This window comes from Diceros bicornis, chromosome 7 (assembly GCF_020826845.1).
Source record: "Diceros bicornis minor isolate mBicDic1 chromosome 7, mDicBic1.mat.cur, whole genome shotgun sequence".
Lineage (NCBI taxonomy): Eukaryota > Metazoa > Chordata > Mammalia > Perissodactyla > Rhinocerotidae > Diceros > Diceros bicornis.
The window spans coordinates 8,589,409-9,742,841 of NC_080746.1; the positions used below are offsets into that span (position 1 = coordinate 8,589,409).

The following is a 1,153,433-nucleotide window of genomic DNA, read 5'->3' on the forward strand; positions in this document are numbered from 1 at the left end:
TATGATGATTTTTGCCTGCTTTGGTTTTTCCAAACTTTCAAAGATAACACTATTCAAAATTTCTATAACTTTTTATTAATTCATTTTGGGTTTGTTTCAGATTTTGCATTACTAAGGATAGTAGGTATTGGTCAAAGGGATGAAATGGCGACCAGGCAAAGATCCTGATGCCACCATCCAGGCTGGCAAGCTCTGCAGCTGCACGCATTTGAGAAAAGCTTCAGCTTGGGCATTGGTATTGGACTGTTGACACTAATTTGGAGAAGGTGGATGTGATCGTGACACAATTCTATTCCAGAGGGACCTGTTGATTTTATGATTGTGCTGAGTTGAAAATGTGAAACAGATTGGCTTTGCTGGCAAATTCATAGCACAGGTGTGTTTATTTCTTCATAAAACAATGGTACTCCTATACAAAGCCCCAGGACCCCAGATGGATCCCCTATTTCTCTCCACGTAGCCTCAGCAGCTGAGTTACAGAGGGAAACTACTTAATTCATTATGCCTTACTCCTCTCCTAGGCTCACTTCATTACCTGTAGTTATTGCTGAGTTATTTTTTGAAGACTTTTTTTTTTATCATATCTCCTAGTTTACCAGTGGGACATACAAGTTTGCTTTGTTTTGTTTTTATAACCTGATGCCTGATACGCATGAATAGCTCGCCCCCTTCGGTAGTGAAAGCGCCACCAGTTCCCTTGAGTTTCAGGTTAATGGAAGTACCATCTTTGGTTTGGCTGACCTTGTCCTGACAACCACATTATCCTTTTATAATACACATCCTCCTATATACCATCTCAGTCCCCACCAAAAGCATTCCACTTTCCCAAATTTTCTCATATTGAAGTCATCGTTTACAACTCAGAGCATTCAGAACCCAACCCCTGCTATCGACCTTAGGTCATAGTAAAGAATATGATAAGAGGTTCTTGTTTCAAAGAAAACACGATTAATAAAGGCAGATGTTTAAATAATTTTAATACATGGTTATGCATATAATAATATAAGTATGATAGCAAAGCTGGGATATAGACCTGAGGAAGGAGAACGACTCAGTTTAGAGTGCCAAGAAAGCTAGAGTTTGATAAGAGCTAATCATATACAAAAGCAAGAGGAGACTATCTGGGGAATAAAGGATATAAAATTGCATGTTCACAGCTCTAGGTAGGCATAGGAAACTAAATATTTATTGAGTATGTATTATGTGGTAGGCATTTACTGTGAGTTTGTATACATTGTCTTATTTATTACTACTGCAACCCAAGGGGAAAAGGTAATATTTTTCCGTTTTACAAGTGAGGGAACTGAAGCTTAGAGAGTATCAGTAAATGTCCCAAAACCACACAGTAAGAAGTAGGGTAAGAACTTGAAACCATGTCCAAAGTCTATCTAATCTTTCCACTATGTGTTGTAGGATTGTCTCAGCTGATCCTGCTTCCTGGGAAACTGTATTTTCTGAATTGGTACGCAAACATCATCCTTTGCTCTCTCCCCTGCCCGCCCACCCCCAACACTTCTATTCTTGTCATCAGATAATAAAACACCAAATACAATTTCTTTTAGGTAGGAATTACTTTTCAGATCTCCAAGATAAGCTCTGGGAGTGCAGGGTGCCTGGACTCCTTTCTGGTGGGATGTCATCTCCTACGGAGGTCTCCGTTTCCCTTGACCATTATTCCTAACTTTGAGAAAAACTGCTGGCAAAGATAGGCTAAAGATAAAGTTAAACTCTGCCTAAATTTCTTTAGGCTCTAGGCTCTGGAAGTCAGTCCAAAGTCAAGAAAGCCAACAGTGCTTTTCCTGGTCATTAGGTTTATCAATTCTCTGCATATGGTATACGCTCCATTAAAGGAGCTGTGTGATATCTACAAGAGAAACAAAACAACAGTCAGGATGACAGTAGCAGCAGCTTTGAAAATAATAGATCTACTTCCTTAGGGTGTAAAAAACCTTGAAAGTTAAGTCACTTTCTCAGTTATCTCTCCTCATTATTCACACCAAAGTACACTTAGCAAAGGAAACACAAGGCAGCTATTTACTGGAGTGAATGGGTTCTAACTTTACATAGAGTGCAAATTTTCCGATGTCTATGGAGTTGCTCTTGGAACTTGTTCTTCTTGGGAGTCCGACTGATGTCTCTTGGCCATGGCTGGTTAGCTCTGATGGTTAGGGAGGGCACTATGATAATAAGGCCAGCCTCATGGGTTTGATGCCAGTGACGTCCAGTCACCCATGCCTTGACCCTTTCCATTCATTCCACAGCCATTTATTGAATGTTTACCAGGTGCCAGATCATGCAAGGCAATAAACAAAATTAAAAAGGGCCTGTTCTTACTCTGAAGGAACTCACAGTTTAATGGAAAGACAACAATGACAGTAAAGTAACACAGACAGAATAAGTCATCAGTGGACAAATGATCAAAGTTCTCTGATGGCAGCATGGAGAAGCAATCACAGAGACTCTGTGGTTGTCGGGAAATGGCTGCATCCTTAGAGGATGAATTAACTGTACAGAGAAGAAACAATGGGCCTCACTAGCCTTCCAGGTCATGCACACACGTATAGAGATGTTTGTTGGTAAGTATGACACAGCCCACCTGTGAAAAATGTATGAACAACATCCTGGAAGAGCTGTGGCTCATTCCACAATCTTTTGTGATTAGAGCCATTCCAACTAAAATCTAACTGTGATTAGAGCCAGGAATTCCAACTAAAATTAGCACCAAGTGAGTACGTCTCAGCATCTGGAGTGAAAAGTCTCAAGGTAGACGTCAGCCTAGGCCAGCAGCTCCTCTTCCAAAGACCTATGAGGGTTCATGAGATTAGTGAGACCCAGTGCAGGTCCCAATCTAATCCCTGAAGCACCTTAGCCATAGAAAACTATGCCCTGCCACCCATAACCACAGAAGAAGACAGCCAGTATGTATCTGACCAACATCTATAAGGTGAGAAAGCGTGAATGGATCAATGCAAATCTACCACTCCTGACAAAAATAATCTCAAATTGTATATCATGCAAATGCAGTACACAGTACAATGCAGTAATATAGTATTAATCTTACTACAGTGATCTGGCCAAATTACTCTGTTGAATTTCTGATATTTGGAAGAAGGGTGCTTTTCACCTTTAACAAATAAGGGCACTCACTGAGTCATGAGGCACAGGAGTGACTTCCACAAGGCTCTGTCATAGTTCAGAAGTAAGGGCAGAAATATTGCCAGTGAATAGGGTGGCTCAAGAGTAAGGAAACAATAGCCTTGTCCTTGGCAGTTGGCTGATCTCTGTAGAATGGGAGGATGAGAGGATCCAGGGATCTGGATCCAGACAGTCTTTGGATGTAGTCCTAGCTCTGCCACTTATCAACTGTGTAACCTTGTGCAAGTTTTCTGAATGTCCCCCGCCTCAGTTCCTTATTTGTAAAATATAAATGATAATTCTACCACCTCAGGATGGTTCTGAGGTTTGAATAAGAGATTGGATGCAAAGCAGTTACTTTATTCTGATATTCAGAAGATCTCTTTAGAATAGCCCCAACAGGCGATTGGGATAGCATTAGGGATTTGCATTATTTTGCTCCTGCTAACCTCTGGTCTTCCAAAACATGCCACATTATATGTTACGGAAACAGGCAGCGCACATTCAGACTAAAGATTAATCTGAGCCTGCCTATAGCCAAAGCCTTGTTTACAGCCCCTGCATGTCAACTGTGGCCATTTCGCAAGCCTAGGTGCTGTAATTATTACCTGAAGCAAATAATATAGTCAGCACTTTATAAGAAATGCAAACCCCTCACCCTCCCTTTGGTTCTCAGAGCAATACCATTAATTATGATAAATTCTTCTGATATTTGTGTGACTGTGCTAGGTAATTTTTTAGGTATTCCTCCACAATTTTACATCAATCATTGTCCACTTAGCATAAATTAGGGCCAAGACTCCATGGCTGAATTTCACCACTTATTATGCTTCATACAGGGAAGCTAATTTCTTTCTTAAATTTGTGTAAAATTGTTTTTAAAATGTATTTTTTAGCAGTCGATGTTTTCAAGGCTTCAGGTCTGTTGTTCCTAATGCACAGAACTCCTGCAGGACTTTTTAGCAGCCATCCTGTCTGTTCACACCATGAGAAGGATAAATAACCTGGAAGAGCCTTGGAACTTCCGGATTTGGCATCTTTAAATTCTTTTATACAGTGCCCAATTAACATATCCCACCACTTTTACTAATTGTCTACTGCCCTCCTCCTATTCACAACTCACTTAATGAACCTGACAAGGTTGATTCTCATTAATTGAAAATCTGCAAAGGTACTGGAGTGTTGATTGCTTCTTTTCAGTAGACTTAAATTCTCAGAATAGATATGTCCCAGGAAGGAGGGTCGGAGCCATAGTATCTCCACACAGCAGTCATCTGACATAAGGGTGCCAGGAAAAACTTCCCGAGGAAATTTGTCTGATCCCTTCTTTTCTTCCTCTCCTCCCATAGACTGAAACATTTCAAGTTGTCCCTGGAAAAATGGCTGACAACTCTCGAGTGTAACATGGTCATGTAAAGGAACCTCCTTTCTTATTGAATCTGCACTTAAAGTTGGAGAAATCTATGGTTTCTATGATACAATAATTTATCAGTAAGTATCTATATAATGATGTTCCAGAACTAAATAAGGCACAGTTGACACTAAGCAAGTGTGGAGTACAGCCCACTGAGGAGCATGCAGACTGTTGAGCAATGAGACTTGTGCTCCTGGAATGCAATAAAAAAATGACAATCCCCACAGCTCAGTTGTCTGGGATTGAAAATAGATTCTCTACATGATCAAAGATAGAAGAAATCATGGTTCTGGAGAAATAAGTGAGGATTCATAAAGAAGGTGAAATGTGAGCTCCAGCCGGAAGAATCCTTGTTGGGGCAGGGCAGTTGGGTAGGGTGGATGTCATGGATAATCATACCAGCACGAAAATGCTAAGTAGGTGAGAAGAGAGGCTCATGAAATGCTTCATGAACCACTGAGAAGGCCGGCCAGCTCTGGGATAAATGTCTAACAGCAGAGTATAATTTTGGATGGGTTGCTGGAGTCAAACTTACAATGCTCATGCTCTTTCAAACCTAGGACCTTACCACGAGACAAATATTACCATTTGAAGGAGAAGTGGTAAGAACTTCCCATTATTAAATAAGGAAGATATTCTTTTTTTTTTTTTTAATTATTTTATTTTATTTTATTTGTGAGGAAGATCAGTCCTGAGCTAACATCTGCCAATCCTCCTCCTTTTTTTTTTTGCTGAGGAAGACTGGCCCTGGGCTAACATCCATGCCCATCTAAGGAAGATATTCTAATAACCACTGTAGGGTAATAGCTCACAACCAGCGAGCACAAAGAACACTGGCTATTTAACAAGAGAAAACAAAATGATCATTAGACATTTAAGGCTATGAAACACAAACTTTTCATCTTATAGGTAAGGCTGGGCCTTGTGCCCTTCAGTGACTTATTAAGGACACATAGTCTGCGAGTGGCTGAGAATTGTTTCTGAACTCTCAGTCCAGGACTCTTAATTTTTTCTCTTCTCATCCCCCTCAACTCACTCCACCTTGTTCTTCTCTCCCTTAAGAAGGAAAGCCTTTTTAGAGGTCATTTACCAAGGTGGTCCCTTCACCTAAAGTCCTCTTCCATCTCAGGTTAATATGTTACCATATTCTAAGGTCTAGCTCCAATGTCACCTCTGTAAAATAGCTTTGCTGATTCTGGGAACCAGTCACGATGTCTCCTCTCTGCTGAACTCACAGAGCCACCACCTGTAGCTCTGATGGCTCTGGCTCCAGTCAAGTCTTGTTCCTGGTCACTTGTATACTTGTCTCATCTTTGAGATCATATATCTCTCCAGGATGAGAACCTTGTGTTCATCCTGCTGTCTATTGTCAGCTTAGCACAGTGTCTTCACATAATACGCTCCCTAGATACTTAACGAATTTGTTGAACTATCGTACTAAATGCATTTACATCCACCAGTTGCTATTAAATACAAGGTGTCTGAGCCACAAGTAAAATGGTAAACTGTAAAATATAGCTAAGGATGATGCCTCTGGAATGCATTTCAGAGCATTTCCTAGGATAGGTGGCCCAAAATACAACAATAATAATTATTGTCATTGTTATTGCCTACAATGTGCTAGACACTCATTGTGACTTGGAACATGACAAATTTATGGGCATTCTGCCTATAAAGGAGTTACCAGTTGAGACAAGACATCCTCCCCACTAAACTCACTCTGTGAAGTGCTGGCAGGTCTGATGGATTTGCCAAGCTAAGCTGGCTTTGGTGGGAACTGAAACAATTTGTCAAATTCCAGGAGGTTGTGAACATGAACGTGTATGGGAGAGGAAGTTTAATGTTGCCTGGAATGTGAATCCAGAACTTTTAGCCAAGGCCAGACAAACCGGAAAGAAAATAGCCCAAGGACACTGAAGTGGGCAACACAAGTCCCTGTGCAATTGGCTTTGGTTAAAGGTTGACAGCAGGGAAGATTGACATCCTTGAATTATAGGCAGTGAGAGTGCCCGGTTCCCATAGAAGTGGGCCCCAGCCTCCAATTAAAGCAGCTATTTATAGGGATGAAAGGGGAATTGAACCCCCAACCCTCACTCTAGCCCTTGGTCTCTCTTCTGCAGCTTCAAGTGTTGGGGGGAAATGTATGCTGAGTCAACAAGTGCAGTGAACTGGAGAATTGCATGCAACAGCCAACTGAGGTACCTCCTGGTAGGCAGACACGGTCCCAGGGTCTTTATCTTCAAGGAGTCTGTCATCTGAAACAGGGGCTGAGATCATGGGTGGAAGAGTAAAATCTGAAAGAATGCAATAATGCACTGGGAGGAAAAGGAAATTGGAATTGGTCTATGTGATCTGGAGAAAGGTTTGAGGGTGGAGATGGGCTGAGTGGAATGGGAGGGATGTCGGAGTCTGGAACTGCCATAAGCCACTATCAGCCCACTGTGGGCCCCTAGCAAATGTGGTCTATTCCTAGACCAGCCTCTAACTCTGTGTTACCCACCATCGTGATGTTAATTCATCAAAATCTCTCCCTAGGTTATCAATCTCTTCAGGTTATTACTGTGGTTAGAAATGCCAGGATGGTTTATTAACATGTCAAACCCTGTCAGCAAAAGCAGCAATAGTAGATAATATTTATCAGCTATTTACTTTTTAATGAATGTTGTTCCAAACTTTTCACATATATTAATTTAATTCTCATGAAAAAGCCAAGAGGTAGGAAATATTATCCTCCTCCATTTTACTGATGAGAAAACTGAGACCCAGAGAGGTTAGCCAACCTGACTGAGGCCGCATGGTTGGTCCGTGGGGGAGCTGCTCCTAATCCAGGCAGTCTGCTCCAGAGCCGGTCCTCTTAAACTGTACGGCATACAGTTGCCAGAGCCAGGACTGCCAGGGGAATGCCATAGTCCCTGAGGAAGATGTGTTCACGGCAGGCTCTCCTGGATACCTACAGAAATGGGTCAGCTCATTCACAGAAGTCTAGTCCAACACGACAATCAACCCTTCCATCTTCACGCCAAGATCTCCTCTCAAGATTGTCTCTCCTGCCATTTGGGCAGGCAGGGTAGCCTACGGCTTCTGTCCTTTTGCTCCCTCTCCTATAACTCTGCAGGGTGCTGGGCAGGGGAGCAGGCAAAAGAGAGGAATTGTAAATTTGTAAGAATAAAAAGTTCTTATCTCACTAAACTTTCTCAAAGTGGCAGATGTTTAAGTTGATTCTACAGCCTGAGGGTGTTTGTCTGGGTTCTGAGAGCCTCGCCTGCTGGGCCCCTGCACTGCGATTCCCAGGATGTGGGCTGTGCATTCTACTCCCCCAGCTGCTGCTTCCGCCACAGCCCAGGTGCATTCGCTAGTCCACTCCACATAGACTTTTTCTTTTGGATCTAAACTCCTCAGGGGCCCCTAGAGAAGAGTTTTGAGCAACCTCAATCTGCGGGGCCTGCAGGCTGGTGCATGATCCCAGCACAGCAGCTGCCCCTCTCCTTTATCCAAAGCAGCTCACGAGCCCTCCTCTCTCGCTTCCTAGATTTTCCAATCGTTAATCAGATAATGGTCCCCACATCCTGCAACTGCCAGACATACGGGAGCCTTCTGAAGGAGGCCTCTGGATACGGGGGGCAGGAGGTTTCACCGCACCCCCATGGATCCCTCAGAGATTCTCACCAGAACCTCCCAAATATTTGACTCCTTTCAAATGTCTCTGTGGATGAGGGGAATTCAGGAGTCCCACCACTTTTTCAGAGAGATCCGACTCTGCACCTGCCCTGCAGTGCACTAGCATTTCTCTTTGAAATTTCTATTGTATCTTGGCGCTCCAGTCTAAAGTTCCAATTCAACAGCACTTATTAAGCACGTCTTATGTGCCACACTATTATAAGTATCCTAGATGTGTTATCTAAATTAAGCTTCAAAATAATTCTATGAAGTAATACAAGTAACCATATTTTAAAGATAAAGAGATTGAAACCTAGATTCCAAATGCAGTTCAGTACAAAGTATGAACCCTTAACCATTTCGAGCAAAGGCCCTGGACTTCTACGTAAGTTGCCTATATTTGTTATCTGCACCGTTTTACTCTGAAGCCCACTCCAATCTGCCTTTCCTTCCTCCCAGCCTCATTATAATGACTTTTTTGAAAGCCATCAAGCAATTCCTTGTTGCCAGATCTTAGCATCAGACATAGTTGAGCACTTCTCTCTTCTTGAAACACGTCCTTCTCTAGGATTCCTTGACCACACTGATCTGCTTCCCACCTCACTGGCTGCCTATTCTCAATTGCCCTTTGCTACTTCTGCAACTGGCTTCTACATGTTGAAATGACGTAGACCTCTGTCCTGGACCCCTTTCCCTTCCCTTCTCTATTTACATTCTTTCTCTAGGTGCTCAGTTTAAATACCATGTCTACGCTGATGATTCCCATATCTAAATCTCCACCCTGACTACTCTAAGTATTAGATTTGTACATTTTCACTTGGAGATCTGAATAGTTATATTAAACAGAATTTGTCCGATATGGAGCTTTTGATAACTTACTTCTATCCAAATATCTTTTCCCTGCCCCCCATTCAGTTTTTCTCATCAAAAAATGTAGCATCAGAATGCATCAACCCAAATACCACTGTTGGTGGTGGTGTGGAGTCGACACAACAAAAGCAACCCTGCGTACAGCAGAGTGGAACCCTGCCCGGTCTTTTTACACCATCCTTTCATCTTCCAGCACTTTATCAGACAATGCTCCATTGCTTTTCATAGGGTTTTTTTGGGCAATGGGTGGCCAGGTACTTCTTCCTCGTCTGTCAGGTCTGGAAGCTTCACTGAAACCTGTCTACCACGGGTAATTCTGCTGGTTTTTTGAAATTCCAGTGGCATAGGTTTCAGCATCACAGCAACAGGCAGCCGCCACAGTATGACAACCAACAGATGGGTGGTGTGATTCCCTGATTGGAAAGGAACCCCGGCCCACAGTGGTGAGAGTGCTGAATCTTGATCACTAGACCACCAGGGCTGGCTAAATACCACTGTTATATCATCCATAAGTACACTGTGCCCCCGTTCTCCACCTTTCCTCCGTCAAATTCCATTGGTTTTACTGCCAAAATATATCTCAATACTCTCCAACTTCATGCTCTTCACTCTAGTCCAAGCTACCATCTTCTTTTCTCCATGTTACTGTGATAGATTCTGAATAATTTCCCTAATCTGCCTTTGTGTAATTACATCTCTTCACATGGCAGCCAAGGTGATCACTTAGAAGTATAAATCAGATTGTATCACTCTGGGTTAAAACTTCTCAACACTGTTTCATTGCACTTAGAATAAAATCCAAACTTGATTCCATAGCCTATTTCTTTTTCTCATCTCAAATTTCTTCTCTTCACTAACTATGCTTCAAATCCACTGCCTACCCTTTATTTCTGAGCATGCCAAACCCTTTCCCACGTCTGGAAATTTACATTTGCTGCACATTGTCATTGAAACACTCTTCCTCCAGCTTTTTGCAGCACTGGTACCTTCTTCTTCAAAGATCAACTCAGATCACACCTTCTCAAAAAGGCCATTGCTGACCATTTTATTTGAAATGGCTGTCCCCAGTTGATTGAAATATAGCTTCTTCCACAGCTCAGTTGCCTGGGATTGAAAATAGCTTCTCTACATGATCAGACATAGAAGAAATCATAGTTCTGGAGAAATAAGTGAGGATTCATAAAGAAGGTGAAATGTCTCATCACTATCTTTATGGCCTTCAAAATATTACCACAATCTGTAAATAAACAAAGTATCATTTATGTATGTGTTTGTTTAATTGTTGGTTTCTTCATTCATAGGTAAGCTTCAGGGGAATACGGATCTTATTTATTCTTTTCATTGCTATATTCACATAACTTCTCATACAGTAAGTACTCAATAAATATTTTTGATTGATTGGATGAAGGAATGAATGAATGCACACACGAATGAAAGGATGAAGGTATGAATCATGATATGTTGACAGATTGAACACGCTATAAAGCAGGCAACATATCAAATCCCTGAATAAAATCTGACAAAAATGAATATCCTACAAAATATGAAATGGAAAAGTTGATCCTGTTTTCAAGTGACCCCCACTTTTTCTACAGACAGCTCAGCCCCCTTTGGCAGATGAAACTACAACACTCTCTTTCCAGCTAGGGTTCAGAGTGAAGGTACAGAGAGGGGTGCTCTGGATATCCTATGCAGCCTGAGGCAGCCCAGGAGAATGGCAGTAGAGGGAAATGACCTTTCCATCAGAACAAAAGTCTCCAGTAAACCTTCAGGATCCTGAATGATCGCAGTACCGAAGGCTCCACTTGGAAGATTTTAATCCGAGAAAAATGGTTTAACACATAACATCCTGTGAGGATATTTGTTTTGGAGCAGATTGAGCTTAAGTCAAATACTCTGCATTTACAAATCCAACTGATTAATAAACAGCTACAGAATTTTGCTCTTTGCAATACACTCAGGAAAATGGATGGATTTTACTATTCTACTTATTATTTTTTCTCAGCAAAAGTAAAAAAAAAAAACGTGATCTCTCCCATTCCTCCCAAGCTGTAAAATGAGAGGCAGTATGATTATATATTGCTGGAAAGAGATGCAACTGTAGAGAATTATAAATCATATTCTTTTGTTTGGTTGGCATATTTTGTTTATTTGTGTCTAATGCAAAGAGCAGGAGATTTACCATAATTTGCGTTCCATAACCTGCAGTACATGTGACAGAAGAAAAAAATCTATCAGCAAAAACACGTTTTGCTTTTCTGGGCCGAAAGCAAAATAGTGCCAGGTTGAAATATTCATCTATTTCTCCCGCCAGGGTTTGTTCCTTTCATGACAGTCCGCTACCCTTAAAAAACAAACAGACAAACAAAAAGTCTTAGGGATTTTCTCAAAAAGATATTGATCAAAATACAAAGCTTTGTCTTCTGGTCTGCTCTTTGCAGATCATTAATAACTGTAGTGTTGCACTTCTTTCTGAGGAGGAAAAACATTACTTCTTTTAGGTTTCGTTTGTAAAACAAAACATGAGTGACCATGTGTATTTTGCACAGATTTGAGAGGAGAGAAATATGATTGGATGCAGAAGGATACATCCGCAGCATTCTACGCACTCAAGGTAGGAACACTGTAAGGGAGAATTCTTCAAGTGGGTTTGCGTATGCTCCGCATTCTGAAACTGCATTTCATGGCCGTATTCAAGTCTGTAAAAGAATAATGCTTGAGTGTATGAGCAGGTTTTGTGATAATTTTCTCTGTATCATTTTCTTTGTATCCATTCAGTGCAAGTCAAGAGGATATATATTTAAATGCTAGTATAAAATCTTTAAGCTAGACAATTGGAAAGTCACTTAAACTCTGAGGGTAGTAAAATATGAGATTTTGTTCCTAAGGGACTTTTGATGTTATAATCCATTCCAAATAATGTTAGTTTTGTGTTATATATCCAATGACATACTCGAGCGAAGATATAAAACAAGTAAACCCCCAGGTCTCCTTGTGTGTGATCTATATATTTACTCACAAAGATGCACTGAGATATGTACACATACGAATGGTAAAGATACTTATAATAAATGGTCAAAATGGGATAGAGTTTTGATTTTTTATGACTTTATTTTTTTTAAGTAATTTTAGGTCCACAGAAAAATTAAGGGGAAAGTACAGAGATTTTCCATGTACCTCCTGCCCCTACAAAAGCACAGCCTCCCCTATTATCAACTTCCCCCAGCAGGGTGATGTATTTGTTACAATTGATGAACCTACATTGACACATCATAGTTACCCAACTTCATCGTTTACATTATGGCTCATTCTTTGTGTTGTACATTCTATGGGTTGGACAAATGTGTCCATTATTATCATATCATACAGAGTATTTTTACTGCCTAAATATCTTCTATGCTTCACTTATTCATCCCTCCCCCTTCCCTCCAACCCCTGGCAACCACTGATCTTTTTTACTGTCTCCATAGTTTTGCCTTTTCCAGAATGTCATATAGTTGGAATCATATAGTATGTAGCCTTTTCAGATTGATTTCTCTCACTTAGTAATATGCATTTAAGTTTCCTCCATGTCTTTTGAGCTTAGTAGCTCATTTCTTTTTAGTCCTGAATAATATTCCATTATCTGGAGATACCATAGTTTATTTATCCATTCACCTACTGAGGATATCTTGGTTGCTTTCAAGTTTGGACAATTATGAATAAAGCTGCTACAAACATCTATATGCAAGTTTTTGTGTGGGTAAATACCAAGGACCATGATAGCTGGATCATATGGTAAACTGTCAAACTGTCTTCCAAAGTGGCTATACCATTTGGCATTCCAACAAGCAATGAATGAGAATTCCTGTTGCTCCACATCTTCACCAGCATTTGGTGTGGTCAGTGTTCCAGGTTTTGGCCATTCTAATAGCTATGTGGTGGTATCGCAACGTTGTTTTAATTTTCATTTCCCTGATGACCTATGATGTGGTGCACCTTTTCATATGCCCATTTGCCATCTTTTTATCTTCTTTGGGGAGGTGTCTGTTAAGGTCTTTGGCCCATTTTTAAACTGAGTTGTTTTCCTTATTGTTAAGTTTTAAGACTTCTTTGTATATTTTGGATAACTTTATCAGATGTATCTTGTCAATATTTTCTTTCAGTCTGTGGGTTGGTTGTCTTTTCATTCCCTTGATGTTGTCTTTCATAGGGAAGATTTTAATTTTAATGAAGTCCAGATTATTATTTCTTTCATGGAACATTCCTTTGGTACTATATGTAAAAAGGCATCACCATACCCAAGGTCTTCTAGATTTTCTCCTGTTATCTTCTATGATTTTTATATTTTTGTGTTTTACATTTAGATCTATGATCCATTTTGAGTTAATTTTTGTGAATGGTAGAAGGTCTGTGATTAGAGTCATTTTTTTTTCATGTAGATGTCCAATTGTTTCCGCATCATTTGTTGAAGGGACTATCTTTGCTCCATTGTATTCCCTTCGGTCCTTTGTTAAAGTTCAGTTGATTATACTTATATGGGTTTATATTTATGTGGATTTATTTCTGGACTCTATTCTGCTTCATTGATCTATTTGTCTGTTCTTTCACCAATATCACACTGTCTTGATGTCTGTAGTTTTATAGGAAGTCTTGAAGTTGGATAGTGTCATTCCTCCACTTTTGTTCCTCTCCTTAAATACTATGTGGGCTATCCTGGGTCTTTTGCCTCTCCACATAAACTTTTAGAATCAATTTGTCAATATCCAAAAAATAACTTGCTGAGATTTTGAGTGGGATTGCATTGAATCTATATATCAATTTGGGAAGAACTGATATCTTGGCAATAGTGTCTACGTATCCATGGACATGGAATATCTCTCCATTTATTTAGTTCTTCTTTGATATTGTTCATCAGAGTTTTACAGTTTTCCTTATATAGATTTTGTACATATTTTGTTAGATGTACACCTAAGTATTTCATTTGGGGGGTACTAATGTAGATGGTATTCTTTTTTTAATTTCAAATTCGACTTGTCTGTTGTTGGTATATAGGAAAGCAATTGATTTATATTTATTAACCTTAAATACTGCAATCTTGCTATATTTGCCCACTAGTTCCAGTTTTTTGTCGATTCCTTTGGGTTTTCTACATAGACAATCATGTCATCTGTGAACAAAGACAGTGTTATGTCTTTCTTCCCAATCTGTATAGTTTTTATTTCTTTTTCTTGCCTTATTGCGTTAGCTAGAACTTCCAGCTCAGTTTTGGAAAAGAGTGGCAAAAGGGGATATCCTTACATTGTACTTGAACTTAGTGGGAAAGCTTCAAGTTTTTCACCATTAAGTATGATGTTAGCTATAGGTTCTTTTGTAGATATTCTTTATCAAGTTGAGGGAGTTCCTCTCTGTTCCTAGTTTACTGAGAGTTTTTGTCATGAACGTGTGTTGGGTTTTCTCAAATGCTTTTTCTACCTCTATTGATATGATCATGTGATTTTTCTTTTTTAGATTGATGAGGTGGATTACATTAATTGATTTTTAAATGCTGAACCAGCCTTGCATACCTGAATAAATCCCACTCCATTGTGATATATAATTTTTAATATATTTTTGGATTCAATTTGCTAATATTTCATTTGAGGATTTTTGAATCCTAAGTTCATGAGAGATATTGGTCTTTAGTTTTCTTTTCTTGTAATGCCTTTGTCTTTTTCTGGTTTTAGTAAAACCTCAGCTGGGACCTCAGGTGAACTGTCAGCCAGAACACCTACACATGGTCTCTCTGTATAGTCTCTCCATATGGGCTAGTATTAGGGTAATATTAGCCTTATAGAATGAGTTAGAAGTATTCTCTACAGTGCCTATCCTCTGTTACAGATTGTAGAAAATTGGTTTAATTTCTTCCTTAAATGTTTGATAGATCTCACCACTGAACCCATCGGGGTCTGGTGCAATACTTGAGATTTTTGTGGCAAAATTGTTTCAATCATATGTGATATGATACAGAAATTTGGCAGGATAAAAGCCCAGGAGAGTCAGGGATTGTTGGTTCTGAGGAAGCCAATGTTAAGCATGATGTCCAACCTGCGATCTAAAATCAGAAATATGCAGAGGTAGGAAGGGAGGTTGGCAGAGGAAGTCAAATGCTAGAAGTTCTCTAGGAACTGACATGAGTCAAGCAGAAGGTCTTTTGCTACAAAAAGAAGCTGAGGGTAAATAACTAAAGAAAGTGCAGAAGAATCTGAAGAGAAGTAGAAAAAATTATTTTGGTGCAATCCAGTCTAATCTTTCTGAATTTGATTCTCTGGCCTAGAACTGCACTCATGCTGGCTCTGGCTCCATGACATCCTAATGACACCACCTACACTCTGACAGTTTTGAGGGTTGACATACTAATTGCTAGGTTGGTATGAGCTTGGTTAAATCAGGAGGCTTACTTTTTAGTGAACACACACACACACACACACTGACTCTCAAGCACTTTAACTCTAATAATTTTTGTTAGTTCCCTGTTGTTCTGGTAACTATTGATATGTAATATATTAACTGAAAACTTTTTTTTGTTATACTCATGGAATTTATGGGTAAGGAATTTGGACAGGACATAGCAGAAGTGTTTTGTCCTAATGCATGATGTCATGGACCTCAATTGAAAATATTCAAAGACTTGAGGTGACTTGTTGGCAGGGGCTTGGCATAGTCTGGAGGTGCCTTCAATCATATGTCTGGAGTGGATACTGGCTACTTGCTGGGACCTCAGGTGAACTGTCAGCAAGAATACCTACACATGGTCTCTCTATATAGTCTCTCCATATGGGCTTGTGTAGGCTCCCTCACAGTCTGGATGCTGGCTTCCAACAGCAAGTGCTCCAAGAGGATGAGGTGGAAGTACATAGCATGCTTATAATGTAGCCTTAAAAATCACATAGTGTCACTTCTGAAGTATTCTATTGGTTGTGGCAGTCAAAAAGTTTAAAGGGAGGGACATAGACACTAACATTTGATAGGAGAAATGTCAAGGTCCTTTTGGAAGAAAAGCATGTGGGATACAAGATATTGTTATGACCAGCTACGAAAATCTAAGCTGCCACACCAGTAAATCAATATAAAGAATATCAACAATTTACTGAGAATAGAGTAGTATAAAAGAATGTTGACTTTTAAAAAATCATCAATATTGAGCTAATAATTGGACAGTTTTAAAAATCTCTCATCCAGCAGAATTTGAGGGAATAGTTCAGTAAATCAGAGTGACTGCCTATGGTTCCCTACTTTGGGAATCCCCATCTTACTACATTGTTGGGCTATTGTTAAGTACCATATTACCAAAAGACAGGAGTGGCTTTACAGCTTGTTGCTCAAAAAGGCTTAAGATTCATGTGTATACTGTTGAGATCATGAAAGCAAGAAGATGGAGTGAGAAGCCTTCAAAGGAGCCTGGAACAGTGATGCAAACTGGTAGAGAGTGTTTTAAATGGCTAGATCTCTTAAAAAGAGACTAGATCCATTGGTACAACATGCACTAACCTACTTGTCCCTCCTTGACAGACATTGAGGGATAAGGAATCCTCTTCGTATCCATCTCAGGCTGATGATCTTCATATCCACCTCAGGGAATACCAGTATCCTGGGGGACATGGATGTCCATCCAGACCACCTTTTCAACATCATGGCCTTTTAGTCCCTCTAACTCATCATCTCCAATGATGTTTTCCATTCTACTACACTACCCATTCCCATAGTTACATTCCAGACCTTGTCATCACTCATAATTACTCGATCTCAAAATCTTCCATCCTTCTCTTACTAGTCATATTCTTCAAACTAATTAAGAATTTCAGCCCATTAACCGTCTACTTTCACTGAATCTATCATCCCTCTCTTTTCTTCTCTTTTCTTTTTATCCATCTTAGATTACTACTTTAATCACCATCTCAGAATGCATGGTCCATCTTTTTAATACTATTCTTACCAACGTCCTTAAACTCTACTTTTCCCTTTTTTTAAACATTCATTTTCCTGACTAAACATAAGGGCTTAGTCTTTTGAAAACAGAAACCAGGAAGACTCTTTTATTCCCACTCTCTCCTAAGCCCTCTTGAGGCAATGCTTGAAGAGGAAAAGGAGAACTGCCTGGAAGGAAAAACAAAGTTGGCTAATATTTCAAAAAGAATATCTGGCCACATGAATATTTTAGAAGTTCATTCTGCTAATTACTGTGAAGGAGATGTTCAGTGCACTATCAGAGCACGTTATAGTGATCCTGACTCTTCTCTCATCAAGGGCCCAAGGAATAGGGTGAAGTTTTCTGATTAGAAATAATGCCTATCCCTCCTCTTGATCTTTACACTTCAAGTTGGCAAACCTGACTCCCCACCACCAAGGAAAGTGGATGACTTAGCTTTCACTCCCCCTATACAATCTTCTCAGCATTCTGCCACCTGTGATTTATTTCTGTTTTTAGGACAATTGTTTACTTTCCTTTACTTTTGTCTGTAAAAGAATGACAGGTGCATGTGTGGATGGGGTAATGTGAGAGAGGGAAGTGAAAACTTTCCCCAAACCCGGCCTCCCCTCAGGGTGAGCCCTGGCTCTGCATCTGCAGCCCAGCACCACCCAGCAGCTGCAGCCACGGAAATCACCACGTACGCAGGTGACGGTGTTGAACGAACCTGACATTTATCCTCTGTGGAACTTTGATAAAGAACATTAATTTCTAAGCATAAGTAGTCTTTCTCGGGAAGTTAACGAGAGATGATTATTGTCTTCAAAGATGGAAAAAGAGACAAGGTCAATATCCTAAGCTACCATTAAGAATCAACAGCAAATCCTGAGTCCTGACTTCAAATCCCTTTTCACTTTTCCACCAGATGATCTGATCCATCCATACTTACTGACCATCAGCTATAGATCATTGCTTTGTCCTGTAGCAAAGTCAGTACACACTAGAACCTTGTTCCCTCATCTGAGCAGCCGAGAGAAGTCTACAACCTCTCCCTTTCAATCCGCTCTCTGCCTCATTTATCTGCCTGCACCAAATCTGCCAGTCTCCAGGAGCTGGGAGGAGAAGCAAGACAACTACCAGGCCCCATCATTGTGTACGGTTTGCCAGTTGCCAACATGGGTTCATGGTGCTTGGCCCTTCTATCTGTATTAAAAATCATAGCAATTCATATAGGCGCCACTGTTCCTTCCAGGCGAATGTGCAATAACGCAGTTGGCCCATTAACACTGCAGCTGCATAGCAGATTAGTCACTTTATGCCTGCTTAAACCATCCACAGTCACTGCTGGAACTAGGACTGGCGCTGCGGCAGTGCACTGGTACACTGTTTACAATCATTTCCCAACACAGACAACACAATTTTGGTTTTGCCTGTGGGCTGAGTGGCTGAAAACTTCTCCCACCAAGTTGGTACTTGCTATACTATAGCTCGAGAATGGGAAAAAGAGCCTAGCTGATGCTCATTCTGCCCTCCATGGGGGCTCTCCATTGCATAAAAAAAATATGATGGCCTTCATTGACTCTCCCAAGCAAATAGACTGATAACTTCCTCAAATAAACTGTGGCTTCATAGATACAGGGCTTTTGATTGGTTATAATGGATCCTGAAATCTCTCCAGGACAAGAATTTGTGTGATTCTCCTTCTGCTGCATTTAGCATTATGACATATGCTATTAGGCTCTTTGATTGTAATTTATCCTCCTTTCGTACAAATATTTCATAGATGTCTCTGAATAAACATTTTAAAGATTTTAGGATAAATGGAATACAAATGTGCAGAATCTACTTTCATTTTTCTACACGTCTTAAATGTAGGGAAGAAATGCTCTTGGCACAAAGGCTGAGCAGATTTCCAAGCCTTCACCAGAGCCAGCTTCCTTGGCCCCCTCAGGGATGTGCAAGGCAGGGTGTGCAGCAGCTTCAAGTGCAAAAATAACTAATGGCAGCTGAAGGAGTTAGGACAGAGATGGCAGACACCTCGTCCCGGGGTTTAAACTGAAGGCTCATCACGCTTCTCACATTGCTAGTTTGGAAAGAATGAGATATAGCATATCTCATTAGTCAGAGAGATGGAGGAAAAAAATTAGCTTTCTTACTGGTAAAACATGTTTAAAAACTCTTCTTAAATGTGTCGCCTCAACTAGGTTTGCTAACACCTTCCCTAAAGTGACAGACTCACCCCTGTTGCCACAGACATCACAGAGAGCCCTTGAATTAGTTTGCTAGGGCCACCATAACAAAATATCACAGACTGAGTGGTTTAAACAACAGACATTTCTTTTCTCACAGTTCTAGAGCCTGGAAGTCCAGGATCAAGATGTCACAAGGTTTGATGTCTTCTGAGATCTCTCTCCTTGGCTTGCAGGTGGGCATCTTCTTGATGTGTCCTCACATGGTCTTTCCTGTGTGGGTTTGCATCATCATCTCCTCCTCTTATAAGGACACCAGTCAGATTGGATTAGGGCCCACCCTAAGGGCCTCATTTTAACTTAATCACCTCTTTAAAGGCCCTATCTCCAAATACAGTCACATTCTGAGGTACTGGGGGTTAGGTATATGTAAATTTTCTGGGGACAAAATTCAGCCTGTAACAGCCCTCCACAAGTACAGGCTTCTTACTACAAGGAAAAGCAGAGGAGGTCTTTTTCCTGGGGACAGCTTAGCTCCTTGTTTCTCAGAACTGGCTGTACAATAGAACCAGCTAGGGAAATTTGAAAGCTATCAATGACCAGAGTTCCACCCCAGATGAACTAAGCATAATCTCTGGGCGAGGCCTGGGCTTGAGCATTTTTTTGAAGCTCACTAGGCAATGTTGGTGTCCATTCAGCATTGAGATCCACTGGATTCACTCAAAAGAGGCAGAAAGGAAGGAGCTGAGGGGTTCATCCTCAGTTCTCTCTCCCAGTCTCACGAATCACAGGAGTTGCTCCTCTTCTCAGGAAGACGAGTGAGTAAGGAAAGAGACTGATGACCCCCTTAGTATTCCCCTGCAGATGTCAGGATACTTGGAGACCAGAAGGCTGGCTTGGCAGAAACACAGGGATCATGCGTGCTCAGGTGGAGGAGTGTCTCTCCGCTTCCACTCCTCCTGACATCTGCAAGGGAGGTGGGGGCTGGTTTCTAACAGTCAAGTCTTGTATTTCAGGGTATAGGCACAACCCTCCCAAACTCTCATTTCAGACCTTCTCACTGGGACAGCAAATTGTTGCACCCTGTCTTTGCACGAGACATTTATGGACCATGAAAAGCTGAGATTTAGTTCTCCATCCCCTGCACCCCTCTGGCTACTGGATCTCAATTCTGGGCAGCCAGTCAACACATCAGGAACCCACTAAAGCAAATCATTTTGCTTCTCCACAGCAGGCTGACTTGAGTAACCACCAAGAATTCATTACTGCTCTGGTTTGTTTACACTTGTTAGGAACAGTCAGTGTTGTGAATTATTTGGAGACATCCCTTTCCCTATAAATTACTTTCAATCTATGCTTCAAATAGATAGGCTGGCTTCAGGAGTTTCTTCTTTTTTTCCTCTCCTTCTTTAGGAAAATAAGTATACAGGCACCTCTCTTTATAGAGCATAGCCAGTCAGGGAAAAAATGGTAAATTAGTAATTAGATAAATACCGTAGACCTCAGCTATATGGACCCGGGGCTGCAGGACACCTGGGTTTTAGCCCCAGCACCACTATTAACCATTTATATGAAGTTTGGAAAAGTCACTTATCTCATCTCTAAAAGGATGAAAGTATTAGACTGGCCACGATTTACATGATGTGCAATCTCTATATCAATAATGACAAATGAAGACAGAAGAGAGATATCGGATATTTTTCACTTAACTAAAAAGTGTTAGTGATGGTTTGCTATGCATCAGGGATGGTGCTGGCATACAAAGATACAAAGATAGGTAGGCTGTGACTCTGCCATGAAGTTCACTCTTAAACACAGACCTTGGTTAGCATGGTAGAGAATGAGGAGACTTACAGGCGGTGGCAGTTATAAGGATGTCTTAATCAATTTCTTTAAACGAACAAAATATTAGGGTTCTGGCTGCATTCATATAAAGTTTTTTGGAAAAGGTTAAGGAGTACCCTTTCCCCAGACAACACAATTAGTAGCCAGGATAAAAAAGTAAAACAGAAGCCCAAACAGAAAGAACAGTATCAATATTGAGTCACAGCAGGCTGTGGGTTGTTAAAGCAGTGGGTATTAAATGTAATTGAAACAAAGTATCCTGATTCCCAATGTGGAGTGGGAGATGGAGAAGGGCCTATTCTCTGCATGTCTCTTTCCCACAGCCTGCTGGAATATTCCCAAGTGGATTGTGCTATTAGGAACACATCACATCAACATCCTAGGAAGGGTTAGTGTGTTCAGGGCAGAAGCATACCTTAGGTAATTTCACCTCATGTAACAAATCGGTCTGTTAGCCACCCAGTACAGAAGCATTTTCTTTCTACAAAATGGATAACACAAAAGAATACTCTAGCTAGCATACTAATAAAAGGGAGCAAAGATATCTGGGAAAACTCTGTGAAATCCTCAATGGCTAATTTGGGAATTCTAGACTTTGTGTGCTGGAGAGACACAGTAAAGATATTAAACAATTCAAATACATGAGACGTATTACGTCAGATGCACTCTTATTTTTGTAATTGCTGCTTATCCAGACCTTTTATTTATGATCTCAGACGACATTTTCAAAAGCTAATAGTATCACTACATCCTGATCAGGGTTATGTGAGGCTTTCCTTTTCTTACGGAAGGAGTACCTTCCTGGTCCCTTCTGCCAAACACACTGGTGTAATAACTGTGTCTTTTCTGGGCACTGTGATTAACCTGGGGTTCATGATCTCCTGTCTGGAACATCAGTTTAATAATATCGCCTATCATGAGCAAGGGCAATGGCATCTACATTCTTTATTATTTCCCTTTTTGGATGCCAACCTTGATTTCAGTCCTAACTATGGTTGTATGTGTGTGTGTATGTTAGATAGATGGATAAATAGATGATAGATAGACAGATAGATGATAGAGATATAATAAAGCATCAAATTTAGAACTACCAGTTTTCTATACTCTGTTTTTAAAGGGCAGTGACTGTGGCCACGTTCTTGGCTCATAATCAGAAGCTCACCTCTCCAGGTACAAACTGTTTATGCACCCGTAGGCCACCATCACACTCTTGGCAGAACCAGACACAGAACCAATACAGGGATACTTTGCAGGTAGAGGGAAGAGACACAGTGACCCTCAGCCTCATGGTAGATGGTCTCTTCATTAGACACAGATACTCTTAAACACAGTCAATGGCATTTGTGGGTGATCAGAAGCCCCCATGACACATTGCTCTTGGAACATGAAATGAATCAGGAGCAGAATTTTATTTCCCCACAACTTTTCCCTTTACCAGAATTGTGTTAATATGCAGCCAAAAACATGTTTTGCAATCTGCTGGACCAAAGTTATTTAAGGATTGTTTTTCCAGAGAAAGAGAAAAATTCTAAGGAAAAGATGCATACTGGTTAGCACAGTTCATTTCAATAAATTGAAATGTTCTCATCTCCATCATAACAAACATTGAGACATGAGGCAAGACACATAACTTTTTTGTGCCTTTGTTTCTCCATCTGCAAAATAAAGCAGAAATTACCACTTAAGGGAAAGACGATCTATGTATCATGCATATTCTAGTTAGTGTCAAACAATTTGAAAATTGAGTTGGGAATATATTTTGTGCTAACAAAAAAAATGAAGTATTTTCTAATTAAGAAAAATAACAATGAACATTTCAGTAATATGAATTTATAAATTTCCCTTCATCTATTAATTGTAGGAGGGAATCAAAATCTGCTGAGTCCCCAACGCATGGAAGTTTTCACATAGATCCTGTGGGGATCTAAGAATTATAAGATTCCTTTGGGGAAGAGAGAGAAAGAATTCAAGTGTTCATAATACTCAGAGTCATCCAGAGTGTTCTTGGTGACAGTGAGGTCTACAGACTTTTTGCCTACTCTTCCTGGGACCTGAGGTGGTTCAAGCCATCACAGGACAGGTCCCAGGTCTTCTCCACTAGCAAAGGGCCTACCTGGAATTCAGAGATGTGTGTAGCCTCTCACTCTGGTGGGATGGAGAGAAAAGTACACAAGAGTTGACAGATAAAATAGGAGCAATGCCTTTGTAGGGCAAGATTAGGCAGGAATCCACAATTTAGAGCTGAGTTCAAAGTGGAACTTTCTAGAAGACAATCAGAAATTTGCTTGACAAAAACTTCAATAATCTGATTTTATAGAGACTTTAGGGATGATGTGATCCAACCCCATACTGTTACAGATTAGGTAACAAGGGTCCAGGGAAGTTAATTTACTTGCCAAATCACATTGCTAATAAATGAAATAGGAGGACTTGATATCAGAACTTATGATTCAAAATCCAGTATCTTTCCTCACCATAATGTGCTGCCTGTGGGGGACTCTGAATTCTCTGCTTGGGTTTAGCTTCTTGAAGCTTTGTCCAGTCTGCTTGGTGTAGTTTGGTCAAGCATGATTGAACGGCCTCAACAGAGAGAGTTGCACATTGCTCTGCTAACCTATCCCCTGGGCTCACTATTTTTATGGCATCTTTACTCATATGCTGATTAACTCAACAAATATTTCTGGGGTATATGCTTTGTATCAGTTTGCGACATCTTCATTTATGGGAAATATATATTTGGTCATTAAGATGACCAAAGTACATTTTTCATATATATTTAGTTTTCATTCCTGGTTTCTGGCTCTCAGCTCCCAAACTCTTGGAATTTCCCAAGAGATAAGAGCTATAGGAGCATATTTTGTTATAATATTTGATCTCTTGTCCTCAGTTCCTGAAAAGCTTCAGAGCCATTAAGGTGAAATAGATGTCTTGTTATTCATAACAAGCCCCTTTCCATCACAATTGGGTTCATGTTAATGAGGTGACTTTTGGAAAGCACCTAAGGATGGGGGCTGGTTGCCAGGAGAACCAAGCACAAATAGAGGAGTGGAATTTTCGGTTTCACCCCCTGATTTCTGGGGAGAGGAGACAGGCTAGAGGTGGAATCAGTCACCAATAGCTAATGATTTAACCAATCATGCCTATGTAATGAGGCCTCCATAAAAATCCAAAAGGACGGCATTTAGAGAGCTTCCCAAGTGGGGAGCTAGATTGTTTCCATTTGCCACCCTACTGGGCCCCAATCTCCAGGAGGACAGAAGCTCCTTGTTCAGGACCTCACCCTATGTAGCTCTTCATTTGGCTGTTGATTCTTCATATCCTTTAATACCCTTTGTAATAAATGGATAACCTAGTGAGTAGATGGGTTTCCTGAGTTCTGTGAGGCACCCTAGCAAATTAATCAAACCCAAGGAGACGGTCGTGGGAACCTCTGATTTATAACCAGTCAGTCAGAACTACAGGTAACAATCTGGGCTTGCAACTGGGACTGAAGTGGGGTAGAGGGTGTAGTCTTGTAGGACTGAGCCGTCAATCTGTATTCTGATGTGATCTCTGGGTAAATGGTGTCAGAATTGAGTTGAATTGGAGGACACCCAGCTGGCATCCAGAGAATAGTTGGATGGGTGGGGGAAACCCCACACACACCCACATTGTAATTGGTGACCAGAACCTTTTACAGTTCCTACACTAGGCTTGAGAGTACAAGGTTGAAAAAGACTTAGCCCCTGGCCCTGAGGAGATTGCAGTGTAATGAAGCTGTAGAGGAGGAGGAACTATTCCTCTGCTCTCGAGGCTCTTCTGGCTGGTCTAAGTATTAAATTGACATGAGACAGACGAATAGGAGAAAAATCAAAGTTTAATAACATGTATATACGGAAGAGACCTAGGAAAACTAGGTGACTCACCAAAATGGTGGAAGACACAACCTCAAATACCCTCTTCCTCTAAAGACAAAAGAGGATGTTGGGGTTTGGGACTTCAAAGAGGAGGCAGGCAATTCACATGGAGATGGAAAAGCAAATGTTTGGTAAACAAATGTCAGCCATACTTTGCAAAAAATCAATGGGACACAGGCAGGACTTGGATTAGATGGGCCTTGTGAGGTTCCTCCCTGTCTACTACACCTAGTTTTATTATACTATAGTTATCTTATGGTGATGGCTCCTTCCTGGGACAGGCCTTCTATCTTAAATTCTTTTAGGATGTTAGGCGAAGGTCAAAGTTTCTTTCTGAGTCTCTTGATCTTAAAAATAATCACGCCAGAGAGACACATTTTGGGGCGGCAAATTCTGATCCCCCACAAAGGAATAAGACAAATAAGGGAAACAAACGACTGTGGTAGGTGCTATGAAAGAGGTAATCACAGAGGGCTGTAAGAGTACACAAGAGGAGCATTTGATCATATGAGGAAGTTAGGTAAGATTTACCAGGGAGATGATGCACAACCTGAATAAAGGAGGGGATGGGAGATACGCAAATGGAAAGAGGAGGATATCGTTAGCACCAGAGACAACAGAATGTTTAAATGCACAGGGATATGAAAAACAAAGCAATGTTCAGGGAAACAAGTATTTGCACAAAGCTGGAATATGCATGTGGTGAAAGCTGAAACTTAAGTCACAAAAGTGACAAAATATGGAGGAGATTTATAGCATATATATACTGTTAATAGGCTTCAACTGTAATTGTAAGGCAATGGGAAGCCTCTGAAATGATTAACAAAATATCGTTTTTTAAAAGTTCACTCTAATAGCTGTGTGAGAATGGACTGGGGGAGGACATTGGAAGCTTAAGGAGACAACTGAATATTTGAGTTGAACCCAGAAGAAAGATCTGAGGTATTTTACATATATATAATTTTAAAATATATATATTCCCTTTGGAGTCATCATTTCAGATTCTAGATGGGGTTAAAAGCTACTTACAGAGATGAAGTCACCAAGAAAGAGAAGAAAGTCTCAGAACTGAACACTGAGGAATTCCAACATTGACAGATCTGGTAGGGGCAAAATGACTGGCAGAAATGACTGAGAAGGAGCACCCAGAGAGATAGGAGGGCAAAAAGGACACTATGATGTCACAAGAGCTAAGAAAAAAGAGGAAGGCTATTGTTGATTAAGTTAAAGTCTATTGAGGAATCTAATGAGATGAAAGCTAAAAATTTCCATTGACTTTGTCAATATGGAGGATATTGGTAACCTTAGCAAGGGCAGTTTGGGTGGTATAATGAGATGGGGGACAAACTGAAGTGGGCAGAACAGTGAATGTGGAAGATATTTTTGAATAAAGATATTGGAATTGGTAAAAGATGCTGGTATGAGATAAGCTGCAGGCTACATTTTTACCACAAATCCATAGAAATTGCAGAAAAGATTTATTTAAAAACATTTATTTAAAAAGTCTCTAATAATAATGAAAAATGAGAAGCGGTGCCATCAATGGACCAGATATTATGAAGAATGTCTCAAATGGAATGCAGATGGGATTTGACTGAATGATGATATCAAGCCCAAAACTCATTAGAGGGAAGGGCTGACAGGCAGGTGGGAGTTGTTGGAGCTGTTGCACTAAGATGGTAAATATAGAAAGTAGAGAGGAGACCAGTGGGCGTTTGGTTGGAGAACAACAGAAAGAACAACCAAGTGGTTTGGCCTCTCCCTCCATCCTCTGCCGGTCCCCACACTCAGGTACCACTGAAAGCAGGGGCCAGAGACAAGGACCAGTACCCTGTGTCTAGTGACACAAAAGAGAAAAGAAGCATCATCTCATCACAAAGTAGCTACTAGAACATCTAAACAGTAACAGTACCTCTTCGCATCATCACAGAAGATCAACATTTTAAGACAGGCGAAAACAGAAATTCATGGTGAAACATCACCATCTGAGGAAGATCAATCAGAAAGAGGAATTTCCACAGAAATCAGTAGATGAAGCTATTTTCAATATATCATCATGATAAGACAGAATTCATGACATGAAGTATTAAGTACCAGTCAGGGTATCTAAGTGAAAAGGCAATGCTAACATGTGAAAGAAATGAATGGAGTGGACAGAGCTAGGGAGCCAACTAGTGAAGTGGAACATCCAGTCGAGGAATTACCCTCCAAATGCAGGAAAAGTTAGCAGACATAGGGGACAGATTCAGAAGTTTTAGCACACATTTAACAGCAAATTGAGAAGGAGAAAGTAGAGAAATTTCACAACACTGAAACCTAAGGAAAATCATAATACTTACAGAGACTTTGAGAAGATGACCTACAAACGAAAGAGAAGGAGATGGAAATGAGATTTATCACTGGCACCTCATGTTTCAAGAAGGCAGTGAAGACTACCTCTAGAGTAATGAGGAAAAATAATTTTTGAACAGAAACAAAAAAATGCTATTCTCAGACATGTTATCATTCAAGTATGAGACCTAAACAAAGGTCTTCAGAAATGAAGCATCTCAGACATGTTGCTGCTCTATGAACACGTACTACTAATTCAGGTGAACAAAAAATCAAACAGGATGGAGTGAGACGCAGATTGGCCACCTACAGCTACTTCTATTCCCCCCAAATCTTACTAAAGTAACTCCACGGGTATTTTAAGAGCAAAATCCTCCAAAGAGAGGGAAGACAGGAGAAGAAAAAACAATAACACAATTTTGAAAGGTGTAAATCAAATGGACAAGGAGTAAAATATCTTTGAGGCTTGAAAAAAGAGAACCTCAAACAAACGGGAGCGAAAGCCAAGAGCAAACTCTATTTAGACCAGAATCTCCAAAAGACTCAATAATCGGCGAAACCAGGCATGCTAGAAGCCAGTTTGAAAGGAAGGAGCTAAATTGGATGAAAACTGATTTAAGAAGCAGTCAGATCCTCTCATCAGCCCGGGTTAGCTTGTTGCCAGCCTTTCCCTCACGCTGGTACAAGACTGGAGATTTGTATTTTGAGAGAACACTGCAGAGCTCTCTGTACTGGTGGACACCACGCACAGTTAGGACAGGAGTCAGTATACTAAAAATAGGGGACTTAAGTGCATGTGTGCTTACTGGATACTGACAACCCTCTCCTATTTTTCTATTCAGTTCCAAGAATGCTGGCAATCAGCTCCTCATCCACTAAGCAAGAGATCAGTAAAGTCTTCTCTGGGGAATCTGACCAGGCCAAGACGAAAGACTTCAAGAAACTGACACGAGAGTCTTCCTCACTGACTGGCCCAGCCTGATCCCTCAACGTCTACGAGCCACTGCCAGGCAGGCAGAACTTCCAATGAGTTTTGTAAGGATGTCTCTGAAACAAGAGCTGGAAATCAAAGATTACCAAATATCTAAGGATAGGTTCTAATATGAAATTTAGAAACCAAAACAAATATAAATGAACAGTCCAGAAAAAACAGACTATGTAGGGAGAAAAAAATCTTCTCTCTTTGCTTTCAAATAAAAAATTGTAACCATGAAATAGGAACAGGATGCCAAGTAAAGAAACACTGAGGGCTCCAAAAGGAGGCCCCGGAAATGATAAAAATTAATATAGCAGAAAAGGAAAACTAAGAGAAGTTTAGAAGACAGCATTGAGGAACTCTTACAGAATATGTAGCAGAAAGATAAAAAGAGGTGAAAACAGGAAAACAAGGATGAGGAAATTAGAGGACCTGTCGAGGAAATGCAAATATAGATGAACACAGCCCAGGCACTGGATTGCAGGTCCTCATGAAATCAAAGGATTGTAACTGTGGGGGTATCTGAGCAAGAGAATTGTGAGGATAGAGTGTGAGAGGAACACTAGTAAAGAGCGGTGTCAGAAAAGAAAACCGGAGAGAGTTTCCCTTTAGTGGTCTCTAATGCTGTGGAGAGGGCTTATAAAAGAAAGATGGAAAAGCAATCACAAGATCTAGTAATTAACAGGCCATTGGTCATTAGGACCTTGGCAAGCCAAGTTCCCCAGCAGTTACAAGGGCAGAATCCAGATGGCACTGGACCGAGTAGTGGCTGATAGAGGAGAAAGCCAGAAAGTGACCGCTGGCTATTTTTTAAAATTTTACTTTTAAGGATGTAGGTGTGAACAGGAGTGTGCTGTGCAGACGGATCTGTGTGACTTCATGTCAGGCACGACACGGTCGGCTGGGAAGGTTCAGCCTAGAGGAAAGATTACAGCAACCTGCCTCCCACGCCTACAGTGTATGAAAGTTTTCTCAAAAACAGAACAAAACAAAAACACAGGGAAGAACAGTTATTTCCCACCAGGGGAGAGAGTCTGAGAGCTTGCCTTTGTCAGAAACACCTCAGAGCCTTCCTCCTCAAAGGCTCACCATAGAAATACAGTAAATACTCCTGTGCCCTGAATACAGTTCTCCTTTGGAATATTTCTAGAATCTTCCCCTAAATCCCCTTTGAGCTATCTTGACAACTGTAGACTTTTTAAACTCAGATCTGGATCTTCTTACCCTTCTACTTTGTCATTTCAAACCCACCCTTGCTTCCTGACTTACCTTCATTTATGACCTGGATACCAGCAGCCCTGTGTTGCATGCCCACACCTGCAGGAGCAGGAGCCTGCCCACCCCCTGAACCAACTCTTACAGCAAGCTCTAACTCTTGTGCTACCCAGAAAAAGAGGGAAGAGACAAGAATGAGAAGGAGCAAATGGTAGGAAGGGGGTGCTCAGGAAGAGGGGAACTACCACACTGTGTGTCTCAAAGGCTAAGAGGATAACGTGAGCTGATCCAGGTTTGGCACAGCGCCTGGCATATGGTCTGCACAAAAGTCATTAGGACCTTGGCAAGACAGAACAAGTAGCTCACCCGCCATCAGTAACAGCACAAAGGAAGCAGTCATGCAGAGGTGAAGGTGAGGGGTCTGAAGTCCAGTTGCGTGTCAGGCCACCTGCATGAGTGGATTATTCCCTCCAATCTTCGTAATAATGCTGGAAGGCACCAATTCACCCCAAATCTCACAGATGATGAAAACGAGGCTTAGAGAGGGAAGACACTCGCCCAGAGCTATTAAGTGGCTAAGCCAGGATTTGAACCCGTCTGTCTGCTTCTCCACCATGAGGGAAGCATTTTACAATCGATGGAGATGCGACTACAGCACCTCATTTTTAAAGCGTTTACTTTTCCCAATAAGGCAACCTTCCAGAACCAGATGCACCTTCCATAATCAGAATTGAAACAAGCTGACAGTCTTCAGGCGTTGAATGAGCAAAGGTATTCCAGGGGCGTTCTGTTCTCCAGTCTCCTCCTGCGAAGGGACTATCAGATTACAGAATTTGGCCGGGAGGCATTCGTTCCCCTCCCCTTTTCCATTTCTCCTTAAGTTAGTTTTCATTTCATAACAGTCATTAGTTGAGCTCTGGGAATGAAGTGTAAAATTTCCCCTCCCCTCGCAGCCCTAACTGGCAGCAGTTCCTTGCAACTCCCGCAATCAGAGCTCCATTTAAGCATCAAAACCTCATCAATTAGGCCTCAGTGTACAGGGATCACGTGGCGCGCCGGTCACGCTGAGACGGACGCGGAGGAGTACCAGAGGCCTCATTACCAGCCTTGAGCTTTTGTGAAATTCCTGAATAAGCAGCCCATGGAGTGTCTGCAGAAGGGCTGCATTTTTTTTTTCTGGCTTTAACAACCGCTTTTACGGACAATTGAACACTGTGGGTTGCCAGCTGTGTTAATGCCTGACCCCTTTCCCTCATGATGTCCGCCTTGTGAAATGGCCGTCAGCAGAGTCCACGCCCCCCTCTTCCCAAGAAAACCATGCCTTTCCTAAGGTCTGGGGCCCGGCTTCTCGCCAAGGACAAAGAGCGAGTCTCGGCCCAGTTGCTGCTTGGACAGACACTACTACCTGGGGCCCTTTCAGAAGAGAGAATTCTGGGGATGGAGCAACCAAGTGCATGAGGTCTGTGTTCCCATACACAGTTCATTGGTTACTGAGAAAAGGTTACAAATAGGGAGGTGGGGTGGGGGTGATGCCCAGAGTCTAGGCTGCCTCTTGGTGGTGGAGGCGGGAAGCAGATGAGGAGGGAGAATGTAGTTTTGGTCCATAACTGTCTGCAGCCTCTACCCCGATGGGGCTGTGTCAGCGTATATATCTCATTTGTTCTTGCCCGGCTAAGCAAAGTCCCTGTCTTGGGTATTGTCTGGCTACTCCGGCTGAGCCTCAAGCAACAGGGTCAACCCAGATCCAAAGCTTGCCTTTGCGCGGTAAAGATTCAGGAGCTGAGTTTTATCAGTTTGCTCAGTGCTGATTAGGTTCTAGGGGCATCTAACGGGCTGACCAAGTTCCTGTCAGACATGCAGAGCAGCCAGACTCTGACTATATGTTAATTTACTGTGAAAAATATTGAAATACTCATGTCCTATGGTCAGTCTTCTCTATTCTCTATCCTTAAGTAAAACAGCAAAAAAAAAAAGGCTTGAAATCTATTTCAAAGCTGTTAAAATGCTCAGAAAATTTGAATCTGCAATTCCACCTAAAGGAACTTGAACTAAGGAAATCTTTAGAATTATATACAAAGATTTAGTTCCAGGAAGTGTTGCTTATACAAATCCAATGTTTTGAAAAAACCCTAAATGTTCATAAATAGAGGATTGACCTTCAAAATTGATTTAACTATATTACACTTTAGATTACTATTCATGCTGTAGAAATATAGTATGACACTCTAAGTTAAATGGGGCAATAGACTTCATTTTCTGGCACTAAGTCAGACTAAATAACCTGAACAACCCAGCTGCAGAAAAAACAATTCTGGATAAAATATATATTAAATATCTTTTGAAGTTTTATTAAAAATGAACAACCAAATAAAAAACCTTTTATATTTGATCAGACTGTGGTTTAAAACTAGGATTCCCCGCTAAAAGAAAGCAGGACTTCTTGGAAAAATAGCTGAATCTAAGTCTGGGGCAGGAAATGTACAAGATGAGCCTAGAACATCTGGGGTCCTGATGAAAGGGCTTTGGAGGCAACCTGAAGAGGCTTTCAATGGCCAAAGATGTAGTGATTTTTTGCTTCATTAAAGATAATATTTTCAATGGGTTTAAATTTATCAAATACATTTAAATCTATGAGTTCCTAATTATATACACACTAACTACTCATATGTGTGTATTAAATATATATTAAATATAAATTTATATACTATATATTTACTAACTACATATTTTATAAATATATATGCACACATTAATTAGTCACTTTCAGGTGAAAAGGAAATCAATTCACTGCAATAAAAACTGGTATATAATGAAATCAAGCATTATTCTGCCTTTCCTATGTGAACTGTATCACTAGATAACCAGCTAATTGATGAGAAATCTCTCTTTATAAAAGGATTCCAATTAATAGATGCAAAAGAAGTGACAAAATATCACCATTGGCAATCTCCAATTAATGAATGGATCAATGCACTGAGCGTAATCAGATGCTAATATCATATAAAGAGAGACAACCAGATATTATGTGGCTCTTGATGAGAGTACACCCCACCACCTAAAGACCTGCCAAAAAGATGGAACCTAAACCTGATGCAGCCTCTGGATCCAGCTAACAACTTGCAGGAAATACAGAGAACAGAGGAACATGTTGAATGTCACCATGAATGTGTGATCAGCAAAATCCATTCTGTGGATTCAGTAGATTAATTGTAAGGAAAAGAAAGGGTTATAGAGGGGAATCCGTAAATTATAAAGGACTTAAACAAATCAAATAAAAAATGGACACCATTAAATTTTAATGTCTATGAATGCACTTTTGGGTGATTGAATTATATAGAAATGCAAGAAAGTGATTACTATAAAATCAGGCTAATGATTATTTTTGGAGGAGAAAGAAGGATTTGTGATTAATACAGAGCAGATGGAGATGGTGGTCCTATTTCTTGACCTGGGTGTTGGTATAAAGGTGTTTACTTTGTACATTATATATATTTTTGTGTGGTATCCTGTATCTGTTTTCAACTTTACAATAAAAGGTTCAAATACATTAAATGCACCATTGAGTTGGCAATAAAACAAAGAAAACCCTAAAAGTCCAAAACTACAGTAAAAAGGAGAATTCATAGAGGTCGGTGAGGACTAAAGCCAGCTTTCAACCTGAGGGCAAATACGGACTCTTGATGTCTTTGAGCCTCTCTGTTTTGAGGGCAATATGAGGCACTGGGTGGTGGTATCCCACAGTCCCTCTCAGAAGCAAATTAAATCTTCTCTGCAAGAGCACAGCTTCAAATCAGGCATCAAAAAATTCCCACAGATCAAGTTCCAAAGAGCATGAGCTCATAAAAATGGCAAAACTCAGAAGAAAGCAAGGAACCATGACTTGGAGACAGCAGAAACAACTGATAGCAGAATCAGGTCTGTAAAGAATTGAGAAAATGCAATTAAGAGAAAATAATAGGTAATAAGTATGCTCAGTATGTTTTAAGAAAACAAAAGTATTGAAAGTCTGACCAAGTAGATTTTTTAAAAACATGTAATATAATTCTAGAAATGAAAAATAAATAAAACCAAAATTTATAACACAGTAGAGCAACATGCAACTTCAAGTATGATGAACCAGCCTGTAGGAGAGCAGAGTTCTTCCCAACATTTAGAAAAGCAGAATAAAATACATATAAACACGTATTTGAGGAAATCTTAGAACTAGTAAGGTAATCAGATTTTGAGGGAAAAAAGTTTTAGAGAAAAAGAAATCTTGGGAAGAATTGAAGCAAGATTTCGCAGCAGATTTTTACCTCATTGTATTTGCTCATTTGTGGTACAGAACAACAGTCTGATGTGCCAAGCAAAGAGCTTAAGCACAGGGACACTACCAGTAGGTGAAGAAAACAGAGCAGCTTTTGACAGTCTAGTGGGCTACAGAAAGAAAAACTACAGACTTGAGGGGCCAGATGCTCAAGTGAGAAGGGAGTGGTGACGATCTGAACCTAACTCTACCATTTTTTCCTTCAAGACGTATAAGAAATTCTGAAGCTGCTTGGGGCAAGAGGATAAGAGGCCAAACAAAAGGCCACTGTGGAAGCAATGGTGGTCTCACATTACTGAAAAGAAGAAGATGAGATTTGGGGACCTGCCAGTAGGGAGAAGCCCTGGTGAACATCCCAGGCTGTCATTTGGGAAACCCAGAGAGGGGACAAACCAGAGGCAGATGAAAGCAGAGGATACAAAACAACAGCAATACAGTTTTTGAATGGCTTAAAAATATATACAGAATTAAAACACACAGTAATAATAATATAAAAGACAAGAGGGGTTTAATGGAGTAAAGCGTATGTGGTTTACGTTTTGTCAAATAATTTTCTAAAATTTCTACTAACCTGTAGGGAAGCATGTTGTAATCTCTACATTTACGACTGAAATAGTAGTAAAATATATACATAATAAAATGGAGGAAAACATAAAATAAATAAATATATCTGATTAATCCAAAGGCAGGCAAAAAAGAAGAAAAGTTAACATGGAAAAAAGATAAAAGAAATAAAAGAAATAACAAAATAGTGGATATACTTTAGCTAAGTTGGCAATTTCATTAAATGTAAATTAGACTAAATTCAATTAAAAGACTAAGATTGCCAGACTGGAGAAAGAGGTAAGGGAAATACAGGTCACTTATAAAAGATGTGACTTGAAGATACAGAAAGATTGAAAGTATAAGGATAAAAAAATGGGTTCCAAGAAAGCACTAACAGTCTCTCCCCTCAAACACCACCAGAAATGTGTGTAGTTTTAAAATATGTGACAACTTAGGCAGTAAGAAGCAGTACAAGAAATAAAGAGGGCATTTTGTAATAATAAGGCATACCTTGTTTTACTGCGCTTCACAGATATTGCGTTTTTTACAAGACCCTCCACCAGCAAAAAGATTATAACTCGCTGAAGTCTCAATGATGGTTAGCATTTTTTAGCAATAAAGTAATTTTTAATTAAGGTATGTACATTATTTTTTTAGACATAATGCCATTGCACACTTAAAAGACTACAGTATAGTGTAAACATAACTTTTATATGCACTGGGAAATAAAAAATTCATGTGACTCATTTTATAGCAATATTTGCTTTATTGCAGTGGTCTGGAACTGAACCCACAACATCTCTGAGGTATGCCTGTGATAGGGTCAATCCACTAGAAAGATATCACAATCCTGCATCTATATGCTCCCAATAACATAATTTCAAAATATATAAAAGCAATAATTAACAGAACTAAAAGAGAAATCGGCAAATCCACATTCATAGAGGGAGACTCAAACACAGCTCTCTCAGTAAAAGCTAAAATAAGGATAAAAAATCGTAAAAATATAGACTATCTGGACAATATAAATAATAAATGTGCTGTAATTGATATTTATAGAACGCTGATCCAGTAACCTAATACAGGGACTAGCAAACTTGTCATTAAAGGGCCAGATAGTAAATATCTTAGATTTGCAGGCCAAATAGCCTCTGTTGCAACCTCAGCTCTACCACTGTAGGTGAAAGCAGCCATAGACAGTATGTAAATGAGTGGACATGGCTGTGTTTCAATATAACTGTATTTACAAAACAGGTGGCTAATTGTCTTGTGAGTCATAGTTTGCCAACCCTTGACCTAGAATATACATTCTTACCAACTTCATGTGAAAAAATTTTCCCCAAACTAGCCAAATGCTGGGTGACAATACAACTCTCAACAAATTTGAAAAGATTGAGATCATTCAGAATACATTGCCTGACTCTAGTTAATTTAAGCTAGAAATAAATCAATAAAGATAGGTAGACAATTCTTATTATGATATTAAGCATACACTTTAAAATAAATTATAATTCAAAGAAAAATTACAAAGTAAATTAGAAATATTTTAAACTATTGAAAATAAAAATATCACATACCAAAATTTATGAGGTATCCTAAAGCTCTACTTAAAGGGATATTTCTAGCTAAAAAATCAATTATCTAAAAATCTATCTCAAAGAATTACAAAAAGAGCAGCATGACATCTAAAGCACAAGCAACAAAGTCAAAAATAAACAAGTGGGACGACATCAAACTAAAAAGTTCTGCACATCAAAAGAAATGATCTACAAAATAAAAGGACAGCCTACGGAATGGGAAAAAATATTTGCAAACCGAAAATCTGATAAGGGGTTAATATCCAAAATGTATAAAAGACTCGTATAACTCAATAGTAAAAAAACAAATAACCCAATTAAAAATAGGCAGAACTGAATAGACATTTTACCAAAGAAAATATACAAATGGCCAACAAGTACATGAAAAGGTGCTCAACCTCACTAATCATCAGTGAAACGCAAATCACAACCACAATGAGATGTCACCTCAGGCCTGTTAGAGTGGCTAGTCCTGAAAAAATAAGATAAATTCTGGTGAGGATGTGGAGAAAAGGGAACCCTTGTGCATTGTTGGTGGGATTGTAAATTGGTATAGCCACTATGGAAAACAGTATGAAGATCTCTCAAAAAATTAAAACTAGAACTACCATATGACCCAACAATTCCATTTGTGGGACTATATTCAAAGGAAAGGAAAACATTATATCAAAGAGATACCTGCACCCTCCATGTTCATAGCTGCATTATCTGCAATAGCCAAGACATTTAGATAACCTATGAGTCCCTCAGCAGGTGAATGGAATTGTGGTATATACACACACATACACACAGAAAGGAATATTATTCAGCAATAAGGAAGGAAATTCTGGCATTTGTAACAACATGGATGGACCTTGAAAGCATTATGCTAAGTGAAATAAGTCAGACAGAGAAAGACAAATACTGTCTGATCTCACTTATATGTGGAATCTAAAAAAAAAAAAAAAAAATCTATAGAAAAAGAGATCAGATTTGCAGTTACCAGAGGCAGGGGGTGGGGACCTGGGGAATTGGATGAAGGAGGTCAAAAGGTGCAAACTTTTAATTATAAGATAAATAAGTCCTGAGAATGTAATGTACAATATGGTGACTGTAGTTAGAGTAGATCCTGAGTTCTTGTCACAAGGAAAAAGACATGTTTTTCCTTTTCTTTTTAGTATTTATATGAGATGATGGGTGTTAACTAATCATTTCACAATGTATGTAAGTCAAATATTATGCTGTACACTTTAAATTTACACAATGCTGTATGTCAATTATATCTCAATAAAACTGGGAAAGAAAAAAGAAAAAGAGCAGCAAGTTAAACGCATGGAAAGTACAGGCAAGTATTAAGAACAAATGCGCAAATTAATGAAATATTTAAAAGGCATACAGGAGAGAAAATTAGCAAAACTAAATTTGGTATTTGAAAAGAATAATAAAATTCACAGAACTCCTACAAGGCTGAAAAAGTGAGAAAAGAACGAGAAGGGCACAAATTGACAAAATCAGAAATGCAAAGGGAGATATCACTAACAAACTTTAAGACAGCAGATACATAATAATATGATATGTTACATACTTTATGATAATAAATTAGAAAGTTTTGACGAAAAGAATAATTTCTTGGTGGTGACACCTCTTCTTTCCCTCCTGCTCTTGACATACTCTACCCCCTTGATGTACCCATCACACAAGTGGATTTTGGGCTTAGCCTTGTGCCTTAATTTGGCCAATGAAACTAGAGCTGATGATTAGTGAGCAGAGCTTTAAATGTGTTTCTATGGTTTGGTTTTGTCTCTCGTCTTTCCTTTTTCCATCCAGCAGAAGAACAGGCTCTGTGTAGACTCTGAATAAGGTTTATGGAACCAACCCGAACTTTACCTACAACCTGGAGTAAGCCCAGCTGAGTTCAGCAGAACCACATCTGACCTACAGATCTGTGAAAATCAACAACAACGAAACAAAAGCTTGTCGCAAGCCACGCAGTTATAGAGTTATTTAGCATTATTGCAGTCATTTTGGCTAATATACCCTGGAAAAAAATAAAAACAATTTACCAATATTGAAAAAAGAAGAAATAGAAAATCTAAATAATCTCTATCTACTAAAGAAGAATGTGATTTAAATACAAAATAATCATTTAAAAATAAACTTCCTCAGGTCTTGATAACTTTATCAGTAACTTATTCTAAATTATTTAAGGAAGAAGCATTATCAATAATGCAAAAATTCTTCCATAGAATAGAAAAACAGTGAACATTTCATAATTCATTTTAGAAAAGCCATCAGTACCTGGAATACACATCCTGACAAGGACATTACAAGGGAAATTAAGAGTAATCTCTCTTATGAACATGGATATAAAAAAAAATAATAAAATGTTAGAAAATAGAATCCAGTGATATATGAAAGGTATAAATATATCATGGACTAAATGGAGTTCATTTCAGGTATGTAAGGTTGGTTTAACTTCAAAAATCAATTATCATAATTCACCATAGGGAGAAAAAGAAAAGAAAATCATATAATTATTTTGATAGAGGCAGAAAAAGTACTTGACAAATTCAATCTCCGTTAAAAATAAAAAACACTTAGCAAATTAAGAATAGAAGGAAGCTTCCTTATTCTGGTAAATTATATATTGAAAAATAACTAAAAGCAAATATCATTTTATTTGCAAAATATCAAAATCTTCCCCCTTGAATTTGGGAGAAAAAAAAAAAGTGTGCATAGTACTGCCAGTTCTATTCAGCACTGAACTAGTGGGTCCTGCAAGTGCAATAAGAAAGGAAAAGAGGGGCCAGCCCAGTGGTGTAGTGATTAAGTTCATGTGCCCTGCTTCGGCAGCCCAGGGTTCGAAAGTTTGGATCCCGGGCGTGGACCTACTCACCGCTTATCAAGCTGTGCTGTGGCAGGTGTCCTACATATAAAGTAGAGGAAGATGGGCACGGATGTTAGCTCAGGGCCAATCTTCCTCAGCAAAAATAGGAGGATTGGCAACTATGTTAGCTCAGGGCTAATCTTCCTCACCAAAGAAAACAAAAAAACAGCAACAAAAAAAAGAAAGGAAAAGAAACAAAAAAGAGTGTAAAAATTAGAAAGAAGAAATAAAACTGTAACGATTCAGATATGGTATGATTGTGTACAAAGAAAACAATGATCTATAGATAAATTATTACAATGATTAGTGAATTTAGGAAGATACTTGGGTAAAATTAACCAAAAAATCTGTTTTTTGTACAAACAAATATAAATGAAAATTTAAAATAAACTACACCATTTATTATAGCATAAAAATTCAAACAAGTCTAATGGAAGATGTGCAAGATTCTACAATAAAAACTACAAAATACTACTGAGAGAAATTAAAGAAGACTTAAATAAATGAATAAATAAGCCATGTTAAAAAATTGAAAGACTCAAGATTATAAAGATATTAATTCACCTCAAACTGATCTGTAGAATTTTATAGGATTCCAATAAAAACTCCAGCAGAATATTTTTTGTGGAAATGGGCAAGTTGTCTTTAAAATTTACATGGACATGCAATAAAAATTTTCTATAAAAATATGTTAGGTCAATTTGATAGCCATATGAAAAAATTAATCTAACCCCTACCTCATATTATATGTAAAAGTTAATTTCAAGATGGATCATAGCTCTAAAGGTGAAAGGCAGAACAATAAAGCATTTAAGAAGAAAACATAAGAGAATATTTTCATGACAACATGGTAAGCAAAACTTTCTCTTAATGCACACAGTCACCAACCATAAAAACTATAATTGGTACATTATACTACATTAAAACTAAGAAATTTTATTCAACAAAACACACTGTTAAGAGTGTGCAAATGTATACCATAGAGTAGGAAAAGGTATGTGTATTATCCAGTAAAGGACTTGCATCTAAAATATTTAAAAGACTCCTATTTGTCGGTATTAAAATACAGACTACTTGAAAGAGAAAGGGGCCAAAGTCTTGAAAAGGCATTTTCCAAAAAGGGTATCCAAATGGCCAATGGAAATGTGAAAATAGACTTAACTTCTGTGATATTATGATTTATAATAGGAAATATATATTGATCTTTGTCCCTGTTTCTGGCAGTCCAAAGACCCTTGGAATTTCCTAGGTGAAGAGAGTGATACAGGTGTCTTTTGTTGTGTTAATGAGGTGACTTTTGGAAAACCCCTAGGTAACCAAAGGATGCGGGCTAGTTGCCAAGGGAACCAATCTTGATTAAAGGGTTGGAAATTTCAGTCCCACTCCCTGATTTCTCAGGAGGGGATTGGGGGCTGGAAGTTGAATCAATCACCAATGACCAATGATTTGATTAATAATACCTACTTAATGAAACCTCCATAAAAACCCAAAAAGAGGGGGTTCAGAGAGCTTTCAAGTTGATGAAAATACTCCCAGATGCTACCATGCCAGGCTCCTAACTCCATGGGGACAGAAGTTCATTTGTTCGGGACTTTGCCCTATGTAGCTTTCCATCTGGCTGTTAATTCACATCCTTTAAACTCTTTGTAATAAACCGATAATCTAGTGATTATCTAGTCAACAGGTTTCCTGAGTTTCATAAGCCACTCTAGAAAATTAATCCAACCCACAGAAGGGATCTTGGGAACCTCTGATTTATAGCCGGTTGGTCAGAAGCACAGGTGACAACCTGGGCTTGCAATTGGCATCGGAAGTGGAGGGCAGTGTTGTGGGACTGAGCCTTTAACCTGTGGAATCTGATGCTATCTCCTGGTAGACAGCGTCAGAATTGAGTTGAACTGTAGGACACCCAGCTGGTGTCAGAGAATTGCTTGGTGTGGGGCCCCCTCCCCATACACATTGGAATTGGTGGCTAAAATTGTACTTCAATTGCCAGAGAAATGCCAATTAAAACCACAATGTGGCTACACACTCTCCAGAATGGCTACAGTACAAAAGGTAAACAATTCCACATGCAGAGGTAGAGCAGCTGAAACTTTGGTACACTGCTCATGGAAGCATAAATTGCTACAAGAACTTTGCACAGGTGTTAGCAGCATCTATTAAAACTGAATACATGAATACCTATGAACAGAAATTCTATTTGATTACAAAGAAACACATGCATATATACACTAAAAGACATATACAAGAAAGCCCATAGCAAGATTCTTTGTGATAGACAAATACTGAAATTAACCCAAATGACTATTGATGGTTGAATGGACAAAACAGTGGAATATTCTACACCCATGAAAGTGAACTACATTTACATGCAAGGACATAATGCATCTCACAAACATATCTTTGAGCATAAGAAGTCAGATGTAAAAAATTATATACTGTATAGTTCTATCGTATAAAGTTCACAAAAGGCAAAGCTAATCTATGCTTTTAGGATGCAGGGTAGTTGTTAAGTTTAGGGGGTTAGTTTAGAGGAAAGGTCATGAGTGGAGCTTCTAGGGTGCTGAATGTTCTATTTCTTGCTTTAGGTGGTGGTTATATGGGTTTTGTCATGTCTTAAAATTTCTTCAAACTGGGCACTTCTGATTTCTGTACTTTTATGTGAGTATAGCATATTGCAATAAAAACTTTTTTGTGTGTGTGAGGAAGATCGGCCGTGAGCTAACATCTGTCAATCCTCCTCTTTTTTTGTTTTTGCTGAGGAAGACTGGCCCTGGACTAACATCCATGCCCATCTTCCTCCACTTTATATGGGATGCTGCCACAGCATGGCTTGACAAGCGGTGCTTGGGTGCACACCCAGGGTCCGAACATGCGAACCCCGGGCCTCTGCAGCGCAGTGCATGCACTTAACTGCTTGTGCCACTGGGCTGGCCCCAATAAAAAATTTTTTTAACGCAACTTTGGAATAAAAGTATTTTCAGATAAGCCAAACTGAAAGTATTATACCAACAGACCACATATAGAGGCATTTCTGCGGGCTTTGATATGGAAGAAGTAAATTGATTCCAGATAGAAGATCTGAAATGCAAGAAGTAGTGGTTAGCAAAGAAATTAGTAAGTCGGTGTTTAAGTCTAAATAGATATTGATTTAAAAATATAGTATTAAGAATTTTTAATTTGTTGGGTAACTAACTTTCAGTTATAAGAAGAATAAGGTCTGAGGATCTAATGTATAATATGGTAACTATAGCTGATAACACTGTATGTATAATTGAAATTTGCTAAGAGACTAGAACTTAAATGTTCTCACCAAAAAAAAAAAAGTAAATATTTAAGGTGATGGATGTGTTAATTAACTCGATAGGGAATCCTTTCACAGGTAAAATAAATTGAAAAGAAATATATCAATGAGAAAATAAATTTCTGGATAAAAATACAGGTTAAAAGGAGAGAGACCAAAAAGTGTTCAAAGTTCCTTTTATTGATCAGAAAGAGAGTTATACATTAAATTTAGTAATTTTAATTATTATGTGTGATATAATTTATTGGGTAATACTAAAAGAGTAGCAATAGTGTACATAATTTCCAAACTAGTAGATGGGGTCAAAAAAAATCTTAAAAGAAAAAAAATATATATTTATATTTATCCATATACACACACAATGTATTAGTTATCTATTATTGTATAACAACTTACTCCCAAAACCAAGCTTAAAAAAAATCACTTATTATCTTACAATTCGTATGAGTCAGGAATTCAAAAGTAGCTTACCTGGGTAGTTCTGGCTCTGCATCTTTTATGCGATTGCAGTCGAGATGTTTCTCAAAGTTATATTAATCTGAAGGCTTGATGGGGGCTGGGAGATCTGCTTCCAGCATCACTAATGTGGCTGTTGGCAGATAAACTCAGTTCCTTGCTGGCTGTTGGACAGGGGACTTAGTTCCTTGCCACATGGGCCTCTCCGTGGGGCTGCTCACTTCAGTGGTTGAGAGAAAACTTAAAAAAGATGGAGCTTGCAATGTCCTTATAACCAAATCTCAGAAGTGACATACCATCATGTCAGCCAATGTCAGCCATATTCTTCTGGTCACATAGACCAACACTGGTACAATGTGGGAGGGGATTACACAGCGGGGAGAATATCAGGAAGTGGGGACCATCTTCGAGGCTGGCTATCATAAACATTCAATTGAAAAAGAGACCAAAAAAAAAAAGAAAAGAATGTAAAAAATATAAGAAAAGGGAGACAATAAGAGAGAATAATATAATATTATGAAAATAAAACAGAAAATATCAGTAGTCACAGTAAATATAAATGTATTAATTTTCCCAGTTAAAAGTGGGGATTGTCAGGATGGACAAAAATGTGAAGTCTTTGTTCTTTATAAAAGATGCATTGAAAACATAAAGATACTGAAAGTTTAAAAATGAAAAAATTTACCAAAAAGACAGAAACAAACAAACAAATGAAAAAACAGGGATGGCTATGTTATTATCAGGAAAAAAATGGACTTTAATGCAAAATATTACTAGCTATAAATATAGTAGGTTCATAATGATCCATTTTTGAGTAAAATATAATTCAAAACTTCTGTGACACTAGTAGCTTTATATGAGGAAGTACAAGGCAAATATTAATGAAACTCCAGGGAAAAATTGATGTATCATCCATTGTTGTGAGAGATTTTAATACTCCTCCTAGTAATTGATAGATGAAAACTGGTAAGGATAAAGAATTCTGAGCAATAAAATTGTCAGTCTGCTCTAATGGGTATTTATAAAGTATCAGCCAATAATTGGAGAATATACTTTCTTTTTAAGCACACATGAGATATTTACAAATATTGACTGTATAGTGAGCAATAAACCAAACGTCAACAGGTGTCAAAAGATGAGTGATCTTATAAAACAATGAAAATAGAAGTTAGTAACAAAAAGATAATAGATAAAAATATTCATTTGGAAATTTAAAAACACATCTAAATAACCGATGCATCAATGATATTTAATGCTACGCAATCACCAAAATGACTGTAAATTAATACACTCAAAATATACAACCTTAAATTATTATATTAGAGAAGAGGAAATTATTTTTAAGATGAGTCAAATACCAAATTAAGAAATTAGAAAAAGAATAGCATAATGAAAGAAAAAAGAAAAGAAAGAATAAATATGAGAAGAAATTAATAAACTAGAGGAAAAAATATACAAAAGCTAAAAGTGAGTTCATTTAAAAGACAGAAAAAGAGATTAATCATGGCTAGATTGACCAAGAAAAAAAAGAGAGGGCAGAAATAAACAATATTAATTGAAAAAAAGACAATGTAATTTCAAATATAGTGGAAATTCAAAATATTTAAAAATATATCATCATCTTTATGTTGATAAATTTGAAAATTTAGATGAAAGAGGCAAATACCTAGAAAAAAAAAAACTACATAATTCACTCAATAAGAAAAAGACAACCTGAAATAATTTAAAAAATTGAATTAATAGTTCAGAATCCTCTCTCAAAGAAATACCAAGTTCAGATAGTTTTAAAAGTGGGTTCTATCAAAACATCGGAAAAAAATAATTCCAATTTTACTCAATTTCTATCAAAGAAAAGAAAAATAGACACCACCTCCAAATACTTTTATGTAAACATTTTTTTTTTTCTTTTTTAGTGTGCCAGTCTCATTTTACATTTTACATTTCCTGCTGCAGATCTGAAATCAGTCTTTTCTCCAAGGAATCTGGGATGGCTGCTGTGGGTGCCCTGCCTGGATCCCTTCCACCTCGCCAGTGTTCTCCCAGCTGCTGTAAGTGTTGACTGCTCATGGCTCACAGCTGTCCCTTCTTCAAAGAACTCCCCTGGGTTCCCTTGAGCTTTCTCCCACTCCCATGTCAGTAGCTCATGGTTAATGACTAACTGAGGTGGGGGACGAAAGGCTTGCTTTAAGTTGTGACTAACTCTGTAGTGTACTTCATGCACCAGAGCCCAGTGTAGGACCAAGCAGAAGTTAGTCTCCACCCAAGCATATGTCTCTGCTTATTAGATTTTTCCGCTACCCAATCCTGCTTCTCTCGCTCTCCTCCTGAGAGCTCTCCCTCAATAAATCTCTTTCAGAAGAATCACCCTCTCAGGCTCTACTTAAGGAACACAACCAAAGACACAGCCTCTGTTTGTTTTGGTAAGAAATGATATTAGGATACCATAATACCATAATATGGATTGGTCATTGTTTTTATGTCTTTTCAGTGGACAGAGCTAGAAAATGCTTTTTTTTAATGAAAAAAATCATTATGAGTTCAAACTCATATTTCCAATTCAATTTTAGGATTATAGGCGTTTACTTAAGTTTTCTGATTTTATACCTGCATGTCTTCTCTTTCCCACTGAAAATCCTGGCTCCTAACAATATAAACATATTTGTCTACTTGCTAAATAAAGTTTCTGAATTTTTTTTGACACAAGAATGCAAACTGATCATGAAATAATACAATCTTTTGAATTCATATTCAAGTTTACATTGTTTTAGATCAATATTGTTTATTCCATAGTATAGTGCTTTAACTCATTTACAAATCTATTATAGAATAGACCTCAAAACCTCAACTAAGAGTTTACATTCCAAATAGTTTCTCTTTTTTATGAATAATGATACCAACTGTCATTTCGTTCAAATGAAACAAGTCTTGCCATCTGATATTAAATCCACAGTCATGCCCACATTACATTTATAAGGACATGTCGTCCAATTAGTAATTTAGTCCTTTTCTTAGAGTTTTCAATTTGTAATTACCTTTGTTTACCTTGTGCCTCTAATACTTCATGACAGTTTATTTAATTATTTTATTGAGATATAATTGACATATAACATGGTATTGGTTTGAGGTGTACAACATAACATAATGATTTGATATATGTATATATTGTGAAATGAATATCACCACACATAGTTACAAACTTTTTTTGGCTTGTGATGAGAACATTTAAGATTTACTCTCTTAGCAATTTTCAAATACACAATACAGTGTTGTTAACTATAGTCACCATGCTGCACATTACATCCCCAGGACTTATTCATCTTATAACTGGAAATTTGTGCCTTTTGACCAGGTTCACCTATTTCTCCCACCCCTCTCATCTGGCAACCACCAATCTGTTCTCTGTGTCTCTAAGCTTCTGATTCCACATGTAAGTGAGATCATACGGTATTTGTGTTTCTCTGTCTGACCTATTGCAGTTAGCATAATGCCCTCAAGGTCCATCCGTGTTATCACAAGTGGCAAGATTTTCTTTTTTATGGAGGAATAATATTTAACTGATTAAATATATGCTACACTTTCTTTGTTCATTCATCCAGTGGTGGAGGCGCTGAGGTGGCTTCCATGTCTTGGCTAGTGTGAATAATGCTGCAATGAACATGGAGGAGCAGATATCTTTTCAAGACAGTGACTTTGTTTCTTTCAGATAAACACCCGGATTCAGATCAAAATCCCAATAGGGTTTTTTTTTTTTTTTCTTTTTAACAAATATTGCATCTAAATATTTTTGGTGGAGCAAAAGTCCAAGACTAGGCAGGAGACTTCTGAATTAATCAAATAATTTAGGAGGACTTCTCCCACCGGATATCAAGACTTATAAACTATGGTAAAACTATACAGTAATAGATCAATAGACAAATGGAACAGAATGAGAGTCCAGAAAGTGACCTGCACATAAATGGAAAATTGGCCTCTCATTTTGCTCTGTTTCAAAGCTGGCATTGCCAATTAATGAAGAAAGGATAGACTTTTAAATCAATGATTTTAGAGCAATTAGTTTTTCATTTGGAGGAAATAAAAATTGATTCCCATCAAGTCTTATCATATGCAAAATTTTACCATAGTTTGATTCAATAGCGAACAATTTTTAAAAGACAATATAATCTATAAAGAAAATGAATAGACAAGCCAGAAATAGCAAGCTGATACTTGCAGACATTTGCAATATTTGACGTAGAATTAGGATGAAGAATATGTAAAGAATGACTGTAAAAGATAACGAAATTAAAAATTGGGAAAGGGCTTGAATTAGCATTTTACAGAAGAGAAAAATGGCCACAAACATAAGAAAATAGGCTCAACATTATTAATAAGGAGATACATGCAAACTAAAACCACAATACAATGGCATTTTACATCCACCAAAAATTAGAAAGTCTGACAATTTTAAGTGCTGAAAAGAATAGAAAACAATAATAATAATAATACAATGCTGACAGGGTAATACTGATTGTTGATCATTTTGGAAAACAATTTAGCTTTGTCTAGGCTCCAGGAATTCCAATTCGAGGCATATGCTGGTACATGTGCACCATAAGAAGGATAGAAATTTTTAAGGAAATGTATAAAAACTTATAGTATTTTCATATAATGGACTACTATACGAGCAATAAATATGAATGAATTCCAATTATATGATGAATCTCAGGAACATAAAGCAACATTAAATGAAAAAAAAAAGCCAGGTACAGAAGAATACATTCAATGTAACTCCACTTATATAAAGTTCAGAAACATGTACATGTGGTTTAACGGCAAAGAAAATCAAAGAAAAGTAAAATAAATTCCAAGATTCTAATGTAATTATTTCAGAGTGGGGGTGGTAATGCAAACAGATCAGGAAGTGCTTTCAGGCCTTTGAAGTACTGTAATTTAATTTTATATGTGGGTAGTTGTTTTATTGGTTTTTAAGCTGGCATATTTATTAAAGCATTTTTGTATAAATTAAATATTTCAGAAAGCTATAAAAAGTACATCATGATTATAGAAAGATAGAAGGAAGGAAAACTATAGAGATTGTAAAATTTTTAAAAACAAAAAGTTGATCATTTTAAACAAATATTTATTGAGTAATTAATATGTGCCAGAACAAAACCAACTTGTGATTAGGTGATGAGTATGCCTGTAATATATTTAATAGATCCAGGGCTCAGAGAGGTGATTTTCCACAGGTTGACTAATTGCCAGGTAGTAAACCAATATTTTAGACCAGTTCTTTTCATTTCAGATTTTTTTTTTTTGATACTAGCCTGCTTTCTAGGAAAATGCGAGTCTAGAGTTTGGAAATTTTGAAAAGTCTGTAATATTAATCAATATCCTCCATTATGAGAGTCTCCTATCAAGAGGAGGCTTTAAAAAAAAATGGTTATTAGGTTACTTATGTGAATTATAAAATAATTTTTTACTTTGTAAACTAACATCCTATAACACTCTCGTGAAAAAAAAGATTATTTTCTAAGAATGATATAATATACAGAAACTTCTATTTACATGCTTGATTAATTAGACTACATCTGTTTTTTTAACTTCTATGTGAAAATAAATCACCATAAACAAATTTAAAAAGCAAGTGGAAATTTGGAAAACAAAACTTTATACCAGACAAAAATTTTATATTCCCAATATATAATGATATCTGAGGGAAAAAAACAACACAAGAAAATAAAGCTCCCTCTAGAAAAAAGGAGCAAAAGATACAAACAGGTAACATATCGAATAATAAATGCTAAATATCCAAAAATACTAATTAATCAAAGAAACACAGAGAAAGAGAAGCTTTTTTTATTATTATTTTTTAATCTATCAGTTTGTGAAAGATTTACAGAGTATATGTTGTTAGGATCTGGCCATATTTTTATTTCCATGATCAGTTGGTACTAAGGTAACTTGGTTTAGATTTCAAGAGTGCGTAAGGCAATATTTTTCAAAATACAAAATGTGCACATTCTTTGACTAAGCAATTATACTTCTAGAAATGTTTTCTAAGGAAAAAACCAACAGCTTTTCAAAAGCATATGTATTAAGTGGTTTATCACAGCATTATGTACAATAATTAAAATTTGAAAATAATATTCATCAATAAGAGGTTGGCTTAATAAATTATGGGATTATATAAATGGAATATTATGCAAACATTTAAATGATCATGTCAATCAATATTATTGACGCAGAAAATGTCTAATTGTTGACTGAAAATAGATAATAGAATTTATACTGGTTTCTCTGGATAACGGAATTTTATGGGATTTTCATTTTCTTCTTTACAAGTTTCTCTATTTTATTTAATGATGAGCAAGCATATCTACATATAAATAAGCAAAAAGACAAAACCCAATATTCAAAAAAACAAGAGAGACAATAACTCCTCTAACACACATGCATATTATTAGCAAATGGGTTTTCAGGAACATAACAGCTATCTCTTATTAGATATCTGTTTTATGTCCAACGTGGTTTTCCAAAAACTCTGAAAGGTATGGCTCAGAGAAGTTAAGTAACATGCTCAAGTGTAAATAGCAAAGGAGTGGTTTAGTTATTATTTTGAATTCAGGTACCTCTGGCTTTCACCAATCCATGCCATTGAATAATGCATGGGGCTCTTAACCTTGAATCAATGGACCAGTTCACCACGGACAGGTTTCAGAGGGTCTGTGAACCTGCTGAAATTGTAAGCAAAATTGCATTTGTATATGAATTTTTCTGGGGTGAGAGTCTACACCTTTTATCACAAAGTTCTTTTATATAGTCTCGAAAGATTAAGGACCCTGCCTTGAGGGAATACGGATTCACATAAGACTATTAACCCCTTTTATGATGCTAGTACTCCCCTACTGCAGGAGAAAATGTTTCCCCCACTTTCTGCCATCTTCGCTTGCCACCCCCAGCCTCTTGTCTCTATGAGCTTTGAAAGCTTTCTTTCTTTTTAAAATTGTATTTTTTAATTTAAAAATTGTACATGTTTAAGCTGTACAACATGATGATTTGATATACGTAGTGAGACTTTTCTTTGAGAATGAACAGGCAGCTGCTCCATGAATCTGCTTCCCCTGCCTGTGCTGGACAGCAACGTCATGTGTATAGAGCAGAGGTCCAGGCTTGGCTACCTCAGGACAACCTACCCCAGTCTAGTGTGTATCTGTACCACCAGGGCCTTGACCTTGGTGAAGGACACCAAATAGAGCCAACACCTCCTCACATTTACATTTTCACCTTTGTTCTGGCACCAACTGTCTAACCACCCACTGGAATACTATAGTTCAATCCTAGCACTAACCACCCCGAGTTAGTGCAGACCCCACAGGTTGAAGGTCACATTCCCAAGACTGTCCCCATTTCAGATGCCAGCCGCAGTTTGGAGGTCCCCAGGCCACCAGCACTTCTGAAGAACTGGTTACAATTTCAGAGGTTCCCATGACCCACTCAGGTTTGCTAATTTGCTAGAATGACTCAAAGAACTCAGGACAGTGTTACACTTGTGATTACATTTTGACTATAAAGGATGCAAATCAGGAACAGCCTAATGAAGAGACACATAGAGCAAGGCCTGGAATGGCCCAAATGCAAAGCTTCCATGCCCTCTTCTTGTGGAATCAAGGTGCATCACACTCCTTATCATATCAATGTGTTCACCAACTAGGAAGCTCCACTGAGCCAGTGTCAGAGTTCTTACTGGGGTTTCCTTCCATAGGCTTGATTGATTACATCATTGGCCGTGTGACTGAGCTCGATCTCCACCTCCTTCCCTCCCTGGAGGTTGAGCGGGCTCAAAGACCAACCCTCTAACTGCTTGGTTGGTCTTCCTGGCGACCAGCCTCCATTCGGTCTAGGGGCCCACAGTGAGTCACCTCAAGGACAAAAACTAGACAAATTCTGTATTATACAACAACCTTACTCTTTCCATATCTCTTTTCCACTTCCCATTTTACTCCCTTTCCTTAATTTGCTGGTTTTTCTTCCTTTAGTCCCCTTTTTAATTGTTCCTCTGACTTTCCCCTGTTACTTAAATTTTGAACAGAAAATGTCGCCTACTCTTTGTCTCGTGAAGGAGAAACATGTAAGAGGACCATACACATTTATAGGCAGCTATACAGAACAGCAACAATTGAGATTATCTGTAGGGGAAGGTGATATAAATGAACCCTCTGGTAAATAAAGGCAAGAGCAATGAAAGATGAAAGTCATACATGTGATGCCAGAGAAAAAACATGCTACTTATTAAAATTTTTCTTTATCATTGAAAATAACGTTTCTTAAATTTTAGGGCACATGCAGATCACCTGAGGATCTTGTTACTATGCAGATTCTTATTCAGTAGCTCCAAAGTGGGGCCCAAGGGTCTGCACAGGGCCACCTACATAATGTGTGGAATGCAGTGCAAAATGAAGATTCAGGGCCCTTTGTTGAAAAATTAAGAATTTCAAGTTGGCAACAACAGTGCATTAAACCAAGCACGGAACCCTTCTGAGCACAGGTCACATGTCGATGGTCCCTGGATGTGCATTTCTAACAAGCACCCAGGTGAGGCTTACGAGAATGACCCAGGCACCATGATTTGAGTAGTAACCCTCTAAATGTTCTAAATCGCTTCCCCTCCATTTTGGATTTATAGTTTTCTTTATTGACTTATTTTTCTTAAAATACTATTTGGGAAATTAACCAAGAAACGTGAATGCTAGAATTAGCTCAGAGACTGATATTTGTTTTAGTTTTTGCTGTTGGATATTCACTAAGATTTGTTAAATTAGTGATTAATCTGGTACATGGATATATAAGAGATTTGTTGTTATTTTCTCTCCTTCCCTCTGTCCATTCCTTCTTTCCTCCTTCCCATCACTTCCTTTCTATCTCAAGTTCTGGAATTTGAATTGCCTGCATGAGAATCACCTTCTTCCCCTACCTTCAGTTCTATTCACATTCATTTCTTCCGGGAAGTCCATGCTCCTATCAGATATTTTTGTCTCCATACTTGTGTGTAACTGTCTGGATCACTCAGCAGCTCCTCACTGGCTCCTCAGCAGGTCCACTCTGGCAACAGAAATATGTGAGCGATACATCTAATTTCTAGAGAGTAGAGGGTTTCACTTGTGAGTATCCGTAATTTTTTCAACCATTTTGTTACGGAAATATTTCTAAAATACATTACACATATACATTGCCTTTCAAACAGAAGACCAAGAACATAATCTAGATCCTGGGGCCAGCTACTATTTTATGGAGAGCTGTAACAGGGTAGAACCCTCAGACTTACTGTGATTGGTGAGGCTACTTGCTTCTACACAAAATGATCCAGGCAACTGAAACTTCTTGCTTTTATTTTTTTGTGTTTTTAAAAATTCTCCACAAATTGTCACCTGTAACTTCTTAGTGTTGTCAGTTTGTTTGGCTGAAATAGAGCTTCCACTGTCAAACTTTGCATTTTTTAATGTGATTTTGAAATATTACATAGCCAACCTTTTAAGATAGTTCTGTGGCAAATTAACAGTTGTTTATGTAGACTGACTGTAGATGTAAGGAATTCACTTATGCATAAAGAACTGAACTTAAGTTTTGGTACATCGGTTCAGTAACATTAATTTTGAATAGTCAGGGAACTGTTTTTTCTTTTGTATTGTTGATGAAACTATCAGTGATCCACATAGTTATAGTCTTTTCATGAGTTTGTCCGACAATAAAGTCCCCAATTTTAATTTACATTTAAGTTCCAACTGATGACTAGGATTATATGTATATTTTTGAGTGGCTTAGTCTCCAATTTCCAAGTTTTTTAGGTTTTTTAAAAATATGAAATAGCTTTATTCTCTGTCCTTAAATGTTTCTAAATTCATATGTAATAAATCACTGATACTCAGCTGTTCAGAGGTTGGTCATCCAGCATCTAGATAATTTGGTATCTTTTCATCTTCACTGTATCTCTCCTATATAACACACACACACACACACGCATAGAAATAGACACCGTATATAGGCACACACATATACCTATCACATGAAGGAGAAATTGGAAAAGAGAAATGAAAGAGGAATTCCTAAGGTGAGCAATTTGGGGAAGAGCGATGAGATGCCAACAGTGGTGAAATAAAAACCCAGCACACATTCCTGTTCCTTATGAGCTTATGTTTCCATCAGGACTACTGAAGCAGCTAGTGCTCCTTTTGGCATTTTCAACTAGAATACTAAAAATTTCAGAGAACGGAAAAACTCTCCATATTTATTTAGGCAAAACAAGCAAAACAACCTATGAAACAACAAAGCACCTTTTGGGGCTAAGGCAGGAGCAGGAGTTGAAAGAGGGGGTGGGGGGGAGGGGGCTTGGTGTGGAAGTCATTCTCTACCAATGACCCGAAAACACAGAACTATGGATGTAAAAAGACACCTTGGTCCAAATATGTTGTCTGTGCTAAGGAGACTAAAAACTCCTAAAATTACCCAAGCAGAGAAGGAAACTCGATAAAACTACACTCAGATCAGATGCATTTCAGCAGCACCATTTTCTCTATATAATTCTTAGAGTTTCTTATCAGCAACTCTTGCTAATCCCTCTGCTTCCTTTCTTCTTGACCTCACACACCTCTGAGTGTGTACATGCAGGAAGCGAGAAATGGCTTGAGCAAGGGCCTAAAATGGTGCACAATTCTGTCCTGAGTTCATGCTAAATCAACTGAGAGCAACAGCAGAAATGACTTGAAAAAACCTAAAAAGCAAATCTTTTTGTTTTCCTCATCCATGTAGCTTTGGAGCCACCAGATGGCGATGTTGCAGACCGTGGCTTAGAGCCTGCGGACGCAGTGGAAATGTGAGAAATGGGAGGAACCGCTAGTTAAAGTGAACCCAGGGGCGTGTTGGTGTTTGGGTCCCTCCCTGAAAAATCAAATGCAGCGCAGAGACAACAGCAGCTTAAAGCTGGGATAACTTTCCTTCCAAAGTGCATTGTCAATCAGCAAGAAGCTACAAAGCAGCTTCCATGGGGTTAGATCAGTTGCAACTCACCAGCGAGATCATCTGAGAAAGGACAGAAGGTTTCAGAGTCAAGGTTTACTTGATGACTCCAGAGCAAGAGACAAACCCTGTGAAACTAGTCAAAACCAGTTCCAAGATCTTCCATTGACTGGGCCCCCAGCCACCTGTCATTGCAACCCATCGCAGGCACTTGTAACACCTGCATACACTCACATTTTAGAATGCAAATGTTGCAGAATTACCAGTAACCACACTGGCCAGCCAAAGAAAGCTTCCATTGATTTCCTGTGTTGTAAATTGATCCAGATAATTTCTGTGGCTTAAAGGGTTCATTAACTCACTAATTTGAAATAATCTGAACAGAAACTGAATTAAAGTTTTCTCTTGCCCTGTGTCCAGATTCATTTAACTTAAATATCTTGGAGCATAGTGCTAAGGAGGCTTAATGTACAATACCCACTAGATTTTACTATGTTCCATTGACAGCTTCCTGCTCCCAATGCTGGCTGTCCATCTAGGATTAAGGTCAGAAGAGGAAGTAAAGGAGCAGGAACAGAAAAAAGAGTATGAATGAAGAAATACAAATATAATCTAATTACTGGAAGGAAAAAGACCCCAAATCTAATGTCTGGTTTTGGTTCAAGGTAAGACTGAGTAAGCACAACTACACGGTCTCTCCCATTGACTGCAGCTATGTAACCTGTACAGAATGCATGAGAAACTCTCTGAGGACTCTAAATAGTAAATAGTAGTGGAAGGGTTGAAGAACACGACTAAAATTCAAAGTGCCACTGAATTGGCTAGGATTTCACATTTTTCTTCCTCTCTTCTCTAATATGGACACATAGTAGCATAGAATCAGGATGTGGGCCCTGACCTGTGGACAGAGGGCACTTCAGGAGAAGCCTGGAAACGAAATTAAACTGTCCTTATTCACAGATGACGTGATTCGTATGTAGAAAACCTCAAGAAATCTACAAAAAAGCTCCTAGAAATAAGAAGTAAGTTTAGCAAAGTCACAGGATATGAGGCAACACACAAAAATCAATTGTATTTATATATAGTGGCAATGAACAGATGGGGACAGAAATTTTTAAAAAACACTGCTTACAGTAGCTTTAAAAAACACAAAATACTTAGATATAAATCTCACAAAAGCTGTACTGTATCTTTATGCTGAACACTGTAAAATGCTGTTGAAAGAAATCAAAGAGACCTAAGTAGACGGAGAGCCATACAGTGCTCATGCATTGGAAGACAACACGACAAAGATGTCAATTCTCAAACTGAGCTATAGGTAACACAATTCTAACAGTAAAAAACAAACAACCTAACTAAAAATGGGCAAAAATCTTTAACAGACACTTCGCCTGAGAGTATGTATGTATGGTAAAATACACACGCGAAAAGATAATCAACGTCACTAGCCATTGGGGAAATGCAAATTAAAACCACAAAAGATACTTCTGTACACCTACTAGAATGGCTAAAATAAAACATACTGATAATGCCAAGTGCTGATGAGGACACAGAGTAGCTGGGATGCTCATATATTGCTAGTGGAAATGCAAAATAGTATGGACACTCTGGAAAATAGTTTGGCAGTTTTTATAAAGTTAAACATATATTTACCACAGGACCCAGAAATCCTACTTCTGGGTATTTTACCTTAGAGATGTGAAAATTTGTATTCACAAAAAAAGCAAGTACATAAATGTTTATAGCAGATGTATTCATAATTGCCAAATCTGGAAACAATCCAAGTGTCTTTCAATGAGTGAATAGATAGACAAACTGTGATATATCCCTACAATGGAATATCACTCAGCAATGGAAGGAAACAGACTATTGATACACACCACAACTTGTATGACCTGACTCCAAAGGCATTATGTTGAGTGAAAGAAGCCAGTCTCAAAAGGTTACTTAGTGCATAATTCCATTTATAGGATAGTCTCAAAAAGGCAAATCTACAGTAATTGAGGATATATCAGCGTTTGCCAAGACTTAGGGGCATGGGAGCCTACAAAGAGGTTATACAAGAGAGTCTTTTGGGGGAGATGGAACTGTTCTGCATCCTGGGGTTATACTAACCTATAAATGTGGTAATATTCATAGAACCATAGAACCAAAACCATAGAACCAAAAGATCCAATTTTACTATATGTTAATTTAAAAAATAAAATTGACATCCACACAATGTGTCTGAAGGGAAGAACATTTTACTCTGTGGGGAAAAAGGCTGCAAAGAAAATGAATTGTTCACACTTTTATATGACAGACACTTTACATACATTATCTCATTTAATCCATACAATTCTCCAATTGGTTGGGTTTTATTATTCCCATGTTAAAGATGAGAAATGGAACCATTTGGAACCGTTAAGTAAAGTGTCCAAGATTAGATAGCTAGTAGATAGAGGGATAAAAATTTGAAGAGGCATTTGTCTGCTTTCAAAGACTCTTTGCCTACCTGCTGTGCTATAGCTTCCCCATCACTTAATTAAAGGAGATATGTTAATGCTACTTAAAATATAAACTTTCTAATCGCGCTTAAAACTATATTTACAACATACAACTTATCTATTTATTAAACTTGCCTGAATAGAACTTCTACTTGGAAATATCTTATTAGTTTTTGGTTAGCTTTTCTGTATAGTTCTAGAAAGGCCTTCCCAAATCCTATAATTCAGGCCTCTATTTAATTCTGATTCACCCTACCTTTGCTTATTACACATGGATAAGGCTTTTATTTTATGACACCTTTCACAGATGAAAGGGTCCATTTCTGAGGTTGTTCTATCTCAAAGCTGAAGTCTTGCTCATGCCCTAATTAAACATGGCATTGCTATTTAAACCCTCTGATTTAAGAACAAGGTGTAATAGTGGTTCAATCCTTTGAAGTAAAACACTGCTAGATATGCAATCAGTAGAGCGATAGTAATCCATGTCTGTGTGTGGAACAATTGAACCAGCCCAAAGAGAACTGTCCTAGTTCTCTCGTCCAAAAGGAAGAGTACATACCAAATTCCTACTGTCACCTTGTCATGCATCATTTATGCCCCCCTAAAAAAGTCTGACCCTAAAGCAAATGACTTTAACATTTTCTACAATACATAAGCATTATCATTTTTGCCACTCGACACACTCACCAGGCCCTGGATTCCGGCATCCCTTGCCTAGGTAGTGGAATTGTCTCAAGAGAGCGGTCCTAATCCACCTGTAAGGAAAAGGAAGCACAGCAAGGAGCTCTGATTTAGACATCTAAGTGAGGAGATTTGTAAAAAACATACCAATTGTTCCTGACTTACAATCCAATGAGTAAAAACTACTAGGGATGCGTGCAGATGAACTTCCAAATATGACTAAGTATATACTCAATTTCCTTCACTCCACAGCTTTTCTTGTATTTAAGTCTGGGCGAACAAAGGAAGCTCGTCACAGGTGACCCCTGTGAGCCTCATGCCTAGAACACAGGTCAGGCAGCTCCTTCTCTGCCCTTTTCAGGGAGACATAGGGCAGAGAAGAGAAGATATTTCTAACTAACTTACTTGGTCCTTCTGTACCTGCTCTGGCTCAAGGGCTTAACCACTCTTGCCTGAACTATTTTAATAGCATTGTAAACTAGCTCCAAGTTCTCCTCACAGCCAAAATATCACAGATATATTTCTAAACCTCAAATCAGTTTATGTCACTTCATTACTTAAAAGTTTTCAAGGGATAAGATAGAGGCCAGACTATTTAGCAGAACATTCAGGACTCTTCAAAATCAAAACTCAATCTACCTTTCCAATATCATCCCCTGCTCTTCTCCTCTGCATATCCCATGATTGAACAAACCTGTTTGTTATGCTCTGAACACACTCTGGTTTCATCCCCTGTCTTTGCTTATGCTATTCCATCTGCCAACGAGAACCTTCTCCTATTCTACTACCTAGTGAAACACTACTTGGTCTGTGAGACCTGGCTGCGATCTTACTTCCACAATGGAGACTTCCCCATCACCTACTGTTGCAAATAATTGAATAATACAGATTTGAATGTGCCCATCACAGTATGCAGCTATTATAGGTGCTCAATAAATACTAGTTACTCTTAATTAAACCTTCTCTTGATCTCTCACAGTATTTCTTCATACCTTCTCATGGCTGTTATCTCATAGTATTTTATTTTGATGTTTTCAGACTCAATTTCCAATGTGGGGGGGTTCTGGTCATCCCAACAAACAATTCTCAGACACCAGCAGGGTACCTGAGAATTCAACTCAATGAAACTAATTCTGACACTATCTACCGGGAGATAGCATCAGATTCCACAGGTTAAGGGCTCAGTCCTACATGACTGCCACCCCGCCACCGCTGCCCAACCACCACCACTTCAGATGGCAGCTGCAAACCTAGGCTGTCACACCTGTGCTTCTGACCAACTGGCTATAAATCAGAGGTTCCTACGACCTTCTCCTTCGATTCAATTAATGTGCTAGAGTGGCTCACAGAACTCAGTAAAAGATTTTACTTACTAGATCACTGGTTTATTATAAAAGGATGTAGCTCAGAACAGCCAGCTGGAAGAGACGCATAGGGCACGGCGCACGAGCAGGAACACAGCGCTTTCATGCCTTCTCCAGGAGCTCCATTCTCCCTGTATCTCCAGATGTTCACCAACCCAGAAGGTCTCTGAACCCCCTTCTTTGGATTTTTATGGAGGCTTCGTTACATAGGCATTATTGATTAAATCATTGCCCCCTCTCCCATCCTAGGGGGTCAGGGGTTGGGGCTGAAAGTTCCAACCCTTTAATCACATGGTTGGCTCCCCTAGCAACCAGCCCCTGTCCTCAAGTGCTTTCAAAAGTCACTTCATTAACATAACAAAAGACACTTTAATCAACTTTCGACACTTAGGAAATTCCAAGGATTTTGGGAGCTGTGAGCCAGAAACTTTGGAGGAAAACCAAATATATATGAGAAATATATCCTCGTTATCCGAATGACCAATATATATTTTTCTTGTATATCACAATATCCTAGTATTTAAGTAGTGATGTATATGTCTATTTCCCTTGCTACAATTAGATCTTTTTGAGGGAAGACATTAAGCACTATTTATTTTGCTAGTACTTATAATGGAGCCTAACATATAGTAGGTGCTCAACTAATGTCGAGGGAAGAAAAAGGAAGAGAAGGAATGAGAAGAGGAAGAAAAGAATTAAGAGAAGAGACATCGCTGGCCAGGAGGTGAGTTGTCTCCCAATTACGCAGAAAGATTGAGCTTACAATTAGCAGAAGAGATTCCCCCAGAAGACCCTGGTAGTGTCTTTAACGATTCCACATCACTTTACTTTACCAATGCCAGGGAAGCAGGTAAAGATAGTCCTTTTGTGGTGACAAGTAGCTGTGAGGCGCTGGTAAATGTTTCACGAGCTGTCTCCTAACCTCTGGCAGGAATTTAAGTGAAAATAAACCCATGTCCCACCATACTAGCCTGGATGGTTTCCTGATTTGGACTGCAAGCTAGTCGGGCGGATAAGGCAACCTCCAAGGAAAATTTTCACTATTTTCTGTTACTTTTACTGCACACAAAATTAATTAATGACAATAATAACTATTAGTAGTAATAATCATTAATGTAATTTCCGTGTCAATTGGGCACCCACCACATACATAGACACTGTGCTAGGTGTTTTCCAGGAGTTATATCAGAGATCATGGAAAGGCAGACACAGATTATGTTTGCGTGAACGAGGGGCCATTTCCTTTCTCACTAGTGAACACAAATACTGTACAGATAACTCTCCCTTCAAGGTCAAGAGAAGCAGTGTCCTGGAGGGAGAGCGGCACGCCTGGAGGAGGTAGAATGGTGGCTGACAACTCCCCAGGTCGGGGCCATAGCGTCCTGATCTGTAAAATGAGGGGCTTGATCCAGAGCAGTGCTTCTTGAACTTTAATGTGCGTATGAACCACTTGGAAATCTTGTTCAAGGCATGATCTGATGCAGTAGGTCTGGGTGGGAATTCTACATTTCTGACGAGCTTCCTGGTGACGGTGATGGGCAATGCTGCTGTTCCTGGGCTACATTTTCAGCAGCAAGGATCTAGATAATCTATAAAGTAACATTTAGCTGTCAAGTTCTAAACTAAGGAAGAGATTGTCTAGAGACCATCTGAAGGTCTCTAGATTACAGTTTCATAAATTCTACCCACAGTAAGAGCTAGGTAGAAGGGATGTCTCCTCAGGATCCCATAAGTCAGTGGTGGAAGCTGCAGAATTTGCTCCCATTCAAACTTCAAGAAGAAAAGCCATTGGAGAGAAGGTAGGAATGTGAGTGTCATAGAATCTGCACCAATTCCAGTGATTTCCAATGCCACATTCTCTGCCATGAAAATGCAACACACTTCAAAAGTCCTATTTAATTCAAAACTCCTCCTTTTCCTTCCTGCCTCCCGCCTACACCACCACACAACCCAGTTTTTTTTGAAACATCCCTGTGAGGCAAACCAGAGCTTAGAGCAGGGGTGGGAGTGGGGGACTGTCAAGATGTGAATAGCTCAAAATCGGGTTTTTTTCCCTTCAAATCTCAGCCTGTTCTAACAGTTTATAGACTATAGCTCATTAAGAAAGAAAGAAGAAATTCTGAGGACTGCTCTTCATTCCATTCCCCACACAGTGGCTTTCCAAGTTGCAGGATAACAACCATGTTACCAGGAGGGGGGCACATGAGTGAAAAACAACAGCAGCGAAAAAGCAAGCAAACCTGGGTTAAAGAATATTCCTGAACCACAAAACCAGTCATGCTAGCTTACTATACATCCTAGGAATTAATTAGAAACTGGTTAATCTCTAATCTAAGAAAATAATATTGCATCTCTTGCTTTAATATGTTTGAGCTTTGACTGACATTTCATTTGTTCAGAGGATTTTTTTTGCTCTTTCCTGTCAAGAGACGTTGGCAAAGCTGTGTGTAATCAACTTTTGCATTCCGCCTGGCAGGACTATTAGATGTGAAGACAGGAGATGTACAGCGCCTCTGTCATGGATTTGGAGACACAGCGTAGGGATATACAGCAGTAAAACAGGAAGTTTTTAATGAGACACCTCAGCCCCCAAATTCGACCTGTTTGAATACTATTCAGACTCTGTGTAACTCCTCCACTGCTCTCTGCTGGCATTTGCAAGGGGAAAGGAATTAAGCGACAGCAAATTGTCTTCCTGAGTCTGCAAATATCATCCCCATGTGAAGCACCTCCATTTCCCCCTCTGGAAAATGGTGATGGAAATGACCTACCTTATTTAATCAGTGTTTATAACACTGATTAGCCCCTCAGGCCACAGCAGCTAGGTTTCACTAAGAATGGCAAATCATCTCCATGGGGCTTTTACCTTCCCTGCTTCTGGGGGAGATTCAGCGTGCTCCAGTGCAGCTGACAATACAAAGTGACTTTCACCGCCATCCAGCCTGGGTGGATGGAAAATATGGAACTATGGGAGGAAGATAAAAATGAGCCACAGTTCAACTGGGCTCCCAGGGGAGCATAAGATGGAAAATGGGCCAAACAAAATAATGTATATTTAAGTCATAAATAGGCAAAATTATATCAGTCTTCATAAAGTGCTCTGGTACAAATCCAGCCACTAACATCCTCCTTCTCCTGGCTATCTCCACATTTCTTAATGCGTTTTCTTTTGCTACACGAAGAAAATAATAGGAGGCTTTGTTAGGCAATGACTCTACATTCAAAAGGAATTAAAGGCTGTAAGTAACTACTCTGATTGTTTAAATTATTATGGCTACTTAACTCTAATCACATGGGTATTTGAAAGGTTTTATGTACTACCTTGCCCCTGGCCCCAATTAAAATTATCTGGGTAAATATTGCTGTTCCCCTAAATACTTTGTTGTGTAGATAAACTAGGTCCTCAGCTTTCTCACTTGGAAATCAACTATTAAATCTTTCTAGCACCTAGATTCTATCATGTTAAGTTGTAATTCACTGCCCTGCCTTTAGAAATTTGCAAATCAAAAATTCATTCATTTACTCTATTTTTTTTCAAGAAATATTTATTGAGTATCAATTATTTGCCAGGCATTGTGCTATATATACAGCATACAAGGGCAACCACAACAAAACAGCTCCTCCATCATAGAGATTATAGTCTAGTGGGGAAGACAAAAAGTCAAATAATCAAACAAATAAATCCTAATTAGCAACTGTGCTAAGTATCAGTTTTATGAAAGCTTAAGAATGGGGGACTCTTTGAAAGTAACATTTGACCTGAGAACTGAAGGATAAGGAAGAGGCAACCAGGCTAAGGGTGTAGTGGAAGGACTGCAGTCAGACAGAACACTATGTACAAAGGCCCCGTGGTAGGAGAGAGAACAATGTATTAAAAGAAGTGAAAAAAAAACTAGAATCTAATTACATGTAACACTAACTGTATCAACAATGAGTCCTACAGAACATGAGAGGAGGGAGTGTCTCCATTCAGGAAAGGTAGTCAGGGAAAACTTCCTGGAGAAAATGGGACTTGGACCTAAACTTTAAAGAAAGTGAAGATTTTAGAGAGGAAAGTATTAAGTATTTCTGGCAGCAGGCACAGCAAAAACAAAGGCATGGAAGCATGAAAGCATAGAACATGCTATCTCCTTTTTACTGCCTTTCTTTTAATTTATGTATATGTGAACTTGTTTATTTGAAAATCAGATACACATTGCTGTATTTTAAAATTAAATTTACACAGAGAGGGGCCTAAAAGTGAAAAGAATCAGTCCTTTTCATACAAAACTTAACTCAAATTGGATTACAACTTAAATGTAAAAGGTAAAACTATAAAACTTTTAGGAAAAAACATGGGAGAAAATTTTCAGGATCTAGAGCTAGGCAAAGAGTTCTTAGACTTGACACCAAAGTACAATCTGTAAAAGGAAAATCTGATAAATTGAACCTCATCAAAATTAAAAGTTTGGTTCTGCAAAGGCCCATGCGAGGAGCATGAAAAGACAAGCTAGAGACTGGGAGAAAATATTTGCAAACCAAATATCTAACAAAAGACCTGATCTAGAACAGATAAAGGACTCTCAAAATTCAACAGTGGAAAAAAAAAAACCCAATTGGAAAATGAGCAAAAGACAGAAAGAGACATTTCCCTGAAGAGGACATACGTATAGCAAATAAGCACATGAAAAGATGCTGTACATATTAGCCATCAAGGAAATGCAAACTAAAACCATGATGAGACATCACTAAATATGTATCAGAATGGCTGAAACAAAAAAGCAACAACACCAGACGCTGACCAGGATGTGGAGAGAGGGGATTATTCATATACTGCTGGAGGGAATGTAAAATGGTTGGTGTAGCCACTCTAAAAAACAGTGTGGCAGTTTTTTATAAAATTAAACATTCAATTACTATATGACTCAGCAATTGCCTTCTGGAGCATTTATGCCAGAGAAATGAAAACATATTAACATATTCACACAAAAACCCATGCTGGCTGTTCATACCGGCTTTATTCATAATAGCCAAAACCCGGGAACAGCCTAGCTGTCCTTCAGCCAGTGAGTGGTTAAATTGTGATGCATACAATGATACAGTCCTACCATGGAATATTATTCAGAAGTGAAAAGTAGGGGCCAGTCTCATGGCCTAGTGGTTAAGTCTGGCATGCTATGCTTAGGCAGTCCGGGTTCGGTTCCCGGGCGTGGACCTACACCACTCACCGGCAGCCATGCGGTGGCGGTGACCCACATACAAAATAGAGGAAGATTGGCACAGATGTTATCTCAGGGCAAATCTTCCTCAGCAAAAAGTGAAAAAAAAAAAAAGGCTCACCTCTCTAGGCTTTCTTCTTAGGGAATTTTGGCTTCATACTTCTTGGTTGCCTTGTTAAGTCTCAGTGCTTCAAACAGATTCTTTCCTCCAGATTTTTCAGTTTTTCTCATTGGGAGGGTTGGGCTAAGCTATCTAGTCTGCCTTTCGTTGAAGAGGAAGCCTCACTTGCCTTTCTATGTTGAAATGTGCATAATTTCCCCCCTTATTCCTCGGGAGACTTTCTCCCAGAGCCATCAATCCTCCTGCTCCAATCTGAAATACTTACTCCCTAAACTTGCCCTTGTGAAAGATAAAAATTCTTCGTCCTCACATGTCTTGAAAATATTTGTCTCCCATTTGATTGGGACTTTTTCTGGCTGTGCTAGTTTAGTCTGGTCACCATTTTCACTTGGATTTTTGAAGTTGTTTGTCATATTATCTTCTAGCGCTCAAGTTGCTGATGAGAACAACTTCACTGGATCTGGGGAAATTTCTTCTCTTTCTTCTTCTTCTTCCTTTGCCTCTTCATACCCTTCTTCTCTGCCTTCTCCTTTCTCACATCCTGTACTCTTCCTCCTCCTTCTTTGTTGATAAGAACTTCCCCTCTGTTTCCCCATGCTGCATTTCCTATTGGTTGGATGTTTGATCTTCATTATCAATTATCTATATTCTTATTCTTTGCTTTCCAAACTTTTATCTTTATGGGTTTTCATAATAAATTCTGAGCAACAGTCTCAATTTTTGTTTTATCCCTTCTGTTATATTTGTGTGTACACATTTCAGCAATCATATTAGTGATTGTTTCCCTAAATTTTTAGGAGTTTCTTATTATCTGACTATCCCATTCTTATGGTATACTGTGCTCATTTTAGAAATGAATTTTCTTCTTTTGTCTAGGAATGTTGATTTTTGTATATATCTCTATGTTGTGGTTTTAACATGTGTACACACAATCTTTTCCAGTCCATCCCTCAAAAGATAGAGACTAATTCCCCTCTCCTTGAGTGTGGGCTGAACTTAACAACTCACTTCTAATGAATAGAATGTGGCAGGAGTTGTCATCAGCAAAATGGCAAATTAAACAATTCAAGATCTAGAAATACAAATGTGTATGTCCTCAAATCTCATTCATCTGCACTCCTAAATTGCAGAGTAACTTCTCTGTAACAATGCTTAAGAACATGTTCAATTTAAATACAAGTTAAAATATTTTAGAAAGGTAATATGACATTTAAAAGCACAGGAGCAAGTTACTTGAATAGTGAGTTTAAATTTCACAAACTACTAAAGGTAGGTGTTATGCAATCAGGCAAAGTAAATATTTCTTTTACAGCAAAGCAAGATTTTTCATAAAGGACAAGGCAGGAAATAGATAACATATTCAATTAGTAGAATATGTAATTCTATAGAGCAGACAGATAGATTGCTGGCTGAAATTAGAACAACCTGGAACTAATGGTGAAAACATGCCAGTGGAATTAAAAGGACTTGTTACCTAATCTATAGTGAGGTTTGATGCATAATGGGAATCCTTAAGGTAGTGGCAGAAATTACTGGTTCCCGATTGTATGGAGACTAATACACAATGTTTTTAGTGTATGTGTCAGGCACTGAGCTGGGTCTAGAGATTCAACAGTGAGCAAAAAATAGACATGAGGCCTGTTTCGAAACTCATTTTCCTGAGCGAGATAGAAACATTAATCACGTAGTCACAAATAATTATGTGACTAAGTCAGCATTTCCCAAACTTTGGAACACAGAATTTATTAAAAATGAAAATGTATTGATGCAACATCAATAAGAGATCATAAGATAGAATGTGCAAATGAATGAAAGTGGACAGCAAGAAGTGGTATCACTTAATTACTGTGAGGAGTGATAAAAATTTGATTCATGTGGGTTTTTTATTCTGTAATAGAAAAAATCCAAATTAGAGAGAGAAAATATTTCATTAAAAACAAGAATAAACAAGATAATAAAATATCACAATATATGTTAAAAAATGAGACAAAATATACAAGATAGACCAGCAAAGACAAAAGAGACCACATACATCAAAATGATAGTTAGTTTGTAAATGCTGCCTATGCATCAGTGCACAAACAGTGTCACTTACATGCGCATCAGGTGATCCATCATGCAATGTCTTGGCATTCTTCACGATTGCACCCCATTTCTTAAAAGGCAGGCTATAGCACAGTAAAACAAACAGGGATATAAATGTTCTTAATATTTTTTAAAAATATATATATTTTTTATATATTTAAAAAATATATATATTTTTTAAAAAATACTTTTTGTAAGAAAACCTATTTCATGCATCACTTTCTTTTTTCACAGGCACTCCCTCTCATCCAAGTATTTTTGGGACACTCTGTATAAGCACCAATGGGGAAATCTCTGTGGGAACATATTTTAACTCTTTATCAAATAACAAGATAATAGAAAGTTAAGAATAAAAATGGAATTTAGATATTATTTTAGTTAAAAGTCATAATATTACAAAAGAGGAAATTCAAATTTTTCAGAAATTTACAATATTTTAGAGATCAAAATTTCTTAAAGGATGTCTAACTAGACCTCCTATTGAAATTATGACATTGCACAAAATTCCTACCCAGCATTCATATAGTGTCTGCCTTGAAGTTTTCACTTGATCTATTCATTCCCGCATTTGTTTATTCAATAAATATTAATGGACTCCCCTTGTTTTGCTAGAGATAATTGTGGAACCTCAGGAAACATGGCCTTGTAAGTCCTCAAACAACTTTCGATTTAATAAGGGATCATAATAGCATTGAGGTCATACTTGACACGTGCTAGGATAGAGGAAAAAACAAAATATTATAGAATTTCAAATAAGTTAAAAATGAAAGACTATAATAATAGTATTCAATCTCAGCTTTGTAAAAATATGTTACTTTTTCATGTGTGATGATTGGGATACAGAGGGAAATTATTCTAAATAAAAGAACTAACATTCTTTAGGTAGGTAAACAACCACCAAGTATATTCAGAACTAAGTTGCTCAGTTTGGCTAGGGTTGATGTAATGTCTTCATTATTAAATTATATATTTTTCCTTTCAACCAAGATAATGAACATATCCATCAACCTCAAATGTTCTCTTGTGCTCCTTTGTAATTCTTCCTTCCCCTTCCATCCTTTCAGTAACCCTAGGCAACCAGTGATCTGCATTCAGTCACTATATATTTAAGTTTATGTTTTCTAAAATTTTACATATGTGGAATAATGTAGTGTGCACTCTCATTTTGCCTGGATTCTTTCACTCAGCCTAATTATTTTGAGATTTATTCATGTAGTTGCACGTATTGGTAGTTTATTTTTTTTTTTTTTTGCTGAATAGTATTCCATTATATGGATATACCACAATTTGTTTATCCCTTCACCTGTTGATGGACATTCGGGTTATTTCCAGTTTGGGGCAATTACAAATAAAGCTGCTATGGACATTTCTGTACCAGCCTTTATATAAATATATGTTTTTATTTTTGTTATATATATCCATAGGAGTAGAAAGACTGAGTTGAAAAGTAGATGCATGTTTACCTTCTTAAAAAAACTTCCAAGATCTTTTGCAAAGTATTTATAGAATTTTATATCCCTGCCAGCAATGGCTGAGTTTTCCACTTGTTTCACATCCTTGCCAATATTTGACACAGTCAGTCTTTAATTTTAGATATTCTACTAGATATGCAAGGATATCTCATGGTTTTAATTTGCATTTCCCTAATGACTAATGATGTTGGTCATGTTTTCATGTGCTTATTTGTCATTCATATATCTTTCACCCATTTTATTATTGGACTTTTACTGAGTTTTCTTATTATCAAGTTTGAGAGTCTTTTACATATTATGGATACAAGTCCTTTATCAGATATGTGGTTTGACAGGATTTTCTCCCCGTCTGTGACTCTTCTCATTCTCCTAACAGTATCATTTAAAGAGCATAAGTTCTTAATTTTGGTGAAGTCAAATTTGTCAATTTGTTCTTTTATGGATTGTGTTTTTGTGTTGAGATGTATTTTACAGTCTAAAGCACGGGTCAACAAACTTTTTCTATAAAAGTTCAAATAGTAAATAATTTATGCTTTGGGCCATATAGTCTCTGTCATAAATATACAGCCCTACTGTTGTAATACAAATTGGCATGACTGTGTTCTCATAAAATGTGATCAAATAGACAATGGGCCATATTAGGCCTGTGAGCCATAGTTTGCTGACTCCCAGCCGAGAGTATAGTCTATCTTTGGTAAATGTTCTGTGTAGAATTAAAAGAATGTGTATTCTATTGTAGGGAGAATTGTTCTACAAATGCAATTTGGTCAAGTTGGTTGATAGTGTTAAGTGTTCTATAGGCAGGCAGTCTTTCTTATTTGCTGTCTGCTTGTTGTATCAATTATTGAGAGAGGACTATTGAAATTTCCAACTGTAGTCATTGATTTGTCCATTTCTCTTATCAGTTTTGCTTCCTGTGTTTTATAACTGCTATTGGATGAAAAAAATGCTTAGGATTATGTTCTCTCTTGAATTGACCTCTTTATCATTATAAAATGACCCCCTTCATCCCTGGTAATAATCTCTGTTCTAAAATCTACTTTTCTGGATATTAATATAGCCACTCCAGCTTTCTTTTAATTTCTGTTAACATAATTCCCTTTTCCATACTTTTAACTTATTGTGTATTTATATTTAAAGTGGATTTCTTATTGGCACCATATAGTTAGGTGTTGCTTTTTTATCCAATATGACAGTCTTTACCTTTTAATTATTGTGTTTAGAACATTTACATTTATTGTGATATGGATGGTTGTGTTTAAATCTACCATCTTGCTATTTGTTTTCTATTTGTATAATCTGATCTGTTCTTTGTTCTTTTTTTTTTCTCTTTTCCAGCCTTGCTTTGTATTAATTAAATATCCTTCTATGATTCCATTTTTGATTGCTTATTAGCTACAACTCTTCATTGTATTATATTTAGGGTTCCTGATATACTCTTTAACTTATCAGAGTCTACCTTCAAATGATATTATACTTCTTCATGTCAGAAGCTTACAATGGTTTCCTTCTATTTCTACTCACCCTATCTTTATGCTATTGTTGTCAAATATTTTCCTTCTACATGTGCTATAAACCTCACAACACATTAAAATGTCCATACTACCCAAAGTAATCTGCAGATTCAATGCAAAGTTTTCTTTTTAATTTTTTTGTTTTGTTTTTAGTACTTTAAAGATGCCATTCCAGGGGCTCTCCCAGTGGCATAGCGGTTAAGTTTGTGTGCTCTGCTTCAGTGGCCCAGGGTTCTCAGTTTTGGATCCCGGGCACTGACCTACGCACTGCTTATCAAGCCATGCTGTGGCAGGAGTCCCATATAAAGTAGAGGAAGATGGGCACAGATGTTAGCTCAGGGCCAGTCTTCCTCAACAAAATAGGAGGATTGGCAACAGCTGTTAGCTCGGGGCTAATCTTCCTCACTAAAAAAAAAAAAAAGAAAGATGCCATTCCAGTGTCAATCTTGCATTGTTTCCCTTGAGAAATCTGCTCTCTTACTTTTTTTACTCTGTACATATGTCCTTTTTATTTATCTGACTACTTTTAAGATTTTCTATTTATCACTGATTTTAAGCAAAGTGATTCTTATATACCTTGCATGATTCTCTTCATGTTTCTTATGCTTGTGATTTATTGAGTTTCTTGAATCTGTGCATTTATAGTTCCATCAAATTTGGAAAACTTTTTTATCATTATTTTTCTAGCTTCCTTGGCCTCTCTGAACTCCCAGCTCGATCCCTTCAACTCAGGAAGACTCCTGGGCTTTTCCTGGGTTCCCTCTTTCTGTACCACATCCTGGAATCCTTTCCCAGGTAGTAAGCTGGAATAATCACAGCACTCATCCCCTTTGTTTTCCATCTCTATGGGATCATTGTCCTTTGTCTTCTGATAGCCAGTGTTTTGTGAACTATTTTATTTAATATTTTGTTCATTTCTTTAGTTATTTCAAGTGGGAGAGTAAATTCAGTCCCTGTTACTCCTTTTCACCCAGAAGCTCAAGTTCAAACTCAGGTTTTTAAAGCTCTTTCTTTTATTATGGTTTTTAATTGTATTGTGTTATGGTTGGATAAGATAGTCTGTATGTGCCAAACATTTGAAATTCCTAAGACTTCTTTTAAGGCCAAATACCTGTTCTATTTTTATAAATGTTACGTGTCTCCTTGGAAAAAAACGTATCTTTCTGTCTGTTGGGTATAGAATTCCATATATAGTTGCTTAAGCTTAATAAATTTCTTGTTTATGTGTTTAACATGTCTGCTTATATTTTGTCCTTTTGTTCTATCAGTTTCTGAAAGAGGTATGTCCAAATTCCATCTAAAATTTTTGTTTCATCTATTTCCCATTTCATTTCTGGTAAGTGTTATTTAATATATTTAGGGACTATATAGATAGGTCCATATGTGTTTATGATGAATATTCTTTACTTTTTATAATTAATTTTACCAGCATGTGATGTCATTCTTTGTTCTTTATGATATTATTGCCTTAAATTCTGATTTTCAAATATTAAGATTCATCTCACAGCCTTTTTTGGCTTATATTTTACTTACTGTTTCCTTCCTATCCATTTATTTTCAACATTTACTGGTCTATTTATTTTAAATGTAGCTCTTTTGTAGATCTTTTAAAAAATATTTACCATAGCACAGGAAAACATAGGAATACAGAGAACAAAATATATTCAATATCCTTTCACAGAAAAATTTAAAATATTATTGAGAGAAATTAAGGAATACCTAAATAAATACAGGTATATACTATGTTCAAGGTTTGACAGAGTCAATATTATAAAAATGTCAATTCTACCAAATTGATTGCACATTAAATACAATCCTAATAAAAATTCCCAGAGGTTATTTTGTAGAAATACATAAGCCGATTCTAAAATTAACTTGAAAATGCAAAGCAATAAGAAGAACTAATGTTACTGTCTTAGTCCGTTCAGATTGCCTTACAAAATGCCACAGACCTGGTGGCTTATAAACAACAGAAATTTAATATAGATAATAATATTGTACTATAATTATGTAATGTGATAAATTCTGCTACCTCTGTAATCATATTATAATATATAAATGTATCAAAGTAATGCACTGTATACTTTCATTTTACACAATGTTACATGTCAAATTTATTCAATTAAAAAAGGAAATCTTCCTATTTAGGAAAAAATAAATAAATAAATAAATAAACAACAGAAATTTATTTCTCACAGTTCTGGAGCCTGGGAAGTCCAAAATCAAGGTGCCAGCAAATCTGGAGTCTGGTGAGGGCCTGCTTCCTGGTTCATAGACAGCTGTTTTTCTGCTGTGTCCTCACATGGCAGAAGGGTAAAGTGGGATTCTTCAGAGTCTCTTTTCTAAGGGCAGGAATCCCATTCATGAGGACACCACCTTCATGACCTAATCACCTCCCAAAGGCCTCACTTCCTGATACCGTCACATTGGAGTTTAGGATTTAACATGCGAATTTTGAGGAGGTCACAAACATTCAGTTATAGCAGTAATATTGAGGAGAACAAAGTGGCAAGGCTTACTCTACCAGATGTCAAGACTGTAATAATTTTTAAAAAGAGTGATATTGGCACAAGTATAGACTAACTGATAAATCGAACAGAATAGTGTCTAACTTCAGACCCACGTCTGATTTATGGTAATGGTAGTACCACAGATCATTGGAAAAGAACTGATTAAGTAGGAAATGGTGCTATTTATTCAGATATCTATATGGAAAAATGAGAATTGACTCTAACCTCAGTTTATTTGCACAAATAAAGTGGATTGTAGATATATGCTTTCTGTAAATTAATATAGAACTTAGGATATAGAAAATTTTCTTAAGCAAAACACAAAAGCACTAGTCATAAATGGAAAGTTGGTAAATTATACTAATTAGAATAAAGAAATTCCGTTCTTCAGAAAACACCGTTAAATAAGTAAAAAGTCGTCATAAAGTAAAAGACAATATTCACAATGCTCATATTTTATAAATAAAAATTCATATATATCAATGAGAAAAAGAAAAGCATTCAATAGTAAACAGAGATAGACTTAAATAGCTACTTCACAGAATAGATTATTAAAATGGCCAATAAAAATATGTAAAGGTGTAAAACTTCATTAATAATTGGAGAAATATAAATTAAAATAACAATGAGTTATTACTAAAAGACCTCTCATAAAGACTAAAAATTTTTTAAAAGGAACATATTACCAGTATTTAGCATTGGCAAGAATATAGAACAACTGGAACCCTCATCTATCCCAGGTGGGAGTATAAATTGGCATGATTGTTTTCAACAACAATTTGGCATTATCTACTAAAGTCACATTCTATGACCTATCTGTACCAAGAATCATGTACAGGAATATCCATAGCAGTTTTATTTGTAATAGCCCCAATGGCCGCAACCCGAATGTCCATCAAGGGCAGAATGGATAAATTGTGCTGTGTTTATACAATGGAATGCTATATAGCAATGAAAATGACTCAACTACAGTTAATACAACACATATGAACTTCACAAAATATTTTTGAGAGGAGGCAGACATGAAAGGATATGTATATATACATAAATATATATACACTATGTGATTCTATTTATATAAATTTAAAAAATAGGCAGAACTAAAACATAGGGCTTAGGGGTGCATACTTGGTTGTAAATCTGTAAACAAAGTAAGGAAGTAATTATTAAAAATCAGGACAATGCTTTTCTTGGGAAGAGGGTGGAACCAATGATTGGAGGGGCATATGGGATTTTTCAGGTGCTAGCAGGTTTTATTTCTTGACCTGGGTGGTAATTACAAAGATGTTTTCTTTTTGATAAATTAGAAAGACTAAACCTTTGCCTTCTGTATTTTCTTTATGTTGTGTTTAACATTAAACATTTTTAAAAGCAAAAAATTTCTACATAATCAGCTAAAATGTAAATTCCTATAGTTCATTAATTTTGCTTCTGTCTTTTGGGCTGCATAAAATAAACTTTACCCTCAATTTATAGAATATCTCTTCAAGGATTTAAATATAGCAAAGCCATGTGGCCAAGGTTCCATAGCTATTTAAGTAATAGCAGTGTTGAACATGAGATTAAGGTTCATTGTGTTCAATTACTTATCCAGAAAGTAAATCCTTTTCACAATGTCTCGTCCACAGTGATCTAGCCAATACATAGATGCCTCAGAAAGTGAGGAGCTCATGAGCTTCCCAGATGACACCATGTGGCAGAGGCATAACTGGAGCCCTTTGTGATTTAGAAACACAGTGTTTCTAAATCACAGCTGCAGCTCCATAATTGATGACAGCCTTCACTGCTTCATAGATGCTAGTAGTTGTGACTAATTTCACTAACTTCTACCATTTTTCTTTGGAAAAAAAATATCTTATAAAGCTTGGTTTGAATTGATTAGGAAGAAGGTAGTAGAAATGACATATTTCATGGAGCATCTTCCTAATCACAGATTTCCAACCTGCCAATCTAGTTAAGTAGTTTTTGCCTTTCATAGGGACAGAAATATTTTTCTGATGACTTAAATACAAGAGAAGTATACTTGGACGTGAGTGTAGGGGTGTGTGTCTTCAAAGCATGAAGGAAGAGGGTGGAAAATTCCAGGACCTACCATTCTTTAATAAATAAGTAGGTATTATAATTAACCAATTGGGGTGCTCTGGTCCAACCTTTTGGTTTGCTTTTATGTTTTCTGCATAATACTGCAGAGAATAACTTAGGGGTCTTAGAAAAGTATGTATAACAGTTAGGTCATTCACCAATTTAAGAGCCTGAAAGCTTGGCCTGAAGCTCCAGTTAATTCCACTGAACAACTTCCGTGAGAAAAATTGCAGTTCCTCATACTCTTTGCAAGTTGATATTTTAATAGTTCATCACACACCACCTGTGTTGCAAGCAGCTAGAGTATTTCCAACTTAGAAGGCAATTAAACCTTTCCCAGAAATTTTTGGAGTGGCATGCTAAAAGGAAATGGTAGATTGAGTCTTGGAAAATCTACCAAATCATCTACCTATATAAACATTTGGTCTCTTTCAAGATGTCTCCAATAAAACTGCAGAAAATTTACTTCTTTCTATTTGTTTTCTATTTTTTTTTTACCAATCTGTTTACTAGTTTGTTTACAAACTGGCTTACCAGTTTTTATCACAAAATCTGGTTCTGAAAAATGTACAGAATCACCAGTAGTGGGTCCCTGCATGTTATGATTATCTCCAAAGCTACTTTATAGACAAGTTCCAGTTCCATTTAAGATAGAGAAAGCATACTCCATCCTATCTCTCTCATTAAATGCAATTAAAATTCTTAGGTAGAATGAATAAAACATCTATCTACAGACTATGAAAAGTGAGTAGTAGTACATGTGTTAGAGAAATAAACCAGAACTTAAAGTTCAATAGATTGGCAGTCAGTTTCCTGGTTTGTTTTTCCTCCCATATCTCCATCCTGGCTTCTAAGGCAGCATAAATCTTGGAGTTGTGTGTGGACAGAAAGAGCACCAAGAGATGACCTCTCATTCTGATTCCTGAAGTGGGAAGGAAGCCCCCTATGAGACAGAGAAAGTAGGATAAGCTCCTTGTTCTTTTCTTTCTTCCATCCTTGCACCCAGGCACCCCCACTCCCAAAGCTGCAACTATTCTACCGGAGTTGCTTCGGTGGACAAATATGCACCTAACACTCCAAGAGAGGGAAATCCTCTCTCTGACCAGAGGAACTATGGTCAAAGGGTGTGTTGGGAATCCATATGGCTCTTTTTCTCTCACTGTCCTCTGGCCACTTGGTCCTGGAGACTGACACAATTGTGGGAAGTGAGCAGAAAAGCGTAGAGAGACTAGAGTCACAGTTTTTTCTCCAGAGGACAAGAAAGGGGAACTAAAGACTATGAGTTAGACAGCAAAGAGGACAGAGCTTGAGAGAGAGAAACTTTTAGACTCACCCCAAGCTTCTCATGTGGGAATCAGTGCCTAAATGTGCCTGGTAGGCTCTTGAAAGCTTTGAGAACTGAACTTTGGGTTAGACTATTGCCAGCTTTCAAATTGCTCTTGGGAGCTCTGGACAGATGCAGACAGCATTAAAAAGGCTTTGAAAACAGAACTTACTTCAGAACCACAGCCCACAGAAGGTGAATCAGAATTGATGACCTGAACATAACCAAATTGATTGATGGCTAAAAAAACAAAAACAAAAACACAATCTCCATAAGATTTTTTAGAGAACAAGAATCTCATAACATCATTTTCTAAATGTCTAGGACCCAATCCAAAATTACACAACATACAAAAGAATAGGAAAATATGACAACTTCTCAAAGGAAAAGACAATAACAGAAACCAACCCAGAGATGATACAGAATTATCAGATAATTTGTCAGAATCATCTGACAAAGACTTAAAGCAACTGTTCTATGATGAAGTAAAGATGAACACTTTTGAAACAAATGAAAAGATAGTCTCAGCAGAGAAATAGAAGCTATAAAATGGAACTAAATGGGAATTATAGAGTTAAAAAAGACAATAATTGATATAAAATTCAATGGATAGGCTCAATAGCAGAATAGAATGACAGAGGAAAGAGTCAATGAACTTGACAATAGATGAATGGAAATTATTCAATCTGAACAAGAATTAGAAAATGGACTTTTTTCCAAAAAAAAAAAACAAGGCCTCAGGTACCATAGAACAATATTAAAAGGTCTAACACAAATGTTATCAGAGCCGCAGAAGAAGAGAAAGAATTTGGTGCAAAAAATATATTTAACAAAATAATTAATGAGAACTTCTCAAATTTGTAGAAAGATATAAACTGGTAGATAAAGAGGCTCAGCACACCTCAAACAGGATAAGCTCAGAGAAATCCACGCCCAGATGTATCACAAAGTGGTGGGAAAAAAGACAAAAAAAAAAATTAACGGAGAAAGCAACCAGAGAAAGACAGCACCTTATGTATAGGGGAACCCCACAGAGGAACCCTTTGAATTGATTGTGCTCAATTCAAATGACTGCAGATTTCTCACTAAAAATCATGGAGGCCAGAAAATAATGGAGCAACATTTTTAACGTGCTGAAAGCAGAGAACTGTCAATCCATGATTCTATATCCAGATATTCTATGTCCAATCTATATTCAGAAACTAAGGCAAACTAAAGAAATTCTAGTATGCAGGAAAACCAAGAGGATTTATTGCCAACTGACAAACTCTAAAACAAATGCTAATGAAAGTTCAAGAGGAAGAGATCTGTTACTGCAAGGAAACTTGGCATTTTAGGAATGAAGAAGAGCAATAGAAATCTAAATGTCTGAATATATAATAGACTAATTTTAGCCTCTCAAATTCTTTAAAATATATAGTATAGTTAAAAACAAAAATTATAACATTTTCTGAAGGGAGTTTCAATTTAAGTTGACAATCACAATACAAAAGGGAGAGGGTAAAAGGACCTATATCGTGGCAAGTTTTCTACATTCCATTTGAAGTGGTAAAATATTAATTCTAAGTAGGCTGTGAAAAGTTTAAATATGAATATTGTATCCCTTGAGCAACCACTGGGAAAACATATATAAAGAGGTAAAGTTAAAACCCAATAGATAGAAGACATAAACTAAAGATGAGCCATACCGTTTTCATGAATTAGAGACTCAATATAGTAAAGATGTACAGATGTTCTCAGACTTACGATGGTTTGGCTTACAATCTTCAACTTTACGATGGTGCGAAAGCAATACACATTCAGTAGAAACTGTACTTTGAATTTTGATCTTCTCCTGGGCTAGTCATGTGCAGTACAATACTCTCTCGTGATGCTGGGCAGTGGCAGTGAGGCACAGCTGTCAGTCAGTCCCACGATCAAGAGGGAAACAACCGATACACTTAACAACTATTCTGATTTTACTTTCAGTCCAATATTCATTAAATTATATGAGATATATTGGAAAATAGGCTTTGTGTTAGATTATTTTGCCCAATTGTAGGCTAACTGACTGTTCTGAGCACGTTGAAGTTAGACTAGGCTAAGCTGTGATGTTCAGTAGGTTAGGTGTATTAAATGCATCCTTGACTTAGAATATTTTCAACTTACTATGGTTTTGTCAAGATATAACCTCATCATAAGTTGAGGAAAATGTTTATTCTTCCTAAATTGATCTATCAATTCAATACAATTCCAATCAAAATGTCGGCGGGAATTTTTGTAGAGACAAGTATACTCTTAAGATTATATAGAAAGGCAAATAAATTAGAACAGCCAAAACTAATTTGGAAAAGAAGAACAAAGTTAGAGAACAAACACTACCCAATTTCAGGACTTACTATAACGCTATAGTAATCAAGACAATGTGGTATTAACAGACACAGACCAATTGAACAGATTGGAGAGTCCAGATATCTACTCACATAAACATGATAAATTAATTTTTGAGAAAGATACAAAAGCACTTCAGTAAGGGAAAGGATAGTCTTCTCAAGAAATGGTGTTCAAAGAAGTAGACATCCATGTGTTAAAAAAAAAAAGAACTTAAACCAATATCTTACGCCTCTTCCAAAAGTAACTTAAAATCGAGCAAGACCTAGTAGTCTACTTGTTAAGATTTGGTGCTCTCACCACAGCCTGGGTTCATTTCCCTGTCATGGAACCACACTACCTGTCTGTCAGTTGTCGTACGGTGGCAGTGGCTCACACAGAGAACTAAAACTAACAACTAGGATACACAACTATGCACTGAAGCTTTAAAAAGAAACATAATTTAAAATCGATCATAAGTTTATTTGTAAAATACTTTTAGAAGAAAATATAGGAGAGAATCTTTATGCTTTTTTGTTTTAGGCAAAGACGTCTAAAATATGATCCAAGGGTAAAATCCATAAATGAAAAAAAATGGATTAAATTTCAGCAAAACAAAAATTTTCTAGTTCTGCAAAAGACACTGTTAAGAAAATTAAAATACAGGAAATATTTGCAAATCACATATTTGACAAAGTATTTAAATCCAGAATATATAAAGAACTCTCAAGACTCAACAATAAGCAAACAAAACAACCTAGTTTTTAAACAATAGGGGAGCTGGCCCTGTGGCCTAGTGGTTAAGGTTCTGCACGCTCCACTTCAGCAGCCTAGGTTTGTGGGTTTGGATCCCGGGCATAGACCGACACCACTTGTCAAGCCTTGCTGTTGTGGTGACCCATATACAAAATAGAGGAAAACTGGCACAGATGTTAGCTCAGGGCTAATCTTCCTCAAGCAAAAAAAAAAGAGGAAGTTTGGCAATGGATGTTAGTTCAGGGCTTATCTTCCTCACCAAAAAAAAAAAGGGGGGGGCGGGGAATATTTGATGAGACATTTCACAATAGAGGATTTATGGATGGCTAATAAGCACATGAATAGGTCCTCAACATTGTTAGATATTAGGGAAATGCAAATCAAAACCATTCTGAAATAGTAATGCACACTTATTAGAATACATAAAATATATTTTAAAAATCTGGCAATACCAAGTACTGGTGAGGATGTAGAACAATTAGAACTCTCATACATTGCTGGTGGGTATGCAAAATGGTACCGTCGTTCTGGAAAAGAGTATGGCAGTTTCTTATAAAGTTAAATACACAATTACTATATGACCCAGAAATTACACTCCTGTGCTTTACTGTAGAAAAGTTAAAACTTATGTTCACACAAGAACCTGTACATGAATGTTTATAGCAGCTTATTCATAATTGCCAGAAACTTGATTCAACTCAAATGTCCTTCAATAGGTGAATAAACAAACTGAGGTGCATCCATATGATGGAATACTACTCAGAAATTAAAAGGAAGAGACTGTTGATACACACAGAACATGATGCATCTAAGTGACAAATCCAGTCTCAAAAGGTTGCATCATTCTATTTACATGACAATTTGGAAAATGCAAAACTAGAGGTAGTGAAAACAGATAAGAGGTTACTAGGACCTGGGGGTGGGAAAAGGATTTGACTACAAAAGGGCAGCACAAGGAATGTTTTTGATTGATAGACCTGTTTTGTATCCTGATTATAGTGATGGCTACACAAATTTATACATGTGTTGAAACTCATAGAGCTGTTCACAAAAAAAAGTTAATTTTACAGTATTTTTTTTTTTTAAAGCAACATTACTATCTCTTTAAAGACTACAACTCTTATTTATACCTCTGGTAAAACCAGCAATACTGAGGATTATGCTAAGCACAACTTCATTGATTTCTTTTTAAATTCTAAATAGACAGCCATGTGAACATTGAAATAATTTATGACAATTAAATACATATGAATACGTAATACATATGAATACTTAAATACATTTTAGCAGTATAATCAAGAAAATTATATAAAGTAAAATTTATAACAAAGTTAATTTAACATGTATTACTATTATGAATCATTATTATTGGGTTGCATAATACACAGTTTGTTTAAATGACCGTAATTAGTATTACTTTTATAGTCAACCCATTCAAAAAATTTCACCAGTATCTGCAACCATTGTCAACGTTTTTATCCCTGATTCTCATTATACACAAAACTCGTATACATATCTCATATTTTCAGCACGAGTAACAAGAGAAAGAATTGTTTGTAAGTGGCATAACTGAAGCACTGGGCTACTCAAGAGAAATGTTGGATTAGGTAGACAAAAGTGTTAAAACTTAAGACTTCTAACCCACAATGATTTATTTTGTATCTACTGCATACAATGCAGTGTGTTAGAAACTTGAGCAGATACAAATGCAAATAATCCAAGATCTCTGACCCTCAAAGAGATTCACAGAAGAGTGAGAAAGATAGAGTCCACGAAATGGCAGGTGGAAATTTGTAAACTCTGAAGTGTTATATGAAATACAAATAATTCAAGGCAGACTTTGGTACATATGATAACAGAAATAATAACAAAATTTTATAGGTTTTTATAGGAGGGAGAGATTATTTGTAACTAGAAAGATATGAGCCCTTGTTGGGAAGTAGTGATTGAGTTGAACAACAGTTAGAGACAAGGACATATAGACACTGAGCAATGGAGACTTGGGATGTCAATCATTGAGCTGGGTGACACTGGAACAGATGCTGAAAAAGATGAAAAACGTGGTTGGGACAGGTTGAGTTTGAGGCATGGGTGGATTAGATGGAAATGACAGTCAGAAGCTCAGGACATTGCCCTCCCTTGTATAGAGTCATTAAACTGATACCTGTAACTGTGTCTGGACAATAGCAGAGCCCAGGGAGACATTGGGAAAGGCATTATTTTTCTGTTGATTTGCAATCTTCTGGGGAAAAAGAATGAAAAGAGAAATGATAAGCAAGGCTTATCTCCAGCTGTGACCAATTTCCCCACACTGCATTAAGGCAATCAGCTTGGAAGCAGCAAACTCAGACGACTTGAGCTCCCAGTATATCTCGTTGCCCAGCCATGAGGGAATAAACAAGTAACACCTCTTTCTCAGGTCACGATTTTCCTTTCGTCTTTTAGGGCACATTGCTGTCTTATCCATAACCGATTCTTTGGAAAGTCTGTCAGGAAGGTTTTGTGGAGTATTCCCCAAGTTTAGGGTTCTGGACCTATCAGCACAAGGCATTTCTTATTTGCTATGACCTGCCCTCTAATCAATGGGGGTAGAAATACTGGCCATGTCTGGGGGAATTATGGGTGAGTGAGACAAACTGGAGAAATTGGAATAGGCATCTCTCTAGAGGCCCTTGTTCCATTTTTTTCAGTGGTCACACATGATAGTGGCCCCATGGGATGGAGTCTGACACTTCACATCCAAGAAAACAGATAACAAAAATAGCTTCCTTCTGTTGCTGCACCAGCCTCTTCCCCTAGGACGTGACCACTCCAAGACAATAAAATGCCCTCGTGGAAACAGGCGAAATGGGTTGTTCTGGTATGTTTTTGCTTCATTTTACTGAAGTTTTATTCTACTACTGTAGAGATCTGGCTTGAGGGTATTGGATAAATGCTAAATAATAATCAGGCTGAGAAAAAGAAATGGATTTCCCAGCATAGTGGTATAAAGAGAACAAGCTTAATTATTGATTCTCATTCCTGCCTTGTTCACACCTCGGCTCACATTCAAATAACTTGAGGGAGAAAATACTTCAGAATCTAGTAAAGCAGAAACTATTCTAAGGCTGTTAGGGTGTCAATTCCATCTTTCCTTTAATTTGGAAATGTATTTCTATGCCATTGTACTAGATCAATAAAGAAAATACAGGAAGAAAGGTTACTGACATGTAGTCTGCTGAAGTTGTGGCTTGCCAGATGGAAGGTTAAGCAAAGGAGGAATCAGAGGGCCTGGCCCATGGGAAGTTCTGAGAGAACTTTTTTATGGGGTTTTCAGTTTAGAAATGTATGCCGTTAACTACCAATTAGAAACCTCAAGGACATTTGTGGGGCAGTGGCAAGGTGTGGCTTTTGCTTTGGCATCTTGTAACAGTGAGTTTTTAATCACTATCTTTTTACTAAAGGTATCATATTAAAAATTAATGTCTTTCCAATTTATGAAACTAGTTCCAAACTATCTCATAGTGTATAAGGGCCAAATCCAATGAGTTAATTTGGATGGAAAAACATGTCTGTCCAATAGACATATTACCTTTTCTACTTTCAACATAAAATAATTTGGGCTTTTCAGTGAAAAGAAATGAAAATCCTGAGCCATATGAATAACAGGAACATGTTTGTAATTGTTTCACAAGCTTGACTTTCAAGATGTTTCTACAGAAGCACAGTGAAAAAGAGAATTGAAGCAATTATACATTCAATCTATGTGTCAGCTGAGGTCTTCCTGTCCTTTGAGACTTAGATAAAATTAACTTCAACCACTATTCTCATCTTTAATAAGAAGCTCAATATCCTCTCTAAGATTTTTGCACGCATCTTAAATGTACCTTCTCATAGTATCTGTATTTTTAATTAACTATTCTCATTGAACTTGCATCTCCCCTCCCATGACTGTTCTCTTCTGCTTGTCCAGTGCTAACTCATACACCAACACAGCCCCTTTATTCCCTAAAACTCTATTCTTAGATGTCATGTCTATGTAGCAAATGGCTATTACATTGCAGTAATATACAGAGATAATTTTAAAATTAATATTCCTAAAGTTCCTGCAGCCATCCCTACCATCAGGAAATTCTCATTGTTCAGCATTTCTTAATGGAATTCTTCCCGTAAACACCCAAACTTCTCCCACATTGCTTGGCCCTGTCTCCTCTTCTCAAAACTCTACCCCTCCCCTTGCTTTTTGCTCCTTCAAATAAGTGTTGACTTTCATGCAAAGCAATTTAACTGTCTCTGCATTTCATGGTCTTCTTCCAGAATTTCAAGTTCTTAGAGCTTCATCTTTCACATGTATAAGCAAGGTATTTTGCTAAACAGAGGGCCACCCTCTTAGGAAAGAATCATGCCACTCCCTTAGGAGGCAAAATGGCAGTTATCTATTGTGCTTTTTTAAATTGTTTTTTCTATGGTACATATAATTAAAGTAGGCCACAAGATCAAGAATACCTCAATGTCTAGATATTTTAAACCATAGATTAAAGTCATATCAGTTAACTAATGATGCACTCCTATTGCATATTTCACGCTTATGCCCAGCCTCAGATAACCAACTATGGTAACTTGACCCATGAAAATGATATTGAATTTGATGTGAGCTCTTACTAAACACAAATTACTAAGCATAAGATTCTTTCTGAAAAGATAAGCAGATAAAAATTTTATTTTTATGAAATATAATAATGAGCAGAGTTTTAATTTGCTAAAGAAAGAGAATATGTCTCACTCCACCTTGTGTTCTCTATAGTTATGGTCATACTGGGATAAGGAGATTTGAGAAATATTCCAGGCCCTGACCCAGCCTCATTCCCTCCAGAATGACTGCTAACTAACAAATCATAAACTCGGTATTTGAAGAGGGCTTAGAGAATATCAAACCTTATCTTCCATGGGATTCCTTATAAAATATTTTACGGACTTTTACTAGAACAATGACAATAGTGTATTGGAGAACATCAAGTATTAGAAGGTAAGGTATATATGAGTACAAGACAGTACAGTGTCCTCCACATCATATAAGCTCAACAAATGAGATGTTAATTCCTTCCCACCCTTCCCTTTAACTCTTACTAAGATGAATATTCCTCCTTTGAACTTCCATTCATTGAACATGGTTCTACCTCATACAGAGAAAGGAGAACATCTATTTCCTCTTCTACATGAGAACATTTCAGATACTTGAAGATAACTATGTTCCTTTCTCTTTTACAGCTCCTTCAACATTATTTTACAGCCTTCACTATTCTAATTCTCCAACTCGAATTGTGTTCCTTAGTTCCCAGGACACAGAGAAAAAAAGCTCCAGATTTTGTCCAATCGGCACACAGTACACTGAGGATAGACTCTACTTTGTGTTGACAATCAAACTATTAGCACAACCCAAATTTGCATTTGCCCGGAGTGAGGGAAAGCATTGGTGTGAGACTTTATTGTGCTTTTCATGAGAAGGAATGGGCAAGGCAGGGTAAGCAGGGTAGATAGGTTTAGGGTTGGCTAGTTTGAATAATTTCAGTGTGCTCTGGGATATGGGGGATGTGTCTCTAGTTGGCCAGTACCTGGCCCTGGGGTGAGTTAAGGCAGAGGATAGTGTACTACTGGACTGCAAGTGCCTGGTAAAAGAAGGCAGGTGGGGATATGGGCTCTTAATTGGTTGCTTTGCATTTAAAGTGTGCACTCTCGGGGCCGGCCTGGTGGCGTGGTGGTTAAGTGCACACTCTCCGCTGCGGCGGCCCGAGGGTTCGCAGGTTCGGATCCCTGGCGCGCACCAACGCACTGCTTGTCAAGCCATGGTGTGGCGGTGTCCCATATAAAGTAGAGGAAGATGGGCATGGATGTTAGCCCAAGGCCAATCTTCCTCTGCAAAAAAGAGGAGGATTGGCATTGGATGTTAGCTCAGGGCTGATCTTCCTCACAAGAAAAAAAAAGAGTGCACTCTCAGGAGAGTGTTTCCTATCTCTAGGAATTAGCTGACCCTGGGAGGGGTTGTCTCCTCCCAGTCAGTGAGGCCCCAGGTGCCAGAGAATCAAGAATACAGAAAATAAGAAAATACTGGGGGCCAGCCCAGTGGCATAGCAGTTAAGTTCTCGTGCTCCGCTTCAGCAGCCCAGGGTTCACAGGCTCGGATCCCGGGCACGGACCTACGCACTGCTTACCAAGCCATGCTGTAGCGGGGTCCCATATAAAGTAGAGGAAAATGGGCATGGGGCATGGATGTTAGCCCAGGGCTGATCTTCCTCAGGAAAAAGAGGAAGACTCCAACAGATGTTAGCTCAGGGCTAATCTTCCTCAAAAAGAAAGAAAGAAAGAGAGAGAGAGAGAGAGAAAGAGAGAGAGAAAGGAAGAGAGGAAGGAAGGAAGGAAGGAAGGAAGGAAAGAAGGAAGGAAGGAAGAAGAAAGAAAGAAAGAAAATACAGTTAATACACATGCCAGTAAGTCTTCTACTCAAGCCACCTAAACCAGCCACTAGGACATCAGAAGCTTCCCTTGCACTGTGCTCTACACCAGGCCCCATCTCAGGTGCTTTCTAGAAATTAACTGTCTTCATTATTTCCATGTAAGGTAACTATCTTCATTGAAAGATGGGCAAAATTAAGCAACTTATCCAAGGTTCACAAATGCAACAGTGGCACTGGCCTGGCAATTCAGGCCCATCTGGTTTCCAAACCTAGCCTTTCCTTTGCACCGCCTCAGCCATGCACTGCCTCGACATGCACAGCCTCAATGTGCACAGCCTGGTCTGGATGCAGTTGCTCAACCAACAAACCCGGTATATGATCCCTAGCCCGCACGCCATATAATCCAAAGGATAGCAAAATAAATTTTGCCAAAAACATGGTTGCAATTGAAAATGCACTCCACCTAAAGCATTACTTTATCAACTACACTTTAAATTCTTAATTTTTAAAAAAATAACCTAAAATTGGTATAACTAAATTTCTTAACAACCTAAAAATTCTTAGTAACCTTTTTAAACTAAAATTCAATTCAAATTTTAACTCAAATTGCCTTCTCTGTTAAGTATTTATATCATTAATATATATAATTTTAATTTTCTAGGGATAATTATCAATGGTCCTAGTCTATAGTTTGGAATCCACCTTTTTTTCCATATTTAAATGGTAAGACAAAGTTTTCTATCTCAAGCAGCCTCTGGCATGGCTCCATTCTTCAAAGGACATCACAATTGATTCCTGAATTGTTTCTACCATTTTTTCCACACCCTGTGATATAAATTGTTTATACCAAGTAACTTGAGTACAATCAATACAGTCGTTCTTTTACCAGCTCTATTGGTATTACTAAGTTTTCCTCTCCTTTTTCTGCCTCTGTTCCTCTTCTTTTTTAAATTTTATTTTCTGATAATAAAAGAATAGAGTTAAATAGTAAAGAACATAGTGGACATGAGTCATGTTCTTTTTTTCTTTTTTCTAATGGGATTGCCTCTAGCGTTTTGCCATCGAGTGTGGTGTTAGATGATTTCAGATACATACTCTTTTGAAACTGAGGGCTTAATCTTCTAAACTTAATGTCCTTAATGGGTTTGTGTTTTTCTAAAAAAAAAAAATTAAGAAGCATATTGGCTGTTATCAAACATTTTACAGCTTCTTTTGAGATTATTGTGGGTTTTTTTTTTCTGTATTGGATTTAGAGATATGGCATATTATAATTGTGTCACTCCTGATAATAACACTAGCCTTTCAATCTTAGGACAAATCCTACTTGGTCATGGTGGATAATTATTTGAAGATACTTTGCATTTGATTTGCTAATAGTTTAAGAGTTTTGCATCAATATTTCTCAGTGAATTCATTTATAGGTTTTTTGTGGGATGTTTGTTTTTCTCGTGGTGGGTGAGAGCTTTCTAGTACAGGTCTTTTTGTGGCATTCAAGCTTAAGAAAATGAAGTGGATAGCCCTCTGTCATTTTTAGTGCTTTAGAACAGTTCACGGAGCATAGGAATTATCTCCTCTTTGAAATTCTAACCGTAAAATTATTTGATCATGGATCTGTTACTGAAGACTTTTTGATAATTTATTTTATGTTATTGCTCAAATCAAATTTTCTGCTTTTCCTTAACTTAATTTTGACCACTGATATTTTTTACTGGGAAATCATCGATTTAATGTAGTTTTTAAGTTACTTAGCATGACTTGTGTGTAATATTTCCTTGAGTTAAAAAAAAAATCTCTTCTATTACGTCTCTATTTTAAAGAAAATATTTTTGCTTTCTCTGTTTTGTCTTGATGGAATTTGCTTTTTGCAATTTCCATTGGTATTGTGTGTTGTGTTTAAAGAAACAGCTCTTGGATTTACTGAGAAATTATATTCATTTGTTTCTGAATTCATTAAAAATCTCTCTATATACTTATTTCATGTTAGCTTCCATTTTCTTAGGTTTATTTTGTGTTTGCTTTTCTAACTTATTGAGTTGATTGCTACATTCTTTTATTTTATTATTTTAATAGTGAAAGCATTTAAGATTATCGCCTCTGAGAAAAACTTTGGCTGCATTGCATTACAATAATAAGCAATGTTTTTTTATTCCTATTATTTTCTAAATAGCCTATTATTGTAATTTTGATTTCTTTTTTGTCCTAATAGGTTTTTTAAAGAATGTTTTAAATTATCAAATTGCTGGGTTTTATATTTGTTTGTTTTTTAAATTTTGGTTATTAATTTACAGCTTACTATATTGTGACCAGATGACATTTTCCTGCTCAATTTCTGATTTGAGAATTTTATTTGTGACTTTGAATATAATCAATTTTTATAAATGTCCATTGAAATTTGAAAATAAGACATATGCTCTGGTTGTAGCACACAAAATTCAATATATCCATGAATTAAAATTTGTTATAATATCAAAATTGTCTGTGTCTTCAAGATATATTTTAATGTTTCCTATAAGAATTGTGTTTCAATCAATTTCTCAGTTATTCATTCAACAAGTGTTATTAAGCAGCTTCCTGTACCAGGCTCACTTCTAGGTACCCGTGACACACAGTGAAGATGATGTGGGAGGGCCTTCAGGAGCAGGAGCTGGACACCGAGGCATTGAGGAGCTAAAGTAATTTATCTAAGGTAGCACAGTAACAGATATGAGTTGGGTATATGCACATATATACATATATATGTCCCCTTTTTTAGCATAAATAGAAATGCTTCCATAAATACTTTCTTTACACATTGCTTTCTGTACACATTGCTTTATACTTTGCTTTTTAAGATTTTTCTTTTAATTTTAGTTTTAGTGCAACTTATTTTATTGTGTCTTCATGAATGTCACAGAGGAAGAAACTGAGACCACCAGCTAGACATTTTTAAACGGCTTTAGTTCTCCCTTAACTACGCTTGGCTTATCCTTCACAGTCTCACGACTTTTTTCCTTGGTGGAGAAGTTGTAGTTGAGCTGTTTTACTTTCCCTTTCTGCTCTCTGTATACTGTACACAATCTTCCTCAAGCAGGTTGCCTCGTCCTTCTTTATCAAACGCCTCTTAGACAAACTTCCAGTCCTCTGTGTTCCATCTCTTACTCCAGCTCTTCCTGCAGCAACCAGTTCCAAGAAGGCTTCCACCAACGCAAACCACCGCACCTCTGTGCAGTGGCCCCTCCCGTCCTGTCCAGGTCCTCTCTGACGGCCAGGGTAGCCAGCCTGGTCTTTATCCAGTCACAACCCAGAAGTGCGGGGGAACACCACCCAGGGCACCATCCTCAACCACTGCAAGACAGGAACTGATGGATAGTATGTCTAGTTTTCATTTCTAGGCCAGACAGACATGAGACCCATCCATGGGGTCTAGCACCAGCCTCTCTTAACAGTGACCAACTCTGCAATTCATCCTTGTATCTGCTTTTCTTCTCTCTTTCACTGGCTCTACCCTCAATCCTGCTCTTTAGAATCCCTTCTAAATATATTACTTGCACTCAAGCCTTTGTACTGGAATCTGCTTTCTGGGAAACCCGGGCTGGGACACCTTTCTTGCTCATCTTGCTCTGCACATAGCTTTTCAATCATTTTATGCTTTTTAAAGCATCTTTCTCAAATCTTTATCTTATTTTAACATTTAGACTACTTAACATTATTCCTACAGCCTGGCACTGCTCTTTTGTATTCTCTTGATGTTTATTCTCTTCTTTCAATATTTAATATATGTCCTTTTAAAATATGAACTCGACTTTTAGCTATATTAGTTCCTTTAGATTTATATCCTTTTCTTTATCATTAGAATAATTTCTGATTATATGTTTTTTTCCCCCAAGCGTTCTCACTATCCTGTCTCTCTTAAGCTATGTTATCTTTCAAGTCTCTTTCCTTGGGATTGCACACCCAGACACATGTTCTGATTATTTTTAACTGTGCTGTTCTGAGGTCAAGTCTGTCTTTCTAGACTTTTGTGAATATCCCAAGATTACTTTCTCCAACATCCTTGCCCCTCTCATGACAGCAACCAGATTTGCCTCAACAGTCAGAATTAAATCAGTGCAACCATTCCTCCTTGTGACTTTCTTTACCATTTAAAATACAAAACAAGAGCAAGTCATGTTATGACTTTAACAAGATGTTTCACTTTTAGAAGATTCAGATTCTCAAGTGCTGCCTGGATAGTCAAAATATGCCAGTAGGTATCTTTCCCCTGAGGAGTTTTGTACCATGTTTAATGTGCCTCTATATGATGGGTTTAGAAAAGCTGTAGCATTCCTCTGCCATTATAACAATTCTATTCATTTCTGCTTTTATTCCACATTGAAATATGTTGCATCATGCTCCAATCTTAGGTTGAAGATTTCTACTAAAATGCATATCTTAACATGGTGCTATTCTCCTACCATTGTATTGAAATATACAGCCATATTTTAACCCCACTAAATTTCAGTGATACTTTAATGAGATCAAATACGTGTGTGTGTGTGTATATATATATATAACTTTGTATGTATATTACTTTATTGGAATATACAGCCATATTTTATTTATTGACAATGTCCAGTGTCTGACGTAGACATCTGAGGCCCATTGATAATGTTCCTATTATCTTCATTATTTTCTCATACTTCCCCCCCACCCCCGAGGCATACTTTTTGCCAAAATTAATGGTATTAATTTTGCAGTTTAGTCTGGGCCTTCCTCTGCCTTTTTATAAAATGTTTATTTTTTAAAATCTTGATCACATTGTTGAGTGTGTTTCCACATTCTTCCAGGTGTTTGAGTGATGTCCTCCATCATTTCCTCAGAGAACATCATTCTGTTATAATGAGCCATGATACAGAAAACCAATTTTTTTTCTTATTGTTAGTGTAGTCAATAGACTATTTCTCATATTCTCCTCCTAGTAATAATAAAAATAACAACTACAGTTATAAGTAATTGAGTTTCTTTGATGCACCAGACTTAATGTTTTTTTATGTATGTTCTATCTAATGCTTATAATAATCATGATAGATGAGGACTCCTGGCCCCATTTCCCAGTTAAGAAGACTGCATTCTCGGAACTAGTAAGTGGTGGATCCACCATTCACCCTACATTTGTCTGGTTCCAAATCTTTTGCTCTTCTCGCTACTGCAACATATTTGTTGATTATGCTTCCAAAGTTGTTTTAATGTCCCTTGACCGCTGTTATCACAGGGAAGATAGGAAAGAAATATATATTTTTAAGCCTCGGTGTTTAGTGTATCGTAAAGTATTCAGATTCAAAAAAGACATTTTCTGTTTCTCTTTTAACTCTACTTGGCCCTTTGTGAAACAGATGAATAAGCAATGCTCTGAGTGTTTGGTGATACAAGTGCACAAGGAAGGCAGCACACTTTTTAATTCGCCGGGCCATGTGTATACCTCCTGTCCTCTTGAGCCCATAAAGGGATTCTCTACACCTACTCTGTTGCTCTGCGTAGCACAGGATACCGCTGCTTCTGCAAACATCCTGGCTTAGTCCTCCACTAGAAAATACCCCAATTCTCTGAGGTAGCTTTTTTCTAGTTTGTTATATTTAGTACCCAGTGGTGGAAATATAGACAGAAAGATGCACCACAAATGAGTTAATTGATAATGAAAATAGTTGAACACTGTAAAGTGATGTTCAAATAGAAGAACTTAGAGTTAGATTCCTTCTGCCTACTTGTGAGTACTTGAGAAGATGATGGAGAATTATATTCTTATCTAAATGAATGTCATTATTACTTAAAAATTCGTTTAGCTCATTCTTCTAGGAGTGCAAAGTCTGACAGGATGATGTCTACACTGTCAAACTGAGTCCCTCTTGAGTCAAGTCAACACAAAAAGTCAAGGAACTCTGATTCTTTTAGGGGAGCAGATTTTAAATCAAAGGGCTTTGTATGTGCTTCCAAATCCCACCACTTACTAGCTATGTACTCTTCAGCAAGTCACCTAGACTCTCTGGGCCTCAGCTTCATCTTCTACAGAGGCTTCTTTACTGTTTACAGCTGCCATCTAAGTCCACGGTCACTTTGGGATTGCAAATGTCAATGAACTGTGTTGTCTGCAAATTAGTGAGAATTCCTGTAAATGCTCTAAAAATCTCTGTAAATTTCATATCTCTTGCTGCATTGCTACCGTGTTGGTGAAATGGCTATTAGCTCACCAGTTTGCTGAACTCTGCAATTACTTTTTTTGGACAACTATCCATATGGCTCCAGACCTCAGTCTCTCTGTCTCTTAAATGGTTGCTTACTGTCTTTTGAAGGATCTGCCCTCCCTTTCTTGTGAGAACAAATTTTTGATAGCCAATAAACAAGTTATTTGTTTACTTTTCTTTCCAAAGAAAAGTGAAGTTACAATTTGTTTTCTAGGTGAAACTGGAAAATAACATCTAAAAGGGACTAAGAAACTTTTTCAAGGTCATGTGGTGACCCAGGTGAGAAAGCCAGAATTAAACCTGAGTCTTCTAGCCACTAAACCCTATGTTTTTAATCTCTACACTCTTATTCCTATGGGAAATATAGATTTTCAAATATATTTATTTAAAAAATGCAAATGCCATACCACTAAGCAGATAAAGTTTGAGAGAAAAGCAGAGGTTAGGAAAGTGATGAAATAAGGTGTGGAAAGTTCTATGTGAAATTCTACACAGATGAGCTGGAAGTAGAAAGTGGACAGTGGGAGCTCTGAGGAAGAAGATTCCAAGAGGAGAACAGCAGCACCAAAGAGGTGAAATCTTTCTGAGGACAAAATTAACCACTTTTACAAATTTGTCTTAGGGTGACGGTATATGCTGTTAAAGTTCTTCCTGGGTCAATACCCAAAACATCATCCAGGAAAGATTTCCCTCTGTTGCTTATATAATTAAGCTTCAATCTTATTTTGTAGGAAAAAAAAAATATGTGAAGTAGCCAGCAACCACAATTTTTAATAAATATTAATGGACGAGGATGGAACAGAGGAATAGAGGTAGCATGGTGTTTGGCCTTGGGACATTGTGCAGAACCCACCTCTTCAGTTTCGATATCCCCAGTGGACTAGATACTAGTTTTGCTGCATTGATTGCTGTTTCATAATATAAAATTTAATTATCTCTATTATTTTACAATAAGCTTTTCTGCCTCGGGGCCTCTGGCACAGGGTACAGTTAGTAACAAATCTAATAAATAAAGAAATAAAACACTTCATTTCCTTTTCAGAAGGAAGTTGTGTTTTGCTCTGTATGCTTTGAGCTTAGGGGAATTCACTTTAGCTTTCCCAAATACACTTGTTCTTTGGCTCAGATGAGGCAAAGGCGTCTTCCAGAAGTGTTTCAGAAAGGCTACCATCCTGGTGCTCGGGGACTTTAAGCCATGGGAACCATTGTGCTCCTTTCAGCAAGGACTGCAGTAAACAGGTTGCATCTCCACACATGCTCTGAAGGGTTGTTTCTTACTCTTCATGCTTTTATTATTGGATTCCCTCTCATTACATTTGTTTAGCCCAAGAAGCATAAAATTAAGAGCCCTGACTCTGATTAATCTTTTACCCACTTACATTTTGTTTACCCAATTGTTTTCTTTTGAGCAAAGATTCAATATTAGCCAGATGCAGGTTAGCAGATGCAAAACACAGCTTTTGAGAGGTGAAAAAAATGCTACTGAGAATGTAATTGAAGTTAAACACTAAGCAGATTGTGCACAATGGTTTGGTAAGATGAGGAATAGATGACATTACTAAGCTGTCCAGACTTTGGAGAATATGTAATAAAGGGTCGTCCATCCAAATATATACTGTAGGTCTCAACATCACACGTTTAATAAGCATTTTATAAGCATAAATTATGCATAATCACTACTTCTAGTGCTATTGAGGTTACAAAGAACTCGGAGACAAACACTCTGCCTTTAAAGACATAATAAACCAGGAGTAAATATAAGAGAGATGCAAAATTATATCACAAGGCAGAATATAGGAACTCCTGAAAAAGAAGGAAAAATTAAATGTTCTCTCAAAGAGCATATCTGATCCAGTAGAAGGATTGGAAAGACTTCATGGAGGAAATGGTACTTAAAGTTTCTAGAAGGCTTAGAAAAAATTAATGTCTACTATTACATGTATCAACAGGAATGAAGAGTAAACATAATATTGAACAAAGAAACAATTCCAAAGAGTATATTCAATATAGTCTCTATAAATTTCAAAATTTAAAATATTAAAAATATGTTGCTTAGAATAAGTACACAGATGGAACTAGAAAGAAAAGAGATGATTATCACAAAAATTAAGAAAAATTATTTTTACTCTGGGGAAAGGCAACAGAATATAATTTGGTTTGGGACCCACAGGCATGGCTTTCTATCATGAACCTCAAAATTCTTCTAGCCTCTACCCATCAACTAATTCCAAAACCAATTGGCAATAATTTATTCTTAACCAGGCTGGTGGTTAATGGGTTTTGCTTTATAAATTCTCCCTAAAATGTATATAACTGTATGTATGTCTTATGTAAACTCTTCTGTGTGTATCATGCACTTCAAAATAAAAAGGTTAAAATATACACTTATAATAGAATTTTTTAAATAATATGGTAAAAAGGAAAATGGTTTGCCATTGTAAAGATCAAGCTATTTGGGACAATGAGATTATATTATAACTCTATCAGGCCTTATATGATTAAAGTGAAACTGTATTAAAAATAATAAGGTAACCTATTTGTATTTCAGCATGGGGGCCAGGGACTGGAGCATTAACACTTAAACTAAGTTAACATCAAAAGAGATTTAAAAAATAAAACAGAAGGGTGATTTTGAGGCTTTGAGGATGGACAAAGTGTATTAATTAGAGTTTTTTTTAAGCCACACAACAAACACCAGGTATCATAATTCAAAAATAGATACAAGGCTCTAAGGGGATATCAGAGTCAAGGGGTCTAAATACAGCCAGGTCTTAAAAGATGACCTACACAATATTTTCTCCATATATCTTATCTTGGCTTTTCTCTGAGCATGTTTTTCTCTCTCCTCTCTTCTGCTAAATCTCTGAATCTACAGAGGGTGATACTGAACCTGTCTTGGTTTTAGCTCCAAATCTTTGGGGATAAGACTCTGATAAAATATATATGGTGTTCACTCCTGATCCTATCAACCATATCATAAATATATCTAAAAGGCATCTCCATTTTTAAAATGCATATTACCCATTTATCATGTACTCTAATCTCTCAACTACCATTTGTCATGTTCCCCTGAATGATTTTCACCTCCACTATGCTTCAGCCATGCACAGTATGATCACCCACTGGATGCCATTATCACTAAAAACTGTTGACTTTCAATATTTCAAATTTAATAAATCCTTTCTTTGAACCCAATCTCCTACGTTCCCCCCACAGCCTCTCTCCTAATTGATTTGTTCTCTGACTTCATTAAGAACGCCAGTCAATTGACCTCTCTCGTCCATTATATACTCGTGGAACTGTTTGCCTCCTCTCCTTGGCTGGACCCTTAGTAAGCTATTTTATTTGTAATTTCGTTAGTGGCCTAGTGTTCATGTTCTTGTAGTTCTGTTACACTTATTTTGCTATCTTTCAACCTTTGGTAAATGCTACTGTTTGTATAACAATTCCAATTTTTGTATTGTGTGTCAGTTTACTGTATGTAGAATTTTGGGAGTCCAACAACTTTCTTTCATATTATCCTGCCTCTGTCTCTCTTGGTCCAAGTAGGCAGTACTTCTATTGGTATAACATTTTCAAAAATCTTGTGGATTTTCCATGTATGCCATGGGGGTTCACATCATTAGACAAGTTTCCTTCACAGATCTTTCCTTTATAATTCCATCTCTATTCCTTGTTTCTGCTGAGATGGTTGAGTGGATTCATTCATGACACACCTAATTTCTTCAGCAAAAGATTGTCCAGACACAGACTTGTCCTTCTCTCCAGAGCATACTTTCCTAACAGTGAATCTCCTAATTTTAGCATCTTTTCCAATCTGGATAGGCTGAGAAATTTCCAAATCATAAAGTTCTGATTCCTTTTTGCTAACAGTTCTTTCTTCAATTTATCTCTTTCCTCTCACATTTTACTATAAGCAACAAAAAGAAACCAGGCAGCACTTTCAACATTTTGCTTGGAAATGTCCTAGGCTAAATAGCTAAGCTCCTCATTTACAAAGCCTGCTTTTCACACAGCTGCAGGATGTAATTCAGCCAAATTTTGTGCTCCTATAGAACAAGGATCACCTTTACTCCAGTTTCCAATAACATGTTTCTTATTTCTTTCTGATCCTTACAAGAATGCTTTTAATGTTCATATTTCAACCAACATTCTGTTCATGATGATATATATAATATACTCCCTAAGAGTATAGAAGCTTTCTCTACTGTGCTTCTGACTTCTTTCTGAGCTCTTACCAGAATCACCATATTTCTACAAACCATCTCTTCAAGGCAATCTAGGCTTTTTCTATCATGCACCTCAAAATTCTTCTAGCCTCTACCCATCAACTAATTCCAAAACTACCGTCACATTTTTAGGTATTTGTTAAGCAGCACCCCCTGTACTTTCCCAGTGCCAAAATCTGAATTGATTTCCTAGGGCTGCTATGACAAATTACCACAACTGGGTGGCTTAAAAAAACAGAAATGTATTATTTCACAGTTTAGGCCATAAATCTGAACTCAAGGTGTTGGCAGGGCCACACTCCCCACAGAGACTCTGCGGGAGAATCAGTTCCGTGCTCTTCTAGCTTCTGGTAGTTGCTGGCAATTCTTGACATTCCTTGGCTTGTGGCTACATCACTTCAATCTCTGCCTCTAACTTCACATTGCCTTCTCAATGTATGTTTTTTCCCTCTGTATGTCTGTCTCAAAACTCATTCTGTCTCTCTATATTATAAGGATACATGTGATTGAGTTTTGGGCACACCCAACAATCCACCATAGATTCCTCTTCTCAAGATTGACTTAATCACATCTTTTGCTATAAAAGGTAATATTCACTCTTTTGCCATATAACATAATATTCACCTATTCAAGGGATTAAGATGTGACCATAGCTTTTGGGAAGCCACCATTTAGCCCACAACAGACTGGATGGTAAGCATTTCTGAAGAGAGTAATATAATCATGCATATTGGCATCATAATACATTTGCATCTTTTAAAATCAAAGACTCTTACTGATAGTCGTATTTTTATTTCTATCTGGATGATTCTCTAACTCCTTTCCTCAGAGATAGTTCCAGAATCTTTTCAAATTTCAGTTCCTCAACCATCTACTGTACTTTTGGTAGATGACATTGCCTCATATTTTATCAGGAAAATTAAGTCTACCTAGTACAAGTCCCTTAGGATTCTATGTTATCCACTTATCCAATTTATTAAACAAAGTATGTAAAGTCTTCTAAGAGTTTGGGATATATCTATGAATTAAAACAAACAAACAAAAATGACAAAGTAGCATGAGGAGCTTTGCAACAGGAGGATAAAAACTGAACATAATAAATTACTAACATATATTATATGGTGACGAGTACTATGGTAAAGAATAAAGGCATTGGGAGTTCCTGGGGGCAGGAAAGACTAAGTTTAAAACGAGTTAGGTTAGGCCTCGTTGAGGAGGTGAAATATGAGTGAAGACTGGAAGGAGGTTATGGAATTAGTGAGGCAGATATGGGGCAGGAGCACTTGGATATAAGGAAAGGATAGAGCATAAGGGGTGTCGAGATGGCAGACCGTGCAGAGTCTCGTGACAATTTTAGGGACTTGGGTTTTCACTCTGGCAGAAATGGGAAGCCATTCCAGAGTTTTGAGCAGAGGAGAGATATGATCTGACATTGATTTTTAAGGGATAACTCTGACTTCTGAGTTAGAATAGACTTTAGGAGTCGGGGGAAGCAAGTATAGAGCAGGGAGACTGAGTAGGAGAGGAGCACAGTAAATTACTTGAGAGAGATGTTGGTGGTTCAGACCAGGGTGGTAGGTACAAACGTGGGAAGAAGTAGCTGGAATTTGGATGTATTTTGAAGGTAGAGACAACAGAAGTTGCTGTTAAGGTGTTAGAAAAAGAAGGGTTATGGATGGCTTGAGCAGCTGGAAAGATGGAGTTGTTCTCATCTGAGATGGGGAAGACCAAGGGTAGAGCAGATCTGGGGATGGATGGAGAAGATCAGTAGTTTAGTTCTGGACACAGTGAGTTTGAGTTGTCTATTTTACAATCAAGTGGATATGTTGAGGAGGCAGTTAGATATATGAATCTAGACATCTAAGTCCTGAATTTGGGAGAGAGTTCTGGACTGGAGATACAACCTCCATATTTCTCTAAATCTTCACCTATAGGTCCTTTTTCCTTTCTGGACCAGGGAAAGAAGTGGTACCTTGCCCAAATCTAACACCTCACCTATGCCCTCGATTCCATCCTTCACATCTCCACTCCAATCTGTTTCTTCAGCTCTTTTCTATTTTTCTTTTGAATCCCACGTCTCTGATTCTCCTTTGGCTTTTTTTCTGTGCCAGAAATTGACTAGAGCCATTTCAATCCAAAACCACACCCCTCTACCCATGTAATTCAATAGAAAGTTTTTAGACCTCTATTGTTCCTGCTTCACCGTCTTGCTTCAGTTCATCTCTCTCATCTTTTGAGGTTCAAAATCTTGAAAGAGTTGTCTATGTTTGGTGTCTCTAATTTCCATGATTGAATTATATAACATTGAAACCCTGAAGGCTTTCCTGTATTCTAAGATCCATTTCCTACCTTGATTTGTTTAACCACAACCAAAGTGGGAATATAATAGACAGCAGACAATCATCTCCTTTCTCCAATCTTCATACATTAGGATGAAGACATAGCTGCAGTCCAAAGCAGTAGCAAGGTTAAAAATTGGCCTTTGATGCTTTAGAATCAACTGGAAGAATTCTAATACCTCTCCTATTGGCTCACTGTGTTCCAGCCCCAGGAGCCTCCTTGCTAGTTCTCAAATACTCCAAGCTGCAGCCTCAGGGCCTTTGAACACGGTATCCGTCACTCCTCTTTCCCCACATATTCACATAGTTTGCTCCCTCACTTCACACAGGTCCTTGCTCAAATTGTCAACCACCTTATCTAAATTAGCACCTCTGTCATTTCCCATGACTTTACTTGCCTTTTTTTCCTCATTCACATTTTCACCACCTAGCATTTCATATATTTAGGTGTTTGTTTTGTTATCTGATTCCCCCCACTGGAATGTAAACTCTACGAGAGGAGGGGCATTTTCTCCTTTGCTGCTGTGTCCCTAGCATTTGAAACAAGCCTGGCATATAACAGGATCTAACAATTATTTGCTAAATGAACATGTTTGTGGTTGAGGGATCTTGATAGATTCAACAGCTCTTGTCCCCAAAGAGTTGGCAACAAACCTGGCAAACGAATACCATGAATATCCTCCTTCCTTGCTCTCCTTGGTGGCCATTAGGACACTACATTGGATGAGGACTGGAGTAAAAAATTAGAGAACAGCAGGGATAAAAAAGAATTTTCCCTTCCACTTTAAATGAATCTTATAAAGGATCCAGAGTACCTAGTTAATTGGAAAGCAGCACCTAAGGTGGGAGTTTCCATCACCCCTTGAAGGCTACCGCAAACAAACATGATTAATAAAAAGTGGGCTTGCAAAGCATATGTAGCATTAGGATAAGTTCCTTCTCAGGCACACTTCCTGCCCTGCCTCTCTTCCAATAAAATTATCCCTCCATTATAAAAATTCAGGAGCCACCACTATTGAAAAGATAAGTAAGAGGTATTTTGATTCAGTTGAGCATGAGGAAGCTGTTTCAAGATACAGATACAATAGAAAAGGCCGCTCAAGTGTACCAGTGGAAAAATTCTCCTGAATTTCTCTAGAAGAAAGAGAATTGTCAAGGGTGGAGTGGAGATGAGAAGAGACTAGGAAAGGGGAGGAGGAAAACTCAAAGGGTATCTAAGAACCAAGTTTATGAGAAGGTGAGTGAAGGAGTCTACTTATGGATGCTGTTTTCGACTTTCAGCTCTGCATACAATAAAGACTCTCAAGAGCCTCCCCTTTGTGCCCCCATGCCAATCTGCTCGTTCACTTCCTACTGCCATCACATATAAGCAACTGATGCATGTGGCTCATTTTCTTTGAGCTTTCATGAGGTTTTGCTTGGTGAGGCCATCCCACTGTGTTCATATTCTGTTTACCTACAGTACTAGTATATGATATTGAATTGAAGAGCATTTGAAAAGTGGGATGAAAGGAATTGAAAGCTCATCCTTACCTTGAATCACATATCAGGAGCTGAAATTAGATCCCACCTACTGGGAAGGGAGAGAGCCTGTGTCACCCAACAAAGCTCAGCCCCCTTGGCACATCCAAAGCCTCGTGTCCCTGCCCCCTGGCTTTGGCACCAGGGGTTCCACGGCTGTGCCCAGGATAAAAGCGCTATCCCCAGCTTGCTCTCAGGCAAAGACAGCCTGCTTTTAATTAGGAGCAGGAGCTGTTGTTCCATTTGTATTTTTCCTTCGTTTTTTTTCTTTTTTTTTTTGCCTGTGCTTGATGGCACAATGTGTGTTACATATTTAATTAAAGAGGATCTAATGAGTACTTCTAACAGCCCTGGGGTCAGAAGAGCCACTGCAGAGATTCATGCAAATGAGCCGGGCTTTACGGCTTCCCTAGTGAGCAGCAGTGATGTTGTCCAAAACGGCAGAGTCGGTGGGAGCCCAGCAGCTTTCCAGCTTCTACAGGAGAAACCCAAGGGAGGCAGGCAGCGAAGTGGGGAGGAGAATTCTCAGGCTTTGTGTGTGGGCCCAGAACAAAGTGTAAATATGTAATGGGGGTAAGTCTAAACTTAATGAAATAAAATGTACAAACAAGCCAGTTGGGTCAATGGCCTAAACCAGAGAGCAATCCAAGAGGAGCAAGTTCTTAGGAACACACTTTTGGACTTAGGGAGGTGAATCAGACAAGAGTGAAAGAAGGAGAGGTAAAGTAAAATGTGCTAAGGCATTTGGACTTTATTTTATGGGAAATGGGTCATTAGATGTTTTTATATGCACTTTCTTCACCATGTTCTGTTCTTATATCTGTCATAGCACTTGTCTTGTGATTTACCTGCAGACATATCTATCTCCCTATTAGACTCTGAACTGACTCCTTGAGATTGAGAACCTCCTCTCTCTGCTCCCATGGCTCCAACTAAACTTCCTCTGTCACACCGGGTATACCACTAGTTATAATTGCCTATTGAGTTTCTGTCTACCCTGCCTACTTGAGAGTTGATTGAATGAGGATTTGGGGTTTTTTTTCCATATTATTTTTGTCTTATTCATGTTTATATGCCTAGCATCTAGCACAGTGCCAGGATATAGTATGCCCTCAATAAGTTATAATTAAATGAATGAATGATTCAAATGTAATCAGTCTGATTTGAGGCCAATCTCAGCATACTTATCACACCCAAAACAAAGACAGACTGCAAATTTGCCCCTAAAAGCATTAAAGAATTGTATAGATTTTTACTGAAAGTCAGCTACTTGGGCAAAGGGAGAATGATGTTATATTGCGTATTATATCAGAGGACTTCTTTAAAATCCTCATTAAACTAAGATATAGAATAAGAAATTTAATGCATTGTCCTTGACTGGATGTGAGTTTTGAAAAAAAAAGTCAGCTTTAAAGACACTTTTGAGGTAATCGAGGGATAGTTGGTATTAGATGATATTCACAACTTTTTTTTTTTTTTTGATGAGGAAGATTGGCCCTAGCTAACATCCTTGCCAATCTTCCTCTTTTTGCTGAGGAAGACTGGCCCTGAGTTAACATCTGTGCTCATCTTCCTCTATTTTGTATGTAGGATGCCTCCACAGCATGGCTTGATGAGTGGTGCATAGGTCCATGCCTTTGAACCCTGGGCCACCAAGGCAGAGCACATGAACTTGACCACTACACCACATGGCCAGGCCCCTATTCAGAACTTATTTTTGTTGGTCTGATAACAGTGTTGTGTTATGTAGGAGATTGTCTTTGTGGTGGCTTTTAAAGTAGCTACAGTCTGACGCTCACCCCATGGAGAGGAGGGGTCTATGTCCCTTCCCTTGAATATGAGTGTGTTTATACCTGCTTGGCCAACAGGGTTCAGTGGACATGGTGCTGCAAGGCTTCCAAGGCTACATCAGGAAAGTCCATGCATGTTCCACCAGGTTCTCCTGGAATGGCCACTCCTTTCTTGACAAGCTCCCTGTCGAACCCAAATGCCATACTGTGAGATGCCCAAGCCACACAGAGGGGCCACGGATGAGTGCTCCAGTCCACAGGCTCAACTAAAACCAGACTTTGAGTCATTCCTGGGCTTGTCTGCAGAGGCTGCTAGATATTTCCCACCCCTAGCCATTTGAATGCTCCCAACTAAAATTCCAGATATTGTGGACCAGGGACAAGCCACCACTCTGTGCATTCCTGAGCACAGAATCCGTGAGTGTAATAAAATGGTTGCTATTCCATGCCACTAAGTTTGGAGTGGTTTGTTAAGCAGAAATAGTAACTGCAACTATCTTTGATGCTTTTTGGAGATGCATCCTAAGGAACTTAGGGATGAGTGCCATGATATCTCTAGCTTACTTTTATTTTTGTGTGTGAGGAAGATCAGCCCTGAGCTAACATCCGTGCCAATCCTCCTCTTTTTGCTGAGGAAAACTGGCCCTGGGCTAACATCCACACCCATCTTCCTTCACTTTATGTGGGACGCCGCCACAGCATGGCTTGATAAGTGGTGCATCGGTACGCGCCCAGGATCCGAACCGGCGAACCCCGGGCCGCTGCAGTGGAGCGCGCGCACTTAACCGCTTGCGCCACCTGGCCGGCCCCTCTAGCTTACTTTTAAATGGTTCCCCCCAAATGGGTGCAAAAGCAGCCAGGTAGCTAGGTGGAGCAAAGTCAGCAAAACATTGGCAACTGTCAAATATAGATGGTGAAATGCTGTTGTTAATTGAACTGTTTTTTCTACTTTTTAGTAATCTTTAAAATTTTTATAACAAAATTTTATTTAGAAACTGCTTCTAACCATTTTTCTTTCCCCAAAATTCTGTTCCCCGGGAAAACCTAAACTTATCACTCACATGTCTCTTCGATCTCTCACAAATCTCTTTGTACAACCCTCTCTTTAAATGGGCCCTGCTTCTTCCTCTTTCTTCCTTCAGAAGCCCTTTTTCCTGGTGGTGGTATATTTCCCAGTGAAGAGCAGGCAAAACTGGTGCCAGCAACACCACTTCTTTTTTTTTTTTGGTGAGGAAGATTGGCCCTGAGCTAGCATCTGTGCCAATCTTCCTCTATTTTGCATGTGGGATGCCACCACATCATGGCTTGATGAGTGGTGTGTAGGTCTGTGCCCAGGATCCGAATTCATGAACTGGGGACCGCTGAAGCAGTGAGCACGAACTTAACCACTATGCCACTGGGCCGGCCCCATCACTTCTCTTTTTTGAGATCTGTCATTTTACAAGGAAGAGGACGAGATTAGGATTGTAATAACTAATACTTGAAGGTACTTTCTTTCAAATTAATGACATAATTTTTAAAAAGACTTTTAGAAACTATAAGGTTAGTAAAAACGAACAGAAGACCTTCATTAAATTTAATATTTATTGGTAAAACAAGGGCAAAAGACTTTCTGCATTCAAAACTTAAAATGTTCAAAGCAATGCTATGGATTATTATTCTCATCAAAAGAAAGCAAAGCATTTTTCTAACTCATTTTATGGCAAATCAAGACAAAAAAAGGAACCAAAAAAAAAAAGGCTCTGATCAAAAGTGTTTTTTCTCTATCCTGACTCCCAATTCCCCAAGGCTCCCTTTACTGAACAATTCACTCTTGATGTTCCAGCGTGAACCCCTTCCTCCTTTCCCAGCCCTGGTCACTTCCCCAACGAGCTGTTCCCCTCTCCTCTTGAAGGCTGCTGTTCCCCTGAGGAGCAGAACCAGGGTGAACCTTGGAGCTACAATTTTATTGTAGACAAAATCCTTACGTCTTTGATATTTTCTTTAAATACTGCCCCCCACATGGCTACATAAACTAAAACCTGCTTTTCTCCCTGGTGATACCACTTGCTGTATACCCTTTCTAATTACAATAATAACAACGTAAAAGCTAATTTTATCGAGTGTTTACTACATAGTGGGTTTATGCTCCTCTCTTTTATTATTTCAATTAATCGTTACAGCAATCCCATGAGGTAGGTACCAGTATTATTGCCATTTTAGAGATGAGGAAACTGAGGGACAGGGTGGTTGAACAGCTTACCCATGACCACCTAGCTATGTAAAGAACAGAACTAGGATAGAAACCAGGTAGTCTGACCAAGAACCCCTGCTTGTAACCATCATGCATTATTGTCTCCCCTAGATGCCTTCCCAAATGCTCCATTTCTGCACTCCCCTACCCCTGACACCCAGACCAGAAGAAGGAGTCTGCCTATGCACACTGCAGCATCCCAGCCAGTGTTCCCTCACGATCCCCAGACATCTGCTCATCTTGGAAGCCCACACCATATTGTCCTCCTTATCCATATAGCTCCAGGGCACTCAGTTTCTGCCTTGACGTCTGCTATTGTTCCCTGATCCTATATGCCAACATTCATGCTGATGATCTGTGATTCTCGAGCATCTTCAGAGCCTAGCTGATCTTACCATCACAGCCACACATCACCATCACTTGGAACTAACTCTTCTAACTCGAGGGTCTTGAACTTGCAACAATTCCCTTCTGATTTCTCCCTCCTTATCCTCTATTTCCCTTTTGCCTTTGCTTTTACTCAAGTGGTTCTCTGTTTTAACGGTCAGTTCCAGTAAGCATGCTATTCCTGTTCCCCTGTAATTCATTATCTCCATTCTTAGCTGAGTCCTTTCCCTGCTCACCTTGATGCTACGTTGAGTCAGTTCACCAGCCCCTCAAACGCCTTGCTGTCTTTGCCATGTTTCTCCTTGACAGTTCTCAACTTTGGGAAATGACCCTTTGTTTTTTACATTCACCCTCCCAGGCTGTGAAATGCAACTGGAGAATTTTATGAAAACATGTTTAATCTTTGCTAACAAGTCGTTTTAATTCAACTCAGCTGGCCTTTTCATCTCATCTGAAATCTCATCACCTACTTATCTCACATCAACTCCACATTTCATTTCTCTGGGAAGAGCCTGAAATCTTTATTTCCTCACCCTTCCAATCCACCCATGCTCCAGCAGAAGACTCGCAGAATATTTATGTAATCTGCCAGGAGCCTACAGTGCTTTCTTTACTCACTCTCTCAAAGCTCTTACACCAGCAGCTGCCCCCTCCTTCTTCTTAAGACCAAGCACACTACTTAGCTTCTTTCCCCACCCCTTTCTTCTTTCTCAAAGATCTTGCTGTATCAAAATCTCCCCACCTTCTGTCTTATAGCTTCAACCATTCTCTGTTCTCTGGATATTTTTGCTCTATTTACAAACATGTTTCTCTCTAATTAATTATTATTATTATATCCTCACCCATAAAATAAAATGTCCTTCTGCTCTCCTGCCATCTATCTCTTACTACCTTTAAGGTGCTACCCCACCAGCCCAGCAGATTTGTGCCCCCCTACCCTCAGCAAAAAGAACTGCATTCATATCCCCCCAGCCACTCACTAATGAACTCTGCAAAATGTCTTCCCCTTACTCGTCTCTCAAAATGGTTCCCCTGAGGATGCCAGTGATCTCTGAATCGCTAAAGCCAACAGCTGTTTCTTCCTCACTCTCTGAGTTCTCTAAAGGCTCTGAAACCTTTGGTCATCCTCTATCTCATGAAATTGTGTGCCACGTGGATTTCCTGGTTCTCTTACTTTCTAATCTCTCTTTCCTATTCCTCTTTCTCAAAAAGAGACCTCTGAGGTCAGATCTTTTATCACTTGGTCCCATAAGGTCACTTCCTTTTTCTAAGTTCCTTCAAACTGTCACTTCTATGCAAATCAATATGTAAATGTATATTTTCAGCCCCTGCCTATTTTCTCCTGATCTCCATATTTCCAAGTGCTCCCAGATATCTCCATGAATGGCACAAACATATCAGTCCCAACATCTAAAACTAAACCCCCAAAGTGAGCCTCTTACCGTAACTAGCCTACTCCTGTTTGTGGCCAAGTCCACTAACTTTGCCTCAGCACTCCTTCTCCTACTGAATTAGGTCACTATTCCCACGACTGGACATCAGTTGTACGTACAGTGCAGGTCTCATCATAATGTGCCTCCACTCAAGAGCCTTCAAAAGCTCTCTGCTGCCACTGAATCAAATCCAACCTTTTAGAACTGGCAGTCAAGTTCTTCCATGCTGTCATCCACCCTAATTTTTCAGCATTATCTTTTCTTGTATCATGCATTTATTCATTTATCTGATAAGTCAATGTATGAAGAGTTAAAGTCCTTTTCAAAACAGTGTGTCATTAGTACATTTATAAAACAATGGTGCCCACCCTAACATGCTTCTAAATACTCTCCTGGAGAGTGTAGTGGTTAAGGCCTGGGCTATGTCGTCATATTAAAGCACCATAGAATCCTAGCTGTACTCACTTTGGAGCTGTACGCCCTGGACAAATTACGTAATTTCTCTAAGCTTCAATGTTCTCATTTATCAAATGGGTGTTTTAAGAATCAAGTGAGATAATACAAGCAAAGTGCTGCCCACAGTACCTGGCACATATGTACCATTTTAAATGCTTATTGTTATCTTGTCAAACTGTTTTATAATGATGGATCTTTGCTCCTTCAGTCTGGGCCCCACCCAAAGAATCTTTATTCCAAGCCCCCTTCATAAACAAGCAATGCATTTATGGAACAAAGAATTGGGATTGCATCTCATCAGGCAATGTTCTATTGTCCTTGGCCAGGAGAATCTGACCAAGTGATTTATGTAATCTCACTTTCCTGGAGGTCGTTTAATTTAGTAAAAAAACCTATCCAAACCAACTAAAACTAGAAAATGAGCACTTGGGTTTTCTGAGCAGCCAAATAGAAGCCCAAGACTTCTTGGACTAATTGGAAGTTCCCTTCTTTGTTTTCTCAGCTCTGACTCTCTGACCCACCCACCAGCTGACCAGGTTCTTTCTGAACTTGGAATGAGGTATCTGGGTTCGAGTTCTGAATCTACCAGGAGGCTTCTATGTGAGCAGAGTAAAGTACATACATTTTCTGGGCTTTAGTTTTCTCCACCTCAAAATAAAATAAGAATTCCCCTACTCTCACCTAATGCCCAGGGAATGGCACATATTAGGTGCTCAATAAATAATTTGTAAAATGAATAAGTGAATATGTGAATAAATAGCTGCTCTGAAGGTCAAATGAGTTATTAGGAGCAATCACACTTTGAAGAATTAAATAATAATTTAAATTTACATAAAAAGTTATAAAATACTAGATGAAGAGTACACCAACCACCTAGGTTCAAAGGCTTCAAGAGCTTCCCTATACTCCTCTTACTTCCCAAACCCCTCATCCTCTGCTAGAAGCCTTCCCTAAACACTTTACGACAGCTGTGTTCGTAAGGACGAGCACAGCAGCCATCCTACCGAGCAGTTCTCTGCGTATTGCCAGCACTCAGGGACCTAACTAAATATCAATAATTTCTCCAGGATGCCTGTTACCATTCCTTTTAACATCAGATGAGGCTAGAGAGCTTGGGAGGATTGTGGGTGCAGCACGAGCTCCTGGCTCCTGTCCTGGTCTGTCTGCTCTCATGTGACCCCGACCTGCAGGCAGCCCCCAGAGGTGCCTCCCTTGCACGCAAGCCCTAGCGCTTCCTTGGATTGGCTCAGGGGTCTCAACCCTCTCAGCTGGAAGCAGTGACTGAGGTAAACCTTGGCACTACAAACCCCACAGCTATAAATTTCACTTACATCTAGTAAAACACAGGCATCCAATTAGACCCATAATCCTATAAACTTGCCAGCAATCAAGCTCACAGTTAAAAATGAAGACGGACAGGTGCACTCAATCAATACCATTGAGGTTACAGCCTGCAGTTTGTAGGCTGTTCCTACATTGAATCTTTTGCTGTTCTTGCTGCTATTTGTTTTCTGCCTGGATAGAAATAACAAATGTTCTTGCTTACTCTTCTGTTTCATTGTCCTGTGCGCTGGAGCGTGGCTGAACCCTGAGGCCGACCCGATGTGGGACATGCAGGGGCAGACAGTCCCTTCATGAGTGCAGCCCGATCCTCCGCCCCACCCCACCCAATCCAGGTGGTCCTTTTCTGGCCAGACCACAGGTTTAGACTCTAGTGCCTGGAGGGTCCCAGGGACACACTGGTGATTTCCTCAGCCTGGGGTGGGGACCTCGGCCTCAAGGGCCTCTTCTGACCTTTACATTGACTTCCTTGGCCCTCTGGACACCACCACTGGTTGCTGCTCACCAGGAACAATTTACACTAGGTTGGGTTGCTATGGTTATCCAATTTACAGGGGATTTGGTTTAAAGACTAACACATTTGAAGAGTATGAAAAAAATAGTTAACATTTCAGCAGGCAACAACCTTCTGAAACTACAAGGGGGAGAGCTGTGTATAACAAACTTCCAGAGCTTTCCTCAAGATTCATCTAGTGTCTCATTGTGTGTCTTCTTTCTCCCTTTCCTTTATTGTGGTCATGACTTTCTCTCCTTGTTTCTCTTCTGCCTGTCATTCTCTTTCTTTTTTTCCCCGTCAGTCCTCTTTTTTTCCTCCCACCCTCTATCATTTGCCCAACACTTACTGTGTGCACGGCCCTGTGTGCACGCCCCCTTCCTTCCTTCAGCCCTGCACCATATAAACTAACCTACCTGATTGTTAAATGAAAGTGAAGAATAAAGAAGGTGTCTATATATGCCTCTCAATAGATTTCCTTGGTGATGAATTAATATCTCCTAAAGCTCTCCTGGTCTCTTTCACCAACTGAAATAAAGATTCATGATGGGAAATTTAAATGATCAGTAAGGAAAAAAAATCTAAGAAACACATGTAAGACCTGTCATTTGTTTGACTCAAAAGAGATTTTGGTGGCTAATGACTTTTTTTTTTTCCTGCAAATCCCTAATGGCGTTTCTAGTTGGGCCTTCTGATTATGAGCTTCTCTGATGTGAACGTCTCCTGTAGTCTCAGGTACCCAGCCTACCACTTGCCAAGTCTTGTTCATTATCCCGGGGGCGTGAGTCATTATAACATATAGAATAAATGTTTCTGGCAGCATGCGTGTCTGAGCCCTGCAAGTAACGACCTCAGGGAGATGGGAAGGCTTTGGAAGAAATTAAGGCCTATTTCTCATGTAAGTATCTACGTTTCTCTTGTCCAGGGATCATGCAACTCTTGAAGTGGGGGAAGGGGTGCATAGGTAACATAAAGAGGATTGCTAAGAAAATCCAACCACACAAAAATTTGTTAAAAATCATACAACTCGCATTCACACAATATATATATATACACATATATATACACATATATATATGTATATATATATATAGTCTCATACAGACATGGCACTGTGGAACAGTGGGATTAGCTCTATAAACCTCATCGGTCAGCTCTGAAGGCTAGAAGATAACACAAGAAGTCCTCTTTTACACTCTCTACCTCCCAGAAGGGCTGCATGTGGACCCAAAAATAAACCCCACCTGCTCCAAGTCAAGGCAGCTGATTTGGCAAGAAAACAGCTACAAAATGGGCTCTCAGACTTCGAGACATCCAGACTAATATAAATAACAACCAGAACTGGTGATGCGGGCTCTTGACCTGATGCTTCCACTTACATAGTCTTGTTTAATTTTCAAGACAGCCCCATGAGTTGAATATGGCTGTTTTTCCATTTGGCATGTGGGCAAAGAAGACATCATCGGGCAGATTCAGCCCCAGAAGAGTGGCTGAGCGGCTCTTTCCCTCTCCTGTCTCTCCAAACCTGGTGACAGGGATAAACCCCACAAAAAAAGGTGGGCTTCTGCAAGTGTGGATAATCTCCTTCAGACACTGGTGGATGGGAAATATATAGATATACATACTCTGTCATTAAAATAATCTCATTTTTCTCAGCTACTAATAGGATTATTCAAAATGTTTAAAGCAAAATCCCAAAGTTTTTTATTGGTTTGCCAAAGAAACTAAGTCATTTTTATTATTTTATTTGAATCTTGCTATGACTGTTGATTCTGAGTCAGGCAAACGAATGGACATAGTTTCTCAACTGGGCCACTCAGCGTGCACGGAGCTCCTAAGTTTCACCAGCACTGGGTCCGTGGGCATTGGTCCCTTCCTTTAGTCACCCTGTCTGCCTCCCACTGTCCCTCTCTGCACCACCACAAAAACACAGAATGCGTCCAAGTTAGCTCGGCAGGACTTCCTGAAGCAACGGTGCAGGTGCAGCCAGTCATTTTGTTCCTCTTCCACTTAGCGCCCAGGTACTCAGCGTGGGTAGGAAGAACTCATAGTTGTCTGCAGGTCATTTTGTAAGAGCTCTTAAGTCACTTCACGTCAGTATGTTTTCTCCTATCAATTAGACTTTATTGAATTAAGGACAAATGCAGATTTCTGTTACTTTATTCTGGGTCACTGCATCTCTGTCTCTATCCTCAATTCTCCATCACCACCACACTTCCTGAAAATCCCACGCATTGGCATATGCACAACACATAGTGTTGACTGATGAGGGGATGAGTACCGGGGTGAGAAGTCAGCCTTGGCAAAGGGAACGGCTTCTGTCTGAGGGAGTGATCATAGGTTCAATTAAACCATATGGAACATCTTTTTGAAAAAGAACATCCAAGCAGATAAAGATTGAAGAGCCAGATGCATAGAGATATAATATCCAGAGTGGTCAAATACTTGTAAACATAGCTTTAAAAGATGTTTATAGAAGTTGTTTATGAAATGCAAAGAAGAACACTTCTCCAGATAGATAAATAGCTCCTACATGCTTTTTCTGCCTCATGCCCTCTACTCACCTCTTCTTTCTTCCCATTCTCTACCCTCCTCCTCACCCATATACCCTATGCCATGGCCACTTAATATTACTGAGACTAGAAATAAATGTCGCAGCCTTTGTGAAAGCCTTCCCTGACCATCAACTGCACGGCCCACACCTCTACACCCCCTCAAAGCTGCACAGCTGTCCCTCCTAACTCAGAGTCCCCATGACGCTTTTAAGTTCAGCTCTCCTTGTTCCTCCCCTACTATAAATAGTTCTTATTCATTTTTCAAATTTCCAGTGCCAAGAACATAAGGTGAGGTCACTGAGCACATGCTCAATGAACATTTAACATATGAAAGAATTAACCAATGACTGAATGACTCAGATTAGTAAGTCCTCTTTCTCCTCAGCCAGGTTCTATCTCCACTTGTCATTCTTCAATATGTTTTTAACTTAAATACAAACTGCTGACACCAGAGTTCCGTCATCATTCTACCTGGTACATCCCAGGTTTTGCAAATAATGGTAACAAATTACAGTGCAATAATACAATACTTATTTTTAGAATATCATTTCCTCCTGTAACCTTATGTGATAGCAAATACATATACAAACACTAGCATGATATACACTGGTCCCCCTCTATTAGTGGGGGATCTGTTCCAAGATTCCCAGTGGATGCCTGAAACCATGGATAGTACCAAACCCTATATATACTGTTTTTTCCTATACACACATACCTATGACAAAGTTTAATTTATAAATTAGGCACAGTAAGAGAATATCAGAATTGCCAGCATGACTACTCATGCACTTTGGGGCCTTTATTAAGTAAAATAAGGGTTACTTGAACACAAGCACTGTGATACCGTGACAATTGATCTGGTAACTGAGACAGCTACTACGTGACTAATGGGCAGGTAGCCTAAACAGCTTTGGATCCACTGGATAAAGGGATGATTCACATCTTGAGCAGGACAGAGCAAGACAGCATGAGATTTCATCACGCTACTCAGAATGGTGTGCAATTTAAAAATTATGGGTTGTTTATTTCTGGAATCTTCTATTTAATATTTTCAGACTTCAGTTGGCCTCAGGTAACTGAAACTGTGGAAAGTGAAACTGGATAAAGAGGAAGTACTTTATTTATTCTACCTAGGTGGACGGTGAAGCCCTCCATGGATAGTGTTAGAAGAGTTAGGTCATTTGTCTGAGAGATATGGGAGGAAGAGTTGATATTATGGCAAAAGAAACAATTAGCATAGTAGGGTCATTAAATTAACAGTGGGAGAAAGCACTGCTCCACATTCCGCCAAAGCAATCAGGGTGTCCTAAAATGGGAGGCTGGCAATGAAAATAAAAGAAATTGAACATTGTCTACCTCACTTTGTGGTTCCCCTGGGTCCGGGTTTCGGGAGCATCTGCATCTGGGGAAGGCTCTGAGTCTGTCTGCTGCACTCAGAGGCCCGTGTCCTTGGAGCTAAGTGGCGCAGGAGCAGGAAGAGGTGGTGAAAGAGCTAAGAGGGGGAGGATGCAGTACAAATGCTAAGAGGAGGAAATGGGAAAACAGTCAATGAAAATTGTAAACCAAAATTATTTGGGGGCTTGAAGGGAAGAAGATAATGGGTTTTGAAAATTATTTTTTTTCTGCAGCAACAAAGTAATCAGGGATCTCACTTTCCATTGGGAAAATAGAAACCATCACGCTTAAAGTCTCTCATCCTCCAATCATCAAATCTTTTTTCCCTTCACTTTTCTTCTTCTGCCCTCCTGTTACAAATGGGCATTCCATTTACTCAAGTGAAAACAAAAATTACCCTTGATTCCCCTTGTTCTTCCATCCCTCTCAACTGATGGAGCAGCAAATTCACGTACCTCTTGAGACCCACATGCTCCATCTCCAGGGTCATAACCCTCATCAGGTCAGTACTTCTCTTTTACCTGGACTAATGCAATAGCTTCCCCACCAGTGTCTGGTTTCCACTCCAGGCCCTGCTAATCTATTCTCCACACAGAAGCCAGAGTGATCCTGTCAATCTCCAAGTTGTATAATGTCCCAGTTCTGCTTAAAACCCTCAGATTACTTTTTAATCTACTTAGAATGAAATCCAAACTTCTGACTATGGTCTTTTAAGTCCTGCAGGATCTGGCCCTTGCCCCTCTCTCCAACTTCTGGCCACACATTTCCTTGTTCAGTACCCAACAGGCACGTGGGGCTTCTTATGGCTCTTAGAAAACTCCATGTCCTTTCATTATTTTACTTACAGCTAAAATGCTCTCCCCTGCTATCCACTTTGCTAATCCTTATTCGTCCTAAAGCCTTCCCTGACCACTCTGCTCAAGTAGACCCCTTCCATAATTCTCTCCCGTATATTTTCTCCCTCTCTTTCATAATTCTGTCCCTCTCTCTTGCCTTATTGTTTTTCATAAACTTTCACAACTTGCAGTGGTTTAATTTATGTGTTTATTTACCTGTTCTTGGATTGCTCACTTTTAGAATGTAAGCTCTGTGAGGACAGGCACCGTCTGGGACAGTTTTGTTCACCGGGTTACCCCAGGGCCCACTATCATGCTTTGAACATAGTGGGCTTTTGGTTAGTTGGGTGAACTCCAGCAATTCAGATGAACTTAGAAATAAAATGAGAAAGTGGCATAATTATAAAAAAATGCACTTTTATGACTGTTGGGACATACAACGTATTCCTGATGAGGCCTAATTTATTGAAGGGCTAAGACTCATTTGTAGCTGGCAGCATCTATTTGTACCCATCTGCATCCCAATAATTAATGCCAAGTTCTTAGAAGCAGTCTGTTCTCTTAAGGAGGCAGAATCTGTTTGAGTTTGAGAGAAGTGGCCTGGGTAATAGGAGAACCTGCCTATTGTCTTGAATTCTTCTCCAGTTTTTTCACATGTGAGTCTTCTCAAACCAATTGTAAGGTGCTTACTAGGGAAGATTCTGCCCTATATTTTCTCTTTATATTAAAACTCTAAAAACTGCAAACTTTTCTTTCAGCTAATTCTAGACAAAGAATATATCCTTCATGCATGAGATAAGGTATGTGTGTGCGTGTGTGCTAGCCCACTGTCATTGTCCCTATCATGCAATGAATAATGTGTTAGAATCTCACTTTACCTTTTAATTCAGGTGAAGAATGTATTTCTGCTGTTCCTCTCTGTTATTTTTTGTTGCTATTCAAAATACAACTGAAAATAAAATGTGGTTTAATTTCACATAAGTAGCCCAAAATATGAATTCCATGAGGGCAGGAGACGAGGTCTGTTTGGTTCGTCATCGATTTACCAGTCAGCACAGAGTACTGTATCTGTTGCATTGTAGGTGCTCAGTAATGGCTGAATTGATATCAACGTTTCTGTAGGTTTGGATTATGTCCATAGGATATTTCTTCTGCATCTTCTTCCTGGTCTATTACTTCACGTGGCCCATGGCAAGTACCCGCAAAATAAACACCTGTTGATTTTCCTTGACAGCTTAGGTTGTCAATGCCTTCTTATGGCTCCAATTCCTCCAGCTAAGCTCTTTTGGGGAAATAATATCTTCCCAGCAGTTTCAGTGGTCACATAATTTATCTGTAGGCAGTTTTTCAAAACAGTAAAAACAAACAAGGGGCTCTGGGACCTAAGAGGATAGTTTAGTACTGCCCAGCTCATGGGGGGATCCTACAGGTCTGAGCCCTGCAGGGTCCTCAGGGAAGGAAACTTTCCCGTCTCAACTCCCTCTGGTGCCTCCAGAGTTAATGCTTTAAGCACTTATCCCTGTACCTTTGCTGTTCTCAGATAACTCAGAAATGGTTGGATTAAGAATGCCAAACTTGGCCTTTTAGGTAATCCTCAGTGCAGAAGGCAGCAGAGTTAAATTTGAAGGGAAAAATGGTTAAAAGATAAAGAAGTTCTAATGCAGGATGAGGAGCCGCACTCCTTATTTAGGGAACTTGGAGGCAGTTTCAAAACCCTTTTCGTCAATTAGGTGTCTCGGTATTTTCTGCATATTCCCATGGCCCATCTGGTGTGGGCGCAGGACCACAAATAGAGGGAAGCCTGGAAGGCCCTCCCACATTTGGAATCTTGCAGCTGGAGGAATCTCTCCGTGTTTTCTGCTCTGTGTCTTTGCTGAACAGTCTGGGCTCAGATCCTGTTCCTGCCACTTGTAAGCTATGAGAACTTAGACAAATTAACCTCTTGGAACCTGCTTCTCATCTGTCCAATGGAGGTGTTAATAGTGTCTGTCTTACAGGGCTGTTGTTATGAGTTTACCCACAACAGTACTTCCTACAGGGCATGGTACATAGTAACTGCTTACTAAACGTCATCCCTATCCTCAGCACCATCTTCATCACCATCCTTAACAGCACTCACCCCTTTTCCCCTCCTTCCCCCCACCCCACAGGACCCACAGCCCTACTCTTTCAACCATGTGAGGACTCAGTCCCATTGCTCTTCCCTCCCCACCCGGATTCAAGCTATTGCCAGCTATTGCCCAGATTAGGATACTAGCCCTGAGGCTGACCGCTTGGCCTCCAGAACCTCCCCACCCCGAATTCCTCCTGCTTACCACTTCCCTTTTCTCTTTGACTCTGGTTATTCTACTAAAAGAGTCCTTACTGCTGTGGCCACTGTGGATGTCTCACTGCCCCCACGTAGCTTACACCCATCACTGTGTCCTTGCTTAGCCCTTTCTCACTACCTAGGTTGTCCTCCCTCACATTTCTGCTTCATCTATATAAATTCACTTGAATGCCACCTCCATGAAGCTTTCCTTGACTAATAGCTCTGATATCAAACCCTGAATTTCTCAAACGCTTTATAGCCTATTGCTCTCTTTCAGGTTAATCAGACACCATCTTATTCATGATTAATGTAAAATGCTATATTGGAGAGCAAACAAATCTCCGTTCTGTGTGACTTTGGGGAAGTTATTTAAACTCTCTAGGACTCAATAGAACACATATAAAATGGAAGTAATTATATATACACCCTGACTGGTTATATAAATGAGCTAATCTAAGAGAAATCATGTAGCACAGGGCCAGGTTCGTTTTAGGCATTTAATAAACAACAGTTGCATTGTCCTGCATATGTGTATGTCTGAGACCCCTTCAAGGACAGGGCTTTATAATTCTTTGCATGCTCCCTGCTGCCTAGAAAAATGCCATACTTGCTATATACCCTTGTTTTGTGATGATTAATACCTATTTGTTAAATGAATGAATAAATGAATAAAATATATTTCTACCCACTAATCTTTTTCTGTCTCAATTAATGTATTTGCCACCTAGCTATTCTGGTGTATGTGTATGTATGTGTGTATGTGTATGTATGTGTGTGTGTGTGCCTGTATATGTTTTGCAATTCCTCTAATAGACCCATCCCCATATGTAAAATAATTAGAACTCTCTAGAGATCTTTAAATTGACTTTCAACACCAAGATGTTATAAAGAATGAAATTCCACCATTAGAGAGATTTTCACAGGGGTTAAGCATTGGGCTCACCCAGCAGTCATTTTTTTTAATGCAAAAACCCTTTATTTAAGTCTATATTCATCAGCTAGGGCTGCCATAACAAAATACCACAGACTGGGAGGCTGAAACAACAAAAATTTATTTTCTCACAGTTCTAGAGGAAGGCAAGTCCAAGATCAAGGTGCTAGCGGGGTCAGTGTCTGGTGAGAGTTCTTTCCTTGGGCTGCAGGTGGCCGCCTTCTCACCAAGTCCTTACTTGGCCCTTCCTCGGGGCACGCGTGCAGAGAGACTGAGCTCTCTCTCTCTCTTCCTCTCCTTATGAGGCCACCAGATTAGGACCCTACCCTTATGACCTCATTTAACATTAATTACCCACTTTGAGGGTTAGGGCTTCCACATAGGAATTCGGGGAGAGAGGAGACACAGTTCAGTCCACAGGAAGGTCATTCACATCTTAATGTAAACTCGTTTCAGGTACTTTTTGCTCCCTGACACAGACAGCAGGCTAGGTGGAGTAGGGTCCTATACGTGGGGCAATGACAAGCTGGGTCTTGCAGACAAACTTCATCTGGGGCCTCCTGAGCACAGATTCCTTGGTACAAATGTATTGTCCTTGTCCAAGTACATTGTGCTATCACTATAAACTTATCAAAGCAGCTCATACCTCCATCTCCGCACCTTCAGACGTGGGAGAGGAGGATGGTGCAGACCATTAAAATTCATTCTTACGACCCCAGCACTGCTGTTAAATCCTGGCCTTACAGCAGCTGCTGGAGACAGGTCACTTCTCTACAGCTAAGGGACAGTGTGATTAGTTTCAAGTAACTGTCCCTGTCCACAACGGGACATTGTGAAGATCAAAGCCATAAGGCCTAACCTCTGCTCGAAACACAGAGCAGAGATATCTGTATGAAAAGGACACTCAAATGGAAGGAAAACAGAAATCAAGTTTCCAAAACTCAGGGTGAATAAACTTTCATAAATCACTGCCAGCCCGGAGGGTTGTTGTTTTTCTTTGCTGTTACTTGTTTGCTTTCTAGTCGCTCTAACTAGAATCCTCCTCATACCTTCATGCCTGTTTTTTATGATAATAATTTTTTGAAGAGTACGAAGCAGGTGTCTTGTAAAATGTCCCTTGTATTAGTTTCCTGTTCCCATGAAACAAATTACTATAAATTCAGCAGCAAAATAACACACTTTTCCTACCTCCTGGTTTCCCTGGGTCAAGAGTCTAGGTCTGGGTTACATGATCTTCTGCTCAGAGTCCTTCCAGGCTGAAATCAAGGTGTTGGTGGCACTACAATCTCTGCTGAGGTTCAGGGTTCTCTTCCAAGCTCACTGGTTCTTAGAAGAGTTCGGGTCCTTGCAGTTGTAGGTCTGAGGCTCTCCGCTCTCTCCCCAGCACAGTAGTTTCCTTTTTCAAGGCTAAAAGGAGAATGTCTGCTGCCTCTCTCCCCAGGGAAAGGGCTAAGCCTTGATTTAAGGCCTCCCTACTGACTGAGTCAGGTCCACCCAGGATAGTCTCCTTCCAACTAATTATCTTAAAGTCAACTGATTAGGGACTTTAAGTACATTGGCAAAATGCTTTCCCCTTTGCTATATGTGTGACATAATCAAGAGAGTGTCTCCTTTCATCGGCAGGCCCTGCCCCTCCCAGGCAGGGGATTGTGCAGAGCCTGTACAACAGAGGACAAGAATCAGGGGTCCGTCTTAGGAATCACATTCTCCATTCTGGATTTTCCAGATTTGTCTGTTTCCTCATGATTACAATCAGGTTACAGATTTTTGGCAGAGACACTGATAAGGTGATTCAAACAGACCTTCTTGTCTCCAATATCTGTGGTTCTCTCCTGACCCCCTTCCCCCCCTACACACACTCTGCTTACCCTATCAGAGGCCCCCGGGGTCCCATCCCAATTCTTGTCCTAAAATATGGCAGGAGAGAAAGATTCTCATGTTTGTCTAATGGCTCTAATCCCATCAGGATATCGCCTGACTTGAATGGGCACCTCCCCAGGATGCCCCCATAAGAGGAAGTATCAAGTACTAGTTGAGAGTGTAGATCCTGCAATAAGATGGCCTAAATTCAAATTCTGACTTCAGCATTTGCTAGCAAGTGACTAAGCTTGCCATTTTTCCATATGTAAAACATAGATATTAATATCCCTACACTGAGCCCACCCTAACATTTTTAGGGTCCATAGCAAGAGTACAAATGGCAGCCTATATATTACATGTCAAAATATTCAAAAGTAAAGATTAAGCTAACAAATCACTAAACAAAACATGTTCTATCCTCCTACCTTGACAAATACGTGTTTATAATGACCTAGAAGCACAAGGTTTGAGTTTAGATTTCTTGGACTCCATGGGAGTTCCTTGCTGATATGTGATGGTGTAGGAAAGAACACGCCCCAGGCTTTTGTTCACGGCCCACTCTCCTTCTCTTCTTTTCCCACCCCTGGCTCCATTTCACATTGCAAGTCACAGGGAAGTAAGTTTTCTAATGGCCCAGTCCACACGAAATACTGTGTGTGTGTCCAAAAGCCGTGCAGAGGGCCAGCCCTTGACTCGGAGATCCAGGATCACATTATGGACACAGTCTGCCAGCAAGGACAGACCCAGATAAGAGGCCTGCTCAGAATCTCAGTCTGGCTCGGGGATGTCAGAGAAGAAAACTCCAGGGTGCCAGGTGCCTAATGAGTATGTCTTCTTGTCCCCATGGAGCAGCTACTTCCCATCTGTGGAGGGACACCTCTGGAGGAGAGCCAAAATAAGCCCACTAAAGCAGGGAGTCCAGATAGAGGCCTCTCTTGTTTGAGTCTAAGGGCAAAGGTGACCTTTCTCCTAGGGTCGGATAGGAAACAAATAAGAACATATGTGCTGAGTGCTTAGACCAGGGTCTGGAACAACCTAAATTTTTCATATAAATTAACTCATTATTTTCAGATCCCCTATGGATTGAGAGGTGGAGAAATAGCTGGGCATATGCCAAGTTTCACCAGCATCTGGCACTGAATCCCTCTCTTGCACGCCTGCATTTTCTAGCATCTTCTCAAACCTGAAGGCAAACAGAGAGGGAGAGCTGCAGACAAGTTGTATTCTCAAATCAATTTCTGCAGCCAGGGATGACGTAGTGTTCTAAGCCATGCGAGTTAAATTAAAATCCCTACATATTCCCCAACCTCAAATAGAGCCTGCCTGATCAAACCACTGATCACAGACAGGGGCAAAACACACATCTTGCCATGTTTGACAGCCTAGATTCCTTCTTTTTTGGCCCGCATTCATTCACTGTCTCTCTGAATCTCTCATTCTGTTTGTGAGTTATCGTTAATTACAGAATAAATCACGAATACATGCTAATCTGGAGGTTCTTGTCTTTGAAATGCTTCTTTCTGTCTTCCCAGTTTGTAGAGAGCTGTGTTGGGAAGGCAAATGCATCCCCGGCTGGCAGATTTTGTCTTCCTTAGAATTTAGGTGTGATCTATATTCAAATGACAGTTTAATGAGCCTTTTCCTATTTCCAGAAACCTTATCACATCATTAAAGTGTAGAAATGAATAATACATCTAGCAGTTGGATTAAGCTGAACTTGAGACCTGATGTATCTTCAAAGAAGAAAAAAAAAATGGAGCAGAGGCCAAATTGAGGGATGCTGAGCTGAAGAGAAGGGGTTAAATGAGGGGGTCAGGAGGGGCTATTTTTATTCTGATGTATCAACACAGGTAAATGTCACTAGCGTTTTTCAAAGTCTTAATGTAGCTCTCCTATTTCTCTGGGCGTGGACTAGAAGAGAATTTTGGAAAATGATCTGCTGCCGGTTATCATGGCTGAGGTTGGAGGGTTTACCTGTCATGACATCATTGTGAGTAAGTGCAAGCTGCCTGCATTAGTGTCCACACCATTTCCAACCTCTTTCTCAGGGGTAGAGGAGCTCACACGATTAGAGGCCTGAGCTCTAGAGTCAGCAGTCCTCCCCTATCTCCAGCCGTGTGTCCTTGGCTTGAGTAGCTTGACCTCTTTAAGCCTCAGTTTTTTTCATGCGCAAAATGAAAATAATAAGTACACCTGCTTTGATGAGTTCTAGAGAGGATCCAACGAATAAGCCCAGATCAATTCTAAGCACAGTGCTTGGTAAGCACATTAAGACTTTGAAAAAGCACATGGTAAGAGCACAATACCTTTCAGCTATATGTTTTAGTTCCTTTGCACATGCTATTTCCTCTGTTGGAAATGACCTTCTTCCTTCCTGCACTTCACCCAAGTCCACTCTCCAGCCTCAATTCCACAGCCCTTTCTCCTTCTGAGAACTCCTACTCATCTTTCAAAACCCAGTTGAAATATTCTCCACCGTTATCCTCCCTGACACCCCTAGTCAGATGAAGTGCTTCCCTCTCCAGTCTTCCCTAATCTCCTTGACACACTTTTGTCATCAAAATAACACTTCGCTGAGGTTTTGTGTTTTACAGTGGGTTCTTAAATGCTGATTGAATGAGTCTAGATTCACTTTTCTCTCCTTCCTGATGTTTAGAAATACAGAGGTGATGGCACATTTCCAGGTGGCCTCAGGGCGCTCTGTCCAATGCTAACAGATGCACATGTTGGTGATCAGAGCTCTTCATTGCCCTGGAGTGAAGTCCTTGGACAAATGTGGCCAAGACAACATACCTTCTAACCCAAACACGCCCCATCCACAGTGTTGGCATGAAAACGGCAAGTTAAGTTAAGGCATCACCGATTGCTCCCTTTCTCCTGCACACCACATTCTGGGAACTGCCAGGGTCTGTAGGCTCCACTCACAGTTCTCCCATCTACCCACTTTGCATGCCTCTTACCACATCCCTGGGGTCATATGCTCAGGATCTCCCTCAATATTTTCTGCTAACTGGCTGCCATCCATCTTCCTGAGGAATAAATTGAATAATGTCATTCTCTTACTTTAAAAAATGGCATTTTCCCCTAACAAAAGGAGCCCAAACTGCTAAGCTAAGAGTTAGAACCCTCCATACTCTGATCCCAGCTTTTAGATTTGCTTCCTTCTCCTTTCCTTTGTGAATGTTATCTTGAAGCTAAACCTCTGTGCCATTGTGTCCCTCTGGCCAGTGATCTTTTAAACGTGTAATCAGATCATGCTACTCCTCTGTTTAAACCAGTTTTTGTATAGCCACATTGGAAAACTGTCTGGAAGTTCCACAAAAGCTGATCATGTGTATACCCCATGACGTAGCAATTTCTCTCCTGGATATATACTCAACATAAATCTATGCAAAAGCCTAAAAAAATGTATAAAGATATTCAGAGCAGCATTATTTGTAATACCATCAAAGTGAAAATTACCTAAATGCCCATAATAGTATAATGGATAAATTATCTTATATTCACAAGAGGAAATAATACACATCAATGATAAGAAATTTTCTGAGCTATATACAATGATATGAATGAACCTCACAAATATAATTTGAGAAAAAGAAGCCAAACACAAATAGTACAAACTTTACAGTTGCTTTTAGGTGAAGTAGAAAAACAAACTGTTTAAAGCCAGGGCAGCACTGCTCTTGGGGAAGGTGGGACCAAGAGGGGGCTGTAGTGGGTTAAACTGTGCCTCCCAAAAAGATACGTCCAAGTCCTTCCCCCCGTACTTGTGAATGTGAGCTTATTTGGAAACAGGGTTTCTGGAGATATAATCTAGTTATGGATCTCAAAACGAGAGCATTCTGGATTAGGGTGGCCCTAAATCCAATGGCTGGTATCCTTTTAAGAGAAAGGAGAGGGAGATTTGAGACACACAGAGGGGCAGGCCATGTGAAGATGGACACAGCGGTTGGAGTATCACCTCTACACACCAAGCAATGCCGAGGATTGCTGACAGACGCCGGAAGCCAGGAGATAGGCATGGAAGGGATTCTCCCTCAGAGCCTCCAAATCTACCAACCATGCCAATGCCTTGATTTCAGACTTCTGGCCTCCAGAACTGTGAAGGAATAAATTTCTGTTGTGTTCAGCCGCTCAGGTTTTGGTAATTTGTTATAGCAGCCTTAAGAACCATACACTTTCCTATACGTGCAATTTTCAATATGTATATTATACTTCAAAAAAGTTAAAAGTATCTATAATTATTTTTTTTTAATAATTTTATTTATTTATTTTTCCCCCACAGCCCCAGTAGATAGTTGTATGTCATAGCTGCACATTCCTCCAGTTGCCGCATGTGGGACGCGGCCCCAGCATGGCCGGAGAAGCGGTGTGTCGGTGCGCGCCCGGGATCCGAACCCAGGCCACCAGCAGCGGAGCGCGCGCACTCAACCGCTAAGCCACGGGGCCGGCCCTATAATTACTTTTTATTGCACTTTGGAAGAAGCCTTATTATCACAGTGCATCAGTCAGAATAAGATAGGTTGTTGACTATTAACAAATAACCCCAATTGACCCATAACATCAAAGATCTACATCTCACCCACATGACACATCTTTTGGGGATCAGCTCTGGCTCTACTTCACATCTTCTTCATGAATCTGATCAAATTTTAACTCCTACAAGAAGCTTTTCTGGAATTCTCTAGGCAGACAAGTGATACAACAGAAGTGTCTCTCTCCAATTATATTACTTTCATTTTGGCTACTTGCTTGCACATTTATTTCTGGCACTAGGTGTGAACACCCAGATTGCAGGAATATCATCTTTATAGAGTATAGCTTCATGATTGGAAACACATTTTTTATATCAGATGATATATCTGATATTTTATATCTGACTTGATGTCAGACAGATTTGAGTTTTAATTCCATCTCTAGTGACCTCAGGCAATTTAATCAATCCCACTTAGCTTCGGTTTCCTCACCTGTAAAATAAGGGTAGTACTATTACCGACCTTATAATATTATTATGAAGATTAAAAACGACAACACACGTGAAGTTCTTAAAACAATCCAAGACATATATGAGCTGTTCAGTAAACATTACCTTTACAGTATATTCAGTACTACTGTATACCTACTGCAGGTCAATCTCTGATCTAGAGTTCTAGGATTAGTGGTGAACAAGACCAAGTCCTGGCTCTTAGTGGGCAAGGCTGCTATTGTTACTATTATCAGCTGTTCTGTGTACGCCCTGTAGCTAGCACAGTGCTTGACACATAGTGGGTCCATGATAAATATTGTTGAACAAATAGTACTCAGCCTCTGACTCCAAAATGCCCAGCTTACTCAAAATGCCCAGCTTACTCCTTACTTCTTGCCTTTATAATTTTTCCTTAATATTTTTTTCCCTTGATTCTCATTCTCATTTTTTCATGAGTCATTCCTTTAAAAAAATGAGCTTTTTGAATGAATGTTTGAGCCTAATCACGTTAGCATCACATACATAATAATCCATGTTAACAGATGCCCTATTTATGGGGAAATGTAAAGCCATGATGTGGGGAAATTATTCATCTCATGTTTTTGTTGAAGAAGCAAAACACAGTAAATTAAGTCTGGTCTTGAAATTTTGCATTTTAAAAAATTGTGATAAGAACTGGGGAGCACACTTTTACAATGTAGCATTAATTATTTAGTCATTCTGAATAGGTTTCAATTGCATTACAAAGAAAAATGTAAGAGCCCTCCAGTGGCCAAATAATCCCTCTCAAATCCCAAGGGTTATTGGCTGCGGACGGCATCTCCAACTGAATGAAATGCTTGCTTCATCTTCTGTAGGGAAAGAGAGAGGGCAAGACCTATTAAAGTCCCATTTTCTCATTTTAAAAAGGACTCTTGTCTGATTCCAAACACTCAGACAAGTTTGAAGCAAATTGTTTTATCTCTTAAAGCAGAGATAATACCTTCTTTCTGATAGCTAACCCCTGCAATCAAATAACAGTTTTTTATTGAGCATTTGCTGTAGGTCCGGCACTAGGCTGGACATTAAATAGCCTATGGATGGAGAGAGAAAGGTGAAGTGGAACACACAGCTCCCACCCTCAAGGGGCTTATGGTCTGTTGAGGAGACACAACTACCTTCTTTGGACAACAAAATGATCATTATAGTGCTAAACTTGATCTTGCTTGGCAGAAACCATGTTCAGCTCTCTCTTCAGGGTAGGGGAAAGAAAGTGCCTCATAAGAACAAATAAAAATTTATTTGCAATTTGCTGATGGTAAGCACATTGCTAGGTTTTGCAGGGGCCAGAATCAGTATAGACATGGTCCCTTGCTTTCTTGGCCCTTACCATCTGCTGGGGAAGAGTAACAATGAATAAGCAATTGTAAAGAAGTGTGACAAGTGCTGGGACAGGTCAAGTACAGGAGCTATGAGGGCACATGGAGGAAGCATCAAGCCAAAACTGAGGAGCGAATGGTGGTCAGCGAAAGCTTCCTAGAAGAAGTAACATTTGGGCCAGTGCTTGAAATGAAGAGACATTCATTAGCCAAGTAATGAGGTTGGGGTTAGAATGTTCTAGGAAGAGAGAACAGAGGATATGAAGAGCTGATGGTGGTGAGGGTGGGGGATGTTTGAGAGACTGAAAGACATTCCGTATAGCTGGAGTAGCGGGGAAGGGGCACCGAGAGAGAAGAGACAGGAGCCATGTCACATGAATGGCAGCTACGGCTAAATCATGCTGCCCATCAGATTCCCATCTAGGTTCCAAAAAAGCACATTCTTCCTTTGTCTCCTGCCCAATCACCACTCTGTCTAATCAGAACTTATATTTGGTTCCAATTCCCAAATGAATACACATTTTTATTCTTGACCCTGGCTTACCTTCCAAACCCACCCCATCCTTAAGTCAACTCCTTGGCACCAACCTGTTTCTGGTTCCTGGTCTTTACTTTCACATCCTGTCAATAAAATTCAATCCTTTCACGTGACCATCTTTCAATCGCTCTTTCCAATACTATTTGCTCCTGCCCCTCCCTTCTCGACTCTTAGTCGACACCCTGATTTAGGCCCTCTTCTGGGCACAGTTAATTTCCAGAAGGAGTCATCAGCCAGGCCTGGATCAGGCAGGAAGATGCTGAAACACCTAGTAAGCCATCAGTATTGCCACCTCAGGCTTTCAAGGCACACATGGCCGCTTTCACTCTCAGGTGTAGGAATCACCAAATCAAGAAGGTGGGAAAGACTGGTCCAGCATCAGAGGACATCAGGACCGGGAAACTCAGAGGTTGTTTGGATGTGTCATTTGTCAGTGAGATGAACAGCAAATCTGTCCTGAGCCTGGGACTTTGCTGTGAAAAGATGCTTCTAGCTAATGTCACTGTGCATAAGCCCCTCAAAATGAATTCATGCATAGGGGCAACAAGAGAGGGCAATACCCTCCTTTGGATCTGATCCAGTTGCACCTGAAACCTTTTCAAGTCCCTTGGCAGATCTCATCCCAGTGGCCATTAAACCTTCCCATGCTTCACTGCCATCCCCAAAAATGACCCCTGGCCTTCAATATGGGAAAAGAATGATTCTCAAAGGGAAGTAAACACACTTTGTTTTTTATCACAGAAAACACTTTGCAGGGGTGATAAGGAAGGTTAGAGCTTTGAGCTACGTTAGCTTCAAGGGTCAGAATGACAGGATCACTTGTTCATACTTGTGCAGAAAGCAATTTGGGCCCAGTAGCTTTTTGCTCAGTAGAGGGCAAACCCAGCAATTTCCATCAGCGAGGACTGCATGTTACTTGCCGTCAGATGACTTACGCTGGTTGTCACAGAGGTGGACTCCCAAGAGAAGATGCACGTGAATTTTGAAACTGAGGAGGATTTTTAAACCATAAACAACATCTCCAGAATTTGTGCATCCTCACACTGAGATGGCCTAGCGTTAAATGCAAATCCAGCCACTGTTTAACTTCCTGCACTTGCAACCCTGATTTCTTTCAGGACAGATTTTCAATGCTGGGGCTGGGTCAAACGTTGGTAACAAGACTGGGAAGGGTAAAGGGTGTATAGATTCCAATTCAAACAATTTTAGGTGTTTGCTTCCCTGTCTGCAGATCATGGAAAACAAATGCAGTGTTAATTCCGTCATCTTCCTACTGTGCCCATCTCCTTCCTCCTAAGTTTCTTCTTCTTCTGCTTTTTTTTTATTATAAGAACACTTAACTTGAGATCTCCCTCTTAACAAATTTTTAAGTGCACTATTCAGTATTGTTAACTATAGGCACAATGTTGTACAGCAGGTCTCTAGATCTTATTTATCTTACGTAACTGAACTTTATACCCAGTGAACACGGTCCTTCATTTCCCCCTCCCCAACTCCCCACAACCACCATTCTACTTTTCTTCCATCTAAAGGAATTCCTACAACTCAATAGCAAAAAATAACTAACCCAGTTTAAAAATGGGCAGAGGAATTAAATAGAGATTTCTCCAAAGATGACATACAGTTGGCCAACAGGTATACAAAAAGATGCACAACATCACCAATCATCAGGGAGATGCTAATCTTCCCCCTTTGTTTCTGAGTCGTCTTGAGGCCAAAGGAGGAGAAAGAGAAACACACTAAGGTATCTCCAGGTCCAACGATACCAAGGCTGCTGGTGTGTGTGTGTGTTTGTGTAGAAGAGGGTCAGGGGAGGGAGGGAGTGGGACGCTGGGGGGCAGTGGACAATGGATTCCCAGAGACCATGTTACGTGCGGGCTGAGAGAGTAAATGCCGTTCCATCTGCGGATCAGGAGCGCGAGGCCTGCCTCTGCTGTGTACTCGCCAAGAGACCTCAGCCAAATCAGTGTTCTCTCCTGGCCTCAGCTTCCTCACCTGTAAACGGGGATAATAACAGGGCCTTCCTGTACACTCGTCGTGGGAATCCACAAATGGAGTAAAAGAGTCAGGAAACTCAAACGGCAATAGGGCCCAGGCAACAATGTAGAAGTTAAAGTCAGCCAGGTGTAATATGATAGAGAAACCAGGAACTGGGGCAAACTGGAAAGTGCATGCCCCACATAAGGCAGTTTAAATTCAATATAAACAAGCTGATCAATGTGTATCTGGTGTCAAATATGGCCCATAACTCACCAATTTTTATTCCATAGGCAAATGCCTGGCCCTGAGACTGCGGCCATGGTTATTTTGTGATTGTTATTTCCAGACCCCTCCAAAGGTACCTGGACTGACCCAGAACCTGGTCCGGAACCTGACTGCTTTCTATTTCTAGTAGAGCTAGAGGCCTCCCTCACTGAGACCAAGCAAGTACTGCTGATTCACAGCTGGAAACAATCTCTCTTTCCAGATGCCTCCACAGCTTCCTCCTGCTGTGGTGCCCCTCTCCTTCCCTCCTCCCTCTTACTCCTGCTGCCGGCGCCAAGCCAGAGACTGCCAGGATGGCTGGCAAGGCTGCCTGGCCGAGGACGCACACCGCAGTAGCCCCTGAGCCAAGTGTCTGCTCGGTCCCCTTTGGTGTCCTCTCCCCTGCATTCCTGTGAGTCAGAGCCTAACCACATCGTATGATTAGGCTTTCAGGAGAGGAGCTTGCCCCATCCTAGTTATTCAGAAGCTGGACTGGAGTGTCATAACAGCAGACTGCTGACCTGTGGACCAAATCAGGAGCAAATTAGGTGAAATTTCCTCTTTCTCTGTGGGAAAGCCTTTTAACCCAGAGGTTAGAAACTGAAAATAGCCTTTGACTCATGCTGACCATCCCTGCAGGCCAAGGACTCCCTCCCAACTCAGATTTATCTTCCAATATTTACCTGGAGCAAAAAATAGAGAATAAAGCAAGATGCTTTAGGTTTTTCCTTTTGACATCAATCACAGCATCACACCTCAGGGTTTGGGAGAGCCCCAAGTATCTTGTGACTGGTCTTCACCTATTATTTCTCCTGGAAGCCCTGAGGGCCAAGAGATGGGACTGGCTGGAATGGATGATTTTTCATATGGACTTGGTCGTTCCACATCCCTACACACAGATGTCATCCAGGATATTTCCCAGGTTGGATTAGGAAAGAGAGTAGGACAGGTCCTTCTTCTCTCCTGGAGATTTCCTCCAGACTACCAACAGAAACTCACTCTATCCACCTCCCTCCCTCCAGCCAGAACCATTCCTTTCTATGACCATCCTCATAGATCATGAAGATGCTTTAGTGCTGTGATTCTTTTCTTTTCTTTCTTTCTTTTTTTTTTTTTTTTGCTGAGGAAGATTAGCCCTGAGCTAACATCTGTACCCATGTTCCACTATTTTGTATGTGGAATGCCACCACAGCATGACTTGGTGAGTGGTGCATAGGTCTGCACCCAGGATCCAAACCTGTGAACCCTGGGCCACCAAAGCAGAGTGCGCAAACTTAACCCCTACACCAGCAGGCTGGCCCGAGAGCTGTGATTCTCAACAATGGGCTTCTTCAAATGCCCTGTGGAGGTTGTGCAAAATGCACATGGCTCAGACTTCCCCACAGAAATTCTTATTCAGTATTTGGGGGTGCATTTTTAAAACGTGTCCTCTAGTGGCTAGAATTTGAGCTCCTGGCTAAGAATCACTGCTTTATTGTGCAGAGCAGAAGCAAGGGTGAGCCCCAGTGGCCTCTCACTTTCTGAGCTCCAGGAGACAGGGACCACATCTTTTTTTTTCTTTTTTTTTTTTGTGAGGACGATAAGCCCTGAGCTAACATCCATGCTAATCCTCCTCTTTTTGCTGAGGAAGACTGGCTCTGAGCTAACATCTATTGCCAATCCTCCTCCTTTTTTTTTTCCCCCAAAGCCCCAGTTGTATGCCATAGTTGCATATCCTTCTAGTTGCTGTATGTAGGACGCGGCCCCAGAATGGCTGGAGAAGCAGTGCGTCGGTGCGCGCCCAGGATCCAAACCCAGGCCACCAGTAGCGGAGTGCGCGCACTGAACTGCTAAGCCACGGGGCTGGCCCCCAACCACATCTTCTAAACATGCTATAGTCATTAGAACCTAGTGTAGCAGAATTCAAGAGACTGTTCTTTGCATAGCAATTGCCTAACAGATGTACAACCCAAACAACCAAATATGCCCATTGGATCCCTGTTTCCTGTGGAAATCACGAGTCCAGGGAGAGGCGAGGCAAGAGCACTAGACTGGGATGGATGAGTTCCAGGCTTGGTCTTGTCACCATCTACTCAGATGTCGTTGAGCTAGGCAGGTACTTGAACCCTTTTCTGATCTTTGTTTCTTCATCAGTAGTAAGATAGGGTTGGAATAAATAATCAATAAGTTCCTACCAACACCAAATTATGTGATTAAACAATCAGGTACATGTAATCATGTAATAATTAATGAACTGAATATTTTTTTCCTTTGGAGTATCAATCCTTGCTTTCATGGTCTAATAGTTAAACCCAAAGCAGTAAGAATCATAAGAATCAAATGAAGTGATAAGAATTTTAACTCTGTCATTGGATTCCTATATGACTTTGGCTAAGTCTCCTCTCTTCTAGGTGCTCGTGAGTCAAGAGGGGACATTAAGGGAGGAAATGGGTGCCAGCAGAGCACCCAAGTGCCCAGAATTAGGAAGGAGACTGGTGGCTGTGAGTTCACACCCTGACATTGACAAGGCCAAGGCGCAAACCTGGTGACTCCAGCTTGGGGACGGAGAAAAACTGCGACTGAAACTCCTGGGCAAGCACGGCTCTCTTCCTTTGCAAAGACTCTGAAGAAAAATAAGCGAGGAGGAGGAGGGGAGAAAATGGCTATATTTGAAGTAGAATCATGAATCTAAAGAGAATGTTTTCAAAGATTTCTATGATGCATCAGCAGCTCCTTAAAGTAATAGCAAACAGTTTAGATCCATTATTTAGTTTCCGTGGAAAATAAACAACAGGGTTGAGGAGAATAGTAATAGTGGATTTAGCTCTCGGTCCCCATTCATCTTCTGTGCCCATGCATTTTTAAGACAGAAAAGCATTTTCCCAATTATAGCTGGAACAGGAAGGAGAAGAGGGAAATGAGCTGGGGCCTGAGGTCAGAATGGACGTGCAATTGGTGGGACTGGAGCTGAGCGCTGTCTTTAGGGTCTAGGTAACACCCGGTCCACTCCGGGAAAGACCAGTCCCAGCCCAGGCAGGAGGCTCAAGAGGTTTGCAGGCCCACTCTGGCTGTGCGGCTGCAGCAGAGATGTTCAGAACCGGAGTGTCTCCACCCCAGGCTTGTGCCTCGTGCCCCCAGAGTGCCTTGCTGCTACCTGGGCAGGAGGCTTCAGGGGTCCAGATATGCCTTTTCAGAAACTCTGCTAAGTGGCCCCACAGCTCAGCATGAAGGCCTCACCCTGCTCTGTCATATTCTCCACAGGAAATCAGTTCAATTGCCTCCTGCAAAGCAGAGTGGGGAGATTGGACGTAGCTTTGCGGGTCTCATTCGCTAGGAGACGTTCCGGAGCTCCTGAATGTGGGCTCTCACTGTCTGACCACACTTCCTCACTTAAGAAAGATGACTTCATAAACCCAAAATAACAGTAGCCATGAAACAAAACACAGTGAGGTTCAGGCAATAAGAGCCAAATCAAGAAATGAAAACAAAAGTCAAAATGAAAATTACCTGTCGGGTATCCAAGGTGGGGTCAGCAGCTTCTCATGGGCCTGCAACAGTGTGAGTGGAAGCTCTGGGACGGGGGCCCTTGAAACGGCCCTGTGCTAACGAGGCAGCAGAGAAATTAGACTGAATTTTTCTAATATCTTCCTTTGGCCATTTTGTAAAAGCATTTTTGAATATGTCAGTTTTAGTACGGGATGGCGGTGTTTGAGATTTCTCTACAGTCAGGGGCACAGGGCACCTAGAATTCCAAAATGCATCCCATCCTCTAGGTCTAAAGCGATCCACCACCCTCTGTCCACGGATATCCAGCCTGGGAGAGGGAACCAAGCGTGTCAGCTCCAATCTCACCTTTCAGACTAAATTCTTGCCTGGTAATTACTGCCTGTGATTCTGATCGGTAATACATAGTTATCAGCAAGCACTCATCAGAGAGGTTAGCAGAGCAGGGCTTCCCCTCGTAGCCTCAGCAAAGAGGCTTCATTATATTTTTGCTGAGTTTCTTCGCCCTGTGGCTGTTTATAGAGTTATCTCCCCTCAGCAGGGCTGTTCTGCTAGTCCCGGTCCTGATTATGGACCATTTTCCCCTTCCCCCCTGGAAGCAGGGAAGAATTCACGAGACCAGACTCTCCCCTTGAAGAGGTAAGCCTGAGGCCTGTGGCACGTTTTGGGAGTAAGTCCTTCACTCTTTTTTTCGCCCCAGTTTTATTGAGATATAATTGACATACATCACTGTATAAGTTTAAGGTGTACAGCATAATGGTTTGACTCACATGTGTTGCGAAATGATTACCACAAAAAGTTTAGTCAGCAGCCATCATCTCACATAGAGACAAAAAAAAGGAAAAGCAAAAAGAAAAATATGTTTTTTCCTTGTGATTGGTCTCTTAGTATCTACTCTCTTCACAACTTGCCTGTATATCACACAACAGTGGTCGCTACAGTCATCGTGGTGTACATTACATCCTGAGGACTTATTTACCTGATCACTGGAAGTTTACACCTTTTGACCACGTTCCTCCAATCCCCCACCCCCCACCCTATGTTTTTCCCTCTTGGGTTTCTCCTCCCAGAGGCACAAGCCTGTGCAGCCTGAAGCCTTACTTGTTAACTTATGAGCTGAGCGACCCTAAGACATAGACAAATCACTTTGCAGCCCAATTTGCTCTTCTATAAAACGGGGGTCAATAATATCCACCTCATATGGCTTTTGTGAGGATTAAATAGGTCACAGGGTAAAATATAATTTAATACAGCATCTTGGGTCTTGTTGAAGCTCAGCAAATGGCAGAGGATAGTATTATTATCATTTTCTATGGTGGTTTTGTTAAGAGACTTGAAAGTAACAGATATAATGTCTGAAACAATACTCAACAAGTGCGTTAGCTGCCCTGCTCCCTTCCCTGGGCTGTTCTTCCCCTCACCGGCATCACAGCCACCTGGGGAGGGGGCGTCTGAACCTCAGAACCTCGCGTGTTACTCCAGTGCAGTCTTCTACAGTCTCTCTCATACTCTACCCACAGCAACATTATTTTACAGACACACGATTTTTGAGTATTAAGGAAAGAACACTCTTCTCTCTCCTCAGCCTCTGTCTCTGCTCAGCTCTCACCAAATGGGCCTCCAAGGAAAGGAGTTGGTTGGTCAGAACCCACACATTTACCAGGCCCTATTTCACCAGTCCACATCGACAGAAACAGAAGTCTCTCGTGTTTCTCTGTTTAACATTTTTACCAGCCCTTCGAGGAAGCCCCTTATACTATGATTTTTAAGAGCTTGGTCTGGTTCAGCAATTTGTCCTCAGGTGCCTGACTTGAATGGTGGGGAAGGATCTGAGCCCTGGGCTTCGCCTCACACAGTGCTGGCACATCCAATCTCTGTAACCCGATCCCTTCCCTTCCCATTATCACCGCAGAGTAAACCACTGTGGGGAGGTGGGGCTGCTGAAAATCTTAGCTGCCTCATCTCCCTCCTCGGCACCCCTCACGCCCCACGCTGCAGCCGCGAGGAGCTTCTCGCCTATACCTATGCTGTCCTTCACATCTGTGCGAGCTCTGTTGGGCAAGCTTCTCCTCCCTCCAGCAACCTTTGCCACTCGCCAGTTCTTAAAAATTCCTCTGATAAGAAACTTGCCTTCTTTCCCCAAGAACAGCTGGGCATCATCTTCCTTTCCTCCAACAGCCACGTGCTACTCCATATCTCTGATCACAAATTCTGTTTTTATTTGACTTGCTCTCTTACTCGATTCAGAATCTTGAGTGCCAGAGTCTATGGCTTATTCATTTTTGTATTCCTGGCATCTAGCAGAAGAGCTGGCACATAGTAGGCATTTAATAAATATTTGTTAAATAAATTGAGGCTATTGAATAAAGCTCCGGATTCCCATTATTTACTCATCCCCTGCTGAGTCCCTTCAACACAGATAATGAAGGCTGAACTGTTAGAGTGATAGCAATTGAGAATCTGGAAAGAAGCTTAGCGAGTTACCAATTCAGTGCATTGTCCCTTGTGAGCAGGAGAGATTTCAATTCTTTCCAGCTTCTTGAAAACTCCGGCCACCCACTTTGTAGCTAAAAAGAATGGAGTGCCACCTCGGCCGACAGCACACAGAGCAGAGCATGGCATCCCCATTGGCTGAGTCAGACTGAAGAGAGCAGGACACAGCCGGTGCATGGAAAGGTGAATTCCTCCAGGTCTGACACTGTGATCGTCTATCATTGTAGGCACTTCCAGGAGGCACTGTGGATGATAATCCTGGCCCAGTTCGTGTGCAGCTGCAGAGAGCTGTGTGAGCTCCATGAGGGTGCACTGGCATAAATGCACCAAATTTCCATTTTTCTTTTCCTTTTCTCTTATGTATTCCATGACAAGACTAGGCAATCACCTGACTAGATGCTTACAGCTGCCCAGCAGCATTGCCAAAGGTCAGACCAAGAAAAGGGGAATTCTTCAAAGGCTGGGAGAAAGAAGATAACAAAGACTTAGCTATAAGAACAACACAATGGGGATATATGGACATGACAAAACCGGGGCTGAGTCTACAGAGAAGAGAGTAGTCCAAACCGGTAGCCTGGGAGATCGTGCCCCTGTAGCAATGCCAGGGTGTGATTCTCCCTCTCTGGATGAACTTGGATTCAGTGGGTAGCCTCTTCTACAGTATTGGGAGAGTAGCATTTTACAGTCACAGTGTAAGAAGGAACTATAGAGATCTGTCAGTCCAAAATTCCTAATTTTAAAGATGAAGTGACAAAGGCTCAGAGAAGCCAAGCAATTTGCACAGGATCACACAGCCAGTTTGTAACAGAGATGGGACAAGAACCCAAATCTCCCTCTCCATCACTGTGTTTCTTCTGAACAGCACTTTAGATTCTTAGAAGACAACTCTTTGTGCCAAATGAACTTACAGTCTTGCTCTGTGTTGTGCCTGGTGACCGGAAGAAGTTAAGCACCTGCTCTAGCAACCCAGGGGCTGCTGAGATCATTTGTCTGAGGTTTGTGCCTATGAATTTGTGTTTGTGGCTCGGTGCTGCATTGAACATTAAAGTCAGGTAGTCTCAAGGAAGTGTAACAATCAGATATTTCTTCCCTTGTTCATGCTGTCTAACCCCAAACTTTTTGATGAGGTCCCTAGGGATTTTTTTCACTGTGCTTTCATTCCTGAAGCTTCCGCAATTTGACTTCCATCAGCTCCTGCCCCAAATGTCCTGGTTTCCCACACCCGCACGCCCACCCACACTTACTAAACAAAAATAATTTTATCAAGTGGCCGTGCTGCAGATTGCTTCTAAACAGCTGGGCTCAGGAAAAGCTCTGGGGATGAGTTGGGATCAGGAGTTATCTTCCCGGACACGCTGTTTCTGGATTTGCATACACGTGGGCTGGATGTTTTAATTAGTGCTGTCAGCTGGTCTGGTCACAACTCCCCACCAACTGCTTTGCTTTTTAGGTGAGTGGTCGAAGGCTATTATTCAGAGGTTGAGTGCTCTGATTTCCAGAAAAGGAAAACAACACCTGGGTGTCTGCATCTTATTTGTTCATTCATATTCAACAACTATTTATCGAGGGTCTATTAAGTGTCAGGCATTGAGCTAGAATGTGGGAATTCTAAGAGAAATAAGACATGGCTTCTGCTCATAAACAGAGCACAGATAATGGACATGAAATGAACATGTTGTAAACAGATAATGGATGGTAAACGTGGACGTATGGTGATACAGAGATGCACAGGGTGTTATGGAAGACCAGAGGAGGAGCAATTTACCTAGCCTTGGGCATGTGATGGAAGGGGCCTGGGGACTGAGAATCAGGGAAGGCTTCCTGGAGGAGGTGTTCAAAATGAGTCCCAAAGGATACAGAGAAGCTAATAAGGCACAAGATGGAGTTGGCAAGACTTTCTTGGCAGAGGGAACAGCATGATCAGAAAAATGAAGACAAGCAGAAGCATAGGAGAGGGGTAGATAAACAATACAGGTGGCTTCGTTTCTGAGAAGAGGTTGGCAGCTGAAAATAGTGTTTGGGAGTGTGTGATGGGTGGAGAAGAGGTGGCGAAGAGGAAGAAGAGATGCAACGTACATTTGACATTTGTCTAGCATTTCCCAATCTATTTCTTTTCCATCCATTGTCTCATCAGCCCCACACAGCAGCCTCATAAAGTTTATAGGGGAGATCCTAGTCCTTCCTGAGTCCACCAGTGGTCCCCTAATTGCCAACCTAATGATTCATTTTCCATCTTCACCCTACTCTGCAGCACAGGCTGCCTTGCCCTCCGCCCATCCTCTCGCAACCTCCAGCATCTTCCTCATTCCTGATCTTTCTCATAGCTCTCTGGTTTTCCTTCTCAATCTTGTCAACCACTAATCCACTTCAGTGTAATCCCCAAATGTTCCCTTCTCTGAGGATTTGTCCTTGGTCCTCCTTTTTCATCATTCCCATCACTAAAGTTGCACCCACATCTTTACGATCCAACCCTCCAGCTCCTACATTTCTCCTGAGGTCTGGTCGTGAAGCCCCACCTGACCAAGTGGACGCCTCCCCCTGAATGTGTCCAGACGTCTCACTGAATGTGTCCAGATGTGAATTTATGATCTTCCATTGGACCTTCTCTCCCAACTGCTGTGTTGATCTTCTTTGGACAACTCAGTCCCCTTTTTACTCTGCCCAGTCTTTCAAGATGGAAACCTCTAAGTTACTCTTGAGCCCTTCTTAGACTCCTAAAGCTCATCAATCCATACATCATCTCTTCTAATTCAGAGCCATTTCCTAAATCAGCTCTTCTCACTCTGCCAGCCCACCTGCTGCCCCCCTTGCAGGAGATTCCTGTATAAATGTCCAACTACCTGTACTCTCTCCCCTGGACGATCATTTCCAGTTTCAGAAGAAATCCCTCCTCCTCCCTTCAAAACAGTTCCCATTTGGTCCATTCCCCTGATTAAAGTTCTCCATTGCCTCAGGTTAAAATCCAAACTTTTAGTTAGGCATGAGTGGCCTTTTACCACCCCCCTCGCATTGTTCTCCAGCCTTACCGTCCACATTTTCACACACAGACACTACACTGGGGCATGTGGTGCCATCTCGTGATCTATCACTGGGACACAACCTGTTGTCTCCGCTTGAAATCGTTCCCGTGCCCCAGGCTGAGTTGGAGGCCCTCCTGTGTGCGCTCATTGCAGCTTTTAATGTTCTGTTGTTGTGGTGACTTCCCTCCCTAATCAGACTCAGCATCTTGAGGATAGGGTATTTGTCTTATTCATAGTTGTATACCCAAGCCTAGCACAGTAACTGGTACGTAACAGAAACACACACACCAGTTGAACTACGTTCTCTATCTGGTCAATTTGAATGTCTTCAAGATCTGATTCAAACATCACCTCTTCTGTGAAGCCTTCCTTGATACCACCAGGCACTTATAGAAGTTGCTTTAGGTCTCTCTTATTCTTGTTATACTGAATTATTATTACCTTTTTGTATTCATCTGCCATTGGATTGAGTTCCTAAAGGGTAGAGAACAACCACTCAACACTGGCTAGTTCAAGGTTGAGACTCAAAAAATTATCTGATGAATGAATGAATAATCAATTTACAGAAAGGAAAACCGAGGTTTGGAGAAGTTGAGCATCTTGTGAAAAGTCAAACACTGGTACATCTGGGACTGAAAACTCCTGGCTCCAGGTTCACAGATCTTTCCTTTAAAGCCAAAATTAGCATCTCTGATTCCACTACACAGCACCACCTCTGTGAAAACTCTCCACAAGGCTTCCTTACTTTTCTCGGATAGCAGAGCCTCCAGTGGATTCACACTCCACCACATACAGGGCAGCCAGCCGTCTACAGTGAGGGACACCAGGTACTGACAGCTCTCACAGTTGTGTGGCAAGTTGTACTTTCAAATTACTCTTAGGAACAAGTGAGCCTCCTAACAGACGCACCAAGTCCCAGCCTAAGCTTCTAATCTTGAGTTGAACCTGCATTTGACTCCAGCTCTGCCATTTATCAGTTTTGTGACCTTGCAAGTCGCACATCACACTGCACTTATGTTTTCTCAACAATGGGATTAAAGATAACTGCCCTTCACAATTGTTGTGCAGAACACAGATAACAACAATAGCAGTGATATATACATTTTTCATATACCTTGTTATTGAATCTCTGTGAATATATTGACATAGCAGGAGCCCAGTAAATGCTCACCGTGAGAGACATCAAGCTATGCTTGGTCTGTACAACAATCTGTTCTCTTTTCAATGATTTCTCTGAGCTCTGAATCCTCCTTAGCTCTCTTTGTTGGCCTCCTAGGCCTTGATTATGCACGGGAAAAATTCAAATTCAAATAAAGAAAATATTGACAGCCTCCTCTGATACACTGTAGATCCAGCATGGTCCTGTTTTGTATAGCTTTTAGAATCCTTATTCTGGTCACTTTTAGCAAAATACTTTGATACCCTCAGAAAAAAAGACATTGCAAGAGAAACCCAAGAGCACTAGGAGGTAAAAGACACCTGCAGAAGAGGCCTTCCCTGAGGGTTCAAGGCATTTCCCCAAATGGGCCTGTGTGGATTCCACAGGGTTTATACTTCTCTTAAAGAAACGACTGGTGTACTCCTGGTATTAGGTATTCAGCCAAATGATCCAAGCATCTGCGAATATATTAGGTCTATTTCTGGGAATTCTCACAGACTGAGTCACTCCAACTTTTATATATCTTATATTACAAACCAATGTTTCCAACCTACATGCCAAGTGTCCTTGAAGGATATGGAGTTATTGTAAGCGGTTTCAAATTCGAGTGTGCATCAAGTGTCATCTCTCACCTAAAAACATTAGTGCTTTGTAAATATACCCACACTTTATTTTTAAGTGTATTTTATATTGTTACAATTAAATTTATACCTATATAAGATCATTATTGAATTTATAATAGCTGCTTGTCATTATGCATTTTCCAACAAAATAATTATTAAAAGGATTAATAATAAAATTTTTTAGTGGCAGAATTGGCAAAGCGTGTTTGACATAAAATGTTTGCAAAACGTTTGACATAAAAAGCAATGCCAATACTAGAAAAGTTTAGGAGTCGTTTTTATAAATCAGAACCCAGGATCTGAGTGGACCTGGGAGGCAGCTTCCCAGAACAACTCGAAAACATACGCCATGTTGCGCAGTGACCTTGAGAAAGATCTTCCTGCTCCCAAAGATGAAGCCATTCGGGTCTCTCTGCCAACCTAATCCACCACACAGCCCTGGCACGAGATACAGGGAGAGCTAATCTTTCCTCGTTCCATCTGGGGGGCCCGGGAGGGAGAGCAGCAGCAGCTGCCAGCCAAGGGCCAACAGGAGGATGAGCAGGAAAGGGCAATGGCAGTGCCTCCCAGGCAGACGTGAGCACCTCTGCTCTGTTCCTCCCAGGTCCCTCTCTATCAACCCCCGTGACAAGGCACCAGCAGAAACTAAGGCTGGCGAACACGTGGCCAGGAGAACACAGCACTAAAGAGCAAGGTGACTAACCTCATCAAGCCGTCACAAATTAAATACTGTCTGTGCAGGAGAGCTCACCTCCCAGCTTGCTTTGGGAACAGGAAGCCGAGATTTTTTGTGCTCTGACCAGATAAGAGGCCGCAAGCCAGCTAGTCAGCCTAGGTGAGAATGAGATGCGTGAACCACACTTACAGCAGGTCTGTGTCTGATTGGCAACCAGTGGTACCCACTGGTCACCCAGGAAGGTCACTCCCCACTACTTCGGGTGACACAAGCCTAGACGCTGGTAACCTGACTGAAGTCTCCTTTCTCCCCCACTGAGCAGCAATTTCAGAGTAACAAGCCAGTGGATGAGCCGCTGAACTCCACCACGCCTTTGTTTCCGCGCTACAGAAAGGGTGTTATTAACACCCGCTTGCCTTCGACAGGGGGCCTCGAGCTTTAATTAAGTGTGGTTTGTAAAGTGCTCTGAGGTTGCCAGATGACAGCTGAGCTCTGAGTGCAAACTATTATTGTTAATTAATTATTGTCAGCGGAATTATTTACTCTGTGTTTTCAGGTCTAGGAGCCCCTGTTTACTGATAAAAGAGTGCTTTTGCTGTATATTTTCCATCCTCTTCTCCACCCACAGTGATGGCCTATGATCTCTCTGAGTCTTTCTCCTCCCCCGTCTTCCTCTTCACCTTTCTCACGTCCCTAACTGCAAAGCAAAGCATTTAGCCCCCTATTTGCACCCCAGACATAAACAGGCTTTCCTAAGGAGAGGAAGAAAAATCTTTACGAATGTAAATGTAAGCTAGAAAATAAGAAAGGGTCTGAGGCAAAATATCTGTCAAGTCAGCTAGGAAACACAGAGTCCCTTTGGGGAAAATACGCAATTAATCCTAGACAGAATACAGAGCTGAAATATGGAAGTCTTTCTGCTAAGATGGTTTCTGCCAGTGCACGATTGTGACCTCTGAGGGGCAATGATGCACATGATCAGAAGAAGGCATGGGAAATTCTCAAAGCAGTGAGCTTATCGACAGGACCAGGAGTCCTTCTTTCTACAACCCCCCCTCCCACACCCCTGTGAAAAACAAGGCTGAGGTTGGCTCAACTTTAATTTCTATCTTTAGTTAGTTAGAATAACAATCCTATAGAATTACTACAATAAAGTGCGCCTCTGAGATTAAAGAGAGGGATCCAGAGGCATTAGAGGAACAAAGCAGCCGGATGGAACAATGCCTGTCTTCCCGTCTTGGGTGCCACCTGGCGCTCACCACGCTGGCATCTGAATCAAGGGCATTGTGGATGCAAGACAAGAGAATCCCCAGTGAACTGTAGCTTTTATGAATAAATTGTACTTGCCAAAATTGGTTGGTTGTTTGTAGACATTGATTTATTTTCTCTGATTCTTTCTGATTGTTATATTTTGGGTGGTGCTTACTGATGTGAAAAAGCCATCTAGTATTGCTGATAAATCTAGAGATAAACGGCAGAGGTCAAAAAAGTGGAAAGGAAGGAAAGGAAGGTGTGCTTGTCAGACAACGGTAAAACTGTTTATGTAAAGAGCAATTTTCTATGCCTGTTTAAATGCCATTTCACCCTATTTCATAACTGTCCATTTAGGCAGGTCATTTGTTTTTTATTTTCCCTTCTGGAGTTAAGGATGGAATAGAGAGCATAGAAGGACATTGTTTTATCTGAGTGTTCAGACATTCCTGCTGGATTCTTTCTTACTACTTTTCCTTCTCCTTCCTTGACTCTGCATGTGTGTGTGTGCTTGCGTGTGTGTGTGTGTGTGTGTGTGTGTGATAGAGAGAGAGAGAGAGAGGTGGGGAAGGGCAGAGAAAGAAGGAGAGAGGGAGCTTTCAGCATAGGAATGGTTAACACCACTGGAGAACGGGATGCTTTTCTCCTACTGCTTCGAGTGTGCACGCCTAACATTTTCAAGGTCGGGCAGATGGGAGCATTTAGTGCCTTCAAGGTGAACCCAAACCTCTCTGATTCCCTGGGTCTCAGTGCTCTCTATACTAGAGTCCTAGTGCCAAGCTTGCATCTGGCGGGCTTTCTAAAAAAAGAGCATTGAACTCAGTTTAACTTCCAGGTGGGATAGTTAGGCATTAAAGGAGGAAATCTGGAGAGGAGCAAGGAATGGGAGGGTGGCAAGATGCTGCTGACTGACTCTGTTTCCACCTTTGGATCACAACTCTTGAAACATTACACCTAAAATAGGTCACCAGGGATTTGGGATAAAGTGGGATAAGCTTTGGTTAATTATCCCAATGTGCAGAATGCCTGCTTTTAAATCCTGAGTTGGATTTAATCACAGAAGCTGAGAAGATCTTCCAACATCCAAATCCTTTTGAAAATTGACTGGAGGGGCACTCTATCCAAAGAGATAGCTTATTCAGTAATAGGGTAACAAATGCAACAATTGCACGGAGATGGGAACTTACAATGGCTCATCTGTGTGCTGGCTCCTGGTGTCACTCTAGGGAGAAACACAGCAGGCAGAATTAAGGAGCAAGGGCTGCCTCTAATCATTTTTCCACATCCTCCCTGTTAGGCTGGATCTCCTCAGCAGAACAAACCAAATTCAATACAACAGAGACACAAGAAGAGACAAGAAACATCTACAATCAATTGATGGGGAGACATTAATAATAGAGATGCTGAAAATGGGGAAGAGAAGATATTTTAAACCTCACTTTTAGACACACTTTGTATTTAGAGTTATTACTACTTTTCAAGGGTATAGTGTAGGCCCATTTTAAAGAAGAAAATGAGCCCTCCTGAGGTATATTGCTGCTAAAAAGACTAACTTTTGCCATAGCTCTAACAGCAAGTTGACTTATTTCATCAAGTTGAAAGCCATCATAGAAAATGGTTTGGATTAACCTCTACTGACAGTTTTTTTAAAAAGCTTTCCATGACCTTAGAGAAGCAGAGAGATCCAGAGCAGACCTCCCCACAGATTCTCTCCCCAACGGCGATTCCATCCCACGCCCTCCCCTCACAAAGGCATTACCTACGACAGGTCTGACGCTGAAACTCTACCATCAGATTCCATTTGGTCTGCTGGTTTTATATTTTAAATATTTTTTCCATTTTTTCTGCCTCCTTGCTACACATCCCAAATCACATGTTTGCAGAGAGCAAGAAGTATATGCATTTAGGGTTTTTTTGGTCAAAATCTCAAAGAGTACCATCACTTTGAAGAGTGCTAGGCATGTGGCCGATGTTCAATAAGTGGTGATAATGACATGCATTGATCTGAAAAACGTTTATTGAGTACCCAATATGCGCAAGGTATTCCAATGTTTACAAAAGTTCGAGAGTCCTTACCCTCAGGAAGCTTACAAGCTAACAGAAGGGAGGGGCATAAGCAGAAGAAACATGCATAACTGTAATAGAGGTAGAATAAAGCAAATGCTACATTAATGCTACAAATAACATGCTGTGAGAAGGGATCTGACTGGGATTACGGGTGAGGGCTTCACAGAGAAAGTGGCATATGAGCTGGATTTCATAGAAAGATTAGGGCTATGGCAGAATGGGGCAGGAAGGGAATTCTAGGCTGGGAAGGCTGGATGAACAATAGCACGGAGAGGACAAAGTGATGGGGAGGCCAGACTACAGCCAGTAGACGACTGTCTGCTTTGACATAGGGTACACCTAGACGGATGTGGTGAGAATCAAGTCCAAGTTTTCTGTGCAGAATTACTTCACTTGCCTGCTTTTAGAATTAACAAACTCCCTCCAATACCCAGGAAGCAAATAAATAATTTCACTTGTAAAATCACCTCATCACTCCAGGGCAGAATCCACCAAGTGATCACAGGGTCCCGACTCTCAAATATCACACAGATGAGGACCCTGAATTTCCTAACTCTTACTCCTGTGAAGTATCCACCCTCCACACCCACTCCCACTGCATGGGTCATTTTAGAGGCCCCACACAGTCACAGATACGGAGCTTTATGCCAGACTTTAAAACAAGGATTTCACCCCAGAGGTGAGAACAGATATGAGAAATTTCAACCCAAAGAATGATTTTCCCCCAAGGCTGTCATGAGCTCCTGAAAACAGGGGTTTATAATGGAAGTGCCATCGCAACTGTAACTACGTTGCCACAGAAGTGTGACACCGTCCTCAAATACAAGCACTATAATAAGGAGAAGCATTTAAATGATGCTTGGAAGGACATCCGGGATATGGAGTCATCTTTTTCTAGATCATCACCTCTCTCTGTCTCTTCCATTTCCAGCTAAAAAGGCACACAAGTTTCATGGGGAAAAACTTAGTGCAAGAACTGGAAGTTCTGTAACTGTGAAAAATCAATTATGAAGGATGCTGGTCTCTGACTTGAGGCAATTGTCACAGGAGGCTATGATAACCTCAGGAGAGTTCACCAGGGTTCAACTCTCTCCTGGCCAGCCCCTGAGCCTCTCTGAGCAATCCCCAGTATCATCCCAGAGCCAATCATCTTAACATGCCACTCGAGGTTAGAGTCAAGGCGATGGGATTGGGCTCTCCTACTAGACAGCACAGCATAAAATGCAACTCTTTCCAGAGAAGCTATAGCCAATATTAACACAAAAGGAGTTTCTTTCTCCAACATTCATAAAAACTACCTCCTTGATCTGCTTCCATACACCATATACTGAGATCATATGGAGTTTCATTAAATTAGTAAAAATATCCCAAGTCGCAGAGGGAAAAATTGAAATTCACATGATCACGTGAGACATCAGGTAGACTAAAGGTAACAGAAAATAAAAGTCACCTCTTCGTCATCAGGAAACCACGTGTGTGCGCGTGTGTGTGTATATGTGTATGTGCGTGTGTATGAGCATGTGTGTGTGTACATACACACATAACACATATATTTGATTCAAAGCTATAAACAAGTTTCCACATTGCATGTGCCTATACAAATATTCTCTTGATCTAACAGAATACTACACCAAAAGCAATGGGTCTCAGTCTTTCCCTCATGCTAAATGGAGACAATTTAGCTAATTTTGCTTGACTTTTTTTTCCATTAGTAGAGTTCCAGTCCTCTTTGAATGGCTTGCTAGTTTAAAGAATAACAAAAACTCCTCCTCCACATTTAGTTTAAGACAGCATTTATCCAGATGTGTTTAATGTCCCAGGAGAACAGGCACATCAGTGTGAGGAAGGCTGTGTGGTGAACCAACCGCTTGAACACTTGCCGTGCGTATTTGTACACTAATCTTGCAAAAAGGAAACACAGGCTCTCCCAAACTTGTTTCACCACAGTATTTAGTATTCCCCACCCTGATTTTAATTATTTTCCTAACATGACAATTATTCATAGGAGCATATTTAGAAAATGCTGGCATAAAGGCAGTGTGCACACTACAGGGACTAGAACAGGGTTAGGGACCAAGGTCCCCAGGAAAGGCTGCAGTGTTGAGGGGGCAATATCTGCCTTCCTGGCTTGTGTTTCTGTGGGGCAGGTCTCACACTAAACAAATGCGTCTGTACTCCCTCTCTCCTCTCCCTGGATCTGCTCTCTTTCATGTCCCTATTGGGGCAGCTGGGACAGAGACTGGGGGTGAGGGACATTAAGTCTGTCTGGTTCTGGGGTGACATTTTAGCAAGTGTCCTTGGAAGTCAAGCTAAAGCTACAGTCTCCAAACTGTTTCCTCTCCAAACAGATGACGTTTTTGAACTTCATTCCTGACCTCTGTATCTATCCTTCAAATTGTCCCAAATTTGGGAGAATAGAAAGGTAGTCCATTGGCCCCCTAAATTTAGCTAGCAGCAAAAGTGCTTTATCCTCCTTAAAACCAATAACATTGACACTACAGTATCGAGCTCACTTCAGAGTTGCACCATTCAGCACGGGTTCTTTTCATAACCACAGAGTGCTCTCAGGGCCAACATGGTGAGTAGAGCACATGGAAAGATCTCCAAGGCAACTTTGCTAATTAAATACATGGCTCACTGGCCTATTAATGCTTAAAGTAAGTTCTTTGACCTAAAGTCCCTTAAAAATTTTCAAATACACCTGTGAAGAGTACATATTAAACTCTACAGCCATCCCTGCTCTGACATTAGTGAGCTGACCAGATCCTGTGCTAGAAGCAGGTCTGGAGGAGAAGAAATAACCAAGCCCTAGAAGGATACTGGGGAGATTGGAATAGATGATGCTACTCAGCAAAAGGAAGAGACAAGGAATGGGAGGCCAGAGTACTCAAAAAAAGGTAGCCTGACTCAGGCAAGCCACATGCCAATGCCCGTTCCTGATCCTGTGCGTGTGGGCGCTTTGGAGAAAATCTATCACTGTTTCTTAACTAGACGCTTGGGCCCATATTCTATGGATGGTGGCTGAGCAGGACTATCTTCATATTCAAAAGTAGCATCAAGCTGATGCTCTTCAAATAGAAAATATTTACTGATCTTGTACCTTGCACTCTGTTTACTGCTTTATGTACATTATCTTATGTAATCCTCACGGTGAGGATTAAATAATACCTATGAGGTAGGTGTGATTATTATTACCCCCAGTCCACAGATGAGGAGACCAAGGCTCAGGGAGTTTAAGTAACTTATCCAAAGTCACCTATAATTAGTGGAGGAGATTTTGCCCCCCAGGGAACATTTGGTGATGTCTGGAGACATTTTTGGTTGTCACGACTGGGTGGAGGAAGGTATTCAGGAGGAGGGTGCTACTGGTGTCTAGTCAGTTCAGGACAGGGATGCTGTTCAAAATCCTGTAATGCACAGGACAGCCCTCTTTCCCCAAACAGAATTATTTGGCCCAAAATGTCAACAGTGCTAAAATTGTGAAATTGTGTATTAATATAATACTCTAGAAACCACAGATATTTGTAAAGCACTTTAAAATTTACAAAAGGCTTTTGACCACGTTCTCTCATTTGATCTTACAACATTTATCTGAAGTAAGAAGAACAGATTTCACCACGTTCGTTTCATAAGGAACAAGGCTCAAGTGGTGGCACAGAAGCGAAGCCAACGCTGGAACCCATGGGATCCAGCATCCGGTCCACTGCCCCTAGTGTAGAGCCACGCTGTCATACGGCCACGCTGTCATACGGCCATGCTGTTACACGTGTTAGATGTGATATTGCTGCTTCTTTCCAGGAAAGTCTATGTAGTTACAAACCCTTCCAATAGCCTATGAAAATAACAGGGACCAAACGTTTATTTCCTTCACAATGGTATGATAGAGCCTAATAATTTGAAGTTTGTGAGGCACATCTTACATAAATAAAAGTTCTACAATTTGTGCTTTAGATCAATGAATACAACCTTAGCAGCCAGCACACACAATTGATTAGTGCCATTTCTTCTCTCAGTAGCACTAAGTACTGGCAGATGAGAAAAACAACATTCATCTATCTATCTGATTTTTTGAAATTCCCACCTGCAAAAGGGCCTTCAGTTTTAAAGAAAGCCCCACTATGTGGCCATTGTGGTTACAGCCCACTCCCCAAATTGTGCTTTCCTTTAACCAGCCTGCACACATCCTGCCTGATTAGTTGGGTGAGAACCTGGAGAGACTTGTGATGCTTTTTCATGTTCCCATGGTAGACCAGGATTTCTCTGCCAGTTTTCTCTAGTCCTCCCAGTCCACATCACGGCCAGTTAGAGGTAGCCAGAGGGAGAGAAGAGGTGTGGGGAAGAGCTAACATAAGCTCATCAAGAAGTGTAAGTACCACAGTATTTGTGATGTGATTTGAGGATTACATCTGGATAGTCTCCAACCAGCGATAACTCACATTCTTCAAAACTGAAGCTCCACCATTCAATAGTCACCTGTCTAATCTCAGATTTTCACTTCTTAGAGTCTCCTGAAAAGACCATTAATATTCTCAGAGAAGAGGATTACAAAGTTTAATCTTTAAGAAAACTTAACACTAGCAATAGACTATATTAGACAATTCATGGGCTTTGCAATCAAATGGACCTTAATTCAAATCTTGTGTCTCCCACTTAGAACGAGATTTAAAATGCATACAGTTACACATAATTTGAAACTTGTATGGATTTAAGTGGCATAACTCCTGTGGCAACAAGTGACACTCTACTCCATAATATTAGTGTGAACTAACGCATCAGATCACCGGTGTCAGGGCCCCACCCTCCCCCTAACCCTGGATATAAAAGAAAAGGCAGAACATTGTCACTGGCAGAAGAGATGAGTTCAGAGGAGCCGGGCCAAGCCCGCGGGGCCAGTTGGAGCGCCCCTATGTGGGGCAAAGAGGAGAGGGCCCTGGTAAGGGATCTCTGACACCAGACCCAGGCTCTGCCTGTCTCCTCCATGACTCTGCCTGAGCTAATTCTGACTAAATAAATCCCCAACTCCTACCTCTCTGGCCACTAGGGTATTTCTTAGGACACCAAGAAGGCTGTGATAAGTATAGGGACTAGCTTCAAATCCTGCTCCAAGATTCAGCTAAATATGGCCCTGTGCCCAGCAACCTCTTGCCCAGCCCCTGGGCAAGCCAGGCCAGACTCAGAGTCTCTCTGCAGAGCCCCCCGCCCCAGTGCCTCTGAGGGCAGCAGCAGACCTGTTACTGGCAAGCATTGCTTGCATTGTGTGTCATTTTAAGTCTGCACCATCTATTCTGGGCCCTCATTATGTATTCATAATGAACATATGTGACAATTACATCTGTAAAATGAAAAAAGAAGGATTTTTGTGGCTTAGGTTCAAGTAAACGCTCTTTGTGCAAGCAAGAATCTATTCGAGGGCTTTCTTCATTTTTGTTTTGTTTTCCTCCTAATACTTGAGAAACTATTTGCCACAGATAAGTTTTTAGTTCTAGGCTCAATCATTAAGCTTAGAGTGACCAAAAATAAGAGAGTACGGCTCCCTGCTGTAAGTATAAGAAATAAAATAATGTAAAAACTAGGTTTCTCCCAAGGAATTACAATCGAGTTCAAGATGCAGTCAACAACCATACTACAGAGCACAGGCCACGCTGTCTGATCTCTAGGGCTGATCCTTTGCCCAACCTCTTGCCAACTGCATGACCTCAGGCAGGTGGCTCTAAGCCTTATTGTTCCCTCTACAGAACAGAAATAATAACAGCAACTCTGTCACAGAGCCATAAGGAGTAGGGAGAGTAGGCATACAAAGCGATCAGCACAAGGCCTGGCACACAGGGAGGGCAGCTTTTATCATCGGTGCTCAGTCTTACCAACCTTGAAGTGGGAGGAGGACTGAGATTTTTATAGACAAATAGTTGGAAATAGATCTGGGCCTCACTTTCCAGAGGCCTAGAATCCTATATTGATAAACTAGAAGCTTTGAAACCTGGACAGCTGTTTTTAGCGTGCGCGTGTCTGTGTGTGTTTGTGTGTGTGTGTGTGTAGGTATGTAGAGATCAATGATAGATAGATAGGCAGACAGAGATGAGATGTGTTTTCACACAGAAAAAATTGGGGGACCATATTATCATTTTAATAATGATTATTTTTGATAGTGTGATTAGAGAGACAGGGGAGGGAGAACTTTTAGAAAAACAAACAAATAAATAACCTGAATAGGGGCTATATGAAGACTCTGGAGATTAGTGTTGTGAAGAGTAGGGGGTTCAACACATAGATGAATGTAACTAGTAGAATGTTTTGGATTTATTTGCATATATGTAAACCAGGTCAGTTTAAAAGGAACAGTTTTGAAATGTGGGAAACAGAATTCACCACCTGACTTGCTCTCCCCTCAGGAGAGTTTGATAGTTTGGAAAAGCATAAGTTAATCCCCTCCACTGGCAGGCGCAGGGCCCCATGAATGTGGCTGGGAGACTGACTGCATAGCCCACGTCAGCAACAGCAGTCAGGATGTACAAGAGTCCAGGAAAACACCTGTGTGCAGGGCCGTGGAGCTAGTTAATCTCATCCGAGAGTTACAGAGGGGGGAGATGTTTCTCTCCTGAAAGCAGGTAGAAAAAGACCCACGGCATGCCCATACCACATGGGGTAAATTTAATGAGCTTAATACTTCAGTCAGTTGCTTCTGCCCCTAAAAGCAAAGAAAAAGCTTAGGGCCACCTGGTGAATGGTAATTGCTAGCTCTCCATCCAGGAGCAGATCAGGCACAGCAATAATAGATTTCTTTTTTCCTAGAAGAGGTAGCAGTGGACAGCTAGCAATGCTCAGCCGATCCAAGCTCTGCCTACCAAGGTGCTCTGCGGCCCCCATTAGCACAGAGCAGCACCGATTGCCAAGGCACATGGGCTTAGACTATGCATGGAGAGTTTGGAGGGGTACTCAGTCCCGTATGTTGCAACAGCAACAGCACTTGACAGATGGGGAGTCAGGGTGGGGATTTATCCATGCAGAGGGGCAGTGAGGTGTTAGGGCTTTGAAGTCTCCTAATCTACCCTTCACCTTGTCCCCTCCAGAGACCCAGAGACACACACAGATCACCAGCAAACTGAGAGCTGAATAGCCCCCTTCTTAATCTGAGAAATTACCCTATAGCCACCACAACGCAGGGCTTTTGGTAAACTCCATTGTACAATAGAGCGTTTGCTTTTTTGTTGAGGTCAAAATGCAGCATCCTACTTCCCACCCTATATCTACACCTTGTCCAGGTGTGCCTACCTTGAAGAAATAGAAAATGAAAGAGCCCACTGCACACGGCCACAATCAGGAAAAAAGATGTTGCTGGACCAATCCCTACCTTCTAGGTATGTAACTCCACCTACTAGTAAATATGACCTGGTGGACCTCCAACACCGAACATTTGGCTTGAGTACTTCTCCTCCTGTGGGGAGGGAGGAAATGCACAGAGAGATTGGAAGAGATTTCTCCAACATTTTCCCGGTGTGGGGAGAGGCAGCAAATGTTCTCTCCTTTCTAGAAATGGAAAGCAGGAAAATGATCCTTTCCAACGTGATCACCCCAACTAAAGGACAATTCAGAAGATGGGGCTTCACCTAGAACTTCCTTTCCTCCTGGGCTGCCCCAGGAAGGGGATTCTGAGGAGGCTTTGCTGCTTTTGGAGCTATTTCAGGATGCAGAGCCTTCTGACCTCCTCTGCAGCTTGAACCCCTCACCTCTTTTTGAAGTGCTTTTGCTGTGTAGCCAAGAAAAGAGCGAGGGGAGAGGAGCACACACAGCCAGCGCTGATAAGACTCTGAAATTTCAAAGTGGCTCTGGTTTGTTTGGGAACCAATTCAAAGGTTAATTTAGGGAGAACCTCTTGATAGGCACACCTGCTCACACACAAAATCTGCATCATCTTTTATTTTTTTAAATGAAACTTGGATGATAATGCTATAGCTACATCTTAAAGATACTCTAGTTCAGTCCTTCTCCCCATTTTATAGATAAGAGAAATGAATGAATCCTCAAAGGTGCAGGCTTTCTAAGCCCTGTGGAGTGTTTTTCCTACTCCCTTGTTGACGAATCAACATCTCTCTCTCTTTCTTACTATCTCTCTCTCATTATTACCTTTTGTTCTATAATTTCACATTTTTGAGAGGTTGTCTTACTTATTCTGCAGTGTTGCCAAATCATCAGTCCTCAAGTTCCTGTTCCTCTGGAAGGAGATGAGGGGTGTGGCCTGATAAATTTGGGGTGGGGAGGTGGGGAGAGAAGATAAAATCTACTGTGTTCCCTCAGTCACATTTTAAAATTATAGCGAGAAGGAGCCTGGACTGGAGGCTTTCCCCCCCCGGTTCTCCTGCCTCTGCTTTCCTCTCCCTCCACGCCATATGCCAACCTGAGCCTGTCTGTTTCCGGTTTATTGATCTTCAGTGGCTCCCCATTTGAACCCAGGTACCTCACACCTGGGGTCTTCGGACACAATTCAGTAATATTACGGATATTTTTAAATGTATGTTTTTATTTCTGATAATATAAAAATTAACACATGCGTTTTCTGGGTCACCAGGACGCTGGCCTTATAACAGAATACCACCAGGCAATTAAAGCGCTTGTGTTTTTGTTTACAACAGTGATGGTGACAAGCTGTACTTCTTTAATACTGAAAACTAATGAGAAAAGAACAGAGGTCGACCAAATACATAAATTACGTTTTCTTTCAAAGTGAAGGTCAAATGACCTCAGTGTTCACTGTATGAATGAAGATTTCCCAGTAGCTTGAAGGGAGAGATATGGTGGAAGAATTGAGTCATCACACTGCCCACGGTAACTGAAGTATGACAAACCCAAAGGAGCCAGTGCTGTGGCGGCCGGTAACCCCCACATGACTGCAAGTTAGGCAAACCACCTAGGGCACCATGTTAAACTACGTTGTTAGCTTTCATTGTCTTGGCTTTTAGTTCCATGTACATTTAATTATACATTTCTTTTGATATTTTATCAGAGTTACAAGGACTGCATTCTTTAATATGTTTGTACATATAAAGCTACGATATCATAAAAATACTTGAGTCAACACTAAGGGTAATGGGTACATCAATCAGGGTCCCCCCAGGAAAGAGATGGCACTTGTAGAAGAGTTTGCCTGAAAAGAATTTAATGAAGGGGCTATTTAGAGAGGTGTGGGCAGGGTTAAGGGAACCATCCAAGGTTGGTGAGGAATCCAACAACTAGTGACAGTGGCCTGAAAAGGCAAAAGGAGTCTCCTGGAGAGCGGTGAGAGGCAGAGCAGCTGGAAGAAGGATGGCTTGACAGGAGATATAGCCTAGAGAAAGTGAACCATTTCCAGAACACAGCACTGCAGCAGGGAGGGAATAGGGAATAAATACCTGGTCTCTCTTTCCACCACCCTCTGCTCACGCCAGTGCTTCCCTTGTGGCCCAATCACCTAGAGGCCAGAGGGCAAGGGAACCTGGATGATGCAATTCATAGCAGACAGCCTTTTGGGCCACAGAGTAAGGCAAAGAAGAGTCGAGACTGGATGGAGGGGGTGGAGAGAATGAAGAATAACCAGAATGATGGGATTTTAATTTTTCCTTTTAAAAGTGGAACATACATTATTCAAGTCTGAGAAACACTGTCCTGAAAGCTAAAGTCCATAATGTAGTCTCCAAGACACTCCCTTGGTTGGGCTTTGCCAACCTCTCCATCCTAATCTCTAGCCATGTGAAATCACTAACAATTTACATAATAAACCTTGTTTTAAACCTCTGTCTTTTCTAACATTATATTTCCTGCCCAAAACATCCTTCTTATTCTCACCTTTTTGTTTACCATCAACTTGCAAATGGTAACTCATCTCATAAGATTCAAAACAAATGTACATCTTTCTATAAAATGCTTCCTGACTCCCCTTAGCACAGATGAAAACAATTAACTGCTCCGGACTCCTAGTGTAATATCTACACACTTCTATAATAGCACTTAAAATAGTACAGTAACGCTTCTCTTTAGCACTAGATTCTAAATTCCTAAAGAGCAATGTACATGTCTTAACTATCTTTTTATTCACATCAATTAAGAGAGTCTCTCATATAATAGAACTCAACAAGGACTGGAAGGAAGGAAGGAAGGAAGGAAGGAAGGAAGGAAGGAAGGAAGGAAGGAAGGAAGGAAGGAAAGAAGAAGAAAGGGAAGGAAGGAGGGGAAAATGAGACCATATGAGTATCTAAGTTTTGTCATTACATAATCTTGGGCAACTTACAGCTTCTCTGAGTCTCAACATCCTTATTAGTAAAATGAGGAGAATAACATTAAGGTTCTTATGGATCTTGAAACTACTAAATGAGGAAAGAAAAGTGCAGGCTCCTAGCACAGTAGCTGAGTTACTGAAGACAAATAAAAATCCTCATTATCTATTCACTCCTTGTCTCCACATAGCCACTGTCTTTCAGGAACTAAAAACATTTAAAACTCTAATCCAACCAGTTTTCTAGACCTACTCCTGAGTCTAATAAAACAATTATGTGGCCCCACGGATAGATCTGTCCATGGGAGCTTGTGTTTCCCTCTGGGAAGGAAAAATGCTGTTTTCTTCTTGGCTGAGCAGGAAGGCAGAAAGTAAGATGTTAAAGATATGTGGATGGAAACATATGTTCTTCCTGCTAAAGAACAAAAACCCAGCAGACTTTTTTCTTCAGATGACTGACTGAATGAAGGAATGGGTGGATGGATAGAAGAATGAATGATCTTCAGTAGATGAATATGCTACTTGCATGACTGACGACCCTGCTACTCAGCTAATTTTATCCAAGGAGGGAAATTTTAGACCAATACAGAACCAAAAGAAACCTCTGTCTGTACGAGAAGGAGCAGAAAGAAGTCAACACCTACTGCCTAGAATCAAGTTAAATCAATTCAACCATTAAGCTCTTATCTACAAGGTGGTTCACTGAGAGTGTCCCAACAACAACGGAGGACCGGACCAAAATAAATTGAAAACAAAAAGTACTATAAGAGTCTCTGAGGTCTTTCATGAGTTTTGGCTTTCTGTGTAAATTCCCAGTTACCAATGGACCTCCTTTCACTGATGCATTTCTGCCCAAAAGGCCTAAATGAATGTCAAGTGTCAGTCAGTCGGTAGAAAGGAATTTACTCCCAGGCTCGTTCTGTTGGAGACATTGGGCCAATTTTGTGAGTCTCTGTTGTAATGAGACAATTCTACAAATATCGATGTTCTTTTTTAGTAGACTCAACATACTACATCTCAAACTCTTTGCATTGTCAAAGTAGGAAACTTACTAGCTAACATAGCTTGAATCTCAGATTGTATAGTTTACAGGTGAGCCAAATTTAACAGTGGCTCCTGTTGGATAGGTGTTTTTCTGCAACTCCATTTTATGTAATGTAAATTCAAGAGGAGGGGAATAAACCATCTGAGCAAAGAGGGTAGAAATGAGGACTCTCCAGGGATGGAGGAAATTCCTCTGACCCAAAGATATGTGAGATTGCTACTTTTTAAATCTTCTCCAATTTTTCTGTCTTCTTTAAAATGCAATATGTAAAATCTAATAACATAGGGCAAGCTCTTGTGAAAAGATTACTTTAAACTTTTGCAATACCTTAGGACTTTTATTTCCATCCTATAGTATCTTATTGCTTATTCATCTGCAGCTTGTGATTCAGTGTGTCCTTTAGAGATTTCCTTTGATACTTGCAGTCTTACCACAGCTTATATTTATATTTGGGTTTTCTGGCCTTAAATGTACTACTTTGTACCTCTTTCTAGTTTTACTACAGCTGTAACTCATCAAGGTCACTTTGAATTTTCTATTTCTTTGCAACCAGGCGCATGGTAGGATTATTTTCACCTTTTTCACTCTGTACTTGGGACCTGCAATGCCCAGACTATCATCTAGGACCTCTCCGTGAAGTGCCACTTGAACGCACCTCTGGTCTGCTTACAAGTGGACATGAACTACCTTCTTCGAATTGTCTTGAAAAGAGTCATTCATCCAACTAACCATCAAGATCATAACTTTTAAGCTATAGCTGAAAATATCATTTCAACACAACAAAAAAAAAACAATTGAGATTAAGAAAGATTACTGTCTACTTCATCTAAGAGTAGTAACAGGAAACCATACTGGTCTAGAAGCCTCACTTGTCAAAGTGTGGTCCATGGACAAACAGCATCAGCATCATCTGGCAGCTTCTTAGAAATGCAGAATTGCAAGCACCACCTCAGACCTCCTGAATAAAAATCTGCATTTAACAAAATCTTGATGATCCGTATGCACACTCAAGTTTGAGAACCAGTGCTCTAGATGATTTATTTTTTGATAAAGTATCCTATGCTTTCCTAGATGATTGTAAATTGATAGGTTAATGATTTGCCTTATGATTGCCCAGATATTGATGGGGCTGCAATTTTCAGAGCAATCATTTCTCAAAGATGGCACCCATGTGCCCTCCAGCACTCTTCAAAGAATTTTCTACTCCTACATGATTTCTCTATAGAAATATTTAGAAATTGCATTATCACCTCAATATATTTCAAACTTTACACCTTCTCACTCCTCTCACACTCAAAGGAGCACTTTGAATAATTTAACAGGTTATATAAAGGAAAAATAGGATTATTGACTTTCTTAGCATGAGCACCAAGTACCAAATTCTTAACAGATTGAGAAGTGCAATGTTCAAGGAAAATATAAGCATAAACACATATTCACATTTACTTATATAGTAATTTGATTCAGAAGATGCTGTATCTTGTAATAAGCTTTTCTATGATTTCATGGGCAATCACTCCACTTCTCTGGACCATTAGACTTCCCTGTGTAATGTAGACAGTGTGGCTTTGGAGTTAGAGCTGGGTTGCAACGCTAACTCTATTACTAATTATGTGATCTTTGTCATGTTGCTTAATCTCCCTCAGTTTCATATTTACCACCTACAAAATAGAAACAAAAATAGTCCCTATCTCTATATACTTAGGAGAGTCAAATAAAATAATGCATGTAAAAGCACCCTTCTGGACCATATGGATTACTCAATAAATTGTTGTTGTTGTTGTTATAAGGATAATCAAATATTATCAAGGTTTCTGAGGACTGAGATCCCCCAACTCATTCAATATTTTATCTTCAGTGCCTGGCATATTAGGGGTTCATTAAGTATGGGTTGAATTAATGATTGAATAAATGGATGGATGGATGGATGGATGGATGGATGGATGGATGGATGGATGGTTCTGGGTTTCCTAATCTGTAAAATGAGAGAGTTGAACTAAATGATTACCTAGTTCTCTTTTAATTTTGAAATTTTGACCTATATTATTCCTGGGTTTGTATTGAGCACCAATTTCCAGCTATGTCCCAACGTTAAAAAAGTTACTAAGCATACTAGGGTAAGACAAGGGACACAAACATGATATCCCAGAGAACATGTTCAGCCAGTCTTTCTGCTTGTGAATGTCATCCATTGTTGCTTTCAGCAAACCATGGATCCAGAAAATAGGTAAGTGCTAATGACCCCAAGGAAAAAGCAGCCTATCTATTTTCATACGCACACCTAGAAGAAATTACACCTTCCTGACAACTTGATTTAGATGAAATGTCATGAGAAAAAGAATGTGCTCAATTTTTCAACAGGCAGAAAAAAAATCCAGTAGAGAACTCTGTCAGGTCTTGAGGGTGAGACTTTCTTGATATTTAGCTGATGATTCTCTGTGTATGTAATAGCCTTTTATTTGTATAAAAATAGTTTCTTCACAGGTTCAATCATTTGTAATCATTGTCCCTGCTTGGGACATGATCCTGTACAGAGCAAGAGCTTGGAAAATATTTCTTGAATGGAGTTACCTCATTTAGCCCTCATGACTACAATTCTGGGTGGTAGATACAACAGGTTTATGTATTTTTATTTTATGAAATGGAATATCAAGGCTCTGAGAGGTTAAATATTGCTCAAATGTGCTTGGAAAATAGTGGTAAAGGTAGGACTTGAACCCCTGACCACTGTCCCAAAGTCAACACACTTACCAGAATACCACACTGCCTTCTGAGGCTGCAGAAGCTGGATTGAGATCAGGGTTCATTCATTCAATTAATATTCACCAGGTACATGCTAGGTACTAAATTTATAATGATAAACAAATCAAACATAATTACTGCCCTAGGTAAAATTGTGAGAGAGCTATAGCTTGGAAAAGGACAAAGAAATATTGCTCACCTCCCACCAGGGCTATTCTTTGGTAGTTAGATAATCCATTTTAAATATTTTGAAAAAACCTATAAACCCTCGAAGGACTCAGTGATAGACTTTCAGATGGGAAGGGGTTGGGCTTCGTCATCAGGCAGATTTTCGTGAAAATCTGTTCCCTACTGCTGGTTGCCTAAAAGACCTTGGGAATGTCAGGAAGTTTACCCTGTCTGAGCATCAGTTTCATCATCTACAAAAATTGGGATATAATGTACATTTTGAGGAATCATGAGAATTAAGTGAACTTTAATACAAGAAAGCCTAAAGGTATGGCCTATCACATAACAGGAGCTCAGAAAACTACTTTCCTTCCATTTTTCGCTTCCCATCCTGAAAGTCAATGGCCAGCACCCTGATTTTCCCCACAGACATAAAGTTCTGTGAAAAGCAAACAAAGGAGGAATAAAAGAGAGAAGCAGGGTGATCAGATGCCTAATTGGAATGACTGCATCTCAGTCAAGGAGACTGGCTGATGTCTTCCTGTTGGTCTCTAAGACATCTGAACAGATGCCTCAGAGCCACGTGGCTTATCCTGCCTGCAGAGCTCTAGGAAGAGGACGGCCATGATCTCACATCTAAGGGCTTTAGGGAGGGGTCTCCCCAGAAACCAGACAGTGGAGTGGACAACCGCCAAGCGTCTCTGGTTCCAAGCATTCTGAGAGCCTATGTAAAATGCTGAGTGTCTTTGATGAAAATATGATTATTAAAAATTATTGTGGTGCTTCTATGATTTGTTCCCAATCTGCCTCTATTCTGTCCCACTATTCAATTTCTTCTTAAACATCCTATACTCAACCCAAACTGAATTATTTGATTTTCCTTCCATTTGTTCTGAGTTTCCATGGCTTAGATCATGCTGTTTTCTCCCTATGGGATGATTTTTTCCCTTTGCTACTTCAAATTCTATCTATCTAGCAAGGCACAGACCAAATACTCCTTTTCTATCAGACTTTCCCTGGAATACCCACCTCCTATCCTACTGCCAGCTGAAATGAAACTTTCCCTGCTCTGGTCTCTCGTTGCACTTCATATCTATTTCTTGCTGCACTCTCACTTTCTATCTTGTTATTAATGTTATTTCTGTATGTCTCTTCTCTTCCCTTTAGATCTAAACTTCCCTGATGGTGGGAATCACATTGGTATCCTGATGGAACATAGCCTGATGGGAGCAAACACAGTGACTAACATACAATGAAGGCTAAACAAATATTCATGAAATGAATGAAAATGATGACAGCAGTGATAATGATGATGATAATGAGCAACTAACATTAATTAAAGGTTACTGTGTGTCAAGCATTATTCCTGGGTTCTTTATATGGCTTATCTCATTGAATTCACACAGTCAACTTATGCAGTAGCTGCAATTATTCTCTTGACTTAATGGATTACAGAACTGAGGCTCAGAAATGTCGAGTTACTACCCAAAGTCACATAACTAGGAACAGCAAGAATAAGGATTTTAACCAAGTTATTTTTCTTCAGGGATAATATTGACTATAATAATTACCATAATAGGTAATTTTATGTGTCAACTTGAATGGGCCACAAGGTGTCCAGATTAAACATTATTTCTGGTTGTGTCTGTGAGGGGGTTTGTGGATGAGTTCACACTTGGTCTGTAGACTCAGGGAAGTAGGTTGCCCTCCCCAAGGTGGGTAGGCATCGTCCAAACCATTCAGGGCCTGGATACAACAAAAAGGTGAGGAAGAAGGAACTCACTCCTTTCTCCTCCTGCTTCACTGCTTGAGCTGAAACATCTCATTCATCTTCTCCTGCCCTTGGCCTGCGATTCACACTATCAGCTCCCCTGGTTCTTAGGCCTTCAGGCTTGAACAGGTATTAAAGTTTTCCTGGATCTCCAGTTTGCAAATGGCAGATTGTAGAACTTCTCAGCCTCCATAATTGCAGGAGCCAATTCCTCAGAATATATATATATACACACACATTCTGGTTCTGTTTCTCTGGAAAAGCCCGATTAATACAATTACCTAGCTTAGCTCCTCCCTCGTCCTTACATTCCCACAATTTTAGAAAAACACTCCTATAATTTTGGAATTATGTAGCCTCTGAAGAAAACTTTCAGAATCATTTCTTCTTTCTGTTCTTTTTTCTCCCTCTCTTTCAAAAACGAGGCTTTTAACAACCACTCAGTGAAAGGACATTTGTGGTTAATTCTGACCGGGCACCCCCCATGGAGCAGACACAAACCTTTGATGCATACTGAGTCCTGGCTGAGTCAAGCACTTTCAACTTCTCTTCAAAAGGAGTTATTCCCATAGGATTCTATTTAAAGCCCTGCAGATATTCACAACAGCAGACAGTATGGAGCAGCACTACATCTATTGAGGATGGCAGGAACAGAGGGGATCCCCAAGTTCCTCCCTCATCCCACAGGTCAAGTTAATGCAGTAAGTCTTCTTGCAGAGTGCAGATGCTCCAAAGAAGGGGGTCTCTCTTCACCAGTTAGTATTCTAATGAGGAGACACATGGTGACATATGACCGAGGGCTAAAATGGGTGGTTCCAGTAGCTTCAGGCAGAATAACTGGGGAAGAGGAGAGGAAGTATAAAAATAGCCTAGGATCTGGCACAAGTGAGCATTATGATGGTGAAAGAGCAGAGTGACTGGATTCTGAGCTCTCTGCAACTCAGCATCCCTACCTAGAATGGTCCTCAGGGGTTCAAAGGCAAGCAAAAGCAGTATAATTTGGAGGTTCATTCAAATGTTGTGGGCTTTAAGAAATTAAAGTTCTTAACACATGGATGAAAAGTAAGGATCTGGGTCGTTTCTTGACTTCCCCTGACCTTTCTGGCACTGTCATAACCCAGCATCTCACTCTGCATTGGGCTCACTTTCTAGTCCGGGGTACCATTTTCTCTGTATTTTGAATTTCCTCAGCCATTTCTCCTTACACTCTCCACACATGAACATAGTGCATGGCCTTCCACTTTGTGGGTGCTGAAGAAACATTTATGGGGGGTGATTTTGAAAGACATCTAGTCTCTGTGTCTTTGGCACATAGCACATAATCAATAAATGATGATTGGAATGGAATGAGGGGCATTTGGCCAAAGAAGGATCTTTTGAAGCTCAATGAGCTCAATTGCTTGATTTCAGATAGCTGTTGTGCCTTGGCAAGAATGTATCCATTTCCAAATTTGAAGCATAAATTCCATTTAATTAGTGACATGAACTAGATGGCCACAGCTGCTGTTTCTCACAGTGGCCAAGCGCCTGGGGGGAAATAGCAGCAATGAGCACAAAATGGATCAAAGGGGCAGCGAGCAAAGGGTATTGGGCACAGATGGGCTCTGCAGACCTCTCCCTACTCGACTGATTCTGACCCTATGGAAGTGACATCGGTGATGCAGAGACACATAGTCCCTGGCACACTGGCCGCTAGATTTTTTGCAGGAAGGTGTTGGGAGCCCAGGAAACTTTCTTCTTTTTTATTCTCAGACAAATATTCAAAGAGAAGCTATGAAGCAGCATAGTTTAGTGGACTAAACATAGAATTTGGAATCAAAAGACTGAGTTTAACCCTTGACTCCATCTGCAAACACTAGCCTCGGGCCCTTAAGTAACTCCCTTCATGGCTTAGAGCCTTAGTTTTCTAACCTGTTAAATGGGAATGACAATTCTGGTCCTACATACGTCAGTATATTGCAGCTATCAAGTGAGTTCATATGTAGATAAGTGTTTAGTGAGGAGTAAAATATCATATAGCCAGCCCTGGTGGTCAAGTGGTTAAGCCCTGGCGCTCTCACCATTGTGGCCTGGGATTGTTTCCTAGTCAGGGAACCATATTACCCATCTGTCGGTTGTCATACTGTGGCGGTTGCGTGTTGCTGAAAGCTATACCACCGGTATTTCAAATACCAGCAGGGTCACTCATGGTGGACAGATTTCAGCAGAGCTTCCAGACTAAGACAGACTAGTAAGAAGGACCTGGTTACCCGCTTCTGAAAAAATTGGCCATGAAAACCCTGTGAATAGCAGTGGAGCCTTGGCTGATACTGTGCCAGAAGGGAAGAGGATGGCACAAAGAGACCAGGCAGGGCTCTGCTGTGCTGGACACAGGGTCGTTAGCAGTAGAAATCAGTTCAAGGACATTAACAACAACAAAGTATCACATAAATGCAGAGGAATTAATAAATATTTACCATACAAGGACCATGGTCTACTACACTATTAAGGACTTCTTTTGCTCAATAATCTCATCCACTTTTCACAATACCTCTGTGCAGTTAGTATTATGCTCAATTTACATGGAAGGAAACTAAAGATAGTTTTTATATTTGCCAGAGGTCACACGTCTGGATTCACAATCCCTTTCTATCTTTTAACTCTTTTCATCTATTTTCTGTCCCTAATTTGGTGTAAATAGAGCCATTGGCCCTGACTCTAATTCTCCCTGTGGTTCATGTTGGGGCTTAAAGCTTTAACTGCAGTGTTATTGCTATCCTCTGAACTACCAGATTCAGGCATGAGTCACGTAGCCCTTCAATCCACATGCTCACACTATGTGTAAGGCATTATTTTAGGCTCTGTGAAATATTTTAAAATGTATTAGTGGCAGTGTCTTCCTTCATGGAGCTTGCATTCTAGAAAGAGAGACAAACTAGGAAAAAATATTTATAATATCATATATCACAGACATATGGCAACAACCTGTGGTATTGAACATTTACTATGTTTACTATACTCCAAACTCTCTTCTAAGCATTTTACAAACCCTAGTTGTGGAAATAAATGAAAACCACCAAATGAGAAAAAGCAATTTATCCAGAGCTTGCTGTGGCAAGAGAGTCAGTCCCCATCACTTGCATTTGGCAGAGACTCAAAGGCAGGTAGAGAGTGGGAAAGCTTTACAGAGGAAAATAGGGAAGGCTCCAGGTATGCTCTAATTGGAGGCTGTGGCATGGGCAAGCTGGAGGCAGTAACTAGAAGTGGGACACCCTACGGGACTGGTTATTGGTTAAGTCTGGATCATTTGGGGCTGATTGCCACAGAGGTTGTGGTTTGACTTCCTAGACTAGTCACTGAAGATTGTGGGTGTTCTCTTTTTATGTATGGCCTGGTCATTGTCCAGTTGTCTATTCAGGCTTTGATAATTCACTTACAACAATCATATGATGTAGACACTATGTTAGCTAGAGGAAACTGAGGCATAGAGAGATTAATTAACCTGCCCAGAATCACATAGCTAGAAGGAGTAGAACCATGATTCTAACCAGAATTTCCTCCAGAACCCATACCCTCACCCACTACATAAATACAGTTGAATAGGCAAAGATTAACAATACAGAGGGAAATGGACAAAGAACCTGAGCAGAGAGCTTACAAAACAAGAAATGCAATAACTCTTAATATAAAAAAGGATGCTCAGACTCAATAAAATTAAGGGAAATAGAAAATAAATTACAATCAGATAAACTTATTATTTACTTATCTGGTTGGCAAATATCAAAAAGTTTGATGATACATATTGTGGGTGAACTTGTAAACTGAAAAATATTCTGTAAAGGAGAATTTGATAATATCTATCAAAATTACAAAGATAATTCTCTTTGACCCAACAATTTTATTCCTACATATTTACTACACAGACATAAACTCATGAGTGAAAGGGAATATATACAAGGATATTCATTGTCACCGTTATGAGAGCAAACACTGAGAGCGACCTAAATGACCATCAACAGAGGACTGGTACATCCATAACCACAGGGGCACTTTTATACCATGTGTGTCACTTACCGTTCTAGCTGCTTTACATGTACTAACTCATTAAATCCTGGTAATATTCCTATGAGACGGGTGCTCTCGGCATATCAACGTACTAGGTAATGAGAGGTTAAGTTGCCCAAGGCCAGAGAGACAGGATTTCAATTCAGGCAGTCTGGCTCCAGAGTCTGTTCTTAACCATTATGCTACACTGATGACTATGCAGCTGTTAAAAGAATGACGTGGTTCTATATGTACCCGTATATAATAATCTCCAAGATATATTATAAAATGAGAAAAAAAACAGGGCAAGCTACGGAATGGTATGTGTGTGTGTTAATTTTATATATAATATATATAAATAAATGTTATATATATACTTCTTGGATATGTATAAAATATATTCAGAAGGATGTACAACCTGGTAGGGGAACTGACGGACAGGGATGAGGAGAAGATACTTTACCATAAAAAATTTTTTTGGAATTTTGGATCATAGACATATTTTTCTCTTAAAAACATAATTATAAACACTAAATCAGCTCATATCACTTTCCTGCTGGAAATCCTTTAATTGCTTCCTATTGAATTTAGACCAGCCAACTCCAGACTCCATAGCGCAGTCAACGAGGTCCCACCTGATCTGTGCCTTCTCCCTGTGCGGCATGCAACTCTCCCTCTGGTTCACTCTGCCCAGCTTCTTAGGTCTTCTTTCATAGCTGAAGGCATGACAAGCTCTTTCCCACCTCAGGCCCTTTGCACTTGCTATTCCTTCTGTCTAATATCTCTTTTCCCATGTACTGCAACTGCCTGGTTGCTTCTTATCCTACAGGCCTTGCCTTAGCTTCACAAGCATACAGTTTAAAAATGTTTTCCCCATTTCCATTATTTATCACAGTACTCTGTTTTATTTTTTTCAAGTAGCACTACCCATAGGCTGTAATTATTTGTTTTGATTCTACATTCTTGATGCCTTTTATTTTTAATTTGTTATTTCTTTTACCAAAATAGAACTTTGTCTTCTTTTACATGATAGTGCCAGCACATAGCACGGCCCTTGGCAAATAGTAGGAACTCAATAAACATTTGTTTAATTGTTTAATTAATTAACTAATTAACCCTGTCATTCATGTAGAAAGAACCCCAGCATGAAAAGGAATTTGAAGGACAATTTCCATTCCCAACCTACAGCACAAGTAGGAGACAGGAGGATTTCACAAGAAATCTTACATTCACTTATTGAAAGGGGCCCCAAAAATCTTGAATTGAAGTTGTTGTATGATCTGTGGGGAAAAGATAAATGCATGAGCTTTGAAGTTAGACATGCCAGGATTCAAATTTCCGTCTAGCTGCAAGTTCTGTGACTTTGGGTAGAAATTATTTAACACCTATGAACTTGAATTGTGTCATATGCAAAACTGGGATGGTGGAAATACTGTGAGGATCCAATAAAACAAAACATGTAAATCTTGGCCCATGGTTGTCCTCAATTACGGTAATTCTAAGGACCTCTTCCATTCCTTTCCTAAATGCACAAATGCCCTTGGAGGCCAGAGGCAGCAACTGCTGACAGCAGAGACCGCTCTAGGGCAGAGCGTCCCTCCAAGTCTGGAAGGAGGGTCCCTCCTCCAAGACCACGTTACTGCTCTTGATCTGTCCCTGATGATGATGATGGGACAAGAGCAAACCCGAAAGCACACTAATCTTTCACCACACCTAGACCCCATTGGATTCTCCTTGCAGCACGGAGCTGCATTTCCATAAACAGTGCATTATGTTCCCGCGGATCGCTATTTCATTAGTATGACCCAAGTTCTGTTGTAGTAATAAATTTGGAGCACAATGACTGCATGTCAGGTCCTTTCAAATGCTTTGATTAAGGAGGATTTGGATGTCATTCTTTTTCTTATTATTCCATTTCTCCTTGGGCTGTGGATCCAAAATTGGCTCGACTCTGTGAAGCAAACAGGTTATGGCTGACCTGCCTTTTCCCTAGTCCCAGAAGATCAGAGAACGTGAGTGCACGAAGGAACGGCAGACTCTGGGACTTCAGGCAGGCCTGGGCACCAGAGCGAGCTGTGCCTGAGCAGGGCTTGAGCCACTCGCACGCAAGTCACGCTTCCCTGACAGTCTGTCCGTCATGACTCACGGGATTTATCAGAACAAAGAGCTCTACGTGGCAGTGCCCTTGGAGATAGTGTCCTTCCAGCCCATCTGGAAGGGTGTAGTAAAGACTGAGAGGAGAAGAGGGAAGCTGAAATTTCCTGAATGGCTTCACCCAATGCCAGAGGAAGGATGTAGGCTCCTCGCAGGTTGTTTTCCTAAGTCAAACTTCCAGGCCCCTCAGACTTCTTCCCACCATTCCAGGAGGAAAAACTAAGTTAGACAGCTAGCCAAAGAAAGAAAGAACTCTGCTAGCCAAACTCATCAGTCTGTCTTCAGGCTCTGAGAGTGTGAAATGGAAATGGATGGTATCCAGTGAGCCTGCTCTGATTTTATTATTTCAAAATTCTCTGGACATAGATTAACTCTCTTTGCCTGATGTTCAGTTTTTTTTCTTCTCTTTCTTCTTCTAGGGCATGGGAACAAGATGCTCAGTGATAAATTCATTGCACAGCAGTATGTCTCCACCACAACTCCTCAACATGCCTCTCTCGTCCCTTCTGGACAGAGATGTTCCATCTCAGAGCCATGCCCCTCATTGAATCAACTCAGACACATTCCTTCAATGCTGCCCCAAACAGCCAAGCTGCACTCATCAGGGGGCAGAGAGGAGGCAGCAACAGACAGAAGGGTGGCTATTGCTCTTTGTGCAGGGGCGGACGGCACCTGTCAATCTCCCAGCCGTCTGTTTCCCATCCTCAAAGTGTTTCCATCCACTTTACAGCGATGCAGAAAGACTTTCTCTGGCAATGTTTAGCTGCTTTGCTTCCAGCACCTCTAGGAACCTTGGCAGGAGGTGGGCCACCTAGAATGAGTGATGACATTGGCCTCCTTCAAGCTGTAGCTGAGTGATGTCACACTAAATACTCCAGACACCATGTGTGCAGAACACAGATATCCAGAAAGCAGACAGCTCGTCCTGCAAGCAACCATAGTGATGCCAAGGGCTAATTTGAGTGAGGCAGTGCTGAGCATGAAAGCACTTGAGTTCTCCTCTTTCAACAACAAAGTCTCTTAAGTCACTGAGAACATTTGCCAGTCTTAGTTTCTCCACCTATTAAATGGGATGACTCCTAACTGAAAGAATAACGTTCATTGTTTTTTTTTCACATTCATCGTACACTGTTTTGAATCCTTTGGCTTCTTTTAGTATGTGCAATATCTCCTCGTCCAAGGCAGCACGTTGTAGTGAAAATAGACTAGAAGAGAATACCAGCTCAGCTCTTTGTTGTATGACCTTGGGCAAGTTACTGCTTCGTGCCTCAGTTTCCCCATTTGTAAAGTGAGGAATAGCACTATCTATCTTGGATGAAATAGATAATGATTTGAAATAGCTTAATGTATGTATTCCAAAAGTGGTAGTTACTTGCTAGCTTATTACTAACTACCACCAAGGAATGCATTTTATGTAAATGTCTATCCCCTTTTATGCTGAGCACAGTGTGGGCATATAGTAGGCACTCAGTAAATATTTGCTAATTGGTATACTTTCAAGCTTCAAGGCAGAACAGAACTGTATCCACTAATGGTGTCATTCTTACAGAATGATTTTATAACCCCATTAGTTTGAGAGAGCTAAATGGAGCTAAAAATGTTCATGTCAAGATTTGTAGTATCCAGGCCACTAAAACATTTGATTTTCTCCTTTTCTCCATCAAGTTCCAGCATGTGAGTGAATTTGTCTCTACTCTCCATTTTGATGTCTGTCTTGATGCGAAACCCATTCTGGGAACGAGCTGATGACACCCAAACCGCATCCTATTAACACATCTTCCTTTCAGAAGCTGCTGCTATTTTACAAAATGACTTTGCGTGCGTTGCAGAGAAAACGCCTGCGACAAAGGAATCCAGGCTTTGATCAGAATTGTTTTCCGTTGCACTCCTCTTAGGCACGGCAGGAAGTTTACTCTCACAACAGATTGACACAGTTATCAGTGATTCTCATAAAAATCATGTTGAAACATTCCTTCTGTTGTCCCTGCGTTTCTGGTCCAAAATAGTGTTCCCGAGGACAAGAAGCCACACGAACACTCGTGTCCTGGCCTGTGCACCGTCCAGCTCTGATCACCTTGCAGCTGAGGCTTTGACAGTTTCATAAGGATTGGTTTATCTCCCAGGCCCTAAATATCCCTGATCTGTGAATCTAGGGCCACTTTGCTATTATCTGCAGGTTCAGCCCTACCCCAGCCTCTGGGACTGATCCTGTCCCAAGGCAGGGGGAATACAAGTTCCCTAACTCACCATCAAGTCAACGTTTCTGCAATTCCCATCCTAACAACAGTTATTGATCTAGTCTGTAAACAAGTGGCCTTCATTATCTCATTTATTCTTCTCAACAACCCTGTAAGATCACACTACTACCCTGTAAGGTAGTAGTATGATTCCCATTTTACTTATGAAGAAACTGAAGCTCAGAGAGGTTAAATCTCTCGTGGAGGTCTCGTCGTCAGGAAGTATTGGAGCCAATGGGTCAGATATGGGAGCCTTTATTTTTAACCCCTTATACACCCATGTCTCCCAGCTCTGCTTCTGGTTGTCCTGCAGCCTGTTCCACCCAATACTGTAGTCTTATTCAGGACTGGACTTCCTGATCTTGAAATCTATACAGAGCTCCTCAAACTTGAACGTGCCTATGAATTACTTACGGGTGATTTGGGAAGAGAAGGGCTTCATAGAAAAGTGAGTGAGGGAGGAGTGAGAAGGGCATTCTAGGCAGAGAGAACAGCTGGAATAAAGAATTACAGAAAAGAAGAACACAACCATTGGGAGACCTTCAAGTAGCACAGCCTGTCTAGCATCTAGTCAGTCTTCCCACAGTTCCCATCCTAATAACATCCTAGATTGCCAGGACCAGACTATCCAGATGAGGGAAGAGATACAGACAGGGCCTGACCGCTAGGACAGCAGGTCACATAAAAAGAAGCCAGAGGTGGGTTACCTGAGAAAGGGTACACAGAGCCATACGGCAAAATGAAAAGGCCAGTCTGGAAGTGAAAAGAACTGTCTTAACATAAGATCTATTGTTCAAAGATTCAGAGTGAATCCAAGACACAGCATGTCTGTCCCAGCCAGGATCGGCTGAGCAAGTGCTAGGTAGCACAATGCTCCTGGCAGGGAGGCAATCCTCGGTAGAGATGCTGGTAGCAGTATCAGTGTCCCTGCATTCACTAGATTTTTGCTATTCAAAACCTGGTCTGGGACACAATATCACCTCTGTGGTATTCCTGCCAATAATACATAATCTGAATCTAATTATGAGGAAACATCAGACAATCTCAAATTCAGGTGCATTCTACAAAATTGTCAAGGTAAAGAAAGACAAAAATAGGGGGCCGGCCTGGTGGTGCAAGCAGTTAAGTCCGCACGCTCCGCTGCGGCGGCCTGGGGTTCGCCAGTTCAGACCCTGGGTGTGCACCGACGCACCGCTTGTCAAGCCATGCTGTGGCGGCGTCCCATATAAAGTGGAGGAAGATGGGCATGGATGTTAGCCCAAGGCCAGTCTTCCTCAGCAAAAAGAGAAGGATTGGCAGATGTTAGCTCAGGGCTGATCTTCCTCACACACACACACAAAAAAATAGCTGTACAATTGCTCCAGATTACAGGAGACTCAAGAGGCACAGCAACCAAATGCAATGCATGATTTTGTACCAAGGGGGAAAATTGCTGTAAAGGACATTATCGAAACAATTTAAAAATTTCAGATATGGCCTGTATTAGATAATAGTATTATGTCAATGTTAAATTTCTTGATTTTGATAAATGTAAGAGAATATCCTTTTTCTTAGGAAATTACACTGAAGAATTTAAGGGTAGAGGGGCACAATGTCATCAACTTACTTCCAATTAGTTTGGAAAAAACTATATATCATATCTAAATGTGTAGAGAAAGAATAATAAGCCAATAGGGCAAAATGTAAACAATTGTTGAATTTGAATTTGGATAAAATTATATAGTTTTTCTTGTACTAGTCTTGCAACTTTTCTGTAAGTTTTAAATTAATATCAAAAAAATATATAAGTTCCAAAAAAAAAAAGAACAGACAAGAGATATATAAGCAAAAAGAATGGGACCTTAACCAGCAATTTATTAGAATGACAGACTCTCAGGCCCCATACAGGACCCAGAATCAGAATCTACCTTTTAACAAGATCCTCATGTGACTTATATCCACGTACCAGTTTGGGAATCTCTACCCTATTACATCTGAGGCTGGGCACTTGGTCCTTGCTCTCAGACATCTCAATCACAAATCACCTCCAAGCTATGTACCAAACTCCTATTCATTCCCCAAAACCCAATTCAGAAATAATCTCCTCTATGAAAACGTTTCTTACTCCTGCCTACATCTTCCTTCCATAATGTTATGTTGTATTCAGTACTTTCCAAGGAAATTTTTTATTGTCTCCCCATTTTCACATTATTTTGGAATTCAGTTTCATTTTCCTATTAGACTAAGATGCTATTCTTTGTGTTTCCTCAGCACTGAGACAGGCAAATGCTAGTGCTAGAGAAACTTTTGAATGAATGAATGAATAAATATTTGAGTGAATAAATTCAGCTCTGTGTCATCAACCACCATGCTAGATTCATGGCTCTGGGAATACACTGCTGGAGTCTCAGAAGGGACAAGAGGTAATTTAGGGTTGAGTGCTGGGGCGTCTCAGCAGGATACAGAGGAGCTGGTAGGAAGAGGAGTCACAGCCCGTAGGCTCTCCAGCCTCTCACCCAATATTGCTCCAATGCACTACACAGATAACCAGTTTTAAGTCTCCTCACAATTCTTAGCAGTTGTACAGATTGCCACTGGCTTTATGACCCAGTAACGCATTGTTATGGTAACAATTCATTGGGAATGTCCACTTGCCACAAGACGTGTGTGTGTTACAAAAATACAATAAATAACAAAAGATAAGCTTAGCCAACACAATGGTTACTAGGGAAAAAGAAGAAAGGCCAAAGAGACAGATATTAGGACAGGCTTGTTTGAAAGCATGCGACATTGTTATCCTAATGGATGTGTGCCTTTAAGAGACAGCCCTTTCTCTGGGCTCTGGCAGGTGCAGGCGGAGATACAGGACAGAACATCAGAAAGCTCAAATGACTGAAAGGAAAGAAGAAGCTTTGGTTTGGGAGGCATGATCTTCCCCTCTTGCCTTCAAATGCGCAATAAGGAATGGATTTATAACGAGGTGCTTCTATCCAAGAAGTAAAGCAAATTTAAAAGAACCTACTAGTTATAATCCAGCCTCCCCAGTGTTTGCAGTGAAAGGATAATTTTGGATATCAAACCAAAGCATCCTGGGCTATACAAGGCTGTGTGGACTCCAGGTCTTTCAATACAGACAAGATTTGCTACCGTAGTACTTGCAGAAGAAATATTTTATTTTAACTCAACGTGGGACTTTTTAAGAATTCCTGCAGGAACAGAGTTTTGCCAAAAACTAGAGCTTAATTTAATGAGGTGAAAAGTTTAAGGAAGAAATATAAAAGGAAAGTCCTGAAAGGAGAGAGGAAACTTGGAGCAGGAACCTGTGCCCAACTAGCTGAAACATATCAGCGACGGCGGTGAGCAGATTCAGGCCGTTATGAGGTTCTGAGCCACTCTGGAGATTTCAGTGAGACTCTCATCGGCCTACTGCTTGTGAAGGAAGCCTCTCACATGTGCCAAGAAGAGCCATGTAGAATTGCTTGAGGGAGATTATTTTATTTATTTTAATACCTACTGTGTGCTAGATAACTTCATTTGAGTCTATGAGGTAGGCAGCATAGCCTTTGTTTTGCAGATACAAAGGCACAGAGACACCAGAGTGGCCGGCCAAGATCACAGTCTTCAGAAATCTCCCAACTTGAGTGAGGCCATAGCAGCCCTTTAAAAAGCTATTTCTTTGTTTATAGAGCGATCAAGTCACCTCTCCTGGTACCTCTTCCTGCTTATCCTCTGAGCCTCCTTGTCCTGCTGGCTTGCAGACGTCTGCTATGATCTCCACTGGGGACCCATTTGCATCTGCTGGCCTCCTAGAGATTTATCACTGCTTTGATTCAAAGCCCACCTTCACCCACGTGCCTTCAATCTCTTTTGGCTCCCTTTGTAGCAGCCAAGAGCCCGTGTGCCAGCTCCTTTGCCCAGCCCTGGATCCTAGAGTTCCAGCCGAGAGAGTATAGGTTCCTGGTCTATAGCAGAAGCAGGATTTGAATCCAGATGTCTAGCTTCAAAGCCCAGGCTCATTCTCCTGCACCATGATGCCTCTGCACAGGGGTACTTTGTTTCCAGACACAGAACAATGAGAGACTCCATAATGCTAAGTGAGTCTCAGAGGTACAGATTCTGTTGAAGTATTGAGACCTTAAATTTGGACTCCACTGGTTAAGAATGTGTGATTATTCCAAGGTCAGAAGGCCTGAAAATTACCTTGGTACCACCTATGAAGAAAAAAAGGTCTGTTAAGCAAATGAATACTATAAACAGAATCAAAGAGGAAGAGAGAAGAGGGCTTGGGGAGGACTCAGCCTATTTTACTGGGTGACGACACTCTGAAAGTGGCCAGAGTAGAACTGGATGAATAAAAGGGCCCACAATGGGCTCTGATAATATCATAGAAAGGACAATGAAAAAGAAGGAAATCAGGTGCAGCTTCATAACCTATTTCAGCGAGAAAACAGTTTTTAAATATTGTGCATTAGGTGTCATAATTATTCAAATATTTTTTTTTTAAAATTTAGTTCTAAGCAGGAAACTGATTTGCACAGTTATTCTCCTATTCTGAAATATGTGTGTGCCTCTTAGTGCCTACAGTGCCTACTGGACTGAGAGCTCTGATCTAGCGTGCTCACAACCTCACACTGGGCCTGGCACATGATAATCACCCAATAAATGTGTGGGTTGATGAATACAACATGATTTAAACTATACATTAGCTAATTAGGTTGTTTGTTTAATCACCTCTCTCTGTATATACCACCAGCCTATAAGCCTTATGAGGTGAGGGCCCATGTGCTGTTGTGTTTACCACCCCAGAGCCAGCCAGAGTTACTACATAAGATAAAAGCTATTTGTCTCTCATGATAAATGAGACTGAATCTGCATTCAAGATACTTAACAATATGACCCAATTCAGCCTCACTAACATAATTTCTCATTAACCTGTTACCCAAATACTGCACTTTGCTCCAGCCAAATTAGTCTTCTCATTAGTCCCCAAGTATACCATGGACAGCTCCATTCCATGCTTTCACATGCATTATGTCCAAGCTATGAGGCCATTTTCCTTGTATTTTGCTTAGCCAAACCCTGCTCTTCAAGTTTCACTTCCATTAGCTTCCCTGGACCACTCTTTTCAACACCTTTGCAGCTAAGATCTCTTTGCCGCTTAGTTCAACCTGCCTTGCAAATTCCTTTATCTTTTTTAGTGCATGGCTGGTCTTCTCAATGATATGGAAAGAAATATGGCAGCAAAAACCATGCCTTATATTTCTTTCTATATGACCATACTTGAAATTGAACTAAGCAAACAGTAAGAATTCAATAACTTTGTGGGGCTGGGGATGATAAAAATAAAACTACGCTTATGCGGCCAGCTTGGTGGCCTAGTGGTTAAGTTCGTGCGCTCCATTTCAGTGGCCTGGGGTTCGTAGGTTCGAATCCTGGGGCTGGACCTATACACTGCTCATCAAGCCATGCTATGGTGGCATCCCACATACAAAATGGAGGAAGATGGGCACAGATGTTAGCTCAGGGTTAATCTTCCTCAACAAAAAGAGGAAGATTGGCAAGAGATGTTAGCTCAGGGCAAATCTTCCTTAGCAAAAAAAACTACGCGTAGGCAATCGTAAATTCAGAATGTATTGCATCTAATGTTCAAATTAGGACATCTAAGTCACTGTAAATTACTCCACAGTACTGAAGAAGACATAGCAGTTAAACTAGAGAAATTTACTTGCAGTGTTGCTCATTGTTCAAATACACATTTTTGTTAGATTATTTTTTTAAATCACCATACTCCCTTTTTCTTTTTGTCCTCAATATCAACTGAGGATGTCCTGTGCTCTCTCTTCTCTGTGGCTGGGTAATCAAATATATTAATATGTCTTCCTCTTTGCTCTCAGGAATTTGTCTTCTAAGCTGAAAAGCCTAATTCTTTCGAAACCCACAAATCAAATCCAAGAATTCTCCTGCTCATATTTCACTGTTCCACAGTGAACAACTTAAGAGCCAAATAATGCTCTATCCTAGACCCTGTAATATACCATTTAATCTAAGCCCTGACACAATTAAAGTCTGCAAAAGAGAAGACATAAAATACTCATCCCTATCAAATATTCAATAACAAGAGTGCATGTCTTCTGACACTCAAGGTGTGAAGTGGGCTCTTGGAAAGTGAGGTATTGGCAGATTGGGAGGAAAACTAGTGGGTTGGACCTTGTGTGAGTCAAATTCTTTTGTTTTCCAAGGAACTTAATTTAAACAAGCTTAGGTAGAATGAGGAAGTCATTGGCCCATTAGAAGACCACAAATAGAGCATGTTTGGAGGCTGATCTAAGTCAACTCATCCAAAGATTGGATGCCAACTGGACTCCTGCTCTCATTATGTTTTTTTATGAATATCAATTTCAATATTTCATGCTAGGGTTCTCCATGAGGCTGGACCATAGCCACTGGCAGTTCTAGGGCTCGTGTCTTCTCATCTTTACTGCCAGGGTGCAAAATAGTCTCTTTCTTTGGATTCATTTCAAAAGAAGTTCCTAGAGAAAGATTCTAATTGGCCTGGCTTGGGTCATATGACCAGCCCTATGGCCAGTTTGACTCAATTGCATAGTTGCCCATAGATGGAATTTCAAATAAGTTTCCCAGGAGAAAAGAGGTGAACTGTCCAGAAAAGACAATTGACCTCTACTATATACTTGAGGAAGAAAAAAAATTTTTTAATTCGCAAGAGTTGTTGGTTAGGATGAAAGAAAAAGGAAAAAAAAAAAGCTTTACAATGGTGAATTATTTCCTTTCCTATAGTGAGCCCCAATACAGAGATGAAGTACTTTGCTATAATACGTGATAAAACTAAAATCAGTATCTACCACAGCCCTCATCACACTGCATTACAGTTGCCTATGTACAAGACTGTCTTCCCAATGACAATTGAGCTCCTGTAGTGCAAAGCCCTATTATTTCTTCACTCCTGAGGCCAAGCCCAGCACCAGCATATAGTAGAGGATTTTCTGCAAGTAGGGAAGGCATCATGCAAGCAACTACAACTCAAGACAGAATAATCAGTGCTAAGTAGACATAGAAGAGCATGCCTCAGTAATTCAGAAAAAGTGATTTATTGTGATGGGGAAAAATCAGACAAAACTTTGTAAGGAAGTTAACTTTTGAGCATTCCCTTAGAAACTCAATTCAGTAACCCAACAAGAGGAGACGTGTTGAGATCATAAACAACTGGTGGAAACACTGCCCCACAAGCTTGGATTGCTACGGGGCAGTTGTCCTTACTGACTTAAAAATAGAATAGGGTGATTTCAGGGGTCCAAGGAAGACAGTTTGCCCCTTATCTCCATAAAAAGATCTCCTTCACCTATTCATTTTGCCTGAGAATTATTTGTAAGGAATAAAGCTTTTCACTCCATACTTAGGAATAAGGTATAAAAAGCAAACATTCCTTGGAATAGAAACAGACAGTCTACAGAAAGGAGTAAATGATTGATAACTCAGTCTGTCTTAAAAACTAATTGTAATAGAAGGAAAAGGAAGGATAAAATGGAGCCATTAGGTTCTGCAGAGCAAAAAGACACTGCTGAGAGAAGGCAGTCATGCTCTCATGCTCAGAAAGGCAATGAAAGAGGAGAGAGGGCCAATCCTAGGCTGGCAGTTCCTGAATTGTGTACTGGGCTGGAAATGCACAGTGACATTCCTCCTGATGCCAGGCCCCTCTGCTAGAAAGTAGAACAAGCAACCAATAGTTCCCAACCTGACTCAGTTTTAGCAAGTCTGAGTTTTAGTAGATAAAACTTGGGTATAGGTTTGACTTGACACTGAACTCTGTGCCTGTAGGAATCAGCCTTTTAATGACAGTCAAATTAGATTATAAAAAGAGAGGAAGTGTTTTGGCTTAGTATCTCAGTTATTTTTTGTCACAATAATGCTATATAACAAATTCAGGAACTTAAAAATAAACTTTTATCATTGCTAACAGGTACATGGTATGATGGTTAATTTGTGGCAACTTGGCTGGGCTATGATGTCCAGTTGTTTAGTCAAACACCAGTCTAGGTGTTGCTGTGAAGTTATCTTGTAGATGTGATTAACATTTACAATCAGTAGGCTTTAAGTAAAGCAAATTACCCCTTATAATGTGGGTGAGCCTCACCAAGCCAGTTGAAGGCTTTAAGAGCAAATACTGAGGTTTCCTGAGGAAGAGGGAATTCTGCCCCAAGACTGCAACATAGGAACCCTGCCTGAGTTTCCCATCTACTGGCCCACCCTAGAAATTTTTGAACTCCAGACCAAAATGGCAACTCTTATCTGAATTTCCAGCCTGCAGTTCTGCCCTACAGATTTCAGAATTGCCAGCTGCCACAATCACATGAGCCAATTCTTAAAATCTCTCTCCCTCTCTCAACAGATAGACAGACAAACAGACAGATAGATACAGATAGAGACACATAGATGTTCTATTTCTTTATAGAACTCTGACTAATAACATGGTTAGATAGGTGGGCAATTGTTCAGGTCTTAGTTCCACTGGGCTCTCTCACATGTGTGAGTGTCGGATGCCTGCAGGCTGGTCTCACGCTCTAGCAGGCTAGCCCAGGCTTGTTCTCAGGGTAGTACCAGCATGTTCTAATAGTGAAGGTTAAGAAGCAAAAGAGAGAATGGAGGATCTCCTGAGGCCTAGACAAAGAACCAGCACAACATCACTTCCACCACATTCTGTTGGCCAAAATAAGTCACAAGGCCGGATTGGATTTAAGGGATGGGAAAATAGACTCCATTCCTTGATGGGAAGAGTGGCAAAGTCAATTGCAAAAGATGTGCATCCCGGGAGGGCATTAATTGGGACAATTAATGCAGTCTATCTAACGCTTTTACAAAACAGGCCTGTAAAGTCTTAATGATAATGCAGTTATAATCTGAACCTAATTTGATGACTACTAACCCGTCTACTTGAATGGGGGCATGTGCTGTCCTCTGAGCCTTTCTTGAGCAATATTTTCCCATGCAGCCGGCCTATTAAAAGGAGTAAGTGCTGTCAGATCAAAGTATCCTGAATATAATAATATATATAATCAATATAATGGCATATCAATGTTATAGTTCTATATATACAGCACTCAATATTTACAAAGTATTGTTACATTCATTATCAGTCTGATAAGATGAGGGAAATGCTAAGGGTATAAATGGAATTAAAGAAACAAATAAAAAAAAAGTGAGAGGAAGGAGTGAAGAAAGAAGGGAGTTGAGGCTTAAAGGCATTTCTGCCTAAAGACAAAAGCTAGGAGGAGCATTTCTGTGGAGAGCTCTGTGAACCTAGGGGAAGATTCTGAATTAGATTTGGAGATGGAGAGTGAGTAGATGAAGATGACAGATGATATTAGGAGGGATATATGGCACCCACTCCTGGAGCAAGAGAGCAAAACAATATCTTTGGAAGAGGAATTTGGGGAAGAAAGTCTTCCTAGGTGTAAGCAAAAGTATATTAAATGTGGGTATGTTTTCATTTGAAATACGTATCTTTCTACCTCTCCCCCTTTCTTAGAACAAGGGAGCAACGGGAAGGGAAGGAGAGAGGGCACAGTAGAGAGTACAGCGGAGGAAAGGAGAAGAGAAAGGCGGGCAGGCTCCTCTGCAAATTGTTCCAAAGTCACTCAGGAAGCCTGGAGGTGGGATGAGGGTTGTGACAGGATCCAAGAGGGTGGAGACCTACAACATCAGAGCTCCAGTGAACGTGTGAACTTGCTGTAGCATGACTAGGAAAACAAAAGCAGCCTCAAACATTCACAGCCAGGGTTCACTCTGAAACGACAAGAGATTTACGCAGATGAGCTAAAAGTTTGAACATCACTGCCCCTGTTGGCATGATGACAGAACTCCCCTCACAGCTGTCCCAGGAGTAAGGTCAAGTGTTACAAACACAGCCAGGACTGAAGGGTCTGATCACAGCACGTAGACCCTTTCAACTGCTCAGGGATATCAGGGCAGCAGTTTGATATTTATTAAACATCAGCGGGGTCTCTAGTAGAGTACCAATCCCTATGAAAGCTCAGGTTCCTGCTCTAAGATACTTTAAAGGTATAGAGCAAAAGGGAGACCGGGTCTGGGCAGCCACCATCCCCAGAAAGTCAGGCTGAACTTTTATAATCTGGTCACTGGGAGCCAGGAAGGAGGCTGCTTTTAGAATGCAATGTTTTATTTATTTTCTCTAGCTTGGAAACTTTTCTACAGTCAGGCATCAGAGAAAACCCTAGATGATCAGGAAAGGACAAAGTGTTTTCTAGAGTGGACAGTGTGAAAAGAGATTGGAAATAAATGATGATGGAAGGCAGGAACAGCCACCATCAACCATTGCAGCATCTTTGCCAGTCACGTCCAGTAGAGAAAGTTGCTAGGCTCAAGAGAGAGGGTCTGACTATGGGCAGATAGAAGGAAAAGGACGAGGCTAAGTGAAACCAGGCAAGGAAGTCCATAAAAGAAAGTCCAAAGAATGAAAAGTAATTTTAAAAATTATATCCAACACCACAGATCAAAATAAATTGAATACAACATGATTTTGGGAAAGATCACAGGACTGGAAATTAGAAGAAATTGGTTTAAATTCTAGCTCTGCCACTTACTAGCTGTTACTTGGTCTCCTTGAGTCTCAGTTTCCCCTAGAATGGAATAATAATCCTAACTCATGTGATTATTGTGAGCATCAAGGAGAGAAGGCCCAAGAATGTGCCTAGTAAGCTATAAATATAGCTATTCAAATGTTAATGTTGATAATTGGTATTATCATCATATTTGATAAAAAGGTGATTCTGGCACATAAATTTGCATATTCATTAAAAGCTATGAAAATGCTGATGTTATAACTGTAGTCACTGCTGAGGAACCCCGTAGCAGTCTAGATATGTCAAAAAGAAAATTATAGGAACATGACTGAAGTAGACCTGCCTTCCCCCTAATGCAGATAAGAGAAATGAAAAATGGACTATATCCTTAGCAGCAATGTCCCTTTTGCTGTCTTCAAACTAAATATTCATTCTTGCCAACTCTCAAAGTTATTCTGAGACAAAGCAGAGATCACGGTTTATCTCTTGGGCTTTTAATATCCCCCATTTGTATGGATTGAAAAATTGAGATGCACAGAAATATAAAGCAGCTTGTACCCAACCCGGTCTGCTGGGAACAGCCAGACCTCTCCTACCCAGCAGATCCCCCTGCAGAAAGCCCGAGCTTCAGGCTAGGAGCAAAACACAGAAAAGACGTAAAATATTAAACAAATAAAGACTAAGTAGGGAAAAGAAAAAGCTCATATTCTGAGACATATTTTCAAAATAAGAAAGATAAATTCTGAGAGTGAAACATGTTGGGAGAACAAGACAAATATTGAAACAAATTTGGGCCGTACAGAAAGTAAAACTCTAAAATGTTAGATGATGGTTGTAGAAAAGGTAAAACTGGGAGAGTAAGATAATCAAAGGGCAATAAATCATGGAAATCGCACTTCTGAGGATTGTGAATAAAACACATCCCCCAAAGTAAGTCTGAACGAGGAAGACAAATGCAATGTGACTAACAAGTACAAATATGGCGGCAAGGGTGGCAGGTTGGGAAGATAAATATCCAAAGTTACGCTGACGGCCCTGGCCTTCCACAGGGAATCCAATTGACTTGCATTTCCCTAAATTCTTCTCTTGGGTTGTTGGCCAATCTCTTCTATTCAGTACGTGAGTGGAGGTCACCTCTCCCTTCCCTGATAGTAGCTCTCATTTCCTCTGTGAGAGACGGACTTAGTCCCCTTAGGAGAGACACTGCTCTCCTTCTGTCACTGGTAACTGCTCCCTGGGAAAAAGCTAGAGCACTGCTTTTTTATTCCCAAATCCAGGCCTTGTCACATGGAGGTTAGTGACTTCAAATATGGCATTTGTCATCCTACAACTAGCCCTCCTTTCCCCAAAAGCTCTCTCACTGCCTTACCACAGGGTCCTCAGGGTCAAAGTTTGGAGTTAAGGCTCATCACCAGACTACTGTGAATATCCTTGGACGAGAGAGGGACAAGAGCTTGTCACGATGAAATTGAGGCAGGCTTTGAAGTCAGACATGCTAAGACTTGAAATTCTGAAGCAGTGTAGATCAGCTATAGTTAAAGTTTCTGAGGCCGCTGCTGCCTCATCTGGGAAACGGCAATAACACTTAATTTTCTAAGATAATTAGAGAAACGCATATGCTTTACATAAAATATCTAGTTGCTCTTAGGACTCAAAAATGGTAGCTTGTGGAATAATGATGATTCATCACAATCATAACCCTCATCGGAATGTGGGATCTGGGTCCTGATGGACTTGCCACCACAGGAAAGAGCAGAAACGACAAAAATGAAGATGGGGAGGATCAACACCTCATCTCTGAAAGCAGGAATGAGTCGAATTAAGGAAACATGCAGCATCAGAACACAGTGATAACCGTTACGTCTAACATCTGTATCACACGTTAAAACTGATCAAGTGCTTTCAGTCAGGCTTAGACTTTGGATACTGGGCATAAATGACAGGATGATAAGGCTACTTACTCTCTTTATAGAACACATTTTTACTTTGCGAGGTAGTTTCACATCCATTACCTAACATGATCACTTCCAGGCAGTAAAGTAAATGGAGCAGGGACTATTCATCTCATTCCCATACATGTGAATCCTGAGGCCCAGAGAGGTGTGACCCGCCCAAGGTCATGTAAGGTCATGCAACCAGTAGGTGGCAGCTAGTAAATGGCTCCAGATCCACAACAGAGGATGTGACGTGATTGCTCCCAGTCACTGCCATCCCTTTGGAAAAAGAAAATTTGCTACTTGCACTGTATCAAGAGGAACCTCTTGGCTAAAAATATCTCAAGTAAATGAATTCTCCTTGAGGAAGAGAATACACAACCAAACAATTAGTGGAGGAGTAACACAGTTAACATGAAAACGGAGACCAGAAAATTGCCTCTCCTTCCCCACTCACAGTGTGGTCCTCAAACCAGCAGCACCATGTCACCAGCATGCTTGTGAGAAGCGTGGAATCTTTGGGTCCACTCCAGACCCAGAATCGGAATCTGCATTTTAACAAGTTTCCCAGGTGATTCATATGCAGATTAATATTTGAGAAGCACTGGTCTAGAATAATTCAGACAGGAAATCGTTTTGCCTTTGATATAGTCCTGAATTCACCTTGTCAGAGGAGAGCTCTACTTTACACTGTTGGACCAAGATGACTTTTAGGATCTACCTACCTAAGTACCTACCCGCACCCCTTTGCTGAGCACATCCATCCAATTGCCTATATCAATTTGTCTACCTCAATCTCAGTTGGCTCTTGCCTTGACAGAACATATACAAAGAGACCATAGTTGGGGGAAATCTTTGCTTCAGAAACAGACTTCATAGAGCTGGAAAGGGAATGAACTAAACCTAACCTAGACCATCTGAAAGGTCTCTTGCATTCCTAAAATCCCATGGTCCTGTTTCTATATTGCATTCTGGGTTCAAGTTCCTCGTTCTGTGCAGCTTTCAGAACTTTTGCTTGTCTTAATCTCTCACATGTCCCTATTTGTCAGATATTTACCTGGGGATAAATTTACCTTTTAACCTATTTACCTGGGGATAAATTTATATGCATAGCTGATTGCTCTCCTGGCTACTTCTGTCCTTTATTACCTGGAGAGTCACCCAACACCAATTGTCTCTACATGGTCTTTCTTATTTAAACTACTTCTTCTGGAATCCAGAAGAACAGTTCTCTCAGAATATTCTTGGGAGAGGCAGGCTCAGTCTATGACCCAGTTTCATTTGTTTTGCAAAAATAAGGCAGTTATACCTGGCTCTTTCCCTTGGAGATATGAGGTCACATTACATCATGCATGGCGAGGTCTCCAAGGGTCCCACACAAAAGTGCACCATTATTGAACTGTATTATTATCCTATTGCCCCTCAGTTAAAATAAGTGACACTTTAAAATTCAGCAACAGCTGCTCCCAGCAGTGTCTCCTTGCAATGCATTTGTGTTCTCAGTGTTCACTTTTCCCTACAGCCTTTTACATCTTTGTTTAAGTTGTGCTTCACAGTTACCATTGTGAAAGCCACAGGAATGCCAAATATGAAATGCCCAATTAAATCCAAAACCAAAAAAGAGCTCAAGGCCTAAGGGAAAGCTACACAATTCTCATACCTGGACTGTGAAGGCCCTTTGCCATAAGAGCATCTTGCAGCAGTAGCTGTATGGGAGTCTTCCTCTGATGCAATCAAACCCACAGGCTCCACACTTGGGCCCTATAAGAAGCAGTGGCATGAGGTGAAAGGTAACACAATATGTCAACTACATATGCTTACCATTGGAAAAAAATCCAAATGCATCTGACTCAAAAGAAAAAGATCTTCATGCTTAATTTCCATGGTATATTTCATGCTATAAAATAGTGTCAAATATAGAAAATAAAAAATGATTAACAGACATAAGTTAACTCTTTATACCTTCTATTCTCTTCTCAAACTTTCAACAACTCCTTCCTGTTAGCTAACGAACTTCCTTCTATTTCTCTGAGAACTAGTGGAAAGACCTTTCATAAAGCTGTATCTACTCACATCTGAGCCCTTATTCTGCCCTCCCTTGTATTAATCATTGATGAACAGGGCTTACTACTAGCAAAAACCAGCCCCTAACCCTGGGCACCAGATCTCGTCACCTCTCCCTACTCAAGAATATTACTACACAAACTCTCTTCTCTCTCACACATCATTGCTTATTTCCTCCCTGCTACTGAACCGTCCCCATTAACCTCCAAGCATTCTGTAATTTTTCATTAGAAAATTTTCATTAAAAAAAGGGCTCTCTTTAAGTTACACCTACATCTCCTTCAACCTACTGACCCTTTTTTGTACACTCCTTTAAAATAAAACTCCCTAAAATTATTGTCGCTATTCACTCCAATTTCTTTTCTTCTATTCTTTCTTGGACATTTTCCAATCTGACTTTCACACCTTCTGCCCATCTCAAACAATACTGCTCTTGTCCAGGTCAACAATGATCAAGAAGTAGTGAAATCCAACTTCTGGTTTTCAGTCCTTCTTTCATTTGATCTATTAGCAGTACTCGAAAGGATTGATCACTTCTTCCTCCTTGATACACTCTCCTCATTTGGCTTCCAGGACTCAAAAGAATATATATGTATATATATATATATATATATATATATATATATATATATATATATATATATCTTTTTTCCTCACTGGTGGATCCTTCTTGGTGTCCTTTTTTCTGATCTTTAAACATTTATTGGCCCTGGGCTTGAGCCTTAGTCCTCTCACTCTCCATCTACGTTCATTCCCTTGGCGATGTCATCCAGCGTGGCAGCATTAAATGTCATGTTCATGGATGATTCCCAAATTTATATAGCCATCCTTGACACCTACCTTTTACTCCAAATCTTGGATATCTAATAGGCATCTCAAACTTAATATGTCCAAAACTGACATCTTTATCTTTCTCCTCGAAGCCACTCCTCCCATAACTGTTTCCATTTCAGTTTAAGGCAACTCATCCTTTATTTGCTCAGGCCAAAACCATATTTTCATTCTCAACTTCTTTCCTTCTCTCACACCCCACAGCCAGTTCATCAGAACTTTTGTTGTATTTACCATTAAACCATTGAGAATGTAATCACTTTTCATCAACTATAATGTTTGCGCCTTGGTCCAAGCCACCATCATTTCTCACCTCCTAAATGACCTCTGAGTTTCTGTCCCCATCCTCTACAGTGGACATAGCAGCCAAATTGATTCTTTTAAAATATACTAGGTCATGTGACTATTCTGTTCAAACCTTCTAATGGCTTCCAATCTTGCTTAGTAGCTGAGTCAAGTTACCATTTTCAGGACTCTGTTTACCCATTTATGAAATGATGATAACAATGGTACCTACCTCATAGGCTAATTATAAAAAGTAAATTCAATAATGTTTGTAGCTTACTTAGGAGAGTTCCCAGGATGTTCTGAAAACTCAGATATGTAAACTAGCATCATCATCATCATGCATACATTAATAATGTATTTAATCAATAGGATCAATAATATTGTATGTCTACAAATTATAATAACATCTAAAAGTAAAATAGGAATTCTGTTCTCTTCTCTGTCCATGTCTTTCTTTTTTTTTTTTTTCAAAGATTTATTTATTTATCTTCCCCCCAAAGCCCCAGTAGATAGTTGTCTGTCATAGCTGCACATTCTTCTAGTTGCTGTATGCGGGACGCGGCCTCAGCGTGGCCGGAGAAGTGGTGCGTCGGTGCACGCCCGGGATCCGAACCCGGACCGCCAGCAGCGGAGCGCAAGCACTTAACCGCCAAGCCATGGGGCCGGGCCTGTCCATTTATTTCTAAAGAGCCAGACTTTCATCAGGCATGTCACAGGCCCTCTTGGACACAGGGCATCTGGAGGGATAAAGAAGATTGCCCAGTTGGCAATGAAAGTCTCTAACAGTGGAGACTAAAAGGTGATGACAATGATAATAACAAAGTCAGTGAGGAAGGAGAAATCAGTGACAATCACCAAGAATTCAGACAGGAAATCCATCCTGGGCATGTCCACGGGCGTTCCTTCTCCCTGGCTCCTCTTCTGCCAGCTCTAGCTTACGGCAGCTCTGCCTCTTTTTTTTTTTTTGTGAGGAGGATCAGCCCTGAGCTAACATCCGTGCCAATCCTCCTCTTTTTGCTGAGGAAGACCGGCTCTGAGCTAACATCTATTGCCAATCCTCCTCCTTTTTTTTTTCCCCTGAAGCCCCAGTAAATAGTTGTATGTCATAGTTGCACATCCTTCTAGTTGCTGTATGTGGGATGCGGCCTCAGCATGGCCGGAGAAGCGGTGCATCAGTGCGCGCCCGATGCGAACCCGGGCAGCCAGTAGCGGAGCACGTGCACTTAACCGCTAAGCCACGGGCCGGCCCCAGCAGCTCTGCCTCTTGAGTCGAAGGCAGTCAGACATTCTCAACAGTCTGCAGTTGGACTCTTCCAGTCTCTCACGTGGTCTTACCCCTGCCTCCTCTGCCCTCTAATGCCCCCATTTCTGCCCCGGCCCCAGCAGCTCTGCCTCTTGAGTCGAAGGCAGTCAGACATTCTCAACAGTCTGCAGTTGGACTCTTCCAGTCTCTCACGTGGTCTTACCCCTGCCTCCTCTGCCCTCTAATGCCCCCATTTCTGCCCCTTTCCTCAGGCCTCTCATCCAGCCTGTGTCTTGCTATTCTGTTGTCTGCTTTTTGAAGAGAGCTGTGTCAGCTCTGTATTAGCTGGCAGACAGACCTGTATGAAAAAGTGAGTTCATCTTTGTGCTGCCGGCTGGTGATTTTTTCTCTGTGTGTGTGGTTTCTTTTTTCCCTCTAAATTGACTATTATCATTCTCCTATTTTTTTCTTTCCCATCTGAATGGTACCAATAATGCAGTGACAGAGAAAGAAAAAAAGAGCCAAAGCCTATTAAAATATAACAACAAAATAACCCAAGGTTCAGAATGCTGAGGTGGCTTAAAGAAGTCCTCCTTTCCTTTCTCATTCTCTCTCTTATTCAGCCACATCCCCCCCCAAATCAGTCTCCTCCCTCTCCCTCTTCCTCCATGTTTTTATTTTCCCCATCTGTCTGCGTAGGTGCCTATTCTCTTTTCTTTCTTCCATTGTCCCATCCTTCTTCTCTTCTTCCCTCCTTCCCCGAAAGATTTCCCTTCACAGTCTCGGCCTCTTTTCCCTTCAGCCATTTCATAAGCTATTGTTACAGAGTCCACGTGCTATTAATTCTCAGCAAGAGCAACATCCGGAGGACATGGTGAATACGGTGGTGAATGAAGACCAGAGGAATCAGGAGACTAGCTATTCCTCCTCACAGCAACCCATTAGCCAGAGGCAACAGATGATGAAAGATAAGTAAAAAGTAGGAACGGGGGACAGAGAATCCTGCTGGGAAAGAAAAGAGCACAGGACTGAGGCAACAAGGTGTATAAAAATATTTGGACTAGGTGAGAAGACAGGTTCTGCCATTAAGTTGCTTGGTGGCTATATACGGGTCATTAAACTCTGTGTGCCTCAATTGTAAAATGGGCATCATAAACCCTACCTACCTCATAGCCCTTGTGAAGATCAAATGAATGGTATGTGGGAGAAGTTAATATGACTACAAGATGCTATACAAAATAAGGTGGTTGTTATTACTACTTGTGGAATCTTTTTTGAGGACAAGGTGCGTGTTTACTCTTCCTTGTGGCCCCAGAATCAACAGGTGACCTTGCCATGGTAGGCAGTCAATGAATTGTTGCGGAATATAATTAAATTGAATTCCCATTCTTCTCACATACTCTCGAACTTCCCTAAATGTTTTGTTTCAACAATAGCTATTTCTTCTACCTCTCAAAATTACCAGGACTAAATAAAACATGTTATTGCCCTATATTGAAATACCTCCCGTGCAGCCCTTAAAAATTACCTGTTTAATGATTTTGAGTAGCCTGACAAAATGCTCTCCTTATGTTGTTAAGTTTTAAAAGCAAGATTCAAATCTGCCTGTGTAGTATGAGTTCAATTATTTGTGTTGTGTATGCATATACACAGTCATGGAGTCACTTAACAATGAAGATTCATTCTGAGAAATGTATGTTAGGCGATTTTATTGTTGGGCAAACATCATAGATGGTATAAACCTAGATGGTATGGCCCACTACACACCTAGGCTATATGGTACTAATCTTATGGGACCACCATCGTATATGTGGTCTGTTATTGACTGAAATGTCATTATGTCATGCATTATTATACTCCAAATATTAATATTAATGTCTAAAATATTAGTACTCCAAGCTATTAGTCCTCCAAAATATTGATAGCAGTTATTTCTGAATTGTGAGGTTATGGTTGATTTTGATAATTTTTTGCCTTTTAGGAGTTTTCAGTAATGATTGTCATATTTTCATAATTTAAAAAAGGCATAAAATGCTATTTTAAATAATATGCTATTTTAAATAATATGCTATTTTAAATAAAGATGGGCAAGAACAACTATATGTACCCTTCCTCACTCCCACCTTACCAATAGTATTAAGTTCTTCTAAGATGATGAGAGAATGTTGGGACAAAAAACCCGTAAGACACCAATAAGCATCTGAGTTACTTTATTTCCAGGATATCACATCTAAGATCCCAAGGCCTGCATTCTCTAAAATACCAAAACTTCGTCCCTCCATGTAGAAAATTTGGACCGGGGCTTCATGTTAGTGAGTCCAAAGATGGGTTACCATATGGAAGAAGGCAGAAGAAGAGGAAGTGTCCACAGTCGTAATTCACGTGAACTTCCTAACATCTTCTCAAAAGTCTATAGATTACTCATTTCTACTTCTTGAAGGAGATGTGCTCAATGATCACTGAGGGAGGTTTAACTAGTTGTTTTAACCAGTGTGGCATTGACCGAGCTAACATTTGAAGGCCTTCACAGAATTGTGCAAAAGGAGGATAATCTGGGTAGATTATGGCACCTGGTAATGGACAAAGAGGAGGTAAGGTTTATGAAAAACACATCCTTTCGGTGCTAAATCTGTATTTTGATATGCTCACTGTTCTTCTAAAAGATACAACTTCTCTCCAAACACTAACTCATTCAATACCAAGCTCCCAACCTTCCCAAAAATAATGGGGAAAGCTCTCTTACACTTGTTTTATCTTTTTATGTACTAAAGGCTTCAATCCACCCATCTTGGTCCCATTATTTGTGACTTCCATCTGCTTGTCTGGGACATTTCCTGTGTTAGGTGAGGTATACTGAAGGTTTCTGCTTCAAGAAAATTAAACAAAGGTATCCCCCTAAAGAGGAAGGTTAAGTATTTTAAACCTTCAAACATTGTGGGCTGAATCAGAAGGAACTGCAATGTGACATCACGGTCAGAAAGTAGGTCTCCGATGAAGCTATGACTTGAAACTTAATGCAACTACTTAATAGGAAGCTAGTGCTTGCCAAAGTTAAGCAAGGGCTCAGAAGATAAAGAGAAATTTCTTGTACTCCGGGACAGAACCTGCTCCCCAGAGCTAGCATCTGGGCAGAGAAAATTCTGTTCCTGGACCTGCTCTTTCTGGAACTCTAAAAAAATATCTTGCAGGGCAGGCCCCATGGCTTAGCAGTTAAGTGCACGCACTCCACTACTGGTGGCCTGGGTTCGGATCCCAGGCGTGCACTGATGCACCGCTTCTCCGGCCATGCTGAGGCCGCGTCCCACATACAGCAACCAGAAGGATGTGCAACTATAACATACAACTATCTACTGAGGCTTTGGGGGAAAAAAAGGAGGAGGATTGGCAATAGATGTTAGAGCAGAGCTGGTCTTCCTCAGCAAAAAGAGAAGGATTAGCACGGATGTTAGCTCAGGGCTGATCTTCCTCACAAAAAAAAAAAAATCTTCCAGATATTTTTTAAAGCATCTAAGCAAAAATGTTAGCTCCATACTCATGTCTTAAAGCCAGAAGAACACTTCCAAACAAGAGAATCTCAGATAACACTCTGGTATATGTGAGCATTTCACAAATTTTAATTTCCTGAAAGAATTTTGGAAAGGGAACATAGGTTTGTAATACGGACCTAGGATTTATCCTAGGTCTTCTCTACATTTGCAGGGCAGATTTTTGTCCGGTATGGCTGCAGGTTTGGTGCATTCCATTGGGCACCCCACCTCCCTTGATCCTTTTCTAACACTGAATTAGTGTTACGGGAAGTCAAATATCCTACGTCAGGATCCCAGCCCTGGTGATAATAAAAGGTATGGTACTCATTTTCCCTTAGGTTATCTAATACCTTAGATCTATGTCACTCCTGGTGTGTTATTTTTATTTCAAACTTTTACCTGGGTTCATTCAGCTCTCACTAATACGTGAGCCATTTTTCTTAGCTTGGCCTCCTCCAAAAAAACTTTTTAAGCTTATAAGCTTTCATATTTTGGTTGAATGTTGCTCCTTGGACACATATCTACTTTAAAAATAAATCTTTCTTTTTGATGTTGGGTCACGAGGTGCTTCATACCTTCCTACAATGCCATTTATCTTAACCAGTGCATTTTCTCATTGGCTATATAAATACATATATGTTTTCTTGTTTTAGTCACCTTGCAGTAGAGAGGAAAAAAATGAACTCTGACAATATAACTTGGTTATTCCTCTCCTGCCACAGTCACAGGGAGAAAAAGTAACACAGAGAATGTCAAAACCTGGAGAATGCCTGAAGTGCAAAGCTTTCTGTAACTAGATTTCACAACATAAACCACTTTGAGAAGCTTCCAGAATGGCAAGCAGGATAGTAAATCGACAGTGCCATCTGCCAAATGGCCTGGAGATGCAGCGAACCATTGGACTCATTAATTATTGATGACAATCAGAGTCAATTTGACTTCATTATGGGCCAAGAAGAGGAAATCATTGAGGAGCTTGCTCCTAATGGACCTTAGTGTAACGGGGGTGTTCCAGGGGTAGAAGAGTCCATCTCCCCACCTCCTCGCTTCCATCACAGCAGCACTGTAACCAGAACCAGACAAAGTGTCCAAATAACTTAGGCAAAAGTAAATTGGCGGGAGGCCTTGAATTTCCAAAACCTACTATCTATGTGTATGGCTCACAGGTCATCAGATAATTGTACTATCCTATCTTGCAGGGAGGGAGAATGTTTAACCAAAATTGGGCTTCTTCAAGAATTTTTACCTGTTTTTATTCCCTCTTTTCAGGGGATGACGCAAGCCACCTCCCTGAAGATAAGAACGAGGAAGTTAAGACACGCCACTCACGGTGGGGATGAGGGTAGTGCAGGGACACCTCGAGGCTCCCTGTCACCCTCACTCAGCTTCCTGAGCCTGCCCCGACTCCTTGCGTCCAGGCTCTATTTATCAGAGCACAGGTTTGAGAGAGAAATGAAGCCGAGTACCATATCTGATTGGAACTGCAGGGGGCTTTCAGTAGACAGGATGCAATTACTCCACTTGGATTGCAGCCAGAGCCAACACTCCTGTGACCACTCTGGTTCCTTTGTGTTTCTCTAGCACCTTCTCTAGCATTGCTCATTGCAGTTCTATTTGAGCTTAAGAAGAGCTTCTGTGCTTCTCCAGCAGCTTTTCTTTTACACAGTTCACTTCAACTGAACACTATAGAGCCTGTGATATTCCCAGTGTTGTGCAAGTCATTCTGGGAGGTATAAGCAAAGTATGAGGTATAATCTATGTAATCAAGAAATTTAGTCTATTTGGGGGAACAAAGTGTAGATCAAAGAAATAATCAGAGAGCAATAGAAAGCATAAGCGAGTACAAAAACAAGGGGCCACAATAACTAACTAATAACATTAGTTATTGTTATTCCTAGATAGGAAAGGGAAGCATACACTCTCTTCTTGGCAACAGGGATATAAAAACTGATGTTGAATCTGGTTAATTTGTTAATGATCATACCCACACACTGAGAAATTAATTGGGGTAGCAGAGGTGTGGTTTGATCATCTACACTATCTCAATCAATTTCTCAGTGTGTAGACCTAGTCTTTCTTTCCATTCTAAACCAGTTTTTTATTTTTTTAAATCATACTTCTCTAGAATCACTCTTTAGCACGTGGCTTGGTCACTGTGATACTCCATACAGCTCGTCTTCACGCAAAAATGGATGTGCTTTGAGCTTCTAAGCAATATGCATCCCCCTTGATCTTTAGCATGGTGACACTTCACTCTTATAGCCTGATACATATTCAAGTACTTTTCTCGTTAGAAACTATAAGCAATTAAATCATAAAAATCTCTTCTGCTCATTTTTGAAGTGTCCTGTACAATTCACTTATATTTATTCTGTCAAATTATTACTTCAGACTTTTAAATGGACATAGAGTTAATTGGACGTTATTGTTAAATCTAATAAGAGGCAAATCAAATGCAATATTGAGAAATGTCCATTCTTATTAGTGCTCCCTATGCAGCTAGTGTAGTACTTCCCAAAATCTATACTAGAAGAAGCACGTTCCGTTGAAGGGTATATTAGGAAAACTACTATTTTTTAATATAGTAAAGTACTTTCATTACCATTCAGAGTATTTGCATATTCATTATCCTATTTGATTTTCGCAGAGACACTCTGGGTAGATAAGGCATATTTTCTTATCCCCACACTCCTGCAAAGAAACTGAAGTTTAGTGCACATATGTGACTTGTCCAAGGTCACACTGCTGGGAAGTATCACAGCCAGCTATTCTGATTCTTGGTCCAGTACTCTCTCTGCTACAATCTCTTGTGACATTCCTAGATGCCAGGTGTCAAGAACTGAGAAGTTAAATGGGACAGATTTTACTCTATTTGCAAATTGACAAGTTAGATTGCCAGAGTCTCATGGATGTTGGCAGAAGACAAGAAACTCCTGGCTCAAAGACAAAGGACTATTACTCACAGCAATTGTCATAGCCAGAGTAACAGTATTGTAACCCCAGTTCCCATAGCCCAGTTCCCTCAGTGAACTGGGCCAGATGACTCCTGGACATGCAATAAGCTCCACTATAGGAGAGTAACCCTAACTATAGGGAGCCCAAGGCTTTTATAATGTGCATTAAGCATGCCTGCCCTTTGCTCTGGAAGGAGACATTATCTTTATTATACTGGACAGTAAAAATCCTCTTCTTCTTTCCAGATGGATGTTTGCTATACAAACATCCTTTAAAAAAGAGTCTAGAACAAAGGCAGTCAATACTTCTGTTTGCAAGATGTGCAGAAATCTAAGAGACTGATGGAGAATTGTCTCCTAATACTAAGTTGGGCAGGAATTATGGTTTGCTCAAGTTTAAGCAACCTATTTCATGTGACAAAAACCAGTAAGTGGTTGCATTAGTTTTTAAACCCATGTCTTTTCACTCTATATTCCATATTCTACTATTCTATGCTGCCTGTCCAAGATCAAGGCAATATTTAGGGACAATGAGTATCTCTACACCCATTAAATCATACTTTCTGGTCAACCACCTCTCCTTCAGTCCTAGTGTAGTGGAGATACCATATATCAACGTCCCATACATATATGCTACATCCTATATGTAGCAGGAAAATGTTTTATAATTCTAAAGAGAGTGAACATGGAAACTGATGGACTTTTGATCTGATGAGCTACTTGAAGGAATGTGAGTCCGGGATTTGGAGCCAGATAGAACTAGATTGCACTGAATAAAAGAGTAAGCAGACATTGAAGTGGGAGGAGGGCAACCTAGAAGGGAAGGCAAATGCCTGTGGAGCCTGGAGGCTGAATGGAGTAAAAGCAGATACTTAAGAAAACAGATTTGTCCAACAGTATGTTTATTCTTATGCTGCACCCTATTGCTTTTGTAGGAGTCGAGTCTTTGGGAAGGACTGGCAGAAGTGCTGAGTTTCGTTTCTGGGTCTGCATGGCTTAGAGACAGTAGCAAGGCAGGGGTTCTAAGAGGAAGGGAATCAAAAGTTCACATCTCTCCAGAAACTTGCTCAAGTCTTAGGAAGGCTTTGGATATTTCCAGAGATGCATTGTGCTACAAAAAGTTCACTTGTATGACCTGTATAAATTGACCCCCTTCCCTTCCAGCTTTTAGCTGGGTTCAGCCAATGGGAGGAATCGACAGAAGATCCAGAGGACAGGAGGAGACTGCAGCCAGAGTATTACTTTCCCCAGTTCCCTCTACTAGTGGACTATCTTCCTCTACCTAAGCTCACTGTTTTTCTCAGGCCGTCCTCTTCAGATACCTACTATCTCTAGCTTCATACCTTGATCTGAAGGAGGGCCCAGTTGCCGTCAGGTAGTGTAAAGTGCCATCTCTTGGGCTCTTAATTAGGTTTCACCACTTGCTAGCTGTGTGACCTTAGGTAACTAATTAACTTTGTGCCTCAACTCCTTTATGTGTAAAATCGGGCTAAAAATGGTACCTACATCAGAGACTTGTGTGAAGATTAAATAAGAAGGTCCTTAGTATAGTGCCTGGCATATAGTAAATAGTCAGTAAGGATTAATTAATTTTTATCATTTTATTATGGTGGTTATTGTTATTTTTCAAGATCAACAGTGTGGAAAAAAAGAAGGAAGTTTTGCTTTCAAAGGCTCATTAACTTTTAAAACTGAAAGACCTAGCTAGGGACCCAGTAAATGTCAGTGAACATATGGCCCTCCTAAACTAGGAAAATGTCTAGAACCTATCATGTTCATAGCATATTCAGAGCATAGGTTGCAAATATTTCAATTGGTATGTCAAATATTAACAGCCCATGTTTGAATATGTTCATTCAGTTCTGGAAAAGATGTCATCTTCATATCAAGGGATTAAAATCATTGCATGAATGTTTCCTCTAAGCTGAGATTTCTTCCACATTATAGGATTCTCTATTATTAATCATTTTCTTTAATATCTTAATAATGTGATAAGAAAATCAAATTAGGCTGGTAGAAATTTCTCATCAAACTGTATTAACTTTGTCTAGTCAAGACTTCAGTTTTCTTCCTAATGAGAATGCAAACACCCAGCTTAGTCTACACATTGCACGGATCAGACAAGCTCCGAAGTCTTCTTTTTTGGAGAATGTATCAGAGTCCTCTTGGACTCTTTTCCCCTTGTTGCCATTTACAAGCAATCAGTTACCAATGCTTGTCAATTCTGCCTTTATATCAACTTCCTATTCTCTGTCCTCTATACCACTCCATAGACTAACTCTCGTCTAGACGACTATCATAGACTCCAACAATGGCTCCTACCTCGTCTGTTAACACTTGAATTGATCCCCCACATTGTTGTCATATTAATCGATCAAAGACATATCTCTGACATGTCATTTCCCTGTTCAAAAGTCGAGCCAGCACTGATGGCCTACTGGTTAACGTTTGGTGCTCTCACAACTTCAGTGGCCCGGGTTCCCTTACTGGTCGTGGAACCACACCACCTGTCTGTCAGTTGCCATGCTGTGGCGGCAGCTCACACAGAAGAACTAGAAGGCTTACAACCAGGATATTCATGCGCTGGGGCTTTGGGGAGGAAGGACAAAGAGGAAGATTGGCAACAGATGTTAGGTTGGGGTGAATCTTTCCCTGCAAAAAAAAAAAAAAGGTCTTCTATGGTACCTCATTACCTACAGAAGGCAGGGGTGGGGGGACACGTTCCTAGCATTTAAAGCACTCTATATGCTGGTCCTAAATTACTTTTCCAAATTCATCTTCCACTGCTCTCTTCACTAACCTTCTCTGGTAGCCAAACCGGATTTTTAAGCTATGTTGAATATTTTCACTTTCTATATTTGTGCAATATTTCCAAATGCACTCTCTACCTTCTCCACCCTGCTCTGTGCACCAGGAAGCTGACCGATGGGGGATTTCTTGCTCTCTGGTTTCTAGCTGGGATTGGCCATTGGGAAACACAAAGGAGAGCTCAGAGAGCTGAATGAAGTTAGTGTGGGGTCCCTCCACTAAAGGCCACTGGCGCTGTCAGGACCCTTCTCCATACAGGTCTCTATTCACGTTCTACTAACTATTCCTCTCCTGGCTCTTCAGGCAAGACCCAGGACACTAGACTATCCCTTGTTGGTTTTCCTAAAGCCTGACCACACTTGTGTAGACAATTTCTTTATTAAACTCTCTTCAACCACACAGTTTGAGTAATTTGCATTCATCAGTCTCCTGCTGGGACCCTGGCTGATACAGTAACAGGTACCAGGAATGACTTCAAAAAAAACAGCCCCGAAGTCTGATTCAGGGGATGGATTTGAAGAAAACATAGATAACCTTGAAAGAGGGAAATGGGACACAGATTATCTAGCTTCCAAAGGCGTTACAATTACTCAACTTAATAACCTTGGTAACCTTCCTCAGCAAAAAGAGGAGCATTGGCATGGATGTTAGTTCAGGGCTGATCTTCCTCACAAAAAAAAAAATTAAAAAAAAATAATAATGATAAAAGTATAGTACAGCAAATACATAAACCAGTAACATAGTCATTTATTATCACTATCAAGTATTACATACTGTAGATAATTGTATGTGCTATGCTTTTATATGACCAACAGTGCAGTAGGTTTGTTTACACCAGCATTACCACAAACACATGAGTAATGTGTTGCACTATGACATTACAATAGCTACTACATCACAAGGCGATAGGAATTTTTCAGCTCCATTAAAATCTTATGGGACCACAGTCATATACGTGGTCCGTCATTGACCAAAACATAGTTATATGGTGCACAATATGGAGGTATTTTAATGTTATACACTTCCTTTTAGGTACTGCTTTAGAAAAAAATTCTAATATATTGTATTTTCATTATCATTTAGTTATATTTTCTAATGTTCTCTGTGATTTCTTCTTTGACCCATGGATCATTTAGAAATTAGTTGTTTGACAAATATTCAAGTTTTCTAGATATATTGTTATTGATTTATAATTTAATTCATTGTAGTCAGAGAACATGATCTGTATGATTTCAATCTTTTTAAATTATTGAAACTTGATCTACAACCCAATGCCTGATCTATCTTGGGGTACACGTCATCTGTGTTTGAAAAGAATATTACCTGCAGTTGTCAAGTACAGTAGTGTATGAATATTAATTAGATTAAGGTGGTTGTGCTGTTCATATATTCTATATCTTTAGTAATTTTTTTGGTCAAATTGTTCTATCAATAACCAAGAGAAGAATGTTAAAATCATCATCCAAATTTTCTATATCTCCTTTAAATTCTCTCAATATTGTATTCATACATTTTAAAGCTCTATTTTTAGTTGCATAACCCTTTATAATTGTTATATGTTGCAGTATGTATAAATTGATACTATTATTATTATGAAATGCATTGTTTTATCTCTAGTAATACTCTTGTTTTGAAATCTACTTTGTCGGATATTAATATCCCCACTCCAGCCTTCTTATGCCTACTCTTTGTATGTTATATCTTTATCCATACATTTTCTTTCAACCCATCTGTATCTTTACATTTAAAGTGCACCTCTGATAAACAGCCATAATTGTACTCTGCTTTTTTATCCATTCTGATAATCCCTGCCCTTTATTCAGACTGTTTATAGTCCATTTACATTTAATGTATATATTAGTAAGCTGGATTTATTCTGTCATATTATTATATTTCTTCCTGTTCATACCTCTGTTTCTTGTTTCTCACTTTCTCCTTTCCAGACTTTTTATAATATTTTTGTTTTAAATTCAATTTTAATTTGTCTACTAGTTCTTTAAGCTATATCTCTTTCATTTTTTTAGTAATTGCTAGGGGATTACAATATATATATAGTCATGCACCACATAATGACATTCAGTTAATGATGAACCACATATACAATTGTGGTATCATAAATTTAATACCATATGGTATTAAATAGGTGTGTAGTAGGCTATACCATCTAGGTTTGTGTGAGTACACTCTATGATGTTTGTACAATGACAAAATCACCTAATGACACATTTCTCAGAGTGTTTTCCTGTTGTTAAACAACATATGACTGTATCTTTAATTTTTCACTGTATACGTAGAGTTAATATTGGACCACATCATATAAAATGTAAGAATCTTGCAACTATATGGATGTATTTACAATTTGCTGGTCTTTTTTGCTTTGATTGTTGTATGTATTACATCTACATATGTCGTAAACCTCACAATATAATGTTATAAGTTTTGCTTACATAGTGATATGTATTTTTAAAATATAGATTAAAACTCAAAGTTTTATATTGACTCATGTATTTAGCATTTCCTGTGCCCTTCAGGTCTTCCTGAAATCCATGTTTCCATCTGGTATAATTTTATTTCAGCCTGAAGAACTTCACTTAGTATGTTTTGTATGCAGATCTACTGGTGATAAATTCTCTTAGTTTTTGTTTATCTGAAAATATTATTTCTTTCTAGTTTCATGTCATTGTGGTTGGAAAAGATACTTGGTATGATTTCAAACTTCTTAAATTTGCTTAGACATGTTTTGTATCCTATCTTATGATCTATCCTGCAGATAGATCCATGTGCACTTGAGAATAATGTGTATTCTACTGCTATTGGATGAAATGTTCTGTATATGATTGTTAGGTCCATTTGATCTGAAATATGGTTCAAGTCCAACATTTCCTTGTTAGTTTTCTGTCTGGCTGACCTAGCCATTGTTGAAAGTGGGGTATTGAAGTCCTCTACTATTATTGTATTGCTGTCTATTTCTTCCTTCAGATCTGTTAGTATTTACTTAATATATTTAGGCGCTCCAACATTGGGTGCATTTATATTTACAATTGTTATAACTTCTTGATGAATTGACCCTTTTATTATTATATAATGACCTTGTTTGTCTCTTGTTACCATTTTTGGCTTAAAGTCCATTTGTCTGATATAAGTATAGCTACTCCTGCTTTCTTTTGGTTTCCACTTGCATGGAATATTTTTTTCCATCCCTTCATTTTGAGCCCATGTGTGTCCTTAGAGTTGAAGTGAGTCTCCTGTAGGCAGCATTTAGTTGGGTCATGGGTTTTTTCTGTTTTGTTTTTTTATCAATCCAGCCACTCTAATATGTCTTTTGGTTGGTGAATTCAATCCATTTACATTTAGAGTAATTATTGATAGGTAAGAACTTACTAATACCATCTTACTGGTTTCTGGCTGTTTTGCAGTTTCCTTGTTCATTTCTTCCTCTCTTTCTGCCTTTCTTCGTGAACTGATTATTTTCTGTAGTGCTATGCTTTGATTTCCTTCTCTTTATCTTTTGTGTATCTACTGTAGGTTTTTGCTTCATGAGGTTTACATATAACATTTTATAGATATAACAGTTTATGTTACACTGATAACAACTTTAATTGCATACCAAAACTCTACTCTCTTATTGCCCTCCCTTTTATGTTGTTGATGTCACAATTTACATCTTTTTATATTGTGTATCCATTAACAAATTATTATAGCTATAGCTATTTTTAATGCTTTTGCCTTTTAACCTTTATACTAGAGTTAAGTGATTAACACACCACCATATTATAGTATTTGAGTATTCTGAATTTGACTATATGCTTACCTTTACCAGTGTTTGTATATTTTTACATGTTTTCATATTACTAATTAGGGTCCTTTCATTTCAGGTTGAAGAACTCTTTTCAGCATTTCTTTTAAGGCAGGTTTTAGTGGTCACTAACTCCCTCAGCTTTTGTTTGTTAGGGAAAATCTTCATCTCCTCTTCATTTCCGAAGGACAGCTTTGCTGGGTAAAGTATTATTGTTTGGCAGTTTCTTTCTTTCAGCACTTTGAATATATCATCCCTTTCTATCCTGGCTTGCAAGGTCTCTGCTGAGAAATCCTCTAAACTCCCTCTAAGGGAGTTCCCTTGTATGATATAATTATTTTTCTCTGGCTCCTTTAAAAATTCTCAGTTTGTCTTTGATTTTAGATGGTTTTGTTATAATGTCTTAGAGATTGTTTGGGATTGAAATTTTGGGTGACCTATTAACTTCATGAAATTGGATGCCAAAAATCTCTCCCCAGGTTTGGGAAGTTCTCAACCATTATTTCTTTTAATAAGCTTTCTACCCTTTTCTCCCTTTCTTCTCTTTCTGGGACTCTGATGATGTGACATTGTTTCTTTTAGTAATGTCCTCTAAGTCCTGTAGACTTTCTTCATTCCTTTTCATTCATTTTTCTTTTTGCTCCTTTAAATAATTTCAATTGATCTGTCTTCTAGCTCACCGATTCTTTCTTCTGCTTGGTCAAGTCGGAAGTTGAAGCTCTCCACTGAATTCTTCAGTGCAGTCATTGTATTCCTCAGCTCCAAAATTTCTGTTTGGTTCTTTTTTCTTTGTTGAACTTATCATTTTATTCTTGTATTGTTTTCCTGATATTGTTAAATTGGTTAACTGTGGTGTCTTGTAGTTCTCTGAGCATCTTCAAAACAATTATTTTGAATTCTTTGTCAAGCAATTCCTGGATCTCCATTTTTTTTTAGGCCAGTTACTTGATGTTACTGTATTCTTTTGATGGGATCATGTTTCCCTGATTCTTTGTCATCCCTATAGCCTTGGGTACATATATGCACATTTGAAGAAGCAATCACCTCTTCCAGACTTTATGAACTGACTTCAGTAAGGAAAGACTTTCACTTGTAGGCCACTGCATGCTAGAGCATGCTGTGATCCCAGATATAGTAGTATGTGGCACTAAGTGCTGGCATGTGTGGCATCACTGGATCCAGAGGGTGGGTGTGGTGGGTATGATGTCTCTTTGGCTCAAGACCACTGTGATCCACAACATCAACAACTGTGTGGTCCTTGGTAGGCACTGTGGGGGTCCACAGTGCCTGGAAGGGCTGTTGGGGTCCACAGTGGTAACTCCAGGTCCAGTGGTTAGGGACCAGGGAAGGTAGCCATGGTGGCTGGAGCTATTAATGTGCCCACAGCTACAGGGGCTAGCTGCAACTGGACAAAATCCAGTTGCAGACATACATGTAGTGGTGAGGGCCAGGATAGGCAGCAAGGGCTGGGGCCAACTACAGGCTCACCGGTAGCTGCAGGGGTCGTGGCTGTCAGTGTGCACTACCATGGCTGCTAGGTCTCACCATGGGTGCATGGCAGTGGAGGTCAGTGACAAGGGTTGAGCCAGGAGTTGCTGGTGCACAGCTCATGGAGTTAACTGCAGGTAAGCACAGTATTGCAGGGCAGTGAGAGAAGATAGAGCCTGATCTGAGCCCACAAGCATCTGTGGGGGCCCTGGCTGTTGGTGTACTCTCCCGTGGCTGAATAGTCTCCCCCATCCCCCTGTGTGTGCACTGTAGTGGAGGCCAGTGATAGGCATCAGGCTAGCAGTGTGCAAATGCACACTGGAGAGGCTAGCTCCAAGCACAGGCATGGCAATCTAAACTAGGCTTACATCTTACACTCTCACAGCTGCAGAGACCTGAGGTTGCCGCTAGCGCAGTTCCTTGGATGGGGGAGTGGGGAGCAGGGAGGGCCTCAGAGGGATGGTATAAGTAAATGCAAATATCTGTGGGGTAAAAACTGGTGAAATCTGCAAGAGTCCACGGTAGCTGTGTTGGCCACTGGCTGCTTTGGTGGTGAAATCTGCTGCAGAGTGTCTGCAGAGTAGCTCACTGTGAACTGCAATTGCTCCCACTGCATGGTTGCTACTGGTAGCCCATGCTTTTCTTCCTTGTTCCTAGCAGTCTCTATACATCTCAGCTTTGCCGGTCTAGGTTTGGTGAAACCAAAGCAGGACCTTCGTGCAGTGACCTGAAAGGCTGGAGAAGTTGGTTGCTCATCCTACTCTTCCTTTCCCGGCTAAGGGAACACTTTCTAGCTAGGAAGTTTCCTCTTGGCACTGAGTAACGCTGGCATGGAGAGTGAGATGATGCAGACAAAATGAAGCTGTCTTCCTTCTCTTCTTGTGCAGTTAGTCTCAGGTTCTTTGTTCTATAGTACTGCTGAAGTTTCTTAAGTGGACTCCAGAGTTCTCCACAGCTGGTTTTGTTCATGGATAACTCACTAATTGTTGATCTTTGTAGGGGGATGGAGGCTAGGGTCTCCAATGCTACAGTTTTTTTCTATGTCTAATAAATTTGAATTGTCTTCTAAACACTGTATGTGATATATTGTAGAAACTCTGGATTCAGTTATATCCATCCAGAGTATTAATTTTTTTGTTTTAGTAGCCAATTAACTTATCTAGGAACAGACTCAAAGTTCAATCTTGTTTTTGGTGGGAAGTGGCTGAAATCGCTGTCCGTTCATTATGACTCAGCTGGGATGCTTGGAGACTGCCCTGCACATGCATATTTCAGAGGTTAGTCACAGATTTGGGCAAAGTTGTTTATATACAGAATGTGGGACTCCCCATCTCTGGTGCTCTCCTTTCAAGGATTCCCATCCTTTTCACTTTCTAACTGCTGTGAATGCCCTAAAGTCTGCCCTCTGGTTCTTCAGGATCATATGATTATAGTCTTCTATCTAAGTTTTTCCCACTTTACCTAGTATGTACTGGGGTCTGTGCTCAGTAAAGACAAACAAACAAACATAAAACCAGTCATTTGAGAATGGATTGAATAACACTGCAGGAATTAAATTGACAAACCTATCAGCTAATAGCAATAAGGGAGTAAAGGAGCAATCAAAGATACACACACAGTGTTTCTCTTATCAGGAGTCTTCCTTTCCTCTGCACACATCAAAAGCCAATTCATCCTTCCAGGCACAGCTTAAGCTTCCTTACCCAGTGGACCATTTTTCATTTCCACAAAACATCAAGCAGGCACTACCTTGTGTTGTATGGGGTTTTGTGGAGTATACATCTTGCACTATCCAATTGATTTCAAGCTCTCTGAAATTAAAAGCATGCTTTATGCATCATTGTACAGTCATAGGGCCTATCACAGATTACCTTCTCCATAAATACTTTTTGATTAATAGATTCCCCCACTAATCTCACCTCACAGTGTCTCCGATAACAGAGAAATAGCTCCTAAGCATCTTTAATCCTCACCATGCATTCTTAACACTTACTGAACCTCCTCTCAGAAAGAACTGCTACTCTTGCTATCAAGTTTGCTGATCAGTTTATAATATCAGGTTTTGCCAAAGTTGCCCATTTTAAAGAGACAGAAGAAATACTGTACTGAGAAGAGAGAACTGTTCTTTTTGGGTAGCTAAAGACCTGAGGAAATATACTGGACTGGTAAATATGTCCCTATAGAATGGCTCTAGCAATGCTCTGCCTGTCTGACTTCGATTAGGAAGAAAGGGAACAAAAGAAACACACTGTAGCTTTAGGGCACTCCCTTTGGCCCTTACCTGTTGATACTGGTGCAAAGAAAATCCTGGGCAGGTCTTAAAAATGTTGATGCTCTAAATTGCAGGCATAACACATGTTAATATGCAGCTGCTCACACCCAAAGGCTTCTTAGTATAAATAACAAAATGCAAAATTGTAATAAATGAAGGTTCTATACTTGTGGAAATTTCCCAGAAGGCAGTAAATTGAAACAGCACAAAACCCCACAGCAATAGTAACAGACAGGAAAGCCGAGGTGCCTTGGGTCACAGAGCCCTGAAGAGCTCCCAGCAAGGCCAATGGAGAGAGCAGCTGGAATGCCCCATGAGAAGAGCCCATGACTAGCTGACAATTTGATGGAGCTTATTTTAAAGCTATACACACACACACACAACACTTCACCCCTCCTGCAATAAACGGAAAGAGGTCTCAAGACACAAAGAAGTCTCCAACCCTTATTCACTATCTCTTCATCATGCCAGGGTTGGCTTGATTGAAGGCAAATAATTTTTAAGAAACCTCTATAAATTAAGGATGGGATTTAGGGGCCAAAGCAGAGGCAAAGGTGGGACAAGCGCAAGAATAGAACAGGGGCAGGTTAATTCCTGGCCCCCCACCACCACGACTCTGCCCTACACACCTCTCCTGGATGTACAGGTGACAATGCAGCTGAGTGTTCCCGTCAGCCTCTCCTGGAGCTTGATCAGTGAGCCTTTACTTTATTAAATAGACCCAGCAGGGAGAACAGGTGCATTCTGAATCCCTTTTACTCTATCTTCCCTGAAGCCTCCACAGCCCTGGGGTGGGATCAGTTCAACACAGGGACATGATTTGTTTCCAGTCTCACTCCATTCCTGGATTATGAGCGCCATGAGGACAGAGATTCCACCTAACTCATCCTTGTATCCTTCGTGTCTAGCAATGCAGAGCTTGGCACTGAGTCAGCACAATACATGTCTCTTGTTAGCTTTGTGCCTTGGTTTCCCCATCTTTAAATAGGGATAATTAAAATAGTTAACTCACAGGATCTCATTGTTAAGATATATTAAATGAGTTTAAACATTTAAAGCATTAAATCAATGCTATGCCATTGTAAATGTCCAATAAGTACTATTCATTATTATACTAGTTGTTATTACTAATATTATTAAATTGGATCATCACAATTGATCTTTTATTAAAAAATGTGATTTTTAAGAACACCTGTAAAGATGCCCTGTTTTAACATATTTCCCTTGTTGAAATCAAAATTCCACATAAAGATTAAATATCTTTTGTAAAAAAATTTTTCCTTTACCTACTGATCTTTTCGAATATAAAACCTCTAGGTGAAGAAAGACCTTAAGCCTCTAAAACCTTGCTAAGTTTGAGTTCTTAACATGATTTTTCCCTAGGCAGAATGGAAGCACTGAGAATCTTAGTGAGGGGAGACAGCACAAAGATAGAGACTGTTAGAGAAAGGTGATGACAAGAGGGATAAAGACAAATTTATTGGGGTTCAGTTTTTTCATTTATAAAAGGAGTTGGCTGGCCTGCATGACTTCTAATGTGCTTTCATTTCTCATAAGCCATAAGCTCATTTAATAAGCTAACTTGTTTGAATTTAAAGTTTTATCTAAGTTCAGACTTGCCAGCTGTTAGGCCAAAATCCAGTCTCCTGGTTTTACTTTGGAAGCTAGCTTTCTGATTATCTGGGCTTCCATTTCCTTACCTGTCAAATGGGTTGAGCAGAAAGACTGAGAGCCTCTTGTACAGTTTGGCTCTCAATCTGTTCCCAGTTTCTCAGTGACAGCCCAAAGAGAGTCCTATGCCAGGAATTCAAGCCATAACTACTACTACTATAGTCAGCAGCTGTGTAGACTACCATCTTCTGCCCAAGTGTTCTTTCTTAGAGCCCTGTAACTTGGTATTATATGTAGGCAAGTTCTTTGATATAAAATGACTTTGTTCCTGCACTGGTTGTATATGTGTGTGTGTGTGTGTGTGTGTGTGTATTCACACACATGTGTGAACAAAGGCAGGCATGGCATATGCAGAACAATGCTACCCAAGAATACTCTTCCAACATCAGATTTATGAAGATATAATGTAGTATGTCCATTTTATAGGTAGAGAAAATTATCTACAGAGACCTACCCAAAGGTTTCCCCTCATGGGCCAATCCTGAAAACTCTGTCTCCTTGTTACACATCTGTGAATGGGTCCTTACACTCTTGTGAGTAGGCTTCCCACAAGAAGCACTGGGTAACATCCTGAGAACAAAGTAACACATTTTCAAGGAGCAGAGATTGCAGAACCAATGTAAAACTAACCAGGTCTTACAGTCCCATCAATTCCACCTCCAGAGAAAACCCATCCTGAACTATAAAATATTGCAATTCCCCAAAGAACAATTCAACAATAAAGGCCAGAAATCCTCCAAATAAGAAAGATTACCAAAAAAAGAAGAAAAAAATCCCTAGTGTTACATCTAAAGATGCAAATGAGACCTCATATATAACATCGTGCCTGGCTTCACTGATAGTACCCAGATTTCTGCTCCCCCCATTCCGGCCTGGTGAAGACCAACAGCACTGCTCTAGGCTGAGCCCTTCTTCTTTGTTCTAACTGCTGGGAAGATGAAGATGCCCAGTGGGTATTTTCAATCATTCAGCATCCTCACCTCCAAACTTAAGAAAAAGAAGTGGGGGTAGCGAGAAGGTTAAAGTGCCAACCTTTTCCTCCCATCTCTTTTAGCTTTTCAAATGGAAAGAAAGGGGAAAGGTGAGATGATTTGGCTGATATCCAAGCCAGGAAGAGAAAGATCTGAGGCCCTGCTAGGGAAAGTAAAGAAAAGGGTCTCATATCCAGAGGTAAATAATGAGGCATTTCTGCTTGCCAATAGAATCCAAGGAAAATATTTATTAACTGAGAAGCTGCCCAGGCCTCTGGGATTCATAGGTGGAAAAATCTAGCTCACAGACTTCCCATTGGCTGTTCTGGGAAATCTAGAGAATTCAAACACGGAAGTACAGCAAGTAGGAACCAACCCCTTCCTGCCCGTGCCTTCCAGTAAGAAATGGCAGTAAGAAAGCTGGCTCTTTAGTGCTGGGGCCATGGATCCCAGGGTCCCTGTGGTAGAGTATACGAGCAGCCCTACGGAGGAGAAAAGCCAGGGACATTTAGAGAGCTGCGAGTCTTGCTGCAGGCCTTAGATGAGTGACAGAACTGTGGCCATGAGAGCAAAGGTAAGTCCACACTGAAGGGGATTCCTTGTACCTAGACAGGGATGTACGGTGGGCTGTGTGGCTGCTCAGCCCCTGGAGAGATACACAGGGCTGAGCTAGAAAGAGCCCGTTAATCTGGAAGGCAGATGGCACGAGTAGTGGAAACTAAGCCCTTGCCACTGGAGATCAGGGAGGGAGCGGGGAAGGAGGGAAGACTCCATTCGTGAAGCAGCAGCTGGCAGTGGGGCTGTTGTGGTCAAAAGGGGAGTCACAGCTGAGGCTTCTGGGTGAGAACACAAACCAGGCTCTTGGATGATTTTTGGCATCCAAATGCCCACTTAGACTAAGTGTTCAGTGGCTGGCTCTCTACCTGTGTTACTGGCACATTGGGTTCTTGTTGTCCCCCAGGACGGAAATCAAGAGAGGCAACAAACGGCAGTAGAAAAGTATAAGTTTATTAGCTTATGTACAGGAGAGGCACAAGGGAGCCAGTGCGGAAAGGAAAGGGGCAGGTGACTGGCTCGTTAGGGAGTGGGATTGTGGAGGCTTTTATTAGGCAAAGGCTGGGGAGGAATGCCTTGTCATGGCATGTAGAAGCAGGGTTGTGCTTGCACCTGCGTTGTCGCGTAGCACGCTCCTACATGCGACACATATATCATTAACATGCTAGCTCTCCACCCCTGGGTGTGATTTTTACTCTGGTAATAGGGCTAGGGTCACCTTCAGTGGACTCCTGGGTGCTAGGGCGCGTGCGTAAGCCCACAAAAGTCCAGAAGCTGCGGAATGTGGATCTTGGTGGCCTCTATCTGATTCTCCTATCTTGCTGATTGGTTAGGGGCCTTATGTTGTTAGGCCAGGGGCCTTGCAGATGGCCCTGTCTCATTAGGCTGGTGCCTGTCTCACTTGGAATCTTCCTTTGGGTCTTTCGGCAAGGGAACGGAAAGTGTTGGGGTTGTAGAGTGACTTTCCAAGTGAAGGATACTGCAGGGAAGTTGTTTGAGGCCCATAAAATCTGACTCTGATCAGTAGATTATTTTCAGCAATGTGATGACAAACCCACCTTGTTAAATTTAGAGAAATTTGATAGATTTATAATGATGAAAAATTAGAGAAATAGGGAAACATAAATATTTGTTAAACAAATAAATTTAGTTCAACGGTTGTAAATTAATGGCCCAGGGTAAAGGTGAAACACTTCAGAAATCTATCTGCGTATGGCATGCATCTTCCCATCTTCCAATTCGGCAGAGTCCCCACCATTCCCTATTGTAATGTACGTTTTTCACCTCCTCAGCATTGTAGGTATGTGAGCCTGTTATCACTGAGATTTGACTCTAATTCCTTTTTCTTTAATTGATGAGGACATCAAGACCCAGAGAGTTAGAGGCAGAGATGCTTGTTCTTCAGGGTGCCTTTATCATGATGTGTTCCTTCCTCTGGTAAATAAATATCTGTATTATTTCTACTAGTCCTCCAAGGTTTTTAGTTCTGTTCTAAGAACTGAGTCATTTTCTGCCTAGAAATTCTGACAGCACCATTCTCTCCCTTGCATTGGCTTTGGAATGGCATTGTTCCTTTGTAGACTGAGCCCCTGGTAAATGTTCTGGACGCAAAAGAACTTTTCCATCTGGGTCCTTCTGACCTTTTCTGCATTTATCAAGTTCCACCAGGTTGTAAGAAAGGTAATAGTGCCTTTTCTCTCTTCTGCTCTCACAATTCACCACCTGATCCTCAATTCAAGTCTATTACCTTTGAAAGGATCACAAAGAATTGTTTTCCTTTTGTCAAATCTCAGTGGAAGCAAATAATCTTATTCAAGCTTTGGCCTGAGTCTTAACTGGCTTCATTTCTAGTATCACCTGTTAAATACCCATCTTGGCAACTAAGTGACTGGCAATTTGTCAAGAGTTCAGTTTTTTTGTTAATTAGACAGTCTTTACCTTAGTACTCTTCGCTACTTAAAATTGAAGAGTATCAATAGAGATGAGGCTTCCTTAAAGGCCTTAAGACATGTGTCCATCAAACCTAAGAGCTATACTCTTAAGGCAGCTTTACAGAGAAAGGCAGGAAATTTGAGTTTCTGATCTCACAACATCCCTTTTATGAGCGCCTCTATTATTTGATCAAAAAACAAATGATGTTGTTGCACAAATGAATGAATAATTGGGTGAGTGAATAAGCACATAAATGATGCATGAACGAATACACAAAACAGCAAACAAAGTAGAATAGACTATAATTAATCAGTTGAGCTGTTGAAAATATTAATTCTATACTTCTACTGTTCAGAGAAGAAAGGAACTAAGCATTGTTTAAGGTAGTCCAAGAGTTTTATTGCAGTAAGAAAACTCAGAATTCAATTCATTATCTTCCTTGTACCATGATGTCGCTTGTCATTTTCACAGGCTCTAAATTGAAGTCACCCAGGCAAGGGAAGAGACAAGGAAAGAACTCAGGTCTCTGACTCCCAGGCCAATGGGCCCTCCACCGCCCTCAGGCCTCTCCTCAGCTGGAAAGTTGTAAGGGAATTTTGGAATCTAGCAGTGCAGGTGTTCCATTAGTTCCCCTACAGCTCTGTTTTTGAGGTAGTTATTTCTACTTGTTTCCTAATGCAGATGCCAACGTATGAGTGATAATGCACCTTTTAAACAAAAATTTTGCATGACACTATACTCTCAAAGAACAGTCAATAAATATATACTTCTTGTGTGTGTGTGAGGAAGATAGGCCCTGAGCTAACATCCGATGCCAATCCTCTTCTTTTTGCTGAGGAAGATTGGCCCTGGGCTAACATCTGTGCCCGTCTTCCTCTACTTTATATGGGACGGTGCCACAGCATGGCTTGACAAGCAGTGCAGGGGTGCACGCCCGGGATCTGAACCGGTGAACCCCGGGCCGCCGCAGCAGAGCGCGTGCACTTAACTGCTTGCGCCACCAGGCCGGCCCCCAGTAAATATATATTTTTCTAAAGCACATATAAATGGGAGAAAAATGATTATCTATCAAGCCAGTTTGGCACCAAGAAGAAACGTTTGCATTATGCCTAATTGTCAATAGCCTGGAGTCATCCAAAAATCTGAAATCTTGACCTAAAAACTATGTGTTCTCCTTCAAGGAAAAAAGATTGTTGAAACCTAAGGACAGATGGCAATGAGCAAATAAAACTGATGTGACTTGGGCCGTGAGTGTTTCTGAGACTGAGGGATAGAGTTAAGCAGGGGAAAGTGATCGGCCATTTGACAGATCGGAAAGGAAATTTAAAATTATTGAGGTCATCTGGTTCACAGACTGCTGTGGGCAAATCCTCTCCGCCACCCAGCAACTCCACAAAGGCCCCTGTGCACTCAGAGGCCTTCGATCTGGCCTAGACGAACTCCCCGGTACCTTTATGAGGACTGACAGCTTGACAGACAGATGGCTCACGTATTGACAGCACAGACACCAAACCCTGCTGCCTCACTGGTCATCCGTCAGCACTTTTAGAAAGGATGCAGAATGTCTCTTACAGGAAACAAAGGAAAGAAAAGAGGGAGGAATACTTCTTCCTAAAAACACGGTCACAGAATTTGCTCTGGTTTGAGCCCTGCCCTTCCTTCCCTTTAATGCAAGTTGGATTTGGGCTCTCCTCCTAGGATGACCTTGACCTAGGGCTGTTTTACAGTCTGCAGACCAGTGTGGGCTTCTCATCATCCAACCAGTCATCCTGTGGGTGGCTCAGGCCTTGACCTCTTCCCACCTTCTCCTAGCTGACCCAGGCACGCCCCAGAAGCATGAGCTTCACCAAGAACTTATGGCCCACATTATTGAACTGTGTTCTTCCAGCCTGTGACTCCTAACTCACTTCCCTGAGCAAGGAACCCTCAAGATCCCAAGAAGCAGTCTGTATCTGACTTGTTTCATTATACCCAGGGGCTAGAAGACTGTAAACACAGACCAGGCACTCAAATATTTTTTGAATGAATGAATGAATTAAAATTCCTGCAACATTCAACTCTAAACCACTCTAGGAATCTTAAATTCACCATCTCAATCTACCCAGAGCTGGATGGAATATCATCCCTCTGAACTCTCACTTGGTCTATACTTTATATGGTAGTTGTCATTATCATTTATTACAGCTAATTATTTTTAACTTAGTAGTGAGCTCTTTAGAGCAGACTGTGCTTGTTTCATCTTTATATCACTCATTCCACACGTTGTTTGAATGCTAAATGTTCTAAGAGTTTGAGAATAAAGAGATAAATTAGGTTCATGCTGTTTTCTCCAGCAAGGATGTTGGTTGGAGGTGGTGGTGGGAGAGGATGTGCGCCTGAGTTGAAGGGTGAGGGGAGTGGGTAGAAGTGGATGAGAAGTAGATAATCATTATTATTATATTAATAATATTAATAATTATTAATATAATAAGAATATCATGTTTGAGTGCTTACTGTATTTAACAGATGCCTTACTAAATGCTTTACAAGGATTATCTCAAACCCCATGAAATAGGCATTATTATGCCCATTTTACAGATGAAGAAACCAACTCAGACTCAGAATAGTTACATTACCAGCAAAGCAAAAGAATCAGGAGGACCTTTCTGATTCTAGAACCATTTATTTCTCTCTCAGTCTCTCCTTCTCTCTCTCTCTCTCTCTCTCTGTCTCACACACATACATTTTTGGCTGAATTTATATAGTGACAATAACTTCTATATTACTTAAAAAACAGTCTCACATGTATAACTATTTTATTGAATGAACTGGACTTGATAAAGCACAACCAAAAGAGTAAATTTATTCTTTCTTCCATAGGCCCTACAGAATCACTCTGGATTAGTCTTCTCCATCCCTGGGATAAAATTTCAGGAAGCCTTAAAGCTGTCCATGTTCCTTTTAATCACAAAAGCAGTCTCAATTCAGTAATTGAGTCCAAATACATCCAGTATGCTGTAATCATCAAAATGCTAAACTTCATTCAACTTGTGGATTCTCCTGAAGCCGGAGTCTGAGCTCCTGTAGGCTTGCAGCCCAAAGTGCTGCAGCAGGTGTGCACGGCTTCTTCTCTATTCCCCACCCTGCTCTTCTCTTCCTGCCCAACGCCCTGCCCAGGATGAGAGGGAATGAGAAGGAAAAGACACCATTTTTCATAGGAGGTACAAATTCCATATGTGCAGCTGCTTACAGACCCTTAGAAACTTGATAGTTGTCCCTTCCATTGCTCAACCTGAGTCTCATAGGACAAAAAAGGAGAGCCACAGAACCCAAACTAACTTTTGCATTCAAAATCCATCAACATGGGCAGTGAACGGATATAGCAGCGGCAAGATGGCTTCCTCTAATTCTCTTTTTGAAGAGGAAGACCTGGGATTTGGGCTTGACAGCTTTCTTTGATCTCCTTTTTTTTTTTTTTTTTTCCTGTTTCAAGATATATTTTATCAACAGATAAGAACAGCAACGACAAGAAGATCAGATGTTTCATCTGCATATCTGAAACTATGTTCAACGTGATTTTATCTCTACCCTCCTCTCCCCAAAAACGAGCCTTAGCACTTTCTCTTTTCTTCAGAGGCAGTAACAAGCTTCAATGGGTTCCTGGTACTGGATTCAACTTCCGGTAAAGAATGTAAACCTTCCGCCAGTCTTCCGCCGAAGACTTTAATTCTCTCTTACTGCTTTAGATCAGCGCCTGTGTCAACCGGGTACTATTACGAGAGACGTTATTACATCTTATCCAACTGTTGGCAAGTTCTGAATCTTAAAGAGAGCTGTTTTGTAGTACAAAGATTAGAGTACTCCATAGAATACTAAAAAAGGAAAGAGAAAAAACCAAGTCATCAAGAAAAGTTTTTAAAAACCCTCTTTGCATGTGCTTATTTGAAGAGCTGGTATTATGCGCTTGGAATTTACTTTAATTATTAACATTGAAAGAAAACATTCCTTCTAAGCATAGAAACTTCAAAGAGTAAATAGTCATCAGGGTTCAGGTATCTTTTTCTTAAAGTGCTGTCATAAAAGCAGCTGCAGCAACGCAGCTATTTGGAGATCTGGTTACTGTTGTTGTTGTTTGTTTTGTTTTGTTTTTTTTACTCAGTGATGGCAAAGTGTTTTATAAGGGGGAAAAAAATCATTAAAGCTTCTACCCAGTTAGGGCAAACTGAGACACAAACTATAACTTGGCCCAAGAGCATTCTGCCAATCCTCAGAGAATGCCCTTCTCTCCACACGCATCAAGGATGGAGGAGCTGGCTTCCAAGGGGAGAGTGAAAGAAGGGATGTATATGTGGCAGCTTGCTAAATGATGAATATCTGAGACATGCCAAGGATACCAATGCCAGGAGGAGAGAGATTGATTAGAGAGACTGAAAGGGGAGAGGACGCAAAGAGCTGGTGGAAACTGCCCAGAATCTGGCTGGATGTATACATATGACCTTGGATGTCTTGTAAATGGCATGTGGTTCCCCAAAGCAGTCTCCACCACTGGTGTGATTTAAACCTAAGCTCAAGGACACACCAGCCCTCCTTCCCCAGAGACAAGAGAATAACCCGTTTGTTATTTGCTGTTTTCGCTTCTTCCTATCTGCAGTACTGGGCAGCTGAAGTTAGACTTTCTGGCATGAAACAATGGCTCCGAAGTCAGAGAAGAAGCAGTCTCAGATAACACTGACCTCTTGAAAAAAGGCATCATAATTCTTTAAGTTTTAAGGTCATTATTTTTCCATCTAGCTCATATTTGGCCAGGTTTCCTTAAACTCCTTAAACATCCATTTTCACCTAGACTGCCCTTCACCTTGTTACCCTTAGCTGAAAAGTTTCTTTTCAACTGTAGTCTCATAACCTCATCTCTGCCAATTAGATTCTATCTGTATCTCCAAGAGTAACCTGCATAGGAGAATATAACATTTATGCTCATATATCCCTGAGGTTGCCAAGAGACCTGTCGCTAGAAATCCTGGAAGTCACCTGTTTGTTTCAGTTGGGAGACAATACACACTCACATGCACACACATACACACGCACACACAGTACACATTCAACACTGGTGCTTTTCCATGATTGGATTATTGATGGCTTATTTTGAAAGTGGCAGAAGAATGGAGAAGAAACATGAGACATGGATAACACTGAACATTTGCTCACTAATTAACTTAACAAAAATTTATTGAGTTTCTAAACTCAAAATACTCACTTATACAGCCTTGTTCCTTAATGAACTTGATTTTACAGAGTTCAGTCTATCTAATAAAATCAAGCCTCATAGATTGATAATCTCAGCTAAGCAAACCCTGTACCCTCTCTTGATCATTTTGCCTTCATTTTTAAATAAATCCAGAATCCTAGGCTCAGCTCTCCTTCCACTATCACACACTCAGCTTAATTTCAGCGTTCTCATTCTTAATAAGTTCCATTTAATTGGTGTCATCATTGCTACTGTCATTGTCATCAATAAATATTTATGGAGCAACGACTGGGTATCTTGTATTAACCCAGAACTCTTAAAGAGTTTATAACCCAGAGGATTGCAGTCCCTGCTGTCTAGAAACTTAAAGAGATAGATGTTGAACAGATTAGCTAATTAATGGCAGAAAATTGTTAAGAAGCTATGGAGCTGACCAAACCCGAAAAAAACATTCTCACGTATAATCAGTTATTTTGGATTTATGGAAAATATACTCTTTTCCTCTTTAATAACAAGCAGGGAAATAGCTATTTTCTGTTTCGCCCACAGGGATCTCTGCATACAAATAATTCAAACAAAACTAAACTTTCAAACTTCATGCTTTCCCAAGGGAATCATCTTTTATTAGAAATAGTCACTTCAAAGGTTTGAATAAATGTGGGCTTTTTTTAAACACTAGAAGCAATTTACATTTTTGTGTGTACATTCACTAAATGATTCTGATCAGATCCAGAGAATTTATCCTGCCAGGAGTGCTATGCAAGTGTGAAACTTCATAGCACAGTGATATCAACCAATTAGTGATAGAAATTGGCTGGGTTTTCAAGCCCCCCAAATAAACTTAAACTTTGCATCAGATGAATTTCTGACCCAAACTCAAGAAATAATAGTAAGAGTTTGTGTTTATGTGAAACCTCTCCTCCAGCAATATCAAGGTCTTTTAAAGACATACTGGTCTCTGACAAATGTCATATACAGCAATAATAACTTGACATTTTCTTTAGCATCTTACCAAAGTTTATAAAATGCTTTCTCACCCAATATTTTACTTAGATCCTCTTTAATCAGTTCTATGAGTTTGATCTTGTTATTCTTCTCATTTTATGGTCAGAAAACTAAAGATCAATCTCAACAAGGGTTGCACAGCTAAAACATAGAAGACAAGATTTGGAAGCTAGATTTTATTTTAATATATTGGAGTCTATCCTAAGCTGTTTTGGCCTGAAATTTTCAGATGGTTTTATATCAAACAGTATGAAGAGAGTAATGGTGATGGTAAAAGGAACCTAAATTATCCAGAATGACAGTGTATGCATTGCAAATATTCTAGATTAATAGTGACCTTTTTACATCCCTTGATGCTAAGCTGAACTACATCAATAAAAGACTTAAATCAAATTGCTAACTAGTCCTGTCTTCCTAACCATTAAAACCATGCAACATTAAAAAACTAGCAAAGACCTGACACCTAAACAATATCCAGGGCTGATAATTGTGGGTATGTGTTGGTACAGCTAGGGTAATTGTTAATGGCTAGAATCCTTTCTGATTAACGAGCACCTGCAATCAGATATTAAATGCTTTCTATAAACCTGACTCTAACCTAGGCAGTTTCTGATACTGTAGCTCATGGAACCCTTACAGCACCACTCTACAATAAGCATCAGCCTAATTGTTTTCTTTTTTTTTTTTTGATACATCTTAAAGAAATTGCAAAAGTTGTGACAGTGATGTTTTGTAATTTACACAGGCTGTAGCTATAGGGACATACACTAGGAAAAGCAGAAGCCAGCTATATTTAGATGGAAGGGAGTGGTAGCAGGTATTGCATACTAGGGGCAATTATAATCTATTGTATAACGATTGTAAGAGAGATTTTTTTTAATCTGCTTATCTTCCATTTAGGCTTTATTTGCTTTTGACAAGACCTCTCTCTTAGCATAGTCTTGCCTAATAAACAGCAGAATGCCAATGAAGCACGGATAGCTCTCAGTCCCAGAAATCCTTAGGAAATCATCAATTCCCCCACAGGGACTGGAGTCATTGATTCCCTCCTGGGAACTGCCTTTAGAAAGAATGATCTCAGAGGAATTTAGAAGAAGCATTAGCTCTGTCAGTAAGCCCAGAGGGAAAAAGTAGAGACAAATTCTACTCTCAATTCAATTCAATTCAGCAAGTATTTATTGAGGCTGATACAGTCCTCCAGATATGAAAGTAGAAGAAGACAGTCTTTGTCCTCAAGGAGTTTGCCATCTTAGGGTGAGGGGAAGGGAAGCTGACACTCAACCTGGACAAGGTACTCAACCTCTTTGAGCCTGTTTCCTACAGGGTGGACCCACATTACACCCAAAACAAGCTTTCTGCTCCCACCTGGTCCACTGGACCTGTTCCTTACACTTACGCACTCGGTTCTTTGAGCCTTTGCCCATGTTGGCACATATCTGAGTGTTTGGGATATATCTCAACAGGGTCCACTGATGTTTTCCAGCTGTTCTCTGCTGACGTCTTTGCTCTACTCTGTTCGGAATAGTTTGTCATCTCCCCTTTGTTTGCTATGAACGCTTGCTTAGCATCACAAACACAGATAACCATAGCACGGTGGTTGCTGAACACCAGACTGATCTTCCTAATACCTCACTGCCTTCTTTCTCTCTCTTTTTTGTTTTTCTTGGAAAGGGCAGAGGATCTAGATTTGCTCTTTTCTTTGTAGTCATTTTAACTCTGGTTTGTATTGTGCCTACACATGAATCAAATTTCCTAATAAATAAAGCTAATAAAGAACAAGGTTCAAGATTAGTGGTTACCAGAGGAAAAGGGGGTTGGGGGGTGGGCAAAAGGGGTAAAGGGGCACATATATATGGTTACAGATAAAAATTGGACTATTGGTCGTGAGCAAGATGCAGTCTAATTTCAAAATGTTATAAACCATTATGACCTCAATAAAATAATAACAAAAAAAAAGAGTGAAGTTCAGTAGAACAAAGAGGGCCTGTCAGGCTGGACAGTGACTGGGAGAAAAGGCTTAGGACCAATTAAGAAGGTTGATTTTGAAGAGGGAAAAAATGACAGCTTACTTTCTACCCATGAGTGTGAGATATGTGTGCAGGTCAGAAAATACTCGTTGGATTTGTTTTATTTTTCTGAATTAGAAAATACCGGTTAGATATATGTCAACTTCACACACACACACACACCCACACACTCACATACACAAAATACAAATTACATCAGCCAGAAGTAGGCTTGCCTCCAAGTATTATGGGGCCCTATGCAAGAGGAGACCCACATACATGCCTAAATATTTAAAAGCTTTAAACCAAATAATAAACTATTAAGTAAAATCTGTTCTATTCTCCTACCTTAACAAATGTAATTGATAATGACCTAAAGATCAGATTCGAATTTAGAATTGTGGGACTCTTCTGAGTTCTATGATGCAAGCTGGCAGCAAAGAGAGAACCAGTGCTTGGCCTGGATCCCTTCTCTTCCCACCTCTGGCTCTGACCCACAACACAAAGATCATCATACATAAATCTGTTGGCCCCCAGTCCACACACCCAAGCATCATCCCTACTACTGCCAACAACCTCCGTTGGTCCCCCGCAGGCCTAGTAGTGTACACATCAGTGGCATAGTACATCCTCAGAAGGACAAACCAGGAAAGAGGCCCTTTCAGATGCAGTATGTGAGCTAAGAGCCATTTGGGTGGAGAATTCTGGGATCCTGGGTACCCAGAGAATGATCTAGAAGAGGGATGAAAGCTCCAAGTATACACAGTCCCTTGGCCCCACAGACTTCTTGCCCCACCGGGAGAGGTAGGACTCTCTACTTCCTCAAAAAGTGGTCCATGGATTAGCATCATCCACATCACCTGGGAAATTCAAGTTGCATTTTCATGAGATTCCCCAGATGATTTGAACGCACAGTGATAGAGTCCAAAAGAGGTCTATCTTGCCTGGGTCTAAGGTCAGTACTGGCCATAAGCAGCATGTATCCCTCTGTCCTTCTCCTACCACCCCAAAGATATACATGGAGTACAAAATCAATGACCCAGGATTCTTCCCTTGTTGCCTGGCCGCCCCCTGATACTGATTGATGGCTAATGATAAATCTGATTTCAGCTGTGAGTCATTCAGCCACAAATGAGGCTACTCAGTTATTTCAAGTCCATTTTCCTGGCCCTTGAATAGATGTGGGAGAGCCTCACAGATTATCACAGGAAAAGCAACTTCAATACCAAAGAATGTGCCTTCCTTTGTGACCCCAATGCAAAGCAGGTCAAGAAACTCAAAGGCAATCAGTGTTTTAAATTGGGAATCAGCTCCCAGATACCCCATAACGGTTTGCAAGTGCAGGCCTATCTCTTCCCTGGTTAATTCTTTTCAGTAGGTGCAGGTAGAGAGAGGCCTATTTTATTCCAAAATATCCTGGAGTCATAGCCCCTGGACTCCAGTTACCAAAAACATTACAACATTGATCAGGGCTATGATTCTGAGCTAAAGGGTGTCTATTATTGGAGGACCCTGCTGCTAGGCAACATTAAGAGTGCTACAGGGACTTTAGAAGGATATTAAGAGGCCCTAAGATATGAAATGGTTCCCCTGACTGTCATGACTTCAATACATAGATCCCTAAATGAGGAAAGGTAGAGAGAAGTACAAACACACTGTAAGAAAATGAAGACACTGACTTCAAAGATTTCATATTTGAGATAGGTTTCTTCCAACCTATTGAGTACTTGATGCTGAAGTTTTCAGAAGGATCAAAAAGAATTGACCTCAGGTCTTAGAAAATTATCTTCTTCTGCCACAGATACCTGTTCTGATCTAGGTAAGGCAGAAAGGCTATTTTTGACATTTCTGCATTTTTATCTTTTATAAGAACTTTATTTATGTATGTTCTCAAAAGTACAGGATTTGTCATCTGCATTTTCCAATTCATAACCAAATAGAGACATTTGGAAGATTGAGTTTTTGTTTTGATATTTAGAGTAGAAAGATATGTTCCAGAAAGCCCATTTTTAGGAAAATGACTCATTATTTGATTAGAGTCATTACTAATAGGACAAGTTGACATAACTCAAAGTGGACAGCAGGGAATTATCAAGATAATTTATAATTCAACCCAAATGTGCACCAGAATGCTTGCCTTGAAATCTCAATCCACTACATCAGTGGTTCTCAAAGTATAGACCCCAGACCAGCAGTAATGTCACTCAGAAACTTGTCAGAAATGCAAATTATCTGACCCCCCTTCACACAGGATCAAAATCTCCGGGGGCAGGGCCCCTCAGTCTATGTTTCAACAAGATGATTCTGATGCACAATAAATTTGAGAACCACTGCACTAGATCACTGGTTCTCAATCCTGGCTGCAAGACCCGCAGTAGACTAATTAAGACGCAATCCACTGGGGCAGAGCCCAGGCTTCTCAGTGGTTTTTCAGGCTCCGCAGGAGGTTCTAACGTGCAGCCAGGGGCTGAGAACCCCAACGCTGGATAGTCTTAGTTTTATAGATCTTGCTCTCGTGTACTTCTAAGCAAACTTTCATCCAAGAATCGGCAAGCCATTTACAAACAGGGGCATGTCGTCAAATACCTATGCCACCGAGGTATGGTCACAAAGTCAACGTGAGTTTTAGACATACCTAGCTCAATAACACCCATATTCCAAGCTACTGAGCATCATTTGCACAGCTATAATTATTTCAACCACAGTTAAAAATGAGAAGGGAATTAAATTAGCTTGCAATCTTTTTACGTGTTCCTAGAGAACATGTCACCTGTCACTCAGAATGAGATGTGCGTCTTCCTCTCTCAGGATGTGGTATAATGAGGTCTCTTTCTGAGCTCTGAATGCAGAAATGTATTTATGGCACAAAGGGAGATTTATGTATTTTCAAAAAATCCTGGCAGCCAATATTAGCCTTGACTGACTCTCTATGGCTCCAAATAAACTAGATTGTATTTGGATATAAATCTGGATGCATTGTAATCTTAGCCCTGTTTCCCTCCACCAAAGGCCAGATGGGGCAAAAGGAGTTTGAAAGGGAAAAGTAATAAAATTATTGATAAAATGCATAAAAAGAAAATACTACGCCAGAGAAGGCCATTTTGGTATAATCTGTGACAAAATTCTCAGAGATATCATGTATAAGTTCCATTTTGATGACTATGCTAATGGATTCTGGAATAACAAGAATTCTATACAATCACAGCTTGGTGGGTAACATTTTGTTTTCCTTAATGTCTTAGAAAGTTGTAAGGAAAATATATTCAGTAAAGGATTTGTCCCAGGGTTAGGAAGAGATTCCAAAACTGTTTTGCATCTGCCATCTGATATTTCCTCTCTCCTTGATCATTTCATCATTCAAGAAACTATTAATAAGAGAATGAAAAGTTGGGAAAGGATGGGGCTGGGCCCACGGCATAGCAATTAAGTGGCATGTGCTCCTCTGCTGGCGGCCCGGGTTTGCATCCCGGGCGCGCACCGAAGCACCGCTTGTTAGGCCATGCTGTGGTGGCATCCTATATAAAGTGGAGGAAGACTGGCACGGATGTTAGCCCAGGGCCAGTCTTCCTCAGCAAAAAGAGGAGGATCAGCATGGATGTTAGCTGAGGGCTGATCTTCCTCACAAAAAAAAAAAAAGTTGGGAAAGGAGCTAACATACTTCATGCCCCAGTCTGTAATAGGTAGGATGACCCTAGGTCTTAAGAAGGCTAGGAGTGAGGCAGGAGGTAAATAGTTTTAGAATCACTCTGGCTCTGAGGTGTGGCATGATTTCCAACAGTTACATATTATAAGAACTCAACAAGACCTTAAATAGAATTGACACAGGCAGTCTACGAAAATGCGCTCAGTAAGCGGCACAATCGCTTTAGGAACTCAAAGGTGGATGGCTTGAGCTGTTTCCTAAACGGTACCAGAAACTCCTGGTTCCATGAAGCCTAGTCCCTACTCCAGGCCCAAGCATCATTGGAAATAATCTGTTTTTAAAACTGAGTATCTTTCTGCACTGTTGAATCCTGAAAAGTTGTATTCATCACCCATCAGTTGGAACCAGCTATAGATGCATGACCACACACAGGAGGATACTAGCAGGGGCCCAAATCTGTAGAAGCTGGGTGACAGGCACCCAAAGGCCATTGTAAGTGCCCTGTAAGAGGGTGACAGGTCAGCACTGCCAAAAATTCCTGTCCTTCTGGATGGTGACCTACATTAGTTTTGGCTACTGCCATTTGGGGACTTGATAAAAAACAGTTTTTTTAAAAAGTATCTATTCTATAGAGCAGAACCAAGAGTAGCAGAAATGCCCTAAAGACATTTCTTCCAACTAAATTACATGCATTTATTTTTCACCATGGGGGTCAGAATTGAAAAGCTAACAGGATCCAGAGGGACAGTGCATGCTAATTCCACTCATGGTAAAGGTCCTTTAAAATGCCACTCATGCCTGAAGCACTGATGAGTTTGCAAGTTGCCAGTTTCGAGGTATGCTGTGCATGTTCCCATTGGAACCCATTAGATGGCCTATAGATAGATGGGCTCTGCACAACCACACATGCATACACGCCATTCAAAAGTTTAAAAAAATTACTAAGCAATTACACAGACTTTTCAGCTCTCACAACAAGGCTAATGGCAGCCCATTTGCAATACAGTACAGTAGATTAGTGTGGCACAAAGAGAGCTAAACTGTTTAGCACAGGGCTCAAAGCTCCTGTAGAAATTACACTCAATTGCAATTCCTAGAAATTGATTGGGAGGGGTTGTGTTTTGTGTCGCGCACACTGGGTACACACTCCCCCACGTGGATGCACCATACTCAACCAACCTGCATACACCTAAAACTACAGAGATGCTCTCCTAACCAGCTAAGGGAATATACAGACTCCTAAACACCATCTTCAGGTACTCATAAGGAAGCATAGACAGTTATGGCTGAAAGCATGCCATTTCCCACCTCTTATTTTACAGATAAGGAAACTAAGACTTCCGAATTTATACATGAATATATACACACACATGTATGTGCACATATGTAAAAATGTGCATGCACACACACACACGAGGGTGACCAACTGTCTCAGTTTGCCCAGGGCTATCTTGGTTTTAGCACTCAAAGTCTCATGTCCTGGGAAATTCTCAGACTTGGGCAAACCAGGACACTTGGTCACTCCAACACACAGACTCCCTGTAATAAAACCTATCTAATATAAAAAAGCTAAAAAAGCTGAGTACTGTTAGAACTTCTTCCAAGGAAGTGTCATACCAAAAAAATTCTCTTCATGGGAAAACTAGTCCAGTTACCCAGGTTAGATTCCTCTTGGAGCCAAAAGCAGAAAGTGTATACACTGTCTGGATTTCTACCTATTCTCACGTAAATCAGAGCATCATAGCACTTATCACAGTTGTAATTAATGATCTATTGCTTGTTTAATATCTGTCACTTGCTGCTGTAAGCTTCAGGAGGTCAAGGTGTGATCACGGGTTTGTTCACACCTTGCTTTCGTGCCCAATGCCTGGAACAGTGCCTGATCCATGATAGGCATTCTATAAATATTTGTTGAATTGAATGAACAAAATTAAGAAAAAAAAATCTATGGACGTCATGGCACGGTGCTGGGAGTGCTTAAACCGAGCTACTTTGGTAAAGCATTCCTTCTCTCCACAACTAGGAAACCCAGGGAACTTGTAGTTGCTCCTCCACAGGCAAAAACTACCCCCACCCCATCCTGCAACACCAACCTCCAATTTTTGATTACCATGAATAACACTATTACATCTAATAGTAATAATAATAGCTATCGTGAGAAAGTTGAATGCCTTCTACATGTCACTCAAGTATAAAGGAGAAGTTTCATCCTATCTCAGGGCAAAGTCACCATCATCATAGCACAGGATATTTGGGGAAGGCCTGTCACTCTCCACTGTGCCATCAGTCAAGGGAAGGACTGGCTGGACCCATTTCGAGGAGGTTAAGTCTATCACTACCCTGCTATAAAATGCATGGTGTGCAAGCCCAGGCCTGCGCCTGACTGGGGAGGCTGAGCTCTTCTCAGAGGAGGCATCTGCCATGACCAGCATCTCCAAAGCCTGTAGAGTGCTCAGCACTGGTAGGAGTTCAAGATATGTTTGTTAGTGGAGAGCGAGAGGGAATCAGAAAAGATAAGGATTGAAGGAAGAAAATAAATGAGTGATGACAGAGACAACATCTTCCTTACTTTGTCTCCAGTACTGTCACAGGAGGTAGAACATAGAAAATATGCATTGTTACAAAGGGAGAATATTGAAGGAGATTTCCATTCTAAACTCAACCACACCTTCCTGAAATCTGAAGGGAAGAACCCAAAATGATGAATGCTGTGTTTCTTCACATAAATGAAGGAAAATTACCTGGCCATCAGTTCAGCAAATCAACTGAAGTCTCCCAGTATGATACAAGTTCTACATTTGACTCAGCTTGTTCCCTCCATCCCTTCTACAAGAAAGCTTGGCATCCAGTGGCAGCCTGTCCACTCTGTTTCTCTCCTCATCTGTTTAATTTCCTCCTGCAAGACTAGCTGCAGCTCAATTGAGGACTACATAATTCAATAGATTCACAGATATGTCTTGAGTCAATTTTAATTCTACTTAAAGGACAGTCGATAGAGTCATCTCTGGGGCTTTCTGAGATGAATTTCATGTTCCATACACTGAACAAAGTGGAAGGGAAAAACATACTTCTCTTTAAAGATATAACGACTTAGGTTTCTATAGTGTTCAATGTCTCTCACACTTCTCCATTTCAGTGAGAATTGGGCTCAAGCTTGGAGAATATTTAGGAAATCTGAATGGCAAAGGAGGCATGCATGTATATATAGAAAGCTTTAGACTGACCATTGTCTTTTGCATTTGTCAGAATGGAACTGGTAGTCACAATCTTTCTCAAGGATTTCTCACCCTTATGTCTTTCCCTGAATTCGTGCTATTCCCTCTGCCCAGGATGCTGTTCTTTGCCTTTCCGTATGTTCTCATCCCTCCACACTTCATGATCCAGCTCAAATGCCATGCCACCATGAAGCTTTCTCTTATCCTCTTCCCTCCTCCTCATGCCCACACCCACCCACATTGGAAGAAATGTCCCACAAGCACTGCCACTCTTGGGCACTTATCATGTTTTATCTCATATTTTTGCTATTAAATGTACTTGTTTTATTTTCCCAGCTCATCTGCAAGCTCCTTGAGGGCAAGCTTTATATATCTGATTTATTTTGGTATCCTCCTGTATTAGTCAGGATTTTTTGCTATTAGTTTCCTGTTCTAATGATGTATAACAAATATGCCCAAAGTTTCACTGGCTTACAATAAACGTTGATTTTCCTCCCCTGTGAGTCTGACCGTCAGCTGGGGCAACTCTTCTGGGGGCTGAGTTCATGTCTGTTCCACAGGTCTCTCAATTTGGGGCCCAGGCTGAAGAAGCAGTAGCTACCTGGGGCAAGGTATTCCTTTGGTGAAGAGCAGGGGAGCAAGAGGTCAGACTAAGCCATGCAGGTGCATTTAAAGATTCTGCTCATGTCACATTCACTCCCAAGCCATTGGTCAAAGCATGTCACATGGCCAAACCCAAAGTCAGTAGAGAGGGGATGTATATTCTGCACTGAAAAGTGACATGGGTGCGTAATTCTATCCCATTTACCCCAGCCCCACAGCCTACCAGCTTCTCATGACTCTTGACTGAGTATCTAGGAAGTCCAGTGGATGGCACACCTATTCCCAGGAAGCTTAAGCATGCTGTCCACTGCCTGTGCTTGGCCCAGCACGATTCTGGAAGTTTGAGAGTTCAACACACAAGCAAGCGAGTAGGGTCAAGAAAGTGACTTTTTGTGTGAAATAGTCTAGCTCTTGGTGACCTCCTAGCCCAGTGTGTATACACAAACGAGTAAAAGAGGTGGGAGGAGAAAGCAGACAGCCATTACTGAATGACGGTTGAGAAGTTGGGGGGGAAAGTAATCCTTATCACGACACTGGTAATAGTGAGAGTGTTACCACTGGCCTTTATTACTGGAGTTCTGAAGATGAAAACAAGATCTTTGCTGCTTAAGATTTTCATCCTCTCCTGCTGCTTTCTCCCACCTGAAGAGCTAATCCTCTGCTGGCCGCGTCATAACCGCCTCTGTGGCAAGACTCACTGCAGTGTCCAAATACTCAATTGTGGCTTCAGGTGGTGGATGACCAGCAGGTGTGTCTGAAACAGACAAACAGCTCTAATCCTGATTTTTCTGGGACTATAAAAAATAAAAAGAGGGAAAGGAAAACAGATTCTCTCGGGAAGAGCCTCTTGCATATACTTGACTTAGCCAGGTTGTGTTCTCCCTACATTAATTCATGAATATCAGAGAATAAGTAGAATGGAAAGAAGGCTTTCACACACCTGCTTTTCCCCAAAGGATAAAAAAGAGGGGGCCAGAAGAGGCCATTTTTGGCAGGTCACAGGGATTCGGTGGTTAGGCAAGGTCTACCATGCCCAGATGCTGGCTCCCAAAGGCCCTGTGCTTGTCCCCAGACCTCACTCTGGAAAGTGCACTTATCCTGCTATTGGATTTCATTTCAATCAGTGTTCAAGTAGGTTTTTAATTGTACAATAAAGTCCATTTGTTTGATCCACGATCCTAGCTTTCTAAATTGTGTTTTCTCCCTTACACTCTAATCCACACTGCTCACTACTCAGTAATTAGTCAGGTCGATCCCAGCTCTTAGTGCAAATTAATGAGGTTCTACCAGAATGGGCTTCTGAGGTTTTGATGAGACATGAGAATGGTTCTCTCTCCCCTCCACCACTCTCATGATATGGGATCAATTTCTTTAACTCAAATTGCATTTTCAATAGCCCTCTCTTCCCAGAATCAGCATGTCTGCTGTAACTTATACTTGAGAAAGGGAGTCAGTGACGGGATGGTGTGGCTGGAGATGAGCCAGGAAGAAATAGAAGTGTTTCCTTGTAATGCTACCTTGGATAAGCACAGTGACATTTTGAGCAAAGACAACAAAGTCAGTGGTAGCCACAGTCCTCCTCAGCCAGGAACAATTATCCAGGGAGCGTGTTCCTCAGGCTTTCTGTAAGTTCTCCTGATGTGACGTTACTGGAATAATTTATATATATCAAAGTGGAGCCTAGCCCAAGTGGATATTTAAGCAGTATACCATGTTCCCTTGTCAGATGGTTTCTTTTTAACTGCATAGAAAGCCCAAGTGAACATTTACTTCCCTATTATGGATTAGAAATGAACTTAGACGGCACTAATAATAGCATCACTTTAAAACATAAAGTCGAGAGAGCATATTCTCCAGTGTCACCAGTATGGCATATTTGTCTTCTGCTTAATTTGCCCTCACTATGTATTATTAGGAGTTAACACTGTAGTTTTGTTTAATAACTGGCTTCACCACCCATGGCTGACTCCAAACTGATCACTCAGGCCTGCTGATGAAAGTCCTAATTCATCCTTGTTAGGGCAATTAGAGGGAAATTGGATAACCGTGCCACTTCTTGCAGAGGTCTACATGCAGCTATAGCCTATCCCTCAAGAGGTTAAACAAATGCTCACTTTGGCTGCAAGTGAAATATATACTTTCCTTGTAAGTAAGATAGAACCAAATTAATTTAGACTTCAAGAAGTTTTTAAGTGGGAGCTGGAGATTGGCTTCTATTCTCCTCCTTGCTCCGTTCCTCTCTCTGCACACGGCCAGGTTAAATGTTCTCTGCCATTAGAAATCAATTATGATTCTCTGCTATATTGCATATGCTGTTGTGGCATGAGCTACACCTCAGCATACTGACTTCAGTTGCCTTTTCTTCTTGCCCTTGACATTTGAGTAGTAATTTGAAGGTGGAAAACTTCTCAGAGCGTTATGACCGTCCTGTCTCAGACCGATTCCATTTGCCTGATGGGAATGGAGCCTTTCAAATCCCTAGGCCGACGTTTCTGCTAATTTTGCTGTGAGCCTTGGATATGTCATTTGACTTCCTAGGTCTCTTACCCGTTTTTTTATCTGTTAAATGAGGTCCTTATGATCTCAAAAGTTCCTGCTGACTCTGCAACAGTTAGGAATGCTTTTTGCTGCAAGTTACAGGACAAACAGATTTGTGTCACATCACAAGAAATCTAGAGATAAGTGGCTGTTGACATTGGTTCAGCAGTTCGTAGTTACCTAGATCAGCATCTCTGCAACTCTTTTGGGCTTTTTCTCATCTTGCCACCTGATGGTCACCCAGAGGGCTGCTGGCTTTCAGGTGTGACATCCACGTTCTGCACAAGAATGAAGGGATAAGCAAGGAACCTCCTCTTCCTGAGGCTTTGTCTTTTTTAGGAAAGAGATGCTCTCCCAGCAGAGTTCCCCCTACACCTGGTTTCCCCAGAATCTGCACTTGGCCACTCAGAGGTAGAAGAGAAGCTGGGAAGTCAAGTGTTCCATTTTCCAGGCTCTGTAGAAAAGGAGGCGAAGCAGAAGGCTGTTGAGGTGGGTGCTGAGTCAACCTGCAATATCTGCCACAGGCTGTGAAGGTTGAAGTGTGGCATCCCCACTCCCCCTTAGCTTGCCTATAGCTTTACCTGTCTCAGATGGGCAGAGTAAGGGAGTGGGTAGGCATTATTACTGTTCCTAAATATTCCCAGTTCTTCTCCCCTTCTGGCCACACTGAGGGACAGTACTTCTTCACCATGTGAAGACAGGTACAGCCAGGTAACTCGCTTTGGCCAATAACATGCGTGCAGAAGTGACACGCGTCCATTCCAGTTGAAAGCACTTATGAGCCAGTGTGTAACTCTCAGTATCTTCTCATCTCCCTACCCCTATATCTAGAGATGTTCCAGGTGGCAGAAGTACCACCAGCCCGGGGCCAGAGGTGAGGATGAAATGGAGCAGAGCCCCCTGATGGCACAGACGGGACACATAGCATGGGTGTGATTCAGGCAGATGCAAGTTATCATAGTATAACTTAGAGTGTCCAGACTGAAACAGATGGGCAGAGAGGATGCACTCATTGAAAACTCCACAACTATTGCTAAGCCCCAGTCTAGAGTCTAGCAGCTCCAGCTCTTCCTGAGTTTGGTCATTTCCTTTGCTCCTTCCTTCACTTCTGCCCTGTGGTATTAAGAGCTCCCCAAATGACCAAGTGCTCCACTGGCCATGCAGACGTGGTGACTGAACATCTGCTGAGATGAGTGCCTGTTAGAGCTCTGCAGCTCTGTGTTGTGATGGGGGACCACATGGAGGGTTCCTGTCAACATCTTTTTGTTAGGTTTCTCTCTGGCTCCTCAAAGTGGGGAGAGAATGGGGACCTGTCTAAGGCTGCAGCACTTGAAATCATTTTTGTGCTCCGGCATATGAGATAATAATGTTGATGGTTTTGTAACAAAGTTCTGTGGGACCCATTATCACCACCATCATTATCACCACCAACACCTTTGCCATCGTTATTATTGTTGTTGCTTGTAACAACATTTAACATTTAGGGAGAACTATTATTGGGCTGGGGACTGAAAGCATACAATCTCTTCCCACTGAAAACACATTTTTAAAAAGCCACCAGGATAAGCTAGTCATAGAAACCCTAGGAAAGATGGATAACCCTCACCTATAAATGCAGAGAGAGGTGGAATAGGGGGTGTGGAGGAGGAGTGGATTAGGCAGTCAGGAAATTTGTTCCTTACTCATTCTTGTACTTCCCTTTGACCTAAACAAGGCTCTTGTCTTTTTAGGGTCCTACTTTTTCCAATTTACTGTTAAATATAAAGAATACATGTACTCAAATCTTTTCAGTATTCTAATAAACACAGAGAGACAAACATTGATCTAAGAAAAATCTACATAACGGTCAACTTGTCAAAGCCAAGTCTGGGGGTGCAGTGAGTGACTTCACAGGCCCCAGTTTCCCTAGATCAGAGGGGGATCTGAGGCAGTGAGTATGCTTTTCCTGCCCTGTAGGAGCTATTTGCTTATTTGGAAGGAGAGAAATGGATAGACAAACAGGAAGGGCTAAATAACGTTAGGCTATTTATTTGCAAATATGAGCAGTCCTGTGGTGTCTGCATATGCAGGAAGATATTGGATAGGAGAGAAGCAGCAGGGCTGGCCATGGCAGTTTATCAGCCTGGAACTCCTCATTTCCGGCTATAAACTCTCACGTGCCACTCAGACACATTAACACTCACGTCCTTCCCTACATAGTCCCAGGGGACTTGTCTTACATCTGTGTGAGGCTGACTCAGAGGCCCTCTGAGTATTCCGAGGACCAGTGGAGCTCTTCCCCATCCTCTGTTCAGGGGCTGGCATATTCCATGGGTAAATAGAACATAAGTGTGGTTAAGTCCCCAGGGACTTGCAAATATCATTTGGAGGTCAGTTTCCCCTTGAAAGGAAGTTCGGGAATCAGAACTCCTTTCTGGGATGCTGTTCTTTTTTAATCTTTTTTTCCACCCGTTTTTCCATTCATATCCTTTTGCTGTTCAAAGTTACCACACTGCATTTAGTTGTCATGTCTCCTTAATCTCCTCCAATCTGTGACAATTTCTGTCTTTCCTCATTTATTATGACCTTGGCAGTTTTAGAGTACTAGTGAGGTATTTTATGGAATGTTCCTCAGTTTGGATTTATCTGATGTTTTCTCATGATTAGACTGAAGGTATGGGTTTTAAGAATGAATGTCACAAGAAGTGAAGCACCATCTCATCACGTATCAGGGGACACGTGGTATCAGCATGACCTGTCACTGGTGAAGTGGACTTTGGCCACGTGGTTTAGGTGGTGTCTTCGAGTTTCTTCACTGTCAAGTTTCAATCCTTCTGTTTCCATACTCTATTCTTTGGAGGTCCAGTCCACACTCAAGAAGAAGGGAATTAAGCTCCCCCTCCTAGAGAGGGTATTTACATTTATTATTCAGAACTCGTTTGAGTGGAAGATCTGTCCCTTCACCACCATTCATTGATTCATATTAGTATGGACTTATGTGTATTTGTTTTAGATTTTGGGTTATAATTCAACACCATGGTATTCATTTTCTTGCTCAAAGTGTTCCAGCTTTGGCCATTGGGAGCTCTTTCATGTTGATTCCTATGTTTTTTTTGATATGCCTTCATTTTTCTTCCTTCCTTTCAATCTCTCTCTCTCTCTTTAAAATTTTTAGCACTTCTTTGCTTTCTGCCACTACAATATGCTCCAAGCTGATCTTGCATTTTCCCTGCCCCAGCCCTATCAGTAGGCATTTCTCCAAGAAATCCTATTCCTTTTATTGGAGAATGGTATATAGAAACAAAATCTTGGTATTAAGTGTGCTCCTTGCCACTGGTATGTAACTGCTTCTAGGCCGTCTCAGTGAACTGAACTAGGAAATGTATGTACGTACACTAACCCATGTATGCACACATATCTGTATCTATCTGTATATATGTATGTGTGTACATGCACGTGTATGCATATAAATATGAGTTAATACTGATGTCTCTGGCATGAAACCAGGAGCACAGGGTTTATTCGAGCCTTCCTCTGCTCCTTACTTATTGGAAACATCTTTCTCTGACAGTTCTCTCCCATTATCTAAAATTCATTTACTTATTTGTTTAACTCTTAGCCTCATTTTAGTTCTCCCTAATCTTTCCATCTCCATTGGGTTCCTATGTATAATCTCTCAGCACACCACTCACATCGGATTCATAATATCTGGCACAGAGTGACTGACGTCTGCATCCTCTGCCACTTTGAGTCACTCCGATGGTAAGACCATGCTGACTTGCTCTCTGCTGTGCACTGTGCAAGGATTTACTGAATAAATGAAAGCAAGAAGTAAGAAGACTAGCTAAAGTGATAGCTGCTTTTACACAGGTCCTTCCAGCTAGTCCTCACTTGTATTATTGTCCCATTATGCAGATGGAAGTCTTCTCCAACTACTCTCCTGCACTGGATCCCATCAGCCTGTTTTATCACCTTTATAGCAACTACCTCGTCTGCCATTATCTTACTTGTTTGTTTTCTGTCTCCCCCACTAGACAGTGAGCTCCACATGGACAGAGACCTTGCCTGTCTTCTTTACTGCCTTAACCTAGAACAGGATATGAGCCAAAAAAGATACTTGATAAGGGCCAGCCTGGTAGTGGTTAAGTGAGCGCGGTCCGCTTCAGCCGCCTAGGGTTCACAGGCCCGGATCCCGGGTGTGCACCAACGTACCACTTGTCAAGCCTGCTCTGGCAGCGTCCCCTATATAGTAGAGGAAGATGGGCACGGATGTTAGCTCAGGGCTAATCTTCCTCACACACACAAAAAGATGATGTTTGATAAAAATTTACTGAGTAATGAAGAAACTGCTTTATTAGCAGTAAGTAGGAATGTTATTAAGATTATTGGTTTTCTTACATTATATCAATACAGACATTAACCAGATGTGTGATTAGTACTGTTATTTTTGAAATGTTTTGGTGTCCCTATCATACAGGTGGAAACAAACAAACAAAAAACCTACATAAAGAAAGATAAATGAAAGTGCTAAATAGCCAATATTAGGCTTCAATAAGAAAACAACTTTAATAGATGTAGGTTTTAGAGTTCAAAGTTTGAGTCATTTACAGCCTGGTTGGGATTTTCTGACATTTTTCTGTAATGTTCCTCATTTATTTGCATACCATTGTCTGTGCAAACTGCTGGTTTATGTTCTTCCCTATTTCCTCTCCATCATCCATCTTTCCCTCCCACAAAACTTATGAAAAAATATAAATCATCCCAAACACAAACTAACTGGAGATTTGTTGGCTGAAGTAAAACAGGAAAAGATTTAGCCAGGGTGGAGATTGTGGTCAGGTTTGCAGAATTCCCCTATTGATAACTGCAGTCCTTGGTCCTAGTCCTAAATCCTTCTTTCTCAGTTTCACTTCATTTATCTGTAAAGGGCCTCACTTTTAGAATTGAAACTTATTAATTTGGACATTCTTAAATCAACTTGAAGAAACTTTGGAAATGCACCAGAATAATGTTGACTTTACCACTATTTGAAGAAATTGTTTCCTGTGCTGGGGGATTACAACCCTGGCCATGCAGCAGAATCGCCTGAGATACTCTGTAAAATACAGGTTCCTGGAAACCGCCCAGACCTACTGAGTCCAGCTCTGTAGACGGTCAGCCTTAGAATACAGGGGCTAAACCCACCACACAGGCGACTCTTAGGCCAGCAGCCCGGCTTTGGGCTGGGCCACGTACATGTAATAATAGTGTGAATGAGCTTGTAATAGCACGGTTTAAACTAAACCACACAATCTGCTTTCAAAAATTGGAATTCTGTTTATTCAAACTTCTAATCAATTAATTTTTACATATTCTTATTAAATAAAGTCCAACTTGTTTTTTTACTATGACCCAACGGAAGAAATATATTTTACATTGCATTCCAGTATACGGATGCATACATACATGAGTTTGCATGTATGTGTATAAACCAATAGAAAATTCACAAAATAATATGACAAAGTAAAAATAAAATTAATATTAAATATGATGTTTATATGATCAAATTTTAAATGTAAAATATAGAAATAGTCCCAAATAAACAATATAAGCATATTCTAGTAAAAACCCATAAATATTGATTTTGTGACCCACTAATGAGACGCAGCCTGTGGTTTGAAAAACACTGAACTAGTCACTCCCCACAGCCCTGCTTGTTATTGCAGGGATTACAAGTCCTTGAAAAGAACAAAACCACATTTAAAAAAAAATTCAAAATTTAGAAAATGGGCTCAAATTATGAGGTGTTAGTGGATTTACGCAACTGCTTCAAGCACTTTGGATGAAAAGAAACATACTGGTTACAATGTTTGACTGTTCAGAGCACTGTTAAAGTAGTAACTTTAAAACTTACAGTTCTCCCATTTCCCACCATGGCCTCCTCCCTGCTACTTAGTACCTTTCCTCTCTCAGTCTGGACTCATGGTTTTCAGGTTTTATTTACTCTGTAAAGACCGGAGGGGAACTGACTGTGACCATAGGTCTTAGCAGTAAGCTATAATACACTGCTTGTGTTCTCTACTGAGGGTCACTGCACTGTCTTCCCTCATTCGTGAGTCATTTCCGTAAAATAGGCAGCGATACCCCTTTTGAAGTCACCTGTCTCCTCTAGAACTCTCCTTAATTCCTACCTATTCTGCAAAGCCTTAGCCAAACAAACTCCGTCCATACCAACTGCCACAAATCTTTTCTTTTCACTTCCCATACAAACACTCTCCTGTGTGCCTGCACGCTATTAGCTGTGCTCGTCTGCCTGCTCCCCTTTGGTTCTTCTATCTGCCCTTCATGCTGTAAAGCTGAGGGATTCAGGAACAACAACTTCACCTTGCTAAATAATAATATGAGAAATGCTGATGGAACTATAGAGGAGAAATCAAGATGGCGGCGTAGGCAGACTCCGAACTCACCCCCTCCCGCCGACACAGCCAATTTACAACTACTCGTGGAAGAATTACCCCTGAAAGAGAACTGAAAACTGGATAAGAGGAACTCCTGCAACAAATGACAATCCTAATTGAGGTGGAAGAGGCAGAAACTCCCTTCTGGAGAGAAAAAACGCCACCTGGGAGCAGCCCACAGGTCCGCAGCCCTCCCTGGAGGAGTGGGGCCCTGAGCCTGGAGCGCTCCCGCTGTGGGCATTTTGTGGACCCAGCACAATCGAGGCAAGTGGCATAATATCTGACTTTGCCTGCTACTAAAACATTGGGGAGTACCCCCAGAAAAGCTGGTTCACAAAGAAATTAAAACCGGCTCTTAAAGGGCCCACGCACGAACTCACCTGTTTCAGAAAGCAACCTAACATCACCGGAAAGAAAGGTGCACGGTGCTTTGGTGAAATGAGACTCACCTGATAGGCTCTGAGTGCATCTCAGTGAGAGGTGAGACCTCTCCAGGGACTGGGACATTGGCGGCGGCCATTGTTGTTGTCTGGTGCGGGCGTGCTGACACAGACGCTGGCTGACGCCATTGGAGTTCTCCCTGGGGCCTGCTAGCCCAGGGTCTACCCCATTCACTAAAGCACCGATTTAATTCAGCTCAGCCAGGGCGGGCAGCCCACCATAGGGACTGGCCCCACCCAACAACAAGCCCTCAGGCAACCTGCTAGCCTGCATAGATTGGTGACTATTTAATTCAGCTCAGCCAGGGCAGGCAGCCCACCATAGGGACTGGCCCCACCCAACAACAAGCCCTCAGGCAACCTGCGAGCCTGCATAGATTGGTGACCGGATTCTCTGCAGCCTGGAGACTGGGCCCACTTCAGTGGGGCAGAGTGGGCACAAGGAGTGGGTGGAGAGTGTGGGGCAGTGGTGGAGTGTGTGGGGCTCCTGCTGTGGAGAGACTGGGTCCACTTCCGGAGGTCGGGGTACGCGCACGGGGCAGGACTGTGTTGACTGTGTATGTGGACGTATAGGCGGTGGGGCTTGTCAGCTGCAGAAGACTTGTGCTTCTCAAAGACCCACATAGGGGATTTGCCCCACCTTCCAAAGCCTGAAACAATTGAGTTCTCCCATGCCTGAGGCCAGCCCCACCCAGCTGCAATCCTCAGAGAGCTGACAAGAGACCTAGAGGCTGGAGGCTGATAGCAATTGTAATCCCCTGAGCCTAACAACCTGCCACACTGGGGGCCTACTCACTTAAAAGAAATACTGCAACACAAATGTGCTATTAGAACTTGCAGCCAACTGTCCTGGGGCTCCCCACACCCGATAAAGAGACTGAAGGGCCCACAACAACTACAAGCAGCTGAGCATTACAACAGCTGGCCAGGAGCATAGCTCAGCCTCCCTGGGCACCTACAGGGAGAGCAAACACGCCACAACAGAAGGACACACGTGGCCCATATAGGGGTCACTCCTGGAACATTGAGAAGTGAGGGAAGCACACTGTGGACCTCCTAAAGCATCACTGACATAAAGTCACCTATCCAAGAGCAGGAGACATAGCTGACCTACCTAATACATAGACACAAGCACAGGGAAAGAGGCAAAATGAGGATGCAAAGGAATACATTCCAAGGGAACAGGATAAAAGCCCAGAAAAGGAACAAAGTGAAACAGAAATGAGCAACCTACCTGACAGTTCAAACAAAGAGGTTAAGGATGCTCACTGATCTTGGGAGAAGAATGGATGAACTCAGTGAGAATGTCAACAAAGAAATGGAAGATATAAAAAAGAACCAATCAGAAATGAAGAATACAACACTGGAAATGAAAAATTCACTAGAGGGACTCAAAAGCAGAGTAGAGGATACAGAAGAACAGATCTGTGAGCTGGATGAAAGACTAGAAGAAATCACCCAAGCTGAACAGGTAAAAGAAAAAACAATTAAAAAGAGTGAGGACAGTCTAAGGCACCTCTGGGACAACATCAAGTGCACTAACATCCATGTTATAGGTGTCCCACAAGGAGAAGAGCAAGACAAAGGGGCAGAGAATCTATTTGCAGAAATAACAGATGAAAACTTCCCTAACCTAAGGAGGGAAACAGACATCCAGGCACAGGAAGCACAGAGAGCACCAAACAAGATAAACCCAAAGAGGCCCACACCAAGACACATCATAATTAAAAAGTACAGAATTAAAAATAAAGAGAGAATCCTAAAAGCCGCAAGATAAAGACAAGTTACATACAAAGGAAACCCCATAAGTCTATCAGCTGACTTCTCAGCAGAAAGCTTACAGGCTAGAAGAGAGTGGCATGATATATTTAAAGTGCTAAAAGGAAAAAACTTACAGCCAAGAATACTCTACCAGCCAAGGTAATCATTCAAAATGGAAGGAGAGATAAAAAGTTCCCCAGACAAGCAAAAATTAAAGGAGTTTGTCACCAAGAAACCAGTACTACAAGAAATGCTAAAGGGACTTATTTAAGATGAAAAGAGAAGACCACAAATAGGAAAAATTATCTATTTCCATAAGAGGGTAATTGATACAAATGCACAAAAAAGAGGTTAGACATGATATCAAAAACATAAAATGTGGGAGAAGGAGAGTTAAAAAGTAGAGCTTTCAGACAGATATCAAACTAAAGAGACTATCAATTCTGTATATGGACCCCATGGTAATCACAAACCAGAAACCTATAATAAATACACAAAAAACTAAGAGAAAGGAACCCAAACATAATACTAAAGAAAGCCATCAAACCACAAGAGAAGAGAGCAAGAAAAGAAGAAAGGAACAGAGAAGGACTACTAAAACACTGAGGAAAAAAAGTTTAAAAATGGCAGTAAGTACATACTTATCAATAGCTACTTTAAATGTCAATGTACTAAATGCTACAATTAAAAGGCATAGGGTGGCTGAATGGATAAAAAAACAAGACCCATATATAGGCTGCATACAAGAGACACACTTCAGACCTAAAGACACTCACAAACTGAAAGTGAAGGGATGGAAAAAGATACTCCACGCAAATGGCAATGAAAAGAAAGCTGGGGTAGCAGTACTCATATCAGACAAAATAGACTTTAAAACAAAAACTGTAAAAAGAGACAAAGAAGGGCATTACATAATGATCAAGGGAACAATCCAACAAGAGGATATACCACTTGTAAATATCTATGCACCCAACGTAGAAGCACCTAAATATATAAATCAATTATTAACAGACATAAAAAGAGAAATAGACAGTAGCACAATAATAGTAGGGGACTTTAACACTTCACTTACACCATCAGATAGATCATCTAAACAGAAGATCAATAAGGAAATATTGTCCTTAAATGACACACTAGAACAGATGGACCTAGTAGATATATACAGAACATTCCATCCAAAAACCGAAGAATACACGTTCTTTTCAAATGCACATGGAACATTCTCCAGGATTGGTCACATATTAGGCCACAAAACAAGTCTACATAAATTTAAGAAGACTGAAATAATACCAAGCATCTTTTCTGACCACAACGGTACGAAACTAGAAATCAACTATAGGAAGAAATTCAGAAAAGCCACAAATACGTGGAGATTAAACAAAATGCTACTGAACAACGATTGAGTCAATGAAGAAATCAAAGGAGAAATCAAAAAATACCTGGAGACAAATGAAAATGAAAATATGACATGCCAGAATTTATGGGATACAGCAAAAGCGGTTCTAAGAAGGAAGTTTATAGCAATACAGGCCTATCTCAACAAACAAGAAAAATCTCAAATAAATAACCTAACAATGCACCTAAAGGAACTGGAAAAAGAAGAACAAACAAAGCCCAAAATCAGTAGAAGAAGGGAAATAATAAAAATCAGAGCAGAGATAAATGAAATAGAGACTAAAAAAAAAAAAAAAAATAGAAAAAATTGGGGCCGGCCCGGTGGCGCAAGTGGTTGGGTGCACGCGCTCCGCTGTGGCGGCCCGGGGTTCACTGGTTCGGATCCCGGGCACGCACCGACGCACTGCTTTGGCGAGCCATGCTGTGGCGGCGACCCATATAAAGTGGAGGAGGATGGGCACGGATGTTAGCCCAGGGCCGTCTTCCTTGGCCAAAAAAAGAGGAGGATTGGCAGATGTTAGCACAGGGCTGATCTCCTCACAAAAAAAAAAAAAAAAAAAAATAGAAAAAATTAATAAAACCAAGAGCTGGTTCTTTGAAAAGATAAACAAAATTGACAAACCTTTAGCTAGATTCACCAAGAAAAAAAGAGAGAAGGTTCAAATAAGTAAAATCAGAAATGAAAGAGGAGAAATTACAACGGACACCTCAGAAATACAAAAGATTATAAGAGAATACTATGAAAAGCTATATGCCAACAAATTCAACAATCTGGAAGAAATGGATAAATTCTTAGAATCATACAACCTTCCAAAACTGGATCAAGAAGAAATAGAGAATTTGAATAGACCAATCACCAGTAGGGAGAGCGAAAAAGTAATCAAATCCTCCCCCAAAATAAAAGTCCAGGACTAGACGGCTTCCCTGGTGAATTCTACCAAACATTCAAACAACAATTAATACCTATCCTTCTCAAACTCTTCCAAAAAATTGAGGAGGGAGGGAAGCTCCCTAACTCATTCTGTGAAGCCGACATTACCCTGATACCAAAACCAGACAAGGACAACACAAAAAAAGAAAATTACAGGCCAATATCACTGATGAACATTGATGCAAAACTCCTCAACAAAATATTAGCAAATCGCATACAACAATACATTAAAAAGATTATACACCATGATCAAGTGGGATTTATTCCAGGTATGCAGGGATGCTTCAACATTTACAAATCAATGTGATACACCACATTAATAAAATGAACAATAAAAATCACATGATCATTTCAATAGATGCAGAGAAAGCATTTGACAAGATACAGCATCCATTTATGATAAAAATCTGAATAAAATGGAAAATGAAGGAAAGTACCTCAACATAATAAAGCCCATATATGACAAACTCACAGCCAATATCATCCTCAATAGTGAAAAACTGAAAGCTATCCATCTAAAAACAGGAACCAGACAAGGATGCCCACTTACACCACTCCTATTTAACATAGTATTGGAAGTCCTAGCCAGAGCAATCAGGCAAGAAAAAGAAATAAAAGGGATCCAGATTGGAAAGCAAGAAGTGAAACTCTCACTATTTGCAGATGACATGATTTTATATATAGAAAACCCTAAAGAATCCACCAAAAAACTTTTAGAAGTAATAAACAAATACAGTAAAGTTGCAGGATACAAAATCAACATACAAAAATCAGTTGCATTTGTATACACTAACAACGAAGTAGCAGAAAGAGAAATTAAGAATACCATCCCATTTACAATTGCAACAAAAAGAATAAAATACCTAGGAATAAACTTAACCAAAGAGGTGAAAGATCTGTACACCAAAAACTATAAAACATTGCTGAAAGAAATTGAAGAAGACACAAAGAAATGGAAAGATATTCAGTGCTCTTTGATTGGAAGAATTAACATACTTAAGATGTCCATACTTCCTAAAACAATCTATAGATTCAATGCAATCCCTATCAAAGTTCCAACAACATTTTTCACAGAAATAGAACAGAGAATCCTAAAATTTATATGGAACAACAAAAGATCCCGAATAGCTAAAGGAATCCTGAGAAAAAAGAACAAAGCTGGAGGTATCACACACCCTGACTTCAAAATATACTACAAAGCTATAGTAACCAAAGCAGCATGGTACTGGCACAAAAATAGACACACAGATCAATGGAATAGAATCGAAAGCCCAGAAATAAACCCACACATCTATGGACAGCTAATCTTCGACAAAGGAACCAAGAACATACAATGGAGAAAAGAAAGTCTCTTCAACAAATGGTGCTAGGAAAACTGGACAACCACATGCAAAAAAATGAAAGTAGACCATTACCTTACACCATACACAAAAATTAACTCAAAATGGATTAAAGACTTGAATGTAAGACCTGAAACTATGAAACTTCTGGAAGAAAACATAGGCAGTATGCTCTTTGACATTGGTCTTAGCAACATATTTTCAAGCACCATGTCTGACCGGGCAAGAGAAACAATAGAAAAATAAACAAATGGGACTACATCAAACTAAAAACCTTCTGCATGGCAAAGGAAACCATCAACAAAACAAAAAGACAACCTAACAATTGGGAGAAGATATTTGCAAACCATACATGTGATAAAGAGTTAATCTCCAAAATATATAAAGAACCAGTGCATCTCAACAACAAAAAAACTAACAACCCGATTAAAAAATGGGCAAAAGACTTGAACAGACATTTCTCCAAAGAAGATTTATAGATGGCCAACAGGCACATGAAAAGATGTTCAACATCATTAACTATCAGGGAAATGCAAATCAAAACTACAATGGGATATCACCTCACGCCCCGTCAGAATGGCTATAATTAACAAGATAGGAAACAACAAGTGTTGGAGAGGATGTGGAGAGAAGGGAACTCTCACACACTGCTGGTGGGAGTGCAAACTGGTGCAGCCACTATGGAAAACAGTATGGAGATTCCTCAAAAAATTAAGGATAGAACTACCATACGATCCAGCTATTCCACTGCTGGTTATTTATCCAAAGAACTTGAAAACACCAATGCGTAAAGATACATGCACCCCTGTGTTCATTGCAGTGTTATTCACAATAGCCAAGACTTGGAATCAACCTAAGTGCCCATCAAGGGACGAATAGATAAAGAAGATGTGGTATATATACACAATGGAATACTACTCAGCCATAAGAAAGGATGAAATCCAGCCATTTGTGACAACATGGATGGACATTGAGGGTATTATGCAAAGTGAAATAAGTCAGAGGGAGAAGGTCAAATGTAGTAGATAATAACAACAACAAACAAACACGTAGAGACAGAGATTGGATTGGTGGTTACCAGAGGGGAAGGGGGAGGAGGAGGGCGAAAGGGGTGATTAGGCACATGTGTGGTGATGGATTGTAATTAGTATCTGTGTGGGGAACATGAGAACATGATGTAATCCATGCAGAAATAGAAGTATAGTGATGTACACCTGAAATTTATACAATGTTATAAACCAATGTTACTGCAATAAACAAAAAATTTAAAAAAAAAAGAAATGCTGATAATGAGGATGATAATTCAATTTATTTCAATCCCTCCTCCAGCACCTGGGGATGCCCCAAGCTTACAAAAATACTCTATACAGAAAACGCTCATTATTTTAGACTACAGGAATTGGAAAAAGAATAATATATGCTTTAAAAGCTGAATTGGACCTGTTTTAACATAAATAAATGCTATATACCTGGCATTTCACATTTGACCCTAAAGCAATTTTAAATGCCAGTTTTCATAAGCAATTACAGAAGTAGCTAACTTTTATCAGATGTTTATATGGATTGCCGCATTTGAGCCTAACAACAATACATTCTAATTATGCCTATTTGTGGAGGAGACGACTGAGATGTGGAGAAGTAACCCACCCAGAGGTGCACAGCTAATAAATACTGGGACACAAACTCTAATTTCAGAGCTCCTGCCCTTAACCTCACTTCCTAAAACTTTACTTATTTTATTAACTTGCTTTGAAAGTTCTGTAAAAATAAACTTCAATCCAAACCCTTATCCAAATCATTAAGAATTTGGAAGGTGAGTGGTCAGAGTTGGTGAAATGTTACCATAACTGCCTTGGGATATTGGAAATAAAGGAATGAATTGCTGGAAATGGCTCCATCATTTTAGGCTTTGAAAACAATTCCCCTGTGAACTTTCACTTTCAACTTTCATAAATATTACCAGATCAATTCTGTGGGGATGCAGCTTGCTCCCACCTCACCAGCTCAGAGGAGGGTCATTTTGGAAAGCCGGAGCGGAGGTGCCCTTTGTGAGTTACAGGCCTGAGAAAAATTAACGTGTTTTGGTTTGCTTGTTTTGTTTTGTTTTTAAAAAGTCAAGACCTTTTTTCCCTAGCTCCACATACGTCACAAATAGCTTTTCTTTCAAAGTTCAGCCTTGTCAGGCCGTTAATCCTCCACAAGGAAAAGTGCATGTGATAGGTTTAGAAAGGTTTAGCTTTCAAATAAGGAAGTTATTAACTCTTATATTCCTGTTTGGTGCCTTCTCAGTGGTTCTGGAAGCCTCTTGGGGATTAAACATCTGAGGAGCTCCCGTATTGAGGCAGCTAGGCAAACCTTTTCCTCTGTGACCATTTGCTCTGAGCCCTCCACTTTCTCCATTAGGAGACAAGGTGCCCTGGTCTGAGAAGTCACCACAGAGTGTAGAGCAGGGCTGGACAAGGGCAGACTTCAGAAAGGACACTGGAGCTACCCAGCCTCTGGGAATGAGCAGCCTAGATAGGGCGGGGGGAGGAGGGGCTCAGGATCTGTGCACCGGATTCACAGGGGAATGTGGTTCCCGTGGGCTGAAGAACTCAATTTAGGCCTCGAATATCTTTGGGCATATTACCCTTCAGATTCATTATCCAGCAGTTAGAAGGATACTGCTAAACTAGGTCTTCCAAGGCAGCTTTGGAAAGAGTATGGAAAAAGAGTGAGGATTTTAAGTCAGAAAATCTGGTTTTGAATCCCAGCTCCGGTTTAGACAAGCCAACATTCTTGAGCTGGTGTTTCCTCACCTATAAAATGGGGATATTAATCTCCACTTCTTCAGGTTTTTATGCAAATAATAATAGGTGGCATTTATTAAGTACTTATGATGTGCCAAGCACTGGGCTTTAAGTGAGTCTCTTATTTAATCCTCCCAGCCATCCTCGGAGGCACACACGGGTATTGTCCTCATTTTCCAGGTGAGGAAGCTGAGGTTTACAGAGATTAGGTAACTGTTTGCCCAAAAGAACAGAGTCTATTTCCCAACTTGTACAGCTCAGAGCCCATTCACTCAGCCATGGAATACACTGCCTCCTGAAGTAATGGGTGTGAGAACATTTTGTGAGTTCTGAAGGGCTGCACAGAAGTGGTTATTTGTATCGTCTTTATCAGCATGTGGCATCCTGAGTATAGTGCCAGGCTCCTGAAGTGACCTCAGAGTGAACCCAGCAGACGAGGAGGAACCACGAGGCCCTGGCCCGTGGTGATGTGCAATGCAGGGGTACCCAGACTTCAGCACACTTCAGAACCACCTGCAGGGATTCCTGAAACACAGAGAACTGGGCCCCAAGCCAAAGTTTGTGCTTCAGTAGGTCTGTGGTGGGGCCTGAGAATTTGCATTTCTCTCAAGTTCCCAGATGAAGCTGATGGCCTAGTGGTTAAAAACACAGTCTTGGAATCAGAAGTCACTTTCCCCCCTGCTGAGTTAACAAGTTTGTTGTGTCTCAATCTTTTCATCTACAAAATAATACTAATACCTCCCTTGTAGACTCGCTGTCAAGGTGAAAACAGTGTAATACACGTAAAGCCTTAGACTCAGCCCCGGAATCTAGGAAGTGCTGCAATGGCTGTTGTGTGTGTGGACATCCTGTTCCCTGCAGACCCAGCTATGTGTCCTTTAAGGAGCTTTACCGCCAAATCCTGTAAGAGTTAAATAGATCATCATAATTTTATGTCTTTTAAAGTCTGTAGTTTCCTTTTTCATTGAAAAGGGGATGAAGTAATCCTAACATGTTGTATCAGCCAGGGTCCCAACGGGAAACAGATGGTGCACTCGAAATAGGCAAGTTCCAGGAGTGTTTATTTACAAAGGGACTGTTCATAATATGTGGGTGTTGGGGAACCACTAGGGTTAGTACAGTAACCTGGGGCTTAATAGCAGTTAAGCTGATATCACCCCCAGCCCAGGAGGAATGAGGAGAGAAGTAGTAGTTATTGGAGCCTGGTGAGAAAGCATTCTTTACAGTCAGCTGCCTTGAAAGCAGTAATCTTTGATCAAGGAACACAACCAGCCATAGGCTACCTGGCAGGAAGAGAGCCTGGGGAATTACTACACACTCTCATCCTTGTCTCCATCACTGCCAGAGCTCTCAACGAAGTGCAAAGTCAGACTCTGCTCAGTCCAGCAGAGACCGAACCCAACTGCAAGCCAGAAAGCATGAGAATGGAGAGGAATCCAGAAGAAGTGTGTTGACAGGTATTACATCATTTAATCCTTATAACAGCCCTATACGATCCCCATTTTACAGATGAGAAAACAGATTCAAACTAGCATAAGTGACTTGCCCAATGCCACACTGTGTTCAAGCCCGATAAGTCTCCTTCCAGAGGCTGTCCACTCAACACCTACAGTAGAGGAAGGCTCAGGAGAGAAATAAAAGAAATTGAGATGTGTATTCTTGGTTACCATAAAAATAAGTACTGTAAATGGTGGATATTACATAGTTGTGGGATCCAGAGCCGCATGTGACCTCATCTGTCTAGTTAAGTTTAAAAATAAAAATAAAAGGAATCCACCTTATCCATACACTACGATTACAAGTTGGTAAAATATGTGTATGGTAATTGACAACGTTGCCTATAATAGGACATTAGGATGAGGAATGATTTTCTTTTTATTTTCTCCATTTTTTGAAGTTCTGTAATATGGCCAGATTGAACTTACATCTTTTTAGCATAAAAGCAATCAAATAAAATTTTTAAAAATAAAGTAAAATGAGAGGTTCCCTTGAATGTTTTATGAGCCTACAATCTTGCTGTCAATCTCTCTCTCTCTCCTCTTTTTTTTTTTTTTTTTTTTTTTGTGAGGAAGATCAACCCTGAGCTAACATCCATGCTAATCCTCCTCTTTTTGCTGAGGAAGACCGGCTCTGAGCTAACATCTATTGCCAATCTTCCTCCTTTTTTTTTCCCCAAAGCCCCAGTAGATAGTTTTATGTCATAGTTACACATCCTTCTAGTTGCTGTATGTGGGAGGAGGCCTCAGCATGGCCGGAGAAGCGGTGCATCTGTGCGCGCCCGGGATCCCAACCCCGGGCCGCCAGTAGCGGAGCGCGCACACTTAACCGCTAAGCCTCGGGGCCGGCCTCTCTCTCCTCTTTTAATACTAAAGTGATCCTACAAATATGAATAAAGGTCCATACGATCCATGTCAAGCCTGTAGGACTCAAGCTTTAAGAAAACTGGAGTGGGGCCGGCCCCGTGGCTTAGCGGTTAAATGCCCGTGCTCCGCTACTGGCGGCCCGGGGTTCAAATCCCGGGCGCGCACCAACGCACCGCTTGTCCGGCCATGCTGAGGCTGCGTCCCACATACAGCAACTAAAAGGATGTGCAGCTATGACATACAACTATCTGCTGGGGCTTTGGGGGAAAAATAAATAAATAAATAAATAAATAAAATTTAAAAAAAAAAGAAAACTGGAGTGGTGGGAGTAAAATGAGGGAAGTATAGCAAAGTTGCAATGAACTCTCCGTAGTAGGAACAGTCGTTTTTACCCTCCGGCTGCACCTGATCCATTTTCTGTAACATTTCCATGACTTTCAGAAAGGTCCTGGATATTTAGGATAGGGTTGGGCAAAACTATTTGTTTTTAAGGCATCCCTGGTAGAATTTGCCACTGGATCCTTAGTTCTTGAAATGAGTGTTGGAGTATCCCTTGATGGGCCTCTTTCTCAGTATGTGGGCATTGATGGAAATGGCTTAGAGGGAAAACCTTGAGAAGTCAGAGCATGATATCTCAGAGATGCCTCCAAATAAGCCACAGAGCTCCTACAGGCTTAGATTATCTTCCACAGTCATGGAAAGCCAACCCCAGTGCCTCTCCCCTGTAACAGCAAATTGCTCTGTAAAGACTATACATAAGGTCAAGTTTCTGCCCTTCTGATTGTGATACCAAGTTTCATAATCACAAATATGGTAGACTAATACAAGACTATCAGTTCTTAATAGAATTATGACATTTTTTCTTATGTTCTCATTTGTCCACCACCCATGTCTAAAATGGTTTAGCTCTATTCTTAGCAGAGAGATTATCTAATCTGACATATTATCCAACTTTTACTTAGCATCTCTTCAAGGGCACTAAGTCTATGATCACTCATTGACCTTGTGCTTTGTAGCTCTTCCCAAACCATGTTTACATAAGAACAGTAAACTCATTTTCAACAGGCAAAGGAAGTGCCTTCCACTTTTTAAAACCTCCCAGCATTCCCAATGTAGAACTCTGTATTTGGGGCAGATAGAGGTGAATAGAACAAGAAGCTAATAAATCTTAAATTTCAGTGCCTCTCACTTGCAGGAACACAATTCCAGGCCCTGCAACTGATTTTCTGTTTGTAATTTTGCCTTCTTTTTTAAAGAGAATCCTCCAAATTATGTACATTTCAGACATCACAAAAACTAGAACCACATTGTGTTTGACTATAAGGATTTTAGACTATTCTGGGGTCTATAATTCAGTTATCTTTAAATAAGGAAAGCCCAGGATATGTTTCCTCCACTCCTCCCACCACCTCACAACTTGTCGATAACTAGAATGAGAAGAGGATCTTGGTGCCTGGACAGTTTAGAACTGAGCAGTGCCCACACTGGCGGACTGGCCTTCAGTAATCAGGTGGGAAACGGGTTCTGGATGAGCGAGAGTGACAGGAAAGGATGGGGACAAAGCACAGATGTCCACCAGGACCCAGCTCAGCACAGGGACTGAGTCCAGCCTGGCGGTTAAGAAAGTGGGCTTTGGGCATCAAAAGGCTTTACTTCTTACTAAGCCCATGACTCTGAGAGTTGTTACTCAAAGACTGCGAGCCTCAGTTTCCTCATTTATAGAATAAGAATGGTAATGCCTATCTCTTGGGGCTTTTATGAAGACAAAATAGGATAATGCCCGCATAATGTGTGGTATTGGGCACATCATAACTGCTCTGTGAACCATAGCTCCTGCTCTTACCATTAAACCAGAAAACATAATAATAATAATCAGATTATCTGAGTGAAATGTGATGTACGATGTGATGCTTTACTCAGCATCTCATTACTCCTTTGCCCCAACACCTCTCATGTCTTTTATCAGCACATCGTATAACTATTACAATTTCATAACTATCTTATCCATTAATGGGAAAATATGCCATAGAATTAAGAACAGAAATGAAAAATGACGTGCCCAAGTTGACACAGCAAATGAATTACAAAACCAGAACTGTTAATTACATTCCCAGGGAGCCCAAATAGTTCATGGTGTCAATAAAATTTATTTCAACTCTTATTGAGCACCTACTACATATAGGCACTTTTCTGGATACTATGGAGGAGTCAAAGATAACAGAGATTCTCTACTTTCAAAAAGCTTGTTATGAACCAGAACAGATTCCCCAAAATGAATTCTTTCCAGGGAATATGAGTTAGTAGGTGTTTCAAGAACAAGGTGTTCTATGGACAAATAAATTTCAGAAGCTTCAGGTTAAAAAAAAGTAAGCAGGTTTCTTGACTATACAACTTCTCAGAACCTTTATAATGCTGATTTGCTTTACAAAGCTCTAAGAGAAAAAAAAATAGTTTGCAGCACTTCCCTAACTTATTTAACCATAGAACTCTTTACTAGTGTAGAATCTCACAGGTCTAATGTTCCAGGAAGACACTTTGGGAGATACTAGACTAGAAAATTAAAACAAATACACAAATGCCTCTAAGATAGATTGAATAAAATTCAACATGTTATAAAAGTTGGATAGAGAGAGCAAATGTTCCAGTTAGGGAGATTCTGGAAAGGCTTCCAGGGGAAACATGGTTTCAGATGAGCCTTAAGGCATGGATGAAATGTTGTACAATTGATACGCAAGAGAATTCCAGGTGGCAAGACTAGCACACATCAGGAAAGGAATGAGGTCAAAAGTGTGGAACAATGAATTGGCTCCATTGAATTAGCTAACAAAATGTTTGTAGACAATACAAGGGAAACAAAATCAGAGAGACTGGTGGAGCCATGCTATGGAGCAGCACGAAAACCACAGCGAAGAGTCATTAGAGATGATTAAGCAGGGACTGATATGCCCTGAAGAAGAAAGTTCTGACAAAATGTGAAGACTAGATTGGAGTAGGGAAGGTTAGGTGGTGGGGAGACCAGGCAAAGCTTATCTTATTAATGTCAGCAAGAAGTAATATGTCCTGAACTAAGACAGCAACAACTAAAAAGTTGGCACTCAAACATTTTGGAGATAAAATCTAGGTGATTTGACAGCTTCTGTATGTTTCATCACATTGAGTGACATCTTTTTATAGTCATAAGTGGTCAGGTTGTATATACTGATTTTACGAGATTGACCCAGCCTATGTTATTCTCAGCATGATGTGAACTGAGAGAACATGATCAAGTTGCTAATAGATAGATATGTAAATTCTCACAACAGAAGATTTCTGTTGTGACCAGATAATGACAGATTCTTCTGATCCCCCAAAAGGTGATTACTGGGTGAAATTGACCAGGAGGTAGAGCTGAAATCTGATGTCCATTTCTCTTCCTTGACACTTACGGCTGCCAGTATCTGTGAGGGTCCTCAAAACACCACTCACTTAGAATTCAAGGTTCTGCAAACCAGAAACCATATTTAGAACGAGTCCTCACAGTACACCAACAGGCCCTTAGAGCAATTAAAGTCCTGGGCCTCTGCTCTCCTGCACACTAATTGGCTAATGTCCAGCTTGTGGTGTGGTAAGTGTAATTGCTCAGGGGCAGTAGGCTCTCCAGGCCTCCTGATCTGGATTCTTGGCACAGAGATTGCCCACCCACTGGCGTCTCTGGTAAGCACTCATGCACAGAGAGGCCCTGGGCTTTGTTCGTTAGGTGGAGACCTCGCGGCCCCATACTGTGGGAAGCAGATGTTCTCCTCCTTAATTATTGAAGATTAAGATTTGCAAACCAAAAAATAAAAACACTTCCCCCAGGCAATTATGGCCAATCAAATCACAGGCTTTGGGGAGAAAGACGATGACTACATCCTCCCCTCTCCATGTGAGTGAATCGCCCTCGCCTGAGTTCATTTGGCCACAAGTGGATTTGCGCTTCCTTCAGCCCCCATGTTGTCTGTCTCCAGTTATCTCTTCCAGGGTAGCCAGAGCAGGGAGACTAGATACTGCTGTCCTCAGGGAACTTGTGTTTTTCACTCATTTAGTCAAAAAATCTATCGTTTCAATGTCCCTGTGCAAAGCACCGTGCTAGACACAATGAGAGATAAAAGCAGAGATCCAAGTGTTAGAGAGAGGACATCTAAATGAGAGAAATCAGGGAAGTGATCTTTGAGCTGTGCTTGAAGACAAGGAAGGATTTTAATAGACAAAGATGAAAAAGAGGATATTCCTTGGGAGAGAAATAGTATAAGAAAGAAAATATTAGGCGAATAATTAAAAGTCATGTTTGGAGTCCAGTATAGTAAGCCAGACCAAGGGTGTCATGTGAGCAATTATATGAGGTTTATGCCTGAATTATGTGAATAAATGAGTAGATGGATGTTGCATTATTTGCATGACTGATATAACAGCAATGACTCTTTTTATATTTTATGGAAAATGTGCACCATCTAAATGGGCTTCGAAGAATTAACTTGGTTGCAGAACAATGTGCAAAATCAAATTAGAATTTAAAACACACACATACAAATTCTAATTGTCCTATAAAAGGAAAGAATTGATTTATCAGCAATTGTTCCTAATTAGACAAGTCCACTGCACTGTCTGTCCCCAGCTGGCAGACGCAATAATCTTTACACATCTACACTTGGCAAAAATGAACTACAGTTCACTTTAAATTTCCAGGTTTGTTTTGGAAGTATATACACCCCTTTGGATATAATGTGATACAATCTGAATGATAAATATCAGTTGATTAATGTATACAGGGCTTCAGTTTAATAGCTGTTTAAAGAAAAATTATTTGGCTATTGTTAAATCTTAATAAATGTTTTAAATAATAAATTGGCCTGTATTAATGGCTGGCTATTAGCTCTCATGCTTGTTATTATCTACTAACATAGTGTTTTAGATTTAATATGGTATTTATCATTGTTTATTTTCACAGTTATTACTTAGACCTAATCCTGCATTTTTATTCCTCCAGATTCTCAGAGCTCTTTTCTAATATTAACGACGACTTCTCTCTTTTAGAATTCTAAACCTCTGATGACCTCCACCCAAACACAGCTGCATCATTGGGCTTGTTCAAGTCCCTACCTACTCAAATGAAGACTCTGCTTCCAGAATTCTGCCAGACTCTTGTCTTTCTAGGTCATGGCTCTGACTTGGTTTCCATTTCAATGACGCTTCAGAACTTACTGCAGCCATGACTCCTTGGGGTGATGAGCGTCTGTTGAAGGGACTTCTTGCATGAGCGTCACCATAAATGTGAATTCCTCTTCTGTCCTCTTATCATAATGAGGGGACTGAAGAGTACCTTTAATGAGAAAGAACCTGAGGCATCACAGGGGAGGAAGGGGTCCGTAGTGCACATCATGCTAGCTCCAATGATGCTAGATCCTAGCACCTTGTTGGAGCATCTTTTCCACTTGAACCCTTGGAACAGGTCTCAGCTCCTTTAAGAGCCTACAGTGAGAATTCAATAATTGTCTCTGTGGAAAGTATGATTTCCCCCTAGTGCAGCGTGATAAATCACAGATAATAATAGCTCTTTCCAAAATAATCTTTAGGCAGAAGCAAAATCCAACTGAGAAAGTTGTTCAGAGTCAAAACGTGGGACCTGGATCTGTCTTTTATTTAGCTCTGTAAATACACACACTGAGTGTTTCTTTTGTCACTACTGTTGACATAATGTATCATTATTACTATTCAGCTATTATTCCCTTAATGCCTATATTTTTGTCTCTTTCTTTCCTGCTGGGGCTTTCATTCAATGGGCCAACTGTCCACTTTTAACCCTTGGTCTTCCGCTGACCAGGTTGCAGTTCTAAGCCTCTCCACTTTTACTACCAAAAGTTAGTCCCATAGTTTAGGGAGATTTCTAGAAACAATATCTTAATGTGAATGGAGCAGATCTAGCTTTCTAAATTGCCCTGATTTTCACTGCATGGTGGTGGGAATTATTAGGGCTGAAATTTTTTTCAGGAATAATCCCCATAATATTTTTTCTGTCATTTTCACAGTATAAGAACAAATTGTCCATACACAGGGACCCTCAGAATGGCTTCCAGCACTGTTCTGACTGTAACTCACTGTGATGGTTCATTTTATGTTTCAACCTGACTGGGCTAAGGGATGCCCAGATTGCTGGTGAAAATTACTTCTGGGTCTATCTATGAAGGTAGTTCCAGAAGAGATTAGCATTTTAATCAGTAAACTGAGTAAAGAAGATCTGCCCTCATCAGTGCAAGTGGGCATCGTCCAATCCACAGAGGGCCCAAACAAAACAAAAAGGCAGAGGAAAGGTGGATTTGCTCTTTCTCCTGTTGGGCTGGAACGACCGTCTGCTCCTTCCTGTCCTCAGACACCAGAGCTCCTGGTTCTCAGGCCTTTGGACTTCAGGACATGACACCAGTGGCCTCTCAGTTTTCAGGACTTCAGCCACAGACTGAATCACACGACCAGCTTTCCTGGTTCTCCAGCGTGCAGAGGGCAGACTGTGGGACTTCTTGGCCTCCATAACCACATAAGCCAAGTCCTATAATAAATCTCCTCATATATATCTATATATACCCTGTTGGTCTGTTTCTCCGAAGAATCCTGACTAATACATTCATCATCTTGGATTGGCTAGGGCCAGTTATAGTGCAGTTTAATTGGCAGAGACATGGACGTTTTACCAGAAGAGTGTGCAAACAGAGAGTGATTCATCTTGCAGTTCACGTTTATGATTCTTAATGGATCCCACAGCACTCCCCCAGAAGATCGGGTCCCCATCCTGAAGACTCCACGTCCTCTACATTTCTGCACACCAAGTTCTCCCTATTCTCCGCGGTGGCATAGCTACCCATCACTCAGTAAGTCAAGTCCCTCAGCTGGAACTTTAAGCACTAAACCTAAGTTCCTAAGACCTCAGGTTATTACCTCACCCACAAGTTCATGCTTTGCTTCTTTTTGATTTATGGGACAAACCAGAATCATCATTCTATTTTAAAATATCATAAGGGAGATTGTTTCATTTTCTTCTATAGAGTGTAATTATTCCTAATTCCACAATAACTTTGCAAAGTGACAGTGTAGTGATTAAGAACGCTTGCTTTTAGCAAATTTTTCTTATCACCAAACTCTATAAAAATTTAACTTCCTCCAAAAATTATGACGTTGTTGGGTAGTCTTTATTAGACAATTTTGGGACTTGAAAATTCTTTGTGACTCGTTCTCTCATACTTCAGCACATATATAATTATAATTAATTGCTTCTCTGCACATTTCCTTTTTCTCTGGAAGGAAAGAAATAGTTTGGGCAAAAATAAGAACCATAGGAAAAGCAGGGAGGGGCTCTTTTCTTTGTTAATTGTATGGAATTGACTGCCTGTCTAGTGTACAGTCAGCATTTCAATCAGCCCATCTTTTCAAGTCATGGCTCTGAACAGCTGGAATGTGCTATGAGACATAGGCCAGGATAAAAGGCCATGGCATCGTATGGCTTGAAAACCAGCAATCTCTCTCTCTCTCTCTCTGTGTCTCACTCTCTCTCTCTCACACACACACACACACACACAGAGAGACTAGGAGTTGAACTATTCCAGAGTCATTCGTTACGCTGGATGATATGTGCTTTATAAGCATGTGAGTTGGCAAACCTATGCTGTTGACCTTCTCTGAATCCCAAGTCAGGTCTGAACCCTAAGTCAGGAAAAACCTAGGAAAACAAGTACCCTGATCACTCAAGTACATGTCTCCCAGTGGCCCCATCCTTGGTCTTGCACACTCATGGTTTGGAAAATCAAGCTGCAAGGATCTGGAGCTTCACCCCAATGTGAGCCTGTGAATGAGGATGAGGGATGAGTTTCAGATACCCAAAGAGCTCATGGTCATCAGAGGAACAGACTTGCCTGGTCATTAGCTTTCTTCCATTACCACAACTGAATCAGCCTCTATTTTTGGACAGTTGATGCGGGTTAAGAAGAGAACAATACTCCTTGCTTATCCAATTACAGTGGAAGGCTTATAGAAAAAATACATAGCCTTAAGTTTGATGGAGACCAGAGAGATGAATAATTCCTCATGTGTGGGTCCCTTAATTATCTGAGGTTCAGTGAAGTCTGGTTAACCTTCCCTTCATTATTTCTGACCCCTGGTGTCTGACTTTGGACAATGAAATATGAAGCTGAAAGCTGGAGGAAGGGCAGGGAGCAAATCCTCAGACTATTTCCAGGAGGAAGTGCCAGAGAGAGCTTGTGCAACTTCCGTTTTAGCAAGCCCAAGAGGTGGGGATAATAATAGCTCACTGCTGCCTGTGTGTGTGCCGTGCGCGCTCTTAAATGTGCTAAGTGCTTCTTAGACATGAGCTCATGCAGCCTTGTGAGGCAGGTGAAAAGCTCTGATGCCTGTTTCACATGCACTGAACGTCAACAACAGAGGTGGACTTGTGCAAAACCTCAGAGAAAGTAGCCAGGGCTGATTGTTTCCCGTGATCCACCAGATCTGACTGACAAATATGGATTAATCCCTCCTGTGTGTCTCCAATTGTTCTGAGCGAAATAGACATACGGGGAAAATAGGAGAGACAGCCTTTCTTCCGGAGTATCTAACACTTTTCAGTCAAGGAACAAAGCAATACATGTATGTAAAGCAGTTAGAGAAGGAAAGAGGGCCACCTGTCCCCTGGGTATGGACTGTAATTGCTGCTGAAATCCTCATGTTTCGGGCCTCTAGGCCAGGCGGTGGTAGGAGACTGTTGTGGTCCTCTTTTTAATGCCACAAATAAACCATCTGGGATGTGTGGACTCCTGTATAGGACTGCTGTCACAACTTTAACCAGAGTAAGACTTCAGTGGTTTGTTTTTGAAACTCTGGAACTGCTCTCAAGACTTGATCTCCCATAGAGTCCTCCAGCCCAAACACCACAAGGACAAACACATGTCCTGGAAACTGCGGATGACCCCTCAGAGACGCTCTTGGAGCCCCTAGATGTTCTGGGTGGGCAGCTGAGGGCCTCCGGGTGCGAGGGCGCACTTCTTCCCGTGCACTTGCGCGCCGCGGTTCTTCCATTAACGAGCCCGCGGGTCGAGCCGAGAGGCAAAGGTGGAGCACGACTCTGCACCGCCCTGGCCTCCCGCCTTAGGGTTGCAGAGGGGTGCCCGGAGGGCCCAGCTGGGCGGGGAGAGGCGTTTCCCCCTGTCTCTCTGTCAAAAAATAAAATAATAATAATAATAATAATGTTGATGATGAAAAGCCCATTATGGTGTGAGGGCGAAAATAACATTTTCATTCCAAAGTCTATATGAGGCATCGAGACGTCTTCCCATAGAAAATGATGAACTTGCACATCAGGAAGTGCAGACTATTTAATCAAAGCCTTTAAGAAGATCAAACCTAATCATGAGATGTTAAAAAAAATATACAAAAGCAGATAAGAAGAGGTTTTAGCTGCATGACCAGAATCTGAAAATCAGAAAAGAGCCTTTTAGGTTCTTCTATGAAAAGGGAAATGTCATTTTTTTCTCCCTCAGCAATCCAATTTACTTACTACAGTGGATAGGAGACAGGACTTAAATAGCATGGCCAATCAGACAGCCAGGAGAACTGGAATGCTGGCACCAGGCTCTGTTCTCCACAGGGTTTGTTATCAACTGTCACCATTTTCTTATTTCCAGTCATTTTATATATGATTTTTAAAAGAGAGAGAGAGACAATAGAGACAATCCACAAGACAAGAATGAGTAGTTGCATGGAAAGAAAAAAAAGGGCTGAGAAGGATGTGGGGGCCCCTCTTGCTGGCCCCTAGGGTTCCTTCTTAAGACCAGACCAGGATCAGCCTCACAGAGGGCCCCATGTGGACAGCTGAATGCTGGAGAACAAAGAAAGCCTGTGAGAAAATAGGTGTGGAAACACCATGAGAACAAGATCAAGGACTTAGGGTAGGCCAAGATTTTAATGCAGTGATATGTGCACTTTTTACCATTATTAATATGTCTGCATGATGGAAGGCCATCAGTACAAATTGAAGTGTACTGGGGACTGTGTGCAATGGGAAAAGAGTGATACCACAGCTACCACTGAGCATTTACTCTGTGCCAGCATGGGCAAGACCCGGAATCCACCCCAGACCTGAATAATTACAAAGGCTTTCCTCTTTTCCTTACTGAATAATTCCCGACTTTTTTCAAACATGAAGACTTCTTTCTATATCCCCCACAAAAAGAATTCTAGAAACTTTATAGGAAAGTATTTGCGCTTTCATGGGTGCAGTCTGCAGGCGATACTTGGTATGCACTTACCTTCATAGGCCCTTAGCAATCTCTCTACAGCCCCAGAGGCTGCCATCCCGCATCACAAAAAACTCACTATCAAAACTATTCCAGAGGGCCAGCCTGGTGGCACAGCAGTAAGTTCACGCGCTCCACTTCAGCAGACAGGGCTTTGCAGGTTTGGATCCTTGGCGTGGACCTATGCATCACTTATCAAGCCATGCTGTGGTGGCGTCCCACATATAAAGTAGAGGAAGATGGGCACGGATGTTACGTCAGGGCCAATCTTCCTCAGCAAAAAGAGGATTGGCAACAGATGTTAGCTCAGGGCTAATCTTCCTAAACAACAAGAACAAAAAACTACTCCAGAAAAGCAAATGTGAGTGATGGGCAAGGCCTTACACATTCTCGCTCCCACATACTCCCCCATAGAAAAGTGGGGGAGGTCAACTAGCCTGTAGGCTACAAGATGGAGCAGCAACCTCCATTCCTCCTGGTAACCCCTCAGGTTTCTCACTCTTTTGTAATATCTTCTTCCTGCAACACATTTGCCAGATGACTGCTTTCCTGCCGTCTACTCTCCAGGCTCCCTTGATTAAGACAGCCGCTGTTGTTTAACCAGATTTCACCTCTAAGAAAATCATGGGGTAATTTCCCAGGCCCCTCACAATCTGCTAGGAATGGTTCTGTGTATAGTTTGGTGGACAGGGCAGATGCATAAAACACACACACATAAAATACAATGAGATGTCAGTGCATAGAAGGAATATATATATATACACATATATATGATATTTATTAATAGTATTAATTATTATAGCATAAAAATGTGCAGATGTACTAAGAGGATGGGACAAATTAGAGAAGTGGTAGCTACGTGAAGTTATTTAAAAAAGATTTTACTTATGAAAGGAAATGAGTTATAAGCAGATTTTGAGTGGAGAGAAGATAAAATGAACACTCCCACAGGGGCCAGCCGGGTGGCGCAAGCGGTTAAGTGTGCATGCTCCGCTGTGGCGGTCCGGGGTTCTCTGGTTCTGATCCCCGGCGTGCACCAACGCACGGCTTGTCAGGCCATGCTGTGGCAGCGTCCCGTATAAAGTAGAGGAAGATGGGCACGGATGTTAGCTCAGGACCAGTCTTCCTCAGCAAAAAAGAGGAGGATTGGCGTTGGATGTTAGCTCAGGGCTGGTCCTCCTCACAAAAAAAAAAAGAAAAAAAGAACCCTCCCACAATGAGAAGTAACCATCAAGTAGTAATGAATCAGGCAGAACAGAGAACATGAGTTTAAATACGTTCACAATTTAGCTGAGGAGAAATTAATACAGTAGTCCCTCCTTATCCATGGGGGATAGGTCCCAAGACCCCCAGAGGGTGCCTGAGACCCAGAATTGATCCAAACGCTCTAGATACGACTTTCTCCTCAACATACATGTTTGAGGTGTGAATGAATTTCTCCTTCCTTTTTCACGATTTCACAGATAGAAGATTCAGTCTTACTGTAGATCTTAGCAACCATACTATTTTTTTCTTTCCTTATTAAGTCGAGAATCTTCACTTAAAGGAAGCAATTTATGGCTACTCTTTGGCATTTCTGAATTGCCAGCATCACTACTCTTGTGCTTTAGGGCCATTATTAAGTAAAATAAAGGTTATTTGAGCACAAACACTGAGATACTGTGATAGTCCATCTGACAACCGAGACGTCATAGCATATAAAGTGTGGGTCCACTGTACGAAGGGATGATTTATGTCCTGGGCAGGACGGAGTGGGACAGCACAAGATTTCATCACCCTACTCAGAACAGCGGGCAATTTACAACTTACGAATTGCTCATTTCTGGAACTTTCCATTTAATATTTTTGGACTGCACTTGGCTGCGTGTAACTAAAACCACAGAAAGCAAAACCGCGGACAATGGGGGACTACTGTAATCCACATTAATAAAAGAAAAACTAAACCAAACAATATGAGGTATCCTATAAAATGTCCTTCTAAGTTTTGTTCTCTCCCTGACCTTTCTCTTCCCAACCACCTCCCAAGGGAAGGACTACTCTGAGAAGGAAGGAAAAAGCCCTTGACAAAGGCTGGGCTTCTGCCCTTCCTTGGTTTCCTGCCCTGGCAGGAACCACACACGGGGCACATATTTCTAACCCAACATTGCTTTGAAACGTTACATATGCTGACTCCTATCCCGAAAAGGATAAAAGCCGAACATAAGAGATGGCATCATGTCTACATGTGTTTCTGTCTCTTGCTCAAACCTATCACCTCTGAAGAAGGGAGTGAAAACATGTAGCAAGGAGCCTTTCAAAGGGGAGGAGGGATGCTGGTTTGGCTCTGCATTCTGTGAGCAGCAGGGTGTGTCCCTGACACCTGGGCTTCCGGGAGAACAGGGACCTCGGCAACTTTGGGATGGCTAGTCTCAGCCCCCTGAGAACAACTTGACTTTGTGATCAGGAAATACACCCGAGAGCTCACAGGCTTTAAAACTTTCGCCAGGAAGCCTCCCTCTGCCTTGGCGAAGTTGCCTTTAATCTTCTCATATCACATATACTTAATCAGAGGCACTTAGAGATTATGGATCCAGATCCTACGGAAGGCAGTGGGACACTGATGACCAGAATGGGAGGTTCTGGATTCCAGTATATTTAGACAGTTATCTTCACAGGATTTCTTGCTATATTCTCATCTCAGTAGCTACATTTGACTTGGGGAGAGAAGACTACGCAGGTTTAGTGAATACCTCTCTGCGTTAAACCCTTCCACATTCATGTTCTCACATAATCCTCACAACACGCCTTCAGGGTAGACAGTATTATTATTATCATTACTTTATCAAGGAGGAAACGACCTTGCCCAAAATCAAACAGCAAATAGGGGTTTGCTTCAAGGGCAGATCAGTCTGATCCACAGCCCAGACTTTCCAGCACAGCATGCTGCAGAGACAAGGACACTGATCCGGGGACACAGATAGCATAAAGAGAGTCATGCTCTTTAGAAAGCAGTTGAGAAAGGAGGTGTCTAGAAAGTGCGGGTTTGATGAGTCAAGCACTCAGCATAGGCTGATTCATGTCGTAGAAGCAGAACTGGCTCCTGAGCTGAATGTGTGGGGCAGAGCAGCGAGGCTGGCTCCGGCAGGGTCCTGGGAACACTGCAACGCCCTGTGGGGTCACACTGATGCCCATCTGGTCAAAGACCCAGTTCATTTGGCCTTCAGCAAAATAGTGATGAAGGAAAGTTTGGCCTTGCTGTGCCCTTCCACCCACCACACTATCTTCTCTTTCCCTACAATCCTCCCTCCCCACCATTGTTTTATAGATACATTCTCAGGAAAATGTCTTTCTATGTTCTTTTCATCAACACTGTATTGTGTCAGGGGTACATGGCTTTGTTTGTCCTCTTTCTCTAACCGTGGATCTTTTTTCATCCTTCTCACTATTACCCCTTTTCTTTCCTATAATATTGTCTTACTTCTTGCTCTAATTTCCCATCTATTTTTCTCTCCTGAGATAGCAAAGAGAACAAAAGAATGAGAATGGGAGAGATCCTTTGCATCTCCCTGAATGATTCATTATTTAATTTTTTTTCATTACATTCTTTGAATGAGCTTCATAAGATCTATGGTAACTAGATACCCCATTTGTGTCAAATGCTCTTTTGATATGTTGGCACTGTCTAAATAAGCATTTCAGAGCATCTGCATTCCCCTTTCTCTATTTCACAAGTCTGATGGTTGGGTTTCCAGCTAAAGAGAGAAGAAGAAAGAATAGGGAGAAAAGATTTGCAGAGAGCCCAGACTCTCAGAGAGCAAGTCCTTGACAATTCTCGGGGCTATTCAGTATTCAGTCCTTTGTATTCCTTTAGGAGAGAAGGAGGTGGGCCAGGAAGAAGTTCAGAACACGCCACCCCAAAATATGCAACTCTGGCATATTGATTATTTTGAGTTTAAGGCACTTGAGAAATAGCAGATGCAGAAAGGCCTCTCTGCCCTTCCCCTGTCAATCTAAAAGCAGGTTGTAACATTTCCCCTAAGAAAGGTGCCCTCGCTGTGCCAGGAAGGGAAGAACATTCATCACCAGAGACTGGAAGCCCCACCGAGATGGATCTGTACAAACAGACCTACTAAAGTAACCCTGGTCTTCCACTAGTTTCCCCACATATTTCCTACAATTTGCCACCCCTAGGAGCTAAAATCCCCTCTTCCTTCATCTCACTACTCCACAAATTTATCTTTCCTTGTTAAAAAGGTATATGAACCCTGAGTCCTAACTGCTCTTTCTGGTCTTCATCTTTCCTATGAAGGCTCCCATATGCATGTAAAAATATTAAATACAATGTGCATGCTTTTCTTTTATTAATCTGTCTTTTGTTAGTTCAATCCAAAGGTCCCAGCCACAGAACTATGTGGGTAGGGGAAAATTCTTTTTCCTCCCCTACAGCAGCAATGCAGCAATGTTTTGTACCCACACATTTCACAGACTCTGGGAATGTCAGATTGGAAATGTACAAAATCATGTAGACTGGCCCATTCATTTGGAGATGCAGAAACTAAGACCCAGAGAAGCAAAGTGACTTGATTAAGATCATAAAAGCAGCTCATGCTTGAACCAGGACTAGACTCTCAGCATCCTGACTCCCATTTCTCAGTGTTCTTTCCACCGACCCATCTAAAGGTGAAGCTCTAAATCTGACTTCCCCTTTAGTAATCTTTTTTGGCTCTATTATCCGTGAACGTGTCTGAAGTCTTCTTGAAGCTATTTCTGTTTTCAGTGTTATGTTCCCAAGCAAGAGCCTGAAGCCACGGGGACAGAGAACGATGGAATATGAAGAGTTTTATTTTTGTAATCTCTCAGATTCATGACCTCTTTCTTTCTGAGAGTCAGAGGCCTTGCAATTTAGGAGAGAGATCTGGAGGTGAAGGACTTTGTTTTGGGAGAGGCCTCATAGCAAGCTGTTAGAATTTCCTAGGAAATGAGTTACCTACCGTTCCTCCCACAGACAGAGGTTGGCAACAGAGAAGTAAAGGGTAATGGGGTCTGATTCTGCTCTGGGACACCTGTCCACTTCTTACATGATAACTATCAGTGAGGTTAGAGTTAGTTAGCTAGTCAGTGGATGTCTCAGCCATGGGCCTGACTTGCATCAAAATCTTCATTAGCCCCTGCAGACAGACAAAGGGCCAAACTACCCAACCTGCCCATAAATATTGTGAAAATAGCCAGTGGAAACCAGCTGGGTCCTTCTCTGGGAGAGTGAGGAATAGAACCCACGGGTCCAGACTCCCAGGCAACCGGAGCACTTCCTGCTGTGTTCTGGGAGAGGTTTCCTTTGCCTTGGTCAGCTGTTCAGAACAGAGAGGTTTTTCAAATGTCTCTTGAAAATCAAAAGTTGGGAAAGGTCTTCTTTTTAATGATCTCGGCCCCCTCTGGTTAATTTCCCAGCAATGTGGCCTTTCATCTTACCCCGGGTTCAATATAAAAGAGCTTGGATAGGGCGGAGAAAGAGATAGGAGGAAGGAGATAACTGCAGGACTTCGGGCTGGATGCTTTCCATTTAAACTACGAAGACACTAGCTGCTTGGGGGATTTGCATAATTAAAGGAGCCTATTGATACGAGAAAAAAAACCTGGGTGACTGGGAAAGAGAAAGGCTACCTAAGAGGTAGGGGGAACAGTAGGGGTGGGGAGTGTCACAGTAAAGAGAAATGGCAGCCAGTGCCATGGGGAAAAGTACCAAACTGTTCCCTTTCTTCTTAAGGAAATTATCATTTCAACTTTGCTCTGTCTTCTCTGTGACCACTTAGAGGAAGGAAGGCTCCTAATCTACATTTAAATGGAATGGTTTCAGGAAGCAAAGAATAGAGTGCAGGCTTTTTGCCCCTCCCTCCAGGAGAAGGCCTTAGATGCATTAAAATTGACAGCTGCTCTTTGCAGATGCAGAGGGCAACACTCATCCATTTCCAGTGGCCCTGACAGAGCACAGGCTTCTGTGATTTGGTTTCAGGGATGGAGAAGGTCCTTTGCTCAAAGAAAAGGATCTAGGCCTGTCTGGAATTCTTCCATTCAATTGAATTGAACTTATTCCCATGTTGCCTTGATCTGTTTTTAAACTACAGATGTCCCAGAAGAGGTAAAGCTCTAACTCTTGTCAGTCGGTTACATCTAGGTATGATTGGGGCTTTCAGAAGAGGTTTTCATTCCTTTCACAAATATGTGAAAAGCAGCTGTGGCCGGCAAGGCGCTGTATGGCTTCCAGGAAGAGCACGGTGAAGAAGGCCGGCCCGGCCTGGAGAAACCTGCAATCTGTCGGTGGGATTTGCCGCTTAGGGTATGAGGGCTCAAAGTGGAGAAAGAGAATTTGCACTCTGTGAAAGGGTGGGAGGAGCAAAAGCAAGAACACACACTGAAGACACAGGTTTACGGCATTTTTATGATTTTCTGTCTTTGTCATGGGCTGAGCCCTGATAAATGGCTCCCCGCTTGACTTCTGGGGATAAAGGGCACCTGTCCTTCTCCCACTATCACTGAAATGAGAGCAGCAGGGAGGGAAAGGGACTGTTCTCTACACCAGGATTTTATTTTCTATGTCTCCTCCACCCCCACCCCCAGGGCTACTTGGCTGCTAAACGAGAGTCCCATCCTCTTATCAAAATGTCCCCTCTAATTTGCTTGGTCAGCACGTGAAGGACCCAGGAATGTGCCTTTTCATTAACATTATTTCTATTTCTGACAGGCCCCCGGGTGGGTCACAGGGCGGACGCCTCGGTCTGGTGCTGACTGATGTCCTCCTGCCACCATCCGTCCTGGTAATTACTTTTGGAGCTGGCACTTCTCACACCTGCATTGCCTGGGGGCCCAGGAGGTCCCTTAAACCCTTCGTAGCGACTGCTGGAGGCAGTGAGGGAGTGAAGGGAGGGGCAGGTGGGTGAGTGGGCTGTGGGAGGGGCCCCTCTGTGAGGAGCAGGGTGAGGACAGTTCCTGTGAAAGAACCCTGGTAAGCATCCCACCCTTGGCTTTCTGAAGAGATGAATCACAACTCACAGAGGGGTGGTGTGAGGTGGAGGGGAGATGGTGGGACATGTTTATCAGCCTGGAAAATTCACCACCAAAATAGTACCTTCTCAACAGGACAGGCTTCTCATATCACGCATTTGCCCCATAGAAAGCTCTTCATTCCATTTTTTTCTTCTGAGAAATGAATTCTGAGTCCTGGCTTTGCTGCAGAGGACTTTGAAACTTTTAGATGTGTTGCAGAGTAGTACCCGGGGAAAGGCGCATTGTCAGAGGATGGTGGAGTGTTGACAACGAGAGTCCATTTGGAATGCCCCAGGAACATTGCCATCCCTGCCCCTCACCATCTGGTGGGCCATTGCAAGAATTTAGGATTTGCCAGATGGATTAGGAGAATTTCCAGGGTGGGGGTTGACGGTCACATGGATCAACAGCCAGGCTAAAGCCCTTTTCACGGCCAGGTGACATTGATTGGACCTGCATTCAGGCAAGAAAGATCCTTATCGTGATTATTTTTATTTTACAGTTGAGGTAAGTAAGATCTCAAGCAGCTACAGGATTTTCCCAAGGCCCCTCAAGGACAGAAGAGAGTGCTAGAACCCTGGTATTCCCCTCCCTAAGGCAGGGATTCTTCAAAGCCCTGTCCTCTCTGTTTAGGGCTTAGATAACTCAGAGGGTACAGGAGAGTCCACTCCTGCTGAGAAGCCATGCTCAGTTTCTGGGGAGGAGGCCGACTGAGGATCCCGCTCTCCCTCCTCAGGCTGTGGCTGGTCAGGGCTCTGCAGGGGGCAGAGTACTGGGAAGAGGGGAGAGAGTGAGCCTCATGGAAGAGACATGACGGAGCTTCTACAGCAACTTTTCTTGGGGACCAAAAAACACATTTTTCATGGTTGCTTCTCCTCCTACAAGTGATCTCTACCTTGAGACAGGTGACAACTCACGGCACCAAGCCAACCGTGTTTATCCATCTACACAATCATCTGTCTGTTGGTGTTGAGCACAGCTGGGCCGACCATGCAGGCCAAGTGGGGGGCACAGAGATGACCCGGACCAGACCCTGCCCAGTAGAAGCTTGCCGCTCAACAGAGGCGACAGCATCATGTTCTTTCCTGGAGCTCACCTTTATGAAGCCGCTCCAGTCAGTGTCCTTTGTGCTTCACAGATGTCATGTCCTAACTCAGAGCCTGTGAGGCGGGTGTTAAGTGGCTCAAGGTCACACGGTTTGCGGAGCTGTGATTTGAAGCTGGTTCTCTGCCAGCAGAGCTGTTGCTCTCAGCCACGCACTGAACATGGATAACCAGACCCTGAGGCGGACGGTGGGCTCGAGGTGCCGAGAGTGCTGAGGCAGTTCAGAGAAAGGAGCCATCTCTTTCATTGCCACAGTCTCTGCCAGGTGGCTTCTGAGAGCTGCTTCATGATGCTCCACCAAAAAACCTGGCAGCTCTCCTAGGCCAGCTTACAGACAGGGACAAAAAGACCTTCTGGTTGGATTGGCCTCTGTGTCCAAGAATAGGAGCTATGTCTCACTCCCTGGCTTCCCAGATACCCCAGGCTCTGCGTCTCTTAGAGGCAAGATAAACGTTTAACCTGGGAGAGGCCTTAGAGATAATCTAGCCAACTAGCCCACCTCCAGCCCCCAGTTTACAGGAAAGGAAACTGAGGCTGAGGTCAGCTTATCATGGGTCATAGTCAGAGGCAAAGCAAGAGCCCCAGTCCTGGTCCCCTGTGTTCCAACTCTCTGCTATTTCCCCCTCTGGAGCTTCCCAGAGAAATACAAAGTCAGACTTCTCAAGGCGAGTGACTGGCTTTAGCATGTACTATCTGTTAGGTCAAACGGGAGATAAATAGAGAAGCACCGATTTGGGGGTCTTAGCTTCTGTCAATCTCACCTCTTTCCCAAGCCTGACATTTGCTGAACACCCGATTCTGAAAACTCCCATTTAAAGGAAATCTCTCTTGGCTGATTAGCTTTGTGCTTTATCCTAACCAACAGCCTTTATTGAGCACACCCTACTAAGCTAAAGGTCTCCGGGGAATTGATTGTACACTCCTTGATCTCCTCTTCAAGGGCCTGAGTCTTTGGGAACACCTGGCCTGGAATTTCTCTAGATGGTCTGCTTTCTACGTTTTCTCTTCTCAACCCCATCAGCGAATGTGCAGCAATAGGTGACTTGCGGATATTTTGAGCCTGACAAAATCTGGCGGCTGCGGGGGGGGGACAATGCCGGGGGTGGCGGGGAGGTGTAGAATGAACTCCCTGCTGCTGCAGGTTTCATGAAGGAGGACCCAGGATTGTGCTGGATTTTGAGGGTGAAGAGGCTGCATTACCTGCGGTCGTCTCCTTGGTAGGAGAGGTTGTAGAAATATAGGGGATATGAAGGGATGGCTGTGGTGGAGATAACATCTCCAACCTGAAGAGCAAGGGCATGATTTACAGGCCTGGGAGTCTAGGGCCTGATTCAGCAGAAGCCCTTTGTTTTATTGCACCCGGTGAAATTCGATCATTCCCAGGGAGGGCCTTTGCCCAGGAAGGGGGAGATTCAGGCTCTTGTTCAGTTGAGATTAAATTGCTGATTTCAGCAAATGAAAACTAATGACCAGCGCTGGTCTCCCATTTGCAGGGGGTGCCTGCGAGGTAATTCAGCCTCCCCAGTGAGGGGGCTTGAATGAGATGAGGGTTTAGATGAGCCTCTGGGGGCAGTGATGCTTTAGGGCAGCTCAGCCTCACCTCTTAGACTCTGACATTTCAAAGGACAAGCTTCTTGCTGGGGCTGGTTTTCTTCCTGCGTGGGCACAGAGGAGAGACAAAGGGTGAAGAGGCGAGCCCAGGTTTCTCAGGAACTGTTACGCTAGGGGTGTCTTGCAGGCTTTTGCACAAGTGGCAGATCAGTTAACCTTGGCCTTGTGCAATGTCACCTTTCTGAGATTTCTATTTGGAAAGCTTAGAAACATCTCTACCCTCATTCCTGACCCCACTGCAAGAGTGTATCCGTCTTTGTGTCTCCCTCTTAGGGATGGGTGGAAGATGGGTGCCCTCACTTAGGGCAGTATACATTTTTGTCTCAAGTGTCTCCGTCTCAAATACAAATGCAACTCAGGCCAATGCCTCATCAGGCAACACATTAGCTTGGCTTAATAACAATCAACTGAGACTAAAAACGAGGCTTGGCATCCACAATAGTGATATTATCTATCATCCATTGAATAATTACTATGTACCAGGCGCTATGCTAGGCTCTCTACAAACAATATCTTTCTTCCTTCCTTTTTTTTTTTCTTTTAATCCTCACCACAGCTCAGAGGCAGGTATTACATTTTACACTCAGAAAGGATCAGCAATGTATCCAGGGTTACACACCAAGTAAGTTGGAGTCAAGAGCCAAACACAGGTAGTCTGACCGTCTTGCCCTTTGCTACACGTGCTTAGGGTGGCAGCAAAAGTTGGGGGAAGGCGGACACAAGAAGTGGGGAAATTTTGCTTCCAGGAGAGCTGGAGAGGAACAAAAAAGAGCATGATGTGATTGAACAATTAAAGCCCTCAGAGTGACACAGACCCCCATTCGAATCACAATTCTAACATCATCTCCCTGTTTTGTGTGATCTTAGGCAACTCACTTGTCTGTGATTTCCTTATCTGGGATATAGGGAGAATGAAACCCCTATTCACCCATCTATTTTCAGGTCTTTGCTTAGGGATTTCTTCTTCTTGGGAGCCTCCCTGACCTTTCACCTCATGCCTATTTTACCCTCTTTTGAATATATGACATATGCAGTGTACACATCACACTGTATTTTAGCACCCACTCAAGCATATTTTTTAAAGGCAGGGAATGTGTCCTGTCCACTCTTATATCTTCAGTACCTCATAAACATGAATGAATGAATGAATGAATGAACAAATGAACTAACAATGAGAAGTAAAATAACCTGGAACACAGAAGAGATTCACTTCAAGAGATTAGCTCCGTTTTGCCCCATTGGCAATTTTGCCTGGGGTCGGCTTCCTTGTTAAGGCTGGAATCACTGTTATGTGCTTCCGTAAGGTAAGCTAACAGACATCCAGGAATAATTATTATTCATATTTCCCAGTGTTGGTCACTCTGGCTTTTGGTCTAGGGCAGAAGTGCCTTGTGCAGTCGCAAAGTGGTGCTCAAAGAGTTGAGCTTCTTGAAGGCAACCACTGTCTTCTTCAGCCTTGCATTTATCAGTCATTCAGTGAATGTTGAATTGACTTGAGGAGGTGGCATTCCTCCCTTGATGCATGTGTCCATCAGGACACTAACCTCATTCTGAGCCAAAACGCAGGTGATAGCAGCAGAGCTGAGAGACCATAGCTCTTCTGTGAAGGAATAACCACAGCCCTGCCAGGGAGCCAAGTGCAGTCTCTGTGAGAGAGGATTCAGGTGAGTTTGTGGGAAGGATCTGATGCACAAAGCCATTTAGCTAAGGCCCTGACACTTTCTGAAAGGTAAGAGCCTACAAATAGCACCCCAGGAAGGTGTAGGGGAGGTGGGTGGGGATGGAGGGTCCGGGCTCAGTTACCACTGCCCATCCTGCAAAAGCCCACATTGCCTCCATGTAGGCAGAATAGCCATATCAGGACCGATCCTCTCCACCTTCCTTTCCCTCCCAAATTGCTCCCCTAACCCCCCAACTAGTTCACCTCCACATTGCATGCTTCCCATCGGGCTCTTTGCTCCGCAAAGCAGTATGTGGCAGCAATAATAATAAAAGCTAATATAAAGAGAGATCACTATGTGTTAGGCCCTGATCTGAGCCCCCACAATAACCCTCTGAGGTAGATACTATTTTTTTTTTTTTGTGAGGAAGATCAGCCCTGAGCTAACATCCATGCTAATCCTCCTCTTTTTGCTGAGGAAGACCCGCTCTGAGCTAACATCTATTGCCAATCCTCCTCCTTTTTTTCTCCCCAAAGCCCCAGTAGATAGTTGTATGTCATAGTTGCACATCCTTCTAGTTGCTGTATGTGGGACGCGGCCTCAGCATGGCCAGAGAAGCGGTGCATCGGTGCGCGCCCGGGATCCGAACATGGGCCGCCAGCAGCGGAGCACGCACACTTAACTGCTAAGCCACTGGGCCGGCCCCGAGGTAGATACTATTATTATCCCCCTTTTACAGATGAGGAAACTGAGGCACAGAGAGATTGTAGCTCACTCAAGGTCACACAGGTGGAGAAGCCTGAAATCAAACCCAAGCAGTCTGGCTTTAGAGTCGGTGCTCCCAGGAGACAGAGGAGGAGAGGACAGGGAAGGGGAGAGGAGATGATGTGTAAGCAGGAAAACGAGCATGTCCATGAGTGGGTGGCATGGGCCCCTTGAAAGGTACTTTCTTTATCCTCAACCTTTCATTTACCTGTATCTGTTTCTCCCACTCACTGCCTAGCGTTATGCTTGTTAGGGAGCATGACATCAGAGATGTGCTCTCCACCTATAAGGCAGCTGATGGTGTACTCCATCCTTCAGGTAAATGTCCAACTTATTCCCTCACCTGGCGAGCCCAGTGTGCAGAGACACCCCTCTGCCAGTCAGCCCATGGGTTCTTCAAATCATGATGGAAGTGAGTGCAGACATTGAGCCCCCAACACCCACCTTTCTCCCCTCTACATGCCCCCTCCACACACACACGTGCACGCATGCACCCTCACTTTGGGCCCTTGCCTAGACATCAGATATCAGCAGCTCACTATCCCAGGGAACAGCACGGTGGCCCCACCTTCCTCACCCACGTTGGTTTTTGACAACCAGGCAGATATTTTTCAAACCAGTTTTGTTTTTTACTGAACAAAGAAAAAAAAATGTTCCTGTCATTGTTCACTGTGCTGTTCCTTCCTCCTATTAGCTCTGCTAAGATGCACCCAAAGAAAAGAAAATACAATTGCATACAATTAGCAATGGAAATTATTAATAGGAGCAAGAGATTCAATCCATTCCACAAGTAATTCTGTAGTGATTTTAGTAATTGATAGTAATTAAACACTAATTAATTCATTTCCTAACTAATGTATTTACTTTATTTATGGGTATTCACTTTAATTACACTTGTTTGCATTCCTTGGGTTAAAGTAATACAAATTTGATCTCTTTTCTGAAAATATTTATTTGGGCTTCTTTAAGTCATTCTTTGCGAACATGTGGGAACAAAGACTAATCGCTTTGAACTGCAGCTAAGCACATTGATTTCTCACTCTGGAGTGTGGAGCTAATGGAAGGTGAGGCTTTGCTGTCCATGGGATTAGGCCTTACCTCTGCTCACCTAATTTTTGGTCCAGCTATCTGGCACACAATTTCTGTGAGTTCTTCTTAGAAAAGATCAAACCCTTGGCTATGGGAATAACTTCTTAGAAAAGAACAAACCCTTGGCTATGGCCCTGAATGTCAGGGAATGAAAATCCCATCTTTGGGCCTCGTTTTGGAATGAGTATGATGGCCCTAGAAAGACGTGGCCGGCATGTGTCTATTCTTTGGTGTGAGTGGTTGTTAGCAAGTGGATTTTAGTTAGACTCCCAGGACTGGAAGTACAGCCATTCAGCTGATGCTCACATGTCTCTATTAACTGGCCTTGCAGCCCGTGTTCAGACACTCCCTCTGAAGGGGCACTCTCACCAATATTCCATCTCTGGGCACCTCCAGCTACTAGAAATTCTCTCTCACACTGAGCCTAAGTCTGTTACTTTGAAAATATCTTCCTCCCTGACCACCTCCCAACCCCCAGCTACTCTACCTATAGGGCCATAGAGAGTAAGTCCAATCTCTTCCACAGGTCAGCCCATCTGATGCTTAGCAATTAACATGGTGACACCAGACACTCCAATTCATTCAACCACTCTCATGTAGAATGCATTTGTATCCCTTCAGCATCCTGTTGGCTGAAAGGAATCTAGCCTCTTTCCATCTCCCCTAAAATATGTGAATGGCTATGGTCTAACTATCACAATGAAAAATGGAAATGACCTCTCTCAGTCAAGATTCTGTACTTCTATAAATGAGTGCTTTAGCTTGGGTTGGCCACATAACAATAATGACTCATTTGAGTTGTTGGCCCTGCTAGAGCAACAGGTAGTGTGCTGAGCGTTTCTGAGGACTGTTATGAATAACGAACAAGTAGGTCAAAAGTATGAAAGAGACTCTTGGTCACAGAAAAGGTTTGGAAATCCCAGCCCTGGCATCAGCTATATAGAAGTTTGCTCATTGTGCCTTTCTTTTATACACACCATGTTTTACCTCAAACAGGCCAGGAGCAAAATTGGTGAGGGGTCAACAACGTGGACAAAATACGTAGGATGAAGAAGGCAACCAGGCCTACACTCATGAATGATTTTGGCAGCAAAGTTGCCCTTTAAGTCCCCATTTTTCTGGACCCCAAACCTCCCCTCCATCCTGGAAGGGAAGAAGGACAAGGTAGAGGAGCCGTGGTTGAAGTAGAAAGGGACAGCCCTGAGCTGAATGTCTGTGAGAAGTACATGACCCTCGTGGAAGGCAGAATCCCAAATATACTTAATTCCTACATTCAGGGATCTCCCCATAAGACCGTGATTGGATGTGTCATTTTTTTCACTAGTTGGTCTGGACAAAGACAGAATGAGAAGCTGAGGCTGCACTGTGAGCTCATTGCTTATTCACTGGCGCATGGAGGCACTGGGGCCCCTGCACCTCAGGAGGACCCTGACCAGAGAAATAGAGCTGAAGCCCAGGGAAGGTGTGGGTCAGAGGCTCCAGCCTGGAGCTGTCCAGCAGGGAAAGTGCTGAGTCAGCTTTCCTCTCTGAGCATGGAGGGGCTGTGGAAGCTGCCACCAGGGCCTAGCTTCTGGTTAGTCACCTTTCCAAGGGGGGCAGGAGGCGATGGAAATAGTCACACAACCAAATTATTACAGAATCACAACTGGAGTTTGAATTGATAAAAGAATGATGTTGGAGAAGGGGTTGGGGATAATCCTGGAACAAAGCCCCATTCCTGGCCCAGAGAAACATGTACACATGCATTTGAGATAGATGGATGCACAAAGGAGGCTGGCAGGAATGAGCATCATTCTCTCCCATGGTTGATGGAGCCTCTTCTCCTTTGGGAAGAGAACACTAGACTTCTAATTCCCCCTTTTATTGTTTGGTCTCTTAGAAACTCCTTTCATCCTATTAAATAACTCCTGTCTAACTATTTTTTGAAACTGCAAAGGGAAGGATTTCCAATGATATAGAAGTGGATATATCAATAATATGACTGTATGTGCATTTTAATGAAAATAGTGTTTGTGTGTGTGTGTATGTGTGTGTGTGCATGCCATCTGGAGATACACAGACGTGTGTGGTTTAGTTTCATCAGCATGCAGTGTAGGATTTGCATGTGCTAATCGGTTCAGGATCCAGAAAAGTAGCTTCTGATAGAAGAATTTCATTACTAGTCAGCCGGCTGTGAAATACTGTACCTGTTCCATACCTTATAAAAAAAAAAAGGCCTGTTTTCATCTCCTACACAACGCACACACATGCACACACACATACCATGTGACCCTAGCATGCCACAAGGGAAATCAGCTAAGAATTCATGAAAAAATTCCCTGAAAGAAGAAAAAAAATCACAGTTCTTTGAATTAAGTTTTCTATAAACTAGAATGAGATTTCAGGACCAGAATATTTAACATGCTGTATTATAATAAAGGAAGAAAGCAAGGAAGGAAGGGAGGGAGGGAACTCTTGCAGACTCAGAGGAATGTGAGTCAATAAAATGCTATTAATGAAACATAATAATTATGGGATAAAGATCATATGACCAATATGTAGGCCAAATCACCTCACCCTCTTTCCTTCTCTCTCTCATCATCTTTGGAGTAGTGGCATTTAAGCATTGACTGGAGTTACATCCTTTGAGCCATTGCTCACGGGGACTTGGCTCTGAGTGTGTGATGTTAACCAAACTTTAAGAAAATGAGAGTATGAAAGAGAAAAGATATCAGACAGAATATAATGGAAGAAAACTGGTGAGACATTATTGAGAATTAAGTCCATTATCCTATTTGTTGCTCATAATGATTCTTTGCAGGGGTTTCTCGTCCCCCAAATAGATCCTCTGCACATTCAATATGAGTTGTGTATTTGACTAAATTTAGGTAAGGAGATTCCTAACCCAGAAAAATAAGTGGAACACAGCTGCCCCCCTTTAAAGAAAGTAATTCAAATTGGCAATAGAGTACCATTCCCACCATTCAGTAGATAGGCTGGAACAAGCTAAATATTCTGACCAGTATTCTATTCAAAGTGAATTTCATAATCAAGAGCCTAATTACTGAAAAGCTCTCATTGACATGAGATGAGATCTAGGGCAAAGCAAGTGACCTGACAATTCCGTACCTAGTAAAAGACAAGGAGCCTAAAATGAAGCAAAGTTAGCGGAGCACACCAGACAGAATCTAATCAAAATTCAGAACCAAGTTAAGGGTTTGAGGAATCAACATAACCATTAAGAAAATATTCAGTTAAATATACATCTATTTTGATACACGATGATTCCACTTACTGCTGTCTCCCCGTTAACAATTTTACCCTATTTCTTTCCTATTCTCTGCTTATATAATTTTCTCCTCCAAACACTCAGATGTACATCCACATGCGTGCATGTGAATGTGCCCCTGTGAGCATACCACCTTCACCTCAAAACCAGCTGTTTGCCCATCTTCCCACTTTGCTCTTCTCCTTGTATCCGACATTATTGAGCCTCCCTCTGCCCTTGGTTGCTGAGACACTACCTCTCCTGTTTTCTTCCAACCATGTGGAATATGTACTACTATCTGGGTGTTACTGCATTTTAACCTAAACTGTGTGTGTGTGTTCATGCTAGTCAAGGATACACAGATGCAGTTCCGTCTCCTTGTTCTCCTTTTCCTCTCCCCTCTTCCTAAATATAGAAATTTGCCTCCATCAGCCATTTAATCCTTTCTCTGTATGCTCTCTCATGACAACTGCATTCATTTATAAGGCTTCGACCATCACCTCTCTAAATCTGATTATCCAATTAACTTCAGTCCTGAAATCAGTCCCAAGAATCACTTCCAAATGTCCAATGGCTTGCTGAACTTCTCCATCTAGATGTTCCCACTGTACTTTAAACTCAAAACATCCAAACCAAACTCACCATCCTCCTACATCCTATCAAAAAAGCAACGAGCTTCTCAGCTTAATGCCTGTGTCTGTTATGACACTTCCATCATTTCAGGCCCCAAACCCTCATCACTGTCCTTCCTCTTCCACTGTGCAGCTGATTCATTTTTGAGCTTTGTCGGTGTTGGCTCCATGACACTTCCTGTATCTGCCTCTGCCCCCACCTCTTCAGACACTCATCACCTGCCTTCGGGGTTACTGTCACAGCCTCTTTACTGGTTTGGGCGCCTCTAGTCTTCCACATCTCTAATTCCTCCTACAAATCCCTGGCAGAGTGACTTCCTAAAGCACTTATCTGATCCTCTTACTTACCTGCCTAAATAACCTCCATGTCTCCTGATTCGCTTAGTCCAAAAATAAACTCCTTAATCTGTATCCACAGCCTCCCACAATCTAACATAAACTGACCACATCTCCCACTGATCCCTTCACCCACCCTGGACGTTTCAGCCAGACTGAACCACTTGCTGTTGACTGCAAACTCCTATCTCTGTGACAACATTCATGGGGCTCCCTCAGCCTGAAATGCAGTGCTCATCTCCACAGATGCAAATCTCTTACTCAAACGCCACCCCCTCCTAGAAGTCAACCCTGGTCTTCAGCTGAAAACAATGTCATATTCTCCTGATCTCATTTATCTTTCTCATGACCCTTATCACTTTCAACTTTGTATTAAAGTTGCACGATAGCATCTCATCTCTTTTAGAAAACTGAAAGTCCTTGAAAGCAAAGCCAATATCTTTACACACATAACAGTTGTTTATCACACAACACTTAGCCTAGTGTCTTCAACACAGTAAATGCTTAACATGCACTGAATTAATGAATACATATATGAATAAATACAGGCGTATGGATCCTCATACCTGCTCACTAAACATGCAGCCAGTCATGGCAATGAAAATATGAATCAATCACTATACAAATCAATCACTTAACCACAAATTTACAATGTTCCCACAGTGAGAGCTGTGTATATATAATTGCATGCCCACGTGCACTTATACTTAAAAAGACAGAAAAACTAACTCTTTGAACAAATGGGCAATGACTCTTTCTCCGAGTACCTACAAGTCATCCTAGTATGGGCACCTGTATGAAAGAAAATAAAAACACTTATGTTGCTCTGAAAATGCCAGACGAGAGAGCTGCTGGGACTGGAAGAAATCCAGTTGCATTGGACAGATATGAGAGCAAGGACTAGGGCCAACCCAAGGTGCCGCTGACAGGGTAAAGAATGTGCTAGCCTAAGAATGTGCTTAGAGGGAGAAAACTCAACTGCAGACAATCCCAAAATGGCTCTATATGAAAAACAGCTTCCCAAATATACAGCAAACAACACTGACACGGCTGCCATGTAGCTATGTATGGGGGGGGGGCGGGGGGGGACGAATATGAGAATGAATGAATGAATGAATTCAAGGCACCCTGATAAATTCCCCCTGGGATAAAATCCAAACATCTGCTTCTGAGAGATAAACAGAAAGCTCTGCTCCTCAGAGGCATGGCCAGTGGCTGAACATCACACTAATCTACTCTGCACCGGGTCCCAGGCACCACGGCAAATGTGTGTCAGAAAAAAAAAAAAATGGAGGCAAAGAAGGGAATCTCACTAAAGGCAATAATGTGAATTCAAATACTCTTTGCAGTTTGAAAGAAAGTAACCAAAATTGATGTTGTTTCAAAGAGGGTATAGGAGCAAGAGCAGAGAAATAGATTAATTTGGCTGCGTAGATGAAGAGGACGCCCTGGCTAAAGGGGTGGGGACAGGCCAGCTGCCAATGGGCATAAAATGCCACACATTTCCCAAGCACTTTGTACTGTTCAGAGCACCTTCCCATTTATTGTGTCATTTGATCTTCCAAGCACCACAGTGAAAAGCAGCACAGGTGCCATTATTCCCCCTCCATTGAAGAAGTTAACTGAGGCCCAAGAGATCCTCTGACCGGCATCCGCCTCCTTTACGCCTAATCCAGGGCTTTAGGCTGGTACTTCTAAGCCTTTAATGTAAACATCACCTGGAGAACATAGTGAAATTCAGATCCTAACTCTGCAAGTCTGGGGTGGGGCCTGATATTCTGCATTTTAACATGCTCCCAGGTGGAGCCAACGCCCTCCAGTTGGGGCTCACACTTTGAGTAGCATGGCTTTAGATACCATATCCACGGGTGCTGGGTTTGAAAGACTTGTCTCAGTACAAGTCAGACTATTGGCTTTTCATTTGACACGATATTATTTAATTTATACTACTAAAATTCTAGAACAGATGTCACAAATAGCTCCTAGTGAGGACTGAGCGATCTTTAGCTCTGACACATAGCAGCTGGAGGCGATGCCTTTCCACGCCTGACTGGGTGACCCTGCAAAGGTCACAGGCCCTCGCTAGAGCGCTGTTTCTCCAGGTGAGCAAGATCAAAGCGCATCATCTCCCGCACCTCAGCATTGCCCAGCTGAAAGGGGCCCACAGAGAATCCTTGTTTAGATTGATTTGGCTCTTAAAAATCCCCCAAAAAGTCGTGGAACACTGAGACTCCAGGAAGCTCGTTTGCACTATGACACAAGGAAAACTTGACTCCTTGTTTTCCTTCAAGAATCTCAACACACTTCGTCAGAATCTTCATGCCCCTCCTAGGGTAAGAGCAGGCAGGTACCACTACTCGTCTTTCCTGAGGAAGAAGGAGGGCACAAGGATGGAGAGCATCTCACTCTAGCTTGGAGTGAGCTCAGGACGAGACCTCAGTGACCCAACTTCTCACCCCAACTTCAGTTCAGGGTATAGAGAAAAGGCCAGTTCCCTTGCCCATTCTCACTGACCACACACAATGCCTGCATTCCATCATTTAAAACATATTCCTTTGGGATCGTAAGTCCTCTGTAGCTTCAAACAGTGATATAGACATGCAATGTAATATTATTCAGACTTAAAACGGAAGGAAATTCTGACACACGCTACAATATGGATGAACCTGGAGGACATTGTGCTAAGTGAAATAAGCCAGACGCAAAAAGACACATACTGTGTGATTCCACTTACATAAGGCACCTAGAGTTGTGAAATTCATAGAGACAGAAAGTGGAATGGTGGTTGCCAGGGGCTGGGGGGAAGGAGGAAGGGGGAGTTAGTATTTTATGGGAACTGAGTTTCAGTTTTGCAAGATGAAAAGAGTTCTGTGGATGGATGGGGTGGTGATTGCACAGCAATATGAATATGCTAAATGCCACTGAATTGTACACTTCAAAATGGTTAAGATAGTCAACTTTATGTTATACGTATTTTATTACAATAAAAATTAGGGAAAAAATGTTTCTCTAAAACTATAGACATCCCTGGGAGGACTGTTTAACACCTTTAAACTCTAGCCATTTAACAACATTGAGGGAATCTATATGTTGATTTCTTGTGACAACCAGCTGATACAAAGGCACTACTAGAATGAGGTGAGGCGGGGTCAGGAGGGGTAGGAGAGGACCCCTAAAGGCAGTGTGGTGAGAAGCCAGCAGAGACCACCAAGCCTGTTTTCCAGCTTTGCCGAAAGCCAGGCCTGGCTCAGTATTTCCACCTGTACCATGCGGGGCCTGCTCTGTGTGCCTGGACTGACCTCAAAACTCACGTGGCCTCCAAAGGCTCCCTGGCCAGACTCAGTTCTTCTTTCCCTCACCCCACCCATGCTCAGGCTGAGCTATCAACGGTTCAGGCTGGGAGGCCTTTGAGCCTCCATGCTTTCCCGACAACATGGCTTACGGCCAGGGAGACTCAGTCCTCTGATTTTGCAGCAGCTCAGAGCTGAGCAGGCTCTCCTCCTGCAGCCTATTCTCAGTGGGCTCACTGAGAAGATGACAAAGAAGGAGAACAATATCTTGATTCTCCACTCCAGGGCCTGCTGCCTTGGCCTCCCCGCCAGCCCCAAACACCCTTCAGAGACAGCAAACCTCCAGGAAAAATGAAATCTTCACCAAACACCCTTTAATTTTATCCACTTGGCTTAATGAAGGTTCCGGTATTAATGACCTCAGAGGCTTTTTGTCTGACAGTTCTGCTGGTAACTAAACCCTGTGCTATTTTCCCCCCCGCAGCCTGAAATCTCAAGCATCGCCTCTAATCTTATTTTCTATTTCTGGGCTATATTGCATTAGCACCTTTTTATTTCTCCTGGCATGTTTGACAGTGAGTTCAGGCTAGTGAGAATCATCTCTTTGTGCTGGCAAATGGGGATTGCATGGGTTGTTTTAGAATAATGACTTATAGTTAAAATTACCCCCAGGATGTCATAATTACATGGCTGCAGCTTCTTTGACAAGGTGGAGAGGAGGAGCTCAGTGGCCTATGGGAAGCTGCTTGGGGTAGAGGAGAGAGGGAGATAAACAGGTGTGTACCCAGAGCCCCCAGGAAGCACAAAGCCAGAGAGCAGAGGCCTAAGCTCATGCTATGATGTGATCAGGGAGAAAGCTGCTCACCTCCATCCCCCCACCTCCATGTGCCTTCTGCCCACCCAGGATGGAAGTGGGAAAGCCAGAGCACCAGCCTCATCTTGGGGGGGGCACAATTTGCAGGATCTCCCAAATGCCCCATAACCATGAAGATCACACTCTATGGGATTTACCACAGTATCTGAAATTCACAGATGAAACTTCTGTATGGCCTACCTCATTAAACTAAAGGTCTCTACTAAAAGGGAGACGTTATTTGGGAAGGGCCTCCTTATTAACGTTAATGATACAGGCTAGGTTAATTCGTGGGTACTCTATTGCAAATTTTTTTACATTTGCTTTTAGTAGTGGATATACATTCTCTTACATGAACTGCTGCATTGTAGAAAGCAGTGGGTATATGGTGCTATGGGTAGAATTCTTCCCCCTCAGCCCTCCACCCCTACCCTAACCCCAGGAGCTTCCAGTGAAGAAGACGGATGGGGACTCTGACTTGACAGGCACCGCTCTGTCTACACTTCTAGCAGGGGTCTGGGGATGGGTGGGGGGTGGGTGGGGGCGGTGATATCCAGAGACAAGGAAGGGGAAATGTTTAAAATGCTGATTCCTGCCAAGGTAGGAGGTCAAAGGGGAAGGCCTGGGCACATGCCAGGATGATGAGGGTACTGGACTCGGGGAAATGGAGAAGGCCGGAAAAGCAGCAGCAATGGGACAAGGGAGAAGACAAGCACGTGGTAGGAAGGGACCAATGCAGCTGAGTGGATGTGAACCTGGATCCAATACCAGCACCAACATGATGACCTGTGTGTCTTTGGGCATCTTACTTCTCTGTGACTCACTATCCTCATTTCTAAAATGGGAACAATAGCAGAACCTAACTTAGAGCGAGAACTGAATCTGTGAGTTCAGGCAAAGTGCTTAGAACAGTGTGGCAATGGCTTACCCTTAATGAGCAAACGCCATTAATATTACTATTTTCATGTAGCTATTGCTGTTAGAACCGCTCCCTTCAGCCCCCAAATTGCTGTTATCTGGCTCTTCTCACTTGGAAGTCCCCAAAATGCTGCATTTAGCCCCTGAGGAAGGGGGTCAGGAAAACAGCCCAGAGGAGGTACGGGAGCTGAATTGGCTGAGTCCCGAGGAGACGCCATAGTGAGGCGTGAACGGGATGAGCCAGGGCGGGGCCCCCGGCCTGTACTTATTTGTCAGGAGGGTGAACGGGAGCCCAGCGGGGTACAAGGAAGGGAGCCTGTGAGAAAGCCGATGTTTTAACCACGACTTCTCATCTGTGTAATTACTACCGCTGGCCAAAGCACAAGGGAGGGGCAAACTTGTAGACCTTCTTCTCTTTGTTTTCGTCTCCATCAGAGAGACCTTGAGACCTCCCCAAGGTTTTGAAACAAAATTACATTTTTTCCTGCAGCTGAGTGGACTCAGCCTGCAGGAATGAGGCTGCATCACAGCCTCCCCGTTGCCAATTGGGGCTCCAGCAGAAGCAAGTGTGCAGCAGGCCATCCTTCAAACGCCACTAATTAATATGGGGATTATTGGAAGCAAATCTACTTCAGCTCCTTGAGTAGAACCCTCTGTGCTCCCCAGCAACCCCCAAGTGTCCAACGGGCTTTTGGCAGGCACTTGTGCTGGGGCAGCTGTCTGACGAGAGAGGCAGAAAGAGGCACACTGTATGATCCTGGTCTCCATCCCAGGTCTGTCACTTGGGCTACTCTGTCACCTGAGAGCCTGACTCAGGTTTCACCTGGTCTCATAACACGGAGGGTGGGATCTGCACGGAGCTCAGGGGCAAAGAGGCCATGTGATCTCACGCAGCGGCCTAGAAGACTCGAGTTTAAGGCGAGCTTTGTCTTTTATTGGTCAGGCTGTCTAAACTTCATGTCCTCTACTGTTATAATAATACTGATACTGCCCAACCCATCTCACAAGCTTGTGCTGGGGAAGAACTATAGTAATGGCAACTAAAGAGCCTTCTAAACCCCAAAGACTTGCACAATGTGATTATCAGGAAGGTTCTAAGAGACACAGGAGAAGTGGAAAATCGATCTAGCAACACCACCGCATGCAGTGCAAGTCTTGGTACAGTAGGGAGGGGAGAGTCCCTGTCTAAAGTGGGGGTCAGGTTCACAGTGAATTTCTCTAGTGACAGCTGTGGAAGTGTGTGATTAGACAGAACGCCAGACCAGGCCCACTTAGCCCTTCTTTCTGACCGTGAGGATGCTGTCCCCATGGAGATCTTTAAGCCCTGTCCCTCTGTGATGCTGCCCTGAGGACCCCAGCCACAAGGAGCTCCCTCTCCTTCCTCCCAGTGGTCATGGAACTCACTCTCCATGCCACGCACTCTCCACCAATGTCCTGTCGGTTTTCTTTCTTATGTGTAGCTGTCTTGCCTCCTCACAGGCACAGTGAGATCTCAGAGACTCTCTCCAAAGTACACTTCTTTGTGTCTGAGTGCCCTCGTGGCAGAGGGCCCGCGGCCTGGTGCATATAGAGGGCTCGAAAGCAAATATTGACCGATTGAGCTGTGTTCTCCTCAGGTCTCTCAATGCCTGGCTCTGTGAGGAGGCCCTGACTTCTGCATTTCCTAAGCCCCACTCCTCCATGGCTCTCCCTGCCTGCAGGAACCTTGCTGAGGCCCTGACCCCTTCCCCGACCAGGATGCCTGTGCTCCGTGGCTACCAGGGCTAGGCTGGGAGGCCCAAGAGCCCCACACAGGTTGTCTTCTCTTAAAGAAAAGTGACACCTTTCCCCAACCATCCCCACACACCAGAGAAAGACCCAGAACAAAACTTTGCAGTGTAGACATGTGAGGAAGCTGTCATACAAAGATGCATCCTCAAGTCAGCAGAGTCAGGTTATCATTCTCTTCATCTCCCTGGGCCTTGAATTCCACATCTGTAAGATAAAGGGCCTGGACCAGGGTACCTCAGAAGTCCCTCTCACTTCTAAAACTCTACTGTCCGGGGCCGTCCGGATGGTGTAGTGGTTAAGTTCGTGCATTCTGCTTCGGCGGCCTGGGGTTCCCTGGGTCGGATCCTGGGCACGGACTTACTGCTCATCAAGCCAGGCTGAGGTGGTGTCCCACATAGAAGAGCAACAACTCTACAACTATGATAGACAACTATGTACTAGGGCTTTGGAGAGACAAAAGAAAAAGAAGATTGGCAAAAGATGTTAGCACAGGGCCAATCTTCCTCAGGAAAAAAAAAAAAAAAACCTCTACAGTCCACCAAGGAAGACTGGAGAGCAGTCAGGAATTATGTGAAGAGGGGTAAGCTCTGAGTCTGTCCCCACACAGCGAGCTTCAGTTCTGCAGATGTCTCCATCCCAGTCTCTTTCCTAACCATGAGCAAGAACAGCCTGGGAGCAGAGAAGGTGTGACAGTAGCTGAGCAATTGGATCTGAACCCACAGGGTGAGGGTGCTCTTATTGTAGAATAGCCGTACTAGCTCACGTTTTACACGTTGGTTTACACGCACGTCCTTTGTTCATCAGTTATAGCTCAATAAAGCTGCTAAAATTTGAAAAAATATGGTTTATATAAGAAAACATCTACTTTTCTCTCACCATTTTTGCAACATCATCTTGCTGTTCTTCTACAGAAAAGAAAAAGTGAGGGGTTATGCAAGAGGCTTTGTCTATGCCCTGTTCTCTTGCTTTGTTGTGGCTCTGAAATAAATTACACATTATTCTGAAAAAAAAAAAAAAAACCAGAAAGAGGGCTACGCCCTTTGATTTTAGAGTTGTCAGCTTGGGTTCAAATCCTGACTTGCCCTCTCACAAGCTGTATGATTTGAGCCAGGTGATAATCGTCCTGATCCTCAGTTTACTCATTGTACGACAGACGACGTACACCTGTCAGATGTGATGTGCAAGGATTATGCCCTCGACGCCAGGCACACTGTAGCTGCTCAGTAAGTGGTAGTTCAGGGATTAAAGTAGAGTCTGAGTCACATGTAGAAGTCACACTCAGGACCACCTTAAGTTTTACCCTGATTCTGAGTTCCAGTCTGTTTCTGTGAAATTTTTTAGGTCATTTTGTTTTAAATGGAAGAAATCTTCAAAATTACTCTTCAGGATCCCACTTAATGAGGGGAGACATATTGGATCCTATGTTGGCTAGGCTGGCTCCGAATCTGATGTCCCAGGACACTTTGTGCTCTTCCCACCACCCCCACCCCCCGCCCGGTACAAGTTCTCACCCCATTTTTCCTAAAGCAGGACCTTACGCCCTGCCTCTCCCTGGCCTTCTGAGCCAAGCTGCCTCCGAGGCACCAGCTCCAGGCTGCGACCCCCAATTGCAGGAGAACAGGAACAGTCTGATTTCTTGGCATCTTAAAGCCGTGTCATGCCACTCTCCTGAGATGCCAATTTCTTTTCTGTTGTTCTGTTGAATACATTTTTAAAGAAGATTCCCTTGGCCACCACTGCCTAGCTCTTCTTTGTGGTTAGATGCAATAACTACAATCTTGCACGTACTTACAAGTCAATTTTCCCTTAATGATGATTTTACCTGTTCTGAAGCTTATCAGAGAGAGGGTTCAGGCACTGGGGTCTCGGCTCGAAGCATTCAGTGGGCCTCGGCGGCTGTTCTATAGGCAGCTGCACCTGTTTTGAATGTCATCAATGTAATGCTAATATGCAAAGCGATTTGTGATGCAGGAAAGCAGAACCAACAGTGAAAGAAACTATTTGGGGCTATAAATCATTTCCCCATCAGCCACTCAGCTTTCTTTGGGATTCAGCGGTGGAGGTTCTGCAGGCAGTGGGACCCTGCACCATCCCCTGGACTGACTTCTGTTCTCTGAGAGAAGGATCTAGAGGGACATCGTTAAATCTGGCAAGAAGGAATCAGAGGGGGTTAAAGTGGACTAGAGGCCTGAGGCAGAAGGAGGGAGTGGGGTGGGGGGAGGGCATTTACCAGGCAAAAGACACCAAAGAAACATGCTTAGATCTGCTTCTATAGCTATGGCTGGCAGCTTTTGCAGAGGTTTGAATGGAGAGTTCTGGAAGGGCCGTTCTATACCTTACCAAGAAGAAGGGCTCCATTAGCATTCATGAGAAACTAAAGTCTATAAACCCCACCTCAGGTAACCCTCCAATTCAAAGAGTTGCTCTTGTGAGCTTGACTTACCCTACTTCCAAAGGCATAACAGGAGGCATGAAAGCTCGGGGTCTGGTAAGTAGTGGTGGTGGCCTGGCTACCTCTGAAGTTGAGTTCCTTGACTTCTGTAGTCCCAAGGATGTCCCCTGAAATGCAGTCAGGGCTTGGTGCCTCAGTTGGCAGATCTGTGAAATGGATCCAAACCATCTCCTGAGGTGCCAGACCTGGAGGGTTTCTCTCTAATGAGAGCTATGCTGTTTATTATTGTTTTATTCTCAGAAAGAATGTGGATGAGCACAGCATCAAACACTACATGACCCTGGGACATTGCCCTAAAGACAATATCACCACCGTTTCATCATTACTTAAGCTGCATGCTTCTCACAACTGAAAACAGGTAGGGCACGAGGCTGGCATTCTTTAGGCCAAGCCATAGAGTTCACACTGGTTTGACATGCTGGTAACTCAGAATTTTCTGGAAAGTTGTAGAGAGAATTTAGGACAACAAGCGGGGGCTGGGGTGGTGCTATGGGTGAGAGAGGTGAGCATCTTTATATCTAAGATGGTCCTATCACAAGGGTTTAACTGGAGGTTGCTGAGGGATGTCAGCTCTGTGGAATAAACAAGCCCGGGGCATCTGCTACATGCAAGATGCCAGTCAACATCCCTTCCTAGAAGTTTCCATGGCCATGAAAAGCTAAAAAAGCACAAGGTGGCATATCCCAAGTGTAAGATGTCAGTGCCTTAAATGCCACAGGATTTCCAGGGAAGGAGAATTTATCATAGCGTGGGGCAGGAGGAGGCAAAAGTCGACCAGGAATGGGAGGAAGTGGGTGGAAGGAGCGGAGGGCAGTCCAGGCAGAAAGAACCGCATGAACAAAGGTGTGTTGTAAGAATGGGCATAATAGGACAGGGCAACGGGACAGCAGTACAGCCTGAGGACATGGCACATGCAGAGCTGCACAGCATGGGGAGAGGTGGAGGCCCTGGGTACAGGGAAGCAATCGGGGCAGGCTAGCAAAAGTACAATGAAGTCAGCACAGAACACAAAATTAAAATATCCTAAACTGTGGGTCTTATCTGTGCGCCTGAGTTGCCGGGAGTGGAGTGTGGGGGTGGGGAGCCCGCTGAAAGTCGACCACCCAGGCGTGCAGATTCTGTTCTCACAGCTGCAAATAATCTATTTTCATCAACACTAGAGGGGGTTAGCTGCCAGCGTGTGAACCCACAGCTGTCTGGGAAAGGGCATCCGCGCGGCACAGCTCACTCCCGGCTAACACGTGCGTGTGTTTAAGGACAACTGAGTCTCATCCCATCTGAGAACAACAATGGGAATCACCCAGCGTGTGAATGTCTCCCAGTCCCATTCCTGGTATCATTGTTTTCAAGCTGCAATAGAACGCAAGTCCCTCTGGATTTCCTAGGGAGAAAATACAATTATTTACTTATTGGGTTTATTAAAAATGCACCCATTACCTGAACGCCTCTAGGCAACAGTACAAAAATATATTTTTAAAAGGATGAGAATCTAATTAAACAGATGCAGATGCACCTCCAGCAAGTAGGCCAGTGGGGCTGTCTCCTGTAGGATGGATGAGGGCCCGGACTCGAGGTGTCCTCACCTGCGAGTCGGTACATTCAGGCGCCCCTGCGCCAGGAGGCGGAAGGGCAGTGGAGATGCGAAGGTCCACCGGTGTGGTTTCCTACCTTCCTGCTCTTTCCTACTCCAACCTGGGTGTCTACAGTGCTCTCGGACTGGGCTGTGACGAGGCCGGGAAGGGACGGAACATCTCAGGTTGCTAAGGTGGGAAAATCTAGGGAGGGGATTTGGAAAACACTGTGAATTAGCTGCCTGAATTTTATCTTGGCTTTGTGCTCAGCCATAATATGAAACAGGTTTGTGATTAAGCTGAGACTATTGCTGCAGAAATCTTATAGGTATGCAGTGATCTTTCTAAAACTCAAATCTGATGATGTCCCCACTAAGAGTCTCCATAGGTCCCCAGTGCTTTAGGACCCAGCTCCCTCTTGAACATAGTGTATGTGGCACTTGATGATCAGACTGCTGTCTAACTCCCCTCCCACCCCACCCCCACTCCAGTCACTCACAGCTATTTGTAGGTTCTCAAACTATGCTCAGCTAGTCTGCACCTCCAGGTCTTTGAAATTATTTCTTCTCTCTGGAATATCAATATCAATAGCATACCTCTGCAGCCAGAAAATTTCTCTTTGTTTTTCAAGTCAGTAGAGACATCACCTACTCCTGGAAGCCTTCCCTGATCTTCCATTCTGGGATAAGTGCTCCTTCCCAAATCCTGAAGACTATATTATAATCCTTATCACAGTGTATTATAACCCTTTGCTTACTTGTCTGTCTCTCTGGCCGAGTGTGAGTTACTCAAACAGCAGGCCTTGTCACTCATCTCAGGATTCCCAGTGCCTAGAACATCCAAGTTAAAATAAAAGCCTGCCTCTAAGACCTGGCTCTGAGCCTTGAGTTCTCTAAACCTCAGGCTCTCCTCTTCTGTGAAATGGAGATTATAATAATACCTATCTCACTAAAAAAAAATTGTGAGGATGAAGTAAGACACTGTGTAGAAATGACCCAGCTCTGTCTTTTGCTGTACAAGACCAGCGCTGACAGACAAAGGGAATAGGGCCGTGGCATATGTTGTTGACTGTTTCAAAAGAAGAGCTTGAGGCTCAGAAGAGGGAATTCACTTCTCCAGAGTCACAAGGGTGGTGAGGAAGCAGCAGAAGTAGAATACAAACCTGGGCTGAGCTAACTCCAAAGGCCCAGCCCAAACCTCTGTGCCACCCAGGGCTCTGCAGACCAGGGGCACCACTCTCTGCCCAGAGGGCAAACCGGTTTCCACTACAAGGGAAATGCAGACTTCTGGGTTCCTCCGGCTGAAGAATCCAGGGAACCTTCCTCACCCTAATCATCTAGGGCCGTAATTCCAAATAAACTTGCTGTAGACACATTTGTTTATATCTGGGAAACATGACAGTTTAATAGAATGAGCAATGGACTGGGAGTCAGCTTCTACTCAGTGAAGCAATGTTCTCATATCTGTTTCTATCTAACCCTTCTTTCCTCCACTGTAAAATAAAGATTTTGGAATAAATTATCTCTGTGGTCCCATCCGTCTCTAAATTTCTGTGCTATATATGTGAAATAAAACAGCTAATGCACCCCAAAGTTAAAATTGGCCTTGGGTTGCCCCCTCTTGGATAACACACACCTCTGCTTCCCTCCTTGGGTTTGGGTAATCAAAAGCTGGCAGCACATTTCTGCTGTCCACCAAGGTGAGGTCATGGCAGTAAGGTCAGCTGCAGGGAGAAAACATTTATGCCAAACAAAGATGCGTCAAGCCTCTCTGAGCTCCACTAGTCTCCTGGGGAGAGGAAAGCAGGTGCAAGACCCAGAGCCTGCATTTTCTCCCAGAGCCCAGCTCAGAGGCCAGTCCATCTCTGCCCCTCAGGTCCAGGAAGGGGCTTATCCTGGAGGAGCAGACACTTAAGAGAACTGACACTCTCCCATCAGCTCTCCGGAAAGAGATCCATCGGCTGCTGGCCCAGCAATTGCTACGAAGAGACCATTCTCCGCTGGGGATCGCAGCTGTGTTTGCATTAACTGCCTAGGGTGACCTGCCTTCCCCAGAGGCTCCCGCACACACGCAGCCCCATAGCTCAGCTCAGAGGAGGCTTCGCTTTCAAGGAAAGGAGGTTGTTTACCATCGATGTGATCATGCAACAGGGAGCCTGAGACTTGCCTGGCTTTTGTGGCAGTTGTGTAAATGGCTGGTATAAAATTTCCTCTGTCTGGCCCAGATCACCTATAGCCATTAGATAACCTTCCCTACATAACATATGGTTAGAGTCCAGGAGAACCATGAGGATGTCATCTCCACCATAGGCTGCCTTATATTTACCCCAAGAGAAAGCACCAGGTTGCAGGCACTGTCACTGTAGCTGCACTCAGACAATGCTCAGCTTGCTTCATCTACCACCATCTCATTGGCATTTATGCACAATAGTACCTACCTCACAGGTTTGTTGTGAAGATAAAACTAATTAATACATTGAAAGTCCTTAAAACAGTGTCTGGCACAGAGTAAGCTCTATACACGTATTAATTGTTATTTTTACTCATTCAATCCAACGCATACTTAGGGAGAACCTACTATGTGCCAGATACCAAGCCAGGCACTGGAGATGTAGCAGAGGGTAATGAAGACCTTCTTCCTTCCTGCCCTTGAGATGCTTAGACTCTAGGGGCAGAATCCACTGGCATTGTTGGGGACCCTCTCCAGAGCACAGAAACCCTCCCAATGAGATGGAAAGTGTAGTCACTCAAACTCCCACTTTCCAAGGTGAAATGTGAGAAAGGTCCCTCAAACCCACCATTTGAGCCTCCCCTTGGGCTCTCCAAGGCACAGTTGTCAAACCTGGTCCCTTAAGACTAAAAGCCTACCCTACTTGGTTTCAACTTCTTATTTACCTGCTGAAAAATTACCTTTCATCAAGGCCTCTAGAGTCCGTTTCCTAGCAGAGCCATTCCAGTTAGAATTGATCCCCAACCCAACACTTTCAGTAAAATTGTTCCTTGTCTGTAACAAGCAAAAAAAAAAAAAAACACTGAGAAAATTATCTGATGGCCACCCCCAATCACCTTATTTTTAGTACCCCATAAAACCTTATTGCTAGGTGATGATCTGATGTTCAAAGGCCAATGTCCCTGCTACAGTTAAAGCATCTCAGGCTGATCTTCTCTTCAGACGTGGAGAATAGCCACTCAACACCCTCAGCTGACAATCCTGGGAGGGGTGCCCAACTCGCTAAAATGCCATACAGATATAGAGGAAAGTCGGGAATTCCTCTTAGGAATTAATTTTAATTGATTCATCATTCAACAAATATTGAGTAAGTAGTATATGCTGGGCACTAGAAGTAAAAAGAATAATAAGAAACATCCCTTCATTCAAAGAGCTCACAATCCTGTAGGGGAGACAAATGTGGAAAGCGTATAATACAGACGGATGAATTTGATAATAGGAATATGCATTCAGTGGCTCCTTACTCATTAATTTGTTAAAAATGTTATTCCATTGCTGACAGGCTTTCTATCCTCAACAACTATTCTCATTCATTCTCTGCAAATGCCTTAGATATACCATGTTGATCAATTCCTTTCTGCCATGCCCTTCCCTCTACCTCCTTATCCATATTGCAAACTCCTATTCATCTTTCAAAACCCTTTTCAGACTACTCCAATCATTTTAAGCATTCCTTTCCATACTACTTCTCTACCTTTTTCATATTTCTCTTTTTGCACATATTATTCTATACTCTGATGAATTATTTGCATATCCAGATTCTTTACTAGATCATATTTTCTTTAGGGCTTAATACAGTGCCTAGCCCATACTAGATATTCTTAAATTGTTCATTGAACTGAACTGTGTATAGGATATAATGATATTACTACTACAACCACCATCATAATTTTTTTGAGTAATTTTATGAACTAAGCATTATGATAACTACTTCACATACCTTTCCTCAATTTTTCCTCAAAAAACTTCAAAAGCAGGAAGTATCACAGATGGCTTCTCCAGTAAGTGATAGCTTACACAAAGACTGTATTGTATGAATTATTACTTTTCCTCCATTCTCTATCTCCCTTTCCTTCTGTCTCTTTCACACACACACACACACACACACACGCACACACACACACACACGCAGAATCCTATAAGCTGTCTTTGAACCTCTTTTACTATTTTGGAGTTGATAATCTGACTTAGGAATCTCATGTCTGTATTCCCATAGTACCCTGCATACGTCCATATGAACACATATCATTGATTTAGTTGTTTGCTCTCTTCGTTAGACTGTAAATTCCTTGAAGTCAGGCATGCCTCATTCACTTTTTAGCCCAAATAAGCATCATGATGCCTAGAATACAGTAAGTGTTCAATGAATATTTATGGTAAAAGGAAGGAAGGAACGAAGGAAAGAAGGAAGGGCAATATCTGCCTCAGACCAGGTATTATCTAGATAGAAAATATTATTCCTCATAAAACCCAAATACTCTTCTGCCAAGCAAAGGAAAAACAAGATCAGTGAGCATACTGGAATCTGGAATTACTGAGTTAACCAATCACTTGATATAGAACCCCTGTTTTACAAAGAGAATACCAAAGAATCTTGGTGAAATAAATGGCCTTCAAATTCTCAGTTGACTTTAGGCAAAGAGATCTTTTACTTCTAGACCATTGCTTTAATAACGGACCCAGGGCTTCTCAAGCACATTCCCATTGGCTCCTTGTATGCTCCATTTCCTCCAGCAAGAGTGGGTGGGACCAATGGAAATGGTGTGTCCGTTTATTTAATAACATTTTTTACTACCCATTCTGTGCCAGGTTCTCTACTAAGCACTGGGGACACAGAGCTCTGTCCTCTGAGACCTCCTATTTTAGAACAGTCGACCACACCACCATCTTCATGCATCCTACTACTTAAACCATCCAAGGTTAGCGCACCAATGGTGGTGACATCTGTGTATTCAACTAGCCAATAAAGCTTTTAAGCCTTATTAGGAGCAAGGAGAGAGAAATAATAAATGCCTGAAGTTGAATAGGTCTCTGACTTTAGCCTAAGATCTGGAGTGACTTTGGGAAAATAGTTACGCATAGAAAATGTATCTAAAATGTGTCCACTTCATTTTTTTCCTGCATCATATTTAACAATTATTCAAAAGGTAAAAAAAATAAAAACAAATAAACAATATCTTATCTGTGATAAATGCCTTTCCAGAGAAAAATCTCAATTTATTAGAAGCCATCTATAGACTAAAGATAAGCAACCTGCAGTCCCTCCCTCCCACATTCTGTTATCTGACTTGCAGCCAACCTCCTGCAGATCCCATGGCCACATGACAAAACTCGTCCTTCTCCTAAGACACCAAAGGAGGGTTGTTTGTGCTCGGAACGCTCCACAGATGAGATGAGGTTGTTCAGAGTGGGTCCCCCGTCCTCCTGGATCTCCTTCCCCATCTTCTCCACTAAGGCACATTGCTCTCCCCCAACTTCCCAACTTCCATGTGAGACAATTGCTCAAGGTTGGTCTAGTCTGTTACCCATTGACTGTCAGCTGGTAATAGTTTTACAGGATGAGCCAGATTCCTGCTTAAGCTGAGGAGAAGGAAATCCAGCTCCTTTTGAGGTGGAAGCAAACTCTTTCCTCCACGCAGAGACTGCTGCTTCCCTTATCCTTCACCCTGCGATTTCGCAGACACCTGTGGCTACAAAGCCCCAGGCAAGTGTTAGGTTGTCACACCAGACTTTGATGCCCAAAGCGCTCCCCACCCACCAGGGCTGCTCAGGCAGCGGGAAGGCGATTATAACCTATAATTTCTCATCTCGGTTAGCAGGTGACAGGCTCCCATAACATGGCTTCCATATGGTGTCACCCCTTCTGTTGAGCACAATTTTAGGGCAAGATTCATACCGCTTCTCTCTGTGCTCAAAATAGATGCCCAAAATTGGGATAGAATTTACATAAGTTGGCTGAAGAGACTGTGTTCAATTAAAAAGCTTTTGTTGCCAAGGAATTTTTTTAGTTGATACATATGCTCCTTTATTGCAGTCCTATGGGGGGAAAGATTTTGGTTCTCCCTCTCTCTCTCTCATTCTCTGTCTCCCTCTCCCTCCTCTTCCTTCCTACCTCTCTCCTTCCACCCCTTAATAAATAAGGAGGGTGATGGGTATCTGCCCCAAAGGCTCAGTGAGCAGCAAATAAAGAAGCAACTCATATGGGAATAACAGGGAACCTGGCCCATGAGAAATGGAAGCAAGTGGTGCCCCCTGCCTAGCCTGAGGCAGGGCGAGCTGCAAAGCCCTTCTCTGTGTGTATTCTGGGCTCTGTCCCAGAGAGAACGGGTTGTCCCACTTTGCAGTCACCATAAATTCAATGGGATGTGTTTTCAACTGCACTGACACTGAGGCACGAATTTAGGAATATAAAACATGTTCTTTTTCAATCGCGAAATTATTCTGTTCTTGGGCAAAAACTGGGAAACAGAAAAGCATAGAGGGGAAAATTCATCAGTCATTTTGCCATTCAAAGATAAACTCTGTTAACATCTTGGTGAATTTCCTTTCGGCCTTTACTGCAACTGGGGACAGTCACACAGATTTGGGATCGTAACCTATAATATTTTTATATCTTGGCATTTTTGGTTAACATTCTACCCTAATTTCCTGGGCATTTTTGTATATCAAGTACATTTCAGGAACATCACCTTTAATGGATGTACTATAATGTATTTAACTATTTCTCTATTTTGGATATTTATGTTATTTCCAATTTTGTTGCTATCCATATATAAATATTGCTGCAATTAACAGCCTTGTGTGCTTCTCTGATTACTTCCTTAGGATAAGTTTGCACGGGTTGTGATTTGAGGTGCATGTTCAATAGTGAAGACAAGTTGCACTGAGCTTTCCATGTGCTTCGGGACTTGTTCATCTTATGATTAATGCGCGCATTTTTTACAATACCTGTTGAGTAGCAGAAATGAAATCAGTGTTTAAGAAAGTAATTTGTTTGTTGAGTATTTTCCTATGGAAAGCTAAATAACCCGGATTGGACATCTGTTCTTTTTGCCTGCTCAGCATCCATCCCCCTTTCTTCTCTATAAGAAATGTGCATTTATCCCCACTGGCCATTCTTGTGGCTCCAGTGAAGCTAATGATGAATCACCTTTGGATTCAGGAGTGGCCAATCATATTCCCAATGAGGGGCAGGGCTTGGACCTTCACTAGGACTCGCTCTTTCTCTGAGATTGTTGAGTGGGTGGAACATAAGCCCAGAGATGCTAGGACTCATCCTTGCCCCCACATGGGAAGAGTCCACCCAAGTATCAAGTTGACATAGAAAAAAGCAGAGCTAAGAGATAGAGATGGATAGACTCCTGACAACATTTATAAACTCTGATCTACCTGTGCCTGAAGCTAACAAAACTACCCCCAAAGATGTCTCAGTTATGTGAGTCACAAAATTCCTTTATTACTTAAAATGATTTTAATTAGGTTTCCATCAGGTACAGCCTAAAATGTCCAGCTCACAGGCCACCTTCAGGAATCAAGCTGAGAGCCTTGGGCTCATCATACCTATGTCATCTTCAAATAAGCAAATTGATAAACTATATGATTATTTAACACCTGCTGTGAGTGGGGTTGTGTGCTAATATCTGCTAGCGCAACTCCCATATGACCAGCTCCAGGCTTCTAGCAGCTTAGATCACAGAAAACCAACTGTAGGGCAGGACACAGGAGGGAGAAACCACTGCATGTTTCACAGGGTGGGCAGGTCATGCCTTACTACAAGGAATAGAAATAATTTCATTTTGGTGGGATTTAACTTGAGCCTTAAAACATCGGTAGAATTTTCATGAGTGGAGCTTCAGCATGAGGGACTAGATGCCACATAAAAAGAACACGAGCAAAAGGGCAGAAGTGGGAAAGCACTAGTGTCAGAGTACTGGTGAGTGGGGAAACTCATTCATGCTTCCCGAAGTGTCAATACACCATCGACTGAAGAGGGAGCTAACCATTGCCTGCAGTGCTGGAGTTATGATTGTCCTGAATTATATCTTGCAACAACATATTCCAATTGTTTTCTCACCTCCTGAACTGAAGGCTCCTTGAGGCTGGGCACAGCCTTAACTCCGTACACCAAGCTCTTGGCAAAGCGTCCTGTAGTCTATGCATATTCCCAAAGGCCTCATTGGCCAAAAAATAGCTTAAAGCTAATTGCAATGTTTGATTGAACATAATCTAACAGACATTGAGAGAGAACGCCTTCACCTGGTGTCAGTAACCTTCCTTGGGAGTAGGTCAGGCAAGTGAGGACATTCGTGTTTTAAACCACTAACTGCTCCGCAGCCCTGATAACTGAGCTCTTTGTTTCCCATGATGACATTCCTGACCCAACATGTAGGTCCTGACAAGGTGCCTTGCTCATAAATAAGAACTCAATACCTATTTGGTGAATCAAATTAATAAGCCGTGGCCTTTGCTTTGTTTGCTCTTCTGGTCCCTCAAGCTAGCCACACTCTTCTGTCTACCCCCTCTCATGACCCTGTCACATATTCCCAAGACAGCTATTCCATCTGACCAGGTGCAAAGCTGACTGATGGGATTTCTAGGTGGTATTCTCGGATCCGTGGTTTGTCTCCCTAACTATCCTGATCGTGAGCATCACCAGAGTTGCTTGCTAAGTACGCAGATTACTGGGTGCCTCCTCTGGGAATGCTGACTTGTAGGCTTGGATGGGAGTCTAGAAATCAGGGTTACAAACAAGCACCTGAAATCTTGCTTTGGGCAGGTTTGAGAATCACTGTAAATCAACACAGGTCTCCTGGCTATAACCTGATAATTAACCATAATCTCAAGCAACTAGTTAGCATATAGAAAAGCAGTCCTGCAGAGAGACAGCTATCATGGGAATTCAATATCTTGGACTAGACCCTGACTCTAACACTTGCTAGCTGGGTGGCTTTGAACAAATTATGTACCCTCTTGGAGCGTGTGCTTCTGCCTTTGTAAAATAAGGAAGGCACCACTTGCCTCTTTCCCCTCAAGGAATCTAATTAGATGACGCACGTAAAAGTATATCATATATGGGAGGAATTTTCAGTTTGATGTCTTGACTGGAAGCAAAAGCCATAAGATGATCTATTTGATGGAGGAGATACGCCTTGCCACAGTCACCAGTTATTTGTAAATATTAGCTCACAAAACCACTTATTGCATGCTTGTCCTATTTTGTGCCAACACACCAAAGCTAGAAGGTCATCTCGATAAATAACAATTAGCATTTATTGAGCACTTACTCTAATCAGGCGTAATTCTAGATGAATTATTCAGACTGATCAATTTAATCCTCACAACAGCTCCATGAAATAGATACGGCTTTTATTGCCATTTTTCAGTTGGGAAAACCGGGGTATAACAGAGGTATATTTAAATAACCTCCCCAAGGTATAATGATGTCTATTTAAATAACCTGTGAGAGGTCACACAGCTGCCAAAGAGCAGAGGTAGATTTTGAACCCAGTCTGACCCCGTCGTCCCTATTTCTGACTCACCGAACCATATGATTTCTCAAGGTGATGGATGGTCGTCATGACGATGGGCAGAACAGCCAGGCTTTCCAGTTGTTTACTCTGTTACTCCTCTTAAAAAATGCAAAATGGATGAAGAGAAGGGATGAATAGGCAGAGCACAGAGGAGTTTTAGGACACTGACACTGTTCTGTGTAATACTCTATCGGTGGATCCCTGTTGTTATACAGTCGTCCCAACCCATAGAATGACAACACCGAGAGGGAGAGGGAACGCTGATGTGAACTATGGACTGCAGGTGATGAGGATGTGTCAGTGCAGGTTCACAGATGGTAACAAATGTCCCACTCTAGGGGGGATGTTGATAGTGGGGGTGGCTGTGCCTGTGTAGGGGCAGGGGGTATATGGCAACTCCCTGTACCATCCTCTCAATTTTTCTGGGAACCTAAAACTGCTCTAAAAAAATAAAGCCTATTAAAATAAAAATGTAAAAGATAGTGGTTTTCCTATAGACTACCCTACTGATGACCGTTTGTCCTCTATGGAGTTCAGCCTTACCATAAATAGTTATTTTTGTAAGTTATTGCAGACTATTAGCGCTTGATAGCACGTTGACAAACACTGAGTCTAGGGGGTCTCAAACAAAAGGCCCGTGTACCAACCGTGCCCCACAACACTGAGGTGCTCTCCTGTTTAGGAATGTCTTTCAGAAAAGCACCCGCTATGCACTTGGGCACTGACTACTCCCGGCCATTTCGCACCTATATGACCGGCCCAGCCCCTAAAGGTGCTTGAGTTTGCTCCTTTAATGCAATCCCACCCTTCTAAGAAGAAACGAAGAGCCCAAACGAAATGGATTGGCCAAGTTCAAAGCAATTTAATGGCAGAGCCTGGAGCGGATCCCAGCTCCGCCAGCTCCCAGACCAGTGCACTTCCAAACCACAACGAAGGGAGAACCGCAGCAGCAGCCGGGCCGTGACGGGAAAAAACAAAACCCAGGAAGCACAGGGGGAGAGAGAGGGTGAGGACGGCTGCGTCAGGGAACAGGGAACTTCACGGTTCCCAGCGCGCTGGCTCCCTCCGCGTGGACTTTTGCCCTGCCCGGCAGAGGCCAGGACAGGCGTCCGGCGCGGCCACACGGCCCCCAGCACACGGTAGCTGCGTGGCCGCCGGGCCCCGTTGTTTATCCCGGTGCCCGGAAAGCCGGACGCTTCGGAAGCGCCCCCACCCGCCGGGGAGCGGGCGAGGCGATTGCGGCGCTTTCATTGAAGCCGGCGGAGAAGAATGCAGGAGCCCGGCCGCTGTCCCTCCGGCCCGCGAGGAGGGACGGGGCAGGAGGGCGGCACAAAGCCCGCGCCCTGGGCGCCTTCAGATTGCCGCCGCGCAGCGGCTTGTAGCTCTGGAGAACTTTTAATAGAAATCTGCGGAATGAAATGGGCTACAGCTGTTTGCCTTGATAAATATATTTTATGCTACATGCCTCAGCCGCCATCTGTTTGCTGATATGAGCACTTCTTCCTGGCAGCTAAGGAGAAGTCATCAAAAGGAATAGCAGGAGATGGGTTTCCGAGCAGGTAGAGAGGGAGAGGGGGACAGGGCAGGGGAACTGTGTTCAGGCTGAAGGGGCTGGCCTGGGGATAAAGGAGATGGAGGGCAGGCAACGGAGCAAGTCAGATAAGCCACCCACCCATGGGCTCTTCAACGACTTTGCAGCATGCCCTCACTGCCCTCCCAGAGTCCTCAGTGTCTCCTCCCTCCACCTCCTGCCTTTGGCCCCTAAAACTGAAACCAAGATGATGACAGGAATTACAACGGTGCCCACTTCTGAGCCAACGCTGGCCTGCTGTGAGCATGCCCAGTGGCCCCTGGCATGAGCAGCTGCTCTCCTGTCAGTCCCCCGGGGAGATCCTGGGTTCCTTGCACCTGATTCCACTGTCTCCTGAGCCCCCCTCCCAACCCCTCTGATCTGGGCCGAGTGCAGAACAGACATGGAGAGGGGCAGAGGCTAGGACCCTGCAAATAATGCAAACTATTCTGGGACCAGACCAAATCAGGAGTAGTTTGGGGCACCTCTGCAGAACCTGGTGGCCACACAGCTACCCAGCCCTGTAATGATTCAGGAAATGGGCCATATATGCTAAGAATGGATATGAGGGAGGTGAGATTTACTTGTTCTGGAGTTCTAAAATATGTTCCTGAAAGGCAACAGAATTGCTCACTGTTGAACCATCAAAGCAAGAGAACACAGGAGTTACCTTAAGAGAAATCAGCCTCCACGGGGACAGGCTAAAATCCTAGGAGGTTTCTGATTTCTGACTGTAGAACCTATGTGAATGTGTCTTTCCTCCTCCTCTCCTTCCTCAGGGAAAAATGTGAGAGGCCGGTATGACTCACCACTGTCCTGAGTGGCACCTATTTCTGGCATCACCTACCCCTCTGTCTCCCACCCACCAGCTCTCCCGCCTCCACTGATGAAATGCAGCCTGGCTGGGAAATGGAGTAAGCATGTGTGCATCCATAAAGCACCACGTAGGAGCAAACTGGCCCCCAGGGCATCTCCCCACCTCTTCGCTTTCCTCCACTCCCACCTGAGTCGTGTTGGGCAGGATACCACTCTGAGCCCTCCTGCCAGCAGTACAAAGACCAAAGCGTCCGGGCCGGCTGCACCCAGTTCCTCATCCTATTGTGAACCCCTAGAACGGCTGTGGGGGGCAGGTTTTGATGTTGGGGGGCAGAACAAAGAGACAGCCCAGAGATAGGCTGAAGTAAAAGGAAAACAAGATCTGTGATCCGGAAAAGGGGGCACAAGCTTCCAACACACATATTAGTCAAAAACAAACTGGACTGCGCACCTGCTGCTCAGCGCCGCCTCCTCACAAGGACGTGGGCAGGGGACTGGTGGTGACATGCTTTGAGACGCTGACAGAAGGCACTAAATCACTGTGTACTGAGGGTTGTGGTTTTTGGTCCAAGAAACCAAGTGCTTTGGACGCGCTTCAGAACTGCTGGCTGTTAGTCTGAGCCAGAGCAAGCCTCCGGCTCCATCGGAGCGCCAGCCCCCAGTATTAATAAGTGTTTCCATGGCACTTGATATTTTGCAATTATCTTTTCTAACACGTCTGCCTCAGCAGAAGTAGCAGGCTAAATGTAAATCCTTCTGCCCTCGCTGATGCCTGCCAGCCTCTGAGGAAGAGGTCCTGCCTCCCTCAGACACCCCAAGAGGAGAGAATAGGGGCGCTTGCCGAGTCCCTCAGTTTGCAGCCTGTGGCATCCACACCAACTTGCTGGCACCACACTCACTTCTTCTCCCGCTCCTCTGCCCACATTTCAAAGCCAGCTCAAGACAGTCTCCATTCATTCATTCATCCTCTTATTCATTCCACAAATATTTCTTGAGCACATACCGTGTGCCAGGCACTGTTTTAGGCACTGAAGATACAGCAGTGAGTGAAACAGAAAAAAAAACTCCTGTCCTCACGTAACTTACATTCAATGAGGAGATAGATAAACTAAGCAGATAAATATGTACTACTATGAATAAAAATAATGCTGGGTAAGGGATAGAGAGTACTTAGGAAGGATATTATTACAGATGTAGTGATCCAATGGCCTGATATCTGACCAGAAATCTGAACAAATGAGGGAGTAAGTTAGGCAGCCAGGGAAAAACATCACAGGCAGAGGGACCAGCCAGTGCAAAGGCTCTGAGGTGAGAACACACTAAGTGTTGAGAAACAGCAAGAAGGCCAATGTGGTTGGACTGGAGCCAGCACACTGCATGTGTTGTCATGGTAATATACAGGGTCAAAGAGGTCACCTTGCCTCTGATTAGAAGCCCTTTCTTCCCCAGCCGGTCCAGCCCCACTGGACCACCCTTTTTTGAACTCCTGTATCAACCTTGTCTGGAGTGGTTCTTTTGGATCTCCTTGACACCTCTTTTGTAGCTTCACCATTTGATGCACTTGTGTTTTCTTTACCCAAAGCAGATGAAGGTTCCCCAGATTTCCTTCCAGATCTCTGTGTCCTTCCTGAGGCCCATGGTCATCCCATCCATCCCTCCGTTCTAACATCCTGGGCATCTTTCCATTGCCCCCTTGGAACCCCCTTGTGAAAGAACGGCACCTCGTCAGTTACATGTGCCCGTGAACCCACCCAGTACCCAGAAGCTCGTGCATTTTTAGTTTAACTTCAATTAGACAATGGTTTACTGTTCAAATTAATCTTAAGCACTATTCCTTCTTTTGAGAGAGCATTTATTCACTCGGCCTTCTTTGATTTCTTCATTAACTTCATGTTTAATCTACTAAGTGTTAGACACTATGTTAGATGCTGGGGATAAAAAGATGAGCAAGACAGTTTACCTCAGTGAGCAGCAGGTCTAGTGGACAGAGAAGTAATGATAAAAGAAGTAAACGCTAATACAAAAATACAAATCAAGGGCCATGAGAGCACAGAGGAAAAAGCCATCAATTGTTAATGCTTCCTGGAGAACACAGGGAGGCTTTGCAGTGGGGAGTGACGTTACAGTTAGTCATTGAAGGATGAGTAGGAGTTTACCAGAGAGAGAAGGGAATGAAAGACATTAGAACAGGGGTTCTCAATGGGGGGGATCTGATCTCCACGGGGCATTTGGTGAAGTCTGGAGACCTTTTTGGCTGCTGTGGCTGGGGGTGGGGGTTTGTTACTGGCCTCTACTGGTAGAGGTCGGGGATGTTGCTAAACATCCTACAATGTCCAGGAGAGTCCCGCAGCAAACAGCTGCCCGGCCCTGGATGTCAGCAGAGCTGAGGTGGAGGGACCCCACTTAGAAATAAACGGAACACATGTTAAAAGGCATCAAGTTGTGGAAGTTCAAGTGTGAAGCAGAAACATAGAGTAAATGAAGGTAATGGCAGGAGATGATGCTGGAAATGTAGATTTGAGCTAGAGAGATAAAGGTCTCGTACACCAAAGTGTGAAGTTTTACTCCATAGGTAACAAGGAGCTAAAAAGAAGACTAAAGTAGATGAAAATAACAGCTTACCAGTTACTGAGCCTCTACTCTGGGCTGGGTGCCTCGTGTTTCCTCTCATTCTCAAAATAAGCAGAGACAGAGACAGAAACCCAGAGGGCAGCCATTATTATTTTTGCTTTACAGATGAGAAAACCAGGAAACCAAAGCTCAGAAAAGGGGAGCTGCTTGCCCAAGGTCAGCCAGAGGCACAGTTACAACGAAGGAGCCAGACTCAGATGCAGATCTACCCAACACCTGAGCCAGCAACTGTATTGGGCGAGACAGCATCTTCCAGTGTGACCTTCTGCGGGGCTGAGGATGGACGCCAGCTTCCTCAGAGAGCCAGTCCTACCCGTGCACGTCAACCACAGTGCTCTGAACAGGGCAGGGACTGGATAAAACCCTGCTGGAGGAAGAGGGGACTGGGTAACACATAAATCCATTTGAGACTCCAGTGGCATGTTTCCATTCTTTCTACTCATTGACATATTTTGTGTCCCAGGAAACATGCTTTAATTAACTCTAGAGAACAATTGAGCATTTGCTGATTTTTTTCCTTTTGTTTTTCTTTCTCTTTCCTCTCTTTCTTTTTCTTTTCTTCCTTCCTTCCTTCCTTGCTTGCTTGCTTTCCTTCCTTCCTCTCTCCCTCCCTCTCACCTTTCTTTCTTTCTCATGAAAGGGTGTGTTTGGCAAATTATGAGTATTCGTTGAAACTCATTTCCTTCTCCTCCTGTGCACATGACTCCATTTGTGGCTGGGCCCTGAACCCTCGCCAGTGAGGTCTATGTGAGAGTGGACTGTTCCCCATCTAGCCCATAAAAACTAGCGGCTGCTATTCTTGCTCACTGTCTCCACCTGCTGCCTGCATGAAGAGGATGTGGAGGGTATACAGGTCAGTGGAGACACAGATGGAAGGAGCACAGGCCCTTGGGATCCAGGAAGCCTGCCTGCCGACACATTATTTCTGCACTGGGCTTGATGTGAAAGGCAAACTTTTATTGGGTGAAGCTACTGAGATTTGGAAGTTTGTTTGCTATAGTAGCTAGATTTACTTGCCCTACCTGATATAGGGAGCATGGAGGAGAGGTAAATAACCTAGAATTGAGTTTCCACACACACAGAAAATTCAAACAAGTGGCTTCTTAGGCAGAAGTCCAGAAATATGCAGGTATGGCAGTCATCCGGGAATCAGTGTCCTCCTAAACGTCTGTTTCACTATCTCTAGTATGTGATTCTGTCATCAGATTTGCCTCCAGATCCAAGCCGACATCCACATCTCGGGCAGAAAGGAGGAGGAGGAGCACAAGAGGAGTGCCCCCTAGCTGAGTCAGCCCCACTGCAGGCTTTGCCTGAAAGCCCCGCCTAATGACCTCTGTTCACATGAGGGGCCACGCCTCCTTGCGAGGGAGGCTGGAAAACATCGTCCTTTTACTTGGTATCTTACTACCCAGGATAAAATCAGCATTCTGTTAGTAAGGAAGGAAGGGAGAATGGATATTGGTGGGAAACTAGGAGTCTTCGTTAAAAGAAGGGAGGGGATAGTGGTTCTGAATCAGAAGAGACTGCCTGGACTGGTGATGTGATTGCTGGCTCCTCATTTATGCCCTGGGCTGTTTCTGGCTTTAGTGGCCTGTGGGGTGAAGGCCTGGGTGTCTAAAATGGCTCTGCCCTAGCAGGAACCCACCCCTACCTCCTTTCTTGATTACCTGTGAGACACAACGCATTCCCACCTGTCCCTTGCACTCAGCCCAAACCCCCCACACACTCACTCGCATCTCGTTTCCCAGAAGCCCATTCTATTAAAGCAAAGGATCTCAACTTTCCCCCTTAGCACTCCTTTCAGCAGAATCTGCCACAGTGAGGAGGCAGCCAGGAGCCCCCGTGGCAGCCTCAGTGTGCCAGGGCTCCCAGGAAGGAGCCACGTCGGTGCTCCTGAGCACGGGCTGCTTTTCGCCCCTTCACAGTTAACACCATGAAAACACACATTCTCCTGCCACCAGACTAAGCCAGCTTCCAAGTCGTGTGTGTAGTGAATGCTGCTCTCTCTGCCTCTCCTGCCTGGTGTTGCTAAATGCTGTTCCTTGTGGGACTCGGCACAGGCCTGCAGGGAGAAAATAACACAGAATTAACTTCGAACATAGGTGTGGGGGTGAAAAAACAGCTTTACCAAAATGAGAATAATAAAGGGCCAGTAATCACCTCCTTAATGTTAGCACTTTGGGGTGCCACATGGAAAAGAAATGTGCTAGATTTCCCAATTTTATAATAGGACTTACTGCAGCTGATTGGTGCCTCTTCTTCCCACCTGCATGCCCAGGCAGCAAGAGCAATGAGACAAGCTGAAGAAATGGAAATCAGCCTGCCCTGGTGTCCGTCCCCCGGGAGCCAGGCGTAGGACAGGGACTGTCTAACTCCACAGTGCAGTGGGTCGTGAACCAAGGCTGGCTTCTCTAGCCCATGCACTGAGCACCAGTGTGCTGGGATTTTAGGACTAGACTTGACACAGTTTGGTATAATTCAGTGATTTCCCGGCAGGTCAGACTGCCTCTTTTTGTTTTCCCCTGTTTCTATTTCATCGAGTCTGATTCCCTCCTCTTGCTCTTACACGAGAAATATCTTGTTTACCCATCAAGGGGACTTTGGTAATCTAGGGCAGTGCTTCCCAAATGGTAATGTACATACACATCGCTCGGGGATCTTGTTAAAATGTAGATCTTGATTCAGTAGGTCTGGGGTAGGTCTGAGGTTCTGAATTCTGATGAGCTTTCAGGTAACGTCAATGCTGCTGGTCCATGGACCATACCTTTGCCTTGATATCATTGGCAAATAAACTTGGATTGAATTAAGCAACTGAGATTTGAAGGTATGTTTGTTAGAGCACGATCTAACGTGCAATTAGGACCTTGGATGGAAGATCCTGTGGCTTTTACAGTTGCTGCTCCCTGCACCTCAAGAGGTCATGAGTCTAAGACGTAGAGGCATATTTGAAGTCAGAGCACTGTGACAAATGAACCACCCACGCCATATCAAGTTGTAAATGAGGATGGATTTGTTGTTTCCAGGAGGCACTGTTGACTTTACATAGGCTATGAACAGGTGACTCTTTGTTGTGTGATAGACCTGTGGAGAGTTCTGCTTGCAAGTGGCCTCCCAAGCGAAGCGGGCCAAAGAACTTTATGCTTTCTTCCCCCTTTGATATCAACAAATGACTATGTCAACAGCATCCCAAAGACTGAGGATCCTGGGGAAACTAAGATCATCAGGGCACAAGGTGTTCACCAGAGCACAAATCTGATGGCCCTTTTGTTTTAAACTAGCCTCATAATGATCACCTGACAATGTTAGGAGTAATAGTGCCCAGCCCAGCACTACTTTTCAAAGTGCCCTTGACCACCTTCCAAGCATATACCAGGCCTCTCAAGTCTAGAGGATCCTCGAGAACAATAGACAGAACCACTTGATCAGCCCCGTTCTTCTCCCCTCACTAATCTTCTCTCTTCTCCTAGACACGTAACTACCTTTTTCTCTCCTAGATTTTTCCAGTTGTTCTTTATTTTGTCCTTGTTTCACCCTTCGTATATGACACATTCTTTTGCCTTCCCAATTACAACTGTGTAACTTGAGTTTCTCTTGTCTCCATTTCTGACTTTGGGATGAGAAATACGTCCTTCGGCCACCTCAGGTAAGACTCTCCCACTCTAGACTCTTTCCCAAGTGATCTCATCACCCTGTGGTTTCAATTACCATCTGTATGCTGAGGTATTCCAAATCTATATCTTCAGACCAAAGCTGTCTTCAGTGTTCCAGACTCAAATATCCATGGGAACATCAAATTCAAGGTGTTCTGAACTGCACTGATCATCAGGTCTGAAAGAATAAAGGGAAGAAATAAAGAAAGAACTTGCTTTTTAATCCCCTATCTCATGCAATGGCACAGTCACCCACCCAGCTGCTCCAGCCGGACACTTGTGAAGCATCCCTCACTTGTCCCTCCCACAGCTCAACCAATTCTTAACTGTAACCAATCCTGTGACTTTCCCTCCAAACTGTTGTAGAACCTGCCATGTTTCTATATCTGTGTCTTCACAGAACCTTTTCCCTCTGCTTGAATACATTTCCTCCTCTTCTTAAATGACTTAACGTTTAATAACCATGAGGACTATGTCCCAACCTTCTTTTACTCTCTGACTATGTATTACTATCTGTTGCTGTATGAGTGGCATGAGAAAGTGATAAATGAGTGATTGAGTTAGGAAAGGCTCTTGGTAAGTCGGGAGTTTTACCTGGAGATATATTGTCCTTGGCGTTCATGTCATTTAGGCAACACTGTTGGGGACACTGATATTTTCCCCGGGAGAATGATTCCCAATTATTTCAAGAAGAGAAAACTACCCCCATGACTCAGCATAGAGCAGCAAACTCTGTCCACTCATGATGTTTTTTCTCTCCAGAGATCATGTCCCTGCAGGTGAAAGTTTACGACACAAATTCCCCTCTGACTTATTTCTGGTCAACAGGGAGGCAGGAGAGATTAGTGAGTGTTTGGGAGAGGTTAATGAGCTCGTGTGCTGGCTGTTCCAACAGCATCGTTTCTCTCCCTTTCTTTTTGCCTCCCCTCCTCCTGCCTAGAAACACTTCTCACGAAAGAGTCCTTCTAGTCTGTGACACGCAACTCAGTTCTCTATAGCACCTCTTTGTAGTACATATCCCCAAATGCTTTAAAGGAGCTGATAAACAATGCGGACAGATTGCATAATTCTGTGTGAACTAGAACATCAAGACTTGATTTCCAGCGCTGGGTCTGTCACTTGCCTGTGACATGAAGGTGGGCAAGTTACTTAATGTAACTCCAATCCTCAGTGTCTTCATTTGTAAAACAGATCCCTGCCCACCTCAGTTCTTATGCTAATTATTGGAAATAATGTCAGCATTTTATAAACTCTAAATCATGCTACAAAAAAAGGTTACTACTACTGATAATACTAATGTTGTATTGTTGATAATACTAATGTTGTAAACAAGTTTTTTCTTTTTTTCCAGAGCTGGTGACAAACTACTCTGAAATATAAAACATTATAAAGAAAAGAAGGTGAAGTAGAGGGAAAATGACAATGAGTCATAAAAAGAAGATGACAAAGGCCCCAAGACAAGAGAGTTGGTGATGGAAAGGGGCTGGCACGCAGATTCTGGGGGTGGGGGTGACAGGAGGTGGGTGTGGAGATGTAAGCACATCAGTTCATGCAGACTGTTGGAGGCCACGTTAGGGAGTTTGGAGGTTTTCCTGAAGCCCATGGAAGCAATAAAAGTGTTTTAAGCAGAGGAGCACCGGGACCAGCCCCGTGGCATAGCGGTTAAGTGCGCGCACTCCGCTGCTGGCGGCTGGGGTTAGGATCCCGGGCTCGCACTGACGCACCGTTTGTCAGGCCATGCTGTGGCAGTGTCCCACATAAAGTGGAGGAAGATAGGCACAGATGTTAGCCCAGGGCCAGTCTTCCTCAGCAAAAAGAGGAGGATTGGCATGGACGTTAGCTCTAGGGCTGATCTTCCTAACAAAAAATAAATAAAAATAAATAAATTAATTAAAAACACTCATGTATAAAAAAAAAAAGCAGAGGAGCATCATGATCAAGTTTTCATTTAAGAAAGTCTTTTATGCTGCAGTGTGGATTTTGGCCCCGAGTAGGTCAAGACTGGAGGTTAAGCCAACTTAGGACTCTGGCAGTGACCCAAGTGAGAAATGGCAGTGGCTGGGGCTTGGAGAGTGAGGATGGAGAGTGGTGGATGGACTCAAGAACTAAATGGTCAGTAGAGTGCATAGGTCACAATCTCATCTCTGAAACCTCAGCTCAGTGACTACGAAGGAGAGCCTTTTAGGAGGCCGACTGGATTAGCAGGAAGAAGCTGGACATTGAATCAAAAGATCTGTATTTGATGCCCAGCCTTTCAATTAATTAATTAATTAATAATAAAAATTAGCCTCATGGATTTGGGCAAGTCACTTAACCTCTCCACCCTCAGTTTCCTCATCTATGAAGTAGGGACAATAGTACTTGCCCTGCCTCACTTACTGGGTAGTTGTGAAGCTAAAATGAAAAATGATACATGAGATGCACTTTGTAAATTGTCAAGCACTGAGTAATTGTAAAACAGCTCTGGAGTTCTCCAGAGACCCAGTCAACCACACACGAAAGGAATAGACAGAAGAGGAAAAGAACATTTAGCCCCTCTTCTGGACCTCCTACCTGATGTTTCCTTGGCCTACCTTGACTTCTATTAGGCCAGGGCTTATTTCCATGGTTCCTTAAATTTTATAAAACCCTCTGTGGTGAGAAAACTTTGGAAGAATCTTATTAGACACAGCAAAGACCAAAATCAGCACAAAGCTCACATATAAAAGCTTTAGGAAAAAATAAGGATTTCTCTAGAGGCTGTATATGTGCTTAAATGGTGCAGAGAGCTGAATTGTGAAATTACAAATGAGATGTGGAATGGCATATTTGATTATACAGACTCATCTGCAATGCCTCATAACATGTAAGAAATTTGAGAGACTGTTTATCTGGCACTGAGCTCCAGGAGAAATCTGCAGAAGAACTGAATGAGCTCTAGTCGGGCATTCAGAAGACAGAGGTGTGATTCTGGGGGCACTACATGGGCTCATCTTCATGCTGGGGCCCCAGTCCCACTTTCTCCATCAAATTCCTAAGGCTTGCATGGACTTTATTTGAATCAACTCATTTAAGAAGAAATGGAAAGATTATCCGTCTCTCACAGGTAATGAGACTGTCCTACAACAATTAGAAGGCATAGTCTCTACTCTCAACCAGTTGACAATCTAATAGGGTCCATAAGAGAGCTATGTGATACAAGTGACTACCGTACCTGGCCCCATGCTAACGCAGTGCTCTCCGTGCGGTGGAAGACAGGAGAGCAGAGGCTTTGGAGCAGGCAAATCTGCAATTAAATCCTGACTCCGCTGCTTACTGGCCTTGAGGCACTGGATAAGGTACATTTACATCCCTGAGCCCTGACTTCCTCCACTGTGAAGCAGGGATAACAATGCCTGTCCAGCAGTGTCAGTGCAATTAAATGAAATGGTCATGTAAGGTACATAGCCAGTGCCCCTCAAACTGGAAATGCTCAATAGCTATTAATAGTCTGTGTGTGTATTGGATGGTGCTTATGACCAAGGGTGTAGTGGGAAGTCATCTAGCGAGCCAGGGAGTGCCCAGAAGGGAGGATTGGCCTCCTCTGATTCTAGATTAGCGCAATGCTCTTCACCAAAGTCCCAAATATCATTTAGGTGTGGCTGAGTCCTAGCCACAGTACCCCAAGACGCAGATGCTACAGTAACAACCTAAGATTTCTGTGTTGCTCAAAATAGAAGGCAAGAGGATCAGACAGAAGCAGTTGCCCTCCCCTACGCCAAATGCTGCTGGAGCACCCAGAGCCAGTCTTCTGTCCCCACCCCAGCCAGGCCTGGGAGGGGCCTGAAGCTACTTTGCCAGGGCATCTCCAGAAGACTCACCTCCGGGGTTGCTGATGTTGCAGCAGCGCCCAGCAGGCAGGTGTGCGGGCGGGAGGCGCTCACAGGAGAGAACAGATTGAGAAGGGCTTTGGGAAGTCTCTGGCACAGATGCCAAGGCAGAAGGGAAACTCTTTCCTGTGTTCCATCTTCCCATCCCTCCCAGCAATTCAAGGAGAGGAACAAGGAATTGGAGACTAGAGCTGTTCATGTGAATCCAGCAATGTCTAGTGCTCCTCTTCAAATCCAGGCAATTGAGGCAGTGACCCTGGAGGTCGACATCAAGGCATATTTATTAAAGCCCGTGTATGGAGGTCCACACCACCCCTGACTATAGGAATTTATAATCTGACTATAGCAAGCACAGATGAGTTTTACACAGATGACAAAACAAACACATACTAAATCTGTGTTTGTGTGTGTCTGTGCGTGTGTGTGTTCGTGCATGTGTGTGAGTGTGAGCTTGTGTTGGGATAGAAGGGATGAGAAGATAGGACACTTACACATTTTAATTTGATTTTACCTCTTAATCGTTATTAAAAGAATGAGGATGGAACTTGGAGAGAATAAAGAAATAGGGCATAAAGGAATAGATTTTTCCTATTGGACCCTCCTACTTTCCTTCATGCCACAGATAGCTCCCAAGAAGAATCTACAACAGCATTTCCTAAAATTTTTCCATTGTATAGTGCTTACACACACACACACACAATTCCTAAAATTTTTCCATTTTATAGTGCTTACACACACACACACACAAGATTTAAGTCATATTCCTCAGTTTGAGGACACATTGTTTGTCTAACCTTTTATCTTAGGGCTTGTCATAGAACTATACTTCAGGAAACCCTGGTTACACGATCCCCCTGGATAATCAAGTCAGACATCTTTCTAGATTCTGCCTCGTGTCTCGCCTAAATCCATCAACAGGTATATGTTAAATGCCCACTATGTGCATTGTCCTGTAAGAGACTTTCCAGAAGATACAAGAAGGTCTGAGATTATTTTCTCTACAACTACAATCAGTCACAAAGCTCTACTGATTTGCTCTGTTAATTTATCTCTGATCTGCCAATCCCTTCCTGTCACCCTCACCCTTATCATCTTTTTCCCAGCCCTCCAACTGGTCAGCTCAGATGCCAGGTCCTCCAAGAAACCTGCCCTGACCCAACCCCCAGCTTTGCTCAATGTTTCTCATCTGTGTCCTCAGAGACCCTGGGTTTACATTTTGGTAGCACTTACCATACGGTATTAAAATAATGTGCTTTTGGATCTGCCTCTGACACTAAACTGATTGTAACCTCTTAAAGGGCTTTGCAACACTTTAGCATATAAGACAGGGTCTGCTGCTCAGTAGACGCTCCAATGACACCTGCTTACCAGTGCTTAGCCTCCATCACAGCACATTTTACCTGTGTTATAATTTCTTATGTATCTGGCCATCTCGCCTAGCCAACTGTGGGCTCCTCAAGGACAGAACCTGATTCATCTTGGAATCCCCAGTGCCTAGCACAGTGCTTGGCACCTAGTTATCAACAAATGAAAGAATGAGTGAATTACGCATGAATGACCGTATCTCTGAATTTTCAATGATCTCTCTGAGACTCTCTCTAATTCTGAAGTAAGAGTCGATGTGTACCACATGAGCGCACAGACAATAAGCGCCGTTACATTTCTCAGGAGAGGAAGATCACTTTCAGCTAAAACAATTGGGAAAGGTTTTAAAGAGAAAATGTGATGTCCGTTGGGACTGCAGAATGGGCAGGATTCAATTATGTTGATGGAGAAAGGGGACTTTCCAGGAGGAAAGCAGAGCAGGAGAAAGGGTACAGAGTTGGGAAAGAGCAATCCCTCTGGCCACAAGGTTTGTTTTCTGTGTCTGATCTGCATGGAAAATGGAAAAATGGGCTTTTTTTGTTTGCCTTCTTCCTCTGCATCCACTTCAGAATTCTCAGAGCTAGCATGTTATCTGATTTGCTCTTCACACATGATCCTTCATAATAAAGGTGCTGGGGTGGGAGTGGGAGGGTCATAGGGTGACCAACTGTCCCAGTTTCCCTGGGAGTGATGGTTTCTTAGGACTTGGGACTTCCAGTACTAAAACTGGGAAAGTCCCAGGCAAATAGGGGTGAGGTGGTCGCCCTAGCCACCTAGTGAAGAGATGGAGAAAACTGAAGGCAGCCAAAAGAAGCTTCTAGAACCACTCCCCACCACTCCTCAACTGCGGACCCTAGTTCCTGATTTATTTTCTCCTTTGAGGACAAAAGGAAATGGTTTTACAACCAAAGGAAAGTGTTTCACCCTCTCCAAGAAGCTTTCTCTCACGCTTTCCCCTCCTAATAAAGGCACACCACCTCGTGCTGTGATATGAAAATTGCTATCATGCATTTACCAATTATCGTGTGGCGGTGATCTGAAGTCTGCATTCCCCCAACACACAATAAACTCTTCACTGGCATGGACTGTGCCTTATGTATCCTTGCAGCCTCAATACAGAGCACAATGCAAACATCCCAGTTCATATTTGCTGAGTGAACAGGTGCATTTATTGGTTGATTTATTGGCTGGTTAGATGATTGTGACTCATTATTTGAACATTCCACAGTAATCCATGGATCCATCCAAAGGTAACTAGTGTAGATACTCCTCCTGAAGACAATCAATTCCATTTCCAGTCTCCCATTTTAAAAGGAAGACTGAAGCAGCTTTTGCTGTTCAGCAGAAATCCATCATGTTACACCAGTTACAGTCTCAGGAATTAGCTCTCTAAGGCTGAAGGGCTCAGCAAGCCTTAGGCCACCGAGGCCCCGTAACTCCCCAAATACTCTCTTGGTTTCAGTGATGAGCCAAACAGCTTTCACTAACAGTGCCTGCTGGGGTGGCAGCAGAGCCCAGAGGTCGTAGCGGATGGCGAGCCCTCTTTGCAGATTTGTTCAAAGCCTTGGCCCTCATGGGCCATTAGGACCCAAGCGACTCTTACTACATCATGCTGAGATCTGGGTTGGGATGAGCTGAAAGGGAAGGAACTTCAATTCAGGTATAGGATAAGAGAATTTATGGATGAATCCATGTCAGATAACTGTATTTTTCCCAAGTTTTTATTTTTAAAATTTTTAAACCTACAGAAGGTTGAAAGTATAATACTAATGAAAACGCATATACTCTTCTTTCCGCTTGGTTCATCAACTGCTAACATTTTGCTCTATTTGCTTGAGATCTCTCTCTCAATTATTTTGCTAAACTATTTGAAAATTAATTATAAATATCTTGAAATTTGACCCCTGAATGTATCTCCTAAAACCTAGGCATTATCTTACATAAGCACAATGTTTTTTTTCACTCCCAAGACATTTACCTCCCAAGACATTGATACAGTAATATTGTCTAATATATTGCCCATATAAAAGTTTTCCCAATTGTCTTACTAATGTTCTTTGTAACATTTTTTCTGATCCAGGATTCAACCAAGAATAATCTATTTCATGTAATTGTCATTCTCTTTAGTCTGGTTAGTCTCTTTAATCTAGGACAGTCTCCTACTTTTTTTTTTTTTCTTTTTTTGGTCCTTTATGACTGATAGCTTTGGAGTCAGGCTAGTGTCTCATAGAATATGCTATGGTTTAAATTTGGGTGTTTGTTTCTTCATTATCGAATTCAGATTACACATTTTTGGTATAAGTATTGTATAGGTGATGTATCCTTCTCATCCCAGCATATCAGGAAACCCCTAATGTCATTTTGTTTCAATACTGATCATGTTCTCACATGGCACTGAAGGCTCAGGAGCAAGAATGAAGGAGGCAGTCAGCCAAGACTTTTCTTTCTGTCACTTGGCTAAGGTGACGTCTGTCAGATTTCTCCACCATAGAAGCTCCTGTACACTTTGTAGATAATAAATAAGCTATGGAGTGAGACTATGTGAATATCCCATTCTCTAAGGGCATCATCCAATGGTTTGACCATCCTTTGATGATCTTTGAAAGAATTATTGCATTGGTGATTGCAAGTGGTGATTTTCTAATTCTATCATTTCTTCTACGTATATAGACTAGCATTCTTCTGTAATGAACACCACCCCACCACCCACCACATACATGCTTATTTGTTAACTTTTTATCTTAAAATAATTATGGAACCACAAAAATTTACAAAAATATTACAGAGAGGCTCAGTGTACCCAAAACCTAGCTTCCCCCAATGATAACATCCTACATAGTACATTATGAAAACCATGAAATTGACATTGGCACATTATGATTAACTAGGCTACAGACTTTACATGGATTTCACTACTTTTTTAGGGGTTTTTTAATTTATTTTAATTTTTTAGCATCACTTTGGACTCATTGTTTTTCATTGTGTTATAATCTATTACCATCATTATTCTTTTTGGTGCTGAAATTATCTCAAGTTTGGCTGGTGAGAACCCCCTCAAGCCAGCTCATGCATCTTGTAGATAACCCACCAGCAGTCTTTGAGCTCTTCTTTGGTTTCTGGTACAACACGACCTCTCAGGCTCCAGACCTGTAATTAGCCATTTCTCCAAGGAGCCCTGGTTTCTTCTTTTTTTTTTTTCCCTCAGAACCTTGATCCTGATTCCAAGCCCTGGTTTCTTCTAGTGGAGAATGGTATTTAGGTATAAGATCTGGGTGCTAGGTGAGCTCATTGCTGCTGGAGTTTATTGCTTCAAGGCCCTTTCAGTAAACAAAACTGAATTCAGACTGATTCCTATAATTCAAGTCCAACATCACAGGCTTCTTCCTCATCTTTTCCTCTCCTATATTTCTATACTCCTTCTCCCTGCTTCCTATCACCATCAATATATCTAACTCATTTGCTCAGTCCTACAGTAGATTCAAAATTATTAGAATTACTGTACCAATACTACTACCAACAACAAACCTACTAAGTTCAAGGTGTTTTTACAGTCTTTTCTTTTACAACCCACTCAGCATATATGGTTGGAACACTGTGCTCAAGAGTTTCTGAATTAATTATTTATTTTTGGTATGGTTATTTTGTCAATTTGATGTGTGGTTGGCTTCCTTTGCTTCATTTTGTATTCATTTCTAAGATTTTCTTTGTATTCATCCTTCCTGATTTGATTTAATTTTAAAATATATGAAACATTTATTTGATTTATAAGTCAAAACTGTATGAACAGGTATATTCAGAGAAGTCTCACTGTCATTCCTAATAATCCCTGCTCACCTATTCCCTCATAGCCCCTAATAGGCAACCATTTTCATTAGTTTCTGGCTCAGGCTTCCTGCACATCTTTTTGCAAAAACAAGGAAATAAGTACCTGTTTTCTTGTTTCTTTCTTAGATAAAAGGTGTGTACTCTTTCACACCTTACTTTTTGCTCCTTACAATCTCTCCTGGAAATCATTCCATATCAGTTCATAGCGAGCTTCTGCATTCTTTTACGCTGTGTGTACTCTCTTCTGTGGATGTACCATAGATTCTGCTGTAGAAGGGCATTTAAGTTGATTCCAATGTTTTCTTACAATAAATAACATCTCAATAACTAAACTTATCACAAGTAGTTTATATTTGTGGAAACGTATCTCAGGTAAATCCCAACAAGAATAATTGGTAACTCTAAAGGTAAATGCATAGTTTTGTTCAATCTGCCAGATTCTCCTCCATGGAGACTGATCATGTTGCTCTCTCATTAGCAATTTATGAGTACCTGTTTCCCCCAAGCCTGGTTAAAAGTGTGTGTTCTCAACATTTTGAATTCTGCCAATGTGATAGGTGAAAAATAGTATCTAAGTGTAGTTTTATTTTGCATGTCTCCTCTTAAGAGTAAGTTTGAGCAGGTTGTTATATGTTTAATGACCATTTGTATATTTTCCTCTGAAGTGTCTGTTTCTTCTGCTTACTTTTCTTTCAGGTTTTTGGACTTGCATCTCTGATTTTCAAATTTTTTTATGCATTAGGGAGATAGCCCTTTATCTATGATGTAATTGCACATACTTTCTCAAAGTTCGTTGCTTGTCTTTTGACTTTGTAATTTTTTTGCCATGCAAAGTTTTGGTTTTTTAAAATATGATCAAATTTATCAATTGTTTTATTATCGAACCTGGATTTTTGAATCATGATTAGAAAAGCTTTTTCCATACTGAATTATAAAGAAATTCACCCATGTTTCTTCTAGTATTTGTACTTTTTCTTTCTTTTTTTTTTTTTTACATTTAAATCTCTCATTCATTTGGAGTGTATTTTGGGAGATGGTGGGAGATATAGATCCATTTTTATCTTTTCCCAAATGGCTATCCAATTGTCCAACCCTTTATCAAAAAGTCCATCATTTCCCAGAGCTTCTTTAATTTGGAAGCCTTCTACACTAAACACATCTCACAGTCAATATTAGGCATGTCAAAGCAGAAACAGCACATATAGAATTTTCTTTCTGTTCCTATTCAGTGTGATACTGCCAACCCCTGAAATGAAGGGAAGACACTGACAAAAAGGACCAAGAGTTAGGAACCCAGAGTTTCTAAATATACATATGTTGCTTAATAGTTTTAAAAAATACATGCTAATGACAAAAATTTCAAATAGTACAAAGAGTTGCACAGTGAAAAGTAAAATCATCCTCCTATATCAGATTACTGCCCCTCTAGAAGCCACCACTGCTGTCAGTTTCTTATAAATCCATCTGCATAATATATACCTGTGCAGACAGAGAAGAAATGAGAGAGTTGCTTTACATGAAAGAGGAGGGAGCTGAACTCATACCTATTGACCCTTAAGTGTCAAGAATGCACAAGTTAGTGCTCTTTATCTGCCAACGATCCATACCTTCCAACGGTTCTATATCTTCATTCCATTTTACAGTTGGGAAATTGAGGTTCAGATGGATAAAGAGACTTTTCCAAAGATCTCAGCTGGCAAGGGGAGGGTCTGGATTTGAGTCTACACTGTTCTCTCTGGACCAGGATGTGCACAAGCAGGAGTGGGTGGTCACCACATATATATAAATGGCTGTTTGGAACTCTTGGAGGCACACTAAGCAGTGTTGATAGTTCCCAAAAATGTCTTGGCAGTAGGAGCAAAGTGATATCCAAGTCGTGCCAAGAAATAAACATGTCATATCAGATTCATGTGCTACTCGACAGGGAGCTCCCCATGATGGTAAGGGTGGTTCATGCACCAAGGCAAAATCTCCCATCTCTAAACACTTGGAAATTTTTCTGTAAGCTCTGCTACCAGGAGAGGAAAAAAAAAATCAAAAGAAAAACTGGATTGTGTCAAGAAACATTAGCAGCTATGACTCAAAGATACATGGGGGCAGATCTGTTGACTCAGAAGAGTCCGTTTCTTAGTCACTTAGCAGCTTTTACCACACTTTAATCTTTTAGAGAAAGAAAGTGATTTCCAAAGTGGGGGGAAGGTAAAAATAAAGGATTGTAACAGAAGGATTTGCTTCACAACAGCAGTTTGTGGCAGCATGCAAAGAAAATATAGAGGAGAAAACATTGTTATTCTATTCTGGAGAGAGGGTTTTTGAATACCAAAGCAGACAGGTGTCAATTTCTGTATATTAAAACATTCAAAACACAACTCTGTTCTCACAGAAGTTCCCTCTATTGTAGTGGAAGTGTATTTTTCTTCATCTTTAGGAATTAGAATTCTGTAGACGTACACATGCTAAAGGGGATGGGGGAGTGGGGTGCAGCCCCCCTGGGAAGTTCACAGGCTGTTTTTGTTTCCCTGGGGATTTTACTGCTTCTGGATTAAGGTCCTTGAACTGCTCCATTCCTTGAGATGCTGAAATGTTTGATTGGGATGGGATTCTCCAATAGGCACTTCATCAGTATATGGCAGAGTTCTAGTTCATGATCAATCCTACCTATTCCCACCCTATCCTCTCTCCACTACCCCCAATTGTCACTATCACAAAAGATTGTGGAGGCACTAGAATTCTGGATTCTGTACCTAAACTAGACATGTGTACATTGTATCTACTTTTTGATCACCAACTGAAAACTTGCACTTCTTTTGCAAGGCTGCTGTAGGCTTTGCATGAATGCCCATCTTTGCATGGATGCCCATCGTTGCATGGATGCCCATCGTTGCATGGATGCCCATCTGTGGATAGATGCTCATGCAATCAGCTGTTTGCTCAAGGACAAGATCCACCCCAGCACCTAACCTCTGTCTTCCATTAATTCTCCTCCTTTTCTCTGTCCTTTACCTAATTCCCTTCAACTTCTACTCTACTCAGATTCTAGCCAAGGAAATATGCTGTTCCCACTCAGATTGTCTCATCTCTACAGTCAGGAATATTCCTCTGCTCTCTTAGCGAGTCTCTACACCCCTTCCCATTTAAAAAATCTATTAAAAATCCATGATTTATAGCAAACCTCCCTTGAGTTTTTCACGTTTCAAATAACTCCATTCTCACCCTTAAGCATATGTCTACCCATCCATCAACTAGCATATTTATTAGACATTTGCTATATGCTAGACACTGTGCTAATATGAGGAAAAAAAGACACTTGTATAATGCTTTACAGTTTGCAAGGCATTTTCACATCTGTTTTCTTATATGGTCTCCACAGTAACCCCTAAAGTAAGAAGGGCAGAAATAATTACTAATCCCATATTGCAGATTAGAAAACTAAGGCCCAGAGAGGCCAGGTTGCTGCTACAAAGTGACAAACCCAAAAATTCAAACAGAAATCTTCTTTGAAAGCTAAGGCACTTTGTATTAACTGTAAAGCTTTATGAATGTGCACATGCATGTGCCCCTCCCCCACCCCCCCGACACACATAGAGTCTATCTTTGTAGTTGTCGTGTTGAAAGAGTCTTTTTCTCTGTTTTTCTAATGTGTTTGTTCTGTGTTCCCTTTCATCCATAAGGTCCCCATAGACTGGAGCCCAAGTGGCTCTCTGAGCTTGGTGCTGAAAGGGGTAAGGAAAGTCAAGTAAATCCACAAGTCTCCAGAGCAAAGCTGGACAGAGGTTTCCACTTGCACAGATGCTGTCCCATCTGAAACTGCGAGAGAGGTACTGAAAGCCCACATGGGTGGGCTCCCAGAGCTTTACCCGTTTAACAAATATTGGTGTTTTTTGGAGCAATTTCCATTCCATCAACACAACATTGAATGATCAGCTCTGCAGTCCCCATCCCAGTCACACTCCTCCCTTCAACACAAAAGCCAGTGCACAGGAAAGGCCCCCATAGTGGGTGTATAATTATGATCAAACCGCAAACACATTTCTCAAGCATCCTTCCCCATGGCTAGAGAACTGGATTAATCAGCATGGCTCGCAGTGGTTTTTGTGTCTCTTAATTTACTACCAAACACTCCTTCTCTCCTGAGAGGAGATGTTTTGTTACGTGTAATTAGACTATGTACGCAATCCTATACGGGACTTGTTATTTTTGCACAGGAGGATTACGGAGCTGTCTCCAGGCGGGGAACGGCGACATGCTATAGGAACAAAGGTATGCTGCACGTTCATTTACAAACCTCCACTGGCGTGGCACGGGCCCGGTTGGGGAGATGTTAGGGCTGAAGGCACACATGGGCTCAGCTCCTCCGACTAATTGTCTGGGGCTGGGAGGTTCAGAAGATAATGGCTGAAGCATATGGTCTCTACTGCTTCTAAGATTTTCTGCCTCCTGAGAGCAAGGCTGGCAGCAGCCACCTCAGGGCTGTAGGGCCTGGCCGTGACTTTAGAGCCCCTTTCCTAGGACACACGCAGGGGACTCAAAAATCTCTATGTAGAGCCCATCTGATTTTAGGGAACCAAGAGGTGGCTGGGCTTTGGAGAATGAGTGTCCCTCGGGACTTTGAGCTCCAATTTTGGGGCTTTTCCTTGTGAAAGCCTGATCCCCCATAATGCTCAGCATCCCTTAAAATGAAACTCTGGAAGCTCTCTATTACATCAGAAGCAAAATGAGAAAAGAGCACTGAAGCATCATCTAGCCTGTTTCAAAGACTCTCCACTAACTGGCTTGGAACCTCCACTCATGACTCAAATTGCACTAGAAAAAGCTTTTTAGAATTTGAGTGAGTCAGTGAAAAACATACTACATTTGCATTTGTCCTCAGCTGTCTTTATTTTCCTGTTGGTGATGGAGAAGCAGGGCCTGTCTGGATTCCTTGGGGTCAAGTACTTCACAGAGCCGGAAGCGTGCTGGGCAGACAGGAGGAGGGAGGTATTTGACACCAAGCACTAGACCATGGTTACAAGGCCCTAGAGTGTGGACGTGCTTTGGATCAGAGGTTCCTGGTTCCTGCTTCATCATTTACTAGCTGTGTGACCTTGGGCAAGTCATTAGCTCTCTGAGCCTCTAGCTCTTCAGACATCTGAGGATGATAACACCAATAATGTCTGCCCTACCTCCCAGGGTCTTGGCGAGGCTCAAATGAGATAATGGACGTGAAAGAGCTTTGTAAACCATATTCCGCTACACAAAGCAAAGTATTTGTTATTAATATCATGACTCCCTGCTGGTAAGAGCCCTAATCTGGGAGCTGGGGGCTGCTCTTCCAGCACTGCTTGGCTCTGTTAGGCCTTTTGTGGAGGAACAGCACTGAGGAGCCACCAGCCTGTGCCCTGTCACTCACCGGGAGACGTCTCAGGGCACCGCTGTCAGAAGGTGCCGGAGGAGAGGCACGGGGCATCATGTCCCTCGGGTTTGACACAGCATAACTGTTTTGACATATGATGGAATTTGTCCTCACATGGGTCAGAAAAAAAGCCCAATACTGATGCTTTTCATCTAATTTCAATTACAGTCATTAAAATCCTTACTCCTGAGTCAAGCCTTTCCAAAAAGCCATCGACGACAGCCCATTACAGATGAGTTATTTATAGCGGCGCATGTTAATTTTACAGTACCACAGACCAGTGATTCATGGCTTGGCATTAGTGAGAGACATCATTCACTGGTTTGAGTGATCCCTGACATAACAAGCACTGCTCTGTATCTCTGTGGGGGCAATTCAAGGCCTCAGACTCAGAGGCCAGACCCTGTACAGAGCAGAATAACCAGAGCATCATGGCCTTGGCTCATTCCATCCAAGGAGAACTGCTGCCCTAAGTGGGGAAGAATGTTGCAATCTGCTTTGGGATTAGAGTATGACATCTGTAGAAATGCTAACTGAGATGATATTTGGCCTGGGTTAGAGTTTCAGCTTTTCCTTCTTATATTTACAGCTATTAGTATGGGCATTCAGTAGACCTCATATTATTTGCTGCTATTCAGTAACTCTAAGGGGATATCTGACACTCACCTGGACTTGATTGAAAAAGAGGGCTTAGGGGCCATCGAAAGCCCAGCATCCTTTTATCCGAAGTACTTCAACCTCAGGTTCATAAGTGCCACTTTGACCGATCAATATTGGGCCTCTTGATTCTTGGTCTATTTGTAGCTGAAATTCTCCCCCTTGATTAAAAATTCACTAAGAGGCAGCCTGATGTGACATTTATGAGTTCCTGGAAGTCCATAAATGTTGAATGTTAGAAATTAGCCCAAGTTGTTTAGATGATAAAAAGCAATGAGCAAGCAAGAGGGCTAATATTCAACTCTCCTATATTTTTATTGTCTCTGTGGAACCTCATGGCGAAGTGGAACTAAAACTTCATACAAAGCACCTCCGTGTTTGACATAACCTTTGTACCAATCCCGACCTCTCAATTAAACTCCCTTCCGAATGAAGCTGAGTTGGGCTCGATGAAACTATCTGACTACCCTATTTCCTTCCAACATTGTAGCACTTGACAATGAGTAGCTTGCCTGCGTTCCCTGCTCTATTTTAATACAGGCCATGATAACAATATTGAAATTGATTACTTTTGCTCTTTCTTCATATAATAGTAGCTCTGCAATCCTTGGAAGGATAGGTTGGTAAAAATAAATTTGTGACCTCATTATTTTAGAGTTTTCATCTACAGAACAGTTTCACATTCTCCCGATGATTATTTACTTCAAATTATTTCCTACCCACATCTCAGCACTTTTCTGAGCCTCTATTCCCTTCTTTTAAGCAACTTCTTCAGATATTTCTATAATGTTCTCTCTGCAGACCATTCTGGGCCATTGATCGCGGTTCTCAAAGCTTTGCACACTTCTTGGGAGGCTGAAGTCAATGAAGAGACAGAAGGTTAAATGACTCAAGCTCTAATCAACTACATCAGTGCCATTCTACTTCCTTTACTGCACAGCCATCCAGAGAGATGTTTGTCTATGGAATTTCAATTCCATCAGGTGGCTGGTACATTTTACAAAACACAAAGAGACACTCTTCTTGACTCTCAAATGCGGAAACCTAGACGTGTGCCACAGTATGCATGGATGAAGGCGAGTGCAGTGGTAAGGGGACAGAATCTAGAGCCAAGTTGTTTGAGTTGACTCCAATCTCTACTGTCCATTAGGTCTGTGACCTTCTTCTTTAACCTCTCTATGCATCCACTTTGTCTTCTGTAAAATGGGTGTGATGATCATATTTGTCTCAGAGGGTTGTTATGAAATAGTAAATGAGCTAATATTTGAGGGCATTACCTAGCACATAGTAAATGTCGTGTGTTTGTTTAAAAAAAGACCCTAACTTAAGAAATGTTTATGGAATACCCACTGCCCACTGTAAGACAGAGTGTTGAGCAATGTGGGAATGTAGAAAATTAACAAAATATGTCAGCCTTTAAGGACAGTTTCTGGAGGGGCACAGAAGTACAATTAAATAACCAAGAGGGTAGGGCTGGTACGTGCTACATACAGGTCTGCTCACACAAACGCCGTGGATGTACAGAGGAGGGAGGAACCACTGTAGCTGGGAGGGGACCGAGAAGGTTACACAGAGGAGGTGACATTTGAATTGTACCTCAAAGGATGAGTAGTATTTCCAAGGCCAGATAATGTGGGGTGGTTGGCAGAAGGCTATCCCACGTGCGTCTAGCACAAGCACAAGGCCATACTGCCCTCCACGTTCCCCAAGCCCATATTTGTCTCCTCTGTTGCCTCATTTCCCAGGTCTACCTGTCATTCTTCTTCTTTTTCCGTCCCTCCCTCCACTTGCAAATTTCTACCAATGACCTCCCTTTTCCTCCAATTACTTCCTTCTTATTTTATCACTCTTTTAATCTCTAAAGTAATGCAAACGATTTTTATTTTTTATTTTATTTTATTTTATTTCATTTTATTTTATTTTATTTTATTTTTTTGCTAGGAAAGATTCGCCCTAAGCTAACATCTGTTGCCAATCTTTCTCTTTCTTTTTTCCTCCCCAAAGCCCCAGTATGTAGTTGTATATTCTAGTTGTAAGTCCTTCTAGTTCTTCTATGTGAGTCGCCACCACAGCATGGCTACTGACAGATGGGTGGTGTGGTTCCATGCCCAGGAACTGAACCTGGGCCACCAAAGCGAGTGCACTGAACTTTAACCACTAGGCCATCAGGGCTGGCTCCAAACATTTTTAAATCAATAAAATAGTATAGAAGAGCATAAAATGAAAAGCAAGATCTTCTCCCTCCACCCCTACTCCCTAGAGGTAACAACGGTGTGGTGGTTATGAAACATGGTCACAAATTCTCGACACTTCTCCCTCTGAAAGGGGGAGTTTATATCCCTCCCCTTGAATCTGAATAGGCATATAACTACTTCCACCTAGGGAGAAGTACAGAAGAGACAATGAATGTCTTCCAAGACTAAGGCATGAAAGGCCATATGGCATCTGCCTTGCTCATCCAACACTCTCTGGGGGCCCTGAGCTGCCGTATAAGAGACTCAGCTTCCCTGAGATACCTTGCTGGAGAGGCTACGTCTGGCATTGGGCCGGTCTTTCAGCTTTCTCCAGTACTTACATCACTACCTCTCTTAGTCAACGTCTGCCACTGCGCAAATAACCACTCTGCTAATAATAACTATTGCAGTAGCCTTCCGTTTTCTGTCATTACAAAAAATCCATCAATGAACATTCGTTCCTGTACAGCTTTTGTATGGGCATTTCTGCAGGAAAAAATCCTAAAAATAACATTGCTGACCCAAAGAATAAGTGGTTTTTAAATAAATTTTTTTTGAGAAATATTACCAAATTGCCCTCCAAATAGGCTATGCCAGTTTAGACTTTTCCTGATGGTACACAAGAGTGCCTGTTTCCCTGTAACCTCACCAACACTGAGTGTTATCATACTTTTCATCATTACCATTCTGATATCGTCTCTGACTTCGTTATGATGTGCCCAGCTGTATGCAGTGTAAGAGAGCTATCCCAAGTGTGGCTTGTCCCAGCCGGCAAACCCATGGGGCTGCGGGGCATGTGGAAGGCAGAAGGGGGCACTCAGGATGGTAAAGGACAAAGATAATGCAAAAGGACAAGCTATTCATAACTCAGGTGGATGAGAACTAATTTAACATAAAGGTGAGCCACAGAACATCACAGACTTGCAGAACAAATGTGTCAGAACATAATGAAATTCAGCTCAATGACCTTCTGCTAATGGCAGGTGTTAACTGAAGTCCAGAATGACCCAGTTGGAAGAAGAAGGTTGGGGGTTTATGGAATGGAGAGGAAGGAAAAAGGAATTTCTCTCAGTTAATCAAAGTGCTCACTGGACAGCTGGCTATAAACAGAACATTTTATAATGATTGATTCCAACCTGGATGATTCTAGGGTACAGTAAAGAATAGTGGTCCCCAAACCTAGCTACTTAATCATATTACCTGGAGTGTTTTTTAGAAATATATAGATATTTCCTCTTCCTCACTAGCACCCCTCAAAACATACACAGTCACCACGGATTCTGATTTAGTTGGTCCGCCTTTTTAACCAATCCATCAGGTAATTCTGAGACAGAGCAAGATTAAGAAAAATTTTTCTAGAGCAGAGGTTCTCAAACTTCAACATGTACCAGAATCGCCAGCGGGACTTATTAAAACACAGATTGCTAGGCCCCACCACAATAGCTTCTGATTTGGTAAATCTAGGGTAGGCCTGAGACTTTGCATTTCTAACAAGCTCCCAGGTGATGCTGGTCCAGAGCCACAGCGTGAGGACCATTGCCCCCGCAGCAGCACCAGCACCATCAACATCTGGGAGCTTGCTGGAAATGCAGAGTCATAAGTCCCACCTCAGACCTAATGGATCAGAATCTGCATTTGACAAGATCCCCCAGTGATCTGTGTGCTCATTAGTTTGGAGAGTGCTGCCCTATAAGTCTTACCTCTGTTGCCTTGCATACTATTCCCGGGGCAGGAGACCTGAGGGAGTGGAAGGCTACAGAGAAGACCTGGGTTCTAATCACAGTACTACTACTGATAACCTTTTGTGAGAAAATAAATCACTTTGTCTCCAATGGTTTCTAATTCCTTATAAGTAAAATGGAGGTACTGGGCTAAGTAATCTTTTAGATTCCTTTCCTTCTTTCCTGTGATTCTAATTTGGTAATTTACACATTGTTATGAGTTGAATTGTGTCCCCCTCAAAATATATATGTTGAAGTCCTAACCCCCAGTAACTCAGAATGTGACTATATTTGGAGATACGATCTTTAAAGAGGTAATTAATGTTAAATGGGATCATTAGGGGGCCCTAATCCAATATGACTGGTGTGCTTACAAGAAGGGGAGATTAGGACACAGACACACACAGAGAGAAGACCATGAGAGGACAATGTGAGAAGATGGCCATCTACAAGGCAAGGAGAGAGGCCTCAGAAGAAACCAACCCTGCTGACACCTTGACCCTTGACTTCTAGCCTCCACAACCATGAGAAAGTAAATATCTGTTGTTTAAGCCACCCAGTCTGTGGTACTTTGTTATGCCAGCTCTAGTAGACTGATACACACTTATTGAGCTTTGTGACAAAATCCAGATTAAATTCTAAACACAGAAATCTAACTTCTTATACAACTCATTTCATTATCAAACCAATTAGCTCCTGAAGGCCGGTTCCCCAAGAATGGCAGGGCTTTCCACGTGCAATCCCTCAGGTTTTCTAGGCAGTACCAACACTGATGGAAATACATTTCCCTGGATTCCATATCTAAGAACCATGGAACCCTTGTTTACCACTGAATACTCATCCCACTTTCCTCAATCTAATTATCACTACCACACCCCCACTCCCACCAACCCCTCCCACCCCATCTGGATTTAGCTTTAAATTTTCATCTCTGACTTCTGATCTCCTTAACTCCCTTTTTTCACAAATCAAGAAAATTATACTTCTACACTCTGGTCCTAGTTGTTTCATAATCCCTTTGCCAAAGAATAGATTTGCATTTATTGCATTTATTCAGATCATTTTTTTTCTTGGCTAAACCAAGTTACCATTATAGTGCAAATATAAAGGAGACAGATGAGGAGGAAATGAACCCTCCAGTGTAGGTGCATTCAATTATTTCCCTCACTTCACTGCAGTTTCCAGTGTAATACAGCTAGAAATAAGGATTCTAGAATTCCTCTAGTCAAATGCAAAGACTCAGGCATCAAAACATGAACACAAGAATTGCCACTGTTTTGAGAGCCCTAAAGGTAAGCCTATTTTTCACAAGCAAAGGATGTAGGTACCTTGGGCGTTTTTCAGTAGAGACACAATGTAGTCAAAGTCCCACAAAAGCAAAAGATTTTTAGACTTTTTCTGAGCAATAGAGAAAATGTCAAAACATTTTTTCTTTTTTCCCATCAAGGTAGTCTACAGCTGTGTTTCTTAAATGTAAATGTGCATACATGTCACCTGAGGGTCTTGTTAAAGTGTTGATTCTGATTCAGTAGGACTAGGGTGGGGCCTGAGAGTCTACATTTCCTAAAAGCTCCTAGTGGAAGCCCACACTGCTAGTCCATTGGCTATGCTTCAAATAGCAAGGATCTAATGGCAATGAGATTGGATCTGTGGTTTCTGCAGGTTCATTGACAGCTGAAGTTCAAATTCTGAGACTTATGGATGGGTGTAGGTCACCTCACCTTGGCAGTGGGGTGGTGTTTGAGAGATGTAAAACCCTGACTCCATTCATGTGGCCTCTTAACATCATCCGAGCTTTGAAGAGGCCAATGAGATCAAGACAAGGCATCCAATTTGCTGGCTATTATAATAAGCGGTCTGTCCCAGCTCACTCTTCTGCACTGATGTAAATAAAGGGAAGCAGATGATTAAGGCAACAAGTTTAAATTTTAAAACCTAATAAACATCCCTTCTCTACCTTTCCATGTCCATGGAGATATACGCTAGTCCTGGTTGTAAAAGCTTAAGGGATTTCTCACCTGGTCCCAGAGGGTACAGGGACTTCTCTACTATAACCTGTGGTACCCACCGGAAAAGATGATCATAGATATCCTTTATAGTTCACCGAGTTTCTGAGTACACCTATAAACAGTGTTGTCCAAATTTGTCTGTTCGTTGGGGTCACCTGGGGAGCTTCAAAAATTGCTAATGCCTGGTGTAACCTCAAAATATTGCGATTTAATTTGGGGTATGTCCTGGGGTTTAGAATTTTTTTAAAAACCCTAACCCTCACTCCAAGGTCATTCTAATATGCAAACAAGTTTGGGAATCACTGCTATACGGTATATTGAGTCCAGGGATTGAGTTGCAAGAGAAACTGTAGTCTTCCGAAGGACTGAAGAACTGCTTCTCAATTGATCGTTAATTCATTCATTCATTCATTCATTCATGTATATAAGCAACAAATAATTACTGAGTGTAGACTTTGTGCCAGTGCTATGCTGTGTCCTTATGATTCAAAGAGGAAAGACATAGCTCCTGCCTTCATAGGGTTTATAGTCTAGGGGAGGAGTTGTGGATGAATAAACAGACAACTAAAATACAGTGTGATAGGTCTACAGCAGTGCTGTTTAATATAGGAGGGATGACACGACACAGAGCAGTAAGTCTCGTGTGCAATTACCTCTCTCAGACTCAGGAAAGCAGGTAGCAGTTTTGACAGGAAGAGCACACTGTATTCGCTCATTCATTCATTCACTCATTCAACAAATATTTAGTGAGCACATATCATGCGCCTATCCAGTGAGTTGCTGAGTAGATTGCAAATGAAACAGTAGACATAATAAACTCAAAATCTTTCACTCCTTTCATAATTTTTGGATTTCCTAGTAGAGGAGATATTTCATGTCTTTATCTGCTTTCATCCATTCTCCCTTCTGATACCAGTACTCAGAACTTCTTTTGAGAAGCAACTTCTCTACCACTTTCAGTCCATGTTGTCTGGGAGAAATCTTCTACTTTCCCTGGAGCACCAAATCTACCTGGCTCCAATTTTACCCTTGGACTTAAACCAGGTGTGTGTGTAGACATGGAGCTGTTGGCTGACATCTTGTGACCGATGGATGGAGGCTAAGGATAAAGCCAATGTGGAGAAGAGAGCCAGGAAGTAGAGACTGCGTCCATTGACGTGGTTTGCCTAGATGAAGCCATGCCTTTATCCCCGCTATGTACACTAATAAACTCCCTTTGGGGCCTAAGCCACTTTGAGTTAGCTTTTCTGTTATTTGCAACCCAAAGTGTCCTAACTGCTACACTAAAATGGATTTTTTCAGGAGTATTTCCTCTTGTGATTAAAAAATAAACAATCCCATTAGTATCTGTTCATGAATTGCTCAGTTTCCTGTTTTATGAAAATGTGTCTCTTAGAGATTTTATTCTAATATATCTTTAGGTGTATAAATAGAATTCTGTAAAGTAAGTCAGATCACAAGCCCAAGGTGTTCCTCAGTAAGTATTTAAATGATGCTACACCTAGTCAGCAGCTGCCAGCTAAAGGCTCAAAGAGCAGATAGAGAGAAATAGTCCAGGTTGTTCTACCTGTCTTCTAACAAGTGCCTGAGAAATCTTCTAGGTTTGAAGAGACCAGGTTGGGGGTTTTCACTTTCTGGATAGTACTTACTGCTGTGTGATTGGGAATCACAGATGAAGACGAACCAACGAAGTCTTGCAAAGGTTGTGAGGTGAGCTGGAGGCTAGATTGTTAAACTAAAGCTCTCTCTCACCAAGTACTATTGGTCCCTCTTCTAAATATCTCTCAAATTGTCCTCTCGTTTCCAAACATTCTAACATTTTTGTCCAAATTCTTATTACCAATAGCCTAAACTAATGCAACAACCTCCTAATTGTTCTTCATGTCTTGAACAAATAGCATTTCCACCTCCAGGCTTACCCTCAGTCCGTCTACACCAGAGTGATCCAATTGTACGACCTACTTAGAAACTTTCACACTTGTCCCATCAAAATAAGGTCCCAGATTTCTGCCAAGGTACAGTTTGCCTCTACCTACCTATCAAGCCTCTACATCTAGTTCCCAGCATATGCTAGGCTGTTTCAAGTATTTGTGCCTTTACTCATTACATTCTTTCTGTCTTGAAGACTAATGGGAAAACTCTTCTTCAGCCTTTGAAACCAAATTCAGATATTTCCTTCTTCTGGGAGACTTTCCTAGAATCCTCCCACCTTTAAAGCAAATTCCTCCCTCCTCTGTGCTATATTTATAATTTCCACTTACTTTTATCCCCTAATATTCTGTTATACGTTTGCCCTTCTGTCTAAATTTGAACTGCTTTGAGATGGGCCGGTTTCTTATTCATTCTCCATCTCTAATACCAAGCATACCTGACATATAGTAAGCACTCATAAGTGTTCAGTGAATTGAACTGGTTGCTTCTATTTCCAAGTCAGTGGATAATCAGGGATAAGATCAGAATTAGGTTAAGGTGTGATAGAAAATAGCTAAGAATTAGTGATAAAAGTTTACCAACATGTTGAGATCTTCTCCTAAAGATTACTTAATTTCACATGTAAGGCTTACCATGCTTAGTTTTTGCATTAGAATATATTGTGACTAATATCTGAAAAACATATATTTATAAAGTGTGTAGGACTAAGTTGAAATCTCCATAGAAATCTCAAACACAAACACATACTCATACACCTTCTGGTTCCCTTTGGGAGGAAATGGGATTCTAATTACCTGCCCTAACTTAAGTAAAACTATCTTAAGAGAAAAAGAAATTCTTGTTTTAAAAAAATAAAAAGACATTCCCTAATTCCTAATTATGCAATACTAAAATTGACTAGTTGAGACAATGTAGGCTGAATCCCAAAGGGTCAGAGACGGCAAAGAGAACAAACCAGCCTGCCTTCCCAACTCAGGTGAGCGGGTTCCTGAGCAATGATGTCCCAACAAGCTGGCCCTGAGCCAAGGGCGTGAACCAGATGGCCCCTCAATTTTTTTTTCTGAGCCTACATTCCCCCTCTTGGATAAGCCCTGCTGGCTCCGGGTTGTGTTTATTCCTAGTAACCATTAGAGTTACAGCATCACTTTAAACTAGCCGCAGTAAAAGAAGAAAAAAACAAACGAAGAGGGAGCGGAGATTGCCTTGTCAAATTGGCAAGGACTTTCACTTGCTTTTTGCTGGGGCTCTTAAAATCAAGGCTGGTTTTCATGTTCCAGGAGCCCTGTTTTGTTGCTGACTGACGTTCAGCAGAAAAGGTACGGGGTTAGGGGGCGATTATCCACCATTCTACCTCTTTGTTTAGCATCACAATTTCCTCGTTGACATAACAAGATTAGCCTCTCACTGCAGTGAGTATGGCTTCCTCCATGCCAAGACCACCATCATGTTCGTAAGCACAATAAATCCTTTATAAAAAATCCAGCAATCAAGAGACAAATGCAAGAACCTGGAATTTCTGGATTCTCCACCAATCTAATTACAATGCAAAGAAAAGACATGTGCCTAATTAAACTGCCAGTCAAGCCGAAATGATACACCACCTGTTTACACAAATGTTTACTGCTGTAGCTGCAACCAGCCCTTTCGGCAGAGGAGGCAGCAACAGGTGATTAAAACACAAGTGAGATCAGGTGTCTCCACCAACTAAGTAAAGTAACTTAGCTTTACTTGGCGGCTACAATACACCTGATTCTTTTATTTTTCCTCTAAAAAAATCTTATATTTTTAATGAAAATGCACTTATCATAAATGTGTGGCTTGATCAGTTTTCCCGTACTGAATACATACATTTACTAGCACCAATAACAGAACATGTCCGACACCCCTGAAGTCTACCACTTACCCCTTCCAGTAATTCATCGTTCTCCTCCCAAGAGTAACCACTGTCCTAACTTCTATCCGCAGAACTCAGTTTTACCTGTTTTGTCCATTATGTAAATGGAATCATAGGGAATGCACTCTTTGTCAGTCTTCTTTACTCAACGCGGTATGAGATTCCCCCACAGTGCTGTGTTACTTTGTTCTTTCTTATTGCTGGGTACTATGATTGTGTGACTCTACCCCAACTTGTGGATCCATTCTACTGTGGGTATTTGAGTTGCTTCCTGTTTGGGGCTATTATAAGTGGTGCTGCCATTAACATTCTAGTACATGACTTTTGGTGAAACATGTTCACAGGCCTACTGGGTGTGCACGTAGGGTTGTCACTCCTGGGTCACAGGTTATGGGTATGTTCAGCTCTCTTAGATGCTGTCACACAGTTTTCCAAAATGGCTGTAGCAATTTGCCTTCCCACCAGCATGGCGACGCTACTTACCACATGAATGCTCCCCACGTGGTCTGGACTAGGCAGTCTGTTACTACATCTTCACAGCAGGCCCATTTTCAGATGAGGAAAGTGAGGTTAAGAGACTTTCCAAGACAATACAAAGTACCAGCTGGGGCTCCAGTCCAGGTCCTTGTCACCTGGAAGCTGGAGCTCTTATTCTCTGTGCTCACGGCCTCCCAGGTGTTCTGATGTGGTGTAAAGTACCAAATATACCTTATTCTTAATGCAACTCCCAGGCTCCTTTCTTCTGTGTCTCGTGTTGTGGGCCTTGTCAGCTTGACTCACGCCTAACAATCATTTTCATTCTCTGAAGCTTCTAAATCCAAGTGACCAAAGCTTCACTTGACTTCCAGGGAACTACATTCTGCTCATTTTCCTCCTCAGGCTCTTTGCTGGTTCTTCTCACCCCCTCAAACTCTGAATGTGAAGTGCCCAAGGCTCATCCCTACCCACCTTTCCTTCTCCCTCAGTGATTGTGGAGACCACGACTGCCTGTTACTCCAGAAGTTTCCGCCTCTCTGGTTTCTAGGCACATGGACTGTGCTTGCTGTACTTCCTGACACTTCTTATACTTTAGTGAGGCTGTGTGCCTTGCTCTGGCCAGTGACTGAGAGCAGAAGTGACATGTGTCTCCTCTGAGCCAGAACATTCTATAGCCAATGCAAGCCTCTCCAGAGCTCTCTTTTCTCTCTGCTTGCTTTGTCAGCCTGAGTCCTGGAGTGACAAAAAGTGGAGCAAAGCTCACAGTCAACCCACAATGGACATATAGCATAAACAAGAAAGAAAATGTTGAAGTTACAAACCACTGAGATTTGGGAGGATAGGGAGTAGTACCCTCATATACCGCATAACGACGTTTGGGTAACGATGGATCACGTATACAATGCTGGTCCCGTAAGATTAGTGTCATAGCCTAGGTGTGAGGCAGGCTATACCATCTGGTTTGTGTAGGTACACTCTATGATGTTTGCACAACTATGAAATCGCCTAACAATACACGTCTCAGAACGTATCCCTGTCGTTAAGCAATGCATGACTGTATTTGTTACTAGCACAGCCAAGCCCACTCTGATACAATGAAAACACTTAGTTTTGTGAATTTAGTTATAACCTATATTTTGACAGTTTCCAAATTTTATATCTTGGCTGATCCTGAGCCCTGAAATTCCATTTATCCTGCTATCTCTAAATCCTCTCTCAGAAAACAAATATACATTTCAAACTAGCCGTGTCCAAAATGGAATTCCTGATCTCCCTACTCCCAAACTTGGGCCACCCACAATATTCCATATCTCAATTAATAACAGCTACAATATTCCCACAACTTAGGCCAAAAACCTTGGGAGTATTCTTGTCTTTTCTGTTTCTCTTATACTCCACATTGACTCCATCAGCAAATCATGCATGCTGACTTGACTTTCAAAATATATCCAAAATCTGACCCTCGCTTGGTTATCTGATTCTAGAAAGCATGACTTTTTCAAAAATCCATTCTTCTAGATAGCATTTTTACTGCTCTTTCTTTGAAGTTTTCTCACAACACTCCCTCTCATTCTGTCCCCCGTATTTGCCATGACATTACACTGCTCTGATTCTCTTGTACTTCCTTCTTTCTTTGTAGTTTGCTGGCCACTTTCTCTCCCTCCCTTTAGCTTCCTGATCTTCTTTCTATCTCCATAAGAAAATCACTGATTCTTATGGCTTTAGTTTTCATTTTTATCCACATTTCACAAAATGTATGTGTAACGATGGTACTGGGAATTATTTTAGAAGGTATATGGATGAATATTTCCATTTTAACAGTTGTGATTTTATTTTAATGTGTATTATACAAAATATAACTAGCATATAAAGCCTGAGATTTCACAGATATTATTACTTAGATGAAGCCAAATAAATAAGTTTAAGTCAAATTAAAGTAAAATATTAAATATACAACACTACAGGAAGTGTGAAATAGGGAAAAAATGTAAGTAGTACACAAATCAAGTTTAGGGAATAGGCATGGATCCTCAAATAATAAATCCAGTCAGTTCTCTTCAGTGGATGAATACTCCTGATGGCCTCCTGGAGAGTTCCATTTGGATAGTGCACCCTACCCTCAAAATTAATGAATAAATCTCAAACGAATTTTTGCCCTAAAACCAGCCCCTTCATTTAACCAATGATGCCACTATTCTAGTAGGCCAAGTCCAAAACCTGGAAATCATCTTTTATTCATCTCTCTCTTTTGTCCCCTTTATTCACCAAATTTTTAAATCCTGAAATGATTGTCACACTTACCCTTTCCCTTTTAGTCTCATTAACATCATTCCAAGCCATGACCCAATTACCTCATATCCAGATCACTGTAATGACCTCCAAACTATTCTTCTGTCTCTGTCTAAATTCAATTGCATTGTGCCATCACTTTGAAATCATCATTCCCATGTTCAAAACCTTCAGTAGCTTCCCCTAAAGGCCATGTCCAAGATTCCTAACCCCATCCTAATAATGACTAACATTTAGCGAGGTTTCTGTGCTAAAAGCCGTACAGGAATTTTCTTATTTAATCCTCATGACAACCCCATGCGGTAGACGCTATAGACAAGGAAACTAAAGTGTAAAGGTTAAATGACTTGCCAAGAGTTAGTAAGTGGCAGAGCCAGAATTCCATCCCAAGTAGCCTAATGCCAGTGTCTTTACTCTAAACTGCCTTCTGACAAATTTAACATTATCATTATTTCTAAATACATATCATCGCTGCGTCCTCTGTTCGGTTTCCTTTTTCTTCCTCATTTAGGTGAGTCTCATTCTTGCATATATTGGGCCTTTATCAAGATCTACCCGGACCTTGATATTCTACCCCTCCCACACACATGCACACCACCTTCTGAAACAATATCCAAATTGTACCTCTCCTTTAGGATCCAGGTCAAGTTCAACCCCTGATAGTGTTACTAAAGCCAGAATTACCACTGGAGTAAATAGATGGCTGTCACTCCACACCTAAAACTTATTTTCTGGAGCCCTGAATTGTCCATCTCCAGTTCTGATGTTAACCTGGCACTGTGGGCAAATGATTAGAAGGAAAAAAGCCAACACCTCCACCTTATGAACAGGAGTTCCCTTCATCTCTGAATTAAGAACATTTCAAAGTAACGCAAGTAGATGCAGTTCAAGGCATTGCTTTCCAACTCTGTCTGTCCATGGGGTCTTTTTCAGCTCCCCATTCTTTGTGTTCAATAGACACTCAGTAGTTATAATAACACAGGTTGATTTCCAAATGTGCCAGTGTTTCAGAGAACAGAGAGTCAGATAGGAGTCCTGCCCAGAGAAATCATGGCATCATTCAGCATTTGGTCAACCAGAATATTTTTTGGTCACTGATCTTTTTTCAATTAGTCAACTCATTCTTTGAGTTGTAGTCCACAGAGAAGCAGGAAAAGAAATAGAGATGGTAAAGATAAGTTGTCTCTTCTGGTCTTTTTGTGTCACAAAAGGTCACAGAGAAAGACCTTAGCATTAGAAGGAAACTTAGACATCATCTAGTCCCACCCCTTCATTTCATATATGACAAAGCTAAGGCTCTGATAGGTAAAGTGACCCACATAGTGACCCACATATCTGTCACATAATTAGTGTCAGATTTGGAATTGGAACCAACACTTTGAATCACAGTGCAGCTTTTAAATCCTGGCTCTATTTAATAGGGTTGTAGCCTTGTAAACATGGACAAGTCATTTACTCTTTCTGGGATTCAGTTTTCTGAATTCTGCAATGAGAGTAATATTAATGATTATACCTATTTTGAAGGATTGTTGTAAAAATCAAATAAAGTCAAATGAAATAAGTAGTGAGCAAGGATCTAACACATAATAGTTGCTCAATAGATGTTCAGTTATTCACTATAACGGGTAAGTCAGCTGACATCCAGGAATAATCTAGAAAAGACATATTTTAGGAAGATGACTAAAACGTTGAACATCTAATCACATGAATTTTCCAAAAATTTGAGAAACCTTGAAATCAGAGTGCTGAGAGGGAGGCAGCAGTGAAGGGGGAGATGTTTAATGACAAAGGTGTCTCAGTGGTTTGTTTTTTAAAGGAAAAGGTGTGTGTCAGCTGGGTGACTCGTGAAACACTAATTAAATTTTTTTTATTATCCCTGTAAAACAAACATACCACTTTTAGCATTGCTGAGCTTTCTGGAAACCCCAGAAAATAATTGCCTGAGTCTAACATTAATTGCTTTCAAAATTAGTTTGAAGTTTTGGTTTTGGCTTTATTTTTCAAGATGTTAAGTTTAGTGTTAGAGCCAAGTCGTATGTAAGTCAGGTGGCAAGTTCTAACCCAGAAGGGAGAGAGGCAGAGCCCAGGGGAGTTTCTCCTGACCCTTGCACATGGTGGGAGTTTAAGATCTCAGTCTCCTGACGGGGTCCCTGTTTAGCATGTGGTGAACGCTATGCCTGTCCCGAGGCTATGATGTCACCCCCACACCTGTGCTGGAGGCCCTTGGAAGGCAGGTCTCTGGGTACCTCTTTCCGCCTGACCATAAGGCTTAGACAGGGGCTGATACTAAATGATCAGGATAATTCTGATCTTGCAAAATGTTTTGAGTTTTTGAATTATGATAAATTTATATATACATGTAGTACAGAGAATCATTTAACAGACACCCATGTGCCACCTAGATTTGACACATGTTAAGTGTTTTCTTTTTCTTATCTGCTTTAGAAAAAAATGATTAAAGCAAAAATTTAGATATAATTGAAACTCCTCATACCATTTCCCTCCCTCCTCAAAGATAATCATCACCTTAAAGTTGGATTTTATATTGTTTATATTTTTACTATTTATGTATCATAAACAATATATAATATTAATTTGTTCTTAAATTTTATATAAATGGTATCATCAGCACATATATTTTCATAACATGCCCTTTCACTTAACATCATGTTTTTGAGATTTATATATGTTGATACATTTAAATCCAGTTCATTTTGTTTTAACTACTAGAAAATATTTCTTTGTATGAATGGACTATACTTTAGCCACTACATTATTGATAGACATTTAGCTTGTTTCTCCAATTACAAGTTAAGACTGCAATGAATATCCTTGATCATATCTGCACGTACATGTGCAAGATTTTCTCTAGGATATATGTCTATAAGTCAATTCCTGGATCACAGGGCATGTATATCTTCAATTTTACTAGATATTGATAAATTGTTCTCCAAAGAGGCTGCAGTAATTTACTCTCCGATGTCCAATTTATGACAATTCCTGTTTCCCCTCCAGTGCTTGATATTATAAGACTTCTAATTTTTTTCCTAACTGGATAGGCATAAAATTGACCTTTCTTTGTTTTAACATGTATTTTCTTTTTCACTGACAAGTTGGCATATTTAAAAATGTTTATTGGTTCTTTAAATTTCCTCTCTGTATATTTCTTGTTCACGTCCTTTGCTAGTTTTTCTCTTGCTTCTTTTTTAAACATATTTGTAGAAAATATTCTTAATATTCTGGAAACTAACCCCTTGTTGACTATGCAATATTGATTCCCACGTTCCATGAACTCTTAGTTATTTCCATTGGGCAGACGCTAATGTGAGAGTGGCCATGGATAACCCCTCGTGTTCAGAGTTGCCTAGGCACAGTGTGTGTTGGGCAATCACAACAGATCTCTAAAGCAATATGGTGGAGAGGCTGGGGCACTGGGCTAGAATTCAGAAGCCCTGGTTTCTGGACTCACTTTCACCCTTGGTTATCTGAGAATTCTCAGACCTCTTTTTCTCCTTGAAATCACAATATTAATACCTCCAGAGCTTTTGTGAAAAGCAAATAAGATACACAAAATCACCTTTGAAAATGCTATACAAATGCTAGCCTTTATAGTAGCAGTAACTGAAATACAAGGTCGTGTATTAATCTGCTTGGGCTGCCATAACAGAATACCATAGACTGGGTGGCTTAAACAATAGAAATTTATTTTCCCACAGTTCTGGAGCCTAGAAGTTCAAGATCAGAGTGTCAGCATGGTCTATTTCTGGTGCGAGCTCTCCTCCTGGCTTGTAGACAGTCACCTACTTGATGTGTCCTCACATGGTGGAGAGAACGGGTGCTGGTGTCTCATCCTCTTCTCATAAGGGGCCCAGCCCTATCAGATTAGGGCCCCACTCTTCTGACCTCATTTAATCTTTGTCACCTCCTAAAGGCCCTGTCTCCAAATACAGTCACATTGTGGGTTAGGGCATCAACGTAAGAAATTTGGGGAGACACAATTCAGACCATAGCAGTCATGGTACATTGGTGTCCCCTCATTTATTTCAAAAGGGATCTAAGTTTCTTAATCTTTCATCATATTTTGGAGACCTAGATGGGAACACTATTAATTTTGTGACGTTATCTCTGGCTTCCTCTATTCAAAAGTAATTTTGTTCTCAAACAAAAGTTTGACCATTTCTGTGACTACCATTCCTAAGGGACAAACCCTGATTGTTAGTCTTTTTCCCTACAGTTCCAGCTTAAAACTTGACTGGATAAAGACACTAGACTAGTACTGTCCAATAGAACTTTCTGTGATGTTCGAAATAAAATCTACACTGTCCACATATGGCTACAGTGCACTTGATATGTGGCCAGCGTGACTGAAGAAGTGTATTTTTCATTTTATTTAATTTTAATTGAAATTTAGAGTCAGGTGTGGGTAGTGGCGACCGCGTTAGGCAGTGCAGGTCCAGCCCGCCTGTGCTCTCCAGTCACGACGTGACCACTCCAGCTGCTGCTTTCTCCTCTTTCACTGTGTGGTCTCAGATCCCAGACTCTGGGCAGGACGGTACCTAGTGCCTCCTTTTTATCTAACAGGAATATATGATGACAAAAAAGAAAAAGAATGCAAGTTTGGAGCTCACATCAGAATTCCAGACTAGGGTAGGGAGGTGGACAGGCTAAGGCTTAGGAAGTCAGAGAAGGGCATCAATCAGGAGTAAGGAAGGAACACATTCTGAGGAAAACGCTCCCACAGAAAGTGCAGCACTGGCACATGCTTCAAAGATCAAGCATTTGGAAACCATCAAATTTTTACCTTTCCCATTTTTCTCTCACTTTTAGGAAATCTGTGAAATAATTCTTCATGATCGAGGGTTTCCAGATTTATGATAGAGAGGTCCCTTTGCAACCAATCTGGACTAAAACTCAGCATGCCTGAAATGAGAAGAGAAAAAAGCAGACACTTGTTACTTCAAAAGGTTTCAGCTTTTAAAATGATTTTCCCTGGGTCCAAATAGGAGCAGTTCACACACCGGGATCACGGAGCATAGACAATTCAGTCACCAGCCAGACTGCCAGACCTGCCATCGCTGGTCCCGTCCACCTCAGGCTCCGTGTCCTGCCCCCAGCTCCTGTGAGGTTACCCCATGGAAGGGTAACAACACAAGTTCCCAGAGTGTCTGTAACAAGAACAATTAGTTGAAATGAGCACTGTCCCCTAGGCTCGTCGATGAGACAGCACAGTATCAAAGATAATTATTGGAAATCATGATTCTGAATGATTAATCAAAGCAGAAGATAGAATGGTCCAAATCTGTTCTGGAAAAGCAGGCTTGAAAATACCAACTTTTTGATATGGTGTTTAGAATCTTGAAAGCTACTTCTCCAAACTCTGAAACTGAACTCTCCCCCACTGTCTCTTCTCCTTGGCTCACCCCTGCCACTCATGCGCTCCCAAGTTGTATTTACTGTGTATGCGACTTGGCAAATGCCTTTGTGGGTCTCACAACACAGGAGTTCAAATTATGAGAACTATTGGTCATGCTCAGATCAATAGGCCAAACCCACACTTACTTTTTAGCTCAGAAAAAGCTTTCCATTTTGCCCCCTAATGGCCTTTAACATCGGTGCCAATATCCATCAAGCCAGGACTAAATGTCCCAGAGCTTGAGCGAGGAGGTGGCACAGGAACCACGGGAATGGGTACACCTTCACATAAGTCACCAGAATCGTGAAGGTTCAGAGGTCCCAGAAGAAACCCCAGCTTTAGTGAAGTCACTCATCCACGCCCTCCTTCCTTCTGCAGACACTTCTGAGGGCTGCCTTGTGCCCTTGCCCCATGCCTCACATGTCAGTGTGGCTCTCTGGGGCGATGTCAGGATCCAGATTACCACAGTGACACAATCTGGGCTCACATCAGAGAAGAACAAAGCCCAGAGGAATTCCAATGACTTTTCAAAAGTCTTGTTCTTGTCCTATTATTCACTCAGTGGGCCCAATTGCTATCGTTATTCCTCACAGTGCCTCCCAGTCTCCTGTCTAAGAAGCAGAATAACAAGCAAAGTTTGTAGAGTGATCTACAACTAACAACACACTTTGCTGAGAGTGAGTTCTAGCGGCCACTCCATCAGGTCCCAACTTGGCCTTGGGAACATTGCTTAAACCTCTCTCAGCCTCTATTTCTCATCTGTGCCACAGGGATCGTGATAGTAACAGACCTCGTATGGTTACTGGGATATTTGAAAGAGAATTCTCCTTAAAGTGACGGCCACAGGCATGAGGGTCTACTGAATTTGATTCCCTGTCTATATTAAAACTCACAGCAAGGAGTGAGGTAGCTTTGTTTTCTCACCACCTCATCTCTCACCTCGTCTCTACAACAACAAATCATAATAGGCTTAACACTATCCGTGGTGACATCTGGGCATGTCTTGCACCTATAAATTTGAAAAAAGAAAAGAAGTCTCACTTGGGCTGTAACACGGAGTGGGCAGAGAAGAGTCAGGGTGTGCAGGCTCTCCATCGAGCCCAGTCTGGGCGTCTCCGCGTCTCTCCCTTCTCTGATCCGTTACTAACTTGCTCTTCAAACTCACCTGCACGGCAGTGTGGGCCCTCAGCCTGGGAGGACCCACAGCCTCTTCCATGGTTCACGGTGATTCCTTAGCTTTTCCCTAAAATTTAGGTGTCCTCGTCTTACCCACAAATTTGCACACCCAAGAGCACCTCCAGGTTTTGTCCTCTCACCCTTGCTGATGTTATAGCAACAAGCGAAGACAGCGGGGAAGATGGGAGGACTGGGCCTCATATCCTAGCGGAGGGGAGCAGCGGAACTGTTCTTCCTTCGAAAGACTTTGCTCTTGTCCTGCCACTTCCTATCACAGGCGTTCGGGGTAACCGCCTGATGGTCCCCATAGTCATTCTTCCTGGAGATTCCTAAGCCTGTGCGGGGCCTACTAGTGAACATGCTAGAAATCTTGTCTGTGCTGAGCAGGACTGTGTCCACCTATTGGTGAGAAACAGGAAGAGACCCTCTGATGGAGCCCAGCAAGGCAAGGCTAACACTGCCCTGCAGGGAACAGTCAAGAAAACCCGCACTCTGATCATCAGGAGAAACAGAAACCAGATGAGGGAAGGGGCTTTTCAGAGGAGAAATGGCATGTTTGGGGGTAGAGCTTGCTTCAAAATGTCATTGCACGTGGGAGATTTTGAAGGAATTTCTTTCCAGAAAGGCCTGAATTTAAAACATCAGATTCAAATGTGAAACAAAAAACGATAAAATAAAAGTGGGGAAATCAAGGAACACAAAATAATCATAGATTTTAGGAAACTGATTTTATTGTCTCCTTAAATGTTTTTTTCATTGGATGAAAATTGGATGTAACTTTGTTTTTATGGGAAAGTCTGGGCACCAGCAACGATTTACAGCCCAGTGCAAAGGATCCGGTGCACAGCCTTCTGTGTCTGCTTCTCCAATCACTGCACACCCACAGCGTGTAGACGAGGCCCGTTCCCAGTCACAGAGCTACAAGCGCAGGAGAGCTATTTTTCCCCACATGTGTTGATATGCAGAAGGGAGGACAGAGCTACTCAGTGCAAGCTGTCCTATTGAAGCCTCGTTCCCTGTCAATCTTCCTTTTTTTTCCATGAAGCTTTAATTCTTTGCCACAGCACTTTCCACATTTTAGTTTCCTGCAAACCTCAGGAAATAGACTGAAATTAATATCGTCAGATGCTGCTAAAAGTGCTGGCTTGGCGGCACTGCAGAACGCTTTTGGATGCCATTTTGAGATTAAAATATACCAGTTATGCCCCCATTGTTTGTAAGAGAGATCTACCAAAGAAATTGTTTCTGAGATTGGACCGAGTTGAAATATAAGGTTAAAAAAAAAGAAGAATGGAAGCCGAATTTTCAGAATAGGCAAAGCCAATAGTTAAGCAAACAGAAGAGGAAGCTGAGAAGAAACCCACCTGCAGGGATCATACCCAACAGGGGGAAACTGAGGCCAAGACACCTCCCTCTTGTTTTCCATGTAGAACTTTCAAGCTTTGGGTAAGATATCAGTGCTCTAGTGCCTGCAGATCTGACTCCAGAGAGAAACCCAATGTGTCATGAGAAATAAGCGGTAGAGAGATCATTTATGAAGTGTGCATTCTGGAACTAGTAATGTGGTGGGGAGGGAGCACCTGCATCCTGGGTTTTCTCACATCTCTCAGGCCCTGAGGAGCCCAGGCCCGGGGTGAGGCTGACTTAATTTCCACTGCCAGCTCTGCCCGTGACTTGCCGTGGCGTCTTAAGCAGATCCCTACTCCTACAGATTGCAGTTTCTCTGTCAGTCTAATGGGGAGAGATGACATCACTGTGCAAGGGCATCGCAATGATAAACTGGTAACAACTATACAAACATGCTTTGGGTTCTTGAGGGGGAGAGTGTGACATGAATTGGAGTTATTTTTATTATCGTTGGCTTCTGCATCTATGCTTTCCTAAGAGTGTTAGATGAGGCCATGCTATTTCAGCATCTCCGAAAATCTCTTTGAAATCTTTGTAATATTGAAGGATACTCAATCTTTTCACATTCTTTGTGTTTTATGCACCTTTTGGATCTGTCAGCTACAACCTCTCCCTCTACACCACACAGCCTCCATCCAAGCAATCCGGGAGACCTATTGACTGCACTGCCAATTCCTTATGCTGTATCTCTATGCCCCTGGTTAGAGTCCTCGCTACCTTCTTTCTCTCCGAGTGTAACAACCACATAACTGGATCTCCTCCTCTGGGTTCTCACTTCTGCAGCCAGCCTCCACATTACCTCCTGCTGCCTTCCTGATATGTTGCTCCACTCAGGAAACCATGGAGCTCAATGGTCTTCAGAGATCTTCTAAGAAAACCTATATTTTATAAATGAGGACACCATTCCCGGAAAAGCTAAGTGACCCTCTGAGTCACCTTGCTACCCTGGGGTAGAACTGGATCAGAAGCTGGACAAGGTCACGGAATACCAGGTCTATGCTATTACTTGTCCTGTCCAGAGATACAGCTGAACTGAAGCAAAGTCCCCTGATACCAGGTCTACACTATTACTTATCAGCCTTCAGTGGTTCCACATATCCTATAGCATAAACTTAACACTGGACTAGTATACGCAGCTTCATATTACAAAAATATGACTATAGAGGCTTAAAAAATTGGGGTTCACTTTTCTCACGTAACAAGAAGTCAGGAGGTATGCCTTTCAGGACTGATTCTGCTGTTCCAGGAAGTCTTCATGGACTCAGGTTCTTTCTCATGCCTTTCTGCGCTCCCAAGCATGGGCCTTAGCTTCTTGGTCACAAGATGTCTGCTCTACCTCTGGGCCTCAAGTTCACATTTTAAACAGGAAGAAGGAGAGAGGAGCAAAGGCAAAAGGCCTGGGCCATGAGTCCCTTCCATCAGTCACACAGTAGCTTTCCCAGACTTCTATTTACATGTTGTAGGTGAGAGTTAGGTCGCACGATGCCCCTCTAGCTGCAAGGGAGCTGAGGAAGTTCATGGTTTCAAATGGACATCATGCCACTGAGAAAATTTGAGGTTCTGTCAGTAAGAATAAAGAGGAGATTGAATATTGAACAGGGCACTGGCAGTCTCAGCCTTAAACACCTTAGAGTTGACGTTCAGACATTCTCCAGTTCCACCCCAGCTGACTTTTCCAGTCCTGCTGCTGACTGCCCCAGACACTCACTCCATATTCTGGCCATCCCACAGCTCTCCGGGCCCTCCCATGCAGGCGTGGTGCTTTTCCACATTTCTGCTTCTACGCGCCTCCTTGCCCACCACTTCTTATGCTCACCTCTTCTTTAAAACCCAGCTGAAACACCACTCTGCTTTTCCTAATGCTCACAGTCAAAATTAACCTCCAACTTTTCTATTCTCCCGTAACATATTGTATTTATCTCTATTAAAGCACTAATCACACCCCACTTTGAATTATAATTTGCTGTGCACATATCTGGCTCATTCAGCAGAATGTAAACTTCAGAAGAACAAGGACCATATCTTATTTATCTCCATATCCAGTACAAAGTTTAAAATGCTGTATGTCCCATAGTAAATGTCTAAGTGTTTATAATTGAAATTATATTTTTCATTTTGCTTGCATGGCTAATGATGGATGAAAATGAACATCTCATAAAACCACGTAAGTAAAAAGGTTGCGACCTCCCATCTCCCTGGAATAGTCTAGTACTACCCTCCTTGGAGGCAGAAGGATGAATTCCAGAATTCTCTTCCAGCCTGTGGAGTCTATGATGGTGTTAACATCCAGAGGATCAGGATTCTGCAGATTCAGTGACTGGTGGTTTGCTCTGCACCCTTCAAGCTCTGAGCACACTAGGGTGACATGGAGGACAGTTTCTTTGCCCTTTTGATGTGATCCTCAGCCTCATGAAACTCTGCCAAGTTCTTCTGCCCTGAGCTGCTTTAATTTCCAGTCCAAATCTCCATTAGGCTAAAGGGATGGCTATTTTCTGAATCCTCTCACCACCACCACCACCACCACCAGGATTCATTCTCTGACCTTCTCCACTTTGCTCTGTGCCCTGAGGTGCTGACTCTGTGGAATTCATCTCCAGATACCTTTTCCTTCTGATTTTCAGCTGGGTTCAGCCATCAAGAGTCGCCAAAAAGAGATGGGAGTGCAGGAGAAGTGAGAAGTGGGAGTATTTCTTCCCCATCTCCCTTTCTGCCTCGGTGCTGGGTTCTGTCCCTCGAGGATTACAGCTCCTGCCAGGTGGGCCCTCCCCCATGGCTTCAGTTCTCAAAAGCTCCACTTATACTGGTCCCTCCCCTCGCTACTTCTGGGCTAGGAGTGGTAAGGCTTAACCACTGTTCCTCCTCTGTGGGTGCCTCAATATCACCTCTTATTGGCTCCCTTAACCCTGCCTGTACCTCTATACATAGTCTATGCAATTTCCTCCAGATTCCCCTCTGAGTGCGCCTTATTTTATGCCAGGATACAGACTGGCTTGGTTGCAAAGGCCCTTCCTCCATGACCTGCATTAAACTTCTTCAACATGATATGGACTATTCAGAGTTTTGAAGTGGCTCCACAAACATTCTCTCTGTGACAGTCTCCAGAGAAGCCCCGAGTAGTGTTTTCCTTGCATTCTCTGAGGACTGAGTGAATCTTCCCCAAAGACTCAGATGTTCTGTCTGTTTGTACAACTGCACTACAACTTGCACATTCCAACGTGAATCTCCTTGTGTAATACAAAAACAACGCTTTTCCTGTCTGATCTGGTTGCTTATGTCTGGGGAGATGGGGAGGGGGGTAAGGGATAAGGACCCAAAAGACATGAAAGTCTCTGGTTAATTGGGTCTAAAACCCAATAAATTAAAGAGTGCTTCCCCAAAGACTTCATCCCTCTCCAGAGTGGAACAGTTTGAATGTGGAGAGCTGATCTAATAAACATCAGATGGTCACGCTGTGAACTCAGAATAAACCCTTTTCTACTTTGTGTGTGTGCTCCTGGATGGGCGGAGAGAATGGAAGCCTCCAAACTCTCCCCAGGAGGGGCACCAGAGAAACTGGTCTTCAAGCCTCTAGAGGGCAGAGACATCTGACTTTTGCCTTTTTCGCTCTCTCTTCCTTCCCTCCCTCTCTCCCTCCCCCCCTCCTGCCCTCCCTCCCTTCTTTCCTTCTTTCCTTCCTTCCTTTCTGCAGAAAAGGGGCAGGGGTGAAAAGAATACCACTAAAGCACTTGTACGTTTTTGCACACAGAAAATGATGAACAAACGTGGGCTTGATGGTGATCACTTTGAGGTCAGGGCTGTCTCGCTCCCTGAGGCCAGCTGATCACTGTTTGCCTAAAAGTTTCAAGAGTTAATTTTTCGTCCTGTTTCCATTCCCTGTATTTGGGCCAGATTTGAAAACCTGGAGACTCAGTGTGGCCGTGTTTTCTCCTGTGCCCTCACCTTTTCCCTCCCGCCACTTTCCCTGACTAGGACAGCAATTTCTGCTTCACGAGGAGCCTGGATCAGATATGGATGAGAGAAGCAAGTCTCCCCTTTAAAAGCAGAAGACGAAAGGAAATGAATGTTTCAATTTCTGTTTCCTTCAGGCATATTAAAATAGACTATCATTGGAAAGATCTACGAGCTGTATTGTTAAATTCAAAGAAGATATAATTGCAGAATAACACATATGTGTGATTTCATTCATGCACATATAGAGAGAGGGCTTGTTCTTATATGTGTATATAAACACATAACAAAAGACTAGAAGAGTCCGCACAAAACTGCCAATTGTGGTTACCTCTGGGAGTAGATTTTGGGCGAGGGTGGTGAAAAAGGTGTTCACATTTTACTCTATACGCTTCTGTAGTATTTAATGTTTTTAATGAGATTTTTTTTTTTAGTTTTTGCTTACATAATTAATATATGGATTCAATCACCAGTAGTGAATTCTTTAACAGTTTGTTTAGGTTTTTTTCTTTCACTTATGTTCTACAAGGAAGAACCAAAACAATTTTTTAAAGTTTAAAAAAATTGTGATTTCTTCACTTGAAATACATTCTCTGTCATTTTGGGGTGTCATTGTGCTTCCTGATTATGATTTAAAATAGATAGTAATGAATCATCTTCCTCAGCAAGTTGGACTCAGTCAAGTAAAAATGGTTCAAAGGAAATCAAAATTAGGAATTAATCTCCTCCTCTATTACCACAATTATGCTTCTCCTATTGAGTTTTATTGCTTGTGTTCTGGGAGGTGGAACATGAAGTGGAGAATAAGGGGAGACTGGGTATCAGGGTCTCTAACTTTACTGGGATTCATGTCAGATTTGAGCCCTGTCCCTTCCTGCTCCATCTGAGGCCCTTTATGAAACTTCCGTGTCCACCCAGCCCATAACAAATGCTCCCTTCTCAGAGCATGTGTCACTCAATCAATTTCAGCTTATCTCAGAAACTTACACTATTTTCTTTATGTCTCACTGAACCGTAACAGGCTCCTTGAGGACAGAATGTAACCCGTTTTCATTTCTGTGTCGCCAGTGCCTGCATCTGGTACCTGATACAAAGTAGGTGCTCAATAAATACGAGTCGCATGAACATTGAATGAATGAATGAGTGGTCGGCTGAATCAAACAGTGTGTCTATTTTGTATCTTCAGCTGCATTGGAAGGTACTTGAGGACAGGGGTCTATGTCTTAAACCTGCATTCCCTATGGTGCCCTAAGAAAAGTAAGCATTCAACAAATATTTGTTGACTGATTTCTCCTATTTTAAAGAATGATAAAAAATATTCACAGGGATTTGTATCTTGATTTTTTTTCCAGCCTATTTGACAAGAAAGAGGAGGAGAGATGTATTCTTTCCCTCATTTTGTAGATAATTCAAATAAGGCACAGAAAGGTGAGGAGGTCTGACAAATGAGGATAATGGAAATTCACCTCCTGACCTCTTCAGGCTACTGTCTCCAGACGTTTCTGGCCACCTCAAGAGCGCAGTGTTTTCTTACCGTATACTTTCCCTCCCCTTCAGGGAGCACGCCAAAGCTCGGTAGAGAGCCTGCTGCTGAGCAATCTCTGAATTTGAGGTAGTTAAAGTAGAAAGTGGCACTTCATAATTAGACAGTAGTAGCCTAATTATTTGAAGGTGCCTTATAATTACATCCCTCCTCCCCAAGCTCCTTTAGCTGCTTCAACTGGGATCTCTGGCTCCTGTCCCCTTCCTGTCCTGTGTCAACACAATGCCACTGGGCCAATATTGAGCATTAACCAGGGATGGTTGTATCTTAATAAGGGAGGAACGCTCCAATGGATTCTCTCAAAAATTCAGAATTCATGGGCCGTCACTGTTACTACATGGAAAACGACTTCAAATCATTTTGCACGTGGTGCCAGATAAATGAGATGAGAGGTTGAGAGATCATTGTGAAGCCATTAAATCTAGATGCTTCTTCAATATTTCTATCAAACGGATGCTGTGACCTCAGTACACCATGCTGAGGATCCGTTCTCACTGCCATATGCAATTCTTTATTTGTAACTTCTAGTCCCATGACAAACAGATTTCCTATTGGTTTAGCCTTGAAAGCAAAGAAAAATCACCACCATCACCCTCCACCAAAGAAAAATATCTCCACTTTTTCTTCCTCTTGAGGTGGAATACGGCTCCAGACTGACAGCCTCTGAGAAGCAACACACCCAAATACAAGGGCAGAGAGTGAGACAATCAGCTGGGTGGGAATGACAAGGGACCAGTCAATAGCATACATCACCCACTTTGAAAAATGGCTGGCAGAATGATCATCCAGTCTCAAGAGAGGAAGGGCCAAGGGAGTCATTAATGAAAGCAAGAAACTCAGTTTTACATCGTATTCAAAAGATGGATTCACTGTGCTCCTCTCGATCCAGGTGGATGAGTTAGTTTAGTGTGGAATTTGTCTGCCCTTGCTGAAAACGCCAGTTAGGCAATGAATTATTCCAAGTAAATTAAGTGTATCGATCCCCTCCCCTTTCTGACACTTTGCAGATATTGCTATCAAATCATGCTCCATGCAAGTGTCAGTTTTTGCCACAGATGTCTTAAGAGGGGAGCAAATATTCTGTTGAGTTTCTCAGAGTCTAATAAGTACTTACGGGGTATAATAGGACTTGAGGGGACCAGACAATGACATACCCCTATGATGAGATTGGCTGGTTGACTTGGAAGGTTAGCACACTCAGCTGGTAAGAACAAGGTTGTGGGTGTACTCCCTGTCCTCTTCAGGTAAGAGCAGGTCCTGATCACAAGTTGCATCTTAACTCTGGCCAATTTTCATACAAATGCAAGCGGACCATAAGAAAGATCAGGCAAAAGAGTATGGATAAAAATTGTGAATCTATCATATTTCTGGGAAAACAATCAGACCACATTCCCTGCGAATAGGATGGAGCATGTAAGGAGTCAGCCTCTTTCAAGACGAAGGCGGGCATCATTTCATTAGGGTCCTCAACTGGGCCTTACTTCTTTCATGTTAATTCTTCTTTCCCATCATAATGACCAGACTCATCCCTTTCTGAATAACAAAATCTTAATCTGAAAAAGAAAAAGGATCTTTCTCTGTCTTATCTAGTTGAGTTGTCTTTTTTGGCCAAAAACTACCATACAAAGGCTGTTGAGTATTTTAAGGATGAATTGTCTAAAGACGAATGGTCTGGCTCAGATATCTAACAAATGTATACTATAAAGTATTATTTTTATCCACGTTAAAGGCTTTTATCGCATACTGAAATACTTATGGATGAAAAGATCTAATGTCTGAATTTGCTTCAAAATAACCCAGTGAGATGGGAGGAAGCAAAGAAGATAGATGAAACAGAATTGGCCATGGCTTGATCACTGTTGAGGCTGAGCGATGGGATGTAAGAGTTCTAATAACAGTGGTTCTCAAACATTAGCATGCATCAGAATTATCTGGAAATCTTGTTAAAACATAGGTAGGTGGACCCCACCCTAAAGATTCTGACTCAGGAGGTCTGGGTGGAGCCTGAGGATTTGTGTTTCTAACATGTTCTGAGGGGATAATGATGCTGCTGGCCCAAGAACCCCACATCAAGAGCCACTGTGTTATACTATACTGTCTGTTTTTACACGATTAAAAAGAAAAAAATCAGTGGATATGAACTGGGCTGGCACAACAAGGCGAGGTGGAGGAGAAGGAGTTTCTACCTCTGCCTGCTCACAATCTCAGAGACACAACAGCAAAAAAAGACAGAAAAGAAACACAGATAACAGAAAAAGCACTGAACCATCAACTCAATTCAAACTGGACTGAGTTTGGGAAAAATCAATGTTGGTTTTCCTCACTTACTTTGAACCTATGTCCATATAATTGTTATGTGCTAGCTTCTCAACTGGTCTGGGGCTGTGCTGTTAGCAATATGAAGCACCAAGATTTCAAACTGTTCTTTTAATACAAGAGATAGAGTTAGGTGGTGATTTATTCAGATTGATATAGAGTCAGAAATTTTTTCCTCCAGTCCTTCAGATAAGTCTAGTTCCAGAAGATAAATATGGAATTTCCTGGATCTAGTTGAGTCTAAAGGCATCAGATGACAAAGAAAGAAAATCTCAAGCTTAAGATTGGATGGTCACAGGAGGGACACCAGGACTTTTGGTCTAATTTTATTTCATTTAGATACTGTTTAGCAAACAATTACTATATGCCAGGAATTGAGAATATACTCTGGGATGTGCAAAAATAAATTCCAAAAAATGGTCTTTGACCTTGAAGATCTCACATGTAGTTTGGAAGATATACATATAAATAAATAATTATAATATTAATAGTTATGTAATAAAAGATCATTAGCATGCTGCAGAAACTCAGATGAATAAGCTGTTCATTTTGACTGAGAGGAGGAAGAAATGAAGCAAACTTCTCACGGGATGACAGTCCAACTGACTCTTGAGCAATGAGCACCTGTTTATCAGGCAAAGCAGTGAGCAAGGGGAGAGAGGCACGCCAGGAGAGGAAACAGGATGAGAAAGTCTGGAAAAGTAAAAGTGGCTGCTGTCTCTAATGAACAAAGAGTAATTTGGCAGGACTGAGGTGTGGGCTGTGAGGGAAGATGAGACAGAAATGTATGTTTGTCTGACACACCCTATATGTCAGGACAGAAAGTTTATACTCTGTCTTGGGGATCATCCACATTTTTAAGCATGGGGAAGATACTACAGAACTGAATTTCAAACAGGCAAAGTAGTAGAGCAGCAGGTTAGACAGGGGAGAGGGGTTTTGTTAGTCTGTAGACTAGGCAATGAGTTGAGGAGGCTATGAGTTCAGGTAGAGACTATGAAAACCTGGTCTAGGGCTCAGTAGTTTAGAATATTTGGGTAGGAAGCCCATTGCTAGCATGTTGATAGAAAAGTTGTGTGTGTGTGTGTAAAGTTTTGTGTATTCATAAAGTTAAATAACTTTATAAAGATAGATAAACATAAAAGTTATACTTATAGACATGTAAGTTTATTACATGGAAAGAAGGATGGAAGGAAGAAAGGAAGGAAGAGAAGGACACAGGGAGGGAAGAAGGAAGGAAAAATACTGTATGCAACAAACAGAAGAAGAAAGTACAGTCTGTCACCTAGGAAGAAATCTTAAAGGGACTTCGAGTGAGACGCAGCTGCTCCCTTGACTGCTATAAAGGTTTACTAATTTAAGACATAGGCCTAGGTCGTGTGTGTATGTTTGTGTGCAGAGGGGGTTATGAAACAGAATAAGGGAGAAAAAGAAAAATGAGGTGTAATTTCTAAGACTTTGAACACCACAAATGAGTCATAAACTGGAAATTCACTTTGTCTTCCAATATTTTCCCCATAATTAGTCTATTCATATACACAAAAAGAGCACATGGCATATTCCAAAATGATACAGACTTGTTCCAAGCACTGCAGAAGGATGCTGAGGCTTGCCTTTGGTGCCATCCCTGGAGCATGGACGAAGGTGTTGGCCTGTGCACTCAGCCTGCGACGAGACAAGGCATGGGGGCACTGCCACCTTTTTTCATAACGTTTTTCATATCTTTTCTTCCCTGTAAATTATACACTCTTCAGGCCTTCGCTGAGAGAGATAATGCCGCTCCCATGTGAATTGAATACCCAGTGCCCTGCACGCATGAGTGTGTCAAGGCTAAACAGGTCTATTGTTCTTAAACAGTGCTGCCAGAGAATTGTCTCCTTGTGCAGAATGATGCTGAAGAGATAAAAATATCTTTCATTTCTATAGTGCTATGCATCTTAAAGTGTGTTCCACATTTTGCAAACTATATATAGGCGCAATTCATTACCCATCCCCATAAAATACAGCCAGAGCAGTGGCAGGCACATGCCAGATGTTTGACAATGGTTTAATAACAGAGGGAAGAATAAGTTAAATTGGATTCAGAAAACAGGAAATGGGATGTGGGGCACTAGGTAAAACATTACCATTCATTCGACAATATGCATTGAGAGCCTACTGCCTACGAGGGTAAGAGATGGGGGCACAGTTGTGAGCTGGATAGGCGCTGCTCTGACCCTCTTGGAGCTGCCAGGATATCGAGGAAGATGTACAGTCAGACAAAGTTTAGAGTCAGGCACGATTCGTGATGAGATTGAGTTAAAATGCAAGGCACCACAGTCCTTATTGCCTTTGGGAGTCTTTACAGTTAGCCCCCCTGCCATCAGCATCCCCTTACTTTGATAATAGATTAGCATCCAATCCAATTATAAAACTTACATTGAAGACAATCTCTTCTGGAACCCAGAATCCAGGCTGAATGTGGGGCACGGTTCTGGGGAAAGTAAAGAGAGGAGGGAAATCGCAAGCTGAGCAAACTGAGGATAGACTGAGGGCACTCAAAATAGGATGAACAAGGGGCTGGCCCAGTGGCGTAGCTGTTAATTTCGTGCGTTCTGCTTCCGTGGCCCAGGGTTTGCTTGTTTGGATCCTGGGCGCAGGCCTACTCACCGCTCATCAAGCCATGCTGAGGTGGTGTCCCACATAGAAGAACTAGAAGGATGTACAACTATGATACACAACTATGTACTGGGGCTTTGGGGAGAAAAAGAGGAAAACTGGCAACAGATGTTAGCTCAGGGCCAATCTTCCTCAAAAAAAAAAAACTAGGATGAACATGAAACAGTTCAGGGAAAAGTTGTCTCCGTTGAGAGGAGAGGGGTCCACGCAGATTCGAGGGCCATCGCTAGTTATCTTGGGGGTAGAGATCAGTATCTGGCAATAATCTGCCTAACACTCAGGGTGCTGGGGAAGTACTTTCAAATCTCTCCAGGCTGAGAGGTATGGTCTCTGGAAAACAGACGCTTGGAGTTTCGGATTGGGGGGGATCCCAGAGAGCCATTGTCTCAAACCAGTCATTTTATAGACGAGGAAAGATATGCCCAGATTCATTAAGTGGCTACAAAAGTTAGCAGTGTCCAGGCCAGAGCTCAGGTCAAAAGGCTCCCCACGACCCCCTCGCTCAGGCCCTGCCTCGGGTGAATCAGTGGGGCGGACTTGCCCTGCCTTTTGGGGCTGCTTGTGAAAGATGAATACTCTGTTCTTTGGGCCCTTCTGTGCTGCTATGGAGAGACTGACCACAGTGAACAGGGGTTAAGGTCTTATAATCCACCTACACCAAACAAGACATTTGGTTCAGATAAATGAAAAAGAAATAGGCTAGAAGATTGTGAATGCCCAAGTTAGACAGGCTGCTACCCCGGAGGACCTCTGATGACCATTTGGTCTCTGGAAGTATGTGTAGCCTGGAGAGAGAGTCAGGCTGCCCTGAGCTCCCAGGAGGGGCCTGTTCAAAATGTATTTAAGTCCCTGGACAAGGAGGTTGTAACCAGCACTGGCAGGATCTATGAAAAACTAAAGGAAATGTGGTTTATAATGTATCTGTGCAACAAATATTTTGAGAAGGCATTAAACAGGAAATTCTCAACTCATGATGACTACCCATCTCATAAAACAGCCTCTCTCTCTCCTTCCTCATGGTGACGGTACCTCGTGAACACAGGAAGACAGTGAGAGGGCGCCTGGCCATCATGAGTGGTGCGAGACAGCGAGGAGGGCAGGAGAGCAGAAACGCTGGACTGAAGGTTGGGCCCTGTTCTGCCTCTCAGCCCTTAGCCTCCTGTAGGGCCTCAGGCAAGCGGGCCTAGAAGGACCCATCTTGGAAGGATTTGCTCTGACAGGTGACCTCCAGGGCAATTTCTGTGTTATTAAAAAGCCAATGAGATGTTTCACCAATTTTTTTTCCATGTATACACCTGTGCATACTTCTCCCCAACTAGAGGACAAACTTTCCAAGAACAGGAATTGTATTCATTCCACACATCTTTATTAAGTAACCAAAACAGGCCTTTGCACAAATCGAAGACATAATAAATGTTACAGATATTGGACTAGCAGTCAAGAGGAAGGTCACTGGAAAGTAGTGATAAGCGGGGTCTGCTCAAGGCACTGAACAGCGGTACCCCCACACTCCCGCATCTGGACCCAGAACCTCCCGCCTCACTTTCTTTGCCCCCGACCTCAGAAAACTCCGGGGGCATGCTTGCTGCCCCGAGAACAGGGCGTGGAAACTGTTCCGCGGGGACCTGCCCTTCTGAAACTTTTTGGCCAGCAAGCAACAGAACCTGGAGCCAGCCCTCACTCTCTATGGGCTCCAGCCTCCACAAAGCTCTTGGCGATCCCTCTCCTGCCCGCCTGAGTGGGGTGGGGTGGTTGAAAGGACACAGCACTTGGCACTGAAGGCCTAGAGAGGGGGGCTGGGCACTGATGAACTCGGCCTCAGGGCTACAAGCCAGGAGAAGAAACGCTAGAGACGATGCCACCTGCTGGTGAAGGACTCCGTCGTGCATGGTGGGCGCAACAGACCTGGAGCCTGGATGTTCAGGGAACCAGAATTTGGGCAGTTTTCCACGTGGTGGTTTTCTGCTGTCTCTTTAGGGCTGCCGCCTCCACGGGCCGTGCCCAGAGACCCGGCGCCCCGCGCGCCGCGCTCCGGACGCGGAGGTTCCCACTAGGGGCGGCGGTCTTCCTTTCCCCCTCCTCTCCCCTCGCCGCGCTCCAAGGTCTAAGACTCTCCACTCTTCTCCATCAGGTGGAGCCGTCCTCTCCTCGCCGTCTCCTTCCTCCCTCCTCGCCAGCGAACTGCGCGCAGGCACCTTGCAGCGCCAGGAGGTTAACCGAGCCCCCGGAGGAGGTGAGGCCAAGGACCAGCCCGGGCGGAGATGGCGAGGCCGCCGTCGGGGCTGGCGCCAGAGCGCGGCTGGCTGTGGGTCCTGCAGGTACCGCTGTCGTTCTCGCTGCCCCACGTGGTGGCTGCCGAAGATTGCCGTGGTTTTTCCGGCACTCAAGATTGAAACGTCTCCCGGTCCTTTTAGAGGCAGGCAGCTCATCACTTAATCCAAGCTTTTTTCCTTTCTGCCGGAGACCGGAGGCTGCGGGGAGGGGTCGGGGGTGGGAGGAGAGAAGGGAACAGGCCCAGCTGGCTGGGGGGGGATCGGAGCCAGTTTGGGGGTCATGAAGCCAGTCTCAGGGACCAGTGGGAGAGCGAAGCAAGGTCCTTCCAACCTCAGACTCCCACCAGCCCTCTTCTGTCCAAGACTCAGTGTGTGTGTGGTGCCCACACGCCTGTACGTGGGCCTGATTTTCGTGTATAGCACAGTTCACTAGCCTCATGACCCAGGTTTTGTAATATTTCCCTCAGGGGCTGAATTAAGCAAATCTGGGCCCCAGGCCACTCAGGAATTAACAATCAGAATTAACAGCTTAAAGGATAAATGTTTCGTTAAATCATCAAATGTCTCTTTGTATGAAACATTCTATATTCTAATATTATTAGTCTTATTCACTGCAAGGTTGGCCTGAGGAGTGGTACTCAGGCCTTAAATTTCTCCCTGCTGCATGGATTTAAAGGAAAGCTACTAGTAAAGTTACAGCACTATACCTGCCATATTTTCACTCCTAATATGGTATTGGGCATATGTTGTTTATGTTATTATTCATCTTTTACATGTGTTCTGATTTGCCCCTTTTGTGTCGTTGCATTGTCTGTCACAGCACGTCACTGGACTAAGGCTGTGCTCACACTTGGCTTCCTTACCTTGTTTGCTAATTTAGCTGATGTGCGCCTCTTTTGGGTCCTCTTAGTCTCTGTCGTTCAGCGTTTCTTTTTTCCCCCAAAGCTTGCTTACAAATTTCCCTTTGATATGTTTAACAGCCTCTAAGGGATGCAGTTAAATAAACTATTAAGTCAAGAATAGAAAAGTCAACAAAGCAGACACCTACTAATTTGTAGATCTTGTCAGCTACCAGCTGTCAGCTCCTACCAGCACACACTTTCCATGTGCCTCTACTTCTCTCTTCCTTGCTCATGAATACCAAGAGAGACGTCTTTAAAGTTACCATCCGCATGGAAACTTGGAGCTGGAAGGTGCCTTGCAGTCAGCAGTCTCAAAATATGTAATACTGATGGAAGAAAGCCTAAGAGTTTCCCGAAAGACCTCCCCAAGGTCCGGTGACTGAAGAAAGTAATGACTGATTTTATAATTGAATGGCACAAGTGGAGAGAGTATCTTTCATTTTCCTCTCTTTGCTCTTTACCTCCTTCTTCTGTGTATAATGCTGCATATCTTATACATTGCTTTGTGACTATCCTTATAGTTTGTATCCTATGCGTATACTCTGCCTCCACACTAAAGTATGAGCTCCCGGAGGCATGGTATGTGCCTATGATTTCATTTCCCCCATTGCCCTGCTTATATCAGGCATAGCTCAGTGTCTATCAAGTATATAAACCTAGCTAAATTCACGTTGATATCCTGGAGGAAATAGAGTTTGATGTGAGTGTGGGTTTCACGGCAGGTAAAAGACCTGAAGGTTCTTGGGAAGCAGTTGCCTATGACCTTGGCCTCTCCTTCACAATAGGATTCACAGCACCTCTTGGAGAAAAGACACGCTCCGAGTGATGGAGCGCTCATTAGAGGAGAGGCTCCAAATGCAAAGACAGGCTACTCCCCTGTCCTCGTTAGGAAATGCCCAAACCAGGATAACAATAATAAATGGGCATGTGTCACAGATCTACTCGGTTTCCCTCTAGTTCCTTCATTTTGTTTTCTTGGGGTAATACAAAGCAAACTAAGGTCTAAACACTCAGGTTTGGTTACCTACCTACCTCTCCTAGGAAAGTCTCAAAAATGCAGAGCGTGCTTATCTCTTTCCCAACTCGGAGACTCCAGCTGCACACATCCTTCCTGGGGAAAGATGCAACCCCCTCACCTCTTCCTTTTTCCCTTTTCAGCCCGGTTTCCAGTCCCTTGTGCAAAGGCGAGGCATGCATATTTTAATACGTGCACAGGCGTATAGTCGTCCTTAACTTCACTCCTGTTAAACAACATTATGTCGTGTGCACAACAAGTCACAGCTCCGCTCCCTGTTCAAGATGCCTTTTGGTCAATTATGGTGACAACAGCTGAATTTTCCCCTATTTAGGGGGACAAAAAGAAGGAAAGGAAGAACAGAGCCTTTCCCCCCACCTTCCGTTTTGCATAGATCGCCTTTTTCCAAGTGTTTCCTCTTTAATTATGACCTGTTCCCCCTCCTTCTCCCCCCGCCGCAGCTTCAGTGAAAGGAGCCCTTCTGTCACTCGTCACTCGCCCGCTCGCTTTCTGTGGGAGGAGCCCGCCGGAGGGAGCTGTGTGCCTGGGCTGCCGACAGCCAGAGAATGGATCTGCTCCGAGAGGGGACGCTGCTGACGATCCCGGCTTCCCGAGGCGGCTAGAAGCAGGCAACTTGCCTCGGCTGGCCGCTGGTACCCGGAGGCACGGAGAGCCCGAGGCCGCCCGGAGGGACCGACGGACAGGCAGATGGTCGGCGCGAGCCGGAGAGGACCGCGGTGGAGGCTGAGCACCGCGAGCCGCCGAGGAAGAGAAACTAACTGCCAACCCAAGTTGCCCGGCCGGCTCTCCCTCGCGGCGCTGAGGAATGAGACCTTTCCAGCTCGATCTGCTCTTCGTCTGCTTCTTCCTTTTCAGTCAAGGTAGGGTCTGCGCGGCTGGAGTTGCGAAGAAAGTCGGCTGGGTTGTCAGGGCGCGGGAGGCTGAGGGCAGGAATGTGGGCAGGCTTCGGAAACTCGTCTGATTGATGCTTCTCTCGTTGCCCGGCCGAGATGCACTGGCATTGCTTCTTTGCCTTTGAAAATGCAACAAAATGGTACTGTTTATGCTCTTTGGAAGGAAGGGGTGTGGGGGGGGGGATGACTTTCTCCTCTCACTTGTCAGCATCCAGCTCAAACTGTCCAATGCAAATGAGTTCTTTATGCTCCCGGTGTATTAATTAGGCAGTATCTATGTGGATATGCCGCTCTGAACTTCTGGGCACCTCCTCTCCGTCAGACCCGGTTGGAGGAGGAAAGGATGGGGAAGGAGAGCTGTGTTTAGGTGGATCTTTCAGCTCGAATAAGGGCTGACTTGCCTGAGCGTGTTGAAAGTGAATGTGTGCCTTCACACAGTTCAGGAGGGGCTGCAATGACCGAATGTACCGTGGGGGTAATTTGCAGGGGCTGGGAAAAGCTTGCAAAGAGTTTCATTGAATTTAATCGAGTTCTCTGAATAAGACTGAATTCTGAGTCCTACACAGCACTAGATTCAGGGTATAAAATGAAATTTCGCCCCTGGTGTTGTTTCCTTTCGGCAACCTAGCAGGGGCAGAGAGGCTGGTGGACTTTCCAGAAAGAACTTTGCCACCTTTGGGCTCCCTGCCACTGGTGGGGCTGGTCGTGGTGGAGGGAGAGGAGGGGAAATTCGGGAGAGGGATTGTCAATGCCTACTTAGCCAAGGTATCAAGAGTCACCTGTGGAAGTGAGTCCGAAGGGGAGAAGTAATCGGTTCCTTCTCACTCTTTTGGAACGCCAGTGCTGCCTCTGCCAACTGAGGCTGCGTTTGTGCCAGCCAGCACAGCTCTGGGAGGGACGGGGCTCTCTCAGAAAAATCCACAACAGAGCACGTCCATCTGTTGATTAAATGAAGGGTAAAAGTTTTCGAGAAAGCCGAGCACCGCCATGGGTGGCTGGCTTTGCAAGCAAACAGCATGTCTGCCTTTCTTTCCCTGTCGGGGAGAAGCCAAATGTAAGCAAAACCCCACGCCTCCTTCCTCAGCATTTCCACTGGTGCTTGTGGTCGCTGCCGATTTTTCCCCTTATCAAACTTTGCTTATGATCATCCTGATTAAACTCGGGGTGCCCTTCCTCCATACGACTGTGTATCTCCCTATGCCTGTATATAATTATAATGTGTACACACACACCCCACCAGGTATTCATGTGGTTGTATGCGTCTCACTGGGGCTCCCTACAGCAGCAGGAAGATAAATTGCCTTCCCCAGAGTTTTCAGGCTGAATGAATAAGAACTCTCTCAGAACACTGGTATAGAAACAGTTTGGGTGCTATTACTATTTTTGTGAGATTACCCTCTTTCTTGGATCTGTTTATGCTTGCTTATGGGCATACACATACACACACACACTCGCTCCCATTCTCCTTTGCCTCTTACCAATTCACTCAAGAAGTTGCATGTAGAATCCCTGAAAGGAGGATCCAACCATCCCCCCATACACGTATTCATGGGACCAGTGCACGTTTTAATCCATCTTTTGTGTTCTTAGAAGCTTGAGCCGCGACTCTTCTCTGGATTGGCATAAGAAGCCTATAGGGGTCTAAGTGCCTCTCTGGCTGTCTAAATCATCACAGTGTGCATATTCCACTTTGCTTATTCCTGTTTCAGTACGGAGCTATTTCTTGACTGCCTCATATGAATCTTTAAATATTTACCTATGGAGGCTAAATGCTCTGTTTCATCTACCCTTAGCCCTGAGGGCACTAAGAGGAAACCATAGCATCATGCAATTCATAGTTCCTCGCCATTCCTGAGTGTTCTGAGCTTGGTCACCACTGCCCACCCTACCAAATGGAGATGCATAGTCCACGGGACTCCAAAACAGGTCTAAAGAAAGTGAGACCAAAGTGGACACCAGTTAGAATACCCTACATCTCTGGACACTGAAGCTCCCTTGAATAGACAGTATCTGACTATAGGAATTAAGGGTCAAGTGGGATGATGTTTTATCAACTTCATTGTGATAGAATATCTTTTAACTTGATCTGTGGACATTTATTTTAATGTGGATGTTGTTTTGAGTGTTGGGAATTCCCCAGAGGATTCTATTTGACCCTCTACACATGTATGCTTAGTTCGTATATTGTGTCCAGCCCCTACCTGGTGCCATATAGTTATCAAGTTATTGGATAGAGCATTCCACTTCCAACAGATCATGAGAGGACTTGCCCACAGGCTCTAGATGGTGCCTGCTGTCACCCCCGCCTGAGGTTGCACCCCACCTGACCTCCCCGCCTCCCACATGCTCTTCCTTCTGGGATGCTCTCCAAGGAAATGTGCAGAGACTCGGGGATGGCCCTCCACTCAGAGAAAGCAAATGTCCAGGGTTCTTTTTAGGGCCTTATCTGGCACTCTGGTGACACATCCATCTGCTGCCACAACCTCTCACAGTGGGGACCTGCATGTCATTTTGGAGTTTCTGGAAACCCAATTCTCATGCTTCCTGCTCCTGATTGTGTTACTTCCAATACAGAGGGAGCGCTCCAACAGTGCTCTGAAGACTTCAAAAGTAAAACATTTAGATAAACTCTTAAAGTCCATTTCAATCATCCTTTCTCTCCTAATTTGTCAAATATTTATTCACCTTTACTTTTTTTCATAACCCTTTAGAGAGTGAAATTAGGTATAATTAATGTCCATGTATGCTATACCCCTATTCTTTTAAAGTTTGGGCTTTTCCTGTAGATTGAGATTAAATATTTATTTATCTTTCTTAAGGTGGCAGTAGAAAGGCCAAAATGACAGTCCTCTGTGTCCGCCCCTGCCAACGTCCCTGGGCCTGGCTCCCCACAAGGAAATGGAGAGCTGCCAGTGTGTACCGCTTATGGGTTTCTCTCTTGCTGGGGATGCCTCTTCCTTCAGCTGTCAGGACCGTGTGCTTTGTATAGAGAGGGATAATGTCACAGCACAATTTGCCTCCTGCAGAGAAGAGGCATGTTCTGCCCCTGGGTGAAAAGGAATTGATTCTCTTATCATCCGTAAACTTAGAACTTGCTGTATTTTTTCCCTTTATCATTTCAGTTTGCCCACAACTATTTCCTTCTGTGCCCTCCTTCATCTTCAACACCCATCCCATCCAAGCCTGCAGATCCACATCTTAAGTAGCTTTGGAGGAAAGATGTTCTAGCAAGACAAGTTCTGAGACAGTTTGGGGAGTGTGTAGTGGGACAAACTCGGTGTCTTCCACTTCAGACACTCTGAGGAAGATGTTCTCTTCCTCACTTTCTGATGTTTTGTGTTCCCAGAGTGTCCTGTTCTGTCTAGTAACTTTGTGGGTCTGAAAGTTCTAATTCTGGTGAACTCATATCTCTTGTTAGGTTTACATGTGTGCCATGCTGCTCTGCATATGTTGGAGTGAAAGTAAAAACTTGCATCTACCTGTCAATGACACCCCTGAGGTGAGGATTGATCTAGGGTCTCGTCTCCTATAGGAAAGAAACTAAGCAACTTGCTCTCCTGACTGGCTGGCAGGAATCACCAAAAGGGGCTGTCGGATGGCCATCAGAGGGGCAGAGGTTCATGGTGACATGAATCTCCAAGGGAATAGAAGGGCATCAAGCAGACAGAAGGATAAAATAGAGTGTGAGTAGAGAGAGTGGACCAGGGCGAAGAGAGCCGTGGGGTTGACGGGAAGCATGGAAAGGGAGGAGCAAGTGCAAGAGGTTTTCACTGTCAAGAAGCTCCCTTGGGAGGGGGGAAAGGGGCAGCAGAAGATAGCATGAGCCCGTCAGAGGCCGCCAAAGAATGGAGGGGATTGTAGAGGGTACAGGCTGAGAAGACATTCGAAAAGGAAATTGGGAGTGAACAACAACTTTGGAAACATTTATCCTTACCCAGAAATGTCATATAACAGAAGACGAGGCAAGTAATAAGTGTGATGCTCCCCCCACCAGCACCCCAAGTGGTGTGACGTCTTGTCTAGAGGAGGAAGAATCGCTTCTTTTGTCCTGGAAGGTCAATGCATCACTGCCAAGGGTGTGGGACGACTTCTTTCACAAATCTTCTGGGTGAGGGCAACTGGGACATGGCTGTTGGGCCTGGGAGTGGTCACTGTATCTGCTGCCCAGCAGGGAGTTCTCAGTTGCCAGGCAGACCTATTGAGGAGGGAAGAGAAACTCTCCACAGGGAGAGGGGTGTGGGGTGGGGTCAATGCCTTCACACTGTATTTAGAGGATACCACAGGGCCTCCCTCTTGGCTTACAAAGGAGGATCTTGCTTGGAACGTGGCAGCAGTGAGCTAGGCATGGTACCAAGGAGCAGCTCCGCCTGGTGTGCCTATGTTGGTAGGAGCCAGGGCCAGCAGGAGACCGGGTGGAGCAGGGGATTAGGCCTGAAGATGCAATTTTTCTTTTTTGTTCAGCCCAGTGGGGGTGACTTAGGCAGTATTATATTGCAGACCCAAAAAAGCACATGAATAATCCAGAGTGAATTCAAGAGATTTCAATAGCAAAATAATAACAATACTAATGATACCTTTGATTTGCAGAGTACTTTTCTTCCAAGGAGATAAAAAGATAAACTGTTTTGGAAACATGAACACAGAAAAGAAAATTGCCTTTGATGGAGGAGTGGGGAGGAGGGCCAAGAGCGTTCATTTTAGGGTCTTGATGTAAATCGGGGGTGGGGAGGGAGTTCCATGGGCATAGGCATCATTTCTCAGCTACAGTCCCTATTCTTCTAAAATGTTGAAATGACTTTTAGGTGAAAAATTAGTGCAGGCATTTTTAATAGAGGTCAACCTAGGAACAGTGAGGCACTGCATTCCTCCTGTGCCTGGTAACAGGGAATTTGAATTCAGCAGTGGAGAGGGTCAGTAAGATGGTGAACAGGCTGGAGTCCACGCCTGGACTCTCACCACCACAGCGATGCTGACTTGAACAGTGGTTCTTGGAGCAGAGGGATTGCGACCCCAGTTTTCTCCCAGGCCAGTGGACACCCCAGCATTCACGGAGCAGGGGTTGGCTGGAGCTGCTGCCCTAGGGCGTGTCTGCTCCCTCGGGTTTCATATCACATCCCTGCTATCCACAGGGAGTGAGGAGCAAAGCCAGCACAGGATACCCTGTGCCCAGGTTGTGATAGCTTCACCGTGAATTCCAAACAGAGTGGGATTTTATTTCCGGTTAGGGGAATGATGCAGAGTCTACTGCACTGAGACACAGTACTGTTCCATATGTCATCGTGTGCCATCTTCTTTTCCCCAGGGGAAAACCAGAATCTACCCAGTTAGTTGTGCACGTCAAGTAAGAACATAGATACCTTACAGATCACTGGAATACTTCTCTCACATAACGCAAAGAAAGCTACGTCCTGCTTTCTGGCAAACTTGAGGATTAAGCGTAGAGGGGCTTCAGCATGCCATGCTATCTCAGAACCCACACTGTTGTCACAAGAATGAGGATATCCACCACCACATTTAACACTCACTTTCATTAACTTTCTGCTTCTGACCCACTGAAGGAGTTAGGGATCAAACGTTATGCTTTTTTTCTTTTCCTCCTCTCCCAATGGTAAAAATGGGTATTCTGGCTGTATACTTCTAGAAGTCAGTAAATGTCAATACTGGATAACTGTTTCCTTTATATCACTGCAATTTAGTATAAGCTGCTTGGAAACATGTCTTCCATAAGCACACAATGTTTTTGTTGAGTACACAGTCAAGACCACTATGAAGATTAAATAAATGTCAGCTTTCCCTGGGTACATTGGTGACAAGTTAAAGCCATGGAAATAGTGGCCAGCTTGGTGAATCCTGCTCCTTGCAGAGTCATTCTGGTGCAGCCCTGGCCAAGACATGGAAAGTGGGAGGTAGACACCATCCATCTCATTTCTGGAAATGAAGGCAAAGAAGTGGCCAGTGTCGGCCTCTCCCCACATGTCCTGGGGCGGTTTTTCCTGGCAGTCTAGAAGCCTTACCATGCCCTCTCCATGCCTCCTCCCATCCGCCACCCCACTCTGCACACACTCACCACTTATTGCTAAAGTGTAGTGATGTCCAGAACTTAGAACAAATCAGCCGTTTTCCTCCAATGGGAGGGGAGCTCTCGCTCTGATCTTCCATCTGGTGCTGGTGTCATCACAGGCAAGTGAAGTAGATTACCTGAGGCCGTTTTTTGTCTTTTTATAATTGAAACTAAAGCTGCAGTGGCATACTTTGTCAGTATTGAAAGGATGTGTGTGTATCAGGCCGAATTATCTAGATGGCTTGCTTACCTGGCCTGTGTTCACTGGACAGTTGTGGCAAATTCACGTTCTTTCTGACTTATGCCTGGAAGACAACATTTGAAACCTGACGCTGCGAGTTGCAGCAATGACAACCAAACATCACTTTCTCCATCCCACACTTTTTGCCCAGGGGCTCCATATAGTCTGGTGTCTCAGAGGGCCATGTTTATTACTCTTTCCTTTGTAATCAAATAGCATTTATGACACTAAAGCTGAGCCCTTGGCCGCTCATGGGGGGCCTACTATGTGGTAGGCACTGTGCCAGGGGCTTTTGATGCAAAGATGACTAAGACTATATTTCTGCCCCAGGGGAGCTCTCAGTCCAGTCGGGGAGCAGACACTTTGACTCAAGGCTACAATATGACAAGCTCAGAGCTGTCAGAGAGTTTTGAGAGCAGCAGCAATGACTGAGGGCATCAGAAAAGGCTGCGCAGAGGAGGTGACTTGATTTTAAAGGCTGTCTAGGAGTTCTCCAGATGAAGGGTGGAAAGAGTGTTCCAGGTTGTGCCTTAGAGTGTGTGCAAAGGCAGGAAGGTAGGACAGAATGAGGTATGTTCAGAAGCAACCCGAGTGTGGGTGGCTGGAATATCAGTGTGTTGAGGAGAGTGGGAGAGGAAGCTGGGGACGGGAAGGGGCAGCTTGTGAAGGGTCGTGCATACCATGCTAAATGTTTTGAGAATGGATTATCAAAATTAGGTCTATTCTTTAGAAACACTGTTAGTAGCTTATGGGTCTGTAGTCTTCTCTATACCATGGGTTCCATGGACTGAAAAAAAAAGAAGGATCAAGATGTTATTGGGCCAGCCCCGTGGCTTAGCGGTTAAGTGCGCGCGCTCCGCTGCTGGCGGCCGGGGTTCGGATCCCGGGTGCGCACCGAGGCACTGCTTCTCCCGCCATGCTGAGGCCGCGTCCCACATACAGCAACTAGAAGGATGTGCAGCTATGACATACAACTATCTACTGGGGCTTTGGGGGAAAAATAAATAAATAAAATTAAAAAATTAAAAAATATTTAAAAAAAAAAGACGTTATTCATTCTTCTTGGCATTCCCTGTGTTTCACATGGGGCTTAAAAAAGTACAGAATTGAATGGAAATATACTTGCTCTTTCCAGCTCATCTTCCTTCATAGCTAGTGTGTAAAGCAATGGAAAAGTGAGCCAGAGAGTAAGTATGGAGGAACTGACGCTAACTGTTGGTCTATGTTCCAGAGGGAGGGCAGAGAAGGATAACAGGTAGACGTAAGAGTGATGTGTTAGATAGAGAATGTGGCAGGGAACACGGAGATGCAGAAGGAGGGATGGCTGAGTGCACACTGGATGGTTAGTCGGATGGAGGGCACTGAGGAATGGGATTTGCCAGTTTCTAGGGCTTCTGGAAGGTTAGTCAGAGAGGGAGGCAGCTTAACATTGAGGATGAATGGTAACCCAGAAAGAGAGAGAAGAGCAAGGATGAGACATGCAAGAGATGCCAAGGGACATTTTGCTGATGATTTCTTTGCTGTTCTCAAGAGGAAGCTAAGCTACACTAGCTTTGGGGAAAACAAGGTTACAAGCTAAGTGATTCTACTCAGAAGATGTTAGACATGTTTACAAGTCTCCAGCACCAGGTAACCTTTCATTCAAAAGTAAAGAACGACATCGAATCCACCCATGCATCCCACACTTTGGCCTACTTAGGAATTGGTGGGGGCTGGCGGGACGAGCTCAGTAGTGAAGCGAAAACCTCAGTTGTTCTGCAAGAAATAGGCAGTGACATTTCCAAGACTGTCCTTCTCTAACTCTAGTGTCTACAGCTGGCCCATTGAACAGTCTCCTATCACTGAAAGTGTTCTGACTAGGAGTGGAATTCGGGCCATCAAGAATGGAAGAGTCAATTCGTCAGAAATGGATTGAAGAGTAGACTAGATGACTTCCAAATCCTCTCCAATTCTAAGATTCCCTGAATATTATCTATTAGCAACAATCTACTTATTCTGGATAATAAATTCCCAGAAGGTCAATGATGTATTAGAGATCTCTTTGTCCAGCACATTTTCTTGTAGGTGCCAGGCAGATTCTTTTGGTTGTCGGTGGTGGTAGTGGTGGCAGTAATAATGTTCTTCTCTTGATGATTATGTTGATAATTAGCATTTGTATAAAGCTTCACGTGTTGCAGAGTGAACAAGTAGTACTTCATTTCATCACGGTGGTAGCACTGAGAGGCTGCCATCCTCACTGTCGTACTCTCAGAAAGCTTGTGGTGCCTGACCAAAGTCAATCCCAATCAGGTTCACTTTTCCATGCGCCTTGATGCTTCTCAAGATGCCAGCAGATCCAGCTGCTCCAAATCCTCAAACTGAAAAACGCGTGAGAAGATCTTAAGCTGTGGCATAAACGAGTCATGGTCTTATAATCTGTGGGAATCTCAGTGTCTAGGCATAGAAGAGGGCTTTAGGGGTTCCCCATGAAAATTGGGGAGCTGACCTTTGAGCAGTGACCCCGCATTGTAGCTCTGTCTCTTTCTGATCCAAACTCTTCCTGAGTTGGTTCCTTCACTTCTCTGGCATTCAGCTTTACCTTGAGGGCACATGGTCCAGGGGAAATCACAGGCCAGCCTTTTGGACTAAAGAGCAATCAGGAGATGTTGCTTGGGTAGCTCCTTTGGTGGCCCTTCTGACAAAAAAGAAAAAGAAAGAGAGAAAGAAAGAAAAGAAAAGAAAGCAAGAGCAGGGACTTTTCTTCTCTTAATTGGTCCATTAAAATATCCATTTCTTTTATCCCCCTGGTGCCTAGCACGCTATTCGGGACGTAGATGTCTATGAATAAATGTTGAAATAGTGAATAAACTGTGAGGAACAATGAAAGGAGGAGAAAGCTGTGCTCTGACGTCACCACGTACAGATGCTGAGAGGGCTCCCCAGGAGGCAGAGGAAAGAACTTGACGATTCAAAGTGTGGTCTTGCCCTGTAGGAAGTTGTTCCTCTCCGAGGAAGGCCCTGAATGACCACTGGGTCACCAGGAACACTGCCAAGAGAAACATCCTCTGGCAAGCCACCCACTCTTCAGTTTCAGCAAGAAACAATCACGTCCTTCTGTTCTTCAATGCATGTCAGTTCCCGTTTCTGTCAATCACCTGCAAATGTCACAGGTGAATCAGCTCTGGTGCAGTGTGACAGTCCACCTGTCACCCCTGGCGATGCTGGGAGCTGTGACAGCTTGAGACTGACACTGGGACCTTGTTGGCTCATCATGCAGGCATTCAGAGGACAGAAACTTAGAGGTCTCTCTTGGAGACCCATCCCGGGTGACACACAAGAAGTGACTGCCACCCTTCCCTGCCTCACTGCCCTCATGACAAAGAAATTATTAATTAATCTCTCAGTGGCTTTGTTCTCCATATCCTAAGACCTGCGCTCTTCCCCACCTCGCTTAAGGGCGCTGGGGTCTGCCCCACGTCCACAGGGAGTCCCCTTTCATCAGGGAGCTGGACTCTGAAGCCTTTTTCTTACATAGGATGCTGCACCTGTGTGAGGGCGACTGCGGAGTGAGGGCCTGCTCTCTCCCTGGGACCACATCAGCCAGGAGCTGGCCGTTCTGTGTGGGATATAAAACCAGGGGAGCCCTGCAGTTCCTATGTCCGCCTGATGGTGGCAGCAGCAGCACTTGCAAAGCCCAGGAGTGAGCCGAGAGCCAGAGGCCCAGGGAGGCCCCTGAGTGGTGGAAGAGAGCTGGGCTCTGGTCAGGGTGCCTGGGTCCTTCTCTGCCCGACAGCAGGCCTGGGGCAGCCGAGCGTGAGGCAGGGGGCACATGAGGGAGAAGCAGGCCTTCTGGGTGGCGTCACCTCCTGCGGGGGCTCAGTTCCTTCCTCCTCCTTCTGATGATGTGAGGGCAGAGTGTGAAGGGGACTGCCTGTGAAGAGTGGCAAGAGGTAGGTGGGTACAATCAAAAAGGCGCAAGGGGCTTGAAGAGCTACAGCGAGAGGGAGCCAGAGAAACTTCAGCTAGCGTGTGGGTTTTCCTGGGGCGATGTCCCCCTGGGGGTGATAAATGTGGCAGTTCTCCCCAGGAGGGTGGCTGGCAGCCAGGAGTCCCCTTTCTCCCCGCGAGCCCACTCCCAAGCCTGGGCCCACTGCCCCTCTCCCAGATATTTGCCCCTTTAATGATCCAGGACCCAAAATTTCTGCGGCTGCTCCCCTCTCATGCTGAAAAAGCAAAACAAACAGATGCTAAAATTAGTCCTCATTATTCCTGATCTCACGGGCAGGCTGAAGAGGTGCTCCTCTGTTTTCACCTGTGGACAGAAACAGGCACCATTAAAACAAATCACCATGAGCCTTGGCTGTTTGTTTGCAAGTGCATCTTTCCAGGCAAGGTGACCAGTTCCTAAGGCAGGCGCTAGGTGCTGATGCCTGCCCTGTGCTGTGTAGGAGGCAAGGTGGAGGGGCCCTCTTGGCCCCAAGAACGCCTCACATCTTCCTTTGTCTCCTAGGGGGTGGCAGCTCGCCTTTTTCATCTTTTGAGAATTACCAGTGAGATGTTGCTAAGACCCTGGGGTCAATCTCTGTGCAGCATAGACTAAGATAGTAGGACATAGGATGAAGGAAGGGGGAGGCCATGATTGGAGCAGTCCGCTCCTTGTCTGCTCTGTGTGGCCTGAGTGGCTGGTAGAACTGGCCGTTTCTGTTGCTGGAACCCATCAGACATTATTGGATCATTCTTTAGGTTTTGGTTGCCTGTAGGATTTTAGATGGGTTTTGCTTAAACCCAAGCAGCTTCCCACACCTGACTCACCATCAGAATGCTTTCTCAGGAGCAAGGTGAGCTGCAGCCTGCCCAATCCGTCCGTCTGTCCTCACACTGTCTGTCTTTCTGGGGGTGGGGGTGGGGTGCAGTGGAGTTGAAGAGAAGGTAGGATTGCTCTGTCCATTTTACTAATAGTTCCATTTGCAAATGGCAAGTGACTTCTTGAGCATCTCATGTCAGAGATGAAAACTTTTTTGCACGAGGCTTGCCAAACCTTATTTCAAACTGTGGATTCGATGCTACACAGGTCAGAGGGGGAAAATAGAACAGGATAATTTGAGAATTTGCTAAAAATAATCGAGACTGAGCTGCTCCACCTATAAAAAGCTGTTACACCAACGTGGTGTGTGCTGTGGGTCCTTCCTGGCCCCTTGACTTAGCCGCCTGCTACCCTTTCTCCTTTCACAAACACAACCTTCATTAGTGCTTTGGGATTCCTTGATAGAAAGCTGAACCGGGGAGACGGGAAATGGTGAGAATAGAAAAGAATCAAGCCCGTAACATCTCCATTTGCTGGCCTCATCGTGTTTCTCTCCAGTACGGACGCCTTGTGGTTGCTGGATTGGAGGCAGCCACGGGGAGGTGTTATTGAGACTATGGCCAGGCCCTCTGCAGAGCTTCGCATGCGTTCCCCTGTTTAATCCTCACAGCAACCTGATGGAGCAGGGATTGTCATCCCCATTTGCCGATGAAAACCACTGTGACTCAGACAGACCCCGTAACCTGCCCAGTGGTCTCACAACTGGCACGTGATGGAACCGCCATTCAAACACCCATGTGCAGAGCCCCGCTCCCTGCTGCCTGTCCCTGCAGGAGGAATTCCCGCCACACCGGTGCTCGACAGCTGTGTGGCTGTCAGTAAGTCACAGAAGCCCCTGGCCTGGCCTATGTTCCTCCTCCTCCTTAACTTGTAGGGCTTGGGAAGAAGAGCTGATAAAAATGGAAGAAAACATCTCCTGGAATACAAAAGCGAGTAAGAATTCGCGAAGCTTTGCTACATGGCTGGCAGCGGCTCTTTACCTCCTCAACCTAGCTCCGGTTTAGCTTAACATTTGCAAAGTCAAATACTGATTTCTTAGCGAGAATCCATCACCACCTAACTTTCCTTCCGCAGGTTAAAAAAAAAACTAAAACCTCATTCTGCTTAGGGAGAGGTTGGCCTGGTGTTAGCTGTAAGAACAGGGCTACTCTGCTTAAAAAGGCGTTCCAGGACATCAAAACCCTCCTTTTTGTCAAGTCTAGAATAGTAAAAATGTCAAGAGACCATATGGTTCTGAAGTGATTAATAGTGATCGTTAGGGAGAAATAGAAAGGCCTCTTGAAATGTAGGAAAGGCCGAGGCCGCTCAGCCTTCGCTTCCCCTCACTTTGGCTGCAGCAGGTGCATCTTACCTCATGTCAGAAATCATTTCTGAAGATGGCACGTAGTTACCGAGGCCAGGCTTGAAATCGTAATATTGCTTTAAGATAGTCACTTATGATAAACTAGCAAAACATAAAAGTTCTTTGAAGTTTTCAAAGCTCCTTTAGATCGAATCAGAGGAACACAGGAAAAATGCAGGGCAGATAGATCTCCACACGGAAGACATGCAATTCTTTCTCTTTATTCCAAAGTCTGAGCCCCTCATGGAACACACGGATCATATCGGTAGGGCGTTGTCAGCTGTTGCCAGGGCTCCAGGTCCACGTGGAGGCCCCTTTCTCTGGGCATGAGCTCTGCTTTGGGCTTCCTCTTCATCAGGCTAGAGCAGAAGTGTTCAAAGATAGAAATCCATACTTAATAGGTGAAAACACCTGAATGTTGAGCTGATCAGAATCAAGAAATACCATCCAGAAAAACATATTAGTTTCCTCCCATTTTTCTGCTAATAATAATAATACATCTGCATTTCCCTCTCATCATCAACAGACGTTTATTTTCTAAGATCTGTACCAAGGAAAATAAAAAATATATATACTGCTGTATTTTTTAAGTTCAATTCTCTTAGTCTTCTGACATTGTTGAAGTCAGTCGCAGTCTTCCTATGTTATGTTATGTCATCTACCTTCAGCGTTTACACAGTCAGGGCAGGGATGTTTCTTAAGGGCCATATGAACTGAAAATAGTATTTTCTAATCCAGATATGAATCTCCTTGACACCAGGCCCTTTTGCTCTCTTTATTGACTAGTGTTCAGAGCATTTGCGTGTCCACCAGGCACCAGCACGTGGGGCATGGAGGCCACAGCTTCCCTCTCAGTAAATATTGCGATGCCTTAAAACAACCGCTTAGGAGAGACTTGTCCAGAGAAAGAAAACAAGTTCCTGGTGGGTGCATCTGCTGGCATGGGAACGCCTGCCTCTGCTCTGCCTCCTTCCTCTGCCCCCAGTTTGTAGGATTGTGACAATGTTCCTTTTCTTGGTTAATTTCTGAGCAGATGATGGGGCTGTGGGAACAGCACGCAGTGAGGGTGCCTAGCACAGTGACTGGAACAAAGTGGGTGCTTAATAAATATTTCTTCAACTAAAAAATTATATATCAGATGCAATTCCGTATTAGACGTAATTCCATATTAGGCGCGATATAAACTCTACCAGATTTGCTCATTCACGATGACGGCGGGAAAGGCATCTTAGCAGGTCAGTATGTACCCCTACCTCTGAGCATGGACTTCATCTATGTGTACCTGACAGGTAACTGTTTCCTGTATCAAAGGAGGATTAGGGCCTTAAGGTGGTGCCCAGGTTATTTGAACTCATGGAGTCTTTATCACAGTGCTTCTCAGAGTGTGGTGGTCAGATCAGCAGTATCAGCAGCATTAGGAATCACCTGAGAAATTGTTAGAAATGCAGAGTCTACGGCCCCTTTCTAGGCCTCCTGAATCAGGTACTCCGGGGCTTGTCCCAGCAGCCTGTGTTTTAACAAGTCTTCCAGCTGATTCTGAGGTACACTTAATGCTGAGAACACTGTTCTATCCCCAGCTCCTCTTTGCCACACCTTGCTCCCCCGACGTGAATCCCCCTCATATTAACGTGGGCTGTACGAGGAGTCTGAGAGCAGTTTTAACCAGAGGAGTTGAGGTGACTCGTGGGACCTCTAAGAGTTTTCACGTCACGTTGTCTTAGGATGCCTTGCGCGGTGAGGATGGACTTGGGAATGACTGAGAGGGTCTTGGACACAGGAAACCAGACATGGGAGGAGGCCAGGAACATACAGTTTGGAACGTGGCGGCACCGCCGTCTGTCACTGACATCACCGCCTTCCTCGCAACTGAGGAGAGCTGAGAGTCCCTCCTTTCTGTGTGACTGTCACCCTGTCCCACCTCGGGAGAGCCTAGGAAAGCCATGTGATCGCCTGTGCCGACAGGGGAGAATGCCCCTAAGAACGGCCACAGGTTTTCTTCCACCTGCACTGTAGAAGGTTTATTTAAAAGTCAGTGCTGTCCACCAGAGATGCCCATGTCCGTAACGGGTGGATTTTCTGCTTTGTACAGTGAAGAGATTCAGAATGTATATAATAATGCACCCCGAGAATTCTTGTTCTTTTTTAAAAAAAATCTTCAAGGTCAATACAACCACAGACGTTGGTATTCACTTCATTGTGAACTGGGACCTGCTAGCTGCTTACTGTCATTTTATTTTTCACTTCATAAAAAAAGATGTTCTCATCGCTAGGCCTCTGGGTCTCTTTATTCAACCCAAATCGCCAATGGGAAACCAAATGCAGGAGCGGATGAATGCAGCGATGGAGAGCAGAGAGAGGCGGAGCCAGTGCGAGATTTAAAGGTTCCCTCAGACCTCCCCACCACCCACCCACGGCTGCTGTGTACGCGTTGTGAGCATTCCCAGATGTCTGTATAACGTAGTGTTAGAAGAGAGGAGGCAGGAGAGGCACAGGTGTGTGTGGCTGTCAGGCTAGCAAGGAGAAACAGATGGACAGACAGAAAGATTGAGCAAGCTGAGATATGTGTGGGAGACAGACATTGTAGTCTCCTGGAGATCTTGAGACTATAGGGTTCAAACCAACAGCTTTAACTCTCCCGGATCCAGATGGGGACCATGAGGGCACGCTCCTTATACACAAGTTTCCATTCATCAGTGAAATACTTCAATAGCTTAGCCATGAAGATAGCCAAATGTGCCAGACTCGGGGGCACAGAGGTCTCTGTCTTTGGGCCATTGTCTGTTCCTTTGACGGTGTCCCAACACCTTTAGGATAAAAATCTTCAGGCCAGAGGTCTGGCCTCTCTCTTCTCCCCGACACTCGCACACACACCCTTCACTCCAGCCAAACCGAGCTGCTGATGTCTCTGAGTGTTCTCTGCTCCCTCACGCCTCCTGGCTTTCTCACCTATCTTTCTTCCCCTCTGGAAGGACCTCCCCTCTCTGCCGTGCTGGTCGGCGAACTTCTACCCTAAGGACCTGCTCCCTTTGTCTCCAAGGGGAAGTTTCCTTGACCTCCCTCCTCACAAGCCAATTTAAGTGCCCTTCCTCCCTCCTTCCACCCCTTGGAGTGCAATATGTTGGAGCGGCTTTTTCCTTTCTTCCTTCCTTTCTAGCCTATGAGCTTCTGGAAGGCAAGGTCTGGGTCCTGTTGGTCTCAGTTTGTGCAGAGCCTCTTTTTGACTTGGGTACATAGTCTGCACCCGACCAGTGTTTCTTATGCAGGGAGGAACGTGACGTGTCAGCGATTCTGGATAGCCTCCACCTTCTGTGCCCAGCGTTTCCCTTGCCGACCCGTGAAAGTGCTTCATCAAAGAAGGTGCTCTACTTATCATTATTATTGCCTTCTGCAGCTAGAGCACCTGTGAGCACCAAGTATTCCTTGGGGAAAAGGTAGTAATAATTTAATCCCTCCTTACATTTATATAATATTTTATGGTTTCCAGAGTCCTTTCATGTTTATTATGGTCAACTCATCCTTACTTTAAAAAATAAGGAAAATGAGACCAAGTTATGTGAAGTGGCCTCTCCAAGGTCACACCAGTAGTAAGGGTGAAGGTAAGATGAAAACCAAGGAGCTCCAAATCCAGGCCCAGTGGTTCCTCCACTCCCCCTCCTCCGTGTCTCCCCACTGGGTTCCTGCCCCCAAGGAGTGTATACTTAGAGGGTGCTTGGCAGAGTGGGCGCCTGGGGCCATTTCTCGCGTCTTCACGTGGAGCATGATGGAGTGAGGACCTCCACTGAGAAGCAGGATGGCAACTTGTGAGGGGAGCGTGGGCAGGGATCCTGATCAAGTACTGAGGGCTGGGTCCAACTGAGGCACCAGGGTCTCTGCACAGAGGCTGGTGAAAAAACTGCTCTGGACTGAGGCTGTCTCTTGTAAACGAGGCATAATCAAGAGAACAAGTAGCTTCATTACGTAAGGACTTAGCAGTGCCTGGCAGTGGCCTGGAAGCTCCTCCCAGGGCGGCCTTTCATTGCACACCATGGCCGTGCCCTGCCCCCCCACCGTACGTGGAGTATGAAGCCTCAGTGTGTCAGCCTGTCAGTCGAGGAAGAACTTGTTGAGTGTCTATAGAGCACCCGCCACAAATCCTCACCCTCAAGCGTGTGAGAACCCTGGCCTAGAGGCCAGGAGGCCATTGCTCTGTCTGTGCCTGTGGCGTGGCTCTGAGCGTGGCTCTCATAGGCAGAAGGAATCAGGCTCTCTCTCTACCTGCCTCACAAAGCTGTCACTTACTAAGGAGCGCTTTGAAACAGTATGAAGGGCGCTATGCAGAGGTGAGGTATTTGCCATCCTCTGGTTCGATGTTTCCAGATGTGTTGGGCTAGTGCTCAAGGTCAGACTAGATCTGCTCAGCATCCTCAGTCTCTTTTCAAGGCAAGATACTTTACTGCTTTCTGGGTGATCCAGGTAACCTTTCTCAGCAGGGTTCATCAGGAGAGTTACACCCTAATGCCCTCAACGCATCCACTGTATTAGTGAATTACATTATTTCCTATGCATCTAAAATGGTGCTAGTTGTATGCTATCCTTGGAAAAAGGGAAAAAATAGTTATTTGTATTATTTTCCGGGTTCTTTGGCTCAGAAGAGAAACCTCAGGTGAGAAAGGCTGTCTGGGGACTATATTAGTTTCCTATGGCTGCTGTACAAATTGCCACAGACTTTAGTAGCTTAAAACAACACAAATGTATGACAGTTCTCAGTGTCAGAAGTCTGAAATGGGTCTCACTGGGCTGAAGCCTAAATTGGTTCTTTCTGAAAGTTCTAGGAAAAATCCGTTTCTTTGCCTTTTCTGGCTCCCAGAGGCAGGCCACCCGCCTCCCTTGGTTTGTGGTTCCTTCCTTGCATCACTCCGACCTCCTGCTTCTGTCATCACATCTACTACAACTGAATCTGATCCTCCTGCCCCTCTCTTGTAAGGATCAGGCCCACCCAGACAACCTAGGATTGTCTCCCCATCTCAGGATCGTTTAACTTAATCACCTCTGCAAAGTCCTCTTTGCCTTGTAAGGTAATATATTCACAGATTAGGACATAGAGATCTTTGGGGGCTCAGTGTTCTGCCTACCACAGGGACCAAAGACAGAAGGGAGTTGGGCACCCCTCCCTTTCAAGAAAACGTAGGCATTCCTGTCCTACCTCTCAGCGAGAGGAATCTGTGCCTCAGTCTCCCTGTGTTTAAATTAGAGAGAATGATCTTCCTCCCCGTTTATATTTATGAAGTACTTGGGATTATCATGTAAAAGGTACTTAGTATGAAATGCTTATTATAATGTTGTACTCTGACTTGATATAAATTACGCTTCCATTAATCAATGGAGCTGCTACTAGATGCAACAGTCACTGGGTCCCGTGGGGAGAGATTAGGGGGAGCATGTCTTAGATTCTGTAGTTAAGCCTCACTAAATAATTCTTAATAGTGATCCACTTTGGCTTCATTAGCATGGAGTAAAGGAACTCTCCTTTAAAATACCATAGAGCTCTGCCTCCTCCTGTCTTTGGAGTAACTGAAATGAAACAGAGATAAACCACAACAACAATAGTGTAAAACAAAGGAGACATGGGCATTGTGTTGTCCTACGTGTGGTTTGCTGTAGGGTAGGAGGGTTAGTGCCCGCACTTGGATGTTTCTCTCTTTGCCTCCTGCCTGCTTGAATTTATGGCTTTTGACGGAGGATCTGGCTAGGAAGGAGGCACAGGGGAGTGGGTGCAAACAGTGCGTGGAGGTGAATGTGGAGTTGCAGGCTCAAGGGTAAGTTTGTGTGTCCTACCACGTGCAAAGCAAAGGAGAGTGTATATTGTGATAGTGTTAGACGCCACAGTATTGGATCATCTAGGTCTTGAGATTCCATTAATGTACTTTAAAGGCTTTATGAGGTCTCCCTCAGGTTTGAGATTTAAGGAATTTGGAAGCTTAGCCCCTCCCCACCCACCCACCACCAGATGCCTCAAGACTCCGTGGAAGACTTGGCTCTGTTAGGCCCCTTGGCTGGTGCACGGCGAGGGCCGGAGTGACTGACCCAGCTCCCAGGCCTCCAGGAGTGGCAAAATGTGAGGCCCCAGATGGCCTCTGAGTCTGCCCCCAACCCACGCTCACCCTGCAAATGCCCCGCACCTCTAGCTTGGAAGCCCAGGGAGAGAGGCAATCAGTGGACAATGACAGCATCTGTAAACAGGTTTATAAAAGGTTCCACCCTCAAAGAGCCTATGTCCAGGGAACATTATGTTGCTGCCAAACAGTCCCTGGGTGAGCACCACAACCAGCTCTGGGCCTCGGGGCTCTGAGGAATTAAAGGAGAGAGACAAGCCCTGGGAATGATTATAATGCCATTATGCAGAGTTCCCCCTATTTATTTCTTCATATGGATAAATTTGTATATATTTGCATTTTGTTCTATCTGATAATATGCATAGAATTCAAATTGAAATGACTTGAATAGATTTGAATATTAATAAGGTTTTAAAGGCTGCCATCCCTGGTAGAGTCTCCTGGAAAGGGAGTGTGTGGTGCAGAAGCTCAGAAATCTCCCCAGCCACCAGCCCCACCAAGCACCACCACCAGAAGCTGGATAGGGCCCAGGGCCAGGGCAGGGATGCCCTGTGGGGTGGAGACAGAGGCCTCCCCACCACTCCCCAGGCACCGAGCTCAGAGCCTACTCCACTGAGGGGGTGCTTTGGAAACAGCCCCCCTAGCGTGGATGGCTTGAGGTCTCCTCAGACACCCAGACACATGGTTTTAACAATGCCGAAAAGGGCAAGATGTTTTCCCCCATTAAGAAAAGTCTAATTGCCTTTCCTTCATAGACTTGGGTAGTAAGGGGCAGAGTCACATTTCATCCAGAGGAGTACAGGTTTGTGTAGCTCTTCCTAGAAGGTGCTGGCCTATTTTCTGCCTGAAGTCCTATAGCTGTAGCACATATCACACCTCCTGGTTATTTTCCTAAAGGATAATGGCAATTAGTTAACTTGCTCTCAGTAGGCCTGAAGGCCATCAGTCCTTCTCCAGGCTCTGGTAGGAAATCACTTGATACTGGCCACCGTAGAACATCAGCATTAACATCTGTAGCCTGGGGAGACCCTGGGCTAACTTTAGGAATATATAAGATAGAATGGCTTGTAAACATAAGAGCGCCCCCACTGGGTTCAACTGGCCATTTTTCTTCTCTTTGTCTGGCCTAGATACCTAGGTAACAGAGGTGGAACTGTGCTACAAGTCTTCAAATGTTTAAAACTCAGCATCAAAATTTGTAAGCTCATCACGTAAGAATAGCACTTTGTAGCAATATAAATGGTTAACAGTAGTCCATTGTATAGAGCTCTAAATATACCATCATTCACTGCTTAAGTACTGGGGGTCAACATTTCTGAGTGATCCCAAAATTATTTTATTTTATCCTACCTGAATCTTGGTGAGTTCCAAGTTTATACTCCTAGCACCCATTCTAATGGCTAATTATGAGAGCAAGTAACAATGAAAATATACTTGTGGGTCATTTAGTTTCCTACTCCATGAGGCTCTCATGTATATCCCATTGTCATTTCCAATTCAACAATCTTAAAACTGAACTCATCATTTTATCCCCCGTTGTAGTCCTAATCTCAGTAAAGGATACCCCATATTGCCAATACCTAGTTCTGACACCTGAGTCATCACTAGCCTCTTTCTCATCTCCTATATCCAATCAGGTGTCTTGTCATGACTTATCTTCATCATTTTCTCCCCAATTATTATAGCATCCTATCAAGTTCCTCACTTTTTTCTAACGTCATCCTTCACCACCATCATTCTTCACTGCTTGTATCTTCCCAGGATACAAGTCGGATTTACTCTTCCCCACCTCAGAAAAGTCCACTGGCTACCCTGTGCCTATAAAACAGAGCCCAGCACCTCCACCTCGTATCTGAGGTCTACACCATCAGCTCACATTTAGAGTACTCCACCATCTGCACCAATTATCTTTTCAGGGTCATCTTCCCTGTATTTCTCCTTGCTCTCCAAGCTTTAGCCAAAAAAAAAAAAAAAAAGAAAATGATTTTCCCTGGATATACCATGCCTTCATGTCTTTGCTTATGCTTTTCCCTGAGCCTATTGAAATATTCTTTTCTCATCATTTATTGAAATACTCGTCTTCACATTTCAAGGCTTGGCTCCAACATCACCATTGCCATGAAGTTATTTCCTGTTTCCCGCTCAGAGTCGCTCCTTTCTTTGTCCTCCCTTGCCATGATGTACATATTCTGTTGTATCATGTGTTCCATCTGGTCCAGCTTCTTGTTTACTTGATATCTTACCACCTCAATTGTGAGTCCCAAAAGGAGAGAAACTCTAATCTTTTAACATTTTTATATCATCTGATCATCTATGACAGTGCTCAACAAATGTTTAATGAGTGAGTAAATGAGATGAATGAGCAGAAAAGATACCATGTTGTTTAGAGCTTGTCCAGTTCTCTGCAGCCTCCCTTTCAGCCCTTGCCGCCTCTAGCACCTAGCTGTCTTCAAAAGACACTAACATTTAAGCTCAGAGCCGGTCTTCCTTGGCAAAAAGAGGAGGATTAGCATGGATGTTAGCTCAGGGCTGATTTCCTCACAAAAAAAAAAAAAAAAAAAAGAAAAAAAGACACTAACATTTATTAAGTACCTGCTCCCTATGCCAGGTGTTTTCTCATGATCTCATTTAATTCTCCACAGAAAGCACTATGATGAAAAGATCCGTATTTCCATTTTGTGGGTGAGGAAACTGAGTCTCAGTGAGGTTGAGAAATTTGACCCCACTCATATCTCCAGTGGATAATAGAGCCAAAAGGAAAGCTCCTGCCTCTGACTGCTGTCTGGTGTTCTTCCCGCCACCCCAGAGCTGCCTCCTGAGTCAGCCAAATGCAGCCCGACTCGCAGCTTCCCCAGACTCTGTGTCAGGCTTCAGTGCTCGGGGAGAATGAGCTTCCCTCAAATCAATCCTGGATGCAGTTATTATTTTATAGGGATGTTGTAAGTTGATAAGGTAGCTGTTATATGTTAATAGCTATTGTAATGTTGTTCTTAAGGCCTATTACTTGTGCTAGTTTGTATTTTAATGTGTGCAAAGGTGATTACAACTTTAATATGAATGTTAAACAGATTAGCTGATTTATATGTAAAATAAATAAATAAATGAAACTCATACTCTCATTTCTATTCATTTCTCTCTCTCTCTCTCTCCCTCCTCTGTCCAAAAGCAGATGTGGTCTGTGGAGCATTGACAATGGAACAAAAAGAATGTTTTCTGGGTGATAAATAGTAGTTATAGACGGGTCTTTTGTTCCGGGGGAATTTGGACTCTATGTCCTTAATAGCTACTTGTCTGAGAGTTTGTGCTTTTGACTGTGTTTGGGGAGTTCAGTTTTGTTTGAGAGTTGTGCATTCGCCATTCTCTCCCTTGAAATTGTGTTTCCCACCCCTGGTAAGCTCCTGTTGTTTTCTCAGTACCCTCTGGAAAGTGTGCCCATGTTCAGAAAGGCAAGTAAACCCCTACGTATCCCAATGTATCAAGGAGTGCAGGGCATAAAGGAAGACGGATGAGAAAACAAACTCAGAGTGCAGAAAGAGGGGTCCAGGGGGAGGTCTGCACAGAGTTATTTTTGCAAGAGCAGTCGGGAGGGATGCTAACCCCCCTTGTGGGAAGAGCTCTCAGAGAAAAATTCCTCCATGAAGCAAAGCTCCAAGGATGAGTTGAAGTTAGCTAAGAAGATGAGCAGGGGTGGGATGGGGGGACAGGAGAGGGAGCCTTGGGGAAGGAAAGGGCTTCTGGGCGGAGGGAATGACATGTGCTAAAGCCTGGAAGGATGAGAGAATGCAGCCCAGTTGGGGAGCTGCAAGGAGCTTGGTGTGGCCAGAACTTAGGGACATTGAGGCCATTGTAGCACCGGTTGTATAATGCACTGTGCACAGAACCAGAGGTCAGGGAGCTTCCCAGCCAGGGGAGAAGGAGATTATTATTATGGTGGCTAGGAGAAGCAGTAAGCGATGCAAGGTTGCCAGGGTGCTTTCCTTGAGGATGTAAAGGATGTAAACCAATGCATGTTGGTTACAGAGAACCCACACATAGGGGTGGAAGAAACCTAATTAGCAGTCATTTAAACTGAAGTTTGAAGGGGAGGATGAAGATCATCACCACCTGAGAGGACAACAGGTGTGGCCCAGAAAGACTGTTAGTGGAGCAAGAAGTAGACAGTAACCCTTCAAAGGAAATATTGGAGAGGAACAGAAGCAACACTGAAAGAACCGCAGGATTTATTATCTATACACAGTGCCTAATAATAAACTTAGCATTAAATCCAGCACCCCAAAGTGTTGACAACTATCCCCTGGGCTTGATGTCGCAGGCTTGGTAGGATGCACTTTTGAGTGGGCCGCAGTGAGGGGGAAGATGGCTGTCAATAGACTGGGCATCCAGGAAGCGTGGCCGTAGCACAGAAATCCATGTTCCAGGAGGTGGGATGCGTGGTGGGCGGAGTCTGAGTGAGGATACAAAGAAAAGAGAAACTGAGGTAATTACTCTGACTATGTAGTATACAGGATATGGATTCTCCATTGTATGTATAATACAAAGTATAAATCATTACAGAAGTAAGTTACAGCCATGGTGGAAATTTCAACTCTCTGGACATTGGCTACTCCTGCGAAAAGCAGAGTTCTTGACACATCTTTAATTGCCTTATAAGCAGCTTGATTGCACAAGTGGTTGGGGAAAAACAATCAACGAAGGACTCTGCCACTCTGGGCTCAGGTCTAACTAATTTTCACTTTTTCGACAAATATTTATCAAGCACCCAACATGTGCCAGGCATTGTGCCAACAAAGCATAAACCTCTTGGTGATGTCGACAGGCGCATAATAGGCATTCAATAAATGTTCGTTAGAAGAATGCAGGAACAAATGAACTAATATAATGGGAACCTTGAAGGAAAATGAATACTAATCTTAGGAATTATAATAAAAACAGGACACTGGGCATGGTCAGACACCTATCCTGGGCTTTAGGACTATCACTGAAATCCATAGAGAAAAAGATACAAAAAGGTAGGCAATCAAAAGGAAAGGTGGCTCGAGAAAGATGAGAGCTTCAAAAAGCAAAACTTACTCTGACAGTACAAATGCATTACCCTGATGAAGAAGGAAAGGGGCAGCATCCAAAGGAGCCAACGCGGCCACACAGCTGTCCAAGGAGCTCAGGCTGTAAAAAGATACATACAAAGGATGGAAGGCACAGAGTGAGGGCAAGAGAGGAGAAGGGGCCTATAATGAAGGTGCCAGGTGACATAAGACCCAGAATGAGCTAAGCTTGCAGAAAAAGAGAAGAAAAAAGAGAACCACAAGAAATGACAAAATGGAGATTTTTAGGCACCAAGAAAGAGGAAGAATAAAAAGGACGGTACTCCTGGAGAAATGAGCATGATAGTAACCAGTTACAGAGAACTTCTCCTCAACTTCTCTTTTGGTGCTGTCTTTTCTATAATGCTTTTCCTACTTGAGGGAGAATAAAGTCGGTTAAGAAAGAATTGAAACCTGAGATAGGTGGTGTGGTGGTAAAAGACTATGTCAGATAGTGGTTTAGAGTCACCCAGATCAAGGATTAAGTGCCAGCTCCGCCATTTAATAAACTTGTGCCAGTAGTGACCTCTCCTGGCTCAGTTTACTCTTCTGTAAAATACAGATAACGAGAGTACGTATGTCATAGATCCGTTCTATAGATTAAAAGATATGATGCAAGTAAAACACTCAATGTCTGACAGATAAAAAATTTCAATAAATGTTAGCTCTGATGATGGTGATGATGATGATCAGATGTTTGAAACAAATCTGATTACTAGGCCCAACAAAATTAACCTCAGGATATTGAAACGCTTTGAAGATATGATCCTGGAACCATTCTGGGTGAACAATAGTCAAGAAATATTGGAAAATTGGAGAGTCTGGAAAAAAACATGATTTTTTTAAAGTGGAGGGGTATATGGCAGTAGATTCTGGGAACAGTGGCCAGGTAGACTTCATACAGACCCCAGAAAAAAAAATCTGCCAGAGATTAATTTGATGGTCATGAACACCCAGGAAGTCATCCGTGGTCACTAGAAACTACCTTGGGCTTGCTAAGAGCAAAGTTGTGCTAACATCTCATTTAAGAAAAAAAATTGGCATTATAATTTCATAATCTGTCTCTCCTTTGTGATGTATTATTCACAAATTTGATAAACAAATCTTCCTCCGTCAGGCATATTCTCAGAGTCTTAATTGAAGGAGTTTTATTTATTGAAATCTCAGTGTGAGCTAACGGTGTGACATGGTTACAAATAATGGACTCTCTGGCTTCCTAGTAGAAAGCGCTGTGTTCATATTGGGGACACTAGCAGCCCCATGGTACTCTCTGCTGATGTGACCACATCTAGGATGGCAATGCTCACCCTCAGAACCAGATCTTACAGAGCCCACTAACAAACAAGGCCATATGCAGAAGGCTTGGAGAGCCAGGATGGTGAAAAGCCTGGAAATTACGTACTATGAGGAAAGGTGAAGGAACTTGGCATTATTTAGGCAGGAAAGGCAAGACTTAGGGGTTCTGCAGCTTTATTGTGCGTGAGAATCACCTGGGGTGCTTGTTTAAATTGCAGATTCCAGTGACTGCAATCCCTAGATGTGTAGAGATTCCAATTCATTAATCCTAGGAGGAGTCCAGGAAATTATAATTGAACAAACATTCCAGGTGATTCTCATTCCAGTGGTCCCAGGACCATATTTTAAGAAACATGACTTAGAAGGAACAAAATAACTGTCCTCAGGTATAAACGTTAGAGTCTCCCATGTGGTTTAGAGGACAGAACCCTAATCAACAAGTCCTCAACTCTACTGTCAGCCCTTGGAGGGTGGGAACCCCGGCATGCTCATTTCTGTATCTCTAGTTCCGAATATGGTGTCTGGCACACAGTAGGCGATCAGCAAATACTTGTTTAACGAAATTACAAGAAAGTAGAGGAAACAACCTTGTAAGAGTGAAAGCTTCTTGGTGCTGGCCCAGTGGCGCAGCAGTTAAGTTCGCATGCTCCGCTTTGACAGCCCAGGGTTCGTGGGTTTGAATCCCAGGCACGAACCAACATACCACTTGTCAAGCCATGCTATGGGGGCATCCCATATAAAGTAAAGGAAGATGGGCATGGATGTTAGCGCAGGGCCAATCTTCCTCAGCAAAAAGAGGAGGATTGGCATCGGATGTTAGCTCAGGGCTAATCTTCCTCACACACACACACAAAAAAGAGAGACAGCTTCTTGAAAATGAAGCTGGGGGCCTTCAACAACCATCCTTATGGGGAGACTGGATAATAATACGTAAGAGATGGCATAAAGGAGATTGCTATATTGGAAAAGAGGTTCAATTTAGGTGACCTCTGGCACTTTCCACATTCTTAAAACTCAGTTGAAGAAATATAATATATTTAAAAAATTATTTGACTGTAGTACAGAGATAATGGAGTCAGAAAGGTACTGATAGGAGAGGAAAGATGGTGACGAGCACTAGAGAAAAGAGTAAGAAGCACACATTTGAAATACGAAGAGATCATCAAGTCTGAAGAAGCACTTAACATGAAGCACTGAATGTTTTAGTTGTGGATATGGCACCTGCAATATTTTACATTGGATGTAACTTAATTCAACCCCAAACATTCATTGAGCACCTACTATGCATGGATGGCAGAGTTAGAGTTGGCCTCTGCCCTCAAGGAACTCACAGGATAACTGAAGAGATCCTGAGCCCTAGTTCTGCCCCCAGAATCATAGAAAGTGAATCTAACTCTTCTAGCAGGGAAAGAAAATGTGAGTACCACAAGAAAAGGACATTTTCTGTCACATAAATTGCCATATCCCCAGCATTTAGAACATACCCGGCACGTTGGGAGCATCAATAAATATTTGTTGAGTGAATCAATGAATGAATGAAACTAGCCTTTATTGAATCCCTCCTTGCCAGACAGTATATTGCATACTTTGAATATGTCGTTACTCTTAATTCTTCCAAACCCTGTAAAAAGTATTATTATCCTTGTTTTACAGACGTCAAAATGGAAGCACTGTTGAGGTACTTGCCCAAGGTCATAAAGCTCGTAAATGATAGAGCCGGAGTGCCTGAACTTGGGTTATCTAGCCTCTAAACTCCTGCCATTTCTACTACACCATACTAGTCTAGATAGCTGTTTTCAGACAAGTGAATTAAGATTCAGAGAAGGGAAACGACTTGCTTGGGGTCACCCTGACAGTTTGTAACAGAACTGGGTCTGGGCCTAAGCTCTGCACAGTGACTTCAGCGGCAGCCAGAGCTGTCCATCACATCCAGCAGCTGACCCTGCTCTGCCCGCTGTCGTGTTCCCGCTGACCCTCACAGGCCCTCTGCCTTCATGTAGAGGAGTGTGTGCCTTAGCCAGCTCTCGCTCTGCAACCGAGTGGGGCCCCCGAGGCCACCTCACATTGGTTGGATCAGTTTGAACTTGGTGATGCGGAGTTGGGAATTGTGGTGATAGAGAATTCCTAAGAAGACTCCCCCACCATAAAAATGAGCAGATTTTTATGCCAGGGGACATTCGGCCTGTTATGGAGAAGCCCGTGACTAACATGCTCATGCAGATTGGCCTTAGGACTCAATTTCTGCCTCTTTTTTTCAAAACTTAGAGTTGGCAGTGGAATAAGTTATATGCTAAATTGTTCTCCAGCCTCTATGGGTTCAGCTCTGCCCTTAGTTATACAAATATAATTCCCATTGACTTTGGCCAGCGTCCTGCTTGAGTGAAAGAGAGGGTAGATTTAAGGCTATCAGCTCAATCCAAGCAGCATGTTGTTCCTTCTTCTCTGTCACTTTTTATGTGGATGATGGGGGGAAATGAATAAAGGACTTTTTTCCCACTCCTCTGCAGTTGTTTTCAGCTAGCTGTATTCTAACATTTTTCAGGGCAAGTAAAGAAGAACATGCAGGGAAGGAAGAGAAAGTGGATGTGGTGTGGTGTGTACATGCATGTGGCACACATGCACACATGTGTGGGCACTGTATCAGTCAGGCGCCTTAGAGGCAAGCAACAGGAGCCATCCAGCTGATATTCACAGAAAAGAATATTGGAGAGGTCACAGAATTACCAGAAGGGCTGATGAACAAGGTTATGAGTGGTTTAAATAATACCCCAAACCATTTTCAGAACTGCTCCTGCCAGTAAACACGGCTGATCTCTGTATCGATCTTGCCACAGCTGCCAGCCCTCCTGGAAGGGACGCTCTGCTTAACCTCCTCTCAGCATCACTGACTCGCGAGGCTGAGTCTGGGAAGTGGGTCACATTAGCAGTGACTAGGCCCTGGGCCTGTACTCTAGCTGCAAGGGAGGCTGGGAAGACCCGGATCACGAATCTTACAGCTTCCACCTGGAGCTGGAAGGAGCCTTTGTTTCCCACCAAGATTCATAGAGTGATGAATTTCCCCCCAATACAGGAAGGATTATTACCACTGGGCAGCCAAAAAGAATAATAAATATCCACCATGGGCACATCTGCTGGGGCTTTCACTCTGACTCTTGGGAGAAACGCAGCATGTGAAGGAACGTGCATGCACAATCCTCTCTCTGCCAGGCCTTTTCTGCACAATCGCCAGGTCTAGGAAATGTGTACAAATTGATTACACCCAGTGATATTTTTCAGGCTCAGTGAAAAAGACTCTGAGGTGTCATACCATCTAACTCATCTGGAGTTCTCAACTTTCCAAACAAAAGGAACCAGACGAGCATCTGTGTTACGTCCGCAGCAGTGGGAATATAATTGTAAATTGGAGAAGGGGCCGTGTAAATTCTCTACCCTGTGTCTGTCCTGGACTGATTGAATTTTCAGACATTGCTCTTACCTCGTTGGGTTCAGTTGCTGGTCATCCTGTCTGTACAATGTAGTGACCCCAAGTCACATAGAACAGGCATATTTGGAAAATCACTGCAAGTGAATCATTAGAGTCTTAAAATAAATAACAGGATTTCTCTGCCTCTTACCTGTAAGACTTACAGGACTCTAATTTGGGTTAGAGATGTGGATTTATGATGAGTGCCTTTCTTTATAACACCTGAGGTTGAGCTCAAAGCAGAGAATCTGACTGATTTTTTTCCACTTCCTTGGTTCCTCTCAGAGCTTTTACTACAGTAACTCCCCCTCCTAGGATTGCTGAGTTAAGGTAACGGGATCCTATTTTTACGGGTGCAAAAAAGAATCTCAATGGTATGCCAAAGGTCAGATGACAGAATGGGAAGACAGCACCCAGAACAGACCATAAAAAGCCTATCCAGCTCTTAGTGGCTTCTAACCTTCATTTCCACATCTAGCTGTTATCTCTTGAGAATTTCCAAGCAATTTGTAATGATGATAATCTTTTAGATAGAGATCATTATTCTCAAGTTAGGCTGGGAAAATGGGTGCAGAATGGGTTGCCTCTGCCACCCCTATTCATTCAAGAATCAGCAACATACCATGATGATTTTTCACTAATGGTTTAACCTCCAAAACATTGCACTTTTCATGATGTTTACTCAGTTTTGTTTCTGGAATTTATGTCACTGGAAATGTAGATAGTACATTCTACTCATAAATAGTCAAAAGCCACCTAAATAAGAATCTGCTTCTTAGCGGGAGATGAAATAAAGAGATACGAAGGAAGGCAAAAGCTGTTATGTTGGGGGGATAAACAATAAATTAAAGGAAAATCGAAAAGCCATATTTGTTTAGTATTTGAAATCCTAAAACTACCTGAGCCCTTTGCAGCAGCTGTAAGTGAGGGAGGTAAGGGAGACTGGAATCCGAGGTAGAGGCCACAGCACCACCTCGGTGCCCATCTGTCCCTCCTGCTGTGTAGATGCCTACTAGATATTCATCAGATACTAACTCCCAAGTGTTTCTACAGCTCCTTAGATGTCATGTATTTGGAACTCAGCAAACATCATTTTCATGGAAGCAGTGTTCTAAATTAAAGTGGATTTCTTAGCCAATCCACAAAATTTTACTTAACTAGGAATGTAGTTGAAATGTTATAAGTTTATAATTTTACGTATAATAGAAAACACTCCATCACAATATCAGTAAACCCATTAGCAATTCAATAATTGAATAAACAAAGGTAAAATCAAAACTATTCTGTAATTTGGTACTTAATAAAAATCAGATTTCTTTAGATGGCAGTATATTGATGCAATACTTGACTTTTTTGGACCCTCTGAGAGGTTGACAGGACACTTTTAAGGGTTTTAAAGGTTGATGGTTCTAGTTTCCTTATGTATAATTTTGCTCCAAACTTATGGTTGTCTATTTAATTGATACAGCTGTATCAGTTAGCTTTATACTTATCTATCAGTAATATTTAGAATGCTGTTTAACAAAGAGAATATGAGAGAATACAAGAAAGAGAAGAAATGAAGAAAAAGGAGAGAACTTGCTAGAAAACTCAATTAAATTAGAAAAAATTAAAAGGGAGCCAAACAGAAATGTGTTAAATATGGAACACAGCATGCCTGAAGTAGAATTAGCTGAGCTGTGAATGGTGAAAAACAGGAAGAAGAGAGAATTTTTCAAACACGTAGTATCCTGAGGGGAGAGGGTGATGGCGGGGAAGCGCAGTGCCCTATTCCACCTCTAGGTGGCAGCGTCAAGCTAGGGCAGCTTGGCTGCTCTGTGACTTGAGTGAAAGAAGGCTCATTTCAGCCTGGTTTTCTTTTGTACTGTGTTGTCTTAACTCAGGCAGAGTCTTACATTAATCACATTAACACAAAACTTCCTTTGTTTCCCCTCATTGGTCTCACTGGAACTTAACACCAACCCTTCACAACCATTTTGTTCATGTGCTTGGACCCCAGTGTTCTGCGGTCCTCAGGCAGTTGTTAGAAGGGGAGGGGAAAACATGGAGAGGCTCTCCTGCTGCCTCTTTCCTCACCCAACAAGGGCATCCTGGAAAGAGCCCCTCTCCAGCTTTGAAGAGACCCACAGAAGGGAGCCGTATTCAGGGATGAGACGTCCCTGACTAAATTACTCACATCAGCCTTGTGCCAGCAGTGGCGTGAAGGAGCCTCAGGTCCGCCGTCACAGTCCGCTCTCTCACGACTTAAAGATCTTCCTTCTCTTTAGTTACTTGGGTAGCATTTGCCTACGTGGACATTTCTTACTCGCACGTGGGGCTGCTGCACTGCCCTGAACACACGGTGCTGCGTCACCCCCGAGCCCAGCCCCATGACCCTGACGAGATGTTCTTACTCCCTCTGCTTGGGGTCACCTCTCGGTGGCTTTCTTCCACTCTGTTCCCATAGCACTCCATGCTTCCCTCCATCTTAGTACTTGCCACGCGATACTGAATTGACAATACACCTTCCCCGGTAGACAACCCCCTTTCCCTGGGAGACTGGAGTTCCTAAAAATAGAAAATCGGTCTTATCTCTCCATTCCCTGTGCCCACGGGAGGCACTCAGTGAGTGTTTATTGAATAAGGGAATGAAACGAATCTCCGTGACCAGACTGTCTACTGACCCTTTTGCCCCCAACTTGTTTTTCAGTTTAGAAGCGGCTTAATTGGCACTTGACCGCCCTCTCCTGTCCGAGCACAAGTTTGCTGTGCTGTGAGCCCGGTTCTCTGATGCGTAGATGGCAGAGCATCCTTTCTCAGACACTTCAGCCTGAAGTTACCGCCTCCCTTCAGAGACTTATTCAAGGATGAGGCAGAGTTTTTCCGTGTCTGATAAGATTGTCAAAAACACATCTACTTGTAACTTGTTAGAGCTGAAGGGACCTTAGAGATCGTCCAGTCACACCCTTTCTTTTAACAGATGAGGGGACTGAGTCCCAGAGAGGTGCAGCCCCCCTCCTAAAGTCACAGAGCAAGCTTGCTGGTAGGCCTGCTGCTGGAACTTCTACCCCCTGCCCCTTTTCTGTTCCAAAGTCCCCTTGTGTACTATTCCTGATTCGCCGGCTCCTGAGAGCCTGCGTCTGGGATAAAGTGAGCAAAAGGGGTGCAGTCCTATAAATGGGCTAAATAAATAAATATGATAGCTTCCCCATCTTAGCACAGCTTTCTTCAGGAGGAGCTTAGCACATTTAATAGGGTGCTTGTAAACAGGAGCAACTTGAATAGTTTCTCCGGCGTGCTGTTAACATTTATATGTGCCCCGTTTTATCTGTAATCTGCTTTTACAAGGCGCTGGTGAGCCTTTGATGGCACCAGTGAATGACCCAGACGGCTTCATCCCAAATGTTCCAACTGAGCTGAAAATTTGGGAGAATCTAAGGTATTCATCTGCGTAAAATATCCAAACACATTGACTAAAATTGCTCTTCTCCATCCAGATACATTAACTTTTTCTTCTTTTTCCCTTTCTTTCTTTTGCATTCTGCCATTACCATGTTCTGGTTATTGCCCACATCTGGAGCATGGCAGCTGTCCTGTAATGTGCAAGCTGCGGTATGTAATTTGGAGAACTTGAATACAAATATCTGTTAATTAAAAAAAAATACAGAAGCATGTTTGTCAGCTTGTAATTATGTAAAGAAGAACACCAACTCCCAAACTAATTTAAAAAGCAAAATGAAAATAACTTTCCTAGCAGCTTTACAAAATCCAACAGCTCTACACTTAGCTATTAACTTTCTTCTGAGTATCCCAAAGTCCTTTGCAAACGTCCTTGAAGTTTCTTTGGGGAAAGCAGGTGGGCCCACTAGAGTGGTCAGGAGGGCAGGACTGGGATGACGGGTCACTGGGTTCTGTTAATTGCCCTTATGATAAGGCTAGGGCAGTGTTTCTCAACCTCGGCAAGGTTGATATTTGGGGCTGGATAATTCTTTGTGGTGATGTGTCCTGTGCATTGTAGGATGTTTAGCAGCATCTTTGGCCTCTACTCACTAGATGCCAGTAGCAACCATCCCCTCTCCCATTGTGACAAACAAAATGTCTCTAGACATTGCCAAATGTCCCTGGGCAAGGAGTGGGGAAAAATCGCCTCCAGTTGAGAACCACTGTCATTTTCATTTGTTGTGTAATCTGAAGAAAAGAGCAGAGGGCTTGGCCTCAGAAGACGTGGGTTTAAGTGGCCCTTTCCTCTTTCTAATTATATGACATTGGCCACAGCACCTGGCTTTCTCTACCCCTCCTTCCTCATCTCTGAGATGGGTTGCTGTGACGTTCAAATGAGATGTAGAAGACTTTCAAATATAGAAAAGGGCGTTATGAAGGTGAATTTTATCATTGTTGTGATTATTATGAGATGGCTCCTGCAGTGAAGGCTGCAGTCTGGAGGCCGTGGCAGGAAGCCACTCCCTGTTGGGACTTCGACCTCATTAGCACAGAGCTGTCCCACACTCCCGAGGCCTGTGGGGCAGGTGGAAGTTGCAGTGTTCCTTGGAGACATATGTGGGCGTGGTGAAAGAGCACTGAGGAAAATCCAGTCGCTGAGGGAGGCTGATGGAGATGGAAGAATTCTCCATACACAAGCAGGAGGGCTGTACAGTGGCTCAGTGTCCTCTCCATACCCTCTGCTCCCCATAACAGGTGGAAAGGTGTGGGAGCTCCTCAAGCTGCTGTGGGAGTGTGTAAACACTCCAGGTCAGAAAATGTTCCAGAATCTTTTCTAGTGGTCTTTTAAAAGTAAAGAGATTGTCAGCTGTCTGGGCTGATGGGAAGGCAGGTGGATGGATGAGATAACCTCTCGAGGGCCCTGTTAGCTCAAGAATTCTAGGATTCTGGGTTTAGGGCTAGATATTCTGGAATCCAGACACTCCCTTATTTAATCCACAGATTTCTGTGAAGAATGTTGATAGCAGCAGCTGCCACTCACTGAGGACGGCTCTGTGCCAGAAAGTGTGCTGAGCATTTTAGGTTTATTGTCTCATTTAGTCTTCCAGATGGTTCCGTATTCCCATTTTACAAATGAGAAAGCTGAGGTGTTTACAGGTGACGTAACTTGCCACAGAGCAAGTCAGTGCTGTTTGTCAGAGCAAGTTTGTGACCATCTCATGTAAGCTGGTTAAGAGAAAGCTCTGTGGCACTCCTCGGGGCTCCAAGCACTCAGGCACCTGGGGAAGGAGCCCAGTGCTGTACCGAGAGCGGGCCACCGAGCTGCCGCTCACAGACAGGACTAGCATGTCCAGGCACACCCCCATCTCCTCTGCTGAGCACTCCACAGCCCTGCAGCCTAAAGTTTGAAGGCCAAGCGGTATGTGAGGGTTTAGGAGGATGCCATGATGTAAAAAATAAAAGATAAAGACAGGAGGGAGAAGCTGACAGTTTGACTGGAGCACACACAATCAATACACCCAAGATAACAATTTCTACAGAACAGCTCCTTGCTTATCCAGACCCTTAGGAGACGCATGCTGCGCTGACAGTCAGCAGAAATTCTGACTCGCTACAGATCTTTTCATCTCCTGCCTGCTCTTGTCGACTTTTTCATTTTACATTATTAAATACTAAATCCTGTAAACACTTTCATTTGTCTGCACCATATTGTCAGTCAAATTACCCTTTTGTAACAGTATCAAATTGTATTGGTATCACTTACTTCCCTGGGCAATTCCAAAATCCTGTTGCAGGATAAAACAATGATGTACCCAGATTGCTGGAGGTCAGGACTCCTAAATTCTTTTTTCAGACCCTGGCATCAGCTAACCATTTATATCTATTTAAGTCAAATTGTTTTCTTTCCAAGTGAATGGAATGCACATGCTATTAAGACCCCACTCCTTTCTTCCAACAGATTTAAAGTCAATTCAAATAACTTTGAAAAGTCGAAATTCTAAAAGTTGAGCCCCATCAACTCAAGTGCCTCTCTGTGGATTACACAGAGCGCATCATCAAGGCTACTGTCTTGATACCGGAACATGTCACTTTCTGTCTCTTCTCTGGCTCTCATTGGCTGGTGCTTTGGAATGGCTCATTATTTCCCAATGGTAAATATCCAAAGAAAAATATAATGAGGACAACATGATACATGAGAAATAATGTATTCCAAAGTCAGAAGGAAATAGGATTGTTGGGTTGGCTGATGTTTTGGAATTGTCCATGTCTCTGTCCTCTCCATTAGCAAAGATAATCAAAACTTTATAATATTTAAAATTCACTTTTGAGACAATACAAAAAAAGATAATTGGATCAATGCATTCAAATGCCAATAAGTTACTTGTATGTTAGTATTTTATGATGTTTCTCAGTACCAGCATCCCAGGACCCCACCATGAAAGCCAAGGAATTCTTGCAAACTGGAATCTGATGATAACTATTGTGCAAAAAGAAGAAGAGACCATGACTCTCTTCCCTCCAGTGACCACCAGTGTACACTTCACTTCTTAAGAGTTGAATGCCAATGTTCAAAAGATAGAGCTTATGATGTATAAACACCCCAAATCATCCCTATAAGTGAGCAATTCAATTGATCAGCCCAAGTAGATTTGTCAACAGTGGGAAATAAATTAACTAAATTAAAATAATTAAGTGGACCTATGATTTTACCAGGAACTTTAATTAAGGCACTGACCTGTAGATCTTGGTTAGTCCCCCCAGAACTCCCAATGCACCTTTATTCCCAAACCATCTTTCCATTCTTCTGCTGCTTTTTCTGTAGCCTAGGTAAAATTATTTAACATTTTCTTGGCTCTAATGACCCATCTGTTGAGTTGGGAGAGCAACACTCACAAGCTTCTGGCTTAGGATGGTACACTTTAATGAATGTTTGGAAAGTACTTGGAACATGAAGAGCTTGATATTAATATGGCTTTCCAATGCCCTAGATGTCTAATGAAATGGTGTCTTAATCTATGTCACCGCTAATTCATTTTGGAACTGAGACTACTGAATACAGATTTCAGTTTGGGGTCACTGGGAAGATTTATTTTTCCTTGGGGCAAATATTGACCTCCTGAGCCTCCATCAATATTTACCTCTTAGATCAATAAATCTCGGTATTGACCTTGATAAAAGTCAACATCTCCACCGAACCTCAGGATCTGCTTCATCTGTGCTGCCTTAGTTCCAAGTCTGTCACTTGATTCTGGTCTAATAAATCCTTATTTGAAGGAGCTTATAGCTGTTGGCATGCCCTCGGGGGTGAAGTGGCTGGGTGTATCCCTTGGCACTTTGCAGAAATGCTGAAGTGAAACTATCAGAATGTTTCTAAGAGAATTCCTGATTTCATGTTCATACTTCTCTTCTTGCAAAGAGGGGCTTTTTAGAAGGGCTTACCCAACATGGAATAAAGTGCCGACTAGGCAAACTCCTAATGGAGTCTATCAAACTGGACAATTGCATTCACTGAATATTTGAAGACTAGCTATCTATTTGGGAGAAGGGGGCACTGTGTGCATGCAGCCCGGCCTTGTGTAGTCATTGGGCATTGGACATTAATCTGAAGTGCTTACTGTTATCAATAATGCTCTTCATCACCAAAAAGATCATGTAACTTTCACTCCAAACCATGAACATGCCTGGAATAGTCTATCAACTGGGCTGGAGCTATTGTTTTACATGTGCAGATTTCGTCATTCAATAGTCGTGTTTGCTGAATATCTTTTAAGAAACTACTGTGCAAGCCCTTTGCACAGATGAAGTTCTTGCTCTCTCTCAGGCCCCACAGTTGCCCACCACCTGATAGGGGCTGAGAATAGAAAAATGTGTGAGACACGGTGCTCGCACTGAGGAAACTCTCACTGTAGTATGGAGACAGTTGAACAGCTTCCTCAATTTTCCCATGTCTCACCTCACTCAATACTCACACCACGCCTCTCCCACTGTGAACAAGTCTGGACTGGGACATGGTGCTGGTGTGAATCTTTAGCATTGGAGTCACATGCTGACAGGACTGCGGAAGGTCATTCACTCCAGGGCCACCGCTTCTAACCACCTCCAGACACTTTGCCAGCATCGCATCCTCTGCAGTCTTCAGGGAATGGCCGGGGGATTTGCGTTGGGTGAAGACATGAGAAACACGGTTCTTAAGAGTGGGAGGCGTCTGCCTTTTAGGGCCTATGGAGAAGATGATATACAAGAGGGAGAAGGGCAGTGGTGAGATGCCGAATCAATAGCGAGGCTGTTGCGTTCATCACGTCTTGTCTTTGAGGTTTGAATTTAATTGCTTTCCATATAGATTCAAGTAGAAAGAACGGTTCATCACGAAGTATTTTGCTCAGAAATGTTGCACAAATAAACAGATTTCTAGGATAAATGTATGTAGAACTCAAAACACTATCCAACACATCTTATGATAAATGAGACTTTTTATGCATTTTCCATTGATTTATCTGCTTTTAATGGGCCCATTTGCAAGCAGCAGTGCTTCTAAACTTTCAGGGATGTTTGTGTGTGTGTGTCTGTGCTGAAGAAGGATAAGGGAGAAGGCTAGCAGCCATTCATTTCAGAAAACTAAGTGTTGGATGGCAAGATCTCTCCTACAGCTGTTCCTCTCTTCTCCATTATTTTGTCAGTCCTATCAGTAATTCAGGCTAGAAAAGCCTCTTTTTTTTTTGGCCTATATTTTTCCAAATAGTTGAGGAGAATACCTTGATGAAATGGTAAAAGGGAAGGGAGTCTTAGAGTTATTCACAAGTAGGGTCTATGTTATCTGAATTTTTAGCTTCATTGTCATCTTTCCATCCCACATTTTTCTGGGTATCCTGGACTGAGTTGTTTCCATCCAGGAGCCAACTCAGCAGTCTGGTCTCTGGACTGTTAGCAGCTGCCTGGAACCACAATTCAAATCAAATCCATCTTAATGAGTTTGATTAATCGAGCTTCAGGAGTCTTGCTCTGTGCTGGTCCTTTGAATCGAAGCCTTAAGATCCCAGGCGGTGTGTGTTGGGAGAATTTAAATATACCCAAGGGCCTCTTTAGAAAGGTTGGGCTTGTCTCCGTGTCCTAGGCTCCATTTCCGAAAATGGCAAACAAAAAGAAAAACAAACAAACAAACAGAACCTTTTATAGCAGAGTTTGTCCTGTCCCACAGGGGGTAGTTAGGGTATTAGCTGCTCTGCTCTTAAAACAACTGTTTGTTGCTGTTTGCCTCCTTTTAAATTTATTCAAGGAGAATTTGCCTTTTATTTATTTATGGCAAATAAATTAATTTCTTTGTCTGTTTCTTTCTCTAGAGTCATGCCAAGGTATCATCAGATGCTCTGCCTTCTTCCCTGCTCCCCATGGACTTCCAGGGGAAGTCGTTCATTCATTCATTCAATCGTTCATTTAGATAACAACCATTTATTAAGTGTCTTATATTTGCCAAGTACTTTGCTGGGAACTGAGGGATTAAAAAAAAAGAAAGGTCAATCAGGATTCCTGCCCAGAAGGAGGACAGAATCTAGCATAGAAAGGCAGGCCTGTACAAACATGTGCAATAATCACTTAGCAGAGATGATGAAGAACCTAAAGCAGCGCTAATGGGCTTAGAGGGGAAGGTTTAGGTGTGACAGGAGTCGTGAGGTCAAGGCTGCTGTCCTTGAGCACTAGTTGGGTTTAGGGAGCGTCAGCTGGATGGCCCCAAGTGTGGGTAACAGAGCGGGAGGTCGAGCGTTCTCTGAACTAGGGACCAATAGAGGGGAGGTAGGTTTGTGTAGAAAGTGCTGCCATCTCCTTTGCACAGGCTGAATGTGGGGGACTTTGGAGGTGTCCAGGAAGGGATGTCAGATTGACAATTGCATGTATGATATTGGAGCGTGGAGCTCGGGAGAGATCTGGACTAAAGACAGGGTTTGGATTTTTCAACAGAAGGGTGGTGGTTGGAGCCATGGGAGTAGATGAGATTACCTAAGGACAGCATGTGGAGTGAGGAGAAAAAATGCTGAGACAACCCCCAAATCCACATTTAGGGGTGTATGAGTCAGGATTGTCCAGAAAAACAGAACCAGTAGGATATAAACACAGAGGAAGAGATTTATTATAAGGAATTGGCTTATGTGGTCATGGAGCCTGAGAAGTTCTACAATCTGCCATCTGTAAGCTAGAGAACAAGGAGAGCCAGTGGTGTAAGTTCCAGTCCAAAAGCCAGGAAGATGAGACCCAGGAAGAGCCAATGCTTCAGTTTGAGCCTAAAGGCAGGAAAAAATTGATGTTCTGTTCAAGCAGTCAGATAGGAGGATCTCCTTCTTACTCGTGGGGAAGGACCAAGCTTTTTGTTCTATTCAGGCCTTCAGCTGATTGGATGAGGCCCACCCACGTTAGTAAAGCAATCTGTTTTACTCAGTCTGCTGATTTAAATATTATTCTCAACCAGCAACACCCTCACAGACATACCCAGACTACTATTTAACCAAATATCTGGGCACCCTGTGGACCAGTGAAATTGAAGCATAAAATTAACCATCACAAGGTACATGCAGAGGAAGGAAGAAGCACAGAAGACAGAGAAGGTAAAAGAGATAGGAGAAATTCTCTCATTTGTATGACTAATCCCCAAAACCACCTTAACCACCTTTTGCTAGGGAGGTGTTGCATGAGTGTTTGCATCTGTGTGCACTCATTGACATGACTGATCAAAAAGCTCCGTGTGAAAGGTACTGTGCTAGGTGTTGTGGGAGAATTCACAGATGAAGATGATTCCACACCGTCAAATTTAGTGAAAGAGGGAGGCATATCCGTGGATAAAATGGAAGAGTGAATGAACGTGCCCATGGGGTAGGGACGGGGCTGAAGAAAGTGCTGGGCGGTCTCAGCGTCCTGAATGTGGGTGCCTGTTATGCATCATCGCTTAATTTGGCAAGTGGAGGAGAGGTCCCCCAAGCCAGAGGATGGGAAGTGGGCTCAAATGGAGGACCTTCTTACAGACATTTGCCCAATGTCAGAAGGAGGGTATTTCCACAGAGCACCAGCCCTGTAACTTCATTTAGGATCCGGGCTCCTCTGGGGCCATCTCCACGTTTCCAACATTCTGTCTTTGTGCTTCATGAATGGTCATGATCACACAGTTGTTCTTTTGTATCCACACTCCTGGATGTCTTTTTATTTTATTTGTTAAAATTCCAAACTGCAACTAGAAGCAGGTGAGTTAACATTTGCTAAGTGCCAGGTGCTGCGCTCTACACACATCATCTCCTTTAACTCTTCCAGCCATCCTTTGAGACCATCCAATGAGCCTAAAACTTCTACCTGCTGGAGATCATAAGAAGCTGCAAGGCTTTAGAGACAACAGAGGACTCCTGTTCTTCACTGTACTTTGTAAACTGCAAGGTAGCAGTTTACAGTTGAACAATGTTATTAGTGAGGGACACAGTGGCCCTGGAGATAGATGGCACCCTGCCCATTTTACAGAGGAGGAAACAAACGTTCCTTGACACTGATTTGCTAGTGAGTGGGAAAGCTGGCAGCAAACCCAGGTCTGTTGATGCCAACCTGGCCCTCCAGGTGATGCCTAACTGCCTGTGGAGGAAGAGGTCAAGGCCGAGCCTCATATCTCTCTCCTGTCCAGGCAGAAGTCAGCACTGACTCAGCAGCAACCTGCCACCTGTAACAGTGCCAAGCTGTCTCATTTCTTAGAAACTTTTCCCATCCAAGAACTCACTAGACTGCCATGGTCCAACCTTTCTTTGCATCCCATGCTCTTTCTTGGACTCAGAAATTGCGGAGTGGGCAGAGCTTGAAACTCTTTTTTCGGGTATGCTGAGCATCAGGTAAGATGGGTCTGAGCTCTCACCTTCCCTGGCAACCTTTGACAAGCTTTTGTAATAAAAATAATTAAATATTAATACTTGACAATTAATCTCTGACTTGAAAGAGCCATATATACCATATATGTAACCCCTGGACATTTCAATTTTCAATCTGTGCAAGTAAGATAACATCCTGAAAATGAAATGTAATCATCAATTAGCCGTGTTCCTTAGGACAGACTGATCTGCAGTAGTGAGTAATTTTCACCGTCTGAGCAATGGCTGATTATAAGCAAGAAGCAGGAAAGTCGGAGGAGGAAGAGAGATAAGTCACAGAGGCTGGCAGGTGGAAGGCCAGCTTGCACGAACCCCTGGCCAGCTCTGTCCTCAGGGGGCTTAGCTCTGTGAATTCATCAGTCGACAGTAGCCATTGGCTCGGCTGCGTGGGGTTAACTGAGGCACAGCAGGGAGATACCAAAGAAGTGGAAAAGGTGGCCCCTGCTACGAAGACTCTGAATTTATGTTGCAGAATCAGATCATACACACATGAAGTAGAGCTAACTCTACTTACACCACGCAAGAGGCACCCACATGAGTACAAATTAACACAGGGCCTGCTGGTCATGGGCCCGTTTTCCTGCCTCTATGTCACCAAGGATGAAAACTAGAATTGCCTGGTAGCAATTGTAAAAAGTGCTTGTAGATCCTTGGTGAGGAGTCATCAGGCCAGAACAGTGCATTGTGATTTCTTATTATATTTAATGGAAAATTGAAGCACTCGGATATTTCCAAAGTATAATTTGTTCTGATGGGTAGGCCGACAGTGAATTGGGCTGCTTCACTAGGGAGGAGGCAAAAAATAAATTAGACAAATTAATGGCTGTGACGCATTCCAGAGGAAATAAAATACAGTTGATAATCCACCCCCACCACCACCCCTAACAAAAATCATCATTTTTATTGCAGTCGCATCTCCTTGGGCTGCTGCTTCTTGTGGGTATTTTTAAAGAAAACTTCCCCTCCAGTCGTTTTCTTTAGCCCAATAAGCACAGTTGCTAATTTTCTCTCATTTGGAGATTCCCCCCTGGAACCATATGCCATTAAAATGCTTAGACATGTGGAAATGGACTGATGAAGATATGAGGAGACAGGGAGTTTCAGACGAGGAGAGACTTTGTCAGATGGAATGACTCTGACATCAGATTTTGTAACCAAAAAAGAAAGATCCTGCCACGGGAGGGTGAAGAAGAGAGCTGTGCCCAGTCTCTGAAGGCGTCCAGGAGGCATTGTGTTCCCAGTGCACAACTCAATACCCGGCTTCTAGCCAGTGCTCATTGGCTGAGTGAGTGAATGAGGGAATGAGAGAATGAATGAATGAACAAATGACAGGTGAGTGACTGAAGCAGAGAGGCAGGCTGGAGTTTGGGAAGCTGGTGGCAGTGGGATGCAGGACTTGCAAGCAGGTGAGTGTCCATGGGACTCAACACTGAGCACAGCCTGGAGGCTTCAGCATGTGTCCCCGGTGGCAACATGGGTCCATAGTTCCATGTCCCCTTCTTCATAGAACTTTGTACATTTTGTATTTATTTGTGTAATTATTCAATTCATGATTCCAGGGTAATATTCAAACTATTTAATAGCTGACATATTAATGGCACCAACCAATCAGAACAGATACTATCAGAATGGACACCGGCTAAGAACCCAGTACAGCCATCCAGGATATAAGCCCTGCATGCATCTCTTTCACTAGAGCTAAGCTTTCCAAGGACAAGGATCATGTTTGTTTTTATATCTCATTAAAGCCTCAGCACCTGGCTCAAACCTTTGATATAAACGTCGTTCCTCAGTTTAGACACTGTGTCTGCTCAGTGTGTAGGAGCTACTCAAGAAATACTTGTGGAATGAGGGAATGCATTATGTAAGGAAGGAGTGGATTGGGACAGGGTGGAATGAAATGTCGCCAGGGAAATTTCCTCGGCCTACTCAAAGTGCAGGACAAGCTGCCTTCCCCCTGGGGTCCACGAAGGACCACCCCGGGGCCTTGACATGCAGGGAAGGGAGGGCACAGGCAGATCCAGGCCTACAGGCAGCCAGCACCTTTCCTCCAAAGCGCTTTCCTCGGCTTGGGTAAGTAAATCTGTTAATGCTCTCCAACCTCCTCCCCCTTGTTAGGGAGCCTAGTGTATTAATTAAAAACTGCGGGCAGCTGTAAGGATCTCCAGAGCAAAGATTAAGCCAGCTTTCTGTCAATTGCCTTCAAAGCAATTGCTATTTGCTAGAAAAATTCTTTCTTTAGGGGTTAAAGCAACTTGCTTTTCACTTTTCCGTCTCCTCCATTACCTCATTACCCACCTGGCCCCTTCCCCTAATTCATGCTTCAAACCGACGGCAACAGGAAGACTACAGTGAAATGCCCCGTGCCCACAGCAGTACCCCCAGACAGACATGGCTCTCTGGGTGCTAATGTAATCAGAGCAAGGCCAGTGTAGTGAGCGGGTGAATTCCCCTGATCCTACTGACCTCTCATCTTTGGCTGAGTTGAGGCACATATAGCATATTTAAATCAACCATGTTTAGGTGTGCCGACGGGGGGGTGGGAAGCAAGACAGGGCTATTTCCTACATAATGTGTTGCAGTTAACTCTTCTTTTTTGCATCCATTGTGTAAGAGTTGCTCACTCCATGACAGTGAGCACACCAGGAGAGACATTTCTGCCTCCTATGAGAAAGAATTTTCTGATAGAGCTGTTCAAGGGTGAGCCAGGCCATCTACAGAGATGAAGCCTACTGTGTAGGCACTCAATATATGACTATTAAAATGAACTGCCCACGATGTTCACCTAGATGACCTTTAAGGGCCTTTCTAGATTGAAATACAATGTTGCAAATTAAGCTGTCTTTTGAGGTTTGAGCTGAGTTGATAAGACTGTCTCCCTTCCTCCATGGACAGGCAAGGTTGTGCACTTTCTGAGCCATCTGCTGTGCCTGGCCTGTAGAAACGGCTGGATGGGGACATGGGCTTGGGGAAGGGAGACAGACAGGAGAGCGGAAGAGAGGCAGGGCAGAAGTAAGCAGTCCTGAGCCCCCAGACAATTTGTAATTTGCAGATCTTTGTGTTATCAGCAATGAATATTAAGGAAATCAATAAATTCTCCATTAAAGTGGTAAATAATCAATCAGCTATAATAGCACAAACTATGTCTGAATTCAACTCTAATGTGACTCTAACATAAAATGTCAAGTCTGAGGCAGACTCTTTTTTTTGAGAGACCTGATAGGAACTTCTCGAATTCCTATCTAATAATCTTCACTTGGGTGCAGGCGATTGTCAATCTACACCCTCTGGTACCTGTAAGGACGACTTCCATACCTTGGTCCCTCTCGTTTGGAAACCTCAAGGAATTAATTACATAAGATTCAGGAGATGTTCACAGCCCAGGTGAGAATTTAGATTCTGCACGCGCGCGCGCGCACACACACACACACACACACACACACACGTCTGGCAGACCTGCATCTTGTCTGTATGCCACTCAGTAGGTTGTGCTGTGAAACCAGCCTCAGGAAAGACAGAAAGGGGAAAAGAAAAGATCTAAATCAGGATAACATAAATAAGCCTGTGGCAGGCAGAGAAAAACCCAAACAACTAATATCACCAGGGAAAAGTCACTGCAGAATTTATATAAAAACAGTATATCAGAAAAGCTGTTTGAGAAACCTCTGAGAGGCAGAAATCATGAAAACTCTTTCTTGCTAGCCTGTGGTTTAAATGTGTAAGAATTACTCTTTTGTGAAAAATCGGTGACCAATTTGATTATTTTTTGTTAGCAATCAGCCTTTTTGTCTTGTCGTTGTACTTAGTGGACCGATGGATCTCTCTCTCTCAAATGTGTGTGTGTATTTATCTCCCGTTTGCCTCTTTGATCTTTCCTACGGGCTCTGCTCTTTGGACAACCAACATGCTTAAGTCGTAAACGAATAAACAAAACTCTGTTGTTCTAATTGTTTCTGTGGCTCCTGTTTTCAGCCTTGTCCTGTGGGGCAAATATGTAGGGAACGCGCACATGCCTGTCCTCGCTAATTTTGAGCCTCTGGCTCATGACTGTTTTTTTTTAAAGCGTAGTTTCGGTTCTTCTTTCCTTTTCCCTGTAGTCAATTGCTTCTTTCCTCGAGACGGCTTCATTTCTGCAGACTTCAGAAGAGCAGAAAGGATGTCCAGGGAGCGTTTGGCCAATTCCTCTGCCTCTCACAGGACTCACTGGATACCAGTCTATCTGTGGCTCTGGCCTTTCCTTCCATAACTCAGAGGCTTGATTTCCCTTCTGGTTGCTTTGTCTGCAGTGTCTCATACGCCAACACAATGGTTGGCACAGCTGTCTGAGACAGGAAGCGCAATTAGTCCTTCCATGATGATGAGGAGGTAGGCATGTGTTCCTCATTGGGACCTTGGCCTCCAATCATAGTCCCCTGACACAACAAAATCTTTTTATTCAGGACTGTCTACCACTCTCTGAGTCATTCCTGAGTAGAATACACCCGTCTACCAGTAGCAGACACCCGCATAACTTCCTCCTTATGCCCAACACTCACATTGGTCAGTAAGGCACTGCTGAGCATCGCTGTGTGTTCTGCAGTGAGCCCGATGCTGTGGGCAATCAACTGGAAAATGTAAAACGTGGTTCCTGCCCCTCTGAAGCTGATGTTCTAATTCGAGAAAATCCAAAAATATGAGAGTCCGTTATCAAATGCCCAAAGCGTTTCCACTGATACCCTTGTCTCTTTTTTTTAACCTCAGGTCTCCAGATTGTCAGGCCCTTTCTGTTTCTTTTATTTTATCTTAAAGCCAAAGGTACATGTGGTCGCTCTCTTCCAAGGCTATCCTCATACCTTCCAAGGCTTTACCTCCTGTAGTGGACAGATGATGGCCCCCAAAGATGTCCACATCATAATCCCCAGAGCCTGTGAATATGTTACCTGACATGTCAAAAGTGATGCAGATGAGATTTGGTTAAGGATCTTAAAATGGGGAGATTATCCTGGATTATGTGAGTGGGCCCAATGTAATTACAGGAGTCATTGTATGAGAGAGGCAAGAAGGATGGAGTCAGAGAAGAGGATGTGACAACAGAAGCAGAGGTTGAAGTGATGTGGGGCCATGAGCCAAAGAATGCAGGCAGCCTCTAGAAGTTGGAAAAATCAAGGAAATAGATTCTTCCTAGAACTTCCAGAAGGAACACAGCCCTGCCAATCCATTTTCTATTTCTGACCTCCAGAACTGTAAGATAATAAATTGCTATTGTTTTCAGCTACTGAATTTGTTGTCATTTGTTACAGCAGCAATAGGAAACTAATACGCCAGTCATGCCATCCCTGGTCACCTGACCCACATTCTCGTCTTTGATCTCTGATCTTCTTGTCTATAGGCTATAGGCTGTCAACATGTTTAGGTCATAAACAAACAAAACTCCATTTCTTTTAAATCCTGATTGCTTCTCTATCTTCTATCTTTTTTCAACCTTTTATAGCCAAATTACTTTAAAAATAGTCTGTGGCAGTGATTCTCAAATCTGTCTACCACCAAAATCACCCAAGGAGTTTTTAAATCAAATGCCTCCCCAGCTCCTGCACGGACCTGCTGAACTGGAGCCCTCCTCCACACACTGACCTTTGGCATCTACCACACTAGTGAAACAATTCTCAAGGAAGTTAGTGATGTTGCCTCTCCTCCCCCATCTTTGTAGTCACTAAATCCATTGGCTTTCTTCGGTCTGCATGCTCTGAAATTCTGCTGCATTTAATCGTGCTGATCAACTTCTTTCTGGGGATTCTTTCTTGGCTTCTAGGTCCCTTCACTGGTCCAGCTCTCCTAATTTCTCCCTAATTGCTCATTTATTTTCCTTCCTAACCTTAAAGATGAGTCATCAAATCTGTCTATCTATCTAACTACCTGTCTATTTATCTATCTTTGGTAGTTTCATTATTAATCTCCTCTCTCTCTTCCATGGAACTCAGCTATTCTCACGGCACCACAGTGTCACTCCTTCCCCTGTGTAGACAACTTCTAAACTTGTACCTTCTGCTCTGACCTCTGCAGCATCACTTTCCCAACTGGATACTAGACTCTTCTATATAATAACTACCACTTGTTAGATGTTTTTTGTCTTCACAACAACCTCACAAGATCTTAGCCCTGTTTTCACAAATGGGGAAACTTAGGCTCACAGAGGTTATGCAACCAGCCAGAAGTCATAGCTCCCTGTGAACTAGATTTAAAATGTGCCCTCAATGTTCTGTTAGTCACCAGAATTCTCAATTCTTCTTTTGACAAGTTTTCAGAATCTATATAGGAGCCAACTTCCTTCTTTTGGGGGTTCTGAGAATCCGAGTCCATTATCATGCCTATGTTTCTTATTAAAGCAAAGAGTGAATATACTTAAGTGTGTGCCTCTCAAAGATGAGCTGTCCAAGAGAAGATACTGGCTTTTGTCAAAGTGAGGCACTCTCTATTTTTTCATTTGTTTAAAACTTACCCTCCCTTCAGTGTTCAACCGAAATGCCTCTATGCACATGAGGTCTTCCAGACCAAGCTCACGCAGAAGAAAGTGCCCCTTTTCTGAACTAGGGGTTTCAGGGACTATGTAGTAAACATTTTTGTCCACATCTGTCTCAAACCCAGGTATCTGGGAACAGGATTCTAGGGCTTTGCCAAAGATGCTTTGAATGATGACTGTATTGAACTTGGGAACACTTTTCTCTGCCATCCAGAAACTTTTTTTTTCTGAACAATACACATATCTTTGAACTTTCTCCTACCTCTGAGTAACTTCTCCACTCTCATGGGGCAGGAAACCCCTTAAACTGGGCTGGTCTTGGAAACTCCCCATCATTTGGGAGGGTCGATCTTTGTTCTCCAAGAGGCCTTGAGCCCAGGTCTACTTCATCACTTCAGGTGATGAGGTTTAGGTGCTCTGTGAAAATGGTACTCCTGGTAACCATTCCAAGTTTTCCAGAATTCCTAAGATAAGTATGCAGATGCATGGTTCCCCACCCTGATCCTCATCTGTGTAATGTGAGGTGGGAAAAGAGAGAGATCAGCCCAGATCAGCACCAGCTGGCAAAGGCATCACCAGTGGGATTTTGGAGAAGGATATATCTTCCTACATGCAGGAGGAAAGTGTGAGCTTCTTTTCTAATGTAGCAAGCATGAGTAGAGACCTGAAGGTAGAAATAAGAATGAATGATGGGAGAAAGGTGACCATAGTAAGGAGACCAGCCTGGTTGAGCTGGAGCATTTATGAGACGTGAAATTAATTAAGTAAAGGGGGTCAGATTCCAAACGATCTTAACCACCAGCCAATAGAGATTAGCTTTGGTGTTAGGAACATTGGGTATCCTTGTATATTTTAAAGCTGGAAGGTGATCTAATGCTTAGATTTCCATAAATAACAACCAAAAGGAAGAAGAAAAGAGTGGCCAAATGTCTTAAATTCCTCTTGAGCCTATTGCCTGATTTATCTTGGGCCCCAAACACACAGACGTGTGCAGATTTTCTTGGATTATTTATTTTGGTTTAATGTACACAGTGGAGAACTCGATGTGAGCTTGGCTGGATGCTTCAAAGAAAAGGGCTGTGTTGTATATGCATCTGTTGGTGCAACTGGTACCCAGACCATCTGTGGGTGGTTCCTGCCATTCTTAGCAGCCCTTCTCCTCTCTTGGAGAAAGAAGGCTCCTACACTGAGTCATTTGGTGGACACTGAATTTTATTTTAGGAATGTGTCCTAAATACTGCGGACTTCCCACTCACTATGCAGAAGAGAATGCCCTTTGAGAAGAGGATTCCTATTTGTCTAACAACAGCATGCTGCTCAGGCAATCTCTCTGTCTTGTCACAGGCTGAATGGGGACATGCTCAGCCTTTGATCTCCAAGGGTGAGAGCATTCAGGGAAGAAGCTAAGCAGCCTGTTATGGTTTGAGTCTGAAATACACCTGTATGTCACTCCACATGGAGATGCATGTGGATCACCATTTCAGCATTCCAGAAGAATCACGTTACCGCACAAAGGGCACAATCTGCTCTCCGCGAGACAAAAGCCAATCGTCAAGAGGCAAGATGGTGGAAAAGAAAGGGCAGTTTATTACAGCTTGCTAGCAAGGGGGAAGATGGCCCACTAATGTCTCAAAGAACCATCTTACAGAACAAAGACTACAGGCCAGTTATATAGAGGGCTGGTCTCCAAAGTTGGGGAGGCATCTGGTCCCAGGGTGGGGGCATCCCTCTGATTACTGGGTGGAGGCATCTGGTCTCAGGGTGCGGGCATCCATCTGGTCTTAGTTCCTGGCAGTCTTTTGTTTTACTGGATATGCATCAGAGACTGGAGCAACGCCCTATACCCTGATCTTTCAGTTGTCATTGATGATGGCTATCAGCATAGACTATCTCCCCGGGGTTCATCACATTCCTAAAGAACTCAAAAGAACAAAGTCATCAACTTATAGCAGCTGAGAGAGGCTATGAAATCCAGAGTTAGTCAGAGGTCATTCTAAGTTACAATATGGTTTCTTTTCTACAATATGGCTTCCCTTATGTCAACCTTGTATTGAGCCAGTATCAATCAGAATCATAAAATTTAAGAACTGGAAGGGACCAGGGAGTCCAACTGCCTACAAATCACTAAACTCCCTTTACAGCAGTTCCAATTAGGAGTCATTCTGCTTCTTCTTGCTAGCTGCTTCTTCTGACACAAGACTCACCACCTTACAAAGATTCATAATCTATGGTACCCAGTAAGCTCATACACCACTTATGTATAATACTTATAAACAGATTGAGTTATATGTCTTAAAACTCAACAAAAATCACACCTGCAGACCCAGCAAATTCATACCTAGGAATTTATCCAAGTGTCGATGCAAAATAACCGATAACCATTCTATAGATAAGAGAAATAAGGTGAGTTTACTTGAGCCAGAGTGAGGATTATAACCCCGGAATTCCTTAGGAAGCATTCCGGAGAAGCATGGTTTTCAGTACAGTCTTATACCTTTTTAGAACAAAGAACATACATTAAACACACCCAGGATACATTTTCATCAAAATTTCAAAGAGGTATCCAGTGGCAAATTAGTAGGTCAACGTGACTGTGATGTCAGGAGAGGGACTAATCTGGGTGTTACCAATAGGGTGTTACCAATAGGGTGTAGGAGGGGAAGTGTGCATTCTTATCTTAAGAGAGTGTATTCTTTACTTTAATGGTTAAGCAGTTGTACAGTGTATGTTTGATAGGCCATAAATCATGCTTTTTAGTTCAAGCCGAATTAGTTTTGAACCCGAATAGTTAGTTACCCCATATACCTCAATATGTGAAAATCTCATCACAAAGAAATAAATGAATGAATCAATGCATAAATGTATAACATTTTTCTCAATGTGCAGTAGTAAGGAGATTAAGTAAATTAAAAACCATGTAGAATAATAAATATTAATATAGAAAACCAGTAATAGCTAACATTTTAAGCACTTGCTCTGTGCCTTTTCTGAGAGCTTTACATGTATTATTTCATTTATTATTTACTCAGCCCTGCGTGTTTTGTAGTATGTGTGTGTATGTGAGTGTGTTTTGGAAGCTGAGAGGGTTGGGTATTCTGTGAACACTTTACAGTTTTTGAGGACCAGCTAGAGGTATCTCCTCCTTCATATGCCCTACGTTGGCTTCTAAATTGCTGTCCCCATCCCCAGCCATCTGCCTCCCTGCAGTTGGACCAAACATTTCCCCACTTTGCTTATCCTATGGATGGGACCAGTCACCGTTCACTCTCACTCCATCAAAGATCCCTGAGGAGGTGGGATTTTTAGGAGGGCTTTGAAGAAGGGGGGAAATATCATTGGGCAAAGCCCTGAAGAAGGAAAACTGAACCCCATGGGTTTTTTAAATGCATATTAATGCTTAATTGTTTTTAATGTTCTTTGGGAATGCTGAAACTCTCCTACTTTTCTTGATCTCTCAGCCCTGGAGAGGAGCTGCACTACGGGTCAGGATAAGGGACTGTGAACCAGGCTTTCAGCCCAGTAGTTCTAGTCCTACTCCACTGTCTTTCTAGCTATGAACATAGCATCTGACTGTCCTGGACCTTAGCTAACATTACAATGTTTGGAACAGGATCTAGGTCCCCCCGAGCTCTCCACTACACTGGGACCCTTCTATGAAGAGGGGACAGATTCATGCCAGAGAGATTTTCTTATGCTGTTCTTGAAACTTGATCGGTTTTCTTATGATCAAGTACAATTTCAATAATATAGATTTGGTTGCTTATTAAATCAAAGGAGAAAGATATCAAGCGTGGTAGGTGTTGTACTTTAAGTCGATTACAAAAAGCATTTATTGAGGGTTAACCACTAGGCAATGGATAGAAAATCAATTACACGGTAGTTAAACATCCAATAATAAGTGTTTTAATGAACAATTCATATTTAACACCTCTTATGAAATAATGAGCTGTGTTAGAGTTTTGGGATAGCCAAGCAGCAGTTGGGATATCTGACTTAACTCTTGAGGAGCCTGATGCCATGTTTTATCAAATAGCATCTCGCAGCTTCATGGTATGTGAGGGCTGCTTCACTTCCCACTCTAGCATCATGCCTCCTAACAGCTTAAACGACCACACAGCTTCTGAAAGTCACCCATCTAGACAGGGATCAAAGGCTGCAGTGATGTCATATTCGTCTGGAAAAGCAAGTCATTATTTTGAAAAACTCACTAAAATGATGCTGTACATTATGAAATTAACATTTCCAGATTTCTTTAAGTAATGTGATGAGCCATGGGATCCTTTTTTGCTCTCATTCCAGTCTATAGAGACCCATCCCTCCATTGTCTGCCATATCATCTCCCACATGTTATGTGGACCTGTCTCAGAGCTCTCTATCTTTAAAAAGTATTGGTATGTACTGTGCACATGTATAACTCATCTCAGTTGCTATTCGTGCTTTTCCTTTTCACTACACTGTCCAGTCAAATGTGGTTTCAAGATAGGAAGGGACCATCCAGTTTTAAAATCTGCCAAGACACCTACACGTCTGGCTTCATTGAAAGGTTTTCTGGAATTCCCTGTCTCTGCTTCTGCTCTGGGCTCTATAACATGTTTTCAAAGGAGTTCACAGTTTGCACCTCCAGAATCAGACGAAGTTAGAGGCCTTCAGTTTAGCCAATTCACAGATATTTTACGGAGTTATAGGAGAGGTGAAGGAGAGAGCAAAGAGTGGAAGACAAGAAGAAAATAGCAGTGTTCAGGTGGCAATTGAAAATGAGAGCCAGTGAAGCAGGGAGAATACAAAGTGGCTATTTCATAGGTAGAGGACTGCTGTGGGGAAGGTTAGCTCATGAGTGGGAGAAGCTAGTGGGGAAAGGACGGTGGGAGTGAGTAAGCTATTGACTCAGAAACACTGGCTTTGGCCAACATTATGGAGATCATCAAACCAAGCTGAGGTGAGGAGGATAGTTAGCAGCAAGGAGCTTGGGCTCTGGGGCCTGGCAGACCAGATTTATGGTCCATTCTGCCACTTGTTAGCTATGTGGCTGGGAAGTTATTTAATCCATCCCTCTACGCCTGGAGATGCCATATCTGTGTGGTTATAACAAGTCCCTGGTACAAGACTTGTCACATGCTAGTGTAGGGCAAGAGGGAGAATGCCCCTCTGCCCTTTCCCTTAAGGTTCTTCTGGCTGGCCAAATAACTAAAAAGACAGGTTAGCAGGAAAAAATAATACCAAGTTTAATAACATGTATACATGGGAGAAACCAGGGAAAATGAGTTTCTCAACACAATAGCAGAGATTCTCGTCTTTTAAATACCATCTTCAGCCAAAGACAAAGGAGGATGTTTTGGGTGGGGGGAGTCAGTTGTGGGAGATTACCAGAAAAGCACAGTAAACAAGAGTAAGGTTATTATGCAGATTTAAGGCCTCACCTTCCACGTTGATAAGTCTCTAGAAATGAGGCCATCCCCCCTCTTCCCAAAACAGAGAGGGAGATACCTTTACAAATGGAGATTTCCCTTATAAATGTAAATGTTTGTCTGGCAACTCCCAGCAGGGCCACCTGGAGAATGTGGCCGGAAAGAGAACTGATAAGAGGGGCTTGGTGCCTTTCCTATTGTAACATCTGTTTTACATTATATTACAGCCATCATGATAGTAACTTCTTCTTGAAACAGATCTTTTATGTTAGTTCTTTAGGCAATTTGGGAGGGGAAACTCAAATGTTCTTCCTGAGTTTTCTGAGTCTTTACTGTCTTCAGCTCAAAATAATCCACATACCAGAGTGGTGCACCTTGGGGCGGCCTGCCCTGAGCACCATCACTAGTCACACAATACATGTTGGTTGAACAATGTGTGTACAATGGCATCTAACTTATATGGTTGTTTTGTGCAGATAAATTGCAAAAGCCCATGTAGAACATTTAATGTATTGCCTGGTACATAATAACTATAACATTAATAATAGCAATAATTATTATTATACCTATTATTAGGATAGCCAAGCATTTGATTTTCTGTAGTCATTTAATCTTATTACTCAAGTGATGTCCTTCCTTTTATGGATATTGGATCGTATTCTGTGAGCTCTTATCATAGTGACTAACATAAACCATGTTCTCAAGATCTGTTAAATAAATCAATCAATTAATTTGTAAAATTTTAGAGTGGAAAGTCACCTAACTGAACTAGTCTAGCCTGTAGATTTCATAGGCATAGCCTATGTTGGGGAAGAGGGAGAATCCACCCCTCTTCTGCCCTTTCCCTTAAGGCTCTTATGGCTGGCCAAATAATTAAGACAGGTTAGCAGGAGAAAATAATACCAAGTTTAATAACATGTATACATGGGAGAAACTCAGAGAGCTGAGCAACTCGTCATTCTGATTAACCTGCTCCCTTAAGTATTTTCAGCTAAAGGTGAGGAGGGTGTTGGGGGGTGGGGTAGTGCTTTGAGACTTCAAACAGGAAGAAGACAATTCACATGGAGAGGGAAATGTAAATGTTTGTCAGATAGTTATTTACAGGGCCACCTATAGAGAATGTGCCCAGAGAGACAGAATTTTGAAAAGATGAGCTTGTTGGTGCCTTTCTTATCACCTCCTTCCTTTTATGTTAAATTTTTTAAACAGTTTGGGAAGGGAAGCTCAAATGTTCTTCCTGAGTCTTCTGAGCCTGTATTTCTTCAGCTTGAAATGATCTGCATACCAGAGTGGTGCATCTTGGGGTGGCCTACCCTGAACACCATCACCTATAAATCCTTTTCTGACCAAGGATGCATAAATAAAGCAGAATAGCATTTTATTAAGGAGGAAGCTAGGGCCCAGAGAAATTAGGTGGTTTGGGCTAGGGGACCCAGTGCATTGAGGACCAGACCAGAATTTTAGCCCAGGTCTTGTAATTCCCAGTATAGTAGCGTGTCATATCAACCAAACCTTCCCTTCCAGGGGACAAGGGTGGCTGGCCAGTTGCAGAGCCTGGAGGCCACTGTCTGAGGTGTGACTTATTTTGCAGTTTTAGGGCTTTATCATCATTTCCAGGGAAGAACAGGAACTTGAGTTTTTTGCTGGCTCTAACTTCAGGGTTCTTGTGCTCACAGGGGCTTGAGCCCCAGTTCTAGGATTCTGGGTTTCAGTTCAGAATTCTTGGAAGTTCTGGTTAGGATGCCTGACTCTATCTGAATTTCTAAAACACCAGCTCAGGATTTGAGATTTGGAGTGGTCCCAATCTAGCAGCAGTTACCCTGTCTTGTGGGAACGGCACATGAGGAGTGCCAGGAACAGGATGAAAGGGGTCAGGGCCATTTGGGGAGGGAAGTGGTAGTTCTCCTTGAACAGCACATCCTTGGTTTTTGTGGTTGGTATGCTGGGTTGATCAAAGGGAATTTGCATAGAAATAGGGACCAGGGGAGAGAAGATATGGTGACTATGGGGACACCAAAGCAAGAACTGAGAAGGGTGTGTGAGGAACTGCCTCCAAGAAGCATTTGGTCTCACTTCCCCTTCTACCCTGGTTTACTGCAGCCCCATCCCCTCAGGACTTCAGTACAGGGAACTCTTAGCAAAAGGCCTGATGCATGACAAGTACTCAATATGTGTTTGATGAATGAATGAATGAACCCATGAATGAATAGAGTTTTAGAGCTAAGAGGGACCTTAATGGACCTCAAGTGGTGAATATAACCAATATCATTGCAATTGTTAATTCCAATAAAGCAACTCTCAAAGCACTAGCAGAAGCTTGAAAATGCAGAATTTGTAATCATCAACATGCTCATTGCTGTCACCATCATGGTGATGATGTGCCCCAGGGTTTTCCCCCCTCTTTTTCAGCTGTCCTGAGGACATGGGAAGGCTTAAGTGTAGGAGACCCTGTGGAGGAGGGGGACATCTGTTGTGAGTCTAATGAGGCTATCAGAGTGGAGGTAGGTTAGCACCTTCCCCTGAAGGCACCAGGGGAAACCTGAGACCGTTTCCCCACAGGCTGGGGGAACATATCTAAAGATTTGCTAAATTGCAAGTACAGATTAAAGTGATACTCAATGGCCACAGGCCACATTCTTCTATGGACCCTGCAGAGACTCAGAGGGAGAACGACTTCCTTCAAAAAGTCCTGGCTGGAAGAACAAAGAAAGAAGGTGCAGAAATCATCCTGCGGTCCCTCCAGGAGTAAGTGGAGCTATTCCCCCGCCTCCCACCCCACCGTCAGATCCGCACTCGTGGCTGAGTGTTGCTGATATGTAACTGAAGAGCTATAGACGCTGGGCTGCCTGAGAAGGATCGCGATGGTTTTGCCATTACAAAAATTACGCCAGACAGCAGCGAGGTGGGGGTGGGGGCAGCAGAGAACATGGCCCTGAGAATCTGCGAACATGTCAAAGCAGTTTTGTCATTGCAAAAGCAAACCAAAAGCGAAGCATAATGGAGAACTCGAGGCAGATAGAGTCTGTCAGTGAGATTTAATTTGTTTCAGAACTGAGAGAGTTGCAAGGGCCCCCGCTCTTGATTGGAGTGGACAGCAGAGAGGTGGAAGCGCGGAGGGCTGGAGCTATTCATTCCGGGTAGGACTCTGGTAAACCAATCAGATAAATCTCTTCCTTAGGGTCTTGAATAAAAGACAAGTGGAGGGAGGGCAGAGCACAGCCTGTAGATTAAATTTGGTCAGAGCCAATATCTGACAATCCCCCATGCTGTTATCCAAATGAAAGCTAATGCAACTATGAATTAGCAGCCCCAGGAGCAATGGAGTAGAGAATTCAATTCTTTCCGACTGGGCTCCAGCCTAGACTGAGAGGGGAGCCACGGGAGGCTGGTGTCACTCTCTCCAGGCATTCAGGTGTTGGGAGGGGGTGGTGGGGTGCAGGGCACCCCCCTTGGGCTTCCCCACTCAAGTCTCAGAGTGTGGGCCTCAGTCGTGCCTTGTCTTGGCTCAGCCAGCACCAAGGAGGCCACGGTGAGCTCTTCTGGAAGGTGTCAGCGGCAAAGGAGCCCCATCGCCTCTGAGAGAATTTGGTTTCATTCTCTTGTTACTGAACCAGGTTCGTTTTGCCTGCCGTCCAGAAAGCCAATCACCGAGACCACGAGATTGCAGCAGAGAGAGGGTTTAATCACAAGGCAGCCACGTGAGGAAACGGGAGAATGAGTCTCAAATCCGCCTCCCCGCAAACAGAGACACAGGGATATTTATCTGGAAGGGGGCAAGGTGGTCTGAAATGTGGAGATAGATGATTGGAGGTGAGGCGAGGTGAGGTAATTGATGATCTGCACAAGTGTATTCAGACTTCATGCCTCTTCATGGGAGGCATGTTCACAAAATGGAGGCATTGGCATGAACCGAGAGTGGAGTTTTTTAGCCTCTTGACGTCAAAAGGTCGCTTATCAGACATCTGCGTGGGCCCAGTTGATGAGTGGGTGGTCTCAACCAGCCTGAAGTGGACAAGGGGTTCTAATTCCTGCAAAACAGCTCAAACATCCATTACCATGGTGACCCAGGCTTCAAGGAGATGTTATCTGTAGGAATCTAGTAGGAGTCAGATAGCATATTGCCTAAGCAGCACAGTTAACAATGGGCGGGTAAACAGCTAAAAGCTATAGCCAGTAATTGCAAAAAGGTTAAGAAAAAATAAACCAAAAATACCACTTTAGTTCCTAGCTACTTAATCATCAATGGCTAACTGTTTGCTGATTTCACTCTCACCTTCCTCCTGCCAACGTTGAGCATGACTCTTTCTTCACAGTGAGCCCTAGACAAAGTTCCCTGGCCTGGCACTTGATATCTAAGTGAAGAAGTCCCCACCCAGCCTGAATTCAATGATAATGCATCCCCCCCAAACCTTCCGACTGGCCATTTCCCCACTTTATTTTCACTCATTCGAACAGGATGTTAATGACACTAAGAGGACAGAGGGAACCATGGACGGCCTTCCTTTCACTTATGGAGATTGCTCTTTGATGCTTCCCTTAGAGGAAATGCCTGCCCTTGACCCCCACATCAGTCATTCTGGTCCCACTGACCCTGCAATCATGCCCTTTTCCCTGCCTTCCACCCCACATGACACTTACGCTCAGAGATGTATTCGATATTAATGCGTTGCTGTTCATTTATCTTTTGTTCTGCTGATTTAATCTTGTCCTGGGCTTGTCCTTCACCCGTGCTCCATGGCACTGTGTAAATATGCTTGTACGTTCCTAATAGGCAAAGTCGGCCATATCTAGGCAATTCCATTTGTACAATACAATCTATAAAGGGGCTTTCTTTTGATGCTGTTGGTGATAATGATATCAGATCGTACCGAGAAGGGCAGAGAAAAGCTGTGATCAGTTCCGGGAGTGAGGCATTCAGTGGCAGAGATAGAATCTCCCTCCTTCCCTCCCTGGGACAGGGCTTTCACTGTAAGTGAGCGGGTGAGAGGAGAGAAAGGATGAAGATGAATGTTTTACCATGGGGGCTGCTCAAGGCCCAGAGCCATCTCAAAAGCCAATCCCAGAGACCCCCACGGGAAAGGCCCAGTGGAGCAGCACCAGGGCCGATGGCACTGATGGGAACATTTATCAGAAATCTGTGCCAGTGAGAGTTCTGGAGCAGAGGCTTATCCCAAGAGACTTTGTCTGCAGTGGATGGGGGTTGCAGGGAATATCTTAGAATAAAATCTTTCTATGTTCTTCTCCACAGCAATATAGCCTCCTTAATATGACAAACCAGAGCTCCTGTCGCACTTTACTGCCTGCACATTAGTGAGCCGAGCCCATGTAGGGGCCATTTGTGGGGGGAATTTATAAGCAGCTTGGCTTTGAGATACTCAGAGAGAAGGAAGATGAGGTTATATCAAGTGCAGCAACCCTGGAGGAGGAGGCTGTCTCCCTGCGAGCCCCGGGACTAAAAGAGGGCCTCCCGGGAGAGTCTCTGCTCTTGGAGTGGCCACATAAAGAGAGCCAGGGGAGATCTCTGAGATCTCCTTCCACTGAAGGACTCCATTCATTAAAATAATATACAAAACACCCTCCAGCACACGCCACACGACTCTCAGGATGAATGCAGGTCACTATCCCCATCTGGCTGCCACTCTATGGTGCTTGAGCAACCGTCTCCAGCTGGGAGAGCAGGGGAGGGCATGGGACCTGGGCTTTCACAGAGTGAGTCAGCCCCTGTTTTCTGAATCCAGGGTTAGGGTTATGCCCTGATCCTTTGTTACCAGATTCTTGAGGTCACTTTGTTACCTTGACAAGGTGATACAGTGGTCAGTGTGAATTGGGCCCTTTGGAACACTGAAGGTCATGTTATGATGATGATAATGACGACAACGATAATAATGATGATGATGATGATGGTGATGGTGATACCATCATGGAACACGTAATATGTGCATACCTCATGCCAGCATGGCACCAGAGGTTTTAGATGCCTGTATCATTTAATCCTTACTCAACTATGTGCTTGATAACACTATTATTCCATTTTTATTAACTAGTAAACTAAGGCTCAAAAAGATTAATCACTTGGGCACAGTTATAAAGCCCCTTAGTGATATAGAGTACAAAAGTATTAATCATGGGAAGAACATGTGCAGAACTCCCTTGGAGTATGTCATATTACAGAATACTTGAACCAGAAGGGAATTTACATATCATCTGGCCCAACCTTTCTTATTACTCGGGGGGATAGCTGAAGCCTGGGAAACTGAAGTGACTTCTGCAAGGCTAACCCACTGGAAAATGGCACAGCTGATATTAAAGTCTAGTTCCTCTGAATCCTGGTCCTTTGTTCTTTTCACTTTGGCACATTCATTGTCTCAGTGTCTTTCAGTTTGGAGTGTTGCAGGATTTTAATTTTTAAGTAACTTGATGGCTTGTAGTGAATTAAGTGCACAATGGAACTAGAACATCTAAAAATTGGAAAATAACCAAGGGGGAAAGCTTGTGTCCACTAAGCAGGTATAGTTTCGTGGAGATAGACACCAGGGGAGCCTGCCACCTTCCCCAGGTGCACCACCCGACAAGGGGGCAGCCACCTCCTCCCAGCCCACTAGGGGACGACTGTGAGAGTTGGAGGTGTCTGGTCTGGCCCTGGGATCCTTGTGCATCCAGGCTAGTATCTGAAGACTAGAAAGGATGAAGAGGACAGGGTGGGAAAATGACTGCCCTCGGGGCCTTCTCTCGTATCCACCTGTGCATGCCCGGCCCCTGCTGGGGCAGGAGCGAGGAAAATGCCCGTTTATGCACCATGCTGGGCTGGCTGCCTACGAATCACCTGGAGAACAATTTAAAGGCAGAGTCCCAAGCCCTACTCCCGGAACTTCTGACTCAGTAAGTCTAGGTTACAATTCATCTATATTTTTAAAAATTGCTTCCCAGGTGGTTCTGATTATTGGTCAGACTTGGAGCCACTACTGAGGGCTCTAATGTCATCAGGCAAACACAGTGGAGACTGGAGAGATCAAGTGACAATGATGACCAATTAAATGAAAGAAGCTGGTATAGGGTTTTTTGGGGATTTTTTGGTTTTCTTTTTGTACTATAATTCCTGGGCTATTGCCGAGAATGACACTGAGGGTGATTCCAACGTTGAGGAACAAGAGAAAATGGACTTATGGGTATGATCCGTTATTTTAATGCAGATAAAGTTTTTAATAATTACAACTTATTGTCAAACACGAAGGCTCAATTGAGATAAAATCATGAATGGTGTCTGAATTATCCAGATCAATTCTCCTATATGCATTATCCCTGGTAGTCAACAGATAAAGCTTCCATCACACTAGGTAATTATCTAGATAAGTGAGGCAACTAATAATAACAGAAACCAATCCCACAGCAACCCAGCCATAAGTACATTCGCTGGAACAACTCAGGCTGATGTAGCTGGAGGAGAGGAGGGAACTACAGCACAGAAAAAATAACTTCATGACAATCATGGCCTCATCTGGTGCTGCTGGCACTAAAGGACTAAATTACTGCCTATAGGAAGAAAGAGGTAGGGTCAAGGGTAAGTTAGAAGAATTCTGAGGTCATCTCTCAGTTTTCCAGCTGGCAGGCTCCGAAGTGAAGTATTATGAGCCACGTGACTGGAAGAACATGGCAACTTCAATACTAAGAACATGGCTTTAGCACGTAAAATGAATGTCTGGCCACTTTGGTATAGCAGAGGAAGGTAAACACACACATGCACGCACACACACATGCACACACACCCCCCCCCCCATGGAAATGGGGAAAAGTTACTTCTCTCTGTTGTAAATTTAAATGAAGTCCAGAGTAGTGAAGGCCATTTGTAAGGTCTGCTGAGCTAATGGATTCATAATGACTTTTAAAGCTTCACTAGGGTAAGAAATACTGTTCATTTTTTAATTGCATATAATTATACTTTTTCATAATCTAGGGCGGCGTAGCAAAAGTAAATCTACTGGCTTAATTATAAATCTTTTTATTATCTGGAACCCTGCTGAAATAAAAGGAAAAAGAAACAACTATTGTTTTTCTAGTCTAAGAAAAAGGATTGAAAAAAATACCCTCAATGTTAAATGAGTTAAGATGCTTTTGGTGAGAGAACGCTGGTCTGTTTCGCATTTGATACTCCTTTGAGGGAAGGCTGTTTGCAGAAGTGCTGGGACATTCTGACCTGCTTGTGGTCCAAACTGCTTCTTTCCTGGGGGAGTGGGCATTTGATGGTCTGTTCAATAAGTTCAAAGAGCCCCTTTTTATCCCTAGAGGTGGACTCTGGGAAAAGCTTCCAGCTTGAAGGGGCAGGAGATTGGGGGAGGGTTGCAGGGAAATGGGTGGTGAGAAGTCAGAGGAGGTGAAGCCCTCAGGAGCATAATCAAGTTTTTGTTTTTACTGAGTTTCTCCTAATGATTTTCCCAAGGCCCTCCTCTGACCCTGTGGCTCACTCGCAGTGACCCTGGGGAAGAAGATGCGCCTCTGAAGGACCCAGGAAGATAACTCGATCAGGAAGATTCATTGCTTTCATGGAGATAAGATTTGCTGTCCTCTCAGTCTCTTGTAAAGTAGAAATGCAGAATCAATCACGTAGAGGGAAACAGCTCCATCTGGGAGGAGTGAGGACAAGTTTGGCTGCACAACTGTGATGAGGGAGGGAGAGACACTGCTCACAAAGGTGCAGCATGGTTCTCCAAGTCCAGCTCTCCGTTGTGTCTCATCTCACAAATCGGAGAGGTGCTCACAGCCTGTCAGAGGGCCCCTCTCTAGGAGGCAGCACTCGGGTGGTCAGTAGAGGCCCCGTGAGTGTTGGAACCTGGGGAAGCAAGGTTCCTCTTGGTGGCACCACCTGAGCCCTTGCTGAGCTGCTCCGTGGGTCTGTCTTCTCCCAAGCCCAGGATTCCATGATCCCTTGAAAAGGCATCAATTCTAGATGCCCCTTGTTTAAGTGATTCAATTATTCAGTCTTTGTTGGGGAGGCAGGGAACCCAGAAAGCAAAGCTAATTAAGTTGTGAAAGGTTGAGCAGCCCATTTGGGCCTGGTGGAGATGAATGATGTTGCAGCCCATCTCAGAAGGGGGGATTACTTCTTGTGAAGAGACGGCACTCACCAATTAGCATCTCTAAATCTCTCTGAACTACTTTCTACCACCCTCCCCCAATTCCAACCCAAGGTGCACAGACCCCCATGACAGCTCAAGTATGCTACAAAATACTCATATTACACCTAGAATAGCAATAATGACCACTGCCAGTGGTGCACGCAGGGTGTGCCTGGTGCTGGCTAAGAGCTTCTTCTCTCACTGAAGCCTTTGCCCAGGCAGGCATCTGGGCTGGTCTTTACCCTCGACATGGAGACTCTTGTCTTTTGCTTATTCTGGGCCCCAGACTGCTGTCCTTATGTCTAGTGCTGCCAAAAAGTAGTGTTTTAATTTTACCTACCTCTCTAGAAAGAAGTAGAATCTCACAACTCCCATAGAGAGCTCCCTTAATGCCCTCTACATACTGTAATCAGTGTGGGTTTCCTGGAAGAGGTGGACTTTGATGTACAAAAGTGGTTGTAAACAGTGAAAAGACAATTGTGTCCAGAAAGTTTCTTTATGTTACAGTTTGAAGTATGAACATTGCAACACACACATAAGCATTATGAGTTTTGCTAGCTAACCTGAATCCCATGAGGGAGCATCCAGACCCATTTCCTAGTCTATAATGTTTTTAACCAGTGGAGATTTTATTTCTTTAAACTTCCCTCATAGCAGACAAGATACATGCCAGTTTAGATTCCTGGCCCCACCACTTACTAGCTATGTGAGCTTGAGCAATTTACTTGACCTTTCTTAACCTCAATGTGCTCATCCATAAAGTGGGTATAATAATACCTAGCTTGCAGAGTTGTAAGAATTAGAGAAAATATAAAAGTCAAGTGCCTAGTGGAGTCAGATGCCTGGTACCTACTCTGTGCTCAACAGGTAGTTTTTGTTGTTGTCATTCTTATTACTGTTCTATTACTAGATTCAGAAAGCTGAGTACAAGTCCCTGCTCTTCTACTTGATGGCAGTTTGATCTTGGATGAGTTGATTAGTTTTTCAAAGCCTTAGTTCAGAAGGATGGAGATCAGACTTCTGCAACTGCTTCCTGCTGAGTGTGGGTGTTGTTTTGGAGGCACGGTAGAGGAGCAGTATTCCTTGGTTCCCAGAACCTTTTCCTAGTAGTCTCAAGTATGTCTGATTGTCACGTGGCTTTAGTCTCATTTGTTCATACCCCTGTGACATGACCACTGTAGTTTCGTAGACTGTAGCAATTTGCTTATGAAAGAGGTTATCAGATTGAGGATGCAGGGACCAAAAGCAGGAGGAGGAAAAGAGCCACAAGTTGCCAAGCAGTGGGAAATAGCAAGTCACCCCAGGGAGGACTTTCTGAATTCCCTCCGAGGTCTGTTGTGTCCATTTTAACAGTTTTGGCATCTGAGAAGTGCGAGTAATTTCTACCTTATCAGATAGCGTTAGGCTTGGGAACAATGGACAGAAAACCCAACTATGGTGGTTTAAATAAGTGGGGTTTCGTTCGTCTCACTTAACAAGACTTCCAGGGAGACGCTGCTAGAGTTGGTTCCACAGCTTAACCATGTCAGGACCGGCGTCTCCGTGACTCGGGGTGCCCTTGGCCTTTCCTACCTGCTCCTTCCTTCACGGTCCCAATATGACTGCTGTCCCTCCAGGGCTTCATCCTTGTTCTAGGCAGAGAGAAGCGGGGAGAGGAAGGGACAGAAGATCTGCTTCTTTGTGTTAGAAAAGCAAAAGCTTTCCCCAAGGCCCATGTGGCAAATTTGTGCTCACATCTCATTGACCACAAGTGGGATGAGGGTCGGGCCAGTTAGCTAACAGTGTTGGCCACATCTGCTAATAAGGTGGCAGTGAGAATAGCTGGTGTATATTAAAGTGTTTTGTAAGTGTTTTACAAAAGTAAGTTGTTATCCTTACCCTAGCCTTGTACAAAGGAGAGGCCAGTCAACTGGTAAGTGACAACTATATTGTTCAAGCCTGTTAACCCACCCTGAGAGAAATGGAAGGCATCTGGAAGGCTATGGTTGTTTTAGTTCTAGCCTACAGGTCACATCCTCTTTCTGACCAAGCTGGAGGTTATCCTATTTCATTCCGCCTGTGAGATGATGTTTGAATTGGGCTTGGTGTCTTCAATTGTCTCTGCTTGATATAAGTGTGAGGCTACATCCCAGATAAATACAGGAAATTTCTAGTACCAGCAGGAGGTACCCCTGAAAGACTCATTCACCAGTAATGGGTTGATGTTAAATTAATCATAGGTAGTCCTCTTAAGGTGTGCCCTCCCATTTATGTACCCTGATGACACCCTTAATAAACATTTGCTATATTTTAACAGCTTTATTGAGGTACAATTTGTATATTGTAAAATTCAGTGGGTGTACAATTGCATGATTTTTAGTAAATTGACACGTTTGTGCAACCATAACTACATTACTACAATCTAGTTTTGGAATAATTCCATCTCCCCAAAAAGATCCCTCATGCCCATTTGCAGGCAGTCCCCACAACCACCCACCCTGCCCTGCTCCAGGCAATTACTAAGCTATTTTCTATCTCTAGACTTGTCTTTTCCAGACATTTCATGTCAATGGAATTGTACAATATGTGGTCTTTTGCATCTGCCTTCTTTCACTCAGCATGTTATTGAAGTTCATCCATGTTGCAGCACGAATCAGTAGTTAGTTTTTATTGCTGAATAGTGTTTTATTGTGTGGATGTACCGTTGAGAATGAACATTTAAATTCCTTCCACTTTTTGCTTATTGTGAATAACATTGCTATGAACATTCATGCACATGTCTTTTTGTAGACTTCTGTCTTCATTTCTCTTAGGTAGATATCTAGGAGTGGAACTGCTGGATCATGTGATAAATTTATGTTTAACATTTTAAGAAACTGCCGAACTATTTTCCACATTTTCCTAGGGTGGTACATTTGTTACAATCAATGACTCTACATTGACACATCACAATCACCCAAAGTCCATGGTTTACATTAAGGTTCACTCTCAGTGTTGTACATTCTATGGGTTTTGGCAAATGTTTAGTGACATGTATTCACCATTACAGTATCACACAAAATAGCTTCACTGCCCTAAAAATCATCTGCGCTCCACCTATTCATCCCGCACCCCCCCAACCCCTGATCTTTTTACTGTCTACATAATTTTGCCTTTTCTAGAATATCATATAGTTAATCATAAAGTATGTAGCCTTTTCAGATTGGCTTCTTTCACTTAGTAATATGCATTTAAGTTTCTTCCATAACTTTTCATGGCTTGATAGTGCCTTTCTTTTTAGCACTGAATAATATTCCATTGTCTGAATGTACTACAGTTTATTTATTTACTCATCTACTGAAGGAATTACTGGTTGCTTCCAAGTTTTGGCAATTATGAGTAAAGTTGCTGCTATAAACATCCATATGCAGGTTTTTGTGTCAACATAAGTTTTCAGCTCATTTGGGTAAATACTGAGGAGTGTGATTGCTGGATCATATCAAGAGAAAGAGTATGTTTAGTTTTCTAAGAAACTGCCACACTATCTTCTAAAGTTGTTGTACTATTTTTCATTCCCACCAGCAATGAATGCGAGTTCCTGTTGCTTCACATCCTCGCCAGCATTTGGTGTTGTTAGTATTTTGGATTTTGGCCATTCTAATAGATGTGTAGTGGTATTCATTGTTGTTTTAATTTGAAATTCCTTAATGACATATGATGTTGAGCATCTCTTCATATCCTCATTTGCTGTTATTATATCTTCTCAGGTGAGGTTTCAGGTCTTTTGCCCATTTTTTAATCAGATTTTTCATAGTCTTATTGTTGAGTTTTAAGAGTTCTTTGTATATTTTGGATAACAGTCCTTTATCAAATATGTATTTTGCAAATATTTTCTCCCAGCCTGTAACTTGTCTTCTCATTCTCTTAACTTTTGCCCATTTTTTAATTAGGTTGTTTGCTCTCTTATTATTGAGTTTTTTAAAGAGTTCTCTTTATATGTTCTGGATACAAATTATTTATCGAGTATATCATTTGGAAAATTTTCTCCCAGTGTGTGGCTTATCTTTTCACTTCCTTAATGGTGTCTTTTGAAGTGCAGAAGTTTTTAATTTTGATGAAATCCAAATTCTTAATGTGTTCCTTTGTGGATCATGTTTTTGGTGTGTATCGAAAACTCTTTGCCTAACTCAAGGTCACAATGGTTTTCTACTATGTTTTCTTCTAATAGTTTTAGCTCTTTCATTTCTTTCATTTAGGTCTATATCAATTTTGGATTAATTTTTGTGTGTGGTGTGAGGCAAGGATCTAAATTAACATTTTTGCATGTGACTATCCAATTGTTCCAGCACTAGTTGTTGAAAGATTATTCTTCTCCCATTGAATTGTCTTGGCACCTTTTTAAAAAAATCAATTGACCATAAATGTTTAGTTCTGGACTCTCAATTCTGTTCCATTGATCTATTTGTCTATCCTTGTGCCAATACCACACTGGGTTATTATAGCTTTATAGCATGTTTTAAAATCAGGATATGTAAATTGTTTTAGTTATTCTGGATTCCTTGCCTTTCTATAAAGATCTTGGGATTAGATTGTCAATTTCTGAAAGAAAAAAAAACCTGCTGAGATTTTGATAGGAATTGTGTTGAATCTAAAGATAATTTGGGAAGAATTGCCATTTAACATTTTTGAGTCTTCCTATTCATGAGCATGGAATGTCTCTCCATTTGTTTAGAACTTCTTTAATTACTTTCAACAATGTTTTTTAGTTGGCAGTGTATGAATTTTTCACTTCTATTGTTAAATTTATTCCAAAGTGTTTTATTATTTTTGATGCAATGGAAAACAATGGAATTGTTTTCTTGGTTTCATATTTGGATTATTGCCAGTATAGAGAAACAATATTAATTTTTGTATATTAATCTTGTATCATCTGACCTTGCTGAATTCACTTGTTAGTTCTAGTAATTTTTTTTGTAGATTTCTTCAGATTTTTTTTACATATAGGATCACCTACAAATAAAAAGTTTTCCTTCCATCTTCCTTCCAGTCTGGTTGCCAAGTATCTGTTATTGAATTTGAAATTTTATAAAACACTCAAAAATAGTATAGAGGAAGTCACCAGGGAAGATAATGTGATGACTTGGAGGAGGCAGGGCTTCTAATTTGGGGCTGGGGTGGCAGAAGGGACCAGGGGGTCCCTCATTAGGCTGCAATGAGTTTAGGCTCAAGGGGCTAGGATGAAGGAACTGCCCTGAGAAAGGCATGCCCGGGTCTGATGGCAGGGACTCTGATGGTGAGACGGAAGATGTATTATTGTTGAGCCCCTTTTAGAGAAATGACCTACTCCAATATTTTTACTTTGTCCCATGAAGATGTGCTTTGTTCCCTTCCCATTAATTTGGATGTCCGTTTCTGCTAAGCAGGAACAGGCTGGTACCCCACCCCCAAATGAAGACGTGGAAATAGTGATGCAAAGGTAGCCAGTTGAACAGTGAAGAAGGCCTTGTGTGCCTGAGCTTATCTGCAACCACAGCAGTAGCTCCCAACTTTAACAACCATGCCTCCTCCTCTTCAGCAAAGTGCCTTTTAAATAATCCCTCATTATTTAACATGCAATAGCTGTTATGGCTATGTGAGCTGTTATCTATTTATGTTGACTATTAATAAATTATTAGACCATATTGTGTGGGTTTTAATAACTCCATAGGAAGAGAAGTGTGGCCAGGAGGTGAAATCTCAAGCAATTACAAATTCGTAGGTTGAGTTAATTTTTTCCTAACACACAGAAGCTGTTCGCTTACAAGTAAATTGAATACATAGGCTGTTGCCCTTACTTAGAATTCTGGCCATGCAAAGAGGAGGAACTCACAGCAGATGCACAGTTCCTGGTGGGAAGAACCTGCAGGGAGCAGGCCTTCGCAGGGACTGCCCAAGGCAAGAGGCTGATGCTTGTTAGGTTGAATGCATTAAGCCTTGCCCTTCCGTATGGGCTGAAAACCTCCGTCAGGACAGGAATGTTGACGGTCATGGTAGTATCTGTGTGAGGCTAAGCAGGGCTTTTAAAATGTATTATTCAAATCAGTCTTGAGATCGAGCCCCCCACACTGGTCTGCTTGACTGCTTCCCAGATGAGACTCAGCAAGCGGCACTGCACCCTCACCCACATGTCCTTGCTTATTCTAGACAAACAGGCGAGAGGCTATTTGCAAAACAGGATTAGAGTGTCAGCCAGGGAGATTCTTGATGAACTCTGCTCTGGGAGGTCACACAGAGGCAGAGAAAGCACCAGGCTTCAGCCGCAAAGTGGAAATGGACTCAAATCATTTTCTTGTCAGCCAGGATTTTAAAATCAATACCAAGCCTCCTTGATACATTCTTATTCTTTTTCTTTTTTCCTTGCTGTCTGCTGAGGGTGATGATGAATTTCCTTCTCCAGGTAGCTGTGGAAATGAAATCCTTACACTCTCCTTGGTACAAGTGTGCCCTGTCCACACCCAGCCAGGTGAGTGTCAGCGTGCCTCAGTTCTTTGCATCATTTGTCACCATCTTTTCTCTTTGCTGTAAGGAGACTGAATCCACCTTTCCTGCCTCATTGCTACCACCTGGAAACTGGTGACAATCATTCCTAGGATGCTGTAAGGAAGAATGAATACAGGTATATGACTGTTTCCCTTCTGCATTTGAATTGTTTAGACAACTAGGACTGCTCAGGACCCTCACTCTTACACTTGCTGCTAGAAAGTACATTTGGACATAAAACAAGTTCATTCTCTAGGATGGCCATCCTAGAGGATTTACTTAGAGAAGCGTCCAAAAGAAACATATCGTAAGATTGCCCCGAGCCTGGATCCCACAACACCATGGGCTCCTAGAGGATAGGGAGGTGCTTCTTTGCATCCTCCTTCTCTTTTACATAACTACCAATGAACACTTGTGCAGTGATTGACAGACAAGGAGGGAAAAAGGTGGAGGGGGGGAGGTGGGAAGGAAGGAGGGAGAGAGGGAAGAAGGGAGGAAGGAAAGATGGGTAACAAATTCCAGTCTGTCCATTCATCATTCGATCTTGATTTCAGCACATACCATGTGCCAGGCACTGCGATAGGTGCTGGAGATAGAGCAGTGCCCAAGAAACAGGCCCTTCCCTCAAGGAGCTTATTGACGAGCTGGGGAGGCAGGCAATGGTTGTGAGCAGACAAACAGAGATGGTGTACACAAGGGCTATGCTGGGATGAGCACAGAGGGCTGTGGGAGCTCAGGTAGGGTGTTCAACTCCCCAAAGGTGTCTGAGAGAAGATGACATCCACACTCGCCATGTGTGACAGTGCAAGATGCGGGGGGGAAGCTGGGCAGAGGGAACAAAATGTACAAAGCCCAGAGAAGAGGGACTGGCATGGTCTGGCAATTCCATGTCGTTCAGGGTAGCTGGGAAAGAATGTATGTAGAAGAGGGCGGTGGGCCTGAGGCTAGCGTGATACCCAATCCGTAGAGCATGAGGAGCCTGGTAAGAGGCTGTGTGACAGATTTGGGACACTCTCCTGAGAGCAAGGAGGGCCATGGAGGTTTTTAAGCAGGGGAGCGACATGGCCAGATAGGCAGTTCAGTAAGACCGCTGTGAGTGCACTGGGTGTGGAATGGGTTCCGGGGAGCAGAGCTGAATGCAGGGAGATGCTGAGGAGGCTGTTGTGAAGAAAGATAACGGCCTGGACCGAGTGGTGGCCTGGAGATGAGGAGAATCCAGGAACCCACCCCTTGGCCTCAGAGGGCTTCCTTAGCATGGAGTCCGGACAGTTATGGCAGGGAAGGACAGAAGATTTAACCCAAGAAAGTGGACGTATAATAGAGAAACCTTTCAAGTTTGGAGAAACATCGAGGAAGGAAGGGAAAACTCCCGCCATGGAGCTCTGGAGAGCTTAGGGAAGTAAGAGGAGGCCTGCACCCAACTCTAGAGTAGGGCGGTGAGGCGATGGGCGTCAAGCATGGATGTGGAGACCGCTGGGAGCAGCCCAACTCCAACGCACTGAACACAGGGCTCCCCAGGCCCTGGGAGATCCATCATTGCAGAGAGTGGGGAAGAGAAGGCTCTGGAGAGCACAATGGGGTTCATTCATGAACTTACCAAGTTGCTCCTGTTACCACAGTAACATGTCAAGGGTTTTGCAGATCTGGGAGAAAAAAAAAAACCCTGAGTTACAGTACTCAAAGCAAATTAGGTCACTGTTACGAGTTATTAATTTTAATGCATTAAGAAAATGTGCAGGGGGGAGTGAAGGTTTTTTTTTTAACACAGTAAATGGGAAACAGCAAAAAGTACAACAGTAATTATGCTGAAAGCAAAGTGAAGTGTTCCATAAAATGTAAGAAATGAACAAATGACACACCCCTTCTCCCTCCTCCCTCCTCCCTCAAATGGAGTTAGGAGCTGGGAGTGGGGGGCTCTCCCACAGCCCTCTGATGCTGTTAAGAGCTCTCATTTCCCTTCTTTGTGTATGTTGTCTGGTGTTACTTAAGCCAAGCTGAAACTCAGTGCTGAAAAGAAAGCACAGAGGGGCATTTTTCTGGGCTGAGTTATGTTTAGTGTGGAATTGCTCTTGGGCAAATGTGCAGTCTGATGGGGGGAAATCGGAAGCCATGAATAGATTCTCTAGGAACTTTCATACCCGAGGGGACTCTGGGCAGGCTGGGTTTTTTGGTTTCTGGGCCTGGTTGACTCACTCAGCAGCCGACTTCCCTGCTGGAGCTCTGGGTCTCCCGGCTGCAAAACTGGGTCATGTGCTGCTCCAGCTTGAAGAGACCTTGTGTGGTTTTATTCTGTCTTATTTAACTTCCCTTTGTTGTTGTTGTTTTGCTTTGCATCTTTTGGGGCAAGTCAGAAAATTCTGCATTCCAGATGGTGTCACTGTTGGAATTGACCTCCTTGATTCTGTACACAAGAGGTCTCCCTCTCACTGTGACCCTCCGTCCCTCCTCCCGAAACACCTTCATCACCCGCATGCCCACACCTTCCCCCCTGCACTGCCTGCTGGGGTGGCATGCAGGTCATTAGCGGCATTTCAGACTTTGGAGGAGAAGCCAGGACTCAACTCCACACTGTGACCGCCTCATCTCACCTGACTTCCTGGGGCCTGACCACGCTTCCTCCTTGAGACTCTCTTCTCCTTTGCTTGTAGGATAATTTCCTCTCGTGGGCCTTTACTCCTCTCTCCGACCACACTGAGTCACAGTTGGCTGTGCATCCTCCCCACTCTCTGAACCCTGCTCCTTGCCCACGTTCTTACAAGCTCCTAAGAGATCTGCACTTCTGCACTTGACCTCTCTCCCATTCTCTCTCATGCTCTCTCTCCCCATATTTTTTCCGGGTGACTTCATTCATTCTTTCTCACAGTTTTACCAATCAGGGATTTGCTCATGACTCCCAAGCCCGTAGTTTGGCCTTAATCTTTTACTTGAGCTCAGAGGAACCAACTAGATATCACCACTCACAGAGCTTGTAAGCACCACAGAACCATTTGTTTTAAAACCAAACTCAATTTCTCCCTCTCCTGAATGGCCCCTTTTCCCACTTTTACCTTCCCCAAGCAAACAAATGAAATAAAACAAAGCAATATATATTAATAAACAAAACAACTCTACTTCTCCTTTATTTCTTAGTGCCATTAAAACATAGCATCTGGGGCCGGCCTGGTGGTGCAAGCAGTTAAGTGCGCGCACTCCGCTGCGGCAGCCTGAGGTTCGCAGGTTTGGATCCCGGGTGCTCACCAACGCACCGCTTGTCAAGCCATGCTGTGGCAGCATCCCATATAAAGTAGAGGAAGATGGGCACAGATGTTAGCCCAGGGCCAGTCTTCCTCAGCAAAAAGAGGAGGATTGGCATCGGATGTTAGCTCAGGGCTGGTCTTCCTCACAAAAAAAAAAAAAAATTAGCATCTTCCAGCTGGTCGTGCAGGGGGCCCTTGAGTTTGCCGGGACCTTGCCCTCCTCTTCCCGCACATGGATAATACATCTGAAGTAGCTCACAATCCTCCCTGTCCTCATGCTGCCACTGTCACTGCTGTGGCTCCAGCTTCCATCCTCTCCAGCTCCTTTACAGCCCTCTCAGAAACAGTGTCAGTTTACAGGGTCTCCCTTCCCTAATCCATTCTCTACCCTGATTTCAGAGTGGTCTCTCCAGAACCCAGACCTGATTAGGGCATTCCCTACCTATGGACCTGGAGTAGCTTCCCATTGCCTAAGGGATGAAGTAGGAAGCATTTCAAGGCCCAGTGAAATCTGGCCTCAGTCAACTTTCCCTCCCTCATTTCTGGCCACTCCCCCATGATCTAGCTGCATGTCTGCTGTTCCCTATATGCCCTGTGCACTTCCATCTGTCTGAGCCTTTGCTCCTGATCTTCCCTCTGATGGAATCTATCTTATCCTTCTCTACCTGGCAAACTGCTACTCATCCTCAAGCCCTGAAGGAGCAGACTCCTACTCATACACTGAAACCCCCTGAAGAGTGACTCTCCCTTCTTTGGACTCTATTGAAAAATACCTTTACTGTAGCACTTACCACAGCCTTGTGTTTAATTCTGCACAGTCTGGCTCCTCCATTAGATTCTGAACTCCTTGAGAGGCACCACCTTTGAAGCCTCATCCAACATGGGGAAGCTTTATTCTTTTTTTAATTCTTTATTCATGTTTTAGTCTTTTCCTCAACTAAATTCTCCATTTATAAATGGAAAACTTCTGAGGTTTCATCAGAACCTATTAAAGACCAAGATCCCAAAGGTAGCAAAGCCTACGTGAATTGAGAGGTAGAAGTACTAGAAATATTGCTCAGACATCTCCTCGGGATGAGAGTCTCTTTCCAAGGTGACACATTCTAGAGTGGAGACTCTGATATTCTGAGAACATGTGAGCTCTCAGGTGGATGGCTGAGTGAGCTCCTGGGCCGGGCTCTGGTGCGAATGTTGCTGGAGGTTCAGGGGTTAGAGGGCAGGGGGAGCGTGGGAAAAACACTTGAAATTCTGGTTTCTTTTCTACTCTATTGTTAGGTGGCTGTAGTGAAAGTCATGTCCACATTTTCCTGTAAAAGTAGGGAAAGGGAGAGTGGTAAAGGAGAACTTTTATTTTTCATTTATTAAAATAAAGTAATATTTTTATGATAAAGAGAGGAAAAAAAACTACAAGCCTTGTAGAATCTCATAGAACTCTGACAGATCTCATGCCTAGTATTGGAATAAGCATGGAACGGTGTAGATAATTGGATAGTACATGTAAATATGTAAGTGTGTACACACACAATCATAAATTCAACCAGTATTTATTGAGTAACCACTGTGTACCAAGTGTGCAGTGTGTGTGTGTGTGTGTGTGTGCACGCATGCACACACACGTGCCGTGTGCTGCAATGGGGAGCTTTTCCTTTCAGTAATTTGTATGGCCCCATCTCATCTGTCTTTAGTACATTCTGGACACCGAGGGGGTAAGCCAATATTTTTCCAGAAGCTGATTTACCTGGTGAGTGGAAGGCCCCATTTTAATTGATTCTATCTTTCAAGATCCAAGTCCCCTGTAATCTCAGCTCAGCAGTCAATACACTGCCCGCCTCGTCCCTCAGCCTTTACCATGCAGATAGGGCAGCCGAAAGCTGCTGTCACGGCTCAGGATGAAAAGCAAGAGCAGCTCAGGGTAATAATCTGCTTTTGATTTTTTCCCTTCCTTTTCCTACACCCTCTCTCGAATCCACTAAAACAGGGGAAAATCCATAGTGATTAGAAAGCCTTCTGACCGAGACATCTTTCTCCTTTTTCTTTCAGTTTTTCCCATCCTCTTTAGTATTCAGAAGCCACCCAAACATCAGAGGTTTCCCTGATGCTCAGCTGTGCACAGCATCCCAACCACAGAGGGGGGAAAGAAATGCTCACTGAAGACTTTGCAGTTCCTTCAGGCCCATGACAGGTGGCTTCCGTCACCCTCCCAGGCATGATTCTCGCAGCAAGTCACTGGGGCAGTGATGGTGGCAGTCAAGAGCCTTCTGTGGAGGCAAAGACAGCATGCAGAGAGATGAGTGAAGTGGGGAGCAGCCCCTGGCTGAGGAGGCTACTCAGGGGAGTCCTTCCACAGTCCCTCAGAGCCGTGGATCTACGTCTGCAGAATGCGGGGAGGTAGGCGCCCAGGACATTAGGGTGGCTTTGCAGAGAGCCTCACGGATCACCATGTGACAAGAAAATACTCACATGAACGCAACTAGATTCGATGACGATATTGGGTACTGTGTTAGGAACGCTTAATGTTAACTCCATTCTCACAGCCCGCCGACTCGATCTGCTTCTCCCCATCTTACAGAAGAGGAAATGGGATTGCTTAGCTGAGGTGCACACTAGCAGGTGGTCGATCCAGATTTCAAACCCAGGTGTGCCAGGCTCTTGCCCTTCATCACTGATGGGCAGTGTAGACCCCCAATGTTCTATTTACCAATATCTCCTCTGCTCCTGGAGAGTGGGCTGGGGCCTGATGTGATGTGTGAACAAGGAGTCTGAGGCATGGGGACATGAGGTGGGCAGGGGGCAAGGTTGGGGTCATATAAAGGACACTAGAGCAAGAGAGCCAGGGCATCTCAGCCCTCTGACTGCCGTGCATAGGACAGGTTACCCTTCCGGACATGGGGGTCCCAGATCCAAGTGCGTCTGTCTTCTGTTCAGCCTCACTCTGACAGAGAGCCTTGTTCTCTGACCGCTGCAGATACAGTGAGGGGGAGTGAGTGTCTGGAAACACACAATAGCAGAAGGGGAGAGGAGAGGACAGTGCCTGAACTCGTGGGGAATTCTCTGGGTCACCACCACTGCCCAGCCCGACCAGCGAGCAGTGGAGGAGATGGGCGGGTGCAAGGGGCAGCTGTGTGATTTCACTGCTCTTACCTCAGCTGAGTCCCTGGTGTTGCCTCCAGGATGTTGGCCGTCATGGGCCCTGTGGAGAATGAGGCTGAGGGACTGGCGGTCATTGACAGCAGGAAGACATAATGCCAAGGAGGAGAGGGCAGGCTGGGCGAGCTCCCAGTCACTGACATCTGCTCTCCAGCTCAGCCCTCATGCTGAGCTCAGCTCGGACCTGACAGCCTCTTCCACTTCATCTGTAAACCCCACTGCGTGCCTCAGGCGGCCTCTATGAGTCCACGTCTGTGTCATGGGGCAGCGACTACATTTTTCTGCTCTCCACTCCATCCATTCTTCATTCCCAGGCTGCCATCTCTGACTTGTCTGCTGGAGAAAAGTGGAGGCCTGCTGCTGCCTGGCAGCCTCATCACACCTGTGGGGCCCCGCTCACCTGTCAGGACACACGCACATGCGCAGTAGATCCCAGCAGCATTGACATCCTGGGGCCAGGGCAGGAGAGCCTTCTATCACCAATGGATTGAGATGGTGTGTGGCAGGTGGAGGGGTGGCAGAGGTGCACTGGCCAAATCTTTGCAGGGGCTTGCCTGATCCTGTAGACCCTCACCCCTTTTCTTTCTTGTGGGAGGAGGGAACTGTGAAAAAGGGCACATCTCTCCCTAGGACAGTCCTTTCCAGAATGTGTATACTCTTTTCCCTTTTCCTAAGAGCACAGCTCCTAAGGATATTTTTTTTATTCCTTCCCTGTCTTCTCTACCACACTATACACACACACACAGAGCCACGGTCACACAGAATATCCATGCTGTTAGGAGTGAATCATGCTAATAACAACTTTCATTCTCAACATGGAGAGAAGCTAACCAGCAAGGATGGGGAAATGATGTGAGGGTGTCAATGGGACAGGGATGAGCACATAGCTGGTATCCAGTTAGTCACTTTAGCCGAGCAATAGGAGGAGTGAGGGTGAACGTAGGAGCAACCACTTCTGCTTGGAGAGACAGGGATTTCAATGGAGTAAGCTTCTCTTTTTCTTTAAGTCTTCTTCCAAGTCCCCAGATGGCCTTGACTTTAAATGAATGCTGTTCTGCGGCCAGTTTCTAGGAGGGAATGAACAGAAGCTGAAGAGCAGTTTGTGGGTCTGGTGTGGGAAACCTTATTGCAAATCGGCAAGTACAATCATGACGTAAATTAATGGACATTAGACTTCCTGCATGCCTGGAAATCCTCTGTATTTTACATCCCAATCATTTTTTCCATTGGACAAATATTTTTGGAGCACTCAGTAAGTGCCTGGTACTGTGTTAGGTGCTGGGAAAGAGCTCTCTGAAGGGCATGGGCAGGAGAGTTAGAAGACCTAACTTGTGTTTTGAAAGATCACTCTCTCTGCAGAGAGGAGAATGGAGGAGCTACAAGAGGAAACTAGGGGCCAGAAAACCAATTGCGTGGATTCATCCAGTGAGAGATGATGGTGGCATGAACCAGGAAAGTGGGGAAGGAGCAGAGAGGATAGAGTCTAGAGATGTCTAATCCACCAGCCATAAAGCCACTCTTTATTGAATATCCTCTACCTACAAGGCACTATGACAAATGCTGGGGATAGAGTGATGAACAATACATAGGAGTAAGATAAAAAGAATTTAGTGAGTGATTGGTCATAGGGGCTGAGGGAAAGGCAGAAGCCATGGATGACTGGTGCTTGAGTTTGTGGTTTGAACAAGTGAGTAGACACAAGAGCCACTCATGGTGATTGGGATCATGTGAGGAGGAGAAGGTTTGAGGGCAAAGCCCCTGAATTCCATCTTGGACATGCTAAGCTAGAATTGCTTAGGGGGCCCCTAAGTAGAGATTCCCAGTAAATATTTGGCTATATGGGGCTGGAGCTGAGGAGAGAAACCTGCTCTCAGATTATGGAAAGAATCTGGGGAGAGATCTTGAGGAATACCAACATTTAAGAAAGGGGCATAAAAAGAGGGATCTACAAGGCAAACTGGGAAGAAACATCCAGAAAAGCAGGAAGAAAACCGGGAGAGCGTGCTCTCATGGAAGCTAAGGCAAGAATGTTTCAATGAGAGAGAACTGAGTCTAGTGACATAACGGCTGACCAGTGGCCATTGGAATTCAGAGCAACAAGGTCATTAGACCTCAGAGAAGGACATTTACAAGGAAGGGTAGACATGGATGCCAGAACACTGTGGGTTGAGGAAGAAATGGATACAGTAAATGTTTGCAACTCTTTCAAGAAGTTTGGTAGTAAATAGAGAGAAGATGGAGAAGTAGCTGCAGAAAAATATAAGATGAAGGGGGAGTTGTTGCTGCTAATTTTTGTTTGTTTTTAAAATAGGAGAGACTTGCACATATTTTAATCCTATTAGGAAGAAGGAGAGAGGGTAAAATTGTGTTTTTTAGGGACAAGGTCCCTAGAAGTGGGAGGGAAGAGGATCCACAGCATAGACGGAAGGATTAGCCTTATATGGGTGATGGTACACTTTTCTCGTGTAACAGGAGGGAAGGGGGAAAGGATGAGTACAGAGAAAGTCAAGATGATAGGTTTGGAGACAGGGCATTGAGAAAATACTTATCTGTTGACTTTTATTTTCTCTGAGAAGTAGAGAGAGATCATCTGCTGAGGGTGGGAGCCAGGGAAGGCAGCAGTGAAGTTGAGGAAGAGTGGAGAAGGTTTGATTTAGCCTTTGGAGAATGGCAGGCAGATCTGACCTCAGAAGCACAGAGGCACTGGAGACTGTGTAGGGGGGCCAGTTGAGGCTGGAGATCATACATACAAATGGGGCCAATCTGAGTGTTGGGATAATTTTGTCCAGCAACTCTCAGCATCCCAGAATTGGACACAGAGAAGGCAACCCATGAAGTGATCTGGGGTCGGGGTTTTCTGGGAAGGTAAGATGTTAGGACAAGTGGGTGAGTGCAGTGAGTGAAGTGTGGGCCATGGGGTCTCAGCTGGAGAGGGAAGAAAGTCAGTGTGCAGGGATCTGTAGGGTAGCGAGGAAGTAAAGGGGCCAAAGAGGGGAGGTTTCAATGATATCCAAGAACATGTCTGTCTTAAAACATATTCTGAGAAATAGCCAAGTAAGATCAGGAAAATTAGGAAGCTATGGGGCAGGAAATAAAGTGTCTAAATTTATCCATTCAGAAAAAAGGGCCGTGGCACTGCCCCATAAGAAAATAATGAACGCCACTAGTGTCTCTTCCCATGAAGACTTCTTTAACAGGAATCCCAAATCCAGATCAAATGGATTACAGTCCACAGTGAAGTGAGGATCTTTGCATCTAGAGAGGTTTAAGTCTACCTTTTGTTCATCAGCATGGTGATTTGATCGCGTTGTTATGGTGCTGTACGTTTGTTTTTGTCTAATCAATAGGTCTCTTGGGATCTACAGATGCATCTTATCATGATAAAAAAAGACATTTTCAGGTAAAGTTAGCAGTTGGAGAGCATGTCAGACTGTGTAAAGGCAATAAAGCATGGTAGTTAGGAGCATGAATTTGGGGGTCAAACTCCTAAACTAGCCATTTATTGTCTGTTGGACTTTAGGAAAGTTTTTTAATCTTTCAGAGCTTTCCTCTATACAGCAGGGAGAAGGATAAGTACCTCAGGGGATTGATATGAAGAATAAATGCTATAATTAAATGATGACATTAAATGATATAATTATAAACACATTTAGCGTTGTGTCAGGCATGTAGTAACTGTTCAATAAAAGGCAATTAGTGATAGTGGCAGTATTGTTACTGCTTAAGGCAGAAGGACAAGTTAGACTCTAGGGTACATCTCTAGGTATCAGCATCTTCGGCCTGCATGTGCCCTTGCCAAATAAGCCAGTTGCCAATTTACCCCAGCCTGCTCTAGCAGCTCCTGCCTGTCCTCTTTGGAACCCTTAAACTCTAAATCTTCTCAGCGTCTAATCTGAAAGTCAGGTACTCCTACTTCGCCCCTATCAGGGGAAGTGTTTCGCTTCCAGGCCACAACAGACTGTGTGTGTTCAAAAACCTTCTGCACGACTGGCCTCACTAAACTGAAGCACGTCCTCAACCACTGCCGCTTGAGCAGCCAGAACAACATGATCTCAGCTCTTATCTACCCCAGCCAGAGAATCAGGCTTGCCGCTGATGTGTGGAGGCCTTGGGTGGTGGTTCAACATCAAGGACCTGGTTATCAATTACTCTAATTGTTATTCCTCACCATGGCCAGAACTGCCAAGGTTTAAAGCAGTTTCCATTCTCCACCTCCATAAACTTGCCCTTGGCTTATTGAGCCAACCACACTAGTTTAACAGAAGTGATTTTAATTACTCAACTAGAACTTCAGAAAGGTGGAAGTGAGAAGAGTATGTGGCTATGATCAGTGTTTAACCAGAAGGTTCAGAATTCTCCTATCTTAGGGGCAAAGACATTAATGATGGCTACACCCACCGCAGTGCTCTTTCCCACCCACAACACGTGAGCATCCACCCTGAGGGATCAGACATATTGAAACCCACAGAGTCCTATGCTTCAATTCTCCAAGTTACACGTTCATTTACTACTTGGAAGGTGTGAAAACCTAAGTTGATGCTATAAAATTTTATGTCCTTTGATCTGTAATCGTACACCCCTTCCCCCCATCTAGTGTCCTAGGGATGTGTTGCAGGTCTGATGTTTCTCCACTCTCTCTAATGTACGTAGACCGGGAAGGCCTGGTACACACTTACTGCAATCAATTGGTAGTGGCTGCCTGGCATTCAGTGTAGTACGAAATGTTGAAAAAGAACATTACACTTGATTAGTAATGTCTGCCATGGGCACAGGAATGAAGAATGGAAGTATTTTTCAATGTATTTGCAGTTCCTATCTTAAGATTATAAACTTCTAGGAGGCAGGCAGTGTATCATTTTAGTACTCTGTGTAAATGTACTTAACATATGTCATGAGTTATTGATGATGGTGAAGAATATTTTTGCAGAAATACGGTAATTTAACCGGTTAGCTAAAATCTGATGATTGCCTTCTACTCCATAAGCTTGCTCATCACTTTATCTGAGAATAAGCAACTCAGTTTACAAAACTTCACTCCTCACACTAAAACTACTTGGATAGTCTAAAGCACTGTCATAAATATTAGACACCAAATTGTCAAAATAAATGAAGGAGGAAGTTTTGTAGTGTGGCAAATTCTTCTCTTCTACTCTTAAATCATGTTTATTTGCTTACTTGCAATTCACTGGATGTCCCCAGCATCCAGTGATGTTTCTGAGCCTCAGCTGGACACATGCAGGGGAGAGGGAACAGCATTATGAACAAATGAATGACAAACATTTCTTTTGCCTCAGCCACATCCATCTCACACAAGCCGTGTGTCCTTCAACTACTATACTATGGATCTCTGTCTTCCCTCTGAGAGGAATGTATATCATGATATGCCAACCTCGTATTTCTGAGAATGCACAATAAACATGCCAGTGATCTGTGGAGTGTTATGGAAGCCCAGCTTGGGGAGATGAGTCACAGAATCTAAATTCTGCCCCATCCCCATAAGCTATGTAATCACACTCTGAGTGAAATAGGGAGTTTAGCAATTACCAGAGGCACAGCCGGGAACACATGCCTGGGTTCCTGGGTTGGAAGGAGGAATAGACACCCCACTGCTTCTATCATCCCATTCTCCAGAAACTTCACCCCAACTCTGAAGTCCATCCCTAAGCTTAGGAAATTAGTAGAAGGCACCAGAAATCGTGGCAACCACCAAAAATCTCATACCGGGCACTACGTTGCTCCAGTTCATCATTAACCATTACCCACAAAACTTACATCTGTTGGTGACCAACTGTCCCTGCAGGAACAGCTGCAAGAGCAGCATGCAGGGGAAGCGCTGCCTCCCTTTGGTTATGGCCTGCAGGGGAAACATTAGGCGTAAGGAGAACCTGGGACGCTGGGCCAGGCATAGACACCTGTCTAAACCTTCATTTTCTTTTCACAGGTGTAAAAATGAGAAGGTTGGACCACGTAATTGCTAATGTCCTTTCCAGCTCCAAAATTTCTATTTAAGACCTAAATTTATATTCAGAAAAATTCCAGCTAACATTCATTCTAAGTTGGAATATCCCTAAGTTGGAATCTCCCATTCCATGATCCATAGTAGTAAGTTTGTTGGTTTGTTTTAGTTTTCAATGAAGAAGACAAAAGACTTCTGCAATTAAAACACACAGTCTGGCTTTCTACACTGATCAGTTGAGTTTGATAATCCCTTCATAGTCTCGGAGAATGGTCAGAAGTGTCTATCCCTCTCATGTGCCTTTGTTTTGCTCTTGATAAGACCACATCTTAATGAGTGTTTCTTAAAGTGTGGTCCCAGAACAAGCAGTATCAACATCACCTGGGAACTTATTTGAAATGCAGATTATGGTGGCCCCCAGACCTACTGAATTGACACTCTGGGGGTGGAATCCCAATTTGTGTTGTAATAAATCTTCCAGGTGATTCTGAGGCATGCTGAACCTTCAGAAACACTGATCTACATGAAAAGTAGCACATGCTGAGAATCAGGTGACTTGAAATCTACCCCAGTTTCCCCATTGGCCAGCCATAAGATCTTAAGTCACTCAATATCTGGGCCTCGATTGCTTTATAAATAAACTAAAATCGACTTTACCTTTGTTATCCATTCAGAGTATCAACAAAATACAATTCATCAATAGGTATGGAAGTGCTGTGAAGAGGTTGAGTGTATCTTACATATGATTAGCCTTTTATTCATTCCTTAATCTAACAAATATTGTTCATCGTCTCTATGTGCCAGACACTGTTCTGCATCTGGAGGATGTGACATGGAGAAGACAGACAAGGTCCTTGCTGCCATGGAGCCTACATTCTAGACAGGATTCATCAGGAAATGTTTGGATATTTGCAAAGTTATACAATCCATTTCAAGATTACGTTCAGATCTCTCAACGGAATGAGAAAATGTGAGATGGTTTTACCTGAGAGTAAGATCAGGTTATCTCAGGCATAACAAAGAAGGAGTGGACCACAATGTGACCAAAGCAGTATCAGCTCTCAGGACGGAACCTAGGAAGAGATTTCAAACTTGTCGAGCTGGGCCTTGCCTTGACGAGGCAGGAGACTTGGATGGATGGTGCTCGGTCTCATCCAGCTAATGATACTACAGCGCTACCCTCTTCATGCCAGTCAACTATTCTAGCTTGTCTTGCGTAAAACTCTATACTATAAAGAGTAAAGCAAAGCATGTAATTCCTGAGTTCTTTTCCGGAATCGTAATTGGCCAAATTTCTACCATCTGAGATATGGGCCCAATGAAAATAGACAAATGTTCATCAGATGGATGGACCCCAGGACAAATTTTTAGAATTGGGGTTTTAATCCTTGGCCACTATCATTGACAAGTAGCTGCTTTTTTTTTTTAATCCAGAGCTAAAATTCAATTTCCTAAATTTTACGAAAAGAAATAAAAAATATGCTGGGGGGAAAAGAGTGGCTCAGGAGAGTTTTTGGACTTCAGAAACCCTCAAAAATCTTTTAATGATTTAAGTGTAAAGGAATCAGAAAGATACTGGGATGAAATTCCCCTTGATATCCACATGGTGCTTACAGATTCTGGAGGGAAGATGCCAGCAGTGAAATCTGCTGTTTTTTATCAAACTCAATCCATTTGAGATGCCTGGTGAACGCCAATGTGGTGTAATTGTATCTTTTTCATAACAATCCCTTGTCCCCAAAGGCAGAAGGGGAAGGAAAGGCCTAATTAAGGCGCGTTGGTTTTTAAGGCCAGAGTCTTTGGGGGGTGTCAAGTTATATGCTGAGTTGTTGGTGATGTTTACACTGACCCACAGATGTGCCGTGAATATACAAAATTAAAATGTTAATTGTCTAATCCTGTGCTACTTTTCAACGTACATTTGGCAAGACTTGTTGCATGTTAAGTTCGAAAACAGTAAATTTCCAAGCTGTCATAATATTGAAGTCTCATGTGTATTGCTTGCTCTGCATAATTAATTGTAAAGTGATAATTTGTACACTAAGATATTTTCATTCAAACATGAAAGTGAAAGTCTCAGCATCTTTGCCTCTGGCAGGCAAAAGAAAAAGTGAAGCGGTGTGTGCTCCCCAGGTATTTGCAATGCCCCTCCTTTCACTGAGGCCAGTTGACAAGGTGAGTGGAGAATCTAGCTGTTTAGACCTTGGCACCTCTCTGTTGTTAACCCTATCCACTACTTTGCAAGTCTTATCCATTCTTGAAGTTTGTCCCAGCTAGTGCACTCACCTCTGGTTTCCTTCCCTCTGAATTCTGGTGGCCCCTACAGTCTGTGTACTCCACTATCCCTGAATTCCATACTCTCTATAATTCTTTCTGGTGCTTACTGTGTTTGTAAGCTCTCTGAGAACAGAAACCATGCCTCATAATTCTTTGTCTTCCAAATCACTCTGCAGAGTCCTAAGAATATAGTCATGCTTGATATATACTTGTATTAGCTTGGCTGCCATAACAAACAACTCCAGAATCTCAGTGGCCTACAGCAAGAAATATTTACTTCTCATTCATGTCACCAGCAGGCTGTGGCTCTACTCCACATGACTTTTCACTTTAGTTGAAGGCATAGCACCTATTTGAGACCTTCCTTTCTCATGACAGAGGGCAGAAATTGACGAAGCCAAAGCAGACACTTACATTCAAAGCATCCTCTCACATGTGGCATACATCACATTCACTCATATTCCATTGGCCAAAGCAAGTCATAAAGCAAAGGCCAGTGCAAGCCTGACCAAAGGCTGAGGAGGAAACTCTCCCTAGAAGGAACACCATAAGTCACATGGCAATGGGGGAGTGGGGAGTTGAATAGTTGGGAACAAAATGTAGTCTACCCTAGTACTGCTGATTCGTTGTACTCGGGGTGGAGAGGGATATATAGATATCATAGATATAGATATAGGTATGGATCATAGAGACCTCTCCTTTGCTTTGTGACCCTCGCAATACACTTGCACTCTACTCCACCAGGCCACTTCTAGTGGTCTTTGGTCAGCTCTTAGGTGATGTTCTCTTCCCAAGCAGACTTGAGAGGAGGTACTTTTTCCTACAGAAAGCATTCTTTGGGCTTCAGATAATAGAAACTCTAATTGGCTGAAGCCATAAAAAATGTTGTTGGCTAACATAACCAGAAATCCAGAGTTAGGCACTATCGAATGAAGGTACTAGGTCTATTTTTCTATCTTTGTCTTAGTCCCTTCTTTTTTCATGGATTGCCTTTTCCCCCCAAGCTAACCTCCTTTTTGGCCGTAAGATAGCTGCCAACAGCAACCTGGTCAATATGCTTCTAGGTTCACATCCAGTGGCAGAGAAGTGTGTAGCTTTTTCCATCAATCTCTTGAGAATGAGATGAGTTCCCAAACACCCTTCAGAAATCCTCTCTTGCGTCTCATTGGTGTAAATAGGGTCACTAGCCCAATTCGGAAGTGATTACTGACAAAGGGGATTGGATAGCCCTTAGACCAATCAGGCTCATCCAGTGAGCTGGCAATTTCCCTAAATAGTATTTCTGCTATTCAATGGAGGAGAAATAGAGTGGATTTTGGGGAGTGAATACATTCTACAAACACATTTGGAGAATCTAGTCACACTTGCAGTCACCACTGATCCCAGATAGCTCATGGAGAAAGGACGTTGGAAGATGGGAGAGATGAGCCCAGCCCTCCTGGCCGCTGTTCCAGGTGTTGGAAAACAGCAGCATTCTAATCTCATTTAGTGGTGAAGGTCTGAGGCACATTCTAAATTTCACCTGCCTACCAGCCACGTCTGCTAACTGCATTTGCTTGGCTGAGAGCCTTTTCGTGGGAGCTGGTGATTCCCTAAGGCATCATCTCTCTTGTCTGCTTTGACTGATTGGCGCACCCCAGATGTCACGACTCAGCACCCCCTCATGTGTCATCACAATAAAATGGTATTGGTAATTATGATAATGAATGAAGTTCATCACTAGGTTCCATTATCACATCAAGTCCCTCTTGGCTACGCTTCACCTGCCGCACCAGTGGGAAAGGAGAGAGAGGCTGGTAATTAGGTTGATACAGCAGGATGCTTTGTGTTGCCTCAGATTCAAAACAAAGACCCTGGAAACAATATGAATGGCAGGGGCAGGAGCCCCGTAGCTACACAGCATGGCCTCGTGGAGGAAGGCAAAGCTCTGCTCCCTTCCTCTGTTCATCAGGATCTTATTCCAAACTAATAGACAAGATGAGTTATTTCTATCTCACGGTTCATGGTGGGTCACTTGTTTTGTATGTCTTGTGATGTCTTCTTGGTTGATGCCTGGTGTGAGAGGTGCTCAGGGCTGGGGCCATTGAAAATGCTGAAATCTTTAAACAGACTCTCTGGAGGAATGTGAGACGGAAAGGGGTGATTAGCGTGGAGAGAAGTGAGAAATACTCAGAGGTGACAGATGTGGTCCAGAGAGGGGAAGAGACAGAAAGAGTGGGGAGGGAAGACTAGTTTGAGGCACGTGCGGGCAGTACCTTTAGGTCCTCAGAGCCACTCGGGGCCAGGCTAGCTTGCTTGGAGGTGCAGATTTGAGCACATCTCCGGGGAAAGTGGCCATACTACTGACTATCTGTGCTTTCATCCTACCTTATCTTTCTGAAAGGAGGGTTGGTCCCTAGACTGACCTTCTGGAGGCTTGATGCACTTCATCTGGGCCTCCAGACTTAGCCTCGCTCTTGCTAGGGGTCTGAATAATGATTTGGGCATCTCCATAGGTACCTGGGCTGGAAGCAGCTCTGCAGGGCTTCTTTCCCAGTCTCTACTGAGTCATTCCACATACTGTTTTTATTAAAACACCCACCATCCGCTGGGGTCCAGAAAAGAAAATTCTTTCATAATAGTCCCTCTACCCACCCACCCCCCTCCACCTCACACCCCTACCACTCCTGGGGGCTTGTCCACATGTCAAATCATTCCTCTTGTGGGGGGAGGCGAGGGGCGAACAGAAATCTGGGCCAAGCCTTCCCTTCTCTGGCTGCCAGTGGCCAGCAAGGCTGTGGAGGTAATGTAATGGCTGGGCAGCTATAATACTAGAGTGCCCTGCTCTGTCTCTGCAACAGAATACACATTGGATTGGGCCATATGGAGACTTTACCAGCAGATACACTGGCTGCTTCCCTCTGTCTGCAAAATCTCCATTAGGTTTTTTAATTAGACAAATGTCAGTGTTTTATTCAGGGTGAGAAACTGTTTTCTGAATTTGACAGCAATGCGATTTTCAAAGAAAAATTTCAGCATGGTGACTGCCTTTTCTGTGGTTGCCTCCTTCCCGTTTTGTGGCTCCTACTTAGAGAGGAAGGGTAGATCTAGAAATATGTGATCATCTTTGTCATCACCAGCACCACCCTCTCTCTTTGTCATCCCTTGGAGCTTCATGCTTCTTGTTTCTTTCCTTGCCTCCCATCCCCTTCGGCCCCACTTCCTTCTGATCCCAGTGACTTTCTCCCCTGCAGAGGATAAAATACAGGAAGAATCGCTGTGGCCCAGGGCAGAGGGGTATTATAAAGCCCACCCTTCCTTCCTCCTGGCCAGTGGAACATACATCATTCTATTTTGCTCACTGCTAAGCCCAAGGATCCAGTCCAGCATCATTGCTGGGCTGCTTTTCTACTGACATCATCTGATAGCAAGGATACTCCATCAGAGGTGTTGCCTCTACCGGCTGAATGGGGCCTGAAAAGTTGAGAACTTACTGCATTCCATCAGTGAAAATATACTGTTTCCTGGGAAGAGGTCATGTTCTGGCTAATGCATTAACGTAGATTGGTTCGTTGGGGTTTGGCCCCCAGCCCAGTTACCCTGTTAACTCTGTGATTTTGAGTCTTGGAGAGGCTAAGAAACTCGCCGCATTTCTTCATACATAAAATGGGATACTATTATTTACCTTGTGGGATTGTTACAAGAATTGAATGGGTTAGTTTATGAAAAATCCCTCAAGGTGGGGTCTGGGCCCTAGTAAGCTCTTAGTAAATAGCAGCAAGATTTGTCATTAAAACTACCCCTTGACTCATGAGTCTGACCATAGTCCTTCTCAAATCCATGTCATACCCATTATCCTCATATAGAGGACTATGAAGTCCCAGTTAAGGATTTAAAGACTTTTTCTACTTGCTAGTCACCAACTTAAGATTCCTTAAAGGCCTTAAGTTTCCTCAGATGATCCCTTCTCTAGAGCCAGACAAAGTACTCCTTGGTTGACCCCTTCTTCTTCTTTTAAATGAGGGCTTTTATCCTAAGGGCTGTGTATCCATCAAATAGCTGCCTCCTTTCCCTTCTAGAGCATGCAAAGTCCCCCTCCTCCAGGAAGGTCTGAGATTAGTCTTTTCAAAGCCCGGGTGCTCCTGGGGGTAGAAGATTGAACCGTGTGCCACGTCCAGGGGAGTCAAAACACTGTAAAGAGAAAGATATCTGGTGATAGACTCAGGACTGAGTTAGGTTTGTTGCTTTGAGTTCAGATAGACAATTTAGGGTGATTTTAATGACTCTGAAATGTTTTATCTTTTACAACCTTGGAACTGCTGCTCTGCAACCTTAACAAATTGCTGGCTTTCCATTCCTCGCTCCCTGTCATCTTCAGTTAATACAGGGTCCATTAGGAGTTGAGAAACTTATTATTGCAATAAAAAAATATATCCTATCCATATCACAGACCATATATCTGAATCTTGCATTACACTCTCCCAGGGATTAATCCATATTTTAACCAAGTGTTTTATAATGGCGGTGCTTGAGCCCCATGCACAACTATTTCCATGAATGCTGAGACAATAATATCAAAAGGTCATCTCTGAGGTCATGATACTGCCTCTTCTGGGTTTATGGAGAACAAACAGCATGTCCCCCTCCTCTGGCAGGCCTCCCAGGAGACTGCTGGCCTATTGAAAGGATGGAAGTCACCACAGAGATGGTGCCGTCGTGACCCCAGGCAGCTGAGCCCATTCTCAGTTGTAAATCAGCCAGGAGGTGTATGTGGAGGAGGGTGCACATCTGAACTTAGAACACCATCTCATTATCAGAGCCACACCTGTGAGCTGGTGGGTAGCAAGTGCTGAGGGAACGGGTACTGCCTTCACTCTGGGCACCTGGGTGCACTGTGCCCTATGCGAGGCATTTTCTACAGCTACAAAGAGTCTTTCTTGACTACACGGTGTACTTGCCTTCTTGCCTTGAGGAAATATCAGGCTGGTGAAGAAGTCCACACTCAATCTCATGGCCATGTACCTATGATGTAGAGCCCTAGGCTGGGACCAAGATTTTAGTTCGACAATTCCCCTTAACTCCTTCCTCTACAGTCCCACCCCTTCACAGCCATGGCTGATTTCTGCTCAGCCTTCAGGTCTCACCATGCATGTCATTTCCCTAAGGATGCCATCCCACTTCCCCTCAGCCCCTTGATAACACAGACTAGTTCTCTCATCCTTCTGGGTCACGGTGCCCTATGTCTTCACAGCGTTCATCGAGATTGTAATTCTATACCTACTTGACTCTTTGTTCAACGTTCATCCCTGCGCTTAGATTACAGGTTCCATAAAAGCAGGAACTACTCTATTTAATCTGTTGCAGAACCCCCAGTTTCTAGTGTATAAGTATATAAGGAGGCACTTAAATGTTTGTTGAATGAATGAACGAATGAGTGATTTTGAGCAAATTACTGTCTTGTGACCTTCTGTTTTCTTAATAATGGTAATAATAACCAATGCTTCTATAATGCTTATCTCATGCCATGTCTGTTCTAAGTATTTTATATAATAATTATAATTAATCTTCATAACAACCCCATAAGAAGGTCACTATTATTTTCTCCATATTACATATGAAAAAACTGAGGCACAGAGAGGTTAAGTGATTTGCCCAAGGTCACACAGCTAGTAAGTAATGGAGCCTAGGTTTGAACCCAGGCAGTCTGGCTCCAGAGCCCCTGCTTTGGTTGGACAAAATGGTCACAAAGATCTTTTTAGCTCTTGGTGTCTATGAATGTAGAAGTTACCAACTGGAATGTCCACCTAGATTCATTTATTTAATAAATATTTATCAAGTGTCTATTATGTGTCTGGGAGCCGGAGACAGCACAGTAAACAAGACAAAGATGTCTGCCTTCATGGAACTTACATTCTGATGGGGGCAGTCAGATAACAAAATAAATAACAGCTTTGGTAGGTTAGATAACGATAAGTGCTCTGGAGAGAGAGAAAGCAGGGAAGAGGTTTAGGGGGTCTTGTGGGTGGTGGTGGAATTGCATGTAAGGCGGTCAAGGAAGGCTCCATCGAAAGGTGACACGTGAGCAAAGACCTGAAGACAGTGAGGGAGCAAGCCACGCGGATACCTGCAAGAGGAGCACGCCAGGTGGAGGAGCGGGCAAGTGCAGAGGGAAGGGTTGCACATGATGGAGAAACTGCTGAAGCAAAATGGGCCGGGGGAGAGTGGGGAGAGATGAGGGTGAAGGGTAGCAGAAACCAGATCCTGCAGCTTTGGTTCATCTCTGCCACTCTATTCTAATTTTCTGTTTACAAATCCAGCTCGGCTTTCCTTTAGACTGAGAGAAAGAGATGTTCATCTCTGTGGCTCCAGAATTCAACTCTGAGCCTTGCCATAGCTGGTGCCCAGATGCTTTTTGAGCAAATGCTAGAAGTGCTAGAAGAGCTTCAATCCTATGCTTTTTTTGCCACAGGTCTCTTATGCTTTTCAACCTGTCCTTCCAGAGAAAGATTCCTTGCCTGGCCTGGCATCTGCAAGACATCTTTCTCTTATATTTCACTGTGTTATGTGCTATTGGGAATGGCCTTCCATTTCAATTTCCTCTCTATTGCAGCCATCACCAAGTGTTGGGGAAACTCTGATATTCTTTGGGGAAATAATCATAACTACATTTGACACAGATAATGATATGACACCGTGCAGAACCCTCCCTCTCAGGAGGTAGCACAGTGTTCAGAGGGAATTCACTGCAGGCATGGGAGGCCCATGGAGCTCAGTCACCATATTCCATCAATGGGGCATCTGGAGAAAGAGTTTAAGGGACATTTCCAACGGGGAGAGAGGTAGCTTTACGTCTTGACCAAGTTCAATTTGAAATCCAAGTGCTCCAATAACAACCATAATAGTGACACCATTTACTGATTGATTCATTGATTGTGGGTCAGGCCCCACGTGGAGTAATTTGGGATATATCAATCAGAGAGGTGCCCTCGTTTGCAAAAACAAGGCAACAGAGGATTCCTTCATAGGTTTGCCTCCTTCTTTTCTTTGGATGTCCAAACGATGAACCTTTCTTCATTGTTTTCCTCTGTCAATTAGAATAACTCAGAAGCAGAAAACTGGAGTTCAGCCAAACCACTCTGACTCCCCTCCATGGACCTCAGAAAGGCAGAACAATCCAGGACGAGGCAGACATCCCAGAGGGAAGCCAAATGCAGTCTCACCCTTAGGGCTACACGGGACAGCTTTCAGGTCTGAAGGGATTATAAACTTTCAGATCTCATTTGTTTTATAATGTGTGCAGTTCACATCTTCTGTTTTTAGTCCTATTCCTGATTATTAGCAAATATAATGTTCCCATACATGCTAAAAACAGGGAAAGAAAATGAGATCTGAAGTGAAAACATTGTTTCCTGTGGCAGGAGGATCCCCATCCACTTATCTGCTGGAAGGAGATTCAAGTTATTGGGCAGGGGCAGCGAGATCATTTTTAAGGTCTTTGCCATCGAGTCGGGTCCGGAACTTGTCTCTCCGAGAGTAATCTTGCTGTTAATACCTCCCTTTTTTGAGCCTCAGTTTCCCTCTATTGATTAAAGACTAAGGATCGCAGTTCTTTCCCCAGCTCCACCCTACCTTTAATGTTTCTCTTTAACAAAATCAACACCAACAAAAAGTGCCTCTGCAGCCACGCGAGGCAGGACGACTTTGATTTCAGGGACTGGGAGCCATGTCTTTGAACCTCTTGCCTCTTGAATGGTCAGCGGGCAGAAAGAGGGCCCATCAAAAAGTCCTCAAAGGAAAAGGAGAGCATGGGGAGAAAGAGAGCCTGGCGTCTGCAGTGCGAGAATTGAGAGAGGAGCAGGACCGGCTGGAGCCTGCTGCAGTGCGATCAGAGCTTGGGGCTCTGCACACCTCCCAGCCTTGAAGTCGGCCTGGCATTTTGTTCTACAAAGCATCTGGTTTAGCAGATAAAATGATTTTTGACCTGGAGACCTGAACTGACAACTCTGTGCACAAACCCCAAACAGAATCCCTCTGCCCGTCAACCGGTTTCGTCTCCACCGTGCTCCCCCACTGTGCTCTGCTGCACCAGGAACTCTACACTGCTGGGTGTGGACAAGGGAACCCCTGGAGCACCTTGGGGAGTCACATTCCGGTCGCAGCGGCTCCCCAGTGCGCTCCTTAGCCATCCAGCACGGATTGATGGCCGGCAGATAGGGCTCTGTGTTTTCAGGCTGTGGAAGCGGCGATAACTCCATTTCACGTGCGTCTCTGATGCTTTGTTAGGGGTTCACAGGCAGACAGGTTGGACAATGGTCAGACCCCAGTCAGCACACCAAATCACACACCCATCCAGCGCGTGGGATGTGCTTGGAGGTCACAGGTGGGACAGGTCCGATAAGGCCTAAAAAGAAAGACCCTCTCTCCCCACCCTCTGAACCCTGAGTGATGCACAGTAAATGCCACACATTGTCTCCTAGGCTTAGAATCCCAAGGAGAAAGGGCACTGTGGAAGCGCCTACCTGACGTGTGCACCTCCACCAAGTTGATGAATTGCCGTTATTTCGGGCTGTTTACTCCACGATACGATTTTGCAAATGAAAAAACAATGCAGTTGAAGGTTAGAGATGTTCCGTTAATCTCACAAGAAGCCTGTATACCTGGTTCAGACCCTCAGCTAGCAGCCCCTCACATGAGCATTTCCTTCACCGGAGACAGTAACCATCCTTTCTACGACCCCGCCTGTGCATGGCAGTTTACTGAAGTCAGCCAAGCCTGCCTTCAAGGGGAGAACTCTCTGAATCAAGCCTAGTCCCCCTCTACAAATGGAGCCGTGTGGCATCACAGCCTTCCATTGATGATACAAAGTTATCTTCACAACACTTCAGAGACACCAAGCATAATACTGCCCTTTTTTGCCAAGCTAGGGAATGACCCCAACTCCTCCCTGTTGCTCTCCCTTCTGAAGCATTGCTAGAAATACCCATCTGAAGGTGGGTTTTTTTTTTTTACCTCCTATTTCTGCGTCATCATCATCACTATCATCATCATCCATAGTCAATTATTTATTATATACTTAACTATTCTTGGAGCTGTCCTAGGTACCTTCAAAGAACATGTCCACGGTTTCTATTCTCTGGGGTCTTCATGTCTCAAGCGGATAGCATCAGTGCTTGCAGACGCAAAGAGAATGTTACAAATATTGAGTAAAATGGAATAAAAATAGACAAGGCAAGATTAAATATGTACATTAAATATGTCCTCCTTTGACCCCCTTTCCTCCAACCTATAGATGTGCTAAGCAGTAGCAGGAGACAGATTTTCTTGGTCGAAGTAAGAACAGTCTTACAAGACAGATTATTTCTTTCCCTGCTGTCAAAAACATATATTTAACATCGTCAGTAGAAAGCCATCAGCAGCTGAGCTAAGTGTAACTAAGAAGTTTTAAGGAAATGTTGTTAGGAATCACCTCGTATTCATAAAAGATTTTGTGACCAAAAGTTGGCTATGTTGCTGTTGCTTCACACCAAGTCTCTTTTATCAGCTGTAATATCCCTACAAGTAATCAGTCTGATTGGAGTTGGAGATGCAGTAAATATCAAGGCACAATTTAACCAGCAACAACAAAATAGCAAATAATCACAAATATGGGGGCCTTTGGCCATAAAAATGCAGACATTTACCTTGAGTGTTGATTTAAACCACCTAGATTTTGTGCCAAATGAAGCTTGAAATGTATCATCTGAAGTACAGTGTCTAACTGATAAAAATAGTCCTAAAAGCTTTGCCTTTGTATTAAAAGAAGTTGCAGAGAGGATGGTCCTCTTAGAGCCCGGCAATTTGCCCTATGCCATCTTCATAAAATCGCAGCATTTTCAAGTTGTAAAGGACCTTCAGGGTCTTATAATCTAGTCTCCTCTCTTCCCAATGCAGAAATCCCTGCTCAAGAATTACCTCCAGGCTGGGTTTGAAATGGGCTATCTACCCAGGGCAGGTCTGTTATAGAGTCACCTTGGGGAAGGTTGGTTCTGTTCTAGGGTGAACCAAGGGACTACGTTCATTGTGGGGCACCTGAAGTTAACGTGAGCCTGCCAACCTAGGTGCCCAAATAACCCAGGCTCCCTAGGGGGGTGGCAGTGGGACCTGTGATATAGTGAATTTTTTTTGATTTAGGACCATATTATTTTTCCAGCCAGCAACATCCATTGTTATGTTGACCTATTAAGGTGATTACAGAAAGTGTTGGTGGCCCAACATATTTCATTTTCACCACTACCAGCGTCCTGCAATTGCAACCTTCTGAACATGTCATCAATCCAATAGACTGAATGGCTCCAGGAGCTTAGCAGAGAGGCTCAGCTGTTTTGTTTTGACTTAGGCCAGGGTTATGAGTAGTAATAAACTCAGCAGTCAAGGCCAGAAATGTGATAATAGGGGGAAATGAGGAAAGTGACAGAGAAAAAAAACAAGGCCAGAAAAATCCTCAGCTCTCCTTGCTTTGCTAAGTTTTCAAATTCATTAGCAACCTCAATTATTCAATTCCTCAATCTTAATCTCTAATTAAACACTGCCACAGACACTGTATCTGCAGAGGGTGGAATTTAAGTGGCTTCTTCTTAATAATTGCACAACTACGATCCCTGCATTGTTAACCCAGAAAAAAAGAGAAAAAAAGTTTATTGAAAAAAAAAAGAAAAGAGAAATGCGAATGCCTAAACTTCACACCAAATGGTAATTGCAGAGGAATGTTATTTTACATCTAAATATAGCAAAGATGACTACAAGGCTTCCAGCATTTTTCTATAATAATTTCTTAAATCAAAAGCATATTTGCCGATATGCGAGAGCTTTACCATAGCTATTCTTTTTGGAATGATTAGACAAGCACGGAAACAACAAGCAGAGGTACAATATGTTGCTGAGTGAATGATGATACTATTTTTTGCTTATTTCACAAGGTCTGAGAATCCTGGGCTTCCTTTTTAAAAAATTATTATTCAGATGAAGTAATGAAATAAGTATAGGCAAAGACATTGAGTGGTAGCACTTTGGTAACCAGATTTCTGTTTATTTAAAGAAAAGCTTCCATGAGAGAAGGAAGGCACATCCACGTATCCTGAGAAGGAACGTGATTAAAAGACAGGGAGGAGGAAAATAGAATACAAAATTTCATCTCTTCCATGATGACGGCCATGTAAGAGCTAGGTTTTTCCACACAGAACACTGGAAGGGAGCCGTGTCCTCATGCTTGCCCAGCATTCTGTCCACTTCCTAACACACTCCGTTGTAGTTGTGGGTTTGCTCGTTCACGTGCCCCAATAGATTGTGGTCTCGTGAGGAAGAGGAGCGGGCCCTTCACTTCTGTATCTGCAGGAATTAGCAGCAAGTCCTAAACAAATGTTTGTTAAATTTGCAGCATTAGGGTGATATAGTTATGGGTACATTCTTTTCAATTCTCATTTATAAAGCCTTAAACTAATTTCATAAGAAATAAACACTTTAAAGTCACAAGCAAATATATATTATGTAAATACGTGTATATGTGTGTGCATACAAGTATTTCAAATAGTCAGATTAATTCAATACAAAGAATCAAACTAAGAGTAAGCCAGAAATTTTAAACTATGGGAAGGAATCTCTTCCTCTGTAGTAAAGACACAAAAGTATGTTCCATCTGGCCAGGAACTGGGTCTCTTTTGTCAATTATCTAGACCCTTCCACACAGTGGTGTTTCCTTGCTAGCGTCAACCACAGCACCTTTAGGTGGGCCAGTTGGTTGGCCAAGTGTCCCCAAAGCCCTGTGCATGCTCCATGATGGTTACAACGCCACCAAAACAAGGGTCTGTGGCTATTTCTGACAGAAGGGTGACACTCACGAGCCAGGATATGCTTTGCAGAGCCCAGAGCACTGGGCACTGGGGGTGTTATTCATTGTCCTGTGGAAGAGAAGAATGGAGCTGCAGAGGCTCTGCTCCACCGTTCTTGAGACATTTCACACTGCAGTGGGGGTGTCCCGGAAGCCACCTGGCAACAAGCTGGGGTCCCCTTAGCTGTGAACTCTAGGATGGCATCATTGCCAGGCAAACTCATTGGTTGTCTTTTTGTTTTAAGGACAACCAGTTATTGAAGGCGTTTGTACTGGGCACCCCCCAGATGCATGTGTTTTATTGAGACTGTCAAGTGAGAAAAGGACTTTCTCAATCTCCACCCTCAAGAAGACTACAGTCATGTAGGGAAGATGAATTAGCAATACAAATCCATGTTTGGGGCTAGTCATCAATTTGTCAGCATCATATATGATGGCTTTAGACACTCAAATTGTGACTTAAATAGGGCCATGATTCAAATGATTGGGTTGGGTATCAAGGGCTTTTAGCCCCTTAAGAGGTTCCCTGCAGGGCCATGATTGTCCCAAGCCATCACCCATTCTTTCTCCAGTCAATATCCTATTTCACTGCTAATTGAGTTGTCCCTGGGCTCCCTCTGACTCTTCACATTGCCTTCCTGAGAGAGTGGGGCTGGACTTGCTGAGACTGCTCAGACTAGTAACTAGCTGTCTCCTCTTCAAGGAGCCCCCGGCTCTCCAAGGGAAAGGACACAACTTCTTGCCACAAGGATGAAGATGACTCCTTTGTCAGCTCTTCCCACAAAAAAGAAAAAGGATGAGAACTGAACACTAAAATGAATCTGTAACTTGAAGCAGGTACCGTGTGCTGGTTTGAGCCAATATCCCAGAGGCTGGCTGTTGGTTCCATATTGTGGTCTTTGCCATTGATTTCTACCTTGAGTTTCCTCCAGGTTCCTTTCTTTTCTCTCCTCCCCTCCTAACTTGCCCTCTTTTCCTATAGCTTCCAAGAAAAAGCAGTTGTTTGACTTAACTTGCAACTGCTCTGAAAGTGTCTTTAAATAAGTGCAATGCATTCCGTCCAACAGAATACTCTGAAAGAGCTCTACAGCCTGAAGATATACAATCAATACTTTGCCTGAACCATTGATACCCTTGCCTATCACTTAAATATCATTACAGGAAAGATTTCAACAAGATCACGGCACATTATACTTTAAAGTTTGACTTTAAAGGATGCCTGGGCTTTGCTGAAAGGCATTGGTAATGGAATTCTTTATCTCTGAGCTTAATTTATTCTGAGGAGAATAGGGCCATTATCTTAAATCTATTTTTTTTTCCAACAGAGAAAACAGGCCTCAGAAGTCCAGCACTTATAAAGAAATCATTGTTTAATTACTTTTTTGTTTAACCCTTTGCAGAAGGAAAGACAGTGGGAAGGCATTATTGGAAAATGAATATGCATTCCTATCAGGTTGCTATCAGTAGACTTGTGGTGTTTCTTTTTTTGTCATTTCTATTTCTATGCTTCTCTGTATTTCTCACATGCAAGAACCCTGCAGTCAAGGAAATCTTTGAGTAGATCTGAACCCCAACTGAATCCACTTTCCCCTTGATCACTGGTGATGGAGGAGTCTTTGGTTTGAAGAAATGCAGGCCACCGGTAACTGAGGGAGGAATGTTCTGGTATTAGGCTACTTGCTATAAATTAGGCCCACGAGAGCTGTGTGTTTACACCCATGGGAACAGACACACTCACATTTATGTCCTTGACTCAGGCAGTGTGTCTCCACTGTGCAAAACAAGTGGTTTGAAGAGTAAAAGAAAATGATCTATCAACTGCCTATCCCTTTTACAAAACACCAACCACCCAGCAATTAATGTGAATATTTGTTGCTTCCCCCCACCAGCAAATTTGCATCACTGAAGAGTGGTTTGGACATTGTAGAAGGAGATTTGAGCCCTTCTTGAGAAGAGAGTCACTAAGAAGATGCCATATGTCTAGGTCCTCTTCCAGGGCTTCTACTTGCTTTTTTTTTCTGTTCTAATATGTAAAGTCCAACCACTAGGCCTCCATGACACATTGTGGGCCAGGTTTAGGGATCACTTTTGAACTAAATGATGTATCTAAATGTTACAGAACTTCGGAAACAGCTGCTTTGCCAGCCTGAGACTTAATCAACCTCCCGACTCAGTCCTTTTGCTTGATAGCACCTTTCACTACAGCTGCTTCCAGAACCTCAGCCCTAGGAGTCGTCTGGTCAGACATGCCAGTTGATGAGAATGGCATGGCTTTCCAAAGGTTGAGGGGTGATCCAGCTTTGAGGAAGTTTTGTCTTCCACTATATTCTTGCAAATTGGTTAGATGGAGGGAGAAAAGTAGGCACCATTATAATTCCAGGAACACGAAGCTTATCAGCATTCCACATCTGACTTTCAGCTCTCTCTGTTCCTTTGTCAGTTAGGATAAGTGACATTTTTTTTTTTTTTACTGCTATCATCAGAGATTTTGTGTTTAATGGTTACTGGGTCACATTTTACAAGTGCAAACGACTTTGATGACCTCCATCCACTTCTTCTTAGCTATCTTCGTGTCTACAAGGAGTAAAAGGCCAAAAAGAATTCAGACAGGCTCTAGTTTTGATCAGCATCTCCAGATGATCATTATACCCAAGTCAAAAAGTCAATGCACTTCCCAAATTAGAGTCATACATTTGGAAATCTCCATTTTGCAAGATTGTAGTGCAGCTCTTGGGTATTTTTCCATCTTGGTGGGTCAATTCGTTTGTAATTGACTCTAATTGACCTTCCACTTTCTGTCCTTCCACTTTCTGTTAGCCTTTGTTACCTACAGACACAGGGAGCTCAGGAATGGGAGAGATTTTCCACCTGCTTCTGAATCCCCTCATCTTACAGCATCCCTACTGATTGTACAAGATGAACAGGTTCAGTGGACAGTTGGAAAAGGGAGCCTGGATTTTAACCATCAGAATCACCATTAATGTTGTATTTGCTCTGTGTTCTAAGTTGTGTCCAATTCTTTAAATTGAATGTAAGCTGCAAAGACTTGGGTTAATCATATTTCTCAGCTTATGACACATTATAAGCCATCTAAGAAGAATTCCCTTTTCTATATTTTTCTACCTTTATCCCTGGACCTCACTCCTATTTCCCTTCCTCTACCCCTAGGTAACTATTCTGTGTTTGATATATGTCTTCGAACATATATGTAAAATATGTAGCATTTCTATGTGAATGATTTTAATTTACCTAAATGACTTTGTGCTACATATATAATTCTGTTTATTCTTCTACCTAACTTTGCTTTTAAGAATTGTTCATATTGAAGTTATTGTTTCTAATTGATGCATTTACAGAGTTTTATTTATCCAGTGCCTTTGGTGGATCTCTAGGTTGCTTCTAATTCCATTTCCCACTCCTATGACCTGTTTGAGAATTCTGGCATTCCTACCACCAGACAAGATTTCTGGGTCTTAGGATTCATAGTTTCCTTAAGTACTGCAGGGTATATTCTAAAATAATTGACCAGTTTACATTCTTGCCACTAGTTCATGGGGGTTCCAGTTTTCCCATGTGTTCATGAATCCTTGGTATTCTCCACTTCTCTAAGTCTTGCTAACATAATTGGTACAAAGTAGTGTTTCATTATTATTTTAATTTTCCTCATTACTAATAACTTTGATGCTAAATCTTTACTCTCAACTGTCTACACTCTACTCTCAACTTCCACAGAGAGCAGAACCAGGGCAAATACAACCTGGGAATGCCTGAAATAAAATGCTTGGCTCTATAAGGCTACTGTTCAAACTTTCCAAACTATGTGAGCTACAGGCCTCGTAGTGACTGCTCAGACTCTGTAGGAATTCAGTGACTCGATAGTGTTTGTCCGGCTTGGAAAACCCCAGCATCTACTCACCCTTCCCAAGCAGAGGCAAAGTGACATGTCCTCCCCAGGCCCAGCTGCGGCTCTAGGTGTCATACATCAGTGGGTACGTGCAGACTCATTTAGTTTAACGTTTCTGTCAAAGTAGCCCACAAGTGCCATTTTATCAGAGGATCAATTCTATATCAGAGGGTCATTAAGTTCTTTTTCATGAGAATAAAATGGGCTTTGCTGCTGCATGTTGTACTGCCGCTCATCTGAAACTGGAGATGAAATCAAAGTGGAAGAAATTTAACCAAATTATCCATCTTCAGAAAATAAGCTCCACTGCAAATGTATTTTTGATGTGGTATTGTGCAACACAGAGAGAGGAGAAATAAAAATACCCTAATGGTCCTGTTATACACAAACAGGAGGAGGCTATGAATTTAACCCTCCATGGAAGCGAGGGTTCACTGTCCTTCCCACTGGCAGTGAGGGAGAGAGTGGGGTTGGTTAGGAGTTTGAGAGATGAATTGCACATTCGTTTGTTATTTTTTCCCAAAATAAGAGAATGCTTGGAGAAGGATTTTAATTTTCTGTGAAGGTTTGAGCACCTTAAAAGGAAGTCTTCCTAAACTGTGTAATCCAAGACCGTCTTCCTTCTCAGACTGACCTGCTCATCATAGGATTTCCATGGGCCTGGGAAGGACACTCAGCAGACGCCACCCCCGACCTGGTGGGTCTCAGGCCAAATTGCTGCTCTTCCTAGTGGGACCACATGTGCTCATCTGATCCAGTGTGTCCAGGGGGGTTGTTTCAGTTGTGGAGTTGTTTGCAGTCCATATTTGCGAGATGTTTTTCTGATGTTGATAACTTGGACAGTGGCAAGGCAGCATGCAGGGGGAGTCCAGCATGAGAAAGATGCTTGGGGCTATTACCCACTCCTGTTACTTCCCTGACCTCTTCCTAGTGTCCTGTGACTGCAAAGTCTTGAAGGAACCAATGAAAGGAGCCCAAATATCAAACAAAATCCATGGCAATTCTTATTAAAGTATCCACTGTGTGGAGTACATGATTATACGTGATCAGGGGTAAGGGTGTAAACAATAAAAAAGAGAGAGAAAATGTGCTTGGATAAGACCTAAGTAGGCAAATAATTGTAGAGATGAAACATACAGTGAGAGCAAATACCCAAGTGTCAGAGATGCCTGAGGGAACGCCACGATCACGACACTGCTCATCCAGAGGTCTGCGCAGAGTCGGGGCTCTTGGCGGCATTAAAGTCCTGGCCAGTTCACTCCATCCCCCATATCCTTAATGGCGGGCATTGAAGCCCATGGACCACCACATTGTCCACACAGTTTTCCAGGGCACCTGTGCCATCGTTCCATCCACTGGGAACACCCACAGCTCTGCCTGCTTCTCAGATTTTGATGTTTTCTCCATTCCAAATAAAGAGCAGGAGAAGTCTTTAAAAAGCATGCCTGTTGGTGGTTCTGTGAGGGATGAGGGTGCCTGGAGAGGATGTAGAGGAGAGCCATGAAGCATGCCTCAGAGCGCAAAGACTAATATTGGGAGGACTCAGAGAAGCCTCCTGACCAGCTCAGATTTGGTCTGAGATGCTGCTATTTCTCGGGGGTTATTTTCCTCCTTGCAGACTGGCATTGGATGGAATGGGGTTAGTTTCTTAGCTCTCCAGCCGCCAAGAAGTGGATTAGAGGACTCACGGTGTCCTGGAGAATGACTTCTCTGTGATTAACAGAGGCCTTTCTTCAAAGGGCCCAGCTACATTTTATATTTGCCATAAGCCGTGCATGTGCTCTTCAGAGACAACAAGAATAAAAAAACTATTTGTAAGATAAGTAAAGAGAAATATAATCCCTGAGTGGAATGAAGGGTGCTTTGAAATGAATGGGGGATAATCCTTTTGTTGTCTATTACAAATGCACTTTATTTCTGCATTATCTGGCTATGAGAATGTGCCATTCGCTCTAGTGACAAAGCCACTGCAGTTTCTTCTCTTTATGTCATATTAAGTGTGTGCTGCAAGTAGTGTTTATTGCCTGGGCGGGCAGCTGGGTCGTGTGGCCACTGTGGCTCCTGACAGAATGGGTTCTGTATCATGCTCAGGACGGCAGTAAAAGGGAGGCTTAGGGAAGTGACAGAATGAATGTCCAACCCCTACCTGCTCCAGAGGCTGAAGAACCCAACGCTCTAGTCACACAGGTTTCCAATAACCAGAAGGGCCATAACTCAGTTGCTTGCTCTGTCAGACCTGGGGCTAATCCCTCTCTTTCACGGTCTGACATTCAGTTCCCTTAAAGGGATAGCAGGACAATTCCGAGGGTTCATCAGAGAGCATTGCTTTGGAAGTTCCTTTCTTCCTCCCACGAATCCCCTCAAGCTCCCTCTGCTTTCCTTCCTCCCTTTTCTTCCTGTGTCCACAAGAAGGAAGGTCCTTGTTGGGAGGCAGATATCATGGAAGCACCAGGAATGGTCACAAGCTGCCACATCTGAGAATCTCTGCTCCTGGGAGTTACTTTCCTTGAAGCTCGATTTCTCCTGTGCTGACCTGTTGATTCTTACGGGGTGCTTTGAAGTCCTACACCCTGCAGCTTCCCAGAGAAGATGGACAGCATTGTGAATGATCTTTAGATCCCCAACTCTTGGTGGTTAAAATGACTCCCACATTAGCCCCTAGAAAGCTCAAGAGCTCTTCTCTGATCACTGGTCAAGAAAATATTGGGAGGGGGCACATAAATTATCATGTCACTGTCCTGCTCTCATGCTCCAGTGGCTTCCCATGGCCCAGATAAAAAAGGAGCTCTGTGACATGGCCGCAGAGCCCTCCATGCTCCAACCCAGACTGACTGGATACCCTGCTCTTGTTCTTTTAGCTCTTTGATGCTTTCTGCCCTGGGACCCTCACACATGCTACCCTCTCTGCCAAGACTGCCCTTCACTCCCGGGTTTGTCTAATAATTCCTGCTTATCCCTCAGAGCTCAGCTGAAGTATCACCTCCTCTAGGAATCCCTGGACCCCACTGAGTAGATCGGGACGACTATTCTTTCAGAGCACTCCACACCTCTTTATTTTACTTTACATGATTGAAAGTAAAGAATCAGTGAGGGAATTTGCTGCATGCTCTCATTCCCCACACTATTCCAGTAAGCTCGAGAGGCTGGGCTCATACTTGGTCACCACTATATCCCTACACCAGGATAAATAATTACCAAGTGAATAAATAAATTAAGACAACCTAGCTTTCTCTAGTTTACATATATATATCCCACAATTCTTCACCTTCCTTCACTCCCTTAGAAGAAAGGCAGAAAGCCTGATTCCCAGCAGTGTCTCTCAAAACCACAGCATCCTATGAGGTCGCCTCAGACGTGATGATTTAGACATGTCAACCATGGAAATATATTTTGTCATGTCTTCCAGCTGCACCAGGGGGGAATTCTGCTTAGGCTCCTTGAATCTCATCATTGTCATTCCCACCATCTCATTATCTACAGCAGCATCCAAAAGCCCACATAAAGCACGGAGTCACATGCGGCTCTGGATAGACATTTACAGAAATGATCCATAGATTTGTGTTCTGCCTCCTAAGAGCTTACAAGTCTAAGAAACAGTAACTGATTCCAGTAAGTATATTCAGAATATGCTGGCAGTATGATTGAAACATGAATCCATGAATGTTAAGATAGTTAGAACATATGTAGTTTAGTAACATAATATTTTTCTTAGTGGAAAGGAGCAAGTTTAAGTGCATTTGGAGGTAGGAGACAATTGGACGAAGACGATGTGAAGCTTCTAAGTCCAGAGAAGAACCAATGATTATCTCACAATAACCCAGATAGCCCGGCCTTAGAGAGGGTCGATGCCACTAGGCATCACTAGACCCCACTAGGGTCTAAAACTTCTAGCCTTTCAGGTGGCTGGTTCACTGGTTCTGTTTAGGGCCTGAGCTCAGCAACAAATTAAGTGAAGTGTCCCCAGTAAATGCTAATAAACCCCAAGAGGAAACAGGGGCATCCCCATGCATACCAAATACACTCATTAGCATCCCTGCTATTATGAAGAATAGCAAAATGACCTTGCAGTCATTAGAAGCTTAAAATGCTATGACTTAAGTTTAGAGGGACACATATTACATTGTAAAACCTAATTAGTGTTACCTTTGCTAATTGTTGCCTAGCACTGAGCTGGATAAAATAAATGCATGATGGACGCTCCGGGGCATCAGCTCTAACCCCATCACCATTTTTAAAGGAAGTGAAATTATAGGAGAAGAGCCATTTGAAAAGGTGTTAATCTGAATTGTTGTGAGTAGTTTGAGGAAAGTGGGGGAAGCATGGGAAGTCGGTGTATTTATTTTATGAATCCTAAATGTTGAAATTTTCTCCCGAGAACACTGTTCTCTTACCCGTCTGTAATGTGAATGCAGGGATGCCGAACAATAGGGGAAAATTACTCGAGCACCAAAATCCATCCCCAGCATGAAAACAGCTGTGCAGGGAGACAGTGAAATTTATCCTACAGGCAATTTAGAATATTTAGACTATCCTGACTCAGACCTGCAGCTGGGATGTCAGGCAGTGCCCTGTGCTGGGGAGTAGATTCGTCCACTACATGAGCTCTATCTGAGTCTCTCTCGTCCCCTCTCGAGGAGGCCCAGGGTGCTACACACTCTCACATGGGAATATCAGGAAACGCATAACCCTTTACTGTCTGGGGGCTGTCGTGGCCATCGTGCCAGGAACACAAAACTCAGGTCAAGTCTCAGTCCCTCTTCACACGCTACTGCAAATGAGATCAAAAATAGCAAAGAGGATTGAACCTCCAACCACACCCACCCACTAGATACACACACAGGCACACACCTTGCTTCCAGCTGTGCTCAGCATTCGTAAGAAGGTTGTTGTGAAAGGGAAATCATCTTCTCAGGGTTGTCATTTATTTTCCTCCTTAAGGATAAATGATAGCTGATTTTTCGAGAAAAATATCTGTCACTTGTGCCTCTCTCCGAGCCCCTCCTGAGTATATCCTAAATGGTACAGATTAAAATCAAGTCATAACGTTTTACAGCCAGAATCAGGTGTAAAGATAGTTTAGAGCTTTGCTTTCATGTTGGGTTCTGAGGAGGGCGAGGGGTCCTCGAAGGTCCCTCAGTCTCTGCTGGGGTGGCAGGGGAGGAGGGTGACAAAGAAAAACAGAGCAGGCAGGGACCTCCTTCCATCAGGGCAGCCCCACTTAACTATTTTAAATATGGAGTTTGCATGAAAAATTTCACTTGGAAAAGACAAAGCTTCCACTGCTAAACATCACTGGAAAATCACCAAGAGGCCATTGAGGACCGGGGAGGCTATGTGACTGTCCCAAGGCTGCATCCAGAAACTGGTAGGGCCAGGACCAGAACTCAGGCCTCCTGAGTTCAGTGATCTGTCTCCAGGTTGGCGGTGGAAGGAAAGGGAGGAGGGCCAACTGCTCCTGAAGTTGATGATGGCTTACCATCCATGACAGGTGTGTTCCTGGAGGACGTCCAACTCCAACTTTACTTTTCAGGTATTCTTAGACAAGATTCCTTCCCTGGGCTAGATTTCCCAAGGACCGCACTCCTTTGTACCCTTCAAGGGGAACAGGGACCTCCCTGGGAGGGTTTAGACTTTGCCTGCTGCTGCTGCCCCAACATCACCTCCACCACTGCCACCACTCTCAAGATGGCAGATCCTGGAAGCCATTCTTCTTTGACTCAGCTGGTCAGCTGGTCAGTTGCCTCGGTGTGATTTCTGGAGTCTGTCCATTTGCCTTGATTGTTAGGCCACGTGGCTTCTCCGGGATAGGCTCCTGCCACTTGCTGCCTGACAGTGTTAGTGCCAGCAAGTCAGACGAACACCTGGAACAGCCCGGAGTCCCTCCACACAGGTACGGCGGGACCCTGTCACAGGACCCACTGCATAGGACTTCAGTAGCACTGCTCCTCGCCTCCCTCCTCCTCCTCTTCTGTCCTTCCTCCCAGCTCCTCTGCCCTTTACAATAGCTGGAGATTAAAAAAAAATGGAGCTGCTGATAATTAAAATCAAATCTTTGTTCCACCAGTCTCTGAAATTCTGGGAAGTCATTACCAGAGTCAGACAGAGATATTTTGATATCCCAGAATCTTTTTGATATGAGGAATCAAGTTCTAAGGCAGGAGAAGATAGAGTGCCATGCTATTTCCTAATCACTCTTTATAATTTGCAGTATCTTGGAACGTTTCTCAGATGTTTCCACTGTGGCTTATGTACACTTCAAACCCAGGTGCCGTTAAATGCAGAAGCTAGGTTCTGAATTAATGAAGGCAGCTTCAAAAGCCCACCTCTTTGGCAGGCTGAAGATCTGAGGATGAACTCAAAGAGGGTGATGGTCCTTTGAAAGTTACTAAGCACAAACAATAAACCTCATTAAATAAAGTCAGCAGAGTGGGCTCCGAAATGTAATAAGGCAAGTGAGGGACAGAAGGGGCAAGAATCAGCCTGAGAATTGACTCTATCAGGGAGCTGGGGTTGGGGTTGAAAGGATTGTGTTTTGGAAATCATGTGACCCAAACAGAAGCAGTGCTAAGGAAAGTTGGTGGCAGGATGCTGGGAGAATACAGGGCACGGGCGAGCTACCTTGGTGACGGGGCTGGCCTCATGGTAGGAGAGGGAGCTGCGGGCTGAGAGGTGCTCTAAGTGTAACAGCCGGGATCACTGGCTCCTGTGTTACTTACTCCAGCAGCTTCAGTCACGTCTAAGAAAGGCCGAGTTTTTGAGTAGGGCCTGTAAAGCAAGAGAGAAGCTGATAGAAACGGCTTGGCCATCAGAATGAACTTCCTGAAGCCCTTTGCAAGTATGCGCAGTCACTCTGTCAGACAGAAGCTGAGCAGGGACTTCTGCAATCCTCAAGGTACCTCTGTGCACAGCCAGATAGTAGGAAACTTGGGGAGTCAATCACTATTAAAGGGGAAAGTTCTTCATGAGATTCAGTTGAAAGCTGACCAGCACGTTGGACAATCAATTGCCAGACCAGTGCATGGAGTTTTCAGAAGCAGATTGGGGCCACTGGGTAATCTATGGAGAGATTACATTAGGACACAGCAGGAGCATGAAGGAAGACTGCTCAGCGATTGGGCCCCATGCTTTTCTCTGTAGACTCCTCCCGCAGAAGAGCCGAGGGCACTGGGCAAGTGAGGGCTTGCCCTCCAGGGTGGCCAGTGCAGAGCCCTTCTTGGCCATCGTTGCTGGTCAAGGCTGTCCATCCTAGGTACAGGCACTCTCCGAAGGCTTCTCGGTGGGGAGGCCAGTTCTCTGTTGTCAGCCTGCCGAGCAGCCCAGATCGTCTGCTCCCACTTCCACTGCTCAGTTTTCTCTTCCACCCCTCCCCCCTCTGATAATTATGTCTTCATTTTAATTCAAGAACTTAACTACAGAGATTACACTGACCCTTTCCCCTAGAATGAAACGATGTGGGATCCTCCACTAGATAGTTATTTGTGCTTGTGGCCGGGGGTTTATTTAAACTAATTTTATTATTCATGATACTCACAATTTATGCAGTGAATGCAATTATAGGCTATGATTGGCTGCCACAGCTAAGGGCTAAAAGTGCCACTTTCTTGGATATACAAGAAAGAAAGGCAAGGAATCTTAGGAAAACAATCAGTTGCAGTGATATTTGTTATGAAGTGATCCCCCAAAACTTCATTTAAAAAAAAAGCTGATTTAATTTCCCAAACACCCTGCAAAAGATATCTAATTATCCACTCCTACATTGCTCTCATAATTTTTCCGGAATTCTCTATTGTTTATGCCTTTGTGAGTTCTCCTTGTTTACAAGCAAAGGAGCTGTCATCTCAATGTGCAGGTCCCAGGAAAACCTACTCGAGATGATTCCTCCTGATTCTGTGCTCAGAAGTCCTGTGCAGCCTCAAATACTTTTGTCCATTTAATCAGGAAATATTTAAGAAACAAGATTTGAATTGTTATCATCTACAGTTGTAGGAAGTGTAGAGGGAATTGACCTTTTTTTTTAAATTTTCCTTTCTCTTTTTTCTAAGAGGAACAGTTAAAAAAAATCATTGGACATCAAATCAGAACAAGTTGTGGTGCACCCACACAATGGACGACCCTCAGCAGTGAAAGGAATGAACAACTGATATACACACAACACAGAGGAATCTCAAAATAGTTACGCTAAGTGAAAGAAGCCAGCCAAAAAGGAGTTCATACTACGTGATTCCATTTATATAAAGTACTAGAAAAAGCAAATTCATTTTTAGAAACAGAAAGCAGATCACGCAGTCACTTGTGTGGACGAGAGCAAAAGGAAGGGATTAGACAGGGGCGTGAGAAAACTGAGGGGTGACGGAAATGTTTAGCATCTTGATGGTGATCTGGCTTCATGGGTGACTGCACGTCAAAACTTAGCAAATCATACACTTTAAATATGCGCAGTTTATTGTATGTCAGTTACCTCAACAAACGTGTTAAAGCAGACACACATTCGTTGGTTAAGTCTTGGCTTCACCATTTACTAGGTATATGACCTTAACCTCTCTAAACGGTAGTTTACTCATCTGTAAAATGGGAATGATAAGGCCTTCTCTGCCTACCCCATAGGGGTGTTATGAACGTCAACATGAGAAAACAACAATCCAAGTATATACATACTAACAAATTCACAAATGGGCTTCGTCAACTTTAATCACTGTGGAAGTAAAAGGGGTCAATCTGTTGTTCCAGAGCCCCGCCTGTTACCTTTTGCAGAGCCAGTACTCAATCTTGGCTTAACTGAACTGAAGGGGGACATCTGGTGTTTAACGTTTAGTAAACCTTGATTGGCACCACCGAGTCTAATTATTATCCACTCGAACTTCTGGGAGTGTCACATCTTTGTGTCAATGTCATGATCTGGGAATCATAGAATCCTGAACTGGTACATCTTAGAATGGGAGGACATCAAGAGAGCCTTGGCAGCACGTCCTAGCCTCAGACAGGCGAGACACGATGATGTCTAATACCTGATTTGGAGCCTCCAGCCCCACTTTTAGAAAGGATGCTTAATGAAGGAGAGAACAGTGAGGGGGGTGATCAAGACGAAAGTTCTAGTATTTTTGTGTGCTCTTCTACTCTTCCCCGTGTAGGAATTGATCTGTAGAGATCCTGGTAAGAACCTGGTAAGAGTTCTTTAAATTCACAGCACAGCAAAGTGGAATTGAGGTGGGGGAGCTGAACTGAGCTCCCTCACTTCACAGACTCTTCCAGACTCCAGAGAGCTCTAAATTGTAAATTGTCTGATGCTGGCCTTTGCGGCTGCTGTGTAGATTACTGCCCCGAACTCGCAGAATTTTCTCCCTAGCTTCCTGGCAATCAATTCGGCCCACTTGATCACACACCTGCCCCACTCCAGCCCGTACTGTATGTTTATATCACCCTCTGTAGATTCCAAAGTCCTTTCCCACAGTCATCACATTTAGTCCGCACCTTGGTTCTGTGGGGTGTGTAGGAGAGTTCCTAATAGGATTCTTATTTATGGTTAAAGGAATTGATGCCCATGTCAATACAAGATTTGCCCAAGATCCCTCACTGAACATAGTGGAGAGACGAATCAAGCCTCTACCTTCTCACGTCTGTTCCCATCCTCTTTCTCCTCATGCCATCCCCAGGAAGATGGATGACCTCACTCTGGTTACCTGATTTTGAAGGCAACACTATGCCTATTCCCACTTTTCAGATGTGACCAAAAGAAGTAGCGTGACTTACATAAGGTCCCACAATGGCTGAGTAGAGATTAGATCCTGCCAAATGCAGCCTTCTTTCCACTGTACCAATTTCATCCCCAATATCTGGTTCATTTCAAACATTATTCCAGCTACGTGTCATTATGTTGCCTTTACATTCCTGGCAAGGGTTGGGGAACGTGGGGGTGATGGTGGGGAAGAGGGGCTGGGAAATGAAAACCTGCTTAGTGGACCACCCAGATCGCTGCCTCTCCCATTCTCTCCCTGTGGTGATGGATGGGTTGCAGAATAAACATGACTCACAGCTTGCTGAGAAAAGAGCAGTGACCCTTTTGACTTCATGAATTTGGGAAAAGAATAGCACGGAGGCTAAATTTGCGCAGATAGGAGAATCCTCCTTGGAAAGCACAGTGACTGTGACCATAATCAGTAATGCTCCTTCCTCCTTAGCGTCCAATCCCCAGAGCGTCTCCCTGCCATTCCACTGACAAGAATGCTTGTCTTTTAGTCTTAGAGTGATGAATGCGTGCTTGCTCTAATATTCATGGCTACATTCAAAGCTGAACCTGGGCAATTACCAGGAGTTTTGTAACTCTGATGTTACAGATGACGTGATACCTCAATTATTCAGAAGCAACTGCTCCCCAATTGCCTTCTACAATTTTCTGCTCAGTTGTGTGTGTGCATGGATCCCGACATGCTCCCTTCCACCATCACCCTCTGCCTTTCCCAAATTCTCCTGGGAGGGTAGTCAATGAGAAGTAATGTGGGACAGGGAGAATGATCTCTAATTCATGTGTTAACCTTAGATTTTGACTTTCCTAACCTACTCGGAACCATTATCCTCTTTTCTGAATGTTGAAGGTTTCTTTTTTCCCTGAGGAGACATTTATGAAACTGATCACCATTGGAATGTGAATTTTCCTGTCAAGGGTGGGACAGAATAAAGAATGTGACCATTATTCTCTGCTCATAAAAGAGGCCTCCCCCCAGCTGTTATTCAGAAGACAATCTAAGCCCTCCTGGTACTGGGTCACCCTGCAGAATGGCATTCCCTGGTCAAGGACCAGCCCAAGGCTTAGTGCATAGGACCAAGCTGTCCACGGACTGCAGAGCTTGCCTTTCCAGCCCAACTGTTCAATAATGCTCTAATTAACTACTGCAAACTTCAGAGGACCCAGCTAACTATAATTGAGAGATCAACAGAGGCTGCATGGAGTTAGATGTGCATACTAATTACTGAATTATCCAACACCTGTTTTGGAATGTAGTGCTGAAACATGACTGTGCTTTCAGGCAGAAGACCTTCAGTTTAAGAAAAAAGTTTGTAGTGAGAAAAGTGAAGCCCACTTCTTGTCTGATGAACCGTACCTTTTTATTGGCACTAGTAGGAGATAAAGTGAGGGCTGAGGCAATACAAATGAAGCCAGTAAATGAAATATCCATGCACTTAGACCTCAAGGGAGATTTTGAAGGGGACAAAAAGGGCTGCTTGAAATGGATATTAATAAGTACCCGATATCATGGAGGGGCAATGCCAGGATTTGTGTATTTCGGGGCTGTACCCAAACATTGCCAGATTTCTGCATCCTGTGCATCTGGCTCGCTCCCTCAGACTGGGCTTGCACCACCATGTAAATGCTATTAATGGGCCAGAACCACTTAGTATCTTCATTAAGTCTAGGGGGAGCAAGAGGGCAGCAACAAGTGTCGAAGGACAGTGAGGAGGAGAGGCTGTGAAAGGGTCAGGGTCTCTCGAGCTGGAGAAGAGTGGAAGAGGGAAGGCTGAGAGAGAGGAGAAAAGATAGAATTAAGAGGAGAAGCAGATTGAACATGAGAAGAAAAGAAACTCTTCTTTAGTCCCATTCCTCACTTTTACTGATTAGCTTCAATAACCCATAATCAGTGAATTCAGACAGTGGTGAAATGCTGCTTACCCTGTGAGCCTCACAATTTTTAGATGCAACATTTGTTGCCAAGTAGAACAATGAGACCTCTTTTCAAAGCCCCACATACCCTGGAATTAGACAGCACAATGGGCATGCCCGAGGCGTACAACCTGAGGTAGCTTGGGAGCCAACTGGCTGCCCTCTGCTCTGTGCTCTAGCTAACTGAAATTTTCTTATTCAGAAAAGAAGGAACTCCCAGTTACCATGAAAGAATTACTTGCAAGAAAATAACACGGCAGATTCAGTATTGCTGGCTTTTTCTCAGTTGGGAGTAGAATGTTTGATGAAGGTAACGATGATGATGTCGGCAATGAGGGTGATAATGATTAATATGATCATCGGCATTCACAAACAATGCAAACAAAACTTAAATATATCTAAGGGATGCTGGGATTCTAGGACGATCTGTACTTAATCTGTCTTTCATAAGAAATTCAATATATTTGATAAAAATATGCCTGAAAATTTCTCAGAATATCCATTTTGGGAACACACCCTACATTTTCATGTCGCTGTCCTTTCTCTGAGAAGGTTGTGCTGATAATGAAGCCAACATGGACATTACAGAAGATGTCACCATACTGAGATTCCTTACGTTTCCCACCATACTCCTACTTTGGGATCCAGGTACACTTGAAAGTGAATCTTTTCAGACTTGTCACATCTCTGCATTGGGGTACTTGCTCACTGCTGAAATGTAAAAATGAAGTGATTGTTGTCCAAGACTGAAGAATATAGTACCCATTTCATCTATTGGCATGAGATTTCTCTCTCATATTCAAGGCCTTAGCAGACTTTGAAATGACCCTATTTCCTACCACTGCCCAATCTGAATGTGGAGCTTCTGTATTAACATTGAATCCATGGAAGCGTTTTTATATTTAAAAACAGTATATTAGCCTCTTAACCTGTTACCCCTTCACCCCACATTTATTCAGAAAGGGTTGGGTTAAATTATCAACTTCAGACGATGTGATTGCAAACACTGTCATGTGGTGATTGTCTAATTTGAATATATCCCATTGCCAAACAACCACTGGTTGTATTTCTCAGATATTTACAGACCACTCCACCTCTGTGCTAAAATATGGTTGTTGTGCTTTTCTAGATGACCTTTTCCACTTCATTAGCCTCTACTGAGAGGTGACATCACTGCTTTTCAGCTGTCTCACAACCTTGGCAAATCTCCTTGTCTCATTTCTCTAGGAATATGCCTCAAAATCTGTCATGTAGTTGATCAATTAATTGGTTTCCTGGGTTGCTATCCTTGCTTGTCTGCCCATTTGTTATTTTACCCCATAGAGCGCTATGTTGTCTTTGACTTGAGAGTCATGAGGCCTGTATCGCGTTTGTGCGTGTCTGTTACCAGCCTGCCCAGGCTGCCTCAGAACTCTCCCAGTACATTTTTCCCTGGGAAAGCCCTTCGTCCTGACAATCTGGCTTTGTAGACTTACACTTCTCTCTGCGCTTGGACTTTGAGCCCAAATCACAAACTTTTCCACACACATGTATTGGGAGATACCTGAAGGTTGGGTTGACTCTGTGTCAACATAAAAAAAGATTTGTTGAATAGCAGGGTTCGGGGGCCATTGATTGGCGCCCTCTAGAACAGTGTTTCTCTAATGATGTCCTGGAGCTACTTCCAACAAAATCATCTGCAGTGATTGTTTAAAATGCAGATTTCCTGTGAGCACCTCCACATTACTGGACAGAATTTCTGGGAGTAGAGCCCAGGATTTTTAACAAGCTTTACAAGTGAATCTTATACACCCTGAGAACCACGGTACTAGAGAACTTTTTTCTAACTAGTAGACCCAAACAATTGTTTATTCATCTATAAAAGCCTAATGCTTCATAGACTCTTGAAGTTGAAAAAGCTCATGAGGATCATTGAGGTCATTTGTCAATCTCCCAAGGAGGTCAGACATCCCCCACTTTATGTGCGGAGATGGGAGCTCATGTCTTCAAGAGACTTCCATTGTTGAGCTGCTCTAATGATCAGAAGATTCTTTGTATTGATTCAAAACCTACATCTTCATCTCTCAGTTCCAGTTTTGACTCTGAATAAATATATAAGAGCCCTTTTTTTTACACAACATGCTTTCTAATATTGGATCATAAATTCAAATCAGCAAGCATTTTTGAGCACCCTTTATGAATCCATAAGCCAACCTGTATTAGGCCCTGGAATTCCAAACCTAAGTTTTGGGCCTAATGCTTGTCCATGAGAGTTTCATAGTGTGGTGTGGGGAAGAGAAAACTATATGTGAAGGGAAATAAATGCTAAAATAGAGGTGTTATGGGAGTGCTGAGGTGAGAGCAATGAATTCTTCACCACAGAAGAAATACTCTTTGTGAAACTTGAAGAGAGTGTTGGAGTTTTTCCAGGTGAAGAAAGTGAGTAAAGGACGTTCCAAGCAGAGGCGCCAGCATGCGTGGGGCCATGGAAATTGTGAAAGTGACCATGCACTTAGGGACATGTGTGTAGAAAACAGGTAGACAGGGATACCAGAGAGGGAGGTGACAGGAAGTGAGAAGAAAAGCATTTGTTGGGAACAGGTTGTAAAGGGCTTTAAACACTTCACTGTTTGAAGATGTTCTCTCCTACCACCTCTGGTGACCTGCTCTGCCTTTCCGAGTCGCCTCGCTTTCCTCTTAACCGTTGCTGGCTTCTCAAGGACTCTCTACAGCATGTGATGATTCTCCTCTCTCTTGCTCAACTGCTGAGGAGTTAGGCCCCAGATTCAGTATGTGACTCAATCTCTTTTTGGAAGAGAAGAGCAGAGTAAATTAAAGTAACAAACCCTATGCACTTTCACTTAAACAAGAGGAGATTTATCACTTTTAACTAAAATGATATTTGCTCTAAGAGGAGAGGCATGTGTATCCATTGCAGTTAGGGTATTAGCAGATGGGCTCGGCAGGCAGAGCTCCAGGGTCTATCTAAACTTTCACCTTTTGTCTCTACTCATTGAGCGTCCAGCAGATCATATCCAGGGAGCTGAGGGTCTCTGAATTCATAGTCCCTGAACCTAGAAACTCCAAAAGTTTCTTTGTTAGGGTGACTTTTAGAGTTTCTGCAGAATTGGAAAGCTGCCACTGAAAATGCATCCATCAGTCAGTCCAAGCATGGGATAGAAAATTTTCTACCAGTCAGTGTAGTCACAAAAGTTGGGTAAAATCAGCTCTTTGCTGCCTTTCAGGCAGTCAAGAACATCAAAGATTAGCTGTCGCCACTGCAGCATTTGTTGACATCACCGGAAAGCATGAAAAATAATGGAAATAAGACTGCTGAAGAGCAGAGGGTTTAGAGACAGTTTCTCCCTGCATTGTGCTTTCTGCTGGGATGCCTACCTAGTTCTTCTTTGTACTGAGAACCAGAGCATTTCCCCTGGTTACAGTCGCACACTTGCACAAAGGGCAGCGTGGACAAGCCATCCCAGCATTTTATAAGAGCAAAATGCCACTGCATGGGTATGATTTGCGGTGTGAGTTCAGTTAACCAGGGAAGTGAATATTGTACCTATAGGGTTAGATTTATTACCACCAGATGCCCTACTGTGCATAAGCAAGATGAAATTCTAAAATGTGCCCCCTACCAAAAAGAAGGTTTGGAATTACTAATCTGAATGAGAAGATGATGTGTGCACCTGCTCATACTTTAACAAGTGGCTGGCAATTTTTAGATACATTTGAAGGGATCCTTCAGTGAAAAGTGTTCTCAGAGAATGTCAAGAGGGCGTGAGTCAGGGTGAACACAAAGTTTCCAAAACTAAAGTGCTCATTTCCCAGATGTTCCAGAGTACAAGGAAATAATATGGAAAATGACCTTATCAGGGGCCTATTGAGGAGCTGACCCCACCCTCTCAGCCCAGGAACTCTCCTGAGGGGGTCTTCTGTTTGCCAAGACTGCTTAGCTCATCCTGATTTTAGTTAATGGTAATAAAAAGATTTTCCCTGGCAGTTTTGGCACTTGTTTTTCCAATCTAGGCACTTTTTTTTTTTTAGTTGCATTAAGAGCTTTAAGCAAAACCAGCTCAGCCAATTGCTGAGACAGATCCTAGCCTAGGACTTCTGTCTCGGTGACCATGACCAAGGAAAGTACAGCAGGGCTTGTTCTTAACTGACCGAACCAGACCCCTTGGCTGGAAAGCCTGGTCTGAATCGAGTTTTCATCATGCCAGCTCGTTTTTGGGCTCTGCAGCCTCTCACAAGGGCACTGCTCCAAGGAGCCTGGAGAAAGGAAATGGGATCAGCTGGCACCTGAGAGAGGCCCCATTAGCAGGACGTGGGGAGGGGAGAGGAGGAGCCTCACACAAGTTCAGCCCATTTGTGCCACTTGGCTCCACTCTGGCTAATAAAAGGTGTACCCCTCCTATTAGGCACATTACGCTGAAGCTGTGATTGGGGGAGGGGCAAAGTGCTTGTCAGCTGGCTGAGTATTGGCTGTCACTCCTGTTATCAAGCTGCCTGCTTATTTGCGATTTTATTTTCAGATGTGATTGACAGCTGGATGGCTCTGACATTCTCGGCGCAAACATACAGCCTGTTATTACGCTTGCATTAACATTTTGATAAACACACGGTGCAGCATTGGAAAAGTAATTACATGTCATCACTTCAGTGCTTCATCAAAGAAAAGTTTACTGTGTAATTGCTCTGTGATTTACCTAGGTAGAATGTGTTACATTCCACAAAGGCTCTCTCTATTTAATAGTTTACATTTACTCTTTAAAATACACAATATCCCTTCCCAGGGGCTTCCTTGGTCTAAAATAAACTTGGCAATATAATTTAGCTTTCCATAAATATACTTAGATATTACTGTGGAGTACTTTTGCATAATAGTTATTTAATGCTAAGTGTAAATATGCAGTGCATTATATTGGCTGAGCTATCACAAAAAAAAAGGAACTTTTTGACGACAAGGAAAAATAGGATATTGTTACCTTGGTTTCCACATTAAGAAAAGGGCCTTTTGCTCTTATATTTATATCCATGCTTTTCACAATGACATCTAATTTTACAATAAAGTGACTTGAGCTGAAGCGCCTAGCAGTAGAATCTAAAATATTGGTTCTTGTTAGCGTTTAAAGAGCTCTTCTGATGTGGCACTGAAAGAGGTGTTCTGAAGGAAAGCACGAATGATTGCAGGGTGCTTGAGAGCCAGAGACGAAGGGACGGTTTGACTGATGTTTGTGCAGTGGGATCTGTCTGAACAGTTAGATATCTAGGGAGCAAAATATGGGGGTGGATGGGCTGAAGCCAACAGCTGTTGAAAGCCCCCAACAGAATCTCAAAATACAGAACGCTTTTATGGCTGATATTGGTAGGGCACTTTGCGTTGTCACATGCATTGTAATTATTGATGAGCATATCCTTACAGCTGCAGCCAAGGTCAAATAAGCAAAGCCTTTCTAGGAGGCTTCATGATCATCTGCACATCTGGATTAGCCTCCATCCAAGAAAGACCAGGCACGGAGAAGTGATGGAGAGGGGTAGGGTGGGCCAGATTACTTTCACGATAGCTCATACCTTTAGCTTGTCTACCTCAAGGGGTACCCTTAGGCACAACACTTCCCAATAAATACCATGGTTTCCTTCTTGAATAACTGAGATGGAGAGTGGGGGCAATGGTTTATTCTGAGATGGAAGCACGAAAGTGGACCAGCCACTCAGTAAGGGCATGGTATTGTAGATCTCTGGAGATAGAAGCCTCTGGGTCATAAATCAGTTGAGTCCTTGAGATGGTCTTTACCATTAATCTAAGTGGTCTCTTGCCAAAGGATTATTCACTCAGACAATTCACTCGGCACTGTGTCAAGTTAAATGACTGAACCCCAGAAATCTAGGCAAAATCCAAAGGCTTTTGATTCTCGAGCTATTTCTCCATTCTTTTGGGAGAACTCCTGGCTGCATGGAAGGTGGTTTGGCAGTGAGAGAATTGGGAGAAATGGAAGAAATTGCAGCTTGATCTTAAAAAATGAAGGTGGGAACTAGACAAAGATAAAAGAGGAGTGAAAGGATCAGAAGAGAGTGAAGGCCATGGTCTTGATCAGAAGGGCCTATAGTTATCCCACCAGCATGACATCCATTCAGCTGGGCCTCAAGAGCAATGGCAACTTTATCAGCTGCTTCTCCAGTGCAGCTGGCAGCCACCAAAAAGAAACAGTTAAAACACGCATTTCCAGATGTGTGTAACAGTTCAATAATTCCACGTTAGTGTATATTAATCTTCTCTGGAAATTGGCATTAACTCGGCTTTAGCAGTAGTCTAAATAAACACGTCAGCTCTTTGAGCAGGAGCTTCTTTGCATAACAGCTGCATATAGCATCTGCATCCTGGTTGTAGGTTCCCTCTATGTTACCTCTGAAATGAGCTCCACTTTCCCACTTGACGTTTAGCTGGACTCAGAATATTTCCTCCTTTTGCTGTCAGTGATGAGAAGAATGATGCCATTGTAATTGCCAGTTGGCCTGCAGAGTAATGCCCTGTAATTGACAAAGATTGCTTAGCTGCAAGGAAGAAAGATACACTGATTAGGAGAGATGGTCTTTAATGTTGCATTTAACCTGGACTCTTTTTTCCCCTTTCCTTTCACCTGAGCCCTGTAAGGGATGTCTCAAATTCTTTCCCGTGCCATTTCTCCTTGAGGGAGAAAAAAGGAGTGCAATGAGGTCCACAAGGGGACACTTGGTTCCTTGGGAGTAATTTCAGAGTTGGGAGGCTTAAAGCCTTAACATGGATATATGCTGAACTATCCAAAAACAGAATTTGTTCCCCATCACATTTAATGTACCCTTTGACCTGCCAATCCCAGAGGTGGCCAAGGCTTACACCATTTTTCATCTGTGCCTCAAATTACTAGGTCAGATCTTTAGATCTTCATTATTCTTAGGTTTTTTTTTTTTTTTTTTTTTTTTTTTGCCTTTGCTCCTGAATTCAGGGTTGTGCTGCGTTTTTTTTTCCTTGAGAATCACATTGACTTTTTTTTCAGAGAGCTTTAAAAAATTGCAGTTAGAAAAAAAAATATGGGTTAAAATGCATTTTTCATGTCCTTTCATGCTCTATTGATTTTTTTCTCTCATTTTTCTTACAAAAGAAAGTTTTAATGCAGTTTTGGGGGAAAAAAAAAAGTGGTCAGCAGTTGCTCCCTCCCCCAGGAGTAAAACTATTGGACACCTTGCTTGGAAATGCAACAGTATATATCTATATCTATATCAATGTCTATATATAATGGGGGTAGGAGGCAGTGAAACCCCATTAGTCACCAGTAATACAACTCTTCTCACTACGCACTATTTTAATAGATACAGGGGACTTTTAACTTCCCACAGTTTTTAACTCTGCAGTAAACTTTAAATGTCCTACAGGGAGTTTTCGATGTACCTATGGGATGTTCAATCTGAAGACAGAATAATTGTGTCTAAAAGCTAGAGAGCATATATTTATCCATCTATCTCTCATCACCTACCTTTCTATCTATCTCTCTATGAATGAAAGGTCATATATGGAGTAGAAAAGCCCTGAGTTAGGAGTCAAGGGTATCCGGATTTTAATCCCATCTCTAAGACCTTGAGCAAGTCGTCTCCACCTCTTTGAGCCATCTGTGAAATGAGAAGCTGGACTCGATCTCTAAGGAGAATAGAGATCGAGTCCAGCCTTGACACTGCAACTGCTTTGACACTGCAACTATTTTGCACCTACTATATTAATATTCTGCTTTCTCATGCATAAAGAAATGTGAATGGTGAATTCAGGAACTCTCTGTTATTGTATACTGCTGTATGTCATTTCCTCTGAAACATTGTTTCTGTCACCCTATGTTTTTTGCATAGCATCCTGTGCCAGAGATATTTTAGTGACAATTCAACCAAGCTCTCTTCCTGTTCAAAATTACACTTGCATATACACGAGTTATGCTAGCCAAATAAAGTTGATAAATAGAGAGAATTTTCCAAATAACCCAAGTCAAAAATGCTTTCATCTAAATCAATTGATGCTGAAATTATTTTAGCTCTCAATGTAATTTCCTTCATTTTTCTGGGATAGACCTGTGTGCATGTAGGTGTGTATGGGAGGCTGAGGAGGGAGGTGAGTAAAGGAGAGAAAGACTTTTCATTGCAGGATTGCAGAACTTAACCTTAGAATGCTTGGGTTTTGTAGATCAGATGATCTACTTCCTCTGCCCCTTTACTGACCAAACCCTCTCCGTTCAGACTTACATTCGATTTGAACCTACAGACGCTACAGGAAGATTAGGAAAATATGTGTATATATGAAATCCAATTTTCGTATCTGAGCCCAGTTCCAGGTGTAATTCAGCTCTTGGCTGGCTGTCCCAGGAAAAGAACCCTTCCCTCCAGTGGATCCTTGCTGCTTGCTATCAGCTAAGAAGCATGTCAGTGCTCCTTCTCAATCCATGGTCTCTTAACAGAGCTGGACATCTGCTTGGCTTCCCCCTTCCCATTCAGAACATCTGCCAAGCCTCCTATCTGCCCAGCATGCGGTCCCTAGCCCTGCCTTGGCCAAGCACCACAACCAGCTTTTATGTTTTTGCAAACTCAAGCAGCCTCCCGCCCCTTCCTTATCTGTGGTTCCTTTTCCTTGGTCCTCATTAATACAACCATTTTTCATCATTTCAGTGTGAGTCTGTCTTAAAGGTTTCTGTAATCTACTACAGGGTTGATCAATTATGAAATATTTTGGCTTAATGACAAAGTCATTCTATTCTTTTTTTTAATTCATTAGAAACTATTTCCTGAGTCTACCTTGTGAGCCAAGCACTATGAGGGATGCCGTAGGTGCGTAATGAACAGCACGACATAGTCTGTGCAAACTGACCAGCCATGTGCTTATTTTCCCTGTGTGATACGAGATTCAACTACCCAGATGGTAGCCAAACTTCTTTTTACCACATTGATGCCCCTTCTCTACATTTTTCTTTCCTCTGGTCAATGCCTTTAGCCTGGGAAACTGATCCTAGTGATCCTGCATGCAGCAGATGCCTTTCTTCCTGGACGCTGCCTCTGCTGGCCAGCTGTAGCAAATCTCGGTCAATGGAGAGAACTTGCCAATCTTATTCTTGCGAGAAAAGATCCAAGCCTTATCTCAGTTGTCTATTGAGCCAGTAGTATTTAGGCCAGACCACTCTGAAGGATAGATAGAACAAACATACTTTGAAGTGACTATTTCCAACCTGAGGTCACCTAGCACACCCCTCTGTGCCCCTCCCATCACCAAAGTCAAGCGGTGCCGTGCTGGGCTCTCTGCCTCTAGGGAAGCAGAGATTTAATTTCAGTTTCACCTCCAAGCCTTTGCCTGTTTCTAACATCTTATGATATAGGGACAAGTTCTCCCATGAGAAGCCATGTTTTCTCTCAAAGTATTCATTTCATTAATGATCACACTGTGTTATTATGTTTTTCCTGTAGTAGTCTGTAGATCATTTTTATTATGTAGATACAAACTCTTTGATATTGTAATTGTGAAGTACATATTATGAAGACAAATGCATTGGGCATAATGAGAATAGATTGTCAATAAAAGTTGAAAAACAATGAACCATTTTTAAAAGCTAACCCTCATCCAGAGCACTGTCACTTTGAAAGCTCTGTAGAAGGCCCTCAGATGGAAGTAGCTTATTTTTAGTCTAATGTTGATAAAGGTTTGACTTTGGAAGCATCTTAATTATCTGATAAAAGCCAGAACCCTCTGCCTTGCTCACCTCTAATGTCTAATGCCTTCTACTGGCATTAAAATTATTGCTGTGACTCCGGAGAAAGAAACGAGAGATAGCAGCATTGGATTTCCAAGATGCGAATTAGAGTTTAAAGAGTCACTTGGTTTTGTTTAAACAAATTACAAAAATAATGGGTTGCCCTTAAAAGGTCTGTTTCATATATTGTTATCCTTCACTTGTGACACCCCTGACAGTGCCATTCTCAGTACCATGTCTCCCATTAGTCGCTAGAGGAGAACAGTGGTTTCTGGGGCTCTCATCTGTGCTTTTCCACTGTGCCTCTGATTCTAAAGAACAGAGAGAGGATGAGGGAGAAGTGAGCCAATGCTCCCCTGAACATAGGGGCACACATGGAGGTGCTGAAGAATATATTGGTTGATTGGCTGATGGATCAATCGATTGATATAAATTGATATAAATTCACAACCTCTGAATTCACACGGGTTGGGAGAATATCACAAGGGGCCAGCAATTGAGATGGGGTCCCCTAGAGGACAGTGGGTGTTCCTAGACATGGGGAAGAAAGAGAAGGAGCAGATACGGACCTCTGCCAGTTTAGGGGCAGTAAGGTAACAGGACAGCATGATGGAGATGGATGGTTAGCTGTGTGACCTTGCTCAGGTCGCTTCACCTCTCTGAACCTCTGTGTCTCAGCTACAAAATGAGGAGGCTGGGCTGGGAGTTCTCTGAGGTGGCTTCGCCTTTCACATTTCATGAGCCTCTGGGGGCTGGAACTATGCAGCTAGGACTCCAACCACAGCCAACCGGGAGCCTTAATTCTGAAAACCTCCCCTCTCAAAGAGAAAATGTGCCAGTTTAAGTATTTGTGGAAACGTTTTGTAGGGTTGACCCAATTCCTACATTAAGAAAATAATGCCCAAGCCCATATGGCTAATTCCTTCCCAAACTGTTTGTTTGCCATCACACAGACCTACCCTGAAAATAAAGCGTCTAGTCGATTTTCAGAATCCAAATGGAGCAGAATGCAAATGAGCAAGATAATGGTGAAAAGTACATTTACTCTGAAAATTCTTTCGGGTGCAGTCATCAGCGGCAGAGGCACCGGGAGTGTTGATTTTTAAATCACGCAGCTTCGTGATCCGAGCGTGTAATTTTTACCTTGGAGGAGAGATGCCTTGTGTTGAACGCCTTCCCTCACTCCATTTTTTAACTTTTTTTTGCTTTGGCAAGCACCCAGCCTTGCTCATGAGCAGTCAGAGATCTGAAATACAGGATTTCCTATTGTGTCTCAAAAGAAAGGACCTCTGACCCCACTGTAAGCCATGACTGAGGCCCGGGAGGGTCAGGGAAGCCCCTGATGGCCATATTGCTACTTCATCTCAGAGTCCTGTCTCTCTGATGCCGGTTGGGACTAAGAAAATGAGAATGAAACTAAGGTTCGGCGCATGCTATCAGGCCAGAGGGTTTCATTTAAGTAATGGCCGGGGGCGGGTCCCCTTGTATCTCCTCGGTACATCAGATTTACGTGGCACAGAGAGACGCGAAGCTGTGGACATTATTGGGTTAGTCTTGATTGTACAAACCACCAGGCTGGAGAGATGGGATTTCTTAGGGGTACTTTTTTGCAGGGCAGAGGGTGAAAGGTGGTCTGTGTCCCCCCATCTGTGGGCCTGCTGATTGGATTAACCTTCTAATTTCATATTTGGCATCCTTTTATACTAGGTGAACAGTTACTGCTTCTCTGCTTGACACAGCACTTCCATCCAAGCACAGGTCGCTGCAGTAGGCAGGACAGGTGCTTGGATCCCTCCTCTCCGGAAGGCAGCTGGTCCTTCAGGACACATAAGTGTCCCGAAGGCCTTTGTTTTGGGTGTGAACACTCCTCTCCTTAGCTTTTAGTACATTGAAAAATAATTTTCCGTGGGCTGGTAATTATATAAAAATTGCTTTTGCTTTAAACAAGAATTATGCTTGAACCTTTTGAGCAAGAAGAAAAATGTGCAGAGGGAATCATTAATTTTGAATAAAAATACTTATTTTCCCATAGCCAGCCAGGGAGGGAAATGTGAAATTGGTGTTTTCTACAAACAGCCCAACGCTGCTCCCCAGTCTGTTTGCTTGATCTATTATCCAGTCACCTGCAAAGTTGAATATCTTGTTTGGCCTGAGTCTGACTTTTATTCTTTTTCCTCTACTTATTTTTTAAGGATTGTGTTATATGCATACCCCAGCCTTCATTTGCATCACATTAAAGTAAAACATTTTAAATTTCTTCACAGCAGAAGTAAATCTGACAGACTTTATGAAGCTATTATACCTGCAGGTATTTTATACTTTTAAAATACATTCTTGTCAAGCTATCTTAATTATATTATTATATGTACTTTTGAACTTGTATCCGCTATTCCATGATATATTACACTTTTGACAGAGCCGTCCTAAAAAGCTACAATTTATATCAAAGTTCTTTGGCTGAGCAAAGATGTATCTGTTATGGAGTCTGGAGGAATTTGTTAATTTACAAGCTGGAGTGTGTAACCATTGATGGAGCAGGCTGCTTTAATTTTCCATCCAGGTGATTACAGGAGGAGGCACATGGCCAGTGGCCTTCAGGAGTGGTGGCCGGAGGATTAGCTGATCTCCCGCTTCTTAATAATTCAGCTCCAGCAGATGAGCACTGGCCATCGCCTAGATGCCCGCAAGGCCTGCTCATGGAGTTGGGCTGCCTTTCAAACGACCACTGTTGTGGTTGGGGTATTATGCTGCACACCAAGAAAATGGAGGGCTGATCAGTATCTAATTTGCTTTCTCATTCCTATTCAGCACTATTCCAGCATCTCTGAGTAGGAAAGTGCCCACACTCATAGAGAAGATGCGAACACGGCTGGGCTGGGGTGGGATAGAGACAGAGAAAGAAAAGCTGGATGCTCTATAAAACTTTTTCAGAGATGACGAGGCCTGAGGTCCTAGAGGGGCTGCTGTGGTCTTGGATGTAGCTGCTCTCTGCATCTCAGTGCAAAGTGGGGCCACTGTGGCCTGTCCAGGCAGCCTGATCAGATTGGAGGTATCCGGAATTACTTAGACCATGCCTCCTCTTCCACTCCCTGCTGGCAGGGTGTCCCGGGGTGCAAGCTCCGTGAAGGCAGGCACGGGGGATGTTCTGTTCACCTGTGTCTTCAGCGTCCTGCACGGGCCCTGGTGCATGGCGGGCTCTTGATGACACGTGTTGAATGAAGGCAGAGCTGGTCTCTGTTGGAGACACACAGGGCTCTCTGTCTCTGCTGAGCTCAGATCTCCCCTCCTTTCTTCAACGACCTGCTTTCCCTCTTCTTACTGAGGACAGCGCTCTCTTCTGATAGCTCCCCACACACTCTTGATCTGAGAGAGGCAGCTCGTTATCATGGAGGTGCTCGGGCAGCTGCTGCAGAGGGGATTTCTTTTTCCAGACAGAGGCTGGTGTAAATGACCAAAAAGGCCCTTTTCCCCTCTTATAACCTAGATTCTCTCCTAGCAGGTCTATACAGTGACTCAGCTCTCTTGATGAGAGGCCAGGAGAATGACTATTTTAAGCTTTATTCAGGAGACTCATACCTTCCCTTAGGTAAAAGATTTTATTCCCTTCTTTCTCATGTCTCCCAAACCCTCTGAGATGTATCTGTATCTGGGACAGTGGAAGGTTCAGAGCAGATAGGTGACTTACCCAAAGTCACACAGCATAATGTAGCATGAAACGTAAACAACCCAGCTTGCCTACCATTCGTGCCATGGGCCACCCCCTTGATTTCCTTTGGGGTCAAAGGTGGCTCCGCATGTTCCCCTCCCACTCAGACTTAGAGATCCTTTATCCATGGTGGGGAGAGTCACAGTTTTTTTTCTTTCTTCCCAAAAACACACAACTCAAATCCAGGCATCAGAGCAGATGGTGGTGTGCTCAGCAGACCTGGCCGGCAGAGCACAGCTGCGTGAGGGATAGAGACTGCTTCTGAAGAGTCTATTTGGACCACTTTAAACATCATTTGCTCCCTTTACCAAAGAAGGCTCTACAGGTGCTCTTGATGTCTGCCCCTGGCTCCTGACCCCACGCCAGGCTGGCTTCCAGGTCATAGGCGGACCTGATTGCCTGGAGAAATGTGCTCCATGCCTCTTGAGGCCAAGTAGAATAGTTTGAGTCCAATCTCTGTCTGAGGCAGGAAAAATGTCCTGTTGCCCCGTGCAGAAAACACCCGTCCCAGTTGTCACCTCATGCCTCCCGTTGTCCGCGCAGTGCTGTGCTTCTAGGCCCTCCTCTGTCCTCTGCACAGGGTTTCGTGTTTGGTGGGCAGAGCTCCAAGGCCTCCACTGAGCATCGACTGGAGAGTGAGCACCGACTGGCGGTGCTGTCCGCAGCGTTCCTCCTCCGTGACAGCAGGAGATGGGCACACCCCAGGCCTCCTGGTGTTCATGCCCACATGATTGCCACTGCCTTCGTGATGAGTGGAATTGGAAGGGAGGTTGTGAGAGCATCTGTCTGTCCAATTTGGGGCCTGCCAAGCCTGGCACAATGAGGGCGCAGTGGAGCCAGGAGGGCCCACCGTGGGGGTGGTGACACGGGCTGGGCCAGGAGGCAGCATTCTAGTGAGTTGTTTGCCTCTGACAAGGTGGTATCTGATTTTTCACAAAAAACCCACCTTTGGGAGACTTGCATCTCTAGGGAGCAGGGAGGATGCCTCAGGGAGAGTCCTCCAGTTCTGGTTCCACTCTTTGGCTCTCACCCAGAGGTGGCAAGCCATCTCTGAGTGGCAATCCGCTTGACTGGAAGGGGCCTCCAGCTGGCCTGGGCACCGGAAGCCAGCCTGGCTCAGTTGCCACCTTTGATAATTGTATTCTCGGCAATAGCCAGACGTCTACTGGGTCACGTGTCAAGCGTACAGCACAGGCAGCCCTGGCATCTCAAGGAGTGTGTGCAGGTGGGCCATGCTGCTGGGGAAAGGAGGAAGACGCACTCTGCTGCCCTTGGCAGAGTAGGAGGCTGGGGCAGAGAGGACACGGCCTTGGCCTTGGACTGTGGACAGGAGCCCTGCCCCAGAACAGTGACCGCCTCGGCTACACACTCACCAACACTCACTCCTGCTCATTAATCGTGGTGCTCTCAGGCCTCAGTTTCAAAGGAGGTGCCCATCTGCACCTGGACCAGATGAGCTTTACCCAAGATGAGAGGACCGTTCAGGGGCATTTGAAACTGATTGAGGAAAGGGCACTGGTGAGACCATTTGAAAGGCCCCTTGGGGTTGGTACAGGATAAATAAAATAATGACCCATTACAAGGCACTTATGAACCACTGTGGTTTTGGCAACTAAACTTTTATCACTTTGGTAGCCAGAGAAAGGCATAAGGATTAGCTTGCTTTTGGACAGAGGGGTATTTTTTTCTGTTTAACATGATCCAGTTTAAGGACTATTCATTGAGCACCCGTTCTGTGAGAGGGACTTACAGTAAAAACTCAATGTGACACAGCCCCTGCTTTCAAATACTTTATAATCCTAGTTGGGAAGGGGATGAGGTAGGGGGCTGATAAGTCAAACACCCAGATGAGTATACCACGAGAGGGATGCCATCAGCCTGCTATGAACATGTAAGACACTCAAAGGTAAGAGTCTAGACGTTATGAACGGGTCGATCTGGTTTACTGTACTTGAGCAGATCTCTTTTGGACAATTGGGGGAATTTATCTATTAGCAAATATGCATATCTCTACAATTAATAAAGACTACCATGCCTTACTTTGTGTTCTCCCAGAAATAGACCCTGTGATTCGAGTGCAAGTAGTTCATCTGGGAGGTGATCCCTAGAAACACTGTAGGAAGAGTGGGAAGGAAGCTGGAGAAGGGAAGGCAGCCAATAAAGAGTCCATCATCTAGCAAGCCACCACTGCCGCAGCCAGAGCTCAAGTCTGCACAGAACAGACCTCACAATCATCCCAGCCAAGGAGCAAGAAAGTGGGGTAGTTATCTCCCTGCCCCATCTGTCATTGGTTGAAGACTGCTTCTGCCCTGTCCTGCTAGGAAAAAATCCCTCAGGCTGAGGGTCCCACCACAAGCAGCCTTCTGCATGTAGAACTGAGTGCAGCTAAGAGGATAGAGCAGGACACTAACAATATCAAAGACAATAAACTACGATCAGACCCTACATGTATATAGGACCTCCACTTATACTCTATACTCCTGTACTTTGCCATACTTTACCCTCGTGACCAACCTGTAAGAAAGACTGAGCAAGCACTGTAGCTTAGTAGCCATCATGAATAGTGGCAAAGTCTAAACAAATCCCAACCCCACTATCACACGATCACTAAAGAGTGAAGGCGATGAATCAGGGCCAATCTCTTTCTCATGACCGTGCCCTCCTCTCTCTCCACCTAAGGAATGTTGCCCATCCTCAAAGCTCCACTGGCCCCACCTCCTCCTGAAGCTCTCTCCAGCCACGCTGAGGACCCATACTGATCTGCAGGGTCCTTTAATTCCCCTTTCCCACGCTCTGAACCACACAACCAAGCCCTAACTGAAGGCTGTGTTGCTTTGCTCTCTGGTTGCGTCTTCCTCCAGTATGAGCTTTGCCTCCTTTATAACAGGAAGATTTTTAATTCTCTCCTGTCCTCCACATGTCTGGCATGTCATTGTATGTGCTGAATAGACATCTGATTGATTTATTTGCAGTAGTCCAATATTAGACTTCCTAAAGAGAAACTGGTTATGCTCTCGCAGCCTCACCCCACCAGTCTTCCTTGAGTGCTGTATTACTTAGGCTTTTCCATAACGAGAAGAGAGAGAAGTGCCCAAGTCTGGAAGCTGTCTGGCCAATCAATGGATGATCAAGTTTATATTGAGTGCCTGTAGCATGTCCAGCCCTGAGGTTAGATGCTGGAGGGGATACAGACATACAAGGCATGTGTGTCCTCCTTAGGGAGTCCACAGTTTTATTACGGAACTAAACTAAAACCTAAAAATCAATTACCTCGGTACTAATACTGGACTGAGAGGCAGTAAGGTAGTGGTTAAAGGCTCATAAAAAAGGGAGGTCTGGGTTCAGATTCTGACCAACTTACCTCCCAGGTGAAAGTAGCTTTAAATAATTACCTAACGGAGGCTAAGCCTCCATTTCCATCACCTGGAAATACTAACAGCGCATCCTGATGGGGTTGTTGTAAGGGTGGAAAGAGGTATTGCATGGAAACCACGTGGCGCCCAATAATCACTCAATGAAATTTATTAGTATTATTTATTAGCATTATCTATTATCAAATTAGAGTCACTGCCAACTCAAAGTGCTCTGGAAGTTTAGGGAGGTGAATAGCAGAAAGTGCTGGCTTAGTCCTGGACAGAGTAGTGGATGAAGTGGGTGTTAGGTTTGTCCTTGAAAGAGTTTTAGGAATGAGAGAGAGGAGAAAGAGCCTTCCAGGCAGGAAGAACACTTGGATGGGAAGCTCGATGGCTAAGACACGCAGTGTGCAGGCATCTCGAGGCACGTAGACCTGCAGGAGTGAGGGTAAGTGGGAAGAGAGTCAGGAGGGCAGGTCCTGGAGGCCTGGCACACCCAGGAAGGAGTGATTCCATTTGCCTTGAGAAATGGTTTTAAGTGCTGAAGCAGGGGAACAGCATGATAACGTCACGCTTCCAAGAAGGTAATTTTTCTAGCTAAAGTGGTGTAGGATGAGTCTGAGAGCGAGAACCTGGGAACCAGGAGAACACACAGGCACGGGCTGTGGGGAGGGCGCTCCGCCCTGCCTGGCCAGGTCAGGGGGAAGGGAAGCAGAATCTCCCTGCAAGACACAAACCACTTTCCTCTCCTTCTCTTTCTTCCTAATTGCTGGTCAGTCTTGGCTTCTCCATAGTGTTTAGACAAGGGAGGAACGCCAATCCACCACCCTCCCTCAATCGCTCTCCTAGGACCCCAGTTCAGATACACATGGAAGCATACATATTTCTCTTCTCTTTTTCTGCACCAGAGATGGCCTGACATTGGTAAATTACTGCAGCAGGCTTTAAATGATGTACGAAATGAAAAATCCCTTCCCTGTGTTTTGGGAACCCCTGCCTCACAATGGGTTGTCTCTGCTAGGCTGGCTACTGTATTAGTCACCTCGGAGGCAGCCAGAAACTCAGTGGAGGTGAGAAGCTTGGGACCACAAAGAAAAACAAAGTTAAAATTAACAAAAGGAAAGAAAAATATCTACTGAAATATGTACAAGTCTTTCTCTCTGGCTCTCACCTTCTTTATTTTTAGTTTCGGCTAAAGTTTTGTAGAAAGGAAAAGTTTTTCTCTACTTCCTTGTGCGTTTTTGTCCCACCCAATTCTCTGCTCTCATTCCTTAACTTCCCCAAAAGACACAGAGACTTTGTCAACTGCTTCCGAGTTCTGTACAATTGATAGTATTTCTGTTTGTTTCTCAACAACAATTTTTGGTTTGACCTCCTCGTGTGAGCAGTGCAGGATGGTCCAGGTGGGAGGGACGTCCACAATGGACTTGCCCAGACTGGCTCCCCACTCCATGGAATCCTGTGGTGTGGCCCCGAGGGTGAGCAGGATGGTTGCTGCTGCGGCAACCTGCGTCCGCTTTAAGAAGCCGGGAGGGAATTGTCCACCTGACCTATGCTCCAGGATCTGCTGATGCCAAGCTAAACGCATCCGTGACCCACTCTGTGCACTCCATGAGTACAGAGAGCAACAGGCAGCCTCAACTCAGAGCGGCCGCCTCTGGGCTCTCAGACTGAGCTACAAATAGACTGAGAGCCTCCTTAGTCTGCAGGGAGGGCAGCTTGATCAATGTGCTTTTAGCCGATGAAATAATCATTGACATTTAGACGGACTTCTAATCTTGGCTCAGAACAGTCAGGAGGCATTTTAGCTATCGATGGTAAATGGGTTCATCCTGGGATATATTTAGCAACGAGGCCTAGGGGCAGAAGAGAAAGAGGCCTTGGGATCCAGGAAACTTGTGGGAGCTAGACCCGCTCCGCGCCTGGAGGCAAGTCGTGATTCTCCCTCTCCCTCCGCCGTCTCCGATCGGCCCCTTGGTGTGTGCCGGGGCCTCACGCACGCGCACACGCTCACGCAGAGAGGGAAGAGGAGCTCCGTGGTAGCGCTGGGCGTGGAATCGGGAATACGACGTGCACTCTGTCCGTGCCTGCAGGCTGGTAGGAAGACAGGCAGGGGAGGAGAAAGTCGTGGGTGAGCAGCGAATGGTGTGTGTGCAGTGACGGGGGAAGGGTCTAGAGCCTCCCCCCCCCCCCCAGCAGGCGCTCTGTGGCCTCGCTGCCCGGTTTGAGTCCTGGCTCCGCCAGCTTTAGGGGCAGGCACTGGGCGATGTATTTCTCCTCTGTCCCTCGGTTTCCTCGTCCGTAAAATGGGGATAATTCTATTCCAAACACACAGGATTACTGTGAAGGACAAATACTTGTAAAGCGGGTAGTTCAGTTAAGCTAGGTCACTATGTCTTACGGGGAGAAGAGTGAGCCGGAGGACACCTGATCTGGAGTGGAAATGGCGTCTACCCAAGACCAGTTCCCACATAGTCAAGTCTCCTATCTGCTTCTAAAAGGACAGGGGCCATGTGCTTTCCCAAGTAGTAAGAGTTGTAGAACCCTGCCACTGCTCTCACCTCCACCGTATGGCTGTCACATGTCACCGTGACAAGGCAGATGTCATACAAGGCACATGGACCTCCTGGCTTCACACCCGCCTTTCTCCAAATTTCACAGGGTGAGGGGAGGGGTGATGCTCCATTATCAGCATTCTTAGGGTCGTTCTGAAGGCCACTGTCCCCCCATGCGGCACCAGAGATCCTGGGATAGAGTAGGAGACTGGGTTTGAACTTAGGTGCTACTAGTTCCTCACTGGGCCTCAGTTCCCTCAACCCTAAGATGGGAATGATAACCCCATCTTCTCAACTTCACAAAAGAAATAGATAAGGAAAAGGCTTTTATAAACTGCAGTGTGCACTACCCTTTGTAATGTGTTGTCTGGTTAGACCTTCTCTTCAGCCAAGTGTTCAGCTTCAGGCAGCAAGCACAGGGAGGACAGAGGGAGAAGAAAGTCAACGCCCGCTTCACCGCCTAGATCATCAGAGCCCACCAGGCCATCAGTGGGTTACCAGGGGCCAGGAACAGTAACCTCACAGAACTTGCTCTCGGCCCCCTGGCTGTAGGAGAGCTTTGCCACCGGTGGGGATCTGCAGCCCCCCTTTGCTGGGTGAGCTTCGGCATAGGAGGGGTGCCGCGTGGAGGAATACCAGCTACTTGGGGTATCTGAAAGGCCAGCAAAATCTCCCCTAAAAATCCAATTTTGAGTGACTGCAAGGATCTGAGCTTCATTCCATTCCTCTTCCTCTCTCCTCTACTATGAGCACGAGCGCGCATGCACACACACACACACACACACACACACACACACACACTCTCTCCCCCCCATCCACATTTCTGGAACCCTAACTTAGGCTAAGTGTCTTTTCTCGGGCAGCTGGGAAGAGAAGACTGGACCCAAGTGCAGAACAGCAGCTGAGCAGTCCTCTGGTCTTTTCCCCCAGGTTGCACGTTCCAAACCGGCAGCCCAGGTGCTGCAGAAACACCTCCGTGCTTTCTTCCATACCTCCCTGTAAGTAAGAAGGCAGCAAAGCCACGGCAGCCAGGCATCAGCAGGAGTTGCTGACAGCCTTTCAGCCGGAAGGGAGCAAACAGGAAAGGGCAAGTCCGGTCCCTAACCATCACACTTCCTGCACCTTGAATTAACACCTTGTCACTCACAGCTCCGGTCTCCCAGTGCTGGCTGTCGTGGCCACGTAGCAGGTGTGATGCCAGGCTCTCTGTGGTCAGAAAGCCACAGCGAGCAACTGCTAGCAAAGCTCCCACTCTGTCTATTTCTTGAATGCCTGGCAGTGTAGGCTCAGCCTCAAGGGTCTACACTGTCAGATGCATCACTCTGGCAGGTTGATTTCTCTGTGCCTTCTCTCTCTCTCAGAATCACAGAATGAGGAGCTAGAAGGGACCTTCAGTGTTATTGATGAAATAATGAGGTCCAGTGGGGTTACAGTAGATGGTAGGAGTAGTTGATAGTAGCCAGGGACCAGAAGTCAGGCGACTGTGTCCTGGTGCACGGCTCTTTCTGTTGGCTCAGCATGGAGAGCAGTGAACCTCTTAATTCATCAGGGCTGCTCACCACCAGCAAGGGACAGGGGCTAGAGTCCCCTTCCCAAGCTTGCTGCCCATGTGCCCATGTCCATTAAACAAGCACACCTGGTGTCTGCTCAGATGGGTTCAGATTTACCCAGTGGAAGAAAAGCAGCTCCCTGAGGGAATGGAGTTTTTGTCGATACCCACAGCGGAGGGCTGGCCTGGCTTCCAGTAAGAGTCAGTGCAGCTGGGAAGATTACTCATTATAATTTTATTGATATTCACTTCACTCTGCAAATGACGTGGGATGGTTCTGACAGGATGTCTTAATGGGACTGGCTGAGAATCCATTTGGGTGGATGTGGGTTAATGGAGCTAAAGAGACTAAAGGGTTCAACTGCGTCAGCCCTGCTACCCAGGCATCTCCTCTGTTACCAGGAGCAAAACGGCATCGTTAGAGCCAAGCATGATGCTCGGGGTAGAACTGCTGCCCAGGGAATTCTCACGAGTTTTCCCCTCTCCCTCCTTCCATCACCTGGATAGCCTCTCTTCGCTGGGCTTTGCTCATCAGGGCTGCCCACTGCCAAGAAGGGCAGGGGCTAAGGAGACCCCACTCCAAGCCTGATGCCCATCTGCCCATGTGTGTTAAACTAGTTCTGATACTAACGGTTTAGACACACGGGACTAGAGTCTCATCTTCTGCAGAAAAATTTCTTATCACTGGTACAATCCAAGTGCTCCCAGACACTGGTGACAGCCTGTTGGATGGACGCATCCCATGGGTGTCCCGTGGATTGACCAGCCCCGGGGAAACACCATCAATCCATCCACACTGCAGATCCAGGAGGGGAGAGAATTAATGACTAAACAGTTAAATGTGGACTTTTTTTTGACTGCCAGACAAGACTCCAATATATAAGCATGAATAAGTTCAGAGCTACATTTGGATAGCTTTCTGTAATTTGCAAAGGGCTTTTACATATATCATTCCATCTGATTCTCACTAAATCCTGTGAGGTAAGTAGGGCTAGAGGTGTTTTATGAATTTCTTATATTGGTCATTTGCCTGTTTATACTTTCAGATCCATTCCCCAGCCTTCCCCTGCAAATTACACCTCCCAAATTTCCTTCCACTGGCTTCTGTGTAGATTCAGCCAGTGGAGCCTCTGTAAGGGGTTGGAGGGTAGAGGAGAGAACCGAGGGTATTTTTCCCTTCCATCTCAGTTTTTGGTGGCCTCTGAGATGGTAGTTGTGTCTTCTTGGTGGTCCCAGTTCCCCCTGGGTGGCCCTGACTCTTGACTTTAAAGAATACTTCCCTTGTGCCTCCAGCCTGGCCCAGCTGCACTCTGCTGCTAGCCTTGGGGCCCCCTCAGTCTCTCCTGTCAGACTACCTGGCATGGGCTCTGTTTACCTGGCTGCAGCCTGCCTGACACATTCCCAGAAACGATGAAACCAAGGCCAGGGCAACACAGCTACCGAGTGCCGGTCCTTAGTGCAAAACAAGTCCTCACACTTCTGGAACCCTGCCCTTTCCCAACCCATGTGAGGGCAAAGAAAACGAGAACTGAGATTGACATGAATCTGGGGAGCCCCAAAGGAAAAGCACAGACACAGAGCCGGGAGTGTGGGGAGGGAGAATTTGCAGCTGGGAGCGTCATTGTGGGAGAGGCGGCATTTGAGCTGGGTAGGACATGAATATGCCGAAATTGGTGTGAAGGAGGGACTATTTCCCAAACCTCAGAGAAGGATCAAGTGCAGGGTCACTCCACTTTCAAAGTGTCCACAGGGCTGTCCTGCATTTGTACCTGTGCCTCCTGCCTCACGACTTCCGGGATCCCCATCCTTTCTCACTGGGACCACCGCAGTACCTCCTCACTGGCCGGCCTGCCCACTCTCCACCTGCTGTTAGGAGGTGTCTCTTAAAGCACACATCCCCCCACCCCAGTCACCTTTGACAACTCCCTGTTGCTTATAGGCTTGGCCCCAACTCCCAAGCCCTGGATCCAAGGCCCTTCAGTCTGGCTCTTCTGCCTCTATACAGCCTGCTGTCCGGCCACATGGGGAATAGTCACTGAGTCTTGCGTAGGTCATGAGCTTCTCTTCCTTTGCTTAAACTCTTCCCTCTGCCTGGGATGCTCTTCCTCCCCTTTTCTTCCAGCAAATTCCTTCCCATCATTCAATGCTCTTAAATGGTATCACTTCTGTGACACTCTCTGCCACTTCTGCCTGAAACACAAACAATGGCGCCCTTCTCTGTGCTCCTAGAACCTGTTGCCCACACTTCTATTAAATTTTATCCAGTTGTCATATCATTATACATTTACGTGTCAGTTCCTACACTGGAGGAGCTCACAGCCTCGTGTGCAAGAGCTTGTCTTCCTCATTCCCCACACCAAGCACCGAGCACCTGGCACATAGTGAATGCTTGTTAAATGTTTGTTGCGCTGAAATTAATCCCAATGCCATCCCTGCTCCTCCTTATCTCCGTGCTCCTTTCCTGCATTCCTCCTACTTAAACCACAGGTCAGAAGTTATACGACTGTGGTATTGGACTGTGCTGGGCTTCTCAGAAGTGTCCGTGGGGCTGGGAGATGATAATGCTGAGCAACCCATGACACAAACACAACTTTATTTTGGGTTGTGCTTTTCACACAACGGGACGTTGTCAGAGTTAAGCATAGCTATCAAGTTAAATAATATCAGGGAAGAAGGGAATTGAGAAAATTCCGAAAAGAAAAAGATTTGTTTTCAGTTGAGATGCATAGAGATAAAAAGGAGTAAGACAGGTAGGCTGGGAAGAGGTGATAGGTTGTGGGAGACAGAAATCACAGGACTCGGGTTGAGGTCGGTGCTGTAACAATCTCCACCACCCTTGACCTCCTGGTTCTACCTCCTTCCTCTCCTCACCCTGGTTCATCTGGAAGTCACTTCCTCTTCCCAGGAGCTAGACTGTGCCTTAGGAAGAAACTTCTTTCCACAATTACATTCCTTCTCAGGGTTGGGTAGTAATTTTATCTCTAATGGCAATTAGTTTTATGTATGTTTTGGTCAAAGTTTTAAGTCTTTTCCACATGTATTTATGCATGTGTGGCTTCTCCCATTAGATTATTAATGAACTCCTCAAGCCGAGAGGCCGTTTGGGGACAGTCCCTTCCTTCCCACTCTGGGCATGGCTCCCTCCCTATCCTGGGAGACTGCTCTCTATTGTCCAGTTCAATTCTCTCTTTGTTGACAGAGAGGTTATATGGCACCATGGTTAGAAGTGGAGACTCTGAAACCGGATGGCCCGGGTCCCAATCCCAGCTCTGCTAAATGGAGCTGTGTGGCCTTGAGTGAATTTCCATGTCTCAGTTCCTTCATGAGTAAAAGTGGGGATAGTGATGGGAGCTCCCTCGTGGGCCTGTTGTGGGGATTAAATGAGATAGTATACATTAAGTGCTGAGAACAGTACCTAACACAGAATAGCAGTGTGTAAATGTTGGCTATTATTATGATGACTATTTTTCACCTGCACACAGTGTGTGCTCCTCTCTTCCCATCTGAGGGCCACGGACAAGGGCTCCTTTTTCTTTGATGTTTTATAAAATCTCCTTACAAGGCTCTGCCTACAAGAGTAGCTCAGCAAAAATCAGCTATTGTCCTTGTATAACTTCTTTAAAAGGGGGTTCGTGCCCCAGCAGCTCGTCAAGTACATTTGAGGGAAACCAAGATCCCTGTCTGTAGCTCAAGTCCCCAGATGCTGAGACCTCTGTGCTAAGAGATTGTGGCCCTCCAGCCAACTCCAGGAGCCCTAGCCAGGAGCAGTGTGGCAGCCTTGTTTAAACAAGGCTTGCTTCCCTCCCAAATTCATTTCCCCGGCAAAAACCACAGTCCCTTTGAGCAGCCTGACGTCTAGCCGAAGAATATCCCGCCTCTCCAGCCGTAAACAGAACTGTCACTGATGTGGTTTTGAAAACAGTCTTTCCCTCAGCATCACTTTGCAGAAGACTCTGCATATCAGCTGTCTCTGCACAGGCCTGTTTGCATGTCCTCCAACACAAGCAGTCCTGCCCCTCTTCCTTCTCAGGGCCAGAACAGAAAACCACACAAACACACACACACACACTGCTACTGACCTCACCTCCTAGGAGATCAAAGCCAAAATATGAGTCAGCCCTGTGGATGACAGATGAAGATTCACACTGACTCTGCGTGTGTGTGTGTGTGTGTGTGTGTGTGTGTGAGAGAGAGAGAGAGAGAGAATGAATGTGTTAACCTATTAAAAAGCCAGAACTGAGAGATTAATCTCTTTTGCTGATGACAAACTGCACCCAGTGGCAAGCATATATGCACCTTGCCACATCATCCCAGCCTTTCTCCCCCTTCCACACACGCCCTTCTCAGCATTTATGATGGATCTCTAGTGTATTAAGAGGGAAAATGCATTTGGCAGTGCTAATGTCTGCTGTTTAAGTCCTGTTGCTTCATCGAGTCTGGCCCAGCAGCCTCTCGTAATGACCGACTCTAGAGCAGCCTTCGACGGGATGTGTGTCGTGCTTCAAGGTTAATGAGAGAAAAGCTCCTTTGGACGAGTCTGGTCTATATTTGTGTATTTCGCTGCCATGACATGATAGCTGAAATGGACCAAATTGCTTCCCAGCGTGAGCCCACAGTAATATTTCTTGGGCTTTCTCACGTGAGCCTCCTGGCCTGTTTGGCTGGGGTGGTTTGTGTGGTAAGTGGGGCCCTGGCTGGGCGCCAGCGTGTTCAAGCTGCATGTCTCTTGCTTCTTTCATCTTCAACACAAGCTCTGCCCTTTGACTGTCTGAAGCAGGGCTGGGGCACCCAGTTGGGTTAATTCCCTCGAGGTGAGGAGGGAAGGCAGGAGGGGAGGGTTTCTCTGCCTCCCTCCCAGAGCCTTCCCCTGCCTGTGGGTGGCCTTCCATTCACATCCCAGGCCAAGCTAGAGAGCCCCGGCTCATCCCTGCAGCCAGGATGACCAGGGCTGCCCAGAGACTCTCCTCCCACACGCGTCTGCTGCCTCCTTGGGAATCAGGCAAGAGATTGGGATCGAAAATGTGTCCACTCTGGGGTCTGGAAGACCTGCATGCAGGTCCTAGATCTGCTGCTTACCAGAGGTGTAACCATGGAGGAAGTGCCTGTCTCAGGTCAGAGTCCCGGATGAAGGCCCCAAGCAAGGATTCCTGAGCAAGTGCTCCCAGGAAAAACAGGAAGGAGAAAGGGCAGCAGAGTAGAGATGGGAAGAAGCCAAGAAAGAATGGATTTTAGGCAGAGCCCCCGTCTCGGCTGACCTGCAGAGGGAGAAGCTCTGGAATGTAAGTTCACCTTCAAGTGTATCTGACTCTAAGCAAATACTCACCTCCCACACTAGACATTGACCTGTGGCCCCAGGGGACATAAATACACTCAAGCATTTCCCACTCTCTTCGTTGGGGCAAACAGCTGGGCAAAGTGCCTCCACTGGCCGAGGGGCACAAACACACACACACTCCGTAGTGCACGGAGAGTCGCAGGTGTGGGCCAATGGAAGCGAGGCACACAGGTGGGGAGGGATGAGCATGAGGGAGTAGGATGCAGGGGGTCTGGGTGGAGCACTGATTGTGTAGCCTCCACCCCCAAACCCTCTGAGCTCCGTGGCCCTCGGTGTACATGGAAGATACCGATAGGCGTAGTGTAAAGATGTGAGAATAAAAGGCGGTCACGAGTGCAAATGATCCCCCACCTGTAGGTGCCCACAAATGTGAGCGCCCTTCTTTTCCACACACCTCTCAGGTCTCCCGCCTCTCGTCGACAGTTCCACTCAGTTAAGAAGCTGAATGCTCATGATATCATGTGAAGTGGAAAAATTGCAGGGTATAAAACTGTATCCCTGACATGCTCACCATTTTATAAAAATATAAAAAACATTTATATACTTAGAAAATATTATTAGAAAATACTCAACATGCCAATAGTGATTATCTCCGGGTATTGGAATTATGAGTTATTATTTTATCTTTATACTTTCCTGATTTTTCTATCATAAGCAAGTGGTATTTTTATTTTAAAAAGATACTTTTAAACACCAAGGCTTAGAAAGATCAAGTGGTTTAATTAAATACTGTGCGAAAAAACTTAAAAGCATCTTGTCTTCATTTGTTCCCGACTCCCACATTTAGATGCAGAGACAGAGCTGTGAGGTTGATAGATTTTATCTCTGGTTCTTAATTCCTATCCTAGTTATGTATTTGCATTTTAACAGAGATCTTGGTGGATACTATGGCTCAAGTAAAGTTAGACAGGTTTCTTTACTGTGGAATTTCCCAGGGCCTTCACTGTGTTAGAGTGCACCATGACTCTCCTGGCGATAGATAGCCTATGAAGTGTTCCCCAAACTTACTTAGCACTGGAACCCATTTTTCAAGGAGCATTTGGGGAACTTTTATCCTAAGGACCAACTTTGGGAAATACTAGCCTTAAGGCAAAGGGAAGGTGCCCTTTGCCCAGATACCCTTTCAGGAAATGTTTTGGGGCAGGGACATCTTTTGGTGCCTCCAAATCTCCCCATATTGGCATCTGCTGGGTCCACAGGCCCTGCCTCTGCCCACAGCCAAGACCAGGTCCAGGAGAGCCCAGGCCCTGAGAAGCTCTGAGAAGAGAACCATGAGCACATAGAGAGGGTGTGCCAACAAAGGTGGTTGAAGGGAAGAAAAAATGGGCCATTCACCCCAAGAAAAAGTGAGGCTGACAGTACCATGTCTGGATGCTGGACCTCACCCAAAGGTGGCCAGAGAAACTGTGGAGGACGAGCCTGCAGGACTGGAGAGGCTGATGACAGGACCAAGGGGAGAGCTTGACCTACTTGGAGGGCAGAGCCTCAGCTCTCACTGAGGTCGACCACAAACTCTGAACATAAGGCTGCCTTTACGAAGCAGTTCTGGGGGTAAAATAGTTAATTTGTAAAATTAGGTTGCAAGACAGGCTGCCCCAAGACCATTTTCTCTGAGAGCCAATATACACGATGACGATGTGCCCAAGCTCCTGACCAGACTGCCCTGGGCTGAGTCCTGCCTCCACTGTGCTCCAGGCCCTCCTGCAGGGCCAGACTTCTCTGCATCGGGCTCTGTAACATGGGCATCCTTAAAGACAAGGATGAGTCTGCATCTGTGGAGGATTATTTTAATGAGAGCTGTGGCTCATTATTCCATGTGGAAAGAAAGAGAAATTGGAATGATTGCAGGGAAAAAATTGGAACCCTTGTGCATTGCTGTTGGGAATGTAAAGTAGTGTAGCCACTGTGGAAAACAGTATGGAAGTTCCTCAGAAAATTAAGCATAGAATAAACATATGACCCAGCAAGTCCACTTATGGGTACACACCCAAAAGAACTGAAAGCAGGGACTCGAACAGATGTTTGCACGCCCAAGTTTGTAGCAGCATTATTCACAACAGCCAAAAGTAGAAGCAACCAAAGTATCCATTGGTGGATGAATTGGTAAACAAAATGTGCTATATCCATACAGTGGAATATTGTTCAGCCTTAAAAAGAAGGAAATTCTGACACGTGCTACAACATGGATGAACCTTGAAGACATTATGCTAAGTGAAATAAGCCAGATGCAAAAGGACAAATATTGTATGATTCCACTTATATGAGGTACCCAGAATAGGCAAATTCATAGAGACAGAAAGTAGAATAATGGGTGCCGGGTGCTGAGGGTGGGGGAAGTGGATAATGGGGAGTTACTGTCTAATGGGTATAGAGTTTCAGTTTGGGAGAATGAAAAAGTTCTGGATATGGATGGTGATGTTTGCACAACAATTTGAATGTACTTAATGCCGCTGAATTGTACACTTAAAAATGGTTAAAATGGTAAATGTTATGTATATTTACCACAATAGAAAAAAAAGTATCAACGTTAAAGAGAAAAATAGAATCTAAAAAAAAAGCCCAACTGCGTGAGTTGAGGCCACCTGTGGGAAGGAGTTTTCCTGGGAGAAAAGCTCCGCGCTGAGACTGGAGGCCCCTGTCGCGGTGCTCTCAGAGCAGACTTGTGTGAGATGATTCCTGTGCGTTGTTTAGAGGGTTGAACTGGTTGACCTTGGAGATCAATTGCCATGTATTTATTTTTTGCCCCACTGTGAATATAATTAAGACTGAGAAATATATTGTTCATCTCTGACATGTAAAGTCCCTGTCGTATATCTAGAATCAAGTTTTCTGCAAAATTGGTCCAGAGGTCTTGAAAGGAGGTCAAGAAAGGTTTTTTGTGTGTTTGTGTAACATTATTTTGAAAATTATTTTTACAATATTGTTACAATTCCATAAAAGCACGTGCGTGGTGACAACAACTTGGGGGGAGCATTGGGTAAATGTGAAGAGCTGTCTTTGGCTGGTGGAACTGTGGGTGGATGTTTTTTATGTTTTAATTTCTTTGGTGGTATCAAATATTGTTTTAATAACAAATAAATTGACAAAATGATAAAAATAACATTTGAGAAACTAAACACATGAAAAGCATATTGAGACGGACATCACTTCTTTCACCCATTTAAAAACCCAGAAATGGGAGTGGAATGAGATAAAAACAGAATGTACTGCTTATTATAAATGAAAACAGTATCCTCATATTAGCCATTCAAATGACGGCCACAGGATAACTCCATGAGATGGCAGTTCACAGAAATCAATAAAACTCCAGTTTGTTTAGAAAGCCAAGTTGCCTATATGCCAAAATACATAGTTTGCAAATTACTTAATTTACATTTGAAAGGACCAAACCTTAATTCTTCAAGAAGCTGAGTGGAAGGATTGAGAGAAAGCGAAGGAAAAAACCTACAACACAGCAATTTAAGCATCCTTTTTTGGTTCTGCAATATACATAATTTGATTGAAATTGATAGCATTTGGAAAAAGGAAATATTTTTTCCATTAAAAGAAAAAAAACAGCAACAACGCAAAAAACTTGCCAGAGTTACATGAAGTTTTTATTGTCAGGGAGCTTTTACTGAGTCTAGAAGGGAGACGACACTTTCTCCGGGAGGAGTAACACCCCGGTTGGAAGTTACCTCCTCTGTCCACAGGTACACTTGGCAAAGGATGTAGAAAGAGCTTCTGCCCCCTGGACATTCTCTGAGGGAGCCTTTGTTCCCATCCAGCCTGAAGACTTGCTGCTTCTGCTCAGGGAGTCATCTGCCTCCCAGAACCAGACAAGGAGCAACGGGCACAGAGACGAGCGTGCCATTGCTTTGCTGTGGGACATTTAGCGCAGTGTCTTGACCCTCATCCTTCAGTTTCTTCTTTGAAAATTAATGTAATAAAAGCACAACAGATATTTTGAGTTCAGATATAATATCTTAAGTTTGCTTAGGGATTTAGAATTCGTAAGGTGCTTTCTCTGCTGTCGTCATCTCATTGCATCATCGATGCTCCCAATTCATCATATTAAAGTAGAGAGAGCTCAGGCTTTGCAGTCACAAAGGTGGGTGACCTTACAAAAATGACTTATTGTCCCAAGAACGAGTCTCCTGGTTGTGGTGAGAAGTGAGAAAATATATATATATATATAATGTAGAGGAAATATTTCTCTATATGTATTTTCTCACTGTCTCAATGACAGGGATACGTTCTGAGAAATGCATCATTAGGCAATTTCGTCGTTGTGCGAACATCGTAGAGTGTACTTACACGCACCTAGATGGTACAGCCTACTACACACCTAGGCTATATGGTACTAATCTTATGGGACCACCATCGTATATGCGGTCCATTGTTGACCAAAACGTCATTAGGTGGCACATGACTGTACATGGTATCTGGCACATAGTAGCTGCTCGGGAATAGTCAGTTTGCCCCCTTCCTACTGTGCAAATTGAATATCATTTTATCTTATACATGGGTTTAAGGGAGATTGGATGATTGTTCTGAGGCTAGAGAGCTAATAAATAGCAGAGCTGAGACTAGAACCACAATCTGCTGAATCCACCCAAGCTCAGTGGTTGTTCCACTCACTTTATCCCCTCCCTTTTCTCTAGAATACCTGAAAAGTTGTGCTTCATGGAAGAATGGCAAATGAAAAGCCAGTCGGGTCAGGCGAGGAGGTGACGGTGCCAAGGCCTTCACCAAACCCCACTCCCCGTGGCAGAGAGGTCATGGCCTGCTTTATGGCTGCTGGGGAGTCTCCCGGCCAGTTTATTGGAGCTACCTGCCCACGTAGACTTTGATGGCCCTGAGGGACCTCAAAGGAGCAATCCAGCTTTATGCCCTTCCATCAAATAGGAGCAAATAAAGAGCTTGCCTTCCTGCCAGGATGTCTTAACCGCTCTCCCTGGGGGCCTGAGTCCACAATTCGCATCCTGCCGGCCAGAAAAGAGAGAGACCCACACCAAGGAGACAGGGTGGGTGACTCGACTAAATGCTCCTTGGGCTTGGCAGGGCTGAGGATGTGGTTCCTAGGCCCCGGGGGAGGAGGACGCTGAATATGTTCTCTCTGGCTGAAACAAACTGTGTGGCTTGGGGACTGGGGAAGGTGCTACATATACCCAGGGTGACTCCCATAGAGTCCCCCTGAGTAGTTCCAACAATTAATCACTTCCTCTAGTTTAACCATAAATATGTGTTTGTGTAGCAAAGTGATATTGTTGACAAAGCTTTCATGCATCCACCTAGAGAGGTGCCTCCCCCACATGGACTCAGTGCATATGCACCCACGGGCCTTGAACAGCATTTTTAGGTCCAGTAGTTTATAAGCCATGTCCTAACCCCTGGACCAGGACTTTTTCCAGTGTGCCACCAGCATGTCATCTAGGGCACTGCAGCTCAATGACCCACACACTCAGATATCCAAAATATAGCCTGTTCATTCAATAAGTCACCATAAAACACAACACCCACACACACTGGCAGTCTGGTCCTATGTGTAACGGACATGTGCAAAATGATTTGAGATCAAAGTCTTCTCTGTGCAGAATCCTTCTCCTTCTCAACCCTGAGGACTCATACTAGAGATAGTCCAGGGCCCCGTCACCTTCAGAGATGGGCCCCCAGGGACCCCATGGGGGCTGGCCATGTTAGTTATCTGAACTTCCCACAGCTGGTGCTGCTCTGCAGTTGGGGTCAAGGGTTTCCTCTGCAGTGTTTATGTGGCTCAGGGCCTGTTTTATCCCCTTATCTTCTGGTCTGACTGCCTCTGTGGCCTGGCTTTGGAAGTGGGGTCTCATAGAACCAGATGGAGGTTTCTCCTGGTCAGAATCCTATCTATTAGCCTCAGCTCCCTGCACAGCTGGGGCCTCCCACAGGCTAGAATCCCAGGTCTGACATTTCAACCTGTTGAGTCCTTCCATTGAGTTTTTTTCTTACACGTTCATTTTATTTTTTCCCCCAGTTTTATTGAGATATAATTAACATACGGCACTATATAAGTTTCAGGTGTACAGTATAATGGTTTGACTTACATATATTGTGAAATGATTACCACAAAAAGTTTACTTAATATCCATCATCTCATATAGATAAAAAAAAAAGAAAACGAGGGAAAAAATGTTTTCTCCTTGTGATGAGAACTCTTAGTATCTACTCTCTTAACAACTTTTCTGTATATCATACAGCGGTGGTAACCATAGTCCTCATATTGTACATTACATCCCTGTTATTTATCTTATAACTGGAAGTTTGTACCTTTTGACCACCTTCCTCCTTTGATTTTGGTAATAAACATTGGCTGAAACACTGTCCTCTGAAGTTCCTGGTGAAAGTGTTTCTCTGTTGGCAGCGGAGATGGTAACCAGGGCAGTCCATTCACTCTCACCCTCTGACTCTTATTAGTTGTATGGTTAGGTCATGGTCGGTTGGTGCAGGCAACCTGACCCAAAGCAATGAGATACAAGAGGGACAGCAGCCTGGGCAGAGGAGGCTTGGAAGCACCATGGAGACAGGCCTGGTTACCTTTGCCTCCACCTCCCACCCGAAGGAGCCTCCCACTTGTGGTTCATTCCCACCAGGAGGACAGGCTACAGAAGGCCAGGTGCTCCTGCTGCATAGCGCCACCCCAGGCCACGGCTACACCAGTGCAGAACCCCAGCCGCCTCCTCTCTCCAACTCCACTTCCTTCTCTGAAAAGTGGAAATAATAAAATCCACCTGGCAGGACGGTTGTGCAGCTCAAATGAGATAAGGCGGTGAAATCTCTTCGGAAATGCCAACATGCCCTGCAGATGGTGGCTGTCGTACCTGTGTCGTTAGCTGTTTAACTCCGACTCCCACAGCCCAGGCCCAGGCCAGGCCAGAGTGCAGGGCTTCACCTCTTCCTGGGGGTGAAGGAAAGGTGTGCTGTTGTTACCTGACAAAAACGGATCGTTCGTGATTACTATTCACCTCTTACTGTAGAAAGTGGGATGAATAAATTGTGTGCAGGTCAGGGACACTAAAGAGCCCTTCATATCAACTGGGGAGGAGTTGTCAGCTCTGATTTATTAAGTAAAGTTCTGAGACAGGCTGCCGGTGTGCTGTCAGTCTCCTGATAACGGATGGGCCTCACAGCCTACTGCACTGTGACGACTGTGCATCCCGGCCCGTGGTCTGCGAGAGAGCCAGCCACAGAGGAAGCCGCACAACGTTAAGAGCCTTGCTGGCTGTCTCTGCGGGTGCTGCCCACTCCCATCCCGCCTCCGCCTTCGGTCTCTTCTCTTCTCTGCAGTGCGCCCCACCACACAGCAGTTCTTCTCCCTCAGAGACCCTCATTTAATCAAGTGTTTGTGACTGGAATACATCTCTGGGGTATCCAAGCCTGTCTCCTCCCACACCTGCTCCAGGTGTCCCACCTGCCAGGAGGGACAGGGTAAGTAGGAAGACCTCCGAGCAGGCTACCCCTGCGACACCCTTTCTTTGCCAGGCTTCGTGGTCTCGCTCATGGTGGTCAGCACTCCGGTTATCGGCTTGGCTTACTTCAGGTTCATAGGACAACTGATTGGTTGTGAAAAGTCCCTGTGGGATGAGATGGAGCAGAGCCAAATTGAATGCAGAAATTGGGGGCGGGAATCTCTCCCTATTGTAATAAATGGTGGAGTGAATGAGCTTACCCCCTCCAAGGCCCGCCATGAAATCTCCCTCACTGTAAGCATTTCATCAGCACCCTTACACTTGGAGATCTTCCAAATTCTTTTTGATTTCTGGGCAAGATCAAACCCTATCTCTAGGCCTGCTCACTGCCTTTCCTATGGTGGGGACATGGTTTAAGCTGCACCAGTGGGTTTTCCATTAGTGTTTTTTCTTGTTTTTGTCTTGCTCAGAGACTGTATCTTCCTCCCAGAGAGCTGTTCCATGTCACCTCTTGCTGTTCAAATCGTGCAGGATATTGTCCTAAAGGGCAGGAGGGAACGGGGATGCTGCTGTACAGAAACGCGAGCCAGCCCCTCGCTTTGGCTTTGGATTGTGTGCAGTTAGGCAGGGAGTCCGTGGATCAGATGAACTCAGAACTCTCCAGTTCTTCATAGCACCAAGTAAAGGCCTTGCTTTTGCAAAAAAGAAAAAAATCTGTGATGCTTGGTCCTTCTGAACTTGACCCATATTCTCTCCTGATTGAGAGGCCAGCTCTCAATCTGACTGAGAGGACACCATACTGAGTGAAACTCATGGTCAGCCCTGTGTCTGTCTATGACAGGAGCCAAAAGGACACTAGCCCTTTGGCGGATGGTAGGCACTTTCTGAGAATAAATATGTGTCCTGACCACCGATAACTTGCCCTTCACAGCCCCTTAATTGTGGCTCCATCATTTCTGTGCCACCTCTTGTGGAATAAGTTATTTAGCCTCATGTGTAACCATCACACGTGGGCCAGAGCCAGGTCAGACTGTGAAGCTCTGCAGACTCTTCCGTCTGAGGAGGAGGGACCACCAGTCCCACACTAGCACTGTGTTCCCAGGATTAGTTACTAAGGGAAGGTGACCATGGAGGATATTAGTGGACTTAGTCTGAAAAAGAAGAGAATGAGCCCTAATATAATCATGATCTTCCAGTGGATAAGCGCCTATTACAAGAAGGAAGGGGCCTAGATGTTGGCCCTCTCCCCTGGGAACAGAGTAGATAGAAGAGAATTTGCATCACAGAATCCTGAGAGATTTAGACTTGATACAAGGGGCAGTTTTCTCATGACTAAGAGAGTTAGGTCCTAAAATAAGTTCATAGAAGTTCTTTAGAAGTTCATACATAGACAATGGAGCAGAAGGGTCCATGCGGCAAGGGGCAGACTGGCCTCAACGTCATGGGTTAGATGTACTGTCTCAGCCCATTGTCCTGGACGCAGAGCCTGGATATAGTTTCTGACATAGCTGAGCCTCCATCACACAGCAGCCTCATCAAGGCAGGCTCAGCGATTCCACCCCCAGCCCCCCCCCAGAGTGCTCTCTTGTCTCCTCTGTCCTCTCTCGTCACTGCTGCCAAGCTCAGTGGAGCCTGGACATGCCCAACCACTCCTCACCTGCCCCATCCTTCCCTGGCCCAGAGCCTGCCCAGGGAGTTACAGAGATGGGGGAGCAAAGAGGGAGGGAGGGTTACTCCCCAGGACTGCTGCTTATTCCTCCTTGTTTCAACCCAAAGCCAGGCATTGACCATGTATGTAGCCTTTGTCTTTTTCTGCAGGACCTAAGTAGAAAAAAGACAGTTTGGGTAGGTGCACATACGAGTAAGAGCTTTTTGGCCAATTGAGAGAGACTCGGAAGACCACTGTCAACAATAGTGAAAAAAGGGCACCTAAACCCTGAGCATGGCTCTGGGGGACAAAGATGACATTGTAGGGGACACAGGAGCAAATAAGTTCTGTTTATTGCTGTAATTAATTGACATGTAATGGATACAACTTTCTTTCAACAAACAAACATTTATCAAGGACTTATGGTGCTTGATCCTGGAAATACAGATCTATAAGATAGGACTTCTGCCTTTGAAGGTCCAGCCATCTAGTGAGCCAGACTAACATGTAAGCAAACAGCAAAGTATAGTAGTCTTATAAGTGCTATAAAGAGATCCACTTAATAAGGTGTGGACACCAGAGGCGGGGTTTGTTTTTGAATGCCTTCTACGTGCCTGGCACTGTGCCGGATGCTACGGACACATGGTGAAGAAGCAGATGTAGGTCTCGCCCTCATGGGGCTTACACTCAAGTAGACACACGCACCTCGCTCTGCCTGGGGAGCTGAGACAAGGCTCCAGGAGAGAGAGGAGCCGATTCTTGAAGAAAAGAGCTTTAGTTGTTCCACAGACAGAGGAGGAGGATGAGGGCTCTCTAGGCAGAAGGGATAGAAAGTGCGAGAGTATAGAGGTGCAAACTCATGGCCTGTGTGGGGAAGTTTGAGAACCTTCTCTGTTTGTTATTTTCTAACCACAGCCCTGTCTGCCCTTTCATCTCAGACGCTTGGATTCTGTGAGTTATGGAAACTATGACTGTGTTGCCGAGACGCAGCCTGAAATCATTAACTGAGATCCTTACGCTTGACCCTCGGCGCTGGAATATTTTTGAAAATTTTGATTAGGATGAGCCAGTCCTCGTGTCTATGAGATTCCTACAGAAATCATATATAAACTGAGGAGAAACTAGTCTGGATTTCAGTAAGTTCTAGAGTTGTGATTTGCATAAGTTGCCTCTTTCTGCTAATAGAAAAGATAAAAATACTAAGTCTGTCCTCAAACTGTCTCCAAAATGACATGAAAAGGCAGCGATGGCCAGTGTCAGTAGACACCCATATAATTCAATCCCGATAGTGGATCTTCTTTGGTAACATCTCACCCTTCCAGGCCAGATTCCTCAACGATCACGTCCCCAGTGAGAAGTCGATTTTGTTGCTCTAGCTGCGTGCACTTTCTTCCTGAAATGAAGACTAGGGAAAGCATTCTGTAAGACACACAGCAGGAAAAGGATTCATCCTTGTCCACTTAAATATTCATGACAGCTTACATTTTGGTTCAAAAAGACACTTGTTTATTTAGATAAGATTTAATTTATTCATAATTTACCTAAATTTGCAGAAGCGTGCATGTACATTTTAGTGTATAAGTAGCATAATACATAAAACATTACTGAAGCATGCAAACTGTACAGTGACAGCAGTGGAACTGCCTGGATGTTTTAGGGAGATAACACATTTCCACCAGAGCAAAGACCTTAGTACAATGGCCTGGGATTGTTTGCCTGTAAGACGCTGACTCATCAGTATCTTTTTACCCAAGGCAAACTTCTCATTAAAAACTAAAATGTCTATAATATAAAGTGATGTTGAAGAACAGCTTTCTGGAACCAATGTTGTGCTTTCTCCTCTTCTCCCTGGTCAGGAGTCACTTCCTTCATTGTTATACAACCAACCCCTTCTCCTCCTCCAGCCCCCAAACAAAATAAAACAACACGTTTCAATGCCCTCTACGTTTCTAGTTAATTAATGACAACCTTATACTCACACTCATTTAGTCATTCATTCAACTAATATCTGTTGTCCGCTTGTTGCGTATAAAAACTATTTTAGACTGTTTCAGCAGCCTTGTAGATTTCCTTGTCTGTCTCCACAAGAAAGTGATCTCTCTGAAGCCAGGAGCTTCAGAGGGGACTGGGGTGTCCCAGTCACCCCGATATGACAGCACCCAACCCTGACCCTGGCATATTGTAGGTGATGGATAAATACTGTTAATGATCTTCATCATTGTTTTCAGCAGCATTTGAAATTCTGAGACGTAGAGATAAGAATTAACTTTCCATGAAAGTTTTTTCCTTGAAAACTTTCTCATGGCTTATCACCAGCTGTGAGCCTGGCGTGTTCTTCAAGCTGACCCTGGCGTGTTCTTCAAGCTGACCCTGGCGTGTTCTTCGAGCTGACCCTAACAAAAGGGGAAAAGCCCAGTCTCACACAGCTGCCAGGGGTGCGCCTGTTCCTTTGTGGTCTACAGAGTCTCCCCAGCCAGAGCACAGTTTCTAGGCTCTGGGCGAGGGACGCAATCTGAAGAGAGCGTAAGAAGATTTAAAGGAAAGGAATTTGCTTGGAGTCTTTGCTTCCTAAAGGCATTAAAACTTTATAATGCCAAACAAGTCCCGTTTTTCTTTATTTATGGATCATATATTTCCCCCCTTTATTACTGCCATACATTTTTCCAGCCTGACAGCTGATAACACCAAAAATTCACTGCTAGCAAAAAGTTCCATTTACCACTCTCTCCAAGATAGTACTTTTAGAATTAAAGGGAAAAAAAAAAAATACGTATACATCTATATGCAAAAATATCCATATTTATTTTTAACCTCGAACTCATACTCCACACTGAATATGGATTTGGGAATCACATTTTGATCAGAGTTCAGGGGGATTCTTTTAAAAACACAACCCTCAAACATCCTCTTGTACCTGTGAACTATTAACTTGGGGAAGAAATATCAGAACAGGTCATCTTGGCTTTCCCAGAGTTGGTGCAATTTAATTTCAATTTTTCAAGCATGGCACTATGGCAGAGATTTATTTTTCCCCTTGATTTATTAGAAATGTTCTAAAAGGGGCAGTCTGTCACTCAGGTTATTTCAGCCAGTCCTCTTGTTGAAGTTTCTTTTCCTTTGGCTTGCTATCCAAATCCAACAGGAAGGGGAAAAACAGCCTAAGAGATAAACCACAAGGGGAAAAAGAGAGAAATCAATGTGTTTTAAACATGAGGACAGGATGAGTTGTTTAAAATGCTTCTGCACATTGATTTAAAGCATGCCCGGTACAAACCTCGATTGTATTAACAATCTTTCCCTTCATTTCAATCATTGTAGTGGCTGTATCTTATTACCTTTCAGAAAGATGATGTCCAAATGTAATGTTGAATATGTTTTTATTATTATTATTATTTGTTAGAGGAATGATAGGCAGTGACTTAGAGGTCTGAGGACAGGATTAGAAACATAAATAATGTGAATTCCAAATAACCTAAGATAAAGATAAATCAAGTGCACATTTAACTATAGATTTTGTTCTATAGATGTGTTTCTATAAGTGGCAGTTCTTTCGGGCTTCAGGAGTGTAGAGATAGGATGTAATCCGGGCCAGAGACTGCAAGTTGTTGGAAATGAATAGCAAGTTGCTGTACCATGAGAAATAAACAAAGCTTCCGGTGTGAGAGGTTGTGTTGTGTTTTGACCAAAATCACCTTTCATCTCAGTACTTTGTCACTGAGATACGATTGCCCAACTGCTGACATCTTTTGTAAAATTACTTTTGGTTAGCCCACTTGTACTTCTGTTCAGAGGAAATGGAGCCATAATTCCCCGTGTTGCTTTGATATTTTCACACCAGACTGATTCCTTGATGATTGTTAGGATTGGAAAGGGTGGGAAGGGGAGTTCTTTAATCTGGATCCATGTCCTAGATAAGATCTGGTTCTCTTGTAATATTATGGAAGGAACACAATGATAGAGAATCCAACCCACCAATTCACTAGGTTTCTGTTCCTCCTCTGAATCTAGGAGCATCCTTATCTATGAGGATCATAGTTTGTCATTCAGAGTTTTGAAAAGTTGTCTGAGCTATATTTGGAAGTTTTCTTTCTTGCACACTGAGCAAGCATTTTCACATATGTTGTCTCTGTCAGTCTCACGAGGCTGGTTAGATTAAATGCACTTCATAGGTTAAAGAAACTGGGTTTTAGACAAAGTTGTCATTCACCCAAGGTCACACACTTGTTAAAGACTGAGATTAGATTTGAACCCAAGTGGTTTTTTACTCCAAAGCTTCTATTCTTTACTCTATACCTCAGTATTCTGAAGGTGTTGTTTTGTTCATTCATTCATTTAACCAAAAAATGCTTACTGAATACCTTCCATATGTCAGGCCATCAATGTCCAAGGTGCTGAGCATACCAAAGCAAGGATCCACTGACTATTAGGGATCTCAGGTTTTGTCAGGAGGCAGCACACAGATAAGTTTGCTGTGCTGTTAGAGGAGCTACAGGTGAGGCATGCGCAGGGTATCATGAGAGCGTATCTGAGGTCTCTGTGGCCGCTAGGCTCAGGGATAGCTTCCTGGAGGAGGTGGCCATACATCAAATCTTGTCATGAAACACTTGCATGCTTCCTCCTCCTGGGCAATGTCCATCTTGTCCACTAGGAAGTCATAACTCACAACTAGGAGGTCTGTTGACCCATTCTGCAGTGAGGAGGTCAAGAAAAAGATCTCTGAATGTTTTCTCCTCCCTACGCAGTCATATACACAAGGAGAAAGCTGGTCTTCTTACTCCCATGTTCTTCATGAGGGTAAAAAAAAAAAAAGAAGAAAAAGAAAAATAACTCCATCCTCCAGGAATCCCAGACAGGCACCTTTAACCAGATTGTCAATACGGTAAAGACTTTTTGAACTGTTTGGTTTAACTTAAGTTTAGGCAGTCTGTTCATCTTCCTTATATCTGCTTGGCTCAGATCCTTCTCACACACCTTAGAATCCTGGTAGGGAGAAAAAAGGCTATTTATCAAGGCTTGGTTGGAGTCAGGATTTATACCAGGAAAGAACCTTAATGATATCAGATTTAATAGTTATTCTTTGACACCTTTATTCTCTGCCTGCCAAACTCCCCTTCATCCTTGTGTGAGTTAGACCAACTGTACAGTTAGTGGGAACAGACCCTACAAGAGACCTCCTCACTTCTGACATTAATTGCAGTTCAGGAGGGTTCCCAAAACTACCCACAGGTTTCATCATTTTCTAGAAGCACTAACAGAACTCACTGAATGCTATTATACCCATGATTAATGTTTATTACAGGGAAAGGATTAAAATCACCCAAGGAAAGAAGAGCACAGGGCAAAATCTGAGGAAGGACCCAATGCGGAGCTTGGCTTGTCCTCGTCCCACAGAGTCAGGATGTGTTACTTTCCCAATATCAGTGTGTAACAATACACATGGAGTATTGCCAATCAGAGAGCTCACCTGAGCCTCAGTGTTCAGAGTTTTTATTGGGGCTCCATTACATAGGCGTGACTGATTGATTGATTGATTGCTTACATAGTTGATCTCAGTCTCCAGGTCCACTGATGCCATGCAACCCAAAGCCCCCACCTTAAATCACGTGGTTAGACTATCTGGTGTGAACCAAAGCCCCCAGGCAAATGAAGACTCTAGAGACACTAGCAAAGACTGACAAAGGTCAGACCCTTTTCGGGCAAGGTTGAATTCTTTAGTAGTCAGCTCATAGGTACACTCCTCCATGCAGAGTCTGCTTTCCCTGCTGGGCCCCCACAGCGCCTTGTCCAAACCTCTGTTTGCACTGATTATATTGTAAACTCCTTGGAGCTGGGGACTATATCTAAATACTCATTCTGCATCCAACACTTAGTACCTATAGGGTCAAGCACATGGGTGTTTAACACCCTTTAGTTGGGTTGAATTTTTCTATTTGATGGGGAAATCCATCTTTGTTTGGATTTGTAAGGAGTGTAGATCTTACTGGCTACTTTTCTTTTGCTTTCCGGCTGGCATTTACTTTTTTAAAATGTAATTCTTCCCTTACATCCAAGTGCAGAACGTCACACAGTTTTGAAGTTTCTACCAGCCTATAAAATCCTTGGCTGCGGGCCGGCCCTGTGGCTTAGCAGTTAAGTGCACGCGCTCCGCTGCTGGCGGCCCGGGTTTGGATCCCGGGCGCGCACGTAGGCACTGCTTCTCCGGCCACGCTGAGGCCGCGTCCCACACACAGCAACTAGAAGGATGTGCAGCTATGACATACAACTATCTCCTGGGGCTTTGGGGGAAAAAAAGGAGGAGGATTGGCAACAGATGTTAGCTCAGAGCCGGTCTTCCTCAGCAAAAAGAGGAGGATTAGCATGGATGTTAGCTCAGGGCTGATCTTCCTCACACACACACAAAAAATCCTTGGCTGCATCTTGGCTTCCATTAATGGTCAGAGAACCTTCTTAAGTCTTGGCAAGTACCATATACCTTCCTAGGCATGTCAATGATGTTTATAGGAGAAAATTGTTTCCAAATCCTGGGAGGTACAGAGTCAAAAGCAGCTATTCCTAGTTTGTGTTATTTCTCCATGTGGTGCCATTATTAAAGACAAGTCTGCAGGAGAATTCAGCCCACTGGGAATCAACCACAGGACTTTGGTTCCACTATGGCAGAAACAGACAATTTCAAACAAAATATAAAAGTGGAGAAGAAGCAGGGAAGCCACTGAGAAATGCACAACTGGATGCACCTGTTTTTTTTCCCCTGATATCTGTTTGTTGTCATATGTCTGTTATGTGGGTGGAGCTGCTATGCTCTGAGTGTGATCAATAGGAGGAACTCTCGCAAAAACAGCAATGATTTGCTTGCACTGAGCTTCTAATTATGTGCCAGCTGTGGAGTGTTCCTAATGTGTCGGGAACGGTGGCACAGACTAGGGGCCACTCTGCCAGCTGTGCACATGAAAGTGCTATTGGCAGTGCCACACGGTGCAGCCTGCCATGGGATGCGTTAGTGAGAAGGGCTGCAAGGCAGTGGTCGCTGAGACCCCTGTCAGGAGGATTCTTTTCTTTACAAATTGCACTAGAGCAAGACTCTTTGATGGCAGAATTTCAAACCAACAGCATCTCAAAATAATATTCAGTAATGGCATTCAGAGTGCCCCTGAGTGATCTAATTTCTAATTTTTCCTCAATAGTGAGCTGCTGAAATGATCTACAATGTCATCGGTTTGTTCCCTCTCCTGCCAAACGCCAGAGTCTGATAGAAGAGATTCTTGGGGCTTCTGAAAGGAAAGTAACTTCCAACATTGTGTCTATGACTCAGGCTTTTCTCTTAGCCCCAGACTGGATAAGGTGTTAGCTGTTATACCAAGGAATAGTTTCACCCTAACTTTGAGCTGCTCTGGTGGCTACGGTCATCTGGAAGGTAAACTCTTGAAAGAAATCTGTCCCCACCCAAATTCAAGGTCACCTGAGCTTTGGCAGCCTTAGCAACCAGCCAGCAATAGGCGGTCACATGATGGGATCATAAGGCCCTACAGGGCGGCTCTAGGGATCACAGGTGATAAATTCTAAATATATTGCCATAGATTTAATGGTTGCGTTTTGGCTATCCTTGGTACAAAATTACAGTGTAGAAAAAAATCTTAAATAGACAGAAAACAAACTTTCTCCCAAACGCTTGTACATTTGGGTGGATGCATTTGGGGGAGCAGATGCTGAGGGCAATAGAAGTTGAGAGAAAAAATGTAGTGGACCCTGAAGGCTGAAACAAAATATAGACTTGCAAGGGAATAAAACTGCGGGAAGCAGCAGGGTGTCAATTCTTCTTCAGAAGTCTGGAGTCAGATGTAGGCTGAACATCATTTTCAAGAGTATAAAACCTAATCAGACCTGTAAAAACAAGGAGCAAAGAGAAATGTAGAACTCAGGAAGATGAGGCAATCTGTGTAGGATTTCGTACCAGGGTTTGTTGAACATGGCAGAGAGGTCCATGTGTCAACAGCCCGTTTGTCTATCTGGAGACACTCAGTGCTCAGGGAGCCAGAGGGGTGAGGGCCTACATTCTTCATACACAGTAGCCTGTCACCAACTGTCTTCACAAAGGAATTCCAATTTGCATGTTTCAGTGGAAGGAAACACTTTTGTGACTCATTCCATGGCTTTCCAAACGGAATGCTGCTGATATTCAGAAGAGTGCTTATCAAGTGGGAGCCACAGATGAGTACATAACCAGACAAAATTTAGCTAATACCAAATGCTGTGCAGATAGACATAATCAAATGCATTTCTCTGTCAATAGGGAAGTGGCCATGCAGACCTGCAGTGGGCAAACTGGTTTGGGACTACCAGTGAAGCCCATTTGCCATAAATGATTTTAGCTTGCACTTGTGTGTGCCTTTTTGTAATATGTGGGCATAGCTATTTTGTGCTTTTAAGGCTTCATTACCTCTGTAAGTAAAATACTTAACTGAGAAAAGGGAAGATTGGGCCCCACATTAAAACAAGCTTGCATCATCCTTGTGCTGTTTGCAGGAGGAAGGGTGGTCCTGTATGACAAATCACTTCTGTTTGAAATAGTTGGAGCCAAGTGTCTAGGAGACTAGATAAGAGAACTTGAATGATCCTATTATGAGGATAACAGCAGTGGAAAGAGTCTATGGACAGCCGTACATGGGCACATTCAGTTGATTTAAAGATGGTGTGGCAGCCTGAAACTCGGGATTCTCTGCTTTGGATTCTTCAATGCAGACCTTTAACATTATTTTAACATAGCTTGATCTGTGCAACGCAGTGAAGTCTACTTGAACAAATCCATGTTAAAAGGAATGTGCCGTCTCTGCACCAAACAGAAACACAAAAACAAGCACTGTTAGGTCCTTGAAGAGGAAGAGTGCAGGGAAAGGGTCCAGACTGAAAAGGAAGAGGTTTTCTATTTCCTGGTGGCTGCAGCCTGGGCCACACTGACCCTTTCAGAATACACATCTGCCTGTTAAGACGTCCCCATCATGTAAGCCCAGTGCCCGCTCTGAGAGCAGGGCTGTTCAAAATGAAGATCCTTTAGGAGCATACATTTGAAAGAGTAGTATTATGGCACCATGAGTTTATCTCTCCATCTGGGTCCACCCTAATGAGATACACAGCTCTAGCTCTGAGTAGTTTTGGATGTGCAGGGAATCTGCTGTCTTGAAATAGACTCCTGCCTCAAGATTTCCTTTGGATAATTTCAGCTACTGGGAGAGAAAGGAGGGTTGCCTTTATGTACGTGCTCTTCCAGGGATCTCCTTATAGGAACAGGTTTATTTTAAAGCAAATTATAATTTTCACATGTTCATTTATTTTTCTCCATCACATTTATCTCCCAAGTGTATAATCATTGGGTGAGCTTCACTTTCAAAACAAATATACATTGACCCCTTGGCCTTACATTAGTAGTGCTGTTTATTCTCATTTAATGCAGCACTGAGCCAAGGGAGACACATCCATTCACACAGTGTACATACCTGTGATGATTCTGAACATACCATCGAGCATGAGAATAGCTTGGTCCCTGTTGTTCCATTCAGACTCCCTCTTGCTCTGGAACCTGGGACATTTTCATTATTTTATTATTTTTTTTGAGGAAGATTGGCCCTGAGCTAACATCTGTTGCCAATCTTCCTCCTTTTCTTTTTTTTCTCCCCAAAGCCCCAATACATAGTTGTATATCCTGGTTGTGGATCCTTCTAGTTCTTCTATGTGAGATGCTGCCTCAGCATTGCTTGATGATGAGCAGTGAGTGTGTCCACGCCCAAGATCTGAACTGGGGAACACTGGGCCGCCAAAGCAGAACACACGAACTTAACTGCTACAACACCAGGCCAGCCCTCTCGTTTTCCTCATTTTAAAAGAAAATGCAGAAATATTTGATGGGGAAATAACATTTAATTTTTCAGAGTTTCCAAGGTGTAAATGGTATAAAACCAATTAAATATAAAGATTTAAAGAGTAAATTATTTGTACAATTTATATAGTTAGATTGATAATGATAGATAGATGATAGATAGATAGATAGATAGATAGATAGATAGATAAAGATAGATAGATAATAGATAGATGCATTAATATCTGCATGTCAATCAGTTATATGCCATGGAGGCAATTTCTAAAGGTTTTACAAATAATAAGACATTTCAAATGCTCAGACAATAATATGAACTTGTCATTAGTCCTTTGACCACCTCCTGCATCTAACAATCACCTCGAATTATTTCTCTAAACATAAAACTTGATGTTGCTGCTTTAATAGAAAGGTATTAGGATCCCTTCAGGAAATATTCCAGGCCCTGTACACTTCAAAAACAAAAACCAAACATAAAATACGTATTCTCTGTTATGTGTAACCCAAACTTATAAGTTTGGGGTTAAAATTACTCAGAGATGCATCCAACAATTGCTGAGCCAATTAAAGAGGGTTGCATTTGTTGCTTCCAAGGTGCCTTGAGACTCTCAAAATTATATGTACCTATTTGTTTGAAAAAATGGCTCAAGAGAGTGTTTTCAGACTGTGTAGAAGTCACCTGATGGCCTAAATGGCTATTCAGAATAGAAGAAAATGGATGGATGGATAGATGGATGGATGGACGGACAGACGGATGGATAGATTGATGGATGGATGGATTGGAGGAGAGAGAGAGAGATTTAACAAATAATGAGCATACCCTCCAAGGAAGCTGTGCTCTGACTTAATTTATTGAGCCGGACATTTCTCTAGCCGTCATTCTCCTCCTAGAACATTATCTTGGTGAAAGTGATCTTGCACCAGTGAATAGGTGAGATAATGGTGACCTCAAAATTGAGCTTAAGCCAAGAGCTATCAGTAAGCATCATGCCAGGCATTTGAGACCTACCTAACAACCCTAAAGTAAATATCAACTGTCCCTGTTGTACAGATGCAGAGAGTGATACACATACAGAGTTAACAATTTGCTTAAGACTGAAGAACTAGTAAGTGGCAGTATCAGGATTCAATTCCCATTTTGTGTGATCCACAATCTATGTTCTTAACCACTATGCTGGGGTTTAGCATCTATAAAGTCTGGGTGATAATAATACCCAGGTAGTATTATTCACATATGTGAATACGTATGTGGATATACTCTTTGGCCACAAAGCAACAGTCCAGTAATTAGGATGTCATCTTTCTTCTGATGCTCTAATGAAAGACCAGGTGACAAGATACATGGAGGCCCCAGGAGCCAGTCCTCAGTGATGTAAACAATAATGCCACTCCTTGGCACAGGGAGGTACACTGTTTGGGAAGAAATCATTTCAAGAGCTCTCACACTTCAGCTGCTATGCTAAGTTAGTTTTGCATCCAGGCAGTTAGACAATGAATGCATCTGGCACCAACACCTTCCTAAGTGCCTTCCTGTCCAATCCCTGCTTAGCTGGCTCTTAACAGCCGCACTAAAATCGAAACACTAAGAGATGACTGTCACCAAGCCACCTGTAGAATCCAGAGAAGCAAAAGGATAAGTCCCTCATTTAATTGTTAATGTGAACTCCTTGCAGTCCAATTCGGAGGGCCGTCACTTAGAAATGTTAATACTATTTATTGTAGCATGCATGGGATAACGGCATTTCTCAACATCTGTTTTCATTTAAAATTTCCAAGTCGCCTTTGTGTTCCATTCTGTGGGCGCCACTTGGTAATGATGCTGTTCATACTTATGAAGCAGAAGGAGGGAAAGTGGCAAGTGGGAACCCAAACAAAATATTATTAATAAATATTTGCAGCTGCTGGTGGGACTTAGTGAGTAGCTGCCCGCATCGGTGACAGAATTCATCTTGTAAAATGTACCTATGATAAATATCAACTAGGAGTGATTAGCAAAGGTTGTTAATTCATGAATGACTTGCAAGCAAACCAGCAATTTGATTTCCACCAGTAATAGTATGTATTTTTTTTCTTTTGCAAGGCCATCAAGGGCTTAAGATCATAACATGGACATCATTGCCACACCCTTGGCTTTCTTTTTGTACCTTGAGAGGTTTAGTCTGGAAGAAAAAAATAAAAGAAGCAGAAATGACTGCGTGTTTAGGGAAATGAACTGTGGAATGTGGAAATGAATGTGGAAAGACTATGCACATCTTTCAAGGCTCAGGTCAAAACTCACTTCTTCCCAACAGCCTTTCTTGACAACTGCAGCCTTCTGGAACCCCCCCTCCAAGTTCCCACTGCACTCATCTGACTCTGTTCCACCCCTTTAGCATTTAATCATATTTTGGCTTTTTATGGTAAAGTCTTTCACTTCTGCATTTCTTATCTTCTTATGTATATTGCAAGTGCTTAAAGTGTATCCATTTTTACCTCTTTTCTTCCCATCTTGACCCCACCATAGCCCCCATCCTTGGTCCCTGGCACCTAGTATCTCTCATTAACTATTTCTTAAATGAATATGTGAATGTACACATGAACAAGCAGCCTTCCCAATGCCAGGCGTTACCTACAAGCCAAGAATTTTAAGTAACTGCAGGACAGGTAAGAAAGTAATTTGAACCTTGAGGTCCTTGAAGTCATATCTTCAAGGCAAATAGCTTATGCTGCCTCTGAACCTGGATTCTTAATGCCTGTGGAATCTAGTGGATGACTCTTTATCAAAAAGATTTAACAAGATCTTTTCAGTTACCTAGAAGTGATTAGCAAAGGCTGTTAATTCGTAAACGACTTACACACAAGTTTATTTCTTTTTGCATCTGTTTCCTTGTCTTGTGACTTTCACTCTTTGCCTTTTCTGGAGTGGAAGAAAATTAGCTTCCCGTTAGTGCCCTGTGACACATCCCATCAGTCCATCTCTGACTTGAGCCCAAACTGGGCTGGACTGTCCCAGGATCGCTCAGATTCTCCTGCTTCCATCATAGAAGGTGGCTATTCAGTGTAGAAGAGGCCTCAGAGCCTTTGCCAATGGGAGTCTTCTCAGCCTGCATACAGGTGTGCCAGGAAGTGTCGGGAAGTTACGACTCCTGGGGGTACCCTCAACCTTGAGGGACAGGAGCAAGTGGATAAACTCTCCAGCCTCCTTTCCTTTGGGGACAAATCTGGGAGGATTCTGTCCACCTCCTAGGAGATCCCAGAGCAGTCATAGCCACGGCCTCAGTAACACTCTCTCATACGAGCTTTTCCTCTTGCTCCATCTCCCTTTCTGCCCTCCTTCATACCTGCTCCCTGGAAATACCTCCTAGTAAACTCCCTGCACTCAAGTCCTGGTCCCAGACACAACTTTCAGGGGAACCAAACTAGTCAGTCTGGCTCAGCTCTGATCTGAAAAAAAAAAAAAAACATAAATAAATTAATTAAAAGTCTCAGAACTCAGATGTCCAAATGAGGATGCGTTTCAAGGTCACCCCCTTTAAAGGCTGTACCCTCATTTCACAAGTGGCCATTGGCCCAGGCATTCCTGAGAGTGCCTGCAGAGCATCTTTACCGGGCTGGGCGAGGGTGCAGCAGGGAGGCGCCCAGGATGCCCAAGGTAAGTGCACCTCGGCCTTGAGGGGGAATCTCCTTAGGTGCCTCGTGTGCCTTCCCTCATCCTGGCCTTGCTGTTTACAAAGCACGTTAGACAGCCACTCCTATTTTTTAGAATCTCATTTTAAACTGTCACATTCTAAGAAATCCAGACCCCTTATGCAGTGACTTCCAAGATGCCTTCGTAGGGAAGGCACCCCAGATAAGCAGGAGAGCTGCCTTCTAGGACTGCCCTCCCGGCCACTAACTATGCAACCTCCAGCAAGTCATGTCCCCTCGCTATTCTCAACTCCAGATGGGAAAATCGTGTCCACTCTGCAGGGTGGATGTGGGGATTAACTGGGGTCCTGTGCAGCAGAGCCCTCAGTTCACTCTAAGTAGTGACCAGGGGCCGTGCTGAGGCTCTGGATGAATTACTCCTTTGAAAAACTGCTACCTTTTAATGAATGCCACGTGTTGTGCACTATACTAACTGCTTTGCACACTTTTATTTCATCTAATGGCAGAGTAATCCTTTGAGATTGGACAGATGAGAAACTGTGTTGGAGAAGATGAGTAACACCACCTCCAAGGTCACAAGTCAGCTAAGATTGAACCCAAGTCAGTCTAAATCCAAAACCCAGTGCTCTTAACATTGTGTAATTCGTTGGAATTTTATCCAGTGGAGACCACATGACAAGGTGGTGCCAGCTCTTTTAGAGCAGTTTAGGTAGAGATAGGAGGAAAATTGCTCCACTCTCCTGCCCGTGACTTGAGGGTCTCCTTCCCACATTTGGCACCCCTTTAACTTACTCAGGCACAAGTCAAAGAAAATGATACATATTGAGGTATATACATCCACTCTAAAGCAGTCACTTTGGGATATGCCCTCTTGTTTATTGGTGCCACCATACCCTTACACAGTTTAGAAATCCTTTAGTATGATTTTCCAAACTAGGTCAAATGAATGTCCTCTAAAGTACCTTACTATTTACCTCACCTCCCGAAGAGGCAATTCTATTACCCTTTTAGATAATCCAGATTGTCCAAAGCAAGGAATTTAATGAAGCATCTCAATCTGGAAAGATCTTCAACTGATGGTTTCCTCAAATCAGTTCTTACTATTTGGGGGCACAGAAGGGTGGATGACATTTGGTTCTTCTCTATTATTTCTCTAAATGCCGCACAGTAAAAAGGGAAAATACAGACTAAATTAAAGGTAGTTTGGGTGGGGAGCACCCCAAAAACAGACAAAGGAAAGCCTATATCCCCACCATATTCTAACAGACTGGGAAAGGGGGTGATCCCTGCTTCAATGGCTTCATTTTCAACACAGCAACAAGAAGCTGTGGCAGAAAGTCTCTCCTGGGTCAGAAATTAAATGTCCCCATGAAAGCATTTTGTTTCAGGGGAAGCACTTTGGGCACCATGATAGACACCTGTTTGGTCCCTTCCTATCTTACAGCTACCTTCCTCAGGTAGCCTTACAGCTAGAGGTGGGTAAGAGGGGTGGCAGCAGGGAGAAGCGTCCCAGGCCCCCCTTTCGGCGGACCGGCACACACCCCTCCAGGAGACAGCCAGCATCTGTGCTGAGTGACGTCCCCCAACATCTCAAACAGATATTTCCCAGAACATCTGATCCTGGAAGTTTAAAGCAGAAGTAACATTAGAAAAAATTGGAGGAGATTCAGAGGAGAGAAAGAATGATGATCCAAAGGCCAGGGAGACAAAGCAACCCATTTAATAAATAGCCACAAAAGAATCTATCTAATGAGTGATTACGTGGTAACGTAGGGGGAGGGCTCAAGTAAGTCAGTAATCTTAGTGAGGAAATAGGAGCTATCTCTAGGACTAGTGATTCATTCATTCTCCATTCATTCATTCTTCAGTTACTGAGCGCCTACACTGTGCCAGGCACACAGGTTAGTGGTTGGGGATATAAAGGCCATCAAAACCAGGCAGAGTCCCCACTCATGGCTCTCACTCTCTAGCAAGAGAAACAGATGTTCACTTAATGATCACACAAATAGACGTCCCCTTCCGTGATAGTGAGGCCTGGGAGGAAGAGGGATTCAGAGCTATGGACGAATGTAAAGGGTGGGTGTCTGTTCAGGGAAGACTGCTCTGGAGAAGGGAAACCTGAAGGATGACTAGGAGTTAACCAGGCCTAGGAGAGGGAACAGCACTCAAAAAATCTGCAGGAGAGGGAGTGACTAGTAAAGATGAAGAATAGAAAAGACCTCAGGTGGGGACAGAGCAGGAGGCAGCTCCACCCCAGAATGGAGAGGGGCCCTCAGAGTCCATCCCCCACTTCTCATCGTGGGTCCCTGTCCTGGTGAACTGGGCAGAGGACGACTGGGGGCTCAGACCCTGAAATGCACCTGTCAGGCTGAACCCAACCGGGGAAAATTCGAAAGGAAGATTTTCCCTCAAACGGCATTTCCCAAGAGGGTGGCAGAGTCCCCAATTGCAGAGAGAAGGAGAAACTGATGACCCATATCAGCTCAATGACCTTGTGTGACCTTGGGCAAGTTACTTAATCTCTCTCTGGCCCAGTTTTTCCATCTGTAAAATGAGGATAGGAAGAATAAGAGTACCCAGCTTGCTGAGTTGCTGTGGGGATTATCTGTGGAAATATAGATAGTGTGCTTAGGCTGGGGCAATTCAAGGGGCCAATGAACTGGGATGAGGGAAAAATCACATTTTATTTTCACTAACTTCTAACAGGAATTTAATATTCCCTTTAAGTATAAATATAGACAACAATCGCAGTGGTAACAGAAGTTACCTGTGACTTTGTCACCAATTAAAATCTCAGATATTTTCATATCATATTACTGATCTCAAAATATTGTTTCTGCTCATCACGACTTGAAATTACAGTAGTTATTAGACCTTTGCGAGATCTCGTTATTCATCGTGTTGACAATGAAGCACATACTTTACTATATCACAAATTTGTTTTTTAGTATTTTTATAATTGTGTTTTAATGTAACTGCTTTCTTTGTAATCCCATATATTTTGTTTTATATTTAAAAACATTATTCTGAGAAGGGGTCCATAGTGTCACCAGACTGAAAGTTTACAAGTGTTCAGCCTCTAAGCCTAATTTTGAAGGGATGTCATACCCAATAGCCCCGTTTTTATTGGTCTACCTGGAGCCACAGTATCTGTAGCTCCTGGACAGTGGGAAGCATACTAGACTAAGAGTCGAAAGGCCCATATTTATACCTGGAAACTGCACGTGGCTAGATGTGTGACTTTGGACAAGTTATTCACCCTCTCTGAGCGTAAGTGTCCTCATAATAAATCTTAGGTCATATGATGCGTGCCTCACAGGGTTGTCATGAGTACGAAATGAGACCATTTATGTGAAAGCACCTGGCACAAGTAGGCCCTCCATAAACGTTTTGAATCTGATTCAAGGCTTTGGGCTCTTTGGTCCCTTTGCACATGCAGACATCAGCTTGTAGGGTGGGAATGCTTGTTTGTCTCCCTCCTGCTGGGACTTGGGGGCCGCTGGGACGCCTGGGGATGGCTCTGACAGCTGGGTGCCAAGAGGAACCCTGTGCTTCCGTGTCTAGCCCTGTGCCCATGGGCGAGCCATGCCGAGCTGAAGAGTTCACAAAGATCAGCATGAAAAGGGAAAACAATTTGTTCAGGGGCACTAGAGTCAGACACTCAGCATGCTGGGCTTGTGGGGTTTCAGCTTTAATCAGCATCAAGTTCATCTTATTTTGAGAGATGCTAACGAATCCAGAGTGTCTACAGGTAGCTCCAGCCAGATCCCCCCAGCTCTCCACCTGGTCCCTGCCCATCCCTCCCTGCCCTCCTGAAGGCCGCTTAGCACCGGGGTGCCTGGACTGCTGTTCTAGACCCAGTTGTCAGCGTTCGCCTGCATGCTTCAGCTGGGGGCAGTGTGGCAGCAGAAATTTTGTTCTCGCTTTCAGGCCTGGCAGGTTGGTTGTTTTTTTTCCTCCTCTCTCTTCTTTTGTTGAGTTCCATTTTTCTGAAAATTAATTTATTGTGGCTGAAAAGACGGCAGACAGAGAACCTTGGAGACTGATTTCCCCCTATTTATCCACGGCACCAGCCTGGCGCTAGCAGTGTCAGAGCATGTTCCCCATTGCAGGGACGCACCAGTGAGACCAGCCAGGCTCTGGAGTTGAATAGCTTCTGTTCTCTGAGGAGCTCAAAGCACTTTAGAAACATGAGCTCATTTGGGGTCCCTTCTGACCTGGATTCAAAGTGCCCCAGGATCCTCCCAGGACACGGATTCTAAGACAGCCTGCATTCCTGCTGAGGCCATTCTGTCTGCCTAGAGTCAGAAAAATGGAGGCACAAAGCCCAAGTTAGATGAGCCTGTAATGAAAAGCAAATGCCCTGGAGGTTAGACGAGTGGTTTTCAATTGGCCCCCCATGTCCTCCAGGCTTTGGATTGTACCTTAGCTGAAGCATAATGTTTTCTTTTCAAAGGATCAAAAGGAATTGTGAATATGAAAGCACCAAGCACAATGTGTTGCAAATAGTAGATACTCAATAAATGTTAGTTGCATCCAGAATGTTTAGAGTGATGCGGGCCCATGGGTTCGGTGCTTGTTGTATTGCCTAGGATGGACAGTTCGGTCCCTTACGTCCAACCTCCATTTCTCTTTCCCTGGGTTATCTCTAGTGAATGTAGAGATGTATGGTGGATTAAGAGGGCCACAAAGTCCTTGACATTCTTCCCATTGAGAGGTGGGATCGTTGCATCCCATTGAATCTGGGCAGGACCTCTGACTGCTTTGACCCGTAGGAAATGGTGGATGTAATGCTGTGTATTTCCTGGTCCAGCTCTTAAGAGACTGTTTCTGTAAACACTTTCTCTGAAAGCACTGTTCTGGAGAAGTTTAAGCTAGCCATCTGGAGAGGTCATAGAGAAAGAGGGACGCTGGCCAGCCTCCAGCTCTCCCCACCAGCCCAGCACAGGCACCAGGCAAGCACATGAGGGAAGCTGACGTGGGCCCTCCACCGTAGGCCCGCTAACTCCGAGTAGCCTGAGTTGATACCATGTGGGCAGAAGAACCACTCAACCAAGCCCTGTCTGAATTCCTGACCCAGGAATTATGAGCTACAGTAAAGTGATGGGATTGGTGGTTTAGTGGTTAAGATTCAGTGCTCTCACCTCTGAGGTGTGGGTCCATTTCCCAGTCAGGGAACCACACCACCCATCTGTTGGTTGTCATACTGTGGCGGCTGCATGTTGCTGTGATGCCACCAGTATTTCAAATACGAGCAGGGTCACCCATGGTCAACAGGTTTCAGTGGAGCTTCCAGACTAAGACAGACTACGAAGAAGGACCTGGCCACCGACTTCTGAAAAAATTGGCCATGAATACCCCGTCAATAGCAGTGGAGCATTGTCTGATATAGCACGGAAGCTGAGAGGATGGTGCAAAAATACTGGGAGGGTCCCCCTCTGCTGCACACGGGGTCACTAGGAGTCCGAATCAGGTTGACGGCACTAACAACAAAGGGATGCAACAATGAAAACCTCAATACTATATGAGTCACAAAACGTACCCAGGGCAAGACCACCTTCCTTAAGACATATATGTTAAAATTAAATTAAAACAAGAACTGGACAAAGTGTGTAGGTACAGGAGCTCTTGAAATTTGTGACGTGTGCCTGGATTGTAACTGGAGCTACTGCAATTAGGGGAAGGGAAGTCCTAGAGCAGTAGCCACAGTCCCTTCTCCCTTCTCCTTCCCATAAACAAAAATAATCATTGTTGTTATGTCTGAGAACGTACTCCTTGGCCAGACTGTGTGCTTTATATACTAGTAAAACCATTAGCCAACACTTATGCAGCCCTTACCATGTGTCAGGCAGCATTCTAATACTTCTAAATCTAATACACACATGTATTAGCCATTTATTCCTGACAGCAATCCCACAAGGTAACTATTATCATCCCCATTTTACACTTGAGAAAACTGAGAAACAGAGAGTTGTAACCTCTGAGTTACGACTCAGAGTCTTGTCCAAGGTTACAAATCTAGAGGTACATAATGTTTAATTCCCTCATTAACTCTATGTATTAGTTTCCTATTTCTGTAACAAATTACCAGAGAATTAGTGGCTTAAAAGAACATAAATTTATTATCTTATAGTTCTGGAGGTCTGAAGTCCAAAATGGGTCTCACTGGACTAAATCCAAGATGTCAGTGTGGCTGCGTTCCTTCTGGAGGCTCTAGGGGAGAATTGGTTTTCCTTACCTTTTCTAGCTTTTAGGGGCTGCCCACACTCCTTGGCTCCTGGCCCCCTAACTTCATCTTCAAAGCCAGCAATGATCAGTCAAGTCTTCCTCACACTTCATCCTTCTCACATGAGCTCTCCTGCCTCCCTCCTTCACTTGTAAGTACTTTTGTGGTTACATTAGGCCATGTGCATAACACAGCATCATCTTCCCATCTCAAGGCCAGCTGATTGGAAACCTTAATTCCATCTGCAACCTTAATTCCCCCTTGCCATGTAACATAACACATTCACATGTTCTAGGAATTAAGACATGGACATCTTTTTTGGGGGGCGGGCATTATTCTCCCTACCACATCTTATATGATGGAAATGACTTATCTCCCCTTTTATAAATGAGGGAGCTGAGGATCAGGGTAGTTAAAAAATTTTTCCAAGGTCACACACACACTGGATGCCACTTCACCTGAAAACTGTAAGGCCTCAGGCTAAAAGGAAGGAGTATTCTGGAAAATGGCCAGATAAGCCCTTCCCAAAGGCAGGGATGTTGTTTGGAAGTGAACTAAAAAAATTACTATGCCTTTTCATTACCCCATGGAAATATGATTTTCTATCAGCTTTGTAGTGGTGAGAAGCATTATTGAAGGTTTTCCCCCTGCCAGCTTCTCCAGTGCTAACAAAAGAGAGAGAAACCTTGTCTAGGAAAACTCCTCTGAGACTGCTCACTATCTGTCCCTGAGAATTGAAGAAACAACATTTCTCATATCCAGTAAAGCCTTCTGATAATGAACTCTGCGATAAGGGGACTCCATTCATAGTGAAACCACAAATCGCTCAGTGCATCAACTCTTTCAATCTCAAGAAAGATAAAGAGAGAATGTTTTGGAGCCCTTCAAAACATTTGTGTACCCGTAGTATCTCAGACCTAGAAAGCTCAAAACATGTCCCCCATGGCACTTGGCTGGCTCTGCCCAGAGTGCGGGACCTCACTCCAGCCACGCTGCTCGGCTGAGCTCCTGCACACGCCATGAAATGGCAGCCTTTCCTTGAGCACTGGCGGAAAGCCAGGCACTTAAGATATATGACCTTTAATCCTCACAAAACACCCCTGAAGTAGGTGTCAACCTCTCTCACCCTTAGTTTTCATGTCTGAAATATGGGGATAAGTAAGCTGTCAACAACCAATAAATGACAAAAGTAGGATTGGAACCTAGGTCTGTTTGGCCCCAACTCCGCCCTGGCCCCTTAGCATTCTGCCTTGAACCTGCTTGCTCTGCCTGCTGAGCCTCTGCTCATTATTGGTCCTCCCAGAGGGCTCTCTCCACATCTCCCATCTATCAGAACCTCCGGCACTTCCACGCCCACCCAGCGCGCCATGAAGCCTGACCCTGCTGCTCCAACTTTGTCTGCTCCCTCCTTTGACAGAAATCCTATTCCTCTTACAGTGCGCTAGCCTGTAACTGTGTCTTTAGTCCTCTCTCCCTGGGTTTTATTCATTTTCCTGGGATAGACTGTGGACGTATCTGGGACAGAATTCATACCTCACACAATCTTTCCCTTGAGATCATCATGAAACTCACCAAAGGATTAGCTGTACAGGTGTTTGATAAGTATATCCTGATCTGCAGATTGACTTACATTATCTTCAGAACATCTTGGTTGTTATTTCAAAGAGGCTTACTATAAAATTTCATTCAAAAAATTAAGGAATGCAGCTAGCATCCATGGCCAGTTCATTGCTGGGTTAAACCTGAAACTCAGGTGTCCTGATTCCCACTGTAGCGTCCTCTCTGCCCCAAGGGCGAACAATAACCTTTTTCTTAAAGAAAATTACCACATGAATAAAACGGGGCAGGGATTTTTATGTTTTGTTCATTGGTGTACCCCCAGCACCTAGAATGGTACCTGGCACGTGGTAGGCTCTCTAAAAATATTGCGTGAATGAATGAAAGAATGAATGAAAATATTTTGAATACAAATTTCAGATGAGTACCTTAATTAGCTATTAATTAGACAAATACTTAAGCCTGATCAAACAGAATCCAGCTGTTCTAGACCCCAATCAAGTGCAGAGTCCAACTTTGCACGTTTGGAGTGGGGTCTAGATAATAATATTCTTAACACCCTTCCTGGATAATTCTGATACACTCCAAAGTTTAAGAACCACTGCTTTGTAGGAGAATTGTTAGTTGTTGGTTCTGAATCTGGCAAAAGGCTCTAAGTTACATTGACAGATTGTAGGTAAAATCTGCAGGTAAAATCCTTTTGACAGGCTGAGGGGTTCACCAAACTGAGCCCTCCACCTTTATGCTCAGAGAGGCATCTGGAGGCCCGCATCCTCCAGTCAGTCTCCAGAAGTCTGACCTGAGCCCCGCCCCCAGACCCCCGTGCCATTGTAACCGCAGGAGGAGGTCCGCTGAAGCTCTTAATTGGGGCGGCTGCACATGTCTAATTGGGAAGCTGCCTGGAAGAACCATCTATCAATCCTGCCAGTGACAAATGGCAGGAAGGAGCAGCCTCCCACACAATGGGTCTGCCCACTCCTACTCGCCCACACCTCATTTTGCCTGAGAAATTAATATTCGTGTTGTTTTGTCTTGACAGGCTAGGTAGAGTGATGTCAGATAGTTGCTTCATGTTTCTCTGTCCTCGTTCTGCATGTTGCCCTGTGTGGTAAGTGGGGCATGGCCTTACTCAGAATGCTTTAATGGCCCTCAGCTTAGGAGAGAACGTTGCACACTGAGAGAGGGGGGCAGGCTGAGCCTGGCTGGCTGCCCCATCACCCCATGCTACCCAGCATGCCAGAGACCCCAGAGTTCCTTGCCACCCTTCTGTTGATGTCATCTTCTTGGGGCCCTGCCTCTCTCTCCCTCCTTCCCCTCCTTTGACCGGGCTGGTGGGGATCTGGACAACCAAAACTGCTCACATTTCCTCCCCAGGTTCTCTGCCATCTTCCTTCTCCATCTCCCTGGCCTGCCACATAGTTTCAGTTCAGTCCAACAAAGTAAACTGACTGCTCACCACGGACCAGGCCCTGGGCCAGCACAGGGATGTAGGGACGCATTCCCTGCCATTGGGTGGCTCACCATCTAATAAATGTCTCATCGCTAAGGAAATTGAATGGCTGTGAAATTCCCTGCGAATTCGGGAACCAGACACCAAGTGATAGACTCCAGGTTGAGGCAGACCTGGAATCAACAAGTAAACTAACTTTGTAGAGTCCATACAATGGGGGAAATCCTGTCAATCAACAAGAATTTGTTTCCCAGTAGTATTTCCTAAGCCTCCAGATAAGTCGAAAGGACCTAACACACACACACACACACACACACACACACACACACACACACTCTTCAAACCAATTTCTACTTTAAACAACACTTAGTAAAGTGGAGTGGTTAACATTTTATTGAAACTCTACAGCATTTTAGATGCTTTGTACACATGCTTTTATTTAATAAATGCAACTTTTATTTGAGAGAGAGGTCATCATGATAAGGTGAGAAGGCTGAGGCTCAGAGAGGTTAGGGACCTTGCCCAAAGCCATACAGCTAGTAAATGGCAGAGGCAGGATTCAAGTGTCTTCTGCCTTACTCCAAAGCCAGTTGAGTTTCTCATACTTTGCCATACTCCCTAAAAACACTTGCTTTCTTCACTGTTCACCTTTCCTATGTCATTATTTGCCTTTTTGATGAACCAGAAGCAATTGCAAAGAGCTGGCCTATAATCTATGCCTCTACTTCCTACTGGAGCCCCCCTCCCACACCCCTACCATGAAAACACCTCACCTGGCGCATGGCCGACTGCTCCCTGGCCATGCGGTGTTGCTGGCCCTGGACACAGACTTGCCTCACAAGCTGCTCATTGCCAGATGCTCTGGCCCACCTGAGAAAGCATCTGCCAGTTGTCTGCGGAGTCTCGGCGTCCTCGGAAGTTTCCTGCTACTCTCGTCAAGATTGATCCCCACTTCCGCAGAGCAGTGACCATCCTTAATCAGCTTGGGTTTTTCGAGGCTCTCCTCCTGCTAAGACCACTGATTAGAGAGTTGACTGGCTCACCAGAGGCATCTGTGTAGAGAACCACTCCAGAGCCAGGCGGAAGAGGCACGAGATCTGGAGTCAGCACCCTTGGACTGTTATGGGTAAGCAAGCCAAAGCTTCTCCCTGTGGGTTACCAGTGGGTCAACATAATGACCCCCTCAACCCTCAGATCAGAGTAGGGCTGGGCCAGCTAGAGCCTCAGAGAGTCAAATCCAGAAAGGAGCCCATCACCTGTTTGCTCCATGCACCATAAAAATATTATCATTTTCTATGTGTGTCAGGACACGAACAAGTTTGGGGAGCTCTCAACATGGAGCTCAGTGGAGATTCCTGATCCCTTTGAGACCTGACATTGGGTCTGATTGCTCTTCTGCATGTCATTCCATGAGTGTCATTTTGCTGTCCCTCAGTCTAGAAGGAGGAGAAAGTGAGGCGTCTTCTCCTATTTTGGGATGGGGTGGGGTGGTAACTGATGCAAGGGTTCCAACAATAGGACATCAGAGGCTTGGTGATGTGGATGCCTGATTAGTCAGAGGAGTGGGCAGAACTGGCTCATCCCTCCCTCTGGCCCTTCCATTGAGCGGACCAGAGAGCAGCATTGTTACCCCATCCTCTTCTGCCTCTGGAGACCAGGAGATGGTAACCCTTGGTCACCTGCAACCCTTAGCCAGCAATGTCATCTAAGTCACCATCAGCTTTTGCTAACTGGTTCTGCCATTGCTACTGCTCTCAGCATGCTGCTTCCTCCCTCCTTGGAAACCCATTCCAACGAAGGCAAATCCTCATTTCCTTCCCTTTCAGTTGACAGATGCAAAAGTAAACATCTTCAACACAGTGTGAGCTGTTCATCCCCTCTGTCTCCTCTGTTCTTAGACGGGCTGTTTTATATACTTGGCCTTTTTGCTATGTATCGATGGTCCAGCCATTTAATTGTTTTTTCTCTTTCCTATTAATTTCAGTAGAGTTCTCTTTTCCCTGTTTGGTCCCTTCTCCCTGCACTCCTACAATTACATGCTCTTTACCTTACATGCCCTATTTTTAATGCAGCAGGTTCTCCCTTTCATCACGTAACATGTTCCCTGTAACTGCTTTTGATTGGGCCCCCTAGATCCACATTTGTGTAACAAGGCTCTGCTCAGCTGCTCCTCTTAAGTGCCGAGCCTATGATTAGAAGGAATGCCACACTTGTGCCATTTCCGGGTGCCTTTTCAATAAATCACTCATTTCTCTTCTCTGAGTTTGTTTCCTGGACAATTATTGATTGTGATGAGCCTCCCACAGCTCCTGGAGTGGCTTCAGTCTGTAACAACATGGAGAGCAGACTTTGGGGCAAAGAAGGGCCTTAGATTTTGCTTTCCTGTGGCCACTCACCTCCCCGCTGGGGTGGAGGAGGGGTGCGTGAAAAGGAGAAGATTGACGAGCATCCCTGAAACTTTGTCCGGCACTGGGAGATCCTTGGCTTGGGTCTGACCTTAAAATTCAGTGTTAGGGATTATAAATGAAAACACAGCCAGAACTTTCTTTTTCCACTGTGGGTCTCTAACTTGACAATTCTAAGCAATTCCAAGACACTTAATTCAGAAGTAAGGCAATGAATTCAGAGCACGGAGACATGAAAGCTGCCGTCAGCCCACTCCTCAATCCAGTGGCCATTATAATACAGTTGGCTTTTCAAACAATGGACTCATCACTGAACCTCAGGAAACGTAAACTCAAAAAGAAGTCTTCCCCTCAAAAGGAGAGAAACAATTTGCCTGTTGTCTGTGCAATTTTAGGATAATTGGGCTGACATACATTTGAATGATAATGAATAATACAGTTCTTATTTGTTATTTACCTACTTTCTAATTTTAACACATAGCACTAGTGATAATTACCAAATTCTATATATACAGAAAACTGACCCTTTCTTAAGAATCCAATGGAGCAATTATCTCCATACTCTATGTGCTGTTTTTCTATAAATGCTGAAAATTCAATAATTATCTCTAGAAGAGCTGTGGCATTTTGAATACAGATACATAGTAAGGAAGAAGGTCACTTATTCATTAATATTCAAAGTACACACTAATTCCTCCTCTTCTATGGTGGGTGAGTTCAGCTTTGGGTTTTGTTAAGAACTTTACATAAGCCTGTTAAAGACTGTTATGGTGTGGCCTTTATTGAGAGCTGATAAGAGTTGTATCAAAGGAAAATAGAACAAGAAGTATACTTTATAATAAAAATAATAGCTCACATTTATTGAATATTTATTATGTATTGGGTAGTATGTGGTTTAAAAATTGATCTCTTCATTCCCTCAATACTTTTACAAAATAGGCACTGTCCTTCCCCTGTGTTACAGAGAAGTAAATCAAGGGTTCAGAGAAGTTAGTAATGTGCCTGGGGTCACACAGTGAGAGGAGGGAGATCCAAGAACAGACACAGGGTCTGTCTGGTTCCAGAGCCTTGTCCCTTCTACCTGGAATGGAAAGTAGACCCAAGGCATCTCAGTGGCCGAGCTGGACTCTTGATGCCCCCAGACTTTTCAGTTGGGAAATTTAGTGCTAAGGGTTGTTATGGAAATGAACTTATAAGCGCTACTGGCTCCTTATGGTTCTAGGGAAGAGTGTTGAAAGTATAAACCAGAGACTTTCTTTATCTGTTTCAAGTAAGCCAACACCGTATGAGTAGACTTCCATTTTCATAAGGCTTTAGAGCCAAAAGAATAGGTCAATGGGTTAGGTACTTCCATGTCAGTGATTAATCCTGTACATTTAGGGTACAATTGCAGAAGGTTACCTAAAAGAACCCACAATTTTTGTTTTGTTTTGTTTGGCTTTGTTTTATTACTTATAGATTCTGAATAGGAAGCTTTGAGTTAAAGACTTTATTCACTTACTCATAATTGAGACCTCTTTGCTGGAAATTCATCATATATGTAAACCTCAATACCAATTATCTATTCTCATGGGTCCTAATGGCAAAAGGGTTAATGTTAGTCAAGATCCTTGTGCAAATATTAAGCTCTAAATGAGCAAGGGAGTTCATTCTTCAGTCATTCTTTGGGAAGAATTCCCACTCACTGCAGTGGAAGTCAGGTGGGCAAAATCTCAAGGTAATATTATGGTCCAGAATATTTATAATTTTTTAACCAAAAAATATAATCTTGGCAGTGTGAATGTGTGATCAGGAGATAAATGAGGGACTACCTAAGGAGCAGCAAGCAACAGGGATCAGAGGTTCTACCAATTTATTTGCTTCATACACAGGTGGTGAGAGGTGCTTGGGACTAACAAACATGTTTTTAATGATTCTGAAATGAATCCCAAAGCCTTGCTAATGCTTCATCACAAAGGGAAACAAGGCTGCAAAGGCCTTCATCTCTGTGGGTCCTGAGTATCTGAAGGCACAGTCCTTGAGCCAAGTTATTTTCAGCTCAAACCCGTTACTGAATTATTTCACTAAATTTCTACCACCTCCCTAAAGTCTTGCCATTATTATAAAGAGAGGCAAGTTCTATTTCAATGATGGAAGTCAGTTTATGAGTCTGAACTGGGGAGAACAGGACCTGACACATAGTGAGCTATGGCTAATGAAATGGAGAAACAGGCATTATTGCCTTGATTTGCTCATTATGTTCTGCAGTGCGGTCCCACCTGGCTGTGAGCGCCAATGAGAGCCCTAGATTCCTGCCAGAGTTGAGGTGAGCAGGCTCGCATGTTCCTCTTCCTTCAAGATAGAACCATGTTCTCTGGCAAGTGAATGGAGATTGTTCACTGTTCAATGGGATCAGAGACAGCGCCCAGCCCAGAACCTGGATTAGAGTAGAGATTGCTTGAAACACATTGGCTGATTGCTTAAGCCTAGGTCTCAGTGAAACAGTGACATGCACCTCATCCCAAACAAAAGAACCTGAATTTCCACAACAAATGCTCAAAGTCAGAGCAAACTAAGAAAGCCTGATTACTAACTATTACCTTTCATCTGAAATCTCACAGGTTGGAATCTAGTCGTCAAACCATTGCTAACATTTGTGAAATGTCTACTATGTGCCAGACACTGTGCTGAGGACCAGAGACGCAGAAGTGACTTACGTGCACATGTTGCTTTATCTTTCTAGTGGGAAGGACACTTGGAGTGCATCCTTCTGTTCACTGGAAAGTGTTCACTGTGGAGTGCTGTCAGAGTTCATCATGAAGGGCTGTCATAAAGTGTGAATAAATTCTCAAAGGAGCCCTGCTGCCTAAACCAGAAATGGTTAGCCAGGGAGCTGCCTCATCCCCCCACTCCTTGCCACTGTCAACATCAGCTACACCTTCAGAACAATAGTAATGAGAGCCTACTCTCTACTCTATCATAAATGCTGTCAAGGTCTGAAGTAGGGAGAGTAAAGGTCTTTGGCTTTCTATTTCCTATGATCACAATAGAAAAGAATAGGTTAAATGGTAGAAAATGGCAAATTGTTTGCTCAATAGGTAGAATCTGTTGTTTCTGGTCATCAAGAGAAATGGTTCTTATGTAAATCAAGTTTGAAAATTCTCCAATCCTGAAAGTGCCTTAACCTTCTCATATTTACCAGTGATAATAGAAAGTCTGTGATGTGTCAATATCAATGCTGGAGTGGTGGGAGGGCTGGATTCAGAAATAGTCTCTTGACTGTAAAGTAATGTTTTGAGCTTGGTCTGATTCTTTCAGGCTGAAAGAAGTTCATTGCTAATGTTGAGTGCTATCAAAGAAGCTTAGCTGTAGCTGGCACTGTTCCTGCCCAGTGCACACTGGTTCCTATTCATTTACTCATTCATTTACCCATCCATCCAGCCAGTCAGTCAACAACTATTTATTGAGAATTCTTTATGTGTCAGGCACTTGGAAACTTTCTAAGGGACACAGCAATAAACAACCCAGACACAGTTCCCCTACCCCTTTTGGAGCTTTCAAGACAGCAACCACATGGAAAATTCAGACCAGGACCACGTGGCTCAGAAACAAAGTCTTCTGGTTTCTGGGTTGAAGTTCTCCCTGGAGAAAGAGATTGATGGAAGGGAGGGGAGGAGAGTACGAAGGAACACCTCCTTAGTGGGAGGGAAAAGAGGGAATTGTGAACCCCCAGGTGCTGAATGGGCCCTGGTGGTGCACCAGGCATGGAGCTGCTTCCTGGCTTCTCGGAGCTTGGCCACACCAGGATCTTAGAATTGGGGATTTGAACACTCCTGTTCGGCCCTCAGCAGGAACCAGCACGTGCCCAGGAGTGCAGCCTGAGCAGGCAGAGACCCTGGGTAGCCAATAGAATGGAGCAGATGGGCTTTGTCAAGCGGGCTGCATGGTTCATTAGTGAGCTCCCTTCTTCCCTCACACTCTCCCATGTGCACGCAAACACCCACAGCTATCAGGGAGAGAGCGTGGGGCTTGGGGGGTTAAGACAACCTCTGGAAAAGCCATCACTCTCTCGGGGCTGCAGCCAGGACCACAACAAAAGGTGGAAACTGCTCTCTCTTGCTCAGCATCCCTGATTAATTTGGTGTTGCAGGCTCAGTAGCCCATGAGGTCTTCATCTCTTTCAGTTACTCCTCTAAACAGATGTCCATTTTATGACCCATTGCTGCGCCTTTCCTTGGGAGCCAGTTTCCCCTCCTCCACATTCATGCCTCTGGCTTCAGCCAGCCTCCAAAATGCTAGTGATGCCCAGGTGTAGGGCTGAGCACAAAGATCTCGGGGCTTATCATTTTCCTCATGGTTCCATACTCCCGTTTATGGGATGTTTGCAAGCTCCTTAACCTAACGAGAGGAAACGTGTTACAGCTTGGAAACATGGAAACCAGACATTCTGGAAGGCCCCTGCTGGACTTGGGTGTTTACACAAAGTGTTTTTAAAGTGCTGTCCAGAAAGAAGACCTCCAGAAAGTCCTTGTATGTCTGCAGAAAGCTAATATATGGAAATCAGGGCAGTGTGGAGCGGCTGTAAGTTTCGACAACATAACAAGGAACTTATCGCTGTTTTCCGCTGTTGCTGCATATTCCTGGAATCCTTGCTTGCTGGAGAGGCGTGAATAGAAGATTTATTTTGTATTGTTAGATTGTCAAGGCACTCTAGAGCAACAACTTTCAAATGATAACTTCCCAGGTTTACAGAAGTTGTGAATTACATGCTTTTAGTCCAGTGTGAGCGAGGGGCTGACAGCTCTCTCCCTCCCCATCATCCTTCACTTTGCCACTCGGTGCACTATAGACCAGTGACTCAACACGCTGCTCTTCCCAAACCCAGTGGGGCCATCATTAGGAATGACAGAAGTCTATTTCTAGGCAAGAAGCAAGCTGAGGCGACCGACACGTCATCACAGAAAGAGGACTTTTCCACACCTACGCCCCCAGAGCCCCAGGAGAAGCTTCTTTGCCAAAATTGAGACCATCTCAAGTTAACTGGATGTGAGAAAGTATTCCAAGATTATGGGGGAAGGGAGGGGGAGATATGCAATAAGATGGGAGGCGGTGTCAGGGATGTTTTGTCTCTCTGGCCATTTAAGTCTTGGGGACAGCACAGCTATTCCCGAGAAGCAGGCACGATGGCACAGCTTTTACAGGGCGGGACCCCGTGCACTTTGTCCTTGACCTCTAAACAGCTGGTGACTTCTGTGATCCGCTAACCTCTCCAGTTAGCATAGAGGGATTGAGTTAATTAAGTAATTAGTTAACTAACAAATCTCTCAAATGGGGTTACTAATAGATGCTCAGTCTACAGACAGGGATGGAGCAATTTAATTTTTCCCTCCTGCCTCTCCCTCCTTTGCATCGGCATAGCACTTAGAACCCTTATTATTCCACCCAGCACTGCAGTGACTTAAGTGGCTGTCTCTCCTATCTGCCTCTGGATTATAAAATCCTTTGAGGGCATGATCAGTGCCTTATTTGTTGTCTTCTGTGTCACCCAATGTACACTGCACTTAGTATGCACTTAAATAAATGGTTACTGGATTGAATTAGGGTCCCACCTGAGAATAAGGCCCACGGCTTTATAGTGCCTCTTCTTGAGTGCCAAGTATATTGCTTTTTCCCGTCAGCCTCCTGCTTAATTTCATTTGCTCCTAGGGCATGTGAGTCAGGGCTTGTTTTCAAGACTGGGTGAACCTCTTCTCCTCCACTACCCCTTAATGAAGGTTCGGCTGAAGCCAAGGGCTCTGTGTTGTGAAACTGTTATTGTGGTGTTGCTCACGACTGCTGAGCAGCCAGCCATGCATTCGGGTTTATTATTAGAGGCCTGTACACAAGGGCTGGCTCCTTGCCTGTTTCTTTCCTAAGGCAGCTGAAAACAGAATAGCTGCATTTGTTTCGAGGGGGAAAAAAGAACAAGAGATTTTGCAAACAGTTATGAAAAAAGCCGAGTTGGTCCATTTTGGAAGCTCCCAACCTTGACAGTGTCCCTCTAATGCTATATAAACATTTGTTTGGGATATTTAATAAGCTGCCAGCTGACAAATTGCGGAACTTTTTGCAAGAGCCCCTTATCTTTTCTAGAACCACTGAGATGGCAAAATATATTCTCTGTCTCAACAATTCACTCTATATTTGCATGTGGAAATTGGAAAGCAAGTTGTTTTTCTTGGTTTGCATGACAAAACTCAGACCCCAAAATACAATTCAGCATTTAATTTGAGCTCGTTAGAGAGTGCTGAAAGGGCCTCAGCCCATTTGGCTCTGTTTTGCTGCTGATGTTTCTGTTGTTACAATTACAATTGATTTATAAGGCTAAGGCCACTAAATACCTCCTTGGATATTACTGCAATGAACCTGGGGTCTTGCTGCTTCAGGAGGTCACTAGGACAACAAACCCCAGGAGCAACTGCCTTGACTGTAAGGCCTTAGTGACTCTGTGCAACTTGGCAGAGCCCTACCTGCAACTTCTTACCTCCCACACACACACAGCATGAGAGGGTGGCCAGTCAGCCATGCGACAAGGAGGAAGTGGCGAGAGTGACCCCTGGGAAGCTGCCTCTGATCACAGCTTGCCAAAAGCAGATCATGAAAAAGAACTTAGGACATTTAATTCTTAAATCAATATTCTCCCTGCCAATGACTCCCTGGCAGGTGGTCTTTCTGTTACCGCCCAGTGTGGGGCCTTCTGCTGGCCGCAAGACATGCCAATAGTCAAGAGGCAAGGTGGTGGGAGAAAAAGGACTTGTTTATTACAGCTTGCTAGCAAGAGGGAAGATGGCCGACTCATGTCCAAAAGACCCATCTTAAGGGGGCATGGAATCTTACAGTAGTTATATAAGCCATTGTGTTATTGGGGAGGGGGTTAGGAATGTTGACCTTCTGGTGTTACAGACTGGGAGTGCCACACCAGATCTTTCAGTTTTCACTGATGATGGCTATCAGCATAGATTCTCTGTTCGGGGGTCATCACATTCCTAAGGAACTCAAAAAAACGAAGTTATCGGGACCAGCCCCGTGGCTTAGCGGTTAAGTGCGTGCGCTCCGCTACTGGCGGCCCAGGTTTGGATCCCAGGTGCGCACCGACGCACCTCTTCTCCGGCCATGCTGAGGCCGCGTCTCACATACAGCAACTAGAAGGATGTGCGACTATGACATGCAACTATCTACTGGGGCTTTGGGGAAAAAAAAAGGAGGATTGGCAATAGATGTTAGCTCAGAGCCGGTCTTCCTCAGCAAAAAGAGGGGGATTAGCATGGATGTTAGCTCAGGGCTGATCTTCCTCATAAAAAACAAAAAAAAGAAGTTATCATCTTATCACAACTGAGAGATACGTGCACAAGCAGGAGTCGTAAAATCTACAGAGCAGTTAGATCTCCTGGAGGGTGCATATCCAGCTGTGTTAGTTTGTCATAGGTCATTCAAAGTTACAAAAGAGTTTTTCTCTTCTACAATATGGCTTCCCTTACATCCACTTTGTCTTGAGCTGGTATCATTACTACACTGATACGCTGTTCCCTTACCCGCCAGCCTCAGGAGGATGCTCCATTCTCCAAACTGCAGGCAGTAGTTGCTGGCCCCGGGGCAGTGCGTCCCTGCTGCCTGCATGGAGTGAAGGGTGCGGACAATTTGCAGCAAATCTCCTTTGCTCGCCTTCCTCCTGATCCATGCCAGTTCAACCTTCGTTTGTTCCACATGTATCCAGTGCTGGCTGTGAGCAGCATCATGCCAGCCACTGAGGGACACAGATACAGTGGATACACTCCACGCCCTCAAGGGCCAATGAGGGAGACAGGCAAGGGAACAGGCACTAGAGCACCAAGCTCGAGTCTGTGACGTGAAACTTTGGAATCAGAAATCAGTTCGAATTCTGACCCTGACATATAGAGGTTCTGTGTCCTTGGGCAAATTGAGTTTCCTTCATCATCTTCCTCAGAGAGAGCTGTGATGAACATTATTTGAGACAGTGTGTGCGAACCATCTAATAGAATGCCTGTTACTTAGTAAGCACTAAATAAATGGTAGCCATATCTGTACCAAATAAGAACTCTGGGACCTCATAAAAGGGGTCCTGACCCATATCACAGAGTAGATATGTGAAATAATCTCAAAACTTTCTAGAAATGGCTTAAAAGACCATTTTGCAAAATCCAGGTGATGGATGGGGGGAAAAGACATTCCAGGCAGAAGACGTGACAAGGTCATGGACGTGCAGATGGGAAAGAGGACAGTGTCATTGGGAGCCTGCAAGTGGTTTCATGTGACTATGAATGGGGCACACCTTCTGTTCCCTGTTGTGCTGTGTATATGTCAGAGGGGGACTCGAGGTGGCTGTTTAAATTTTTTAATTGAAACACATTTAAAATTTTTAATAGTTCTGTATGTATTTGAGTGGTTAAACATATAGCTACCGAGGTCTCAAATACTGGAGGCTGCAGGTAGGTCTGAGAGCTGACTGCCAGTTAAAACATCTGTACACTGCAGAGAGGGGAAGGCAGGGCTGGGAAGTCTCCTACCGGGACTATCCTTTCTCGTAACATTTTTCTCACTGCGTGGAAATGCAACCGTAATTCACCTTAGCAATCTGATGGTTTCCTGTACTGCGTTCTAAAATGTCAGTGTGAACAGTTCCTTCATTAGATGGAAAGTGCAGGGTTTTATCAGTGGGGGTCAGTGTAGTCAGAAGAACTAAAACTTTGGCAGGGAGTGGGGTCTGGGCAGTCAGTCCTTCTGGCCTCCCATACTACATCCCACTCACAAACCTGTGTACTGGAAAAGGTCATTACTCTCTCAGGGTCTCAGTGCCAACCCCTCTCTAGAAAACAACATGGTTACTATCTGACCCTTATCTAATAATGCTATGATTATCCCTAACATATAGGTAAGGAGTCTGAGGTATAGGAGAGGCCATATAACTTGCCTGAAGCTATACACAGCAAGTACACCACAGAACTAGGAGTTCAACTCCGCGAGCAGCGCTCGAAAGCCCACGAGAAGTGACTGGTGCCTGGAGCTCCATCTCTGGCTGAATAAAAGACTTCTCTAATTACTAAGACTATTGGAGCTCCTGTCATGGAATTATACAATCTTAGGACTGGAAAGAGCTTATTCTCCTACCAACCCCCCTACTTTACAGATGGAAATCTGCAGGAATAAGGGACTGCTAGCCTGGGTCCCCAAGGCTATTTGAGGGTGACGCTAGGCACAGGGTTGTATTTGAAGGCAATGTATTGTTTTTTATTACCATCACTATTAGTACTCATATTGTTGTTGTGAGTACACGAGGGAGAATATTACTCATGTTTTTATTATCTCCATGAGGTTCATCAAGGCTGAAGAATCAAGACAACAGCTTTCCCTGAAGATCGTAGCTTGGTTTTCATCTTATTCACTCTCCAGCCTCTCTTTTTGTCTTTTTGCAGTTTGAACTCAAACTGGGATTCAAGTCCCGGATGTTTGTACAACTGCTGGGCTGGTGACTGTTCAGACATTTAATTGGGAACGTGACAGGTTCAGTGTGGATTTTTTAAATCTGCTGAAATAGTTGAAGGGAGGAGTTTGGGCACAGGCACGTCAAGAGGACAGCTAAGGAACAGGTGGCATTAGGACACCCAGGAGCCTCTGTCTTGAGGGGGTGGGGTGGGGGCTGGGATGGAGAAGCTGAGCTGAAAAACTGTGAATGGTCCAGGATACCAATAACTCCTCCCTTCCCTCTTTCCCCCCTCCCTTCCTTCCCCCCTTGCCTCCTTCCTCCCTCCCTTCCTTCCCCCCTTCCCTCCTTCCTCCCTCCCTTCCCTCCTCCATTCACTCCTTCCTCCCTTCCCTCCTTCCTACCTCCCTTCCTTCCTCCCTTCCCTCCTTCCTCCCTCCCTTCCTTCCTCCCTTTCCTCCTTCCTCTTTCCCTTCCTCCCTCCCTTCCCTCCTTCCTCCCTGCCTTCCTTCCTCCATTCACTCCTTCCTCCCTTCCCTCCTTCCTCTTTCCCTTCCTTCCTCCCTTCCCTCCTTCCTGCCTCCCTTCCTTCCTCCATTCCCTCCTTCCTCTTTCCCTTCCTTCCTCCCTTCCGTCCTTCTTTCCTCCCTTCCCTCCTTCTTTCCCCCCTTCCCTCCTTCCTCTCTTCCCTCCTTCCTCCCTCCCTTCCTTCCTCACTCCCTTCCTCCCTTCCCTCCTTCCTCCCTCCCTTCCTTCTTCCCTCCCTTCCTTCCTCCCTCCCTTCCTTCCTCCTTTCCCTCCTTCCTCCCTCCCTTCTTCCCTCCCTTCCCTCCTTCCTCCCTTTCTTCCTCCCTCCCTTCCCTCCTTCCTCCCTCCCTTCCTTCCTCCTTTCCCTCCTTCCTCCCTTCCTTCTTTCCTCCCTTGCTTCTTTGGTTTTTCTTCCTTGCTTCTCCCCATCCATCTCTCTCCCTTCCTTCTCTCTCTTTCTTTCACTTACATAGTAAATAAATATTTAATGTCTATTACATACTTTGTACCGTGGAGATTGGCAATCACCCTGAAAATAAATGTTCTTCAGATGACAAGATGACAGGATGGGGGAGTATTGTTTAATTTATTCATTAATTAATGAATGGCAACTTAGAGACGAAGGTCTGCAATCAGATCTTTCTTTTGGTGGGACGCCACACTACACCACACCAAACATTGGAGTTCAGAGCAAAACCAGATGAGGTGGGGTGAGGCTGGTGGGGATCCTGTCCAAATACTGCCCTGGGGCCTTTGAGGAAGATGAGCAGAACATGTGGGTAATGAAAGCCCCTCCATCCAGTATGGCTTCTAATAGGTTAATCTCCTTTCCCCTCCAGGTCTGTTTATTAATGAGAGGTAGCCCTTCTCCCAACCTTCAGTACGAAACTTTAATTTATAAATAAGTCTTTTGTGGTTTTTACAACCCTTGTCATCGCTGCATTGTTTTATGTATTCATTTATGAAGGAATTAATTTGAATACAAAGATGCTGCTTTAGTACATTAATATAAACACACACACACACACACACACACACACACATTTAACTCTTTCATTACAGGTTAAGAGTCATCTACTAAAACTCCTCAGAGCTTATGAACTATGCTCCTTAAATGATAAGCCAGCCTGTTTTAAGCTCAATCCCTTTGTAACCCCTCCCACAACCAAACAGCCGTCAACTTCACCTACCCTCCCATCTCAACCCCTAGCCAAGAAATGTCCAACCAGTCATAGAATGTGATCCCTGACCTCTTTCATATCAGTGATCCCTTTGAAAACCTAATTAAATCCTGGAACCCACTCCCTAGAAAAATGCACCCCACATTTGCAGATGGTTTCAGGTAGATCATCCACTCTTAGGGATCTGAGTATTCCCAATGTAGGGCTGGGTACCCCTACATCGAGGAGAGGTTGTTATATACCAATGACTTTCCAATTTCTGTTGGTAGTTATTGTAAATCTAGTCTGTCTATGACTTTTAGTTTTGTTCAGTCTACAAATGCCCGTATATTTTTTAAACAAAAAGAGGTGGTGAATTAAAGCAGGGAGATATATTTCATAGTTTCCTTTTCCTTCACTAAAATGCTTTTGTCAAATATATTTACTCATGTATTACCTCCTCCTCCTCCCCAACCAAAAAACAGTATCAGTCCAATTTCTCAAGGTGAAGTTTACCAGAGGACTCAGATTCGCTTCCTCTGACATCTTCCTATAAGCCTCTAAATGGATTGCTCTCCTTTGCTTTCCACAAACAAGAGGAGATTTGCCATAGAAGAGCATCTTTCAGTTTATAGACATTTCCCGTCCACGCTTATGTATTTAAGGAAGAAAATTGCCACTTATTTGTACAAAGTAAATTGGCTTATGCTCCGTAATAGGCTTCTCCACTCTCCTCTGCCAGGAAAAGGTCATCTTCAGACTTTTGCACTCCACGGAACTCAGAGATTCTTGACAGCAAGTAGAGAAATCACACGCTCCTAAACTGTAATTTCCTTCGTGGATTAAGACCTCAGTGGTCACAGGTTTTGGTTTCAGTAGGTTTATTTCCTAGTGTATTTCTGCCTATTGACTGGGATGTAAGTTGTAACTCATGTGCCCTCATCAAAATACAGCCAGAGTGTCTGAAACACAAACACACACACATGCACACACATTACATGCATACTCCCAGCAAACACATACAGACGTACTTACAAACACAGACACACACATACATGCTTCACACAAAATAGACACACACACACACAAGCACACACGCCACTTGTCTTCATTCTTTTCAGTTTGGATAACTCTTCAGTGTACCACCCAGCTATGTCCTACCACAAAGGGCTCTATTCCAATTTGATGTTATTAGCCATTGCCTTGGCAACAGATACAGATGTTGTATGTGTGGCAGTGTGATCCCAGGTCCCTATGGAGCTCTTACCCTTGAGCGTGTCTAGTTGATAGATGAGACAAAGTGAACAAGCAGGTTAGAAAAGAGGTAAGAGCCTCATACTGTCCAGGGATAGCACAGCTGACAGCCAGTGATTGCCCAAGGAGTGCATGTGTGGAAAGTCAGCTCTGATCATTCAGGGATGAAAGGCCTCCTTTGATTAGGAGGTCATCTGCTCCAGCTTGTCTTAACCTGGGGACCTAGTAATTTACAGGAGAATTTCGTAGTAGCCAAATACTATAATTTTTATATAGTGTAACTTTCACTGTTAGTGGAATTTTTATGAGTTATATTCTTCCAATCCTTTGGGAGAAGGTAAGAGTTTCCTAACCTCAATCTTCAGTTGACATTCACGGGACTAGGCACCTTTCCTAGAGAGAATCAGGAGCTTTCATACCTCTGTGCTTTTGCATAAGCTATTGTCTCTATTAATAATGCTGTTCCTTCAAGATTTTCAATAAAAATTGAAACTTAAAAGGGGTGGAGTTTCTAGTTAGTCCTCAATTATGCAGAATAAACTTAGTTAACCATAAATCCATATCTTTTTCAAGCACTCGTTAATCCAAGTTTTACTAAAAATCAGAAAGTCCAATGAGATTGAAGTTTTGCAAATGCCAGGTCTGTGGGCATGCATGCACCAGAGATATTAGGTGCTAAAGCAGTGTGCCCAATGTCCTCACTCCTAACCATCCCTGTCCCTCACCAACCCCCGGCAGCCAGCAGACATCCTATTAACTGGAGCTTCCTAAAGCCGTGGCTTAGAACCCAGCCACTCGGCTGTGCCGTCCCATTATCCCCTATCACAGCCGCATCCGCCCTACAATGATACCTGGCTTCCCGTTTGCTCCCTCATTGTCCGGGGGTTGAATAGTTCTGTTCAGGCAGAAAGCCTGGAGTCCTCGCCTGGCCTCAGAGGTGGCCCGTTTGTATGCTAGGGACAGAGCGTTGCATCCCAGTCACTAATGGAGCTGAAAATGTGCCTGGGGCTCATTATTCTTGAGGTAATCCTGAAGGTCACAGTCTCACAAATGCTGTTTGCAGGCAGAAGAGGCAGGAGAGACACATATTTGAGAATCCTAGCACTTTTTTTTTTTTGGCACATACAAGAGGTATAAAGTTGTTGATATTCCACTGCAGTTGAATGTTAATCAAGGGAGAAATCCCTCCCTGGAGACTGCCATCCCTGCCATTTACACCAACACCCTGGTGAGATTTTACTTGTCTCGGCCCCCTCGCTCCTCTCGCCAGGTTGTCATACTGCAGGCCCCTGCTTTACTGTGAAAGCCTGTCTTTCCAGAGACTAGATGGTGGAGCAGGAGCTCAGGCGAGCGCTGAGAGCTCAGATGAGGGCCCAGGGATGGCCAAGGTTCTGGTGGACAGAGATGGAGGCTCTCAGCCCTGCTTGGGTCAGATTCTAAATGGCCCAACTAAATTAGTTTCCTGTTGGCCTAGGCCACTTTCCAGATCTCCCAGGAAATTCTTAATGATGCTAAACCCAGTGGACATAATGGATATGCCCTGGATGTGGCGGGGCCCCAACCCCTTGAGATCTGGTTACGGGTGACCTGGGGCAGAGTGGAAAATGGTCCTCAACCCTGGCTCAGTCAGATCACCGGAGAGTTTCCAAATCGCTCCAGGGCATGGAGCTCCACCCACGGAGATGCTGGTTAATTGGTCTGGAGTGGGGCCTGGGGATTGCTGTTTGTTTTAACTCCTCATGATATTCTAAAGAACAGCAGAGTGGAGCCCGCTCATCCCAAGCCTTCCCCAAGAGCCAGCAGCTCCCTTTCTCATGCTCGGCTGCTGCGTTCCTAGGCGCCGTTTACCCCACAACCCCCTGGAAGGCAGGCTCGGCTCCTTTGGGTGTCCCCATGAGAAATCACTCACAGCAAGCCTCCCATCATTCGACTGAAAGTTTATCAAAAGTGGAGGCAGAGGGGTTTCCAGGGACGAGGAAGAGGTCCTGCCATCTCGCTGGCTCTCTCCCCTCATCCTACCCAACTCCTCTCCTTCCTCATGGCCCCTCTCTCTCCAGAACAATACCAGATTTCCCCCAGTGTTCTGCTAACAGTTAGTTCCACCTCGCCTAGACTTCCTGGGAGCCTCATCTTTCCCCAAGCCCTTATCATCTTGTTGAGAAGTCCTGGGGGCAGCTGTTAATATGCTGATGTTTCTTCCTCTTCATCACACACACACATACACACACGTGCACACAGGCGCACACACACACACCACTGTGCAGTTCACAGAGCACTTTCATGTAAGTCCTCACAGGCGCCCCTCTGTGGTGGGCCCTATTGTAATCTTCATCCTACAGATGGAGAAACTGAGGCACGGCATGATTAAAATCACAGAGCCACTGAGGATTTGAACCCAGCTTTAGACTCCAAACCCATGCTCTTTCTCTTATAGCATTTTGCCTCCTCAGTCAAAAGTGTTTCTTAGCATAAGGCCACTCCACACCTTCTCTCTAAAGAGATCCCGCATGCTAACCTGAAGAAGATGTGTCCATCCACCCAGTTAGAACCACAGAAACCAAAAGGAGCTATGAGAACCTGGAAGGGCAGGAGCAGAGTGAGATATTTAGAGGCTCTATGTGTTAAAAAGATTATGTGAGGCCCCCATGAACCACCCGCTTTGAGCCCCAGGCCAATATGGGCTTATAAATAGTACTAATCCATAAAGATGGTAAAGGAAAACTTGCAATGCTCTGCTTTTCCTAATGATGATTTCTTCAATTCTTTTAATGAAATATCAAATGGCAAATTCTTTCCAAAAAGAAAAAACAGTTTTTCTAATTCTTTAGTTACCTCTGCTTTTCTGAAAGCCAGAGCATCAGTTTCTGCTGCCCACTAGACTCGGAGCCCTGGGCAGGCCTCGTGGGAGATACCCTGGACATCAGTCAGTAGGTTAGGAGTCCCAGCAAGTGACAAGCTGAGGTTCAGGCAAAGGAGAAGGCTGGGACAGAAAAGGAAGAATCGGCTTGTTTTAAGAGAGAAAGGAGCTGTGTGCCTGGGATCTCAGAGTGGGGCCACTCTGGGTCTCTCCGGGCCACCTTGGGGGCTCATGAATTAGGGAAGCAGAAGGAAGCTGCACAGATTCCTGCCCAGGGCCCCCAAGCACAGGGAAATCTTTCCTTTCCACCTGGCTGTGGTGGGTGCAATGAGCCATCACTTCCACAGTCATCAGATTTGCACAGTGGGGAGTAGAAATCTACCTGGCTCCAAGATACTTGCCTTCCTCCTCCTTTCCAGGCACACACAGGAGCTGGAAAACCCAAGACAAGCCCGTGGGTTACTTTGCAGTGTCCACAGCCCTCAGGATTTGCATGTACATGCAGATGAATTGTTTCAAGTGAGTCAGAATGCAATTATTTCATTTTCCTTCCCATTCCGTATTGTTGATGTTTAGAAATAAATTGCTCCCGGTGCTTCTGATTTACAAGGACAAAATGTGAATGCAGAAAACAGGTTCAGTGGAGTGATTTGAATTTCCATTACAATTACAATTCTTTTCAACCATATGATTCTGTGCTTTTCTCATCTCCATCAGCCCAGTGCTGACTGTGCTTGGAGGCCGCGACTCACGCTGCCTGGGCCCCATCAGCAGCCCCATCACAGCATCCCAGCTGCCGCAGGCCACGGGGTGGATTAGGACTAAGCTCCACAGTAAGCCCCTAATAAAACTGGAGTGGCCTGCAGGGCTTGCTTCTGGAGATGAGCAGGGAGGAGAGTGTGGCTGAACTTCCCAGGTGGCAGATGCAGAAGGCGTCTGCACGCAGAAGTTGGAGGGCACCAGACACTGACCAGCAGACTCGTCCCATCAATGACAGCCGCGCCGTCAGAACTTCAGGATCGAGTACTTCTCTGCGCCAGACGTTGCGCTAAGAACTTGACATGTTTCATACTCACAACAGCTCTCTGAAATAAGATTATTATTAGTCTATTTTATGGATGAGAAACTGCATCTCAGAGAGGTTAAATAAGTGGCAGAGGCAGGGGTTAAATTTGAATAAGTTAGACGTTCAGAGCCCAGGCCCGTGTTCCCTGCACAACGTCACATTCCCTAGATTGGGTGACACGGGGTTCAGAAGCTGAGATAACACCCCCAGAGTCCTGGTTTGCTAATTCCAAGTGGTCCTGAATGTGGGCTTCAGGGAATCTGAGTGAGGCTTGCCCCTTCCCTTCCCCTGCAGACACCATCCCCCACCCCTGACAGCATGCAGAATGTCTGCCCCGAATCAGCCTTTCTGGCCCCAGCCTTGATATCACCCCCCACCCCAGGAACCTTGTCTTTGGTCTCTTTCCCACTCCCCACTCTGGGCTGGTTCACCCCCACTGTCAGGCAGGCCCTGTTCTGCTTCCCAGAGCTCCGTCAGACACTCTTCCCCTCTAAGCTGCAGCCCTGTGTGGGAGCATCGGCACTTAAAAAGAGCAGGGGAGAAGACAATAGTTGACACAAGAAGGAACCCGTGCCAACATCTAGTGCCCTATTACCCAGTGGTGCCTGCCCAGTGCTTCACACAAGAAGGAGAAGAATTTCAGTTTCAGCAGCAGAGACGTTGGGGCTTTTCACATCACACTGCACAGGCAGCCTGCTCTGTTCAGGGTGAGGGCCAGCTCTGCCATGTGGCAGTGAAATCCCCTCCTTCCGAACTGGCTCTCCATGTGCACACCTCCTTCCCTCTACTTTCAGTAATGCCCACGCCCAGTGCACCAGGACAGGTCTGGCAGAATGAAATCCCTCCAACTCAGAGAATCTTCAACCCCGTGCCCTAGGCCAGCCCAGGTGGGACCAGGAAGCCGGGGAACTAACACAGATGGAGCCCCTCCCTTTTTATCCCATCAGTCAAGTCTTTGGGTTTTTGCTCACCATTTTAATATATAATCAGTCAGTTCTTATTTTGTGTCTCACCTTTTTTCCCTCCCCTGCCACTCCCCAGTCACCTCTAGAGACTCAAGTGTATGTTCAGGATTCCAACTTTATTGCATTAGCAAAAATAAAATAAAACTTGTGTCCCTCCATGGATACAAAAGTGTCCCAGTGAAAGGTTAGTTCAGATAACAAATTAAATGAAGACATGATAGCGGAGTGGCTTATTATTGACTGTATGAATAGCAAAATAACCAGACGCGGTAATAGTTCAGCGTGAAAAATGTGCTGTCATTTTTGATTCGTGCTTTCCCCAGTGCCCGTGCGAGCCTTTACCCAGGGTGGGAATGAGCCAGGTATTACCGAGGCTGGGCTGGCGTGGGAGAGCGGACATGCTCCCTCCTAAGAGTTGGTTCTCTTGGGGTGCAGGTGGGGGAGGAAGAGTCAGTGGTTCAAGCAGTTCTGTAATTAATTTTTTTAATTAATAGACTTTATTTCTTAGAGCAGTTTTAGGTTTACAGGAAAATTGCAGATATTCCCATGTACTCTCCACCACGCTGTTCCCCCCATTATTAACTTCTTGCATTAGTGTGGTATATTTGTCACCATGGGTAATCCAATATTGATACATTATTATTAATTAAAGTCTCTAGTTGACATGAGGGTTCACTCTCTGTGTCATATGTCCTATGGGTTTTGCCAATGCATAATGTCATGTATCCACCATTGCTGTATATACAGAGTAGTTCCACTGCCCTAAAAATCCCCTGTGCTCTACCTGTTCATCTCTCCCTCCAAACCCCAACCCCTGGCAACCACTGATCTTCATACTGTCTCCATATAGTTTTGCCTTTTCCAGAATGTCAATAGTTGTATCATATAATATGTAACCTTTTCAGATTGGCTTCTTTCCCTTAGTAATATGCATTTAAGTTTCCTCCACGTCTTTTCATGATGATAGCTTGTTTCTTTTCATTGGTGAATAATATTCCTTTATCTGGATGTACCACAGTTTATCCATTCACCTACTGAAGGGCATCTTAGTTGATTCCAACGTTTGGCAATTATGAAAAAAGCTGCTATAAACATTAATGTGCAAGTTTTTGTGTGGACGTAATTTTTCAGCTCATTTCAGTAAACATCTAGGAGAATAATTGCTGGATCATGTGGTAAGAGTATGTTTAGCTTTGTAAGAAACTGCCAAACTGTCTTCCAAAGCAGCTGAACCATTTTGCATTCCCACCAGTGGTGAATTAGAGTTCCTATTGCTCCACATCCTCACTAGCATTTGGTTGTAATTTACTTTTAGAAAACACCCAGGTTAGAATATTTTTGTAATCATACAAACCAACATTTTGCGACATTGTCACGTGTATTCTCTCATTCGATCTTTGTTACCACCCTGTGAGGAAGCTCTTGTTATCCCCATTTTATAGATGAGGAAGCTGAGACTCAGAAAGATTATACAAAAAGCCCAAGTTCACACACTAAGTGACAAGAGCAGGGACTGGAATCCAGTCTTCTGAGCACAAAGTCCATGTTCTTTTGCTTCTTTTGCCATTGAACCAGCTGAGGAGGTGGTACCCAGGAGGGAACTGTGGACCCAGGCCGGCAGGTTCTACCAGGCTCTACCAGGGCTAAATTACCCAGGAGATGGACTAAACATATCTTAGGGGCACCTAAAACATCTTTTGGATGAAATCTGATATTTGATATTTAAAAAAATTAACTCTAGCTTTCATGAGAAACATCAGAACTTTGTTGGACTTCCTTACCATTATTTTATGTCTTAGAATTGTTTTTATTTTTAAATAAGACAAGAAGGCACACTATAATATTTTCAGTGCTTAGCACTCTTTCAATGTTTCAGTCCAGCCCTGGTCTCTCCCTATTCAAGATCTCTCAGCCTGTCACCAGCATTGGAATCTCAACTATTAGAAACACATTCATTTAGGTCTTTATATAACTCTCCAGAGTTTCAGTAGCCACCTATCAAAATCCAGGTATTGGTTGAGAGTGAAGAGAAGCAACATGTGTATTTGGATGGCAAATTTATTCACAGTAAAACTCAGATATGCAGAGGAACTGGAGTTACTCGTATCTGCCTATTCCTTATCTGAACTTCTCACAAGCAGGGCGTTTGGTCCACTCCAGTAGCCTCAGTAAAAGGTAATAATGTCCACATTTCCCTTAGTTAATTCTCTGTCTCTTTGGGTGAAATTGTTTAGTCTCTCAAATTGGGTGCTCTTCCTGCACTCCTCCCTATCACATCCTCCTAGGGAGGACTCACGCTGGCCTTGCACTGACTCTTCTGTGAGGGTCCTGTCATTGAGCAATGGTGTCCACCTGGTGCCACCATAAGCCTTCTGCTGAGCACCCTGGTGACATCTGGGGCTGGTCTACCTCGCTGTCATCTGTTTCTCCTTCTCTCTTTCTCCCTTACCTTCTGGCTAACTCATCAGACCCTTGACTCCGCGTTCCTGTCCAGGGGAAACGGCAAAGTCAGCCCTCCCTCAGCCTGACCTGGGGCCTGGGAGCGGACCGAGGCGGGATGAGCAGGCTGGGCCGGGACCACAGCCTTATCCACCCAGCTCAGAAACTGCTCTCACATCCCTTCGCCTACAAAGGCTTGGCTCCAGCCTCCTCTCCTCCATCACTCATTTTCATAAGAATTCATTTCTTTTGAAACAAGGGCAAGAAAAGGAAATGGACCTGCATGATATGTACAATTTTCTGCAAATCCTATAAATGTCAGGAGTGCCGGCCTTTCGTTTCCCATAAGCTAAGGCCCAGATGAAACCCCTGTGAGCAGAAGCCTGGTGAGTTGGTAGCTGGCCCCCTTTGGCCGGGCCGGGGATGATGAATTGGGTTTTCTGATTATAACCCTCTCTGCCCTCCTTTTAGGATTTAATACCTCAACTATTTCCCATCTCATCAAGTCAACAAGTAACAACCAAATTGTTAGTACAGGCCCCCAAAAAGTGTACTATTTCCTCAATAAGAGGTTTTCTAAACACAGACCTTTCTTCTGAAGCAGACAGACAGCGCTCAGGAGACAATTTCTGATCTTTTGTTCACAAAGATGGTTTTCCTCTTACCAGCCTAGCAGGAGAAAAAGGCCATTCCAGGGACCACTCTTTTTCCTTCCAAACCTAACAAGTGACCTCATTTTTATTTTCATTCTCATTTGCAAATCCTCCACACCGCCCAATTTAGTCAGTACATTATTTTATTCATAATTTTCAAAAGAACATAGGCCATTTCTAAGCAGAGCACAATAGGCATTGTTCCTGTTTATGATGTTTCCATCCATCATTTGCCTTCTTGGGAGCAGGATCAGGGACAAGAGATAGAGGCAAAGCCTGGGCTGGTGTGGAGATAGGAGGCGGGGGATGACAGAAGAACACCACCGAGCAACCTGAGCTAGCAAGGTTCTCACCACGTCTGGGATCAGGGCTGAAATCACTCTTTTCTCTGACTCATTAGTGATAATGTGTACTCATTATTTATTCATTTGTTCATATGCTGTTTAAGTTTACCTCAGGCTGGGTGTAACACATGCCGAAACAATAGGAAAAAATAATTGATCAAATGGTTGAGTTGTTTGTATTACAGATTTTTTTTTAATTAAGCATGAATTGAGCACTAACCATATGCTAGGTGTTATGCTATTGAATCCTTACAATAATCCTATGATTTAGGTGTTACTAGTCTCATTTTATAGATCAAGAAACTGAGTCTTAGCAAAATTGAGTTCTATGACCAATGTCACTAAATCAATCATAGCTGAGCCTCTTTCCATGAAGACTGTGAGGTTACAACTTTGACTGGGAATCTAAGACTCTGGGCTTTTCCTTTTATTATCCACTCATTCTTTTATCCATTAAGCATCCAACATATGTTTACTGAGCATGTGAACCAAATCTGTTTAATTAACCACCAGCTGCCTAGGACCCAATGCAATGCCTGGCAATTTCAGATTTGGGGAAGAGAGACAAGTGGACAAGAAACAAGCGAACAAATCCATGGGGCTGGTGAGAGGATCACTCAAACAGAGTGAGTGAGAGGAATTAGAGATGACGCTCAGGTTTCTGGCTTGAGCAACTAGGTGGACAGAGATTTTAATTACTAAGATAGAGAAGACGAGAAAAGGATGTGGTCTGGGGGGAGCAATAGGAATAAAGAGCTTGGTTTGGAATGGATTCAGTTTGAGGTCCATGTGAGACATTCAAGGGAGGATGTGTAAGTAGGCAGTGGGATATAATGGAAAGGTTTGGGCTGGAGATATAAATTTGAGAACTATCAACCATATATGATGGAATTGATGAGATCATTAAAGAGAGTGAAGCATAGAAAAAGAAGGTCAAGGTTAAGGTCCTATATTTAGGGAGTTGGAACCTTCCAGGGAGACTGAGAAGAAGCTGAAAGAGAAGTGTGAGTGGAAAACAGCAGAGTACACTGTCACTAAAGCCAACAAGAAATGTATCTGGAGAAGCTGGGAGTAAGCTCCAGGAATGTTTCGTGGAGCTCAAGGAAGATGGAAACAGAAAGCAGATGGATCCCAAGATTTAGCACCTTAAAAGTTGACAGCAGTCTTGACAAGAACAAGTTTTTGTAACCATAGGGTAAAAACCAAAAAAGGTAGGCTCAAGAGTGAATGGAAGGAGGTGAAGTGAAGCTAATGTGTGTAGACAACTTTTTCCAGAGGCTTGCCTGAGAAGGACGCAGAGAAATCAGACGATGACCAGAATACAGTGTGGGGTCTGGGGGAGATTTCAAACATGGGAGATAACTGAATATGGGTTTGCTTGCTCTTTGCCTAATGGGAATGATCCAGAGAAGAGAGACACTAAATATAAGAGGATAGAAGAAGGAAAAGATGCATGCAGATATGGTTGGGCTGTAGATTTGGTGGTGGAAATACCTAGTTTCTCCATAAAGTGCAAGAGTCATCAACATTTAACAAACCTATATTAAGTCCCTGCTGTGTACTGGGGAGACAAAGGGGAGAAAGAGTAGTTTTTGCCTTTAAAGAGCTCATGGTCACATGGAGGAGACCGACACCTGTATTACAACCTCATTGCATGATAGAGTTACTCACAGAACATGGGGTGCAGAGGAGGGGCACAACCCAGCCGACCATTGGGTCAAAGAAAGCTGCTTGGTTGCTTGACAGGGTGGCCAGCCTCACACACTAATAGGTGCTTAATAGATGTCACTCATTGATGATGATGATTATTTAGAATTCTGATTTTCTACAAACAGAGGTCATGATTTAGGAACTGAGATCTACAAAACAGCCCGTTATTTCCCCCTCCTTTTCCTATGATGCTGATAATATAATGTGCAATTGTCTGGATGACTCCAGAAGAACTTTGACTGTCTCCAGATCAAAACAATCAGTTTCTTTGATAGTGATTATAAGTCCTTTGTGGTCAATAATGTGGAGAACTGGTGATGATGGTTCTGGGGAGGCTATAGCTGGCTTTTAACCCAAGGATCATAGAAACTACAGCATGGTCTGGCAGAACATAGGTCCTTCGTACATCTTAAAGCAGGACCCTCCAAGGTGAGCTTAACACTGCAGGTTTCCCCCAGCCCAACACCCCAAGAAGTGGCTGTACTGTCCCTTGGACCTCTTTGACAGGAGTGTTTGTACCCCGCAGAGCTCCTGTTAGGAAACAGACAGGGAGGCAAGAAAAGGAGCCCATCCTTATCTCAGTATCAAGGCCAAGGGCTGAAGATCCTGCAGAAATGCAGAACGCAATTTGAATAATCCTCTCTGAGTCAGCACGGTGAGAAGAACCGTATCTCAGTCAGTGAAAGTGGAAGCCCAACGAGACCAAGAACTGGGACTTGGAGAGCAGCCCTGGGAGGCAGTGTCCATAGGAATGGAAAAGAAGCGATTTCTTCCAGACTGTAAGGGCAGCAACTGTGCATTTCTTCTCCTCGTCCCAACCCCAACTCCATTCCCTACTCCCCCACACCCACAATGCCTAGCAGATGTTAGGTGCTAGCTGAGGCAGAATATTGTCATGGCTAAGAGTGTGGGCTCTGGGGCCAGACTGCCAAGTCTGTCGTGTATCAGCTACAGCAAGTATTGACCTCTCAGTGCTTCAATTTCCCCATCTGTAAAATGGGTATGACGATAATACTAGCAGCTATATCATAGGGTGGTTATGAGGATGAAATAGAATGGTGCCTGGCCCATAGTAGATATTTAATACATAAAAATTGGATGCATGCCGAAAGGAAGCAGAGTGAAGAGCAGATGTGTCAAAGCAGACCCGCTTCCATTGTTAGAAGACAATCCAGTGAGGCCAATTCATCAGGAGTGTTCCCTTCTAAGGCGAGCTGTCTCTGCTGGCTGAGGGCATGGCAGGCTCAGAAACAAAGGCCCAGGCCGAGAGCGTTTGTGCTTCACTGGACGGTGAAAGGGAAAAGAAATAACAAGCAGCAAGTCAATTGTATTCCTGAGACCGGCTGTCCAAGCTGTACCATCCCTTCCGCCAAACTAAGGAGCTTGAAAGAACATTTACATTCATTAAAAATTTATCTTTCCAGGAAAAAAGGACCAGTCTTCTTTTCCTCTAGTGAAAAGCATGAAAAGAAGGTGCCAACAGATGGGATGAAAACTTGATTCTCTCTTCTTTAGCTTTGGGAAGAAAAATAGTGCGGGGATTCTGCACTAAATAGTGTTTGGGATGTGTTTATGTTGGTTTGGGTGGAGCTGGTTTGAGTTTATTGTTCTTAGCTTTCGGCAAGGATTTAAATTACGTGAGGCCACTAAATTAATTTAAATTGTGTGTGGCCACCAGGCCACTAGCCCTTGTGATATTATTAATTGTGCAAACTCCCCACACGTAAAGCAGACTGTTTCCTTGCGGTCCACACATTGTGAATCGAATCGAAGAGAGTTCTGAGAACATGCACAACAGGGGATGACAAACCCATCCAACTGGAGGTTGATTGGCTCCATCATTTCATCATTCTGTCATTCATTCCGTCAGCTCCTCTCTCCTGTGAGTGGCCCCCTGGCTCAGCTAAAATCGCATCCAGCCCATCCTCCTACTGAGAACGGGCCCCCTGTGCTGGCTCTTTCCTTGCTATTAATGCAGGCAAAAGCCCAAAACCGACCATACTCCATCAGCCAAGATTTCCTCTAACTACAGATAAGAGGATGCAGAGAGAGCCACTGCCTTTCCCTTCAGAACCTCACTCACAGGAAGAGCAGATAATGATTGCTCATTAGGAAAGACCAGCTCTGTTCCCTGTCCTCCTTTCCTACTGGCCTTCCTTCACAACTGGCCGCCTGTCCAAGAGCCCTGGCCCAATTAGGAAATCAAGCAAGAGCTTCATCCAAGGTGCCCTGCAAGCTGGACCGGCCCAACTAGTGCTCCATGGCTTCAGCCGAGGAGCCCTGGGGCGGGAGCGTTGGCACAGGGTTAGGCAGGGCCTTCGCTCCTTGGCTGCCCAGCTGGGAGCAGCATGCAAGCCTGCAGTTGGCCAGCTCCCCTCAACCAGCCAAGGTGGACAAAACTCCAATCTCTTCAATTAAAAAAAGGCCCCAAAACTGATCCTGGAGGAAGTCAGTATTTCCGTGTTAGGAAATCATGACGCCATTCTTCCCCGGGCTGTGTTTCTTTTTATGTTATTAATTTTTATTAAGGTTATTTTATTATTAAAGATCATTATTATTATGTTTTTATTAACATACAATGGAACCCTTTTCTACTATTCATATGCATTGGGGGATAGTACTTGACATAGTTTTTAAATAATTTCTTCCATTACAGTGTAATATTACCACATCATAGAATATTTGGAAACTAGAGAAAAGAAAAAGAATCACCTTAAATCCCACCAGTCTAATACAAACATTGTTAGCATTTTGGTGAATTTCCTTTGAGTCTTTTTCTTATGTATATTTTAACATAGTAGTAATTATCTTTACTTATGTTTTTTATCTTCCCTTTTTTTCACTTAGCATAGTTATCTTTTGCAATTTCCACATTATATAATTCTCATAAATGATCATTTTAAGGATTTCGTAATATTCCATCAAGCCTGAATCATAATCTACTTAATCATTTCTCAACTGTTGAATATTTAGGCTGTTTTTGCTATTACACTTATAGATATTTTGGTGTTTAGAATTATTTTCTTAGGGGCCGGCCCCATGGCTTGGTGGTTAGGTGCGCGCGCTCCAATGCTGGTGGCCCGGGTTCGGATCCCGGGCGCGCACCGAGGCACCACTTCTCCGTCCATCCTGAGGCCGAGTCCCACATACAGCAACTAGAAGGATGTGCAGCTATGACATACGGCTATCTACTGGGGCTTTGGGGGGAAAAAATAAATAAATAAAATCTTAAAAAAAAAAAAGAATTATTTTCTTAGAACAGATTCACAAAAGTGGGATTACCAAGTCAAAAGGTAAAAACAGTTTTTTGACTGCTGATGCACACTGCAGAATTGCTTTCTAATCCATGTTTTAGTCTAACCATATTCTGTAGGCTTCTTAATCAACAGTGTTGTTTTTATGTTTTGGGGGAATATATGACCCTGGCATTGCATTGATATGGTGACAATCTTAGAAAGAAGGCCCCTCGAGAAGGCCCTCCGCACTCCCCTGGAGCACTTCACACCACAGGGCACTTGATGGACAAGGAAGGAACACAGGAGGCCTCTGACCCATGCTGGAGGCAGAGGCAGCCTTGGAAGAAAAATACCAGTGCATTTCTTTGTTAGAGTGAAAAGCAGAAAATTAATGTCAGATTTGTCATGCATAACTCAAAATGCTTGTTCCTGCTGTATGAAGAGATTTCTTTACAGAGAGACACCTGGCTACCTGTCACCAGGCCACATGTAAATAATGAAAAACAACTCCCTGAGGGCAAAGCTCTGGACGGATTCCCCTACTTTCCACCACTCCTGCCCCCCTCCCCAACGCCTTCCACACATTTTTGCCCCCATGGGGGCTCAGTAGAGTTTGGTATAAGATTCTCCCCCTACTTCATCTTTGTGGGCAAAATGTAGTTTGAGAATGTCTTCTCCATCAGAACATCATCTTCCTTGATGATGGCTTGGCTTTTCTACCTCCAAACAGGTAGAAAACAAGAGCTGCAATTGTCCAGGCTTGGAAGGAGTGCTTCTTGAAGGTGAATCCATTGACCACTGGTGGTTCATGAGGTTTCTCCTGGAAGCTCATAGGTGATCCTCTGTAGTATACCCATTTATGATGCAACTGACTATTCTTTCATTTCTAGCACAAATTAGTACTATGTTCAGATGCGGCATAAGTTCTAAGTAAAATGGTCATAGATGGTAATTCTGCCTGTACGACTACCACACGGGGCTGTGCAGGTTGTTCACTGCACAAGGGCACCTGGCTCGGGATGGGGGGGGGGTGGTTAAGTTGAGACTGATACCCAGCCTACTAGCCACTATCCAAGTCATGTTCCCTGGCATGAGGCTATGTCCGCTTATTACTATTATTCTAGGAGAACCTTTTTTTAAAAATGAACTTTTTATTTGAGAACAGTTTTAAATTTACAGAAAAGTTGCAAAATACTACATAGAGTTCCCATATATCCCTTATCCAGTTTCCTCTATTGTTAACATCTTACGTTAATATGATACATTTGCTACAATTAATGAATCAACATTGATGTGTTATTATTAACTTAAATCCATACCTCATTTAGATTTCCTTCGTTTTTACTAGATGTCCTTTTTCTGTGCAAGGATCCTATCCAGGATACCACATTACATTTAGTAGTTTTGTCTCCTTGGGATCTTCTTGACTATGACAGTTTCTGAGATTTTGTTTGTTTTTGATGACCTTGACAGTTTGGAGGAGTACTGGCCAGGTATCTTGTAGAATGTTCCGCAGTTGGAATTTGTCTGATGTTTTCTCAATTAGATCAGAGTTATAAGTTTTGGGGGAAGACTACAAAGAGCCATTTTCACCACATGGTATCAGGGTACATTCTATCACCATGACTGCTCACTGCTGAGGTTGACCTTGATCCCCTGGCTGAGATCATGTTTGTCAGGTTTCTCCACTGTAAAGTTACTCTTTTTTTCCCACTTTTCTTACTGCATTTTTCAAGGACTGTGTCACTATGTGCAGCCCACACTTAAAGGTGGGGAGTTATGCTCCACCTCCTTGAGAGCAGAGTATCCACACAAATGATTTGGAATTCTTCTGCGCTGGGGATTTGTCTGTCCTCCTCTATTTAATTATACTTATTTATTTATTTATTCAATCATTTATTTACAGTCTGAGTCCATAGTGTATCCACGTATCAGTATAGACTCATGGATATTTATTTTATACTTTGGCTTATAATCCAACACTATTTTATTTATTTTGTTGCTTAAATTGTTCCATCTTTGTACAATAGGAGCTCTTTCAATTGGCTCTGTCCCTTTGGTATATCCTCATCATTGTGGATTTTTGTTCGGACTATGTTGAATTGTGTCCCCCAAACAAAATATGTTGTAGTCCTAACCCCTAATATGTCAGAATATGACCTCAGTTTGAAATACAGTTGTTGCAGATGTAACTAGTTAAAATGAAGTCATACTGCAGTAGGGTAGCCAATTAATCCAACATAACTGGTATACTTATAAAAAGAAAAGAGAAACACACAAGGAGAAGATGGCCATGTGATGATGGAGGCAGAGATTGGAGTGACGTATCTACAAACCAAGGAATGCCAAGGACTGCCGATAAACACCAGAAATTAGAATGAGGCCGGGAAGGGTTCTCCCTTGTTTCAGAGGAAGCTAACCTTGGTTTTAGATTTCTGGCCTCCACAACTGTGAGAGAATAGATTCCTGTTGTTTCAAGCCACCCAGTGTGTAGCAGTTTCTTATGGCAGCCCTAGCTAGCTAACACAGAACACTTCTTTATTTTCTGGCGCTACAAGATGCTCTAGGCTCATCTTGTATATGACCTGTCCCGGTCATAGAATAAGCCATTTCTTCAAAGAGCCCTGCTTCATTTTGTTAGGGAATGGTAATAAAAACCAAAATCTGGATTCTAGATGTGCTTATTGCTACTGGAGTGTTGTTGCTTCTAGGCCCTCTCAGAAGACAGAGAAGGAACTGTATATGTGTATACTAACCCTCACATGTATACATATCTATAAATATTTCCATCTATTTCTATATGAAGCTAGACATGAGTTCATACTGATGTGTCTAATCCATTACCACATGGATGCATTACCACATTCTAGCTGCCTCCTTTTGCTTACCTGTAAACTCCCACTCCAACAGTGAGAAACCTGGCTCCTGCCATCCGCCATCCATTTACTTAATCGTTCAACTCCAGTGTACATGTGTAGCATATCAGCATTATTCACCTGAAGATTCCTTTTTTAATTCACACAAAGGTGCTATGTGGGCTGGTAGCATCCCTGCATCCCCTGCAAACTGAGTTTCCTGCCAGCCAAGTTTAAGAGCCTGCAGCCTCTGTACTTCTGTCCTCATCTTCTCTAACACCAAACCAAGTCTCTCAAAAGGACCTCTTATCAGTTATTCATATCTTTAGTCAGATTAAGCTAGGCTAAGCTGCAGGAACAAATGAACGTCAAAATCTCAGCTCCACTTAGCACAACAAAGCCATATTTCCCATTCTGTGTCATTAAAAAATTATTTGGACCTCATTTTAAGGTTCCTTCTGACATTCAAATTCTATGAAGAATGGGGCTCATCTTTCCTATTAAAAACATTTGTTCTCCCACAGCAACAGAAATCATACGGAGGAAGGTGCCCTTCTGATGCAGCTTGAGCAGGCCTCCTTTGAACTGGTGGCCTCCAAAGTAGGGACAGGAGTGGAAGAGAGGGCTGAAAGGTCACGCAGAATTTTTTAAAGACCCAGGTCTGGAAGTCCCTTACATTCCTTCTACCCACATGCCAATGGCCAGAACTGTCTCATGGCCTGAAGCTACTTTCCAGGAAGGCTGGGCAGTGGTGGTCTCCTCCCTCTCCTCCACGAAGAGGAGACTACACGCTCAGCACAGAGCATTGTCTCTGTCTTAATCTTTGTGTGAATTTTGGTCAGTGTGTTAGCCTTCCCCAAATCAGTTTTATTTTAAATCTGAACTTTGTAACAAAGGTCTTATTTTATGGTAAAGGAATTTTGAAAATATGTAACCGAGGAGAAAGGAAAGGGCAGTTTAGGAAATTTTTTTAGCCCCTCCCCTGAAAAGGGATCTTATAGGTAGCCCCTTTTTCTACCAATGCATAAGGTCAAACTTCTTGATATTTAATTTTTTTAAAGCGTCATCACTGTTGGTGACTCATCAAAAGCAGCTCTACAATCCCCTTTTATTCTCCAGAGCTGAGGTGGCAAATGACGGTCCACCAGGTGGTCCATGGAGCCCTTTGGTGTCCTTGCATGATGCATGGGCCAAAGGGAATTGAGAGGCACCACTCAAGGGCACCTTCCTCTATATGATTTCTGCTGCTGTGGGAGAACAAATGTTTTTAATAGGAAAGATGAGCCCCATTCTTCATAGAATTTGAATGTCAGAAGGAACCTTAAAATGAGGTCCAAATAATTTTTTAATGACACAAAGAGAATGCTTATGATAACTTAACATTAACAGGGAGAAAAAGTATAATACAAAATTGTATACACAGTATGATTTCACTCTGCAATACGCTATGAACAAAGAAAGCAGAATACACCGAGATATTAACAATGGTTTTCTCCGAATGGTGGAATAATGGGTGTTTTTAATTATCTGGTTTATACTTTTATGTATTTTCCAAGCTTTCTATAATAAGTACACATTACTTTTATAACCTGAAAGGGAATGTTAAGAAAAAACTAAAAAGGCATCTAATCCAACTCACCTCCCCATTGTAGAGATGAGGAAACCAATGTCCTGAGAGATTAAGTGATTTGTCCAACTGCACCAGATGTTAAATTGAAAGATCAGTAGCCGAAGTGCTAGCACAGAGCTTATTCTTCTCCACAGCTCGGGTTAGAGAGCAGAGCAGATGTAGTCTAAGCCCTGGGGAAACATCGCCCTGCTCACACCCACACCACACACACATCCACACCTGCCCTCTTCACCCTGATCCGAAATAGCCAGAGTTAAAAACGGTTCCCAGCCCCTCCCTCTGTTTCAGCCTGGAGGCCCGGGAGCTCTTGCAATCTCTAGGGAGGGGAAAGGGACTTGTATTTAGCATCTGAGACAGGCAGGCATTGTGCTGAAACTTCATAACTCACTGAGACCCAGCGGTAAGGATGGGAAAGGGAGGGCAGGGAGAGGATGACTAACATTTGAACTCATAAACTAAGCCACAAGGCTGCTTCATCCCCATTTTATAGATGAAGAGACTGAGGCACACTCATGGCCACCAGTGGCCATGCTAAGATGCAGACTTACCCCAGGCTGTCTGGCTCAAGGCCCTCACGTGAACACCATTACCGCTAAGCCCACTTCCTGTACTGTGTTTCAGGTGCATGTTAAAAGCTCCACATACATGTTAAATTCACATAAAGACCACAATTGTATCCTGTTCCTGAGATTTCAACAGGTTCTCAAACTTCACCCTGAAACACCTGCCAGCCTAGCACAGGTACCCTGGCCTGCGTCCTGAGGTGATGGCTACGTTGCCAGATGTGGGCATCTGGGCACTTCTGGGTACTCGCTTACTTTGCACAGGACATCCCCCAAGCTTGATGCCCTGTCAGGAGGCTGCTCAGGGAAGATATATACTGATGAGAAATCTCAGCCCCCAAATTCATTTTTCAAAGAAGCCAAGCAAATCTGGTGATTTATTCTCTGTCATTCTGATCCCAGCATATGTTCCACATCAGGTAAGTGAGATAGAAGGGATGGTTCAGCAAACATTAAGTTAAAAGAAACCCTGTCAGGCTTCCCCACGAATAGCTGGTTTTTATTTAAAGCTGCAAAGTAATTAATTACATTAAGTAAAAAGCTAAGGCTCTCTCCTGCACAACGCTTCTCAAGTGTTTTCAGCAGAAGATGCTGTTCTTACACCATTGCAGTACACACGCCCACACTAGCTTGGGTTCGTGTTGCTTCCTCATTTTCTTCCTTCTTGTCTGCAGCCTCTCCCTGTTTTCCTTTGGATCTGAATCCCTCCCTACCTATCTACCTCTGGGCTTCCTGCCCATCTTCTCTCTCCTCATCCTTTTCTCTCTCTTCCCTTCATTATGACTTTTGTTTCTGGTCTCTGAAGCACAGTCCTCCCTTCCACACACCACAGGGGGCTTCCTGTGGGTGCTGTGAAGCCAGACTCAGCTGGGCCTCCCCCTCCACTCGGCCTCTGGTGACTGACCTAGAGCTTGTTCTCTCCATCCCTGCCAGCAATGTGTGTCCTCCTAAAGGGACAGATGGTGGCAGAGCACTTGGTTCAGTCGATTCTGCTTGATCCTAAGAAGGGAGTAGTGTGGCATGTCATTAGTTCATGCAACTTGGGACACCACCTGAATAAGAGAAGACATTATGATGACTCTAGCTGCTACCATAGTGACTGTTGTGGATGGAGCCCTGTAGATGGACAGACGGAAGGAAGGAAAGAAGAAAGGAAGGAAGGACATTATTATTTTATTCATATATTCATTCAGGAAGCATTTATTAAGCACCAATTGTATGCTAAGCTTAGTGCCAGGTGTTGAGAACATGGACATAAAGTAAAACAAGGTTCTGATTCTAAACAGTCTAGTTGGGGAGATACACATGGAAACAATAATTACAATACAATGTGAGACTTGTTATACGTAGTAATTGGGCAAGATTTTCTGGGACTGTCGAAGGAGAAGATATTATGCCTTGGGTGGCGCAGGTAGAAAAGGGTTAAAATAAGTTTCCCAGGAGACAGTTCTGTAGACAAACAAGGGAGGAAAGGAAAGAAATGTGTTTCAGAGAGAACAGCCCTCTTCCAAGTCACAGAGAAATAAAGGGTGGAGTCCTGTGAAGAGACCCGCTGGTAGAGCACAGCTGAGACATGGGTGAGTGTGGCGGATGGTGCGTTCGTTGGTCCATACCCAGGATTTGAACCTGCGAACCCCGGGCCGCCAAAGCAGAGCACTTGAGCTTAACCACTATGCCACCGGGCCAGCCCCCCATTTGCATTTTTGACAAATCACTCTGGCAGGTGTGTAGATTGGCTTATAGGTTTCCAAGACAGGAGGCTGGAGACAACCAACCAGATAAGGAATGCTAAAGGCTATAACCATAGCAGCAGTGATGGGCATAGACTGCAGGGGCGTTTGTTGAGTTTCTGCTGTACTAGGCACTGGGCTAGGTGCTTTTATATATATCACCTCATGCGTGTTCAGAAGCACATACATAACTGCATAGCTCATCATACCAAAACTGAGCACACACATCTGGTAGACTATAAAATAGTAAGCATGACCACTCTTCTACACTGAAATGATGTAGATGGGTCCTTGAATAGAACTGAAATAGCTTGTCTTGGTGTTTACGTGGACCACATGATAGCTTTTGTTCAAAAAGAGCTAACATGGCACTCTCCGTACACTGGGGATATATGTTGTACAACCTTTCTGGAGAGCAGCACGGTCATACTTTTCAAAAGCTGTAAAATATGCAATTTTTGTTCCAGCAATTTCTATTCTAGAAATTCAAACTAAGGAAAAATTAGGAATGTGTGCAAAGATTTAGCTAAAAAGATCTTTATCACAGCATTGTTGTCATAGTAAAAATATAAAAGTAATACAAATTACAACAATTAAGGACTGGTTTAACACATGACAGCACAATGGAACAGGTGCATAGTTTTCAACCATTAAATGGCATGGTGTGGAAGTATATTCACAGACATGGGAAGATGTTCACACTGATTTAGTCCTCTTCAAAATACAGTCTAAATAAAAATGGGTGATTGCTGTGCAAACACAACTTCAAGACAAATCCCTTGGCCTCTCCTTGCACTAGTTTCCAATATATTTGTACGTGAAGAAGCAAGATACAGAACAACAAATATAGTATGATCCCATTTTAATTAAAAAGAAAAATATGCACGTGTGACTCTCATGAATATACAGCCCTAGAAAGGGTGGCAGAAGATCCACTGAAATGTTAAATGTGTGTATCACTGGCTGGGGAATTGTGGGAGTTGCATTATTTTTATTTTATTCTTTTGGATTGTCTATATTTTTTTTCCTTTTTTGTACAATGAGAATGTATTTCATATATTTGAATAAAAGGAGAGCAGGGGGAAGGAAGCCCATCACAGTCCTTACAATTGTGCTTGAGGGTGTCGGTCTCCCTCTCCTATTGCTCTGTTTATTCAACCATCATGCTTGATGCACCTGTTATTTCTAGGCATCGTGAAAGGTACCAGGGAGACAAGAATCATTAAGCGTGGTTCGTGTCCTCAAGGAGCTCACAATCTAACAGGAAAATTGATTGATAGATAAATAGTTATAACATGGTGTGGTAGGTAAAGCAGTGATAGAAATATTTACACGGTTTATGGGCTCACAGTTGAGTCTTATTTTATCCCGTAGGTGATAAAAAGGGACTTGCATTGGGTTGCTCTATCTGTTTTTTATGCATCTATTACTGTCTGACAAAGTGGCTGGGAAACAGGCAGCATGGTAGGGTAGAACGAGCACTGTGGTGGGAGTCGGCTCTAGTCTGGCCCTTGAGCTAACCCAGGAAGCCTTTGTTGTCTATGGAGCAAAACTGTCATTTGGTGACAAGACCTTCCCCTGACTCCACACTACATTCCAGCCTTACCTCCTGCCGTTGCCTCCATTAGCTGCACACCTCAGCTATCACTGTCCTCCAGACCTGCCCGACCCTTGAACAACTCGATGGCTTTGAACATATTGTTCTCTTTACTGCTAACCCAGGGTTTCTCCACCTCAGCACTATTGACATTTTGGGCCAGATAGTTCTTGGTTGTGGGGGGCTGTGCTGTGCCTGTGCAGTGGAGGATGTTTGCAGCATCCCTGGCCTCCACTCCTGAGAGGCATAGCATCCCTCTAGTCATGATCGTCAAAAATGTCTCTAGACATTGTCAAATGTCCCCTGGAGGCAAAGTCATCCCAACTTGAGAACCACTGCAGACACCAACCATGTAACCTCAGAAAGGTCACTCAGCATCTCTGGACCTGAACCCTCATCCGGAAAGTTGGGACATGGAAATAGATGTAAGCTAATGTCCCTGTGGCTGTGACGGTCCACGGTTCAGCCAGTGTTTACTGGGCTCCTCCTATGTGCTCAGGACGTGCTATGGTGAAGGGGGCACCGGAAGAGATCCTGCTCCTGCTCTCAAGTTACTGAAGAGACAAAAGCTGTACATATCAAACAATTACCAGTCAACAGACTGCAGCCTCGGAGTGGAGCGCAGTTGTGAGGCACTGAGTGTCCTACACAGCAGTCCAGCTCGTTATGCTGGTCCAGGGCCCTGTGGAAAGGAGACTGTTTCTCTCTGGATGTTTAAGGTTTGGTACCGCTCACAGATGGCAGTGTTGACATCTCTCAAGAAGCCATAGGGGGCATCTATCTTTGCAAATCCAAATTTCCAAGACCTCACAAAGGTCTCACGGGGCATTGCTCTCCTGGGCATCAGCTGGACTGCTCCCGGTGGTGTCAGGAAAGCTGGGGCCCTACTGGCTGAGTGTGAGCCCCATCACCCAGGGCTCGTCTGAAATGCTTCTGTGGGGAAGGACAGCAGGGAGAGGACTTGGTGAAAGGAAAAGGATATTCCGCTAAATCCCTCTGTGCTCTTTGGGTTCCCACAAAGTTTTAACAATCGACTTCTGTGACCCCAAAATCCTCGGTGTATCCCGGAGACTTGTTCACTAAAGCGTTGTCCCCCACGCTTTGGAGAGACATCCTGCATTGGGGCATATTGTTAGAGAAGGACTCAGTCTCTCTTGAGGGACCTGAATTAATCGCAGTGTTTGCTCACCTCGTATTGAAACCCGAGGTGGACCGGGTCTGCAGCCAGTGCCCTGCAGCACCATGTCTCTGCTAAGATATATATTTTACAGCACTTGTACACCATCTCATTTGATTCTCACAGCCACCCTGAGCAGTAGGTGTCAGTGTCTTTAGACCACCAACTGGAAACTGTGGTTCTGCAAGGTTTCCTCACAGAGCCAGGACTGGAAACCCAGGTCTCCTGACTCTCTCCATGCCCGCTGCATGACGCCTCAGGAAACTCCGCTGAACCATGCATTCCGTTCCCAGGGCTCTCCCTGCTCCCTGCACAGAGTGTGACCAGAGCCTCAGAGAGACCAGAGCTGCCCCCATAGTAGGCATGGGAGGGAAAGCCCCTATAGACAAGACTGGACCAGCTGTAGAGGCCAGGGCCCCAGCAGAGCTGGTAGAGACTCAGGGAGCCCTTGAAGTGAAGGGAGCCCAACAGCCCCGAGCCAGGCCTGGCTGCCCTCTGGGGGAGCTGCCCCAGGCTCCCACCATGCTGCTTAAGACCTGGGCCCTGACCCATAGGAAGGACCATTGTTCATCAGCCTCAGCCACCCACCTCCCCTCCCCCAAGCCACAGGAGTCAGAAGTCTGGAGGCAGCCTCTTCCTCCAAGTTCCTCAGGTAAAAAGAGCAGGGGCATTGCTGTCATATGTGAGAGAGCCCCAAACGTGACTTGAGAAGAAGTGAATTCAAACCCCGGCTCAGTTCCCTCATCTATAAAATGTAAATAATAGCATTTCCCCCTTCAAGATCTACGTTAGGCTTAAAAATAAAAATTTAAAAATCACATACATGAGATATTTTCCAGTACCTGGTACACGAAAGGCAATGTTTTAGGAAATATTTCTTGAGCACTCTCTGTACACCAGGAATGAGAGTAGGCCCTGAGGACCCAGGGTGAAGATGACAAGCTCGGTGCTGCCTCAGTGGTCTGGAAAGCCAGGCAGGGCCTGACTGGGCTGCTCAGACTCCTTAAAGGAATGAGTTGGGGATGCCTAGAAGAAGGGACACAGCTGTCGCAGGAGGAAAAGGGAAATGGCACAGTCCCAGGACTCACATTTATCACCTGGAGAGTCAAGATGTGCACCTTGGTCAAGGAGTTACCACCGCCTGTATCCCCTATGCAAAGTTTACTTTATTGGAAGTGTCCATGCTGGTGGGAAAGATATGTAACTTGGTGCTTAACTCAGTGGGACTGGGGAGAATTCCATTTTGCTCTTGGGAACCGACTTCCAACGCATCCATCTGAATTTTTAAATCGATCGACTCCTTAAGTGCATGCATCTGGCAAACAGCTTCTTTTGCTTGCTCCCCATGGCTTGTGTATTCTTTTGCAGAACAAGTGGGAAGTGTATGCAGTGATTTCTAAGAATGAGGAGCTGTTCTGGGACCTGGGGAGTTGTGACACCAAAATCTGTGAACAACTGGTTATCAAGCCTAGTGGGAATCTCGGTTATTATTTTATTAACACAAACCATATTTAGGAGTTCTGGGCCCAGCAGGGGGTCCGTCCTGGGGTGCCATGGGGTGGAGCAGCTTATAGATGGTGTCCTAGACTTGTTAAGGAGCAGCCAGGAGCAGGAGCAGAAAATTTAAAAATAGAAGCTTGGGAGAGTGTAAAGCTGTGCTGCAGTAGAAACAGGACTATCAGCTTGGTTTCCATTGAGGATTCAGACCCAATTGGCTCAGAAGAGGGGTCAGTGTCTCTGAGAGAGCCCTGCCCTGGAGAAACCAACCCAGCCCAAGGGCTCAGCTGTCCAAAGGCGAGTTTTTCCAACTGGGGCTGAAAGAACTTGCCGGGAGCCCCCTTCCGCCTCTGCCCTGGGGGAAACACAGGTTATGCAAGTGCAGCGTTGGGCTTCAGGAGCATGCAGCCCAAATCCACTCTCGGTCCCTCCGTTTGCACACTGTGCACACACACGGCACTAGGCTTGAGTGACAGCATGCGTGGTGTCCTGGATACGGGTAGCCCAGAGCTCTGACAACCAAAGCAAAATTCCATCATTGGAGTCAAACTAGATCACTTCCAAGGCCTGCTCTTCCTGTGTATCTGAGGGCATAGCCCATCCCAGGGGCCACTGAGGCTCCACTCTGCTGCCCAGGGGAACCAATGCACAGGCTCTGGGCACCAGCTAGAGGTGACTGAGGTGGCCACTAGCATGGACTCCAAGTTCTTTCTCCCTCCTCCTGCACGCAAAGTATTCCTTCCTAGGGCCTATTTTCCTGCTGGGTTAGGGTTAGGTTTTAGGGCCCTCATCCCTCACCCCCATCTGTACTTCCTACCCTTTCTTTGTTTATTAAAAAAAAAAACTTTACTCTCTACTTCTTCATGTTGACATGAAGATTCTATGCAAAAGCCTGTGCACGAGTACCCAGCAGAGTGCCAGCCATGGAGAAGGTGTGTGGTACAAGGGGCTTCCCCCTCCTCTTTCCCTCCACGCTCTGGTGTTCACTCTGTCACCCTCGGGACACCCATCACTTCTACCCCCAGTCAGAGGCTCTGCAACCCTCTCCCCGGACCTCGTTCCTATCTGTCAAGATATTTGGGGGAAGGGGGGACAGGAGTAGTAGAGAGTAGACTAGAAAATGTCCTGCTGCTTGGAGCTTTGGAAATTCTCCAGAAGTATCCAAATAATTTAGAGTCACAAAAGTTTTCTCTTTTCATCAATCACTCACTAAATACGTACTATCTGCCAGGTTCGGTGTTAGGGACTGGGACAATAAAGATAAATAGACATGTGGGCCTCAGGCTCCAAGGAGCTCGCAGGAAATCACATGCATGTGTGCACACACACTCATGCTCACATACAGCTTGACACCCTTCCTACAGCAGAAGCTAGTGCTCTCCCTGTAAGAACTGTGAATTTTGGCCATTACTTCCCCATCTCTGCCGTGACCTAGGTTCTAGACTCAGCTTTAGTTCTGATACCTCGTTGGGCCTTGAGTTAGTCAGGGTTCTCAGAGAAATGGAACCAACAGGATGTATGTATAGAATGAGGGAGATTTATTTTAAGGAATTGGCTCATATGATTGTGGAGCCTGGCAAGTTCAAAATCTGCAGGGTGGGCTGGTAGGCAGGAGACCCAGGGAAGAGTTGCAGTTTGAGTCCAAAGGCTGTCTGCAGGCAGAAATCCCTCTTGCTCGGGGGAGGTCAGTCTTTGTTCTATTTAACTGTTTATTCAACTATCAGGCCTTCAACTGATTGAATGAGGCCCATCCACAAGTAGAGCTGATTGGAGGACAATCTGCTTTACTCTAAATCCACCAACTTAAATGCTAATCTCATCCAAAAACACCTTCACATAAACATCTAGCATATGTTTGACCAAATATCTGGCCACTGTGGCCCAGCCAAGTTGACACATGAAATTAACCATCATAGTCCTATAAAATCAAGAGATTGAACTGCAGTGATTTTGAAGATTCCTTCATTTCCAGTATTTTAGGAGTCTAACAGCTCTGGTAAATGAGACACGGTCCTTTCCTTGTTGGAACTTTTTAGAGAACCAAGATATCCTTAGCGGTGTGCCCAAGATCAATGGTGCCACCAAATGATTCCACAGCATGCTCTTCCCCCTATCCAGCTTATTCCAGAGGACAAAACCTCAGGATGTAACTTAGCTCAGTGGCCCAGTTCTCACGTTCGTAAGAATCACCTGGGGAGCTTTCAACCAAGCAGATTCCCAACCCATCTGTGAAGATCCTGATTCATTAGAGGTGGCATGGGCGTTGGGGACCTGGGCCCTGAAACCTCACCAGCAAGGAAGTAGCTACTTGGGACCTGGGAAGAAACACCCCCAGGGGAGCAAGAGGCCAAAAGCACCATGACTGCACCCCAGGAAGCTGCTTGATTAAGGAACCCCCAGGTGACTTCATCGAGAGTGGTCTGTGGGCACACTTTGAGAAATGCTGGCCTGGCCTCTCCAAAGCTTCCCAGGTGAAACAGTAAAGGGTTGGGGGTGAGTGCCAAGGAAATAGATGCCTTTGGAAAAACATCCATTAGCAACTACCAGTCCCCTTTGCTCTCTCCTACCCACCTGACTGCCCCTCCCACCCTGCAGCTGAAGCATCCTCCTCCCAAACCTCTTCCTCAAATGATGAGCCACCCCTGCATGGGGAGGTGCTGCGAACCCTGGCGTCTCACTGCACACATGCTGTTCTCTACCCCAGAAACAGTCTCAGCAGCCTCAGTGTGAGGGTCTGCTCTTGCAAAAAATGAATCCTGAACCCTCCTACCCAGAATCTTACCATCGTTTTTTATTTTAATTTGTAGTGCATCTTTCCTCCCAACTAACACTTGGAGATTTCATCAAACCTGCTCCAGCAGGTTGAGGAGTCTGGAATAGATAAGAGCTAAGCCATAAGTGAGAGCCTGCCTGGATCTGTCTGCACAGGGAATCACCGGAGCCTCCCAGCTCTCCAGGCAGGGGGAGAGATGGTGGTTCCCGAGAGTGCCCCCTCCCCGCCACCTTAGACAGCAAGCAGGCAGAGAGGAGGGGGCTAGGGAGGCGGGACTGTACCTGAGGATATTAGGATACAGCTAAGGCAAGAGGATGCTGTTTTCCATTGATGCACGCTCAGTCTGTCAACAAAGGAAATGCAGAGATGGGCCTCAGATCTCTGTTTCAGGGTGGATCCCTGCAGGACAAAAGACTTGTCGAGCCGGATTAGCCAGTGCCAAATCTATTCCTCCATGTGAAAATGTTGTTTAATAAAGATGTTAATTGACCACCAGATGATCTTACATGGGTCATTTCTAATGACTCATCGCTGCAGAGAAAGTCAGTCATTCATTCAGCAGATATTGATTAACTGCCCACAGGCAACAGGATAGGACTGGCAATACAGCACTGGAGAGGAAAGACTGTGTCTCCTGCCCTGGCAAAGCCCACAACAGAGCCAAGGCAAGAGGCAAACAAATAATTAGACAAATGGATACTGAATAACAGTTTTAAATAATATGAGGGAGAAGTGCAGGGAGTACTGTGTAGTGAAGAAGAGTGTGGGCTCCCTCATCAGGCCCTTCAGGGCTCAAACCCCACTTCAGCTCGATGGCCTCAAGCAAGTCATTTCACCTCTCCAAACCTCAGTTTCCTCATCCGTTAAAAAAATGAAGAGTAACGTGAGGGGATGAAACTCCTCTGCTCACCCCGTGGGTTAAGGACGACTGAGATGACGAGTAAAAGCAGCTCGCAGAGATGTGGTGTGTAACTTTGTAGTCAACACTAGCTCCTCGCTCTGCCCCTTGCACCTTCAGATGGTGCTGGTTGTCGCTTCCCTTTCTTGCTGGGGTGAAATGAGGAGCCGAGGCAGGGGCTTCAGGGAGCAGCAAACGGAGTCTCCCTCAAATGTCATCCGTGAGGAGGAGGTCCGAGGGTGGCAGTTGACAGTTGAGGGGAACTCTCGTTGGGCACGCCTAGGTGGAAATATCAGGTCATTCAGAACCTATGCATAAGAGGCCGCCTCTGTAATTACTTGCAACAGGAGGCATGATGTGCTTCGCCTTCCGTTTTATAACCATCAAGGCACTTCTTAAAAGATTCTGTGAATTGCCATTTGCAGACGATTATTATCTATTCAGAATCCCTGGGCGCAAATGAATCACAGTACGTCGTGCCTGAGCTCCCTCAACCCACTCACGACCCCAAATACTGCTGCAGTTGTAGGGACAGGAAGAGAAGTGACTGGCAGGGAAGGGGCAGAAGTCTTGGGAGCCAACCAGAGGACCCTCCTGTGTGTCTGCATGTCAGGAAAAGTCAATTCATGATCTCTCTGGGCATATTTAAGGCAAGAGAAGAGAAAGGAAGTAAGCGGGTGGGCTCTGCTCTCGACTAGAGAAGCAAGAGGAGCTGGGCCCTGATGAGCACGCAGCGGGGAGGCTCAGGCTGCCTCACACAACTCAGGCCTCCTAGTGCTACTCAAGCACTGTGCCGCCTTGAGCTGCAATTATTCAGACTCTGGAAGCTTGGAATTTGGGAAGGAAGGAAGCTGGGCACACCTACACAGAGTCTCACTGAGAGTTTTAATGGAATCTGCAAATCCTCCCATAGAGGGAGCTGGGAAAACAATGATAATCAACAGTTCACGTTCACAGAGCTCTGGCTGACTCTCCCGAGTCAACCTACTGGGCATGTGTTATTATCCTCATTTTATAAATGAGGAAGCAAGGCTCAGGGAGGTGATGTCAGTTGCCCAAGATCCTACAACTTGTCAGAGTCAGTGACACCCATGTGTTCTGATTCCAGAACCCAGCTGGAAACCATTGTATCCTTCCACCTCTCCCCTGGGGGTGGTAGCGTATGAGCTCACCAAGGACAAATTTCTACTTCCTTATCCTTCATGGGGCCTAGCATTGTGCAGATATTCAGAAGACATTTAATTAAAAGTTGCTAAATGAAGGAAGGAAGGAACTAGGGGATTGAGAAGTCTGTCCGTGCATTTCAGTGTTAAATGGAAATATGCAAAATGCATGAACGTCATATGCGAATCAACATCAATCATTCCCATTAACTGCCTGTGCTGGCCTGGCCACATACTGGAGAGAGGAAAGGGTCGCATGGCTTTCACTGGGGGGGGCGGGGGCCTCCCCTTTTTGATGACAATATCTTTCCAATCATGTCTCATGTTGAGTTGACCAGATGTTGCAGGATTTGTGTGACTCTGGCCTCTCTTTATCATCTATCAAAATTCTATCCACCCTTCAAGATTTGCTTCCGTGGGGTCGACCCTGACTACTGGCCCTTATCAAATCTATTAAGCCCCTACCGTGTTCCCGGCTCTTCGCTAGGGGAGACACATGTAAGCAGGTGATGACAATGTATTAGACTTCGTGCAACATTAGAAGTGTGTATGAAGCACAGGAGCTAGAAAAAGGAGTGATTGGCAGGAGACGGGGCCTGTGGAGAGGTGGGGGAAGGCTTCACAGAGGAAGATATACCTGAGTTAGATCTCAGAGTCTGCGCAGGAGACTGACAGGTAAACAAGATACAGAAAGGAGATCCCAGGGGACAGCCTATGCAGAGGCAGGGAAATGTGCCACCGAAATGTGTATTTTGGAAACTACAAGTAATGATCGTTTTAAAAGATTTTGAAACACAAAGCAGATCACATTACTTCTCTACTTAAACACTTCAATGGCTTTCACACATGAAGAAAGCAATCTTGACGCCTTCTGCTCAGACATCCTGCCGCGCCACCTTTCCCCCAGGCCCTTCAAGCTCCAGCCACAATAAACTTCCTTTATTCATGAAGGACACCAGCTCATTCCCACCTCAGGACCTCTGCACTTGCTGTTTCATCTACCTGGAACTCTCTTTTCTCAGCTCCACACTCTTCCCCCTCCTCCATTTTGGAGCAAGGACTCTCATATTCACGTCTCAGCTTCAATGTCACATCTCCCAAGAGGTCTACTCTGACCACCCTATTCAAAGTAGTCTTCCAACCTACCTCCAGTCACTCATTACTGTGTTTAACTTTCTTCTTTTTACTTTTCACTGTTTGGATCTATCTTATTTGTTTCTTTATATTGTCTGTCTCTTCTATACACACTAAACCATAAGTTCATAAGATCCTCTGCCTGCCTGACTGATTCACATGCATTCCCAGAGACCTGGGACACACAGTGCCTGCACATAACAGGCATCAGTATTTGGAGTATAAGTGGGTGGGTGGGTGGATGGATGGATGGATGGATGGGTGGAAGGAAGGAAGGAAGGATGAGTGGATGGATGGATGGAAGAATGGATGGATGAAATAAATGAATGAATGATAGTTCCCAGACAAGGCTGATATGAGGAACCATAAAGTTTTAAGAATGGAAAGATGTTCAGGGAGCCTGGGATGTCATAGAGATTATTTGGACTTCATCCTTTAGCTGATGGGGACACTAGGAAATTATCATTCTCACCAGACGATTTAGCATTTGATTATCTCTTGCCTTGCATTGGCTTCTGAGAGTTTCTTATGCCTGAACCTGATCTCACCAATCAACCTGCAGCCACATAGCAGCAGCCAATGTTTGCAAAGAATTCTACATAGTCTTTCAACATCCATTATTTTACTGGGTTCTTATGGGCAACTTTCCTCACTTAAACCTCTCTAGCACTGGGTCAAACATATAGTAGGTTCTCAACAAATATCTGGTGACTGATTGAATTTCTGAGGTGATCCTTGAAAAGAAGGAAACCAAAACTAAATAACAAGTGCTGGTGAGCATGTGGAGAAAAGGGAACTCTTGTTCACTGTTGGTGGTAATGTAAATCAGTGCAGCTGCTATGGAAAACAGTATGGAGGTTCCTCAAAAAATTAAAATAGAGCTACCACAGGATCTAGCAATCACATTTCTTAGTGTTTATATGAAGGAAATGAAAACACTAGCTCAAAAAAATATATGCACTCCCATGTTCGTTGCAGCATTATTGACAATAGCCAAGATGTGGAAACAACCTAGATGTCCATAGATGGATGAATAAAGAAGATGTGATATGTATATACAATGGAATATTATTTAGCTGTAAAAAGGTCTGGTCATTTGCAACAACATGGATGGAACTTGAGGGCATTATGCTGAGTGAAATAAGCCAGATAGAGAAAGACAGTGCTATATGATTTCACTTATATGTGGAAGATAAAAAACAAAATACCAAAACATTTTTTTTAAAAAACTGAACTCAGAGATACAAAGAACAGATTGGTGGTTGCCAGAGGTGGCATGGGGATGGGTGAAGGGGGTCAAAAGGTACAAATTTCCACTTATAAAATAAATGTCATGCGGATGTAATGTACAGCATAGTGACTATAGATAATAATATTGTATTGTATATTTAAAAGTTGCTAATGGAATAGATCTTAAAAGTTCTCATCCCAAGAAAAAAAATTTGTAGCTATGTGTGGTGATGGATGATAACTAGACTTACTGTGATGATTATTTTGCAATATATACAAATATCTAATCATTAAGTTATATACCTGAAACTAATATAATGTTATATGTCAATTATACCACAATAAAAATATATATGTTAAAAAAATAGGTTTATTAGTTAAAAACAAAAAAAGAACGAAACTAACATGTATCCAGCACTTGGGCTCGGTGCTTCAGTCCCATAGCTGCCCTCTGCGGGGTGTGTTATTACCCCATTCATGGGTGAACTCAGGCTTAGAGAGGATTAGCAGCCTGCCCGAGGTCTCACAGCTGACAAGTGCGGGGACAGGATTCAAACCTAAGGCTCAGGACTCCTTCCGTTGTTCCATACTGCCCTGCAATCAGTTGTCCGTCCACATTCCTGGTCGTCCACATTCCTGGCTGTCCCTGGGTGTGTCTGTCTCAGAAGCAGACTCAGTGGCCACAACTGAATCAAGAGCTCGGCAGGGCTCCCTCAGGTCTCTGGAGCCTGATCACTAGTGACGAGAGCTCTGCCTCTTACTCCAAGGATGCCACCGGCCCCCTCCAGTCAGATTTGGTAGAAGATGCCTTCAGCCTTTCCAAGAGGTCCTTTGACTCTTGGGCTGGGTGCCTGGTAGAAAAAGCGTAGAGAGAGTTGATTTCCTAGACTTGTCTTGTTGTCTCTTCCTAGACAGCAAAGTCTTGCTATCTCTTCCTGTGTCCTAGTGTGCACCACTGGTCCCCCTGTCTCCCGATTTGAACTGACACTCCCAGAAAGCCCAGCACTTCCACCAGTATGCTTCCAGCCTTGTTCCTAAACATCCACACTCCACAGGAGCTCAGGGGCTCAGGCCAGGCACATCCCTTTGTTGCATTAAACCAGCCCTGTGTGTCTCATACTGAATATTCCCCTTACCCATAAAGCAGCCACCCCTGCACCCCTCCTCTAGGCAAAGCCCTCAATCTGTGTGCCCGAAGCAGTCTCTTGTGGCCAAACGGGACTATTGCTTTGTCCTTGACCCCAGCTCTCTGTGCCTCAGTTTGCCCGTATGACAGATGGAGCAATCTCTTTCTCTTACCTCCACGAGGGAGTCTTTGGGACTAATTACTGTAAGCAAATCACTTTAATTATCACAATTATCAGCAGCGCTTTATGATCCCCAGTCAGAAAGATGATCATTAAATTCTGAAACCCACCCCCCTGCCCAAGGCAGAAAGTTAATTCTGTGAGTGCCTGTTGAGATCATGAAAACCCCAGCAAAGAACGTCTGTGAACATGCCCCATTTGAGGAGATGATAATGGAATGACATGGCTAGCTCTGCCATGAGCCCCAACAATCTCTTTTGGGTGGTTCCCCAAGACCCAACTGATGCCATCCTCGTCCCTGAAAACTTGTTTGCTGGGTTATGGATATTTGGTTGTGTGCTTGCTTGTCTTTTTAATGGAATAAAAGAAAATGAAAGAGGAATAATGCCACATTTTCAGAGGAGAAAAGAGAAAGAAAGCAAAATAACGCGAGATTCCAACCCTGCCCCCTCTCTCCCCAACTTTTTTCTTCTTTTTCTTCTTTATGTAGGAGTGAGTGTTCTAATTCCGCAATGCTGTCATTACTGTAATGGGTTTGGCAGGCCCATATTATAGCACCGAGGCTGTCAGGAACTGATGACATGCTGTCTGTTATGGGCTCCTACTGTTCTCAGCCAACCGAGGGCCCAGAAGACAGGGGAGGAGGAGAGGGGAGGAAGTAGGGGGAGACAGACTCCAGTTAATTTAGGCATCCTAAAAGATGATCGTTTTAACCCACTCACAACATTAGAGATAAAATGATACTAAATGCCACCCCTGGAGGGCTGGCGAGTGCAATGGGTTATGGGAATTGGAAGTAAACAGCAAAGCAAGAAGGTGAATTTACTCCACTGCGAGCATCCTTCCAGTGTGGCCAAGTTTGGATTGCTGGTGATGGATTCTGTACCAAAAAGTTAAAATGGAAATTATAGAGCACTGGATTATGAGGTTTGGCAGGGGGGATGCTTCTTTATCCAGGTAGCAAATTAAAAAAAAAAGATTTGACTGGGAAAAGAAATGGTGAACTCGAACCTAGTTGCAGTCCCTGGCTATAATCATGTCCTCACCCTTCAGCCAGGCTGCAGGAGCCAGGAACAATTACCTGCCCTGAGGAGTGAGTTATGTATAACTCTGCTGGCTGAGGTCAACTTTGTTGCTGTGTCGCTCCTTCTAAAACTGCCTGACTCCTTTTGTCTGACCTGTGATCTCATTGAAGGGAGACAGTGAAGAACATTATAGTAGTGCCCAGGAAGGAAAAAGGCTTTCTTAAATAAAAATAACTGTAGAAGTAAATAATGGAGACCTGGGAATTATCAGAACATTGTTTATTCCCCGGCTACATGCTGGAGCCACAAGCCCATTGAGATACAGTATTACGAACACCTGTGATAAAAAGGTCACAAGCCACGTGCTCTGTGAGGGTTGAGCAGCGTGGCGACGGCCTTGCTGGTTTTATGATGCCCCTCCCGGTCACCTGGCAGTGTTGATGCAGTGGCACAGGTCTTTGCTCTGCTCTGCACTGTCTGTAGTTGGGACCTGCCCTAAAAAGGAGAAATACTGGGAAGAGAGTGGGAAAGGACACAGGGGCTTAGCTCTGTGGGATTTTGGCAAGTAGATGAATCTTTAATAAATAAAACTTGAAAACAACTGTGTCAAGATTCTCCTTATTTCAGCCCTAGAAGGTTGTCCATCATCAGGGTCTCCATTTTACAGATGGGGAAACAGATACCTAGTCAGTTTGCAGAACCATGGTTGGGCCAGGGGTAGTTGGTGACCATCAGGGGCTTCTCAGTTTCCAATCTGTGGCCACAGAAGGCTTGAAGATTCTAGACGCTTTTTATTGTCCTCTGATCTTTAATGAATGGTTTCATTCTTCCATCTCTAGGAATGCCATGATTGTTCCCCTGGTGAGGTCTCTAAGCTGATACTTTTTACTTTATCACCTGTATTCTATTTGATTGCACCACAGAATTCTTCCAACTATATCAAGGAACTCTTGCACTCGACAAAAAGAGCTGAGAATGATGGGAATGACACTTAGATGGTTCATTGAAGAGGATCCAGGCCTGGAGTGTGGGGCTTTTGGCCTAAGGCCCAGTCTAAAGGAGAGCACCCCCTTTGAGTCCTGATGTAGGACCATGGATATAGCCATGTTTATGGGGCCCCAAGGCTGACAGCACAAGCCCTAAGCAGCTGAGTGAAATAACTTATAAAACCAGCATTCAGGGCCTGCATTTCCAGAGAGAGAAAGAGTACTAATGAAAGATCACATGAACTGAGAGACAGAATGAATGGGAATGGTTTTAGGATGGAGATCCAGTTGTCACTGGCTCCCAGAGGGCTGACAGGAGCCTCATGAGTCAGTTGGGGGGCAAAGGGGTGGTTGAGCAGCAGAGATGGCTATGAAAGAAGGATGTCCTCAACCCCTCTGTGAAGGTGTCCCTGCAGAGAGCAAATCGGAGCAACGCAACTCCGAATCCACCCTGCCACCTATTTGCAGGACAGACATTTGTAGCCTCCACTTAAGGCAGAGCACAGCACAGTGCAGTCATCTTCTCTTATCTATATCTAGCTAGGGAGGAGGTGGGCAGAGGCGGGACGCATGACAGAGCTGAGATTTGCCAAGACTGTCGGCGCTGCTGCTGTCGGTCCGTTGACCAGAATGACCCACTGTCTGATGCCTTTCATGGAGAAACTGAGTTATGTTTCATTTTGCCCCAGGGTATGTGGGTGAGTGAGTTAGACAGGGGGAAAGTGAGCATTTTATTCATTCTGATCTGAATCCCTTTTAAAACTCAAATGGCATGCATAATCTTCCCCTTAATTAGAGCTTCTGAAATACCACTGGGCATCTGTATAACCCCACCCTCCTTGCCCTCTACAAAGAAGGATGACTGGAGAACTTTGCTGGGGAAGGGGGGTGTGCAGAGTTGTAGGAAAAAAAGATACAGGAAAAGAGAGAGAAGATTCAGGGGGCAGAAAGCTGGAATGTCAGCCGGAAACTAAGCGGGATAGTTCAAGTCTGCTGTAGAAACAAGTGAGAGGGAGAGTGCTTTAGGAACATTCCCCCGACATTTGCACATGTGAAGGGGTGTTTCTACCATCTCAATTTTACAAGTGAGGAAACTGAGGCTTAGAGCTCAGCAACTCATTCGAGGTCACACTGCAAGAATGGGGGAGAGCAGGCGTCACACCTGTGCTGATGGCCCCACCACTCACCTCCCGCCGAACCCACCTGTGCTTTGGCCCCTCAGCGGGAGCACATTTCTTGAGTAACTTACTAGGCTGTTCTCACATATTCCATGTGTGTGTCGTGTGGCTCCAAGAGACTAAACCCCTCAAGAGAAGGACCCCTGTCATCTGTCACCTCTGTAATCCCTCTCGTCCCCTCCACCGTGTGCTCTCTGCCCTCTCTCCTACACCAGACACTGTTCAGTGCTGAGCAGATGATAAGTGTGTGGAGCTGTTTTGCCGAGCCCTTAGCACAGACGTGCACCCTCCTGAGGTCACCTGTTTCATGGATTGGAGATGACCGTGCAGCTACAAGGCTGGTCATGGAATTGAAACATTACAGAATGCCAAAGTTGGAAGGAATTCTAGAAATCATCTAGCCTAACTCCTCCACTTGGCTCTGGGAGGAGGAGAGTTGTTCAAGACCACAGAGCTGGTTAATGACAGAGCCGGATCAGCTCTTGAACCCAGCCCCGCCCTCTTTCCTGGCTGCCAGACCAGGAGAGGAACGTGTCTGGAAGTTGGGACAATACTCCTGGGCTCTGCCCCTCTCCTCCTGCCTTGTCATGCTTTCTAACTTGAATCCCAAGAACCCTGAGTATGAGTGGCCTCTGAGAGTCTATCTCCAGAGCTGTCAGCCACAACCAAAGGGAAACAAAGAAACAAAGGAGAAAGTTGGGGCCAAGCATGGGTTGGAAGGGATTATTGCAAAAGATGGCCCCAAATTCAATGGGGTTTTGCCCTAGCTCCTGCTCAGCTTTTAGCCACAGAGAGCCTGCTTAGCAGGTTGATGAAAGAGAACATGACAGGAGCCTCCACTCTCCATCCTCCACTGAAGATCTCCATGGCAAAGGTGTCCATCTAGGGTCATGTGACAGAGGCCTAACTTAACAATGTTATAAACCAAAAAAGAGTTCATTTCCCTGTCACCCACAGTCAGGATATGGGCAGTAGAGCATGACTCCCATCTCTGGTCCACAGTGGTTGCTCCAGATCCCACTGTTGAGCCCAGATTCTGGTCAATGGGAAGCGGAGAAACAGAAGGGAAGTACTTGTCATTTTGTTTTAAGGGCATAGTCCAGAGGTTGTGCACATCCCCTCTGCTCGCATCCTGCTGGCCAGGACCTAATCACATAGCTGCAAGGGAGGCTGGGGAATGTGGAGCTTATTCTGGGCAGCCATATTTTCTACTAATATTTAGGGTGTCCTTTAGTAGTGGCTAGAGAAGAGTAGAAGAATGGACATGAAAGGACAAGTGGTAATTTTTGTGTCAGTGGACACTATTTATAATGATCGTTGCCCATCTGCTTTGGCAACCTAGCTCCCCAGCCGAGGGGTCCTGCTGCAGAACGCAGCACTCACCAGGGCACTACAAAAGGAAAGGCAAGTGAGCCAAGATGAACAACCAGGAGACCCAGACTGAATTCAATTACGGGAAATTCAGAAATAGATATCAGAAAATGAGATTGAAAGCAGGGAGCAAGCTCCTGGGGAGGATCCCCAAGAGATCTTCTAGGAAAAAAGATAAAACCAGGAAGAAATAGAGCAGATCATAACTCTGCTCTAGCCCCCAGGGGCTGAGTGGGGTGCCCACTGGTCTGCCTCATAAGATCTGGTGATATACAGAAACTACATGGTAATTACATTTCTATAAGATTAGTTAGTATTAGGAGTAACTATGTCCCAAAGTAATAACAGTATAACCATGTAATCTGCTCTGTGAGTTAAGCTTGCATTTACTTTCTAAATCCTCTCCCCATTTACTAATCTTGACACCTCAGAGCATTTACATTGAACTGTCAACTGCTAACATCCCACTGAAGGAGAAAGGAACAGCCAGTGGGGGGTGGGGGTGGGGAAGACTGGGGTTGTCTTGCTCCACAGGAGGCAGGAGGAATGGACTGCTGGTGACCAGCAGGGAAATCACCATACACTGCAAGCCTCAGTGGGCAGAGACTCTCCCGAGAGGCCAGTCCACCACAGTCCCCTCCAGTGAGCCTCTGGGGAGGTCTGCCAATATAGCCTTTGCCTAGGCAGAGTGCAGGGGCCTGACAAGCTGATTACCATCCCTCTTCCTTTAGGCCTTGCATGGCCCTGAGCCCCTGTCAATCCCATTTCTGTCTAGAGTTTCAATTCTTCTCAGATTGGTCAAGACAGGGATTGTAAGCCCTAGCAGATTCTTCAGAAGAAGGCATGGATTGGAGGAAGTAGACCACCTCCATGCCCATCCCATGCATCCCCCAAGGTCCAGCACCAGGAATGTGTAGAGAAACTGACCTTCAGCTACTCCCTTCCATTCATATTTCACAGTGTTTGTCCTAGAGGGTGTAAATGGACAACAGAATAAAGCCTTCCCTAACTACCCCAAACCAGAGTGATCACCCTCCATCCATACTAATTCCTAAAATGTGAATAACACTTTCCAGTTTATAAGGCATTTCCACACCCATTGCTTCATTTAATCCTCAAGACAATCCTATCAATAGGTATTATGGTTCCTATTCTATTGATAAGGAAACTAAGAATCAGAAGTAGTTTGCCCAAGGCCACATAGCCAATAAGTGATGGAGCTAAGACTGGAATCATGACCATCTGACTTCAAGTCCTAGATTTTTTCTAACATATCCCAACTGCCTCCCAATTCCTAGCAGACCCTGAATAGAGCACTGGCACATACCTGTGTCCTGCTCGGTGACAGTGCTCCTGTGTAGTCTTGGGTTTATATAGTTCCTCCCACTATGGTACAAGCTCAGTGAGAACAGGCACTGATTCTGAGGTGCTTCTTTGGATCCCTCAGCTTCAAGCTCAGGATTGAACGTGAAGGAGTTTCTCAAAAATGAATGGAAGAGTTGTTGATGGTCCATAGAATTGCAGACTGTAAGAGCCCACTAGAAACCCTCTGAAGGAGCCAGCTACCAGGAAGAAGTGAGGACAATGCAGGTAGGCTGGGTGTGGAGGGCTCCCACTCTCTCTGAGAGCTCTCTCCTCTTCTCCCACTGTTAGAGCTCTGTTTGAAACAAATTTGGTGATCTGGAGTTCTCGATAGGGGAGCAATGAACTATACCTAGGAGCCATGAGTTGGCAACCTCTCAGAATTCCAGCAGGGAGACCTATGGATGATCCCCAGACAGAGGAGGGAGAAATAGAAAATCTGAGAATTGTCAGAACCACGTCTGGCACATCTTAAACACCCAGTAAATATTTGTGGGTGACCAGAGCAGTAGACTAAAGAGGATAAGGAGAACTGTACTAGATAACGACCAGGTGCGTGGAAACCTCAGAGGTCTTTCTGTCTGTGCAGGGAGTCCTGGGGTTGGGTGGGGTTGATGCAGGTGCCCGTGGACTCTAACCCAGTGCTTAGGCTTGCTTAGCTGGTATTATTTTCTGCTGCTTTTCCATCTTTGTCATTCTTCTCTGAAGACACCTCACCCTACCTTATTCTAAATACCCCAAAGAGGACTGAATCTATCATTCTTCACTTTGAGAGACTAGATTGATAACTGCAGTTTTCCAGAAAAGTGTATTTCTTTATTGTCTGAATAGAAAGGTGTATAAAATTTTAGGTATATTTATGTCCAATGCTTATAGTCAGGCTTCTTTATGTCGTAGAAGTACCTTCTCTAACCGTATGTTTGTTGATACAGCTAATGAGCTGTTCCTTCTAGAAAATTCTCTATAAAAGCAGGCCATCTTCCCGGCCGGCACCACAATATATGTTGTCTACTAATGATTGCCAAATATTTTTCTTTTATCACTAACCTCCATCAGTAAAAGAATTTAGCACACATGCAGAATATATGCATTTCTACATAAATTATATACATATACTTCAGTCCTAATGTATTATATGCATTTAAAACCATATCTTCAAAATAGACAATATAGAATTAAGAGATAAAATACTTTCTTCCTGCACCCCAAGGGTCAAATGACTTCCTGAGGTGCCCACAACCCACTTTGGAGGCCACTGGTTTACACAAGATGGTACCCAATGCACCCAAAGTAAATATAATCAAATAAGCATTTTAAATTGTTTTCTCAGGTTACTCCTGTTTTCCAAATCAGCGCTCAAACAGCTCATTCTGAAAGGTCCCATTTCATCTTGTAAGGGTTAAAAAAATAATGACATGCCACACTTCATATTGGTCAAGGTTTTTCTGCCACAGAAGCAGTTTTGAGGAAGAAATTGTCATCTAGCCCCACAGTTATGCAAATGTGATAGTTATTTTTGACACTGGTAAATAATAGTTCTGTATGCACAGACACTATTTTCTTACCTTATCATGCAAGTTCTCAAGTCATAATTTAGATGTTGGTAGGTGATTAGCATTTTGGGGCTATGGCAAGCAATTTGTGCAGTTTTTCCCACCTATCGTCTACCTTGAAAAGGTGATTAGCACTTTGGTGGTAGGGGAGGGAATGTCTAACAAATTGCTTCTCTGATCAAGGCAAATCAAGCTGTTTGACGGGATGATTGGCTGACGTCTGTAAACAAGCCATACCCTGGGTCGTCCCGTGTTCACATTAGAATTAACGAAAGCTGCCTTTACCAGAAATTCATCTGACTTCTCTTCAGTGGTATGAAGATAACTACCCCTCAAAATAGTACTACAAATTATTTGATGCAGAACAAAAATAGAATGAAAATATACGTGTGACACTGGTGATACAACAAGCATAGTACTATTACAAAAATCTTTAAAAGACTGCAAGACAGCATTTGCAGCCTACTCTAAAAATAGCTAATTGAGAAAGATTCCTTTATGCTAATGCTTTTAATTGCCTGGGCAGCTTTATGGAAAAGTCAGTTAGTTACTGGCTAGTACTTCGAGAGTCTTAATAGCCAAAGCCAGGAGCCTGGTTAAATAATGTCACAGTGGGAACGCTGGTGCTTTCCTGCATGACTGTACTGGAAGTCTTTCTGGCTAATTAGTGAATCACAGCCATTATGCAGATGAGCCCCTCCTGATTGGCAACAGCTTATAGCTTTCTCCACCACCCATGCAAATGGTGGTTTGTAGTCCAATGCAGAATAAAAGAATGATAAAATTTTAGAGCCAGTCTCCTTTAGAGATCCCATGGTCAGACATCTCAATTTATAGATGAGGAAACTGAGTCTTCAGAGATCAGGATCCTTGCCTACGGTTCCTTAGTTAGCTAGTGGTAAAGCCAAGCTTAATTCCAGGCTTTTTAACTTCTAATAGACTCTTTTTTTCCTGTCCTTAATTTTTATTTCATCTTGTAAACTTTGGGATTCTGCACACAGAAACTCATGAGACCCTATTATAACAACAGGGAAACTAAGGTTGATGTAAGGAAGTATCACCAGATCAAGGATTCAAGAAATCTGTACTTTGAGGTGACCCTCAAACCACTGGACTCATTGCGCATCATGTGGGTCATGAGCCTTTTCCCATGGGAAAATTCCTCTATCTTCTAACACCATCAGGAAACGACATCGACATGACTTTCATGAGTCCTTGAAACACCTTCCCCACGTTACCTAGGAAATACCCATGGTTTTTCTTTCTTCCCCAAGAGGTCTGAGCTGAGGCCAGTGGTTTCAGTCATAGCAAATTTGTGTTATGAAACCTCTGCACTTCTGAATTGTTGGGGCTGGCTATTTCTTTTCTTTCCTTTTTTTTTTTTTTTCATTTTGTTCTTTTTCCAATTCCTTTGTAATCATCTCAAAACCAAGTGCTCATTTCCACCAGAACTTTAAACATTGTGCCTTTATGTAGCACAGCTTTTAATTTTCCTCTCTAACAGAAGTGATTGTTTATGTTGTAAATGCCACATTAGTCTCCATGAAATGGAGATGGAATTGATTTTCATTTCAGAGATTTCACAGCTTGCCCCAGAACTTTATGCTTGATTGCCAATGCTCAGAAATGCATGGGCTTCCGAGAGGTTCAGAAATGATGTGTGTAACATGGCATATAAAAATGTGAGAATTGGAGCTGCATTTGTTGGGAGACAGACCCTGTGTCTCAGTAGCTGTGTCTGGCCAGGCACTCAAAGAAGCCAATATCTTGAGTATGGGTGACACCTTCAAGAAACAGACTTCAGTCCCGAGTCAGCTCACCCGCAGTACCACCAACTTTCCCTTCCAAAAAGCTCTGGAAGATTTATTCATTGATCCCTTCTTTCAGCAAGCCTTTGCTGAGCACCTGCCCAGAACTGCCTAGGCATTATAGGAGTGCAAGGGGGAATAGCACGCACCTTGAGAAACTTCTAATCTAGCTGGGGAAAGAAAACACAGGATGCCACCAGTGACTTTGGCAGGGACATGTGGATGTACTCCGCAGGCAAGTTACACGGCACGTTGGGAGTGGAGATGGAATGGAGGGCAGATGTCAGGTTGACCCAAAGGAAAGGCTTTATTTTTGCCTTGTCTGCTCTGCTGCCTACAGAGCTGCAGCCCCTCCTTCTTGGGGTGCCTGTTGAATTTAACTGCTGAAGCCAAGATGACAGGTGGCTCCACTCTCTTCCAGGGATGTGAGAAAATGCCACTGGCATTCCATGGGCTTGGACCAATACTACATCTGTCCTGGTCTTGGTCAGCTGTTGGCCTGATCATCTAGAGGGCATCTCTTCCAAGGGACTTGCCGTTCTTTCCTGGAAGCCTCTTCTTCTTCAAGATCTCCAAAACTGGAGTTTCTAGAACACAGTTGACACTCATTAGAATGCAACTAAGACATTCCACCATTTTAAAGGGTTTACATTTAAATATGGAGTGGGCAGAACAACATCTCTGCAGCCCACAATTTACAAGGCGTCGTTGTGGGGTAGAGTGATCTGCTGGAGGACATCAGGGGAATCTTATTTTGAATGATTATCATCATTGTTATTATGAACATTTCTGCTTAATTATGTCTAGTTCTATCAAGTTATAAATATATATATATTAATGTTAAAAATATAAGCTTTATTGGCCAAAGACATAATTGGCGATTAAAACAGAAATCTCCCAATATGTCTACAACTGCCACCATAAATTAATGGTAGAGTATAAAAGAGCCCAATTCCATTGCTAGTCAATTAACAAAACTTTTCCTTATATCAAGATAATCACTGGATGTGATTTAATATTCCTGAGTGAGGCTCCAAAATTGGGTGCTGGGTCATCTAGGCTGGTGCTGGGTTTTCTCTCCCTGTCTGTCTGTCTCTCTTGCTCTCTCTCTCCCCTTGAATGGCAGATGGCGAGCACACGTGTGGGGTAGGGATAAGGGGGTGGAAAAAAGTGCAAATAAGTGGCCTGGCGAAGAGCTGTGAGGGAGACGTGTTTTGACAGGGGGAGCAGGAGTTCACTGGCTGCCAGGCAGAAGCTCTGGGGCAACAGGAATGGGGTGGGGGTGGGGGAGCATGGACACTGGGAAGATTCTGTCAGGATGCAGACATCTTCCTATGGCAAGCCTTTTTCTTCTTCTCTGTTTTTGTTTTTTCTTTCTCTTTTTTTAACTTTCTGCTGTGTTTCTCTTTTAAAAAGGAGAGCGGGGGAGGAGGTGGCTTTGTCAAGTCCAGTTCTCATTTTGCATCAGAGAGTAGTATTGATTTTCCACCCATGACTGCTGAAAATTAGAATTTCTTCATGAAGCAGGGTTCTTTTCTTGTTGTGTTCCTTGTCTTTTTAAATATGATTACCTGCACTTCAGGGCTTCATGGCTAAAATCATAATGAACTTGCCCACCCACCACAGTGTGTGGGATCAAGAGGGAACTGCCTGCGGGCCGTGTTTGTGGCTCTGCGAGGGCAGGCGAGGGCCGTGGGCTAGAATACACTTCTTTCCTTCTGGTTACTTAATGCCCTGTCTTTGGGCCACAGGCTTATTGACCTACTACTAATTTTCTTGTCAGGGTAATTCTTCCAGTCAAGATTTAAAACAAACTAAGAGGTTACTAAAGTGCTGGAGATTAAAGCCTAATGCTTTTCTTTATTTGATTAAGGTACTCTTATCTGGGTTGTTTGGGCCCAATATAAACTTGGCACACACCTTCCTTAAAGGGCCAGGCTTGTTTGTTTCAAGCAAACAGTTTCCTTCACGTTGGCCTCGGCTGCTGTGTATTTGCTCACCAGGAAGAAGAAATAGATTATTCCCACTGCATCAACTTTCAGGCAGCTGCTCGGTGCGATTTTCTTCAATGTCTTGCCATGGAAAAAGAGACCAGTCATTTCCTAAGTGGTGATTTGGGGTGACCTATATTTTAGGAAACTGTTGGATTCACCGTCAGCTCCTCTCCTTCCAACCTGTAGACCCAAAACCTTAATAGAGAACTGCACTTAGAGGAGATTATTGAGAAAGGAGGCAATCCAGGAAGCACACAGCACAGTCACCTTATACCGCTAAATGTGCAGACTTACCATGACTTTCAAGGTGACCTTTTTAATTGATGTCTTGTCCTCATTCTTTGCTTCTCAGATGAAGTGGATCCCCTTTACCAGTATCTTGTGAAGACATTATCCAGTTTGTAGCCCTTAAACCAAAGGAGACTTTGCCCATCCCCTTCTGATATTTTCTGCACATGTTAACTAGCATTATCAAAAGAAAGCTCTCCAACCAACATCCAGCCTAGCTACGCGGTCTGAGTTGAAGACCAGAGACAGACGTAGAGAAAGCATGAAGTTAGAGAGGTAGGTTCTGGGGATGCTGTTTTCAGCACTGAACATCTTTATTTTCCATCAAGTTTTCTTTTAATCTCGCTTTCTATTAAAAGTCTTCTCAAAGCTAATGCAATAAATTTAGATCTGTAGCCAGATGCAAAGCAAAACTTTTGGCAGGGAATACTCTATCAAAAGATATTGCAAATGAAATATGCTCTCCCTTGGGGATTATTCTACAGTTTAATTTAATTTGATATTTCAAATTAAATTAATTCAAATGGTTATGCAGTTTCCAGGGAAAACAGACTTCATTTATGATGTTCTGCCACCAAATTGTTTAGCAGCCATCATATATCTTACATTGTTAACTAAGAAAGATAAATTGTGACAAAATAGGCTATTCCCCTCATTTCCCAGTCCTGGCCTTAAATAGAACACAAGCAAATCCTTCCAACGCCATACACTTCCTTATCGGGCAGCATAAATATTTATTAAGACCATTATCGTTAAGACTAATACTATCTGTGGACCCTTCTATCTAATCATTTCCAAGCACGTAATGAAGATGCATGGAGCCTCATGAGAGGAACAGATGTGATGATTCCCATCTTGTAGACCAGGAGACAGGTGGTGATGGGATTTAGCCAGCCTCATACGGGGAACTGGGATGAGAGGCAGGAGCTCAGATCAAGTACCCAGCTTCTCTACCCTCTGCTTTATCAGGTTATGCTGCCAGTTTGTAGCCCTCACTAGGTCTTAATATAATCTGAACTAGCTCTACATTGTCCAAGAAATGAGAAAATTGAGTCATTATTGAGTGAGTGAATCAATATAGACATTCCATCTGGAAAGTTGGGGAGAAGACTCATGTCCCACAGTTGTCTTTTATTTAATTTTATTTTTTAAATTAACATGCAGTAAAATTGCCTCTTTTCTTCCATTATCTTTTTTGTTTGTTGTTTTTCCTAAATAATCTAGGTTGCCAACTTTCTTTTTCAAGAGTGGACAGGCGGGAAGGGGGCCCTACATCCCTGCGGTGCAGGACAGAGGTTGCTCCTCGGGGTAACCACAAGCCCCTGCTGTCTGGCTCTGGAAAGCCTGGCCGGCTGTGAGTTGGAGAGGAAGACAAAAGCCCCTCCGAGGCAGCGAGGGATGGTTTGGTGCTCTGATGCTGGGTCACTTGGGTTTGAGAGCCTCCTCTGGTGTGGAGCGTGGACAAGCAAACATTTACCGACATGTTGTCTCTTGGGGAGCTTTTTGCCTGTTTTTCTTTGTTCTCTTATAGTGCAGGTTTAGTGAATGTATGCTGTTCCTCGTGTCTATTAATCTCATGTCCCTAACTGTTGGCTGGAGGGAGGTAGAACCATGTGTGGAGGGCTTGCATCTCTGCTGTCACCTTTGCACCCACTGGCCACAGGAAAAGTCCAAGGCTTTTCTGCTAAAATAGAATTTAATATTATCACAAGAGACTCTGGAATAGCACAGAAAGCTAGATTTACTGCAATTCATTGCTACTTCCTTCAACAAAGGGCACAGATTTTAGAGAAAGAAGAGAGTTTATCTATATCAACATCTCACCACCTCCAACATAGCCCAGCCCAGCCCCATTTCCTCCTAACACCCATAAGAAAACATGCAGAACCAATTATTCTTTTTCATACTCTCCACTTTGGGAGATTTCTCCTTCAGGGGTACAGCTAGAAGAATCCATGGATTTAGATTTCTTTGTCAGGAGAAATCAAATTTGGATTCCTTTGACATATCAACATTTCAGGGGAAAAAAATGGTAATCACTAGAACAACAATGATACTTTATACAATGGATGCTTGAAAATTATGCCCAAACTTGAAAGGGTTCAGTGTTCTGTAGTTCTGTGTCTGTTTTCAGGTACAACACCCAGTGGGCTTATTCTGCTGTCAGGATAATGCTATTAGGCAATCATTATTATTAGCACAGTAATGATAATGTTAATTCTACAGCTACATAATTAACTCACTAGCCGGTCAGCACCTAGGATCTCTTGAACTCATAAATGCCTAACTTCTCCTGACATTTTTTTAAAGCCTTCTTTTCAAGTCTTAGGAAACAAATCTACAAAATCCAAAAGTGAGGCGGCTCCTAAAGATAGTTTGAGAAGCCAAGACCCATAGGCAACTACTTGGTTTAAGAGGATAAGAAGAGCTACAACGTTTTGCACACCTACTGTGAGGCTGGGAAATGTTTAAATCCAGTATCTTATTTCATCTTCACAACTCAGTGGTAGATGTCCCTGTGTCTCTTTTGTAGAAGAAGAAATTGAGCCACAAGGAGATGAAGTGACTTGATCAAGGTCACACACCTAGGCACAGTTGGGATTTGAAACCAGTTCTTTCTTGCTCTTAAGTCCCCATCTGCATGACTGTAATACTCTGCCTCCCCCAGCTCACAAATAAACACAGATCGAGGAGCATGGACTTTTGCTGTCTTTTTCCATTCATCTTCTTTCACTTTGCCCTTTCATTTTTTTTCCTCTCTGACTTTCTTCTCCTTATATTCAGATAGACACTGGGATTTAGCATGAGTTCTCACTCTTTCTTTTCTCTTTCATGCTCATCAAAAATATTTAGTAAGAATCTGCTGGCAGTAGGTATTATAATAATTACTTTGCACAGCTTTTTAACCAATGGTCATTCTTGCCCCCCTAAGATCTCACTTTCTGAAATTATTGTAACTCTCTTATCAAAGGGCTAGATGTGTAGAAAATGATCTCTCTCTGTGACAAATCCTAAACGAATCAAGTTTATTTAGCCAGCGGAAGAGAAACCTGAACAGTGTTTTTAAAACAGCTTTCAAGTTCATAACAGAGATATTGAAACCTCCCCAGCTGTTCCCCATTGCCAGCAAGAATGCAACAGAAGGAAAAGTGGTTTGCTCAAAGCAATAGACATTCTGATTATGTATAAGAACTTTCTGGCTGTGAAGAATTGTTAGACGAGGAGATGGTTTACTGAGGCAGGGTGCCCTTGAAGACCTTTCCGAATAAGACAGTCTGCTTCCTGGGGCATTTGAGACTTAGGGGGAGTGGACTGAATGAGCTGAGTAGAAGGGTCATCCAGTCTGAGTTCCCTCATTCTACAGAATGCATTCAGACAGTTTGTCTACACTGTCAACACGAAGTGGAAGTTTCATTAATTTTCTGGTAAATTCTACAGCACAGACATAAAAGAAAATATATTTGGTCTAAATGATCCAAATTAATTTTCCTGTCTAAATCACATGTGTACACATCCATATGGAGAAACTAGACAAGATCATATTAACATAGCACACTTAATTGGATTTACAAAAATCTGTAAATGTTTTTAGCTCCTTAGAGATAGGTACCATGTAAAGGATGCCATCTCGAGTGTGATAGCCACTGTGTATTTTATTAGCACACTCCTGAAAATGTGTGAGCATCAGTCACTAAGGACCCAGGTTCAAATGCCTGCACTGCCGTTTGCTTGCTTGTACAATTCATGTGACATATCTGAGCCTCTGCTTCCTTATCGGTAAAATGAAAAACATTACTCCCACTTCCTGGTGTGGGCAGAGGGAGGTTAAATTAGATGGTGTTTATAATCACCCAGCAGAGTGCCTGGCAACACAGGTTGGTTCTTTCCCAGTAAAATGTTCCAAAACAGCTCTTCCATTTCGGCTTGGGCTGGTGACCCTGGTCCAGCCCAGTAGCCCACTAAAAGGCCTAGTGGCTACATTCACTGGCAAGTTCCTATCACTTTCTAAGTCTCTCTCAGCCCAACCCTCTGGTCTGGGGTCTCGTTTCCAAAGAGGACAGGAGTGCTCCCCTCTGGCTAACCTCACTTGAAGCTTCATTGTCGGTTTTGAGTGCCTATATATTTGAGCATGGAGCATTTTTACAGCCAATGTGTCATAACTGAGAATATTTTCATGGAACCTTCAAGGGATAGAAGTGTGTTCATTGGAGTAGATATTGAGGTGGTAGCACCATTGTACAAGCACTGAACTGGGAAATAAAGGACCCAAGTTCTGGCTCCAGGGTTGCCAAGGTGACTGCACGGGTCACTTCACTGCCCTGTGCCTCAGTAGCAATTATCGTTTATTCTGTGCCTACTATGTGCCAGGGACCTATTTATTACATTAATTATTTTCAATATCCACAGTCAGCCCAAAGGTAGATAGTACAACCTTCATTTTACAGATGAGGAAACTGAGGTTCAGTAAAGTTGGGAAACTTAATTGAGGACCCCTGAGAGCTAGTAAACAGAGGAACAGACATCAGAACCCAAGATGCATGACATCAGAACATGCACTTATTTGACTGCACAGCCCTGACTCGGTTTCCTCATGTAAAAAATCTCTACGAAGAGAGATGGAGATCTCTAGGGTCTTCTGTGGCCCAGATACTTAATGAATATGATTCTGGACTTCTTCCCAGCCTCAGCAGTCAGCCTGAACACATTAAGGGTGGACTTATGGAAATGGTCACAACAGTCAATTTCCATCTCCCTCACTCCCTCCCCTTAATTTTTCTCTGTTCCCCTGTAAAGACTATGTGGGAGTTCTCTTTTGTTTCCTTCTTGGGGAAATAATTGTTGACTTGTTTTTAGAAGGACTTTTTGGTAGAGAGGGGAGAATTGAAACAGAGTATTTTGGTAAAGAAGTCACTGGACAAATGATCCTATTGCCTTTGGAGACGCTCTTGTAATATAATCATGAGCCATCCGTTAACCTCCTCTCCCCTTGCATGATCTTTCTGGGTCTCAGCCACTGGTGTCCCCAAGAGAAAGCCGTCAAGAACAGGGGGATGAGCCTTTTTCATTGAACATCGAGGAATGGGGCAACTTGAGCAACACTAGTCAGTGCAGTTTAGCAAAGGTGTAGAAAATCAAGCTAGACATAAATCCCAACAAATGTTCTAGGGATTAGCAGATAATTCGTATCAGGAGAGAGCGAGAGAACCAAATTGATATAGTTGAGAAAGGATCTGACTCCAAGGGAACGCAATCATGATCTATAAATACCTCCACAAAAACAGTATAAATGAAGTAAGGGAATTAATCACTGTCTCCAAAGCCAGGAGGACAAGGTGGAATAGCCCTCAGCTTGGAGAGGGAGATGGAAAGCGCAGTATCAAAAAGTTCAGAGCTGCGAGAAACAATTGAGCGAAGGAGCGGGCTCACCAGGGGAAGTGGCCCTGCTCCAAGGCTGCCTGAAAACTGGAGGTGGGAGGAGATTAAATGCTGGAACCAGAGTCCAAGGAGGCCCAGGAAGGCTAGATGGAGGTCAAATAAGATGACCTAAGTGTTTCTCCCACCTATGATTCAATGAACTGAGGAGTAATTACTTGCTCTTGTAAATTGCTTGGTAAATATGCCGAGTAAATCAAAGAAGCCATTTCAACACCACAGTAGCTGGGGATGGAGCAGACTGGAGGCTGCAGATTCCAAGGAGATCCCATGCAGAGCTGGGTTTGTCAGTGAGACTTTTTATCATAAGGTTGGATGCTTGCCCCGGTTTAATCCACATTTATTAACATGAAAAGTAGCTTCCCGTGTCAGACAGCAGGAGCCCAACCATGGGCCAAACCGCCTTAGCCTCCCTGCCCCTGCCCCCTTCTGGAAGAATCCTCTCCTCCCCTCCCCACAAGACACACTTCTCACTTTCCTGCCCCGCCTCCTGCTTCCACAATGTTAATGGCTCCTGCCTAAGTACTTGAGCAAGCCAGGCCTCTCCTCCGCAGAGCCTGCTTAGAGATGGCCTGAAATGCCTGCTGGGAATGATTCTAGCCGTAGGCAAGCTCAAGAATTATTGATGAAATAACCTTTTGGGGCCTGAGTCTGGGGTTTTGCAGATACAATGGCAAGATTATTGTTTAAGTGGGGACTTGAACAGGCGGTGACCTAGAAAACATTTAGTTCTTTTATTGCTTTCACAGCTTCCTGGGGCAAACATGGTCTTCTTCCACAGCAGCCTGGGCAGCTGATTGGGAAAGGGAGTCAGAGGAAGTGGACAGGGAGACAGTGAGATTGTCTGCACCCCCAGAAGGCCAAAAAGTACCAAGGCAGCATGTTGGCCCAGGATGAGAGGGCCCTGGGCCTCCCTTGAGTCACCAGAACCAGCATGGCGTAAAACAAGTCAGCTTTGCAGTGACTTGCTGTTTTTGTCTTAAAAGCTTAACCTCGCCAGATTCAAGGAGCAGATAAATCAATCGCAAGGGAGGTGATTATTAATTGGAGCATCTTTTACAAGGGCCACAGTGCTGGGCCTGGTTCAGATGGAGAATGAGAAATGGTAGAGCAGAAAGTCATCTGGGAAGTTCACATCCAGGGCTGGAGGGACAGGAAAAGAGGGAGCGCCCCTCTGTAGTGGGGGCTTCAGGCTGACCATGGGTCTCTAAGAGGCAAGGGCCACTGAGAGAACCTTCCGCAAAGGACAGCTCTGTGACACATGGAGAGAGGCAAAGGAGTCCTTTCTCCACTCTCTGCACATAGCCGTTCCCTCTCCCCATTCATTCATTCACTGAGTTTTTACTGAGTGCCTACCCTGTGCTGGGCACTTTGCTAGGTTTGGAGATTCCAAAATAAATAAGACAGTCTCTAGTCTCAACATGCTCAAGGGAGATGCACTCCCAATCATATCAATCCTTAATACCACAGTAGAGGGATATACAAAGCCTTCTCTGTGAGCACAGTGGCAACAGCAGAGAGCACTGCTTTGCAGAGAGGCGACATGTGAACAGGCCTTTAAAGGATGAATAGGAGTTTTCCAGTTTGAGAAAGAAAATCCAGATAGTTGCAATGGGATTGCAACTTAATCAGGGAACAATAAATGGCCCAGGATCGCTGGGGTGTAGAGTGCCTAATGGCGAAGGGTGTGAGACAATAATACCTTCCAGGATTGAGGTCTTACTACCTGCTGGATGCTGGGCCAAGAGCTCTGCTTCCATCGATTTATTTAATCCTCACAAGAACCCTTTGAAGTGTAGAATCATCGTGGAACTTGCCAAGGGTCATGCTTGTCAGGACAGAGTAGGGATGTGAGGTCAGCTTCCCTGGGATGAAGCCACACACCAAGCTCTATGCTATAAGTCGAATTTACTGAAGGACGCACTAGGAGATTTGGAATTTTAGAATCCAGTGCACCAGAGCTATAAAGTACCTTAGAGGTCACTAAGGCCAACCTGCTCATTTATAGAGAAGGAAAATAAGTTAGTTACACAGCTAAAGGGATTCTAATCATTTTATGAAAAGCCTTCAATGCCACATGAAGAAGCTTAAAACCACTGGAGGTTTTTAAGCCAAAGTGGGACATAAACACGTATTCTGGAGGCAGTGAGGGCTAATTAGAGCAGGGCAGAGACCGAAGGCAGAGAGACACCACTTATACACCACGTGGTCCACAAACTACTGGCCTTGGCGCCACCTGACCTACTGAACCAGACTTTCTAGGCAAGGGGCTAGAGAAGGTATGCTTGTAATAAGCTCCCCAGGTGATTCATAAGCACACTGGCGTTTGAGACCAATGAGTTAGAGAGTGATTGCAATACTTGGAATACTCCAGGTTAGAGATAACAAGGGTCTGAACTTGGCAATGATCATGGTAATGTACAAGGAGGCAGGTCAGAACTTTTGTCGCGATATAGTCATCAGGATGTGGTTGGGTGAGGGAGAGAGACGTCCAAGATCGCTCTGAGGTTTCTCGCTTGGGTGACTGAGTGGCTGATAATGGCGGTGCACGGAGGTTGGAGTTTAGTTCTGAAAATCTTGAGTTTGATGTATCTGCAGGATACGCCAGTAGACATGTCTGTCAAGTCACCTGAAACTCAAGTGTGGAGCTCAGAAGACAGGAGGCAGGTCACGGCTCGAGATATGAATTTGGGAGTCTTGATTTATTGCCCCTCCTGCATAAAGTTGATCCTGATGCACCAGTTAGTCGCCATCTCCTCCACACTTCCCTAACACCTTGTACAGCACGTATCACACTATGTTGTACCTATTTGTTTTATGTACCTGCTCCTCTACTCAACCACAGGCTGATTAAGGGCAAGGACCCATCATTCATGTTCATTCCCTCAAATGCCGAGCACAGTGGCTGGCACATATGAGGTTCTTTAAAATATCGCTGAATAAGTGCAAGAGAATAAAGAACGTAGACAAAATTGAGAAAAGTTCTGAGGACCTAATCTCAGGAACCATCAGCATTTACAGGGTGGGTAGAAGAAGACAAGACTGCAAAGAAACCTAATGAAGAGTGGTTAGAGTGCGAGGAGGAAAAGCAAAAGAAAATAATGACAAGGAGGAAGAGAGAGGAAGAACCTTCAGGAGCAGCAGGGTGGCTGGCAGCATGAGTCACTACAAACAGGCCAAGCAGAGCACTGGCTGGCCGCAGTGGCCATTAGTGTTGTCCCTTTCAGAGGTAAGGCTGGGGCTGCTACAAAGATAAGTGCCCAGCATCAGGCCTGGCCTCTGGAACTTGCAAATGATGCTTTGCTTGCAAGTCTAAGCAGCCCTTGCATCGTGAGGGTGAGTTGTGAAGCCATGAACACCCAGATTGTGGCGAGCAATGAGGTGGCCAGAAGAATCCAGAGGGCCACTGCAGACTAAGCTCTCACTTTAGCCTTCCACAGGAGTGAAGTTCAGTGGTTAGACCACCTGAGGCTGCCTGGATACGTTTTTCCCTATCTCTTTGATCTCTGGTTTGGGCCTTGTAAGCTTTTTCTCATGCAGGTATTTGGGGATTTGGTGGGATAAACAAAGAGCCACTGGAAAGGGCCATACCAAGTGCACCGAGCATTGGCCACAAGGCAACCAGTTATCTGGGCTGTTTGGTTTGGTTTTCTTTATTTTTCTTTTCTTTCCTTTTTTCCTATCTTGCTCTTTTTTCGCTGTCTCGGCGCACTTAACCACATTGTAAAATTCCATTTTGTCTTTTCTTCAGATGTTGAAATATGAACTAAATGCTGTTTTTAATGAGCTGGGAAATTGTTCAGGTTCCTCTCTCTTTTTTTTTTTTTCTTTTCTTTTGAATTGCTATAGGGTGTACCTCAAAGCTTCAGTTGGAAGCCTGCAATTTCAGAGTTGTTTTTTTTTTTAGGCAAAAGAGGCTATCCTGTACCACAGATATATCACTGCAGCTCAAATTCAAAGAGTCTCAGGGGGAGGAACCAGGATCTGGGGCTTGGAAAGTGGGAAGGTGATGTTGGGGGAATCCATGAGATTGTCCCAAGGGATGGCCAGAGGCAGGGTGAATGCCTGGGATGGCAGGGGGTGCCCACTGGTGACCAGGGGTTTCCCTCTGTAAACTGGATCTCCAGCCCAGAATATTGAACTACCCAGTGGACGTTTCCACCAGGACAGATCTCACCATCTCAAACCTAATATGTCTTGAACAGAGTCAGTTGCTTTCCTCCATAAACTAGTCCTCAGTTATTTTTTTCGACCTTTATTTTGTGTTTACTATGTGGCAGACACAATTTTAGATGTTGGGGTCACAGTGGGCAACAAGACAGACACAGTACCTGCCTAGTAAGGCCTACATTCTAGCAGGGAAAGCAGATTTAAAATGTTGTCGACATTGTCGTGAGTGTCATAAATAATAGCAATAAGAGTAACGTTCATTGAATCCATACTGTCTACTAGACGCTATTGCCAGCACTGTGGGACGTAGGACAGGGGGCCCTGACTTCATCTGGAGGGTCTGGCAAGGCCCTGCCTGAGTCCTTATCCTCAGCCCCACGAAGTGGCCCCATTGGCCCAATATTCTTCCAGATACACACTGTGGAAACTGAGGTCCCTCCTCTTCTTTCCACACCCTCCCCTCTAATGAGTCATCAAGTCTTGGTGCTGCTTCCATCACCTGCCCCTCCTCTCTGCTCCTCCTGGCCCCTCTCTAGTCTGGCAGCCTGTCACCCACACCTGGAATATTACAACAGCTCTGGCCTCCCTGCCTCCGGCCTCGCTCCCTTCCCTCCTCTCTGATCTGCACATCTCCTCCAGGTGAACTCTCCAGAAAGGCTGCTCCCTGCTCAACATTTTAGTAACTTATTCAACAAATAATTATCAAAAGGCTTGCCTCACCTAAAAAATTAGGTTGTATATTCCAAAAGAAAAACTGATGCCAATTGTGTCCCTGGACTAAAGATAGTCCAACCTTCTTAGCCTGGCACTCAAGCCCCGCCTCCCCACAGGCCAGCTTTCTAAGTTCATCTCCACAAACAGTCTGCTCACCGTTTCCCCAAGCATGACTGCTGCCTTCTTGGGCCCTCTGCCCCTCTTCATTTCTACTTATTAAAATTCCACCCATCGTTAAGGCCCAAATTGAATGTCACCTCTCCCATGAGGCCTTCCCTGATGAAGCCAAGCACACATGCAGAAGTAGTCTCTCCCATCACTGAATTTCTTCTGAGGTACATACACACCGTACATGCGCGCCTGCATGTGTCTCACACACTCATATACATGCCACACACCCTCCTGAGAACCCCTAGGAATCTGTGTGTGTACCTGCCATGGTGAGCCTTGGCTCAGCTCCAGGAACGGTGCTAAACAACTCTGCCAGATCGTCTCTTGTAATCTTCACTATCCTCTTATAAAGTAGGCACCATAATTACATCCCCATATTACAGATGAGATCAAAGAGGTTAGGCGAATTGCATAAATAAGATTACGTAGCTAATAAAGGGCAAAGCAAAGGTTCAAACCCAATTTTGATCAAATCTCACGTATGTAATACTACACTGCCATTCATCAAGTGAGATTCTTCTTTAAACAATTATGTACCCCAACTGCCTTGGCTAGTGCTTTGCATGCAGTATGCATTCAGTCGTATTCCCAATACTGAGCACAGAGTCCAGAACATCTGCATGTGCAGTAAACATCTGTGAGTGAATGAATGGAGTTGTTGCTGGGCACAGCAAACCTTCTGAATCAGAATAGCTGAAATCAGGGCCCGAGAGTCTCTGTTAACAGTCCAGGTGATTCTTATGCAGCCAGCCAGCATCTGTGCACAGACTGACATGAAACTAGCCCAGCCCCCCCATTTTATGAAAAGGGAGACTGAGGCTCACAGTGGTTAACTGACTTGCCCAAGGCTAGTAGCCCACCTCCCACCCACAAGTTGCCTCTTCTGGCTGGGGCTTTTCTAGCCAGCTCCTCTTATTGTCAGCCTAGCTGTAAGATCAGATACCAACTTTGGGCAGAAAAAAGCCTATATCTCCATCTGTCCTGTCTAAGAGAATCTTAAATTGGGTTTCCTGACTTTTCCCTCAGAAGACGTTCTTACTGAAGACCTCGCCTCCGATAAGCTGACCAGGGAACAGCCTCTGAGCAGCTGACCTAGAAACTCCAAACCTGAGCAAACCAAGTCTCTGACCTGAACGTGCCTCGTTATTGGGTTTTGCTTAATGCAGATCCATCATCTTCGGAATCTCCTTCTTGCCTCTTCAGAGAGGAGCCACGTTACCTAGCAACCAGTGTGTCAGTGACGTGGCAAAGCTGTTGATCAATAAAGTTCTGGCTGCCTGACCTCTCCCTGAAGCTGTGTGCTGTTTGTCCTATCTGGTTCTAAAAGCCACTGTCTGCTGATTTCTTAGCAGCTGAGTGATGTATTCAAAAGAAAATAAGATTTAGAGTTAGACATCCCTGGGTTGATATCCCAATTCAACCGCATACTGGCTGTGTGATCTTGACAAGTCACTTGCCCTCTCTGATCTTCCTCATCCCTATTGTGAGGGGAGTCTAAAGGAAAATCTCTGGTTCCTTCCAGTTCTGACATCTATGTTCTGTGTTCCATGACCCGGGGTGTGAGCTGCTCCTACAATCCAAGTTCAGCCTGATGAAGAGATTCAGTTCTGTTTCATGTTGGCCGTTCCATGTTATCAGTCCAGCCCACTGAGGCATGAAAATAAATCAGAACCACTGAGAGCTTAGAATATGTTATCCTTCCATGAACACCACCCTCTCCCAACCCCCAGTTTTGCCTCGATAATAAAACTCCCTTGCATACAGACAGACAGCACAACTCTGGGAAATCCTCAAGAACAGTCATCCATATGGTTTTGAGTCATTTACACTGAACCCATCATAATATTGTTCTTTGAAGATCCATTTACATTTGTTCTAAAGGCTTATTTTAAAGCTTATGCAAATGAACTAGATTAAGGTTGCATTCTGGAAGCTGAAGCTGGAAAATGGAAAGTTCGTTTTAAAGCTTGGTGTAAATAGAGTTTCACATGTGTTCTAAATAGTTCTCCTTCTTAGCCCAAGTGTCCTCCATTCAACCTCCTGCCATCCTCAGACCCGCAGAGGCTCTCCACGAGTGAGCTGCTAATTGATAGCAGTTAGGAGTAATGAAGGAGCGAGGAATGGTAGTCTAATTCTCCCCTCTTACCAGCCTTATGGCACTGGATGAATCACTCAATTTCCTAGGTTTCCATTCCTTCACCTGGGACCCACACAAGACCTCCATGGTTCCTAGGGTCAGCGGCATTCGAGTTGCCTGAGGAGCAAATTCTGGACTTCTCACCCTGACCTACTGAATCTCCAAGACTGAAGCTCCAGAATCTGAATTTTCACACGCTCCCCAAGTAATTCTGATGTGTGTCCAGGTATGAGAACCGCTAGACTAGACGATCTGTCAGGGTCTCTCCTCTCCACCTACAAGATTCTACAATGGTTGCTGGGTATCCCTTTTCAACTCATATTTCCCTACCTGCCTCCAAAACTCTTGCATGTGCTAGAAGTTCCCATTCATCAGACAGCCCCTGTTGTGGACTCTTGTGTGTTTTCTTTGAAGAAATCTTGATGCACTTGTTGAACTCTGGTTAGATGTAAGAAACCATCACTTGTCACCCTCAACATACTCTGATGGGGAGCCTGAAGTTTAGAGCTCAGTATCTGGCTGCATTACAGAGCCCCTAGAAGAGTCATTGTGCTTGCAGACTAACTGCTGAACAAACACAACTGCATCAGTGAAATTACATACATATTAATATCCATATGCATATGTAGATGGTGGGTGAGCAGCATTATGGGGATCTGGATTAGAACTTAGACCTGTGCTCCAAAGGCCTGGTGAGAGTGGACATGGGGAGGAGAAGGTACACCTCAAGCAAAGAAACTAGGGAAGAGAGAAGAGGCCTGTGCGTGGGAAAGGACACCTTGTCCTTGACCTGGATTGCCTCTCTACTGTTGAGAAGAGCGAGTTGGCCTGTGTTACATAATGCTTGGGATGGTTTTGCATTCAGTGCTACAGAAATGAGCTCCTTGTGGTGAAACCTCCTCCCTGGTCTGCCACTTTCTCCATGCTCACACAGCCCCAAAGTCAACACTGTCTGATGATACATCCAAGAGCCTTGTCACTTGTTATACCATGAGGGACTCTCATGGAACCATGTATGTCTTCTGCTCTATGACTCTGGCTTTTTCCAAGTAGCATGACCTTATTTTAATGTGAATCTAGCAAGGGTTACCTTCTCTGCTCCCAACAAGAAGAGGATATAGCTGAGCCTGGCCAGGCAGAATTAAGAATTTGTCTAAATACGTCTTTCAGTCCATTTTTGTCCCCCTCGCCCCGGCCCCTTTCCTTGCCTCCCTCCTCCATCAGAGCACCAAGTGCCCCCTCTACCGGCCCCTCCATCTTGGAGTCTCAGTCGAGCTATGAGAGTATCATCTTACTAATCTTCTCTCCCAAAATAAAAGAAGATGCTGGAAGAGAGCACTGCTTTACCCATGGGAATAAATCGCAAATGTAAGCAACGTGCTTCCCGGGTACAAGAGAGATCTATGAGTGGGGGGCTTTTATGTCACCCCCAAGTCAGAGCACATTGTGACCGCTGAAGGCTGGTCTGGAGGATCCAGACAGGCTTTTCTCCAGACAACTTCCAGACGACTGCAGCAAAAAAAGTAGAACGAATACCGTCTCTATTGAATTTAGCTCTAGCGCACTTTAGTTTCTTTCAATCCTATTTATAAAACCATATTTTACACCGCTGCTTCCATTCAGCCCCGTCTGCATTTTCTTCCATTAATCACAGTAGAACTCCCCACTGTAGCTTTCATTACCTGCTCCAAATGAATGTGGAGAGAAAACATAATTAGATGCCACTTTTTAAAAATAATATCTTGAAAATAGAGCAATGACTTAAATAAAAAAGGGGGGGAACACAGTTTGAACTAATGGGCCAAATTACCTCAGGTTAAGCTGGATTTTAGATCGGTTTTTTCTTTCTCTCTCTTTTCTTTCTCTGCCCCCCACCCCGCCCGGCCCCGCCCCCGCCTCCCCAGTGAATTATGACAAATCTAGAGTTCAGCTGGATGGATGATTAGATTTCCTCGTCTCTTGCTGAAACAATGAAATATTTCTATAATATTAAACCCGTCAAACCGATCAAAGTGTGGTGTCAAAATTCTAAGTGCTCCTTCCTGCCCAATCCCCTCAGCTCCCACAAAAGGGAGCACATTTCATTTGCTGGCCCTGAACTCCCTGAGGTTTTTAAGATCTGATACATGCTGCCTGATTTGCAGGTTTCCTACTCTGCTGTAGGGGTTCATCTCCATCCACACAGGTGGCAGGAGCGTTGGTTGTGGGCTGCTCCACCCACCGGGCACCCCACACACCTATGACCAGTGTTTGCTCCTCCTCACCCCAGCCTGCAGTACAGACGGTACTGGCGTGTCATCATCCGAAGCAGCTGTGGCGGGTGCTGGGGAACAATGCAGGCATCAGCTGGCTTCAGACCCAGGCAGGGCTTCCGGTGCTGCCTGACACCGGTGCCCTGACCGGCGCACCAAGTGCTACTCAAGAGCTGCTCGACCACATCCAAGTCCCTCGGTGTCTCTGAACCTCAGTTTCTACGTCTGTAAGATGACAGTAATTCAGGAACCCTACTCAGCCTATCACACAAGGCTGTTGTGCAGATGAACATAAGTAATTTATGGAGAAGCCCATAATCATGCCAATATAAAGGCAAATTAATATCATTAGACTATCAGCTAATGCCCTGCGGGCGAGGCACATGCAGAAGTCCGGCAGCGCACATGGTGGAATCCACATCTTAGGTGGTACATGGAGCGATGGGAAGAGTTCAGCTTTGGAGCCAGACCCGTCTAGATCTGGGCTTCCATTCTGCCACTTTCGAGCTGTGTGGCCTTGAGCAGGTTACTTGGTCTTTCTGAAACACGGTTCCTTCATTTGTACAAGGGACAACATTCCTGCCTTTCAAGATTGCTGCAGTGTTACGGGAATTAAATAAAACATATATTTAAGCACCTGGAAGGCAGTAGGTGCTCTATCAATGATGTCTTTATCACTCAGGGTGCTCTGTTTCCTACACGTGTCTGGAAGAGTAAGGAAACAAGACCCTGCTCTGCCTTTTTTGTTGTTGTTGAGGTCAAATGGGGTTTATGCATTACATAAATTTCAAGTGCACATAATGATCTTTCAACTTCTGTATACTTTTAAGGATTTCTCATCTGATGCCAGACCAGGCCTGGGGGCAGAGGCAGGAGGAGTCCATTTCTTCTCTTTTTTCATAAACTCTTTGTTCGGGTAACCACCTCACTTAGGCAGCAGAGAACCTCTTTCTGGGTTTTTTCTATGTGTTTTTTTCTTTCATTTTGTTTTGTTTTGGCCTTCTGTTCCTGAGACCTGCAGGGCTGAAATAGGACAGGACATTTCTGGGAAGGGAAAAGGAGAGAAGGAGCCAAAAATGGAAGGGCTGTGGTGACTTCATTTCTTAACAAATGAGAAACAGGCTCAAGATCTACAGATTAAGTGCTGTTAATTACCACCCAGCAAATACTGAGCCACAGTGTTGCACTCCTAGAAAAGACAGAAACTCAGCCTGAATACCAAAGGGCTCCACTAGCGCTCCATGTCAACCCTGCGCCTCATTCACGCGGTGCTGAGGACACCAGCACGCCGGGCGGGTCTGGCCCAGCCCCTGCGGGAAGCCCAATTCCACCTGTGGCCCGTGCCTGGGCCTCTGGGGGTGAGGAGGGCAAGAGTGAGCTCCCCGCCTGTGGCAAAGGCAGAGGATCAGATAAGACAGGGAGGGTGGGGCGGGCTAATGGGCGCTGTTGGAGGCTTCCAGCCTCAGAATGAAAGATATGCCAGGTTTTGTTCCTGGGCTTAGCTGTTGGCTTTGCACACTTTGTAACTAGAACACAGGAAGCCTTAGGTATACTAGAGTGTTTAGAATTTCCTGCCCTGACCAACATTTTGCATGCAGAAACCTCCGCTCGCTCACCATGTCACTAAACACCCTCATAGGCTGGAGGATTCTGAGATGGGGAGAAGCTAACATACATTGATGTGTCCTATGTGTCGTCACTGTGCTAAGTGTTCACGAAGTGATCTCAGTCCATCCACCACTGGCATGATTGCCATCATTATACCAGTGGGGAAACTGAGACTTCGAGAGCAGAGAACTTGCCCAAGGCCTTCACCAGGATCCATATGTGACCCAGAAGCCCCTATTCCCTCCCCTCCACATGCTGCTCCTCCGCTAGACCCCAATGACCATGGGGGTCACTGGGCAGTAATGCATGGTGACAGCGTCATGAGGGAGCTAAGGGCCAGTCCACACCCAACTCTGCCTTCACCCTGCCCACCGTGGCCAGTGCCCTCAGTGCTCTGGAGCTGAAAGCAGCCAGCACACACTCTGCCCAAAGGAGTCCCACTTCCCTTCTGCGTTGCTGGGCCCCAGCCCAGTGTGCTGACAGCTACCACTGTCTCCAAGCCGGCCCCTATCAGGAGGACACACTCATTCTCCCCTTGGCAAGCACATCCCCACTCAGCAAACTCTCACCCACATTTCACCGAATCTGCCTTAGAAAACTGCCAAACGAAGCATAGTGGGAAACTTACTACTTGAGAAAACTTTAGCCTTTTTTTTCCTGAAATCTAAATAAGGGCACTGCTCCTGAGGATAATGTTTTCTGATGTGACAAATTGCTGGCTCCCTGGATAACTCAGTAGTGCCTTTCCACACCACTCTCTGACAGCCAGAGTCGGGGCTCCCTTTGAGTTCTTTCTCCTGGGCAGCACAGGGCGCTGGAAGGACTGTGGGAGGAGTATGGGGATCCCCATGGGCCTCTGTCCCAGAAAGATATGCATGACTTACCCCCACCCCCACCTCAATTGTCTCATCTGTAAAATCAGGAGATGGGTCTAGACCAGGGTTTCTCAACCTCAGCACTATTGACATTTCAGGTAGGATAAGCCATTGTTGTGGGGGCTGTCCTGTGCATTGTAGCATGTTTAGCAGCATCCCTGGCCTCTACCCACTAGATGCCAATAGCACGTGCCCCCATCCCTCCACCTACTTGTGACAACCAAAAATATCTTCAAACATTGTCAAATGTCCTCTGGGGAGCAAAATTTCCCCTGGTTGAGAACCTCTGGCCTGGATGATCTCTGAGGGTCCTTCCAGCTCTCAGGTTCTCTGTTTAGAAGGTGATATGAATACTAAAAAGAGCTTAGATTGGGTTCGTTGACTAAAGGTAGACCTCCAGTCAAATCCCAGCTTTTTACAACTGGTCAAATTACTTCACTTCTCTGAGCCTCAGTTTGCTTATCTGCAAAATGGAGATGATAGTACCTATTTCATAGGTCTGATTGCAGGATTAAATGAGAAAATACATATAAAACTCTGGCACATAATATATATTCCAATAAATGGTGCTATTATTGCTATGATTATGATTGAAAGTAAACCAGACCATCTGCTTTCTCTAAACGGTTCCTCTTGTGACCAAATTGACACAAAGGGAGCCAGCCAGCTGCAATAGTTATGCAAAGAAAGAAACTAATACATGTATTAAACATCTACTATGTGTAAGCACTATGGTAGACAGTTTCAAAAAATTCTCAGGCTAAATGAGGAATTTAAGCAGCACTAAGAACTAAGAAATGTAGAGATAACTAATGGACATATCCAGACCCCTGTTGGATTGCTGATGCCTAGAAGCTCAGGATCTGGAAATACTAGGGTACTTATTTTGTACCTTCAGTATCAGGAGTAATTCCCCTTACTTTTGCCATTAAATTAAGAGTATCCATTTATCTGTTACCCATGATAAATGCCATATATGAGAAGGGAAGAAATGGAAAAGTCATTTTTAGCTGGATTCTTTGGCTCACAATAAGTTCACATGTTCTCTTGGTTTGGTTGTGCCCAAAGGGCAGTTTGCTTCAGTTCATACGGAAAGAGACAAGGAAATGATATCTGTCCTTAAATCTGGGTTACAGGTTTCAATTTCCTCTTCTCTCGTTTCCCGTTTTCCGAGGCCAACAGCTGTCTGTTCCCTCCACAGCTACCTTCTCCAGGAAGCCCGGTTCCCCGATGCCCACGGCTGAGATCACTTCCCTGGTGCCTGCCCCACAAGAGGCTTTGTTTTTCAGTGGAAGTAGCGATCTGTCGCCGGGTTACAGGCCTGGTTTCTATATTACGTGCCAACAGAGAGTACTGGAAGTGGGGCCAGTGGACACTTTCCCTCCTTTCTTGCTGGCTGGTCATCCCTCAGGTCGCCGTTGCTCTAGGGGCCCAGCGATGTTTGTTCTCTTCCTCATCTTTGCTATTATTCACCTCCCTGCTCTACTTCAGCCTCGGATTCAAGCTCAGATCCAGTGATGTCTTGGCACACCTACTAAGTGCTAGTTTCTTTCACATATTCTGTCTCACGTTGCCTTCACAGGAACCCATTTTACAGATTTTACGGAGATAAAGGGTACCATCAAAGGCCACCACTAGTAGCTGGTAGAAATGAGTTGGCATGTCTCTCCCAATCCCGAGTCCCATGCTTGTTCCTCTGTCCAGCAGCAGCCAGCCACAGTCCCAACAGGAAAATCCTTGCTTCTGAGCATGGGAAAACCTCCTCTGATGAGCCTTTGCGCTCCCAGCCTGTGATTGCTGCAGGCACTGAATGTCATCCCCACCCTTGACCAGAGCCAGAAACAGGGCTGGACCAGAGGACAGTGCCATTCCAGCCAGAAACCCCACCGGAACCTTTACACATCCATGTGTTTTAGTCATGGCTCCCTTGGCCTCGGTTAACATTGTCTTGCCCAGTCTCCCCTTCTCTTCCACCTGGTGAACGCCTATTCATCTTTTAAGAATCAGTTCAAAAACCACCTCTTCAATGGAAACTTCCCCGACCTCTCCATGAGTCTCCACTCTTGTGTGTCGCTTACCCTTTGCACACATCTCTGTTACAGCAGGTGTCGCTCCGTGTCTTATTGATCACTTTCCATAATCCCTAGCACATAGCAGTCCTAAATGAAGATTTCTTAAATGAATGAAAGAATGAACGGGAAATATTGGGGCAAATAGCGAACACAGTATTTGAAGTAGTACTTATTTAGAAATGGCCCCGAGAGTCTGCCATCAATCCTGAAAGTGGAGCTTTTTTTTTCCCATGAAAGCCTGGGAATTTTGAGAGAGAGGCAGAGAAAAGCCTATTTTCTTCCCACCCACTGATTCTTTCCCTTTAGAGCCATGCTTCTCAAAGTTTGATGTGCACATAGATCACCTGGGCATCTTTTTAAAGTGCAGATTCTGATTCAGTGGTTCTGGGGCGGGGCTCCCGGGTGATCCTGAGCTGCTGGACCATGCTTTGAGAAGCAGACTCTGATTTTTTCTGGGCTGCATCCTACCTCGTCTAAAGTTGCTGTCTTGTCACTCAGAGCCCCCAGCAGGGCTCTCGCGCCCTGACATCCACGTGCCAGCTTGGTAAAGCAGCGGTCTGCTGCTTTATTTATTCCTCCCATTATCACCAGGGGACAAGACTCTGTAGACATGCCACATCTTGTTTACAGCGAGCCTCAGAAAAGTTAAAAGTGCAAGTTTTAAACAAAAATTGCATCAGCAACCCCTTAGAATCACACTTATCAGGGAAAAAGTGGGCTAAAGGAAATTCATAAATATTAAATGACACTGTGTCAAGACACAGATAGGGGCAGAACAGTAATTAAAGTAAACAGCACATCAAAACCCTGGCTAAAACCATTATTTAAATTGAAAGTAAATGTAGGAACTGATCATGTAGCCTTGTATAAATGTGTTTCCAAAAGCCTTTTAAGAATATTAATGATTATGGAAGTATAATGGCTGAATATCAATGATCATTTTTACAGCAAGTGACAGCTCAGAGGGAGAAGAAAAGAATCCAGATCCTTCCAAAGATGCAAACTGGTTTGATCTTCCCAGCACACTGTGTCTCTCTAGGGAATGGAGTGAGGGCTGGGGATGATGAGCCAGGTGTTCTGAGCTTAAGATGCTGCTTTCCTGCGGGTCTGAGGGGTGGAAGGCCATGGGACAGGGCGCCTTGGCAGTGACTGTGGTCCTCCTCCTTCTCGTCCAGGACACCTGCTGAGCTCCTACTGTGTGCATGGCCCCAGGAGTCATCACCATCTCTAAAAATACTTTCCCACCTTGCTTTAAGGTTTCTGAAAAGTTTCGCAGCCCAAAGCTAAAAGTGAGACTGTGAAGTGCCATAACTGACATTTCAACAGAGGTGCTGGAACTGGAAAGTTGTACTCTGACTTCAGAGATGAAATCCTCCACGGATCTCTGGAACCCAGGGCGTATTTCTTCACTATTCACAATGGGGGCCAATTTGACACTGGATTCCACCAAAAGTATCTGTGAATACAATGGGTAGGCAAGCTGTTTGGGGTCCAAAATGAAACACTTTCACACTTTCTTTTACCTTAGGGTCCAGCCTTTTGCTAACTTCTGGTTTTCTGGTGAGATAAGGGGCTCCCACTGCTGCCTTTTCTGCCCTACAGCTCTCTGGGGTCAGATCCCAAGACTCTCCTTGGGATTCTCCTTAGGCAAAATCTCCAGGTGGGCAGCATCCCAGCATTGAAAGGTCCCCTTCCTAAAGTGTCCCCTCTCTTCTCTCCTGTGTTCTCCCAGATGGTAGCCAAACCAGAGGTGGAATCCTGGTTCTGGCCAGGCTTCCCAGGCCACCTCCAGACCAGGAGATAGAGGGAAATGCTCACTCTTCATTGTCTCTCCACCTCTGGCTTCAGCCTCCCTGAGCTGGTGGTGTATTGGATTGGCCATTGTCATGAAGCTGCCCAGGCCTGACTTGCTTAGTAGAAAAAATAGTCTCATCCAGCTGACTAGAGAGCTCCAGAGTCTTGAGCCCAAGCCCAGCTAACCACAGAGCATGGCTTTGCTTCTCTTTGTGTGCTGACATTTTCTCTAAGTGACCTCATGGGGAGGGGTAGCTGCTTCAAGGACAGGATTTGGGCATTCCTGCATCCCTGGGCTCAATATAATAACTTATTAAATTATTGCATTATCATAAACTATGAAATCACTTTATTGTTAATAATAGTTCCATATTAATTACTATATTAGCCTAGCCATTGCTTATAATCCTCCTTCCCAAATCTCTGGCTCCCACTGCCATTCCTGTAGGAATCCTCAGTCTCCCGATGGAGCAGATTGTTAAGGCCCCGAGGCGGGGCGGGAAGGAGGTGAGATTAATGAGATCCCCCCATTCCTGGGGGTCCCTGAAAACCAGCCGAGCAGCCAGGGAGGCCCCTCCCTTCGTGACTCTATTCACCCTCTGGCAGCCACTTCTCCTTCTCTCCCTGCTAAGGGCTCAGTCCCCAATTGCTTTCTCAAAGAGTTGCCTGCATCAAAGTAGCTCCTGTTTCCAGCATCTTTCTCTCACAGGCATTTTTGTTCTTTGCTTTTGATCCGGCATATGCTGGGGGGGCCAGGCTTTTGTCTTTCAGCTTGTGAATAAATGGACATGCTTAGCAAGGCAGCCACAGCCAGGCCCGATTAGTTTCTCATTCTTCTCTAACTGGCAGCTGGAGCGGTCAAGTCGCTCAGGTCCTACAGGTGGCCTACTTAGAGCCATCAGGTCTCGTGAGCAAAGCAGAGCGTGGACATGAGAAGACCTGAGTGCCAGTCCTGGTCCTTTCAGCAACAGGGCGTGTGAAGTGTGGCCAAGCCTGCCTCCTTCACCCATTCATTCACCAGGCATGGTGCAGGGCACCGGGTCTGCAATGATAAAGAAAATCATGTCTGTGACCTCAGAAGACTGCAGAAATGTGAGAGGTAGACATGAGAATACATACAAGTTGTGGTGGGGGTGACATTCGGATGAGTCTCGAAGGATTAAGTAAGCGCTGACCAGATGCCTACAGTGGACACGGTGGGGTGGGCCTTGGGACAGGGTCATTTGAGGCATGGGCAAAGCCCTCGAGGCATGAAAGAGTATGATTTACTCAGAGAGCTGCAAACTGTCTGGTATTGCTAGAGCAGGGCATTAGGAGAGCAGTGGAAGGTGGGGCTGGAGAGGAGGTGGGCAGCGGCCAGATCATGGAAAGCTTGCAAACTGTACTAAGAAGTTGGGAAATGGAGAAATGCGGACAGATTTGTTGGTCAGTTAAGAATTCTCTCAGGAGGCGATGAAGAGAGTGGCTTGAAGGGGGACCCTGATGACAGAGGGACCAGTGGGGAAAATACAGCGCCGTCTCAGCCAGAGTCCCTTTAGCTCTGTGCCGTCGACATTGTGGACTGTTAACTCTTGGTTGCAGGGGGCTGTCCTGTGCATCGTAAGATGTTCAGCAGCATCCCTGGCCTCCACCCACTAGATGCCATCAAAAATGTCTCCAGACATCGCCAAATATCCCTCGGGGGGCAAAGTCACCCCTGGGTATGAACCACTCATCTCATCAAAAGATGGTGAGATTCTGAACTATAGTGTGAGCAGAGACATGTGAGGATGGGGACAGATTGAAGACACATTTAGGAGTCAAGCTGAGAAGGACTCATGACTGATTAGATGTGTGGGGAGGTGGAAAGGGCTGAGGCCAGGATGACTTCAGATGTTGTGTGGACAACTAGGGGATGTTGAAGGTGCACTGAGATGGTGGGAGAGGGGGAAGGCTAGACTTGGTGGAGAAAGTGATTAAGTAGTTTAGACACATCACACTTGAGGGCCTATTGGTCCCCCGATGGAGGGTCCAGTAGGCAGTTGGCCCCACGAGGCTGAGGGTCTGAGCCAAAGTGTGAGTGGGAGACCCACATCTGAAAGTCTCTAGGATTGACTAGACTATCCTCAGGAGGGGCATTCCCAGTGAGAAGAGGGCCAAGGACCAAACCTAGGGACATCAATATTAAGTGGCTGGAGAAGGGAAGGAAAGTCATGACACGTCACTGAGAAGTCATAGTCAGAGAGGTCGATGGAACATCAGGAGGAGGATGTCCCAGAAAGAAGACAACGAAGGAATATTTTCAGAGGAGAGCCATCACAGAGCCAAATGTCATAGAAATGTCAGGGAAGGGAAGGGCAGAAAAGTGTCCATCGGATACCTCAAAGGCTTGTTTCTGGAGCAGATGAGCTTGCGAATGTGAAAGATGTGGAAAAGGTTGAAAGTGCTGCACAAACATGACAAACGTGACGTGCTGTTAGTGATCACGAAGTTTTCCTCCCTGATCTGGAGCTCGCTGTGCTTCTGGCCACAGTGAGCCCCCAGCTCCTGAAACAGCAGGTGTGTGCCCTCGGGCCTGCATCGCTGGCTTTTCCCCTGCCCCAGGGGGTGCCCTGGGCCCACAGTATCCACAGCAGGACGAAGCCCCGCCCACTGTGAGCTCCCTGCGAGCCCCTCTCCCGTGCTCCCCTCTCTCCAGCAGCACAGTGCAGGGAGCTGGCTCCTGTCCCCCGTCAGTCCCTGGCATGTGAAGGGGAGTCACGGCCCGCTGCGGCGAGCAGAAGCACCCAATGACCCGCTGATTCTCGTCTGTGGCTCTGTGAGAGCTCTGGCTGCAGCCTTCTAGCAGAACTACCCAAGCTTCGACTTTCTGTCTCTCCTGCAATATGTCCCTAAAATGTCGCTCACCAGCCTCCACTTCCTCCTTTCTTCTCTCTTTCCATACTTTATCCATGCACCACCTCTCTTCCCTAAAAGAGTTAGATGTTTTTGTTCAACGGAAACTCTTGTGTTTCTGTTTCTCCTACTCTATTGGGCCGTTTCTTTCTCAGCACCACTTTGACCCGCCTACAATTCAGGGAGGGCTAGGGTGAGAAGAGAAGGGGGACAGCCGGCGTTTCCCGGCCTCGGATGTGCAGCCATTGCCTTGGCCCAATTCCAGCCTGTAAGCACGCACAGCTGCACACAAGGCCACCTCCCTCAGTGTCTCCTCAGCAACCGGACAGCCCGCTGCCCAGCCCATTCCACCTGTCCTCTCACCCCTCAAGCCGTGAGCCTGGGCTCTGCTCCCCAAATGCAGACAGCATCCTGGAAAAGGCTCTGCTCCCCGAATGCAGACAGCACCCTGGGAATGGGGACAGCATCCGTGAGATGCCTGGAGCTCAGGGCAGCAGCCTCAGCCCTGTCCTGTTTGAATCACTGCAGGAGAAAAGGGGGCCATGCAATCAGCACAGGGGGCTGGGGGGAGGGGGTCTGGGAGTGCAGAATCTTTTGTTCCAGAGGACCAAGTTACTTACTGGACAGATCTGCCCCCTAAATCCTCAACAGCCCTCACTCCACTGATAAGTACTCAGGGCTTCCTCTGCCTCTCTTCCCCGCCCTATATAAAGTCGAGGTTGTCCATGGTTGTCCAGGGTCCTACGTCAGTATCACACGGCCTGGAAACTAATAACTGTGTGCAGCAGGCGGCAGGCAATCAAACAGATGTGATTTCAGCTCAGATGAGCAAACTCCACCGAGCTCCATATGGGCCAGGCAGGATGCTTAGCACTGGGAATAGAGCAGTAAGTTAGACACAGTGGGCCCTTCTAGGGGCCTACATTCTAGATGGAAGAACACATCCACAGACCCCTCCCTTTAGTGTGGTGGGTAAGGGTGACATGCACAGTGGAGGGTGCGCAGGGCGCTACAGGAGAACGTCCATCCATATGACATCCACATACCCATTCTGCAGAGGGGACATTGAGGCTCGGGGGCCTCAGGTGACTTGCCCAAGGTCACATAGCTATTCAGAGGTCCTCTGACCGTGCACCTATGTCATCATACTTATTTCACTGGGACTGGCTTCCCTGCCATGACGACCACACCCTGTCCACTTGTGGCACTGCCCTGCAGCATCGTTACCCCGTCATGCCAGCCCCTCTGATTCTGCCCGCCTCTGGGGCTCCAGTATGCCTCGTGGTGGACTGCCTTTGTCCTACTGTCATGGGGATGTGCTGGGAGGCCCCCAGCAGCGTGGTCCTGGTCCTTTCAGAGCTGCTGAGTGAGGGTCTGCAGGAGAGATGCTCAGCCCTGGAGTGGCCCCACTCCAAGCTGATCTCTTCCCTTTGGGTCTCCTCGTCACTGCATTTTGGGGACCCAGGGCTTCACACCAGCATCCTGCTGCCTGCAGATGTGTCCACCAAGTTTGTCCCAGATCAGTCATTCAGACACAGTCGTACTCGACGCCCCACTCCCCACTGCTGCAAGTCACTAGTTTGGTCCTTTGTCCTCACAGAGATGGTTAGTGTTTCAGTAGCAATTGTGGAAATGGATCGAGCTGAGTCAAATCTGATTTCCTTTGGGAAGAAAATCAAATTCTCCACTTTGTGAGGCAGACAGAGAGATTAGAAGGAGGAGGACCAGAAAAGCACAACTCACCCAGGGTGGGGTGGCCAGACAGTCTGAGGGGCAGAGGGAGGGGCAGTGCAGAGGGGAAATGCCAGCCAGCAGGCCGGGCCCTTGCAGAGAGCTGAGCAGTTCTCAGCCACTGGGCCTCCTACCTTATCATGGAAGCCAAGTCCTCCAAATTTAAACTCAGCACTAAGCCGGGAACTACTGTCCACGTACTTACTCGTTTTAATTGTAAGATGTGTCAACTCGGAGGCCTTTCTTCTCAGGCCAAGGCCACCAAAGAGGTGAAAGCCCATGTTTCTGGTGCAGAACACTTTCCAAGAGGGACAGGCGGTTAGGAAGAAGAGGTGACCTGAGCTTCTGTGAATCGGCCTCGTGGTGACATGGGAGAGCCAGCCTGCTGTGCGCAGGGAATGTCCAGCCTGGCCTCCCACGGGAGCTGCCCCAGCAGCCGCCTCTTCTGGGGAAACACCCAAATGCACATGCCCCTTTGCTGTTTGTCTCAGCCATTTCACACGCATGTATTGAGTAGCTTCTCCCCATTGAGCTCTGTGCTGGACACTGGGAATTCAGACCGAAGGCCCAGTCCTCAAGGAGCTCTCAATCTGGTGAGGAAGATGGGCTTGTCTAAATTAGCCATGATAGACTATGCTGAGATCTCTGAGAGAAGTGTGTTCCAGAGGATAGGACATCACAGAGAAAGAAGCAGCTGACAGCCTTGTATGGATGAGTGAGATAGACATAAAACCTTTCAAGAGAGGGGGCATCTGAGCCAGGCCTTGAAGGATGAGTAGGAATTTTTCTGTAAGAAGGTGGAAAGGGGGTGTTCCTAGCACAGGGAATAGCATAAGCAAAGGCCTGGAGGCACAGAACACATGGCATGTTCAGAAATGGCGTGTGGTCCAATACGTAGTTTCATTAGGAGAAGGGAAATGATAGGGGTGGGGAGAATAGGCTGGAAATGTGGGCTAGAGCCACACATTTGGACACATTTGAGAAGTTTGGACTCTTCCACAAAGCCAAAAGTTTATCCCCAGAGAAGTTCCAAAAGAAACACAGGGAAATTTCTGAAAGAAAATTCTAGAAAACATGTCAGATATCTTTCATAGACTTGTGAGGGATTTTAGGCTTAACGGTCCCCCTAGAATCACTGAATGTCAGAGCTTTAAGAAACTTAAGAGCATCTGTATCTGTGGTTGTCAAACTGGGTTCAATGGAGCCCCAGGGTTCCACAGAAGGGCCTTGGAGACCCACCCCAGGGAGTGGGGTTTAGAATGGGAGGCAGGGCGCTCAATGGGGTGGTCTGCAGGGACCCCCAGAGACCCTGAACATCCACTCCTGGGGTCCTCCAGCAAGGGCAAGGCAGGTGCAGTCAGCCCTGATGTCGTATGCCATGACAGTCTATCCCACTGCATCCTCCAACAAGGCTGGCTTCGAAGGAAGACAGAAGAGCTATTGAGAATGCACATCCATGCTCCAAAGAAAATGGGAGGGCCAGCTTGTGGGTGAGCGGGGGCAAAATGATAGGCAGGATAATGTTTTTGTTTATGAGGGGGCAGCAATGAGATATAAGGAGACGTCAAAAAAAAAAGAGAAAGAAAGAAAATCCAGGCAGATGTTAGCACAGTTTCCAAATCATGATGGTTGCTTTGTGCCCAGAGTCAGTGAATCAGGCCACTAATGCAGAGGGGCCCTACATGAACCCTTTTGTTGTGCTCCGATCACTCTTGATAGCACACTCTGCTCGGCACTCATGTTAAGTTTCTGGAGCTCAATAGCATTTCCTTGAGATTAATTCTTCATGGCATGCCCGGCACCACGCTGTCCTCTCCCATACATCACACCCAGCCATGTGTCCCTCTGGCCTACTGCCTCAGTGGTTACCCACAGGCTTAGGAAATAACCCCCATGTCCTCCCCTTCTCTGGCCTCCCCTCACCTAAAACCCACATTGGTTAAAACCTTGGTAAAGTGCAAAGCCCATTAGATAGACACCAGAAGACAGGCCTTTGATTCCTGAATCAGCCACTGTCCAGGTAAGTGACCTTACCCTCAAATCCCTCACCTCTCTGAACCTCAGTCTCTTCATCTGTAAAACAGGAATGGAAATACCTACTTCTACACCTAGCACACTGCCTGACACAAAGTAAAGGCACTGTAAATATTTATCAAATGAATGATTAATTGATTGGTTGATCTATGATAAAGAGGAATGCAGGACAGTTGTTAATATTGTAGTCCAAGTCTGTTAAGAGCTCAGCACGTAAGCAGGTCTTGGACTTGCTTTTCAAGCTCAGCATTCAAAAAACATCTTATTGGAATTCCAAGGGGAAAGAGAGGCCTCAAGAAGGAAGGCAGCTAAAACATACACCTGGATTCAATCTTGACCCGACAGATCTACTGAGCAACTGAAGAGACTTCTCCACCCCTCAGGGAGAGAAAGGTCTCGCTCCAGCTGGAGATTCATAGAGCCCACCCAGCTCATCGGCAGCCCCTCCCAGATCCTGTCTGGATCTTTGGAGAGAGTTGATAGAGAGTGACATGGCTCAGAACCTCCAGGGTGTCCATCTGCTAGCTCATTCACTCCGCATCTTGTCCATAAGAGGAATGAGCTATGACAGTAAGTCTGCTTGCGCGTGTGTGTGTATGGACAGGACCAAGGGCCTGTCTTGTGATGATTTTAGTGTACTACGGCACAGGTGTTTGAGGTATAGAGAAAATGAGCCAATCTCAAGGAGAATGAAACAAGAAATCTTACATGGGAACCAATCTTCCCCTCGCCATGGCAGAAGAAACCTATCTCTGGAGGGTGAGGTGGGGGATGACATTCTTCCCCTCACTTCTCTCTTAGGTCATTCAGGAGGCCAGTCAGTAGGGTGTGGTCTCCATCTCTATCCTCAGCAGGACGCTTGGTTCTGACAAAGATCCAGGCAAGACACAAAGGCAGAGAAGAGATAGCCTCAGCATTTCCCTTTCCATCACTCGTGGCCGTGGATCTGCCTGCACCTCCTTTAATCATCACGGAGCTTCGTGAAAGCAATCAGATCAGCAGTCTAATTTTCTGAAACTGTGTTCTTGAATAGAAGAAAATTCCCAGGAACCCTAAATGGGGAGACAGCAATGATGGTTTTTACCCTCTTAAAATATCTTGAGTATTTTGTTGGTTGTTGGGCTTCTTTCCCAAGTTCCAAGTCACAGCAAGCATTTGTGCTGGTTCCTTTCTCCCTTCTTTCCCTCCTCCCCTCCTTTTTCATGTCATATCATGTCATTTATGTAATTCAACAAAAATTAATTGATCATTACTACATAATCAGGAACTGGTCTAGGTACTAAGAATATAAACATGTAAGACATAGTCACTACTCTCAAAACACCGTATAGAGGAGTAGAAAATATTATTTTTGCTTTGGTTGCTCTACTAGGGCCTTTATTTTAAAAGTATGGAGGAGAAGTGTCCAGGAAATGCTTTCTTGCCCATTCAGGTGAGGTGCAAGGTAAATGTCGACCCCAACTACTTAATGATCCCGCAGAGCATGGGAGTCAGGAGGCCAAGAAGAATTGGGTTTAAAAAGTTATTACCCGGGCCGGCCCTGTGGCTTAGCGGTTAAGTGCGCGCGCTCCGCTGCTGGCGGCCTGGGTTTGGATCCCGGGCACACACCCACGCACCGCTTCTCCGGCCACGCTGAGGCCGCGTCCCACATACAGCAACTAGAAGGATGTGCAGCTATGACATACAACTATCTACTAGGGCTTTGGGGGAAAAAATAAATAAAATTATAAAAAATAAATAAATAAATAAAAATAAAAAGTTGTTACCTCTTCATATCAGAGTGGGACGAAAACCAGAGCATGTCCCCTCCCTTCTCTGCGTAACCATTTCTGGCTCGCTCTCCACAGCCCCACCAATGCAGCATTCTCTGGTTCATCCCTGTTCCCTTTGCCTTCCATTCTCTTCCAGAGAGGGCTACCGAGGTTTCAGTGGGGAAGTCCAGCTGTGTTCACTGGGTACCTACCATGTGCCAGGGCACAGGCTCTGAGCTAGATGCCTGGGACAGAGATGACTAAACCACAGTCCCTGCCCCCGAGGATTGAAGTCAAGTGGAGAAGCCCTGCATGTGCCCAATCCTGCAATGCCGTATGCGATGGGCAGCCACAAAAGACCAGAGGAAAAGAGAGGCAAAGGGTTGATTCTGTCTTCAGAGACAAAGGACAGTCTCCTGATAGAGATGGCACCTGGAGCTTACCATCTAGTGGGAGAAATAAGATTTTGTGCAGAAATCACTATGCACAAAAGTTGTTTTTGTGATAACTAAGCAAGAATAAAACACTATGGGAGCAAACAGGAAGGAGAACATATCTGGCTGGAAGATCGAGGAGTGTTTCATGAAGAAGTGATATTTGAGCTGGACTTTTCCAGTGGGAAGAGTTTTTAACATTCACCCACTCAGCCGATATTTACTGAGTAGTTATGTTATTCTAGGTAGGGAGGAAGGCAATAATTTAGAAGACAGACACAAATTCTTGCCCTTACAGAGCTTACATTCTGGTAGAGGAGACAGAAAATGAATTAATATATATAAGCTAGAGCAGGGGTCAGCAAACTTTTTCTGGAAAGGGCTAGTTAGTAACTATTTTAGTTTTTAGGGCTGTATGGTCTGTCACAACTACTCACTCTGCAGTTTAGCACAAAGGCATCCTAGACAATACATAATGAATAGGCATGACCGTGTTCCAATGAAACTTTATTTACAGACAGAGTGGGTAGCATTTGGCTCATGGGCCATAATTTGCCAACCCCTGATATATTACGTTAGCTATTCAGAAGTGCTAAAGAGAAAACATAAGTCAGAAAAGTAAAAGTAACACAAGAAATGTTAGAGGAAGGAGTTGAGATTTCAGTAGAGTGGCCAAAGAAAACATCCCCAAGAAAGTGAATGAGACTTTCCGTAGGAAGTAAGGGAGCAAGCCGTGCAGGTGACCAGGAGAAGAGCCTTCCCGACAGAGGGGACAGCAAGCCCAGAGCCCTGGAGGCCGAAATAAGTCAGCCAGGTTCAAGTGTCAGCGAGGAGGTAATGACTGAGAAGAGGATATTTTCAGGCAGACAGATTTATAGAGAGCCTTGGACGCCATACTAAGGAGACCTAACTTTATTCATAGGGAAGGAGTTTTCTGAAAAGTCCTCTCTTCTGCCCAGAGCACACACAAATGGTTCAACAAGACAAACAAGCTTCTCGACTGTGAGGCACCGTTCTGGTGTCAGCCATAGGTGGCTGTCCTAGGTCCAGGACAGTGCTGGTGCCCAGATGGCTCTGCACAGGCATGAAGCTTCCGCCATTCCTCAGAGCACCCCTCTCACCACGCCTCCTTCAGTGCAGAGGCCTCCCCGCCGGACCCTTCAGGCCCATCCACTGTCTTCTCTGCAAGCCCAGCGTGAAACCTGTCTTCAGTCCTCTCTTCGTCTTCTGGAGGAGCTGGCTCTGTCTCTGGCGCCGAAGCAGCGCCTGTTGTGTGCCATGCATGCACCGTGCTGGGTGCCTTGCATGACTTGTCTTCTTTGCATGTCAGAATTCTTTAAGGAAGACGCTAGCATCCTCACTTTACAGATGAGGAAACTGAGGCAGAGCAGTCAGTGACACCCGCACAGTCCAGGTTCATGAGAGCCAGGACGTGAAACTAAGTCAATCTAGACTGGATGTTCTTTCCACATCGCCATGGTTCCCCTCATACAGTCGGCCCCAGAAAGCACTTTGGCTCCCAGCCGAAATTGTTCTCATTTCATGGCCCCCTCCCTTACCAGCTCAGCTGGTACCCAATTAGCTTCTTCCTTAGGATCCCAGTTTCTCTCTTCTCTCTCAGGCACGTGAAATAAACCCTTCTCCCAGACTGTTTCCAGGCCCTGCCCTTTTAATGTGCCATACCAGATCGCCCAGCACTTCTCTGCCCTTGCCTGCCTGCTCCTCCTCTCCTGGCCCCTCTCTGTTTCATCCCATGTCTCCCAGGTACCTTCTTCAGCCCCATCCCTCTGCATCAGCCCCAGCCCTACCAGGCCCAGCCGCAAGCAGCCCCTTCCTCTCCAATTAAGGTGGTCACACTGGTTTGCCCTGGATGGTCCTGGCTTGTGCCTACTGTCCTGGCATATTTATTAATAACTCCCCATTTACTCCCAGAAGTGTCTGTCTGGATGACGAATGTCTTCACCTAGACTGGGCATGAGAGTGAACACTAATTTAAACCCCTCGATTCTAAATTGAAAATAATTTCCAGTTTGTCACAACTTTCTACCCATCTAATGTTTTTATTTCCTTATATACATCCTGCAATCTAGCATGTTTGGGGGGGCGGGTCTGATTTTTAACTATGATGGCAACACCTTCTTGGTGTTACCACGAAGGTAACACCTTGGAGGAATTTAGGGCCTCGTTGGCATTTAGAACTTAGTGTCACCAGGGAGCCAGGTAGATACAGCCTTTAAGCGAAGCCCCACCGTGCCGGCATGCCCCCATCTGCACGCAAACACCACTGTGCCGGCGGTGGGAAAGGCAAAGACTAGAGCCACACTGGGTTCAAGTTCACCCCTCAGCAAGTATTTGTTGGGAACCTACATGTGCCTGGTGTCAGGTGTCTCCTACTCTGAGCTCTGGGGACACAGGAGTGGACAAAACAGATGGAGTTCCCACCCTCACATTCGAGTGGGAGCAGACAGGCAACCCACAAATAAATATATGCTGTCAAGTGATGATAAGTTCAATGAAGAAAAATAAGACAAAGTAAAAGAGATAGCAGCAGGCGGGGAAAAGAATAGTAAGGACCAAGCTCCTGAGGAGGAAGCCTGCGTGGCATATTTGAGAAATGGCAAGGAGGCTGAGTCAGTAAAGGGGAGACGAGTAGGAGCTGAGATCAGAGGGGTAAAGTGGCCAAATCCCAACCCTAAGCAGCAGAAGGGTTTGAACAGAGGAGCGACAGCATCCCGTTCACACCGAATACGGATCACTCAGGCCACCGGGTGGAGGAGAAGCTGCAGGGGCCAAGAAAAGAAGGCGGGGCGCCTCTTAGGAGCTAACGCTCTCATCCAGGGAAGGACGAGGCTGTCTGGGCCCAGGGTAGCGGCGGCAGAGGTGGTGAGAAACGGTTGTTTTCTGGATAAAAGATCGATTGTGAAGTCTTAGAGAAAGAGAGGTGTCAAGGATGACTTCCAAGGTTGTAGCCTGAGCAAGAGGAAGAACGAAGTTGCCGTTTACTGAGATGGGGATGATTTTAAGAGGCTCAGGTTAGGGGCAGTGGGCGGGGTGTGCAGAGGGCAGGCTGGGGACCAGGAGTTTGGGATTGGGGATTTGGTTTTGGATGGGTCACACTTTAGATGCCCATGAGACATCCACACGGAGATGTCAAGCAAGAGGATAGTCTTCAGCAAGTGGATGGTATTGGAAGCCATGGAACTAAACGGGATAACCTAGGAGTGAATGTAGACAGCTCAGAGAAGCGCCGAGGGCCTCCAACATTGGGAATAATAGGGACGGGGAAGAACCAACACAGGGGTTGGAGAAGGAGCAGCCTTGAAGTAAGAGTGGACCCAAAAGAGACTGTCCTCCCAGAGAAGAAATTGTCCTAAGAGAAGAACAGGAGGAGCTGATCAACCTTGTCAACTAAGAGTTGACCATGGGATTTGGCAGCAACCTTGAAAAGAGCTCTCAGTGGAGTGCTGGGAGCAAAATCTGAGTGAGTGTGTTCAAGAGAGAATGGATGGGGGCCGGCCCCTTGGCGTAGCGGTTAAGTGTGCGTGCTCCACTGCTGGCGACCCAGGTTCGCATCCCAGGCTCACACCGACGCACCGCTTGTCAGGCCATGCTGTGGCGGCATCCCATATCAAGTGGAGGAGGATGGTGCCGATGTTAGCCCTGGGGTCAGTCTTCCTCAGCAAAAAGAGGAAGATTGGCATGGATGTTAGCTCATGGCTGATCCTCCTCACAAAAAAAAAAAAAGAGAGAGAGAGAATAGATGAAGGGGAACTAGAGACAGTGAGAGGCAGCTCGTTTGAGTTATATAAAAGAACACAGAAAAGGAGCTGTAGCAGGAGGGAAACGGGTTTCAACTTTTTAAAAAAAAATTTAGAGATAGTACAGCATATTTGCAAGAAGATGATAAATAGAGAAGGGATTGTGATGACGCTGGAGGGAAGGGGACAAATATTTGGATCAATGTCCTTGGATGGAGCTGGGATTCAGCACCAAAGAGGAAGGTTTGGCCTCAGGGGCAGAAGGCTCACTGAAGGCGCTCTGGGATCATACCAATGGGAATGGCCGGCCAGGGTGGTGTTACCAGGGCCCAGGAGGCTCTGTGAGAGCCTCTGTGAACTTGGCAAATCATATATTGTCTAATTCTCAGCTTCTTTGTCTTAAATGTTAGCTTACCATGCCCACCTCAAATGATCATTGTGAAGAGTAAATAAACTAATATGTGCAGAGCATGTTGCTCATCCCATTGCAGTGGTTCAGGGAAGACTAGGTTCCTTCTACCCTCCCTGCCCTCATTTGCCCTCCAGAGTTTCTCTGGGGACCTCTGACTCCTCTGGAGAAACCTGGATGGCCCTCCTGCTTCCCACGCTGCTTAGAGGCCAGCAGGGCTGAAAGCAGGAGCTTTCCCCCAAACACCTCTTCCCTACATTTGTCTCAGTAGATTTTTGCCTGAGAGTTTGATGAGTCATTTTTCTATGGTGATTTTTCATTTCTGTGCAGCCTCTTGGAGCTTGGCTCTGTAACCCACACTTGCTTGCTGCCAGGATCTTCAAAGAGCTGCTTCCCACCGAGAGGAGCCCAGCCAGGAGCCCCTGCCCTCCCCCAGAGCCACAGTCAGGAGAGGTGGATGTCTGGCTACAGGTCCAGGCTGGCCCAGCCTGCCTATGCCTGAGACAGAGGGCAGAAATACGGCTGCAGGAGATAGAAGTCTCCCTCCTGACACAGCCTCGGGCAGCCAGGGTGGGAGAGAAGCCCAGACCCAGGATGCAAGCCTCCCTCAGCCAAAGCGCTGTGATGCTCCCACGCCCAGGTAAAAGATCAGTGAACCCCTGACCCAGAAAGACTGGGCCCTTGTCATGAGGAAAGGGGTGTTTTAACTTCCATCCACGAACCTCCCGGGGAAAAAATTTATAGTTCTGTCAAAACAGGTTAGCATATTAGCAATCACGGCTCACTACCATCTGTATTTGTTCCATTTGTGGCGTTTATGATGGTTATCCACATTAATTATTTCGCTGCTAAAGTCCCTTCTAATTTTTGAACACTGTTATTTCTACGAAAGATGGATGTTAAATATGCCACACATCAGCACAGGGTGGCATTACAGCATGCTATTAAGTTCAGATGCTGAGGATCGGTGGAAAATAACTTTGCTATTTGTAATCGCAATAAAGTGTTTTATATTGTGGCTCAAAATGAAGAATAACATTGATGGAAACTGATTTCTTAATTTGGCAATGACCCTGAAGTTACCAAGAAAGACGGGGGCCACTAGGCTGGGGCAGTTGGGCAACCTGAGGACAGAGATGAGTGGCGATTGAGGAGAAGGTATGTGGCAACTTCCATTCCCAAGCATGACCGCACCCAAGACCTGCCTGAGGGAGGTTTTATTTTATTTTTTTTTTTCCCCTAAAGCCCCAGGCGATAGTTGTATGTCATAGTTGCACATTCTTCTAGTTGCTGCTGTATGTGGGATGCGGCCTCAGCATGGCCGGAGAAGCAGTGCGTCTGTGCACGCCCGGGATCCAAACCTGGGCCGCCTGCATCGGAGCGCACGCACTTAACCGCTAAGCCACGGGGCCGGCCCCTGAGGGAGGTTTTAAAAGGACCAGTTTCCAGAGAGAACTCCCAGAGATTCTGAGTCAACAGGTCTAGCGTGAGGCATAGCCAACTGCTAGAACATTCTATCATGGCTGGTTCACACAGCCACTTGAGCACATAAAGAGAATTTACAGAAGGATGAAGAACAGTGGTACCCGGAGGACAGTGGCCACTTTCAAAGTGCTTTAGCCCACAAACTGTGCTCACAGGTCCACTCTTTCACTGGACATCCTGAAGGCCTTGGAAGGGAGCCTTTATTATTATCATTACCAGGACAAAACAAGTTGTGTAACTCTCCTCCTAACTCCCAACCCCACTCCACAAAAAGACAGCAGTAGGTGAAATGGCTAAACACCAAAAGGCAGTCTTGACGGTGGCGTTCAACGTGAAGGTCTATGGAAAGCAAAGAAAGCTCCCTTTGTGGAGTTCTTTGTTTAAAAGCGACATTTGAGATTCCTATCTGAACGGGGTTTGGTAGGATTAAAGGCTTCTTCCAGATCCCTCCTGCTCAAGATGCTATCATCCTTTCATTTGTTCATTCATTTATCAAAACTGTACGGCACAGCTACGATGATGTGGCTAGCCTGGCTACACAGACCAGGCTCTGTGCCCAGCCCCAGACCAACAGGGTGACTGAAACAGACCCAGCCTTGCCTTCCAAGGGCGGCAGACAGCCAACCAGAGCAAACAAACGAGTCCACGGTCACAAGTCAAGAAAAGGAAGCGAAACAGATACTGATTGAGGGTAACGGATAGATCCCATTTAGATGGGGTCCAGGATAAAGTGAAAATCAGCTGATATAAATCGACTTTCTCAGCTGTTGCCCTCCTTGATGACCAACTAATCCCCCAGGAACACAAACTAGCAAACAACTTCTTTGCCTGAGGTGGCTGGTTCTTAGCTCTAGCTGGTTCTTGTTTCCGCTGTGGAGATAGCTCCCCCTGGTGGTTGGAGGCCTAGGTCTTTACATACTATGGTTACAGCATAGGACTCCTGTGCTGAATTGGTATCACTTTAGATTGGAGCCCAGAGATCCGTAAAAGCAGGTGCTTGCCTGTTCTTCTGGGATGGGACTGATCTTGAATCATCTTAAACTTCCTTTATTCCTGAGTTTGAATCCTGACTTCCCTACTTCCTCAATGTTGTGATTTGGGCAAAGTTATTTAAATTCTCCAAGCCTGCGTTTCCCCACATATAAAAATGAGGATGACAGCACCAACGGTGTGGGTGGAAGGATGAAATAAGATAATGAAATGACACCTCGCTCAGTGTGTGGCACCTAGCAGGCCCTCCGTAAATGTTAGCTGCTTTGCTCTTCTTAAGATTTTCAAAATCTTTCTTCCCAGCTCCCTCCCTTCCCCTCTTCTCTTCTCCCTGCCTCTTCTTCCCAATTTCTCCCCCATCCTCTCTCTTCTCTCTTAGCACCCGCCTAGCTGTTCCTTCGTCTGTCCTTCCTGTCTTCCTCCCTCTCCATCTCATTTCTTCTTTCCCTTTCCTTCTCGTCACCTCCCACATTCTCCCCCCATCCTCCTCTTTTTTCTGCACCTCATCCTCCACCCTTCTCATGCCCAACCTCTTGCCAAGACGTCTAAGAACTAACATTGGCCGTATGGAGGGTCCTCTCCAAAGATAAATTGCATCCTGTGCTAAGTCAGAGAGGAGCCATTTTTCTGTTACTCAATAACACTGCAGACTGCTCTCGTGTTCCTCAGAGGGGCACCAAGAGCTTTTCTGCTCACTTCACACTGGAACACCAGTCCTCTGCCACCGTCTTCCTCTTCAATGATGTTTGAACATGCTCTGTCTTCCCTCCCCCTCTGCTGAATGCTCCCGAATGTTTGTGGGCTCTGGCTTCCTCCTTCTCTCCTCCCTTTGCCTGCCTGCCTCTCCCTCTTTCTCATCGTGTCTTGCTTCTCTCTTTTGCATCATTTCATGTGCTCTCTGTCCCTTTCCTCTTGTTTTTGATTTGCAGAATGGCCCATGTTCTCCAATATTCCCAAACTGCGTTTTCTCAAGCAGCCTGTGATATCTCTTCCCTGTCACTGTAAAAGCTTTTTCATCTCCATTTGGAGCCATTTGCCCCAATCATTTCTCTCTTGAAGATCACGCTGATGAGCCCACGTGGTCTTTATCTGTCAACAATCCGCAGGAAAGGAGAGCACTTACTGTAACTTGCATTTTAATTTGGGGACCCCTCAGAGGCTGGCCGGTGCAGGGTGGAAGCCCATCAACTGGCCCAAACTGGCCGACTGTGCACTGAGATTTTTGGGAAGGAAACTGGAAAGCAGAGAATAGTTGTGTTTCCTTCCTCCGCAAGACAGATGGATGGGGTAAGGAGGCCAGGATTGCTTTTCTCAAGTGATTCTTCCTCTGCACAGGTTTCTTTAGAGGGAAGGAAACAGAATTATCAGATGACAAAACAGAAACTGCAGCAGTTGTTTGGGCACTGTTGCTGGGGTGGAAGGGCAGTGGGCTTGCACAAGAACCCGACTGGAGGAGTGTAGAGCCCCCTGCAGTGCAGCCGCACAGAAAGGGGATGTGTGAGTTTAGAATCAAAAGAAATTAATCCCAGTTCTTCATCTTGTGGCTTGAGGCCTAGAGGGAAAGAAAAATAAATCATACAAATGCAACTCTGCTACTTATCCAGAAGGCCTCCTTTCTCTACAGTGGGACTGCTACATGTGCCCTCCACTTGGGGTAGCTTGGGCACATCCCACAGTCTTGTTTTGGTTCCTCTCAAAGCAGATTCTGAGACAAGGATTCAAATGCATGTAGTTTGTTGGGGGGGGTGATCCTTGGAAACACCGGTGGCCAGTTGGGGGCAGTGAGCATGAAGGGAAGGAAGGGAGCCCACGAGGGTTCATTGTCAAGTCAGACACTACTGCATGCAACTGTGCTCAGCCCCACTGGGCAGCTCTGGGGCATGGCCTTCTCCCACTGAGAAGCGGGGAAATTGGGATATCTATCCCCACAAACCCCCATCCATCATTTGTTGAGGGCTGTTTCCAGGGCAATAACTCCCCAACACTTTCCACCTGCCCTGTGCAAGGACTGAGCCTGTTCCCACAGCTAGAAAAGATGCCCCCCCTCTGCCAGCCCCCTGCAGAGAGTCACAGGTGTTCGCACAAGTGCCTCTGCATGTAGAGTTGAGTGTTGGGGGATGGGCAGCGCTCCAGAGCATCAGTGCTTGACCTGTACCACGTGCCCCTCATTCTTACTGCTCTAGCCCAAGGGGCAGAAAACTTTTCCTATAAAGGGCCAGAGAGCAAATATTTTAGGCTTTGCAACCAGGTGGTCTTTGTCACCACTACTCAATTCTGCCACTGTAGTGCAGCGGGGCCAGGAATAGCGTAGAGAAAGTAAGGTGCCAGAGTGCAAGATTGGCTGCCAGGGCTGGGGCTGTGCCCCACCCCACGAGTGAGGGCCTCCTTAAATGTTGCACCCTGGGCAACTCACTTCCCTGACACTAGTCCAGGCCAGATAAAGTGCACAAGTGGACACACCTAATATGTACATGAACGAGTGTGGCTGTGATCCAATGAAACTTCACTGACAAAACAGGCAGACAGCTGTATTCGGCCCACAGACCAGAGTTGGCCCACCCCTGCTCTAGTCAGACTGGTTAGGTCCTCAAAGCACCATGCTCCCTCCTGCCCCAACTTTGCATATGCTGTTTCCTGCCCCCACCCATCACCTCACCTGGATATTCCCACTCAGCCTTCAGGTCAACATCACTTCCTCCAGGAAGCCTTGCCCACACCCCTGGCCAGAGCAGATCCTCCACTAGTAGGCCCTCACACCCTGCCCTCTCCCTCAGAACACTTATCACAGTGGTAATTACATAATTAATTGTGTAATTAGTTGTTTAATGTCTGTATCCCTCCCCAGAATGTAAGCTCCCATGAGTTACCAAGGCCTGTTAAGTCTCCTTCCTAATATGTCTGGAGCCTTTCTCGTCCTCATCGCCTCCGCCAGCACAGCCCGGGCCAGGCCTTCGTCAGTTCTCACCTGGGCCCCTGCAGCAGCCTCCTGACGGATCCTCCTGCATGAGTCACTCCTCTGCTTAAAAGCATCCAGTGCCTCCCACTGGCTTTCATGAGAACACCCCAGCTTCTAAGAACCCATCCAGCCCTCATTCCTCCTTCAGCCTCAGCCAATTCCCTTTGCTTCATTCATGCTGATCTACCAGTTGTCTCTGCCCTCCTAAATCAGAAGACCTCCCTGTCTGCATTTCCCAGCATTAGTCCAGGCTCTTGGCTTCCCTGAAAGTCCTTCCCAGACCATTTGTCCTCACACCCACAACACTGCCAGTCTGGGTTCGCTATTGGCACCATGGGCCTCCACAGCCCCCTGTGCTTACCCAATTTCACATTTCTTACACTGTGTTACAACTGACTGTTTACCTGACTGTCTCTCTTATCAGACTAGGAGCTCCCTAAGACCAGGAGCCAAGCACCTAGCATCCAGCACTGAGAACTCAGCACCTAGCACCCAGCATCTAGCACCTAGTACCATGCCAGAGCTTAGGAGACACTCCGTAAGTGTCTGGTGAATGACCAAAAACCCTTGGAACATGTAAACTGTGGCTTCTCTCCAGATGACTGGCAGGGGAACTTGCGTGGCTTCTGGACCATCTGTTACTTTGTGGGAGGAGCAAGGACAGAAAAGAGGTCTCGGCCAAAAGTAGCACTATCTCCACCTGCTTCTCTTCCCTACTGGCAGCTTTTTGGTTGTCACCAACCTCAGAAAGCCACAGTCCCAAACTCGCAGACCCCTTCCCTCTTCCCTCTCCTTCCCACAAGCTCTACATGATAACTAGACAGAAGCCATGGCTCCTGACCTCAGGGGTACAGAGTATCGTGCCCAAGCCCTCACCTGCATCCCAGCTTCTGAGGCAAAGGTACCAGCACCAGGAGAATAAGGGTAGCAACCATTTGTCTTCTCCTCCCACATCTCTGGGAAACAGAGGGTACCAGCTGAGATTGGACTGAAATCCAAAGGCTGGAGAGGTGGGGCAGGCGGCAGGAGAGTCTCCCTGGCTTTAAGAAGTCCTGGCCTTTTGCTGTCATAGCATCATCCAGACAGAGGGGCCTCTGAGGGGCTCATCCCTCCCAGCTCTGGTCTCACTCAGAAAGGCCCCCTTAGGAATTGCTTTAACAACTGAGGACAGCCCCAGCCCTCCAGTGTGCACACACATGCATGCATACACACACATGCACACGCACACACACGTGCACCCACACACATGCATTCCCCCTAATCTGCAACACACATTTCCTCCTCCAGGATCCCGGCAGCCAGCTGTACTGTCACTTTTATGATTGCAGATAATTCACATTCAAACAAACTCTGACTCACCAGAGACACAGAAAGAAAATGCCACTGGAGTGGGAACAGCGCAGCTTGCTGTTTTGCTTTTCCCTTTTCTGGCATCTTTCATGTCCAAAGAGGACCGTTGGTATGGAGATTCCTCAAAGAATTAAAAATAGAGATGCCCTATGATCCAGCCTTCCCACTACTGGGAATCTATCCAACACACCTGAAATCAACAATCCAAAGAGGCTTATGCACCCCTATGTTCATTGCAGCATTATTCACCATAGCCAAGAAGTGGAAGCAACCTAAGTGTCCCTCGACTGACGATTGGATTAAGAAAATGTGGTATATATATACAATGGAATACTACTCAGCCTTAAAAAAAGACAAAATCGTCCCATTTGCAACAACATGGATGGGCCTGGAGCGTATTAGGTTAAGTGAAATAAGCCAGAAAGAGAAAGACAAACACTGTATGATCTCACTCATATGTGGAATATAAACCAACACATGGACAGAGAAAACTGGACTGTGGTTACCCGGGCAGTGGGGGTGGGGGGTGGGCACAAGGGGTGAAGGGAGTCATATATGTGGTGATGGACAAACAAAAATGTACAACCCAAAATTTCACAATGTTAGAAACCATTAAAACATCAATAAAAAAAAAAAAAAGTTTGTGAAAATAAAAAAAAAAAAAAAAAAAGAGGACCGTTGGGAGAGGGGCTTGGCCAGCAATGGTGGAATCCTGGGTCCCAGTGCACTAAGGGACGGTAGGTCGGTGCCACTGGAAAGTGGCCTTCCTGGGCCCCAGAGGAGGCAATTCCAGTGGAGGGTTAGCTCTTTTGTGTCCCTGGAAAATCGTGTTCTTAGGGATGTTACTGCTTTCTGTAATGAAATGTTCCTTAGTTGGCTGTGCGTCAGACTCCCCTGGAGAGGTGACGCAGGTGGGAGGGTGGCTCTGTGGCTTGAAGAAGTCCTGGCCTTTGCCAGCAAAGCATCACCAGGCGATAGAGACTGTATCAGAAATTCCCACCTTACTAATGAGACCTCTCAGCCCATCCCCACTAAATCCGAATTTCTATGGGACCAGGGACAGGACCAAAGTCTTCCATTTTTTTTCTTACAGCTAACATAATACTAGTTCTGCTAACAATGTGGGAATCATTGATTTAAGAAATTATATCAAGAATTCTCCTTAAACTCAGGTGATCACTTGCTCACACATCAGGCAGGATGGAAATCATCACTTTGTAGTAACTCCACCCCTCGGGCACCCACTCGGTCCATGAAAGGATGGAGCAGAGGCTTTTCTCTAAGGATCCAAAAGCACTTTACAGTCTCTTGGGGTTAGTGTTTGAAACCTGAATGCTCAGTGTTTGACAATTAAGTGGTTAATTTGATTAGTGTAGACCACAGATTTTCCTGGGGGGGAGTGGGGACCTGGCACTGCGGGCACCCCTTGCCCATCCTCCAATGTGAACCTTCCCCACTGCCTCCTTCCCCATCGCACCGTGCTCATTGTGAAGAGATACATCAGGTTGAGACTGTTGCCATGCATTAATTACAGTTTCATTAATTATTAAAATGGTGTTTATTGAGTTTTAGCAGCTCTGAAATAAGATTTCGTGTTTGTGGCAGTTGTCAGACTTCAGTAATTCTGTTCTTAGTCATCGATTGTGATCTGTTTGACTTGGAATCACTTTTCTTATTAAACGTAAACCAAACCTTTATTTGAGGCACTTAATTATAAGTGAGCTAATCTGCTTCCGCTCGGGGCACCAGGGACTCTAAGTCCACAGTGGGATGAAGGAATCCCACGTCGGAGGGCATATCCCTGGTGGATATGAAGGGTGATGGTTATTCATGTAGAGCATCATTTAGGGAAATTTTCCCCCAAGCTCCCACCTGCACACACATTACCTACCCACCTCATCTCATTAGGAATGTCAGCATGCCATGGAGGTTGAATGATAGTGAACTGTCTCAGGAAGCTAAAGCTGGCTCCCATTCAAGTACTTCCGGGACCATGCTGAATATAAACAGGAAGGGGAGATGGTTTAGCCGTTGAGTGGAAAGAACACTAAGCTATTCCTCCTTTCCTTGGCTACATGGAGTCCTGTGTTTCTGCCCCATGAGCTTGATGAGCATGTCCTTCTAGACAACGCACTGCTCCTGAAGCCCACCTGGCGGTCAGGGCCCTGTGGACAGGTCTGGGGTCAACTTGTGCCATCCCACCTGCTCATTGGCACAGCGTTACCAGTAGAATGAGCACAGGTTTTGCGGGGAGGACGTTGGGGTTCAAATCCCAGAGCTGATGTTCATTATCTCTGTCTTCTAGGGACATTTACTATCAGTCTGATCTTTGGATCCCATATCCCTAAAATGGCTGTGCCAATAACTAACTTGCAGAGTATTTGTGATGATTAGAGACAATGAATGTGAAATGCTCACATAGCAGTGTGGTGCTTGACATATAGAAGATGCTTGATAAAAGTAGCTCTTCCTGTCATTACCATCCTCAAGTGCTGTTACATTCCTCCCACTTCTTCAGACAATACCTGCTTGGGCTCCTGTATTGGTTGCTAAGGCTTTCATAACGAATTGCAACAGACTGAGGTGGCTTAAATTACAGAAATTTATTTTCTCACAGTCCTGGAGGCTGAAATCCAAGATCAAGGCAGGGTTGGTTTCTTCCGAGGCCTCTCTCCTTGGTTTGAAGATGGCCGCCTTCTCCCTGTGTCCTCACAGTCTTTCCTCTGTGTGTGTCTGTGTCCTCTTCTTATAAGGACACCGGTCATATTGGATTAGAACTCACTCTCATGACCTTATTTGAACTTAATTATATCTTTAAAGACCTTATCTCCAAGTACAGTCACATTCTGAGGTACTAGGGGTTAGGACTTCAACATATGAATTTGGGGGGACACAATTAAGTCATAACAGCTCCCTTCCACCAGCACAACCACTCATTAGCAGCTACTTGTTTGGACTTTAGCCACTGAGGTGTGAACTCTTTCTTTCTTATTTGACTGCACTTTCTGCCATCAGGCCTGCCCCTCCACTGCCACCCGTCCCCCTAGAGAAGAGAAGGGCCTGACTGGAACCAAGTTCAACTTGGAATAGAGTATGTGATAAGGCCAAATAGTCAAATCAGAGCCATATTATGGGGAGAGTTTTGGATGCCAGGAAAAGGACTTGGAATTGCTCTAATAATTTCTTAATCCTTTTGCTTAGGGATAATAAAGCACACTTCATAAGGTTTTTGACAATAGTAAATGAAATAAACACAGAGCGTAACACAGTAGGCATTCAAATATTGCTGTTCTCTCCTGATCAGGAGGGACACACTGAACACAGTGTTATGGAAAGATCCATCTGGCCCTGATGACACGGGTTGGACCAGGGTAGGGGCAGAAACTGTTGGGTTAATATGGATCTAGGCAATAACAGTGGGATAGAGAAGAACAAATGTTCAAGGGACACCTGAAGAAAGAAACACTGAATTTAGGGACATTTTGGATGTGAGGAGGAGAGAATGAGAAAGAAAGAGATCATAGTTGATCCCATGGCCCTAGACCTGGCTTAGTGGAGAGTGATGCATTTGAAAGAAGGGGGAAGCTGGAGAGTGGAGGGAGGGGGGTTGGTGAACCCAGCAGAGGTCTTGCTGAATGTGAGGGGAGGGCCCTGGAGGCCCTGGAGAAATAGGAGAAGAGCTCTGGATCCATCAACCAGGGAGTGACCACTGAGATTGCGGCTTCTGGCTCCTCAGGTCCCTGGTGCCTTTCCTGGACATTGAACTGCATGCGTTCCGCACCATAGGAAGCCCTACTGGGAACTGCAACTCGTTAATTAAGCAGTTGTTACTGATGGTGATGACTCCCGGTCTTGTGTGCCCTGGGCAGAATTTGAGACCTGAGATAAAGGACTCTATTTCCAGTCCTCCCCTCCAGCCGTTCCCTTTAGAAAGAAAATAGGGTATTCACAGCTGAATTACAGATCCACTTTCCCATTTTCCAAGAGGAAAACAAATAGAATTCCCAAGCAGGAGTGCTTTTCTGGCTAAATGCCCTTGGTGAGTAGGACATTGTTATTCCAGTATTGTTTATTTCAGACTTTCAGGACCTTCTCAGATGCTTGACTTCACAGACTCACTTTTCCTACTTTGATAGCAATATAACATTGCAAACTGCCAGGGAGAAAAGGCAAGAAGCACAGGCAGATGAGTTTTCAGGCAGCATGAATATTTCCTGACTTCCTGACCAGGGATTTTGTTCACATCTGAAAAAGAGGAGGAAGAGGGAGACGGTTTATTTCTCGATCATCAAACGGTACACGACTTCTCCAGAACCTGTGGGAATCTTCACCTCATCGTGGACACCGACAAGAGGTGCATCAACCTCCTGGTTTACTCTCCGTTTACTTGACCACGCTCCTCCATGTAATATCATGGGTGAGTGAACAGGCAAGAGATTGAAGGGGTGTGGCTGGCCCACAAAAAAGAACTATTTTCCCAGAGGAGACAAGAAGAAGGAGGTTTTGGCCCTGCGTGGAAGGGTTCCCAGGAAAGCAGGAATAGCTAACGGTGGTCACCAAGAGGAAGAGCTTAAGAGCCATTATTGAGAGGAATTTTTCTACTCAGGAAGAAATTATCTGGAGCAGGGAGACTTTCTAAACAAGTGGGGCAAGGAGTCTATGGAAGACAAGAATGGGTTAGATTAGAATGAAATGGAGGTGTGACACGGGGCTAGCATCAAAGGTGACCACCCTAGATCTGGGCTCCGAGAGCAAACTGCAGTCCCGGAAGACGTGCAGGCGGGAGCAGCTGAGAAGCAGTCTTTAGGTACTGGCTGCAAACAGAGAGATCAAGGGAACAAAACAGAGAGTGCAGACATAGACCCAAATGTATATATACATGGGGAGATGGTATGGGATAAAGCGGTGTCTCAAAGCAGTGGAGGAAAGGTCAATTATTCAATAAATGCTTTTGGGCAACTGACTAGACATGTGGGAAGACAAAAATTAAACAGGATCCCTTCCTCATTCCTTATACCAAAACAAGTTCCACTTGGATGAAAGATATACAAAACCATAAAACAAGAGAAAAAGAAAATTATCACACAAATACGTGTGTGTGTGTGTCTGTGTATACACAAAGTCAGAGACTAAAAAATAATCTGTGAAAAAATATTTGTAACACAAATGACAAAGGGCTAATTTCTTTCGTTTGTCATCTGAGAGTTCTCACTATTCAATAAGGAAAAAGAGTTCTTAAAATTCAATAAAGGAAAAAGCTCTTATGAGCCAGTAGAAAAATGGGTAAAGGACATTCACAGAAAAAGAAAAAATAGCTAATAAACATATCAAAAGACGAACCACTTCAGTCATCATTGAAGAAAAGCAAACTAAAATATGGTTGATTTTTTTTTTTAATCTATCAGACAAGTAAAGATTAAAAGTTTGATTATATCCCTATGCCCTTGTGGGCAAGGGTATAGGGACTCAGGCACCTTCATACACTTTTGGTGAGAGTGCAAAATGTGATAGGACACCTTTGGAGGATAATTTGGCAATATCCATCAAAATTTTAAATTCACATGTCACTCAATTTTATTTCTAGAAATTTCAGCTAGAGATATGTATTTATACATGTGCACAAATATATATGTACAAGGATATCCTTTGCTGTGTCCCTGCAAGGAACTAGATATAACATAAATCCCCTTTAATATGACATTAGTTTTTAAAAAATCATAGTACAACCAGGGGCCAGCCCATTTACGTAGTGGTTAAGTTCATGCACTCCGCTTTGGTGGCCCAAAGTTCACGGGTTCAGATCCCAGGCATGTACCTACACACCGTTCATCAAGCCATGCTATGGCGGCGTCCCACGTACAAAATAGATGAAGATTGGCACAGATGTTAGTGCAGTGACAATCTTCCTCAAGGAAAAAGAGGAAGATTGGCAACAGATGTTAACTCAGGGCCAATCTTCCTCACGAGAAAAAAAAAAATCTTAGTACAACCAATCAATGAATTACTAGATAGTTATTAAAATGAACAAAATCAATGTACATGTTTCAGTTCTCTCTTTCAATGTAACAAGCCACCCCAAAATGTAGTAGCTTAAAACAAAAGCCACCATTTCCTGTCTTTCATGGTTCTGTGGCTTGGCTGGGTTCAGTGCAGTGGTTCATTTGCTCTGTCTGGTATCCCCTGGGCTGCTGCAGTCATCTGAAGGCATGGCATGACTGGCAATTGGTGCTGGCTGTTGCCTAGGCAATCAGCTTGTGCTGTTGGCCAAGTGCCTCGCTTCTCCTCCGTGGGTCTCTGAGTGTGATGTAGGCTTCTCACAGCATGGCTGCTGGGTTCCAAGAGGAAGCGTTCCAAGCATCTAAGAGAAAAAGCAGCATCTCTCTTAAGGTTTTGTCTCAGAAGTTACACAGCATCACTTCCTCCATGTTCTACGGCAGAAGTGGCAAAGTCTTTGTGGCCATCTATAATCTTCCATGGTGTGTTTTCCATTTATACACACACACATACATCTACATATACGTATACATACATATATATATGCCTGCAGATACATAGATGCACCTAAAGTTTCTAGAATGAGGCACAAGAAACTGTTTATAATTTTGTCATCAGTGGAAAAGGTCTGACCACTTTGTACTGTTTGTATTCTTATTATAAACATGTACCTCGTTTGGATGTGAAAAAAGCTTTTTTAAGAAAACCAAGGGCCGGCCCAGTGGTGTAGCAGTTAAGTGCGCATGCTCTGCTTCGGCAGCCCAGGGTCCATGAGTTCAGATCCCAGGCGCGCACTGACACACCACTTGTCAAGCCATGCTGTGGCGGCATCCCATATAAAATAGAGAAAGATGGGCACGGATGTCAGCCCAGGGCTAATCTTCCTCACACACACACACAAAAAAAAGACAACCAAACCTATTTATTGAGCCAAAGCAGTGGATATTCAGTGGATAGGCTATCAATTTACTACCAGCATGTAAAGTTTTGCCCCAAGATTCCTCCCACTCGAATCATGTGGCTCTACCCCCCAAGGAGTTGAGTGATCGTTTATAGAGGCAGAAAACTGGCCAGACATAAAGGGTGGAGGCTTTCGTCCCAATAGCATGGTTTAAGGAGGAGAATATTGCTTCCCTGTGGGTGATGGCCTATTGTGAACCCCAGGCACCCTCTTTTTGAGGACCCCTAATTGTTTTGTCACCAGTTCTAATGTGGTCTCTGTGGTGAGCCTTGGGATGGGCGTAGGCGATGGTGACAAAAAATGTCTTGCTAATGCTCACACCCAGAATTCACGGAAGCCAGGTGTCAGGAGGGACTCAGACTTCCCACTTAGTCCCACTGTGAAAACAAGGACATACAGTGCCCTCTGTATGGAGAGTAAGTGTGAGCCAGACACACACGTGCGTGAGCACACGCACAGGGAGGGGATGGCCTCCCAGAGGAAGACTGCAGAGCTGTGGCCCCAAAGCTGAAGTTGCACTCTGCCAAGATCCCTTGGGCAAACCGTCTAAATGAGAAGACTGTGAGCCCCTAGTCACCTGGAGCTGGTGCCTGCAGTCCTTTCCAAGCCTCTGGCCTGACAGTGCTCACTTCTTCCTGCCCCCACCTCCTGCCCGACCTCTTCCTCCCCCTCACACCTCTTCCAGGCTGTTGTTCTGTGCTGCTGGGCTCATTTGGTTCTGCAGTTAAGTGGGACAGTTGTACACATGCATACACATGAACAGATACATGCACAGATGTGTGTGTGCTGTGTGAATACATGTCGCTTGGCTGTATGAGTGTGTGCAACGTGTGGGTGTGTGCAGGACTGTGTGACAGCTTTCTGGACCTACATATCAAGGAGCAGATGCTAAGTACATGTGTGTAAAGGGTGTAAATGTGTGAATATAGCATCATATCTAAGTGCGTGTGTATGTAAGAGAGAGGAATGACTCTGGTGGCAATAGCTCTGGAAAAATGGGCATGGCGATTCTGGAGAGTTGGTCCAAACAATCTGACAGACAGCTCCATTTCTTTTTCCTTTTTGAGAAAAGGGAATGAAGTAAAGAACATAAGTGCCCCCAGCACAACCTCTGCTGACCCATAGTCCCTGAGTGAGATTCACAATCCATGTTATGGGAGGAATCCCAAGACAAGGATGGCAGGGCCAAGGGAGAAAGATTCTGCCATATCCGGCAAGGACGCCCCATCCTCTTTCCTTCCCTTGGAGAGACAGGGCTCTAGCAGAGCAGTACTGGCCCAGGCACTTGAAGGGCCCAGACTGGAGTCCTGCCTGCCCTGCTGCCCAGCAGTCTTTTTGCATAGTGGATGAAGATGAAGAGCGTGGACTCGGGGATCAGCCAGCCCTGCATTCAGATTACAGCTCCATCACTCATATCTGACTGGCCTTGGCCAGGTTGCTTAACCTCTCTGGCCTCCGTTTTCTCATGTGTGATATGGGGGTAAGATAATAACAGTACCCACCTGTAGGGTGTTGGGGAGGGTAAAATGCTAAGCGCTTGGCACAGAGCCTGATGCCAAACGGGTGATCGATAATTGGTAAAGATGATGGCGATGATTTCGTTTGCTCCTCACAAGAGCCCCACATGCAGAGCCACTGCATAGTATAGCTCTGCATGGTATAAGTCTACGGGGCACCATTCATCCATAGTCTGTGCAACTGGCGATGCTTGGCCTTGTGCAGTACACACCCTGCACAGCCACCCGTGGTGGCCCAGCCTGTGAGGTAGGCCAGACAAAAGTAAAATAGAAGGGAAGTGGCACAGCTGGAATGAAGCCAGGTCTCCCGGCTCCTCCCGCCCCAGCCCGGCTGCCACTGGCCTGACTAGTATTCACAGCTCAGAGAGTGTTCCATCCAACCGTCCACACTCACCATAACCACCTTCCTGCCACCCTGAAAATGAAAAGGCTCCTCAAGAGGAAAAGCACCAATTGTCCTTCAGGGGCTCCCGACGTTGTAAAAGACGGCAGCTGGCACGACCCTTCAATGAGCAAGGCATAACTGGGCCTTGTTCTCTCCTGCAGGCTTTCCCCTCTTGGAGACAAATTAGGCACAGGTGGCACCCAGTCCCGTCAGTCCTCTTCAGGGGATGACGTGCTCCCTGTGAGATGGCACACACACTGCCAAGTGCCCGCCTCCTGGGGCAAGTGTTTACAGTATGTACAGGGACACCCAAAGTGGGCCTGGACAGGGAGGGCCGGGTCGGTGCCGGGCGAGACCAGGCAAGGAATCGGCCAGCCTTCCAGAGCACAGGTGTCTTCCATCTGGCAGCCACGGTGTGTGTTGCTCTGTTTGGCTTTGTTCTGAAAAGGTCTGTCTGCTGAGGCCTTAAGGCTGCTGAGAGAGAGCTGCTCAAAGCCAGGTCTGGGTCCTTCCTTCTCCAGGCTCCCTGACATCAGCTTATCACAAGAGGCTCCTGTCGGTGCCACATCCAGGCATGAATAATGTGGTGACGCCCACTGGACTAGGACTTTACACAAGGTGTGACGTGTGCAGCAGTGATAATAGTAATCATAATGTCATATGCTGGTGAATTCCTGTGCACTTTTCAAGGAGATTTTGCTTTCTTTAACTTGCTTTTCAGCACAAGCGTGTGTAAATACCTGTAGCTACCATCAGTAGGTGCATTTTGTATGACAGGCCCCACGCAAAGCATTTTACAGGTATTATCATTTAATTCTCACAACAAATCTATGAGGCAGGTATTGTTCTTCCCCATTTCACAGATGAGGATTGGGATGGGAAACAGAAACCTCAGGAGGCTTTCCCAAGATCACGTAGCTGGTGAATGGCAGAGCCCAGATGCACTCAGGGATCTTTGACTGTAAGCCCACGTTCACAGCCATTATGCTGTATTTATAAGTTAAATAGGGAGGTATGTTATGACCCTGTTATAAAGAAGGAATTAAGGCCTAAACAATGTGAAAGAGCTTGCCCAAGGCCACACAGGAAGTTGATGACAGATCTAGAACCCAGGACCTGACCAGCACTGACTAGCCTGAGGGTCTTAACAAAACAAATTTTAAAAAACCCTAAGAATCTTGTTTGGCACCTTCATGGGATATTTGCCTTCCCTCTTTATAGATGGAAAACCTGAAGTCCAGGCCAGAAAAGGATTTGTCCAAACTGTCCCAGTAGCGATGGGGGTATCACTGCCCACCAGACTGGGAGCAGGCTCCAAGATCTCTCCCCGGAGCTGCCGCTGGGGCCCCAGCCCTTCCCCTCCACCTTCTGCCCTTCCGTCTCCCTGCTCTAGCAAAGGGCGTTCTGTGGCCCTCTGCTCCCCTTTTCTCTTTAACATGCTGTAAGACTTCCTAAGTACAACAGCAGAGAAGCTACTTTTAAACCTAATGACTTTCCAAGGGGTCTTCCATTTCAAGATGACGGGACACGGGATGACAGGTTGCAAGCTCGAAGCCACCAAGGAGAAAGAGCCATTGATTCAGAGCGTTTATGCCCAGCTGCCTCCCTGCTGCTTCTCTCGGATGTCCTTTTGTAGCAGCAGGAACACAATCCCCACTGCCTCTCCCACCGTGACAGAGTCCAGGGGCTCAGTGTTTCTCAACAGGTTGTGTTGATGTTTGGGATTTGTATTGAGAGATGGGTACATAGACCAATCACTTGTGATGTTGGCTCATCTAGGAATTCATCATGAATGGGGGGTCCCCTCACACATGCAAACACATCTATACGCTGATTGTGCAATTCATTTATTGTCAAAGGGACTGCGCTACTGAGGAACAAACATTGGTGTTGGAAAGTGATTGAAATGCATTGAGATAATTGTTCTGTAGCTACCTTTTTCAAATGGCCCTTCATGACAATGCAGTGTGGTTTCTGCAAAGAGACACTGACATATGCCCAGGCTTTCAAAGGCTATTTTGGGATGAATGGGTTGCTGGGCTGGCTTTTGTGGGTTTTCGTTAAATGAAATGAATCTGGAGGCCTTAATTCTGGGCTTTGTCTACGTGGCTGGACACAAAGCAAGGAGTTGCTGGGAAGGGCTGAGACAGGAGCTAGGTTTAAAGGGACTGAACTTGTTAGCCCAACACTGCCGAGGAAGGCGTGGGATGAAAGCTATGCCTGTGAAGAAGATCTCGGGGAGATCTTAGCCACCACAGATTTAGGCATGTTGGACATTGTGGGGCAGGGAAGGGGTTGCAGGGAAGAGATTTAATGTGCTGAATGGTGGGATGAACCTCACAGAGAGACAATGTCTGGCCCCCCAGGGCTCCCAGCTACATCTTGAGACCAACTCCCAGCCTTCTGAGAATGGGGCCCACCAGGCACACTTGGGGGCAGAGTCCAGCCAGGGGAGGGAGTTGTCCTCACAAGAGGGCCAACACTCCCCAGCTTGGTCCAGGGGCAGAGGCAGAAGTTAGTAAAGAGAGAGATCATGGTATGTGTAGTACAATGTAGTAACCTCAAGTCGTTTTCCAGCCCTCCTGCTCAGAGGACCTGTGCTGGGTTCTTAAGAAGAAAGGGACTATAAGGAAGGGGGCGACAAGCCAAATGTTAGAGTTTAAGGAGCTAAGGACAAGGCCACTCTGGTAGGTGACCTCATAACAGCTCAACACAAGTGGTAGGAGGACGTTTCCCTCTAAGCAACTCTCCCTTCTCTGGAGTGTAAATGTTATCAAGCTCATGTGAGATACTCTGCTGAGCCCTGGAGCTGGCAGAGGAGGATTTGAAGGGATCGTGACATGACCCATATTCCTTAATTAAAGGATGGGTTTGAGACCTTGGATGGATAAATGGTAGGACCTTAGATTCAAGATGTCAACTTTGAGCTCAGTCCTCCAGGAGCAATGCCTTTGTCATATGGCTCTTTACACTACTCTTTCATTTATTCTGCAAACATTTCCTGAGTAGCTAGTATGTGCCAGGCACTGTGTCACAGCCAGGATGGTGCAATGATAAACAATAATAAACAGATAAGACATTTTTCCTGCCCTTGAGGAATTCACAGTCTAGGGACAGATATGGAAACATCAGTCATTTCAATACTGTAGCTTACTATAATAAATTATAATAAAATAAAGAATAAGATGCTGTGACAGAAATCGACTGTTGGATGAGGGAGGGTCTAGGAAGTATTAACAGAAGGGATTTTGAGCTGGTTTTTGAGAATACATAGGAGCTAGTAAGGAAAAAAAGGGGAAAGGAAGATATTCCTGACAAAAGGGACAGAATGGACAAAATCTTGGAGGCAAGAAAGAGCAAGGCCCTAGCAAGAAGTCAGAGGTGCACAGTAGTGGTGGCACTCTTCCCTGGCACTGTTCAACCTCCAAGAAGGAAAGGCAGCAGCCAACAAGCAGCCTTTCAATAATGCTCCCGAGTCCGCAAAGCCTTTCTCATACAGGGTTTCATTTGATTTTCAAAACAGCCCTGTGGATATTAGCCCCATCTACAGATGAGTAATGAGCTTGGGGTTATACACAACTCATTAGCTGCAGTGCTAATGAGAAGGGTGGAGGGGAGGGAGCTGTAAGAATCTATAGTTTTCTCCCACCAGAGTTGGTAGGGATGTGATGGCAAGGGGAAGGAGGGAGGATGAGGGGCTTAGCCAAGGTATTCTTTTCATTGATCCTAAAAGGAAATGAACTCCACCTCATTCCAGATAAATGGCTCCAAATTATCGTCAAGTAAAATTTACAAACTATTTCTCTTAGACCCTGGAAAGTGTAAGGCAGAAAGGGCGTATTAGGATGTCACTGCACCCATCCTCCTGCCTCTAACCATCCTGGAGAGGCCTGAGAGCCAGTAATCATCCCTGTTAGGGTCACCCTGCTTCTGTTCACGGTAGCACTGTTCTTCCTGTCATCCAAGCTCGGACCACTCCATTCTTCCTGCACCCTCTAGGTCACAACAATGAATTTTTAATATCACTTACATCCATCCATTCCTTTCCATTTCCACCACAACTGCACTGCTTTAGACCTATAACTCACCAACAGGCTTCTCTGCTTCCCCTTCTGTCCCTTTTCTCCCATTGCAGTCTACCCCATGTGACCCCAGGAGATCACACGATCCAAGGCATTCACTCTCCCATTCAAATCATCATAGCACACCATAAGTGCTCAATAAATGTTTGGTGAATGAAATAGCCTTCAATGAGTTTACACTGCCTACTCAGTGAAGTGCAAATCCCTCCATCTCTATTCAGAGTCTTCTACATCCAGGTCCCAAGTTACCTTTTCAACCTTATCTTCAACCACTCGCTCACGCTTGGCCTGCTCTACAGAGAATTGGGCCACTGCTCTTCTCCATATGGAGTTTGAACTTTCCTACTCTGCTTTGATCATGGCAGTTCCTCAAATGAGAAGTCTCCTCCCCACTCCCCTCATCCATCTCTGTTGCAGAGTGCCTCCCATCTGTCAAGACCCTGGTAGAATGCCATCTCCTCCAACGAGCCATGTCAGGTCGCTCCTAAAAGGTGGTGTGTCTCTGTGCGGGTTTAAGAAAGAAGGAGACAAGGGGGGGCTGGCCTGGTGGCACAAGCAGTTAAGTGCGCCTGTTCTGCTTCAGCAGCCCGGGGACCCCGGGAGCACACCAACACACTGCTTGTCAAGCCATGCTGTGGCGGCATCCCATACAAAGTAGAGGACGATGGGCACGGATGTTAGCCCAGGGCCAATCTTCCTCAGCAAAAAAGAGGAGGATTGGCAACGGATGTTAGCTCAGGGCTGATCTTCCTCACAAAAAAAAAAAGAAAGAAAGAAAGAAGGAGACAAGGATGTTAACTTACTTCTCTGAGGTCACAAGTCACTTCAGTTCTCTGAATCTCATTTATATTCATCCGTTAAAAAGTAGTAATATTGGGGCCACCCGGTGGCGTAGCGGTAAGGATCCATTTATTGAAAGGGAAGGGGAGGTGAATTAGGGTGTGATTTTTCACATGGAAGCAAAACTTACGGATGAATAACCTGCAGGCACCTCCCAGCGCAGCATCCTTAGGTCGCAGTCCCCACGCATCCCCTTCTGTGCAGTAAAGGGATGGCAAGCACTATGCCTCCTGCATGCGAAGGGGCAGTGACTTGGGCGGGAAACTTGGAGCCCTTCCTACTGGGCTACATGCACGAGGCCACCTGTCTTCTCTGGGACTCACTGCCAAAACAAGGAGAGAAGCCAAAGGCGGTTGGAGTCACTCAGAGCACTGGACGGGGACACTGGGCAGTGCTCCCCAGGCTGGCAGAACTGAGCTAACACCACGGACCACCAACACTCCCAACCCTCCCCACTCAGCTTCTCCCTCTCTGGTTGGATTCCTCTTCCTCCTCACACAGCAGAACCCTAGCTTTGACACCAGAGACACACTAAAGGAATAGCCCTGAACAGATGCTCTCACGGCCTGACACCTTCAGGACACATGGGCCAGTGTCTCCACGAGGGGTTGTCACCACTGGCCCTTCGTAGACACAGCCAGTGCCTATCCAGAGCTGACCATCCAGACAAGCTGGCCGAAGAGAACACCCAAAGTGGGGAGACTGTCTGACCCTGCCTCCTGTGACTCCATAATAGCGTTTGAAGAGATTATATGACTTGTAAAATAGAGTCTTAGCAGGCCTAGGAGAGGGATTTGTCTCTCCTGAGTGTCTTTTCTTCAGGATATGTGTCAGATTCTTAAATCTTCAAAAAAACCCCTCATCTCTCCGTGAGCATGGGAACGTGGCAGCAGTGAGGCACAGTGAAAAACCTGCTGATAGACAGATGGAATGGTGTAATTACACGCGGGGGGGAGAGAGAGAGCGTTTGCTGAAATTATTAGTGTGGGCAGACAATTAGAGGCTTTTCCAGAAGATTACACTTTTCCCTCCCATCTGCGCTCCATTTAGGAGTTTTTACATTCACAATGCTATTTCCTCCTCAGCTGTGCCATTTGCCATTTTGCCCAAATTATTATTGTGCTTGACTTTGCGTTTGTTCAGACTTCACCAGCATTCCCATCCTCTCTTCTTGGCGCTTGCTTCTCTGAGCCGGCTCGCGCACTGTCCATTCTCATCGCTTTCAATCTCTTCCGCCTTCACTCGCCCTTCCTCCTACTTCCCTCATCCCCCAACGGAGATCCAAAAATGTCTCTCAAGGGTAAGGCTGCTTTTTGAGAGCTGGGTGGGTTGTGATCTAATATGAGATAATAGGATAGTGATCACAGCCGTGTACAGCCCTGCTTTCTGCCTCTGGGACCTGCCCTGAAGCCACAGAAGAGGCTGAGCCCCCAGGGAAGCAATGCAGGATGAACATTTAGAATCCGTGGTTTGGAGTGGGAGGAAAAACTAGTGTTCTCTATCCGTCTAATTTTACCTGAGTTTCAGCTCTGTGGGCTCTACAGCCTCCTTCACGACTACTCTTCTCTGCCTTTGCAGCACGAAAGCTGCCACAGACAGAACACAAACAAATGAGCATGGCTGTGCTCCGGTCCAGCTTTATTTAAAAAACTGATGGGGCAGGTTTAAAAAACCCGTGGCATAGTGGTTAAGTTCTACGCGCTCCGCTTCGGATGCCTGGGTTTGCGGGTTCGGATGCCAGGTGTGCACCTACACCACTTGTCAGCCATGATGTGGTGGCAACCCACATTCAAAATAGGGGAAGATTGGCACAGATGTTAGCTCAGGGCGAATCTTCCTCAAGCAAAAAAAAAAAAAAAAAAACTGACGGTGGCCTGATTTGGCCATTGTTTGCTGACCCCTGATACAGAGCATTCAGGGCACAGTGAAACTTGCATCTGATCTTCCAATCAAAGTGAGGGAGTGAGGGAGCCTTTATCCTCTTGAGAATCCATGGGCATGCCGTCCTGGTCCAGAATATGAAGACACTAACCTCTCTCTTCAGCTGTCCATAGAAGGGCATTTTACATTTGGTGAGGACTCACCTGTACTGGGTGAGCACTTGCACACATGCTTAAATCTCCATCATTATTATTACTAACAACAGCCCTGTATTGATAACCCTTCTACAGATTTTTTTAAAAATGTGGCTCATAGAAGTTAGGCAACTCTCCTAAGGTCACATTGCTCAGAGCAGAGCCACAATAAAACTTCTAAGACTTCAGATGGCACACTGCCATTCATTAATCCCAAGAAGCACATTCTTCTTCCTTCGAAGGCCTGGTCAACGCCCCCAAACCTGCCCTCAGAGCAGCCTTCCCTGCCCCCACTCAGGGCTGACAGAGGCCTGAGCAATCATTCTTCACACTTTCCTTGCTTTCTCTGCATTATTTTCCTTCCCCACTTTTAAATGTCATGGAGTGTGATGCTGACACAATCAGACAGAATCCCTGGTCCAGACAGCCCTACAGCCAGGGGAGACACAACCCCAGCACACGCTCGCTGGGATACAGTGGAAAAGTGCAATTCACTTTAAATAGATTCTCATAAATAAGCAATAAAACAGGAACAGCCATTTGCAGTGAGCATTTCCAAAGTTTGATGAGCTAGGATTTCGGACTGGGGGAAAAACAAAGAGCCTTTTTCATTATTTCTCCATCCCTGCAATTTTCTTTTACTGCCTGACAACTTTGAAAGGGAAAAAAGGAAGGAGGCTCCCTTAGGGATGGAGTCTGTGCTCCCATCCCCTGCTGCAGCCTGCCAACGTCAACTTCCCAATTGTGCAAGTGTCACTCTGTGAGCTGGGCCTCTACTCTTCTGCCTCTGACCCTAGCTGCCTCCCTTGTCTCCTCCCTTCCTCGACCTGCCCTAGGCTTCTGTCATCTAGTGTCCAGGGAGGTGGGGTGGGCAGGCAGGGGCAGGATCCAGGGAAGGGGCAAGGACTAGGAGATTGAGGCCAGAGAATCTGAGCTTTATAAAGGAGTATCTAGGTGGTAAGCAGAGGGCGTGCAGGGCATGGTCCCACCTGGCTCCATTTCCTCTCTCTTTCTCTCCACTGTCAGAAGTGTCTTCATCACTAGGAGGTAACCCTGTCTCAGGTTACGCTAACACAGAAAGCTACAGAGGCTGTCCCTGGTGGACAAATGAGATTTCCCCTTTGTAAACTCACCTGATGTGACATGCTGCCAATCTGGCTACAAGTGCGTGTATGTGTGTGTGTGTGTGTGTGTGTGTGTGTGGGCGCGCATATGCACCTGAGTGTGTGTACATGTGTGTGCACCTATGCGTCAGGTAACATGCACTTACACGTTCAGTCTGTTTGCAACCATGCCCCATGCCACGAGTTACACACTTCTATGGCATCCCAGCATAGTCTGTCTGTCTGTCTTTGTTGACTTTGAAGGTGTTCTTAAACCTCGCAATGGGAAGTTTTCCGTGTTATGACTTCCCACAGTCCACCTGGTCTTTTTGATCACAGCCTGCTGACAGCCTCCTCTGCCTTTGCTCCCCACCATGAGTCCCAGCCATGCTTAAAACCAAAGAATCAGCTGTAATCACGATCTGATTTTTCTACTAATCTCAAGCCTTTCTTTCCATTTCCCAAATCTCACTGCTCTTCTTAGTACTATTTAGTGAGTGCAGAATCCCAGCAGAGTGGACGCTCAGCAAAGCTCTCTTCCCCAGCCGGGTTGCAGGCCCATGTTATAGATGGGTCACACAGATTAACATTTGATTTTATATTATCATGTATTGTTTTCAAGTTGTTTCATGTGTGTGTGTCTGTTAAACTCTCTGAAGATAAAAAAACTACACACATGCACATAGACATTTCTCAATCATCCTCAGAGTACCAGTTAGTCATTGCTGTGTAAGAAATAATGCCAAACTCAATGGCTGAAAAACAATAAAGATTTCTTATTGTTCATCTAGCTACGTGTCAGCTGGGCAATTTTGCTAGTCTGGGTCAGGCTCAGCTGAACTTAGCTGGACTCAATCAACTGTCTATAGTCACCTGGAGGGTCATCTAGGGAATGGCTGCTCTTGGATGACCTCACTCACGTGTCTGCTGGTTGTCTGGCTGTTGGCAGTGTGACAGAGGTAACTGGGCCATATGTCTGCCATCATCCAGTATGTTATCACAGGCCTGTTCACACAGTGGCATCAGGGCTCCAAGGGAGCAAGTGGAAGCATGCAAAGCCTATTGAGGCCTCAGTTCAGAACTAGCACACCCACTTCCACCACATTCTATTGGCCAAAGCAAGTCACAAGGCCAGCTTAGATCCAAGGGATAAGAAAATGGACTCCACCCCTTGATGGGAAGAACTACAAAGTCACATTGCCAAGGGTGTGGATCCAGGGAGATCCAGGTGGAGAACTGGGGACATCTTTGCAGTCAGTCTGCCATACCCACTAATGGATGGATATATTACATAAACTAGCACAAAATCCAAAAATCAGTTCTGTTGTAACTATACCCATTTATACATTCTCATCCTTTTTCGTACCTGGCTCTGATCTCTTCCAAGTTTGCCCATGGTGTGGTCATCCGAGGACCCAGCTGCAGGTCAGAGGGAGAAGGTCTTTGTTATTGCCAAATAGATCATCCGATTGAATAGGATCAAGGGACGAATTTCTTCTATTGTTAGATGAGCCAACCTTTGAATTCATAGGACGGTAGTAAATCAAATATAAATCCAGTAAGTTTCATTACCTCCTTTAATGCGCAACCAACAGGCGTTCAAATCTTCTTCATTCAAAAATGCTGGCCTAATCATTGCCCAGAGAACACCCCAAGGATCAAAGAGAAGGGGCTTAGAGCGGACTGTAGCTTCCATCCTCTGACCAGTCTCCCTCCTCCATGTTAAGACTCAGTAATCATGTGACTCCAAGGTTTTCTTCAAATCAGGGCCATCTGAGAGGCCTCTATTTGTGGCCTTACTCCATTTCATAAGTACCCAAGTGACCCAAGGTGAGACACCATTGGACTAAATATAACCACTAATCACGCACTCTCGTCTTTAGTCCCTGAGTGGCTCCTTTCATTTATGTCTTAATTTGTGTGCTTGTTCGCTTATGTATTTCCTTTTCTAGGTGGGGATAGGGGTGGGAGCAAGGTTGTTATGTTAGAGTTTTGGGATCTGAGTGTGATTTTTTTTTTTTAAATGTTAAATTGAACCTGAGATTCTTCTCTTGAACATTTGGCAGTAATTTACTGAGTACTTACAGTGTATCTACTTTTTTTAATGTTTTTTTATTGTAGTAAAAAAAAAAACCATAAAATTTCTCATCTTGACCATTTTTAAGTGCACAGTTCAGTAGTGTTAAGTATGTTCACATTGTTGTGAAATAGATCTCTGGAATTTTTCATCTTGCAAATCTGAAATTCTTTACTCATTAAACAACAACTCCCCCTTTCCCCTACCCTCCAGCCCCTGGTAATCACCATTCTACTCTCTGTTTCTGTGAATTTGACTACTTTAGAGACCTCATATAAGTGGAATCATGCAGTATTTGTCTTTTTGTGACTGGCTTATTTCACTTAGCATAACATCCTTCAGGTTTATCCATGTTATAGCATATGTCAGAATTTCCTTCCTTTTTAAGGCTAAATACCGCATTTTGTGTATTCTTTCATCTGTAGATGGACATCTGAGGTGCTTCTACCTCTCGGCTATTGTGAATAATGCTGCAATGAACACGGGTGTGTAAACATCTCTTCAAGCCCCTGCTTTCACATCTTTTGGATATATACAGGAGAATGGATTTTTCAATCATATGTTAGTTCTATTTTTTAATTTTTTGAGGATCCTCCATACTGTTTTCCATAGGAGTTGCACCATTTTACGTTCCCAATAACAGTGCAAAAAAGTTCCAGTTTCTCCACATCCTTGTCAAGACTGAATTTTCTGGTTTTTGAAAGTAGCCATCCTACTGGGTGTGAGGTGATATCTCATTGTGGTTTTGATTTGCATTCCTCTGATGATTAGTGATGTTGAACATCTCTTCATGTGCTTATTGACCATTTGTATATCTTCTTTGGAGAAATATTCAAGTTCCTTTCCTCATTTTTTAATTGAGATTTTTTGTTTTAATTGAGTTATTTGATATTTTTTGTTGTTGTTGCATTTATGTATTTCTTTTTAATACTATAATAAATGTCCATTAAATCACCAACAAACAAGAACACAAGAGAGTTGATGTCAATCTGCGTTATATCCTTTTGCTTTCTCTGCCCAAAGTAAATAAGCCCTATCTTGAATCTTATGTTTGTCATGGCCTTGCTTTCCTTTTTTTTTTCAAATAAAGTTTTATTACAGCTACATATTTTCTTTAAAAAAATAATATTTTTGATTTGGATTGATTTTAACTTTATACAAAAGGTATCATGCAATATTTATTATTTGGGGGCTTGCTTTTTTACTCCAATTCTATTACTAAGACTAATCCATATTGTTGCATATAGCTATTGTTCACTCATTTTGACTGAGGCTTATTATTCCATTATATACCCACACCACAATATATGAATCCATTCTCCTGTCAGAGCACATTTGCGTGGTTTCCAGGTTTTTAATATTTATGAATAGTGCTGGCATGAGCATTCTCGTACATATCTAGTGGTGTACATGTGCATGAGTTGCGCTTGCATATATTTCTAGGAGTGGAATTGCGTGGTTACAAGGTATTTGACTGTTCAACTTCACAAGATGAAGCCAAACTGTTTCCAAAGTGGCTGTACAATTTCACACTCCTACCAGCAATGTCCGAAAGGTTCCATGGATCCATGTCCTCTCCAACACTTGATGTCGTTGAACTTCTTAATTTTTATCAGTCACATGGAACGATAGTATCTCACTTGCCCTTGATATGTGTTTCCCTGATCATTAATGAGATTGAACATCCCTTCATGTGTTTACTGGCCATATGTGTTTCTTTAATCAAACTAAGAACTTCTGTTCATCAAGACACTGCAACGAAAGTGAAAAACAAGTTATAAACCAAGACAAGTTATTTGCCTCACAAATAGCTGACAAAGATTTAGTGTGAAGAATATATACAAGAAGAGGAAAACTCACTTAACAGAAAATGGGCAAAAGAAATAGCAGGCATTTCACAGAAAATCCTCCTAGTTGTTACTGTTAGCCATAAAGATGTGTTTGTATTCATAACACCAGCTGGTCATAGAGTGGGATTTTTCTTAACATCAAATGGAAACTTCTTTTAGTGTAGACTCAGCTTTCTCAGGCCTTGTCCTTAGCTAGTTCAGGGATTACTCAGAAAAGGCTGCTACCTCCTTCCTTACCAACTGGAGAATTCATCCCCAAGTCCAGAAAAGCGTCCACAGGGACAAAAACTTGAAGCCAAGATACTCTCACAGATGGTTGCCTAGGGACACTCTGGCGTGAAATAACCATCCTTCCCAAAGAGAACTAGGTACCATTTTCCTAATCAGGGCCCTTCCAGAGTATTCCCAGGGAAGGTAGGGACTCTTTCCATCACTATCCATGCTCTGAGGAAAGGGGGACCATTTCTCTTGCCCTAAAACTGCTCAGACTAATGACAAAAAAAGTCTACGTAGAAGTAATTTCTCTCAACCATTCCCTGGAGCCAAAGAAATAGTTAAGTATTTAGACTTTGAAGGACTTCCCTGCTGGGGTGTGGGTTTCTGGTGAAGAGTAACGAGAAGGAGTGTGAGATGTCAGCACATAAATGAATTAAGAAGGATGGACGCCAACTGTCAATAATCTTAAACCTAGTCTACACTGCTGATATAGCCAAAATAGGTCCATTCTGGAGTGTAGCTGAGGCTCCCTTCTCGAGCTTCCTCTAGTGGCTTAGGAGAGACTTTGAGAGGGAAGGTCCAAGCTAGAGAAAAGAGGTGAGGCAGAGAAATAAATAGGGACGAAAACAACAGTTGGCTCTCACACTCCTGTCCCTGGTTCACTAACTAGCTTTCTAAGGTGTTGCTTGCCATTTGCAGTTAATAGCAAATGTCTTCCCGTATTTATTCACTTACCTGTAAAAGGTACCTATCCCCTGTGCAGCAGTGTGAAATCTGACTAGCAGATTATGCCTTTGGTGCTAACCTGTCAGTCCTAGGATATCCTCTGCTGAGACCCAGGCAGCCACAGAAAAGTGACAAGCAGACAGGTAGCTAGTTGCACTGACTTGAAGCCAAACTAACTAAAAGCTGGACTCTTGCAATGGAAGCTACCAGAAGAACTGGCTAACAAGACATCTTTTCCAATCCCCAAGCTGGGTTTGGATGGAATAATTAGACATGTCTACACTGGGTAGTGTCAAGGTAAGACAGAGCTAGGCGACAAGATGAGCAGCTGGAAAGTCCGAGGCTTCTCCTCCTTCAGAACATGGGAAGCATCCTCTTTGGAGCTTGAAGGAGCTGGAGTGGCCTAGCCTGTGATCTCCCACACCCACATCAGAGGAAGGTGTTACATGATAGGTCAGAAGACCAGGATCCCTGAATTCCCGGGTGGAATCTGTGACTCTGTGGCCTAATTAGCTTCTTCCTCCAGGTGACTCATTCTCCTCCAAGTCTAAATGGAGCAAATTCCTCTACTACATATTAATCTCAGAGGCCACTGGCAGAACATACTGGCTCATTTGAAAATCATCTTTCTTTTTTTTTAAAGATTTATTTATTTATTTTCCCCCCAAAGCCCCAGTAGATAGTTGTATGTCATAGCTGCACATCCTTCTAGTTGCTGTATGTGGGACGCGGCCTCAGCATGGCCGGAGAAGCGGCACTTGGGTGCACGCCCGGGATCCGAACCCGGGCCGCCAGCATCGGAGAGCGCGCACTTAACCGCTAAGCCATGGGGCCGGCCCTGAAAATCATCTTTCTTAACTATTTCCAGGATTCTTTCCAGTCACTAAAACAGCAAATCATAGATTGACATTTCCAGCAGGATTACAGAGGGTCAGTTTATCACCTGGTGAATATGGGGCAGCTCACACCCAATACATGATTACCTCTCTTTTGTCTCTCTGTCTCTGTGTCTCTCTCTCTCTCTCTCTCTCTCTCTCTCTCTCTCTCTCACACACACACACACACACACACACACACACACACACACACTCCTACGTAGCTTCTTTACAACCAGCCAAACAAAAACAATATTAGCAGCAGATAAAAATCCTGCTGTCCAACCATTTTCCTGCTTGTGTCTCCTCCTTCCTCATCATCTTCCGCTCATCTTTGGAGCCCAGAGAGCTCTGGGTAGTTAGTGTTCCATGTTATTAAGCAAAAATTTCTTGTGACAGCTACCACGTCATCTCTGAGTCTTTCAGCATTGACAGAGACAAGAACAGAGCTTATAAAATACACACATTTCCTTCCTTACAGGAACCTGGGACAGCAACCGAGCTTATAAAATCCACACTGTCCTCGTACAGAAAACTGACACTATATATTCAAAGCAAGCGACGACAATTCCTTCCTCTCTTGTTTAATTATGAGCTGACGCAGCCAAGATAAAGGCCCAACCAATCCAGGGCTCGGAAATGCCAATCATTCTCTGAAGAAAGCTGAGGCTTACTCTCTCCTTTTGTTATATTTGTTATGATTTTAGTTTGTTCAGTGGTAAATGCAATATTGACATTTAGAACCCCTAGAAAATAGGAAAGAAAGAAAGAAAGACAAAGGCAACGAAAACATCATTAGCTCCAAATATTTGAGCAGTGTCCAACTGGAGACCATGGGTGTTTTCTCACTCTCTTTTTAATTTTATTTCCCCTCTCCCCCTCCTAACATTTCCACAGAGGCATGTCTTCCAGTCAACAACGTGTCCACAATCAATATCTCTTATGTACAGCACGCATGCAATCATGTTCTAAACAGAAAAGGAAGGTTATTGAATGCACTCGTTGACATAATCTGACTGTGGCCAGAGCTGGGTGAGGAGGTAGCCAGACAGCGGAAAAGGGACAGGTGGGAGAAGAATGCTCCCTGCGTTACTAATTTACAGCATTGGCGGTAATGCTGAGCTCTCCAGCCACATCCATCTTAAAGCCCAAATTATTTTAGGCTTCTCGGTATTGACATACTAGCAGAGGCAGGAGTTATTCTTAAAGATGTTATGCATCTCCTTCCCCTTGATATTTTCATAAATAAAATTATTTCTCTCTCAAATTTAACTAGTGCCCTGGATAACTTTTATAGGCATTAAACTCTTTATTTTATTTTTCTAGATGCTTTTTTTTTTCTCTTGTTTGGTGGGTGGGAGGGGCTTCTCCCCTGCCAGCAGTGGAGCCTGTGCCCCAGGCCAGCTCTTCTCTAAGGCTGTGATGACTCTGTCATTACACTATGTCTCTCTTTGCTGCCATTATCCGTGGACTCTTCTAGCTCTCTCACTAGACTGTGAGCACTCTGGGAGTAGAGGCGTCATAGCATTCATCTGTGCTCCAAAGCAATGCCTGTCATGTAGGATCAGTGTAAGTTGGTTGAATTAAGAAATGAAAAAAATGCATTAATGAATGAATCAATTGATCACTCAATGGACTGAGCAAGTAAAAGATGGTAGCAGGAGAATGTCCCAGGAAATTGTAAAACCTGCTTGAAGCTAATAGAAAACTCTATAATTCCCCTCCCCACCTCCCCAATATTGTTTCCAGAACTGGCAGCTCCAAAGGGCTGGGGGAATTCCTAGAAGCTTTGGTCTGTATTCTTGTGGTTTCCCCACAAGTGAGCCTCCAACTGGGTGAGATTGCCTTGTTTCCAAGGTTTAATCGTTAAAAATAAAAATATTTTTTAAATAACTTTGGTTTAGGTAAATTCAGGGCTCTTATGTTAGGGATATGTGTGTGAAAAAGAATTCTTCCCTCTCTGTGCCAATCTGAAAGAGATTTTTTGATGCAAATGGCCCCTGAGTCAGGGCAACTCAGTGAATTAGCTTTGGCAAGAAAGCCAGGAGAGAAAATAACCACCAGCTCCCTGCATGGCCCGAAGCAGGGTTCCTCATGCATCTGAGATAACATTGTGTAAATTAATGAGCTCTTTTCCATGGCATGGCTCTCTCACACACCCATTCATAAACTTGAGCCCTCTTAGGCGTGTCCTGAAGGTGATTCATAATCTTGGCCCTAACCACATCTGCATCCTTGTCTCTTGCTTCCCATCCCCTTGAGTCCCACCTCCAGCCACACCCATTACTTGTGATTCCAGGAGTGCTGTGCCCTGTTGGGCCTTCACACTTTTCAGTGTGACACTTTCTCTTCTCGGGGTGACCTTCCTCCTGTTGTCATCTGGATAACTCCTACTTATCTTTCAAAATTTATCTTAGGGTCACAGACCCAGGAAACTATCCCTACCTGCCCTCACCCAGGTCAGTGCCCCACCCTCCCCCACCGCCGTGTTGGCCAGCACTGTCTCTTGCAAACACTCAGCACGCAGGATTCCCTTTGTCTGTGTACCTTCCTTTCTGCTGGTTGATAAAGTCCATGAGAATAAGATGATGTCTTTGTCTCTGTAGCCCAGCACAAGCACAATGCCTAGAATGGCCCATAAATGTTTACTAGTGAGGGAATGCATGGATGAATTAACGAAAGAATGCTAAACACTTGTAAAGAGTCTGGAGATGGCCTTGGAGAAGCTACAATACATGGAAATCGGCCTCTAGACGTGAGCCATGAGTCAGAGAGCATCAGCAGATAGATGGGCTGTGGAGGAGAATCTCAAAATGAGAAAGCAGAGACCTCTGCCAACAAGCAGGAGCAGGGGAAAGAGGAGAAGCTTATGGAGTCGGGGGCTGCCTGAGGCAGGCTTTGCTCAATCCCCGGGTTAGCACCCGTGAAGCCAGAGCAGAGAACCCTTCCTCAGGTCCAGAAGGCATGAGAACTAGCTGTTGCAAGGAGTGGAGGGAGAGGTAGGGTGGGAGTGAGGCTTTCACATGGGCACTAGATTCAGCATTGATCAGGCACAGATGCTGTGTGACGAGGCTAGCATGAAGGAAAAGGCGTGAGTGGTCCCTGACCTCAGTGAGTTTGCCATCTGATCCCAAGTGGTGTGAAGTGGCTCTGGAAGCTACCGCTAAAAGATGTGTGGGCGACTGCTCTGAACAGCCAAGATGCTGCCAACAGTGGGGAAACATTCACCGTCGTAAGCAAGAGATCAAAATGAGATAGAAACGACATGTCACAGCATTTTAATTCAGCCATTGTATTTTTGGAATGTTTTAATTAAGGTTTATCTGTTACCATTATGACTGTAATCCTGAGAAGCGCCAAGCTTGCCCTGGCAGGAGGAAGAGAGGAGGAAAATACCTCATAATTAAAATAATTATTAACTTAATCTCATTAAGTATAGATTATTAATTATCCTTGCTATTATTATGCACTGGGGGCAGACCCCTTTCCTGAAGCAGTCTCATCAGCTTGTGTGGAGGTGGAAAGTGCAGCAGCGCCTGGGAAATCCTTCTCCCTTCCATAAGGCAGCTACCCCGTGTCCTTCCCATAGAATTTCTACTCCCAGCTCTCCTTCCAGAAATTCTCCTCCACAAAATCTGCTTAGCGCTGGGTTTGAGAGAGCGGTTCTGTGTTTGGTCGTGTGCCCACTGCCCTGCCCTTCACTCCCCTGTGCGGAGTTGGAAGCGTCTTCCTCTGCTCTCAGGGCCCCCTAGGGACACTTCCCCTTATTGCGCTGGGCGGGTTTGCAGGTCCCCCACTTGGCCATGAGCTCCTTGAAGAGATTTACCATGTCCTTCATCTTTGTCTTTCCTCCAACACCTCTTTCCATCCCAATATCTACAGGGCTGTTTGTCTAATATTGCTTCACTGTTGGAGGAGGAAGGGAGGAAGGAGGCAGAGAGGGAAGAGGGGAAGGAGAGAGAGAGGCAAGGAAAAGAGAAGGAGGGGAAGTGAGACAAAGGCAAAGAACGCTGTCCTGCTGAGGATCATCAGTGACCTGGGCCAGCAGCTTCTCCATCTTCCCACATGCCCACACATGCAACAACCTGCTATCTCTTTCCGTTCTTTATGGCTGTAAATGACTAATGAGTAACAAAGCAAAGTGATTAGGTGGCCTTTACAAGCTTCAGTACCCACCAGGATAACTATAAGTCACTCTGACATCATAAATGCCTTCTTGGAAAATGTAAACAGAAGAGGAGACCTCCCCAAACAAAGAAATGAATTGAATTCTAAAGTGTTTTCTCTTCTTTGATCGTCGTGAGTATAGTGAGAATTGCCTGGTGAGAGAAATTCGTCAGAATAACGAGAGGACGCAGTTGGTCAGAGGAAGTCATAGAGGCGTGGACACAGTGTGCGCTGATGGTTTCCCTAGTGTTCCTCAGAGCCCTGAGGCTTTATGGAGGTGCCTTAGGCTCATTCGGGGGTGAGGGGGAGCTGGTTTAGCCAGTAAGTTTTGCTTCCCTGTGTTTTTATGTAACAGTTCTTTGTTTAGATCTGATTTGTTGAAAGGATTCTTCTGTTGAAAATAACAGCAACTTTGAAACCCCTGACCTTGTCCAACTCCCTCTTTTAGAGGAGAGGAAATAGGTCTCCAAGATTGGGGGGCTTTCCCAGAGTCCCACAGCTGGCAGGCGGCAGAGCTGGACATAGACACCTGCCGTATCTGCTGATGCGGGCCCTGGCTCTTTCCACCGCATCACACGCACCCCCTTCCCTCAGCCCTGCACAGTGAGTGTCCCATGCCAGGGCTCTGAGCAGCCCTGCCTGGGGTGCTCTCCTGAGACAGCGTCCCACTGACCAGGCGTCAGGCTCAGCTCGGCCTATGGTTGTCAGCAGGCAAGGCCACGCCACGCTGAGCTGCCTTCAGAACCAAGGCAGAGAGGCCCAAAGGCCCAGAGCCCAACCCTGGGCTCTGGCTCCCACTACCTGTGAAGGACCTCTGAGGCCACAGCCCTCCACAGTCCCTGAAAGGGGCCAGCAGGAGTCACCTTGTGACCCCAATAGACCAATAACAGTCATACCCATGCTTGACTGGGCCCTGGCCAGTGTTTAAAGAATGTCTTGTTTCTACTCAATAAGTAAGTTTACCTCCTGAGAGAGGGGAGGCTGACAGTCCTGCTGAATGGATCCTAATTGGAGACTTTCACTGCTCATAGACAAAATGGAAAAGGGGCTGATATCAGCACACTTATTTTCAGCTCCTGTGCTTTAGATCCACATTCCTGAAGTCCCCGTGGTCCCTGTGTCCTGCAGCTAATGCTCATCATTAACGTTGCTTGAACGCTTTCTGTGTCAGGCAATGTGCTAAGAGCATCACCTTCAGAATCTCCTGTTGTCCTCCAGCACCTCTCCAAGAGAGGTACCATTGTGCTTCCCATTCTACAGAGAAGAAACAGAGGCTTCCAGAGGTCTGGTGACCTGCCCCAAGACACACAGAGACCCTGTATGTAAAAAGCACTGAATGCCCTAGACCCACGGCTCCGAGTGGGATCCAGAAGGGTTTCTCATTGTGAACCACAACTATTTGGGGGAACTCTCCTGATGTCACAGAGTCTGTCCTTCTTACTCACAAACCACCAAATGATTCCAATACCTCAGAATCCCATTTCTGTCTCCCAGATTCAGCTCATGCCCTTGGAAGTAGTTCCAAGAACTCTTGTCACACCATCCGTCTTGTTTTGGGGTTGCAAAATTTGGGTCACGGTACCCATATGATATAGATCAAAGGGCTTGACATTGATTCTCATTTCTAAAAATATCTCATGGAAAGATATCTGAAATTCTATCATGAGTTCTATTCTTTTTTTTTTTTTTTATCTTAAACGTTAACCCCTCCTGCTGTATTTTCTTAAAATACCAATACCCCTAAAGGGTAATGTAGGAATTCATAACATCTTAGAGTGAATCCATTTACCAGATCTCCTAGGCTCTCTGAGAAGACTGATGAAGGAACTTGTCACTCAGAGATGATTGCTCATTTGTGGAAAAAGGACGTGAAAGAGGAGTGGGAGGAAAAAGCAACATTGGTCGAACATCTGCTCCGTCTCCCCAGGCGCTGGGCCAGCTGCTTTATGCCGTGTCATTTAATCCTCACAGCACCTTGGGAGGGGAATGTTATTATCCCCATTTTACAGGTGAGGACAGTGTGATTCAGAGAGGACACATTACCTGCCCAATGTCACCCATTCCAACCTACAAAGAAGAGAAACTGACTGCGGGGCTGGACAGGAGGGAGCCATTCAAGAGATGTTTCAGAATTAGAAGCATGTGATTCTGAGTCCTGCAGAACCCACGGGCCTAGTGCACAGAATTTGGGCACAGAATCCACTCTAGTTTTGTGACACCCACTCTTCCTTCACCCAGGTCCTACAGATGACCTTCTCAGTGGTTAGGGGAAGGAGGAATATTTTATTGCTTTGCATCAAATAATAGATAACAGAACTTTAAGTCTGGAAATCACTGTAAAGAGTTAGTCCAATCTTGACATCTGGTCTCCTGATTCCCAAGCTAATATTTTCTTTCTTCCTACTAGATTGTGTGACTTTTGAAATCTAATGCATATGAAAACATTCTGAAAAATCTCTCCATAGCATGATTTCATTTTTTTAAAGGTACCTTTGATTTGCTTACAATGTATTTCTTGTCTCTCAGGACCTGGGATTCTGACAGGCAGATTCCTCAGGAATACTGATCCAATATTATTAGCCTCGTAGTGCCCTGAAACAGACTAGAACGAGAGTGGGGTTAGCACTAAAAGACATTCAATTAAACAAAGGTTGATTGAGCACCTACTCCCTGTAAGGCAAGGTGCTAACTCTGGTGAATTTGCAAAGCTCAAGCATCAACCTCCAGGCTCTATCACCGATCTGGTGTGTGTGGGTGTCTGTGTATAAGTTCCCATGGGGACACACATGGGCAAGTTATTGCCCCCTCGGTTCTCCACTTTTCCCGCGGTGAACTGAAATGAATAAATCCCCATAAACTGCCTCCCTCATGAGCAACCGTGGAAGTAAATCCTGTTTACAAATATTTCATCAGCCCACCTACCTCAAGCCGGATGTTCCCCTGATGACTGTAGGCAATAACATGAATAAAACTTAGACTGATTTTCTTCTACTGGGCATCAATCATCACTTTCCTGGGTAGATAGGTAAGTGATTCAGGGCAAGGCTACTCTGGAGGTGTTAGGGAATGTCTGCAAATTCTGGATACAAAACTCTACGACTTTGGGGCTCGGGCTATCTAGGGAAAGAGTAAGCTGTATCCAGGTGGGGGACAGGGGTACCTTTGTAAGCTCCTGATATTATTTCTCACATTTTACCACCCGGGAGGATCTACAAGTCCCCTTAGTCATTGCTGCAGGAAAACGTTTTGACATGAACTCTCATACATCATGGCGGAGATTAGTTACCAAAATGCACACATTTGCCTTAGCCAGTTTCATTTACTACTCTTTAAATTATTTCTCAGCCTTGCAAATCTTGCTGTGACAGACAGAGCAGGGGGGGAGGGACCACTAAGTGTTCATTTTTCATATAATATATTCCAATCCTGTTAGGTCGTGCTGCTGAAGGTAATATTTCTGGCATTCATTTAATGAAATTGACATTGATGAATGGTTAATTATACAAATTACATTCTTATTAAATCCCCTAGAATCAGTGCCTTAAAATTTCCTAGCTATGGGCTTCTTATGGTTGATACATTTTTTTTTTGCTCTGAGTCTCTCCTCTGTTGGCTGCTGTAAGACTCACTCTGCATATTTTTCCTCCTGTAAGAAACTTTGAAAAGCATTAAAAATCCCCTAGTTAAGGCAATTACTGCAGATAAGTTAATCTTCATGGGATGTTTAAACCACAGTTCTTGCATATGTTTATTCTGATTTTTTTCCTCTCTCTAGACAGTTTCTGCCCTGGAGATGGTAAGAGGGAGGGGAAAACTCTGCCTCCTGCTGAATAATGGTCAGATGGCCTGGGACAGGAGAGAATTAGCTGTGTGGCCAACTCCCTCCATTGGCTGCTGGCTGTATACACAGATCTAATAGAGGAGTTGGTGCGCGTTGGGCTAATGGGAAAGGATCAGTGAGTGGTCCCTCGCATGCTAAGTATCATTGGCTGACACATGTTACCAAGAGAGCAGCCTGTTTTTTGCCTTTTCTTGGGGGAATAGAGGATGAATCATGTTCATTAAGAGAAGATTTCTCTTTATTACCCTGACTGGTCACAAAGGCAACAGACATGTACTGAGCATCTGCTGTGCAGCCGGCACTGAGTAGGCACCTCAGGGAATTGGGAACAGTCTCAAGCAGTTCACATGTTTTGGGGAAATTCTTGTCAAAGAACAATTGCAAACTTGGATTGTTTCCTCCAACTAAGAGAGGCAGCAGAAGTGTTGCCAGGAGAAGCAGACTCGGTTTGCAAAGCCATCTTAATCTTTGCAGTGGAAGAAGCTGCTTCCTGCTCTGTGCTCACAAGCTCTGAGGTGGGCTCCACAGGCTCAGCTGGGGGGCTTCTAACTTGAGGGCTCACTCTGGGCACTTTTCTCCTAGCATCCATTTGACCATTCACGTGGCTGGGGCAGGTTAGGTTAGTGTGACTGATTTCAGCCTGTAAAGATATGTGGCTTGTTTGGACTATTAGGGGTAGGTTGTGGTGGGGCGGGGGTAGTATGCCATGTCAAATCACCAGTTAGACTGAGTTCACCTTATTTCAATGGGTCTTGTGGACAAACCTCTTGATTTACCTGAGTACTATGAAGTCAGCCAGCCTCTAAGCAACACACATTCCCATGCATCAGTGCTCAAGTGAACCATCTACGAAGTCACAGAGTTTAGCGGTTAGTGGTATTAACTCTCTAGAGTCAGAAAGACTTGGGTTCAAATCCAGGTTCTGCTATTTCCTAGCTATGTGACCTTAATATACTTAAACCCAAGCGTCCTCATTTATAAAATGGAGATAATAATAGCACCTGCTTCAAAGGGATGTTGTGAAGCTTCAAAATGAACATAAAGCACTTACCAAAGGCATGCGCACGGGGCTCAATGAGTGGGAGTCGTCTGTGTTATTTAGGAATGTTTTTCAGCTACAAGTAACACAATGCCTTTCTGACCATGGCTTAGTCCATAAGGACATGTATTGTTTGCTTAACAAAAAGTCCGGGGTAGATGGCCTCAGAGTTGGTCTGCCAGCTGAGTAGTGTAATCAGGAACCCAGGCTCCCTCTGTTTTACTATTCTACCACCCATAGCATGTTACCTCTTCTTTTTTCGGGGAGGGGAAGACATTATATTTTTTAATAGACTTTATTGTTTAGAACGGTTTTAGGCTCACAGAAAAATTGAGTGGAAGATACAGAGATTTCCCATATACCCCCTACTCCTACCCATGCACTGCCTCTCCCCTTATCAACATCCACATGTTACCTTTTCATCCTCATACCCACAAGATGGCTGCCAAAGTTTTAAGCATCACGTCTACATTCTTTTCAGGAAGAAGGAGGAAGGGGCAGCATCAGCAAATCCCCATAGCATGGCTTTCCATTTTTTCAGAAAGCAAAATATCTTTCCTAGAACTTGATCATTGGTCATTGGTCAGAACTTGACTGTCTGCCCAGCTCTTTACTATGTAGGTGGGCAAAGGAGCAGGAAGGTGGGAGTGGATTTTGAGTAGTGATATCATTATTATCATCTAATTCACCCTCACACTTTCTTGTCTTAGTAAGTGAGGCTAGACCCAGCCATCCTTCTTTCTACTGATTGAAGGGTATGTGGCCACCGCCATTGATGTCCTCTGTCAGTGCAGGCTTTTCCACTCTCTTGCCTGCAGTCATGGGAATGAGTAAGACCACGTGAAGGACAGCAGAAGAGTACTTTTCTCCTCGAGTCCATTTACTTCTGAAAGGTCACTCTCTTAGACACAATTCTCATTTAAGCTGCTGGAGATCTGACTCTACCCCCCTACCCAGGACGAAAAGTCCTCTCCACTTCTCCTGTCGGCCTCGGAATCCAGACCCATCTGTGCTGGAGCTGGCTTGTGCAATCACATATTACTAGTTTTAATTGTATAGCAAGGGGGAAGATGGGAGATATTAATCAGGTGCTGTAAGCTCAGAGAGTGAAGGTAATAAATAGACTATTAAGTTAACCAAGTTTTTGGCTTCACTAGTGAAAGCTGCCATCTATCTTATGTGGTTTTCTGCATGCTTCATTACCACATATAACCATACTGAAAAAATGTGCCTTATCCTTCGTAATGAGATGATAAGTTCCCTGTGGTGGATGTAGCAGAGCCCTGATTCTAAAGCTCCACGAAGCTGGAGCATGGGGATGAGGCGTCTGTCTGTGTCCCAGGGCCTGACACTGAGGCCGATGACAGGGCAGGGCTTGGTGGGGACAACAGCCTGAATCATCTGGTCCAGAACATTCCCAGGTGCCCAGGTGCCTGGGAGCCCAGACCCCTGCCACTCCCTCCCCCTCATAGAGAAGCAGTAACAGAAGGAAGTTCACCACAACTCCTGGGCAGACATCGAGTTGTCCCTGGAAGCTGCTTCCTCCTGCTCTGGTCCAGCAGGTTCCGCAGGACTCACTCTGGGAGAGCCCACTCAGGCCAGCTGCTGGTGGGGTGATTGTCTTCCTTCACACACCCCATCCATCCTGCAGCTCTGAGCAACTCAGTTTGTGTTTGCAACCAGACAGAGCTGGATGTCGATCCAGCTCTACTGCTCACTGTCTCGGGGGCCTCTGGCAAGTCAACTGATCTCTCCAACCTCTGCTCTGTCCTCCATAAAATGGGGTTAATAAGGCTCCCTTTCTGGAGAGGTGGAGAGAATTAGATGAGAGGATAGAAAAGAAGCTGGCACTGTGCTTAATGCCAGTATCCTTCCTCCAGAGTGAAGATGAAGTTATCAGATGGGATAATGCAATCTTTAAAAATTACAGTAAATCACATATTATATGGTTCTGTTCATATGAAATGTCCAGAACAGGGAAATCTGTAGAGAGAAAATAGGTTAGTGGTTGCCTAGGGCTGGGGAGGCAGGTGGAGGCTAAGTCTAAGGGGACAGGAGGGTGACAGCTACAGGGTGTAGGGCTTCTTTTAAGGGTGATGAAAATGTTCTACAATTGACTGTGGTAGTAGTCATGCCTATCCGTGAACATACTAAAAACCACTGAATTGTACGCTTGAAATGGGTGAATTATATGGTATGAGAACTATATCTCAATGCAGCTATTAAAAAAACAAAACCATCAGCTCTAATAAAAATAAAATGTTACAGTAGCAAAAATGGTACCTCACAGTGGCGTGGGCAGCCCTGGGTTGCATATGAGCCCAAGACATGGCTCTGGTCAAGGCAGCCAAGGCAGGAACCTCAAGTCAAGGTGCACGGAGTCCAGGGCCGCATCAGAGTCTCTTGAACTTGAGAACTCGAGCGACCCTCAGAATATGTATGCCCAGGCTATCGAGGGCAGTTCTCTAGAGAACTCTCAGCACCTCCCCCACTCCCCCAAAACAAACAAACAACAACACAAAAATACATCTACAGTTGCTGATTTGAGAAAAGCTGGTCCAAAAGCAGCATGAGTGGGGTCATTCTCCAGAGCCAGCCCTGCAGCCTGGAGGGCATGAGGGATGGGAAGGAACTCTTCCCGTGACAGACACAAGGATGGATGTGACAGAATTAGCTCTAAGATATTAATATCATTTTCTCAGTCTCCTCCCTTCCAGAGTGTCTCTACTTCTGCCTGCCCCTTAGATGTGCTCCCCGTGGTTTTATCTTCCTTCCTTAGGTGATGTCAACTTTGCCCACGATATGCACTATCACCCTGATGCTGATGACACCCCCTGTTTGTATCTCCAGTCAAGTATCTCTCCAGAGCCCTAGAGCTATATGGCCAAATAGCCTACACAATTCTACCTGGATGTCCCCAAACCATCTCAAATCCAGACTGTCACAAACCGAACCTGTCATCCTCTTCCTTTCTCAAGCTTCTTTCTCCTTCTGGATTTCTCCTTCTGGGTGTTTAACATCATTATCCATTCAATTTCTCAAACCAAAAGCATGGAGTCATCGTCAACGCCACCCTCTCGCTCTCAGTCAAAAAATTCGCTCCATTCTGCCTAGAAAATAGCTTCCTCTTCTTTGCTTGGGTTACTGCTGTGGTCTCCTAAGTGGTCTCCAAGCTTCCAGTCTCTCCTCATTAGCCCATTACCCATACAGCTGCTGAAGTGATCATTTTCCTGCTGCAAATGGCTTCCTATTGCCTACAGAATAAAGTTCAAACCCCTATGCATGGCTTACAAATCTTTCATGAAGTGACCCTGTGAGTTCATCTCTTTTTACTCCCTAGCTCCACCGCGACCAGCTCCCAGTCAGCCTAGAAGCAGGCTCTTTGTTCTTGGGAATGACAAAGTCAGACAGCAGGCATTGGGATGCCCCTACATTACATGCTGGTGATTGACCCCTTTGTCCCCACAACCCCCAGGCCCCCAACTAGAGAAAAATTGTCTAACACTGCTGTCTGCAGGCTTCAATCCTATGATATCAAACTTCTTTCCCCACTCTCCTCCTCCATCCCTAACCCTCACGTGAAAGCAGATGTAAGCCATTGCTAAATGTTTTTAGTTGTAGCCTCAGTCCAAAATTTTGGGCTTTTAAAATATAGAATTAAGCTATAATTAATAATATGCTCAGCGTATAATCACAGAGCAAAACAAGGAAGGCCCAGCCCATTAGGTCAAATATGCTGAGTGCTGTGGAATAGCAGAAATTCGTTTCAAAAGATGTGAGCGCTAGCTAGAAACATAAAAGGTCAGATCGTTTGCTGAGTTGGACTTGATTATATGAGGCTAGTGTGGATAAAGACAAAGGCCCCAAGGCTGAGATGGAGTGTTTAAGAGAGAAATGAAACCAGCGGGAGGGGGTGGTGCCGATGTCATTCCCTCAGAGGGTCTAAGAGGCCAGCTGGAGTGGGCAGACAGCAAGCCCGGAGGTGAGGGCCTTCCACAAACACTGAACCTGGAAGTGACCCCGCAGAGCCAGGTGCACCTTCCTCCTCTTGACCCGGGGTAGACCCCTTCATGTGTTTGCTGGTTAACATAATCTGCACCACTGGGCCCCTACTTTTTTTCAGGTAGAAATAGAATTCACTATACCATCTCCTCAAGCCACCCAGTTCTACAGACAAGAGTAATAGGTTTTCATTGCTGCCCAGGCTAGAAGACTAGAGGGAGTGTTCAGGCTAGAAGACTAGAGGGAGTGTTCAGAGAAGGCAGATCAGCTTCTTAGACTTCATTGACTATGACCATCTCTTAAGTAGAAGTTAAAATTCTTAGCCCCCAAGCAAAGCCCCTGCCATCCTTCCCCATTGACCCTTTCAAATGCCCTTGCCATAAAATTTGGAAGAGAAATGAAAACAATATTATCCTTTTGTGGATCCCCAAGCAGTACAAGGGCTTGGGTGAACATCAGTCTTTGGGGATGATTTCTTGCGTGGGATTAGGAAAGAGGATAGGTGCTGGGCCACAGTGTCTGGATTCTGAGAGTAACTGGGAAGGCCATTGGAAGCTCTGTCTCACTAAGTAGACTGAGCAACAGCCCTCCTGATACTGCTGACTACCTGAGCCTGCGCAAGCCCTTCCTTGGTGCCACTGCTTTGTCCCAACGTCTCAGTATGGAATCAGGACCTACAAGCATAAGGTCTGGCACATAGTAGTGCTCAGTAAATACCTGTAAAGGCCATGAAAACCTGGACAGAGATTACCTCGTATGCTTGTGAAATCCCATCCCCCTGAGATGTAAATTGGAGATAAATCTCACATAGAGGTAGAAGACATAGTCTGAATCCTTTCCAAGCTACAGAATTCCCAAAACATTGCTCAATAAAGAATTGCCCTTCCCTTCTTTCTATAACATTCTAGCAAAGCCAGACTATTTCCAGTGCAGACCCTGCAAGAATTGAAGACTAGAGCTGGAAAGGGTCCTCGCAGTCCTCTCGGGTGAGCCTCCTCATTAATGGACGAGGATGTGGTGGCCCAGAAAGAGTTAAGGGGTTCACCTAAGATCACGCAGTTAGTTAGTGGCAGAGCCACGCCCAGAAGCATCTTCATTCTCAGAGAAGCCTTCAAATAGATGAGCCCTACTGGTATATACTAAGCTGTTATTTCTCAACCCTTCTGGTAGTTAACTTACGGAAAATCCTAAATGTGGAGGGAGGAAAATCTGTCCTTGTGTTTAGACCTTCTTTAAATGCTTCTATGAGCAGAGCAAGGCTTAATAACTTTTCCAGGGGAGGAAGATCTCACAGACCCCCACCCAGAATTGTCCTTGGATTGGGAGAATGTTCCACAAGCTCCTCCCCGTTCTGCTCCAGGAATTTCACATAAGGCACATGTGTGACGAGTGAGGCCCTGGGCTCCCGTTTGTTTTCCCTTCCCCAGTCCCTGTGCCAGGCCCAACTGTGGCAATGAGTGAAAACACAGATGAATTTTGGAAACATATTAAGAAGCAATTATGGATTCCTTGCCTTTTGATGCTTCCTCCTTCCCCTTGGGTCCCGAGAATTAACATAAATTTCTTGGTCAGCAGAAGCTATCAAAATACTATCCATCTGGATCTAATTTCCAGAGCTGCTGGGCTACAAAGTGACCAGAGTTAAAGGTCTGTTCATAAATTTTCCTCTCAGTGCTGCCTGCCTGAGCCCAAACTCTGCCTGCAATCTGCCTGTCCTGACCAGATAACAGATGGGACTGGCTCCAATTCTGCACACGCAGCACGGCTCTCTCGCTGACCAACTTCTCTCTCTGCCCTTCCTAGCCAAATGTGGCCTTGTTTCCTTGAACTCCATTTGTCTGAGTCATCGGCTTTCCTGCACGTCTTTGCAGGTGTGGCTGTCTGGGTTAACTGAATACAACCAAGTGCCCGTTGTCCGGATCGCTTCTCCTTTGGCTATTCAAGGCCTCGACTGCATTCCTCCTTCCTGACTCCCGCTGCACACCTGGGGACCGTTTCTGTCTTGAACACTTTCCCTGGAGAGTGAGGAGGCCAAGGAGAGGAGGGAACTCAAGCATGTTTATTATACTACTTTCTATAATTTGATGAAGGGCAGATTACTAAAAATTGGCTAAAAAAAAATGAGACTTGAAAATGCTTAATACAAAGCAATTAGGACACAAGAAAAGTGATTCAAATAGGAGTGAGTTAGCTGCTTAGCTAGTTAGTCAGCCAGTTTGTTGGTTTAGTTAGGTCACAAGTAAGGGAGGAGCTCATTACTATAGATACAAGAAAAGAAATGCTCTATCCGATACCTAGCTAGATAGCAAATTCCCTAAGTACTTTTGGGCTTTTTTTATTATCTTTATGTCCTCCTAGCTAGGTCCTGTGCCAGGAACTGAGGACAAAGGTCAAATATATATATTTTGATTATACCACGCCACCATTACAGTATCATACAGAATCATTTCACCGCCTTAACACAATTCCCCGTGCCTCATCTCTTCAACCCTCTCCCCTACCCAAGCCCTGGTAACCACTTCTCTGTTTACCAACTCTATAGTTTTGCCTTTTCCAGGGTCACATAAATGAAATCATACTGTGTGTAGTTTTCAGACTGGCTTCTTTCACGTAGCAATATGTGTCTAAGATTCATCCATGTTGTAGCCTGATAGCTAATTTCTTTTTATTGCAAATAGTATTCCATTATACGGATTTACCCAAGTTTGTTAATCTGTTCATCTATTGGAGGACATCATAGTTGCTCTCAGTTTCTGATGGTTATGAATAAAGCTGCTATCAGCATTCACACGTTTTTATGTGCACCAACTTTTCAAACCAGTTGGGTAAATACCTAGGGGTGCAATTTCTAGTTCATGTGGTAAGAACATTTTTAGCTTTGTAAGAAACTCCCAAACCGTGTTCCCAAGTGGCTGTAACATTTTGCGTGCCCACCCTCAATGAATGAGAGTTCCTGTTGCTCCACATCTTTGCACTGTCTTGTCAGTTTTTGTCAATTTTAGCCATTCTAATAGGTGTCTTGAAGTATCTTATTGTATTTTTAATTTGCATTTACCCAATGACAGATGATATTGAGTATCTTTTCATATGGTTACTTGCCATCTGTATATATTCTTTGGTGAAGTGTCTGTTCAGAACTTTTGCCCATTTTTAATTGGGCTGTTTCTTTTCTTACTGTTGAGTTTTAAGAGTTCTCTGTGTATTGTGGATACAAGTTCTTGAGCTGATACGTGATTTGCAAATATTTTCTCCCACTCAGTGAATTGTCTTTTCAATCTCTTAGGAGTGTCTTTAGCAGAGCAAAAGTTTTCAATTTTAGTGAAGTCTAAATTATCATTTTTTAATTTTCATAGATCCTGTTTTTGGTGTTGTATCTAAAAACTCATCACCAAACCCAAGGCCAAATAGATTTTCTCCTATGTTTTCTTCCAGAAGTTTCATAATTTTCTACTTTACATTTAGGTCTATGATCCATTTTAAGCTAATTTTTATGTAGAGTGTGAGATGTGTCTAGGTTCTTTTTTCATAAAGATGGCCAATTGTGCCAGGACCATCTGCTGAAAAGACTGTCCTTTTGCCATTGAATTGCCTTTGTGCCTTTGTGAAATAATCAGTTGAATATATTTGTGTGGGTCTATTTCCGGGCTCTCTATTCTGTTCCATTGATCTATTTGTCTATTCTTTCAGCAATCCTATGCTGTCTTGATTACTGTAGCTTTATAGTAAGTCTTGAAATTGGGTAGTGTGAGTCTTCCAACTTTGTTCTTCCTTTTTAGTATTGTAGTATCTATTCTAGGTCCTTTGTCTTTCCGTATAAATTTTAGACTCAGTTTCCCTCTATCTACAAAATAGCTTGTTGGGATTTTTATTGGGATTGTGTTGAATCTATAGATTGAGTTGTCAAGAATTGAAATCTTAGCAATATTGAATCTTCCAATCCATGAGCACGGAATCTCCATTTATTTAGATCTTCTTCAATTTCTTTCATCAGAGTTTTGTAGTTTTCCACAGATACTGTGCCAGTTTTGTTACTTTTATACCTAAGTACTTTTTTTTTTTGGTGCAATTGTAAATGGCATTTTTTTTTTTTAATTTCAAATTCTATTTGTTTGTTGCTGGTATACAGGAAGGCAGTTAATTCTTTTTTTTTTTTTTTCACTAAAGATATAAATTTTTATTTCCTTTCATTAAATTGTTGATTACATTCCATAAAAGCTAAAATGTAGTCTTCAAGGATGGGACAACGTAGGCAGCTTGCTATGATTCTGACTTCCTATTGAAAGCAATTAACTTCTGTATATTCACCTCGTATTCTGCAACCTTGCTAGACTCGCTTATTAGTTCCAGGAGTTTTTTTTGTAGATTCTTTGGGGTTTTATACATAGGCAATCATGTCATCTGTAAATAAAGAGAATTTTATTTCTTCCTTCCCAAGCTGTATACTTTTTTCTTTTCCTTGTCCTATTGCACTGGCTAGGACTTCCAGTGCAGTGTTGACCAGGAGTGGTGAGAGGGCAAATGCATCAGTCTCTCACTATCGAGTGTAATGTTAGCTCTGGGTTTTTCTTATACTCCTTTTATTAAAGCTATGCAGTTCTCTTCTAGTCCTAGTTTATTGATAGCTTTTATGATGAACAGATGTTGAATTTTGTCAAGTGCTGATTTGTTTTAAAAAGATCACTGTACCTGCTGTGTGGAGCGGGTTTTTAGGGGTCAAGAAAAGAAGCAGAGAGACCAGTTGGGAAGACTAATACAAGGGCCCACACAAGAGTTGATGGTGGCTTAGACTGGAATGGTGGTCATGGAGATAAGCGAGCAGATTCTGGATGTATTCTGGATCAAAAGCCAATAGGACTTGCTGGCATGGTGCACGTGGTAGGAGAAGGAAAGGGAGGAATCAAGAGAGGCTTTTAGATATGAGGCTTGAGCAGCTGGGTGAATGGTATTGCAATGACCGATGTGCCAAAAACTGAGACAGAGACAGACTGCAGGCGTAGTCTGCGTACAAGTCTGTTTTGGACATGTTACAGTTTTCAACAACGATTAAACCTCCAAAAAAAGATTCACAAAGGCAATTGAATATGCAAATCTGGAGCTCAGAGGATAGGTCAGGGCTGGATTTATAAGTTTAAAAATCATTTGTCTATCAATGGGACTTAAAGCCTTGGAATTTCATGCAATTACCTTGGGAGAAAAAATTTAAGTAGAGAAGAGGGGAAAGCCCACAACAGAGCTGTGGAGTCCTCCAACATTTGCTGGCTGGCTGGGTAATCTGACTCATGGGACGGCTTGAATGAGTCAACCACAGAGTTAGCAAGTATTCAGCGTGTGCCACTGAGACCTGTAGCCGTGTGCTTAAAGACGGATTAATTCCAAACCAGGACTTAAAAATCTAACCAGCCATAATTAACAAAGAAGCCCTTAAATACACATAGCTATTAGAAGAATTAACTAAAGATATGGAAACATTGGGGAATATGCTAGCGGGTTAAAAATAGATGGGATTCAAGAGGGGAAAGTTTCCTGAAGGAGGTGGTCCAAGATCTGAAAGCTAAAGGAGAGACAAGTGCCCTGAGAAGGAGAAAGACCTTGTGAGCACTTGAGATCACCTGGGGAAAGCTTGCCTCAGGGCCAGGACTCTAGACCTACGGGCCCCCTTTACTTTCATCTCTACAATGGGTCTATTGACTTCCCAGAGTAGTTGAAAAAGAGAAATCCTGCCAAAACAAACAAGAGAAAAGTGGATATGCCTGTGCAGGAGAAACAAAAGAAAAAGAATAGATGAGTTGGGCGACAGAAATGTCTTTAGTTAGCTCCATATTGCAAACTTTTTTGCTGGGAGTATGGATGGAAAATCCTAACAGGTGAATAAAACCTCAGGACATCACTGGAAACACCCTCCTTCATCTGAGACATCCTCTTCTTTTTGCTGAGGAAGATTGGCCCTGGGCTAACATCCGTGCCCATCTTCCTCTACTTTATATGTGGGATGCCTGCCACATCGTGGCTTGATAAACGGTGCTTAGGTCTGCTCCGGGGATCTGAACCCGTGAACCCTGGGCCGCCGGAGCGGAGTGTGTGAACTTCACCACTATGCCACCAGGCCAGCCCCATCCGGGACACTCTTACTCTTCGTGCACACAACCTCAGCCATGGGCAAGAAGGGAAAGGTTGGAATTTTTGTTAACTCTATAATAACCAAATGCCCACAGGAATAGATTCTTAGCTGCACACTCAGGGCTAGAGGTTTAAAATGGAGCTGAAAGTTATTAAAAGCCCAGGTGAGCCACCTGGGGAATTAAATTTAAAAAAACGAATGGCCTGCCAACAGCTCTTTATAGATTTCAGATGGCAAATGGCACATTATCGGCTGACTCTCAGCCACAATGAAAACTGAGAAGGGGCCCTTCTGTCATCCTGGGGAGTTGGGAAGAAACCGATGATGAGGAGCAGGAGGAAAGGCCACCACACAACCTGGGGTGCAGATGACAGGGCTCCTCTTCCCCGGGGAAGCTCCCCAAGCTTGGATGGCTGGTCAGACTGTGGAGAAAGGGAAGCCGTCTGGGGAGAAGAAAGTTCAGCCTCTTTCTGTAGCCAGAGGTTTTGCTGTCAAACCCCTCATGAGGTGCTGAAGTTGTTCAAAGACAAGATTCCTGATATTCGTGATCACCAAAGAGCGTGACCAAACAGTCCTGCCTCACATCCTGGAAAAAAGTGGCGATAGGTTTTCTCTCCAGGATGCAGGGGTTCTAGGATGTCAACTGCTTTGTCCCCAGATCAGGAAACACCAACCTCCCCAGACCAGCCAGACACAGGACCTTAGGCCTTCTGTGCAGCAGGCACTCCTACCCCAAATGAGGAGGGCTCTCTAAATATCATTGGCCTTGTTTGTTCTCTAAAATGGTGCCCCCTCACATGCACACTCACACACTTCTCAGAAATGCTGGTTGTGAATATCTCAAATGAGGCCCCCGGAGGTGTCTCAGAATCCACATAGGATGACCATTCAGCTGGGCCAGCTTGAGTTGAGATTCTGTCTGGGAGCAGAAGCATGGACTAAATTGTTTGTTGAGTCCATCACAGCAAAGTAGAAGTCATTAGAGCCAGGGCCCTCCAGGGAAAACAGGCTCTGAAGAGGCTGCACTTCTCTCTCTCTTCTGCCCAGTCTTCCCTCTACTCGTCTACTCGCGTCGGGAGTTGAAAATTCATCCTTAAAAACCCGCCGCTTTCTAGGCAATTCCCTTCTGCAAAACTCCATTAAACACATAAGCTACACCTATGTGCAAACAGCCCAGCTCGCTCTAAAGCCACATTATTGTTGTTCCAGCAGCCACTTCTAGGCAGGCAGTTTTGATTCGAAATGTTTGTCAAGCAACTTAATATCCAGTCTTGTGCATACAGTACTTCTGAAAGATATTTGCAACTGGAAATTGTTTGTCTAGAATTCAAGGGAATGGAAATGGACTTTTGCTGTGATTGAATTCATTAGAGGCACATTCTCTGACTGCTTTTTTTATTTCCCATAACTCTCAACTTTCAAAGTTATTTCCTTGAGATGCTTTGTCCTACATCATGGAGTCATCTGGAGCTTTTTTTCCTTTGTTTTTTTCACCCAAAGTGATATCTTTCCCTGAAATAAATTGGACAAAAAGATGCAGAGCTATTGACAAATGGAAGTGCCTTGTTGAACCAGTGTCCTACTCCCTCCAGCATTTCCTGGGATCCACAGTGGAGCTCTGAATCTTGTAGGACTGGGGGGACCAGGACCCTGACCCTGAGGCTGTCGGTCAGGATCTCTCCCTCCTCAGGAATCTTTCAACAGACATTTTCCCATTCCAGACCCAAAATGCACATACCCGCCAGCATTGATTGTCGATCAACACATAAGCTCAGTGACCAGTCCTCGAGAACATGGTCTTTTCTTTATTCTTCTGATGAAAGACCTCACGGTCAATACAAATAAAAATGAGAAAAGCAAAAACCTTGCCAGAGAGAAAAAGAGAGCCGTGTTCAGCCCTAAGTGTTAATATTGTGCAGCAAGAATATAAGCCGAGTTAGTAAAGAGACTGGATAACCAGGCAGCACAAATCACCAATATTGTTTTCCTCATGCCAAGGAAGTGAGAAAAATGTTTCTTCATTGTTTTTAAGTGAAGGAAATAGGTTATTGTTCAATAAGCTTTGCTGTAACTTTCTCCTCGTTAGATTTGTCCCATCTTAGTAAACTCTTGCCGGGCTCAGCAGCCCCTGAAGAGCTCTAAGAACAGTGAGCCCGCGATTCCTCAGGAGCTGGTTATCCAGTTGGCGGATTGCGCACACTCCTTCCTACTTCCCTTCCCCTGCCTGTCAAGCACCTCCTTGCTCACTCTCTTCCCTGTGGAAGAGGAGCTGGTGCCCAGACAGGAGGTGAAACCCAAGGCTGTCCATTATAGAGACAGGGAGAAGGAGGATGGCAAGATACTTCGAAATAATTTGCCAGTGAGAATTGGACTCCAGGAATCCACGCTCTTGCTGGTTAACCAAGATCCTACTGTGCTTATTTATTGTTGATTAATATTTCCTCAAATTTTACAAAATAGAAGATAGGTGGTTCTGAACCAAAGGTGCAAATCAGAATCTCCTGAGCAATTCTTTCAAAATAGAAATGCCCAGGTCATCCCAATCCAGAGACCGATTCAGAAATAACAACGATAACACAGCAGGAGTTTATACTGACGTAGCATAAGTATAAACTATCCTAAACACTTTCTATAAGTCACCTCATGTAATCCTCATAACAGCCCTGGGTATTAGGTTCTGTTATGACCCCCATTTTCCAAATGAAGAAATGAAGTTTAAGAAACCTTCCAGGGTCACACAGCTGACCAGTGGTAGAGGTGGGCCTCAAACCCATGTAGTATGTTTCCAGCTCCATGCTCTTTACCACTAGGGCTTGCTCATGTTTCTACTAAAATATCTCCTAAAACGCATACCTGGCTAAGAGCCACTGTGCTAAAACTTATTTCAAATATTCTCGTGATAGAATTTTTCCCTCAGAGCTGGCAGCCTCAGGTAGTAAGACACATGTGTGGCACAAATAGAAAGCATCACCTGTGTCATCCCACAAACACCATTTGCAGACTGTGTCATCTGTGTTTGGATTTTCTTGTTACTGCACGTCGATTGGTTTGTCAGTAACAGCGGTGGGGCTCACCTCAGATGGGTGGATGCAAGTTCACAGCAATTCAACAGAATTTTACAGGGAACTACTATGTGACTTGTCCTGCACTTACCAGAAGATACAAGCTGAATAAAATGTGGTCTGTGCTCATAGTGTGAAGGGGAACAGAGACACCACACACACACACACAAATAACTATACTATTATAAATAATATGTTGAAGGCTGTGGAAGCCTGGAGTAAGATCACAGTTCATTCTGCCTGGAGGCAGCAGGGCGGCAGCCTTCAGGCTGGATACTGAGGGGTGAGCTCCAGCCCCGGGCATGAAGCAGGAAGGGCATTCTTGCCCAAGAGCACAAAGTGTTCGTGGAGTGGGAAGAAGTTTCATGTGGCTGCAGCTAAGGATGGAAAGGGATGCAGTTCAGCAAAGTGTATTGAAGCAGCCTTTGAGGGACCTGAAACCAGTTTCCAAGATGTCCCAGAACCCAGGGAGCAACAGTGAGCATCTCCAGGAGATCCATGGCCTTGGGGGTGTAGAAAAGGCACAGCAGAGCTAGTAGGGATGGAGACCCTCTGGGTAGCTCTGATATGGAAATGACCCCAAGAGGCTGAGACCTGAACTCCTCCGTCCCTTTCAGCGTCCCCAGCCGCAACAGAAGACCTGCTGCCTTCCCTCCCTCTGAGATTGCTCCAGGCCAGTCTCATTTAGAGCAGGCAGTGGGAGGAGGGAGAAGCTTTTCTCAATGCGGAAAAGTGAAGTCCACTCCGTGAGATCTCACTGTACTTCCCTCTCCACCTCTGTGTGCCTCCTTTTTTATTTATTTCCTGTATGTCACATCGGACATGTCACGCATCAGGGTAGGTTCTGTGTGATCCTCTTTGTACATTGCCCACTATGTATAATAGGTGCTAGGGATAATGATAATAATGGTGGTGAAAATACAAATGACCCTAGCAAAAGTACACCACCTCCTTCTGATCCTCAGATTGGTAATAGAGGATGTAAGGTGCGTTACGGATATTCCCACTCAACTCACTCTAAACAGCTCCAGTATTAATAGAAATTTTAATGAAAAACTAAGCCTTGATTAGGTTGCCATGCAGAATTCCCACACTAGCAGAGTCTAGTTAATTTCCCTTGTGCCAGGGGCTCAAACACACATACAGGCACTCTCTCACCAAATTCCCTCCAGTCTCCAGGCCAGTGACCCTCATGCTTTCTTCTGCTAGCCTAACCCTGGAGTTTTGTACAGGCCTGCGGTGGCTCTCCCATGCTTATAATTGGAGCAGGCTCAAAGATGAGGAATTGCCAGGCAGCTCCAAAGGGAGCATCCGATTTCTCTCACCCTCCCTTAGCTGCTCAGATGGAACTGGCTACAGGGAGCAATATGTTCAGAGGTAGAAATCCAAGGAGCTATGTGCTGCGCCCCTCCCTTGCTGGGCAGCCCTAGCATGTCACTCTTCCCTTCACTGGGAACCAGCTATTTGCAGAGCTTCCCAAGAAACACAGAAGCGTACACTCCAAATGAGGTGCTTTAATTATGACAAGCAGCTCCATCTATCCCTTTGTAGTAGAAACCGGCACCTCCCTCAGGAGAACCAGGAGTTGCAGGAAAGAAGCAGTCAATGGCTTCATCTTGTTAAAGCCAGATGTGATATGGAAATTTCCTCCACCACCTCTGTTCACACCCCACACTCCCAATCCTCATTCATCCCTTGGGGACCCATTGGCACTCTTCCCGCTGGTTCTTCCTGGGCCAACCCTGAGCAGTGCCCTGACGCCTGCTCTCACAGCATCTCTGCCAAGGAGAGGTCAATGGATCCCTGGATCCTATTCTGGGTAGAAATAAATGAGAAAGAAGAAAAGAGATGGAACAAAGAAAGAAGAGAGAAATGACTTAGGAAAAAGTAAAATGCTACACTCCAGACAGCTGAAGACCCTACTGTTGAGAATCCATTTGGAGCAGAGGTGATGCAAGGGGTCTCTCCTTATTTCCCTGCCCACATATCCCTTCCTAGTCATGTCACACGCCCTGCTTTTCCATGTCTAACATTGCCATGTTCTCCAAGGGACCTGCCCCTTTTTCTGGTCTCTTGGATGCTCAATGGGCAGATTCCCAAAGTCACTTACAGCTGTTGTGGTGCTTGGCTCCTGGTCACAGCATGCATTTTTCCTGTTATTAGTCCCTAATGCCACTGTTTACCTGTTGCCTGACTCCTCTGGGATCATGGAGAGAAACACAAAGTTTTCCCAGGTGATAACATTTTCTAGGGGTAAGAATGAGCAGAACTTTCACCTTTCAGACCCTGGTTGCAAAAAAAACTATTCAGGGAAAATCAATCTTATTCCTCTCCTCTCAGTAGCCTTGGGCTGTCTCTTTGTTTCTCTCTTTCCCTCTTTCCTTCCCATCAGCACCTCCTTCCCCCAGGGCCATTTATTTGCTGGCATCCTGTAAAGATGAGGACTGCTGTTTCAAAGACTGAGTTTGGTCCTCAGCTTTGTGAAGGGAAGCAGGGCCTCCTGTTTCACTCATTTCACGGTAGAGCCATTTGCTCAAGCGTGCTCAACCCTGGTTGCAAAAAAAATCTCCTAGGTGCTTTTTAAAATTACCCACATTGGGGGCCCACCTCAAACCAATTAAATCAGAAACTTTGGAGTTGGAGCCTGGGTACCCATATTTTTTATGTTACCCCAGGGGATCCTAACGTGCAGTCAGCAGCAAAAACCACTGTCTAGCCCCAAAGCTATAGACAGCAGCCCTCAGAGCCGTGAACCCTGTATGTGTAACCTTCACAGTTCACATCCTCTTGTTCTGATAGGGGGTGGGGCCGGGGGGTGCTGGCAGAAATAGAGTCAGCAGACCCTCTGGCTGGTAGGGGACCCGTGGAAAAGACCCTGTGGGTACAGATTAACCCTGGGCATAGGCTTTCTGACCCTCTTGAATAATGTACCACCTCCTTCAATTACCTTTCAGCCCAGATGATTCATTTCTCATTATTATTTGGGACAGAACACAGAATTGTAAAAGTTGTAGGGAACTTTTCTTATTCTTCTTGCAAAAGGCAGCTCGTGAGCCTGTCTGACAATAGTATCTGTTCTCTCTGTGATAAACAGCATACAACCAAACAATACTTATCAGAAACCCACATGAGGCACGACCCACTGCTAGTTGCTATTTGTTCTAAGAGACAGCGTCTGTGCCATTTGGGAGCTTATGTCATAAGAAAAATGACACCATCCAGACACAGTTATCCAGAAGGCAATTACAACTTTGTGCTGTCTTTTTTCTTTTTTTTCTTAGTGTGTTTTGGTTTTGAGATCTATTCGGGGTACTTCGCCAAGATGTTAAATGACAGAAGAGTGTGGCTATGACACATAAACATCGGTGGTTTCTTTAGTCTAGGTTTCTACAGAGGCTTATTCCTTCCAAGCCTTTCATCTGGTCTCAGATCATCTCCCCACTGGCCTCTATCTCATCCTCGTTTTGCAAAAGTCAAAGCAAAAGCAGTTGTTTGCCAAGCCTCCATCCCCTGTAGCTTCCTGGATGGTGTTATATACAGTCCAGGGAAAACCATATTGCATCTTTTATTGGTTCTTGGAATGGCTTCATCCTTTACTAACCAAGCCTCATCTTTCTCAGAATCAGTGCATGTTCTAGCTGTAGGACAGTTTTATGGCTTACTACCTTGGCAATCAATGTGATATGCCAAACAAGATTGCCTTTTCTGGCCTGGAAATGGTCAGGTCATCCTTAAAAGTTTGCTCCTCCACCAATGGGCATCAATCTGATGTTTCTAGACATTTACTTGGCTCTCTCAGGGAGCTCTTATCATCCAGGCAATGGGTTGCCTTCTTGGAAATGGTCCAAGACACACAGTCAGTTCTCAATTAACCATGCTAATAGAGGCGAGCAGTGGTGCAGATAATCCAAAATAGCAGATTATCTGAAAATCACTTTTATTGGCTTTGGAACAAATGCAATGATGCAGTGCATGTAAGTGTGTATGCATGAGTGTGTCCCCCAGCGGTGTCACATTTTCCGTGGATTTTCTGTGTGTTATGTGTATCAGAGTTTGCATTCTCTGAGGTAAAATCATTTGAAAGTGGGAGTAGGCAACCCAACTGCCTCATGAGTAACTGAGGGAAGCCAGTGTGGAGTTACACATGCTCCCTAGGGTATTTCTAGAGGCGATGAAGAGGGCCATGGACCTCTTTTTCCGTAGTTTTGTGGGCACTGCTGGGCTTGTCCCTTCCCATCAGGGGCCCCGCTTTGCCCTGCATGCTCTCTGTGGGGTGGCTGGCGCCCAGTGTCTGCCCCAGATCCTGTCAGGGCTGTGGGGAGGTACTTCAAGCCCCTCTCTCCACAAGCTGCGCAGTTGCCACTGCGTAGTGACCACCCTAAATGTTTACCGCCCCCTTCAACACCAGAACGCCACCTGGGAGGTGGGGTTTGTCAGATGATCCTGCAGGGTAAGCCCCTCACAACCTCCAGCCTTTCTCAGAAGTTTATTGAACGTTCTTGAGGGTCGCTTTGAAAGGAACCGCTTGGTGGGAAGTGGTTCTCAAACTTGATTGAACGTAAGAATCACCCCGGGAGCCTGTTTTAATTGCAAATGCCTGGGGCCTACTCAGAAATTCCAGTTCAGATATCTGGGGTAGGTGCTTTAATTTGGACTCTTGTCAAGCACACCACACTGTGGGAGACACCCTTTGAGAATCTCTGTTTAGAGAAGCCTTCTCCCTCGGCTTCTCATCTGATTTTGGGCAGTAGCTTGAGTGAAGATGAACAGTGGCCTTTGCAAGGTCTTTTCCTCCACGAACCACTGTTTTTGGTTCAAGTCTGACTTGTGATGGGCCAGCAGGGACCAGAGATGCAGAGTGGGACAACCTTCACCAGGTGGGCTGGGGAAAGTGTCCAGACACTTAAGCCAGTGTGCCTTCTTCCCAGCCTGACCACATCCAGAAATACACGGCCAACCTACAAGTCACAGAGCCTTCTTAGATAATACAATAATAATAGCTGGTGTTGAGCACATACTAGGTGACCAGCATTATTGTAAGTGTTCCACGTGAATTTTCTCATTGAATTCTCTTAATCCTGTGAGGTGTTACTCTCATTTTGGGAGGACCCGTGGAGAAGCTATCTCGGCCTTTGTAGAGCCAATTTTAAAATAAGAGAAAAAAATAAACAAACCCAGCATGTTTGAGATTCTTGAAGGAAAGACAGCATGTAAATCAACTAATTATTATTAACAATCATGATTATATCCTTGCAGGCAAGAGGGAAAAAGTATGATTTTTTGTAGTTTTCTAAGAAGTAGTTTAGATGAGAGCAATTAGCTAACTAATTGACCAGTCGAAATGGTTTTCTGTGATCCTCTTGATGGGTGCCCACTGGCCTGTTCTCCTTGTGAGATTTAAGGGTTAGGTCAATCCAGCAGCTGTGACCAACTGCCTAAAATGGGGTTGTCACTCTGGACAATTTCTCACGCACCAAAGATCAGGGTGGACAAAGTAACGAGGCCAGTTGTTTATGTGATGGTTGACTTTCTACAATAAGCAGTAGGATTCATGGTCACGTACAGGCCCCTACTCCCGCTAGATTAACAAAATGTTGTCAGTCTTGAGGCAGAATCAAGCCAGATCTGGTGGAGGACCAGGAAGCGCAATAAGGCACAGAGGCAACAAGAAGAGAAAGCTGTTAACGCAGAGCCCTAAAGACAAAGAAAAGGTCTTAAAGAGATGCAAATCCCATTCAGGAAAGCTCTCCAAGTCAGTAATTAAAGTATATCCAGGAATGTGGAGCCGATGAGGTACAAAAGATCAATAGGTTAAATACTTTATGTTGTTTAATCAGATACTTAGCACAAATCAAATATTACCTTATTGAGGTTATTAGGCTAAGTGAGGGCACTGTGGTGGTGAACATTCATTACTGAAATGCCAGTGGATCGTGAAAATAGCAAGGTACCTCCCTGAGTGACTTCCAGCCCTAAGATGGGGAATAGGAGGCTGGGAAGCCTACACAGGACTAAAGAGGCATCTGTGCTTTTTCTTTAGGAGTAGCTTAGAAGTTTGGGTTATGAGTTTCCCCAGAGAATTAAAGGTACCAAGTCCTGAAATGTTTAAAAATAATGATCTCCTTGAAGCTGGGTATACTAACTGATGTGCAAAGGTGAGGTAGGTATCCACATTATTCAGGACCACCGAAAATTCCCTCATTCTTATAAGACAGTGCCTTATTTTGTGCATTACTATAACAGACATGGCAGTGTTAGGGTATTAAAGCTGAGGGTCTTAAAAATGCTTCCCTGAGAAGGGATCCCCTGGGGGAGAAGGGGCCTGCTAGACTCTTCCAGAAATGAGAGAGCTGTGACTGAGCCACAAAGGACCCAGTGATCCTTGCACTTCGGCAATGCCAATCTTCTCCGTTAAACTCATGAGCATCCAGGCGGGGAGCTTTGTAGATTGATCATTAATTGTCTTCTGCCAGCTTTGCTGGCCTTGATCTGGTCAAATTATTTCCTTGTCTTTTCCAGTAAGTAGAAGCAAAGCCAGATTGGAATTTTGCTGAAAACTAAGAGGAAGCAAAGGGAAAGAAGCAGTAGAATGTGGAAAGCATGTCCATGACGAAACACATCACAGGTTTCTCATCGACACAATCAGAGTTGCACAGCTCCACCCAACCCCATCTGCAGACACCCCACCTGCTTCTCATTCCTTCCGAGAGCCCACTCAGAGTCCTCTGAGGTGGGGACAGACTGTCTCTATTATCATCTCCATCCCCTTCTCCACCTCATCCCCAACCCATCTGCAGGCCCTGGGTTCCCACAATTCCTGGCCCTGCTCTGGGTGAGAAAAGAAAAAAGACTCTGCCCTTCTCTTCCAAAGAGCACATCCCTGGGCATCGGCTCCACCAGCTCTCACCTGGCAAACCTGTGCCCGCCCCACCGGGAGGCTTCTCCTGATCCATCTCTCTCTGGGTTGGTTTGCTTGGTTCTCTAAAACATGCTAACTAGCTAGATGTTAGGCTAGGCTCTAGTTCTTTGGAAACAATCCACTGTTTCTCTAATATTCTAAGCCAGCAGTTTTCTAACTGGTCCCCTCAGAGCCTGGGGGTTCCAAGAAGGTCCGAACTGCCTCTACAGACAACCAGTCGGGAGGCTGAGCAGGCAGGGCCCAGGATCCAACCACCGCCTGCCGCCCACAGCCTTCTACCTCACTGATGCCGATTTTATAGGTTGAGATTCCATGTAAAATCTCATCTGCAAAAAAAATTACTACTTGAGATAAAAACTTTGGAAGCCATTATTCAAGGTTTTCTAGAGATTCCAGTAATAGCACCTTCTATTCTATTTCCTTCCCAAAACATAACAAAACAATCATAATAATAACTAACAACTGTTGAAGGCTTATTGTGAGCCAAGGGATTTCGGTACACTGTCTGATTTAAACCTTTTTGCAAATGAAAGAGTTCATTTTGCAAACGAAGAAGCATAGAAACTATGGTAAGAAACTCGCCTCACAGGTATGAATGGCAGAAGCAACAGGCATCTTTCTGACTTCAGAGTCCAAACCTTGGAGTCCTCCTGACAAACCTCGGAGTCCTCCTGACCTCACTCCCCTTCAAACTTTGCTCCGTGAGCACCTGCTGTGCTTCTGGCTCCAGAGACATCGCCAGTGTTTTACGTCTTGGCAAAGCATAGCTCAGGTTCTCATTTCCACCCACTTCTGGAAGAGTCTAGTTAGCTTCCAACACCTCCTCTCATCCCTTCCCGGCCCCGCCCACCTTTCAAAGTCACAGTGTTTTATTATGAAGAAACCTTAGTTGGTAACAAGCAGTGTCAGGAACAAAAAGAATGAAAGAAAGTTAATTTTCTCCTTAAAATCCAAACACGACTAATGTTTGTAGTTGTTGCTGCTATTGTTTCCCCCCATTTTAGTAGAGTGGGCAGAATCTCTGTCATGTTATTGCCGCCCAGAGACCTGAGCCCAGACAAATCTAAGGAGACCGGGCAACCAGGACTTTCCCCTAATTCTGCAGCCTGCTGAAACGTTTGGGACACAGCCTTTATGCAACTCTCCAGGGCAGACTGGCGGCCCTGCTCCAGAGATGACAACTGTGTTGTGAAAAGTGAGGTCCACTGTCTTCTCAAAGTAGCTTCCGGTACCCAGAGAGGGCGCGGTAGCTTCCTTCTCTGGATAGGAGGTGAAGCAACTTGAGAGTGGGAGTTGACAAATGTAAGTGATTTCTAACCTTCCAAATTCAGTGGCTTGTTGGGGGAGTGGAAGGTGGAGGAGAGGAGAGCCAGTCATGAATGCTTCCGCAAGTCACACTTTTCAGGGAAACAAAGAAGGCATTTGTCAGAGCAGAGAGCTGTGTAAACCTGCCGGGAATTCAGGCAGTTAGCACCTTGGCAAGCCCCTGCCTTTGCAAGCCGTGACCTAATTTTGAGAGATACTGCTCATATTGTTTCCAGATAAAAGCAAGCAACAGCAGAGCTCTCCTGGATGAGGCTCTGACATCAGGAAAAATTATCCTGACTCAAGCAGCTAAGCCCCTTTCTTACCCCTTTCCCCCCACGCCAACCCTGCGCCCTTCCCTCTCCCTCTCCCTTTCACAGATCTTTGGCAGAGCTGCCAGATCTCGAGCTGCTAGCACAGAGACAGACAGAGGCGCTCCACCACCACCCGTCCATGTGGGGAGGCCCCGTGTTTAGAGCAGTCTTGGCAGTGGGCGAGCTAGGAACGTCTCTCAGTGACTGCTTCCATCCTAATTAAAAGCTGGCTGTTTCAGCTGCCTTTTCAAGGCCAGGAAAGAGCAAGGAGTTACCTCTGGGGTGAATGACTGGCCCTCTGCAGACCCCTGGCCTATTACCTAATAGGTTACTAATAATATTTAGGGAGAAGAGGCAAAAGCTTTAAAGAAGCGAATCTTTAAAACACTCAGGGTTTAAAATAAAATCGAAACGCACTGAAGCAGTGTGGATGGGAAAAGAAGTAGAGATTCCATTGAAGTTCACGAGTCCGTGATTCTAAGGGGCTCAGACCTCCCACCATGTCAGGCTGTGTGGCCGCCCAGTTGGAGAGGTCTGGAGGGATGTGGTCCAAGCTAAACGCCCCCTCCAGACAGATGTGGAAGGGGTTTTAGGGCCATCATGTTCTTAGGTGGGATGAGGGGAGGGCATTTCTCCGAAGCAAAGGAGCTTCCTAGATTACACAAGCTCCTCTTCATCTTTAAAAGTTACCGTGGTTTGTCTCTTCTCAGTGGAAACTCCTTTCCTGGAGGTCTTCCCAGAAAGGCCAATCCTATCTCCATCTTCAATATTTTAGAAGCAGATGCGTGGAGGTAGAAAAAAAGGGCAAGTTATTCACTTAAAATTCCATTCAGTTTAGATAATCTGGATCCATCATCTTGAGGTCGATTCTTGATCCTGTCTCTGAAGTGGTAAATGTCCTGGATGCTAAGGAGAAAACTCATCCTTCAGCAGATTTTAGCAATAAAATCAGTGTCCCCAGTAGAGATGGTGACCCACCCAGGTGTCCTAACCCCGAGCCCTCACTCATCAGCCTAACGAAACTGAATGCAGAGATCCAAAGTCAGAGATTTTCAAAGTAGAATTAAGGTGTCCGGGCTCCCCTGGGACCCAGAGGCCCAAGGTAGGAAGATTCAAGGACAATAAACTCTAGAATTGAGGGCTGTGGCCTCGCCGTGATGGAGGGTGAGATATGTGCCAGGCATTGGGCCTGGTGTGAGTGGAGGAGAACAAAGACATAGAAGATTTGGCCCTTACCCGCAGGGCGGATCCCCTCTGGGTCGAAGTTGTGGGCTCTCCCCCTAGATCCTCACATAGGCATTTATAAGGTATTTTTTCATCTACCCTTTTTAGTACGACTGAATACGGCTACAGTAGAATAAAGATACTATTTTCCATTTGACAGCGAAGAGACAAGAGAAACTTCTAGAGCTTCCCTGCCCCTTCCTACTTCTGATCCCGGGTCTCACCCCACACCCCCAGTGAACCTTCACGATTTGGCCTTAGCCTTACCACATCTCACCCAGCTTCTCCCACTAGTCAGACAGGCTCTGCTTGTTGCCCTAGTCAGCAACACGTTACCCTGAATGCTGCCAGGACAGAGCTGGGCCTACCTGTCCAGGTGATCTTGAAAAGAACCCCAAATGTAGCACTTGGAGATTCGTGTTTTGAAATGGCTGCCACTGGGATTGCTTCTTCTCATGTGGTATCTAGCATTCGTACTGCACCTTACATCTTTCAGAGCAGTTTCACATCCATCGACTTATTTGAGTTTCATGACAACCCTGTGAGGTATCATTATCTCCATCTTACTTGGAGAAAGTGAGGCACTGGGGAGTGACACCCCCCCCCAAGGTCAAACTGGGCAGACTGGGGCCAGGAGCTCGGCTTCCTGACTGGGGCCAGCTGGTGCCCCTCCTGCCGTCCTGCCCCTGCCCACCCTCCAGTGAGCACTTCCCATCCCACTTCCTCTAAGAAGCCTTCCCGGACCACGCCAGGCCCCAGGGCTGTCTCCTCATTGACTGTCGGAAGCTCACTGTCTGCCTCTCTCAGTTGCCTGGTTATTCAATCACTCTCTTATTTACCTAACTTTTCAGGTGTGTGTGTACATATATTCTTCCCAGAAAATTATAAACAAGGTGTCTGGCATAAGCTTTATTATACCTGCTCCCTTCCCCCCTCCCCCCCAATAAAACCCAATTAAGAGCGTAGGAGACATTTAACAAATACCGGCTGCTGAATGCATGAATGAATGACTTTTTAAATCAAATATAAATTAAACGGGTGTCTCATCCACAGCAGAACTTCTTTTTGCATTAACCCCTGTGGAGCTTTTTCTAATGGCGGTAGGAGACCGGTGCGGTAGCTGGTCCCTTTGTTGCTGTTCCATGGGGGAGGACCTCAGGAAGGAAAATCTAAAGGCCTCTGCCCTGGCAGATTGCCTGTGGAGTGAAAATGTGAGATTAAGATTTCAGGAAAGAGTAACTCTTCAAAGTTCCCCATTTGGGGTGGTAATAAAAGGAGTAGAAATGATGGAGTTCTGACAGCATTGATGTTTGGGAGACAGCGGGGAATACAGGTTGCGTATTGCATAGGGATTAAGTACAGGGCTTCAGAATCAGACATCCCCAGAGGCCCAGCCCTGCTCCTTGCTGACTGAATGGATGGCTTTGGGCAAGTGACGTGACCTCTTGTCCACAGTCCCCTGACCTGTGAAGTGGGGCTGTTAGGAGATAAAATGTGTGTAAAGTGTCTAGCACTGTGCCTGATATTTAGAATGTGCCCAAGGTATGGTAGCGATTGTTACTACTGCCACACACTCCCTGGCAAGCTTGACCCATGCTCCCTCTCCTGCCTTGGTTCCGCCTCACGCCCTAAGGAAATAAGACAGTCCACCAACCCACAGACTGTCCACCAACCCACAGAGACTCCAGCCCAGGCTCATTGACCAGAGGGTGTCAATTCCACATAAAGAACAAAAAGGGGCCAAAGACAGTGGGGCCCCAATCCAAAGAGGCCTATCCTTCCATTCTGAGGGGCTGAAATCCCAGCTTGCCAGTGACCTCCAGAAGCTTGGGTTCTTCTTAAAGGAATTCTCCCGACAGATCAGAGACTTCCATGCCCATCTTTTTCCTGGCCCAGGCATGACAAGCCCTCGCCAACTCATCTCTTATCCTTTGGTTAGAACAAGCTCGAACTCCCGTTTCTGCCTCATTCTTCACTTGGCACAATGACTTCCTCCATCTTCTTTTAAATATCTGAATTCAGAAACGTTAATTAGGGACTTCCTGCGACTTTATGGAGGTGTCATGATTAGACCTATTATTACCACCCCAAATGGGAAAATTGAACATCTACTGCTTTATGAACCCTTTATCACAATTAATGCTGTCTCCAAAGCTTCCCATTTATTCGGTTCTCTGGTATAATCATTCCTTATATGTGTTTCAAGACCTTGTACAAGTACAAATAATTTAAACTAATTAGCTTATTATAAAAAAGGAATGAAAACAAATGGCACATGAATGAATTGTGAGGTTTCATATGGAATTAATATCTCCCTAATACCCACAAATTTGGTAAATTCATTATGCATCTATAATCAAACCTGATGAATCCCCTAGATAATTCAGAAGTAATTATGCATGAACTGCTGCCACTTATTTTCAAGTGCTACCAAAATAAGAGATTTATCCCCAAGATCCAGTTAGGCTCCAGGATAACTAGCCCTAACCTGACATGTCCTGTCAAAATCAGCCATTAGGAATTATACTGACTTCACATCCCCCCGATGGCTCCACTGACATCTATAAAAAGCAGCCACGAGCCTCAGGTATAGTCCCTGCTCGAGACACAGAGCTGAGTATTCGCTTGGTCTTGTTTGTGAGATCTGGGGGATAGAGAGGGATCCCCTGTTGGAATAGCCACCAAAGCCCAATGAAACACTGCACGTTGTACATGGTTACCAGTTCCTAAGAGCCGTTCTTGGTCTGGTTGAGGGATCCTGTAGCAAGGAACCACTCTGAACAGCATGTTCTGCAGTTCTTTCCCAATACTACATACCTGTTTTAAAATCAATGCTGGGCTGTTAGCAGACTGATTCAACCAGGCAAAATGGAATTTTCTACCCTGTGAACTACCATAGCCCTTTATTTCTAGCTTTCTTAAAACATAGCTCATTATCTATTTTAGACGCAGCTCCTATCCGGTTGTATGTTTCTTAAAGACTAGGACAGTGCTGTTTATTATATACATATACAAACATATCTAAAACAAATATTTATTAAATATCTATGAGCTAGGCACTGACAGCATCAGTAAATAAAACAGACAAATATTTAAGTCTTCATGGAGTTGACATTCTAGTGGGGAGACATAAAATAAACAAATAGGTAAGATAAATAATATGTCAGATAGGGATAAACACTCTAGAGAAAAACAGAGCAGGGAAAGGAGATGGAAAAAGGGATACAGTACAGGAGGGGGGTGAAAATTTTAAATAAGGTAGTCAGTCCCTGAGAAGCTGACCACTGAGCAATGCCCTGAAGGAAGTGAGGGATTGAACCATGTGGATAACTAAGGGCAGAACATCTCAGGCAGAGGGAACAGCAAGTGCAAAGGCCCTGAGGCAGGAGCATGCCTGATGTGTTCGGGGAACAGCAAAGAGGCTGGAGTGACTGGAACAGACTCAGCAAAAGGAACAAAGTAGGGGATGAAGTTACAGAGGGAACAAGGAGGCAAGACCATGTAGGGTTCTGTAAATCCTGAAAAGGGGTTTGACTTTTACTCTGAGGTGGTTTTGGAAGGAGAAATGATACCATCTGACTCCAGTTTTAAAAAGCATCACTCAGACTGCTCTGTTGAGAAGATAGTGGGGGAGGCAAGGGCAGAAGCAGGGAGAAGGGTTAGGAGGCTCTGGCAATAGTCTAGGGTCGGCGTCACTTGGCCCAGGGTGCAGCAGTGCAGGGAGGAGAAACAATCAGATGCTGCGTTTACTTTAAAAGAAGAGCCAATGGGATTTGCTGGCAGATTAGATCTTCTCTGTAAACCTCTCGGCTCCCGGAAGAGCACCTTATACGTAGAAGGTGCCTGATCAATGTTTGCTGAATGGATGGAGTAAACACCTGCATAAATGAAGTATTCCAATATTGCGGACCTAGATTAGGGGGGTGGGGTTGAATTTGATTAGAGGAAAAAGAGCACACCTCATACAACTCAGTCTCTCTCCTGGAGCTGAGCTTCCTTACCTGTAGAAACTCATTAAATATTTGTTGAATAAGTGAATAAATGTGTTAATTAAAATAGGTGTACAAGACCTGGGACCTTGTTCTGACTTCCTCCTGAAACCCCAGCAGACAGGCCCTGGGTCTGGGGGTTTTCTTTCTGTAGCCTCTGGCAGAATAGCAGGAATAAGTCTGGGCCTCGTAAATATTGTGAAATGGTGTTGAGGCTGAGGTCCCCATGGGACCTGCCCAGAAAAATGCCTAAAATAATCATCCGGCCTCCTGTTTGTCAGCGATGGGAAGACAAGAAATACTCTCTAAGTGCTTAAATGTCATCATCATTACTAAATTGCTGTAGGAATAAAAATTCAGTTTATACTATTGAGGATCATTAAACTCTCTTCTGAATCTGATGCCAAAATTGAAATAATTGGCTTGTCGATGGTACAACGTGGAATATAACTACATCGGCTTGTGGGGAAAAGTGTTGTCTCAACATGAAGAATGGAACAGGAATTGGGTAGGTAGATTGGTTTTGTTGGCAGAGTGTTGCTGTGTTGCAATTACAATTGACAGCACAGATCATGATTAAAAATACTTGGAGCACAAATTTAGTTACAGGAAAATAAATGGAGTTTGCAATTAAACAAGAGTTTTAAATCCATTGGCTTTTCCAAGGCATAGCTATATTCTGTTTCAGGAGGTCAACTGCAGATCAGACATCCTGATACTCAGTGCAGAGGAGGTACTAAACAAGAACAAAATAAATAACGATAATAATAGATTGAGCTACAGTCTGAGAGCAAAGATGTGTTTTAAATGAAAATCATTACTCACAGATGCCAGAGCACAACCCCAGACCCATTCAGTGCTGACTCAAAGGTACAAGAGAGACCCACTGGGTGATCACATCATCATATCGCTAACCTGCAGATGCTAATGCTGACCTGTGGGGGGTGGGGCGGGTTAATTAGCTGCCGGTTGTAAAGCATTATTGCTTTGCTGAGTATTATTATTTTAATAAAAGAGGCTCATGAAAACGTCTCTGGTGGTAACTCACGAAGAATCATTTTGAGGACAAGAGTACTCATTCATCATTCTGAGTGCCGCCTATGTATTTGAGTATCAACAAAAAATTTACTGTTTAAACATAAATCTCTGGAAGAAGTTGAAGTTAATTAAAAAGGTTTAACAGCATATGCATTAGTATTAGCCCTGGCCCTCTTTAGCATGGAAGGAAGGAAAGGAAATAAAACAAGGTATGTGAAGAAGCAGTCAATGTAGGCATTTAATTAAATGTTGTCCAAAGCATAGGCAAAGATACCACCTTATCTGCCATTCAGTGCAAGGAGAGAGAATGGGAGGCAGGGAATGTTCCCTGAAGAACTATTCATGTTTTTAATTAACAAAGGCTATGAAAGTCCTTCCTACACGTTTTTCTTTAGAAACCTAGAATTTTACCTTGTGCCATGATGCTCTCTGTTCGGATGTGGGAGACCCCTGGCCAAACTCTGCAGCCCAGTTTAAGTGCATGTCCTCTGATTTATGCCCAACTATTACTCATTGATTGGTTCGTTCACACCACAAATATTTGTAGAGCTCTCACTCTGCACAACACATGGAGCCCTGTAGACTGAGTGGGCTGCCAAGAAGGGCTGGTCTCTGCCCTCCAGTGGCTCAGTAAAAAAAACTGGCATACCAGCCAACAGTGCTACATGGTAAATGCTGTGAGAGAGATACGTCTTCAGTGTTTGGAGATCACAGATGAGGATGTTTGGGGTCCTTGTAAAAACCAAATGCTTCAATTGGCCCAAACCTATGACCATAGAAATATCAAGTTGCGGATATTTGCTTGCTTTTGAATTCTCATGACATCAGTCTGCATGCCTCCATTTTCTGGCCCCACTCTATCATTCCCAGCTTTGTCCTTCATAACTCCCAGACAGCACCCCTCCTACACTAGCCTCAGAATACGCCGTGTTCATTCTACTTCTGCTCATTGTTTCTCTCTCCCATTGGCTGGCATTCTCCTTTCAGTTCCTACCCCTCCCTCAAGGTTCACCCCAAGTGCACCTCTGGGCTGGTGTATCTTGACTATTCTGGGCTGCAATGGTGCCTCATAGGACTTGGAATGTTTGCCATTTGTCAAGAGGGCTGGTCCAAGGCACCAGTCTCAAGCTATGTGAAGCCAGTACTACACATTTTAGCACTTAAAATATTTGCTAGCTTTATAACCTATTATTACTTATTTCATAGGTATCCTTTGACCCTCCAACTTGAGACTTTAACTCTTTGAGACATTTAGTAGGAAATCAATAAATTTGATCCCGTGTATTGTTTTCCCCAGACCCACTTCAATTTAAGCTCTTTGCCCCAATAATTCCATTCATTGTACCCTCTCTCTATCTTCACCTCATCTACAAATTTTCTGGATATGACCCCACATTCCTCTAGGATTTTAGCACCAGGCTCTCAGCCTTCCCTTCTCTTTCTCATCACCTGCTTCATCCTTAGTGACTTCTGATCCTCCTAAGTTCTTGACCTCTTCATTTGTGAGCCTTCTTTACTCCAGTGACTTGCATCTCTACCTCTTCTGCATCTTGAAACTCATGACTCAGAACTACTAAACATTTAGATTTTCAATTGTCTCTATCAATTTAGATAGAGTATTCTAGAATTTTCAATTCTCTATCCTCACCCATTTTCTCAGTCCCTCTTGACTACTCTTGTTTCCCCTTGGCTTTCAGTCTTTTCATCCTTTCCTATTTTCCCACTTCTCTCCCTGGCTTCACTCAGTCTGAACCCAAGGACCACACATTTTACCTCTGCTATTGCTAGCACTCTAGGATTCCTCAGCTTTTTGTCCTTCTACCTACTTGACTTTCCAGTCCCCTGTTCTCAGGACCCACTATTCACTAGACCCACCTCAATTCTAGCATGCTAGTGCCGTAAACTAAGAGTTATTTTAGCCCCTTCTCAGTCATGCCCTTCTCCCACTTCCAGTCATCACCCCTAAGAAGATGACTCCACATCCTTATCTCCAGCTCTTGACTGCGGCCTGGCCTTCAGGCACATAGCTCCAACTATATATTGAACATCTGTACATGGTTTCCTGCAAGATTCGTAACTCACCATCTAGAGCACAGCTTATCTTCCTCCAAAAACTCTCGCCTTTTTCTGTGTCCCATGAACATTGGTTGACATCATAGTCTTCTCGTTTATCTCTCCCTAAATGCTCCAGGTCAGCTTTGATCATCCCTCTGCCTTACTCTCTACATCCCATTGGTCACCAGCTCCTATTGTCTCTGTTTCTCTTTCCTTCATTTCTACTATCTCTAACTTTGTTAAGATTCGCATTTAATCTCACTGATATTATCATTGCCTCCAAACTCGTCTTCCTGTCTCCAATTAATCTCCAGTACAATCCTACTCATTTGATTGCCACATTGATTTCCCTAAAACATGGTCATTCCTTTCTCTAAAATCTGTAAGGATTCACTTTTGCCTAAGGATCAAGTCCACACCCCTTAGCATAACAACCAAGGTTTGACACAATAGCCTCAACCTACATCTTGAGTCTTATTTTCCACTACTTGCCTCTTCTGGAAGTGTGACCTATTCTTTTTCACCTCAATGCTCATGCTGTTCCCACTGTCTGAAATACCTTTCATCTGCACTTGTCAAAATCCTCTTAACGCTTCAAGACCATCCCAAATACTGTCCCTCCCATAAATTTTAACCCAATCTCTCCAACTATTGATGAGCTCTCCTTTGTGTTTCACTAAAATTTTCTTTATTTATAATTCATTCATTCAACTAATATTTATTAAGCATCTACTATGTGAAAAAGACTCTAATATACATTATCTTATTTAATCCTCACACTAACCTTATGAAATAGGTATCATTAATATTCTTGTTATATAAATAAGGAAACTGAAGCTAAGTGAGTTTAAATTTCCTGCTAAATACCAGAGTTAGTAAGTGGTAGAGCCACTTTTCAAACCTAATTCCAATGCTCTTCACATCAGCCCAGAGTTACCTCTCCGTTAGTACAATCTGCCTTGCATTAGATGGAAAGAAAGAAAAAAAGAGAGAGAGAGGAAAGAAAAGTGGAAGGAAGGAAGCAAGGAAGCAAGGAAAGGAGGAAGGAAGGAAGAGCAGAGAGGGAGGGAGGGAGGGAGGAAAGGATGCTCAAATGCCTTTTTTTACCCTACTAAATTATAGGATCCTTGAACTCAGGAACTATACTTCGTTTACCTTTGAATTCTTCACTTAGAGCCTGACACGGGAGATGCTTGATAAATGTTTACTTTGTTGAACTGGATGTACAGCATAGAATTTTTTACATACAAAATCATAAACCTGGAAGGGACATAAAGACATGATTTCATCCACCCTCTGTTCCTATGCTACTTTCTGGTTCCAGCCTAGCCCCTTTTGTGTCTTTACTCCCTAAAACTCCATGTCCATAACTACTTTCCTTTCCTGTGGCTTGTTGTTTGTTCATGGCCTATTCCCAGATATTAGCTTGGAGATGGTGATCACCCAAGGAAATCAGACCTGTTCTTCTCAGACTGAGAGTTTGCTTGGAAAAGGCAGAGGAGAAGGAGGGAATGGAAAGAGCGGGGCAGAGTTAACATTTCTGTGAGTCTAGCTTGGGCTAGGCCACGTGGTAATACGCTCTCACAGAGAGGCAATTTCATTTCCCTCCTGTTCCCTGTAGGAGTCCTAAAGCAAACTCAGTGTTATCTCCCAGGAGTGCTTGCCTAGTGTGGCTATAGCCACGGTATTTACAGGGAGACTTGGCACAAACAGAGCCTCTTGCTGGTCTCAGAAGAGGGAACAGTGAGAACTAATCACGAACCCCAGTGAGACCGATACAGGGAGGATTCTGAAGTTGGAACTAGAAGGCAGGGCAGCATCTGTCAAAATCTGCTACTTGACGTGCTAACAAGATTGTTGGTGCTCTCTCTCCTCCCACGGGTTGTGGAGATCTACCCTGTCCAGAGGGACCTTTGGCTCTCCATGAATAGCCCAGCAGCTGCCCACTGGGACCTGGGCTTCATCAGAAGCACCCAGGGACACCTGCACATTTCACAGGAAAGCTCCCCTCCGCTGCACACCTGCCCTTGTGATGGACAGAGGGCCCTTTCATAACTGCTACTTGGAGCCACAGAATTGACATTCTTGCCTTAAGAAAGAGTAGGAATCAGGGATATGCTCATCCAAGCAAGGGGACTTGTGATGAGGAGTCCAGTGAGCACCACATGGTTCTATGTAGAATTGGACTTACTCTGAGTTCTCAAATATCCTGTAAATTAATATTTAAATGGCTTCCACCATTTAAATATGGTGGGGACTCTGGAAGGAGGGAGAAAGAGAGAGACTTTTGTTATGTAATAGGGAAATGGAGCTAGCTGCAAGGGTGAGGTGGAACATCACGCAGTCCCAATTTCCCCGTAAGAAGCCAAGAGGCCCATGTTGAATATAGTCTATAATGTCTTGGTGAGATATATCCTGCTGGCTGGAACTTTCTTTGCTTGCAGTCTAGGTGAGAATAGCAATTTCCTACTTTCCTATTGTTACCAATATCAAAGGTATCCCTTTACCTCAGATCTTTGTGGCCAAAACTTGTAAAACTCCCACAAGACTCTGAACCCTGATCTAATGAGAGTGACAGAGAATAGCTTTGCGACCACTAAGAGGTTCCTCTGAGACAAGGCCTGAAGCAGAGGCCCTGCTACACCCAGAACTATGAGGAGGCCACAGGAATCGTCTGGGCAAGAGTGATGGTGTCTTGGGCCACGTGGTGGTGGAGGAAGTGTGAAAGGTGGTTCGTCTATGGATATAGTTTGAGACAACAGGCCATTCTGACACACTGGATGTGGGCATGAAAGAAAGAGAAGAGTCTAAGATCACTCCAAGGTTTCTGGCCTGAGTAACTGAAAGCATAAAACTTCCACTACAGAGACGAGAAAGACTGTGAGGGGCAGATCTGTGGGATAAGATGAGGAGTTCTCTTTAGGACATGTTACATTTGAGATGCCCACTAGACATCCAGGTGGAGGTGAGGAGTAGGCAGTTGGATATAGGAGTCTGGAGTTAAGGGGAGTGGTCCAGGCTGTGCATATAAATTTGAGAGACGTCAGAGTAGAGTTGATGTTTAAGCCGTAAGATTTAGTACAGGCCAAGAGAAGAGATCCAAGGCTGAGCCAGGGGACTCTGAAGTAAAGGTCAAGGAGAGGAGGAGAAGCCAGCAAAGAAGAGAGGTCTGTGACCTCGGGGGAAACGACCAGAAGGGGGAACCCAGGAACATTCTTTCACACATGCCTCTCTCATAGGCTATTCCTCGCACAGAGTTGGGCATAGTCCTAAATACAAAGGTCCGTATGGTTCACTCTGAGACTCAGAAGGAACCTATGTAAAATAGTACCAAGTAATATGAGAGCGTGTATCTTTAAGACCAAGTGGTGTGGTTCAGACTAAGTGCTTTGGGGTGATTTATCTGACTGCTGGACCCTCTTAGCCATACTTTTCAGATACAGGCAGCCCAGAAGGAAAAGCTGACTTAATTCAGAGGCCAAATTCTTCCCTCAGATCTGTGCATGTAATGTATGCAGGGAGCAGATTAGAATGCTTTTGATGTTGCTAATCTGAACTGGCAGTCTGTTTGCTAGTTCCAGATGAGGATGCCTTTCAATTCTGTGTGTGTGCGCACACGTGTGTGTGCGTGTGTGGTGTGTTCAGTCAATCTTAACAGCCTCCTCTCCCAAACCAAAGTGGGACCCCAGGATCCCAGCTCTGCACTGTCCATAGCTATTCCTCAGGGTGGCCCAGGCCAATCTCCACTCTGCAAATTACAGGAGACATCAGGGACCATTCAGCAGCTGAAGGGAAGTGATGGTCGCAGAAAATCACAGGGCTTCTATGCTCTTCTTTTTTTAGTACAGTGCAGGGGAAAATAAAATAGTAATGGCTGGGGAAGGTGGGAGACTAATTGTCTTCTCTGGATGTGTTCATTTCATATTCATTGTCACAGTACTGATCGTAATGAAGTTATTTAGTATTCATGCAGATGTCACATCAAGTTCCTCCATAGATGTTTTACTGTAATTTAGCATAAGTTAATGGATATCTATATTAAAGTGTTCCCAATTAAGCAAGTGGCCTTTCTATTCTACAAGCCAGATTGGATTGGATAGCCATGAAGTGTAAGCAAACTAAGCCTTCTCAGATCCCAGCCTCAGAGGTCAAACCTGAAATGAGTTTAGCTCCTTCTTGTGTCTATTTCACAAGAATCCTAGTGGCTCAAAAATAACTTTGTAATTGACTGATCCAGACAGATGAGTTGGAAAGTGGGTGATTGATGGGCCCAATATATTTGAACAAAATCAACACTGGGGAGAATACTAATTGCACCAGTCAGGCCAGCCAGCAGAGCGGACGCGAGAACAGAGTCTGGATTAGCTGATCACATCTCCAGCCTGCAGAACTCTGAGACTTGCCGGCAACTGTCCTGGGATGCAATTGGTGGTTGTTTAGCATCTGCCTTCTGAACTCTCCTGGATTAGAAGCTGCCACGTTGGAAATGGTTTATGGAGCTCGGCAGAGGTTACTTTTCAAGGCTTAAAGGATTGGGTTCCATTAAAAAAATACAAACAACATTTAAATGAGGTTTGGTCAGGCAAATGGAATTTTTTTGCCTTTATGCTTACCCAGAAGTAGAAAAAGAAAAGGACCGAAAAATTCAAACGGAAGTACAAATAGCTGCCTAGACCTTCACTGGAGATAGGACTGATTCAGTCAGTCAATACATAAGGTTTTTTTTTTTTAAATGTTATCAAATGTCAGAGCCAGTGGCCTTTGAAGGCAAATCTCATCTGACAGAGGTGGCCCTCCAGAGCTTAAGTCTCCAGATCCATTAGCACTGAAGTGTTTCTTTTAACTGGGCTTCGGGATGACTGTGGGCTGGCCAAGTCATGAAGAAACTGCAAACTTTGGCAACACAGCCCAGGACCAAGAGACACCAGCAAACCACATGGAGATTCCTCTTGTGTTACTTGAGAATCTTAATTCATCCAACAAAAAATTATTAGACTGCACTGTCCCAGGCCCTGGGGATATAGTGGTGAGCAAAACAGAGCTGAAATATTCTAGAGAAGGAGATGGGTAATAAATGAATATCCAAATACTGCGCCTTCTGTTGCTGGGGCTGTGGGAGACTGGGTGATGCTTCAATCACCACCTGGCTTTTCAAGATGGATGTCCTTTTGCACAGCGGTCCCCCGCACAGCAGCAGCCTTCTCACCAACGTTCCTACACTAAATGAATTTCAAGCCCTCAGCACGGGCTTCCACTCACCAAAGCTGATCCATGACCACGACCGGCCACCAGATAACTACAGTGATGAGAAAGTATAGGGTAGGTGAGGGAAAGATAAAGAAGAGGGAATTATCCATGGACTATGGGGCTATCTTCCCTATCTATCTAAGGCAAAATGGCTGGCCCTCATCTGAGTGCTTCTGCTTTTGCTAATGTTGCTCCACATCCGTATAAGGATCATTTCTACACCCTGTATAGACTGTGAGCCCAGGCCACACCCGGTATCGAATATAGAACAACTCTCGTGGTCTCCGGCTTAGTTGAAAAGGAGGTCAGTGAAACATGGAGAGTTGCTGGTTCTTCTGAGGAGAAGATTGGCTTTTGTTGCAGCCAGAGGACAGACAAGTAAGTTTTTCCAACAGCAGGAGGTGATGGAGTGAAAGGGGAACGTTGTGGAGCTTTGGATTCTTTAAGAACATGTGAGGTGTTTCTACTCCAATCTTTCTGGCATGTTTTAGGAAAATCCTGTCAACAGGAAGTGATATCACCTAAATGTTCTGAGTTCTCTGATTCTGAGAAGTCAGTGCTAAACTCCAAAGCAAAGTCAGTTATTGTTCCTGTTCTGAACTCCCATTCCCAGGACATTACAAGTCTCCCCACACACTGGAGGAGGTATAGATGTGATAAAGATTCCTGAGTTTACTGATCTTTGGTAGCACACGTGCCAGTGAAAGCAAACTCTGCAAAGCTAAGTTCTCTTCATTCCTCAATCTTTAATTCAAGGGTTCCTTCCTCAGAGAAGACGTCCATTTCTGCCCACTGACTCAGATGTCTCTCCCTATACTCCCACTGCACTCTTAGCATGTATCACACTGTACAGTGATCATTGGTTTACATGCCGCTCTTCTCAGCTATTGTCTGAGTGTCCCCAAAGCCCAGTGCTAGGCTTGGCACATTGTAGACACTCTGAAAGTATTTGCTGAATGAACGAACAGATGGATGGATAGATGGATGGATGGATGTTAGAGACACTGATTATTAATTGTTACTAAGGAAAATTCTCCTCCACATTTTTATCCTTTTTTAAATGACCAGCCTACAGGGGTAGCCAACCTTAGAGAGAAAAATAGGTCACCCATTCTCCACGTAGGATTTTATCAGCCCAGACAGCACTAAGCCATGTTTTTGTCAGGATTTAGACATGATTTATTTTTCTTTTCTTCCAGGACTAGGACTTGAAATAAACCTACAGGTGGAATTTGCAAGAGCACAAGCTAGCTGAGGGTGCCTGCCAGGTTCTGGGCAAACAAGTAGGCAGAGGCTTGGGTGGGAGGCTGGAGAAGAGAAGAGAGGAGGCTGCCAGAGACTGACCCATAGTGCTAAGCAGGGAACGTGACTTCTGCAGTGGCAACATGAGACCAAGGGCCAGGGGAGGCTAAGACAGTGTTAGCAAAGCCATTTGGAGCATGCAAAAGAGAGAAGTGAGAAGAGGGTGGTTACAACATGGTTCACTAATGCTGCTACTGCTAATTATTGAAAATTCCCACTTACTCTGAAATCATTCCATAGGCAAATCAAAACTCAGCGCACCTGTGAGGAAGTTCTGTTCTCCACCCCTGAAAATAGGTGCAGTTAAAAATCCTACTTTGGGCTGGATCTAGGTTTTCCAGAGTATAATGAAGAGAATAGAGTGATATAGTGAGGGATGAAGAGTAGGGACTGTCATCTGGGAGGGGAGGCAATCACATCACCCTGCCCTCTACCCCTCCCCTAAGCAGGCTTCGAGACAGGAAGAATGAGAAGAGGAGGAAAGGAGGTAACCTAGTATTTGCTAAGTGCCTACCTTCCTAGGTGTTTTTACTTGTCATCTCTTTTTATCCCTCAGTAATGCCATGAAATGGGTGTCACTTTCATTATGCTGATGAGGACACAGATTCGATGATATCAAGCATCTTGTCTAAGGTCACCCAGTAAGGGTTAAACCAGGATTCAAATTCAAGCCCAAATCATCTGGACTCCCAGTGTGGTACTACCCCTATATCCCCCATTCTGAAGATGCACAAAGAGCTCAGCCCATCAGGCCAGGAAACAGCAGCAAAACAAGGGCCCCAGGCAAATACTAAGACCACGAAAGCACTGGTAGGGGTGCAGAGGCAGAGCAGGCAGTAGTGCTAGGTCTACAAGGGCAACACAGGAGACAAGAAGCCAATATAAGAACCGGAGGACAGCGAGATCTGGGAGGCAGGACGAGGTACAGACACTCAGTGTTCTATAACGTAAGTCCAGTATTGAAGCAGAGCTTCCACATATCCCATGGCTTCATATGGTTTTCCTATCAGGGTCAATTCCAGGTATGGGCATTGCTGAGACCATGAGAAAACAAGTGTAGTAAGGACAAAGGAGGAAGACAACTCCTTCATAGGGCATCTGTTATACATGAGGTGTTGCTTACATGCCTCCTCATTTTATCCTCCCAGCTCTTTCAAATGGGTATTTTCTCCATATTAAGCAAAGACCACAGCTCAAGAATAAAAATAAGGATAGTGGTCCATATTCATTTAGTACTTAGTACATGCCACACCTTGTGTATACCTGTATATCCATTATCTCATAATTCTATGGATATCTAAGGATGGTGCTTACCATTACCCATTTTACAAGTGAGAAAATTGAAATTCAAAGTTTTATGTGATTTTCCTGAGGTCATAATAATAAGTGGCAGACCTGAGGTATTCCCATGTCTGTCATGGGGGCTGGTTTTTGAGAGCAGACTTTGACTCAGGGAAAATCAAGTCTTCCAGGAGACATATCACTTTCTTTGCTGATCCCTTCTACCAACTGTAGCCTGCTGGCCCTTCCTGTAACTTAAAAATAGCCAGTTATTCCCCAGAATTCTTTATTGTTTTCACATTGGGAATGAGAAACAAAGGAGGATGTCTCGGAGGAGAAGGGCAAGGCCCCTCCTTTACCCCTCAAGAGCTGGGCCACAGTCTGCTCCTTGTAAGCTATTTTCATACCCATTAGCTCTTCAAACTCTCACAACAACCTCCTGAGGTAGGTAAAGCAGGTATTTCTATCCCCACTTTACAGATGAGAAAGCTGAGGCCCCACGAGTTTTGGCAACTTGACCATGTCTTAGACCTAGGTCTGTCTGACTCCCAACCCAAGACTGCTGCTCACTGTGATCTGGCAGGGGTGCTCATCTCAGCCTCCAGCCTTCTCCACCCTGCCAATCTCTTCTCCTCCAGCCATCTCCTGCACCAGGCCCTTGGCCACTATTCACCCTCCCAGCCCCACTCTCCTATGGCCCAGGAGTCAGAGGTGCTGAGGGCCTTGGAGCCACTCAACCACTCAGCCTTTCTGGTGAGGAGGCTTCTCTGCTCCTCCTAGGCCTAATGTAACCCTCAAGTCCAACCTCCGTGGGACAAGGGAGGAAAAAATTGGAAATGGTGATTTGCTCTGGACCAGGAGGGGATAAATTTAGAACTTCTTTTAAGGTCAATCTTTAGAACAAAAAGTCTTCTTTGTGCTCATTCTCAAACCTAGCATTACTCTTTATCTAGGAGAAGTTTAGGGGCAAGAAAGGCCCAGAAGCTAGAGCTGTCCCCACTTCCTAACCAAGTGCAGCAGCTGTAACTCTGGGCTGTATGAGGGGCTGGGCTGGCTTTCTTCCCTGGGTGCATAGACCCTGTCCCCTCTGTTCCCCATAGAGCAATGAGCCCTTCTTGGAGACCAGAGAGGCAAGAGGCATAATGGAAAGGACACCAGCAAGGGCCAAATAGCCAAGAGGGGCCAGACCTGAGCCCAGGGCTGAGGGTGGCTTTTCTTTGAAATCTTATTCTTTACTGAACAGGGAACAAGTGGTCCCAGCTGGGTGGAAATAGAGTGTGAGGAGGGTGAATGACGAAAGATTATGATCCCCCAACACACTTCCTGCCAGGTGTACCCAGAACAAGGCTAACCAAGGACACCTGGTTCCCTTTAGTACTTTTTTGAGAAGGCAAACCTTAAACCCCCAGAACCCAACGGTCAAGCATCAATTCCTACACAAAGCCCCTCAGCCTCTCCAGGCCAAGTGGTCCTCCCCCGCCACCTCACAGAGAGTTGTTCTGCCCCCACCCGTTTTGCCCACCCTCTGAGCCCATCACCTGCTTCACCTTGATTAAGCCCAGGGGTGGCCCAGGCACCAGGAGTGAGGGCAGACATTCACCCAAGGAGGCCAGCAGCTATGATGTTGTGATGAGCACAGGCTTGGAGTGGAGACTCCTGGCTCTGCCCCTGGTCAGCTGTAAGTGGGGAGGGAAAAAGGCATCTTCCTCATTCAATTATTGTGAGGATTAAATGGAATAATTCATGTCAAGTGCTTATCACAGAGTCTGATGCAAAGTACATGCTCAACAGGTAGCTCTCTCCACTCAGTCAGGGAACGTAAAGTTGGGTGCAATTCCACTCTACCTGTGGAGAGAGCAATATAGACAACACACACAGTCTGCATGCAAATTGGCCTTCTACACTGGATCACAGCACGAAAAGAGACTCTGTTCCCTTAGAATGGGAACTTTGGAGGAAACTAAGCCAGATCACCAAACCAGCCCTCCAGAACAAGACGGAAGTGCTCACTGGTGCTCAGGTCTGATTCCTGTGGAGTAGACTGTACTTCCTGAAGAGGTGGAAGAAGGCTAGAAATGGTATCTGAACAGGGACATTGTGGCAGGAACATGACTGAACCTGTAAAACAAAGTCTCTATTGGATACATCCTTCCTGTCCTTTCCATGTCTATGCTTTATAGAAGCTGTCAGCACCCAGGTTCTGCCTAAATAAATATATTTGCTGGTACAAAAATATGCACTAATGGATGGTGAAAAAGAATGACAAGATAGTGTTTAAACTGGATTTTAACAGCTAAAGAGTGATTTTTTTTAAACGTTTAGACTCCAAGTGGCATAGGGAAAGAAGCGCTGATGAGGAGTCAAAAGTACATTCCTCACACTGATAGCACTGATAGCCAATATGCAGCTGAGGAGGCTGGTAGAAAAACTTACAGAGAGCAGCCCTTAGTGGGCCGGGAGCTGTCCAAAGTGCTGACAACAGCCCTCTATAGCCTGAGTGCCCAGAGTACCTGGGGGCAGAAATGAAGGGCTCAGATGAGTAACATGTTTCCCCAGAACTAACCAGCTAGGGACAGAGGCTAGATTCAGAAGGATTGAAAAGGGATACAAAATAAGGAAATACAGAGACTCCTACCTTCAGCAGGATGTATCAACCCTGCCACAACTATGCAACAGCAATTGCCTCCCCGCATAGAGTCAGCTGGCACCTCTTGCGAAGTAGACAGCTGAGCTAAAGTGCACTGCCCCTGAGTGGACATACAAGGGATTAGGAAGAAATGGAAGATGAGAGAGAAGTACATGGAACAACATGAGCAAGAGTTCAAGCAACTCTTACAAGTGTTTCCACCAGGTTGGCCGAGGGTCCTGGAAATGCTGCTCACCCACAGTCCCTCACCACATTGCTCCCTCCCCAGGCCTGCTTTGCAGGCAGAACAGAAAAGAAGCTGCACAGAGAGAGGGGGCTGGTAGCAGGGAGGAGGATGAGCAAAAAAGGAGCAGATACAAGAAAGTAAAAACTCAGTGCTGAGAGTAGGGAGAGGGGAGGGGAAGAAGGTAATCTGTGTTATTGCCAATGTGTCAATCACAATTACTCACTAGCGAGAAAAGTAATAAAGTTACATTATTCACACATTACGTGGAACAAGCTATTCAATGCTGCCTTCCTCCGAGCCAAATATTGTGATAATTTTAGAGATCATAACTTAATTGAACAATGAATTAATAATCTCGTGTGTGGACATTTTCCTTTTGTGTGTGTGAACCAAAAAGCCTGAGATTTTCTTCCCATTCTCTGCGCCACACAGCAGTCAGTCAGTGAAGCAAGACAAACACAAATTTCTCACCTCAGAGACCCACAAGGGCAATTCTTTATCTGGGGTTTCTTCAGCCCAGAATCCAAGCCCAAGTGAGAGAAATTCAGCTAAATATCCAAAAGACAACGCTTAATATCAGTGGTTCTCAGTGTGTGGTCCCCAGACCAGCAGCATCCACATCACCTGGGAACTTGTTAGAAATGCAGATTCTTGGGCCTCCCACACCTCCTGAATCAGTAACTCTGGGGTGGGGCCCAGAAATCTGTGTGAGAGCCTTCTAGGTGATTCAGATGCCCAGTAACATTTGAGAACCACTGCTTTATATAGTCTAGGTAGCCTGGAACCCAGGAGTGAGAGGTTTCTGGGCATCTAGGAAGCCAACCCTTCCCCCAAATGGCTCAAAATCAGAAAGCGATGAAGAAGAAAGTGAGACATCCTACACAGACCGTAAGATCAGGAGTCAGGCATCCAGGTTTTCATCCAGGCTCCCCCACCTGGGACAAATTACATAACCTCACTGAGCCTGCTCATCTGAAAAATAAGGATAACAATTCCTGCCTCTTAGCAAGATTGTTGTGGGGATAAAATGAGCTAATGGATTTGAAAGTGCTTTGAAAACTACAAAGTGCTACACAAAAGTAAGAGATTGTTATTATGTCAATACAGGAAAGGCTGTGACAGCGTGACATGTACCCCCTTCTGCTACAGATGCAAATCATCTCAGGGTGAATTGGCTCCACCAGCAGCCGCCCCACACCTCTTCCTCGGGATTTTCTCTCTATCTCTCTGTTTGCATACAGTTATACCTGCTCTGGGCAGAGTCAGTGGAAGTGTGGCTTGGGGAAGAGAGGAGGAATCTGCTCAGGACCTTCTACTTCTACATGTGAACAATTTCAGATTGTGAATAGAAACATTGTGCTGAGGTTTGAGAGTTCAAGTTCTAGTGTCATACTACCTGCTTCAAACCCTAGCTCTGACATTTACTTGCCTTGTGGTTCTTAGCAAGCCACTTAGTCACTCTGACTCGGTTTCCTCCTGTGCAAAATGGCAATAATAATAGAACATACCTGATAGAGATAGTGAAGGTTCCATGAGATAATGTCTGCAAATTCAGGCACCCAGAGGTTGCTCAATAAATAGCAGAAAGAATGAATGAATGAATATTGACTGGATGCACAGACAACTGAATAAGGAATGAAAATAAAATGGCCACTGTGTCACTGTGTACAAGAAGGAAGGTTCATTCCATATTTTGATGTGGGGAATACTGGACAGGATGGAAGTGGACATTTCAGGCAGGACACGTCAAGGAGAAAGTGCTTCTCTCTCCTAGTCAGGGGCCCCCTTGGCTGGAGTGGGATGGAAAGGAAGGTGTGTTGAGGGACGATCCGACCAACAGTACAGCTGGTCACAGCATCAGGTCGGGGGCAGGCTCACCTTGTTGGGCCACTGTGGGTGGTAGTGCTAACTGGAGTCCAGGGCCTGTGGGGCGAGAACACCAACCCAAGCTATTGGGCAAAAGGCCAATCAGGAGTCAAAGACGAGCTCTGTGGCAGGGGAAGGGCATGCTTCTAAAAGTTCAGAGCCCGGGAATGAGGCACCTGTAGGAGGCAGTCAGTCAGCTAAGCCCAGGTCAGAAACCCTACTCAGGGGCCAGCTCCGGGGAGAGGCAGGGAGGTGAATCATTGGATAAGAAGGACTCTGGGAGCCTGACTACAAGGCTGTATCTCAGTGGAGTCTTTCCCAGCCCGAGGTCAATGCCCCACTCACTTCCCCAGAAAATCCTTGAAATCAGTCTTCATAGCCAACAGGGAGCAAACAAAAGAGGGAAAGAATGAAACAGGAGAGATTCCCATCAATTGCTAGAATACCTGCTTTAATTCTTTGCTAAATATGAAAGAGAGCATGCCTCTTAAATTCTTGTCAAGTCACTCAACTGCAGTGGCCTTATCCATAAATAAGAATCGACCATAGCCTGCATAAAACATTTTGGGGAAGAATCAACCCAACTCCCACCTCATCCCATACACACACACAGAGGGCTCCATTCCACTCTACACAGACCTTTGGATAAGTTTGAGGACTCTCATTGGGTCCTGGGAAGCAAACTCACACTTTTCCAACTCATCTACCTGGAACTGGGGCCTTTATCACTCACAAGACTTTGCATTCTGTTCCACATCAAAGCTGGCATCCCAGGAATAACTGGAAACCCACAGGATCCCTCTGACCATGTGTCTGGTGAGAAGGAGTGACCTGGAATAGGTGACTCTATCAGGATCCTGGCAGAAAAAAGATGACACACTTGAACAGGGTAATCTGGGGCGAGTTAATAAAGGGACTGTTTGCAAGGTTGTGCTCAGGGAGTAACACAAGGAATAATCCAGTACACTGGGCTAGAAAGAGAGGCAGCCCTTACCACCCCTCGCCTATAGGGGCAAGAAGAGGGAGCAGTTAGAAATAGGGGTGAGTGGAGGGAGTGATTAGAGGCTCTGGAAGAACCAGGAAGGAAAGCATCTCATAGAGTAGCCACCTTAACAAGGAACTGTGAACTCCCGTCAAGAGACAGACCAGCCCCTGATGATCTCACAAAGGAAAGGCCAGGGGAATCAATAGTCCACCCTCATTTTTCTACTTCCCCCCCGGAATGTCCTGCTAAGACCTCCTCATTGGCCAGATGCAATCCAGAGCCTGTGGCAAGGAAGTCTACTGATGAAGTCACGTGCGTCAGATTCACAGGGCACAGGGCAGGGTACGGATGGATCTGGAGAAACAAACAAAAGGTTATTTTCTAGCACAACAGTCGCTCTACCCCCAGAGAAAGCAATGCAAAGCCCTTTTCTCACAGCTGCTTTCACTCCCCACTCCATTTAGCCATTTGAAAAGTATCATGAGAGGCCCAAGAAACACCCCCTTGGCCCAGAAGTCCCTCAGCTGGTCCCCCAGCCCTCGTCCCAGAGCTTCACCCCAGGAAGCTCATGAGGCTGGCAGCTGCCACTCATTCATGAGCCCACTTGGATCCCTGCTGTGCTTCCTGGGGTATGGACATCTGCTTGGCTCCAGGCAGCATACTCCTGGTCTGCCTCCACCTACATGGGCACATCCTCTGTCAAACCAAGCCCAAGTGGTGGGCCCATGCTAAAGAAGAGCTCTAAAACCCCCAGAGAGCAGCTTAATCAAAGGAAAAATGAGACACACATCTTTTGCACAGGCCTAGTCCAGAAGCAAGAAATATGCGTTATGGGCTGGGGTGGAGAGGGGCTGTTGAGGACGGGCAAAAGAAAGGAAAGGAGAAAACTAAAAAGACAGAAGCATTTTAATTAAAATCTTCAGCCTGCATTCTATGGCCAGTTATTCCTTGCTCCCTTTATTAGGATGTGCCCTTTAAATGCTCATTATCAAAGATTTACAAATTGTGTGGGTTTGATGCCTCTGCTGGGTTGGGAAAGTCTGCCCCCCTGCTACAATCAGACACTTTCACAGCATCCTCAGTTGCTCAGACTACCCAGGACAGACCCTGTACAGGAGCTGGGAGCCCAGAGAGGGCAATGGGGATGAGGCACTGGCTCCAGGCAGCAGGCTGGACTTGGGGAACCTGAAGCCTAGAGGAAGATGCGGGTGCTCAGTCTTACCTTTCCAGTGCTGGCAGAGAGAGGGCAATCAAGTTTCTGTTTTCTGCTGGGGACAGAAAAGAGGAAACTAATATGCCCCAAGGGAGAATGGGTTAGACCTCAGAGGGAGGTCTATAGAAAGGTTGACAATAGAAGGCGTTGTTGAAAGAAATTGTGAGATCACACACCACTGTTGTGAGAGCTATGAGAATGAGACCTACTCCTTTTCAGGCTCAACCGGTATTTAGCAGCCACCTACCATGTGCTCTCAAGGATACAGCATTTAAAACTGAACTCAAAATCCAGGGTTTAGAGGAGAAGGGTGAGGTGGGCTAAGGTATATCTACACAGTCACTGGGAGGTGGGCTGTTTGCCCCGAGAGCTCTGGGCAATGCTCCAGCAGCTGGAGAACACAGAGCATTTCCTTCTGGGACCTTCTCAGGAAGAAGGTGAGGCTGGGCTAGGCCTCCACGGAGGGAGAGAGTGTGGGCAGGATTAGACAGTGGAGAGCAAGGAGCTTGATAAAACGAGTGATCAGATGATGCAGGCAGGAAGCCCTGGAAAGACAGACAAGGTGTGTTCAAAGAAACACCACAGGACTAATCTTGCCAGAGCAAAGAATGCTTTCTCATATCGCCAAATTAGAACCATGCTTTGGCTTTGTTATTTCATAGTATTTATGGTTCTTATCCCTCAGATTTTCTATTTTCTCATTAGACCCACTTAACAAGCCTGCGAGGCAGGTTGGTCTGGGATGATCCAATTTTTCAAAGGAGGAGACTGAGCCTTTCTCTTAGCCCATTCGGGCCGCTGTAATAACTTACCATAGATAACATCCTTCAAGCAACAGACATGGTTCTGGAGCTGGGAGTCTAAGGTTAAGGTCCCAGTGTGGTTGGAGTCTCAGTAAGGGCCCTCTTCCTGGTTATGTCCTCACATGGCATTTCCTTGGTGTGTGCACACAGAGAGAGATCTTGTCTCATCCTCTTTTTGTTAGGGCATTATTCCCAACACGCGGGCTCACCACTCATGAACTCATCTAAACCTAATTACCTCCTAAAGTTCCACCTCTTAATACCATCACATTGAGGATTGGGGCTTCAACATATGAATCTGGGGGCAACACCTAGCCTTGCTAGATGGTGGGAGAGAGAGTGTGAGGATCCAGACTTCCCAATTCCTACCCAACATTCTGACCACACTGCCACCCACCCTGTCTTGTCACCACACCGAAGACAAGAGAAGCCCACAGCGCTCTGAGCTGGGACCTCTGCCGTGCCCCACAACTTCTCTCTGAGCATCTGACATCTCTTTAATTCTGCCAACACCTCTCACAAAGAACATTCCTCTCCATCCACCCTACCACCAATGCCATCTCCTTTTTCTGGAGCTAATGAGGCAGCAGGCCCCACACGGGGTCCCAGTGACAGCTGCTAGGAGCATGTTTACTGAAGCCAACCGCTGGACCTGACAAGACGTGTTAATTAGCATATGATGTACCGTGGTAGGACACATGGGCCACGTGGCAGCTGGACGGGCAGCATCAGTCACCATGGAGCCAAGGAGGCTGCCATGACATTCCTAATTAGGAGAAGCTTGTGCCCCTCACCAAGTGACAGGCCCAGACTTGGTGAAGACAGCACCACTTGTTGTCCCAGCAAGGGCCACGCTGAAGCCTGCCCGAGCAATAAGGCTTTGCTAGAGGGCTGCCTGTGGGAACACAGGCAAGATAACAATGCTTCTACTCTATTTTCAAGGCCCTTCACAATCTGGCTTCGACCTACTTCTCCCTCCTCATGCCCCCAGCAATTCCAAGCAGCATGCAATCACCTTTCCCAAACAGGCGCATGCATGCTTCTGTGAACTCATTCAGTTCCCCTATCTCCACTTCCTTCTCCTTATGTTGAAATACAACTAAAAGTTAAAGGTTCAGCTCAAATGCTGCCTTCTTATAAAAGCTTTGCCTCATTCCTTTACACACACGTACACACACACACACACACACACACACACCTTCCTTTGAGAGTGGGTTCAAAATTTTTGTTTTTCTTTAATGGGACTTATCAATAGGCCAGTATGCAGGGCCAGTTGTTAAAATACTGAAATATTTTCATACTGACTGGTAAGGAGCCACTGTCCCAAGCCCACTCAACCAACATGCTTCTATTCCCAAACCCTCCTCTAAGATACCCCCTACTGTCCAGCACCTAAATAAAGTGTTAGTGCCTGGCACAAAGGACCCTGCTTTAGTCCTATGGCCTGTGTCCATTCTGATTGGTCAATGCACACGCCGTGCCAGTTATTGAATATTTGAGTGTCAACCCTGCTCATCAGTCTGGTGTCTATCAATGTCAGGTGTGCTATTTCCCCATTAGAATGTCAGATCTGTTCCCCAAGGGGTCCACATTCACATATATGCTCAGAACTAGTGTTTTCAAAGAACTTGGTGATACAAGGGCACCCCCTCCAAGATCCCCAACATGCTGCTGAGCCGAGCACTGCTGCTCTGCCTCTAGGTCTCAGTCCCATGAGGTCCATTCTGGACCCAGAATTGCAGAATTGTGTGTCTCACAGGGTCAATGTATGTGCCTGAAATCCTACTGATAGCTCCTACCGCAACAGCGTTCTATTCCAGAACACGTTCCCTCATTCATCAAAGAAGCACAGAGTACACCTACTGTGTGCCAGGAAGTGGGACACAAAAATGAAAAAGGCACACCCCTTCACCACAGAAGTTCAAACTGCAGTGGAAGTAGACGAGAAAACAAATAAATACAGCACAACAGAAAGGCTGTTATAATAAGGATATGATAAAGGATGAGCAGTGTTCTATGGGACCTCGGAGGAGGAACTGCTCCTAACTCTACCCTAGAGAGGCGGAGATTGTTCTCAGGGGCGGCAGAGAAGAAGTGGCTCTCTTCAAGGATGGATAGGACTTTCCTGGGCAGCAGACAGGGGAAAGATGTTGAAGACGCAGGGAATTTCACGTATAAAATATACAGAGAAGGAAGGGCACGTCCGGAGTGGCTGGGAGCAGGAGGAGCAGGACATCGAACTGAAGACTGGGGGGTGAGTCTGTGAGGATCATGCCAAGGAGTTTATCCTCCCAGCAGAGGGGCTGAGGGAGGCTCCATGCCAGGAAGTGACAAGACCAGATTCGTCCTGTAGCAAGATAATGTGGGTGGCAGTATGGAGACTGAATTGGAATACAGGAAAGATTGGGCAGCCTGCAGAATTTGACTGAAACGGGATTTGTTTGTGAGTAATTGATTTCTTACAATTACTAACCCTGAGGTTTCACAGAGCGTTTTTGGAAGGCAATATCACTTGTTTCAGGTCATGTATTCAGATAGTTTCCAGAGATCCTACCTAAAGGTGACTGGGAATAGACCTGGGTAAGAAATTCTGAGATCTGGATTCCAGCCCAATCCATGACTACCTCGCTGTGTGACCTTGAGCAAGAAACTTACCCTCTCTGAAAGCAGTCGCCAGAATCATGCACTAAAGTAGTCACATGCTCAGCTCAAGCAGGCCACAGGGTGGGAGCTGTTGTCCAGGGCCTACTGCAGGATTGGAGGAGATCTGCTTGGTTATTATCAGGTATATCTAGTGCTTCTGGTTAAAGAGTGGGGGAAACCTCCCTATTCTCTGCAACAGGGTAAGGTCTGACTCTCCAGGGCCTGGCAAGCTTTCATGACAAGAGTGTAGGATGCCCGTGCTTTCTAATCATCAGTGACATTCGTGATGAGTCACTAGGAAATGCTGTCAACAGTCGCCTCTGCTTTCACATCCACCACCCTGCCCACCCCAATTCCACCATCCTTACCTTGGTAGGTCTTGAAAAAGTACAAGCTACCTCCCCAAGCCCTGGGGCAGTATCCAAGGGCCCCTTCCAGCAGCCCCACCCTCATGGTTGGCCTCAAGTCAAGCGTCTTGAGGTCGCCCTGCATTACATCATGACAGATGTTATTGATGCTTGGGAATTACTCAGCCCTTTGAAAAATCACAGCCACAATATTTGTCTCCATTAACATCCATGGCACCACTTCAGTGAATCAATAGGATACTTAATGCTGAATTACATGACATACCCAGGCAGCCTGCCTCTGAAGAGCCTAATCTGTCAGGTGAAGAACACAGGAGAGTGTTCCAAGCCTACTATGAAGGCACTGGGACTGGGAAGGGGAGACCCGGGTTTTTATTCTGATTTAAATATGCATTTGTTTACCTGCTAGAAATGAACCACAAATTCTTGGTCTTTCCAATTATAATTGCTTTTTAAGCACCGGATGGATGGTGCCTTCCTGGTCTTTCTGGTGTAAATGATTCATGCTTCATGGTCTAAGAAAGACCTGGGGTTTTGTTTTTTTCCTAGAGGAAATCAGAGGAGAAGAAAAGAATAATCTGCTTAGTGAGAATAACAGATGATCCAAGCTGCACAAACTTCTCACCACCCTCTGACCCTCCCATCTTTCATGCCAGCATTCACCCTCGAGGTGTGTTTGTCCTTCATTCCTATTGATTTGACCCAAAATGCCATTTTCCTTGTTAGTAGCCTGACCTGTCCTCCAGGGATCTCCAAGCACTAAATCAGTGTCCATCAGCTGCAAGGAGGGCCCCTCCCAGGCCACAGGTGGAGAAGCAGGCATTGCAGATGAAGGAGAGACTAGCTCTTCTGCTGTCCTTCTCTGAGCTTCTGCCTCTCTGAGTCTGACCATTCAAGCATTATTTACTGAATTCAGACAACTGCTCACTATTGCTTTCTCAATGGGCTCAAATATCTACTTGTCAGCCCCTCCTGAACTGTGGGGGGAAGGCGTAACTTTTATTGCTGGGTTCAATGCAGGTCACACTACATGGAAGAGGACTTTTCCGGTTGGTTTGTTCATTTTCTTGAGGACCTAGAATTTCACCATATGTCTTTGTCTTCTAGCTTAATGTTTAGTCAGTGACTTTCTCCTCACCTCCTTTGGCTGGTCTGTTCTTTTATTTTAAGAAAGCAAGAGGGAATGCTTGGCTCAGCCCAGCCCTGACCACGGGGCTCTCCTTCGTTACTAACTTATCAACTGATGCCCCTTTTACTTTCCTTCTCACTCTTATCTGGTTTCTCCTCCTTCTTCACCATTCAAGATTCACACAGATGCTTTTCTGGTCATTCCAGTAGCTACAAAATCTCATCAGCACATCAAGCAGTCAACATCATAAAATACCAACATAGTCCCCTCCTTCACAGACCTCGGAATTATAGTGAAGGAGCAACAAATGGAGAAGAACACATTGGAGGGGATGCTCATGGAGATGTGGGAGAAGTAAGAGACTGCTCACCCATTTACACATAATCCAGACTGAGACCATTTGCTGCTCTGACGCTGCTCCCCAGGGGGCTTGTCTCATACACAGCAAGGAGGGGACGTGTCTTCTGGTGAGGCAGCCATGTGCAGAGACCCTTGGCTTTCCTTCCACGTGACACGTTGGTATATCTTCCACCCGTGTAGGTGTGTTTAAGAGAGGGCGAGAGGAAGAAAGCTGTCCTGCTAGCAGGTTTTGGCTGTGTCATCATAAACACATGACTCCTATTTCTGTTTTCTTATCTCTAAAATGGAACCAAAGGTTGTTGGGAATCAAATGAGATAATTAGTGGGTAATACTTTGTAAATTATAAGTGTGATATAAATATAATTCATTAAGAGCCTGGACTCTGGGAGTCGAATGACCTGGGCCTGAATTCTAGATCCACCACTCCCTAGTTGTGTGACCTTGTGTAAAATACTTAACTTCTGAGTGCCTCAGTTTCCTCACTGTAAAATGGGGCCCAGATAGTATCTACCTTATGAGATCTATTGTAAGGATTAAAAGAATTACCATAGATAAAGCACTTAGAACAGTGCCTGGCATGTAGTTAGCACTATAAAAAGTGTGGCTGATGTGACTATATTCCCCCTTTAGAATTTGAGCTCCTGGGAATAAAGAATCTAGCTTCCCCTAAAGTGTAATGAAGGCGCCAAGTTAATTGCATTGGGACCTGATAAGATCGTGTGTGCGATCTTGCTGTGGTCACAGGGGCCACTGATTGCTGCCCTGCGGAGGGGTTATCAGTAACTGCTCTTCCTCCAGAGGGACCAGTAGCATCATCACTCACAAAACAGAACCGGCTACTCTCCTCCTCCCTTCACCCTGCACTCCAGACCCCAAGACCTTTGTTCAGAGAATGGAGACTCAAGACTCACCATGAGATAAAATGTGTCACCATTTTTAACAAAATTTAGAAGGTGCTTTTAAGAAGAAGAGTAATTAAAACAGCACCCAAAGCTTCAATAACTTTCTTTAAGAACATCACATTCTCCACTGGCTAGTTTAGCACGTGAACAATTACTGTATGCCAAATACCTTGAAGAGGTAGTATGAGCCACAAATCTCAAGAGAGTTTAGCAACTCTAGCAAAATAGTGACACAAATGCCATCCCAGGTACCTCCTCTAATCTGCGCCAAGGCCCCCATTCCCACACCCACTAGTGCCCAGCCAGCACACGGACAGTACCTCAGAGCTGTCCACCCCAGAAATAACATGCCCTGTCCCAGGGGCTGCAATGTATGTACCTCACCCCCAGGTCCCCAGCTCTGTCAGCAGCCAGACATGAGCATTTTTTACCCATGTTGGACAAGATAGTTATCTTCGTGAAGTTTGAGTAACATGATGATATATCTCATTTTATATAGCACATTAAGGTTAGAATTCAGTGCAAGGCAGTAAAACAAATCTAAAAATATAAGGTAATATAGTAAAATCAATAGGGATTATTAGGAGCAAAGTGTTCTATCGGAGGCGATAAAGCCTTGAAAATCCAAGAAAACCATGTTCTAGTAAAACTACAATAAATGACTATGACTTAATCACTTGGTAAATAACTTGGTGTTTTGATGGATTTTATAGTTTCATGGCATAAAAAAATGCACATTAGGGATTCATCCAAGATGGTTCTTACAAAGAGTGTATCCAAGAGTAGTATCATTTTGGCAATTTATGCTTTTAAATATTAGTATATATTTTCTACATGCATCTACTTTTTAAGCCTCTCACATGCTTTTAAGATTTCACTTGCCATTAGGCCATCACTCTGCAGATTCTCAAGTCTTTGAGCACACAAAATTATATTATCCACTACCCTCTCCCACTTCAGAGAACAGGCCGATTTGGGAATTCCTAGAGGAACCTGATTTTCCTAACTATTTTTCCTTTAGCTGGGTACTAATTCCTAATGTTGCTTTAGAAAAGAGGAAGCCATTTTACTTGAAGTTCTCATCACCTATTTAAATAACCCAAATCAAAAGGGGCTTTTCCCATCCCCCACTCAGAGCTGTTCTGAATAGTCAAATGAAGATTAAACTCTTGATTTAAGTAGCTACATCTTAGCAGTAATTAACATGTACATCAAATACTTTTTTCCTTTGATATGATATGGTACTAGAATTTAAACCCTGATGAAGGTGCCAAAATTAACTGCAATGGGAAATGAATAATAATTCTTTTAAGATGACTTTGCCCTTTGCATTAGCTTACATTCAAGCCCTTTACCAGACTCTGTGCTCTGCTCTTAAGAAATCTGCAAGTCAGGCACACAGGTCAGTTCCAAAGATCTATGAGTCCAGGAAAAAAAAAACCCTCAATCCTATGGCCATTTCTCTATCTTTCTCATTCCTGCTAGTTGGACTCAGCCTTCCTCACTAGTCTCATCACAAAGCAGAAAGCAGAGGTTGTCTTCTCTGAGTTTGGATGATTTGTAAAAAGCTAGAGAAGGAATTTAAAGTAGGATATGAGGCAGGAAGAAGAGATCAAGAGACATGTAAACGCATTTGAAGTAGGCGAGAAGAGGATGAATGTGGGACCACAGAAGGGACTAATTGTAGCTTCTTAGCGTAGAAATCTTTTGATTTAACTTCCTAGGTCAGTGGATCTCTATTTTCGAGAGGTGATGAATATATGAGACTTGAAAGCTATTGACTCTCTTCCCAGAAGTGCATACACGACATACATGTGCACACGTACATAACCATTGCATACGGGGTGTGTGGACCCATCCATGGACCCACGAGCCCCACATTAAGAACTCCTGACCCATAAAGACTTAGTCTAATACTTGTCACTAATCAATGTTTGTGGAATTAACAGTCCCTCTGAATCTTGTGCCGCTCAAGAGTGTGTTTGATCCTGGGTACCACATTTTAATAAGGATGTGGACAAACAAGAGATCTCCAGTGAAGAATGACCAAGGTGGTGAGGAGTCGAGAATCCAAGGACCAACTGAAATAACAGAGGAAGTTTAGAAAGAACTAAAGGGAAATATGATAGCTGATAAAAATTTGAAGAGGGAAGTAACCTTGATTTTGGTTTGATTTTCGTTTTTGGTGCAGGAGTCATTACCAGAAAAACCAAATGTGATCAGTAGGAGAGGTAATAATCTTTCCAGCAATTAGAATTGCCTTCTTGCAATCCAGTCTCCACATAGCATCTTTTTAAAATATGAATCAGATTATATCACTGTCCCATTCAAACCCATTCAATGGCTTCCCACCACATGTAGGATAAAATCCAAAGTCCTCACTATGGCGGGTGGCCCTACACCGTCTGGCTTCTGCCTTCCTCTCTGAGCTCACCTCCTCCCATCCTTCTCCTACTTGATTGTTCTCCAGGCCACTGGCCTTCTTTACTGTGACAAACTCAGTCTCGCCTCAAAGACTTGCCATCTCCTGTTTCCTCGGCTTCAAATGCTCTTCCCTAGATTTTTGGAAGATGCATCCGTCATGTCATTTAGTTCTCAGCTCAGTTGTTACCTCTTTAGCGAGGTCTTCGCTAACTGTTCAATCTAAAGTGGTCCCCACGCCCAGGCAATCTCGACCACTGTGTTTCATTATCTCCAGTGCATTTATTACCACCTGAAACTATTGTTTCTTTATTTTTTTATTTTCTCTTACTTGCTCCCTTCACTAGAAATCAAGATCCTTGAGAGTTGGGCTCTTGTCTGGCTTGTCAGCTTCTAGAATAGTGCCTGACACATAGTAGGCATATATTAAATATTTCTTGGGTGAACAAATAAAGGATCAAACAGTGGAACTTCTGGCTCATGAAATGTTTAATGAGTCTTCCATCAGTAGAGGTGGGTGAATCAAGTCACAGCCCTTATCAGCTATGCTCTGGGAAGGCTCCTTGCACTGGACAGGTAAGTTGAGCTGAATGCTGGTTGTCAGTTCTGAGACTTGCATATTTAGCCTCATTGTAGCCTCATGTCACAGAGTGGAAAAAGTCAGACAGGCCTAGGCCTAAATCTTAGTTTTGCTACTTATGAACGGGGCCTCTGGGAAACCCAGTTAACCTCCCTGGACCTCATGTGAAAAATGGGAATAAGAATACCTTTCTTGCTGGGTTGTGGGCATATTTAAGAAGATAACATGTGATGTACGTAACACAGTATCACACATCTAGTGGGGACTCCACACACGGCAGCTCTAGTACGCGTCATGATTTGCTCTACAATCCATCAACATTTGATAAGAAGGCTCATTTGTCGGCAGTATTCAAGCTAGAAGACCATTTAGAGGGCGAATTAGTTTCCTGAGAAAAAAATAATATGCCTCTTTTTGAAAAAAATTCTCTTTGAAAGTAGATAAGTGTAAATCTTGAAAAACAGAGTGAATGTCCAGCTTTGCACGTCTTCCAAACACCAGCGTACCCATGCCCTAGATATGGCTCTGAACCTTCCTGCAGTGAACTGGGGCTCCCCTCCTCCCTCATCCCTCCCCTCAGAGTGAAATGAGAGAAGGCTGTGTGTCTTCATGACCCGCCATCTAATTTCGTGGCAGGCCCACCGACCAAATCCATGTCTGTTGAATGAGGAGAGCCCCTTTCCAACCTGTGAGTGACTCAACAACTTCCGTCCTGTGGGCTGAGACTGCAGCTCCAGCCCGGTCAAGCCCGGAGGACCTCCCTCAGAGTCACTTAGTGAATCAACAGGGCTAGGTGCCTGAAAGCTGCCTCCTAGACCCCCACCTGCGGTCCAGACCACCCTAACACATCTCATCTGGAAGTGGCCTGGTAAAGTAAAAGGAACACAAGGGTCTGAGTCAGGTGTAGATCAGACTCCCTCACTCTAGCTTCTAATTTAACCTTCAAAACCCCTGGGAGCCTCAGTTTCCTCATCTGTAAAAATGGAAATCCTATCACCTGCTCCATATGTTTGTCAGCCACAAATGGGATCATGTATTTTAAGCACCCAGCTCCCAAATGTTTGCTCCCATCTTTGTCCTTACCATCTTATCACTACCACCCACCAGCCCCTCCAGAGGAAGAGTTTTCTGGGACGCCTGTGTCCTCAGCCTAAACGATCTAACAGGAGGGTCATCACTGCATCTAACTGAACTCCCCCTTTCTATTTGAAGCTTGATTTTGGCCGTGTTTAAGAAGAATGCCACAGCCTTTAGAGCCGAGCACAGCGTGTTAAAGGAATCACCAGTCCCACCGACTTTTCCTCCCTCTCTTTCCTCTTCCTGTCGCTCCGCACCCCGTGCTTGCCCCCTGCCCCATCCATTTTCCCAGGCCTCCATTTCACGGTTCTCCTTGTAGCCTTCCGCTAATTGGCAACGCCAATAGTGGAATATTATTTCTGTGCCTTTAGCTATGCCATCACTTTGATGAAAGACTTCCTTGGAGCACTCCCTCCCTCATCAGCCGCTTCCACCCCTCTGCCTTGTACCCTGAGCCACGCAGTAATGCAATCACCGTGTCTGTGTGAAATGAACAGAGAAACTAACACAACGTTTCATGGCCAAAGCAGTCATGCATCTCCCCCCAACACCCAGGACTCTTCTCTCCTTTCTGTCCTGTTGCCAGGGGCACACGAAGGAGTCTGGTCCCCAGACATGTGACCATAGGGTTTAATGAGAAATCCAGGCAGGTGGCAGAGGAGGCCACGATATCCATTACCTGGAGATGACCACAGCTGCCGAGAGAGCGGTTCCATCATGGAGTCTGTGTGGTCCAAGGTAGTGAGGTTCTGCCTTTGGACCAGGCCAGCACCTTGCTGGTGGGGCCCGGGGTAGGAGGCTGATGGGAGCAGTAACCAGGTGACCCAGGACTTTAAAAATCTGCCCAGCCTCTGGCTCCATCATCTTCTGGGACCATCCTAACTCAATTCATACTCACTGCCATGGCATAACCAGGTCACCCAAAGAGTTTTCTCCCTTTCCCTTGAATACCTCTGGCGTGGGGGACGGGCATCAGCAGGCCGGGTAACACAACAGTTAGGAGCACAGGCTTGAGTTCACAGCCAGCCTCTGCTACATACTGGCTGTGACTGTGCACATTACTTGACCTCCCTACGCTCCAGTTTCCTTAACTGTGGAGTGGGGTAACAAATACACCTACATCATAAAGCTTCAGCAGGGTTAAAGGAAATAAAGCACGAAAAGCACTTTGCATAGCAGGCATTAATGACAACAATTAATAATCACAGAAATGATAATAAACATTTGTTGCAGACTATGTCAGGAACTGGGTTAGGCACTAGGAATACAGAGATGAAAAAGATATAGTCTCAAGGTAGAGAAGATGGTCATAAAAGCGGATACTAAGACAGAGGTTTGCACAGGGAATAGGGGAGCACAGCACTGCATTACAACAATTCCTCCTTATAAAGCAAAAAAATCAGTTTCCCTGACTCTCTACTCGCTGGCCCAAGTTCAGCCCCCTGGAGCATCTGAAATCACTCCAATCCCTCTTCCGCAGGACAGCCTTTCAGCCTCCAGAAGACTGCAAATCATGTCCCCCTAAGTCCCCTCTCTTCTAGGCTAAACAGTCCTGGTTCCACTCTAAAAATAATAAGCCTGCCTTATCTCTCTACATGCCTTTCTCCAAGGAACAAAAGCTATTTTACCAGCCCCAGCTCATCCATCTTCTCAGCACCATGGGGCCACAAAGAAGGGAAGATTTACCTGACACAACCCAGGCCTGACACCAGGAAATTCAATTGCATTTGGAATCCCCCCAGAATCCCCTGCTGAGACACCTCAAACCCCAGCTCAGAATCCCCATCCAGTGGTTGTGGCCACTTGACTGAGAACACATCTCACCAACTTTGCCTGGTGAGACATCACCACCCAGCTCATAGCATTGGGCAACCAGGAATCCAGAGGAACCTTTGAGATCATCTGGACCAGGGGTTCTCAGCCCTGGCTTCATGACAGAATCACCCGAGGAGTGTTTAATAACATCCAGGCCCATTCACCTACTCACAAGAAATTCTGATTTAATTGATCTAAGGGCCTGGCATCGATGTAGTTTTCAAAGCTCCCCGGGACATTCTAGCACACAGCCAGGATTAAACCATCCACCCAGCTCACCATTTCCTTTTGCACTTGAGAAAACCGTCCAAAGAGTAGAAATGATCTGTCCAAGGTCACAAAGCTAGTTAGAGAAGAAAGCAGGATTAGAAGTCTCAGCTCCTGACTTCCAGTCTAGTATCTTTTTCACTAGGCTGCCTGGAGGTTAACATTCTGACTTCAAACTAGAATCCAAGGTGTGTGCCATTAGATGCTACAGAGAAATAGATAATGGATCTAACTTTTCCGACCCCTAAAACCCACCATGTTAATCCCTCGCCTCTTTTCTAAGTCTTCTCTACTCCTGCCTCATCTCTGTACCCCAGTCTCAAAATGTGGTGTCAAAATGCCATCCACAAAGGGAGAGCTCTATTCAGTTTTCAGCCAAAAGAATTACACAGGAAAGAACCTCATCATAAATCAAGAGCCAAAAGCAATTCTTAAAACCAAATTAAGGTCCTGAGCGTTCAGCAATGCCTCTTTAGAAACCATCCCTTCAGGTTCATTCCCCTGCTACATAAAGGCTATGGGGGGAGGGTGGGGTGGGGCGGAGAAATGCAGGGAGAAACAGTATTAAAATTCCAGAAATGTAATCTGAAATAAGTAATATTTTCTGGCCAAGGTAATGCAAAGGTTTTAGTTCTCAATATGATGGAGCTACTTTACATTTTAATAAATGCACATTGAGAAAATAATATTATTGCTCTGATATTGGGAGATTATTTGTGAACATAAAATATTAGAACTTGTCAGGAAGGCATTTATTTTCTTTTTCCTTCTTTCTCCACTGCAATATTCTTTCACCTAATAGAAGATGATTGCAAAAATAATTATATCAAACAGTGGCCAACACAAAATAAATGGGAAAAAATGAAGGTTATCTGGCTTTAGATTGTAAACATGAGAAGGGGAAAGCGTGTGTTGAAGCAGGGGGGATAATTGCACATCAATCAGATGATTACAAAGTGGGAGGAAAAAATTAAGGCCCCTGATTGGCTGCTGAATGTTCTGATCCCAGGGGGAAATCAGAACATGGATGGGAACTCATCAGTCAAATTATCCACTTCCTATATCCATGTGGAAAAGCCAAAAATGTAGATGGAGTTCTGCGTTTGAGAAAACAATCTAACCTTAAAATGCTGCCGTGTGTGAGCCTGTAATCACGGAACATTGGGATCCATAGCCAGTTTCTGATAGTTCTTGAACTCCTGAAATTATGTGCATTCACACACATACGTTTATCTGGAAAGAGATCCCATGGTTTTTAATATATTTTGAAAGGAGCTCTTTGTCAAAAATGAATAAAAATAAAAAATTAAGAGCCACTAAACTGGTCTATCCCCTTCATTTAAAAAATAAAATAAATAAAAATAAAACTGTCCCCAGAAAACAGTTTAGCAGTTCTGCAAAAGGTTAAACATAGAATTACCATATGATCCAGCAATTCCACTCCTAAGTATATACCCAAGAGAACTGAAAATATATGTTCACACAAAAACTTTACACAAATGTTCATAGCAGCTTTATTCATAATGGCCAAAAAGTAGAAACCCAAATGTCCATCTAATGATGAATAAACAAAACGTGGTATATCCATACGATGGAATATTATTCAGCCATAAAAAGGGATGAAGTACTGATGCATACTACAGTATGGATGAATCTTAAAACCATTACGCTAAGTGACAGAATGCAGTCACAAAAGGCCACATATTGTATGATTCCATTTACATGAAATGTCCAGAATAAGCAAATCCATAGAGACAGAAAGTGGATTAGTGGTTGCCAGCAGCGGGAGAGGACTGGGGAGTGACTGCTAATGGGTACAGCATTTATTTTTAGGGTGACGAAAATGTTCCAGAATTAGCTAACGGCAATGTTTGCAAATATACTTAAAAACCACTGAACCATACATTTTAAAAGGGAAAATTTTATGTTATGTGCACTACTCATTTTTTAAATGAGTGTACTTATAAAAAAGACTATCCCCAATAACTTACTCACAAGTTTACCAGACAGTAGCAGAGCCAGATAATAAGAGAGCATAGTGAGCACAAGTATAAGATAGAGGAAATTCATCCAAATTAATGTCACATGTATTTATTCCTTCAAATGTTGATGGAGTACTTATTCTATGCCAGGCATGCCTGGGCCCTGCCAGCACCATAGAGATCAAATAGACACATTTGTACTCTCTTAGACTGTGTTCTACTGGGAGGGAGACAGTTCACCAAATGCACACAAATTGTGTAATTACAATAGTGACGAGCATGGTGAAGGAGAAGCACAGGTGAAATCAGAGTGTGTAATGGGCTGCACAGGGCCTGGGTCAGGGGAGGCTCCCTAAGGAGGTGGGTCTGAGGAGGAATGAGCACAGCACGTCTAAGGAACTGAAGATCCATGTGGCCAGAGGCACCAGAGAAGGACAAAGGGTGCGGTGGGTTCTAGAGAGACAGCAGTGGCCTGTAGACCAGGTTGAGGATTTAGGTCTTTAGTCTAAGCTGATGAGTCAAGTGAGAAGTGATCTGTTTCTAAAGCATCAGACTGGCTGGTGTGTGGCGAACGATTGGAGAGGCAGGACTGAAGTGCAGAGAGCAGTTGGGAAGCTACTGTGGTCTTGTCAGCCAGAAAAAGGCTCTGGGGACCAGTGTCCCCAACAGGCAGACGGCCCGAAGAGCAGCCAATTGTGGGATACTTATGGGAAGACAGGAAAGCAAACTCGTGCAAATTATATTCCAACATCTGGACTCCGGCATGTCATTCTGCCTGCCACACCTTCAAGAAAGATGTGAGAGCTAGAAAATAGTAAAGCGAAAAATGAAGACAATGAGGTGGGAAACATGAAGAAAGTCTGTTATCCTCAAAGTCCAGTTTGAAGAAGCATAGGCTGAAGGGGAATATAGCTTCAATGTATGGACTTGCCAAGGATATGAACGAAGTGAACATAGACTGTGGAATAAATTGATGAGAGAACCACCACTGAAATTCGGAAGAAGCCTAACTCTACAAGAGACATTGTCCCTCCAAGGTGTTAGAAGCTGCAAATGTAAGTCGGGTATAGAAGGCAAGTCCCAGGGAGGTGTCGATGGTGGTAGTAGCTAAGAGTAATGACTGCTGGGATTCGCTGAGCATTGGGAGCCAAGAACTGGGCTAGGTATGTTACATGCATTACCTCATTTAATTTTCCCCATGGCCCTTTAAGGGAGGTCCTGTTACTGTCCCCACCTCTCAGACGAGGCCACTGCAACTTTGGTTAAGGAGCTTTCCTGAGGTCACACGGCTGGGAGAAGTGGAGCCAGACCTTCCATGTGGGCAGTCTGCACCTGCCCCTGTGCTCTCAGCCCCTCGGGCGGACGGCCTCTTCCTCCCAGGATCTCCATCCCAGGTTGTCCGAGGCTGTCAGACGTGTCTGGATTCCTCCTGAATCTTGGAGATCTAAGGCCCGAAGTCCCGGTCTTCAAACCCCTGCCCGAGTCAGACAGCGAAGGCCCAGAGCATCCTGGCTCTGCGCGGAACTGATATTCCTGGGGAGGCCGCCGAGGCGGCTTCAGACAGCCAAGAAGGAAACTGCTCCGAGCGAGATGAAGCCCTCCACGCGGCCCGGGGAAGGCTGATTTCTCCAGCAGGTCCCTCTTCCCCTTTGCCCCGTCTCTAGTCCAGGCCCCTGCAGACTCTCCCTGGCTCCTTCATCCCCATTTGATTACAGCAGAGAGCCCGACACGTGTAGAGCACTTTACAGCCCCCAGGCCTCTTTCTCTGAGTAGGTGGCGGTCAGTATCTTACACCACCAGGATCGCAGGCCAGGTCGTCCTGTTATCCAAGGCGTGTCCCTTTTGTCCTTGAACCCACAGTATGGATTTCTTAATATGAAGCATTGCTTGGGAAACTGTTTAAATCCTCTAACAGACGGGACATCAAAATGCCCCTCACCCACTTGTCACCATCCCAGTGTTCCTCTGAAATGGGATACAGGGTTGTACAAATGTTTAAGAGCACAGATTTTGGAGTCAGGCCTAGCTTTGCCACTGAATAAATGGGTGACCTTGGGCCAGTTTACTCAATCTCCCTGAGCCACGGTTTCTTCACCTGTAAAATAAAATAATAGCATCTTCCAACAACATTGCGTTGTTCTGAGGATTCGCTGAAACTACCTACATAAAATTTTTATCTCCCTGCCTGTCACATAGTAAGTATTCAATTAATGTTAGCTGCTATTATTGGTAAAGTTAACAGAAAAAACAGTCACAATAGGAATGAGATGGAGCAGTGGTCCTCAGCCTTCACTGCGTATCAGAATCACCTGGGGTACTTCTAACTCTCTCAGTGTGAGGTCGCGCTCCATGCCAATTAAATCTGAATCTGGTGAGGGGACCAAAGTTCTCTCAGATGATTCCGATATGCAGCCAAAGTTAAGAACCACTAGAACAGGATGAGCCAAGATCCAGTGCCTTCCCAGCTCCACCCCGCTGAATTTAATACAAGTTCATGGAGGAGCATGCATCAGAGGCTCCCGGAAAGGAGCTGAGCCAAACGCGAAGCTGTCCTCTTACTCTAGCTTCCGACATGTTCACCACCCCTCTCTCCGGGCACGTGCCCCAGCATCTGCCTTTCAGGAAGCCACCCTTAGCCTCAAAGTCCCTCCAGGTAGGTTGAAAAGGAGACCTTCTTCACTTATCTCCCAAGGTAGGATAACTCTGGTCAGCTAGCCGAGTTGTCACACTGGCATATAGAAAAGGAAATCAGAAGTAATAGATGCTATGTAAACAATGTGCGATTAACCTAGCCACCAGCCCCGGGGATGACACACACTAGCCTTCTCGGTAAGAAGCTAAACTGAGACATTAAGGAAGCTGCCTAGGGCTGCAGAGGTGTGGCTGCTAAGCCTCAGTCCTTCAGAAGCTGTCCCCTCCCTCCCAGCCCCCTTCCTGTGGTCCCGGCCTCAGCAAGAGTGACACACACCCGAGGTGGATGGGTGTTGTCAGCTGAGCAGAATTAACTGTGGAGTTAGAGCTGGCAGGAACTTTAGCCCTGTCTCTGTGGAAGATTTTTCCAGTTCTCCTATAATAATTGCATTTCTCTTCCATAACTGACCCCCTGGCCTGAGTGTTCCTGCTACCTACCCCGACAGTTACTCTTTGTTTATCAGGGGCTCAGAGTGAAGGGCCTGCTGCAGAGCATCCTCAGCCTGGCTCCGGAGCTGCTCTGCCGGCTCCCCCTCCGCTGCCCCAGGCCTTGGTCTCCTCCCTGTGCATGCCCATTGCCCATCCCGCACCAGGAGCCCACTCCATGCACCACTGCAGGTAGGCCCCAGGAAACCGCAGATCACGTGCTAGTTACCAGCCTAAGAGTGTGCCCAGGACACGGCCTCTGGACCAGCCTCCCCACTGCTGGTTGAGTTCCCTGGACCCCCCGGGACCACCATCCCTTAGGCAAGGGGGGTGAGTAGGGGCAGCTCCTGCTGCAGCCATGGGGCTTTGTGGCTGGACCAGTTTAGGGCGATTGCTGGCTCAGAAGAAAGGAGCTTTGTGACGAAGGAAGCCATTCTGGGGAGAGGAGAAGAGGTGCGTTCCTAAAACACCTGCCTGGGAACGCACTCCAGAAAGGCCAGACATGCTCCTCCCGCAGAGGAAGGGCACCAGGGGCTAAATGCAGTCGGAAAGCAAGGTTAGTGAATTTAATGAGGTGATCTTAGGCAGCTTAAAATTCGGCTCGAGAGCCTGGGGCTAGAGGAGGAGCCTCATGCAGAAAGTCAGAAGTTAAGGCCGTACTAATTGGATTTCACAAATGCCTTTGTTATTCAGCCTGCCAGGTGGATGGGAGGCTCCCCGCGGGGCTTCTGAGACCTCCCCATTCAGCTGCCTCCGCCTTCTCTCCCACCTGTCCCAGCCCAGCACCCCCAGGCCCCTCCCTGCCGCAGTGTTCCTGGAACCGATGACCCACTCAGACTCCACCTGCCCCACCCCACCCCATGGGGTGGTCTAAAGTGTGTGGTTGGGGCAGCGGCAACCCTCCTCCCTCTTGGCTGCTAAGAGACTGGCGTGGCGAGAAAGGCTCAGGAGAGAGCTGAGTGACTCGTCAGCGCCCTGGGTGCTGTGACGGGGCTGGGTCCCTTGTCCCCAGCCTTGCAGCTGCAGGGGTCACCCAGCAGTGGCTTTTGTCCTGACGATCCTGTCTCTGGGGCCTTACTGGTTGCAAGCTGTGGATGACAGCACCCCTCTCTGTTCGGCTGTGCACCCCTGCAGGGCCAGGACTCAAAGCTGAAGAGGCCCTGAAGGGAGGGGAGGGATGGCCCATCTTGGGCAGAGTCTGCCCTTAAGCAAGTGATGGAGGACTCAGTTTTTCCGTCTGCAGAATGGCTAGTTGCAGAGGGCCTCCCGGGAGAGACGGAGGTCAAACTCTTGCAGTAGTGGAGGCTTGTTTTGCCCTTGCTGACTGAGGGTTATACTCTAAGGACAGAGGAAGCCACTCAATGTCGATATGGTAGCAACAAGCAGTTAATTATGGCAATAATAGTTCTTTGAGCACCAAGGGCTGCATATCTCCGCGCCTGCGGGAGCCGAGTTCCTGCTCCGGAGGGAGGGCCCCACCTGTGGAGAGGCTGCTCCCTCCAGTGGAAGGCGATGGTTATGGTCAGCGAGCTCCCGCCACCTCGCCCCTCCTTCCCATCCGGCCTTTAGCCCCTCCTCCACCAGCCAAGCGTGTTTGCACTCGCATCAGACAACAGCCCGGCCATCACACACTCCCTCGGTCTGACACCAAGATGTGATAAAGCGAGCTGATCCCTTGCCGCTCCAGCCTGTGTTTCCTTTCCTGTGAGAGGAGGAGATGGCCCATCTCAGCTCTGCTGCTGCGTGGTTCTCAGCTGCTCCCATGGCCTCCCGGGAGGGCTGGCTACTCCAAGCCCCGTGACAAGCGGTGCGGCTGGTGCCTGGCTGCCCAGGAGAGCCCCTTGGAAGCAAGAACTGCTTAATGAGGTAAACATGCAGCATGCAAACGACGAAGCCCTGGAATCCAGGCAGCCCGGCGGGCAGATTCTCCAGCTGCTTGCTTCAGCTAGAAATTGCCTGCTGCCTGTGTGGTCTGCGCTTCCTCCTCCCCACATCCAGGGCCTCGCTTACCCCCAAGTCCCTCCTTTCTTTGGTAGTCTAAGCTTTTAAAGAAAAAAAAACAGTGCAGAGGAAAGCAAGCCTGCTGATGCATGGCTGTTCAGGGAAGTTTCAAGGCCTCTGCAGAGTTTGAGGAGAATGTCCCAGAACGTGAAATGTGCCCCCTGGGTTCCCTCCCCATTGCCAACCTTGCATGGAGTCACTGGGCTTGGGAGCTGGGACTGGAGTTCTCTGCGCCCCATTATGCAGCAGCCCCACCATGCCCCCGACACTGGAATGTCCAGGTCCTGGCCTGGCATCAGCCCTGGGACATAGAGGGCCACCTGGGATGTGGCCGGGTGACCAACCAAAGGTGGTGAAATGTGGAAGGTGGTTCCCAGGGAGCCTGGACTCTCCTTCCCCGTGGCCCTGTGAGATCAGTGACGATGATGATAATTGCCGTTCCATTCCTATGTCCCAGGCCCTGTTCTAAAGGGTTTACACGTCTTCACTTGTTCAGTCCCCACCACAGTCCCATGAGATAGGTCTTATTATTTCCCCGTGTTGTACAGATTAGGAGACGGACACAGAAAGGTGAAGTAACCTGTCCAGCATCACACAGCTGGTCAGTGGCAGAGCTGAAACCCGAGCCCAGGCAGTCTGACTCCCACGCTCACAAATACTATGCTCAGCTGTTTCTTCATGAAAGTAATATTTTAAAGTTAATATTGCGGGCTCTGATTTGAGTGCTTTGTCTGCTAGGCACTGTGCTAAGCTTTGCATGGAATACTCACAACAGCCCTCTGGGGCAGATGCTGTTATTATCTCCATTTTACAGATGAGGCAGCGGAGGCCCAGACAGATTAAATAAGTAGCCCAAAGTCACAGAGATGGTGAGCAGCTGGCTGGGGTGCCTTCCCAAGTCTGCCTGAGTGCCGTGCCTGAGCCCACTTAGTGACATCACCTCTCAGTGCTCCCTTCCAATGGGGACAGTCTGAGCCTCGTTTCCCTGAGCCAAAAAATGGTTTCTAGATGCTCCCTTCTGCTGTTGTGCCTCTGATTTGACCCTGGAGAAAAGGTACAATGAAGGAAGCTCTCTGCTTACCTCCCAAGAGGGACCGTGTCCTCCTGCCTGCCCTCCCAGACCTCGGGTCTCCACTGATGTGCCCCATGCTTGCCCCCATCCCTTTCCCCAGCTCCCAGCGTCCCTGTTCAACCAGGGCAGGGATGCACAGCTCCAGGCCCAGCATGACGGGTACGTATGGCCAAGAATGGTGATGTATTTGTTAAGTGAAACTGACAACTTTCATTAACCCAAGTAGACATGATCAAAATGTGCCGGTTGTCTCTGGAAATGAAGCACCCAGTACAGGCTGTGAGCAGAGCCCGTACCTGCATGCTCCAAGCTGCTGAGTGTGGGCTGGGCCTCCCTCCTGGCATCCTGCAGCTCATCCATTATTTCCCACGAAGTGGGCCCCATCGGAGCCCCCACATTACTCCCCTTACAGCAGTCACCACAGCACTCCTCCCTCTGGCCTCCCTCTGAGACAGAAATCCCAGAGCCAGGGAGCCTGAGGCCTGGAGATCAGGGACACTGCATTACTCCCGCTGCCTGCACCTGAAAATGGAGCTGCCCGCTGGGCCCCCGAGTGACTCCATTAAATACAGTATGGTAAACCTGACCAGAACCCTGGCTGTGGCTGAGGAGGCGTCATGGGAGATGTGGCTTGGTGGGGTCCCAGCTCTCGGGCCGCTGGGGTGGGTTACTAGATAGAGTTGTCCACAGGGCCCCAGTCAGGTGGGAGAGCAGAGATGCAGGAGAAGAAGCAAGAGGATGGGGGAACCCAGTAGAGAGGGCAGGACCAAGAAAGGCAGAAGACAGGGCTAATAGGGGGCCCACCCTGCACTCCGCACTGTCTGAGATCATGGGTCTTTGCTGAGGTGCAGGAAGCAAGCAGTAGTAATAATCGCATCTGCCGCTTTGCAGTTTACAACGCCCTTTTACACAGACCGTCTCATTTGCTCTTCCTACGTCCTGCTGTGAGGGAGATAGCATTGGCCTGGTTTCCCTTTTGTATCGATAATGAGAGGAAGCTCAGAGAGGTTAAGTAACGCGGGCGAAGTTGCGAAGTTGGTAAGTGGCAGCTCCGGGTTGAGTGTCCGGGCCTCCGACCCTGCGTCTAGCCTTGTTTCGCTGCTTCACTTCATCTCACAGACCTCTTCTTTTATTAAGTTCTGAACGCTGATGCCTGTGACGTCGAGATGCTCTTGTTTGGAGTGAGACATTCTGTGCAACCTCAGACCCACCCCCAGGGTGCACCACAGGTTCAGGCAGTGTGCTGCACACACCTGAGCACCTGCCCCTTGTGGTGACGGGTTGGAAGCCTCCGGCCGCAGAAGTGGCACAGAGGCGTGCAGGCATCAGAGCTGACCAGCGAGGACGGTGCTACCACTGACCAACCCTCCCGACGCGCCATCGCCTTATCTGTACAGTGAACTCTCTACAGGTCTGTGGAGGAGACCGAAGGAGATGCTGTGCACACATTGTCTAGTGCAGGCCTGGCACAGAGTAGGCGTTCAACAAACGATGGCTCTTAGTGTTCTTCTTAAAGTTTAGGGCAAAACTATAGAGAAGAGTGCAGTGCGGCCAGTATTTATGGAATACTCTGGTTTCATTCTGGTTTAAGAATAGTACGTCTCAGACTTTCAGGGATGGTCTCCATGCCTGGTCCCCTATGTACACTCACCTTTGTCACCTCTGTGTTCTCATCTTTGGTTCAGAAATACAGTCGTAAAAATACTGGACACCCTGAGCAGACAGCATGAGGACGGGGGCTGTAGCTTATTTATCCTTCTATTTCCACTGCCTAGCATCTTGCCTGATGTGACAGATTATCAGCAAATGTTAATAGACGGATAGGAGGGAGGGAGGGAAGAAAAATGCCAAATAAACAACAAGTGGATGGCTGGTAAGAATCGTGATGTTCTCTGGCCAATTGGCTACCTCAACAAACAGATTCAGGTTCCTTCTCAAGACAGGCCTGTACAGTTGATCCCCAGTCTCAGGGCCGTGGGAAGAGAGGGTATCTGATGTGGGGCAAGTGTGAGTCCCATCCCTGCTCCCTGGCCTGTTCCACTTTTCTCTTCCCGTCAGCAGGCCTGGCCAATTCAGAGCTGCCAGCCCTCCGGGGCCAGGAAAGGTGACAACCCCAGCTCACCTGCCAGGGCCGTGGCTGCCGGGCATCAGGCAGAGTCCAGAGAGCGGTGCAGCCATGCTGCCAGCGCAGATGCCGCCGCATTAGTGCTCTGCTGCATGGCTCCAGCACAGCTGCTCCGACAGCCGAGACCCGCCCCTGGGCCTTCCCTTTCCGCATGTCTACAGAGAGAGGGTAACAGTGGCGGGGCTCGGATGGGGGCCATCGCTGAGATGTCTGTGCTCTCCCACTCTGTGCCATGTCCCTTTCCGCTTTGTCAAGACCCCTGTCCTTGGTGCACTTGACCCCAGCCCTACCCCTTCCCGTGACCTCTCCTGCCCTAGGCTCCAGGGCGGCTTCTGCTCCCTTATTCTTCAGGACCTGGGGCTCTCACCTCAGAGGAGGGAGATAGTTCTCTCCAAACCAGCTGCTATGAGATGATGCCAGAAGGGAGCCAGAGCTGGCCTGAGCCCCACTTGCCTGCCCACTGGTATGTGATATGAATTTATTGTTTTAATTAAATCACTACACTAAACAGGGAGCCCAGGGATCCTCACCCTGGCGTGGGGCTCAGCAGCGCTGGAGATCTGTAGGGGATTCTCAAAATTACAGTCCATCCAATGCAAAATGGATTCCTGTTCTCAGAGTGCAGCCAGACGCCACCCCTGCTGGGCAGCCAGGAGTGGGGCAGGGGAAGTGTGTTTTAGGCTCCTTGGAGTCTAGGCTAGTGGAGAAAGTAGCTCGTGCTGGTCTCTATGCCTCAACTGGTCAGACCCCCACTAATTATTGATTGAGGACCCTGCAGATGCGGCTGAGTGAGAGAGGCCTGCCCCTCGCTTGGCCGTGCTTCCTTGGGCTGGCCCTCACCATGGCCTTCCCAGAGCAGTTCCTGAAGAGCTCACCCCCTCTTACCTGTCCTTCCAGCCCCTGCAAACTTCCCCAGACAGAACAGCAAGCTCAGGGCAAATGGGTTTATCAAGGCCGAGGTTCCAAGGTCCAAGCGAAGGCCACAAAGCAGGACCCCTGCCACGGGATTCAGGTCTAAAGATAGGGCGAAGCTCCCACACTGCACGTGCAGCCACACCCTCCTTCCCGTGACGGAGCTGTGAAGTCAAAAGGCCTGGATGTAGGTCCTAACTCTGTCACTTACCAGCTGTATGACCTTGAGCAAAGTGCCTGACCTCTCTGAGCCCGTCCCCCATCTGTCAGAAGAGGATGGTTTCACAGGATGAGTGTGAAGATCAAATGAGATAATGCATGTAGACGTGCTGTGTAATCCATGAGGCGCTTGACAAAGGCGAGCTGCTATTATCACGGCATCTCTGGCCCAGGCCGAAAGAGCAGAGGGCCAAGGGCCAGGCCTCGGGGAGAGGAGTTGGAAGGCGTGCTTCCACCTGAGTAACCCCACATGCCACAGGCTTCGTAACCCCCAGACCTGAAAATGGCCAAGGGCTCAGGTATCCCTGCTGGAGCCGCCTCTGACGGTGCACAATGCGCTCCCTTCTCCAAGCAGCAGAGTCAGCCAGCATCAAAAGGCAGAAATGCTGCGGGGCGACCTCTGCCCCGCTCCTGGGGAAAGCCTTTGTTTCGTGAGGAGGGAGGGGAGCCCTTCCTCACATTGGTAAACAAACTCGGCCATTCCATTAGCTCCTGCGTGCGTGGTGCTGATCATGCAACGGGAAAGGCTACCGCCCCGTTGCCGCGAGGCTTGGATTCCCTGGCTTTGCCAGGAGAATCAGAGAGGCTGCCTCGGGTGACCTCATTTCATCCCAGACGCTCACAGAGTCCCTTGTCCCCTAAAACTCAAGCTGCCCCCTGTGCACAGCTCTCAGGCTGAGATGTCCGTTTTTAAGACAAAGTCCTTAAGGAGGGGCCAGATGCCAGGGAAGGAAGGACGGAGCTGGGAGGGAAGGATCTGGCCTTTAAGAACAGACAGGGGATACAGACCAGGGGGAGGAGAGGGAGAATGGACAGGGGGCACAGACCGAGTGGAGAAGGCAGGAAATGTCGGGCCCACTTTGCCAGATTCTCTTCGGTGCCTCAGGGAGAGGGCTGGCTGAGTGGTGAGTCAAGGCTTCTGTTTACAGCCATCTATCTCCCATAATTAGCCATTTAGGAAGAAAATAGCCTTCAAATTCAAAGGTAAATTGACTTACATTGGGATAATAATGTTTGATTGAGCACGGGAAGTTCATCTTTAGAGTATGAGAGCAAACAAATTGCTTTTCTTCTCTGAGCCTGGGAAGACACAAGATGAGATTGCAGGTGCTCCGGAGCTGTGTGCCCATCACCCTAGGACATTAGCAGGCCCAGGGGCTCGGCCAGCAAACAGAAGGTGCCCATAGCTCAGCCTCTGCCCGTTGTTTTCTGATCCTCGTTTTGGAGGGTTTTTAAATTATATTGCATCACATTGAGGCAGCAATCAGTTATTATTGTCAACAAGAGCATGAAGACACATAAATTCCCTCCCTTAGATAGTGGTTGGTTCATAAATGCATTTCTTTATTGCTTCCTAGATTGGAGAAATTGCTCTGTGCTTTGGCTTCCTGGAACATGGTGGGGGGTGGATGCAAAGGTTTTTAAATTTTGCTTCTGACTAAGGTTGTGAAATCCTGCATGATTTCCTGTAGACGTCACTGCATCCCGAGCTTCCTGGGACAGAGGATAGGTGGAGAGATGAGAGAGTGGAGAGTGGACATCTAAATAATTAAACGTGATGTGTGCCCTGATATAGATACAAGCTGAGGTAGGACTCAGAGAGGGAACAGCATCTCTCACTGGACAAGTCAGGCAATTTTTTTTGCAGGAAGAAGGTTTGAGTCAGACTTTGAGAGGTGGCCATGGAAGTGAGTTATCAGAAGGGCACAGAGTCCCCCAGGGCCTCTTGGGTCAAGCCCCTTTGGCAGTTGGGGTTCTGGCAGAAATTCCGATTTTACTTAGGTTACTACCAGAAACCAGGAATCCCCGCAATAGAGCTTTCTCTCAGCTGTGTCTTTCTTCCACTTGTTCTGATCATGTATTTTCCAAATAGGGGTGAGGGGACTTGGGCAGCCCTAGATTGTGTGTGTATATGTGTATGTTCCCACATGCTCAAATGCACCACCAAAGTGGCTCACGGACATGAAAGGTTTACGTTCTTGAGTCTCAATACAGAAGAGCAAAACAAAGAAACATTTTTTTAGGCTAATAAGCACCTGTATTAGTTATCTCCTGCTGTGTGACAAACTACCCCAAAATTAGCAGCTTAAGACAATACACATTATCTCAGAATCTCCGTGGGCCAGGAAGCCAGGCATGACGCACCTGGGTCCTTGGCTTCAAGGTCACTCCCAAGGCTGCCGTCGTCTCAAGGCTCACCTGGGGAAGGATGGTTGTCGGTCGGATTCAGTTCTTTGCAGGCTGTGGGACTGAGGGCTCGGTTGCTCCCTGGATGGTGGGCAAGGGACACCCTCAGTTCCTGCCACATGGAACTCTACAGCATCACGGCTTCCTCTTCAAAGCAAGCAGCCCAGACGACAAGAGAAAGAGTATGTGTGCCAACAAGACAGAACACAGAGATCACAGCCTTGTATAACTGAATTACAGAGGTGACATCTCATCCCTCTGGCCATACTCTGTTCTCTAGAGACAAGTCAGTAGGTCCAGCACACACTCGAGCGATGGGGAGGTCACACGGGTTTGAAAACCAGGAAACAAGGATCATTGGGAAGCTGCCTACCACAGGGCCTTGGCTATCAAGTTAAATCCCCTCAGTGTAGACTAAGAAATGGAAGCCCAGCTGGGGTTGAAGCCAGGAGCAGAGCCCTGGTCTTCTGGCACTCTCCCCAGGACCCCTCCACCACAGAGAAGGTGACACATCCGAAGGATGGTCAGTGGTTGGACTGGGGCAGGGGAGTGCCCTGGAGAAGCCGACCCAGGGCTTATCTACTCCCAGCTGGCAGCAGGTCCCCGCAGAGGCTTGTGGTGAGCCCAGGAATCTTTCCCCAGGCACGACGGGCCCCTAGAGGTTTCCATTTGAAAAGCCATGTGGCCCCTGTCTCTATGCGGGCCCCTGTGTGCCTGACCCAGATGCAGCCGAATGCCAGGAGAGAAAGGGGTGCAGCAGAGAGCCACTTGGGGGTTAGAGGAATAAACAGCCCGAGAACAGAGTCACCTTTTCACTTGAAGAGTTAAAGGCAACAGAGAAGAAGAAAAGAGTCAGGAAATTAAATAGCAGGCGCAGCCGAAAGAGCTCCTTCCTCAGAGAGAGTCCATTAGGGGCCAAGACACCGAGCAGGAGCAATGCGGCTGAGACAATGGAAGCCGCTGCAAAGCCTGGGAAGTAGGGTGCACAGAATCCTGCTTCTGGGACGTCTTCACAGATTAATAACCCTTTTGAGGATTTCCAGAAACGTTTCTGTGAGTCAGAGCCTAAGAGAGGCCAACGTGGGGCTCTTTGAAGCTCTTTTTCAGCAGCTTAAAACAGCAGACATCTCTGCACCCAGCCAGGAGGGGCGAGGCCTGGGCAAGCCAGAACAGCTATTGTCTCTCTAGAAAATGGGAGCCCACAAGGGGACTTGATAACAGCCCCGAGCAAGCCATTGAAGTCGGAAGGCAGGCACATGCCTTAGTCCAGGAACAATTATCCAGCCCAACAATGGGAGAGAAGCAACCACCGCTCAGATACAAAAGCCACGTGATCTCCAGACTGAGGTACAGAACATTCTCGGAAGCCTATGAGTAGACCCTAGAAGTCAGAGATAAAGCAAAACAAGAATTATTATTCCCATTGTAGAGTTAAGGAAACTGAAGCTGAAAGACATTTAATGACTTACTCAAAGTCCCTCAGGGATAAATGACAGAGATGGCAATCAATATACATCAGTTTGGCATTCAACAGTAAATAACAAAGATCCAAAGTACCAGTGGCATAAACAAGCTCGGGGTTAACTTTTCTCTCATGTAATATAAAGTCTAAAGGTAGGTAGGCAGTCCATTCTTAGCACTGGCTTCCAGGCTCGGGGTCATACCTCATGGTCATAAAATGGCTGCCAAAGCTCCAGCCATCAGCTCCACATTTCAGGCAGGAAGAAGAAAGATGAGGAAAGAACAAAAGAGGGGCCCCTCCCAGGTAAATCAGCCATCTTTAAAGAAGCCCATCCAAGGGTTCCTGATTATATCTCATTAACCATCTCTAGCTTTTCAAAGGAGGCTAGGAAATTCATATTTTGTTAGGTTAGTTACATGACCATCTCAACAGTATAAGGATTCTGATGGTGAATAAATGGGAGAATGTATATTAGGTAGGCAACGATGCTTTTTGCCACAAGACCCAAATTTCCTGAATCTAAATCCAAAGTTTTTCTCACTACTCATACTACCTGTGGGGACCATGGACAGAATAGCCCAGACTGCTGACCACTACCATGTTCCCTGATCCTAGCACAAAATCACTGGCTATGCTGAGCCATCCAGCATCCAGAGTGGCCTGTGGCCCAGGCATTGCTGCTGAGCCAAGGGCCCCAGGAAAACATTAGGGTGCCTGCTAAATCTTGAGCCTGTGAGCTATTGGCAGTCTAACTCTCCTCTCCAGGACATGCTGTGTGCTCTGCTCGAATGATCTCGAGTCTCTGCTTCTCTGAGGGCCAGGTAGCACCAGGCACAGGTCTTTGCTTTCCTTGTAGGATCATTATGGGACGTTGTAGGGGAATTAAATGGCTGTTGTGCTCCACTCTAGACAGAACTGTATTTGCAGATGATACAGTACTGGTCAAGTTACACAGAAAAGTTGTGCAGGAATTGGAGCAGGAGAATGGCGGTCAGTTGCATATATTTTTATTAATTCCCCAGGGATCCGGCAAGTTGCCACTTTCTGTCCCATGGACACCAACTTTTCTTCCGTGTGAGGGAACACAGGGTCCCGTTTTTCACTGGTCCCATACCAGTCATCAGGGAAGGTACTTGAGCGAGGTGGGTGGGGCCACTTGCCTTTTTAGACCAAAATAGTTTGGAGCGCCACGTGGCAACTGTGAAGCTGACGGCAGAACCGTGTGACAGGGTCGTCCTTCCCACCAGCTTCCTCTTCCCCCGTTTCCAGATTTCCTCCTGTGACATTTCAAGTTACAAGGCTCCCATCCCAGAACTTTGACTTTGAATGTCTTTTCATATTGGCCTTAAAGAAGATGGTGTCATCAGTGACCTTTTTAAAAGACCACAGGGGCTTAATTAAAAACTAAACTTGGCCACTTCATTCAGACGCTCCTGTCGACTCCTCGGCACTGAAGTGCACGCGGCCCTGTCAGCTTGCAGCCGCTGCTAGCCCTGCCCTTTGGTGTCCCGACACCGCAGAGCTGCGCGGCAACAGGCGGGCTCGGCCCCGGCCCCAGGACCTCTGATCCCGCTCTCGGCGAGAGATGGGCCCGGCCACTGAGAACCATGGGGCTCTGTGGGGAGGGAAGGAGCACATCGGGGAGACTGAGGCACCCGTGCAGGGAAGGGCCCTCAAAGGCAGAAGATAGGGGCCACACGGGTTTCTGGTGATGGCGAGTCTAGAGCAAGGGAATTTCTCAGAGGCCAGTCTAGCTGCCACACGCCTAAATTCTCCTAAGTCCTGGCTCTCCTCTGAGTGACTCAGCGGAGGGACTAGAACCCATCTGATGACCCCATCCTGCTCCCTCCTCCTGCTTTAAAGATTCTAGGACTTGGCAGATGGATGTGCCACCACACATCCCCTGGGCCCTGCAGCCCGGGCTCTGTCTCTCTCCCAGAACTCATCAGCAGGGGCCATCAAACTCATCTGGAAGACCAGATCAGAGCGTTGTCTCTGCTCCTTTTACTTCCTTCGTAGTGGCTTTTATTCCCCTTCCCAAGAGAGGAGAGCAGGGCTCCAGGTGTGTAGGGGAGCTGTGAGGAGTTGCGTGCTCCTCGGAGAGCCTGTGGGGCATGGGATGGAGGCGTCTTTCCCCACTGCCAGTGTGTCTGCCAGGAGACGGGAGGGGGCTCTTTCCCAGATGAAAATCAGCCCTTCTTTACCCAACCATATCCCGTATCTGTAGACTAAGTGCAGCTAAGAAACATGGAAAGAACTTCTTAGAGGTCAACTCAGCTGCTTGCCCCTGGGGCCAAGGTCACCACATTTCCACCTTTGCCCTTTCAGAAGGGAGAGCATATGCATAGTGAAAAGAGCCCTCAATTCTGGTGCTTCTCCTACTACTAACTGGCTGTGCAACCTGGGACATGTTACTTAATTCTCTGGGCCTCAGGCGCCACCTTTGTAAAATAGGGTGAATAATATTCCACAGGTGATGATCTTCTGGGTTTCCTTGCACTTAATTCATTCGTTTGAGAATTTGCTGAGCATCTACCATATGCCAGGCACTGCATTCGATCTCAGCATAGGGCAGTGAACAGAGCATTCTTGCTACACTGCATCATGGGCATGAATGCTGGACTTCAGGGTTTCTGGCCGGTGATCCTTGAAATTGGCAAACAACCTCTGGAGAAGACAGCTCAGCCACAAGGCAGGATCCACAAGCTCAGCTTGTATGCCTTTCCATGCGGCTCATCCTGGGAGTTTCTCCTGCCTTCCTAGGGGCCAAGGGTCCCCCTTGGAGACCTCAGCCACTTCCCTTACTCCTAAAGGAAGAAAGCCAGCCTATGCCTCTGGCTCTTAACTCATAGTTTATTACAGTTATGTAGACCACATGCACACCATAGACAGCCTTTGAAAAGCAGACGATGCCTGTGCCTGCAGAGCTGGAGAAGGTTCTAGCAAGGAGGCCCTGGCCGACTTCTGTCACGGCTGGTCACCTAAGGCTCTAAGTGCCATCAGGGCTTGTCATTTCTTGCCATGCCCCTGTCCCTCTCAAGAGGGCAGTGTGGCCTGGCTGAAGGGACTGGAGGGTTGCTGGTCAACTGGGTCTTCCTTGGAAAAGGAAACTTCATTCTGGTCCTGTCGTCACCGCTTACTGGCTGTGTGACCTTGGACAAAGCACTTAATCTCTCTGAGTCACAGAGGCATCATCTGTAGGGTGGTGCTCACAATATATACCTGACAGGTTGTTGGGAAAAAGAAATGAGACAACTTATGGAAACACTTGGTAAACTAAAAAGGCTCAAATCAAAGCCAAGTGTCATGATTAGGAAGACCCTGACGGGGGAGAAATAGGCCAAGACTCAGTCACGGGCTATCGGGCCTCCCCTCCTGGCTCCTGTGTATTCCCACCCCCATCTCCCCCCACCAGGCGTGGCTGGACTGAGCTCTGCCCAAGGGGTTCTGCCAGCTCCCTCCCACCCTGCCCCCACCTCTGGGCAGCCTGGAAACAGGCTGAAGAGGAAACTGACTCCGGCTCCTCTGTCTGCCCAAGTGGGTGTCCACACCCTCGGGCCCCTCCTCCCTGCTCAAGTGGGTTAAGAGCCTTGGAAGGAGAAGGGGAGGCCGATGCAGTGGGTCTCGAGTGCTCTCCAGCCAGGCTGACGCTCAAAGACCTCATGGCCATCCCCCAGCTGCAGGGAGACAACGCCGCGGGTAGACGAGGGGCCTCTGCATCCACATTCAGCGCCTGCTTGGGAAGGAGGGCCACACGCGCCACAACCAGGAGGGCCTCGCTACAACCAGGGCAGCTGCAGAGTGGCTTTCGCCAGGAAACGCCACCGCCCCCCCGATGGCCAGGCCCCACTGGCACCGAGGGCTGGGAAATGCATGGCAGAAGGCCCGGAGAAAACACCACGCAACTGCTAAACACAAGTTCCTTCTCTGCGGTTCAAAATGTTTTATGATCTTTAGGACAGTGGCTTTTTCTGTGTTCTCTTCAGGGTCTCTGTCTTTCTATGAGGACCCGTGGCTGCACAGAGAAGGGGAATTGGCCAGGGGTATGTGTAAGAAATCAGAGAAATTTAGAGCTGGGGGCTGAGAGGGTTTCTGCTGCTACTGCTGCTTTGTACTCCCTTCAAAGTCCCACTCGTGAGGCCTCTGAGGCCCAGAAAGGTGAACTGCTTGGCCCAGACCCTCCAGCAGTGGACCACCATGCTGCCCGGGAAGGAAGGACTCGCTTCCCTCCCCAGAACCAAGCCTGGGCTGCACCTCCCTCCTTAGTTTTTACCAACCCCCGCATCCATCCTGCCCAGCCCTTCTGCCTTCCTCCTCCTCCGGGTAAATGAGTCCCCTGTCCTACTGTAGATCCTGCCCTGCACAGGACCTGTGACCAGTGTGGGGGACCGGGTCTTGGGAATGGAAGGGAGGTACACTGTGCCAACACATGGCAGTCTCCTCCATCTCTCCTTGTGATTTGTCAGTCAGTCAGCAAACATCCATCCCTCCCCAGGGGCACAGCTGAGCAAAGCTCGGACCTGTCCTTGCCCTCCTGGAGGAGGACAGTCAGATGGCTTCTCCTGACGCCCTGAGTACGCCTGCAGTGACAACAATTCACTGGGTTAGCCTGCGCAGCTTCCTGGAGAGGCGATCTGAGAATGATGACTTCTCAGCTTTTGGGGGTCAGAGAGCCTCTGAGAATCTGCTAAAAGCTATGAACACCCTCCCTCGCTAATGCTTATGTGCACGTTCACTCAAAATTAAGGAATTGCACAAGTCCTGCAAGTCACTCATGCTGTGCGTGCCCAGACCCCAGTAGAGGACAATGTTCTAGACTGTCTCATGCATATAGGGCAATGTGGCCATGGGGAGACGACCAGCAGGCAAGCAGGTCGGGCTGCCCAGACAACAGGGAGCTGGGCCAGGTGGGTGTTCCACTGGCCACTCTGGACCCAGAGGGGATGCGGCCGGCTGGCAGTGCTGGCCTGCCTGCTGCGCCCACTTAGCACCCTGCCCTGGTGCCCACAGGGAGCCGGGAGGGGCTGCCGCTGGGGGCTGTGTGACAAGCCTGCTTGCTGCCGCCAGCCAGAGAGAGCTAGTGGAGCGGAAAGGCCGTGCCCTGCAGCCTCTCGATAACGGTGCTAAATAAAGGTAATTTTCAAGTCACCAGCTAACAATGGCTGAGCGCATGAGCAGTGACCGAAGAGTCAGTCAATTACTGGGCAAGTTGTCGGGGAACTGCTCTAAGAGCCACCTGGCCTATGGGCCTCGTCCACACCAGGATGGCCTGCAGGGAACAGTGTCCTGGCTCCATGGGAAGCCAAGCCCACAACATTAGCTTCTCCAAAGGCCTGGCGAAACAGCAAGTCTGGGAGGAGTGGGCTCCACGGGCTTCTGGCCCAGAAGCCCTTTGTGCAAGCCTCCTAACGTGACTGGACCACGTGCTTCCTCCCCTGCAGCCCCTCCCAGCCCCTCACATGAAAGGCCTGCCAGGCCCTCTGCTCTGGGCAGCAGCCCACTCCTCTGAAACAGCCCCTCCCAGCTGAGCTGAGACTGTCTTGCTCCGGGCCCCTCCCCCTCTGGCCACACCCAGCTGAGCACAGCGGCTTTCACTTCCCAGAGCACACGCAGCCTAACCTGAGACTGCTTCCAAACTCACTTCATCCCCAAGGCCCCCCAGATGGACCTGCTGGGCCCACGCCCCTGGCTTCTTGGCTCTGACACGAAGGAAGAGTTACTTCCAGCCCCGGGCACACTGTTCACCACGCAGTAGGCTCACTGAGGAGCCGTATCTTCTTCGCGGTGGTCCTGTCATCCTGACGTGTTCTTTCTTCCCCACTGAACCAGACTCCTCAAGGAAACTGCCTCCTCGAGACTGCAGTCTTCCTGGAGAGGCTCCATGGTGTAGGGAAGAGAGCATGAGCTTCGGAATCAGATGAAACTGTCAAACGTGCCCACCCCACCCCTGCCCCCACCTCTTACCTGTGTGACTTTACACTTTGCTCGGCCGCGGTTTTCTCATCCATATGAAGAGAATGAGGATTAAAGCAATAACTAGAAAATACCTAGAATAGGGCTCGAGACATCATAGGCCCCCAATACACTTAAGTCTCCATCCAAAGGGCCCAACAGAAGGTTCTGGAATTTTATTTCATAGCCCAGCTAGGGCTGTGAACAAGCCCTTAGCTTTCTCAGGGACTCATCCCTGGAGAGTCCAATGGCAAGAAGCCCCAGCCCCAGCACTGCAGGCTCCCAGAGTCTGTCAGTGCCCAGAGGGGTGATGGGCATGGGGGCTGCTTGGGCTCCAGGAATGGTGAGCTCTGTGACCCTGAGCAAGACACAGAAACTCTCCGAGCTTCCTTTTCCTCCTCATAAGGAAAATCTCCACCCTGGCAACCTCAAGTGTTATCATGAGGAGCAATGACCGTGCCCTGAACACTGTAAAGGGCTGGTTACAGGAGGAGAAGTGCCCAACAGCATAGCCAGTTAGGGCTCACCCTGTCTAGACTGCCTCCCCAGCAGAACACGTGGAAGTTCCCCCTCAGGTTTATGCCTTTAGGTTAAGGAGTTCGCTTGTTAAAGTATTTATACCCTGGGGTCACGGCTGGTTATGAACATCCGGCCAATTGGTAGACTTGAACACCTTAATACCATATTAGTGCGTGAGATCACTTTCTAATAAGGCAAGTCCTCAAGGGAATGGGATGAAATGACACACAGGACTATAAATTGTGGTGAGAAGGAGTGGAGAGAATAGGGAAGGAAGACCTGGTAGGATGCTCAGCAAGGGAAGGGGCCTGAGATGCCTGGGCTCCCAGATACCGAGGTGGGGCGAGGGGACCAGGAGGAGACAAATGCTGGAAAGATGAGAGGGCTACAGAGATGGTTCTACTCCCTTCCAACTTCTTCTAGGGGTATTTCCTCCCTCGCTGCATCCCCGTTCTCACTGCCCATCCCCCACTCCCACCCACACACTCCCAGGAATGATCAGGGATTTGCAGTCACCGGGTCAAAAAGCCTCCTGTGCTGCCCCTCCTCACCCTGGACAAGCAGGCACTCTACTCCCCACCCCCCAGGAGGACAGACACCACTGCCTGTGTCCCCAGCCTCCTTGAGCAGGGGACAGCACCCCCCACAGGCACAGCTCAGGCCCTAATTACACCCTCCATCACTTTCCCACTGAGGCTGAAATGGGAACAGATCACTCACCAAGCAGCACAGTGACCTTCACAGGCCATTTCACCTCCATCCAGCCCCCTACTTGCCTGAGACCACGTTCTCTTTCATCTGGAGCGTTCACAGAGCGCCACAGCAGAGCCGAGTGCTGCCATCAGAGACACAGCCTGCAAGTGGGGAGGAGAGTGGGGCTTCAGCCCTTGGCTGCACAAGACGGCAACACAAAGAGGTTTTCCCACAGTGGCTCATTTCCAGAAAACCTGGGGACTTAAGACTGGCTGAAAAGCCTAATAGTTGCCAACCCTGGGAATTGAGGGCCAAAAAGAGTGAGCGCAATCTTAGAGTGCATTAATTGCTAAATGATGTTCAAAACATAGGGAGGTAACGTCTCCTGCCTCTGCTTGGTCAGGCCACATCTGGAATTTTGCATTCAGTTCTAGAAATCGGTTTGAAAACGGATATTAACAAAACAGAGAAGACCAGGGTGGTTTAAGTCAAAGGACCATGTCATTTGAGGAAGAGGCAGGACCTATAATGTTTAAGACACAGATCTCAAGAGTCAGCTTCCTGAGTTCACATTTGAGACTCAATAAATGCTCAGCGAAGATGAGCCCATATTAGTCTTCGTATTCATATTAGTGTTAATATGGAACCCGAAGGGTACGCTGTGCTGCTGTTGGGGCCTGGATGGCATTGGGGGAAGCTCACTCCTCAGGATGAGGCACCACAGAAAGAGGGGTTCTCAGGTGGTACCCGAAACCAGACCTCAGCCAGCAACAGGGGCCCCAGACGGGACCAGCCCACATGTGGGGAAAGTGGGGTGAGGACACTGGCAGGTTAGGGAGGGGGCAGGACGCAGTGGGCTGAGGTGCTGGGCACTTCCGAGTGTCAGTGACCAGTGCACTAGTCAGGAACCTGAGGCTGAGAGGAAAGGGCACCTCACAGCCCACAGGGAGTGTCCGCCCACACGCGGTGCCCAAGAGGACAAACGTGCCCTGAGTTCAGAAACACGGGAGTCTTACCCCAGCCCTGCCACTGAAGGAGGGGTGCTGTGACCAAGCGCGCATGACTCAACCTCCCTGAGTCTCCATTTGCTCCTTTGAGAAGGGGAGTAGCTGCTTCACGGGGCTAGTACGAGGGGACAGCATTTAGCAAGGCACCTGACACTGGACCCTGACAGAAGGCTGGCTCCCTCTCCATGGTGCTTGTCACTTTCCCAAGCACACAGGACCCTGAGCCGTCAGCCACACAGCTGATGCAGCCCCTGCCTGCGGTCGGGGGGGTGGGGGTGGGGGGGGTGTTCCACAGCCCCGCCTCCCTGGCCTGGACAAGCAGCCACCGTCCTGGAGGAGTCAGAGTGCGGCTGCATGCCCCACGCATGCTGTGGCTTTTGTTCCCCTCCACGCAGACACAGCCGACAGCCCAGACTCCTTCAGCTCTGGAGGGCTTGGAGAGCCCTTCATCTGCGTCGTGTTATTTGTTGTCCCTGTCGTCATGAGGAACAGAAGAGAAATATTGTCTCCAGCCGGAGCCGCAGGAGGCAGACACCTCGAGAGGGCGGCTCAGGGCGGCAGTAATTGCTCTGCTTGGAAGGCGCTGCAGCAGGTTGCCGGGAGGGATGGGAAATGCAGGTGCCCCGGGGATTCTGGGAGAATTCTGGGGGCTTGTGGCTCCCTTGAAGAATGAGTGCTGGGCGCCACACACCAAATTGCTGTTATTTCTTTCTCCCTGCAGCAAGCTCCCTGCTGGAGTGACTGATGCCCTCGGTTCCCCCGTTCCCCCTACCACCGTCTCCTCAGCCTCACCTCACTCAGTTATTCTCAGGAGATGGGACTGTAGCCTCCCTCGTGAATCCATTCACTGGACATATATTTTCTGAGCACCTACTAATCGCCAAGCTGTGTCCTAGGTGCTTGGGATATACCAGGGAACAAAACAGATCCCTGAACTAGGGGGACAGACTCTAAACAAAAACATAATAAATAAGTAAATCATATAGAATGCTACCGTGTGTTGAGTGCTGGGGAGGGGGTGGCGGACAGAGCAAAGTAAGGAGGGGCAGGGGTCCCTGGATAGGGACGGGCTGGGGACTCCGAATGAGACTCTCCCCGGGGCTCCTCTCCTTCCCCTGCCCACCCAGGGAACCCCAGCAAGGCTCCACCACACCACCCCAGGGTGCTGATTCAGGGAAGGAGAGCCCCCGCCTCCTGCAGACTCCTGTTCCCACCCCTACCAGCCAGGGCAGCCCTCTCAAGTGGTCTACATTTTGCAAAGCACTTTTAACATGGAAAATCCTATTTAATCCTCTCCCCAAGGATCCCCAAGGCCAAGTGCACTTACTCCCATTTTGTGGATTAGGAAACTGGGGCTCCCCCTTCCCTCGAAGTCCTCTAAAGACAGACCCTAGCCCCTCTCTGCACCCAGGCCCTGGCTTTCCTTGAAGTCATTCATTCCTTGCATTCAATCAACCCCATGAACACTAAAAAGAAGAGAAAAGATAGATGGCAATAAGAATTGTGTTCAACTATTTTACTTAAGTCATAATCATTTCTAATCTAAATTTGCAGGAATGTATTACACAGTCTAATCATTCACATATATTGTACCGCAGTTTCAATTTAGTGAAAAGTGAAAGCCGTTCAGAAGGCAGAAATATGTTAAATGAACATCTCTCAGATTACAGTCCTTCAGTTAGATAAAGCACAGCGGGTTTTTCTGATTCAGGGGTTAGGGCTATCTCCTCTGGTTCGCGTGCATTTCTGGCTCCTCCTTCATGCACAGTTACAGGCTGAGGGAGTCCAGAGGACGACGAAGACTCTCTAGGCTACGAGGTCAGAGTGAGGGAAGGGCGGGGGGTGGGGAGACATGGTGGCTCCATGGACTCACTGTTGCTAGTGGAAAATTTACTCACCTGGGCTCTGCTAACTGCTCCTGGCTTACCTCCCGGCCTCCCGCCCACCCACTCTCCCTCCAACTCTGCTCCAGTCCAGACCAAACATACCACCACCTGAGCATAACATGCTCTTTCTGACCGCCTGGCCTTTGCACGGGCTGTCTCCTCAGCCTGGAACACTCTGCAGCCCCATCTTCATCTGCCCATCTCCAATCTGTCCCTCAGCTTTCAGCTTAGGTATCATGTCCCCTATGAACGTTCTTCAAGAACTGCCACGTCTGGTTAGCAGCTCTCCCTGCACATCCTTCAGGTGGCTGGACTCCAACATTAGCATGTTCGTCACGCTGTGTTATAGTCGTCTATCGCCTTGTCTCTCCCACTAGACTCCCAGCTCCTGGAGGGCAGGGCCTCCATCTTCTTTACGGTGTTTCCTGAGGCCCAGCCATGGGAAGTGCTCTGTGAGTGTGTTAGATGAATCAACAATCCTGAGCATTTGTACACAGATTTGCCCTCCTCTCAACACTTTCAGAGCCCTTGCCACAACCCTGCCTCAAGACCTCTCTGTGAGCGCTGACCTGGGGACTGCAGTGAGTCCCCGCAGCTCGGTGGCCGAGTGATGTGAAACCAGAGCCCGGCCGCCGGCCCAGTGCCTCCCCTACACCGCCTCGTAATAGCTACTTCAGTATGGGATGAGGCAGCGCCAGGGTCCTCATGGCCCAGAAAAGGTGCTGAGGCTTGATGTGGCATCATCAAAACTGGATTTGAAGCCAAAAGACCTGATTCAATCCCACATCTGCTACATATATTGTGTGACCCTGGATGAGTTATCTAGTTAATCTCTGAGCCTCAGTTTTCAGGTTTATAAAATGGAGGGTAACGATACCTGCTCCGTGTCTCAGAGTGTTGTTAGAAAGAACGAGTGACAAGCGAAGCGTGAGGGGGTAATATACTTCCAGGTCCCGTGCCCGTGTGAGCAGAGAAGCCACAAGGCACCCCCCCAACTCATGTACAACACGGGGGCTCACCAAGACACCTTTGTACTTGATCATGAATACCTAGTTCCAGTTGCGTTACCTAGTTACCTAGTTACTCCATAATGATTTAGACCAGGGAAATGGCAGCGCTAGGCAATGTGATCCTTATCGATTTGGGCCCTGTGTTCCTCGTGAGCAAGGACACGTGAAAAGTGGCCTCTCTGACTCAAGACCCCCAGCTGCCTTTTCCGGGCCAAGCGTCTTGCTGTGTTTTCCCAAACGTGCCCTGTAATCTGAGCTCATCCCTCACCTCCCACCATGGGACCCGCAGCCATGTCGGGAGGGATCCTCCGGCTGAGTAATGCTCTCCAGTGGAGAGTTTGTTTCTAAAGAGAGGAAGTCAAGAATAATGCTCCTGTTCCAAGCTGCCGAGGGAATGAGGACGGCAGACGGCCATTACTCAGGTTGGAGTCCTGCCAGGCCTCATGATATTATACTTATTCGCCAAGAAAAACACCTCCCTGGTCTCTCTCAGGCAGGGAAGGGGAGCCGAAGCCCAACTCCAGTCACGTGTATGCTTTAAGGTTTAAGGTTTAAGACACACAGACGGAGCTGAACAGCAGCGGCGGCCGTTTACATTTGCAGGGTACCTTTTAGCTAGATAGACCCCCGGAGTTTGACGAGCTTTACGGACAGATGAACAGACAGGCATAAAGTGCAAGGCGCAGATCCCTTCCTTCCCGCATTTCTCACAGACAGCCTCTGTCAAGCCCTCTTTGCCATTTGGCATGAAGGGGGGATATCAAGCCATTTCCTCCCCAGTCCTCTGCTCCCAAACACTGTTACAAAACAAGGGATGAAAGTGCATCCTGTTGATAGAATTCCACAAACCGTCTTGCTCAAGGGTGTTTCCTTTACGATGCGCTTCAGAGAGCTGCACAAATGAACCCAGAGCTGTCTGATAGCTGACGTTGTTAAGTGGCCGTTACTGGGGTTCTGGCCCCCGGGTTGTGAGACGTGTGGTAGTGGCATCTGACCTGCAACTTGAATGTGCCTTGCTGAGGAGGCACTTCCAAAAGTGTAACGAAACCCCTCCTGCTTCAGCGTCGGTCCAGTGCACGGAAGGAGAGGAGCTGGTAGGGTGACATCCGTTATTCTGAGCGCCCTTGTACTAGAGGAGGAGAGTTGAGCCCACATGGAAAATCTGGAAGAGCCACCTTTGCTTTACTCTGCCTGCCTGGACAGCAAGGCTGGGCCAAGCCCACAGGACCGGGCCTGAGCCAGAGTGTGCAAAATGGATTTTCAGACCACTGGGGGCCACATAAAGGGAAGGAAGGGGAGCATCTGAGAATCCAGGAGCACGAGGAGCAGCTGTCACAGAGGGTGAGCTTTGACAAGTGCCAGGGACGGCAGGAAAGGAGTACATGCACGGAGCGGGTCAGACCATGGAGAGGTGTTGTACAGGCTCTAGATCTGGGTGGCAAAGAGATGGGAACCCAACACCAGACCTCTGGCCCAGCAGCCGTGAACGCCCTCTGGTGTGGCTGGACCGTGCTCCCAGGGCCCATGCAAATAATTTCTCGTCCTCACTTGAGCACGCAGCCCACGCCTGCAAGCATGGGCCAGGGGCCCTGATCACACCAAGTTGTAGCTCTCAAATTTCATTCATGAGGACGGCTTTGTGGCAGATACATCATCTCATTTTCCTGGAGGTCCTGAGGGGCAGCCACCAGATTGCGCACACTGAATGTCAGCTACATTAAACTAACACATTTACATCATTGAGAAACATAATAAACATGGAGATAGATGCGTGGAGGAAATAACATAGTATTGATTAAAACGATGGCCTGTAATGCCTTCTGAAAGGCTACTGTCACCAGCAGCTTCCTCAGCGGCCACTCACAGGCAGCTGCCCATCCTGGCAGCCTCGGGCTGTCACTCTCCAAACTGAGAAGACGGGCGTTCCGGGAGCCACCAGCAGGATCCCTTTAAGGAGCCCTCCCTGCGTGCCCGGCACTGTGCTAAGTGCTCAATCCCACCTTATTCCCATAGCAGCTCCAAGGTGGGTGGTATTATTGTTTCTGTTTTATAAAGAAGGAAGCAGGCACAGAGAAGAGTTAAATGTCTTGCCTGGGGTTGTACAATTAATAAGGGGTAGAGCTGGGATTTGAAGCTAGGTCTGTCTGACTCCATAACACATACTACACTCATTATGCTAGACTCCTTTGTGTATTCATCTTATATCTACGTACGTAAGTATATAGATGAAGTGTGAGAGAGAAGCTCCTATGTGTTAAGCCGTGCACTGGGCACTGGACAGGATTGTATCCCTGATTGGTGGGTTGGGGGGTCAGTGAGCTACTCAGCCTTGGCCGTGATCCCAGCTCTCCTGTCCTGGGAAGAAGGCCTGCAGTTTAGCACACCTGGAGGCTTCAGAGGCTCAGAAAGGGAAACCTCACTTTAGAAGATAACTTACTGTCCTAGAGCTCCTGGCAAGCCTAGAGCAGGAGCCTATTTTCCCCAGTAACCACACAGCCCCCTCGGCTCTGACGGAGTCCACAGCCAGCTGAGGACAGCAGGAGGGTCTGTGACCACAAACCACTGGGTCAGATGGTGGAGGCTCTGCGAGCACACAGGAGGGGTAGGGCCAGGAGAGCAGGCTAAGCATGTCGGGGGACTTTTCCACAATGACAAGTAGCTGGGAGAGATGGGGGGGTCTGACTGCCGAGAACAGATAGCAGTGTCCCCTCAGTCATGAGCAGCTCTTCTCTGCTCGATCACTTACTGATTGTGTGACTTTGGGCAAGTCACTTAAGCTGTCTGAGCCTCATAACAAAAACAAGGATAATCCTACTGCTGTGTCAATGTTGTGACAATTTAATAGGAAAATGCATGTGACTGCAGGCAGCGCTGCCTGTTGTGGGGTCAGCACTTGATAGGATCTTGATCTGAGCGCAGAAGAGGGTACTTGGTGCCCGCCCCTTCCGTCCTCATGGACTGTGGCCTGCAGAGATCTCAGAGACCTCCGCATTCAGCTCTCACCCCTTCCCCCGCGACCTGGAGCTCAGAGTGTCTGCCTGCACCTCAGCCAGCCCTGCCCAGCCCAGATTTGGAAGGTAAATGGGCAGACTTTGCATCTGCCGATATCCCTGCTTTGTGGGGCTTCGCTTTCTTCGGCTGCAGCGGAGGATTTCCGCTAAACCCTCAAACCGTGTCTGGATTATTGCTTCTGGCAGCATCAGGGGAGTGCGTTCTGATAGCAACTCACGCAAGCAAAACACCAAAGGCAGAAACACAAGCTAGGGCTTAGCGAGGCTGTTAGAGGCGGCCACAGGGGCTGCTGGCAAAACGCAGGTGGCCTAGCAAACAGCCCATCCTGGGAGCAGGCGGTCATGGATAGGGCCCCTGATCTGACCTGAGCCGGGAGCTCAATTGAGAGTTCACCTCCTCGCTGGACAGAAGAGAAACTTGAAGCCCAGAGCGGTTCAGTGATTTGGTCACGATCACCCAGTAAGGCCCGACGTACCACGCAGGCAGACCAGGGCCAAATAAAGGGAAGGAGCCTGGCCTTGGAATCAGACAGACTCGGGTTCCGACCCCCTGCCACTTAGCTATGTGACCGTGGGCAGGTTGCTTAACTCCCAAGAGTCTCTGTTTCCCCATCTGTGAAATGGGACCATGAATACCTACCTCATATGGCCAGGGAGCCATGAGGCCAGGTCTGGTGTGTTGTAGGTTCACAGTAAGTGACAGTCCCCTTTCCAGCACCCTCTGCCCCTCCCTCTGGGTGTTCCTTTCCCTGCCTCCTCAGGATACCAGAGGCTCTCCACATGAGGTGCTGAGTGACTTACTCTAGTTCTGAGACCAAATCCTGGGTCAAGAGCAGACTCCTGACCAGGTAGGGGATGGAAGTTCCCTCAGACCAGAAGAGTCCAGGGCTGGTTCTTCCTTGCTGGACTCAGAGGGGAAGACAGGGCAGGGCAATCCCAGCCACACATGGCTCTGCTTCTCCAGGGTGCACAGAAACCATGCCAGCCCCCTTCCCTGCAGGAGACTCACCCAGACGGCAGGGCATGAATGCCAGAAACCACATGGGGCTTGGCCAGGGCAAGTTGGATAACCTCCATCACAGGAGGAGAAGGAACTCCAGGCCCCAGCCCTCCACAGTGTGCCTCAGCGTACCCTTCTACATTTCCCTGCATAGATCCTGCCTTCCTGCTACACTCAGCACCTCCCCTTGCCCATTCCCACCTGAACCTTCACCCAAGCCGTCCCTCCTGCCTCGAATGTTCTCCCCTCTACTGACCAGTCCCCAGCATCCTATGTGGCGCAGCTCTAGGCCCACTTCCTCCATGAAGACCTCCCTGGCCAGATCAGCCGTGGTGGCTGTTGGTTGCCCTTTGTGTGTACATCCTGTGAGCCCAACTATGGGGGCCTCTGGAGGGCTGAAGTGAGCCCGGTGCATTTTTATTGTTTTATCTTTCATGCAATGTCTGGCCCATTCCGCAAGTATGTCTTAAATGATTACTATGGACCAGTCATGGTGACAAGTACCAGGTAGAAAAAGATGACATGGCCCCTGTTTTTAAAGACCTTACTATCCAAGGAGACAGGCAGACCCATGAGCAGATGACCGTAACACAGTGGTGGAGAGAGGCGCAGACTGTGGGAGCAGAGAGGGTATTTGAGGACAAAGGTTACCAGCCATGGTCACCTGCAAGAATTGTCCAGATCCAGGTACAAATCCAGATGTGGAGAAAGATGCAAATCCTATCCTGCTTAGGGAACTTCCCTCCCCAGGGCCAGCGTTGCATGGGCCTACTGTCAACGGCATGCTGTTTACTCTGTCCCTTGTCCCTCACACTGTCTCTCCAGTTCTCCTCTCCTGCTGGCTTCCCACTTGTTCCCGTGCCTCGTCTTGTTCATGAGAAAAGTTATTGGTGAAATGAGAGCATGGGTCCTGGGGACAGAGTGCTCTGCTGAGGAAAGGCCCAGTAGAAATCTAACAAGTAAATCAAAAGGATAAAAGCTCAGACAACAGGCAGGAGGATTTAGGGAAATTAGGAGCTGAGGTCCTGACTACCTGAGGAAGTCGTAATTGATGGAGCGCCTGAACTCCCCTGGCCCCAGACGGAATTGAAAAATTGGATTTAATACTCACCTGTGTTTTGGAACTAACTACCCTCCCAAGTGATAAATTCCAATTGGTAGAAATTGCTGGAGGCCACAGTACCATCATGTTTTAGTCTCTACCTGTTCATCCTCCAGGACCATTGATGGCTGGGGAGGAGGAGACCTCTCAGAGACACTGGTGAGCTCTGGTACCAAGACCTTCCCTGGCTGTGGCTTCACGGAGGTGGCGGGTGTTGGGGGACAGGGCACGGGCTTTGGGCTTGATCCAAATCCAGTTCTACTGCTCTCCAGCTGTGTGGCCTCAGACAATTATGCCGCTTCGCTGATCCTTGCTTCCTTCCAGGTTAAATGGAGATAAATTGCAAGAAAAGCATCTCACAGGGTAGAAATTGCTCATGGACATGGGTGTCCCTTTCCTTCTCAGAGTCAGTAGGCAGATCTGTCGTGATAGGAGAGGCTGGAACTTTTACAATTCCAAGAATGGGTGCTGGTCTTAGAGACAGAAGAAGCAGTACTCGGGCTGAGTAGAGGTGCAGAAGCCTATTGGGCAGGAGCAGTTTGTCAGCACATCCAGAACTCTCCCCTGGGAGAGGCAGATTCTGAGCCACAGGAGCATCATCACAGCCCCTCCCCCAGAGCCCGTGCAAGCAGCATGCACACATGCACACACGCTCACACATGCAAGACACTGCTCATCACATATCCACCCCACAGGGACACGCAGTCTCTCACCCCGTCCTCACAGATGTGCACAGACACACTCCCACTCGTATTAGACACACCCATGTGGAAGTCCACACCAGGATCCAGATCGCCATCCTTCCTTTTCTGGATACGTGAGGCGAAGATCTCCTCCAGTGAATGCCCATTTCACCCTCCTCCTCCTTCTTGAGATGCTGAGGAAGGACCAGTGAATGAAGACAGGGCCTTAAATGTGTGGAGAAGCTGGGGGGCATTTCCTGGGCTGCAAGCATCCCAGGCCCCTAACTCCCAAGGGATGTTTCTCTTGGAGAAGAGAAGACTGTCTGCTAAACTTTTGGGTAGTTAGGTGGAAGTGCGATTGATCTCGTTCTGTGTGGCCCCATGGGGCAGATTTGGGATTAATGAGTCAAAGTTGCAAGACAGTAGAGAATATTTAAGCTCAATATAAAAGAACTTTAAGATTATTTTAACTCTCCAAAAATGAAAAGCACAGCCTTGCAAAGCAATGAGCTCTCCATCATTAGGAGGATCGAAATGGGAAGCACATGACTACTTCTCAGAGATGCTGTAAGGGATCCTGCACTGGGTGTGAGGGTGGGACTGAGTGACCTCGAAGTCCCTGTCTATGTGAAAAGTCTAGAATGAGGGAGTCATCACTTCAGCTTCTCACTCAGCTGCTCTCCCTGAAGGCAAAGATGAAGTCTAGAACAGAGCAAGGATGGCCAGTTTCTAGGATGCTGGTCTCCAGGTAGGACCCCCCGCAACCCTGGTCCAACAGGTGCCCCAGACCTTTTTCCCAGAGACCTGGCATTCTCTGGATTCTGCCCCCTGCCATCGACCTGTAAACTGAGTGCAGAAATCCAGAGACTGAATTTGTTTCAGGTGACATTTTGATGAATTTAGACCCAAACTCACTCGGCTTATTGATCTTAGAGAAAATGTTCATCCTTTAAAGACCACCCAACTGCATACGTAATCCATGTGCCATGTACCGGGTCGATATGAAACGCTGCCAAGACAAACATGTTGTGAGCCCTTTATTGAAAGAGGACTTTGTGATATTCTAGTTCCCTCTTCCTTCCACGCCATCAGAGCCTCCGCAACCTGTGGGAAGTGCCCCCCAGAGGTGGAGTGGCCATCAGCAGGGAAGTCACAGGTTCTCAGCGCACCCCACTGCTGACCAACTGTGGGACGTGAGCCAGCCCTTCAGCTGCTCTGAGCCTCAGTTTCCTCCTCTGAGAAACAGGAGGCTGACAGCTCCCTCACCGGTTATATGTGGAGTAAATGACATATCCGTGTATAATGGTACCCAGCATGTGGCAGCTACTCAGTTAATGCTAGTCCCTTGTCCTTCATCTTGCCTTCTAGCAAGAACTTAATCTGTGGCTCAGAAGTCTCTTGCTCCTCAGCTGATTATAAAGGACCCTCTTGATGTGCCTCTAGAAACAAAGCACTAGGGAAGAGAGGAAGCAAATTAACAAGCTCCCACACCCATGTGCATCCACACTCAGACCAGCGGCAGTGCCAGCCCCAGCCACACCCAGGGCCACGGCGTGGCACTGACACACACTGCCAGCTTGAGGTAAGCTCTACTGACAGCATTATGCAATGGAGATGCTGAGGCCCAGGACTTGTCCAAGTCCTGAGGCCCATCACTTGTCTATCGCTAAGTGATGTGTAAGGGAAAGGAACTAAATAGATGCTGTCTAAAATGGAAGCTCAGGAAAGCAAAACCTGTCTGTCTTGTTCACCACAACATCCATAGCAACCAGAACCAGCTCATAGTGAGCTCTCAGCAAATATGGAATAAATGAATGGGTGAGTGAATGATGAATAGGAAAAAAACATCAAAAATGAAAACCTGAATGACTTGAAACTTAACCACGTAAGGCTGAGCCACATCTGAAGCTGACTTAAGACACATTTCTCAAAAAGGAAGGGCAAATGAAGGTAGAAGATACACGTTACCATGCAAAATTGGGGTTCTCTTGCCTGATGCACATTAAAAAACCAATTACTATAACATCAGCTTTTGGGAAAAGAGAAAAGCTCTATTGCTAGATCTATCTGCAAGGAGACAGGGGCATATGCTCTCAGCTCTGTCTCCCCGATCCAGAGCTTGGGGCACAATTTATGAGGTGAAGGGTAGGGCAGTCTGAAGTGTAGAGATAGATGACTGGAGGTAAGGAGAAGTGAGGTAATTGATGATCTGTGCAAGTGTAGTCAAGCTTCATGGCCCTCCATAGGATGCATGTTCACAAAACGGTGGTGTTAGCGTGATATGAGGGTGGAGTTTTTAGCTCCTTGACGCAAAAAAGGTCACTTATCGAGCATTTGCACAGGCCCAGTTGATGGGTTGGTGGTCTCAACTGGCCCGAACTGGACAAGGGGTCTCAGTTCCTGAAAAACCACTCTTAATTACTCTGTTGGTAAGATGGGGTCAGTTGAACGGGTCCTGGAGGGCCTGCAGTTACATGCAGAGTCCTGCTCTCAAACCATCAGATAAACTCACAGACCTGGGCTCTCCCGTAGCCTACAAGATTTGGAAGGGAACTAAGGGGCCAAGTCAATTGGTGATCTATCAGATAAGGGTAGATTGTCCCAGTCTGTTAAGTCACTCATCACATGTAAGTATATTGAGTGCCTACTATGTGCCAGGCTCTGTGCTAGGTAGTAGAGATGCAACAATCAATGGAGATGGGCCCCACCTCACATTCAACAAGGGTGGAGCAAAAGATCATAAACTATTATCACATCCATAGGAAGTCCCATATCAAAGATATGTGCGAGGCATAGGGGTATCCAGAGGAGTGGGGAGCCAACTGTGTGGATGGGTGAGAGAAGGCCATTGAGAGGGGTTTCCTGAGGGGCGTCTTGAACTATGAGTGGGATGAGATGTTTGAGGGGAGTGCAAGAATACCTGGCAGAAGGAACAGCGAGGTCTGAGGCACAGAACTGGAATCAGCAGGGCCCAGGAGGCCATCACCATGACTAGCCCTGTGGTGGGGCAGAGGGCAGGTCAGGAAACAGGACTGGGGGGGGAGGGGGTGATCATCCCCACCAGGCAGGGCAATCACGGGATGAAGACACAGCTCTGCCTCTGGCAGCTCTGGGCAGACCACTTCCCTCCTCCGAGCCTTAGTCTCCTCCTCTGTACAAGATTGAATGGGGTGATTTCCAAGTTCCTTTCGAGTTCTAACATTCTATGACATTTTTGACTAATGCACAAGATCAAATATGTACACAAGACCAGAGGTGTAGGAAAATACACAAAGAAACATGGGTTAATCTAGTGCAAACAGTGTAAGAACAGACTAGCATAGCTACGCTGGCAACTCCTGAAATACCTGTGGAGTTGTCCCAAGGCGGTACTGCCAGGCTTCCAGAACCCCGTGGTTCCTCTGCAGCCCTCAAGGAGGAGGGAAGCTCCCCGCTGTCCCCTCGGGAGGTCTCCCTGGTGAGCTAAGTGTCCCCCCTGGCATTACAGAAAGAAGCAGACGGTGGGGCTGCCCTGCCCTGGTGTGGTGCCAGGGGCTGCAGCTGAAATTGGACCTCGCCCGACAGAGCTCCCAACCCTCAGAAAACTGCTTTGCTGAAAATTAATAGGAATCCTTCTACTGCCCTCAGTCCCCTACAGTCGGCTTCATTTCTAAGCTACAGTCATCGAGGAAGGGAGGTCTTCAGACAGGACAAATCCTAACGCTAGAGGCCTCTCAGTGACCCTCCTGGTGAGAGAGTCTTAGGTGGGGGTGTGGAAAGCTCCAGCCCCTTTGAGAATACAATGACAACCCCAGTTCTCCCCCTAGAAAAATGCATACTCACTCAGTTTTGTATGCATGTAAGAACCCCTGATTGAGGTCCCCTAGAGGTCCTCAGATACTTGACCTTAGAGGTCGAGTCCTCTGACCTAGTTCAGACTCTCTAGTTTGCAAATGAGAAAATTGAGGGTCAGAAAGAGTAGATGACTCATCCAAGGTCACCCAGCTAATTATAGCAGAGCCAGGTCCCAGGAAAATCAGGCCAGCATCTGCCTCAAGCAGGGAGGCACCCAGCAGGGCACAGGATCACTGGTGTCTGACCCAGAGCTCAGCCCTACAGATGCCGTGGCTCAGCTGTGTCAGGGACTACAGAGAGGAGAGGGGGCTACCAGGTTCTGGCGGCCAGGGGCTCTGCCTCTGGGAATTGGCCCATCCTAGAGCTTTCGGCTTCTGCTGCCTCTCTGTCCACGGCAGCCAATCTTCCCATGGAGAAGGGACTTGGGTGATGGCTCCCTGACTCAACACCCTCTGAGCAGCCAGCAGACTCCATTTCATTCACCACCCAGAAGTCTCCTTAAGGAAAACTAGGGGGGACGTGTTTCCTCGCTGGAACTCCTAGAGCTGCCTACTCATCATCCCCATAGCGTGAGAAGGAGATTCAGATTTGTGGGTGGTAAAACTCTACACCTGGGGGCGGAGGGTCGGGACAGGATTTAATAGAACTCAGGCTGTGAAGTCAGACAGGCCCAGATTCAAATCTTGTCTCAGCCACTTCATAGGTGAGCTGACATTTGGCAGGGAGCAACCTTTCCAAGCCTCAGTTTCCTCATCTGTACAACCAGGATCATCATGGTACCTCTTTGATTGGTGTAAGAATTAAATGAGATAATTTACGTGAAATGCTTAACACCATGGCTAGCAATACATGTTAGCTGTTTTTGTCACACTGCCCAGGAAGTCCCTAGGAAAATAAATCCTCACCTTCAGGATTTCACACCAAGCTACTTACTGACTCCCTGGTAACAATGGATAGGAAGAAATCCCCCTTCCCACTCTTCCAAGTATTTGCCAAAGAGTACAGCAGGAAGCCTCCACAGAAGCACCTGGAAGGCCTTGCTGCCACTAGCAGATGCTGCCCAGGGAGGGTTTGTAGGTTTACTCCCTCTGGAGATTTTAAAGGCAAGTCAGCCATGACCTTTCTAGAGTGGCTGAGTGGCAGTCCTGCCGGGTGGCACGAGAGTGAACCCCATGGGCTCTCATGGCCATCCCCCAGCATGCTTCTCTGGCTGGACCTCGGCAGCTTCAGCTCAGTGGTCAGCAAAAACAGGATGAGGCATGGAGGGATGGTGACTCACCTGAAATGAAGTGGAAACCACAGGTGGAAGCCCTCAGTCACATCTGTGAAAGTCCTAGAAGCCAGAACCAGGGTAAACAGCCCTCTCCTCCGATGTTAAATCTCAGCTGGTGGTGTGCTGTATATGGAGGGGAGTGGGGGTGTCTCAGACCAGGCTACCTGGCTGTGTCCTTCAGCCAGAGAACCTTCTCCAGAGTAACAAGAGTATCAATCCTCGTGCAGTTCAGGCCCAGGCCACCAGCCTCCTCCACGTTGCTATGACTGTCCTCGATGGACTGGCCAGAGCCTGAGTCAAGGTCCCTGAGGGTTTCTTAAGGGCAAACAGGTCACAGAAGCACATGGCTCTCCACCACTCATATGCACTGAAACCTTGTGTGCTCCATGCTCCGGAACAGACCAGGAGTGCTCAGTGTGGACCCAGGTCTCTTCTGGTGCCACCCATGCCTGCTCCGAGAAGTATTAAACAGCCCACAAACGACCCAATCAGCAGGTTGATGGGGGCAGGTGTGGGGGTGGTGGTGAATAAATACATTTTCTCTGCAGGGGAGATGTGTCTGAGGTGTCAGCTGGAGTCTAGAATCCCTTCCCATTCTCCCACTATAATACATGAGCGTGTGCGTTCTCTCTACCTCTCTCGTATCATCTGAGCCGCCCTCGTCCTCTGCTGGGGTGGGGCTGCCAGGTTGGATGGCCCTGAATGGGGTCACCTCTCCAGGGCTCGGCTATTGATGTGCAGGGTTAGCGCAGTCCCTGGCATGCCTATTAGCAGTCAGCGTCCCGCTGGGCTGGCTCCGTGGTAAGTAAACTTTCACGTTCTTATTAAGTGATGGCTGGTGGTTCGGAATCACTCCCCTGGATCTGTTTGAGGTTGATTCCTTAATCAAAGCTCTCAGGTTCTCCTTCGCCCTCTCTCCGCTGAAAGGTTATCGTTAAAGAGAAGAGAGGTGCTTTGATTTCTGTTGCTGGACTGCCAGCTTGGATCTGGCCCTCTGGGAGAGTGGGGGGCTTGGTTTTACCCCAAACCTTGTGTTCAAATCCCTGCTCTGCTATTACCAGCTGGGTGACTTTGGGCAAGTCGTGGAACCTCTCTGATCCTCGGTGCCCTCCTCCAGGACCGTCTCAGGTGTTGTGAGGGTTCAAGGAGAACTTGTATTCGACGGTGCTTCTAAGACTGCAAAGCCCTGTGGGTGTGTTAGCCGCTAGTACCCTGTCACAACCACGTTCTCCAACCCACGTTCCAGACTCGCAGAGGCAAGGGGCTTCCGTGGAGCTTCCTGGAATTGGTGGACCTTCCATAAGGCATACTAGACAAGAACAGGGGGGAGAACCAGCCTGTGGCATTCACCCTGACCCTCTCCCAGAGGTACGCAACAAGAGCTCACCCCACGACCCACCTCGCCCTTCCATCCTCCCCTCCTCCTCTCCTGTCCTGCACACCAAGTGGGAGAGACTGCGTCTGCATTTTCTTGTTTTTGAAGGCAAAAGAAACGCTGGGCTGGGCCCTCCGTGCAGCTACATGGATAGCTGGATAAATAATTACTAAATAAATAAATAAATATAAGCAAAGAAAGCCTCCAATGAGCTTGAATTGCTGCCTTGCTGAGAGGTAACTGGCAGATTGAATTTAATTATAAGATACAGAGTTGTAATGGGGTGTGTGAGGTTCGAGAAGGATTTCAGTAATCGGAGGACAGCAGGGTTCCCTGCCTTCTCTGCTGGCTCTCCTAACCCCACCACCTCCTTTCCTTCCTTGCCATGGGCTGGGGAGGGTGCGGGAAGCTTTGCCCTGCCCTGGAGGACGCAATCTGGCCAACCCCCAGGCCTCTGAGGCTCCTGGCCTTAGCTGCCAAGACTGCCCAGGTTACGATGCCCATGGCAGACAGTCCTAGCTGGGGAGGAGCGAGGGGGTTGGGGGGAGGAGCGAGGGGGTTGGGGGGAGGAGCATGGAGAGGCTACACATTCACTCACATCCCTGCCTTCCTTCTGCCCCAGGGAAAGTGTGCAGTTTCTGGGAGGACACGGCCCACGCAGAAACACACGGCTGCTGGGCTGTGACTAGGCAGCTGTGACTGTCTTCGGCTGGGGGCAAGGCCATCCCATCACCTGGCCTCTCTCCTGTACGGGTTCTCTGCCCAGAAAGTGGAGGGGGCATCCCCCAGCCCATTGAGGCTTAGCCCGCCCCCATCCGTCCCAAGGACCCTAAAAGACCCCACACACCCCCACTCCCAGGACATTTTCCCCTTCTTTCTGATCTCTTCTCTTGTTTCAGGTGAGAGCAGACAACTCCCTCCACCACCACCCCCCCATTAAGTGGGCTGTGGGCTGAGGGCAAAGGCTGGCCATTCCTGCCTGACTCCAGTGATAAATCCTTTAAGCCAGTTCGTGGCCATTGTGGGACCCTTGTGGTTAATCCTTGGATTTTATGATTTTATTTGAGCCATAAATGGGTGACAAGGAGGTTTGCAAGCACATAACCAAACAGCAGCGCACTGGCTGCCCGCCCACCCTAGCAGGCAGCTGCTCTCCGTGCTTCCCTGCCCCGCCCCCACCTCCCTGTCTCCCCAGAAGGCAATCCTTCCTTCTCCGGGCGTGGACTTGCCAGGGCCTGGCTCCCACAAGAGCTTCTCAGTGCCCCCTGACCACCTGGCAGCAATGGCCACGACTCTGAATGCACGCGGTCCCCTTCCTCCCACTGGGGTCTCTGGTGGTCACCGGGGCTGTGTGTGCAGCATCCAGACTGCCTCCTGGCAGAAGGGCACAGCCTGTGCTCTGGGATCAAAGGGGCCTGGGTTTTCATCCTGGCTCCTCCACTTCCCAGTTGTGTGACTTCAGAAAAGTACTCAACTTCCCTGAGCCTCCCCTGTACAATGGGGCTAATAATCCACATCTTCACGAATCTGCATGAAGATTAAATCCACAGGCCAATCATGTTCATAGCCTCTTATTGAGCCTCTGCTTTCCCAAAGGTCTGGGCCTCAAGAGAACTGCAAGGGATGGGGGTGGAGGCAAAGAGGACTTTGCAGGCCTCCTGTTGCCCTCAGTCTTAGTCCTTTGGGGACTGTTGGTCCTTTTAGGAAAAAGAGAAAAGAGATGTCCTCTTTCTGCCTGGCCTCCCAGCTGTGACTGACTGGCTGTACCAGGCTGAGCCTCCCTAGGGGCAGAGCATACAGCTGTCGAGCATCTGGCCCCATTCAAACATTAGTCACCAAGTTCCAGCTTTCTCTTAGGAAAAGTCTAAAAGCCTTGCAGGCATATGGCCTTCAGCAGTCCCTGTTCCTCACAGCATAAGTAGAATGATGACAGGCCAGGGTGGTGGGAATGGCCTTCATGATCCTGTTTCTCTGTCACATTCCCCCACAGAGCAATTAACCCACTGGGATTAGACATCTTAAATCAGAGATGCTGAGGTAATCTTGTACATGTGATCAAACTGTTTCCCCTAAAATTCTTCAACATTATTAAACTGCCCCCCAACACCCTGCCCCACTCACAAAGAGGTTATACTAGTAATCCAAAGAATCTTGTTTATATCAGTTTTACTGGCCTCAACAGTTACTAGCTATATGAACCTGAGTGAGTTATTTAATCTTTTAGAGTCTCAGTTTCCTCTTCAATCAAGTAGGAATAATGGTAGTACTTACCTGATGGAATTTTTGTGATTAAGGAGGATAATGCATGCAAAGTACTCAGCCCAGAGACTAATAACCCATAAGCAATCAGGAAACGGCAACTTGAATCGCAATGGTGAACTGAGCCTGACCCCAGGTGGGTGAGTCCTTGGTGATACCAGCCAACAGAGAGCGGCAAGGCTGGGCTGCATCCAGCCCCCTCCGGCGGGGTGGGAGTAGCCAGTGTCCCAATTTCAGTGTGCAGAGGGGTGTGCAGATTCTACCAACCCTGGGACCTGCATTGATGCTCAAGTGGTCCAGAGAAAGGCCACATTCTGAGTCAGCTGGTGGCCACATTGGAATTCCAAGCAAGTGATCAGTTGGGAGAAAGACCCCAGGCAGTGACTGAGGGTGAGGGTAGGGGATGAGCTCAACTCTCTGTGAAGAGACGAAGGACAAGAGCCAGGCAAAGCCTGCAAGAGCCAGCCCAGGGGCTGAGACCCAGAACTGGTGAGGAGCTGTGTCTCGTGGAGAACAGAGAACAGAGCGTGGCAAGATGCACCAGTCACGGAGTCATGGAGACAGGTGTACTCAAGCTTCACTGCTCAGCTGAGGGACCCTGGGCAAACTCTTAGCCCCCTAAAATGTCCAATTCCCTATAAATAAAGATGAGAATAATAATACCTATCTTTGTAAGGTCAGTGTGAGGGTGAAGCAAGATGAGAAAAGTGAAACGCCCAGTGCTGCTCAGTGTCTGATGTCTGCTCCCACAAGGTACAGACTCAGGCCAGTGGAGCAGGGATTTGGAGAAGCCAGAGGACTGATGACCTCTGGGCACCAGAGTTCCTCCAGGCACATGGGATCTGGGGCCAACAGCCAAACAGACAACCATGGACCCCACAGCTGGTGGTGAGGCATTGCTGATCCGCAGCCTGCCTTGGCCACTGTGGATTGGGCTCTGGTGGCCAGTAAATTGCAGGCTGAGGGAGGCAGGGGCTGGCAGAGGGCTACCCCAATGTTAGTCCTTGCTGTTCCTGTATGAAGCTGCCAGCTGCTTACCATCGCTATCTGAGGGAGACTTGCTCCCCACAGGAGCTAATGAGGATGGGCTGGTGGTCACAAAGACTTTTTGGAATTATCACAATGATTGTTAAGCCCTTCTAAAAGAGAATAACATGACATGAAGTTTTTATGTAATTCATTACTTTAAAAACTTAATTGTAGACCACAGCTGTCTCAGGTTCCTCTTGTAAGAATTTAATTGGTCTGTAATAGCATAGTTAATTAAATACAAATCAATAGTTTCAAACAACTAGTTTATACATAATATGATTGGGGAAGAACTTAGTTCTAATATAATTAACTCATAGTAAATAAGCAATGAAATAGCAATTACGTCTTTACAACAATGTAAAGTTTATAGTTCTTCAATAAACTTAGAATTAGCAAGCAATGAGATTCAAAAATTATGAAACAGGTATTATTGGGCTATTAAACATTTATTACTTGTCCTAGAGGGCCGAGCCATGTGCTAGTCAGGATTAATAAACCTTTACTACTCTTCTCTTCAGGCCTCTTTGCCAAAGAGGTTGATCAGAAAACTGTGATCTTTGCAAGATCATGGGCATTGTTATTGCCTGGGATGTGAGTAATAATGCTGAAAACAGGACTAGGCAGACCTGATGCAGAAAGCAGGAGTTTAGCAGAATCAAGGTGAGAACTTTCTAAACATGAGACTCCAGCATCCTGCAATCGGTGAGGCACTGCTGAGCGGAATGGCTTTTCATAGACAATCGCCGGTGAGAGAGGCCATTGGTATGGGCACCCTACAAAGGCCAGACCCCCAGACGAATGTGCAGCCTTCAAGGCCCTTTGTGAGGGCGTCTCTCACCACCCCAAGACCTGTAGCTCCTTTTCCTCCTCTGCACTCCTGCAGCAACTACTGGCATTCGTGTGGAAATAACTCATATGCTGCCTCATGACACTTTTTTTACTGAACTGTTACTTGTCTTTTGACTTTTATGTACTATTTCACAAGTATGTACATAACCAACAGGATTAAAATCTCACTGGGAAAGGAAGCTTGCCTCGCCTATTTTTGTCTTGCTCATAGTGCCTAGCACTTTGTGGCTTCTCAGTGAGTGTCTGTAGATTGGAGTTTATACCTGTCCCGTTTTATTAACACATGCTGGTGATGAAGGGGCAGTACTAATACTCGTAGCACAGTCTACCTATATTATCCCACTGCTTTTTATGTAATTCATTACATAATGAATTGGTCTCCAGACCAAGACATTCACTCTCTGAGGTTTTAACAGCTGGTTAAAAACATATATTTTCATACCTAAACTCCTGCTCATGTAATCATCCAGAACTCTTTCACCTCAAACACAAGAAGTCCAAAAATGCCCCGTTATCAGCCCATGGCCTAATCGACTTCCTTTGTCAATCACTTCTGACACAGACACCACTGTTCCTCCAGTCTTCCCAACTAAAGACACTGTAGTCATCTTTGCCCGCTTCCTCTGCTGAGCCACTCTGTCACTTAGCCCTATTGTCTCTTCCTAGAATGTCTCTCAGATTCACTATTTTCTCTCCACTCCCAACACCTCTGGTCCCTGAGTCTCACCTGCTACACCCACCTGTCTGGTCTTCCTGACTCGCTTCACTTTTCCGGTCCATCTGACTTGTTGCTGCCACACTAACCTTCAAAGAATGCCACCTAAGTGTTCATTATATCACCTTGGATGAGTCTTTTCACCTCTCTGAGTCTCCCCGTCCACTTCCATAAAAAATGGGAGGGGTGAATTTGATGATCTCTAAACCCGATCTGATACTTTGTTTCTGTTTACTGAGCTCACCCCTATCAGGTACTTCATTCTGGGTGCCTTTCACCACGTGCTGTCTCGTTTGATTTTTGTATTAACCAAGTGAGGAGGGTCTTACTTTTAGTATCAACATTTTATAGACGAGAAAAGTAAAGCACAGGGAAGGCCTGAAGATTGCTCGCTGTTAAGTGCTAGAGCAGGGCTCCAGCCAGCACTGGTAGTTTTGAAGCCCACGTGGCATCCCTATGACTCCAGCCAGGTCCAGTCTTCTCCATGTGGTCTCAGGAACCAACTGGGGAGCTATTTTCAGCCCCTCCACTGCTCTCCTGTGTCAAGTGGCAGGGATATAAAGGCTTTGAACCACTCCTGAGAAAGCTCAGGGTCCTTTCACTTGCTTTCTGACCCCAGGCTGTCTGCAGAGAGCAGGAAGAGGGAGCAGATGTCAACCCATCATCTCTCACCAGGAGTACTGCAGTTGTCTCACATGTGTTCTCCCTTGCCTGGGCTTATCTCCTCCCATCCATTGTCTGCACCAATGCTAAAAAGATCTTTATAAGATGCAAGTCGGGCCTGACTTTCCTCTGCTCAGCACTCTTCAAGGCTCCTCACCACCTGTAGGAGAAAGTCCAGACTCCTAGGCAAGGCTCATCAGGTCCCCCAGGATCTGGTCCCTGGCTACGTCTCCTGCCTCATCTCATTTCCTCTGTTCCCGAAATCTTTACTACAGCCACACCAAACTCCCTGCCAATAACACTCTATTTCTTGTTCAATAGGCTTCTGGAGTCATGCTAGAGTCTAATAGCTTCAGGAGGGGAAGGCTTAGTCTTCAGCAAGCACCCATTAACAATTGTGACGAGGCAAGTTGGGGACAGGAAGGCCCCCAAATGCATCCGGACAGCCTCAGAAATGGTGAGGTAGTAGGCGCTGGTACCTGTCCACTGTCACCAGCTCTATCAGCAGTTACTTGAGAGCTTGTTAGCTTCTGGCTGGGGCAATAAGCAAGCACCGTCCTGGCCAACATGTTCCTCACACTGGAAGCAGGAATGTTGAAGGCATCCTGGATTGCCATCGATGCTTCCGGGCACGCAGACACACAGCCAACCCTCCTTCCCCACCTTCCCTCCTTCCTATCATCTCTTGTGCCATCACCCCCACTGTCCCATCTTAGCAGCCCTACTGACTGCTCTCCAGTCAATTAGTGCCCTCTGATGAGACTTGAGAGCAGTCACGTGATGCTGCTTCCTGCAGGCAGCTCTGTGACCTAGGAGATGGGCTACAGAGAATCTTGGCCGATGGAAATAGCCAGGTCCTATGAGAAGACCAGCTCCTCCCCACTTCCTGTCTGTATTAGTTTGCTAGGGCTACTGTGACAAAGTACCATAAACTGGGTGGCTTAAACATCAGAAATGTATTGTCTCACCATTCTGGAGGCTAGAAGTCCAAAACAAAATGTTGGCAGGATTGTTTCTTTCTGAGGGCTGTGAGGGAAGGATCTGTTCCGGGCCTCTCTTCTTGGCTTGTAGATGGCTGTCTTCATATTCATAGGGTGTTCTCCCTGTGTGTGTCTGTCTCCAAACTTCCCTTTGTATGAGGACACCTGTCATTGGATTTGGGCCCCCTAATGATCATTTTAACTTGATTACCTCTGTCTAGTCCCTATCTCCAAATAAAGTCACATTCTGAGGTACTTGGGTTAGGACTTCAACATATAGATTTGAGGGGACACCATTCAACCCATAACACTGTCCCATAACCCATGACAGGACCACTGATCCCTGTTGTCTATTCTCTGGTCTGTCTTGATTCTCAGCAGTGGCTGCCCTGGGATCCCAGCCCCCACCCTCAGAACGAAGCCAGACACCAGACCTGGATTCTAGGCTGACCACTGTCACCAACTAGTGCTTCGGCCTTGAACTGCCAGCTCACTTCTCTCAGCCTGTTTCTGAGACCAAAATGGAGGAAATAGTTTCTGACTTGCCTACTTCACAGAGCTACTGTGAGCATCTAATAAGATAGTGAATATGGCAGCATTGTGAAAAAATAAGTATCCAACAAATGTGAAGTAATCTCATGGTATCATTATTACTAGTAAGAATAAAAAAGTCCTAAGGCTAGAAAAAGTCCCCTCCTCACCCTCTGAAACTGAAGGAAAACCGTTCCATTTATAAAGCCATCCCTTATTATTCCCCCCAAGAGGCATCTCACAGGGTTTCCTAGAGCCCTGTTGGGATGAATTACAACTGTCACTCAATCCACAACCCTCCTCACCACCCCAGGCCAGTGGGCCACATGTAAGCCCACCTGGTTTCATTTTGACCTGGGTGAGCAAGAACTGATCACCACCCAATATTTTTTAGTCGGCCCTCTCATTAAATCAGCAGACATCTTCTGCGCGCTTGCCATACACCAGGCACTGTGCTTGGGACTAGGGGCTCAGAACCGGAAAAGGCCCAGTCTCCATACTTCTGTTGCTCATAGTCTAGAGGCCAGGAGTTCCTAGGGTGCAATCTTCCCTTCTCCCTAAGAAACATGCTCTGTCCCAATACATGTTTCCTTGCCCAGCAGTATTTCCTAAACCTTTGTTCTCCTCAGACAGTGCCCTCCACACCCCCCTCTGCAGGTGACCCTGGACTTCTTTGCTATGAACTTTCCTTTTAAGGCAGGACGACTCCATTCATGTTAATCATTTTCTATGGACACCTCGGTGCCTCTGCCTCGTTCTGCTACTGGGTGCTTAGCCAAAGGCTGCAGCCCCCAAGTCTACATGGAGAAGACCCCATCATCTTCCCATTCTAAAGTGGGCATCTGTGATCTGACTCCATCATTGGTCCCAGTGCCATGTGATAAAGAAGGTGGCAGTCTGGTGGCTGGTCTTGCTCACAAAGTGAAAGATTCCTGTTCTTTCTGTCATGTTTTATCATCTCTCCCCTAATAGCCTGGTTAGTCTGTCTTGGTAGTTTCCCCAAGCCAGTGGTTAGTTCCTGCTTCCCCTGGTTCTCTCTCTGATCAGTATCTTTGACAACATCCCACTTCCCCACCTGTGTTTCCAGATTCTTCTCCCCTCCCCCACTTCAGCCCCGCTGGCACACCTCCTTGTCTGGACCCAATGACCTCTAATTTAGCTCTGCAAATCTCTCCAAGAACATCCCAAATTTTTGTATATGGATACCTAGCTAATTCTCACTTCGCTAATCCTCCAACCTGCTTGTTCCTGCAAAGGTCCCGGTACCTTCTCCTCACTTCTCAGTAAAGACTCTGTCAGAGAGCCTCTCAGTTAATAAATGTCTGCAGTGTGCTTATTAGCGCCTTGTAATGTAGCCGCCTAAATAATTAAGACTAACTCACATGTGTCAAATTAAATGAGCCAAATACATTGAGAAATTGCCTCGTCTTCCGTTTCTTTTATTAATCAGGTTTTTTTAAACTTCTTTTCCTGCTCATTTGCAAAAATCAAACATGGTCAGTGAGGCTCTTACTTAATAATAACTGTTTGTATGTGTGGCCTCTTTCCTTGGGCAATCACCCTGGAGGGCAACCCATTATATGACATAGGATAGGTTGGGTTGGGGTGGCAGAGAAGGCAGACATAGATAATCCAGATTCAACAGATTGTCCACGCTCTCTAAATCTTTAGGAAAATTATGCCCCCGAGAGTTTAGGGCACTGTCCAGGAAGACTAACAGGAACATTGGCCTAAATCCATCCAGTATCTTCTGCCCCCACTCCTCAGTGCTTCCCTGGGCTCGCTCAATCCAGGAACCCAAGCTCCCTTTCTCACTAGGAGCCACTCCTGGTGTGCTTTAGAGGGGCATTAGAAGTCCATGGAAAGTATAATGGGAATCGTCAGCAATTGTATCATTCTGATGATGAACAATACACGTGCAGTTATAACAGGCTGGTTAACTCTGCCTGTCGACAGCATGTTGAGGCTTCAATACAGGCTCAGGCAAGAGGCTATTGTTTGCGGGAGCTCAGCGCCTCCTCACAGCTTGTACTTCCGCTGGCCCCCTCCTGGCATGCTGGATTCCTGCCTCTTGAAGGTGGTTGTTAGAAAGAATCCACAAATATAGTAAGTAAACATCAAAGGGGCTTTGATCCACATGGCCCTCGACAGAACAGGAGCCCCTGAAGAAAGGGCCAAGGCCTTGGATGAGGGAACTTAACATCATCAATTTGGGCGCTTGAGATGTGAGGCTGTTTGAAGTGAGCGCGGTTCGGCCGTGCCTTTAGACAAGCGAGCATAGAGGGAAAGGAAGAGAAGCGAGTGCCTTTGGAAAAGGCACGCTCAGATCTGCTTCTCTGCTCTTTACTGATCGTCAATAAACCCCTTTAAAGAATCGAGAGATCAAAGCTAGCGGCATCCCTAGGCCATGGCATTCTGCCACCACCCGCCGCACTTTGTTTTCCCCTAGGTCAGGAGCCCCAAAGCTCAACTTATCTGTCTCTCACCAGCCCTTTCATCCTGTTGCCCATGAAGGGTGGAACTGGGCAACAAGAGGTGGATGCAGAGGTAGGGAGGAGGACGGGCCCACCCTGTCTACACTCCAACAGCCTAGATGCTGACTGGCTGGAGCTCAGAGAAACACCCAGTGTTGTGGGGGAAGTCACTGTGACACACCCCTCAGCGGGACTCTCCTTCTCCAAGAAACTGATGGAGGGAGCAGCTGGTGCCCAGGAAGCCTGGCAAGACCTGGGAGGAGGTACAGTCACATCCCCTCTTCCAGAAATCATACCCTTATCCATTTACCCAGTTTATGGCAGCTGTCACATTTGTACGACTTCTAAGCAAAGAGGTGGGGGCAGGGAGTCCAAAATAATCATGGGAAGTCATTTAAAATCTTTGAACTTCAATTTTCTTATCTGCATAATGTGAAGAGCAATAACCTATCTACCTACCTCATGGGGTTGTTGTGGGGTCAAAAGAGAAACTTGGTGTGGAATTGCTTCCAAACCCATAAAGTGCTTAAGACAAATCAGGATTAAATATAAAGCCCAGAGAGGAAAGCTTGCCTTCTCGTGAGGCAGTTGTACTCCAGTCCAATGCTCACACACTGTGGACACTGATTTACAAAATACTGTGCAAAAAAAAATCTCTCTTACCTTTGCTACCTAGAATTGTTGTTCTACCTTGTTTTTCCAGTTAGGTCAAAGTCTTGTGGGACCAGAATCTATATCTTCTGTCTCTTAGCCATCCCAGCCCCTGTGCTCCACACTGAGTCTGCACCTTATAAGGGATTGATGATGGTGCTGAATTGTGCCTGAATATAAGAATGCAGAGTAATACCCAGGCCCAGAAAGTCACTCTCCCAAAAGGTAGACTCCTTCAACCTACACTTCGACCCCTATGTCTTCCCCCAAATTCACCCAGTCACTTCTTCATCCTTCTGAGTCACCCATTGTGTCTGGTTGCACTGCTGCATCCTGGACACCACTGGCTGGACTCTGCCTCTTCTCTGGCAGGTCTGACCACAATCCCAACATGATCTGGGCATACTCCCCAAGCCTGGGATATATAGGGCCTCATTAACCTATAGAGTAATGGTTATGTGCATGGACTCTGGAGCTAGACTTCCTAGGTTCAAACTCCTGGTTCCACCACCTATTAGCTCTTTCATCTAAGGCTGTTTACTTAATACATCTATAAATGGAGATAATAACAGTATGTTCCTCATAGAGTTGTGGTAAGAATCAAATGAGGAATTATTGGCTTAAAATTATGCCAGGACCATGGTAAGGGCTATGTAAATGTTTGTTAAAGAAATAAGTAGCCCTGTTTTTAACAGCAACAAACTTCACATCCCCTGCAAAGGGGCCTTCCCTGACACCTGACTCATTCCCAGCTCACCCACCTGTGCTTTTCTTCCAGAGCTGGGCCTCCAGAAGAGAGGATGCTGTCTGGTGCTGGGCTACATGGCAAAGGACAAGTTTCGGAGGATGAATGAAGGTCAGTGAGAACCTGCCCACTCTCTCAGGGGTAATGTGAAGGGAGGAAGCTATGACCTACAACTATGGTATCAGAAAAAGAACCTGGGACATCTCAGAAAGGACAGTAGGCAGATCGGTTTGATTTCCATGAAGTTATTTATGTAAAAATGTGGGAAAGAGTCGCTAATGCCTGAAACACTGTATGCTGATTCCTCATACTATCTTCCCTCCTCCTTTTTATCCCCCACTTCTCTTCCTTTCTCTTCCCTATCTTTTGTTCCCTACCCACCCCCTGGTGCAATTAAATCTGCTTCTATTATCTTTTCTAATTCAGACCTCTCTACCTTTCTCTTCAATCATTCACATTTCTTGAATGCCTATTGAATAAACAGCACCTTAGAGGGCACTTGGAAGAATACTAAAGAAGAATAAGGCAGAGTTTTATTCTTAAAGAACTTACACTTGGAAACCTGCCCTCTTCCCAACTCCACTGGCTCCACCTCTCCCTTACTCAGGGGCCATTCTGCCTTCCTCTTGCACTGGGTCTTTCCTCCAAGGCTTGACTGGGTCACAGAAGGCTTGGGGAAGGTATTGACATTGACGTGGAGGCTGGGATATGAAAGGAGTGCTGTCACTCAGGGGCCTGCTGTAATAAAGAGCCAATCCCCTCAATCCCCAGCCATCTGTCTCCGTGCAGCTAATAACCCTCTCCATCAGATGCCACAGACTGTCAGGATTCAAAAGTAGATAAACAGTGGTGAGGATGCCATTTATTCATTAAAATCAGACAAATGAAGCCCTGACTTCCCACTAGCCCAGCTTGCCCTGGCTGGGCCCCTCCCCTCCCAAGGCCCAGGGCCCCTGTAGCCTCATTCCCATTCCAATCATGGAGAAGGGAGCTCACCTGCACCATCTCTATCCCCAGAGTTAGCTCCAATACCCTCTTCCTATGCTCATCAGCTGGCTCTCCGCCCAATGCACAGTCCATGGCACCCACATACCCAGGTGCTCCCTAGACCTAACGTCTTGCCAGCTATAGGTTTGTTGCCAGGGCCCATCATGGTGACAGTTTGACAACAGTTAGGCCAGCACAACTAAGCATGAGTAGTGATCACCTCCCCCATTTTGCTGCCCGTCCGTGTAAGAAGGCAGCAGCATCAAGAAGCATTTCCCATTTGTAGGAGCCCCATGGCTGAGCACAGCCAGGGTTGGGGGCTGCATTTTCTGCATCTTGTCAGTCAGTCTCCCTCTCTGACTTTTCTCTTCCTCAGCCTACTCGCTCCTTTCCCAGCACAGCCTCCATGAGAGTGCTAGGCAGTAACTTCTAATTTGTGGGAACTGACAGGGTGCCTCTGTCCGTGGTGCTGAATAGACATGTTCTTTGCTGGCAATGCTCATTAGAGAAGCTGAAATGAGGTTCACAGGGATTGTGGGAGCCAAAAAGTCAGGAGCTGGGCTGGATCTGAAACCTCAAGCTCCAAGCATCTGACCCCAGTAAAAGGATACTGACTCCAGATCCTGGGGCCTAAAAAGAATCATACCACAAGGCTGATGAACACGATTTGACTCCCCCTACCTGTCACAAGTGGTTAAGGGAGGGGTATATTAGTCACCTCAGGCTGCCATAACAAAATACCACAGACTGGGTGGCTTAAGCAACAGTAATTTATTTTCTCACAGTTCTAGAGACTGAAAGTCCAAGGTCAGGGTGCCAGCATGGTCAGATTCTGGTGAGAGCTCTCTCTGTGGCTTGCAGACTGCCACCTTCTTACTGTAACCTCACATGGCAGAGAGAGGGAGTGGGAGAGCTCTCTGGTGCCTCTTCTTATGTGGACATTAATCCTATAGGTCAGGGCTCTACCCTTACGACCTCATTTAACCTTAATTACATCTGTAAAGGCCCTGTCTCCAAATTCAGTCACATTGAGGTTAGGGCTTCAACATAGGAACTGGGCAGGGGAACACAATTCAATCTATAGCAAGGAGTCTGAATGCATTTGCCACAGCAGAAGGCACAATGGTAATACACTGAACCAGAGATTAAGAAAATAACAAGAAAAATAAATTCAGCAATAGGTAGAGAGGCACTCCTTAGATAGTATTTAGGTAAAGAAGAAAGGAACAGAGTCAGAGAGGACCAGAAGAGGACTTGGAAACAAGACCAAAACCTGATTACCTCTGAGGACAGTTAGCCTTACTTTGTGCAACAACTAAGCTAAGAAAGCATTTTATTATTATTATTTTTTTTTTTTTTGGTGAGGAAGATTGTCGCTGAGCTAACATCTGTGCCAGTCTTCCTCTATTTATTATATGTGGGACACCACCACAGCATGGCTTGATGAGCGGTGTGTAGGTCTGCGCCCAGGATCCGAACCTGCAGATCCCAGGCTGCCGATGTGGAGCACACAAACTTAACCACTACTCTACCCGGCCAGCCCCAAGACAGAATTTTTAAAAGTTTTTTCTTGTTAAAATGGAAAGATGCCAAAACAATGCCTATTCTCTCTGAGCCTCATCTCCAAACACATACAATCCACACAAATGGGTTATTCCTTTCAACTGATTATGGTTGACTTGGTTAAGAATGAGAGATCCCAGGTGCCTCACCCCACCTAAACCCTCCCCCTAGAGAAGACTAATTGAGAATCAAGCAAGGTATTCAGAAAGAGGGAGGCGACAGAGGCGTCAACAGTGGCCAATGAGTAACAGAGCAGCTAATTCCCCACCCCTGCCTCCCTCTCTGCATGTGGTTTTCACCCCTCCCAAATTCCCCAACACACACATTTATGCACACATTCATACACAACCACACACACAGCAGCAGCTGCTGCAGGGTGACCAAGGAGACAAGGGGGTGGTAAGCAAGCTAAACCCCCATGTGTGATGAGTTACAAATCTCAAGTAACAAAGAGGAGGCAGGATAGGAAGGAAAGACAGTGGGCAGAAGGAGAGATGCATGAAGTGGGCCAAGTTTAGCTCTGGATGGGTGGAAGGCATGAGAGGGAGAAGAGGAAGGGACCTGGAGGTGAAGGGGGAGGCTCCTCTGCTCCCGCTCCAGCCAGTCTTGCTGCCCCAGAGGCACATTATACACTTTTTCCCTCTCTCTAAAGCTCACGTGTCCAAACTCCAACACGTCTGCAGATAGGAAAAGGCATCAGCAAGCATGGGGAGCTGTTTTATAGTTTATAATTATCTTGTACCAATGAGCAAAATAATTATAACTTCCACATATTAATAATTGAACTGGAATAGCAGCCATGACATAGACCAAGAACCAGAAATCTCTGTCCATGCTGTACTATACACCTTAGCATAAATTGAACAATTGGTAAAATAGTAAAAAATAATTATTTTTCTCCTAGATGCTGGAATTAGTGAGATATTGGAACAATTAGCTGCTTCTTCCATTAAAGATAAGGTGGTGATCATTATATTTCCAATTTAGAATAAATATAAAAGACCTACTTGTGTTGTATTAAAGCATATTTGTTCTGTTTAACAGTATCTAATAGGGTGTCCATCACCCAGGGAGAAGTGGTCCCCTATTTCGTTTCCTTGTTAATTTGGTATCTTTTTATTTTCTTTTCCCTCTGCTCCCCCCTCCTTGCTACATCCCAAAAAAATAACAGCTTGAGAAGAAGCAAGAGAAAAATAATGAATGAACAGGAGCTTTATGGAGCTGGGGTTTATCATAAGCTGGAGTAATCGCAATTGGTGCCATTAAACTACACAAAGCAATAAAAAGAAAACACTATTCAAAGATCGTTTAGGAGGCATGTGATAGTCGATGAGAGGTTTGCTCTATTTGGGGGCGCTTAATAGCTTCTCAGATAGAATCTGCAGCATTTGCAGGAATAGAGGAGGCTGGTAATATGTGGAGTGTGTGTCTGTGTCTGTGTGTGTCTGTCTGTGTGTGTGTGTTCTTTCCTGTTTGGACTCAACATATCTGAGGCATCAAATGGAGATATGAACAAAGATCAATGAAGGGGAGACAAGAAAAGAGGAAATAAAGACAGACTAGGCACACAAATATCAGATTTGTTTGACATAATCGTCTTCATGGGATTAAGTACAAGGTGCTTTCAACAGGAACTGCTGGAAGGAGATCACTTATTTATTCATCAAACATTCATTGAATACCTACGATAAAAATAATACCAATTTTTCATAACAAGTGCCAGGCATTGTTCTAAGCACTGGAGCTAGTGAAAAAGACATAGCTCCTGCCCTCAAGGAGCCCACAGTGAAAACACACAGGTACATCTCTACTGTCACCTCCACAAAGAGATCCTGCCGGACCGCCTTACCTAAATTAGATATCCTCTTCCCCCAACCATGTGCTCCATTGTGGCAACCAGCCTATTTATCTTGTGGCACTTACCCTAATTGGTGATTATTCATTAGACTGTCTGTCTCACCTAGAGGGTTAGCTTCAGGAAGGCAAAGATCCTGCTCCCTCCTTTCTTGTCTATCCCTAGGCCTTGGGAGTAGTCAATCAATTTTAATTTAAATAATTAATTAGCTCCATGCGTGACAATAGAGGAATGCATAAAGTCACCCCCAGCTGTGAGGTGGGTCTTGAGAAGGAGTTCACCAGGCAGAGCAAACTGATGTTGAGCCTTCCACGAAATGAGAGTCTCCACATCTTCAGTAATTCCACAAGTCTTACCTCTCAGCCTCTCCTCTGACTGCAATACTATAGGCCCTGCCTGGAAGGCCAGGGCCCAGAAGGTCAGCAGAGCAAGAGGGCTAGGAGGGGGGCCCCCAAGGTGGTCTCCTTCCTTTCCACACCAGCTCTCCTTCCTCACCCATCTACTGCTGGGCTACATTCTCAGGGCAACTCTAGACAGATATTTCCCATCAGATCTGCAAGGGAACTGTTCCCACCATGCCCACACCCCACATACACAAGACACACACACACACACACACACACACACACACACACAAACACCATTCTCTTCCCTTTCCAGGCTCTTCCCCTGATTACCCATTTCTCCTGGAGATCCCAGGATGACTCACCTTCTCAATGTGCACCGCTTTCCCAGGGCTGATCGTATTCACAGGCAGAATAGAAAGCTCTCACATGGAATGCGATGAGGGGCCTTGCCTGCCTCTGGGAAAGCTCAGAATTCCTCTGCGATAGAACTGTAGACAACCCCAGCAATCATCGTGCAAAACACCAACTCAGGAGCATTGAGTGACTCATTTAGGGTCGACAGGAAGTTGCTGGAAGAGCAAAGACCACAACCTAGGTGTCCTGACATACAGGCAAGGGCTCTTGGAATTCTGAAAGAGGAGGCTGGGACTGTGAGCCCCTAACACTTTAGCTTTGTTTTTTCAGGGTAGCTGAAAACACAGAGAAAGTGGAAGGGGCAGGGAGAAGATGGGGCAGAACACAGAAGAGACTCGAGTTGATGTGGGAGAAAATTAGGACCGACCTGGTTTGAGGGACAAAGGCCAGGGAAGACCATTTCTAAGGAAGCAGAAAATTCTATCAGGCCCTAGAACTCTTGAGAAGGGGAAATGAGGAAGAGGATGTTTGAAGGAGGACAGCCCCAGCCTCCCTTCCCTGCCAGCCCTTCGAGGCCAAGGTGGGCCTGCACATGAGGCTCCCTTTCCTCCCCACGGACCCCCCTTGGCTGCACATCTGGTGGGGCAGCAGTTTTCCCGGACCTTCGGGATCACAGTGACCGGCTGCTTCTGCCAGCTCAGTGAAGGGAAAGCAGAAACGCCTCCCAGCACTGTCGCTTTCATCTTCCCAGGAAGAAACAAGTGCAGGTGATTAGCAAAGGCAGCTTCTGTTTGCTGGAGACCTCGGGGCCTCTGTGGGAGGGGCTGCAGTGCCCAGGAAGGAGAAAGCCGCCTCCACAGACAGCAGGCCCCACACAGGCTCTCACACGCCCCACAGCTCCCGGGCGGCACTGTCCTCCTTGTCTAGGCTCTGTGCACACACCTTCACCATGGTGCCATCGTCACCTCTCAGCCCTGTGGGGGAGACAGGGCCCTGGAGGATGGGAATCGGGCATTTTCAGCAGCTCTGAAGTCTTTGTGATGGCATGAAGTGATTCCTTTCTTTCTGCACCCCTGTTCTCTGATCCATAAAAATGAATCCAAAATTTCCACTGTTTCCTGCCCATCCCCCAACAGAGCTGATTAGGAAGAGAGGAGCCCCCACTGGCGTGTGTACTGGAAGGAGCATCTAAAAGTAAAGAGCCAGCCATGTGACCTTGGGCAAGTCCCTGAACATCCAATTTCAACATTCTCGTGCACGACATTGAATAAGGTTGGATACAATCGTCCGTAAGCCTTTACAATGTGATGATTCAAAAATCTATCTTGGCTCTCAACACCCCACCCACCCTGTTCTCACCACTCATCCATAATTTTAAATGCTTTGGTCGCCAGAGGAAGCAGTACTAGGAATTTGACTGACTGGCTTTGCTCAGCAGCCTCAGAAGGCAGATCTGTGTTTCTTTTCCTATCTGTCCTCCAAGAGTGAGTTCAGCCCATGGCAGCTGTACTCTGGGTGGCAGGGAGGCAGTCGAGCAGGCCTACAGGACAAGCCTCACTTTTTTCAGAGCAGAGGCGAGGCAGGAGGAGGGCGGCCTGGACCTTGGCCCAAGGACCTGACCCAGCGGAGTACGGGTCTGATGATACGCAAGTTCCTGCCCCTCTGACTGTGGCAGCCAGCGCAGCCTGGCTCATGCTGAGGACCCACAGTCGTGTTCCTGAGCCCGTCCCTCTGCTGCCTGCGAGAGCCCCCGGGATGTTGGCTAATACTGTCATTTTGTTAGTTGGGGCTTTTGGGTTCTTTTTTTCTTATTTCATTTTTCTTACTGACTGTTTTCTTCCACTGGGGCTGCAAACTGGTTATTTGTATAACATCCCTGTTTATTATTTATGGCAAGACTCAGATTTCCAGGGCACTTTATGATTGTTATTCAATTCACTCGGCATCTTGGAACAAGGGACCCACCATTTCCACTCTGCTGCCACAGTCTGATGGAGGATTCTGGAGCTTTTTCCGAGGCCCATTCCTCGGCCACCATTCCTACTGGGAGACCTGCTTATCTAAGGCAAGCTGGGGGGCCGCCTAAGCCACAGGCCCTGCCACACTCCTTTTTAAACTTCTTTTTCTCTCACATCACATATCCAATTTCCACCAAGATCCAGAAACATTACCTCTCGAATATCTCTTGGATCTGTCCACCTCTGTCCATCTCACGGCCACCGCCCTCATCCCTGTCACCTCCCTCCCTCACCTGGACTACAGCAGTGCTCTCCTAACTGGTTCCTTGCATCCATCATGTCCAACCCCTTCCCTCCCATTTCATTTTCCATACTTCAGCCACAGAATGTTTCAAAATGCAAATCTGATAATGCCACATTCCTCTTGAAAATATTTCAATGCCTTTCTATTGCTTTTAGGAAAAATACCAAAATACCTGGCGTTTTTACAAGGCTTTACATGATCTGGTTGCTATCTACCTCTTTGGCCTCATCTTGCCCTGCTAACGCCCTGGACTCCAGTCACATCAGCCTTCTTTCAGCTCCTCAATCAGGGCATGCTCCCATCTGCCACAGGCCGTTTTTCTATACTGGTCCCTCCTCTTGGGATGCTGGCCACACTCAGCCACATCTCATCCCCAAACGCTTCACATAGTAACTCCTGCTCATCACTCCGATCTCATCTCAAGTGTCACTGCTCCAGTGAATCCTCCTCAGACCCACCCCTCCCCAGTCTAGATCAAGTCCCTGTGTTATACGCTCACCTAGAACCATATTCCTTCCCATCAGAGCTCTTAGCTCAGTATGTACCTAGACGTTCATATTGCCATTATTTAACTAATACCCGTCATCCCTACCAGCCTGTAAGCTCTGTTTGGTCTCCATTGTATCCCTGGAGCCTAGCACAATGTTTGCACAGAGCAAACCTTGAGGGAAGAGCGAGGACAGTGACCCTCTCTGCCCCCCATCAGTGGCTCTCAAGATGCTGGGACTTGGTGATTTAAGAATCAGAGACTCCTAGAAGAAGAAACATTAGCAATCGCCCAGAGAAGAGGAAAACAAGACTCAGGAAAATGATGGGACTTGCCCAGAGTAACAGAGTGAGCAACGATAGAGCCAGCACTTGAACCCAGGCTTCCGACCCTCAGTCCACTTCTCTTTCCACTTCACTACACTAAGTCCTTGAAGTCTGGGAGTCACCGGGTTGAACGGATCAATCAGGGAAGTTTGCCTGCTAAAAGTAGGTTTGAGGTCATGTTTTGAAAGAGACAAGAAGCAAGGACCCCTGGAGAAAAGCAAGGGAAGTAGATTCTTTGATATAGACATGAAACATACAGAGTAAAGCCATCACCCACTATGAGCCTAGCACTGTGCCCGGCACAGGAGCTTCAGAGAGGCTGGGCACAGCCTCTGTCCTCAGGAGCTTTGTCCTCCACTTGGGGAGATTGGATATATTTCATACCAAGTTGATTTTGTGGTTGTTTTGGTTTTGTTTTTTCTTTTTAGCATTGTGGTTAGTATGCTTAATGGTTAAGCGCTATGGCTTGGAAGTCAGAGAAATCTAGGTCCAGATCCCAGGTGTAGTCAGAGCAGGTTTAGAACCTTATCATCAAAGATTCTCAAGGCCAGAAGAGACCAAAGGTCGTCTAGTCCACCCCATCTTCCGTGGCTCAATATCTCAGCCAAGTACCAATGCATGTAAGTACTTTCAGATCCTGGGGTGCTCTGTGCTCATTTACTTTACCAGCCGTGTCCTGGGTGCCTACTCTGCCTCGCACTGTGCTAGGCCCTTGGCATGTAAAAACACAGTCCCTGCCCCCAAGGTTGTCACAGCAATTACAATACAATGTCACAATTTCTGTGACCAGATAGGTACGCGAGCTATGGGAACAGACAAGGAGAATCAATCAACCTGTAGGCCAAGTGAGCAGTGTCCAGGACAACCTCCTGGAGAAAGCGGTGTCTGAGCTGATCCCTGGGAGCAAATTTTATTAGAAGAGGCCATTGCAACCTATGCTTGAGTCCCTCCAAAGACAGGAAACTCGCTGCCCACCAAGGCCACGGGAAGTTCCTCAGCCAGGCTCTCATAAGGAGTTTCCAACATAATCACCCGTCTAACCCCAATAGTCTACAGTTTTATCATTCTAACCACATTGATGACAATGGGGCTGAGTGACTTAGGCAGCAGCCACTGGCAAAATCCTGGGGTCTCAACCTACTCCAGCTGTGTCCTGAGGAGGCCTCCTTTCTTCTCTCTCCCCCCTCCCTGCATCCTCAGCCAGCCTCAAACGTGTTATCACTGAATGCTAAGATCCCCCCTCCCCATCCCCAGGGGGGAAGAGTCTGAGTAAATGAGCGTACTTAACGGCCTGCGGTGCTATGATGTTTTTAGAGCTGTGTGCTGGAATGAGCAGGTTCAGGCTGAGATGAATTATCCAGACCTTTTATCAAAGGAGAGTCAATAAAAACCTGAAGCAGCTTGTCCCGTCTCCACAGAGTGGCCATGTCACATCGCTGGCCCCGTGCTCTGGAAAGAGTAATCAGGCGGACGCAGTTCCCCTGCTCCATCTGCTTTCTTCCCCTTGCATTCCCTTCTCAAATGTACTAGTTTCTATGGAAACTGTGTTGTTACTGGTATGGGAGGAGTTTAATGACATTCAGAAGTACCAAATCAAGTCCATTTATATAATGGTTTGAAATACACATAATGGCCTATGGAATATAGGACACGGTGACAGTTTCAGTAGCTGCGTACAGAGTGTGGGATAAATAGAGCAATGTAATACTCCCCACCTCCAAGTCAAATGTACCAGGAATAAGCACTATTCTTAGTACTAAAGAGCAGCACTTCTCAACCATTATTCATGAAAGAATCTCAAAACACTACACCAAGTTGCTCTCCTCTCATTGAGGAAGGATGCTGACTGGACCACGGGTCTTCTGCACCAGAAGGTTCAACCAGGGAGTCAAGTGGGGCAGGTACAAAGGAGAGGAGAGTGTCGGCAGCAGCCATGCTGCCCTGGGCTCCCCGGGTCCCGCGCCCTCAGCCAGCCTGCTGTGGGGCAATTGATCCTTATGTCTGTTCTCATGGATCCTTTCTGTCTGATTCAGAGAAGAGTCATCAGACACCTACTGTGTGCCTGGTGCTGTGGGGGACATGGAGATGAATAACACAAGGAGGATTCCCTTATCTTAGCTCAGGTTCCCCTAGAAGCAGACCCTAAGCAAGGACTCATCTGGGAGGTATGAGCCCAAAGGAGGGTAGAGAATTGACATGAGAAAGAGAAGGCATCCAACACAGGGGTTATCACCAAGCCTGCTGCCACTGCGGACGGCTGGAGCCCAATCCCAGTGGGAACTCGGAGAAGTACTATGGAACGCACGCCTGGAAGTTGGGCCACCCAAGGAGTGGGCATCTGTACCCCAGCTCCTGTCGGTGGCTGGCTGACGGCTGCTCGAGTGGGGGTGTAAGTTCCCCGGCACCTCTAACTCGCTCTTTGTGAGGGCAGAGTGGCCTTTGCAGCTTAAGAGAAAGACCTCAGGAGAAAAGTGGCAGACACTGGCCGTTGGGAGCAGGCCTGAGGGATACAGCTGGGGCACTGACTGACAGCATTGGCTGTAGCCCTCAGAGGATTTTGAGCCCAATGGGGAGACAGGCATATAATAAAATAGCAGAAGGCAGGGTGATGGGAGAGCTAAAGCAGTGTACTGGTGACATGCTCTTGGAGCACAGAGGTGGGGAGAGCCATCTGTTCTGACTGGAGTAATACTGGGGGACCTCAAGAAAGTAGGAGAAGTTGGGGGTGTGCTAACCTGCAAAGGCACAGAGCTAGAGAGAGACTTTCACACATTCATATCATTTAATCCTCACCACATCACAAGGTCAGTGGTGTTATCTCCATTTTAAGGATGAAGAAACTGAGGCTCAGAGAAATCAAGTCATCTACCTAAAGGCATATGGCGATTACCCAGTCGAGCTAAGATTCCAACCCTGGTCTTCTTACTTCCTCTCTGCCTCGAGGAGCTTTGTGTGTTTGGGAGATGAGGGTAGGGTGACTATCCGCGTCACCATCAAGGGCAGATGTGACCGAGCCCTACTGTGTGTCTGGGTAGATTTCTCCCCATGGCCAAGAACTGCCCTCTCCCATCCCTCCCCACATTGCACTGCCCACGGATCTTGCTCAGCCAGTCAGGGGCCCCACTGATCCTGCACCAGATATAGGCTGGACTGAGTGAATTATCTGGAATTCACTGTCCCAGGGGTACTGGAAGGAAGAGGCAGCCTGGAAAGGGGGCGCTTCAGCTCTGATGGGCCCCACAAGCATGCTTTCTGCCCTGTCCTCAACCTCCATGCTCTCCTCTCACAGCCCTGCTCCAATCCCCACTGCCTCAGAAAATACAACAGAAGAGGGAGTACGCATGCACATTTCCCTGGGGCAGCATCTCTGTAGCATGTTAATAGGTTTTCTGTGAAATACAGGATCCATGATCAAATAAGGTGGGGAGAGGCTGGGTTACCCCTAATTAAACAAGGATCTCCTGCAGAACATCTCAGAGGCTTTAATATGCCAAAGGGCATGGCAAACCCCCAAAAGGGGGATATGGTTCACAGAGTTTCCCAAACTTACTTGACCATAAAGCATTTTTCCTAGAGCATGTGTTCCCTGGAATCCACTTTGGGAAATAATGGTTTAAGGCCCAGATCTGTCACTAATTCGTTATGTGAGATTCGTCAAATAAGAATAAATCAAGGCTGCCTCGTGAGGACCAGGAAAATCACAGGGGTGAAAACGTTTTCTAAAAGTAAAGTAAATGGTGCTGTTATTTATTTACATGAAAAATGGTGCTATTGTTTATTTATACGAAGCAAGCACACTCAGTTTCCCAGAGAACATTTCATTAGAAGTCAAAACAAAAAAAATAATAAATTTTTTTAAAAATAACAAGTTCTGTTCCTGACTAGGTATGTGACCTTGACCTTGATCTCTCTTGACCTATGTTTTCTCATCTGCAAAATGGGATACTCATGATGCTAGCCCTCTATCCTCCATGCATATGTTGCAAAGATAAAATATGCATAATGGTTGTACAGGTGCTTTGAGAAAGTATAAATTACCATAAAATGCAAGGCATTATTATTAGTGTTTCAGGTTAATACCCTCAATTCAGTGCCATTTTGCTGAGATCAAAACAGGAATGTGTTGGGGGGAGGGGATCGGCTAGCGGGAGAAATAACAATGACTAATAATTTTCATCCATATTTATGATGTTAGGAGCCTTGTATGAGCATGTCGCTGAGGGGAGAAGATGAATATTTCATGAGTGAACGCTAAACGTAGTGTTTAGATGAAACGGACAGAAGGACCCCCGCTGGCCCTGGCCTCCAGGTTCACCTGGGAAGGTCAGCACAGGCTCCGTGACCCGGCTGCAGGGAGCAGGGCAGCAAATCAGGAGAGCAGAGCTCAGCCTCCCAGGACAGTTGCAGACCTGTCCAGCGGGGACTGGTGGAAGGAATCCTGCCCTGGGAGGCAGGCAGGAGAACTAGTGCCCACTCACACTCCAGCTGTGTGGCCTTGGGCAAGTTACTAAAACCACCTTGGGCCTCCATTTCCACACTATGAAATGAGGATGAGAAGATCAGCCTTGCACAGCTGTGAAGTCTCAACCCGAGCCCAGCTGTTTGGAAAGGCTTTGTACAGCACACAGGCGGGAAGTATTATTATTCATTTATTCACTCAACAGACATTTACTGAACATCTACCATGTGCCAATCACTGCCACAGCCACTGATACATCACTTACTGTGTGCCAAACACCATGTTCGTCATTTTATCCACATCACCTCGTTTAATCATCACCACAATCCTGAGAAGTATCTGTTATTACTCCCATTTTCCACAGAAGGAAATAAAATTAGGGAAAGATAAATAACTTTCCCAGAGCCATAGAGCTAGTAAATGGCAGAGTCCAGGGCTGTATGAAGCCAGAACCCTTCATTCTACACTAAATGGCCCATCCTTGTCCGTGGTACTTCTGCAGAGCCAGTCGGGCACCCTGCCTCCAACGCCTGCAGAGCTCTTCCCTGCTCTGTTCATGCCTATGCTTCCTACCACCATCCCCTCTCTTGGGCCTCCAGGATACCCCCTTAGTTTTCCACCCCCCACTCTCTTCTCTGATGGTCTGTCCTCCATAACGTGGTCACCCTGGGGTTCTAATTTCCATCTCCATCCATCAGGACCTGGGCCTCCCAAGACCCTGGGTAACCTGCATCTCTTATCTGAGCCAGCCATAGAGTGGTATGAAGATTGACCACCTCCTACCCCTAAAACACCCTTAGAAGATAGAGCAAGGACAGATGGGGCAGTGCAGGGATTAAACCCAATAGTCTTCCCCACCTCCTAATGGATGCCTCTGGAGGCAGCTCCTGGCGCTCTCTGTCCACCACACAGCATGAGGACGCAACATCTCTGCAAATCTCTTCCCTATGGGGCAGTTTCATGTTATCTTGGCTCATTCCTTCTCCAGAGATGAAGAGATTGTTTTAAACCTGCCGCCCCACCAGCTCTGCTCCTGGCTTCCAATGCCATTAAGTTTCATTATAACAAATAAACAGCACAATGACATTTATAAGTTACCACTGAGCACAGAAGCACAAATATGAAGCAGATAAACTGCATTTGATCCAAATAATTACTCCAGGCAATATTGGGCTTAGTCTGAGCTGGCAGCCTGGTACCGAGTAATTTATTAGATTGCGTAAGGCAATGTTGCACGTTGAGTTTTTCATTATTGTGTCTCTTCCCCTCTCCATGGTCTAAATAGGTTAGAGGAGTTTAGGCAGTGTGCAGCCAAACAAAGACAGACTTTGCTCAAGCAGATTAAGGCTGGGAATGTCGGCCAAGTGTCCAGGAATGGCTGCTTCACAACCAACAGGGCACTTGCGAGAGAAGAGAGGGTTTAGGAGTGTCTTGATGCTGCCAGCCAAGCACAGTTCCCTGTTGTCCCCACCCACTGGCCCAGATACAAAAAGAGACTCCATAGAGGCAGTTAATGGAAGGGTTGGATGGAGCCCCCAGGATGGCAGCCCAGCTTCCTGCTGCTGGGTTCCTTTGTGCGTAGCCAAAGACCCTCTCTACCAAAGGCCCTCTGTAGCCCCACGTAGCCCAGGGCAGCCCCAGACCCCAGTCCCAGACCTCTCCTGCAATAACTAAGGGGAAGGAAGCAGTCTGCCAGACAACTCTGCAAAACAAAGCAATGAGAGCTGTCTACCAGCAGCCGCCTCCCTGCCAAACCCAAACTCATAAAGTTTGATTCAAGGGGTTACAATACCTCCTATTCAGAGTCCCTCCTGCCCCATTCTCCCAGCCTTAGTAAATTACCCAATAAGCAGCAAGGACCCGTAGTTATTGTGCAGTTAAATGGTATTTGCCCAGTAAATCCTGAGCAGAGTACTCACGGTGATATACAGTAACTAATTACGGACATGAATTCTCTCCCCGAGACGCCAAGCGTTACCAAATATTGTTGAGTTTAGAGGAGGAGGCTTGAAAGCTGCTCTGTTGCCTCCAGTGAAGCCATGAGTAACTCTCCTGTTAGAGGAGGTGTCGGCACATCCAGTGGCACTCCAGGCTGGAAAATAGAGACGCCCTAGGGGCAGGTGGGAATGGGGCCTCATCTTCCAAAAAGGCTCCCATTCGCTGCCCCCTGATCCCGTGCCCCAGCAGAAGGGCCTCGCTGGGCACCAGCTGGTCCTCCTTGGGTCGTCTCACAACAGATAATAAGCTCAGCACCGAGGTGGCTGCTGCAAAGGCCCAAGGCTCCAGCTGTGAAGGGAATGGAAGTCATTATTCACCTGGCCCGGGACTGAGCTGAGACAGCTATTGCATGGAGTCGGCCTTTGCAAAAGGCTTCTGAATGGGGATTCAGCGGGGCAGGATTAAAAATAGCTGTGCCTCTGGCTGGATGTGGATGACTTTTGCCCTAAATTGTTGTTCACGGAGCTGACCTCAGCCCCAGGGGCACCTGGGAGTATCAGGTTTCTCTGGCTGTCGTGGTGTGCAGGTGGGACAGAGCCTGTGCCCAGCGGCAAGACGCAGATGTCCCGCCAGCTTCCTATCTGTTTCTGGAGCACAGCTGGGGGCAGCTAGAGGACAGAGTCGTCAGTCTCTGCTTTCTGAAGAGGAAATCACACAGCTCACATATCCTCAGTGCCAACCAGGTACTGTCAAGTAAACAGGCCCAGAACTGGAGTCAGATGGTTTGAATCCCAGCTCCAGCACACACTGTGACCTTGGGCAAGTTATGTAACCTCTCTGAGCTTCTGTTTCCTAATCCATAAAATGGGAGAGGTTCTCTATCTCTCAGGATTGTTGATGTGAAAATGGCTAGCCTGGTGTCGGGACTACTCCTGCTTCCAAGGAGCCGGGTCTGTCCTTCCTGCCACCAACTCGGCTTCTGAGATGGGCTTAGTGACACAGCCTAAGCATCCTAGAAAGTAAGAGAACCCCTCAGCCCATCCTGGGTGCCCCCAGCAGCATGCACGGTCCCTCTCCTTCCTCTCAAGGTGCTTCCAGCACAAAATCTGTCCTTTGCCAACACTTCCACTTCAAACAGTCAAAACAAAGACAGGGACAGTAAATTGCAAGTTAGTTTTCTTTTGTTTTGTTTTCTTTGCTGCTGCATTTTTGGAGTCAACACAAATAATCCCAAGCCTTTGGCAGGGCCACTGTTAGGTGGTGACAGAAGAGGCCGAGTGAGGTGGAAGAGGGCTGAAAAGGGAGGCGGACACGTGCAGTGGGACACTGGGCCCAGCATGGCTCTGAGCCTTGGCATTCAACTCTCTACATTGGGGATGACGATAGAACCTTCTCCACGGGGTATCGCCAGGGTGGGTTAAGTAAAATCACACATGGGAAGTGCTTTGCAAAGTATAAAGCGTATACAAGAGTTAGTTGTGGTTAATATCCCAAAGCAACCAGAAGACAGGACCCAGAATCCCAGGACAGTGAGAAGAAGAATCGGTTTTTTAATTAGGACACATATATAGTCATCTCTCAATTATCTGTTGGCAAATTGTCCCTGTTCCTGGCAAATGCTATCGCCAAGATTGCTTAACGAAGTCCTCTCAACATTTCACAGCTTCTTCTTTTGCCCTTATTTGCATGAGGCCCAAAGGGAATGAAAGTCCTTTAAAGGCAAAATCATCTAATATCCCCATCCCCTCCTAGGGAAGGTGTGAGCCACCAAGACCGGGAGCCAAGGAGGTGGGGTGTGGCCCCGCTCTAGCTGTGGGCCGGCACCAGAGGTGATGTTCTCCACCTGGCTGAGCAGGAGGCAGGAGGGAGCTCCATCATTGGGTTGTTGTCTTTTGAAGTATTCAAAATTCCCAGAACATCAAACGCATCCATATTAAACATGAGCACCAAATTGCATTCCAAAGTTGAAAATAAATGTTACTTGGGATTACTCATGATTTGGGACTGCCCATCATTTTGGATTATTCACACCCTTGCTCCTCTCCATTAACAAAGATAATTAAGAGTTGATTATATTTGGGCTCCAAGAGGGGAGAAGTTCAAGACATTGCACTGAGATGATCTACTTCCAATTGGGAACAATGCCAGCAGCCATGAGAAGACTCTTCTATAAAGACCAGGTCTAAGTTGTGGTCCCCAGTGCAGGGTTAGTGACACAAAAGTACATCATGCTTCAAGGCCAGCCTGTCTTAGCCACACAGTGCACCCCGGGTCCCAGGCCTGCTTTTGTACCTGTCAGTGGGATGCAGCAACATGGCCCTTCCTGGAACACCTGGAACCATCAAAACTGCACAGGACCTTCTGATTCCTCGAGCATTCCACAGAGGGACTTGGGGTCCTCTGCAGGGGGGCCAAGGGGCTGGACTCAGTCCCTCCAGCTCCACCCCAGCTCTGCCTCCACCCACTTTACACATTAGGGTTCCACATGAGAGTCCATTGACAGAAAGGTTGCCTGCACTTAACAAGTATGAGAACTGTTGGCCTCATCCAATGCCTTCACTGTGCCGTTAAGAAAACCAGGGCACACCCAGAGGGAAACAGTGGCTTGACCAAGGCCACAAAGTGACAGGGCCTAAACCAGAGAGAACCCAGTCCCTGAGCCCATGCTCTTTGCATACAACAGTGCTTCTCAGATGTGGACCAAAACCGCCTGCAGCAGGATTAACAGGGAAGCTGTTAAAATGCAGACTCCTGGGCCCAGCTCAGACCCGCTATCTCAGAATTTCTGGCTTAGACCCCAGGAAACTGGATTTTTAGCAAGTTTCCCAGGTGATTCTTATGCACATGGAAGTTTTAGAACAATTTCCAAATGGCAAGGCCTATACCAGCATAAAATAATTATTTTAAGATGTTCGTTTTAAAAAAATGATGGTTAGGACATGGATCTTCCCTGAACAGAACAAGTGTCCTTGGGAGATTTGCTTTTATTTCCTTGTGCCTCTGTTTTATTCTTTTCAGCCTTAGGGCCTCCAAAAGTAAGACTGTGGATAAATCAGAACATAGGACATTAGGGCTGAAAGGGAGGGACCTAACAGACTGACTGCAGGTCTGACCCTGAATTTTACAGATGGGGAATCTGAGTTAGAGGAGGGAAGAGTCGGGCCAAGGACACAGAGCTAAGAGGTGCCAGAGGCAGCACCAAATTGGTACCTTCTGGGCCTGGGCGCTCACAGCCTCCCGTGTCCATACAGCATCTCTCATAGAAGGGAACAAGAGATGCCGGACATCCTGGGGTCATCCAATCTGTGGCCCCGTCCCAGGGCTCCCCAAGCGAAGGCGCTCTAAGAGGGCCCTGAAGAAGCCCTGTCTGCCCACAGCCCGTGCCCGCAGCTGCCTCTCAGGCTAGTGGCATGGTTCTGTCCCTGCTCTTCAGCACCACTTTCCTTCTCTCATGCTGCTCCCTACCCTCCCCCAACAATGTCTCAATGAGCACACATTCCAAGCCTGAAGACACAAGAGACAGAGACTCAGAGAAAGAAGGGGGCTTAGCCTGGGCCCCATGGCAGCCAGAAGCAGGCTTGAGATGACCTCAGGGTCCTAGCCTTCATGGGCTGCCTGAGTGTCTCCCATCTATCCCCTTCCCACCATCACCACCAAAGCCCGCCCTGCTCTGCCCTTCCCATCTCAGTCAGACTCTAGGATGACCACAGGCCGGGATGGATGGGCTCCTTCCCAGGCACCGATGCTCCAGTATTTCCAGCAGCACTTATCAGGTCTCCTCGGCATCCACAACCTGGCTGAAAGGATGGAGGATTACCTCTTGTTGCCACTAATGAGCACAGTGCAGGCTCTGCCTGGGGCCACAGGCTGATAATCAGTAGGCAAAGGATTTATAGTGACTTTGGATTCACCTGCCTCGGCCAGCCCCATTGCTCTTCATTAAAGACCCATGCTGCCCAGGACACCCTTGGAGGCTTGTGTGTCCTGGGAAGAGACGTGTGAGGCTGAGAGACTCACAGGCTGCCTGGGCTGCCCCAGCTCAGGCAAAGAACTAGGGTGGGAGAACATGCCCTCGGAGTTTCTGCCCCACATCCAACCCTGGGAAGGGCAGTCAGGCTTTCCCACGTAAGCCCAAACAAAAATACAGCACAGTTTCTGGAACGTTCATGATGTTGGCAAGCTTCTCCTCACCTGTGTATGAGAATCAAGTTGCCAATGGCTGCCAATGGCAATGCTGGTGTTGAAATGGTTTCCAAGTCTCTCTCCCAGCAGAAGTCTAGGAGAAACAGGCAATGGAGAGAAGACTCGTCTTCCACCCCTGCCTTGTTCTTCTGGCTTCTCTGTTGGTATTTCCAGTCCTGATCCAAAGGAAGAAGATTGGGTTAGATGACCTCTTGCCATCCCAACAGGGCTCTAAGCCTGTGCAAACCCTGACAGGAGTTAGATGTGCCAAGCAATACATCTGCTCCCAATACTCCCAGCCTAGAGTAACCGTGTCCCTCTTAGATGGTCACACCAACGTTCATAACTTTCCGTATTTAGAGATGAACTCTCAGGTCAACACCAAATGAGATGACACATTGTAAAAACCCTTCTCCTACTCTCTGAGCCATAGGGAGTGCTCGTAAGTGTGAGTTATTCACACCTTCCTCCTCCAGACCCACGGATCCAACTGCATCCAGGACGTCTTCTCCTGAGTGATTTGGGGCCCCTCTCCATCAACATATCTACAACTGAACTCACTGCTGCCCCCAACCTGCCTCTTCTCCTGAGACAGAAATGGCCCCACCCGTCACTCATTCACCCATCCTGCAGGCCGGGGCGGGGGTGGGGTGTGCTGTATGCTTCCATCTTCCTGGTCCCCGATCAAGTGCTATCAATTCTACCTCCAAATGGCTCCTTAGTCCATGTCTTCTTTCCACTGATGCAGCTTTAGCCTGAGCCCTTATGACAGCAAAATCTTCCTGATCGGTCTTCCTATCTTCAAATTATCCTGCTTCATCCATCCTCCTCACTGTTGCCACTGTGGTCTTTTTAAAACTCAGATCTGAACAAGTGAGTCAAAAGCCTTTGATGATTTCTCATTAAGTGCAAACTTCTCAGCATGTATTCGAGGACCCACACAGTCAGACCTACCACGATTCTCCGGATATGCATCCTACTGAATCCATCCACACGCACGCATGCCACGCATCGATCGCACCAGGGTCATGGTGATGGGAACAGCTGCAGTTATGGAGGGCATGTGGGGCTCTGTGCGCTCTACACAAAATGTCCTACTTCATTCTCACAAACCACCCAACAAGCAGTGGTTACTATCCCTATGGGGAAACTGAGGTTCAGAGGGACTAAGAAACTTGCCCAGGGCCACACAGCTGTAACGTCAGAGCAAGAGATCAAGCCTAGACCGTTTGGCATCAGTGCTGTTATTCTCTGAACACATTCTGACCTCCACGCTTTACTTCGGCTGTTCTCCTTCCCAGGGAACATTCTCTCCTTGCCTTCATCTTGCTTACCCTTTGAGGCCATTTCAGAAGCCAACCCTTCATGACTCCTTCCGCCATTCCCTCAGAAGGAAAAGTCTTTCTTCCTTGGGACTTTCTTTAGACCTCCCTTTGGGAATTGACTGTGTAGCACCTTTTATTTCAGTTCTTTATACACATATTTGTCTCCTCCCGACTCTAAGCTCCTTGTCACGGAAGATATATCAGTCCTTCCTCTGCATCCTTACACCCGGCCAGGGGCCTTGGAGACTGTTGGGGTGGGACCTGCCTGTGGTCACCATGACATTTCTAGAGCTGGCACCATCACTGGTACCACTACATCCTTTATAACAATCAGTGCTATTAGTCAGTGGGCTAAACCTATCACCCCCAATTCCATCATGTCACATAGGTCATGGCAGGGCATTCTGGAAATTTCCCAAAGCTCATTCTCCTGCCTTCAGAGCTGGCCCTATGCTGAGCAGCAGGAAACAGCAGAAGTCACGACTTGGGCTTCCAGGTGTGACCTGCATCATCCTGCTCTGGTCCCTTCCCACCCCGCCTGGTGTTGTTCTGGTGTCAGCTCGGGCCACTGAGCTGGCTCCTTCGTCTCCTTCCCTTCCTCCCATCTGCTTGCTTCTCGGGACCAGGGCAGCTTCCCTTAATCTCATAGGAGGCAATTTGCATGCTCCGGGCTGGGAGAAAGCTGGAGATAAATATCCCCGGTACAAGTATTCTTAAGCCTTCTCCTATTGGTCACTAATAACCGAGCAGACGGCGACATTTGAGCCTTTTCTACATGGCTGACCAGGCAGCTCCAGGAGACTGAAGCCTGTGGGACCACAGCTAAGGCAGAGCTACAGGAGGGCTCAGGTGCTCACATCTCTCTGGCGACTCATGGGAGGAAGCAGACTCTAATCAGTCCAGCCTTAGATTTGCAAAGCCTCCTCTCCCAGCTCTGGGACCTCTCATGACAGGTGCTGTCATAGCCCCAGTTTTAACAGTCCTGGGCTCAGAAAAGATTCTTGGATAGTGATGGAAATAAGAATCACCCTCTATGAGACACATTCTGCCCGCCAGGATCATTTACACGTGAGGCATCTCACCCTCACAGCAGCTTTGCAAAGTAGGTGTCACCCCCATTTTACAGATGAGGAAACTGAGGCTCTGAGGGGGTGAGGAATGTGCCCCAGATCATACTGCTAGTTACAGGCCAGAGTTCCTGCCCAGGCCTGCTTGACCCTGTGCTCTTTCCACTGTCCAGGACCCAGGCCCCGGTAGGTGACCCGTCCAGTAGGTACTCAAAGCGGGTACCTGAGATTACTCATCACTCACACCTTTCCTTGTATTTTTTCCTACCCCGGAATGGCATCTCTCCTCCAGCACACTCCCCGTGTCATGATTCCTCCTCCAGGAAGCCTCTCTGTTTCCTCTCCCCATGCTTGCAGCAGGCCTTTCTTAAACCCCAAAAGAACTCCATGTGACCTCTTTAGGAGACCAATCCCTCTCTCCCTTGTAATCTAAGGATCTGTGGTCAAGTGTGGCCATCCACAGACTCTCAGTAAGTTCACTGAATGTCCTGAAGCTGAGGCAGGCCGGATTTCAGCCGGGCTGCCCCACGTTCAGGCCCAGGGTGGGTAGATGCTTCCCCAGGTGCGGGAGAGGGGCTCACTTCACCTGCTCCTGGACCGCCTGGTGTCCTCAGGGCGTCACTCAGCTTCTCCAGACCCTGCTCCCTGCCAGCTCCCACCCCTCTGAGGGGCAGTGTGAGGATGGCCATGCACACGTGTTTGCAGAGCACCAGGTTCCTTAGAAGCAGAGCAGGGCAAGCATCCCAGGGGGCCCTGATGTTCCTGTCCAGGTCTGGCTGGAATTAACTCGAAGGGCAGTGGCGGCCTCCCCTCAACCCACTGCGGGATCAGGGGCCTGGCCAAAGTGCCCAGCCCGAGAGAGGGAAGGGCAAGTGAGCACACCCCATACCATCCCCTGACTGCCTCCCATCTGACCTCTGAGCATGGATGGAAAGAGGGGGATTGCAGGGGATATGGGAACGTCAGCACCGCCTGCTCCCCACACCAGGCTTTCTCTCCCTGTAACACTGAGTAACCCCAAATCCCATGCTCTTTGCACTAGTGCATGCTGACCTGTGGACAGTTGCCTCACCACACTGTGGAACCACCTGACCACCAGATCAGTAGCTGCGGGAGAGGCGCAAACACATCTGCCTATAGGGGTGGCAACAGCCTTGGGACACTAGAGTACCAGCATGTGTCCCCAAGAGATTTGAGCTGGCAGTTACGGGTGGCAGGGTTGGGTGAGCACCGTGGCTCCTCTGAGCCTGGTGTGGAGGACCCGACCACCACGGGCATGGGGCCCTGGGCCCTCGTCCTACCTGTTCCCCACACACCCACAAAGCCGGGCTCAGGTCACAGCACCATGGGCTCCTGGGACCTTAAATGTCATCTAGACCTTCCAGAGGTCGCCAGGGTGGCCCTGACAGCAGAATGGGGCCTGTGCCTTCTCAGCACACATTGTTATCCCAGAAAAAAATTTGTCCCAAAAATTCTAAACCAGAGGCTTTCAAACATTCTGTAAGAATAAGAAGAGTTTGTTCAAATAAAGTCTCAAGTGGCTGACAAGGAATAGAAAAGCAGAAAAGATCTGGCTGGAGAAGGGGTGGGGCCTGGAAGCCAATTCATTCAGACACACACACACACACACTTGCACCCACACCTGTGCACACACGGTGGCAGCCAGGCCCCGGAGTCCTGCTGTAAAACCATCACTCGGGGTGATTTGGCCCTTATAACCTCAGCCTTCCATGGCAAAACACCTCTTCCCTCCCCAGGAAATAACTGGGAATTGAGGGGTGACCTCAGATCAGGGCCCAGAAGTGTGTGAGCTCATAGAGAATCATGGGGTCTTCTGCATTTTAAATGTTCCACTGGAGACAGGGGGCCTCCCAGAGCCAGATGGTGATGGTGCATTCCATGCTGATGTGCACAGTGAGTCCCTGAGAAAAGACTAAGGTGAGGGGCCGTGTGATCAGGGCTGGAGGTGCTGGCCCCTTCGGGGAGCCTGATGGGCTGATAGAGATGCAGGAGGGAATGAGGGAGGGAGATCTAGGGGGGCTTTTGAGAAAGCAGTCTGGAGAAGTCACGAGGAGAGAAGCTGTGCTGCATGCTCCTGAGCAGAGAACAGAGGGCGGGGAAACAGCTGGCAAGAGAACAGAGTAGAGAGGGCGGTGGGAGGGGACCAGACTCCTGTGCTGAGCAGCAGGCAGTGCGGGGACCAGCTCAGCTCCAGGACCAGAGCGCTCCAGGGGATTCCCAATGCCTGCCTCCCCCACCCTCTCTCTGGGCCAGGCTGCACTTGCACTTGTCCCTTTCAGCGCTGAAGAGCTGCAAGTCCTCCTTCCACCTGCCACCGCCTCCCCGACACCTCTTCCCACTCGCCAATCACCAGCGCCAGCCAAGCTCCAGCCATCCTGACTCAGAGCCCCGCCATGTGGGGTGCACACGTGGCTCACCAGGATGGGGCTCCTCGGAACCCACCCTCCTCCTCCTCCTTCCCAACCAGAAATGCCCCGGCTTGCCACAGTTTGGAGAAAAGGCTCCAAAAGGCCCCACCTGCTCAGCACTTCCACCCCTGTTCCTGCTCCTCACCTGCTGAGCAGGTGAGACTCTAATCCTGGCTCAGCCACGGTGGACCTGAGGGCCCCACCCCTCCCCTCTGAGCTCGGTGGGGAGAAGCAGCCTCCCTCCGCTCCCCCGGTGTTGTAAGATCCAGCTGGAGAGTTGGTAATGTGCTCTCTTGGCACGCTGGCTGTGGGCAGTCTGAGGGGCTCTGAAATGGCCCCTGGGACCCCAGTTCTACAGGGCCCTCTCTTCCTGGGACAGGACCATCCTCCCGGGAAGCCAACAGGAGATTCTGCCTGCAGCCACCACTAGGACCACATTCCACTCCATCTACCCACCAAACGTGGTAGAGTTCCGAGTGTGCTTCCACCTAGGCCTGCTCCTCTAGAGTTTCCTTGGTTCAGTTCTGGCCAAGGGCAAGGGAGAAGGAGGTCTCAGGTGGGTTCTCTGAGTTCCCAGGGGCCAAGGACTGTGTAGTAAAGGATCGTAGGATGCAGCCCTGAACAGCAGTGCTGGGCCTGATGTCCCTTCTCCACCACTCAGGGCCCTGGGCCCCTGGACAACCTCATTTTCACCTGGGTCTGATGTGGTACGCATCTCATAGGACTGACTGTGGAGAGAATTCAGTCAAATAACCCATGTAAAGCTCTGAATGTATGTTTTACATTAAATGAAAGTTAGCTATTATTAATTATATAACAATAAAAATGTTATTTTTAATATTATATTCCACCATAAAAAATATTATTTATACCATATAACTAGTTATATAATGGTGATTATATAATGACTATTTATATAAGGACCAACAATTACTACAACTCCTTTCTTTCGTACCCCCATGGCGGCCAGTACCAGACTCCACCATGAACACAACTCGGCGTTGTGGACCACCAGGAGGGAGGAGATTAACAAGTTTACAAACTTAGGGAAGAACCAGGAAATCGCTTTTCACCCCAAAAATCATCTGCCTCTCTTTACATGGTCTGAGGGGGCTGCCTGGTTGGTGGGGTGAGTACTTGTTTGAGAATCAAAATTCGGGTTCCAGGCCCTTAGTTCAATAGCCAACGTAGGATAATGGCAAGAAAACAGGGTTTACAACCAGAGACACTTGGGTTTGAATTATACCTGGGCCCACTGTGTGACCTTAAATTACATCTGGGCCCACTGTATGACCTTGAATTACAGTTGGGCCACGGTGTGACCTTGCATTATACCTGAGCCACTGTGTGACCTTGCATTACACCTGGGCCCACTATGTGACCTTGAATTACACCTGGGCCATGGTGTGACCTTGAATTAGACCTGGGCCACTGTGTGACCCTGAATTACACCTGGGACCACTGTGTGACCCTGACTTACACCTGGGCCACTGTGTGACCCTGAATTACACCTGGGCCACAGTGTGACCCTGAATTACACCTGGGCCACTGTGTGACTTTGAATTACACCTAGGCCACTGTGTGACCTTGAATTACACCTGGGCCACTGTGTGACCTTGAATTACACCTGGGCCACTGTGTGACCTTGAATTACACCTGAGCCACTGTGTGACCTTGAATTACACCTGGGCCACAGTGTGACCTTGAATTACACCTGGGCCACTGTGTGACTTTGAATTATACCTGGGCCCACTGTGTGACCCTGAATTACACCTGGGCCACTGTGTGTCCTTGGGTATGTCACTTCATTTCTAGGAGCCTCAGTTCATCTGTAAAAAGTGGGTCAGAACAGCTAATTAGCACTGTAGTTACCTTCAAAGACCTGGCATAAAGTGGGTCTTCCATGGTGAACTCAGTTACTCTTGTCCTGTACAGCCTGACTCCTTGAGAGGCTGGCCCTGCCCCTTCATTTCCCACCTCACTCCTGTATGGTGTGCTCAGCACCTACCTGCCTAGTCAGTAGTTGATAAAGTAAAAACAGCTTTCCTATGGTGACCACAGATCTCAGGAGACAAACTAGGGTAGATGAGCTACAAGTACGCAGGCGCATCAGAGATTTATTCAGTGCTGAGCGCCGGGCACAGCACTGAGGACACAAGATGGAAAAGACAGCCGTGGGTCCTGCCCTCAACAAGTTTCCCTCTGTTTCTTATTTACTTTTGTTTCTTTGGCATCTGACATACAGTACGTACTCAGTAAAGGTTTGAAGAAATTAAGGGAGATGAGAAGGAGGATAAGGGGTAGGTGGGGAGGAGGAGAGAAAGAGATGATCCCCTCCAGGTGGTGGGAAGAGCCTAGAAGTACAGGCAAAGATCCGGGCCTTTGATGACGGCAGGGCTGGTTAGGGGCCTGGCGGGGGCGCGTGCCAGGTCCCATCAGTGGACAGCCAGCACAGGACTGCAGTGGAGCTCCAGGGTAAGGGGGGCTCAGATTTGGGAGAAGTCTGTAATCCAGGAGGGAGGCTCAGGTGCTGTGCTTCAGACAATGGAGGCATTAGAGTTTCCACCTCGTGGGAAGGAGAAAACATGAGGAAAGTGGTGATTTAGGAAGATAAATCCAGGGCAACACCTGAAAGCATTCAGAGTCTGTCTAGAGAACGCAGGCTCTGGTGCCAAGGGCCCGGACATTGGGTGGTGGCAGTAGAATGGAGAGGAGAGGGTGATTTGAGAGAGATTAGGGAGGAAGGCTGGGCCAGACTGCGTGACAGTGACAGAATAAAAATAAAGCATGAAAAGGGAGGTGACGCTGACTGCCGGGCTTCACACCAGGAGAACGTCATTGGATGAAATGGGAAACTGAGGCAGAAAACCTGGGATAGATGGTGCAAGGTGTGTTGAGTCTACAAGAAGAGCAGGCCCTTAGGGTGCAGCACCTACCCTGTGCTCAGATCCGAGTTGTCCGGGTGGGCGGGGTGCGGCGTGAGCTCCTGGATGGATGACCAGGCGGTATTCTTCTGTTTCTCACAAGACAATGCAATCCCTGCCTCAGAGCAGGTCTCAATAGACGTGTGTTGAATAAATGTTCTCAGGGAGCTTCCTCTCTACTTAATATAATACCTGGAGGTTACAGAAAATGATCCCTTTCACTTCTTTGGAGGAGGAAAGACAAGAAAGAGAAACCAGGTTGTGAGGGAATGGGTGGGGAGCCGTCTTTGGGCAAGAACGCACCTCACACCACAGGTTTACACACGGTGTTCCTCGGCGCTCGTGAGCATGAAGAGAGGCCTCCAGGTCTGTCCCATGGGAGAAAAGAAAGTGGGCCCCTCCCCTCCACCTCCTCTCCATCCACAGCACCTCCCCTTGTCCCTATTCTAGATGGTGACACACAGCTTACGATTCTGTTTGAAAAAGCATCCCATTGATTTAAAAGAGAAAAGTATTTTTAGTGGCTTGTATTTAATGCACAAATATTAAAATTAGACTGAAAAAATAGGGCATTAACCATTCCCTCTCAAAAAATAATTTGCAAATAATGTTCCTTAGGTGGTTTTTGAGACAATCCTTTGTATCCATCTCCCTCCAGAAATGTTCTTTCCATATAAAAGCCAAGAGCATCCAAACAGACAAAATGTGAGAGCCAAAACCTCTCTCTGAAGCCTGCTCTGGAGACTCTGCTCCACTCAAGGCCTTCTCCCGCTCTTCCCTACCCCTTCAGGCTCCTTTCTGTAGACCCCAGGATTTACTCAGGGGGATCTTGTGCCTGCCCCAGCTCCTGGCTCTGAGACACTCTCCAAAGCGAAACAGTGACCACTCAGTGTCCACCTCCACGGCCTGCCTCCGCGGAGCTCTCCTCCAGAGCCAGGTTTCCATGGTGACAGCCCCCGTCTCCCCCAGGGCACTGCCACACAAGCCACGTTGGGGTTTCTCTCCGATAGTCCTGGACTCACCCTCACCCCCACCCACACATCCGCCTTGGGATGCTGCCTGCGCCCTGGCTCTCCAGTCACCCTCACCCCACCAAGAGGAAGCGGGACTGCGGTGGGGGAGGAATGGGACAATCACCCACTGCGGGCACCCCGGCTAATGGACGTTGGGGAGGGCTCGGGCGCCATTTTGTTTAGGACCTCCTCATTATAAACCCCTCAGCACCCAGCTGACAACGTGATAATTCTCTCTGATAACACAATCTGTGGCAGCTATCGCGGCTGTCTTGACACTGTCCTTCCTGCAAGAAGGATTTTGAGATAAAAGAATGAGCTGTGAAATCATCATTAGAGCCGGGAGAAAAGAGCCTAGGAAAGGAATGTTCTCTCCCCCCACACCCTCCCCGCTGCTTCCCCGCTCAGCCGCGCCCCTGCCTCTCCCTCTCCCCTCTCTCCTCTGCGCCCCGCTCCTCCTCTCTCTCCAGCTCCTCCTGCCTCTCTGCTCTTCACTCCCGCCCTCTCGCCCTTTCTCCAGCCTCCCCATCTCCTTCTCCTCTCTCATCCCTTCCCTCCTTCTCTCTCTTGTTTTGCTGCCAGAAACAGTCTAATTACAACAGAGAACTTGAAGAGAAGGAGAGAAAAAAAAAAAAACCCCACCACACATAGCTGATTAAAATGTCCTATGAAATCTAATTTGTAAAACTCAAATCAGAATAAAAAGTGTTACTCCCACAATTCAGGGCCTATTCGATTTTTAACTAGACTCTTCAGAGACCCAGCCAAGATCTCATCAGGTTGTAAACTCAGCTACCATGCCGCCTGCCACCAACTCTCCAATGTGGACCTCTGTCTGTCCTCTTAGGGGGCTCCGCCACACGCTCTGCCTCCATCCCAGCTCCGCCCAGGTTCCATACACCACTCATTCCCTTCTTATGGCCATCTGCTGCTGAGAGCTCGGCCCCATCTGTGGTCCAAGCCTGAGGCTTCACGTCCCCAAGATGGACAACAGCCAGTGGCCAGGACCTCTGTGGCCATCACTGACCCTCCCGGGTCGGGCAGGAGAGGCTGTGGCAGCAGCCTGCTCAGCAGGTCCAGTTTTCCTCGGTTGTGTGTCTGCATCTGCAGAGAAGGGTATGAGAAAGCATGCGGGCTCAGCAGTCGTGGACCTCGGGTCAAATCCCAGCTCCACCACTCATTAGCGGTGTGACCTTGGGCAGGTGACTTTGCCTCTCTGACCCAGGTTTCTTTGCTGTAAAATGGGGATATTTCTCCCGGGAAATGTAATCAAACAGGTTACAGAAAGGAGGGCGTGTGAAGCCCCGTTCACACCATGGCCCAGGAGCTCAGTAAGTGTAATGTCCCGTTGCCTGCTCAAGTGTGGCCCCCCGGGGAACGCTGATAACATCACCCCCCTCTTCGGCAGTCCCTCCAGGACCAGGCTTAGGGACCTGTGTACAGCATAGCTCAGTGGATGAAAACATGGTCTTTAGAGGCAGAAAGTCTTGAATTCACAGCCCTAGGCCTGCTGCTAGTTGCTCCCTGGACAGTTTAGTTAACCTGCAAGCCCCTGTGGAACGGGGTGGGTAAGGCTCCACACGGGTGTTGTGGGTCCTGTGACAACTGGAGGTCAGGCTGACTCAGTACTGGCTAAGCAGTTAACAAGCGCAGCTCTTGCCACTGTTTCCACCTGCTTGTGCCTCATTTCCTCATCTGGAAAATAGGGGTAAAAATACCCAGGCCGGAATTCAGCAAAGATGTACTGGTACCTCCTTCAGAGGTTGTTATGAGACTGACAATATTAATAAGCTAATATTTTCACATCTTGTACAATGCCTGGCATACTGTACACACTGTGGCATGTTTGTTTAATAAAATACGGCCTGGCTAGCTAGACGGTTCAGTGCCGTCTCGCTTTGAGGTGTGTATGGGGAGGCATGGGGTCACACTGATGATTTTCTCCCAAGTGATAGCGAGGCTGGAGTAGAAAGGGACAGGGAGGACGTGTGAAGACGATTTCCGGCTCCCTCAGCTACACCTTCCACCATACTTGAGCACCACTCGGCCCACTGAATTCAGCCCTGAGCCCATCCTGGGAGCCTCTAAAACAATAGTATTTCTTGGATTCTCAGGTTTAAGCAAAGCACACCACTCCCCACACCCACTGCCCTCTTGGAGCACAACCCCCACAGAATGCTTCCAGCTGGGGGTCTCTCTCCCACCCCTGCCCTATTGTGGAAGTGGTGGCATTAAGTAGGAGTTAGCCAAATGGAAAGAGGAGAGACGTGTCCCAAGTGCGTGAGGCACAGCCCTTTGGTGGCTGGAGGATGGCTGGACCATGGCTGGACCAGGTGTGAGTGTGCCCCAGGGACCGATGAGCAGGGAGGCTGGAGCAGGAAGCCAGCTCCTGAAAGCAGGGGATTAAGGTGGGGCAGTGAGGAAGCCACTGCTGGGCCCCAGGCAGGAAGTGAGGCACTCAGGGGGGGGCCTTGTCCGTGGGGCAGTGAGGAAGCCACTGCTGGGCCCCAGGCAGGAAGTGAGGCACTCAGGGGGGGGCCTTGTCCCCTGGCCAGCCTGGGCTCTGCTTCCATAACTTGTGGGAAAGCCCTCCAGGAACTGCTCCCTGCAAGGAACTGACCTCTGTGCTTGTCTCTTCCTAGGCCAAGTGTACTCCTTCAGCCAGCAGCCCCAGGACCAGGCTGTGGTGTCAGGGCAGCCGGTGACTCTGCTGTGCGCCATCCCCGAATATGATGGCTTCGTTCTGTGGATCAAAGATGGCTTGGCTCTGGGTGTAGGCAGGGACCTCTCAAGTGAGTACCCCCAGACCTCCCCAGGAAGGCCTGGACCCCATCCCTACCCACCCTCCACCCTCCCAGGGAACTCCGTCATCATAGGTGTTTGGGGATTAAGTCTCCAGCTTTTACTGCAGATCACAGGGCAGAGGCAGGCTAGGCAAGCCCTGGGTCCAGGATCCGTGGGACTTTGAGGGCCGCTCTGGCTACTGGTGATGAATTATAATTAATCCTCAATTCTGATGATGGGTCCTAAACCTAACACACTGTTGTCCTGAAGGGTCTATTCTAAAGTCAAACACGATTCATGTAAAGTCAGATTTCCAGAGGTAAAGTGTTCCTTTTTCTTGCTCCAAAATGTATTCCCCACTTAAGTTGCAACCTGGTTCTTCTCAGCTCCCACCCATTAAAGAGAGTCAAGTAGATTGAAAACTCACAAAGAAACTTGATTGATTTTAGGGGTCACCATGTGATGGGAAGAAAAGAAAAAGAGAGTTTAAAATAAATTCCAAACTTTATTCAGCCCACCCAGGCTGGTATTCAGCAAAAATGAGCTTGTAGGCTCTGGTGGCTGGCAGCTGAGCTCCCTGGCCGGTGCCATGCCCCATCATCTGTTAACCATCATGAATGTCAACCCTTAAGCTCATACGGATGTCTTTCTAATCCATGCTCTCCCCTGGGGGGGAAAAAGAATGGAATCATCCTCCTGGTCACTCACCCATCAGCCATTATTATTCTCCCTGGAGGAGGGTGGCCTATGACTGTTTGCTAGGATTAGCATAAACTATAACATCCAGAACAAGGGATCTGGGTGTCTCTGTGATTGGAGGATGGCTGAGGGTGGAGGAAGAGAGAAAAATATGTATTCAACTGAGAAGTAGCTTTGCCTCTCTCATGGTTTACAGCTGCAGGAAAATAAAAATCGAAGCACACTCAGGAACATGATGGTTGGGAAATTAATATTTTAAAATGTGAGTTATGTCTTGCCAAAAATGTATATTGAAGCATTATAGCCATGGTCAATAGCATCACAGGGTTTGAGTGCTGCAGCCCAGCTGAGCATCGGTAAAATACACAATAATATCCCCAAAATATACTGTGCTGCCGTAAAATTTAAGTATTATGGAAACTATCCAATTTCAGGGACTCTGAACTCCCTTACCCTGGAAAAACTGAAGGAACGCTATGACCTTCCAAACCAGAACCATTCACACTCCACATGGCCCTGAGATTGGCCCAGCATTGCTGCTAGTTCAGGAGGCTCTCTGGGTTCCTAGTCAGTGGTTTCCAGCTTTCGGTCAGGGACTGGGGTCTTGTTGGGTCTGTGGCCAAGACGGGGCCCAAGATCCCTATGGATGGTTCATAGAATGGTCATCACCACATGGGTAATTGACCCTCTGGCATCCATGTCCATGAATGGCTTTCTGGGATCCAGGACTAGGTCCTGCTAAGTGCTGAAGGACAGTGGACTCTGATGAACTGAAGTCTGCTTCCTCTCCAGCTTGACTCCATTTATAGAAAGAAGGTTGGTCCTCTCCTTGTACAGCCAATAAACAAACTCCTGCTAAAGTACGTGCTCTGTGTTTGATCACCTGTCCCAAAAATAGCGTCATGACAATAACGACAGATAGTTATATGCTTAATAAGCACTGTTTGCTTGCCTGATGAGAAAGTTAAAGTAATAGATCTCAATTCAATTCAGCAAGTGTTTGCAGAGCACTTAATACTGCACAAGTTTTCCCCTAGGGAAACTGAGGCCCATGCTGTGGGACTTCAGCCTGCTGCAGCTCTGTGCTCTTCTATTTTAACCATGTGGCCCTATCCAGTTGACCAGGAATAATGCCCTAACTAAGGCCTACCTGTCTTTCTGATCACCATGGCTGGAAAAAACAGTCAAAGGAAATGATTTATAAATATACTCCCTCGTACATATTGATGGAATACTTTTCTTTGAAGAAGGTCAAGTACTTCTCAGACGTTATCTCATAAATCTACAATGATCCAGAGGGAGAAAAAGAAGTATTTGACAGGTAAACAAAGTCACAGTTGAGAAAAAAATTGATTCAAATATATACCCAATCCCAATGCATGTGACCCTGGCTCCTAACCCCCCAAAAGCCCAGACGCCCTATCTGCTCTCCCTTCTACAGATGGGGACCTCTTTGGCTGCCCTGCCTCCCTGTCATTTTAATTTACACTATCGTTTATAGACTACTTACTACGTGCCAGGCACTTTGCATAGATTATCCTATCTAATCTTCACCGTGACTCTAGGAGTACTAGTACTGCCCTCATTTTACTGATAAAGAAATGGAAGCACAAAGAAGTTAACGTTAACTTATCCAAGACAACAGAGACAGGAAGTGATAGAGGTGGCATTTAACCTAGGCAATTTGACCATGCAACCCAGACTCTCAATAATTTTGCCTCCCCTGGGAGTAGCAAGAGAGAGTAATGATGCTGTGGAAGGAGCTAGAACTTCCTCAGAATCTATGCCTCTGGGCCTGTGATTTCCGAAGATGCTGCCAGTCCTGGGATAGCATCTCAGTTCCTCGCCTAATTAGGCAAATACAAACAAACCCATCACTGATGTTTTCAGCAGCTCATGAGAGCGGAATCCTGCTGCTGATAGCTTGCAAGGCAACAAAAACACAAGCTCCAGCCAAGATGCCTGCAGGAGACCAGGGACTAATCACAGGACAGCAGGATCTGGAGGCTGGGCCAGAGGGGCTGGGGGTGCTGAGCCAGCTACATCACAGGCAGCAGCAGTAGGGACAGGACTGGACTAGAACCCATTCCCAGCCCCTTGCCCTGGCCCTGGGGAGAATCGGCTTAACTTACCTGGGCTCCTTCCTAAAGCCCAGTAGAGGGCAGGAAGGGCGGGGAGGAGGGGAGGCCCTGCTCTCGGGGTACAGTTGATAGCCTGTAAGCATCTCCTGCCAGGCCTGAGCAGCTGTGGAGGGCAGGGCCATTTGATTGTATGATGGGGACGGTGCTAGTCATGAAGACATGAGCCTGAAAGGCTCAGCCGCACAGCGTGCACCCAAAAAGCATACTGGGAAGCCTGGTGGAGGATCATAGCAATCTCCACTGACCAGAAGTGGATGCTGGTAGCCCCTGTACAGCCTACCCACAGGGAACCCCGCCCCAGCTCGAAAAAACCCTTAGCTCATGGAGGTGGGAGGGGCCCTAGAGCTCCAATATTTCATCCAGGGTAGAAATCCCCTCTGCAATGTCCCTGACAGGTAATCAGATAACCTCGGTTTGAATACAGCCAGGGACAGCGATCTCATTACCACTCTGGCAGCCCAGATCCTTGTTGAACACCTCAAATCGTTAAGAATATTCTAAAGTATTTCCCATGTTAATTCTGCCTGTTGGAGCTAATGCTGCCCTCGGGAGCTACACGAACACATCTGACCCACATTAAGAGGCTTCGAAATATTTGAAAAGAGCTATTGTATGTCCCTCTGCCTGTTTCTGCCTCTCACTTGCTTAAGCCCTAGTCTTCTCTTTAAAAGCCCACATGTGGGGGCCGGCCCTGGGTGCAGCGGTTAAGTGCTCGCGCTCAGCTGCTGGCGGCCCAGGTTCGGATCGCGGGCGCGCATCGACGCACCACTTGTCAGGCCATGCTGTGGTGGTGTCCCACATAAAGTGGAGGAAGATAGCACGGATGTTAGCTCAGGGCCAATCTTCCTCAGCAAAAAGAGGAGGATTGGTATGGATGTTAGCTCAGGGCTGATCTTCCTCACAAAAAAAAAAAAAAAACCCATATGTGCCCAATCCCCTCCTCCCGTGGCACATTTCTGAGAACTCACACTGTCCTGGTGAAGGTCCTTCAGAAAGAGGAGCAGTTTGGGGCTGCCGGAGGGTGGGTGGGCCTCTGAGGAGAGAAGGGGACCAGGACGGGGAGGAGGTACTCTGTAGGGACTGGTGGGGGAAGGACAGAGCTCAGGGAAGGGGATGGATGGAGAACAGATCCTGCTGAGAGAAACTAAGGAGATTTAGGGCCTGAGACCCGGGACGAGAGGAACTGCCCAACCCTGCCGGCCTGACTGACTGGCGTTTATACTCCACCCTACAGAGCAGCAGGGAAGCTGATGAATGATTTAACACTCCCAAGCTTTTATTGATCTATTATTCACTGCCAGCGGTATAGGAGCCCCAAATTCCTAAGTGTCCTGAGTGCCTCGTAAGTGCTTAATCAGGCCCTGGGGGTGGGGATGGGTGGTAGGAATGACTAGAAAAGGGCTGCTTATGGTTCAAAGTGACCAGAGGTGCCAGGGCCCTGGTGGGTGGGCCGAGATTTCCCGTCCATCCTGAAACAAAACTTTGCCCCAAAAGTGACTCTTGACCCTTTTCCAAATGTTTATCTGTTTTCCTCCTTCTCTTTCTCGCACTCTGTCTTCTCTCTGTTTGTGAAGCTCAGCTGGGGTCGCTCAGTCTCTGGGTGTCTCCTTATCAAAATGCATGCCTACTGGGTAAACCCATGCCAAGCGCACCGCTTTCCAGAGGAATCACCTGCCGTGCCTGCCCACACTTAGCATTTCCATCTCTGCTCTGCCCTTCCCTCTGTAATAACGGCTCCCCCAACATTCCTCAACTTAAAGCCAACAATACCCTTAGAAACACACACACACACACACACACACACACCCCACGCCCCAACACCCTGGGAAAACTCCCGTTTTCACGCTCCTTACACTGAGATCAGGGCCCTGAGCAGCTTCCTGCTCTGCCTGCTCTGAGACCAGCCCCTGCACAGGGTCCCGCTGCTGCGCCTGTTTGTCATGAGTGCCTCCTCCCCCTGCCCCAGCCCCCCTTGATGGCCTGCTGTCTCCACAGGTTACCCACAGTACCTGGTGGTAGGGAACCACCTGTCGGGGGAGCATCACCTGAAGATCCTGCGGGCAGAGCTGCAAGATGATGCCGTGTACGAGTGCCAGGCCATCCAGGCTGCCATCCGGTCCCGTCCCGCCCGCCTCACCGTCCTGGGTAAGAACCGTCCCCCACGTGGGAGTGAGTATGCCGTGGCAAGCTCCACGGGCTCATCTCCAGAAGGGTTCCTTCCAGCCAGACTGGAGAGGCCTCCCCACTGGGCAAAGCCCCCAGGTGTTGTCCACAGGGCTCTGGCCACTGCTGCCCCATGGTGTCAGTACTCCCTTCCCCACCAAAAGGGGGAGAGTGGAAGTTCCTGCCCTGGAAATCAGAGAGCCGAGGCCAATTGACCTATGACTCTGTCCCACCCCACTGTGTTTGAATCCAGCTTGGGGAGCTAATTAGGGCTCCTGGATGCTTATTTATTCAATCAGGAAGCACGTTCTGCACACGTGATGGATGTCAGGGCTTCTGCGAGACGATGGAGAAACAGAGAAGAACGTGACACGTCCTTGAGTCACTTCTTTCTGGGTGCTAACTAAACCCCATCCCGCCACCTCCCTTGTCAGAATCAGCTTGAATCTTGATTCTCCTGTGATTTCAACATCCACAGGCGCCCCTGACCCTGTTCCTTCCCTCTCTTCATTGCCCCCTGGGGCTCCGGGCTCTCAGGTGGAGAACTGGACTGCCTAAGTCTCCCTAGGAAAATTCATTTCAGGCTCTTATTCCAGATCATACCTTTTCGTCCTGGCCTCCCTTCATCTCAGCTTCCCGGGAGCCCAGTGTCCCTGGGACATCCTGTCTGAAGAGGTCCCCACTCCTTCACATGGGCAGACCTGCCTGAAGACCAGGGAATCGTTCTAAGCTAGAGTTTAGCCCCTCTGGCTGGGAGCCCAGCCTCACACGCGGTAATAAGAGTTCACATTTGCACAGCACTTCACAGCAGCTCTCAAAGCACTTGCACTTGCATACCTCAGCTTCCCGACACAAGTCTGTGGGACAGGGACTGTTGCCTCAGATGAGAAACTGAGGCTCAGAGAAGCAAAGCCAGCCCAGGGTCTCCGGCTCGGCCTCCTTGCGCCACCTCCCTGCCTCCTTCCGTGAGTCTCTGCCAGGCAGCCTGTGGGATAGAGCAGGGCAGCCAGAAGAGGGAAGTCCCGTTCCACACTGCCGCCTCTCAGCAGCTGCTGTGAAGGTTTGACAACAGGATCAGCAGCTGGGGTGCTGCCTCCTCACCTGGGACATAAGGCGTAGGGCTGCCCAGAGATGAAATACTTAAGAGAGTGTCGGGTTATCTTCAGATCTACACGGCCAGCACATGGGGCAGATTATCCCCCACATAGCGGCAGCAGGCAGGCCCCAGAGGACCACTTACCAAGCTCAGAGCTTGGCTTCTTGAGACGGGGAGGAGGAACTCAGGGCCAACCCCAGACACCTCCTTCAACTTTTGAGTCTCCTCTGGCCTGGGATGAAAGGAATGAGAAAATAAACCTCGTCCGGCAGGGTCAATAAACTGGGATTACTTGGTCAGTAGGTGGGCCTTCCAAAAAGTAAGCAGGAATCGTAAGAAAGAGGCAGCCATCTTCATCTCTCCTGAGATGGTGGCTATGACGGGAAGGGGTCTACAATTTGGTGTGGGGGCTGAGGGAGGAGAGAAGGATTTAGTGCCTAATGTATTTTCTGATTTTTGAGGATTGCAAAATGCCAGAACAGATTTCCTAAGTAAAGATTTTCATCTTCGGAGGTTATTCAGCCCCGCGATCCTCAGAAGAATCTGCCTCTGCTGTCTTGTGCAGAAGGACCAAAGGATGCTAAAATGAGAAGAACCTAGGCATTGTCCCCTCCTGACTTCATGCAGGACCTAAAACAGATGGAGACGCATCTCATCCTTAAGTTCTTGAGATGGTATCAGAGCTTCACCGGGTCATACCCAGCCACTTACAGCCTCCTTTCCTCTGTAATATCTCAGATAGATAACAAAGTCGCAATTATTCTAGACATTTTACAGATAAGGACATTGAGACTCAGAGAGGCAAGGCACTCACAGGAGATCAGACAGCTTAATTAACACTCAAAATAGACCCCAGATTTTTCAACTCCAAACCAAAGTTCACTGCCCCATCTCCACATTTTGAAATGCCAGCTGTATTTCCTTTGTCTGGTTGGTTAGGAGCCAGGTTTCTGAGAGCAAGGTCTTGGAATCTGAGCTGAACAGACTCGATTTTGTCTCGGGTCACATCTAAAAGGCATTCACTCCCCCTTCTCCCTCTCCAGTGGCATAACCTGGCACTGCCTTCTGGGCACAGAGCTGGTTTGTGTGGGGGAGATGCTGTACAAGTCTGGAGATCAGTGGAAGAGCGGGGAAGGGAAGTTTCCGGGGGACCCCAGCAGGATGGCCTGGGTGGGATTCCTGAGAGCTGGAGCGGGAGCCTGAGCAGGCATCTGTCCATCAGCCTTTCAAGCAGACTCCACAAAAACCATTCCTCCTAAGCAAACTAACCCCGGGCAAGAAAGAGCTTCCCCAGGCTCTACCTAGGGTCCTCCCTGACTGCTCAGGGCCACCCTAGGTCCCCACCCCTCAGCTGGTCCCACAGCTGAGGTACCCAGCCTGGCGGAGTTTCTCTGCGGTGTACAGCCCCACCTACTGCCCTGGAGGGAGGCGCTGCATGCAGAAGCTGACCCAGCCTTCTGGAAAGGGAGCCCTGGTCTGTTCACAGTGGTGGATAGACAGACCGTCTGTTCCAGCAGAGGGGAGAGGCCACCCTGGCCAGCCGGCTCCCCAACCAAGACCCCATCTGCTTTGCTGTGACATCTCAGCCCGGGAAAATGTCCCAGCCCATTCCCCAAGGGGGGGCTGCCTTCCCTGTGTTCCAGGAATGAGAGAGCTTCCTAATTTAGTCTGTATTTGCCTGAGATAGATTTTTAATTAAATAAAGTAAGAGCCTGATTAGAACCTGCAGAAGATGTGAGAGCAGAATCAGATGGTATTCCGGCAAAATTGCAAAGCAAACACTTTGGCTGAAACAGAGGGAGACCCCCGGGGGTCTTCCATCAAAGCACCAAGTGAGGAGGGCAAATACGAGAAATTATATAGCCAACAGATGTGCATTGTTAAAATATGCATCTGCCGGCAGCCTGCTTGGAGAAGCCAGAGGGCCAGCTCGCAGAGCCTGCCGTGCTCCAGGGAAGGTGAGGGGACCTGGGCCCGACAGCCAAGCCTCGAGTCACAGACACATTAATTAGCCTTGTGTTTCCAGCTCTCAGATGCAATCAGGCAAGGAGCAACTCTGAGCTGAGCATTTGCCACCCCAGGAGGCAGACGGAGAGAGCTAGGGGACAAGGAGGGGAGAGAAGTAAGGGGCAGAGCTTGTGAAGCTGAGTGGGCAAAGACTGGGGAGCCCCAGTCCAGGTTAACAATCAGGCTGCGATCCCTCTGTGACCCACCAGCTGCCGAGGGTCATGCCCTGACTCAGGCCAGGTCGAGACGCGCATCTTTCCACCCCCACAACATCTCAGGAATCATGGTATCATGGACAGAGCAGCAGACTTGGAGGCAACAGTCATGGTCCTGCCATTAACCAGCTGTGTGATCTTGGCCCTGTTACTCAACCTCTCTGGGTCTCAGTTTCCTCACCTGTAAAATGAAGGTGGTGATAAATAAAATGATCTCTAAGAAGTGTCCAGTTCCCAAAAAGCCATGACTTCCACAATAAGGAGTCCAACTTGCTGCACCAACTATTTTAGGAAAATGGCCCATCCCCCACTGGAGCCAGAATTCATGTGGTGACCGAGACATAGAAGGTAACTGATGAGGGTCTTTTAGACAGCAACCCACTTTGAGGCCAGAGATGGGACCTCTCAAAGTCCTGCCCAGCCCTGGGATTCTACGATTTGGCTGTACACCTTAACCCCAGAGCCCTCCCTCTATATACAGCTTCCATGCATTCCGAGCCTTCTCTGCAGGACTCAGCTTAATGGGACATCGTAGAACCCCCACGCACATGTGCAGAGCTGTGGTGTAAGAGGAAGATCCCTGGGCTGGGAGGTAGAACATCTCCCTGCAGCTCATTCACCACATGACCTTGCGCAAGCTCCCTAGAGCTCCCCCTGGGCCTCTGGTTCCACTCTCTGTAACCAGCACTTAGTACAGGGTAGGTACTCGGTAGGATTCAGGGGTTTTTAAACAGTTTTATTTATTTATTTATTTATTTGTGAGGAAGATCAGCCCTGAGCTAACATCCATGCTAATCCTCTTTTTGCTGAAGAAGACTGGCTCTGAGCTAACATCTATTGCCGATCCTCCTCCTTTTTTTTTTTCCCCCAAAGCCCCAGTAGATACTTGTATGTCATAGTTGCACATCCTTCTAGTTGCTGTATGTGGGACGTGGCCTCAGCATGGCCAGACAAGCAGTGCGTCAGTGCGCGCCCGGGATCCGAACCCCGGGCCGCCAGTAGCAGAGTGCGCGCGCCCAACCGCTAAGCCACGGGGTTGGCCCCAGGGGTTTTTTAATGAATGAAGTTCCTGGTTCTTCATCTATAAAATGGGCATAATAAAAATACCGATCTCCTAGAATTGTTGTGAGCATCAAACTAACATACACACACACACACACACATACTGAAGTGCTATACACTTGCAGGTTACACACACACACACACACACACATGCATGCACGCATGCAGACTGCTCTTCTCCCTGCTGCAGGAACCCCAAGGTTGAAAACCATCCACACTGTTCCAGGGCCACAGCTGTAAGCTGATATTGCATTTGATCTTTCTACCTGCCTGAAAACTTGGGAAGCAAGAACTCCTTCAGGGACCCAGAGCAAGAGCAGGGAGGAAATGGGTGCCAAGGATTTGATCAACAAATATTTACTGAGGACCTACTATGTGCCAAGCGCTGGTCTAGGCACTGGCATTTCAGTAAATGAGAGAGAAAACCACCCGTGGCCTGGTGGAGCTTGTGTCCCAGCAGAGGGAGAGACAGTCAATAAACAATACACGGATTAAACAAGCACGTTGCGTAGCCGTGTAGGATGTCAGGTGGTAATGAAGGCGATGAAGATGAGAAAGTGGAGCAGGGTGAGGGGGACTGGCAGCAGGCGGGGAGGATGGTGGATGTCAGGTTAATTATTAAAAAGGGTATTTTCCCAGTCTTCCTCCCCATTTCCCTCTTCTTCCTGGCCCGTTCTAATATTAATTTGGCTGTCTTGTGGCTCCCATTAGAAACAAACCTTCTTAAATCAACATGAATTATTTAATGATGGAGAATAGGTCAACTCAAATAGAGGGTTGCTCTAAAATGATGTCAAGGCCCCAATACTGAGAGGGGCAAACAGGCGAGGTCCAAATGTGTCCTTAACTTGTGCATTTTCCCAAACCACGAGCGCCCTCTGCGGCTCCTCCACCAGGGAGCTGCAGGGCAGGGGGCCCTGGTCCCCAGCGGTGGAAGCACCCCTCTTCCCAATCCCCTAATCTTCTGGGTAGGGGGGTCCAGAGGGAGACAGTGAATAACTCCGGTTCTAAAACCATTTTTCCAGAAACTGGTGGCAAGAAACCCACCCACAGTCACCCTATCAGTGGGTAGTCTGAGTGCTTCTTCAGGGGTGAGAAAGCCCCTCCACAGAACGAAGCCCAGAGCTCCCTCCACGGCACGTGCGGCTGTCTGAGGCCTGCCCTCTGCTTTCCTTCCAGCCTCAGGGCCACTACCCCCCTGGCTCCAGGGACAACAACCAGTTTGCAGTCCCTCCACTCACCGCCCTTCTGTGCCTCCACTCACATGTGTTTCTGCCTGGAATGCCCTTCCCACCTTTCTTCCCTTGGCTAACTCTCGGTCACCTATCAGGATTCACCTTAGATATCACCTCCTCCAAGAAGCCTTCCCTGAACCCCACATGGCCTGACTGTCCATCTCTATGCTCCCTTAGCCTCGATCACAGCACTCAACACATTATATTGAAAGTTACTGTTTACAAGTCTGCATGCTCCGCTGGGGCTCTTGGGAGTGTCCTGCACCCCTCATGCCTAGCACAGCCTGCAAGCACATACTCGGAGCTCAGGAAATCTTGGTCATATAACTTAGTATCAGGGTTTGGGGGCAAACTAGGCGGAGTTTACACTGAACCTCACCACAGAGAATGATACCTGGCAGATAGTCAGCCCCAAATCCCTGTATGTTGTGTTGTGTTGTGTTGTGTTGTACTTAGAGAGGCAACATGGCTTCATGGTTAAGAGCCCAGACTCTGAAGGCCAGACTGCCTACACTTGAAAGCCAGCTGTGTCGCTTCACCAGTGGTGTGACCCTGGACAAGTTATTCAGACACTCTGTGCCTCGTATAAAATGGGCGAATAATGGTAGCTGCCCTCTCAGGGTTACAGAGAGGATTTAATGAAATAATATAGATTAGGCATGTCTCAGCACAGGGCCTGGATACAGCAAGGCACACAAGCATTTGTTGTGATTGTCATAACTGTTGTTGTCATTACTGTTATTCCTGCAATGTTAAGAGATGCCAACAAGCAACTCCTTCTTCCTGGGGGATCAGGCTGTGTCCTAGAGAAGCTTTTTCCTCCGGCACACAAGGTAGAGAGGCCTGGTTCCTGCAGGCCCCTCCTGGGCTCGCAGGCCTGGGGAGACAAGCGGAATTGATGTCCTTATCTCCTCATTAAGCGTGTTTGCCTGGGCCCTGGCCCGGTCTTGGGTGCCGTATCTCATTTGTGCTGTGTGCCTGTTTCCTGCCACATTCATTACCCTCCAATCACCTCCAAATAGGGGAGCAAACAAGCCGGAGATGGGAGAGAGCAGCAAAAAGCCTCCTTATCTCCTGCAGTTCCAGATGGGAGACGCGGCTGAGCTGTTGTGCTCCTCACCCCACCCCACCCCTGCCGCGGGCTCCTTCCCACTGCCTTCCTGCTTCTCTGCCCTTCTTGGGGGCCCAGGCCACACCCAGTGCCCCCTGGGCCAGAAGCAGATTCCCCTCCTCCCTCTCCCTTTGGCCACTGCACACCCCTCTTGGCCCTCCCGGTTTACCTCTGTGCTCCCCTGCTTGGGCAGGTTATAAGGTGGTCTGACTTAGGGTCGTGGAGCTACCTTAAGCTGACTAACAGTCTCTCTCCTGTAAATTATATTGTAAGCTCCCTGTGGGTAGGGGACCTGGTCTCTGAGGCAAATACTGTAGGTTCCTATGCCCCCCTGAGTGGCCGCCCACAGCAGTTTCTGATGGAGAGAGTGAGATGGAGGGTCTGCCTGGAGGTCCTTGTAGCCGTTGGGTGGAGGTGTGTTGACCTCAGAGCTAGGTCACTCCAGCCTTCCCTCCTGCTGCACTAAGATCATCCCCCCACACAGTCTCCCTGTTCCTCTAGTCTGCCATGTTGTCATGGAAAGGAACGGCCTCTCTGTCTGCCCCCCCATCTCCCTGTTCATCTCAGCCTCAGTGGGATGTCAGAAAAGTCCGCTCCTCCCTAACCTGGGCCCCGTCCGTCATGGTGGGGAATGAGGTGCAGAGGAGATTCCCAGATGCTGAACGACTTCCAAGGCCCCAGAGGGTTTGGGATCCACCGGGGATGGAGGCAAACTCAGTGCTTCCCCTCTCAGCCTAAATGTAGGTGACAGGGGGCTGGCAGGGTCCCCTCCAAGAACAGGGGAGACCCGATACAATGGACGCACATCCCCTACCTTACGCCACCCAATATTGCCAAGGTCCATTGGAACAGACTTGACCAAGGAGAGGAGAGCTAACTGGTCTAAGTGGCCTTGCTGGACTGGCTGGATGCCCGACACTGCCTTGGACGGTGCTCACCACTTAAAGCTGGAGGCAGCACCCCAAACGGCCACCCCAGGGCCAGCCCTCCCCTCCCTCATCCAGCATCTCTTGCTTTCAACACTAGCACAAGGGAAGGCAGGGAGGTTCTGTAGGGGCCACCCAGCGTCTGCTCACTCGAGGTGCTCAGCCTCCTGCTCCTGGCCCCCACCACCACCCCATTCCTAGTTCTGCTGATCCCCCAGTGTCCCACCCCCATTACTAAGTGACTCGGGCTCTCCAGGGCAGCCCTGCAGTCCTGAAGGGTGTCACCACCATACCCAGGGCGCTAGCAATTCTCCAGGTCCAAGCAGGACAGGAGCCCTCGCCTGGAAGTTGGGGGACATGCATTCTTGCCCCAGTCCTGCCACCGACCAGCCGTGAGACATGGGCTATGATGCTTAACCTCTCAGGACCCGCTCTCTCCCTGGTAAAATCGGGAGCTGGAGAGATGAAGTGCAAATCCACTCCACAGTTTGACCGTGATTCTCCCTCATTTGACCATGGTTTGGGGGTTGGGCATGAGGGGCATGTTCCCCAGTCCTTCTTCCCTTGCTCCTGAGAGCAAGGATAATATGTCTTTCCGTATTATGTCCACGCGTAACCCTGGGAGATGCTGAGCAGGCTCCACTACTCAGCAAAGGGGAGTGTGCTCAGACAATGGAGATTTGCAAAAGTCAGGACCTTGATCCTCAGGCATCCGCCATTTGGCATGGAACCCACAGCTCCAAGGCTGCCTGTGAAATTCAAGCCCCCTTCCTAAAACTTTCAGGATGCAGCTGCCTGGAGGAGGCCCTCACTCACTCTGCCATCACAGGGCTGCTTCCTCTGGCCTGGGCATGGCTTCCAACGTCCCTGTGTGCCTGAAAAAGCACAGGCAAGAGCCCACCTCCATCCGGGTACCCTACTGGGTCCTCAATCAGGAAGCCCAGCTGGCCACTGGCCATTTACAAGGCTCCCTGTTTACGCATTCATACACACACAGACACCCTACCTCAAGGACAAATGCACTGGTGTGCTCCCACGTACACACACACACAATTCAGAACACGGCCAAATCATCCGTGTCCCTGTGTGGAAAGACACAAGAACACTCAGTCAGAATCTGTCACTGTTGGAAAGTGGACAAATCTTAGTGACTTGACAAAAGTATTGACCCTCCCTCCTCGTCAGGCCCAGGAAAGAATGGAGCGTGCTCTCCTCAGCATGAGGCCCTGCTCCTCTATTGATTCCCCCTAATGAGAAACGAAGCGGAGGAGAAGAGAGTCACAGCCGACCGAGAGGGCGGGCTGGGGCCAGCCAGTCCCCTGGGGGTGAAGTGCCCCTCTCCTGGCTTCAGCCTCTCGGGCATCATGGGTGTCAGACCCAGGACTCTGACCGAGGCCAGCCCTGGGAAATCCCAGAGAGGCCCAGTTGGGCAGGAAGACCTCTAAGAGCCAAAAATAGCTCACTACTTCCCCACTCTGACCTCAGCCGGGGCCTGAGACGAGGGTTTCATGGCGAATTATGGATTTAAAACTAGCAATGAATCTCCATTACAGCATAAAATGAGAAAAGAAAATGTCACTAAATGGAAGCCTTCCCCCAGCAGCCAGTGGGGAGAGGGAGGGGTGTGGTTTTAGGAGGGAGTTCAGTGACGAGGTCATACCACCTAGGCGGACTCACAGAGGCCAAGGCCGGGAGCAATCCCAGAGAGAAAGCCCTGGAGAGTGGGCAGGGGCTGGAGCCTGTGGGAGACCCCGCTGTCCCAGGCCAGCACAGGACACCACAGTGGCAGAGGACTCAGTATCCACTAGCAGGAGCCAGGACCAAGTCTCTGCGCTTTGGGCAGTTTTCTGCAGAGGAAGGATGCACAGCTACCTGTCCAGTGGGAGCGGCCAGAGCCTGGTTATTTCGATGCTATGTTGGAATGGGACCTGTGATATAGGTCCAGCTAGAGAGAGGCATTTCAGGAACCCTGACCCTGCCTGAGTAATCTGCATGCACAGAGACCCATTAACTTGTCCGAGGTCACACAAGAAAAAAAGAGCTAGAATCTGAACTCAGGTCTTCTAGCTCCAAAACCCTTGCGCTTTCTGCTAAGTCATGCCCCTCCTCTTTTCCAAAATCCTGTTCAGACTTACTGCTGCCTGACTCCTCCTTAAGATCATGGACTATGATACAGGTCTCTTTCCAGCACCAGGGAACTCCAGGAGCCCTGTCTGAGCCCTCACACTATCCGGGACCCCCAGAGTCAGAGAGGTAGCCTGCACAACGAACTGAAGGCTTCAGAAAACCCTTCCTGGCAGCCCCTGTACCCCAGGTGCACCTTGGGAGCCAGGGCCCCTAGACCCACAGCATCCATTTTCCATCCCATTGTCTCATTATCAGGGGATTGCCCACTGCTTCTTTCCCCATCGCTCTGGGCCTCTAGATTATTCCGTCCATGTGGAGGAGGTTTTCCTAAGTGGGAGGTTCATGAGCACCCAGAAGCCCACACAGCTGCCTCCATCTCACAAAAATAAATAGCTGAGCCCCACAGCCCGAGAAGTCTGGCTTCCAAAAGAGTGTCACATTTTCACAAGTCGATCAAGGTGTTTGTAAATGTTTATAGAAACGCAGAACGTTCCATATGTAAATATGTCAGGAACCATGTTAGCAGCTGAGAAATCACCCGGTGCCGGGGACACCACTGCAACCTCCGTGGTGGAAGGCACGAAACGGAGGAGCAGGCTGGTGGCCACACAGCCATCGCCATGGGAGAGCTGGTACTGTTCCACCCCAAACACACTGCTGCCTCCCACCCTCTGCTCACTCCCCCTCTGTCTGCACACAGATATAGACACACACACATTCACTAGGATGCTCCAGAGAACTCATCTTGAGAATGGGTCAGCCGGAGGTCAAAAAGGGAAGGAAATATGCTAGAGCCTGCACAATGCACGTGAGAGGGGAAACGAGTCCTCTCTGACTCCTCAGATAGAGCAAGTCGGGCTCTGAGCAAGGGTCACCTGTCCCTCCTCCAGCCCCAGCCCCAAAGACCAACTTGGCCTGGGCAACAGTTCTGCCAAAGACCAAAACTTCACCTTGGAAAAGACCCCCAAAACCTAACCTTGATTAGATAATTTTAGGGCTGGAAGGAATCCTCCAATCAAGGGTTCTTCATTCATTCCATGTTCCAACATGTGTGTATGCACCTTCCATGTGCTAGGCACCGTTCCAGGCACTGGGAACATACATCAGTGATACAACAGACTCAAATCTCCTGCCTTCCTGGAACTTATGTTCTGGCTGGGGGGGTTGGACAGTAAACAACAAACATAGGAAGAAAATGTTATAGTTTATTAGAAGGTGATAAGTGCTATCAGAGAAAGTAGAATGGAGTATAAGAGGTTGGGCTTCCTGGGGAAAAGTCAGGTTGAGTGGTCAGGGTGGACCTCACAGAGGAGGTGAACTTTTTTATCTTTCCCTTTATTTTTAACAGCTTTATTGAGGTACAATTTACATACCGTTAACTTCACCCATTCTAAGTGTACAACTCAAGGATTTTTAGTAAATTTGTAGAGTTATGCAACCATCACCACAATCCAGTAGTAGGCCCTTTCCATCACCCTAAAAAGATCCCTTGTCAATCTCCACTCCCACTCGAGTCTCAGGCAATCACTGACCCACTTTCTGTCTCTGCGGATTTGCCTTCCCTGGACATTTCACATAATCACATAATCATTTCACATTTCACAGGATCATACAGTATGTGGCCTTCTGTGTCTGGCTCCTTTCACTTAGCATGGTGCTTTTGAGATTCATCTATGTTGTAGCATGTATCAATAGTTCATTTCTTTTTATTTCTGAGTAGCATCCCATTGGATGAATAGACCACATTTTGTTTATTCATTCATCACTTGATGCACATTTGGATTGTTTCCAGTTTGGGGCTGTCACAAATAACACTGCTATGAACATTCCCGTACGAGTCCATGTGTATGTTTTCATTTTTCGTGGGTAGATTCCTAGGAGTGGAATAGCTAGGTCATGTGGAAAGTTTATGCTTAACCTTTTAAGAAAGTGTCAAATTGCTTATTTTATTCCACTCCCACTAGCCATGTATGAGAATTCTAGTTTCTCTACATCCTCGCCAACACTTGTTATTGTTTGGCTTTGCTACTATGGCCATTCTAATGAGTTTGAAGTGGTATTCCATTACAGTTTTAATGTGTATTCCCCTAAGGACTAATGATGTTGAGCATATTTTGATGTGATAATTATCCATTTTTTATCTTATTTGGTGAAATATCTTTTGCTCATTTTTAAATTGGATCATTTGTCTTATTATTGTCATGTAAGAATTCTTTATGTATTCTGGACACAAATCCTTTATCAGATACATAATTTACAAATATTTTCTCTCAAAGTTGTGGCTTGTCTCTTCATCTTCTTAATGGTATCTTTTGAAGCACAAAAGCTTTTAATTTTAATCAAGTCCAATTTAGTAGTTTTTTTCTTTTGTGGATTGTGCTTTTGGTAATGTATCTGAGAACTGTCTAACCCAAGGTCACAAAGATTTACTCCTATATTTTCTTCTACAAGTTTTACAGTTTTAGCTCTTACATCTAGTTTGTGGTTCACTTTAAGTTAATTTCTGGGTAACTTGTGAGGGAAAGAACTAAATTCATCATTTTTGCATACAGTTATCCAGTTGTCCCAGCATCATTTGTTGAAAAAGACTATCCTTTCCCCCAATGAATTGCCTTCACACCTTTGTCAAAAATCAACTGACCAAAAATGTAAGAGTTTATTTCTGGACTCTCAATTATGATACACTGATCCCTATGTCTATTCTTATGCCAGTGCCACACTGTCTTAATTACTATAACTTTATAGTAAGTTTTGAAGTCAGGAAAGATAAGTCCTCCAATTTTGTTCTTTTTCAAAGTGATTTTAGCTATTTTGGGTCTCTCGAATTTCCATATAAATTTTAGGATGAACTTGTCAATTTCTTCAAAATAGTTGCTGAAATTTTTTTAGGATTTGTGTTAAAGCTGTAGATCAATTTAAGGAGAATTGCCACCTTAACGATATTGAGTCTTCCAATCCGTGAACATGGACTGTCTCTCCATTTATTTAGATCTTCAATTTTTCCCAGCAACATTTTATAGTTTTCAGTGTATGTCCTGTACTTCTTTTGTTAAATTTATTCCTAAGTATTTTATTCTTTTTGATGTTATTGTAAATGAAATTGTTTGCATACTTTTATTTTCAAATTGTTCCTTGCTAGTGTATAGAAACACAATTGATTTTTGTATATGGATCTTGAATCCTGTAACCTTGCTGAACTCATTTTTTAGATTTTAAGTTTTTTTGTGAATTCCTTAAGATTTTCTGCATACAGAAATATCTAGGAATAAAGGTAGTTTTACTTCTTCTTTTCAAATCTGATGCCTTTTTTTCCTTATTAGGCTAGTTAGAACTTTCAGTACAACATTGAAGTGGTAAGAATAGACATCCCACTTGATTCCCAGTCTTAAGGAAAGCATTTAGTCTTTCTCCGTAAAGTATAATGTTAGCTGTAAGTTTTTCACAGATGCCCTATGTCAGGTTGAGAAAGTTTCCATCTGTTCCTACATTGTTGAGAGCATTTACCATGAATGGTATTGGGTTTTGTGAAATGCTTTTACTGAATCTATTGAGATGATCATGTGGTTTTTGTTCTTTATTCTGTTTATATGGTATATTACATTAATTGATTTTCAAATGTCAAACCAACCTTGAATTCCGGGGAAAAATTCCATTTGGTCATGGTATATAAGCTTTTTTTTATGTTGCTGGATTCAGTTTGCTAATTTTTTTGTTGAGGGCTTGTCATCTATATTCTTGATGGACAATGATCTGTAATTCTCTTGTGATGTCTCTGTCTGGCTTTAGTATCAGGGTAATACTGGCCTTGTAAAATACGTTGGGAAGTGTTCCTTCCTCCTCTACTTTATGGAATGTTTTGTGAAGAATTAGTATTATTTCTTCTTTAAATATTTGATAGGATTCACCAGTGAAGCCATGTGGGCCTGGGGTTTTCTTTGTGGGAAGATGCTTCATTATTAATTCAATTTCTTTACTTGATATAGCTTTATTCAGATTTTCTCTGCAGAAACTGGCTTTTGAACAGAGACTTGAAGAGGTGAAGGAGTTAGCTGGACTCTTGGAGCAAAATCTCTCCTTGAAGTGAAAAAGCAGAGTCAGTGAAGGCTTCTAGTCAGAGGAGTGACATGATCTGACTTACACTTTAAAAGGATCATCCTGACTGCTAGATTGAGAGCAGACTGTAAGAGGACAAGGGAAGGAGACCTATTAAGAGGGTCTCGCTGGAGCTGGCCCCATGGCTTAGCGGTTAAGTGCGCGCATTCCGCTGCTGGCGGCCTGGGTTCGGATCCCGCCGCGCACCGACGCACCACTTCTCTGGCCATGCTTAGGCCGCGTCCCACATACAGCAACTAGAAGCTATGACATACAACTATCTACTGGGGCTTTGGGAGAAAAATAAATAAATAAAATTATAAATAAAAAAAAAAAAAGAGGCTCTTGCAGTAATACAGATGAAAGGTGAGGGGACTCGGACCAGGATGATCGCAGTGGAGGTAGTGGACAGCAGGTGTGAGAGAAAGAGAAGAGTCAAAAACCAAACCAAGGTTTTTGGTGTGAGGCCTTTTATCCCCATAAAGTTGGATGCAAAATTCTGAATGTAGATGTGCATTTCTGGGGAGAGGTTTCACATTCTCAAAGGAGTCAATCAGTAAGCTTCCGAAAGTTTGAGAATGACTAATGTAGACCACCTCTTCATTTTTGGGAAACTATAGCTCAGAAAGATTGGGTTACTTGCCCAAGGCCACTCGGCAAACTAGCAGTGAAGCTAGGGCTATCCCAGGTGCTTTTTCCACTGCCTTGAGGGCTTGCCTAGTGGTATCTGTGATCCAGCCCGCTCCCCCCAGTCCAGTGAGACCCCCTCACCCCTGCCAGTAGCACCTCGGGGAGAGAGCAGGTGTGCAGAGATGACCGCTCCTCTGCTGCCAGCCTCAGGTGCCCACCTCCCAGGCCAGGCTGCCCTTCCCAGTGCCCACATCTGCCTTCACATCCACCCCCGTCCTTTCCCACTGCCTTCAGTCCATCCAGGATCCACAGCCTCTGAAACCTCCCCTGGAAGATCCGAGAGAGAGCCTTTCCGCCATTCCCAGCTCCCTTTTCACACAGAATCACAGAAAAGCAGCAGCTTCTCTGCCTAAGAGAATGAGAGCCTTTGGTTTTTATCTGTGCGGGAATCTTATCTAAACAGGTTCAGGTGGCAAGAGTGAGAGAGAAAAATAATTAACGGGGAGGCAGGTGAAATGTTGACATTATTATTACTTAAGTGCTACAGAGCTTTTAGTTCATGTTTCTATACCAGTGACACCCAGTGAGGGCCCATTATCTGAGCCACATACCCGCTCGCCCCACCCCCGCCACCTGTAAATCTTATTAAACAGGTTCCGTTGGCAAGACAGAAAAATAATTAAGGCGAAGGTAGGTGAAATGTTGATGTTATTACTGTAATGCAACAGCCTGTTTAGTTTCTACGCCAATGAAATGCAACTGAGGGAAATCGGTTTTAAAGATTACCTTTCCGAGATGCAAATCGGAGACCCGAAAACTGGGCTTAGAGAAGACGGCGTCAAACCAGGAATCGTTTCCAAGTCTGCACCAGTCTCTTAGGGGCTCTTAAGTCCACAATTTACCTTTTGACTACATTCTATTTTCTCAAAAATCCTTTATTTCCCACTTATTTATTGACTAGAGACACAGCACCAAAAGAAAAAAAAAGGGAGAGTGATTCTCCAGCCGCTGGTCTTAAAAATCCATAGCGGGAAATGGTCCTTCAGAGGAAGGATTCTAGCCCTCACTGTGAACCAGTGCTTAATTGAATTGCTTTCCCTCCAAAGTGTGCCCACCCAGAAGGGACGCTTCTTCTGACTGCGACTGGACAGAGGAGTGGGCCCATCATATCTTGCCCAGGGGAGTGGGCTGGGGGGCTGTGGGTAGCACTGCCAGGACAGGCCTCTGGACCTCACACACACGAGGAGTCTGGAACTCTGTCCTTCCCTAATAGGTGTATTGATCCAACAAGGTGTGTCAGATGCCGACTCTGTGCTGGGCAGCATGGGGTCTGCCAAAGAAAGAGAGACTATCAGAGTGGACAGAGACCATATGAGTCACTGGACCCAGGCTCGCAGTGGCAGCTGGCAACTGGCAGACCAGATCAGGCACACAGACATGTCTGGTTAGCTCCCAGAGTACCTTTAGAGTTTTTTAAATTCATTGCCAACATTTAAGATTCTGGAAGGCTTTGTATTAAAAATTCAGATTTCTGGTTCCTCTTGTAAAATCTGGCAACACTAGGCCCATTTGCCTGCTAGGCAACTATTATGTCGTGGCTGCTCCCATCAGTGCGGTGTGGCCTGCCAACCTCCCCTCGCTGTTGCTCACCTCAGCCACTTGGTGCATTCCCGCCACCCACACTGAAGTCTGCTGCCCCCACCCCGCCAACCCCAGGCTGAGACCTGCCCTCGGGGGCTCCCAGTGCGGACCCGGCCTTCTATAGGAAGGGAACAGGACAAGGAGGTGAAGGAGGGCAGAAGGCCAGCCTGTGCCAGCAGAATCTCCAAGGGCAGGCTCGAAGGAGGGTTTCGGTGAGGTTTGAAGAATGAGTGCAATTTGGACAAATTAATTGATTTGTCCTGGATGAGTGGGCAGTGTGTTCTTTCTCTGCTAACAGCTGCTCTATTGTAGGGGGCCCAGAAATTGGAGCTGAACTCTCTCTTACCGCTCACTGCCTGGTATGAAATGCTCCATACAGAGTGTGGCACATAAACAAGACCCAGGACAGGCCGGAGTGGGATCTGCTCAGCAGGCAGTGAATGAAGTAAAATTACCCTCCATTCCCTGACATGGCCAGGAGTGGCATTTCCCTGATTAACCTTGTATTCTGGTTACTAGAGAATTATCAGGTCAACATCATACCCACATCAGCACTGAAAAATATAAGAATGCATTAAAAATCTATCCCATGTTTCAACTGAACTAATGCGAGTCTCTGGAGTAAATTTGGCCAGCCTCATTTGATGCAAAATCGGCTTTTGTTCTAGGCCCTTCGTGCTACCCTGGGTAATGGGGTCTCTGAGGACTCTCAGCGAAGCCCCTAGAGCTGTGCTGTCCAGTATGGCAGCCCCTAGCCTCAAGTGGCCATTTGATTTTAATTTCAAATTAATTACAATTAAAACTAAAATTACAGCTCCTGAGTCACACCAGCCTCACTTCAAGTGCTCAATAGCCACTTGTGGCTTTGGAAAGGCTGGTTTCAACAGGATTCAGGCACTCCTGGGTCCTCTGGCCAAATTCGACATAGTCGTCCTCCAGCACCCCAACAGCATCTAATAATAGGGACAAGTTCACAGGTTTGGACCAGAGATGTAGAGGTCGGCTTCCCGGAAGCGTTAACATTAATATAATGCAGTCACTGAGCGGATGCTTAGCGTTAATCCACTCACTCCTTTATTCACCAAATCTTTATTAAATTCCTACTAAGTGTAAAAGTATGATGTTAGATACAAAGGAGAGATGTAGAAATAGTGAAACATCGTCTGTGCCCTCAAGGATTCTATAGCCACGAGAGAGAGAAAACATCCAACCACTTCCTATCATACGCGGCATAATGAAAGAAGTGTTTGAATATATAAGCAAAACACAGAGAAGGTGTTTATTTCAACCGAGAAAATCTGGGAAGACTTCACAAGGGAAGTGGCTGTTGAACTCTGTCGTGGTAGAATGGGTAGGAATTTGGTAGATGGAGGATGAAAACATCATCATCACACCACGAGCAAAGGCACGGAGAGGTCGAAACACACCACACCCCGGATGAGGAGCCCATGCTCAGGGATGGCCGAGGTGGCTGCGGAAGTGCAGTGGGAGGCAGGCCAGCGCCCGGGGCTGGGGCTCCATAGGAAAGGGCTGTGAGCCGCGCCGAAGCACTTGGACTTGGTTATGAGCAGTGGAGAACCACTGTTGGTGTCTGAGGAAGTTCCTCACCTCTTCTGATAATCCTAGGCAGAGAGCCATACGGGGTGTGGGGAATCTGAAGGCAGGTAAGTGAGGGGTAGTTAGATCCTGGTTAACAGAGTAGGACAACCAAGACTTTGTCAAAGCGCTTGCTGGAGACAAAAAAAAGGAAAGGGAAGGGCCGGGGCAGAGGCTGCTAACGCGGGAGTGGAGCATCACTCCCTAGGTTTTTGTTAGTCTGGGGACTCCTATGCAAGGCCTTTAATCCCACTCAATTCAACAATGATTCTAGCAGCAAATATCCCACGATGCCTAAGCAATGTACAGTTTCTTTGATGATCTGGAAGTTTCCATTCCTCAGGGTCCTGAGCCATTTAATAATCGGCATTTGTTGAAGGCCCACTGGGGGCAGCCCTGTGGAATTCTCAACTTCTCAACCTCAGATGCCTGTGGGCGAAGTACTGCCCGTAGAAGCCAGGAGACCTGGATGCCAGTCCTGCTCTGCCCCCATGGGCCCACCCCCCCTCCTGGCCCCTGAGCCTCGAGTTCCTCTCTCAGTCTCCTTTCCCCACTGGAAGGTCAGAGGATGAAAATCATGGAGTGTGAGGTTGCCCGCTCCTTGCAAGCCCCTTCGCCTGTGTCGGTGGCATTCGGCGTGCCCCGGAGACCATTAGCACCTCTCTGGGAATATTTAACTGAAAACAATTTCTAGTCGGGATCTGTTATAATTACTAATTAGATCTGATTGTAATTATCTCTCGCTGCCATCCCTTACCTGACACACAGGATAGAACGCGGCCTCGTGACAATTAGCAGCGAGTCTTTCCTGATACACTGGCTGATTAGGAACACAATTGCAGGGTCGGGGAAGAGCCCAGCTTATTAAGGGGAGGCTGCTGTTTACCGAGGAATGTTGTGATCAAATTAGATTAAAATTAATGAGGGGGAAACTTGCAGTGCAGAAATGCGCATTTTTTCCCTCAACCGTCTCCTTTTTGTCTCCACTGATGACATCATTGGGGGAAGAAGCTGAACTCCCCCTTGGGCTCCCTTCTTTTCCCCACCTCAGGTTTTTGGGGTTTGATGGCCACCCCGACTCTGCCCCCTTCTCCTCAACCAGCCCGGAGTGATGCAGTGGGCCTGATAAACAGACTCACTAGTGTGTGACCTCGGCAAGTCACCTGAAGTCTGCACCTCAGCTTCCTCCTGTGAAATGGGGACAACACCTGTCTCTGAGCCAGACACCTGGCCCAGTTACCTGCAGCCTCTGGGGAGGGTGGAAGGGCCATGCAAGCTCTCTGGGAGCCAGAGACCACGGCTTAGTCCCCTGGGAGTCTCTGGGCTCAGCTCCAGACGTGGCTCAGAGAAAGTGCCGCTCACTGAAGGGGGAACCGCACTGAACTCTCATCCAGTACCACAGCAGCGGCCTCCCCATCCCCAAGGGCAGCAGGCCCCACTTGGAGAAGGGAGGCCAGATGAGCTGGGCTAACCGTCACCGTCACCGGGCACGCTCACATCTGCATGCGGCAGGCTTTCTCCCCCAGGGGAATAAAATGAGTACCTTCCCCATCAGAATGGGTCACCACGAAGACAGGGAACCTGGACCCGTGTGTGCAACCTGGGGCAGGTCAACTAAATTCTCTGGGCTCGAGCATCTTCATCCATAAAGAGTCCTCTAGGCTCCTCGAGCCGGTTCTGAAGAGCAGAGGCCAGCTCTAACAGCTCTGGGAGGCGTGCGGTGTGGCCATCAGACCATGAATCTGGTGGCTGTGGGCTGGTGCACCGGGGAGACTTGGGTGATTGGTTTGGCAGGTGCCCCCTTGATGTGCTCAATACATGTGAGAGACAGCAGAGAGGCCAGGCACACAGAAAACGGCCCCTCTCTGTCATTTTGGTGTAGAGGGAGACAATCACATACACACACATACATGCACAAGTTTGTGCACACACAACCAAATAGACCCCTAAGAGCAGGCACAATCAGAGTATGTACCCCTATGGAAAGTATGCTAATTTATGCAGCTGCTCAGGCTAAGTATTTGACCTACTATCTGAAAGGATTCTCAGAGGAATTCAGGAGAATGTGTCCTCCACCCTCACTCTGCTCCAAGAGTGCCCCCTCCTCCCTCCACTGCTTGGTTCCTCACCAGCAGGACCCTCCCACCATCTCGGGCCCCCAAGAAGCAGTTCTGGGCAATTGTAGCACTGGGGGACCAGCCCCAGCTCCCGGGGGCCCAGAGAGCAGTTTCCTGGACATAGGATCTGTGTCTGTCCCCTTGGCTGAGCCCAGCGTCCCCAGCCCTGACTCCCTGCCTGCCACACCTGGCCTTGCATCCCCGCGCTCGCCCTCCAGCTTTTTTGAGGGTTCCTGTTCAGGGTGCTGACCTGGTGGAGACAGGTCAATCCCTCAATCCCTTGATATCCACTCTGGACTTAACCTCCTTTTCCAAGAACCCCACTCCACCCTATCTCTCCAGAGGTCTTCCTTCCTGTTGCCTCCATCACACCCACCCCTCACTCTGAACTTGGCCAAAGACTGGGGTTCTCGTGGAGTGAGAAGTGAGTTAGAAAGGAGCCGTGGTGTGGTGGAGAAGGCAATGGACTTAGAAGAATCAGATTGCTAAGCCCTTGTACCGTCTGCCCTTGTTCAAATCACTTAGCCTCTCTGACTCTCAGTTTCTCCATCTATAAAATGAGAATTAAGAATGCCTTCCCCACAGTGTTCAGGGTTGCCATAAAGAGAAAGATGAGTAAGGAAAGGAAAGCATGTTACCAACAGCACAGAGCCTCGCAGGATTCTGAGCACAGCTAGCTCTGAGGATCAGCTGGCCATTTCTGCAGAACCTGTTCTGTTGTCTACTGCTGCATAACAGATCATCCCTAGACTCAGAGGCTTAAAACAACAGTAATCATTTACTAGCTTTCCCAGTTTCTGCAGGTCAAGAAGCTAAACCCAGCTCACTTGGATGGTTCTGGCTCAGGATGTCTCGTTGCAATCAGATGTAGGAGGGCCTGGGTCATCTCAAAGTCTCCTTTACTGGAGTGTCTGGTGCCTGGGCTGGGAAGATGTGAACAGCTGGGGGCTGGGGTGCTGGGGCTCCTCGGGCATCTGTCTCCCTCTCTGTGTGGTCTCTCCACGTGGTCTCTCCAGCACAGTGGCTTCAGGGTAGCAGACTTCTTACACAGCTGCTTAGGGCTCCAAAGCTCATTGTCTAGTCTCCACTGGCAGATGCACCAGGAAAGCCCTGTTGCCCCCGCGGGCACCCAGTTCAGGGTGCACCGTCTGCCCCTTCGTCGGCCATCTGCACGTGGGAGCCCCTGCCCCGCCTCTCTCCCTGACACACAGCCTGCCCTGCTGGCTCCCACCAGCCACAGTCTCTTGTGGCTGGAATCCATGTGTGGGCACCCACCAACCGCACACCACCCCTCTCTTTGTGTAGAGTTGCTCTGTGGTCGGGGGCCGGAGAGCAGGGTGAGGGCAGCAGACACCTTGTCTGCCTCCACGGGGCTCTGGGGAGCCAGGACCAGCAAACAGAGGTCAGTTTCCCAGGATCCCAAATCCAAGTGTGGCTTTGAGTGTCTCTGAGCAGGCTGGCACCTGCCTCACGGCACTCCAGATTCCCAGTAGCAAACTCGTACAGACTGAGCATGCTCAGAATCACGGAGCCACGGAATGTCAGAGCTGGAAAGGCGCTGGGACGCCCGACGGAGAATCAGAGGGCCTGGACGGGAAACGTCTGGCTTAGGACCCACCTACCTCCAGCCTCAGCTCTCCCCGCCGCGTGCTCCCACCTAGCTCATCATCTCTCAAGCATTTGCACACACAGTTCTCTCTCACCTTCCTTTCTCTCCCCACTCTTCCTGCCCCCCAGGCCCATAGGCCCCTTCAGGCCTCAGCCTTCCGTACCTCCCCAGTCTGGTTTAGGGTCCCTTCGAGGTTCCCATGCATCCTGCACTTCCCCATGACGGCACTTACCACACAGTCCTGTGTTCTGTGGGTCCCCCCACCTGGACTGTGTGTCCCCTGTGGTCAGGGACCAGGCCTCCTTGCCCTCTGCACCCGGCACCTAGCCCAGGCCCAGCAGATGGCAGCACTAGGTCAAGTTCGTGGAACAAATGACCACAGAGGTCACCTGCAAGCACAGGCAGCTTTGCCACCAGCAGCCACCGTCCAGTGTGTTCTGGAGCCCGAGGCTGCCGACTGATGGAGAAGAGACTAGAGGACAAAACCAGGCAGGGCTTCCATTGCTCTTTCCCTGCGCAGGCCTCGCCTGCCCTGGCCTCACCTGCCCCGGTTTGGCCAGCATCCTCAGCAGTGGCTCACAGCCCTCCCCTCCCACCTTGAATAAACCAGTTCATCTTTGAGCCCCCTTTTTCTCATCTGATAAATGGGCATAGTAACAGCTGCCTATCTGAAAGGGTTGTTATGAAAATCTGGTGAGGGCGGCATGTGACGGTGTTTCGTGGACAGTGAAGTTCTGAAGAGAAGTCAGAGGCCATCACCCTGGCACATAGCTACGTGCTGGAGGCAGCTTGTACTGCCAGTGAGATACGCACATATCTTCCCCACTCTGCATTCGGTGACAACGTGTTGGTAGCTTGAAATTGGCCATAATGAGAATATTTACACCATAGAAATTGGCAAACGCTAAAATCAGGGTTTTGTTTGGTGTTGCGTTGCATTGTGTTGTTTGGAGAGCCGGTTCATCAGCACACCATTGCTCTAGCCCCTCCCCTGACTTAATCTGAGGCCTTAGGCAAGTCACCCTACCTTTCCGAGTCCCTATTTTCCCAACTGTAAAATAGGAGCAAGTATTCCAGTCTGTCCCCACTATTCAGAGAGGCTGTTTGAAATGGACGGAAGCTCTCTGAGCTCCTTAGCAAAACCATGCTGGAGAACCCCCAAGTGTGAGCCGCCATTCCTGTAATTAGTGTCCTTTATTATAATCACCCTTCATCGTAAAATAAGCAAGAGCGGTGACTCACAGCTGGAGCCGTGCCCAGACTGGAGAGACTGGGATCTGCTCAGCAGTCTCCCGAGGGGCTGGCCTGGTCATGGGCCCCACAGAGCACACATGAATCAGGCCACAGGGCCACGCTGGGGGACTGGAATGACAAGGCTGGGCCCCAGGGGGCCGGAGCTCAGACCCAGGTTCTGCCCCTAACTCATAGAGGACCTCAGACATCTCTCTTTATCACTGCGAGCCTCCAGGGATGGCCCAGAGGATGAAATGAGACCCTGTTTGTGAAAGCTATTGGAAAAGTATAAAGTGCTAACCCAGTGAAAGTAGGGGCCGCGGGGCGCAGGGGGGCCTTCAACCAGAGCGTCAGAGCTGGCCGTGCCCGCTGGGTGTGAGTCCATCCACCATATGCAGACGGGAGAACTCTGTCCCCTTCGTGCAGCCAGCAGGGCCTAAGGCATTCGTATAAAGCACCTGCTGTGTGCATCGCTACTCTAGGCACTCGAGATACAACAGGAACAAAACAGAGACTCACTGTTCTCGTGGAGCTTCTACCAGTGGAAGGACACAGACAGGAAACAAATACTATAATGTCATGAGGGTCATAAAGCAAAGCAAAGCAGGGCAAGGAGGTGCAGAGGCGCTATTTTATACGGATAAGCAGGGAAGGCCTCTTTGAGCAGTAACATATAACCAAAGACCTGGAGAAAGCGAAGGAGCGAGAAAGCAAACATTTGGAGAAAGAGCATTCCAGACAGGAGGGACAGCAAGTGCAAAGGCCCTGGGGTGGGAGTACTCTTGTCGTTTTCCAGGAACAGCAGGGAGGCCTGCGTGGCTGACACAGAGTGAATGAAGGAGAGAGTGACAGAAGTGAGGTCAGAGGGAGCAAGGGGCCAGATCTTGTAGGATCTTGTAAATAATGACTTAGGATTTTACTCTGCTGAAGATAGGAAACCATCAGAAGCTTTGAGCACAGGAGAGACATGATATGAAAAGGATCATCCTGGCTGCTGTTTTGAGAAGAGACCATGGGGGTCTGGAAGGTGTAGGGGGAGCAAGGGTGAATGCAGGAAACAGTTAGGAAGCCACTGTGTAGGCCAAGCATTATGTCGTGGTGACCTAACAGGGTATTGGCAGCGCAGGTGTGAGAAGGGATGAGATCTGTGTATATTTCAGTGGTGGAACTACAGCAACTGGGGTGTGAGAGACAGAGCAAAGTCGAGGGTACACCAGGGGCCTGGCCGAAGCTACTGGTAGGGTGGACTTGCCATTTGCTGAGTCATCAGGCCTGGAACTCCAGTGTCCCGTGCCTTCCACCAGGAGAGTGGTGAGAAGGGCAAGGAGCACCCACAGGCTCAGAGATGGAGCAGACCTGATCTCTGAGCTCCCCTCCTGCTCCGTGGTCCTGACTGTGACACTAATGGGGCCCCTCCCCCAGGCAGCCACCCCTGCCTCCCACTCTCCACACAATGTTGAGAGCCACCAGTCTGAGGGCACACACAGGGTCACCTCATTCCTAAGGTGTTGCTGCCTGCACAGTGCTAGGCTCTGAGGTGGGAACTCTAGGTATCAGCAGTCATCTAGGCCCTCAGAGAATTCAGAGTCCGCTGGGAAAAGCGACATACACACTCATGAGATGGTTCCACGTGGAACCTAGGCTGGCAAGAATAGATGGGGCAGTGAGGGATGAGGACAGTCAGGGAAGGCTTCAGGGAGGAAGTGGAACTTGGGTCTAGAGGATGAACCACTCTGAGGTTAGCCAGGGTGGGTGGAGGGCCCTGGAGGTAGAGAACAGAGAAGGGGTTCATGTGCAGAATCTTTGGTGGGTCAGAGGACAAGAGAGGCTTGGGCCAGGTGACAGAGGGCCTTGAAATCAAGCTGAAGGTTCAGACTCCATTCTGCAGATGGGGGAAGCCACAGGGTGTTTCTGAGAAAGCAAAGAAGAGCAAGTTTGCAGGCCCACCCCTAAGCTGTCCCCCTCCACCTGCTTCTACTTCCTCCCCTCTCTTCCTGCAGTCCCTCCCAGGCCCCAGCCTGGCTCAGGGTCGGAGCAGCAGGGCTGGGGCCTGCCTGGAGGACAGGGGCTAAGGCAGGACCAGCCAAGTGTGTGGCACCCTCTAGAATTGGTCAGTGCACAGCCAGGCCACCCTGGCTGAAGCTCGCCCCTTCTCGGCACCAGCTCAGAGCCTGCAGGAGCCTCTGCTCACCTGGCTTCTCCCTGCCGCCCTGTCCCTGGGGCCTCCTGGCCTGATTAAGGTGAGTGTCATCGCACCGGGGACTTGATGGATGGCCTTGGGAATGGCTGCCCCTCTCTGTCAGCAGGGCCTGGGGAGCTCATCTATCTTCCCTTGGCAGCCTGCTCCCGCCCCGGTGCTCACCTCCCCTGGGACAATTCTAGGCCTGAACATGCTCCAGGTGGGTCCTAAGAGCCTGAGGGGTTGGCCTGCCTTTGTCCCCACCAGGGACAGGAAAGAGGGGCAGCTTCCCTGCCTGGGGAGCAGTTAGAACAGGACTGAGCTAGGGGGAGGCACAAAATTCAAGGAGCATCCAAAAACTCAGTAATCTAGATAAATAATATTTTAATGCAATATTTTTAAAAATCAAAATAATACCAAAAAATCATTAATTTCTGAACAAAATATCCAAATTTAAATAAAAACGGGATCAGTAACAGAACTAAGCCTCTAGAGCCAAGGCAAGAGGAAAGATGTGTGCCCCTAGATGTGCTGTGCAACATGGTGACTACAGTTAACAACACTGTATCGCACGTTTGAAAGTTGTTAAGAGAGTAGATCTTAAAAGTTCTCATCACAAGAAAAAAAAATTGTAACTACGGAACTGATGAATGTTAACTAAACTTATAGTGGTAAACATTTTGCAACATATACATATTTCAAATCATTATGTTGTACACCTTAAACTAGTACAACATTATATGTCAATTATATCTCAATAAAACTGAAAAAAAAATTAAAAATTTTTAAATGTGTGCCCCTATATACATGATTTTATGTATTTTGTTAATGGTTAATCTTCTTTTCAGAACATTAAAGTCCTTGAAAAAATATTGAAACACTTAAAAGCAGGCGTATCAAAACTTACAACATTATTTTAAGCCTCATTATTTTTTTACAGCAAAAATAGTATTTATTATCATTTTACTTTCCTGGCTTTGATGGAAGCAAATGCAGCAATAATAATAATATCTACTTCTCTTTGCTTATCTCATTTGCAGTTGAGAGAATTGCCATGTTTGATAAATTCTCTTGACAAAGTGACCATCTTAAATAGTTTTTAATTAACTTCAGGTGAATAATCCTGTCTTTATTTAAAATTGTAATATTTTGTTCACCATGGATATTTTTGCATTAGTTTTAGGTTTTGATTTTTTTAAATTTTCATTAAAATGTTATTTATCTCCATCACTGAGATTTTTGGCACTTCCTTAAATCTCGTGCCTGGCCCTAATCCCAGCCCTGAGTTGGAGCAGACGTGTTGGACTGCCAGCACCCAGCCTGAACCAGAAAAGGGCTCCAGGACCCCGGGCTGGAGGGAGGGAGCACTAGGAACAAGCCAGCACTGGCTCAGTGACTGGGCCCCGTGCACTTGCCCAGGCGGGGTCAGCTGGGGACAGTGAGTGCAAGACGCAGGTGTCTGTGGGGTGGGGGTGCTGTAGGGAACCATTCTGGACCTGAAGTTTAGGTTCCAGCTCAGATTCCCACTGGGTGATGTTGGCCGATTCCCTGATCCCTGCTGCGCTCTTTCCTCCTGAGCCCAGGAGGGCTGCTGAGGCCTGCCCTGCCCTGCCTCCCTCACTGGGTCGTTGTGAGGTTCAAGGCAAATAACAGGGGAGAATGCTCTGCAGCGTGCAGTGTGAATGACAGCCCCCTGCTGGTCAGCCGTAGCACCCGAGGCTATTCCACAGCCTCTCTGGTCACTCAATGCAGTGTCAGAAAGTTCTGCTTCATGTCTAACTTAATTCCTCCGCCCTCACTCCCTGGTCTGTCTTTTCTAAAAGATCTGTCTGCCCATCCTGCCTGGAGCGCTCCATTTAGTCCTCCCGGCCACTGGCACCCAGCCAGCGCTCCCAGGGCTGCTGTCTGAACATCCCTCCCCTGAGCATCGGAAGGTGGGGAGGAGCTGGGGGCTCAGCGGCTGTGGCCCCAGAGCAGGTGAGAAGCCAGAGTCTCCCCTTGCACCCCCGCTCAGAGCCCCCTTCAGCTTCTTGAGAGTTCAGAATTAACAACTATTGAGGCCTAAACCACTTGTAAGAAAAGGCCCTTTCAGAGCCAATTCATCAAAGTTTGAGAGGAAGCCATCAAAATGGCCTGGTGGTCGTTCCCCCTCCCACAGCCTGAGCCAGGCAGGGAGCAGAGGCGAGACGCCTGGTGGGGATTGGCAGCCTGTCCTCCCCTCTCCCCACTCCAGCCCTGTCCTTCCCTGCGCCCTCGGCCCCTGCACTTCTCTCTTCCTCTTCTACAAATAGAAACACCTCTCAAGGAACTGGATAGGCAGAGGCTAATTGGGAGCAGGGATGAAACTTCAGGAAAATAATGAGCAAGTCTGTAAGTGGACATGAGCTGAGAAGGTCTTTGAGACGGTCCATCCCCTGCCTTGGGGTCATGTCACCATGCCAGACTCAACTGATCCTGACAGGGAACAAAAAAGGCTCTGGAGAACTAGACCAGACCCCTCTTGCCTCTCCCTCTCGAATGAGGAATTCGAGCACCTGTCTGTAACAACAGTTCCTCCTGACGTCTAAGCTCACTCCCTCATGCTGCAGCTCAAGCCCATCTTCTCCTTTCAGTGAAGATGGAGACTATATCTAGACCATTCTCTATACATCAATGGCCTCTTTGTTACTAGATGTTTATCTGTAAGTTATCCTTGTACTTGATTAGCCCTGAGGAAACTGAGGCAAGCAAGGATGGGAGGCATTTGGCTCATTGAAGGCAAGTAAGAAATTAACACTCTGGATTCTGAAATCACCCTCTCTGAGAAAACAAATCTGTGCTGCAGGACACCCAGAGAGATGGTAACTTGCTGTGTTACCTTGGACATCTCACGCAACTTCTCTGGGCCAGCTCCCTCAGCAGTCGAATGAGGGAGGTGTGTGGACTGGATCAGCTCTGAGGGCCTTGCACGCTGACGGCCTCAGTCTGGCCCACACAGGCACCTGGATCTTCTCTGGGGACAGTGTGGGCACGTGCTCCTGATGTGGCCCCTACCTGCTGCAGACCTTGACTGGAGAGACAGACAACACGGGAGCCCGACAGCTGGTCCCCCAGTGGAGCAGGAACCATGAGGTGGCCTTTAGCAGACTTGTGTGGCCTTGAATCAGCTCTCAGCAGGCCCTGCAGGAAGAGAGGGTGCTCCCGTTCCCCCCTTAGAGCGACGGGAGACGTGGGAAAGCACTCCCCTCCATCCACACAGCAAGCGGCTCCACACGAAGCCAGCGCCACCCCTTCCCTAGCCCTCACGTGTAATTCTGGCATCCGGGTAGAGCTGTGTTCACAAGCCTGCTCTCCTTCACTGTGCCTTCACGACCCTCTGACAGTATTTACTGTTATGCCCACTTTACAGATGTGGACACTGAGACTCAGAGAAGTGAAACTCGCCCAGTTCACAGAGCTAGAAAGCGGTGCCCCTGAGATTCAGATCACATCGTTGGGACTCCAGTTTCAGGATCATCTGAGGCCCTCCCTTCTCTCCACTCAGGATCCCTTTCCACCATGGGGAGGATGAAAGTCCAGACAGAGCCCCACTCATTCCCCAAGGGGACACCACGCTCTCCTCTCTAAATCGCCTCCCTGGGCAGGGGGGCTGTGACTTATTCAGCCCTCTGCACCCCCACTTCTTTAAGAGCAAGTGGCCCTCCCTGTCCAACCTCGGGCTCGGGAGAAAGCAGTGGGGTCTTCCTGTCTGACCTCAGGACTATTTGGGTTTTGCGCGGCCTCTTGGAGCCCCAGACTACCACGCAGCAGGAGCAGGTGACTAGGAGGCAGGACTATCCTTCAGGAGATGAGCGAGCAGGGAGAAGGAGGGAACAAGCGCTAACGGAGCCCTGTTCTGGGGACTGTACATGTGCCGCCTCAGAGAGTCAGCCGCTAACCCTTCCAGGGAAGAGTATTGTCCCTCCTGTTTTATGATGCAGACGCAGGCTCGGAGAGCTGATTAACTCGTCCAAGGCCACATGACTAGTAACTGGGAGGCCCCAGTTCGGTCCCGGGTCTGACTGCAAACACACACAGCATCCCTGGCCCCTGGCACGTGAATGAGGAATTCGAGCACCTGTAGAACGCAGGCCTGGACCGTCCGTTTCCGGGGACCTGCCTCAGGAGCAAGTCCAGGCTGAGCAAGGCTTCACGCAGAGAAAGCTCTGCCCACCTCTCCCAGTGGGTGTGTCCAGTGAATGCCAATTACATCTAATGGGAGTCTAAAATAAAAAGACTCAGAAAGGAAAGCTGCCTTGCCTCCCTCACACACAGACACAATGCATTCCAAAGTCAAATGCAAATGATGTTTTCAATTATACACTAGATTTGGATTATCCATGCCTCTGGCCACGAGCGTTAATGCCCATCACGGGGAGCTGACTGTGGCTTTAAGACACATCCAATACATCTCACCTCAAACCAGCACTGAGCACCTCCCCACATCCATCCCCAGAGCAGATGGCGGGCTGTTCCCGAGCAACACGTTAGCACGTGGACCAGTATATGCAGCACCTACACCCCCAGATTCCTGCAGAGTGACAGTGATGAGATCTGAGCTGAAACCCATATATTCTGACTCGGGCTGACCCCAGGACACTCACAGCAACTCGGTGCTGTCTCGTCTCTTTTTATAGAGTGTCCACTGTGCACAGAACACTTTCCACAGCAAGTCCATTGCTGATCAAAGGGAAAGGAAGCCTTGGAGGGGAGACAGCGAGAAGGGAGGTGGTTAAGGATCCAAGGGTCGCTCGGCCTAGCTGATGGGTCCCAAAGAAAGGGTGTTGAAGGCGGAGAGGGAGAAACAGAGAGTAAGAGGCTTGTCCCAGGTGTCAGGAAAGCCGGGGCACCAGCCGTCCAGGTCCCAAACTCAGTGATTCAAATGCCTATAGCCATCTCTGAAGCAGCAGTGCCCTTAGGAGCCCAAATCCCATCATCTCCCAAAATTGGCCTGTGAATCCAACAAGGGGTGTCAGCAGGGCCAAAGGGGACCTTCTGGAGCACAGTAGGTACTCAATACATTGAATGTTCATTAGTGCTTCCAGACCTGCCCCCTCTCAAAGGATCCCCATCTGGAAGCTTTGTTCCTGCTACCGGGCCCCCCTTCATGCAGGCAGCTCTTCTCGCCCTTCGCCCGCATATTCAGCGCTCATGTGAGCACCAGCTCTGTGCAAGCTCTCATCCGGGGCAGGAGAGACAGGAGGAGTATGACAGGGCCGCTCCCCTTGGGAAGTCACCCCAGCCAGGCTCCTCCATCCGGCCCTCGTGAGCCCCATGAGTGAACTCTGCAGGGGCAAAGGGGAGGCTCCCACCCAGATCCGCCCACAGCACTGGCTGAGGCCCCACGCTGGGCACCGGGCACTCGAGTGGACAAGGCTGGTCACCGCCCTGCAGATGCTCAGGCACAGTCTAGTGGAGGGCAGAGGAGGCATCTGAGCAAAGCCTGGGGCTCACACGGTATCCGCAAGTCGGAAGGGACAGCACAGCCATCCCAGGGAGACAGGGCAGCCCCTCCCGCCCACCTCCTATGGACGTGAGGGTAACAATGGGGCAAGAACCTGGCACCGTGGCTGCACCTAGTGGGTGTGTGTTCGGGGGGGGTGATGGAGAGGGCCCACGCTGCCCTCACGTGCCCCAGCCTCCCCAAGGCCAGCAGGAGTGCGGCGGCCAAAGGGAAGGGGATGAGAACCTCCTTCCCTGTCAGAAATATCTTTCAGGCTTGGAATAAAAGAGATGGATCTTCCAATCGAGGTCCAGGCCACACACTAGTGAGTGGGATTTCCCATTCCTGGGGGATGAGAGCACACCAAGGGTCCCATTAGGGTTTGTCTTCCCCACAGGGTGGAAGGGGCCAGACCGGGCCCAGAGTGTGGAGAGACTGGGAGCATGTGTGCGTCCAGAGCAGAAGGAGACCGGGAGTGCAGAGCTCGAGGTCTTTGTGTCAGAATCAGGGCTGGGGGACAGCTGGTCTGCTAGGCCACCACACTGGGGTGGGGACCCTTCACCCTGTGGCCGTGGGTACCCTGACCCTCACACCGCCCAGGCTGCCCAGTGCGTGTTGGGGAGTAATCAAGGGGAAAGGACCCTAGGCTTGACATCAGGAAGGGGAGATTAAAATCCTTGTTCTTCCACTGAAAAGCTCTGAGGCCTTTGACACCCAGCATTGATCCCTCATCACTGGAACAGCCCCTCCCACCCACCTCCCCGGGGTGTGGGGTAACTAGGCAATGGGGTGACTATGGGGAGAGAACCCAGCACAGAGGCTACCCCTAGCAGGTTTGTAATCATTGATGTTGTGAAGTGGAAAGTTAGTATAAACATTAGGAATCTCTGGGGAGCATCCTTTTCCACCCTAGACCAGTCCCCCCCATCCAGTTCCACATGCTGTCACAGCTTACCCACCCTGCATGGCATTCGGGCAGATCTCATAAGGTCACCCATGGCATTGTCACTATGAGACACCACGGCTCTTTCCACATTGCTTCCCTTACATTGCACATTCACATTTGACTCAAGCTGTCTTGACACTCTGCCTTAACCCAGGGGAGCAACCCGTACGTATACCAGGAGAGGAGGCGCGGGCCTTCACGGCGCACTCCATCTTAGCGCAGAGCCCGCCCGCTGCTCCGGCTGTGGAGCGCCTGCCACATCCCGGCCCTGATCAGATGTTCGCTCGTTCAGTCCTGCTCCACGCGAGGCCCTATTAGCTCCACTTTACAGATGAGGAAACTGAGGCTCAGGAAGGCTTAGAAACTTGTCCCAGGTCACCCTGTGAGGTGGCTCCCAGGTCTGTCTGAGAGCAAAGGCTGTGCTCCTTCCTCACCCCCTGACTGCTCCCCTGGAGCTGGAGGTGCAGGGATTGGGGGACCCCAAACACAGCCCCCTGCCGACACTAGCCAACAGTAGCTGAGTGCAGGACCAGAGTCAAGTGGAAAGTCTTTCCCTGCTCAGTGAATAAGGCCCAGAGCACATAGTAGGGCCAACATTTCCTCCTTGCCAAGTACCCCAGCTCTTCTCCTAAGGGGCGATATTCCAGCACTCTGGTGCCAAAACCACTCCCACCCCACCTCAATAGTGATGAGAAAAAGAGGGTGCGCTGGGAGAGATGCACCCCCCCCCATGAGCACCACCCCTGCAGCGGGACAGTGAAGTGCCGCCCGGATTTCCCTTTCCGCCTTCAGGACCGGAGGACAGAAGGGTGCATTCCCTTGGCTGCTGGAGTGGCAAGGAGGCCAACTCTCTGCTGAGTCCCCCTCCAGGGGATCACCTGCGGCCAAAGGGAAGAAGCCCACATCCAGTGACTGGTCCCCACAGGGTATGAGGCCAGCCCCTGCCCCGGAATGGGACAACCCTAAGGCATCCCAGCTCCACAGCTCCTGTAGGCTCTGCTGAGACCTTCACACACTGCCATCACCATTCAGATGGCCCTCTGCCCAGTCCTGCTTCCCTCACTCCCATCACAGGGTGGCCTGAGAGCCTCACGCTACACTTCCTCAGATCTCTGTCTCGGAGTCGGCTTGCAGGACCCAACCTGTGACAACCCGCACCGAGCCCGCCACAGGCTGGGTATGACCTGATTTCTCCTAGTGATGCCCTGAAGTTTCGAAGAGGCAACAGCCTTCTACGTCTTCCCTTGCAGCATCCTAAAAGACTGTAAAGCAAGAATATTCACGTATAAAATGTGCCCTCTCTATATAAAATGAAATGCAGTGCTCACCAATTTCTGAGGAGAAATGTAGTCTCTCTCCGTGAAAAATGAGGAAGACAGATTTCAAAAATATCTATAATGCTAAACTATAGATGAGCATTAAAACACGTTTTTATAATGAATTCTAAAAGTGTTGCCCTTTTTCAAATTCAGAGGCTTGTACTTTTTCAAAAAAAGACTCAGATCAGAAAAGAATTTGACTTTTTCCTCTTAGTATTCTGGCAAATAGTGGATTTGGTAGATTTGCAAAAGTTGAAAGGCACGTTAGTGGTTTTCTAGGATTCCCTGAAATGAATTTTGTGGCAAGAGACCTGGAGAGAGCATTTTGCCTTTTTCCTCTCTTGGTGCGCTGCCGTTTGGTTTTCGGTTGTGCGTTACAGGACGGTGTGTCGTCTCCCCTCACCCCTCTCTCTTTCCTGAGAGGTGACTCTCACCTCCCTGTCTCCGTCTCTTTTCTCCTCTGCCTGTCTCTCCCAGTTCATCCGTCCCTGCACTTCTCTCCCACTCTTGCTGTTCTGTCTCCCCTGGTCATCCTTTCTCTGCTTCACCAGCTACAATACGGAACATATGCACGTTGTCACAATGCAGAAAGCAGTGCTTCTCATCTCTCATTCTATAAGCCAGTTATTGGAATTTCTTATGTTTATTTTGTGAACCCCTTATCGTGGTGACCCCTTCTCCCGCGCCCCTCAATTCCTGTAAAGACTTCTGGCGCTCCAGGTGTTGGTAGGGAAGGCCTCTGCCGGCCTCGTTTCCCTCCTTAGTGAAAGCCAGAGTCCTCGGGGAGGCTGATCTGCCAGATGCGGAGCCCGTAGCAATACCAACAGCATCAGTTCTGCTTTCTATTTATGGGACCAACCAGCCACTCCCGAGTCCTGCCCGGCCGGCCTTTTGCGATCAGGACAGCCGCCTTGAAAGCTGTGAAAGCAGCAGATGGCACAGAGACGGAGTCTCGTCCGTGTGCAGCTGTACTGAGGTTAGGAGGGGGCCACTGGACTTGCATGGGCCTGAGCCAGAGTCCTCGTTCCCCCACGTGTGAGTTGTGAATAGGCTGTTCTATGCCTCAGTTTCCCCCTCTGTAAAATAAGGGCCCACAGCATAAGGTTACTGTGAGGTTTAAACCAGTAAATGGGAGCCCATGCTGCCACAATCGCTTCTCCTCAGACACAGCCATGCTGAGCCAGAGAAATCAAGTCAAGCTCAGAACTAGCTGCAGAGTTTTGCAAGACGCTACAAGGAAGGCACATGTGGTTATTCCTGCAAACACGCCCAAGAAGGGCTCTCGCATTGTCCTGTGCCGTGGCACAGGAGCTGAGCTGGAAAAAGGAGCAAGTCCCTTCCTCAGCAGGACAGCCCACGTCCCGTGGCCTGAGGGGGCTGCCCACACCCTCTGCTTCTCTTCCCCGACTCCGTACAGTCCGCAGGTTCCCCCACCACGCTGTTCCTTGGGCTGCTGCTCTCACAAGCTGCCCTTTCCCTGCTGGTTTCTCCCTCTGGCCATCAAAGGGGGCTGCCTCCAGCCCTCCCACACTTGCTTTCCTCACACCAGTCACACACACTCGCATGGACACACACACACACACCCCAGGCTCTGTTTGCGGGGAGCCTGCTGTGTGTCTCCCTCCCCCTCCCATCACTCTCCCCCCCACCGCTCTGCATACATCCTGTGACTTATTTGTCTGCTCAGTATTAATGAAACATCCGTCTCCTCGCAAACAGCTCCTCACTGATGAGATGGCTCAAACCCTCTTTCAGGGTTTAATCGGAAATAAACCAAATGCTCACTTTCCTAATTTGAGGGAGAAAACAAGCGACTTTGTTTGACTTGGTCCCTACCACATCTGTCTCCCTTGCCTTCGTCCCACCACCCCAGCCCCCTCCTCCCTAGAGGGCCCCTGCCCATCCTATCTCCTTTCCGTGGTGCCTTTGACCTCTGACCTCCCCCTCGTCACTGTGGTGCTGACCATGACATCCAGGGAGACTGAGGCTAGGGCACAGAACAAGAGATTGAAACAAGCTGTTTCACGTGTAATATGCTGCTCTCTCCTTGCATGTGGAGTTAGGTATTGAACAGACAGTCATCCTACGAGCTAACATGTGCTGAGTTCTTACTGTGGTGCCGAGCTCCAGACGAGAACTCGTATTAACTCACTATCAGCACGACAGCCCTGTGAAATAGACGCTACAATATCCACAGCGTAGAGGTTATCCAGCATGAGGAATTAAATAATTTGCCCACAATCACGCCACCAGGAGCCAAGCCAGGCACTCTGCCTCTCTTCTTGTCCCCTGCACAAAGGGAGAAGTGGGCTTCCCCAGCATCCTGAACCTTTGCTGGTCACTGGCGTCAGGCCGCCCGTCCTAGAGAGACCTCCAAGATCAGCTGGTCCAGGGTTCCCACTGGTTGGGGCCAGGGCCAGAGCTGCGACTCAGCCACTAGCCCTCTTTCTTCCTGTCCTTCTGCCCCCAACCCCTGTGCTATTGTGACACAGAATAGATGGGATGACATTTCCTGGAAAAATCCCATTTGCATCCTGTCCCAAGTCTTCTTTATGTAGACCTAATGAGAGGGTCTGAAGAGGGGGGAAAGACACATATCAATTCAATTACATGCAGGTAATTAACACATATATAGGGTTGCCAGATAAAATACAGGATGCCCAGGTAAATTTGAATTTCAGATAAACATGCTTATACTGAAAATTGTTTGTTGTTTATCTGAAATTCTAATTTACCTGGGCGTCCTTTACTTTTATTGACTAAATCTGGCAACCCTGCACATGTCCCAGCTCTGCTTCTTACTGGCTGTGTTACACTGTGCAAATAACTTACCCCCTTTGTGCCTCTGTTTCATCTCTAAAACATGCAGAGTAACTGTATCTACCTTACATGGGGCTGTTGTGAGGATTAAATGATGATTTTTAAAGTACTGGAAGAGTTCTGGAAGGATTGTAAGCCCTATATCAATGTTAGCTATTATTCATATTATTATTATTATTATTGTTTTCTTATTACTACGTCCAAGGTCATATGCTCGGTGGTGGGAAAATGCAAAGAGACACAGAGACTCCTGCTCTGGATCTGTAGGGCACCTGAAGGAGGTCCACAATCCGTGTAATATGGACCGTGTGAGTGCCGGTGTAAAAGGTACAAGCATGGTGTAAGGGAGCAGGAGCAAGTCTGCTTCCAACTCGGGGGATCAGGCAAGGCACCAGCCAGCAAATACTTATGAAGTGCTCACTATGGGCCACTGGACCGAGTGCTGGCATAGAAAGAAGAACATGGCAAGGACCAGCCCTCAAGAGCTCAAGGCTAGTGGGGCGGCCAACAGCAATGGCTCTGAGGGCCCCATGAGCTCGTGGAGGTGGCACATGGTCTTACGGCAGTGCAGAGGCTGGACCAGGGAGGGGCGGGGACTGAGACTGAGAGAGGGCTTTCTGGAGGAGGTGATGGTCTTAAAGAATGACCAAGAGTTAACAAGGCAAAGGTAGCCTTTGGGCTGATGGAAGAGAGGATGGGATTCCCATGGGTTAAAACACAGGGTAAGTACATTCCCGGCGGATAGCACTTCACAAGCCAAAGCATGTAGTCCTAAAGGGCAGGCCGTCCTTGCAGAAAGGTGAACAGACCATGCAACTAAGGCCTGGGAAAAGGAACTGGAGAGATAAGGCCGAACTGTAGAGAACCTTAAATGCCCTCCAGGCTGAGGAATTGGTTTTTAACCTGGAGGAGCGGGGAGCCAATCAACGTTGTGAGTAGCAGAGACTGAGCTTGTGGGAGAGTCACCCGGCCATAATGGAGGTAGGGGAATTGGAGTGGATGGAGAGTTGATGCTGTGGCCCAGTTCTGAGATTACTGCAGGAGCCCAGAGCATAGGGCAGTCATATAGGAGCAGTCCAGACAGTAGGCTACTAACTGAGTGTATCAGTTAGCTTTTGCTGTGTAATAAACCACCCCAAACATACTGACCCTGTGAGGGATTTGGCTGAGCTAGCTGAGATGGCTCATCTGCCCCACATGGGGTTGGCTGGGCTCACACGTACCTGTGCAGCCCACTAGCAATAATAGCCTCACTCTCATGCACACGGAATGTGGGGAGCCTGGACAGGGGAGAAGCCAAGTCAGGCAGGGCAGCACGGATGACCCCTGAGGGGCATCAGGGTCCCCACCCAGAGCCTGCTGAGGACAGGGCAGCAGAAAAGGAGAGTCCTCTACTCTCCCAAGGAGACAGAGCACCAGGCTTCTGAGCCCCGGCACCCTGCTATCGTCCTTCAGGGGAATGACCCCAGTCTGCGTGGAGAACCAGTAACATACCACATCCATACAACACTGGACCGTTTATACAGTGTTTTCCCACATTGCAGCTACACGGCACATCTGGTTTTATTATATTCCCTATTTTACAAATGAGGAAACTGAGGCACAGAGAAGCTAACCAACTTGCCCAGGGCCACAAGTTAGTAAATATAGGACCCAGGATTTGAACCCCAGCTGCCTGACCTTCAGGTTAGCCAAGCAAAGGGAATGGGACAATTGGGAAAGAGTGACTTATTCCAGGAATTGCAAGTGATTCTTATCCACAAGAAGAATTTGAGTTAAAAAGTGATGAAAAATGAGGCTGGAGAGGTTGGCAGGAGCCAAGAAGTTCAGACTTTCTATCTAGATGGCAGGGAGGGACCTTTGAAAGATTTTAAACAAAGGAATGCTAGATATTCAGCAAACAGAGAGTGAGTGAATGACCGAGTGGGTGGATGAATGACCAGACTTTTGTAAAGATCACTCGAGGACAGTGTGGAGGATGTGTTAGGTATCACAATCCAAACAAGAGATGATGAGGGCCCGTGCCGGGGAGACTGTTGGGAATAGAAAGGGAGAGACAAATCTGAGAGCTATTTCAAAGAATTAACCAGGCTGGTGAGCAAGGCGGGATGAAGGAGAGTCGAGTTCAGAAAGACGTGCAGAGTGTGGTCCTTTGTGATTGGACGGTGCTGCAATTCCCCAAAATAGCGAATAGGCGTGTTTGGGGTTTATCAGCACAGATGCTGGTTGCGTCCCCGGGGAAAGTGAGGGGCTTTTCCAAGGATAATGTGTGGAATGAATGTGCCAGGCAGGAACAAACACTGGGGAGGACCAACGGTTAACCGTGGGAAGAAGACAGAAAGTAACAGCCAGAGAGGACGGGAGAAACCAGAAGAGGATCCTAGAGGGCAGCTTAGGATCTCTCTACCCCCCACCTGGTCTCATTTTCTTCTTGGTACTTATCAACACCCAACCTTGTATTACGTATTTCCTCCTGTATTGTCTGTCTCTCCCACTAGAATGAAAACTCTACTAGGGTAGGAGCTTTGTATCCCCAGTTCTCAGAACAGGGCCTGGCACACAGCGGGTGCTCCATATAAATTTTCTGAATGAATGCGGAGCCAGCACTGGGAAGCAGGTCCATAAAAACGGGCACATCCCCCGTCCTGTCTTTACATTCTGCGGTTCTGCATTTTGGCCAGTAGGTGGCGCATCCAGTGAGTGAGGAAACCGGAGGCTGGGATTACAACCGCCCCAAACCCGACAACAGGGCAGTTCACAAAAGTCAGCAATGAACGAATCTAAACGGCAAACATCATTCTTCCACTCCCTTAGCAGACGTCTCTCAAGCACCAACTGCGAACCAGGCTCATGTTTCCTCGAGTCCTCTGAAGTCAGGTTGGGGAGGGGGGTGCAGAGTCTGAATGCCCCTGGCATAGGGTGAGCCTGTCCCTACATGGGACAAATGATCAGGATGAGGGCAGGAGGGTTGACGGAAACGGCTGTGAAGGGCTGCTGCAGCTTCAGGGCGGGTCTGTGAGCTGCTCTGACTCTAGCGGAGCATATTCTAGGGTCAAACAATTCTGGGTCCAAATTCCAACTCTCCCACTTACTTGCTGTGTTATCTTAGCTAAGGAATTTGCCCTCTCTGAGCCTCGGTTTCCTAATCGATAAAATGGAGATCCTAATAGTACCTGCCTTGAAGGAAATTGAGAATAAAACAAGAGGCCCTTGGCACAGCACCTTGCATGTAGCAAGAATATTATTCTTAAATAATTTTTAAAAGTTAAGTATTATTCTTAAATATTGGACATAACCAATATTTGTATAGCCTTTACAAAGTTGTCTTGGCATTTGTCATATAGTTAAGGTAATCCTCATAATAACCCTGCAGATATATTTATTACCCACTTCCCAGATAAGAGGGCACAAGTTGTCCCATTATGTAACTTGCCCACAATCGTACAGCTTGTAAAGTCATGGACTCAAGCCAAGTGTGGCTCAGCAAACATACCTGGGATATCCACTGTGTGGCATGTACTATGCCAGGTGACAGGGATCAAGGGTGGATGAGGTTGTAGTCTAGGGGAGAGACAACATGTGCAGGTCATTTCCATAGGACAGGTTAGCTGTTGAGACAGAAGGATGTTGGGCTGCTGTGGGGTCAAAAACAAAAGTCATTTGGCTCAACTGGGAGATTCCAGAAGGACCTCGTGGACTGGTAACCCCTTAGCTGCGTCTTGAAGGCTAGGTAAGAGTGAGCCAGGAGAAGAAGGGGAAAGAGAACTCCACATTCCAAGTTAAAGACATGCCATATGCAAAGGAACCTGTTAGGCAACAAGAGCGCTCACTTCAACCCCATTATGCGGTGAGCAGTATGCACCCTTCGCTAACCTGCCCCAGGAAGTCGCAGAGGGAGCCAACGAAGGGACGAAGGGCCCCCCGTGTGCTCGCGTTGTCCGGTGAGGCTTCCCTTGGAAGCACTCATCAGTTTGTGATTGTTCCTAGGGGCGCTCTAGAGCAGTGCTCCTCAAACATCGACGTACATACAAATTTTCTGGGGTCTTTCTTCAGCGCCACTCCTGGCTCAGGCGGTCCTGAGGCGGGGCACAAGCGGCTGCGTTTCTAACAAGCTCCCAGGTGATGCGGACACTGCAGGTCCATCCCGGGCACACACTCTGAGTACCAAAGGTCTCAAACAGGCTCCAAGAGGGCAGGCTGTGTCTGGTTTTAGTGAACGACAATGCGCTCAGACTGGAGCATGGAAGAGGCTGAGGGAGAGAAATGGAAGGAGAAAGGTTGGAGGGAAGACAGGAATGCTGGCTGCGCAGGACTGCGGCTGGGGCCGCTGGAGGAAGGAAGACTTTGAAGGTGTGAGACGTGCTGATCAGGACAAGCCCAGAGGCCCCTGGGTGTCCGCCCTCCAGTCCAGGCAGCTCTCACACTCCCAGCATGAACTCAGCCCTCTCCCCACCCCTGCCTGAGTCCCTGGGTCCTGAGGCTGAACACTGATGCCTGAACGACAGCAAGCCTCCACCCACTCCTGCAGCCCCGTGTCTTTAACCTGCCACCACGCTTAGCCTCAGCCTTCTCCCCAGCCTGTGATCCAGACAAATTGGACTGGGGTCCCTCCTCCACCAAGAAAGCAGCTGAGAACCACCCCACCCCCACCACCAAGCCCTCCCAGCCCAGGCATCCCCTTTCCAGAAATGGCAGGAAGGAGCCCGTCGACCAATGTCACACCATAGAGAGTTTCTACACAGCTGTCCCAGCAAGGGCAAGGAGGCTCCTCCTCTTTGCCCACCCCCCCAAACACTCACTCATCCGCCGCCCCGAACTCTACTCACCCCTCCCACACACACACACGCAGTATAAAAAGTCACACAGTATAAAAAGTGCTGACCTCGGCAGCAAATGCCCATGACAGATCCCTCACCCAGGGGTCTTTCATTTATTCATTCAACAAACATTGACTGAGCACCTGCCGTGTGCAGGCACTGATCTAGACACGGTAATATTGCAGGGACCACAACAGACAGGTCTTTCTTGTTGTCAGGGAGCCTCTTTCTAGAAAGGAGAGACAGACAACAAATGAACCCAGTGATGCAGAAAACAAAGTGAGGTGCTGTCATAGAGAGGAACTGAGGGGCTGTTATATAGGGTGGCCAGGCCTTGCTGAGGACGTGACATTTAAGCTGTGCCTCATTAACGGGAAGAAGCCAGCAGGACAGGGATACAGAAAAGAGCATTCCAGACAGAAAGAAGGGCGAGGTTCAGGGCCACTGCCAGGAATGAGCTTGGCTTGTTGGGCCAACAGGAAGGATGTAAGCGTGCCACAGGCGGGGAGGAGTGGGGGGGGGGGGAACTCAGGACCCAGAGGCAGCCCGGGCCTGAGGTGCAGGCGCTTGTAGGCAACGGAGGGGAGTTCAAACCATGGTTCAAACCATGTTCTAGACAGAGCATGGAGCCCCTGGAGGGTCTGAAGCAGAGCAGTGACATCATTGGATTCGTTTTTATTTATCTTTGTGTGTGTGTGAGGAAGATCAGCCCTGTGCTAACATCTGCCAATCCTCCTCTTTTTTTGCTGAGGAAGACTGGCCCTGAGCTAACATCCACGCCCATCTTCCTCCACTTTATATGGGACGCCGCCACAGCATGGCTTGCCAAGCAGTGCGTCAGTGCGCGCCCGGAATCCAAACCGGCGAACCCCGGGCCGCCGCAGCCGAGCGCGCGCACTTAACCGCTTGCGCCACCGGGCCGGCCCCTGGATTCATTTTTAAACAGACCACTCGTCAGCTTTGTGGAGAACGCACTGTGCATGAGTTGAACCCAGTCCTGCCCTGCAAAGGGCTTAGTATCTTCGAGGTGCTTCATCATGCTGCTGGGAGCAGGAGGATGGCCCAGCTGACCTCCGCACCTCTCCAGCTGCCCCTGGGCACTGTAACCTTCCGTGTCGGTGCTGCTGACCTGTGTCGGCAGACGTGCCCCTATCCGCCATCCGTGGAGAGCACCCATCTGAGCTGACGGAGCATCTGAGGAATCCTGGAAGCCCAGCCAGGGACCCACTTGGGTGACCAGGCGGACACTGGAGGAGGCCCCCACAGTGTGGCCCACAGCCTGGCACCAAAAGCATTTTCCCAGCCTGTTCAGGCGAGGTTGGCCAACCCCGCACACCAAGACCAGTGAATCAAGTGAGCTTGATGCCATGTAGTCGCTGGGCACAGAGGCAGCGAGTGAGTAGACCAGCAGCTCTGGAGTGGGGAGGAAGCCCTATGACCCCAGCTCCACTTTGCCCTCTGTCCAGCTGATGTCCTGTGGGAAGGACAGACAGTCACCCCTAGCATATGCTCTAGTCCAGAAGTCCAGGGCCTTCTGATCATGGGAGTGCTTCTTAGAGACAGCTACAGGGCTGGGTAGTGGTTCCATACAACGTTTAGCTGCAGAATCGCTGGTTTCCACAAAACGGTATAAAGAAGCCTAGTACCTAAAACAGGTGAAAGCTTTACCTCCCTGGTGGAGCAGGATGCGCTTCCCAAGCCCGCTGCCATCCTTCACCCTCACTCACTGGTAGCTTTGGGCAGCGCTTGTGCTCTCTGGCCTCAGTTTACTTCTCTGTCAGTGCAGGACTGGACTGTGCCTCCCTGCCCCACCTCTCCACACGAGCCCGTGGCCTTGGCCGCAGAGCTCGGAGGAAGTCCTCAGGGGCTCCCTCCCACACAGGGAGAGAGCGGGTGCCGCACATCACCCACCCATGTGTGTGACAGTCTGCAGGGCTAGTGGTGGGGAGGGGCAGAGCAAGGAGGGAGCCCGCCACTGCCTGCCCGAATCCTGGATGACACGAGAGTGGACCGCACACGGCCGCCACCCCTGCAACTGTGGATAATTCACATGATCTGTCCCTTCATGAGCGGTGCCCGAGGAGCAGCCGTCCTGGTTCTCACTCACGCCAGCCCGTCTGAGGCCAGCTATGTCCTCCTGGGGCTGGCGTCCAGCTCTGGGGACCAGCTCTGCCTGGGAGCCTCTCAGGTCTCCCCAGGCCTCAGTCACCGAACAGTTAATGCATTTTTCCTGACTGACAACAAGCACAACAGCAAAACAGTCAACTATTTTTATCTCCAGATTAATCACAAAGGCTCGAGCTTCCACCTTCCCTGTGATTAAGAATTAGGAGACCAAGCTCTATGGTGATTCAGGATAATAACAATCCTGTGAGAGGGGTGGATGAATAATGCATCTCCAGGCTCAGGCCACTCCAGACTTTCTCCCCTCCCGGCCGCCCTAGCCTGGGCCTGGGCTGAATGTGGAGGTAATGAGTCGCCCCCCTTCTATGGGAGCTACAGCTGCCAAGAGCGACTGTTGATTTCTATTCAGCCCACCGGCCCCCAAACATCCTCCTCCCTCATCCACCCCCGCCCCGCACACCCTGGCCCACCCGCACCCTCCTACCCCATCTGGTGTGCACCGAGGCGGAGGCCAATCAATAATGCATAGCTACGCGAATAACCGGCACGATAACCACTTATTTGGGAAGATGTAATCAGGACCCATTCTGCGGGTGGCTGTCTGTGTGTGTGAATGTGTGTGCACCTGGGTACGCACGCAGCACAGTCGCACACCCCCTCCCCTCATCTGCGCTCCCTCTAATCCAATATTCTAAAACATAGCACTAGAGAAGCAAGGAGGAAGGGCTCGGCCCCCACCGTGTGCAGTGTTTGGAAAGGCCTCCTCCGTCTCCACTGTGATCACAGCACGTCGCAGCAAAGGCCCAGAGACGATTGGTTCTTAAACTTGGTCACACACTGGAACCTTCTGGAGAGCTTTAAAGACTCCAGATCTCAGGGACCACCTCCAGAAGCTTGAGTTGGTCAGGGTGTGACCAGGCAGCAGGATTTTTAGAACCTCTCCCAGAAGGTGGTAACATGCAGCCCAGGTCGAGAACCACTGTCTCAGACCCAACAAATGCCAGTGCCGGAGGAACTTTCCAGATCCCCTGTTGTAATTTCACATTTTATATCTGAGGAAATAAAACTGGGAGAAAGGACTGCCTTCAGGCTTCACCCTCTAACTGAGCCCTCTCCACAATACTGCACCCCTGGCTCATCACTGGGGAGGCACGGAGACAAGGATTTGTTGTTGTCAGTGCCATCGAGTGGATTCCGACTCCTGGTGCCCCTGTGGACAGCAGAGCATAACCCTGCCCGATCTTCTCACTCCATCCTCTCACCTTCCGGCGCTATATCAGATGATGCTCTGCTGTTCACAGGGCTTTCATGGCCAATTTTTTCAGAAGTGGGTGGATAGACTCTTCTTCCTAACAAGACAAGGGTGGCCAGGTATTTATTCTATTCCTGAAGCTTCGAATGGTTCTTTCCAATTCTCCTGGCCCTCAGCAACCTCAGCCAGAGCACCTCCATCCTGGGCACCTCGTGGAGAAAACGCCGCAGAAGGAAGTGGGCGGGAGCCCCCACTTCAGCCCTCCCTGCTGGAGGGGCCTGGCCCACTGCAAGCAGATAAAATTCCCCTCAGCAGCAGCTGTCACCCCCACCCGCCATGTATGGAAAGCCCTCATTAGCCTCCCTTTTGCTCTCTGGCCACACCCGCACCAAGGAGGTCTCTGGCACTAATGAGGGGGTATAGGGTGGGGGAGTTGTCTTTATTGGCCAGTCCACACCCACCATCTGCCTGTGCCCAGGCCCCCTGGGGAGGCAGGGCAGGGTTGAATGAGGCCAACTTCCTCCCCAGGCCAGGAGAGAGTGGAGTGCTGGAGCTGGATAGCATCTTGGAAGCCTGAGGGTTTGTTTTTCCTCAGGAAATAGACTCTTGGAGGTTGGCACTCACTCGTTGTAGCTCTGAACCAGGCCTCCTCGAGGCAGGGAAGGGAGGGGGCAGAGCTGCTAGCTGAAGGTACTTACCTGGCCCCAGAGTCTCCTGGAGTTTCCTGAGCCTCCTGAACCTCCTGGAATTCCCTGAGGGGCCTGGGTGCACAGGAGAGTGGCACACGGCGGGAGGCCCCGGGAAGTGGAGGGGAGCCTGGCTGTGGGAGTGAGTCCTGGGGAGAGGGCATGCTAGAAGCGGAGCCTCCTGGGGCAGGACTGACCTGGAGCTCTCGAGCTACTGCGTCTGTCTTCCCCGAGCCCACAAATGCAGAAGCTTGCACAAGGCCTGGGTGGAAGGATGGACTTTCTCTGGCAACTGGGCAAAGAAGGACCTTTGTGCCAGGACCCCAACTTGTCACCTGATTACCCCTTCATCCATTCACGGAGCAAACATGCACCTCAGACCTCCAGAACTGACTGACCCAGCCCCTCCCTGGGGGAGGAAGACCAGGGATTCTTCAGGTGGTCTCCAGGGAGCCCTGGCCCCTCTGTGGTTTGTCCAAGGAGGAGAGGCAGGGAGCAGCAGAGGCCTGAGACCCTAGATGTGTCCACAATCACAAACATCAGAAGAGGCTCTGTGACCTTAGGCCTGCCACTTAACTTCTCTGGGCCTCTTCTCCACACAATGGTCATCTGCCACTAGAATTGCCCATCCTACATCCCATGGTCATCGTGGGGATCAAAGGGGTGCCTCTATTGGGGTTAGCAAACGTTTATGGAGCTTCCACCAGGCACCAGGCTGGGCACTGTGGGAGTCAAGTTCCATGCCGTGGCCGTCCCTCTCCTCCCCCTCCCCCATCTCTCAGCGGGAACCACGATCTCAGGCCGGCTACTACAAAGTGTAGTGGAGGTGGAAGGACCCAGACAGGAGGCATGCATTCTGACTTTGGGATGAGGGGCTGGCGGCGCCCTGGAAGAATAAAGTGCTAAGGAGACGCCGGGTTGCACAGCCCTCTGAAACCTTGTCTCAGCCTTGAAAGGTTGCCCATCACTTGTCCCCTTGGAGGGAAGGGGCCAGCCTGAGCTCCACGTGTCAGGGGACCTGGCATCCAGCCCTGGCTCTGCCTCTCAATCGCTACGTGACCTTGAGCCAGACACTTAATCCTGCTGAGCCTCGGTTTCCAGGTCTGTGTAATTGGGATAATAATACTGTTTACCTCACAAGATTGTTGTGAGGATTAAATCAGACAACAAATATGACCAGGCTTTGTTTTAAAAAAAAAAAAAGTTAAAAAGAAAGAAATACCGATATTATCTCGGCAGCAAGCTTTGCTTCCCAATCTGTGAAGCGAGGCTACTGATGCCTGCCCTGTCCCCTCACAGGCTCGTCGAGAGCGGCGGATGAGAGGATGACACGAACATCCTCTGCAAATAGACACGCAATGCATATGTCAGGGATTATTGCTGTTGTTGCTATTATTGTTATTGTACAAGGGGATTACACATTTTATTAAAGTGTGATAATTATTATTTGCCATCGGCTCCATAAAATCCACCCAGCCCAGCGTGCCAGCCCTGCTGAAGAGGAGGGTGCCCTCAGCCTGACCTCTCCACCCCTCTCCCTGCAGTGCCACCTGACGATCCCGTCATCCTGGGGGGGCCAGTGATCAGCCTGCGGGCGGGAGACCCCCTCAACCTCACCTGCCATGCAGACAACGCCAAGCCTGCAGCCTCCATCATCTGGCTACGGAAGGGAGAGGTCATCAACGGGGCCACCTACTCCAAGGTAAGGCCTGGGGGCGGGGGGCATGGGGAGGGGGCCAGCTCTCCGGTCTCTCTAGTGTATGTCTCTCTGTCGCTTTTCATTTCTCACTCTGTCTCTCTGTCTCTCTCTTTCTCTCTCTCACTCTGTGTCACTTTCTGTCTCATGCTATGGTTCTATTTATCTGATCTTTTCTCTCAGACTGTAACTGTCTCTCTTCTTCTCTCTCTCTTTCCTGCGGTAATTGCTGGGCGTGGTGAGGACTCTAAGAACAGAGGAGAAGACACAGGGGCAGAAGAGGCCTAGGGTTGCCAGATAAAATACAGGATGCCCAGTTAAATTTGAATTTCAGATTAACAACAAATAACATTTTAGTAGAAATATGCCCAAATATTGCATGGGGCATACCTATGGGTCAAACTTATACTAAAATATTACTCATTGTTTATGTGAAATTCAAATTTAACTAAGTGTCCTGCATTTTTATTTGCTAAATCTAGCCATCTTTCCAGGGCTGCCAGCTAAGGCCATTTAGGTTCTTCCTTGCCCGGGGTGCCAGGCTCAGGGGACAGAGAGGGCTGAAATCCAGCCCATAATCCCTTACCAAGGCCTGCGCCCCACTGTACCTACCCACAGGGGCGCTTTTCTCTAATTCACACTGTGTACCCTGAGCTGGAAGTGCCCTGAACTGGCCCCTGCCTTAGTCATGTTTCTTATTTTCTGTATTTTACTATGTTTCGACATCTCAAGGCCTTGAAGACAAGGAGGGACTGCCCCTCCTAGGGTTAGCTAGAGACAGCAAACACCATGCTGAGAACACACTTTGGATATGCAAACCAAACAATCCTAGGTCCTGACCCTCCCACCTCCTTTCATCCTGCAGTCCCAGACATATCCTCCTGCCCTAAATCACTCTGGGGACAGGTACTGGATAACGAGAGACCTCCCCTATAGCCTAGATCCTGCCCAAATTATTCAGACTATCCAATCTAAGCACATTCAGCTGCTTACCCTGCCTTCATTCATTCTTTCCCACAAAAACCACACTAAAGGCTAGCACTCATGCTTTCCCTCGCTCCCTCTGCCTCCTGACAGACCCTGGTGCATCCTCGTGTGGCCCTTCCTCTTTGGAACTGTAGCAAACCACCTCTTCAATGGCAGTCATCACCTGATCTGTTGGCCTCACTATACCTGAATAAAAACAAAATCCCAGGTAGATTTTAAAACAGCCCCACCGAACTCCACTCAAGGAGACTGTGAATAGAGTCCCAGACAGGGTGTATGTACCACAGAGCCTTTAAAGATGAATGGGACCTTGGAGGATGGCAAGTCCAACTCTTTTGATCTACAGATGGAAAACCAAGGCCTGATAAGGGAAGTGACAGCCCTTCTCAGCTGATGAGTGGGCAGGAACTGTGGTATCATGATGCCCAGGGCCCTGCTCCTCCCTATGCTCCCCTCAGGACAGCCTCAGACAGATGGGCAGCTGCTCAGAGGTTATATCAGGACCCAGGGCAAGCCAGCATCCCCGGGCTCTGGTGCTGGAGGCCCAGACCTCCAGAACCCTGGTTCTCCTCTCCTGGGGGCCCTCCTTGGCCTCAGAGAGTGGGGAGGTGTACGGCCTGCTCCCCACACCCACCCCACCACTGGCTCTTCTTCCTGGGTCCTGGAAAAACAAGCAAGTCTTTCACCACCACTGGAGGATATGAGGCAGGACTGTCCCTTCCCTGAGGGTGTGTCCTTCCTGTCTAAAGCTGACCGCCTGCCAAGGAGTCAGCCCCAGGGCTGCTGATCAAGGCCTGGGCCCTGGCCCCCACCCAGAGCCTGGTGTCAGAACCCAGGACAAATACCTTCCCCTGGGGGCAAGTCTATCCAGGGAGAAGCTGCCAATTGAAAGATAAATCCCTCACTCATGTCCTGGGCTGGAGCCACCCTGTTGTGTTATGAAATACAAAAATATGACACAGTAAATGTGTCATCCCCACAAGGATGAAAGAAGGAAAAGGGTGTTTCTTCCAGGCTGAGCATCTGTCCAGTCCCTCCCTGAAGTAGGGCCAGCCTGGCCCCTGCCAAGGCTTATTTCCCACAGGTGAAGAGAAAGATCAGTCACCCTGCTGGACATGTCCAGGGGCCACCTTTCCCCCAGCATGTTGTCCTCGTCCACGTGCGGAAGGCCCCTCAGAGAGCCTGGCACACGGCTGCTACAGCCCAGAGCAGGGCGGCCACGCTCCACCCTCTCCCCCAGACCTGTTCCACTCCCTGCCGCCTGTGAGGGGATGCAGCACCGGGCAGCGAGGGGCCTGCCTCCCAGTCCCCGCTCTGTGTAACCTCAGGAAAGTCGTTCCCTGGACCTCAGTTTCCTCGTCTATAAAACAAAGGGGTTGGATTAGACAGTCTGTCTTAGTCTGCTCGAGCTGCCATCACAAAATACTACCCACCGGTGGCTTAAACAGCAGACGTTTCTCAGTCCTGGAGGCCAGAAGTCCAAGATCAAGGTGCTAGAAGGCTTGGTTTCTGGTGTCACCTCTCTTCCTGGCTTGCAGACCGGCAACCTTCTCCCTGTGTCCTCTGTGTGTGCAGAGAGAGAGACTGTGATCTCTGGTGCCTCTTCCTCTTCTTATAAGGACACCAGTCCTGTTGCCTTAATTACCTCCTGAAAGGCCCCTCTTCCAAATACAGTCACATCGGGGGTCAGGGCTTCACCAAATGAATTCTGGGGGACAGAATTCAGTCCATGAGATGTGCAGACCAGCTCTGACAAGCCATAAACCTATCACCTGGAGCACTCGGAGGAGGGTGGATGATCCAGCAGTGCTCCCATGAGCCCCCTCCCTCCCCAGGACTGTGAGGACCATTAACCGAGGCACTTCTCCCCGAAGGCAGAGCAGCCCCAGACAGGCTTTGCATGCGGAGGGGCCGGGAGACAAGAGCAGCTGACAGACAGAGACAGAGACAGAGAGAGGAAGGGAGCGTACACAAGTGCACACACAGTCCAGTGGGGTCCAAGGTCTACAGAAAAGACCCCGCAGGGCAGCCCTGACAGCCCTCCGGTCTGAAGTCCTCAGCCGTTGTCACATGGGGGGTAGTTAAGCACATGGGCCTGGGAGCTGAGTGGCTTCAGTTTGAATCCAGGTTCTGCCCCCTTCTAGCTCTGTGACCGCGGGCAAGCTCCCTAACCTTGCTGTGCCTCAGTGTCACCATCTATACAATGGGAGCCACAGCAGCACCTGCCTCAAACAATCAACAAGAGGAGGGCCTGGCAGAGAGAGCTCGCAATAAGCATGGCTCTTAGGCTCACTGCCTGTCCCTCACTTAATCCTCACAGGCCCCAGGGTCTACCTTGCCATCCACATGACCTAGATGAGAATGTCAGTGTCACAGTGGAGCAGGCCCTGTGGTCCTAGAGACCTGGGCTCAAACCTGAGCTCCATCAGATATTATGGTGACTTAATCTCTCTGCCTCAGTTTCCCCAGCTGCAAAACAGGATGATAATAACCACGGACACCTGTTAGGATTGCTCTGAGACTTAAAAGGAATTATGCATTGAGACCATTGTGTAATGGGGTGCAGGCCTCATAAATGTTAGCTGGTATTATAGGGTCCCTCCTCCCAGAGCCCTGCCTCTCCCACCCCAGGTCTCCCTCCCCAGAGGTCACACAGCAGCCCTGGCTTTGTAGAATATTCTTTCTGCTGTTCCACTGTGTGGCCAGCAGGGGCAGGATGAGCTGGTGGGACAGAGGACAGCCTAGGCCCCTTCCCCGGGGAGAACCAGGAAGCGCAAGGACCTCTGGCCTGTCACCCAGCACAGGCTGGTAGTGCCTCTTCTTAAACACCCTTTCACCAGAGCCCTCATGGCCAACGTGCTTGGTGAGCGCCTGGGGCTCCCAGCCGGTGTCTGGCTTCAGAAGCCTGGGAGCCAGTGGCAAGGCCTCTCTCCAAGTCCTCTCTTCCTGGACATCCAGCCTCGGACCGTCTTCTCTGGGCCTGGCACCAGAATGGAGGCCACAGGGGATTCGTTTGGAAAGCCAGCAAATACACAAACCAGGGCAGGCAGGACAGGTTGTGGAAGAGGAGGGAAGACAGTGTGGGCTAAGCCCAAAGAGAAATCTTCCCTGTGAGCCAGCTCCCTGCTCCCACTGCTACTTCCCCAGCAGCTACCAGGTAGAGGATGAGGCCTTGACCCTGGTGCAGGGCACAGACAGGAGGGTTGCTTGGTCTTAGGATGCACAGTCATGTACATATCTACCTTGAAGCCCCCGACCCTCCAGCCTTACTTCGCTGCTTCCTCCATCTTCAAGCTGCTGCCTGCCCAAGGTGCTGCCCACCCGCCCACCCACCACCAGGACCATGGGCCTCATTAGGGCTCCTGCTAAGAGGAGCTCTGAACAACACCCCTCAGGGCCCTCACTAGGGCCCAGCCCCCTTCATGGGCCCCCTCCACTGTGTACTCTCTCCCCACCAGTCACCCCAGCACCTCCCCATCCCATCTGTCTATCTTAGGGGCCTAAAGTCTCTATTCAGTGTGGCAGCCACCACTCATCCTGGCGTTCATTGTGAAAGGCATCCCCTCTAGTCCCAGGGCACAAGACTGGTGGTCCCTGAGGACGCAGGGTCTGGGGCAAAGGGCACTGTGCAGTTCTCCCCCTTCCCTTATATCCCTTATGCAAGCCATGTGACGACAGGCACTGATGGATTCCCCAGGCAGCTACAAAAAGGGGAAGCAGAGAGACGATTAAAAAAAAGGACACAGCAGGTGGGGGAGGGGAGTGAGGAGGGGAAAAGAGAGAGGAGGCCTTGTTGCCAGGCAATCAGTCCTCACTGAAGGCCTTTCCAAACTGTTTGCATATCAATAAGCATCCCTTATTTAGCACCAGGGTTGGGGCACCCACCCACTGCATTCTCTCCAAACCTCCATCCTCCCTCCCCTGTGGTCCCTGGAGTAGGCATCACCAGGCCTCCTATCTCTTGGGGCTCAGCCTGGCTCTCCACTGCCCAATTGAGGCCCTGGGGACTTTGGAAAGAGCAGAGCAGCCACTGCTGCCCACGCTGGACAATTGAACACAGAATGTGTTCTGTCCCTAGCCAGCCCAGGCCACGGCCGATTGAATACCAAGTATGTGCCATCATGGGGCAGGCGGGGTGGGGATGGGGGGGTGCAATGCTGGGCACACAGACGGAAAGCAGCACTGGGACAGGCAGGGTTTAGAGAAGAGCCTCAGGCCTCACACATCCCCTGGGACGGTCAGGAAAGCTCCCTGGAAGCAGTCAGTGGACAGAGGCCCAGGGACATGCACACAGGCAGAGGAATGGCAGTCCGCTCACAAAGGCTTCTCCTCAGGCACACTCACTCCTGTGCACGTGTGGCATATATGCCCTGCCCCTGCTCATACCTGCACACACAGATGGGCTGGGTCCTAGGGGACCCGTAGGAGCTACCATCAGGGTCACATGGGCCGCCTGAGCAACTCAGAGGCTGGGATCTGGCAGCAGACTAGTGCCCACCAGGCTAGAGGAAGGGGTGCCCCAGGCCTGGAAGATGGTGGCCCCAGAGATGAGTGACTCACCATTAATAATCCACTTACCTCCCTGAGCTGATTTGCATGCTAATGAAGTTTTCTGAAGCAGAAAATCGGGGGCTAGGGCCCACAGTGTGTCCCCAGGGCCAAGTTGAGTGAGGGGAAGACAGAGAGAAGGAACTGGGAAGGGAAGGGAAATGGGGCTGTGACAAGAATTAGCAAATGATGGTTTGACCTGGCTGGTACCCTCAAGGCCACAAAGTCCAAAGTCTTCATTTGCAAATGAGAAAAGGGGAGATTTATAAGAGAGGAATGAAGGATAAGAAAAGACAAAGAAGAAAGAAGTTAGAGGATAAGGAAGGAATGAGGAAAGGAGAAAAACTAGGTGAGAGACGCTGAAGCCAAGCGCTGGCCAAGGCCCAGCTCTTCCTGCTGCGGGATCCACCTCCCTCCCCAGGAACATCCCAGGCCTACCTGCAGACCCGGCTGCGGGCCAGGGGAGGTGCTCAGGGCCCCATGGGGAGCCGGGCCCAGGCGCTCGCCTTCCCCGTGCTCTCCCCATTGCTTAATGAACACAGCTCCCTTTTCTCTAATTAGGTGGAACAAACAACTTGAACCAGAATTTTTATTTCCCAGAGAAGCACCTGCCTGGACACAGTAAATACGTCATTAATCACCATTCGGAGGCGGAGAGCGCCCTGGGTGCAGGGGGAGGGAAGCAGCCAGAGGGCCTCATTAGGAGCTCGGGCCTCCGCACCCCTCCCGCCAGCACCCAGACGGCCTGCACCCTCCACCACCCAGAGCTGATCAGTTGGGGGTTCCTGGCAGAGTCAAACTTATGTAAAGGTCCCTTGTTAGCTCCACAGGAAAGTCAAGAAACGGAGATGGAGAAGAACAATACCAACCTCCCCCCTCCTTCCACCCTACCTCGAGGTCTTATTTTCATCCAGGAAATTGTTCTTATTATCGCTTGGCTATTTATAGACGTATGAGTTCTGCTGAAGAGCCCGGAGCCAACGCCTGTTACTGTGGTGCATCCTCAGCTCTTGCTCAGGCTGGGCTTGGGGCTCACACACTACCCCCACCACCACCACTGGTTTAGCGCCCTGGCCCCGAAGCCGATCTGAAGCCCCTCACACCACTGGTGCTGGAACTGACCACATCACTCTCCCTCAGCCTCTCTCCGAGGACCCCTCTGCCCAGGGCTGAGGCCACCACCCGAAGTCCCAGGAAAGAACGTGCTATGAGGCCTCAAGCCACGGGAGGCTGCCTAGGCCCTGGCAGTTACAGAACATACAGGAGAAGCCGTCACGGACTCTGCCTGCTCTGTGGATCCCTCTGGCATCTCCGAGTCTGGCTTTGTCTAAAGCCAGACGCACTGCTCTAGACAGAGGCTCAGGTCCTGTTCTCCCAGTGCTGGAGACCACCAGCTTTGTCCCACGTTGAGAAGGATGGCACTGAACTGTGGACCCAGAGAGCAGGTTCCAGCAGCTCCACGTCGCTGCTCCCAGTGACCTGGGAGGCTACATAAGCGCTCCAGCTGTTCCCACCTTTAAGCAGAGATCACACTGAACACCTTCCAGCTCTCAGGGAACTGTACTGGTAGGGTGGTGGGCTCAGGGGTCACCACTCTCAAGTGCAAACCCCGGCCCTGCCCAGCGAGTTCCTGACTCACTCTGAACTCAGTCTTCTCTTCTGCTAAATAGAGATAATGCACCCCTCCTTCCAGGGTCTGGTGAGAATTAGAGACCATGCCGTTGTTATTTTAAGGGAGGTTTTGAGGAAGTAGAGTCTATTCATCTATTCCCTGGCTCCAATCACGGCAAAATAATTTGCACCCTGCACCCCTTCCCTGGATGGGGTTAAGTCCCTCCCTGGGGTGTAATGAACAAGTCCAATCGCGACCCAGACATGGCCCTCCTACCCAACACAGCTCCCCAGCACCTACCGTTGGTGGGTCGTTGGTGAGCTTGGGGTGCAGGGCACCAAACTAGTGCGGAGGTGGACGGAAAGGGGTGCAGTGGAGGGAAGGGGGGAGCAGTGATGGAGAATAGCCACCATCAGGAGTGACCTCGTGGTCCCGTGGAAACAAAGGAATGGAAGACGGGAGACCAAAGGCTTTAGGACTTGGCATTAGTTTCCTAGGTCTGCCGTAACAAAGTACCACAACTAGTACTAAAACAACCGAAATTTATTGTCTCACAGTTCTGAAGGCCGAAAGTCTGAAATCAAGGTGTCGGCAGGGCCACGCTCCCTCCAAAGGCTCCGGGAAGAACCTTTCCTCACCTCTTCCAGCTCCTGGTGGCTCCTGACTTTCCTCGGCTTGCGGCAGCATCACGCCAGTCTCTGCCTCGACCCTCATATGGCCTTCTTCCTGTGTCTCTCTGGTCTTCTCCTCTTCTTATAAAGACACCAGTGTCATTGGATTGAGGGCCCACTCTAAATCCAGGATGATCTTGTCTCGAGATAATTAACTAATAACTAATTGCTTAACTATCTGTGAAGACCATATTTCCAAATAAGGTCACATTCTGAGGTTCTGATTGGATGTGGATTTGGGGGGACACTATTCAGCCCACTACAGGACCTTCTTACTTACTTCACCCCCAACTTGAAGTAGGAGTTTGGTCAAGCTCCACGGCCTTTCTTGATCACACCTGTCTTCTCGTCTGTCAAATGGAGGATAATGGCATCTGTCCTGCCCGTGGCTTGTCCTGACAAGCCCAGGAATGAGGTCAGGAAGTGAAATGATTTGAAAAGTTGAAAAGGTTTATATAAAGTAACAAAATAGTCAGTGTGCATTGATTCTGAACACATCCCCACCCCTGCCCTGCTTTACCCCCATGCCCCAAACCACACCGCCTTCTACAGATGTCTTCACTGCCTCAGGGGCCACAGCACAGCCCATTGCACCCATCTCAGTGCTTCCTGCAGACCCAGAGACTCCCCCAGACCAGAGGCAGATAGATGCTCATTCATTTCTACATAGGACCTGCAGCCTGGTTTCTGTTGGGCACAGCCAGGTTTCTTTTATGCTTTGGGGTATGCAAGCCCAGGCTGATTTTCACACACGATGGAAAACTTTCTAGGTCCTTTGTCTTTCCCCAGCCCAGCATTCAGCCAGGCCAAGGAGCAAGGGTAACCCCCCAGCTCTGTGCAGAGACTGGCACCCCTGGGTGTCCTGAGCCGACCTGCCTCCATCTGCAGGGCTCCCTCCTCCTCTCTGAGGCTGGGGCCTGTCCTCCCCTACCTGCCCAGGCCATCCCAGCCAAGTGACATGGGGTCTTCTCTCCCTGCCCCCCCAGACCCTGCTTCGTGATGGCAAGCGTGAGAGCATCGTGAGTACCCTCTTCATCTCCCCCGGGGACGTGGAGAATGGGCAGAGTATCGTGTGCCGAGCCACCAACAAAGCCATCCCCGGAGGGAAGGAGACCTCAGTCACCATCGACATCCAGCGTGAGTACTGACCCGGCCTGGCCCGGGGGCGGGGAGCCACCTGGCCCCCTGCCCGGAGCACAGCTTGGGGGAAGGGGCCAGCACTGGACAACCAGCTCACCAGAGCCACACCCTAGCTTCTTCCTGTGGGACAGGAAACGGGCAGACAGCTCTGCGGACAGGCCGAGTTTGTGTTTATGGACCAGCTTGTCCTTCTCATTGTCACGAAAAGTAAAAACATCACAGATGAGGGTCCTTTGCAAATGACATGTTCAAATCATATTTCCATACCTATGTGAGGTGGAACTTCCACATCAGAAAATGTCGTGGTCTGCTCGGGGCCCTGCTGGCCTAGCCAGGTGACCCCACACCTCCCTTGGAGAGGAAGCCAGAGCAGAGATGCTGGGAGCTGAATGGCGTCTGTGGCTCCGGAGTTGGGGAGCAGCACCATGCCTGATCACGGGTGTAAAGGGGCCCCTCTCATGGCAGGTCGGTCAAGGAGAGAAGAAGAGGAAGAGTAGCTATTCAGTCAGCCCATGCTTTGCAGGTGTTAGCTCATTTCATCTGCACAAGAACTGTTTGGAGTAGGTATGGCTGTGATCCCTATCTGGGGAAACAGAGGCACTCAAAGGTCGATTAGCTTGCCCAAGGCCATGTAAGTTTCGAATGTAGGCAGCCCCGCTTTCCACACTGGTCACCCCTCTTCTGCACCTCCACATGGTAAGCCTCAGTGAGCGTCAGTTGCTATGATTAATATTAACAATGATGATGCTTTAAAGCTCTGCCAGCATCGCATTCTAAAAGTCACCTAAAGAGACTCCTACAGGTCTCCTAGAAGTCTCCCAAAAGTGCCTGTCAGCCCCAGAGAGCTAAGAGGCCACAAGGCGCCCCAGTGCCTTCCTCGCAGTATGGGACTGGTTTAGGTCTGAAGTGTCAGCACTCAAAAGTCGAATGTTCTCCTCTTAAAGCCCCTCCCTGCCAGTAGCATGATGCCACCACGTGTTGGTGGCTACTTTGGTCATAGGTTCTGAAGGACAATGCTAGAGCTGCTGGCATTCATTTCCTCCTTCTCATTTTATTCATTTTAAATCAAATTCATTTGAAAACACCTCCCAGCAGCCCTGGCTTCTAGATTCAGTGCTCCGCATGGCTCTCTAGGGAGCTAGAGTCCAGGGGGGCTGCATCCTAAGGTTTCCAGAGCCCGTATTGGGAGCCAGAGGACAGAAGTTCCCACTCAATGTCTAGAATCCTGGCAGATGCTGTTTAGATTCCAGAGGGCAGAAGAAACGGTCATAACCCTCAGATGGGCTCACTTGAGACACCCAGACACAACAGCTGAGCTCTTGGAGACGGCTTTATCTTCACTTTCTTGCCACCAGCTACTAACCCCTTTGTCCCCCTACAACCCACACCAAGCAGAAGGGTTCTTCTTCCATCCCTCATTCAACAAGAGCTAAGAACAGCAGGCCTGTTGCCAGGCCTAGGACCAGGGAGATGGGAGGGAGGAGCTCACACTGAGGGTCGTGTAAGGGTCGTTTAGGTACAGGGTTGCCTAGAGAGGAATGCCTCCCTCCCCTGGCCCTCGTCCAGGCCTCAGCTCTCCACACCCACCTGCTTCTTCCGTGCGGCAGCTGTGATGTAGAGAAGTAGGCCCAGCTCCTGAGAGGAAGCAAGATGCTGTGGGATCAAGTGTTCCAGCATCCAGAAAAGCAGCACCTCCCAGGAGCTGTGCGGGCCTAAGTTTGTCGCTTGCCCTGGGGACTCCAGTTCCCTGTCTAGTTTGACTGAATGAGGTCTAAGGTCTCTTCTTGCCCTAGTATTGACCACGAATCAGGCCTCTCTCCAGACACAAACCAAATCTGGGAGGAATGAGGGCGGGAGACTCAAGACATCCAAGTCTCCTACTGCCAGTTGTGGCCACTGAGAAGGCGCCTCCCCCCTTCCCCAATCTAGTCAGGAGGCCTGTGCCAGCTACGGAGCACCGCACAAGAGAAGCCATCCAGTGGGCTCTCCACTGCAGCGTCCCGGGCCCCGGCAGGGAGACTAGAAGGAGCAGTGTTTCTGATCCAGGCCATTATCCATCACACCAGGGGAACCTCTTCTGTCAACAAGAGTGTCATCATAACAACAGCGGATCCAGACTTTAAAAGACGTTCCTCTAAATGCACTCTAAGAGATGATCAGTGCACCAGGGAACACAGACAGCCTGCATCAGAGGACGCCAGCCTCGCCAGGTCTCTGGGCCCTTGCTGGCTTTCTTTCCGAGGATGGCTCAGCCACATGAGGAGAGAGGCATCGCGAACGAGGTCAGAGGGAGGCTGAGAACCTAGTGCCCAGTTTCCTAGATCAGCCCCATCTGAGGCAGTACAGGGTTGTGGTTAAGGCCACAGCATTCTTCTGGTTTGAATTCTGGCTGAGTGATGTTGGCCTGGTTATTTAACCTCTTTGTGCCTCGGTTTCCTCATCTGTATGTGGAGGTAACAATGCTCACCTCGTTCAGTGGCTGTGAGGATTAAATTAAACCATTTGGGGGATGTCCCTAGCACAGCGCCTGGCACATGGTGAGCACTCTGCTATTGTCACCAGGCACAGTCATGGGGGTGTAGCTGCCCCTCTCCCAGTGCCCCCACAGCCCTAACAGAGGAGAGGTCCCCATCCCCTTGTCCCCTCGCAAAAGGTGTCTGCATGTGCCTGCCAAGCAAAAGCACACGCTCTCTCCACCCCACCCTCCCCCTCCTTCCTGCTCCATTTATTCATTTGTTCATTCGATAAGCGTCCAACTGTTTACTGTGGACACCATGGGCTGAATCAGAGTTGCCTTTGCAAACCTGCTCATTTTCTCAGTCAACCAAGAAGCATCCAAACTCAGCAAAAGCACATTTGTTGTTTGTTTCCCTTGGTCTGTATATGTTACCCAACGGAAGACAAAGCCCCCAGATTGAGTAATGGGAGAGAAAGCTTAACACCCGCGAAGCCCCGCTACATCTGGACTCTGCATCCAGCTGCCAAGTTTCAAATGGATGTGCTATAAAATCACTGAGTCATGAAGCATCTCTCCTTTCCCACCCCTCCTCAGTGTATTGCTTCCCCTGAACACACGCGCGCGCACACACACGCGCGAGCATGCAGGTTGCTGATGGAAACACTAACAGACTTTCAGCTGTAACATCTGTTCAATGCAATCTCAGTTCCACCAGCTACATCAAAGCTGCCCTCCTGCAAGTTATGCAGCCAACATCATGAGTGGGATTAAAATCATGTTTAGTAGTTGGATATGACATAAACTATTTATACCTCTGGAGCCTGGTGGACTCCTGAAAATTCATATCCTGCACATCCAGAGGAGTGGGGGAGAGAGGGGCACCGGCGCGCCTCTGGGACTGGGGTGGAGGCACAGATGAGACTGGCTAGTATGAGAGCTTCCTAGGGGCCCATTCTCCTGAGGCTCTTCAGGAAAGGCTGGGTATCGAGGATACTGCAAAGAAGTAGGGAAGCTGCAGAAGAGAGGCATCCACAGGATAAACTGAGAATGGCAGGTAGGTGATGGAGGAGGGGATCAGGCAGCAAGGGGGGTCCTCTAACAGGTGTGTGCTCCATTTCCCTGCTCCTGAAGACTCATCATTTTATAAAGGATACCCGGGGGGCATGGACCTCCTGGAACTGCCCCCCGAGTTCTGTAGTGGGTTTCTAGATTCTATCAACTGGCACCATCACTTCCTCAAACAAAAGCTCCACCTCCCAGTGTTGAATATCATAATGTGAGGACATGTGCCAGCCACGCATTTGGATCCAGGTGGCAATTACCAAATGCCTATGCCTTGGGACCTGCTTCTCCAGCCGACAGTGAGACGCAAACTCCTCCCTGGGTCTGCATATCTCTGAGAGTGGTGCCATCAGAGCCGTAGGGTCCCACAGATGCCCTGCTTAGTTGGCCAGCCCTGCATGGAAATAAAGCTGGGCCTCCTGATTAGACCGGCGCTGGAAGCTGGTGGTCCTCGGCCGGGTGAGCAAGTACCAGCTGATGAGCAGCAGCTAGGAAGAGGCTGCCAGATTCTGGGGATACTAGCTCTCCTGAGAGGTGGGAGGAGAGCTCTCGTGGCTAGTCTTTGCTGCAAGCATCTTTGTAACCACTTGAACTACACTTTAAAAATAAGATTGAGATCATTGAAATACCTGTCATTTCCCTGATAATTCTCCAGGAAAAGGCAGGCAAGCTGGCTTCTCCAGGATCGCCGTCCCCATCCGGAACTGGGGGTCAAGGTGGGAGGACAGGCCTCCAGCACAGTCGGCCATTGCTGCTCAGGAACAGAGTTCTCTCCCCTGTGTCTTAACAAGCTGTCTGCAGATACCAGCGCAGCCCCTGTGGGTCCTCTCCCAGGCCCCAGCCCCCTGTGGGTCATCTCCCCCATCTCCTCAGCACTGGGCAGGGAGGCATGACCTAGCTTGAGCACCAGCAGGGCACAGGGGGGCCAAGGGGTCAAATGATCCCAACTCTGGAGTGGGCTTGTCTCAGTTGGCAGCTGGGGAGCTGTGTACATGACTATCTGAGGGTCTCAGGACCCCACCTGTTGTGTCAACCAGGAGCAGAGCCAGGCAGGCTGGAATCTTGGCTCCCTCGTGCTGCTCTTCACATGCACCCAGAGGGGTCAGCATTTTTCTCGATGTTCTCTCTTTACTTCTTTTTCTGAAAATGAGTTGAACCCTAGAAAGTCTTCATGACCTTCCAGTAATTTGCTCTGCTTATTGCTGAGGACCGGCCAGAAAACGTGGCCCAGGGTCCTGGCTAGGTCACTGGGACCAAGCTGTCCTCTTAACTCAGCCTAGAGTTGAACTCCGGTCAGACCTCTAGGCCATGACAGGAAGAGAGATGGGCACTGGCTGTCATCTCCCCTCCCCTGGAGTGTGGATGCCTAGGGGTGCTGAGGCCTGGGAGCCAAAGTGCATGCCCAGGAGCACGGATGCTATCAGCTTTTTGGAGCTTTTGGAGAAGGTCCCCTGAGCTCAGGATGACCAGGCTGCCTCGAGGCCATTCTCCTGCAGATTCTCCACCTCTCTGTCTCTCTGCTGTAGATCCCTCCGTCTCTATTTCCATCTTTCTGTCTCTGAGTCTCCTTATCTCTTTTCTCTATTCCTCATTATTTTGTTTGATTCTTCTCAACACCCTGTCATTTTCTGTCTCCATCTGCTTGGTCTCCCCCGGTCTTTTTCTTTTAGTCTGAAGTCTTTGATTAGGTGTCTCTGTGATTAGGTGAGTCTCTCTGTGTATCTCTTTCCATCTCTGCTTCTCTATGTTTCTCTGTCTCTTTTTCTTATTCTTCCTCTGCATTTCTCAATCTCTTTCTCTGTCTCTCTCTCTTGCTCTCTCTCTCTTTCTGTCTTTCTTTCTCTATCTGTCTCTCTGTCTCTCTCTCTCTCTCTGGTTCCATGTCTCTCTCCTATGTAAGTATCTCTCTGCCTGCCTCCCATCCTTTCCGTACGGATCTCCCTGTGTGTCTCTCTGTCTCTGCTCCCTGTCTCCCTGTCTCTCTCCCTGTCTCTGATTTCCTGTCTCCTTCACCTCCCACCACTTAGCGCTTCAGAGCTTGGCTTCTCATCATGCTGAATGAGAACCACGACGAGCCCAGCCTGGGAGCCGTGGGCTGGGTGACACCAGTCAGGACTCAGCAGAGATGATTAGGCTGATGAAAGAGTGTAAATGCCACTTTCAAGTTAACGGATGCACTAGAACCTTTACACAAGGAGATGTGAAATGACATTTCAAAGACAGAAAGTTTGTATTTAAATGGACTTAGTGTCCACCCTCCCCCTTATGCCCCCTGCATCCCTCTCCCTGCCTCTCCTTTCTGAAGTGTAGCCAGCACGCTCCTGGGGGCCCAGGCAGCCACGCTTCCTGGCCAGCTGTTCATTTAAACACCAGGCATTGAATCCACAGAGGGAGCCCTAACCCCATCACCAGGACTGCCTGAAGCTGACACCTCCATGGAGTGGGGGAGCCCCCTGCTGAGGAACCACTGGGGCGGTGGCTGTTCTGAGGGTCCCTGGGTGGTGGAATCTCTGGCCTTTACCCTCCATATTACCCAAGGGGTCTTCCTGCCCCATTCATTCCCAAAACCACGGACACCGCTCTCCAGTCTACAAGGGAAACTCTTCTCTCTGCAGACCCCCCGCTTGTCAACCTATCAGTGGAACCACAGCCGGTGCTGGAGGACAACGTCGTCACGTTCCACTGCTCTGCGAAGGCCAACCCGGCTGTCACCCAGTACAGGTAAGAGCCACTGCTGAGGAGGCCCGGCCTGGCCACTGGACCCTCCACACCCGTGCCTATCTCATGGGGTGTCACTTGTGGTCCTGGGCATCCAGCATAGTGCTTGGTTCACTGTGGGTGCCCAAGATCCCCTCCCTTCCCCACACACCCATCCAGCCCTGGCCAAGTGAGAACTCCTTCCCTCTGCCTTGTCCCCTGCACCCCCAGCCAGACAGACTTCCTCTCCGTCATGTACACACATGCTCCCTTTCTACCGGAGGCAATACGTATCACCTCTTCTGACTGAATAGCTTGTTTATCCCTTATTTCTGAAAAGAGGGATTGAGGCTCAGGAAAAAAGTTAAAACAACCAGGACAACCAGTAAGATCAGAACCCAGATTCTAGCCGTGTGCTCACCCAACTGTTCACCTGGGCAGGGTAGGATTTCTGGAACGGTCAGCCCTGTCCAGCGGGCACCTGGGATTGTTCATAGCCATGGCCCCAGTGCAGCCTTGCTCACAACAAAAAAGCATCACTGCTTTTTACATGCTTGTCTTTCCCTGTTGACTTCAAAAGTGAAGGCAAGAACTGCAATTCAGTCACGTATAGCTCTCAGCATGGCGCACAGTGTGTGGCGTGTAGCGGGTACTCCATAATGTGGGCTGACTGACTGGATAAACACACAGAGCGGCTCCTCTGGACACCTTTCTGCTGGTGCACATCACTGCACAAGATTTCCAGAAATGGGTGATCTCAGAGGTGCTCAAGGGCAGACTCAGACCCTCGCCTCCTTTAGATGCCTGCGGAACTAGCCACGGCCCTAACTCTGCCCCATCCCTTCCCACCAGCCCGGACCTGATCAGGGAGCCAGAGTGTCACCTCTGCCGTAGAGATGGGTTGTTAAGCTGCAGCATCAGCCAGTGCCAGGGAGGCCAACGGTCCCAGCCTGCCAGCCGAGGAAATAAGCCGGCCCAGGGAGGGGAGGACGGGGAAGACAAGAGGCAGTGCAGCCCCAAGGGTAATAGAGGAAATGGCCAGAGAGGCAGCCAGAGACTCAGGTTGGACACAAGGAGGAGCTCCCTGCAGTGCAGATAATTAAGCAACACTGGAGCCAGAAGCCCGGGAAAGACAGAGTCTTTATCCTTGAGGGTATTTTAAAAGAGGATGAAAACCCATCTGTCCTGTCCGATTTAGCCAGTCACTGGGCTAGAGGCAGGAGAAAGAAGATGACCTCCAGGCTCCCTGGGGTCGTGCAGCCCAGCAAGTCCAGGGGGCAGGTCTGGTTTGGCCAGGACCTGGCACGTGTCTAGAAGTGACTAAAGATGCAGAAGGAAACACCCAAGGACACGCCCTTTCTCAAGGTTTCCACCCTGCACCTGTGAGCTCGGGCTCCTCTCTACAAGGTCAGCTTCTCTCTGCTGTCTGCTCCCAGCTCTCTGCGTACAATCCCTAAATACCAGGCACCATGTGCACAGAAAATACTCTAGTACTGGGCAGCCCTTCACTCCCACAGACCACACAGGCAGGCACACCCCACATTCCCCCTCACATTCCCCCTCACAGCTGTCCCAGGAATGCCTGTTGGACCCCAGAGACCAGCACATACAACTCCCAACTTCACTGCCAGGCTCCAGTCATCTGAGGACCTGGTTACGGGAGGGCTGGGTGGAGGGCAGGGCCGTGCTCCAGGGCCTAGCAACATCCCCCTCTCCGTGCCTGCCTTCCGACCAGGACAGGGGAGCAAATACCAGGAAACCAGTCTGCTGGGCCTGATTCCCAGAGTCATCACCCTCAAAAAAAGCAGAACACCGATGATGACGGTAATAATAAGGTATAAGTCTACATACGGAGAGATCATCGTAAAGCAAACATGGCACGATATTAACAACTGGTGAATCTAGGTGAAGGGAGTATGGCAGTTAATTGGACTATTCTTGCAACTCTCTTATAAATTCAAAGGGTTTTTTTCAAACTAAAAAGTTAATAAATAAAGAAACAAACAAGCCCAGGATGTGCAGGCTTCCCTAGGCTGCGGGTATCCTGTGGTTTCTCTCCGTCTCCACCCTACCAGCAGCCCACAGTTGCAAGTCAGCCCCTCACACACAGAGCAGGAGGAGCTGCGAGGTGCAGGGCTGGCCAGAGCACACATGTTCTTACTTGTCACCTTCCCTCGTGGCCGCCTGATTAGCCACAGGCCTTGAAAACGCTTCGGTGCGGATCAGGCTCCCTCCAGGACTCCAGAGGCTTCCGGGAAGCTCTTCAGGCCGCTAGGAAAATGTGGGAGAGTCGGGTGGCCAGGGAAGGAGCAGGGTGGAGCGGCCGTGAAGAGGAGGCAACTGGCGTGTGCCCACCCACACCGCCTCAGCCCCCTCACTTCAGCGAGGTCTCCCCTAGCAGGCAGACGGTCGTGCTAGATGTGGTGCTGGGATCCGAGAGGACGAGCCTTAAGCAAATCCCATCACAAACGTACATTGATTTTTCCCTACTGACTCTGACAAGATTACAGGGATCTTTGTTTCTTTCCTTGCATAGTCTTGATTGTTCCACGTAAGAGGCTGTGATCTTGGAGGTTAGAGATATTCCCTCCTCCACCCCAGCACCCAGAAAGGGGACATGGGTGGGCAAGGAGTGCATCCAGCTGGGCTCAGCTGTCACTTCAGCTGCCCCACTGGACCAGGGGCCAGGCCAGCAGAACAGGCCTGAGCACGCTGTGACATGGATCTCCCCACCTGCTTCTCATACTCTCCTCTGAGGCTCCCTCGGTGCCCCAGCACGTAACGGGAGGGGACCACCGCCCAATGTGAAACACAGGGCTCTTTGAGGACAGCCTGTGGGCTGTGACACGCTGGGCCTCCTGATTCTGCGATATGAATAATTAATCCTCTTACATTGGCTCAGGCCAAATTAGACATTGATTGGGAAAGGCTTAATCTGACTCCTTTTCCAAGGGGCTGGGAGGGGTGGTGAAAGCCGCAGTGGAGGCAGGGGGATCGGTGGGTGGCTAGGGTGAAGGGATGAGTTGGAAGGAGGAGGAAGCTAAGCCCAAGAACGCAGAGGAGAAGAGAGAAGAGACAGGAGAGGGTGGGACCCGCTCTCTGGTTCACCCTTGACCCTGTGGCCAGCTGCTTGAATGAGTGCTTCGGGCTTCTGGAAGGGATCCCTACAGATGGGTTCTTTGGTGTGGGAGGAGGATAAAGGAAGACATAAAGGAAGAAAAAGACTAGCTGAGCGAGACGTAAACAGGGGAGTCTTGAGGTGTCCCCAAAAGGCCTTGGCCTTGGGCACCTGAGGGCCCTGGAAAGCCCTCACAGCCAACTCCTGCCCATGACCCTGGGGGAGGATAGTCTAAGATTTCTCCTGCTCCCCACTCTGCCTCTAAGGTAGGGACAGGACCCGAGGAGCTAAGGGCAGCAGCTACACAGATGGCCAGGCTCAGACAGCACCACTCTGCTGGGGACAAGAAAACTTAGTCCCCCAGCCATCCCACTGGGTTCCGGGCCTGTGGGAGCCCCCGCAGCTCTCCTGAGCTCCTCAAGGCCAAGCAGATGGAGCTTCCACCACTAGTGACTTACACTGAGAGGTGCCCCAGATGGAGAGGGGAGAAAGCTCCATCTTCTCCAGGAACCTCTCCAATGATGAAAGAGGACCACCTATCAGAACCCACAGGCCTGGGCCCGTGCCTGCCCCGCCCCAGCATCTGGTGCTGTAAGCAGCCAGGAGCAGAGGTCTCGGCAGAGCCGGTAGAAGGAGTGGAGGTTGGACACACATCCCCAACCATATGTCCGGACTGAATTCATCTGCCTCAGGCAGGGGCTGGGCCTGACTATTAAGTCAGGTCATTAAATTAAAGTTAGAAATTGAAATGATTCATGAATAACTCATAATGGTTTGTTGGGAAGCTCCTTAAGCTCTCAGGGAGCTATGGTTTGCTCTGTTGTTAAACGATAATTGTTATTATTAATCATGTTCTTAATAATTATCCTATATTAATTCGCGATAATAACCACATGGTGCCAGCCTGGGTGCTCCGTGTGACGCGGAGAGATGGCATCTCTCGGGGCTGGACAGGCCAGACTAAGCAGGAAGCTAATGGAGGGAAGGGCAGGAGATGATCCAGGAAAGGCTCCAGGAATAAAGGCAGAGCCAGCAGAGAAGCTGTGGCTACAGGGTAACAATTGTGGGGGCCGAGGAACCTCTCCAGCTATGGTAAAGACATACACCCCAAAATAGGCTTGACTGTAGTAGGAGGAGCCTGGTCGGAAGTTTGGGATTTAAAGTGCGTTGTCCACAAGAGGAGTAAACAGGGAAGCTATGAACTCTCTCTCCATGGGGATCTGTAAGGAAAGCCCCCACCCTCACACATGCACAGGCACCCTGGGGCTCCCAGTACCGCCCCATAGGTAACAGGCTGCCCCGTCACTGGTCCAATGGAGTGATCACCACCCAAAGGCCAGGACCAAGACAGGCCTGAGGTTTACTGGTCTCTCACCTCTGGGGGTGCCCATCAGCCGATTGGCTGCTGAAGGAAGTCAGCACAGCCTTCTTCCCGCCTCCCCGACCCAGCTGGGAGTGATGGAGCCACGGCCTCTGAGGAGTGAAGCCAGGGTGGGAGGGCGGAAGCTAGGCAGGAAGGAGCAGTGCCATTCCCAGGATGGGGGCTGAAAGGGCTTTCAGGGAGAGCAGCGCCACGCAGGGACCCAGCCTGGAGTGAGGTGTTACGACAGGAGAGCTGAGAGAGCTGGCTGAGTGGCAGGCAGGGGCAGGCAGGACCACTGGCTAACACCACTGCATCAGCTCCACCTTATCTGGAAATTGAGCTTCCTGGAGCCTCATTTCTCTGTATGGGTGTGTGTACACATGCGCATGCATGTGTGTGCACGTGAGCATGCATACATGGGTGCACGCCATTAGATTTTGGCCTCTGAGGCCATGGACTTGGCCTCCCTTTTTTCTGGCGTGGCCCAGGAGGGGACCCCCATTAGAGCTCAGAGCAGGACAGCCATGCTGTCCAGGACTGACAGTCGAGTTACCCATCGCCCAGCCAGAGTAGGCGACCCTCCTCCCTCCAGAATGACCTGCTTGTCAAGTACCGCTGACGGCCTGACGACCCATGGACCAAAGCCCACCACCTCCACCACTGACTCCTCCCCCAGCCCCGGAAGTAACCCCTCTGTGGAGATTTCCCCTGAGGGGCCCCTCAGGGGGCCTGCCCCATGCTGTCCCATGCCAGGCCTCGTTTTCCCATAGGATGGATGTGTCCAGCTCCCATAGAGAAGTTCCCCCAGGCGGGAGGGCCACCCTTGCCATTGGAAGTCCACACCAGCCTCGGGGCCTGTGTTGCAGGTGGGCCAAGCGGGGCCAGATCATCAAGGAGGCCTCTGGAGAAGTGTATCGGACCACCGTGGACTACACATACTTCTCAGAGCCTGTCTCCTGCGAAGTGACCAATGCCTTGGGCAGCACCAACATCAGCCGCACGGTCGATGTCTACTGTGAGTGCAGCTGTCGAGGGATCCCTGGGGGTGGGCACTGGGCCAACTCATTGCACACGACGGGACAAGGCCTCACAAGCTCATGAGGCTGCGCACTTTACGGAAAGCGTCCTCTGGTGGTGTTTCATTTATATCTGGACTCTCATAGTAACCCAGGGAGGCAGGAACTAGTATGCCCACCACCCAGATGAGGGGATGGAGGCCCGAGGTCACACGGCGAGTAAGTGGCAAAATGTGAACAGAGACCAGGCTCTGAGTGAATCCACTGCCTCCCATTAGGGGCTCACGTACATCACCCTCTTCCCTGGTGGCCTGGGAGAGACCCACGGGGAGCCAGCCCATGGCTGATGAGCCCCTTAGTGATGTGTTCACAGCACTAAGTGTTAGCTCGTCTACTGCCCTTTACAGTTTGAAAAGCACTTTTACAAAGTTTCTTTATATCTGACCCCTCCACGTGTTCCCAGAAGCCTCGGCAAGAAGTGCTGTTACTCCCTTTTTACATCAGGGACTAATCCGGGTCTCCTGACCCTGGATTTCACACCCTTCTGCTCCCTGAAAGCAGCTCCCTGCACACCCTCCCGTCACCGCACCTGAAATTCCACCGTTGCCCCCACTCGGGACCAGGGCCTGGTCTGCAGGAGGCTCCAGTTACAGGCGCCGTAAAGGGGAAGGCGGGCAGAGCCTCTGTTAACACTCACCAACACTTGGCGGGGCGTGGGAAACCGGCCAAGGGCAAGTCTACTTCAGTGGGGTTGAAAAAGAGGCTGGGCAGGGCTAGAAAAGAGGATGACCTGAGAGCAGGGGCAGAGGACATCCCAGAGGAGGCCTGGCCTCCTCCACTCCTTATCTCAGAGCCCCTGGGAGGGCCCCAGGAGGGCTCAGGGAGCCGGGCCAGGTGCACAGGGTACCTCGATCCCAGGTCACAAAGCTTAGGCCTGGAGGAGGAGGACAGGGTACCTGAAGGCAGATACGTGAAGATCCCAAGGCCCAAGATTTCTGGGGCAGGAGGAAGGCCCCTCTGCCCACACAGTGGGGAGAGGGCTTCCTGGGACCAGGACAGAGGGACAGGGATGGGCGAGCCCTGGGGGAAATCCAGGCAGAAATGGGGCCAGAGCACCTTTTTCCTGGGGCTGTGCTGCCTACCTCTGCGGTGGGCCAAGGGAGACTGGGCTGGGGGAGAGGGGTCTCTTCCTCACTTCCCAAGTCCCACTCCAGACCCAGGCCCAGCCTGGGCAGAGGACTGAAATGCAAGGGAACAAGATTGAGGTGGCATAGGTACCCGCTGTCCCCTTCCTCTAACTGGGGTGGGAGGGTCCCCAGAGATCCCGGCTCACCAGACCCCTGTCTCCTCCTTCCTCCCATCACAGTCGGGCCCAGGATGACCATGGAGCCCCAGTCCCTGCTTGTGGATCTGGGCTCCGATGCCATCTTCAGCTGCGCCTGGACGGGCAACCCATCCCTGACCATCGTCTGGATGAAACGGGGCTCCGGCGTGGTGAGTCCACACTGAGACCCCAGAGGACCTCTGGCAGGGGTGGCGGGCCCACGGGCCAGGAGTGGGGGGAACCACCTTCCAAGGCCCCTCTCACTCTTAGATTGGGGGCATCAGCCTCCTGTGCAAGCTGAAGGAAAAAGCACCCCAGAAAGAGGAGAGGGCACCTCAGGTATCCATGTGTACCCCTCGGCCCTACACACATCAGCCTTTGCAGCTTTGCCCTGTCATGAGCCTGATAAGAAAAGCAGGTGGGGCCGGCCTGGTGGTGCAGCGGTTAAGCGCATGCTCCGCTGCGGCAGCCCAGGGTTCGCTGGTTCAGATCCTGGGCGTGCACTGACGCACAGCTTGTTAAGCCATGCTGTGGCAGGGTCCCATATAAAGAAGAGGAAGATGGGCACAGATGTTAGCCCAGGGTCAATCTTCCTCAGAAAAAAGAGGAGGATTGGCAACAGATGTTAGCTCAGGGCTAATCTTCCTCACAAAAAAAAACAAGGAAAGAGAAAAGCAGGTGGTCACTGACACGCTGGGAGTGACAAGTCATCGGGAGGGCTTTTCAACTCTCCCCACTAGTTAAGTCACCCTCTAGCCCTGGGGTTAAGCTTTGCTTTCTTCCTGTGTTCCTCTTCCAGAATGTGTGTGTTCTTTAGCGTGCATGAATTTGTCAGCACGTCCATCCCCTCTGGAGGACCAGTGACAGCCTCGAGCAGGGCAGGAGGGGGAGAGGCAGAGGGACACTGACCCCTGTGTGGCCTACTCCCTGCCAGACACTGCGCTGTCCTCTGAGCATGACTGCCCCCATGGTAGGGATAAGGAAACAGCATAGGAGAAGATAAGTAACTGCCCAAAGCCACCAGGTAGACACCGCTGACGGCAGGATTCGAACTCAGAGCTAGCTAATGCCAAAGTCTGTTTTATTGTCGTCACCCCAAACTACATGCCAAAGGGATCCTGAAAATGACTCAGAAAAGACAGGTATGGGGACCCTCAAAGAAGCTCAGATGTAGGATAATTTCCCCAGTGGCCACACTGGTAGAATTTGGTCAGCAGCCCCTCCATCTGTGAGAAAGCCTCGGGGGGTCCTCAGCCAGGGATCCCCCTCCTCCTCCCACACTCATCCCTCCTCCATATGCCCCCACTTAGGGCTGAAGCTGGGAGGTAGTATCTTCAGCTACTCACGGAGAGTTCCCGTGCGTGGGCTCTCCCCTCAACAGCTCACCGGGCACACTGTGTAATAAAACATCTGTCTCCTACCCCACCCCTGCTTTTTACTGAGATACTGAAGACTGAGTCACTTACCACCAGGCCTGCCTCTCAGCCCTTCGGTTCTGAGGGACAGAGAGAGCCCACCCCTATTCTTTGTGTCTGATCTTCCCTGATTCTCCTAGGTCCTCAGCAATGAAAAGACCCTGACCCTCAAAAACGTCCGCCAGGAGGATGCTGGGAAGTATGTGTGCCGAGCCGTGGTGCCCCGGGTGGGAGCCGGGGAGCGAGAGGTGACCCTGACTGTCAATGGTAAGTCCCCCACTCGAACTAGGGTGACAGGGGAAGAGGGACCCAAGGCATCTTGGTCCCGGGCATTGCCCCAAAGGGACTGTCGTTGGTTCTGGCCTTGCTACCACCTCCATAGCAATGATGTCCACCTCTTCGAGTCTGTGTTGGAGGCCAGCCCTGAGGTGAGGGAGGGCCTGGGTAGTTTTCTGGTCACCTCCTCCTTCCTTTGTTACTTCTAAGGACTCTCAGCCCTAAGTGTTTCGCTGAGGAATTTTATCCTGGCCAGGAAAGAAGAGTCAGAAGGCCACTGGGCAGCCAACATAGATCCCATTTCTATCTTTTGACATTGACCTTGGCCCTGGTGGGGAATTTAAGGGAGCCTCTCTGTGATTCCTGGTCAGCTATTTCCCATTGCATTAGTGCTGCTCAACCAGGAAGACCTGTCATCATCCCCATGAGACCAAGCGTTCAGGGAGCCCCTTGAGGGCAGGGAATGTGTCTTAAAAAAAATCATTACAGGGGCTGGCCCAGTGGCATAGTGGTTAAGTTTGCTCACTCCGCTTCAGCGGCCCAGGGTTGGTGGGTTTGTCCCATACACAAAATACAGGAAGATTGGCACAGATGTTAGCTCAGGGCCAATCTTCCTCACCAAAAAAAAAAAAAAAAAAAATCCTTACACAGGAGAGTGTTTTCGCATCTCTCCAAGAACACAGTGAGAGTTACTAGATGACAGCTACATGAAACATTTAGGGGACAGGCATCAGGCCAGGCCTGGACGATGGGATGTGGAAGGTCATGGGAAAGCTGAGACCTAGCTCAGGTCAGACCCAAGAAGACTGTGGTACCAGGATGGAAATTACTGTCCCTGCCGTGACATGTGCCTTAGCTGTGGTCAGCAACCCAAGTTGCTGGTTTGAGAGGGTGAGAAACGCTAAGGCCAAGTCCCTCTGCCGTTTCCAAACTCCCTCTCTCTGCTGGGTTCTGGGTTCCTATTGTGAGCCCCCTGCCCCCACATAGTCTGCCTCAGATCAAAATCCAGAGGCGCTGAGCCCCGGCAGGAATCGATCCACAAACCCATGTTTGTAGGTCCTCTGGGTCCTGCCCCAGATCAGGGCCCTAGGGTAGGGCTGAGCTGAGTTCTAGAAATTTGCCCCAAAGGCCTCATCTCAACCCAGGAAGCCGCCCACTGACAGCCTCATCTACTCTCCTCCCTTGCTAGAAAACTAAAACCAGCTTGGTGCTTCCTCAGCCATCCCCCTCTGCTGTCCTCATTAGCCAGCCTCCTCCATCTATTTCCCTCCGTCTCCCCCTCCCCCAGGGTCGCAGCAGCCCCAGAGGGCAGGTGAATGTACCCAGACCCAGAGTGCTCACAGGCCACCTGTCCTGGGCAGAACCCTGACTCAGGAGCCTCCCCGCCTTTCCTATGTGTCCCCGGGATGCCACCAATAAATTGGCACTGCAGGGCTAAAAATAACAGCATCTGATGGCGCCTCCGTATATCCATGGCAACAGAGGCTGCAGCCTTTTCCTGCCGCTCTGTGTCTGACACTCAGCTCCAGCGCCAGGCCCCAGTGAAATCAGTGGCCTCTCCCTCTGGGAGAGTGCTGGGGAGTCCTGCTGGTCAGTGACTGCAGCCAGCTCGGTCCACTGGCCCTGTGACCAACCTGGCTGGGGACCCTCAGACTCACACGTGGCCTCCAGGGTCCCCAAGCCTGAAGCTTTTAAACAAGTGTCAGGGAAGAGGGAGAATCCCCCCTCCACCCTTTCCCTCAAGGTTCTTATGGCTGGCCAAATAATTAAAAAGACAGGTTAGCAGGAGAAAATAATACCAAGTTTAATAGCATGTATACATGAGAGAAACCAGGGAAACTGAGTTTTCTCAACACAATAGCAGAGATTGTGCCTTAAATACTATCTCAGCTAAAGACAAAGGAGGATGTTGGGGGTGGGGGTGTCAGTTATGGGAGATTACCAGTAAAGCACAGTAAACAAGAGTAAGGTTATTATGCAGATTTAAGGCCTCACCTTCCACATTGATAAGTTCCTAGAGATGAAGTCATCCCCCCTCTTCCCAATACAGAGATGGAGATACCTTTACAAATGGAGATTCCCCCTATAAATGTAAATGTCTGGCAACTCCTAGCAGGGCTGCCTAGAGAATGTGGCCAGGAAGAGACAGAATTTTTGATAAGATGGGCTCGTTGGTGCCTTTCCTATTGTAATATCTATTTTACATTATATTACAGCCATCAAATAGTAACTCCTTCCTGGAACAGGTCTTCTATGTTAAATTCTTTAGGCAGTTAGTGGAGGAGGTCAAATGTCCATCAGAGAAAACAATAAAGGTAAAGAGACATATTTCAGGGGGGCCAAATCTTGATCTCTCACACAAGCATCCTCGTTTCTGGGGAAAACAGGGTGGATGAAGGGGGCTGACATTCCCTTGTCACTTTAGACACTCAGGCATTTCCCAGCAGGGATTTAAGGTGGCTTCCTGAGGAGGGAATGGACACCTGGGGGATGTTTCTCCTGGATAGGACACCCCGGCCTGGGCCCTGGCCTCTAGCCAGGGTTTAATCTGCCCCCTCAGCGTCCATCCTTCCACTCGCCTCCTCTGCCCCCAATCCTTCCAGCACAAGCTCCCCTACTCTGCCAGGAAGAGAAACCCCCAAGGGATTGGAGTGAAGCAGGGAGGATGTTCGTTTGTTCCTGCTGAACTAGAGTCATCTCAGCCTGAGGAAGGGGAACGGATTGAGTGGTCCAGGGAGAGGAGCCCGCCACCCTGCACAGGAGTGGAAGTGTCTGGAGGGGCATCTGGAGACCAGCTGGAGGGATGGCGAAGCCCTTTTGAGAGGGGCCTGGCCTAGGCTGAAGGGATCTGACGTCATGAAAGGGTCCAGAATGAGATGGGGTTCTCAACAAAACCAACCCCAGCCATGGACGGCTGCTGGCCGCTGCCCTCTGGGAAGTAAACTGGCCCGGACCTCAGTGATGTGGCTCAAACTCCAGACCTGCAGGAAGGGGAAGATAAACCACACCACTGCTGCGCTTTGACTCCTCAATCCCGACCACCTTTCTCCTGATTTCTGCTTTCTTTTAAGAAGCCCTTAAACATGTATGCATTTGCCTGATCACTTTAGGATGCCCGAGACGCCCCTAGGGAATTCCTCACTCCTAGGAAGTGAAGGGGAAAAGGTTTATGGTATCCTCACTTTCAGCCCAGCAGCAAAACAAAGCCATGCCAGTTCCTACAACAGGAAGCCCTCCCCGCTTTGGGCCAAAGCCTTCTTGGAGCAAAGCACGTGCACTCTTACAGCCTCCTGAGGGTGGAAGCCCTCATCCTGAGGGTCTCCACATCTGCCCCACCCAGCTCCGAGCCATCTGCCATCCTCCACCCAGTAGAAGTCACCTGAGTGTCTCCAGCACCTTTTTTCCCCTAGGTTGAGAGCTACTCATAGAAATGCAAATCTGTTTTAATTAAGGTGGCTAATAAGCAGCAATTATGTTTGCAGTGATTTTTGTTTTGTTCCCAGCATAATTTTGCCTGTCCTCCAGATCCCATGCTAGCTATAGATCTCTTTCCTCTCCTTCCTGCCACCGAAGCCCCAACTTTTCCCCTTGCGATTGGGAAGGGGGCACGAGGGTCTCTATCCCCACCCCACACTTCAGCTGCCCAGCGCAGCCAGGAAGTTAACTGAGCAAATGGCTGAACTAGCCGCTGGGCATATGCAGGAAAAACTTAGGTTAGATAAAGGCAGAAGTGGACAGGGAGCACTGTTGGACTTCAGGTTCCGGATGAACACTGCAGGCTGTCCGGTGCGGTGAATGAGGCAGGTACTCCCGGAGACATCCATAAACATGTCACACACACGCAAGTACATGCGTGCACACGCGCGCACAAGGACTGCATGGGATAAGGTCAGGGTCAGCTCTGGAGCAGTGGCCTCACCTGGGCCGTCTGAGTATGCTTGTGGAGGCGGGCCAGGCCATGAACTCCAGGATCTCCTGAGACATATGTGAGATGAAGGCTGTGAACACGCCCAGTGCTTTCCACCTGTCTAGGGAGGATCCCCCCTTGGAAGAGGAACATCACCATTTATTTCTCTTCCTCCCCCTTGGCCCGGCCCTGCCCTGCCAAGGACATTTGGTTTGTTAGGCAAACACGCCCTCTACTGCAGGTCTGAGAAAATGGCTTGAAATTGAACAGCTGGCTGAGGCGGAGGTGACATTACTTAGCACTGTATACCCGTCCCCTGTCCCCACCCCCACCCTGACATCTCCCCCATTCCCTTCACAAGTTTAGCACCTCCTTCATAAAGCTTTCCCCATCGGCAGGTAGAGTTATTCTCTCTCCTCTGAAGTCAGTTAGCACATCTGTACGGCTCCTGTGGTACCACCTCTCACCACCTTCCATTACAGCTGTTTACATCTTCTGGGCATCCTGACGTAGCAGCCTTCACTCATGATCCCTTGAGAGGTTTATGACTGAGTGATAATTTATCTTTGTGTCCCCTGCCTTGCACTTTACCTTACACGTACAGGCCTTTAGTAAATGTTTGCTGAATGAGTGAGTTAATGAATAAACCTCTGAACCTGCCCAAGAGGGACCCTGCCAGGCACCTGCCTTTCCCGAATCCCTGATGTGATGCTGTCTGCCCAACAGGACCCCCCATCATCTCCAGCACCCAGACCCAGCATGCCCTCCATGGGGAGAAGGGCCAGATCAAGTGCTTCATCCGGAGCACACCACCACCCGACCGCATCGTGAGTGCTCCGGGGCAGGGAGGGGAGGGCGAGCGCATGGCCAGCACACTCAGTGGCCTGGCAGGTCATCTCAGCCCACAGGTGTGCCACCACAGGGCCAGTAGGTGCACGCCTCTGAGTGAGCTTCTTTTCCCCAGTGGGGAAAATTTTACCTGCCTTGTTTCTCTTGGAAAGGCATCGTAGAGACAAAAACCACAGGCAGCCTCCTTTCTCAGAACAGGCTGTGCCCCAGGGTTCATCAGCAGGGGTATTGAACTCCACTCTGCCATTCAGCTGTGCACTAACATTGATGGTTCTGATTGAATTCTGCATCCTGGGAGCAGAGGGGCAAGTGAGGGGAGCGGAAGGAAAAGATAAATAATTTCTTCCCTTTCCTGGGTTCAAGGCCAGTCTTTGGCAAAATCCTACACAGAACGCAGTTTATAGTTGGCAAACCCCTTTCTGCGCCGCTCAGAGTCCTCCTCTATGGGCCTCCACCGCCTTGACGTTCATGGAGAACGCTGCCCTGTTTATCAAGTTTTTCCCTCCAAAAATATCGCTCTGTTCTCCCTCCCTTCCTCAAAACTCTCATCCTGGCAATGCAGCTAAGGCAACTGGAATAGTTCTCCCACCTCCTAGCTATCTGCATTTGTAACAGCCAGGGTCTCCCACTCACTCAAGGCCGCCTGAGACTGGCGGAAGCGCAAGCATGAACACAAAAAGAGGTGAGCATTTCCCAGCATTGCTAGGGGCAGGTATTATTGTGAGTGAGTCCCAGTGCCTAGGCCGGTCCTGCTAGCAGACTGCCCGGGGCAGCTTTGCAGAACTGCTCTACCCTCTCACAGTGCAGTGGTGCCAGGGAGGGCATGAGGAGCACACGCAGAACACCTGTGGGCCGTGCCAGGCTGGTACGCCGAGGCTGAACACACTGAAGGTGTCGTCCTGTACACTAAGATATTATTAGAGCAGTATCGCTGTTACACACTGTCTCAGGCATTCAGTTCATTCGCTGTCTGAAAGATTCATGCAAAAATTGCAATAATTTATGCATAGAACTAATATCTATGCCTCCCTGTTCACTTCACTCTTTAATTTTTTTAATTATCAGTGTAACACATTGTAGAATATTCCATTCACTCTTGAGCATATTCACACAATCTTACTCTTCACAGATATCTAACTCTAGGCCAGCGGTTCTCAACCAGGGTGGTTTTGCCCCCAGGGGACATTTGGTGATGTCTGGAGACATTTTGGTTGTCACAACTGGAGGGATGCTACTGGCATCTAGTGAGTAGAGGCCAGAGGTGCTGGTAAACATCCCTCAATGCTGAGGACAGCCCCCACAAGCAACAGTTATCTGGAATATCAACAGTGCCGAGTCTGAGAAACCGCCCTCGGCTCACTGGTGCCCTCTGCACCCCATCTGAGTTGCGACTTCTCACCAACTCTCTGAGCCTGGGTGTGCAAGGTGCTTACAGCGTACATGAAATGGCTCTGAGAAAAACTAAATTATCATCCTTATAAACTAAGATAGATTAAGATTTTCATAAATACAATTCTCGGAACGTACTTTGTACAAACGGACATACAAAATAACAAAACTGGACTCAGCTGCTCTGGGGCTGGGCTTCTCTCTCCGCCTGCAAGGTGGCAGCACAGTGCCGGGGTGCCAGCGCCGGCCAGCCGAGGGAGGGGCTCCGATCGCTGCCACAGAGTTCCCTGTTGGCCTGGAAAAATGTTCCAGTCAGAGCCACATAAGGCCCCCTTGTCAATGGAAATACCCTCTAAGGTGGCCCAACTTCTGTGTGTGTATGTACCTGTGTATGCGTTTGTGGTGTGTGTGTGTGTGTGTGTGTGCATGTACCTGTGTGTACATGTGTTGGCTCTGTGTGTGGTGTATGACGTGTCTTTACGTTTGTGGTGTGTGTTGTGATGTGTGCATACACATGCTGGCGCTGTGTGGCAGTGAGCACAAATGTGAGCCTGCCAGTGTCAGCCCTGGGGCAGGGAGGTGACGTGGTGGTCCTGGTGTGGGTGGCTCTGGTGGGGTCTCCTCCTAATTCTGCACACCTCGGACAGGCCTGGTCCTGGAAGGAGAATGTGCTGGAGTCAGGGACGTCTGGGCGCTACACGGTGGAGACAGTCAGCACTGAGGAGGGGGTCATCTCCACCCTAACCATCAGCAATATCGTGCGGGCAGACTTCCAGACCATCTACAACTGCACCGCCTGGAACAGCTTCGGCTCTGACACGGAGATCATCCGGCTCAAGGAGCAAGGTGGGGGCCGCCAGGGGACGATGGGACCTGCAGGCCCTCTCCCCGCCTAGGGCAGGGCCCCAGGCAGGGTCTTCCAGGGTCATGAGAGGACAGAGTGCCTAGCCAAGTCTAGAGGCAGGTTGAGGCCTGAGGACAAGTCACAGCATTCTGCCTAACTTGCCACGCAGCCTTGGGCAGGTCAGTGGAAGCGGCCCTCCTCCGCCCAGTTCCCCCCGAGGCAAGGGGCACTAGCCTGCACCAGGAAGCGAGAAGGGAAGAAAATTCTCAGGGCAGTGGCACTTTAGGGCAATGTTTCAGGGAAAGGCGATCACAAGTGCGAGCCCAGCTAATCGTCCAACAGCTTCCAACTGGCTTCTGTGTACTTGGCTAGGTACCTAGCACCCTAAGGGGTGTGTAATCTGCTGAGAGTGTCCACACAGGGATACACCAGGATGGACGTGTTGAGGAACCTGGCCCAGCTAGTCAAGACAACAAGCCAGTCCAGTTGCCCAAAAGTCCCTGGATGGTGCCCATGCTGAGCTAAGGGGTAGCTCTTGAGTTGTCCCAACCCCTGGTTGGAGGCCGGGGGGCACCAGGCTCAGACCGTCTGCAGTTCCCCGGGGACATAGGAGACACATGGACCATTGTGCTCTGAAGGAGACACCAGTCAGAAGGGCAGCGCTGGGCGGAAGGGTCAGAGCTCCTGGGCGGGTGAGAGGGAGGAGGAGAGCGGAGGAAGGCTCACCCCACTGTGACCCTGTGTGCAGACTGCCCAGCTCCTGGTCAGGGAGATGCTAAGAACTCTAGTCTCTGCTCAAAGGTCTCAGCAGAGACCAGAGGCTAGGGAGTCGCCGAGGGGCATAGGGGCTGAATCCGGAGAAGCTCAGCAGACAGCCAGCAGCCCACGGGGTCCTGAGACGGGCTGTAGGTCTTGTCCCTTTGCTGGTGGGAATTAGTCCATGGCGGACAGGGCTGTGCAGGGGGCCAAGGCCCTGCCAGTCTTTGACCCCCTCCAAGATGAAGGCTCACCCACAGGCTGTCAGGCCCTGGCCAGAGATTCTAGCTCAAGCAGGTGGTCTCAGCAGGGCCCTGGGCCTCAGGGCTGCCCTGTGGATCCCAACACCTCTTCCCTAATAGGTGCTGCTTTGCATAATGCTTTGCACATAATTTGCATATCATCCACACATCATTCCAAACCCTCCCAGTCCCCTGTTGCTTACCCTCCCTGTCTTCCCCTCGGTGCCCCACCCCCTGTGCCCTCCCACTAGTGTTCTCACCTCAACCTCCCCAGACCACCCCCCCCAAGCTTTGACTTCTCTCTCTGGTCTTTCACCATCTGGGATCTCTAAGTCAGTCTGAACCAACTCCAAGTTCAGTTCGCATAGCCTGCATCTGTTGGGTGGTCCTGGAGACATGATGGAGGAGGGAGCCCTGTCATCCCAGCCCCCTCCAGAGGGCGGTCCCCCAGGCCCACCCCACCCTGGCCAGCCAGGCCCTGGCTGTGGACGCTTGCTTTATTTCCAAACAGGTTCGGAAATGAAGTCGGGAGCCGGGCTGGAAGCAGGTACGAAGGAGACACAAGAACTCCCCGGGGTTGGGGGAAGGGACCTCTGGGCTAGTGGGGGAGGGAACCCAAAAGGGGGTAGGGAGGCCTGTGCAGGCCGATAACTTCTCTGCCCTCCCCCTATCTCGAGAGTTTAGTGCAGTCAGAGCAGCAGGGAGAGGAGTTCCCAGCCAGCGTGGGTCTGGGGACCCCAGAGACCTGTCTCCTGTGTCGCTGCCGCCAGAGCCCACAGGCTCCTTGCAGCCCAGGACACTGGCTCCCGCCCCTCCTGCTCCGTTCTTCCCTTCCCTTCCCTTCGGAAGCCCTGGCTCCTCCCCTCTGGGGTCAGGTTGCCTGGCCTGGCCTCCCTCCATTTCCAGGCTCTCCCTACTCTCCCTGCTTCTCAACATCACCACCAGCTTGGCATCACTTCCCAGGACGCCAGGGCCTCCCAGCCCCTGCTGTGGCCGGCATAACCCACGCTAATTCACGCTTTCTCTCTCGCTGCATCCTCCCCCACTCCTGCTGCTCCCCATGGAACTGTCATCTCATCAGCAGGCCAAGGCTGCTGGGCAGTGCCTCCCTCCACAGGCACCTAGCAGCAAAGTGGTCATCAGGCCCCCTGGGTTGAGTTGCTCTGTCTTGGGACCCTACAGGAGATGATTGCCCCCATCCTCCAAGCAGAAACCCAGAAAAGAGAATCAGGACATTGCAATCCAGACTCCACAGGGCTGACAAAGGCCGTGCCGAAGATGTGGGGTCCTCTGCCCTAGCTCTCCCACCACACTGGCCAGGAAGGAGCTGGGGCCAGTCGGTCAGCTCCTTCAACAAGCTCCTGGTGGAGCCCACACGGCCCCTCCCCTCAGGGGCGGACATGCCCCTCTAAGAGCACCAATCCGGGTACAGGCAAGGTTACAGAGGCAACACAGTTGTCAACCTCCAGCTGTTTTCTCACTGAGGCCCCTCAGAGCCCCTCCTGGTGCTAGGGGTGGTGTCTCCTTCCCATCTCCCTCTCACGTGCATCTGTTCACGCTCATCTGGAGCTCCTGACACTTTCCTTTGTGCCTGAGACTCCTCGTCCCCAGTCACCTCCTTGGACGGAGAGGAGGCTGAGCGGGAGGGCAGCGCCTCCCTCCAGTCCCTCTCCAGGGAACGTCCGAGGGCTTCTCAGCCCCGAGAGGTTCAGCCTGCACAGGAGGCCTAGGCCAGACCTCAGGGAGCCAGGCAAGGAGGAGACATGCACAGGCAGGCTTCAGAGGGTCTCCGTGCCCCACGGGTCCCTTGTCCCTCCGCCCCTGCCTGCCTGCTCAGGGAAAGTTCGCCAGACAAGATGCCCCTCCCTCAGCTGTAAACAACTCAAGGAAATGTGGCCTCCCGGGATGCCAGAGTCAGAAGGCACCTTAGATACTACCTCCCTGGTTCTCTACTTTTACATGGTTAGCCTTTGGCTCTGAGCTCAGCTGGGACAAGGCCCAAGTTTTTCCAAGGAAATTTACTAGGAATCTGAGGAGGAACTAAATCAAACCCAAATTAATAAAATTCAAAAGCATAGACCCAATGAGCTTCCAAAACAGTTTTCCTCTCTTAATGGAATTAAAGCCTGGAGACAGATCATCTAACTGCGAAAGCGAGCCTCCCAGGCTGACTGAGGTCAAGTCCCCTTTCTCACTCCTGACTGTGGAGACCAACCCAACACTCCCATTTTCATTCCTGAGTGTTTGCTGCACCCGCCTTCTCCTCGTCCCCTCCCCTGCCACTCCTGCAGTGATCTGGCCACCAGTAGGCAGGTGACGAAAGAGCTGGTGTGCAGGTCCTGGGGTGGGAGGACTATCCCAGCACAACCACCAACACTGCCAACCAACAGGCACCTGCTCGTTCCAGGAGGGGGTACCCAGCACCTCTGCCCAGCAGCACCTCCAGGGCCAGGGATTGAGATTCTCTTCCTCTCCTTAAAGAAAACAACAACAGGAGAGGCTAACCCACAGCCCAGGACAAATACCTAGACGGCCCCCAGTCATCCACACTGATGAATGTGGGGTGGCGGGGAGGGAGGGAGCTCCGTCTCTAAAAGGCACTCTCCTCTCCGTTAAGGTTTTCATCTGCTACAGTCCTCCTTCCCACAGAGAACCAGGGGTACAAGCTTGAATGGGGCTGGGTGCCAGGCTGTTCTAAGGCCTCCACCTGCACTCACTCATCTAAACCCCATTATACCCCCTGAGGTAGGCACTATAATTATCCCATTTTACAGATAAAAGAGGTAAAGTAAGTTGCACAGAAGAAGTGATGGAGTCTGGGCTGCACAGAGCGTGTAAGATTTGGAGGATGCTACGTGACACAGTGGATGGAGCTGAGCAGGATATGGGGGACATATAAGAGGAGACCTGGATTTGTCCCGACTGTACTGCAGCTGTGTGTCCTTGACCAAGTCACTTGACTTCTCTGGGCCTCAGTGTTTCCATCTATAAATGGGAGGCTTGGACTCAGTGGGCCCTCAGGTCTCCCTGCCCTGCATTCTCTAGTTCTATTCCCAATGGGCTATTCAGGGCCCCAAATCATATGCTCAGGCCCTATACGCAGCCACAGATGGGCCAGGGCTGTCTGGCAGAGTGCCCCCCCATCACCCTCCCCATCCCCAATTCTCCTGGGCTAGGACAGGAGACAAACTGGAAAACTCAGCAGGGAGTGGACATTTGCCTAGCTGGAGTTCTGGGCCTCTCTCGGGGAGGGTGCCAGGATGCTCAGAGAACTGGCCTAGGAGGGGAAGGAGCAGGACTGGGGGAGTCAAGGAAAAGGGGCATTTCTCCTTAAAGAGGCGGGTGGGGGGGCTGTGACTCTGCTCCCCTGACCCCTAAGACCAGGGTCTCTGGGGACTACTACCCCTGATGCCCAGCAGGCCCCTCAGGAAAAGCTGCCTCAGACCTGAGAACCTCTCTGAAGGCTGATTGTCCATGTCCATCCTCTCTGCACCTGGGAAAGGGCAGATAAGGGAGGCACAAACCCAACAAACAAGGGAAGTGACCATAGTCATTTTTCAAAGAAAAGCCAGGACTTATGACTCTCTAGCCACTGCATGATAGAATATCCTGGTTTAATACCAAAGAGAGCTAAGCTGTGCCCAGCCTCGCCTCTCATCTCTGCGTCCCTCTCCCCTGGCCCTCCCCTCCCTGTGTCTGCTTGCCCTCCCTGCCCTCCACCACTGCTGTTCTACCCTCTCCTCCACGCGTGTCCCTCTTGAGCTGACCCCTGCTGGACTCTGCCAGTGCCTGCCCAGACCCCGAGGTGTTCCCCAGGAGGCCCGTGTGCAGTAGTCTGGCCCCAGCTTGGCAGCAGCTGCACCTGAGGGAACCAGGGGAGGTCCTGGGGGGACAGCAGGCTGCCCCGGGTCCCTCATCAGCTGTGTCTGCTTCTCTCCCACAGAGTCTGTGCCGATGGCCGTCATCATCGGGGTGGCCGTAGGAGCTGGTGTGGCCTTCCTCGTCCTTATGGCAACCATTGTGGCCTTCTGCTGTGCCCGCTCCCAGAGAAGTATGGGAGGGAGACCCGGGATCTCAGGGAGGGGGACAGAGAAAAAGGCCAGGCTTAGACTGCCCCGGAGAGCAAGTAAGCAGGAGTGCAATGAGAGGGGGCCTCAGGGTGCTGTGAGCTGCTGGGGCAGCGAAGGGTCTGATGCATCTGTTATGTGCACTGCTTCGTGTGGCATCCGGCCCATAGTGGGCACTCAACCCATGTTGAACTGCACTAAACTGAACTTCACCCAACAGAGCAGTCAGCCAGCACTTGAGACTGGACACATACAGCACTCTCGATGGGAACTATACAGAAACCTGGGGTGGGGTTGGGGGGAAGAGGTAGTTTGATCCTTGTCCTCCAAGATCTGCTAGTCTAATCAGAAAAGCAGGTCACCCCACACGTGGGGGAAAACACAAAGCATTCAAGGAATCACTTTGTGCAAACTTTTAAAGGTCTTTAGTCATTAGCATTCTGGTGTTCGTGTGCTAGTGAAGAATTCCGTGTGCCTGGAGTTTCCATCCGGGGCAGGGCTCTGATACTATGTGTGATAGACAGACGCATAGAAGTGTAAAATGGGATGGCAGAGTGGAGGTGAAAACAATGGAGACAGTCTTCTAATCCCACCTCTTACTATCACGGGAGCTTGGGCAAGCCACTCTATTCCAGGCCTCAGCTTCCTCATCTATAATAGTGAGGGGTTGGATGAGGTGACTTTTATGACCCCACTGGCTCCAACACTCTATCAGTATGAGTCACAAGATGAATAATCAGGGTAAGCCTGCTCCCTCCGCTGCTTGGCAGGCAGCCTTCCGTACTGGAAGAGAACTGGGTGTTCTCCTTACATTTTCTCCACTCCAAGCTAAGCAGCCTTGGCTCTCCTGGCTGCTCCCAGTGATGTGGTCTCAGGACTTCCCTCACTACCCTCTCAGTGGAAATTATAGGAAAGCATATTTAGGAAGAATTTTCTAACAGAGCTCTCCAACTATAAATCGGCTGTCTCCTCTAGAAAGCGTAAAGGCTCCGTCATGGAAGCATTGATACAGAAGCTGGACCACCACGTGTCAGGGATGTTTCTGCTTTGGGTGGGAGGCTGACCATCAAGGTCCTTTCTGACAGTAAGATTTGTGATTCTCTGAATGGAGAGATCAGAGCCTGGTAGAGTAGGTCAGAGAAGACTTCTAGAAGGAGGTGGGAATTTAGTAGGATAAAAAGGACCTAGCTCTGTAAGGTGGACGAATGGATGAGGACAGCCTCTCACGCCATGGGAGCAGCAGTGAAAGGCTGAGGTGCATGCAGCCAGGAGCCTATAGTGAAAGAGCTCTGAGGCCCCAACAGCCCACAGCACATCCAGACAGGTGTTCTCTTGGCGGGGGGCTAGGAAGCTGCTGAGATCAGGGACTGGAGGGTAAATTTGGGGGTTTCCGGGGCTTGACATCTCAGGCCCTAATGCCTAAGGATGAGAACTGAATCCGTTATCCACACTTCCCTATTTTATGCCCAGATCTCAAAGGTGTCGTGTCAGCCAAGAATGATATCCGAGTGGAGATTGTCCACAAGGAGCCTGCCTCTGGTCGGGAGACGGAGGAACACCCCACCATCAAGCAGCTGATGGTGAGAGTGCCATCTTATCCCCACCCCACCTCGACCTCTGCGCCCTGAAGATCCTGGGACTGGAGGTTTCTTGATGCCCTAGATGCTCCCGAGAAGCAGAGCTTTAGTCAAGATGCACCCTCCCTGCATAATAGGCCAGGCACCTACTCTCAGCCAACAAGGAGTTATTGTGTGTCTACTGTATTGTACTTTAGTGTTCTAGGAGACTTAAAGACACCCAAGATGCAGTCTCAGCTCTCAAGGAGCCTGACTATTCAGCAAGAAGAGAAGACACACACATAAATTGCCATAATATGTTCCTATGTAATACATAATTCTATACACAGACACACATAGATATTATAGATATTCAGTACATGCCCTGCCCAACCCCACCCCCAAAAACAGTCTGCAAAAAGCATGAGTTCCTCTTCGGGAACTGGATCGCTTACCAGAAGCAAACTCATAACTTCTCCGGCAGCCCCACCCTGCCCCTCTTCTTCCTGATCCACGTTGATGGAACAGAATGCACCCAGCTGTCCAAGCATAAACCAGGAACACTGTGCTAGAAAATTCTAGTGCATATTATGTTATGGTTGTAATATGTCGGAGAAGCAGCAGAAGCAAGGGGTAATGAGCATGGCGTCTCTGTGCCTCAGTCTCCTCATCTCTGAAATGGAGATGAAACTAAGAGTACACAGGACATCGGGGGCTAAATGGGTAACCCCTAAACACAGCAAGTGCTCAAAAAAGGTTAGCCATTTGTGTTGCTCTGCAATCACCTGTTTCCCGCTCTGTCTCCACTAGATGGTGAGCAAGCTGCCTCATCCATCCCTGTGTCTCCTGGCCTTTCACAGGCCCTGGTGGACGCTCACCAGTGTTTATTGAACTGAACTGACGTTTCCTCTGCTGCTCTTTTCTATCCAACTGATTTTCAGGTCCTGTCAATTCCACTTTAACAAATTTTTCAAATTTGTGCTCTTGCCTCTACTCCGCTGCTATGCCTTAGTTTGGGCCTCTTCCTGGCTGCCCTGGACTATTACAGCAGCCTCTAAGTGGTCTCGCCATTGTAGTCTTTGACCACTTCATTCAGTCCACCCTCCAGAGTTCCACAAAAAGGGTCCTTCTAAAATGCAAATCTGATCCTGTTCTGTCCTACTTAAAATCCCTCGGGGCTCCCATGTCTACTAGATAAAGTCCAAGTGCTTAGCATGTCATCAAGGCCCTTCATTGAGAGGTGGCTGCCCGCCTTTCTAGCTCCATCTTCCTGCCAAACGCATCTAGCCCTCCAGACACGCCAAAGAGTTTGCAATTCCCTGTCATCTAGCCTTTATACCTCGGAGGCTTTGCACAGGCTGTTCCCTCTGCCTGTTGATTTTGGCAGTAATTTCACCTTCTCCTATGAGAATCAGCTCAAATGTCACCTTCTCCATGACTTTCCATGCTTGTCGCCCCACTGCTGGCAGAGCATGCACTTTCTGCTCTCCCAAACCCTTTGCATGCTCCTCTTTTATAGTGCATTGCTCTAATTACATGTCAGCCTGCCCAGTTAGCCCAGAGTGCCTCGAGGGCAAAGGTCATGTTCTTGAGTCTACACATGTCTACTGCCCCGGGCCTAATATAGTGCCTGACACAGAAGAGCATTTGATCTTACAAAGGAGGAGACCACAGCCTAGACCTGAGAAGGAATGGACATCTCTGTAGTTGAGCTTTATCAAATGTGGTGAAGAAGCACCAGACCGGTCCTTCGTCCCACATGAGACCTTGAATTCCCTCCCACTGGAATGTTCTGAGTGCCTCAGACTGTTTCCAAACCCCCAATCCAAACCCTCAGGAAAGGGGGGAGGTCGCTCAGTACTCAGCTAAGAACGGTGGGCGGAACACAGCTCCAGCAGAGGGACCTGCTGAGGGCTCCGTGGCCAAGCCTCCGCTTGGGGAGGTCTCATTCCCCTACTCCCTTCACCCCCTGACCCCTATACGGCCCCCACATCGAGGAGAGGCAGGCTTAGAAGTTGACTGATGGAAAAGAAGAACTCCCATCCAGATAGAGCCAGAGCATTTACTGGAAAATGAAACAGAGCAGCATCAGTGAGGAGGTAACAGTGTGGAAGCACTTTGGCTGATTCCCCGGGGGCTCCAAAAACAGACCAGGCAAGTGAGTCACAGGGAGAAGAAACATCCCAGCTCAGAGGGTGGGTGGGAACGTGGCCTCCATCGTGTCACGTGCAGAAGTGATACACGGGAAGCATCCGACATGCCACAGGACGCGCATCACTGTGGTTATTCAGATTAACATACCCTCTGTGTGCTGAGCATGCTGTATTTTTCACCTTCAGTCCAATTACGATTTTAATTTTCAGTAATTCAGAGCTCTACCACTTGATTCATTCATCCAATATAAACACAACATTTGCGACAGCCCTACTGTATATCAGGGTCAGAGCTGGGCACTGGCAAATCAAAGAATAATAAATACAAATATGATTCCATTCCAGAAGCATTTTGGTCAATGACCACAAGACACAAGGCACAGTTCCAAGGCACTGAAAGAGAAATAAGCAGTGATCCTTGCCCTCGGGCCTTTTGGCCTGTTGAGGAAGATAACTTTTAGTACATCTAAGTCATTGCTGTGAATAACAGGTGTGGCCCACGTTGCCATCATCTCACGGGTAGTTATTCTTTGTGATTCCTTCCTAAGGCCTGGTTAAGCCTAGCACTGGGGGATGAACTGCCCTGCTGGGGCCCCAACCTGTGCCCCATGGTGGAGGTGTTGTAGTTATTTAGCTACAGGTCCTGCTCCTTAAGAGCACAGCTGTGTCTTAATCTGTGCATGCCTGGCCCTTAGCACAGTGATGGGCCTGAAATTCAGTAAATGCTCAGTGAATTGAATTGAATCAGCCAGGTGAGATCTCTGGAGGTGACACCCTAGCCCAAGGGAAGAAGGTATGGTCTTAGAGACCTGCCCTAGGGGTCCAGGAACGACAAGATCTGGAATCTCCTCCTGACTCCTTCACCTGCCTCCCCTGGGCCAGGAATGAGAGGTGGGAGGAGGGGAGGCAGAGATGGCAAGCCTCTTTTGAGCTCATTTCACCATCTTTTCCTTGGGGAAATGGACATTTAGCCCACCTCCTATCCACTGAGCAGCCATTTTTGGGTTGCAGATGGACCGGGGTGAATTCCAACAAGACTCAGTACTGAAGCAGCTGGAGGTCCTCAAAGAAGAAGAGAAGGAGTTTCAGAACCTGAAGGTAAGAATAGCCGCAGGTTATAAGACACAGCCTGGAATCCAGTCTTCAGCTCTGATGGCCCACGCTTCAGATCCAGACAAACGATGGCAGCAAGCAAAAGAGAAAGGCCAGAGGTCACCATGGGGACAGGCGCCTATCCTCCCCCTAAGGTGGGACACTCCCCTGCCGAAGGCACCTGCCCTCTCCCTCCCACACTAAGGAGGTGAGAGAGTTAAGGTGAAGGACCCACAGGTCTCCCCTCCTACAGCCTCCTCAGAAATAAATTTTAAAATTAAGTATACGTGTTCTGGACAAAAACAAAAAACAATTCAAGTCTGGCTCTCAAATGACTTTGCATTGCCCTAACATAAAGACACACACCCAGTCAAGAGCCCCCTGCTTCCCTCCCTTTAGCACCTGTTCACCTTGCTGCCACCTGAACACCTGCCAGCCCTCTCTTCCCAGTGTCCCCACCAGGCTAATTCTTCCAGCCCTGCCCCATTCCTCCCCAGCTGCCCCCTTCCTCCTGTCTGTCCTCATCCCTTCCTGTGTAAGGCAGGACTGGTTCAGCCTAGAAAGCCCCAGCCACGTTCAGAGCAAGCTCGGTGATGCGGCTCTTACTCTTGCCCCCAGGACCCCACCAATGGCTACTACAGCGTCAACACCTTCAAAGAGCACCACTCGACCCCCACCATCTCGCTCTCCAGCTGTCAGCCAGACCTGCGTCCTGCAGGCAAGCAGCGAGTGCCCACGGGCATGTCCTTCACCAACATCTACAGCACCCTGAGTGGCCAGGGCCGCCTCTACGACTACGGGCAGAGGTTCGTGCTGGGCATGGGCAGCTCATCCATCGAGCTCTGCGAGCGGGAGTTCCAGAGAGGCTCCCTCAGCGACAGCAGCTCCTTCCTGGACACACAGTGTGACAGCAGCGTCAGCAGCAGCGGCAAGCAGGATGGCTACGTGCAGTTCGACAAGGCCAGCAAGGCCTCTGCCTCCTCTTCCCACCACTCCCAGTCCTCTTCCCAGAACTCTGACCCCAGCCGACCCCTGCAGCGGCGGATGCAGACTCACGTCTGAGGATCCTAAAGGGGGGGGGGGCTGCTGGAGAAAGGCACCTTTTGGCTCTCCAGAGACTATGGGGACTTTGCAGAGGACCCCAGACCCGGCCACCTCCAGGACAGCCCCCGAGTGCCTCTGCCACCACCCTCCTCCGAAGCTCTGATCAAGCACAAATCTGGGTCCCCAGCTGCTGTGTCAAGAGGAATGTGGGTGGGGAAGTGGTCAGAGGATGCAACTGAGTGCATTGTGCTCAGCGCTGGACTTCCTGGTCCTCAGCCTTTTCCTGGAGGCCCCTCCACTACCTGCTCCTCCCACAGGCGCTAGAGGCAGCTATCACTTTGCTTTAATGAGACTGCCATCCACTCTTCGGTCTCCCCGTGAGCTCTACCGCTTGCTGCCCTTAAGCCCTACCCCTGTGCCTGTGCTCCCGTACATCCCTGGGGAGAAGGGGGGGAAGTGCCCCAGAGACCCCAGCGCCCCCCGCTGCTCAGAGCCCAGGCCCTGGAGGCAGAGAAGCCAGAAATGGCCCTGGCCAAAGGAGTGTCCCTCCCCAACGCTGGCCGGGAGCCAGCCCCTAATTTGTTTGGTGTTTCGTGTCCATACTCTTGCCATTCTGTCCTTGGACTGGATCTCACTGAACTTTGAGGTGGGATTGGCCCAATCAGTGACTGGTGTACTGGGAGGGAGGGAGCGGAAGGAGGAAAGGTGTGAGCATTTGGAGAACCCCTCACCCTCACCAGGCTGTGCAATTCAGAGCCTCCCCCACCCCCTGCTTCGTGTCCCTCCCTCCTTCCCTACAGCACAATTGGAGTGAATATAAGGAGTGTGAGAGCTTCTCTGGGCAGAGTTCTTTAAACCGTCATGGAGAGGGTGTTTCCTAAGAGCTTGAGGGGACTAGAGGTCAGGTCTTTAAGATGATGAACCTCCAGGGGCCTTGAGTCAAACAAGGAAAAATGGTCCTGTCTTCAGGAAGACTCCTTGGGCAAGACAGAAAGTGTACCTACACCTCACCCCTCCTACTCACCACCTGAGAATAAACGTTAGGGCCGTTACTTCACAAATCCGTTCTGTCCTTTTGTTTCTGCAGAGCCACAGGAAGAACCCAAGAGCCCAGAGTATGCTTTGGGAACCCAAGCTTCTTTGTCCGTCTTTATTCAATTCTCCTAGATAATGAAGGCAGTTGGTAGCTCTGGTTGTGGTGGCGACAGCACCTACAGACAGATGCCTCTCCTTACGGATGTGCAAACCCAGAGGGCGTGCAAAAGCAGGATTCGCCAACCACCCGATTCATGCAAAATACAGCTCAGAGGCAAAGTGGTCATACAGCACATTGCAAGGGTCATTGCAGGCCTTTCTCTCAGCAATACTCTGCAAGGGACGCTCCCTCCATTAGGGCTTCAGGGAAGGAGGCCCTCTTCAAAGAGCCTATGCCACCAGGCACCCTAACACTCTGAGACTCAAATAGTGTTCTAAGAATGGCCTTGTTTGAGTGGGAAGCTTGATGGAGTGATGGCAGATCAGATGGGACGAATAAACAGGGGCAAGTTAGAATGCCAGTTCTAGCTGGCAGGATTCAAATGGAACTTTGGAGAACTCAAATTGTCCCTAAGGCTGGAGGTTCCTCCTAAGTTTTAGGCCCTTCTCCAACCTTCCCTACTAGTCCTACCCATCATGGGAACCTTCATCTCAAAAGTCTGTGCTTCTTTCCATACATTGATTCCTTGGATGGCCCCAACTACGGATTCTGTACATGGCCTTCATAGCACCTCCACCCAGGGGAGTGTTTCTGCCTCCACCAGATGTCCTATTGCTTCAAAACTTCCTAGTTCCCTAGATATCCTCCTTTGCAGCCCCCATGCCTGAGGGAGTAGAAGCTAATAAGAAATGTAAGCGTACATCCCAGTCCCACATCCTGCTCCTGGTACTATTCTGGCCCAGCACAGATGCCAGGGTATTGGCCCCTGTGCACTCTAGGTTAATCTTGACAAGCCTTCTTCCTTCCCATATTAGTTTTGCCTTTGCCAGTAGGGAACAAGGATACAAAAGAGATGCAAAATGCCTTGGTGTGCCAGAGTAAGAAAGAGGATGACTTAAGAGGATTTGTCCATTCATTTCTCCCGGTCTTCCCCACCATGCCAGTTGGGGGAGATTCACCTCCTAATCCTTACTACAGCCTACCTTGCCCCTTGGCCCCTGCCCACCCCCCCACATACACAGCTCTCATAATAGGGTGGAGGTGTCCATCCTTTCTTGGAACCCAAGGTTATGACACAGAACAACTAGAAGAAGAGGGAAGAAATCTGCTCTGCTGTAGTGCAGAATGAGCTCTTCTCCCTCCCGAGCTTCAGGCCCTCCCAGGGGAAGAATGTGGACTATCACAGAAGATTAGCAGAGAGCACAGGGCTGCACAGTTCAGACAAGATATACAGTGCCCAACCCCTGAGCTCTCTCCAAGGCACAGATATAGCAAAGAATTGCCGAAGAGACAAGAGGTCACAGGTGAGGCCCTGGAGAAAGACAAGAAGGTGGAGGGGAAAATCAGTAGCATCTGGGGGCTTCTGGAACGTTGCACACTGAGAAGGAGCCTAGACGGAGCTATGTGCACCCCTCAGTGTCTCCAGCCCTATTTACTTCTCACAAAGGAGTAAGGGTGGGAAAGAGCTGGTAAAGGGAGATGTGAAAAAAAATTCAAGGCAGTGAGGAGCCTTGACTTCCACTGCAGATGATTTAAATTAACTGAAATGAAGGTTTTACATTTGTAATCTTATTTAATCCTCCCAATCCTACAAAGTATCACCATTTTATAATTTTATTTATTTATTTTCCCCCCAAAGCCCCAGTAGATAGTTGTCTGTCATAGCTGCACCTCCTTCTAGTTGCTGTATGTGGGACGCGGCCTCAGCATGGCCGGAGAAGCGGTGCGTCAGTGCGCGCCCGGGATCGGAACCAGGGCCGCCTGCATCGGAGCGCATGCACTTAACCGCTAAGACATGGGGCTGGCCTAGTATCACCATTTTATAGACAAGGGAATGAGGCTTAAAGAAGCCAAAAGAGTGGCCCAAGGTCACAGAGCTAACAAGTGGCAAACTTGACATTTAAACACACATGATTTCCTCTGTAAAATGTTTCCAGCCTACAGTGCAAACTCAAGGCCACTTTCATCCTAGAATATGACGAAAACGGCCGATGGTAAAGGCCGTCTCCTAGCACCCACTCCGGGGCAGGCCAAGCAAGGACAGGCCACAGCTCCATTAGGAAGGCGGGACTGGCATCCTCCAACTCAAGTCCCCAGATGACCTGGAAAGACCACAACTTGCTGGGAAACAAAGCTATTCTGTGTATCAAATCACCCCTACCCCTACCAAGGCCAGTATCCAGTTTTCTGACAGCTTTAAAATCCATCATTGGCTCCGACTCGCTGGATGGGAGCCCAGTTTCCAGTTCTCAGGCTCGCTATCAGTCTGGAAAGGCCAAGGTTATCTCCACCACTTCTTCAACTTTCATGGACTAGGAAGTGCTCCCACAGGAAGAGCTAGAATACCACACGAAATCCGTTCCTGATGGAGCCTACTGAAACAAGTGCTATACAGTCATAGGCCTTGAAGCTGCCTTTGAGCTTCTGGAGTGGAAAGGACCTGGGGAAATAGAAACAACCATGATGCAGCCCTTGGGAGATTTCTCAGAACAGGAGAAAAAGAACCAACAAGAATTCCACTTCTCACTTCCTGTGTGGGGAGGCATATACACCGTGTAGGGTGTTTCCTGTTATGGAATCAGAATTGAAATCGCAGGGAACACACTCCACAAGGTCAATGAGCTCTTCCCAGGTGTCGTGTGTGGTTGATAATGGCACCAGAAAAAAAGATGGAGGGGAGTCCTGCAATTAGTTTCTTCTCTAGGAAGTTTCCCTATAAAATAAATTCTTTATTAAAATAAAAGTATAAATATTTAAATAAAAACTATCTTAATTTGCATATAGATTATTATCGAAAATACCACTTGGAGTGCCTAAAGATACATAAACATTTAGACATAAACCAATGACATCTCAACTAAATCTTGAATTTTACTTCCCCTTTAAGAAAGTCTTAGTGGGCCGCCCCGTGGCTTAGCGGTTAAGTGCACACGCTCCGCTGCTGGCAGCCTGGGTTAGGATCCCTGGCGCACACCCACGCACCGCTTCTCCGGCCACGCTGAGGCGGTGTCCCACATACAGCAACTAGAAGGATGTGCAACTATGGCATACAACTATCTACTGGGGCTTTGGGGGAAAAATAAATAAATAAAATTATAAAAAAAAAAAAAAGAAAGTCTTTTAGAAGCCTCCTACTAAGTTATTTTTAGAAGATGTAACCACATACCAGCCATTTGCAGCTTCAGCATCAAAACTACCAGCAATCTTTGAGAATCTCTGATAAAGAGCGCTCACTCTGATAGTTACTCCTTATTTCCCGTAAGACTCTCATCATCTTTTCCCCAGGCCCCCATGTTTCAATCTTCCTAATTAGGTCATAAACTGGAAAAAATGAGAAAATTTCAAGCTACCCTCCTTGCTAAAAATGAGGATTTCTTTTCCTGAATGAATACATTTTTGTTGCAGGGAGAGGAGGACCAGCCATTCTCTCCCCCTCTAGTCTTCCTGTGTCCATCTCCTGTCCTCTCTGCCGGCTAGGTCTTTGACACACACCGAAAACTTTCATTACTGGGCCGGCCCCATGGCTTAGTGGTTAAGTGTGCGCGCTCCACTCCTGGCAGCCCGGGTTCAGATCCCGGGCGCGCACAGACGCACCGCTTCTCTGGTCATGCTGAGGCCGCATCCCACATACAGCAACTAGAAGGATGTGCAGCTATGACATACAACTATCTACTGGGGCTTTGGGGGAGGGGGGGACTTTCATTACTACAGGCCCTGTAGGTTTACTCCTCCCACAGCCCTCATCTTTAGAAGGCCTTTTGTGAACACACATCATTCACAAGACGCATCACTGAATTGTGGTCTACACCCCTCGCACCAATACCCACCTGCCACTCCACATTCCCAAGGCTCCTCCCCGCGGCAGTCCACTCAGCTCACCCACAGGGCTGGGATAGCCTCAACCCCTGGACCTAAAGCTTGCCTTGAGCTTGCTGATCAGCGGGGCCCAGCCACGCAGAGGCATCTTCTTCCGCTGCTTCTTCAACTCATGGCCCTTGGAAATATCTTGGAATGCTATGAGAACATTCAAACAATGCCCCTTTATAGCTGTCTTCTTTGTGATGAATCTAAAGTATTAATGCTCAAACATAAGGTAAGTGAAGCCTCAGGAAACAGGTCTTTGGAAGAATTGGGGTCTTCCTACGTGGAGCTTTTCTGAAATCTTTTCCCAATTATGCAAGAGGAAAAGTGCTACTCAGGATAGAAGTTGAATATAGGATTCATCCCCCTGAAGGTCACCCTCACTTAGGCAAAAGCATGTTCAGGTGGACCAAGTTAAAGATACCACCTTCACCACCTTTGTAAGGAAATTATCGAGCCAGGGCCTTGCTGCCCAAGGACTAGAAAACATATTCGTGACACTAACGGGCATTGCACTTGGAAGAAATACTGAATGAAGAAGGCAGCAGAGATCAAGTGATCGAGACAAGGATTCAGGACTTCTACAGCAGAATTTTCTGTTAAGAACCTCCTACCTGACTTTTAAAAGTTTCTCTAGCTCTCCTGCCAGGCAGGGCTGCACCCATGCAACAGAAATCTAGAGAAAACAAGCACAGAACTCGAGAGAATCTCCCTACCAGACTCTAACTTGTACTCTTGTGATTTTTTTCCTCTGGAGAGAAGCACATTTTTAAGCAAGTGAAGATACTCCTAAAGTGTTAAAGTTGGTGATCTATGTAAATAGTGTTTTAGGAAGCCTCAGAACAATAGACGGTTCTGGAATAGCTTAGTTCAACTAAGTAACTGCAACTTAGATCCCCTGGGGTGATTTCAACATCTGAGCCTTCTCTCATTCCCTCCACCCAACTCGACTCTCCCAGTCTTGGAAGATTCTTGAGAGGAAGCTGTGCCTCTGTTGAGGGGTGGGTATACTTTAAATTGTTGGTTTTCCCTGGGGACCCGAAATCTGCCTTCAAAAATTCATCTTTCCCTAAAAACTTCTGTCAGGTCCTCTGTGCTGACCCTCCTAGACAGGGCTGTGGTCTCTCCCACCTGCTCCCAGCTCCCTGCAATCCCTTTACGTGAATAGGGGGAGCCTTCCAACACATTTGGGCTCCCCCCAAATCTGACATCTAATGAGACTGGAGGTTCATCTCCCCACCTCATTTCTCTGCCATAGGATCCCCAAGATTCCTGACAGAGGTAAACTCGTTGAGAAAGAACTAGACAGGAAAACAGGCTATAACCACCCCCCATCCCCCCCATACCCCTCCTTGAACTTTTCAGTTGGAAAGAAGATTTCCTGGAACGACGTCTAGTACAGAACCATGGGAATGCCCAAAACTAACAAATAGTTTTCTGAAGCTATAATTAAGACAATAAAATAGGTCAGAGGGTTTAGAGGAAAGCTTACCAACCCTGAGGTTGTACTTCTCAACCTGTGGTATGCTGCATGACATCAAAATGGCTAATGTCACCCCAGACACCACTTTCTCCAAAAACCCCTGAAGGCCTCTGACTTCAACTTGAAAACCACTGCCAGAAAGCAATTTGAACTCACTGTTCATTTTTTGATCATGCAAAGCTTGCATTTGAGTCATTTCCCTGATGTCTTACCTTCCCCTACTTAGCTTGTGGGTGATTTGAAGACAAAGACTTTTCTGTAACCGGCTATGTTACTCAGTACCTGGGTAAGTATCTGGCCCTCCAGATGTACCTCACCTGTTTCATATGCTTTCCGGTATTTTCCATTATGCAAGGCAGTTTTCCAATCTAATACTTACATCATACTTTACAGTCTACACAATGTTTTCACAATCATATTCCCATTAGAACCTCACTGTGAGATAGGCATGCATAATTACTATTTTACAGACGGAGGAGCACAGGTTAACTCCGCTATTTACGTAACAGAGCAAGGAGCAGAACCCACGATCCAACCATCAGTCTTTTGTGGCCACTACACCTTGCTGCCCTCCAGACGGCACCGCTTCCAAGCTCAAACTTTTCGTAGGCTAGTCCGTCTCTGAGGAAGGCAACTGGATGTACTTATGTCCTCGGAAACTAAATAAAAAGCCGAAGTGTCCAAAATGAAGGCACACCATGTGATATGAATATAGAATATCATTTAAATGTGTTTCTGGGCTAGATAAAAGACCTCAACTCTGTCTTGCCCAGCTAGGTGGTCAAGCTTCCCCCTTCACTTCTCAGGGCCAGTTTCCCCTCTGTAGACGAGGGCTGGATTTCCAGAGTCTACATTTGATAGAGCAGATCTCGTCTGCTCCCTTGCAGTAGAAGTCTTTCACCCCAGCCTCTGCGGCGAAGTCAATGTCGGTCACGTGGAGGAGGCGCAGAGGGAGTTCACGAGCCCTGGCACACACACACACACACACACACACCGGCTGAGAGCACCCGGGCGGCGTGCAAACCCGAGCAAAGCGGCGCAGAGGCCGCAGCCCACCCCGGCATCCCTCCGCAGCCGTCGCCAGGCCCTCAGCCGGTTGCCCGCGAGGCGCCGGCCTCGGACGAGGCGGGGCAGCGGGGTCAGCGCCCTGAGAGGCCTCCGGGCGGACTGCAGGAGGGCGCCGCCCCGCCGCGGTCGTCCCTGCCGGGTTCCCAGCAAGGTTGCCAGGGCCGCCGGGCCCCTGCGCCCGCGCGGACGACGCATGCGCACCCCGGCCTCCGCGCGCGCCGCCGGGAGGCGGGGCGAGCTGAGCACAGCGGCTCCTCGCGGCCCGCCGCCGCGAGAAAACGCGCGAGCGCCCAATTAACATAGCTCAAGGGCACGCGGGATTAGGATGGGCTTTGCACGCGGACCGTAGAGTTAAGAGGCCCGTGAGATCATCCTGGAGCCTAGACTACTAGAGCAGTGCTTCTGGCTGCTTGTTAAAATTCCAGATTCCTGAGCCTCATCCCCAGCGACCCCCATGTGTAAGACCCAAGAATCGCCATTCTTAAATCCCCCTCAGATAATGCTGACATAAGTGGTCCTCATAGGCTTGACCCACCTTCCTGTTTTAAGAAATGTAGGAAGTGGATCAGAGACGTGGAGAAATGATTAGGCCAAGGTCGTACAGAATTAAGTGGCAGAGCCTGGTGTAGAACCCGGATTTGTTGATTTGCACCTACTGTACCCTCCTTCCCCTCCTGCCTCCTTTCTAGGGCACGGTTTAAGCAGTACCAGGCAGGCTGGCAGGCAGTCACTTCACACTGGTTGGGCTAAGTGGAGAATGAAAAGCCCTTTCTCAGACACCAGAGAACCCCGTCCAACAATTCCACATCAAAGCTCCACTCTCAGCCAGACTCTTGGCCAGTACGGCCTCAACCTGCCTAGGGGCGGGGCTCCCTGGAGAAGGCTGAGCCCAGGCCCCGGGGAACAATGGACTGCTGGGGCATATACAACCCCTCCCTAAACACGCTCTTGTCCTTACGTGATCACAAAGGACTGTCTGCATATGGCATCACAGGCAAAACCCAACCAGAATGTGAGATGCTCCCGTGTCTACACACGTTTGGGGGTGTTGGGGGGAGACTGACCCATCCGTGTGTGCTGGATTCTGGCTCAAGTTTCCGCGTGTCCAGTAACAGCCCAGGTCCAGGACAGCTGGATCATACATGCCGACAGTCACTTTCAATGGCCGTGGACAGGGAAATGGACACTCCCTTGCATACCCTTAGGAGCAGCAGCGTCAGGGAGAAGCAGAGCTGAGATCCCCCCACACTCACACCCTTGTTGAGTCAGCAAGGCCCGCCCCCCACCCCAGGACAAAGCCTGGGAGACAGAGTTTGCCCATGTGGAGGGGTGGGGGTTTGGGGTTGCAGATGCTGGGGCCCTATTTGTTTTGAGAATCCCCCTCACCCCTGGGAGGAGAGCAGCTAGCAAAGCAGTTCTGCCAGGCTTCCAACAGAGCAGGCAAGTCCAACATCTGCGATGGTCCTCAGGACTGACTGTTCTGGGGGATGAGACGGTCTTCTCAAGGCCACTCTAACACTCTGTCCAGAAGCCTGTCATCCTCCTCTGTTCCTCCCAAATCTCTGCCCCTCTTTATCTGTCCTGTTCCAGCCTAGCTGTCTCAAAACCTCAAGGCTGCAACTCTTTCCGAGAAAGCCAGGAACTCAGCTGCGAGTCCTATTCCCTACGGGGGAGTTCCAGCTCTCCCTCCCGGCTCCAGATGTAAAGGAACAGCTGTGAAGGTGGCAGGAAGCCCAGTTGGCGGCTAAGTGGGGCCTGGGAAGATGGAGAACAAAGCGGGTAAGAGACAGACAAATGGCAGGCTATTGCAATTCTAGAGACCTGGGGAAAAAAGCATTTCGGCCCCAGGCCCAGTGACTGGCTGACAGCCCTTGCCAAATCCCTTAGACGCTGCCCGAGCCTTGCCCATCCCAATCCTGGCAGCCTGGGCCACTGGCAGGACCTTCTGTAAACTCCATTTTATGATTCCCACTTAATCAGAGAAGGGAAACTTGGCTTCCTTTGTCTGACTCCACCCCTGTCCTAAAACACACACCTCCCAGCATGAGGTTTTAGAAATTAAAGGCTGGCAAGGGAGAGGAAGGGAGGCGGGAGAGGGTTCTGCCACTCCCATCTGGCATCCTCCTGCCCCTCCCTACTTCTGGGAAGTAAACGGGGATGCAAGATGCCAGGCTGAGGGTCTGGAAGATAGGGCTGCTCTGGCCACCACTTGCTTGCCTGCTACGCCAGGGTGAGAATGCATGACCTGGCACCAAGCACTGTACTCAAGAAATAATTATTCCCTGAATGACTAGGGCCTGCTCTCGGTCCCCTAGGACCCAGAGACACCTCTGGTCTTTACCAAGCCTGTCCACTGCTGGGAGAGGGGGCCCCTGCCCACCCAAGTCCTCCCCAACCTGAAAGGACATGGGGTTTCAAACTGCTTCCGTTTTAGGAAAAATACTTTAATGATAGGTTTGAAACCTCTTTTCTAGCAGAGGTCCCCTTCTCCCTGGACCCCATACCACTGCTCTTCCCATGCCTGCTGGGAGGTAGCAGCCCCTCTCTGGAGGGTGCCCACCCCCTCCAGACACCCTGGCCCTCCTGGGAGGCCCGCTCTGGGTCTAGGCCTTAGAGGGCCCAGCACTTTTGTTTTTATAAAAAGTGGGCAGAACACTGTATTATGCCCCTTTTCTGGATGCCATGGGACCAGCCCACAGCACTTTCCTACCCCTTAATTAAATAGCCCATTAAATAACCTCCTGGTGCTGGTGGAGAGGGGGGCTCCTGCCGCCCAAGGCCTCCCCCCACTGGATCTGGCCTCCACAAGAGCAGCCAGGGGCATGGCCTCATCTTAGACCTGGCCAGACCTGGGACCCCTCCCCACAGAGCGGAGGGGGAGTCCAAGCTGGTCATGCTGGCCTCGGGGCACCCCCGCAGCCACGCATGGGAGTCACTCAGGTAGCAGAGCGGGCAGACCAATGGGGACAGCCGCAGTCTGAGTCAGAAGGAGGTGAGGTTCTTGACTGCTCCGATTTCCAGCATCCGCTTGATGGCCAGGGCCTCTTGGGAGACGTTGTGGCCTGACCCCTGTGGAGACAGCCAAGGAAGCAAACTGAGGGACTCCGAGGGGCCTCCCTGGCCCTCCCCACGACCCCACGCTTCTGGGAGCTCCCTTCCCCGTGCTGGCTCTGGGAAGGAAGACAGAACCTGGCCGAATACAGAGGACGCTAGCCTGGGAGTCCAGATGCTTCAGTTCCAGTTCTGACTCGCTGAGTGACCTCACCGTGAGCCACCTCTGGGCCCCTGGCACCACTCACTCAACCAGTGTCCCCAGGCCAGTCCACCCCACCCAGCTTGCAAGCAGGGGCTGCTTACCGCCATGGACTTGAGCGTGATCTGCTCATAGTAGTGAATGGTCTGCTTCTTATTGTGGGTGTCTGGGTAGCCAAAGCCAGCAATATGCACCAAGTCACAGAGGTGGAGGGCCAGAGTGATGGCCAACAGGCCTGTGGTGGGCTTCTGAGTGACAAGGGGTGGGGAAGGTTTTAGAGGGAGCCCTGCTCCTTTACCCATCTTCCAGGCCAGCGCTCTGCAACACAACTTCCTGTTACCATGGAACTGTTCTTCACCTGTGCGGTCCTGCACGGCTGCCAGTAGCACGTGGCTACTGAGCACATGAATGGCGCTAGTGCAGCTGAGGAACTACATTTTTTATTTTATTTAATTTTAACTAATTAAGTTTAAATAGCCACATGTGGCTCATGGCTACCATACTGGATAGTCCAGCTCAACACATCTGGGGGAAGGGTTTGGGCCTCTAGGGATGATGCTGGCAATCAGGATGACAATAATAATAATGATAATAATAATATCTATCACTTTTTGCACATACTATGTGCCAGACACTACATTATCTCATCCAGTCCTCATAAAAACACTTTGAGGTAGATACTATTATTAGCCCCATTTTACAGCTGGGGAAACTGAGGCTTACGAGTGTTAAGCAATTCACTCAAGGAATGGAAAATTTCTGTTCTCCACCTTGGAAAACCTCCCCTCTTTCAGAAGACCTGGGGCTCTCACACTCACGGGCTGTGTGCCCCGCTATGAGGGTGGGCCCTCCCCTTCTGTAAAGTGGGGACACCATGCTTTTCCTCCCTACCTTATGAACTGCCATGAGGACCTCCCTTCTCCATCCCTAATTCATCCACAGGCATGGGCAAGGTGATATTATTAACCTCATAAATCTCACCTTCCTCAGCTCTGACAACCTGCCTTCCAGACCACCTCAGCTGCCCACTTCCCTGTAGCAGCCACGCCCTGGACCTTGGCAGGCCTCTGAACGATGGGTTTTCCCAGCATCCTTTCTGAGCTCTCTATCGTTTCATCTGCCACTTCCTGCCTGGGCCTTCTGTTTCATCCCTGTTGTTTTTACTCCCTCTGCATCACCTCATCCAGTTCTGTCCTCTACTGAACCACATTTCCCTCGCCTTCTAGCCAGCTCTGCCTGGACATGGGCTCCTTAAACTCACCAAACTCTCCTCTCTTCCTGTATTCCATTGTATTAGTTAAACATTTTACCATCTACCCAGTTGTCCAAGCTAGAAACCTAGAATTGTCATAAATCTGCCAATTTCACCTGTAAAATAAATGTTGTAGCAGTTTTCTAAGATGACCCCCAATGACCCTCGCCCTTGAGTGTGTGTGGAACCTAGGACTATTATGAGATATATTACATTATGTTATATTGCTTTATAGGGACAGTTGACCATAAGATAGGGAGATAATCCTGGTGGGCTTGACCTAATGACATGAGCTTTTTTACATCTGGGTCTAGAGATCAGAAATGGAGGAAGTCATGGGGCTGGCTGGTGGCGCAAGCAGTGAAGTGCGCACGCTCTGCTGCGGCGGCCTGGGGTTTGCAGGTTCGGATCCTGGGCGCACGCTGACGCACCACTTCAGGCCATGCTGTGGCGGCATCCCATATAAAGTACAGGAAGATGGGCACAGATGTTAGCCCAGGGCCAGTCTTCCTCAACAAAAAAAAGAGGAGGATTGGCATGGATGTTAGCTCAGGGCTGGTCTTCCTCACAAAAAAAAAAAAAAAGAAATGAAAGAAGTCAGAGATGTGAAGCACAAGAAGGATTTATCATGCCATTGCTGGCCTAAAGAACAAGGGGGCCATATGGCAAGGAATGCAGACAGCCTCTAAAAGCTGAGAGTGCCCCCACTCCCAGGCGGAAAGCCAGCAAGAAAATGGGGCCTTGGTCCTGCAACCACAAGGAACTGAATTCCTTCAACAACAAGAATGAGCTTAGAAGCAAATTATCCCCTCCAAGCCTCCAGACAAGAATTCAGTCCAGCTGCCAACTTGATTTCAACCTTGTATACCCTATGCAGAGAACTCAGCCACCCCGTGCTGGATTTCTGACCTACAGAACTATGAGCTGAAACATGGGTGTTATTTTAAGCCACCAAACTGTGGTAATTTGTTAGGCAGTGACAGGAAACGAATACAGATACCAAGACCTTCTCTTCCGTTTCCCTTCCCATCACCAAGGGGCTGATTCTGGTCCTTACCTTCTCTTGTCTTCCTTTCCAGCCTTCACCCTATGCCTCACCCTCATCAGGGGCATAAAACACCTCCTTGCTTCCCCCTCAATTCCACCTGCACTAGAACTCAGTGCCAGGGGGAGCTGTTTGGTCTTGCTAAATGAAAGACCTTTCCCCAGTTCTCTGCCTGATGGGCCCCATGACCCCTCAAGGCCCACCTCCAATATCACGTCCTCTGGGGGACCTCCCCGACGGCCCCAAACAGAGGTCTGCCCCTCCTCCGAGATTCTACAGCACTTGGAACACTCTCTATTGGGGCATTCTGCCACATACATGCTGCAACCTGTATGTTTATTCTGCTAGACCAAGTTTCCTTAGGGCAAGGAGTATGTCCTACTCTCCAAGCATGCAAACCTAGGGCCTGGCACAGAGCTGTCATAACAGCAGGTATTCAACTTATGAAGTTGAATCATAGTAGATATTCAGTAAAGAATAAAATCATTTATTCAAAATTTGGCAAATATTTATTGAGCATGCACTATGTACCAATCTCCATGCTAGGCTTGTTACATAATTATCTTTTTTTTTTTTTTTTTTTTGGTGAGGAAGAGTGGCCTTGAGCTAACATCTGTTGCCAATCTTCCACTTTCTGCTTGAGGAAGATTGTCCCTGAGCTAACACCTGTACCAGTCTTCCTCTACTCTGCATATGCAATGCCGCCACAGCATGGCCTGAAGCGGTGCGTCAGTGTGCGCTCAGGATCTGAACCTGCAAACCCTGGGCCGCCAAAGCAGAGCACACGAACCCAACCGCCACGCCACCAGGCCAGCCCCCATAATTATCTTTTTAAATCCTACAATGGCCTTAAAAGGTCAGTACTAATATTATTCCCACCATACAGATAAGAAAACTGAGGCTCCAAGTGGTTGATTTGCCCAAAGCCACACAGTAAGTGGTACAGCCCAGTCCCATCTATGTCTACTAGTTACCTCTGTCCACTATCCCACACAGCCTCTCCGAGGGCTCGAGACACGTGTGGAAGTACTTAGAAAGCTACGAAGTGTGTTCAAGCCCACCAGCTGAAGGCCACTAGGGCACTGAGAGCTGAAACCAAAACCATAACTTGCAAAACTGCACCATGGCTCCCAAAATTGACACACCATACCAAACTGTGATAAGCAAGACAAGCTGCTAGCTCAAACTCTTGACTCATTCAGACCAATATGTTCCAAGATAAGATCACAAAGTGACCTAACAGTAACCACACGGGCTCAAGTTGTTCTAAAGATAAGACCACTGGCTGTCCCAGCAACTCCCCAGTTTACCAATTCTGACTCGTGTCTGCCAAAACCATCCTCTAACTCCAGCCCCCAAGCCCTATAAACACTCTTCCCTCACTCCCCACTTTGGAGATGCCACATGGTTCCAAATGTGTGCGCCATCCCTTGCTGCAGCCAGCTAATGAGCCGAACTCCCATTACAGGTGTGCGCCTGAGGCTGTGGTCCTCGGACTTGAACAGGTGTTATTCAAATGCAAGCTGCGGTCTCGGTTACTATTTTCTCCTCTCCTGGGCTCCTCCACAGCTTCCTAAGCCTCTAGGAACATCCCACCTACTTCCCACCCAGGACCCCAACCCTCTGGCCTCCCTGTCTGCAGCCCATCATTACCTGCTTAATCTTGCGTGGCTGTTGCATTGGTAGGCTCAGCAGTCTGTCAGCTGTGATCTCCATGAAGAAGGGGTTGAGAATCCGAATCTGTTTGGGGTTGACGTCCCAGATGAGGGGAGGCTGTTTCCAGAAGCCCTTTCGCACCTAGGGGGATGGAGTTGGAAGGGAGAGATGAGAGTGGGTGAAGACCTGTTTCTCAAGTCTAGCCTGGTGGTCCTTAGCCAGGGATGGGGTCCACGTGATGCCAAAGGCCCTCAAGGTAGGAAGGGAGGCCAGGTGACACGGTGTGTAGAATAAGGGGTCCAACCATTGCCCACGTCCAAGGATATCCAAACAAATGGAAGGGGCTTGAGTTTGGGGCTGTCTAAACACTGGGCAAAAATACCAGACTGGACAATTCAGCATTTGACTGGATGGCAAAGAGACACAGTAGACTTTCTGGGGACTGCCTGGAAGGACACAGGTCTCAACTGTTCTAACCTGCCTCCTGCCTGGAGATGACTACTGACCAGTTCCTCTGCTCCCAAGTTTCTCACTGGCAAACATATTTTGGCAGCTTTCTGTCCCAGGCAGTCTCGAGTTTGGGGTGCCCTTGGCTGTTGCCGCCTGACTCCTGCAGGCTCGCGTGCCCTGGCTGCTGGGGTGGCTCACTGGAGCCCTGCAGAACACCGCGTTCACACCATCCCTCAGCAGCTCTTTAGGAGTGCAGGGCAGACATCGTGGAGCAGGAGGTCCTGACTCAGGCAGTGTCCCCATCCCTGGGCCTCGACACCCCCAACTCCCAGTCTCCCCACTTACCCGCTTCTTATCACTCAGGATGGTCTCAATCCAGTGGAAGTCCATCGCCTTGAAAGCTACCAGCACAAGGAGTGTGTCTGGGTTGTTCTCCACTTTGGGGTTGAAGTGGGCAGATTCAGGGTAGAAGAGACGCATGGTGGTCTTGGAGCCCACGTCACCCTCATAGCCAGCCACTGGGGCGTTGTTCAATCTGGGAGGCAGGGAGGAGGATGCCCATCACCTAGAGCCCCACTGGGCCCGTCTATGGTTGCTCCCAAACAGAAGAGGGAAGGGACGGTCATACAGACCTGATGACCACATCGTACTTGTTGATGGCATCTCCTAGCGAGCTATTGCGCAGTCGGTGCCCGTTCCCCACCACCACGCAGCGGCGGCACTTGAGACTGCCATGAGAAGAGGGCGATCAGACCCAGAAGGAAGCCCTGCTGCTGTTCCACTTAACTCCCCTACCCAGGTCTGCCCCGGTGCCCAGCTCAGGATCCCTTCCCAGGCCCCCTCAGCCCCTGGTCCCCATGGACCAGGCATCTCCAAGAGTCCTGCTTATGGTTACGTTAACTCTGCAGCCCTGGGCTTTCAAGGGAGAGGAAACTAAGCAGAGCGCGGGAAAAGAGGAGAGGAGGGACGATGCCTGGGGAGTACCAATTAAAAAACCCCCTTTCAGAGCCCCCTCGCTGGCTGCCCAGGCCTGTCTGTTGCCACAGTGATACCCTCAGCAGCCTCTGCCTGCTCTGGCACCCGGATGCCCAGACTCAGTTGCTGTGGGGATTGGCATACTTGCCTCCCCTGGAGACAGGCAGACTAGAAAGAAGGGTCAAATTGGCCACAGGGGACCAGAGGCAGGAAGGCTCACTGGGAGATGCTAGACCATGACTGTTACACACTGGGGCAGGAAGGAGAAGGTGCTCAGACTCAAGTGGGCGTCTCCTTACCTCTGGATGCTCTCTGGAATGGAGTAGCTGGTGATGGCTAGAACCCGGAGGAGCAGGTCTTCTACAAAAAGAACCAGATTGGAAGGGGCTGATGACAACAGCTAGCGTTCCAAAGGCTTCCAGCTCTCCCTCCACTGATCCTCAAAGCCTTGGCTGCCTTTTCCTTCCCTGACCCCAGCATCTGAGCCTGGCTGAGAACTTGGACACTGGGACTGTGGATGGCAAAGAACAGAAGCAGTATGGCCAAGGTGAGCCCACCGTTCCCACTGCACCAGGTGGGTACTTACCACTCCCCTTGGTCCCATAGGGCAGCTCATAGGCAGATGGTGTCTTGACCCAGAAATAATCCCTAAGCCGCAGGAAGATGGGCTGATCTCGGGAGTAGCTGCACAGAGGAGAAAGCAAGGTGGAGATGAGAAAGGGATTAATCTTCATGCCAGAACCAGGGTCAGGCCCCTGACTAATATTATATATACATGTCCAAGGGCCTCTCCTTCCCTCACTGACTGCACCTAACCCATGTCCACCGATACAGTTCCCTCCATCTAGCCAGCGCTGGGGCCCCGACCCTGTGAAACTCCCAACCCCAGCTCACCCCATGCCCTGCCCCACCCCCTTCAGCCTCACATACTTACTTGCCAAAGAGCTTAGAGGCCTTCCTCTCCACCTCACCCTGGAGGCACGGCTCCTTCTTCTCCGGGATGGGAAAATAAAAACTGGAGACAGAAAAGGAGAGGAGGCATAAGCCGTGATCAGACCTCAGGGGCCAGGGGCGGGCACCCCAGGTGGCCTCCACCTTCTCCCATGGCACACAGGTCCCAGGGTGCTGGAGAGCAACTTGCAGGGTGGAATCATCTCAACCCAAGTTCCACTTTGAAACCAAATAATTGAGGATCCAGCTGTTCCTTTTCCTGAACTTTCTGGGTGAGGGCCCAGGGGAGTCATCCCAGACCCTCCCCTGCAAAGCCACCACTTACCCTCACGGAAGGATTTCCTGCTAGTAGTTGAAGGGAGAGGTCATGCCCTGGGCTCTCTGAACCCTCCTGCCCCATAAGGTCCCCCACCCGATGACACTCCATCCCTAAGCCCCGTTCCTGAGAAGAACCAATGGAAGGACATGGAAGTTGGACTCACAGTTCAATGTACCTGTCTTCTCGGGAGATGGAATATAACACCATGACAACCAGGACCAGAGCCAACATGGCCAGGAGCTTCCAGCCTACAGGGCACATGCACAGAGGAGCTGGAGGCAGAAACAGGCAGGTACAGCCCCAGTCCACCTTCTCACCTGACCCGTTTTGGGCCCCTGCAACCCCCAACTCAAGCAGACCCAGTCCCTGGCCCTCACCTGGCCCTAGCTTTCCAGTATGGGGCTTGGACCTGACCATTTCCACTGTCCTTTAAGATGAAAAGAGGGGCCCCTGGCTCCCTGTCTGTCCCTCCATAACCCCCAGGGGGTCCCAGGATGATGCTGAAGACTGCTTCGGGGGGTCCCATCCTTCAGGGTGAGAGAGCTCTTGGACAACACTCACGGGACTTGCTGGTCATGTTTTTCAGCAGGTAGCAGGGTTCCTGGGGAGAGCTGTCATCCCGGCTGCCTCGGGCCACCTAGGAGGTAGGAGTCACAGGTGTCTGGTCGGCTCCACAAACACTCCCACCTAGACATTGGAGCAGGACACACCCACCACCTGCCTCCTCCAGCCCCTGAAAGCACAAAGCTGCTTCCGGGGCGGCCATCCAGAGAGTGGCCCTTCTCACCCTGGACATCCCCCAACCCCTCAAAGGCATCTTCAGAGGTCCAGGTGGGTCCTGTGCCACAGAAAGGGAAACCAAGTCCCATCCCTCAAAGATTAGGTCCCATGTCAGAGGGGCCTACTCCAGCTTTCCTGGCATGGTTTTTTTCACTTTTGCCATCCTCCTCCTCATTTTGACTCAGGAAGAGGGTCTTTTTACATGAAAGTTAAGCTAACTGTATAAGGTATGATTCATATTTTATGCAACTGAAATTTATCTATTCTCCACCATCCAAGACATTCCTTTGGTTCTGGCCACGGCCCACCTCTCCATCATCAATCTCTTTCTAATCCAGCCAAACAGGTCCACTCAGGCCAGACACTGGGGTGAGGGTGGGGCTATGGGATGGTCCAGGAGGCCTCCTCCAGCCCTCTAGACTCTGACTAAATGCAAACCACGTCCAAGCCCTCACCACCTTGAGGTGACTGAATGGGGAGTGCAGGGAATGGGAAGGGTCTGGTGGTCAAAGAGGAGGAGACGGGAGACCCTTCCGGGTAAGGGCAAAGGCCAGCATGGTAAGGACGGGGCTACGGAAGAGGGTGAGCTGTTACATGCACTTAAACAGAGAGGTCCCTACAATCACACAGTCAGGGCCACGCTTTGGAGTCACCAGGGAAGAAATTTCGGCAGCTTCCACAGCCACATGAAGAGGCACAGGAACACCAGTTTCTGCCATCCATGCTGTGTTCCCAATGATCTGGATCATAAGAATCACACAGATTCCAGGGCCTTTCCCAGGACTGCTTGAGTCAGCCAGGGTGGGACCTGAGACAGGCATTTCCACAAGCAGCCCAGGTGATTCTTATGATGGATCAGGACAGGGAAGGAAGCACTAGTGTTTGTGCTCTCTTGGGGATAAATGGAAAACCTCAAATTATTTCTCCAGGGCAGGGGACAGCATCTGGATGAGGCCTGGTTTTTGTCACAAATCATAAATCAATTATCCTGAACACTGTCCTATTATGGAGTCAATACTCTGCTCCCCAGGCTGCACTCTGAGTCCACAAACATGGAAGAATGAGAGTCTTGAAGGGGAGGAGAAAGCCAGGTGGGGCTGAGGGGTGGGGACCAGAGTCAGACGTCCTCAGTAGGGTCAGGAGACTCATCCATGAACCCCAATGGGGATGGAGGATGGCCCTGTCCAGTAAAGAAAAGTTCTAGATTTGTAATCAGACGACTCCCATGAAAGTCATGGTTCTAGTAACTGCCCCAACCACTGTTCCGAAAGTGGCATGCCTTCTTCCATACCTTCCTACAGCCACTGCCAAGTCATCCCCCAGCATGTCGCCTTCTTTTTCTCCTTCACAGCACTTCTCCTGATCTGTAATTAGCTTAGTTACTTATTTGCTTGCTTTCTGTCTGTCTCTTCCACTGGAATATGAGCTCTGTGAAGGTAGGAACTGGGTCTGTCTTGTTCCCAGCTGCAGCCCCAGCATCTAGCACACTGCAAGGCACATGACCAGCACTCAGCTCAGATAGTATGGAAAGAATAACATGTTGGGTTACCTTGGGCGAGTTGCTTCTCCCTCTCTGATCCTCAGTTTCTTTGGCTGTAAAACTGGGAAGTTAGCCTAATAGATGCTTGTGGCTCAAAATATATTTATCAGATCAGAACATGGGCATCACTAGGGACCTTATTAGAAATGCATAATCTCAGGCCCCCTCCAGACCCCCAAAATCAGAAGCTGCATTTGAATAAGATCCCCTGGGGCTGGCCCAGTGGCTTAGCAGTTGGGTTCGGGCGTTCCTCTTTGGCGCCCTGGGGTTTGCCAGTTCAGATCCCGGGTGCAGACCTGCTCACGGCTCATTGAGCCATTGCTGAGGCAGCGCCCCACATAGGAGAACTAGAAGGAACTACAACTAGGATATACAACTATGTACTGGGGCTTTGGGGAGAAAAAAAAAAAAGTGGAAGATTGTCAACAGTTGTTAGCTCAGGGCCAAATCTTCTCCCAAAAAAAGATCCCCTGATGAATCCTATGTACATTCAAGTGTCAAGACGGATGTTCTTGACCTTGGCTGAACAGGAGAATCACCTGGGGGTACTAAAAAAAACAAAAATAAAAGGAGTCCCATACCTAGGAATGCTAACTTAATTGGTCTGGTGCAGCACAGGAATTTGTTCAAGCACCCCAGGCAATTCTAATGTGCAGCCACGGTTGAGAACCACTGGTCGGGATGATGGTTTCTCAAAGTCCAATGTACACATTCTGACTCAATGGGTGTGGGTAGATCCAGACTCTAAGCAGCTCCCAGGTGGTGCCCTGCTGCTAGGCTGAGACCACAGCGAATTACAAAGCTCTAAACGAGGATCCTTCCAGCTCTAACATTTCATGCCTTTCTGAACTGCAGCCTCCCCTACCCTCTGCTCTCTCTCCATCTTCCTTCTGTGATCAGGATCCACTCCATCTCACTTCATCTCCCTTCCTATCACTAGGTCACAACATTGGTTGCGCAAGACAATCACTTGTGAAGTTTAAAAATATAGAGATGTCTAGGCCCTACTCTCCAAGATTCTTATTTAATTGGTGAGGGGCGGGGCCCAGGAATTGGTAAGAGAAAAATGAAACCTACCTCCTTTGTGATTCTAACATGCAGCCAAGATGGAAAACACCACATAAAGCGTGTTCTACAGTAACTGAAAGACAAATACTCAGCCACGCTATAGGCCTGACCTCCGTGGAGGAGACCAGTCAGAGGAGAGCAGTGCTGACAGGTCCCAGTCCTGAGTGACAAGACAACCAGCCCTTCTTTGACTAATAAAGTTTTGCACTGGTATGTCTTTGTTCCCAAACTGTGCTGGTGTTGTGCTAAGGAGACTGGCTAGTCTTAGGGCCTGCTCCAAGATACCCCGGCAGAGATTTCATTAGTCCAACCCCTCCCCTTGCTGGGCCGAGCCAAGAGGATCACTCAGCAGCCCCCAGACATTCCACGAGCACTGGCTTCTTGGGCTGGCTGCTGCCTCAGGACAATTGGTAGCCTTCTCCCAGCAGCTGTCCCACATTACTGACTGGAATCCTGGGTACAAAAGGACAGGAGAAAAGTCACTGTTGGGTACCTGGGTAGGAGAACAGGAATCTGATCCCTTCATGTCCAAGGTGTGCCAACCTCTACCTGCCACCAGCTGCGAAGGAGACCAGTGCACCCAACCCACTAGGCAAAGCTGACCCCAGGGCAGGAAGGTGCTCTGCCAAGAACCGTGGTGTCCCTGGCCGCAGTGAGGCTGGTGACTCTGCCACAGGACTTGCTGAAGGGCACAGCGGGGGCACGGGGTGAAGAAATAGGCCCCATGGAAGCAGCAACCCTGCCCCCTGCTGCCCCAGCACACACAGCATAACACACAGCGAGGACTCAGCAGGTGCTCACTGTACCAAGAGGAACAGAACTGGATACCCCCAGGGGCACAGCATGACGCCAGGCCCCACGGAGCCCTGGGGCCCATCAAAAGGATATGGCTTAGAAGGGCTATGGAAGACAGTGGGGGCAGAAGCGCAGGCTCTGTTCTTACTGGTTCAGGGGCCTTGAGTAAGGCACATAACCAATGTCACTGTCCCTCAGTTCTACAGGGAAAAGCTAGAGCTGCCTGCCACCTCCAGACTCACCTGGCACCCTTGCTCCCTCGTAATCCCTCCACTGGACACTGAGTCCCGCTCATCTTTCCAGGACTGTTCCCCATCAGTGATCCCCCTCTGCCCCGTTTCTGCCGTCTCTCCCTTCTCTACTCTGACTTATAAACACACTCAAATCTCCCTCTTCCTAAAACAAAACCAAACCCCCGCCTGCCTCTGTCTCCTCCTCCGCCCACCCCTGCATCTCCCTCCTTACTTCCCACGGTGAAACTTCTTTATCTGTGCCACACCCGGCTTTCCTCCTTCCTCCACCCCACACCACCCCTGGTTCCCACCCTTATTTTTATGCTGAAATCACTCTTGCTGAAGCCTCAGTGGCCTCCTAATTGTCAAAACTGAGAAAGGTCTATTTTCACTCCTCACTGGTCTCTCAAGCCTTTGATACTGTCAGCCGATGCCTCCTTCTTGGCTTCTACATCAAAACCTACCGGGTTCTCCTCCTACCCCGGTGCCGGTCTCCGTGCTGGCTCCACTTCCTTTAGGTGCTGGCATTCTCCAGAGGTCTGTCCCTGAACTTCTGCGCTCCCCAGCTAGTTTTCCCAGGACAAGTTCACTCATTTTCAGAGGCTTAACTACCACGCATACCCTGATGATTCAAGCTATTTTCAGCCCTTTAATTTCTCTCTGAGATCCCATACTAGTATTTCTAATTTTCTGCTGCACATCCTTCCTGGATGATCTCAAATTCTTCAAACTTAACATGTCCAAAATTGGACCCATCTCCCCCAGCCCCCACAGTATCATCAACTCAGTCTTCCAACATCTCCCTCCCTATCACACCATCCCTACTAAATAGTTACTAAATAGTTACTAAATAGTTTCTAAATAGGATTGATTCTACCCCTATTTTCTCATTCCAGCGAACACGTGCTGAGCTCCTAAATGCTTGGCATTGTGGGAGGCACTGGGATGTAAAGCTTTATAAAACCCAGCCCCAGTGTAAAGGCCACATAGTCTAGAGCCTCAGAAACACTTCAGAATGCAGCCCTCCATCTCCTCTTCTTGAGCCACAGACTGATTCTAGATCCCACCCCAACTTGCCTGCTTCCTAACTGGTCACTTTACCACAAGTTTTTCCTCACTCAAGCCCCTTCTCCGGAACTGCCCACGTGGTATCTTTCTGAGAAACAACCTAGGTCAAACCACCCTCCTGCTTCAACTGTTCCCCATTGTTTAAATGAAAAGCCCAAGTTCCTTTGAGGCAACCAGGGCCCTTTAAACTCCGGCCACATGCTCTGCAGGTGCAACTCCCACCCTCGTCCTGAGCACAGCACAGGAGCCACCTTTTCCTTCCACGCGCCCCACCTCTGCACAGGCTTTCCTCCACCAGGAATTCCCTCCCCACCCTGTTCGCCTCCACAGTCCTACTCCTTCTGCAGCATCAACTCAAGTGGCCCCTCCTCTACGAAGTCTTTTCCAACATTTCTAAGCAACTGATGTTTTTGTTCCCACAAAATAGTTTATATCGTGATTTTAGCACTTAACAGGTAATATAATTTCATGTTATATAATTACTGCTTTTCATGTCTTGCCTACTATCCTCTGACCTCTGAAATTGGGGACTTGTTTATACCAAGAGTCTGTCAGAGTACCTGGAATACAGAAGATGCTTCATCACATAATATAATTTTATATTATACAATTAATTATATGTTTTCATATTTTGCCCATGAGACTATGACCTCTGTGGTCCAGGATTTCTTTATATCTCCACTCTGTTATAGTGCCTAGAATATAGCAGATGTTTTCTTAACATCTGATACACAAGTAATAAGATCAAAAATGTATCACAACCTTTATTAATAACTGAAACGTATTGTGTACTTACTTGTGTGACACCAGGGGGTCTCAACCTCATCACCATTGCTTTGGGGACCAGATAAGTCAGTGTTGTGGGAGGCTGTGCTGGGCACCAGGATGGTTAGCAGCATCTTTGACCTCTACCCACTAGATGCCAGTAGGACCCCCAGCTGTGACACTCAAAATGTCTGCCAACATGACCAGATGCCGAGAACTACTCTGTTAGACACCTTTATTTATTTATTTATTTATTTTTTTAGTGTGTGTGTGTGTGTGTGTGAGGAAGGTCAGCCCTGAGCTAACATCCGTGCCCATCTTCCTCCACTCTATGTGGGACACCACCACAGCATGGCCTGACCAGCAGTGTGTCGGTGCGCCCCCGGGATCCAAACCCAGGCTGCCAGCAGCGGTGCACGCGCACTTAACCGCTATGCCACCAGCCTGGCCCCCTCTGCTAGACACTTTTAAGGGCCGTCCATGTATGATCTCAACCCTCCGAGTTAAACACTATTATTACCTCCACTGTGGAGAGAGGGAACTGAGGAGCAAAAAGGGTCAGCAACTCACCTGGGGTCACACAGCTGGTGAGAAGAGGGACAGAGGGAACTCAGGCCACTTAGCTCCAGAGCCCACACTCCCAACCCCCACCCTCTGCTGCCTCAAAACCATCCTGTGAAGTAATGGCCCCCTCACCTTCAAGATCCCCGGATTGTCCACATGCTGCCTTTGGAGCAACTAGAGGTAGCTGACCCTCTATCACATCAAGTCCTTCGAATCTTACAATAGCCATAAGGAGCCTTCCGCGCTGCTTCCCAGGGAGGCTGCCTCATGAGACACGGCCTCTAGCCCTCCCGCCTGCTGAGGCCCGGGGCCCCTCTGGAAGCTCTCCAGCATGTTTTCAAGGCACGCAGCTGTATCCGCAGGACGACCATGGCCCTCCATCTGGACGCCAGACTTCCCTGATGTGTTCGCTGTCTTACAGTCAGGTCAACCACTGGCACTGGCACTGAAATCCCACAGCTGGGAAGCCAGGTCTCCCGGGCCCTGAACTTGTGTGGTTACCATTCTGCACCTAAGAGCAGCGCTGTACTGCATCTGCACACACACCTTCCACCTCAGGCATCTAGGGCTACGCTTCCAGCCCGTCAAGGCGTGTGGATCTCCGTGGCGTCAGCCAACTCACAGCGACTCCTCTCGGCTTGGGGTCTGCTGCCAATATTCCAGAGGGGACCAGGCTGGACCGTGAATTTAATGAAATTAATGCAACTGCTAGGTAAGGCAAGATGACACAGGCCATGCGAGTTCTCCCGTGGGGTTATAATCGACTTGAATCAATCACTCTTAGGTGCAGATGGTCAACCAACTCACTGCAATTCTCCAGAACGGATCAGTCATCCGTACCACTTCTCTTCAGCTCAAAAGCCCTCCATGCGCTCCTCACGTACGTAGAGAGAAAGCCTGAATCCTTGCTCTGACTCTTAAGGATGCAAGTGATGGACCGGCCAGTCCCTCTCTGCCCTCTTTTCCCAACTCTCCCCTCACTTATTCTGCTCCACCCACATGGGCCTCACCATTTCTTCATTAGGCGGACACACTCCCTCCTCCGGGGCCGTTACACTGGCTGTTGGCTCGGCCTGGAATGCTTTTCCCCTAGACATAGGCGGAGAGCTGTTCATTCAGCACTTTACTCACCTTCTCCACCTCCCATCAAAAATTCCACACACACCCAACATTCCAGATTCCCCTCCCCTGCCTGCAATGATTTTTTGTAGTTGTTTGGTTGGTGGCTATATCACCAACATCTAGAATAGTGATTGGCACACGGCGGGCTCTCAATATACATTTGTTGAATTAATAAATGGATCTATTTGTCAGAGATATTATGGCCACAAGCAAGTAGAGCAAGAGGGAAAGAGGCAATAGCAATAGGTGAGATCCCCGCTCCAGCCACTCTGGCCCAGCCCCTGCCTGGACACAGCCGGCAGACTGTGCCCTCTCCCCATCACTGAACAGCAGCACAGTGTGATCACAGCACGCCCAGTGGGGAGCGAGGCTGCCCAGGCCCCAGGCTCATGTAAGGCAGCAGAGGGCAGAGGGACTGACAAGTTGCCTCAGGGCCCACGAGTGGGCGGCTGGGGGCGTCCCTCTGGCTATCCAAGCTTGGAGGAAAAGGGGCTGGACAGGCTTCCCGCTGCGGTGCAGGAAGGCTCTCTGTTCCCCACCCTTGGGGTCCACAGGCTACCCCCCAACCAGGTACCCCAAACAGCCTGGCAATTCAGCCTCCTGTATGGAAACATTGGATCAGCTGCCAGTCACAAGACACCACAGGAAGCCACTTGAAAAATCATACTTCTGATGTCTGCCCGGGTGGGGCAGAAGCTTTGAATTCCATTCTCTGGGTAAGAAAGCTGAAGTGGTGTGACGGTACGGAATCAATAGTACAAGCTTATGCCCAGGACAAAGAAAGGAAAACTGTGCTGCGGCAGTGGACCCGCCCTAGGTTCCTGGGCAGGGGGGTTCCCAGGTGCGTTTCCCTCCTCATACCTTTCACCCAGGAGCAGCGAATTTGGCCCCAAGCAGCCAAAGCTAAAGGCACCACTGGAATTGGGGCTTGAACCCAGCTCATCACCAGTATGGCCAGTCCCCCCCCTTCTCTGGCCTCCGGATACCTCTTCTGAAAATGGTGGACTGCAACAGCCCTGCCTTGTCCCATGTGGTGGCTCCCAGCCACATGTGGCTATAGAGTAACTGCAGTGTGGCCGGTCCACACTGAGGTGTGCTGTAAGTGGAAACACACACTGGATTTCAAAGACCTAGTACAAAAAAAAGTAAACCATCACCTAAAAATTATTTACATTGATCATACATTAAAATAATATTTTGGCTATATTGGGTTAAAATATTAATTTCACCTCCTTATTTTTACTTTTTAAAAATGTGGCTAAATTAACATTTTTTAAATTTAAAATTACATATGTGGCTTGCATCTGTGGTTCCCATTGCAATTCTATTGGGCAGCGCTGGGCTGGACAATCTCAGAGACCCCACTGGAGGCACCCGGAAAGTTTGTTAAGCTTCACACGCTTCCTGGACTCCACTTCAGGAAGGCAAAATCAGGGGTCTGAGAGGCCTGAGGAGGGCCCTGGTCATTTTGATTCACCGCCACGCTGAGCACTGTCCCAACGGCTCAACTGTGGCAGAATCGAAAAGACCTCACTCTCCTCTGGCCTCCGTGCACCTCCACCTGGGCTGTCAGGGCTCTGGGTGTGGAGGCACAGTTCAAGGTGACGGTTGCCACGTGGCCCATCAGCCCAGACTCCACTCTGTCCACACCCAACCTCTTCTGGACCCTGGCATCTTGCCCCAGCGCCTGCACAGGCCTGGCCTTGGGGCTACGCCTCACACACCACTCCTTCCCAGGGCCCCCATGGATGGCCATGTAAGGCTTGGCAACAGGTCACATGGAAGTGGCTCACCACAACCTTCTCTCCCCCTCTGGCCAAGAGCTATGCCCAGGGGACTGGCTACTGGAACTGAACCCTGCCTCTGACACTTGCCAGACATGTGACTTTGGGGAGACCACATAGCATCCCTAAGCCTCGGCTTCCCAATCTGTAAACTGGAGGTAAAGAGTCCCTGTTTCACAGTGGTGGTAAACAAGATAATGTAGGAAAGGCACACAGGAAATGCTCGGTGATACTGACTCTTACCAGTACTCCATCCTCGTGTGCTGGGTGGAACCCAAAAGCTGCAACTGTGTAGAATGTGGGGCAGATTAAAACATCATTAAAAAAATACTATTTTTCGGTCAGTCTGTTCTGTGATCAAAAGCACAGAAGCCAAGACTGAACCTTACACTATGCACAACTGACTGTCCAGTGGACTGAGAAAGTCCCGATGACCCCTAGCCTCACCAGCACTTCCTGTTAACCACACCCTCCCCTCCCCCAAAATAAGAGTTTCAGCTGGCATGCCCCCCTCCACACCCCACCCCCATTTGAGAACAGAGGCAGGGTGGGGTTAGTGCCAACAATTTCACACCTGAGTCCTTGTCAGGCAAGGGCTGACTGGAGTATAATACTGGGGGACGTGGAATCACTCTTGGTACCCAAGCCCAGACCTCCCTCCCAGCCTCCCCTCGCCCTGGCCACTCTCCCTTCCATGCTTCCTCCGGCACAGGGTCCCAGACTACACAATCTAGAAGCCTCCTCACGCCCCACAGCCTGTCTCGCCTCGCTTCCTGTTTAATTACCTTTGTTCAATGACACCACACTGTCTCCTGTACTCACGAGACTGTATGCCCCAAGAAAGCAGGGACTTCTTATGCCCACAATATCTCGAGCACCAAATTTAATATCTGAGGCAGGGTAGGCAATTGACAAATAGTGAAATGAACATATGTCTCAATGAATGAGCAAATGAGCAGAACAAGTATGAACAGGAAGTTTCATCAAATTAAAACAACCCAGACCCTTATTTTGCAAAGACCTGGGCATACAAGGTGCCAGGGGCTTGCTAGCGGCTCAGCTTGGGAGCTGGTAGAACCACCAAGTGCCACACTTCTTGCCAAACACATGTCGCTGTGCTCATAGCACACCCTTATCACCAAGAAAGTGTAGTTTCTGGAGAACTGGCCATCGCCAGCTCTTTGACACACCTTAATCACTACCAGCTCCCAGGTTGCTGGACCACACCACAAGCTGACGTCAACCAACAAACCCTGTGTGGTCCCAGGAGAGCTACAGGCTTGAAGAGGCCCTATTACTCAGGAAACCTCCCTTCCTCTTTACTTGCTCCGCAACAGGAGCAGCCTGAGACCCCAGCCACCCATCCCCAGACTTCAAAGCACCTTTGGCCTCCTGGAGGCAGAGGAAAAGGGTCTGGACACAGCCTCTGCGGTCATGGACCAAGTGTCCCTGGACAAGGTCCTGCATCTCTCAGAGCCTCAGGTTCCTCATCTGCGAAAGGCAGGCAGCAAGAGCAAGTTCTGGGAGGTGTGTGAGCCTCGAAATTCATGCCGGGATCGAAAGCCAGCAGCCTCAGTACAGGCCAGGCCCAGAGCAAGCACTTGGCCCCTGGGAGCTGAAGGCGACTCCTGGTCCAGGCCACCCCCAGCACGAGGCAGCCCCTCTCCACTCACAGTCTCCCCCATCCCAGCAAAGGGAGGCGTCCGCAACCACAGTGCCCACCAGCTACCACATCCACACTCACCTCTCCTCCTGGACGCTGGGTCCACTGCACACTCTACACAGGTCACACAGACCTGCCCAGGGAGAGAGGGAGGGGCACTGCCGCCCAGACTCTGCCCTGCACTAAACGCAGATCCCATGTACTGGCCAGACTCAGGGTACATTGATAGGGTGCAGAGAAGCACGGGGTGGGGAGAGGGAGGAGGCCTCACTGGAGAAGCCACTCTCTCTCTGTCCGGGTGCAGCGTCTCCCAGAGAAGGTGCCTAGCCTTCTGATCAGACTCCTCTCTTAAATGGTACCCCCTCTGCTGAGCAGTGCCCCCTCTGCAGAAAAGATCCTCACAAAGCTGCTTGGCCATATGCAGAGACAGTGGTGCCGGTGGTAGGGTTTCAGCCTTGGACAAGTCAGAGAGAAGGCATATAATCAATAAATACTTCAATATATCAGTACTCCTTCAAATCAGTCAGAAAAAGACCAAGGGGGCCAGCCCTGTGGCATAGTGGTTAAGTGCACGTGCTCCGCTGCTGGCGGCCCGGGTTCGGATCCCGGGCGCACACCAATGCACCGTTTGTCAGGCCACACTGTGGTGGTATCTCATAAAGCGGAGGGAGATGGGCATGGATGTTAGCCCAGGGCCAGTTTTCCTCAGCAAAAAAAAAGAGGAGGATTGGCATGGATGTTAGCTCAGGGCTGATCTTCCTCACAAAAAAAAAAAAGAAAGAAAAGGACCAAGGAACCAAAGAGAATAAAGCAAAGGACAGGAAAAGGTAATTCACAGATTAAAACCAAACACCTGAAGAACATGAAACAATGTTCAACCTCACTAGTGAGCAGGGAATGCAAATCAAAACAGAATCTTTTTGCTTGCATGTGTTTTGTAGGAAGTTGTTGATACAAAGGCTTAGAAGAACAATTCACAATATCTCATAAACCTGAAGTTGTGCACACTTTACTACCCAATAAATCCACATCCAGGTACAGCCCAGAGAAACCCACCCTTGTATGAGTACACCCATTAAGGATGTTTACTGAAGCACTGTGGCAACAGCAGAAGAACAGAAACATCTTAAATGTCCATGAGTGGAGGGAATAAACTGTGGTGCATTCATACAACTGAATACTAACCAGCCATTTAAACTGAAGAAATTAATCTAAATGGGTCAATTTAGATAAACCGGAAAACATGATGTTAAGTTTAAAACAAGTGTTCTAAAAAGATACATACATTAACTTTAAAAACACACAACACATATATACATAGTGTGTGAGCTAACAGAATAAAAAAAAAAATACGGTCACCCAACTTTTGGTGAGTATTACATTCTAGGAAGAGATGAAGGAAATTGGGATGGATTGTCGGGGCAGGGCTTAGTTCTCTTCTTCAATATTTCATTTCTTAAAAATATCTGACATAATATAGGAAAATGTTAACATTTGTAAATCTGGCTGATTGTCACATGGGATTCTATTATCCTTAATATTTTGAAATATTTTCATATTGAAAAGAAAAGAGGGAGTACAGATTTTAAGACAAAGAGTCAGAGGCTATAAAAGAAAAGATGCATAAATTGAACAACATAAAGATTTAACAAACAGAGCAGGGGAGAGAGAAAAAAATGAATAATTAAAAGACAAACAAGAAACTGGGAAAAGTATCTGCAATATACATTACAGACCAGTGAATTCCCTTAGCCTATAATGTGCTCATGGAAATCAGTAAGGAAAAAAGTCAACAAATCAAATAGAGAAATGGGCTAAGGGCATGAATATGCAGTTTACAGTATATAGTATAATGACACAGAGGAAAGACTTGTTCTTTACCTATCTTGACAGCAAAGCTCCAGAGGCCTGAGAGCCCACAATGCTAGTGGAGGCGGGAAAAGGGGCCCTCTCACAGACCAGTGGTGGAAGCGAAAACCAGGGCGACCTTCTTGAAAGGGTTTGGCAATATCTATCAAAATCCCCTTTAGACGGGAAATTCCATTGCTAAAAGTTTATTGTACAGAAAAGTCTCCTATGTTCACACCAACTTTTCTATCAAGATTGTTACAGCCAGCACTGTTTGTGACAGCAAAAGATGGAAACAATTTGCAAATCTATCCACAGAGACCAGTTTAGACGCATCACCACACAGACAACAGAACACTACACAGCTGTGAAAAAGAGGATGTAAATCTGTGCATGTTGCTACCGAACGATCTCCCAAGTATATTATTCAACTTTAAAAAGGCAGATGGAGAACAGTGTTCCCTCTATCTCCAAACGTGCTTTTAACAAAAGACTTATGTGCACACATGGCTACGTCTGTATAGGAACAGAGTATTCTGAAGAATGCAGAAGAAACGAAGGTGGTTGCCTCTCAAGAGGACAGCTGTGGGGACACGGTCTAGAATGGGAGAAAGACTTTCTTTTTATCAAATATCCTTTTGATGTTTAACTTTTTAAAACTGGTGACTGTGACATACTTTCAACTAAAATCTTGCTAAAAGAAAAAGAGAAGAAGAAACACATAAGGAATATAAACTTTGGAGGCTCACACACCTGGACCTCACTAGCTGTCTGAGTGCTGGATAAGTCACCTCTCCAGGTCTCAGCTTTTCTGTTGGGTCACATGGGGATAAAAACTCGGCACTACCTAGTCCTAGGGTGGTTGGACATGCTGAGAAACAGCAGCTCTCAGGATCATTATCATGGAGGCGTGGAAGCATCACCTGGCCCCCTCACAGATCCAGTGGACATGGGCCCTCTGGTCCCTCCTCAATTCCCACTCCACGGATAGGGACTGGCAGGGGCAGGGCCACAGGGCACAGTTACGCACTGGGTGTGCACAGCCAGGCCTGGGGGTGAGAACGGGCTGAGGTCCAGCTCTCTCTCTGCTTCAAACCAGTCAGCCTGGTGCAGAGCTGTGTCCAACTGCAGGGGCCCTTTATTCTGCTCGACATGAAAGCTCTGTATGGGCTAGCAGCAACATTATTTAGCGAAGAGCAGTTTAACCCTCCTCTCCCCTCCTCGCCAAGTTAAAAAGAACCCAGTGCAAAGATCTGGGTGTGCACAGATAGGGGGTTGCCAGAAGCAGCCCTAGGGAAGCTGGCATAGTCAGCCCATCTGAATTTATCTTTCTGTGTATCATTTCCTCTGACCTCATAAGAATATCCTTTTTATTGGCAGGCGTGGTTTCTGTGGAACTGACCCCTGCCCCCTTTGGCCCACTTCCTAAATCTAGGGCAGCTGGGCAACACTAAGTTAGGTCACCCTGAAGACTAACCCTGTGTGGGTCCAGGAGAGCCAACCTCCTTCCTCCCCTACTTGCTCCTCAGAAGGGCTTGTCAGGGCCAGCCCCGCGGCCTAGTGATTAGGTTTGGTGCACTCCGCTTCGGCGGCCCAGGTTCGCTTCCCGGATGCGGACTTATACCACTCGTCAGTGGCCAGGCTGAGGCGGCATCCCACATACAAAACAGAGGAAGATTGGCACAGATGTTAGCTCAGGGCGAATCTTCCTCAGGAAAAAAAAAAAAAAGAAGAGCATATCAGGAAGAAGATCCCTTTCCCTAGGCAGGCTGGGGTCCCAAGGCCTCTGGGGACACGCTGAGGCTGGGCAGGACAGCAGAGACACAGCCAACAGGGACTGCGGGCTCACTGTGTGCCGGGCACGGCCTCAGGCACCACACTGCAGCAGTAAATGCAGCAACAGCCCTGTGCTCCTGGGGTGTGGAGTAGGTGGGGAGAGATCCGTGACAAACAAACAAATGAATAAGATACTGTAATGATGATACACACTGTGAGGCCAACAAGACAGGGCAGCAGAGCAGGGGGAGACGGGCAGCTTCCTTGGGGCTGGTGAGTCAGCAGGCCTCCGAGGAGCTGACTCTTGACCTCAGACCCAAATGAAAGGTGGCCATGCAAGGATGGGGGATGAGGGGGCAAACAGGCAGAAGGTTCCAGATTGAGAGAAGAGCAAAGACCCTGAGGCTTGTCGGGTGTAAGGAATAAAAACAAGCCGGAAGTAATTGGAGACGGTGCCAGGGAGGCCACACAGGCCAGGTGGTGTAGGAGTCACAGGCCACCCCGGGAGCTTGGACTTGATTCAAGGTCCCACGAGAAGTCTTGGGAGGGTATTAACAGAGGAGTGGTACATTGGATTCATTTGTCAAAGATCCCTGGGGCTGTTCTGTAGCTATTGTGCGTAATCTCATTTAATTTGTAAAACACTCTCTGGTAGTCCTCTTTTCTTCAGATTTACAGATAAGAAAACTGAGGCACAGACAGATTAAATTAGGGGTCCCAAAGTCAGACAGCTAGAAAGTGGTGGAGCCAGGAATAAAAAATTCAAGCAGCCTGAACCGCTTAGAACCCTTACATTCTATAGCACCCACAGATTTGGGTTAGGCAGACTGGGGTTGATCTGGACTCTGTGGTCACGGGCCTGGTAACCCTGACAAGGTCCTGCATCTCGTGGAGCCTCAGGTCCCTCATCTGTGAAATGCAGGTGGCAAGAGCAAGTTCTGGGAGGTGTGTGAGCCTCAAAACACATGCCGGGATCGAAAGCCCACAGCCTCAGTACAGGCTGGGCCCAGAGCAAGCACTGGGCCCCCGGGAGCTGAAAGTGACTCCTGGTCCAGGCCACCCCCAGCATGAGGCAGCCCCTCTCCACTCACAGTCTGCTCCATCCCAGCAAAGGGAGGCGTCCACAACCACAGCACCCACCAGCTACCACATCCACACTCACCTCTCCTCCTGGACGCTGGGTCCACTGCACACACCACACCAAACACACGCAGCTGCCCAGGGAGAGAGGGAGGGGCACTGCCACCCAGACTTTGCCCTGCACTAAATGCAGATAACGCATACTGGCCAAACTTGGGGTGCACTGCTGCGGTGGGGAGGAGCACGGGGTGGGGAGAGGGAGGAGGCCTCACTGGAGAAGCCACTCGCTCTCTTTCCTGGTGCAGCATCTCCCAGAGAAGGTGCCCGGGCCCCTGATCAGTTCCACCTGACAGCCATCCCAGTGGGGCGGGGCCACAGATCCGCAGCCGGGGCAGAGATGTGCCCCTCTCCACGGCAGCTCCAGAAGCAGTACCCTCTTCATTTGAGTAGTGCCTTATTTCCAGAGTGGTGTTCCCTCTGCTAGTTAATGTCCCCTCTCCAGAGGAGGCACTCCCAAAGTCCCCAAGCAGGGACAGTGCAGGGCAATGTTCAGTCCTGGGATCCCTACAGAGGTGGATAAAATTCCAGCTCTCGCCCATGAATGGTGGCTATCAGCATGGCTATGCTTTGGAGCATCTGGGAGCAGCAGGGAGTCAGGCACAGAAACCTCTCTCCCCTGGCCCCTAGTTCCAACAGGGACCCTCACTTCTGCAGGACTTCAACCTCCCTCCTTCCCTCTATCTGGAACCTCTGGTCAGGACTGCAGTGCAAACTGGCCTGCAACACTGGCTCTGGAACAAGGAGGTTCCAGAGGTTGCCTCAGCGGGGGAGGGTGGATTGCTGAATTCCTCTTAGGAGCCCAATAGGGTTAGAGGAGCTGAGGGTGGGATTAGGAAAAAAGGGGAATGCTGTGCATGTTGGCGTTGGGGAGGACAGTGTAGCATCCAGGGTGGGGTCTCTAGAAGAGAAATGAAACCGTGGCGGAAGGAAATCAAGACCAGCATTTCCTGCATTGGCCTGTCCCCTGGGAACAGAGAAGCAGGTAAGAGAGGCCCTTCCGAGGATGTTTCAATCAGTAAGACTTTTCAGTGATTTACAACTCTCTTCCAAGTAAAAGTTAAGATGAGGGAAGGGGAGGGGTGGCTAGCACTCTAGGTGCTGCTGGGGAAGGCGAGGCCCTCCAATCTGAGCAATGGACCCTCTGCAGGGCAGAGCAGGGGGATACCGGCTGGAGGGCTGGCTGATGCGCAGCTTACCAGAGATGACCCAGGGCCACCTCTGCCCCAGGGCTCACCCAGCCCCTGCAGATGGACTGGGGAGGCAAATGTGTCTGAGCACCCACAGCCCCATCAACACCCCAGAGCCAGGAGGTACCCGGAAAACACTCTGAGCCCCTTTTCTGACCAACCTTGCTCTGGTCCACGCAGACCCTCTCGCATCAAAAACCTACAAATACATCTCTGTACACAACACACTGATCCCTGCTCAAACACAGGCACAAACACATCCCAAAGCAAACGATGGAAACACACACAGGAACTGGTGACCCCTACGCACACACCCACACACGCACATACCGCTCCTTCCTCCTCCTTCCCTGTCCACCCCCCCCCACCGCCAACGTACAGCTTCTGGGGCCTCCTGGGCCCCCTCTGCCCGGGCGCTCTCGTCCCCCATCCCTCCAGGCGTGGGCACGGGCGCTGCTCAGCTGCCGCCGCTGCTCCTGCCTCCCCCTGCCCTACCAGGTTCCTTCAACCTCAGCTCCTGAGTTTGTTTGTCAGGTTGTAGGTCCCTGGAGCTATCAGCCAGGGAGCCTGGAGCTTCAAGAGGAGCAGGGAGCGGCTAAGCCAGCCCTCTGGGGATTTCTTCACCTCCAAAAGTTAGGTAAAGGGAAGCTCCGGGCTCCCCGGCTCCCAGGAAGAAAGCCCCGCTCCTGTCACGCTCAGAGGTATTTGGGGAGGTGGGTTGTGGAGCAGGGGGGCTGCAGGAAAGCAAATGGGAGGAAGATACATGGCCTCATAGGGGTGTCCCCAGAGGGGTAGGGGAGTGTCCTGGGGCAGCCTGTGGCTGCGGTTAGGCCAGGATGGGGCAGAGGCCACTGCCCAAGTGGAGGGCACTCCCACCTGGCGCCCACACAGTGCTCACTCACCATCCTCCTGGCCCGTCCCGGCCTCTCTGTACCTGTACCTAATCCTGATCTGGGAGAGAGGGACGGTCCTCCGGTCCCACCAGCACACAAATCCCAGCAACTTCTAGGCCCTCCCACAGCTGCCACACCCGCTGGCTCAGACCTTCTGGGCTCAAGCCCTGGGGCATTAGCAACTTCAGGAACATACCGGCATCCAGACCTGGGGAGGTGGTGGGAAGTAAGACTCAGGCCACTCAGGGCCTGGGGACCGAGGATTCCGGAGTCTACGGCCTGTTCAGCAGGTTTAGGCCTTACCCACAACACCTTTGCACAGAACTGCCAGCGCAGGGTCCTACAGGATATCCCCAGGGCAGACATCCTAAACCTATCTGAGGGCAGGGGCAGGGGTCAAGCCAAGTACCAGAACCCTGGGTTCTCTGTCACTAGTGCCCAGGAAAACCTGGGGCCTTGCCAGCAGCTCCCCCTCCCTGCCATTTTAAGAGCCATCCTTGTTCTCCTGTTGGAAGAACGTGGCCCTATTAATCCCCTGCGGCCTGGGGGCAAGCACTACCCTTAGGGTCAAATCAAATCCAGAGCCCTAGCAAGGACACTTGGTGCCAGGAACAACTCAGAGAAACTGAGGCACAGAGAGGACGCAGACCCTGAGGAAACCCAGGAACCCAAGCCTCCCCAGGGGCCCTGGCCCCTTGGAAGGGGGGAGAGGTCGGAGGCACTACCGATCCTCCTGGCCCAGGAGCTGACAGGGTCAGGGCCCTGGGACAGGGCACCTCCCGCCCCCAAGAACACACCCAAGCCTGGCCAGCTCACCTGGCCTTCCTGGCCTGTCAGTCCAGCTGTTCCGGAAAGAGAACATTTTCTTCTCACTCTATTTGGACAGCTGCAGGGACAGCGATGGTGAGAAGAGAATGTCTGATCATTGAGGGAGGGGTCTTCAGGGACCAGGGCCACAGGGCCTCCGAAGGGGGTGGGCCAAGGGGCTGCAGCTGGCAGAGGTCCTGGGTCAGAGGCTGGGTGAGTGAGCTTGGGGGGCCTGGGGGCTGGCCTGACAGGGGCCAGGGAAAGGCTGCATTAGACTGTCACTCAGCAGCACGATAAAGAGGGTGGCCAGGGGGCTTCTGGAGCCAGGCCTGAGGCCCGGGAGGAGTGAAGAGAAGCCCAAGTGCAAGGAAGGAGAAGGATTCCCATCTTTATGGAATGTGTTCGGTTACAGGGTGGGGCTGAGGACAGCCTCACTCCCAGACTGGTCCCGCAGCCCCCTCCTCAGCCGGTCCAGGGCTGGCAGGTAGGGCTCAAGGAGGAGGACAAGGCACCAACAGGTCAAAGGCCTAGAAATCATGTCCTTGCCACCCTCAAGCAGGAAGTAGAATTATAGGGTCAAGACAAACACTTTTTCTCCTCCCTCTTCCCGCTCTCTCTTCTTCTCAATAGTCTCCCTCTCCCGTTCCGCTCTGCTCCGGGTCCCTGTCCCCTTTCCAGCCATCCCATCCTGGTGTCTCCCTGTCCCCATCTCCACCTCCTCCTGCCTGCCTCCCCCCACCCCCAGCCCCGCTTATGTAAGGGGCCTGAGAACACACAGAGGGAGCTTTGTTGTCAAACCAAATCCATACGGAGCCGGAATCAGAGCCGGAATCGGCCAACGCAGCTGTTCCCCATTCCCTCCGCCTTGGCAGGGTTGTGACTCTGGGCAGGAAGCCCCCACATGCCTCCATTTTGGGAGGTGGGGGGCAAACGCTGGCCCCAGGGCCCCCAGGCAGCTGAATGGGTGGCCAGGGATCAGTCACCACTGCGTAGGACCACAGCAGGGGACCAGCTGGCCCCCAAGACAGAACAAAGCCACAGTGCAAAGCCAGGGTCCCAAAGACTGGAGAGGAGAGCTCTGGGCTAAGAGCTGGTTGCACAGTGACGGGCCTGGAAGGGGGGGTATAGACCCACTCGAGAGCACCCCGTGTGCTTGCCCACATGTGGATGCCTGCCCATGTTCTCTCTCACACACAACCCAAGTACATACTCATCCACAAACTTACAGTGTCCATGCACACACACGCATCAGCCCAAGGGCAACACACTGTGTCTGCTCACCTGGAAGGCATCTGAGCAGAAATCTCCTCCCTGCTCTGGCCAGCCTCCTCCCTCCCAGAGGGTAACCCTGAGGCAAAGAGTTCGAGGTCTGGAGAGAAGAGGGCGAAGGGCAGAGGTCAGAGGCCACAGAAGCTCCGCCAACCAGCTCTTCTTTGGAGACAAGATCCCGCCTTCCTGCCCAGGAAGATGTCCAAGGAGGGGGTGAGGGCCCAGGGGGCTGATCTTAAGGTCAAAGCGGCCCACGCTTTGGGCAGGCACTGTCCCTTCACCAAACCCAACCGCTGGAAGAGCCATTTCGCTCAACAATGCCGGAGCTGCCAACAACAGGAGGCGCTCGCTCCCGAACCTGCACAGCCCTGCAGGGCGTCCGCCCTGCCCACCCTGACGTCCAGCCGCCAGTGTCAGGACAACGTGGGTGCTGAGGCCTGGGCGGGGGCAGGGACAGAGGGACAAGAAGGGAAAGAAGAGGCAGACATGAGGGAAGAGGGACGACCGAAGAAGGAGGTGAGAGAAACCCCAAGGGGAAAAGGGAAGGAAGACAGAAAAGGATTGAAAAAAAGAAAAAGAGGAGGAAAAGGACCCAAGAGGGGACCTGAGGAGAAGCGGGCCGTGACTTGGAGAGAAAGGCCCACCGGCCCGTGAGGAGCATGCCCTCCCTGGCAGCCCTCGGCTCGCCCTCTCAGCGGACAAAGCCAGTCCAGGAGAGCAGGGCAGTGCCGGGCATTTCCAGAGCACCTGTCCCAGCCCACCCAGTCCTACGCCAGCCATGCCCCAGGAGTTTCAGCCTCAACAATCCCGGATCTGTGGGGCCTGGAGAAGGAACAGACAGGCTGAATGACACCAGGCCCTCAGAGAAAGGAATGAGATGGGGCAGGGGGTGGGATGGAGGGTCACTCCTGAGGCAGTCCCCTGCCTGGGGGGAGAGATGCCCTGTGACCTTGGACAGCAAGTTACTTTTCTGAGTCTCAGCTTCCTCATTTGCAAAAAGAAAAGGTTATTGAGCGGCTACTGTGTGCCAGCGAGGTGCCAGGCGCTGGAGAGACAGGGGAGTAAGACAGTCACCGGCCCTGCCTGCCCTGCGCAATGACGTCAGCCGGCCCCTGAGGCCTCTCCCAGCTTGCAGATGTTCACCTCACTCCTGCATCACCACCCTGTGAGGCAGGCAGACACTATCAGCCCAGTTAACACACGTGCTGATGGAGAACCAACAGAGTCTGAGACCTGCCTGAAGTCACAAGCTGGGAGTAGACAGAGAGGAGACAACAGGAGTGGCTCCTGCCCCCCACCTGCCCTCTCTCCTGGGCCAGAAGGGAGACACTCTTCAGTCTCTGGGCCCCACCCGGAAGCACAGAAAACACACCAGCCAGCATTTATAAAGTATTGGATCCAGGCACTGGGAAGTTATCCCAAATGCTCTCTCATTCAGAAGTGCTAGTTTCTCAGAGGAGGAACCCGAGGCCCTGTGTTACGGCCAAGGCTGTGCGGCAGGGGAAAGGATACAACCTGTTGACAGGAAGACAAATCATGCCCCCCACCCAGAGCGCTGCCCCCCACCTGTCTTTGGTTCGGCTTGCACTCCTCTGCGGTCCACTCTGGGCTCACCCGGCACGGGGCCCCTCATGTCACAGGAGGGGGACCTGCGGGGAGGGGAAAGTGAAGGAGGAAGTGACCGTGCTGGCGGTCAGGGAGGCTTCAGAGAACAGAGGCTTGAGTGGGACGCTGAGGACACTTGCAGTTTAGGAAGGTGATTACCAATGGCGCCCAAGCCACACGAGGGGACAAAGGGAGGAGGTGAGAACACACGTGGCATGCTACTGGGAAAATAACAGTCTCTACTGGAGCCAAAAGGAGGTTTTTGAATAAAAACTTTTAAAGCCAAGAAACCCTCTGGCCCAGTTTCAAATGAAATTTCACAGGGAAACCCAATACGTAGAAGGAAAAAAAGCGGAGGTGTTTGGGTTGAAACAAGAATAGGGGTGAACCCCTCCTCCTGAGCCCTCACCCCTGAGACGACACCTGAGAGAAAGTTCTACCCCCAGGGGTGCCCTTGGACCCGAATAAGGAAGAGAGGACTGATGTCGGGCACAGGGGATGAGGTCAGAACCAGTCTGTGCAAGGACCTAAAGGTTGGGCTGAGGAGGGGTGACAGGAGCAGGACTGTGACCAGCTGACCCTGGGGAGGGTAGAAAGGAGGGCACACCCTCCTTAGAGGGCAGACTCCTGCCCACCCCCACCTGGGGCTCAGTGTCCAAAGAGACTCCCGGGGTGGGGGCAGCAGGCTGCTGGGAGGCCCTTCTCTGAGAAACAGTTCCCCTGTCAAAAGGGAAGCTCTTCTGCCTTTGCCCCAAGAAAAGGAGGAAGCAAAGCAGGGACACCGCAAAGACAAAGTCAAAAAACCCGAGCTAATCTTCCATTTGTTTAATATTTACTGAGAACTTATTATTTGCTAGACATCATTCCAGGCAGGAAGAAGACAGCAGTGAACGAGACAGGTTCCTGGAGCTTACACTAAAACCCTACAATCTGAGAGAAGAAATCACCTTAGAAGTCTTCCAACCTATTCCATACCACAGTCGTGCCCCGCCACTGCCTGCATCTCCTCTGGACCGTCCCTGTCAAGGTCACCGGTCCATGCTTGAACATCTTCCACGACAGGGAACTGGGCCCCTCCACAGGCAGAGGCACGCTCCTGAAATCTCCCGATGGCCACACCAAGGACCCTGCTCGTCCCCCACACCCAGCCCAGGCAAAGCCTGAGGCAAGGGAGTCAACAGAGCACTGAACGCACTGTTAGAATGTGCAAGTTTTATTTTATATCGAGACAAAATATGAGGCTTCATCTCTAATTCTGCTGGTTCTGAGTCCACTGCTTGGGACCAAAGGAAACAAGTGGGCTCCATCCTCACCTGTGCGGAGCTCCAGGTCCCTCGGCCTCTGCCACCGTCTCTTCCAACCAGGCCTCCCTCCTCCTGACCTGAGCAACCTCTAAAGGGTAGAGAGGGCCGTGGGAGCAGTACCTGTGGGTGGGGCAGAAGGGAAGCTCACCACTCGGATTGAGAAGCCGGCCTTTGAGGAGCCGATCCGGCCTTGAGCGTGGCCAGGACTGGGAGTTGGAGCAAAAGTGCTCCCACCTGGCAGGAATCTGGGGATGCCGGACACCGGAGCAGCCACCTTGACCTGGTTCCCCGTGCTCAGACCCTGCAGGGCCCCTCCCCTTCCCCACGTGTCACCGTGGTTGCCGGATGAGGCCTGGCAGCCATGTGGGCGGCAGCCAGGGAACCGCATTTCCAAAGGAATAGGAGCCGGCGGGAGGGCCAGATGGAAGCAATTACCAGCGGGAAAGCAAGAGAGGTGGGGGCTGTGGCAGGGGAAGAAGGGAGGAAGGGGAGCCCTGCCCCGCCCACTGAGAGAGGGCTGACAAGCCCACGGCCTGGGCTCAGGGGACGGGGTACCAGGACGGGCAGGGTAAGATGTGGGGTTCAGGGCAGCACATGGAGCTCTGGGCTGGGAATCAGGGGGTCTGTGTTCCCCCTTCGTCACCAGCACACTGTGGCCTTGAGCAAACTCCTTCACACCTCTGAGCCTTTTCATTGATCATGGAACAGGGTACAATGAGCTCACGGAGCCACGGAGAACTGGGCTGAAAAGCGCAGGTTTTGGAAACAGGCCTAGCTCAGCTGCTTACGAGCTGTGTGACCTTGGCCAAGTAGCTTAATCTTTCCAAGCCTCCAGGCTTTCATTTTTAAATGGGCTTAATGAAAGGGTTGTCTAGGCTGACCCGAAGTGATGTAAAGATGCCTACAGCACATCTTTTTTTTTTTTCCCAAAGTTTATTGGGCCAGGCTTTTAATAAGCACTTGATTAATAAATGGCAACTACTCTTGTTATTTGCTAAGTCCCTTTTCATTATAAGGACAGGTGTTTACAGAGGCTGCAATGGGCAGAGGACAAAGGGCAGACCATGGGCACAAGGCACCAACGCTGCAGCCCCTGGAACCCGCGTCCTGGCAGAGGGTTTGGATCCAAAGCAGAAACAAGAGTGTGCCGGCCCAGCACTCTGCAAACAAGTCCCTGTCCTCTTTCTAGCCACCACTGTCCTCCCCAGGAAAGCAAGATCCTGGAGACCCTGACCCACTGGCTTTGGAGTGAAGCTGTAGGCAAAAGGAAGGGACAATCCTACAACTACAGCTGCTTCTGGGCTTCTGGAGCCAGGCCCTCCTCACCCTCAAGGCCCAGGTGGACACTGAGGGCCTCCCAGGCCCGCCCCTCACCTCAGCCCTAGCAGCAGCACCCTCCTCCCTGTTGGGCTGGGGCAGAAGCCAGGGCTTCAGATTCTAGAGCAATCCCATCGTCTTCCTTCAGGGCAGCTTTGCGGGGCTGGGGTGGGCAGAGATAGGGCAGTGACCTGGCTGAAGGTCTCGAGGGCCCCTTGCCTGGGGCCTGAGACTAAAACAAAACCTGTAGCTCTGGACACTGAAGGCCCTCCCCACCCTGAAAAGCAACCGATCCTGTGCAACCTCTGGGTAGAGCTCAGCCGCTGCTGGCCTCAGGGAACCAACCTGAAGCCCCGTGGCACCTGGCTGGGGCCCAGGAAGCACATACCGCTGCTCCCACTTGTAGCTACATTTGACCACTTCCTCCATCTGTAGATTCAAGAGCGTCACTCACACACAAATACACACACACACACACACACACACAGACACACAGGGAATCTGGCAGGGGTCAGGGGTGATTCTGAAGCCAGGGGCGGCCAGCAGCCCATCCACGGACACTCAGAACACTCATGGAGAAGTGCTGGGCACCTCTGGGAAGTGGGTGACAAAGGACAGAGGGGAACTAAAGACTACAACCACCAAAACCTGCCTGCTCTAATCATTTCCTCAAGGCAAGCAACAGGTTCAGGGCAAGGCCCCGAGTCTTGAGAAGGAAGGAGGCCCTGAGGGTGAGGAGAGTGAGTGTCTAACCACAGGGCAGCTGAGGAGCCGGGAGGGAGCGAGCGGCCCTGCAAGCTTTCCGGGTGCCCACCCCTCACCACCTGACTGCCTTGCTCTCCAGCGCCCAGGGTCCATCTCCCAGGGAGCTCTGCTGGGTTCTGGTGGCTGCCTTTGCCGCAGTCTGTAGGCCTGGTCCTCAGACTCTGGGACACTGATCCAGAGGGTCCCTTCCAGGAGGCTGGAAGTCCCCGTCCCCTGTAGGCTGGAACCATTTTGTATTATTCTGAAGTACAATGATCCTCTTCCTCACTACAGAGGGTGCAAGCCTTTGAGCTACTGTGAGAGGAGGAATACACAGCTCCACTGGGACAGCCTCTCAGAGGAGTGACCAGAGAATGTGCCCAGATCGGGCCTGGGTGGGCACCCAATGCAGGGCAGATGCCAGGTCAGTGTGGATTAACTACAGAATAACCACAGGTTCAGTTAGAGCACAGAAAGGGGGTCTGACCTCTCTGCTCCTGCTGGTGAAGGCGAGTCATTTCCAGGATCTGTTAGAATTCCAGAAAGGAGAAGATTCTCATTTCCACCCAGAAAACTGGATCCTAAGAGTCTAAAAGGGCTGCGAGGGTGGAGGGGCCAAGGAACTCTGTTTCTGAGGAGTGGGGAGTGAGTCATTGCTTTGGGTAGGGAAGGGGGTGAGGGAGGGAAGGGAAGACGGCCCAGAAGGCACTGCGGGCTTCCTCAGCCTGGGCCTCCACTCACAGGGGAGGGGGACCTGTTGTGAGCAGTAACCCACTCCCAAGCTACAGATGTCTCTCAGCCCACAGTCCACACAGGCAACTATCACTTTTCTTTCCTAACTTCTTCCATCTACACTCCCCAGCTAACCCCTGTCAACTTGTACTCGGCGGGGCTGGCCCCAACTCCTGGCTCTCCTTCAACAGTCTGATGGACCCGGGGCCCATGGGACAGCCTCAGATCTCCCACCCAGTGCACTGATGCTGAGGGACAAGGCACCAAGAGCGCTCTGGGCTAAGACAGGAGTAGAGCAGGAAACAGGTCAGAGGGACCTGGGCCGCCTGGGCTCAGCAGGGGGTATTCCCAGACCAGCTCCCAGTGAACAGAAAAAGCCCCAGAAGCTCATTTCTAGGCCCCAAACAGCTGGCGCCTCTCTGGAATTATGGGGTAGCTTTATACAGCAAGAGCATGGAGACACATTACGAATAGCAAACACATACCTCTCCCTCTGTGCAGGCACCTTTCAACGCACTTAACACATATGAACTCATTTAAAATCTCCCTGACAGATGCCAGGGCCAGGGCCTGGAGGAGAAGGTGGCAGAGCACAGCTCAGGAGAGAGCGACATTGGTCTTGCCTTTTGTGACAACCTAGCCCATACCAGGCCCATTCCCAAGGTTCCCAGAAGAATAAGTCTGGCTGAACTTGGCTTCCACACTGTGCCTCCCTCGGGTAGTGCGGGTGCCAGCCTGTGGGTGGCCATGAGGTCAGCCAGGCACAGCTGAGCACCTGAACACTGCCTATACCCCCAGCCTGCCAGCAGGAACCAGGCCCTCAGGACTGTCCCTGTGGGACAGAGGAAGCAGCAGCAGTAGATCCGGCCTCAGATGGCCAAGAGGGAGCCTCCCCCCAAGACTGGGAACAGAGGGGGCAGTGCTGGTAGACATGTTGGCAGCTCTGGGCTGGCTGGGAGGTCCCTGCCAGCAGGCGCCCCAGGGGGCACCCAGAGCAGACAGCTGAGCCCAGGGGTCCTGCCGCCAGCTGTATCCCACCCTCACCTCAACCCCATCCCTCCCCACTGCCCACCACTCAGGCAGCTCTGAGGTGGCCTAGGCCCAATGATCTCCACAACGTGGACCAGGTGTCCTGGGCATGGCCACCCTGCCCCGCAACTAGCAACCCCCACCTTTGGGCTCTGCTTGGTGACCTTGCGACTCATGCACACAGATGGACCCAGCAAAGCCTGTCACCTCCAGCAAAGCCAGCCCACGGATCTCCCTGGACTTGACAGGAGTAGTTATGGGAGAAACCATGGCTCAGAGGATGCTGAATCGGGGGCCGCAGGGGGGGTTGGCGGGGGGGGGGGGGGGGGGCGGCTAGAAACTTTCCGGAGAAGAGAACCATCCTGTTTGCTCACTCCATGGGAGCAAAGAGAATCAGCTTCCCGCGAAAATCTGGTCCAGGGAAAGGGATCCCAGGGCTGTGGCCGCCCCACCCGGACCCGGACCCGGACCCGGACCCGCGCTGCGCCCACGTGCCGGGCCCGACCACCTCCCCGGCCGCGGCGCCGGGCTGGGGGCCAGGCAGCCGGGACCCCGAGGATCTCCCCGCCCTCCCCGCGGGCCCCACGGGGACCGGCCGCCGCGTACTCACCCTCGCGGGTGGAGCGGGGCGGGGCAGGACAGTTCGGCGCACGGCTCCGATCCGCTAGGCGCACGGCTGGTGGCGCGGCGCTGGCGCGGCGGCTCCGTTCGGCCCAGTCCCTGTCCCGGGTGCGGGGTGGGCCTGGAAGCGGACAAGTCCGCGGGCAGGGAGGCGGGGGCCCGGGTCCCGGCGAGGGCGGGGAAGGGGCCGGACACGCTTGCGCACACGGCCGGAGAGCCGACTCCGGGGAGCCAGCGGGCGGGCAGGAGGAGGAAGGGCGGGGTGGAGAAGAAGGAAGGGCTGTGCGCTGGCGGGGTGGGCGATCCCGCGCGCGGCCGGCAGCACGCCCGCCTGCCGGGGGTGTGTGGGGGCCGCGGAGGGCGAAGGAGAGGGCAGGCGGCGGTGCCCCGAAGCGAGGGGCGCGGAGGGGTCGAGCGGGGCAGGCGCGGAGGGTAGGAAGAGGAGGCCGGATGGGGTGAGGGTAGAACCCGGAGCGGGGGAGCTCCTGTGAGTGGCGCCAACGATGGATATGCCCAGCGCAGCCTCCCCACACCTTCCCGGGAACAATGAGACCCAACAAAGGGTTCTCCACTCTCCCATGCGGTGAAGCGTGTCCTTCCCTCACTTAAGAAAGTGAGACACGGAAGGGGGAGGGCCTTGTTCCGGGAGCCCACCCCTCAGTGCACAGCAGCGGCCAGGTGCCCTGGACTGAGACCTGAGTCCTTCCTCCGCCCTCGGCGGGACCTGCCGCCTCCAAACTGCTCCCTCTGCACCCCTCCTGTGCACACGCTATCGTGACCTTGAGAAAGCTTCTCAGTTTCTGTTCCTTACGGGAGCTGCCAGGCATCTTGTCTCCAGGGGAAACCCCATGAGGCCCCTGACCCTAGTTCCTTGGGCCCAGACATCCCCAGTCAAACCTGGGAACTACTCAGGCTGAAGGAGAACAGTCCAGAAGTCACCCGCAGCACAATCCACAGCCCCCGAGACACTCGGGTAACAGCTTGGTGCTGGGAGCTCCAGGGTCTCCCGGGAAAGTGTAAGACCCTGGAAGCTTACTATTCGGCTGCAGAGAGAAGGCTCACTGGACTCCCATTCAAGAATACGGCAGGACAGGAAATGACTAAGTGTAAGATGTAAGTGACAGTGCGTGCGAAGGGGGTTCAGAGACGTGCCAGCTAAAGGTTCACTCCAGCTGAAAGTGGAGGGCTTGTTTGGTGAGAACAGGTAACTCAAGAAGCTCTACTGCGCATGAGCAAAGTGGAGATGTGGTGAGTGAAGAGTCGCCTCCAAGTTGTTCCACAGGTGACCGTGCCATCCTAAATTGTACCTTGCATGGGCAGAGGCTATTTTTCTGCATTTCACGGATGTCTAACTTAATTGTGTTTGAATGGTGCCTTATTGGATGTCAGCTCTGGGCCTGGAACTAAGCTAGGTAGAAAGAACTCAATGACTCAAGTCTCTGCCCTGGGCAAGTCAAGAGGAAGAGGGACCACCCTCCCTGTTTTACAGATGGGAAAACTGGCCCCAAGAGAGTAAGCGCCTGCCTGAAGCAACAAGGTGAGTCTGGCAGAGCTGAACTGAGAATCAGCCCAGCTTCTCAACTTTGCTAACTCTGATGAACTAAACACAGTTAGCAATTGTTGCTCTGCACCATGTGAACTCCACTCTGCCTGAAAACATAACTGAAGGGCCAACTTTCGCTCCTGGAGACCTGATTTCCAGCTCTGCCTCTTACCAAATGGTTTTAGTTTTCTTACTAGAAAAAAAAGTGGAAATAACTGTGCTTGTTCAAGTGGCTATTGTTGGTATTAAATTAGGCAGTGGCTGTGAATTTGCTCTAAAAGTATCATATGCTCTCTAAGTGTGTGTATTATGAAGGTGGAATCCCTCCTGTAACCTATAAGCTGTATTCAGATCTCGTCCTCTCCCCCTCTCCAGCTTATCCCACGCCTGGTTCCTGGGTGCCCAGAAGCTAACTGTAATTCTGACTCCTCTCCTTTGGCCACAACGTGCTTACTCATGATCTTTCCCCTTCAGTATCTTAGCAGCACAGCCAGATGCTTAGCTAGCCACCCAGAAGCCATATCATCTGTGGGGCAGGAAGGAAGCAATTCTGATGCTTTTTCTATTCCAGGCACTGAGTTCTAGAGCAATCTGAACCGCTCCCAGCTCCATCGCACCCCTTCGGCCCACCTGCAAGACACTGCAAGTTGCTCCGCAAGAGGCGATGTGATGGAGCAAGCAGGGCTCTGGCTCCTGGGAACTGTACCTCTCAGAGAGCAGCTGTGCCAAGGGTGGGTCAAGACAACCTGAGGAGCAGCAGTCTGGGTCCCGGTCCCCTTCCGAGCTCTGCTGCCTCCATTCCCATTCCCTCTGCCCCCCTTTACCTCTCTGGCTCTGCCTCTGCTGTGGAGGAAGTGGATGACACCTCTCTGCTGGGGCAACCAGAGGGGCCCAGGAGCAGAGGGAGGAGACAGGAGCAAAGGGCGGGCGTGGAGGGGCAGGTGCCTCTAGAGCTGGGAAGCCACCGCCTCACGGCTCCTCCCTGGCAGGCAGTGGGTGTGGGTAGGAGGCATGGGGCCCCTTGACAAATGTGCCTCACAGGCTTCTGGCTCCTGTCCCTCACAAGTGCCACGTTAGCATCCTGCCCACCAGGCGGAGGGAACAGCAAGGTGCCGTTTGAGGAAGAAATAAACCCAATCCAGCATCTTAGACGCTTTTAAAAATAGCAACTTCAGGATGGTATTTCAGCTCCTATTTTTATCGGATGTATATGGCTGGACCATGGAGCTGAGCTGTTCCCAGGGTTCTCAGTAGCAGGGGACATCACTGCTGTAGTCTAAGAAATCTGCCAGTACCAAGGCTAAAGTGCATTCCAGGAACCTGTGGGCTGGACGAGATCCCCAGAAGTCATCGCACACAGCCCTTGCCTCTGTTTAAGGCCATAATCGATTAACCACAGATAGTTTATGGCTTGCTTTTTGCCTTAAAATCTCTTGGTTACCAGGCCTCCACAGCATAATCTAGGATTTCACAGATTTTCAAATCAGGAAGTTCTTTTTAATATCTAGCCCAAATATCTCTGTTTACATCCTTTTTGGTCCTTTTCACAGTAGGAAAATAGCAGCTAACATTTACCGAGCGATTACAAAATCCTCTTGTTTAATGCTCACAAAAGCCCTGGGGGTGGGCACTGTTATTGCTCCTCGGTTAGGAGCCGTTATGTAACTTGTCCAAGATCATACTTGGTTATGGTGCAGCTTCTATGCCAGAACCATCAGGCCGCACTGCCTCTCAAGTGCAAGGGGAACAGAATGTTAAGAAATCTCCCCTAAGCCTGGACTTTCATCTCTTCATCATGGTCCTGAAGGAAAAACTGGCCAGTGTGCTAATTGTACGTGTGTGCCCCACGCTAGAAGCTCAGCTCTAGGTCCCAGCCATGCTGAGGCTCCCGAGCTGCTGGGCCTTTGCTTGTGTGGGCCGTTGGGCTGTCAAGTTTTAGCCTAGAAGTTTGACTTCTCTTGGCATAAGCTCCCGTGGCCCCCTCTGCTTTTCTCAAGGCACTCACCACTCTTGTAATTACTTTGTAATAAATGCCTATGTTCCTCACTAAATCAGATGCCCCATGTGAGCTCTATTGCCCGATTCTTGCTAAAAGGAAAAAAACAAGTAGGGTAGATGTTCAAACCTGTTATTGAATTGAAACACTTTGAACAGATTCAGTCCATGCTTATTTTTTAACAGTGGTTAAAACTTGGTAACTTCAAGCTTATATAAGTTTCAGAATTCAATCTAATTTCAGTAATAATACTAATAATAGAGCAAACATATGGTTGCCAACATTTATTTTGCTAAGTGAGGATATTTAAAAAACAGCTACTGTTAATTATCACCATCTTCTTGTAAAAGAAAGGACATTTTAATATTCCATATACGTATTTGTAATAAAGATTTAGTCCTTTCTGAGAAGGAAGAGTTAGCAGACCTACATCAACCTGTTCAGAAAGAAAACAGATATAGTAAAGTGTTTGGATATGGAAGTGTTACAAGAGAAACATTTTAAAATATGACTTTGTATGTAATTGTTTCTTGTTTTGTCTCTCATTTTGGGGATCTGTATTCAACAGGGAAATGCAAAGTGGAGCTTAAATGTCCAAATCATTCTATCTTTTTTTTTTTTTTTTTGTGAGGAAGATCAGCCCTGAGCTAACATCCCTGCCAATCCTCCTCTTTATGCTGAGGAATACCGGCCCTGAGCTAACACCTATTGCCAATCCTCCTCCTTTTTTTTCCCCCCTTTTTCTCCCCAAAGCCCCAGTAGATAGTTGTATGTCACAGTTGTACATCCTTCCAGTTGCTGTATGTGGCATGCGGCCTCAGCATGGCTGGACAAGGGGTGCGTCCGTGTGCGCCCGGGATCCGAACCCAGGCTGCCAGTAGCAGAGCGCACAGACTTAACGGCTAAGCCACAGGGCGGGCCCCCCAACTCATTCTGAAATGTTATTTTTCTTAGTTTCGGGAAGGCAGGTTGACAAATATAGAACACTCAGCAATTTTGCTCTATGAGGAAACTTTTGGGCATACTGAGAGGAGCCAAGGAACAATGGCAGTCATGCCCGCAACTGCTTCCTTCCTTCTCCCACCAAGCCAAGAAGAAAGTAGGCCACGTCCTGGGGGCTGACAGCCAGGTGTGGAGCCAGCCAGGATTTATGGGGGAAGGGTGACAGCTACCACGGCTCCAGCAGAGCAGGGACACAGGCACGCACGTCGAGGGCACACAATTAAACACAGAAGGCACTCATCCCAGCAGAGGACAGCTGTATCATGCTACCAGGGAGGGGCTGGCATTGCTAGTCAAGGCGGGGCTGAGGGATAGTGGGTCTTGCTCAGCAAGCTCTCTCAGGGGAGGCAGGATGGTGGGTTGACCAAAGTGACAGCAGGAGCAAAGCTGAGGCAGTGAGGGGTGGCTCTTTTTTTTTGTGAGGAAGATCAGCCCTGAGCTAACATCTGATGCCAATCCTCCTCTTTTTTTGCTAAGGAAGACTGTCCCTGGGCTAACATCCGTGCCCATCGGCCTCCACTTTATATGGGACGCCGCCACAGCATGGCTCGACAAGCAGTGCGACGGTGCGCGCCCAGGGATCCGAACCGGCAAAGCCTGGGCCGCCGCAGTGGAGCACGCGCACTTAACCGCTTGCACCACCGGGCCGGCCCCGAGGGGTGGCTGTTAATCGGCATCCCTGGACCAAGGACCAGGATTCACAGTGGAGCTCCTTTCCTCGCAGGTGAAAGCCCTCGGGTGGTGGCCCCGTTGCTGCCACCTGCTCCAGGCCCATAGTGCCTGTGGTAGACAGAGCTGCTCTTGGACCCCTGTGGCCCCTGGGAACAGAGACTCCCTAGAAATGACAGGGAGGTGGAATGTGTAGTCAGAGTGCTTGGGCCTCAGAGAAGAGACCTGCGCCAGGCCCTCCGTGAATTCAGACAAGGCATGACAAAGCGACTGGCCTCTTGACTCAGACGGTTCTTCCCTGCAGCTCTTCAAGAGTCCCAGGATTCAGGTAAGATGGGGTTGCAGGGAAGAAACTGTTTCAGGTGACGACAAAGGCAAGTAGGTCTATCTCGGATGGAGGGTCAACAGGACACATTTCGTGGCCCACCACCATCTGACCAGCTGTTTCCTGGAGTGAAAGCAAATGTCCTGGTGGTCAGTGACACTGGCCACTGCTGGGCTTTTGGGGGACAAGAAGCTGAACTCCTGAGGTCCTCTCCCAGAGCAGTTTCCAGATTGCAGGGCTGCTCCCTGGGTCTTGGCTACTCCTATTCCTGGCACCCCAGGAGAATCGACCCTCTTCACTTCTGAAAGCAGAGTTGGTCCTGACACACAAGCACCCTCTCCACCTCCCAGCACTACAAAGGAGCAAAGCGAGGCCTCCTTCTAGAACAGCCCTTACCTTCTGCCTCGTCCTATGCTCTCCCACCCCCCTGAACTGTGCTTCTGGAGGGTACAGCTCCACAGGTCTTATTGACATGCCTGTCCCTGTCATCACCTTGTAGTGCTGGCCCATGCAAGATGGTTGGTAGAAATGTGATGGATGGATGAGTAAACCCGTGAGGAGGGAGGAGAGATGGGACAGGTCAGGCTAGGGAGTCAAGTCTGGAGACGCAGGGAATGTCTTCACAGGGCACAGTTCCAGGGAGATAGAGACCCCATCCCCTGGGAGGCTCCCAGCAGTCTTCCTTTTGGTTCAGGATTGGCTGCCTGTTAGTCTTTTCCAAGCCTACACCCTGCATGTGAAGCCAGATGAAAGCCCCGCTGATAGAACTTGATCTGTCAAGAAGAGGGATTGGGTCCCTCCACTCTGCAAGGAGGGGCCTCTCTGGGTTAGTATCTGCTCCATTCCTCTGCTCGGCCTCTTTTATCTTCACGACAGTTCAGAAGGGGTCTCCTCTTCAGGCCTCCCACTTATTTTTTTTAGACGTGGAGAAAGACAAGCCAGGGCTCCCCTTCAAAGCCAGCTGGTGCCCCCTGCTGTAATCTCCACCTGGTGGAGGAAGGCCGTCCCACCCCAGTGCCACACCTCTCCCTCTAACCCAGCCCCCTTCAGCCTCAGCACCCTTAGCGCCTTACTCCATTTAGACTGTCCTGCTGGAGGCGTGCTGGGTTGGTCACTGTGCCCAATACTGTGGCAATTCCAAAAGCATTCTCTATAGGTCGTCCTAGGGTAACCCTTGGCACCAGACTCTCCCGAGGAAGCCTTTTTTTTTTTTTTTTTGGTGAGGAAGATCAGCCCTGAGCTAACATCTGTTGCCAATCTTCCCCTTTTATGCAGAGGAAGATTGGCCCTGGGCTAACATCCGTGCCCATCTTCCTCTACTTTATATGGGACACCACCATAGCATGGCTTGACAAGCGGTGCGTTGGTGTGTGCCCGGGATCCGAAACTGCGAACCCCGGGCCGCCGCAGCAGAGCACGCGCACTTAACTGCTACGCCATCGGGCCAGCCCCCCGAGGCTCTTTTTAAGGTACCTTCCCGTGTGTCATCTTTACTCCTACATTTGCTTGGCTGTCTGCCCCATTAGCCTGCAGGGTAGGAGCTGTGTTTTAGTCATCTCTGTATTCCCAACACCTAGGATGCTGGCTGGCTTGCGAGTTGATCGGTAAGTCAAAGCTTATGATAAAGCCACATCATCGCACTGTACACTTACACAGCAGATCACTCCACGAATCCGCATGCCCACTCCCTTTCAAAGAAACTGGCTCAGCATGCCTTGGGTCTTGTCCAATGTTGTATGATGAATGTCGGCTCCAGGAAGAGACTTCTGGCCCTGTGTGCACCATTTACCAGTATCTAGGGCACTGCCTCGCCTGTAGCATGTATTCAAGAAACAGTTGATGAATGAAGGAAAGGAGCTCAACTTGGTTCTCAGTCCAGGGGATGCAGATTAAGAGCCGCCCCTCTCCTCTGCCTATGCTTCCCTCTTATCACTTAGCAGAACCCAGCATCCTGCCTCCCCTGAGGCAGCTCCCTGAGCAAGACCCAGACACACCTTAACTAGCAAATGCCAGCCCCTCCCTGGCAGTGTGTCCTCTGTGCTGGGATGAGTGCCTTATGTGTTTGTGTGCTCTCAATGAGCGTGCCTATGTCCCTGCTCTGCTGTAGTGGTAGACGTCACCCTCCCAGATAAGGCCCTGATGGCTCCCTATAGGCCATCAGCCTCAGACTCTATGAATGGGGACCTGTGATGCTGGTCACACCTTGACCCCGAGCCCCTCAGAGCTTCTGTACCCCACTGCAATGGTACCATTGTGACCTCGCTGATACACTGTTTAGTGTTTGATCTTCTGGCTGCTCCAGGTGAGTCTGTTTTGTCTTCCTGCCTAGATAATAAACTCAAGGCCAGGGACTTGCTGACCAAATAAGAGGCAAAAGCAGGCTTTTCGGGCTTGCATTATCTGATTCTTATTAAAACCCTCCCACTTCCAGGCAGCAATCCTTCATCCTTGTTAACAAGAAGTTTTCATCTTCTTGGGTTGACTCACACACGGGGTGAGGAGGAGAAGGAAGGAGGAAGTGCCATCGAAAATCTCCATAGACTATTTTGTTTTTTGGGGGAACTCGCAGACACATGGACCTAGAAAACCACTAGGAAGATACATACAGAAAATGGGAAGGAGCAAGAGGCAGCAGAACAGGAAGGAGTGAAAACTGGGAGAGGCACAGTCCGATTCAGGACACGGGAGTCCAAGACGCCGCGGGCAGGGATTTGGAGAAAGCCCCTGGCACCCTTCCAGGTCAGCCAAAGCCACCACCCCCGGAGACTTTCCTCCCTTCTCAGGATCTTCCCACCCGGTTCTGCCCACTCCAGCTCCCCTCACACTGCCTCCCCAGGCCACACCATCAGTCCACACCGAATGAGACCAATACTTTATTCACATCCTAGGAATAAGCCAGTACAAAATATATTTTTAAAAAATTCACTTGGAGCTAAAAATTCCACTCCCCCCACCCTCAATCCCACACATCTGTGCTCTTCTCCTGACAGCCCCTGGGTCGACTCAGCTCCTCTGGGCCTCCTGCAAGAGCGGGAGCAGGGGATCATCAGCCCTGAGGGTAAAGGTAAGGGTTCGCTGCTGGTAGTATTCCGGATCACACTCTAGGTTCTCAATCACCTCCGCCAACAGGTGGGCCCGCTCCACCCCCGCGCCAGGGGCCTCGAAGCCCAGGGCTGTGAAGTGCACGTGCAGGTGGTAGTAGGAGGGCAGGTAGTGCAGGTACACTCGGAGGCGGTCTGCCTTTACCTGGTAGCGCTGCAGGATGGCTTCCTGACAAGAAAGAGGAGTGGCAGGACGTGGTCATTGTGCTGCCCATGAACCAGCGCCAGAACCCTCCTCCTGTCCTAATCCCCGACTAGCCTTTGGACACCTGAAACAAACTCTCCCAACAGCTCCTGCCCACTGTTTGCTTCAGATCCCTGTCTTCCACTCTAGGGAATCAACAAATACAAGTGACAATGCAAAGCTGAGGCTCCTTCTCCCAAAGGAAGGGGACAGTGGCCACAATCAGGGTTCCCCACTCCAGCCTGGATAAAAGATTTGCTTCCTCAAACAGTCGCTGCTGGGAATCTAGGAAGTCCCAGTGCCTAAGCACAGGCCCCCGATTCCAGCCACGGGGACTATCCTCCCCCTGGACGATTTACAAGCACTTAAAACATGAAGTAGTGGGAGGCAGACTTGTTCTCCCTCTTAGCACAGAACAGAGTGGAGCTGATGGGGCTGAGCTAAGGGCTTGGTGACAGAAGGGGTGGGGGATCGGACATGAGAAGGGCTGTCCCCACACAGGCGAGGGAGGCATAACACAGCCCACCAAGTCTCACTGGACTCCTGGCAGAAGTGGAAGGCATTTACTTTGGCCTCAGCTCCTCTGCCCACCCCTACTTTGCTCTGGGGTAGGGCTTTTTCCACCAAACCCCAGTTCAGGAGACTCCAAGGCTTGGAATTAAGAGGAGACTCTGATTTCCATTGTGGGCAAATCCCTGAGGAGGTCAGAGGTGAAGAGAAAAAGACTAGGGGCTCAGCAGGCTCAGAATACACCCCAGAATTCTATTCTGCATTTGGAGCTCACCCCAGGGATCTCTGCAGCAGGGTGAGAGCAGGGCCAAACCACCCAGAGACCTTCCTGGGATAAGCAGGGCTGGCCGGCCAGGTGAGGCTGCCTGAGCCGCCAGGGCAGGTGGAATTGTTGGCCCAGCATCTCCTTGAGAGAAAGATGCCACTCTGCCATCCTGAGGCTGTTTCAGGAGAGTAACAAGTCGCTCTAAAAAGACAAAGGCAGCCAGAGAGATGGTGACATGGGCAGGCAAGAGGGGAGGAGGCAGGTCAGGGCACAGTGACGGGGAGCTGGGTTCCGAGGTGAACAGAGAGCAGAGCCAGGCAAAGCCCTTCCTCCAGGTCTGCATCAAAGCCTCAGAGCAGCCCTTGTTGAAAGGGGACGAGCCTCTCTCCTGGCTGGGCGCCCTCACAACTGCCGGGCCCTGGCACGGTGGGCGGCATCTTCAAATGTCTCAGAGTGGAAAGAAGGCTGAAAACAACCCCACAGAATGGCGGATTTACAAGGACCCCATCCAGACACTGAGGCCCAGAGAGTGACATGAAGTGACCTGCCCACGGTCACCCAGCAAGTTAGGGTCAAATGTCAGAACCAGGACCACAACCCGAGATTCTAGACTCTTCCCCATCTTCCCTCACCTCCAGGGCTCCTTTTAGTACCCCTGTTAATTTCATTCAATTCAACAAATATCCCAGATAGAAAGTATCTCAGAATGCCTCATGATACAGAATTCAGTGTCTACCCTCAGGGAACATGAAGTACGTGCGTACACACAGCAGTCATGGACCCATCTACCCAAGAAACACATCTGGCACGATGTGGCTGTCATAAGCAAGACAGGGAATCCTGGGGTGGGGAGAGGGGGGCGTCCCAGATGGGACCTGCAGGAGAAAGGCAGGGAGGCAAAACTGGGAACCCAGGCGGAGGACGGCAGCCGTGGGGGTGAGGGAAGGAGGCTGAAAGGAGAGCTGGAGGGGAGGGGAGGGCAGGACCAGGTGACGGGGCCTTGTGAGTCCATCCAAAGAGCTTTCATGTGGCCCTCACGGCTGCCATCCAGAGAGAAGCCCCTTGACAGAGGGACTTCTGGGAAGGATGAGGAAAGTGACTGGGGGACCCCCGAGAGGTGGAGTATAATTCCTCTGGACTTCAGTGTGGATTCGGCCAAGGCAACTCACCTGCCCCTCCCGGAGGATGTTCCTGAGCAGCGGCAGGTGCTCTGGAGTAAGGTCCCGAAGAGACTTGATGCCCCGGCGATGGCAGATGGCAATCAGGTACAGGTCATCGAGCTGTGCAGAGACCAGCAGGGGTAAACCAGGCCCAGCAGGGGCCAGAGCCGGCGGGAGGGTTGACCATTCTAGAATTCCCCACGGAAGCAAGGAAGCATCCACCCCCAAGGCCTGCAGTGCCAGCCACAGCTCATCCCAAAGACCCCAAGGCAGGACCGATCTCCAGGCAACATGGGCCTCCACATGTCCAGGATGAGTGGGACAGTCTAAGGAACAGAACCTTGTTTATTCTTCCTGCTAAAGAATAGCATATAGGAGCATTTATATACACACAGGGCTGATGGGGGAGGGGGGGGCAGCGCAGGAAGGAGGTTCAAGAAAGTGCCAAGGACAACTCTTTCCCTCCAAGAGTTTATGGTCTAATCATGTGTACATAAGTAAGTACCATAAGACATAAAGCGATAAAAGTACAGGAGGAAGAAGGAAAGACTAGATAGCTAGGGTGATCCAGGGAGGCTTCTCAGAAGAGGAGGCCGGGGATCCAAGTCTGGAAGAAGAGGTAGAGTTTGGAGAAAGGGCATTCAGGTAGAGGGAACAGTGAAAGCAAAGGCTCAGAGGAAAGAAAGTATAGGGCATGGAAGGGGTCGAGTAAGCAACTCGATTTGTCACATGAAGGGGTGCACAGGGACGTGAGGGCAGAAAAGGAGCCTGGAGCCAGCTTGGCAAGGAGCACCACCAGAGCGCTTAACCTTGTTCTGTCTTCCCCTGTCTCACAGGCGGCCCTTCCTGCTGTCCTTCTTGAAAATAGCACCTGGCTGAAAACCTGGAGGTCGCAACAGTGCAAAGAACCAAAATCAACAAGATCTGGTGCCAGAGATCAAATGAACTTTCCTCTTGCCCAGAAAACCCTCCACCCCTCCCTGCTCACCCACGCCCTGGCCCTGGCTGGTTATCACATCCATGTGCGAGGCAGGCCCCAGACACCAGGGCTCCTAGGGGCAAGGCAGGGAGGGAAGCCAGCAGCATCAGCCCTGCAGTCCGAGCTGCTAGATTCTTCAAGGCGGTAATTTGGGGACCATGAGTCACTCAACAAAATCCCCAAGGGCCCCGACTGAAAAACTGAGAATGAGATTTTCCATATGGTGCCTGGTGTCCAACTGTGCCTCTTCATGGCAACATTGTCTCTTAACGCCACAGATTCTCTTCTCTGCCAGAGTTTTAAGAATCTGGGCTCTCTGCCCCAGACCTGCCGCAGATGAGCCCGCTGGGACCTCCCAGCAGATGGTGGAGCTGTGCCCACCCAGGCCTCAGTTTTGCCCACAAGTCTCTTCCGGATGCTCACTTCTCATGGCCCATGTCCAGGACATTTACTCTCTCACTAGCTAGGGGCCCAAGGAGACGCCAGGAAACAGAATTGCTTGAACTTGGGATGTGTATGTGCACACCTGTGGGTGTCTTCAGCTGTCCTATGTGTCATTGTCACAGGATTCCCAAATAATAGTGGCATTTGTTTTAGATGATATCTACTGACAAATCCCAAACTTGGCATTGAATCACACCTGTCTGCTCCACTGGCACAGAATGAGGCATGAAGCCTGGTGCTGGGTGTCAGCTCACAGGCTAGCTGAGAGAGGGAAAAGAAACCCATTGTTTGATATTAGACATGACTCCAGATTTTCTGTAGGCAGCCTAAGGGCCGCCGGCCCAGAGAAATGATCTGAAAAAAACTAGACCAGGGGCTGGCGAGGGTCTCAGGCTGGCATCCAGAAGGTGGCCCATCAATCACTTGGAGAGAGAGAGACCATCAATTTCTCTTTACAAGGCAGGACAGTAAAATCAAAGCAACAGCTTCGTGGCGAGGGGCAAGACAGAGAATGGCTGGAGCTTTGGAGAGCTCTCTCTCCATCTCTGGAGTGACTTAAAGGAAGAGTTCCCCAGTCCAAGAACTTGAGACCAAAGAACCTAAATTACGTGCACTGAAGGGGTATGTGTGTCTATGTAAACACATACATATATGCTTAGATGTCCAATATGCAACGACGATCTCTGGAAGGAGAGACAAAGAAATGATCTTTTCTGGGGAAATAGTCCCTTCTGGGGAAGGGAAAGAGAAGAATGTGGGCTGAGGAACTTACTTTCACTGCACACTCTTTATACTATTTGCATATTTACCATGTGCATGTATTAACTAGACCTACCAAAAAAAAAAAAAAACCCCAAAAAACAAATAAAAGAGAATATACATGTGATCTCTTAAGAGAACTGAGGAAGGGATGTTATAACCTTGAGGGAGGCCGAGTCCCTGGCAAACATCAGGCACTGGATAAATATCTGTGGAATGGAGAGATGGATGGATAGATGGATGGATGGATGGATGGATGGATGACGGACGGACATATGGACAGAGTCTCTTTAATCCTGGGCCATCAATGCGGGGAATAAAGATATACTTCTGGCAGAAGCAGCAGGAGGAGGAGATTCCAGGGTGGCTAGGAAGGCTCCTCAGAGCAAATGCCAGAGCACCTCTCTCCTCAGTCCTCCCCTAGAGGAAGGACAAAGAAAAGAAGTCCAGGCCTGTGTCTCCCTGTGGATACACTGCCTAATTCTAAGGAAGGTGTTGATTTCAGTATTCTGTCACAAGTCAGAGATTTGAGACACTGAAATACGATACTTGATATGACAGGTCTAATCAAGCAAAAGTTAAAAACTATAGCACCTGTGTGGCCATAAAGGGAAGTCACATTTTTTTTTTTTGTGAGGAAGAGCAGCCCTGAGCTAACATCCATGCCAATCTTCCTCTTTTTGCTGAGGAAGACCGGCTCTGAGCTAACACCTATTGCCAATCTTCCTCCTTTTTTTCCCCAAAGCCCCAGTAGATAGTTGCATGTCATAGTTGCACATCCTTCTAGTTGCTGTATGTGGGACACCGCCTCAGCATGGCCGGACAAGCGGTGTGTCGGTGCGCGCCCGGGATCCGAACCTGGGCCGCCAGTGGTGGAGCACGCGCACTTAACCGCCAGGCCATGCGGTCACATTTAAGCTGGCCCATTCACAACCTCTGAGGGCCAGTCGCCCCAGCCGTGCACTTCCTGAAGACTTTTTTGTTTTAAAGGAGACAGAGAGAGGGCAGTTTCACTGGCAGGCCAGGTGGACAATGGATTTCCGTTCTCAGGGCCGTGGGCTCAGGTGTGCTCCAGGCTCCTTGAACAGAGTTGCACAAGTCAATCTTTTGTTGTCCCTGCATGGCCCTCAGACCACCATCCCTCTGCAAATCACAAGCTCTTCAGTCTTCAAGGACCTCGTGAGTCAGAAGTTCCTCCTACCCCACAACCCACCTCCCATGACCCAGTCTGCGGTCCAGAACCTCCAGGCGCAGGGCTGCCCAAGGGCACAGACAGGGGTGTTGCAGAGATGCACAAACGCATTGCCCAGAGCTGCCACCAGCATTCCTATTCTGTGGCCTTGCCCCAGTTCCCAAACATCTCGAGAGCCAGTCCTGGCTTCCTTGCGGGGGGACGGCGGGCAGGTAATAAGCTGCAGGAGGAGGGACGGAGAGGGTGCAGGCAGGTGTTCTCTCGGCCTCTCTCACCACAACACCCCACACATGGGGAGCTATCTGCTTTGATCTTACCTGGCTCTAACATATCATCACTCAGAGCTGCAACTTCTGGAAGTGCCCTTCAAATTCCCTATCACCCCTCAAGCCACGTTCAGCAACTCCCACCAGTCTCGTAAGAGACAGCTGGTGCTCACTTGCCTGTGTGCCTCTGAGCCAAAATCCTGGCCCTTTACCCCATAGGCCCCTGGGGCCCCCACTGTGGCAGTGAAGTGGGGGCATAGCAGGTCTAGGACTCACCAAACCAAAATGTAGCAAACTGCAGGTGAGCTCAGTTTAGCATTCAAAGGCCTAAAGGGCAGGCCACAACTGAGAAAGCAAGAGGAAAGGCGTCTACAGAGAGGCGGACAGGGCCAGACTCCAGAAGGGATGTCTCTGCGTGAGGAACACAGAAACAAGAAGGGTCCGCTTGAGAGCAGGATGGCAAATTCGAGCCTGGATTACTCAAAGACTTGAACTGGAGGAGAGGGAGGTGTTTATCTACGCCCCACTTCCTACTCAGCAATCCCGTGTCTGGTTTCCTCGGTCTTATCCCGGCCCCTGTCCTGCTGCAGGTGGAGCCCAGCCTAACCCCAGCCTGTGGTGGAAACAGCACTTCCTGTAACACGGTGCTCTGCCTGTTCCTGTTACTGTCAGGGTATAAGTCCACCCAAGGACACGATGGTAAGCTGTGACTGGTGATGAGCTGGTGTGGGAGAGTGAGGAAGGGAAGCAAGAAGGTGGAGAGACAGAGAAAAGCTACAGAGAACTGGAGAGAGACAATGTGAGCGCAAATGGCTCCACTGGAAACCTGCTCCTTAGAAGGTTAGGAGAACTGAGGGGCACGTGGAGGCCAGGAAACAGAGCTGAGGGGCTTGGGGGAAGCCTGGGCCGCTGAAAGACCTCCTCTGCAACTTGGGCAGTGCAGGGGACTCCTTCGGTTGGTCACCATGGTTCCTGCCAGCCAGTGCTTCAGACCATGGGCCTGCCTGGATCTGCTGGTGTCCAGGGGGACAGAGAGAACGTACAGTCCACAGGGCCCCAGGTGCTCCTGGAAGTAGGGTGGCAGCCCAAGCCACTGTGCTGGTTAAGGAACGGCCATGTGGTTATGGATGCAAACATCGGCCCACTCTTCCCCTTGGGTGGGAGGAGAGCCAGGGAAGGCTGTAAGCTGACCCGTTAAGGTGTAAACAGGACAGGCATGCACTCTCACTGCAGAGAGCTCAGGCCTCTCCTTGTTGGTTAATTACTGCTTAGAGAGAGAGACCAAGAGGAGAAAGAAGGACAGGAGTAAAAGAGGGCCAGCAACCTAAAGCAGGGTACTCAGAGACCCTAGAGGGCCCAGTAAGAAATCTTTTACCTGTTGTTGGTTCCACTTGAGGTCAGGGATGAGAACAAAGCCGTCAGAGGGATCTGGGTTCTCAAAAACAATCCGATCGGCTTCTGCCTTCTTGTCGAGAATGTTATACACCCACTGGAAAGAGGGAGAGAGAAGGTTCACGCAGCCATGCACCGGCCCTGGAGAGACACCCCAGAGAGCTATGTAAGCTCTCTGGCCCCTCCAGGAGAACAGCCAAGTCATGAAAGGCCACTAAGCTCAGTGGATCTACACTCAGGCTATCCTGTCCCCAACGATCTGCTCTTGGGGGTCCACCACAGCTGACACTCGGCCGCCAAAGCTGTCCCCACAGGGGCCACGGCAGCTCGGACGTGGCCAGCTCTTTAGGCTCTTCCTGGTGAGCACTGTGTACATGCTCTGCTGCGGACCCACAGTCCTGGTCCGCATCCGCCCCCTCCACTGCCCACAGGACTTGGGAAAAGCTGTCTCCGTGGGCCCCTTCCCACTTTATTCAGGACCACAGGCAAACACAGTCAGATTGGGAGTTCCTTCTGCAGATGGAGCCAGCTACACACCAGGGCAGGGAAAGGCTTAGGTTCTAGAAGTTACTGTGTGTGGGTTTCCCACTCTGTTGGGATTCTTGTTAGTGATGGGATTAGCATCTCTGCCTGCCTGGAGCCACAGTATCTCAGCTGACACAGCCCTTGCATGACAAAGCAGAACTCACCCCCTCCCCTGTCAAGATGGGGATTACACAGACCTTTCCTGTCAACCCAGGGCTTCCAGCCCTTCCTCACACCCTTTTATCAGCTGCTGTCAACAGTCTTCAGGGAACCCTTCCTAGGGCATGTGTGGATCCCAAAGACATGGGCTTCTGAAGAAGCCCACCTGCAAGGAGGTTAAGATAAGAAGGCCCCTGTTCTCACAGGGCTCAAACCCATGGACTTCCACTCTTTTCCACTTCCCCCAAGCTCCAAGAGCCCTTTGCAAACTCGACCTCCTTCCAGGTCAGTGAACTCCCTACCCTAAATCCGAGAGAGAACCCTGCTGGAGAGCCAGCGAGATGAGTGGCTGGGTTCACACAGCTGCCCCTTCCACCTCTCAGTCATGATGGGCCTCCCAGTTCACTGAGTGGGGCAGATCAGGAGGCCAGGGCACTGACACAACCAGACCAGTATAGGGCTCCTCTGCCCACTCCCAGAAGTGCTGGCACAAGTAATGTCAGCAAAGGCCGGGGGCAGGGGCCGGTTTAGCATCTGCACACTTCACCCTGAGTTCGGAGGGCTGAGAACAATGCACTACAACATCGGCTCTGCGTCGGCTTGGCTAAGGTCAAGTGCAACTATCTGAGATGCAGAGGGATAGAGCAGAGGTACCTGCCCAGGAACATCTGGGCCTCTCAGATCCCCTGGAAAGACCACAGGCTGGTCACAATGTGGTCCTCCCACTACAAAAGAGAGGCCCTTCCCAAGAAGAGCCTGGCCATGCCACTTCCTGGGAGGGGTCTGGAGGACAGCCAGCAGTGGCTTCCTCGTGCAGCACTGGGGCCAGAGCAATGCACAGCGCAGCCTGTGGAGAATCTCCCACAAAGGCATTTCCTCTCCGACTGCAAACCTCTCCGAGAATGTCCTACGGGAGAAAAAAGCCAGTCAGAACCTGACCTGAAGCATCCCAAAAATAAAGGGCAGGGAGGGGCGTGGTGACTCTCTACAGAGAGCCTTGGTGTGGCCCAGCCCATAAGCAGGCCTCCCTGGGGCTCTGTCTTTGCCCACAGATAAGAAGGGACTGGAAAGCAGTATGTGGCATGAGAGAGGATGGATGGGCTCTGGAGTTCAAGAAGCCTCTGTTTCAGCTCCTGCTTCCACCACTAATTAGCCGCCACCTGTGTTAAGTGATTTCCTCTCTCTAAGCCTTGGTTTCCTCTTCTGTAAAATGGAGCTAATAATACCCACATGTTAGGGTGTAGTCAGGATTGTAAATGAGAAAATGCCTGAGAAGCACCCAGCTCAGAGCAGGCACCCCACAAGCAGAGGAAGGTGCTTATTCCACCAGGAGGTGTGTTCGGCTGGTGCCTCACGATGACGACAACGGGATGGTTTGCTGGAGGCTACTAGAAGGACTAGGAAAGGGAAAAAAGAGAAAAAGGATGAGAGCAAAGGAGGCAGTGCCAACTAAAGGGCAAGGGAGAACCAAGCACGAGGCTGCAGGGGCGAGTGACCACTAGGAAGGCACGATGGTGACGAGCCCAGTGCTGCTCTACGTACCTCATGGGATTAACTCTCACGGCAACTCTGCTGTTAGTACCTCATTCTGCAGGTGAGGAAAAAGCAGGCGTGAGGAAGTTCACACAATTCCAACCCAGAGTCTGGCATCAGAGCCAATGCTCCAGGCCATGTAGGGAAGGCCCACGAGAGCAGGAGGGACCCGAATCCACATGAAGTCTCAGACCAGAAGTCCAGATAAGGAAGGGAGAACAAGGGAACACAATTCACATGAATCATAGGGGGTTGTGTAATGGGGAGTGACACCATCTGAAAGCAAGCCTGGAGGACTCGACCAGCCTTGCTGATATCGGGGCTGTGGGTGGGCACCGACATCTCTGCAACACACCTGGCATGACCTCCTTGCAGTAGGTGACACTAGCAACTCCCTCTGGATGCCCTCACCTCCTTTGGGAATCTCACTCCCTGTTCACTCTCCTCCTGCTTTGCTGCTCACCCACCTGCTGGCCCGTCTCCTCTGGCCACCCTTCACCTGCCCCTGCTTCCCAGGTGTCCTAGTCCTGCACTCTCCCAGCCAGTTCTCTGGAACCGCTCCCAGTGTCTGCATAACGGCAGCTACCATTCCCGCACCTAGTCTGCGCTGGCAACAACACTGACACGATACATTCTTTCAATTCTCACCTGGACCTTAGGAGGGGGGTAGTATTAGCTGCATTTTCCAGACTGGGGCTCAGAAGTGAAAGACAATGTCACACCGCTCTGAGTCGGCAGAATAGGAATCCAAACGCTGGGCTGGTGCTAAAGCCTTGATTTGACAACTCGCAAATGGACGTTTTTAGCCTGATGATCTCTAACGCTCCAGATCCAGACATCCCACTGCATTTGTTACTGGGAAATTACAAGTACCTCAAATCTGAGGAGCCAAATAGGGTAGTGGGCTAAGAGCACAGACGCTGGGCCAGACCTCCTGGCTTTGAAGCCCATCTCCAAGGGGCTGTTGTGAAGATTCAGTGAGGTGATGCTCGTCAAATGCTTATGGCAGTTCCCACACCTAGTGATGCTCGCTAAGTCCCAAACTGAAACGTCTTCCACATAAACCCTCTCCGCTGTCCACGTCCCCCGTCCTGGTTAATGATCCTACTATCCATCTACTCACTGCCCAAGCTAGACCTGGGGTCATCCCAGACCCTTCCTCACCTCCAAATCCACCATTTCCTGAGCCCTACCTCTTACGTTGCTACAGAAGCCTTCCCCACTGCCTCTGCCTGGGTTCAGAGTCTTCCTGCTTCCTCTCACCGCACTCCAACTGATTCTTTAAATCTGATCACGCGCGCTCCTCTGCGGCCTGGGGTTCGGATCCTGGGCACGCACGGAAGCATTGCTTGTCAAGCCATGCTGTGGCGGCGTCCCATATAAAGTGGAGGAAGATGGGCACGGATGTTAGCCCAGGGCCATTCTTCCTCAGCAAAAAGAGGAGGACTGGCGACAGATGTTAGCTCAGGGCTGATCTTCCTCAGAAAAAAAAAAAAAAAAAAAATCCGATCTCATCACATGCTTAAAATCGTTGACAGGACCCTCACTGCCTACGGCAATCGTTCTCAAATCCAATGATCATTAGAAATAGATATTTTTTTTTAAATGCAGATTTCTTAGCTCCACTCCCTGAACATTCTGATTCAGCAGAGATGGAGTAGGGCCCCATGCTGTATATTTTTAAAAATCTCACCAGGCAATCTTGATGATCAGCACAGTTTGGGAACTTCTGGTTTCCTAGACAAAGTGCACATACTGCCTCCTGGCCCCTGTCTGCCTTCTCCTGTCATCTCCTGTTGATCCTAACAGCTCCCCAAGTGCATCAAATGATTCCAGCCCTCTATGCCTCTGTACTTGCTCTTCTCTCTGCCTGAAATACCCTACTCTGCCCTATTAACCTGGTAAACATCTATTTGTCCCTTAAGACCCAACTGGAGGATCCCCTCCTCTGTGAAGCCCCCCACTGTCTGAGCTGATCACTCACTCCCTCTTTGGGTCACTACTGTACCTCATATACAGACCACTAAAGTGCTTATCTCATTACACTGCAATTGTCAGACTACATGTCTATCTTCCCTACAAGACTGTCGGGCATCATCAACATTTTTCTTGGTAACCCTCTAGAGCCTAGCACAGGGCCTTGTACACAGTAGATGCTCAATAAAGATAATGACTGTTGCCAGTTGAGCTGAGGGCTTGTAAACTTGCTGGAAGTAGCCAAGAAAGAATACATGAGGGCCGGCCCTGTGGCTTAGCAGTTAAGTGCACGCGCTCCGCTGCTGGCGGCCCAGGTTTGGATCCCAGGCGCACACCGATGCACCGCTTCTCTGGCCATGCTGAGGCTGCGCCCCACGTACAGCAACTAGAGGGATGTGCAGCTATGACATGCAACTATCTACTGGGGCTTTGAGGGAAAAAAATAAAGAAATAAAATTTTAAAAAAAAGAATACATGAATGCTCATGTCAAACAGAAGTTGGTAGAGCAGTGGCGTTTTTGTTGTATTATTTTCCAAGAGGAACTACATAACGGTGTATAAGAAGGCATATACAGTATATGACTCACATCAACTGTATTAAGGGTCTCCTCTCTTCACTCTCACGTATGTGCAGAACGTATATTCCACATCTCTCCACAACCCTGAACAGCAGAAGCTGTCTAGGAAGATGGAAACATATTTCTTTTCTACTTAGAAGACAGAGCAAATGCTGGGATTTCCTTAAAAAAAAAAAAAATCAAGCCAGTTTGCACCAGAGGAGCCTTGTGCAAATACTGCACAGGTGACCATGGCCAGTGGCCGGGCTGGGTCTTCCCCAACAGGAAAGAGAGCTGTTGGCACACAAGGCCTCCCATGGGCCCTGTCAACCTCCCTTTCCTTACTCTTCTCAAGTACAATTCACCTCGTAGTGCCCCTTACACCCAGGACACCCTCCCTTCTCCTGGGTCTGGGAGAAATGGCTGAGTTTCCCATATTAGAACACCCTCCACCATTGTAACCTGCATGTTGGGGAGAGTAAGTGAGAATTGCTCAAAGAGAACAAGAGTGAGTGATACAGAGATGGAGACAGTGAAAGCCAGTGAGTGAGCAAGGAAACAGCTCATCCATCATATTTAACTCTGAGCATTCACCCGGGGCCAATTCCAGGCAGAAGATCTGGCTGGTGCTGGGTAGAGACCCAAGGAGGAGTTGGGATCTCTTAGCTAAATGGCCTTGCATATGGCCCAGCGGCTGAAGACACTCGAAGAAGCTGCCAAGTCAGAAATATAGCCCCTAAGAGAAGAGGCCCTGCACCAACCCCCAAGAACAATAGGGTTCCACCCTCTATGGAATGAATGCAAGGGGGAACAAGTGAAGGGGAAGTTTTTTACTCTGGGACTTGACTCCTGGAGGCTGGTTTGCTGCAGGTGAAACCAGGAATAAGAGTCTGGACTGGGGCGGGCCTAAACTGGCACCAGTCTACCCCTTGACAGACCCCTGGCAAGGGCACAGCCATTCTGAGACTGTACTGGGGCTACTGTAGAGTACATACAAATTCTTCTAATGGACTGGGTTGCTTTGAGATTCCCAGAGAGCCTCAGTCCATGCCCCAGATCAGGTCAATTCCCATATCAATGAAGCCTTCTCTGACCATCCTCTATAAAACAGTGACGAACTCACCCCACTTATCCCGCTTATTCTTCTCCACAGCCCTCATGATCTCATGTCTTGTGTACTTATATATTTGTGTGCTGTCTGACTCCCACACAAGGTGGTGAGCTCCATGAAGGCAGGGATTCCACTGTGCTCTCTGTGTATCCCCATGGCCTGTGGAACAGTGCTGGCCCCTGGAGAGATGCTTAAGAAAGATACACTGGCCACAGGGACAGCACTCCATGTCTGACCTCTTGGGGCCAGTCCGAGAAGCGGTGGCCAGTCACCTGGATGCTGAGGCTCTGGGACTCCAGGTGGGGTAAGGTGATGTTCTTGTAATCATCTCCTGTCTCTCGCACCAGGTGGAGGTCCCGGCGCACGTACTTCTGCAGGTGCTTCTCTGTGGCAGGGTAAACCACAGTTGTCTTTACATCTGCAACGACACAACACGGCCTGCAAAGTTAGGCCCACTCTCTACAGAGTCCTGTCACACTTGAGTCCCCACAGGTACCACAGAAGGGAGATGAGCCTTGCCCCACCTTTGATTCCCTAACAAAGGGAACCAAAGGCTAAGAGGTTATATTCACTTGTGATCTCTGCCCACGAGGCACCTCGTGCCATTAAATTCATGAGCTGAGCCACACTCAGAATCCAGAAAACACAAGGTTTTCACTGATGGGTCACTGGGCCCCTCATCACCCTAACCCTAGCCCTTCCCTGTTTTCTACACACAGGAATGAAGTTTCCGACTCTTCTCACATACCACATTTCTACCTATGTGGCTTTCTGGAGCCAAAGCTGAAAATCCAGTTTAAAGCCAAGTAGCTTCCCTTAACGCACAGCAGCACAGCGTGGCACAGTGGCTAAAGACATGGACACTGGAGCCCAACTGTCTGATTTCAAGTCCTGGCCCCACCTGCTCCCTCCTCACCTCAAGTGGGTCCTTGACCCCATTCCAGTTATTTCACCTCCCCATGTCCCTACTGCCCCATCTGTCGCCCAAGGATAATAATAGCCCCTCTGTCATAGGGTTGGGAGGATTAAGCAAGCTAATACCTGTGAAGCACTGAGAACGATGTCTGACAAGTGGTAAATACTACGTAAGTCCTGGCTATTTTAAACCAGGGTTTCTCAACCTTGGCACCGTTAGCACTTTAGACTAGACAACACTTTGTTGTGGGGGCCGTCCTGTGCACTGCAGGATGTTTAGCAACATCGCAGGCTTCTACCAGATGCCAGTAAAACCCTTTCTCCAGTTGTGACAACCAAAAATGTCTCCAGACATTGCCAGATGTTCCCTGGGGGATAAAACTGCCCCAGGCTGAGAACCACTGTTTTCATCAGAAGGAAATCTTGCAGTTTTTCTAAACAGACTCTAGGTTAGGGTCCCAGTCCGATACCACCTGCTTCTGGTGAAGTCCTTTTCCCTATTTCTAATAACATCTGCTACAACTGTTATCATGACCTTAACGTTTATACAGAGCGCTTTAACATCAATCTTTTTTTTTTTTTGCTTGAGGAAGATTGTCCCTGAGCTAACATCTGTGCCAGTCTTCCTCCACTAACATCCGTGGGATGCCTCCACAGCATGGCTTGATGAGCACTGTATAGGTCTGTGCCCGGGATCTGAACCTGTGAACCCCGGGCCGCTGAAGCGGAACGCGCAAACTTAACCACTATGCCACCGGGCTGGCCCCTCAACATCGATCTTAAGGGCAGGAAAGGTAAATGGTGTTTTAAAATCAGTTGGGATGTTTCTCAAAAGACCCACGTCCTCCCTGACTCCAGAATCAGATGTGTTCTCCCAGGGAAACCTGCGAGAGAAGCCCTGCTGGGGCATTTTAACACTCTAGGAAATTTTCATACTCACCTATGTACTTCAAGACCCAGCTAAGAACCAGCAACCTATACTTTCAGACTTGGTCTGAGGCTAGAAGTGATTTTTTTTTTTTTTTTTTGCTGAGGAAGATTAGCCCTGAGCTAACATCTGTGCCCATCTTCCTCTATTTTGTATGTCGGATGCCACCACAGCAGGGCTTGATGAGTGGTGTGTAGGTCCGTGCCCAGGATCCGAGCCTGCAAAACCCGGGCCGCCGAAGTGGAGCACACGGACTTAACTACTATGCCACCAGGCCGGCCCCCATGGACAGAGGTGATTTTACTCCCCATTTCACAGGGGCGTCGAGACTTTCGCAGGGACTCGAGACTTGTGCAGCAACCCACTGAAATGTGGCAGAGGCAAGACTGGAATCGGAGTCTTCTCACCCCAAAGTTGATGCTCTTTCAACACCTGCCTAAAGGCCCAGTCTCATCTTCCAACAGTCCAGAGGGACGTCCAAAGGGGCTATACCAAGCACATGACTTCTGGTGAGGATCACAGGCCCCTGGTCCATCAGCTCTGGCAGCATGGCATGAAGACACGGGCTCTGGACCCAAGCTGATGTGTGACTCTCCCCTTACTGGCTGTGCGACCATGGGCGTGTTATTTAACCTTTCAGAGTCTCAGGTTCCTTATCTGTTAAAGGGTAGTCATAAAATTTGAGTTTTGCTAACATTAAACAACACATGCTATCTGGACCACTGGAGGCGCTAAGTAAATGTCAGCCCACTTCCTGTGAATCTCCGGATCCGACCCTGACAGGGAGGCACAAAGGCCTCCTCACAACCCTCTGGGCAGCAGCAAAAGCAGTTCCTCACTTCTCACTCCCACCACTCTCTGACAGCCCAGACTTACAGGCCAGGGGTCAGAGGTCAGCACACCAAGACCTCAAGAAGCAGGAGACTGCCCGAAATCAACTGAACAGCACTGCCTTGGCCCTTGCAGTGGGCTCCAGGAAAATCTCACCATATCTGCCGTGTAGCCTGGTGGAGAAGAGCAGAGATTCTCGCACCAATCACCCTGGCGTCAAATCCTGGCCCTGCACTTAGCAGCTGTGCAACCTTGGGCAGGTGACCTACCTTACAGGGCTGTTGTGAGAAGTCAATGAGCAGTAGATGGGAAGCATTCACAAAGTGCCCCCGACACAGAAGTGCTCCTCCAATACTGCCTCTTATTCTTGCTGTGTCGTCGTTACTTCGGTTGCCTGGGCTGGGCAGTGGGGGGAAAGCCGTGAGCAACGGAGCTCCCTCAGTGTTGGGGAGATGGGCTGGGGACAAAGGGAGAGCTGACACTGGAGAACAGCCTAGCCCTGCTGGCAACGGACACACAGCCCTGGGCACACAGTCTGGGGCTCCCTGGCTGTTCCAGATCAGAGAGCCGGTGGGCCTGCGAGTAGGCCCCTGTCTGCCAAGGCTTGTCAAAGACTGCCCCAGCCACCCAGGGTGCTGAGGAAACAGGCACCTCACCAGGCCAGCCCCCTCCTGCCTTCCCCGTCAGCAGCAGGGAAAAAATAAAAAGGTGTTTTAGAACTGCTAACTTCCTGCTGTCCTTCTTCCCTTCCTGAGAAACTCCTGCCCAGATGCAGAAACCCCACTGCTGCACTCAGGACCCCCTCAGAGCCAATCATTCCTAGGGGCCCACTCTCTGTCAAACCACCACTGGAAGCCCTGGCCAGGGGCAGGCCGGCCCTCACATGCTGGCGTCAGGGGTAGGGGCTGGACTGCTTCACTCGCTTTCCACCATGGTCTCCATGGCCCTCCGTCATCACACCCCGACCCCCCCTCCATCTTCATTTACCGCCGTTCTCCTCCTGATGTCTCTGCTCCCGCCACACTGATCTCCTTACACTTCCACTAACTCACATCAAGCTTCACACCCACTGCTCCCACTGCCAGGTGGGCCTCCCATCTCAGTCATGGGTGCTCCCTTGCATCATCCAGGTCTCTGCCCAGAGGTCAGCTCCTGAGCTCACAGACAGCCCTGGCTAAAAGGGTGCCCCTTAACCTCATCACCCTGTCTCCTTCTGGCTTGCTTTTTTTCCCCCATCACCACCAGACAATAGAACACAGAGTTACTGTCTGATTCTCCCACTGGAATGTACCTTCCAGGAGGACAGGGACATTGTCTTTTTTTTTTTTTTAAACATTTATTTTTTCCCCTTTTTCTCCCCAAAGCCCCAGTAGATAGTTGTATGTCATAGTTGCACATCCTTCTAGTTGCTGTTTGTGGGACGCCGCCTCAGCATGGCCAGACAAGCAGTGCATCGGTGCACGCCCAGAATCTGAACCCAGGCCACCAGTAGCAGAGCACGTGCACTTAACCGCTAAGCCACGGGGCCGGCCCCTGGTCTACCTTTTTTTAATTTATCATTTTATCCCCAGCACCTGCAACAGCATTTGGCCTATAGTAAGCACTCAACAAATATTTACTGAACAAATGTTTAAATGAATCCGGCCTTTTCAGACTTTAACCCCAGGAAGAGCATTTTTGTCCCAAATGGAATAAAACCTCTCTACCAAAAATCAACGTATTTCCCAATGCCAAGTTTCTCACTGGCAGCCAAAAGTGAACTCTGGTGCTTATCTAAATGACCTGCAACTGAACTCCGCAAGGATTTTGGTCAAGAGTCAATGCCCAACAAATGCTCAAACCATCGGGTGAAAAGATGTTGGGAAACAGGATACCCACGCACAGACTCAAAAATATCTCTCCAGAGATTACTTATTAATCACAAAGGGAAAACATTAAGTGATCAGGGTTAACATCACTCCTAACGGGACAAACTGATATCATGTGCCTCCTGAGGAACCTGCTATGGTATCCTAGCCAAAAAAGGCATACCCTAAATCCAATTACAGGAAATATCAGCAAAACTAGATCCAGGGACATTCCACAGAACAAGTGGCTTTACGACTCTTCAAAAGTGTCAGTTAGAAAGATAAAGAAAGGCCGAGGGACTGCTCCAGATCAAAGGACATGCAGCACTGGACGGGATCCTGGATGAGGGACAGGAGTCTTGCTCGAAAGACGGCATTGAAACAACTGGTAAAATTTAACAATGGTCTCTACGTTACATAATAGTTTTGTATAAATGTGAAATTTCCTAAAATTGGTCATTTTACTCGGGTTCCTAGAAGACACACTCCGAAGAGCTTAGCAATGAAGGGTTATGATGCCTGTAACTTACTTTTCAATGTATATGTGGAGAGAGAAAAAGCAAATGTGGCAAAATGTTAACAGTAGGTGAAAGGCTTTTATAAGGGAGTTCTTTGTACTATTTTTACAACTTTTCTGTAGGGCTGAAATTTTTTTTCACAATAAAAAGTAAAAAAAAAAAAAAAGGTGTTGAGGGGCTGGCCCAGTGGCATAGCTGTTAAGTTCGTGCGTCCTGCTTCGGTGGCCTGGAGTTCCCCAGTTCGGATCCTGGGCACGGACCTACTCACCACTCATCAAGGCATGCTGAGGCAGTGTCCCACATAGAAGAGCTACAACTCTACAACTATGATACACAACTACATGCTGGGGCTTTGGGGAGAAAAAAGAAAAAAGAGGAAGATTGGCAACAGATGTTACCGCAGGGCCACTCTTCCTTAAAAAAAAAAAAGGCAAGAAAGGACTACATTATCATCTCCATTTGAAAAAAAAAAAGGTGCTGATATCCTCTGGACCCTCAGCACTAATTGCTAACAGGTATGTACTGTTCTAAACCCTCTATGTATATTAACTCATTTACTCCTCACAACCAATGTGAGCTGGGTATTATTATAATCCCCATTTCACACACGAGGAAACGGTGGTGCCCTCAGTCACACAGCTCCACCTGGCTCAGCGCTGGGCTAAAGCCGCGGCCCCATGGTGACAGCAGATGAAGCTCGACAACTCAACTGGTGCCCTCTCTGCCAACCTGTTTAGCAAGTTGACTTAAGGGGGCCACCTGCCCAGGGTGAGCAGTACCTGGCACCTCCCTGCCCAAAAGCTTTTCCTTGTGGCTAGAGAAGGAACAAGGAACTCCCTGACTCTGCTCTCCTACTGGCTTTTTTTTTTTTTTTTTTTTGTGAGGAAGATCAGCCCTGAGCTAACACCCATGCTAATCCTCCTCTTTTTTCTGAGGACGGCCAGCTCTGAGCTAACATCTATTGCCAATCCTCCTCCTTTTTTTCCCCAACGCCCCAGTAGATAGCTGTATGTCATAGTTGCACATCCTTCTAGTTGCTGTATGTGGGACGCAGCCTCAGCATGGCCGGACAAGCGGTGTGTCGGTGCGCGCCCGGGATCCGAATCCGGGCCGCCCCTACTGGCATTCTTAAAAAAAACAGCTCCAAACAATCTCAAACCTCTCCAAAGCCCATCCAGTGTCTTGCTGGAGCCTCTGACCCGCTCCAGCAGGTGCCCTCCGCAGAGCTGTGCCCTGGGAGCTCTGGGCACTATCATCCTGGGGACTCCTTCTCCCTCTCTCTCGTGCTGGGCACCTTGTTTCCCAGATCCATTATCTTCGTCTTTCACGTTTATGTCCTTATTTTGCTAAAGCAGTGGTTCTCAAACTTGACTGTGCATCGGAACCACCTGGCTCAGGACATCTGTGGTGAGGCTGGAGAATCTGCATTTCTAACGAGTTCCCAGGTGCAGTTGCTACCTCTGGTCAAGGGATCATATATCAAGAACCACAGTGCTAAAGCACAAACTCAAGTTGCTTCCAGAGATATGGTGCAAGGGAGATAGAGACTTGAAACATCTGAAAATGTCTTTATTCTTCTGTCACACTTAATTAAGAGTTTGGCTAAAGAATTCCAGGATGGAAAGCAATGATCCTCAAAATCTGAAAGCATTGCTCTATGATCTTCGGGATTGCAATACCGCTGTCGAGAAGTCTGAGGTCATTCTGATCCCCAAGACTTTGTACTAACCTACTTTTTCCTTGCTGTCCCCAATGTCCTGATTGTGTTGATGGGACTTGGAGCAGGTTTATTTTCACCCACTGAGCTAGGTAATCATTGGACCCTTCCAATCTCGAAAATCGTGTTCTTCACTCCTGGGAAACTGTCTTATTTCTTGGATCATTTTCTTCCCCATTTTCTCTGCCCTTTCTTTCTGGAACATCTATTTGGACATTTAACTTCTTCGATTCATCTTCTAGTTTTTTTTTCTCTCCCATTTTCCATCTCTATGTCTTTCTGCTCTACTTTGAAGGAAGTTTTCTTCAACTTCATCTTCTACTGAATTTTTCATTTGTGCTATATTTTTAATTTCCAAGAGTTTTAAAAAAATTCTTTATTAACAGTACCTTGTTCTTCATCTTATCATTTGATAACATAATACCTGAGATTAAGACAGTTTTTGAAAATTTCTTCTCCCTGTATAGTTTCTCTCTCCTTCAAGTTTCTTTCTTTCTTTTTCAACTGAGGCTTCACTCAAAAGTCTGGTTACCCTGAGCCGGCCCCGTGGCTTAGCAGTTAAGTGCGCTCGCTCCGCTACTGGCAGCCCGGGTTCGGATCCCGGGCACGCACCGACGCACCGCTTCTCCGGCCATGCTGAGGCCGCATCCCACATACAGCAACTAGAAGGATGTGCAACTATGACATACAACTATCTACTGGGGCTTTGGGGGAAAAAAAAAAGGAGGAGGATTGGCAATAGATGTTAGCTTAGAGCCGGTCTTCCTCAGCAAAAAGAGGAGGATTAGCACGGATGTTAGCTTAGGGCTGATCTTCCTCACCAAAAAAAAAAAAAAAAAGTCTGGTTACCCTGGCCTGTGCACTCACACATATTTCAGAGCAGAGCACTAAAAAGCTGATGGGAAGCTCCGTGGACATAGGTGTGTTCACTTGGAGCTTCATTTTAGGATGATTGGGCTATTCCTTTGCATGACGGAACCCCTAAGAGTTTAGGTCTTTTCTCTTGGGCTGGTCAGATTGTCCCTAGATGATCCTTCCAATTTCACACGTGGAGGTATTAAGCCTGGCTGACAGCATGCTGAGTGATGAGAAGAGAAGCAGCGAGGGTAGGTGGGGGGCATGAGGTCATCTCAACACTGACCATGTGAACTTCCACTTAACTCCTCTACATTTCAGTACCATGACCCCACCCTCCACTGCACCTAGAATCTCTACCCTCTCTTTTAACCTCTCCAGAGACTCCATCTCTGGAAGGAGCAGTCAGCAGTTCTGTGAGGTGGGAAAGGGGTTTGTAGCAACTGCCGCTCAGATCTCCCCCTCTGTGTGCTCAGGTCTCTCGGTCTCAGATCTGTTAAGTCAGTTACTTCTCCTCCTCCTTCCTTCGCTTCCTAGGTTTGTCTCCTCTCCCTTCCTCTAGCCCTTATGGGATAATTTTTTTTAAATGTAATTCCTTTAATGTCATTTTTAGTGAGGGTTTTAAAGGAAGCAGGTGGGCAAACTGCCCCCTTTTAACTGGAAGCCCACGTCCCTGTCCTTCTGTCTCCCCTACAATGCCTTATTTTTCTCCTTAGCTGTTTATTGCCACTTGACCTATTTGTTATTGATGGTCCATCTCCTCCAACTGGACGTAAGCTCCTTGAGAGCAGAGACTTTGTTTTGAATACTGTGTGTGCAGTGCCTAAAACAGCACCTGACACATATTAGGCCCTCACAATACAATCTATAGAATAGAATATATATTATGCCATTTTATTTTTAAAAGAGCATGTGCATGCAAAATTGCATACACATAAGCACAGAGAAAAAAGTCTGAAATTCAGGACATATTCCAAGATGCTTATTTCTGGATGGTGGTTACATTTAATTGCAATTTTTTTTGTTTGTTTTGTTTTGTTTTTGTGAGGAAGATCAGCCCTGAGCTAACATCTGTTGCCAACCCTCCTCTTTTTGCTGAGAGAGACTGGCTCTGAGCTAACATCCGTGCCAATCTTCCTCCACTTTATGTGGGATGCCGCCACAGCATGGCCTGACAAGCAGGGCGTTGGTGCGCCCGAGATCTGAACCCGGGCTGCCAGCAGCAGAGCATGCACACTTAACAGCTACACCATGAGACCGGCCCCTAACTGTAATTTTTTAAATTGTTTTTTTGGGGGGTATTTACGGATCACTTATGTAACAAATACATTAAAAACAGAAACATAGGGGCTGGCCCCGTGGCTTAGCGGTTAAGTGTGAGCGCTCCGCTGCTGGCGGCCCGGGTTCAGACCTCGGGCACACACCAACGCACCGCTTCTCCGGCCATGCTGAGGCCATGTCCCACATACAGCAACTAGAAGGATGTGCAGCTATGACATACAACTATCTACTGGGGCTTTGGGGGAAAAATAAATAAATAAAATTAAAAAATTAAAAAAAAAACAACAGAAAAATAAGCCACCCCTTAAAACTGAGCTCCAGAGAGGTTAAGTAATTTGCCCAAGGTCACATAGCTAGTAAGTGTGGAGCTGAGATTTGAAGCCAAACAGTCTGGCTGCTCTAAGCAATATTGTTTTCCCAATTCCACAGGGCCATTCTCTTTCAGGCCTTTTTTTAGAAACCTGTGCTGCAGCCATGTTCTCCAAAAAGCAGCCCCATCAGAGGGGAGAAACATGATTAGTTCCAACCCCTCCCAGAGACACATAAACAGCTGTCAGCAAAACCAAAGGGCATAATGAGGTGCCAGAGCGACTGGGGCTGCAGACGGGGAGCGTGCAAAGCCCAGTAACACTGATGCTCGATGCTGGAAGCAATGCTCCCTGGGGAGGGCAGGGAAGTAGAGGCATGCTCCCCTCAACTCTGACCGCTGTCTGATGGGCGGTGGAACACCAGTATCCCCAGGGTACACCGCAGCCAGGCGCTGGGCTAGAACAGACTCTGGAGGGGAGCACAGAGGGACTGAAGACGATCCTGCTCGCAACAGGGAACAATGTCTATTTCCACTTACATGTGTGGTACCAACCCCTGCCCCTCAACAAATGTGACAGTGCTGGATTGTGGGGAAGGTGGCCTGGGGTGGAGGTCCCAGACCAGGGGCCTTGTGGTGGTGCCGCAGGCCTTGTGCAGCTTGGGGCAGCAGCTCTCTATCTACAGGGAAGTTTTGGCAGTGGGAACGGTCATCTCAATGCATCCCAGATGGACAGCGGCCTGGTGCACACATGTTCCTGTGCTCTGCAGCTCAGATGAGCAGGCTGGGGTGCCCCTGGCTAGGACAGCTCTGTCCTGCCTGTCAAGACCCTTAGGGTCTCCTGAAAGGCCTTCTCCAATAAATAAAGCCACCTCGTCCCCCAACCAGAGACGAACGCCCAACTGCTCTCAGAAGTGGGAGGCAGGCCATGCCGAGGAAAGAGCAGCTGCCTCTCTCACTCTCTGCCAAAGCCAGCTTAGCCAAATCCCCAGGAAAATGCTGCTGCGCATGAAACATGAAAATGCAAACCACAGACAGTCTGCTCTCCTTCCCATACACATGTTCAAACAAGACTGCTTTCCAGCCGTGGCTGACGACTTCTACACGATGAGGTCATTTCTATGGCTCAGACTGTGGCTTTTGCTCTCCCTTCATTAGGATGAGCCAGTTTCAACTTATTTGACCCAGATGTGCATGCCCAGGGGAGAAGCAACAGCAAAGCATGATCTGAGTGTGAAGCCCATCCCCCACCTCCCCACCACAAGAGCCAACCAGAGCCACCCAGGGGACAGGTGAGATGACCCAGAGACGGTGAGATGGGCAAGGCACTCCCTCAAAAGACGAACTCCCAGAGAAAGGCTGGCAAGGGAGGGAGGCTGGTGGGGGGTCTCCCCTGGCTAGGCGACAGCCTCCTCAGCCCTGGCTTTGTGGGGACCAGAGAGAGCAGGCCAGAGGCTGGAGAGGAGGTAGTCGTGCTCCAGTCGTAGGCCCAGGGCGGGGCGTTCAGTGTCCCGCACTGCAGGGATGCTGGAAGCACTCAAGTGCAGGCCTGAAGGGACCTTCAGATCAAGGATAAACAGGGCCAAAGGGTGTGGTCACGATCCTGCTGGAAGCTTCAACCACTCCACAGCAAACCTCCAAACCACTAATTACCTGTCTCAACGAAAGCACAGAGTTGCTATTAAAGCACAGAGAAGAGGCAGATGCTGATTTTAGCAAGATCCTGGATCTGACAGCTCCTTTCCTCCCTCTCCTCAGTCCTGAGGCCCAGGAGGGAGACGAGGGGAGTATGATAGGACTCGATGCCCCACAAGCAAATTCACTAACTCTGAACACAGCCCCAAGGGTGGCTGGGGCAGCCTCTGGAATGTCATATAGGAGGTGGTTCTTTAGGAATGGGAACTACTGCTGTAGACGGCTGTGGGGCTTACAGCACTCCACAAAGTTCCATTTGAACAGAAGAATTGAGAGCTGATATCTAATGACATAATGAAGATGCTGACTGACAGTCCTGGCCTCAGAGCTACGAGACCCCCACTTCCCGCCACACAGGAAGAAACTATTCTGGGGCTGAGCAGACCACACTACAAGAGCTATTAGACTGAACATTCAGAGTTCCAAAATATGGCCTCTCTCAACTTCCTGTCTAAACGTACTTCCTTAATTCTCTCTGGTTCCTTGATTCTCACTTGGCACAGGTAGCAAGTCACAGTGTCACATCAGTGGACACTGCCATACTGTGCACGTGGGTGAGAAGGGAGGAGAAGGCCAAAGGCACAGAACACATCCCCTACTGAGAGGAGCCCAGGACGACAGGAATTCTAGGTCACCACTCACTAAGAAGTATAGATCAGAAGTGGACAACAGAACCAGGCTGCCACAGGCTGGCAGCCACAGCTGGAGCCAAGCGATGGAAGTGGAACCAGCTTTCCTGTGGGTAATCCGCCTTTGCCTGCTGGTCCTAAGTAAGTTGACTTTTCTGCTGACTCGAGCCTTAAGACTGCCACAGTCTTGGGACCTTCCCCCAATTGAGAGAGAGAGTGAGAGAGAACGTTAGTCTCATGGTGGTGGCTATATCTCAATTCACTTCTGCATAGGCTCTGAATGCAATGGCTTCTCTTGGCCTCATGGAAGCCACGAGTCTAAATAGAGAATTGAACAGAGGGCCTATGCTCTCAGCTGGTGAAGGGAAGAGATGGTGGCAGGGAAGAGATGGTGGCAGGGAGATGGTCAAGGGCTCTCTGAGCTGAGCTGACAGGGGAAGGAAAGCATGGGCCAATCAGACAGCAAAGAGAAAGGTAGAACACAGATTCTGGGTCAAGAATTTGACTCAGATGGTAGGGACCGTTCCATCTCAAAACTTCTGCTTGTTATTCCACTGTCCTTCCAAGCCTGAGAGGGGGCCCTGGCTCGCTTGCATCATGAGCTCTGAAGCACCCAGGGAGAAAAGCAGACAGAAATCTGCCATCTTTAGGTGGTCTCAATTGATGAAACCAAAGGAGTAAAGAGAGACTCCCGTGGGCTCACTCAGCTTTTCCCCTGCCCCATTCATAAAGCCCCATTTCAAAGCCCAGCTAACGCTAGGAGCCCACTCTACAGCTCTGTCTACACTGTTGCCCTCACCTGGAATACCTCTTCTACCTCCCACTCTCCCATCACCAAGTCCAGCCTATCACAGGAGGCTACCATGCCTGCAAGTGTGGGAGGAGCCACCTCTGCACACTCCAACCCGCCAGCTCCCAGTGTGCACCCCTCCACAGCCGTGTGCTCTTCAAAAGCATCTCGCAGGCATGTCTCCATAGTTAGGTGTAAATCACCAGAGTTGGGGTCCATGTATCTTGGGGGTATGCAGTATATACTTGTTGATGACAAGGGTCATTCAAGCTGCGAGGTAAGGAAGCAGCCGGAGGCCCCAATTCAGGCTAATCTTTTGATCTGCTTCTATTTTTTCTTTGTTTGGTGATGAGGTTAACAGCCTCAAAAACATCTATCTATCCAAGCAGCACAGGAATGTATTCTCAAATAATTCAGAAGTCTAACCTCCAATCCTTTTCATTGAAGTAAACATGAATAACAGTTGGGTGTTCATTACTCCAGTCTTTTCTTTAATGAGTTGACATATATATGAACATAGCTACATAAAGGTCCTTTTTTTGAGCACAAGTGGGATGATCCTTTATGGGTTATCTGTGACCTCTAAGATCTCCCACAACCGTCCACACAGATCTTCTTCCGCCTTTGTAATAACTGTGTAGTAGCCCACGCTATGCACGCACCATGCCTTATTAATCCCCTACACCGGGTAACTTAGGTTGTTTCTGTTTTTATTTCTTTCTATCACAAATGATGCTACAATGAACATTCTTACATCTCTTTGTGCACATGTACGAGCAACTGTCTAAGTCAGATACCTGAAAGTGGAAATGCTAGGTCAAAGGGACACAGGTTTTACAATCTTACGGATCTGGCCATGTCTAGTTTACACCCCCACCCACTGTGCATAAGCATCTGGGAATGTCTCTATGCACAAAAGTTTGGGAGAAACAGGTGTTTTTTGCAGCTCACCAACACAAGCTCTATCTGAGTGTGGCCTCAATGGGGTAACTTCTTCATGGTCTAAGCTACCTACACCTAAAAAGCCCCCACCCAGCATATCTAGACATACGCGGAAGGCCCCCAACTCCTAGTTAATGGCGACTCTTAGACTGTTTCAAAAACCCACTGTAATGACAGAAATGAGGTATAAAGGGGAACAAACCCATAATAGTGATGGGAAGGAGACTAGGGAAGCAGCAGACAATAAGAGACTGCAATTCATTTACCAAAGTTAGGAAGTGGAAGGCAGCGTGTGAATGGATGAGACAACACAGAGGGAAGCTGCAGCCTGGAGTGTCCGATGGGCTATGTGGAGGTGACTGCCAGCATTGCCAAGGGAACCCAGGAGAAGATCTGGGCTCCAAATAAGCAGGTAGAGAGGACAGGAAGGGAAATGAAGCTGGAAACTGGGATCAACTAAAGGGCTCCATCCATTGCCATACCCTCATCCTAGGGGCAGGCACTCAATGCCAGGTGAAAATATAGGAGGGCTGTCCTCCAAAGATATTAAACCACGGACTGGAGCAGGGGTTGGGAAACTTTTCTGTAAAAGTTTGATAGTAAATATTTCAGGCATTGCAGGCAACATATAGTCTTTTTTTCATATTCTTCTTAGTTTTCTTTTCTTTTTTTTATACAACTCTTTAAAAGTGTAAAAACTGTTCTTAGCTCGTAGGGCATACAAAAAGAAGCCGGCCAGATGTGGTCTATGAGCTATAGGGGACTGGAGAGTGTGCGGGCTCCAGAGTGCCAGTCGAACAGCACACTCAGGCAAGGCTAGCCAGCCAGCCCCTCTCCCCATCCACATGGCACCAGGACAGCTACCGACCCAGGAGAGGAGCATATTGTGGAAACAGACCTATCCATGGGTAGCGGATGAAATCCACATCAATCAGCTCACTAGACTACCAGCCTGGTTCTTCATTTTTAAATACAAATGAGCTAACATTCACCAGACATTAAGGGAAAACCAGCAACCTGAAAAGGAATGACCAAAATAAACAACCAGAACCAGACCCCAGAGGAAATGAGATCATTTAAGGGTCACGAGATAATTTTTAAAACAATTCTAATTAGTGGTCAGAGAAAGTCAACCCAATTTGGCCTCTGTAAAGCAAGAGCAAGATGCTATGAAAATGAAATAATCAGAGAAACAGAGGGAAGAAAATTAAAAATATGATTGCCAAATTAAAACCTTCACTAGAAGGTCTGGAAGACAAAGTTAAGACAACCTCCCAGAGGGTAGGAAGAAAAGACGTAGATGGGAAAAGTGAGAGAACAGAAGCTGCACACGGGATCAATCTAGGAAGTCTTACAACTAATAGGATTTCCAGTGAGAGGAAATCAAGGAAAAGGAGGGAAGGGAATTATCAAAGAAATAACAGAAGAAACGTACAGAGTGGAAGAAGGACATAAGACTGTAAATCAAACGGATCCAAGAGTACCCAGCACAACAGATGAAAAAAAAAATCCAACCCAGACACAGCCTTACAAAATTTTAGTACATCAAAGTTAAAGAGAATATACTATAAGCTTCCAGGGAAGAAAACTAACAAAGCCAAAAAACCCCAAAAAAACCCAAAAAACAAGAACAAAACGAAAAAAAACCAAGTTAGCTATAAAGAAATGAGAATCAAACTGGCCTCAGATGTCTTATTAGCAACAATGGATGCTTAAAGTCAATAGATCAATGTCTTTAATGTTTTGAGGGAAAATAAATTTAAATTCTGTATGCAGTCAAACCATCAATCAAAAGTGAGGGCAAAATACAGCATTGAAAGTTTACCTCTCATGTAGTTTTTCTGGGGAAGTACTCAAGAACGTACTTCAGCTAAACGAGAAAGTAAAACAAGAAAGAAAAAAACATCAAATACAGAAAACAGTGGATCTAACCCAGGAAAGCTGTGAAAGGAAGTCTCAGGTTGAGAGCTATACAGCATGCCTAAAGAATGAGCTGTCCAGATTGGAGCTGCAGGAAAGAACATTCTGGAAACAATGTTTCCAAGAAGGAAGGCAGGAGATAGCATGTAATGAATTATTGAACTAAGTGGCTGGATAATTTCAAAAACAGAATAAAGGCACAGTATTCTTTTAACTACAATTTAAAAAAAGAGGCAACCAGAAACTTTGTGAAAAAGTAAAAGCAGATAAAATAATGGTTCAAATATGAAACTACAAAGCAGCATGATTTGGAGGAACTGCTGGCATGTAAGAAAAGAGATTCCACTTGACCTAGACATCAGACCCTTCTCCCGGGAGCGCCAGGTGGAAGAGGAACCAGAATGCCAGCACTCTGCTTGAAGGGGTGGCACACAGCAATATGGCCACAACAGTGTCAACGCTGTTCACTCCTGTCAAGTCAGAATCAACTTATCGACAAAGCATACAAGACTGCGTCATAGTTATACGACAGAACATACCGTGACAACATGAAACACAAGTACAGCTGACAGAGAAGCTGGGAGACGGCCAAGGACAGAAGAGCTGGTGGAAAGGGAAGGCTGAGACACTGATATTCTTCCCTGATAGAGGGATAAAACCTACAGTAGACAGAATAAGGGCTAAAGATTTCAGTATATTTAGGATTCCAAAGGCAATTTAAAAAACCCGAAAAATAATAATAAAAACATCAAGGGGCCAGCCCCATGGTCTGGTGGTTGAGTTCAGCGCACTCCACTTTGGTGGCCTGGGTTTGCAGGTTTGGATGCTGGGTGCCAACCTACACCACTCATCAAGCCATGCTGTGGTAGCGACTCACATATAAAATAGAGGAAGACTAGCACAGATGTTAGCTCAGGGACAATCTTCCTCAGCAAAAAAAAAAATAAAAATAAAAAAAAAAATCAAAAATTGGGAGAAGAGGAAAGGGAGGGTAAGAAAAGCATAAAGGAGCTAAACCTCTCAACTTCCACTGTGGGGAACTGATCATGTCAAAATCTGACAAATCAAGAGACAGTTAGTTGCATAAGTATATTATTCAGCCAAGTGTCTGGAGGAAACCACCAGAAGCACTAACCCTAGAAATTTCCTTAATTAGTAGCTGCTTCTGGAAAGCAGGACCAGGGTGGGCAGAGTGGTACCAGAGCCTATTCCCGTCCATCTAAGCCCTTCAGTGCTAGCTGACTATTTGACCACGTGATTGTGCGACTCTAATAAACGCCCTGGCCCTACCCCAGAGACTCTTATTCGGCAGGTCCAGATTCTGTATTTCAGAAAGCTCCTTAAGCAATTCTGATGAATAGTTTTAGTTAAGGAGCACGTTACTGAATAAATGCTAAAGTTTCATTCGGACCTGAGATACTATGATTCTATGATCTCATATGATACAGAAGCCCACTGAGGTGGGCGAGCCAGCTATTGGATTCCTCATTTTTCTGTCAGAGAAACTGAGTCTCAGATCAATTCCATGACCAGCCCTGGTGTCGCCCACTGGCCCCAAGCCTCGGGTGTTTCTCATGTTAGATGATGGTGGGGCTCTTCAACACCCCACTCCGGTAGCAACCTGTCTGGCAAGGCTTTCCCTGTTGGTCACTGTTCAGAGAACTGTTGTCCTTCGGCTCGGCTGCCACGGGAGGGCTGCCAAGGACACCCACAGGGATGGGGTGAGAGGCTTGTGCCAGTCTGTGCTGGAGCAGAGCCCAGAGACTGGTACTAGGTCTTCTCCTCCAGTTGTTGGAGGCTCTCCCCACACTGCCCTATTCTGCCAGGGCTGGCACCATCCTGGAGTGTGCTCCATGCAGCATGGGCTCCCTTGTCCACTGGAGAGAAAGGGTCAGGCCTCCCCACCCCTCTGCCCCAGAGAAGAGGCAGCATGCAGACAGAGAAGTCTGCCAATGACCAAAACCAGAGGAAGGAGGCCTTAATCAAACACTTATTGTCAGCAACAGTGACTAAAAACCCAACTTGAGAATGAGGGCAGAGCCCTACGATTTAGTGGGGGAATAGTCTTAGTTCTTCTAAGGACCTGCCAGTTTTTCTTAACTTTTAATTGAGAAATATATTGTACATACAAAACAATGCATGTATGTATACATTTACACACATATTTTTAAATATACATATATGTATACACATATACATCATACATATACACATATACATACATACATAAGTATAAAATATGTACTGTTTAAAGACTTAAAATAAAAGAACACCCATGCGTGAAGCACAGTCCAAGAACAGAACTTCCCATGTCCTCTCTGCCCCAGCCCCATCAGGAATAATCACTTTGCTGAATTAGGTGTTAATCACTTCCTTTTGTCTCCCTTGTTTTGTTATGTATGTATGAGTCCCTAAGCAGGATACTGTGCAGTTCTGCTTGTTTTTCAACTTGATCTAGTTGGAATCACACTGTGTGTACTTTCTGTCTTGCTTTTCTTGCCCTACATGATGAGATTCTTGATGCGTGTAGCTGGAGTTCATTCATCTGCACTGCCGCAGAGAAGTAGCCCAGTGTAGGAAAACACCTTGATTTATTTATCTATTCTGTTGTTAGTTGGTATCTGGATTGTTTCTAGTTTTTTCTATCACGAACAATGCTACAGGGAAACTCTTAAGGGAATGGCCGGTTTTTAAAATCCTCCTCCCAAACAAGTCCTCATTCAGGACACCACAGGTCCCGGTTTTGCCTCTGCCAAGGCCACAGGGAGGTGAACCCTGCCTGCAGCTCAAGTGCTAGGAGTTCTCTGCAACCAGAAGTGAGTCCCAGGACCCCTGTGCCCTGCCCTGGCCTCACTCACTCGGACGCCTTCTCCTCCTCTGAACCTGAGATTCCATGCCTGCTCCGCACCGGGAAAACAACTGGCCTTTTTAGAGGCAGTCTGGATTTCTGAGTCATACCCCTCTCCCTACTATCTCCCCCCTTCCTCCCCAGGTAAGAGGGAACAGACATCTCAGTCAAAGGGCCCCACTGATAGCCCAGGTGTGCCAGTGTGATGGTTGAAGCGGCAGGAGAGGATCCAGGCTCTGCCCCGCCTGGACGGCCAGAGCAGCACTAAGATGCCATCCATCTGGCCCCCTCAGCCCTCACATCTGCCACATGAAACCTGCTCATGATCAGGGCCAGGCCTTTTTCCATATGTTACATATACTGTTTCATTTAAGGCTCATATAATTTTAAGGGTGAGAAAAGAATAACAGAAAATGAGTAACACATGGAATACACCCCATATGCCCGCTGCTGTGCTATGTGGCTTATACACCTTATCTCAAGAGATTACAACCCTGAAAGTGATGAAATTAGGAGGTTAAAACTATATTTAAAAAAGAGGGAAACAGGGGCCGGCCCAGTGGCGCAAGCAGTTAAGTGTGCGCGCTCCGCTGCGGTGGCCCGGGGTTCGCTGGTTCAGATACTGGGTGCGCACTGACACACCGCTTGTTAAGCCATGCTGTGGTGGCATCCCATATAAAGTAGAGGAAGATGGGCATGGATGTTAGCCCAGGGCCAGTCTTCCTCAGCAAAAAAAGAGGAGGATTGGCATTGGATGTTAGCTCAGGGCTGGTCCCCCTCACAAAAAAAAATAAATAAGAGGGAAACAGACAAGACTGGAATTCAGTTGAGGATACTAGAGAGTGTCCCACAAAGTATCGCGTGGTGAACGTTTTTTCCCCCTATATCCATGTATATTTATTCATATGGTCACAATGTAAAGTGTATCTCTCACTATGAGAAGAAGCTAAAAAATTTTATCTTTCTTCTCTCATCTATTTCATAACTGTCCTGAGGTTACATTCAGTTACTGACAATTTAACAAGAAAACAGCTGAAGTGACTTCCCCAACTTCATCTGAGCTGCCGCACATCGCAGCCACCAGCCGCTCCCTCAGGCTCCCAACATGACGGCCTCCTTTCTGTTCCCCTTTCCTGCCCCAGAACACACGCTGTTCCCTCAGTCCAGAACACTCTCCTCACCCCCCTCACCAGCTCTCTGCACAGCTGGCTCCTTTCTACCTTCAGGGGACAGCCTGGGCATCATCTCCACAGAGAGCCCTCCTGGACGCCCAGCCCAGGCAGACCTCTCCTGTTCATGGCCACTTAGACATCTATTACCTTGTTTGCCGTCTGCCTTCCCACAATGACTCCAAAGACAGTGGTCATATCTGAGGCACTCACAGGTACGTTCCAGCCCAGCACCTGCACACAGCCAGTGCTTCAACTTTGTTAAATGAACACAGAAACTTCCCAAGTCCTCACGGTTGGTAAACGCCAAGGCGAGGATTCCAGCCCAGGGATGTCTGACCCGAGGCTTGCTCTTAACCCCTGCACTGCACGAAAGCTCAGAAAAGGCACGGCAATGCCTCAGGCCACACCACCAGTAAGTGTGAGCTCTGGGACAGGACCCAAGCATGTCTAACTCCGATGCCCTTGCTCTCTATTATGTCAGTGGGGTGGGAGGCCATGAGTGGCTCACAAGAGCAGTCTCTTGTGGTCAGCTGAGAATCTGGAAGGGATAAATGAGAAGACTGCAAAACCTTCAGGCTAGAAGAAATTTGCCAATGACCAGAGAAATACCAGAAGAAATCAGCTTAGAAGGGGAGGGCGGGGGGCGGCTCCCCTAGAAAAGTATTCTGGGAAGGGGGTCTAGAGAAACAGCCAGAGACAGAAGAAAAACTCAAAGGGACAACTGCGCAGGGGGCTCAGAGGGACTAGGCTGCAGCAACCACGCTTTAAGGCCCCTCCAGGCAGTGCTAAAGAGTTGGTGATGGGAGACTGAGACTGGAGAGGCGAGGCTGAGAAGGCTCTGGTCCACAAGCCTAAGGAGCTGGCAACAGGAACACTTCGGCAATGCTGCCACCTCGTGGCTGTGGAATGGTTGGTCCGCAGGAAAAAACAGAGATGGGTCAGCTAGTGGGTTCTTTCTTCAGTGGCCATTCATTGAGCACTTAACATGGGGTCTGGCTGCTGAGGACCGAAAATGTGGCTCAAACTTTCAAGGACCTCTGTTCCCTACATCTAGACAGTGACGAGACCCTGTTGAGTTTACTTCCCTCTTTCCATAATAACTTGGGGGGTACCCCTCCCCAGATAAGACTGGGAGGGCAGAGATGGTATCTTACTCATCTCTGAAGCTCCAGTCCCCAGCACAGGGCCTGGTACATCAGAATAACAATGACAGCTACTGTTTAATATGTGCTAAGTACTTTTAAACCATTAGCGCACCTGATTCTCACATTTCACCTATGAGGTACCTATGAGACTTCCAAATGGAGAAATCTAGTGGCGTTTATTTCAACATGAGCCTGCAGTTCTCGGAGAAATGGAGATGGATGGAGACGGAGCTGGAGAAATAAACGTGGACTTCACCTGCACACAGGTGGTGTTTAAAGACCAGTGCCTCTCAGTTTAATGTGCAGGACTCACCCTAGGTGGTTTGCTAAAATGCAGATTCTGAGTCTGAGGTCTGGAATCGGGCCTGAGAGTCGGCATTTCTAAGCTCCCAGGTGATACCAACACTGCTGGTCCACAGACCACACTTTGAGTGAGAAAAGTCTGGAACAGGGGTTGACAAACTGGCCAGAAAGTCAAATCTGGCCCAGGGCCTGTTGTACATTCCACAAGCTGGGAGTGGTATTTTCATTTTTAAAGGCGTTGTTAAAAAAAGAAAAGGAAGAATGCACAACACAGACCATTTGTGGCTCCTAAAGCTTAAAATATTTATCCTCTGGTCCTTTACAGCAAAAGTCTGCCAGCCCGATTTAGAATATCATCCAGGGACAGAGTGTACAGCTAAACAAGAAAGAGATGAGGCAAACTGTTATGACTTCCAAATCACCAGGCCTAGTTTAGGCAGGGAAAAGAAAAGCATAGTGCACTGTACATATGCTAACGCTTATGCTAAGACAGTGAGCCCTGGAAGGATGAGCGAACATCCGAGGCTCCCAGGGGGAGTGGGTAGTGCTGGGAAAAGGCAGAAAGACATTTGGGGTTCTGAGTGCAGAAGAGGAGCTATGGTGAGCTGATAACCACTGCCTCTTTCAGTGCTTAGCTTAGAAAACAACGACAAAAACAGAAAGGCAGGGCAGCGGTCACACCACTTGTGAGCAGTACCACAGAAGTACTGGGAAAATAAGATGAAAAGAAAAGGCTGTGAATTCTACAGGGTTGCTCTGTGGAGCAGAACCTTCTGAATTTTGGCTGAGGGTGGGGAGGGTGGATAGAGGGCTGGGGGAAAGCGAGGGGAAGGGCTGGCAGCAGAATGGTGGCCCCAGAGCCTGTAGTTTGGGGGCTGCCCCAAGTGGTGTTAGGCTACAGTGCCTTCTGTCATGCCTCTGCCACTCCGTGCTGAGGAATATATTTGCTTCAACATCAAGGCCTGAGAAAGTAAATACAGCAGTCCACTTCTGTCAACTTGAACCAATCAGTCTGGCTCTCTTTCAACAGAGGGCCAGGCTGTTCTGCTTTCAGTTCTGAAAGGTTTGCTTGTCTCACATCAAGTGTTCACATATATTTTCAGGGACAACAACAGCACCCTTTCTTGGGGGTGCAGAAAAGACTAAATCTATCAAAAAGGCTGTGGCAGGGTATCTGTAAAGCCAAACTCTTCTTAAATGCTGGAGGGCAAATAAAAAGACAGAAGGATTTTACAAAACTGCCATGTGCTGCAAAGCAGATCGCAGAATTTCCTGGTTGGAAGGAACCTCAGAAGTCAGCCAGTGTCCCTCCCTCATGCTTCCAACAAAACTGCTTACTCAATCTAACCACCTAAGGAAAAAAGCCAACATCACGCCTAGCTTTTGGCATGGAATAGTCGCCTTCTTCCTCTTTTTTTTTTAAATAATTTTATTTATTTATTTTTTCCTCCAAAGCCCCAGTAGATAGTTGTATGTCATAGCTGCACATCCTTCTAGTTGCTGTACGTGGGACGCGGCCTCAGCATGGCCAGAGAAGTGGTGCGTCGGTGTGCGCCCGGGATCCGAACCCGGGCCGCCAATAGCAGAGCGCGCGCATCTAACCGCTAAGCCACAGGGCCGGCCCTTTCCTCTTCTTAATATATTAAAAAATACTTGCAATCAAAAACAAATCTCTGCCTTTTTTGTGTACGTGTGAGGAAGATCAGCCCTGAGCTAACATCCACCAATCCTCCTCTTTTTTGCTGAGGAAGACACCCTGGGCTAACATCCACGCCCATCTTCCTCCATTTTGTATGGGACGCTGCCACAGCATGGCCTGACAAGTGGTGCATCGGTGCGCGCCCGGGATCCGAACCGGCAAACTCTGGGCTGCCACAGCGGAGTGCGGTGCACTTAACCGCTTGCACCACTGGGCCAGCCCCCAAATCTCTGCTTTTTAACCCACGAATTCCTGCCCTTCTCAAGTCCATCCCCCTCGATCACACTCATTGTCTCCTCAACTAGAGAGCGAGTTCCTTCGGGGAAGTAACTGATCTTTGCAGCACCCAGCACACCACTCATTCCACAGCATGTGGTGAGCAAGTCCTCAGTCTACTGAAAGATCTTAGTTTCTCTGCCACCTACTGGCTGTGTGGTCTTGGACAAGGCACTCAACCTTTCAAAACCTCAGTTCCCTCACCTGTCAAGTCCTATCACAACAGGGCTATTTTGAGGATGAAATACGATAATACACGTAGAATACTTAGAATGGTGGCCAGCACATAATAAGGGTTTAGTTAGTGTTGACAATCATTATTACTGAATCAGTAGATGAAACTGTCCTATCCCATGAATCACACTCTCTCCCAAAACACACTACACCTGAGTAGGGTTTCTCAACCTTGGCACTATTGACATTTCTTTGTTATGGGGGCCCATCCTGTATTTAGCAGCATCCCTGGCCTCTACCCTCTGGGTACCACCAGTACCCCCACCTCCCCAGTTCTGACAACCAAAAATGTCTTCAGAGATTGCCAAATGTCTCCTGGGGGGCAAAATCTCCTCCTCCTTCCAGAACTATTGCACTAGAACATGCAAATCGGTTATGGAGAGCAAGCCACCACACCCCTAATTTCCCACCACCCACTCTCCCCACATGCAGCCATCTCAGCCCCCACTTGCTCACCACTCAGCTGCTTTGGAGGGAACAGACGATAGGCGCTGTAGATGTCATTGGAGAACTGCAACTGGAGCTCAGGGCTGCCCATCAGGAGCTGGGCTACCTGCTCCACCTGAAATGGCGTCTTCTCCAAGATCACAATGGCATCCTCTCCATCCCCATCCTCAGAGGCCTCATTCACCTGTGGGCAGAGACACCATCAGTGGGCTCAGGGGCAGAGCCACAGGTGAGACCTGGAGAGCAGAGGTAGAAGCTCCCGGGGCCCTGGACATCCCGACACTTGGGATTTCCTTCCCTGTAGTCTTCCGTCTGGGCAAGTCTAGCCAACAGCATTCATGTTTCTTCTCCCAGAGGAGGCATCTCATTAACCCAAATCCTTGTGGCAGTGCTCACATCTTTCTTCTAAAAGATGCAAAGCTTCTCAGCTAGCTTCCATTTTAGGCTCACAAGGCCTCTGTCAAATTCTCCGCTTTACAGATGAAGAAACTGAGGTCTAGAGGAATTAAGTGATTTGTCCAAAGTTATATGAACAGTCAATGTTGAAAGAGAAACTAGAATTTGGGTATGCCAGCTAATTCCTAGCTCTAAGGTTCTCATGGGTAAAACTTTAGCAGGTGCTGCAGACTGAAGACAGAGGAGGCTGAGAGAACCAAACAAAACCTTGTAAAAAACAAGAGACACAGAGAGAGGCATGGAAGCCTAGGCCCAGGTCCCCCCTCCCCCTGCCATCCTCCCCAAATGAGAGCTCCTGCTGGGAGTTCTGGGAAACCCTAATACTTGCCCTTGGCTAGGCCTCCTCACTAGTTCCTAGGATGGTCTCCAGTGTCTCCTCAGTCCCTGCTAGAGAGCTGAGCACATGGTATTAGAGCCAGCTGTGTGTGTCTGTATACCTCAAGATACTCTGCACTCCTAAAGATCAGGGATGGTAACTTTCATCTCTACATCCCCAGCACCTCGTTCAGTTCTGGCCTGTTAGTGCATGATACGTGGAATTGAATTACCAATGCAATAAACTGTCTCCTCTGTTAGGGCTGAAGTCCTGTACAGCAGAGATCATATCTCCTACAGTCTCTTGGTCATTCCCAGAGGAATGGATGAGCAAGACGGTCCAGCAACATTGACTGGGTTCCTAGCACCTTTACAGGTTGAATGAATAAATGGTGAATGGCTTGCAGAATTTAACACGTGATTTTTAAATCTGCAATACACTCTACAAGTGTCAGTTATTTATAGTAAAGGAGGAATTAGGAAAATTAGCCCTACGTGTGCTAATTTCCTTAATTCCAAGGGTAGTCTTGTCTCTTCCACGCCCTCGTCCCCATGCATGCTAGTGGTGCACTCTTCCTCCCCCGAGTAATGCGATTGGTATTTTCCAGCCGAGCTCCGAAAAGACCCGCCTCCCAGGCGATGATTGGTTCACTCCTACCGCATCCCCATCCCGGACTGGCTAATGGTACCTTCCCGTGTAGGAAAATGATTTTGTCCCGCGCGGACTCCCTCAGCACTTTTTTCACTCTAAAGCCGGAGAAAGGTAACCGGTCAGGGGCAGAGGTACCATTCCCAACGCCTGCTTCCTTTTGCTCTGTGCTGGGGGCTTCCGTCTCCTCGGCATCCAGTTCGCGCTTCCTCTTACTGGGCGGAGGCCCTGTGTCCGCCATGCTGGCCGGCAGGAGGTGTGCGCCTGCGCAAACCCCAGCCACGGCCCCGCCTTTTCCGGCCGCTCGCGGGCCGCCGCTTCCCGCCTCTACGACGGGATCGAACTGCAACTCCCGACTTGCTCCGCGCCAGAGCCCGCAGTGCTCCTGGCTCTACAGAGCCTTGGAGCGGTGATTCCTGTGCCCTGTCCGAAATGAACGTTCAAGCTACTGCCCTTGGTCCCCTCGTGGTGGCCGGCCCCGAGTTGAGGCGGGTACTGAGGGAAAAGAAAAGAAGGCAGCGAGTCCCCAAATAGGCAGGCTAGTGATGCTGCAGTGGAGAGGGCGCCCCCAGCCGCTCCGGGACCCGGAGCTGGAGGACACCCTTTGGACTCTGAATGCCTTGACACCTTGTCTGAATACTGACATTTTAATAAGAATTATACCAACATTGATGAGTTAGCGCGGAAGGAATGTTTCTGAAACAAATCTGTTGAGCCAATCTTACTTCATGGCGGATTTTTGTAGAGAGCACTTAAACTATTTCCATTTTTCACCCATTTTCATTTTACAGAAATTTTCATCGCGTTCAGTTCGTTTCTTTATAGATTCAGTACTTCTTGCTGAAACGAAAGATAATTGAACAGGGAAAGAAATACATTTCATCACTTGCTTCTTTTCTTCCCAGCTGGCGGCCTCTGTCTCCCCTATCTAGTTCGCCCTTGCGTCTGCTATGCTCTCCGGGAAATGGTATTTGCAGCATGAATGTGATCCACCTATCAGAGTTTCTTTTCCTTTTTTTTGGCCGTATAAAATTTTCACTTATAATTTCTGCCTTTGTAAGTTTCTTCTGTGGCCATTATCTCTGGCGAGCCCATTTTCCCTTGGTGTTATTTGACAGATCTACATTTTGTCAAGATTTGATACTTACATCTAGTTTTAGTCAGTCAAAAATGTTATTATTTTCTCCAGTGTCAGTTTTATTTTGAGTTTGTTTTTCAGATAAATCTAATGGGGGGCAGTTTTTGCAATTTTTAGTCAATAACAAAGTGTACTATATCTCAATGACAGTTTGCATTTGGGTTGATTATTTCTACCAGAAATATATATTATGAGTTGGATAAAGGCTAATTGTTTTGTGAAGCAGAGGGCATTAGTGAGGGGCGGGGAGGTGGGGGCATAGGATCTGGGATAATTATCTTCAACCAAAAACATTTGCTGCCTGTCCACAAGTTTCCTGGATACATCCCTCACCCTCTAGGAATATACAGTAAGAGGTTATAAACTGTATGCAGAACTAGAACAAGTGTCCTTGGGGGTAAATGGCAATAGCAAAACCTGTTCAAAACTCCAAGGTCCTGATCTTAGGAAAATCTCTAGCTGTGCGTTCCCCTTTTTCCCTTCCTTTCTCTCCTTCTCTTCCTCTCTTTCTCTTTCTGTCTGTCTCTCTGCCGCCCTCCCACTGGCTTGCTTCCTTGCTTGCTACTGGGAAGAGAACGGAGCAGAGTAGCTATGTTTTAACAAAAGAGCCCTGAATTGGGAGCCATGAATTCTTGCCCCAACACTGACTAGCTTTGCAACTTTGGGGAAGTCACTTACTGTAGGCCTCCATTTTCTATGTGCCAGACTATCCATTCTGAGCAAGACAGAGGCGACCTCTATTTTGATAGAACTCATATTCAAATGGAGATGAGGTAAGCAAATATGATAATTTTAGGTAATAATTAAGTGCAATTTGTAGAATAAAACAAGACAGTGTGATAGAGCCTGGGGATAGAGAGGACTTTAGATAAGGTGGTCATGGGTGGCCTCTCAGGAGGTGACACTGAGCGGAGACTTGAATGATGAGAAGGAACCAGCCATATGAAGAGACCAGGAAAGTGTATTTCAGGTAGAGTAAATACCAGATGCTAAAGACCCTAAAGCAGTAATAAGCTTGACATTTTTTAGAAACGGGAATGGCCCTTATGGCTAGAATGTAGTGAGCAAAGGAGAGGTATAAAATGAAATTGTAGGGAAATCTATTCATTAGTGGCAAATTCATCAATGCAGGTGTAATTCTGATTAAAATATCCATGGGGTCAGAATTCTACTCCTAAGAGGGCCTGGCTAAAGGAAAGGATGAGCTCATAGGAAGCCTCAGCCACCAGAGGACCTATTAGAGTACCAGACAGCAGAGTGCAAGGGACCTTTCTGGTAGCACTAAAGATCTTTGCTTGGCTTCAGAGGCATTTGTCTATTGATGATTTTTTTTGTTCAGCTTGTTTGGAAACATTAGAAGGCTCTGCACTGTCCAATCCAGTAGCCACTAGCCACATACTATTTACATTTAAATTAATTAGAATTAGATAAAATTGAAAATTCAGTTCCTCAGTCATACAGCCATATTGCAAGTGCTTGATCGCCACATATGGCTAGTGGCTACCATATTGGACAGCACAGATGTGGATCATTTCCCTCATTGCAGAAAGTTCAACAGAGCTGTATTAGAAGGTTATTATTGGAAATCCCTAGTCTAGTGGCTACCATCTTGGACAGCACAGATGTGGATCATTTCCCTCATCACAGAAAGTTGAACAGAGCTGTATTAGAAGGTTATTAGTGGAAATCCCTAGTCTATCTATAAGCATCTGTCCTTCAGTCTGCTTGAGGAATCTCAAAACTTCTCCCAAATCTTTTTTTTAGTTTAAAGAAGGACTAGACAGTTCCATTTCAGGCATTATGACAGACTAGATTTCCTAAAAACAAGTCAGCTAAAAACACCTGAACATTCTGGATGCAAAATTAAAAACATTGTTTTGGCTACATTGCTGCTCTCTCAAGAAAATAAGATTTTCAGAAATGAAAAATGTGGGAGCACAAATCTATAGAATAAGTGGATATTGAAGCCGAAGTTCTGAGAGATTGCTGGTTTCTAGAAATCTAGAGCCTTGGGCTTTAAATGTGATGTTTAAGGCACAGGAGACAAGACCTGGGCGTGTGCAAGGTGAGGAACTGGAAGAGAGAACTTCCCATAGAGCCAAGGTCCCTCAAGGTCCACCCCCTCAATGAGAGGGCCAACTAATAAAGAAAATAAATAAAACAGAAGCTGCCCCACTAAAAGAGACAAGATATTTAGGAAACTTATCTGCCTCAACTTCTGGCTCTGGAGGTAAGAAAAACAAATCCCCTGAAAATTCATAACCACAGGCCAATCTTCATGCAGATTTAGAATTCGGATTTATACTTCCTACACGAGCCAGGAAATTCAAACTGAAAAATCTATTTAAGCTGGTCTTGTATTCTTTATTGACTGCTTATTCTGTGCCAGATTGACTCCAGAAGAGATGGAAAATGTAAAGAGATCTATAACTCTTTAAGACATTGAAATTGCAGTTTTAAATCTTCCCGTAAAGAAAATGCTAGGTCCAAATAGATTTACAGATGAGTCTCCCAAACATTCAAGAAATACTTAATTCCAAGCTTAAACTCTTCAATGAATAGAAAAAAAGGACCACTCCCCAACTATTTTATAAAGCTAGTATAACCTTGGTAACACAATCAGAGAGGGATAATACAAGAAAGGACAATATGGGCCAATCCTACGTATGACCAGAGATGTAAAATCCTAAATAAAATGTTAGCAATCTTGCGGGCTGGCCCGGTGGCGCCAGTGGTTAAGTGTGCGCGCTCTGCTGCAGCGGCCCGGGGTTTGCCGGTTTGGATCCCAGGCGCGCACCGATGCACTGCTTGGTAAGCCATGCTGTAGCAGTGTCCCATATAAAGTGAAGGAAGATGGGCATGGATGTTAGCCCAGGGCCAGTCTTCCTCAGCAAAAAAAAAAAAAAAAAGGAGGATTGGCCAATGTTAGCACAGGGCTGATCTCCTCACACACACACACACAAAAAGTTAGCAATCTGAACCCTGCAATTGATAACAAAGGTAATACATCATGGTCTAATTGAGTTTACCCCAGGAATGAAAGGCTGGCTTCCCATTAGAAAATTTAATGTTATTCACTGCATTAACTGATTAAAAGGGATGAAAACACATCATCTCAGTAGATGTGGAAATTTTAGATTAAATTTAAAACCTGTTCAAGATAAGTAAAACTCGTAACTAAAAACAATGGGAAACTTACAACTTGTTAAAAAAATATGTGCTAAAGCAAGAACCTACAACAAATATCACATTTAATGGTGAAATATTTGAAGCATTCCCTTTAAAATCATGAGTGAGACAGAAAGGTGACTGCTATTGTCACTTTCAACATTTTACTGGCGGTCCCAGGCAGCACAGAAAGACAAGGAATTAAAGTTTTTGTTTTCTTTCACAAATTGTATGATTGTCTTTATGGAAACCCATCAAAATCTACGGTCTTATAGAATAAATAATTCAGTGGATTGCTTAATATTAGATCAATATGCAAAATAAATTGCAGTCCTTTATACCGGTAGTAGATTAAAAATGTAATTTAAAAATACCTTTTACACGGGCCAGCCCCATGGCTTAGCAGTTAAGTGTGCGCGCTCCGCTGCTGGCGGCCCGGGTTCTGATCCCAGGCACACACCGACGCACTGCTTCTCCGGCCATGCTGAGGCTGCGTCCCACATACAGCAACTAGAAGGACGTGCAGCTATGACATACAACTATCTACTGGGGCTTTGGGGCAAAAAAAAAAAATAAATTAAATTAAATTAAAAAATACCTTTTACAGTAGCAACAGAAATTATGAAGTACCAAAGAATAAATCTGATAAAAGATGTGACTGGCCAACATGGAAAAGATTATAAAGCTTTATTGAAATACATTTGAAGACATCAATAAATGGAGACATACCATTTTTATGGAAAGATTCAATATCATAAAAACATCTATTCTTCCTAAATTAATCTCTCAACTCAATGTAAGTGCAATAAAAATACTAACAGGCATTTTCCTGGAACCTGACAAACAATAAACAATTTATATGAAAGAGTAAAGGAACAAGAAAAGTCGAAGTGATTTTGATGAATAAGAAGAGTGGGAAGAATTGACCTACAAGTTATCAAGGCTTATTGAAACCATTGTAAGTAGGCCAGTGTGCCACTGACACAGGGATACACAAACACACAAAAGGAGGAGGCGGGCAAACCCAGGAGTAGACCCCTGCGTATGACAATATATGCCAGCAGTGACATCACAATCAGCGGGGGCAAGGATGGACTAGTCAGTCAATAATGGCTGTTCAAATAGAAAGACAGGGCCAGCCCGGTGGCTTAGTGGTTAAGTGCACGCACTCCGCTACTGGCGGCCCTGGTTCGGATCCCGGGCACGCACTGACGCACCGCTTCTCCGGCCATGCTGAGGCAGCGTCCCACACACAGCAACTAGAAGGATGTGCAGCTATGACATACAACTATCTACTGGGGCTTTGGGGAGAAAAAGGGAAAAAAAAGGAAGAGGATTGGCAATAGATGTTAGCTCAGAGCCGGCCTTCCTCAGCAAAAAAAAAAAAAAAAAAAAGAGTAGGATTGGCATGGATGTTAGCTCAGGGCTGATCTTTCTCACAAAAAAAAAAAAAATAGAAAAACAAAATTGCATCTCTGACTTAAAAGCCACGAGCAACAACAAAAACCCAAACAAAATATGCAGGTGGATTCAAGACCTAGATGTGAAATACTTTCAGAAGAAAATACAGGAGCAGGGAAGGATTTCCTACATCAGACACAAAAAATGGACTACAAAGGAATAGGTGAAAGTTTTTATACTAAAAAGTAAAACTGTTCTTTAAAAGATACTGTTATATTGTCATATGTTTTTAAAACTTCTAAAAATTTAGAGATACAGACTGAAATATGGAGGAAGAAAATAATGCCTGGGATTTGCTTCAAAAGGATGTGGGGGTGAGGGAATGAGTGGGGTTATTGTTGATACAAGCTCAGCTCTGAGTTGGTAATTGTTGAAGCTTGGTGATTCATCAAACTTTTCTCTTCCCTTTTAGTATATGATATATAGCTTTTCATAAAAAAGGAAAAAAGGAATATTATGACAGCAGGATACCAGTTTTCACCCACCATATTAGCAAACATTTTAAAATTTGATACTTCCAAGTGTTAGCAAGAACGTGAAAAACATGTTATACACAAATGGTGGGAACATAAGTTGGCACAACCAATTTGGAAGAAAATTTGGTATCTTCTACCAAAACTGAAGATGTGTATGCTTTACTACCCAGCTGTTCCCCATTAAGGCTAAATCCTAGAAAATCTTGCTCATAGAAACATGTACAAATATATTCATAGGCTTAATTGTTTTTAATAGCAAAAATCTGGAAACGTCCATTTTTAAAAAACATGTGACTAAATAGTGGTATATTTACATAATGGAATGAAAATGAATTTACTGGAATTACATGCATCAACATGGATAAATCTTACAATCATATGGTAAACAACAACAAAAAAAGGAATTTGCAGAATACAAACATAATACCATTTCTGTAAAGTATAAAACCGTGTAAAAGTAAATATTGTTGTCAGGGATGAATACATGTAATAAATTTCTAGAGAAAAGCTAAGAAAGATAAATTCAAAATTCAGAATAGTGGTTACTTCTGGTGGGAGAAGGGAGGAGAATATAATTAAGGGCACAAAGGGAGCACCATAGGGACTGTAAGGTTTGCTTCTTAAGCTAGGTAGTTGGTACATGAGTGTACCTTATATTATTCTTTAGTCCTTTTGCATGTAATAAAATAATTCATAATTAAAAACATTTTTTCACAATATATACAAATATCAAATCATGTTGTACCCCTGAAATTAATGTTATATATCAATTATATCTCAATTAAAATATATATATAAATTTTTTCAGTAAAAGGAGGGGACATGGTGGGGGAAGTGAGAGAAGAGGCACAGAAGTACACATTGGGGGAATAAAATTCATTTCGGTTCAACAACAAACTTTTATTGAGAAGAGATGAATGAAACCTTGCCTGTCCTACAAAGGGCCCAGTCATCTGCCAGAAGAAAAATGCTGATCCGTCTCAGAGCAGAGGTAAAGCATGAGCTCCAGCCAGACCCCTGACGAGGTCCCCACGTGTCAAAGCTTTGGTGGGAGTGCTTTTGATGGCAGGTGAAGGGTCTGAGCTTTCCTTCTCACCCCACCTGCTCCCTGCCCTCTCCTATTCAGAACGGTTTCTGGGTTTGAGTCTTCAATGACAGGCATGTAATAAAAATAAATAGAGTACAGTGCTGAATGCATCTTCATGTAGCTTTCTGAAGTGAACGATGTCCCTGGTAAAGAGAACGGCAGTGGAGTGAGTGTGAAGGACTCGATACTCGACTGGGAAAACCATCCATGCTGAGGCTTCCAGCTCATTAATCAGGTGAGTCGCCCCTTCAGGAGGAATGCATCTCTACACCAGTGCCCGATTCCAGGGAAGAAGACAGGAATGCACCAGGCTTCACGTCCAGTTAGCCAGGAGGCAAAACATTGGTGATCATCTTGGTATCAGCACCTCTCCTCCCACCTCCTATTTCTGGCTTCCCCATGACCTTCCTGGGAAGTCCCCAGCTTCCTCACAACCTTCCTGGGGGAGTCCCCAGCATCCCCATGGCCTTCCTGGGGGAGTCCCCAGCATCCCCATGGCCTTCTTGGGAGCCCACAGTAATGGAAGCCTGATGGGCAATCTGATCCCAGGATCACATACAAAGTGCTGCAAACACTGGCTCTTTATGCCTCATCACATCTGCTGGAATCCACGGCCCTGCCAGGCCCTGGGCTCTCTAACTCAGTTTCCAGCTTTGCTCCAACTTTTTGGGTCCCCTGGTGATATAACAAGTGTTAGCTGAGGGCCTGCAGATCTGAAAGAGACGAAACAAAATCACCGGGCTTGTCACCCTCCCGCATCTCTGTGTCCCCCAACAGGTCCCGCCTCTTCAACCTTTTTATCTATTTTACTTCCAAACCCACTGTAATATAATGGCCCTCCCCTGGATACGCTTATCGTAGGCCATTCTTTCCCCTTATTTTGCACCTGGCATTTTCCCAGCTCTCAGTGGACATCTTCAACCTGACCTCAGTGAGAGAAACCTAATACTATTAATACTAATATGATAATAATGGGTAATATTTATTGAGGACTTGGCATGTGCTGGGCCTTGCCTGTTAGGAGTACTTTACATGTGCCAGGCAGTGTTCTGAACTCTTATTTAGTGTATATACTAATTGAGGCATATAGTGTCATTCTCATTGTACCAATGAGGAAACCCAGACACAGGGGTTACATCTGTAACCCAAGTAACAGTCTCCTCCAGAAGCTGCATTTTGAACTATGAGGCTACAGTGGCTGTCTCCTAAAAGCCTAAGTAGATCAGATGCTCTGGCTGAACCCCCTGCCCTTCCTCCCATAACTTACAACGCATGACAGCTTCCTTGACTTGGCGAAAGCCGTGGTCAGGTCCCCGGCCGTCCACAAAGTACATGAATCGGAGCTCGGCAGGGTAGGCAGCTCTGGTGAGGCCTGACAGCAGGGGGATGGTGCAGCCCTCTGCCCCTGGGGCCTCAGTCAGGGCCTGCAGCATCTGGTACTTGCACCACGGGTCCCGGAGGAAGCCTGGGGTGATGAGCAGCACGCGACAGTGACTACTGCTCAGTGCCTGGCACAGCTCAGACACAATGGCGCCGCCTGGAGTTGCATCCCGGAGCTGCAGGAAGCAGCGCAGGCTGGCAGTGCTGTCCTCCAGATAGGAGACCAGCTCCTGGGCAGCCTCCAGGTCCTCCTCACTGTGGCACACGCAGACATCATAGTCCTTGCTCCAGCGGCTACTGCTGCTGGTGCCCACGTGTGTTGGTGGTGGGGTAGGAGACACCACTGAGCTGAGGCCCGGGGGTGGGTCGCTGTCCTGTGAGCTTGGCAGTGACACGTCACTGGAAGGGCTTTCTGGGGAGACGGGCACCTTCTTGGGCTTCTTCGATAGGGCCTGCCTGAACCAGTCTGCGGGGGGAGAAACACTGCTCAGGCCTGGTATTGTCACCAAGCGGCGTCCTCTTAGCCCCGCAGAGAGGAGCCCAGGCTGGGGCAGGGCTCCAGCCTATCTCCCCTGCACTGGCAAACAAGGCCGCTTTATTCTCAGAGACCTACTGCTCTGCTATTTTGTACATCTTCCAGGACTTGCCTAAAAGTTCCCACTATCTTTAAAGGTTTGGGGAATACATAAGAACTCTGGCTGTTTTAGAAGCCTGCTTGGGCAAGTCGGCTTTGCCCTACTCCAGGCCCTTCGATTTCTAGTACCCCTAGCCTACCCTAACCAGAACTTCCCGGTAGAGCTGACCAGTCAACCATCTGCGAGTCTGTAAGTAGAGCTAGATTAACCTAGTAAGGATCAACCAGTCTCCAAACCCACTTTCAGTACTGAGGGGAGGTGGGTTTAGATTAAGGTGGGCTACCATTATGGGAGGGAAAGAGGGGGAGGGATTGGCATCTCTTTGGCCCTGCGAAATCCTAGATTGTTGCTAAATGGGTAAAACGAATGGGTAAAAATGGAAGAAGGCTACTGCTCAAAGTTCCTCAAGAGCATAGTGATTCAGAACCTACACTGGAGTGAGGCACACAGATTTGATTGTGGACCTGCTGCTTGCTTTTGAATGACCTTAAGCAAGTCAGTCTATATCTCCATTTTCTTATCTGTAAAATGGGTTCATTTTAACTGTGGTTGAAGATTAATTGAGATAATCCAATATCTGATATACTATAAGTACTCCAGAATGATTTCAACTCAGCTTCCCAGCTTTTGATGGGGACAGAAAGTTTAGTGTTCTGGAGACTGATTTGTTTTCTCCTTCTGCTTGGCTCCTTCCTCTGAATGGTTCTGGAAGATGTAGTGACAAGAGACGCAGTGTAAAACACTCAGCACAATGGTTTCCAGGCTAGGAAATCAGCTGGGCACACCTGGAAAACCTGTGAGCCACAAGGGCTGAGGTTTCCACTGCTGCAGGCCTCCTCTCCTCACTCACCACAGAGCATCCGGACACTGAGGTCGAGGCAGGAGCACCACCCCATCGTCAGCCTCCCTGCATCTCTCCTCTGGGTTTGGGCCAGGCGGGCCTCCCACCGTGCCAATAGGAATACTGAGGACTACACTCACAGAAACAAGGTGGAATTAGGAGTCCGCTTCCACTCACCAGCCATCTTGCCCAGAGGCTTCCTGGACCGGGAACGAGGAGCTGGGAGGGAGGAGGAGGATGCCATAGTGTTGCGCTCAAAACTAACCCCATGAGACCAGGCATTGGTAAAGCGGGAGAAGGGAGGGGACCCAGTCTTGACCTCACGGAACAGCCATCCTACAAGAGACAGAGAGAGGATCACAAAAGCTGTACTTACCTTACTCTTAGTCCCAGTGGGTGGGCTCTGGATGTTCTTTCTCTCCTAATACCTGAAGAGGCTCAGTCTCTAAATAGGTCCCACAGACACCACTGCGATTGGAGCTGGTTTCTAGATAAACCTAGACCTGTCTAGTAGTGTCAGACTTACAGGGTATGAGCTCAGCATGACCAGTACAGTGACCTGTTCTCTGCTCCACCTGGCCAGGAGTGCATTCAGGATCTGGGGAAGGGCAGTTGGCAGGCCGCTCTTTCTAGGGACTTCCTGTGTAAATGCTGAAATGGGAGGAGAAGGACAGTTACTATTTGGACCAATAACTGTGTATCCAGGTAGACAGCTGCCAAGCAGAAGAGAGAACACATCCAAGAAACCCTGGGAGACTTTTCCGCTAAGTCTGCCTCCCCTTGAATAACCATCCCTCCCTCCCTCCCACTTCCCTCCCTTGGCTGTCAGCTCAGGGAGATAGTGGCACATAGTGGTGAAGACTGCAGACTGTGCAGGCAGAGTGCCTAGACTTTCACCTCTTATTAACTGTGGCCCTTGGTAAGCTCCTTAATTTCACTAAGCTTTAAGATCTCTATTTGTGAAATGGAAATAACACTAGAACCTGCTTCTCAGCATTATTGCAAAGATTACATGAGATAATTTATGTAAAGTGCTAATGGTACATGGTGTATAATGCTCCGAATATAGTGTGGGTTATATGTATTTAAAATAATCTAGATATTGGAGAGATATATTATGTTCATGGTTTAGAAGACTCAGTATTATAAACAATTTTCCTCAAACTAATCTTTAGATCAGTGCTATCCCAAATTCCAGAAGGGTTTTGTTTTTTGGTAGTAAAGGTGTCAAACTCCTTCTAAATTTACATGGAAATGCAAAGGACCAAGAATACCTGAGATGAGCAACTTGCCATGTTCTCTTTCCACCACAATGACAGGGATGTCTCTGACGGTGGAGGCTCTTTCAGCCCAGGTTTCTGGGAGGATACTACGTAGAGCTGAGCCCACCCTGATCTAAGATGGATCCTCAATGACCCAGTGACACTTCTGCAGGTGAAGGGCTGCTGGGGAACTCGGCTTGAGAACTATGGAGCAGCTGGCAGAGGACTGCTTTTTACTCTGACAGATCTGCAGAGGTCAGAACAAACCCCTGGGAACTCACGTGGAAACAACTTGGGTTCTCAGACACACTGAAATAAGGGATTTCAAAATTTAAAGGATGTCATTCAATGTGGAACAATAAGGCTTCATTCACCGCTAAATGTTTAATACTCTTATGCCAAGCTGATGAATATAAGACAAGAGATACTGATGAGTCATGAAAATATACCCAAGTTCAAAAAAAAGAGGAGAACTTAAACAGCAGCAGCAAGGCGGGCAGAAAGAAGAGTTGGAGCGGGTGCAGGAACCAGAGAGATGTTTGAAAGAGAAAAACAGCTGCTAAGCCAGCCAAAAGGACACGCAAAGGTAAACATTAGCATGGACATGAGTTTCTTTTTCTACCTAATATTCTTCAGATTTCAGACCGCCTGAGTGGTGGGCTGAGGTTGAGGTAGTGCCTAATAACCACTGTTAGAGTTTGAAATCCTTTTCCTGGCCAGGAGTTGCTGTCTCTCTCGACATCTCCATTTCAACAATTCAGTATGTCCTTTTTCCCCCCAATAGTAGACAGAATGTCACTTGCTTTTTATTTTTTATTTTTTATTTTTTTAAAGATTTTATTCATTCATTTTTTTCCCCCCAAAGCCCCAGTAGATAGTTCTATGTCATAGGTTCACATCCTCCCAGCTGCTGTACGTGGGACTCGGCCTCCAGTTGGTCGGAGAAGTGGTGCCCTGGGGCGCGCCCGGGGTTCCGAACCCGGGCCACCAGCATCAGAGCGCGCGCACTTAACCGCTAAGCCACGGAGCCGGCCCTCACTTGCTTTTTAGATTATTTAAATATTTTTTCAATTTTGTTTTAATTTTAAAATTCATTATTTAGCTTTGATACACTTACAAACTAGAGAATCATTTGACATTTTTAATGATAGCCTAAAGGTTAAAAATTAACCTTTTAAAGGTTAAAAATTAACAAAACACTTTAATCTACTTAACAGATATAGATTTAAAAATTTCAGGGCTGGCCCAGTGGCACAAGCGGTTAAGTGCGCGCGCTCTGCTGCAGCGGCCTGGGGTTCACTGGTTCAGATCCCGGGCACGCACCGATGCACCGCTTGTCAAGCCATGCTGTGGCAGCGTCCCATGTAAAGTGGAGGAAGATGGGCATGGATGTCAGCCCAGGGCCAGTCGTCCTCAGCAAAAAGAGGAGGATTGGCAGATGTTAGCTCAGGGCCGATCTTCCTCAAAAAGTACAAATTTCAGGGCCGGCCCCATGGCTTAGCAGTTAAGTGCACGCGCTCTGCTACTGGCGGCCCGAGTTCGGATCCCGGGCGCGCACTGACACACCGCTTCTCTGGCCACGCTGAGGCCGAGTCCCACATACAGCAACTAGAAGGATGTGCAACTATGTCATACAACTATCTACCAGGGCTTTGGGGAAGAAAAAAAAAAAAAAAAGGAGGAGGATTGGCAATAGATGTTAGCTCAGAACGGGTCTTCCTCAGCAAAAAGAGGAGGATTAGCACGGATGTTAGCTCAGGGCTGATCTCCCTCACCAAAAAAAAAAAAAAAAAAAAAAAAAAACAGTAAAAATTTCAGTTGCTCATTTTATGAAATGACTTGCCCTTTTGGCAATACAGGCCGATTTTTGGTAATTGCCTTTTTCCATCGCTTGGTTAAGAAGAAATCCAGTTGCCCAACAGCATATGCCACTGAAAGTGGGTTGATATAAGCCCTTGTGACTAATGTTATGGAAAAGTTTAAACACAGAAAATAACAGCATCTTTGACATAGGATAATTGAGCACGATGGCAGATAAGTTCCATTCGTGTACACTGTCTACTTCCTGGAGTTCAAATTCCCCTGCACCTTCCTTGTTACTTTTCAGTTTGTGCAGCTGTGGCTGTGGAGCTGTCACACTCAAATATGCTTTAATCTCTACAAGATTTAGTGATAGTCCTATATCGAGATACAGGAGACATAGCTGTCAAGCAGATAAGAAGATAATGAACCCAAATCCCCAACTTGAAGGTCTAATCACTAGTTCTATCTGTTCTCTGATTTGTTGTGTGGTCTTACATGTAGTCACTTTTCCTTGTGCTTTTAAAAAATTCATAAAGTAGAATGATAGATACCTAAATACATACTTTGTAGCTAATTACAAAGACTTGACTAAAAAATTAGTAAAGAGCTTCTTCAAAAAAAGCAACAGCGTGATACCTTTAGTGTTTTTTAGAATGCTTTTCCGATATTATATGTATGAACTTATTTTGTGAGGGAAATATTATGAAGTTTCACTGTATAAAATCCGAAGTGTGGGGGCCGGCCCAGTAGCATAGTGGTTAAGTTCACGCACTCCACCTCGGTGGCCCAGGGTCGCAGGTTCAAACCTGCACACTGCTTATCAGGCCATGCTGTGGTGCCATCCCATGTATAAAGTAGAGGAAGATGGGCACGGATGTTAGCCCAGGGCCAATCTTCCTCAGCAAAAAGAGGAGGACCGACAACAGGTGTTAGCTCAGGGCTAATTTTCCTCACACACACACACACACACACACACACACACACACACAAAAAAAACCCCAAGTGTATTTAATATTATGCAACATCTAACTGGTCTCCAATATCTATTATATAGAAAGTGTCCTGAAACCTATGAAGCCATATGATTAGAATATACATCTTATATAATTCATATTACAATTGTGTTAAGTTGGAATCACTATCTGTGGTAGACAGGATCATGGTCCCCCAAAGATGTCCACATCCTAATCCTTAGAACCAGTGAATATGCTACTTTACATGGCAAAAACGGACTTTGAAGATGTAATTAAGGATCTTGAGATGGAAAGATTATCCTGGATTATGTAAGTGGGCCAAATGTAATCACAAAGGGCTTGTAAGAGGAAGGCAGGAGGGCCAGAGCAACAGAAGGGGATGTGACGACAGAAGCAGAGGTCGGTGTAATGTGGGGCCACGAGCAAGGACTACAGGCGCCTTAGAAGCTGGAAAAGGCAAGTACAGAGATTCTTCCCTGCTGATCCATTTTAGACTTCTGACCGCCACACTGTAAGATAATAAATATGTTGTATTAAGCCACTAAATTTGTGGTAATTTGTTATAGAAGCAATAGGAAACTAATATACTATCTTTGATTGTATGTCAGGCTAATGAATGGAGAAGGCATTGAATTTGAATGCTAAAAACTGGTCTGTTTAAAAGTTTAAATTATTTGAAAGAGTTTTTCACTTCTTTGTTGAATAAATTATCATGTACACCACTTGATTTTGACTTTAAATTAAGAACACTGGTTTCAAAGGCTAAGTTTTCTTCTCAAACACTTGGTAAAACACTTGTCAGGGCAGGATTCATTAGGACTTGCAGGACAATGTCACTTAAAGTGCTGATATAATTGTTAATAGCTTGATAAGCACAATATAGTGTTTCTAAGAGTGGTTTTCGGACTGTGATGGACACACCCTAGCATAGCCCCCGTGTTCACACCTGTGAGTTCGGCCAACAAACAACAAGCTGAGGGAGCATGGCAGTGGATCCTTCCCCATTTGAGTCTCTGATGGCACCACAGCCCCAGCTAACACTTGGACTTCAGCCTCATGAGACCCCAGCAGAAGACTCAGCCGGCCTTGCCTGGGCCCTTGACCCACAGAAACTATGAGATAATAATAAGTGTTGGTTTACGCTGCTAAATTTGTTATGCAGCACAGAAAATGAATTTCTGTGAATTGCAGGGATCAACTGCAATGATGGTTTAAAATGCCAGTTCCTCCACTCCATCCCAAATTGACTGAATCAAATCTCTGGGCGTACGACTTGGGAACGTACTTTTTAAACCAGTACCCCAGGATTCTGATGTACCTAAAGGCTAGTCTAGTCGGCTACATCAGTGGTTCTCAAACCAAACTGCAGATCATTATCACCTAGAGAGCTTTAAAAACTATAGATACCCCTGGAAATTCTTATTCAATAGTTCAGAAGTGAGGCCCAAGAATCTGTATTTTTTTACGAGCTCCCCAGGTAATTCTGATACAAGTTGCCACTAGTCTCAACTTATATTGTTACTTATATCTATAAGCAGTGGAATAATTGAAAAGTGCCCAGCAAATCTTGGAATTGATTTTGTGAAATAAGTTCTAAACTGGTGATTTTGCTAGAAAGTCAGATTTAAGATCGAACTCTAGCAGGCAGAAAACAGTCATAGAATTCTGGTTAATTAACTGTAGTCTTATGACTTGTATTAAAATAAAGCATGTTTGCTAAATATATAGCAAGGCACATATGCTTTCAGCACTACATTTCGTAAATTTTGGAAGACTTTAAAAAATGTCAAAGTCTTCCAAAATTTACAAAATATATATATGTGCGTGTGTGCATATTAAGGCACCTAATATTTTAAATTTAATTATAAATCAAAAGTACTTTACTTTGGTTATTAAAATCTAAAAACTTAGCTGTATTTCAGTCCCATAGGAACATATCTTACAAGCAAACATGAACAGGAAGCAATATAATTAATGTTGCTATATTTTGCAAAAAGTAGCAAATTTGTCTTTGGAAAACTTCAGTTTCTTAGTTTTAAAAAAATTCCCTTTGTTTTGAAACTATATCATCTGTATATTAAAGGTCATTTTTAACTAAAATGATGTGAATTTATTTTGTATTTGCTTTGCTGTAGGTCTCACGTAAATATGCAGGCATTGAATGTGATATAGATTGTCAGCAGTGAATTTATGGATGGATACAGTTTATAAATTATGCCAATTATAATATATGCTTATACATTAGTCCCCTTTTGAGCTTACAGAATGACTACTTTTTATATATTTTTGAAAAAGACTTTGCCAGGAGGGTTAAAAATACCTGAGATCTTAAAGAAGAACAATGCTGAGGACTTCCACTACCAGAATAATAAAGACTCATAATAAAGCAACAACAATTAGGGCAGTGTGATATTGATACAGAAGGATAGGCAGACTAATGGAAGAACAGGGTGTCCAGAAACAGACCCATGTCTATACAACCTCCCGAGTGTTGACAAATCTGACACTACAGTGCAGTGGGGAAAGACGGGCTTTTTAATACACGGTGCAGGGTCAATTTAGATAGCCTTGTGGGAAAAAATGAATCTTTACCCATATTTCACACCATACAAAAAAATTAATTTCAAATGGATAGTAGCTATAGGTGAGAATAACAATAAAGCTTTTAGAGGAAAATATAGAAGATTATCTTCCTGACTTTGATTATCTCCTGATTTTTTAAATTGAGATATAATTGACATATAACATTATATTAGTTTCAGGTGTACAACATAATGATTTGATATATGTACATATTGTGAAATGATCATCACAATAAGTCTCATTAACATCCCTCACCACACATAGCTACAAATTTTTTTGTTGTTGTGATGAGAACTTTTAACATCTACTCTCTTAGCTTAGCAACTTTCAAACACAGTATTATCAGCTATAATCATCAGGCTGTACATTACATCCCCAGGACTTATTTATTTTAAAACTGGAAGTTTGTATCTTTTGACCATCTTCACCCATTTTGCCTACCCCGGGGTAGACAAAGATTTTTTTAAACTGGAGAAATATAATACAACCACAAGGGAAAAAATGACAAATTAGACAACATTAAAATGAAGAACTTCTGTTCATCAAAAGACATCATTAGGAGAGTGAAAAGGCAATCTCCTGAGAGAGGGAGGAGAATTTAAAAACACATATTCAATAAATGTCTCCTATCCAGAATGTTTAAGAACTCTTACAAACTAATCAGAAAAAGAGACAATCTATTAAAAAAATAGGTAGAAAATTGAACAGCCATTTCACAATAAGGATATCCAAATGCCCAACAGACATATGAAAAGATGAACAATTCATTAGTCACCAAAGAAATGCAAATTAAAACCTCAGTGCAACCCCACTACCCATGCACTTGGCGGAGTGGCTACAATGAAAAAGAGAGCCAATATCAAGCACTGGTAAGAATGTGGAGGAACAGAACTCAGTCAGTCACTCCTGACCCTCCGCGGCCCCCGGGTTAGGTTAGGTGTAGCTGCTGGATTACTCCGTTACTTCCCCTCCCTTAGTTGCACTTACCAGGGTGTGTTGTGAACTCTAATTTACCCGTCTCCAGGAGGACAACTGAATCTGTCCGGTTCAATGCTGTCACTCGAGCGCTTCTCACGGCGCCCAGCCCATGGGAGATGTCCGTGAAATGGTTGTGGAAGAAGGCCTCGACAGGTCAGGGTTAACCGTAAATGAAGCCTTGTTCTTGCTGAAACACCGTCACCAAGACCATCAGAAGAGCAGAGGGAGAGGCTGGACCAGAGCAGAGAAGGATGTGAGCAGGCGGGGAGAAGCACTACAGTTAAACATGGGAACAACCTGACCGAGCCAAGCTCTCCAATCCAAGCTAAAGGAGGGGCTCCCGGCAGAGCTTCTTTGTGACAGCTTTCTCGGAGGGCCATTTCTTTCTGTTTCCGTGTTCTGGGTGCTAGAGGCAGCCAGGTGAAGGGAGAGGAGAGAGGAAGGCGGTAAATCGGGCAGATGTGCCGCCGGGAGGGGGCAAGCCGGGACTGAGGGCAGGGGATTCCTGCAGCTAAGGGAAGCTGGGTCGCGGGGGACCTGCCTGCCCCGAGGCCCGCCCGGGGCCCCGCAGGCTGCCCTCCCCCTCGACCCCGGCCCCGCCGCCCGTCCCCGCCCGCGCCCGCGCCCCTCCCCGCGCCCGCGCCCTCGCCGAGCCTCACCTGGAGGGGCGCGGAGCGTCCGGCCGCGGTGCCGGCTGGCGCGGGGTCCGGCGGCGAGCGCGCCGCCAGGCCGAGGGGAAGTGCGGCGCGCAGGCCCGGCCCCACCGCCGGCCGGCTCCCCCGGAAGCGGCGAGGCACCAGACCGCGGCCCCTCCTCCACCCCCCGCTCCCGAGTCTTGACCCGAGAAGGCGCTCGGGCCGGTCCGGCGGGGGAGGTGCGGGCAGGGCGCAGCCTGGGCTCACTGCGGCTCGGCTTCCCCGTCCACTCCGGGCTGGGAGTCGCTTACTTCTTCCGTGCGCCCTCCCCGCTGCGAGCCGGAGTCTCCGGCCATGGAGGGGGGCCTTCCGTGCCTGCAAGTAGGTTCGTAGGCATCCACGGAGCTCCCTACTCACTGGGCAGAAACTTGGAGATGAGCCTTTTCTCCTGAGTTCCCTGAAATCCACCACGAAAACCTGGAGCCTCGGTTTTGTTCTACGTCTAGAAGGAAAGAAGCCTTCATTCCATTCACTGAATCCTCTTAACACCATGCAAGGAAAGCGTTTATACGTTTTTTTCTTTTTATACAATTGAGAAAAATGACGCTTGGAGATTGAACGACTTTTCCAAACGCCACACACAGCAAGTGGCAACGTGAGTCTCTATGCAGGAGAAGCAGGGTCTGTGTGGCAGCTGTGAAGTCAGGCCACCAGGGACAAGAGCAGCTGGCATGCTCCACTGAAGCTGCTGCTGGCGTCCCAAAAGGGCATACCTGAGCACTGTTCTGCAGGGTGCTAACAGAGCTGCTGCAAAATGTGATGGGCAAAATGTTGGCGAGTCCCGGGTTAAACAAAGTGAAGGGATTTCTTTGCCTCTCCACTTCTTAATGCTTCTGAGATGATGAGGATTGTGAACCACCGAGGGGAGGATATAATGTACCATTTCCCAAACTTGTTTTACTGTAGAAATGTCAGTGTCTTCCTGAGCAGTGTTCCTTGGCAGGCGGGTTTGGGAAACACTCCTACAGCTATACACATGGATGCTGGAGGGTAGAAGTAGTTTAATAGAGCTGATCTAAGATTCATGATCTCCCTTTCAATCTGATTTCCGACTTTTCTTACCAGCCAGACAAAGCGAATTACTGGCTAATCCTGGGAGGCAGTGTGGTGTAAGCCTCTACACAAGGGCTCTGGAGTCAGATGGCCTGGTTCACATCCAGGGCTCACCACCTACTGGCCGTGTGACCTTGGGGAAGTGGGTGACCTGTCTAGGTTCACTTTCCCCATCAAAATTATGGTATCTGGTTCCTAGCATTGTGATAAGGAGTAGATGAGAGAAAGTCCATCGGACACCTGCCCAGGGCCCAGTGCTCAGGAGGGTTTTTTACTCTTTATCAGGTACGCCTCTGCTTCCCTGTTCTGTGCCTGTGCTCTGCTGTTCCCTCCACCCACAGGGCCCCCTTTTCCCAACTCTGCTCTTCAAAATGACCCTCTTCTGGCAAGGGTTGTTTTTGCAGCTTATGCAGAAAAACCTCTTTTCGTTTCTTTTTTCACTTGAGGAAGGGTTGCCCTGAGCTAACATCTGTTGCCAGTCTTCCTCTATTTTGTATGTGGGTCGCCACCACAGCATGGCTGCCTACCGGTGGTGTATGTCCACGCCTGGGAACCAAACCCAGGCCGCCCAAGCGGAGCGTGCCGAACTTAACCACCAGGCCACAGGGCTGGTCCCAAGTAAAATCTTTTTTAATCCTGCCCTTCCCACCTCCTTCCCTGAAATCCTCTCAGTACCTGTGTTATCTGGAGCTTGTGTGGGAGGCTTAGCCTCCTCATTAGACTGACAATTCCCTGAGGCCCCCTCGAGGAGCAGAGGCACTCAGGTGAACACAGAGAGCTAGGTAGAGCACAAGCACTGTGATGGCTTGGTCCTTGTCCCTCACAATTTAATGGGGAAGATGTAGATGCAAGGATAAGTGCTCTCCTGTAAGTCTGAATAAAGCTCTGTGGGAGTACAGAGGGTTTATTAATGCCTTCTTAATAAGTAGAGCATTTGTTATCTGAAGGAAGTAACTTCTGGGTGAGGAGCCAGATGAAAGCCTTTCTCCTCTGACCCATAGATAGGGATGTCTGTACCGAAGGAAGGCTGAGTGAATATTGGGCCCCGAAGGAGGCTACCCCACAGGGTTAACGCAGATGTTGGGGTTGCCTGACCCGTCCCTACCTCCCTGCCCCTGGCAAGTTCCTTCCTGTCTTTCAGCACCAGTCCGCATTCTGGTGCCTCTTCCTCTTCTGCTCTCCTAATTAGTCCTGGCTCCCCGAATCCCCCACAGGCTTCTAATGTCACCTCACTGGCAGCACATCTGCCCTCTCCTCCCTCCCTCAGCTGATAATCAGAGGCCCACCTCCATCTTTTGTTTCATTCTTCTCCCCAAAGGCCACTTTTGAGGGGCAGTGGGCATTTTACTGGCTGTCTCGACTCTCATTCACTTCTCCCTTCTGAAGAACTGTCCACATTTCAAACCCCACTGAGGTACATTTCTTCCTGGAACCGCCCTCCCTGAGGTCCCTACTGACCTACTTGGTACTGAATCTGGCCCCAGCATGTGCATTTATACACTGACCATTCCTCCTAGGCTCCTGCAACACCTCCCTCTCCTGGCTTTTCTCCTGCCCTCTGGCCACCTCTTCAGCATCTTCTTCTCTGGTTCATCCTGTAAATGTCAGTGGAGTCCCTCCAGTTTCCCCCCACTCCCCCACTGTTCCACCCTCCCGAGGTGATGCCATCCTCTTCCATGATGGCCACGTCTCTACCTACACCCAGATCGTCCTGAGTGCCACAAGAATAAATTCTATGCCCTATCAGACATCTCTCCCCAGTGTCCTACAGGCACCCTTAACTCAACATGTCTCAAATGTACCACTCATTTTGTCCCTCACACTGTTCCTCATTTCTGTGAAAGGCACGACATTGATCCAGTTGTCCAAGCCAGAAACCTGGGAGTCTTACTTGACCCCATTTCTTGTTGCTACTGTTGCCTCCTGGATCCATACGCTTCTTGCCATGACAGTGCATGCTTTGTTGACTCTGCCATGGGGACTTGAGTGACAGCCTCCCATCTGGCCTCCTGCTTTGATGTCATAATCTGTCCTCCACAAGGTAGGCAGGGTGATCTTTCTAAAAGGAAAATCTGATCATGTAGCTTCCCTATTGAAAACCCTTCAGCAGCCCCCTGGCCAGAGAATAAAATCCAAGCTCCAACACATGGCTCCTTGGCCCCCGACCCACAGTACTTCTTATCATCCCTCATCTTTCACTCCATGTTCTAACTAGGACAAATCACTTACAGTCCTTTGAAACTTGCTAATTCTTGGTCTCGGGCCTTTGTATATGGTTTTCTCTCAGCTTGGAATCGCCCCCCTTCTGCTCTCCTCCCCATGCCCTCCTGCATTCCCTTTGTTACACTGCTCATCATTCAGGTTCAGCTCAGAGGTCAACTTCCCTGGGAAGCTTCATGGAGAAACAGCCAGCTGGGATGAGGTGTCCATGCCCTGTGCTTACCCCTAGCACTGCAGGGACTGCACTGCATCTCATCTAGGGGCCAGGGGCCGGGCAGAGATAAGAACACTCCCGGGAGGACATATACTATGCTTTACGTGCTGATGTATCTCTAATATGTAGCGCTGGGCCTGACCAAGAGTTGGAGCTGAACGAATATTGAATAGATGAATGAACACATTCCTTCCCTCTACAACCAAAGCCCTGCAGGAACTCGGGAAAAAGAGGCACTAGCTTGCACACAAGATACCTAACACCTAGGATTTAAGACCACTCCTGGGAGGAAGAGGCTGTGCTCCTCCCAGCCTGGGATCAAAGGCTAGTGGGGTGCTTCTAAGCAACTGCCGTGAGGTGACAAGAGGAAGGGACAGAAGACTGGAAGGAAGGAGTTAATCATATTTATTGATTGATGAACAAGGTAAACAGACATGTCAGTAAATCTGGGCCAGGCTGCCTGGGCTCTGCTAGGGTCTGCCAAGAGGGGCAGAGGCAATCTTTCTGGGTCAGTACCAGGAAGGAGCCAGTCTTGGACCATGGTCCTCAGGACCCCTGAGGTGTTCTGTCCAGCTGGACTACCGTGGTGTGTGGCATCAGTCTGGGCCAGGGATCAGTCCTAGGGTCCCACGCCATCATTCCCTGTCGGCCTGGCCTCTGGCACAGAACCTCAGAGCCTGCAGTCTGCCTGCCTGCCCAGCCATATGGGGGCAGAGTGACCTGGATGAGAGCAGAGGAGGGTGGAGGAGACCCTGGCATGGTGCTGGGGAGGACTCAAGCAGTGAGGATGTGACCATGGGCCAGAATTAGAGCCAAGGGTGACAGACGGGGTACTGGGGATGCAGTGAAGAGCTTACAGGCTCAGATGATATTGCGCTCCTCGACCTTCTCTCCCAAGTAAAACCGGCTGAAGAGGAAGGGGTTCAGGTTGATGGTCTGGAAGTGGCCCTCCAGCACCATCTCCGCCACAGCTCGCCCCACGGCAGGGGCCTGCTGGAGCCCATGGCCACTGAAGCCGGTAGCAAAGTACATGTTGACGACTAGTGGGTGGGGGCCCACCACGCCATTCTGGTCAAAGGTGTTGTAGTCGTAATAGCCAGCCCAAGCACTCCGAACCTGCAGGTGCACAAGACACAGGGGTTCTCCGGAAGGCTGCCAACATATTCCACCCTCACTCCTGGTCAGGGGTCAGCACACAGTACCCTGTACCACTGCTGAGAGGGTCGATGGGATGGGTCCTTAGACCAATAGGGTCCTTAGCAGTTGTGAGGTGGAGGGAGTGAGGCAGTGGACAGGCATTCCGAGGGGACCAAGATGCTCCAGTGTCATCTGTCTTCTAGTTACCTTCAGACTCTCGAAAGCTGGTACCCTCTGGGCCAAATGGGGCCACACCTTGTCCTGGAAGAAATCATGGTCCACTTCCAGGTTCCCTGGGTCTGGTTCCTCCTCCTGGGGTGAAAGGTGGGGACAGGCTTATATTGCCTGGGACACAAGGGCAGACCTAGACCTCACTGACAGCTTTAATCAATCCCCTCGGCAGGTGGGGGATGGGGAGAAGAGATCCCAATTCAAACAGTAACACCAGTAACAGCACTGGGCCCTCCAAAACAGCCTGACTCTGTAATGACAATTGGTCTGTCTCCTTCCCAGCCTCCAGCCCCCAGCTGCCACTCAGCTTACCTCAGTGGGGCTACAGCCACCCAGGTAGTTGTTGCCTAATCCTTCCCGGCGGAAATAGGTTCCGCTGGTGTCTGTAACGAATGGAGTCTCCAGGCCTGGTCCCTGGGGGCAGTGCCATAAGTACACATACCTGCCATAACCAGCGGGTTAGGAAGGGGCGGGGATAGCAACCCCCCACCCTCGCACACACACTTAACAAACTTTTATATGTTTCTTTCTTTCTCTCACCAACCTCAGCTGCCCTGGGGGAAGTCACCTTTTCCTTGGCTCCACAGGTAGCTTGGTGCCCTGCAGGGTGCCAGGCGGTCCCTTCCCGATACCAGCCAGCTCTGCGATTTGCCCAGACCAGGCCCCTGCTGCGTTGATCACTATGGCACATTCCACAGGCTGGTACTCCAGGCTGCGGTCCATCTTCACCTGTGGGCACCAGAGGGGGAGGAGAGGGAGGGCCTGGCCCACATACTGGGCACCACGAGAGGTACATTCTTCTTGAGCCTTAGTTTACCCATACTGAAAGTGGGTAGAAGATGATCAAAATGACAGTCATTACCTTTCTTGTCCCTCCACTTTGGTAAGGAAGATATGTAGGCTAGAAACTTACATGGACTTCATGGATCCTTTTCAAAGTCACCTCTTCCCCACTTGCAGTCTCCATGCGGTCAGATGAAGAGATGAAACCTGCAGGAAAAAGAAAAGAAAATAAGCCCTTGAGGCCTTGAAGAGGAAGAAGGGGATTCCACTGGTTTCATAAGGAAAGAAAGCTGAAAGGCTGGGAGCTTTCCCACAGACACTGAAGAAAACAGATAGGGTAACCGGCATGAACTTGGCCGCACTCAGGACAAGAGAGTGCTGAAATCTTCAGGCAGATCGTGAGTCACAAAGAAGCCCAGTTAGGAGCTGGAGTCAGGATGCCCAGGACCAGCCCTCAGGGGAGAACCTCCTTCTCCCACCGACTCTTGCTTAGCCTGTGACTGAAGTAAGACTCACTCTTACCTGCAATGGTAGAGTGAAAGTCTGGCAGAGGAAACAAGAGTGGGCATGGGGCCTCAGACTCACGTGTCACCTCTCCATGGCAGAAACGGACCCCCATGGACTGGACCTTTCGCCGAAGCCCCTGGAGCAGACACCAGGGGTCAAACCAGCCTTCGTTCTCCAGCCCTGTGATGAGAAAAAGAGAACTCGTGAAGAGGGACTAGGACCTTCCTCTCCTGTTGTATTTCCTACACCCCCAACTCTTCCTTAGGGCTTCTAAGCCGGGGTAAGTCATGCTGACGAACTACACCAGAGTCAAATCCTGCAGGAGGACAGAGAGCTGGCATGGCCCGGAAGAGGCCCTGCTGGCCAGGAGGGAAGCATCGCTCCTTGACTTGGCTATGGGGCACTGAGACCTCCAACCGGAGGCGCCCCTCAACCCTGGATCCCCTGTGCAAGCGAGCCTCACCATAAGACGCCAAAGCCACTCCCTCTGTGTTTATCCAGGGAAACTTGTTCCGAAGCTGCTCAGGAGACATCAGACAAACTTTGGCTCCTTCCTGCCTGAGAGAAATGTATGGGTCTGTGTATGTGTGTTAGAGAGGCGGGGTGTGCAGAGAGGGAGAAGTACAGACCCCAACTCCACAAGCGGGGATTCACCTCATTCGTGTCACTTCTCTGTCCAAACTCCCAAGTGTTCCTCCTTGCTGAGTGGGTGAAGACCAAGCCTCCTATTCAAGGCCCTTCAGCATCTGACCCCTCTCTCTCTGCCTAAACCTAGTCTCCCTGTGGCCACTAAACTCCTTGTCATCCCCTAACTATTCCATGTCCTTTCACAACAGCACGGTCACTTTGTTCCTTCCACTCCTTCTGCCTGGAACGGCCTTCCTGTCCACCTTCGAGTACAATCCTGTTCACTAGCACAACTATCTCCTCCGGGACTCTGTCCCAAAAAGGCAGCAACATAGGTGCTAAAAGAAGATACTCGTGAGCCAGACTGTCTGGTTCGAATCCCAGCACCACCACTTACTAGCGCCTCGTCTCAGTTTCCCCACATGTACAATGGGGATGTTCTGATGATTAAATGAGTTAATATTTGTCATGGACTTAGGACATTACCTGATGTCACTAGTGAGACTCACAGAAGAGTTTGTTGAAATGCCCAGTCTTGGCTGATCGTGAGAATCACTTAGGGTGGGGTTGCCAAATCCCGCCGGCTGCCTGTTTTTATACATGAGCCACACTCTTTCGTTTATATTTTTGCCTATGGCTGCTTTGCACTTCAACTGCAAAGTTGAGTGACTGCAAAAGAAGACTGTATGGCCCACAAAGCCTGAAGTGTTTACTATCTGGCCCTTACAGAAAAAGTCTGCAGATTCCCAGGCCCCTCTCTAAAGATTCTGGTTTATTGGGTTTGGGATGTCCCTGGTGGTTCTTATGATCTGGCAAATTTAGGAACCACCGCAGCAGCTCTGTCCACATCTGTATTACAGCACTTAGCAGGGGTACTGGAGGCCTGCGTGTGTCTGTCTGTCCTGAGAGACTGAGGTCCTAGAGAGGAGGGACCTGTCTTATCAGCTCCATCACCCAGTTCCTAACTTGGTATAGGAGCTTATTGCATGCATGTGGCTGAGAAGCAGCTCAGAGGTCGTGCTGGGCACCCACCTCTGCACTTTCACATTGTTCTCCATGATCGCAGCACCCTTTTCTGAAGCCAGCAAAAGATAACCTAAGGGGTTGAACTGGAGGTCCAGGGGAGGGTCATCGACTACAGCCAGGTACTCCTGTGTGCAAAGGAAAGCTCCTCAAAGAAGCTGATTTAAAGAAGGGAGGGAGAGCTCTCTTGGCTTCCTTACCAGCAGCTCCTGGGCTCAGTGCCCCAACTCAGAGAGAAGCCCTCTTCTAGGCACCGCCACTGGGAAGAAAACCAGGGGTTCTGACTCCTAGCCGCCCAAACTGCTCCTGCTCCCTGTCTCCCCTAGCCAGCTGGGCTGCTCCTCTCTCTGAGCTAAAAGAGGGGTTACCACCCCAACCCCCAAATCTCATTGCACATACATTGATATTCCGTAGAAAGTCAACTGAAAAGAGGGAGAGCTGGATATTCTCAGGCAACGAGAACTGCTGACGAATCCCACCCACAGAAAGCACGGTGGAGGCCTGGGAATACTGCAGAGAGACAAGAGAAGTTACGGTAGACCAGTACCCTGTCACACGTGAGCAGAATACTGTAATGGAAGCTGTGAGTCATACACCTTAAGTTAAAGGAGAGTCCTACTTGCAAGCTTATAATCTAAGCACAGTTGAGGTGGATAAACCCACATGCAAGTCAACCAGCAGCACAAAGAGGACAAAATCCTTACTAGCAGATGCGCAGAGCAAAGAGGGTCAGTCACCTAAAAGGGGCTGGGCAGTGATATACAAATTGGTCATGGCCTGGAAGTCCAAGGGCAGGAGATTAACATTTGATCTACTAATTGGAAAATAGAGGGATATGACCAAAGTAGCAAGATTCGTGGCTAGCTGGCTGTGATAAATAGGAACAACTAAAGTGCAAAAACCTTAGAAGAAATGGAACCTAAAGGTGGCTGAGATAGCTGTTTGTGTTAATTATAGCTTGAATGCAGGGTTTCTTGGCCAGACCTGTCAGATCTCAAAAAATCCAACGTGAAATTTGCTTTCAAAAGCAAAAATTTTGAGGACTGCCAAAGGTCCCTAGTTTGAGGGAGGAAGAACCTGGGACTATTTCTCAACAAGGCCCAAAGTACAGTCCCTGCCCTTCAGACCTCTATAGATTGAGGTCTTTCCCTTCCTCCCCTTCCCTTGACCCTACAGTCCTTAGTAAAATATGAGTCCATGCCCTGCTCATGACTCCGCCCTACCCCAGACCTCACCGTGTAGTCCCGGTCCACCACCAGCACCTGAATGGCACCTCGTCGCTTCTCCAACCTCTTCAGCCAATAGGCCACGGACAGGCCGAGCACCCCACCCCCAACAATCACCACATCTGAGTGTTCAGGGGGCAGGTGGCTGGTGTCATACAATGGATTCCAGGCCCCTCCAGGAAGGACTGACTGGATCTTCTTCTTAATGTCGGACACCTTTCCATCCCAGTCTGTGGGATGCAGTTGTGGTGAGAAGGCCACACATTTCATTTCCAGGTGGTGGGGGGTTAGAGGATGGGCACAAGGTGGGCAAAATGGACACTGAGTTGGCAGTCCCCAGTGCCATCCCTTCTCATAAGGTCAACTTACACCCAGCAGTATTCCACAACTTCGCTATATGGTCTATATGCCATCAGTGTCTCTTGCTTTCCATGCATCATGCCCAGCACTGCAACGTTCAACTTCCTAAAATTTATACTCTCTCCCTAGGCTAGGTGACTTACACATATTTATCTCCTGCGCAGAGCTCCCTCTCCCCTGAGGCCTGGGCTCATATATTCAACTGCACTGTCATCTCCACTTGGATGTCCCAGGCTCCTGGACCAAGAGGTCCTGGCATACCCTGAGCTGCAGCACCCTCTGAAACATGGCACCTCTGAGTGGCACCTTATCCCAGATATCCGTCACCACCAGCAAGCCTACATTCATGTCCTATCTATTATCAAGTCCTGATGACTTTACCTCTTAAATATCTCCTCAATCTGTCCCCTTTTTTCCATCTCTGCCACCACCACCCTAGACCAAAACACCATAATCTCTTACCTAGACTAATGCAAAAGCCTCCTAACTGTTCCCACTAATTCCCCTCCTTCCACGCCCCCCAACTTCTTTTCTACATCATAGCTAGAATAATCTTTTCTAAACACTAATTTAATCAATACTCTTGCTTAAAACCCTCCAACTGCTTTTGATTACTGTAAAGATAAAAGTCCCAAGTCTGTAAAGTGGCCCATGAGGCACTGCGCTATCTGGCTCCTGTTCACCTTGTCCTCCCTACCCGCCACTCCAGCCCCTTCTGTTCCTTGATGGCACCTTATTTCCTCCTGCCACAGGGAATCTACAGAGGTGTTCTCTCTGCTTTGAAACTCTGTGTCCACTTCTTTGTCTAGTAAACTCCTTGCTTCCTTTAGCTCTCCACTCGGTTATCATTTTTTCAGGGAAGAATTTCCTGAACCCCTAGACCATGTCAAATTTTCCTGTCACATTAGCTCATAGCTCTGTGAACCCGTTTTGCAATATGCAACATATATGCAACTCTGAGTTTGTCTGAGATTGCTTCATAAGTGTACTAGGTCTCCCTTCTTCACCACTGAAGCCTAGCACAGTACCTGGTACATCCTAAGTGCTCAGTGTCTTGAATAAATGAATGCTTTTGTCTTTCACACCTAACTCACAAATCTCCAAGTCTTCTGTCTCCAATACAAAGTTCAAACTCTTCTCAGCAGCATTCGGAGCTTTCTTTGATCTGGGCTTACCTCACTTGTCCACGCTACATTTCATACTCCTCCTCAAACTCTCTATCTAGCTGGCTTTTGCTAGTTCCTTGCACAAGAACAATATTCTTCTCCTCCTAACCTCTGCTCAATTCTCCAGAACCTGGAACACACACCTTCCTTGAGCTTTACAGCCTTCAAGGCTGATCTCAGTTCCCACCTGCTCTATATACTTCTACAATTACACTAGTTTCGGGGACTAGCAGTGCAGGGCATTCTCCAGGTTGGGTTCTCTCCAGTCTTGAACTGGTCTACTGAAGTCTTCCCTCTCCACCTACACTTTAAGACATGTCCACTTCCAGGATATATATTGAATCTTCTCTCTTCTTCCCTCCTTCATGGCCACAGCACTAAGCAGAGCATCCTGCACGCGAGCAGGACTTAATGCACATCTGCGCGACCAATGAATAAGCTTGTTATTCCGGTGGTAAGCTGACGCAAAGAACAATCTGGGATTTGTCACCTGAGAAGGGCAACCTTGGGATCCATACACCTGCCCAAGCTCTAAAAGCTCCGGTAGGCAAGCTTACCCCCTTCTCCTAGCAGACCCACTGTCTTCCCAGCGTGGGCCGGGGTCCTAAGTCCTGAAGCCGGAGACTGGGGTCACCCCAGAACCACGACACCCTCCGCTGCCCTGAACTTTACCAAGAGTGGAGCCTCCTCTCCGTGTGCCTAGCCCCCGGCCCAAGGGGCACCGGCCCACGCCGAGCCGCAGCGCCCTTCGAAGCATGGCCCTTCTGAGGGTGGCCCCCTGTGAGAGAAGCACCCTATCCCCGATAACCTCCTCACCTGCCGTCACAGCTCCGCGCCTCAGGCTGTTTAGACGAGCGCGCCCATTGGCCAGCGGCGCCCCTGGGCCCCGCCCCTCCGCGCTATAGGCTGCCACCTCCCCGTGACGTCCTCGAGAGCCCCGCCCAAGCCTGCCCCCAGCCACCATTGGCGACCCACGCGTCTACGTCAGTCCTGCGCGCCCTCGGTCTGAGTGGGGGTGGGAACCCGGCGGCTCTGAGCGGAAGTGCGGCTGAGCGGGTTTCCGGGGCCGCTGGTGTGACGTGTCCCGCGCTTGGCGCAGCAGGAAGCGGCGGCGATCGCGGCCTGAGTTCCCGGCCCCGGCCCCGGCTCCGTTCCCGCTGCCGCCATGCTCGACTTCTTCACCATTTTCTCCAAGGGCGGGCTTGTGCTCTGGTGCTTCCAGGGCGTGAGCGACTCATGCACCGGGCCCGTTAACGCGTTGATTCGTTCCGTGTTGCTGCAGGTACCGCCCCCGCGGTCAGAACTTGGGGCTCATACCGCTGACCTGATCCAGTCCCCGTCGACTGATCGCGCGCCTCCCTCCCACCCTGGCCGCCCACCTCAGCCTGGCCGCTTACTCGTAACCTGGACTCCACCTCTTTCTCCCGCCCCCATCACACCGTCCCGCAACTTTGCGGCGACGCCCCCCCCCCCCGCCCCCGCTTTCTATGACTCTAGCCGGATTCCGGCGCCTCTTGAGACTTACCATCGTTCCCTCCCTTCACCCCCAGCAGCTTGCTGTCTGTTGTTTCGAAGCCTGGGTGAGCTAATGGGTGAAAAGCGCCTTTTAAAAACTGTAAATAGTGTACAGCTGCTAGTAGATCTGATTGTTTATGTGAGGTCTACCTCCCTTCTGGCTCCCACATGTCTTGATTTCCCTCTCACCTCATTTCTCCTTCCCCTCAACTTGGTATCTCCTTTTCTCCCTGGTGGAATGCTAGAGAGCAGTGCCCTGGCATCCTCTTGTCCTGGGGACAGGTTTGACTTTGGGGGAATGGCTGGTTCTTTCCCAAACGTAATCCTGGAGGGGCCCAAGTCTGGGTTTTCTGGAGGTAATCTGAACTCTGAGACATACTCTTTTTCCAGGAAAGAGGAGGTAACAACTCCTTCACCCATGAGGCACTCACACTCAAGTATAAACTGGACAACCAGTTTGAGCTGGTGTTTGTGGTAAGTGGGAGTATTTTAGGGGGACAATGATTACATCCTCAACAGAGTCTTGATTATTAAGAGAACCCTGATTAATTGCACCCAGTGTATATGATGAAGTAACTGAGAAGACAGGGAGGGTGGAGAGGGAAAGGGAAGAAGCTCCTGGGCCCAGTCAGAGAGCTTGGCTGACCCCTCAGGTCAGGGAAACCTGCCAGGTGGCTGAGTCTCTCTCTGGAGGCCTGGGTCGAGTTGCTTCCCTCTGTTCTGGGCAGGCATGTAAGCAGATCTGTTGGCTCTATTTCTTTCCCTAAACAGGTTGGTTTTCAGAAGATCCTAACACTGACTTACGTAGATAAATTGATAGATGACGTGCACCGGCTGTTTCGCGACAAGTACCGCACAGAGATCCAACAGCAAAGTGCTTTAAGTCTATTGAATGGCACTTTTGATTTCCAAAATGACTTCCTGCGGCTCCTTCGGTGAGAGACCTCTGCTTTCCAAAATCAGTGTCCATAACTTGATGAACTCCTTTCCTTCCTGAGGGTGGTTCAAGGGTAGTAAGTTGTGTATCGAAAGACATTCCTAAATTTGCTGCCCAGTTCTAACTGTCCTCTTGGTGTGACGGTTCTTTCACTGGACTTGGACCATTTTCTTCTCTCTTTAGTGAAGCAGAGGAGAGCAGTAAGATCCGTGCTCCCACTACTATGAAAAAATTTGAAGATTCTGAAAAGGCCAAGAAACCCGTGAGGTCCATGATTGAGACACGGGGTGAAAAGCCCAAGGAAAAAGCAAAGAACAGCAAAAAAACCAAGGGGGCCAAGAAGGAAGGTGAGTTTGAGCTTCTTGGACATACTGGGGCATGAAAAGTTATTAACGTACTGAGGACTGAAGTGGTTCCCTGTCCTTCCCTTTGTCATTGCTTGCCTCCCTTGCTTAAATGCCCATCACCCTCACTATCATCCCCAGTCTGTGTGATCCCCAAGATGTTTGCTCCTAGTTTCCTCTTAAGGATTTGGACGACTTGTTCCCATTGTCTGTCTTGTTGGAATTTGGTCCTTTTTTCTCCGAACAGGTTCTGATGGCCCTTTGGCTACTGGCAAAGCAGTCTCTGCAGAAAAGTCAGGTCTCTCAGTGGGGCCTGAGAATGCAGTAGAACTTTCCAAAGAGGAGCTGATACGCAGGAAGAGAGAGGAGTTCATTCAGAAGCACGGGAGAGGTATGGAGAAGTCCAGGTGAGCATTTTAACTTTCGCCGTAAATACTGTTATCTAGCCATGTTGGGGGCAGGGGAGTTCTTGTCTCTGGCTCTTGGGTGGATGTTTCCTCTTTTGCTTCTCCACCATAACCTTTGTGCTGTAACCCTTTGCAGCAAGTCCGTGAAGGCAGATGCTCCAAAGGAGAAGGGCAAAAAAGCACCCCGGGTGTGGGCCCTGGGTGGCTGTGCTAACAAGGAGGTCTTGGATTATAGCACTCCCACCACCAATGGAGCCCCAGAGGTTGCCCCGCCTGAGGACATCAACTTGGTAAGAAGCAACAGGGGCTGGAGTGAAGGTTACCATTAATAAGAAACTGGGGAGGAAGTGGAGATTAGTGGTGGTGGGGGGGTGCCTTTGATTTCTTTGACCGAGGGGGTGAGTTACATTTGGAGCTTCCCAAATCAGAGACAGAGCAGTGTAACTCCTGGGCTTTTTCCCACTCCGAACCGTTAGTGTTCCTGATCCCATTTCCTTCCTTTCCCCACACCCTCCAGATCCGAGGGACTGGGCCTGGGGGGCAGCTTCAGGATCTGGACTGCAGCAGCTCAGATGATGAAGGGGTCACTCAAAACTCCACCAAACCTAGGTAGGGGGATTTCAGGTGATGGGTGGTATGTGTGGTTCCACAATGGACGAGACTTGACTCCTGCCTGCTGGCTTTATGTGTATCCGTAATCTCCTGTGCCTGCAGTGCTACCAAGGGGACTCTGGGTGGCATGTTTGGGATGCTGAAGGGCCTTGTGGGTTCCAAGAGCTTGAGTCGTGAAGACATGGAGTCTGTGCTGGACAAGATGCGTGATCATCTCATTGGTAAGTTCTGAGGAACAGGTGGACTCATGTTTACGGGGTAGGGATGGTGGAGAGTAGAACCTAGAGCTCCTCCCCTGTACCATAAGGGTGGTTCACTGTTGACATGGCACTCACACACCTGTCCCCCTCTCCTCAGCTAAGAATGTGGCAGCAGACATTGCAGTCCAGCTCTGTGAATCTGTGGCCAGCAAGTTGGAAGGGAAGGTGATGGGGACTTTCAGCAGTAAGTATCCCCTGAAACCAGAAAGTGCGTGGGGCATTATGCATACCAGGAGGTTAAGTGCATTGGCGTGCATTCTTACTAGGTGCGTGACTCTTGGCAAGCTCCTTAACATCTAAACCTCCAGTACATAAGTTAGACTTGAAGAGTTATTAGGAGGATTAACTGAGTTGATACTTGTAAATTGCTTAGGACAGTATCAGATGTGATGTGGATTCCTGGGGCAGGATCCTAGTATCATCCAGATCCTAATTCCCTTAGCTCAGAAAGGTGGTGGGCGTTCTTGGAGTACATTCCTTGGCTTTCATGGATGTGCCTCTCCTCTCCTCTTCAGCGGTGACTTCCACAGTCAAGCAAGCCCTCCAGGAGTCCCTGGTACAGATTCTGCAGCCACAGCGTCGTGTAGACATGCTCCGGGATATCATGGATGCCCAGCGTCATCAGCGCCCTTATGTTGTCACTTTCTGTGGTGTTAATGGAGTGGGGAAGTCGACCAATCTTGCCAAGGTCAGTGCAGTTCCCCAGCCTGTCTCTGACATCATTTCTTCACTCTCCATGTCTTAGCAGCTGGCTCTAGGTGACAGTTTTCTTTGCCTGTTTTGCACAGATATCCTTCTGGCTATTAGAGAATGGCTTCAGTGTCCTCATTGCTGCCTGCGACACATTTCGTGCCGGGGCTGTGGAGCAGCTGCGTACACATACCCGGCGTTTGAGTGCCCTACACCCCCCCGAGAATCACGGTGGCCGCACCATGGTGTACTTGTTTGAAAAGGGCTATGGCAAGGATGCTGCAGGCATTGCCATGGAAGCTATTGCCTTTGGTACAGTGCACAGAAAGCGTGGGAGCTTCTCTGGGCCCCTTTCCTCCTTGGGTTACCTTGGGATTTGCAGAGGATCAGGGTTACCCTACCACCAACTAACTTACTGCTCACGTCATGATTAGTGACTTCCATGCTCTGCCTTCGGGCGATAGGTGTAGTTGCTGGCAAAGCTAACATAGCCCAAATGAAGAAACCTCTATTTGGTCACCTTTATCTTATTGCCATCCTTTTGCTGAATATAGGAAATATAAGCATAGGATAGGTTTTTTTCTCACACTACTCTGAATATAGGAATATAAGCATAGGATAGGTTTTTTCTCACACTACCTTGTAACCAGATCCAGAGCCCAAGAAAGGAGAAAGGAAACAGACAGGCTTTCAATATAGTCACGCTAGGACTTCTTGAGAGGAAGCTGGAAATGAGGATGAGTGACAGTCCAGAAATTTTGAGTTGACCACTTTTTTTCTCTCTAGCACGTAACCAAGGCTTCGATGTGGTGCTGGTGGACACAGCTGGCCGCATGCAAGACAATGCCCCTCTGATGACTGCCCTCGCCAAGCTCATTACTGTCAACACACCCGACTTGGTGCTGTTTGTAGGGGAGGCCTTAGTAGGCAATGAGGCTGTGGACCAGCTGGTGAGGGCTAGGGCCTGGTTCTCTTTCCAGCCTCAGCTTTGGCCAGTTAGATGCTTCTCGTACTTATTTCATGTTTCTCCTTTCCAGGTCAAGTTCAACAGAGCCTTGGCTGACCATTCTATGGCTCAAACACCTCGGCTCATTGATGGCATTGTCCTTACCAAATTTGATACCATTGATGACAAGGTAAATGTGGATGACACAGGACAAAGTGAGACTGGGAAGGGGAATGGCCATCCTTCACAAGAGAGCTGAGGCTATAAGGATATGTTGGCTCTAGAGCTTCTTGTTACTGAAGGAGTGAAGAGAAGTGGCCTTGAGTTGACTGGGTATCCCCTTTCTCCACTTCAGGTGGGAGCTGCTATTTCTATGACCTACATCACAAGCAAACCCATCGTCTTTGTGGGCACTGGCCAGACCTACTGTGACCTACGCAGTCTCAACGCCAAGGCCGTGGTGGCTGCCCTCATGAAGGCTTAACATGGCTCTTGCCCAATACCAAATCACTGCTTCCCCCAAAGGCCCTCTTCCTGTTTCAAGAACGTGCTTTAGAGTATGTGAGCAACTTGTCTTCAGTCGAGTACAAAAGCAGAGTGAGAGGAGCTCCAGGGGCTTGCAGCTCCTCCTAATCTCCCTCCCTGTGGAGCCCAGCCTCCATCTGCACAGAGGGCCTAATCATGTTACAGTCTCTGCCCACTGCCCCTCCTCCATTGTCCTCACCCTTCCTACTCAGGCATTCCCTTCACTCTGCCTACAGGCTCGGTCTCATTACAGCTTTGACCAATGGCTGGAAGATCCAACACCAGAGCTTTGCTAATTAGTGTGCTCACAGGGACCTCAGCATAATGAGCAGTTTAAGGTCCCAGCTGCATTAGATTAAGAGACTTATACAGAGCCAGCTCTGGGTCTTGAGTGGCACCTCTCCCTAGGATATATAGCTTTCAGGTCCCTGGGGCCAGGATGACACCCACCACAGTGGCAGTGTATGGTCTGTTCTTAATTGCTGCTAATTCTGATAATGATCCCTATCCTTGTTGTTTCCCAAAGCATCAGCTAGGCCAGAGTGATTTGTTACAGATGAGCAAAAGATGAGTCCCCTCTTCCCTCAGAAATAAAGGGAGCTGAGCTGCAGTGTTGCATTGGGCTTCTCAGCCTTCCAACTCTTCCCCACGCCCAGAATCCAGATGTAAGCTTTGCATGTTCCCTTCCTGGGAGAAAACCAACTGTCAGAAGGGTATACACGTTGCCCCCTCCCCCACCCCCATTCTTACCCTCCTGAGCGGATCCTGGCTTTTCCTCCTCCTCTCTACAGTGCCTGGTAGACAAGTGCTACGTTGGAGAATACAGACCTCTTGTTAAGACTTGTCCTGTAGCTTGGTATTACAGATGTGCTATTAGTGCAATAAGGTGAAGGCTGTCTGCCCAGAGAAATACATAATTTATATAAAAAAATAAATTTCATAAATAAATTGCCTTTTCTGTCTTGGAGTTATTTTATGTAGAATTCAGAACTAAAATCTCACTAACACTGTCCCACTAATGAGATTAACTATAGTTCTAGGGTGTATGGTAAGAGAAACAAAGCAGGAATTGATAATGCTCTGAGGAATCTGGGAAAAATAAATGGTTGTCCCAAGAATGAGATCACCTTACTCCAAGGTGAACTTTTAAAATTTAAACTGAGTTAGAAAAGTTAGGCTTGTTAGTACTTTTGCAGGTTATGAGTTTTCTCAAGTGACTCTAAAAGGAGAGCCAGGGCCCTGGGAAGTAAATGAACAAGCTTTTAATACAGCTCAATTATGTAAAATACTGTACACTGTAAAAGATCTAGAAAACTAGAGCTTCAAGTCATGTTTTAAAAAAGCCATTAAGCTTAATTGAAAAACCAAGTATGGAGTACAAAACTGCAACAAGGGCCAGGGTGACTCCATGGCACGTAGATCCCAAGTCCTTCATGCAGAGCTGCAGCTGCAGTCAGTGGAGGTATCCCATGGATCTGCTGCGTGGACACAGGCATGTCCAGCCTCGGGGTGGGGTGGGGTAGGGGGCTACACTTGGGTCCCACTGTCACTTGGGTATTCTTGAGCCGGAACAGGCCACAGAAGATCACAAACCAGCCAGCATCAAGGATTAAGTTGGAATGTTCCCCCCCACTCTACCCCCAACCTTCGCCTCTGGTTTTGGTACTTCCTAGGAGCTGTGTTGGGTTCTTATAGGTTTACTTCTTAAACACTGTCCACAGTAGGGCCTTACAACTTGGTCTAATGGTGGAGATTTCTCGAGTGCTCTCAGGTACTACAGTCTGTGGAGAGAAGGAAAAGGAAGAGAATAAAATGAAGTTTCACAGAACAGGTGTATACATCTAAAGCAACGATATCTAAGTCAAGCATAACCCTGCAGAAGACAAGACATAATGGACACTAGGAATCTTGTCATAGACTTGATAGGAAAATACAGAATCCTTAACAGGTAGGAGAGCTAAGTCACTATTCTCCCAGGTCTCAACTAAGTCCTGGGAAAACATTTTCTGCTAACAAACCGACAAACAGTAGAATAGGAAATAGTATACCTCTTATTTCACTGTGTGCTGCAGATGAGCCATTTAGCTGACCTTCTCTCACCATCCCTGCTGAAGAGACTGTACATCAGTAAGAGATATTAGACTGAAAAGCTAAAACTATTAATAGTAGAATGAAAACCAACTAAAGGGAGCTGAAAGCACATGGTCTAAGAAGGATGGCATTCTTCAGTAATGACCACACTACAGAGAAGGTAAGGAGGTGAGAAGACTAAGCTGGAGTTGTCTTCAGAGAGTTGTAAGTAACAGGGAAGCAGTAAGGTCCCTGAGTACACTAACTGCTTATAAACAAAGCAAAATTGTACATGGGCAAACTGTGTCTGCTGTCCCTAACTAGTCTAGGAGGCCAAATTTAGGTAAAAATATTCAGTCCGACCAGGGATGGAGAACAGCATGCAAGTGAGCAAATTCAACCAAGAAGAAGAGGGAAAAGGAGCAGACACTCCCACAGCATGACATAGGTTAGAGCTCTGCTGGTGCCACATAGCGCCATCAGCCATGTGTGGCTATTTAGTGTTAAAAATTCCATTCCTCGGTCACACTGACCACATTTCAAATGCTCAACAGCCACATGTGGCTTGTGGTTATGGTACTGCACAGTGAAGACTATAGAATATTTCTATCACTGCAGTAAATTCTGTTAGACAGCTCTGGGATTGATAATGGTATAGGAAAACGTTTAAAACTGACCACATGGAAGAAAAGAATAGTAATCAGAAATATGGCCAATTAAAGTATAAATAAAAGACAGTACTCAAACATACAAATTGGTATTCCCCTCCTGGAAAGCACTTGAGCAATATTTATCAACCACTAAAATGTTCATGCCCTTTGACCCAGCAATTACACTGAAAACCTATCTGAAATAAATTACTGGTAAAAGGAAAAACTAGGGATGAAGATATTATTCACTGCAACAGTACTTACAATAGAAAAAACTAGAAAAAAATTAGAAATTGCCTAACCTAGGGGAATAATTAGGTAAACTAACTCCACACTAGATTATAACACAGTCAATAAAATAGTGGTAATGAAGACTGTAGCCATGTGGGAAAATGTACGATTTACCACTGAATAAAAAAAGTACGAACACTGTATGTATACTTTGTTTACAACTGAAAAAACGCATAGGGAAAATTGTTAATTGGAAATACACCGAAATAACTGCTTATATTATGGTAATAAATTATAAAAGAAGTTTCTTTTTCCTATTAATTTCTCTGAAATAAATGTACTAGATCCTACAGAATCTTTTGAACCCAAGTAATTTTCCCTATGCAAAAGTGAGTACCCAGCACAGTGATAGGGACATAGCAATGCTCAGTTTTAAAAAACAAAACAACAGGGGCCAGCCCCATGGCATAGCGGTTAAGTGTGCGCGCTCCACTGCTGGCGGCTCGGGGTTCGGATCCCAGGAGCGCACCTACACACCGCTTGTCAGGCCATGCTGTGGTGGCGTCCCACACAAAGTAGAAGAACATGGGCACGGATGTTAGCTCAGGGCCAGTCTTCCTCAGCAAAAAGAGGAGGATTTGCATGGATGTTAGCTCAGGGCTGATCTTCCTCACACACACACACAAAAAACAACAGCAAAATACCTCTTACCTCTTATAAGTATGATCTACAGAGACTCAAAACACAACCAAGGATGCAAGACAAGCTTGACTTGTCTCAAAATGAATAGTGTTTTTAACCTAAAACTACTCTGCTATATTTCAAGTCACAAACGCCGCTGACCATTCTAATAAAGCCCCCTAGCCATAATAAAATTCCCTGATTTTTAAAAATTCAGAATACCCTAATGAGTGCCAATTTGGGGAAAGCCTCTCTGGTAGGAAGCCTGTGCAGCTAAGAAAAGAATTTGTGCCACTCTACAATAATACTCAGATTTTTGTCAAGAAATGGTTTGGTGTACAGGAACTGCTGTCCAGAGGGATTTTGTTGTTTTCAATTTTAACATCTTCTCTGGGTAGAAGATCTCAGAAAGTAAATCAAAATAAATATGTAGAGCTTGGGTATGTGCCTCTTGTTTAACGAAAATAGAATATGTGCAATGGAAAAGCCTATGGAAAGTGCTCAGTGTGGACAACAGCAGAAGAATCTGAAACACTGCAGGACAGCAGAAAACGCACCCCCAAGAAAGAATAGCAAATTGTTTTCACAAAAGAGATAAACCGAAAGGTCTGTCGTTTCAAGGGTTTTCTAAAGCCTTCCGGAGAAAGGGTAGACACAGTTTTCAGTGCTCAGTTACGGTGATGCCTTTTACAAATCTTGTTCCATCAAAGCATAGCCATGGATAATAAGAGCTTATGGGATTCTCATTACAGGAGAATTCCACTTGAAGCAATCTGATTCAGAAAAGAAATGTGGGAATGATGATTAGATTTAGGAAAAGTTCTCCCTATATAAATAACCCGTACTTTAATAGGCCTCCTAAGATGCATTCAGATTGACAATGGAATTACACGTTAACATGTAACTTTTCAAGAACATATTTTACGCACAACAGCCAAGTTTCTTTGGAACTGGGTGGTGAGTCAGAATGGCCATACTCTGGGGTCTGGCTTTACTTAAAGTAAGGTTTAAAAAGCATTCTTCTATACAGATGGCCAATAGGCACATGAAAAGATGCTCAACATCACTAATCATCAGGGAAATGCAAATCAAAACAACACTAAGATACCACCTCACGCCTGTTAGAATGGCTATAATCACCAAGAAAAAAAACAACAAATGCTGGAGAGGATGTGGAGAAACAGGAACCCTCATACACAGCTGGTGGGAATGCAAATTGGTGCAGCCTCTATGGAAAACGGTATGGAGATTCCTCAAAGAATTAAAAATAGAGATGCCCTATGATCCAGCCATCCCACTACTGGGAATCTATCCAACGCACCTGAAATCAACAATCCAAAGAGGCTTATGCACCCCTATGTTCATTGCAGCATTATTCACCATAGCCAAGAAGTGGAAGCAACCTAAGTGTCCCTCGACTGACGATTGGATTAAGAAAATGTGGTATATATATACAATGGAATACTACTCAGCCATAAAAAAAGATAAAATCGTCCCATTTGCAACAACATGGATGGGCCTGGAGCGTATTATGTTAAGTGAAATAAGCCAGAAAGAGAAAGACAAACACTGTATGATCTCACTCATATGTGGAATATAAACCAACACATGGACAGAGAAAACTGGACTGTGGTTACCAGGGCAGTGGGGGTGGGGGATGGGCACAAGGGGTGAAGGGAGTCATATATGTGGTGATGGACAAACAAAAATGTACAACCCAAAATTTCACAATGTTAGAAACCATTAAAACATCAATAAAAAAAAAAAAAGAAAAAAAAAAGCATTCTTCAATGTAGTTGATACCAACTAGTGCTGCATTTTCTAGCGTTATTGGCAATTTGCGTGGAGCCATTAGTAAACTGAACCTTTATCCCTACCTGGCTTTCTTGTTAGAAGCTGGAGGTAAAATCTCAGGTGTGGTACCCCTAACCTCTGACTTGAACACCACCACAACAGTTTCCAAACAGCATTTTAAAAGTCTGGGTTTTTTTTCCTATTTATAAAAATAATGCATAATAATTGCAGAAAATGCTAGCATAGAAACCAAGTATTTTAAAAAACATTAAATCCTACTGCATAAAGATAACCAGTTAATTTAGTAAACACCGTTCCCGATATTTCTTTATACACACACACAAACAAAAACAGAACACCCTACAATTCAGTATGGCCGGGACTGCCCATGGTGGTGTTCCACAACCTGCTTTTTTTCCTTCACTCACAATATTATTTCTCTGACATCTTTTCGAGCAATAAAAACATTTTCCCTCTTATGGCTTCACTGTATTTCATCAATTAAATAAATGGTGTATTTATAGAATCCTCTATTAACTGGAACATTTTAGGTTGCTTCCAATTTTGTGCCATTATATACAACACTGATTACATTCCCACACCTATATCTTTGTGCAACTGTCCAATTATATCCTTAGGAGACATTTCTCCTAAGATAAGTTGCATCCAGTGGGATTTCTGGGTCAAAGGTTTTTAAATTTTGAACATATTCCAAACGTTCTCTTCAGAAAAGCTACACTAACTTTACCTTCCCGCCAACACTACATGAATATATTTCTTTCCTCACAGCCTTAGCCAAAACTGAGTTACCATTCCTTCCTATTTTGAAATGTAAATTCTAACTGCATTTCACTGATAACTAGCGAGGGTGAATAATTTTTCATTCTTCCTACTTCTACACTGAACTGCTAGACTATGTCATTTTCCTACTATCCAATGGCATTTTATTCTAACCTGAAGACTAACTATGATCTCCCTCCAAAATTTAGTTAGGATTATATTCCTCATCTTGGTAATGATTTTACCCATCACAAATACATAAAAGGCTGAAGAGCTGTTGCTCTCTGATCCCTCTTGTCTCAAAATGCATCTTACCTGATCTCCCCCTTGTGGAGATCTCACACGTCAGTCGCTTGAAATATTCTGGAAGATCAGCATATTCATTTCCATAGGAGATAACCTTAATCCCTTTGTCCAGCATGTTTTCTCGAAGCTTCTTGAACTCATCTACATCCCCTCTCCGAACCAGCATGAAATGTTCTAAGTCAGATTTATGCTTGACAGCCTCCAGAAAAAGGGCTTGGAAAGTGGTGTCATCCACAGTCCAGCCACAACCCAGGAAAAGAAATGACTTGTTTTCATAGAGTTTCTGAATCTCTCTCTTGCAGGAAAAGAAAAAACATATTAATGGCACCATGAAGACACACACAAGGCATGTCTGAAACAAAAAGTCAATAGGGTCATAAATGCTACATTTAGCAGACTGTGCCGACTGATTAACCAAGATTTAAGATACGTCCCATGAAAGAATCTGATATTTTTATTGTTTATTACTATAACTTGATGATTGGTCTAAAATTTTATCTGGCATTCTCCTGTAGGCAATCTATTCCGAGTTTCACTGCGTTGGCACTGGTCTACTGGCCATGTAGTTTATTTTTTAGATCTATGTGTCCAGAGGCCATAAGGCAATGAGTAGTCTTCATTATATCGTACTCTCTCCATTTTCTGGATCATAGTTGCCTTTTTTGCCTTACAAACTGAACCATGGATCACCAGAGAAGATAATTTCATCACCAGATTTGCTCAAAGAAAGTCTGACACTTAGAACATCAATACATATGTGTGTGCATGTGTGTATGTATATATATGTACACACACACACATATAAACACCAGAAATGATTTTGCTTCAGGGATCACTCAACGTCAGCGATGGATGAGGTTACAACAGATGTCAAGGAAAGAACAGGTGGAAAAAAGTCCCTTATGCTTTAGAAAACATTACATTTTCTTGGTCTTTCTTTTGCCGCATCATATAAAGATACTACTATTCTAAGTGACCCAGTCCTAAAAATAGCCAGTATACACTCTTCTCAGAGTTGCAGGCCAGTGATTTTTCCCACATATCCCTGGCCAGGGAGTGCTTCTGGTTTGAACATGTATGTGTGAACAAGTCTAAAACCTGCATTCTAAAAGATCAATAAGCTTTTTCACAAAGAAGAAAACCTCCATTTATCACCCTAGTCGAATTTTTTTCAATCTTTCCCATTGAGCAATAAGTGTGAATTAAGTGCAGTAATTCAATATAAGCCCATCACCATTTAGACAAAATCTTTCTAGAATGTTATGTTCTACTAGTGATTTGTCAGCAAAAACCTGCATGAATTATTTTTGGCATAGAAAGGGTTATTTATAATAAACCAAACGATGAAGAAGGGTAATAGTGTATTCTTTGTATGTAAAGATGATGTCAATGACAGAGTGCCATCTGGTGGCTGTGAATCAAGTACAAAGGAAAACCCTATGGCTTGATACCTAAAAAGATGTTCTACATTTCCTAAGATGGTATGCACAACTATAAGCTAAAAAACACAGGAAAGAATGTCTGACCTTCCAATTTTTAATTAATGAAAAGAAAATATTACCCCCTGAAGATCAATGGTATATTTAGAGGTTTCCTAAGAAGGCTTCTCCAAGACCAGCAAGATCAGCATCACTCACCATAACTTCAGTGTTCCTGAGCACATTCTGATACCCAGCTGGATGAAGGACAATGCCACTAGGGTTGGTGTAGACCCCATGGATGTGTAACACACTCAGCTTCCGCTTCTCCTGAGCCCACTCTAGGACCTGCACAACACAAATACAGCTCAACCAGGTTGGCAGGGCTGAGCACTTGCTGCAGCGTCCCAATGGGCAAGAGGCTGTTTTGAGGACTAGGTTTCTGACATAACTCTCCAGCTTCATGATACCACGGGGCAAGAATGCAAAACCTGCTGTGGCCTCAGTTTCCATTTCAGGTATGACTGTCAGGACTGATGGCAGCAAGTCTGGTGATTTCTCTTGGAAAGGAACAATCAAAAATTAGAATTTATTTGCCATCATCTGTAGAAACAATAGGGGCCCTTTCCACTGGTGACATCCATGAGAGCTGTGGATGACTGTATCAGTAATGGTCCCCAAGATAGCAAGCCTCCTTGTATCCATGCCCTGTGCAGTCCCTTCTCACACTTCCTCCAGGCTTGGCCATATGCTTGCTTTAGCCCACGGGGCCTCAGCAAACACAACACAAGCAGAAGCTTGAAAAATGTTGGCACAAGTCTTATTTCTCTTCTGCTTTTGGAACCCAGCTACCATGTGAAGAAGCCTAGGCTAGCCTGCTAGAGATGCATGGCCCAGCTGACTACCTGCACCAGCAGACATGGAAACGAGGCCACCCTCCACCACCCAGCCTCAGTCTGGCCACCAGATGATTGCAGCCCTGTGGGTAACCCACAAAATCTGAAAAGCAACAGAAGAACTGCCCAGCTGAGCCGCTGAGCCTAGCTCAAACTGCTAATTCACATTATCATGGGCAAATAACATGTTGTTTCAGGCCACAGAGTTTTAGGGTGGTTTCTTGTGCAGCAAGTGATAACCAATAAAAGTCTCTTCAGTCACCTCTGAGTTACCTCAAAGGCTATCAATGAAGCACAATCATTTAGACGACAATGATAACAGCCTCCTGGATTCCATGGTCCCATTTTCCCAGGGACTTGAGACAGCATAAATTTATTCTCATAACGTTCTAGAGAAATAAGGTATGGATTAGGAAAAATAGTCAAGAGGCACAGAGATTTAGAATTTGAATATTACTTGGCCCTCTTCTGACTATCAGTCAATGTCTTTAACCATTAGACTTCAATATTGCCCCTAATGTGGACTAAAAATATAAAGCAAATCTCAAGGCTCCAGGAGGAAAATGAGAAGGGAAATACCAAGTCTGAGAGATATCCTTAACTCTGAAAAGGCCTTTATGCTTTAGATGCTGGTTATGATCTTGGGAGATTTTATCAGAAGCAGTATGGAAGCTGTTTCTAGCCATTGGCTTTTGAATTTCATTCAATCATTTATTAACTCAAAAAATACTTACTGAGCACCCACTACGTGCCAGGTACTATCTCAGATTCTAGGGTAAGAAAGGCGGACGTGGTACTTATCCAAATGGAGTTGCTATTCCTGTGGGGTAAACAGGAAACTTGCCTGTGAAAGTTAGAGTAAAGGCCATGAAGGAAATGGACAAAAAAATAAGGGGTAGCCCCTTCTTAAATAGGATGTCAGAGAAGGCCGTTCAGAGGAGGTGATGCTGAAGGTGAGGCTTACAGGTGAAGAAAGAGCTGGCTGTACAAAACTTGGGGGTAGTAGGTGGAAGATATTCCAGCCAGAGAAAACCAGTCTGCATGGCACCATTTCTCTAAATTTGATTTCCTTTTAAAACCTGCCCTCCAGGTTGGCAAAATCACCAGTGGTATTACAGTGGCTATTCTTGCAGTGGCACTGACAAGGAAAGCCAGGGGGTGAACTACTATCTGTTCAAACTCTATTTAGCTGGGCTCTAAGGTGGACAGAAAGGCAGGCTCCTGGGAAAACAAAGTGTAGAAGGAAAATTACAAAAACGACAGAGCAGGACAAACGAGACCTGGTGGCATTTCACAGCCCGTATTGTTTTCTGTTTTCTTCACTCATTATGTCTCTGACATCTTTTTATGGCAATGAAAACATTTTCCCTCTTATGGCTTCACTGTATTTCATCACTTAAATACATGCTGGGGTATCTACAGAATCTCCTACTGGTGCCTGATTTCAAATTACACTCAGATGACCATTCTAATAAAGCCTCATCTCATCAGTTGACAGAGATCCACAGTGATAATTCAATATTATGCTGGATGGCTTAGGTACAGTATGGGCTACAATAAAAAAAAAGTCTGCTGAGGTTTCCCCTGAACATTAACCTCAACCCAGCTGTCACGTGGCCTGAACACTGCTCTTCCAAACCTCATAAAGCAGTCTTCATACATTTCCAATAGATGCCATAAAGAATATATCCTAAGAGAGAACTCTAAATCAATATTACACCCACGTGATATTACAAGTGTTAAAGAGATCTTACAGTTCAAATGACTTTCTATAATCTTGCTTTAAAATTGGGTGTAATTGTCAAAACTCAGAACTGAGCACTTTTAAGATCTGTGCATTCTACTGTATATTGATTTTGTTTCAGAAACCAAAAAACAAAAATCCAACCAGGGACAAGATTCTTCCTTTCTGCCTCTACATAAATACCAGTACTACACAACACACCAACTAGAAAACAGTTTTCCTGAAGAGGAAGATACAATCCACTAGCCTGAAGAGGACACCAATCCTTTACTTTTTACCTTTTTCTCATCAGTAAGGTCAAGAGATTCAAGCTGTTTTCCCTGATCTGCTGCATACAGTTCTAGGAGATTGTCAAAATTTGTAGTTAATACCAGGGCTCCATTTTCCATCAGGTGGAGAACTGACTGAAGTAGCTGTTTTCCAGAATCTTCCATCTTGGACTCCAAGTCATCAAATACTTCATATAAACAGTCCTTGAAAAACGTGGATCGAACATTACTAGTACGCTGGGGAAAGATTTGAAAGAAAAAAATTAATCCTAGGTGTTTTGGTAGGTGATTTGTTTAGTTACAGTAACAGCAAATTTTTGAAGAATGCTTTGTACTTAAAATAAGGATAAAATATTGTCTACCTCACAGGGTTCTAATAAGGAAAATAGGATGATAATGCCAAGTACTCAGCACAATGCCTGGCACACAGCACTGATCAGTCCTATGACATGAATAGGCATTTTATAGAAGGAAGAAAAGGGAGTGGCAAAGAGATGTGAGTCACCACCAGGACTAAAGGGACACCAGAGAAGAAAGCACAGCACCCACTACCCTCTAATGAGGCCTCGGGGAAGAAGGCAGTACTTCCTGTTAAACTTCCCTTATCCAAGGAATAACCAATGAGACAGTTCGAAATGTGGTTTAGCATCTCTTCTTCTAATCCTAGGTGCTTTCTACAGATGCTTACGTATTTAGGAAAAACTGCTCGCTTTCTCCCCACTTGTTTTTTAACCTGGGATAATTCAGCAATTTGTTTACAGGTTTGCTAGGAAGAATACTTAGTATATAATAAAGGTTATCAAAAATCTGCATTTTGCAACTATTAAAAAATACCAAATATTCATCAATTCTAAACAGACTCCTTATTTCTTAAATAGGGTTTTTTAAATAACTGCTTTCCCAGATTCATTTTGAATATATGTAAATATTTCTGAGAATTAATGAGGAAATATAATACTAACCTTAGGTGGGAAGTGGGCTTTATAACTTAAAAGTGGCCCCTGGGACAAAAGGAATTTGAAATGGGAAAGTAACTATGTGATGTGCTGTAATAAACGTCTGATCCCTATCGTATTTCTGCCATTCCATTAGGTAACATCAGAGCAAGAATTATTTCTTAAAGGCCCCAACATTTCCCATTCAAATGTGGGAAGTAATTGCACTTAGCTGGTAGATAGTAGATATTTAGCTCCTTTTGTTTTTCCTCAAAATGGGCCCCCTACCTTCCTGGTTTCCTGTGGTGTATCTTTCTAATAGCACAATGTTCAGATAAACATCTGTTTCCATGGAACCATGTATGCAGATTCGTAAAACATGTTTCAATTTGCCAAATTCTTTTCCTAATTGTTCAAAGTATTTTATAAAATTATCAATTCTTTTATTACACCTACCAAATAAATGGCAGATATCTTCACAGTAGCAAAATTAGAGTACAGAGGTGTAACGGTACCTCTGCCTGGTGGAGACACACCCAGAAGTTTATCTGGTTCTGTCAATTTGTTCCATGCCACATCCACCACTAGACCAGCTTTTCACGGTACCCTGTGTCAGTGGGCTCACAGATTCTTTTCTAGCGCTAAAAAGATGCTATGGCCCATAATTTATGGGGCTGAGACTGTGGGTCGTGTTTTTCAACTTTTGTCCATTCTCATTACATAATGGCATGAATAATTACATCACATATTAGCAGCCCATAGGCAACCAACTGGAGACTCTAACACTCAATCAGGATGAACAATCTGATCAGAAACAAAGACTGAAGAATTTATAATCCTAGTGATTGTATTTCACTACATACAAGAGTCAACTACAATTGAATGTCAGCACTTTTCTAGATTTGTTATCGAAAATATGGTGCCCCTTTAATGTCTATCAAAATTACAACACATTTACCGTACAATCTTGCAATCTCATTCCTGGGAATATATCCCACAGATATAACTGCAAACAAATGAAATGACATATACAAGGTTATCACTGCTCTGTTATCTGTAACGGTAAAAGCCTGGAAACATACAGGAGATTGGTATGGCCAAGTACCCGTATGTAAGAGACTGCTGCGGAAAGATCTCCAGGATATACTGTTGAGTAAAACAAACAAGGGGCAGAACAGTATGTCTAGAATGCTACCTGTTGACGTGGCGGATGGAGGCAGTGAGATAAGAATAAATACAGTCCTATTTCCTTGTTTTTTGCAAAAAGGAACACTGAAAGAATACTCAAAAAGCTAGTAAGAGTGATGACTTATGTGCAGTGAGCTGGGGAGACAAAGACACAGGCGGGAGCGAGATGTCGCAATGTCCATAAACTTTTCTACATCATTTTGAATCTGCAATGTGTACAAACAGTACCTATTCAAAAAAGCAAAACTAAGTTTAAAATTAAATAAAGAATATGGTGATTTGAGAACTTCCTGGTTGTGGTTTATTGTCTTGTACTCTGATTCACACACACACACAGTTATACAACACGACATTCCAGCACCAGTTTAACCATTACGCACACAGATAAAAACACCTCAGTATACAACCAGGTAGTCATAAGTGTGGAATATATTTTCTTGCTTCTAAGAAAAGAAGGTTAAAGCCTGAAAATAAATGTCATGAGTCAGTTATTTCAGCTAACTATCTTTTAGTCCTATTTCTTTAAGTTATCATATCTTGCAAATCAACACAGACAGGAAAGAAAGAGGCTTTTGTAGCTGCACTGACTTCCTCAGACTTAAAATGAATGTTTTTCTCTCTTGAAGCAGGTGACCCTAGAACTGAATTTCCCACCAGTGGCCTCTCTAAGTAAAGACAAAGAATGAAAACAAACAAGGAGGTTCCACGGTCAAAAGGAAATGCAGACGTCCCACACAAACTATGGACATTTTCTCATTCCCTTAAGACAGTGACCTGAATCAGAAGCTACTTCATTTCCTTCTGCCCTGTAACTCTCACCTCTCTGATCCCAAATACAGTAAAAACAAAAAAAGTCCTGCCTCTTTCTCACCAAGGTTACTAACGTTTATAGTGCACTGACCATGTGCCAGACACTTTATACACAGTATCTCACTTATTCTTATCTTCATAAGAGGTAAGTGTTATCCTAGTTTTACAGGTGCAAAAACAGATGCTGGAAAGTGCAGTGATTTGCCCAGAGTCCCAGTGCATTTAAATGGCAGAGTCTCTCTGATTCTGAAACCCAAGCTCTTTGCATTGAACGCACAATGTGAAGTCTTTGGTGGTGAAGAATACAATGATGACCAGCACAGCTTGGTTTACTGTCTTGATTCACACTGAGGCACCAGCAATTTTCCCACCATTGCTTCTGCACCATCAGTGCACTGCCCTATTACTAGAAACTGGCTCAGTCTTATTACTGTTGTTAGACTCTTTAAAAAATATACATATATGGACATTTTCAAACACACACAAAAGCAAAGTATAAAACCCCCCACGTTTCCATCTTCCAGTTTCAACAATTATCACACACAGCCAATCTTGTTTAATCCAAACTCCCCTGCACCATACCCTTCCCTTCCTCCCTTCACTGAAGTTTTCTGAAGCAATTCCCAGGCATCATGTCATTTCATTCAGACAGTCCAACAGTCCCCTAAAAGATGAGGATTCCCCTTTACATATAAAACAAAACATAACTACAATACCACTATCACATCTAAAATAATGCAGTAATATTAATTTCCTAATATCAAACACTCAGATAGTATTCAAATTTCCCCAATTGTGTCTCTCTCTCTCTTTTTTAAGCCTTTGGGTTATCTGTATTTTTTTCTTACATATCCTCTATTGGAGTGGTTTTCAAAATGTGGCCCATAGACCCTGTGGATCCCTAAGATTATTTAAGGGATTTGCAAAGTCAAAATTATTTTCATCATAATATTAAGGCACTATTTGTCTTTTAAACTGTGTTGATATTGCACTGATGGTGCAGAAGCAATGGTGGGAAAACTGCCGGTGCCTTAGTAGGAATCAAGACAATAAACCAAGCTGTGCTGGTCATCATCGTATTCTTCACCAACAAAGGCTTACACAAAGAAGCAGCTTTTGTTTCTTCACTCAAGAATGTCCTTGGGCCAGCCCCGTGGCTTGGCGGTTAAGTGCACGCGCTCCGCTGCTGGCGGCCCAGGTTCGGATCCCGGGCGTGCACCGACGCACCGCTTCTCCAGCTATGCTGAGGCCGTGTCCCACATGCAGCAACTAGAAGGATGTGCAGCTGTGACATGCAACTATCTACGGGGGCTTTGGGGGAAAAAATTAAATAAATAAAAATTATATAAAAAAAAAAGAATGTCCTCAATGAAGCAGTAAAAATTATTAATTGTATTAAATTTTGATCCTTGAGTACATGTCCTTTTAATACTCTGTGAAGAAACAGGGAACACGTACACAGCACTTCTGCTGCAGACTGGAGATGAAGGTTGTCTCGAGGCAAAACACATGTGTGAGTATTTGAGTTGTAAGCTGAACTAGCCACCTTTTTTCATGGAACATCATTTTTACTTGAAAGAATGACTGACAGTCAAACTATGGTTATTTAGATTTAGGTATTCTCAGGCATTTTCATAAAAATAAGTGAAGTGAGCCTGTCATTTTGAGGAAAACAATGGATGATTGCTGCCACTGTTGCCAATGATAAAAGCTGAGCTTCAAGCAAAAATCAGAATTTTAGAAAACTTTTATCTGCCACCATGAGCTTGACAGCTTCCAAATACCTTTGTGATGAGATTGGTGGTGATATTGATGAATGCGGCTTTTTGATTGTGTAGTGAAATGTGGAAGATATGTGTAACCCAGGCAGTGAACCAACAATTTCCAAATGACCAATACATCGTGTTACAAAACCACGCACGGGTGAAAGCTTCATTCTAAGTGCAAGCTGGATCATGGATTTTAGTGTAACAGAGCAGGAAAAGTTCAGATTCCATACTGCCATTACTATGGATATGATCTGATTTTAGATTCTATACTGCTATTAATCTTTAGGAAGGCACCACTTAATGATGGTGTACCATCAACAACAAATATCTACAATTATCTAGAAAGACTATTAAAATACTTCTCTCTTTTCCAACTAAGTATCTATGACACCTGATCTTTTTCATATACTTAAACCAAAACAACATAAACACACCGGGCTGACTATATAAAGGAGACATGAGAATCCAGCTATTTTCTATTAAGTTAGACACTAAAGAGATTTGTAAAAATATGAAACAATATTAAGTTTCTCAATAATTTATTTTTGTTTTGGAAAATATAATTATTTTTCACAAGAATGTTATTTATGTTAACATGTAATAGGTTTACTACTGTTATTTTAAAATGAATTAATATTTTAAAATTCTCTTTTAATTTTTAATACAGTGAATAGATAGATATAACCCATATAAACAAAAGCTGTTGGAGATTCTCAATAATTTTTAAGAGTGTAAAGGAGTCTTGAGACCAAAAAGTTAGAAAATTGCTGCCCTACTGGAATTGACACTAACTCACAACTATACTTTAAGGTTAATAATAAATCTTCACCCAAAGAAAATTAGTGGCTCCAGTTTGATATATCTGATTAGTATAGATTTATTGACACTCACTTTAAATCTTCTCATTACTTTCAATCATAACCAACCCAACTAGCAAAACCATGCTTTCTATTCTCAGGAGACCATTTTAATAGATTAGTGAAGGCTGCAGCTATGATAATAGAGTGGCATGGCAACACCGCAGATCCTAGCTTGACACAGGACTTCCTCATCCACAGACTAGTCTTCCTGGACTAACACAGCATTCTTTTTCCTCATAAGCTCTTTCTTTTCTTTATTTTCTGAAAGATAACACATTTATTAACGTTTTTTTTTTTGATGAGGAAGATTGGCCCTGAGTTAACATCTGTTGCCAATCTTCCTCTCTTTGCTTGAAGAATATTGCCCCAGAGCTAACATCTGTGCCAATCTTCCTCTATTTTGCATGTGGGACACCGTCCCAGCATGGCTTGGTGAGCAGCGTGTAGGCCCACGCCCAGGAGCCCAACCTGCAAACCCTGGGCCGCCAAAGCGGAGTGCACAAACTTAACCACTACGCCACTGGGCCAGCCCCTAATTAACACTTCTTTAATCTTTTCTCTTACATTTTCTGGCTGTATACTCTTTAATTATCTTTTTACATGACAATAATTTTGTATTTTCTTGACATTAAAAAAATTATGTATATTTTGGGGCCGGCCCGGTGGCGCAAGCAAGTTAAGTGCGCGCGCTCAGCTGCGGCGGCCCGGGGTTCGCTGGTTCGGATGCCAGGCGCGCACCGACGCACCGCTTGTTAAGCTATGCTGTGGCAGCGCCCCATATAAAGTAGAAGAAGATGGGCACAATGTTAGCCCAGGGCCAGTCTGCCTCAGCAAAAAAGAGGAGGATTGGCATCAGATGTTAGCTCAGTGCTGGTCTTCCTCACACACACACAAAAAATTATGTATGTTTTGTCTCCTCTTTGCTCTCAAGTGAACTTTATCAGATAGTAATCAAGCCACTCTCACTTTCTATTGATTAGTGTTTGAATCATACACCTTTTCCAGCCTTTTACCTTTATTTTTAACAGCTTTATTGAGATATAATTCACATCAACACACAACTCACCTATGAGGTATACAATTCAGTGATTATCTGAAGATTCACAGATATCTGCAACTGTCACAGCACAGCCAATTTTATTTTATTTTATTTTATTTTATTTTTGTGAGGAAGACCAGCCCTGAGCTAACATCCACGCTAATCCTCCTCTTTTTGCTGAGGAAGACCGGCCCTGAGCTAACATCTATTGCCAATCCTCCTCCTTTTTTTTTTTCCCCCAAAGCCCCAGTAGATAGTTGCATGTCATAGTTGCACATCCTTCCAGCTGCTGTATGTGGGACGCGGCCCCAGCATGGCCGGAGAAGCGGTGCGTCAGTGCGCGCCTGGGATCCGAACCCGGGCCGCCAGTAGCGGAGCGCGCGCACTTAACCGCTAAGCCACAGGGCCGGCCCATCACAGCCAATTTTAGAACATTTTCACCATCTCAAAAAGAAATCCCATAACCTTTAACTATCACCCTCCTGCCCTCCATCTCTGCTCCAGTCCTGGGCAACTGCTAATCTACTTTCTGTGTCTAACACATTTCCCTATTCTGGACATTTCAGATGAACAGAATCATCTAACACGTGGTCTTTTGTGACTGGCTTCCACTTAGCATAGTGTTTTAAAGGTTCATTCATGTGGCAGCACGTATCAGTACTTAATTCCTTTTTATTGGCAAGTAACAGTCCATGGTATGAAAAAGCCACATTCTGTTTATCCGTTCAACAGCTGATGGACATCTGGGTTATTTCCACTCTTTTGTATTACGAATAATGCTATAAACATTTGTTTTAAGTTTTTGTATGGACATGTGTTTTCATTTCCCTTGGGAATATATCTAGAAGTGGAACCGCTGGGTCATATGATAACTCTATATTTAATTGTTTGAGGTAATGTCAGACTGTTTTCCACATTGTCTGCACCATTTCACAATCCCAGCAGGTATGAGGGTTCCAATTTCTCCACATTCTCACCAACAATTATCATCTGACTTTTTGATTCTATCCATCCTAGCGGGTGTAAAGTAGTATCTCATGTGGTTTTGATTTGCATTTTTCTAACGATTAATGACATCGAGCATCTTTTCATGTGCTTATTAGCCATTTGTATACCTTCCTTAGAGAAATGTCTATTCAGATCTTTTGCCATTTTTACATTGGATTATTTGCTTTTATTGTTAACAGTTCTTTATATATGCTGGATACTCTACACCCTTATCAGATATATGACTTGCTAATATCTTCTCCCATTCTGGGGGCTGTATTTTCACTTTCTTGATAGTGTTCTTTGAGTTTAACAGCATTAACTTTGGTGAAGAACAGTTTATCTACTTTTTCTTTTGCTGCTGTGCTTTTGGTGTCACATTTAAAAAACCACTGCCGGATCCAAAGTCATGCAGCTTTAAATCTATATTTTCTTCTAAGAGCTTTATAGTTTCAGCTCTTACATTTAGGTCTTTTATTCATTTCGAGTTAATTTTTCTATCTGGTGTAGGGTGGAGGACCCATGAGCTCTCTAAAGCCTATTAATTCTTTTTTTTTTTTTTTTATGTCTCTGCCTGAATGACATTTTTTTTTTAAATTTTATTTATTTATTTATTTTTCCCCCCAAAGCCCCAGTAGATAGTTGTATGTCACAGCTGCACATCCTTCTAGTTGCTGTATGTGGGACGCGGCCTCAGCATGGCCGGAGAAGAGGTGCGTTGGTGTGCGCCTGGGATCCGAACCCGGGCCGCCAGCAGCAGAGTGCGTGCACTTAACCGCTAAGCCACGGGGCCGGCCCAAGCCTATTAATTCTTTACATTGTTCTCGGTTAGTGACAATTTATCCCAATTAAGGACAAGAAAATGAAAAGAGGAAGTAAAAGGCCCTAAGTTTCTAAAATGAGTCATGAACCAGGAGGAAATTACTTTTAAATGCCTGTCTTTTAGGATCTTTTTTTTTTTTTTTGTGAGGAAGACTGTCCCTGAGCTAACATCTGTGCCAATCTCCCCCCACTTTGCACGTGGGATGTCGACGCAGCATGGCTTAATGAGTGGTGCATAGGTCTGCACCCAGGATCCGAACCTGTGAACCCTGGGCCGTTAAAGCAGAGGACACAAACTTAACCACTACCCCACTGGGCCGGCCCCCACAGGCTAGGCTAACTCTTTTTATTTTTTTTTGTGAGGAAGATCAGCCCTGTGCTAACATCTGCCAATCCTCCTCTTTTTTTTTTTTTGCTGAGGAAGACAGGCCCTGGGCTAACATCCGTGCCCATCTTCCTCCACTTTATATAGGACACCACTACAGCATGGTTTGCCAAGCGGTGCGTCAGTGCATGCCCGGGATCCGAACCTGCGAACCCCGGGCCGCCGCAGTGGAGCATGTGCACTTAATCGTTTGCACCACCCGGCTGGCCCTAGGCTAACTCTTTTTAGATTTTTCTTTTTTTTTTAATGTTTTGTTTATTGCAGTAACATTGGTTTATGACATTAAAAATTTCAGGTGTACATCACTGTACTTCTATTTCTGCATAGATTACATCATGTTCACCACCAAAATACTAATTACAACCCATCACCACACACATGTACCGAATTATCCCTTTCACCCTCCTCCCTCCCCCCTCCCCCTCTGGTAACCACCTATCCAATCTCTGTCCCTATGTGTTTGTTTATTGTTGTTATTATCTACTACTTAATGAAGGAAATCATACAGTATTTGACCTTCTCCCTCTGACTTATTTCACTTTGCATTCTACCCTCAATGTCCATCCATGTTGTCACAAATGGCTGGATTTCATCGTTTCTTATGGCTGAGTAGTATTCCATTGTGTATATATACCACAGCTTCTTTATCCATTCGTCCCTTGATGGGCACTTAGGTTGCTTCCAAGTCTTATTTTATTTACTTACTTACTTACTTTATTTATTTATTTATTTTTGTGAGGAGGATCAGCCCTGAGCTAACATCCGTGCTAATCCTCCTCTTTTTGCTGAGGAAGACCGGCTCTGACCTAACATCTATTGCCAATCCTCCTCCTTTTTTTTTCCCCAAAGTCCCAGTAGATAGTTGTATGTCATAGTTGCACATCCTTCTAGTTGCTGTATGTGGGTCATGGCTTCAGCATGGCGGAAGAAGCGGTGCATCAGTGTGCGCCCGGGATCCGAACCTGGGCCGCCAGTAGCGGAGCGTGCGCACTTAACCACTAAGCCACAGGGCCGTCCCTAGGCTAACTCTTAATGACACTTCTTTCCTATAGGCCCTAGGGCCTGGGGGGAAAATATCAACATTACTAATTGACTTTTTAAGGAGTAAGAGTTATTTTTTTTTAAAGGTGCACTTGACTTACTAAGATTTAGAACAAGCTTTGGCTACTCTATTATTTGCAAATATATCTTAAGTGAATCCTGATTTCTAAGACAAAGCAAGACAAGGAGGCCCTTTAACCATTCAGGAATTGGTATCCAACTCAGTTTGATAAAACAAGACCAAATTCCTTATAAATATTTTGAGTGATCACCCTTAAAATGAACATTAAAAACTGGTGTTGCTTCATCCATAAAATGATTAAGAATTATCTCTAATCTTTCTGAGGTTCCCTAAAAGGCATAGATACCAGAGAACACAGCTTTTATAGCGGTGAGTGTAGAAAAAGTAAATTCAAAACACAGCAATAATGAGACAGTGGTCTCATTTTTGTACAAACAAAGGCCTCAACATTATCATCATCTCACACACACACACACACACACAGACACACACACACACTGAAATGAGGTCAAGATATCTACCCTGAATAGCGTCCAAAAACAGACATTTTGCAGAAGAGACAAATGTTATGCAAATCTACAAGCTAGAAGTGAATATCCTTATTACATTCAGGATTCACCATGGTTTCAGGAAATGTCAAATGCCAGGGCACACGGGAGGGTACTCACAGGAGAGAGTTTCTGGATAAGGTCGTGGGCAACATGGATAAGGTTCTTGTCTTCATGGAGACATTTCTGAAATTTTTTGCTCTCCTCGTCTTCCAGAAGATCAAAATCAATGGCAGCATCCAGTAAGGCCTGAATTAACCCCTTCCAAGACTTCAGGGCTGGAACCTGAGGTGCAACCGCAGCGCTAATGCCTGTTCCAATCACCAGCACAAGCTCCCGAGGCTTCTTAGCTTTTAAGCTTGGAAGCAGCTTCCTGAAAAAGTCAAACAAACGAGAGGATTAGGAACATCCAACAGATACGAGGCACATGGAAAGGCCGTCACGGTTTCCAGCTATAACTTTTATAGTTGCAAAGATGACAAGTACCAGTTCCTGACACCTCTCCAAAGTGGCTTAAGCAAAAAGACCAGAATAACGTGCCAGTGCTTGCTGAAAAACAAAATAATAAACCTACTTCAGGAATCCTAAAAAGCAAGCTTAAAATCAGTTTTTTCCTTCATCGTCCTCTCAGACTAAGGAGACCCACCAATATTAGGAAAAGGTCCAATTATATTACAGCTCAGCTGAGTTCTGCTAACTAAATTATATTTTCAAAAAACACGCTTGATTTGGATCCCAGAGAGAAAAGAAACCCATATAAATTAAATTCGTATTGTTCAGAAATGTAGAACAGGAGATGAAAGAAAGCCAATAAAAAATTTAAGCCCAAATTTCATGAACATTATTAAGATAAAATTTGAGCATGACTAAAATGGAGAATGAGATAGTCAAATATGGGAACAAATTTGCCTTCAGTTTTGTTCTAGATATCCTCAAGCCAAAAAAAAAAAAGTGGCCAACAGAATTCTGAAAACACAGGAGCCTCACACATCTAAATAAACAAAGAAATAACTATTCAACAGATACGACAAAAAGTGAGAAACACTCCTCTCTTCCAACGATAAGCAGAGAGTTCCATCCTGACGCAGCTATGTGAGACAGCATGGGTACAAGGTTCTGCGTTTTGGTTCTCTATCCCACTTCATTCCAGAAACTATATTAAAATCTGTTTGAAATATATTTATTCACTTGAATTTTTGCTGATGGCATGTTTTTTCCAAGAAATGGCTTTTCTCAAACTTTTTCCAAATAATAAAATGAAAAGAAAAAGGATCTGCATTTTGGCATACCTAATGCAAGAAAGGAACAGTACTTTTAGCCTTGGGAAACCTGGTTTTGGGGAAACAGCCTCTACAACTGCCTTCCCTATAGCCAACTCCTACATGCAGTCATTCAACAAATACAAAAACCTATGAAGTACCAGACACTATGGTAGGCACTAGTGATGTATCTATGGACAAAACAGAGTCCCTGGTCACAAAAGTTTAGTCTGCTGGAAAAGACTGATAATAGACATTAGAAGCAAATGATGAAAAATGAGTTTCAGTTCCAGGGAATCAAGACAGTGAAGCATACACAAATATATACTCACAGGAAATTTCTAGAAGGAGTCACAAGAACTGTAAATAGTGGCTAACTCTAGGGATTGGGGAAAATAAGGATTTTTACTTTTCATTTGATTATGCTGTACTATTTGAATTTTTTACCTCATCATTATAGATCTGAGGTATAATTTTCCCTAATTTAAGACTTCCAGTTAAAAAGAAACTGTATTTCATTTCTGGTTCTTCCTAAAACCACTAAACAATAGCAAAGTAATTTTTTTAGAAGACATAAATTCATAAAGAGTAGAAAAGGAAAAGATGACAGCAGACAACAAAATTTTAGAAGTTGTAAAGTAATAAGTGATTCCCTCTGTGGAATCCTGGGAACATTCAGGTACATCTGAAGGTGAGGTGCAGGGGGACCAAAATCAGAGAAGTCATTGCCAGGCTGTGTTAGCAGCAGTTAGAACTCTAAGCCTGGAGGCTTGCCTTCCAGAGAAGTTGAACCAAAAGATTCTGTATTTGACAACACTGTGCACAGCTCGGGGAGGGGGATTAAGTAAAAATCTGTATATGAAATATAAGATTCTCCCCTGCCCCCTTCTCCCACAGGAAGACTCCCAGACACTGGCAGTCAACCATATACCTGTACCCCATCCCCCAACCAGTCAGGATATGGGAGGATTTCTCTTTGGGGAAAATGGCCAGCATGAGAGAAAAGACCTACAGATTCCAATGGGTGGGAGTTCGTCAACTGTAGGACCTGGCCCATGCTGGATACCCAGAGTGAAGCCCATCCACCACCAAACCCCTGATGCACAGTCTCCAATTGGCTTTTTTTTTTTGTGAGGAAGATCAGCCCTGAGCTAACATCTGTGCTAATCCTCCTCTTTTTTTGCTGAGGAAGACTGGCTCTGAGCTAACATCTATTGCCCATCCTCCTCCTTTTTTTCTTCCCCAAAGCCCCAGTAGATAGTTGTATGTCATAGTTGCACATCCTTCTAGTTGCAGTATGTGGGATGCGGCCTCAGCATGGCCGGAGAAGCGGTGCGTTGGTGCGCACCCGGGATCCAAAACCGGGCCGCCAGTAGCAGAGCGCGCCCACCTAACCGCTAAGCCACGGCGCCGGCCCTCCAATTGGCTTTTTAGTGTTTTCTCTTAAATATGAACAGACAAACAAGGGTCACCTTACATTTGAACAAAGCCCCCACCATGAGAGTTACACCAAAACAAACTAGCAAATAGAAAGGAACTTGGAGGAAATGAGACAATACAGGCAAGAGAAGAAAAATTGAAAAGAAAACAATGACATCCTCACATAGATTTTTAAAAATGGCATCTATGAAACATGAACAGAATGCTATAAGAAAGGGATGGGCAAACAAAAAGAGTCCTTGGAAATTAAAAATATAACAGAAATAAAAAATTCATAAGGTTGGAAGATTGAGAAAATCTCTGAGAAAGTAGAATGACAAAAATAAAAGTGATAGAAAAATATAAGAAAAATATAAGAAAATATAAGAAAATTATAAGAGACTTAATCCAAAAGGTCCAACATCTGAATACCAAGAGTTCTATAATGAAAGAATACAGAAAACACTGTAAAGGAAATTATCAAATAAGTAACACAGGAAAATTTCTCCCAAGTGAAACTATGAGTAGCCACCTTGAAAGAGTCACCCAATATTCAGACCCATAGGAAGATATACCATCGTAAAATTTCAGGTTACTGAGAATAAAATAACCACCCTTACAAGCTTCTAGTGAGAAAAGAAGAAGAGGTCATATAATACAAAGGACTAGGGATCAGAATAGAGTGGCTGTTTTGGCAGGAACATTTAGATGTTAGCAGAGACTAAGCAATGACTTCATAACTCAAAGGAAAATGGTTTCCTAACTAAAATTGTACACTTAGCCCAATCATCAAATAAATGTAAGAGTATAATAAAGACGTTTTCAAATGTCTCCAAAAATTCTTCTCCTGTGGATCCTTACTAAGGAAGCTACTAAGGATATTTTTCAGCAGAATGAAGCTACTGAGGATATTTTTCAGCAAAACAAAAAGGAAGACGTGATCCAGGAAACAGGGGATTGATGTACAAGGAGAGATGTACAAGGAATCCTCACGGGGATGGGAAATGGTAAAATGGCAAATATCAGCAACGCAGCAGCGGGCCTAGAGAACCACCGTCGGGAGTGGAGTACAGTCCGGGGGAAGAATCCAGGAAACAAATTAAACTAGTAAAGAACTGCTGTGTGTCAGCATTCTAGGAGATTTACTCTTCTGTCACAGAGTTCGAGGATAAATTAGGTACACAGATAACAAGGCAAACAAAAAAAAAAAAAATAAGACAATCTTTAATAACTTGGAGAAAAAAATGGACAAGAAATGTAATCATGAGGCTCAGCTATGAACACTACTTATACAGTCATATACTATGAATATTAAAAAAACGATTTAACCAAAAATTGTAATATAAAACACACTGGGGGTTGTAGGGAGAGTATATGATGTGTGTGTGGGGGGCAATACGGGAGGAGGATCCATGAGAACAAGCCTAATCCATATCTTTAATACCTGGAAACAGATAAAACCCAAAACTAAAAAATAGCAGTATACATATGGTATTTAAAAATATGGATGTAAACAGTAGAAAAAACAAATAAAAAAGTTGAAAGCGATTGTCTCTGAGGAGACACCCCAAGGCATTATGAGTCTTGAAGTACTGACTTTGAAAATTATGTACATTTATGACCTTCACAAAAAATAAAAATTAAATCCAAAATAAAAATAATTTACTTTTATATGAAGGTCAACATTAATTAGTGAAAACTACCAGGACATAGGGCAAGTTCATTATTTTTCATTATCTACCATTAACGGTAATCTACTATGTTACTCAGATTCCTTTCCCTTGTTTACCTGGGCTTTTTGGTGGGGGGTGCGCCATCACTGAAGAATCCAAAAATCTTGTTTATATCGGAGGCCTGGCTCCCTGTAGAAGCCATCCAGTTTCTAAAATAGATTAAACACCATGGACCACAATTAGATCTGTAAAGTATACCATTCAAAGCACACACATTAAGCAGTTTCAATAAGCTGCACACAGTAACAGTGTTTTAGAGGTATCCTCTGCTTAACAGAAATTCATTAATTAATGTGTCCCAAACTTAAGGAATTAAACTCATGTAAAAGAAAGTAATCTCAAAGTTATGACTTTGGTGCTCCATACTGTCATCTTACTTTTGCTCCTGAAGGCTCCCTCCTACCCCCCTACCACCAAAAAAACCCAAAAACCAATGTCAATTCATGTCAATTATTGGCCATCACTTTGTAGAGCCTAAGAAATTCCTGTTATTCTCCCAGGAGGCAGGCTTGGGAAAGACTCAGGAGATGAAAACAACCCATGGATAAGTGTGCTAATAACCTCCAATTATCCACTTACCGTCAGCTAAAGAAATCACTGGGTGAAGAACAGGACAATCAATACTAATTTGCTGATTGCTGATTGTTAGACATTCCTTGTTGCTGGACAACTGTGTCCTCACAGGCAGTGAGGCGTGTCTCTCTAGCTAAACACAGAATGGACTGAGACACTGAGATCAATGGGAAAGACATTATCAAGCAAAGATGTATGAAAAATGACCAATTATGATCAGATGATGGGCTACTAGCAAAAGTAAAAGAATGACCATGGATTAGATTGAGAACAACAAAAGACCCCAAAGAGCCAAATAAATCCTGAGAAAAAAAGAACAAAGCTGAAGGTATCACATCCCTGATTTCAAAATATACTACAAAACTACAGTAACCAAAACAGCATGGTACTGGCACAAAAACAGACACAAGATCAATGGAACAGAATTGAGAGCCCAGAAATAAACCCACACATCTATGGACAGCTAATTTTTGACAAGGGAGCCAAGAACATACAATGGAGAAAGGAAAGTCTCTTCAAAAAATGGTGTTAGGAAAACTGGACAGCCACATGCAAAAGAATGAAAGTAGACCATTATCTTACACCATACACAAAAATAACTCACAATGGATTAAAGCCTTGAATGTAAGACCTGAAACCATGAAACTTCTAGAAGAAAACATAGGCAGTAAGCTCTTCGACATTGATCTTAGCAGCATATTTTCAAGCATCACGTCTGACTGGGCAAGAGAAACAAAAGAAAAAATATACAAATGGGACTACATCAAACTAAAAAGCTTCTGCACAGCAAAGGAAACCATCAACAAAACGAAAAGACAACCTAACAATTGGGAGAAGGTATTTGCCCACCATACATCTGACAAGGGGTTAATCTCTAAAATATATAAAGAACTCATGCATCTCAACAACAAAAACCTAACAACCCAATTAAAAAATGGGCAAAAGACCTGAACAGACATTTCTCCAAAGAAGATATACAGATGGCCAACAGGCACATGAAAAGATGTTCAACATTACTAATTATCAGGGAAATGCAAATCAAAACTACAATGAGATACCACCTCACGTCCATCAGAATGGCTATAATTAACAACACAGGAAACAACAAGTACTGCAGAGAATGTGGAGAGATGGGAACTCTCATACACTGCTGGTGGGAGTGTAAACTGGTGCAGCCACTATGGAAAACAGTATGGAGATTCCTCAAAAAATTAAGAATAGAACTACCATACGATCCAGCTATTCCATTGCTGGGTATTTATACAAAGAACATGAAAACACCAATGCGTAAAGATACATGCACCCCTGTGTTCAATGCAGCATTATTCACAATAGCCACGACTTGGAAGCAACCTCGGTGCCCATCAAGGGACGAATGGATAAAGAAGATGTGGTGTATATATATACACAATGGAATACTACTCAGCCAGCAAAAAGATGGAATCTGGCCATTTGTGGCAACATGGATGAACCTTGAGGGTATTATGCTAAGCAAAATAAGTCAGAGGGAGAAAGTCAAATACTGTATGATCACACTCATAACAACAACAAACACATAGAGACAGAAATTGGATTGGTGGGTACCAGAGGGGAAGGGGGCTGGGAGGAGGGTGAAAGGGGTGATTAGGCACATGTGTGTGGTCATGGATTGTAATTAGTCTTTGGGTGGTGAATATGATGTAATCTACACAGAAATCGAAATATAATGATGTACACCTGAAATTTATATAATGTTCTAAACCAGTTACCGCAATTAAAAAAAACTGTAATGAGAAGTTTTAATTGCTCAAAATTTTAGTGAACTTGCTAAATCTAAAAACCATTAATTCTAAAATAGCAATGTTTTAAAAAGTGTGTACACACACACGATACAGAAGACAATACATATTACCAGAGTTTTGGGTGTTTTATTATCTTTCATTGTCAATATTTAGAAAGAACTGAATTACTAATGATTATTTGAAGTTTATTGTTTTATTAGAAAGTTTTTTTTTCTTTTTTTTTTGCTGAGGAAGATTCGCCCTGAGCTAACATCTGTGCCCATCTTCCTCTATTGTGTATGTGGGTTGCCACCACAGCATGGCCATTGACAACTGGTGTAGGTCTGCACCCAGGAACCAAACCCTGGTTGCCGAAGCGGAGCACACCGAACTTAACCACTAGGCCACAGAGTCGGCCCTGAAAGATTTTTCTTTATTAAAATATTTTTTAAAGTTTGCTGAATTACTTTTTCTGGTAAATAGAAGGCTTGGTTCCTCACGCCGTATCCCATCACACACAATGGAATTCCTCTTTCATGTCATAGTCATTAGGAAACGAGGAATCACAAACTCACAGAAGTGAGAGTTAGGAAGTAGATCATCTTTCTACTCAAATTTTTGACTCTGTTGGTGAGAAAGCTGGGGCTCAGAGAAGACAGATGAATTACTTAACTCAGTAAATCTTGCCTTCACTTAATAATTATCTGAGATGCTTGTTAAAAGTATATGTTCTTAAAGATAAACTCTATTAATTAATTTAAAAGACAGTGTATGTGCCTGGGCTCTAATCCCAAATTACTGAACCAGAATCTCCAGAATCTTCAGGGGATTCTTATGATGAGGCAAATAAGAAACACCTAAATGAAATGCAAACAATTTTTCTATAATCCAACTATTTTGGTAAATGCAGGACGCACACCAGGCACACCATATGCCATTCTCCCTTCCTGTAAGTGCACACATTACTGATCACCATCTAACAGCCTCCCAGTTTGCTAATGCCAATAGGCAGGATTAATCGCCAATAAAATATTCCCGTGAAGTCCTAATTTATGTGAAGTTGTGTCCTACTCTAAAGTCGAGTCTATGCTCTAGACTGGAGAAGCAGTGGTCAAAGAGCGGGTACTTCCACCACATACAGGACAAGCCATTAGTTTGGGGACATTTTTTAAAAGTACACAATGAAAAGTGTATATGCTTATGTTCCTTCCTTAAAAATGGTTCCATAAATCCACCATCTTACACCCATGTAATCCACAAATTACACCCATGTAAAAAATATGGATATCTCTGCATATTGAGAAAGATAAAAGTAAAGTACAGAGAAAAGTAATTCAATGTTTATTAAGTTTTGAAGACAGACACATTCAGAATTCAATGCTCAATTCGGCTACTAAACCAGAGTTTTAACAAACTCTCATACAGTACTTATCACATGCCAAACACTACTGACAAATATTAACTCACATAATCCTCATAACCATATAGAGTACTACTATTATCCTATTTTAGTGATGAGAAAACTGAGGCACAGACAGGCTGGGGGCCATAACTCAAACCAAGGCGCCTGCCTCCCAAGTCCATGCTCTTAACCACACTATTACAACCTAAAAACGTTCTCTAAGTAGTAGCTTCTCAACTTTTTGTTTTTAATTTGCAGTCCAAAACTATCAAAAAAAAAAAAGAAGCTCCCACATTCTAGAAAGCAGATTTATTTGAAATAATTCTGTGATGCTTAGTAGATGTTGTATGACTAGGCACTCTGCTGATGGAACGGCAGTCAACTAAATTCAGAAGCCGAATAAAACGTGTTCTGGTGACAAGCATGACTTGTACTTCCCACCATCACTAATCACCAGAACCCTAGATCAGACCCGTCATTTTCTCCTGGAAAATACACAAGGTCATTTTCGCTGCATTCTATTTCTGACAGATGGCCAATTCTTGGTGTCTACACCTGAATACTAAGCTTTTTTAATTTTTTTCTTTACAGAGTCAACTGTTCTGAAGGTCTATTCCATCTACATAATTTTAGAGAATTAAATATGGCCAACAGCTACTGACAAGTTGTTACTGGAACGTTTTGCCTCCTCTTACTTAGGAACTGAATGAGGAGGACTGCAATCTGCCCACGTTACATTTGATCACATACTCACCCTGTTTTCTAACAGGATCACATCTCCTCCTCAGTCTGAAGGATGCCTCGTGTGATACAATCTCACATGTACTCCCCAGTGGCATCTAAGCATAAACCACATCTTATTCCTTCTAGGGCACTGTTTCAGAAAAACATCCGTTTTAGCATCTACCCTAAACAATATGCAGTGACTGCTAAAGAGCTTCCAAGCTAACTGTGAAAATCTTACACAGAATTCCTAACGTGCATCAACTGGTTCGCACATTAACTTCTTTATGTGATCACTACTTGAGTCTTCATTTTAGTGGGATTTGCTAGGCATAGCAGAGGTGGAAAAAGCTTTTCTGCCACAAGAAAACAAAGGCACTTACTTGTGGCAGCACTTCATTATTCCAATTACTGCTAAGCCACTGAGAAATCCTTCAAGGCCAACAGAATTCAGCAATGTAAAAGTCAGACACCTGGTAAATGCTGAGAAAAGTAATAGCAACCTCATTAACAGATTTTTTAAGGCCTAAGTCTTCACATAAGATAGGACACTTATACTTTGAAACCTGTTAGCTTGGCAGGAAATAGAAGGCTTATATCTGGTCGATGAAAAAGGGAAAAATCAAGGCAAGTGTTCTAGGAAAAATCCATTAAGAAACACACAAAAGAGACAAGATAAAAGGGACTGTTTTTGAAATTAACTTTGTACAAACTAGAGGACTTGTGGATTTGAAAACATCAAAGAATCCCAGAATCCCTGTCGTTCTTGCTTTCACAGCATCTGGGTGCTAGCAAAGACAGCAAGACCTGGTTCCTTTTTCCATGTAAGCAGAAGAGTGAGGTCTCCCAGCCCGCTTCCTTCATGCCGATCTGTGTGTCTTCCTGTGCTTCCCGTGTGTAGTCTTCAGCTCAAACAAATGACACACCAGAAGGAACGCAGAAGAACACATTTTGGTATATGGGTGGATGGAACAAATCAAAAGGAGAGATAAGTTCTAACGATGGCGCTTTTGCCTGGAAATAAAAGATCTACAGAGGAATAGCTTGAGAAGGGGGTACACTTCTGGCTTTAAAAGATCAGTTGTATTTACAGCAAGCTTTCTCCCCTTCTATTTTAAAAAACAGGAATAAAGACTGGCTTATTTCTCTAGCATAAACATAGAAAAGGGTTAACTTCATTTTTTTAAGAGAAGAAGACAGTCATCCTCGAACTTGGAAGAAATCAAATCCCTCTAATTGTGGCTTTTGGACTAATTCCAACACATCTGGTTTTTAGCAACTGTTGGGGGGAGGGAGGAGGAAACAGATACCCAGTATAAGGTACAAAAGAGCACTCAACTAGCTCAGTGACAATTAACAAATTAAATATTTTACTCAGGTAGTTGATAAATTCAGTTCTATAATGTAGATTTCAGCCTTTCCTATCAGTGTATAAAACAAATGTTCCACTCTTCCTTCTAATGCACAGAGAGAGATGGAAGTGATATACAGGAATTACATCCAGAAGTGCCAAGATTTGATTCCTCTGTGTCCACAGTCTTGAAGTACTTCCTCTTCCTCTGGTTAACTTAGTCTGCTCCTACTTTTATCCCGAAACTGCATGTGCCTGACATCCTCTACCTTCTGTCAGGTAACATCTGTATCACACCCATTTCCTGAAGAGTTGCTTAACGTAGTCACTGAAAAAAGGGCAGATTGAGACGATTGATACCACTTATTCTTGGGATTTTACCAGCAAACAACGACCCATATATGAACAAAGGGAGAATGACTTCATCCGAGGTAGGTTTTATGAAAGACTTTAAGGGTTGAGTGATAAAACCCAAAATTTTAGAAAGCTTTTTAACCCAAGTCCCAAAATAAACCACATTGGGAGCTAGGCTCACGAGCTGAGATGTTGTTTATATCAGTTATTTTCAATTATAAAGCCAAAGTAACACACATATAGAGAACAAAACTGTTTCCAAAAGGGATAAGGGAACATCCAAATTAAAATCTGATTTGAATTAGAAGTTGGTGACGGAAGTTGATGATTTTTACTGTGCAAAGAATAGCAACTTCCTTCTTTGTCATTGCTTCCTTCCTGTGAAGCTTCTGAGAAGGTATAGCCTGAAAACAATGACACGTGTTGCTAAGGAAGACTTTTAAAATACTTAATAAAAATATCTTCCATGTCTCAACTAGTACAATCATACAAACAATTTCATCACAAATGACATAGGCTATTCATTAGAAATAAGATTAAATAAATCCTTAAGGGTAAGATTTTATGTTCTAGTGAGTCCTTAAAGACTAAATTCCTCCTATTAAGACAGTGTCAGTTATGTATGGTGATACCCTCAACTGTTTACTTTTCACGCCAGCAGAGTACACAGAACATGCTGCGTACAAATGCAGATTCCTGCAAGTCTGGGCGATCCCAGAAGATGTCATCATTAGAAAGGACTGCTCTACGAGCTGAAATTTGACAAGTCTTAAGGAACGGAAGACGTTTCTGTCATAATAAAAATTAAAAAGTTTACTAAGAATATCCCACCTAATCTTCACCCCTTTTCACTTTCTTGAGGTTTTCTGACTTCAACAGTACTGAGTTTGACAATTAAAAAAAAGTTATTATTTTGACAATGCGAAGCTTGGCAAATGTTATGATTAAAAATTAAAAACCCAAGTGTAGCTGAAGGTTAATGGTGATTAAGTGAATTCACCGCCAACATCAGGTGAAACATCTCAGAGGTCCCCATATTGTGGCCACGTAATCCAAACTCCATTAACGGCAAAACCGAGGACAGAATACAACAAAGATACAAAGCAGGTCTGCTTCATGATTATTCTCAGAGTTAACTGAAAGGAAAATAAATAAAATGTTCTGCAAAATTAAGATAAACAAAAAGAAATCACTCAAGTCCAATTTACTCATTGCTTTTGAGCTCATGTTCAAGTGCACAATATCTTAGACATAATGGATAAAAAATAACTGAATAGACACCCATCTTAGGTTCTTAATTACATTTAAAATTCAGTTATCGGAATACCCAATAACGAGGGATTTAAGAATAAGCTTGCTTTGAGGGCATTCAATTTTTCTTTTAATTTTGTCCTTCAACAGCTATTAAACGTCTCCTAAATGCTAGGCTCCTGATCTTCCCCTGTAGGATGACACTGGAACTGGAGGCCTAACGAGGTCGTGTCACTTCCTTTTAAAGAAAAAGAAAGTAGACCACTAAATTTTGGGGTGATTCACATGCAGTCCTATCTAGAGGAAGGAGAGAAAAGTCCAGGAAAATTTTTCCAGGCCCTTCTAACTTGCAGTTAAATGAACTTGTACCGTTTTCCCTTTTACTGTGAGAAGAAAGCAGAATGTTTTGCCTCAGAAAGTCCGAGACCCGTGCCTCTGAGCGTCCTCGAGCGACCTCACCTCAGCTTCCACCTCCTGGGAGACTAAGCTGGAAGCAAGGGACAGCGACCACAGACGGGACTCCAATGTCAAAGGATCATGCCAACTGGGAAAGGAGTCGGCGAGAAAGAAGTACAGGAAACTACAGAGGGATACTCTCTATATAAACACTCCAGAAATAAAACAAAATTCAGAAACAACATGGGAACAGATTAGTTATGAGCAGGTACGGCAGGAACAGCTCTAGTGATCTCAGGGACAAACTGAGGCTGGTTCTTTATCCAGAGCACCGTGCACCGGAAACAAGAACGATGCTGGGGATCATATACTGAACGTATATCAATATAATACACTTCCTGTGCACCTGACTCGGGCGGTATTCTACCATCTTAGTCATTGATTAGGACCTTATGAAAGTAGCATGCCCGAGTTAAGACTGGAAACTTAAGAAACACATGGAAAATTTCAGAGTCAAAGAACAGAAAATGTAGACTGCCACATAAAAATGGTAACAGAGCTTGAGCAACTGAGCTTGAAAGAAATCAGGGAGGTAACCAAACCTGTCCTTACCAGGCAGTTTCGCCCTAAGCCCAACGTTCACCCCATCACTGCCCCTCTTAGAGATAAGTGCACTTGGCGCCTTTGCCATCCTTTGCTATAAAACAAAGCCTTTTGCCTTTTAACTGGAGATCTATAAATTGGAATAAAATTTTCACTGTTTACTAAATGCTAGGCCATATCAGCATGGGATCCAACATCAGTTTTTTATTCACAGGAAAAGATTTTTGTTTGTTTGTTTAACTGCCCTATGAAATGAATTTAAGAAACTTTTGTGTTACTTTGGAAGTACCTAATTCAAGTTAAGACATGAGTCTGGGTGTGTACAGATTACCAACCGCAGAACATTCATGGGATGGAAATTCTTTGCCTAATTAGTCATCTATTTTGGCTTACGAACTTTCTGAAATCGACTGAGGAGAAACCAGTTCCTACCCTCCCTCTGGACACACTGGCTCTCTCCTGTTCCTCAGACAGGCCTGCTGCGCTCTGCCTGGGGCCCTGTCTTGGTACTGCTGTTCCTTCAGCCTGGATGCTCCTCCCCTGTGTGTCTGCACAGGTTTCCAAGCCTTTGTTCAACACACATTCTCAATGATGCTACCTAACCTGACCATCCCCAATTGAAAACTGCACCCTCCTCGCTCAGCACCCTCCTCGCTCACTGCATTAACTGTTCTTTTTATTTCTAACATACTAATTACATTATTAGCATAGTAAATATACTAATTATGTTTAGTATTCACCATCTGCCTCCTCCCACTGGAATGTAAGCTCCTCAAAGTAGGGATCTTTGTTTATCCTAGGACAGGGCCCGGCACATAGTAGGCATTCAAATATTTCCTGCATGAGCTCACGCAAATGCAAGATGCTGCTCATGATTAGCATTACAAGAAAGAAATTTATTGTGCAACAGAAAGAGCACTTCCAATTAAAAGAAACACCATTACTGCTTTTAATTCAAGGACCATAAAAAGCCATTTCATTTTTTAAATGGAACAAATGGGAAATGGCAAATTCCTGTGAAAACTGTATGCACAGTAAATCAACATTCAGACTATCATTTTTCAGACATGCCCACCTCATAGCAGTGAGTGAAGAGAACCGGATTCTAGCAGGCAAAAGGATTTCAGGTTTAATGTTTCAAGACTAATTGAACATTTTATACGTAAATCATTTTATTTTTACAACTCAAGTTTCTGACATCTTAAGATGTAAACTGATTTTTTTGTGTGTGAGGAAGATTAGTCCTGAGCTGACATCATTGCCAATTCTCCGCTTTTTGATGAGGAAGACTGACCCTGGGCTAACACCCATGCCCATCTTCCTCTACATTATATGGGACGCTGCCACAGCGCGGCCTGACAAGTGGTGCGTCGGTCCATGCCCGGTATCTGAACCTGTGAATCCCAGGCCGCTGCCAAAGCGGAGCACGTGAACTTAACTGCTGCGCCACTGGGCCAGCCATGTGAACTGGTGTTTAAGGGTGGATTTTTAAGGCAAGAACTCTTCCTGGCAAGTGACTCAAGGACATCAGTATTCAGGGCTAAGAAATCAGTCTCTCGTATTACACACATTAAATCTATCTAAAGGACTTCATAACTAGAGAATAAGAAAAGCTTATGTAGCAGCAAAAGGGATTTCAGAACACAAATCGGATTAAGCCATGGTTTAAAATCATTGAACAGCTTTTCACCGTGTTTAATAAAATTACACTCCTCATCACGGCTACAAGACCTGGCATGCTCTGACATCTGCAGTCCTCTCTACAACATCCCATCCAGCCTCCCCCTCCATCACCAGGCTCTAGAGCCACAGAGGACCCATCACACACTTTCCTGGCTCACACACACAACTCTGCTTAGAGTGATATATTCTACGACGACCTCTGCCCCCATCCCATCCTTTGGTGTCAGCTTCAATATGACCTTATGTGGTCTGGTGATCCACTCCTGCACCCTAAGTCCCTCATTTATACCTCAGCTCCTTATTTGCATCTCTTAACACTTGCAATTATTGGCGTCTCCCCTAAGAATAAAAGCTCTTTCAAGACAAGTACAGTGTCTGTCTTATTTATCATCATATCCCCAGCCCCTAGCACAGTTTCTGTTATATAGTAAGTGTTTACACAGTGTAGTAAATGTTCAAATATTTGCTGATTGAATGAGTGTGTACCTACCATGAGTTAACTTAAAGTCTAAGAGAGCAAGTGATACTTTTAATTTTACAAGCTGTAAAAAACAGGACGAATGAGTAAAGTTGTAGTATTGTTTCTTTTATGCCAAATACATTCTTCAACTGATACCCATTGCTCACCTGTTTAAGGCTAATATTTATCTCTACAAATAAAAATATTCACGGGACCAGCCCGGTGGCATAGCGGTTAAGTTCGCGCGTTCCACTTCGGCAGCCTGGGGTTCGTCTGTTCAGATCCTGGGCGTGGACCTGCTCACTGCTCATCAAGCCATGCTGAGGCGATGTCCCACATAGAAGAACTAGAAGGACCTACAACTAGGATATACAACTATCTACTGGGGCTTTGGGGAGGAAAAAGAAAAAGAGGAAGATTGACAACAGATGTTAGCGCAGGGTCAATCTTCCTCAAAACAAAAAAACAAAAGAAAACAACCAATTTACCAAAAAAATGCTCCATTAAAAAAAAATTATTCACATGCTTTGGAGGAGTCTTCTCTACCTTTTCGTTTTTCTCCTTCCCAACTCATGAAAAGAAACTAAGATCACATAGTACTTTTATAAAAAGTCTATAGATTTGTTTTATAATACAAAGCTACATGCACTTAATCCTCAGTCCACTTCTACTGTGGTTTTCCTGTGACCTGGCCATGATTATATTCTGTACATGCTGGTAGAGTTTAAAATGAGAGGAAGTGTATTAGCCACGGTTGCTCAATTTTCATGTTCAAGTATCTCTTAAACGCCAGGTACTGTGCTAACAATATTACTATTACCGCATCCAGCTCACTTCCACCAAGCAGCATACAGCATTTATAATGAGCCAGGCACTGTTTTCTATACTTTCTAAACATTCACTGCTATATGAAGTCGATACTATTATCATCACATATCAGATATCATAGATAATGGAATCAAGGCACAGAGATGTTAAGTAACTTGTTAAAGGTCACACAGCTATTACACAGTAGACATGGGACGCTGACTCCAGAGTCCATGTTGTGAAGACACTGTACAACACTATCTCACCAAAGATGACTAAGACCATACCCATAAGGGCCACACCCTTGAAAAGTCTCCCAACTTTTAGGGGAAACAGAACTGTAAACAAATATTGATAACACATTTGTGCTAAGTTTAATATACATGTAAGAAGTACAGAGGAGATTAACAACTGTGCCTGAGGAAGACCAAGGAAAGCTTTATGGGAAATAGATATCTTTATGGCAAAATTCAATGAAATTAGTATTTATCTTCCTTCACCTCTTGGAAGCATTTGACACTTAATTCCACGCTCATCTCCTGGATACTGTATTTTCTGGTTTTCCTCCAACCCTCTAGTGGAAGCTCTTTTTCCTCTACCCATTCCTGAAAAGTGGAGGGTCCTCAGGGTACTGCTTCAGATTCCCCAGTCTAATCACTTTACATATTCCCTCTCCTTCCCACTCCATCTACTCCAACGGTTTAAAATACCAACTAAGCGCTAATGACTCCCAAATCCATACTTTCAGCTCAGAGCCCTCCTGTGTTTCAGACCCAGGAGATATCTACTCAAAAGTTTCAGTTACACAGCCCCTCAAAACTCAAAAGGTACTTAAACAGTACTTTAAATTTAAAGGTCAAAAAACAGTTCAACAACCGGTCGCTTACCATGTGTGCTGGTCTCTGAAAGACAGAAATCACCTCTGCATGGCAGGATTATAGGTGATTATTTCCTTCTTTCTATTTCAAACACCAACACAAGCATTTGCTGATTTTGAAAGAACTGTCATATACTTTTAAAATGTACTTGTAAGTACATTCCTTGGATCAATTTCAATAATCCCCTAAGAACAACAGAATGATGGACCAAAGGGAACTTAGGAAAGTGGTTAAGCTTGTAACCTTAAACTAGCTGGATACCCTTTTCAGGATATTTGTTTTTTTCCTAATAAAAATTAACTGAAAAATATTCTCTTTGATCTGTAAATGAACTACGAGATGAAAGCACTGTTTAGACCTAATACAAGAATATGAAAGCTGAAAAAAAAGGTATTATCTGCCACGGAGACCACCAGAACCACTAGATAGACTAGGTAAACTTAGAAGAAATAGCTTTAAAAGCATTGTTTTGCTGAGCAGGTAGTGTCAGTCTTAAAAAGTGGTCTTAAAAAGTGAAAATAATTGAGGGAAAAAACTAGGTGACAGAAAAACAGGTTAGGGAGACCTAAAAACACACTTTCCCAACGAGTGGAAGCCAGTGCACGACCAAGGGAGCAATCACAGAGAGCGACAACAGAGCGCTGGGCGGCCGGGCCCAGGGACACGGACGCCTCACCAGGGAGACAGCACCTTCCTCCTGACGAGAAAAGTCACAGGTCACAAGCTGGCACCACAGGAAATACGTGAGCTACCGCGAAGCAGAAAGAGGAAAGGAAAACACCTCGTAATCCCACCTACAAACAATCACTGCTGGTATTTAAGTTTCTTTGGAGAAAAGACGTTTTCAAGAGGAACTCTCGGAGGAAGTGTGAGCATCCTGGTTTCATGGTCATATCAATTTAGAAACTGTCTTCATTAGAGTTTACCCCTGCTTTTACACCATAAGTTTTCTTATATATAGCTTCCTCTTCTCAGGGTTTTTTTAAAACTTTTCTTCTTTCATTTATCTTAATGTCTTAGTAAAATTAACTTTTTAAAATACTCAAGTAGCCTGTGGAGCTATCAAAAGAGCAGCAGAACATGTTTCTACAGCAGAATACAGAAAGCAGCAGTAAACTTCTAGTGGCTGAGGGCAGTGAGGAACCTGGGGTGAGTGGGAGCCAGCAGGGAGTGGGTGGAGGGCTGGCCCCTCCCCCGTCCCCAGGGAAAGGACTTAACGGATCTATAACACTGTGCTGAAGCACAAAGTTTTCATCATATGCAGGGGCCTGCCATTATTTTAGGGCTGATATTCATTCTGGCAATAGATCTCAAACCTTCTCCAACGCAGACAGCAGAAAACTAAAGAACTATAATGCACCCTCTTTGAAGTCACCATATCCATACAACAAGAATGAATATTATGAAAAAGGATCAAAGAAAAAGGAAAGATGGGGAGAAAAATCAGAGAAATAAAAGAAGAAAATGCCCCAGAACTGAAAGGACACGAATTTCCAAAATGAAAGAGTCCACTGAGTATCCAGGACTGCATATGAGGAAAGACCCACACCATGGTACACCATCATTAAATTCCAGAACACCAGGGACACAGAGAATACCCTCAAAACTTCCAGTGAGGGAGAAAAGAAAAAACCAAACCAACAAAACAGGGTCACATAAAAAGGATCTGAATCACTATGCCTCTAGAGCAATTACAGATACCAGACAGTACGACGCCTTCAAAATTTTAAGAGAAAATTATTTCCAACCTAGAATTCTATAACATTTTCAAACTATCAAACAAGTTTGTAGGCAAAAAAAAGTCATTCAAATATTTCTTAGGAAATAAGCACCTAAGCTAAGAAATGGGACACACGGGTGCCAGCCCAGGAGGAGTGGAGGGCAGTTACTGAATGACATTTGGGTAGTAGTTTCCGAAAGGAAACAGTAAAGAGAGGAGGAAGAAGGTGCAGAGCTCCAGTAAGAAAATGGAAGGGATACACTGGAGCTCATAGGAAATGTTACTGATAAGAATGTGCCTAATATGTTGGAGCATTTGGGAAAAAATTAACAGCAGGATGTGGAAAAAAATAGGCAAAGGCCAATCTAAACAGAAGGAAGGGCAGAGCTGAGACAGACAGATCATCTGGCTCAACGGTGAATGGTATCTGACAGAAGTATAAATACATAAAAGCCGCCTGCTTTAACCAAAAATGACACTACAGCTCTGTTAGGCGGTGGAGGGCATGGAAAGTAGGGAGTGGTGGGGTGCAGGAGCTAAGTCCTAATCTATCCCTGCAGGAGATCAACAGGCCAAACACTGGGGGAAAACAAGAACTAACAACATCACAAATGATTTAGAAATGAACATAATGCTTGAGGAAAGAGGAACGTAATTGAGCAGCTGCCTCTAAAAAATGAGACTATGAGGTGGGGAGAGTGGAGGGAACTGTTTTGTTTTTTTTTCCATTAGAATTCTTTTAGTACCATCTGACTTTTTAAACCATATACGTACATGAATTACTTTGATAAGAAACAAAATAAAAAGGGAAAAATAGCAACATTTAAAATTTGCCATTTTTCTCTCTACATTTTTAGTAACCTTACCTTTTGTCTGGTATATCCATAATCAAAGGAAACTTGAGCCCAGGCCTCTAGGGTGCTTGCTGGGCAGAAAGGAAGCAGGAAAATGGATTCCTGGGCCCTAACTCAGCATTTACTGAGTCACAGTTTCTAGAGGGATGATCTGTAGATTTAAAAGTACCTCAGAAGCCAGCCTTGAGGGCCTAGCAGTTAAAAGTGCAGTGCGCTCACTGCTTCAGCAGCCCAGGTTCAGGTTCATTTCCTGGTTGTGAAACCACACCACTCGTCTGTCAGTAGCCATGCTGTGGTGGCGGCTCACATAGAAGAACTAGAAGGACTTAACAACTAGAATATACAACTATGTCCTGCGGCTTTGGGGAAGAAAAAAAGGAAGATTGGCAACAGATGTTATCTCAGGGAGACTCTTTCCCAGCAAAAAAAAAAAAAAGTAACTCAGGTGATTCTTATCATCCAGCAAGTTGGGAAAATGCTGACTAGGACTGTACATGGGATCAGTAAACTTAGGGTGGATCTGGTTTTCTAAATCAGCTCTCCTCATAACAGCCAGTGGAAGTTATTTTCATTAAACTAAAAGTATTATTAGAGCAAACACAGCATATTCCAATCATTAACAATTAAAACACCCACCCACACACAACAATTCACATAACTTACTGCTGTTTCAATTTTCTAATAATGCAGAAAATAGGTTTATTCAACTTAAGCAACTATCTGTTGCAAATACCTTCTTGAATTTCTCTAGGGATCCTGATATCCTCTGGCTTCTGTCCAAACACATGGTTGACTCGTCCCTCAATTTTCCACTGTTCACGTTCTGGAAACAGGGTTTCCATGTTCACCCTTCCAGTGTATATTCCTTTTCCTATAAGATACCTTGATCACCTTCATTTATATAAATGCCACAAAATACATAGCTCTTTACAGTCTTGAAAATGCTCTAATGTAATGATCTTATTTTAACTTACAATCATGAAATGCTATTATTTAATTTGAGTATGTACTACATGCTAGGCATATATTTATCTCGTTGCTCATCACAACAGTCTCATTAGGTAGGTATTATTAATTCCATTGCACAGATGAAGAAACTGAGGCTGAGGAGATTAAATGCTTGTAAATGACAAAGCCTGATCCAAACCCCAGTCTCTTTCAAAGCTCACGCTCTTTCTAAAATACCAAACTACCTCAGTTTGTGCAAGCGCTGGAATCTGAGATCATCTAGTTGTTCAGCCCACTCCCCTTTCTGGGTGAGAAGTTCAAGGTCCAAACCTTTGAAGTGAATTAGCTAAGTGGCAGAATTAGACATGGCTAATATTTATTGAGGCTTCATTATGTGGCAAGCTCTACATGAGTGCTTTAACATGCATTACCCCACTTAACCCTCACTGCAGTCCTAAGGTAGGTATTATCCCCATTTTACAGGACAAAGAAACTGAAGTGAGAGAGACCTTAAGTAACTTGCACAAGGTAACACAGCTAGCAAGTGGCAGAGGAGGAAGTGAAACCCAGTCTGTCTGACTCCAAAGTGCATGCTCTTAGCCAGTGTGCTCTAAGCTTCCTCAAACTTTACAGTCCACATGTTTCTTCTGAACGCCCATATGGTCTTGTGCTTCTAATTAAAAGTGTACGCATGTGTGGAACTTTCTTGGATCCCGATTCAAACAAATTAACTGTTTAAAAAAAAGAGACCAACGGGAAAATTTGTGCACTAACTGGCTGCTTGATGATATTAAGGAATGTATTTTTTAAGGTGTGATAATGGTATTGTCATTATGTTAAAAACAAGTCTTTATCTTTTACAAATACATACTGAGGTGTTCAAAGAGGAAATATGTCTGAAATTTGATTCAAAATCATCTGGGAGGTAACGGTGGGTGTAGAACAGGACTGGCCCCACATTGGTTGGTAGCAGAAGCCCGCTAAGGGATACATGGGTTCATCAGAGTATTTTCTCTACCTCTGTAAATGTTTGAAAATTACAATTAAAAAAAATGCACAACAAAAAAGACTGAGGAAAACCATGATATTAACAATATTTTGGAAACAGAACTGTGAATGACTTTTTCCCACTCTACTTTTTGTATTTTTCACATTTTCTGTATTGTTTTTATGATGGAAAACACAGAATAAGCCATTTAAAGACATTCTCTATCCTCTCTAAATAAGCAGAGCAAGACTGCTCATAATCTAATGAGTTCAAAACATTAAGACAAAAGCATTTCCCAATTCTTCATCAGTTAACTACTTTTCACACACTTTTAGAAAGGCCACTTTGTAAGGAAAAGTATGATCTTTAAATATAAACTAACCAAGAGCCCAAACGCACATAAGGGAGAAACAAATCAGAGACAGATTTAATAAAAATAACTAATAATACAGCTCCTCTTGAGAGTTAAGGCCGAGTTTGGGTCAAAGACCTTGAATGTGTAATGCTGACCTTCCTCACGGTCATATGGGCCACAGGACAGGGATCTCCTTAGCCTGTGGTGCAGTCAGGTGAGGACTGGGGACAGCCACAGCTTCCAGGCCAGTTGTCTTCTGTGGACAGCCTCCAGTTTTCCTCCATGAAATAATAATTATTTCCACATGTGCCATGATATAAAAAAAGTTTGGGAAGTACTGGTTTAAGCTAGACCTGCCTTGATCATTACTCAAAAGCTGAATGAATATATAATGAAGGGCATTAGCACAACAGAATCTCTCTAAAATGCTGGTATGGGGCCCGGCCCCGTGGCTTGGTGGTTAAGTGCTCGCGCTCTGCTGCTGGCAGCCCGGGTTCGGATCCCAGGCGTGCACCGACACACCGCTTCCACACCGCTTCTCCGGCCATGCTGAGGCTGCGTTCCACATGCAGCAACTAGAAGGATGTGCAGCTATGACATACAACTATCTACTGGGGCTTTGGGGGGAAAAAGAATAAATAAATAAAATCTTTAAAAAAAAAAAATGCTGGTATGGAAAAGACAACTAACACCCATGATATAGGATAACACTTATTCTATTGCTTTCTTTTTTTTTTAAATTTAATTTTTATTTATTTATTTATTTTCCCCCCAAAGCCCCAGTAGATAGTTGTATGTCGTGGTTGCACATCCTTCTAGTTGCTCTATGTGGGACGCGGCCTCAGCATGGCCGGAGAAGCGGTGCGTCGGCGCGTGCCCGGGATCCAAACCCGGGCTGCCAGCAGTGGAGTGCGCGCACTTAACCACTAAGCCATGGGGCCGGCCCACTATCGCTTTCTAATAATTTTTTCCACCTGCACTCCCTGCCATGCCCCACTTAGGAAATCTTAAGGTATATCCAGCACCACTCAATGAAGTAACCTCCAAATATAAACGTCAGCTCAGGGGCATAAGGTTAAACTCTGGGGACAAGAGCAGAATCCTGGTTCTCTGTGCCAACGCTAAATGTATTCAAGATAAGTCAGAAATAAATTCCACTTGTTAAGAAAGAGCAGTACCTAAGTGTTAGTGGAAAATCTTCATAGAATAGAAGGCTAGAGCTGTAAGGATCTTCTTTTAAAAGACAAAAAAACTAAAGCCCAAATTACTTGCTCAAGTTCACAAGCAGCTGAACTGGGACTGGTCCTCAGACTTCCTGGCTCCCAACAGCTTCGCCTTCCAGGACACCTCCAGGCTGCTCCTTTGAATCTCTCCCAAACCCTCAAACAACACCCAAGCACTTCCTGCTCTTCAGAGGAACTGAATCACTGGCTAATCTGCAACTAGCAAACCAGCGTTTGAGGAGCCAGAATTTAACCTTATGCCACTAATTAACCTTAAATTTGTGATATTTAAACACAAGTTCCTTTATTAGTACATCCTCAAGTATATTTGTGAAATAAAAAGGTAGCCTTGTTCTTGCATAGATCAGCAAATGTCCTTAAAAACAAATTATCAAGTTCTTCTTTATGGTTATTTTGGGGGCACATTTTATCATATATCAAAATCTACGTAAATCAGCCACGTCTGTACTCTTTAAGAATGAAGACACCAGAACCAGAATTTCCTCCCTTGTACTAAGAAAACAGTGGAGACAACAGTAGTCCTCAACCAAAATGAGAATGTGAGATTGATGTAGAAGTGGAAAAATGAACTGCCTAAAATAGGATCAATTGAACAAGGAAGAGGGAGGCAATGTAGCATTAAAAAACAAAAGGCAGTCATCATATTTGCCTAAATTCTTGTATACTCAGACAGCAACTCTACTTTAAATCACCAAGTGCCTAGACTCATAGGGGAAGCATCAAGGAAGTTGTAACTTCTATACTCATATTAGCTCAAGCTGTACTGTGATGCCAAGCAAACAAAAACGTTGAATTCTTCAAATTTCTCTTACAAAGTTTCAACTAGAAAAATCTAAAAGTTCCATCTTTAGAAAAAAGTGACTAGTGTTTTTATCCTTAGGCACTACAGTGTGTGCCTTGGGTTAACCTGAAACCCAAGAACACAAGGTCTGTGTCACTAGCAATGACATCTGAGTTGGGTCTGCCACAGAAGGCCAATTCTGCAAGAACAGGTGGCATTTCTTGAATGACACTAAGGACAGGTTAAGACAGAAGTAGGTTTTCCCAGCCCGCACACAAAACCATAAAAGTACTATCAAAACAGGTTTGTAATTAATGTAACGATTGGAATTTAAGTCCTGATGTCCAAACGTCAGAGTCCTTGGAAAAGGAGTCTTCATGAACCTGGGTAACAAGTGATGTGCGACTGTTTAGTGAAATTACAACCTGTGTCTGGAGCATATCAGTAAAAGGTAATAATTCTTTTAGGGTGGAATTTCTCAACTTTTTTAGATCTATGTCTTACCTGTGAATTTGCAGGAGAAAAAAACGGAGAGAGAGAAGTTGTTTCCCCATCTCCCCTGGAATTCCTCACATTATATCCCAATCCCCTGTCTTATTACAGAAACATACACAAGCCTTCTTTCCCACTTGACAAATAAATTTACTCCTACTTCCATTCCTCAGATCAAAAGACGACAGAAGTAAGACAATTCAGAATGTTCAGACACATCTAACACGTCTATGACGCACTTCAGCCATCTAGTGAATGAATTCGACTTTACTCTGTGCCAGATGTGAGGACAAAAAAATGAACGAGTCCTTAAGGGGCTGACAGTTCAGTAACAGCTGCCCAATGGTACATCTTGACCTGAGCAACTCGAAATCAACTCAAACTCAAAAGACAGTACAGGTAGGGAACAAAAGACCACTGAATGAAGCATAACCTTATTACTGACTGCAGAGATTGCAGCATCCTAGCTGATGTCCCTGCTATCAAAGCCCTCTCCTTTTCAATCCGTCCTGCATTCAATCGCGAGATTCATTTCTAGAATTCCACTTTCAAGGAGTCTCTCTCCTGCTCAAGAAGCTTCAGACTCCTCACTACTTATCACATCTAGTTCAAACTCTTCTTCAACTTCAAGTCTTCTATATGCTAGCTCCACTTACCTGTTCAACTTTATTTCATGCTCAGTATGGCTCCTTCTGCCAATTACATTTGGAGAGGTAGGACACAAACCTAATTCCACTACCTACGCTAGCCCCTCAGGCAGTCTTCATTCGAAGAGCTCTTAAAAAACTGTTTCCTCTATCGTCAGTACAGATCCATTACTTTTCTGAATACCTTTTCAGAACTCGACATTAGCTTTCTTCTTAACAAACGGCAGGTATGTCCCATGGTATTTTTAGCATTACCATCCCAACCAGATGTTCATCTTCCAAGCCACCCCTTAGTGAAATCAGAGAAAGTCCCTTGTAGATTGGGCATGAGAGTTCCAACACTGCACCTTAAGAAAGGGAAAGAGGGTAAAATAGGGAGAGCGGGTTTGGGGCGGTTGCAAACTACGGAGGGAAAAAATGAAGGAAGCAGAGAGGGGAAGGGAAGGTCCGTGCTCTATACTTTCAGTCTTTCCTTTGAAAGCAGGGGAAAGCGTAGGGAGGAGGAGACTTCAAGAAATAAATTCTTGAGGAAGGACAGAAGAAACTCAAGGTGTTCCCTAGGCAGGAAATATGGACTGGGGTCCCTGGATAAGAGAGGGCTTCCCCATCATCCCTGGGCGAGAAGGACAGGTTACAATGTGAAACAAAGAGGCTGGGAGTCGGGAGGTGAGAGGTGGAGAGTCTACAGAGATCCGTGCATCTCCGAAGGTCGAGCGGTAGCGAAATGAGAGGGGACACGACGCGTCCCTCGGGCGACTGGCCGGACACCGGGGATGCGCTTGCCAACAGGGACGAGGTAGGCGCCTAAGGAGGCTCGGGGCGAGCGTTTATGGGGCATCGCTTCCTCGGGGGCGCGGGGGCGGGGAGGTGTTTTTGAGTGAGATTGTCTCCCAAAGGGAGAAACGGTTTCCCAGCGCAGTGCTCTCCGAGAACGCAAATCCTGGGGACGCGAAAACGTTAAACGTTGAGGTACTGACATTCCTCGCCCCCAACCTGGCTTCCCAACACACTCACCCCGTCTCCTCCAAACACCACCGATCCAGCTGCAGCTACCGGCCCGCGCAGCCGCACTTAGCGCGCACCGCCCCCACGTGACTCGGCCCAGGCCCCGCCCCTACCCACGTGATCCACAGAGCCCGCCCACTCCCTCTAGCATTCTTCTGCACGTGGTGCTGGCTCGCCCCTCCCTTTCTGGCAAGATGGCGGCGCCCAGGTGTAGTGCGCTTGCCCTCTGGGTCTGGGGTACCGGGGAGCGTTTGGGAAGTCTCCTCACTCTCATCTCAAAGCCATTTTGTTCCGCTGCTGCTGCCTCTAGGCCCCTGGATGCCCAGCGATTAGCGGAGAGGCTCCGAGCCCAGAAACAGGAACAAAAGACGAAGAAGGAGCGGGTGAGTCCGGAAGGACCACAACTCCCAAGAGGCAGTGCGCTCACTGGTTTCCCAGGCGGGGAGTGAGGTAGGAGGGTCCTCTGATAGATACCGAGTTAAATGTCGAGAATGTGTGGTGGAAGAATGGGGAGACGGCGGAGGGGAGAGGTCAGTAGGGTACGGTATTTTCCTGTGGGCCGGGTCTTTGGTTCCTGCCAGAGTCGTCCTGAGCACCACGTGGATACAGGTAAGAGACTCGCACCCCTGCTCTCAGATTACTCGGGGAAGGCGCGAGTCTAATGCGAAGATACGGTCATTCCCTACCCAAAGTCTCACCCAGACTTATTGAAGGTCTTTCCCACCAGGCATTTCCCGTCGCTCCGTCTCTCCCCGTAGGTGCCCACAAACCCTGTTCAGCGGAGAGTGCAAGAACTAGTGCGGTTCACACAGCAGCTGCAGCGAGTCCACCCCAACGTGCTTGCTAAGGCACTGAGCCGAGGGATTGTCCACCAGGACAAGGACCTTGTGGTCATCAATAAGCCCTATGGTCTCCCTGTGCATGGTAAGGACCCCGTGAGAAAGGGAGCGGGCTGCTTTCTCCTACAATTAGGGGTAACTGAGACACATTCCTTGTGGGGCTCTCCGAAGTCTTGCATTCAAAATAATTCAACTTTTGTGGAGTACTGTCGTATATAAGACACTACTGAAGACACAGAGGTAAATAAGACAGTCTCCACGTTTCAGACGGTTGGCAGTCAGCAGTAATTCGTGGAATGTACCGTGTGCAGACCTCCGTAGGGATTGCTATAGAGAAATGCAAAGGCTGTGTGGTTCTTGTCTTCAGATTATTTTCCATCGAAAGTGGGAAAGAGGAAATAACATATAAAAATATATATATATGAGGGGAGTGTGTGTGTGTGTACATGTGTGTGTTGGAGTCTACCTAACAAAACCCCAGAGTGCCTAGAATTTAATGGACACTTAGATGTTTTTGAATAAATATTGAATGTATTTGTCAGAGACAGCTGAAGTGAGTCAGAAAAGATTGATAGAAAAAAATGCATTCATGAAAAGGGTTTTACTGGGGGAAAGGTGTATTTTAGCTAGAAGAAGAATGCTTTTGGGGGAGATATGGAGAAGGTTGTGTGTAAAGGCAGGGAATTAAATCAGACATTGCGGAGTGTTTTGTGTGTTTTTTTCTCTCTTGATCCTCACAATAGCTTCTTGCCTTCCCATTCCCCCTGAGATGATTATTATCCACATATTTGCATTTTATAGATGAGAAAATGTAAGTTGGAAAGATTAAAGTAATCTGTCCAAGGTCAATGGCTAGTTAGGAGAGTATGTAGAGTAGAACCCAGGAATGCCTCACACCGAAGCCCATCCTCTTAGCTCTTCTGTAATGCCTCAGGAGGGCCTCATGGTCTTGCATTTCTCACTAGGGTTTACTTGGCAAATTCTCAAGCCTTTGTTTATATGGTGAAATATCAGACCTCCTCATTTTGATTGCTGATTTTAGTGTGAGTACATAAGTAGATTTAAAAAATATATGTATATCTGAGGAGAAAGCCACATTCTCTAGGACAGCACTTCTCAAGATTCTCAATCTTCTCAAAGTTTAATATGCATATGAGTCGCTTGGGCATCTTGTTAAAATGCAGATTTTGATTTAATAATCTGTGTTGGGGGCCTGAGATTCCTTTCTAGCAAGTGCCCTGAGCATACCAATGTTGCTAGTCCCTGAACCAAATTGCGGTAATAAGGATCTAGAAAGCATTGACAGTTAATCCAGTAAGGGCTTTTTTCCCAAGTAAAGTTCTTTCGTGGGGTCTTTTCCTGGTCACTCAAACCTCTGGCTTTTCCCTCCTTAGGTGGCCCTGGGGTCCAGCTCTGCATCAGTGATGTACTGCCCATCCTGGCAAAGATGCTTCGTGGCCACAAGGCAGAGCCCCTGCATCTGTGCCACCGGCTAGACAAGGAAACCACAGGTGTAATGGTGTTGGCTTGGGAGAAGGAAGTGGCACATCAAGTCCAGGAGTTGTTCAGAACCCGTCAGGTGGCAAAGAAGTACTGGTATGAAGCCCATTGATGGCAGCAGAGGTGGTGTAAATGCAGGCATCCCTTCCGTCTATCTGTCCACTCATACAGCAGGATGAATAGACAGATAGAAGCCTGTTAATAGAAGCCACTGTTAATAGAAGCCACTGTCCTAGGACCTGTGGGCATAAAAAAGTATAGGAAACTGGTTTAGTGCTTAGAATATTAGAGTCTAATAGAATGGTGGTTCCTAATTATGGCTGTACATAAAAATTATTGAAAATTAGTTATACAAGTAATACATGGTTTCATTCCTGAGGTAAAATAGTCAAACAACAAAGCAAAAAACTCCTGGAGAATCCACCCACTCTGTCATTTTAGTCCCTTCTTTTGGGGTAGTTTGGTTTTTATTTTTCTGGTCCTTACTCAATGTATTTATACACATGTCTGGTATATACAGTGTATATAAATCACGTACAGTGTACATTGTACTTTTCTTTTCCCACTTAACTCTATGTCTTGAGGATCTTTCCATGTTAGTGCATATAGGTTTACCTAAGTTTTCTTTAATAGAAGAAAGATACATGAGCAAAAATGAAATCTACTCCGGTCCCCCATCTGCTCAGTTTCCTTCCCCAGAGGCCGTCACTATTACTGGTGTCTTGTGTAAACTCCGGAGTTACACTGGGCCTGTGTCAGCATATTATCGTATGGCAGCATGTTTTGCCCTGCTTTGCTCCTGCTTTTCTCACTTGGACAGTATATCTTGGAGAGCATTTTGTGTAGTACATTTAGAGCTATCGCCTTTTTAATAGCTCTATAGTTTTCCATCATGTGGATATATCATAATTTCCTTATTGATGAGTGTTTAGGTAATTTCCCATTTTTCAGAGCCTATTGCAAAGAATATGTGAGTATATCTTTAGGTCCAGTTCCTAGAAATGGAATTGCTGGGTTGAAAGGTACAGACATTTAAAATTTGAATATTTACTACCCAAATTGCTCTCCAAAATGGTTATGTCAGTTTTTACTCCCACTGGCAGTGGTGAGTGTCCACCTCCCCTTAGGCCTGACCAAATGGATTTTTAAAAAATTTGCCACTCTGATGGGTAAAAAAAAAAATGATATTTTCTTTTTCCCTGTGTACTAGTGATGTTGACTGTCTTTTTTTGTTTATTGGCTGTTTGAGTTTCCCATTCTGTGAACAGACTGTTTATTTCTTTTGCCCATTTTCTATTGGGTTGTTTATTATTTTCTATTTGATTTGTAAGTATTCCTTTTACACTTTGGATGTTAGTCCTTTTTGTGTTACAGATTTTGCAGCTACTTTGTGATCTTGGGAGCTTTTAAAAAATCTGTGTGCTTGAGACCCACCCACAGAGGTTCTGATTCAGAAGTCTGGTCACTGTGGGGATTGGGCATCTATATGTTTAAAAAGCTCCACAAATGACTCTATAAATGTAGAATCAGGTGTAAGAACCACTGTAACAAGAGATTACAGATAATGGAGTAAGTTTAGCACAGTAGCTAAGAGTTCAAAAAGATCTGTGTTCAGCTCTCAGCTGTGTCATTTACCAGTATGGGACCTTAGGCAAGTTGGTAAACTTCTCTAAGCTTTTTCTTCATATGAAAAATGGGAGTAATGGAGTTGATGAGAAAGTTAAGTGAGACACTGCATGTGAAGTGTTTACCAGAGTGTCTAGCTCGTAGTAAAAGCTGAAAGATAGAAAATCAAGACTATTATTATGTATAAAAATAATCAAATGTAAGGCTATAAGAAAATGTTATATTATTTGTGAAAATTGTCCATGAAAGTTCAGATTCGGTAACCATTCTCAGTATCAGGCTTCATGGAGGAGTTGAAACCAATTAACTGGGTCTTGACGAATGAATAGGATCTGATAGACGAGATGGAGAGATTGTTCTAGATTGTGAGAATGGCATGCACAAAGGAGTAAGACATACAGTCCAATTTGGAGTGGGGGGTGGTGGCAGATAATGCTGGAAGGGTAGGGTGGAACCCAGTGAATGATGGTCATGAGTACCAAGTGCAGGGTGTGGAAGTTAGAAGTAGAACATAGTAGGCAACCAATGAGCTTTTGCTGACTTAACTGTGATAGCGACTTGTTATATTCTAGTCATTTGTTTGAATCTTCTTACTAGACCCTGAATTCCTTGAGAGCAGGGATTTTTGTCTTGTTCATCTGTCTAGAACTAGTACCTACCTAAATCAGTGCTGATTTACATTCAGTGAATGTTTACTGACTGAACATTTTTGAGCGGTTGTGTTATGTCATTAGGAATGGTGAGCTAGTAGTTACAACTCAGTTTGTTTGATAAAATGTATCAGATAGCAGCCCAAACTGCTACTGACCTGAAGTGGGGTGTCGGGGGTGTGAGATGTTACATTAGAGTGGCTTTTGGTGCCTTGGTCAGTGATTCTGTGGTAGGCTGCCAAGTGCCCAGGAGAACTCTTCTGGGATTGTCCTGGAAGAGTCATAAACGTCAGGACAGATCAGACAGCCTTCTACCTGTCTGTGACGTGATGAAGGGACACCTCCGACAAAAGGGACTCGGAATAAGTTCCCAAGTTGTGGTTGTGGTTCCTGTGACTGCTTTGAGCACAGTTCCTCCCCATTTTATCTACCTAGCAAATTGGGCAAGAGTGGTCCTGTGAATTCTTCATTCAGTTCTTTCATTTAATTATTCATCTCCTATGCCGTTAGAATTTACCATCTTCTATTATTTAGAAAAGAAAAACAGGATACAAAACCATATTACCCTAATTTTATTTTAAACTATACATACTCATTTTTAAAGGCTGGAATTGAAGACCATTTATTAATATAATTGTTTTGTTTGTCTGTTTTTTCCCCAAATATTCTGCAATTAGCATATAGTACTTTAGTAGTAAAAAAGATATATTTATAAGAATAGTGTCAAGCTCTCAGGCTAAGCACTATACCAAGAGATCATTTGGGACCCTCCGATCTTAAGAACTGACCACAGTAGTGCAGAAGTTCCAGTGTTAGAACCTCTAAGTAGCCAAATCCAAGGAGCGCCTCACTCATCTTTGTGGCTTAAGCAAGGGTCTGTGTGTCACCCAGGGCCATCACTGTGCGTGCCCCAGTGCCCTCAGCAGGAGTCGTGGATATCCCCATCACGGAGAAGGAGGTGCAAGGCCAGCAGCATCACCACAAGGTGAGTGAGCTGCCTCCCAGAGGGACAGGTTTGCTGCTCTTCCTTTGAAATCATGTCTTGATTTCTTTGGCTTCAGATGACGCTGTCCCCGAGCTACCGCATGGACAATGGGAAAATGGTGAGAGTACGGATGAGCCGGAACGCGCACGTGGCTGTAACTCAGTACCAGGTGCTAAGCAGCACTCTCTCCTCCGCCCTCTTGGAACTCCAGCCTATTACTGGTGAGAGTGCCACCGTTCTGCGGTGGGATGGCAAAACACAAAGTGCTACTGAGCTTTTGCTGGGCTCTGCCCTGCTACTGAGCAGCTGATGTTGTGGGGAGGCTGGAGTCATAGCTGACCTGTTTGAGATTGTGCTTCTGGTGCTAATCTGAGGCTCAGAACTCCAGTAGGGATGATTGTTAAAAACAGTAGGTAGGAGAAGGATATAAACAGTTTGCTTACATTTATTTAAAAATTTGCAAAGTGGTTTCTCAAAACATTAAGCGTAGAATAACCGTATGATCCAGCAATTCTACTCTTGCGTACATACCCAAAAGAATTGAAAGCAGAGATTTGAGAAGATATTTGTACACCAGTGTTCATAGCAGCATTATACACAATAGCCAAAAGGTGAAAACAACCCAAATGTTCATCAATAGGTGAATGGATAAACAAAATGTGCTATATTCATACGATGGAATATTATTCAGCCTTAAAAAGGAAGGAAATTCTGACACATGCTGCAACATGGATGAACCTGGAGGAAACTGTGCTAAGTGAAATAAGCCAAGCACAAAAGGACAAATACTGTATTATTCCATTTATATGATATGCCTAGAGTAGTCAAATTCATAGAGACAGAAAGTAGACTAGTGGTTACCAGGAGCTGGAGGGGGGTGGGAATGGGAAATTAGTGTTTAATGGGTACAAAGTTTCAGTTAGGGGTGATGAAAAAGTTCTGGAGATGGATAGTGGTGATGGTTGCACAACAATGTGAATGTATGTAATGCCACTGAGCTGTACACTTGAAAATGGTTAAAATAGTAAATTTTATGTATAGTTTGCCACAATAAAAAATAAATGTGCAAAGCAATACTATATAGTGTTATATAATAAAATTATTTACAAAAAAAAAATGCATGGCAGTGATAGACACCAAGCTGATGATGATGGCTCTGTGTGGTGGAGAGGGAGCTGTGAGCGGGAGGGATGCTTAGAAGCTTCACACTATTTATAATGTTTATTTTCTAATAGCTTATAGTTTGCTATATTATTCTCTATACTTTATTGTAGTTGGGGCTTTGCCGGTTTTACTGCTTTGATTTAATATGATTAGAAGCAGTTGCCACTAGTGGTATTGTTTCTGTAGCTACTTGTAAGTTTTCTCTCTCTTTTTTTTTTAAAGGAATAAAACATCAGCTTCGAGTTCACCTGTCCTTTGGGTTGGATTGCCCAATCCTTGGTGACCACAAGTACTCAGACTGGAATAGGCTGGCCCCCCAGGTAATACTGGTTTGACCCAATATGCAGCAGAATAAGGGGGAGAACTTATACTTTCCCCTGGTTAAAACCCTGAGGTGAGTCACAGCAGAGATGTATTGATTATCTGCAGACACGGGACTAGACTAGTTATCTAGCTTACAGAGAAATTCAGCAGCAGTTAGCTCCTGTCCTCATGGAGCTGTAAGATTTATTAGCAGACCTTTCTGCTTCATTTGTTTAGTCTCATATTTTGTTAGGAGGCTGTGGGCAGGGGGAGGAGAGTTTCTGAAGGCTCAAAGCAGCCTTTCATGCTATTGCGAAAGAGCAATGGTGGAAGCTTTTTTGTCTTTTTTTTTGGGGGGAGGAATATCGGCCCTGAGCTGCCAATCCTCTTCTTTTTGCTGAGGAAGACTGGCCCTGGGCTAACATCCGTGCCCGTCTTCCTCTACTGTATATGGGACGCCGCCACAGCATGGCTTGACAAGCGGTGCGTCGGTGCGTGCCCAGGATCCGAACCGGCAAACCCTGGGCCACCGCAGCGGAGCTTGTGCACTTAACCGCTTGTGCCACCGGGCCGGCCCCAGTTTTTTGTCTTTTGACGTTACAGCCCATTCTCTTGGGAGGCCAGAGAATTGGCCACTAAGAGCTTCCATGGTGTGGTGGTTTTTCTCTTCCCTGGATTCTGAACCCTTCTAGAAATGCCCCTGAAGCAGTCTCTCCATTACTGCGTCTTCTGGAGGCTTAGTGTTGGTTCCTTTTATTTTTTTCTTTTTATTTTTTTTTCTGAGAAAGATTCACCCTGAGCTAACATCTGTGCCAATCTTCCTCTATTTTGTATGTGGGTCGCAGCCATAGCATGGCTACTGATGAGTGGTGTAGGTCCTTCCCCAGGAACTGAACCCGGGCCGCCAAAGCGGAGCGCACTGAACTTAACCACTAGGCCACGGTGCCAGCCCCTGTGTTAGTTCTCTTTAAGTGGAAGTCTTCTGACCCTGCAGTCGGTCAAGGGTGAACCGTTGGCCTTGCCCTAAAGAGGCTCTCTTGTCTTTGTATAGAAGCTGTCTGTTGGCACCCTGAAGAAGCTGGGGCTGCCCCAGTCAAAGGCTCGCCACATCCCGCTTCACCTGCATGCCCGCCAGCTGATCCTGCCTGCCCTGGGGTCCAGGAACGAGGAGCTCCACCTGGTCTGCAAGCTTCCTCGCTACTTTCTCTGTTCCCTGAGCCGTCTGGGCTTAGAGATGCCAAGTCAGGATCCAAATGGGGACTATGACACTGGACATCTGGGAGCACAGTGAAGACTCTTGGGCAGTTTGGCCCCTGAATTGTTTGCTTTGTTTAATGGACTCTGGTAACTTCTCACTTGAGACAGACTCCAGAGGAGCCAGGTATGATAAGTTGAAGAAACCCAGCTGCTTCAGGGCTGTTACTGGAGATGAAAGTCTGTACTGGTGGTTTTGACACAGGCTGGAAAAGCCTGCGGGGAGTCTTCCTGCCTCAGGGTCCCCTTGCCAAGCTGGAAGAGAGCCCAGGACCAGGCAGATTGGGTCAATAATTGGAAAAGGAGAACTAAAGCACAGAATCTATGATCCGGAACTGTTTTCATCAAACAATAAAGCTGTTGATCTATCAGGAAGGTTCCTGTGGTTGGAAAGAGCTTAATGGTTATCTAACTTATAGAGAAATTTGGAAGTGGTTAGCTAGTGTCCTCATGGAGCTGCGGGATCTATCAGCAGAGCCTGTCTACTTCGTTTGCATAGTCTCAGGTTTTGTAGGCCCTTATCCTAGAATGCGGGGTTATCTCCAGCTACGGCACGGGAGCCTTCCTGCACTAATGATCTCAGAGCCTGGGAAGGGAGGTTTGATAAGCAAGAAAAGCAAATGTGAATGGCAGGCAGGTACCATGAACGAATGAAGCCGGCTGGTGTAAGGCTGTATGGGGTGTGCTCACACTGTCTGAAGAGGGCAGTTGTTACCTCCAGCTGGGTGTTGCTCTGTGGGAACAGATTTTCTAATTCTTTGTAGAGAGTCAGGAAACCCAGATGTTTATGTGAAATCTCCCATTGCTAACTAAATCAAGTTTTTAAAAGACACTTAGGCAGCCATGCACATCATATTTGCAGGTTGGATTTGGTCTGCAGGCTGTTTGCAGACTGTTTAAAGTGGGAGTGACAGCACAGCTGGGGAAAAGCCCCCAGAGCAGCCTTTATGTGCTCTCTCTGTATTGGTAACACAACTTTCTAAACCCCTTCCCTGTTCCCATGATACCTGTTCCCATGCATAATGGATTTAACTTCAGAAGGACAGATGAAATAACTATGTTTATATAAGGTCTAAATATTTTGGCTGTTTCTATTTCTAGTAAACCATGCTTCTCAAGATAAAGGTATAAGCATGTGACACTTAGAAAATATCGATAATTGACTTTGATTTAAGAAGACAAATGAAGGGGACCCCTAGTCTTGTGAGTATTTGGAGAAACCCCAGGTACCCAAGGAACCACTGCAAAGGGACCAGGCAGCAGCCCACGCCGTCTGGACGGAGGGCAGATGGGGACTGCGGTGTCAGCTGGGGAGGGGGGGACAGCCTGCGGAATCTGCTTGGAGTGCTCAGAACTGCTGCGGGGTGAGCGGGGCGAGGGATGGGGATGCTCTTCCTGCTGCTCTGGGTTTTCTCAACCCTCCTGGGTATAGTAGCTATCTTTAATCATTGAAAATAACCTAAGAATTCTTACTCCAGGCCAGTGTGGCCTGGGAAGCTGGGGTTACACAACAAGGGAGGTTGGAACATGCCTAAAATGAAATATTGGTTAGAGCCAGTGGAAAGATTGGATTTAGTATTGAGTCATATAATTAGTATAAGAAAATGGTTTTCCATTCTTTTTATTAAAGTTCTGCATGCACATGATTAAAAAAGTCAAGAACTAAAAGTCTTTATAATGAAAAGCAGCATTCATTGCCCATCGGGGCTTTTATCTCTAGCTCCCCGCAAATGTCCGCTGTGTGCCTCTAGGAAGTACTGATGGTTGGAGCGCAGGCTCACCCCAGCGCTCCCCTGGTGGGGTGGAGGGGCAGCACCCTGGTTATTTTGCTCCAGGAAGCAGCTGCTGGGCCTCTGGTGACTAGGGAGGTATTTTCTAGGCAAGGCAAGCCCACTCGAAGCCAGCAAAGCCCTCTTCTCAATCCTCAGACCACACCTCACCTGTAAATTTCATAGCCGGTCTCTCCTGCTCTGGGCTCCTCGCTTGCTTTTTTTTTTTTTTTTTTTTGTGAGGAAGATCAGCCCTGAGCTAACATCCGTGCCAATCCTCCTCTTTTTGCTGAGGAAGACCGGCTCTGAGCTAACATCTGTTGCCAATCCTCCTCCTTTTGTTTCTCCCAAAGCCCCAGTAGATAGTTGTATGTCGTGGCTGCACATCCTTCTAGTTGCTCTATGTGGGAGACCACCTCAGCGTGGCCCGACAAGTGGTTCGTCGGTGCGCGCCTAGGATCCGAACCCCGGGCTGCCAATAGCGGAGCGTACGCACTTAACCGCTAAGCCGTGGGGCCGGCCCCTCCTTGCTCGCTTTGATTCTGTGAGCTCCTCCTGCATCTCCTCCTTATGCTTCCCCCCAGGCTCCTGGAAGGGATGCAGCCTTGGTGCCCCTAGGGCTCCATCTTTGCATACTGCTCCTCACCCAAGAGACCTGGCAGGAGAGCTGGGTGAACTTTGGAAACCTCTGGCTGTTTGCCGACGCCTCGTCAACCTCCCTCTGCCCTGGGTCTCCCTTGAGCTCTTGACCTTCACACCTGTCTGCCTGTGGCTGTCGCCCCTTCGGCGTTCCCTAGGAGCTCCTTGAGTCATGCCCAAACTGCTCATCGTCTCTCCAGACCTGGTCCTCTCCTGTCACCTACGCTGCTTAAGCAGTATCACCAGAGTCCTGGGAACCACCCTCAACTCCTCCCTCACCCATCCCCAGTCCAGTTAGTCACTAAGTCTGTTGTTCTCCACTCTAAGACCCTTCTCTCAAAGTGCACTTCCCTCTTTAATCCTAGTACCTCCTCCTGAGCTCCAGCTTCACTCTCCCATCCTTCAACTATGATGGGATAGATCTAGAAGATCGAGGGACATAGTGGGTTAGAAATAGGATCATAGGCAGCCTGCCAGTTCCCACCAGAGACAACACTCAGCAGGGTGTGTTGAGACTATCACCAGGTTTCTGGGGTAAGAGCAGTGGAGGGCTAGTATAACTAGGACCGAGAGAGACAGCAAAACACACCCCCAGGTTTTCTAAATCTGCTGCCCTTCGCTCTCTGGGCTGCTTTTAGCCAGAGTGCCTAGTAGGAAATACAAAAATAGCCTATCTGTGCTGTGCGAAGCAGGCCAGGGGGTGCAGTCACCTTTTCCCCCAGTGGGGTGAGAAGTGCTGACTCAGTGCAGTGTGATTCTAATGCTACCCAGAGTGAAGGGCACGGTCCTCCACAGACTCCTCTCCAGACACCAGCTGCCAGCTCGGGGGTTCCCAGGCCACTCACATTTCTGAGCAATGTAAGGGAGGAAAAAGTTGTCTTCGACCCTCTTAGGGTCCCTGGCTGGATCTAAATATTGAACTGACAGATTAACAGGACAAAGGCAAATAAATTTATTTAATATAAGTTTTACATGATCTAGGGGCCTTTATAAGGGAATGAAGATCCAAAGAAACAGACTGGAGTATTTTCATGCTAGGTCTGATGAAGAGTGGACGGTCATGGAGGAGAATGACAGGTTAAGGAGTAGGAGGTAATGGTAGCAAACTCAGGGACACTCAGCCAGGCCTGTTTGTTAGGATTCTTCTGGTGTCTCTGTCTTTGGAGACAAGCATGCTCTTTCCCTTGGGTATAGGGAGGGCGGCTGTCACAGGAGGCTTTTATGATCTGCTTCAGAGAAAAAGGGCAATGGAGGGGGAGGAGGTCAGAGGGACCTTCTTGCTTCTGCCGTTTCTCAAACGTCTTCCGTTTAAAAGATTCAAGGTGCCATATTTTGGGGTAGCATATTCTGAACTCCATTGCCACTAGCCACAAATTCAGGGGTTCCCACTACCCCCACAGGTTTGATAATTCACTAGAATGACTCCCAGAACTCAGAAAAGTTCTATACATACTATTACTGTTTTATTACAGCAGTGAAAGGATACAAATCAGGACCAGCCAAAAGAAGAGACGCATAGGGGTAGTCTGGGAGGGTCCCAGTCATGAAGCTACCATGTCCTCTTCCAGGGAGTCAGGACATGTCACCCTCCCAGCACCTGGATATTACCAACCAGGAGGGTCACTTAAGCTTCGGTGTCTGGAGTTTTTATTGGGGTTTCATCACGTAGGCACGATTGATTAGATCACTGGCCACATGATTGAACTCAATCCAGCTCCCCTTCCCATCTTAGAGGCCCAACCCTCTAATCACATGGTTGGTCTTCTGACGTGGCCAGCCCCCATCCTGAAACTACCTAGGGGTCCACCAAGAGTCACCACGTTAGCACAGACTATCAGGGCCCATCATGAATAATGAAGACTTCTATTACTTGGGAAATTCCAAGGATTTAGAGTCTTCCAGGGACAACCGCCAGGCAAATCCCTTTTTCTACAACATTCAGTTTCCCCTCTCCGTCCCCAGTTCCCTTCGTCATCTCTTGATGTCCTATCTAGGGATCCCTTCACCTTTCTGGCTCCCAGTGAGTGACCAGCCTTGGTGGCTGTCTGTATAGATGCCCCTGTCAGCTGGGGTCTTAGGGTCCTTTCAGGCAAGTGGCCTTGAGCTATATCTGTTCACTTCCTCCCTCGCAGCCCACTTAGCACACTTATCTGCTGCAATCTGCAGCAGTGAAAAAGGGATATTAATCAGGGGTGATCACACAGTAGGGTGAAGGTCTTCTTTCATAGGGATTTCCCCATGCTGTGTAGACGCAGTCACAGTGACCTGCACCCAAACACATCCTCAATGCACAGGTAACCCATGCCTCCTAGCCCACGTCAGCATGTCCATACACATGTAAATGTGTCCACACATGCCAGGAGCTGCACACCATTCATATCACTTGTCTTTAACACTCACCCCCTGCCCGGGACTCATCCCCACCCTTCACACCTGTGGGGCTTGTTTGCCTGCTCCCAGCTTACTCTGTGGAACTCCTCAATGAATGTGTGCAGTGTTTTGTGGCGAGGTAAACATAGCAGTAGGGAGACTGGTAAGGAGGCCCATGCCATGTCCAGCGGAGACGTGACTGTGGCTTGTACTAGGGTGGGGCACTGGGGGCGGAGCAGACAGGTTCGAATCACAGCTTGAAAGTGGAATGGGTAGAACTGACAGATGGATTGAGTATGGGGTAGAGGGAGCATCTAGGATGACTCCCAGGGAGTCTGTTTGAGTAGCCAAGTTGATGAAGTGAGTTGGCAATAAATGGAGGAGGAAGAGGTTTTGGGGGAAGCCCTCCCAGTCTGCTGTAAGTGCTGTTATACATTCACACATACGCAGAGGGAGGGCCAGAGGATAGTCGTTACCCTGGTGTTCCTGAAGCACCACGAGTGTGTGCCACCTTTATCATTCAGCACTTACTACAGCACATCTTATCTTTTCCTCTAGTTGTATCTGCCTCCTCCCAGGCTGTGAGCCTCCTGTGGGCAGGCATCAAGTCTTTCATTTTTGTGCGTCTGGCCCCTAAGCCCTACACCTGTAAACCCTTGAAAAGTGACTACTGAGCTAAGAGGCAGCCCTAGCGATGTGGCTCTCAGGCTCTGTTGCCAGATGGGCTTTGGGTTCAAATCATGGCTCTGCTATCTATTTGCTATGACCATGGGTAATTTGTTTTACTTATCCGAGCGTCAGTTCACTCACCTGCAAAATGGGTATAATAATAGTACCTCTATTAGACAGATATTTTAAGGATTAAATGAAATAATTCATATTAAGTTCCCAGAAGAGTTCCTAACATATGGTAAGGGCCCAATTAATGTAATATATTAGGTTGAAACAGATTAAATTTGCCATTGAAAAAGCATCTTTATTGAGATAAAATTCACATACTATAAAATTCATCTGTTTAAAGCGTGTAATTCAATGGTTTTAGCATATTCACAGAACTGGACACCTATCACCACGATCTAGTTTTAGAGTGTTTTCACGCTCACAAAAAGACTTAATCCCCGTTGAGCAGTCACTCCATTCCCACTCACACCCAGCCATAGCCAACCACTAGTCTATTTTCTGTCTCTAGATCTGCCAACATCAGATGCTTCGTATAAATAGAATCATGCAGTACATGATCTTTTGTGCCGGGCTTCTTCCACTCAGCATGTTTTCAAGGTTCATCCATGTTGTAACATATCTCAGTATTTCATTTCTTTTTATTGCTGAATAATATTCCATTTTATAAATATGCCAAGTTTTGTTTATCCACTCATCAGTTGATTATTTCCACTTTTTGGCTATTATGAATCACGCTGCTATGAACATTCATTTACAAGTTTTTGTGTGGGTGTATGTTTTCATTTCTCTTGGGTACATACCTACGAGTAGAATTGCTGGGTCATATGGTAACTCCAGGTCATATGGTAACTCTACTTAACACTTTGTAGAACTGCCAGACTGTTTTCCAAAGTGGTTGCACCATTTTACCTTCCCAGCTACTATATACGAGAGTTCTAGTTTCTCACCAACACTTGTTATTACCTATCTTTCTGATTGTAGCCATCCTAGTGGATGTGAAGTGGTTTCTCATTGTGGTTTTGATTTGCATTTCACTGATGGCTAATGACATTGAGCATCTTGTCATGTGTTTATTAGCCGTTTGTATATTTTATTTGATGTCTATTCAGATCCTTTGCCCATTTGTTTCTGGATACTGGTCCCTTATCAGATATATTATTTGCAAACATTTTCTCCACTTCTGTGGGTTGTCTTGGCATCTTCCTGATTATATCATTTGCAACATGAAAGTTTTTAATTTTGATGTAATCCAATTTATTTTTCCTCCTGTCGGTTGTGCTTTTGGTGTCATGTAGAAGAAAACATTGCCTAATCCAAAGTCATGGAGATTTCCCCCTATATTGTCTTCTAACGGTTTTCTAGTTTTAGCTCTTACATTTTGGTCTATGACCTATTTTAAGTTAATTTTTGTGTATGATGTAAGGGAGGTGTCTAATTTTGCATGTGGGTAGCCAGTTGTCCCAGCACCATTTGTTGAAAAGATTATCCTTTCCCCCATGGAATTTTTTTTGTTATTTGCCATTTTTGAAGGTCACATTGGGTTGAATATAGATAATTTCATAGGGAACAATTTAGTTTTATTACTGCATAAGCATAAAGGAAGGAGAAATAACTGCAGTCTCTGGTTTGGTCACCAGATGGCAGCAGTCTCCCAGATTTTATTCCTGCCGGCTGAGCTGCTCCAAAAAGTGGTTTTAATCAAGTATTAACTATGCTGCACAAGAGTCTTTTGCTGTCTTTCTCTAACCTCCTGATAACCCTGACTTTGGCCACCCCAATGTTGTAAATCTTTGTACCCTCTTTCAGTAAAAAAACCTGGAGTTTTCTGTTCTCTGGTAGAGAGTGAGGTAGTAGGGGGGATCATGGTTTAGGCTCCTCGAGTGAATATGAAATAGAATTTGATTCATAAACACTCAGTTATAAAAGCACTACAAATTCATTATAGAAATGTGGACCGTGTAATCAAATTGTTCTCAGCTATCAGAAAGCCTAATGGAAATGTGCACTCACCCACCACAGGGTTGCACAGCTTAGCCACAATGTCAAGGGTTCTTAGCTCTTGGCAGATTTTATTTTAGTTCAATGTAGTAAAAAAATTGGCTATTTCTTTGTTGATCAGAAGTACTGATTGATAGTTATGTATGATTTTTCTAATAAAAACAGGTTGATGAAATGTTATTTAATAAATCATGGAGGGAACATGAGGGTGACAAGTTTGGAAACCTCTGCCACAATGATGTCCCAGGCACATTAAAAGTGTGAGTGTCTGCACAGATCAATGGAACAGAATTGAAAGCCCAGAAATAAAACCACACATATACGGACAGCTAATTTTCGACAAAGGTGCTAAGGACATGCAATGGAGAAAGGAAAGTCTCTTCAATAAATGGTGTTGGGAAAACTGGACATCCACATGCAAAAGAATGAAAGTGGACCATGTGCTATCGCCATACACAAAAATTAACTCAAAATGGATCAAAGACCTGAAGGTGAGACCTGAAACTATAAAACTCATAGAAGAAAATATAGGCAACACACTATTTGACATTGGGTTTAAAGGAATCTTTTCGGATGACATGCCTACCCAGACTAGGGAAACTAAAGAAAAAATAAACAAGTGGGACTTTATCAGACTAAAGAGCTTTTATAAGACAAATGAAATCAGAATCAAGATGAACAAACAACCAACCAGCTGGGAGAGAATATTTGCAAAACATACATCTGACAAGGGGTTGATCTCCATAATATATAAAGAACTCACACAATTGAACAACAAAAAAACAAACAACCCGATCAAAAAATGGGCAGAGGAAATGAACAGACACTTCTCCAAGGAAGATATACAGATGGCCAATAGGCACATGAAAAGATGCTCAACATCACTAATCATCAGGGAAATGCAAATCAAAACAACACTAAGATACCACCTCACGCCCGTTAGAATGGCTATAATCACCAAGACAAAAAACAACAAATGTTGGAGAGGATGTGGAGAAACAGGAACCCTCATACACAGCTGGTGGGAATGCAAATTGGTGCAGCCTCTATGGAAAACGGTATGGAGATTCCTCAAAGAATTAAAAATAGAGATGCCCTATGATCCAGCCATCCCACTACTGGGAATCTATCCAACGCACCTGAAATCAACAATCCAAAGAGGCTTATGCACCCCTATGTTCATTGCAGCATTATTCACCATAGCCAAGAAGTGGAAGCAACCTAAGTGTCCCTCGACTGACGATTGGATTAAGAAAATGTGGTATATATATACAATGGAATACTACTCAGCCATAAAAAAAGACAAAATCGTCCCATTTGCAACAACATGGATGGGCCTGGAGCGTATTATGTTAAGTGAAATAAGCCAGAAAGAGAAAGACAAACACTGTATGATCTCACTCATATGTGGAATATAAACCAACACATGGACAGAGAAAACTGGACTGTGGTTACCCGGGAAGTGGGGGTGGGGGGTGGGCACAAGGGGTGAAGGGAGTCATATATGGGGTGATGGACAAACAAAAATGTACAACCCAAAATTTCACAATGTTAGAAACCATTAAAATATCAATAAAAATCAAAAAAAAAAAAAAAAAAAAGTGTGAGTGTCTGCCGCCCTCCCTTCCCTTCTCCTCCACTCCTCCCGGGTGACAAGCTCCTCCAGGGCAGGCCTCACCCTCACCCCTCTCTCCCCACAGGACCCTCTGTTGCTCCCACAGCCTTTCTGACATGGATTGAGGAGTCCTCAGGTCCCTCACCCTTCCCGTGCCTCCCACCTCTTGCATCTGTGGGCCTCTGAACCCCGGCGTCAGAGCTGATTGTGTACCCCGTTTTCCCAGCGCACACTAACCAGACTGTCCCAGGGAGCTGTGAGGCTGGCCTGCAGGAAAGGGGCCGCTGGGACAGCAGCCTTCCTTGTGCAGAGAGCCGTGCTAACCCGAAGCGAGTCTTGTCTCAGCACTCTGGGAGTCATTACCATCTGTCCATCAGCAGCTTCAAGGACCCAGGAGTGATGACCTGGACCCATTCAGGGAGCGGAGAGACGGCAAGGGGGTCCCCACTTTGATGTGAGCAAGGAGGTCAGGGAGGGAGCAGGAGGTGAGGGCCAGGGGGAGGGCTGCGGAGACAATCTCCTCTCCCATCGCAGGCTTCCCTGGGAAGACGCCAGCTTGTCTTCGTCACCCCTTTCATCTCTCCGTTCTCTGGGGCCAGCTCTCCACCTAAGTCTCTGGGCTGCTCCGGGCTCCTTGTCCCAATGTCCAGCTTGTGTCCGCATTGTGGCTCCCGTGGTGCCGTTCATGGCACACCCTGGGCCTGCTCACCCACCCTCTCTGGAGGGGGTTCGCGAGTGGGTTGAGGGGCTGGTGCTGGGAAGGGAGCTCCTGGGTGGAGTTGATTCTAAGGGGAATGTGGTAGTTCCTTCATGCGGAAACAGCCAGTTCTGAATCAGGAATCTCAGTGCTCAGGGGCCTCAGAGGTCGTGGGCTCTACCGTCAACTCTATTCCTAACAGGCAGCTACCAGACCTGGTCTGACACACTGGCCCTGCCAGGAGCTCACCACCTGCCAAGGTTCCCACGCTTGCTGCTGGGGAAGAGAAGATGTGAGGAGGGAGAGAGGAACATGGAAGACAGAAGGACAGACAGGAGGGAGAGCTGCTGGCTCCCCTGAGCTCCCTGCAGTCCTCGGACTCACACACACACACACACACACACACCCCAGGGCCTCCTGGAGCCAGGCCTGAAAAGCTGCCAGCTTGTCCTGGCCCAGCCAGGGAGTCTGGCCTTTTTCCTGTCAAAAGTTACAGAATTTTCCAGAAGTTTCCCTGGTGTTTTTTTCTGGAGTTATAAACCAGATTCCCCTGTCCTCTACTTCTCTGGCCTAGGGAGGAAAAGCCAAAGAGGGAAAGAGAGCAAGACAGAGGGCCTGTGACCACACCAGTAGTAACAGGAACTTCCATGTTCAACGTTTGTTGCCGCGTGGAGCCTCTTAGTGACACAGAGCCTCTTCATGTATTAGCTTAATTAAAGCTCCCAACAATGGCCTTGTGAGGAACATGCTATTCTTCCTCATTTGCATTTCTGTTTCACAGAGGAGGACCCTCTGGCTCCCTGAGGTCACATCTGGTGCACAGCAGAACCAGATTTTGACCCAGGTCTGTCTAGCTGCGAAGCCCTTGCCCTTGGCCTGCATCCCCCAGGGGTCCAAGTGTCCTAGAGATCAACAAAGAAGTCCCAGTGTCCTCTTTCCAGCATTCCCAGATCCCAACTGGGATGGACAGAAGCCCCGAGAAGAGAGTGAAGTGTGTGCTTGGCACAGGAAGGAGCATCTTATGAGGGAAGATGATTCAGCTGGGTTCTGTTTTTATTCTGCTGACAGTGGTGTCACCATCTCTCTGGACCTCAATGTCCTGGCCTTTGAAATGGGTGGGATGAGACAATGCCTATGATCTCAGCCTGAGACAGTTTCTGAGATCATTCTAGTTGCAGGACCCCAAGTCTGATTATGCCGAAATACTAATTTGGGAGAAGAAATAACACTCTCAGCCCCTTGCCCGGACCTCACAAATTTAGCGTCTCAGAGTAAGGCAGTGTAGTAACTCAATATTTGGATCCAACTTAGGAGACTTGTCTGTCGCTGGGGTAGAGCCTCCCAGAATGGAGGTCCCAGCACCTGGGCTGGGAGGGCTGGGCCCCACCATCCTGGGCAGCGAGAGATGGCCTGACCGTCCCTGAGGAGGGCAAGGAGAGCAGAAGGACCTGCTTGTGTTGAGCACTTATGGTGTCCTGGGTGCTGCGCTGTGTGCTTTATCTGTACCATCCTATTAAATCCTCACGACCATTCCAAAAGCAGGTATTTTAGAGACCAGAAAATCGAGTTAAGCAAATTGCCCCATGGCCCGCAGCTGGGAAGGGAGGAGGCTGCAATCTGAGCGCACAGTCTTATCCACCGTGCTATCGTGCTGCCCAACTTCAGGCGAAGTCTTAGATTTCCACCAGTTTTTCTGGAGAGGAGGCAGGTCTCAGGTTAGGCTCTTTGGGCCGTTTGTATGTTTTCCTAGAGTCCCCAGGGGATGAAGGACAGCCCTGATGATGCTGTCCCTACTACAGTTTTGGGGAGAAGTAGGACAGGAGAGGGGTGTCGGGGCTTCCCCACTGTGAGTGGAGGCTGGAGTTCCAGGCTGGACGAGTGGAGGCCTGGACTTGGGAGTTGCCAGGTGATGCCCAAGCGGATTGCGCCCCAGGGGTGAATGTGAGGAGCACCCAAGGCAGCTCAAGACATGGCCCTGAGAACAGGGTGAGAACACAGGTGTTCCCCACACCAGGTTATGCCCCAAAGATGGAGCTGGAGACCAGGAATTGGGAGTGAAGGACGTGGCAGTGAACGCCAGCCAAGGCTCCCGGCCAAGAAGTGGGCAGATGAGAGGGAGAACACAGCATCGCTGCAGCCCCTAAATGGCCTGGGTTCCTTGAGGAGTGTGGGGTGGTTGGAAGGTGCTGGCTTGAAACCAGGGCTCTTTGGTTCCTAATTTGAGGGCCAGAAGCCCAGGATACCAGGGCTAAGGGAGCCCCCCAAGTCTGGCATCAATTCCTTTGCCTGGCCCAAAATCAGGGACGGGGAGGGTTGAGGTTCTATGTCAAAGCTTTCTTTCCTTCCCGTCCTCCCAAGCAAGTTCACTCAGCACCCAACATCACTCGTCCCTGGGTGACTTAGCTGCTACCAGGGCTGCTCTTTGGTGCAGGAAGAGGCAGAGTAGGCGGGAGAGCAGAGGGGAGAGCCTGGGGCGGGGGGCACACCAGCGGCTTTGTTCCCCGTGCTCACCTTTAAGGGGGGAGGGTCGGGGTCGGTGGTGGCCCCATGCCCTATCTGACAAGCAGCCCTCTGTCTGGGTCAGGGAATTAAGCTGTCCTCACCTGCCCAGCATGAGTAGGGCCTGGGGGCTGTGACAAGAACTGTCAGTGCTGGTGTCCTGTCTCAGCCATCGCTGACAAGGCCAGGTAGCTCAGGACACCTGGGGAAGCCAGGACTGGAAGAGCAGGGTCCAGGGCCCTCTGGGTGTGGAGGGCAGATGGGAACACAGCAACCTTTGTGTGCGCCTGACCAGCACCGTCACGGGCTGTTTCCTGTAGGGGGCTCTGTCCCCATCCTGCCTCCCCACACCTGGACTTTGCACACTGTCTTCTCCTGGCACCCACTCAGGGCCAGGCTCTGAGCTTCTCCGGAGAGCCGGTCCTGGAGGGGATGAGGACAGGGACAAGCTTCAAGGTGAAGCAGGTGACAGTGAATGTCCTGGCATTGGTCCAGTGCCTGCCCTCCCTGGCCTCTTGAGTCAGCTCTCCACTGGACAAATGCCAACCAGCTTGTGGCCAAGTGCTGCAGCTGACGCTGGGAAGTCTGTGAACCGGGGCAGATGTCCCCAGGGTGGATGCCGGGGTACTCCCAGAGCTTGTCTTTTCCTGATACCCCACAGACAGCGCCCCTACCTGCCCAAGGCTGCCTCTGGGTAGACCACTCACGGACACGGCCACCCTGCTGGCCTGTCCCTGGGTGTCTTTGCCTGTAGCCAGAACATCACCGAGAGGATGGGGAAGCTTGCCGCTGCTTCTGGGGTTGCAGTCGGAAGAATGGGAGAGGGGCATTTACTGCCAGCACACTCCTCGGGCCTGCCTCCAGGACTGAGGTCAAGAATTCTCATAACAGTCAAGCTCCAAGTATCACTGGCTGCTCATCTTTCTGTTTTTCTGCCTCTGTCGTAGTTTCTGCCATGGTCTCTCTTTATCCCTCTCTTTGTGTGTGTGTGTCTGTCGGTCTCTGTCTCTGTCTGTCTCTCTCTCTACCTCTGTCAGTCTCTCTCTCTCTCTCTCGAAGACTTTGTATGTGTTCATCCCTCTGCTGTTTTCCCTGAAAGCCTTTTCCTTTCTGTTTAGACTTGACTCCCTCTCTGTTGCTCTCTTTGCCTCTTTCCCCTTTTTCCTTTCTCTAGTCTCTTTCCTTTGTGTTAATGTCCCTTCTCTCCTCTGGGTGGCAGCTTCAGATTCCCCTTTCACCAGGAGAGGCCTGGTGGCTTGCTCACGGGACACCCTTCACGGAGACCACAGTGTGGAGGGTGACTTTTTCTCTGGGGGCTCTGGGGGGTGGGGGACGTGAGCCCCTGATAGTCTCCACCTGTTCCCCGACCAGATAAACCATCTGAGTACAAACCACCCCTGCTCTGCTGATGTTTTTGGACCAGCCCCTTGTCCTTCCTTCCAGGAGCTGCCTCCCCTCCACCCCTCCTGTATGGAAATGCTGACGCCTCCACCACCCAAGGGCTGTCGTCAACCCTGTACTGAGTCCCAAGTCCCACGTCTCTCTGTTGTGGCGGAGCGGGAGATGGGTGGCTGAGGAGAAGGGGTTTCTGTCTGCCCGGTTCTTGGGGACGATCCTGAGGATGACTTTAAAGTCAGGTTCCTTCCGTGGCTCGCAAGCTGGCTTGAAGACTAAAAAGAGGGAAGGGGCAAGTCTAGCCATGTCATTACCCTGCTTAAAGCCCCTCAGTGGCTTCCGCTCTTCCTCAGAGTCTGGAATCTGTCCAGGAAGACCTGCGTAGGCCTGGCTCCCCGGTCTTGGGGTCACTGTGATCCCTTCACCCACCTGTCAGTCCACCTCCTTCCTCCCCAGTCCTCAGATGGGGCCAGGCCCCCCACCATGCCCCCACACACGCCCCCTCTGTTTGGCTTCTTTCTTCAGCCTCGTGGCCCCTTGGCCTGGCTAACGCCCCTCCTTCAGGGCTCGGGTTAAATGTCCCTACCTCGGGGAAACACCTCCCAAAACTTTCCGCACAAGTCTAGGTCCTTCTCTGTGGTCTGACAGCCAGGGTCTCACCGTCATGCGGTTGTCATGACTGGAGTGAACTCTGCGCTGTGTGTGTCCCTGGTAGACTTTGCCCTCTGTGGGTTCAGGGAGGGAGTGTTTACTGAAAATCCGCAATGCGCCAGTTGCTACACCAGAATCTTTCATATGGTCTGCCTCATGTAATCATCTCAGTAACCCTGCTTTTATAGAGGAGAGAACTGAGGGTCAGAGGGGTGAAGTGTCAGCCCCAGGCACACAGCAAATCGCTGGCATTGCCAGGATTCTGCTCCAAATGCCCCGCTTTCACAAACATTTGTTGAGCACATTCTCTACACCAGGCCTTGGGCTGGTTTAGGGGGCTGGACTCACCAAACAGGGTGAGGGTGGGCATGTCCAGGAGGTCACTTGTCTGCCTCTGGACCGCTTGTTTTCCAACCAAGTGTCTTTGTTGACGCCTGGCCAGGGCTGAGGGGAGGAGGGGCCGGCGTGGGCATGTGTGGGGTGGGCTGTGGGGTGAGGGGGTGGAGGTGAGGGGGACTGGGTTTAATGAGGTGGCCGCCACTTGTAAATGAAACAGAAGGCGGAACAGCTTGTGTGAACTTTGACCTTTCCTGTCTGTCTCCCCTTTCATCGGGAGCTTTATGAGCAGCCGCCTCCCTCAGCAGGGACCCACCGCAGCCTGGGGTAGGCACGGTTGGGCCAGGGACGCTCAGCTGCTGAGTGGGGAGAAGGAGAGCTGGGGCCGGGGGTGCAGGCTGGGGTTCATCAGAGCCCCTGCTCCTCTGCTCTCCCTTACAGGAGCTTTGGAAGACAGGATTGGGGGAGGGGGGCTGGGGCTGGGTTTAAGAGGCGTAGACTGCAAACCTGGAGACTTCTAAAAATGCACATTCCCAGGCCCCATCCCCAGAGTTTCTGGTTCAGTAAGTTTGGGGTGGGGCTTGGAAATCTGTATTTTTAAAAAGCTCCCACAGTGATTCTTCAGCTCAGCCAAGTTTAGAACCGCTGTCTTGGAACACGTGGCGATGTCAACTGGCTCACCGGGCATGGGAAACTCAGGTTCTCCGGGACAATCATTGGCTCCATTTACCAAATGTCTCCATGTGTCAGACACCGTGCTAAGTGTTTTACAGCCATTGTTGCATTGGGCCCTCCACATAATCCTGCAAGGTTGATGGCATTACCTACACTTTATGAATGGGATGGAGATTAAATAACTTGCCCAAGGGGACACAGAACTGAGATTTGAAAATGATTCTGACTCCTTCTGTTGCCAAGCAGATTCTATCCCATCGCCTTCATGGACGTATGTAAAGCTCACCATTCACATCAACATGTCCAGTACATAGGAACCCAGATATCACTGTTTTATTGCATACTAAATACAGTCCTGGGCCAGCTTTGGACTTCCTGATTGAAGACAGCCCCACAGGGAGGAGACAGCGCCTGGCTTGTTCATGACCGCATCCCCAGTGCCCAGCACAGCCTGGTGCCTAGGGAGTGCTTAATACACGCTTACTAAACGGGTAGCAAATACTGTGAAAAAGAATAAAATAAAAAGGACCCTTGATACAAAGTATAAGGCAGTCCCTTCTATACTGGATGCTCCTTCATAGAAAAAAAGAGTTTTTTCCTATCTCTTTTGAGCAGAGGAAGTGAGTTTGGCTAAAAAAGATAAGGTTCTGGGACAGGATACTGGGCATGCCATTCAAGAGAGGCACAGCATGGGAACAGAAAGAAGTGCCCCATTCCTTCTGCCCAGCGACCTCCTCCTGCCGAAGCCGAAGGCTGGGTGTCCGTGGGCTCTGCCCCTCCCCGACTCCTCTGGAGAAGGTGTTACCGGAGCTCCCCACACCCAGAGCCCGGCTCACTGGGTCCACGGCCTAGACAATGTGTTGGCAGCTTTAGCTCAATTTCACCAGTGCTTCATTCATTCAAAAATGACTTATTGAAAAGAGTCATTCATGGAGCACCTTCTATTTCCCAGGCACTAGTGATCTAAAGTGGAGAAGTCTTGGTTTGTGATCTTAAGAAACAAAGGACTGGGAGCCGATGAAGGGTAGGAGGAATGAAGTGTCGAGGAGTTGGGACTTTTCAGCTTGGGGAGGAGAGGGCTGCCGGCAGCAGGGGTCCAGAGGAATGTCACCACTGCCCTTAAAGAGATTTGTGGGGAGAGGCCTGGCGATGCCCCTCCACTGAGGACAGATGAGATGGGAGGTGAGGTCATGGCGCTCCTGGAGAGGCCACCTCAGCTTTGAGGGGTGGCCATGTCCGTCCCGTTGAGGTCCTAACAGAACAGAACAGAAGCCTGTCTGCTGAGGAAGGTCACCGTGAATCCTTCCTGCAGGCAGAGGGATGGCCTCGGACGGCTGAAGTGCTCCTCACCCCCAGGAAGCCACGGCCATTCCCCTGGTAGGTTAGGGGACAGTTAAATGTCTCTTACACACCAGGATACTTTTGAGAATGAAAGGTGGCACTCAGTAATCACACCAGGACAACAGGCTTAAACCAAGACTGTCCGCAGGCAACCACGACTATGGTCACCCTATTCATGGGTCACTCCAACCTCAGGGTTTAGGGCACTAGAAGCCAGGAGTCCCAGCTCCCAGTTAATGGCTAGAGCAAGGGGCAGCACATGACGTGGACCAGCGGTCCTCAGCTGGGGAAGCCTCACAGGGACAGGTGGGAGGGGTGACTGGGGGAAGGAAGAAGGTCCCAGAGGGGAAGGGGCTGGGAAGAGCTCCTAGCCAGGGCTCCAGCCTGTGGTCACAGCAGCTGCTCTGGGGAGCTGTGGCTAACCCGACTCCACACCGCGGAGCAAATATTAAATAAACAGACAGGGGAATGGCATTGCCTGATGGGGAGGGGGATGGAGCCACCCCCTGCCCACTGCTGCAGACAGGACAGCGAGAGGAGGCTACAGGGGCTTCACAAGGGATGCTTTCACACCCTTCCAAGTCACACAGGGGCTCCAGGTTAGCCCGAGGGCAGGGATTCCTTTTTGTCACTTGGACCTTTGGAGAATCTGATGAAAACTGCAAGCCTTCTTAGAAAATACACAAATGCTCTCCCACATAACGATTTTGCAATTCCAGGGGATTCGTGAACCCCAAGTTGAGAATCTCTATTCTAGGAAGTGGGGTTCTCCCTTTCTCTCCCTGTCTCTAGCAGCTTCATTGAGAATTCACAAACCATAAAATTCACCCAAATTAAAGTGTGCAATCCAATCTTTTTTAGTATAGTCACAGAATTGTGCAACCATCACAATTAATTTTAGAACATTTTCAACACCTCAAAAAGAACCCCCACACACACTTCTTAGTCATCACTCCCAATGCCCCCTTTCTCCCCAGCCCCAGGCAACCACTAATCTACATTCTGTCTCTAAAGATTGGCCTATTCTGGAGATTTCATATAAATGAAATCATACAATGTGTGGTCGTTTTTGATTGACTTCTTTCACTTAGCGTGATGTTTTCCAGGCTCATTCTGTTGTAGCATGTAACAGTATTTCATTTCTTTTTATTGCTGAATAATATTGAATTTGCCAAATTTTGTTTATTCATTCATTAGTTGATGGACATTTGAGTTGTTTCTACTTTTTGGCTTTTATGAATAATGCTCCTTTGAACATTTGTGTACAAGTTTTTGTGTGGACAGGTGTTTTCGTTTCTCTTGGGTACATACCTAGGATTGGAATTACTGGGTCATATGGTAATTCTAGTTTTGCCTTTGAGGAACTGGAAGACTGTTTTCCAAAGAGGCTGCACCATTTTATATTCCTGCCTGAAGTATATGAGGGTTCCAATTTCTCCACATCCTTGCCAATGCTTGTTGTTATTTGTCTTTTTAATTCCAGACGACCTAGTGGATGTGAAGCGGTTATTTTGTGGTTTTGATATGAATTTTTATATTGATAATGATATTGAGCATCTTTTCATGTGCTTGTTGGCCATTTGTATATCCTCTTTGGAGAAATGTCTATTTAGATCCTTTGCTCATTTTACAGTTGAGTTATTTGTCTTTTTATTGTTGAGATGCAAGCGTTCTTTATACACAAGTCCCTTATCAGATATGTGATTTGAAAAATTTTCTCCCCTTCTGTGGGTTGTCTTTTCACTTTCTTGATGGTATCCTTTGAAGCACAAAAGTTTTTAATTTTGATGATACGTACTTTATCTATTTTCCCTTTTGTTGTCTGTACTTTTGGTGTCATATCTAAGAAACCACTGTGTAATCCAAGATCACAAAGATTTATGCCTATATTTTCTGCTAAGAGTTTTATAGCTTTAGCTCTTATGTTCAAGTTTTTGATCCATTTTGAGTTAATTTTTGTATATGGTGTGAGGTAGAGGTCCAACTTCATTCTTTTGCACATGGATATACAGTTGTCCCAGCACCATTTGTTGAAAAGCTCTCTTTCTCTTTATACCTTCCTTCTTCTCTTCTCCTGCCCATCCCCACACCCAAGAGCAAGGAATGTGGGGTCACTGATTAGCCATGTGACATTGGCCACGTCACCCATGTCTCAGAGTCCTAGTCTTCTCATCTCTAAAAATCCGTAAAATGAGCATCTCTACAACTCCTGTCTCAAATGGCATGCTGTGAGGAGTAAACTAGATGATAGAGGAAGCTATGGACACAGTTTCATAAGCACTTATTATTAGGTGCAGCATCCTTTGTTTGATGAAATGGCAAAACCTCTGCTTTCTCTGTCACTTCTGCTCCTTAAGATCTGGTGTGCACATCTTTAGCAACTTGGTGCCTTCCACTTTTAACTCTTTTTTACCCTTCCTCAGCAATAGAACTTCCTTTTACATTTCTTCTGGAGTCAATCAGGCATGAGGGCAGGCAGACTTTTGCTTTTTTTTCTTTTAGCATCTCCAGTGTGTTAGGAATGTTCTAGGCTCAGGACTGTTCTAACCTTCAGTGGGTTGAAACATCTTTTCTATGAGTGTGAGGGCTGCACTTTATTCAGAGAGACAAGGAGAGGTAAACAGCACAGGTAGAGGAACTTGCTTTATGTAGTTTGGAGGTGAGTCTTAGAGATTCCTTGGGCCAGGATCCCTCTATTCACCTTCTCTTAATCCTCCTCCTCTTCACCCACACCATCAGTCAATTAACTAATCAGATTATTCTCATAACTTGCTATGAATTATTCAGAGAAAGCTTACAGACAAGTGGGGGAGCTAAAACTCTCTGGTCTCTGGACTTGAGATGTATTGGAAATGGGAGGTGACAAGGATAACTCCCAGGTTCCTTGCCTGTCTCTAAGCAGGTGGTCTGGAAATTCCCTGTCTTTGTCTGAGGAAGTCTGTAGGAAGATGCAAGGTTGAAAATGGACACTGGGTCAAGTACCGGTCCTACAACCTTTCTGTTATTTATGGTCCTTGTCCAAGCCACTAATCTCTCTGAGCCTCAGTTTCCTGATCTGTAAAACATGGATACTATGATTAACTTCCTCATAGGTGGTTGTGAGGATTAATGAAAGAGTGTGTGTAAAGCACTTGGATAAAAACTTGGATAAAGTAAGTGTTCCAGTTGATGGTGGTAGTAGTATTATTTTCTGCCCTTCACCTGTCTGGATTACTCTTCTTTGGGGGCTTTCTTGGGACTGTCCATCTATCTCTGACACAATGACATTAATTGTCTGGCTGATTTGGTAGGCAGCTCCACACTGAGGCTAGGAATATAGAGGAATATAGGGTGCTGGACTAAGATCTTGGAAGAAGCGGGGAAGGAAGGGAAGAGCTCACCCTATGGAAAGGATCTTTCAAAGCAGAGAGCTGACCCTTATCTTGGAGCTTGCTTCGCCTCTTAGCAATCCTTTAAAAGTAGGGATGATATACCTGCAAGATCCTCCTAAAGATGAAGGGCTAGTGATTGGTTGTAGTCTTAGCTGAAGTTGGACTCTGTGGTGGCCTCCACATCATGGTGGGACTTGGAAGCAGGGCAACAACTAGGCCATATGGTGTCTCCATGTGAATTTCAAAAGGGTAACCCTCCTCTGGTCCAGTGCAGCCCCAAGCTGCATTCACCCCTTAACTGGTGCCTTTTTGCAGTGCACAACCTGCACATTGTTAGGAATTGCCCTACTTAGAGGACAGAGGGAAGGTAGCTCTAAAACTTCCCAAAGTATTTGTGAGCTCCAGATCCTGCGAGTTTCAACCACAACATCGTGCTGTAGGAGCCACTCATGAGAGGGGAGAGAGAGCATTTAACAGCTTTGTGATCACTAAAGCTGCTTGAGGAGAGGAATTCAGAGAAGAGGAGGAAAGAGGATGTCTCTGAAGGACACACTGAATTCTGGGGAAAAGGGCTATTCTGCACAGACTTCCCCACCTCTAAGGATAGTTTCTTATCTCAACACTCTATAATTATAGGTGGGGATGATTCCTGGTTGGGGGATAGCAGGGTGGGCATTGAAAAAGGCATTGAATGACCTGGCAAGGAGGTGGGGCTTCACTATTTCTTCCTGAGTTTTTATATGATAGCCTCCTCTATTTGCTTGGAATGGTGACTAAATCCTGTCCCTTCTTTTGGGAAAGCACACGGCTCAAACACAGTCACTCATCACACCCCTGCCTCTGGACATGTCTCTTCTGACACTAGCTAGCTCTCCCCCATTATCAGTATGTGCAATGTGGTATCATTTCATCCTGAGATGCTACCACTCTGGCTCTCACCTCCAGCACACACACCTTTTGGAGTAAGCCGGTCTGGCTATGACCCTTCTCCCCACATTTCTTGCCTGGGCTGATTCTGCCAAAGGCTCAGTGGGTGGTGTTCTCTTTCTGCCTCCTCTCTTGTGGTGGGCAGACACTAAGATGACTCTTCATGATCTCCGTCTCTTGGTATCCACATCCTTGTGTAGTCCCCTCCCCTCAAGTGTGGGCAGGCCCTGTGACCTAACTTCTAACAAATAGAATGCAACAAAAGTAATGAGATGGCATGTCTTTGGTTATATTATAAAAGATGGTAACTTCCCTCTTGCTAGCAGACTCTCTCCATTGCCTTCTTGGCTTGCACAGAAGCAAGTGGTCCTGTTGGGGAGGCCCACATGGCAAGGAACTGAGGGCTGCTTCAGACTGACAGTCTACAAGGAATTGAATCCTGCCAACAATCCTTCTTGGAAGTGAATCCTTCCTCAGTTGAGCTTCAGATGAGACCCTGACCCAGGCCAACAACTTGATTGCAGCTTTGTGAGAAACCCTGAACCAGAGGACTCAACTAAGCTGTGCCTAAATTCCTGACCCACAGAAACCATGAGATAATAAATGTACGTTGCTTTAAGCCACTAGATTTGTAGTAGTTTCTTACACATCAATGGATAACTAATACATCTCTCATGTTAGTCCTTCCTGATGCTATGTCACTCTATCAAAAAGGATGTTTTTCTCAGACAATGGAGCATATTCTCAGATGCCAGTAGCTATAACAGCTGTCAGTTACCATCTGAGTAAGTATACATCTTGGCCTGGGAGCACCTGTCTGAGGGAGCCTTGTCCTGGCTAAGCTACCCAGCCATCCTGAAAAATGTGGCCACCTGGACGGCCCCAGCCTAGGGGATAACATCTAGGAATTGACAGTTGGCAATAGGGATACAGTAAAGGGCAAGAGAAAACTCACATCCCATAATTCCCTATGCCCCTACTCACAGTAGGGACTATTTCATATTGTCTGCTAGCCCCACCATCTCTGGCATGTAGATTTTCAGTTCAAAGTTACTCAATAAATGTTTGCTGATTCATTTGATCCAATCATTCCTGAAGTTAAGATTGGGGCTGATGAAGAAGTGCCAGCCTCAGTCAAGGGCATCTAGTACCTAAACTTTAGGGCAGTTCATCTGGCACAAAGGGTGGGGGCAATGTTGGACATTTGAAGAGGACTCGTGGTTCTGAGCATGTAGGGGGAGGAGTCTGGGCAAGAGCATCCAGGTGGGAGATGACTCAAGTTGGCATCCAAACCTGAGAGGAAAAAATCTGCCTTCTCAGTCTAAAGTTTATATCAGTCTTCACCTTGACCTTGAGGCCTGAGGGAAGCACCACAATGGTTTTAAAGAGACATCTCACTGATTTCCCTGGATCTGCCACTGTCCTAGGAAGAAGAGGAGTAGAAATTGGACTGGGGGATTTAGAGAGCGCAGCTGTTGGACTATGAGATTCTGGGTATATTGGTAAACTTTTCCACTTCCTTCCTCAGAAATTAGAATTAGATGGAAGAAATCTTAGAAGTCCAGAAGCCCAACCATCTCATTACATAGGTAGAGAAACCAAGGCCCAGAGAGGTGAACACACTCATCCAAGTTCACAAGGCCAGTTGGATGCAAGGCTGGTCTAGAACCCAGTGCTCACTCCCTATCACTCCCATGCCTCTCTGCCCCTTGAATGGGGCAATTTATATCCATGGGAGCCAGGACATTTTATGGCTGTGGATGAGACCATAGCCAGAGACTTCCCACACTCGGGGTGAAGCACAGCTGAGAACAAATATGGGAGTGCCTGGGATAGTGGCCCATCTCCCCGCCTTCCCTCAAGGCTGTAAGAGTTGGAAGTTCATCAGCAGCACGAGGCATCTTGTTCGTATTTTCTCGGCTGGGCGGTCCTGGCAATGGCTCTTCATTTCCTGTGAGGGAATGAGTTTTTAATCTCTGAGCTCAACCTCACTTAGGATGGGGTGGGGGTTGGAGGGCAGGAAAACTGAATCCTCAAAACATAGAGCCTTTTCTCCCTGGGGCACTCTGAGGGGCTGGTGGTGTCCAGCAGTTGAAAACAAGGGGTCCCGTCTGTGAGGCTGCTGGACGGAGACCCAAGAGGCCTGGAGGAGCAGCAGAGGTGGAGTGAGGCCTCTCCTCTAAGGCTGTCCGCCCAGCCCTGGGCTCATAATAAGGAGCCTGGGTCTTTCCACTTCTTTTTAGGACTAGCTGGAGGTTAAAAATCATTTTCCGGGTCCCAGCCATGCCCCATGTTGCATCTTATTTCAGATGACCTGTTCTGAGAAGCCTCCTGATCCCCCAAGTCTGGATTAGGTGCCCTTCCCAAGTACATCCATAGCACCCTGTGCTGCCCCCATTCCTAGGCCTGTCAACTATTGCAGTCGGTTGCTTGCTTTTCTGCATCCACTCACCGGCCAGACTCTGATGGGGAAACATCCCTGTAAGAAATAAGAATGGTGGATTGGGTAGGGAGAAGTTGACCCTATGGTGGTTGCAACTGAGGCCTCACCTGGTCCCACAAGGCTCCCTGGAGCTGGGATTGCCCTTCTGAATGATCCCAGATGTGGCTAGGAGTCCAGGCCTTTCTTGGCACATCAGACCACTCCCTGGGAAGAAGCATGACCTTGGCCAAGGCAGTTCCCAGTGAGGGCCAGGGTGCGAGCCACCAGCACCTGACATTCCCAGTGGCTGGGGGATGGATCTGTCAGCCTTGAAGAGAGGACCTGGGCCGAGCACCACAGTATCACCTTGAAGATGGAGACTGTTTGATTGCCATGGTATTATCTGACACTTACAAGGCATTCCATAAATATTTTAATGTGTAAGTGAAAGATAGCATTTTGGGGGACTTTTCTTCTCTGGGCTAAAAACGCCAGATCCTTCTAACATTCCTCATGTAACACGATTTTCAGTGCCTGCATCATCTTGACTTGTGTCTGCTTTGAGTGTATCCCTCTTAAAATGGGACACCCAGAACTCAGAGCAGCACTCCAGGGTGGTCTGACCCATGGAGCAGAGCTGCATTATCACATTCCCTAGTCTACACAACGCCCCTTGAGATTTTTAGCAGCTACAGAAAACGCGGCCTCCTGTTGTGCCTACAACTTACTAACATTCAAAAGTTTTCTTCCCAAATACGTTCTGCTGGCTTCCCTGTCTCACATTTATAAAGCTGTGTGTAAGAGTGTGTCTGTGTGTGTGTTTGCGTGTGAGAGAGAGAGAGAGAGAAATCTAAGGGCAGGACCTTGCATTTATTCTTATTAAATTTTATCTTGACTGATTTGCCCTTTAGATCCAACCTACTAAGATCCAGGTTTTCTTGACCAAGGAGTTTTCCATCACTCCCAGACTCATACCCGTCTCTGACTCTCTCTCCCCAATTGCCAGTACATACTGTGTATTCAGCATGTGCTAGTTCTGAGCCAATCACTTGACATGGATTTCCCCCCTTTAATCCTCACAACAACTATGAGGTAGGCACTTTTATTGGTCCCATTTTACAAATAAAGAAATAGGATTAGAGAGATCAATTCATTTTCCCAAGGTTACGCGAGTTAATAAATTGTGGAGCAGGGATTTGAACCCATCTCTCTGATTCTAGCACAGGTTTTTAACTATGACAGTATGTAATCCTTATATTTTCATCCAAATCATTCATCAGAACGATAGAAAGGAAGACTCAGGGACAATACTGTCGAGGAGATAAACATGAAAAAGCATACGTAAGTAGGGATCTCTGTGTCAGAGTGAAAATTCTAACATACTAGCGTGTGAAGAGAGGTGACATCGTCTATCCCAGCTGTTTCTTGCCACATACACCCATTTGCAAGGGACTGAGGAACCCCATGGAAAAGGACTCAGACATCTACATCTATGCCTATATCTGTCTGTGAATCTGTAAATGCAGGGAGGCAAAATGGAACTGAAAACAATCACCTGAAGCTAACGTATTGACCAGGGCCTTTCCACATGCAGTTCCCTTTACCTGGACAGTTCTTAAGACTTCTCCCAGCACCCCATCCCCTGCCCATATCTATTTGTCTAGCAAACTCCTATTGATCCTTCAGTCTCAGCTTTGATATCACTCTTTGCAGAAGGTCTTCTCTGATTACCCAGGCCAAGTAGGCCCAATTGGTATATGTTCCTGGAGCACCTTGCTCATCCAAATGCTCGGCACCCTTGTAATGACTCATTTCTTTGTCTGGCTTCTGCTAGACTATGAGTTCCATGAAGGCAGGGGTCTTATCCATCATATTCTCTACTCTGACCCAGCTCCTAGCCTGGGCCAGAGCGGGCTTTTCATGGAAAATCAATGAAGAGATTTTGAAAACAGTAGGTGGAGGCAGAAGGAAGGAGGCAGCTCCTGAGTGTGTCCTAAGCTACCCTACCCCCCAGCTACTCATCTTCTTATGCCATTTCCTGGCCCTCACCCCACCTCACCCCCATGCCCTTGCTTGGGCTGTGCTTGATGTTCATTTGAATTGGTTTTCACTGTCAACGAGTGTTACTGGGAAGGGAGGGCCCAGGGAGTCCAGGTCAGCACCCATCTGGGCATTGCCTGCCCGTAGGAAGGCAGTCTTTCTTCTGCTGTGGGATGTCTGTGCTTTAGGCCTCAAGCCCTGACAACCTGGTCTGGCTGTGACTCTGAGATATTTTTTGTCTGCCAGAGCAAGTCTGTGTTAGGAAGTTTTTAAAAATGACACACAAATCACAGCCACTCACCAATGACTCTGAAAGTGAGAACGGGCCTTGGGGAAATGGAGGATGTCACTGCACTGAGAATAAAGGTGTCCCGGGAGTTACTACCCAAACTCTGCATCTCCACAGTGGTTCTTCTCTGGTCACAGCACCAAACAAGGGCCACGTCTCCTGGGTTTTCCTCCATTCCACAGAAGCAGTCTCAATTCCCCAACTAGAAGGGAACGAAAGAAGCCAGCTACCGATTTCTACACTCATAGAATGTTAAGACTCCTGGTGACCTTATATTTGTATTGCCCTCAGAGTCAATTAGTGTTGACTATTTTCAATGTGACAGACTTTATATTGTATCTCATCTCATTTATACTTACAACTTTATCATAGACAGAATAAGGACCATCATCTCCATCTTGCAAATGAGAAAACTAAAGCTCAGGGAAGTTACATGGCTTTGCTGGCGGCAAGTCTGCACCAACATCTAGGCTCCCAATCTTTGCCCGGTCCCGCGCTCTTCCTGCCACACCCAGCTGCTGGCTCCAGGATGGCATGTTCTAACCCAGGCCTTGGGGCCACTGGGTGTGGTGTTTCTTTCTGACAGGGATATGACGGAGAAGCAGGCAAAAGCACCACTAGGCACATAACTGATTTGAGGAGCTGGCAGTTTCTTTCCCTAGCCACGTGAAAATTTTCCAAATATGGGGAACCATCTGTTGATGATGTGAGAATTGGGCAACTTCCACTCTCATCATTAGCTTGGCAGCAATGGAAAGTGAGTCCAGAAAGAGCCCTTGTGTATCATAAAGGAAATTTAAGCCGTATGTTTCTCATTCATTTACTCTTAAGTCATCAAAATGTTGGTTTTAAAGAGGCTTTTGATGTCCAACTTGCTTTCTGCTTTTTTATGGGAGAGAGAGAGAGGAAGTCATGATTCTCTAGCTGTCAATAGCCCAGTTTGGGGAAAGCTGGAGATGATCCAGTACTCCAAATACCGGAAGAATGGGGGAAGCTCAGGGGTCTGCTTAGAAACCCAGAGACCTTCATTCTCCTTAAAAAAAAACGTACATTGATCACTTAGTTAAGTGTCAGCATAATAACAGGTACCAGGTAAACAAATCATGATTCTCTCCCATAAGTGTTAGCGGAAAGTGGAAAGATAGATAGCTAAATAAATTACCTTGCTATTCTCCTGTAGGTGACTTCTCTCCCCAAAGTCACATTCAAAGGCTGCAACCCTAAGCAGCAACACCATGATGAAAAACTGTGGCTCAGAGAGGTTACCATGGTCGAGGTCACCACCACAGTGGATCCAGTCCTGGAGCTGGGATTTGAATCTAGGCTGTCTTGCTCTGGAGCTCATGTTCTGAACCTCTGCTTCCTTTAGGAGGAGTGGGAGGAGGTGTTACCTAGGCAGGAAGAAAGAGAAAGAAATCTTCAGGTGGAGGAAACAACCCCTGAGAAGGCCCCGAGGAGGGAAGGGCATGGCACAAGTAACGAACAGAAAGGTCAGTGTGGTGAGCAAAGGAGATGGGCCCAAGGTGAGGCTGGAGAGGCTGGTGAGGGCCTGACCACGAGGGCCTTGGTGCCAAGGCAAGGATGCGGTCTCTAACCTAAGAGCAGAGGGAAACCACTGGAAGGTTGTAAAAGCTCTCCAGGTGATTCTAATATGCATTCAGGGTTGAGAACCATTGGGACTAAGTGGTGGCAGTTGAGGCAAAGAAAAGTAGACAGACTTGAGAAGTACCTTGGATTTCAGTTTATGGGATTTGGAGTATTGCACAGTGCGGAGGGACAGAGGAAGTATCAAGAATGAAGAGGGAATAGCAAATGATGTTGATGGCGAATCCCCAGGGGAGTGATGTAGGGACTTGTGATTCCTAGGAGATAACTGCTATCTGACACTTCTATTAACACCAGAGCTTCTGTCTGAGTGTGTGAAATAAGCTGTGCCCTGAAGATGTCCAGGCTTTGAAGTCCAGATCCCTTTTATCCTTGTAAGCCAAACAGCCTAGTAATTAATATTCTTATAATACAACATGGCAAGTATCACAATAATCTAAATAAAATGTTTGAGTTGCTGAGAGAACCGAGTGACTAATTCTGCTGGGGGAAGTCGGAGAATGCTTTACTGAGGAGGTGACGTTTGAGTTGTTCTTAAAGGATCAGTAGATGTTCTCAGGTGAAGAAGGAAGAGGATGTCCTAAGCATGTAAGAGGGCACAGGGATGTGAAGGGCCAGTTGAGTCTGGGAAACAGTGGGAAGTAGAGAGTGGCAGTGAGGTAGGCATGTCAGGGAGAATGACCAGGGCGAGACTGGAGAGATGGGCTGGGACCAGATGAGAAGAGCTGTGGAAGCCAAGGAAAGGATTTGGATTTTATCCTCGTACCACCCCTCTGACTTGTAAATCCTCCTCTTCACATGACTTGGTCTTTTGCATTTTGTTGGGAGCCTCTGAAAACAAGAGAATCCTCGGAGCCAATAGGCCCTTGGAAGTTCATGTCCTTAGGGGCACCAGATCTAAATCGCCCCGGACGCGTGAGAAACTTCCTTGTGTTTGAAGCATTTTAAAGGAGATCCTACAACCTCTCTGGGTTACCCATTGGGTGTCCCAGAAACCCTCATCCTAATTCTTTTCTTTTACAGTTTCAACTTATTTTTTTAGATTCTCAAAGGAATGGAAACAATCACCATTGGCTGTAATGAAAGATCCCCACATTCTTAGGCAATCACCAGTGAAAAACATTTATTGGACTTTTACTATGTGAAAGATTCTGTGCAGATCGGAATATAAAGAACTAGAAGACACATTCTTTGGCTGCAAGTTGCTCATATCTGGGGAGTAAGAAAATAAAAAAGAAAACTCGTAACAAGGCAATATGTGCTAAGTGCCAAATACAATCTTCCTTGATTCCCTTAGGCAGACCTCGACTGTTCTCTGCCTGTGCTCCCATTGTTCCTGGTCCCCATGTTCCTTCCACATAGCAATCATCCTGAGATAGTGCAGCTGTTTGTTTCCATCTGTCTTCCCAGCAGACTGAGTTCCTTATGGCAGAACTGTGTCTCTTCCTCTTTGTGGGAGTTCACTACTCGCTACTTCAGTATCTAGCTTATACTAGGTGCTCAATAAATGTTTGATGGATTAATACATGGATGGTAAAGACAATAAGTTTCTCGTAGGAGTTCAGAGGATATAGGGATCCCTGTGGGCCGGAATAGTCAGGAAAAGTTGGACAGAGGCAATGAATCACCTACCAAATGCCTAACCTTTAGTGATGGGACATGAGAACCAAAATAATGGAGTTAGAAAGTGGTAAGTTGGGCAGGAGAAAGGTCTCCCACGATCAAACTCCAGCTAATATTTTCCAGGTTGTAGCCAGTGCCTCTAACTTGAAACACAATGGATTCTGGGCCAACTAAGAAGTCAATTGTTCTAATTTGTGATCCAGTGTTGAGTTACAGGGATCCTGAGTGCATCCTGGGCATTCACCTGGGTGCTGGAGCACCAGATGTTGCTCTGCTTTTTCTGGAGTTTCCTGGGATCCCACTCTGTCTACTAGAGACTGTGCCTCCTTCTGAGGCAGTCCCTTTCCCTCTTGCTCAAATTAAATCAGCTAATTTTAGACCCTCCTGATTACTCCTAGCTCAGGCTCGTTAGCAGAATGAAAACAGTTGGAACCTTAAGAGGAGAAGGAACAACTTTCATTGGTCCTGGTCTGTTTTCCATCTCCACGTTGCTGTTGATGTTGGCTGCCTTGGAGAAAAGCAAAATGAACTCTCTCCTAAGAGAGCGGACCACAGGCTGTTGGCTGAGTGCCTGAACCAGTGGGTGAGGGGTGAAAGAACACATGTCTGAGGGAATATGACCACCTCTGGTGGCAGGCACGTGTTTTGCTCATAACACATCTCCAAAGCACATAGGCATTCATTTTTTTCATTTATATATTCATTCCACAGTTAATGATCACTTAGCGTATGCCAGGCTCTAAACTATCCTATATCCCAGGTTCTTAGGATACAAAAGCATTTAATGAATGGTTCCTGCTAGCCAAGAACTCACCGTCAGGTGGGTGTGATAAACAAGCATATGACTACCAACCCACGTCATCCTTGTAGAGGAATGTGAAGGGTTTTGTGTAGAATAATAATAACAATAACAACTAATCTTGGAGTGTTATGTTCCAGGTTCTGTCTAAGGATTTTACATGAATTAACTCAGTTAACTCTCACAATAACCCTGTGAGCATAGAAAAGGACCATCTAAGTTAGTGGGGAGTGGGAAGCAAAGAACAGGAACACGGGGGAAGGGAGGGCATTCCAGGCAGATGGAATGGCATATGCAAAGTTGTCGGAGGCACCATGTGCAAGTGGAGTTTGGGGATTTATATGCTTCTTCCTGCAATTCTTTTTCTCTGTCACAGAGGAAAAGATTCCTGTAAATATCTGCAGTCAGTAGTACCTGTTGATTACAGAATGGATTTCAAACATCTCCAGGACATTTTTTTTTTTTTTTTTTTTTTTGTGAGGAGATCAGCCCTGAGCTAACATCCGCCAATCCTCTTCTTCTTTTTTTTTTTTTTGCTGAGGAAGACGGCCCTGGGCTAACATCGGTGCCCATCTTCCTCCACTTTATATGGGACGCCGCCACAGCATGGCTTACCAAGCAGTGCGTCGGTGCGCGCCCGGGATCCGAACCAGCGAACCCCGGGCCGCCGCAGCGGAGCGCGCGCACCCAACCGCTTGCGCCACCGGGCCGGCCCCTCCAGGACATTTTTATTCCTCTGAAAACAATCTCCTGCAATAGCTCTCGTCTCCTGCTAGATTTGCACCTTACCTACTAAGATGATGGCTGGGAGCCTATTAATCCGCCCATCCCCACAGTCGCCATTTCCCTCTTTCTTGCTCCTCCCCCAGCTTCCATAAATTGATCCCAGAAGTGTTCTTTACATTTTTAGTTAGAGCCTCCTAGGATGTCTCTTTTCCCTCCACTAACACAGCTCATTTCCTGATGGACCTGACCGTTAGGGCTTCTCTCATCTCTTCTCTTTGAGTCCCAGTCATTCTGGGACTGTCCCTAAGCAGGATCAACAGCCAAAAGACTTCTCCAACAAATACAAGGTAAATCATCATTAACAGCAAGAGCAGCCACAGTCAGCGTCCACGTGCGCACAGCCACGCTGGATACCACAGAGTTCAGTGTTGCCTTTTGTCTGATCATCCAATGTTCCAGTCAGGATTTACGTGGAATCTAAACCAAAGGATTTACATGGTACCCAAATACCAGTGTGGGAAGTGAGAAAGGGAGTTGTAGAGGCAGGCGGACCGCCAGCACAATTTGGGTCACAGAGGAGATGCTTCTAGAACAACTGAGAAAAGTGATCCTAGAAAGACAGCAAAGTTACCAATAGTGATTTTTCCAATCCCGAGTCAGATGGCCTGAGAATCTCGGCACATCTGACCTTCACTGCCAATTTTCAAGAACTTGAAGCTCCTTCTTGGGTTCAAGGCCATGGAAAGAGGGCCCTTTCCCTCTCTTCTGCATGTCCTTTGTCCCAAACCATGGAAAGAGAAGTTCTAAGCCCCAGCCTGAGACAAGGGAGTCAGGGAGCCCTGAATCTAGCCTCAGAGGGGAAACGATGGTGACTCTCAAGAAAGCCAGCTTTCCTCCCGCCTTGCATCTTGGCTCTGTATAACGATCCTCTCCAGAGCACTTGAGGCCGAGAGTCTTTTTTAATGGGAACAAGAGACTCGTAAATCCCAAAGCCAGACTCCCTTGGAAGCTCCTGGCTCGGCTCTCGCCTTCTGGGCTCACTGCCATGGGGAGCGTCTCCCAATCTGTGCTCCCTCTCTCCCAACAGACTTCACACGTTGACTTTTGGCTCCAGTGGGGCAGCCTCTACCCGCCTGGCTGGAGGCCCTGGGCCTGCTCTGGTTACGATGGATGAGCATCTTTGGGCTGAACTGTAGCCCTCAAGTCCTTCTGAAACTTGGGGTTGCTGGATTCAGAGATGCTGACCCAGCATTTTGGGGAAGGTCTGATAGACTAGGTTTTGGAGAGGTCCCAGACAGCCATCAGACCAACCAGTGGGGGTGAAGAGAGAAGGAAAACCAGGAAAAGTTTAGGTGAAATCTACCTACAGGTACCTTCCCTCAAGTGGAGACCCCAACATCCAGGTCCATCCCTTCCTTCTGTGGCTCCATTCCAGGGTGCTGATCCCTACCAGCTCCAGCCAGCTGTCTGGGAGTCTGTCTCTCTTCCACTCCGATGAGGAGGCTCCTGGCCCCTCCCGTCCCCTCTTCCTTTTCCAGTCAACCTTGTCCTTCGTCTAGGGGTCATGAGCAGAGACCTCCAGGTGCAGCCTGTGCTAGGATAAGAGGAGTCAATCCCACACTGTCAGGCAGATCTGTCAAGAGAGTTTTAGGGTTTGTAATTAGGAGGGCCAGCTGGGCTCCTCTTTAGTCTCCCCCTGCCCATCCCCCCCAGCCTGGCTTGTAGCTTGACTTCTTAAGACGGAAGCAAAAATAAAAAAGAAAGAAAGAAAAAAAGAAAGAGGTGCTAACCCCCACCTCCTCCCCATGTTCTAAAAATCACCTTGTGCCAGGCCTTACTGAATCTCGATGTCTTGGGTCCTTAAGTGCCCTCAGGAGTTCCAGGAGAATTCTGATGGAGGAAACTGATTCCTGGAAGTTGTCAGAGGAGGGAAGTTTTGTTCCTTTGTGTTACAGCAGGTCAGCCGTGGGCCTGGGACTGGAACACAGGCAGCCCATGCTCCCGTCTTGATTGAAGCTAATGGGGTGGACATAATCAGAGGGTACCGGGAGCCCTGGGCGCTGGTCAGGCTCAGGCCCTAACTTGTAGGGTGACCTTGGACCAGATTTTTCTCCTCTCCAGAATTTCCTATTTCACAGGGGTAGGAGAATACTTCTCCTTTTGAAGGGTCTCCAGACAAGCAGCTGCAGGAAAAGGACTGATTATTCCTGCTAGCAATTCCTCTCAGAGGTGGAGGGGTCTTCAAAGGATTTAGTGATGGAACCGGGCTGTGGTGTTTTGATTTAAACATGGCAATGCCCTGGAGAGGATGTTGGTCTGGGAGTGAGAGCTGCTGACTGGAGAAGGCTGCTGTGACAGGGACAAGCAGGACGTCACAGGGTCCGTGGCAGGTCCGAGGCTTGTTCTTGAAGATTCATTTCCTTTCTCAGGCCAATTCAGAGAAAACCAGAATTTGTGGGCGCAGAGTTCTAGAAAAGCATTTCTTGGCTATTAGGGCAAATCTGAAGCCCTGTTAGGGCCCCCTTCTCCGCCCTATCTCCCTCTCTGCCTGCAGCTCTGTCTGCACCTCCTGGGTCTCTCTGTCTCCAGGTCTCACACCCTCCGAGGGAGCCTCCCCCTTGGGGACCCAATTACTGGAACCTGCAGGAAAGTTTAATTGAATATTTGTATTGCAAACAGGAGCCGGGGCCCACTGCCCTGATTAGAGGAAGCCGGGACAAGAGGAGAGCTGTGTTCGCTTTTCATTCCGGATTAGAGACCTTTAATTGTGCTGGGAGCTGAGAGTGGGGCTGGGGGATAATGAGTCTGAAGTTTGTTTTCTCCCCAAGCTGCCCCTCCCTCTCTCCACTCTCCCTGCAGGCAGGGGTGAGGGCAACTGGCTGCAGTCGCCTGGGCACTCTGCGCTCTGGGTGTCAGGGGCTGGGGACGCCCTGCAGTTACGCCCAGCGGTAGGGTTCAGTGTGCAGGTTCACATGTGTGCAGGCCACATCTCCGGGGGTTGGTCATAAGCGTCTTTCTGGAACCCCCTTGGCAAAGTGTGTGCGCCTCCGGGAGTGTGAGAGAGATGCTATCATCAGGACAGCAGTGACTGTGGAGCCCACCTGCCAGGTGGCTAAGTGGCCGCGTGGGTGTGTGATTTATTGAGGCCTGAGAAATGCCATCCATCTCTCTCCCCCTGGAAGGCATAAGATGCCATTCTGGTGAGCTATTCTTCATCTCCACCTTCCTCACGGCAGGGACCTGCAGTCTCTCAGCCTGGACCACCCTCGCAAGAGTTGGCCTGGGAGCAGGGAATTGACTGGGCTCCAACTTTCTCTCTGAGTGAAAGCTGTAAGGAATCTGAATCCTGGTGTCCCCTGTTCCCGCCCACTGCCCTGAGGCCCCTGTGAACATTATTGCTTATTATCTGAGCAGATTCAAGAGAGGCCCCTGTCTCCAAGAGCCTGGGTGACTTGCCCTGTGTCACACAGAACAGGAGCCTGCTGGCTGTCAGGTGCACTAATGTGCAGGGTCTTGCCCTGTATGGCCATGATTTTATAGCCAAGGACAACAGGTCATATAAGTCACTTGCTTAAGGCCACACAGCCGGCCCCGGGCAGAACCGGGATTTCAACCCAGGTTTGCTCTAAAGCCCAGGCTTTCCCTTACTCCATACTGAGAAGCAGAATCAAGGGGTGAGGGGCGGGGCTTTGAGACAAGGCTAGAGATGAGGAAATTTTCTTCTTCAACCTTTTTTTCTGAAGAAAGATTGTGAAGAGAGACATGAAAATCCTGGAGGTGACTCATAGTCACTAGTGGCGTGAAGACGGAACCTCTGATTCCTCCTCTGCCGCCCACCCTCTGAAGCCCCGCCTCGGTGGAGATCTCAGGTCACCACTGAGCACCTACTATGTCAGGCCTATTCCCAGTGCTCCACATGGGTGACATTCAGTCCTTGCCGTGGCCACAGGAACGGGGTTCCTCATCCAATTTTAAGAAGGAAGCTGAAGCAAGGAGATGCTGAGTAACTTGTTCAATAGCTCAGGGAGCCAGGGGTCCCCCTCCAGGGTCCTGGCACCCACAATGTAGCCATACAGTGCTGAGGGGAATGCTTCCAGTCAGCTCCATCACCACCTCTCTGCCTCTCCAAAGTGGTCTATGTTATAGCTGGAGGGAGCGGGAGGGGTAGGTCACTAGTCTCTGGTCCCCAGGGGGCAGCTCCCTTAGCTACTGACAGCGCAGGGACCAGGAGAGGCGAACTTAGCCCTGCTCTGGACAGGGAGGCACCCTCCTCCCCATGCGGCCCTCTGGACCTGGTAGCACCAGGTGACTGGGTGGCCAGATTCCAGGGCTGTGGGCTTCCTCAGTACATCGCAGCAGGGGCCGAGTCTGGCCCATCTTACAGCAGCCCTAGGGCGCAGGGCATTTGCAGTGGCCCTGAGGACAGTGGGGTGTGGAAGGGGCAGATTATGTACAGTTCCTGTGTGCCAACGTGACCTCGCATGGAGGTAACAATGCACTGAGGCACCAGGGTACATCACATGGGGTTCCTCTGCCTGACAAATGACCTAACGGAATCCGAACCCACTGGCCTCCATTCCTAAACTCTTTATCCCTCTGTCTGTGTGTTTAGAAGTGAGTGGGATGAGGGATGCGCAGAGAACCCAAGGTCCTGAGGGATGGGGAAACGGAGGAGACTGAATAACGGACCCAGGTGTTTGGGGCCCTAGCTGGGACGCTCCCCATTCCTGGACTGTGCTGTCTTTGCTCTCCCAGACCAGCCGAGCAAGCTTAAAACCCACTACTGAGGCCACATGGAGCTGGGAGGATGCTGGGGCTGGCTCCCTGTGCAGTCAACAGTAGTAGGAAAATGCAGCTGTTTGTGTATAAACTAGAGCTTGTTACAGTCCCGGAAGCTTCCGACGGGGCCACAGGCTTGGAGCAGGGAACACTGCGGGGAGAAAAATCGTGTGTGAGCTGTGACTGCTGCTCCCCTCACCCTCCTCCACTCTCTGGACCTGCCCTGCTGCCCTCCCCTCACCCCTGCCAGAGCCCAAACACAACCCAGCTGCAGGAACATCAGCCTCTCATTACGTTCTCTCAGCTCCTACACAAACAGAACAGGTCTGTGGGGGCCAGGAGAGGGTGAGAGGGCGGCAAGCTGGGCTTTGGCTTTTCTTAGGGCGCTGTGAAAACGTGCCTGAGGAGGGGCCCAGACATGGGGCAGAGCTCAGGGTGGCCTTCCAACCCCTGCCGTCTGTGGAGATATCTGGAGCAGATCCCTACCCTGAGGGCGGGGCGGGGAAGGAGAAGAGGGGGAAGCTCCTGCCCCCTCTGCAGGGTGGGGAAGACAGTGGGGGCAGCCTTGGGGAGACAAGATTGGGGACCAGAGCCACTGAGGCAGGCATCTGTGGGGATGGGGGCCTGCAATCTATTTTGGCATTAACTGGTTATGTAAATAACATGCAAATTATTCCTTTATTGTGTTTTAGTCAATAGCCTGGCATTTTTTATCTTTGACTGGAAACTTTGGTCTCCATAGGTCCCAGCAGGTCAGCAGGTGGGAGGGGGCCTGTCAGCCTCCGAAGAAGGAGGATGGGTGGGGAGGAATCATCAGTTTTCTCTGCCCAGTAGCTGTCACACGGAAGGTGCTGCCAGGGGCCTGGCGGCAGAGGGACGCTGGGCTCCCTTCTGCGGGCCCTCTGAAGGCAGCGCTGACATTCACAGGCAGGGTGTGGTGGGGGCTGGCGGGAGGGTGGGCTCTGCTGGGCCTGATGGATGGACCCTGGCAGCAGCTCGGCCACCCCGCTGGGGGTCGGGGACTCAGGCTTTCAGAGCAAGGTCAGGCTCAGGGTGGAGGGAGCTCCTGGTTGGAGGGAACTGAAATGTCCATGGGTTTTTGCTGCTGGGGGTCGGTTAGGAGGGGCTGGGGATGGGAGGTGGGTGTCAGGGCGTTTTCCAGCTGAGAATCTGTGGGGGAGGGAGGAAGAACAGGTCCCACATAGGGAGTGGACTAGGTTACACTCTGGGGGATCATGGCCAGAGAGGACCATCTTGAGCTGTGTTTCTAATCTTCCAAAAGCACTAACATGCCTGTATTTGTGTGGGTCTCAGGGTGTCCGTGTTGGGGAGGGATGGGGTCCAAATGCAGTATGCAGGCAAAGCACCTATTGCTTTTCTTGTCAGCATCCTCTGTCCTACCCCAAACAGACACACACACACACACACTCACACACACTCTTTCCTTTCATTAAAAAAAGAAACGTGGTTTCTAAGGAAATCTGGCAACTTACCGAAGTGTCTGAATTTACATTCTTTTTTTTTTTTTTTAGTGAGGAAGATCAGCCCTGAGCTAACATCCGTGCTAATCCTCCTCTTTTTGCTGAGGAAGACCAGCTCTGAGCTAACATCTATTGCCAATCCTCCTCCTTTTTTTTCCCCCAAAGCCCCAGTAGATAGTTGTATGTCATAGTTGCACGTCCTTCTAGTTGCTGTATGTGGGACGTGGCCTCAGCATGGCCGGACAAGCGGTGTGTCAGTGCGCGCCCGGGATCCGAACCCGGGCCGCCAGTAGCGGAGCACCCGCGCTTAACCACTAAGCCACGGGGCCAGCCCTGAATTTACATTCTTGAATGTAAATAATGTCTCTCCTCTCACCTGTTTCTCCAGTGTCCCAAAATGCAAGGTTTGAATTCCCACCTGCTTAGTCCCGGAAAGCCCACCCTCTCCTACACAAGCTCCACACTCCCTCCCTCCTTTTATGTCTGAGAATTGCAGGGTGGGAATGGTGGGGCGCAGTCCTGCCTGTTTCTGCCTCAAGGTCACAAAACTGGGTCGCAGTTGCCTGTGCTCAGAGGGAGGAGCCTGCCGCAACCACCAAGAGGGGCTGTCCTGTATCTCAGGGGAGGGTCTTACCCTGGGGGAAATCTGCATGTGTCTGAGTTGGGGGGAGTTGGAAAGTGAGTGGTAGGTGGTTTGGGACTTTGTGGGAACCTGAGAAGTAGCTGTCACTGTTTTCTCCCTTCCAACCCGTTCTACAACCCTATGTCATTGCATAAGCATCATCTCCCAGAAGCCCCTGGAGTGGCCTGGAACCCTGGGGATTTGCCGGGAGTCTTGCTCCATCCAGGTGAATGCTCTCCAGGACAGTTCAGGGTTGAGGAAGCAGTGTTGGGGTGGGGGCCAGCAGACAGCTGTCAAACCGGCTGCCTCCTCACTTCATAAATTCCCCTGCCATTTCCCTGGGATACCTTGAGTTTGACCTCGGAGCAGGGAGCAAAGTCCTCTCTTTGTCTCCTAATAAACAGCCTCAACCATTGCTGGCCCCCTGCTGTTCTGCGTCCCCCCTCGGCCCCACCCCCACTCACCCTGGAGGCTCTTTCTCTCTGTGAAGTCTCATTAACTGGAAGCTTGGGGCCAAGGCAGGGCTCTTGCAGGCCACCTCTCTCCTCATTAGTGCAATCATTTCTGCCTGGTGTGACGGCCTGAGCTTCTCCTGGAAGCCTGTCTGCACAGAGGCCCTTCCGAGGCCACTGAAAACCCTGCCGCGTCTGCAGAGTGGCCAGGGCATTTCTCCCCTGCGGTCGGTAGCGTCAAGTGCTGTGGGTGTGTGGGGATCAGCTGGGTCTTCTCAGGGCCCACAGGAGGGCAGCCACTGTTGAATCAGTTACCGGGCAGTGGGTCTCTAACACCCCCTCCCTGAAAGCCGGCTCTCGTCTGCTTTAGGAAGAGACGCCTCTCCTCATGGTGTCTGCCTGCAGGACACCTGTAAACTCAGGTTGCCCGGAAAGTATTTTTCTATGTGCCCAGGTTCCGTTCCTTGACACAGCTCTCTCTCTCCTTAAAATTCAGTGCAAAACCTGAGCCAGGCGAGAAAAATCTCAGCAGGAAACTCGGCATGCTCTTTGCAGGTGGCTTTCTCCCTGGACATCTGGGTGGAGACTGGATTTTAGGCTCTTCTCTGGGCAGAACACTCCACCCACCATGCATTTCAGTCTACAAAATCCAAAGTGCTTTCCACTTCCTCTTTCTAGAAACAGTTGTGTAGTGGTTCAGTCAAAGATGTGCAATCAGACAGGCCTGGGTTCAAATCCTGGTGCTGCCACTTACTAGCCGGGTGACAGGAGAACATTTCTGAACCTCTCTGAGCCTCAGTTTCTATGTCTGGAAAGTAGGAGTGATGAAAGTAAAATTGACCATAAGGTTGTTGTGAGCGTTATAAGAGAGAATGCTCATAACGCACACGTTAGCTGTTATTATCCTGAGGATGAGCGGTGCGCATTTGTAGGTAGAGTCCAAGGGAGGACTTTGCTATTCTACATGGGCCGGGAATTATGTACTTTTCCCTCTTGTCCCATACAGGAAGTCCCAAAGCAGCCCAGCAAGTTTGTTTCAGCGGGAAAAGGTATTCCTCTGTCTAGAGGAGACATGCAGGCAAAAAGTCTGTGAGAGGATCCACAGGGCCCAGGGATATTGGGAAGACTGGGACCAGGAAGGGAACTCAGTTGTCAGCACAGGGTGGGGGGATACTTTTCATCATATGTCCTTTTGACTCCTTTGTTCCACGTCTACATCATGTAAGAACAATTTAAAAAAATTAATAAAATTAAAAATTTAAACGTTAGAAAAATGAAAAAGGAGGCAAACCGGGAAAGATATTCCTCAAGCTTTCTTAATTCCTGAACCTCAAGGTGTTTGGCTATCAGAGTTAGACAAAGGGCCAATTGTGAGGGGTTCTTCAGAGGACCTGGGGGTATAGGGTCCAAGGCTATGGGAGGTCGTGTGTAAATGTTTGGAGTAATTTCCTCGGCAGGTTATTTTTTGCCCTAGTGTCTTGTCCCAGTGGCTCTGGCTCTCTGTGAGTGGGACATAGGTGCCCAACGTCCACGTGTTTCGAGTGCTACTCTGTGTTGGGGCAAGGCAGGAAGAGGCAGCCACCGCCTTGGGAGGCCACCTTAGCGAGCCCCGTCCCCTGCAGGCCTTCCTCATTTGGTAAAAGTCTATCTTTTCTTCTAGGCTTAGCCCAAATCCCACCACTTTGTGAAGCCCTCCCTGCTCTACCAGGCCAGAATTCACCCCACCACCCTCTCACATATTTTTGCTCATTCCTGTCTTCTAATTCTTTCCTTCATCACGTTTTACATTGTTCTTAGTCATTTGGATGCTAGTCTTGAAGCCCCTGGGGGACAGAGACCACAGCTCCCACTAGTTCCAGAGTTCCTAGCCCAGTGCCCAGAATATGTACGCTCTCCATCAATGCTTGTGAATGCAGGGTGAGTGAGGAGCTTTAGGCGTCAGGATCTCCCAGAGAGGCCCTGATATGACCTGATTCTTTGAACCTCAGTTTCCCGTCTGTAAAATGGGGATTGCAATAGTGGAACCCACCTGTGAGAGATCAGCTAGGTTGTGCTAGGACTTCTCCGGTGCACTGTTGGCCCATCCATCTCAGGTGAAGGATGCCTACTAAATCCAGGCAGTGCTAGCTCTCACTGTGAGGCCGCAGGTGTCCTCGGACTTCCTGTCAGCTCTACTGCGTACAGATTTTGCCTTCTGTCCCTTCCCCACAAGGCTTCTTGATGTCACAGGTCATAAACTCAGCTGGCATTAGGCTGGACCCAACCTTAGGGCCTGTGGCCCCTAGACACAGAGTAGTTACCCCTCGGCCCCCCAACCCCCATCGCTCCCCAGCAGGGCTCCAAGGCCAAGATTCCTGATTCTGCCCTGCCTGCTGAGGGCGTCAGGGCCAGTGCTTGGAGGTGTGGCATGAAGGGGCCCGTGCAGAGCACCCACTTGTGAGCAGGTTGTTGCCAGTCTGAAACACCAAACTCGTGTCTCCCCTTCCAATCCGTCTTTTACTTCCTACTTTCTGCTTTTCCTCCACTGTTGCTTTCCTCTTCTCCAAATCATGCACTGGCTTCAATCTGCAGATACGGTAAGGACAGGCGTGCGAATGTGTGTGTGAGAGGAGTTGGGTGGGCATGGAAGGAACGTCCATTTCTTTTGCTGATCACCCATCTCTGGCCCATCTTCTGGTCCTGCTCCCAGTAGGAGCCCATGCTGAGTGAGAAGAGGCTCCTTTTATACCAGCAGTCATTCCTTCCTGGTCCTCCTAGCTCTGTCCCTAAGAGGCCCACTGGATCAGGTCTTGCCAAGGTTCTTCTGTAAGCAGAAAATTTCTGTGTAATGGATAACAGGGCCTTAAATTTTATGTCTACAGAATCCATTAATCCTACCTGAAATGAGATCCTCAGTCCTTTCCTCAGAAAGAGGACATCTTTGCCCACAGTACAGTAGGAAGTAAGGCATCTCGGGGCTGGGGACATGCAGTACAATGTCACCAAGGGTGGGACTAGGACCATTATAGGGCTTTTTCTTTCCTTTCCGCAATCACAGAACAAACACGATCTCCTCAGAATAGTTGAGACCCAGGGCAGAAGCAGCAGCCTCTGATAAGGGTGCTGCCCCCGTACCTACTGCCCTGCCGTGCCAGTAACTTTCTTCCTTTTGCCTCTTCTGTGTCTGGTCCACAATCCTCAGCCCTAGTGGAAGCACCTTCAGATTTATGTGGTGCTATTTACTGGCCCTCTGCCAATTAGTGACACTTTGAAATTCCCTTATATGACGCACTGCTGCTCTGACAATAAACAAGTCATTAGCTGGGTCGGAGGGCAGCTTCCAGCTGGTTTTGATTCATTGTTTCTGAACTGGCTCAAGAGCCTCATTAAGATGCAGGGTCTCCAGTCCAAGGCTCAGGAAACCCCTAAAGCTGGGGGCAGATGGGGCTTCTGCGTGCTTAGGCACTGGGTCACTGTGTCGTCTGCCCTCTGATCCCACGAGGCTCATCACCCCCCACCTGAGGGGATACAATTTGCCACCACCACCTCCGCCCCTCTTTCCTAAGACATAGACATAGGACGAAGGCCTCAACAGGGAGTGGACTTGGAGGAACAGCAGGGTCCAGTGAAAGGAGGCTGGGTGGAAAGAAGAGGCAGAGGAGAGAGAGAAATTCCAGTGTGTGATTTGGGGTGGGGAAAATATGGAGGACACCTGAGTGACAGCCTGACCACTTTATCCAGGTGGTGTTCTTACCTCGCAGCTTCAAAGGCTGTCAGACCTGGAAGCGATCTTGGGAATTGCCCAGGCCACTCTTCCACCTCCATTGTACAGATGCAGAATCTGATGCCCCAGAAGGATGAAGTGACTTTTCCAAGTTCCCTCAGCTCATAAGTGTCTGAGATCAGACTAGAACCAGGTCTAACTCTCGGTCCAAATCTCTACTTATGACCTGCACTACCTTCTAGGAAAGAACCGGGAGCTTGAAAGAGAGCAGGGGAGTGTCCCACAACAGGGCCAGTGCTTGCTTCTGCATCCCTCCTCCTCTGGTTACCCCTCATGCCCCTGGCTTATGGGATTCTGCAGAGATGAAAGGGTCATGTGTGGGTGTCTAAGGTTTTTGTATGTTTGAGTGGATAAGTAAGGAGCCTTGTGACACAGCCTTGTGCCAGGCACCATAGAAGAAACAGATGTGAATTAGACAGGCTTTCCAAGAAGTATCTGGTCTATTTGCAAAAACTCATGAATTAGAATGCAAAGCACAATGAAAACAGTCACCAGCAGGTAAACATGGAGCTTAACGTCTGAATGGTAAGTTCTGTAAGCTGGAGCCATGACGATGGTGCCATGGGGATATCAGATTGGATATAGGCCTAGGTGCTAAGGACTAGAGTTTTGATGCAGACGTCGGGGCGGGTGACCTGATCTCTAGTTCATAAAAGGCAGATAGCTAAAATTGAGACCTCTGCAAAAGCTAGGACCCTGTAAGGGATGCATCCTCAGAGAAAGCAGGACTAGAAAAATATCACTCATGACCTTAGGGTAGTGAGAATTAAGCTTGTTCTTACTGGGGCTCTGAGTAGAAAAAGGTCTCCAGTGAGAAATAGAAGCTCCAGGCTGAAACCGTATGTGACTATAGTGTCTGAATTTCCACTATTGGAATTCCCAAGCTGAGAAATGAATGTAAAAATAGGTTCCAGACCAGTAAAACTCATGGAGTTTCAAGAGAAGGAAGTGCAAGTCTATTCTGGAGGAATGTGCCCCAGAGCAACAGCATTCTCACAGCAGAATATAATCCCCTTTGAAGTTGTACTAGCAATAAAAAAAATTACAAACCACATGAGGAAATGATATACCATTAGGGAAAGCCAGCAAACATATCAAAATAGTTTAGCATTCTAATAACATAAAATAATATACAATCTGAAAGAGACTTTAAAATAACTATGTTTAAAATGATGAAAAAGATGAAAAAGGAATATAAACCATAAAGAAAAGATAGGATATTTTGAACGAGAACAGATAAATTTTTAATAAGAACCAAATAGCACTTTCTAGAAATGAAAATGATAGTCATTGAAATAAAAGCTCAAGACATGTGTCAAAGAGCAGATTAGACAAAACTGAACAGAGAATTAGTGAACTGAAAGATAGATCAGTGGAAATTACCCCAAATGCAGCACAGAGGATAAGAAGATATAAAATATGGAAGAAACTAAGAGGCATAGAGGATAGAACAAGAGGGTCCAAACTACCCCTACACAGGGTTGCATGAGAGAATGGGGGAATAGCAATATTCAGTTTTCCAGAACTGATGGAAGACATTCATCCTCAGATGAAGAAATATTGGGAGCTCTGAGAAAGACATGTAAAAATAAATCCACACTCAGATATGTTATAGAGAAACTGAATTCAAAGAACCACAATTGGTGTGTTGAGGGACTAAAGAATAGGAGGGGTTAATTTTGCCCAGGAATGTCTGGGAAATTTCAAGCCACTGAGGCTTGAAGGCCAAGTAGAATTTTAAGAGGCAGAGAATATGGTGAGGCTGCTGAGTAGATCTAAGAAATAGCAGGAAAACATGAGGTTCTAGCCTGTCTGACTGGTTTCTGAGTAGGTTTTAACTCAATTTGTTTTGAATTAAGTACGTGGATACCTGTCTGTTAACTGAAGGTTTCAGGGCACCCTCCCCTGGTCTGTGCCTTCACTCCCACCCTGTCTTTGTTCTTCCTGTTTGGGTCTCCTGCTTTGTCTCTGAGATCCACCACGACTCCACAGCCCTGGGAAGGAACAGGTCAGCCCCACTCATCTTCCTGAGTGGGGCTGACCTGTTCCTCATAACCATATTGCCCTCTGAGGCCTCTGCCTCCTTTGGGGGTGGAGTTGAAATTGGACTATCCAACCTTCCTTCTGTCTACTTAGGGTCTTTCAGGGCAAAGAAAGCCCCTGCTCTGACGTGGACAGCAAGGGCTTGCCCTGCTGCATCTGTGTCTTGTTAGCAGTGCCAGTGGCTTCAGAGGAACAGAAAAACCTGGCCTTGGTAATTGGCTCATGAAAGCTGCATGTTGCTGGAGGGGGAGGGAGGGTCTGGAGAGGAAGAGGAGAGGCCTTAATGGGAAGCAAATGCCATAGACGAGCCTTGTGCGGACCCTCCCCCAAGTCATGGCCATTAGCATTCCTCAGACACCTGCAGGCACTGGGCCCTGGCTGGGGATGGGATGTGCTGGCTCCTCCCTGCTGGTGCACAGAACAGAAAGATGAAGTTTGGTTCCAATTAAGGGGCAGGGAGCAGGGGAGGATATGAGGGAGGAGACCCCTTTCTTGTACCTTTTGAGAACATGTGGTTTTACTTGGCAGTTGTCAAATTCTGCTTCACCTTGTGGTTGTTTATGGTGTCAGGGAAAGAGCACTGGGCTTTGAGATGAGATGAACCTGGGTCTACATACCAGATGATCCCTTTTCTGGGTTTGTGACCATAGAAAAAGTGGTCCAAAACCCTGCGGTCCTTGGCCTCTCCCTCTGTATAATAATGAGGAAGTAATATCTACCAAAGGGTTACAGTGAGAATAAACAAGGCAGACCATGTGAAGGCACCTAGCAGCGTGCTTGTTATGGAATGGACACTCAAAAAATGATTTCCTTTATCCCTGGATTGTAAATACCTTCAGGAGAAGAATGGTGTCTTACTCATCTTTGTAATCCCTGAGGTGCCTGATGCCCGTGCCAGGCGCACAAAGTAGACTGTTGAGTAAATGAGGGAGTGGATAACCTACACACTGAGGTCCCCCCACCTCTCACACTAGTACAGGTCAAAGGTCAGCCCAGAAGCCCGACATGCCAGGAAAGAAAAGACTGAGTTCCCGAAGAGTCATTAAAATGAGCATGGTGGCAAGCTGTTGACCAACGATAAAAAGGCAGTATGTCCTTGAGGCCATTTGAAGAGCTTACTGCATCTGAATACTGGGAGACTCGAGGTCCCGCTTGCAGGGAGGGAAGTGTGGCTGGGAAGAAGGAGACTTCCCTGACAGAGGGATCCAGTCTGGCCCAGGGAAGGACACCGTCCTGCCTCTACTGCTTCCATCCCATGCACGCCGGGATCGGGCGAGGGGCAGGCTTGCCTGAGGCTGGAGGCTGGTGAAATGGTCTGTGGGCTTGGCTTTTCTCCAGCAGTGAAGGCCCCTCTGGCTGGGGCTCCTGTCCACCTGCTCTCCAGCTGCTGCTGGTGGAGCCCTGGTTGACTGCGGCATCTCCCATGCATCTTTAATCCGTCGTCCCTCGGTGCCAAACATCTGTAGAGTGGATCTACTGGCCGTTTACTTTCTGTTTGTCTTGGGTGTGACACAATCTCCTTTCTTCACTTTAATGACGTTTCTCTTTATTATTGTTGTCTCAACCGCTCTGTTTATTTGCTTTCCCCAGCCCCAACCACTTTCCCTCTCTTCTCCCAGATCGGCCGAGCCCATGCCGGCCTTCCCTGCTTCCCTTCCTCTCCAACTCAGGCTGTCTCCTCTGGCATCCCGGGGCCCTGCTTTCCCTGCTGGGAACCTCACTCAGCCAGATGTGGCTTCCTCCTCCTCTTCCTCCTCCTTCCCCTGATTTGCCAAGGGCTGCAGGGGGCAGTAGGCGAGGAGAGGCTCTCCACCCACATCCTGCTCCCCTCCCTGCTTCCCTGCCCAGCTCTGCAGCCCATGCCAAGGAAAGGTGGGAGAGCAGTGCATGACAGGCCAGCAGTGCATGGCAGGACGTTTGTTTAGTGCCAGCAGTGGAGGTGGTGGGCGATGCTGGGCAGGAATCTTACCCCCAGGAGCTTGGCCAGCAGGGGCCCTTGGTCCCCTTTGCAACAGAGCTGCACTGGAAGGGTTTGGACATAATCCATGATATCAAGTATCCCAAACTCTTTGACCCTGAATTGTATCAAGGCCCCTCTGCCTAAATATCGCCCAGTTAGCAACATCTTACAACCGGTTAGTATTTATGGGCTAGGAAAATCCTTTACATCCACTGTCTCAGCTACCATCTCCACAGCCGTGGGACACAAGGTCATCAGCTCCTCATGACAGAGGAGTCTCAGGCTCTGGCATCGCTCAGCTGATAAAGGTCAAGTAAAGATTTGAACCCAAGTCTGGTCTCATGTGAAGAATGGCTGATTAGCTTAAAAGCTGGGCCTACCTATCTCCACCTGGCCCCATCTGAGCCTGTTCTAACACCTGGGAATGAAACTCTTTTGAAAAATACAGTCTGAGTTTGGTGGCATCAGCCAGCCTGGGACACACCTCTCTGTTTCTGGAATCATTTCTACCTCTGGACACAGTGGGTCATTGGATTTTGACCTCTGGGATTACCACAGTGATTGTTAGAGGTGATGGTATAGCTCCCACTGTGCAGGGAATATTGGACTGTACGAAGGACGGGCAATGCCAGAGAAACTGGAGAAGAGCCTATCATCAGACAGGGAGGTGTGACAGAGACTCAGGATCCTATACAAGTCACCAATCACCTAGCTGAACCAGGGCCTGGGCCAGGTTTCTCAAGGCCTGAGCTTTTATTATGTGGTAGTAGGACTCTCTTTAAGTAAACGAATTCACAAGTATGAACTCAAAGTTCCCAGAGGTCCTCCCAGGGCCTTGCAAGGAGCCTGTGCCAAGGTCATTCACTTCTTTGAAAATCTGCCCCCAAACAGAGCTCAAGCTAGTTCAAACTGAGCACATCGGTGGACTCTCAGTGACACTTGTAGTTTGGGACAGACCAGGACAGTGGTTCTCGGCCCTCAGTGGGCCTAAGACACACCTGGGGCCCATGTTAAAATGCAGGCTACACCTCACCTCCAGAAATTCTGCTGTAGTAGATCTGGGATAGAGACTCTGAGCCTGGATTTTTCATGTGTCTTCCAGAGGATTCTGACATGGGACATCTTGGGGTAAATTCTAAGAAGCACTGATCCAGTCCAGCGCTGTCACAAGGAAGTGGTGGTAGAGAACGGGAGAGCCTTGCCACAGTCATAGAGCCAATTGGTAGCTGAGGCAGAGCTAGAATCTGGGTCCTGCGTTCCCAGTTCACTGTTCTTTTGGCTTGCCGTGCTATTTCGGGTCAAACTTCACTTCCTGAAGAAAGTAGGTTATTAACAGGGGGTAGGGACGTGACTGGTTTGAAGGGAAGGGAAGGGAGGAGGTTTGTGGGGACACACACAGTGGGCGCTTGGAACTCTTGAAAGGTGAGAGATTCTGGGCCCCCAAGGAGTGCCCAGGTCGCCAGGGAGGGGACCTTTAATTGCTGGCAGGTGTTTTAGGAGTGGGGCAGAGCCTCTCCCAGAGTAGAATGTCAGTGGAATGGAGCCTCAAAGCCTCCCGGACCTCCCCAGGTCAAAGGTCACCATCAAAGGATCCAGACATCAAGGTACAGCTTTCATTAAGCCAAAATACTGACTTGTCTTGATATGAACTTTGTTTGTTTGTTTGTTTGTTTTGGCCAGAGGTTTGGTGTAAACATGAAAATGACTCATCTGCAGGTGAATGAATCTCCTCTTCGACAGAAGTCTCTTCTGAAGACACCCGAGCCAGGAGACCAGAGGTAGGGAGGGCAAAGTGGGCTCTTCACCGCCCTGAGTGACAGAGGGGACAATGGAGAAAAAGAAGTGGAATAGAGAAGAAGTGGAACACCTTGACTGATGGGAAACATGGCCCCCTCCTGTGTCTGGGGACCCTGCTCCTTCTTTGCCCTCCACTCAGGCAGTGGAGGAGCACTGTGCGTGGCTTCCCTCTCTTTGAGGCTCCTCCACCAGCCCCGCAGGGCCTGGGCCTGTAGAGAAGGCTGACAGCCCTTGAATGTGGAGGAAGCCAGCACATTCCTCAGATTAAAGGAGGAGGAAATTGCTCAAAGTTTCAAGAGGGCTGAGGAGCCCGACGGGCCTGGAGTATCGGGACGCTGCTCTTGACCGGGGCCTCCCCACTGCACAACCTCTGGGGCGCCAGTCATGCAGTGGTCTGGAGTTGTGTGACAGGGTGGCCTGCTCTTGAGAGCGTGGTCACTCACTCACTCTGTCTGCTCATGGGGAGAAAGGGCGTGGACACTGGAGAGGGAAGGAAGGAGCAACTTTTCCCTGAATACCTACTTCCCGTCAGGCTCTAGGCTGGGACGTTCAGGTGGGCAAGCAGAGAGAGGCCAGAGAGAAGGATGGAGAGCGGGGCTGGGGGCGGGAGAGCGAAGCTGCCAAAGGAGGGCCGAGCCCCTTGAAAGCTGCTATTGTTTGAGGTCTCTGCTCAGAGAAGCCCCGAGTAAAAAGAGCTTGTTAGAGAGGGCCAGGCTGGAGACAAGCTGCTCTCAGAGAGCCAGTGAACCGTGCGAAATGACTTAAACTAACATCCCTGACTGCACTGGGCTGGGACCCAGGAGTCAGGGCTGTGTGCTCATCAGAAATTCATAGAAGGTGCCCCGCGGCTCGGCTTTCTCTGGCCGCCTTGTTCATTGAGCGGTTTTTTCTTTCCAGTCCCGCGGCTCTGAAAGGGAGACAGGGGCTGCCTGATGGGGAAGATCAAGTGGCCTTTGAAAACCTCTCTCGGAGTTTATTAAACCCTGGGGCCAGGGCAAGCCGACCTGGAGGCCCAGCCAGGTCTGGCTCCACCCCCCTGGGCTCCCCATAGGGAACCTGGCCTGTTCTCATGTCCCAAACTTGGCAGGCCTGTGCCGAGGGACGAGAGAGCGGGGTCCTGGAGGAACTGGAGTGAATACATTCATCTTTTTCCAGAAGACGGGGGAGAATGTGAGGGAGGGGGCCTAAGCTGGGGTGGAGGCCTTTCACCCCCACAAATGACACAGGCTGTCTCTCCCTGGGCCCCGCGGGACAACCCCTGCTTCCTGCTGGAACTCTTCTCTCCAGGACCTCTCTGAAGTGTTTGTGCAAAAGGTACACACAGGCGAGAGTGGGAGGAGGCAAGGAATCAGAGGGTCTCTAGGCTGCACCATAGCTCAGTGACCAAGTAGGGGCAGGAATGAGGCTTCTCAGAGGAAGCCTCAGGTTTCTGGGATCTGGAGCCTCAGAGACAGAGAGGGAAGATCACATCTGCTGATGCTCAGTTTCCCCCGCCCCCACCTCCAGAGGGACTTGTCTGGGCTGAGACAGTGCCCGAAAGCAGCTGGCTGAGAGTGGACATGCAGTGCAGAACACACCTGTGAAAGTGCTCTTTAAACTGTGAAGCTCTGAGTCCATGTAAAGGGTAGTTATGGTAGATTCACTCATTCCACAAATACTTACTGAGGGCCGTCTACATGCCAGATACTATTCTAGACGCTGAACGTAAGTGGGGAGCAGAGCAGTCGCCCATACTGTTAGTGAGGCGGAGGGGACTGTAGGGGCGTCAGGTGTGATTCTAAACCTGGCTACACCACTTGCTAGTCGGTGACCCCAGGCAATTCCTGCCCTTCTCTGAGGCCAGGGATAAAGGAGCAGAACCATGAGGAGGGCCTGTTCTCCACATTCAACCAGAGCAGCTCTCTCTCACCAGCTTATATCCTGGGATTGGAGTCTGATTTCTTTTGAAAAGACAGTTCTGCTTATTTAAAAAGTTGAAAACCATCAATCTAATCTCCTCCTCCCCATTTTAAGCTTTTTGTGTTCTTTCATTTACTGTGTCCCCTTCCCAAATCATCCCAAGGCTCCTTGCTTCCCACTCCCTGCACCCCCTCGAGACGGATGCCTCCGTAGGAGGAGACTGATCTTTCCCCAGCGGCGTTGCATTTGGAATTCAGTTCTGTCTCTGCCCCTTTTTGTACTTCTCCTTTAAACAAGTTCAAAGTCCTTTAAAGTTTTTCCTAAGAGTCTTTTTCTCCGTAACTGTAGCGAATAAACAGATGGGGACAGTCTGAAGATAGAAAGCTAGAGTTCAGAGTCATATATGGTACCTGTCCCTGAATCTTGACTAGACTGCAAGGTGTGGGAAATGGCCATATTTCCCCGAGGTTCAGGCCTCTTTCTCCAGGGCCCAGGCAGCCAACAGGCAAGTGGGAGAACTTACCTCCTAAGGCCAGTCCTGGTGTCCTGTTGGAAATATGGGTCAGCACCTTGTCCAAGAGATCCAGGAGGCCAGGAGGACGTTGGGATGGTTGGTAATGGTGGTGGTCCTTTTAGCTTGGCGTTCTTGGAGTCAGACAACCAATCAAATTTGGTCAGCAGAGAGGTTTCAGCTCATGTACCAACTCTTCCCGATTGGGAGTAGCTGCCTGGAGTGCTCTGTTCAGACAGATCTCGAGACTGTGATGTCGTTGTTATTATTATTATTGTTATTCCAAGATTGTTATTATTGACTTGTGATGCTGCCATGGGCACAAGCTGCAGAATGGTGGACTCTGTGCTGTTTCTCCCATTCCTGAACCAAATGAAAAGAGGGGAGAGTTACAGAATAAAATATTTTTCTGAATTAAAAAATGACAACAAATGACCTGATGGCGGGCTAGAATATTTGAATTTGGTAACTGTGCCCAAAAGTTGGTACATATGTTCACTGTATGCTTCTTCACAGAAACGTTGATCGTAAAGCTGGTGGGGACTTCCAAGAGAAATTAGACCTTCATAGTTTTCAAATTATTCTTTTACAGGCTTACAGTGATAAGCCCTTCTTTCAAGGAAATCTTACACGAAAGCATAAACAAATGCAACAGATGATGCTGAGCTGCTCTGGTTGAAATGGGCAGGGGCCCTTGGGTCCTGCCTGCTGTGAGCTCCCTCCCTCCCGCCCACCTCCCCCTTCCTCTCCCTGCCCTCTGCTGGCTTCCCAGGAGCTCCTTGAAGCTACTAATAGACTCCTCCTCTCTGCTTTTAGAAGGATATTTTAAAATACTCTCAGAGAGGTGACGGCGTTGAGACCCAGGAGTCTGAGTTAAATGAGACTGAGTTAATTGCACAATTATCCTGGCAGCTGTGTCACGTTTACACACCTTCATACACCCCACTGTTGCCCTGACCTGCGTCCTCAACCTCACTCAGTCCCCTTGCTCCCAGGCAGTGAACAACCTCCTGCTTTTTTTCCTTTTTACCCTTCCTCATCCTGGCTGCTCTCCCACCTTGCTGTGCACACCCTTATAATATGACCACACGCCCCCTCCCTCTCTATGATCATAGCTTAGTGGGGATTCCTGATCCTCAGCCTGGGCTGCTCTTGGTATCCTTGGTCCCATCCTCTTCCCCACCACATGTCCACCTCCTCTTACTCTATAGGTCCTGAGTGGCCTCTAACTCGCTGTGTGTGGATGGGGAGGGGGCAACGGCAGCCCAAGACCCGAGCCCTCTGTGACAGTTTTGGGATAAGCTTCTGGCTCTGTGCCCAAGGCCCACTCTGTCCTTCCCCTCTTCCTGTCTCCTAACCTGTTCCCTGCCCTTATGTGGACTTACTTTCTGGATGCACCACCTGTCTGGTTCTCTTACCCCCGCCTCTGTGCTTCTGTCCATTCCACTTCCTGAAATGCCCTTCTGTCCAAACTTTTCTCCTCCCCTTCACCTGAAAAATCTTTCAGAAGCCAATTTCTTCCCAGGAGCCTCCCTGGATTGAAGCAAAGTAAAGCTATTTTTTCCCAATATTTCAACCCATTCATCCTTAGTTAGCATAAAACCCACTGGCACATCGTGCTGGGCATCACGCCAGGATTTGTTTATTTTGTCCTTGGGTGCTGAGAGCTAGTGTCTTCCTGATTTATTTTTGTGGTCTATGTGTCCTCTGCATCTATCCACATAAGCACAGCTGTTTGAGACTGTAGCCCACAGACAGTCATCTAATAAAGGGAGGACAATGAGAAAAATAAACAGGCCATGAAGAGGGCTGGAGGGCTATGTGTTCACAGGCCTGGCTGGGGCTGATGCAGGAGGAGGTGGGATGAAGGGGGTGACTTGTTCAGGTTCTTCCTCCTGGATGGGGACCTTTGGGCCTATGCTTGCTGGGCTTCACAGCTCCTACCCAAGTGTGCACAACCTATGTTGGGGTCAGGGAACCCTGCTTTTCTGACAGCCCTCTCCTTACCTCCCTACCCCTCCCTGCCAAAAGAGCAAGGGGCTGGCTGTGGTTCGGTGCCTGTCAACTAACTCAGTGGGAAGGAAACATTAACCACTCCCAACACTGCTTCTTGGAGCTGGGTAAACTCAGCACTCCACAGTTTACTTTGCTGTCAGGAATCCCTTAGCTTACCACAGAGCAGAAGCCCCGAGGACCAAGACCCGCCCCCCACCCCCGCCATTCCTCCTCTCCTCATTCCCTGCCCACCAGAGGAGACCCCGCCTCTGTCTCTCTCCAGTGCTAGACCCTTCCATGTTCCCTTTCTTCCCTTCGCCCCACACCCTACGTCTATCTCTTGCTCCTTTTTTCCGCCCTGCTCTCTTCCTCCTGTCTCTTTCCATCTACCCCTGGATCCTTCCTAAATCCTCCTCCAGACCTGGTGTCCTTCAGCTGCCCCAGGCCAGAGGAGCCCACCTCTCAGAGCAGAGAGAAGGGGACAAGGGGAGATGAGGGCCAGAGAGAGATCAGAATTCGTCCCCTTTACATTTCTTCCTCACTCCACACAGCCCTGGGTTATAAACCACTGAGTCAGGAGGGGCGTGGGTTCAGGCTGAGGTGTAGAAGTGGAATCAGGGGTTTGAAGGAACATGCAGGCAGCCTGAGAGGTATTTAGATGAGAGCTAGAGGTGGCAGCTCTGCTTGTTCAGTCTCCTGGGGAGGTGCCTTGACGAGTTTTGAGTCAGGAATGAGGGTGTCACCGATTTTGGACCTGGCTTTGCATTCACTCAAATATTTCTCCACGTGACAGCTTTGGCCTCCCTGACGGCCTCCCCCGCCCCCACCTCTCCTAAGAAATCTGCAGCCTGAGCCAAGGTTTTCTCTTTGGCTCCACTTGGAAGTGCAAACCTTGTGGGCTTGAGACGAAACATATGCTGCTCTGGAATGTGGCCATTAGCCAAGGGAATGCACAGAGGCCTCTGCAGAATTTGCAGCCATCTGCCTGGGGTTGAGCTGGGGGTGTGTAACAGACCATTTGGGGCCAGGAAGGAGCAATGGAGGCCGAGGGCACCTTCCTTCTCTTCACCCCACTTAGGACCAGTGCCTCTTTCAACACTCGAGTGGATCTCGATGTTCTGTATTTCCTCCCCTGGGGAGACCCAAAGCCAGGCTCAGCCTCAGATGCCATGGGCCCAAGCCACTGGCTCCAAAGAGAACAGGTGCTGATTAGTACGGCATTTTGAATATTCTTTGAATGTCATTCATTTCCTGCCAAAAGACACAAACAATTTCCCCTGCACAGCCATCTTCCCCTGGGAACCCACAACGTTTTCTGTTCTCTTTCTTCAACTCCATAAGACTTACTGTCCTCGCCCCTTTGAGGCCTCTGCTGACCCTTTCCCTATAGCTCCCCTGGCCTCAGAGGCCCTGAAGGCCCAGCTGGAAAATCCCCAGTTGGATGAGTCCTCGATGCCCAGCCTGCCCTCTCTGGTGTGGCCAGAGAGCAAGGGCTCAGGCCCATCCTTAGTCTCTATGAAGCTCAGGGATAAATCTGCTTCTCGAAATGAGGATTCCCGACCCCTCTCCCTAGGAAGGCCCTGCCTGGACTTTCTTGGATGCCTGCAGGGTCAGGTTGGAAAGCCTCTGGCGGGAACTCATCACCAGGGATGGGTGGTTGGTCATGAGAGACCGGCAGCTGGCAGAGCCCCCACCAAAGAGCTCCGTTCTGTGCATTTCTGGGAAATTGCTGGGAGTGTGGGTGGCAAGGATATAGGCTTAGGGGATTCTTAGGGCTTGCAAAGGACCTTAAAGATTATTTAATTCAACATTGTTCATATATTGCTATTGTTATTATTATTTATTTATTTATTTATTTATTTTTTGCCTTATGAAGAGTCTAAGAACCAGAGGGTGAAAGCGATTTTCCCAAGGCCATTCTGTGGGTTAGTAGCAGAGCTGGAATCAGAAGTAGGGACTCTTGACTCCCATTCCAGTGCTGTTTTCACAGGACACTATCTCCTTAAGCACTCTTTTGAGAATTTCACCGTGTCCCCGGAGTGCTCTGGAGGTGGCACATGCTTCCGTGGGGCTCCTGCCTCCTGAGCCTTCGAGCTGCACTCCCAGCCTCTGCTGAGAAGGATGGATTCATTGTGGATGAATGTTACCTGTTCCTTAGATGAACCCCAGAACCACATTGGGGGGTTAGACATACCTTGGGAGAAACATCTGCTTCTCAGAGAATTTGCTCCCCCACTTCCAGCCCCTGCTACCTTAAACATGTTTTGTACTACATGTTCCACTCCTCAGCCACAGCTAATTTGACTAGGAATAGATGCCCAAGGCCAACCAATATATTGGCTGGACAACAGCCATTCAGTTTTTCTCTCTTAAGAGTCTGAAATAAAAAAGCACAGACAGCACAGAGGGAACTAGACTAAAACTCCAATGAGGACTTGAGTTAAGGCCGTTTGATGAAAGCACAGGCAAACCAAAATACGCACAGAGAGGAATTAAGACAGGAGACTCTGTAGCCCAGGAGGAGAGAGAACTATGTAGTCTGGTACTTCATTTATTTGAAATCTCTTTGTCCCTACATAGTTGTCACTGTATCCACTTTTTATATGTGAATGGTTTTCTGCACCTTGTGACCAAAAGGACTTTGACCAGAAGTGATGAGGTACAGAGTATTTTAGCATAAAAGTCCCCAAACAGGCCCAACCCAATAAACTTGGATGACAGCTGCTAGTGGACAAGGCACATTCCCACTGTCAAGGCAGAGACAGGACTTCTGGGGGTGGAGAATTAGGGACTGCTTCTGTCCAATATGATGTCACTAGGGGAAGAGAACCAGCCTTTGGTCCCTACTACCTCTTTCCATCTTCCTTTAGGGAAACTGTTCATACGTTGTGGGGTACCCCAACTTGAGAAGCCCTCTGTATCCTGTTTCATCTCCTTGAGAACGTAGGAATGAATGTTACTCTTACCTGATGGAGAAACATCCCGTGTGTCCAGTATTTTCCTCCGCTCCCCTAGAAATACCATCGTGTGTGTGTGTGTGTTGGGTGATGGTGGGGGTGGTGGGGAAGGTGGGGGTGGTGGAGATAATGGACAGATGGCCAGCTGATTTCCAGAATGTGGGTTTGAGAGGACAAGGATGTAATCAGCGCCATTTAATTAAGTTGGCTCAAGGACTCCAGAGTTTGGAAGGAGATGACAGACCCATGAGTATGCCCGGCACTGGCTCCAAGCAGAGAGAAACCAGCCCCGCCTCAGAACTCTCAGGCACCCTCCCATCTGGAAGACAGAGCTATATCTTGCAGCAAAGCTACATCTGCCAGCCAGATGAGCAGTACCTGTAAAAACTTCCCACACCAAGCCTTGCGGGGCTAATGTCTCTTCCAGAGCCTGCTGACAACAGCAAAACAATTCCAGAACTACATTTCCCAAAGGACTCAGAGATTCCTTCCTTTGAGAACAGAGCGGAATCTGATGTTGTTCACAGACATCCCAGGAAGGGCTGATTGCGGTGGGAGAGGGCCAGGACAAACAAGGTGAAAGATTAGAAATTCTCAGAAAGTGGTCCCTACCTCCATAACAAAAATCACCACCATTTACTGAGTGCCTCCAACATGCCAGGCCTCTTATAGGCATGACTTCGTTTAGCTCTCACAACCCTGCAGAATATGTATTTATTTCCTTGTTTTGCAGTGGAAGAAACTGCAGCTCCGAGAGGGGGGAGTAGGTTTTCAAAGATCACAGGATTGTCACCATGCCTGCTACTTATTGTCTAAGTGAAGTAGATCCTCTTCCAGACACCAGGAGACCCATATGGGGAAACGCTGACAAAACTGAGCTCAAAGACGGAAAGTCAATTCCAAGCCTCAGTCTTGGCCCTCTGGGAACTGATAGTCTGAAGAAAAAAGAAAGGCTAAGAGCAGAGTTCCTGAAAGTAACATGAGTGTCTTTTTTAATAAACATGCCAAAGCTTGACTATCCAAGAATGTGTGCCATGCCTTTGAAAGCAGGCCCCTTGGAAAGCTGCGTTCTGTCAGAGCTGCTATTGCTCAAACAGTTTTAGAGTTCCTCTTTGGCAATGGCCTTCACGACTTGCAAACATTCCTTTGAAAATCTTCAGTTGTGGCAAATCTTCCTCTTCATCCTCTGGGGCAGATTTGATTTTGGAGCAAGATCCAGAAGTCATTTCAGATTTGGGTGAGTAATCAAGCTGTGTTATATTATTTGGATACCAAATGAAGTGCAACCCTCATGCAGAAAAGTGCCTCGTGTTGTCGAAAACATGGTAGAGCCCTCAGCATTGGGTTGAGAGATGGGCCCAGGAGTTCCGCAGGGACTGAAAAGCCTGTGCCCAGGCAGGGGATGTGGGGGAGGCCTTGAACAAGATCTGGAGGTCTTCATAGGGAGAGACACGATCAAACCCAATCAGGGCATAAGTAAAAACACACCCAGTCCCATAAAGTGGCCTGGGAAAGATGCCATGTTAATAAAAGGGAAAAATGCAGAGGAATGTGTGAGGAGGGAGCTGTTAAGAAAATGCAAGTGCCTATAAACTCTGCTCTGCAAACGCCCCCACCCCAGCCCCACCATGGCTCCAACTTGTTTTTCATTAGCCCTCAAGAAAAGCCTAAAGAAACTGGCCTGTTCTTGGAGGCAACAGAGCGTGGAGCCGGACACCTGGCTCAAGTCTTGCTTTTGCTGATCCTCTGTGTGTCCTCTGCTCAGCCACTTCCCTTCCACATATCTCTGGGTCTGACTGCCCTCGAGTAATAATATTCCTCCGGGAATGTCTTACTAGTACTGCAGTCTTGGCAGGCCAGGATGCTTGGTACAAGGGAGAGGGTTAGAGCGGATCTGGGTGAAGTAAGGATCATTGTTTCCACTCTGGTGCATTCTGAAAGACTATTTATGTAATAGGAGTCATTTTCCCCTTCATATCCCCAAATTGGCCTTGCAGACCAGCTAGTCCATTGGCAGCTGTCCAAAGCCTTATCACGTTTCCAGGACCCAACCAAACAGGAAATGGGCTCAAACTGTCATGAGAGGGTTAGCTTTCAGGTGGGACTTCCTGATAGTCAATTATCAGAAATGCAAACACCAACAACAGTTCAGAAGGGAAGGAGACCTGGTCTGTACACTGGAGGAACTCCTGCTTTATGGAGTAGGGGGAGAGACACTGACATGAACATGAAGGCAAAACCAAGAGAAAATGCCTACAAAGGTAAGCACATTGGCATAAATGACCAAGTAGGCCCTTAGTATTTAGGAAGCTGGAAAAAAAGAAACATGGGAGGGAAGAGACTAACTAGGGTCTCGTGGTATCACTCACAGCAGTTTTAGGGAGAAGATAAGTCTTGCAGCTGAGATCTGAAGCCAAAGGAAGGATTTGGGTTGCTGTGGAAATGGAGGAGGGGCTATTTGAGCTTTGGTGGCAGCATTTGCGGTGCTTGGCAATGTGGGGGGGTGGGGGACAGCCGAGCTCAGGAGACAGGAGTAGGTCATGCCTTGCTGAAGTGGAGAGTTCAAACTAGTGCAAGTCGTAAAAGTAGTTTGTGCAAGTGGTTTGACTGTGAGGAGGACAGTTGTTAGAAGATTCCTGTTGGATGAAAGAGGTAACCTAGGAGGCCACAAAATCACTCAAATATTTCTGAAAACTGAGCTGTTATCCTGCCTTTGTGCCTGGAGGCAGAGACCTAGGCGCACTTGATCCTTGGGGTCCCTTCCAGCCTAGGAAGTTTGACTCCTTGCTCTGAGATAGTGGTGAAACTTCTGTGCTCTGCCCCGACTTCTGCTGCTTGTGGCCACATGCAGGGCTGCACTGATTGTCTTTGCTTAGGAATCTGTGCTGGGACCCAAGGAGCAGGAAGCAGCTGAGATGCGTCCAGTTAATACTGCAACCCGAATATCTCCTGAAAGGAGGCTCAGCCGGGAGACCTGACAGAATCTGCATTGTTCAGCTGACAGCTGGGAGCAGCTGCAGGGTCCCCGGGTCTCCCTGAGAAGGCAATTGTGAAGAGTCTCTTCAGCCCAGGCTCACAGACATCCTGTGAGATCAGCGAAGTGCCAGCCTGTCTGGTGTGGTACTGGGCTGGGTAATAATCATTGGTTAGTGAGAATCAAGGACGGAGGACATCAGGAGCTCATATTCTTACCTAAAAGAGGTCACAATGACGTGTTGTGGAAGGCTGGAAAAAGAACCCAAGAGTGCAGGGAGATGTTGGGGTGGAGTTGGGGGACAGGGTCTTCCTGTCATCTTTGGAGCAGCTGGCTAAGTGCTCCCCACTCCCAGCCCCAGCTCCAGATGGCATTAACAGTGTGACAGGCCAGGTCAGTGTCCCAAGGACTTGGGAAAATTTTCCTCCCCAAGAGGGAGCCCAAACAGGAATTGAATCAAAGAATCACATAGTTTTAGAGCTAGAAGTGACCTCAAAGATCATCCAGTTTATTACTTTCACATTAAAATGCCTAGAAAAGTGAGGTAACCTATTCAAAGTCACCCCCTCATTAGTGTCAGAGCCAGAACTTAAAACTCGGGTCTCTTGGCTTGAAGGCCAGTGATCAGTCTATTGCTGCTCTGGATGAAGCCATTCAAGCCAGCTCTCCAGAGGCTGGCATGGGTGAAGACTAAGGTGAAAGAGACAGGAACTGGGCAATACAGTGTGTACATCTCAACATAAAGTGATCAACGTACAAATGAGATACACAATTAGAGGCGAATTAGTATTACGTATTTGGGGGAGTGAGCAGTAGTGGAAAGAGTATGGAGCTATGAGTCAACAGACGTTGGTTTAGGTTCCAATTCTACCCCTCGTTCACTATGTAACCAAGAAAACTTTACTTAATCTTTCTGAGCCGTAGTTTCTTCATCTGTTAAATGGGACTAAAAATACTGTAGTATTCTTGTGAGAAATAGGTGTGTAAAAATACTTTGCACACAGGAATGGGCCAATATTAGCTGTTACTAAGATTACTGGGATTATCAAGGGCGAGGCTGTTGAGTTTGGAGGCTGGAATAGTTATAGAGGGGATTTTCCTGGTTCTCTGAGCTTCTCAGTAGAAGAGAGAAATCTAATAATTGAAAGAGTTTCTGCTTTGTCTTAGACATATTCAGATTCAGCAGCAGGAACTGACTTAGGTAGGGCACAAGCCAAGGCCCGGTGGAAGTTTGGCTACACAGTGAGAAGCCTTCAGAACCAGGATTCCCAGTCTTCGGTTTCTGCCCCAAGAGTCCTGGACTTCTGTGAGAGTGTGCCGCTTGCAAGTAGGACTGAAGCCTGATACCTCTCAACCTGAACAGGATCCCTCTCAGCTGTGTGGTGGGAAGGGGTGGAGTTGGGAAAAGAGGAGAGGAAAGGAGGGCTGCCAGCCATGAGGCCCACACGTTTCAGCTGAAGCCACTTGGAGCCACCTGGACAAAAGGACCCACAGCATCCTCTCTAGCAGGCCTGATGATCACTGCCCTCTTGACTTTTGGTACCAGCCTTGGAATGGGAAGTTGTGGCTCAGGCGTTAAACTAGGGGTGCTGCCTGGAGTACCTAGAAGTGGAAGGGTTTGGAGAAGGGAGGGTCCTATTGTGATGCAGCCCAGAATAGCAGTTTTTCATAGGTAGAAGCCCTGCTGTGCAGGCTGAGGTCATTCCTGGCACCAGCTCCCCACTCATTGCAGATGCCTGCAGGTCTGTTTTAATATCTGCAGCAACCACATTCCTAAGCAGGGTGGGTAAGAGGTTTTCTGGAGAAGACTGCTTTTCCATCAGAAATTATTCCAATTCACTAGGGTCAGATATTTTAGAGAGAGCTGATTTTTTTTTTTTAAAGAAGAAAATAAAGTCCAGAAGGAATGACTAAATGCAGGAACCAGAAGCAGAGCAATGTCCTGAGGACTAGAGAAGGGAGCAGGGGTTGTAGGTGAGGGAGAAAAGATATAGGCAGTGAGGGCTGAGAAAGAGCCCTCTTTTTGGGATCTAGCCCAGCCAGGCTGTTCTCAGACCCTGATGAGTTTACCTGTTACCATCATTCATTCAATCATCCACTCAACCCATGCTTGACTTCCGCTCTATGCCAAGTGCTGTGTTAGAAATACAAAGAAGTTGTATTAGTTACCTATTTCTGTGTAACAAATTACCGTAAAACCTAGTGGCTTAAAACAACACATGTTTATTATCTTACAGTTTCTATGGGCCTGGAGTCTGGGCACAGCTTAACTGGGCTCTCTGCTTCTGGGTCTCTTACAGACCTGTAATCAAGATTTTGGCCAGGGCTGCAGTCTCATCTGAAGGCTCAGTTGGGGAAGGATTTACTTGCAAGCTCATGTGGTAGTTGGCAAAATTCAGTCCCTCAAAGGCTGTTGGACTGAGGGCCTCAGTTCCCTGCTGGCTGTTGGCCAGAGGCTGCTCTCAATTCCTTGCCACATGGGCCGCTCCTACAAGGCAGCTTGTTTCATCAAAGCATGCAAGCTGAGAGGCAACAGAGAGAGTCTTCTAGCAAGTCAAAAGTCACAATTTGATGTGACCTAATGATAGCAGTGACATCTCATCACCTTTGCCATATTCTATTGGTTAGAAACAAGTCACAGGTCCCACCCACACTCAAGGGGAGAGGATTACACAGGGCTGTGAAGGCCAGGACATGGGATTGTCAGGGACCATTTTAGAGTCTGCCTGACACAGAAGTCACATTGTTTCTTGCCCTCAGGTAACTCAGAGTCAACAATACTGATAGTTATAATAATAATAATGGCAAATGCAATGTACTGAATGCTTATACTGTGCCAGGAACTGTGCTAGGGTCTTTTATATATACTTGCTTTTAACCTCTGTTAAGTAGGTATGATTGTTATCTTCTTTTCAGGTGAGGGAATAGAGTCTCAGAGAGATCATAGTAGTGAGAGATCTAGGAGTTTTTGAACTCAAATTTGTCAGACTTCAAAGGCTGTGTTCTCACCCCCTTCATTATATGCATCCCAGAGAAATGGCGATAGAACACGGAAAGTGCTCTAATGGTCCTTCTGTTTGGGGGCACTTGGGAAGTCTTCTCAGAGGTAGTGACATGGAAGGAGCACTGTACATAACAACAGAAGGACCCTAGAGGGAGTCCAGGGGACAGAAAAGATACACTCTTTTGCTCTTGAGGAGCCCTTGAGGCTCAAGTGGGGAACCAGACCCAAGAAGCAGTCCCAGGGCACTTGCTAGGAATGGCAGCAAGTGCAGACTGAACAGCTGTTTGAAAGAGCTCTGAAGAGATGTGGAAGCCAGTGGCTGTTTAGATTAGTTTTCTAATTGGCTGAGTGTTAGCAAAGCCTCTTGTGTATACAAAGGGAATAGTTAATCTTGTCTATTTGTATATCCACTCATGTTCTGTCACTCCCTGATCTTCTCAGCTGTCTGCTTCTTACTGTCGGTTTTAGGCCAAGAGAGGGTATAAGTCTATGGGACTCTTCCTAGGTGGCCCCCAGCATGGTGGGCAGCAGGAGGAAAGCAATAAAGAGGAAGATGATTCCAACACTCCCCCGATCACCATCCTCGTCACTGCCTGCCTGTCTCCTTAACAGCCCCCACGCATGTCCATCTAGTCTCCCTTCCTGCAGTGCCCATCTCCCCCACACACCCATTAAGTCATTGGAACCCATACTTGTGCAGGAAGCGGCCTTACAGAGTCACCACATAGCTTCATGACAAACCTGGAAGTTCGGCTTTATTATTCCAAATGGGAAGCCCCAAGAGAGGTTAGATAACTTGCCTGGTGTCACCCACACAGCCAGCAAGTGGCTGAGGCAAGGCTTGAACTCAGGTCCAGCCCTCTTTCCCTCTTGCGCACTGTCAGGCAGTCTCACCCACCCCACACACCACGGTCATATATTTCCTTGCTCAAGAAGCTATAAAGGCTCCCCTTTGCTGCCGTGTCAATCTCTCCACATGCTTTTGCCTACCTTTCAGAGCACTTTAGTTCTTGCCCCCCCACCTTTGAACCCCCCTCAACTCTATTATGGGCTTCTACAGTAAAATGCCAGGTGCCCTGACTCCCTGAAACATCCTGAGTTTGTTGGCTCCCTCTATAATCAGGTTGTAGGTGCCTTCAGATCAGAGACCAAAATATGAACTTTTCCCACCATACTCCAACACAGCACAAAGTACTTATTTATGCCTTGATTGATAACGAAAGAGGGAAAGATGAAGACAAGGTTGGGAGGACATCTAAAGATACAAAGATCCTCTTTCAGATGCAGAAATGACCCCTCTGCCTGCTGGGGCTCCTGCCTATGTCATTGTTCACTCACTTCTCCTTGTGGCCACTTGCTTCCCTGGAATCTTATCTTTGGCCTCTAGGTGTCTGTTAATGATTTCCTTTCCTTCATGACCTCAGGGTGGTCAAAATTCCTCCTTGTAATTGCTCCAGGTTCAGCCAGTCAGACATGCATTTAAACACAGATGCTTTGTGGAGGAGGGGCGGGGGAGGAGGACTTTATATAGGGTGATGCTGGTGACAGACTTGGCAAGGGATGGCAAGGAGAAGGTCCACTCTTCAATAACACTCAGCAAATGGGACTGACATGACCAGATTTATTTCTGGGGAATATCAGAGAATTATAAAGAGATGACTGTACAAATGAGGTAAACAGGAAGTTAGAGAGGTAGGTGTTGGTTTCCTCAATCTCTACCAATCTCATATATAACCATAGCCACTATTGATTAAGCACTTTCTGTGAGCCAGACACTTTACTATGTGCTCTACAAATATGATCGTAGTTAGTCTTCAAAAACAGTCCTGTGAAATAGCATTAGTATTATCCCTGCTGGAAACTGACGCTCACAGAGGTGAGGTAGATTGTTCAAGATTACGCAGTGAGTATAAAAGCCAGGATTTGAACCCAGGCTGCCTGACCCCGAAACCTTTGCCCTTAATCTCTGGTGCCTGAGAGGGACTGATGATGCAGAGGGACTCAATACGAGCGCCTGTTCCTCCTCTCAGGCTGGGACTTGTGGTAAGAAGGAGAGAGCAGAGAGAAGCCCGAGGTTGAGGTTCCTCCTATTTTCTAGGAAGGGGCCAGGGGTCTGGGCTCCTTCCCACCTAGCACAGCCCTCTGCTTGGCAACTTTGCAGAAGCGGGCAGCTGGCAGGGGAGTTGCATTTTTTCAGGCCTAGGCTGCCTTCTTATCTCAGGGAGCCTTGATTTACGTTCCTCTATCTTATCTCAGCCCAGGGCCCCGGTGATGGATTTCACCTTCGGCATCTGGAGCCTTGCTCGTTGCCAAGAGACTCCCCCGTAGACAGACTGGGAAGGAGACAGCTCTGGGCTCCCGGCTCTGGGATCCACCCTTTACCTCCTGCCTCCTCCAGATCAGGTGGAGAGAGGAGGACTCTTCTCTCTCTGACTGGAGAGGGTGAGAGGGGACCCACGGCTTAGCAAGGACGAAACTGCCTGTCCCCAGATTTGGCCTGGGCCTGTCCTTTCTTGATGTGTTAGGGAAACAGGAAGAGAAAAAAATAGTAGTAGTAGCAGTGTGGTACTTGCCTCTTTGTTGCAATCGTTTATATGTTTTTTCAAATTTAATCTTCACAACTAAATGAAACAGCTTTTGTATTCCTTTTTTTTTTGGTGAGGAAGATTACCCCTGAGCTAACATCCGTTGCCAATCCTCCTCTTTTTTCTGAGGAAGATTGGCCCAGGCTAACACCCGTGCCCATCTTCCTCTGTTTTATATAGAGGGAGGCCGCCACAGCACGGCTTGATAAGCAGTGCGTATGTCCGCGCCGGGGATCCGAACCTGTGAACGCCGGGCTGCCGAAGCAGAGCACGTGTACTTAACCACCATGCCACTGGGCCAGCCCCTGTATTCCCTCTTTACAGAGAAGGAAACTGAGGCTCAACAGGGCTGGGACCACACAGACAATAAGTGAAGGGTTGGGTGTTCAACGTGTATCTTCTGACGTTAAATCCTGTGCGTCTTTCATGACACATCAAGGAGGAGTTTTCTCTTTTTGGGAATACGTCTCCCCTACGCCTTCCCTTCATTTTTCCTTCCTCAAAACTGACAGAGTGGCGGCTTAGGTCAGCACGTTCTTTTGCAGTGGTGGACTCAAAGGGAGGGAGCATGGCCAGCAGAAGGGGTGTCGTGTTGAGCCAAGGTCTGAGGTCCCAAGTTAGGTAGACTTGAGGTGGGAAGTCACACTTAGAAGCGAGAAGGTGGGAAGTCAACCTTCTTCTCATGCCTGGAAGGGAACGGAGAGTGAAACAGTCTCTCAACACACAAACATTGAAACCCTCAGGAGTGACGCGCAGTCATAGATGACCGGAACTCAAGAGAAAAGAAGGCAAAAGGCGTTTACTGAGGTTCCCTGTGTGCCAGGCACGGAGTTAGGGGATTTACTTATTTTTTTTGATTAGCGTAACAGTCTTATGAGGTGGGTTTCAGGATCTTCAGTTCAGAAGAAGCCGAGGCTCAGAAAGATTAGATAATCTGCTTATGGTCTTCTAGCTGGTAAATTGTAGAACTATCATTTAAATCCACATTGCCTGACTCTAAATCTGTTAGTAGACTAGAAACCTCTCTCTTTCACATGTATCCTGGAGTGTGGGGAGGTGGGAGATCTTGCCTCCAGATCCCAGAACAGCGCCTTACAGACTGCGGCTTAACCTAGTATCCTCTACTTCCTAAACTGTCCTGCATATGTCCTGAAGATTCAGCAGGGAAAATAGGAATAGTCAGCGGGAGAGGTTCAGGTTATTGCAGAAAGAACTCCAGAAGCTCCCTTGCTGGCTGTGCATAAATCTGTAAGGATGGGCACTATGCCTTGTTCACCTTTGTGTTCCTGGTGCTTAACACTGTGCCTGGCAATAGTAGGGGCTCGACAAATGTAGGTACTGACTTGAATGAGGGAAACTTTCAAGTTTATTTATGGGGTTCAAAGCCATAGATGCTATATTTCCAGACTGGCCAAAAGTATACAAAGTCATTTAGCAGAACCCAGGGAAAACTAACGGAGGGGCAGGCTCCTCGAGGAAAGGGGAATTGGGGATTAGGTGGGAGGCTTGGAGGTAGCTGTTATAGAAAATGCATCTTTACTGGGATTAAGGAGCCCTGGGTTCTAGTCCTAGCTCTGTCACTCACTGTCTGAGGGATCTTGGGCACGTTGCTTCCTCTTTGAGCCTCAGTTTATCCATCTGTAAAGTGAAGGATTGGACCAGCATTCTAAGATCCCTTTCACCTCTAACATACTGTAAGTTTTGACTCATTAACCCCTCCCTCCCAAAACAGGTTCCTGCGGGGGAAGATAAAAAATATTGTCTTTTAAAACAGAAGAAAGTTTCACCTCCAGTCAGGATGAGTTGGGGGCATCCTATCTGACATCTTAGAATGGACTAGATGGCATTAGCCGGATCTTTTCAAGCCTGTGGGAGTGACTGATTTTAAAGTGATTATGGCCCCCATTCTTAACCCTCATCTCTATAGACAATTTGATTCAGCCTTCAGAGCCACCGGAGAAGCTGCTGTGGGCAGAGGCAGCTCATCCCGAGGAGGAACAGAGCAGGGAAACCACCACTCTACTCTTGTGGGTAATTCTCAGCTCCCCAGTGTGCTGGCCATCTCCCACACAGGCTTAATTTGCACTGCTAATCTGTTATGTCTTTCTTGGTAATTTAGCACTTTCAGACAGTTAGGGTTAGATTCTGTTTATTTTTCTAAACCTCACAAAAGCCCCATAATACAGCAAGGGAGGGAGCAGAGAAGCAACGGGGGAGTGGGGAGTTTTTCTAGAAATATAAACTCAAGGTTCAAATGCTCTTCCCCATCTGCAGGACAGCTGTTGTGGCGCCCCGTCCATCCCGAAAGCTCCAGCATTCCATTTCAAGGATCTCTTGCTGGCTCCCCTCCCACCGTCATTCCTTTGAGAGAAAGTGGCCTTGAGATCAAGGAGTGGAGAGCTGCCAGCTACTGCCACCTGACACAAAGCCTCATGGCCCTTGCCTATCTCCTTCCCCTCTCCATCCTCAGTGTAGGGTCAGGAAGTGAGTCACTTCTTCCTTTTATCCAAGGTAAGAGCAGGTGATGTGAGGACTGGAAAAAGAGACGTCTCCCTTACATGGTTAGGTAGGAGGAAGCTTGGAGTCTGAGTGGACCAGCCCTAACCTAACCTAACCTAACCTAACCTAACCTAACCTAACCTAACCCTTACCTGGGGCCCCAGGTGGACTTCATGTTTTCTTCCCCAGGAGGAGTTTGCCATGTGTGTAATTGCCCATCTAGCTAGAGCAATGGAGGGAAATTTGTGTCAAAGAATTTTTCTGAATGCTTGAAAGGATGACAGCTTAGAGAACTGACTGAAGTTTGAGCGGGAAACAGGAAGACAAGGCCAACATCGTTTAGCCCACCAAATGCCCTCATGCTCTTTGGGAAGAAGAAAGATGAATATGGAAGAGGCAGAAAAGGATGAGTTTAAATTGAGGCATAAAGGACATAGAACTAAATAAGTAAGATATGAAAAGGCCTTTAGTCATCATTTAATCTAGACCTTTATTTTTTCAGCGGAGGGCACCAAACTACCGAGAGGATCATGACCTTAGTGACCTCAGTGACCTCCTTAAGGTCCCAGAGCCAGAGAGAGGCCTTGGATCTCTTGACTATTTTGTCCCTAACGAAATGTTCATCTCCCTTTCTCCACATTCATCTCAAACTCATTGATTCCAGAAAAGCACCTTACCTAATCTGGAGGTCCTCTTTTGAGGGCTTCTTAACACTAAAGTGATCTGAACTTACCTTGAGTTTACCATGAAGCCCCCACTTAAACAGAAAGAATGGGTAAGAGTAGCTGAAGCCAGCCATACAGGGCCAGTTTTACCCCAGGCTGGCCCGGGAGAGGTTTGGCTTGGGTTATCACCAAGGCGCCAGGTTTCACCTCCTAATTTGCCCCTGCGGTTTGCAGTCATGGGAATATGCAATCTAGAGCAGAGGTGTTTAGACGTTGTCCAGCGATCAGGGACTGGGACATGAACACACATTTTACGACTTTATAAGGACTTGCATGTCCCAAACAGGACCCATCACTCCCAAGTCCCAGTCTAGGATTTTCTAAAAAGTATATAGTTAGAGGAAAATGTAATCCACGTGTATCTGACTCACTTATCTCTAAATTATCTTAAAGTTCAATTCTGGGAATGGTTTGATATGTACACCGCTTTTCTTCAACTTTTGGAATGTTGAGTTGGCCAAGACAAAATAAAAAGCCAGCCTGAGAGATAGAAGGAAGCTTAAAGCAGAGGCATGACCTGCAGGCTCCTCCCCTAGGCGTACTGGGACAGGAGGCACAGCAGGGCAGAGAACATACCAAAACCTAGAAACGTACCTTAATTAATCATCTCCCAGCTCCCATTCTGCTTATACTTCTGGATGCTGCACCTTACTGAGGAAAATCACCCAGCCCGGAAATTGGTGTCACTACCACAGAATTATGGCATCTGATCTCTGTTGCACCCCCAAGAGTACACAGAGATCCCACCAGGTGAGTCCCTAAGGACATTTCAGACCTTCAGCACTCTTCTCAAGACTCCAAACCCTCTTTCTCAACAATTTTCCGTTTTGCAGAGGAAAGCGAGTCCATCAAGAAAGAATTTTCTCCGCTGCCTGTCACTCTCTACAAACCTATCTGCCTCAGCACCCTCCTCCTCAATTAGGGCCATTTCTGAAGGGCCAGCCCAGCTTCAGAGCTCTATGTGGTCTCAACTGCATCATCCTTCAACTCCTCTCCCTGCCATTGCTGCTTCCTTTGCTCCCTAACTCAGCAGATGTTGTTCCCAAGATCATTCCCCAGTAATTCTCCTACATGAAAATCACGGAGTCTGTTTTCTGGACAACCTGACTGAGATGGAGAAAGAGTGTTTCAGGTAGCGGGAACATGCGATGCGATCCCGTTTCTTCCTATGTCCTGTGGGACCTTGTTCCATAATCCCCTCTTTTTTCCTGAATCTTCAAACTCCACCTCCCCTTAGCATATATACTTATTCAAGTCTTTCTTATTTTAAAAAGAAAAATTAAATCTTCCTTTCACCCGAAGTCTCTCTCTAGCTGTTACCCCATACATCTTCCCTTTTGGTCAAGCTTCTCAAAAGAGTAGACTGTTGTTTCTCCCTTCATCTCACATTTACTCCTCAACTCATTGTGGTCGGCATCCACTCTCAACGTTGAAAGACCCTTTGAAGTCACCACCAGTAGGCACTTTTTCAGTCTTTCTTACTTGACTTGTCAGCCATATTTGATACCATTGACATTCCCCTCAATCTCGACTTCCTTTGCTTCTTTGATTTGTGTGGTCCTGTTCTTTCCTGAATCTCTTTCTATTACTTGAGAGGATCTGTTTAGCCTCTGCGGTGCACAACCACGGCCCCCCCTCCCGCCCCACCCCACTAGATCCATAAATGTTGTTTGGGATTTCTCATAGCTGTCCATGGCTATCCATGCCTCCTTCTCTTCCCACTCTATGCACTCCCCAATTCCGGCTAAGCTACTCCTTTGAGCCCATGACCCAGATCTGCACTTCCAGCCAAGATTTCTCTTCTGAACTTCATTTTAAGTTCTCTGAGATAATAAAGGACTCATTAGCAGGACTCTTTCTATTCTTGAATCTGCTCACCTTTCTGAAGACCCCTATCTTGGGGAAGGGTGTCAACATTTCCCCAGGGCCTCTGTCTTATCCCTAACATCCAATCAAGTCCTGCCAACTTGACTGCATACACATCCATCCCCTCTGCTTTAGCTCCATTTCTACTGCCTTGGTCCAGGCTCTCACTTCCTGATGGCTATTGCTGTGGTCTCCTAACTGGTTTCCCTTCAGCCACTCTTGACCTTGCTCAATCCATACTATACATAGCAGCAAGAGTGATTTTTTCCTTTGGTGGGTGAGGAAGATTGGCCCTTATCCAACATCTGTTGCCCATCCTCCTCTTTTTGCTTGAGGAAGATTGGCCCTGGGCTGACATCCATGCCCATATTCCTCTACTTTATATGTGGAATGCCTGCCACAGCATGGCTTGATAAGCAGTGCACAGGTCTGCACCAGGGATCTGAACCTGCGAACCCTGGGCCGCCGAAGCGGAGCACGTGAACTTAACCACTACGCCACCAGGCCGGCCCCAAGAGTGGTATTTTTATAAAACAAATCTTGTCCATCACTCCTTTGCTTAAAATTCGTCAGTAGTTGGGGCCGACTCAGTGGTGTAGTGGTTGAGTTTGCATGCTCTGCTTCGGCAGCTGGGGGTTTGCAGGTTCAGATCCCAGGCATGGACCCACGTGCTGCTTATCAAGCCATGCTGTGGCAGGCGTCCCACGTAAATAGTAGAGGAAGATGGGCAAGGATGTTGGCCCAGGGCCAATCTTCCTCAGCAAAATGAGGAGGATTGGCAACAGATGTTAGCTCAGGGCTAATCTTCCTCACACACACACACACAAAATTCTTCAGTGGCTTCTTATCATTCTCAGGATAAAATCTAAATTCTCCAGCATAGCATAAAAAATCCTGTATAATCTGGTTCCTGTCTGTCAGTTCAGCTTCATTTCTCCTTCCTATTCCTCCTCTTTATGCTAAAGCAACACTGGAATTCATTGTTCTAACTCCCACAACACAGCAGATTTTCTCTTGTAGTCTAAACTTCTTGAGAACAGTGTCCATATCTTTTCATCTTTGGATCTCCTATACAAAGTACAGGGCCTGGCATATAATAAGCACTCAATAAATGTTGAATTAGTACTAACGCCTAGCTCTTAACACACACTTTCAATAAGGCCAGGCAACGTGCTAAGCCCTTTAACATCCATTATATCATTTAGTTCACACAATCGCAATTACTCTATGAGGTAGGCGTCATTATCTCTATTTTAAAGATGAGAAAACTGAGATGTAGAGAGGTTAGGCAGCTCTCCCAAGCTAGTAAGTGACGCAGAAGAGATGTGAACCATGCTCCTAATTAGGCACGAGTGTCTGCTGCTATTCACAGTACTTCACGCTGATAAACGTTCTATGCAGGGATTCTCGGTGCAGCTCTCGGGAGCTGCCTTACACATTGTCTATCAGACTCAGTCCATCCAGTGTTTGCGCGGGCCTCTACCCATTAACTTGGACTTTGAGGCCTGCACTTGGCAAACAAGATTTCAGCATTCCCAGTTCAGCCGGTCTTTGCTCCCATAGCAAAATCCTTTCCCACTGGTACAGTCCTACAGTACTGCCCAGACTCTTCCAGATCTGACCCGGATTCCTGGTCTCCTGGCTGAGAGCTCTGCTGCCTGACCATGCAGATTTATAGCCAGCAACACTCAACAATGCTTGATTTCTCAGACTTCTCTGGCCAGTAGGTCTGTCTTGGGCCTTCAGCCCTGGTGTGCACCCCAGTCCACACTCCCAGCTCTGATCTGACTGCTTCCCATGTAGACCAGCACTCTTAGCATGCCTGACCCCACCCAGCACCCTCCTTGCCTTGCTGTCAGGCTGACACGGAGCTGCCCTGAGCTGAGAACTTGCTGCCTGCTCACACTGACAGCAGCTCAGGGACCAGATAGCAGGAGAGGCAGAGAGGTGAGGAAACACTTAGAAAGGCCTGTGAGTGCCAGTCAGGGGTGTGCTGAGACTGAGGGGACGGGGGGCTACACCTGGTGGTCTTCATCCCCCACACCTACGTTGGAGAGCTCACACCTGAACCCTGGAGCCACAGGCCCTCTTTCTGTGCTTTCTTCTCAGTCACTGCTTGTTTCTCATTATGGCAAAATTACAATGCAAGTCCAATAACATGGTCTTGACTAATAGGACTGATATTTTCTGTCCAGCTTTTATTGTGATGTTAATGGTCATTTGTACCTGGCTATAATTATTGTATTAACAATATGCAGTCCTTGATGAATAAGACTTGGACTTTAGAAATATACCAAGGCCAGTGATCTGAATAGTGAAACTATTTTAAACGGTAATGCCTTAATTTTGTAGGTCATTTTTATTATAATGTACTTTCACACATATCATCTCGTTTCAGCTTGGTTAATATAGTTTTTTTTATACATCAAAGGGGAGCAGGGCTCGGATTTAAAATCATGCCCTATTCATTCATCCATTGCTGTTGAAGGCAGTAGTGCAAATCCCAGAGACTTAATATACAGCATTTGAGTAATCTTTAAGCAACCACAAAAGATGGGAATCATCCCCATTTTAGAGACAGAAGAAGTTAGGTAAATTGCCCACTGTCCCATGGCTAATAACAGAAAAGCCAAGATCTGAAATCCGATCTGCCGGATGCTATCGCTTCAATGCTCCTGCTCGGCCGCTCTGCCCGCCGCTAGGCCTGGTCTCAGTCTGTGCACGTCTCCAGTGGTCTCCCACTGTGCTCTGGCTCCAACGCAGGATTAAACACCACCACCTCCCCACCGGGGTTGTCTTGATTTTTTGTGTATTAAACACAACTTGCTGGTGTTAACCGCCAGTCCCTTTGGCCTTTACTGTTCCCCAGTTGGAATGTAGGCCCTAGTTAATTGACATTCCCATCTGACTTACTGTGGAGGAGGTACCTGGCACTTAGTTGTGTGCTGGATGTCACAGGGAGCCACCCTTCCCAAGGAGAAGAGAAGGTGGGTCCTGGGAAGCTCCTAGGTGAGGGCAAAGGCCATTGCAACATGGTGAGAGGGCTCTTCCTCCATGTTGCCCAGCCCTTGCAGAGAACATCATTCCGGAAGTAGGCAAGAGACTTTACTATCTAATTGTCATCTCCTGAGATTCTGTCATCTGGATGGTGCTTGGCCCCTTTAAGCTATCCTGACCACAGAAGGCCACCACTAGTGAAAATAATCCAAAGGGTTTTCAAAGGAAGGGGTCTTTGTGGGGAAGTGGAAAGAGTTCTGGTCAAGAGTCCTGATCTTGCCTCTATAAGGTCCATTCTTAAGGTCTCGGGCAAGTCTCCTTCTCTCCCAGGGCTTCTGTTTGTTGAACAGTTACTAGATCCTCCTGAAGGTTCCCTTGTTTCCTATATTCCAGTGGTCCCTCGGGGCTAACCTCAGCGGTTCTAAGAAGAGATCCTCCCTCCTGCTCAGGCTGGTGGACTGCAGAGCAAGCCTGGAGCCTGGAGGCTGGGTCTCCATGCATCTGAGATCCCAGATTGTCCCAGCACCCTGACAGAAGGTGGCAGTCTCAGATACAACGTTGAATGTAGCCTGGATGTTTGAGGCTAAGGCCCAGTGGGGGCTCCGTGGATGGCAGGGAACACAAGTGAGTATATGTGAGTGAGTGTGTGTGGAAGTGTGCAGTATGTGAGTGTTTATTTATTCTAGGAGCAGTTGCTAGGTCGGGGGTGTTTGCCAGCAGAGAACTGCCTGAGTGCTGTGTTTTGTTTACTTAGCAGAGTGCAGGGAAGGACAAGGAGAGAGACAAGTGCAGGCTACATAGAATCAGGGTGGGTCTTGGGGCCACTTTGAATGGGCCCATTCCATGGGTGCTGCTGGGTCAGAGGGCTCCCTTCAGGGAATCAGGCTCTGCTTTGCCTTCCTCACCAGCTGCTCTCTTCCTGACTCCCCTACCAAGCAGGGGAGAATTGCTTATTCCTCACCAGGGCCCATCTTCCCTTCATGCTGAGATGTCTCCTGGCTGTAGATCCCTGAGAGAAGGTGGAGGAGGAAAAGGAGGGACAGTGTTGTCATGACAGGACAACGGGATTCTAATCTGGGCTCCACTGACCAGTGACTGCATGGCCTTCGGTAAGTCACTTGACCTCACTGGGCTCACAGTCCTCACCTGTAGAATGAGGGTGACTTCAGAGTTTCCTTACAGCTATATAGTTGCTTCTTTTGAGAAGCAACTGCAGCTCTATACCAGCTTCTTCCCATTGGACCTGGAAGCACACATCCTGCTCCTCTAACCTCAGTCCCACTCCTATCCCCGCCCAAGAGCATCTCCTCCCCTTACCTTAGACTTGGCCTTTCCACAGGGCCATCCATTTGTGTGAGACTGAAGTCCACTGCCTCCTAGAGCCTCATCCTCTGTCTTCCAGATTATATATTGGTTATATATCCCCTGTCCTCAGAAAGATGGAGAGAGAGAGTGAGAGAGAGAGAAGAAGCCAACAAGAGACCCTCCTGACTCCCTGTCCACTCTCAGCCACAGGCCAGGAAGGCACATTTCCCCAGAGGCTGGAGCTGGCTGAATTTCAGGTCAGTACTTCCCAGCTCGGTGGCCCCAGGGACTCCCCAGAGGCCTCCACCTCCCTCCGCCTGCCCTAAGGTCCCAGCGGTGCATCTGCAAGTCTCTGAGAGAGCACTGGCTCCCCAGACGCAGGCTGGCTGGCAGCCAGGGTCGTGTTCTGGCTCCTGCACCAGCCAGAAGGGGTGGTAGGAAGGCCCTGTTAATCCCCTGGGAGAAAGCTCCTTGGCACACAGAGAGGAGCGGCTGCCTGCACTCTGTCCCTAGGCCGGGGCCGTAGAACACTGTGCTTCAAAGTCCTTCATGGGCAGGATTTGTGCCTCAGTGTTCTGCCCACACTCCTAGGGTGCTTGAGCCAGGATCTTCTCCGGGCCTATTCTTTTTCTTTTCTTTTTTTTTTGGTGAAGATTAGCCCTGAGCTAACATCCATGCCAATCCTCCTCTTTTTGCTGAGGAAGACTGGCCCTGAGTTAATATCTATTGCCAATTCTCCTCCTTTTTTTCCCCAAAGCCCCAGTAGATAGTTGTATGTTATAGTTGCACATTCTTCTAGCTGCTGTATGTGGGACGCTGCCTCACCATGGCCTGACAAGCGGTGCATCGGTGCGCACCCGGGATCCGAACCCGGGCTGCCGGTAGCAGAGTGCGCGCACCCAACCACTACGCCACGGGGCCAGCCCCCTTCTGGGCCTATTCAACAGGAAAGGGAGACTGGGCTCTTCCTTTTCAGGTGGAGGCTCTTCTGTAATCTATAACTTACCCCTGTTCCTCTCAAAAACCCTGAGGAGTTGTGAAGAAAGAGGGCAGGTGGGCACTTTGCCTCCCTCAGGGCTCCAGCCTTCTCTATCTCCTGTTAGCCTTTGGACTTTCCTGACAATGTTTGGAGAAGCAGCCAGGAGTGCCAGGCTCAGGGGTACTAATTCCTTCTCTTCTTCCTCATGGCATGACTCCACCACCCACCCCCCAACACACACAAACGCACAGAGTCGGCCTTCTGCCACTGAGGCTGCCTGTTCTACGGGTGCTGCACAGAAACAGATGAAAAGCTGGAAAAATCACCCCAAGGCCAAAGAGAATCAGTGTGGAAAAATCAGGGCAGAGAGTAAAACCAGATACAGAAAAGGCAGCCAGTTGGGGAGGTGGTGTTCCACCCAGCAGACCTCTTGCTGTCCTCTCAGGGAACCAGGGGCTGGATGGGGGCCCCAGGCCCAGGCCCAGCCTTGGTTTATCTTTCTCCCTGCTCGTTCAGCTGGCATGCCACCTGCAAGAGGCTGCCAGGCCTCTGATCCTCCAGTGGTCCTGTCCTAGTCCCAGATCTGGAAAACAGTATTCCTGCCCCCTAAGCCAATCCCTCCCTGTGCTTGGCTCTTACTGGGTGAGCAAAGCACCAAGGGTCAGGCTATTCTTGCTTTCCCTTACCTGTCTCTGCCTCGCCTCCATCCACATCACTTCTAGCATGGTACCAAAGTAAAGCTTTGAACTTGACATGTGAGTGGGTGGATTTCACTCTTTCCGGCATCAAAGAAGTAAGTCTGGTCTCAGTTTGAAAGATCTCTACATTCCCAAGGGAGCTGGTACCATCTACCTCATTTGGGCCTAGAGGGTCTTTTAAGGACAGGTTCCAGACTGCCTCAGTGCTCTTGATGCAGGAGGGGCTGGCATTATGGTTCCTGAAGAGGATCAGGAGCGAGGGTCAGCAGATAGAACAATCCCCTTGGTCCCCCCAGGCTACAACTTTGTTTGAACATTCCCAAGGGGAATGCCCCAACCAAGCAAGGTCCACTGTGTCCAGGTGGAGCATTCCCAAACCCATTTCTATCACGGATCATTTCCCAGAAACTTTCCAAGATGGGAAATCACAACTGAAGCTGATTGTTCAGATTGGAAAATCTGGTTGTAATGTCATTAGAGAAACCAGAAAGTCTCCTCACATGAACCTTTGCCTGCAACCTCTCCCTGCTCCCTTGGCCTGTCCACTGCTCTCTGCCTGAGTCACGTGCAATCAACAACTGGGACACAGAACTTTACGATGTGCCAAGTGCTCTCACACGCATGGTGACATTTATTCCTCCTAACGGCCCTGCAGATAAGTTGTTAGCTCCACCCAATGGAGGGGAGAACTGAGGCCCAAGGAAGTCACGGGGCCTGCCTGAGACTGTACAAGCTGTAGGCGGCAGGACCTGACTTGAAACCTTGGGTTCTTTCCATGGAATCCTTTCTGCCAGCCACCCAGAGATGTGCAGGGAGAGTCGGAGCCCTGCAGATGATTGGAGGGCGAGAAGGGACTGACTTGACTGGCTTCCAGTGGGGCCCTTTGCGGTGGTCTCAGCCCTCCCAGTTCCTCAGGAGGAGAGGGGGCTGGTGAGGGGCTTTCTGAGAGGCACATCTCTTTCTGCGATGACTCCCCCTGCCTCCTTCCGCTCCCCAGATCTCCTGCCTGTTTGTATGCCAGGCCAAAGCTTGTCCTTTCTTCTCTCTCTTAGGGTCACCTGCCCCAAAGAATCCCTGCTCCTCCTTTGCTTCTCCACTGCTTTCCCTGAATATTCTTGCCTTTGCTTTGGGGTGAGGGCAGCGGTCACCCAGGGGAGGGGCCCGCTTCCTCAGGTCACGTGGCTCTTATGCTGCTGCCTCATGTGCCCTCATTTTAGCTTTGGCTTCACTGTAGAACCTGAACTCCATTATGATGCTTTTTGGGCTCATAAAGAACCCCCAGCACCTTCTCCCTGCCCTCAGACTTACTATGTGACCTTGAACAGAAATTCAGACTCCTCCGTGCCTTTGCGTTCTGTGGCAGAAGGATATGGGAACCCAAATCCAGACCCAGGAAGGCAGAAGTGAGGTGAAAGGCATGAAATGGACCGCTTTTTCCTGAGCAATAATCTGCCCCAGGCCCATCCGTTTCCTTGGGGCAGCTGTTCCTTGCACCCAATGACCTTGGACCCCCCACCCCCATCCCCAGGCCTCTCAGGGAAGGTGAATGTGCAAAAGCCAAGTTTATCCCAAGTAATGCAATGAGTACATTGGAGGGCGTGGGGTGGGGAGGAAATTTTATCCAAAACACATGTTATTGCCACTATTCTAGTTATCTTGGACATTTCCTGCATGTTTGTCACCATGGCAACTGACTCAGCACGAAACCTTGTTTGCTGGGCCCTGGCGTCCGGTACAGCGGCCATGTGGTGTCAATTTGGGCCTCTCGGTGCTTGTCTGTCTCCCTGTCTGTCTCCGCCAGCTTGTGTCTCTCTGTCTTTTTGTCTTTGCCACTGTCTCTCTTTGGTCTATCTCTGGGCCTCTCTGTTTTCTTCTTCTAGGAAATAGCTGCTCCTGCATCCCTGGGTGACGTAGGTGGAGACAGGGCCCTGCTCTGCCCACTGGAGCCCTCCCTCGGCCCCTTCCGGTGTCCTTGACTCAGGATACCCCAGAGGGGAAGAGGAAGCCGCATTGCATGGGAAGCACAGGAGGTCGGCCTTCGCTGGAGAAAGGGCTCAGCCAGGCTCTGGGCTGCTGGCTTCAAATAGACCTGTGCTACCACCTGCTGAAGGCCCCAAGGGAAGGATGGGCTGGGTTCTGGGAGACACCGGTTAGAGGCAGGTGGGCTGCCTCTGAAAGTCTGACCCTGACTTTCCCTGTGTGCGAGCGTGTGGTGTCTCCACCTCGCAGAGCCTTCGCTCCCTAGATCTTTGAAGAGTAGATAGGTGTGGAATGAGAGAAGAGGAAAGAGAGAAAACTCACATGAGAGAAGCACAGGGAAGGTAAGGAGTCCCTGAGAAGGGAGAGGCTTGGCAGCTGCAGGGCAGTGAGGTTTGTGGGCACTCTGGTCTCCCCAGGGGCCTCACCATTCCTACTGCCTTCTCCCAGGGCTGTGGGGTGTGGCAGAGCCATTGCAGACAACAATGTCCCTCCATGGGGGCACCAGGCAACAGGGAGGGTGTTGACAAGAGCAGTGTGTGAGGAGCTGGGCCAGCAGTCTAGAAAAGGCAGTGCGAGCAGACGGAATGTAAACAGGCAGCTCCCCAGGAGGTGAGGGTGTCTCCTGGTCCCCTCTCCACCTCCCAGGTCTTACGTTCCTTCATGCCCAGGAACCCAGGCCCAGACAGCTCTTGCCAGCCACTCTCTACCAAGTTTCCTGCCTCCACACCCTCTCAGAGAGGCCTCTCCACACCACCTTCCCAACCTGCATGTTTGTCCTTGGCTGTTGCTTATCATGCCTGATCCCCACTCCCTGAGCAAGGTAGGCCTGGAAGTTGTAATGGGCCCAGATCTCCAGGCAGGGCTGGCACCCCGCAGGGGACTGCTGGGAGGAGAGAGGAGGAACAGAGAAGTGGGCTTGCACCTGGCGGCGGAGTCAGAAACTGCCCTCCTCACAACTCCTGCAGGCCCACAGCTCATCAGCACCCGGGTGTGACGGGACCTGGAACAAGAAGGGAGAGGCTGGGCTAGGCAGCCACTGGGCCCAGCCCTGAGAGCAAAATCCTATTGCTGCATGGCTGGCATCCCCAAGGGTGCAGTAAGTCACCCTTCTTTTGGGCCAATGTCATTCCAAGGAAGTCCAGTCCTACGGATGGGACAGAGCAGTAGGAAAACAGAAAGGGCAGCAGCACCACTCTGGGGGTCAGCCAATTGGGTGCAGCGGTCCTATGGGCTTTGGGGGCTATAGGGGCCAGGGGCTGGTCCCAGGGGAAGGGACTGCCAAGAATTAACTGGAGTGTCAGAGCTCCAGTCATATTGGAAACGATTCAGAATGAGTGAGCTCCAGTCCCAGCAGGGACTTGACAGGCCAAATGGGAAACAGGCAGGACCAAGTGGGCGGAGGCTCAGGGGAGGCAGCAGGTTGGCAGCGCACTAAGAGTGCCCAGTGTGGTGGAAAGAGCATGAGTTATGGAGCCACACAGACGTGGCTCAAGGTCCAGCTCCACCACTCAGCCTTGAGCAAGTTGGAGAACTCTCTGAACCTCACTCTCCCACTTGTAAAATGGAGAAAATACTGATCTTGCAGGTTCTCCTAAAGAGTAACTAAGATGTTCCATGGGAAGTTCCCAGAACAGTGCCTAAGATCATATGGAAGGTGCTTGGTAGTGTTCTTCCTTCCCTGGAAAGGGGTATAATTCCATATGCTCCCCCTAAGAGCAATATGCTTCTTATTTTTGTCAGGATTGGTCCCAACCCTGTCTGGGACCATGGTGGGAGGGTTGGTGCTGATAGCCCAGAGGAGACATCAGGATTGTGAGCCTTGAGAGCGAGGGCGAGGGGTGGGATGATGGCCCTGGCCTGGGAGCACAGAGGGCAGTGGGAATAGTCTGGGGGCGTCCCTGACAATGTGCCAGAAACCAAGTCACAGTGTCCAAATCGACCTACTCCTCATGGGGGCTGTGCCAGCCTGACTGAGCAGGGCTGACAAGTGAAGGGGAGTTCCCTCTCCCAAAGCTTGGAAGATACTAAAATCCAGGTGAACAGACAACCTGAGGCCACTGAGTGAGAGAAGAGAGTCCAAAGGATCAGGGGAGCTGGCGTGTGGTGGGTGTAGATGCATGACGCAGGCAGCGTGGGACAGGTGACTGAGACGGACAAGCAGCGGCAGGCCTTGCTGTGGGGTCTGGCCTGTCCTACTTGTGCCTCCAGCACAGGGGTGGGGCCTCCAGTGGGCCAGGCTGGCCAGGCACACGCCGCGGTTCCGCCTCAGGGACATTCCCACTTTTAGTGCTGAGGGTCCAGCCAGCGTCTCCAGCTCAACCCAATGTCCACGGCGGTAGACTTTAGTTCCTCACACTGCTCTGTCACCTGGAGTGAGCCAGCGGCCCTCTGAGGCCTCTGTTTTCCTGAGGGACTAATGACATGGGGTGAGAGAGAAGTGAGCTGCGAAGAGGAGGGGATGGGTGATCCTAGGGAAGGGGGCGGGCCTGGGAGGCAGAGCGCAGAAGACAGAAGAAGGGCAGTGAGGTCTGAGGCCACTCAGAGGGCTCCAGAGCCAAGGAGACAGGGTTCCTTCTCACCCCACAGTGGTGCCATAGGGATTCAGATCGGAGGGAGGGGCTTTCCACCCTCCCTGTACTCTTAGTCCTCCCCACGGAGACCACAACTCAAGACCCAACTGTCCCCTCCCAGTGACTCAGGCTTTGGCTGCCCTCTTGCCCACACCCAAGGCCAGGTCCAGTGCCCCATAACAGGAAGGGCTGTGGTGTGGGTGTGGGGTGAGGGTGTTCCCAGCATCCACTCTGCCAAGGGCTGTGGTGTGCAATGTCTAGGCAGAGAAGTCCTTTGCACCTTCCGGGCTGTGTCACCCTGTGCCACTTCAAGAATGTGGGTTTGGGCTGTGGTGGAGATCTGTCCTCCCTGTGCAGTGAGTGCAGCAGGCCACTTGTTTCTCATTAGCAAACTGCAGGACATCACCACTGTGGGGTGGATGTGCATTTTTGTCCTATTTGCTGGAGCAATGGGTAGGTACTTTGGGGATGTGGGGGCTTTGCCAGGGACAGGGCCTGTGGGACCCAGGGCGGGTGCTGCGGCTGTATGGGCAAAGCCATTTGGAGGCCACAGGAAACCACTGTCCCTGCTGGAGCCCAAGGGCAGCTTTGCAAGGATACGGGGAAAAGGGAAAGGAGGAACCGATGACCTGTGATTAGAGTTATTATCATATATAATACAATATTACATCATAATCACTGAGGAACCGGGATTGTGGTTGTTGGTCATAATTGTTGTTAATAATAATAACTGGCATTCATTTATTGAGGACCAGCCTGTGCTAGGTGGTTCACGTATATTATTTCTTTAATTCTAGCAATAACTCTGTTTTACAGATGAGGAAACTGAGGCTCAGGCAGGTTAAGTGGATAACCTTGTTTTCACAGCAACGAAGCATTAGAGCTGGGATTTGAGCCCAGGCTGGCGGACAGCCTGACATCTTTTCTGTTAGGCCACGTTGTTTCTACCGGTGTTAACCTTTCGGTGCCATAGACACAGTCTAGTAAAGCCTGTGGGCCCCTTCTCAAAATAATGTTTTTTAAAAAATACATTAGTTTACAAAGCAAACCAATTATATTGAAATACAGTGGTTAAAACATTAAAAATGTGTGATAGAGTAATACGTGTGCTTCTTTATTAACACATTAAATAACAAGATCTAATAACTATCGTAATTTCAAAATAGTGATGAGTGCAAATAATATTTCGTGATCTCAGCAAAACTGCTCTGTGATTTCTGTTGGTGACAAAGACAGGTACAGATAAAACCTATATTCTCTCTCTTTTTTTTGTGTGTGAAGAAGATCAGCCCTGGGCTAACATCTGCCAATCCTCCTCTTTTTGCTGAGGAAGACTGGCCCTGGGCTAACATCCATGCCCATCCTTCTCCACTTTATATGGGACGCCGCCACAGCATGGCTTGACAAGCGGTGCATCGGTGCACACCCGGGATCCGAACCGGCGAACCCTGGGCCGCCGCAGCGGAGCGCACACACTTCATCGCTTGCGCCCCTGGGCTGGCCCCCAAAACCTATATTCTTAATTGAAGGAAGTATTAGGTTCCAGTTAGAGGGCAGTGAAAGTGAAGGTGTGATTTCTTTCCCACCGAAGTTCCCAGATCCCAGAATTATCTCTGCGGTGCCTCAGGGGACGGGACTCAGGGTGAGATCAGAGGATGGTGGTTACAGCCTATGCGGGGTGTCTGGCAGCCTCCCTAGAAACCTTTCCTCTTGCCCTGGTGGTCGGGGGTGTGCAGACCCCTGCCAGGCCATGGAACTCTGTGCCACCCGGGGAAACCTCCAGCGGCACCTTGGCCCAGCTCTAACTGGTCTGTCCTTGTGACCTACCTGGGGTTTAGGGTTTCTGGGTTTAGCAAATAAAAATACAGAAGGCCCAGTTCAATCAGATAAACAATGAATAATTTTTTAGTATAAATATGTCCCATGCAATATTGGGGACATATATATTGTATTATTTTTCTATTGCTGTGTAACATGACCACAGACGTAGCAGTTGAAACCGCACAAGTGTGTCAGCTCACAGCTCTGTGGGTGGGAACTCGGGCGCAGCATCTGGTCCTCTTATTGGGGTCTCACAGGCTGAAACCAAGGTGTGTGCAGGGCTGTGTTCCTTTTGGAGGCTCTGGGATGAATCTGCCTCCCAGCTCAGGCAGGTCATTAGCTGAATTCAGTTCCTTGTGGTTATAGGACTGAAGTCCTTGCGTCCTTGCTGCCTGTCAACCAGCAGGTGCTCTCAGCTCCTAGAGGGGTCCACATTCCTTGTCACATGTCCCCGCCATCTTCAAGCCAGCATATGATTATGGAAACCTTCTCATGTTTTTTTTTTTTTTTTAATAATTTTGTTTATTTATTTATTTTCCCCCCAAAGCCCCAGAAAATAGTTACATGTCATAGTCGCACATCCCTCTAGTTGCTGCATGTGGGACGCAGCCTGAGCATGGCCAGAGAAGCAGTGCGTCGGTACGCACCCAGGATCCGAACCCGGGCCGCCAGCATCAGAGCACGAGCACTTAACAGCTAAGCCACGGGGCCGGCCCATGGAAGCCTTCTCATGTTTTGAGTGTCTAACTTCCCTGCTGCCACCAGCTGGAGAAAACTCTTTGCTTTTAAAGGGCTCGTTGTGATTTTATTAGGCTCATCTAGATAATCTCTCTTCTGCCACACAGCCTAACATAAATCCAAGAGTAACACCAAGAGACAAAAGTCATGGAGGCGTCTCAGAATTCTGCCTTCCACTCTTATACTAAGCGTTTATTTGCCATTTCTCTGAAATTACAACTACCTGGCAGCCCTGTGTGTTCCTGGCAGCCCTAGTGGGGTCAGACCCACTGAGGACTTTGCGTCATGACCAGGGTCCTCTCTTTCCTCTTCTTGACCTCAATTTCCCCTCAGAGAACTCAACGTTATTCTTTAAAATCCACATGTATGAATTGGGCACCAGCCACCACGGGGCACAGCAGGCACAAGAGCCTTTCTCTGCCTTGCAAGGTCTCAAGTGTAAAGGTGGAGACTGACATATTCGTAAGTAAAACCTGGCTGAGAAAAGTGCCACTGTGGCGTTGGTGGGGGGAGACAGATTATCAACAATCCACGGAGAACAGCAGAGGGAGAGACTGTTGCCGGTAGAGTGGGAAGGGACCGAGGGAGAGTGGGAAAGCTCGGGGGTGAGGTGTAGTTTGAACAGGACTTTGAGGACTTGGACAGGCAAGAATCAGGAGGACGTTTTGGGCAGAGGGGACAACACAAACAAAGCCTGATGGGGAGGGGTCCTGGTGCACTGCGGTGGCACGTGCAGCTGGAGGAGAAGGCACCTGGTGTTTGGGGGTTGGGGAGAAAGGGAGAAGGTGGACATAGCGCAAGAGAGGCAGGGCTCAGACTGGAGGCCTGGAAAGTTCCATTAGCAAGGGGTGGGAGAGGGCCTGTGGGCCCCAGAGAGCTGAGTTGGGAACTGAGCTGCTATGGACATGACACAACTCCCTAGGCTCTGACAGCAAGTAAAGCTGTGACAGGACAGTTGGGAGGCAGCCTCACATGGTGGACAGAGCTCTGGCCTAAGAGCAGGGAGTCCTGGGGGCTCTTAGGCTTTGCCAGTTCCTCATGGAGGGATTCTGGGCCATTCTTAGAACACTGAGGAAGAGCAAGGAGCCAGTGCAATTTGAGCAGAGTAGGTAAGGGGTGGAGTGTGTATGAGTGTGTGTGTAGCAGATCACACGGGGCCTTGTAGGCCATCAAAAAGACTTTGGCTTGTATCCTGAGGGAGCAGGGAAGACAACAGAAGCTTCTGAGCAGAGCGCTGACACGATTTGGTGTAAGCACTAAATGATAACCACAGCCGCCCTGCAGGGGGCATAGTCTGTGCCCAGGGCTGCCAGGCAGTGCGTGGGACACAGGGGCACTACATTATGAGGTCTCTGTCCGCAAAGAACTTGAACTCTATCGGGGAGACAAGACTAGGAGTGGCAGTAAGAGCCAGAGCTTTAAGGCAGAAGAATCTGGGTTTATCTTCCCACTCTTGTTGTCCAGCCTGCAAAGATGCCTAAGATCTCAGTTACCTTACCAGTCACATGGTACTGACTGTATCTGCCTGATGGGGTTCTTGTGAAGACTGGCTCACTGCAAAGTGCCTGGCAGAGGAAAAATAGTCGCTGGTGCTATTACTGAAAGAATAGTATGAGGTATATCAAACTCCTCATCAAGGGGTGCAGGCGATGGTGGCTGATGGCATCAGAGGCTGTGAATCTCCTCAAGGCGGGGGAGAGAGGCTGCCCTCCAGACGGGGCAGGAATCAGGAGGCGGAAGGTTGATGGGATGTTAGAGGGTGAGGCCTGGCAAAAGCCCAGAGGCAGGAATAAGCTCGGTGGTTCTCCACAGAGACTCACAGGGTGAGGTCAGTGTGACATCTCAAACAGAAGCCTCGAGAAGCTGGAGGAGACAGGGAGGGCATGGGCAGGTGCTGAATGAAGCTGGTGGGAAGACCAGATTCCGAAAAGCACGAACGAGAATTGTCTAATTGGAGGTGACATGGAATGGAGGAGACTAGATTTGGGGTGGGTGGGAGGGGAGGAGTGTGACAGACCCACAATCTGGCTCAGCTCTTTCCCATCCTGGGGCCAGAGGGGGTTGGGATGGGGATGGGTCCTCGGCAGGTGTCCCAGTGCCTGGGATTGCTATGCAGGAGGAGGTAGGCCTGTTTTTCCTGAAACCTGATCTTTCAGGCAGCTGTCCCCCTCAGCCTGATGGACCCCGGGAGGGGACAGGGGATGGATGGGCTGTTCCTTCCCAAGGCATCGTTTTCACCAGCATTCTGCCTCTCTCCGAGAGGACAGGAGCTAGGTTGGGGATGGGGTGGAAATGGCAGAGGCTTCACTCCTGTCCCAGGAAAGCCCCCAAGGGGAAGTGCAAAGGTACCACCTCTGGTAGGTGAAGCTCCCAACTTCCTCTCTTCCTGCCTTAGGGTCTGGTTGAGAGGAGAAGGCCTAGACCCACATTTGGATCTGTGCAACCTTGTTAGGCTCTAGGCCGGTGGTTCCCAACCTGGACACATCAAGTCCCCAGTGTCCCTGGAGGTAGTAACAGAGGTTAGGGAGCTATTTTAGTGTTTACAAAAAATCTCATAGAAATCATATATTTTCTGCAATAGAGGTAACTCCTACCCATCCTTCAGATATCAACTTAAATGTCACCCTTCTGGGAAGATTTTCTTGACCTTTTGTATCAGTCAGGCTCCCCAGAGGAAAAGATGTCTCATTCAAACCAGGTAATTGAGGAGAGTCTGAGAAGGAACTGTGGACAAAGCCATTGGCAGGATTAAGGGACACTAACTAGGGTGGTGAAACAGCATCTCAAGCCCTCCTCCACCCTAGGCCTAAAGAGACAAGGGAAGGGGACAGTTATGGAGCCCTGCAAGACCTACAGTGATAAGAAGGGGCTGCCTGACGGGCTCTGTGGCCTTTAGTAGATCAGCCATGGTGGCTGATCAGGGAGGGAGCAGACCCCACCTCCTCGGGCCATGGCCTCCCATTGGCAAAACCCAACTGGAAGCAGGATGGCAGATAAACCCCACTGATGCAGTCTTTCAAGTCAGGCCTTGGGGTACAGAGCAGGGTGATACAGGTGCAGGGTGGATCTGGGGGGACAGAAGGGGAATATCCAGCACACCTCCTCTCTTAGTTTGCTCAGGCTGCCATAACCAAATACCATAGACTGGATGGTTTAAACAATAGAAATTTATTTCTTACAGTTCTGGAAGCTAGAAGTCCAAGATCAAGGTGCTGGCCAGTTTGGTTCCTGGTAAAGTCTCTCTTCCTGGCATGTAGATGGCCACCTTCTCAGTGTCCTCACATGGCCTCCTCCGTGGGTGCACATGGAGAGAGAGCAAGAAGCTCTGGTGTCTCTTCTTATACTAATCCCATCATGAGGGCCCCACCCTCATGACCTCATCTAACCCTAATTACCTCCCCCCTCCAAATACCATCACACTGGGGGTTAGGGCTTCCACACATGCATTTGGGGGACACAAACATTCAGTGCATAGTACCTCCCAAGGCTGTGTCTCCTGGATCTCCCATCCAACCCTGTGCTCACCTAGAACATACCGTTGTCACGCTCTGTTGTAACTGGCTGTTTCTTTGTATCTCCTACAAGACTTAAATCTTCTCGAGGGCAGGGGCAGTGGTTTATTCATATGTGCTCAGTAAAATTCATTGGGAAAAACAAATAAAAAGCTTGCTCAGACTAACTGAAGCATTACATTTTCTTGCTTTGGCTGGAATTAAATCATCTCAATGTGGCAACAGCAGTTATCTCCTGCCATCAGAATCTCGGGTTACAGTTATGTAGGCTGATTAGTAAAATATGAGGCAACAAAGCTGATAGTAATTAAATAAATTTAATTTGTTTAGTAGACAAAAATCCTTCAAAACAATTTGTGGGATGAGAATGAGAACAATAAAGAGTCCTCGGTGCTGAAAATCTCTGAAAATACCCCATCAGTCGTGATGGGTGGGCCCTTCCAAGGGTGTTCACATTTCTTGAGTAACTCAGAGCAAGCCAATGCATGGTCCTCGCAGGCCAACCAGGCCCCCAGTCACAAATGGGGCTTTGTGGAGCAGCCCCAATGGGCCTGTCTGCCTCTCTCTGTCTCCGCTACCCCTAAGGAGCCCAAGCCACCAATCTATGCCTCTTAAACCACTGCCCACTTTGCCCGGCAGTGGTCTTACCACCTCCCTCCCTTTCCTGTTCCTAGTTACAAGAACGCAAGCTTTGACATTTGACCTGCCTGTTATGAATCCTGGCTCTGCCACTTACTTGCTGTGTGACTTTGGATGACTTAACTTCTCTTGGCCTCAGTTTTCTCATTTGTAAAACTAGGATAACTATGAAGATTAAAAAAGATACTGTACCTCCAGCCTGGACTGCTGCTCCTGCAGCCTGACAAACTCCACCATTTTCCATTCCTGGTCACCCCCACCTCCTTTCTTTTCTCTACCCAGTGACTCTGGAGTGCACCATTCCTCTGCTCAAAACCTCAAAACGGCTTCTTATTTCACTTGGAATACAGTCCAGGTTCTTTATGGGGCTGTGAAGTCCCCTGCCCCTCTCACAGCTGTGCAGACCATCTTGGCCAGGACTGTTCTCCTCCCACTTGTTCCCTGTCATAGTTCAAATCTCAGCTTAAATGTCATTGACTCAGAGCAGCCTTCCCAGAGCCCAGAGCCCCTTGATATATTCTCACGGTGGCCTGCACTTTTCCATCACAGCGCTCACTGCAACTGGGAAAGCCGTTGTCACTGGCCACATGATGGAGTGGGGTCTGTCCGTCCACTCTGCTGTGAGCCTCCTGAGAGCAGGAGCCTTGACTGCTCTCTCCACTGCTGAATCCCCAGTGGCCTGTGCAGGTCTCTTCAACACGTATTTGTTGAACGAATAACAAAGTGAAAGGTCTTTCCTGGAATGCCAACAAGCCTGTCGGAGAGAAAAAGACCGACACACAAAACTATTCAGAACAACACAGGATAATTTGTGTATAGCTGTCTCCAGATAGCTCGGCCTCACTCTTGGGGCTTTAGGAATTCAGAGAAAGGGGGAAAGGGTATTAACTATCTCACGAAGACTCTGCTTGAGGCCACTCATTCCATGGGGAGCAGAAGAGAGCAGGAAAAGTAACATTTGTCATGTATCTACAACATGCCAGAAACCTATCATACAATACCTTTTTAAATCTTTCTGGTATCCTAGTTCTACAAATGAAGAAACTGAGGCCCAGAGAAGTTAAGTGAGTTATCCAAGGTCACACAGCAAGTAAGTGGCAGAGCCAGGATTCAAACCAGGCAGGTGAGATGTCAAAGCCTGGTTCTTGTAAGGAGGCATAGCAAAGGAAGGAGGTGGTAAGACTTCACTCCCAGGAGAAGTGGGCAGTGGTTTAAATGGGGCTTCTGACAGAAAAGCATCTTATCTATAGTAACTCTGAAAACTGGGCTTGTTCTGATACTAAGCCTGGGTCTTAAATGCCACCTGGCACATGCAGTGTGGGTTCTGAGGGGTCCAACCACGAACGGGGCAGTTGGGCCACCCCAGAGCAGCTGCAAGCCCTTGGAGATGGCCCAAGATTGGACAAGCCCTGGAATGAGGGTCTGGGCACTGCTCCCAGCATCTGACCTTGGAAGGAGGCAGCGCAGCTGGGATTTGGGAGATTTCCCTTCCTCAGCTAAGACCCCTTGCAGCCTGTTACAGGGGTACAGGTAAGGAGCCGCGTGGGGTGGGGTGGGGTGGGATAGGTGGCTCTGTCTTGGTGAGGTGGGGGAGGAGCAGAAGAGGGGTCATTCCTGCCAGCCTGACCTCAGCTGCGTAATGTGATCTGCCTGTCATGGTTCTGAGCCCTGATTTGGGAAGAACAAAGAGGCCAGGCTCCTCTGCCTCCTCTGGCCCAGGAATGCAGCTGGGGCCAGGCCGTGACCAATCGGGAATGCAGGTTGGGAGCGCGGCAAATGCAGTTTGTCCAGCGAGGCTTTCATGCATTGATGGGAGCTGGGCTCACAAAGCCAGGCTGACATGCCCCTGCGATTCCGGCTTTGATATCCCAGCCCCGCCCTGGGGGAGCCTCCCATCCCCGAGCTGTCTGGCCCCAACTGCCCTGGTGTGGCCCTTGAGGTGGTGGTGGGGTGGGGAGTGGAGAGTCCAAATCCATCTCCCGCTTTAGCCCCACCAGTGTTCCCAGGTGCCAGCATCTCCTGTCCATCTCTCTCCGTCTCGGGAAGTCTAAAAAATAAGCAGGGGGGAAGAAGGGAGCTGCTCCTTAGCGCTGGGGACAGACGAATGCATAGACAGTTAGATGTCCCCTGGGAGAGGCTGCCAGCCTCAGGCAGCCGCTGCTCTGCTGGGAGCAGGTCACAGAAACCTCTAGAGGCCACGCCCTCCAGGGAGATGAATAATGTTGGGGTTGGGGGGTCGACTCCTGGGTTTGATGGCTGAATGCTTTCTGCATTCCAAAGCTCCTCGCCTCCCCTCCCCAGCCCCCTGCATCTCATCCCACTGGCTAGTTCTATCAGTGTGGGGTCCTTGGGCCTGCCCTTCTCTGCCCTCCCAATTATCTACTGCCCCCTCCCCTCCTGCCTCCTCCAGGCTCCCTGCCTGCCTGAGTGTTAATGGTAGCAGTGCTTTACAGTTTACAAAGCACATTTATGTACACTAAATCAGTTGATCCTCAAAAGAACCCTATGAAGTAAGAACTCTTATCCTTATTTTATGCAGGTTGGGAAGAGCAAGGGAGCAGGTGGAGACTTCTGGAGGCAAGAAGTTTAAGGATGTTGGATGGCATGCTCACAGATGTTACAGTTGCCTCAGAGGGTGGCAGGAGTGGAGATGGAGAGGATATCAGGGTGCCAGGAACTAAAGTGGTCCATGACGTGGGGACCAGGAGATTGGAAACTTTCTATCCCCGGTGCTTGGAGTATTGGAGGCACTTAAATGTTTGTTGACTAATTGAACGTGTCCAGTGTGCTCCTGCTTCATCTCTCCTGCCTTGGGATGCTCTCATGAAAAGACCTGAAACCTATACTGAGATATAAATGACTGATGATGGCTTTCAAATGACGCCTCTCAGAGAAGTTAGTTCTTCCGTTATAGGTGCAATTTCAGTGAGGAGATTCGGGAGAAGCTCTACAACGAGAAGAGCCACATAAAAAGGATATAGGAGAGGGATTTTCCAGAGAGAGCCCTGATCTTCCAGGGGCTCAGGAGCTCCCAGCTAGGACTCCTAGGAAGAAGATTGTGATGGAGTAGAAAGCAAGCCTGGGAGGAGCCCCCGCATCCCCTCCACAGTCACACTCCCAGAGTCACGGAAGTTAGAAGCAGAGGGACCTTAGAAATGATCTGGACCTTTGGTTAAAAAAAAGAGTAAGCGTCCCTTATCTCTGTTGCTCTTTGTGTTGGCTTCATTCTCTCAAGATCTCTGGCGGCTCCTGAGGTTTTGTCATCCCAGCTTCCCAATCAGAAAGAAAATAGCGCTTCTCTCTCCTGGATCCAGTGTGAGGGATCTTGGGAAGGAACTCTGCATGGGTTCAGCTTGAGGGGTGCTCACCACCCTAGGACCAATCATGGTGGCCCTGGAAACGGGCTGACCCAGCTCATGTTTGAACTACAGGTTTAAGGATGCAGAAGGAGAAAACAGTTCTCCAAGACGGAGGAAGATCACAGACATGGCCACTGTGTGCATCATGAGCGAGGCGGTCACCCAGGCTGAGTCGACCACAAAGCACGTTCATTACAGCAGTAGAGACAACATGTGTGCTTATCAATAGGGCAACAGGTGAATAAACTATGGTACCTCTTATGGAGTCCTACGTAGCTGTTAAAGAGATCAAAGTAGAACTATACATCTCTAGATGGAAAATGTCTATAATATATTAAGTTAAAAAAAGCATGTTTCAGAACAGTCTGTATAGTATTATCTCATTTACATAAAACAGAGCAAAACAAAACCTTATGTATTTATAAATTTATGTATTTAAAATATAATTTTAAAAAGTTCAAAAGGCTGTACACTGGACTGTTAATACATATACATAGGTATTTTTAAAAAATATATACATAAATAAAAAATACATATAGGGGCTGGCCCAGTGGTGTAGCAGTTAAGTTTGTGCATTCTACTTCAGCAGCCCGGGGTTCACCGGTTTGGATCCTACTCACCACTCATCAAACCATGCTGAGGCAGCGTCGCACATAGAAGAGCTACAACTATGACATACAACTATGTACTGGGGCTTTGGGGAGAAAAAAGAAAAGGAGGAAGATTGGCAACAGATGTTAGAGCAGGGCCAATCTTCCTCAAAAAGAATAAAAAATAAAAAAAAATACATATATATTTAAAAAATTTTTTACCAAAGGCATATATTGCTTTTGTCTTAAAAAATGACTATAAACGGAAAAGAAAAGGTTCAATGCTCATATTTTGTAGGTAAGAAATATGCAGTGCAAAGAAATGAAATAACCTGCATTAGATCACACGTGGGAAAATAAGTGGTATTTAGAACCCTAGTCTTCAAACAGCCCAGGAGGTGGACTTCCTTTAATATTTGTCCAGTCTAGCTGCAGGGACAGGAGGGCAGTGGGGATACAAGGGGAATGCAGGCCAGATGGTAGCAGGGATGTGTCCACAAGGAAGGAGCAGAAGCCTGAAGTTGAGGAGTAGAGTGGGTGTTAATTCTTTCTGTGTCTTGCTGATGCCGTGGACTCCTCCCCACCACCCCCAACTCTGCAAGCATACAGGGGGCTGGTGACATGTACATCTGAGGGCCAGGAATGGGTTAAGCCAAAGCCTTGCTGGAGAGGGAGAGTCCTTGATCTTCTGGAACATGAAAGGAACTCAGTGGCTCCTGGTAGTAATGAGAAGTGAAGAGGCTCAGGTCCAAATCAATTAAAGTCTCTATCTGAAACTTAAACCAGGTTCCTGACCCAATGCCCCTTTTCCCTCATCCTGGTGCTGGAGTCCCAGAGGAAGAAAAAGAGAACAATTCAGCCTTTGGAGCGGCTGCCTGATGGAGGCCATGCTCTTTGCTTCACGGGGCCCTGCCCCTTGGGAGCGCTGGCAGCTCAGCCAGGCCTCTTCCTTGCTCCTGGGTTCTGCTGACACTAACCCCTCAGCAGCTGGGATTGCCCAACCTAACTCCTTCTAGCCCCAGATCCTATGCCCGGCACCCTAGAGATAGGCAAAGAGATCTGGAGGCTCTGATAGGCGTCAGATGCTCAGGTAATTACTGCAGTAGAAGCCCCCAGCACTAATCCCACTGCCAAGTTTCTACGATTCAGAGTGCTCACATTTACAATGTCCATCCAGCTTAATGTGGTTTGGGTTACTTTACCTTCTTCACTATTCCACTTTTTCTGGGTACCCTCTGAGTCTTTTCATCATAAGCTTCCCTACTAATCACTCCCAGGATCCTGTCTCTTTATCCAGAATCACTTGCTCTGAAATCAGATGTGAATGAAATTCCCATTCCAGGATTTTCCAGCTGGGTGACCTTACAGCACTTATGACAAGTTTCTGTCTCTTTTTTGGGGGGGGGGGGTGAGGAAGATTTGCCCTGAGCTAACATCTGTGCCCATCTTCCTCTATTTTGTATGTGGGATGCCTCCACAGCATGGCTGATGAGTGGAGTAGGTCCGAACTCGCGAACCCAGGCCTCCAAAGTGGAGTGTGCAGAGCTGTAACCACTCGGCCACAGGGCCAGCCCCCGACAAGTCTCTTAATAAACCTTTCTGGTATTTGGTTTCCTGTAATATAAAGTGAGGATTAGAGGGAGGAATGAATGAAGTCATGTAGGTAAAGCCCAGTCCATGGTAGAGCTAAGGGATCCCTTTTCCCCCTGCTCCTCTGTGCCTCGTTCCTACAGTCAATGAAGGGAAATAGAGCCCGCTGAAGAACACAAAGTGCCTGGGGAGAGGAGACCATCAGGGAGCTTAAGTCAGGTGAAGGCATTTGCTGAGAGGGAAGGCAGAAGTTCTAGCTTACACCATAGACCAGTTGTCCCCAAAGAGGAGGAAGGTGGATGCGTGGCAGAGCAAGAGCTCTCCCCACAGATGTGATCAGTTTTCTCAGTCGCCAGGTGGTGGATAGAAGACCACAAGGAGAATATGCGGTGATCTTAAAGCAGGTGCAAGCACGTAAGATAGAGCAAGACAGGCCTACACTGAACCTGATAATAGCTGACACAGCAGGGTCGTGAGCTCTGCGGTCAGACCACCTTAGGCCACAAGTGAAGGGAAGATTTTGAGGTCCCCATTGATGGCGGAAACAGGATGGAGGAAGTAGTGGAGACTAGGGCTCTGCTAGGGACCCCCCGTGTGACCTGGAGCAAGTAGCGTTTTGGTGGTCTCCTCTATAAGAGGGGGTGAGGCGGCTGCTACAGGACAGCAGTTTTCGAACTGTTCTCCGAGGAGGACTTCCCGCAGCCCTGTCAGGGCTCCACGTCTACACATCAGGCTCTGAACCCAAAACATGTTTGAAAACCCCACTGGGAGCAAGGAACAAGGCAAAGTGATGAGACATGAGGTTTGTGCATGAGAAGGGCTCATGGAGACAAAAGAAAAAAATCTAATGAGAATGAAAACAAAATAGTCAGTAGGTTTGGTGGTGGGAGAGAGCATGATCCAGAGGACAGACACTGGGGAGACGCCGCGGGAGAAGGAGGCCAGGGTGGTGAAGAACAAGGCCCTGCGTCACATCCACTGCTGGAGTCCTAGCTGCACCTGTGTGACTTTGGGCATGGCGCCTCTCTGTGCCTCAGTTTCCTTATTTACAAAGGGGATAAAAGTGCTTTCCTTATAGGGCTTCCATGTGGGTTAAATTAGAAAATACATAGAGACAGTAAAATATAACAGACGAATTGGGACAGAGAGAGATGTATAGTCAAGAAGAAAGGCAGAGCTAGAGAGAGACACAGAGAAATGTCAAATCATAGGGCACGGGGACACATGCAGACTTGGGCATCCCAGAGTGGTCCCCGAGGCCTCAGAACATCAGCTTCCTCCCCGCCTCCGGGTCTGCCTCCAGGATAGTGTTGCCTAAATCACACTCACCCCTGCACACCACACACACACACACACACACACACGTGACTTCTTGTGGGGAGGTCCTTCTGTTCTCTCTATCCTAAAGCATTTTTTGTTTTTCTGAATTCTTACTATTTGCTAGACGCTGTGCTGAGAGCTTTACATGTATTATATCATATAATCTGCACAATAATCCTGAAGGCAGATAGATACTATTTAGTAGGTACTAGTTATACATTTTACAGATGTGGACACTGAGGCAGAGAGAAGTTAGTTACATAGGTAGTAAAAGTTAAGCCAAAATTTGAACCCAAGTCACTCCAGAACCCAGTATTGTTACCACAAAACTGTTCTGCAAGTCCTCACTCAGGCTTCCCCAGGGCAGGGAAGGCTCCAAAGGTGGCCACCAAGTTTTCACAGTGACCCTGGCTCGTGTACAGTTAGTGTCCATATGCTTAAAATAGTATCTGACAGATCATAAAAGCTTAACAATTGTTTATTATTATCATTATGGCTGTTTTTTGGCAGGCAGTATGGAACAGTGGAGTGCACGTTCAAGGACAGGCTTGAACTTCTGGATAAAGATGGCAGATTAAACACATTCTTTAACGTCATTCCTTCTGAAACCCCATTAAAACAAAACCAAAGGAGACAAAAAAAAGTATATAAACCCAAAAATGTGAAAGGAGACAACAGCATCAAAATTCTGGAGGCTAGAAAACACATTTAATAAATATCATATCAATAAGTAGAAACTGTCTAAGCAGGCCCATGAAAGTTAAATCCTAACTCAGACATGAATACCCCAAGTTGTATCTCAGAACCTCCAAAGACTCAGGAATTAGTGATGTAAGATACTTCCAGAAGGAGGAGGGGCAAAAGTTAGCACTGACAACAAGGAGATTGGTTGAAATTTTGTTCAAAAAGCAGATAGACCCCAGATTTTTCCCCCTACTCCATGCTCCCATTCCTAGAAAAACTAGATCTCTCTAGAGGAGAGCTCTCTCCCTCTAGAGGAGAGAAAACAGATAGTTTCTAGACCAGGGGTTGTCATGCACAGAGGTACTCGAAAACATGGGAATTAAGTACAAGTTTACATGCTGAATGTTGAGACTGCCAGCCTTCTTCCCGAAAGGGTGAAAGCTAGGCTTCTACTCTCCAGACAGGAGATCAGATAAGCTTCCCAAAGGAATGGTCCGGCCGGATCACTCTGCAGTGACATCTACAATTGACAAGCTCTACCATGCACTGATCAGCACCACTATCCAGCTTTTCAGTCCTCTGTCATAAGCAGCCTGCCAAGAAGCACTGGACATTTGAAGAAAGCTTCTAGCAGGAAAAGCAAAGGCCCAAACAAACAAACAAATAACAGACAAAAAATCTTGGAGAAAACAGAGAATATGTAGGAGAAGAAAATTTATATACTTTTGCATCTAAAAGACAAGAATTAAATGCTATAAAAAAAAGGAATTCTCAGGGAGCAAAAAAGAGCCCTTGGAAATTAAATTTGATAGGAGAAGTTTTTTCAAAAATCCATACATGATTGAAAAATAAGTTGAGGAAATTATTCAGAAAGTAGAGGGAATAATTAAGGGAGAAGAAAATTAGAAGATGCATTCAAGAGAGCTAACATCTAAATTATAGGAATTCCAAAAACAGAGAATAGAGAAAATGTAGGTTGAAAGAAATAAAAAGGAGAATTCAAGAAAATTTTCCCAGTGTTAAAGACAGGGGTTTCCAAATTGGAAGAGCCCACTGAATGCCCAGAAAAACCAATGAAAAAAACAACACAGAAAGGTACACCATCATGAAATTTCAGCATATTAGGGACAAAGAGAGGAACCTACAAGGTTCCAGAGAGAATAAACAGTTTTTGTACAAAGGAATCAGAATAGCAGTAAACCTCCCAACAACTACACTGGAAGCTGGAAGAGAGTGGAGAAAGACAACTACATCCAACCTACATTCTCTACTCACCTAAACTCCCAATCCAGCGTGAGGGTAGAATGAAGACATTCTCAGATAGGCAAAGTCTCCACATTTTGCCTCCCATGCACTCCGTCTCAGGAACCTACTGTGAAGAACATGCTCCACCAAAAATAGGAAAGTAAACCAAGAAAGAAGACATGGCACCCAAGAAAAAGAGGACCCAGTATGAGAGACAGGGAAGCCCTGATTAGATAGTGAAGGGAGATCCCAGGTCAACAGCTGTGCAGCAGACCTAGGGAGCACCCAGTCCAGATGGGCCCAGCCAGAAGCTCCAGGACCCATCTCTTCAAGAAAATGAGATGGATAAAATACCTAGGTAGTTTCAGCATTTGAGATGATTGAGAGGAGTTCACTCAATTTGGGGAGAGTTTGGGACTAAATTAGTGACAAACACGTAGAAAACTAAACAAAGAAACAAACAAAACCACAATGATTTTTAACTCCAGGAGGAAAATTTAGCAGAAACAGGAAAATAATCATTATATACTTATGACTTGGTTGTGAATAGTGCTTATATATTCATAATAAGATAAATACTGAATGTTAATCTAACCAAAATCATGATCTAATTACACTGGGGAAACAGCAGGCTGAGTGGGGCAGGAAATGTGTGTGTGGGCGTGTGGCGAGGGCAGGGAGATTGGGTGAAAGAGAGAGAAATCCTCCTCTTCCATAATGGGGAATAAAGCAACGCCTGCATTAAGGAAATTTAAGAAATGCCTAACACTGAAAAACTTAGAAGTAGTAATATAAGCTTGCTATTTAGTGACACGAAGGTAAATGAGTCAGTTAAAAAGAGCTGCAGAGGTTACTCCTGAG

The 1,153,433-nt window shown here is 45.9% G+C and overlaps 8 protein-coding genes across 25 annotated transcripts; 3 read left to right on the forward strand and 5 right to left on the reverse strand.

Moving 5' to 3' along the window:
* Positions 1–346,629: 346,629 nt before the first annotated feature.
* On the forward strand, positions 346,630–876,148 carry KIRREL3 (kirre like nephrin family adhesion molecule 3). Of its 2 annotated transcripts, XM_058544827.1 has the most exons (17): positions 346,630–347,015; positions 753,265–753,342; positions 783,392–783,541; positions 788,369–788,518; positions 834,382–834,539; positions 843,338–843,488; positions 849,627–849,732; positions 855,056–855,204; positions 856,572–856,699; positions 858,085–858,211; positions 862,854–862,954; positions 865,013–865,211; positions 866,719–866,754; positions 870,151–870,258; positions 871,745–871,854; positions 874,995–875,081; positions 875,694–876,148. In XM_058544827.1, exons 1-17 carry the CDS (start codon positions 346,961–346,963, stop codon positions 876,135–876,137), a joined length of 2,337 nt encoding a protein of 778 aa, XP_058400810.1. In that variant the 5' UTR covers positions 346,630–346,960; the 3' UTR covers positions 876,138–876,148. The 2 variants fall into 2 exon arrangements, with proteins under 2 accessions (XP_058400810.1, XP_058400812.1); XM_058544829.1 differs by lacking the exon at positions 866,719–866,754.
* A 10,001-nt stretch (positions 876,149–886,149) lies between these two features.
* On the reverse strand, positions 886,150–921,450 carry ST3GAL4 (ST3 beta-galactoside alpha-2,3-sialyltransferase 4). 6 transcript variants are annotated; one of them, XM_058544835.1, is made up of 11 exons: positions 921,271–921,450; positions 894,189–894,264; positions 893,791–893,899; positions 893,292–893,372; positions 892,944–893,041; positions 892,657–892,717; positions 892,015–892,110; positions 891,728–891,917; positions 890,930–891,073; positions 887,084–887,227; positions 886,150–886,795 (listed from the first exon to the last, which is right to left on the reverse strand). In XM_058544835.1, the coding sequence occupies exons 2-11, from the start codon at positions 894,202–894,204 to the stop codon at positions 886,709–886,711; spliced, it is 1,026 nt and encodes a 341-aa protein (XP_058400818.1). In that variant the 5' UTR covers positions 894,205–894,264; positions 921,271–921,450; the 3' UTR covers positions 886,150–886,708. The 6 variants fall into 6 exon arrangements, with proteins under 6 accessions (XP_058400818.1, XP_058400815.1, XP_058400814.1 ...); XM_058544832.1 differs by lacking the exon at positions 921,271–921,450 and having other exon boundaries at positions 893,803–893,875; XM_058544831.1 differs by lacking the exon at positions 921,271–921,450 and having other exon boundaries at positions 893,791–893,875.
* An 8,221-nt stretch (positions 921,451–929,671) lies between these two features.
* Positions 929,672–967,912, reverse strand: DCPS (decapping enzyme, scavenger). 3 transcript variants are annotated; one of them, XM_058544837.1, is made up of 6 exons: positions 967,690–967,911; positions 966,239–966,413; positions 943,203–943,348; positions 937,052–937,165; positions 932,046–932,156; positions 929,672–930,086 (listed from the first exon to the last, which is right to left on the reverse strand). In XM_058544837.1, the coding sequence occupies exons 1-6, from the start codon at positions 967,888–967,890 to the stop codon at positions 929,820–929,822; spliced, it is 1,014 nt and encodes a 337-aa protein (XP_058400820.1). In that variant the 5' UTR covers positions 967,891–967,911; the 3' UTR covers positions 929,672–929,819. The 3 variants fall into 3 exon arrangements, with proteins under 3 accessions (XP_058400820.1, XP_058400819.1, XP_058400821.1); XM_058544836.1 differs by having other exon boundaries at positions 943,167–943,348; XM_058544838.1 differs by lacking the exon at positions 937,052–937,165 and having other exon boundaries at positions 967,690–967,912.
* A 6,859-nt stretch (positions 967,913–974,771) lies between these two features.
* Positions 974,772–986,159, reverse strand: TIRAP (TIR domain containing adaptor protein). 4 transcript variants are annotated; one of them, XM_058544843.1, is made up of 5 exons: positions 985,445–985,933; positions 978,362–978,486; positions 978,013–978,171; positions 976,247–976,825; positions 974,772–975,692 (listed from the first exon to the last, which is right to left on the reverse strand). In XM_058544843.1, the coding sequence occupies exons 3-5, from the start codon at positions 978,077–978,079 to the stop codon at positions 975,673–975,675; spliced, it is 666 nt and encodes a 221-aa protein (XP_058400826.1). In that variant the 5' UTR covers positions 978,080–978,171; positions 978,362–978,486; positions 985,445–985,933; the 3' UTR covers positions 974,772–975,672. The 4 variants fall into 4 exon arrangements, with proteins under 4 accessions (XP_058400826.1, XP_058400822.1, XP_058400824.1 ...); XM_058544839.1 differs by lacking the exon at positions 974,772–975,692 and adding an exon at positions 986,095–986,159 and having other exon boundaries at positions 975,707–976,825; positions 985,445–985,841; XM_058544841.1 differs by lacking the exon at positions 974,772–975,692 and having other exon boundaries at positions 975,707–976,825; positions 985,738–985,933.
* Positions 986,160–990,004: 3,845 nt separating this feature from the next.
* Positions 990,005–997,456, reverse strand: FOXRED1 (FAD dependent oxidoreductase domain containing 1). 4 transcript variants are annotated; one of them, XM_058544847.1, is made up of 12 exons: positions 997,350–997,456; positions 995,161–995,381; positions 994,325–994,435; positions 993,935–994,053; positions 992,739–992,833; positions 992,354–992,455; positions 991,899–991,975; positions 991,554–991,714; positions 991,298–991,427; positions 990,962–991,066; positions 990,475–990,733; positions 990,005–990,337 (listed from the first exon to the last, which is right to left on the reverse strand). In XM_058544847.1, the coding sequence occupies exons 1-11, from the start codon at positions 997,432–997,434 to the stop codon at positions 990,479–990,481; spliced, it is 1,461 nt and encodes a 486-aa protein (XP_058400830.1). In that variant the 5' UTR covers positions 997,435–997,456; the 3' UTR covers positions 990,005–990,337; positions 990,475–990,478. The 4 variants fall into 4 exon arrangements, with proteins under 4 accessions (XP_058400830.1, XP_058400831.1, XP_058400829.1 ...); XM_058544848.1 differs by having other exon boundaries at positions 990,005–990,733; positions 990,962–991,015; XM_058544846.1 differs by having other exon boundaries at positions 990,005–990,733.
* Positions 997,457–997,755: 299 nt separating this feature from the next.
* SRPRA (SRP receptor subunit alpha) lies at positions 997,756–1,003,862 on the forward strand. 2 transcript variants are annotated; one of them, XM_058544844.1, is made up of 14 exons: positions 997,757–997,959; positions 998,583–998,666; positions 998,964–999,127; positions 999,313–999,476; positions 999,721–999,880; positions 1,000,017–1,000,170; positions 1,000,398–1,000,489; positions 1,000,595–1,000,713; positions 1,000,850–1,000,936; positions 1,001,268–1,001,440; positions 1,001,541–1,001,754; positions 1,002,229–1,002,392; positions 1,002,480–1,002,578; positions 1,002,744–1,003,862. In XM_058544844.1, the coding sequence occupies exons 1-14, from the start codon at positions 997,843–997,845 to the stop codon at positions 1,002,870–1,002,872; spliced, it is 1,920 nt and encodes a 639-aa protein (XP_058400827.1). In that variant the 5' UTR covers positions 997,757–997,842; the 3' UTR covers positions 1,002,873–1,003,862. The 2 variants fall into 2 exon arrangements, with proteins under 2 accessions (XP_058400828.1, XP_058400827.1); XM_058544845.1 differs by lacking the exons at positions 1,001,541–1,001,754; positions 1,002,229–1,002,392 and having other exon boundaries at positions 997,756–997,959.
* A 289-nt stretch (positions 1,003,863–1,004,151) lies between these two features.
* On the reverse strand, positions 1,004,152–1,049,939 carry FAM118B (family with sequence similarity 118 member B). Of its 3 annotated transcripts, none has more exons than XM_058544851.1 (8): positions 1,049,854–1,049,939; positions 1,028,626–1,028,718; positions 1,024,279–1,024,531; positions 1,013,762–1,013,989; positions 1,011,063–1,011,191; positions 1,009,435–1,009,720; positions 1,004,962–1,005,021; positions 1,004,152–1,004,694 (listed from the first exon to the last, which is right to left on the reverse strand). In XM_058544851.1, the coding sequence occupies exons 2-8, from the start codon at positions 1,028,709–1,028,711 to the stop codon at positions 1,004,681–1,004,683; spliced, it is 1,056 nt and encodes a 351-aa protein (XP_058400834.1). In that variant the 5' UTR covers positions 1,028,712–1,028,718; positions 1,049,854–1,049,939; the 3' UTR covers positions 1,004,152–1,004,680. The 3 variants fall into 3 exon arrangements, with proteins under 3 accessions (XP_058400834.1, XP_058400835.1, XP_058400833.1); XM_058544852.1 differs by lacking the exon at positions 1,049,854–1,049,939 and adding an exon at positions 1,048,849–1,049,776; XM_058544850.1 differs by lacking the exon at positions 1,049,854–1,049,939 and having other exon boundaries at positions 1,004,962–1,005,018.
* Positions 1,049,940–1,050,020: 81 nt separating this feature from the next.
* On the forward strand, positions 1,050,021–1,058,536 carry RPUSD4 (RNA pseudouridine synthase D4). Its single transcript, XM_058544853.1, has 7 exons — positions 1,050,021–1,050,227; positions 1,050,603–1,050,768; positions 1,052,078–1,052,279; positions 1,055,351–1,055,444; positions 1,055,521–1,055,665; positions 1,056,831–1,056,928; positions 1,057,963–1,058,536. Exons 1-7 carry the CDS (start codon positions 1,050,039–1,050,041, stop codon positions 1,058,200–1,058,202), a joined length of 1,134 nt encoding a protein of 377 aa, XP_058400836.1. The 5' UTR covers positions 1,050,021–1,050,038; the 3' UTR covers positions 1,058,203–1,058,536.
* The last annotated feature ends 94,897 nt before the right edge of the window (positions 1,058,537–1,153,433 follow it).

Coding starts and splice junctions, on each gene's coding strand:
- KIRREL3 (XM_058544827.1), top strand. CDS start 346,961: ATGAGACCTTTCCAGCTCGATCTGCTCTTCGTCTGCTTCTTCCTTTTC. Junction 870,259..871,744: donor CTGTGCCCGCTCCCAGAGAA/GTATGGGAGGGA, acceptor TTTTATGCCCAG/ATCTCAAAGGTGTCGTGTCA. Junction 871,855..874,994: donor CCACCATCAAGCAGCTGATG/GTGAGAGTGCCA, acceptor TTTGGGTTGCAG/ATGGACCGGGGTGAATTCCA.
- ST3GAL4 (XM_058544834.1), bottom strand. CDS start 894,044: ATGGTCAGGTCCAAGCCCCATACTGGAAAGCTAGGGCCAG. Junction 892,111..892,656: donor ATTCCAGAGAGCATCCAGAG/GTAAGGAGACGC, acceptor TTCTCATGGCAG/TCTCAAGTGCCGCCGCTGCG. Junction 886,796..887,083: donor TCACGCTCAAGTCCATGGCG/GTAAGCAGCCCC, acceptor CTGTCTCCACAG/GGGTCAGGCCACAACGTCTC.
- DCPS (XM_058544836.1), bottom strand. CDS start 967,890: ATGGCGGACACAGGGCCTCCGCCCAGTAAGAGGAAGCGCGAACTGGAT. Junction 943,349..966,238: donor CCCTCCAAAGCAGCTGAGTG/GTGAGCAAGTGG, acceptor GTGTCGTTGCAG/ATGTAAAGACAACTGTGGTT. Junction 937,166..943,166: donor TCTCGGACTGGCCCCAAGAG/GTCAGACATGGA, acceptor CCCTCTTTCCAG/TGGGTGTATAACATTCTCGA.
- TIRAP (XM_058544839.1), bottom strand. CDS start 978,079: ATGGCATCCTCCTCCTCCCTCCCAGCTCCTCGTTCCCGGTCCAGGAAG. Junction 976,826..978,012: donor GCCTCTGGGCAAGATGGCTG/GTGAGTGGAAGC, acceptor CTCCCCCCGCAG/ACTGGTTCAGGCAGGCCCTA.
- FOXRED1 (XM_058544847.1), bottom strand. CDS start 997,434: ATGCTTCGAAGGGCGCTGCGGCTCGGCGTGGGCCGGTGCCCCTTGGGC. Junction 994,436..995,160: donor TGGTGGACCGGGACTACACG/GTGAGGTCTGGG, acceptor GTCTCTCTGCAG/TATTCCCAGGCCTCCACCGT. Junction 992,456..992,738: donor AGTGGCTTTGGCGTCTTATG/GTGAGGCTCGCT, acceptor TTCTCATCACAG/GGCTGGAGAACGAAGGCTGG.
- SRPRA (XM_058544844.1), top strand. CDS start 997,843: ATGCTCGACTTCTTCACCATTTTCTCCAAGGGCGGGCTTGTGCTCTGG. Junction 997,960..998,582: donor TTCGTTCCGTGTTGCTGCAG/GTACCGCCCCCG, acceptor CTCTTTTTCCAG/GAAAGAGGAGGTAACAACTC. Junction 999,881..1,000,016: donor AGAGGTATGGAGAAGTCCAG/GTGAGCATTTTA, acceptor AACCCTTTGCAG/CAAGTCCGTGAAGGCAGATG.
- FAM118B (XM_058544851.1), bottom strand. CDS start 1,028,711: ATGGCTTCTACAGGGAGCCAGGCCTCCGATATAAACAAGATTTTTGGA. Junction 1,011,192..1,013,761: donor ACCTTACTGATGAGAAAAAG/GTAAAAAGTAAA, acceptor TGTGTTGTGCAG/GTCCTAGAGTGGGCTCAGGA. Junction 1,009,721..1,011,062: donor TCAGGAACACTGAAGTTATG/GTGAGTGATGCT, acceptor TTTTCCTGCAAG/AGAGAGATTCAGAAACTCTA.
- RPUSD4 (XM_058544853.1), top strand. CDS start 1,050,039: ATGGCGGCGCCCAGGTGTAGTGCGCTTGCCCTCTGGGTCTGGGGTACC. Junction 1,050,228..1,050,602: donor AAAAGACGAAGAAGGAGCGG/GTGAGTCCGGAA, acceptor CTCTCCCCGTAG/GTGCCCACAAACCCTGTTCA. Junction 1,055,445..1,055,520: donor GCCAGCAGCATCACCACAAG/GTGAGTGAGCTG, acceptor CTTTGGCTTCAG/ATGACGCTGTCCCCGAGCTA.